We start from the raw sequence: 1,138,484 nt of genomic DNA on the forward strand, positions 1-1,138,484 counted from the left end.
ACTGTTCTGTGATGTAAATGTAAGGGATGGTGATAATAAAATGATGCTAGTGATAATGACAGCTGCAGCTAGCCACACTCCCCTTCTAATCCCACATCCGAATACAGACTTTCAGCTCCTCCTCTGTGCCGCTCATCTTTATTAGCTTCCATACACACCTAGAAAAGTGTGTAGAAAATCCCATGATGCTGAGAAAGATGGAAGGCAGGAGGAGAAGGGGACGACAGAGGACGAGATGGTTGGATAGTATCCCAGACTCAATGGACATGAGTTTGAGCAAGCTCCAGGAGATGGTGAAGGACAAGGAAGCCTCGCATGCTGCGGTCCATGGGGTCACAAGGAGTTGGACACAACTGAGTGACTGAGCAACAACATGCTGCTGCTGCTGCTAAGTCGCTTCAGTCGTGTCCGACTCTGTGCGACCCCACAGATGGCAGCCCACCAGGCTCCCCTGTCCCTGGGATTCTCCAGGCAAGAACACTGGAGTGGGTTGCCATTTCCTTCTCCAATGCATGAAAGTGAAAAGTGAAAGTGAAGTCACTCCCATACCTTAAAATGAGGCTAAAACCTCTGTGAATGGAGAAATTGCTCAGTCAAGCAACAACATACACACCCAGATTTCAAACTTCTGATGTCAGAAATGAAAATTTGCATCTGATAAGCTCCACTTGCTCCCAGAGAAGTCTGCCCTGGTTCCCCTCTGCTTCCCAGGATCTTTAGGGAAAAGATAGAGAAGTACAGAGTCCATCTGAAATTTCTCCATTCACAGAGGTTTTAGCCTCATTTTAAAGTATGGGAAATGGGGGGAAGAAGACACTGTGCAAGAAATATGTCTGGGATCTATACCAATGACTCCCAGACCCATAGCCCCTATCCTTTCCATGCATGGCCTCCAGGTGACTCTTCTGTCACAGACTGTGGGTGAGCAGGAGTGAGCCCTGGTATTAAACTGTCTAGCCTTAACCCGGAGGTTCTAAAAGTTGCCTCTTCTCTGGGCCTATGCAATTTTGTACTTAATTACATAGCCTGTTTCTGTTCCCTATTCTCTGTGAATTCCCACACACAAGGACACATGTCTTCATCAATTACTTTCTCTTGGCTGCATTTGTGTCTTAGGCCTCTCTGTATAAGTACAATAGTTGTTCATGATAAACTTGTCCAATTGGTTGAACATAACTGTGCCTCAATTTTCCCAATCTATTTTATGGTGGTCTTACCCAAACTACTCCCTTCCTTTAAAAACAGATGAAGAAATTTGTGTGTAAGTACACCATAAAGTTAAGTACAAGAATGTTCACATCGAATCTTTTTTGAAAGAGCCTTGAACTAGAAATAACATCACACACCCATAAATAGTGACACGGATGAATTACAACATACGCTTGCAGTGGGGTACTATACAGGAGGAAGAATGAATAAACCACTAGTGCATGCAATAGCATGGCTATGTCATACAAATATAATGTTGAGCAAAACAGCCAGACACAATAGAAGACATATTTTAAGTTTCCATTTATGTAAAGCTAAAAACAAGCAAAATTAATATATGGAATGAGAAGTCAGGATGATGCTGCATTAGGGAGGAAGGAGGAAGTAATTGAGAACATCATAGGGCTTCTGTGGTGCTAGTAATGTCTTACTTCTTAACCTGGGGGCAGATGCATAGGTGTGCTCACCTTTGCATGTGGTCATTCTTTGCAGTATATACTCACATGTACTTCTTTCTGTGTATGTGAAACTAAAAAGTTGTTTTTTAAAAGTATACATTAAGATATTTGGATGATATAAATGGAGGCCTAAGCAAGTTGAGAATACTCTTGAGAGTCCCTTGACCTGCAAGAAGATCAAACCAGTTAATCCTAAAGGTAAACAACCCTGAATATTCATTGGAAGGACTGATGCTGAAGCTGAAGCTCCAATACTTTGGCCACTTGATGTGAAGAGTCAACTTGTTGGAAAAGACCCTGATGCCAGGAAAGATTAAAGGCAGAAGGAGAAGGGTGTGGCAGAGGATGAGATGGTTATCTAGCATCACTGACTCAATGGACATGAATTTGAGCAAACTTTGGGAGATGAAGGAGGACAGAGGAGCCTGGCTTGCCACAGTCCATGAGGTCACAAAGAGTTGGACACGACTTACCGACTGAACAATAACAAAGCAAATTGAGAATTAATTGAGAAATTATTGGGATGTAAGGAAGTGGAGTTAGAGGGAGATTTGAGTTTAAAGTGGGATAAAGTGGGGAAGATGAGAGCATATTTACGGGAATAGGGGCTGGAACCAGGGATTGGCAGAGAGGTAGAGTACAAGGAAGTGGTAGGTGGAACAAGGTCTGAGAGGGTTGAGAAGATGGAAGGGGCTTTGGCAGAAGACTGGCTTTAAATGGGAAAAGAGCTTTATTTGTGGGAAATGGTCATAGATGTTGATTAATTTGTAGATGAGGAAGTGAAAAGTTAAAGGATAAAAAAGAGGGCTCAGTTTCAACTAGAAAAAATTCCGCCTCCCCGCCGCTCCCCACCCCCCCACCCCGGCCCGCCCCCTGCCATTCTTGTAGTTCCCGCCTCCCACTCTATCCCTCTGCCCGTTGTCCCAGAGACTGGCTGTGGAGTGGAAGAAAATTCGCCAGCCTTTTCTTGAAGGTCTTGAAAGGAAGCCAACAGGTAAGTGTTATTCAGGAAGGCAGTATGGCTTGGGTGCAGAAGACCCACAGCAGAATGACTTGGGTGCATGGACTTAGCCCCAGGCTGCTGCTTACTTGCAGTCTTGGGTTAGGCTTTTCCTATACCTCATTCACACTGGAAAAGACCCTGATGCTGGGAAAGATTGAAGGCAGGAGGAGAAGGGTACAACAGGATGAGATGTTTGGATGGCATCACTGACTTGATGGACGTAAGTCTGAGCAAGCTCTGGGAGTTGGTGATGGACAGGGAAGCCTGGCATACTGTAGTCCATGGGGTCGCAAAGAATCAGACAGGACTGAGCGACTGAGCTGAACTGATACCTCACTCTCCTAAAACAACAGAATCACTTAGCAGGGTGCTTGCAGAAACTAGAAAGAATTGATATGTAATCCAAATATCGAAACTTCACATATCCCTTTAATGCACATGTAGTCTCAACTCTCTCTTTTAATTGCAGAAGTACCGTCTATGACCAGGCTCCTTTTTCCAGGAATTTCTGGGAAACTGTTAAGAAGTATTTACACATTCTGAAAATGAATACCGGTAGTTGCTTGTCATCAGAATCTGCAATAGGGAAGCAAACTGTTACTTTCTCCTTCCTCAGTTATGCGTGTTTGTCTCAAGACAACTACTGCTCTCCCCGTGTCATTTTGCCCAATTTGGACATTGGCCCTATCTCCTGTTCAGTATGGGGATAACTGAGATCAGGAAATAAGATTTGTTATGACTTTGCTGAAGGTTTTGTGATAAGAAAAGGATATTTTTATGAAACAGGGAATTTCAAAACTAAGTATCCCTGCTCTTGGGGTTTGCAGAGGGGTCTTGTCCTGGTACTTCTCTGCCTGCCCCTAGTCTGCCCCCATGTTGCAAGGACCAGCAGACCTGACTGCAGTGGAAATGCCCTGAACACAGACCTGCCTCTGTGTTCACGTTCAGGGGGGGACCCCTGCCCCAAACGACAGGATGTGATCTTGTCTTTTGGCACAAAGCATCAGAACAAAACCACAGCAAAATACATCTCCAAAGAATGGATTCTTCAGGACAGAACAGCACTGTCCATAGTCCTGTACAATTTCTCTTCATAACTTGAGGTGCACAGAAGCTCAACTCTCTGTTCTTCGAGCCACCTTGGAGTCTTGGCTTCTGATCTCCTGCAAAAAAATGACTTGAACAACGACCCATACATCTGCTAGGAATAATCAACAATACCCAGAATTAGCAAAAAGACCTCTGAATATTGGAAACAAAGACTACCTTTCACATTCCCACAAAGAAGTCCTGAAGCCAAAGTTCTCAAACTCTCTCCTGGACTATGCTCAATATTTAGGTAAGTCTGACCAAACCTGACGCCTTCTCTCTATTTAAATCAGACCTACCTGTTACAACATCAGATCACCCTCTTTCCTTTGTTTTCTTAAAAGCACTTAACAATTTATAGCTATACATGTATTTCTGAGATTAGTTGTTCAACTATTCTCTCCCTTTCTAGAGTCGTTCCCAGGAGGCATGGATCGTGTTTCCTTTGCTCATCCCTGTGTCCCCAGTGCCTAACACAGTGCTGGGCACACATTAGGTAATCAGTAGACATTTCTTGCCAGTACTCTTGCCTGGAAAATCCCATGGATGGAGGGGCTTGGTGGGCTGCAGTCCACGGGGTTGATAAGAGTTGGACATGATTGAGCAACTTCACTTTCACTTTTCACTTTCATGCATTTGAGAAGGAAATGGCAGCCCACTCCAGTGTTCTTGTCTTGAGAATCCCAGGGATGGGGGAGCCTGGTGGGCTGCCATCTATGGAGTCGCACAGAGTCGGACACGACTGAAGCGACTTAGCAGCAGCAGCAGCAGCAGACATTTCTTGATTGAATAAATGAGTGAATGACAAGGTGGGTAGTCTGCCCAAAGTGTCTGCCTCTAAGGAGACATAAAGTTTATTGGAATATTTTGGTGTTCCAAGTTCTTTGTCAAGAAAGGTCCATCTAGTCAAGGCTATGGTTTTTCCAATGGTCATGTAAGGATGTGAGAGTTGGACTATAAAGAAAGCTGAGCGCTGAAGAATGGATGCTTTTGAACTGTGGTGTTGGAGAAGACTCTTGAGAGTCCCTTGGACTGCAAGGAGATCCAGCCAGTCCATCCTAAAGGAGATCAGCCCTGGGTGTTCATTGGAAGGACTGATGTTGAAGCTGAAATTCCAATACTTTGGCCACCTCATGCGAAGAGTTGACTCATTGGAAAAGACCCTGATGCTGGGAGGGATTGGGGGCAGGAGGAGAAGGGGACGACAGAGGATAAGATGGTTGGATGGCATCACTGACTCAATGGACATGGGTTTGGGTTGACTCCGGGAGTTGGTAATGGACAGGGAGGCCTGGCATGCTGCAGTACAGTGGGTTACAAAGAGTCGGACATGACTGAGTGACTGAACTGAACTGAACTGAAGTTCTTTCACGACTAATACTCAGATTACTTAACTCCCAGTCTCTCTCTCTCTCTCTCTTTTTTTCTGAAAGAGTCTTTGATCAGAGGTATGTCAGATCAATGAGATCTGATCATGGCAGTCCCAGTCTCCTTTCTTGAGAATGATTGATAGCAGGCAGGCGACTCAGTTCTGGTCCAATGAAAGGTAGGGAGGTCTTTCCTAGTCAAGGGGAAATCTTCTGGGGATGGAAGCCAGGTACAGCTGGGCTGGCAGGAGCCTGGAGCTGCCTCAGACCTGCATTTCTTGTTACCTGACTGTGGTAACCACTCATCTTACAGATTAAGGCAGTGAGCTTTCTAAGTCTATGTTTCATGGCACCCAACATGGTCACACACACACAGGTGATATGGAAAAGCACGAGTCTCACAAACAGCGCCAGTCCTGCTGCATGCAGTGCATTCCATGCTTCCTTCCATTCCATCACTGCATAAAAAATACGCTCGTTTAAGGCACCCCAAGGCAGAGGAGCCAGACATCAAACTGCCAGCATCCGCTGGATCATGGAAAAAGCAAGAGAGTTCCAGAAAAACATCTATTTCTGCTTTATTGACTATACCAAAGCCTTTGACTGTGTGGATCACAATAAACTGTGGAAGATTCTGAAAGAGATGGGAATACCAGAGCCCCTGACCTGCCTCTTGAGAAACCTATATGCAGATCAGGAAGCAACAGTTAGAACTGGACATGGAACAACAGACTGGTTCCAAATGGGGAAAGGAGTATGTCAAGGCTGTATGTTGGCACCCTGCTTATTTAACTTACATGCCGAGTACATCATGAGAAATGCTGGGCTGGAAGAAGCACAAGGTGGAATCAAGATTGCCGGGAGAAATATCAATAACCTCAGATATGCAGATGACACCACCCTTATGGCAGAAAGTGAAGAGGAATTAAAGAGCCTCTTGATGAAAGTGAAAGAGGAGAGTGAAAAAGTTGGCTTAAAGCTCAACATTCAGAAAACGAAGATCATGGCATCTGGTCCCAGCACTTCATGGGAAATAGATGGGGAAACAGTGGAAACAGTGTCAGACTTTATTTTTTGGGGCTCCAAAATCACTGCAGATGGTGACTGCAGCCATGAAATTAAAAGACGCTTACTCCTTGGAAGGAAAGTTATGACCAACCTAGATAGCATATTCAAAAGCAGAGATACTACCTTGCCAACAAGGGTCCGCCTAGTGAAGGCTATGGTTTTTCCAGTGGTCATGTATGGATGTGAGAGTTGAACTGTGAAGAAAGCTGAGCGCCGAAGAATCGATGCTTTTGAACTGTGGTGTTGGAGAAGACTCTTGAGAGCCCCTTGGACTGCAAGGAGATCCAACCAGTCCATTCTAAAGGAGATCAGTCCTGGGTGTTCATTGGAAGGACTGATGCTAAAGCTGAAATTTCAATACTTTGGCCAGCTGATGCAAAGAGTTGACTCATTGGAAAAGACTCTGATGCTGGGAGGGATTGGGGGCAGGAGGAGAAGGGGATGACAGAGGATGAGATGACTGGATGGCATCACCGACTCGATGGACATGAGTTTGAGTAAACTCCGGGAGTTGGTGATGGACACGGAGGCCTGGTGTGCTGCGATTTGTGGGGTTGCAAAGAGTTGGACGTGACTGAGCGACTGAACTGAACTGAACTGAAAATGATGTCATCACTCCCCAAATGTGTATAATCTGCAGTTCAAAGCATTTTGGGGAGGGAGGTTCAAAAGGGAGGGGATATAGGTAAACCTATGGCTGATTCATATTGAGGTTTGACAGAAAACAACACAATTTTGTAAAGTAATTATCCTTCAATTAAAAAATAAATAAATTTATATAAAAAAATTTGGGGTTTTCTGGTACTTTTGACTTCAGACTGTGGATCCAGATACCTGGGTTGCTATCCCACCTCTGCAAATTCCTAGCTTTTTACACTGGACAAGTTTCTTAATCTCTTTGTGGCTCAGTTTTCTCATATTTGATAAGGATAAGACCGACCTACCTCACAGAGCTGCTTTAAGGATTAAACGAGTTAATATACCCAAAACACTTGGAAAGGGAAGAAATTGGGAAGTCTGAACAGAAGACTGTTATCTTTAACAGTCTTATCTGATAAAGACTTATCTTTATCTCACAAAAAAAAAATAAGCCATGGTCTCTGTCCTCACGAAGTTTGCATTCTTGTGCGAAAGATACTAACATAGAGATGCTGAGATTAAGAGAAATACAGAACAGTTCCAAAACAGGAGAAACATGTATTCCAGCTGTGGAATGAAATCTAATCCCCGGGAGGTAGGACTGGGATATACAATGAATTGTGAAAATTCTACTTACTTAAAAAAATTAATAGACTAATTTTAGAGCAATTTTAGGTTTATAGAAAAACTGAATGGAAAGTATGGAGAATTCCTATACATATCTTTCACTCACACCCAGTTTTCCCTATTATTAGTATCTTGCATCAATGTACTCCATTGGTTACAACTGATGAGTCAATATTGATACACTATTATTAACTAAAGTCCATAGTTTATATTAGGATTAACTCTTGGTCTTGTAGATTCTGTGGGTTTTGACAAATGTGTAATGATGTGTCTCCATCATTACAATAACATATGTTGTAGTTTCACTGCCTTAAAATCCCTATGTTTCAACCTATTCTTGCCTCCTTCCCTTCCTGGCAACCAGTGGTTCTTTTACTCTTTCCATAGTTTTGCCTTTTCCAGAATGTAATAGAATTGGAATCATGTAGCCTGTACATTGTCAGATTGGCTTCTTTCACTTAACAGTATCTACTTATCTTTTTAAAAAAGTCTCTGAATGCAAAATACATTCCCAAGAAAAAGAACAAAACAGTAAGTTTTTCAACACTATTCAGGGCTCTGAGTGACCAGTAGGAATAACCAATGTCCTTGACAAACACCTGCTTAATAAATATTTATTGAACAAATATGAATCAATCTCCAGTGCTACGACTACAGCATCAGCACACGGTTAGTACATATTTGTTGAGCTGAACTACAGTCCTAAACCTTGATTTTAACTTAGGAGCTTTCCAATTCTCCTTGGCTAGTCTCTTAACAGGAACAGATAGTTCTCATGGTTTGAGCTCTTTATATGTTCTAGGAACTATGCTAAGCATTTTACAAATATTGTTTCAAATCAGCATTACTAATAATCTTTTCAGCCAGGTGTTAGAATATTTGCATTATACATGAAGAAACAAGTTCAGAGATGTTAAGAAACTTGCCCAAGGTCACACAGTGAGGTAGAGTGAAATTTTCATTCACTCTGAGATGGGAACATTACCTCCAGGTTCTTGAGACATTGCGGGTGAGTACACCAGCAGTTTCTGTGGAGTCTTCTATGGAACTGACGAGTAAGTGGTCTGGTCCTCAAAGCCTTCCCTCACGTCCTCAGATAGATATCCTGTATGATTACAGTCAGGCCAGTCTGACAGGTGCTCCTAAAATGCCCTACCTTCCACATGAAGGAATTCCTCAAAGTCTATGTGGGTTTTGTTGTTGTTGCTTTTCTCCATATGGGACAGAGGCTTCCCATGATCAGTGTCCCAGCTACTAAAAGTCCTCAGAGATACAAATGACCCCCTAGATCAGTTCTACTGAAATGGTTTAAAAAAAAAAAAAAAAACTCCACCATTCACCATTGTAGAGGTAAAGAAGGTGCTCTGAAGATCATGTGAAAGTGAAAGTGAAGCTGCTCAGTCGTGTCCGACTCTTTGGGATTTTCCAGGCAAGAGTACTGGAGTGGGGTGCCATGTATGGCCCTGTAATTCCTCAAAGATCCTTAGACATTTTTACATTAAAAAATTTTTAATGACCAGTTGTCCAACACTTCAGACTTCTGGCAGGGAAGATACATTAATCTAACAAGCGAATCTTCTAAACATGTAAACGAGTCTTGCAAATCAGACAAATCCACCTGCTAAATTTGGCAACAGATATAACAAAACCAGAGCAGTGTGTGTGCGCTCAGTCGTGTCTGACTCTTTGTGACTCCATGGACTGTAGCCCACCATGCTCCTCTGCCCATGGGATTTTCCAGGCAAGAATACTGGAGTGGGTTGCCATTTTCTTCTCCAGGGGATCTTCCTGACCCAGGAATCAAACTCGAGTCTCCTGTGTCTCCTGCATTTCAGGAGGATTCTTTACTGCTGAGCCACTGGGGAAGTCCAACCAGAGCAGCACCATGAAGATAAATCACTTTACCTGAATGAACACAATTTACCAAAAGTACTGACCCCACCGTTATCTGTTTATTGTCTCCTTGTTTATTTGTACATTTTCTTAGAACTACATATTTTTCTCATCCAACCAAGGGAAAAAAAAAAAAAAAACCCTTAGTCCCATGACTGTAGTAACTGACATTTCAGAATCAGAGTTTGGTCTGAGACTCCGGATGACTAAACAAAGCTTACCTAATAATTCTAAGATCATTCTAGATGAGCCACAAATGAATAAACTGAACTATTATGAAGTCTTCTCAATTCTATAGCTTTTCTTACAACATAGTACATCTTCTATCACCTTTTTGCTATTTTGGACAGTAATCTTTTGTAACACTTTTACTGAGATGTTTTCATCTCAGTCAACTTTCTTTCAGGCACACTATGTGGCATGCACAATCTTAGCTCCATGACGAGGGGTGGAATCTGGGGCCCCTACCTGGAAACACAGAGTCTTAACCACTGGACCACCAGGGAAGCCCTTTCATCTCAGTACATTTTAATTCACTGATTTTAACTTCTCTTCTCCTTGTCAAAATTGCAATGAAATACCTTTATTGCCTGCAGTAAAATCTCTTTGTTTCTCTTTCTCATTTGTCTCATTCACCATATTCTGGCCATTTATTGATAGAAAGAACCCAGGCTTGTAGAATGTCCAGTCAGAAGGAACAGGTTCAGAGGCATTCCTATGGCCTCTCAAGGGCTGCCACCTCTGCAAGTACAGTCTCAGCAGTAGGAAAATCCCTGCTAGTCTGTGGCCTCCCAGACTGTGTGTGTGTGTGTGTGCACAGCCTTTTCATCACACAGCTAGTTAGTGGTTTTCAGGAGCCCTTGTCTTTAACCCAATGAAGGGGTCTGATAGATAACTGTCTTCAATTTTTTCCCTTTTTTCCCTTAATGAGCAGATACTACAGAAAGCAGTGAGCACTCAGCACAGCCCTAGAACACAGAGATCAATAAATACTTGTTCACTGATTAATGACATTGACCTCCAGTTGTCCACGTTCACCCTAACATCAGAGCCCCCAGCACACACCCACGAGTCTCTTCTTCTCCCCTCACCCCAGCCCAGCTCAGAAAGGAGCTGTGCTGAACAACCTTGACCATGGCCGCTGTGTAGGGGAAGCTAAGGAAATGATGAAAGACTTTGAAAGACAAGTAAGCGAAAAAAGGCAGAAGGTCACAAGGGGCAGGGAAGAGAGAAAGGAGGCTGGGTAGAGAGGCTGGGGGCAGGACAGCATCTCCTCACAGTTGAGGCTGCCCGCTTGGTTCTCCGAGACTGCTCTCCTGCCCCACCCTTGGACTCCTGCAGATAATATTATTTTGTCTTATGTCTTGGTCATATTTAGAGAGATGGATACACAAAGGTGTGTGTATGTACACATATACAGGCTCACATAGGTGCCTCATGGCTATTTAGCTATACATACCAAAAGGGGAGATCCAACCAGTCCATTCTGGAGGAGATCAGTCCTGGGTGTTCTTTGGAAGCAATGATGCTAAAACTGAAACTCCAGTACTTTGGCCACCTCATGCGAAGAGTTGACTCATTGGAAAAGACTCTGATGCTGGGACGGATTGGGGGCAGAAGGGGACAACAGAGGATGAGATGGCTGGATGGCATCACTGACTCGATGGACGTGAGTCTTAGTGAACTCCGGGAGTTGGTGATGGACAGGGAGGCCTGGCGTGCTGCGATTCATGGGGTCGCGAAGAGTCGGACACGACTGAGCAACTGAACTGACTGAACTGAACTGAACCAAACTAACACGTGTCCCAAACTGCACTCTGCTGAATGGAGCCACACACATCCTGTGCCTTCAGGGAGCTGGCACTCTTGGGATGACATACAGACGAAAGGATAGGGACGGGCCTCCTATCCTCCTAGTGGATGCCTATATCACACTTTTCTAAGAGTTGAAAAAAGTTGCAGCCTACGTCCTCATTTCTCCCCTTCTCTCCTCACTTCATATCTCACTCTAACACTTTGTCATGCAGCTGTCATTTCCTGAGCATCTCCTGTGTCCCAGGGGCGCTGCTGAGTGTTGTGGATTGAACCCCACAAACCTGAATCTGGCTCCGAGGAGATCCCCTCTCAAGTGTTCAGAGGAGTTCCCACCGATGTAAATTGCAGGCTTCTTGCGAGGACCAATGGAAATTTTAGTTATGAACACGCTTTGAGTAACTGGATTATCCAAGCTGATATTACTGCCATATACAGAGTTCATGAGTGTCCTTGTAGCTGAGAGGAAGCAGAAGGTAACAGTACTGAGCACCGTCATGGACCGCACGAAGGCTGTGAGGTCTGAGCAGCAATCAAGTTTCGAGTAGGTGAGAAACCCTGAGCAGAGTCCCATGGTGAATGCTCTTTTTGTTGTTATTGCTTTCTGCCCCCCTCCCCACGTCTTGTGTAATATACAAAGGAAACCAAATGCAAATTGTTACTTATTCTACAGGGGCCCAGAGTCCCTGGCTGATCAGGAAATGGAAAGTATCGGTTGCCCTAACAACAGAGTCCAGGTTGCAAGAGACCTGTGTGTGTGGGGGGAGCAGGGGGGGCGGTAAGGAGGGGGGATGGTTGTTTACCAGCTTGTTCTGGGGAAGTAGGTGGAACCCTCACCCACAGCACTAACCAGAGGAAACTGTTCCCCAAGGTTGTTATGCGCTTCCTGCCAGAGCACCTGACATTTTAGTTCAGGGCTGAGGTGTGCCTTCACCTCAAAATCTTTCCATAGATGGAGATGGGAGGGTTTGTGAATGACCAACCAACCGCCTCCCAGCTCAGACTTGAACTCTTCTTTCCTGCTGGCTGGAGGTAGAAGGAGCACCAGGCTTTTGGATTCCTGACTCTGCCATTTGAAAGCTGTGTTGAGGAGAGGGTGTAAAGCCCACTGGCTAGGAGGGTTACATAACCGTCTCCCATTCATTTTAATTTTCCCCCTTTCCTTCCCAGTTCCCAGGTTCCCTTTACCTCTTTTCCTGTTCAGCCAGCCAGAACTTAACATGTTTCGTACTTTATTTTGCAAAGAAGTTCTGTTTTCTTTGTTTCATGTTTTGCTCTCTAAACCAGATTCTGAGACCTAACTTTGCAAAATTGAGTGACTCTGCAAGTGTTTTGCTAGCAACAATAAAAGTCTTCTCCAGAAGGAATTCTGCCTCCAGTTTTAATATAAAATCCATTTTCCCCCCTCACGGCTACTATACTGGCTCTTCACTCTACACTTCCCTACCTCCCCTGTTCCTCAAGGTAACCTAAAATGAATGAGAGGGCCAGCCTATCCTGCCGTCTCTACAGACTCTGCCCTGAGGATCACATATAGTTTTGAAACTCACTGAAGCTCTTTAGACATCTCTACATTTAGAAATTTAAAATGACAAATCTTCAATGTTTCAAACATCTGGCAGGGGAGATATATTTATCCAAGTCCCCAGAGCATTGCTCCCATCACAGGTCATTTTTTTTTAAACAAACTGAAACCAATCATGTCAACCCTTCTCCCCTCCATCTCCCTCCTCTGTCTTTCAGTCAGCTTGTTTATGAAGTCTTCCAAAATCACCACTGTCATGCCAGCTTCACAGCAGTACATGTTTATTATGTACCTCTGCCGAACACTGGGCAGGGTTTGTAACCAAATTGCAAAAAGCAATCTATGATAGAAATTGTCTATCACCAACCTAACACTCTTCCTACAGCTTGCCCCTTCTACTCTGCTAAAAAACCTCCATGTGTTTAGCTATCAGAAGTCTTCTGAATTTGGGGAGAGAAGATGTCTTACTCCGACCATAAGGACTGAATTTTCCTAGACCATACATAGTGATCTATTCTCCTAAGTTCGGCTACTTGACCCAATGAGATATTAGGGGAAGTTTGCTGGATGGGGGTTCCAAGAAAGTTTTTGCTTTCGTGAGTTAAAAGGGACAAATTCAACTGCCAGAGCCCCGTTTACCTTCTGCCATTGCTTCTTTCCTGAAATGCCAACATCATGCCTGGAAGTACAATAGCTATCTTGGGACAATGGGACACAAGAAAAAGGACAAAGATACAGTCTGTTAAGTATGGTTTAAGGGAAAGACAGCAAAAGGCTGGGATACTAATGGTTACCTTGAGTAGTTGAACATCCTTGGTCTAACCAGTTATGTGAAACAAATAACCCTCTATTTGTTTAGGTACTTAGGTTTCCTGTCATATATATCATACTGATGTATAGTTCTTGTTCTCCAGAAGAAATTAATGGCTCAGTGTATATTATACACCTTGACATCAATCTTGATTCCAAATTCAGTGCATGAAAAAAATGCCATCTGTGATGGACATGGGTTTGGGTGGACTCCGGGAGTTGGTGATGGACAGGGAGGCCTGGCGTGCTGAGGTTCATGGGGTCACAAAGAGTTGGACACAACTGAGCAACTGAACTTAACTGAACTGATTGTCCCTGCGGCTACTAACCTGGTTTAAGCCACCATTCTCTCTCACTCAGAATAATGTTGTGTTCCCTTGACAGACCACCTGCATCTACCCTTTTGCTTCTAGTCTATTCTCAACACAGCAACCAAAATGATCCCATAAATGTAAGTTAGATGGTATCACTCCCCTCATCAAAACTATCCAATGGTGTCCACGTTGCTCAGTGTAGAAGTCAATGTCCTTAGAGTGACCTGCAGGGCACCTGTCTGATTTCACTCCTGGTTTTAGACAGTTTCTGTCATGTCACCTTCAAATTTACTTTTTCTTTTAATTTTACTTTAATTTGAAACATAATTGACTTACAAATGTGTGTCAATCTCTGCTATACAGTAAAGTGTCAAGTTTACTTTCTACTTTAGGATCTAATCTACTTTTATGCCCATCCAGTTCATCATTTTGAATATTATATTTTTTAGCTCTTGAGGTTCCTTTTTTTTTTTTATGGTTTCTATTTCTCTCTTCATTATTTCAACTGGTATACAAACACAGTGTGAAAGATATGGGTTACAGTTTTTTCTGGGGACTTACTGAGGACTCTAACCATAGAGACAGTCTCTCAGAGAGCTCTGAGGGCCTGCTTGGAAGAAGAAGGGGGAGACAGCATACATGTGATTTTGCAGAAGGGGGTACATTCAGTCAAGCATGCTGTTAGTCACACGGCAGGAATATCTTAGCTAATGATTTTAGTGCTTTCTAAGTATGGGAAGATGCAATAAATTGGGTTCATAAAATTATCTCCTGAAAATATCTGTCTGAAGGCCTGTTCTGCCAATTTTCACAGAGCACAAGGTGCCTCATTCCTGATTTCTGCCCTAAACTGCTTTCAGGGCATGTTGAAGGTCAGTGACTTTAGTGGCTAATGACTCAATCATTGTAAGGCCAGATGGTGAACAGCATTCTTTAGTTGCCAGTTGTATTTCTGTTTTTCTTTAAGTTCCTGGACATACTAATTATAGCTGCTTTAAGGACTTTGTGTGTCAATCTCTATTTTCTATGTCTATATACATATAACATTCTCATCCTGGTTGTTAGTCATATTTCCTGTATTTTGGCATATCTAGTAATTTTTTTATTGGATGCTGAACACGGGAACTGTTATGTCATTGAATGTGTAGATTTTGTTGGCAGGCAGTCAATTTACTGGCAGATTGGCTTCAGTGTTTTGAAGCTTGTGTTCAGGCTTTGTTAGAGAAGGTCTCCAGCGTCTTTGGGCCAGCATGTCCTTTACCAAGGATTGAACCTTCTGAGGTCCCAGTTTAATTTATCAACTGCTCAACCAAGACTTTCTGCTCTGGTCAGTCTTACTTAATGTCTCCCAGCCCTGTGCAGGCTCTAGTGGGTGTTTAGTTTTCGGCTCTCTAGCGGTTTGTTTTTTTTTTTTCCCCTCTGTGATACATCTTCACCCATTCTTCTAGAGTTTAACACTTTGTGCATACACTTTGCGTTCAGTGAGGATCCAGAGGAAACATAGATTCCTGAAGCTCTTTTTCTGTATTGCTCCCTTGTCTCTGGGACTCTGTTGCACAATTTCTGTATCTCCCAGCCTCTTCCAACTCTAATCTTTGTCCTCTCAGCTCAGCGAGATCACGATTCTCTTAACAGGTTACCCTTCCTTGTGCTGCAGTCAGGAAATGGTCCCAAGGCGGAAATCCAGGACAGCAGCTGGGCTCACCTCACTTGTTTTCCTTCTCTCTGATGTCATAGTCCTGCACTGCCTGCCGCCTACTGTTTGCCTGCATTTAAATATGTGAAATAATGGTTTCACAGTTCGATCTAGTTCTCTAGTTTATGGCATGAGGGTTACTCAGTCATAACTGGAAGTGGTGACAAACCCTTTTTAAACGTACAGTGCATTTCAGCCTCTGCACTAGCTACTAGGATATGGAGCTGAGTGTAAACATACTGGCACGTGGTAGAGGAACTGAAACTCAGAGTGGGGAAATAATTTGCCTAAGATAAAGCTGTTGCTGGTAACAGAAGGTGTGTCCAGGTGTTTTTCATTCTCAGGCTGGTCTTTATGTTCAGCCATATCATTTTTCCCCCCAACTTAGCACCTCTGAGCACTTTTCCCTACTTGGTCCCTGTCTTCTAATGCTTGGAATACTGACTCTTCTTTAGCCAGCTCCCTTCCAATGCTTCCCCAACCCTGCTTTCAGACTATCTGGGAAAGGTCTTTCAGGTCCACATGTAACAGACCATTTATTTATTTATTTTGGTTTGAAACATAAGAAATCTGTTCTCCAGTAAGTTCTGGAGGCCAGAAGTCCAAAATCCAGATATTGGCTGGGCCACACTTCCTCCAGAGCCCCTGAGGAAGGACCCTTCCTTGTCTCCTCCAGCTCTGGCAGCCCCAGGTAATCCCTAACTTGGGGCAGTGTGACTTAATCTCTGCTTCTGTCTTCATATGGTCATCTACCCCCTGTGTCTGTGTCTAAGTCGTAACAGACCATTTAGAAGCACTGAGACACTCCAGCAGCAGCCAGTGGGATGAGCTTTGTGATTCTCCCCACTTGGACATCTGCTTCAAGTCTGTCCCAAAGGCCCTTCACGCCAACATGCAACAAGATGAGCCCGGGTCTAGGAAACTGTGAACAGTAACATGTTAGCAAACAGCATGCATCAAAAAACAAGTAGAGTAATAAAGACCTGCCTCTGTGTGTCAGGCCTGGAGGGGCTGAGAGTCACAAATAAAAGGCCTCTTTTCTCCAGGAGCACGGAGTTCGAGGGACTTGTGTTTGGAAGCACATCTTGCTGCTGGTGCTTCAGGGCCTGCATCAGGTATAGATGTCTCCCTTTGCCAAGGTCATGCCCTTACCAGGGCAGCCCATATATGGGGGCTAATTTAGGTGGGAGGAGAAAGGCCTAGGCATTTTAGTCTGAAGGAGGACAACTCAGCTGGACACCACTTGTTCTAGAGCTCCTGGCCAGGTTGGCCAAAGCTTTGTCAGGGCTGCATCATGAGGCAGCTTCTCCCTCTGCCCCGTCCTGCCCCCATCCCTTCCTTTCACAGGTGATGACTCCTGATAAATGACTTGTGCTGTGATTCCACACCTGTTACTGGAGAACCTAACCTGTGTCATAGGGAACCACAGCTGGGCTTGGGCAGCTACGTGGAGTCCAGGTTCCCTGCAGCCAGGGTCTCGAGGTCAGGCAGTGGGTGATGACCTCACAGGAAGGTCACCCTACTACACAGGTTCTGTCTCCTCACAGCTCTCTACCTCCCTTCTTCATCAGTGTGACAGAAAATGGAAATAAACATCCAGAAGGTGTTGGAAAATAACAGATTTATTGAGTGTACATTCTCATACAGGTACTATACTAAATGCTTCACGTGTATGATCAAATTTAATCCCTCAGACAACCCCACAGGGGAGGTCATCTTATTATACCTATTGTGTAAAGAACTTTGTCTTCTCTGACCTGCATCTGCAAGAATTGGAGCAGGTCCATGGGCAATGATGTACGCTTATCTCAGGCCCCTCCAGGACTCTGACTCCAACTTCTATGGCACGAACCCCCTCACAACAGCTTGCTTTTCATCTCTGGCTGGTGCTTACATCCTTCTTTTCCTCCTTCCTCCCTCGACTTTCAATTCTGCAGATCTAGCAGCCCCTGCACGGGGCCCACTAACAAATCAGAGGCTCTTTCAGTGCTCAACCCCCACCCTCAAAAATAGGAAGGCAAGACGCACTCAGCCCACATCCTGTATTTGAGCCAAGTTCCCACCAGTGGTTCAACCTAGGCAAGCCTTTATGCAACATCTTTCAGCTTCCCACCAGCTTAGCAACCACCAACTTGGGGTCTCAAGAGTTCACTTGCTCATTCATCTGTTCAACAACGATGCACTACTGATAATGGGCCTACTGTGGACAGCAGCCAACTGGAAGAACACAGATGAATGGCTTATTCATTTATTCTCACCCCTGTTTATTTAATAAAGACTTAACTGAGATCTCATTCTGTTTGAAGCAAAGCCTTGAAGTTATGGAGGAGGAGGGAGAGAAAGAAACAGTATTTTAAATTGAAGTATAGTTAATTTGCCATGTTGTGTTAGTTTTTGCTATCCAGCAAAGTGATTCAGTTATACATATGTATGCATGAGCACGTGCATCTACTCAGTCATGTCTGACTCTTTGCGACGCCATGGACTATAGTTGCCAGGCTCCTCTGTCCATGAAATTCTCCAGGCAAGAATACTGGAGCGGGTTGCCATTTTCTGCTCTAGGGGATATTCCTGTCCCAGGGATCAAACCCACGTCTCTTGCATCTTCTGCATTGGCAGGTGGATTCTTTACCATGAAGCCATCAGGGAAGCCCCTATACATATCTAAACGTTCTTTTTTATATTCTTTGTTTAAAAAAGATTTATTTATTTATTTTGGGCTGTAGTGGGTGTTTTTTGCTGCCTGCAGGCTTTCTGTAGTTGCGGCGAGCAGGGTCTACTCCCTTGTGGTGGAGCACAGGCTCTAGGTGACCAGGCTTCGGCGGTTGCAGCACGTGAGCTCAGTAGTTGCAGCCCCTGGACTCTAGAGCACTGGCTCAGTAGATGTGGCACACGGGCTTAGCTGGTCCTCAGCGTGTGAGATCTTCCTGGACCAGGGATCAAACCTGTACCCCTGGCTTTGTGAGGCAGATTCTTAACCACCGGACCACCAGGGAAGTCCTTATATCTTTTCCATTATGATTTATCACAGGATATTGAATATAATTCCCTGTGCTACACAGTAGGACCTTGTTTTACACACACACACATCCATTCTATATATAGTAGTTTGCATAACCCCAACCTCCCACTCCATCCCTCCCCCTTCCCCACTTGGCAACCACAGACTTGTTCTCTATGTCTGAGAGTCTGTTTCTGTAAGAAACAGTCCTGACCTCACACTCCACTTAGCAGAAAGGAGAAGGGCTGTTGTTGTTATCGTTTAGTCACTAAGTCATGTCTGACTCTTGGTGACCCCATGGACTATAGCCCATCACATTTCTCTGTCCATGGGACTTTCCAGGCAAGAATACCAGAGTGGGTTGCCATTTCCTTCTCCAGGGAGAAGGGCTGCTGCTGCTGCTGCTAAGTCGCTTCAGTCGTGTCCAACTCTGTGTGACCCCATAGCCGGCAGCCCACCAGGCTCCCCCGTCCCTGGGATTCTCCAGGCAAGAACACTGGAATGGGTTGCTATTTCCTTCTCCAATGCATGAAAGTGAAAAGTGAAAGTGAAGTCGTTCAGTCATGTCCGACCCTTAGCGACCCCATCGACTGCAGCCTACCAGGCTCCTCCGTCCCTGGGATTGTCCAGGCAAGAGTACTGGAGTGGGGTGCCATTGCCTTCTCTGAGGGAGAAGGGCTAGAGTCCATTATTAAACTACATTACTGTTGTCCTGTCTCATACACAAAGTCCAGAAGACATTTTTAGTTCAGGTTTAACAGCAAAAAGGGTTCTCAGACAGATGGGTACTTCTTTTGAGAGGTATGGGTCTTTCTGTTTAGGTCCTCTGGGTGTGTCACAGGCCAGTTCCTCTCACCAGGGAGGAAATACCTCTTTCTGAACCTGCTCTCGCTCCTCCCCGTCATGGGCCCTTGGCCTCATTTAGCCTCCCTGCCCTGTAGTGGGGCCTCTCTCAGCACACATCCCATTTGTCCCCAGGCTGACATGTGCTGAAAGAGCCTGTGTCTTCCTCTGCCTTGAGACACATTAACAAAAGCCCCCTTTCTGTTGCACCAAGCCTAGGCCTGAATCGGGTCCCAGATAGCAAAGTGGGAAGGTGCCAAGCCTCAGGAATGTGTGCAAGTTGGGGCAAACAAGAAAAACCCACTTGCCATATTTAAAACAGAACATTTCTTCATCCTTTTTCCCTCTGACTTTCCCTGGTGTTCTACCTCTGTTTCTCCCCACCACCCCTCCTTTTTTGGTTTGTACCTATTTCCACATTGAGTGGTGTCATTGACTCACTCCTATCTCCCTATTCCCTTCCCTATTAATCCTCCCAACTTTTCAGACATTCTTTATCCCAGGAAGAAACCGAGGGCGAGGGGGAGACAGTGCCCAGGAGTTGAGCCTCCCACAAACTACCACCAGAGGGCGCTACTCCCCCTGGCCTCCTGCTGCCCGCGCACTCTCCCAGTCCAGGCTGGTGATGGTTCAGCCGCAGGGCAGGGGCCTGGACCCAGAATTCTACCTAAACCAATGCCAGTGCCTCACTTTCCTCACTGACTCATAAAAAGTCATCCTTCACGTGTATTTCCTCTTCTGGCAGAACTGGGTTCTGAATTTCCTTCTCAAGCAAATCCCTAAAAAGTGTATTTTTGACCAAACCTTGACTTAGTAAATAAAATTTTTTTCCCCACCTTTAGGAATTTGAGTCTTTCCTGGGGCTTGAAACAGAGCTGAACTTTGCCTTCCTCAGTTCAGTCTCTCAGTCGTGTCCGACTCTTTGTGACCCAATGGACTGCAGCATGCCAGGTTTCCCTGTCCATCACCAAATCCTGGAGCTTACTCAAACTCATGCCATCGAAACATCTCATCCTCTGTCATCCCCTTCTCCTCTTGCCATCAATCTTTCCCAGAATCAGGGGCTTTTCCAAGGAGTCAATTCTTTGCATCAGGTAGCCAAGGTATTGGAGTTTCAGCCAAAGTATTGGAGTTTAGTTTTGCCTTCCTAGGCCCCTGTAAATCAAGGTGACCCAGAGTTGGCATTGAAATCTGGCTGTATAACCAAAATGGACATCCTCACACCCCCACTCCCCCGCCCCCATCTGGTGATTCTCGGTTCCTGTGATGCTGGTGAAAGCTCTCAGTGACTCTTGTTTCCACCTGAGACTTGCCTGAGGTCTGGCTGCAGTGCATGTTTCTGACTCTTCTTCTGCATCCTACCTAGCAAAGCCCACACCCTCTCTCTCTCGACCTATCTGAAGGTTTGCTGTTGGCAGGAAACCAGTCCTGTTCCTTTCAGGGCACTGCAGCCATTCTCCGGTTAGTCTTCATTTCAATTTGCACTGCTGTGCTGGGTGCATTTTATTCTCTCTTCCTTCATCCTGCGTCTGACATAGCCCTCACCTATGTCCTCTTTCCTGGGTTAAATGCATAAGACATAAATGAAGATCAACAGATAAGATTTCAAAACAAATTTTTTTAACTGCACAAAGAAGATATAAACAAAATATAGAGTAAACAAAATGATAACAATTGAAATAAATATGAGAAAGAAAAGGTTAATATGTGTAATATAGAGAAAACTCCTAAAAAACAATACCAAAAAAAAAAAAAAAAAAAGGACGATCCAGTAGAATGGTCAGGCAATAGTACTGGCCAATAAATAAATTAAATAGTTACCCAATATTTAATTTTAATATAAATTAAAATAAGGCATCACTGTTTAATTGAAAAGATATAAAAAACTGATAATAACTATTATTTGTTAGAAAGGGGATGATGGACACATTCTACATACTGTTAGAAGGAATATAATCTGAGTAGCATTTTGAAGAGTAATATAGAAGTAGCAAATGCATGTTTTCTTGGTACAAACTCATCTCATTGAAGTATTTACTGTAATTGTGAAGTTTAGGAACTAAAACATCCGTCAGTGGGGAATGGTAGCTGTTGAAAAAAGCATAGAAATTGATATATCCTGATTGACCATTGTGAGGATGCTTTATCATAAATGGTTGAGTGCATGTGTGTGAATGTGGAGAGAGAGAGACAGGGAGAGAGAAAGAAGAGAGTTAGGTGTGATATGTATTAAACAGTCACAGTGGTTTCTTTAGAGGATGATGAGCTACTTTAATTTTCTGCTTGGTATACTTTCTTACATATTGAATACTTGCATATACTATGCCAAAGCCTTTGACTGTGTGGATCACAATAAACTGTGGAAAATTCTTCAAGAGACGGGAATACTAGACCACCTGACCTGCCTCTTGAGAAATTTGTATGCAGGTCAGGAAGCAACAGTTAGAACTGGACATGGAACAACAGACTGGTTCCAAATAGGAAAAGGAGTTCGTCAAGGCTGTATATTGTCACCCTGTTTATTTAACTTATATGCAGAGTACATCATGAGAAACGCTGGACTGGAAGAAACACAAGCTGGAATCAAGATTGCCGGGAGAAATATCAATAACCTCAGATACACAAATGACACCACCCTTATGGCAGAAAGTGAAGAGGAACTCAAAAGCCTCTTGATGAAAGTGAAAGTGTAGAGTGAAAAAGTTGGCTTAAAGCTCAACATTCAGAAAACGAAGATCATGGCATCTGGTCCCACCACTTCATGGGAAATAGATGGGGAAACAGTGGAAACAGTGTCAGACTTTATTTTTGGGGGCTCCAAAATCACTACAGATGGTGACTGCAGCCATGAAATTAAAAGACACTTACTCCTTGGAAGGAAGGTTATGACCAACCTAGATAGCATATTCAAAATTAGAGACATTACTTTGCCAACAAAGGTTTGTCTAGTCAAGGCTATGGTTTTTCCTGTGGTCATGTATGGATGTGAAAGTTGGACTGTGAAGAAGGCTGAGCGCTGAAGAATTGATGCTTTTGAACTGTGGTGTTGGAGAAGACTCTTGAGAGTCCCTTGGACTGCAAGGAGATCCAACCAGTCCATTCTGAAGGAGATCAGTCCTGGGTGTTCTTTGGAAGGAATGATGCTAAAGCTGAAACTCCAGTACTTAGGCCACCTCATGTGAAGAGTTGACTCATTGGAAAAGTCTCTGATGCTGGGAGGGATTGGGGGCAGGAGGAGAAGGGGACGACAGAGGATGAGATGGCTGGATGGCATCACTGACTCGATGGACGTGAATCTGAGTGAACTCCGGGAGTTGGTGATGGACAGGGAGGCCTGGCGTGCTGCGATTCATGGGGTCACAAAGAGTCGGACATGACTGAGCGACTGATCTGATCTGATATACTTTAGGGTTTTGTTGCAATGTACATTTGCTACAATTATCTCTTTTTTCCCCCCAAATCTTCAGTTTTGAATGAAAAGAACAATTTGTTTATGCATTTGTCTCCACCACTAAGAACATAAGTTATTGGAAATCTGGAACCATATCATATTAATATTTATAAAGTAGATGACATAAATTAAACATTCTGTTAATCTATTTTGAATTTATTTTCTTTTACACAATTTAAAAGTTGTTGTTCAGTTTAGCATTCCTCCCTTGCCTATGGAGTATAATTTCTAAGACCACCAGTGAATGCCTGAAACAGTATATAGCACTAAACCTGATATATACTTTTTTTTTCTATACGGACATACGTATTGTAAAGTTTAGTTTATGAGTTAGGCACAATAGGATAGTATCCTAATGGCCTGCATCTCTACTCTTTCACTTTGGGCTATTATAAACTAAAACAAGGGTTATGTGAACACAAGTGCTGCAATGCTCAGACAGATGTGATATCCAAGGCTCCTAAGCGACTAAGCGAGTGCAGTGGGTAGAGGACATTTACACTCTGAATAAAGTAATGATTCACATACCAGGTGTGCTGGAGAGGGATGGACCAAGGTTTTATCATGCTGCTCAGAACAGCTCTCAATTTTAAACTTACGAGTTGTTCATTTCTGGAATTTTCCACGTAATATTTTCAGATCCTGGTTGACCACAAGTAACTGAAACCATGGAAAATGAAACCAAGGAAAGCAAAACCATGGAAGAGAAGGGACCACTATACTTCATTTCCTGTAACATTAGTATTATACTTAGATGTAGAATTGATTCTTGAATAATGTGGGAGTTTGGGATGGCAGCCCTCTGCATAGTCAAAAGTCCACATAAAACCTTTACAGTTGGCCCATGGTTTCACGTCTGCGAATTCAACCACAGATTGTATAGCACTGTAGTATGAGCTTATTTTTTAAAATCCACATATAAGTGGATGCATGCAGTTCAAACCTGTGTTGTTCAGGGGTCAACTATATTTATAAATTTGTCTCTATAAGTACAAGTTTGTTGAGGCAGACCACATGCATCCTTTATAAAGCCTCTAGCAATTCATTGCAAAGTATAGACTTTGCATAAAGTTCGCTGAACTTGTTGAATGCTAAATAATTGCAAACCTTACTCACTGCTCAGACCTCATTTTTTTTCACTCATATTCTTCTTTTCCGCAGCGGAGCTTTGAGTCTAGAACATACTAATGCCTGTTGTAAAAGCATGAATCTAGTAAAGAATGTCTGTAATATAAGCTTTTTGAACAATGTAACAACAGAGCAGAGGTCCCTCTATTGTGGGACTTCTGTGAATAAAATCCACAACTTGAATCTGGAAGACTTGTTTAAGAAGAAAGTCTGCAAACAACTGCCATGACCTTGATAGAGAAAAGCAAAATATTATTGACTAAGTTTCCTTTTTTAGTCTGTGCTGTGTGCTAAGCTGCTTTAGTCATGTTCGACTGTGGGACCCTATGAACTTCAGCCCACCAGGCTCCTCTGCTCATGGGATTCTCCAGGCAAGAATATTGGAGTGGGTTGCTATGCCCTCCTCCAGGGGATCTTCTCAACCCAGGGATCAAACCGCATCTCTCACGTCTCCTGCATTGGCAGGTGGGTTCTTTACCACTAGTGCCACCTGGGAAAAAGGGCTGGGAAGCCCTTTTTCAGTCTTGGGGACAAATTTATTATTTTCCAGAATTAAGATAAAGGGAGAAAGAAAAGATACATCTCTTCTGCTGCTGCTGCTGCTGCTGCTAAGTTGCTTCAGCTATGTCTGACTCTGTGTAACCCCATAGACGGCAGCCCACCAGGCTCCCCGGTCCCTGGGATTCTCCAGGCAAGGACACTGGAGTGGGTTGCCATTTCCTTCTCCAATGCATGAAAGTGAAAAGTGAAAGTGAAGTCACTCAGTCGTGTCCGACTCTTAGCGACCCCATGGACCGCAGCCTACCAGGCTCCTCCATCCATGGGGTTTTCCAGGCAAGAGTACTGGAGTGGGTTGCCATTGCTTTCTCCATCTCTTCTTCTACCAACATATTAATAATAAAGTATATTAACTTTATTATTATATTATTAATATTATTATATTATTATCTCCTCTTTCCTGGAAAGAGGAGATAAATCCTGAATTACTTTGTTTAACATACTGTCTGTGGACCTGGCCATCTGATTAAAAAACTGAGATGAACACGATCAAAGAAATACAAGCCAGTGTATAATTCACAGAGACACTCATGAAATACTAAGGTTAATTTTCTAGAAAGGCAGGAAATACCTGCTACAGGATGGGAAGACCTCCATTCAAACCATATAAATTATTGGTCAAATAAATTAGATTAAATGATGAGATCTTGTGGAAATATCAAAAACAACCAAATTGATGTTAAGAAGTCAAGGGTTTAATTTCAGGTTCTGTCTTTAATTAGAGGTATAATCTTGGACCTGTAATTAAACATTTATAGGCCATGATTTTCTCTTCTTCCAAATGAGGAAATTAAAACTGATAGGTTGTTTACAAAAAAAATGTGTTGTTGTTTTGAATAATCCAGCACGCTGTCTTAAAATATAAGTTTAGAGAAGCTGCATGTATACAAACATAAAAATGAAACTGTTCTGATTGAAGCTGGCATGAGTGCCTGGAACCATCTGTTCGCACAGGCTGCCTTTGAGGGAATCCAAGGAATTCCAGACTCCATGAAGCTCAGTGTCAAAGTTGCTGGACAGCATAATCCTTGGAGTCACCTCCATTTCTGACTGACTACAATTCAAGGGCCCTCATAAAATTAACTGCTCAAAGTAAAAAATTCAGGTGATATGTTGGGTGTAGATTTCAGCCTGGGAAACACGGAAGCACCACCATCCAGTGATGACATAGTTATTTTTCACACCTTGGTTGCCCTGTGACAGAAAATCTTTCATAAGTACTAGAAAATTTCTATAAGATCTTGACAGGAATCGAGTAAAGGGACAAAGCATGTAGTTAAATAGTTAATCCCACTAGGAGATTGTAAGTAGAAAAATATAGGAGACCCCTGTAAGTTAATGATCACTCAGGAAAACAAGTTTGCTTAACCTCAAAACCAAGCAAGCTTGCTTAGCAATGAAACTATGCTGCAGAAGCACAGGACATGACCCCAAACAATAAACGAGTAGTGGCATGAGCCTCACCTCCTGCCCAGCGAGCTCCATAAGTTAATGACCCCTAGGACATGCTCTCTACACACAGTAAAAAACAATTTGTGAACCTAACTTGACCATTCAGGAATAAGAAAACTCCCCTGCTTAACCTGGAAAAGGAGCTGATGATGAAAGTATGACATCTGCTCAAGAAAGGCAAACAAATTCTTCTTCCCCTCCCCACTTTTCCTTTGCTTATAAAACTGTAGCCCAGTAAGTTCTCAGGGCACGGTATCCACCTGTAAGCCTAACAAGCATCCTATTCTAATGTTGTCGTTCAGTTGCCCGGTCATGTCTGACTCTTTGAGACCCCAGGGACCGCAGCATGCCAGGCCTCTCTGTCCCTTACCATCTCCTGAAGTTTGCCCAAGTTCATGTTCATTGCATCGGTGATGCCCTCCAGCCATTCTAATAAATCACTTACCTATCACTTTGGCTCACACTCAATTCTTTCTGTATTAAGACATAAAAGGCTATGGTACTGGAGTTCTTTGGAGCCCCCCAAATGACACCAAAACAGTTTCAATCTTATCACCTATTCTAGTTTACTTGACTAAGTATAAGCCACTGGAAAGATCCTAGGTGATCTTTGTCTACTGAAACTACTGAAATCTAATTCTGATTTTTATAGTAAGTCCCCTACTTTTCCAAGTTCTAACTAAACAAATGTGATTGTATTAGGATAAACTTAACTTTTCCCAGGCTACCTAACTCTGACTGTAGCTAGTTCATCACTGGCCAATGACAACTATTTGGGAACCATTGATCTAGTCCAGTTTCAAAAAGTACAAAGCTCTATATTCACCCAAAACACAAACACACTGGTTTTCTATATAAATTCTCAGATCTCCATACTGCTTTCTCCTAAACAATAGATGAACAAACAAACAAAAATGCTTTCCAAAGTCTCACTTTAATTTGCAAGGAGAATGAACACTTTTGTATGCATAATGCTAATACTATACACAATATTAATATTTTTCTCTGCTATATTTTGTAAAACTCACTGAAGAAACTAGAAGAAAATTAAGGCTTTCTACACCATTTTCTTGACTCCCTCTTAGTGGACTGAGCTGAGTGATTTTCAAATTGAACCAGGTTCTGCTGGCTTCTGGGGCCATGAAGAATCAGCATAGGTAGGAATGGATTCCAGAATTAAAACTGTTGCTTTTCGTGTACACGTCCCTCCTCTACAATATGGCTTGATGAATATCAGCTTTTTAATATTCTATGATTTGGTATCCACACAAAATGACTCCATTTAATATTTTATTTTATTATCTTGGGTCTATGTTTCATATCTAACTCATTTGGAGAGCTCCTTTAGATATGCACGCATGTAAGAGAAAATGTTCTCAAGAAATGTACATGGCATAATATAATGTTACATATTTTAAAAAGCAGAAATAAAGTGTAATGAGATAAGCTACATGTTAAAATGCACAGATTCATCAATGAACAGAATATAGGGGCAAAGAATAAGGAAACTTACCTAGTCAGTTTGCCACCTGAAAGTGACATTTCAAGTCAATGAAGAAAAAAAGAATTTTCAATAAATAATATTGAAGCATGTAGTTAACTTTCTGGGGGAAAAAAGCTGGATCTACATACATTAAAAAAAAATTAACTCCACATAGATCAAAAATGTAAAAAGTAAGTCACAGATGTTAGAAGAAAACATAAAGTAACTTTTAAAAATATAATCTTGGGTTAAAAAGGCCTGTTTGCTTAAGCAAGATACCAAAGCTAAAACTCACTAAAAAAAAAAAAAAAGATTAGTTTTCATTACATAAATATAAAAAATACTATGTGCAAAAGCACCACAAACAAACAAAAAACTGAGAAAATACATTTACAACATATTGACAAAGCTCTAATACACTTTATATATAAGTCAGGGTTAATTCATTCATTGCATAGAGGTCTTTCAAATAAACAAGTATCCAATAGAAAAATGGACAAAAAATATTCAGGCAGTGCTCTGAAAATGAAATGTAAATGATTGCTAATATAAAATACTTATTTAAAATAATGCAAATTAAAATAATGAGGTAACATTGTCAACTATGAAATTGGCAAACACAACAAGTTGAGAGATATGAAACTCTTTGGAAGGCAGTTTTACAATAGTTCTCAAAATTTAAAAATTCAAATGCCCTTTGACCTATCAATTCTACTGCTAAGGATTTCTCCTATAGTAGACTCCTGCACATATAAAGAGTAGATATTTTCAAGGATGCTCATTTTAGCTTTATTTTAAATAACAAAAATATCTAGAGATAAGTTAAATGTTTATCAATAGGAAATGGGAAGTAAATAAAGGTATAGCCATACAAAGGAATGCAATGAAGTTGATAAAAAAAATTTAAAAAAAAGACTGAGTTAGACAGGGGCTGATTTGGAGGGGTATCTAAGTGTATTGCTGTTATTGTTTAGTTGCTCAGTTGTGTCCGACTCTGCAACATGGACTGCAGCATGCCAGGCTTCCCTGTCCATCACCAACTCTGGGAAGTTGCTCAAACTCATGTCCATCAAGTCAGTAATGCCATCCAATCATCTCATTCTCTGTCATCCCCTTCTCCTCCTGCCTTCAGTGTTTCCCAGCATCAGGGTCTTTTCCAACAAGTCAGCTCTTCACATCAGGTGGCCAAAGTATTGGAGCTTCAGCTTCAGCATCAGTCCTTCCAATGAACATTCAGGGTTGATTTCCTTTAAGATTGACTGGTTTGATCTTGCAGACCAAGGGACTCTCAAGAGTCTTCTCCAACACCACAGTTCAAAAGCATCAATTCTTCGGCGCTCAACCTTCTTTATGGACAACTCTCACATTCATACATGACCACTGGAAAAACCAGTCCATATAGCTTTGACTATGTGGACTTCTGTCGCAAAGTAATGTCTCTGCTTCTTAATATGCTGCTTAGGTTGGTCATAGCTTTTCTTCCAAGAAGCAAGCATCTTTTGATTTCATGGCTGTAGTCATCATTTGCAGTGATTTTGGAGCCCAAGAAAATAGTCTCTCACTGTTTCCATTTTTTCCCCATCTATTTGCCAGAAGTGATGGACCAGATGCCATGATCTTAGTTTTCTGAATGTTGAATTTTAAGCCAGCTTTTTAACTCTCCTCTTTCAATTTTATTAAGAGGCTCTTAGGTTCCTCTTCACTTTCTGTCCCAAGTGTGGTGTCATCTGCATATCTGAGGCTATTGATATTTCTCCTGGCAATCTTGGTTCCAGCTTGTGCTTCATCCAGCCCTGCATTTCGCATGATATACACTGCATATAAGTTAAACAAGCAGGGTGACAATATATAGTCTTGATGTACTCCTTTCCCAATTTTGAACTAGCCCACTTTTCCATGTCCAGTTCTAACTATTGCTTCTTGAGCTGCATGCAGGTTTTTCAGGAGGCATGTGAGGTAGTCTGGTATTCCTATCTCTTTAAGAATTTTCCACAGTTTGTTGTGATCCACACAGTCAAAGGCTTTAGCGTAGTCAATGAAGCAGAAGTAGATGTTTTTCTGGAATTCTCTAGCTTTTTCTATGATCCAGTGGATGCTGACAATTTGATCTCTGGTTCCTCTGCCTTTTCTAAATCCAGCTCATATATCTGAAAGTTCATGGTTCACATATTGTTGAAGCCTTGCTTGGAGGGTTTTGAGCATTACCTTGCTGAATGTGAAATAACTGCAATTGTGTAGTAGTTCGAATACTCTTTGGCATTAGAATGAAAACTGATCTTCTCCAGTCCTGTGGCCACTGCTGAGTTTTCCAAATTTGCAGGCATATTCAGTGCAGCACTTTAACAGTATCATCTTTTAGGATTTGCAATAGCTCAACTGGAATTCCATCACCTCCACTAGCTTTGTTTGTAGTGATGCTTCCTAAGGTCCACTTGACTTTCATCTCCAGGATGTCTGGCTGTAGGTGAGATGAGCAGATAACCATTGTGGTTATCTGGGTCATGAAGATCTTTTTTTTGTATAGTTCTTCTGTGTATTCTTGCCACCTCTTCTTAACATCTTCTGCTTCTGTTAGGTCTAGACTGTTTCCATCCATTTTTGCATGAAATGTTCCCTCAGTATCTAATTTTCTTGAAGAGATCTGTAGTCTTTCCCATCCTATTGTTTTCCTCTATTTCTTTGCATTGTTCACGTAGGAAGATAAGAAATTATCTCTCCTTGCTATATCTAAATATATTAAGTGGGAAAAAAGTAAAGAAAATGAGTATTTTATTTTATGCTTCTATTTAGATATAACTCTAGATTTCTTGGCTCAGTGGTAAAAAAAAAAAAAAAAATCTGCCTACCAATTCAGAAGATGCTGGAGATGTGAGTTCAAGGATCCCTTGGTCAGGAAGATTCCCCTGGAGGAGTAAATAGCAACCTACTCCAATATTCTTGCCTGGGAAACCCCAGAAACAGAGGAGCCTGCTGAGCTACAGTCTATGTGGTCTCAGTCTCGTGTCTCTTGTCAGACACGACTGAGCACTTATGCACCCACACAGTAGATTTCTTAAGATGTGAACCAGTACGGCTGATACATTAAACTAGCAGGACTTACTAGAATCATCAAAACAACTTTATTTTTTGTTCTGGTCCCTTTAAGCTTATTTCTCAGTGGGGATAGTTCTGCCCTCTTCCTGGATTTTTCTCCTGACTTGTAGGTAATAAAAGTTCTGTAGTCACCAAGTTCCAAACCCAGTTCAGTTTACTAGCCAGTCCAGATGGTAATGTCACCTAAAAAAAGATGCACAACCTGAGAGTTGAGAGTTAAGTTTCATTTGAGGGAAAATGGGGACTTCAGCCTGAGAGACAGAACCTCAGATAGCTCTGAGAGACTGCTCCAAAGATGTAGTGGGGGAAGGTCGATATATATGATTCTAGCGAAGGGGGAGTTCAATGCAATCAAGTGTTTAATTTATAAAAGGTTTTCTGCTAGTCATGAGGAGCTGATATCACCATAAGGAATTTAGTGCTTTTCTAGATATGAGGAGATGCAAGGACTGGGATCACGAAATCAGTTTCTGAAAATAACTATCAAAAGACCTGTTCTACCAGTTTCCCTGGAGCACAGAGTGGCTCATTCTCCACCCTGAGCTTCCTTGAGGCGTGCTGAAGGTCAACAGCTGCAGCAGCACAGGGTTCATTCTCCACAGAGGCAGACAGCAAACATCCTTGTTTTTGTTCAGTCACTGGCAAATGCCCTTGGCAAGCACCAATTTGTAATGGACAATAACCAAGACTCCAAGCTTGATTGAATGTTGAGTTGGATCCTGTTCCCCAGCCCAGCCTGCTATGGGATGCTGCTTAAACTCACCTTCCTTTTCTCTTTTCTTGGTCTACTCTTCTGCCCTGTCTTTTTGCAACTTGCTGTTATGATTTCTAAACCAGCACTAGTCAGAGGTAGGGGAGGGAGAGGAGTGGAAAGAGGAATAGGATAGTTGTCACTTAACTGGAGTGGGCTTAAGAGGGCATCATGCCTCCAGGACCTAGCCGATGTTTGAAGCTGACATTTATCCCTCCTGAGAGTCGAACATGACAGAGAGACTGAACTGAACTCAGAGAATTTGTGCATTTCCCTCCAGGTGCTGCTTCCCATCTGCCCCAGCTTTTCAGGTGTGTCCCTTCAAACAGCAGACTTTCTCTGTTGGAGTCCCGTTGCTCTTCCTTGGGCAGGAATTTAAATGGATCTAGCCCATTTTTCTTTTCCATGTGACCCACATCTGATATGTGAAAAACAACAGGCTCAAGGCTGGAGAGAAGCCTCCTGGGACTAATACAGAGCGAGAGAACAGGGATAGGAAAAGGGAGAGACACACCCATAGAGAAAACCAGGAGATGAGAGAGGAATGCAGGGAGCAGACGGCATAGGGCCTTGAGAGTCTGCACCTTAGAATCTGGGGTACAATTCAATTCTAACAAGTTAATGGAGGTTCCTCAATAAGTACTTGTCGAGGTTTTTGTTTTTCTTGTTTCACTTAATTCTTGTACTTAAGAACTACACAGTCAAATTGGGGAGATAGACATGTACACCAGTGCATTACAGTATAGTATGGAGACATGAGAAGAAATTCATTGCACTGTGAGCAGAAGAGCCAGCTTCCCTGGGCTCAGGGAAGAGCAAGAAGGGCTCCACAGAGAAGGCATCACTGGGTGGTATCATGTGAAGAAGAGCTGCTAGGGTAGAACCAACTGGGATGATGACCAAGCATAAGTAGGCCACTGGTGATGTGAGTGTGGAGGGAGGTGAGGGAAAGAAGAAGGAGACAGATCCTGGATGAAGGGGTAGCAAGATTTGGGAGCCAGAAAGCAGTACAAGGAGGCAAACCAAAGTACCATCTCCTTCCCTTCCCAGGGACCATATACCTTCGGGTGAGACTGGAGGAAAAGGACCTCTCAGTGGTTTTCCCCACTGCAGCATATTTTTTTGGACAATTGGCATTGCTCAAACCTGAGTCTCATTGCCAGGAAGTTTCACAAGGCAGCTTTGCCAGGGGAAGTCCCTGGAATGTCCTGGACTTCTTGCTTCCTTCCCATAAAAACTCAGAGGCATAAAAGGCCCAGAGAATGAGCATCCCAGAGAAACTGACCAGGGATATGGGAGTGATCGCCATGGATCAGAAGTCTTTCTGGGAAGGTGAGCTCTGGGCTGATAATTCAGCAGAAGGTTGGAGAGGAGAGAAGGTATAACCTAGATAACTTGGACCAATAGAAGAAGTGGTCGTCTTCTTCTGGGACTCCAATCTCTCTGTTTACCTCCTTATCAATACCTATTGAGCCAAGACAACTGCATCAGGGACCATTGGATCTTTCCCAGATGGGCAAGGGAGCAGCAGAGGCCAAAGCCCTTCAGCCCATCAGGGGTATCGTCAGTCTGTATGCATTTGCACAGAGGTGTCTCTTGTCCAGATGGTGATGTATGAGCACTGTCTTGGGAGTCCCATGATTCATGGACTATACTTTCTGCACATTTTAAAACTTTGGAGACCTCATATTTCTTGTCTGCAGAATGATTCATTGGTAGATGCTTTCTAAAACCATCTCTCAGTTCTAAAGTTCTGATCCAAAACTCTGACTTTCATGGTGGCTGGGAAATTGGATAAAGGTGAGGATGAGACTAAATACATAGGGCTATGGGTGAAGAAGAGAAGTGTGCCAGGAGGAGAAAGAGTGTGCCTTATGGAGGAAAAGGACCCATTTCATCATGTCCTTACCTCTTCCTGCTTGTCCATGCTCTTGAGCCATGCCTACCCACTTGGAAATGGCAAGAGCATTTTGAGTTTCCTGTTGAGGTTCTCAGCCTTGAGTCCTTGGGGGAGCAGCCCACAGGGAGCCTGCATTTTGAAAAGGGCCTGGAGGCCAACCTGACAGCAGATGAGGCAATGAGCATTCTCCTACCTGCTTAGTTGGTGTGCGGAGGACCAGATCCCTACCTGCTCTGCCTAAAAGTGACATGAATCAGCAGGACAGAACCCTCGAGTTCACTTCCCCAGCCCCAAGCTCTGTGAGGAAGGCACCCACTTCAGCAGCTGTCACCCAAGTTTCATCTCATTTTTTTTCAAGGTTTATTTATTTATTTTTGGCTGTTCTAGGTCTTCGTTGCTGTGCGTGGGCTTTCTCTAGTTGCGGTAACCAGGGGTTACTGTAGTTGTGGGGCACAGGCTTCTCATCGTGGTGGTTTCTCCTGTTGCAGAACACAGGCTTTAGCGCGGGGACTTAGGGGTTGTGGCACATGGGCTTTGTTGCTCGGTGGCATGTGGGATCTTCCCAGACCAGGGATTGAACCCTTGTCCCCTTCATTGGCAGGCAGTTTCTTAACCACTGGACCACCAGGGAAGCCCTGTCTATGAATGTTTTATGTTCTTTAAGACCTACCCCCAGAGTATAATATGCTAAGCAGCATTCAGCGTATTATATGCCAAATGTCATATGTCACTGCCAAATATCTCTTCCATTGCTGTTCCTGCCACCATTCATTTCATTTTTAACTGCCTTTTCCTTCATTTTCAAACCCTTCAAATGTCCTAGTGTGGGTAATTCTAGACAATGTCCCCAGGGAAGGGGTCATAGTTCAAGGTCTCTTGCCTTTTGGGTGAGGTTTCCAGGACAAAAGTCCTGCCTTAGCAGAATAAATGAAGTCCTTCCAGGGGAGGTGTTCTGTGGAGAAGAGGCTGGACAGGACCTCAAACGGGAAGGCTTAGAGCACTACCAGAGCCAGCTCACACTCCTCAATTCACCTTAAGAGTTAGCTGTCTGTACACAGGGTGACTATTCATCTCAGTTCACCCAGGAGACTTCTGGTCCCCACTGTTGCCCACAGGGAAATGATTAATAATGCTCCTTTTCACTCTATTCAGTTCTAGACTAGGCTGTGAGCCCCTTGAATACAGGGGCATTGACTTCATCCTTGTTTCTCTAGTATCCAGGGCAACACTTGGGATAGAGCAGGTGGTTCGATAAATTTTTGTTGGATTAATGAATGAGCGAATGAATTCCCAGCTTGGAAAATGTTTCTCTGTAGGGCTGTAGACTCTGCAAGACACCCAAGGGCTGGGTACCTCAAAGCCTATAGAGGGACCTCAGCAGCTGTGGTTGGATCGCTCAGAGGAAGCACAGCTATATGTTTCACGTAGGCACACCCACACACTCACTACCACAGTCTGAGGCAAGAACCATGTTGGGCTCAACAAATGTCCTTCCTGTCCACCTCTTACAGGTTTAGTGGTCTTGCTGCTTCTTCAGGAAGGTAAGTAATCTGTGAGTTTACATCTTCCTGGGTCCCTTGGGCTGTGTCCTTTCTGCTGTTGGGTTTATGTCTCTTCTTACGACTCTCCTAAGTTCTGACATTAACATATTGATGACTCCGAGTTTTCATTCTGTGTATCTCTTTGTGCATCCATGGCTCCGTTCTGTCCTTTGAGCCTCTCTCTATGTCTCTCACCAACCTCAGTATTGTGTATCATCTCTCTATCCACTTATATCACTGTGACATCCATCTATCCATCCACACTAAATCTCAGTGCTCTGGGAATGTTTGCCATGTGAGTGATATATATGTCTCTCAATATGTCTCTTAACTGCAGTCTGGATGCTCAAGAGACTCCAGCACAGAGGGCCCAGGCTGAATGACCCTCAGAGGCTCTGACTGAATAAGTAAAGGAGGCAATGGCTTTGGGGAAGAAACTTGTGGCAGTCTGGGCTCTGAGGTCATCACACTGGGTTCCCCATTGTCCCTCTTCCCTCTCCTCCAGGATGTGCCTACAGACTGGTTTGCTACTTTACCAACTGGTCACAAGACAGGCAGGAGCCAGGGAAGTTCACCCTTGAGAGCACTGATCCCTTCCTATGTTCTCACCTCATTTACTCATTCGCCAGCATCAGTAACAACAAGGTCATCATCAAGGACAAGAATGAGGCGAAGCTTTACCAGACCATCAACAGTCTCAAAACCAAGTCAGTAGGAGAGGAGTGGGGAGCACCCAGGGTGGGTTTTGGGGGAGAGAAGATAGCTCTAAACTGGGCCTAAGGCCTTCTGTCTCCATTCACTCATTTGTGCATTTATTCATGTGTATTTCCTTGGGTATAACCCCAATCCTTCCTGTTCTTCTTCCCTCTGCCTCGTCCTTTCACTAAACTTAGCTGCTAAGCAGACAGGGCCCATTTATCCATATTCTAGCCCTAACTCTTTAGGCAAAGTTTTCCCTGGCAGCCAGCAAAGAAATAATCAGCTTATTCTTCTATTCCAGGAATCCCAAACTGAAAATTCTGTTGTCTATTGGAGGGTATCTGTTTGGTTCCAAAGGGTAAGTTCACAGTCTCTTTATTTTTTGTTCATTCTGCCATGTTCATTCTTCTGTTTTCCTTTTCTGGGGGTGGTGTCCTGGGTCTTTGTTGCTACGCACAGGCTTTCTCTAACTGTGGTGAGCAGGGGCTGCTCTTTGTTGTGGAGCTTAGGCTTCTCATCATGGTGGCTTCTCTTTTTGTGGAGCACGGGCTAGAGCACACAGGCTTCAGTAGTTGCGGCATGTGGACTCAGCAGTTGTGGTGCACGGGCTTAGTTGCCCCATGGCATGTGGCGTCTTAGTTCCTTAGACCAAGGATGGAACCAGCATCCCTTGCCTTGGCAGGCAGATTCTTAACCACTGGAGCACCAGGAAAGTCATGGTACGGGCAGTTTCTAATTGTCACTGCTTTTCCTACTCTTGAAAAGAGACACTGAATTGGGCTTTAGAAAGGTCCTTCCTTGGCTTAGATGGCAAAACCGATCTGAGTTTTGTCACAGGTTGAGGCATCGCCCTTTGTTTTCTGACATCTTGGAAGGAGCTCTGCAGGAGCTTAGGAAACTGAGCCGGGAGCGGCGTTCAGTAAACTCAATTATTCACATGAAGGTTGCTCACCTGATGGACTATGGGGAGACAGCTTTAGTTGGGAAATTTAATTTTTTAAGGGTTTAAGGGATTTGAGGGCTTGCCTTTCACCTTGAGTGGGGGTCAGGCAAGTGCTTTCCTAAAACCAAGTCCTTGACTAGCAGCTGTCAGGAAACCATAGTTTCCTGGGCCATGGTTGTGTAGCTGGATGGCCTGAAAGTGCAGAGCATAGGAACAGTTGGGTCGGTCTTGCTTAAAAGCAGAACAGCTATTAATCTGAAACATATATTACAAATTATACTTCTATTCACAAGCAAATGATACTCCATTGGCATCAAGAGCTAAATAAACACAAATCTGTAAAGAAGAAAGGCATCTTTTTGCAATTTTCAAATACAGTTAATCTAACTTTGAATTTCTTCTGCTTTAATTTTTTTTTAAGTGCCAGGATTTTAAAAAAGCTGAGAGAGCTTAATCTTAGCCAGCAGAGGTTTTCAGCTTTCACAAGAAATCTGATAAGACTTTTTTGTGCAGCTGGTCAGTATTCTCTATAGCTGGAGTAAGCAGGGGAAAGAAGTAACATCAGAAGACCTATGTAAATGAGTTACCTAGGGGAAGTTAACATACCTCTCTGAGCTCAGTTTACCCATCTGTAAAATGTACATCACAACATCTATTTCATAAGGTGTGGGCAAAGATTTTGAATGAGGTAACGTATATCGTGTGCCTGCCTTGGTTATCATTCAATTAACTAATGCCAACTTTTCCTTCCTTTCTCTTCTTCTTTTATCCTGAATACATTCACCTATGAAATAATAGGATTGACCTAATTAATTTTTAAAGTCTTTACCAGTTCAAAACTTATAAAATACTTAGCAACACAATTTCTACACACAGACAGAAAAAAGATCAACCTATCTAACTTATTTGGTTCTACATTAACTTCATCATGATCTCCTGTCAGTTTTTAATGGGTTTTCATGGTAACTATCCTTCTGATTCCCAAATTCTCTCTCATTCGTAATACTTGGTTATCCTTGATTCAATTAAAAATATCTTCATTCATTCATTCTTACGTGCGTGCATTCATCTTTCAATAAGTAATTTGCTAAGTACTCCTTGTATATTAGTTTAGTGGTTGAAACCAGGACTCTGGAGATTAAAAAATTTGGTTTGGATTTCTCTTTAGCTATATGCAAACTGTGTGCAAGTTGTTTGACTTTAGGCGATTTCTTCTCTTATTTTTTAAAGGCAATTTTATAATGTCACTATGCTTCATTTTCTAAACAAATCCACAATGAAGAAAATAACAGAATCAACTTAAAGATGAAGTTGTGAGGGCAGGCAATACAAACAAACTGTTTATGCTGTGCTGGTGTGCAATAAGAGCCCAGTGGTTGCAATAATTATTGTTATTCATTAACTTTGTCACTATTATTAGATAAATGGCAGCCTTTGTGTCAGGTGCCGTGCAGCAGTGCTTCAAAATGTGTACCACACAGACTTGCTTCTCTGTTGAATGGTTGTCTTTCCTAAAACTGGAGTTTTCTGCCCAAAGCATCAGAACACCTCTAATCGAGCATCAGATGCAACTGCTCTCTAAAAGGGGTATCCCTTGCTTTTCTTCTAAGCACTGTGAACACGTTTGAAATACAAGAGAAAAGTTACAAACCTACTTCTACCATTGGTTTTCAGCTAATAGGCCTGGTTTTACTATTTCCTCCACTGTGCTGCTGAGTTATATACAGGAACAAAATCCTCATTTTTAAAAAAAAATTTATGGAAGTATAGTTACAATATTATATTAGCTTCAGGCATACAACATAGTGAATCAATATTTCTACAGGTTATACTCCATTTAAATAATGCCTATATTGTCTTATACTGTATAATAATATCTTTATTTATTTTATACATAGTAGTTTATGTCTCTTAATCCCATACCTTTATCTAACCTCTCTACCATTCCCTTTCCCCACCGGTAACCACTATTTTGTTCTCTACATCTGTGAGTCTCTTTCTCTTTTGTTGCATACACTTGATTGTTTCATTTTTTAGATCCCATGTATAAGCTATAACATAGAGGCAAATCCTCTATTTAATATTGATTGAAACAAATGAATTCAAGACTCTGAATCTTTCTGGGATGGGGGGTATTGTGACAGGTGGGAGGTGATTCAAGTCAAAGGATATATCCTCTGGAAAATACTGATATCTTGTCTACAGATTTGGATTTTAAATCTTGTTGTGGAACACAGGCCCTCTGCATGGGCAGCTCAGAGTCAACTTCCTGGTTTAAGAATTCTAGTTCAGATGAAAGCCCTGGAGGGTTGCTGTGGCTCAGGGTCCTCCTGGTTTTTCACGAGAAGGGACTGCAGAGACCTGGGTTGCTTATTCAGGACTGGGTTGCTTGTGGGGGGAAAGAGAAGTTCCTATGAAGTCCAGCTTTCTTTTTAGGAAGCTTTCCAAAATAAGGTCACTTTGAGATAGATGAGGCAGGATCAGTGTCTTCAGTCCCATTTTAAAGATGGGCCAGACTGAACCCAGAGAGCTACTTGGTGACAAAGAGGTCACTAGAAAGGACTCTGACCTGGAACTCAAATCTAGATCTCTTGACCCTCAGCCCATCACATTGCAAATTGCTTTTTCAAGGGTGTAAGGTGTTAAAGAAAGTCAGAGGTGGATAGTAATTAAAGAGAGAAAAACAGATTTTATTCAGGAAGTATTGTAATAGGGGAAAGGAGACCTCAGGATAGTACTGGACTCAATGCTGGATATAGCAGAGACAAAAGTGGATTTATAGCCAAGAAGCAGGTTGTTTGTGGGTGTTGGTGGATGGAAAATTCCTAAGAGGAAACATTAGGGCTAGGGAGATTCTTGCTAAACTGACTCAACAGAACTCTTGCTAAAGGCAGGCCAGGATGATAAGATATCACCTGGGGGATGGTGGGGGATGAGGATGATACTGAGGGTGATCTGATATCAAGGGTAGGGGATTTTCATTAAGCTGATTTAGGATTCTGCAAAGATAGGGACAGAAGCCCAAGGTCAAGGCCAAGTTGAGAAGAGAATTCAGAGGACTTGGACTAAAGTTTGGGCTTCCCCAGAGGCTGTGGTCAAGAATCCATCTGCCAATGCAGGAGACACCGGTTTGATCCCTAGGTCAGAAAGATCCCCTGGAAAAGGAAATGGCAACCCACTCCAGTATTCTTGCCGGGAAATCCTATGGACAGAAGATCCTGGCGGGCTATAGTCCACGGAGTTGCAAAGAGTTGGGCATGACTTAGTGACCAAATGACTTAAGTTTGGTCAAGGAGAGTCTCTGCCACAGGCAGCTCCATTATCCTGCAGAAAGGGCTGCACAGAACCCAGTCCTCCTCTACCCAACTCCATTGATTTTCTGGCCTAGCAATCCTTTCTCTCCCCATTTGTTCCAAAAGAGGCAGGGGTTGGGATAGAAAAATAGTGAGAAAATATTGGGGAAAGGAAGACTATATCAGGATTTCTGTAAAAAAAAAAATGTGTTGTGTTATGTCTACTTCTTCCCAAGAAACAACTGTCTTGCTTCTACCCAGGTTCCATCCTGTGGTTGAATCTTCTTCATCAACCTTGAAATTTGTCAACTCTGTAATACTATTTCTGAGGAATCATAACTTTGATGGACTGGACATAAGTTGGATCTACCCAAATGTAAAAGACAACAGTCATTTCACTGTGCTGATTCATGTAAGGCAAACTCCACATTACCCTTATGTGAAACCCACAGCCATATCAGGAGAAAAAAAGGAAGAGACTGGCTCTTGTTGGAAGATAGTCCCTTCCTTCCAGAAGCCCCAACTCATGAAGGAAAAGCCCTTGGACCTAGTTTAGTGCAAGGACAACATCAAAGAACAGAGCCTCCTTATAGAACAAACAACACCGAAACAAAGCAACATCCATGTAAGAGAGTATAGGGCCATAGACTCTCCTGAGCGCTGGGATAGTCTCATAAAGTTCTATCACATGGATCAGAGAATCTACTAGGAGGAAACCCAGATAGTTCTTCTTGAGTACAGTGAGACTGGTGGTCCCCCTGCGTAATGTGGACATTCCTGAGCTTGAGGCAGGAGGCATCCCCATGTGGGAATGGGGAGAAAAGTTTCGATCTTTCCATCTAATGTGGTTCTAGAAATTTCAAATCAGGTAAGAATCTTAGGTCTGTGCTCTGGGAGGGAGCACTGACTTGTGGGCTTTTTGTTTTTCACAGAAGTTAGCAGAAGCTTTTCAGCAGGACTTTGTAAAATCCACCAAAGAAAGGCTTCTCTTGACTGCAGGAGTTTCTGCAGGGAGGCAGATGATTGACAACAGCTATCAGATCAAGGAATTGGCAAAGTAAGTGCACTGGATCACCCCCTCCATCTCTCTGCCGCCAGCCTGGCTGACGCAAGTGATGCGTGTCAATATGTCTGAGGGATGAAGGGAGAAGGGAAAGCATGAAGTCACTATCCTAACCACATCATCCAGCCAGGAACTTCTCCTTTACGGCTAATTTCAATCCTTCTAACAGCATCCAAAGCTCTACATAAATATGCGTACAGTTTACCCTCGAACAAAGCGAGGGCTAATCCATGTGTAATTTACAGTCAGCCCTTTGTATCCATGGTTCCTCCTCATCTGTGGATTCAGCCAACCCCAGACCATGTGGTTCCATAGTATTTACAGTTCTGTAGTATAAAAGTGAACTGTGCAGCTCAAATGTGCAGTGTTCAAGGGTCGACTGTAGTTGCTTCTACCTCTGCTCATCGCAGAATCTCTTCTTTTGCTTTTGGCAATCTAGAGACCTGGATTTCATCAACCTCCTGTCTTTTGATTTCCATGGGTCTTGGGAAAAGCCCCTTGTCACTGGCCACAACAGCCCCCTGAGAAAGGGACAGCTGGACAGAGGGACAAGCTCCTACTACAATGTGGTGAGTCTTAGGGAGAAACAGTGCTGGGTACACTGGCTGTGAGAGGAGCTGAGGCCAGCACAGGTCATCTAGAGTTAATTCTGCCTCGAACTGAGGAAGACATGCATTGCCCAAGAGGGACTCAGATAACCCTGTAAGCTGGGTTTCCCTGAGAACAGGGAAAATGCATGGACCAGGCATAGTAAAATGTCACCTAGAAAATGTCAGAGGACTTTGCAACTGAAATGTCCTAAACTTTTCTCTGACTTGAGGTGTCAGTCACCCCAGTCTTCTCTTAATTCTCCATCCTCAATACATTTCCTGAAACCCACATGGATTCTCAGAACTTAGTACTCTCCTGTATGTGCCCACATTCCCTATTTAATTTGATCTTCAAAATAATCTGAGGGTGGCTGGTCAGGAAGCATTAGTTTCACTTCACAGATGATGAAATGGAAACCTGGCAGATTAATTGGCCCTTCAAGTTCTTGCTGATGTGAATATCCTGAAAAGGTAGAAAATGGAAAATCAAGGGGAAAAAGTCATTAACAAAACAGTTTTGTTGTCATGGTACATGTGGATGTATTCCTAAAATTGGGCAGAAAGAAATGTCTGGGTTGTATTTTTCCAAGCCTTCATATTTAAAATTACAAAACAGATCAGTCCAAGCTGGGTATACTGATTTCTAGTCTGGGGTTTTCTAGAACACCATATGATCAAGTCACATCAAACCAAGCCCCCTTCATTCTTTCCTCTCTCTCGACGATTTTTAAGGATGAGGAGACGTACCCTTACCTTCTGTAACCCCTTATTCTTTTCTGGAAGCCAGTAAGGCCCAAACTAGCCTCTAACCTCTTATCTTGCCTCTTGGACCTAATGTTATTGTAAGGCCTCACAGGCTAGTGTCTGATGGCCACAACCCCCATCACCTTCATCAGTAATACAACCCATCATAGTGTAGAAAAATTCCACAGGCTGTTGACTCAAAGGGGAAAGATAGATGGTGACAACCTTGATTTCATGTTTTCTAGGTCACTTGCCTGATTTCTTTTCTGATTCATTGTTCAGTTTTCTTTCATGATTAGAAAAAGCTGACTTGGTTACTTAGTGCTGAAGAGCATTAAGAGCATTAGAGTAAACACTCTGGTTCCAATGGGATCCTCCATAGTTACTGATGTAGAGAAGGAATCATGGAGTCCCTTCTGTGAATTTGGGTTGGAGGCTTAGTAAGGCCTGACACGTTTCTTTCCCATACATGCTGTGCCTCAGTCTATCTTCTCTTTCTAGGAATATGCTGTGGGATACTGGATAAACAAGGGGATGCCTGCAGAGAAGGTGGTCATGGGCATCCCCACGTATGGACGTTCCTTTACACTGGCCTCTGCAGAAACTGCCGTGGGGGCCCCTGCCTCTGGTCCTGGAGCCGCTGGCCCCATCACCAAGTCTTCAGGCTTCCTCGCTTATTATGAGGTATCTGGAGCTTCCCTGTGCCCTTAGCTGCCCCCTGTGTCTAGATAGGCATTCCAGCTTCAATCTGACAATAATAGAGTAACACATCCTGAGTGCTGGGAAGGAAAGTATGGAGTGCTATGGGAACATGTAAGAGGAGCTCTGCACCTGACTTGAGAGGGAATCAGGGAATGCTTCCTGGAGGAAGTGACATTAGCTGAAATCTGGAGAGGAGGTGGCACTAGTGAGGAATGGGGATAGGTGAAACAGGTATGGGAGATTGAAAAAAGGAGACTGTTTCACGTTTTTGACTTGGGCAACTAAGTAGAGGGTAATGCCATTTTTACTGAGTTGGGGAAGATATGAAGGAGCAGAGTGGGCATTGGTCCCAATCATGAGATCAGTTTTGGACATTCTGAGTTTGAGGAGCAAGTGGGACATCCAAATGCCTGTGGGATGTATAAATAAAAGGTGAGTAGTTTGGTATGTGGGTTTGGACCACAAGAGGCCAGCCTGTGCTAGAGATGTAGCTTCTAAAACTATCAGCATAAAGATGGTATGTGAAGCCAAAGTGCAAGAAACAGCAAAACCCAAGGACCTCTTGTACTTAAGGGTTAGGCAGAGGAAGAGGAGAACTTTAATGAAACTGACAAGATCTACAAGAAGGTAGGCAGAATCCGGAGTGTTCTGTGCCAAAGAACAGAGTGAGAGGTGGGTGTTTCAAGAAGAGAGGAGCCAAAAACCAACACAATACTGTAAAGCAATTAACTTTCAATTAAAAATAAATAAATAAAAAGAAGCAAGGAGCAGTCAAATATGTCAGATTCTGTCCCACAGTCAGACAGACTTAACATCATAGAGATAACTATCAAAGGTGTTTGGCTGTTTTTTTTTTTTTTTTTTTTAATTTATTTATTTTAATTGGAGGCTAATTACTTTACAATATTGTATTGGTTTTGCCATACATCAACATTAATCTGCCATGGGTGTACACGTGTTCCCAATTCTGAACCTCCCTCCCACCTCCCTCCCCATACCATCCCTCTGGGTCATCCCAGTGCACCAGACCCAAGCATCCTGTATCCTGCATCGAACCTGGACTGGTGATTCGTTTCTTATATGATATTATACATGTTTCAATGCCATTCTTCCAAATCATCCCACCCTCTCCCTCTCCCACAGAGTCCAAAAGACTGTTCTATACATCTGTGTCTTTTTTGCTGTCTCGCATACAGGGTTATTGTTACCATCTTTCTAAATTCCATATATATGTGTTAGTATACTGTATTGGTGTTTTTCTTTCTGGCTTACTTCACTCTGTATAATAGGCTCCAGTTTCATCCACCTCATTAGAACTGATTCAAATGTATTCTTTTTAATGGCTGAGTAATACTCCATTGTGTATATGTACCACAGCTTTCTTATCCATTCATCTGCTGATGGACATCTAGGCTGCTTCCATGCCCTGGCTATTATAAACAGTGCTGTGATGAATGTTGGGGTACACATGTCTCTTTCAATTCTAGTTTCCTCGGTGTGTATGCCCAGCAGTGGGATTGCTGGGTCATAAGGCAGTTCTATTTCCAGTTTTTTAAGGAATCTCCACACTGTTCTCCATAGTGGCTGTACTAGTTTGCATTCCCACCAACAGTGTAAGAGGGTTCCCTTTTCTCCACACCCTCTCCAGCATTTATTGCTTGTAGACTTTTGGATCGCAGCCATTCTGACTGGTGTGAAATGGTACCTCATTGTGGTTTTGATTTGCATTTCTCTGATAATGAGTGATGTTGAGCATCTTTTCATGTGTTTGTTAGCCATCTGTATGTCTTCTTTGGAGAAATGTCTATTTAGTTCTTTGGCCCATTTTTCGATTGGGTCGTTTATTTTTCTGGAATTGAGCTGCAGGAGTTGCTTGTATATTTTTGAGATTAGTTGTCAGTTGCTTCATTTGCTATTATTTTTTCCCATTCTGAAGGCTGTCTTTTCACCTTGCTTATAGTTTCTTTTGTTGTGCAGAAGCTTTTAATTTTAATTAGGTCCCATTTGTTTATTTTTGCTTTTATTTCCAATATTCTGGGAGGTGGGTCATAGAGGATCCTGCTGTGATTTAAGTCGGAGAGTGTTTTGCCTATGTTCTCCTCTACGTTTGACTATTTAGACCATCATTCCTTTCTGCTCCTCAATCTTGAGAAAAAAATTTTTTAATGTATAGGAAGCTCTAAGATTCAAACAGTAATTCAACCAACAGAAACTCTTGGGTTGCTCCCATATCGCAAAGACGGTCCTGTGAGAGCTAGAACTCATTCTTCATCCTTATCTCAAAGGGCTTACAGTCTAGGTGGAAAGAATGTAGAATACAAATGAAACTAGTTAAATAAGAGTTTTAAAACTATCAGAGTTAATAACATTACGTAGGTACTGCAAACTAGATATGATTAAGTGGCCAATGTGGAGGGCCACAAGTTCAGAAATGAGTGATGGGGAAGGCTCCATAGAAGAGGAGAGATGTATTCTGGATCTTGAAGGATAGGAAAGAGTTTGATCAGGTAAGGAAAGAATAACACCCTACATTTTGGTTTCCGCTTGGAGTCCTAGTATATTCCCTCATCACTGGCATGGGCTTATGCTATGAACTGCTACTGATGGTCTTGGCATCCACTGAGATATTCTGAGTGTAATGCTCAATTTTTCGTCTCACCTCACACGGGAGAATGACTGAAGAACCATCAGTTGAGTTGACAAGGGGAAAAGGGAATGAGTCACCATCAGAGTCCTCACTGAATCACTTAATATAAGGAATAAAAGAGGTCAGAGCTCAGAATCTGCTGGAAGGATTTAAGTGTAGACCACTGGATACACACTCCCCTATTGCATGGAAAATTTAAACTGATTGTTCAGTGTATCACCCTACATCATTATAACTTTGACAAATTTGTATTTCCTTAAATATTAAACTTTCCATTTATCACCCTCATTGAGGCAATAGAGAAGGAAATGGCAACCCACCCTAGTATTCTTGCCTGGAGAAACCCATGGACAGAGAAACCTGGTGGGTTATAGTCCATGGGGTCTCATCGAGGCAAACATGAGTGTAAATAATCTAAAAAGAGTAAGCAAAACAAAGTGAGTTTTCTGTGTGGCTTTAAAATGCATTTTTCAATGAAGATTTATCTTTTTTAGTAGCTCTTACTTCTGCTAACAAGAAGAGAAAAATAGCTGATGATAGAAGGGGAATCCCAGCACAGGCACATTGGGAGGGGGAAGGGACAGAGGGAGAGTAGTGGAGTTGAAGTGGGGATAAGCTACAAGGTGGGGAATGATGGTGATGGGCATTGTGACGCTACGTGTCTGTAAAGCACTTTATTGTTTTCAAAGTTGTCTTTTTTTCCTAACATGTATTAGTTCCGTTTACAATATTCCTAACAATATTGTAAAGTAGGTATATAAGATACATAATTATAATTGCTTCTGTTTTGCAAATGAAGACATGGGAAGATTTACTGATCAATACTGAGGCCTGATGTGGAATTCAAGTACTCTCTGCCCTCTATCTGTTTGTGGTTCCTCCTGATGAGGCCTTAGCATCAACAGTTTGCAAAGATTCACCTTGAACTATCCATTCTGCATGTTGTATCTGATAATTTCTCTCGTTGATTCCTGGAGTAAAGATTCTGATATTGTCCCCAAGACCCTTACCTTCCCCTTTTATCTCAATAAACTTAAAGAAGAGCCCATTAGTGAACCTCTTGCTCCTCCTTTCCTTACCAGATCTGTCAGTTCCTACAAGGAGCCAAGATCACAAGACTTCAGGATCAGCAAGTTCCCTATGCGGTCAAGGGGAACCAGTGGGTGGGCTATGATGATGTGGAGAGCGTGGAGACCAAGGTACGTCTGGGTTCTGGGGGAGCAAGAGGCTCTGGGACAGTTGTCCCCAAGCGAAAGGCTCTTGCTTAAGCAGCTCTAGGACAGCAGAACACTCTGGTGCTTGGGGGATAGGGTGTGTGATCAAATGCCTCAGTACTCTGTGCGGAAGGAGAGAAGCCTCTGTGGTGCAAAGCTAGTCATGATTCTAAGTCATACCTCTGAGCACCTGATAGAACGTGCAGGAGAGGTGGAAAAGGTGCAAGAAAGAATTAGGAATAAGGGAAGAAGCAAGGAGTGGAGAGAAGGGAGGAGGGAGAAGAAGGGGAAAAGAGCAAAGGAGACATTGGTGCCTATACAGAATGGTCACCCATCTGGTTGACCAGGACGGACCCTTCAGTCTTTCTCATGGATTACGAGGCTCCAGATTTCTGAGGCTACCAGTTCTTTGGAGAAGGAAATGGCAACCCACTCAAGTTTCCTTACCTGGAAAGTCCCATGGACAGAGGAGCCTGGCGGGCTACAGTCCACAGGGTTGTTCTTAGACCTTGCTAAGATGTTTGCTTTCCAGGTGCAAAGTGGGACAAAGGCATCAGTGTAATTGACAACCCAATTGTAATTGAAATCTTGCTAGTGATTTCCTAGTTTCTACTCCTCATCCTAGAGGCCTAGGTTTTGGACCTGGGATGTGATTATTCCATGACAGGTGGTTAATAGTGGGTGGCTCTGTCTTCATTTTATAAGCCTTCCCAAGTAACCCTTTCCTTCAGGGAATCCATGACTCCATAGGGTGCAAATCTACTGCTACATTCTAAGCTCAAACCCTCCTGCAAACCTGACGTGGGTCTTGGGCCTTTAAGGACCCCTTCTAACCTCAGTATACCCTCCTGTGCTCCACTCAGGTTCAGTTTCTAAAGAATCTAAACCTGGGAGGCGCCATGATCTGGTCTATTGACATGGATGACTTCACTGGAAAACTCTGCAGCCAGGGCCCCTACCCTCTTGTTCAAGCTGTCAAGAGGAGTCTTGGCTCTCTAGAAAGGTAACAGAATTTTAGGACAGACTGAGAGTGGGCAGAGAGCTGGGCAGAGCGGGACACAGGAGACTGGGGGAGGTAGTCTTCATATATTTGGACTGATGAATTCTCAAATTCCTTTGGACCTTCTGTTCTCCTTTTTCTTATTGATTAGTCTGATTCTGTTCTTTTGGTGAGCTTCCAAAGACTTCCAATATATAACAATAGTAATTTGGCTACCATTTATTGAGCACAGTCTAAGCTAAGGGTTTTCTTTTCATGTAGAGTGGGCATAAATATTTACTCCACTGCAATTCTTCACTACAAAATCATCAGCCTGTTTTAATTTTCTAAATCAGAATAAATCTGACTTTATGCTCCCAATTGACTGCTGAGAGATCCAATCTCAGTTGTTATTAATGGTCTATTCCTCTCTCCCCATCCACAGTTTTTTTTTTTTTTTTTAATTGGAGGAAATTTGCTTAAAAATGTTGTGATAGTTTCTGCTATACAACAATGCAAATCAGCCATAATTATACGTACATCACCTCCCTCTTGGGTCTCCCTCCCTTCACCCCAGCCCACTCCTCTAGGTTGTCACAGAGTGCCTGGCTGGGCTTCCTGTGTTATACCGCAACGTCTCATCAGTTATCTATTTTACACATGATGATGTATATATGTCTATGTTACTTTCTCCATTTGTTCCACTCTCTCCTTCCTCCGCTGTGTCCGCAAGTCCATTCTCCAGATCTTGCTTTAGTGTGGACAGTCAGGAGGTCTCATGGTCATTATTGATGACCATGCCCATTATTGCCTTAACAGCAGGTGGTTTGGCTGCTGCTCCATCCCTGGGTCCTGGGTTCTGTAAGCAAATCCTATATCTTCTTGTTCAGGTGAGGGTGCTGCTGACCAACCAGGTGTGCTGACATCATCTCAGTGGAGGAGCAGGACACTGGAAATCACTGCAGACAGACAACTGGAGAGGACTGGCCATATTGTCCTGGAGAAGGGCCCAGAGCAGTGCAGAATCTCCTAAACTATATGATTGAGCAGCAGCCTTTCAACTTTGAACATCTATGTCTTAGTAACTTGACTGAGGCCTTATGTTACTGATTGGATTTGAAATACTTTCTTTTTCTTTCCAGGCTTAATTCATAGCTAAGTAGGAAAGGTGACCTTGCTGCGTACTCCTGCTACAGGAATTCATGTGTGGGATTCTTGGAGGTTAGATGAGGCCCTCAGGATGTCTCTTCTCCAAGTCTCCCCTTGACTTTCTCTCAGACCTCAGACTGGGTCTGGCTTTGTTCTCCTGCAGCGCTGACTACTTCCCTTGAGGCACAATAAAGAAAAAGCATGTTGTTCCAGCCAGCGTGGCCTCCTCTGTGCAATCTTGGACCTTGTGGTATAAGGCTGTCCTCTCCCACCATTTATGGGTACAAGTGTAGGCCTGCGTATCATATGTCTAAATATTTAAGAGCCAAGGGTTAAAATATGATTTATATTCTTAACGAACATGATTTTGCAATGACCCAAAAGACCAGGTTTGAAGTTAGAATTCCCAGACTCCTGGGAATTCTGTGCCAGAATGCAGCAGCTTGAGCCCTTGGTTCCCAGCCCACTGGTAGCCCCTTTCCCTTCCCATCTAAAGCCCTGACTCAGAGAGCAAGGACCTCACATACACACTGGCAGATGTTGGAAAGGGGAAGTTGTTAGGGGAAACAATGACTGAAACTGCCCACCCTGTCAGGCACTACAGTAACTATTTGCATGAGTTATTTTACAACAGGAGGTCCTGGTAAGGAACATAGAACTAACAAGCCATCACCAATTGGAAGAATTCAGGAGAACTCAAAAGGAGACTCCATGTGTCCTACCACCTCCCAGAATCCTCACTGAAATCCATCTCGGCTGAGCAATGCATGTGCCACCAAGAAGCACCCTGATTCAGAGTGAGTGGCTGGAAACAACCCAGAAACTAACCCCATCGCCATAAAACCCGAGACTGAGGGCCATGTGGTAGAGCAGCCCTGCTGGGTTCCCCTTACCTTTCTGCTCTCTGCCTGGGTGCCTTTTTCCAATAAAATTGCATGCTTTGTCAGAACATGTGTCTCCTCGGATGATTCATTTCTGAGTGTTAGACAAGAGTATACTCTTGGGCCCTGGAAGGGGTCCCCCTTCCTGCAACACAGACATCTCGGCTTTTGCATCCAAAATTTGTCTTCACTCCACCCCAGTGCGCGTGCACACACACACACACGTGCATACACAGATCCTCTGGCAAGTGTGTTCACACCAGCCTTGTGGTCCACACTCAGAATGAGTGAACAGGGAAAAGGGCTGCACAGGATCTGAAAGTGGGAACAGGCTGTTTGGCTACTTGTGCAGGAACCCTGGGTATTCGGATTAGAGTTAAAAAGAGCAGGGGTGTGGGCTTCAGGGCTAAGGATGTGCCCTTAGCCCTGCCACCTACTCAGCTCATAGTGAAGGCTGCAGCTGGAGGAGGACCAGAATGGAAACACCAAAAGCAGGGAGGAGCAAACTGTGGCAGATGGGTCAAATCTAATTCACTGCTTGCTTCTGTGAATAAACTTGTATGGGAACACAGCTGCACCTAATTTGTTTACATATTGTCTATGGCTGCTTTCTCTCCACAATGGCAGGGTTGAGAAGCTGCAACAGATTCTGTGTCCATGCATACTAAGTCACTTCAGTCATGTCTGACTCTTTGCAACGCTACGAACTGTAATCCACCAGTTTCCTCTGTCCATGGGTTTCTCCAGGCAAGAATACTAGAGTGGATTGTCATGCCCTCCTCCAGGAGATTTTCCCAACCCAGGGATCGAACACACATCTCTTCTGCTGCTGGCATTGGCAGGTGGGTTCTTTCCCACTAGCGCCACATGGGAAGCCCTCAGAATGGCCTGCTGCTGCTGCTAAGTCACTTCAGTCGTGTCCAACTCTGTGCGACCCCATAGACGGCAGCCCACCAGGCTCCCCCGTCCCTGGGATTCTCCAGGCAAGAACACTGGAGTGGGTTGCCTTTTCCTTCTCCAATGCATGAAAGTGAAAGTGAAGTCGCTCAGTCGTGTCCAAATCTTAGCGACCCCATGGACTGCAGCCTACCAGGCTCCTCCGTCCATGGGATTTTCCAGGCAAGAGTACTGGAGTGGGTTGCCATTGCCTTCTCCCAGAATGGCCTACAAAGCCTAAAATATTACTATGCAATTCTTCATCTAAAGCATGGTACCCAAAGCAGGGTCTAATGCTGCTTGAAGTCTAAGGCTGTTTTTGAATTCAGACACCCTAATTCCAGGATAAATTGTGTTTCCCCTCTTTTTCCCTTTCTTTATTGAAAATGATTTTTACCCTAAACTTTCTTTTATCTATCTATTTGTTTACTTTTGGCTGTGTAGCATATGGCATCTTAATTCCTCAACCAGGGATCCAACACATGCCCCCTGCAGAGGAAGTGTGGAGTCTTAACCACTGGACTGCCAGGGAAGTCCCTTATTAAACTTAAGCAACACTTTGCTGTGCACATTTAATTCACTTGGCTGATAAAGGTGGTATATAAGCCCAATTTGCAGATGAGCTGAGTGGGGCTCAGGGAATGTAAGGTCATATATTTAAGTGGTGGCAGGACCAGAATTTCTGCAGAGGAGGTGCTTAGAGATGGCTATAGGATCTGAAGGAGAGTGAGAGTGGAACTACTTGGGTGTCAACTATAAATTGGCACTTGACATGGACACTCGCCATCTACCTCTAGAGGATTAAATCATGTGCTGCTGCAGTTGCTGATTTTCAATACCCCCTGAAAGGAGCTCAAGATGGAGAGCAGAAATCAGGCACTCCATGCTCTGAAAACAGACAGAGCAGGTCTTCAGATAGTTAGACATTTTGAGGAGCCAATTTTATGAGCCCAATCCTTGTATCTGCTCATGTCTAAAAAAGCACTAAAAATCCTTCATGGTGATGACTGCTCCTCGTGACTAACAAAAACCTTCGGTAAAAAAAAATATGTGCTTGATTGCATGTATTCCTCTTTCACCAAAATCACATGTATACTGTCCTTCCCCCTACTCCTTTGGAGCAGTTTTGAGAGGAGAATCTGAGTTCTTGTCCATGGAGCCGAAGAATGGAATCCAGGAACATGCAAACACTCACAGAAGCAAGCAAATAGAATTTATTAAAGAGGAGGAAAGTGCAAAGCCCTCAGTGTAGATACTGAGAGGAGGTAAAAAGTTCCCCCAAGGTGGATCTTACACCAGTTTTTATATCCTTCCTTAAATCACATTATTTCTAACCAATCAATTTAAAGGTCAAGATACTTAATATCTTTATGGCTTCTCTTGATCCTTGGATTAAGTCACCACCCTTTTTCATGCCCTTTGGCCATTTTACCATGGACCAGATGTATGGCTTAAGATTAATGATCCTCAGTTGTTTTACCCTCAAGCATATGGAACAGAATTTGTTTACTGCCCTTCCCTGGATCTGAGTGCTGATGATTTATTAGACTAAACACACATTCCAGGAATTCAGGACAATGGAGTTGGATGTTTACTGAAAACAAGACCGAGGTCTCAGAGTTCTACACTGACTGCCTAGTAATCTCTACTTCAGTTTCTTAGAGCTATCTGAAGTGCTATCTCCTAGGCTATAGTCCTCATTTTGCCCCAAATAAAACTTAACTTGAAACTCTCATATTGTGCATTTTTTTAAGTTGAAAAGGGGATTTATTCCTTTATGACTGAGAAAATGTCAGATGCACTTGCGAAAGAACAGAGGTGGCAAGCGGTGCTGGAGACTAGGGGAAATTTGTCCGCAGGGCCCCCTAAATGCTGCCCAAGATCTTCAGTCTTTTTACTATAAATTAAACATTGCTTGAGGGCACTTCTCTGATTTTCTAACACTGGCTCAGTCCTTTGCTTCCTCTGATTATTGCATTCTCCAGAGGCAGAGGAGTGAAATAATTGAGTCAGGCTGCCTGAGTGCACATCCTGGCCTTGCTCTAACTTGCTGACCATGTGACTTTGGTCAAGTTCTTTACCCTCTCAGTGCCCTGCCCCTGCTGTTTTCTCTGTACAATGGGAATAATAAGCATGCTTGCTGCCAGAGGTATGAGGGGTAAGGAATGCTGGTACTTGTGTTTGTTGTTACTTTGGTTTTCATGGACAGCTGCCCAACATATTAACCTTGGCCTTTCATGGAGCCCAAGGGTCCATGGAAGGTCTGTGTCTTGAGCTCTAAGCCCTGAACTCTATGCATTCCTTTCTCATACTTGCTGTGAGGAGAGAACCATTTGCTTTGCAAATATCCAGGAGAAGGGTAAGGATATTAGGACCTTTTGTTCAGCTGGGATTGGAGAGAAACCCTGATCAACCTTCTCCTCCTCTCCCCCACCCCTAAAACAACTCCTTTAAGGAGATCTTTTAAGGCTAAGTGTTCTCTACCAAAGAGGAACCATTGATGTTTTAAGAGCATTTGCCACTTGCCTCTGCAGACACTGAAGCCTGTGCTGCTGCAGCTGGTAGAGAATGAGGCCCTCTGTGCTCCAGGGAAACAAACATAAATTCTGCAAAAGTCTCATTTGGAAAATTCTCCTATTAAGTGACCGATCTTATCTCATTAACTCTCAGTTCAGTTCAGTCACTCAGTCGTGTCCGACTCTTTGCAACCCCATGGACTGCAGCACACCGTCCCTGTCCATCACCAACTTCCGGAGTTTGCTCAAACTCATGTCCATCGAGTTGGTGATGCCATCCAACCATCTCATCCTCTGCCATCCCCTTCTCCTCTTGCCTTCAATCTTTCCCAGCATCAGGATCTTTTCAAATGAGTCAGTTCTTCTCATCAGGTGGCCAAAGCATTGGCCAGCTTCAGCATTAGCCCTTCCAATGAATATTCAGGACTGATTTCTTTTAAGATTGACTGATTTGATCTCCTTGCTGTCCAAGAGACTCTCAAGGGTCTTCTCCAACACCACAGTTCAAAAGCATCAGTTCTTCAGTGCTGAGCTTTCTTTATGACCCAACTCTCACATCCATAAATGAGTGCTGGAAAAACCATAGCTTTAACTATAGCTTTGACATAGCTTTGCTTCATATCTAGGAAAGTACTAAATCCCTTCTTGGTGACATCAACTCCTCATGACTACAGAAAACCTCTTATAAGGTAAGCACTTGATTGCATGGAACTCCCTCTTCGCCAAAATCTTATATATTGACCTTTCCCTATTACCCCTTTGGAGCAGTGTCTCAGAGCTAACTGAGGTGCAGTCTCCAGGGCTGCAGTCCTCATTTTGCTCCAAATAAAACTTAACTCATAACTCTCAGGTTGTACATTCCTTTTAGTTGACAGTTGCATGAGATGGTATGGATGAAGGGGAGTGGAGTAAGAGTTTCCAGGTCCCAGGGGCAGGCTGTCTCTGCTTGGATCTGAGCTCTGCTTCTCAGTGTGACCTCGGGCATTTTACTTAAGTTCCCTTAAACCTCAGTTTCCCCAATCTGTAAAAGGGATGGCAAGGCAATAATAGTATCTGCCTCAAAGGGGTTTTTGTTTGTTTGTTTGTTTTTTAGCATTAAGTGAATTAATCACCTGGCACATTGCATGTACTGAGTAAATGTTATTACTCATAAAATGTTACTTACTTATAAATAAGCTGTTATTATTTTCAGGACTGGGCCAATTCTAGTTAGTTAATTCATCAAGTTCTTGGCAGTCAATGACCAGAGGCCAAGTGAGTCTAAGGCCTGGGAAAGGTCAGAGGAAACTGGATAATAGCCCTGGGAGTACTTGTATTGAAGTCTGTATGTTCCTTCCCTGTATTCTCTGTGAATCCAGATTGAGTCTGGATTAGAAGCTCCCAACAGTCTGATCAGCATCTTTCTGAAGACCTTGAACACTCACCTGGTAGATCTCTAAGTCAGAGGTGTCACCCGGAGTGCAGCCAGTGATACCACCCACAACTGGGATTTTAGGCAGACTAATTGGATGTCCTGGGGCTGGTGTAAACACCAAAGGTAAAACCACACTTTTGCTCCTCTCATTGCCTTCTGGGGCTGAGTGATCCTGAGACACAGTGTGGACACCTGGGATATGACCTTGTGGTGAGTTTCCTGTAGGTGCATCCCCTTCTGTCTGGGTAGTTAGGCTGGGAGTGGAGTGGAGTGAAGGGAGGCAGATCCTAAAACATTGAGATTCTCAGCCTTGATCTGCAGCCATTTTTACAGCTATGTTTTCTCTGATTTTTATGGCTCTCTGGGGCCTTGTCCCAGCCCTTGCTACTTCTCCCTTCTGAATAAAAGCCTAACTAGAAATGTGTGCCCCACCCGTCCTTGAATTTCTTCCATCCTCTGTAAACCAAGCAACCTTCAATTAAACAGAAGCAAGTTTGGAAAGTGATACTTTCTCACTCCAGACTTGGTGAAACCTCACAAACTTCTAGCCATTACCTGACATATGCTGCTACAAAGAGCAGGAGGCTGGGTAGGACCATCTCCCATTGTCCAGTCAGGGACAAATCCTGGTCAAATGGCAGACTCACTTCGCTTGTCCACACTCCTCCTCTAGAGTCCAGATGGTCCCTTTTGACCTGTGGGGCCCACTCTGACCTGTAGTGACTTTGAACCCAAGGCCTGCTTTATTCCTGTGCCAGGTAAGCCATTTTCCTAAATGTATCTTCAGTCAATAACCTTTTAAGGTTGTTTCTACCAAGTCTCCATTGTGTCTTGGGGTTGATTGTCTAAGAAGGAAAACACAGATAAGATTCAGAGAGTAAATGGGAACCATGTGACCCCTCATGTCCCTTTATTTCTGGGCTGCCACCTTGCTTGCTGAGGGGAGCCAGGTATGCGGTGGCAAGGTCTGCAGTGCTACCTATAAAAAGCTGTCAAGTGCCCATTCAGCCTTGGAACTCGCATGGAGCACTTTCCGTTAAAATGGCAAATTACTGCTTCTTGGTGGTGAGTCTGTCCCAGGAGGCCCAGCTGAGCTTTCAAAGTACCGGCTTCCTCTCCTCCATTTACTCTGTCTCTACCCTAGCTCTTTTCCAAGGCTTCCTTGTCCCCTTTCTCTCTGGAAGCTTCTTTGGGTTCATAACATAGTGGGGAAGGAAGGGAAGAAGAGGGAAAGAGGGAGGAGGGAAGGACTAAGTGACCACCCAAGAGCTTCAGAGGGAAAAGAAAGTGGATCTTTCTGGTGTAGGAGGACAAGGCCATTTCCTCATGTAGGATGATGAAAAGACTTGGGCTAGCCATTCTGATCCCAATGTTCTGCCAACCACAGAAGGAGCTCAGTGCATAGACTGGACTAAGATTAATTAACAGGAACAATTAGCAGAAAAAAAAAATGGATGAGGCAGAGGTTTTTCTGAATGAACACTCTGGGGACAGGTGTGAGGGTTCTAAGGAGGAAGGCAGACAAGATCTTAAAGAGCTCATGCAATTCCTCCAGTGCTAACTCACCCCCAGAGATGATGCCCAGACTGTGGATAGGAGCCCGGTGAGACTGGCCACTGGGCCAGGCACAACGGCTCATCCTGGGTATGACTAGGTATTAATAGCTTGGATGAAAATAAAATTTAAGACCATCATTTTAGTTGAGAAGTAGAGCAAAGCTTGTTCTGGAAAAGGTGAGTTCTAGTTCTCAGTGCTACCAGAAGTGACCTCTGCCTGCCCACCCCTTCTCCACCTTTATTGTCTCTTATGCCCTTCTCCACCACTTTGGATTATCTTTCGAGTCTGTTCATTCAACACAGGTTAATAGAGAGTAGATCATGTTCCAAACACTGGACTGGGTAGTGGAGTTTCAGCAGTGTAAGCACAGTCCTTGCCCTCAGGGAGTTCATAGTCTAGTGGGCAGACCAATAAACTAGTGCCTTCAGTGTAATTCATGCAGAGATAGGGGTGTGTGTGTGTGTGTGTTAGTCTCTCAGTTATGTCCAGCTCTTTGGACCTCTATGGACTGTAGCCCACCAGACTCCTCTGTCCATGGAATTCCCAAGGCAAGAATGCTAGAGTGGGTTGCCATTCCCCTCTCCAGGGGATCTTCCCGACCCAGGGATCAAACCCTGGTCTGTTGCATTGCAGACAGATTCTTTATTGTCTGAGCCTCCAGGGAAGCCCTGTCACAGGGAGAAGAAAGCACAAATCCCGAAGAAACCTAGAGGAAACACAGAGAACATTACAAATATTATCTCTCTTGGGGAGGTCTTCCCTGATTTGTTTTCTATAATACTTTGCATATCCCAGTTTTATTGCTTGTGTCATTGCACTGCACTGAGGTTTGATTGTGCTTATAGGTTTGATTTCCCACCAGGTTCTGAGTTCTTTGAAGGCAGGGAGCTTGCCTAATTTTTCTTTTTGTTGACAGTAGCCAATACTTGCGCTTCCCTGGTGGCTCAGGGCTAAAGAATCCGCCTGCCAATGCAGGAGACTCAGGAGATGCCAGCTTAATCCCTGGGTTGGCAAGAACCCCTGGAGAAGGAAATGGCAACCCACTCCAGTATTCTTGCCTGGGAAATTCCATGGATAGAGGAGCCTGGTGGGCTACAGTCCATGGGATCACGAAAGTGTCAGACACGACTTAGAGACTGAACAACAAACCAGTACTTAATATGACTTTGTTGAATAAATAGCAGGTAAATAACAGCTAGTTCCTGAACTGCTCACTATCATCTGAGCTTTCAGGTAGCTCACCAAATGCCTACCTTAGCCACCTTCCTTGAAAGCATCATGCAGGGGTCCATGTTGGGAAAGGACTTACAGCAGGCCCCAACTCCCCTTCTCACTTTACTGCTCTGTGCTGTCCCAGGCCAGCCAGGGAAATAATGACCCTGCTACCCTCTGACCAAGATCTCTTGTCTTCTTTTTAGGGCTGGCCCTCCTGCTGCAGCTGGGTAAGTGCCCCATGGATGCAGAGTGTCAGGGGTCCCTGGGTACAAGGGACACTAGTCAGGGCAGGGACCATCTCTTATTTCCCTGCCAATCCAGGCACAGCCACCAAAATTGTCTGTTACTTCACTAACTGGAGCCAGTACTGCTCTGGGGTTGCCTGCTACATGTCCAAGGATGTGGACCCTTGCCTCTGCACACACATCATCTATGCTTTTGCTGGCATGACCAACTACCAGATCACAACCATCGAGTGGAATGATGAGACACTCTATGCCAGCATTAACGGACTCAAGCACTAGTGAGTTCTGTGCTTGGGCTCTGGGCTGAGTTGGAAGCCTTTCAGAAGTCCTTAAAGATACCAGTATCAGAATGCCCAGTCTTTGAGTCCTGTTTGCAATCACCCTCATGCCTCATTGGCAGAGTTGTTAACATCACTGTCCCCAGGGGAGGCAGGTTGCTGTCATTTGCCTAGATTATTTTCTTAGCAGACCCTCTGCATCATATTCTATAGGTCCCACAAGGTACTACCTACAAGGGATTCATTGTGAGTACAGTTCCTGGAGTTTGCTGCATTGCAGTAAAGTCCCACACCACCCTATGAGCTAGCTACCAGTTTAACTTAAGATGGCTCTCGTGCCAATTAAATACGTGGCATATTTATTGGGTGACTACCTATGAATTGGGTGAGCCAGGCTTTATGCTAAGTGCTTTTCTTTTTTTTTTTTTAATGTAACCTTCAGAACAGAAGCAAAGTTTTAACAGATATTTTAAATTGAGGACACTGTATCATATAGAGGTTTTCCTTAGACCATACAATTAGTAGGTGGCAGAATCCAGGAATGCTTGGCCAGTTTATCAGATAGGTTAATCGACGCTTTGGTCCAGTTGGGAATCAGTGGGTAGGTTTTAAGATCAAGCTCAAAGGACCTGGTGCCTGCTGGGAGTCACCATGTAACAGAGGAGTTAGGTTTGAATCCTGCTCTGCCAGCCTTGGTAGCTGGGTGATGTGAAACAAATTGCTTAACTTTTCTGAATATTGCTTAGAGGGCAATGTGAGACTAATAGTTCCTGCCTGATTGTAAGTGTGACAGGAGCAGTGCATGTGACATGCCTGGCATTTGGTAAGCATTTAGTAAATTGTAGACACTTTTACTGCCCCTATTCCCTGCTGTTTCCTTTACAAGACTCAGACTTTCAGCTTTCCAGTCTTGTGTGTCCCGACAACTCCAGCCCACCTACCATCTGTGTTAAGGGACTGCTTTTAGATCCCTTCATCCTCCCTAGGATGGCCTGCCTTGTCTTCCCCTGAAGCTTCCTGTCAAAGCAGAATCCATCAGCCCACTCTCAGGGCCAGAAACAGGAACCTGTTCAATGAGTATTAATTAATACTGTGTCCTGGAGGTACCTATAGTAAGAGAGTGCATGTGTGCTAAGTCACTTTAGTTGTGTCCAACTCTTTGCCATCCTGTGGACTCTAACTCACCAGGCTCCCCTGTCCATAGGAGTCTCCAGGCAAGAATGTGAGGGTGGGTAGCCATGCCTTCTTCCAGGGGATCTTCCCAACCCAGAGATCGAACCCACGACTCCCGTGTCTTCTGCATTGCAGGTGGATTCTTTACTGCTCAGCCACTGGGGAAGCCCCAGTAAGAGACTACCTTGCTATTACAGAGAGCTTTGCTCCCAGCACAAGAGCATAGACTGGTAATAGGGCAAACCTGGGGCTGCTCAGGTGTGGGATAAGAGGGTGGTCAGCAGATGACTTCACTCTCCCTGGGGAATTTCATTTACACTGGAATCTTCCTATCTCCAGCAATACAGAACTGAAAACCCTGATATCTGGTGGAGGCTGGAACTTCGGGACCCAGGGGTAAGACTTTGTATTCAAGGCAGAATCACTCCCAGATTACTCAGTCTCATCCAGATGTCAAGTGCTCTAAAATTCTCTGACACAGGTTGTCTCTAGATTTCAGGTATCAGTGTAGGTACCCCTTAACTTTCTCATCAGAGTTCTCTTTGAAGTTTTTCCTTCCTTGATCATAGCTCTTACCAGGCTGTATTTTAACTGACTGTCTACTTATCTATACCTTCCTCCAAAAAAGCTCCTCCAGGGCAGAAACTATTTTATTCATCACTATACCCCAGCACTGCTACTGCTAAGTCACTTCAGTCGTGTCCGACTCTGTGCGACCCATAGACAGCAGCCCACCAGACTCCCCTGTCCCTGGGATTCTCCAGGCAAGAACACTGGAGTGGGTTGCCATTTCCTCCTCCAAAGCATGAAAGTGAAAAGTTAAAGTGAAGCCGCTCAGTTGTGTCCGACTCTTGGCGACCCCATGGACTGCAGCCTACCAGGCCCCTCCATCCATGGTATTTTCCAGGCAAAAGTACTGGAGTAGGGTGCCACCAAATGTCAAATGAACACCTTGTAACTTCAGTCCAGTAAAGCTTGATCTTTCCTCTGTCTCATAGGAAATGTATGAGGCTTTTGAGCACGAAGTCACCCAGAGCAACAAGCCCAGGTTGCTGATTTCTGTGGCTATGTCAGCTGGCAAAGGTACCCTTGAGACTGCCTATCAGATCCCCGAAATTCAAAGTAAGTAACCTCCAGGCCTGTGGGCCCAAGTTCAGAGCTAATTAACCCTGAGACCTCCCCCATAGATTGGCTAATGCTCAGATACCCTGGAGAGAGAAAGCTCTGTCCCAAAAGAATAAGATGATCTCAAAGCCTGAGAGAGACATGGGAAGCCAGTCAAAATTCTTAATGACAAAAGGCTACTTAGAAAAGTTAGTTGAGTTTCAAACTTCTATAAGACCTGAAGGTCTGAGTGCAATGAGTTATTGGTTATAGATTGTGCGTCTTCTATATATCAACTTTTCAAATAAAGGTGAGACAGAATGGAGTAAAGAATACTAAAGCATAATCCTTCATGACATGATTACAAACCATATTCAGTTGGGACTAGGACCTTTAGGGGAAGTGGGATGGAGAGTATTATTTTCCTTGGGTCATTTTTCTTCTCTTGTATCCTACCCCCCACTTCCCAAGGTACATGGACCTCATCAATGTGATGACCTATGACCTTAGGGGCTCCTGAGATGGTTCCACAGGAGAGGACAGCCCCTTGTTTTTAGGACCCTACGACAAGGGAGACAACAAATACTTTAGTGTGGTAAGTGAGGATTTGGGCCAACCAGCTCTGATGGATATTTTCAACCAAGTCTTGAGATCTCTGGCCAAGGAGTAAAAGGGAGGCTGAGGAAGCTTTATGGACAAGATGAAGATGATAAGCTTTCTTAACTCAGTTCATGTTGCCTACTTCCTTATACCTATGATTAATTGTACTCATTTATCTTTTACACCAGAGGAAGCAGCACTGTGGTTTGGGATAATCCCAAACATTGGGGAAAAAATATAACTATCATTTTCACTGATGTTAAGAATACATTTCAAGATCTATCTTGCCCTTAATCTTCCTCACTTTTCATCCACTTTCTCCCGATTCTATAAGATTGATCTTCCTGACTTGTATGGCATAGGTAGCTATATAATAAACCTTCTTAATGATTAGTAGATGTATAAATTGATTAGATGTGATTTCAGTGCAGAATTCAACCAGAGACTTTAAAATTGGCATGGGAAAGTCTCCCAGGGGAAAACCCTATGCTTAAACATTCTGAGATGCCATATTTTGCCAGTTGTGGAAATGAGAGGATGCATGACTGAACTCCAGTTACATCCCAAATGCCAAGTCTAGTATGAGGGGAAGAAGGATAATGGAACATTTCATTCCTAATTGACACTGAGCCCTGCTACCTACATAATGTACCTCTTAACAAGGGTGCCTATAACACCCAGTTCCAGAAGGGAGGGTACACCTTTCCCTTCTATGAGGCTGGGTTATGGAAGAGTCTATGTCCAAAGTGGCTGGGAAACTGAGTAGAAAGTGTTGACTATTCCACAGGCCTCTGGGCACAAGCTTAGCTGCTTCTTAGTAAACATCTTCCTTACCTTTCCTCTAGGATTATGCAATGAACTACTGGAAAAACCAAAATGCCCTGCTGAGAAACTGATGGTGGGCTTTGGGGCTTATGCCAGTACCTTCACTCTCACCAACCCTGCCAACCGTGGCCTGGATGGTTCCACCTCTGGCCTGGGGGCTGCCAGAGCCTACACTCAGGAGGCAGGGACTCTTGCCTACTTTGAGGTAATGTCCCAGAGGGCTGGGAGGACCAAGGAGATTGACTCTCTGTCCTAAAGGGTAAAAATACTTCCAAAAAAAGAGAGAATTTATTCTTTGATTTCTAATCAGGGTACCCCATGTTGCCTGCTCTGAGTGTATGTGGTGGGGAGGGAAGGGTAAACTATTAATAAAATATCTTAAATTTTAATCTTTTAGAGTAAATATGCATGATTAATACTAGTAATGGTTAACATTTACCAAGTCCAAATGGATAGCCAGCTCTGTTGTCAATGATTTTTATATATTATCCTATTTAACACTCACAATGGTGAGATGGATTTAATCATCTTACACAGAAGACAGGGAGGCACAGGGGGATTAAGAAACCTGCTCAAGGTCACAGAACTACTAAGTGGCCAAGCTAAGATTCCAACTAAGGTTGTCTAGCTCCAGCATGTTAGACCCTAACCACTATGCATTAGCATCCCCTTGTTGGCTCTTTTGTGACAAATATTCTTTCAAATAAAGGAACAAACAAGCTAGATTCAAAGGGTAACTGGGGCACAAGGCACAAAGAAGCTGCCCTGTTCCTTGTGCACATATGGGTATTGGCACACCCAGGAATGGCAGGAATTCAGGTCTCATCTTCCCAGCCAGCGCCCTTTCCACTGTGCCACCCACAGGAGGAAGAGCAAGGAACCTGGGTGAAATGGGAGCCATGCACTCTTGTTTCCAGTAAAGAGTGGGTGGGGTGGGAGTGTATTCCAGAAAAGAAAGAGAGGGAGAGGGAGACATGAGCCAGGCAGAGCCAGGTCCATCTGAGCCGTGATTGCTCCTCTTGCCCCAGGTTTGCTCCCTCCTGAAAGGAGCCACTGAAGTGTGGAATGCCCCCCAGGAGGTGCCCTATGCCTACAGGGGAATTAGTAGATTGGATATGCCAACCCCAAGAGCTTCATGATCAAGGTAAGTCCCTCCAAACCCTACCTTCTGTACACCTGGGAGAGGCAGGGAACCTCCCCTCCAAGTATATTGGAATTAGTACAAGAAAATACCAAAGAGAGGAAAAGCAAAACCCAAAGTGGCCCCAAGGTCTCGACCCAGCTGCAGAGCCCAGCAGTTGGAACAGCCCCTCTGCCCCTCAGCAATTGCAGCTGGTTCCTCCCTTCCCTCAGCCCCTCCCCCTTCCCATACCCGGCCCCCATGCCCCTTCCTGAACTCTCCCCTTTGACCCCCTGCCCTCCTCAACTCTACAACTCTACTCCTGATCCAGCTCTCTGACACTCTTCTTGCCACAGAACCACGGAGTAGATCTGAGTTCCTTCCTCTCCTCTGCTCCTGCTTACAGTAACTTCATGCAGGAAGAACCCAAAATCTGGAGATGAGAGATCCATGGGGCCATTAGGCATCTGCCCACTGGCCTTTCATGCTCTCATCTGGATGGTTACTGTTTATCAGACCCAAAGCCCTTCACTCTATACCTCATAATCACCAGCTCTGTCCCTCTGCCCAGACACTTGCCATGTGAAGGGCCCTGTGTATCTTTTGCCACTGCAACCCACTCAAGCTCCATCTCAGACAAGGCTTCTCAGAAGGTGGCTGGTAATACAGAGAGCACAGGTAAGACTCATTCTCCCTGACTTGGTAGTCCTAAAATCTCTCCCTGTCCACAGCTATGTCCACGAGTCCTTCAAAGTACCCGTGGAAAGCCATTTTCCATTCCCTCCTCTCCATGGCTGGATCATGGCCTTCCCTGTCATTCTGCTGGAGTCACTCCCTGTGCTTGTGCAAAGGCCACCCTACAGTCCCCCTGATTCTCTCCCACAGGCCCAGTGGCTGCTGAAGAACAGGTTGGGGGGCCATGGTCTGGAACACTGGCTTGGATGACTTCACAGGCACTTTCTGTGGACAAGACAAATACCCTCTCATGCACACCTTCAAGTCTGCACTTGGCGTCTCCACTCCTGGTGAGTAGTGATGCACCTCTCACCATCCACAGGATGACAAACTGGACATGGTTAAGGAGGAAAAAAAGACTATCCAGTGCTCCCCTCAGCCTGGCCTCAAAGGAAGCCTCCTTCAGATCTTCCACCTGTCCTAGCATGTCCGTGGGCACTGGCATTTGTGACTCAGAAAGAAAGACTCAGATGGCTGCTATGGGGCAGCCCTTGGGTGGCTGCCCTTACGAAAGGTCCATCACTGTTCCCAAGAATTCTTCTTGTAGAGCTGTTCTGGGAGCCCCTGGAGAACATCCGGGAGCCTGGGTAGGGAGGGGACCACAAACACCTTGTTTCTGTTCTCATCTGTCCAGCTCCAGCCCTAGGAACTATGTGGAGTAAAGAAGACAAGCCAAGGAAGGGATGCCAAAGTTAGATGATGAGGAAAGGGATGGAAAAAAAGACAACTCTAAAGGGGTCCAACTGGCCCTTTTTCTGAGAGTGAAGCAGAGTTACAATTGGTCTCAGGATACAATTTTGCCCCTAACATAAGGTCCAGGGCACATGCAGAAAGCAGAAGCAAGATTGGGGTGGGGGGCAGGAAACCATGGGGACAGCCAGTGCTGACTGATGGACCATGTCAGGTCTGCCGGTTCTTTCAAATTTCAAGTTATCCTTACAGGTGCTCTTGGAGACCAGGCGTAATTAGTCTATTTAAACATAAAAACTAGGGAGGTATTAGTCAAAGGGTGTGTTTCAGTTGTACAATATGGATAAATCCTGGAGATCTATTGTAGAAACAGTAACTATAGTTAACAGTGCTTTATTGTATACTTTACAGTTTGCTAAAAGAGTAGATCTTACGATACGTGCTCTTATTGCAAAAGTTAATAATAAAGAAGGTGAGAGGAGACTTTTGGAGGGGATGAACATGTTTATGGCATTGATTGTGGTAACCATGATGCGTACTTATCTCCATCTCATCAAGTTGTGTGCATTAACAGTTTTTTATATGTCAGTTCAGTTCAGTTCAGGCACTCAGTCATGTCCGACTCTTTGTGACCCCATGAACCGCAGTACGCCAGGCCTCCCTGTCCATCACCAACTCCTGGAGTTCACTCAAACTCACGTCCATTGAGTCGGTGATGCCATCCAGCCATCTTATCCTCTGTCGTCCCCTTATCCTCCTGCCCCCAATCCCTCCCAGCATCAGTCTTTTCCAATGAGTCAATGTCAGTCATACCTAATAAAGTGGTTTAAAAAGAAAGGTATTAGTGTAGTTGGCATTGCACAGGCTCTGTGCTCAAGACAGAACTGGTTTTGAATCTCAGTTCTCACCTTAGCTGACATGAATAAAATAATTTTTAAAATTCCTCCACTCTGTAGGATTTTGGTGGGGAGGTATGGACTTTCCAGCTGGTGCTAGTGGTAAAAAACATACCTGCCAATGCAGGAGATATAAGAGACCCACGTTAGATCCCTGGGTCAGGAAGATCCCCTGGAGTATTCTTGCCTGGAGAATCCCCATGAACAGAGGAGCCAGGCAGACTACAGTCCACAGGGTCGTAAAAGAGTCAGACATGACTGAAGCAACTTAGTACACATGGAACATAGTATTTGGGCAAGCATTTAAGTGATGGAGGTAATAAATAAGCATATTCTCTCCTTAAACTAAAAACAAAACTAATAATTGTGCTGCACTTACTATTTTATATACCATACACACTGGAAAGTGCTTCACAGTGTAATTCTAAGATTAGTGTCTCTAATACAAGTAAAGGGAGGAAATTGAGGCTCAGAGAAGTTAATGATTTGTTTGTGGTCACTGAGCTCATGCCAGAGCCCGGCTATGAACTTGCGTATCACTGATTCAGGCCCGGAGCATGTAACCACTGGTTCAGATAACAGAACCCCCAGTGACACTACAGACATGACACTTGTGCTGGGAAAGACCACTCTAGCACCTATGGGTTCCTTTACTTACTCTCTCAGGTTGCACAGTGCCCACCTCTACTGTGGGCTCCTCCACAAACACTGAAGCTCCCAAGACTGGCAGTGCTGATGATAGTGGATTCTGTGCCAAAAAGTCTGATGGTCTCTATCCCAGCCCCACCAGCAAGCATGCCTTCTACAACTGCATGGATGGACATACCTATGAGGAGGCTTGTCAGACAGGCCTGGTCTTTGACACAAGCTGCTCTTGCGGTAACTGGGCTTAAGCTATCCCCTTGTGGGGTCCACCGAGGACTCTAGGAACAGAATGATGATTAAATGGAAGTTTTGCCTCAGAATGCCAAGTGTCTGCTTTGATTTATGTCTGTGTGATACTCTCCTGCATGTAAAAGAGAAGTCCTGCCTTTCTGCTCCCTAGATGGCTGGAGAGGTTGGGACTGGGAGAGGAGGGGTAGTGACTGGGACCTCTCTGAACATCTCTGTGGGAAGTTCTGGAGCTCTGGGCTCCTCCTGAGGCAGAAGGGGAGTGGAATTGGGAAGGTCTAGGAGGAAAGAGAGATCAGATCCATGTTCTTTCTCATAAGTATGCCTCCAGATGGTCTTGCAAAAGGACCTAGAAAAGTGGCTGAACTCAGAACACTTAATTTACTATATCTTCTCCTTCAGGAAACTCTTCTTTCACCAGGTTTACTCATCTCCAGACTCCAGGGCTATACAACCCAAGCAAACCATACTTGTTTGAGGACAGAGCGTGATAGCCAACTGCAGGACAGTCCACAGACTCCACTTCCACACCTGTGAGCCTAGGAATAAAGTTCATCAGCATGATTTCTAAATTAGCTCACTTAAAAAAAATTAGTTCATCATCTTCATTTCCACAACACACCTAAATGTACCTTCAGTTCCCTAAGGGAAAGCACAAAGAAAATGAAAATGCACATTATAACAGGGGTGGGAGATCTCGCTCCTGACATCTCCAGGGTGGCATGGCCCCTGCTCCAAGGAGCTGAGGAACACAGCAGCTCACCAAGCCAGGAAGAGCTTCCACACTAACCAGCTCATTTTTGGGGCCAGGGAAGGGTGGTTCTGTGCATCGTGCTCTTTGGACAAAACCAGTGTAAACAACAAGCAGAACCCCTGGAAGTTAATTTCTTTCCTTCCCATCTCATCAGCTGAAAATTAGCAGGGTTTCTATCCATCTCAGTTTGTCTGGGATAGTCCTGGTTGCTAACTATTGTCCTTGCTTCCTGTTGATTTAATAAGTTCTACTGGTTTCAAAATTTTACTTAAAAAAATTTTTTTACTAGCCATAGCAAAGTTATCTGGAATGGATTGGACACACCTCCACTTTATATTACTTCCAATTTCTGCCGTGGTCTGTACACACGGTTAAATCTAAATGTTCATTGGTGATAACCCATCTCTCTTTTCCTGGTTCTTTTCCAGGTGGTGCTGTGCTTAGTTGCTCTATTGTGTCCAACTCTTTGCGAGCCCATGGACAGTAGCCTCTCAGGCTCCTCTGTCCATGGGGATTCTCCAGGCAAAAATACTGGAGTGGGTTGCCATGCCCTCTTCCAGGGGATCTTCCCAACCCAGGGATTGAACCCAGGTCTCCCACATTGCAGGCGGATTCTTTACCATCTGAGCCACCAGGGAAGCCCTGTTCTTTTCTGACAAAGATTAAATTATCGCCTCTTACAATGACCACTTGCAGATGCTCACTGACAAATGAGCATGTGCTTAGATGGAAGTGGCTAAGGACAGCTATTTCCTCTGGTCTGCCCAGCTAGAGTGGAGAAGGCAATGGCACCCCACTCCAGTACTCTTGCCTGGAAAATCCCATGTAAGAGGAGCCTGGTAGGTTGCAGTCCATGGGGTCACGAAGAGTCAGACACGACTGAGCGACTTCACTTTCACTTTTCACTTTCATGCATTGGAGAAGGAAATGGCAACCCACTCCAGTGTTCTTGCCTGGAGAATCCCAGGGGCGGTGGAGCCTGGTGGGCTGCCGTCAGTCGGGTCACACAGAGTCGGACACGACTGAAGCAACTTAGCAGCAGCAGCAGCAGCCCAACTAGAGGGGGAGGTCTTGATACTGTGGCTCCTTGGTGGGCCAACTACTGTGCTGTGCCCACCATGGCCTGCAAGATGCATAAAATCATCAGGTCACCAACATGGGATCAGTGGGAAGTTTGGGAAAATACAGGTTAGAATTATGTGAAATACGAACAGGAGAAATCAAGCAGTCACACCATTGAACTTGTAGAGAGTAATCTGAATGCTCTTGCTACAGGGTTTGTTATTTGTTGTGTGGAATAAATCTACAACCACTTATTTTATTCTCTGACAACACTTTCTATTTTTGAAGTAACTGCTTTTGTTAGCAATAAGCTATATACAATTAAAGTGACTATATAATGAAAAATTAAGTACTGAATTTTCATACTCCAAGAAAGTTGAGATGAATGTATGACTTGTGTAAGATGTTAGTTGACATTAACTGTCTACCATAGGGTTGTTGAGTATTACATGAAAACCAGAGGACACAAATCTGCTGAATAAGCATCACCATCTATTTCTAAATTACTAATTAGTTTAAGAAGATTTTACTTAAATTTGATTACTTAACAGAGGTAGTTACTAAAGGTATTTTATATCACTTGGTGAAGCATAATATGTCAGTTTAGGTAAATATAAGAACACTTTTCTTATAAGAACAGAAGTACCAAATTCATTTCTTTTTCTACTGTGTATGTATGTGTGTGTGTGTGTGTGCGCGCGCACAATTATTAAAGTCAAACTCTGTTTGCAGAATAAATTCACAAGCTTTTACACAATACCAAATTTATATTGATGTAATCCGATGCATTATATAGAAAATCACATAAGTTAATTCTAATAATAGTTGAATTTTTTCACCTAGTTCATGAAATCAAAGTAAAGCTTTTTGTGGTTTATTTCATCAAAAGTGAAACATCTGACATTATTGTAAATGCTATTGTAAATTCACTTTAAAAGTTAAACATTAAAAATTATTTTTGTGGTGATGAATTTAAATATCAGTGGAAAACAACATTATGTAAAAAAAAATATTCCTTCTAAATTTAAAAAACCCTACAGAGCAGAAATGTCCTGGGAGTTAGCTGAAGTCACAAATCACTCACTAATGTGTTTTAAAATGTGACATTCTATCATTCAAGATAAAAGTTATAAAATTTTCAAATATTTTTGTATGTAAAGAGTAACTGATCTATAACTTTTTAAACAATGCTGATGTTGAATCAAGAAAATATACATCAGTGTGACAGTACAAACTTCTCTTTGCTGCCTATTTTCTGTTTGATTTTAGAAATGTTTGAACCATTAAAGAATTATTTCTTAATTAACTCAAAGTGTTCCACAGTGGTACTGAACTTAAAAAAAATCTGTATGTCTTCTGCATTTTGGTTGCATTTTTTCCCCAACTGGTTATAAATGTTTTAACAAAGTATTTAATGGAGAAGCTCTAAAACATTTTAATGTTTGAAGTTTTCCTAAGTTAATATTATCAAAAAAGAATTTTGCAAATAAGAAGACTCTGAAAGAGGCACTGAACAAATTAAACAAGAAGTGCGCAAATGTATATAACATACAATTTTGAAATTTTAAAATTTTGAAATATTTCAAAGAAATATTTCAATTTGTAAGAAATATTTCAATTTGTAAATATTTCAATTTGTACAATATTGTACAAATATTTCAATTTGTAAAGAAGACCATTTTGATAGAGCTATTTTTAGTATGATTTTTAATTGGATATATTTATTGCTAATTAGATGAGAGGTGTACAAGAAGTATTCTGAAGAGGTGTACAATCTTGCACCTAAGTTTGGGGAAACATTCAAAGGAGTCATGAAGATAGTTGTTGAAGAAATCTTCTGTGGATGGAAGCAAAAAGATAGCATCTGTTAAAATATTAGCATTATAATATTAAAACATTTTAATAGAAAAAACCAGAATTGAGAATATCCCCCACTGAGAATATCCCCCATTTAGCAGGCTTCCTAGGTGGCTCAGTGGCAAAGAATACACTGCCAATGCAGGAGATGCAAGAGACACAGTTTAATCCCTGGGTAGGAAGAATCCCTTGGAAATGGAAACCCACTCCAATATTTTTGACTGGAAAATTCCATGGACAGAGGCACCTGGTGGGCTATAGTCCATGGGATCACAGAGTTGGACACGACTGACTGAGTACAAACATACCTATTTAGCAGAATTTCCTCTGAGCATCTTTAAGGAGAGTTTTCCTCAATTAAAAATTTTCTAGCCTACAAAGAAAAATCAGTAGAGTTATTATGGACGGAATTCTATCACTCCAAAATGCATATATTGAAGTGCTAACCCTAAGTACCTCAGACTGTGACTGTACTTGGAGATAAGGCCCTTAAAGAGGTAATTGAGGTAAAACAAGATCATTAGGGTGACCCCTAATCCAACATGACTGGTTTCCTTATGAAAGATTAGGACACACACACAGAGACAAACAGAGGGAAGACCATGTGAAGACACGTGGAGAAGATGGGCATCTATCAACCAAAGAGAGAGGCCTCAGAAGAAGCCAACCCAGCAGATACCTTGAGCTCAGACTTCTAGCCTCTAGAACTACGAGGAAATAAATTTCTATTGTATAAGCCATCTAGAATGGCATTTTGCTGTGGCAGTCCTATCAATCTCACATCAAAGGTATCAACATCTTTGAAATGATTAACCATGAAAAGCAATTTTAAAGATTTCAAGCAACATTATAAAACATAATAAAACTGTTAGGTAGGTAGAATAGGGAAAAGGAGTCCAAAATGGTGGTGGTTAAAAGACAGGGAAGGTCCGAGGACCAGAGTGAAGACTTCAGGCAGAACAAACAGAACAAACAGCACTCCTGGCTAAGCCCAATTTGCATAGGGCAGGCCCAGGTGCAGGAAAAAACATATAAAAGGAGGAGCCAAAGCGCTTTCTCTCGGACTATCTCTCCGACTATCTCTCCCGAGTGCATGTGCGCTCGCGCGCCCACGCACTCTCTCTCGCTCTCGCGCGCTTGCTCTCTCTCTCTCTCTCTCTCTCCCCCCCCTCCCCTCGCACTCCTCCACTCTCTTCTCTTTGAGTCTTGGATTCTCCTGCTATCTTCTAAATAAAATAGAGCTGTAACACTGATTTGCCTAAGAGCTGTAGCACGGTTTTTCCAAGACCCGAGAGCTGTGACATGCCCAGGGCTTTAATGTCCGTTGCTCCAAATCTTCGTTGTGACGAGACAAAGAACCGGGAAACATACACTCGCGTGACAAAACCATACTGAAAAATCTTTATTCTTCAGAAAAAATGCCAGTAACACCTTACTTAGAAATACGGCTAAGAAATTTATTGATGTTTGTGAATATATAGCAAGAATAATTTGAAATTTTAAATATTTGTTTACTGTGCATATATATTCACTTTTTAGAAAAAAAATCTTTGCGAATAGTTTTAACAGAACTATTTAAGTTCATCTGTATAGCAAAACACTGAGCAAAAGTAAACGTTTCAAAAATTACATATTTCTTTTTTTAATAGGCATTAGAATTTTATTAATTTTTATTGGAGTATAGTTGCTTTTTAAAATTATGTATTTCTAATGCCCCTTTCATCTCAAGCGTGTCTGGGTTTGGATGATAAATTATGTGAAAGGATTCAGAACTTTTGATCGGATATTCCACTGTAAACTGAATGTCCTTATAAGTTTGCAGAAAAGAAAATTCCAGATGTACACAGAGTGGGGACCCAGTCATTTTGTATACGAACTAAAAAGGGAAAACTTGAACTTAATTTTTTGTGGATCTGACATATTTCACAGCCATTACAGCACCTCTCGCCCAGAGATCCGCATCCCTCTGTGATCCCCGTGGCTTGCTCTTTAGCCTTCTGTAATGTGTCTGGATTGCTGTCTTCATCTGGAGAGTCCACACACATGGCTCCTTATCTCATTGCTTTGGCTCTGCCAGGAAGGAAGTCACCCTTGGTATTCCCCCCAGAGCTCTCTCCAAGTCCCTTCCTGCTGCTTTCTTTATTTAACCAACATTTATATAGCACTCTATGAACAGGCCCGGTCTTCAGCACTCTAATAAACATCAAATCTCTGGATTTCCGTGAGGACCCCCTGCGGTAGTCATGGTGATTATTCCAGCTTTACTGGAATCCGGCACTGAGAAGCTGAGAGACTTGCCTAAGGTCAAAGGGCTGCAAAATGCTTTGAAAGCTGCCAGCATGACTCAGGTGTCCGTGATCTTAGCCCACACTATGCTGCCCTTTGGCCCAACCACACCCTGAGGCCACTCTTCATCCCAGTCCAGGCTCCAATTTTTGGATCACACTCAAACCTGAGGGGGGAAGCGAAGTGGAGCGGTCAGGGGGTTAGCACTCGGTGTTTTAGGACCTGGTTCCCTGATTGCAGCACACCCCTTCCAGGAATCTGAAGTCATCACGCTGCGCCTGACTGATCGCCCTCGGGGCGGGGAAGGGACCTCCAAGCGGGAGCCGAGGTGGTTTGGAGTAAAATGACAGGTGTTGAGCCAACCGCGCTGCCCCAGGCGACCGGGTGGAGCAGTCTGTTGCCCAGAGCTGTGTGGCGGAGAAAGATCCACCCCGCGCCCCAGGCCGTAAAAGCGGCTGCTCCTCTTCCCCCTCACCCCCGCCCTCCCTTCCCCACCTCGGGCCCTGGGCGCTGGAGCTCAGACGGAGCGACCCCAAGTGGCTTCCCTGGCGAGCGCTCTTGCAGACACCTCGGCGCTCTCTCCTTTCTTCTACCTGTGTCCCACCCAACATCTTCTATCACTCCCCTTTCGCGGGCCGAGGGGTGTGGAGGTGGAGGCGCGCAGAGCATAGGTAAAGGGCAGAGGGCCCAAAATCTCTTAGGTTTGTCGACTAAAAAAAGAGTTGTGAGTTAAGTTTTATTTGGGGCAAAATGAGGACTGCAGCCCGGGAGGCAGCAACTCAGATGAGAGACTGCTCTAAAGCGGCTTTGGAGGAAAGTCAATATATAAGGTTTTGGTGAAGGGGGAGTTCAATACCATGAAGCACTCAATTTACAAAAGGTTTTTTGTTAGTCATGAGGGTCTGATGTCACCATGAAGGGATTTAGTGCTTCTCTAGATATGAAGAGATGCAAGGACTGAGATCATAAAATCTGTTCCTAAAAACATCCAACTATCTAAAGACCTGTCCCACCAGATTGCCTGGAACACAGAGTGCCTCACTCCACCCTGAACTCCCTCAGGGATTGTTGAAGCTCAACAGCTTTAGGAGCATGGTGTTCAATCTTCATAGAGGCAGATGGCAAATGCCTTTGTTGTTCAGTCATTGGCAATGCTCTTGGTAAGTGCCAATTTGTAGCTGACAGGTTGAAGAAGAAAGCCTGTTTGCTGTCATGGCTGGCCTGGACTGGACGGGAAGGGTAGGGGAGCCCAGTGAGGAAATCCCCATCCCTGTTCCCAGAAGGAGACAAGTGACAGCGTGTTGGAGGTGTCAGAGATTTACATCTCCTGCCCTTCACAATTCTCCCAGCTACCTGCGCTCTTCATCCACACCCACAGACTGGGTGATCCAGTGCTGAAGATTGACAGTTCCCGCCCCCCACCCCCAAAACCTCGGTAGGGGCGTCTTGTGTTGGCTTGAGCTGTCAAGGTCAGAATCCAAAGGTGGATTCTCCGCTGGAGGGAGTGGCCTGTCCTGGGTCCTGCCCTGGGAAAATCACCAGGGAGTGAGGACCCTCTCAGCTGCAGGGCCCCTGGACTCCTAAGGCTGCTTGGTGCCGGCTGCTGGGGTTCCCTTCTAACCAGTCGATCTGGGCCACCACAGACTAGCTGGAGGCAGCTGACACCATTTCCAACAACAAGAAACAGGTGGGCCACGCTCTGGCTAGAAAGAAAGAAAGTGAAGTTGCTCAGTCGTGTCCGACTCCTTGCAACCCCATGGACTGTAGCCTACCAGGCTCCTCTGTCCGTGGGATTTTCCAAGCAAGAGTACTGGAGTGGGTTGCCATTTCCTTCTCCAGGGGATCTTCCCGACCCAGAGATCAAACCTGGGTCTCCCACACTGTAGGCAGACGCTTTACCATCTGAGCCACCAGGGAAGGTGTTCTTTAAAAACCTCCTGGCTAGAAGCTCTGAGAACCCACATGGAAGGCAGGAAGTCTATTGGACCAGGTGCTCAGACCTTGCCCATTATTCCTCCCCTTGGATGCTCACCTGCCCCACTCATGTTCTGCTGTCTCTAGTTGCTCACTCCGTCACCAGTTTTTTTTTTAATCGGTATCAGTGTTATCATTTGGATCGACAAGTGACTGTTCCAATCAGCTGCAGTGTCTCACAAAACATGCTCTGAAGAACACCAGTGGTTTGCAAACTGATAGTAAACAGAACACATTTGGGTAAATGTATCCTATATTCATACTGTGTGTAGGCCACAGATTTGATTCTACATTTCTAGTAGCCAGTAAAAAATAGAAAAAGAAATTAGTTACACAATATATAATGTCTGAAAGATCAGAACAAACCAACAAGACAAGCCCAACTATTTTAGATTCTAAGAACAAAAACAGACGTCTCCCCAGGATTTTCATAAAGAGAACGCTGTATAACGGGAAGATGAGCATCTTCCCAGTAAACACAAGGCCTATTTTATAGACAGTTGCCTCCTATAGCATCCCTCAGAAGAAGGGGAGGGCCTAAGTCAAAAATGCAATCAATCAGAGCCAACCAATAGCAAGCCTATAACATAAGAGCCAAACCTGGCCTTTCTGCTGGGCTCTCTGGAGATGGGCTGTCCAAAATAGTAGCCATGAGTCACAGGTGACTACTCAGCACATCAAACATGGCTCATCCAAACTGAGATATATATTTAAGCTGAAATACACACCAGCTTCGGAAGACTCATAAAGGAAAAAAAAGTAAAATATCCAAATAACTTTTATATAATTGATATAAATTAGTAGTCCCATGATAAAATGATGTTATAGATCAATTAGATTAAATAAAATATTATTAAATTAACTTTACCTGTTTCTTTTTATTTTTCTAAATGTGGCTATTAAAAATTTTAGAGTTATATATGGGGCTCCCAATATATTTCTACTGAACAGAAGCAATATTACTTAGACTATATTCTACATATAATACATATATAAAATATATAATATGATATAATTATATATAATATATATGCAGCATTTCCCCAACATATTCAACCAAAGAACTTTTTTCATCCTGAACACAGCACTCATTGACACAACTCTGAAGGGCAGTTGAGGGAACACTGACCCAAACAATGTCTCACAGCACTTACCCTAGTCCTCAAGTTTCTTGTGTGGCTTGTAGTTTAACTCTGAAGTCTCTTCTCTTGCTATTTCCTCCAACTAGTATCTAAACCAAACTTTTCACCAGATTTCAAGTCTTTATCCCAGACTTAATGAATCAAACCCTTTGAGACTATCCTTTTTATATCAGTTAACTTTTACAGCATGATAAACCTCCCTCAAATATAGTGGCTTATAATAGTGACCATTTTACATGCTACACCATGGATGAACTTTGTGGAGTGAAATAAACCCATCACAAAAAGACAAATGCTGTATGATTTCCCTTACAGGAGGTATCTAGATTAGTCAAAAGCATGGACACAGAAAGTAGACTGTGGTTACAGGAGACTGTGGGGAGGGGGAAATGGGGAGTTTTGTTCAGTTGATATGGAGTTTCAACTTGGGAAGATGAACATGCTCTAGACAGCTGTTGTGTGACAATGTGATTATAGTAAACACTACTGAATGCACACTTAAAAATGGTTAAGAGGGTGAATATTACAGCACATGTTTTTTACCGCAATTCAAAAAATTTAAATTAAAAAAAAAAACAGCAACAATGAATTTAGTTCTCAATTCTATGAATCAACGATTTGGGCTAGGATGGGCTGGGTATTCCTTCTACTGGTCTTGGCTGGGCTGACATATGCCTCTATGGTCAGCTGACAGTCAGCAGCCTGGCCCATTGTTGGGGCTGCCTGGCTATCAGCTAGGGCCAGTAAAGTGACAGGCCGCATGTTTCTTGTCTTCCCTCAGGCTAGCCCTGCTCACATGGCAGTCTCAGCATTCTAAGATTGTGAGAGCAAAAACCACATGGCCTCTTCAAAACTAGACCAGGAACTCACGCGGTATTATCCCTCCAACTGCTCTCTACCAATCAAAGCAAATAGCAAGGCCAAATCAAATCCTGATGCAAAAAGCTATAAACCAGCGTGGCTATTTTTACAATGGTCCACACTTGTTCTGTAGTCCCATTTTCCAGAATAATCCATTATTATCTGTTTCTTATGGTTTATATGTACAGAAGCACACTTTTTAATATTTCACTTTTTTTGCTTCCTCAGACATATCATCTGTAGATTAGAGCTATTTAATTTTTTTAGTGGTGAATTTTTGCATTATCTCTTTGTTAAGCTTCCCTTCCCCCCGTCTTTCTAGAATCTCAGTACTAAATGCAGGATATTCTCAAGATGATCTTATCCAAATACATTTTATTGATTCCCTCTATCTACCTCTGTCCCTTCCCTTTGGAATCCTTAACTCCAGATGCAGAGCTGCCCACTCCTCAAGCTGGGCTCCCTTTTATTTGGCTCTAATAGTTGGACCCAATTAAATCCAGACCAATTTTTCTTATAGAAATTAATTCACCAGATCATAATTTCCCACTTATTTACCTATCTGTACCAGTGACAGTGAGCCCTATGTCTTGTTTACTTATATAACTGAGCATTCTCATGGTACCTGGCACAATATAGGCATTCGTTAGGTCATTATTAAATAAATAAATGATCGTTAATGAATAGTTTGATACAGGTATAGGCTGATGATTTTCACTGTGAGTACAGTATCTCTCTACAAGGTTATAAGGGTTGGGAACTGCACCTCCTCCCTTTATTTCTTCCAACCTGTGACTAATCTTTTACTGGAAGAATGCCTTCTTTTAGTACCTCTTACCTGGCTTCCAATATACTCATTCCTTTGGCAACAATCTCAGATATCTATGTACACATCTATGAGTGCCACCTGTTAAATTCTGTCTCTCTATCAGAGTATTTCCTCTTTGGAAGTACTTTAAGTGATGGAACTCTCTGGAAACAAGTATCCCTACACTCCTTATTCCTTCTTGTACACTTTAAAAGCATGATTGTGCAACTGTGGATACAGTGATGTATGTATGCAAATTAGGTCAAATTTATTAATAACCCATTCATATCTAGACAGTTACTGACTTTTCTATGTTCTGTTAAAGTGGAGAGATACTTTAAAGTGGAGAGATACTTTAACAGCTCACAGTGTAATTGTGAACTGTCAATTTCTCCTTTCAGTTTTGTCAGTTTATATATGATAGAGATTTTCAATTTTGATATCCTTGTTGGATCAATTATTATAATAATTGATCTAATATTTATTATTATGCTAATAAATATTATATAATAATTCATAATTATTATAAAATGTCCTTCTTTATTCTCAAAGACTACTTATTATCTTAAAGTCTACTCTTTCTGATGTCAATATAGCTACACCAACTTCCCTTGGCTAGTGTTTATGTTGTATATTTTTCCCATCCTTATACTTCAGTCTTGCTGTTTATTTGTGGTATGTGTCTCATAAGCAGCATACTTTTAAGCAGTTTTAAAACAAGAAAATAAATGAGAAATCTTTGACTTATGCCTAGAGTATTTAGCCCATTTACATTCACTGTGATTACTGATATAGTTAAGGTTTGCATGTGGCTTGCTAAGTCGCTTCAGTCATGTCCAACTCTTTGTAACCCTATGGACTGTAGCCCGCCAGGATCCTCTGTCCATGGGATTCTCCAGTCAAGAATACCGGAGTGGGTTGCCATGCCCTCCTCCAGGGGATCTTCCCAACCCAGGGATCAAATGCACGTGTCTTAGGTGTCCTGCATTGGCAGGTGGGTTCTTTACCACTAGCATCACCAGGGAAGCCCCATAGTTAAGTTATAGTTTAAATCTGAAATCCTTTTTTTGCTGCTCCAATCAACTTAAAGGAAACTTTATTGAGACCCAAGGCTAAGGGAATACCACCCTACAGAGCAGGAGGGGCTGTAATGGACCTTCTTCTTGAGGGGCAGGTTGTTGGTACAGCTTGTAAGATTTGGCAGTGTAGGGGTGCAGGTGAGCAAAGCCCTTGGGACAGATTACCTTGTCAAAGTGATATTTCTGGTCTAACTAGTGGAAGTAATGCCACCTGGTAGGTGAAGGAACAAGTTCAGAATGAATTTTTTCTGGATATTGTAGTCTGAGTGAGTATTGAAACCCTCCAGCTGTTTTCCCATGGAAATTGGAAGCTGCTGGATAGGTGGGATGCCCTCTTTGTCTTGAATTTTGCCTTTGAAATTCCTTTGACACCTTTGACATGGTCACTGGGCTGAACCTCAAGACCAAAGACCCCCATCAGTGTCTCACAAAGATTTGCATCTCTGCATCTTCTTACTGGCTGCCTAATTGAAGAGAAAGAGCTAAACCTATAATGTTTGTGACCCATATGCTTTATATTGTTTTCTTTCTCCATTGAGAAGAACAACAATTGTGAAAAAGGGGAAGCAAAGAAGGAAAATCTTCAGATTATAAACTTCATTTTCAGGCAGATGAATTCTAGTGGTAAGTACATAAGAAATTTGAGAATCTGGACATTTGTCCCACTCAAAAGCACTGTTAGATATTCTAGTATCAGGAGTGAAGGCACAGGGGAAAGGGAGACAGAGTGAAGCATGTTAATCTGCTTCTGGGAATATCAGTTGCTTCAGTCATGTCCATTCTTTGCAACCACATGGATTTTATCCCACCAGACTCTCTGTCCATGGAATTCTCCAGGCAAGAATACTGGAGTGGGTTGTCATTCCTTCTGAGAAGGACCAGTGAGATTGTTTGCTACAAATGCATGAGCTAGGAAGCCGGAGGATTAAGTGACTTTCTCAAGCCCCTCAGTGTTAGTGGTAGAGGCTGCACTAGACTTCTCCTAAATTCCAAGTCCAGGATGTGTTCTCATCCATTATACCCTGTACTTGGATTAAGGGTTGTACCTGCATTTCACCCTCCTCCTTCACCCTACCCTCATTTCCACTGTAGTCCTAGTCCTTACAGTCCTTTGAGAGACTGCACCTGCTCTAGAATCATACTCCTGCTTTAGAATCATAGGCTGGCTTTACTGATGAAAAAAGGCCAGAATGAAAGAACATTAATAGCCCTGTAAGGGCTTTCTCCTTATTGCAAAATTCCGACTTAAATTGAAGAAAGTAGGGAAAACCACTAGGCTACTCAGATATGACCTCAATCAAATTCCTTACGATTATATGGTGAAAGTGACAAATAGATCCAAGGGATTCGCTCTGATAGACAGAGTGCCTGAAGAATTATGGACAGAGATTCATAACATTGTATGGGAAGCAGTGATCAAAACCATCCCCATGAAAATGAAATGCAACAAGGCAAAATAGTTGTCTGAGGAGGCCTTACAAATAGTTGAGAAAAGAAGAGAAGTAAAAGGAAAAGAAGAAAAGGAAAGATACAGACATCTGAATGCAGAGTTCCAAAGAATAGTAGGAAGAGATAAGAAAATCTTCCTAATTGATCAATGCAAGGAAATAGAGAAAAACAATAGAATGGGAAAGAATAGAGATCTGTTTAAGAAAATCAGAGATACCAAGGGAACATTTCATGCAAAGATGGGCACAATAAAGGACAGAAATGGTATGGACCTAAGGGAAGCAGAAGATATTAAGAAGACGTGGCAAGAACACACAGAAGAACTATGCAAAAAAGATCTTAATGACCCAGATAACCATGATGGTGTTATCACTCACCTAAAGCCAGACATCCTAGAATGTGAAGTCAAGTGGACCTTAGAAAGCATAACTACAAACAAAGCTGGTGGAGGTGGTGGAATTCCAACTGAACTATTTCAAATTCTAAAAGATGATGCTATGAAAGTGCTGCACTTGATATGCCAGCAAATATGGAAAACTCAGCAGTGGCCTCAGGAATGGAAAAGGTCACTTTTCATTCCATTTGCAAAGAAGGGCAATGCCAAACAATGTTCAAACTACCACACAATTGCGCTCATTTTACATACTAGCAAGGTCATGCTGAAACTCCTCCAAGCTAGGCTTCAACAGTACATGAACTGAGAACTTCTAGATGTACAAACTGAATTTAGAAAAGACAGAGGAACCAGATCGAATTGCCAACATCTGTGGGATCATAGAAAAAGAAAGAAAATTCCAGAAAAATATCTATCTCTGCTTAATTGTGTAGATCACAACAAACTGTGAAAAGTTCTTTAAGAGATGGGAATACCAGAACACCTTACTTGCCTCCTGAAAAACCTGTATGCAGGTCAAGAAGCAGCAGTTAGTACTGGACATGGAACAACAGACTGGTTCAAAATTGGGAAAGGAGTACATCAAGGCCGTATATTGTCACCCTGCTAATTTAACTTCTATGCAGAGTACATCATGTGAAATGCCAGGCTGGATGAACCACAAGCTGGAATCAAGATTGCCAGGAGAAATATCAATAACCTCATATATGCAGATGACACCACCCTAATGGCAGAAAGTGAAAAGGAAATAAAGAGCCTCTTGATGAAGGTGAGAGAGGAGAGTGAAAAAGCTGGCTTAAAATTCAACGTTCAAAAAATGAAGATCATGGCATCCAGTCCCATCACTTCATGACAAATAAATGGGGAAAAAATGGAAACAGTGGCAGACTTTATTTTTGGGGGTTCCAAAATCACTGAGGACAGTGACTGCAGCTATGCAATTAAAAGACACTTGTTCCTTCTGGAGGAATCGATCTGCCTGACTTCAGACTATACTACAAAGCTACAGTCATCAAGACAGTATGGTACTGGCACAAAGACAGAAATATAGATCAATTGAACAAAATAGAAAGCCCAGAGATAAATGCACACGGCTATGGATGCCTTATCTTTGACAAAGGAGCCAAGAATATACAATGGAGGAAAGACAGTCTCTTTGACAAGTGGTGCTGGGAAAACTGGTCAACCATTTGTAAAAGAATGAAACTAGAACACTTTCTAACATCATACACAAAAATAAACTCAAAATGGATTAAGAATCTATATGTAAGACCAGAAACTATAAAACTCCTAGAGGAAAACATAGGCAAAACACTCTTTGACATAAATCACAGCAGGATCCTCTATGACCCCCCTCCCAGAGTAATGGAAATAAAAGCAAAAATAAACAAATGGGACCTAATTAAACTTAAAAGCTTTTGCACAATGAAGGAAACTATAAGCAAGGTGAAAAGACAGCCTTCAGAATGGGAAAAAATAATAGCAAATGAAGCAACTGACAAAGAATTAATATCAAAAATATACAAGCACCTCATGCCGCTCAATACCAGAAAAATAAACCCAATCAATAAATGGGCCAAAGAACTGAACAGACATTTCTCCAAAGACATACAGATGGCTAACAAACACATGAAAAGATGCTCAACATCACTCATTATCAGAGAAATGCAAATCAAAACCACAATGAGGTACCATCTCACACCGGTCAGAATGGCTGCTATCAAAAAGTCTACAAACAGTAAATACTGGAGAGGGTGTGGAGAAAAGGGAACCCTCTTACACTGTTGATGGGAATGCAAACTAGTACAGCCACTATGGAGAACAGTGTGGCTGCTAAGTCACGTCAGTTGTGTCCGACTCTGTGTGACCCCATAGATGGCAGCCCATTAGGCTCCTCTGTCCCTGGGATTCTCCAGGCAAGAATACTGGAGTGGGTTGCCATTTCCTTCTCTGAACAGTAGGGATTCCTTAAAAAACTGGAGATAGAACTCCCATATGACCCAGCAATCCCACTGCTGGGCATACACACCGAGGAAACCAGAATTGAAAGAGACACGTGTATCCAAATGTTCATTGCAGCACTGTTCACAATAGCCAGGACATTGAAGCAACCTAGATGTTCACTGGCAGATGAATGGATAAGAAAGCTGTGGTATACATACACAATGGAATATTTCTCAGCTACTAAAAAGAATGCATTTGAATCAGTTCTAATGAGGTGGATGAAACTGGAGCCTATTATAGAGAGTGAGGTAAGTCAGAAAGAAAAACACCAATACAGTACATTAATACATATATATGGAACTTAGAAAGATGGTAACGATGACCCTATATGTGAGACAGCAAAAGAGACACAGATGTAAAGAACAGACTTTTGGACTCTGTGGGAGAAGGCAAGGGTGGGATGATTTGAGAGAATAGCTTTGAAACATGTATATTATCATATATGAAATAGATTTCCAGTCCAGGTTCAATGCACAAGACAGGGCGCTCAGGGCTGGTGCACTGGGATGACCCTGAGGGATGGGATGGGGAGGGAGGTGGGAAGGGGGTTCATGATGGGGGACACATGTACATCCATGGCTGATTCATGTGACAGTATGGCAAAACCCACCACATATTATAAAGTAATCAGCCTCCAATTAAGATAAATTAATTAATTTTTTAAAAAGACACTTGTTCCTTGGAAGAAAAGCTATAACAAACCTAGACAGCAGATTAAAAAGTAAAGACATTACTTTGCCAGTAAAGGTCCATAGAGTCAAAGCTATGTTTTTTTCCAGTAGTCATGTATGGATGTGAGAGTAGAACCATAAAGAAGGCTGAGTGCTGAATAATTGATGTTTTGGAACTGCAGTGTTTTGAGAAGACTCTTGAGAGTCTCTTGGACTGTGGGCAGATCAAACTAGTCAATCCTAAAGGAAATCAACCCTGAATATTCATTGGAAGGACTGATGCTGAAGCTGAAGCTCCAATACTTTGGCCACCTGATGCAAAAAGCTGACTCATTGGAAAAGACTCTGATGCTGGGAAAGGTTAAAGGCAGGAGGAGAAGGGGATGACAGAGAACAAGTTGGTTGGATGGCATCACTGACTCAATGGACATGAGTTTGAGCAAGCTCTGGGAGATGGTGATGGACAGGGAAGCCTGGTGTGCTGCAGTCCAGGGGGTTGCAGAGTCAGACATACTGAGTGACAACAACAACAACAAAAGCAAAGATGAATCAGATAACTTGACCCTGGAAGTATAGGGAGTTCATGAAGTTATCACGGCAGAATCTATACCTGAAGCCAGGACTCTCAACTCCTACTGGATGGTTCATTTTTGCCCTGAGTGAAATTACTCCTCAGGGAGATAGCTTCAGGTATTAAATAGACATACACTATTATCCTTTCTGTTTCCATTTCCAAATAAGTAAAATGGGAGTAATGGAATAAATACAGTACCGACCACGTGGGGTTTTAGTGAGAGTTAATGAGTGAATTTAATTATTAATGATTTACTCAGAACACTGCTTGGAACACAGCACATACTGAGTAAGCATTAGTAATTGCTAATATTAGCATGTAAGGGAAATAGAGTACATTTAAATCAGAGTTTTCCAGTTTTAAGGTTTCATTTTAGCAAAAACCATCGATGATAAAGTTTAAAATTCCCTCTTGGAGAAACAGAGATACCTCTAAGAGATACCATCAGTCCTGAATTGCCTATAAATTACAGGTTTGCTGTAACACACAAGGATGTCATTCAGATCCTCCCCCTTGCCTCTTCAGATTTAAACATAAAAGTTATTTGGAAATATGTGGCTTCTTAAGCAATCTGCAACTCCCCAGGGAGCTTTCTCAGTGAGAGTTTCCCACTCTATTCCTCTGGGTAGTAGGTTCTGCCCACCAGCTGACCTAGTACTTCACCAACTAGGCCAAGTACCTGCCAGGTCTGGGGCACTTCAAGCCTGGCCCCACCTCTACCTTCATACTCATCTGATCTATGCCTTTGCTGGAATGTGGAAAATGAAATCACACCATCAAAAGAAAGGATGTGAATCTCTACCAAGCTCTCATTGGCCTGAAAGACACATAAATGATGAAAGGACTGTGAGTCAAAATCTTTTTACCTTCAAGAACAGGTTGAACAAAACCTTCCACAGCATCTCGCAGGCAGAAATTCCAAACAGGCCAACAAGAAGCACACAGATTCTTAATATTTCCAGTACAGTGATGACTCTAACATAAGGGAAATCACTGGCTCATAGGAAGTGGTTGTCAATTGAAACACAGCTTCATTGCCAAGGAAAATTTAGGAAAGTCCATATTCCTGTGGACTCAGATGGAAACAATCTTCCACTCAGAACCCATCCAAAGCTGGCATTGATGAAGCACTGTATCATTAGTGAAGTCCTTAGTCATGGACTTCACTCCAAGAGGAGTAATTAGAACAGTAGAGACACTGAAACATAGCAACTTGAGGTCACCTACTCCAACTACTCTCACAATTTAGGAAATAAGGATGAGAATAAAGAAAATCAGCATGAGAGGCAGTGTGAGACTCCTGGCCTCCCAGTTACTCCAACAGCTGATGTTGAAATGATCAGTCAATCTTTCCATTTGTTCTGATTCAGCACTTTGCTTCTTTTCCCTCAGAAATAGACAAATGAACATTCTCCTAGCTCTTAGCAACTGGAGCTTTGGAATTGCTCCATTAATTTTTCAAGATGACTTTCTTTGATTTTACTACAAGGTGTTGGGACCACCAAGGTCTTACTCTGCCTTCTCCACCAAGGTCTTACTCTGCCTTCTTTGTGTTTCTCTTGGTTTTGCTGCCATGGTATCCACTCTTGAGAACCACTCAGACTTTTCTATTGGTTGGGTCACCAAATTCCTGCCCCACTACAAGTGTGATGGGCTGGACTTTGGAAACACCTTGGCTCTTGTGGGAGTATTCCTTAGAATAATAATCTCTTCACTGTCCTGGTGCAGGCGAACTATGTTCCATATAATTTTGACTGGAAAGCACACAATCAGTCACTTATGAAAGATCACTGAGACCATATAGAAAGCCTAAATCCCTACAATCTCAATTGGAAATGAAGGATCTGGAGACTCCATTCTGGTGAGGATGCTGAAGATTGAAGGATGGGAGAGATTAATGTAATTCAAAAAATAGTAATGCAAGTCAGCTTAGAGTTGAAATTTATAGAATTTCTTCTATTCATGTACAGGAAATGTGTGAAGCTTTTGAATGGGAGGCCAAGTAGATCAACAAGCCCAAGCTGATAATCACCACTTCTGTAGTTGCTGGCATCCTCACCAGCCAGTCAGCCTGTGAGATTCCCCCACCTGTCCCAGTGAGCAATAACATGCCCCATAACTTCTCTGGGTATCGCTTACGCAGGAGACACTCATCTTGGGAGGGCTACTCTGGAGAGATCAGCTGTCTCTACAAATACCCAACTGGAAGTCATGCCAACCTCAGTGTGATGAGTCCCTGCACAGACCAAATACAGCCCAGGGATGTTATCAATTACATGGAGATACAGGGACAAAAGAGATCATAAATTTAGTGCAAGATTAACAACCAGTGCATTTTTCATCAAAGAAAATGAAGTCCATTACTCATTTTTTCATAAATTATAAAATGTTTCTCCCACCTTTCTCCTCTTCCTGTTTCCTTTCTGCTTTGCCTATTTTCTGCTATTCTACTTTTGGACATGTATGCTGTACAGACTTTCAGTCATTCACCAATGAATCATACCAGAAAAATTATGGAAAAAAAAAAAAACCACCAAAAACCTTTAGCCCTTCTCCCATATATTTCTGGTGGGAAGGGAAGGGTATATCTAAAGTGTGTGTGTGTGTGTGTGCGCGCGCGCACGAGCGTGCACTGTGCACACCAGTTGCTCAGTCATTTCCAACTCTTGGTTTACGTGGTCTATAGCCCGAGAGGCTCCTCTGTCCTTGGAATTCTCTAGGCAAGAATACTGGGGTGGGTAGCCATTACCTTCTCCAGGGTTTGAATCTGAGTCTCCTGCATTACAGGCAGATTCTTTACCATCCGAGCTACTAGGGAAGTCCAATAGCTTTTTGGCGCTTATTTGCTGGGAGTGCTTGCTAAGTAGCTTCAGTCATGTCCGACTCTTTGTGACCTTATGGACTGTAGCTCACCAGGCTCCTCTGTCCATGGGATTCTACACACAAGAATACTGGAGTGGGTTGCTATGCCCTCCTCCAGGGGATGTTCTCAATCTGGGGATTAAACCCATGTCTCTTATGTCTCCTGCATTGGCAGGAGTGTTCTTTACTCCTAGTGCCACCTGGGAAGCCCTTAGTGGGAAATTAAGCTGTTATAATTAATTAACTAGTTCTTATTTACTAAAAATTCATCAACTAATTACCCTGTACTGACAATTTTATTAGATAAGGGACAAAAAAGCAGCCAGTGCTTTTTTAATAAAAGAAAATGAAGCACAATTACTCATTTTTTTCATAAATTATCGAATGTTTCTTCCACCTTTCCCCTCTTTCTATTCCCTTTCTGCTTTGCCTATTTCATGCCATTCCAGTTCTTGCACATGTACACTGTACAGAATTTCAGCCATTCATCATTCACCAATGACTCATACCAGAAAAATTACTAAAAAAAAAAAAAAAAAAAAACCCAACACTTAGTGGGGCATCCAACTAGAGCAGCCAATATGAGTGCTTATCTAGCCTCCCTGCCAAATAACTATGAGTGTCCACTAGTAGCCTCAGATCAGATCAGATCAGATCAGTCCCTCAGTCGTGTCTGACTCTTTGCGACCCCATGAATCCCAGCACACAAGGCCTCCCTGTCCATCACCAACTCCTGGAGTTCACTGAGACTCACGTCCATCGAGTCAATGATGCCATCCAGCCATCTCATCCTCTGTTGTCCCCTTCTCCTCCTGCCACCAATCCCTCCCAGCATTAGAGTCTTTTCCAATGAGTCAACTCTTCGCATGAGGTGGCCTAAGTACTGGAGTTTCAGCTTCAGCATCATTCCTTCCAAAGAACACCCAGGGCTGATCTCCTTCAGAATGGACTGGTTGGATCTCCTTGCAGTCCAAGGGACTCTCAAGAGTCTTATCCAACACCACAGTTTAAAAGCATCAATTCTTCAGCGCTCAGCCTTCTTCACAGTCCAACTCTCACATCCATACATGACCACAGGAAAAACCATAGCCTTGACTAGATGAACCTTTGTTGGCAAAGTAATGTCTCTGCTTTTGAATATGCTATCTAGCTTGGTCATAACTTTCCTTCCAAGGAGTAAGCGTCTTTTAATTTCATGGCTGCAGTCACCATCTGCAGTGATTTTGGAGCCCAAAAAAATAAAGTCTGACACTGTTTTCACTGTTTCTCCATCTATTTCCCATGAAGTGGTGGGACCAGATGCCATGATCTTCGTTTTCTGAATGTTGAGCTTTAAGCCAACTTTTTCACTCTCCTCTTTCACCTTCATCAAGAGGCTTTTGAGTTCCTCTTCACTTTCTGCCATAAGGGTGGTGTCATCTGCATATCTGAGGTTATTGATATTTCTCCCGGCAATCTTGATTCCAGCTTGTGTTTCTTCCAGTCCAGCGTTTCTCATGATGTACTCTGCATAGAAGTTAAATAAACAGGGTGACAATATACAGCCTTGACGAACTCCTTTTCCTATTTGGAACCAGTCTGTTGTTCCATGTCCAGTTCTAACTGTTGCTTCCTGACCTGCATACAGGTTTCTCAAGAGGCAGATCAGGTGGTCTGGTATTCCCATCTCTTTCAGAATTTTCCACAGTTTATTGTGATCCACATAGTCAAAGGCTTTGGCATAGTCAATAAAGCAGAAATATATGTTTTTCTGGAACTCTCTTGCTTTTTCTATGATCCAGCGGATGTTGGCAATTTGATCTCTGGTTCCTCTGCCTTTTCTAAAACCAGCTTGAACATCAGGAAGTTCATGGTTCACATATTGCTGAAGCCTGGCTTGGAGAATTTTGAGCATTACTTTACTAGCATGTGAGATGAGTGCAATTGTGCAGTAGTTTGAGCATTCTTTGGCATTGTCTTTCTTTGGGATTGGAATGAAAACTGACCTTTTCCAGTCCTGTGGCCACTGCTGAGTTTTCCAAATTTGCTGGCTTATTGAGTGCAGCACCTTCACAGCATCATCTTTCAGGATTTGGAATAGCTTAACTGGAATTCCATCACCTCCACTAGCTTTGTTCATAGTGATGCTTTCTAAGGCCCACTCTAGGTCAGTGATCACACCATCGTGATTATCTGGGTCGTGAAGATCTTTTTTGTACAGTTCTTCTGTGTATTCTTGCCACCTCTTCTTAATATCTTCTGCTTCTTTTAGGTCCATACCATTTCTGTCCTTTATCGAGCTCATCTTTGCATGAAATGTTCCTTTGGTATCTCTGATTTTCTTGAAGAGATCCCTAGTCTTTCCCATTCTGTTGTTGTCCTCTATTTCTTTGCATTGATCGCTGAAGAAGGCTTTCTTATCTCTTCTTGCTATTCTTTGGAACTCTGCATTCAGATGTTTTATATCTTTCCTTTTCTCCTTTGCTTTTCGCTTCTCTTCTTTTCACAGCTATTTGTAAAGCCTCCCCAGACAGCCATTTTGCTTTTTTGCATTTCTTTTCTATGGGTATGGTCTTGATCCCTGTCTCCTGTACAGTGTCATGAACCTCATTCCATAGTTCATCAGGCACTCTATTAGATCTAGGCCCTTAAATCTATTTCTCACTTCCACTGTATAATCATAAGGGATTTGATTTAGGTCATACCTGAATGGTCTAGTGGTTTTCCTTACTTTCTTCAATTTAAGTCTGAATTTGGCAATAAGGAGTTCATGGTCTGAGCCACAGTCAGCTCCCGGTCTTTTTTTGTTGACTGTATAGAGCTTCTCCATCTTTGGCTGCAAAGAATATAATCAATCTGATTTCGGTGTTGACCATCTGGTGATGTCCATGTATAGAGTCTTCTCTTGTGTTGTTGGAAGAGGGTGTTTGTTATGACCAGTGCATTTTCTTGGCAAAACTCTATTAGTCTTCGCCCTGCTTCATTCCGTATTCCAAGGCCAAATTTGCCTGTTACTCCAGGTGTTTCTTGACTTCCTACTTTTGCATTCCAGTCCCCTATAATGAAAAGGACATCTTTTTTGGGTGTTAGTTCTAAAAGGTCTTGTAGGTCTTCATAGAACCGTTCAACTTCAGCTTCTTCAGCGTTACTGGTTGGGGCATAGACTTGGATTACTGTGATATTGAAAGGTTTGCCTTGGAAACGAACAGAGATCATTCTGTCGTTTTTGAGATTGCATCCAAGTACTGCATTTCAGACTCTTTTGTTGACCATGATGGCCACTCCATTTCTTCTTCGGGATTCCTGCCCACAGTAGTAGATATAATGGTCATCTGAGTTAAATTCATCCATTCCAGTCCATTTCAGTTCTCTGATTCCTAGAATGTCAACATTAACTCTTGCCATCTCTTGTTTGGCCACTTCCAATTTGCCTTGATTCATGGACCTGACATTCCAGGTTCCTATGCAATATTGCTCTTTACAGCATCAGACCTTGCTTCTATCACCAGTCACATCCACAGCGGGGTATTGTTTTTGTTTTGGCTCCATCCCTTCATTCTTTCTGGAGTTATTTCTCCACTGATCTCCAGTAGCATATTGGGCACCTACTGACCTGGGGAGTTTCTCTTTCAGTACCCTATCATTTTGCCTTTTCATACTGTTCATGGGGTTCTCAAGGCAAGAATACTGAAGTGGTTTGCCATTCCCTTCTCCAGTGGACCACATTCTGTCAAATCTCTCCACCATGACCCGCCCGTCTTGGGTTGCCCCAAGGGCATGGCTTAGTTTCATTGAGTTAGACAAGGCTGTGGTCCTAGTGTGATTAGATTGACTAGTTTTCTGTGAGTATGGTTTCAATGTGTTTGCCCTCTGATGCCCTCTTGTAACACCTACTGTCTTACTTAGGTTTCTCTTACCTTGGGCACGGGGTATCTCTTCACGGCTGCTCCAGCAAATCGCAGCCATTGCTCCTTACCTTGGACAAGGGGTATCTCCTCACCACCACCCCTCCTGACCTTCAACCACTAGTTAAATGAACCAAGTCCTTCTGTCGTATATTTTTGGTGTGAAGGTTGTATCTAAAATTGTGTGTGTGTGTTAATTGCTCAGTTGTGTCTAAGTCTTTGCTACCCCATGAACTGAAGCCCACAAGTTTCCTCTGTCCTTGGAATTCTCCAGGCAAGAATTCTGGGGTGGGTAGTCATTCCCTTTTCCAGGGGATTTTTCTGATCCAGGGATCAAACCCAGGTATCCTGCATTGTGGGCAGTTTCTTTACTGTCTTGAGCCACCAGGGAAGCCCCAAAGCCTATATATTGGTATGTTATTGTCCTTCCAGTAGTTCTTGAGGTAATCAAGCAATGGCAGGAAGCTTAGCTAGAGGCCCTATCCAGTTGATGGCCTAGTAATTAGGTATTAACCAAACTTTTTGGTATGGTTTTACTTGCTGTACAAATTTACCTGCTATAAAATATTTGCAATGCATTTTAGAGCATTACTGATATAGCTCTTTTGAAATAGTATGTCTCTATCATAAAAGGCTTCCTTTGATAACATAGCCACCCTACCAAAAAGTCTAGTTAATACCTAATTATTAGGACATCAGTTGGGTGGGGCCTCAAGCTAAGCTGCCTGTGATTGCAGGATTACGCCAAGAACTATTGGAAGGACAATGGGCCCCAGCTAAGAAGCTCATAATTGGATTCCCAGTCTATGAACACACCATCATCCTGAGTAACCCTTACAACCACGAAATTCATGCTTCTTCTACTGGCCCTGGCTCTCCTGGGTCCTCTACCAGGCAGTCTAGGTTCTGGGCCTACTATGAGGTATGCTCTTGGAAACCATAGAAAGAAGGGGATAGGTGGGTTTCTCTTAGTCCATAAATTTAACATGATAAACAATATTCAAACACTTCTTGGTTCATTTAACTAGTGGGGCTACTAGTGGACACTCATAATTATTTGGCAAGGAGGCTAGATAAGCACTCATATTGGCTGCTCTAGTTGGACCCCCCACTAAGGGCTCTCATAGGCTGGATTCCAAATAAGAGAAAGTAAGAAAAAAAGATATAATCAATGAGATTATATCAACTTATAAATACTTCTAAGGAATTGCCAAGGTATTCTTTGATTTGAGAACTTCTCCCCAAAGTGAAAAAAAAAAAAAATCTAAATATGAGAAAGAATCAAAATCCTAAATTATCTTTGGTATTTTTTCCTATTTCTAAAAAAAATGCCATTGAGATTTCAATAGAAATTACATTGAGTCTGTAGGTTGCTTTAGGTAGTGTAGACATTTTAATACTATTAATTTTTCCAATTCATGAACACAGATGTGTTTATTTGTGTTTAATTTCTTTCAGCAATGTTTCATAATTTTCAGTGTATAAGCCTTTAGCTTCCTGGATTAAGTTTACGCCTCAATACTTTATTCTTTTTGGTGCTGTTGTAAATGGGATGTTTTCTTAATTAACTCATGTTGTTTATTGTTCATGTATAGAGATGTAACTGATTTTTGTACATTGATTTTGTATCTTGCAACATTGCTGAACTGGTTTATTAGTGCTATTTGTGTGTGTATGTGTGTGGTGGGGGTGGGTATTTTTGCTTCCCAGGTGGTGCTTGTGGCAAAGAATTCACTTGCTAATGCAGGAGACAAAAGACTGAGGTTCAATCCTTGGATCAAGAAGATCCCCTGGAGGAGGGCATGGTAACCCATTCCAGTATTTTTGCCTGGAGAATCTCATGGACAGAGGAGCCTGGTGAGCTATAGTCCATAAGGTCGCAAAGAGTCAGACATGACTGAAGCTGCTTAGCAAGCACTCCCAGCAGATAAGTGCCAAAAAGCTATTGGACTTCCCTGGTGGCTCAGATGGTAAAGAATCTGCTTGTAATGTAGGAGACCCAGGTTCAAACCTGGCAAAGGTAATGGCTACCCACCCCAGTATTCTTGCCTGGAGAATTTCAAGAGCAGAGGAGCCTCTCAGACTACAGACCATGGTAAGAGTCAGCTACAGTCTCATGGGGTCGCAGGAGTTGGACATGACTGAAGTGATTTCACACACAGAATGCACGTGGAATATTTTGGGTGGAAATATTGGTTTTCCTACATATAAGATTGTGCATCTGCAAACAAATAATTTTAATTATTTCTTTTTAATTTGAATGCTTTTATTACTTCTTTTTTATTGAGATATCATTGACACATAACATTGTGTAGGTTTAGAGGCCAAAGAAGGAGGGATGTGTGTGGTAGAACACCAGTAGAGTCAGGTGTCTGGAAAACCAAGGAAACAAATGTATCAGGAGAAGAAAGTGATCAATTGTGTCAAATTCTACTGATATTTAAGTAGGATATTTAAATGATATTTAAGTAAGATGAGGTCTGAGAACTGACGATTAGATTTAACAACATCACAATAAACTGTGGAAAATTCTGAAAGAGATGGGAATACCAGATCACCTGACCTGCCTCTTGAGAAACCTGTATGCAGGTCAGGAAGTAACATTTGGAACTGGACATGGAACAATAGACAGGTTCCAAATAGGAAAAGGAGAGCATCAAGGCTGTATATTGTCACCCTGCTTATTTAACTTCTATGCAGAGTACCTCATGAGAAACGCTGGGTTGGAGGAAGCACAAGCTGGAATCAAGATTGCCAGGAGAAATATCAATAATCTCAGATATGCAGATGCCACCACTCTTATGGCAGAAAGTGAAGAGGAACTAAAGAGCCTCTTGATGAAAGTGAAAGAGGGGAGTGAAAAAGCTGGCTTAAAACTCAACATTCAGAAAACCAAGATCATGGCATCTGGTCCCATCACTTCATGGGAAAGAGATGGAGAAACAGTGGAAACAGTGTCAGATTTTATCTTTTTGGGCTCCAAAATCACTGCAGATGGTGAGTGCAGCCATGAAATTAAAAGACGCTTACTCCTTGGAAGGAAAGTTATGACCAAGCTAGATAGCATATTCAAAAGCAGAGACATTACTTTGCCAACAAAGGTTCATCTAGTCAAGGCTATGGTTTTTCCAGTGATCATGTATGGATGTGAGAGTTGGACTATAAAGAAAGCTGAGTGCTGAAGAATTGATGCTTTTGAACTGTGGTGTTGGAGAAGACTCTTGAGAGTCCCTTGGACTGCAAGGAGATCCAACCAGTCTACCCTAAAGGAGATCAGTCCTGAGTGTTCATTGGAAGGACTGATGTTGAAGCTGAAACTCCAATACTTTGGCCACCTGATGCGAAGAGCTGACTCATTTGAAAAGACCCTGATGCTGGGAAAGATTGAGGGCAGGAGAAGAAGGGGTCGACAGAGGATGAGATGGTTGGATGGCATTACCGACTCAATGGACATGGGTTTGGGTAGACTCCGGCAGTTGGTGATGGACAGGGAGGCCTGGAGTGCTGCAGTTCATGGGGTCTCAAAGAGTCGGACATGACTGAGCAACTGAACTGAACTGAATTTCATCAATAGGGTGCTTTCCTGGTGGCTCAGACAGTAAAGAATCTGGCTGCAATGCAGGAGACCTGTGTTCCATCCCTGGGTAGGGAAGATCCCTTAGAGGAAGAAATGGCAGCTGACTCCAGTATTCTTGCCTGGAGAATTCCAAGGATAGAGGAGCCTGGTGGGCTACAGTCCATGGGGCAGCATATAGACACAATGGATCGACTAACACACACACACACACACACACACACACACACATCATCAGTAAGAGTCAGTTTATTACATGCCTTGGGCCTGAGTAGACTAGGTTTAAGAGAGGATAAAGGTAAAAGGATAGTAGACAGAATACACAAACCTGTCTGAGTGTGTCTCAAAGGGAAGAGGTTAGAAGTAAAAGATAATGCACACTGGAAGCTGAACTTACTGATTTAACTCAGTTTTAGACATATGAAAGATAAAAATTTTAAACTTTTTAATAATTTTTTTAATAAAAATTTAATTTAAAACTTTTTCAATAGCTCTCACCTCTCACCTCCCGATTTTTATGTTATTATTATCATTCGGAAACCAGGAGCGACACGGCTCCGTCAAAAAAATTTAACATCACCTTTTTATAGTACAGCTAAAGTCATATTTGAATTAATGTGTTGTCCCCCGGGGACTTAGCAGGTAAAGAATATACCTACCAATGCAGGAGAAAACAGGAGATACGGTTCAGTCCTTGGATCGGGAAGATCCCCTGGAGGAGGGCATGGAAACCCACTGAACTATTGTTGCCTGAGAATTCCATGAACAGAGGAGCCTGGTGGGATCCCTGTGTCAATGGGATCACAAAGAGTCAAACGTGACTGAGCGACTAAGCTTTCACGTATCACCAGTACTTATACTACAGCTTCTCTAATACTGAACTCTTCCTTTGTTTTGGCTTTCTTTGCTGAGAAGGGCTTATGCTGCCTTCCATTTTTTTTGCATGTATGAAAAAGCCTGACTTTTGTCTTTATACTTGATCATTAGCTTGTGGAACATAAAAGTTGTGGCTCACTTTTTTCCAAATTTTTTTCACAAGTTTTTTAAGTATTACTCCCCCACCCGCACCCCCTGGCATTGCATATTGAACTAGTTTTTTTGCCTATGGTTTTTTTCATTTACTTTTTGTTATTGTTGTTGTTTACTGGTTTGCAGTGAATAGTTTTTTCAAATAGTGCTGTGGCTGCAACAGTCCTTGAGTTCATTCATATTTGAGAACATATACTTTATACTTGAAAACTTTCTGGTGAAGTCCAATAAGACAGGCTAATATCTTCTTTTCCTCAAAACTGTTCTCTCTGCTTTACCCTTTACTGCAGCAACTCAGGCAGCAACCAGTTCTGCATAAGCTCAGTCACCTTTTGAAGTTGTAGATCTGTGTGTTGCACTTCTTTCTTCCCATCCTGGGGCTTCTCAGATACAGACTTCTACTGAAACATGGACAAACTAGACTTCAGAGGAGTTAATGTCATTCCTGGGGATCAGGGGACCATGTTGTCTCCATCTTTCTTCCCTGATAGTCTTAAAACACATTTCAAGGACTCCTAAGAGAGTCCCAAGGGATTGAGCATTCAGTTGTCCCAATTAGTGGGCAACTCAAAAATATACTTTTGTACTGGCCCTCCTTCTTCCTGTTTCACTCCTCTATCTATTCCTCCTGCTCCAAATTCCACTTTCAAATAATTTATTCTCACATGATCTGCTTTCAGGTGAACTTGGTTTTAGATGGTAGGTATTGGTCCATTGTGTTCTGGCACTGAATATAGTAGTAAGGATGTTTGAGGCCAATGGATACTTACTATGCCTTTATCAACCCATATCTTCTAATTATCAATACCTTTCTCCTTCCAGTTCCTGAGGAGAGACTTATTTATCCTTGAAGTTCCATAACTCAACTAGGATACACTTTGATTATGATGGTTCTTTATCATTTGCTCCTAGAAGACAGTTGAAAGGAAAGGGTTAATTTAACCAATACCCTGCAGACTAGTTTCCCAGAAAGAAATTTGGCCTGATGCCTCTGAAAACCAGATGTAGCCTACGATTTGACACAGTCTATCTTGGCAAAAAGCTGACATGTTAGACCAGGGCTTCAGCCAAGTTTCCACCAAGTAGCAGTGCTGTAATCCTAAGGGTTATATATATCACACCAAGGGAAGGCCAAGTGTTCTCACAATCAATTAACAGTGAGATAGTGGGTAGAGCTGAAAGCCAAGGTTTTGCAACACCATTCTGCTATTAGGTCCTATTCCTTAATCTCACTAGGAAGACTTTGGTTTTTAAAAACTAAAAAGTTAAAAAACCACAACATCCAAAGTCCAGGGTCTCCCTCTTAGGCCTAGATTTGCTCTTTATTAGATTGTTGTGTAAGCTGCAGTCCATGGGGTCCCTAAGAGTCACACAGGACTAAGCGACGTCACTTTCACTTTCCCCTTTCATGCATTGGAGAAGGAAATGGCAACCCACTCCAGTGTTCTTGCCTGGAGAATCCCAGGGACGGGGGAGCCTGGTGGGCTGCCGTCTATGGGGTCGCACAGAGTCGGACACAGACTGAAGCGACTTAGCAGCAGCAGCAGATTGTTGTGTGGGGTAGTTCCTCCCAGCGGCCTCTCCTGGCCTCGGGTCGGGAGCGGGTAGCTCCTCCCAGCGGTTCCTGCGCGGTCGCAGCCTGGCACTCTGGGCCGCTGCCCCTGACCTCGGACGTGGGGTAGCTCCTCTCGGCCATGCTTGTGTGCTGTCGCAACCGCCCACGCTTGTGTTCTCACAGATCAGTCGTGTCCGACTCTTTGCGACCCCATGAATCGCAGCACAATCTGTGAATAGAAGAGAAGTGAAAAGCAAAGGAGAAAAGGAAAGATATAAGCATCTGAATGCAGAGTTCCAAAGAATAGCAAGGAGAAATAAGAAAGCCTTCCTCAGCGATCAATGCAAAGAAATAGAGGAAAACAACAGAATGGGAAAGACTAGAGATCTCTTCAAGAAAATTAGAAACACCAAGGGAACATTTCATGCAAAGATGGGCTCGATAAAGACAGAAATGGTATGGCCCTAACAGAAGCAGAAGATATTAAGAAGAGGTGGCAAGAATACACAGAAGAACTGTATAAAAAAGATCTCCAATACCAAGATAATCATGATGGTATGATCATTGACTTAGAGCCAGACATCCGGGAATGTGAAGTCCAGTGGGCCTTAGAAAGCATCACTACGAACAAAGCTAGTGGAGGTGATGGAATTCCAGTTGAGCTCTTTCAAATCCTGAAAGATGATGCTGTGAAGGTGCTGCACTCAATATGCCAGCAAATTTGGAAAACTCAGCAGTGGCCACAGGACTGGAAAAAGTCAGTTTTCATTCCAATCCCAAAGAAAGGCAATGCCAAAGAATGCTCAAACTACTGCACAATTGCACTCATCTCACACGCTAGTAAAGTAATGCTCAAAATTCTCCAAGCCAGGCTTCAGCAGTATGTGAGCCATGAACTTCCAGATGTTCAAGCTGGTTTTAGAAAAGGGAGAGGAACCAGAGATCAAATTGCCAACATCCACTGGATCATTAAAAAAGCAAGAGAGTTCCAGAAAAACATCTATTTCTGTTTTATTGACTATGCCAAAGCCTTTGACTATGTGGATCGCAATAAACTGTGGAAAATTCTGAAAGAGATGGGAATACCAGACCACCTGACCTGCCTCTTGAGAAACCTGTATGCAGGTCAGGAAGCAACAGTTAGAACTGGACATGGAACAACAGACTGGTTCCAAATAGGAAAAGGAGTATGTCAAGGCTGTATATTGTCACCCTGCTTATTTAACTTCTATGCAGAGTACATCATGAGAAACGCTGGGCTGGAAGAAGCACAAGCTGAAATCAAGATTGCTGGGAGAAATATCAATAACCTCAGATATGCAGATGCCACCACCCTTATGGCAGAAAGTGAAGAGGAACTCAAAAGCCTCTTGATGAGAGTGAAAGAGGAGAGTGAAAAAGTTGGCTTAAAGCTCAACATTCAGAAAACGAAGATCATGGCATCTGGTCCCATCACTTCATGGGAGATAGATGGGGAAACAGTGGAAATAGTGGCTGACTTTATTTTTCTGGGCTCCAAAATCACTGCAGATGGTGACTGCAGCCATGAAATTAAAAGACGCTTACTCCTTGGAAGGAAAGTTATGACCAAGCTAGATAGCATATTCAAAAGCAGAGACATTACTTTGCCAACAAAGGTCCGTCTAGTCAAGGCTATGGTTTTTCCTGTGGTCATGTATGGATGTGAGAGTTGGACTGTGAAGAAGGCTGAGTGCCGAAGAATTGATGCTTTTGAACTGTGGTGTTGGAGAAGACTCTTGAGAGTCCCTTGGACTGCAAGGAGATCCAACCAGTCCATTCTGAAGGAGATCAGCCCTGGGATTTCTTTGGAAGGAATGATGCTGAAGCTGAAACTCCAGTACTTTGGCCACCTCATGTGAAGAGTTGACTCATTGGAAAAGACTCTGATGCTGGGAGGGATTGGGGGCAGGAGGAGAAGGGTCCAACAGAGGATGAGATGGCTGGATGGCATCACTGACTTGATGGACGTGAGTCTGGGTGAACTCTGGGAGTTGGTGATGGACAGGGAGGCCTGGCATGCTGCGATTCATGGGGTCGCAAAGAGTCAGACACGACTGAGCAACTGAACTGAACTGAAAGTTTAAGATGCATGTGCTGTTTCACTCAGGAATCCCATTCCCAGGTGCACACACAAGAAATCTCAAAATATGCACCCAGAGTTGGGTAGAGGAATGCTTACAGCAGCAGGTAAGGGGGGAACCTGGGGAAAAAAAGAAAAAAAAAAAAAAAAAACACATGTTTTTCTAAACAGAAAGGATAAGGAAGTTGCAGCATATTCATATAATGAAACACCATACAATTGTGAAAATAAGTAAACAGTTTGCACTTGTAACAACTTGGATGAATCTCAAAAACTTAATCGTGAGCAAAAAATGAGAAATAGAAGAATACATATGATACTACTTCACTTACATAAAATCAAAATTAATGAATATATTAAAACTGAATAACAAACTAAATGTAGTAATTATTATAAAATGAATTAACATATTTCTTAGGGATACATATGCATGTGTCATAAAATTATCAGTAAAGCAAGGAAATAGTTGGCATAAAATTCAGGATAGTTACTTACTCCAGGGGAGTAAGAAGCATCTAATGGTTAAGAACATTACAGAATAATATTCAAAGGTAATATTTTCTCCTTCAAACTAGGTGTTGGGGGAGTTCCCTCATGGTCCAGTGGTAAAGAATCTGCCTTCCAAAGCAGAGGACAAGTGTTAGATCCCTGATCAGGGAACTAAGATCCCACATGTTGTGGGGCAACTAGGCTCATTTGTGCCACAATTAAGAACTTGCACTCCACAATGAAGACCCAGCACAGCTGGGATGGGGGTTGGGGGTGGAAGGAGCTGAAAAAAAGCCTGGGTGGTGGGATAGGTGTTTCATTTTAATATTTTTCTTTAAGGTGTATACCTAAACTCAAGTGTATGTTCCATTGTACTGTAAAATTGAGGGAGACTAAACATAATATAGGCTTATTGAAAAAAGTTGAATATGAGGAAATATACAATACCAACACTTTTAAACCTTTATTATTCTACAAATCTTATGATCATGGTAATTCTTTCCAACACTCAAGTGCTTAGATGGAAGGAAAGTTTGACAGAGACTCATATAGATCTCCTAAGTAGTTATTAAGAAGGGCTGTTACATCTGCAGGTCTTTATATAGGGCCAGGAGAATAATATTCAGTGGAAAATATCTCACTAAATCTAAACGGAGTTAGGTTTGATAGAGCCAAATACTAATAGGGTAAATCTGGGACTAGTGGTTTGCTGTTTTTTTGTTTTGTTTTGCATATCTTTGACATGACCTCAATTTGATACAATTCTAGCTCTTCATCCCAACAGTATTCTCCTGCATACCTTGTCCATAAGCCTCTTATCCTTATCTATCAGAGGGCAGACAGAAAGAAAACCACAATCACAGGAAACTAATCAAACTGATAAAGTGGACCACAGCTTTGTCTAACTCAGTGAAACTATGAGCCATGCCATGTAGGGCCACCAAGGACAGATGAGTCATGGTGGAGAGTTCTGACAAAATGTGGTCCACCAGAGAAGGGAATGGAAAACCACTTCAGTATTCTTGCCTTGAGAACCCCATGAACAGTATGAAAAGGCAAAAAGATATGACACTGAAAGATTAACTCTCTAGGTCAGTAGGTGCCCAATATGCTACTGGAGAACAGTGGAGAAACAACTCCAGGAAGAATGAAGAGACAGAGCCAAAGTGAAAACAACACCCAGTTGTGGGTGTAACTCATGATGGAAGTAAATTTCAATACTGTAAAGAACAATATTGCATAGGAACCTGGAATGTTAGGTCCACGAATCAAGGTAAATTGGAAGTGGTCAAATAGGAGATGGCAAGAGTGAGGAATCAGTGAACTAAAATGGACTGAAATGGGTAAATTGAACTCAGATGACTGTTACATCTTCTACTGTGGGCAAGAATCCCTTAGAAGAAATGGAGTAGCCCTCATAGTCAACAGAAGAGTCTGAAATGCAGTACTTGGATGTAGTCTCAAAAACTACAGAATGATCTCTGTTCGTTTCCAAGGCAAACCATTCAATACCACAGTAATCCAAGTCTATGCCCAAAGTAGTAATGCTGAAGAAGCTGAAATTGAATGGTTCTATGAAAGTAGGGAAAACGACTAGACCATTCAGGTATGACCTAAATCATATGACCCTTATGATTATACAGTGGAAGTGAGAAATAGATTTAAGGGCCTAGATCTGATAGATAGAATGCCTGATGAACTATGGAACGAGATTTGTGACATTGTACAGGAGATAGGGATCAAGACCATTCCCATGGAAAAGAAATGCAAAAAAAGCAAAATGGCTGTCTGGGGAGGCCTTACAAATAGCTGTGAAAAGAAGAGAAGTGAAAAGCAAAGGAGAAAAGGAAAGATATAAACATCTGAATGCAGAGTTCCAAAGAATAGCAAGAAGAGATAAGAAAGCCTTCTTCATCAATCAATGCAAAGAAATAGAGGAAAACAACAGAATGGGAAAGACTAGGGATCTCTTCAAGAAAATCAGAGATACCAAAGGAACATTTCATGCAAAGATGAGCTCGATAAAGGACAGAAGTGGTATGGACCTAACAGAAGCAGAAGATATTAAGAAGAGGTGGCAAGAATACACAGAAGAACTGTACAAAAAAGATCTTCATGACCCAGATAATCACGATGGTGTGATCACTGACCTAGAGCCAGACATCCTGGAATGTGAAGTCCAGTGGGCCTTAGAAAGCATCACTACGAACAAAGCTAGTGGAGGTGATGGAATTCCAGTTAAGCTATTCCAAATCCTGAAAGATGATGCTGTGAAAGTGCTGCACTCAATAAGCCAGCAAATTCGGAAAACTCAGCAGTGGCCACAGGACTGGAGAAGGTCAGTTTTCATTCCAATCCCAAAGAAAGGCAATGCCAAAGAATGCTCAAACTACTGCACAATTGCACTCATCTCACACATCAGTAAAGTAATGCTCAAAATTCTCCAAGCCAGGCTTCAGCAATATGGGAACCGTGAACTTCCTGATGTTCAAGCTGGTTTTAGAAAAGGCAGAGGAACCAGAGATCAAATTACCAACATCCGCTGGATCATAGAAAAAGCAAGACAGTTCCAGAAAAACATCTATTTCTGCTTTATTGACTATGCCAAAACCTTTGACTGTGTGGATCACAATAAACTGTGGAAAATTCTGAAAGAGATGGGAATACCAGACCACCTGATCTGCCTCTTGAGAAATTTGTATGCAGGTCAGGAAGCAACAGTTAGAACTGGACAAGGAACAACAGACTGGTTCCAAATAGGAAAAGGAGTATGTCAAGGCATATTGTCACCCTGTTTATTTAACTTATATGCAGAGTACATCATGAGAGACGCTGGACTGGAAGAAACACAAGCTGGAATCAAGATTGCCAGGAGAAATATCAATAACCTCAGATATGCAGATGACACCACCCTTATGGCAGAAAGTGAAGAGGAACTCAAAAGCCTCTTGATGAAGGTGAAAGTGGAGAGTGAAAAAGTTGGCTTAAAGCTCAACATTCAGAAAACGAAGATCATGGCATCCGGTCCCACCACTTCATGGGAAATAGATGGGGAAACAGTGGAAACAGTGTCAGACTTTATTTTTCTGGGCTCCAAAATCACTACAGATGGTGACTGCAGCCATGAAATTAAAAGACGCTTACTCCTTGGAAGGAAAGTTATGACCAACCTAGATAGCATATTCAAAAGCAGAGACATTACTGTACCAACAAAGGTTCATCTAGTCAAGGCTATGGTTTTTCCTGTGGTCATGTATGGATGTGAGAGTTGGGCTGTGAAGAAGGCTGAGCGCCAAAGAATTGATGCTTTTGAACTGTGGTGTTGGATAAGACTCTTGAGAGTCCCTTGGACTGCAAGGAGATCCAACCAGTCCATTCTGAAGGAGATCAGCCCTGGGATGTCTTTGGAAGGAATGATGCTGAAGCTGAAACTCCAGTACTTTGGCCACCTCATGTGAAGAGTTGACTCATTGGAAAAGACTCTGATGCTGGGAGGGATTGGGGGCAGGAGGAGAAGGGTCCAACAGAGGATGAGATGGCTGGATGGCATCACTGACTCAATGGACGTGAGTCTGGGTGAACTCTGGGAGTTGGTGATGGACAGGGAGGCCTGGCGTGCTGTGATTCATGGGGTTGCAAAGAGTCGGACACGACTGAGCAACTGATCTGATCTGATCTGATGAAGACCTACAAGACCTTCTAAAATTAACACTCAAAAAATATGTCCATTACATCATAGGGGACTGGAATGCAAAACTAGGAAGTCAAGAGATACCTGGGATAATAGGCAAGTTTGGCCTTGGAGTACAAAATGAAGTAGGGCAAAGGTTAACAGAGTTTTGCCAAGAGAATGCACTGGTCATAACCAACACCCTCTTCCAGCAACACAAGAGACAACTCCACACATGGACATCACCAGATGGTCAATACCAAAATCAAACGAAATAGATTGATTATATTCTTTGAAGCCAAAGATGAAGAAGTTCTATACAGTCAGCAAAAACAAAACTGGGAGCTGACTGTGGCTCAGATCATGAACTCCTTATTGCAAAATTCAGACTTAAATTGAAGAAAGTAGGGAAAATAACTAGACCATTAAGGTATGACCTAAATCAAATTCCTTATGATTATACAGTGGAAGTTACAAATAGATTCAAGGGATTAGATTTGATAGAGTGCCTGAAGAACTATGGATGGAGATTCATGACATTGTACAGAGGGAATGAGCAAGAAAAAAAAATGCAAAAAGGCAAAATGGTTGTCTGAGGAGGCCTTACAAATAGCTGAGAAAAGAAGAGAATCTAAAGGCAAAGGAGAAAAGGAAAGATATACTCATTTGAATGCAGAGTTCCAAAGAATAGTATGAAGAGATAAGAAAGCATTTCTAGGTGATCAATGCAAAGAAAAGAGAGGAAACAATAGAATGGGAAAGACTAGAGATCTCTTCAATAAAATTAGAGATACCAAAGGAACTTTACATGCAAAGATGGGCACAATAAAGGACAGAAATGGTATAGACCTAACAGAAGCAGAAGATATTTAGAAGAGGTGGCAAGAACACACAGAATAACTACACAAAAAACATCTTCATGACCCAGATAACCATGATGATGTGATCACTCACCTAGAGGCAGATATCCTGGAATGCAAAGTCAAGTGGGCCTTAAGAAGCATCACTAGGAACAAAGCCAGTGGAGGTGATGGAATTCCAGTTGAGCTATTTCAAAGCCTAAAAGATGATTCTGTGAAAGTGCTGCATTCAATATGCCAGCAAATTTGGAAAACTCAGCAGTGGCCATAGGACTGGAAAAGGTCAGTTTTCATTCCAATCCCAAAGAAAGGCAAGGCCAAAGAATGCTCAAACTACCACACAATTGCAATCATCTCACACGCTAGCAAAGTAATGCTCAAAATTCTCCAAGCGAGGCTTCAACAGTATGTGAACCAAGAACTTCCATATGTTCAAGCTGGATTTATAAAAGGCAGAAGAACCAGAGATCAAACTGCTAACATCCATTGGATCATTGAAAAAATAAGAAAGTTCCAGAGAAACATCTATTTCTGCTTTATTGACTATGCCAAAGCCTTTGACTGTGTGGATCACAACAAACTGTGCAGAATTCTTAAAGAGATGGGAATATCAGACCACCTGACATGCCTCCTGAGAAATCTGTATGCCGGTCAAGAAGCAACAGTTAGAATCAGACATGGAACAATGGACTGGTTCCAAATAGGGAAAGGAGTACATCAAGGATGTATATTGTCATCCTGCTTATTTAACTTATATGCAGAGTACCTCATGAGAAACACTGGGCTGGAAGAAGTACAAGCTGGAATCAAGATTGCTGGGAGAAATATCAATAACCTCAGATATGCAGATGACACCATCCATATAGCAGAAAGTGAAGAACTAAAGAGCCTCTTGGTGAAAGTGAAAGAGGAGAGTGAAAAAGTTGGCTTAAAACTCAACATTCAGAAAACTAAGATCATGGCATTTGGTCCCATCACTTAATGGAAAATAGAATGGGAAACAGTGGAAAGAGTGACAGGCTTTATTTTGGGGGGCTCCAAAATCACTACAGTTGGTGACTTGGACCATGAAATTAAAAGACACTTGCTCCTTGGAAGAAAAGCTATGACCAACCTAGACAGCATATTAAAAAACAGAGATATTACTTTGCCAACAAAGGTCCATCTAGTCAAGGTTATGGTTTTTCCCGTAGTCATGTATGGACATGAAAGTTGGACTATAAAGAAAGCTGAGCATTGAAGAATTGATGCTTTTGAACTGTGGTGTTGGAGAAGACTCTTAAGAGTCCCTTGGATTGCAAGAGATCCAACCAGTCCATCCTAAAGGAAATGAGTCCTGAGTATTTTAAATGACTGATACTGGAGCTGAAACTCCAATACTTGGCCACCTGACTCATTTGAAAAGACCTTGATGCTGGGAATGATTGAAGGCAGGAGGAGAAGGAGAAGACAAAGGATGAGATGGTTGGATGGCGTCACTGACTTGATGGACATGAGTTTGAGCAAGCTCCGGCAGTTGGTGATGTACAGGGAATCCTGGTGTGCTGCAGTCCATGGGGTCACAAAGAGTCAGACACAACTGTGTGGCTGAACTGAACTGAACCTTATAGAATCTCCTTTTCCCAGTTCAACCTAGGACACCAACTAGACCACTTTATATAAGGAAGCAATGCAAAGTAAATAGTAAGAGATTTCCATTGTGGACACCCCTAGCCTTTGCACTGAATCCAGGACCTGGTGCTTAAGATTTGTTTGATTAATTTTATCATCTACAAAATTGAAGTGACAGTAATAATACTTTCATAGGCTAAATAAAATAATGTTGTGGAGCCCTCTGACGAACATTGTTTTTTAGTCTTGCAGTATTCACTCTCCATTCTTTTAGAATTTCATTTTGTGGCCAATCCAGATGGAACTTTAAATCCAAGTGCCCTGTTCTTTCCTTAAGCAAAAGAGTTGCTCACTCTCAAAGCTACACAATCAGACTATTTCTCCCAGGACTTGGATTCTTGTATGGACTGACACATGAATAAAAAATAAAATTGGAGCTTATTGGTCCTAGGCCCACCTCCTACTTTGCTAACCTAAGAAATGTGATATTTGTTGTTATCAGTGGCACATCCCATGTTCTTATCTTTGATTCTGTGAGCTTCCTCATATTCTTGTAATATAATGTTTTGTGCTTGTGAGAGTTGGGTTTTTGGTTGTTGTTTGTTTGTTTTAGTCACTAAGTCTTGCTTGACTCTTTTGTGACTCCATGGACTGTAGCCCTCCAGTTTCTTTGTCCATGGGATTTCCCAGGGAAGAACACTGGAATGGGTTGCCATTTCCTTCTCTAAGGGATCTTCTTGACCCAAGGATCAAACCCACATCTCTTATGTCTCCTGCATTGGCAGGTGGATTCTTTACCACTGAGCCACCTGGGAAGCCCAAAGTTGGTTTTATTCACTTGCAAAAAATAAATTCTTAATAATATAAATATCAAGCACAATCTCTGGCATATATAGGTGCTTGTAGTGTTTGTTGACATTATTTTTATAACTGAAATCCCTGGCAGCACTTCTACCAAACTTTCTTTGGTCCTATGAGTGGGAACCTAATTATCACTGGGTGAATGGATACAATATAGTTTTTAAATGTGATAAAAATAAAAACTAGTCTATATCTACAATAAGTCTGCTAAGTTGCTGGCATCCCATGATGGGCACTCTTATATTCACCAACTGCTTTCCAGGTACTGTCATAAGACAGCATCATGGAAGCAAACACAGGCAGTGTGCACTAGAGGATATAAGTATTTCAGAGAAAGGAGAGATCATTGAGCTTCAAAGAGAGGATCCAACCTGGGCTTTAAAGAACTAATACTGTGGTAGGCAGTGAAGAGAAGGAGAAGACATTACATGCAAAGTATGGAAAGACAGTGTGAGCAAAGGCATGCAAAACATGTTGGGGACAAAGAATTGACCATTTTGGCTGAAGCAGAAATTTTTTTTATAGGATAATAGTAGTGCATAATGTTTAGGAGGGTGGATTGGAGTTAATTTTAAACAAAAAATTCTATACAAGGTCACGATGCAAATATTTCTATTAAAAGAAACTCTTCAATATCATCACTACCATCTCTCCACAACAAAAAATATTTTTGAACGTTTTTTAGATGTAATTTGGACCTGTGGATTAGGGAGTTCTCACTGACCTCCAGAGAGTACATTTTGGGAACCATATGTTCTTAGATAAAATTACTGTATAATGATGACTAAGATTGCCTCACATTGGGTGGCTCAGAGGTAAAGAATCTGCCTGCCAATTCAGGAGACAGAGGTTCCAAACCTGGGTAGGGAAGATCCCCTGGAGAAGGAACCTACTTCCTTCTGGTAACCCACTCCAGTATTCTTGCCTGGGAAATCCCATGGACAAAAGAGCCTGGTGGGCTACAGTCCATGGGATCACAAAGTGTCAAACATGACTGAGTGACTGAGCACACATGACTAAGATCATTTCAAAGAACAGGTGTGGGTAGAATGTTCATAAAGTAGCACCGAAAGTGAAGACGAACTAAAAAGCCTCTTGATGAAAGTGAAAGAGGAGAGTGAAAAAGTTGGCTTAAAGCTCAACATTCAGAAAACGAAGATCACAGCATCTGGTCCCATCGCTTCATAGGAAATAGATGGGGAAACAGTGGAAACAGTGTCAGACTTTATCTTTTTGGGTTCCAAAATCACTGCAGATGGTGACTGCACCCATGAAATTAAAAGATGCTTACTCCTTGGAAGGAAAGTTATGACCAACCTAGATAGCATATTCAAAAGCAGAGACATTACTTTGTCAACAAACGTCCATCTAGTTTTCATAGCCTTTTCAACAAAGGCTATGGTTTTTCCAGTGGTCATGTATGGATGTGACAGTTGGACTGTGAAGAAGGCTGAGCGCCAAAGAATTGATGCTTTTGAACTGTGGTGTTGGAGAAGACTCTTGAGAGTCCCTTGGATTGTAAGGAGATCCAACCAGTCCATTCAGGGGAGATCAGCCCTGGGTGTTCTGTGGAAGGAATGATGCTAAAGCTGAAACTCCAGTACTTTGGCCGCCTCATGAGAAGAGTTGACTCATTAGAAAGGACTCTGATGCTGGGAAGGATTGGGAGCAGGAGGAAAAGGGAACAACAGAGGATGAGATGGCTGGATGGCATCACTGACTCGATGGATGTGAGTTTGAGTGAACTCCAGGAGTTGGTGATGGACAGGGAGGCCTGGTGTGCTGTGATTCATGGGGTGGCAAAGAGTTGGACACGACTGAGCAACTGAACTGAACTGAATAAGATGAAAGTTCCTTAGGCACTGATTGTACAAATTATATAAGACTAATTCTACAAAGGAAAAATATTTAAAAACAACCAATACTTTCCAAGGATTTTTAGTGTTTACTTTCCAATAAATACATGCTTTGATGCCAGGCACGAAATAGCATAAAAACCTAATCATAATGTTTAAATGGATGCTTATCATGGCTGAGAACTGCCAAAAAACCTATCAAGCTTGTATTTTTCATGGTGATGGTCTCTACCACCCCGTTAGGAGACATGATGTTTTGTCTTTATTAAGCAGAGGAGGTGGTGAGGGGGAAGTGCAGGTTAGAAGTCCATGAGTGGTTGTTTGTAGGGGAGGAGATCTGTTGACTTACTGATTAGCTATATACACATCTGGATTAGATGCTCTCTGCTCGGAAGATATCCTTTGTGATGACCTGTTTGTCAGATGGTATAAAAGGCAAATCCAGGCTCTGCAAGTACTGATGGCAACCATGGCAAAACTTATTTTCCTCACAGGTGAGTCCATAATTGGGGATGGAGCCTTATTCTTTTTTTTTTTTTTAATTTAAATTTATTTATTTTAATTGGAGGCTAATTACTTTACAATATTGTATTGGTTTTGCCATACATCAACATGAATCTGCCACGGGAACCTTATTCTTACCTGATTTCTTTCCCTCTCTGGACCCGAAAGGCATGAAGTAGTCTTCACACATAGCTCTACGTTTTTCTATTCTTCTTTCATCATTTCAAATTTCCAAGGGAATCCTGACATGCACAAATATGTCTGCTTCTAATCCTCTTCTCAATTGTCTATGGCAGCATTTCTATCTTCTTTGATGCCATGAGCACAGTCCTGAAAGAAAGGCTAGTTTTCTGCCAGTGCTTGTCTTACTCTCCCATCTCTTGTTGGGTTGTTTCCTTTTCTCTATTCATCTTCCTATGCCAACTCATTTTAATTGGTATTATTTTTATTTACATGTTTGTGTTTTTGGTCTATCTTTTTCAGAAATGGAAATCAGTAGGAACTGAGATACAGTTATGCAAGTTGTCTTTTTTTCTACTGTTTTCAGGATTATTCCTCTTTTATCCCTTACTGTTCTATTATGCTGCTGATATATTATAAAAATATCAGAAATTCAATCATTTAAATGGGTAGATTCAGTACATTGTTTAGAGCCAAGCAGTATCCACAGCTTATTAGTTGCTCTAGAGCTGAGATTTACAAACTTTTTATAGCTTCAGCTTTTCCAGATGAGATCTCCAACTCAGTTTATAAAACAATCAGATCAAAAGTGCTCTGGTACACACAAGTTAATCATTAACTGACCAGGAGGCTGCTGTGCTGAAGTTTACCTCCTCTGCAAAGAGTCCTTGGAGGAGTGCTGGACATCAGGGCCAATGCTAGCTCAGTGTTTGCCAAACTTCTCTGTTGCTGGGAATCTTCTGTGCATACTTGTTAAACTTTACAAGTTCTTGGCTTCATCCCAGACCTATTGAATAAAAAGCTCTAGAGGGCCCAGGAAGCTGTGTCACTGCCCTGTATAATTTAAAGATATATTTCATTAAAAAATGTGACTGTGAGCAAAAAAAAAAAAAAAAAGTGCCCTGGTAGAAGCCAGGGAATGCCATCTGGAGTCTTGCCTCACAGTTCCTAGTTCTTCTCTTCTGCTATAAGTGTTCTTAAAGTTGGTTTAAATAAATCCCAAGGCTCTGGGAGATACTGAGTTCACTGATTTAGAGGATGCTTTGTGTGTGAAGGCTGTATTCATCAGAGTTAAGGACAGTGAAGCATGGATGGGTGTGTAGTCACTGAGTAGAGTAAATTTTGGATAGTTTCAGTAAGTAGATCTTCCATAGATAGTAGACTTCCAACTCCGCATTCAATAACATTTGTTAATGACATGGAAATGGAAGAATAGGGAGCCATGCTCATTTTTGACTAAGAGAAAGGAATTGCAGCTTTATTGTTTGTTGTCATTTAGTCACTAAGTTGTATCCTATGCTTTTGCAACTCCATGAACTATAGCCCACCACACTCCTCGGTCCTTGGGATTTCCCAGGCAAGAATATTGTAGAGGGTTGCCATGCCTTCCTCTAGGGGATCTTTCCAACCCAGGGATCAAACCCATGTCACCTGCATTGGCAGGCAAATTCTTTACCATTGAGCCACCAGGGAATCCCTTTGCCTTCCTTGAAAAGCCTACTATTTGGCATAACCCCTGAGTGCCACTTGGGTTGTAAACATCTATGACCCATAGCATGGTACCCAAGGCTTCAGAATTGTATTTGGCAAGGTATAGACAACTGGTTCAGAATTCATGTTGTTTCTTTCTCTCTAGGTCTGGCCTTTCTGCTGAATGCTCAGCTAGGTAAGTCATGGACTCTGTATTTTATCCTTGACATAATGTCTCTGTAAATTATACAAAACACAATTTTTGTCTGCTTAATGTATTAAATGCTATTTTCCATATCCCAATATTACTTAAAAAAATATACCTAAGAGATAAGCTGTACTAGGAAAGAAAGCTACTGTCTTCTTCACAAACAGATGGGTTTGATGTATTGGCTGCTACTGCTATCCTCTTCAGCATAATCACCTGAGAATTATACATTGGTATTCACTGGGCTTCATAGGAGGACTACTAGGCATCTTTTCTCAAGTGGTTCTCCAGCTTAGCTGAGATCACAAAGTGAATCTGTCAAAGTTCAAAATAACCAGCCTCAAGTCAGTGACTTGTTCCCACATTAGAAGCTTTGAACTCATTTGTGAAGGTGTTCCTACCAACCAACCCTGCACAGAGAACAGGCATCTGAGGGAAAGGGAGGCAAACAGAGGCAAGGCTAACACTTATAGCACATTTCAGTGGTACCTAACTCAGGCCATTGTTCTTACTTCTGACTATCCTCAGGTTCTGCCTACCAGCTGGTATGCTACTTCTCTAACTGGGCCCAGTACCGTCCAGGCCTGGGAAGCTTCAAGCCTGACAACATCGACCCCTGCCTCTGCACTCACCTGATCTATGCCTTCGCTGGGATGAGTAACAGTGAGATCACCACCATTGAATGGAATGATGTGGCTCTCTATAGTTCTTTCAATGACCTGAAAAAAAAGTAAGAGAAAGGGGAGATATCTGAGTTAGCATCTCCCAGGCCAATACTTCCCAGACATTAAATAATGTGCAAACAAGTGATTCTTAAAATGCAGTACAGGTTCAGTGAGTCTCAGGTGGAACCTAGATCAGGTCAGATCAGATCAGTCGCTCAGTCGTGTCCGACTCTTTGCGACCCCATGAATCGCAGCACGCCAGGCCTCCCTGTCCATCACCAACTCCCGGAGTTCACTCAGACTCACATCCATCGAGTCAGTGATGCCATCCAGCCATCTCATCCTCTGTCGTCCCCTTCTCCTCCTGCCCCCAATCCCTCCCAGCATCAGAGTCTTTTCCAATGAGTCAGCTCTTCGCATGAGGTGGTCAAAGTACTGGAGTTTCAGCTTTAGCATCATTCCTTCCAAAGAACACCCAGGACTGATCTCCTTTAGGATGGACTGGTTGGATCTCCTTGCAGTCCAAGGGACTCTCAAGAGTCTTCTCCAACACCACAGTTCAAAAGCATCAATTCTTCGGCGCTCAGCCTTCTTCACAGTCCAACTCTCACATCCATACATGATCACAGGAAAAACCATAGCCTTGACTAGACGAATCTTTGTTGGCAAAGTAATGTCTCTGAGACACTATTTATAACAAGCTTCCCAGTGATGTCTATGCTTCTTGTCCAGGAACTGAACTTCAAGTATTGAGGCTATAGATAACATAGAACATTGCCTGCTTTAGCTAGTATTAAAAAATTAGTTCTGTTTCTTCCTTCTTTTCTCTATCAATATCTTTTTTTAATTGTTCAAGGCAGACTTTTTTTAATTGGAGGCTAATTACTTTACAGTATTGTGGTGGTTTTTGCCTGACATTCACGTGAATCAGCCATGGGTGTACATGTGTTCCCCATCCCGACCCTCCCTCCCACCTCTCTCCCCATCCCATCATTCTGGGTCATTCTAGTACATCAGCCCTGAGCACCCTGTCTCATGCATTGAACCTGGACTGGAAATCTATTTCACATATGATAATATACATGTTTCAATGCTATTCTTTCAAATCATCCCACCCTCACCTTCTCCCAGAGTCCAAAAGTCTGTTCTTTACATCTGTGTCTCTTTTGCTGTCTCGCATATAGGGTCATCATTACCGTCTTTCTAAATTTCATGTATACATATTAATGTACTGTATTGGTGTTTTTCTTTCTGACTTACTTCACTCTGTATAATAGGCTCCAGTTTCATCTACCTCATTAGAACTGATTCAAATGCATTTTTTAAATAGCTGAGTAATATTCCATTGTGTATGTGTATCACAGCTTTCTTATCCATTCGTCTGCCGATGAACATCTAGGTTGCTTCCATGTCCTGGCTATTGTAAACAGTGCCGCGATGAACATTGGGGTACATGTGTCTCTTTCAATTCTGTTTTCCTAGGCGTATATGCCCAGCAGTGGGATTGCTGGGTCGTATGGGAGTTCTATTTCCAGTTTTTTAAGGAATCTCCACACTATTCTCCATAGTGGCTGTACTAATTTGCATTCCCACCATGTAAGAGGGTTCCTTTTTCTCCGCACCCTCTCCAGCATTTATTGTTTGTAGACTTTTTGATAGCAGCCATTCTGACTGGTGTAAGATGGTACCTCATTGTGGTTTTGATTTGCATTTCTCTGATAATGAGTGATATTGAGCATCTTTTCGTGTGTTTGTTAGCCATCTGTATGTCTTCTTTGGAGAAATGTCTGTTTAGTTCCTTGGCCCATTTTTTGATTGGGTCGTTTATTTTTCTGGAATTGAGCTGTAGGAGTTGCTTGTATATTTTTGAGACTAATTGTCAGTTGCTTCATTTGCTATTATTTTTTCCCATTCTGAAGGCTGTCTTTTCACCTTCCTTATAGTTTCCTTCATTGTGCAAAGCTTTTAAGTTTAATTAGGTCCCATTTGTTTATTTTTGCTTTTATTTCCATTACTCTGGGAGGTGGGTCATAGAGGATCCTGCTATAATTTATGTCAGAGAGTGTTTTGCTTAGGTTTTCCTCTAGAAGTTTTATAGTTTCTGGTCTTACATTTAGATTCATAATCCATTTTGAGTTTATTTTTGTTTATGGTGTTAAAAAGTATTCTAGTTTCATTCTTTTACAAGTGGTTGACCAGTTTTCCCAGCACCACTTGTTAAAGAGACTGTCTTTCCTCCATTGTATATTCTTGGCTCCTTTGTCAAAGAGAAAGTGTCCATAGGTGTGTGGATTTATCTCTGGGCTTTATATTTTGTTCCACTGATCTATATTTCTGTCTTTGTGCCAGTACCATACTGTCTTGATGACCAGTTGCTTTGTAGTATAGCCTGAAGTCAGGCAGGTTGATTCCTCCAGTTCCATTCTTCTTTCTCAAGATTGCTTTGGCTATTGAAGGTTTTTTGTGTTCCCATACAAATTGTGAAATTATTTGCTCCAGTTCTCTGAAAAATACTGTTGGTAGCTTGATGGGGATTGCATTGAAACTATAGATTGCTTTGGGTAGTATACTCATTTTCACTATATTGATTCTTCTGATCCATGAACACGGTATATTTCTCCATCTATTTGTGTCATCTTTGATTTCTTTCATCACTGTTTTATAGTTTTCTATATATAGGTCTTTTTTTTCTTTAGGTAGATTCATTCCTAAGTATTTTATTCTTTTCGTTGCAATGGTGAATGGAATTGTTTCTTTAATTTCTCTGTTTTCTCATTGTTAGTGTACAGGAATGCAAGGGATTTCTGTGTGTTAATTTTATATCCTGAAACTTTACGATATTCATTGATTAGTTCTAGTAATTTTCTGGTGGAGTCTTTAGAGTTTTCTATGTAGAGGATCATGTCATCTGCAAACAGTGAGAGTTTTACTTCTTTTCCAATCTGGATTCCTTTTATTTCTTTTTCTGCTCTGATTGCTGTGGCTAATACTTTCAAAACTATGTTGAATAGTAGTGATGAGAGTGGGCATCCTTGTTTTGTTCCTGACTTTAGGGTTCAGTTCAGTTCAGTTCAGTTCAGTTGCTCAGTTGTGTCTGACTCTTTGCAACGCCATGAATCGCAGCACGCCAGGCCTCCCTGTCCATCACCAACTCCAGAGTTCACTCAGACTCACATCCATCGAGTCAGTGATGCCATCCAGCCATCTCATCCTCTGTCGTCCCCTTCTCCTCCTGCCCCCAATCCCTCCCAGCATCAGAGACTTTTCCAATGAGTCAACTCTTCACGTGAGGTGGCCAAAGTATTGGAGTTTCAGCTTTAGCATCATTCCTTCCAAAGAAATCCCAGGGCTGATCTCCTTCAGAATGGACTGGTTGGATCTCCTTGCAGTCCAAGGGACTCTCAAGAGTCTTATCCAACACCACAGTTCAAAAGCATCAGTTCTTCGGCACTCAGCCTTCTTCACAGTCCAACTCTCACATGACCACAGGAAAAACCATAGCCTTGACTAGACGGACCTTTGTTGGCAAAGTAACGTCTCTGCTTTTGAATATGCTATCTAGGTTGGTCATAACTTTCCTTCCAAGGAGTAAGCGTCTTTTAATTTCATGGCTGCAGTCACCATCTGCAGTGATTTTGGAACCCCAAAAATAAAGTCTGACACTATTTCCACTGTTTCCCCTCTATTTCCCATGAAGTGATGGGACCGGATGCCATGATCTTAGTTTTCTGAATGTTGAGCTTTAAGCCAAGTTTTTCACTTTCCACTTTCACCTTCATCAAGAGGCTTTTTAGTTCCTCTTCACTTTCTGCCATAAGGGTGGTGTCATCTGTGTATCTGAGGTTATTGATATTTCTCCTGGTAATCTTGATTCCAGCTTGCGTTTCTTCCAGTCCAGCGTCTCTCATGATGTACTCTGCATATAAGTTAAATAAGCAGGGTGACAATATACAGCCTGACATACTCCTTTTCCTATTTGGAACCAGTCTGTTGTTCCATGTCCAGTTCTGACTTTAGGGTAAATGCTTTCAATTTTTCACCATTGAGGATAATGTTTGCTGTAGGTTTATCATATATGGCTTTTATTATGTCGAGGTATGTTCCTTCTATTCCTGCTTTCTGGAGGGTTTTTATAATAAATGGATGTTGAATTTTGTCAAAGGCTTTCTCTGCATCTATTGAGATTATCATATGGTTTTTATCTTTCAATTTGTTAATGTGGTATATCACATTGACTGATTTGTGAATATTGAAGAATCCTTGCATCCCTGGGATAAGCCCACTTGGTCATGATGGATGATCTTTTTAATATGTTGTTGGATTCTGTTTGCTAGAATTTTGTTAAGGATTTTTGTATCTAAGTTCATTAGTGATATTGGCCTGTAGTTTTCTGTTTTGTGGCATCTTTGTCTGGTTTTGGTATTAGGGTGATGGTGGCCTCATAGAATGAGTTTGGGAGTTTACCTTCCTCTGCAATTTTCTAGAAGAGTTTGAGTAGGATAGGTGTTAGCTCTTCTCTAAATTTTTGGTAGAATTCAGCTGTGAAGCTGTCTGGTCCTGGGCTTTTTTTTGCTGGAAGATTTCTGATTACAGTTTCGATTTCCATGCTTGTGATGGGCCTGTTAAGATTTTCTATTTCTTCCTGGTTCAGTTTTGTAAAGTTATACTTTTCTAAGAATTTGTCCATTTCTTCCAAGTTGTCCATTTTATTGGCATATAGTTGCTGATAGTAGTCTCTTATGATCCTTTGTATTTCTGTGTTGTCTGTTGTGATTTCTCCATTTTCATTTCTAATTTTGTTGGTTTGATTCTTCTCCCTTTGTTTCTTATTGAGTCTGGCTAATGGTTTGTCTATTTTATTTATCTTCCCAAAGAACCAGCTTTTAGCTTTGTTGATTTTGGCTATGGTCTCCTTTGCTTCTTTTGCATTTATTTCTGCCCTTATTTTTATGATTTCCTTCCTTCTACTAACCCTGGGGTGCTTCATTTTTTCTTTTTCTAGTTGCTTTAGGTGTAGAGTTAAGTTATTTATTTGATTTTTCTCCTGTTTCTTGAGGTACATTTGTACTGCTATGAAACTTCCCCTTAGCACTGCTTTTACTGAATCCCATCGGTTTTGGATTGTTGTACTTTCATTTTCATTCTTCCCTATGCATATTTTTATTTCTTTTTTAATTTCTTCTGTGATTTGTTGGTTATTCAGAAGTGTGTTGTTTAGCTTCCATATGTTTGTATTTTTAACAGCTTGTTTCCTGTAGTTGACATCTAGTCTTATTGCATTGTGATTGGAAAAGATGCTTTTTCAATTTTTTTGAATTTACCAAGGCTAGATATATGGCCCAGGATGTGATCTACCCTGGAGAAGGTTCCGTGTGCACTTGAGAAAAAGGTGAAATTCATTGTTTTAGGGTGAAATGTCCTATAGATATCAGTTAGATCTAACTGGTCCATTGTATCATTTAAAGTTTGTGTTTCCTTGCTAATTTTCTGTTTAGTTGATTTATCCATAGGTGTGAGTGAGGTGTTAAAGTCTCCCACTATTATTGTGTTACTGTTAATTTCCCCTTTCATACTTACTAGCATTTGTCTTACATATTGCAGTGCTCCTATGTTGGTGTGCATATATATTTATAATTGTTATATCTTCTTCTTGGCTTGATCCTTTGATCATTATGTGGTGTCCTTCTTTGTCTCTTTCCACAGCCTTTATTTCAAAGTCTATTTTATCTGATATGAGTATTGCTTACTCCTGCTTTCTTTTCGTCTCTATTTGCATGACATATCATTTTCCAGTCCTTCACTTTCAGTCTATATGTATCCCTAGGTTTGGGGTGGGTCTCTTGTAGACAGCATATATAAGTAAAGTTAAGTTTCTCAGTCGTGTCCGACTCTTTGTGACCCCATGGATTGTAGCCTACCAGGCTCCTCTGTCCATGGGATTCTCCAGGCAAGAGAACTGGAGTGGGTTGCCATTTCCTTCTCCAGGGGATCTTCCCGACCCAGAGATTGAACCTGGGTCTCCAGCATTGCAGACAGATGCTTTATTATCTGAGCCACCAGGGAAGCCCCAGACAGCATATATATTGGTCTTGCTTTTGTCTCCATTCAGCCAGTCTTTGTCTTTTGGTTGGGGCATTCAACCCTTTTACATTTTAGGTAATTATTGATAAATATGATCCCGTTGCCATTTACTTCGTTGTTTTGGTTTTGAGTTTATACCCTCTTTCTGTGTTTCCTAGATCCTTTAGCATTTGTTGAAGAGCTGGTTTGGTGGTGCTGAATTCTCTGAGCTTTTGCTTGTCTGTAAAGCTTTTGATTTCTCCTTCATATTTGAATGATCCTTGCTAGGTACAGTAATCTGGGTTGTAGGTTTTTCTCTTTCATCACTTTAAGTATGTCCTGCCATTCCCTTCTGGCCTGAAGAGTTTCTATTGAAAGAGCAGCTGTTATCCTTACGGGAATCCCCTTGTGTGTTATTTGTTGTTTTTCCCTTGCTGCTTTTAATATTTGCTCTTTGTGTTTGATCTTTGTTAATTTGATTAATATGTGTCTTGGGGTGTTTCAATTTGGGTTTATTCTCTTTCAGAAACTGAGTTTCTTGGACTTGGGTGGCTATTTCCTTCCCCATTTTAGGGAAGTTTTCAACTATTATCTCAAGTATTTTCTCAAGGCCTTTCTTTTTGTCTTCTTCTTATGGGACTCTTATGATTTGAATGTTGGGGTTTTTAACACTGTCCCACAGGTCTCTGAGGTTGTCCTCATTTCTTTTAATTCTTCTTTCTTTTTTCCTCTCTGCTTCATTTATTTCCACCATTCTATCTTTCACCTCACTTATCCTATCTTCTGCCTCAGTTATTCTACTGTTGGTTCCCTCCAGAGTGCTTTTGATTTCAGTTATTGCATTATTCATTAAGATTGACTTTTTTTTTAATTTCATCTAGGTCCTTGTTAAACTTTTCTTGCATCTTCTCAGTCCTTGTCTCCAGACTGTTTATGTGTAACTCCATTTTGTTTTCCAGATTTTGGGTCATTTTTACTATCACTATTATGAATTCTTTTTCAGGTAGACTATCTCCTCCTTTTCTGTTTGGTTTGGTGAGCTTTTATCATGTTCCTTTACCTGCTGAATATTTCTCTGCCTTTTCATCTTGTTTAGGTTGCTGTGTTTGGGGTGGCCTTTCTGTATGCTGGAAGTTTGTGTTTCCTCTTTATTGTGGAGGTTCCTCCCTGTAGGTGGGGTTGGACGAGTGGCTTGTCAAGGTTTCCTGGTTAGGGAAGCTTGCATTGGTTTCCTGGTGGGTGGAGCTGGATCTCTTCTCTCTGGAGTGCAATAAAGTGTCCAGTACTGAGTTTTGAGGTGTCTATGGGTTTGGTGTGACTTTTGGCCACCTGTACTTTTGTGCTTAAGTTTATGTTCCTGTGCTGTTGGAGAATTAGCTTGAAATGTCTTGCTCTGGAATTTGTTGGCTCTTGGTTGGTGTTTAGTTTCAGTATAGGTATGGAGGCTTTTGGATGAGCTCTTATTGATTAATGTTCCCTGGAGTCAGGAGTTTTCTGGTGTTCTTGAGTTTTGGATTTAAGTCTCCTGCCTCTGGCTTTCAGTCTTATTCTTACAGTAGTCTCAAGACTTCTCCATCGATACAGCACTAATGATAAAACATCTAGGTTTTTGGTGAAAAGATTCTCCACAGTGAGGGACACCCCACAAGGTTCACAGAGTTACATGGAGAAGAAAAGAGAGAGGAGGTGACCAGAAGGAGAAGAGGGGGAATCAAAAGGGGAGAGAGAAATCTAGCCAGTAATCAATTCCCTATTTGCTCTCCACAATCTGGAATACTCGGAGAGTTTCACAGAGTTCCATAGAGAAGAGAAGAGGGAGGAAGGAGATAGAGGTGACCAGGAGGAGAGGAGAGGGAGTCAAAAGGAGAGAGACCAGTCTAGCCTGTGATCAGTTCCCTAAGTGTTCTCCACAGTCTGGATCACCCAAAGAGATTCACAGAGTTAAGTAGAGATTATAAGGCGGAGGGCAGAGAAGGCAATGGCACCCCCATTCCAGCGCTCTTGCCTGGAGAATCCCATGGATGAAGGAGCCTGGTGGGCCGCAGTCCACGGGGTCGCTAAGAGTCAGACAGGACTGGGCGACTTCACTTTCACTTTTCACTTTCATGCATTGGAGAAGGAAATGGCAACCCACTCCAGTGTTCTTGCCTGGAGAATCCCAGGGATGGGGGAATCTGGTGGGCTGCCGTCTATGGGGTCGCACAGAGTCAGACACGACTGAAGTGACTTAGCAGCAGCAGCAGCATAAAGGGGAGGGAGAAGATAGAGGTGACCTGGGGGAGAAAATGGAGAGTCAAAAGAGGAGAGAGCAATCAAGCCGGTAATCACTAAGTCGCTTCAGTCGTGTCCGACTCTGTGCGACCCCATAGACGGCAGCCCACCAGGCTCCCCCGTCCCTGGGATTCTCCAGGCAAGACTACTGGAGTGGGTTGCCATTTCCTTCTCCAATGCATGAAAGTGAAAAGTGAAAGTGAAGTCGCTCAGTCGTGTCTGACTCTTAGCGACTTCATGGACTGCAGCCTACCAGGCTCCTCCATCCATGGGATTTTTCCAGGCATAGTACTGGAGTGGGTTGCCATTGTCTTCTCTGGCCAGTAATCAAACTCCTAAGTAAAAATGAGTACTGAAAAGTGGAATCTTAAAGGTACAGAATTGATAACAAATACCAAAAAGCGAAGATTAAAAATCTCTCAAAAATACAATATTAAAAAAAAATCACAAAAGTTATTTTAAAAATATGAAATTTGCTTTAAAAATAGGGGTTTTTTTTGGCAAGGTAATAGTAAGTTTTAAAAATAAGAATTAAAGGAGTGATAAAGAACTTAAAATTTTTTTAATTTAAATTAAAATATGATAATAGTAAAATATATCTAGGAATTTCTCTGGAGCTGTTGGGGGCAGTATGGGGTCAGTTCAGTTTCAGATAGTTCCTTGTTTCAGCTTATAATTCTTCTCAAGGTCTATAGGTCTCTTCCAATATAGCCAATGCTAACTACAGGGTTTTAATCTGTTGCACCTGTCACTTCCAAAGTGGTTCCTTCTTCTTTGTTTATTTTGGCTTCCTCTGCAAGTCTCTTCAGTATCTAACTTCCACCCTGACACAAGTTGGCGAAGGTGGCCATTTACTTAGGCTCACTTTTTCAATTGGGCTGCGGGGAGGGAGGAGCACCGCAAACAAATATCACTGGCATGTGTGGGGAGTGTTCACAGTGTCTGGACCACACTGGGTTTCCCCCCGCCCACCATGTGTGTGCTTTCCCGGTCTATACTGCTCAGGCTCCAAGTTGCTCTGCAAGGGAACTATCAAAGGCAGGCCCTGGATTGTATGCACTTCCCAGGTCTAAGCCACTCAGGTTCGGGTTCTCAGGTACTCCACAAAGGTACAGACTTGGTTGGGCCTGCGTTTTGTGCCCTTCCCAGGTCCGAGCAGCTCAGGCGACCCAGTGCTTGGCGAGCTCAGTCTCCCCAGGTGGGGCCGGGAGTCTTATCACCTCCTCTGTTCCAGTCATTCCGTTTCCTGGGTGCGCAGCAGGAGCGCTGTCTCAGGTGTGCCATGTGTCTCCTCTGGGGAGCTGATCTCTGGCTGTGACCCTCCTGGTGGATGTCAACCATCCAGGATCCCAGGAAGACTTGGTTAACAACGGGAAGCCTGCTCTCAGTTTGGTAGAGGATGCCATCTCCGCGGCGGAGATTGCCCCTTTCCAGCTCTGGCTGTCACCCACCTGCCTCCCTGCCTCCAGCGGGGGATGGGCCGGTCCACTGCCGGCTGGCTCTCCTCTGGTATTTGTTCAGTCCTTTGTTCAGTGAGCGGGCCTGCAGAGCTTTAGGTTAGAGCTTTTCGCCAGAAACTTCCCTTTCCTCTTTTTTTTTTTTTTTTTTTTCCTTCTCTTTCTGGCTATCCCACAATTTGGGTTGCTATCTCACGTTAGCTCCCTCAGATTGCCCTCAGGGCATTCAAGCCTGGTCCTTACCCTAAGCAATGCAGCCTGCACCTCCCTGTTCAGCCCCCGCTTGCTTATGGTGGATACGAGCATCTGGGCTACTTCTCTGCTGGGAGTTGTAGTTAGGCGCGTAACCTGTGGGTTTTATTTATTTGTTTTTTCCTCCCGGTTATGTTGCCCTCTGAGATTCCAAAACTCTCCATAGACCTGCTGGTGAGAGGGTTTCCTGGTGTTTGGAAACTTCTCCTCTTTTAAGATTCCCTTCCCAGGACGGCTCTCCATCCCTACCTCTTTCGACTCTCTTTTTATTTTTTATATTTTGTCCTACCTCCTTTTGAAGACAATGGGCTGCCTTTCTGGGTGCCTGGTGTCCTCTGCCAGCGTCAGAAGTTGTTTTGTGGTATTTGCTTAGTGTTCAAATGCTCTTTTGATGAATTTGTGGGGGAGAAAGTGGTCTCCCCATCCTATTCCTCCACCATCTTCTCGACATCTTTTTTATGGCCTAGGAAACTGCAAACCATCTTAACTACTTGAATCAGAGAGCAGGAGGCAGAGGACACTGAAGATTAGACATAGCAGAGGTCAGGAAATAAGAAGAGTTTACTGTATTTTAATAGAGTTCTACTTTGTGGGAAAATGAAACAAAACAAGCAAGAAAATCTTGGTATCTTTAAATTTCTAATTTGTTTGGTTAGTTACATCTAGGAGAAGTAAGGCTATGGGCTATTGCAAACATCAGTAGTGGCAGTATCTAGAATGTAGCTACTAGAATTTGAGTTATGATGTGTGTGTGCGTGCTAAGCCACTTCAGTCATGTCCCACTCTTTGCGACTGTATGGACTATAGCCCACCAGGCTCCTCTGTCCATGGGATTCTCCAGGCAAGAATACTGGAGTGGGTTGCCATGCTCTCCTCCAGGGGATCTTTCCCACCCGGGGACTGAACCCACATCTCTTACATCTCCTGCATAGGCAGGCAGATTTTTTACCACTAGCACCGCCTGGGAAGCCCAAGGCCTTTCAAAGTGGTATTTCTTAAACTGTGATTTATTATTGATCTTGCATCAAAATCACATATAAGGCAGTTGATAAAAATCTCAGTCCCTAATCCAACTGAATCACAGTCTTTGAGAAAGGGGTTAAACACCTGAAATTTTAATGTTATCCTTCAACTCTGGTCCTTGTACTCTATTCTTATCTAAGCTGATGGTTGAGAACCACTAGTCCAGAAAATGTTCATGATTCTAAGCCAATTGATTCATATTCATTATCACAGAGTCTGAGAAAGTAATTATGTCCAAGCAACATTTATCATTTCAGCTGATAGGATAGAATGTAAGAATTCCCAGTACAATCCCATTTTTAAAAAAACCTAGTCCTGTGGAACAGGAACTCATAAATGAAGGTCTTAAAGAGCTTAACCATGAAGAGAGGGAGAATTTTATAAGACACTCACTTGCTGCAGTTTAGCCCAGGAGTACTGGAAGCAACTTCAGATGCAAATGGGCTTCCAACATTAGGCCTGAGAAACAGAGAAGGAAGAGGAACTTTGAGAGTTTGAAGCAGGAATAGCTGCAGAAAAGAACTTCCAGGACAAGATCCAGGAGATCCTGCTCACCCATCAAGTGCTGCCCTGAAACATCCATCCCACGCAAATGGGTTGCCCTAATAGTGTTAGTCACTCAGTCGTGTCTGACTCTTTGTGACCCCCACTCCACCCCACCCCCCAGACTGTAGCCTTCCAGGCTCTTCTGTCCATGGGATTCTCCTTGCAAAAATACTGGAGTATGTTGCCATTTCCTCCTCTAGTGGATCTTCCCAACTCAGAGATCGAACCCTGGTCCCCTGCATTGCAAGCAGATTCTTTACCTTCTGAGCCACCAGGGAAGCTCTGTAGTTTCATAAGTATCAATCTATTTTATTTCCTCAAATTTTTACTATAATATTTTAAACTATAGTATGCTTATATGTCTCTTTTATATGCTAAGTTGCTTCAGTCGTGTCCGGCTCTTTGCGATCGTCTGAACTGTAGCCTGTCAGGCTTCTCTGTCCATTGGATGCTCCAGGCAAGAATACAAGAGTGGGTTGCCATTCCCTTTTCCAGGAGATCTCTACACAGGGATCAGACCTGCTTCTCTTATGTCTCCTGCATTGGCAGGCAGATACTTTACCACTAGCACCACCTGGGAAGCCCATGTTCCTTTTAACTCATGGATAAACTGTTCTTTTATTCTCAAGGGAAAAAAAGCAGTCCTCTAACTTAGATTTTGCTAAAGAACTCTGTGCATTCATAATGATAACACAAATAATTTTTATAAAGAAATTGTTCTGTAGTGATGGGTAATTGTTCTACAGAATATCTTATCAAGACAACATTAAAGTTTATAATCAGGCCTGATACAAAGCATTATTATTTTAAATTGAGGGATTCATGGATTTTGAAGTTTTTCTTTTCTCTACTTTGTTTTACAGGAACAGCCAGCTGAAAATTCTCCTGGCCATTGGAGGCTGGAACTTTGGAACTGCCCCGTAAGTCCTCTATGAGAGCATTGGATGTTCATTTAATTTGCTATGGGTAACAGGTTAGCCCAGTGTGACCCATGTCCCTTCAGATTTCATAACCTGCTGCTGCTGCTGCTAAGTCGCTTCAGTCATGTCCGATTCTGTGTGACCCCATAGAAGGCAGCCCACCAGGCTGCTCTGTCCCTGGGATTCTCCAGGCAAGAATACTGGAGTGGGTTGCCATTTCCTTCTCCAATCCATGCATGCAGGCTAAGTCGCTTCAGTCGTGTCCGACTCTGTGCAACCCTATGGGCACCAGCCCACTAGGCTCCTTGCCTAGAGAATCCACGGGATTCTCTAGGCAAGAATACAGGAGTGGGTTGCCGTTTCCTTCAGATTTCATAACCTAAGATGGGGTATTAAGGATGTATATTAAACAAATATGCTACTTAAATAAATTACTATACCAGAATCTCAATACTAAATAGAACACAATTTGTTGTATATGTTTACATTTAGATGGATATTCCAGGACTCCATTCACAGAGATTCAGTGACTGAGACTTCAAAACAATCTCTTCTTACAGTATTTCAGAAGCACAACGCCTGAGAAGAGCGTTATAGCACTTTTCTCCGTTTACCTTCTGGAAGAAAGGAAGAGAAAGTCATGAAAATAAATAAGGAGACTCTTTTAAGGGCATATGAACTTCAGAGACTGTTTAGAGAGACCACACAGTGAGCCAAGGTAGACAGGTGTTCAAAGCAACAGGTCCAATTTGGGAGAAAAATCAGTTGGGTGGATAACAAAGTAAAGAGAACGTTGAGGTACCATGGCTGGCAGAGTAGTTATATAAAGAAGTACAGGAGAAAACCAGCAATATACTTTTATCTGGGCTTTGGGGCCTAATGAAAAGCTTTGAGGCAAAAATATAGGAGTTTGACTTTACAACAAGACGTGGCCACCAAGGCCTCACTCTGCCTTCTTTGAATCTCCCTCAGTTTCACTGCTATGGTTGCCACTCCGGAGAACTGCAAGACTTTCATTTCTTCAGTCATCAAATTCCTACACCAGTATGGATTTGACGGGCTGGATTTTGATTGGGAGTACCCTGGCTCTCGTGGAAGCCCTTCTCAGGACAAGCATCTCTTCACTGTCTTAGTGCAGGTGAGGAGGAAGGTGGCAGCACCGAGCCCAAGAAAATTCAAAGAAGAATTCTTTGCAAGGAAAATCTGGTGGCTCCAGAATGAAAGTAAACTGGAGTTTTGACTTGTTGGATCTTTACATCACAAAGATTATTGATTATCATGCCTACATTCAACAGCATTTGATAACAACAACAACATTACATGTGTTATGTGCCAGGCACAATTTTATAAGCTGTTTTTAAAGTCATAACCCATTTCATCTTCATATGTACCCTATGATAAAAATACTATAAGTATCATAAACTTTATTTTACAAATGAGAAAGCTAAAATATAAAGAGTTTAAGTAACCTAACATCAAACAACTAATAGGTGTCATAACTACCTATGTAGTCTGGGTTCTACATGGATACTAATGAGTACTAATTTTTTGAAGGATTCTTAAGTAATCTAGACATATGGCAAAACTCATGTTTTAGAAGAATTACTCTGACTTTAACCATGGAGGATAAATTACAAGGAGGTAGGGAGGCAGGGAGAGAGGAGTCCATTACAATAACTCAAGCCAGAAATGCTGAGGATCTGAACAAAGATCCTAACAGAGAGGACAGAAAGAGGAAGTATATGAGATATTAGGAGGGTAGAATCAATAGGATTTGGAGACCAATTGGAAGTGTGAAAAGAGAGAACTTCCAGTTTTCTGTCCTTGAGAATTGATTTGACTGTGGTCCTCTTAACTAAGATGGTAAATACAGGAAGAAGGTAGATTTGAAACAAGAAAAACTCATTAATTTGTCTTTGAACATGATGAGTGAGAGGAATTTGTAGGGCGTCATAAGAATGTCCAATAGACAGTGGATGAATAGATACTGGATGAATGAGAAACTAGTGTTCAGGACAAGAACTTGATTTGATATATTTTATTGACATCATCAATAAAGTTAAATAATTAAGAGATCACCAAGGAAAAATGAATGGAGTAAGAAAAGCAAGGATGGCTTTTAGATTTCAGTTCAGTTCAGTTCAGTCACTCAGTTGTGTTCGACTCTTTGCGACCCCATGAACCGGAGCATACAAGGCCTCCCTGTCCATCATCAACTGCCAGAGTCTACCCAAACCCATGTCCATTGAGCCGGTGATGCCATTCAGCCATCTCATCCTCTGTCGTCCCCTTCTCCTCCTGCCCTTGATCTTTCCCAACATCAGGGTCTTTTCAAATGAGTCAGTTCTTCGCATCAGGTGGCCAAAGTATTGAAGTTTCAGCTTCAGCATTAGTCCTTCCAATGAACACCCAAGACTCATTTCCTTTAGGATGGACCGGTTGGATCTCCTTGCAGTCCAAGGAACTCTCAAGAGTCTTCTTCAACACCACAGTTCAAAAGCATCAATTCTTCGGTGCTCAGCTTTCTTTATAGTCCAACTCTCACATCCATACATGACTACTGGAAAAACCATAGCCTTGACTAGATGGACCTTTGTTGACAAAGTAATGTCTCTGCTTTTTAATATGCTGTCTAGGTTAGTCATAACTTTCCTTCCAAGGAGTAAGCATCTTTTAATTTCATGGCTGCGCTCACCATCTGCGGTGATTTTGGAGCCCCCAAAAATAAAGTCAGCCACTGCTTCCCCATCTATTTGGCATGAAGTGATGGGACTGGATACCATGATCTTAGTTTTCTGAATGTCGAGCTTTAAGCCAACTTTTTCATTCTCCTCTTTCACTTTCATCAAGAGGCTCTTTAGTTCTTCTTCACTTTCTGTCATAAGGGTGGTGGCATCTGCATATCTGAGGTTATTGATATTTCTCCTGGAAATATTGATTCCAGCTTGTGCTTCCTCCAGCCCAGTGTTTCTCATGATGTACTCTGCATAGAAGTTAAATAAGCAGGGTGACAATATACAGCCTTGACGTTCTCCTTTTTCTATTTGGAACCAGTCTGTTGGCCCATGTCCAGTTCTAACTGTTGCTTCCTGACCTGCATACAGGTTTCTCAAGAGGCAGGTCAGGTGGTCTGGTATGCCCATCTCCTTCAGAATTGACCACAGTTTATTGTGATCCACACAGTCAAAAGCTTTGGCATAGTCAATAAAACAGAAATAGATGTTTTTCTGAAACTCGCTTGCTTTTTTGATGATCCAGTGGATGTTGGCAATTTGATCTCTGGTTCCTCTGCTTTTTCTGAAACCAGCTTGAACATCTGGAAGTTCACAATTCACATACTGCTGAAACCTGGCTTGGAGAATTTTAAGCATTACTTTACTAGTGTGTGAGATGAGTGCAATTGTGTGGTAGTTTTGAGCATTCTTTGGCATTGCCTTTCTTTGGGATTGGAATGAAAACTGACCTTTTCCAGTCCTGTGACCACTGCTGAGTTTTCCAAATTTGCTAACATATTGAGTGCAGCACTTTCACAGCATCATCTTTTAGCATTTAAAATAGCTCAACTGAAATTCCATCACCTCCACTAGCTTTGTTCATACTGATGTTTCCTAGGGACCACTTGACTTCACATTCCAGAATGTTTGGCTCTAGGTGAGTGTCAGTGATCACACCATTGTGATTATCTGGGTCATGAAGATCTTTTTTGCACAGTTCTTCTGTGTATTCTTGCCACCTCTTCTTAATATCTTCTGCTTCTGTTAGGTCCATACAATTTCTGCCCTTTATTGATCCCATCTTTGCATGAAATGTTCCCTTGGTATCTCTAAGTTTCTTGAAGAGATCTCTAGTCTTTCCCATTCTATTGTTTTCCTCTATTTCTTTGCATTGATCACTGAGGAAGGCTTTCATAGATTTATCCTCCCCCAAGATAGAGATTTTTCCTATACCATCTGTTTCACCAGATTGTCTGCCAGTATCCAATAATTTCAATATTAAGTAATTCATTGGTTGAAAAATCAATCCACTTACTTGTTGAACAGCTCTAGTGATGAAAAAGAACATCTATATTCTTAGTCAAGACATACTTCCAGTCACAATTAATAACTTCCAATCATTGGTTCTAGTCTGTTCACTGAACTAACAAAGAATAAAGCTTCTCCCTTTGGCAATATATTGGTTGGTCCAATATTTGAAGACAGCTATAATATCTTATTAATAATTTTTTTCTAGTTAAATAACCTAGTTCATTTAACAAGCATACATATGACAATTTTTAGACACATTCTTCACTTGAGCACACTCCGGTACACCCTAATAATGCAGTTATGAAAACTGAATTCAGTACTCAGGATGAGATTAGAGTCACACAAAATAAAGGTGGATTAACCTCTAGCCTTGAATGGGAACCTATCACCTGGCTGTTCATAGCTTCCTCATCAACCAATTGAACATTTCATTTTTTGGGCTGTCAGTCCAATAAAGTAGCTCATTTACTGGACAGAGGGAAGCAAATTTCTGTACTGCTAAAACCTGGATATAAATTATTACAGCAACTATAACTTCATAGTGCAGTGATATAAGTAGAGTTCTGACTCATCATCTGGGACCTGGGTTTTGGTCATGACCTGGCTACTAACTTGCTGTGAGACTTTGGTGAAATTATCTAACTTATACACATATTAGCTATACAATCAATACCATCAATCTTGTCTACTTTATAGGAGTATTGAGAAACAAAAGTAAGGTAAAATATGTGAAAGCATTTTGAAAAAGTAAAGCATTATACAAATATAAATTTATAATAGTTAAGGAGTTGAAATCAGTTTCATAGATACTTTACTATACTTGATTATTCTATAGGAAACACGTGAAGCTTTTGAACAGGAAGCCAAGCAAACCAACAAGCCCAGGCTGCTGGTCACTGCTGCAGTAGCTGCTGGCATCTCTAATATCCAGGCTGGCTATGAGATTCCCCAGCTATCCCAGTGAGTGACTCACCTTATCCTCAAAACTCCTGTAGGCATCACTCTTGCAAGGTAGACTTGTGCTTTGTCTTACTACCCAGGGACTTTGTTTAGGGTGTTTTGGTGGTGGTATCTTTTGCTCGCTTAAGTGTGGGACATACGTACTATTGTTATTTAGTCACTAAGTCATGTCCAGCTCTCTTGGGACCCTATGGACTGTAGCCCACCAGGCTCCTAGGTCCATGGGAATTCCCAGGCAAGAATACTGGAGTGAGTTGCCATTTCCATCTCTAGGGGATCTTTCCTACCCAGGTTCAGAAGCCGTGTCTCCTGCATTAGCAGGTGGATTCTTAATCACTGATTCTTTAATGTTGAGCTACCAGGGATGCCCACATAAGTATGGGAAACAGCCATGGGAAATGCTTTACAACCCTGTATTCTACCTCAGGTACCTGGACTTCATCCATGTCATGACCTATGACTTCCATGGCTCCTGGGAAGGCTACACAGGAGAGAACAGCCCTCTCTACAAATACCCAACTGACACTGGCAGCAATACTTACCTCAATGTGGTGAGTCTCCACACAGATGCAGATGCAGACCAGAGATGATGTAAATTACATGCAGATTCAGGGACAAAACAAACAAATTTTGCAAAAGTCTCATTTGGATAAATCTTCTAAGTGACCGATTTTATCTCATTAACTATAACCTCACCAAAATATTTTTGAAAAAGTACAAACTAATCTATGTCATGAGCATCATTAAATTTTGCCTGTTAGGTCAGTGGACTAGCATAACTAAGCGTGGGGTCTTCAGCTGGGTAGGCCTCTAACTCACCTGCTACCTTTTCAGGAATACGCCATGAACTACTGGAAGAAAAACGGGGCCCCGGCTGAGAAGCTCATCATTGGATTCCCTGCCTACGGACACAATTTCATCCTAAGAGACGCTTCCAACAATGGTATCGGTGCCCCCACTTCTGGAGCTGGTCCTGCCGGGCCCTACACCAGGGAGGCTGGGTTCTGGGCCTACTATGAGGTAGGTAGGCTGGGCTGTACATTGGAACTCTGGGAATGCCATGTCCTGGGCTGCACACTAGCCTTAGGGCTAGAACCTGCAAGAAGCTTGAATGTTCATTCTGTCCACTATTTACATACTTTAACACAAATATTACTCCAGATGCTTCAGATGTATAAGTAACCTATTCATTTACCTAATCCAGTATGAAGATTTATAGCGTGCAATATCCCTTCAAACTACAATTGTTGTTTGTTGTTTAGTCGCTAAGTCATGTCTGACTCTTTTGCAACTCCATGGACTGTAGCCTGCAAGGCTCCTCTGTCCATGGGATTCTCCAGGCAAGAAAACTGGAGTGGGTTGCCATTTTCTTCTCCAGGGGATCTTCTCAACTCAGGGGTTGAACCCACATCTCCTGCATTGCAGGTGAATTCTTTACTGCTGAGCCACCAGGGAAGCCCATTCAAACAACAGACTGTATACTTAAGGTCATTTATATTAACACATAAGGGAATTAAGTAACTATCTCCCATACTGATGTGGGTCCCCAAAATCAAGCACTAAGAATAAGGTTAACATCTGAGTATTTCAAAAACAACTTGTTGCTATTTACTGTAGATAAAAGGCCATAATTAGAAACCTGTGGAAAACCCCAATTGGAGACATGACAGAAAAAAAAAAAAATCAAAGAGGAAGGTGTATGTTTTATTTTTCATGGGAGTCATATTTAAAGGATTTGAATCTCTTGACTTTTTAAAGATCTGTGCCTTCCTGAAAGATGGAGCCACTGAGGCATGGGATGACTCTCAGAATGTGCCCTATGCCTACAAGGGCACTGAGTGGGTTGGTTATGACAATGTTAACAGCTTCAGAATCAAGGTAAGGTCAGCCCCTCCAATGTGCTTCCAGCTCAGCCCAGAGTCTCAAGAAATAAAATGACTCCTGGTGTCCTCGATTCTTAAATAGGCTCAGTGGCTTAAGGAGAACAACTTTGGAGGTGCCATGGTCTGGGCCATTGACCTGGATGATTTCACAGGCACTTTCTGCAACCAGGGCAAGTTCCCCCTGATAAATACCTTGAAGGATGCCCTTGGCCTGAAGAGTGCAAGTAAGTGACAGTAGGGGAATGCCCAGGGTGTATAGATGCTCCTTTTCCAACTCAAGACAGCCTAACATCTTCCCACACCCTTTGCCCCCAGAAGTCTCATCATTGCTGTTGCCTGGCTGAGAGAGAGGCACTTACATTCTTTCCTTGTTAGAAATTGTATGCTCTAATGAGAAACCAGGTCTGCTGTGAGGGTTTTCCAGGTCTGCTAAGTCTTAAAGGTGTGGAAAAGCCTCAAGAAATTAGGCTGACCTTCAATATTAGCATTTATTTTTCTATGAAACCCTTATTAAAAGTCTCTTTCAGCCTGCCTGGGGAGACTGAATAACAAACTCTAAGCAGTACTGGGGTGGGTTTAGGGTTTAGTTGTTAAGTTGTGTCCAACTCTTGTGACCCCATGGACTGACTATAGCCTGCCAGGCTCCCCTGTCCATGGAATTCTCCAGGCAAGAATACTGGAGTAAGTTGCCATTTCCTTCTCCAGGGGATCATCCCGATCTAAGAATAGAACCCAGGTCTCCTGCATTGCAGGCATATTCTTTACTGACTGAGCTAAGAGGGAAGCCCATACTGACATATTTTTTAATCTATAATTCAGAGGAAGTACCAATTCTCTAAATTTTGTCCAGATTTTCTCTTAGAGCCTATCTGCTCCCCCACTTAAACACAAATCCTAGAAAAGCATTTTGCATATACTGATTGCTCAGTAAAATTTTTTAAAAATTATTTTAGCATCATAAGAGAGAACTTTTAAAATTTAAAACCAGGCTGGCTTGAAATTGCTGCTGCTAAGTCGCTTCAGTCGTGTCCGACTCTGTGCGACCCCATAGACGGCAGCCCACCAGGCTCCCCCGTCCCTGGGATTCTCCAGGCAAGAACACTGGAGTGGGTTGCCATTTCCTTCTCCAATACATGAAAGTGAAAAGTGAAAGTGAAGTCGATCAGTCATGTCCAACTCTTCGAGATCCCATCGACTGCAGCCTACCAGGCTCCTCCATCCATGGGATTTTCCAGGCAAGAGTACTGGAGTGGGGTGCCATTGCCTTCTCCGGATTGAAATTAGAGCTGCTCTTTTTTTTTTTCTCTCTCTCTCTCTCTCTTTTTATTTATTTTTATTTTTTAATTTTATTTATTTTTAAACTTTACAATATTGTATTGGTTCTGCCATATATTGAAATGAATCCGCCACAGGCATACACGTGTTCCCCATCCTGAACCCTCCTCCTTCCTCCCTCCCCATACCATCCCTCTGGGTCATCCCAGTGCACCAGCCCCAAGCATTCAGTATTGTGCATCGAACCTGGACTGGCGACTCATTTCATAATTCCTAAGTATGGAGTTACCTTGTGAGCTTCTCAGGTGTCAGGACCCAGAGTGAACAGCAACCCATCTCCAGACCTCACCTCAGGCCTGCTAGTTCTTCACCTCTAGGTGAATCTGGGAGCCTCTGCCAGGTCTGCTTTTTGTGCTGTTTCAGCCTGTAATGCCTCCACGCAGTCCAGTGAGCCCAACAGCAGTCCTGGAAATGAAAGTGGGAGTGGAAATAAGAGCAGCAGCTCCGAGGGTAGAGGATACTGTGCTGGCAAAGCCGATGGCCTCTACCCAGTGGCGGATAACAGAAATGCCTTCTGGAACTGCGTAAATGGAATCACATACAAGCAGAATTGCCTGACCGGGCTTGTCTTTGACACCAGCTGTCACTGCTGCAACTGGGCATAAAACTGACCTGTGTCTCCATTTCCTAGGGTACAAGTCTCCTTTGCCTAGCACACCTTGTTCCTACCTAGAGTTCTGCAATAAAACACATCAGTTAAAACATGAGTGTCCTTGGTTTTAAGTGATTTGGGTGGAGACCTTTCTAGATGTGAAAATATAGGCTGTGCATGGGCTTGGAGTGGCAGAAGAGTGTGTGTGAGGAAGTCATGGCACCAACAACCTCACAAGTCTTTTATTTGCTTAGGTTGATCTTTATGAAGGTTGAAAGCTGTCAGAAGGAAATTCATGCATGTTTGGTGTTGGCAGGGGATGAAGTCATGAAGAAGATAAGTCTCTAGTTTGGTGAGTGTCCTCGGTAGGGAGCCAAAGTGATTCTAGGAGTCTTAGGGGCACAGGCCTCTTGACTTGCTCAAGGAATAGAAGGCCAGGGCATTCTCTCCATGCCTGCTGAAGTCCTGGAGCTTGTCCAACCCTCTGAATTGTCAGCATTGGGAAGGTCTGTGCAATGGACTCCTCTGGGGATGCCTGCTTTTCTCAGGAGTGAAATAAGAGGTCCCTTCCTTGAAACCATATATAGTGGTCACTTACGGCTGTAATTGTACTGCATCACATCCTCCCCTGGCTTGGCTGATTGACAGGGTAGACATCAGACTCACAAGGGCTAATTAAATTATCATCCCTTGGAATCTACAACAGAGAACAAGGAACAGCTGTCAGTGTCTGAGAGTGGCTTTGCCTATAATATGTAAGTTCAGGCTCTGTAGAGAGAAGCCGAGGAGAAGGGAAAGTTGCTGTGCATGCAGAGCAAGAAGATTAAAGGGGGCAGGGTGGGTTATGGAGAAAAGCCACGATGAGAGATGGAGAGAGAACATTTATTGATGGTTTTCCAACTCTTGATTCTAGCTCTTCCCTGAGGCCTAGAGGCATTTCTGCCTTTGGGTTCTATGAAACACCTCTATAACTATATAATAAATTTCTCTTTGCTACATAAGCTGGCTTGTTTATTTCTTTATTTGCAACTAAAAGGACCTAACTAATAAAATAAGAATATAATGGCTCCTATTTTCTGGCATACTTGCTGAAAGTCAAACTCTGTTCTAAGTGTTTTACATGTATTTTATTATTTAATTCTCCCAACAACTTAGTGAGGAAGAGAAGGTAACATTAATCTAAAACTGAATAACCCACCCAACATCTCACTTCTCATTAACTGCAGAGCTAGATTCAATGAAGTCACAGTCCTAACTATTATGTTTCACTGCCTCCTTTGACACAGACCTCAGTGTTCTCAAGGCATACGGCAGTACTGGTGTTAATGATGAGGCGGCTGCTGCTTTCTGGGTAATGAGTATTCATTTATGAGTCTACATCGATTCTTTATTATTATGTGCCAGATAATGTTCTAGGTACTAAAGACACAGTGGTAAATAAGATAAAGAGTTCACCTTTATGGGGATTGTATTTTGCTGATAGGAATCTTAAGCAATAAATTAGCCAAAAAATAAAAATAAAAAAGAGGAAAATGAAACAGTAATAGAAAGTGACCAAGGGAAGAGCCAACTTTAGTTTGAGCAGTCCAGGAAGGCCTCTCTGGAGAGATCCCATATGAGATGAGCCTTGATATTACAGGAGAACCAATTGTTTTGAGATCTGGGAAAAGTGCATTTCAGACAGAGATGCACCAGGTACAAAGTCCTTCAGGTGTAAATGGAGATGAATGTTAGAAAAAGGATCAGGGATGACGTCAATATCATGGTGATATGAGACACTCCAATTCATCATCACTCAACCTGCCTTACAAGAGATGTTGAAAACAACTCTTCTAACTCAAACAAAAAGGCAAAAGAATTCAAAACTTTGAGTAAAGTGGTAAATGGAATCAGAAAATTGCAACTTCAGAACAGATTGTTAAACAGTTATAGAGTAAAAGTTAAAGGGAAAAAGCAGTAAAATTACTACACCTACTTTAATTTGGTAATGAACTCACAACTTAAAAAGGGTTAATTTGAGACAACAAAAACATAAGAGGGGAAGAGGAAAAGGACGGAATCCATACAGGCAAATAAATTGCTATTAGCAGAAAAAGGACTATTTTACCTGTGATATGTTTTATACAAACCTCATGATAACCATAAAACATCTAGAGCAGAGAAACAAAATGTAAGAAAAGAGAAACTGAGAAAAGCATCATAGAAAACTATCAAACTAAAATGGCAGACAGAAACACAAGGGAAAAGAAACAATGGAGATACAGAGCAACCAGTAAACAAAAGATTAAATGGCAGTACTAAGCCCTCACTTGGCAGTGATCACCTTAAATACAAGTGAATTAAGTTCACCAATTAAGACACAGAGTGGCTGGATGGATTCAAAACAAGATTTAATTATATGCTGCCTCTGGGAGACTCAACTGTTCCACTTTGGGGTAGTTATCTGAAGGATATGAAAACATAATTTGAAAAGATACATGCACCCATATGTTCACTGCAGCACTATTTACAATAGCCAAGATGTGGTACAATCTGAGTGACCACTGACAGATGAATGGATAAAGAAGGTATGGTATGTGTATGCAATGAAATAGTACTCAGCCATTAAGCAAAAATGAAATCTTGCCATTTGTGACAATATAAATGAAACCTAAAGATATTAATCCATGTGAAATAAATAAGATGGAGAAAGACAAATGTACGATTTCACTCATTTTGGATATAAAAATCAAAACACATACACACAGAGAGCAAATTGATGGCTACCAGGGGGGAAGAGCAGGAAAGGGAGGGAAAAATGGGTAGAAAAGGTCAAATGTGAGATGATGAATGGAAACAAGACTTTTGGTGGTGGGGATGCAGAAGTGTACCCAGATGTCAAACAATAATGTCATACGCATGAAACTTACATAATGTTTTAAGCCAATGTCACTTCAGTAAAAAAAAAAAAAAAAAAAGGAGACCAGTGTTGCCAGGGAAAACTAGGGAAGCGTCAGATCATGCGAGGTGTTGAAACATGGTTAAAAGTTTGGATTTTATTTTAAGTGAACTGTGAAGTAATTTGAAGGTTATATCATGATCTAAATGGAGCTGAGATAGGATTATAGAACATGGAAAAACAGCACTCATGATGATCATAGCTGAGCACTTGCATGACTTACCTTGGAGATTGAAGACATTGATATGGGGGACTAGTGTCCTCAGTGAGCAGGTAAAGGCAAGAGCCAGTAAAATTGGGTTATTAATGTAATTACATTTCCAGCCAAAGAATGATAAAGCCTGGAGTAAAACAGAACCTGATATGGAATAACGGACTGGTTCAAAATTCTGAGAGGAGTACGAAAAGGCTATCACTCTGCTTATTTAACTTATACAGAGTACATCATGAAGAATGCTGGACTGGATAAATCACAAGCTGAAATCAAGATTGCCAGGAAAAATATCAACAACCTCAGATATGCAGATGATACCACTCTAATGGCAGAAAGTGAAGAGCCTCTTGATGAGACTGAAAGAGAAGAGTGAAACAGATGACTTAAAACTCTACATTCAAAGCACTAAGATCATAGTATCCAGTCCCATCATGTAATGGCAAATAAAAAGGGAAAAAGTAGACGTAGTCACAGATTTTCTTTTCTTGAGCTCCAAAATCACTTTAGATGGTGACTACAGCCATGAAATTAAAAGATGCTTGCTCCTGGGAAGGAAAGCTATGATAAACCTAGACAGCATATTCAAAAGTAGAGACATCACTTTGTCGACAATAGTCTGTATAGTCAAAGCTATGGTTTTTCCAGTAGTCACGTACAGATGTGAGAGATGGACCACAAAAAAGGCTGAGTGCAGAAGAATTGATGCTTTCAAAGTGTGGTGTGTTGGAGAAGACTCTTGTGAGCCACTTGGACTGCAAGGAAATCAAATCAGTCAATCCTAAAGGAAATCAACACTGAATATTCATTGGACGGACTGATGCTGAAGCTGAGGCTCCAATACGTTCTCCACCTGATGAGAAAAGCTGACTCATTAGAAAAGACCCTGATGCTAGGAAAGATTGAAGGCCAAAGGAGAAAGAGGCAGTAGAGGATGAGATGGTTAGATAGCATCACTGACTCAATGGACATGAAATTGAGCAAACTCTGGGAGATAGTGGAGGACAGAAGAGCATGGCTTGTTGCACTCCATGGGCCTGCAAAGAATCAGACACAACTTAGCAACTCAACAACAGCAAAAGAGAACACAGGGATTTGGGGGAGTCTTTTTGGAAGGAGTTTCCTATAATACTGAGGAGGGGATGTGAAGATGTGGAGCACTAGACTTGGTGAAGAGCATGCAGTTCAGTTCAGTTTATTTGCTCAGTCATGTCCGACTCTCTGTGACCCCATGAATTGCAGCACACCAGGCTTCCCTATCCATCATCAACTCCCCAAGCTTGCTCAAGCTCATGTCCATTGAGTCAGTGATGTCATCCAACTGTCTCATCCTCTGTCATCCCCTTCTTATCCTGCCTTCAATCTTTCCCAGCATCAGGGTTTTTTGCAATGAGTCAGCTCTTTGCATCAGGTGGCTAGAGTATTGGAGTTTCAGCTTCAGCATCAGTCCTTCCAATGAATATTCAGGACTGATTTCCTTTAGGATTGACTGGTTGGATCTCCTTGCAGTCCAAGGGACTCTCAAGAGTCTTCTCCAACACCACAGTTCTAAAACATCAATTCTTCAGTGCTCAGCTTTCTTTAGAGTCTAACTCTCACATCCATACATGACTACCGGAAAAACCATAGGTCTATGGACCTTTGTCAGTAAAGTAATGTCTCTACTTTTTAATGAGCAGTCTAGGTTGTTCATAGCTTTTCTTCCAAGGAGTAAGCATCTTTTAATTTCATGGCTGCAGGCACCATCTGCAGTGAGTTTGGCCTGTCACTGTTTCCATTACTTCCCCGTCTGTTTTCCATGAAGTGATGGGACTGGTTGCCATGATCTTCATTTTCTGAATGTTGAGTTTTAAGCCAGCTTTTTCACTCTCCTCTTTCACTTTCATCAAGAGGCTCTTTCATTTCTCTTCATTTTCTGCCATAAGGGTGGTGTCATCTGCATATCTGAGGTTGTTGATATTTCTCCCAGAAATCTTGATTCCAGTTTGTGCTTCATCCAGCCTGGCATTTCGCATGATGCACCCTGCATATAAGTTAAATAAGCAAGGTGACAATATACATCCTTGATGTACTCCTTTCCCAATTTGGAACTTGTCTGTTGCTCCATGTTTGTTTCTAACTGTTGCCTCTTGGCCTGTATACAGATTTCTCAGGAGGCAGGTAAGGTGGTCTGGTATTCCCATCTTTTTAAGAATTTTCCACAGTTTGTTGTGATCTACACAGTCAAAGACTTTGGGGAAATCAATAAAGCAGAAGTAGATGTTCTTCTGGAACTCTCTTGCTTTTTTGAGGATCCAACGAATGTTGACAATTTGATTTCTGGTTCCTCTGCCTTTTCTAAATCCAGCTTGAACATCTGGAAGTTCACAGTTCACATACTATTGAAGCCTGGCTTGGAGAATTTTGAGAATTACTTTGCCAGCGTGTGAGATGAGTGCAATTGTGTGGTAGTTTGAACATTTTGTGGCATTGCTTTTCTTTAGGATTGGAATGAAAACTGATCTTTTTCATGAAGAGCATGAAAAATACTGCTGAATTTGAGGAAAAGCATTTTTGAACAACACAATGGCTACCGGCTAGATCAAAGTGGTTTCCTAGACTAATGCTTTTTCCACCACTATTTTCCTGCAAAGATTAATCCTGTCACCATTTCTAGAATGCAGAAATCATGGCAACCTAAAAAATTGGTTTGCCCCCTATTTTTGTGCTACATTTACATATTAATTAGTCATTCAAATTAATGTGTACTATATACCTAATATGTGCAAGAAGAGGACAGGCAGAACCCAGCACCCATGACCACTCTAATCTCATCTCCTTTGATTCTTCTTATTCCCTCTACGTCAACTATGTTGACATCTGTGCTGTTTCTCCAATAGTCCAGGCTTGTTACTGCTTCAGGGCTTTTGCACAAGCTGAAGTATTCTTTCCTGAGATTTCCATTTGACTTTCTACCTCACTTCCTGTAGGCCTTTCCTTGAAGCTACCTTTCACCATTCCTGGCCATGAAACTCCCTTTTCCCTTCTTCCCTCTGATTCCTCTGTTTTTCCTATCAATACCTGATATCACATGCATTTTATGTTTATCATTTTTATTGCCTCCCCTGCTAGAATTAAGGTCAATGAGGATTAACCTCTGTGAGCCTCTGATCATGGCTATATTCCCAATGCCTAGAGCATATTATAAGAGTTTAGTACGTACCTACTGAATGAATAAATCAATGAGGGCAGGAAGGGAGATGGTGAACAAGTTAAGTAAGCCAAGCACTGGACTGGGTACTTTATATAGGTTATCTCCTGCATGGTGAATATTGTCCTGGTGTTACAGGTAAAGAAATTGAGGGAAAACTTGTCCAAGATGATGCAGTTATAATAAATGGCAGAGCTTATTTTCAAAATTGGGCCTTTCTGGCTTCCTCTACACCATAATGTTGCCTTGTAGAAAGCTCTGTCACAATGACTTGAAGAGGTGACTTCAAGGGTGGGGCTGTTGCTTAGCAGCCAGTCTGAGTTACACTGTCCAAAGTCTTGGTTAAAGTCCACTTATACAATTTGTCACTAATGGAGTCAATACACGAGAGAGCCAGGGTTTTTGAAAGTCCCTATAGGGAAGAGTTATGGTCCAGAGCTTCTCGGAGATTTTCAAAGATCATGCCATCTGTCCTATCCAGGAGCTTGAAGGAAAACAACATTATGCTACACATCACCCAGCCATTCCTTTGGGACTTCGATCATGGTAATCATATTCTTGAACTCTAGCACATATATAAAAATTCATTCCTTCAGTATTGGAGTCTAATTGGAAAGCAATGGGGTAGGAACCTTGATCCCAGTGGGGACGGGGTCAGTGCTCCACTCAACAAGTCATGAACCTTGACTAGGGGTAACACCCATCCAGATAAAAGGGCACCATTAAAAAATTTGCACAAAGGCACCCTTGGAGTTAGATATAGCCCTGGCATGGGGGTGGTAGGTTGAAAATGCATTAATATTTGTTAAATACCAATTTTAGGTTAGTCACTTTCTGTCATATGATCCAGCAAGTCCACTTCTGGGTATACAGTCAAAGAAAACAAAAACACTAATTCGAAAAGACACATGCACCCCAATGTTCGTAGCAGCATTATTTACAATAGCCAAGGTATGGAAGCAATACTACGCAGCCATGAAAAATAACAAAATGTTGCTATTTGCAACAACTTGGATGGAGATGAGGGGGTATTATATTAAGTGAAGTAAGTCAGAGAAAGACAAATACTGTATGACATCACTTAGATGTGGAATCTAAAACATAAAATAAAATAATGAAATAACAAAAAGAATGAGATACAGAGAACAAACCAATGGTTACTAGTGGGGAGAGGGAAGGGGGCGGGGTAAGGCTGGGTAAAATAGGGGTAGGGGATTGGGAGATACAAATTACTATGTATAAAATAAATAAGATACAAATATATGTCATACAGCACAGGGAATACAGTCAACATTTTATAATAACTATAAATGGTAATGGTAATTGATAAAAACTTTGAATCTATGTTGTATACATTAAACCAATATAATATTATAAATCTACGATACCTCAATTAAAAAAGAAATGGAACATTGCTTTCACTCCAAGTGTTCCTCAAGTTCCCTTTTATTTATTCCTTCCACTCTCTTTTACAAAGCTACTCCCATCCCGACTTCTAACATATAGATTGCTGCTGCTAAGTCGCTTCAGTCGTGTCCGACTCTGTGCGACCCCATGGACTGCAGCCTACCAGGCTTCTCCTTCCATGGGATTCTCCAAGCAAGAACACTGGAGTGGGTTGCCGTTTCCTTCTCCATTAGCTTTGCCTATTTTTGAACATAATGTAAATTTGCTCATGCAGTGTGTAAATATTCATGTCTGAATTATTTCATTGAACTCTGTAAGATTAATCTACATTATTAAATGTGCAGGATTTTATTCATTTTCATTCCTGTATAGTGTTCATTTACATGAGTATAGCACAACATATTTTTCCATTCTAATGTTAATGGACATTCAGTTGTTCTAGTTTGGTGAGTATTATTGGTAACGTTTTTTAATGTTCTTATAATGTCTTTGGAACACAACTGTATGCATTTCTGCTGAGAACATACCAAGGAGTAGAAATTATTAGATCATAGAGATGTCTATGTTCAGCTTCAGCAAATACTATCTATTTTTAAAAGTGAATATATCAATTTACACTTATACTAAAAGTGTATTAAAGGTTTTTAGCTATTTCACGTCCTTAGCACTCTTCTCCATCTTTATAATTTTAGCCATCAGGTGGGTATGTTATTGTGGTTTTAATTTGCATTTCCTTTTTGACTGTTGATATTGGGCAGTTTTTAATATGTTTACTAGTCATTTGGATATTCTTTTTGTCTATAGTGTGCATTCAAGCATTTTACCAACTTAAAAAAATTAGGTTGTTTTTCCTTATTGATCTGTAAGTGTTTTATTTCTAGAGATCAGCATTATCCAATGGAAATACAACTCAATGTGTTTCAATTTTCTAACAGTTATATTTAAAAGAGCAAAAAGTAGAATATGAAGTTAACTTAAATATATGTTTATTTAACCAAATATATCTAATTATTATCATTTCAACATGTAACCAATATGACACTTAAATCATAGTTTGTACACTTTGTTTTCATTCTAAGCTTTTAAAATCTAGTGTGCATTTTATACTTACATACATCTCAATTTGGACTAACCACATTTCAAGTGCTCAGTAGTTACCTATGGGTAGTGGATATTTTATTGTACATTACAGATTGGCAACCCACTTTGGTATTCTTGCCTGGAGAATTCCATAGACAGTAACCTGGTGGGCTAGAGTCCATGGGGTCGCAAAGAGTCAGACACAACTAAGCGGCTAACACTTTCACTTGTTTATATTTTCTCTCATATCTTGGCTTCCTTTCTCACCCATAATTATACAGACATGTTTTTAATTATTATTTTGAAAGTTTCAAATCTAAAGAAAAAGCTTCAAAACAGTACCAAGAATTCCCTCAGCCCCATTCACCCAAATTCCTCACTTGTTAAATTTTGCTTCTATTTTTTTCCATATATATACATCTTTTTTTTCTGCAATGATTCCCCATCCCCTCTAAAAACTCTACTGTTATCCCCCCTGAGATCCTCATAAATCATGATCAGAACAGCTCTTTCAATTTGAAAATCAGATTGATACACTATTCTTAAATCCACACACCCTATTCAAATTTGTTGTCCCAACAATGTACCTTTCCGATCTCACCCAGGATCCTATCCAGGATTAAATGTTGTATTACGCTGTGTTCATCAGTATACCTCAATCTGAAGTAATTGCTCAGCTTTTCTATGTCCCTCATATCCTTGGTACACATACATTAACTTTGTTTTTGTTAGTCTTCATATGGAATATGTATTCCATCCTTTTTACTGTTATTTCTTTAGCACTTAAAGATACTATTCCATTGTTTTCTAGTTTTTCTTGTTTCTCTTAAGAATTCATCCTCCAGGCTTATTGTTACTTCTTTAAAAGTAACCTACCTTTTCTATCTAGCCAATCTCAAATTTTTCTATTTTTCATACGTTTCACTATGATATGACCAAATGAAATTTTCTTTGTATTTATCTTGCTGTAGACTATAGCATTTGTTAAATTCTGGTTAAATGTTTTTCGTCAGTTCTGAAATATTCTCAGCCATTATCTCTTCAACTCTAGCATCTGCCACATTCTCTTTCTCTCCATTCCTTGTGGAACTTCAAATACATGTGTGTTAGAACTTTTCACTGTTTTTCCTCTGCCTCTGTATTTTCTGTCCTTGCGTCCTCAAGCTTCGGTCTGTATACATTCTTCTGATTCATTTTTCATTTCATTAATTTTTTTTCAACTTTTATAATCTTCTGTTCCCCATGTATTCAGTTCTTACTTTTGGTGATGGCAGTTATTTCTACAGTTTTTATTTGCTTTTTTCTTACTGTTTCTAAAATTCCTCCATCTTTTCATTTAGTTTCTTAAATACAATTATCACTTTTACCATTTGCTGAATTGATATAATACCATTAAATCCAATATGTTTTAAAATGAGACAAAAATATATTTAAAACATTATATAAATGTTGAATTACTCATCTCCATTCAACAGAGGAGGTGGTTTCCTAGAATTGTAATTCTTATTAATACAATGGCCTCATACATAGTCAGATGAAGAAAGCAGATAACTAACTCATAAGTCCAAAACAGTCTCCATAAGCATCAGGCATCCCTTGATGCTATCATCATAGTTAGAAATGCACATGACAGGACCTGCTGAAGTCTTTAAAAAGTCTTCATCAAAGGTGGCTACAAATAAAATTTTGTCTATTATTTCTGTTCCAAGCAGTCACCTGCAAAGTTTCCTTTACACATGATCATCATTCAAAAAATCCATCATTTAAAGATTCAATGATTCTTGACAATCCTTAGAGCTACCTGAAATTCTGTTTAACTTCTGAATTTTAACATCACACAATTAGTAATACAGGAAATATACATAAAATAGAGTCTATCTTTGTACTATGTCTGGATTGGCTTTAATGAAAAGTCGATAAATTTGCATCAATCTGGATGTATGTGGACACTCTTGTGTGTTATATTAGTAACATAAACATAAAGATTGATGGGGGAAATTGTCTCTTTCCCTAAGTACACTGTAGTCTTTATTGACTTTGTTTTTAGAGTGTAATCTATATTTTTCTTTTAGCCTCTTACCTGAGAAGCCAAGAATCTGCTTCATGATGACAAATTTCCTTGCTTTCTTTTGCTTCCTATGTTCACACTGCAGTCTTCAGCCTTCTTGTAAAACCTGAAGCCAAGCACAGTCAAAGTCCACTCTTGATACTCCAATCTCTGGATTCCTTTTGGGTTTATGTCTACTTAGGTGTTTTGTTTTTTGTTTTGGTACGAGAAGTTGCTTTATATTGAATGCTGAACATTTTGCTTAAAAAATCATACAAATTATTTGGGGCTCAAATAATGCTATTGTACAAGATGATTTACTTTTGTTTTGGGTATGCAGTAAGGGTAGAAATAGATTATCTTAATGGAGCTGGGGACTAGAGTTGATACAAAACTGAACTTCAGAATTTTTTTTTTTTTTTGACAGCTGCTCTATTTATTTACTTTTGTAGCTGAGTTGTATCTTTTTAGACTCCTAACTAAAAGTCCAGGGTGTTTTCCAGTCTCTCCTCTGCCATGGTCAGCCTAACTTTTGCTCCCTGTTTTTAGAGACTGACTGATCAAAGTTCTACTCAAATTCTCTGCTTCTCAGTGAGATTTGTAACTAGTGAATGTTCAAAAGGAACAAGAGCATCAACTGTTGGGCTCACCACTTTGGGCTGCCCTCTCTCCAGGGTCTTAGCCCTTCAGATTCTTTTTTCTTTGCTATATCTCCGCTATCTTGAAATATGTATGTTTTGTCTGGTATTTCTATCTCTTCTCAGCTGGAGAATTAGTCTGAAGCAAACCAACCTACCAGTGAAGAATATGTTGTCATAATTTCAAAGTACTTTGTGAGACCTGTTTCATGTTACTAATAATGTAAACATTAATTTCCAAAAAAACCTGTGGGTATTAAAAATATTAATATTTCTAAAGACAGTGAAAATAATCAAATTAATACTATGTCTCTTTACATTTTGTTTACCATGATTGTTACTGCAATTATATTTTGAGTAGAAAGGAGACTTGAAGCAAATTGTTCAATAATGTTGAGACCATATCGTTATTCCAGTTAAGTTTTGTTTCTCTTAAGACCTTCTCCTATATTATCGGGCTTTCTGCATTACTTCTTAAAAAAAAAAAACACTGTCTTTTTTGTATGTATGTCAAATATAATTTTTTTTTTCCATAGAGGCCAGGAAAGCATTGGAGTGTTTGTTATACAGGACTTGACACAATTCACTGTACAATTGCACAGTGAGCTACAGGTATCCAGCCTTCCTGGTCCACTGACCAGGAGCATCGCCTCAATAATTTTTAACAAGGAAAAAGCTTCTGTGCTGTCATTTCAGTCATGTCCGACTCTTTGCAACCTCTATGGACTGTAGTCCACCAGGCTCCTCTGTCCATGGGATTCTCTAGGCAAGAATACTGGAGTGGGCTGCCATGCCCTCCTCCAGGGGATCTTTCCAACCCAGGGACTGAACCCATGTGTCTTATGTCTCCTGCATTGGCAGGCGGGGTCTTTACCACTAGTATCACCTGGGAAGCCCAAAAGACTTCTCTAAGTTTCCAAAATATCCTCTAGGACTCAGGATCACTTCTCTTGGAACCCGACATGAGAGCTATAAAATCACGCCTGTAGACAGTTCTAACCCTGAGTATGTGTGGATCCCAAGATCATTCTTAGAAGCCAAAGTCAGAATGTACCAATCACACTATCACACTGTGCTTTCTGTTGCCTGCCACACTTGCCAACTCTGAAAGTTATCCTAAAATCAAGTGAGAACAAGTCAGGGTTAATATCTAGGACAAAGGTGAAGAAGTCATCATACACCCTGATATTTCTTCTTAGGTTAGGGTGGGAGTACTCCTAAGCTGGCTAGATACTGTTGCACTAATAAAAATCTCTCCTATTGTGAACTACCAAGCACTAGGCAATGACTCTCTTTAATGCTGTTATCTTAACCCTCTCAACAACCCTATAAAAAGGAATTACTGTTCCTAATTTAGAGATAGGGCTTCCCTTGTGGCTCAGATGGTAAAGCGTCTGAGGAACCTGGGACTTAAACATTAAGTAACTGCCTCCAAATTTAAGCACTTCTTTTATTCCATTGTACTCTTACTGTTCTACTTAAGGATTCCAGAACTTTTATAGACTTGAGCCCCTCTTAAGGGTATAAGGGGTAACCTGATGGGAATGCCTTGAAGAAAAGGAAAAATGGGTCTAAAACAGGCTTAATACGGAACTATCCAGGCTCCATTAGGTTCCCAACTCCCCTCTTCTGGCACTGCCCAGGAAGCCCACCTCCATAGATCATCACTGCAGAGGCTGTGTTTTCTATATTCCTGGTCCTGGCAGCCTGGATTTCAGGGCATCCTGCACGTGGAGGAGTCCATCCTTCCTCAGTAGTGCATTTCCAGTGGCCCAGCTTTCAAAGCTCTTCAGCCTACAACTTGGATCTAGCAAACCCCCTACCTCCTGCCCAGCTTCAGAGTTCTCACTCCCCTGGGTTCCTGGCCTGGGAGGCACAGTTCCTGCCCCAAAGCGGGCTCCGCAGGAATCCCCACTGCTGAGTAGGCTAGCTCAGAGCCACTCCTCTCTGGGAGCTCCACGGCTGGGGCTGCTGGGCCCGCCTCTGTTTCTTGGGCAACGCAGTACACAAACCCGGGGCCTGGTGGAGCTCCTGAGATGTGCTTCGTTAAAGCAGGTGAGGAGGGTTGTAGTAGGGGAGTCTACAGTAGAGGCAGGAGGAAGAGTAGGAAGGCTGGGAACGAAGGGCAAAAGGAGGGGAAAATGCAGTTCATCCCCTTACACAGATTTGAGCTACCCTTTACATGGATTTTTCTTAAGGGTCTGCCCCTAAGAGCTCTGTCCCGTGGCCCACCCCCAACTAGCCCTGAAGCTCTCACTTAGACCAAGGGGCCTTTCCTCATGTGAAGTTTCTCTTCTTTCTCTATTTGCAGAGCCGCTGCTTAACTATTCCTTTGGAACACGTCAGAATAGGAAGATCTTTCCTCACATCCATCCCCAAAGCTTGTTGGGAAACAAATTTCCCCCTATTAGAGGAGCCCCCAACAGAGGGCCTGGATGTTATATAGCAGAAGACGTGAGTATTCACCTTCCCTTAGATGGGTGTCAGTTCCCAGACCATTATATAAGGAAACCCAAGTTTTCCCGAAGAAAAGCCCTATGGGATTTGTGACCATCAGGGTCCCAACATGAAAAAGTGCCCTGGTCCTCTACAGTCAGAAAGTAAAGGGCCACTGTTCCCCTTTGCCATCCCCACCAAATGCAAGCCTGGGCCTCATGCAGTTCCCAGTATTGTTCCTTCACTATTCACAGTCAGAAAGACCAGTGACTCAGTATCTCCTCTTAGTCCAAACGTGGACTGTGGCTGTGCTGATAGGTAGTTTATGAAATTGTATGATCATACTGATAGTTGAATTAGAGCAGATTCAGCTCTGTGGGACCCAGAGAACTGGATTCACTGGAATGTATAGAAATGGCATTCTCTCTACCTATCTAGCCACATTCCTTTGTAGGAATGCAACTGTTTATGTTATTTATGTAATTCTATGGTCATGATTCAGAAGAATCAAGAAAGAAAGAGCAACTTTGGCAGAGAAGATTCAGGAATACTTTAAGTTCACACTGTTTTAATAACTATAATGTTCTCTATATGTGTTTTTTTCTTTGTTTGTTTTCTACATAACACCTGAAGAAGTATGGCTTGGCATACAACCTCTCTAAGATCCCGACCAGTAAAAAAGGATACACTCTTGGTGCCAGAACAGCTACAAGGTTTAAGCCAGTTAGCAAGGTTAGACATGGCTGAATGTGCTTAGATTTCACTGTTATCCATGTTGCTGAATGTATTTGCATTGGGGAGCATAGCTGGAGGCTACCTAAAGAATATGCCCAAAATTCAAGACAAAAAAGTCTTTTGGGCAAAAGCCACTAAAAAACCTATCTTAAAAGCATGGATGTTAACATGGCAAATGTGTGTGTGAGTGTCCTGGGAGAGTGGAAAATAATTCTAAGAAGAAATAATACCAAAGCAAGGTTTTAGCCCTGCGACACTTGCTTGTAAAATACTAGAAGCTTTATTTATATGCATCATATAATTATATGTAATATATAGTATAATATCTTATCAGTTAAAAAACCAATTCCAACTTCTTCATTCTTTTGTGTAACTGGATTTCAAGTCTTAATTATCTTCTGTTAATCTCTTGTTAGACTTTTTCTTGACACTTAAGCTCAGGGAGAGGGATACTGGCTCCAAAAGAATCTGAGTGGGATGGTGGGATGGTGGGGTAGTAACTGTAATAAGTTACCATGGCTCTCTACCCTCATAGGTTTATTTCTACAGCCTAAGCATTAGGCACCTTTATGTAGTTGAACCATACGCGTATCTTGGTTTTCTACCTACTGTAGGCCATTTCTATAGATTGAGGTAGTTAAACCATAGCTGATACATGAACAGGGAGAGGATACCTTTGTTTTTTCTAATCAAAAGGCTTTACATGTATATATCACCCTCTAACATATTGATCATTTTCTTGGAAACAGGATATGACACCTTACCCAGGCATGTACCAGACAGTCAATGTTCGAGAGCAAACACACAAACCAAATTTTGCTCCATTTAATGCCTTGTTGCCTCACTTTTGGACATACTCAAAGGACTCTTATTATCCTGGGTATGTGCCCCTTTTGCTGCTGCACTTCAACAAAGAGCAATAGGAAAGGAAATACAAAAAGTGGTTTCATCCCAACCATGCCCTCTAAATAAGAAACCATCTAGCTTTAAAAATTCAACCTCTTGCCTTCTAGATCTCTAGAAATTACAGAATGGTAGAGTATAGTGGTTCATTCAATAAATATTTATAAAAGGCCAAGCAGTTTTGTGGGTTCCAAAGATTTTGCATTAAACCCATCATGCAAGATTCCTGACTTCTTGAAGCTTATATTCTAGAGTCCAGACAGATGAGAAGCAAACAAACAAGAAAATATAAATAGTAATAAAGAGAGTGACTATATAATTTATTAGTCAGCACATGACACTTCTGAGACTTGAAATGGGGTTTTAATAATTATACCAAGACAGTAGCCATTAGCTGGGGCTATCATAGACACACTAGGAAGTAAGGTGACCTGGTGTAATGCTGAATGAAACCAAACAAGATGATGATATGATACAGAGTGGTGGACTAAAATCTATATACTTTGGCAAGGATTGTCAAGATAGCTCTTTTAGGGAAATGACACTTGGTCTGAAATCATTATGACAAGAATGAGCTGGCCCTGTGAAAATCTAGGCCCAGAGTTTCCCAGGCAGAAGGAACTTGTACAAAGGCTGTTGTTGGGAAGGAAATTGGTGTGCAGAAAAAAAGAAAGAAGGCTAGTGTGACTACAGTACCATGGGCAAAGAGGAAGTGAGAATGGGGTGGGGAAGGTGGGGTGGTGGTGGCTATATTACATAGGCCAGTAGACCAAGGGAGGCATCTCTGTGCTTGAGGAAGCTGTTGAGAATGTGTGGAATGGTAGGGCATGGGGTCAAGGTCTTTTTTTTACTGGTGAGAATTTCAAAGATCAGAGAGTGAGTGTAACTTTTTCAAGGTTGTAGTAAGGAATAGAGATATTGAATCTTGATTCCTATGTCCACTCTACATGTTATTTCCACAGCAAAGAGTCTATACCAAAAGAATGTTATGAACAAAGGCTATAATTAAATAATCCCATTGTCAAGGAATTGTACATGGTTCTACTTTACTGACCCCAGGTCGTTGATACTTTAAATTAGCATTTTTCTTTCCTCCTCAATTTTACATCATGAGCAATACTTATGCATCACTGTGTTAACTTTATCATCCACCATTTCTGGGATCTTTTGATCTCTCAGCTAAGGAGACTGAACTTCCAGAAATATTTTAAACTGGGGTTGAGTTTTTACTTTGTCAAGACTAGATACCTTGAACACTGAAACTTAATCAGAAATACTTTAGCAGGCAAAAGAATCCTATGTGAATCAGTTGACTGCCTTTTCCCAAAGGGTTAGGACTCTAGATCAGGGGTGGAAGGTTATATATGATTGCTAACTCATTACACATGACGTTCTGTATTTTTTCTAGCCCTACCACATACAACCTAGAGATAAAGCCACCCAAGAGAGTCAGATGGCCAATGAAATTTGGATCTCCAGACTGGGCTCAGGTTCCATGTCTACAGAAAAGAACCCTGAGAACTGAGGTAATAGGATTGGACTTCTCTGGAGTTCTTTACCTAATACTTCTGTGTGTATCAGTGATTCTTAACCAGAAGTCTGTGAATAAGCTTCAGTTAAGTCCTTGTTCCCCTAAAATTACTTGCACAATTTTGTGTATATACATATGGGAATTTTTTTGGAGAGTTACCCAATTTCACTAGACTTTTAAAGGTGAGTATGATGGAACAGAAGTCACATTTTCTTATTTAGTCTTCAAATAATCTTCTGTGGTTAGTCCAAAATAATTATCCTCTGCGACTGAGGAGGAAACTGAGGCTCAGATGGATTAAGTGGCTTGTTGAAGTTGCTCAAATAGAGCCTAGATCTGATGACTCCTAAGCCACTGCTCTTCCCATCACACCACTTAGTGTTAGATCATCAAGGGCTGTGGATCATTCTGCCAAGAATATGGATTTTAGGAACAGACTGCCTGGGTTCAAATTCTAGTTCCATATTTGCTTGCTGTGTGATTTTGTCTAATAATCTTACTTTTCTAAGCATCAGTGTGCTTAGTGTTAAAATGCATATAATAATAGACTCTATCTGATAAAGTTGTAAAGATTGAGATATTGTAGAAAAGTATTTAGTGCCATACTTGTAGCATAATAAATGCTCAGTCCATATCAGCTATCATAATTCCAGAGGTGCCCTTTATTATCCAGTGGAACCTGGGATTAATTCTCCAAGTATGTATTAAACACCAAATGTATTAACATCATTATGCTAGAGCCTATGGGTAACATTCAAGAATTAAATATATAATTTTTCTTTTCAAGAAGTTCACCAGCTATAATTTTAAAATAATTAATTATTTATTTATTTTTCATTGTGCTAGGTTTTCGTTGCTGCGCATGGGCAGGCTTTCTTCAGTTGCAGCAGGCTGGGGCTACTCTTCCTTGCAGTGCTCAGGCTTCTTAATGCAATGGCTTCTCTTGTTGCACAGCACAAGCTCTAGACACACAGGCTACCGTAGTTGCAGCACATGGGCTCAGTAGTTGTGACTTGCGGGCTCTAGGATGTGGGCTCAGTGGTTGTGGTGCACGCGCTTAGATGCTCATGTCATGTAGAATCTTACTGGACTAGGGATGGAACCCATGTCCCCTGTACTGGCAGGTGGATTCTTACCCACTCTACTACCAGGGAAGTCCTACCAGCTATACTTGACAACTTCCCAAGTAGAAAATAATTCCTAGTATGACATTTCCAGAGTAAGATGACAAAGAGTAGATGCACAGAGCAATGCTGAGAGACTCAGTGAGGCTAGGTTACTATGGGGTTGAGGTTCAGCTAGGCCACAACAGGTATAACATGCATGCCTATTTCACAGAGCCAGGAAGACCAGAGGCAGTGGGTTCTCATTTGAATATTGACCTAGATAATATTCTTTCATTGCAGCTGCCCACAGACAAAGACTTTAGAAAGCATCGGAACCGTCTGGCCTACCTAAGCCTGTACTATGACTGAAAAGCTGCGACTCCCTTCACATGCGCCTCCTGACCACAAATCCTCCAGGACAGAGCAATGCAGAGCCCAGAGGTGCTCTTGTCTTTCTGCATTGCTCTGACCCTCCTGTCTGCCAGCATGGGACACAGGGAGGGGCAAGGGCCTCATAAGTACTACATGATAGTGTAAAGACTAGTTTACAAGGCTCTTTCTCCTTGTGCTGGTTTGTTGTGTATTCATGTAGAAGGGCTAGTTCCTAGTGAATGTTCAGCAGGGTGGCTTCACTTGACTGAAATATTATACTTGTGGGTCCTCGCCCTCTAATTCCCAGCCACAAGTGTTATGTTTTCTACCACTAGCCCGGGGCTTCCCTGGTGGCTCATCAGTGAAGAATCTGCTTGTGATGCAGGAGTTATGGGTTCAGTCCCTGAGTTGGGAGAGCCTCTCCTCTGGAGAAGGAAATGGCAACCCACTCTAGTATTCTTGCCTGGGAAATCCCATGGAAAGTGGAGCCTGGCAGGCTACAGTCCATGGGGTTGCAAGAGTCAGACACGACTTGGCAACTAAACCACCACACCACTAGCCCTGGTGATAGGAGACTATTTATTTTTCTATACATGCCAAGGCTTTGAATGGCTTGCTGGGCCTTGTTTTGGGGCTTTTGGGACGCAGAGGACACTTAAAGGCAGAGTAAATATTTCAGGAGTGCTTCAAAGTGTCCGAGTTTCCCAGCATGGAGTGGGAAGGTCCTGATTTGACTGCCTTTCTCTGTGCTGTGCTGAGTTGAGTCTGACTCTGTGACTCTGTGGACTCTAGCCAGCCAGGCTCCTCTGTTCATGGGATTTTCCAGGAAAGAGTACTGGAGTGGGTTGTTGATTTGATTGCCTTCCTCATGTTCATGTAAAACTCAAAGAACCAATAATCCCCCTTCCCCCTTTCCTATTATATCATCTATTTAGTCTGTCGGTCATCATCATACTGAATTCCAAACGTGCCTCAGGCAGAGTGGCAAGCACTGGGGATGCAGCAGAAATCAGAGTAGACTCATCTACTGGCTCCACGGCCCTGGACTGCAATGTGAAAAGGACTTCCCAGGGAGGCTAGTAGTTTGGATCTGCCCCTGTCTTCCAGTTTGAATCATACCCTAAAGCCTCACAAGTTGCTCTAGGTGTGCCAAGGTCAAAAGTCATGAGAGACACGTTCAAAGTACTCATCTAGACATTGCCTGGTGTGTGTTCATTTGCTCAGTTGCACTCCCACTCTTTGCAGTCTCATGGACTGTAGCCCACTGGGATCCTCTGTCCATGGAATGTTCCAGGCAAGAATACTGGAATGGGTTGCCATTTCCTTCTCCAGGTGACCTTCCCCATCCAGGGATCGAACCTGCATCTCCTATGTTGGCAGGTGGATTCTTTACCACTGAGCCACCTGGGAAGCCCAGACATTGCCTGGAAGACAGGCCTTTTACTTCCAACACAAACCTTAATAACTCAAGTATAGTTTCTTCAGAATGGGCATTAAGTGTAGTCTAGTTTCTTGTATTGGGAAGGTCCTTCTATGCCTACTTAGTCTTCTTATTTATTTAGTTATCTGGCTGTGTTGGGTCCTCGTTGTGGCACAGAGGGTCTTCATTGTGTCATGCAGGAGCTTTCTTTGCGGTGCATGGACGCTCTAATTGTGGCATGTGGGCCCCGTAGTTGCAGCGTGTGGGCTCCAGAGAATGTAGGCTTCAGTAGTTGTGGAACTCGGCCTCTCTAGTTGTGGCTCATGGGCTCCAGAGTATGCAGGCTCAGTGTTGCGGCACACAGGCTTAGTTTCGCACAGCATGTTACTCACAAGATAACATGTGAGGTACTCACATGGATCTTAGTTCCCCTACCAGGGATTGAACCTGTGTGCCCTGTATTGCAAGGTGGATTCTTCATCACCAGACTACCAGGGTAGTCCCCTACTTAGCCTGATGGCAAGACTTCATGTGTCTGGATAACAAAGAGTGAGATGCTGCTAGTGCCTCAGAAAACTATAGCCTGCTGTACCCTTCAAGGCCACCCCATGGTAAGTGTTAGCTGGTGAACGAGGCACTGGAGGGTGAAACCTGCTAAATTATGCTGAGAGGCCTAATTCTTTAGGGGACAGGATCCTCTGAAGAAAATAGTGAGAGTTCACTGGAAATCAACTTAAAATATTAAGATAAGCCTAGATACCTCAATCTAAAAACATTTACTCCATTTAATCTGATGATTTAAAGATTTTTATTATCATGTTAAAAGTATTTTTATGACTTGAAATTAGTCAATATTAACCTTTCTCACCTCTCTCACACACATCCCTTTCTTTTCTCCTTTGGATCCACATAAATGCAACTTTTTTCAGAGTTGGTAATTTAGCATTTGTTATTTTTCTGACACAGGGTCTTGGGCCCCTTCTTTGGAGATGTTGACAAGAGTGAGAGAATTTTTTCACACTGTTGTTTGGTTCACACTCTCAAGGCTTTCGCCAGGGAAGGAAACTCCCCTTTCCAAAACAGTAGTCTGATTTGATAAAAAGTAAAATTTTAACTTCCATAAAAATAGCTTCTATTAAACTTCAGGGTCACTTGAAATGCTGAGCTATATATACAAGTATGTAAGAAAAAATACAGATGATTATAAAAAATAAAACATGCAGTGTCATATTTATTTTACATATGGATTTGGTTCAAGGTGTTTATAGTTTTTTTAGGTTCTAATGGAGTAAAACCTAATCATAATGCTGTTTTAGTAAGGTAGGGCCTCCAAATTGACAGATAGACTGATATAATACATAGACAACATGGAGTATTGGAAGATGGAGTTTGACATGCAGCATGAGAAAATCTGAAGCAAAGTAGAGTTTTTCCAACATTTTAAATTGAAGGCCAGTTACAACATATGCAGGTTTGGTCGAAGACCAGACCTTGGTTACACTGGAAGTAGAAGGTCCTGCCTCCTGCACACTGGTAGAACTTGGTGTTGTCTTCAGGATCGCTATAAATGCCATCTGCTTTACCAGTGCAGAAACCTTCATCTCCTTCACTGCCCCCATCACCACCACCTTCTCCACCACTGCCACTGTCTCCACCAATATTGGCACAGAAACCTTCACTTCTGGGTATCACTTGTTGATGATACCAAGTCTTGGTGGCTGATGGAGTGCATTCTAGAAGAACAAGAAGATCTCTTCAGAGCATCATCATAAGTTATCTTTGAGCCCAGAAGCAACAACTCTAGACTTTCTCCTGTATTGGCTTTGTTCTCCAAGAACTTGAGCCCCATGAGAGTTCCAAGCTGTGGCTGGGAAGAATGTTACAAGGGGACAGATGTCCAAGCAAGGAGGACGGGAGAACAGGGCCACTGGAGTCCTAGCAGTGGTCCAAGCAGTCCTTGGCTTCTACTCTGTTTCCACTCAAGGGGGGAATGAACACAGCACTATAGTGACTGGATGGAGGATTTTATGTGTGAGGCTAATTAACACTTGTGTTAACAGGGGAGGCTTATCTGTCCATTTTTCTGCCATAAGTAATACATCTGTATTTTTGTCATCTTGTTAACCTTAAGTGCTGTATTTTGATTTTTGTCATCTTGTTATGTTTTGTTTCTTAGGCTCTAGTTTTTGCTTGTTTCCTTTCAACATTGCCCTTTTGCTGTTTTTTTTTTTTTCTCCCTCTAGCAATTCAGACATTTTATTTTTCATTTTACTCTATTGCTAGAACATTCTCCACCACCACAATTTGCTGCCTCTTACTCCCTCATTCTGTAATTTGAGCCCATCTTTTTTAAAAATTAATTTTATATATTTGTTTCTTTAGGCTGTATGAGTCTTTGTTGTTACGTGTAGGTTTTCTCTAGTCGTGGCGAGCAGGGCTACTCTCTAGTCGGGCTGCTCTGTCTTCTCATTGCAGCGGGCTTCTCTTGTTGCCGGGCACAGGTTGTAGAGTGTGTGGGTTTCAGTAGTTGTGGCACATGGGCTTAGTTGTCCTGCAGCATGTGGGATCTTCCCAGACCAGGGATTAAACCCGAGTTCCCTGGATTGGCAGGCAGATTCTTAACCACTGGACAAACAGGGAAGTCCTGAACCCATCTTTTTGTAATTATCTTTTAACAGGTTTTACAGTAAAAACAAACAAACAATGATTCTGTGAATTTCCTGAAAGCAGAGACATAGGGAACCCTATATCTTCCACTTCTTTACCTCTGCCTCCACCTTTAGGCCTTCTCCAGAGATGCTTAGCCAAGGAACATACAATGTCACACACTACTGAGTCAGCAATGTGAGTCTTTATCCCTGTTCTTCTTCAAGACCTACCTCCAACCCTCACCACTAGCAGCCAGAGATAATATCTGCCTTTAAGGCAGGTGGGAAGTGGCTAAGCCAGCCTGCCTATTTCTAAGTTAGGATATGGTGCACAGAACTGAGAGAGATGCAGTTTACTTTAGAGAAAATGTTAGCACATACATCAGACTCACTTTGAAGGTATCTGATTCTTCCTCCCAGACAAAGTTTTCCTGAGAAGAAAAGTCCATCTCTGAGTATAAGGTATATTCAAAACCTTACCCACATAGCTACTGAACTTAGACTGGCCTCTTTGATTAAAGAATGCATTTCTAAAAAGCTTCTTCCTATAAACCTGTCCCTTTTTCACATGTGAGGGTCTAGATGTCTGTGGCTGCCTCATGCACTCTTGTCCCTCTGCAGTTGCCATTCTTGCAGCTTGACCTGCATCATCTTTAGAACAATGTGGTAAACTCAGTAGTGACCCACCTGAGGACAGGCCCAGGAGTGACTGCAGCTCGAGTATGAGTGGATATTTGCCCTCATTGCAGAAGGAGCCTAAGAAGTCATCCAGGTCGATGGCCCAAACCATGGCCCCACCAAAATTGTTCTCCTTAAGAAAGTCAACCTGTGGACAAAGAGAGCATTTGGCAACCAAAATCAAATGGCATCTACACAACAAACTGGAGTACAGGGCGACAAGGTGATATTAGGGAGAAAAATGCAGGTGGGTTGAAACCCTGTCGATATATCTTTTATGAAAGGATGTGATATGCACTTTGTGAATTCAAGGTTTGATGGGCTATCTCAGCCCCATTCTTGTTTTCTTCCTCCAGTTAATAAATTCTTGCTGCTGCTGCTGCTGCTAAGTCACTTCAGTCGTGTCCGACTCTGTGTGACCCCATAGACAGCAGCCCACCAGGCTCCCCCATCCCTGGGATTCTCCAGGCAAGAACACTGGAGTGGGTTGCCATTTCCTTATCCAATGCATGAAAGTGAAAAGTGAAAGTGAAGTCGCTCAGTTGTGTCCAACTCTTCACGACCTCATGGACTGCAGCCTGCCAGGCTCCTCCATCCATGGGATTTTCCAGGCAAGAGTACTGGAATGGGGTGTCATTGCCTTCTCCGTATAAATTCTTAGGTATATACATACACATATAGTATATTGATAGCATTAATTAATATAATAGTATATTAAATTAGCTATATATTAGCTAATTTAATATACTATTAAATAATACTAGTATTCTAGGGTAAGCTACATTTCATTTTAGCTTTCATCACTTGCTTAATCTTTACAGGAACTACTAGGTTGATTTTTCTCTTTCACAAGTTTGTAGGAACTCATCCTGTCTTTCGGGGCTTGAGGACCAGGTATATCTGACACCAAAGTCTAGATTCTTAACCATTGCGCCATACAGCTCTTTTTCTCCTCTATTTTGACCACCTTCTCCTGACCAAGATTCAGTAAAGATGCAATGTTATGGAAAGAGCCTAGACTCTGAGTCAGACAACATGTTCCATTACTGCCTTTGCATTTTCCAGCTATGAAACCTTGGATTAGTCACAGCATCTATGAACCTCAGTGTACACATCTGTAAACCAGAGAGGCTATTTCTTACTTCACTGGATTGTGTAGAATCAAGTTAGGTAATGGTTGTAAAGTATTTAAGTAAAAATTTAAAGGATATTTTCATTATTGTCCATGAAAATGTTGGTCTTAAGCCTGGCTTATATAATCATTTCACGGAAGTTAGTATAGATTAATTCTGGACAAAAATTGGGGAAATAAATTTTAACCACCTTAGAATATTATACTATATGTTAGTGTATAGTAGTATATGCTGTACACTGGATCATTAAATCTGTATTTAATCATATCATTTGCTCTGTCTTGAGGGAAAGGTAAATCATAATGAGGTTGATTTATTCCACTTTGTATATATTTATAACTTTGAAGCCACAGATCTTAGTAAAATGGGCTCATGATGAACTTAGGATTTGAAGCTAGAATTGCATTTTTTTACACTGCTCATACCTTATATTTGTAGTTCCTAATATTGTCATAGCCAACCCACTCAGTGTCTTTATAAGCATATGGAACCTTTTGGTCTTCAATCCAGGCATTTGTGGCTTCACTTAGGAATGTGCAGATCTACGAAGCGAAGGAAGAAGGCAACATTGAGCATGTCACAGATTATGTCATGTATTGCATGAGGAAGGAGGGGGAAAATAGTAAGAAATGGAAGAGGGATGGGAAAAGTGGCATTGTGAAATACCTACATTAATTTCACATATTTCTCTAGAAAGTAACTTTATATCATAAAACAAAGATACAAATTTCTATGAAACCAGGTACCAAGAAGTGAAATTCCAATTCCATAACCACAGTTTAGTTGAGAAATGGTAAGCATGACCATGAGTGCTAAGGTTATTCTTCTGAAAACACTTGAGTCTCTGGCAAAAACTGCTAACTATTCTATCGGTCTGAATTTTTAACACAAGATTTGAATAGCCGTTGTTTAGTCACTTAGTCATGTCTGACTCTTTGCAACCCCATGGCTTGCAGCACGCCAGGCTCCTCTGTCCTCCACTATCTCCTGGAGTCTGCTCAAATTCATATCCATTTAGTCAGTGAGGCTATCTAACCATCACATCCTCTCCAGCCCTCTTCTCATTTTGTCTTCAATCTTACCCATCATCAAGGTCTTTTCCAATAAGTTGGCTCTTCACATCAGGTGGCCCAAGTATTAGAGCTTCAGATTTCAGTAAATGCAATCAAATCAGATTTGAAAGAAGATCCAAGTATTTGCCATCCCTGAGCTAAATTATTAAAATCCTTCTCCATCTATTTACATGGATGTAATAGAATTCAGTATAGTTTTGAGCTATAGAAAAGATGGTCCCATATACTTCTAAACCCAAAAGGAAATTCACATTGATTTTTTTTTAGTGAAAAGTGTTCTTCAGCCATCAACCTACCTTTCCACAGGCTATATGCTCCAAGTTTTGAGCCACCAGGGTACAGGATCTCAAGAACATAAGGATAGCAAGATGACTTGGAGAGTGGAAGAATTTTCCCCAGGGCATTTTAGCCTGAATTAGCCATGGTGGTTACCTCGTAGTAAGCCCAGAAGCCAGCCTCACGTGTGTAAGGACCAGATGACCCTGCTCCAGAGACTGGGGCACAGACAGGTGTCAGAAGTGCTGAGCCGGAAGGTCCTCCCATAGGTGGGGAACCCCATGATGAGCTTCTCTGAAGGGACCCCATTGTCTCTCCAGTACTTCATGGCATATTCCTGCAGAAGCAACACGGACATTATTCCTCACCAGTGTTTGTCCCACATGATGAAAAACGTCTAGCTAATTGTCCCACAAAGAGAAAACCTTCCAACAAACAACACTCCTAATCTCTCCCCTGTCTTTCCTCTGCATATGACTAGGGTTTTTCTTTCTTACACAGTTGAAATAACGCATATTGCCTTGATCCTTGGATCCCACGTGCAGAGGACTGTTGTGTCCTGTACATGGGTCCCAGCCACCATGGAAGTCATAGGTCATCATGCTTATGAAATCAAGAAGCCTAGAACAAGAGAATTTGAGCCATCATGATACGGGAGCATTTTTTAATAGAAAATTTAAGAGCAAGAAATGATAGCCATGGAAATTCATGATGTCAAGTAGATATCCATATGATCCCATTAGTGTGGCTTCCTAGGTGTCTCCTGGTTATCTTCTGTGACTCCCGTGAGGCTAGACAGAAAGTCTCCTTTACTTCCTTGAAAGATTAAGGGAAAACCCAGAGCAGAAGATAAGGAAATATAGTTGTTAGAGTATATGTCTCAGAAACACATGTCTCTAGGATTATGGGAACTGCAAGTGGAAAGCTATCCTATTGTTTTGTCAATAATAGCTTTCTCGATTTTACAGCTTTTCAAAAGAAACTGTCAGTGAAATATGCTGTTACATATAAAGATTTTCCAAGATCTTAAATCTTATTTCTCTTTCCCCTAAAGCCTACCATAGTGACAATATAAAGGGGTGACCACCTTATCCCAGAACCACTAAATATTCAACCATTTTTGGCAATTGATGGTACCATCCTTCTCAACATTATGTTTACATAACTACTGGGAATGCTTTCTATTAAAATGTTTAGGGATTCTCTGCTCTGGGATGTGGAGGCCCTGGGAGGCTCATCACACTCACTTTCCAATCTCTGCGATTTCATATCCTGCATCAGTGGTCTCTTTTCCAGCAGACACAGCTGCTGTGATCAGAAGTCTGGGTTTTCCTGCTTCTTCAGCCTCTTCTTCAAAAGCCTGTATCATTTCCTGGAGAGAGAAAAAAGGGTGGATTTTAGTGATTGTCTTCATTATCTATTCCCTATGGTGAGAACCCCACAGGATATCTCCCACACAAAGCCACTCATCAAGACTGGGAGACTTTGCTGCTTTACCTAATGCATCAAAACAAACACAGAGAATTAGGAAAAAGTGAGGAGACATGTTCCAGTCAAGAGAAGAAGACAAAAATCTCAGAAAAAGAATGAAATGAAATGGAGATAACCAATCTACCTGAGAAAGAGTTCAACAAAATGATTATAAAGATACTGAACTTGGGAGGAGAAGGGAAGAAAACAATGACAAAATCAACAAATAGCTAGAAAATATTTAAAAAAAAAACTAAAACTAAACAGAAGTTATAACTGAACTGCAAAATACCCTATATGTGTTCAACAACAGATTGGAAGAGGTAGAAAAATCAGTGAGCCAAAAGACAAAGTAACGGAACTCACTACCACAGAACAGCAGGTTGAACAAAGGATTTTAAAAAGTGAAGATACTTTAAGGAACCTTTAGTACAATATCAAGTAGAACAGCATTCCCATTATACAGTCCCAGAAGTAGAAGAGAAAGGGACATAAAATTATTTGAAGAAATAGCAACTGAAGACTTCCTAATCTGGGGAAGGAAATAGACATCCAGGTCCAAGATGCTTAGAGAATTCAAAATAAAATGAACCCAAAGAGACATGCTCTAAGACACATTGTAATACAAATGGTAAAATTTAATGAAAAAGAAAGAATCTGCTGCTTTAAGGAAAGCAGAAAGGGACAAATAATTTGTTACTTAAAAGTGAAATCCCATAAGGCTATCATTAGATTTTTCTGCAGAAACCTTATAGGTCAGTAGGAAGAGGCATAACATATTCTTACATATTCTTAAGCTACAAAGAAAGAAAGGGGATGAGGACTAAGTCCTGGGAGGAGGGTATTAGTTTCTCTTCCTATATATGAGATGACAGGGCTTCCCAGGTGGCATTAGTGTTAAAAAAAAAAACCCACCTGCCAATGGAGGAGACACAAGTTCAGTCCCTGGGTCAGGAAGATCCCCTGGAGAAGGAAATAGCAACCCACTCCAGTATTCTTGCCTGGAGAATCCCATGGACAGAAGAGCCTGGCAAGCAGCAGTCCATAGGGTGGCAGAGTTGGCCACAACTGAAGTGACTTAGCATACACACACACACACACATATGTTTGTCCTAGAAGTTCATTTGGATCTTTCCATAAGATGTTATAGGAATTCTACTCAGTCTTAAAAAAGAATGAAATCCTGCCATTTGCAACCACATGGATAGAGGTAAGGGTATTTTGCTAAGTGAAATGAGTGAGAGGGAGAAAAACAAATACAGTATTATATTAATCATATATGGAATCTGAGGAGAAAAAAAAACAGCAAACAAATAAAAGCAAATTCATAGATATAGAGAATGAATTGGTGGTTACCAGAGAGGATGGGGGTTGGGGGGTGGACAAAACAGATGAAAGACATCAGCTTCATGGTGATGGCTAATAACTGGATTTATGGTTGTGATCACTCTGCAATGTACACAGATGTTGAACTATAATGCTGTGTTACCAGAAACATATAATAAAAAAAGAATTTCTTCATCAGATTCCTTCAGCTACCTATATCCTCCCAGTAAATTCTTTTTTGATTTAAGCTGCCCAGAGAGTCTGTTTCTATTGCTTGCAACTCCCAAACACCTTCATAAGTGTACTTCTGAAGACAGCAGCATTTGCTATCCCCGGGAAACGCAACTCTCACAGACAGTCCATGAAGTCACTAGCCTCTCTACGAAAAGACACAGGAACTAGTGCTTCGTTCCCACCTTAATCAGGATGGTAAATCACTGTTTGTCCTCAGGTGGGCTTCCCCTGGACCCTGGATATTCGATATCCAAGTCAATGCCATCAAATTCATGTTGACGAAGGAAGTCAATGACAGAACAGATGAAGATTTTTCAGTTGGCAGCTGAGGAGACCATGGTGGTGAATCTAAGCAGAGAGGTTGTCTATATTAACATCACCAATCCTTAAATCCTCCTTACACCCTCGAATGTCAATTTTATTATGCATTTTATAATAACTTCTGTTGGATTTTTACAGCTAAGGTGAATCCAAATTGTTAATGGTAATTAGTAGAAAAGTTTATAATTAAAATTTTATTTTCTTCAGTATACCCAATGAATAATATTTTTCTGTTTATAGCATCAATGGTACATGTGCATTTTACTTATTAGTGAGATCTTTCAGGGGCAGTGGTTTAGCCACCACAGTTCTTTGATCCTAAGATGTTTATTTTTCTATTTACTGTTTCCAAAATTAAGATGTGATTTATAAAATGTGAATACATTTAATGAAGCATTTCTGGCCCCCAATATATGAATAAATTGTGAGTCTTGTATTTGAAGGTAACTTAATATCTAGAAAAATTAGTGCCTCTGCCATAATCAATAATTTTATAGTCTATTAACATATATTCAAACCCTCGTGGTTAGTTCCTGATTATAAAAAGCCTGTGGTAAACCCTTTGTAAACTGGATCACAACCTCGCTAATTCATCTCCTTTTTCTTTTTTCTTTTCTTTTTGTTTTTAATTCTGGTATTCAGTGGCTATACTTTTTTAAAATAAAAAAAAAAAATGACTAGCACAAACTGGGTAATCTAAAAAGTGAAGGGTAGAGATATTGTCTGGAGTTTGGGGGAATTGACCTGCAAAGATTTTCTTATTTAAGTGATTTGTGAGCAAGATAAGAAAAAGTTCTACTGGCAGAGTGGACTTGAGGTAAAAGAAATATTGATCAAATGCTATATGTGAGAATTAGCTTGTTACCTGATAGGTAACTGCCAGAAGTTTCACTTGGCTATTAGAGTGAGAATAAAAACACTCATTATATTTTGCTCCAACATTTTAAGCATGACTGGCTACCTCGGGAAAATTGTGGAGGGAAGAAGAGAGGGGCAAGTTACTTTTCATGTCAAATAACTTTGTGCTGTCTAATTTTAAAATAATTATGGGAAGACATTGGGCTTCCCAGGTGGCGCTAGTTGTAAAGAACCCGCCTACCAGTGCAGGAGACATGAGGTATGGGTTTGATCCTGGGTCAGGAAGATCCCCTGGAAAAGGGCATGGCAACCCACTCCAGTGTTCTTGCCTGGAGAATCCCATGGACAGAAGAGCCTGGCAGGCTGCAGTTCATAAGGTCACAAAGAGTGGGACATGACTGAAGTGACTTAGCACACACAGCAGATGGGAAGACATCAACTTCATAATTTAAAAAGTCATTTACCACTGACTTGGACAACTTTCAACATATAAGTCAAGTCTAACCTCATCATCTCTTTTTTCTAACTCAGAGTCAAAAAGCCTATGAGGTTACCAATCCTCCTTTCTCGCTACTTCCCCAGAAAAGAGCCTATGACCCAGCCCAGGGCTCATGCTCTTATGGCAGCCCAAGTGCTTCTCCGTCACCAAGCCAGTCTGTCTCACTCACCATTGTCCACTGTCTTTTGAGTGTTTCCCCATCATTTCCCCCATTCTACTGCTATTTCTCCAGGTCTGCTTCAGTCAGCCTTTCCCATCCACGGACAGTTTCTTCTTAAGAGCTGGCCTCTTTCCCCCGGAACATTCATTTTCACCTCCCCACTGGTATCTTATTTTCCCACTCCAGCTTGAGGGTTTCTTTCTTTTGCCTCCACTCTCATTTTCTGGCCATGGAAAGACTTACTTCTGAGTGCCAAAGTTCCAGCCACCAACAACCAGCAAAGTGACCAGATCTTTGTTGCTGCAGAAAGAAACCAAGAGGCACATTTAAGTGAAAGCTCTGTGAGTTTTAGGATACATATATTGCAGAAAACAACTCTTCTATCCCCATTCTTGAGTCTCTGGGAAATGGGCAACAGCCAAGTACAAGCTCTAAAGTTCCCATGGCAAGTGCTCCTCCCATCTGCCCACTTTAGTCTTTACATCATAGGTTACCACATATGCATCAGAAATCTGCAAAGGACTGCCTTTCAGAATCTTATGATATTTGGGAATAAACTGGGGACAGAACTTGGGCTCTCCACTCTCCCTCGTTGATTCCCATTCACTTTGGATTCAAGTCCTACTGACTGTTCTTTCAGGGCTTGGAACCCAGGATACAGGACATCAATATCATTCCATTCATAGGGAGCAATCTTGTTGTCATTCATGGTGGCAAAAGCATATATCAGGTGTGTGCACAGACATGGGTCCACATCCTTGGGGAAGAACTTGGCTGGTTCTGGTCGATACTGAGACCAGTTGGTAAAGTAGCACACTAGCTTATAGGCTGAACCTGCAAGAGAAAGCGGCAGTCATTGTGGTGGAGGGCTCCACTGTCTGTGTCACTTGCTGATGAACTCAAGGGGAAGGGGTCCCTACGAGGTCACATGGCAGATACCTGGTAGATACTGCAGTACCCTTTTCCCTCGCCTATGGAAGACCTGGCTAAACAGTCATGACACTTTTGTCAACAGAATCCCAGCAAGGTCTAAGCTTATTTCTTGACCCAGAAAGTTTGAGATCATTTCAAGTCAACACATAAAATAAAATAAATTTGCCATCATAGCAGCAAGTGGTAAGGTTAATGATGCTCCTCAAATAATTCATAATTTCAAAGATTACTCAGTTTCACTACCAATAAAACAAATATCTTTTGTTGATTGCATATGATATGACTGATATTTTATCTAGAGGCTTTATGCAAATTTTAATTCCCATACAGCCTAATGGGGGAAACATTCTCATTTTCAGATGAAACTTGGGACTACTCAAGGCTGAAAGTTTAAGATGAATTCCAATTCATTCATCCATTTATTCCGCAAATACTGATTGTGCCTACACTACTTCCAGGCAGTCTTGCTCCAAAGCTCATGCTCTTCCCAGTCTCCTGAGTCCCCATATCTGGATTTTAGTCATGTTCACATCTACAGCCAATGCCTAGTTATTAGAAATAATGTGAAGACATTTGAGGGGGGAAAAGACAAAACAAAGAAGAGTATAAACTACACAGGTAATAAATACTTTACTAGTCTTGGCATCAGAATATAGGTTTAAGTCCTGATTCTGAACAATTAAGGACAAATCACTTCTTCCCTCTCTGCTTTAGTTTTCCCATCTATAAAGTGAATTATTCTGGATTAGGTGAGCTATAGGCCCCCTCCCATTGCTGCCTTTCTGAGATCAAGCAAAACAGGCTGGGAGCTAGCTCAAGTCCCGACATCACAAAACAGGCCCTAGTCCTGACATCATGAAAGGTGGAGGAAATTCAGAGTCAGAAGAAAGGAGGGAAAGAAGAGTAACTATCAGGAAAATTGGAGTGTGGATAGGAGGTTGTGTTACTCCTTACCTAGTTGTACCTGCAGCAGAACAGCCAAGGCTGAAACAAACAAAGAAGCAAAACTCAGAAACAAGCATCCTTAGATGGGCTTCCCAGTTAGGACTCGGTGCTACCCAGGAGACTTTCAGAATGTCAAGGGCCTGGGAGTTTTTGGATTTATCAGTGGTATTTTCCAGGACCCCATTTCATCATTCTCAGGCCTGGATCCCAAGTTCCTCTACACAGAGTCCAAGGCATGGGGGAATAACTCATGTAGAAGCTTCACTAAAACAAAAGCCCACCCTCCTCTGCATTCCCAGGGATACCCCATGATGTGTGGGAAGGAAGAAGAGCAGAAAGAGTGGGAGACTCACAGGCCCAGAACAACATCCTCCCCATCGTGCCTACACACTGGCCACCTGGGCAGCCTCTGGGCTCAATCTTATATAAGACTTTTATCACCGCAGGAAAAGCACAGCTGCCACCTCCTGGCACAGGTGCCCAAGGTTGTCATGTTCATACCTCCACCCATCTCAGACTCATAGGAATGTAAGGGGAGAGAGTTCCAGGAATATTCCCTCACCAGCCCAGGCCTGGCTATTCTGACAGAACCCTGTACAATTGGAGGACTTAGCTCAGCACTGAGGCCAAGTCTATGAAAGCCCAGAGTAGGAATGAAGGGCACGGTTCTGGAGTCAGGGTCCCAAGCCAGAAAAACACATGGGGGTTAGTTGTGATACTGAGCAGCTTTCATTTAAGGAATAATTTTCCTCCTACAGGACCAGCCTTTATCTTAAGGCCAGTGGCCAGGGTCCTGGAATGAACCTAATACAGGGAAGGGGCAGGATCAGCCTCATCTTCTCCCCCTTGTCTCCTGGGGATTTTACGGCCACAGTTCTGGGGGGAAGGATAGAGGCAGACAGAGGATGCTGCAGGTGCTAGCTTTCCTCCCATATTGGGATGAGGAGAGGGCATCAGCTGTCAGATAAACATGAACCTTGTACCTCTGCCCTCTCATCCTCATTCTGGGTGGGGTGGTGGCATCAGGGTGTAAGGAACATTTTTGATCTGATTGTTTTATAAATTGAGTTAGAAATCTCATCTGGACAAGCTGAAGCTATAAAAAGTTTGGAGTAAAGTAAAAGCCATGGATACAACTGGGCTCTAAACAATGTACTGAATCAACCCATTTAAATGATTGACTTTCTAACTGATATTTTTATAATATATCAACAGCATAGTAGGACAGTAAGAGATAAAAAAGGAATAATCCTGAAAAGAGTAGAACAAAGGTAGCTAGCATAACTTTATCTCAGTTCCTACTGATTTTCATCTCTGAAAAATACCAAAAACATAAGCATGTAAATAAAAATAATGCCAATTAAAAAGAGGTGGTGCAGGAAGATGAATAGATAAAAGAGAACCCAACAAGAGATGGGAGAGTAAAACAAGCATTGGAAGAAAACTAGCCTTTCTTTTAGGACCATGCTTCTAGCATCAATGTAGATAGAAATGCTGCCATAGTCGATTGAGATAAGAGAATTAGAAGCAGACATATTTGTGCATGTCAGGATTCCCTTGGAAATTTGAAATGATGAAAGAAGAATAGAAAAGTGTAAAGACTACTTCATGCCTATCAGATCCAGAGAGAAAAGAAATCAGGTAAGAATAAGACTCCATCTCCAATTATAGAGGGACATCTCTGATAGCTCAGTTGAGAAAGAATCCACCTGCAATGCAGGGAACCCCAGTTCAATTCCTGGGTTGGGAAGATCTGCTAGAGAAGGGATAGGCTACCCACTCCAGTATTCTTGGGCTCCCCTTGTGGCTCAACTGGTAAAGAATTCACCTGCAGTGTGGGAGACCTGGGTTTGATCCCAGGGTTGGGAAGATCCCCTGGAGAAGGGAACAGCTATCTACTCCAGTATTCTGGCCTGGAGAATTCCATGAGCTGTAAAGTTCATGGGGTCACAAATAGTCCGACATGACTGAGTGACCTTTACTTCAGGTTTCCCTAGTAGCTAAGGTGGTAAAGCATCCACCTGTAATGTAGGAGACCCAAGTTCAATCCCTGGGTAGGGAAGATCCCCTGGAGAAGGAAATGGCAACCCACTCCATTATTCTTGCCTGGAGAATTCCATGAACAGGGGAGCCTGGTGGGTTGCAAAGAGTTGGACACGACTGAGCAACTAACACACACAACAATTACAGACTCACCTGTGAGGAGAATAAGCTTTGCCATGGTTGTTGTCAGTACTGGTCTTGCAGAGCCTGGATTTGCCTTTTATATCATCTGACTACCAGGTCGTCATAAAGGATATCTTCCAAGCAGAGAGCATCTAACCCAGATGTGTATATAGCTAATCAGTAAGTCAACAGATCTCCTCCCCTACAACTACTCATGGACCTCCAACCTGCACTCCTCCACCACCTCCTCTGCTCAATAAGGACAAAACATCTCCTAACAACGTGGCAGAGACCATCACCATGAAAAGTACCCGCTTAATAGGGTGGGTTTTTTTTTTTTTTGGCAGTTCTCAGGGCTGATAGACATCCATTTAAACATAATTAGATTCCTATGCTGTGGACATTTAGTGCCTGGCATCAAAGCATGTATTTATTGAAAAGTAAACACTAAAAATCCTTGGACGGTATTAGCTGTTCTTAAACCTTTTTTCTTTGTAGAATTAGTCTTATATAACTTATGCAATCAGTGCCTAAGAAAAGTTCATCTTTAGGTGCTACTTTATGAACCTTCTACACCTGTTCTTTGGAATGTATGTGCTCAGTTGCTCAGTCATGTCCTACTCTTTGTGACCCCATGGACTGTAGCCTTCTGTCTGTGGGATTTCCCAGGCAAGAACGCTGGAGTACTGGAGTGGATTGTCATTTCCTCCTTCAGGGAGGAAATCCAAGGATCAAACCCACCATCTCCATGTCTCCTGCGCTAGCAGGCAGATTCTTTACCACTGAGCCACCCAATGTGAGGCAACCTTAGTCATGATTATAAGTAATTTTATCAAAAAACATATGGTTCCCAAAATGTACCCTCTGAAGGTCAGTAAGAACTCTCTAATCCACAGTTCCAAATTGTATCTAGAAAATGTTTAAAAATATTTTGTGCTGCAGACAGATAGAGATGATGGGGATGCTATTGGGGTCTCTTTTAAGAGAAATATTTGCAACTTGACCATTGGTGGAACTTTTTGTTTAAAATTTATTCCAGTTCAGCTTCCTAAACATTATGCACTACTATTATCCTATTAAAAACGTCTGCCTCGGCCATAATGGTCTGTTCATTGTCCCCAACGTGTTTTGCATGCCTTTGCTCACACTGTCTCTCCATACTTTGCCTGTCATGTCTTCTCCTTCTCTTCACTGCCTACCCCAGTATTAGTTCTTCAAGGCCCAGCTCGGATCCTCTCTCGGAAGCTCAATGATCTCTCCTTCCTCTGAAACACTCATGTCCTCTAGCACATACTGCCTCAAGTATATCCTCAAGTACATACTGTGCTTGCTTCCATGACGCTGTCTCATGATGGTACCTGGAAAGCAGGTGGTGGACATATGTGGATGCCGGCACCTTAGCAGACTTATTGTAGATATAGACTGACTTTTATTTTTATCACATTTAGGAACTAAATAATTGTATCCATTCTCCCAGTGATGATTAGATCCTGGATATCTGGTTCTAATAGGGCCAGAGAAAGTCTGGTAGAAGTGCTTCCAGGGAGGATTTCAGTTATAAAAATAGTAATATCAGCAAACACTATAAGCACTTACTATACACCAGAGATCATTCTGGTGTTTATATAATTAAAGAATTTATTTTTTACAAATGACTAAAACCAGCTCTGAGCTTCCCGGGTGGCCCAGTGATAAAGAATCCACCTGCCAGTGCAGGAGATGCAGGTTTGATCCCTGGGTTGTGAAGATCCCCTGGAGAAGGAAACCCAGTATATTTGCCTTGGAATTCCCATGGACACAGGAGCCTGAAGGGCTACAGTCCATGGGATTGCAAAAGAGTAAGACTTGACTTAGCTACTAAAACAAACAAACAAACAACAACAAAAAATACAACAAGCACAAAAGAGTATATGGGGAGAATATGAAGAAGCTCACAGAATCAAAGATAAGAACATAGAACCTGCCCCTGATGTGACAGAAATCACATTTCTTAGGGAAGCAATGTATGAGGAGAACTGAGGACCAATTTTACTTTTCATTCATGCATCAGTCCACACAAGAATCCAAGTCCTGGGAGAAATGGTCTGATTGTGAAGCTTTGAGTCTGAACCAGTCCCTTACTTAGGGAAAGGACAGGGCACTTGGATTTAAATTTCCATCCAGATTGGCCACAAAATGAAATTCTAAAAGAACGGAGGGTAAATACTGAATGACTGAAAAACAATCAGAGGGCTCTATTTCATTATTTTTTTAGCCTATAAAAGGGATTATTACTGTCACTTCAACTTTGTAGATGAGAAAGTTGATCAAACAAATCATAAGCACCAGGTCCGGGATTCAGTGCCAAGGTTAGAGGTGTCCACAACAGAAATATCCTAATATTTATACCACATTGCTTCCTCATATTAAGTGGTCCCAGGTTGAACTGGGAAAGGCATTTCTATGCAGTGCCCAAGAGAATACGGTTGGGACAAAGAGCCAGAACTGTGCCAAATCAACGTTAAGTCAAAGATATGCAAAAACAAGCAGTAAGACTACTAGTCCCAGATTTATCCTATTAAAATTTGGACATAACTTAATGAGATATTTTCTATTGAATTTGGTTCTCCTGGCCCTGTGTAAAGAGCTGCACATAAAACATCCCTTCTTAATAACTACCTAGGATATCCACTGAGCCCCTGTCAAACTTGCCTTCCATCTGAGCACTTCTATGCTAAAAAGAATTACTATCATCATAAGATTTGAAAATAATAAATATTGAAAAGTGTTGGCATTGTGTATTTTCTCATACTGTCCAACTTTTTTCAATAAACCCATACTATTTCCAGTCTCTCTCAATTTTATAGTACGTGAGTTTAGGTATACATTTCAAAGAAAAATAATAAAGTGAAACCCCTGTCCCAGCACCCAGGCTTTTTTTTTTTTGGCTGGGCTGGGTCTTTCCTGTGGAGTGCAAGTTTGTAGTCGTGGTGCAAGGGGGCTTAGTTGCCTAATGGCATGTGGAATCTTAGTTCCCTGACCAGGGATCGAACCTGCATCCCCTCCATTGAAAGGCAAATTCTTTACCACTGGACCATGAGGGAACTCCACAAAAACCCAGTTTGAAGGAGATGATATTATCTTTGAAAATTATCTTATAATGTCCTTCCCCAGTTAGATGCTTCTCACTTCCCTGGAGTAAGCAACTATCCTGAAGTTTGTGCCAACCATTTCTTTGCTTTACTTATAATTTTATCACATATGCATATGTATACATAAACAATATATTAAATAGTTTAGAATAAATTATTAAAATGTATTTCTTATTTAGTTATAATATATTCATTAGTTTGTTTTTTGTATACGTGAAATAATACAATATATATTCTTCTTTTTCTTGTTTTTAGCTCAGTATTAAGTTTTTGAGATTCATTCAAGTTGTTACAAGTAGAAACTATTTACTTTTCACAGCTGTATGCTATTTCATTATATGAATATGCTGTGATTTCTTTATCCTTTCTGTCTAGAAAAACATTTGTTTTTTTTTTTTTTTTCCAGGTTCCCCACTCACCTGCTGCTGTAAGCATTCCTCTACCCAACTCTGGGTGCACACTTTTAGATTTCTTGTGTGTGTGCCTGGGAGTGGGATTGCTGAGTGAAATAGTACATGCATCTTAAACTTTACTGCTTAGCTAAGCACTTCTTTTCCAAAGCAGTTGTATCCGTTTGCTCTATCAACAGCAATTAGGGAGGCCAGTCAGACTTCATTGTTTCTTTATTGTTCCTATTAACAGAAGAGGAAACTGAGAATGAGAATTTGCTGAAGTTACACAGTAAAATATTAGCCAGAACTCGAGCTTGGAGCTTCTGACTCCTAGTTCTGTGTTTTTATTTACTTGTTTGTTTATCATTTTGCTGAATTCAATATTTTTACTAATGCAGCCTAAGACTATTATCTCTTACAGCAACTTTCCCACAGTTTTGCTTCATATGGAGCCTGCATATGAAATGGACTCAAGTAACATCTTTCTCATGTGTACTTGGAAAATTGATTTTGTGTAACCCTATGCAAAATTTTATTAGATACAGCACTGTGCTTTGTGTCATTTGTTTATAGCCCATATCTCCTGCTAATAGGTAAGTTCCTTGGAGGCAGATACTATTTTATCCATCTCTATATCTCTAGCACAGTTCTTGGTCTTTCAAGGTATTAATCAACTAATGTATAATCATTTCAATTTAATGTAAATGAAATACAGGAGCTGTTGATTATCTTTAATTTTGTCTCATCTCTTGGACAATTGTTCCATCTTATTAATATCTTCTAGAATTACTACCGCCATGCATCACATTAAGTTAACTCTTCTGCATTTTATCATCCAAAGATGAGACTACAAATAAAGCTGAGGAGCATTATGAAGCCTACTCCATAGAAAGGTGACTTCTTTGAATCAGGAGAAATAATGGCCACAAAGTCCTGGAAAGCTAAGAATGACTGGGTGAATCTTCCACAGGGTGAAAGTCTCATTTGCCTGAGGCCAATAGAGGAAGATGTTCATTCACAAGGAAGAACCCCTGATGAGCACATTACATAGAACAGAAATTGTCATGTATATCCAGAATCAACCCATCAATAACTATTTTCCTTACTGGTGGCATAAAAGCATTATAGGGAGTTGAATAAAGCCATCATTGGGGGATGCGGTACAAAGGAAATAATTGACTAATGACTAAAACATTGGTCCCGTGTCAGTTCCAATGACCAGGTAGCCAATACTATCCCAGAAGGAAGAACACTTCTCCTCCATGGACTATTAGGACTTAGGACCCAGGATCCTTCACTGACACTCAGTTAAATTGTAAGGTAGTAGGTGGTGTAACTCAGTAGAATATTTTACAAGACTAGTGACATTTGGAGAAACTAGAATGGCCACTGGCTCTCCCTGATTACATTTATTCTAGATGGTACATGTAGTATCATAAAGATTAGCAGAGGAATCCAAAACCTATGAGAGTTGCATCAAAGAACTTATGACAACCTAAGTGATAATTGTCCTGAGAGGATCCGATGAAAGTGAAAATGCATCTCATCCAGCTGCCCTGGTTTCAGATGCTTCCTTCCCAATTAGCAAGGGATTTTCTTCTTCCATAAATATTTATGTCATCTTACCCATACCTACCAGACCACCTGATCTGCCTCTTGAGAAACCTGTAGGCAGGTCAGGAAGCAACAGTTAGAACTGGACATGGAACAACAGACTGGTTCCAAATAGGAAAAGGAGGACATCAAGGATGTATATTGTCACCCTGCTTATTTAACTTATATGCATAGTACATCAAGAAAAATGTTGGACTGGAGGAAGCACAAGCTGAAATCAAGATTGCTGGGAGAAATATCAATAACCTCACATATGCAGATGACACCACCTTTATGGCAGAAAGTGAAGAAGAACTAAAGAGCTTCTTGATGAAAGTGAAAGAGGAGAGTGAAAAAGTTGGCTTAAAGCTCACCATTCAGAAAACTAAGATCATGACATCCGGTCCCATCACTTCATGGCAAATAGATGGAGAAACAGTGGAAACAGTGGCTGACTTTATTTTTTGGGGCTCCAAAATCACTGCAGATGGTGATTGCAGCCATGAAATTAAAAGACGCTTACTCTTTGGAAGGAAAGTTATGACCAACCTAGATAGCATATTAAAAAGCAGAGACATTACTTTGTCAAAAAAGGTCCGTCTAGTCAAGGCTACGGTTTTTCCAGTAGTCATATACGGATGTGAGAGTTGAACTAGAAAGAAAGCTGAGCACTGAAGAATGGATGCTTTTGAACTGTGGTGTTGGAGAAGACTCTTGAGAGTCCCTTGGACTGCAAGGAGATCCAAGCAGTCCATCCTAAAGTCCACCCATCAGTCCACCTATCAGTCCTGGGTGTTCACTGGAAGGACTGATGTTGAAGCTGAAACTCCAATACTTTGGCCACATGATGTGAAGAGCTGACTCATTTGAAAAGACCCTGATGCTGGGAAAGATTGAGGGCAGGAGGAGAAGGGGACGACAGAGGATGAGATGGTTGGATGGCATCACTGACTCAACGGACATGTGTTTGGGTAGACTCCAGGAGTTGGTGATGGACAGGGAGGCCTGGTGTGCTGCGTTTCATGGGGTCACAAAGAGTCAGACACGACTGAGTGACTGAACTGAACTGGAGCTATCACCAAGGTGGGAATCCTGCATCAGCACTTGCCCATTCCCATGGGTCATGGCATAGTTGAAGGATTTCATTTGTGCCAGCACCAGGTAAGAATGGTTACTCAGTACCTCACAGTGAATTTTTGGACCCAGAGCAGGGTAAAGGTAATGAACACTGCTGCAGTTGGGTAGACCCTCAACCTCCAGGTAGAGATAGCAGTAACCCAGGTTAGTCACCACCCACCCTTTAGCACTGAGCACAGTCTTGATTTTATAGTTGCCTATAGTCAGTGTTGGGGAAAGAAACAGAGAATGTGTGGGAAGGGAGACCTGCATTGGGTCCCCAAATTTCAATTATTCAACTCCAGAAAGCTTTCTCTTCTCAGATTCCTAGGTTCCTAAGAGATGGCTGAGAACAGATGGACTGTTTCTGGGATGGCTCTATTCAGGACATTTATAGCACTAGGCAAGAAATTCAGTTACCCCTCCACTTGGAAGTAAACAGTGGCCTTAAGCTGTTTGTTTTCAGGCTGACTTTTCCACATTCCCTGATCCCATCTTCTGTGGGTAATAAGACATGAAATAGCCATCAGATTATGTTTGGACATTGTCTTAGTCTGATTGGGCTGCCATAACAAAATACCATAGACTGGGGAACTTAAAACAGCAGAAATTTATTTTCTCACAGTTCCTGAAGCTGGAAAGTTCAAGTTTCTGAGAAGGCTCAGGTTCTGGTTAGAGGTCTCTTCTTGGCTTGCAGATAGCCACCTCTGGTTGCTTCTTTCAGTGTTGAAGAGAATGAGAGCTCTGGTGTCTCTTCTTCTTCCAGTTCTACTGGATTAGGGTTCCACCCTTGTGACCTCATTTAACCTTAATTATCTTCTTAAAGGCCCTAGCTCCTATACAATCCTATGAGGCTTAGAATTTCAACATACAAACTTTGGGGGACACAATTTTGCTTATAGTAGACATTGCAATAATAGAATTGCCCCTTTAATGCTGATACAATTGGATACTAATTCTGCTTAGAAAGCAAAATGCCTCCAACTCATCAAGTCAGGAGGCACCAGGGAATTGTTGACTATGACAGCTCTCCCATGCTATCTCATTGGATCAAATATTTTACAGCCAAGCTTATAGAAATGTGGTATTATTTTGAATATGAATATGAATACTCTTTATGACCGCATGGTAACACACCAGTCTCCTCTGTCCTCCACTATCTCCCAGAATTTGATCAAAGTCATGTCCATTGAGTCAGTGATAATCTCTAACAATGTCATCCTTTCCCACCCTTTCTGCTTTTGCCTTCAAGCTTTCTCAATATCTGGGTCTTTTCCAGTCAGTTGGCTCTTTGCATTAGGTGGCCAAAATACTCGAGTTTCGAGTTCAGCAACAGTCCTTCCTATAAAGAATATTCAGGGTTGATTTCCTTTAGGATTGCCTGGTTTGATCTCTGTGCAGTCCAAAGGACTCTCAAGAGTCTTCTCCAGCACCACAATTAGAAAGCATCAATTCTCCAGTGCTCAGCCTTCTTTATGGTCCAACTCTTATATTCATACATGACTACTGGAAAAAACATGGCTTTGACTATATGGACCTTGGTCCAGCAAAGGGATGTCTCTGCTTTGTAATACATTGTCTAGGTTTGTCATAGTTTTCCTTCCAAAGAGTGTCTTTTAATTCTATGGCTGCAGTCACAATCCACAGTGATTTTGAAGCCCAAGAAAGTAAAAATCTGTTACTGCTTCCACTTTTTCCCCTCTATTTGCCATGAAGTGATGGGACTGGATGCCTTGGTCTTAGTTTTTTTAATATTGAGTTTCAGGGCAGCCTTTTCACTCTCCCCTTTCACCCTCATCAAGCGCCTCTTTGGTTTCTCTTTACTTTTTGCCAAGTGTGGTATCATCTGCATATCAGAGGTTTTTGTTATTTCTCCTGGCAATCTTGATTGCAACTTAACGATTCATCCAGACTGGCATTTCACATGATGTACTCTACATATAAGTTGAATAAACAGGGTGACAATATATAGCATTGATGTACTCTTTTTCCAGCTTTAAATCCGTCCATTGTTCCATGTCCGGTTTTAACTGTGGCTTCTTGATCCGCATACAGTTTTCTCAGGAGACAGGTAAGGTAGTTTGATACTCTTATCTCTTTAAGAATTCTCAACAGTTTGCTGTGATCCACATGGTCAAAGGCTTTAGCATAGTCAATGAAGCAGACATAGATGTTTTTCTGGAACCCCCTTTCTTTCTCCAACATCAAACAAAATTTGATCTCTGGTTCCTTTGCCTCTTTATTTATTTTTTTTCTGATATAAATTTATTTTAATTGGAGACTAATTACTTTACAATATTGTATTGGTTTTGCCATACATCAACATGAATCCGCCACGGGTGTACATGTGTTCCCCATCCTGAACCCCCCTCCCACCTCCCTCCCCGTACCATCCCTCTGGGTCATCCTAGTGCACCAGCCCCAAGCATCCTGTATCCTGCATCAAATCTGGACTGGTGATTCATTTCTTATATGATATTATACATGTTTCAATGCCATTCTCCCAAATCATCCTTTGCCTCTTTAAAACCCAACTTGTACATCTGGAAGTGCTGTTTGTGTACTGCTGCAGCCTAGATTGAAGGATTTTGAGCATACCCTTGCTAGCATGTAAAATGAGTATAATCCTATATATAATATGTTTTTTCCTATGCTTACATACCTGTGATAAAGTTTAATTTATATTAGGTGCAATAAGAGATTTACAACACTAACAATAAGAAAACAGAAAAAATTATAGCAATATGCTGTAATATGCTGTAAAAGTTACGCAAATAGTGTCTCTTTCTAAAAACATCATATTGTATTCATGCTTCTTGTGATGGTGTGAGATGACAAAATGCCTACATGATGAGCTAATGTGTGGTGAATGAAATAGCATTAGACTACTCTTGACCTTCCGATGATAGATCAGAGGGAGGATCATCCACTTGGGGTGATCCTGAATCCAAAGCTGTGACAATGTCCATGTTTGGATGTCAGCAGAAGACAGTGTCGATACTGGGGATCCTGAGTAGGACAAAGAGGTGTGACACGAGAGTTCATTCCTCAAAGAGGAATGGTGCACAGTTTACAACTTATGAATTGTTTATTTCTGGAATTTCCCACTTAATAACTTTAGGCCAAGCTTGACCACCATGGAAATGGAAAGAGAAACACAAACAAGCAGGGACTACTGTATTCTGGATTTGCTGTCCCTTATTTTTCTCTCCACCTAACTCCCTAAGGGGCTTTCTAGATGGTAAAGAATCTGCCTGCAATGCAGGAGACCCAGGTTCAATCCCTGGGTTGGGAAGATCCCTTGGATAAGGAAATGGCTACCCATTCCAGTATTCTTGCCTGGAGAATTCCACAGTCAGAGGAGCCTGCCAGCTACAATCCATGGGATTGCAAAGAGTTCGACATGACTGAGTGACTTTCACTTTACTCACTAAGTGATTAGTCCAGTTGCACACATCCCTTTGGCAACATGTTGCTATTTTTTCCCATAAACAAAGACAAGTACCATTATCAATTTCATCATGTTTGAGCCCTTTATTTAACAGCCATAGTCACATAGACTTCTGAGATGTGACATCAACAGGAATCTACCCAGAAGTTCTGTTGTTTCAGTCAGTCTACTTGTGATTATCTTCTTAAATTGCTGTGGGAAACTAATCACGTGTCACATACTTCAGTTCTGTCCCCTCTTTTGCTCCAATTTAACTGGGGTGTGTAGCACCCTGGTATGCTAATTATCCATGCCATTTTGAATTGACCTTACTAGTCACAGGAAAAGAGTCAGAGGAGTCACCTATATGTTTGCACCTACTTTATATGGCATATGGCCATATAAGAAATCACTTCATATTTAACCAATCAGAGTTTTCAAGTTGTGATTTCATCAGAGATGCTAATTTAAGGTTCCCCCAGTCCTCTTTTGAGCAACTTCCTCCAAGTTCATTAATAACAGCCATCAAATATTAGGCTGGGTGATCTTAACCACCCAGTCTCTTTTCATTTCTCTGGATTCTCAGGAATCTGGGACACTAGACTCCATGACTGCCACAACTTTGACTGTGATGGGCCACAACACTCCAGGTCCCTTGGTTCACTTCTAGAAGGCCATGCTGGATGCCACGAGGCAGAAACCCAGATCTCTGCACCCAGATCTCTGCACGAGCTGTCAAGCAATTATGGGTGATTGATCAAGCAGCATGTAAGCTGGGCTTTCCAGAACTGATTTTTATTGGCAGAAAACCCAGAGATTAAAGCAATAGCAGGTGACTGATCCTCCTGTGACCATCTTGTTCTCAGGCAGCACAAAACAATCTAGTAGAGAGCAAATCTAGGTCTAAGAGGGAGACCCTGGATCTTGGATGCTGGGGTTTTTAAACTTCTTAGTTTTTAAAAACCAAAGTCTTCCTAGTGAGATTAGGGTTTAGGACCTAATAGAAGAATGGTGTTGCAAAACCATGGCTTTCAGCTCTTCCCACTATCTCAGCGTTGATTGATTGGGAGAATACTTGGACTTCCCTTGGTGTGATATAACTGTTAGGATTACAGCATTACTACTTGGTGGAAACTTGGCTGAATTCCTGCTCTACCATGTCACTTCTTTGCCAGGATAGATTGTGTCAAACCCTAGGCTACATCTGGTTTTCAGAGGCAGTAGGCCAAATTTCTTTCCAGGAAGCCAGCCTGCAGGGTATTGGTTAAATTAACCCTTTCCTTTCAACTGTCTTCTAGGAGGAACTGACAACCATCATAATCAGAGTGTATCCTAGTTAAGTTATAGAACTTCAAGGAATAATAATTAACTCCTCAGGCACCAGAAGGAAAAGGGTATTAAAAAATTTTAAAGATATGGATTAATAAAGGCATAGTGAGTACCCATTGGCCTCAAACATCCTCACAACTATATTCAGTGCCAGAACACAATGGAGCAATACATACTATCTAAAACTAAGTTTACCTGGAAGCAGCTCATATGAGAATAAATTATTTTGAAGTAGTATTTAACGAGCAGGAGGAAAAGATGGAGGAATGTTACAGGAAGAAAGAGAGTCAGTACAAAAATATATGTTCAAGTTGGCCACTAATAGGGACAGCTGGATTGTTCAATCCCTTGGGACTCTCTTAAAAGTCCTGTGAAATGTGTTTTTAGACTATCCAGGGAAGAAAGGTGGAGACAACATGGTCCCCTGATCCCCAGGGATGACACTAACTCCTCTGAAGTCTAGGCTGTCCATCTTTCAGTAGAAGTCTGTATCTGAGAAGCCCCAGGGTGGGAAGAAAGAAGTGCTACACACAGGTCTACAACTTCATGAAGGTAACTGAGCTTATGCAGAACTGGTCGTTGCCCCAGTTGCTGAAGTTAAAGGGTAAAGCAGAGAGAATAATTCTGAGGAAAAGAACATATTATTCTATCCTATTGGATGCCAGAAAGTTATCAAATATAAAGGGAACAAACAGATGTTCTCAAATATGAAAGAATTCAAGGACTGTAGTAGCCACAGCACTACTTTAAAAAACTATTCAACCGCAAAACCAGCCAACAATAACAAAAAGTAAATTTAAAAAACCATAGGCAAAGAAATTGTTCAATATGTAATACCAGAGGGGAAAAAAAAGAAGAAATACAAAATTTGTGCGAAAAAATACTGGAATAAAAGTGAGCCATGACTTTTATGTTCAGCAAGCTAATGACAAAGTGTCAGGCTAATGACCAAAAGTCAGGCTTTTTCATACATGCAAGAAAAAGACCATAACAACATAAGCCCTTATTGGCTAACAAAGAAAGAATTCAGTATCAGAGAAGCTGTAGTATAAGTACTGGTGATGAGTTCAGTTCAGTTCAGTCGCTCAGTCGTGTCTGACTTTTTGTGACCCCATGAATCGCAGCACCCCAGTCCTCCCTGTCCATCACCAACTCCCAGAGTTCACCCAGACTCACGTCCATCGAGTCAGTGATGCCATCCAGCCATCTCATCCTCTGTCATCCCCTTCTCCTCCTGCCCCCAATCCCTCCCGGCATCATCACATTAATTCAAATGTGACTTTAGCTCTACTATAAAAATGTAATATTAAAAGTTTTGACTGAATGAAAATAATAACGTAAAAATCAGGAGGTGAGAGATATCAAAAGAATGTTATGTTTTTGTATTTCATATGTCTGAAATTGAGGTAAATCCTAAGTCCAGCTTCTGGTTTGCATCATCTTTTACTCCTAACTTCTTCTCTTTAAGGCACACTTAGATAGGCTTGTGTTTTCTTTTTTCTAATCTTTTCCTTTCATTCTCTCTTAAACCTAGTCAGGCTTTTGCCACAAAGCCATGTAATAAACTGACTCTTGTTGATGAGTTACGTGTTGTTAAATCTAATGGTCAATTCTCGGACTTCATCTTACTTATCAGTAGTATTTAACACAGTTAATCACCTTCTTCTCCAGAAACCTTTGCTTCCTTGGTTTTCCAGACACCTGACTCTCCTAGTGCTCTACTGCACATGTCTCTCCTTCTTTGGTCCCTAAACTTACACAGTGTTACGCATTGATGATATTTCAATTAAAAAAAAAGAAAAAGGAATAAAAGGCATTCAAATTAGAAAGAAGGGATTTAAAGTATTTGCTTGCAGATGACAGTTTTATACAAGGGAACCCAATATATTACACACATACACACACAGAGAGAGCACTAATAAACGTGTTCAGCAATGTAGCAGGATATAAAATCAATATACAAAAAAATCAGTTACATTTCTATACATGAACAATAAACATGAAAAGTAAATTAAGAAACATGTATCAATTACGACAGCACCAAAAAGAATTAAAGTTTTTGGAATAAACATAATCAAGAAAGCTAAAGACTCATACAACTAAAAATTACAAAACATTGCTGAAAGAAATTAAAGAAGACACAAATAAACAGACATCTGTGTCCATGAGCTGTAAGAATTAGTAGTATTAAAATGTCTAACTACCTAAAGCAACCTATAGATTTGATGCAATTCCTATCAAAATTTCAATGGCATTTTTTCTTTTTGCAGAAATAGGAAAAAATAGTAAAGTTAATTCAGGATTTTGATTCTTCCTCACATTTGGGTTGCTTTTTTTTTTTTTTTTTTTTCCACTTTGAGGAAAAGCTATCAAATCAAAGAATACCTTGGCAGTCACTTAGAAGTACCTATAAATTGACATAATCTTACTGATGATATCTTTTCCTCCCTGCTTTCTCTGTGTTTGGAATCCAACCTAAAAGAGCAGAGGTCCAACTAAAGTAGCCAATATGAATGCTTATCTAGCCTCCCTTCAAAATAACTGTAAGTATCCATTAGTAGCTTCAACCACTAGTTAAATGAACCAAGAAGTGTTGAATATTGTTTATACTGTTAAATCTGTGGACTAAGGAAAAGCCACCTACCCCCTTCTCTCTGGAGTCTCCAGGAGCATACCTCACTGTAGGCTCAGAATCCAGACTGCCTGGTGGAGGTCCCAGGAGAGCCAGGGCCAGATGGAGCATGAATTTCATGATTGCAAGTGTTCCTCAGGATGATGGGCTGGGAATCCAACTATGAGCTTCTTAGCTGCGGCCCCATTGTCCTTCTAGAAGTTCTTGGCTTAATCCTACAAAGGCAGGCAGTTTAGCTAGAGGCTCCACTCAGTTGGTGGCCCAGTAATTAAGTATTAAGTAAACTTTGTTGTATGGTTGTTCCTGTGGTACAAAGTGATTGCAATGTATTTTAGAGCATCACTGATACACTCTCATTTGAAATAGTATGTCTCTATCTCAACAAGCTTCTTTTAATAACATACCAATATATAGGCTTTAGATATACCCTTCCCATCAAAAATATATTAGATAAGGACTAAGGCTTTTTTTCATGATTTTTCTTGTATAATTCACTGGTGAATGGCTGAAATTCTGTATGGCATATGTGTATAAGAATTAGAATAGTAGAAAATAGGCAATGAAGAAAGGGAACAAAAGGGGGAAAGGTGGGAGAACATTTTATAATTTATGATTAAATGAGTAATGGTACTTCATTTTCTTCTATTTTAAAAAAGCACTGGTTGTTAATCTTGTCTCCCAGCTGATAAAATTGTTAGTACAATATTAATTAGTTGGTGAATTTTTAGTAAATAGGAACTAGTTAACTAATTATAACAACTTAATTTTCCTTTAAGAAGATTATTAAATTTATGATCCCTTTTGTCCCTGAATCTCCATGTAATTTACAACATCTCTGGTCTACAGTTTGGTCTATGCAGGGACTCACCCACTGAGGTTGGCATTGCTGTTGGTATTGCTGTTGGTATTTGAAGAGAGAGCTGATCTCTCTAATGTAGCCCTTCCAGGATCCTGGAGGTCATAAGTCATGACATGGATACAGTCCTAAAGGTACCTGAAGAGGGGTAAAGGGTTTAAAACATTTCTGATTGTCATTTTCTACTCCTGTTGTTCAGTCATTAAGTCATGTCCTACTCTTTGCAACCCCATGGACTGCAGCACACCAGGCTTCCCTGTCTTTCACTATCTCCCCAAATTTGCTTAAACACATGGCCATCAACTTTGGTGATGCCATCCAACCATCTCATCCTCTGTTGCCCCCTTCTCCCACCCTCAATCATTTCCAGCATCAGGGTCTTTTCCAACGAGTCAGCTCTTTGTATCAGGATGAATGTCTCTTATACAAGTGGCACACAGAGGAATTACAGCATGTGTTATCACTCACTGGGACAGGTCAGAGAATCTCAAGGCCAGACTGGATGTTGGGGATGTTGGCAACTACCATCACCTTGGGCTTGTTGATCTGCTTGGCCTTCTGTTCAAAAGTTTCACACATTCCCTATACATGAGTAGAAAAAATTCTATAAATGTCAACTCTAAGCCGACTTGCATTACTATCCTTCATTCTTCAGCATCCCCACTAGGATGGAGTCTCCAGATTCTTCATCTCCAACTGAGATTGTAGGGATTTAGGCTTTCTATACGGTCTCAGTGATCTTTCATAGGTAACTGATTGTATGCTTTCCAGTCAAAATAATATGGACTATAGTTCGCTTGCATCAGATTAGTGAAGAGATGATTATTCTAAGGAGTACTCCCACAAGAGCCAGGTGCTTCCAAAGTCCATCCCATAAGACCATTACTGGCACAGGAATCTGGTGACCAAAGCAATAGAAAAGTCAGGTGATTCTCAGGAGTGGAAACCATGGCAGCAAAACTAAGAGAGACTCAAAGAAGGCATGGTAAGACTCTAGTGATCCCAATACCTGTAGTAAAATCAATGTAGAAAGTCATCTTGAAAAATTAATGGAGCAGTTCCAAAGTTCCAGTTGCCAAGAGCCAGGAGAGTTTCCATTTGTCTATTTCTGAGGGAAAAGAAGCAAAGAGTTGCATCAGAACAAATGGAAAGAAAGATTGACTGATCATTTCAACATCAGCTGTTGGAGGGATTGGGAAACCAGGAGTCTCACACAGCCTCTCATGCTGATTTTCTTTGTTCTCATCCTTATTTCCTAAATTGTGAGAGTGGTTGGAGTAGGTGACCTCAAGTTGCTATGTTTCAATGTCTCTACTGTTCTAATTACTCCCCTTGGAGTGAAGTCCTTGAGTAAAGACACTGAGTGCTTCATCAATGCCAGCTTTGGATGGATTCTGAGTGGAAGATTGTTTCATCTAGTCCACAGGAACATGGACTTTCCTGAATTTCCCTTGGCTATGGAGCTATATTTCAATTGCCAACCTCTTCCTGTGAGGCAGCAATTTCCCTTATGTTAGAGTCATCACTGTGCTGGAAATATTAAAAATCTGTGTGCTTCTTGTTGGCCTGTTTGGAATTTCTGCTTGGGGGCTGCTGTGGAAGGTTTTGTTCAACCTATTCTTGAAGGTAAAAAGATTTTGATTCACAGTCCTTTCCTCATTTACGTGTCTTTCAGGCCAATGAGAGCTTGGTAGAGAGTCTCATCCTTTCTTTTGATGGTGTGATCTCATTTCCCGCATTCCAGCAAAGGCATAGATCAGATGAGTATGAAGGCAGAGGTGGGGCCAGGCTTGAAGTGCCCCAGACCTGGCAGGTACTTGGGCTATTTGGTGAAGTAGTAGGTCATTGGTGGGCAGAACCTACTACCCAGAGGAATAGAGTGGGAAATTCTCACTGAGAAAGCTCCCTGGGGAGTTGCAGATTGCTTAAGAAACCACAGATTTCCAAATAACTTTTCTGTTTAAATCTGAAGAGGGAAGGGGAGGATCTGAATGAGATCCTTGTGTATTGCAGCAAACCTGTAATTTACAGGCAACTCAGGGCTGACAGTATCTCTTAGAGGTACCTCTGTTCTTCCAAGATATAATTAAAAACCTTATAAATCAGTTCAGTTCAGTTCAGTCGCTCAGTCGTGTCCGACTCTTTGTAATCACATGAACTGCAGCACGCCAGGCCTCCCTGTCCATCATCAACTGCTGTAGTCCACCCAAACCCATGTCCATTGAGTCGGTAATGCCATCCAACCATCTTATCCTCTGTCGTCCCCTTCTCTTCCTGCCCTCAATCTTTCCCAGCATCAGGGTCTTTTCAAATGAGTCAGCTCTTTGCATCAGGTGGCCAAAGTACTGAAGTTTCAGCTTCAACATCAGTCCTTCCAATGAATACCCAGGACTGATCTCCATTAGGATGGACTGGTTGGATCTCCTTGCAGTCCAAGGGACTCTCAAGAGTCTTCTCCAACACCACAGTTCAAAAGCATCAGTTCTTCAGCACTCAGCTTTCTTTATAGTCCAACTCTCACATCCATACATGACTACTGGAAAAACCATAGCCTTGACTAGACAGACCTTTGTTGACAAAGTAATGTCTCTGCTTTTTAATATGCTGTCTAGGTTGGTCACAGCTTTCCTTCCAAGGAGTAAGCGTCTTTTAATTTCATGGCTGCACTCATCATCTGCAGTGATTTTGGAGCCCCCCAAAATAAATCAGCCACTGTTTCCACTGTTTCCCCATCTATTTGCTATGAAGTGATGGGACTGGATGCCATGATCTTCGTTTTCTGAATGTTGAGCTTTAAGCCAACTTTTTCACTCTCCTCTTTCACTTTCATCAAGAGGCTCTTTAGTTCTTCTTCAGTTTCTGCCATAAGGATGGTGTCATCTGCATATCTGAGGTTATTGATATTTCTCCCAGCAATCCTGATTCCAGCTTGTGCTTCCTCCAGCCCAGCGTCTCTCATGATGTACTCTGCATGTAAGTTAAATAAGCAGGGTGACAATATACAGCCTTGACATACTCCTTTTCCTGTTTGGAACCAGTCTGTTCCAAATGGTTCCCTATGCTATACAGTAGATCCTTGTTATTTATCTATTTTATATACAGTAATGTATACTTATTAACATTTATTTTTAGGACCACTAGCTAGTCAGTTTCAGCTTTAGGAGTTTTGGATCAGTGATCTCGATTTTTAAACTTTCAGTTCAGTCACTCAGTTGTATCCAACTCTTTGCGACCCCATTGACTGCAGCACGCCAGGCTTCCCTGTCCATCACCAACTACCGAAGCTTGCTCAAACTCATGTCCATAGAGTGAATGATGCCATACAGCCATCTCATTCTCTTGTTGTCCCCTTCTCTTCCTGCCTTCAATCTTTCCCAGCATCAGGGTCTTTTCCAATGAGTCAGCTCTTCGCATCAGGTGGTCAAAGTATTGGAGTTTCAGCTTCAACATCAGTCTTTCCAATGAATATTCAGGACCAATTTCCTTTAGGATGGACTGGTGGGATCTCCTTGCAGTCCAAGGGACGCTCAAGAGTCTTCTCCAACATCACAGTTCAAAAGCATCAATTCTTTGGTGCTCAGCTTTCTTTGCAGTGTAACTCTCACATCCATACATGACTACTGGAAAAATCATAGCTTTGACTAGATGGACCTCTATTGGAAAAGTAATGTCTTTGCTTTATAATATGCTGTCTAGGTTGGTCATAGCTTTTCTTCAGAGGAGCAAGCATTTTTTAATTTCATGGCTGTAGTCACCATCTGCACTGATTTTGGAGCCCCCAAAATAAAGTCTCTCTGTTTCCATTGCTTGTCCATCTATTGCCATGAACTAATGGGACCGGATGCCATGATCTTATTTTTTTGAATGTTGAATTTTAAGCCAGCTTTTTCACTCTCCTTTTTCACTTTCATTAAGAGCTCTTTAGTTCTTCTTCACTTTCTGCCATAAGGGTGGTGTTATTTGCATATCAGAGGTTATTGATATTACTCCCAGCAATCTTGATTCCAGCTTGTACTTCATCCAGCCTGGCATTTCACATGATGTACTCTGCATGTAAGTTAAATAAGCAGGGTGACAATATACAGCCTTGACGTACTCATTTCCTGATTTGGAACCAGTCTGTTGTTCCATGTCCAGCTCTTACTGTTGCTTCTTGACTTGCATACAGATTTCACAGGAGGCAATTTGGGTGGTCTGGTATTCCCATCTCTTTCAGAATTTTCCAGTTTATTGTGATCCACACAGTCAAAAGCTTTGGCATAGTCAATAAAGCAGAAGTAGATGTTTTTCTGGAACTCTCTTGCTTTTTCGATGATTCAGTTGATGTTGGCAATTTGATATCTGGTTCTTCTGCCTTTTCTAAATCCAGCTTGAACATCTGGACATTCTTGGTTCAAATACTGTTGAAGACTTGCTTGGAGAATTTTGAGCATTACTTTGCTAGCGTGTGAGATTAATGAAATTGTGTGGTACTTTGAACATTCTTTGGCATTGCCTTTCTTTGGGATTGGAATGAAAACTGATCTTTTCCAGTCCTGTGGCCACTGCTGAGTTTTCCAAATTTGTTGGCATACTGAGTGCAGCACTTTCACAGCATCATCTTTTAGGGTCTGAGACAGCTCAGCTGGAATTCCATCACCTCCACTAGCTTTGTTTGTAGTGATGCTTCCAAGGCTCACTTGATTTTGCATTCCAGGATGTCTGGCTCTAGGAGAGTCATCACACCATTATGGTTATCTGGGTTATGAAGATCTTTTTTTGTATAGTTCTTCTGTGTATTCTTGCCACCTCTTCATAATATCTTCTGCTTTTCTTAAGTCCATACCATTTTTGCCCTTTATTGTGCCCATCTTTGCATGAAATGTTCCCTTGGTATCTCTAATTTTCTTGAAGAGATCTCTAGTCTTTCCCATTCTATTGTTTTCCTCTATTTCTTTGCATTGACCGCTTATAAAGCCTTTCTTATCTCTCCCTGCTATTCTTTGGAACTCTGCATTCAAATGGGTTTATCTTTACTTTTCTCCTTTGCCTTTAGCTTCTCTTCTTTTCTCCGTTATTTGTAAGGCCTCCTCAGACAACCATTTTGCTTTTTTCATTTCTTTTTCTTGAGAATGGTCTTAATCATTGCCTCCTGGACAATGTCATGAACCTCTGTCCATAGTTCTTCAGGCACTCTATCAGACCTAATCCCTTGAATCTGTTTGTCACCTCCACTGTATAATTGTAGGGAATTTGATTTAGATCATACCTGAATGGTCTAGTGGTTTTCCCTGTTTTCTTCAATTTAAGTCTGAATTTGATAATAAGGAGTTCATGATCTGAGTCACAGTCAGTTCCCAGTCTTGTTTTTGCTCACCGTATAAAGCTTCTCCATCTTTGGCTTCAAAGAATATAATCAATCTGATTTTGATATTGACCATCTGGTGATGTCCATGTATAGAGTCTTCTCTTGTGTTGTTGGAAGCATGTGTTTGCTATGACCAGTGTGTTCTCTTGGCAAAACTCTGTTAGCCTTTGCCCTGCTTCATTTTGTACTCCAAGGCCAAATTTGCCTGTTACTCCAGGTATCTCTTGACTTCCTACTTTTGCATTCCAGTCCCCTATGATGAAAAGGACATCTTTTGGGGGTGTTAATTCTAGAGGGTCTTGTAGGTCTTCATACAACCCTTCAACTTCAGCTTCTTCAGCTTTACTGGCTGGGGCATAGACTTGGGTTACTGTGATATTGAATGGCTTGCCTTGGAAACTAACAGAGATTATTTTGTATTTTTGAGACTGTACCCAAGTACTGCATTTCAGACTCTTCTGTTGACTATGAGGGCTACTCTATTTCTTCTAAGGAATTCTTGCCCACAATATAATGGTCATCTGAGTTAAATTCACCTGTTCCAGTCCATTTTAGTTCACTGATTCCTAAAATGTCGATGTTCACTCTTGCCTTCTCCTGTTTGACCACTTCTAATTTACCTTGATTCTTGGACCTAACATTCCAGGTTTCTATGCAATATTGTTCTTTAAAGCATCGGACTTTCCTTCCATCACCAGTCACATCCACAGTTGAGTGTTGTTTTTGCTTTGGCTCTGTCTCTTCTTTCTTTCTGGAGTTGTTTCTGTACTGTTCTCCAGTAGCATCTTGGGCATCTACTGATCTGGGGAGTTCATCTTTCAATGTCCTATCTTCTTGCCTTTTCATACTGTTCATAGGGTTCTCAAGGCAAGAATACTGAAGTGGTTTACCATTGCCTTTTCCAATGGACCACCACTTTTTGTCAGAACTCTCCACCATAACCAATCTGTCTTTGGTGGCCCTACATGGCATGGCTCATAGTTTCATTGAATTAGACAAGGCTGTGGTCCATGAGATCAGTTTTGTCAGTTTTCTGTGATTGTGATTTTTATTCTGTCTTCCCTCTGAGGGATAAGGATAAGAGGCTTATGGAAGCTTCCTGATAGGAGAGACTGTGGGGGAAACTGGGTCTAATTCTGATGAGAGGGATCATGCTCAGTAAATCTTTAATCCAATTTTCTGTTGATGGGCAGGGCTGTGTTCCCTCCCTGTTGTTTGACCTGAGACCAAAATATGGTAGAGATAATGAAGATAATGGTGACTTCCTTCAAAAAGTTGCATGCATGCACTGCCACACTCAGTGCCCCTAATCCTGTGATAGGCCACCGCCAACCCACACCTCCACTGGAGACTCCTGGACGCTCACAGGTAAGTCTGGGTCAGTCTCTTGTGGGGTCACTGCTCCTTTCTCCTGGGTCCTGGTGCTCACAAGGGTTTTTTGTGCCCTCCAAGAATCTGTTTCCCTAGTCTTGTGTAAGTTCTGTAATCAAATCCCACTGGCCTCCAAAGTCAAATTCTCTGGAGGTTCTCAGCCCCTTTGCCAGATCCCCAGGTTGGGAAATCTGTTGTGGGTCCTAGAACTTTAACAGTGTGAGAATTTATCTGGTATAATTGTTCTGCAGTTTGTGGGTCGTCTGCTAGGCAGCTCTATGGTGGGGTTAATGGAGACCTCATCCAAGAGGGCTTATGCCACACCCAGGTCTGCTGCACCCAGAGCCCCTGGCCCTGCACCAGGCCACTGCTGAACTGTACTTCCATAGGAGACTCAAACACTCAAAGGCTGATCTGACTCAGTCTCTGTGGGCTTTCCTGGTGTGCACAAGATTTTGTTTGAGCATCTCTGGCCGGTATGGGGTTTGAGTCTAAATGTGATTTCACCCCTCCTGGGCTGGGGCTTTTCCTTTGTCCTTGGACATGGCGCATATTTTTTGATGGGATCCAACATTCGCCTGTTGATGGTTGTTCAGTAGCGAGTTGTAATTTTGGAATTCTTACAGGAGAGGATGAATGCACATTCTTCTACTCTGCCATTTTGCAACTTGGCTAGGGAATTTCAAACTCTCATTAAACATTAGTTAATATTCTTTATTCAAAGTAGAAGCACAAGAGCTGTGCTGAGTTTCTAAACTGTGAGGATACAAAAGAGAAACCATATGGTGGTCCATCCCAAGAGAAATACATACTTATCTCAACTGTCAGCACGAGGAGCAGAGCTTAAAGCAACAGAGAGCAGTAGAGGAACACATCTGTGAAAAGAATGGCTTTTGTAAACTATTGCTTTGCTTGCAGTAGGAAAGTTTTGCTATCTTTTATTTCCTTGAGTCCTTTTAATACTCTCTGTAGAATCCCAACCTACTGAGGCTGATAAAACTTCAGAATTTTCTCCGGGAATCCCACTTCCATCTGCTCCTACTCTCAAAACCATTGAAGTGCCACGAGTGTAGGCTTGATGAAGGGAGGGAGAAGGTAGGGTAGTGAGATCGATTAGCAGGGAAGGAAACATGTCCCTGTTTACTTTAGTCAAACACAATCAAGTCAGGTGATCTGATTTTATTTCAAGGGCAAAAAAATAGTAATAATAATAAAGAGGGATAGAGTGACTCACAGGCACAAAGTTATGGTGGTTCCTGAACAGTGGGCTAGGTCATTTGCCTTGATGTAGAGGCTCCCTCATCCTGCCTTTCTTACCTGTCTTTCTTACCCTCTTCCTTCTCTCTGGTGACTTATCATATTCTGCTTTACCATGATTGCCCTGAAAGTAAATGTTAATGTTGGTAGTGCTAGCAAAGCTCAAGCATACTTAAGAACCTATTATTGACAGCAAAGCCAAGCTATTTTTATTTCACTTTATAGGAAGAAAAGGTTGGGCTCAAGCCCAGGAACCATTTTAATAAGTTCCATCATGGAGTAGCTTACATAATTCAGGATGGTTTATGTACAGTGGGCTATATTCTGTTTGGAGAGTGAGGCAACTAACTGGCTATGTCATACTCTTTTTGACAGTCAGAAGCATTAACTAACTTTGCATTTATTTATTGGTTGCATTCATTCATTTAGTGTAAGAACAAAGGTCCCTCCTTAAGCAATGACAGAGAGGGATAACTTACTCTTTTTTTTTTTTGCCCTCAAATTCTTACATATATTTGTCCTATTCCTTTTCCTGTTCCTATTACTCCTACTTTGTCACAAGCTACTACCCCTCATAAGGCCCTAGCTTGCTTTCACTATGCTCAGGCTCCTTCCTCCTGTGCTACTCCCCTGGGTTCATGTTCCTCAGCTGCCTCCAGCATAACAACCCTTGCCCCCCGACCCTGAGCCTAATGGGTGACAATTTCAAGGTGGTTATCTCCCTCAGGCTTGCACCTCTTCATATTTCCCATATTTCTGTGAATGTTTCCAACATTTCTGTCACCAAGTCTCTTATCAAAACATCCTTTTTGAATCATCTCTCCTTTCCACCACCCACTGATTATGAGCTCAGTAGTATTCCTCTCCTCAGGTCCCTGCATTCCACTCCCCACCACCACTGCTCTCAGAGCTTATCATCTGTGACAGTTTACAGAGATATTCAGACCACTGTAGTAAAGCAAATATTACAATAACAAGTTACACAATCTTTTTGGTTTACTAGTGCATATAAAAGTCATGTTTACAGTATACTGTAGTCTATTGAGTGTGCAATAGCATGATGTCTAAAAAAACAATGTATACACACTAATTAAAAATACTGTATTGGACTTCACTGGTGGTCCAGTGGTTAAGAATCTGCCTTGTAATGCAAGGGACACCTGTTTGATCCCTAGTCCAGGAAGACCACATGCCACCAGGCAACTAAACCTGTGGGCCACAGAAACTGAGCCTGCACACTCTAGAGACTGTACTCCACAACAAGAGAAGCCGCTGAAGTGAGAGGCCCATGCACAGCAACTAGAGAGTGGCCCTTTCTCACCAGAAAGCCTACACGCAGCGACAAAGACCCAACACAGCCAATAAATAAATAATTTTTAAAAATACTTTATTGCAAAAATAAAAATCCTAATCATCATCTGAGCTTTCAAAGAATCTTAATCTTTGCTGGTGGAGGGCCTTGCCTTGATGTTGATGGCTACCGATTCCTCAGGGTGGTGATTGCTGAAGGCTGGGGTGGCTGTGGCAATTTCTTAGTATAAGACAACAATGAAATATGCTGTGTTGATTGACTCTTCTTTTCATTAATGATTTCTCTGCAGCATGAGGTGATATTTGGTAGCATTTTACCCAAGTAGGGCTTCTTTCAAAATTGGAGTTGTTGGGGGAGTTTGTAATTTCCTCAGTTCTGTGTCACTGCAGCAAAAATTTGAAGTGATGGACAGACCAGTGTTACAGCTCAATTTTATTTGGCAAGCAAAGGAAAATATATCCTCGAGGCCTGAGGACAGGCCAACCCAAAAGAAGAGAAGAGAGGTCCCCCTGCTCAATTTTGGCTCCTCTTTTTATATGTTCTTTCTCCTCCCCCTGAGCCTGCCCTATGTAAATTGGGCTAGGCAGGACGGCTGTTTGTTTCACCTGAGGTTCTCACTCCAGTCCTTGGACCTTCCTCTGTTCTATTTTCAAGGGCTTTTCCCTTTCTTTGCCTTTTGGCCACCACCATTATGGAATCCTTTTTCCTATTCTAACCACCTAACAGAGTCAATATAGTTGAATCCTGCCACTGCTTTATCAACTAAATTTATGTACTATTCTAAATCCCTTGTTGTCATTTCAACAATCTTCATAACATCTTCACCAGGGATAGATTCTATATCAAGAACCACTTTCTTTGCTTATCCATAAGAATTAACTCCTCATCCATTCACATTTTATGAGATTGCAGAAATTCAGTCACATCTTCAGGCTCCAATCCTAATTCCAATTCTTTTGTTATTTCTCCCACATCTGCACTTACTTTCTCCACTGAAGTCTTGAACCTATCAAAGTCATCCATGAGGGTTGAAATCAACTTCTTCTAAACTCCTGTTAATTTGATATTTTTACCTCTTCCTCAATGATCTTAATGGCATCTAAATATTTAATCCTTTCCAGAAGGTTTTTAATTTACTTTGCTCAGATCCATGAGAGGAAGTACTATCTATGGCAGTTAGAGCCTTTAAAATGTGTTTCTTAGGTAGTAAGTTGAAATTACTCCTTGATCCATGGCCTACAGAATAGGTGCTATGGTAACAGGCATGAAAATGGGGCTAATCCCAATGTATATCTCCATCAGAGTTCCTGGTGAGGAGGTACATTGCTAATGAGCAATAATATTAATATTTTGAAAGAAATCTTCCTTTCTGAACAGTGGATCTCAACAGCATGTTGAAAAAATTCAGTAAATCATGTTGTAACAGGCATGCTGTCACCTAGGCTTTATTATAGAGCACAGGCAGAGTAGATTTAGATGATTTTTAAGAATCTTTGGATTTTCTGAATGGTTAACTGAGCATTGGCTTTAACTTTATGTCACCAGCAATGTTAGCCCCTAACAAGAGAGTCAGCTTGTCCTCTGAAGCTGTGGAGCAGACACTGACTTTCTTCTCAAACTATAAGTCATAGATGACATCTCTTCCCAATATAAGGTTGTTTTATCTGCACTGAAAATCTACCATTTTGTATAGTCATCTTCATTCATTATCTCAGCTAGATCTTTTGGATAACTTTTTGCAGCTTCTGTGTTAGAACTTGCAGCTTTTCCTTGCATCTCCTTTATGGGATGGAGATGATTTCTTTCCTTAACCCTCATGAGCCAGCCTCTGCTAGACTCAAACTTCTTCAGTTTTCACACCTCTCTCATCCTTCATAAAATTAAGAAGAGTTAGGGTCTTACTGTGGATTAGGCTTTGGCATAAAGGATTGTGGCTGGTTTATCTGATCTTTTATCTGGACCACTATACCATTCTCCTTGTCAGCAAGAATGTTGTTTTGGTTTCTTATCATTCATATCTTCACTGGAGTAGCACTTTTATTTTATTTATTTTATTTTTATTTATTTATTTATTTTTACTTTACAATATTGTACTGGTTTTGCCATACATCAACATGTATCCACCACGGGTGTACACGTGTTCCCCATCTTGAACCCTCCTCCCACCTCCCTCCCCATACCATCCCTCTGGGTCATCCCAGTGCACCAGCCCCAAGCTTCCTGTATCCTGCATTGAACCTGGACTGGCGATTCGTTTCTTATATGATATTATACATGTTTTAATGCCATTCTCCCAAATCATCCCCCCTCCCTCTCCCACAGAGTCCAAAAGACTGTTCTGTACATTTGTGTCTCTTTTGCTGTCTCGCATACAGGGTTGTCGTTACCATCTTTCTAAATTCCATATATATGCGTTAGTATATTATATTGGTGTTTTTCTTTCTGGCTTACTTCACTCTGTATAATAGGCTCCAGTTTCATCCACCTCATTAGAACTGATTCAAATGTATTCTTTTTAATGGCTGAGTAATACTCCATTGTGTATATGTACCATAGCTTTCTTATCCATTCATCTGCTGATGGACATCTAGGTTGCTTCCATGTCCTGGCTATCATAAACAGTGCTACGATGAACATTGGGGTACACGTGTCTCTTTCAATTCTGGTTTCTTCAGTGTGTATGCCCAGCAGTGGGATTGCTGGATCATAAGGCAGTTCTATTTCCAGTTTTTTAAGGAATCTCCACACTGTTCTTCATAGTGGCTGTACTAGTTTGCATTCCCACCAACAATGTAAGAAGGTTCCCTTTTCTCCACACCCTCTCCAGCATTTATTGCTTGTAGACTTTTGGATCACAGCCATTCTGACTGGCGTGAAATGGTACCTCATAGTGGTTTTGATTTGCATTTCTCTGATAATGAGTGATGTTGAGCATCTTTGCATGTGTTTGTTAGCCATCTGTATGTCTTCTTTGGAGAAATGTCTGTTTAGTTCCTTGGCCCATTTTTTGATTGGATCATTTATTTTTCTGGAGTTGAGCTGCAGGAGTTGCTTGTATATTTTTGAGATTAGTTGTTTGTCAGTTGCTTCATTTGCTATTATTTTCTCCCATTCTGAAGGCTGTCTTTTCACCTTGCTTATAGTTTCTATTGTTGTGCAGAAGCTTTTATTTTTAATTAGATCCCATTTGTTTATTTTTGCTTTTATTTCCAATATTCTGGGAGGTGAGTCATAGAGGATCCTTCTGTGATGTATGTCGGAGAGTGTTTTGCCTATGTTCTCCTCTAAGATTTTTATAGTTTCTGGTCTTATGTTTAGATCTTTAATCCATTTTGAGTTTATTTTTGTGTATGGTGTTAGAAAGTATTCTAGTTTCATTCTTTTACAAGTGGTTGACCAGTTTTCCCAGCACCACTTGTTAAAGAAATTGTCTTTTCTCCATTGTATATTCTTGCCTCCTTTGTCAAAGATAAGGTGTCCATAGGTGCATGGGTTTATCTCTGGACTTTCTATTTTGTTCCATTGATCTATATTTCTGTCTTTGTGCCAGTACCATACTGTCTTGATAGCACTTTTAATCTCTTCCCTGCATTCACAATTTGACTGTTGGGTTCAAGAGGCCTAGATTTCAGCCTGTCTCAGCATTTGACATGCCTTACTCACTAAGCTTAATCATTTCTAGCTTTTTATTTAAAGTGAGAGACTCTTCCTTTCACTTAAACGCTTGGAGACCATTGCATGGTTATTAAGTAGCCTAATATCAATATTGTTGTGTCTCATGGAGGGGGGGGGTGGGGCGGGGGGCAAGAGGAGAGAAATAGAGAGATGGGAGAACAGTCAGTCAATGGAGTAATCAGAATACACACAACATTTATTAAGTTTTCTGTCTTCAACAGGCGCAGTTCATGGCATCCTAAAACAATTACAGAAGTGACATCAAAGATCACTGATCACAGATTACTATGACAAATAAAATAAGAATTAAAATTTTTGAAATACTGGGAGAATTGTTAAAATGTAAGACAGAGAAAAAAAGTTTTAAAAAAATGCTGTTGGAAAAATGGTGTCAATAAACTTGCTCAACACAGGGTTGCTACAACCCTTCAATTTGTAAAAAATGCAATACCTGCAAAGTGAAATAAAGTAAAGTGCAATAAAATGAGGCATGACTGTACTGTAGCCTCATTTTCCTTTTAAATGGACCTGAGAGGAGGGCTTCAGAGGCTCCCATTGCCTCATAAAGAGAGACTTTGCTTCTTCACCTGTCAGCAAGACTCCACAATCTGGCCTCAACTCACCTTTCCAGCCTTGCCTCCTGTGAGCCCCTTAGTATACACCTTGCATAGTATACTATTATCCATGATCCAAACCAGCCTCATCATGATATTTCTGAAGCCATTCCCACTGTCTAGAATATAGAGTCTATTCCTTCTGTTAAATTTGCCATCATTAAAGCTCAAACGCATTTTGCCATGATACCGTCCCCAAACGTCCCAGCTGGAAGTGAGAACCTTTTTCATCTCTGCTCCCTGGCAGTTTCTTTGTACCATTCAGAGAACTCATTGCTTATTCTTATGGACCATTTGGGAAGAAGTGTGGAACTAGCAGAAGGGCCACACAGACTGAGGTTCAAATCCTTTCTATAATACCACTTTCTAGATAGGGGGAAATGGGAAGATTCCTTAATCTCAGTTTCCTAATTTGTAAAAGTGGGTTATAAATGCTTACTTTTCAAGGCAGCTCTTAACATTAAACAAAATATATGTAAAAAATCAAGTGCGCAATAAACACCCCACAAATTATAATTGTCATTATAGAATACTGCACATCTGCCTTATCTCCCCTGCTTGACTTAATGCTCCTTAAGAACATCAGGCAAACCTATGTCAACTTGATATCACACCTAAAAATCTACTTCTTATGCAAAATAGGCCCCATGGCTAAACATTCACTGAATACCAAATGAGTGAATTTTATGAAGACTAACTATCATGAGTATTCTGTATACAAGAACTGGCTGGCACGAAGATACACTTTTGGGTAGGGATGTTCTGATCTCCTTCAAGTCACATCTTGTAGAAGGCTGTCCAGACACACAAGCACTAGGAATTGCAGGGTGGATTCAGTTTAGTCTTATTGCAGTCTGAGGGGATTGCTGTGAAACTTGTAGCTGTATGAATGAACACTGAGCCATGTGCACACCATGAGAGGATGTATGGTTTCTCTCATCTTGTAGCCCAGCCCTCTCGGACAATCATTAGTTTCTCCTGTGTCTCCCAAGCTATGTTTCAGAATGCTCAAAGCATCTCTCTCTCTCTTAAAACAGGTGAGCTAGTGAGTTCTAGCAGTGTAGCATATGAAGTGCTTTGTTGGTGCCCGTGGATCTGGACACAGACTCATCTGTGGTTTGTTTTGGGTTCCCAACCTGTAGAATAGCACTGAGGTCCTGACTTCTTACTCTTGGATCATAAGGCTCTCAGGGGAGTTCAAGAAAGTTCATGGATCTTTGTGCTAGTTCAGCTGGTTTCTTTGAAAGTCTTCCAACCCTACTGTGGATTCCTAGAAGGCCCTACAGGGTTATTAATATTCTTTCATTCTGGCCTTTTTTCTTTCATTCTGGCCTTTTTTCAACAGCAAGGGCAGACACCAGACTATGATTTTAGAGCAGGGGTATGCTTCCTCTATCCCTCAAAGGACTTTAAGGAGTAAGACTACAGTGGAGATGGGAGTAGAGTGAGGGAAGAGGGCAAAAGGCAAATACAACCCTTAACCCAAGCCCAGGGTATAATGGATGAGAATACATCCTGGGCCTGGCAGTCAGGAGAAATCTACTGTGAGCTCTACCACTAACACACTGAGGGGGCTGGGAAAGTTGCTTAATTCCTCTGGATTCCTAGCTCATGTGTTTGCAGCACATGATTTCAATTGTCCCTTCCAGAAGCAGATTAACATGCTCACTCTGTCTCTCCCCTGTGACTTCACTCCTGATGTTAGAATATCTAACAACCCTTTTGAATCAAATAAATGCCCAGATTCTCAAATTTCCTTTGTACTCTCTGCTAGAATATCTGCCTGAAAACTAAGCTTACAGTCTGAAGATTTTCCTTCCTTGCTTCTGTTTTTTCCCCCACAGTTATTTTTCTTCTCAATGGAGAAAGAAATCTTTATAAAGCATGTGGGTCACAAAGATTGTAGATTTAGCTCTTTCTCTTCAACGAGGCAGCCAATCAGAAGATGTAGAGATGCAGATCTTTGTGAGCCCCTGATGGGGTCTTTGCTCTTGAAGTTGAACCCAGCAACCCTGTCAAAGGCGTCAAGGGAATGTCAAAGGCAAAATTCAAGACTGAGAGCCACAAAGCCAGTAGCTTCTGACTTTCATGGGCAAACAGTTGGAGGGTGGCTATACTCACTCAGACTATAACATCCAGAAAAAATTAACCCTGAACTTGGTGCTTCACCTACCAGGTGTCATGACTGAGACTTCCTTCCACCATCTAGCTCAGAAATACCACTTGGAAGAACAAGATGGCGAAGAAGTAGGTAGATGTGAAATACATCTCTCCCCACAGATACATCAGGAATACACCTTCAGACACAGAAGTGCATGCAGAACACCAACTGAGAGCAGACTGGAGTACTTGACCAGTGGAAAAGAGTATACAGAACCATGCAAAACTCGGTGGGACAAAGGAACTAGGGGAAAAAACAGGAGTGTTAGTAGGACTGGACCTGCCTTCAGAGGCTTGGGGGAACTGAAGCAAGAGCATGATCCCCACAACAGGGGATCTGAGCCAGAGGAGAAATATTTAAGGCTAAGAGTGAAACAGCTGATCTGTGGCAGCCCAAATGGAATGAGAATCAGACAGTCCTTGCCACAGCCATACATATGCCTGGCAGGAACACGGGTCTCCTGGAAGGGGCAGCAGCTGGGAGCTTGAGTTTAGGGATTATGGAGCAATCCCAGGGTGAGGGCTGCTGTTGACTGCAGAGAGATGGATAGAGGGGATGTGAGGGAGGAGATCATGGTGGGAAATGCCTATAGAGAAGCAAGGCGATACTGCTTAGTCACATGTAGGGGATAGAGCCATCACCATAGCCTCTCTCTCTCCACTCGCCAGCATTGACAGCTGAACAATAGAGAGGCTGGCCCATCAAATGCCTGATGCATTGAACTACAGAGTAGGACCCCACCCAGTATGCCCCTTTAAGAGCTTGATCCGCCAATCTACAGAGTAGAACCCCAGTCAGGGGGGCCCCTCTCTATGTGTCTGATGCATGGAACAACAGAGAAGGACCCCAGGCAAGGGATCCATCTGTGCCTGAATGGGCAGAGCTACAGAGAAAGACTGGCCAAAGAGGCCTTCTGATCGCCAGCTATAAGATGCTCAAAAAGAGACTCTGATCGGGCCATAACTCCTACTGCGGAGGCAGTCTGTGTCCTTGCACACTTGGCGCCGTCAGGGTCCCCTCAAGCCAAGCAGTTGCACCACCTTCATGCTCAACTCTCACTGGGGCAAAGCTGCCACAGGCAAAAAAAAAAAAAAAAAAATATTGTGTTTATGTGCACAGGGTCTCTTCAGTAGTGTCCCACTCTTTGCAACCCTGTAGACTGTGGCCTGCCAGGCTTCTCTGTCAGAGAGGGGGTTCTCCAGGCAAGAATACTGGAGCATGTCAGCCAATATGGGTTGACATACCCTTCTAGAGCACTATATTTCCTACTACCCTAGCCGCCAAGTCCCCTGACTAACTGTTGCTGCCAGAACCCCTGAACCCAAGCAGCTGCACAATCTCCACAGGGGCCCTCACAGGGGCAAACCCAAGCCCTTCAGGACAGCCTCAGGAGCTAAACCCCAGTGGATGACCCACATGCAGAGGTGGAAATAAAACCACAATTGAAACCCAGGGGCAGTGTGGCTAAGGAATAAGACCCCAAACCTTCCGACTAGCTATACAAGCTGCAGATTGAACACATACGATCAACTAGGCAGACTCTGTGTCTATGGAATATATAAAAGGACATTGAGAGCTCCCACAAAAGAAAACGCACTAGCTGTGATAGCTGTGGATGTTGGAGGCAAGAACACACAGGAGTAGGACCAGATTAGAATCTGAGGTGCCCCCACAGCAGGTCCAGAGGTCAGCACAGTGTTGGAGGGCATCCTAGGGAGGTGAGGTGGACTGTGATTCCCAGCGCTGGAAAGGACTCTGACAGCAATGAGTCAAGAAAAACATTTATTATTATTTTTTGACTTGTCCTGTAGATTCTCTTGGATTTTTTTCTTTTTCTCCCTGCAGCACCCCGCCCCCCACCCCCCCACCCCCGCCTCGTTGTAGTTGTTAATTTTATTGGCACTAATAAATCCAATTAAGCTTTTGAGATTTTTTTTCTTTTTCCTCAGTCACATTTTTCATTGTTGTCATAAACCTCTGCCTCTACATTGGGCTTTTGCAGTTCTGTGTTGTTTTCTTCTTCTTCTTCTTCTTCTTTTTTTTTTTTCCTCTTTTTTTAATTTTAATTTTTAAACCTATATTATTTTTTCTACATTTATTCCTTTGTTTGCTTTTTCTACTGTTCTTTCCCCCTTGCAGTTAAACTTTAACGTATATAAATCTTCTTTATCAACCTCTATTTAACTTTGCATGTCTATTCTTTTTTTCTTTTCTTTCTCTCCTTCCCTCTAACATATTTGCTAGTTTTATTTTCATTGCTTTATTCCTCAGTAGGCACCTTGCTTTAGTCCTGTTTTCCAGTTTGTGCTTTAATTAGTTTTGTTCTGGTATATAATTTTTGGTTTCCTTTGTTCTCCAGGTCAATCTATTGTACTTAATTTTTGTTGGACTGTTTTGATTTTGTTTATGGGTGTATATGTATATGTGTATATTCAGTCACAGTTTCTATTGTTGTTATAAACCTCTGCCTCTATGTTGGGCTTTTGCAGTTGTGTAGAGTTTTCCTTTTTTCCACCTTTTTTCTTTTTCTTTTTTTTCTCTTTTCTCTTTTTTATAATTTAAAATTTTTTAACCTATAATATTTTTTTTAATTTATTTATTTTTTTTACTTTACAATATTGTATTGGTTTTGCCATACATCAACATGCATCTGCCACGGGTGTACACGTGTTCCCCATCCTGAACCCCCCTCCCACCTCCCTCCCCATACCATCCCTCTGGGTCATCCCAGTGCACCATCCCCAAGCTTCCTGTATTTGATTTGTAAAACTGGGGTGTATGTCAGGAATCTTTCCTTTGTGAAGTTCCCTTGGTGATTTAGATATGCAGCTAAGATCGGAAACCATGGTCCAAGTTATTTTTACTTTGTTTTATTCTAAAAGTTATTTTGAAAAAACCCTCAAAATTCCTGAAGAGTACAAGGAGTTCTACATTTATTCCTTCATTTGCCTTTCCTACTGTTCTTTTCTCCTTGCAGTTAATCTTTAATGTATATAAATCTTCTTCATCTACCTCTACTTAACTTTGCATATCTATTCTTTCTTTCCTTTCCTCTCAACATATTTGTTAGTTTTGTTTTCATTGCTTTATTCCCCACTTGGCACCTTGCTTTAGTTTTGTTTTCCAGTTTGTGTTTAAGTTAGTTTTGTTCTTAACTGGTAAATATAAATTTTGATTTCCTTTGTTCACTGGATCAATCTACTGTATTTTATTTTTGTTTGACTGTTTTCACTTTGCTCATGGGTGTATATGTGTATATTCCATTATTTTAATTATTATTTGTCTGATTTTGTAACTGCTATTGGTCTGGGGTTCATCTTTGGTTTCTCGTTTTTGGATATTTGTTTTACTCTCCCTTAATACCATAACAAACCACTTGTGGAATCTTCGTTCCTGACCAGAGATCAAACCCTAAGCCTTTGGAGTGGGAGCACTGACTCCAAGACCCTAGACTACCAGAGAACTAACCCTAGGGAGTATCAAATAGTGAGAACTCACACAAAGAAACCCCTTGACTACAAGACCCGGCATCACTCGACCACCAATAGCACCCTGTGCAGGACGCCTCATCTAACCAACAAACAAAACAAAAATACAAACCAAATTATCAGCAGACAGGAGTACCACCTCACTCAGCCTTGCCCATCAGAGGAAAAACAAACAAGCAAACAAAAACTCATCACAAATCTCACCCTGTACGAAGCTCACACAAACCACTGGGCCAACCTTAGGAGGGCAGAAACCAAAAGGAAGGAAGAATTCAACCTTCTTCAAGGAAAGAATTCAACTTTCATTGAAACCTGGGAAAAGGAGACCTCAAACACAATAACTTAAAAAAGAAAAAATGAAAAGGCAGAGAAATACTGCACAAATGAAAGATCAGCTAGAAACACAGAAGTCCAAATAAATGAAGAGGAAATAGGAAAATTACCTTAAAAAAATCAGAATAATGATAGTAAAGATGATCAAAAACCTTGAAAACAAAATGGAGAAAATGCAAGAATCAAGTAACAAAGACCTAGAAGAATTAAAGAATAAACATACAGAGACAAACAACACAATTACTGAAATTAAAAATACTCTAGAAGTAATCAATAGCAGAATATCTGAAGCAAAAGAAAAAATCAGTGAGCTGGAAGATAAAATGGTGGAAATAACTTCTGAAGAGCAGAATAAAGTAAAAAGAATAAAAAGAGCTGAGTACAGTCTCAGAGACCTCTGGGACCATATCACATGCAGCAACGTTCGAATTATAGGGGTTCCAGAAGAAGAAGAGAAAAAGAAAGGGCATGAGAAAATTTTTGAAGAGATTATAGATCAAAATTTCCCCAAAATGGAAAAGGAAATAGCTGATCAAGTCCAGGAGGCGCAAAGAGTCCTATACAGGATAAATTCAAGGAGAAACATGCCAAGACACATACTAATCAAACTAACGAGGACTAAAACAAAGAATATTAAAAGCAGCAAGGGAGAAGCAAAAAGTAACAAAAGGGAAGTCCCATACACTTAACAACTGATCTTTCAGCAGAAACTCTGCAGGCCAGAAGGGAACGGCAAGATATATTTAAAGTACAGAAAGGGAAAAATATACAACCAAGATTACTGTACCCAGCAAGGATCTCATTCAAAATTGATGGAGAAATAAAAAGCTTTTCAGACAAGCAAAAGTTAAGCAAATTCAGTACCACCAAACCAGCTTTACAACAAATATTAAATGGACTCATACAGTCAAGAAATAAAACAGAAGAAAAAAGATCTACAAAATCAACCCCAAACAATCAGAAAGTGGTAAGAAGAACATATATATCAATAATTACTTTAAATGTAAATGGATTAAATGCTCCAACCAAAAGACCCAGACTAGCTGAATGGATCGGAGAAGGCAATGGCACCCCACTCCAGTACTCTTGCCTGGAAAATCCCATGGACAGAGGAGCCTGGTAGGCTGCAGTCCATGGGGTCGCTAGGAGTCGGACATGACTGAGCAACTTCACTTTCACTTTTCACTTTCATGCACTGGAGAAGGAAATGGCAACCCACTCCAGTGTTCTTGCCTGGAGAATCCCAGGGATGGGGGAGCCTGGTGGGCTGCAGTCTCTGGGGTTGCACAGAGTCGGACACGACTGAAGCAACTTAGCAGCAGTAGCAGATGAATGGATACAAAAAGAAGAACCATATATGCTGTTTATAAGAAACCCACTTCAGACCTCAAGACACATATAGACTGAAAACGTGAGGATGGAAAAATATATTACATGCAAATGGGAAGCAAAAAAAAGCTGGAGTAGCAATCCTCATATCAGACAAAATAGATCTTAAAATAAAGAAGATTACAAGAAATAAGGAAGGGCACTACCTAATGATCAAGGGATCAATCCAAGAGGAAGACATAACAATTGTAAATATCTATACACCCAACATAGGAGCACCTCAATACATAAGACAAACACTAACAGACATATAAGGAGAAACTGACAGTAACACAATAATAGTAGGATACTTTAACACCCCATTCACACCAATGAACAGATTATCAAAACAGAAAATTAATAAGAAAACACAAGTCTTAAATGATACATTAGATGAGATGGATCTCATTGATATCTTCAGGACATTCCATCCAAATGCAGAAGAATACACCTTCTTTTCAAGTGCATATGGGACATTCCCCAGGATAGACCACGTCTTGGGTCACAAATTAAACCTCAGTAAATTTAAGAAAATTGAAATCGCATCAAGCATTTTCTCTGACCACAACGCTATGAGACTAGATATCAATTACAAGAAAAAAACTGCAAGAAACACAAACACATGGAGATTAAATAGCACGTTTCTAAATAACCAACAGGTTACTGAAGAAATCAAAAGGGAAATTAAAAAATTTATAGAAACAAATGACAATGAGAACATGACAACTCAAAACCTGTGGGGTGCAGCAAAAGCAGTTCTAAGAGGAAAATTTATAGCAATACAATCCTACCTCAAGAAACAAGAAAAACATTGAATAAACAACTTAACTTTACACCTAAAACAACTGGAAAAAAGAAGAAGAAAACCCCCAAATTAGTAGAAGGAAAGAAATCATAAAGATCTGAGCAGAAATAAATGAAAAATAAATGAAAGAAACAATAGTAAAGATTAATAAAACTAAAAGCTGGTTCTTTGAGAAGATAAAAAAAAAAAAAATTGACAAACCCTTTGCCAGACTCATCAAGGAAAAAAGAGAGAAGAATCAAATCAACAAAATTAGAAGTGAAAAAGGAGAGGTTAAAACAGATAAGGCAGAAATACAAAGGATTATAAGAGACTATTATGAACAACTATACGGCAATAAAACAGATAACCTGGAAGAAATGGACAGATTCTTAGAAAAGTTGAACCTTCCAAGACTGAACCAGGAAGAAATAGAAATTATGAACAACCCAAGTACAAACACTGAAATTGAAGCTATGATCAAAACTCTCTCAAAAAACAAAAGCCCAGGACCAGATGGCTTCACAGGAGAATTCTATCAAACATTTAGAGAAGAGTTAATGCCTATCCTTCTAAAACTCTTTCAGAAAATTTCAGAGGGAGGAACACTTTCAAATTCATTCTATGAGGCTGCCATCACCCTGATACCAAAACCAGACAAAGACAACACAAAAAAGACAACTACAGGCCAATATCACTGATGAACAGAGATGCAAAAATCCTCAACAAAATTTTAGCAGAATTCAGCAACACATCAAAAAGCTCATGCACCGTGACCAAGTTGGGTTTATTCCAGGGATACATGGATTCTTCAATATATAGAAATCAACCGATTTGATACACCATATTAACAAATTGAAAGAGGAGGAGCTAAGATGGCAGAGGAGTAGGACTGGGAGAACACTTTCTCCCCCACAAATTCATCAGAAGAACATTTAAACGCCGAGTAAATTCCACAAAACAACTTCTGAATGCTGGCAGAGGACATCAGGCACCCAGAAAAGCAACCCAAGTCTTCTAAAGGAGGTAGGAAAAAATATAAAAGACAAAAAAAGGGACAAAAGAGGGAGGGACGGAGTTCCGTCCCAGAAAGGGAGTCTGAAAAAGAGAGAAGTTTCCAAACACCAGGAAACCTTCTCACTGCCGAATCTGTGCCGAGCCTTGGAAGCACAGAGGGAAACATAACAGGGAGGAAAAATAAATAAACAAATAAAACCCGCACATTGCGAGCCCTATGGTAACTCCCCCAGCGGAGAAGCAGTGCAGACTCCTGCATCTGCCATTAGCAAGCGGGGGCTGGGCAGGGAGACGCGGCGCGGGCTGCATCGCAAGGATCTGGCCTGAATACCCCGAGCGCTATCTGAGCGAAATAATTTAGGCTAGCAAACCAGACTGTGGGATATCTACCACGTGAAAAGCCAGCCCTAACCTATGACACCGCCAGGCCCACGCATGGAACAAAGGACTGAACAGAGATAGCCAGCGGCAGACCATCCCCCTCCGGTGATAGGCAGCCAGAGCCGGAAGGGGACAATCGCAGCCCCAGAGAGACATTATCTATAAAACTGTAAGCAGGCTTCTTTGCTAACTAAAACTTCTTGGGGGTCTGGACGGTCAACATCTCCCTGAGAAGGTGTGCCGGTGCACACCTAGATAACTGAACAGTGGGGAAGCAATAAGTCGCAGCAATCGCGCACGCCAAACACCTCATCACCTGAGCTGCTCGGATCTGGGAAGGGCACAAAATGCAGGCCCAACCAAGAGTCTGCGCCTCTGAGGACTACCCGAGTGCCTGAACCTGAGCGGCTTCAACCTGGGAAGTACAGGCAGCCCAGGGCCGGCCACGGGTGGTTCCCAGTGGAGCAACCTAGAGCCTGAGCAGCGTGGGCAGAGAGGCTACACGGGCCGAGAATGGGGGGCAGACCCAGTGTGGCTGAGGCACTGCGAGCACACGCCAGTGTTATTTGTTTGCAGCAACCCTCCCTACCTCCCCCTCAGCGCGACTGAACAAGTGAGCCTAAAAAAAAAAAAAAAAAAAAAAAGTGTCCTCCACCGTCCCCTTTGTGTCAGGGCAGAAACCAGACACTGAAGAGACCAGCAAACAGAAGAAGCTATAACAGAGGGAACCGCCTTGGAAGCTACAGGCAGTAGATTAAAACCCTGTGGTTACTACCAACTACATAGGAAGGGGCCTATAGATCTTGAGAAATATAAGTCGGACCAAGGAACTAGCCAAAAATGAACTGAACCCACAATACTCATAACAAAACTGGAGGAAGTCCTAGATATATTTTTACTATTTGTACGATCATTCTTTGTTTCTTTTTTTTTTAATTATTTTTTTTAATTAAAAAAAATTAAGTCTTCTAGTATTCCTTTAATTTCCACTTTTATAACCGATTACTTTGCAAAAAAAAAAAAAAAGAAGACCCTATTTTTTTTAAAGCAAACTTCATATATATATATTTTTAAATAATTTTTTGACCTTTTCTTTCCCTTCTTTTCTTTAACATTGTATTTTTGAAATTCCAAACTCTACTCTAGATTTTTAATTTTAGCTTTTTGGTATTTGTTATCAATTTTGGACCTGTATTTTTTTTTTATATAATTTATGTGACTTTGTTTGTTCTTGTTTGTTTGTTTGTTTTTTTCCTCTCTCTTTCTTTTTCTTCTTCTTTTTTTAACATTGTATTTTTGAAATTCCAAACTCTACTCTAGATTTTTAACTTTTGCTTTTTGGTATTAGTTATCAATTTTGTACCTATATTTCCTTTATAATTTTTGTGACCTTGTTTGTTTTTGTTTGTTCATTTTTTCTCTCTTTCTTTTCCTTCTTCTTTTCTTTAACATCGTATTTTTGAAATTCCAAACTCTACTCTAGATTTAAAATTTTTGCTTTTATGTATTTGTTACCAATTTTGTACCTTTAAGAACCCAATCTTCAGTACCCATTTTTCACTAGGGAGTGAGATTACTGGCTTAACTGCTCTCTCTCCCTTTGGACTCTCCTTTTTCTCCACCAGGTTGCCTGTGTCTCCTCCCTAACCCCTCTCTACTCTACCCAACTCTGTGAATTTCTGTGTGTTCCAGATGGTGGAGAACACTTAGGGAACTGATTACTGGCTGGATCTATCTCCCTCCTTTTCATTCCCCCCTTTTATCCTCCTGGCCACCTCTGCCACCTTCCTCCTTCTTCTCTCCTCTGTATAACTCTGTGAACAACTCTGAGCGGTCCAGTTGTGGAGTGCACATAAGGAAGAGATTACTGAATAGCCCACTCTCTCCTCTATTGATTCCATCTCATCTCATTCGGGTCACCTCTAACTCCCTCCTCACTATTCTCTTCTCCATATAATGCTGTAAAGCTCTCTGGGTGAAACAAGTTTCAGGGCGAGACATACCAAGCAAATTCTCCAGCAGCAAGGAACACAGCCCTGAGCTCCAAGATACAGGCAGCCCAAAGTCACCCCAAAACCATAGACATCCCATAACTCATTACTGGACATTTCATTGCACTCCAGAGAGAAGAAATACAGCTCCACCCACCAGAACACTGACACAAGCTTCCCGAACCAAGAAACCTTGGCAAGCCACCTGTACAAACCCACACAGAGTGAGGAAACGCCACAATAAAGAGAACTCCACAAACTGCCAGAATACAGAAAGGACACCCCAAACTCAGCAATTTAAACAAGATGAAGAGACAGAGGAATACCCAGCAGATAAAGGAATAGGATAAATGTCCACCAAACCAAACAAAAGAGGAAGAGATAGGGAATCTACCTGATAAAGAATTCTGAATAATGATAGTGAAGCTGATCCAAAATCTTGAAATCAAAATGGAATCCCAGATAAATAGCCTGGAGACAAAGGTTGAGAAGATGCAAGAAAGGTTTAACAAGGACCTAGAAGAAATAAAAGAGAGTCAATATATAATGAATAATGCAATAAATGAAATTAAAAACACTCTGGAGGCAACAAATAGTAGAATAACAGAGGCAGAAGATAGGATTAGTGAACTAGAAGATAGAATGGTAGAAATAAATGAATCAGAGAGGATAAAAGAAAAACGAATTAAAAGAAATGAGGACAATCTCAGAGACCTCCAGGACAATATTAAACGCTACAACATTCGAATCATAGGGGTCCCAGAAGAAGAAGACAAAAAGAAAGACCATGAGAAAATACTTGAAGAGATAATAGTTGAAAACTTCCCTAAAATGGGGAAGGAAATAATCACCCAAGTCCAAGAAACCCAGAGAGTCCCAAACAGGATAAACCCAAGGTGAAAAACATATTAATCAATTTAACAAAGATCAAACACAAAGAACAAATATTAAACGCAGCAAGGGAAAAACAACAAATAACACACAAGGGAATTCCCATAAGGATAACAGCTGATCTTTCTATAGAAACTCTTCAAGCCAGGAGGGAATGGCAAGACATACTTAAAGTGATGAAAGAAAATAACCTACAGCCCAGATTATTGTACCCAGCAAGAATCTCATTCAAATATAAAGGAGAAATCAAAAGCTTCTCAGACAAGCAAAAGCTGAGAGAATTCAGCACCACCAAACCAGCTCTCCAACAAATACTAAAGGATATTCTCTAGACAGGAAACACAAAAACGGTGTATAAACTCAAACCAAAAGCAATAAAGTAAATGGCAACGGGATCATACTTTTCAGTAATTACCTTAAACGTAAATGGGTTGAATGCCCCAACCAAAAGACAAAGACTGGCTGAATGGATACAAAAACAAGACCCCTACATATGTTGTCTACAAGAGACCCACCTCAAAACAGGGGACACATACAGACTGACAGTGAAGGGCTGGAAAAAGATTTCCCATGCAAATAGGGACCAAAAGAAAGCAGGAGTAGCAATACTCATATCAGATAAAATAAACTTTAAAACAAAGGCTGTGAAAAGAGACAAAGATGGTCACTACATAATGATCAAAGGATCAATCCAAGAAGAAGATATAACAATTATAAACATATATGCACCCAACACGGAAGCGCCGCAATATGTAAGACAAATGCTAACAAGTATGAAAGGGGAAATCAACAATAATACAATAATAGTGGGAGACTTTAATACCCCACTCACACATATGGATAGATCAACTAAACAGAAAATTAACAAGGAAACACAAACGTTAAATGATACAATAGACCAGTTAGACCTAATTTATATCTATAGGACATTTCATCCCAAAACAATGAATTTCACCTTTTTCTCAAGCGCACATGGAACCTTCTCCAGGATAGATCACATCCTGGGCCATAAAGCTAGCCTTGGTAAATTCAAAAAAACTGACATCATTCCAAGCATCTTTTCTGACCACAATGCAGTAAGATTAGATCTCAATTACAGGAGAAAAACTATTAAAAATTCCAACATATGGAGGCTGAGCAACACGCTGCTGAATAACCAACAAATCACAGAAGAAACCAAAAAAGAAATCAAAATTTGCATAGAAACTAATGAAAATGAAAACACAACAACCCAAAACCTGTGGGACACTTTAAAAGCAGTCCTAAGGGGAAAGTTCATAGCAATACAGGCATACCTCAAGAAACAAGAAAAAAGTCAAATAAATAACCTAACCCTACACCTAAAGCAACTAGAAAAGGAAGAAATGAAGAACCCCAGGGTGGGTAGAAGGAAAGAAATCTTAAAAATTAGGGCAGAAATAAATGCAAAAGAAACAAAAGAGGCCATAGCAAAAATCAACAAAGCTAAAAGCTGGTTCTTTGAAAGGATAAATAAAATTGACAAACCATTAGCCAGACTCATCAAGAAACAAAGGGAGAAAAATCAAATCAGTAAAATTAGAAATGAAAATGGAGAGATCACAACAGACAACACAGAAATACAAAGGATCATAAGAGACTACTATCAACAATTATATGCCAATAAAATGGACAACTTGGAAGAAATGGACAAATTCTTAGAAAAGTACAACTTTCCAGAACTGGACCAGGAAGAAATAGAAAATCTTAACAGACCCATCACAAGCACAGAAATTGAAACTGTAATCAAAAATCTTCCAGCAAACAAAAGCCCAGGTCCAGACAGCTTCACAGCTGAATTCTACCAAAAATTTAGAGAAGAGCTAACACCTATCCTGCTCAAACTCTTCCAGAAAATTGCAGAGGAAGGTAAACTTCCAAACTCATTCTATGAGGCCACCATCACCCTAATACCAAAACCTGACAAAGATGCCACAAAAAAAGAAAACTACAGGCCAATATCACTGATGAACATAGATGCAAAAATCCTTAACAAAATTCTAGCAATCAGAATCCAACAACACATTAAAAAGATCATACACCATGACCAAGTGGGCTTTATCCCAGGGATGCAAGGATTCTTCAATATCCACAAAGCAATCAATGTAATACACCACATTAACAAATTGAAAAATAAAAATCATATGATTATCTCAATAGATGCAGAAAAAGCCTTTGACAAAATTCAACATCCATTTATGATAAAAACTCCCCAGAAAGCAGGAATAGAAGGAACATACCTCAACATAATAAAAGCTATATATGACAAACCCACAGCAAACATTATCCTCAATGGTGAAAAGTTGAAAGCATTTCCTCTAAAGTCAGGAACAAGACAAGGGTGCCCACTTTCACCATTACTATTCAACATAGTTTTGGAAGTTTTGGCCACAGCAATCAGAGCAGAAAAAGAAATAAAAGGAATCCAAATTGGAAAAGAATAAGTAAAACTCTCACTGTTTGCAGATGACATGATCCTCTACATAGAAAACCCTAAAGACTCCACCAGAAAATTACTAGAACTAATCAATGACTATAGTAAAGTTGCAGGATATAAAATCAACACACAGAAATCCCTTGCATTCCTCTACACTAATAATGAGAAAACAGAAAGAGAAATTAAGGAAACAATTCCATTCACCATTGCAATGGAAAGAATAAAATACTTAGGAATATATCTACCTAAAGAAACCAAAGACCTATATATAGAAAACTATAAAACACTGGTGAAAGAAATCAAAGAGGACACTAATAGATGGAGAAATATACCATGTTCATGGATTGGAAGAATCAATATAGTGAAAATGAGTATACTACCCAAAGCAATTTATAGATTCAATGCAATCCCTATCAAGCTACCAACAGTATTCTTCACAGAGCTAGAACAAATAATTTCACAATTTGTATGGAAATACAAAAAACCTCGAATAGCCAAAGCGATCTTGAGAAAGAAGAATGGAACTGGAGGAATCAACCTACCTGACTTCAGACTCTATTACAAAGCCACAGTTATCAAGACAGTATGGTACTGGCACAAAGACAGAAATATTGATCAATGGAACAAAATAGAAAGCCCAGAGATAAATCCACACACATATGGACACCTTATCTTTGACAAAGGAGGCAAGAATATACAATGGATTAAAGACAATCTCTTTAACAAGTGGTGCTGGGAAAACTGGTCAACCACTTGTAAAAGAATGAAACTAGACCACTTTCTAACACCATACACAAAAATAAACTCAAAATGGATTAAAGATCTCAATGTAAGACCAGAAACTATAAAACTCCTAGAGGAGAACATAGGCAAAACACTCTCCGACATACATCACAGCAGGATCCTCTATGACCCACCTCCCAGAATATTGGAAATAAAAGCAAAAATAAACAAATGGGACCTAATTAAACTTAAAAGCTTCTGCACAACAAAGGAAACTATTAGCAAGGTGAAAAGGCAGCCTTCAGAATGGGAGAAAATAATAGCAAATGAAGCAACGGACAAACAACTAATCTCAAAAATATACAAGCAACTCCTACAGCTCAACTCCAGAAAAATAAATGACCCAATCAAAAAATGGGCCAAAGAACTAAACAGACATTTCTCCAAAGAAGACATACAGATGGCTAACAAACACATGGAAAGATGCTCAACATCACTCATTATCAGAGAAATGCAAATCAAAACCACTATGAGGTACCATTTCACACCAGTCAGAATGGCTGCAATCCATAAGTCTACAAGCAATAAATGCTGGAGAGGGTGTGGAGAAAAGGGAACTCTCTTGCACTGTTGGTGGGAATGCAAACTAGTACAGCCACTATGGAGAACAGTGTGGAGATTCCTTAAAAAACTGGAAATAGAACTGCCTTATGATCCAGCAATCCCACTGCTGGGCATACACACTGAGGAAACCAGAAGGGAAAGAGACACGTGTACCCCAATGTTCATCGCAGCACTGTTTATAATAGCCAGGACATGGAAGCAACCTAGATGCCCATCAGCAGATGAATGGATAGGAAAGCTGTGGTACATATACACAGTGGAGTATTACTCAGCCATTAAAAAGAATACATTTGAATCAGTTCTAATGAGATGGATGAAACTGGAACCTATTATACAGAGTGAAGTAAGCCAGAAGGAAAAACACCAATACAGTATACTAACGCATATATATGTAATTTAGAAAGATGGAAACAATAACCCTGTGTAGGAGACAGCAAAAGAGACACCGATGTATAGGTCAGTCTTATGGACTCTGTGGGAGAGGGAGAGGGTGGGGAGATTTGGGAAAATAGCATTGAAACATGTATAATATCATGTATGAAACGAGTCGCCAGTCCAGGTTCGATGCATGGTACTGGATGCTTGGGGCTGGTGCACTGGGACGACCCAGAGGGAGGGGAGGGGAGGGAGGAGGGTGGAGGGTTCACGATGGGGAACGTGGGTATACCTGTGGCGGATTCATTTCGATATTTGGCAAAACTAATACAATATTGTAAAGTTTAAAAATAAAATAAAATTTAAAAAATAAATAAAAGACGCTTGCCCCTTGGAAGAAAAACTGACCAACCTAGATAGCATATTAAAAAGGAGAGACATTACTTTGCCAATAAAGGTCCATCTAGTCAAGGCTATGGTTTTTCCAGTGGTCATGTATGGATATGAGAGTTGGACTATAAAGAAAGCTGAGTGCCGAAGAACTGATGCTTTTGAACTGTGGTGTTGGAAAAGACTCTTGAGAGTCCCTTGAACTGCAAGGAGATCCAACCAATCCATCCTAAAGGAGATCAGTCCTGGATGTTCCATGGAAGGACTGATGCTGAAGCTGAAACTCCAATACTTTGGCCACCTTAATGCGAAGAACTGACTCATTTGAAAAGATCCTGATGCTGGGAAAGATTGAGGGCAGGAGGAGATGGGGATGACAAGATGAGATGGTTGGATGGCATCAGTGACTCCTTGGATATAAGTTTGAGTAAACTCTGGCAGTTGGTGATGGACAGGGAAGCCTGGTGTGCTGCAGTCCATGGGGTCACAAAGAGTCAGACATGACTGAGTGATTGAACTTAACTGAACTGTCTGTATGGTGTACTTTAGCCCTGAGTGGGGAGCTGGCTCCCAAAACTAGTTCTGAGTTTCAAATTCACTCAATATCTGACTCTCCCAGATATTCCATAACAAGGTGCTGACTGCTCCTTGAGGTTCTGGAACTAGGGGTAGATGACATCATTGTTCCACTCATAGGGTGCCATCTTTTTATTGACCATAGTGGTGAAGGCATAGATGGCCTGTGTACACAGACATAGGTTAACATTCTCTGGTACGAATTTGACAGGGCCTTGGAGAAGGCAATGGCACTCCACTCCAGCACTCTTGCCTGGAAAATCCCATGGACAGAGGAGCCTGGTGGGCTGCAGTCCATGGGGTCGCTAAGAGTCAGACATGACTGAGCGACTTCACTTTCACTTTTCACTTTCACGCATTGGAGAAGGAAATGGCAACCCACTCCAGCACTCTTGCCTGGAGAATCCCAGGGACGGGGGAGCCTGGTGGGCTGCCGTCTATGGGGTCGCACAGAGTCGGACACGACTGAAGCGACTTAGCAGCAGCAGCAGGTGATATTGAGACCAGTTGGTAGTAACACATAAGCTTTGTGGTATACCCAGGTGGGAAGAACAAGGGCTAGAACTTAGAGGTCTTGAGACCTGTTATCTCAATGCTTCTTTCACTGGCTCCTGTAGGAGGAGCAGCAGACACACTCTGAATATCTTAGTTCTTCCTCTAGACTTAGGCTTGGAGATATGAGGAAGGTTCATATTGGTGAATAAGAGTCACAGCGGATGTAGGATAAAGTAGATCTTTTCCCCTTGAAGAGTTCTAATTTCTAGGGAATTAATGACAGATCCTCTCTAAACTAACACACTCTACTGCTATCTTAATTTCTTATTCTGATAAGGGTCTTCATGATCCTTAGCAATTTCATTTCCATGAGTTCAAAGGAATGTGGATACAAGCATGCAGGAGGTTGAGTGGAGAAAGCTCTCTTTCTCATTTTCCTTTTCTTTGTTTCTTCCTCCCTTCCTCCCTCTCTCCCTTCCATCTTTCTTTCTTTTCTCTCTTTCTCTCTTTGTTCGTAACAAATTTGACTGTGCCATAGGAGATTGAGACTCCAGCTGTCTCAGATTTTCAAGCATGTAAATTTGCTGATGGTGAAAACTCCTCTGTCAAAAGGAAGGAGAGTCATGATGCTTGCAGCAACACAGCCAGACCTGCAACAAGGCAAGAGATAAACCCATGACTCAGCTCAGGGCTTCCCATGGAAGCTACAGACCTGTTGCACTGCTAACGATGAACAGTCAGCCCCTGGTGAGTCCTGCACACATCTTCCTCTCTACATATTCCCCAGCTACCGTGGGGATGAATGGGACTGGAGCTTGGTCCACCCCCTACTTAGTGAGTGGTGAGAGAAGGTGCCTGGGCTCTGAGCAGTCACTGTTGTGCTTGAAGCCTAGCTCTTCTCCTTCCAGCTGCAGGATGCTGGATACCTTATCATAGAACTCCTAACCTTGGTTTGCTTACTGATAGAATGGGGAGATTAAAACCTACTTCAAAATATATTGTGAAGATTAGATGAAAGTGACATTACATAACATACAGTCAAAATCAAATAAATGTATGTTGATTAAACCATTGGACTGTCTACCTGGTACAGTCATTAAGTCTCCAATGGACTGGATTCTAACCATTTGACAATGACTTTAAACCAAGATCCAGCTTACCTGCTCTTGTCTTAACTCAGCTGCATGTTCAGTGAAGGCAAAAGCTGAACAGCTCTTCAGTCTCACTGAGGCCTGAGATGCCCCAGAGCATCTTGTATCAGCTACTCCCATGGATGGTGTTCAGCATCCTCTGGAGCTCATGGACCACAGCCTTCTAAGGCTCTCTAGGAGTAGGGTGGTGCCAGGTCGCAGATCTGAGCACTGATTAGTTCTTCATTACAAAGGGTGGCACTCGCAAGTTATGGGTGGTGAGAAAGATGATGGATCAAGGTGTAGAACTGTTGTAAAAGCCATGCTATTTAAGTGGGATATTGCAGAGAGAGGCATTGAGATTTGGATTGGAAACTACAGAAGCAGTATTTTAGGTTAGATGCCTTCAGAGAATACCTGACTTGCTAGGACACACCTGCTAAGCTCTATGAAATGCAGTACTTTGTGACTTAGCACTTCCTATCAATGTACAGATGGCATCACTCTTTTCATTCTGGACCCTGAGCATGTGCAAGAGACAGAAAAAGCCAGCAGCCTGACAAAGCAGGGGCCCGATGGGATGGCACATGCTCAGACAAGAGAGAAATGATGCAGAAAAATCCAAACAGAGCCTTTTTGTATTAAAGCTAGGGGCTGGGTCTCTGCTTTCTGATGCTTGATGGAAAGGATTTTCTGGGTTTAGAGGCAAAGAGGGGAGTGTGACTGTGTAACTTACCGGCCCAAAGTAGCATCCTCCCCATCTCTGCTGCAGGCCCCATACAAAGGCCTGGGGCCCTGTCTCTCTGTGTAAGATCTGAGCTGAGGAGAGGCTTGTTATCTCTGTGACAGGAGAACAGCTGCACAAGGCATTGTACCAGAATCCAGCTGCAGGGCCTGCATCCAGCTCCACATTTGTCCCATTCCCCAGGGTCCTGGGCAGCCCACTGTGTTGTCAGACCCCTCACCTGCTGTGGCCAAGTTCAGAGAACTCACTGCACATCAAATCTTCTCAAGGTAAAAATCCCTTTGCCATGTCTTTGACCATGAGAGGGACAGGGAGGGAGATCTTGGTCAAAACGTTCCACCAGGACCGTAGGGAATTTTTTTGTGGCTCCCACAAATTTTGGATAGTAAAGAGTAGAGTCAGAAAGGAACTAAGAAAGAGAGAAGTGCTAGCTCCCTGCTTTGAGTTGGCTCTATCTACTGATGAACGTACTGGCTATTGTAAATAATGCTTCAGTGAACATAGGGGTGCACACATCTTTTTGAATTAGTGCTCTTGTTTTCTTTGGAAAGATACCCAGAAGTGGGATTCCTAGATACTATGGTAGTACTATTTTCACTTTTGAAGAAGCCCCATACTGTTTTCTATAGGGGCTGTATCAACTTATGTTGATTGCCCACTAATGTATACTTTGAGATAGATGATGAAGTTGGAAATCCCAATCAATTTACAGCAAAAAGATAAGTTCCAGGAAGCTTATAAGTTAGATTTTAGAAATAGATAAATAGAAACTTCTAGGCACTTATCTATTTATATATAGATAAATAGAAACTTTTAGACACATTATCCATGAATAAAGCACATCCAGAAAAGGCGACAGAAAAAAAACTTTAGAAAGATTCTCAGAAATACTTATTGTCCACATAAGAGCTAGTGGGAAAAGCTTCACCTCTATTTCTTTCCTATACTCTAAGAATGTCCAATTAAATGTATAATCCCTAACCTTTAGTAGATGAGAGTAGGGTCTATACAACAACTAGGAGAAGAAATCTGAAAGTCCAGTGCCCAGGATGAAATGTGAACCCACTTCTATTCCATCATACCTTAATGTAAACATAGAACGCTTTGATCCAATTGCTCTATCAAAGCACCCTGGTCCAGGGGGCATGACTGCCATCCACAGGCACATCCAGTCACAGACATTTTAGCCAATGCTTTGAAGCCAATAGGTTTCTACTAAACACACACACACACAGAGACCCCTAATTTCAGCTTTTCTTAAATACTGGAAGATTGAGTTTGTGAAACAGATTAGCAGTAATAACTTCCAACTTATTTATGCTTCCCCATATTCATTTGCATAATTCGCAACCATTCTAATTTCGTGCTTGGTCATTTGACTTGCTTTGACCAATGGAACAATAGTAAATGCAATTCAAGCAGAGATTTAAAAATAAATTGCCTATTGGAGATTTCTCTCTTGCTTTCTAGTAACAAAGAAACCGCAACCTTGTAAAGTAGCCAGTTGAAGAATGGGAGGTCTCATGGAAAGAGACCTCAGGCAGCCCAGCTGAGGCCATAATAAACCAGCCCATCCCAACCCAACCCACTAGCTAACAGCAGATGCTTGAGTCACTGCAGCCATGATCAGTCAAGACCAGTCCAGATCATAAAAACTACCTAACTGAACACAGCTTAAATGATTAACCTCTAGAATTATCAGCTAAATAAATGGCTGTTTTGTAAACTGATTTTGAGGTTGATTTGTTTTGTAGCTTAACTGATTTGTGATTTATGCTGTGGCAATGTGGTCCCAAGGTCATGTGCCCACCCATGTGTGGATACAGCCTTCACCTGCTTTATCATTTATGATAAATGCCTCCTCCCATAGGTATTTTAATGAACCCTAATTTTCAAGTCTTGGAGGCTGCACTTCCAAAAGAAAAGGTAACACTGATGGTAGATCAGACACTCACTATCATCATTGCTTCCCAGGAAGGGAGGGCTAGAAGTTGGACCTATGTCTATACTGACTTATAAGGGTGAATCATGCTCAGGAAAATAAACCGTAGGTATGTAGTGTGTAGTATAGACCTGGGAGAAGTGTGCAGATAACCAAAGTATGTTGATTTTGTCTTCCCCTCCACCACTCCTTATGGAGAGAACAGGTTGGGGGTGGAGGTGTTTTATCAGACTTTCCAAAGACAACTAAGACTTTCCAAAGTAGGGAATATAACTAGAAGAGACAATTCCCTCCTCCTTCTCTCAGGCCCCTTCAGCAGTAGGGAAAACTTCCGTAGAGGAGATTCTGGCTCTGACCATCAGTGAAGTCAGCAGTGTTCATTGCAGAGAGAGAAACACGTAATCAACACTGGAAAACATCAGCGTGGGACAGACACAAATTCCCTCTTTCCAAAAATAGCAAGGGGAAGTGATCTTGGAAGGAAGAAGATAACAATTGACTATCACTGGTCATTTCAAGAAAAGAGCTTCAGATAACTCAGATGGCTTCTTATGCTTTTAGTTTATTCGAGAAAGAAGAGATTAACTCACTATGACCTGGGGCCTGTTTGCCCCTGAGCACAAGCAGCTTCTATCAGGGGACCTAGACGAAGAGATAAGGGTTTCCCCCAGATTTTGCCCACAACAGACTTTGGGATCTTTTATTCACAGCAGAGTTTTCCAAGTTTCTTTAAAGAGAGGACTCATTAGAAGGGTTATCAGGTAGTCCAAAGAATGAGTCCATCAGTGGGAACAAAGGGGTTGTCAAAAGCAAGAGGAGTTGTCCCAGGAGGTGAGATGACAGAGCCAGAGAGCAGCATCCACTTTTCAGCTTCTGTCTGAAGACCAAAGTAACCCACCAGGGGGTCAGGGTCCACCTCAGAAGTCAAAGTCTCCTCTCCAGAGTCTCAGCCCTCCCATCAGGGGTGACTGTCATCTTTCCGGAGGGGGTGGTCACCTTCTCAGGGACTCCAGCCTTCCTTCCTGGGGGTGTGACCTTCTGTCCAATCTGAAGGTGCACGGGATCCACGGCTATCCCTCCTGGGCTCCCCACCAGATGGCCCACAGGGAGCACAGGCTTCTCTCCAGGGCTCTCAGTCTTCCCTTCTGGAGCAGCAGTGTGCCTTTCAAAAGTCATAGGGGTCCTTGTAGGGGTCATAATCTCACTTCGGGGGGTTGTGGCCATTGTTGCAGACTTTCCTTTGGTCTCAGTGGCCACAGCCTCTCCTCCTGGGGGCAAAATACCCAAACTAGTGGTCAAATCCCTGGTCATAGTTGGCATTTCAGGGCCAATTGAAGAATTCACAGCAGTTGAAAACCACAATTTTGGTGAAGGAGTTGAGCTGAACTCTAGAAGAAATCAACAGAAGAGGGTGAGACTCCTACCTCTTCCTTCCCGTCCTGTCACTGGCAGAACTAGAGCTGCTCCAGGGATGAAGTACCAGTTCCCAAACCAGAAGCAGAGGATTTCTGAATGCACCCACTTGTCAACACAGATAAAGTCTCCACACACAGAAGCCCAGCTTCCCCACTTAAACATATCAACATGATCCCAGGCACACATGGACACTCAGTGGGTTTGCTACATTTCCAGTTGAGTGACCCCAAGCAGGTCTGTCAGTTCTCTGTGCTCAGCCCCTCACTTTGGCCATCACACTTTGCACAAGACATGGACCCTGAGGCCTATTTCCTAACTTATGGAATCCTCAGGAAGAATCCTTTTGTGTCCCCTACTTGGGAGGCACAAGGAACAAGGCTGAGTGCAAGGAGGTTGCCCTAGAAAGCATGTTGTAAAGAATTAAGTTGCAGTTTCATTTCCACCCCTGACTAGCTGTATTATCTTTCTGAGTCCAGGTCTCCTCACAAAATGGGGGTTATAGACCATCTCCAAGGATGTTGCAGATTTAGCATGCCAGGTTCCATCTCCTAACTGCCAGTGTGTATAATAATGTCATGAGTATAAGGATTATTCCCATTTTGTAGATGGGAAAACAAAGCTTAGAGAGGTCAAATGGAGCAAGCATCAAAACCAAGATTAGAAAGCAGACTGGCCTGGCATCAAAGCTTATTCTCTTCTTTCATTGTCATTTTGCCCCAACAAAGCCTTTAAATCTCACAGAAGGGACCCACCCAGTGGTTTTGCAACTGCCAACCCAGCTTGCAGGTCATAGCTACTCACCATCCTTCACCAGAAGATAATTCAATGTGTAGACAAGGGGGAAAGGGCCAGTGCCACAGAAAGCGCCCGTGACATCATCCAGGTCCAATGTCCACACCATAGCCCCCCCAAAATGCTCTCTCTTTATGAAAAATGCCTGGAAAAGCAGTGGTCAGTCAACCTGCTGTACTAGCCATCTTCCAGACTGAGTACAATGGCAAAATCAGAAGGACTCTCAGAAGGCAGTATGGTAGGATGCTTAGCCATGTAGCCTGTATTTGACTCTAGCCTCTATTGCTTATTAGCTATGGGATCTTGAAGAAAAAAAAAAAAAAAAGATACATAAGCCTTGTGGGTTTTAATTGCCCTCTATGTAAAAAAAAAAAAAAAAAAAGGATAAAATTTCCAACATTTTTAGGATCCAGAGTTCCTATATGCACATATTACAACATAGGTGGAAGTGGAAGATAAAATGCTAAGTGAAATAAGCCAATTACAAAAGAATACTATGATTCCACTCATTGAGGTGCTTAGAGTAGTCAAATTCATACAGATGGAAGGTAGAGTGGTGATTACCAGGAGCTGAGTGAGGAAAGAGTGGGGAGTCATTTCAGTTTGGAAAGAGGAGAAAGTTCTGGAGGTAGATATGATAGCTGCACAACAATGTGAATGTACTTAATGCTACTGCTGCTGCTAAGTCGATTCAGTCATGTCTAACTCTATGCGACCCCATAGATGGCAGCCACCAGGCTCCTCTGTCCCTGGGATTCTCCAGGCAAGAACACTGGAGTGGGTTGCCATTTCCTTCTCCAATGCATGAAAGTGAAAAGTGAATGTGAAGTCATTCAGTCATGTCCGACTCTTAGTGACCCGATGGACTACAGCCTACCAGGCTCCTCCATCCATGAGATTTTCCAGGCAAGAGTACTGGAGTGGGGTGCCATTGCCTTCTCTGTAATGCTACTGAAAGGTGACTAAAAAATGAATAAAATGGTGAATTTTATGTTATGTATATTTTGCCATAATTTTTTAAAGATTTTTAAATTCATACATGTAAGATATTTGGAGCAATATTTTGCACATAGTACATGTTCATAAATATTAAATATTGTCTGGTTCCCCAGCCTGCTAATCACCATTATCATCATATTAAATTGGAGATATTGCTTTATTTTTAAAAAATCATTTCAACATATCTTATGACATAGTGATGCCATAAAAGAGGAATAGAATGGATAATATCATGCCTTTTACACATAAAAGAAAATGAAGCATTTTATCCATGATTATTAAAACCTCAGATATAACTAAATGGAAGTTGTTTAGCATTGAATCCAGATTTTCTTATTACTTTACCAGAGTTCTCTTGTAAGACTGATGGAAAAGATTGTCATATGCAAATAAATACATGACTTGGCCAAATCAATTGGCTTCTTTCTGGGGTTTAATTTCCCCAAATGTAAAATAAGGAGGAACCAATTATTGCTAAGTTGGAAACTGTGAAGATTCTGACTTTTTTTTTTCCCCCTACTTTTAGGCTAACAAGTTAACCTGTCAGTTTTTTTTTCAGTTTTATTTATTTTTACTTTACAATATTGTATTGGTTTTGCCATACATTGACACGAATCCACCATGGGTGTACATGTGTTCCCCATCCTGAACCCCCTTCCCACCTCCCTCCCCGTCCCATCCCTCTGGCAGTTTTATAGGCACATGCACGCACACACACACACACACACACACACACACACACACACAGTACACACAAGGGTGTCATAGAAGCCAGAGGGAAACTATGTTGGAGCAATAAAGGAGCAAGCTCCCACCTTGTAACTAAAGCTGATGGCATCATCATAGCCAACCCACTCTTTCCCCTTGAAGGCATATGGTACGTACTGATCATCAATCCAGCGTTTATTCATTCCCTCAATGAAGGAACAAATCTGCAGGAGCATCAGAACAGTGATCAGCTGTGTGGAGTTCCATGAAGAGAAGCACCAACAGACAAACTGTTCACACCCAGGGGTAAAGACTTCCTCTCTATTTTGGATAAATTCTTACTATTGCTTATTCCTTTCTCTAATATCCATGGTGGATAAACAGGTAGAGAACCAAGGAGTGAGTGGCAGCCTTTAAGAAATCAAACTAGACTTTGTAAATAATGTCAATACCAAACTACTACATAACAAACCTGAGTCTAGACCAAACCTGTACCTTTCTCAAAGACTCTTCATAAACAAGTATCTCCTTTGCTCATTAAACCAATGTAAACTGATCCATCCAGGTATTTATCAAACTAATTTTTGAATCTATAATAAATGTAAAGACATGGAAGGCAGGGAGAACTAGGTTACTACATCAAAAAACCACTGACTGTAGACTGGGTACCCAACACTGTGCTGGAGACGGTATGCTGCAAAGATATAGAAATGTTCCATTTGGGCTGCAGAAGCTAATATGGAAGTTATTATTTTTTTGTTCATTAAAGGTGTTATCAAAACCTCATTAACATTACACTCCCTTGACTATGTCATCACTCATAATCAGGCTTCAATGGATTAGCAGGGAAACATCTCCAGGAGCAGGCACAGTGCAGAGATTGGAGAGACACCAGCATCCCCATTACCACCTCAGGCAAAGATGCAACTCTCCCTCTGGTGCCTGCTGTTCTTTGCCTAGGAGGTCCTGCCCACCCAACAGGATTTTACTGTGCTTCATAGTTCTGCTCAAAATCCACCAACTCCACACCCTACAGTCATGCACTTGGTGCCTCTTACTGTCTTCTCTTGTGTTCCACATTCCCTTGGATCCATGTCTCTTCCCCCCACTCAACAGCAAGCTTTGTTGAGACGGGGATTCGGGCATGGAATCGAGGTAGAGGAGAAAGAATCTGTGATGGGGGATGTCATAGAATTGTCTCAAAATAATTGACTAGTGAGAAGGAAGGAGTCAGGAGCAGAGAAAAAAAAGACTGGCCATGAGTGGTTAATGACTGAAGCTGGGTGAAGGGCATTTGGGCATCAGGGAGTGAGAGGATGTTATACTATTCTTTTATGTTTGCATATGTCTGATTATATACATATGGTAAATATTAATTATGTTTATTTAGGACATATAGTAAGTGAGGATTGACTTAACTGCCATTTAAGAATCTTCTGCTACTGCTAAGTCACTTCAGTCGTGTCCAACTCTGTGTGGCCCCATAGACGGCAGCCCACCAGGCTCCCCCATCCCTGGGATTCTCCAGACAAGAACACTGGAGTGGGTTGCCATTTCCTTCTCCAATGCATGAAAGTGAAAAGTGAAAGTAAAGTTGCTCAGTCATGTCTGACCCTTAGCGACCCCATGGACTGCAGCCTACCAGGCTCTTCCATCCATGGGATTTTCCAGGCAAGCGTACTGGACTGGGGTGCCATTGCCTTCTCCGAAGAATCTTCTAAGGGGTGAAATATCTGCCCTGGGTCCATGGCTTTTTCAGGGAATGAGAGGATGCTATACTATTCTCTTACTTTTGAAAATATTTGAACTTTTGAAAATATATATATATATCTTTCAAATATTAATTATGTTTATTTAGGCCATATAGTAATTCAGGATTGACTTAAATATTATTTAAGAATCTTCTAAGGAGTGAAATATCTGCCCCCCTCCATTCAGACTTCACCTAGTCCCTCACCTCTTACAAAGGGTTCAAATAACTTCCCCAAAAGAAAAGAGAATATCCCAGAGACTGGATGTCCCTTACCACAGCAAACCACCTCCTTGTCCTGTCTCTAGCCCTCAGTCTTGCCTTGGTCCCTTGTCCCTACTTTGGCCCTGGGCTCGGGTCGGGGAGCCCTAACTCACAGACAGAGGTTCACAGACAGAGGTTCCCGTTCCCGTCACCTCATAATAAGCCAAGAAGCCAGCTTGCTTGGTGTACTTCCCTGGAGATGCTGGTCCCACAGCTTCTGCCCTCAGCTCATTCTGTGAGGCTTTGAGGAGGTGAAAAGTACGTCCATAGGTGGGGAGCCCCATGAGGAGCTTCTCAGGGGGGACCCCAAGCTGTCGCCAGTAATTCATGGCATATGCCTGCAGGGAGGAAGAACACAACCCCTCCTTGTTACCAAGAGCCACTGGCCTGGCTCAGGGGTGCATGTCTGGGCTGCCTGACAGCTTTCCTTTTCTTACCGAAGATTTGGGGTCTCCAGGCAGAGAGAACAGAGGGCTATTGTGTCCTGTGACCTTTTCCCAGCTTCCATGTAAGTCGTAAGACAAGATGCTGATGAAATCCAGGAGTCTGTAAGGGGCAAGAAGAGGAGGTATGAAGATCATGCTAGCTAGACTTTCACAACACCAACTAGCTAACTAGCTGAATGTCGGCCACCCAACACCCCTGCCATCTCTGCCTACTGAGATGGGGGCTAGGGACTGCCTGAGCCATGCCCTGCTTGTGAGAGCCTGCCCTGGAACACACAGCTGGTGAGGGACAGTGGTGTGTCAGGACCTATGCCCTCCGGAGAGTATCCAAGGGAGTGGATGGGATCAGAACAGGGAACAAAGGCATTCAGGCTGATATAAGTGTAGCAGAGGTCTGAATAAATGACATGTGTAATCAGACAGCATAAAAGTGCATCCATCTTTCTACTGTTTGAGGAACCGGTGAAACCCATCTCTTCCAGAAAGCTTTCCAGATGGTGAAGTGTAATTGAGCCTTACCAAGTCACAGTGTAGAGGTTAACATGGATTATCTAATTTAATTTTAATCTGGTTAATGTCCTAATTACCATAATTGTCCCCATTTTAAAATGAAAAAATTGAAACTCACGCAGTTACCTAATTTGGCTAAGGTGACCCAGCTGGATGAAGGTGGAGTCCTCAATCCTGCCTGGCTATAAGACCAACACTAGCCAACTCAGCTCACTGGATCTCTCACCTCTCTCCTGACACACGGAACCCACTCTCCCTAAGTGTCATCACACACAGCAATAGCATCATCTCAGGTATGTTGCATCTGCCTCACTTTTAACATCAGGAAACACTTGATTCTTGAACTTTGATAGAATTAGTCCAGAACTGGCATGCCCAGAGAGATATGAGCTCCCTCCGTCTGGTTTTGTGACTTTGGCATGAAGACCTCTGCTCTGAAAATGGGCCCTGACTGGGCATTCCTATTTTTGTTTCAGAGGCAGTAGTTGGTAACTCACCCATGTCTCTGATGCCAGCCCCTGGCACCCAGTACACACCCACAGGGGACTCCAGCAGAACAGAGGTCAAGCCCCTGGATTCACTCCTTGAGGCCCAGCTATGGACGATGCTGATACCTACCCAAAGGGATGCTGTGGTGTGGCCAGATGCTCCATTACTCCCCTCTGATCTCCTCAGGAAAGTCCAGGCTATAAGGAATAATCCTTGTCCCCACCTACATTCATGCTTAGCCCACTTCCCACAGGTGCTCTCACAGCAGGGCAGGAAGTCAAAGCTCCAGGACAGTGCTGGGCACCTCTGGGTTCTGAGCCCAAGATGCCTTCTTCCCTCCAGTGCCCCCCTCACCAGGTGAGGAGCACCCACTCACCTGCCCAGAAGGTGTGCATCATATGCTTTCTGGACGACATGGGGGTCCCCAGAGACGGCAGCAGACAGCAGCAGCCTTGGACGCATGGTGAGCTGGGCCTCATTCTTGAAGGCCTGCAGGAGCTCCTGGGAAGAGAGAGGCAGATGAGAGAAATGGACAAAGTAGAGTCGAGTTGGGGAAAGCAGGAGTCATCCAGGAAACAATCTTCCGCAATAACAGAGCCCCTGGAGCCAGGAGAGTCAGACACAGGCCCTGCCCACAGGTTCCCAAGAAAGGAGGATGTGAGCCAGTGCAGTAAGGCATTGGGCAGAAGGCTGGCTGCAGGCCCAGGAGCAGAATTCAGACAGCCTGCCTGAGGGAGTCCAGCAGATGCATGGAGAAAGTGTCACTCAGGCTGGAGGGCTGGGGCCAGGCCAGTGGTGATGGAGGGAAAGACCTCCACAGGGCCCCTGCTCAGTAGCCTCTGTCCACACCTGCAGATGACAGCAGTAAAAGAACCTTCTGTGACCACTCTCCTGCCCTGCCCCCAGCCCTAGGCTCCTCCTGTGCCTGGAGCCCAGACATGGTCAAAACAGAATCACTTTTGGATTTGGGAGCTGCCATGCTGGCCTTTTGGAGAAGGCCATGGCACCCCACTCTGGTACTCTTGCCTGGAGAACCCCATGGCAGAGGAGCCTGGTAGGCTGCAGTCCATGGGGTCGCTAAGGGTCGGACACGACGGAGTGACTTCACTTTCACTTTTCACTTTCATGCACTGGAGAAGGAAATGGCAACCCACTCCAGTGTTCTTGCCTGGAGAATCCCAGGGGCAGGGAAGCCTCATGGGCTGCCATCTATGGGGTCGCACAGAGTCGGACATGACTGAAGCGACTTAGCAGCAGCAGCAGCAGCATGCTGGCCTTTTCATCATGAAGCACAGGGAAGCCAGCAACTCCATGGGGTGGCAAAAGAGTTGCACATGACTTAGCCACTGGACAACAACAACAAAGCTGGCCTTACTTCAAGTAAGGAGAGAAAGGTCCAGCGGTCATGCGCAGGGCTGCCTCTGAGTCCAGGGTACAAGAAGAAGAGGTCCAGACCATCAAAGCCATGTGTCCTCAGGAGGGCGATCACTGAATTGACGAACCTTTCCCGGTTGGAAAACGTGGACAGCATCGTGGTGAACCTGCAGGGGGACCAGGGCCGAGGCCAGGAGTGCTTTCTGCATAACCGTGCTCCCCCCAACCACTCCCCTGCAAGGCTCTTTGGTTCATATGTGACTGAGGAAAGGAAGGTGGAACTTTAAAACTCTCAAACCTTCTTAAGTCCCTTCCCAGCCCTGGACTTCAGGCTCCAGGGAGGATTTGCAAACCACACCTGCCCCTGCCAGATGGAAGCAACACTCAGCCTGGGGTGGAGACAGTGGCTCAGAACAGCTCTGCCTTTGAAATGTTCACCCCTGGCCAGGCACTGACTCTTTGTCTAAACAGATAAGGGGAGGGAACATGAGAAAAAGGCCAGCATTTCCAGAAAGATCTCTGAGCTAATGGGCCTCATAACATGGCACAAGAGGGCCAGGCTCTGACCAGGGGTTCTAGAGTCTTTGCTATTCTGTTTATTAGCTGTTTGTTCTCCATTTTTTCTAGTATTTTCTCTTCCATAGTGAAGACATTATTGGAAAATCTTTAGAATAGTAAAGCTGAACTTTCAGTAATTTGGGGCTAGTCCTACATGCAATGATTAACCAGATTCAGACTTTGGCAGGCTTGGTTCCATTACCTGATCATCATCCCTAGCTGATCATCTCTCAGGAACACCTGGGTGAAATACAGTAAGTTACCAAAGCTCTCATTCATGCTTTTTTCCTACAAATTTGGAATGCAAACAGCCACTTTGTAATCCTTTCTCCTAGCAATCATGAGATAATGAGTGTAAAGCTGGCCTGCTCCCCTGACCCATCACCTCAACCCTACCCCAGAGAGAAGACCCAATAGCACAGACTCACCTCGAGGTGCCGAAGTTCCACCCCCCAATGGACAGCAGCGTTTTCAGCCCTCTGTTACTGTGAGGAGGGACAGAGTCGGTGAGCTGGATTCTCATTCAGTCATTTGGGGAACAGTGGGAAGTAGTGGAGATGGGAGGAGGGGGAGGGAAAGGAGGCAGCGGGTGGAGTAACCTAAGGGAGAAAGAAGTGGAGCCCAAGATGGGGAAGAAGGATAAAAGAGACAGCAACCAGTCCACATATAGATCATCACACCCAGGATCCCAGGCTGTCTAAGCCCCCCAAACTCCCCACTCCCATGACATTCCCAGGAAAAGAAAAGGCAGCCTAAATTTTCTCTTCACTCACTTTTTTGGTCAACAAACATTTACTGAGCAATTAATATGTGCCTCTGACTGCTTTAGGTGCTTGAAACACAGCAGTGAACAGATGGACAAGCTCCCTGCTCTCCTCTCTGGAGGCTGTGCTCTAGTGACATGGATTTTCTCTGCCCTTCTACAACCATGCACACAGCGACAGACCACTCCCCACAGAGGACAGCCCAGGAAGCCTGGAGAGAGAACACTGAGCACCAGCTCTCTGCTGGGCGCTGACCCAGCCACTGGTGTACAAAGACCATAGACACCAGCCCTTCCCTTGGGGTTCATTTGCAGGTGACAAATGATAATGAAACACTAGCACTTGTGAAGCTTTTGTGAGATGCAGCTCTCTCCAAAGCATTTGAAAATAGAATCCTGAGCACTGGGCTTGAAGGGTGAGTTGGGGTGCAAGGCAGAGAAGAGAGAGGAGCATATCCTAGGCAGGGGCACAGCAGCCACAGGGGCAGGGAGGCAAGGACGAGCTCAAAGTGCTGATCAACGGGGAACTCCCAGAGCAGGAACACTACAGAGAGCCCTTGACAGAAGGAGGGACCCAAGGATCAGAGGAAAGGTGACGACTAACAGAAGAAAAGACTTACTCCTCTTTACCTATAAAATACAGCCCCACAGACACAGTGAACACACCTCTCCTTGAGCTTGTTGAACTCTGGGTAGAGGATTTTCTCATCCAGGGGATCCTTAGGAACAATCTGGTTGTTATTCATAGAGGCAAAGGCAAATACCAGGTGGGTGCAGAGAAACGGGTCCAGATCCCGGGGCAGGATTGAGGCAGGGCCGGGCCGACTGAATGCCCAGTTGGTGAAATAACACACCAGCTTGTGGGCAGCACCTGGCAGGGGACAGCAGACATTATTGATAGAAACCAAGTGGGGATGGAGCTCAGCATCCACAGAGCAGTGTTGACACTGCCTGAGAGGCTAGGCTACTGTAACTGCTCCCTCACACATACACACTCCAGAGCTACAAGGAGGGCAGGTCCTTCCCTCACTGCTGGGGTCCCCCGGGGAAAGAACACCTCCTGAAACCCTGGTCAGAATGGATCCAAGAGTATGGATCCTGGCACAGAGAAGACCCAACAGTGACTGAGAATCCGCCGTTGAGCCAATTTGGGTCAATGATCCTCGACGCAGAGCCAAGGCGGGCACAGGGGACACTGGACTTGGAGCAGTTCTCAGTGGACACTCTCCCCGGCTCTGGAGAGGACGTTTCGTCACCATCATGGTGTTTCAGCACAAGGAGCAGCCCTGCAGGAGACGAAGGAAGAAACACATGCAGATTCACACACACACCTCAGCTCACCCTCCAGTTCCCACAAATGCAGACACACACACCCTTTCCTCCTTCCTCTTCTCTACACTGAGTGGGTGAAGCCAGATCTATCTAAGCTCCTTTCCACTCCAATATACCCTACATGTAGACACACAGGCTTTGGGATGACCATGACACTGAGAAGTCCCAGCAAAGGTTCCGGGCCAGTGGTTCTCAACCTTGGAAGGTATGTAAACATAGTGATTTCCTGGCTCCTCCCACCGACATTCTGATCAATGGGTCTGAAGTGGAGGCCAGGCATAAAAACACTTAATTGCAGCCAGTGAGAACCATTGCTCTGATCACTTCTCCTTTCACTCTGTCCTGTCCACCTCTACCTAATCCAGGCCCCTGAGGCCCAGGATGCTTCTTGGGTACCACAGAGACAATAAGCTGATGAAGCCCAGCACCTCCTGAACTAAGAGACATTTGAGGGGTGGGACCCACCACACTCACCAACCCACAGTAGCAGCTTCCCCATCTCTGTGGTCTGACTGCTGCAGGCCTAGGGCTGGAGCCCCTTTATATGAGATTCCCCAGGTACAACTGTGGGACAGCACTGGGACAATCCAGCCACACACACACAAAACCAGGGACAGTGATTAATGCATGGCTGCTCCAAAGTCACAGTGACCCCAGCATCTTCTGTCCTCCCACCCAGAAGAGCCATAGCTCTGAGATCCAACAAAGCAACAACTCCCTCTGACACTGGCACAGAGGAGGTATCCGTGACCGGCCCTAGTGAGGGCAGGGCCATGTTCAGCCCCTCTTCCTGGAATTCAGACCCACATGGACTGAGTACAAGGAAGAAACACTGAAGGGCAGCAGTGATTCTGTTGTTATATTAGTGGTTAGGAAAATTGTGTAATGTAAAGCTAAAAATTCCCAACTATGGACTCAGGAAGGGCAAAGTTTGAATCCCAGTGTCAAAAATTAGTTTTAGCATCTGGGGCCAGTTACTTAGCTCTTTGAGCTTTAGTTTCTACACTTGTAAAATGGAGATAACACTTGAACTTACCTCATAGCATTTTATACTGATTAAAGACATAGCATGTGAAAAACTTAGTTCAGTGCTTTGAATTGTGGTGCTGGAGAAGACTCTTGAGAGTCCCTTGGGCTGCAAGGAGACCAAACCAGTCAATCCTAAAGGAAATCAACCCTGAATATTCACTGGAAGGACTGATGCTGAAGCTGAAGCTCCAATACTTTTGCCACCTGATGCAAAGATCCTACTCATTGGAAAAGACCCTAATGCTGGGAAAGTTGAGGGCAGGAGGAGAAGAGGGTGAAAGAAGATGAGATGGTTGGATGGTATCACCTACTCAATGGACGTAAGTTTGAGCAAACTCCGGGACATAGTGAAGGACAGCGAAGCTTGGTGTCCTGCAGTCCATGGGGTCACAAAGAGTCAGACACAACAGAGCAACTGAACAACAACAAGGGCTCAGTGAAAGATAGCAGTTATTAGAGAAGCGACAAGAGTTTGCCCCCAGATCAGGGTTCTCAAACTCAAGTGCTGACAGGCAGGTAATGTAAATTGGTGAAGTGGACACAATAGAATAGCTCACACTCCAATTGATTAGAAGAATAACAGTGCTCCTACTGTATAGCACAGGGAACTCTGCTCAATGTTATGTGACAGCCTAGACAGGAAGGGCATTTAGGGGACAGTGGATACATGATATGTATGGCTGAGTCCCTTTACTATGCACCTGAAACTATCACAACATTGTTAATCAGCTATACTCCAGTATAAAATGAAAAGTTTACAAAAAAGAATAAGAATGCAAGCCCAGTGATACACTTCAGGTAACATGAAGTCTCTCAGCTGGGAGACATCAAAGATCAGTATTAACAGGGACAGCACTCTGAGTGCCAAACATTAGTGCCACTAATGTTTGCCTTGCAGTGAAATAGAACCAATACTTTGGAGGATTCTTCAGTTTCTCAAGAAAAGACAAAAATCTGAATTTTTGAATGAGTCAATAATGTTTGAGCCAATATATGAGCCAATGGTGACACTGTCATGAGAGGTATCATAAACCTAAGAAATATAATGAATGCAGTTCTGGACACCTAATTGTCAATTTTTTAAAAACACAATAATAATATGAAGGATAAATAAAATAAGTATATAAGCAAATGTTTGCATGATCCACCAGTTTTCTTTTCTGCTACCAAGGTTCTCAAACCTTGAGTAGGTCCCATATTTCAGAGTGTGACCCTCCATCATAGGGACAGAAATTTTGTTATCAGTGTATCCAATACACCTGTCTTCTTAGAGATTCAGACTGCTCACTTAATCCACACACAATGGAGGGACTAATCAGATGTCAATAAAATAAATGCCACTGGGAAATAACAATGACTAGTGGTTTAATTTGCTTCATTTCTAGTATGAACACCAGGAAAGTGTAACTTGTATCAGTAAGTTGTTTGGTATCATGGAACAAAAACAATAAGTGGTATAGAATGTTTAGAGTAAAAATATTTCACTGAAACCTGGGAAAGCCTGAAGGAATACTCTACCCAGCAGAGGCTGTGTCTCCATTTGTTCATCTCTCTTTGTCTTCCTTTTTGTATTCAATGAATATTTCATTGAGCATAGGCCAGGCCCTGACGGGCTTCCCACAGAGTGCAAGTCATAAAGAATCCATCTGCCAATTCAGGAGATGAAAGAGATGAGGGTTTGATCCCTGGATCAGGAAGATCCCCTGGAGAAAGAAATGGCAACCCACTCCAGTATTTCTTGCCTGGAGAATCCCATGGGCAGAGGAACCTGGAGGGCTACAGTCCATGGGTCACAAAGAGTCAGACATGACTAAGCACATGCAAACAGGCCCTGATAGACACCAGTTTCTGCTCAAGGAACCTCTAGTATAGTGAACACATGGATCACATCTCCCAGAGTTAAAGCATGTCTCTATCTTAGTCTCTTGGATTAAGTGCAGTAGGAGATACATGAGTTTTGTTTCCAAAAAACCTTGAGATCCAATACCTGCTCTGTAGTATCATTAGGTCCAACTGCATGCTCAATGCCACCTTCCATACCTTGGGTTAATGGGAACCTGAATCAAGAGATTCCTGAATGCAACACTGGATCATGTTTGGCAACAACTCACACCATTGGTTAGATCACCCCTAGTGTGGTTTCTAACTCTAATGACCAATCTCTTATTTGCTTCCCAGTTCCTAGCCCTTGTGCCCTAAGTCTTGTTTCTAGGTCTCTGCTTTGATTTCTCTTCCTGGTTTATAAACTGTGGGTACCACACTTGGTTTCTGGGGCCTGGATCCTGACTCATTCTTGCCAAGCTCCTGGGGCTTAACTGCCTGTCTTTTAAGACCTCCCTGATGTGAGTGCTTGCCTCTCTCTGCTTCTGAGCCTTCTCTCACCCCACCTCCTGCCACCCAGACTCTGCATCACTGAGATTTCCCACAAGGTTTGTTCTCTTCCACCCAAGGTTTGTTCTCTTCTCCTGCCAAGGGGGCTGGTTGTTAATGCTGTGCCCATCACAGAGACAAATCTGTTGGCCAGCTGAACCTCCTTCATCTGTACCTGGGTCAGTGCTCTGGACTCCTATCCCAGACCTGCCTGTCCCATACCTTCAAAAGTGACTGATGATACTGAGAAGAATGGCAAGATATAACAATGGATGCCCAGGAGTGACCCTTGCTTCATTCAGGGGTGACTGTGCCAAAGAGTGGGCAACTAAAGCTCCGTGTGTAGCAGATGATGAACAGCGAAACACTGGGCTATGTTGAAAACCAGTGTGCCATGTCGCTCCGGTCACTCCCAATCCTCCTCCTTGAGTTCTTGCTGTCAAAAGACAACCACTGCTTTGTATTTTTACACACCCATCAGATACTTAGAAAACACTCCTTCCTAATGCTTAGCCTGTTCTCATAAAATGAGAAAAGACACGTACAAATGTCTTTTAGTTGACCTGCTGAAGAAATTCCACAGCAAACAGCCCCTCCCATATTCTATAGCACTCCACTAAATGAGGGCAAGATCACAGAGGCAAAAGGCTTTGCGTTTAACAAAGCATTTGACCAAATTTTTCATGATTCTCATGTGGAAGAAATGGAGAAGTTTGATTTGAACAAAAGCAACTGGTTGACTAACATAAGAACACAAAGAGAATTGACTACAGATCAGTATAAACTTGGAGAGGTTTACCATGTCTCTAAAATGAAGGAGATAGACTAGAGTGTTGTTTCCCAGTATTTAATATAAAAGATGATTTTTGGCTGTGTATTACGATTTTTTATTTTCACATTTATGCATTTATTTTAATGTGTATTAAAAAATGTATACTACCCCCAAATCCCATGATTTCATATATTAAAGTGTAAAAATTGAGGCAACTCAAAAAGAAATATTTTAATAAAGTAGTAAAGGTGAAAATTATTCAATCTCCTCAGAAGTCATTTTGAGAACACCACAATCCTATTACCCAGCAACTTCCCTTTAAGAAATTTGCCATGCAGAGATATCTGCCCAATTATACAAAGAAAGTATGTTCACTGCAGGTTTATTTGCAACAACAATAGCAACAAAAAACAACAGGCAAATCTCAGCTAACTAAATGACCATTATTGAGAGATATATAAACATGTTATTACACATTGTTATCCATTGAATGGCCTCTTTCTTTACCTTTTAAGCAAGCGACTTTCAACTGGGCAATACTCTGCCCCCCATCGGACATATGGCAATGTCTGGAGACATTTTTCATTTCACAGTGGAGGCAGGGGTGGTACTAGTACAAGACAGATAAAAGCCAGGGATGCTGCTAAACATCCTACATTGCACAAGACAGCCCCTCATAACAAAGAATTACCCAGTATTGATAACGAATAATCAAAAAGGTGAAATATCCTGGTTAAACTTGAGTTGTTTTCATTGTTTTTCTTTTAATTCTATCACAAACCTGAGATCGTATATATACTTACCTCTTATTACCTTAGACTTTTAATTAAACAACTGTTTCTTTTTTAATTTAATTGGAGGCTAATTACTTTACAATATTGTAGTGCTTTTTGCCATACACTGACATGAATCAGCCATGGGTGTACATGTGTTCCCCATCCTGAGCCCCCTCTCCCACCTCCCTCCCTATCCCATCCCTCTGGATCATCCCAGTGCACCAGCCTTGAGCACCCTGTCTCATGCATCGAACCTGGACTGGTGATATGTTTCACATATGAGAATATACATGTTTCAGTGCTCAGATCATCCCACCCTTGCCTTCTCCCACAGAATCCAAAAGACTGTTCTCTATCTGTGTGTGTGTGTGTGTGTGTGTGTGTGTGTGTGTGTGTGTTTGGTGCTCATTTCTTTTTTATTATTATTATTTTTTAAATTTATTTATTTATTTATTTTACTTTACAATATTGTATTGGTTTGTGATACATTGACTTGAATCTGCCATGGGTGTACATGTGTTCCCCATCCTGAACCCCCTCCCACCTCCCTCCCCATCCCATCCCTCTGGGTCATCCCAGTGCACCAGCCCCGAGCACCCTGTATCATGCATTGAACCTGGACTGGTGATTCGTTTCACATATGATAATTTACATGTTTCAATGCCATTCTCCCATATCATCATGCCCTTGCCCTCTCCCACAGAGTTCAAAAGACTGTTCAATACATCTGTGTTTCTTTTGCTGTCTTGCTTACAGGGTTATTGTTACCATCTTTCTAAATTCCATATATATGCATTAGTATACTGTATTGGTGTTTTTCTTTCTGGCTTACTTCACTCGTATAATAGGCTCCAGTTTCATCCACCTCATTCCAACTGATTCAAATATATTCTTTTTAATGGCAAATAGGTTCCAAATAGGAAAAGGAGTATATCAAGGCTGTATATTGTCACCCTGTTTATTTAACTTCTATGCAGAGTACATCATGAGACACGCTGGGCTGAAAGAAGCACAAGCTGGCATCAAGATTGCCGGGAGAAATATCAATAACCTCAGATATGCAGATGACACAACCCTTATGGCAGAAAGTGAAGAGGAACTAAAGAGCCTCTTGATGAAAGTGAAAAAGGAGAGTGAAAAAGTTGGCTTAAAGCTCAACATTCAGAAAATGAAGATCATGGCATCTGGTCCCATCACTTCATGGGAAATAGATGGGGAAACAGTGGAAACAGTGTCAGACTTTATTTTTGGGGGTTCCAAAATCACTGCAGATGGTGACTGCAGCCATGAAATTAAAAGATGCTTACTCCTTGGAAGGAAAGTTATGACCAACCTAGATAGCATATTGAAAAGCAGAGACATTACTTTGCCAACAAAGGTCCATCTAGTCAAGGCTATGGTTCTTCCAGTGGTCATGTATGGATGTGAGAGTTGGACTGTGAAGAAAGCTGAGCGCCGAAGAATTGATGCTTTTGAATTGTGGTGTTGGAGAAGACTCTTGAGAGTCCCTTGGACTGCAAGGAGATCCAACCAGTCCATCCTAAAGGAGATCAGTCCTGGGTGTTCACTGGAAGGACTGATGCTGAAGCTGAAACTCCAATATTTTGGCCACCTCATGCGAAGAGCTGACTCATTGGAAAAGACCCTGATGCTGGGAGGGATTGGGGGCAGGAGGAATAGGGGACGACAGGGGATGAGTTGGCTGGATGGCATCACCGCCTTGATGGACATGAGTTTGAGTGAACTCTGGGAGTTGGTGCTGGACAGGGAGGCCTGGCATGCTGCAATTCATGGGGTCGCAAAGAGTCGGACACAACTGAGCAACTGAACTGAACTGAACTGAATATTCCCATCATTATGTTTCATATATTCACATATACATCATTCTGTATATGTACCACAGCTTTCCTATCCATTCGTCTGCTGATGGACATCTAGATTGCTTCCTTGTTCTGGCTATTATAAACAGTGCTGCAATGAACATTGGGGTACCTTTCAATTCTGGTTTCCTCGGTGTGTATGCCCAGCAGTGGGATTGCTGGGTCATATGGCAGGTCTGTTTCCAGTTTTTTAAGGAATCTCCACACTTTTCTCCATAGTGGCTGTACTAGTTTGCATTCCCACCAACAGTGTAAGAGGGTTCCCTTTTCTCCACACCCTCTCCAGCATTTACTGCTTGTAGACTTTTGGATAGCAGCTATTCTGACCAGCATAAGATGATACCTCATTGTGGTTTTGATTTGCATTTCACTGGCGTGCTGTGATTCATGGGGTCACTAGGAGTCGGACACGACTGAGCGACTGAACTGAACTGATAATGAGTGGTGTTGAGCATCTTTTCATGTGTTTGTTAGCCATCTGTATGTCTTCTTTGGGGAAGTTCTTTGGCCCATTTTTTGATTGGGTCGTTTATTTCCCTGGAATTGAGCTGCAGGAGTTGCTTGTAAATTTTGGAGATTAATTCTTTGCCAGTTGCTTCATTTGCTATTATTTTCTCCCATTCTGAAGGCTGTCTTTTCACCTTGCTTATAGTTTCCTTCGTTGTGCAAAAGCTTTTAAGTTTAATTAAGTTCCATTTGTTTATTTTTTGCTTTTATTTCCATTACTCTGGGAGGTGGGTCATAGAGGATCCTGCTGTGATTTATGTTGGAGAGTGTTTTGCCTATATTTTCCTCTAGGAGTTTTATAGTTTCTGGTCTTACATTTAGATCTTTAATCCATTTTGAGTTTATTTTTGTGTATGGTGTTAGAAAGTGTTCTAGTTTCATTCTTTTTCTTTTTTATTTTATTTTTAAACTTTACAATATTGTATTAGTTTTGCCAAATATTGAAATGAATCTGCCACAGGTATACCCGCGTTCCCCATCCTGAACCCTCCACCCTCCTCCCTCCCCTCCCCTCCCTCTGGGTCGTCCCAGTGCACCAGCCCCAAGCATCCAGTACCGTGCATCGAACCTGGACTGGCGACTCGTTTCATACATGATATTATACATGTTTCAATGTTATTCTCCCAAATCTCCCCACCCTCTCCCTCTCCCACAGAGTCCATAAGACTGATCTATACATCGGTGTCTCTTTTGCTGTCTCGTACACAGGGTTATTGTTACCATCTTTCTAAATTCCATATATATGCATTAGTATACTGTTCTTTTACAAGTGGTTGACCAGTGTTCCCAGCACCACTTGTTAAAGAGACTGTCTTCTCCATTGTATATTCTTGCCTCCTTTGTCAAAGATAAGGTGTCCATAGGTTTGTGGATTTATCTCTGGGCTTTCTATTTTATTCCATTGATCTATATCTCTGTCTTTGTGCTAGTACCATACTGTCTTCTTGACCAGTTGCTTTGTAGTATAGCCTGAAGTCAGGCAGTTCCTCCTGTTCCTCCAGTTCCATTCTTCTTTCTCAAGATTGCTTTGGATATTCTAGGTTTTTTTGTATTTCCATACAAATTGTGAAATTATTTGTTCTAGTTCTGTGAAAAATACCATTGGTAGTTGATAAGGATTACATTGAATCTATAGATTGCTTTGGGTAGTATACTCATATTCACTATATTGATTCTTCTGATCCATGAACATGGTATATTTCTCCATCTATTTGTGTCCTCTTTGATTTCTTTCATGAGTGTTTTATAGTTTTCTATATATAGGTCTTTTGTTTCTTTAGGTAGATTTATTCCTAAGTATTTTGTTCTTTTCATTGTAATGGTGGATGGAATTGTTTCCTTAATTTCTCTTTCTGTTTTCTCATTGTTAGTGTATAGGAATGCAAGGTATTTCTGTGTTAATTTTATATCCTGCAACTTTACTATATTCATTGATAAGCTCTAGTAATTTTCTGGTGGAGTCTTTAGGATTTTCTATGTAGAGGATCGTGTCATCTGCAAACAGGGAGAGTTTTACTTCTTCATTTCCAGTCTGGATTCCTTCTATTTCTTTTTCTGCTCTGATTTCTGTGGCCAAAACTTCCAAAACTATGTTGAATAGTAGTAGTGAGAGTGGGCACCCTTGCCTTGCTCCTGACTTTAGGGGAAATGCTTTCAATTTTTCACCATTGAGGATAATGTTTGCTGTGGGTTTGTCATATATCGCTTTTATTATGTTGAGGTATGTTCCTTCTATCCCTGCTTTCTGGAGGGTTTTTTATCATAAATGGATGTTGAATTTTGTCTAAGGCTTTCTCTGCATCTATTGAGATAATCAAATGATTTTTATATTTCAATAATAATGTTAATGTTTTAATGTTTTATGTGGTGTTTAATGTTTAATGTTAATGTGGTGTATTACATGATTCATTTGTGGATATTGAAGAATCCTTGCATCCCTGGGATAAAGCCCACTTGATCATGATCTTTTTAATATGTTGTTGGATTCTGTTTGCTAGAATTTTGTTAAGGATTTTTGCATCTATGTTCATCAGTGATATTGGCCTGTAGTTTTCTTTTTTTGTGGCATCTTTGTCTGGTTTTGGTATTAGGGTAATGGTGGCCTCATAGAATGAGTTTGGAAGTTTACCTTCCTCTGCAATTTTCTGGAAGAGTTTGAGTAGGATAGGTGTTAGCTCTTCTCTAAATTTTTGGTAGAACTCAGCTGTGAAGCCGTCGGGTCCTGGACTTTTGTTTGCTGGAAGATTTCTGATTGTGATGGGCCTGTTAAGATTTTCTATTTCTTCCTGGTTCAGTTTTGGAAAGTTATACTTTTCTAAGAATTTGTCCATTTCTTCCAAGTTGTCCATTTTATTGGCATATAGTTGCTGGTAGTAGTCTCTTATGATCCTTTGTATTTCTGTGTTGTCTGTTGTGATTTCTCCATTTTCATTTTGAATTTTGTTGGTTTGATTCTTCTCCCTTTGTTTCTTGATGAGTCTGGCTAATGGTTTGTCAATTTTATTTATCTTCTCAAAGAACCAGTTTTTAGCTTTGTTGATTTATACTATGGTCTCTTTTGTTTCTCTGCATTTATTTCTGGCCTAATTTTTATGATTTCTTTCCTTCTACTACCCCTGGGGTACTTCATTTCTTCCTTTTCTAGTTGACTTAGGTGTAGGGTTAGGTTATTTATTTGACTTTTTTATTGTTTCTTGAGGTAAGCCTGTATTGCTATGAACGTTCCCCTTAGCACTGCTTTTACTGAATCTAATAGGTTTTGGGTTGCTGTGTTTTCATTTTCATTCATTTCTATGCATATTTTTATTTCTTTTTTGATTTATTCTGTGATTTATTGCTTATTCAGAAGCATGTTGTTCAGCCTCCATATGTTGGAATTTTTTATAGTTTTTCTCCTGTAATTGAGATCTAATCTTACTGCATTGTGGTCAGAAAAGATGCTTGGAATGATGTCAGTTTTTTTCATTTACCAAGGCTAGATTTATGGCCCAGGATGTGATCTATCCTGGAGAAGGTTCCATGTGCGCTTGAGAAAAAGGTGAAATTCATTGTTTTGAGATGAAATGTCCTATAGATATCAATTAGGTTTAACTGGTCCATTGTATCATTTAAAGTTTGTGTTTCCTTGTTAATTTTCTGTTTAGTTGATCTATCCATAGATGTGAGTATTAAAGTCTATTGTGTTATTGTTAATTTCCCCTATCATACTTGTTAGCATTTGCCTTACATATTGTGGTGCTCCCATGTTGGGTGCATATATATTTATAATTGTTATATCTTCTTCTTGGCTTGATCCTTTGATCATTATGTAGTGTCCTTCTTGGTCTCTTTTCACAGCCTTTATTTTAAAGTCTATTTTATCTGATATGAGTATTGCTACACCTGTTTTCTATTGCTCTCTTTGCATGGAATATTTTTTTCCAGCCCTTCGTTTTCAGTCTGTATGTGTCCCTTGTTTTGAGGTGGGTCTCTTGTAGACAACATACATAGGGGTCTTATTTTTGTATCCATTCAGCCAGTCTTTGTCTTTTGGTTGGGGCATTCAACCCATTTACATTGAAGGTGATTATTGATAGAAAGCATCACTATGAACAAAGTTAGTGGAGGTGATGGAATTCCAGTGGAGCTATTTCAAATCCTGAAAGATGATGCTGTGAAAGTGCTGCACTCAATATGCCAGCAAATTTGGAAAACTCAGCAGTGGCCACAGGACTGGAAAAGGTCAGTTTTCATTCCAATCCCAAAGAAAGGCAATGCCAAAGAATGCTCAAACTACTGCACAATTTCACTCATCTCAGATGCTAGTAAAGTAATGCTCAAAATTCTCCAAGCCAGGCTTCAGCAATACATGAACTGTGAACTTCCAGATGTTCAAGCTGGTTTTAGAAAAGGTAGAGGAACCAGAGACCAAATTGCCAACATCCACTGGATCATTGAAAAAGCAAGAGAGTTCCAGAAAAGCATCTATTTCTGCTTTATTGACTATGCCAAAGCCTTTGACTGTGTGGATCACAAATAACTGTGGAAAATTCTGAAAGAGATGGGCGTACCAGACCACCTGACCTGCCTCTTGAGAAACCTGTATGCAGGTCAGGAAGCAACAGTTAGAACTGGACATGGAACAACAGACTGGTTCCAAATAGGAAAAGGAGTACATCAAGGCTGTATATTGTCACCCTGCTTATTTAACTTCTATGCAGAGTACATCATGAGAAACACTGGGCTGGAGGAAGCACAAGCTGGTATCAAGATTTCCAGGAGAAATATCAATAACCTCAGATATGAAGATGACACCACCCTTATGGCAGAAAGTGAAAAGGAACTAAAAGCCTCTTGATGAAAGTGAAAGAGGAGAGTGAAAGAGTGGGCTTAAAGCTCAACATTCAGAAAACAAAGATCATGGCATCTGGTCCCACCACTTCATGGCAAATAGATGGAGAAACAGTGGAAACAGTGTCAGACTTTATCTTTTGGGGCTTCAAAATCACTGCAGATAGTGATTGCAGCCATGAAATTAAAAGACGCTTACTCCTTGGAAGGAATGTTATGACCAACCTAGATAGCATATTCAAAAGCAGAGACTTTACTTTGCCAACAAAGGTTCTTCTAGTCAAGGCTATGGTTTTTCCTGTGGTCATGTATGGATGTGAGAGTTGGACTGGGAAGAAGGCTGAGCGCCGAAGAATTGATGCTTTTGAATTGTGGTGTTGGAGAAGACTCTTGAGAGTCCCTTGGACTGCAAGGATATCCAACCAGTCCATCTAAAGGAGATCAGCCCTGAGATTTCTTTGGAAGGAATGATGCTAAAGCTGAAACTCCAGTACTTTGGCCACCTCACGCGAAGAGTTGACTCATTGGAAAAGACTCTGATGCTGGGAGGGATTGGGGGCAAGAGGAGAATGGGACGACAGAGGATGAGATGGTTGGATGGCATCACTGACTCAATGGACTTGAGTCTCAGTGAACTCCAGGAGTTGGTGATGGACAGGGAGGCCTGGCGTGCTGCGATTCATGGGGTCATGAAGAGTCGGACACGACTCAGTGACTGATCTGATCTGATCTGATCTCTTTCTCTCTAAACTAAGCTGCTGGAGACTGGGCTGACCACATCTGTCTTGCTCACTACCACACATCACAATCCTCAAAAGCTCCTGACACATCAGAGTGGCTCACTTGTGAATGGCTGGACACTTCCCTGCCTGCTTCCTGAGCCAGTTAGAATTCTCAAAGGATAATCAAAGTCAGTGCTTCTCAACTTTCAACAGGCACTAGTCACCGGGAAAGTATAAATTATGATTTAAGAGATCTGAACATTCTGCCCTTCTCACAAGTTTCAGGTGATACCAGTGCTGCTGGTCCCACACTTTGAGGAGCAAACCCTAACCTTATAAAATCAAATGACAATCCAGTCACATAGGACAAACACAGTGTCATTCTACTAATATGAGGTACCTAGAACAGTCAAACCCACAAACCTGAAAGTACAAGGTTGGTTGCCAAGATCTTGGAGGAAAGAGTTGTTGTTTAATGATTACAGAGTTCCAATTTGGGATGATGGATGGTGCTGATGTTGTACAATAATGTGAAAGTACTTAATGCCACCTAATCGCCAACTTAAAAATGATTAAAATGGTAGTTTGTATATTACATCTTACTATAATTTGTAAAAATAACTACACAAATGAAACCCAAATTGGTCTTGCTATGAGGAATCTACTGGGCCCAGGGATGGTGCTGGGCAGAGTCTGCATCTCAGGTGCCAAGGTCAAAGGTAGAATTAATGCTAACTCTGCCAGGCAAGTTGACATTGAATAATGGTCACAGGCCTGTACATCAGGCAGTTTCTGACCTAATCAGAGGGCTTTTTGTGAGAGACAAATTGCTTGTTAAAGATTGGGCTCTGTGGGAGAGGGGTGGGGGGATGATTTGGGAGCATGGCATTGAAACATGTATAATATCATATAAGAAATGAATCGCCAGTCCAGGTTTGATGCAGGATACAGGAAGCTTGGGGCTGGTGCACTGGGATGACCCAGAGGGATGGTATGGGGAGGGAGGTGGGAGGGGAGTTCAGGATTGGGAACACCTGTACACCCGTGGTGGATTCATGTTGATGTATGGCAAAACCAATACAATATTGTAAAGTAATTAGCCTCTAATTAAAATAAATAAAATTAAATTAAAAAAAATTTTTAATAAAAATTAAAAAAAAAAAATCTGGCAGAACCTGAAGCTGATTTGCTTGTACATGTAAAGCACATTTTCTGATCTAAACAAGTTTCATTTTTTCAGCCAAGATCCCAGATAAAAGTTACTATTGGAGTGGAAAATTTTATCTTGAAACTGAAGTTCCTAATGCATATAACATGGTGCCTCCGAAAGTAAAATGCTTTACTAGAATCTGACCCTCAACATTATGGTGATATTGAAATATGACTCTATTTACTGAGGGAACTTGCAACAAGTGGCACTGGCTGGGCTCCCACCAGAAAGTTAAAAGGTTGGTGTAAACTCTATCTACTCTTCCTTTCATTTATTCTTTATTGGAGTATAGTTGCTTTACAATGTTGTGTTAGTTTCTGCTGTACAACAAAGTGATCAGCTATGTGTTGTGTTGTACTAAGTCGCTTCAGTCATGTCTGACTCTGCATGACCCTATGGACTGTAGCCTGCCAGGCTCCTCTGTATATCCCCTCCCTCTTGGACTTTTCTTCCACCCCTCCCATGCCACCCATCTAGGTCATCACAGAGCACCAAGCTGAGCTCCCTCTACTATATAGCAGATTCCCACTAACTATCTATTTTACACATGGTAGAGTATATATGTCAATCCCAATCTCCCATTAAAAAGAATGAAATTGCATCACTTGTAGATACGTGAATGGGCCTAGAAACTGTCACTCTTTTACTGTTAGAATGAAGTAAGTTAGAAAGAGAAAAAAACAAATATTGTATATTAACACATATTTGCAGAGCAGGAATAGAGATCAGATGATCTTTTGGATTTTGATGATATATTATATATTGAAACTATGGCATATCACATACAAGATGAGGAAATTTTCCACAATAAGTTGAGGAGGGTATTAAACCTTACACAAGATGACAAAATATTTTAGGATCATGGATTATGTGTCATATGCCTCTGTAACTTAAAATAAGTTAAATTTCTCTCCCCATCTCTGTGCCTGCTTGAGTCTTTCTGGATTGAACGAGTCTTGTGACCATATAATGAAGATGAAAAATTCCACAGATGCCCATTTTTGATGGAGAACACAACAAAACAATGTGTTTTGGGTCCAAGACTGTTCTGCTTATTTTGTTTTCCCAAAATTGATCTATATAGGTTGCTGATGCTCTAGGGAAACTTTAACTCAAAATTGAGACTAGAGCTTGCTTACCCTTTATCCGAACAAAACCAGTTTCTGCACAAGTGGTTCTAATAATGTTCAGTGTGACCCAGAGACTAACCCTAAGAAACTCCCTGCAAAGGGTGATTGGATATAAATTCTCTCAGCTTCTTCCATGTTTGTTGGCTCTCCTTAGATGCTCTAAAGCTTCCTCAGAATGCATAGAAGCACTAAGTGTGTGACTTACTGAAAGAAAGGTTTATGTAAATATAATAATTTTGAACAAACCTCATACTTGCAAAACTTGCTGACGAGTGGTATGTTCTCATCCAGCTCCCACAATTCAACAGCACCTGTTGGTGGTAGGGAAGAGGCTGAGTGAAACAAGCTTGGTTTACACCAAGACAGCAATTCACTTCTAGGATCCAAGTAGTCTACTGTCACTAAACTAACAAAATTATTTCTGTAAAAGGAAAGTCCACATCTTTAGAGGGTTTAACTAACAGGCCATTTAGCTTTATTCTGGCATTATTGTTGTCCTACTAACAGTCCAGAAAACTAGGTGGGGAAAACTTCCAGAAAAAGACAGGGGGAGTTGGGCTGGCTGGTAAAATCCATCATTCTGCTTCCAGTGAGAAAACATTGGAAATTAAGTTCTTAGGAGACAAAGATGAATCTCCAAAACGATCTAAGTAGCACATGGTCCAGTATGGTTAAATTTTTACCATTATTTGGACACTAATAAATATTTGTTGAATAACTTGAATAAATGTCTTACACAGTCATAAAAAAATACGTTGAATAATAATTCAGTGTCTTTTCAGTGACTGGCTAAGTAGGAAAAAAACCTCTAAATAACTTTCCCAACAACGTATCTTTCTTATCTCATTCAAGATCCAATCTAGGAATATATGTCACATTAGATTTTCATGCTTCATCAATATGCCTAAATGTGAAGTAACTCCTCAGCCTTCTTATGTCCCTCATTTCTTTGGTACACATACACTTATTTTGTTTTTGTTAGTTCACACCCTCCTGGGCTCCTGGCCCTAGCGGTGCAGGTTCCCACCCAACGTGGCCCGACGTGGCTACATGGCAGGCCCCCTTGCCACGCAGGCGCACCAGAGCTGGGGTTGTCTGCCAGCCTGTTCCCTAGGCAACGCGGTTCAAAACGCTCGCCCTAGAGGCACTGGCGCGATGTGCTTCAGCCAAGCAGGTGAGGAGGGCTGAGTTGATAGAGGCAGAAGGAAGATGGGGAGACTGGGAAAGACCAAGCGGGAAAGGAGGGAAATGTGGCTTGCCTGTCTCCTTGGATTGGTCACGGTTTCGTTAAGAGTGCCGTCTGCTCAGGTCTCGGCCACCCTTCCCCACACCACCCCTGCCCCCACCCTCATTTGGACCACAGGGACTTCCTTCATGTGGAGTTTCTCCTCTTTCTCGTTCTCCAGAGACGCTGGTTAACTACTCCTTTGGAACATGTCAACATAGGAAGATCTTTCCTCACTTCTATCCCTCAGACTTGCTGGGGAACAAGTTTCTCCCTATTAGGGGAGTGCCCCACAGAGGGCCTGGATGTTATATAGCAGAAGAAGTGAGTATTCACCTTACCTCAGGTGGGTGTCAGTTCCCAGACTATCCAAGGATACCTAAGTTTCCTGGAAGAAAAGCCCTGGGCGATTTGTGACCTTCCGGGTCCCAGCATGAGAAAGTGCTCTCTGGTCCTCCGTCTGCAACCAGCTGTCAGGGCCAATATCAGAAAGTAAAGGGCCATTACTCACCTTTGCCATCCCCACTAAATGCAAGTCTTGGCCTCATGCGATCCCCAGTAAGTGTTCCCTCATCATTCATACCTACAAAGGCCGGTGACTAAATATTTCCTCTTAGTCCAAACCTACTGTGTCTGTGCTGGTATGTAGTTTATGAAATCATAATCAGATTCAGTTGAAACCATATAAAGCTGATTCAGCTCTGTGGGGCTCAGAATAGTGGATTCACTGGATTCGAATGTCATTCACTCTACCTATCCAGCCACATTTCTTTGTAGAGAAGCCTGTGTTACATATGTAATTGTTTGGTCTTGATTCAGAGGAATCAAGAAAGAAAGGGCAACTTGAGCAGAGAAGATTCAGGGATACTCTGAGACCACTCTGTTTTAATAACTATAATGTTCTCTATGCATGTTTTGTCTTTGTTTGTTTTCTACATAACACATGAAGAGTAAAGACTTGGCATACAGCCTCGCTAAGATCCCAACCAGTATAAAAGGATATGGTTTTGGAGCCAGAACAGCTGTGAGGTTTAAGCCAAAGAACAAGGTTAGAAATGGCTGAACGTGCTTAGATTTCAGTGTGATCCATGTTGCTGCATGTATTTTCATTGAGGAGCACAGTTGGAGTTTACCTAAAGTATGTCCTGAAATTCAAGATGAAAGTCATCTGGACAAAAGCTACTAAGGAGTCTACATGAAAACTTGGGTGTTAATGTGGGAAATGTGTGTGTGAGTGTCCTGGGAGAATGGAAAATAATTCTCAGAAGAAATGGTACCAAGGCAGAGCTTCAGTCCTGAGACACCTGCTGATAAAATACTGGAAGCTTTGTTTATATGCATCATATAATTATATGTAATATATAGTATAATATCAGTTAAAAAAATCAGTTCTAACTTCTTAACCTTTTTGTGTGATTGGATTTCAAGTCTTCAGTATAGGTTCCTAATCTCTTGTTGGACATTTTCTTGATACTTAAGCTCAGGGAGAGGGATACTGGCTCCAAAAGAAAATCTGAGTGGGATGGTGGGATGGTGGGATGGTGGGGATAGTAGCTACAATAGGTTACCTTGGCTCTCTGCCCCCATAGGTTTATTTCTATAGCCAAAACATTAGGTACCTTTAGGTAGCTGAACAATACTCTTATCTTGGTTTTCAACCTACTGTGGGCCTAATTCTATAAACCATAGCTGATACATGAAGAGGGGGAGGATGACTTTGTTTTTTCTACTTAGAAATCTTTACATATATATACATCACCCTCTGACATATTGATCTTTCTCTTGGAAACAGGATGTGACACCTTACCCAGGCATGTACCAGACAGTCAATCTTCAGGAGCAAACACACAAACCAAATTTTGCTCCATTTAATACCTTGTCACCTCGCTTTCGGACATACTCAAAGGACCCTTGTTATCCTGGGTATGTGCCCCTTCTTCTGGTGCACTTCAACAAAGAGCAATAGGAAAGGAAGTACAAAAAGGGGTTACATCCCAACCACGCCCTCTAAATAAGAAACCATCTATCTTTAAAGATTCAACCTCTTGCCTTCCAGGTCTCTAGAATTATAAAATTGTAGACTGTGGTGATTCATTCAATAAATATTTATAAAAAGCCAAGAAGTTGTGTAGGTTCCAAAGATTTTGCATTACACCCATCATCATTTCTTGGAGCTTACATTCTAGAGTCCAGACAGATGAGAAGCAAATAAACAAGAAAATAATCAGTGGTAATAATGACCATATAATTTATTAGTCAGCATGTGACACTTCTTAGACTTTAAAGGGGGTCTCATTAATAATTATACCAAAACAGTAGCCATGAGCTGGAGCTACCACAGGCACACCAGGAAGTATGGGGACCTGGTGGAGTGCTGAATAACACCAAACAAGATGATATAATAGACGGGGGGCTTCCCTGGTGACTTAGTGGTAAAGAATCTGCCTGGAAATGCAGGAGAAACGGGTTGGATCCCTGATCTGGAAAGATCTGGCATGCCTTGGAGCAGCTAAGCCCATGCACCACAACTACTGAGCCTGTGCTCTAGAGCCTGGGAGCCACAACTAGTGAAGCCGGCACTCCCTAGAGCCCATGCTTCACAGCAAGAGGTGCTGCCGCTATGAGAAGCCCACATACTGCAACTGGAGAGTAGCCCCTGCTCATTGCATCTAGAGAGAAAGCTTGTGAACCAACAAAGACCCAGTACAGCCTAAAATAAATAAGTAAATAAAAATAGTAATATTTTTTACAAAGATGATGTGATATGGAGTGATGGCTGGAATCTACTTTGGCAAGGATTGGTCTTTCTGGGAAATGAAAGCACAATGACTTCATCTGAAAGCACAATGACAAGACTGAACTGACCCTGTGAAGATCTAGGCTGAGAGCTTCCCAGGCAGAAGGAACTGCAAGTACAAAGGCTGTAGTTGGGAGGTGTGTGGAAAAAAGAAAGAAGGCTAGTGTGGCTACAGTGTAGTGGGCAAGGAGAAAATGAGAACAGAGGAGGAATAAGGGCTAGAGTCCATAAACCTCATAGACCAAGGGAGGTGGTCTCAGTGCTTTAGGAAGCCATTGAAAATTATAGGGCATGGTCAAAGTCTTTCTTTTACTAGTGAGAATTCCAAGGATGAGAGAGGAAATGTAACTTTCTTAAGGTTCTAGTAAAGAAGTGGAGGTGATGAAGCTTGTTTCCCATGTCCACTCTACATCTTATTTCCACAGTTAAGTGTCTACACCAAAAGACAAAATGATATGAACAAAGGCAAGACAAAATACCCTATTGTTGAGAAATTTCACATCATGTGTACTAATTAGCATCACTGTGGCAAATCTCTATTATCATCCACCACTTCTGGGATCTCTTGGTTTCTCGGTTAAGAAGAGTGAGGTTACAGAAATAGCTTAAACTAGAGTTGATTTTTACCTTCACTGAAATGTCAGGACTACAAATCTTGAACACTAACACCTATTTAGAAACACATTAGCAGGCAAAGGAACCCTATGCTTACCTGACATTAAGATCTAATCAGTCTGTTGCCTTTTCCAAAAGAGTTAGGACTAGTTCAGGTACACAGGTAGTACTGATGAAGTTTATGGTCACTACAACCCACTCCAGTATTCCTGCCTGGAGAATCCCATGGACAGAAGAATCTGACAGGCTGCAGTCCATGAGGTCACAGAGAGTCAGACACTACTGAAGTGGTTAAAACTTTCACATCCAACTCTTTGTGACCCCATGGACTGTAGCCTGCCAGGCTCCTCTGTCTGTGGGATTTCTCCAAACTAGAATTGTGGTGGTCACTAACTCTTCAACATAAGGTTTTATATTTTTTTCTAGCCCTGGCACATATAAACTAGAGAAAAAGGAACCTCAGAAAGTCACCTGGCCAATGAAATTTGGATCTCCAGACTGGTCTCAGGTTCCATGTCTACAGAAAAGAACCCTGAAAACTGAGGTAATATGATTGGACTTCTGTGGAGCCTTTACCTAATACTTCCACATGTATCAGTGATTCTTAACCAGGGGTCTGGGAATAAACTTCAAGAAATCCTTGATCCCCTGAAAGTACTTGCACAATTTTGTGTAATATATACTTATGGGAAATTTTGAAGAGTTACACAATTTCACTAGATTTCTAGAGGTGTATGTGACTGAACAAAAGTCACAATTTCTTATTTAGTCCTCAAATAACCTTTGTGGTAGTCTTAGATAATTATCCTCTATGATTGAGAAGGAAACTGAGGATTGTGCTGTGCTGTGCTTAGTCACTCAATTGCATCCAACTCTTTTGGAGAAGGGAATGGCAACCCACTCCAGTATTCTCACCTGGAGAATCCCATGGACAGAGGAACCTGGCAGGCTACAGGCCATGGGGTCGCAAAGAGACACGACTGAAGTGACTAACACTTTCACATCTGACTCTGCAACCCCATGGACTGCAGCCTGCCAGGCTCCTCTGTCTGTGGGAATTCTCCAGACTAGAATATTGGAGTGGGTTGCCACGCACTCCTCCAGGGGCTCTTCTCAACCCAAGGATCGAACCCAGGTGTCCCACATTGCAGGCGGATTCTTGACCAGCTGTGCTACCAGGGAAGTCCAAACTGAGGCTTCGATTAAATGGCTTGTTGAAGTTGCTCAGCTAGAATATAGATTGTGTGACTTCTAAGCCAGTGCTCTTCCCATCACATCACCTAGTATTAGATCATCAAGGTGCAGTGGATCATTCTGGCAAGAACATGGATTTTAGGAAGAGACTGCCTGGGTTCAAACACTAGTTCCATATTTGTTTGCTATATATCCTCTAACTTTTCTAAGCCTCAATTTGCTTATCTTTAAAATGGATATAAACTAGACTTGATCTGATGAAGTTGTAAAGATTGAGATATTATAACACCAGACCTGTAGCATAATAAATGGTCAGCCCGTGTCACTTGTAATAATTCCAGAGGTGTCCTTTTCCCCCCTGGTGGAACTTTGGATTAATTCTGCAAGTGTTTATTAAATGCCAAATGTACTAACATCATTGTGCTAGGGCCTACAGGTAACATTCAAGAATTAAACATATAATCTTTGTTTTCAAGACATTTACCAGCTATACTTGATGATTTGCCAAGAAGAAAATAATTCCTAGCATGATATATTCCAGAAAAAGATGACAAAGAGTAGATATACAGAGCAATGTTGAGAGATTCACTAGGTTAGGTTACTGTGTGGTTGGGGCTCAGGTAGGCTAAAACAGCTCCAACAATACGGGTCTATTTCACACATCCAGGAAGACCAGAGGCAGGGAGTTCTCATGTGAATATTGACTTTGACAGTATTTTTCATTGCAGCTGTCCACAGACAAGGACTTTAGAAAGCATCGGAACCGTTTGGCCTACCTAAGCTTGTACTACAACTGAAAAGCTGTGACTACCTTCACATGCTCCTCCTGACCACAGACTCTTCAGGACTGAGGACAGAGCTGCTCTTGTCCTTCTGCATTGTCTGACCCTCCTGTCTGCCATCATGGGGCGCAGGGAGGGGCAAAGGGCTCATAATTACTATATGACTGCATAAAGACTCAGTGTACAGAAGGTGCTCTCTCCTCGTGCTGGTTTGTTCTGTAAAAATGTAGAAGGGTCCGAGGGTTTCCTAACTGAGTGCTCAGTAGAGTGGCTTCACTTTACTGAAATATTATACTTGTGCATCCCCGCCCTCTAGCTATAAGTCCCAGGAATGAGTTTTATGTTTTCTACTGCCAGTCCTGGTGATAGGATATTGTTGGTCTATACATATCAAGGATTTGGATGGCTTGCTTGACTTTGTATTTGGGCTTGCTAGATGTAGAGGATACTTAAGGCAGAGTAAATGTTTTAGGGGCTCTTACAATTCCTAGACAAGGTGGCAGAGTAGAAAAAACTTCGTGAGCTCACCTCTTCTCACAAGCACACCAAAATCACAACTCACTGCTAAACAACTATTTGTTAAAAAAAAAACTGGAACCTGCCAAAAAATATCCTGCATCCAAAGACATAAAGAAGTAACCACAATGAGACACTAGGAGGGGTGCACTTGTGATATGATCAGATCTCACAAACTGAAGAATAATACGACAAAAGTTCTTCCACGGGTGTGAAAGTTCTGAGCTCCATGTCAGCCTCATATTTGACATCGAGAAGAACAGTCTCCAGAGCCTTTGACTTTGAAGGCCAGTGGGGCTTAATGGCAGGAGCTTCACAGAACTTGGGGAAATAGACTCCACTCTTAAAAGCTACACACAAAATTTCATGCACACCAACACTCAGGGCAAAAGCAGTAACTTCATAGAAGCCTGAGAAAGGCCTATCTGTTGGGGTTTTGACGGTCTCCTCGGAAGGCGAGGAGAGTGGTGGCTCATCCTGGGGACAAAGATATTGGTGGTAAAAATATCGGGGGGAGGGTCATCTGCATGAACTCTGACTGGAGGTAGACATCTTGCTTGGGTCATTAGCAGCAAGACCTGGCCCCATCCAACAGACTCTAGGCTCCAGAGCTGGGGTATCTCAGGCCAAACAACAAACTGAGTGGGGATGCAGCCCCATCCATCACCAGACAGCCTGTTAAAAGAGTTCCTGAGCCCACAGCCACCTTTAAACATGTCCCTTGACATGGCCCTGCCTGCTGGAGGACCAAGACCTCCAGCTCCACTCACCACTGGGCAAACACTGGCCTCTCCAGGGGCCAGACAAACCAAGAAGCCTGACAAATCTCTAGTCTAGCCTCACCCACCAGAGGGCAAGCATCATAAGGCAGAAAACTATAATCCTACAGCCTGAGGAACTGAGTCTGTAAACAGGTAAGAACTTACCCTGAGACCACTCGTCCCTAGTCCTTGGGAGATGAATGGGGAGTGTACTCCTAGGTTACATAAAACATACCCTACAGAGAGCCACTTCTCCAAGGCTGAGAAATATAACTAATAACATTCCACCTACATAAAAATACAAATAGTTTAGACAAAATGAGATGGCAGAGAAATATGCTTCTCTTGAAATAAGGTAAAACCCCAGAACAACTAAACGAAGTAGAAAGAGCCAGTGTACCTGAGAAAGAGTTCAAAGTAATGATTATAAAAAAGATCCAAGAACTTGGGAAAAGAATGGATGCACAGAATGAGAAGTAACAAGAAGTTTTTTAACAAAGAGAAAATATAGAGAACAGAGTTGAAGAATACAATACCTGAAAAGGAGCTCTTCCAAGTGTCCGAGTTCCTTGGTGTGGAGTGGGAATGTCCCAATTTGATAGCCTGTCCTAGATTCATGTAAAAATGAGTCAACCCCCCCCTCCCATTACATCATCTATTTAGTCTGTCAGTCATCATCATGCTGAGTTCCTACCATGCAAATCATGCAGAGTGGCAAGCACTGGGGTCACAAAAGGAATTAAACTCATCTACTGACTCCTTGGGCCTGGACTGAAGTACCAGAAGCACTCCCCAGGGAAGTTAATGGATTGGCTACCCTCCTCCCCCCATTTTAGTGATGTCCTGGAGTCTCACTAGTTACTCTAGGTGTGCCAAGGTCAGACCTCATTGAATGCAGAAGCTGCATTCAAAGTACTTATCTAGACACTGCCTGGTGTGTACCCCACTCTGTGAATATTTAAAACTTTCAAACCATAGATCTTGGTGAAATGGGCTCCTGATAAGCTTAGGATTCAAAGCTAGAATTGTATTTTTTTTACATTGTTCATAACACATCTACAGCTTTTAATATTGTCACAACCAAACCACTCAGTGTTTTCATAAGCATATAGGACTTTTTGGTCTTCAACTGTGGCTTTACTTAGGAATGTACAGCTCTATGGAGGAATGAGGAAGGCAACACTGAACATGTCAGATTATGTCATGTGTTGGAGGAGAAAGGACTTTAACTGGAAGAAAAATAGTAAGAAATGGGAAGGGGATGGAAAGGGGGACATTGTGAAATATCTACATTAATTTCACATATGTATCTCAAAATTGATTTTGTTTCATAAAATGAACACAAATCTTTATGAAAACAGGCAGCAAGCAAGTGAAATTTTAATTCTGTTCATAGGAGAGATTGAGAAATGGTAAGCATGACCATACGTGCTGAGATCATTCTTCCACAAACACTTGAGTAACGAACACTGCTAACCATTCTGTGTATTTTCAGCATAAATTTTGAGTAAATTCATTCAATTCAGGTTGGTGGAGAAATCAAAGTATTTGCCCTCTCCAGGCTAGTCTGTTGAAATCCTTCTCCACCTATTTACATGGATGTAACGACTGAAGCGACTTAGCAGCAGCAGCAGCAGCAGCAATGAAATTCAGTATAGCTTTGGGCTGTGGGAAAGATGGTACCATATACTTCAAAACCCCAAAAGACAATTCAGATAGTTTTTTTAAGTGAAAAGTATTCCACAGCCATCAACCTTCCTTTCCACAGACCTGTGAAAGCCAGGGTATAAAATCTCAGGAATATAAGAATAGCAAGATGACTTGGAGGGCTGAATTTTCCCCAGGGTATTTTAGCCTGAATTAGCCATGGTGGTTACCTCATAATAAGCCCAGAAGCCAGCATCACGTGTGTAAGGACCAGATGACCCTGTTCCAGAGACTGGGGCACAGACTGAGGTGTCAGAAGTGCTGAGCCGGAAGGTCCTCCCATAGGTGGGGAACCCCATGATGAGTTTCTCTGAAGGGATGCCGTTGTCTCTCCAGTACTTCACAGCATATCCCTGCAGAAGCAACACAGACCTTATTCTTCACCATTGTTTGTCCCACATTATTAACAAAGTCTAGCTAATTGTCCCCCAAAGAGAAAGCCTGTTTTCCCACAACCAAGGCTCCAAATCCCTTCCCCATCTTCCTTCTGCATATTTGAGTCTTCTCTTTCTTACACAGTTGAAATAACCCATGTCACATCAATCCTTGGTTCCTACATACAGGAGACTATTGTGCCTGTACATGTGTCCCAGCTACCATGGAAGTCATAGGTCATTATGCTTATGAAATCAAGGAGCCTGGGATAAGAGATTTGAGCCATCAAGATCCTGGGAGCTTTTTCTTGTAGACAATTTAAGAGCAAGAAAATATAGCAGTGAAAATTCATGATGTCAGGTAGATATCCATATGGGCCCACTAACGTGGCTTCCTGAGTGCCTTCCTGTTATCTTCTGTGACTCCCATGGGCCTAGACAGAAAGTCTCCTTTACTTCCTTAAAAGATTAAAGGCAAACCCAAAAAGAAGTCAAGCAAATATTGTTAAAAGGGTTTGTGTTTCAGAAACACTCATCTCCAGGATCATGGGAATCATAAGTGAGTAGCTTTGTCAATAATAGTTTTCCATATTTCACACCTTTTCCAAAACAAACTTCTAATAAGGATTTCTATTATATATATATATATATATATAAATATATATATATATATATATAAATTTGGCAAGGTCTTGAACCTTATTCCTCTTTTCCCCAAGATCCATCATAGTGACAATTTAAACAAGTCAGCACTTTATTCCAGAGCCACTCATTACCCAAATACCTTTGGCAATGAAGGTATCAACTTTTTAAACATTACATAACTACTTGGGGTTCTCACCACCAAAAAGTTTAGGAATCTCTGCTCTAGGATTTGGGGGGCCTGGGAGGCTCATCACACTCACTTCCCAGTCACTGCAATTTATATCCTGTGTCAGTGGTCCCTTGCCAGAAGAATAAGCTGCTGTGATCAGCAGCCTGGGATATCCTGTTTCTTTACCTTCTTCTTTCAAGTGAAAGTGAAAGTCACTCAGTTGTGTCTGACTCTTTGCGACCCCATGGACTATACAGTCCATGGAATTCTCCAGGCCAGAATACTGGAATGGGTAGCCTATCCCTTCTCAATACCCAGGTATCAAACCAGGGTGTCCTGCATTGCTTGGGGCTACTTTCCAACTTATAGCAATTCCCTTATTTCTGGAAATAGCTCCTGAAATACAGGGATAGGTCCTGGTAAGGTGTAACCTTGACCAAAGAGATACAGGACAATAATATTCCTTGAATCTAAGTCATATTTAATGACAGTTCTGAAGAAAAAGCCCAGGAACTCCTGGTAGAGGGTCTGGGAGCTTACTGTGACTTCACTCTCCCTTTTAAAGCTCTCAGCTCAGTTCAGTTCAGTTGCTCAGTCGTGTCCGACTCTTTGCAACCCCATGAATCGCAGCACGCCAGGCCTTCCTGTCCATCACCAACTCCCAGATTTCACTCAGACTCACGTCCATCGAGTCAGTGATGCCATCCAGCCATCTCATCCTCTGTCGTCCCCTTCTCCTCCTGCCCCCAATCCCTCCCAGCATCAGAGTCTTTTCCAATGAGTCAACTCTTTGCATGAGGTGGCCAAAGTACTGGAGTTTCAGCTTTAGCATCATTCCTTCCAAAGAAATCTCAGGGCTGATCTCCTTCAGAATGGACTGGTTGGATCTCCTTGCACTCCAAGGGACTCTCAAGAGTCTTCTCCAACACCAAAGTTCAAAAGCATCAATTCTTCGGTGCCAACTCTCACATTCATACATGACCACAGGGAAAACCATAGCCTTGACTAGACGAACCTTTGTTGGCAAAGTAATGTCTCTGCTTTTGAATATGCTATCTAGGTTGGTCATAACTTTCCTTCCAAGGAGTAAGCATCTTTTAATTTCATGGCTGCAGTCACCATCTGCAGTGATTTTGGAGCCCAGAAAAATAAAGTCAGCCACTATTTCCACTGTTTCCCCATCTATCTCCCATGAAGTGATGGGACCAGATGCCATGATCTTTGTTTTCTGAATGTTGAGCTTTAAGCCAACTTTTTCACTCTCCACTTTCACTTTCATCAGAGGCTTTTGAGTTCCTCTTCACTTTCTGCCATAAGGGTGGTGTCATCTGCATATCTGAGGTTATTGATATTTCTCCTGGCAATCTTGATTCCAGCTTGTGCTTCTTCCAGCCCAGCATTTCTCATGATGTACTCTGCATGTAAGTTAAATAAGCAGGGTGACAATATACAGCCTTGACGTACTCCTTTTCCTATTTGGAACCAGTCTGTTGTTCCATGTCCAGTTCTAACTGTTGCTTCCTGACCTGCATACAGGTTTCTCAAGAGGCAGGTCAGGTGGTCTGGTATTCCCATGTCTTTCAGAATTTTCCACAGTTTATTGTGATCCACACAGTCAAAGGCTTTGGCATAGTCAGTAAAGCAGAAATAGATGTTTTTCTGGAACTCTCTTGCTTTTTCCATGATCCAGTGGATGTTGGCAATTTGATCTCTGGTTCCTCTGCCTTTTCTAAATCCAGCTTGAACATCAGGAAGTTCATGGCTCACATATTGCTGAAGCCTGGCTTGGAGAATTTTGAGCATTACTTTACTAGCATGTGAGATGAGTGCAACTGTGCAGTAGTTTGAGCATTCTTTGGCATTGCCTTTCTTTGGGATTGGAATGAAAACTGACCTTTTCCAGTCCTGTGGCCACTGCTGAGTTTTCCAAATTTGCTGGCATATTGAGTGCAGCACTTTCACAGCATCATCTTTCAGGATTTGAAATAGCTTAACTGGAATTCCATCACCTCTACTAGCTTTGTTCGTAGTGATGCTTTCTAAGGCCCACTTGACTTCACATTCCAGGATGTCTGGCTCTAGATGAGTGATCACACCATCGTGATTATCTGGGTCGTGAAAATCTTTTTTGTACAGTTCTTCTGTGTATTCTTGCCACCTCTTCTTAATATCTTCTGCTTCTGTTAGGTCCATACCATTTCTGTCCTTTATCGATTTTTTATTTAAAGCTCTAATGTCTCATTTTATAAAAACAGCTACACTAAACTACTCCAGTCAATAAACTCTGCTTTATTGACTACGCCAAAGCCTTTGACTGTGTGGATCACAATAAACTGTGGAAAATTTTGAAAGAGATGGCAATACCTGAGCACCTGACCTGCCTCTTGAGAAATCTGTATGCAGGTCAGGAAGCAACAGTTAGAACTGGACATGGAACAACAGACCGCTTTCAGATAGGAAAAGAAGTACATCAGGGCTGTATATTGTCACACTGCTTATTAAACTTATATACAGAGTACATCATGAGAAATGCTGGGCTGGAGGAAGCACAAGCTGGAATCAATATTGCTGGGAGAAATATCAATAACCTCAGATATGCAGATGACACCATGCTTATGGCAGAAAGTGAAGAAGAACTAAAGAGCCTCTTGATGAAAGTGAAAGAGGAGAATGAAAAAGTTGGCTTAAAGCTCAACATTCAGAAAACGAAGATCATGGCATCCAGTTCCCATCACTTCATGGCAAATAGTTGGGGAAACAGTGGAAACAGTGGCTGACTTTATTTTGGGGGGCTCAAAATCACTGTAGATGGTGATTGCCACCATGAAATTAAAAGATGCTTACTCCTTGGAAGGAAAGTTATGACCAACCTAGACAGCATATTAAAAAGCAGAGACATTACTTTGCCAACAAAGGTCTGTCTAGTCAAGGCTATGGTTTTTCCAGTGGTCATGTATGGATGTGAGAGCTGGACTATAAAGAAAGCTGAGCACCAAAGAATTGATGCTTTTAAACTTTGGTGTTGGAGAAGACTCTTGAGAGTCCCTTGGACTGCAAGGAGATCCAACAGTCCATCCTAAGGGAGATCAGTCCTGGGAGTTCATTGGAAGGACTGATGTTAAAGCTGAAACTCCAACACTTTGGCCACCTGATGTGAAGAGCTGACCCATTTGAAAAGACCCTAATGCTGGGAAAGATTGAGGGAGGGACGAAAAGGGGATGACAGAGGATGAGATAGTTGGATGGCATCACTGACTAAATGGAGATGAGTTTGAGTAGACTCCAGGAGTTGGTGATGGACAGGGAGGCCTGGTGTGCTGTGGTCCATCGGGTTGCCAATAGTTGGACACAACTGAGCAACTGAACTGAACTAAACTGAAACTCTTCTTGGTAAAGAATCTGCCTGCAATGCAGGAGCTGCTGCTGCTGCTGCTAAGTCGCCTCAGTCGTGTCTGACTCTGTGCGACCCCAGAGATGGCCACCCACCAGGCTCCCCCGTCCCTAGGATTCTCCAGGCAAGAACACTGGAGTGGGTTGCCATTTCCTTCTCCAATGCATGAAAGTGAAAAGTGAAAGTGAAGTTGCTCAGTCGTGTCCGACTCCTAGTGACCCCATGGTCTGCAGCCCACCAGGCTCCTCTGTCCATGGGATTTTCCAGGCAAGAGTACTGGAGTGGGGTGCCATTGCCTTCACCTGGGTTCAATTCCTGCATCAGGAAGATGCCCTGATGAAGGGAATGGCAACCCACTAGAGTATTCTTGCCTGGAGAATGCCATGGACAGAGGAGCCTGGTGGGCTGCAGTCCACGGGGTCTCAAAGAGTCAGACGTGACTGAGTGACTTTCACTTTCACTTTCAAACTCTTTCTTGCCTTCAATCCTTTGCTAATGCTGTTACCACTTCTTTAGAAAATCATTCTTCCTAACTTTTGCTTGCCTGGCTCCTTTCAACTCTTCATTGTTGTTGTTATTGCTCAGTTACTAAGTCCTGTCCAACTCTTTGTGACCCCATGGACTGCAGCATGCCAGGTTTCCCTGTCCTTCACTTACTTCCAGGGTTTGCTCAGATTCATGTCCATTGAGTCAGTGATGCTATCCAACCATGTCATCCTCTGTTGCCCCCTTCTCCTTCTTCCCTCAATCTTTCTGTGCATCAGGGTCTTTTCCATTAAGTCGGCTCTTCACATCAGGTGGTCAAAGTACTGAAGCTTCAACGTCAGTCCTTCCAATGAATATTCAGGGTTGATTTCCTTTAGGATTGACTTGTTTGATCTCCTTGCAGTCCAAGGAACTCTCCAGAATCTTCGCCAGCACCACAGTTCAAAAGCATCAGTTCTTTGGGGCTCAGCCTTCTTCATGGTCCAACTCTCACATCCATACATGACTACTGGAAAAACCATAGCTTTGACCATATGGACATTATTTTAAAAGTGATGTCTTTGCTTTTTAATATACTGACTAGGTTGGTCATGGGCTTCCCTTGTGGCTCAGATGGTAAAAGAATCTGCCTGCAATGCAGGAGAACTGGGTTCAATCCCTGGGTCAGGAAGATTCCATGGAGGAGGGCATGGAAACCCACTCCAGTATTCTTGGAGAATCCCCATGGATAGAGGAGCCTGGCAGGCTGCAGTCTATGGGGTCACAAAGAGTTGGACATGACTAAGCGACTAAGCACAGGTTTGTCATAGCTTTCCTTCCAAAAAGCAAGTGTCTTTTAATTTCTTGGCTGCAGTGACTGCCTGCAGTGATTTTGGAGCCCAAGAAAATAACATCTGTCACTGCTTCCACTTTTTCCCCATCTATCTGCCATGAAGTGATAGGACCAGATGCCATGATCTTAGTGTTTTGAATGCTGAGTTTTAAGCCACATTCTCTTTTACCTTCATCAAGATGCTCTTTAATTCCTCTTCATTTTTTGCCATTAGAATGATATCATTTGCATATCTGAGGTTGTTAACATTTCTCCTGGCAATCTTGATTCCAGTTTGGGATTCATTCAGCCTGGCATTTTGCATTATGTACTCTGCATATAAGTTAAATAAGCAGGTGACAATATACAGCCTTGATGTACTCCTTTCCCAATTTTGAGTCAGTCCATTGTTTCATGTCTGGCTCTAACTGTTGCTTCTTGACCTGTATACAGGTTTCTCAGAAGGCAGGTAAGGTGGTCTGGTATTCCCATCTCTTGAAGAATTTTCCACAGTTGGTTGTGATCCACACAGTCAAAGGCTTTAGTGCAGTCAATGAAGCAGAAGTAGATGTTGTTCTGGAATTCCTTGCTTTCTCTCTGATCCAATGGACATTGGCAATTTGCTCTCCGGTTCCTCTGCTTTTTCTAAATCCAGTTTGTACATCTGGAAGTTCTTGGTTCACATACTTCAGAATCCTAGCTTGAAGGATTCTGAACCTTACCTTGCTAGCATGTGAGATGAGTGCAATTGTGTGGTAGTTTGAACATTCTTTGGCATTGCCTTTCTTTGGGATTGGAATGAAAACTGACCTTTTCCAATCCTGTGGCCACTGCTGAGTTTTCCAAATTTGCTAACATACTGAATGAAACACTTTAACAGCATCATTTTTTAGGATTTAAAATAGCTTAGCTGAAATTCCATCACTTCCTCTGGTTTTGTTTGTAGTAATGCTTCCTAAGGCCCACTTGACTTCACACTCCAGGATGTCTGGCTCTAGGTGAGTGACCACACCATAGTGCTTATCTGGGTCATTAAGACCTCTTTTGTATGGTTCTTTTGTGTATTCTTGCCACCTCTTTTTAATCTCTTCTGCTTTTGTTAGGTCCTTACTGTTTCTATCCTATATTGTGCCTGTTCTTACATGAAATATTCCCATGACATCTCCAATTTTCTTGAAGAGATCGCTGCTAAGTCGCTTCAGTCGTATCTGACTCTGTGCAACCCCATAGATGGCAGCCCACCAGGCTCTGCCATCCCTGGGATTCTCCAGGCAAGAACACTGAAGTGTGTTGCCATTTCCTTCTCCAGAAGAGATCTCTAGTCTTCCCCATTCTATTCCTTTGTTCTATTTCTTTGCATTGTTCATTTAAGAAGAAATTCTTATCTCTCCTTGCTCTTCTCTGGAACTCTGCAATCAGTTGGGTATATCTTTCCCTTTCTCCCTTGCTTTTTGCATCTCTTCTCTCCTCAGCTAAGTTAAAAGTCTCCTCAGACAACCACTTTGTCTTCTTGCATATCTTTTTCTTTGGGATGATTTTGGTCATTGACTCCTGTACAATGTCACAAACCTCTTTCCATAGTTCTTCAGACACTCTGTCTACAAGATCTAATCGCTTGAATCTATTTGTTACCTCCACTGTATAATCATAGGGAATTTGATTTAGGTCATACGTGAATGGTCTCGTGGTTTTCTCTACTTTCTTCAATTTAAGCCTGAATTTTGCAATATGGAGCTGATGATATGAGCCACAGTCAGCTCCAGGTCTAGTTTTGGCCCACTGTATAGAGCTTCTCCATCTTTGACTGCAAAGAATATAATCAATTTGATTCTGGTATTGACTATCTGGTGACGTCCATGTGTGGAATTGTTTCTTGTGTTCTTGGAAATATGTGCTTGCTATAACCAATGTGTTCTCTTGGCAAAACTCTGTTAGCCTTTGCCCTCCTTCATTTTGTACTCTAAGGCCAAATTTGCCTGTTACTCCAGGTATCTCTTGACTTTCTACTTTTGCATTCCAGTCCCCTGTGATGAAAAGAACATCATTTTTTTGGTGTTAGTTCTAGAAGGTTTGTAGGTCTTCAATTTCATAGAACCATTCAACTTCAGCTTCTTTGGCATCAGTGGTTGGGGCATAGAGTTGGATTACTGTGATGTTGAATGGTTTACCGTGGAAATGAAATGAGACCATCATGTCATTTTTGAGACTGCATCCAAATACTGTGTTTCAGACTCTTCTGTTGACTATAAGGGCTTCATTTCTTCTAAGCGATTCCTGCCCTCAGTAGTAGATATAATTCAAATATAATTCAACTGAATTAAATTTGCCCATTCTTGTTCATTTTAGTTCACTGATTCCTAAAATGTTGATGTGCCGGGAGCCATCTCCCGGCATATTGCATATTGAGTGCAGCACTTTCACAGCATAATCTTTCAGGATCTGGAATAGCTCAACTGGAAGTCTGTCACTGCCAGGAGCCAGCATGAGGAACTCCGCCTGTGGCAAAGGTCATGAGGAAGGAGGGTCGGCATACGCAAAGGCAGGATCGAGCCTCAGGAGTCCCCCTGGAAATTCTCGAGCATCTACCCCCAAAACCAGAGTCTGCCTACTTTCTGCTTTGTGCTCTCACCTAAACCTCTGACTTTATGGGGCGGGGCGGGGGGAGGGGCTGTCCCCTACTACCTCTCTCTGAAAAAAGAGTTAACTTATAGCTCCAGTTAATAAAGTTCCTGGGTGTGACAGTGTTTCAACCTACAAACTCCTTTGGAAATCTTCTAGCCTGCCTGAATAGGTTTTTCTGGCCACATATGATTGTTCAGAGCCTCCCAACTGTGAGAGGCAGGAGATGTTCTAAACTGTCTAAACACAGATTCCTTTGAGTAGTTAAAAGATTGATTAGAAATTGTATTGGTGAAGGGTTTTTCACTTGTTGGGCCAATGTTTGCTGCTAAGTCTCCATATCCCTTACCTACTGTGTCCTTGGCAGTGTATTGATTGATATAATGGGTGTATAGAAATGTAAGTAGTAGCCTCAATGTTTGTAACCTTGGACCCTTGAGTTAATTCTTTTCTTGATTGAGCCCACCTCACCTTTGCCCTATAGGAATGCAGCTTTGTCCAATGCTTTTTTGGAGGCTGGCGCCTGACTTTGGAATAATCACCTTTAGAGAAAAATAAGTTTCTTAAAATGTTAACAGGCCTCCTGGCCAGAAGATGATGTAAATCACCTAAACTTTTGCATATGATAAGTTTGCAGGAAGAAACCCTAGCTCACTGCATGACTCTACCCCTTCCCCCATTATCCCCTATGCATAATTTAAGGTATAAAAACTACTTTGGAAAATAAAGTGCGGGCCTTGTTCACCGAAACTTGGTCTCCCCAAGTCGTTCTTTCTCTCACCTTCTGGCTGAATTATTCAGCCTCTTTTCTCCACTGAATTTCCTCACTGAGCTATCCTTATTCTATTACTCTTTATATCCTTAATTAACGTTTAATTAAGCAGTTGTTTCCTGATCCTTGCTGACGCTGTCCCCACTTCGAATTCCCTGGATCCACCGGGGCTGGACCCTGGCACTGATGTTCACTCTTGCCATCTCCTGCTTGACCATGTCTAATTTATTTTGATTCATGGACGTAACATTCCAGGTTCCTATGCAATACTGTTTTTTATAGCATCGAGCTTTACTTTCACCACCAGACACATTCAGACACATTCACAACTGAGCTTCATTTCTGCTTTGGCGCAGCTGCTTCATTCTTTCTGGAGCTGTTAGTAATTGCCCCCCACTCTTCCCTGGTAGTATATTGGATGCCTTCCAACCTGGGGGCCTCATCTTCTGGTGTCATATCTTTTTGACTTTTCATACTGTGTCTGGTGTTCTCCTGACTCAAGTGGTTTGCCATTCCCTCCTCCAGTGAATTGCATTTTCTCAGAACTCTCCACAATGACCCATCCATCATGGGTGGCCCTGCACAGCATGGCTCATAGCTTCATTGAGTTTTGCAAGCCCCTTTGCCATGACAGGGCTGTGATCTATGAAGGCATGTGATCCATGTCCTTTGTGTTTTTGCTTCCTGGTGTTGTTTAGCAACTAAATCATGTTCAACTCTTTTGTGACCCCGTGGACTGTAGTCCACCAGGATCCTCTGTCCATGGGATTTCCCAGGCAAGAATACTAGAGTAGGTTGCCATTTCCTTCTGCAAGCGATCTTCCCCACCCAGGGATTGAACCCAAGTCTCCTGCTTTGGCAGGTGAACTCTTTCCCACTGAGCCACCAGGGAGTTTGCTTCCTACACTTGGGCTATGAGCTCCATGAGAGCAGAAACTGTCTTACCTAATTATATTGCTAGTGTCCAGCACACTGCCTGACATATACCAGTGCCCTATAAGTTGTCTTAGACATAGTTATTAAACAGAAGTAGCTTGAGTATTACATTGAGCTTACAAAAGAGTTGCTATTTCCATGAAAGCTGTTTTATTCTAAAAATAAAGAAGCAGCAATTTAAAAACTTTGTGTTTTTACTTGGATTTAAACTCTTACTATTAAAAGGGCTTCCTTGGTGGCTCAGATGATAAAGCATCTGTTTGCAGTGTGAGAGACTCAGGTTCGATCCCTGGGTTGGGAAGATCCCCTGGAGAAGGAAATGGCAGCCCACTCCAGTACACTTGCCTGAAAAATCCCATGGACGAAGGAGTCTGATAGTCTACAGTCCACGGGGTCACAAAGAGTCGGACATGACTGAGTGACTTCACTTCACTTCACTTCACCTCTCATATAAGTCAAACTATGTTATACATATTAGAGCAAGACTTCTTCAATTCCCAAGATGATTTATCCCTTCCTGGGGAATGTTTCTATCTCCACTTGGCGAGATGGAGGGAAACATGGGCAATGACACAAGAGTTATCTTATAACTAAAAAGAACCCAAAGATTATCTAACCCCATTCCCCAACTGACCAGAATTTCCACTGCAGCCTCTCCTGAAGGGAGTTACCTCATGGTAGACCTGAAGTCAGCCTCCTGGTTGTGGGTCCAAATAGACCCTGTTCTAAGGTGGGTGCTGCCACAGACACATCTGAAGAAGTGAGGTGCTTGGTCTGTCCATATGTGGGGAACCCCATGATGAGCTTCTCATCAGGAACCCCATCATCTCACTGATATTTTTATGGCAGGTTCCTGGAGAAACATTCAACTTAAGGCTCAAAGCCAGTTTCTCTCCACTTTCCTCCCCATTTCTGCTTCCCAGGCCTAACCAATGGTTCCTACCTCACCGTGTTGAAGTAAACAAACTCTCCATGATCAGTGGGACCCTGGTGCAGGTGGCTGTTGTGTCCTTTACTGGTGTGCCAACCTCTAAGTATATTGTAGGTCAGCACATGATGAAGCCCAGGAGCCTAGGAGGGAAGAGGCACAGGAGGGGCAAACAGCAGCTGAAGCTGTCATCGCCATGATGGGGAGACTGAGGCCATGGCCATGGCTATGCTGCAACTGAGACATTTCTTAGGGACCCAAGTTATTATCTGGCACTGGGTTTTTTCTTTTGTTTTTCAGTGATGATCCACCGAATCCTAGAAATCTGGATACAGATAGATGAAATAGAACTTTCTCTAACTTTCCTTTTCTGTTCACTAGTGGCATGCCTTCAGTGGGGGTGACAAGCCTTCCTCTCCCTGGATTGGTATAGTAGGTGGGACAAGTGCATTTATGCAAGCCCACTGGAGAACCTCAAGCCACTTAGAATACGTGGAACACTCTCTAGGCCCTAAGGAGGAGGCAAAAGTGTTTAGCATACAGTAGTAGCTTCCAGGCAAGAGCCTTGAGGAAGAGAAAGTGGAGGGGAACTCCAAAAACTCCATGAAGATGTACTATGTTGAGTTTATGTTAAGACTTTGTTAATTAGTTTGACTATAGCTCCATGGGTCTCTTAGGTTTAAGTTTCGCCTTGGAATGAGACATGCTATTCAGGCCTTTGGGTATTGCTGCCTGACTCACACTCCAGTTCTGGCCATTTCATAATCCAAAACAACAGTTCCTTTGCCTGCACACATGGGTCCCAAGATCGGTAGACAGGGATGGCCTGTGGCTTGGGACTCAGCTTAAAAATCTGCTAATATTTGTTGTTGGAAAAGATAGGATAGTATTGGTGATTATGGTAATTTAGGGAAAATACATGACTCATATGTGATCCAGATTTTAAGTATATGAAAATTTATATTTATGGAAAAGGTCAGTTTTCATTCCAATCTCAAAGAAAGGCAATGCCAAAGAATGCTCAAACTACCGCACAATTGCACTCATCTCACATGCTAGTAAAGTAATGCTCAAAATTCTCCAAGCCAGGCTTCAGCAATATGTGAACCGTGAACTTCCTGATGTTCAAGCTGGATTTAGAAAAGGCAGAGGAACCAGAGATCAAATTGCCAACATCCACTGGATCATGGAAAAAGCAAGAGAGTTCCAGAAAAACATCTATTTCTGCTTTATTGACTGTGCCAAAGCCTTTGACTGTGCGGATCACAATAAACTGTGGAAAATTCTGAAAGAGATGGGAATACCAGACCACCTGATCTGCTTCTTGAGAAATTTGTATGCAGGTCAGGAAGCAACAGTTAGAACTGGACATGGAACAACAGACTGGTTCCAATTAGGAAAAGGAGTACGTCAAGGCTGTATATTGTCACCCTGTTTACTTAACCTATATGCAGAGTACATCATGAGAAATGCTGGACTGGAAGAAACCCAAGCTGGAATCAAGATTGCCGGGAGAAATATCAATAATCTCAGATATGCAGATGCCACCCTTATGGCAGAAAGTAAAGAGGAACTAAAAAGCCTCTTAATGAAAGTGAAAGAGGAGAGTGAAAAAGTTGGCTTAAAGCTCAACATTCAGAAAACGAAGATCATGGCATCTGGTCCCATCACTTCATGGGAAATAGATGGGGAAACAGTGGAAACAGTGTCAGACTTTATTTTTCTGGGCTCCAAAATCACTGCAGATGGTGACTTCAGCCATGAAATTAAAAGACGCTTACTCCTTGGAAGGAAAGTTATGATCAACCTAGATAGCATATTCAAAAGCAGAGACATTACTTTGCCCACAAAGGTTCGTCTAGTCAAGGCTATGGTTTTTCCTGTGGTCATGTATGGATGTGAGAGTTGGACTGCGAAGAAGGCTGAGCGCCGAAGAATTGATGCTTTTGAACTGTGGTGTTGGAGAAGACTCTTGAGAGTCCCTTGGACTGCAAGGAGATCCAATCAGTCCATTCTGAAGGAGATCAGCCCTGGGATTTCTTTGGAAGGAATGATGCTAAAGCTGAAACTCCAGTACTTTGGCCACCTCATGCGAAGAGTTGACTCATTGGAAAAGACTCTGATGCTGGGAGGGATCGGGGGCAAGAGGAGAAGGGGACGACAGAGGATGAGATGGCTGGCTGGCATCACTGACTCGATGGACATGAGTAAACTCTGGGAGTTGGTGATGGACAGGGAGGCCTGGCGTGCTGCGATTCATGGGGTCACAAAAAGTCGGACACGACTGAACAACTGATCTGATATGATCTGATATATAAATTTATATAAATAAAAATAACTAAACATAAAATATAAATATATAAATGTTTATGTAAAATAAAATTATGTTTATATAAAAATATAGCCATATTTTGTGGGAAGAAAATATCCTGTGTAGACTGAAATGTATGTGTTTACCAGGTGTGTGTGTGTGTGTGTGTACATGTATGTGTGGATGTAAGTGAGCTAAGGCTTGACACCAAAGTGTCTGGAATATTTTCCCCTGCCCTAGGGCTCCAGGTACTCAAAGTCAAGGTCAATGCCATCAAACATACAGCCAGATATATGTGATCAGTCGGTCAGTGAATACCATACAATTGCCAGCCTTGGTTACCATGGAGGTAAACTTGGAAAAGGCATGATCCTGAGTGACACTGGCCCAAGCTCCAAGAAATATCAGAGGAAGCAGCACCAGCCCATGTAACCCTGTCCTTAGTAATCCACCTCCATCTCCAGCATTGGCTCCTGGTGGTCTGATATCATAAAAATCCTCCCATAGAGACTTTAAGGCAGTCAATATAGCTAGACCAGCCTTTTGGTGTTGGCAGATGAACAAGCCTTTAGTTATTTCAGGGTCTTCTTGAAGCCACTTACCAGTCACACTCCATGTCTTCTCATTAATTCTGCGATCCCTTCAGGAAGGGCATCATAATATAGAAACAGGCAAAGAAAATGACATAAGTCATCACAAACATTTATCTTCATTCACCACCCTCTGCCCTTTCTCTGTTCCTCTCTTTAGGATGTGGTTTTACAGCTACTTGACTATTCAGAGTTCACTCAAACACTCCTTTATACTCTCACACTTCCATGCCTTTGCTCATGGAGTTCCCTTCTCTTATAATACAGGGCCTTTCCCATTCTCGGACTCTGACAAACTTCTACTTATCATTCGCTGCCCTTGTCAAATGTTACCTACCCTTAAGTCCTTCACCCAAGCAGAATTTACCATCGCTTTATCATCACTTTTTATGATATTGTGCATATTCCACCATGGTGCAGTTTTCATATTTCATCATTGCAGTTTTCAGGTGGATATGTACTTGTTTGTTTCTCCATTAGACAAAAAGCTTCTTAAGACTCTTTCTTTCATCTTTTCTCTCCTACAGTGCCTTGAAAGGCTCCAGCTCTATGCTAATTAACAAATATCTAGTATCCTTGGGGCTTCCCTGGTAGCTCAGATGATAAAGAATCTGCCTGCCACCCAGGTTCAATCCCTGTGTTGGGAAGATTCCCTGGAGAAGGGAATAGCAACCCACTCCAGTATTCTTGCCTGGGGAATTCCATGAACAGAGGAGCCTGGTGGGCTACAGTCTGTGGGGTCTCAAAGAGTCAGACATGACAGAGCAAATCTCTGTCTGTCTGTCTGGGGTATCCCAACAATGTTGAATATCCTTCATGAATTCCCCAGATTGGCAATATTTATTTTCTTTGTTCTAGTTGAGATGGTAGGAGACATTGTGTTAAGATCTCTTGTCTTATAGTGTAACCAATCAGGACCCTGTGGCTTCTCCTGTCAAGTTTATGATTAACCTCATCTGAATCTTTTTTTTTTAATTTAAATTTATTTATTTTAATTGGGGGCTAATTACTTTACAATATTGTATTGGTTTTGCCATACATCATCAGGAATCCGCCACGGGTGTACACGTGTTCCCCATCCTGAACCCCCCTCCCACCTCCCCCCCACCACACCCTGTACTGAATCTTTATTCCTTTTCTTGTTCAAAACTTGTTCTCCTCAAGATTGAGGATTATCAAAGAAAACGGAATTGTAACTGATCAGAACTCTATGGGGCCTTCCTGGGACAGGCCCTCCTCCCTATCCTCTGCTTTAGCTCCTCTCTGAAGTAGCTAGATAACAGTATCTGATGCACATTTCCTGAGTTGTTTTGCAAATGTAAAAAACCCCAGTGAAAGTGAAAGTCACTCCGTCCTGTCCAACTCTTTGTGACCCCATGGACCATATAGTCCACAGAATTCTCCAGGCCAAAATACTGGAGTGGGTAGCCTTTCCCTTCTCTAGGGGATCTTCCCAACCCAGGGATCTAACCCAGGTGTCCTGCAGGCAATTCTTTACCAGCTGAGCCACAAGGGAAGCCCATTAAAAAAAAAAAAAGAAAAAAAAAACTCTCCAACAAAAGGAAGATGTTAACTACTTGATGACCATAAGCCTGTAGCCTCAGGCCTCCTGGAGCCTAAGGACTGATAATGTTAACCTTTGTAACACCACCCTGCTACCTCACCATCAGCCAAACAGAGAATTGTGCACAAGCTGATCACGTACACTGGGACCCCACCTCCCTCACCTGGCTTTGCCTAAACCCTCAGAGAGCTAGGGGCCTTTTTGGGTTTGAGCCACCCTGTTCTTGCATGCTTATTGCATGCCTCCTGCAATAAATGTTCCTCTGCTCCAAACTCTGAAGTTTCAGTTTGTTTGGCCTCACTGTGCATGAGGCACACAAACTTGTACTAGCAACAGTCCCTTCTTCCTTGACTATCTAGCATCTTATCCTTAGTACCTACCATGATGATTTAGCACATAATTGCCAACAAAGGTCCGTCTAGTCAAGGCTGTGGTTTTTCCATCGGTCATGTATGGATGTGAGAGTTGGACTGTGAAGAAAACTGAGCGCCAAAGAATTGATGCTTTTGAACTGTGGTGTTGGAGAAGACTCTTGAGAGTCCCTTGGACTGCAAGGAGATCCAACCAGTCCATTCTGAAGGAGATCAGTCCTGGGTGTTCTTTGGAAGGAATGATGCTAAAGCTGAAACTCCAGTACTTTGGCCACCTCATGCAAAGAGTGAACTCATTGGAAAAGACTCTGATGCTGCGAGGGATTGGGGGCAGGAGGAGAAGGGGACGACAGAGGATGAGATGGCTGGCTGGCATCACCGACTCGATGGACATGGGTAAACTCTGGGAGTTGGTGATGGACAGGGAGGCCTGGCGTGCTGCAATTCATGGGGTCGCAAAGAGTCGGACACGACTGAGCAACTGAACTGACTGAACTGACTGACAGACTCAATAAATACTTCTTGAAATAAATAGAAAGTGAAAGAAAGTGTTAGTCACTCAGTTGTGTCTGACTCTTTGCGACCCCATGGATTGTAGCCCACCAGGCTTCTCTGTCCATGAAATTCTCCAGTTAAGAATACTCGAGTGGGTTGCCATTCCCTTCTCCAGAGGATCTTCCCAACCTAGGGACTGAAACCAGGTCTCTTGCATTGCAGGCAGATTCTTTAACATCTGAGCCACCAGAGAAGCCAAGGAAATAAATGGAAGCACAACAAATAAACTTCAGCATATACTATATGTAGGTCATATGCTACATATGACCAGAGTGGGTTGCCATTCCCTTCTCCAGGGGATCTTCCTGACCCAAGGATCAAACCTGGGTCTTCTGCACTGGTAGGCAGATTCTTTACCGTAACTGGCAAAAGCCAAAGAAAATCCAGCAAACAAAGGAAAGGAACATTATTTTATAGAGTAAAAAGGAGGAAGTTGGGAGGGGTTTTTTTGAATGAAAGGAGGAAAGCGAGAATTTGGGTTGATGATGGTTTGTCATAGGCCTAGTAGCTTAGGGAGTTGGTTTCCTGTAGGAGATACAAGTATATCTTTCATGGTGAACCCTGTAATTGACTATTGTTTCCTGATGATGATCCTTCCTGTCGGGGTCTGTAATGGACTGTCCTTCCTGTTACTGACCTTGATGACGCTATGTGAGAGCTTCCCCTTCTAGCATCTCAATTCCATTTTAAATGAGATTTCCCTGTATTAATTTTCACAGAAATAAAGGTAAGGAAAGGGAAAAAAAAGATTAGAGCAATGAAGATAGTCACTGTGACAAGTAAAATCACTGCTGAGGAAAGAGAAGTCATTTTGATTTGTGTCAGGGTGCCTTTTCACTTTCATTCCTCTCTCCTCCAGAGTCATCCAGTCATCCATGTACTTTAGCCCTGAGTGGGGAGATGGCCTCCCCAAACTAGCTTTGAGCTTCAAGTCCATCCAGAGCATGTGTCCATGACTTTCTCAGATATACTAGGATAGTGTACTGACTGCTGCTTGAGGGCCTGAAACCCAGAGTAGATGACATCATCATGTAGGGCACCATCATTATTTTGACCATTCTTGGGGAGGGGCAACTTTCCCTCTTCAGTTCAATTCAGTTCAGTCACTCAGTCGTGTCCGACTCTTTGAGACCCCATAAACTGCAGCACACCAGGCTTCCCTGTCCATCACCAACTCCTGGAGCTTGCTCAAACGCATGTCCACTGAGTCAGTGATGCCAGCCAACCATCTCGAGAGGTGGTCCTAAGATAGTGGAGGAATAGTTTGGGGAGACCACTTTCTCCCCCACAAATTCATCGAAATAACATTTCAACGCCGAGCAAATTCCACAGAACTTCTGAATGCTGGCAGAGGACATCAGGCACCCAGAAAGGCAGCCCATTGTCTTCAAAAAGAGGTTGGACAAAATATAAAAGATAAAAAGAGAGACAAAAGAGGTAGGGATGGAGATCTGTCCTCAGAAGGGAGTCTTAAAAAAGAGAAATTTCCAAACACCAGGAAACACTCTCTCCAGCAGGTCTGTGGTGAGCCTTGGAATCTCAGAGGGCAAAATAAACAGGAGGAAAAATAAATAAATAATTAAACCCCACAGATTACATGCTATCCAACCATCTCATCCTCTGTGGTCCCCTTCTCCTCCTGCCTTCAATCTTTCCCAGCATCAGGGTCTTTTCAAATGACTTAGATCTTAACATCAGGTGGCCAAAGTACTGGAGTTTCAGCTTCAACATCAGTCCTTCCAATGAATATTCAGGACTGATTTCCTTTAGGAAGGTCTGGTTGGATCTCCTTGCTGTCCAAGGGACTTTCAAGAGTCTTCTCCAACACCACAGCTCAAAAGCATCAATTCTTCAGTGCTCAGCTTTCTTTGTAGTCCAACTCTCACATCCATACATGACTACTGGAAAAACCATAGCTTTGACTAGACAGACCTTTATTGGCAAAGAAATGTCTCTACTTTTTAATATGCTGTCTAGGTTGACCATAACTTTTCTTCCAAGGAGCAAGCATCTTTTAATTTCATGGCTGCAATCACCATCTGCAGTGATTTTGGAGCCCCAAAAAATAAAATCTCACTGTTTCCATTGTTTCCCCATCTATTTGCCATGAAGTGATGGGGTCAGATGCCATGAATCTTAGCTTTCTGAATGTTGAGTTTTAAGCCAGCTTTTTCACTCTCCACTTTCACTTTCATCAAGAGGGCCTTTAGTTCTTCTTCACTTTCTGCCATAAGTGTGGTGTCATCTACGTATCAGACGTTGATATTTCTCCCAGCAATCTTGATTCCAGCTTGTGCTTCATTCAGTCCAGCATTTCTTATGAATTCTTTTGGCTGACCTAATAATTAAATTGACACAAAGCAGATTAACAGAAGGAAAAAAATTAATCCATAAACTTGGAAATTTCATAAAGATTGGACCTCAGAATTGAGCATAGCAGAAAATTTATATATCATTTTTAGGTAAAGAAACAATTATTTGTAAAGATTTAACAAAACAAAGGGGCTGGCACTTGGGATAGCAGAGTAATGAAGAGGTAACATGGTTTGTTTCTACAAACTTCTTGGCCCTGAGTTCCCTGTCTCTGGGGACAAAGGTGACCTTCTACCTCCAGATATGGGGGGTGGGGGGCACACCTTTCACGTGCAAGGTTTATTTCCTGCCTTCTGGGAGACAGGAAGGGGAATCCAAGTGTTCTTCTCACATGAGCCATTTCTTAAGTCATTTTATTTAAAAATAGTCCATTATCCCTTGAAGGTATATTTCAGGGTGGCCTGCCCTGAATCCAAACACCATAGTGGTGAAGACATAGATGAGCTGTGTACACTAGGGATGTGAGGAGGGCATCAGAAAGGCTTAGATTGCTTAGGTAAGGCTAAAAGGTAAACTTCCCTCTCAAGGACCTGGGAGTGGAGTCAGAGCAGGTATAGGATAAAAGTGGACCATTTCCCACCAAAGATTTCTAATTTCTATGGAATTAATGACTGATCCTCTCTAAACTAATACATTCAAGTGCTGTCTTCTTTACTTTGGTAAGGGTTGTCATTATCCTTAGCAAGCTCATTCTCATTTCTACTCCAAAGGAATGTGGATACAGTGGTACGGGAGGTGAGGTTAAAGAAGCTCTCTTTCACATTTCCTTTCTTTTCACCTTTCTGCCTTCCTTCCCTCATACCTTCCTTTCTCTTTTTCCCTCTTTCTTGTAACAATTTTGACTGTGCTATAGGAGGTGGAGACTCTGGCTGTCTTAGATTTTCAAAGGATTCCTCATGATGCTTAGCAAGCTGCAACTGCTGTAACACAGCCAGACCTGTAACAAGGCAAGAAACAAAGCCATGACTCAGCTGAGGGCTTCCCTGCGAAGCTACAGACCTGTTCCACTGCTGCGTACCTAACGATGAAGAGTCAGCTTCTAGTAAGTCCTGTGGTGAGTGCTGCACAGGTCTTCCTCTTCACTGCTGTGCCAAAGCCACCCTGGAGAGGAGGGGGCCCTGGAGCTGGGTCCCCACCACCTAGTGAGTGGTGAGTAGGAGCAGCATGGGCTCTAAGCAGACACTGTTGTGCTTGAAGATAAGCTCTTCTCCTTCCAGCTTCAAGATCCTTGAATACCTTGTCACATGACTCCTAACCTCAATTTGCTTCCTGACAAGTGGGAAGAGTAAAACCTACTTTAAATTTTTGTTGTAAGTATTAGATGGGATAATTGAAGTGACATTACCTAATATATGTGTGTGCATGCATGCTCAGTTGCTCAGTTATGTCTGACTCTTTGTGATCCCATGGACAGTAGCCTGCCAGACTTCTCTTTCCATGGGATTCTCCAGGGAAGAGTACTGGAGTGGGTTGCCATTTCCTTCTCCAGGGGGTTTTCCCGACCCAGGGATCGAATCTGCATGTTTTGCACCTCCACATTGCCAGGCAGATTCTTTACCATTGTGCCACTTGGGAAGCCCCACCTAATTAATGTACAGTCAGAATCAAATAAATGCATGTTAATTAAACCATTGGCCCATCTACCTGTTGCAGCCATCAAGGCTCCAATGGACTGGATTCTCACCTCTCAATAATTACCTCAAGCCAGGGTCCAGTTTATCTGGTCTTGCCTTAACTTGGCTGCATGTTCAGCGAGGGCAACATCTGAACAGCTCCGTATTCTTGCTGAGGCCCAGGATGCCCCAGAGCCTCTTGTATGAACTCCCATGGGTGATGTTAAGCATCCGCAGGTGCTCATGGACCACAGACTTCCAAGGCTCTTTAGGAGTAGGGTGGTGCCAGGTTTCAGAGCTGAGCACTGAGGACAGTGTTAGTTCTTCATTACAAAGTGTGGCACTGGGAAAGTTATGAGTGGTAAGAAAGGTGATGGATGAAGGAGTAGAATCATTGTAAAAGTCATTCTATTAAGTGGGATATTGCAGAAAGAGACAGTGAGATTTGGATTGGAAACTACATATGTAGCGTTTGGGGTTAGATGAATTCAGAGAATGCCTGACTTGCTAGGACACACCTCTAAGCCCTTGAAATGCTGAGCTGAGAAGGACCTCATTATTTCCATGGCAGGAGAAGAGCTGCACAGGGCATTGTACCGGAATCCAGCTGCAGGGCCTGCATCCAGCTCCATGCTTGCCACATTCCCCAGGGCCTTGGGCAGCCCACTTGGGTAGGTGTTGTCAGACCTCTCACATGCTGTGGCCAAGTTCAGAGAACTCATTACACGTCAAATCTTCTCAAGATAAAAATCCCTTTTCCATGTCTTTGACCACGACAGGAAAAGGGAAGGAGGCCTTGTCAAAATGTTCCACCAGAACTGTGGGGAGTTCTTTTTGTGGTTCCTTTGACTTTGGGGTAGTAAAAAGGTGAGTCAGAGTGGAACTAAGATAGAGGGATGTGAGTGCTCCCTGTTTCGGGTTGGCTGTAAATTCTAGGTTTGGGGTCCTTCACTTCTGTTTCGGGTTCTCAGTCATGGTCTCTCCTGGCTAGGAAAGTGGCCAGGGTCCTAGAGCGGAAGCTCTACCAGGAGTGAAGCATATGCAGCTATCTGGAGCTGTGTCTCCCACAGGAGTAGAAACCCAGGGAATCCCGACAAGCTGTGGAACAGATGGGGCTCTGCCAGCAGGCCTCTCCACCTAAAACAAAGATCTGATCATGTCTCTCTCTTCCTCTAAACCCACGGTGGTTCCCATTGATTGGATAATAAACTCCAAACTTTATCAAGGCTCATCTGATCCAATCCACCTGGCAGCCTTGTTCCCTGCCATCATTTCCAGGTACTGGGTGTTGCAGTCAGTTCAGATTCCTTGTTGGTCTACAATGGCACAAACTCTTCTGAGTCTCTGGACTGTTCTTTGCTTTTTTTTTTTGCTGCATGAGATGCCTTTAACTTTTCCTACCTGATCAATTCCTACTAACAAATATATTCAAACTATCGGCTAGGGTCCCATATGGCCACTGTCTGCATGAATTCAGTTTTAAAAGCACATTACAGCTGCCAATGATAATTAAAGAGGATTCCAATCTTTTATCACTTGAAGATTGATAAAAATTAGAATTTGTAAGCATAATCATTTCTCAAAATCTCCATCATACATCCCCCTTCAGAGATGTTGCTCTGCAACATTTTCCCCAACAGATTCCAGATCTCTATCTTCTCCTCCACCTTCCACAATTACCACCATTTTCACTTCCACATTCTCTGTCAGCTCTTTCGGCTAAATATTTTCCTCTATCTTCCTACTTCTCTAGACAAATTCTCTCTCTCCTTTCACTCCTCTAATTCTCTATAGCAGAAAATATGATAATTGGTCAGTCAAGATCTTATTTAGCATGGTGGAGACAAAGGGGTGCTAGTGAAATATGAAGGAATAGTCTCATATTAGTAAATCGAGTCCACGTCCCACAGCGATAGTCAAGGCAGAACAGAGCTTAACCTGTGGGGCAGTTTCTGTTGGGTGTTATTTTCTAGAATCCAGAAGCAAATAGAATTCTCTAGCTCTGGCTTTACCAGAACTATCCTATGTTGTCCCAGCAGGTTTGTGCTTGCTGATGAATTTCAGGTGACTCATGATAGCTTGCATCTGGTTGTATCTAGGTATTGAGAAATTCCCAGAAATTACATCTCTAACTCAAGATCTTTGTTCTATGTAGTTGATCCCAGAGGCCAGAGCATGAATAAAGGAGAAACTGAGGCAGGGACAGTGGCTGACAGGCCAGGGGATGAGGATGGAGGTGAACTGGGGCTAACGTGCAGCTCCCTTCCCTTTGACACAAAGACTCTTTCATCAGAGAAATGCAACAGAAAAGAAATAAGGTAGACACAACTCAGTTCAATAAAATCAATGCATTATGTGTTATGTAGCCTGCCAGACTCCTCTGTCCATAACACTCTCCAGGCGAGAATACTGGAGTTCCTATCCCTTCTCCAGGGGATCTTCCCGACCCAGGAATCAAACCAGGGTCATCTGCATTGCAGGAAGATTCTTTACCAGCTGAGCTACCAGGGAAGCCCCTAGAAAAATACATACCTACATCCACCATCAACAACTTACATATATCTGGATTGATAATACTTTACATCTTCCTTTCCAGATATGTCCTAATTACATTGGTTGAAGTAGGTTTGAGGTCCCAGAGCAATAACGGTTTTTAATTTCCTGGAGGCAGCATTTCTTCATGAGAAGAACCGCTCCAGATGATCACTGATAATGAGATAATGCAAATTCAGCTAGTGAGCTTACTTCAAAAAGAAAAAGTGCCCCAAAAGTAAAATGTCCTATCAAGGGGAGTGGCCAAGATGGCAGAGTAGGAAGACCCTCAGCTCACCTCATCCTATGGACACACCAAAATTACAGTTATTTACAGAGTAACTATTGATGAGAATGACCTGAAAACTAGTTGAAAAGATTTCCCACATTTAACAATATAAAGAAGGAATCACAATGAGATGGGTAGGAAAAACAGAGATGTGGTATAGTCTAGACTCACACACCCAGGTAAGTGGCCCACAAACAGGAAGATCATCACAAATGCAGAAATTCTCCCCCAAAAGTGAGGTATTCAAGCTCCACATTGAGCTCCCCAGCCTGGGGATCCTGTAACTAGGATGACAAGAATGTCTGACTTTAAAGGTGAGTGGGACTTGCCTACAGGAGAACCAAAGGGCTGTAGGAAGCAGAGACTCTACTCCTAAAAGACACGTGCAAAATCTCACCCACTCTGAGACCCAGTGCAGAGGCAATAATTTGAAGGGATTCCAGTCTGACTCACTTGCTGATCTTGGAGACCTCTTGTAGAGGCAGGAGGGAACTGGGACATTCCCTGTAGACACAGACACTGGCAGTAGCCATCAGGGGAACTCCTTCCAGCATGAGAACTCTAGTACTGGAAAGTGACCCTTGGGAATCCTTACTCAAGTCTACTAGAGCTGGCAGCCTCCCTGCCCATCAGCCAGTCACATCAAACCACTATGTTGTGTACCAGGAACTAACGCAGTGTTGTAGGTCCATTATACTTCAAAAACAAACGAACAGACCAAAAAACTCATCAGGAAAAGAGGCCAGATTTGTGGTTACCAGAGACAAAGTGTGGAGGGATGGGGGAATTGGATGAAGGTGGTCAAAAGATACACTTTTAGTTGTAAGTAAGTACTAGGGATGTAATGTACAACATGATAAATATGATTAACACTGCTTTATGTTCTATAGTTGTGTTGCGAAGAGTTGGACATGACTGAGCAACTAAACAACTGTATATGAAAGTTGTTAGGAAATAAATCCTAAGAGTTCTCATCACAAGGAAAAAATTTTTTTTTCTTTTTCTTTTGTATCTATATGAGATGACTGGATGTTCACTAAACTTATTGTGGTAATCATTTCGTGATGTATGTAAGTCAAATCATTATGAAAGTGTTAGTTGCTAGGTTGTATCCACCTCTTCACGACCCTGTGGACTGTAGCTCATCAGACTCCTTCTGTCCATGAAATTCTCCAAGCAAGAATACTGGAGTGGGGTGCCATTCCCTTCTCAAGGGGATCTTCCTGACCCAGGGATTGAACCCAGGTCTCTTGCATTGTAGGCATATTCTTTACCATCTGAGCCACCAGGGAAGCCCTTAATCTTAGACAATGCTGTATGTCAATCATATCTCAATAAAACTGGAAGAAAAAAATAAACAACTTAAAAATTTTTAAATACAAAATTAAAATTTTTTTAAAAAAGAAAACAAGCAATACACTCCACTTGATTGAAAATTCCTAGAGGGCCAGAGCCAAGCCTCACCTATATTTACATGCCCCGGTAACTTGCACACAACCAGCTTCATTACATAGCAATATGATAAGTATGTCTGGATCTGATTTTAACACTAACTACATAATTGTCATTCGATGCCTCAGTTCTTTCCACTGTAAAATAAGATTGGGGTGTTAAACTCAAACACTTTCGGGCCCAGGCAGGTAACGTGAATCTGTTAGGCAGCCTGAGAATGCATGTAGGGTATAAAGGCAAAGAAGTCAGAGAGTATTCAGATTCATTAAAACTGTACTGCTCTTCTCAATAACAAACACACACAAAAACTGTTTTCTGGTCATATTTGACCATCAGAGCCCCTGTTTAAAAAGCTATCTTAGGTTTCTGTTTAGTTAAAAATTCTTGAGTCATCAATTGCTCTGGTTCACTTTCTTTTTTAAGAATGGAGAGAAAATAGTGATGGAGAAGAGAGTGCTAGGAGTGGTGAAAACCTCTAACCAGGGACCCTCCTGCAGAAACCACTGTGTCCTTGACGCCCATGCTACATGCATGTTCTCGTCCATCAATTAACAGATCCCCCAACAGCTGTTGCTGTTTCAAATTAGAATTAAATACTAAGTTGTTTATTGGAAGGAACCTCAAAGATGTTTGAAGATTTTTGAGTTTATTAGTTTCATGAAGAAAGGTTCTTGTGAGCTGAAGGAATCAGGATTGTTTGAAACGTTGCCCTCACCCCAGATGCATCAGGGCAACCGCAGAGTCCTCAGGGAGAGTGGAGATGGCTGCCTCACACTCCTCTAGGTGGAGAGGGCAAAGCCCACCTAGTTGTGGGCCATGTCAAAGACAGTAAAACTCCTTGAAGAAGACATCACCCAGAATCCACAGGGGCTCCCTGCTGGAGGAGGACAGGTAAGTGGCCTCAATCCCCAGCGTGCAGTAGTCATCGTTCTGAAGAGACAGTGGACAGGCCATCACCAGGGGCATTGCAGAGGCCTTGCCCCATGGAAATGTCCCCCACTCTATGTCCCACGACACCTGGGACATGCAGGAACCCTGGGGCGAATATGTACATTGAAGACATAGGTGGAGGGCGGCAGTGGGAGCTGGGGCCTGCCGATGGTGAAGGTGATGGTAGGCAGGCTCTCCACAGAGTCGCAGCTTACCACAAACTGAGAGAGAAGAGACAACGCTGCAGAACGCCTGGGGCTGTGGGCCTAGAAAAGGGCCCAAGGCCCCCCTTTTCCTGCGGGACTCTCTTTCCCATCGTCCAGCAGAGACTGTTGCAGAAACTGGAAGACCAGGCCTGACTCCCATGCGCAACACAGACCAACCCTCTGGCTTCTTGACTCCTCCTTTAAACACATCTCAGCTCTTAGATTTTGGGAGTACAGATATGGTCATAAGGAGTTAGGCTTTTCCAGGACCAAATTCTAACCTCAAATCATAGAGAAAAGGCATGGGCACACATTTGTACAAGTACAGTCACACCCTCTCATGTCCAAGTGTGTATGCACCAGTCCATGTATTCATCTCTCTCTCTCTCTCTCTCTCTCACACACACACATACACACACAGATATTTGGATGCAAGGAAAAGCAAACCAGATATGGGCACCAAGGGGAGCAGACATGGGGACAGAAGGCTATTTAGAGTAAAGCCCAAAGGTACATTCTTAGTGAAGGAAGAAAACCAAGTGGAATGGAGAAGTACATTGTGCCCTGACTCTATTTCATGCAAATGACAGCAGCCAGACTGAGCTGAAATGTGCCCCTAGAACCTACAGTGGACAAGCAGCACCTCCTGACAACCACTCAGCGCAACCTCACAGTCTGGATGGAGTTAGTATTACTCCCTCCCCTTTCCCTTTTTTGCATTGGAGGTTCAAGATTTGTTTCCACCGGTTCTGTCCTGCCAGGGGTTTGGGTCCCCTGCAGTGCTTCCTCCTCCCTCTCATGAACTCATGCTGTCGGGCTCCTGTCCTGAGGCTACCTGGATGTGCAGAGAAACCATTGGTTTCTAGTTATTCACATCACCATCCTCATTATCCTGGGCTCCCATTGCCTGCAGGAAGGAGGTCATAAACTGATGGGGAGCAGCCAGCAGGAAAGTCCCTGTATCCACAATGGCCTGGCAGCCTTCGGAACACCAACCAGTGGCCTAGTCACAATTGCAAACCTGACAGAGACACCAATACAAAGAAAAAGTCAGGTGCCTCTTCTGCAAACATGAGCCTTGTCCTCCTCTTATCACCCACCAGTTCAGGAGCTCTAACGTTCTGCATCTTCCAGGAAGCAGGGCCACTCTGTGACACATCTGCCCACGTGATGCTACTGGGCCTTTGTAATTACTGGAATAATAGCCTCAGTCTTGGACTGGTGACCTCTCCAGTCCTTGGAAAGCAAAAACTGTGCATGTCTTCTTTAATCTCCTTGTGCCAGGTTTTTCCAGTGCTTACCCAGCGATTAGGACATACAACCTGCGATACGAGCACAAGTAAATACTATTGGATTCAAAGAGAGATCACCATAGACTGGGCCTCCAGGAGAGGGATTCAAAGAGAGATCACCATAGACTGGGCCTCTAGGAGAGGGATTCAAAGAGAGATCACCATAGACTGGGCCTCCAGGAGAGGTTTTGGAAGAGATAGGAATTAATCCAGGCTCTGAAGTTTGCCTAAAGTTCAAATAAGCACAGAGGAGAAGAGGGGTACACCAGGTGATACAAACAAAAGAAGCCAGAAAGTTATGACAAGGTGCAAGGATGACATCTATGCTTCAGATCAGGAAGTAGTGGGAAGGCTGTATTGATAGGTAAGGCCTAGGTTTTGTATGGTCTTGAGTACAAGGCCAAGGCATTTTGTCTTTAAACTTGCATGTGATGGAAAATACTTGGCAGCTTTAAGTGTAGAAGTAACAGATTCACAATCATGAATTGGAGATCTGATAAGCTTGTGCTCAAATTTTAAAATTCTTGAAATGTGTGACTTTGGTTAACTTACTAACCTCCCAGCCTTGATTTCTTTTTATCTATAGAATGCAATATGATGCTGATATCCTTATAGTGTTGTATATTCTTATATGCAATAGTATAGTAAAATATTTAGCATATCTGGAATGTGGAAAACACCAGTGACCGCATTCAATTCAGTTTGGTTCAGTCGCTCAGTCATGTCTGACTCTTTGCAACCCCATTGACCACAGCACACCAGGCTTCCCTGTCCAACTCCCAGAGCTTATTCAAACTCATGTCCATCGAGTCGGTGATTCCATACAACCCCCTCATCTTCTGTTGTCCCCTTCTCCTCCTGCCTTCAATCTTTCCCAGCATCAGAGTCTTTTCCAAAAAGTCAGTTCTTCACATCAGGTGGCCAAAGTATTGGAGTTTCAGCTTCAGCATCAGTCCTTCCAATGAATATTCAGGACTTATTTCCTTTAGGATGGACTGGTTGGATCTCCTTGCAGTCCAAGAAACTCTCAAGAGTCTTCTCCAATGCCACAGTTCAAAAGCCAAATGGTCAACACCAAAATCAGACTGGAGAAGCTCTATAGAGTCAGCAAAACAAGACTGGGAGCTGACTGTGGCTCAGATCATGAACTCCTTATTGCAAAATTCAGACTTAAATTGAAGAAAGTAGAGAAAACCACTAAACCATTCAGGTACGACCAAATCAAATCCCTTACATTATACAGTAGAAGTGACAAAACTGATTCGAGGAATTAGATCTGATTGACAGAGTGCCTGAAGAACTATGGACGGAGGTTCGTGACATTGTACAAGAGGCGGTGATCAAGACCATCCCCAAGAAAAAGTGACAGCATTACTCTTACTGATGATGGAAGTGGGTAGAGATTATGCTGATGGTATAATGAAGTTTTAAGAACAAAGCTGTGAATTCACAGGGCCTAGGAATGACCAACCTGCTGGCATGGCAAAGCTCAGTGGCCAGTTCTAAAGGTTCAGTCAAGAGCTAGACGCAAGCATCTACTGGGCTCCAGGACGACCTTAGCCAGGGGTTTGGTGATTCTTTAAGTAATTCATGTCTTGAGAGGAACAGGCAACAGTGTCATGCTGGGGGACTATGGGAGTGCCCATAATCCCTAGAAACTGTCCACTCTACTTACTCCTGGATGACAATCTGCCAGTACAGCTCCCAGGTAACAGGGGTTCTGACGATCTCACCAGAATAGAGCTGAGTGTTCTGACGATCTCACCAGAATAGAGCTGAGTGTCCTCGTCTCCCAGGATAAGCTCTCCACCATACTGATAAGTCAGCTGTCTGGGGAGAAAGGCCAAGTGCATGAGTCCTGCAGCACAGATGGGTCAAGCAGTTCCTCTCTCTCTCCTCCCCTCTTTCCACTCTCCTTCAGACACAGAGGAACTGCAGAACAAGGGTATGCTGTCCTCTCAGCTGCTCCTTAGACTCCACCTTGCTCAAGGTACAATCGAGAGAATTCTCAGAGAAACACCCAAAACGTGAGAGACTTGGAAACACAGACTGCATCATAAAGGAGAAGACAGGCACCTGAAAACAGACTATAAGCATATCCCAGAGAGGCCTTCCCCGGACAGGGAGAGGATAAGAAGAAACCCCACTGAGAGTGCCTGGGATGGGGCCTGACAGAGACCCCAAGCTGGCCATGATGGAGATGCTCCTATCAGGGTCAATTAGATAACTAGATAATCTGAAGAGGTTCTAGGTCTCCTGTGTTTACTATCTTGGCCTGCCAGTCATCAGAGTAAGCCATTTGGATCAGATACCCTGAGGACCATGTGTTTAGGAATAAAGGATCAGGGAATAAAGCTTGCCATGAAGTTTGAGTCCAGATAAAAGGTACTGGATTTCTGATCAAGACTTTTGAGCTGGAGTCTTGGCTTCATGCCTACCAGAGACTGAACTTGTTTAACATTCACAACATGTTTAAGCCTCCATTTCCTCACTGGCAAAATAGAGCTAATATGATTTTTCAGATGTCATTTGAAGTTATTGCTACAAGAATATTTTATAAAGCCAGTTCAGTTCAGTCGCTCAGTTGTGTCCGACTCTTGTGCATCAAGTTGGTGATGAAATCCAGCCATCTCATCCTCTGTCGTTCCCTTCTCCTCCTGCCCCGTATCCATCCCAGCATCAGGGTCTTTTCCAATGGGTCAACTCTTCGCATGAGGTGGCCAAAGTATTGGAGTTTCAGCTTCAGCATCAGTCTTTCCAATGAACACCCAGAGCTGAGCTCCTTTAGGATGGACTGCTAGTAGAGGTGATGGAATTCCAGTTGAGCTATTTCAAATCCTGAAAGATGATGCTGTGAAAGTGCTGCACTCAATATAAAGCTGGAGGTGTTATTATAGTTATCACTTCACTTCTGTTCTCTTTATAGTAAATGCTCATGGAGCTTATTCAATCACTCTACAGCTGTGCAAATCTAACACAGCAATCTCTGGATTTACTGAACAAATGTTGAAGGAGCATTGTCCATTTTTAAGAAGAGAGTCATCATATGGCTAGTATGGCCATTGTTAAAAATTCTTCCAGTGCATTTAAAATAAAATTCCCCCAAAAATGTAATTACAAATTTTCAGAAATATATGTGGGGTTGTATATAGCACATTATACTCATTGTATCAGGAAACTTTTTTTACCTAGGCTCTGTCTGATGTTGAGTTGTCCAAAGCCCCCACAGAGCCTCATTTGATGGGTCCTTCCCTGGACAAGGGTTCTTACCAAGAGAAGTAGAAGCTGAAGAAGGGTTGGGTCAGCTTGTCCTGCTGCAGCATGTGCTGCATGACTGCTGGGGTGCCTCCGACCGCCAAGCTGGGGTAGGCCATTTCCATAATCCCATCAAAGTTTGAACAGTAGAAAGGGTCACTGGGCTCATTCTCAGGCCAAATTCATGGTTATCAGTGACAATGTTCTGAACCTGGAGTGAGCAGACAGAGAGCTTCACAGTTCAGGTGGGTAAATTCTTCCAGACTTAGGTACCCAGGGTCTGGGATGTAGAACCCCTCCCAGGAGAGGAAGTTGGCTTTTTTCATGCTGAGCTCAAACATGAGGGCAAGGGTGGAAGGGGAAAGGGCAACAGTATCACTCAACCATGTGTATCCCAGAAAAAAATAGCTAGGTGTTGGGGGAGCAGAGGCAATCATTTTCTGGAGTTATAGTTTCCACATCCATTTACAGTGAAAGAATAGTTTTTTTTCTATTCTTCTATTTATTTTTCTATTTATAAAACCATAAAACTGGTTTTATGCTCAACAATCCATGTGCAAGAACAACAGAGAACTTTGAGAATGAGGAAATAAGAAAATAGTGAAAGGACAAGTCATCAAATATCCATAGTGAAAGGGTGTGGAGGAGAGAGAGGATTTATTCTAGGTGGTTCCAGGGGGCAGAGTTAAGACTAGGAAACAAAGTCACAAGACACAGCAACCTTAGCATCGCATAAAGAGCTTTCTGCAGTCAGGACTGCTGTGGAAGCCTGTCTTGGGAGGAAGATTGAATTACATGGCCTTTGACATCCTTTCCAACTCTTAGCTTCTGGGGAGGTTGTACTAAATTGGTAATTATGGATTTTTCTGGAAGCTTGAGGCTCTAGAAACTAGGAGGCAAACCACAGAGCCTCCACAACTATGAGAATATCACTCACAGTCACAGTGTCATATCCCAGGACCACACTCAGGCTTCTACTCCCATAGGACAGCGTATAGGTTAGTCCATTGAGACTGAAGGTGGAGGACTGGCTGGGGTTGAACCTATTGTGAGTGGCTATAGGAAGATGAAATACTAGTGTCAATCATTAATTCCCAAAATACTTGGAGACAACTTACCCTTGACAACCTGGGGTCATCAGACCACGGATGTGATAGGGCCTCAGCCTCAGCAATTTTGTGCTGTAGACACACTATGTTGGCCACAGCAAAGCCTGTCCCCTTGGATAACATACATTGCCAAAATTCTCTCCAGCCCACCATCCCTGAGGGATGGATCTCTTCAAAAATGCCAGGAATTCCAGCCCATGGGAGAGAGCTGAGGGAAAGAACAAAGTAGAAAGGAATGGAAGCCTCAGTCTGTGTCTGCTGTCTCTCCCCAGAACTGTCAGCACTTCTGAAACATAGACCAAAGGCAAGACATCCAGATGTTCCCAACTTTAGCAGGAAGAGATAATGTTTATGCAGCAAGAACTCTGGACTTAGCAGGATAAGCCTGTGCTCAATTTGGACGCTGCCCCTCCCACTTAGGGGTGGTAGTGATGCTGGTGTACTCACAGCAGGCCTCGGTCTGGCAGTAGGTGGACAGCACCCACAGGTTGGAGATGCCTGTGTCAAAGAGGACTAGGAAATTTTAGGGTGGTATCCCAATGCTGATCTCCCCAAAGTAGAAAGACTGCAAAGAAAGGTTTGTCACCCTCATAAGTAGCCAAGCCTTGTCCAAAGGATGGGGAAGAAGTTGGCCCACTTGAAGTCACATTTTGCCCAAATGATTTCCTTGGGGAATAAGAGGCTTCTGCCTCCAATTCTCCTTTCCTCCTGGAGTCAAATGTTCTCAGTATTCCACTTTTTTATCCCTAATTGCAAACCTTTGACCAGCTAAGACCTGGTCTGGAAAGACAATATCCTCTTCCAAAAGTGTTTTCTGGTTTGTAATATCAGACTACCCAAAGAAGGAGAAGAATCACTTTTTTCTCTTTTCCCAGTGTCTATCCACTGTCCAGCTTTACAGACACATGCCTACATTCACACATGCACACATACACACTAGTCTCCCCTTCTCTTCCAGTGTTAGATACTTCCACCACCATTCTCCTCCTTCCTGGTCACATACTTGCAAAGGGAGCTAGAGAGTCTAGAGTGAAAGGTAGCATGGAGAGAAAAGAATTTTATTAAGAGATAGTTTTAGTTCTAGGTGAATTGGGGTCCATTGTGTCATTTACCTGCCTCTAGCGCCTCTATCTGTAAAATGTGGGATTTGAAATAGGAGATCCATTAAAGTACCTTCCAGCTCTGAGACTCTATGCACGTTAAGATGCCTATGCCGATATTGTAGCCTCAAGAACATTCAAACAATTGCTCTAGGTTCCTGTGAATCTTTTCAGAAAAGGGAGATTGTATACAGTGTGTGGAGCCACTGGATATTTTGGCTGGTGGACTTGCATGTGTTTTCCTTCTTTCCCTGCAGCTCATTGTTAGGATGTTCTTTCAGTCTCTCAATTGACTTGAACACTCCCACTATGAATCACTTTACTACATAGACAAGGCTGTAGAGAGATGAGCCAGTAATAAGAGAAAAGGAGGGAGGAAAGGAGGAAGAAAGAAGAGAGGAAAGAAAGAAAGAAAAGGAGCTACTATACTATTAGCAGCCCTGCGTGCGAGCTCAATTGCTTCTGACTCTTTGAGACCCCATGGACTGTAGCCCATCAGCTCCTCTGTCCATGGGATTTTCCAGGCAAGAATATTGGAGTGGGTTGCCATTTCATTTTCTAGGGGCTCTTCCTGACCCAGGGATCAAACCTGTGTCTCCTGCAGTTCCCGCACTGGCAGGCAGATTCTTTACCACTGAGCCACCTGAGAAGCCCATACTATTAGCACCAACTTGTAACTTTCAGATACTTTCCACAGGAATGTGAAACTTAGGTTCAATAACTAGTACAAAATCAAAGTTAACGAGAGGCACAAATAAGTATTTAACAATGGTTATTAGCTGAGGGTCACGAACACCACATCCCACTTCACTTACATCCAGGTAGTTTGTGGAGGGCTTGTAAGCAAGTAAGGGCTTGTAATACCAAAATGATACTTAGCAACCGGACCAACATTTGGGAGGTTCTTTAGGAATTTCTCCAGTATACCCTACTCCTCCTTTGCCTCTCAGATAGACTTGCCTTTCCTCAGGATGATCCTGCAGAACATAGGGTAAACCAAACGAATGAGCTTCACACATCCCATCACAGCAGTCCCTTCAAGGACCTAACCTAGGTCCTCCAAACTTCTTTAGTACTCTACCCAAAGAGCCTCTTTTAGGAAGTGCTCCCAGAGCAATTTCTGACCACCACAGTCACTCAAGCATTTCCAGCATGGAAATACACTACACCATATATTTGGTTTTGTACTTAAAAATTGTTTCCAGAGAAGAAATGTCTGTTTCTCCCCAGTCCCTCCTGTAAGCTGAGGCAGGGATCATGCATCCTTTCTTCTTAAGCAACAAAACACCCAACACACAATCTCTCTGTCTCTCTCTCTCTCTTTCTCACACACACACACACACACCCCATTCATTTAAGTCTTGACCCACAGCAGTGGCCCAACACCAGTTTATGATATCAAGGAACAATCTGACTGCTTTTCCAAGAGACTTGTGGGAGAAGTCCTTTGCTGTTCCCTAGATTGTCATGCTCATTCACACAAATTCATGATGAAATGAAACACCAATACACACCTTACCATGCCCTCTGAGAACTGTAGACAAACCAAGACCAAGACCAGGATCTTCATGGTGCTGATTTCCACTGTCTACCAGCACACAGAACACAGTGGCAGACCCAAGGGTTGGGATGCACAGAAAGAGGTTGGGTCTCTCTCTTATGCCCTGATTTACCTTGTTCTTTTCATTTCTGGGCACGTGGGCTTTCCTATCTTTGTACCAACCTGTGCCCCTGCACATTCATGGATCCTGTTTGTTTTTCCCTCTGGCAAGTATCAAGGACTTTAATATCCACTTTGTAGCCAACTTAAAAAGCAACTAATGGCTTTGCTGAGGGAATCCAAAACCAATACAATATTGTAAAATTAAAAAATAAAATTTAAAAAATTAACTTAAAAAAAAATAAATAAAATGCATGGTGAACAAAGGATCCTGGTACTCTCATCCACTGGGAAATGGCTGCTGCCAACTTCAGTTGGAACGATGGAACAGTTTGCTCTTTGGCTACAAGTGACGTCCTTTTTTGAGATTTACAGCCTACTCTCTACTTCTGCTCCTTTTCCTTCCTCTTCCCTTGATCAGTCTCATCTATAGCCTTCCATATAAGATTCTAATAGTCCATGACACAACATGCTCTTTATCTTTTTAGTTCATGAATTTACTAAATGCCTACTCTTGTCACTTCTCACTGAGCTCTGGGAGTACAAAGATAATTAAGAAACTGTCATTGTATGTAAACATCCACATTCCTGCTGGAATGACTGACACACATTCAAATCATGAAGCTATGTGGCTTGAATGTTATCACTCCAGGCATTCAAATGGATGTTGAATGAATGAGAATGAAAATAACAGTATTCATAAAACAAGCAGAGAGGAAGTGATAAATCTTGGTAGGATTAAAAGGCTTCACAGAAGAGGTAACATTTGAGTAACAATTTTACAGGAAGCTAGACGAAGAAGTAAGGGAAGTGGAAACGCCATTGGAGGCAGAAGAAAAGCTTGAGCAATAGCAAAGAAGAGTGAAGTTGTGCGAGGAGTTCAAAGAACATTAGGATGAATGAATGTAGCCAAGAAGGGCAATTCCTAATATGGTTCCTCACCAGCCAAGACACATCTAAAGGACCTGCACTGGATCTGCACGATTCTCATCATGCTAATTGTAGCTCAGAAAATTATTTTCTACTCAAGAACCCATTTTTGAAATGAAAAGGACTATAAAGGTAAAATAGGAATAGTCTCCAGTCTATAATTATATTAAAGTAGTACCTTCAGTATTTTAACTATTATCCTATCAAATTATTTATGGTATGCCTCTGATTACACCACACCAGAGTACCATGAGTGGAACTACTAGACTACAGTACTTGGTACCAGTATAAGCATGATTGTAAGGCATGTTGATGCATATTCATTTAAAGCATTATGTTATTGCCTCAGCTGTTAATAAATGACTATCTGGAGGACAGCTAAAATACTTATTTTCAGAATTCTAAAGGTATTTTTTCTACATATTCTACGTATTTTTATGTACAATTGGATCGACTATGTTAATTTTCTTTATAGACCAGCATGATTGTATAACCTATAGCCTTTGTAAAGTATTTTTATAATTCATATCTTTTTCATATATTGAGTGTAGTTTAAAAGTATTTAATTGATTGCTCTCCATAATTCTTTACTTTTTAAATTTTTAAAATATTTTTAAATTGTTTATACAATTTTTAAAGGTTACTTTCCACTTACAGTTATTGCAAAATACTGGCTGTATTTCCCATGTTATACAAATACATCCTCAAGCCAATAGTTTGTATCTCTACTCTCCCACCCCTAAATTGCCCCTCACCCCCAACTGGTAACCACTGGTTTGTTCTCTAAAACTGTGAATCTGCTTCACTTTTGTTATATTATTATATTTTATTCTTTTAGATTCCACATATAAGTGATATCTTACTTACCTCCACACCCATCTATATTGCTATAGATGGCAACATTTTATTCTTTTTTATGGCTGAGTAGTAGTCCACTGTGTGGGTTTCTGTATGTGTTGCGTGTATACATACATATATATAGCACATCTTCTTTATCCATTAATCTGTTGATGGACATTTAGATTGTTTTCATATCTAGGCAATTGTAAATGCTGCTATGAACATTGGGATACATGTTTATAATTCTTTTCAAATTAGTGGGGTTTTTTCCAGATAAATACCCAGGAGTGGAATTGATGGGTCATATGGTAGTTCTATTTTAGTTTTTTGAGAAATCTCCATTCTGTTTTCCAGAGTGGCTATGCAAATTTACATTCTCCTCAACAGTGTGTAACGGGTCCCTTTTCTCCATATCTTCTTGCCTACATTTGTTATTTGGGTTCTTTTTGATGGTAGCCATTCTGAGAGATGTGCGGTAATATCTCATTGAGGTCTTGGTTTGCATTTCCCTGATGATTAGCAATGTCGAGCATCTTTTCCTGTGCCTGTTGGCTATCTGCATTTACTCTTTGAAAAAATGTCTATTTAGTTCTTCTGTCCATTTTTAAAATTTTTTTTTTTATGTTGAGTTGTATGAGCTGTTTAAATAGTTTGGATATTAATCCCTTATCTGTCCATCATTTGCAAATATTTTCTCCCATTCAGTAGGTTGTCTTTCCATTTTGTCAATGGTTTACTTTGTTGTGCAAAAGCTTTTAAGTGTAACTAGTTCCCACTTGCTTATTTTTGTTTTTTATTTCCTTTATTTAGGAGACAGATCCAGAAACTATTTCTATGATTTGTATCAAAGAGTGTTCTGTTTTTCTACGTTTTCTTCTAGTATTCAGTATAGTATAGTATCCAGTCTTACATTTAAGTCTTCGATCCATTTTTAGTTTATTTTTATATATGGTATTGGAAAAGTTCTAATTTCATTCTTTTACATGAAGCTATCCAGTTTTCCCCAGCACCATATATTAAAGAAATTGTCTTTTCTCCACTGCATAGTCTTGCCTCCTTTGTCATAGGTTAACTGACCATAGGTGAATGGGTTTATTTCTGGGCTCTGTCCTTTTCCATAGATCTATGTGTCTATTTTTGTGCCAGAACCATCCTGTTTTGATTACTGTAGCTTTGTAGATAGTCTGAAGTCAGGGAGTCCGATTCTTCCAGCTCTGTTCTTTTTTCTCAAGATCACTTTGACTATTTGGGGTCTTTTGTGTTTCCATACAAATTTTTAAATTATTTGTTCTAGTTTTGAGAAAAACACCATTGGTATTTTCATAGTGAATGCATTGAATCCTTAGATAGCCTTGTTGCAGGAAGGCGGACCCCCTTCCAGGGCCCAAAACTGGGCTCTTGTCCAACACTCGGAAATGAATTGTCCTAGGAGACACGTGTGCTGACAAAGCAAGAGATTTTATTGGGAAAGGGCACCTGGGTGGAGAGCAGTAGGGTAAGGGAACCCAGGAGAACTGCTCCGCCGCGTGGCTCACAGTCTTGGGTTTTATGGTGATGGAATTAGTTTCCTGGTGGTCTTTGGCCAATCATTCTAATTCAGAGTCTTTCCTGGTGGCGCACGCATTGCTCAGCCAAGATGGATGCTAGCAAGAGGGATTTTGGGAAGTGGACGGACAGGCGGTGTCTCCTTTTGACCTTTCCCAAACTCTTCTGGTTGGTGGTGGCTTATTAGTTTCCTATTCCTTATCAGGATCACCTGTCATAAAACAACTCATGCAAATGGTTACTATGGTGCCTGGCCAGGGTGGGCGGTTTCAATCAGTGTGCTTCCCCTAACAGCCTTGGATGTTATGGTCATTTTAACAATACTGATTCTTCCAATCCAAGAACATGGTATATCTTTGTATCTGTGTAATCTTCGATTTCTTCATCAGCATCTTCTGTTTTTCAGAATACATGTCTTTAGTCTCCTTAGGTAAATTTATTCCTAGGTGTTTTATTCTTTTTATTGAAATGGTAAATAAGATTTCTTGCTTAATTTTTCTTTCTGATCTTTCATTGTTAATGTATAGAAATGCAACAGATTTTGGGGTGTTAATTTTGTATCTGCAACTTAACCAAGTTCATTGATGAGCTCTAGCAGTTTTCTGGTAGCATCTTAAGGATTTTCTATGTGCGGTATCAGGCCATCTGCAAACAGTGACAGTTTTACTTCTGCTTTTCCACTTTGGATTACTTTTTTTTTTCTTCTCTGACTGCTGTGCCTAGAGGGCTTCCAAAAGTATGTTGAATAAAACTGGCAAGAGAGGGCATTCTTATCTTGTTCCTGATCTTAGAGGAAATGCTTTCAGTTTTCACTATTGAATATGATATTAGCTATGGGTTTTTCATAGATGGCCTTTATTACATTGAGGTCATCCCTCTATGCCTACTCTCTGGAGAGTCTTTATCAAAAAATGTATGTTGAATTTTGTCAAAAGCTTTTTCTATATCTTTTGAGATGATCATATGATTTTTTATTCTTCAATTTGTTAATATGATGTATCACATTGATTGGTTTGCAGATAATGAAAAATCCTTATATCCTTGGGATAAATCCTTCTTGATCATGGTATCTGATCCTTTTAAAGTATTACTGGATTTGGTTTACTAGTACTTTGTTGAGAATTTTTGTGTTTGTGTTCATCAGTGATATTGACCTGTAATTTTCTTTTTTTATAGTATCTTTGTCTGGCTTTGGTATCAGTGTAACACTAGCCTCATAGAATGAGTTTGGAAGCATTCTTTGCTCTCAATTTTTTGAAATAGTTTGAACAGGATAGGCATTAACTCTTCTCTAAATATTTGGTAGAGTCACCTATGAAGACAACTGGTCCTGGGCTTTTTTTGTTGGGTGTTTTTTCTTATGGATTCAATTTCATTACTGTTAATTGATTTATTCATAGTTTCTGTTTATTTCCAGTTCAGTCTTGGGAGATTGCACTTTTCTAAAAATTTGTCCATTTCTTCCAGGTTGTCCATTGTATTGACATATAATTGTTCATGGTCGTCTTTTATGAGCCTTTGTATTTCTGTGGTGTTGGTTGTAACATCTTTTTCATTTCTGTTTCTATTGGTTTGGGGCTTCTCCATTCTTTTCTTGATGAGCCAAGCTAAAGGTTTAACCATTTTCCTTATCTTTTCAAAGAATCAGTTTTTAGTTTCATCTATCTTTTCTATTGTTATTTTAAATTATAGTTGATTTCTAGTCCAAAGTTATTTACTTTTTTAAAAGTATGTGAAATTTTAATGAATTGACTCAATTCAGTTCAGTTCAGTCACTCAGTTGTGTCCAACTCTTTGTGACACCACGGACCACAGCACGCCAGGCTTCCCTGTCCATCACCAACTCCCAGAGCCTACTCAAACTCATGTTCAGCACGTCGGTGATGCCATCCAACCATCTCATCCTCTGTCGTCCCCTTCTTACACCTTCAGTCTTTCCTAGCATCATGGTCTTTTCCAATGAGTTTGTTCTTCGAATCAGGTGGCCAAAGTATTGGAGTTTCAGCTTCAACATCAGTCCTTCCAATGCATATTCAGGACTGATTTCCTATAGGATTGACTGGTTGGATCTCTTTGCAGTCCAAGGGACTCTCAAGAGTCTTCTCCAACACCACAGTTCAAAAGCATCAATTCTTTGGTGCTCATCTTTCTTTATAGTCCAACTCTCACATCCATACATGACTGCTGGAAAAACCATAGCTTTGACTAGATGGGCCTTTGTTGGCAAAGTAATGTCTCTGCTTTTTAATATGCTATCTAGGTTGGTCATAGCTTTTCTTCCAAGGAGCAAGCGCCTTTTAATTTCATGGCTGTTGTCACCATCTGCAGTGATTTTGGAGCCCCCAAAAATAAAGTATCTCACTGTTTCCATTGTTTCCCCATCTATTTACCATGAAGTGATGGGACTAGATGCCATGATCTTAGTTTTCTAAATGTTGAGCTTTAAGCCAACTTTTTCACTCTCCTCTTTCACTTTCATCATGAACCTCTTTAATTCTTCTTTGCTTTCTGCTATAAGGGTGGTGTCATCTGCATATCTGAGGTTATTGATATTTTTCCTGGAAATCTTGATTCCAGCTTGTGCTTCATCCAGCCTGGAATTTTGCATGATGTACTCTGCATATAAGTTAAATAAGCAGGGTGACAATATACAGTCTTGACATACTCCTTTCCTGATTTGGAACCAGTCTGTTTTTCCATGTCCAGTTCTAACTGTTGCTTCTTGACCTGAATTGACCAAACAATAATATATCAAGTGTATTATAACTGGAAAATGTAAATATATACATTATTCACCATGCATTTTTGCTACAAACATTTTTTTTTGTCTTCACATACCTTGTTTCTGAGTTTGAAATATCATTTTTTTTAATGCCTTTATGCCACGTGAAACAGTACTGACTTTATTCTGCACATGGGAAGAGGACATTAAAGTTTTATTAATCTAGAGTATAATACATGTAATACCTTCTATATGTCACTTATGCATACTTTTTTGTTTTTATTTTTTAAATGTATTTTTATTTATTTTCTTCTTAATTTATCTATTTGGCTGTGTCAGGTCTTAGTTGTAACATGCAGGATTTTTGTTGCAGCGAGCAGGCTTCTCTCTAGTTGTGGCATGTGGGTTCAGTAGTTGTAGCATATGGGTTTAGTTGCTCTGAAGCATGTGGGATCTTAGTTCCCCAAACAAGGATGAAACCCTCGTCCCCTACATTAAGAGGCAGATTCTTAAACACCAGACCACCAAGGAAGTCCCTATAAAGTCCCTATAGTTTTTTAGATTGTAGCCTTTTAGTGAAAGAGGCCAGTTACTAAAATGATTCTCTAGTGAAGTTGCAGTTGGCAGAGGGAAGTTGCTGGAACTTTGTCATGCTTCCACCCTAAAGCTCTTTACCTATGCATAAACCCAAAGAAGTTTCCAATTTCACTTGTATGATTTAATGTTTCTTTATAGAAATAAATTCTTAAAGAAAAACTCAAGAGCTATAGAAGTTATACTTATAGTAATAACTCTCACTGAACATTAACTTTATACCAAGCACATATTTCCTCTAACCATTGTAACAAATTTATGAGGTTAATTTAGTTTCCCCACGATCATATAGTCAATAAAAGGCAAAGCTAGGATTTCAACCAACAAAGGTCCGTCTAGTCAAAGCTATGGTTTTTCCAGTAGTCATGTATGGATGTGAGAGTTGGACTATAAAGAAAGCTGAGTGCTGAAGAACTGATGCTTTTGAACTGTGGTGCTGGAGAACTCTTGAGAGTCCCTTGGACTGCAAGGAGATCCAACCAGTCAATCCTAAAGGAAATCAGTCCTGAATATTCATTGGAAGACTGATGCTGAAGCTGAAACTCCAATACTTTGGCCACCTGATGCAAAGAACCAACTCATTGGAAAAGACCCTGATGCTAGAAAAGATTGAAGGCAGGAGGAGAAGGGGACGACAAAGGATGAAATGATTGGATGGCATCACTGACGTGCTGGACATGAGTTTGAGTAGGCTCTGGGAGTTAGTGATGGACAGGGAAGCCTGGCGTGCTGCAGTCCATGGGGTCGCAAAGAGTCAGACATGACTGAGCGACTGAACTGAACTGAGGATTTCAAGTCTGGTTTGTCTGAACTCAACTTTTGTCTAACCATGACTTCCTTTCATAGGGCCTCTGTGTGCAGTCTCTTTGCTTCAGTGTGCATGTAAGCATCAACTTGAATGATAATAACAAAGATATTTATATTTGATTTAATCATCTAATTCTTTTCTCATACTCTCCTAGTTTTCTTCTTGCCTCCATTTAAAAAAGATAAAATGCAATCATGGACTGCAAGGAGATCCAACCAGTCCATTCTAAAGGAGATCAGTCCTGGGTATTCTTTGGAAGGAATGATGCTAAAGCTGAAACTCCAGTACTTTGGCCACCTCATGTGAAGAGTTGCCTCATTGGAAAAGACTCTGATGCTGGGAGGGATTGAGGGCAGGAGGAGAAGGGGACGACAGAGGATGAGATGGCTGGATGGCATCACTGACTCAATGGACGTGAGGTGAACTCCGGGAGTTGGTGACGGACAGGGAGGCCTGGCATGCTGCAATTCATGGGGTCACAAAGAGTCGGACACGACTGAGCGACTGAACTGAACTGATGCTGCTGCCACCTAGTGGCAATATTTCTAACTAAGAAAAATTTTTAGAAATCTTGAAAGGAGGCTTTTATGTGACTTCAAAATTCAAATTAGAAAGTGAGCAAAGTACATAGCATCCACAGGTCACTTTCCTAGGTAGATACAACTGGTATCTGGTTATTAGTCATGCCCCTGTTAGCCTGCACGCTGCCCCCTTCCTACCCACGTTAGACAGACCAACTATCTGCTTGCCAGCAGTTCCTAAGACTTCTCCCACGACACATCTATGTCTCTGGCTTCTTGTCAACCCACACACTCCAGGCTCTATTCAGTTCAGTCAGTTCGGTCGCTCAGTCATGTCCGACTCTTTGCGACCCCATGAATCGCAGCACGCCAGGCCTCCCTGTCCAGGCTCTATTACTGCACTTCAAAAATCTTTGCTGAATGATATTAGTACCTAAGCTGTCTGCTTTCTCACACAAGTAAAACAATGTCTGCAAAGCACAGTGTGATCTCTTGAGTTCTCTCAGATGATCATTTGAATGATTGACTTGTCTCTCACTGGCGTTAAAGTCTTGTAGGGACTTGATTCCTGACATACCACCTACTGCCCATAGCACAGTGGCTTCCACTCAGAAAAATCACTCAGAATTTTCCACCACAGAGGGGAACGTTTCACAGGCTTCTGTTCCCTGTTAGGCAAAAGTTGCACATCACCTTCTCTTCATGGCAATGGGTCTGCTAGGACTAGACAAGCACTAACACTGCTCCTTGACAACTGCAGATCTTTCAGACTTAAGTAAGTTTGTATGATGAGCCACATCCCTGTGGGAACTGATCACAGTGTCTAAAAAGACCATGGGCATGGCCAGTTGTTCTTGTCACAATAAGTAGGAAGAGTTTGAGGAGTCAGGTGGGGATTATTCAGCAGGTGCTATAATTCTTATGAAGCATCATTCAAGAACTGAAAAATTCCTCCATTTCTTAGCTCAGGTTTATCCAGTCTGAGTGACAGCACCCATCTGGAAAAGTGCAAAGAAGACAAGGAATTAGAGGGAGGTATTGGGTTCTAGGGCTCCCTGACCTTTAGGGAATCATTAGGGGAAAGCTTGCAATTAGGCATTGGAGGCTTCGATGTATTGCTTATCTAAGTATTTGTTACCACTGAGTCCTTTGGTTATTATATGGTGTCATTTTTGAGGGCTTGCAAACTGAGATGTGTGAGGAAGATGCAAGGGTGAGGCTTTTATTTTGCCAGCAATGAACTGACTGTACGATCATAAAATCATGAAATTTAGCCCATTCAGAGTGGACATTTCAAGACGGACTCTAGGACTTCGTGTACAACATAACTCTTCAGTTGTTAATTCATAATCATGTACAATTAGTAGGGTGCAATTATAAGTATTTAAGTTAATGAAGTACTTACAAACCACGGATACTGGGCAGGGGGAAGTAAGGTCTGGAAAGGCTATAACTTTAGAACTCACTGTTATTCTGCCCTCTTTTGATGTATTGTATCATCCTACATGCAGAGATCAATACAATCCCTTCTCCAAAGTCACAATCTTCACTCTCCAGAGATTATAGTTTTCTTTCTAAAGACATTAATGAAAAAATTAGAAGTAGGTCGAAGCTATACTGCAGTGAAAAATTAAGGGTGAGCATCAAAAAAATCAACAGAAAATAGTCCCTTATTCCCACAAAGGAGGTCCCCAATTGATGGTAGTTAAGACTAGGGACATGAGTATGTCACCTGCAGACATTTCCAATAAACTCCCAGCTAATTTTTGGAGTAAAATTTCCCCAACTTGAAGACCTGCTCTAAATTCAGGAGCCAAACTTACTGAATTTGAATTGCTGCTTGCTGCATCCCAAAGAAAGCTCTTCTCGTGGTCCATGTTGTGCTAGGCACTGAGCCAGATCCAGGGAAGGCATGGGGCAGCACGGTACTCTGGAGGACAGCATGCTCCATCGACGCTAGAGACAGGGCTACTTCCCTGGTAGTCCAGTGGCTAAGATTTCCTGCTCCTGATGCAGGGGGCCCAGGTTAAATCCTTGGTCAGAGAACTGGATCCCACACCCCACAACCAAGTTCACATGCCACAGCTAAAGATTCCGCCTGCCGTAACTGAGACCCGACATGGCCAAATAAATATTTTTTTAAATAAAAGACTTTAGAGATGGGGGTCTAAGTTCAGCTCCAACATTCTAAGTATTCCTTCTCACTGTTAACTTAGCCTCTATCCTCAAGAAATGTCAAAAAATAAATCCATACCTCCAGCTGTTAAGTCAGAGAGTGCAAAATACCAGGTGCTTTGCACATGGTAGTTCAACAAGCCTGCACGATAATACCATGAGTTATATTAGATTTTGTCAGCTCCGGAAGCCTTTCTTAGGAATTCACACTTCTCTTACTTCCATTTCCTTCTAGAGAGGCACACTGTGTGTTCCCTCCCCCACTTCTGGTTTCAGTGTGGGCACATTACTTAGACCTAGTTTTGGAGCCTCATTTCCCAGAAACAGTGTCTGATACCAGGATTGGCACCTGACCCTCATGAGGCCACCAGAGTGTTTCTTGAGATTGACGTGGAGTTACCGTATGAAAGAAGTATTCTTTACACTGGGAAGATATTGTTTTGAGAATTGCATCAGCAATTGAGTTGATCAAATGAAGAAGACTATTTGCAAAATTAAAGCAAATAAAAGCAAGCAGAGATTGAGTGTGTGTGAGTGTGTATGTGTGTGTATGTCTGTGTGTGTAAAAGAGAGAGAGAGATCCAACTCTACTGACTACAAGGCAGGTACAGTGGAGTAAAACAGAAAATGAACATTATTTCCTCAGGCTCTGACTTCTCAGTCTGATAATTATAAGCATCTTACTTTAAATTTTGATTCTTTCATACATTTCTATCCCTGCCATGCAATTCCCCAAGGACTGTGTACCACCCCAAAACCCTTTGAGGTGGATGTAGTAACAGTAAGGACTTTGGAGACATTTTCCAGGAAGATAATATGTGGTTTCTAAACATAAAAGAAGGGTTTGCACAGATATGTGAATGGCCCAAAGGGCCAATGTATGGCAAAGACAGCTATTTACCCCCAATACCTGTCCTTACTATTATGTATTTCGTAAGTATAAAAATCCTAATAGTTACCTCAGATAAAACCAGTATTTCTCAGGTTTCATGTCAGAGTGAGTTCACTTTCAGAATAAATTCACAATAGAACATGTAACTTCAAGCCTGAACTCTCCTCTGCCCTTTTACCGGTAACCAGTACAGGTAAGCCTTGACTGTCCACTGATCTGTGTTGTGAGACAGATGATGAAGCTGGAAGTCCCAACCAATTTATAGCTAAAAGATAAGTACCAGGAAGCTTATAAGTTAGAATTCTTTTAAACACATAGATAAGTATAAACTTCCAGGCACATTTTCGTTGAATAAGGCACATGCAGAAAAGGGGACAGAAAAAAATCACAAAGACTCATCAGAAATATTTGTTGTCCATATAGGAGCTAGTGGGAAAATCTTCCCCTCTATCTCTTTTCTACTGTAAGAATCTCCAATTAAATATATAATCCCTAACCTTTAAGGAGATGAGGGTAGGGTTTATACAACAAGTAGGAGAAAAACTGACAATTCAGTGTCCAGAATGGAATGTAATCCATCTCTATTCCATCAGACCTTACTGCAAACATGGAACCCTTTCATCCAACTGCCCTATCAAAGCACACGCATGCATGCACGCACACACATACACACAAACACAAACACCTAATTTTGTATGTTTTAGCTTTTCTTAAACAAAGTAATATTGAATTTGTTATTGCAGTAATATCCTCCAATTTATTTATGCCTCCATGTATCCACTTGGATAATTTCCTACCATTCTACCTCTGGGCTTGGGCATTTGACTTGCTTTGGCCAATGGAACAATAGTAAATACGCTTCATGAAGAGAGTTAAAAATTAATTGCCTGTTGGAGCTTTCTCTGTTGCTTTCTAGTAACAATGAGACCACAATCTTATAAACTAGCCAGATGAAGAATGGGAGGTCTCGTAAAAAGAGACCTCAGTCAGCCTAGCTGAGGCCATGATAAACCAGCCTAGCCCACCCCAACCCACTAGCTAACTGTAGATGCCTGAGCCATTCCAACCAGGACCAGCTAAGACAAGTTCAGAACATACAAACCACCCAGCTCTTCAATTTTTTTAAAAAATGAATTCTTAAAAAAAAAAAAAAACACACACCTAAACACAGCCTAAATTACTAACCTCTAGAATTATGAGCTAAATAAATATAATAGCTGCTTTGTAAGATACTAAGTTTTGCAGTTGGTTTGTTTCACAGCTTAACTGATTTGTGATATATGCTGTGGCAATGTGGTCCTAGGGCCATGTGTCCATACATGTGTGGACATATTTTCATGAGACCTTTAAAGTCTAGGAGGTGCACTGGTGCACTTCCAAAATAAAAGATAACACCGATGGCAGATCTGACACTCACTAGCATCATTGTTTCCCAGAAGGGGAGGGCAAGAAATTGATCCTGTGTCTATACTGACTTATGAGAGTCAATCATTTCCAGAAAAATACTCCATAGGTGGATAACAGTGTGGAGTACAGGAACTGGGGTTTGTGGAGGAGACCCAGGAGGAGTATGCAGGCAACTTAAAATATACTGATTGCGTCTTTCCCTCCACCACCTCTTTTCTTTTCTTTGGCCTTGCGTGTGGGATCTTAGTTTCCCAACCAGGGATCAAACCTATGTCTCCTGCACTGGAAGGCAGACCCTTAACCACTGGACCACAAGGGAAGTCCCCCCTCCACTACTTCTTGTGCAGAGAATAGGTGAAGGTGTTTTATCAGAGATAACTAAGACTTCCAAAGTAGGGAATATAACGGGAAGATACAACTCCCTCCTCCTTTTCTCAGCACCCTTCAGCAATAGGGAAAACTCTAGAGGAGATTTTGGCTCTGATCATCAGTGAAGTCAGCAGTGTTCACTGCAGAGACTGAAGCACATAATCAACACTGGAAAATATCAGGGTGGGACAAACACAAATTCCCTCCTTCCAAAAATTACAGGAGGGGAAAATGACCTTGAAAGAAAGAAACTGACAATTCACAACCATGGGTCAGTTCAAGAAAAGAACTTCAGAGAACTCAGTTGGCTTCTTATGCTTTCAGTTTATTCAAGAGAGAAGAGATTAACTCATTATGACCTGGGGCCTGTTTGCCCCAAGAATGATGCATGAATGGCTGGGCACAGGCAGCTTCTGTCAGGGGACCAAGAAGAAAAGATAAGGGCTTCCCCCAGCTTCTGCCAAGAACAGACTTGGGATCCTTTATTCACAGCAGAGTCTTCCAAGTTTGTTTACAGAGAGGACTCATTGGAAGGGTTATCAAGTCGTCCAAAAAATAAGTCCATCAGTGGGAACAAAGGGGTTGTCAAAAGCAGGAGGAGTGTATCCTGGGGCCAGAGAGCAGCATCCACTTTTCAGCTTCTGTCTCAAGACCAAAGTAACCCACCAGCGGGTCAGGGTCCCCCTCAGAGGTCAAAGTCTCCTCTCCAGAGTCTCAGCCCTCCCATCAGGGGTGACTGTCATCTTTCCGGAGGGGGTGGTCACCTTCTCAGGGACTCCAGCCTTCCTTCCTGGGGGTGTGACCTTCTGTCCAGTCTGAAGGTGCACGGGACCCACAGCTATCCCTCCAGGGCTCACCGCCAGATGGCCCACAGTGGTGAGGGGCTTCTCTCCAGGGCTCTCAGTCTTTCCTTCTGGAGCAGCAGTGCGCCTTCCAAAGGATAGAGGGGTCCTTGTAGGGGTTGCAATCTCACCTTTGGGGGTTATAGTCATAGTTTCAGACTTTCTATGAGTCTCAGTGGCCACAGCCTCTCCTCCTGGGGGCAAAATGCCCAAACCAGTGGTCAAATCCCTGGTCATAGTTGGCATTTCAGGGCCAATTCTTGAAGAATTCACAGCAGTTGAGAACCAAAATTTTGGTGAAGGAGTTGAGCTGAACTCTAGAAGAAATCAACAGAAAAGTGTGAGACTCCTACCTCTTCCTTTCCATCCTGTCACTGGCAGAACTAGAGCTGCTCCAAGGATCAAGTACCAGCTCCCAAGCCAGAATAGGAGGATTTACGAACACATTCACTTGTGGATACAGATAAAGTCTCCGCACACAGAAGCCTGGCTCCCCTACTTCAATATATAAACATGATCCCAGGCACCCATGGACACTCAGTGGGGTTTGCCACATTTCTGTTGAGGGACCCCAAGCAGAAGTCTGCCAGTTCTCTAAGCTTAAGCCCTTGCTTTGACCTTTGCACCTTGAGCAAGACCTTACCCCGAAGCCTATTCCTAACCTGTGGAATCCACAGGAAGAATCCTTTTGTGTCCCCTTTTTGGGAAGCACAAAGTCCAGGCTGAGGGCAAGGAGGTTGCCCTAGAAAGCATGTTGTAAAGAATTAAGTTGGAGTCTCATTTCCACTTCTGACTAGCTGTATTATCTTTCTGAGCCACAAAATGAGGGTTATAGACTGTCTCCAAGGATGCTGCAGCTCTAGCATGTTAGGTTCCATCTCTGAACTGCCAGGGAAGTCTCTACTATCAAAGAAATATCAAAAAGAAACTTAATTTCTTTTTCTGGTGTTTGTTGCATGAAAGCAAGGAAAAGAAATACAGAAATAAACTGATATGTATTGAGTGTTAACCATGAGCCAGCATGCTTTCATTTCACATCTCATTTAGTTTGTATAATACTGACATGAGTATAAGGATTATTCCCATTTTGTAGATGGGAAAACAAAGCTCAGAGAGATCAAATGGAGCAAGCATCCAAACCAAGATTAGAAAGCAGACTGGCCTGGCCATCAAAGCTTATTCTCTTCCTTCACTGTTGTTCTGCCACAACAAAGCCTTTAGATCTTACAGAAGGGACCCACTCAGCGGCTGCTTGTGCAACTGCCAACCCCAGCTTCCAAGTCATAGCTACTCACCATCATTCACCAGGAGATTATTCAACGTGTGGACAAGGGGGAAAGGGCCAGTGCCGCAGAAATAGCCCCTGAAGTCATCCAGGTCCAATGTCCACACCATGGCCCCCCCAAAATGCTCTCTCTTTATGAAAAATGCCTGAAAAAAAGGAGTGGTCAGTCAACCTGCTGTTCTAACCATCCTCCAGACTGAGTACAATGGCAAAATCAGATGGACTCTCAGAAGGCAGTATAGCAGGATGGTTAGCCACATAGCCTGTCTTTGAATCTAGCTTCTATTGCTTATTAGCTATGGCATCTTGAAAAAAAGTTACATAAACTTTATGTGTCTTAGTTGCCTCCTGTGTAAAAAAAAAAAAATGTATAATAATACTTCCAACATTTTTAGGATCCAAAGAATTCCTACATGCACATGTTACAACATGGATGGAAGTGGAAGACATCATGCTAAGTGAAATAAGCCAGTTACAAAAGAACAAATACTAAGATTCCACACATAGAGGCTCTTAGAGTAGTCAGATTCATACAGACGGAAGGTAAAGTGGAGATTAAGAGGAGGTGTGTGAGGGAAGAGTGAGGAGCTATTCAATGTGTGTGGAGTTTCTATTTGGGAAGACAAGAAAGTTCTGGAGAGGGATAAGTGTGATAGTTACACAACAGCGTCAATGTACTTAATGCTATTGAACTGTAACAAAAAGTAAGTAAAATGGTGAATTTTATGTTATGTATATTTTCCCACAACTTGAAAAAAAAGTTTTTTTAATTCCCACATGTTAAATATTTGGAGCAATACTTTGCACATAGTAAATGTTCATAAATGTTAAGTACTGTCTGACTTCCCAAACTGCTAATTACCATTATCATCATAAATAGTAGATATTGCTTTATATTTTTAAAAAATCACCTCAACATACCTCATGCCAAAATGATGCTATAAAGGAGGAATAGAACAGATAATATCATATTCTTTTCACAGATAAGTAACACAGTCTTTTGTCCATGAGTTTTTAAATCACAGATATAACTAAAAGGCAGAGTTTAGACCCCAAACCAGGTTTTATTATTACTTTGCCAGCACTCTCTGTGCTAGCGGAAAAGACAGACTCATATGCAAACATCTGCATGACTTGGTAATACTTGGTCAAATCGGTTGGCTCCTTTCTGAGGTTTAATTTCCCCAAATGTAAAGACAGCAAAGCTTAATTATTAAGTTGAAACTGTGACGATTCTGAGATTTTATCCTACTTCTAAGCTAAACTGGGCTTCCAAAGTGCCACTAGTGGTAAAGACCCCTCCTGCCAACGCAGGAGACGTAAGAGACTTGGGTTTGATCCCTGGGTCGGGAAGATCCCCTGGAGGAGGAAATGGCAACCCATTCCAGTATTCTCACCTGGAGAATCCCATGGATAGAGGAGTCTGGCAGGCTACAGTTCATAGGTTCACAAAGAATCAGACATGACTGAAGCAACTTAGCATGCACGCATAGGCTAAATTAACCTGTTTTATATGTACATACACACACACACCCCAGATCTCCTGATCAAAAAAGTGACCATTTCTACTCACAGTAAAAAGTCAGATTAGCACCTGGAGTTTGCTCTCCATTCCCCAATTATCCAAAGAGTGATGTGAAGGCAACCAGACATTCACCTGCACGTGCAGCAGAGTCTGCCCCACAGGAGAAGAATCCCAGTTATGGCTCTCAAGCTGACACAGGAAGCAGGCACATCTTGCCCTTTTCCCCTCTAGAGAGACCGAGAGCTTGGCTCTGGACAATAAATAAGGCCTCTCCGGGAAGGAGATTTTACAATACATGCAGGTAAGGAGAGGACTCTGGGGGAGAGGGGAGGGGAAACTTTCTGTTTAATTATAGCTGGTCTGTTTGCTTTACTCAGAATGCCTGGACAGTGCTGGAACACTGAGAGATCCAGGGATTACTGCCTCCCAGTGATTACCTGCTACGTTTCTTTCAGCTGAGATTCTGTGATGAGAGCTCTTAATTATGCTCACACTGGGCTCACACCCACCTCTAGCTTGGTAAGGCTCTGTAACCGCCCCTCAAAGCAAGGCCACCCTGCACTGCTGGCTTCCGGCTTTCCCCAGCAATGGGGTCCACCACCCTCTCCTGTGTCCTATGGATCATATATTTAATTCCACCCAACTGGATAATTCCAGAGTCACTGACCTTTTTTGTGTCTTCTGTTTCCAAACCCACAGAGTTAGATCCTAGAAGCTGAAAGTCATGCTCTCTACCTCTCTCCCCACAGCAGGTCTCACCCAGGATTAGAGGAAGTCATAGTGTCTCTTCATGATAACTGCCATATTATCTTTGCTTTCTACCGCAAATGTTCCCCAAAGAACAACCAACACCAGTCACTTCCACATCACTTATGAGAGGAGACACTGTGACATCCCTCTACTAATAAGCCCCGACATCCAGGCAGTGACAGACTTCTGACAACTGCTCACTCATCAATGGCCTCTCCTCCCAAACTCCCTAGTCCAGACCCTTATCATCTTACACATGCACACCTGCAGTGCCACACAGATCACAGTAGGATCACAAGGGGATACACTGCAAACAGTTTCCAGGTTATTTCTAGGACCTGATGAATATTCAGGGTTGGAACTAAGAATTTCTACATCTATTAAATCTACATCTAATCTAGGTGATTCCAAGCCGAGGCAGGTTAGGGAAACACTGGAACATGTCTTTTCTGTTTTAATTCACTATTTAAAAAAAAAAAAAAAAACTTGCCAGGTTCAACATCATAGACCACTGTTGATACAGGGTGCAGTGGTGGTCACAATTACTAAAGTCTAAAGATTTCAAACTCACAAATCATATACCTGGCTCAGAAACCTGATTCTGCCTGAAAATGCATACAGGATGAAGGCCAAACACCTTCATCAGCATTCAAGTATCTCCATAAATTCTCCTTTTTAAAATAAGATGATTGGGGCAGGTTTGATTAGGAAGCTCCAGTTAGATCTGGTATGCCTAAAACTCATCTAAGATAGTCATTCTCACCTTCATTCTCCATGCAGTACACACACACCCATACACACACACACACACACACACACTACAGACAAGGGCCTCACGGAAGCCAGAGGAAAACTGTGCTGGAGCAAGAAAGGACCAAGGTCTCACCTTGTAACCGAAGCTGATGGCATCATCATAGCCAACCCACTCCTTCCCCTTGAAGGCATATGGGACATACTGATCATTAATCCAGCGCTTCTTCGCTCTCCGGACAAAGCAGCAAATCTGCCAGGAAGATCACCAGGGTAGTTCTGTGAAGTGCCATGGAGCAAAGCAACAGCAAGGAAAAAGAACCCAGGAATCCCTCACCAGGGGGTGACAGGAAGGCAGACCAAACAGGGGGTGTGGAAGCCACTCACAAAGGACCTCCTGTCTATTCCAAAAAATCCCTACTACTGCACATTCCTTCCATCACATCTGTGATATACACAAAAAGAACACTAAGGAGTGGGGGGTAGCCTTAAGAAAACAAACCAGGGTTAGGTAAAATCAATACCAAACTACTACAGGAACAAACTGTCCTTTGACCAAACCTGTTCCTTTCTCAAAGACTTTTTATGAATAAGTATCTCCTCTGTTCACTAAAACCAACATAAACTGCCCCATCTAGGCAGTTATCGAACTAACTTTAGAATCTATAATAACTGTAAAGGCCTAGAATGCAGGGAAAACTAGGTTATTATAATCAAGAAAGCATTGAGTGTGGTTTGGGTACCCAGCCCTGAGCTGAAGACCATACGCTACAAAGATGTAGACATGTTCAACTTGGGCTGTCAAAGTTAAGGTGTGGAAGTTTTTCCTTTGGGGGTGGGGGTGGTCATTAAAAGTTTATCAAAATCTCTTTCACGTAATGTCCTTCAAGAACACTCCCTCATCACTCATAACTATGCTTCACTGGATTAGCAGGGAAACATCTTCAGGAGCCAGGACAGAGCAGAAACTGGAGAGACACCAGCATCTCCACTACCACCACAAGCAAAGATACAGCTCGCCCTCTGGCGTCTGCTGTCCTCTGCCTAGAAGGTCCTTCCCACCCATCAGGATTCTGATTGTCCATCACAGCTCTGCACAGAATTCACCTAATCTAGATCCTACAGCCATGCAATCCATGCCTCTTACTATCTTCCCTCGTGTTTCACATTGCCCTGGGTCCATGGCTCTTTCCTCCACTAGAGCAAGCTTTGTTGAGATTAGGGGGTGGAATTGAGGTAGAGGAGAAAGAATCTGTCATGGGGGATGTCTTTGAATCATTTCAGAATAATCTACTAGTGAGAAGGAAGGAATCAGGGAGAAGAAACAATATTGAGAAAAAACAAGACTGGCCAAGAGTGGTTAATGACTGAAGCTGGGTGAAGGACATTTGGAAATCAGGGAATGAGAGGATGTTATACTATTCTTTTACTTTTGAAAATATTTGAACTTTTGGGGGAAAAAATATATATATATCTTGCAAATATTAATTATGTTTATTTAGGCCATATAGTAATTCAGGATTGACTTAAATATTATTTAAGAATCTTCTAAGGAGTGAAATATCTGTCCCCCTCCATTCAGACTTCACCCAGTCCCTCACCTCTTACAAAGGACTCAAATAACTTTCCCAAAAGAAAAGGGAGCATCCCAGAGACTGGATGTCCCTTACCACAGCAAACCACCTCCTTGTCCTATGTCTAACCTTCAGTCTTGCCTTGGTCCCTTGTCCCTGATTTGGCCCTGGGCTCGGGTCGGGGAGCCCTAACTCACAGACAGAGGTTCACAGACAGAGGTTCCCGTTCCCGTCACCTCATAATAAGCCAAGAAGCCAGCTTGTTTGGTGTACTTCCCTGGAGATGCTGGTCCCACAGCTTCTGCCCTCAGCTCATTCTGAGAGGCTTTGAGGAGGTGAAAAGTACGTCCATAGGTGGGGAGCCCCATGAGGAGCTTCTCAGGGGGGACCCCAAGCTGTCGCCAGTAATTCATGGCATATGCCTGCAGGGAGGAAGAACACAACCCCTCCTTGTTACCAAGAGCCACTGGCCTGGCTCAGGGGTGCATGTCTGGGCTGCCTGACAGCTTTCCTTTTCTTACCGAAGATTTGGGGTCTCCAGGCAGAGAGAACAGAGGGCTATTGTGTCCTGTGACCTTTTCCCAGCTTCCATGTAAGTCATAAGACAAGACACTGATGAAATCCAGGAGTCTGTAAGGGGCAAGAGGAGGTATGAAGATCATGCTAGCTAGACTTTCAGAGCACCAACTAGCTAACTAGCTGAATGTCGGCCACCCAACACCACTGCCGTCTCTGCCCACGGGGACTGCCCAAGCTGTGCCCTGCATGTGAGAGGCTGCCCTGGAACACACAGCCAGTGAGGGACAGCAGTGTGTCAGGACCTATGCCCTCCGGACAGTATGCAAGGGGTCAGACCAGGAAACAAAGGCGTCCTGGCTGATACAAGTGCAGCAGAGGTCTGTGTAAATAACACGTGTAATCAGACAGCATAAAAGTGCATCCATCTTTCTACCATTCCAGGAGCCACTGGAACCCACCTCTTCCAGAAAGCTTTCCAGATGGCGAGGTGCAGTTGAGCTTTATCAGGGCACAGTGTGGAGGTTAGCATGGATCATCTAATTTAATTTTAATTTAGCCAATGCCCTAAGTACCACAATTGTCTCTATTTTAAAATGAAGAAATTGAAGGACTTCCCTGGTGGTCAAGTGGTTAAGAATCTTCCTGCCAATGCAGGAGACATGGATTCAATCCCTGGTCTGGGAAGATTCCACGTGCCACAAGCCCATGCGCCACAACTACTGAAGCCCAAGCACCTAGGGCCCGTGTTTTGCAACAAGAGACACCCACTACAATGAGAAGCCTGTGCACTGAAATTAAGGTGTAGCCCCAGTCACCACAATTAGAGAAAAGCCTGCACACAGCAACAAAGACCCAGTGCAGCCACAAATAAACACATAAAATAAAGAAGTTAAAACTCAGACAGTTACCTAATTTGTCTAAGGTGACCCAGCTTGGTGAAGATGAACTCCCTCAATCCCACATGGCTCTACGACCAACACGAGGCAATTCACTCCACTGGGGTCCACCTTTCCTGCCTAACTGCTCTCCATTGAAACCACGCTCCCTAAATAAAATCACATTCAGAAACACCCCGCTTCACCTCTTGTGTTCTGCATCTAACTCAGATTTCTTATCTGTAAATACCTGATTCTTGAGCTTTGAGAAAATTAGTATAGAACTGGCATTTCCAGAAAGTTATGTGCTTTCTTGGGGCTTCCCAAGTGGTGTCAGTGGTAAAGAAACTGCCTGCCAGTGCAGGAGACATAAAAGACATGGGTTCGATCCCTGGGTCAGGAAGATCCCCTGGAGGAGAGTATGGCAACCCACTCCAGTATTATTGTCTGGAGAATCCTATGGACAGAGGAGCCTGGAAGGCTACATAGTCCATAGGGTTGCAAAGAGATGGACACGACTGAAGCGACTTAGCACGCATGAGAGTTCCTTGACTGATTTTGTGATTTTGGCATAAAGATCTCTGCTCTGAAAACAGGCCCTGACTTGGCATTCCTGTTTTTGTTTCAGAGGCAGTAGTTGGTAATTCACAAATGTCTCTGATGCCAGCCATCTGGCACTTGGTGTACATCCACAGGGGACTCCAGGAAAACAGAGGCCAGGCCCCTGGATTCACTCCTTGAGGCCCAGCTACGGGTAATGCAGATCTCTACCCAAGAGGATGCTGTGGTGTGGCCTGATGCTCCATCACTTCCCTCTGATCTCCTCAGGAAAGCCTGGGCTTTAGGGAATAATCCTTGTTCCCACCTACCCTCCTGCTAGGCCCACCTCCCACAGGTGTTCTCACAGCAAGGCAGGAAATCGAAGCTCCAAGACAGTGCTGGGCACCTCTGGGTTCTGAGCCCAAGATGCCTCCTTCCCTCCAATGCCCTCCCCTCAACAAAAGAGGACCCACTCACCTGCCCAGAAGGCGTGCTTCATATGCTTTCTGGACGACATGGGGGTCCCCAGAGACGGCAGCAGACAGCAGCAGCCTTGGACGCATGGTGAGCTGGGCCTCATTCTTGAAGGCCTGCAGGAGCTCCTGGGAAGAGAGAGGCAGATGAGAGAAATGGACAAAGCAGAGTCAAGTTGGGGAAAGCAGGAGTCATCCAGGAAACAATCTTCCACAATAACAGGGCCCCTGGAGCCAGAAGAGTCAGACACAGGCCCTGCCCACAGGTTCCCAAGAAAGGGGGACGTGAGCCAGGGTGGTAAGTCGCTGAGCAGAGGGCTGGCTGCAGGCCCAGGAGCAGAGTTCAGACAGCCTGCCTGAGGGAGTCCAGCAGATGCATGGAGAAAGTGTCACTCAGGCTGGAGGGCTGGGGCCAGGCCAGTGGTGATGGAGGGAAAGGCCTCCACAGGGCCCCTGCTCAGCAGCCTCTGTCCACACCACTTTCCTGTCCACCCCTGGTCTTAGGCTCCTCCTGTGCCCGGGGCCCAGACATGGTCAAAACAGAATCACTTCTGGATTCAGGATCTGCCAAGCCAACCTTACTTCAAGTAAGAAGACAAAGGTCCATCGGTCACGCGCAGGGCTGCCTCTGAGTCCAGGGTACAAGAAGAAGAGGTCCAGACCATCAAAGCCGTGTGTCCTCAGGAGGGCGATCACTGAACTGACGAACCTTTCCCGGTTGGAAAACGTGGACAGCATCGTGGTGAACCTGCAGGGGGACCAGGGCCGAGGCCAGGAGTGCTTTCTGCATAACCGTGCTCCCCCCAACCACTCTCCTCTTTGGTTCATATGTGACTGCGGAAAGGAAGGCAGAGCTTTGAAACTCTCAAACCCTCTTAAAGCTCTACCAAGTCCTGGACTTCACGCTCCAGGGAGGATTTACAAACCACCCCTGCCCCTGCCAGATGGAAACAACACTCAGCCCGGGGTGGAGACAGTGGTTCAGAACAGCTCTGCCTTTGAAAACCTGGTTACTCCTGCCCAAGCACTGACCCTCTGCCTATATAGATAAAGGGGAGGGAAAATAAGCCAAGGGCAAGTATTTCCATAAAGATATCTGAGCTAATGGGCCCATAAGGTGGCAGAGGGCCAGGCTCTGACCAGGGGTTCAAGAGTCTCTGCTCTTCTATTCACTTGCTGTTTGACTGTTTTCTATTTTTTGTAGTATTTTCTCTTCCATAGTGAAGACCCTATTGGAAAATCTTTAGTATAGTAAAACCGAACTTTAAGTAATTTGGAGCTAGTCCTACATGCAATGATTAACCAGATTCAGACTTAGGCATGCCTGGTTCCATTACCTGATCATCACCCCAGCTGGTCATCTCACAGGGACACCTGGGTGAAATATGGTAAGTTCCCTAAGCTCTCACTTGTGGTTTTTTTCCTACAAATTTGGAATGCAAACAGCCACTTTAATCCTTTCCCCTATCAAGCATGAGATAATGAGTAAAGCTGGCCTGCTCCCCACCCCCATCACCATACCCCAACCCCAGAGAGAAGACCTAATAGCACAGACTCACCTCACGGTGCCAAAGTTCCACCCCCCGATGGACAGCAGCGTTTTCAGCCCTCTGTTCCTGTGAGGGGGGACAGCGTCGGTGAGTGGGTTCTCATTCAGTCATTTGGGGAACAGTGGGAAGTAGTGGGGATGGGAGGAGGGAGAGGGAAAGGGGGCAGCAGGTGGAGTAACCTAAGGGAGAAAGGAGTGGAGCCCAAGATGGGGAAGAAGGATAAAAGAGACAGCAACCAGTCCACATATACATCATCACACCCAGGATCCCAGGCTGTCTAAGCCCCCCAAACGCCCCACTCCCATGACATTCCCAGAAAAAGGAAAAGAAAAAGCAGCCTAAATTTTCTCTTCACTCACTTTCTTGGTCAACAAACGTTTATTGAACAATTAATACGGGCCTCTGACTGCTTTGGGCCTCTCTGGTAGCTCAAATGGTAAACAGTCTGCCTGCAGTGTGGGAGACCCAGGTTCGATTCCTGGGTCGGGAAGATCCCCTGATGAAGGAAATGGCAACCCATTCCGGTATTCTTGCTGGGAAAATCCCATGGACAGAGGAACCTGACAGGCCTCAGTCCATGGGGTCGCAAAGAGTCAGACACAACTGAGCGACTTCACTTTCACTTTCCAACTGCTTTAGGTGCTTGAAACACAGCAGTGAACAGACGGACAAGCTCCCTGCTCTCCTCTCCAGAGGCTGTGCTCTAGTGACATGGATTTTCTCCACTGTTCTACAACCAAGCACACAGCGACAGAGTCCTGGGGAGAGAACACTGAGCACCAGCTCTCTGCTGGGCGCTGACCCAGCCACTGGTGTACAAAGACCATAGACACCAGCCCTTCCCTTGGGGTTCATTTGCAGGTGACAAATGATAATGAAACACTAGCACTTGTGAAGCTTTTGTGATATGCAGCTCTCTCCGAAGCATTTGAAAATAGAATCCTGAGCACTGGGCTTGAAGGGTGAGTTGGGGTGCAAGGCAGAGAAGAGAGAGGAGCATATCCTAGGCAGGGGCACAGCAGCCACAAGGGCAGGGAGGCAGGACGAGCTCAAAGTGCTGATCAACGGGGAACTCCCAGAGCAGGGACACTACAGAGAGCCCTTGACAGAAGGAGGGACCCAAGGATCAGAGGAAAGGTGACGACTAACAGAAGAAAAGACTTACTCCTCTTTACCTATAAAATACAGCCCCACAGACACAGTGAACACACCTCTCCTTGAGCTTGTTGAACTCTGGGTAGAGGATTTTCTCATCCTGGGGATCCTTAGGAACAATCTGATTGTTGCTCATCGAGGCAAAGGCAAATACCAGGTGGGTGCAGAGAAACGGGTCCAGATCCCGAGGCAGGATCGAGGCAGGGCCGGGCCGACTGAATGCCCAGTTGGTGAAATAACACACCAGCTTGTGGGCAGCACCTGGCAGGGTACAGCAGGCATTATTGGTAGAAACCAAGTGGGGATGGAGCTCAGCATCCACAGCGGCATGGACACTTCTCTAGAGGCCAGTCCACTGTAACCCCCACCAAACACATCCCCCCAAAGCTACACTGTGGGGAGGTCCATCCCCCACTGTTGGCATCCCCCGGGGAAAGAACGCCTCATGAAACCCTGGTCAGAATGGATCCAAGAGTATGGATCCTGGCAGAGAAGACCCAACAGTGACTGAGAATTTGCTGCTGAGCTGCACTGGGTCAATGATCCCCAACGCAGAGCCAGGGTGGGCACAGAAGACACTGGACTTGGAGCAGTTCTCAGTGGACACTCTCCCTGGCTCTGGAGAGGACCAGTTTCCTCACCATCATGGTGTTTCAGCACAAGGAGCAGCCCTGCAGGAGACAAAGGAAGAAACACATGCAGATTCACGGGTACACCCAGAGTGACACACCTCAGCTCACCCTCCAGCTCCCACAAATGCAGATACACACACCCCTCCCTCTTCTCTACACTGAGTGGGTGAAGCCAGATCTATCTAAGCTCCTTTCCACTCCAATATACTCTACGTGTAGACACACAGGCTTTGCATAGGGACAACCATGACACTGAAAGTCCCAGCAAGGTTCAGACCTGTGGTTCTCAACCCTGAAAGTGTTAGTCACTCAGTCGTGTCCAAATCTTTGTGACCCCATGGACTGTAGCCCACCAGGTCCTCTGCCCATGGAATTCTTCAGGTAAGAATACTCGAGTGGGTAGCCATTCCCTTCTTCAGGGGATCTTTCTCATTCAGGGATTGATTTCAAGTCTCCTGCATTACAGGCAGATTTTTTACTGTCTGGGCCATCAGGGAAGTTCTCAACCCTGGATGCTAATTTAAAAGTAGTGATATCCTGGTTCCTCCCTCAGAGATTCTGATTAATTGGTCAAAGGTGAGAAAGGTTGAGACCCACTGTTCTGATCACTTCTCCTTTCACTGTGTCCTATCCACCTCTACCTAATCCAGGCCCCCAAGTCCCAGGATGCTCCTTGGGTACCAGTGAGACAACAAGCTTATGAAGCCCAGCACCTCCTGATCTAAGAGACATTGAGGGGCTGGGACCCACCACACTCACCAACACACAGCAGCAGCTTCCCCATCTCTGTGGTCTGACAGCTGCAGGCCTAGGGCTGGAGCCCCTTTATATGAGATTCCCCAGGTACAACCGTGGGACAGCGCTGAGACAGCCCAGCCACACACACACAAAACCAGTGATTAATAGGCAGCTGCCCAGAGTCACAGTGACCCCAGCATCTCCTGTTGTCCCGCCCAGCAGAGCCATAGTTCTCAGATCCAACAAAGGCACAACTCCCTCTGACACTGGCATAGACGGGGTGTCCACCACCAGCCCTGGTGAGGGCAGGGCAGCGCTCAGCCCCTCTTCCTGTAATTCAGCCCCACATGGACTGAGTATGAGGAAGAAACACTGAAGGGCAGCAGGAATCCTACTGTTACGAGATTAGTGATTTGGAGGGTTGCATAGTGTAATGTTAAAAAGTCTCAGCTATGGACTCTGCCAGGTCAAAGTTTGAATCCCACTGTCAAAAAGCGTAAGTTCTAGCATCTTGAGCAGTTAGTCAGCTCTTTGAGCTTTAGCTTCCACACTTGTAAAATGGAGGTAACACCTGATCTCACCTCATAGGGTTTTATACGATTTAAAGAGATAAAACTGTATGAAGAACTGTGACTTCAGTGCTTTGCATATATGAGGACTCAGTGAATGGCAGCAGTTATTAGAGATGGCATAAGAGTTTGCCCCCAGAGCAGGGTTCTCAAACTCAAATGCTGACAGGCAGGTAATGTAAATCAGTGAAGTGGACACAATAGTTCACTCTCCAGTGGATTCGAAGAAAAATAGTCCAAGTCTAGTAACACACTTCAGCTAACATGAAGCCTCTCCGTTGGGAAACATCAGAGATTAGCATGAACAGCCACTAACTTTTGCCTTGCAGTGAAACAGAACCAATTGGAGGATTCTTCAATTTCTAAAGAGAAGACACAAATCTGAGTTTTGTATGAGCCAGTATATGAGCCGATGATGACACTGTCATGAGAGGGGTCATGAACCTAAGGAGTAAATGGAATGCAATTCTGGACACCTAAGAGCCAATCTTTTTAAAATATTAAGGATAAATAAAATAGGTATATAAACCAATGATTTCATGATCCACCAGTTTACTTTTCTGCTAAAAAGGTTCTAACCATGAGTAGGTCCCATATTTCAGTGTCTGAACTCAATCACAAGGACCAAATATTGAATGTTCTCAGTGTATCCACTACGTTTATCCTCTCAGAGACTCAGACTACTGCTCACCTAATCACATGCCACTGAGGGATTAACTAGATGTCAATAAATAAAACACTGCAAAGTAACAATGGCTAGTGGTTGAATTCACTTCCTTTCCAGTATGAAGACCAGGGAAGTTTAATTTGTATCAGCAGGTTGCTTGGTTGCTGTTCAACTGCCCAGTCACGTCTGACTCTTTGCGATCCCATGGACTGCAGCGTGCCAGTCCTCCCTGTCCCTCACCATCTCCTGAAGTGGCCCGAGTTCATGTTCACGTTCTAGGAACTCTCAGGAGTCTTCTCCAGCACCACAGTGCAAAGGCCTCCATTTTTTGGTGCTCCAGCTCTCAAAATGGTACATGACCACTGGGAAGATCACTGCCTTGACTATATGGACCTTTGTTGGCAGAGTAATGCCTCTGCTTTTCAAAACACTGTCTAGGTTTGTCATAGCTTTCCTTTCCTGCCAAGAACCAAATGTCTTCTGATTTCATAGCTGCAGTCACCTTCTGCAGGGATTTTAGAGCCCAAGAAGAGGTAATCTGTCACTCAGGTCACTTCAGTTGCTCAGTCATATCCAACTCTTTGCGACTCCATGGACTGCAGAACACCAGGCTTCCCTGTCCTTCACTAACTCATGGAGCGTGCACAAACTCATGTCCATCAAGTTGGTGATGCCATCCAACCATCTCAGGCTCTGTCATCCCCTTCTCCTGCCTTCAATATTTTCCAGCATCAGGGTCTTTTCTAATGAGTCAGTTCTTCTCATCAGGTGGCCAAAGTATTAAAGCTGAAGCTTCAGCATCAGTCCTTCCAATGAATATTCAATCCTTTAGGATTGACTGGTTTGATCTGTCACTGCTTCCAGCTTCCCCCCTCTATTTGCCATGAAGTAATGGGGCCAGAAATACATCTATTTCTGCTTTATTGACTACGGCAAAGCCTTTGACTATGTGGATCACAATAAACTGTGGAAAATTCTTCAAGAGATGGGAATACCAGATCACTTGACCTGCCTCTTCAGAAATCTGTATGCAGGTCAGGAAGCAACAGTTAGATCTGGACATGGAACAACAGGCTAGTTCCAAATAGGAAAAGGAGTACATCAAGGCTGTATATTGTCACCCTGCTTATTTAACTTATATGCAGAGTACATCATGAGAAGCACTGGGCTGGAGGGAGCACAAGCTGGAATCAAGATTGCCCGGAATAACATCAATAACCTCAGATATGCAGATGACACCACCCTTATGGCAGAAAGTGAAGAAGAACTAAAGAGCCTCTTGATGAAAGTGAAACAGGAGAGTGAAAAAGTTGGCTTAAAATTCAACATTCAGAAAACTAAGATCACAGCATCCAGTCCCATCACTTCATGGCAAATAGATGGGGAAACAGTGGCTGATTTTATTTTGGGGGGCTCAAAAATCACTGCAGATGGTGATTGCAGCCATGAAATTAAAAGATGATTACTTCTTGGAAGGAAAGTTATGACCAACCTAGATAGCATATTAAAAAGCAAAGACATTACTTTTCTAACAAAGGTCCATCTAGCCAATGCTATGGTTTTTCCAGGAGTCATGTATGGATGTGAGAGTTGGACTATAAAGAAAGATGGGTGCTGAAGAATTGATGCTTTTGAACTGTGGTGTTGGAGAAGACTCTTGAGAGTCCCTTGGACTGCAAGGAGATCCAACCAGTCCATCCTAAAGGAGCTCAGTCCTGGGTGTTCATTGGAAGGACTGATACTGAAGCTGAAACTCCAATACTTTGGCCACCTCACGCGAAGAGCGGACTCATTTGAAAAGACCCTGCTGCTGGGAAAGATTGAAGGCAGGAGGAGAAGGGGATGTCAGAGGATGAGATGGTTGGATGGCATCACCGACTCAATGGACATGAGTTTGGGTAAACTCCGGGAGTTGGTGATGGACAGGGAGGCCTGGTGTACTGTGGTCCACGGGGTCACAAAGAGTCGGACACGACTGAGTGACTGAACTGAACTGAATAGGGCCAGATGTTATGATCTTAGTTTTTATTAATATTTAGTTTTAAGCTGGCTCTTTCACTCTCCTCCTTTACCCTCATCAAGAGGCTCTTCAGTTCCTCTTTGCTTTCTGCCATTAGAGTGGCATTATCCACACATTTGAGGTTATTGATGTTTGTCCCACCTATCTTGATTCCAGCTTGTAACTCATCCAGCCTGGCATTTCTCATGATGTGCTCAGTGTATAGATTAAACAAACACAGTGACAACAGACAGCTCTGTTGTGCTCCTTTCTCAATCTTGAACCAATCAGTTTTTCCGTACAGGGTTCTGACTGTTGCTTCTTGACCTGCATACAGGTTTCTCAGGAGACAGGTAAGATGGTCTGGTATTCCCATGTCTTTAAGAGCTTTCCACAGTTTATTATGATCCACACAAAGACTTTGGCTTTGAAACAGAGATAGATGTTTTTCTGGAATTTCCTAGCTTTCTCTGTGATCCAACAGATGTTGGCAATTTGATCTCTGGTTCCTCTTTCCTTTTCTAAATCCAGTTTGGACATCTAGAAGTTCTTGGTTCGCATAAGGCTAAAGCCTAGCATGAAGGATTTTAATCATGACCTTACTAGCATGGCAGATGAGTACAACTGTCCGATGGTTAGCACATTCTTTAGTATTACCTTTCCTGGGAACTGGGATGAGGCTTGACCTTTTTCAATCCTGTGGCCACAGCTAGGTCTTCCAGATTTGCTGACATATTGAATGCAACACCTTAATGACATCATCCTTTAGGACTGTGAATAGTTCTAGTGGAATTCCATCACATCCACCAGCTTTATTAACAGCAGCGCTTCCTAAGGCCCACTTGACTTTGTTGTCTCAAATATTTGGCTCTGGGTGGCTGACCACACCATCGTAGCAATCCAGTTCATTTGGATCTTTTTTGTACAGTTCTTTTGTGTATCGGTCCCATCTCTTCTTGATCTCTTCAGCATCCTAGGTCTCTACTGTTTATGTCCTTTATTGTACTCATCTTTGGACAAAACGTTCCCTTGATAGCTCCAATTTTCCTGAAGAGATCTCTAGTCTTTCCCCTTCTGTTGTTTTCTTCTAGTTTTATACACTGTTCACTGAAGAAGGCCTTCTTGTCTCTCTGTGCTGTTCTTTGGAAATCTGTGTTTAGCTGAATATACTTTTCCCTTTCTCCCTCACTTTTTGCTTCTCTTCTTTTTTAAGCTATTTGTAAGGCCTCCTAAGATAACCACTTTTCCTTCTTGCTTTTCTTTTTCTTTGTGATGGTTTTGTTTGCCACCTCCTTTGTATTGCCACAATATTATGGACTTCCATCCATAGTTCAGTGACTCTGTCTACCAGATATAATCCATTGAATCTATTTATTACCTCCACTGCATACTAATAGGGGATTTGATTTAAGTTGTATCTGGCTGGCCTAGCAGTTTTCCCTGTTTTCTTTAGTTTAAGCCTGAATTTTGCTATGAGAAGCTGATGATCTGAGCTACAGTCAGCTCCAGGTCTTGTTTTTGCTGACAATATACAGCTTATCCACCTTTGGTTAGAAAAATATAATCAACTTGATTTCAATATTAATTGGTGATGTCCATGTGTAAAGGTTGCTTGGTATCATGGAATAAAAACAGTAAGTGGTGTAGAATGTTTAGGGTGAGGATATTTCACTGAAACTTGGGAAAGCCTGAGGGAATATTCCACCCAACAGAAGCTGTGTCTCCATTTTTTCATCCCTCTTTGCCTGCCTTTATGTATTCAATCAATATTTGTTGAGAAGAGGCCAGGTCCTGATAGACACCCTAGGTACATGCTGATCAAGACAGTTTCTGATCAAGAAGCTTCCAGTCTAGTAACTACATGGATCACCTCTCCCAGAGCCTGTGTTTTCTCTCTTGTATCTCTTGGAAAAGTGCAATGGGAGACATACAAGTTTTGCTTCAAAACAACCTTGCAATCAGGTTCCTGCTCACAGTATTGTTAGGTCCCCCCTGCATGTTCAATGCTGAACTCCAAACCTCGATCTCATATTAACCTGAATCAGGAGATAATTAAGCCTCCTGAATGCAATACTGGATCAGGTAGAGCAACAGCCTTCACGATTGGTTGGATTACCCCTGATGTAGCTCCTAACTCTAGTGACCAAGCTACTGTTTCCTAATTCCTAGCCCTTGTACCCTAAATCTTATTTCTAGGTCTCCCCTTGGGTTTTTCTTCCTGGTTTATAAACTTCAGGCACCACAGTTGGTTTCTAGGGCCTGGATCCTGACTCACTCTTGCCAGGCTCCTGGGGCCTTACTGCTGGCCTTTAAGACCTCCCTGATGTGAATGTTTGCCTCTTTCTGCTTCTGAGCCTCCTCTCAACCTACCTCCTGCCACCCAGATTCTACATCACTGAGATTTCCCATGAGGTTTGTGCTCTTCCACCCAGACTCCTGCCAGGGGGGCTGGCTGTTAATCCTGCCCACCATGAAGCCGAATCTGCCTGCCAGCTGAAGCTCCTTCATCTGTACCTGGGCCAGTATTCTGGGAGCCTGTTCTGCTGCAGTGGGCAAGACTGTATCCCAGACCTGCCTGTCCCATATCCTCAAAAGTGACTGATGATGCTGAGAAGAATGGCAAGATATAACAATGGACACCCAGGAGTGACCCTTGCTTCATTCAGGGGTGACTGTGCCAAAGAGTGGGCAGCTAAAGCTCTGTGTGTAGCAGATGATGAACAGTGAAATGCTGGGCTGTGTTGAAAACCAGTGTGCCATGTCGCTCCGGTCACTCCCGATCCTCCTCCTTGAGTTCTTGCTGTCAAAAGACAATCACTGCTTTGTATTTTTACACACCCACCCAGATACTTAGAAAACACTCCTTCCCAATGCTTAGCCTGTTCTCATGAAATGAGAAAAGACACGTACAAATGTCTTTTAGTTGACCTGCTGAAGAAATTCAACAGTAAACAGCCCCTCCCATATTCTTCAGCACTCCACTAGATGAGGGCAAGATCACAGATGCGAAGGGCTTTGGGTTTAACAAAGCATTTGGCAACATTTTTCATGATTCTCATGTGGAAGAATTAGAGAAATATGACTTAAACAAAAGCAACTGGTTGAATAATATAAGAACACAAAGAGTGTTGACTACAGGTCAGTGTAAACTTGAAAGAGCTTTACCACATCTCTAAAATGAAGGAGATGAACTAGAGCATTGTTTCCCAATAATTTATATAAAAGATTTTTGGTTGTGCATTGGGATTTTTTAGTTTAATATTTATGTATTTATTTTAATGTCTACTAGAAAATGTTTACTATCCCAAAGTCCCATGATTTCATAGATATTGTTTAAGTGTAAAAATTGAAGCAACTCAAAAAGGAATATTTTAATAAAGTAGTAAAGGTAAAACCTATTCAATCTCCTTAGAAGTCATTTTGAGAACACCATAATTCGAAACACATCCTATAGCCCAGCAACTTCATTTCTAGAAATTTGCCATATACATATATCTGCCCCCAAGTAGACAAAGAAAGTATGTTCACTGCAGGTTTATGAATAACAACAAAGAAAAAACAAAACAAAATGACCATTATTTGGAGCACATCCATGTTTCTACACATCCATGCAATAGCCTCTTTCTTTGCCTTTTAAGCCAGTGTTCTCAACTGGGCAATAATTTGGTCCCCATAGGACATATGGCAATGTCTGGAGACAATTTTTGGTTGTCACAGTGGAGGCAGGAGTGCTACCAGGACCAGGTGGGTAAAGCCAGGGATGCAGCTAGTCATCCTACAATGCACAAGACAGACCCCCACAGCAAAGAATTATCCAATATTGATAATTAATAATCACAAGGATGAAACATCCTGGTTAAAGTACAATTGCTTTCATTCCTGTTCCTGTTCTTATTCTTTTAATTCCATTACAAACCAGAGATTAGGTATCTACTAATCCCTTATTCAGAGAAGGCAATGGCACCCCACTCCAATACTCTTGCCTGGAAAATCCCATGGATGGAGGAGCCTGGTAGGCTGCAGTCCATGGGGCTGCGAAGCATCACACACGACTGAGAGACTTCACTTTCACTTTTCACTTTCATGCATTGGAGAAGGAAATGGCAACTCACTCCAGTGTTCTTGCCTGGAGAATCCCAGGGACGGGGGAGCCTGGTGGGCTGCCGTCTATGGAGTCGCACAGAGTCGGACACGATTGAAGCGACTTAGCAGCAGCAGCAGCAGCATCCCTTATTACCTTATATTTAAACAACAGTTTCATCTGTTGCAAAGTGAGCTCTTTTAGTGAGGATACATGGTCAATTTAACTTTGTAGCCCCAGAACCAACAATGAAGTGGTCTGCCTTTGGAATGAATGAACTAAGAAAAGGCACAGCCAAGGAGCCAAGGAGCATACTCTGGCTTAGAAAGAGGTAACTGGCATTGTTACAGAAGCAGGGGTTGTAACAGGTATATTTTACATTACTTGTTTTTATCTCCCCATTTCCCTCCGGCTACTTTATCTGAGGACACTAATGACGGCTTTAGGTTTAAGGTGAAAGTATGGACAAATGAACACTGTCCCATGATGATAAATAGTTGAGGGAACTTCGGGCATCTCCTGTGTTGAGGACATGAAATTTTACCTGCATCTCAGACAAGAAAGGACACTAGGGGCAAACAGGGTGGAACGTAAGGTATTTCCCAATCATCCCTCTACCCCCCCATCCCTCTCCACCTTGCTCTCCGACCCTGGAAGTCAGTCTCTTTGGACTACATCCGATTAGCTCAGTAGGCTCTACTTGACTGGGGGGTAGAGTGAGGAGGAGAGTGAGGTCAGGGTGTTTACTCCCTGATCTTTCCCTGTAAAGTCCCATCAAGGTGACTATATCCCTCCATCGAGGGTCACTGCTCCTCTCGAGGAAGACTGCTCTATCTGACTCTCTCTTCTTCCAGCGTCAGATAACCTCTTCCTGGAACAGCTCCACTGTTCTAGCCCTGGCTTCCTACACTAGCTCTGTGGTTCCCCTATGTGTGTGCGTGCAAGTTCAGTCTTAGTCGTGACCGACTCTTTGCGACCCCATGGACTGTAGCCAGCCAGGCTCCTCTGTTCGTGTAATTTCCCAGATAAGAATATTGGAGTGGGTTGCCACGCCCTGCTCCAGGGGATCTTTTCAACTCAGGAATCGAACCCATGTCTCCTGCGTCCTCTACATTGGCAGGCAGGTTCTTTACCACTGTGCCACTTGGGAAGCCTGTGGCTCCCCTACACCACTCCCAAAACTCTGTAATTAGTCTCTTTGTAAATAAACCCTCCTCAAATTACCTTAATTTGAATGTACATCTGTTTTCCTTAGGATACCACCTGATATACCATATAACTTTGATCATGTTGCTTATTATTTATGAGCCTGTTTTTTCTATAACATTAAAATAATAACTATCTTTCAGAGTATTGAGATTATTAAAATTCTTACTTTAAATAGAGTGTTTAAAGGACACATACACAAAAATATGGAGCTTCCCCAGAGCTCAGTAGTAAAGAATCTGCCTGAAATGCAAGAGACACAGGAGACACGGGTTTGATCCTTAGGTCAGGAAGATCCTCTCGAGAAGGAAATGGCAACCCACTCCAGTATTCTTGCCTGGAAAATCCCATAGACAGAGAGGCCTGGTGGGCTACAGTCCACAGGGTCGTAAAGAGTCAGACACAAGTGAAGTGACTGAGCGTGCACACACATACTCAAAAATATAATGCAACATTCACTATTTACATTTGTTAGGTGCAACAAAAACTTTACTAGATGCATTCAAACAAAATGAAAACTTATTAACTCACGTTAACAGAAACCCAGAAGAGGTGGATTAATCAGCACTGCTTAATTCAGTTGTTCAGCAGCATCATCCAAGACCCAAATTCTTCTCTAATGTGTTTCTTCTCTATAGGACAGGGCCACCTGCGTCTGGACAAGATCAAAGTTCTGTTAGTAAAGATGGAAGGAGGGAAAATAGATGTTAGACAGCCAAATGCACCTGCTACACTATTAGTAAAGTCCACGGTAATAAGCAGCCTCTCTGACAGCACACAAGAATGGAAGGGGACCAGAACGACTCTTGGGGAAGGGGAGGTGGAATCAGCAGAGCACAATCAGAACGAGAAAAAAAATACCCTTCACAGAAACCAACAAAGAGAGGCTGTTATTCCTGATGACAGTGATGAGCTCGCAGAACAACTCCATAACTCTTGACAACAGCTACTTCACTTCCAACCTCACAGAAAATGCACAAGCTGTTCTTCATGTGGGCCAGTTGTTCCCCACTGACCAAGACAGTAGTTGTCACGGGGCGGTGGAGTTGCAAACAACAGACAGCAACTCTGGCTAAATCATTGCAAACAGGAATTCAGAGGGAAGCCTGTTGGAATCAATGGGCATGTTGTACAACCAGTCTTTTTTTTTTTTTTTTTTAAGATATAGCTGATTTATAATATTAGTTTCAGTGGTTCAGTATTTTTACAGGTTAAAGTCCATCTAAAGTTATTACAAAAGAATGGCTCTATGTCCCTGTGCTAATATGTCCCTGTTGATTATTGATTTTATACATAGTATTTTGTGTCTGTTAATCCCATACCCCTATCTTGCCCCTCCCTCTTCCTCCTCTCCATGTAGCCACCAGTTTGTTCTTTATATCTGCAAGTCTGTCTGTTTTGATATTCATGTTTTATTTTTTAGATTACACCTGTAAGTGATAACAAAAGAGTATTTGTTTTTATCCATCTAACATTTCACCAATCACTATTCTCTCTAGGTCCATCACATTGTTGTAAATGACAGAATTTCATTTTATGACTGAGTAAAATTCCATTGTATGTAAATATATCACAGTTTCTTTATCTATTCGGGTTTTTCTGATAGCTCAGACTATAAAGAATCTGCATGCATTGCAGGAGACAAGAGTTCAATCCCTGGATCAGGAAGATCCTGTGGAGAAGGAAACAGCAACTCACTCCAGTATTCTTGCCTGGGAAATTCCATGGACAGATTCACTTGTTGATGGACATTTAGATTGTTTCCATACTTTGGCTATTGTAAATAATGCTACTATGATCATTAAGGTGCAAGATTCTTTTCAAATTAGTGCTTTTGTTTTCTTTGGATACATACCCAGGAGTGGAATTCCTGGATCCTATTGTAGTTCTATTTTTAGTTTTTTGAGAAACTTGCATACTATCTTCCATAACAGCTACATCAATTCACAATCCCACCAACACTGTACCAAGATTTCCTTTCTTCCATATCCTCACCAACATTTGTTATTTGTAGACTTTTGGGGGATAACCATTCTGACAGGAGTGAGGTGGCATCTCATTGTGGTTTTTATTTGCATTTCTCTGATAATTAGTGATGTTGAGCTGTTTTTCATGTGCCTGTTGGCCATCTAAATGTTAGGTAGGTAGAATAGGGAAAAGGAGTCCAAAATGGCGGTGGCTAAAAGACAAGGAAGGGAAAACCCCGCGAAAATAGAACAAAAGAAGGTCCGAGGACCGGAGTGAGGACCTCAGGTAAAACAAAAAACACTCCTGGCTGGCCCAATTTACATAGGACAGGCCCAGGGAGAGAGAAACATATAAATAGAAGAGCCAAAGCTAGCGCTCTCTCTCTATCTCCCGCGCGCTGGGGTGCTCTTCTCCTCGTGTCTTTGGATTGATGTACCCTCATGCCTCAAAGATGGATTTTCCTGCTATCTTCTAAATAAAATAGAGCTGTAACACTGATTTGTCTAAGAGCTATAACATGGTCCATTAGAGACCTGAGAGCTATAACACGGTCTATCCAAGACCTGAGAGTTGCGACACGCCGAGGGGGCTTTAATGTCCGTCACTCCAAATCTGTGTTGTGACGAGACAAAGAACCGAGGAACATACACTCGCGTGACATAAGTATCTTTATGTAAAAATGCCTTTTCAGGTCTTCTGCCCACTTTTAATTGGGGTCTTTGTTTGTAATAATGAAAATTATCAAAGTAAAGAAAAATTAAGGAGAAACAATTCCATTTACAATCACATCAAAAATAATTAAGTATTAATAACTAGGAATAAACTTAACCAGGGACGTGAAAGACATATATTCTGAAAACTATAAAACACTGATGAAGGAATCTGAAAACAACACAAAGAAATGGAAAGATACCCCATGTTCTTGGACTAGAAGAATTAATATATTAAGACGTCCATATTACCGAAGGGAATCTAAAGAAGTAATGCAATACCTATCAAAATACCAATGACATTTTTCACAGAACTAAGAACAAGTAACCACAAATGACCCAAGTTGCCAAAGCAATCTTGAGAAAAAATAACTAGGCTGGAGGTATCATACTCCATGACGTCAGACCATACTACAAAGCTACATTAATCAAAGTAGTATAGTTCTGGCACAAACATAGACACATAGATCAATGCAACAGGATAGACAGCCCAGAAATAAATGCACACACTTTGTCAATCTACAACAAAGGAGTCAAGAATATACAATGGAGAAAAGATAGTCACTTTAATAAATGGTGCTGAGAAAACTGGACAGCTACATGTAAAAGAATGAAATTAGAACTTTCTCAAACACAATATACAAACATAACTTCAAAGTGGATTAAAGACCTAAATGTGAGACCTGAGACCACAGAACTCCTAGAAGAGAAATAGACAGAATACTCTTTGACATAAATGGCAATATTTTTTTAGATCTGTCTCTTAAGGCAAAAGAAATAAAAGCAAAAATAAATAGGACCTAATCAAAAGCTTTTGCACAACAAAGGAAATCAACAAAATGAAACAAAAACCTACTGAAGGAGAGAAAATATTTGCAAATGAATATGGAGTTAATTTCCAAAATTTATAAAAAGTTCATACGGCTCAATATCAAGAATCCATCTTAAAACATAGTCAGGATCCAAGAAAGAATATTTATTAAAAACAACAACAACAATTTGGCAGAAAACAACAAAATTCTGTAAAGCAATTATCCTTCAACTTAAAAACACACACACACACACAAACATTGCCAGAGTCCTGCCATGGGAAGTCTGGTTAGGAATTCTACTGCTGGCTTTGATGCTGCTGCTACTGAGCTGTCCTCGTCATTGTCAGATAACCATTCTTTAAATCTTTGCAGCTCTGCCTCCAGATTTAAGTCCCAGATGGGAATAGCCAAATGGCCAAGTCTAGTTCAGCTGCCTACACCCTAGTGGCTGAGATCAGAGGAAAAAAATACATAAAAACCTCGTCACCTTTAAGGTTCCATAGTCTCCCCTCCACAAAGCACAGCAATGGAATCCATTTCAAAAGCACTTCCACCGTGTTACTGCTTTGAGATCCTCAGCATGGCTCACAGCACCCACCATCCAGTGGCAACTAGCCTCATCTTTTATCCTGCACCCTCCACCTCCATTTAACCCTAGTTGCAATACCTCCTTCTCTAGGGAACTCCAAGCTCCTTCCACAGCAAGACTCACATATCCGGAACTCTTCCCCAGCCCCAAGCAACAGCAACTCCACATTCAACCTTTAGGACTCAATCCAAATGTCACTTCATCTGGGAAGATTTACCACTTCTTCATGACTGGCTACAATCTCTGTTTTCCGGCAGTCTTCATTTTTTTTTTTTTTTCTTTTGGCTAACACTAAAACACTAATTCCATCATGTCTCTTTCTCTCTAGACTTAGCTGCTGGAGGCTGGGCTGACCATGTCTGTCTTGCTCACTATCACACATCACAATGCCCAAAAGCTTGACACACCAAACTGTTCTCTCATGTATCGCTGGTGACTTCCCTGCCTGGTTCCTGACCATCTAAAATTCTCAGTGGATCATAATCAAAGTTGGTCCTTCTCCAACTTTAACATGCAGGAGTCACTGGGGAAGTTGTGAAAATATAAATTCTGATTTCGGTGGTCTGAATGTTTGGTCCTTCTAACAAGTTTCTGATGATGCCAACAGAAACTTGATCCACGGACATTTTGAGGAGCAAGGCAACACCTTAGCAAATCAAATGATAAGACACATAGGAAAAACACTGTATAATTCCACTTATATGAAGTACCTAGAACAGTCAAATTCATGGACAGGAAAGTAGAAGCGTGGTTGCCAAGGTCTGGGAGAAGAGTTGTTTAATGGATACAAAGTTTTAATTTGGGATGAGGGATGGTGGTTGCACAACATAAATGAACTTAATGCCAATGAATTATATACTTAGTTTAAAAAACTGAGAGAAAACAAAAAGGCACACATTTATCTTGCCAAGTGGAGTCTGAAACAGGGGCCCAGGGTTGGCACTGGGCACAAGAGATTGGTCTCTAGATGCCAAAGTCAAGGGTGGCATTAATGCAAACTCTGCCAAGCAACTGACATTGGATAATGGTCAGGGGACTAAACATCAAGCAGTTTCTGACCTAATCAGAGGGCTTCTGAGAGACACAAGTTGCTTGTTAAAAATCTGCAGAGCTTAAAGCAGATTTAGCTTGTACACATAAAGCACGTTTTCTGATTCTAACAAGCTTCACTCCTTTCACCTAAGATCCCAAATAAGGGTTACTATTGGAATGGAAAATTTTACCTTGAAACTGAAGCTCTTAATGCAGATAATGTGTGGTTCATCCCAAAGTGAAGCATACCAGCATCTGATACCCAACATTACAGTGATAATGATACGTCTACATTCACTGAAGGAACTCTCACCCAGCAGTTCCAGCTGAGCTCGCACCAGAAAGTTAAAAGGATGTTTGGAGGTGAAGCCCTTTATTACTGACCTTTCAAATTTTGATGATCTATTATATACTGAAGCAGCAGAACATCATTTACAAGACAAGCAGAGTTTTCAGAATACGTTGAGGACTACAGTAAACCTTACTCCAGATGATACAGATTTTAGGATCAGCAATTGTACCTTAAATGCCTCTGTAACTCAAAATGAGTTAACATTACCTGTCCTTATCTTTGCACCTCCTTCACTCTCTGGATAGTACAAGTCCTATAACCACATAATGAAGATGAAAAATTCCGCAGCTATGTGATAGAGAACTCAGTAAGGAAACGTTGGGCTTCAAAACTGGTCTGCTTACTCTTCGAAAATCAAACTATATAGACTGCTGATGCTCGTCAGAAACTTTACTCACCTCAAAAATCAGATTAGAGCTTCCTTACCCTTTTGGGGAACAAAATCAGTTCCCTGCACAAGTGGTTCTAAAGTTCAGTGTGACCCAGATGTATAAACAGCAATTTGATGTGAATTCTTTCAGCTTTTCACACTATGTTGGCTCTCCTTAGATGCCCTAAAACTTCCCTAGACTGAGTACAAATATTTGGTGTATATCTTACTGAAAGAAATGCTTACATAAGAGTTTGGAATGAGCTTTTCTTTTTCTTTTCCTATTCTTTTAGTTTGTAGATGCAAGTCAAGCAACCACAGAAATACTGTTTATGCTGTCCAAATGCCACAAATCTGCCTTTTAAAAACTCAGAACCCATTTTTAGGCCTAGATGTGGCAAGGAAGTTTTGAAGCCCTCTGTAACTGAGTGAGTGGAAAATAACTATATACACCTTCCCACTCTCACTCTCCCAATCTTGTGCCCTACCACACTGTCCAGAGGACATATGACTGGAAGCCCAGTCAGAGCCTGGGTGATTCTGCTGCCTCAGTGAGACTGTGAACCAGCAGGTAATGCCTACAGAGCTAATAATTAAAGACAAGCCTCCCACTGTCTTGTGGGGCAGGACAGATCCTGGAGAATGAACCTGATGTCTGGAGCTACCTGAAACAGTACTTGAACTAACCTGTGTCTGTTGTTCTGAGCACTAGAAATCAGCAGTGGTATACGGTCAGCCAGGTTAGTGGACTTGAGTGAGGACAATGAAAACGGAGACAGATTTACTGCAGGTGTTCAGACATGTGAACCAGTGAAATTAAACACAAAATAGATGCTTGTATGGTTTTACACAAAACAAAATGAGCCTATTTCCACCTGTTATCAGCAAACCTGTGCTCCTGCTACTGAAACTATTCTCAAGTAAAAGACTAGTGAATAACCCCACATGTGATAGTACATTTCTGATTATTCTGAGGTCACCTTCTATCTTGAATAATCTTTTTTCTCACCATAGTAGACACAGTCAACCAAAACTGTGATGATCATTTCTAACATGACTTTGATTACATTTGCAAATGTCTTGGTGATGATCGTGGATGGAATTATTCTCATCAGCACAGGTTTATCTGAATCCTAATATTTTTTACATGAAGTAAAGTGGTTCTTCAAACTCTAGGTTTTCTCCTTTGGTGTCATTTTAACCATCTTGACACAATACATTCATTTCCCTGGATTATCTCTTTCACTGAGTTTTCTCTCCACTATTTGAAGTCCATGAGGAACAGGCCTATGCAAATTTAATTCCTACCTACCTCATTCTCTCTAAGAGATAACAAATTTTAAGCTTTTATCTCCAGGAAGAACTTAAAGAGTTTCTATCAACACACCCTATTACCTCTCTAAAGTCACACGGAAGAACAGTGAAGGCTTCATTCTCACCTCTCCCCAAACCCAATAGGTAGACCATCTAATAACAAAGTCCCATGTTTTTACTTGAGGGTAATTGTGAGACCAGAGCTCACGCTTAGCAAGGGTGAAACACAGCAGCTTTACTTACAAATACTTCGCCCATGAAACTACTCCAGTTTCATGAGATTTTAGCTAAACAAAACTTGCAAAGCACAAAAGTACATAATTGATTTAATTTAGTTTCAATACAATCAGTAATTGATCCATAACTTTTAAGTGGCAGCAGCCATCAATCCAGTAAACAAATATTTACCTTAAGTTTCAACTAGCTACTCTGGGAGGCTGGGGAAGCACACGAAAAAGTAACAGGCTCTAAGATAGATACCTTGATGACTCACGTAAGTGACATGTCTAACTGCACATAACACACATGCTTCAAAAGACAAGCCAACGATGAATCAACTTTTTATTTCACTGACCGGTACTTCTCTCTCTGATGCTGTATTTAAACTCTTCAGAGTCCCCCAAAATAGCATCAGGTTTCCTATGTCCAGAGATAGGGACCCAGAGGCAAAAGAGGTCAGGGCCCAGGCTGTTTTCAGGTGGGAAGGCGGCAAACATTCCTATGTAGGTCTATGTCAGTTTTTAACTGAAATGTTTTTAAGCTCTCCATCCTGAACCTCTTCTATGGCATCTATGACAGAAATACATCCATCCTCATCAACACAACTCCACAGGGGTGGCGGTAGTGAGGGGCCATTACATAGGTACCAGCCAAACTTCTCATTCAGCCAGAAACTGGACTTCTGGCTCGGTTTAATAACAAGAAGATGCATAAAACTGCAGTGAGTGTCCTGGCTCTTCCTTAAAGTGGGCTGGACTGGATGTAAATGGAAGTACTGCTCATGATAAAGCTGAATTAAGCTCTATAAAAAAATAAAGTTGCTCCTATCTCTATGAGCAGTTTCCAAGAATCCAGGAATGCCCACATCCCGTACCTCAGACATGGCCAATTCCTAATGCACAGCTACAGTGGGAAGCATAAAAATTCCTTGCTAATTTTTAGGGCATGGGGAGGATTGGGCTCTGGGAAAGACACAGGATGGATATTTTTCTCCCTCCCCCCACCTACAAAGACTACGTATCTACACACACACTCAGACACACACACACATCCATGTTCAAGGGAATTTTTCTTCCCTGACTACAGGACCCCAGGATCCAGCCTCCCCCAGGCTGAGACACAGCGCCTTTTAACTGCACAGATGTCGTGTACCAACATACTGCATAAGGCTCCTCTGTTGTCTCATAAATTGAGAGGGCAGGGGCAAAGGGCGTGGATACTCATAGGGGATTCACTTCTTGTCTGAAATCCAATCTACTCGGCAGCACTCTTAGGTCCAGGCTCTGGGAGAGGTTCTGTGGGCAGGATATGGTGGATGACCTGATGGTCCCAGCCCACTGTGGTAAGAAGGGAGTGATTGAGTGGAGACCAAGTAGCATCTCTCACAAAGTCTCTGTGGGCTCGGCTTCTAAACCTACAAGAGAACAAAGAAAAGTGGGGGCTTGGTAAGAGACAGAAGAAAAAAAAACGGAAAGACACTCCACTTCACCATATATGACCTAGTCATCAGGCTAGCAGTGTAGCCACACAAAGAAGACTCCATCATCCAATCCAATCCTATTTTCATAGAAGAAATGACAGCTAGAGCAAGGGTATGATGTGAGTCAGGGTCAGACAGCATCTTGTGGCAAAGAAGGCAGTACCCTCAGATCTTGGGTCTGGGGTCATTTATCCTATAGCAGGCTGCATTCCTACACGTGGTACTTTGTGCAAAAAGCACACAGTGTTCCTTTCTGAGAGATCACTGGAATGCCAGGCTCAGGAATCCCACCTAACACCACATTCCTCTACCAGGCACAGAGCTTGGGAGTCAGTCCCTGGAACAGGGAGACAGTCAACAGCTAGCCTGCTTCCATCACCAAGTCTCCCTGAAAAGAGACAACGTGCTTTTCCAAAGGGTAAAAAGACCCAGCCATCTGCTGGTCCCTCCATGACTCCTGATCATAGGGTCCGTGTCACACTTACACCTCGGAAAGGCCTGAGTCCAGCACAGCAAGTGAGCAGTCCTCACTGACAGAGGCCAGGAAGGGAGCACTAGGAGAGAAGGAGAAGGTTGCGAAAGATCAGTCCATAAGTATTAGGACAAAATTTGACTGGGCAGTCCCCAAACCCCTCTCTAAAGTGACCAGAGAAGGTAGCTTGATCCCCACTTTGGTTTAAAGCCTGACTACCACTCAAGTCTACAGTACAAGTTCCAAGGGAAGATGAGGAAAATGGAGCAAAGCTAGGGCAGAGAGCCATCCCTGCAACTAACCATCCCATCTGGTCCCTCCCTGTAGCTTCAGCAATAACCCAGAAACACAGGCTTTCCAACCACACAGCCCAAGAAGCCCATAGTATAAGTCATTTGGGGTGTTGAGCAGGAACAAGACCATGTTTTAGCCATTTGCAGTCAGAGATCATACAACCCAAAAAACGGACTACAGTCTTAAGAGATCTTTTACTAATTAAGGTCTTTAACTAAAACAGTGTCTGTTTTAAGGAACCACCCAATCAGCTAATGCTATGCCAACACAAGTATTCTCCCGCACTCTTCCCTTTCCTATCTCCCAGGCCCTTGATGAAAAAGAGCAGTACCTGTGTGGGGAGAACACCAGCCCAGTGACACACTGGGAGTGCACAACAGAGCTGAGGGCACAGCCTGCACTCTTGGTGTCCACAAGGGAGACAGTCCCATTCTCATCACCTGAAGGAAGAAGAGGGAGTATGTCAAGGGGGTTAAGAGAATGGGCTTTGGACTCAGCCAGATCTATATTTGAATGCTGGTTCTTCAATCTTGAAAAAGTTCACTGTTCTGAGCATTCATTTCCTCCTTGGTAAAGTAGGAATAATTAGTCATTTGAGGGTTGTGGAAATTAAAACTATTGGATGAGATAACTGTTGTGTTAACCACAAACTACATCACAGTATACACAGCCAGATCACCAAGTTAGCACAACTATTGCCTACTATGCAATAGGATTCCCTATGTAACAATCTTCCTACTTTGTGGCCCACTGACTTCTAGCCATGAATGTAAGAGCCACACCAAACAATCAGGAATCAAATCTTCTAGAATAAAAATTATCGTGTTCTTTAAAGCTAAACTAAAACTAGTTTTGGATCATCCTACCTTCGCACACCCCCATTAGCATAATTCACTGAGTGCTCAAGTGTGCTGACAGACTGAGCAGCCAGAGCCTCGTGTACTATGGAGTGAGCTTTCTTGCTTATTCTCCCCTTCCCAGAGTCAACACACAGTTGGACATGCTGCCTTACCAAAGACAAAGACTTCACTCTGCTGAGGATGCCAAGTCAGGGAGGTAGGAAGGTAGCCAGAGGCACTGCAGCCTGTGAAGGAGAGAAGAAGGGTCTGGAACAAAACTCTGACCTCAGCTTTGAGAAGAAGCTTCGGTGGCGAAGTCACTCTAAATCCCAGGAGCACCTTTATTCAGTTTCCCAAGTTCTGCTAAGGCAGTCCCATCCTCACTCTTGATCCTCACAACCTATCAGCCTCCTGATCTTTCCAGACCTGAGTCACAGGCAAGTTTCAACATAAAGCATGAAGTTGAAAACTCTGGCCCCTTTATTTGCCCATCCAGGAAATATCAATTACCCCCACCCTCAGGAATTAGCCCCTCCTCTTGGGACCCACTGCACAACATGAACCTCAGTGGGAAAGAAAGCAATTAGATCATTCATGTCAGTGACTGGACATCTGGTAGCTTTGCCTTTGACTCTGGCCAAGGAAAGTCTCTTCCAGATGGGTTCCTAGTACCATCATCCCACCACCAGCTCTCAGACTCACCCATCTGTGATGCTGGCTTTGGACAGCGGGTATCCCACAGTAAAATTCTATTGTCCTAGAAGAAGGAATAGAAAAAGGGCTTCACAATCCAAAAACAGCTGCTGGCCAGAAGCCGTCCGTGCTAGACTTAGGACTAAAGGGTTTGGGTGTGGTCAAGGGTGGGGAAAAGCAGCTATATCTTACCTCACCGCATGAAAGAAACACAGAATCCTTGTGGGGAGAGGCAGCAACACAGGTGACCTGCCCAGAGTGAGCTGTAGAGGAGAGGGAACAAGAAGTATGACAGAGGAAATGAAAGCAATCTTATCACGAAGCCCAGATACTATGAAGGGGTAGGAGGGAGGCTGTAAGAACTAGTCCTAGCTAGTCTTATGACACAAATGAACAAATTCCGTGAGAGTCTGGATGAGACAAAACCTAAGAGGAAATGTTGATAGCATTATAAAACCTCAGTAGACTTGCAGGAAAATGAACGGCTACAGACACGAGTTTGAGTAAGCTCCAGGAGTTCATGATAGACAGGGGAGCCTGACTATCATGGGGTCATAGCGTCGGACATGACTGAGCGACTGAATGGAACGGAACTGAAAGACATGAATGATAAAGGCTGAGTCTGATCGGTGGAGGGATTTACAATAAAGACAGCCTAAACAGCACAAGCACACATGCCTCCAGGTAGCATACAAAGACTTCCAAGGGAGTCCTGGACACTCGGGAGTTTTAAGGGCATTTCTCCAGTGTTTTCTCTCCACACCAAACTAAGAAGCTGCCTGTGGTCTGCCAGCACTGCAGACCTCTACTCTCACAGTCATCCTTCTCCCATGTGTAGAAGAAACACACACCTCTCCTCCACCCCAAACTTTACCATGGTGTGATGTTCAGAGCATAAAAACCTACATAAAACAAAAGAGGGTTTTTGTAAGAGCCAAAGAACAAAAGAAAGAGCATCTGGGTAAAATTCTGTGAAGGAGGCTGACCTTTCTTGGCCACACCACGAACACAAGTATTTAGGTACTAATTTAAAAACATGTGAAAGGGTACAGTTTTTCACAATTCTTTTAGGGCTGCACGCTAAAAATGTTAAAGGTCACTCTAAATGTTAATTACAGGCTGTGGAAACCACCTTCTCCAAAGTGATTCAACCATACTCTAAGATAGATGTGGCTCTGCCTTGAGATAGAAAGGTGGGTTCAAGCCACCTTCCATAGAATCCACGGAAAGCCAACATTATGAACAAGAACATACTGCTCACTTGAAAGAAAGCTTTGGGGCAGCACCATGGTGGAGGATGAAAGATGAAAAACTACGTGAGGCCTCTGCCTTTAGGGAATTTGAAATCAGTGGGGGGAATACGAATAAACACAAAGAACTGTCACAACACTGTAAACCAACTATACTTCAATTTTTTTTAATTTAAATTAAAAAAAAAAAAAAAAAGAACTAATGAAAAAGGCTGAAAGGGGCAAGTGTTTATTTAGCATTAGCCAGAAAAACATATCATATGTCTAGGAAACAAAAGGCTAATATAGTAGACTTTGAACACTGGCATTTTAACATTATTGTCTAACTATCTGAAACTCCAGGAGACGTGTGAGTCTGTGGTTTTGCTTTGCACATATCTGAATCATACACTTTGCAGTTAGAATTGGCAGAGATAGGCAGTGAGGGAACCAGTTATCACCTATATCTACGTCTTTCAGTCACACATACATTAATGCCCTATACGTTATCTTCATTAAGATCTGGTATCTTCATGAAGAATGGCTCCCCAAACAAAGTTAACTGCTAGTGCTGTTAATGAAAGTGAGCAAAAAGGGGAAAGTTAATAGAAAATGATGGCTCTCATCTTCTAAAAATGAGATTTTTATGGAGGGGAATAATCAAAAAGTTCAAGATTCATGAGTATCAGAGTTTATACTTGAAGAATGCCTGAGATGTACTGTTTAGATAGCACGATATGCTTGAAGGAGGAATGACAGTAAAAAGGCTTGAATGCCATGACGTGAACCTGAGGTATTAACCTGCAAGCCACAAGAAACCAATGAAAGACCAAAGATGATGGGTCAAGAGATGAAATGAGTGCCACGGTCTAGGTGAGCTAAAGACTGAATGTAAATGGGAGCATAAGAAATGAAAAGGAAGGTCACTGACCAAACGGAAAAAAATTCCAAAGAACTTGGGGACCAACTGATAGATGGAAAAAGGAGGAGTGGAAGAGGACTGGGAGTTTGAGCCTCAGGTGATCAAGAAGGTGATGAGCCTGTCAATTAAAAAGATATAGGGAGATTAAGAGCTAGAGTCAACACTGGGACTTGACCATAGTTTTGGAAGAAAACTACCAGGCAGGAGAGCAAAGAATTGGTGTCACTGACATCCAAGGAAAGCTCAAAGAGCACAAAGGAGAGAATAAAAACAAAATAGCTACAACAGGAACTAAAAAGGAAAGAAGATGCACTCACCTCGGTATGAATTCAGAACCATCTGCTGAGCAAGGTCCCAAACCTTGATGCTAAGAAGCAAAGGAAACAGAGACTTAATTTGACCTACACTATATATATAAAAACATGTATTCAAATGTATATTCCTACATCTTTGTCATCTACTGGACTTCTGGTACAGTCTACTTTTACAATGGACTGCAAAATCTCTAAGAAAACCTTATAAGAAACCTTATGAAAGTGAAAGTGAAGTTGCTCAGTCATGTCCGACTCTTTGAGACCCCATGGACTGTAGCCCACCACACTCCTCCGTCCATGGGATTTTCCAGGCAAGAGTACTGGAGTGGGGTGTCATTTCCTTCTCCAGAGGATCTTCCTGACCCAGGGATTGAACCCAGGTCTCCCGCATTGTAAACAAGATGCTTTACCATCTGAGCCACCAGGGAAGTCCAAGAAACCTTATCGGTATGCCGTAATTAGTCACTGGGTTCTTATAATGAGCCCAAAACATTACTTAATGAGGCTAATGTGACATCTAAGACACCCAAAGAAGGCCCAGAAACAGGAGCAATGAGAGCGGGGACCCACCAGAAGTCTTTGCTACCACTGACAGCATGTGTGCCAGAGCTCAGGACACTGACTGTAGACACGATGTCATCATGCTCATACTTGCAGAACTTGCTGACGATAAGCGTCTCATTCTCATCCAGCTCCCACAATTCAACAGCACCTATTGAGGGTGGGGAAGACGGTGAAGGAAACAAGCTGGGGTTACATCAAGACAGCATTTCACTTCTAGGATGCTAAGTTCTCGAAAGACAAGGATGACATCTCCATAATGATATGGATAGCAGACAGTTTAGTATGATTAAATAGTCCCAGTTATTTGGACATTAATTGTCCCACCTTTATCCTTCCATGCAATACCTGCCAACACCTCTATTCTTTTTTTTTAAAACATGAAACCCTCCACTGGTTTGTCCACTAAGTCTGACATTCAAAACAAAGAAAGCAGAATAAAGACATGTAAGAAACTGGGAAGAGATGGAAAGAGCATAGATTGGTTTCAGCATCATCTTTAAGATCAACATCATTCTTGATCTTGGGTGGATACAGAGAAAAACAGTTTCATTCATGTCTTAATTTTGTTATGAATTTTGCTAAAATTTCCACCAATTTAGAATCTTGGGACAGGTATATCCTACCCACACAGTTATTCTCCTTTGGGACCAAAACCTTCAAGCTCCCCCAAGCACAAAGTATGTTGTTGCTACCGTTCAGTCTCTAAGTCACATCGAACTCTCTGTGACCCCAAGGGCTACAGCATACCAGGCTTCCCTGTCCTTCACTAACTCCTTGAGTTTGTTCAAACTCATGTCCATTGATGAGTAAGTGATGCCATCCAACCATCTAATCTTCTGTTGTCCCCTTTTCCTCCTGCCTTCAGTTTTTCCCAGCATCTGGGTCTTTTCCAATGAGTTGGCTCTTTGCATCAGTTGGCCAATGTACTGGAGCTTCAGCTTCAGCATTAGCACTTCCAAAGAATATTCAGGGTTGATTTCCTTTTGCATTAACTGGTTTGATCTCTCAAAAGTCTTCTCCAGCACTGCAGTTACTAAAGATTAATTCTTTGGTGCTCAGCCTGCTTTACGGTTCAACCCTCACATCTATACATGACTAGAAAAAAACGTCGTTTTGACTATATTGGACCTTTGTGGGCAAAGTGATATCTCTGCTTTTTAATACTCTGTCTAGGTTTATTGTAGCTTTTCTTCCAAGGAGCAAGCGTCTTTTAATTTCATGGCTGCAGGCACCATCCACAGTGATTTTGGAGCCCAAGAAAATAAAGTCTGCCACTGTTTTCACTGTTTCCCCATCTATTTGCCATGAAGTGATGGGACCGGATGCCATGATCTTCGTTTTCTGAATGTTGAATTTTAAGCCAGCTTTTTTACTCTCCTCTTTCACCTTCATCAAGAGGCTCTTTAGTTACTCTTCACTTTCTGCCATAAGAGTGGTGTCATCTGTGTATCTGAGGTTATTGATATCTCTCCTGGCAATCCTGATTCCAGTTTGTGCTTCATCCAGCCTGGTATTTCCCATGATGTACTCTGCATATAAGTTAAATAAGCAGGGTAACAATAAACAGCCTTGACATACTCCTTTCCCAATTTGGAACCTGTCCAGTTCTAATTTTCCACATCCAGTTCTAACTGTCGCTTCTTGATCTGTATACAGGTTTATTAGGTAAAATGGTCTGGTATTCCCATCTCTTTAGAATTTTCCAGTTTACTGTGATCCACATAGTCAAAGGCATTAGCATAGTCAATGAAGCAGTAGATGTTCTTCTGAAATTCTCTAGCTTTTTCTATGATCCAGCAGATGTTGACAATTTGATCTCTGGTTCCTCTGTCTTTTCTAGATCCAGCTTGAACGTCTGGAAGTTCTCAGTTCACATACTGTTGAAGCCTAGCTTGAAGGATTTTGAGCATTACCTTGCCAGCATGTGAAATGAGTGCAATCGTGTGAATCTGAACATTCTTTGGCATTGCCCTTCTTTGGGACTGGAATGAAAATTGACCTTTTCAGTCCTGTGGCCACTGCTGAGTTTTCCAAATTTGCCAGCATATTGAGTGCAGCACTTCAACTACATCATCTTTTAGGATCTGAAGCAGCTCATTTGGAATTCCTCCACCGAGTATGGGACATTAAAAGTTGAGCCCAGCCCGACCTATACCCCAAGCCTCCATTCCACCTGTACAGCTGAGGAGCAAGTGACTCACCTGAATCAGAAGCCACTAGGATACCTCGGTCCCCTACCCAAGTGAGGTCAGCCACTCCGGCCTCCGTCTGGACTCCAGCAGAGCAGAAACCTTCGTTGGGGGCGGCACAAGGGTCCTTGAAAAGCCAGAGAGAGCCAGCCCAGCAGCGGCCACTCAGGCTAGAAGCCCCGAGCAGGAGCGCCCCATCTAAAGGAGATACCAGATGTCAGCATGAGGAGTGGAGAGGCTCGTTTCCCTGGTAACAGCCCAGCAGCCCGCTAACTGGATCTGGACCCGAGCCCGGGAACGCGGGGCACGGTTGGGGTGAGCTCAGCGAAGTGAAGCAGGGGTCAGGTTGGCAAGCGGGGAATCGAGATGCGGGCTGGAAGGTTTATTCCCGGGAAGGGGCACTTCAGGGCGGGGTAAGGAAACTCCCCGGCCTAGGACCCAGGCTCACCAGACCGGTACCGCGCAGCCTCCAATTGCCGCTCCATACAGGCGGGAGCATTAGGGGGAAGGTTCCACTCCCGGGCTGCCGGGGGCACTAGGGGAGGCGGTGTTTCCTTCCGCATCTCCACGGTCCCAACTTCAATCTAGACCCAAATTGGATGCCCGCCTGAGATTCAGCTCCAGGAGTCCCCACGTGGTTCCTCTCGGGCCTCCGCCCCTCTAGACAAGCTACAGCCTCCCTACATCTCGCGAGATCTGCTTCTAAGAGCCCAGCCGGCTTTCCCGCCAGCACCCTCCCGCAACCGGCTCTCTGCTTCTTATCGCGAGGGGTAGAAAAGACCGGAAGTTGACGGAAAGGGCACGAAGTTCTCTTCTCGCGAGACTTCTGAGCGTCCATCTTGCTTCTGTCCCTGACAGATTCTTCTGTCGGGGTCACTGGGGCGGGAAGATTGCTGTGTGAACGCTACCTGACAATGCTGTCCCGGGTGGTACTTTCTGCCGCCGCCGCAGCAGGTGAGAGGTACACACCCTGGTCCTGGATAGCAGAGTGACCGTAAAACGAGGCGTCTGTGGTTGCTTGGAGCGGGTGGGAGGAAAGGGCGTGAAGAAAAGCGCAGTGAGACTTGGGGCCGAGGAAGAGACAAACCAAATTTCATCGTGACCTTGCTAACCTACGCTTTGTAATTTTGTAGCCCCCTCTCTGAAGAACGCAGCCCTCCTCGGTCCAGGGTAAGTGTGAGGGATGTAATATCTCCTTTGGTCCTTGCTTTATCACCTCATTTCACTTCTGGGTTAATCTGCCTTTAGCTTTAGGCCAGTAATTACCTTTGTTTTGGTTATATTGGAACGCTTAACGTCTCGTTTACGTGTGATCCTGTAACTGCCTGAAACACCATTGTATCATCTAATAGTAGAGGTTAAGAGAAAAAGTAATGTGTTCTAACTAAACTGTTTAGAAACTGCTTTTGGTGTCTCCTAAGCCCCGCCCCTCTCCCTTGTGACCTTCAGCTAGACAGAGCTGCCGCAGCCTGTATCGGGGTTACTAGATTGCATACCCAAGGGCAAGTTTTGTTAAATAAAAAAATGAAACGTGTAGTTTTTAATCTGTCTCCCAGATTCCAAATTTTACTGTCATATCAGAGAAATTATTCAGTGTTTCAGCAAATATTTATCTTGCACCTCCATAACCAAAGATAAATAAATGAGTATGGATAAGTACCTACCTTCACATAGCAGAGGAGATAGCTATGGAGTAGTTTACAATGAGGACTCCGAAGCTGAGAGTAAACTTGGCTCCTCTACTTAACAAGCTGTGGGACCTTAATTTCTCCATAGGCAAAATAGATATAATAGTACGTTATGGATTATGAGAATTAAGGGACGTTCCTGGGAACTCTAAAAACAGTGCTTGGTACATAATATGTGCTTATTATGTGCTTAATGTTAGAACCTGTTACTAATATTATGTCATAAAACGTGTCAGTTTTCTTTGTAATTTCTTTTTACTTCCGGACTTCATCCTAAATCTTGCAAAATTTGATAACAGTCCTGTGTCTTGAAAAGGTGGTTTAGGTTTATCTGTAGTTAAATAAAGTAAGACTCATTGGTTGCTTCCAACATTTCAAAGAAGAAAGATTCCATACAGACAAACAACTCTTTGTAGCATAGGTAATAAATACATGTATAAGATGTGAGGAACATCCTTTTTTTCTCATTCACATTTCTCTAATGCATTCATAAGGCACTTCTTTCTTCTTATATCCAGACTCTGACCATTCTTTCACTACCACTACTACTGGAGTATGAACCACCATTACATTTCACCTAAGCTATTTCAGTTGTCTCCTATCTAGTCTCCTTGAATTTATATTCTTTTCCCATTGCAGGCCATTCTCACAGGAGTCACAGGGATTATATCTTTTCCCCACCCTTCCCTTGCAAGACCCTCCAGAGCTGCCTGTCCCACTTGAAATAAAATCCAAACTTAAAATAACCCAGAAGGTTCAACATGAGTTGACCCCATCCTACCTCTTGATTTGTCTTCTTACCTTCTGTTTTTAGCTCATTCTCAGCCATACTGATGTTCTTGCCATTCTTCCAAAAACTGCCAAGCTTATTGTTGCCTCAGGATCTTTATCCTTGCTGATCTCTCTTTTCCCGGTCATTAGCTCAGATGTCACCTAATCTCTCCCAAAAAAGCCTCTCTCCCCACGACCCATTGCTCCTTAGCCCTTTCCCTTCCTAATTTACATGCAATTTACAGTTGTCTGAAATTGTGTGTGTGTGTGTATATACATTCTCACACTCCAAACCCCCACTAGAATGTCTAAGGCTGAGACTTTGCTTATTGTTATACTGTTGGTGCCTAACATAAGTAGAGAGTCTGTAAGTGTTTTGTTGAATGAATAAATGTTGGCCCACAGTTGGAGAAGCCTTTGTAAAGGATATATTTGAGATATTCTAAAGGCTGGTGGGTCTTGGCAATCCTTAAGGGAAAGGCATACCAAGTAGAAGCAGCATCAGGCAGTCTTTTTTATTTTGAAAACTGTGCACGTTAAGTCTCTTCAGTCGTGTCTGACTCTGCAACCCCATGGACTGTAGCACACCAGGCTCTGTCCGTGGGATTGTCCAGGCAAGAATACTGGAGTCGGTTGCTGTTCCCTCCTTCAGGGGACCTTCCTGACCCAGGGATCACACCTAGGTCTCCTGCACTGCAGGCAGATTCATTACCATCTGAGCCACCAAAGAAAGCTGTCAGTTCAGTTCAGTTGCTCAGTCATGTCCGACTCTTTGCCATGGACTGCAGCACGCCAGGACTCCCTGTCCATCACCAACTCCCAGAGTTTACTCAAACTCATGTCTCGAGTCAGTGGTGCCATCCAACCATCTTGTTCTCTGTCATTCCCTTCTGCCCTCAATCTTTCCCAGCATCATGGTCTTTAAATGAGTCAGTTCTTTGCATCAGGTGGCCAAAGTATAGGAGTTTCAGCTTCAACATCAATCCTTCCATTGAATATTCAGGACTGATTTCCTTTAGGATGGAGTGGTTGGATCTCCATGCAGTCCAAGGGACTCTCAAGAGTCTTCTCCAACACCACAGTTTAAAAGCATCAATTCTTTGGCGCTCAGCTTTCTTTATAGTACAACTCTCACATCCCTACATGACCACTGGAAAAACCATAACCTTGACTAGATGGACCTTTGTTGGCAAAGTAATGTCTCTGCTTTTTAATATGCTGTCTAGGTTGATCATAACTTTTCTTCCAAGGAGCAAGCATCTTTTAATTTCATGGCTACAATCACCATCTGCGTGATTTTGGAGCCCAGAAAATAAAGTCAGCCAATGTTTCCCCATCTATTTGCAGTGAAGTGATGGGACCAGATGTCATGATCTCAGCCTTCTGAATGTTGAGCTTTAAGCCAACTTTTTCACTCTCCTCTTTCACTTTCATCAAGAGGCTCTTTAGTTCTTCTTCACTTTCTGCCATAAATGTGGTGTCATCTGCATATCTGAGGTTATTGATATTTCTCCTGGCAATCTTGAGTCCAGCTTGTGCTTTATCCAGCCCAGTGTTTCAATTAATGTACTCTGCATAGAAGTTAAATAAGCAGGGTGACAATATACAGCCTTGACTTACTCCTTTTCCTATTTGGAACCAGTCTGTTGTTCCATGTCCAGTTCTAACTGTTGCTTCCTGACCTGCATACAAATTTCTCAAGAGGCAGATCAGATGATCTGGTATTCCCATCTCCTTCAAAATTTTCCACAGTTTGTGGTGATTCACACAGTCAAAGGCTTTGGCATAGTCAATAAAACAGAAATAGATGTTTTTCTGGAACTCTCTTGCTTTTTCAACGATCCAGCAGATGTTGGCAGTTTGATCTTTGTTCCTTTTCTAAAACCAGGTTGAACATGTGGGAAAGCTGTAAGTAGTTGCATATGGCTGGAAAGTAGGAGAATGAAGGAAGAGGAGGCTATAAAACTTAACAGGTGCTGAATCATGTATACTGTATTAAGTACTTTGTTTACTATGGCCAGAAGAGAGCCTGTTGGAGAGTTTTAAAGTCACATTTGTATTTTAAAAACTTTAAAAGCAACAGTGAGGGACTGGGTTGAAGGGGTATTTGAAGAGAAGCCAAGAGACCAGGTTTTGATTGTTAGCTTTCTTAGGCAAGAGTAGCTGAGGGCTTGAACTAAGGCAGCCAGTTAGGGAGAGGATTTGTGTCCAACTATTGTGAAGTCAAGTGGGCCTTAGGAAGCATCACTATGAACAAAGCTACTGGAGATGATGGAATTCCAGTTGAGCTATTTCCAATCCTGAAAGATGACGCTGTGAAAGTGCTGCACTCAATATGCCAGCAAATTTGGAATACTCAGCAGTGGCCACAGGACTGGAAAAGGTCAGTTTTCATTCCAGTCCCAAAGAAAGGCAATGCCAAAGACACTCAAACTACCACACAATTGCACTCATCTCACATGCTAGTAAAGTAATGCTCAAAATTCTCCAAGCCAGGCTTTAACAATACATGAACCATGAACTTCCAGATGTTCAAGCTGGATTTAGAAAAGGCAGAGGAACCAGAGATCAATTGCCAACATTGGTGGATCATCAAAAAAGCAAGAGAGTTCCAGAAAAACATCTGTTTCTGCTTTATTGACTAAAGCCTTTGACTGTGTGGATCACAATAAACTGTGGAAAATTCTGAAAGAGATGGGCATACCAGACCACCTGACCTGCCTCTTGAGAAACCTGTATGCAGGTCAGGAAGCAACAGTTAGAACTGGACATGGAACAACAGATTGGTTGCAAATAGGAAAAGGAGTACGTCAAGGTGGTATATTGTCACCCTGCTTATTTAACTTCTATGCAGAGTACATCATGAGAAACGCTGGGCTGGAAGAAGCACAAGCTGGAATCAAGATTGCCAGGAGAAATATCAATAACCTCAGATACGCAGATGACACCACCCTTATGGCAGAAAGTGAAGAAGAACTAAAGAGCCTCTTGATGAAAGTGAAAGAGGACAGTGAAAAACTTGGCTTAAAGCTCAACATTCAGAAAACGAAGATCATGGCATCTGGTCCCATCACTTCATGGGAGATAGATGGGGAAACTGTGGAAACAGTGTCAGACTTTATTTTTGGGGGCTCCAAAATCACTGCAGATGGTGACTGCAGCCATGAAATTAAAAGACGCTTACTCCTTGGAAGAAAAGTTATAACTAACCTAGACAGCATATTAAAAAGCAGAGACATTACTTTGCCAACAAAGGTCCGTCTAGTCAAGGCTATGGTTTTTCCAGTGGTCATGTATGGATGTGAGAGTTGAACTATAAAGAAAGCTGAGCACCGAAGAATTGATGCTTTTGAACTGTGGTGATGGAGAAGACTCTTGAGAGTCCCTTGGACTGCAAGGAGATCCAACCAGTCCATCCTAAAAGAGATCAGTCCTGGGTGTTCAATGGAAGGACTAATGTTGAAGTTGAAGCTCCGGTACTTTGGCCATCTGATGCAAAGAGCTGACTCATTTGAAAAGACCCTGATGCTGGGAATGATTGAGAGCAGGAGGAGAAGGGGACGACAGAGGATGAGATGTTTGGATGGTATCACCGACTCGATGGACATGGGTTTGGATAGACTCCAGGAGCTGGTGATGGACAGGGAGACCTGATGTTTTGTGGTTCATGGGGTCGCAAAGAGTCGGACATGACTGAGCAACTGAACTGAACTGAATTGAAAGCAAGTTCTTTTTTAAAAAAATTATTTATTTTTAAATGAAACAAAAGATGAATATTTTAATGATAAAAGGTAAAATTCACAATAAAGCAAGTTCTTTAGTGCTGTGATTTAAATCTGTACTCAGCTGGGGGCAGTTTTGTTCTCCAGGGGACTTGTGACAGTGTCTAGGGATGTGTTTGGTTGTCAGCACTGGGTAGGAGGAAGGATGCTACTGGCACCTGGCATATAAAGGATGCTGCTAATTACAGTGCACAGAACAGCTCTCCACGCAAAGAATTGTCAGTTGTCCAAAATGTTGATAATGCTGAGGTTGAGAAACCCTGATTTTCCTAAGAATCTCGAGCATGACTCTAGGATTCCAAAAGTCAGTATGGTAGCTCATAGTACATTAGGAAGCAGCAATAATATTTGGAAGACAAGCGATGAACCATAGTCAGTGAAATAATATAAACTCTTACATTGCAAGGAGTCAAGAGATAGAATGGGGAGGTGAGGAACAAAATCATACTGATAATCTGAAAGAGACTAAACTTGACAGCAGATATGAAAAGACTGGAGGATATTATTTCATCAGAATCTTAATAAGACACCAGTATGCTATAACTGTTAATCTTAAGTTACTTTAAGACCGGAATAGTTGGCAAATTCATGATAACAGTACAGTAGTTAAAACCCAATAATAGCAATAGCAAGTTCTCAGTATGTGTTTGTAGAATGAATGGATTGGTCAAGCTGTACTTAGAGTATCATGTTCAGTTCTGTATACTTCATTTTTTTAAACAAAATCAGATTGCTGCTTGTAATGGACAATCAGGTTTGTGAAGGAACTGAGATGTTTATTTAACCCAGATACATGGGTGTTATCTTACAAAATAAATGAATAAAATTAGAACTAATCAATAGAAGTTTTAAGGATGTACGTAGCAGTTCAAAGGATGAACATAGAGATATCCAACACTGCAAAAGCCTGTTTCACTTAGTGGTTGTTTAGCACCCCGTCACAGAATATTCAGAATGGTCAAAGTTCTTGCCATCAGGGAGCTCACAACACGGTAGCTATGTAATAACTATCCATTTACATAAAACTTAACATATGCTGAGCACCATTCAATATACTTTACTTTTTTAACTCAGTTAATCCTCGCAACAACCTTCTAAGGTCATATTCTTTGTTTTACTTTACTTAGAGAAATCACAGATTACAAAAGTGTAAATTAGAATTTGAACCCAAATAGCCTGGCTGCAGAGTCTGTGTTCTTACATATTTTAGTGCTGGTAATAGATGTGTAAGGTGCTAGACAGATTATCTATGAGATTTAACAGAGGAATTCTAATATTAGGTAGAAGATTACATAAAGCTTTAAGTAAGTTGTTTCCCCTTGTCACAGCTAATTATTGGACCCTGGCCTTCCTGTTCTTGGTTTGTTCTCTCTCCATCAGGACAGTGGGAAACTACCTTAATCCTCATCCCTATCCATTCTTTCTACAATTGTTCATATGTTGTGTTCTCTTTAAAGAATAAGCTTTAAACTTGTATAATTCCTACCTATAGGGTATTGCAGGCAACGAGGATCTTTCACACAGGGCAGCCAAGTCTTGCCCCTGTACCACCTCTTCCTGAACATGGAGGAAAAGTTCGTTTTGGGCTGATCCCTGAGGAATTCTTCCAGTTCCTTTATCCTAAAACTGGTGTAACAGGTGAGCATTTGCCCAGTGTTTGATAGTATGTTTGGATGCTCTGGTTTATGTTAATCTAGAATTTTAGTGGCTTCTTACCTTTTCCACATACACCAGAAAAATCAAGTCAGCTGTTTTCAAAAGTAGAGTGTGGGAGTGATTCAGTGTAACAATTGATTTGATTGCTTTAACTTGTCTTTGGAGTAATTTTGTTGGGGATTTTAACTTGATTTTATAGCATTGTCTCTATTTGTTGATACACCAAATTTATTGAATGCCTGCCCTATCCTAGGCACTGTTCTAGGCATACAGTGGTGAACTAAAGTGCCTGCCATAATGGAACATTCTTTTGTAGGATAGACAATAAAGAAATGAGAGTAACTGGGGAATTTTTGGCAATCCGGTGGTTAGAACTCGTGCTTTCACAGCAGGGGCCCAGTTTCAATCCCTGATTGGACAACTAAGATCCCTCAAGCCATGTGGAGTGCCCCCCCCCCCAAAAAAAGAATAACCATAAAATATACATTTCAGATGGAAAGAACTATGGATAAAAATAAAGCCAGGTAAGGCAATAGAGACTATGTACTGTATGTATAATTGTGTGTGTGATTATGAAAAAAGAACTGGACCGGACTTACCAGTTTTTTCCTTTTAAAAAGGTCTAAACTGTCCTGAAATCTTTCATTTTTGTAACGCCATATGCTTTCACTTTATTTAATCCGTAAAACAGTTCTATGAAGACATTTTTATTACCCAGAAGAACTAGAAGACAACTTGCTGAGGTTTATTCTCTCTTTAGTGACTGAGTAGTACTTAAACATGGGTCCTCCAGTTAAGTTTAGTGTACTTTTATTATACACGCTGCTTCTCTTGCTGTATCCAAATATAGCTATGACTGTGAAACACTGGATATCAAAGATTTTTTTTTTAATCTCTCCAAGGAATGACCTAAAATAGCTTTTCCATAATTAAAATTGTGAGAAACATCAGATCTCCATAGGTGATAAAAATGCTACATGTGATAGGCCTTTTTTTTTTTTTTTTAATAAATTCACATTTAAAATGTATACACTGAAGGCAGGTGTTTTTTTTTAAGTGAACTGTGTAAACTTTGTGTGGGAAACTGGGTAAAACACATTTGAGAATGTAACCCTTTTATTCTTATAGTATGTCCTAACATCCTTTGGTACTTGTATTGCATAGAAACACTGTAAACTGCTTCCCCTAAAGACCTGTCTTAAATCCTGCATAGCATCTTGTGAGTTGCAGAGGAAAATCCTAAAAGGTACATGATGGTTTGTATCCTTTCATAATTCATGACCTGGTTAAAGAAAAAGATGGCCATAATAGAAGCCTTATAATAAGGTACTACAGGAAGTGAAAGTCCTGTTACTTAGGTCTTTTACTTATATGTTGCTTTATAATTGTGTCTCTTTTGTTTTAATTGTTTATTACCAGTGTCAGATTCACATTGAGTAAATCGGCAAGAGTGGATAAATTTTATTCTGACCAGTGTCCCCCACTTAATAAATAGTGTATTTTGCTACACAAATTATTCTCAAAGTAACTTGACATTTTTATAAACTACTTCCCGTTTGTTAAGCAGTTGTACTAGACACTGTATACATTGTTTTTCAGTTACATCAATTCTGTGAAGAAGGTACTATTCCCACTTGACAGTTCAGGAAACTAAGCTCAGAGATCTTCTGTATTGTCCAGCGTTGCTAAATTGCAAAGTCAGATTTCCCTAAGTCCAGATTATCGTCCTTTCAGTTGTACCTTACTGGTTCTCATATAGGCTTTGATCTTTGAATCTGATTATTTAAAATCATTATTAACTTTGCTTAACTGGATACATGTATATATATGGCCTATTCCCTTCTCTGTTCACTTGAAACTATTACACTGTTGTAAATTGACAATCAGTTCAGTTCAGTCTCTCAGTCGTGTCCAACTCTTTGCGACCCCATGAATCGCAGCACGCAAGGCCTCCCTGTCCATCACCAGCTCCTGGAGTTCACTCAAACTCATGTCCATTGAGTCAGTGATGCCATCCAGCCATCTCATCCTCTGTCGTCCCCTTCTCCTCCTGCCCCCAATCCCTCCCAGCATCAGAGTCTTTTCCAGTGAGTCAACTCTTCGCATGAGGTGGCCAAAGTACTGGAGTTTCAGCTTTAGCATCAGGCCTTCCAATGAACACCCAGGACTGATCTCCTTTAGAATGGACTGGTTGGATCTCCTTGCAGTCCAAGGGACTCTCAAGAGTCTTCTCCAGCACCACAGTTCAAAAGCATCAATTCTTCGGCACTCAGTTTTCTTCACAGTCCAACTCTCATCCATACATGACCACTGGAAAAACCATAGCCTTGACTAGATGGACCTTTGTTGGCAAAGTAATATCTCTGCTTTTCAATATGCTATCTAGGTTGGTCATAACTTTTCTTCCAAGGAGTAAGCGTCTTTTAATTTCATGGCTTCAGTCACCATCTGCAGTGATTTTGGAGCCCAAAAAAATAAAGTCTGACACTGTTTCCCCATCCATTTCCCATGAAGTGATGGGACCAGATGCCATGATCTTAGTTTTCTGAATGTTGAGCTAAGTTTAAGCCAACTTTTTCACTCTCCTTTCACTTTCATCAAGAGGCTTTTTAGTTCCTCTTCACTTTCTGCCATAAGGATGGTGTTATCTGCATATCTGAGGGTATTGATATTTCTCCCAGCAATCTTGATTCCAGCTTGTTCTTCTTCCTATACCCCAATACAAAATAAAAAGTTTTAAAAAAGAATAGGAAAAAAAATTACAGCATATCTATCATAAAATAACTTTTTCTTCCTTTTAGGACCCTATGTGCTTGGAACTGGGCTTATCTTATATTTACTCTCCAAAGAAATATACGTGATAACTCCAGAGACCTTCTCTGCCATATCAACAATAGGGTTCCTTGTCTATATAGTTAAAAAATATGGTGCTTCTGTTGGGGAATTTGCTGATAAACTCAATGAGGTAAGACCCATAAATCTTATTTCCTGTTTTAGACAGTACTAGAAACATCAAAGATATCAAGTGATAGGAACAAAGGATATAAAAATGAATCTAATTATAATGATTTCAATATAAATGTTAATTACTAATTTGAGATAAATTTTTTAAAACTACCAGACTTTCTCCAGCTTTTCCGTTGTTTTGTTCTTTCAGCAAGATACTGCATAGCTACTGTGAGCAACTCTTGTTAAGTATTTGTGCAGTTCTTGTGTGTGGGTATTTTCACATGTGAAGAAGTATAAAGTGAATCTTTTTATTACCCTAGATACCTTCACTGATCTTTGTTGTAAATATCATAATTGCAGCAAAAAATTGCCCAACTGGAAGAGGTGAAACAGGCGTCCATCAAACAAATCCAGGATGCTATTGATATGGAGAAGTCACAGCAGGCACTGGTTCAAAAGCGCCATTACCTTTTTGATGTTCAAAGGGTAGGTTTCAGAACTTTCTCAGAGGAGTGAAATTACTCATTTGTGTATATTTAAAACAAAAATTTACAATCATATGAAGGTTGTATAGTTTGAGCATATTTTACTTGGAAAAAGGAGTATTTGGGTGGGGATTGACTGTTAAAGCTATTTAGATATCTACGACTCCTCAAGTGGATAAATAATTAGAATTATTACTCTAAAACTAGAGAGAATAAAAAGTATAAAAGAACATATTTTTAAATCCACACAGAAAGCCAGTTTAAAAATGACATTCACTGTAAAATACAGTAGGTAAAATACATGCTATGCATTTCAAACATGCATGTTATAAGAAAGTCTTAAAATAGGATCCCTAAAGATACTTGGCACATTATGTTTGAAATCCTCAGAAATCTCTTCATGCATAGGTTACAGCCGGAGAATTCTTCCTGCATCATAACTAATATGTCACACAAAACCTGGCTTTTGAAGATGTAGCTTTTTGTAAGAATCAAATGATAGTGATTAAAATTTTTATTTATTCATGAAATACTTAATAGATATATTTTAAGTGTGGACACTGGTCAAGGCAGGGTGCTAGGATTACAGCAGAGAACAAAACCAAGTCTGCTTTCTTGGTGCCTATTTAGCCAAGGGTTGAGAGAAGGAAAAGAAAAAAATAATAATAAGCAGATATGAATGTCAACTTGTGTGAAGTACCTGTAGAATAATGAACTTATGTTAAAGGAAAAGAAATTTTAGAAGGAGGGAGTTAACTGTTTTGTTCAGCAGTTTAGAAAAGCTTCTGATGTGATATTTGAACCTGATGTCTGAGGAAATAGTATTGCAGACAGAGGGAAGAACAATCACAAGGGCCCTAACCCTGGAAGCTTACTTGATATAGACAAAGGAAAGTAAGAAGGCCAACGTAGCTGAAGTAGAATGGGTGAGGATGAAGGTAAGAGGAAGCAAGGCAGAGAGTGGCCAAGGGCTGGATCATATGAAGTCTCATAGGCTTCTGTGAGAACTTTGACTTGTACTTAGGATGAGAGAAAGTCATTGAATCTTTTAGGCAGAGGAGTGATATGATCTCACTGATGTTTTAAAGAGTCACTCTGATGGCCTTGTTGTAAATAGCCTTCAGTCTTGCGTGTGTTGGTTTGAAATGCCTGTGAATTAGCCAAATAAGAGTTATTAGATACAAGAGTCTGGAATCACCGGGGAGAATTTGGAAATCATGAGCTTACAAGTGGCACTTAACAGCTGTAAGACCAGAACAAGAAGGAAAATAACTGGTGGAAACAAGGATTAATTTGTAGTTGCCCTGCTTAATGGTCAAGTAATAAAGGGCCTAAGAATTTGGCATCGGATTTAGCAGTATGAAGGTTGGAGACCTTGGTTAAGGGCTGTTTTAGTGAAGTGGTTGGAATAAATTAAAGGAAAAAAATGGAAGAGAAGAATAGGAGTCTGGGTGTAAATCACTGTCAGAATTGTGAAGGAGTTAGAATATTGTTGGGCAAAGAAATTAGTAGCTCGGAGGAGAGGATTTAGTAACCAAAAGATTTTTTAAACGATAGAAAGTATAATTACATGTTAGGACCTGATAGAAATTAGTAGAGAGAAACTTTGATGCAAGAAAGGGGTATGCATAGGGAGGAATTTGCTAGAGCAGTGTCCTTTGGTAGGGCTAGAGGGCTTGGCGTACGCAGGTGGAAGGGTTGGCTTCAGGAGCATCAGCAGTTCCATAGTTAAAGGAAGGCAAAGTATGTATGGGTTGAGGTAGATTAGCTGATAGAGTGGTACAAGCTTGTGAAGTTCTTTGTTTCCTTTTTCTCAGTGAAATAGGAAGTTAGGTCATTTGCTGAACAGGAAAGTAGTCAAGGCAGTATTTGAGATTTGAGGAGAAAGAAGATAGGGCCTACTTGAGCTTAATATCTCAAACCTTTATACTTAACAGGGAGATGTATAAAGATTCTCATTACAGGCTAGAAAATGACAATATCCCTGTCGCTTTATTGATTATTATTCTGGATACAGTAGCTAATATTAGAGAAGAAAAAGAAATAAGAGGTATAAAAACTAGAAATGAAACCTTAAGAAAAAGACAACATGAAAAACAATACAATACCTTTGGAAAGACAAGATGTTTCCAATAAGACAACAAAATCCAGAAACTTGGGTAGTGATGGATGTTAACTAAACTCATTCTGGTGATCCTTTCACAATATATACAAATACCAAATCATTGTGTTTGTGTACCTGAAATTAATATAATATTGTATATCAATTATACCTCAGTTTTCAAAAACCCAGGAAACTATAGGAGGAAAAATTGTTAAGTTAATCTCATTTTTAAAAATTTAAATTCTGCATGTAGAAATTACCATAAACCAAAGTTAGAGATAAAAGGACACTTGCATTCCATGTGATACAAAAGGGTAGTTACCTTAGGATAGACCAACATTCCAGTAGAAAACTAGGCATAGGACATGAACAATTTATAAAGATATAAGTAAATGTAAATGACTTCTAAGTATGTAAATTTTCTCCTTATATAACAACAATTAAAATTGATCATTTTTTTCTGCCTATCAGAATAGCAGAAAGTAAAGGTTTTATAAACACTGTTGATCAGGCTGTTTGTGTTGCTGATGAAAGAATGGAGCAGTACAACTTTTCTGTAGAATTTGACAATGTTAATCACAATTTAAAATGAATCTTTAAGAGCATGGGTTTTGTAGCCTGACCCCTCATATTCAGGCCTTGGCTTCATAATTCAATGACCCTGTAACGTTAGACAGATTCCTTGGTTTCTGCCTCAGTTTTCCTCACTGTAAAATGAATATAGTAACTATCCTATGGTGTGATTTTAAGATTTAATTGAATTGACACAGTGTTTAGAAGATAGTAGATACTCAACAGATGTTAGCTATTATTTAACCCAGCAGATATTCAGACATAAATGCAAAGATGTAAACTGCAATATGTAGTTGAAAGAATTACAAGCAACCTAATCTGTTAATAGAGCTTAGTTAAATAAATTATGTGTTGTGAGACACAAAAATAGTAGAATCCAATATAAGTTTTAAAACTGAGATGGGTCTATATGCCATAACCAGTAAAAGTGATGTTTATGTGTGTACATATATGTATGTTTGTTTATTAAGTATTTCTGGGAGAAAATACAAGAAATATAGGAAGATGATAGCCTATGAGGGGGCTGGAGAGGGCTTAATTTTTTACTGTATATACTTTTAAATATATTTTTACTATATGCTGTTAGATTTTCTTTTAACCCGATAGATGTATTACCTGTTCATATTAAACAAATGAACTTTGCATAAAATACAGTTAAGTGGTAGCTGTTCTAAGAGGCAGAATCCTCAGAATGGAAGTAATCCTTTGTGCAAGCAATTTTTCATCACTTCTTAATTTTGCTTCAGAATAACATTGCTATGGCCTTGGAGGTTACTTACCGGGAACGGCTGCATAGAGTATACAGGGAGGTAAAGAATCGCCTGGACTATCACATCTCTGTGCAGAATATGATGCGTCAGAAGGAACAAGAGCACATGATAAACTGGGTGGAGAAGCGTGTGGTGCAGAGCATCTCTGCACAGCAGGTACATGATGTTTCAAAGCTTCTGGAGTTGTATTGATAACTCTGATAGTATAGGGATAGCTGGCAGGGAGTCTTTAGCCTAGCAATAATGGGATAGCCCTGGTTCGTTTTTCTGGTTAGTGGTAACCTAGAAAGTGCTGCACAACTGCCATGGTAGGTTTCCTCCTTCCTCAGAGTTTGGTTACCAAAGAATTCTCACTCATAGTGGAAAGATCATTGAGAACACTTGTTATGGCCCACTTATGTTCAGGTTCCATCATCTGGGAAACATTAACCAACATCAGTTCAGTTCAATCGCTCAGTCATGTCCGACTCTTTGCGACCCCATGAATCACAGCACGCCAGGCCTCCCTGTCCGTCACCAACTCCCGGAGTTCACTCAGACTCACATCCATCGAGTCGGTGATACCATCCAGCCATCTCATCCTCTGTCGTCCCTTTCTCCTCCTGCCCCCAATCCCTCCCAGCATCAGTCTTTTCCAGTGAGATGGCCAAAGTACTGGAGTTTCAGCTTTAGCATCATTCCTTCCAAAGAAATCCCAGGGCTGATCTCCTTCAGAATGGACTGGTTGGATCTCCTTGCAGTCCACAGGATTCTTCAAGAGTCTTCTCCAACACCACAGTTCAAAAGCATCAATTCTTCGGCGCTCAGCTTTCTTCACAGTCCAACTCTCACATCCATACATGACCACTGGAAAAACCATAGCCTTGACTAGATGGACCTTTGTTGGCAAAGTAATATCTCAGCTTTTCAATATGCTATCTAGGTTGGTCTTAACTTTTCTTCCAAGGAGCAAGCATCTTTTAATTTCATGGCTTCAGTCACCATCTGCAGTGATTTTGGAGCCCAAAAAAATAAAGTCAGCCAATGTTTCCACTGTCTCCCCATCCATTTCCCATGAAGTGATGGGACCAAATGCCATGGTCTTAGTTTTCTGAATGTTGAGCTTTAAGCCAACTTTTTCATTCTCCTCTTTGACTTTCATCAAGAGGCTTTTTAGTTCTTCTTCACTTTCTGCCATAAGGGTGGTGTCATCTGCATATCTGACCAACATACTTCTCTGTGAAACAAAAACTGGGCAAGTCTATTTCTGAGCCTCTTCCATTTTCTAATTCTGTGATGTCCATTCCATTTCCTCTCCTCAGCTGCTAAATTCATTGAACTTTAACAGAATGTTTTCTATTTTCATCTATTTATTTATTTTTATTTACTTGTTTATCACTTGATTTCTTCTTTCCCAAATAAAGAGTATACTTAGGCATTTCTGGTCACTTTCAGCATAACCATGCAGGGCTGGAGAAAAACAGGGTCTATCAATATTTAATGAATTGGTTTTTTAAATTACATGTTTTTAAATTACATGTTTAAATTACATGTGATATACTTGTTTAAGAAATTTGGAAAGTACAAAAGAGACAAGAATTATTTTTATTCTTAACATTGTTTATTACTAATGTTTGTTAGGTTGGTCCTTTTCAAGCAACTATTAGCTGTAAAATATAACATCAGTGGCACATGATTACAGGATTATCTAGCTTCAACCTCTAGACAGGTTTCACTCATAAAAGCTATGAGCCAGGGCACTTTAACTACTCCCTGGTTTTGCTTTATTAAATAATTGATTATCCCCTTTGTAAAGCTGGAATCAAGATTGCTGGGCGAAATATCAGTAACTTCAGATATACAGATGACACCACCCTTATGGCAGAAAACAAGGAACTAAAGAGCCTCTTGATGAAAGTGAAAGAGGAGAGTGAAAAAGTTGGCTTAAAACTCAACATTCATAAAACGAAGATCATGGCATCCGGTCCCATCACTTCATGGCAAATAGACAGGGAAGCAATGAAAACAGTGACAGACTTTATTTTCCTGGGCTCCAAAATCACCTCAGATGGTGACTATAGCCATGAAATTAAAAGACGTTTGCTCCTTGAAAGAAAAGCAATGACAAACCTAGACAGCATATTAAAAAACAAAGACATTACTTTGCCAACAAAGGTCCGTATAGTCAAAGCTATTGTTTTTCCAGTAGTTATGTATGGATGTGAGAGTTGGACTATAAAAGAAGCTGAGCGCCGAAGAATTGATGATTTTGAACTGTGATGTTGGAGAATCCAACTCTCGAGAGTCCCTTGGACTGCAGAGAGACCAAACCAGTCAATCCTAAAGGAAATCTGTCCTGATTATTCCTTGTAAGGACTGAAGCTGAAGCCCCAGTATTTTGGCCACCTGATGCAAAGACCTGATTCATTAGAAAAGACCCTGATGTTGGGAAAGATTGAAGGCAGGAGGTGAAGGGGACGACAGAGGATGATCTTTAAGCCAATAATTCATCTTGAGATTCTTTAGTAACCTTAGTATCTTATAGGAGGTATCTTTTAGAATGACTGTTATTAGACAAGGTGATTAGACAAGGTCTAACCAGCTTTCTCTTTCCTTATCACAGGAGAAGGAAACAATCGCCAAGTGCATTGCAGATCTAAAGCTGCTCGCAAAGAAGGCTCAAGCTCAGCCAGTTATGTAAACACATCTATCCCTATTAAGACAGCTAGAAACAGTTGACTGACTAAATGGAAACCGGTCAATGTGATAAAATCTTTCTGTATTGCTATCTACTGAAGTTACAGTTTACCTTTCCTATAAATGAAAAGTTTTGAGTCTGATACAATGAAAGAATTGAAACAATCTGTTGGCCAGTAAGATCTTTCTCTAATTCATCTTGCTGTACATTTTGAGTTGTCCTGTGACCACTTTTAAATAAGCATTTTCTTTGAATAAAATTTGGTACCTGGCTAAAAATTGTCAAAGTTATAGTTTAAATTTGTAATTAATTCAGCCATCTTAACAATAAAGTGACAATTGAAACAAAGTTTTTCAAGATGCATAATTTTCTGAAATACTATTTCAACATTTATTGGTAAAAATTAAAGATGTCACTGAACTGATCATCTTATTTATATAATTATTAATGGTAAGCTATTTCTTGCTGCTAGGTTATGGGGAATCTAAAGCTTTTCAATATTCTTAAAATGGCTAAAGGAAATCATATATCATTGACTTTATTTTTGCTTTAGTAGTATTTCTGTAGAAAATACTATGGGCTCAAATGTGTCATAAAATTACTCTCAAGAATCCAACAGATAGAAAATTCTGCCTTTCCATAGCTTTGTCTGCATTTAATTCTCATACTTTTATAAGGATTTACTTGTGAACAAATGGATAAAACAATCATTTAGGTCAGTATTGATGACTAATATATTCATCTTCTATAGAAATCAGATTGACATCATTATTAAGATGTTGCATAAAGGAGAGTTTACTAGGGTCAGTAGGTATTCCAAATTATTCATTAAACGAAAAATTGCTAAGCACTATCCTACAATGGTCACACAGAGATAAAAAGTTCCTACCACAAGGTATTAATCTGCTGGACAGGCAGAATATATGATACGGTACAGATTTTAGTATAAGATGTTTTGAGCGTCCCATTTCAGGTAGTCTAAATAGCCTCATCGCTTCACTTGTGTATAACTATCAGTCAGAAGCACAGCTACTAGGACATGTGTTTATATTTAAGAGATTTGACTTTATGCTCTCGTGGGAGCTGGTTAAGCAGTCTCTGTAAGCTCTTAATCTTTGTTTCTAATGAAGGAGCTTGACATGCATGGAGCGGGCATTTAAGAAGGGAAGATAGATGTGAAGTGGGAGAGGGTAGGAACAAGTGGAAACTACAAGCACAGACTGAAACCCTTGTCCATTTTTATTACCTCTGATCTTCATGGTATGATGGTCCTGCAAAACCCGAGGCCCTTCCTAATCCTGGTTCAAAGGTTAGAGAAGCTTAAGGATGACCCAAGGAGAGAAGTTGGGAAGTTAGAGCCCTGCCTGCTAATACTGCTGGATCAACAGGTCAGCAGCAACGTGGATAAGCCACAAAGTAGTTCCTGCTTGGCACCTGCAAAGGCAGCCAGGCATGTGGCAGTCAGCCCTCAAGCCAGTCACTTCAGACAAAAGAGCTTCACCTGGGACTCCTTAGAAGGCCACTGGATTCGAGTAGAGACTGACAGTGTGCCCCATAGTTTCCAGAACCAGGCAGTGACATCCTGTATTCACACAGCACTGCAACATGCTGTGGGTAAGCAACACGATGTTCTGCCACCTGGACATTATTATAGTGGCCAGCTGTAGAGCACATGCTGCTCCTTTTGGACAAGAATGTGCTAGAAGAGTTTGTTTATCTATGTGCAAGGACTGGGGTGTCACAACCCAAAGTGAAGCCAGTCAGGAGTGAGATGGAGGTAATAAGCTGAGCAGGGATTTTAGAGGCAAAACTCCAAAGTATAGTACCAAATCTCTACCTTCTGAATATCAGTTTATATATACACTGTGCATAGCTCAGTCAGTAAAGAATCTGCCTGCAATGCAGGAGACCCAAGTTCGATTCCTGGGTCGGGAAGATCCCCTGGAGAAGGAAATGGCAACCCACTCCAGTACTCTTGCCTAGAGAATCCCATGGCCGGAGGAGCCTGGCAGGCTACAGTCCCATGGGGTCGCAAGAGTCAAACACAACTTAGCGACTACACCACCACCACCATGTGTATAATGGGAAGTTGCTGTATAACAGGGAGCTCAGGCCAGTGCTCAGTGACAACATAGAAGGGGGGTGGGGAGGGGTCAGGAGGGTAGTTCCAGAGACGGGGGTATATGTATACTTACAGCTGATTCATGTTGTACGGCAGAAACCAACACAATATTGTAAAGCACTTATCCTCCAGTTAATTTTTTTTTTATTTCTTTGTGATGGTTGTGGTTTAGTACATACAAATTGGTTGTGTGGTAATTGGTTGTGTAACCTCAAACATTGGAAAACCAATTATTTTTTAAATATTTGATATGAAAAGGTCAAATTGATTTGAAGTATGTTTGTGTTAGCAAAAGATTGCATGTCAGTGAAAAAAGGGAAATGTTAGATTCTTTTGTTGTAAGTTTTATAATGACCATAAGAATAATTTATAATCAATGATAATACAAATCAAGATCTTTCTAATCAAGTGGCCAGTGACCTAGTTCACTGGTTATTCTTAGTATCACTCTGGTGGGATAACCAGATAAGTTTCCTGATTTGCTGAAATATGAAGTAGACAATATCACTTGTGGTATAATCTATCCAGAAATATTTCACCCGAGTCTATCAAGACTTAAGATGTAAATTCTAGTTTCCAGGAAATGCAGGAGGTAGAGGAACAAGATGAACAAGAGTCCCTTGGACTGCAAGGAGATCAAACCAATCAATCCTAAAGAAAATCAATCCTGAATGTTCACTGGAAGGGCTGATGCTAAAACTGAAGCTCCAATATTTTGGCCACCCGATGCAAAAATCCAGCTCATTGGAAAAGACCCTGATGCTGGAAAAGATTGAAGGCAGGAGAAGAAGGGGACAACAGAGGATAAGATGGTTGGATGGCATCACTGACTCAATGGACATGAGTTTGAGCAAACTCCGGGAGATGGTGAAGGACAGGGAAGCCTGGTGTGCTGCAATCCATCTGGTCACAAAGAGTCAGACATGACTGAGCGACTGAACCACAGCAGCCTCTAACCCACAGAAACTGAAGGAAGAAATGTGTATTGTTTTAAGCTTCTATATTTGTGATATTTGTTATACTGCAATAGAAAACTGATAGATTAAGGATCCCTACCACTTCAATCTGGTTTGCTTTTTTCTGATTCACTCACTGTGAGTTCCCTTTCAGGGGGCCTGATCCAATTTCCTACCTTGATGCAGGCTTTAGGTTTCCTGACCTCATACAAGGCCTGTAGACCCAATCTTCAGGTCACCAAAAGTTGGCTCTTCCTATAAACAGCAGCTCCAGGTCTCAACTCTCTGATTTTTGAGGATTTCCAACATCTAGTTCAGCCATGCATTTAAAAATATATATATATATTTTTAATTGGAGGATAACTGCTTTATAATATTGTACTGGTTTCTGCCATATGTCAACATGAATCAGCCACATGTATACATAAGTTCCTTCCTTCTTGAACCTCACTACCATGTTCCACCCCTTCCCACCCCTCTAGATTGTCACAGAGCACTGGATTGAGCTCCCTGTGTCACACAGTAAATTCCCACTGGCTATCTATTTTACTTATCAGTCATGCATTTTTAAATTGTGTGCTTTAAGTCACTTCAATATTGTGCAACCTTCTGGACTGTAGCCTGCCAGCTTCCTATGTCTATGAGATTCTCCAGGCAAGAATACTTGGGTGGGTTGTCATGCCCTCCTCCAGAGCATCTTCCCAACCCAGAGATTGAACCCATGTCTCTTATGTCTCCTGTATTGGCAGGTGGGTTCTTTACCAGCTGAGCTACCAGGGGAGCCCTTTTTATCACTAGCACCACCTTAAACTATGGTGTTTCAAATGTTTTATCCAGCCTTTGTTGGTGTTCTTTAACAAGAGGATCTCTTTAAAGATCTAATCTGCTGTACTTCTAGGGATTTCCATTTACTCTTTAACTCACTGTTCCATTTACTCTTTAACTCACTGAAGTCTTACTCTCCACCACTGTCATACCCCAAGCTGCTTTAGCAAAGAGATCAGGATCTCTTCATTTCTAAATCTGATCAACTCTTTCCAGTCCTCATCTTAATCAACCTCTCTCTCTGCAGCATCTGGCACTCTTCAGTTGAGTTCAGTCTCATTCGTGTCCGACTCTTTGCAACCCCATGGACTGTAGCACGCCAGGCCTCCCTGTCCATCACCAACTCCAGGAGCTTACTGAAACTCATATCAATAGAGTCGGTGATGCCATACAACCATCTCATCCTCTGTCGTTCCCTTCTGCCTTCAGTCATTCCCAGCATCAAGGTCTTTTTAAATGAGTCAGTTCTTAGCATTAGGTGGCCAAAGTATTGGAGTTTCAGCGTCAGTCCTTCCAGTGAATATTCAGTACTGATATCCTTTAGATGGACTGGTTGGATCTCCTTGCAGTCCAAGGGACTCTCAAGGGTCTCCTCCAACACCACAGTTCAAAAGCATCAATTCTTCGGTGCTCACAGCTTTTCCTTCTTTTCCTCCCTGGTCCCTACATTTGCTATTACTGCTGTCACTGTGTCCTCTCAATTTCCGTAACTGACTCCAGGTTTTTTTTTCTTAAAAGATTTTTTTTGTTAATTTACTTTTACATTTTTGGCTATGCTGGGTCTTTGTTGCTGTGCTGGCTTTTCTCTAGTTTCAGGGAGTGGGGGCTACTCTCTAGTTGTGCTCGGGTTTCTCATTTCGGTGGCTTCTGTTGTGGAGCAGGGGCGCTCGCGAGTGTGGGCTTCAGCAGTTGCAGCACGTGGGCTCTAGTGCACAGACTTAATAGTAGTGGCATACGGGCTTAGTTGCTCTACAGCACGTGGGATCCTCCCAAATCAGGGATTGAACCTGTGTCTCCTGCATTGGCAGGTAGACTCTTTACCAGCAAGTCACTAAGGAAGCCCCTCCACTTTTTCTGACTCCCTCTTAAGTGGTGGTGTTCCTCAGAGTTCTTGGAATGTTTTATTCTCATTCTACAAACTGTTCCTGGATAATCTTATCCACCCCCGTGGCTTCTACTGTCACGTGTATGCTGATGGCTTCCTAATCTATATCCCAAGTTGTATTAGCCAGGATAAGTCAACTGAGGTAAGAAACTGCCCCAAAATCTCAGTAGTGTAATGTGGAAAAGTTTACTTCTTGCTCACACAGAATCCACTCTAGGTCCAGGTGACCCACCGGAGAAACTATCCTCCTTATAGTGACTCGGTGATCCACTTTAGAGCTTTCAACCTTATCTTCTCATCACAAAATCTCTGTGATCACCCTGAAGGGGAAGGGATCAGAGGAGGTCTTCCTTCAGTAATTAAACGCTTCAACTAAAAGGGAACTACGTCACTTTCATCGGTCCATTGCAATTGCAATTGCATTGCAGTTTCATTCGTCCAAATGCAAGTGCAATACTTGCATTTCGCTGAACATCACAAACATGATAAAGCATGTCTTTGCTCACATGGTCCCTCTGCCTGGAATACACTTCTTTCCTCTGTCTGCCTAGAAAATGTGATTCATCTTCCAAGAAGCAACTCAAACATCATCTCCTCTATGATGCTTTTCTTGACACCCACTTCCCCTCCTTATTGTGTGACCAGAGCTTATCACATGGTACTACTAAACCTAAGAGGGTCTGTGCCAGGAGAGATCTAGTTTGGGGTGAGAACTAACACTCTCTACCACACAGCTCTGGATCTTTTGTGAGCCCCTGACCTGTGCATCCAACTACCCTCTTGACATGGCTCAGTAGTATAATCCACAAGCACCCTAGCTCAATGTGTTCAAAGGTAAGCTCATTGTATATGTCCAGTCCTACACTCACCTTCTATATTCTCACCATTAATTGGTGATTCAAGACAGAAACCTGGAAGTTATCTTGAGCTCTCTCCCCCTTACCTTTCTCTCACAACTAGAAAAAGATTAGATTCATCACCTTTCTGCCCTGCCTCCTCTTCCCCAAGGCCAGTGTCTCCGATTAGATCATCCTTGTTTCTCACCTGGAACTCTGCCATACTAAAGGACTCCCTGCCCCCTGTCTGGCCCGCACAAGTCCCTCCTACACTCTATTGCCCAAACCAGAATGTGATCATGTTTCATCCTTCAGCAGTCTCTCCATTGTCTCCAAGGAAAATCTGTTTAAGACCCTCTATCATGGGGCCTTGCGCTTCCTCTACAGTCTTTCTTTTAACATTCCCCCACTGGAAAAAGATTCCACCCACTCTCAATCTCTGTAACATCAGCAATGATGAAATACTTGCATTTTGCAGAACATCACAAACATGATAAAGCATGTCTTTGCTCACATGTTCCCTCTGCCTGGAATACGCTTCCTTCCTCTGTCTGCCTAGAAAATGTGATTCATCTTTCAAGAAGCAACTCAAACATCATCTCTATGATGCTTTTCTTGACACCCACTTCCCCTCCTTATTGTGTGACCTGAGCCTTTTCTCTTGAGTCCCACTCCATCCTGTATGTCTGACACAGCTTATTTCCTTGTCTCTTTCTTTACCCACAGTTTATTTTATTTAATGTGATACAATCTTCCTTATAGGTCATGTTTGGAATTCACACAAGAATTCCAAAATCTTTAGTTATTCTTTATTAATACTTAAAATATACTTTTTGCTTGGATTTAAAGACCTCCACAGTATATCTCAAGTCTATCTACACAACTATTTTCTGTTTCTCCTCTCTCTTAAACCTTGCTGATGGCCCAGAAATTCATCACTCAAAGCCCAGCAAGCAGTCCTTGGGTTGGGAACTTCCTCACACCGTCCATTTCTTCTCCCCCAATCATGTTCCAGGTCTCCCTGCTCGCAGCCTTGCCTGATCCCGCCTGCCCTGCCAGCTCTTCCCTTCTCCCACGCCTGCGAGTTACTCAGCCCTCTCCTGGAACTGTCTTCCCCAGGCTCTCTGCCCAACCAGCTCGTTCCCATCCTCTGGTTCTCAGGGTAAATATCACTCCTTGGACAGGAATTCCTGGGTCATCCATTTTATCCAAAGACATCCTCCCATCACTGACTCCCCAGCATGGCACTCTGTTTGTTTCCCTCATGTCCCTGAACACAATCCGTAATCAATCTGTTATTTCCTTTTCTATTGTTACTCTTCTCAGTTAGACAGTAGGCCTCATGAGCTTTCCTGCCTTCTCTCTAAAACACCCAGAGCACATGGCCCATTGTGTCTATTTAATGTTTATACTTATTATTTTATGGGTAAATGTTTACAAGTAAATGATCCACCTTCCCTTTGAAGCAATCTCCATGCCATATAAATAAATACATAAATTTTACTTATTTATTTTGGCCTGTACTGGATTTTCACTGTTGCACACAGTTGTGTTGAGCAGGGGCTACACTTCCTTGTGGTGTGTGTACTTCTCATTGTGGTGGCTTCTCTTGTTACAGAGTGTGAGGCTCTAGTTTGTGTGAGCTTCAGTAGTTGTAGCACCTGGGCTCAGTAGTTGCAGTTCCCAGGCTCTAGAGTGCAGGCTCAGGAGTTGCGATCCACAAGCTTAGTTGCCACGCAGCATGTGGGATTTTCCCAACCCAAGGATTGAACCCATGTCTCCTGTTTTGGCTGGCAGATTCTTTGTCACTAAGCCACTGGGGAAGCTGGCGATTTCCATGGTTTCAGAACACTTAAAAATCTGTCTAGTCTGCACTTAACACCATTTGCTTTTCATTTTTCTCTATCAACCTTACTTCCTTGGCTGGAATAAATGAGATTATGACATGCTTGATGACAATTGTAATGTCACACCACTGTGATCCCCACAACATCTGACGTGGTGGTTCCATATTCAATTAATACTTAATTAGAAATAAACTTGTCTTATCCCCCCAATGCTCTGGCATTCATGTGTCAAAAGATATAAAATTCTCTGCTTGTGGAATGAAAAAAAATACAGTTTGCCACAAACAGGAAGTTGGCCCTTGAGTATAGACAAGATCTTTGCGACACACAGCTTGATGGTGGCAGTGGCAGTAATCACTGTTTCATCATTCTGAGAAACAGGAATGATAACAGAAGCAGCAAGTGAAAAGCTCTGTCTTAGACAATGACATCTTACAACTGGACTTTGTCTTAAAAGGTAAACGCATTTACCCCATCTTTTAATATAGATGAAATAATCACCAAAACAAAATGTTAATCTAATTTTTACTGGTTTCAGTTACTTTTTTTAACCTTATCTGGTCGGGGAAATGTTGTACGTGAATGGCTGCATTTAGTTGGTGGATTTTATGGTAATCAGTAAGATTCTCCAATGCTGGACAAAACGTGAAAAAGTATGTATATAGAGTACTGTTTCTATTTTAATTTATGTTTCTGTCAAATGTTTGGAGTGTTGTTTTCAAAGGGTATATGCTTCCTGTTTTTTCCAGCATGGATTCATAACTAGCGTGGATTCATTAACTATTTCCCTGTGGCAACGTGTGAAGCTTTGTCTTTCAGGATGGGGGGACCCAGCTTTTGTTTTAGGTGACTGTGCTAACATTTCTTTGGGGTGGTTGTAAATTCAGAACCAGTCGTGGGAAGGTTAAGATTTTATGGAAACCTATGATCCTCCCCAGTTATACGGTCTAGTACAAATTCATAGGATAAATTCATACTATGATTAGTGCAAACACATATTTCAATATTTAAAAAACACTACATAAATTTTACAGTACTCTACAAAGAATACTGTTGACTTTTTGTTTATTTTCATTATGTTTAATTATGTTGCCTTTTATTTTTTATTGGAATATAATTGCTTTACAATATTGTGATGGTTTCTGCTGTACAACATGGTGAATCGGCAATATGTACACATACATCCCCTCCTTCTTGGTAACTGACTTTTAAATTAGAAAAGGAGCAAAAAGTGCTGGAAAATTTGTTACCCCTATGGATTCTGCTATGGATGATGGTCTTTCTATCCCTATGGCTCAGAATTCTCACCAAATTTCCCTATGGCATCTTTCTTGTTATCCTAGATTACATGATCTTTAAAAGTTTGTTTGATTGTAAGGCATTTGATTATTTTGCTGTTGTAACTGGTACATAGCAATGAGGTGTCCTTCTCCCAGTCTTTCCCTATATCCAAGGACTCAGAAATTAATTTACTTTTGACAGCTGAATAATTAAGTACAAATAATTGATGTCATTTATTATCTAAATAAATAACCTTAAAATACAGTAGTTATAGCAGAATTAAAAATCCTTCTCATGGGTTTGTCTAAGTATGTAGTAAAATTGTGGCCTCCTAAAATTGTTTGTTATTTTATTTTGTTTAAAGTAGAAATAATTTTTATCAACAGGCAGGAAACTAGAAAAGCAAGCTATAGTACATAGTTACAACAGAAAGACCTATCACCACTCAGAGGCTTATAGAAATTTTCCGTGAAATAGGAAAATGTTTATGATGAAACACTTAGTTAGAAAAGAAAAAGAGATATGAAGAAGTATCTCAACTAGCTTTTAAAAGATGCATGGAAGTACAACAAAAAGGAAATACACTAAAATATTAACAATGGATAGTGGAAGTTTGAGTGATTTTACTTTTCTGCTTTTAGGTACTCTATACTTTTTTGTACAAATAAATAAAAGAGGGGAAATACAGAAAGTTTAACATGAAAGAACCATAGCTTATATAAAGACGTTGTCACGCTTGAAAAGATAATATATGAACAAAATAGAAGCGTCTGATGCAGGACCTCCAAGAGCAAGTTAGTTTGCCCAGCACTGCTAGGGAAGACCGAAGCCAATGCATCAGACCTACGTGACAGTCAAAATCATCGATTCTGCTTCTTTCATACTTCAATTTGATGTTTATCAATAAAAATTATGGTTTTAATAGGCTTTCTCATACATTTTGATGAAATGCACTAGCTATACAAACATGTTTCTTATGTTATTCTAGTTCATACATTAGTCTCCTATGAGCTGGTTGGTATGAGTCTGTTCTGGAACATTCAGTCAATTCTTGATGCCCTGATGAGATCAAATGTATGGACCTACAGAGCTGAGGCCTGCCTGCTGAACTGCTGTCCTCACACTGTGAAGTTTGGGATCACTGACCTCACAAGAACACCCTCCGACCATTTGCCTCTTTGATTAAGATCACAATCTCAGAATTGGCCCCTCTGCCTCCTCTCTTTTCCAAGCTTTCTAAGACCTACCTTTTTTTTTAATTCTCAGGGGAAGGCAACATGGGAACTCAAATGTCCAAACCTGAACCAAACGATAGTAAGTCTGCAACAGAACCCATTACTTGCCTCGATGCTGAGTTCAGATGGACTGGAATCACGGACACTGTGCTGAAGGGTTGTCAGGGGATGGTATTTCTGAAGTTGGAAGAATCAGATGCAGGCTCTAATGCCAAGAAGAGTGGAAATGGGAAACAGGGAGAACTATCTGATCCTCCAAATATGAGTAAAGGGAGTCTCTGTGCTCAACATTAGACCATCTTGGTAGTTTGAGAGCCTGGCTCACTTCCCTTGAGTGTGAGCATGCTCAGTCATTCAGTAATGTCTGACTCTTTGCAACCCCATGGACTGTAGCCCGCCAGGCTCCTCTGTCCATGGGATTCTCCAGGCAAGAATTCTGGAGTGGGGTGCCATTTCTTCCTCCAGGGGAATCTTCCTGACCTAGGGACTGAAGCAGTGTCTCCTGCTTTGGCAGTAAAATTCTTTAGCATTGAGCCACCAGAAAAGTTCCTTCACCAAGGCTGCCTTTGGCTGCTGCTGCAGCTGCTGCTGCTAAGTCGCTTCAGTCATGTCCGACTCTATGCGACCCCATAGACGGCAGCCCACCAGGCTCCCCCATCCCTGGGATTCTCCAGGCAAGAACACTGGAGTGGGTTGCCATTTCCTTCCCCTAGTCACTGTTAATAGCTGCCCTAAAAAACAAATGAACCAAAAAAAGGCAGCGATTTCTAAGGTCATATGCCCTAGGACTTCAGGAAATGCTAGTTCTAGGTATCACTTTTGGTCTTTAACCCCTGGCCTTGAGATTCTCTGCTTAAGTCCCAGGGAGCATATGTCTCTAGGTCTCATTAAAATCTTTGAGAGAGAGCCCTGAAATGTTATTACAGGGACATATGGGAACTGTAGAAACACTAGGCTCTCCTTTCACTTGTGTATCTGATTATTGTTTAAGCTCCTGATCTAGTTTTCATGTTAAAAAATACAGGCTCTAAGAAACAATGTTCCCTTCTCTTACAGAGCTGTAGCCCCCATGGTTAAACTCCACTGGTTGCTTGGATAAGGGGGAGCACGTGGGGACCCTTGGGCTGGAGAAGATGTGGCCGATGCAGTAATCCCCTTTGTATTCTTTCACAGAGGGACCAGGCACCCACCCCAGCACAGCCTCGGCAGTGACCTCCGCACCTTGCCTCTCTGGCCACCCCAGGTAAGCAAGAAATGCCTCCCATTTCCTCTCATACCACATGGCATTTGATTCTGAGTTGACCACTTTGCCTTATGGACTTGGAGAGGGAGGTCTGGGGAGCAGGGGCCAGAAACAGCAGTAGTAGTAAATCAGTATTTTACCTTCAGAGTGCGGCTCTTAATCTAGGGTCCCCCATGCCTCAAGAGACTCATGAAGCCCCTAAACTTATAAAATTTGCTATGTGCAGTCCTATGAACATTTTTAAGGGGGAACAGAGCCCGCAGCTTTTACTGACACCTCAAATGGATCTAGAATCTGAAAGCCAAAAGTTGAAAACTGGGGGTGGAGATTGCAAGATGACTAACCAGTGTGAAAGCTATTCCAGAGGTTTACCCCTAGGTGGAAAGGGTTACCCTCTTGTCATAAGGCCTTCAAAAAGTCCCTCGGGTCATGTTCCCTTTCTTCTCCACAACAGCAAAGAACATTTGGTCTTAGCCTTTTTTGCTGGGGTTATACTGACACTGCTGCTGATGGCCTTTGTCTTCCTCATCATAAAGAGCTGCAGAAAATGTAAGTCTCCAAGAGCTGAGACAGCCCTTCTTTCTCTGCCATCGAGAACAGTAATAGAGAATAGCTTTGAGGGGAGTAAATCAGACAGAGCCCATGCTATCCACAGATCAAGGACTTGAACCCCTTCACTTCTCTCCCGGCCCTCTTCATCCTCCACCCTTCCCACCTCCAGCACCTCCCCCTCTACCCTGTCCCTTCACCCAAGATTAAAGAAAGAAGCTTCTAATTCCTCCAGGCCCCATGGGTGAGACTTGTTCCTCTTCTTCCTGGCACTTGCAGCAGGTCATTCCAGTCCCCAGACCCTGGATCCTCCTTCAGATCATCCAGCCAAGGTAAGACAGCCACTCTGTTTCCTGGATATGGAGGCCTGATGCCACTGGGCACCTGATTCTTTGAAGGGTCTTCTGATTTCTTTGGGTCTTCTCTCACCCAAGCTTTCAAGTTGCTTTTAAATGTCACTTGCTAATAAGAGACACCTTCCTCCAAATCGAACTGACTCATTCCTCCTCTTCCTTCCTCCTCTGCAGCTTTCATCCTCAGAGGAGGTACTTACCTATGCCAGCATGATTTTCAAAGCCCCCGAAGAAAACAGCGATCACCTGACCAAGAGTGTACAGAATGCTGTACACTTGGATCCTGTTGTCTATGCTCAGGTTAAAGTGACAAACTCACCTTGCCTCTCCAGTGAGGCTTGAGTCCAGTTCCTTTTGTCTCACCTCCATCTTCATCCATCACTTTCCATTTTAACAAATTTTGGACTACGACCAGAAGAAACCACAGCTGGAGCTGTCTGGGTGTGCTCGGACAATGCTAGTCACCAGTTTAAAGACCAAGGGTTAATCTTTTCCTGACCTGAGAAAAGATCTATGGCCCTCCCACTTGGACCAACAGCCTGTTAGACTGTTGAGAGCTGAGCCTACCTCCCCTGTCACCTTCTGAAAAGTGTGATACAGAGCTCACAGCACCAAGAGTGTTCCCTTGGCATCATTGATCTACTTGGGAAGAGTCAACCAAATGAACAATCCAGGTTGGATTACAAATAAAAGCAAACTCTGCAACGCTGACTCCTTCTCCATCATTGCTGTGTCTTTCCCCATCTCCTCTAGAGGTGCAGAGCTCATCCACAGCCAGAAAAGCCGAATGAAAGTGGTGGTACTCGGAACTCAGGATCGATTGGGGTCCAAATCGCAAACTCTACCACTAACTAACGTCCTTCAGTCATTGGGGCAAGTATGCTAAACTTTTGAAGCTTCAATTTCCTCATCTTGAAAACAGAACTAATAACACATCTCCTAGTGTAAAAATCAATGAGATATCGTTAAGAACTCTGTACATCCCAGAGCACTACACAAAATAAGGTCCCTGTTGGATAAAGCACTATTCAAATGAGGATGTCCATCTCCTTGCTATAGCATAAGAGATATGCCTAACAACAGTATAGGGGAACTAAAAATTGATCTAAATGTTAGCCCTCTCCCCTGCCAAATTCCAATGGATAACCCCATAGGTGGTCCTAGTAAAAATATCAATAAGATTACTTTTTACTAGGTAAGATTATTCTAAATTTCCTTTGTAAGCCATAAACAAGAAAGATCATTCATAAAAGTAAGCAAATAAAAGATGGGAAGGCTGACCTGAACAGCTGAGAGTACTGTTTTATTAAGAATGGCTAATTAAAACATGTTAATGGTTTATGAGTGAAAAAATAAAGGGATAAAATATAAAGACCAGAAATAGACCAAAAATTCCACAAGAGGAAATTTAGAGTATGATGAAGTTGGTGTATCAAATCATTTGGGGAAAATTATTCATAAATGGTGTTGAGAAAATTAGGTAGTCATGAAGGTGAAAATAAGATCAGATCTGTATCTTACTCCTTTTTTTCAAAATTCCAGATATGTCAAAAATTTTACTAAAAAAATCATAAAAGTACTAGAAGTAAATATGGGAGAACTTTGGAAAACAACAAAGTGAAGTATGCCTCTGAATACATGACACATGGTCAATAAAACAGAAAGGACTGGTTAACCTGACTTAGAAAGTACCGTTCAAAAGACAAATGGCAAGCTGGAAAAATACTTGCAGAGCATCTCATAGACAAAGGGCTGATTTTCTCAACAAATATAAGTTCCTATAAATCAATAAGGAAAAAAATCAACAGCTCAATAGAAAAGTAAAAGAATGGATAAGGTTAGGCTATTAGCAGAAAAGGAAATATAAATGACTTCAAACATACGAAGAGATACTCAACTTTACTCTTTAAGATAAATCATAATTAGAACTATAATTAGATAATAAGTTCCATCAGTAAGATCTGCAAAATTCAAAAAGTTTGCTAACAAACTGGACAAGATTGTGGGGAACTAAAACACATACATACTACTGGTGGGAGAGTGAGTTGATACAACTACTACGAAAGGCGTTTTGGCAACAGCTACCATTTTAAATTCTATTTCAAAGAATGTGTTCTACTTAAACATGTGGAAGTCACCTATGTCATTTGAATTGCACCATTCATCAAATAGACTAAAACTAAATTGAGGCTTGTTACTCTAAACACTATTCTGAGTGCTTGGCATGTGTTCATGGAACCCCCACAAACCACCAGGAGGTTGCAGCAGTTATTATTCTCACTTTTGGTGCAGAAATGGAGGCACAAGAAGGTCAAACAACTTGCCTGAGCTCACAGTCACACACGAATACTGAATTCATACCTGTATCTACATACGTTTAGTCTCTCTCTGGAAGAAACATCATTAACGGTTTTAGTAATTGCTATTTTCTGGGGAGTCCCTCTGATAACTGAGGGACTGAGGGGCAGAGATGGGAGGAAGTATGTTTTCCTTTAAAAACCTTTTTTTTTTTTTTATAACTTTTGAAGTCCTTAATTTACCTTGTTGAGGATTTTCAACGAGCCTGATACCTAGTGTTCCCATTCCCCACCTGAATTCTAGACCAAGTGAGAAATAAGAGGACTCGGCAGATAGAAATCAAAGCAGCATCTTTATTACAAACATAGGAAAATATAAGCATAAACCCATAGCTGCAGAACCCTGAATTCCGTGCACTAAGGCAAGTCCCTGCCCCTCCCCACACCCCAAACGGCAGCTCAGCTGCCCTTAGGGTTGCGAAAGACACCGTGTGCTCTTGAAATCTGCACCCAAGGAATTAAAAAAAGGAAGGGGAAGGGCAGCGCAGTCACTTCTGGTTCCTACCCCCAGACTCACTCATTAGACAAATCACTCCACTTCTGCCAGGGCGTCCCTCACTAAGGAGTGCCCACCAACGGAGCTCAGTCCACGGGGAGGAAAGCTTTTTTTACAAATCTCTCTTAAAAATACATTAAGTAATATTTTTGAGAATCAAGATAAGAAAATTAAGGTTCAAAGAGATGAAATAATTTACCCAGTGTCTCCCAGCTAGTAAGCGGCAGAACAAAATTTAAGTCCTCTGACTTCAAATTCCTTGCATCTGGCCTCCACCGCAAGCTGTCCCAGAGCCCATACAGTGGCAGAGAAACTAGAAAGGTCAAGTTAGATGATCTATTCGAGAGAGTATGTTCGCTCTGAGATGGAGCAGCTGCTCTTGACAGCTGGATTTTGAGGGGAACACAGAGTAAGTGAGAGTTGATAAAGGAAGGGCTCCCTCTGTGGAGACCCGGTTTGGGGAAGTAGTCTTGGGACGAGATGGCAGTGCCACAGCGCGGTCGGCCGCACGAGGGCAGCAGAGCGCCAGGAATGCCCTCCCCCGTGCTGGCTGTGGGATGTGTTGGTAGAGGAGGACTCAGTTTTAGCTGAAACTCTGCTGCTGCTGCTGCTGCTGCTGCTGCTGCTGCTGCTGCTGCTTCTGCTTCTGCTTCTGCTAAGTCGCTTCAGTCGTGTCCGACTCTGTGCGACGAGCAGACTTCAAACAATTCTACCAACTCTGAAGTTAGAAGCCATATCAGCTTTCCAGTTTAGAGCCAGTACCTTATGAACAGCTTGCAAGAAGATGTATAACCATCGTCCTATGGCCACCCAATACATGAAACATCAGGTTAATTCCTCTTCCCTGTTTTATTGAAACTTCCTAATTTTAACAGCACAACCCTGCATTTTCAAAGTCTTGATTTTTTTGTCTCCCTATCATGAAAAGTGGCACACAACTAGCCTTGCTGAAAGACAAAATGAATAAATAATTGACCACAGATTCAGCAAGTCTTTGGTATAGGATTCCCAAAGGAAATAGTTTTCCAGATAGGTAAGTGTGCATCTTCCAAGATGTCTATGGATGTCTTCATCTGTCGTGGAAAATTGATGTCTGCTCTCTTGACTTATGTAGTAGGATATCCTAACCCACCCAGCCAAGGATGGATTAAAGTGAGAGTGAAAGTGAAGTCACTCAGTCGTGTCCGACTCTTTTCGACCCCATGGACAGTAGCTTGCACCAGGCTCCTCCGTCCATGGGATTTTCTAGGCAAGAGTACTGGAGTGGGTTGCCATTTCCTTCTACAGGGAGTCTTCCCGACCCAGGGATCGAACCCAGGTCTCCCGCATTGTAGACAGACTCTTTACCATCTGAGCCACGAGGAAAGTCTCAAGGATGGATTGCTGTTTGCAAAACCAGTGGACTAGTGGCTTCTTTGTGCAAATTCAACACATGGCCACAGGAGAAGGATTAGGATTGTTTAGTGGCTGAGGGAAAACACAGCACTTTTGATGTTGTTTGATCTGGGACTGGGGAGGGAAGGGACCGGCTGAGTGGGCATACAGAGGATGGCAGGAATGGGGTCCCCCTCCCTGCTCTTCCCATCAGCCTGCTTGTTGAGTAGCTTTGGGTTCCCTACCTATGCAGAGAGGGCTTAGGGCTGAAGGAACTGTGTTCTTAAAAGACTGTGAGAGCCTGGACCTAAACGTGCAGGTATATATAGAACCCTGTCCCAGGCCTGCCCAGACCAGATGCCATTGAGTGTCCTGAGCATGGAGACTGGCCAAAACCCTCTCAGGAGGGACTGGAAGAGCAGGGTTTTTATGAGGGCAGCAGAAGCAGTGGGGAGATTCCAGGGTCTGAAATGCAGGAGACACACTCTAGGGGGAGAGAGGTGTAGACGTGCAGGTGGAAGCTAAGAGTGTAGGTATCCTGGCATTCGTGACAGCACCACCTCACTTGCACCCACAGCTGCTGATGCCCTCGTCTCAATTTGTTTCCTGATGTGAATGAATATGTCTCTTAACTTATCACACTTTGGTTTCTTACTGATAAGAAGCAGTGTCCATTCAGTCTGGTGGCAGTTTCCCATACACTTTCCCAAACGGGTGGCAGTTTCCAAATCTTTGAGTCAAGAGACTCTGAGAACCTCTGATGTAGCCTCTCTCCCTTTCTTTGGGTAGAACAGCATGGAATACTAATTCAGAAGTAAACTGGAATATTATACTTTAAACTTTTCTACAAATACTTTCCCAGTGGTATCCTGAGAGAAGTTAGTCATACCTTGGAGTTCATTCAACACTGGGTCAGAGATTTATTGGCTAAGGAATACAGCAGAAGTGATCTCCTGGCCCCCTAATCGAGATCTGGCCCTCTTCTTCACTTTTGACTAGCTGGTTGCGTGAGAACTAAGATCTTGAAATGTTATCTGACTGTGGCATTGCTCAGGAGTGGCCGAGCACAACCCCTTGACTGCCTCTGTTCTTACCTATCTGCAAATGATCATTGGCGAGGTTAAAGCGGCCTCCAGAACACCTGAGATCAGAATCAGTCCACAATTTGTGGGCCAGTTGTCATGGTGATTCTATTGTAGCATCATTTTATTTATGAACTTAATAAAAGAAATCTGCAGCCCCATCTGTTCAGTATGAGCCATCGCCTTTGGAGTCAGGACACGTGGAAGGGACTTCAAATTGTCTACTTTGTTGGAAATAGAAAAGGAGAATTGAATTGAGATTTATTGCCTACCTCTGCTGGGTGTTTCTGCAGCAAAAATGGCAAACTCTGTCATAGGGGCTTCACAGGGGCCCAACACCAAAGGTTGTTTTCAGAGTGAAAATCAGATGTCATGATTTAAAGGTCATCAGCTAGTTAGCAGCAAAGCTTGGTGCACGGGGCCTGCGTTCAGCTCTCACCGAGCTCTGGTGACACGAATGCAGCTGACTCCTTCAGAGCCCAGAAGGGACCCTGACTCAGGCTGCACGTTCCCGTTGCCTGAGCGTGAGGAAGCTGGCCGTGGCTAAACCAGATTGCACAATGCCCTGCTAGATAAGAATGAGGGCTGGGTTCCGTTGCTTCAACTTACATAGCACCATGCATCTCTCCTTTAGAGTACTTAGAGTTGACAGTTTCACGTGTGTGTGTGTGAGCGTGTGTCTGAGATGCTTTGCCTGCCTCCCACTCTACATTATAAGCTCCATGAAGACAAATGCTATTTCTTTGATTCAGCTGTGTATTCCAGAATCTGGTATGGTCATTGTTTATAGAATGAATGAATGCGTGAATGAATAAAAAATCCTGGTGAGTATGGGGTCCTCAACTTATACAGAAGTAAATAGACAAGTAATAAGTTGCTCTAGGTCATGCCTTAAAGAAGTGAAAATGGTTTTTGCAAAAACCTAGACTCCAATTGTGTCCCAAAGGGAGTGTGTGTGTGCTTAGTCACTCGATTATGTCCAACTCTTTTTGACCCCATGGACTGTAGCCCAACACCAATACTTTGGCCACCTGATGTGAAGAACTGACTCATTGGAAAAGATCCTGATGCTGGGAAAGATTGAAGGTGGGAGGAGAAGGGGATGACAGAGGATGAGATGGTTGGATGGCATCACCGACTCAATGGACATGAGTTTGAGTAAATTCTGGGAGTTGGTGATGGACAGGGAGGCCTGGTGTGCTTCGGTCCACGGGGTCGCAATACACGACAGAGCAACTGAACTGAACTGGACTGTAGCCCACCAGGCTTCTCCGCCCATGGGATTCTCCAGGAAGAATACTGAAGTGGGTAGCCATTTCCTTCTCCAGGGGATCTTCCCAACCCAGGGATTAAAACCCAGGTCTCCTGCATTGCAAGTGGATTCTTTACTAAGACCCCTGGGAAGCCCCCCAAAGGGTGTGATCTTGGGCAAAACCAAGCAAGATGTTGCTTTGTCTATATCCCACACCTCCACAGCTCTTAGATGGCAAAAAGCCAGCAATGCCATGGAAGCCACTGCTTTGAGTTCTTAGAGCTCCTGCTCTGGCCCCAGAGCCAAATTATCACCGAGCTTTGGGTTTCAGATTCGTCTGTCTATAGACCCTTGTGTTTCATTAACAGATGTTTCTGGTTTGTTCGTGTTCTCTCATTCTCTAAAATGCTGTTTTCTACATTTCCATACCCAGAGGACAGTGGAGTCTGTTTTATAGTTATGCCCACAGTCTCTCCATCGCCCAAGGTATTTCTTTGGTTTCTGAGCATAAAAACAAACAAAAACCTATTAGCCAACTAGTGGCGCTTGGGTCTGATGCTCTCTCTACCCTGCGTCCACTTGAGAGGTTAGCCGATTCCCCACATAGTGGCCTTGGGGATTCTGGCTTCTCTGAAGCGGCCCCACAGGAAAGATGGGCATATCTACACACCCTCTTCTGAACACAGTTCCTGTGTTTAGGAACAGGGAGCCCTACAGGTCAGGGAGCAGTGGGTACGGAACCCAGGACAGAAGAATCGAGGAGGGAACTTACCAGCGGCGTGGGGCTCGCAGAAGCTTGGCTGGTTTTCTGGTTTCTCATTAGGCCTTTACCTGCAATCGCCCAAGGGAAGAAGGAGGCACAAAGGTTAAGGGCCACCCCTCCCTTGGTGCGAGGCCAGGCCTGAGGCCCTTGGGCTTGTCCTTTTCCACTGCCAACCACTCCCAGCCCTTCTCAGGGAGACCTCTCTACGCCTGCTTGCCCAGGTGCTGCAGAAGCTCCCCAGTGGCTTAGTCCCCCCTCCTCCCTGGTCTGCACATGCCTCCACAGTGCTCTCGGCCACCTCTCAGGGTGCCTTTGTGACCATGAAACAGAACTGCCCTCAGCCCGTGGACAGGTTGTGTGGGAATCCGGGGGTCCGGGCAATAGGAGGAGGGTCACATTCACCCATATGAGAACTGTTCCTTGACCCCTTTCATTTTCCCCAATTTCCACCTCCCCTGCCCCAGACTTCTACCTACCCCTTCTGTTTCTTTGGTTTCTCCTCCTTCGGGACAAACGGCTGAATATGGAGATGATCCCTAAGCCCGTGATCAGTATGCAAATGATGAGAATGGACATCCTGGAAGGAATCACAGACAGTATCCATAGCTCTTGGAAGAAACCACGTTTAGGTTCTCTGCTCAGGATCCCCTTTCCTGGGACCTATCCCCTCTCCCAGACCATGCTCCCATTCAGTTCCAGCAGCCCCTAGAAACCAGATTCTTTTAGAGCACCCATCTCCTCCAGATCACACATGATCACGCATGACTGGACCTGGGATGGCTATCTGACACCAAGCCAGGCCCAGCCCCCTCCTCGGAGACTAACATGGGAGTGTGAGGATGCGGTCTTAGGCTGGGGGAACAGGGGGAAAAGAAACTCAGCAGCTACAAGTGGACTATCTTCTCCCAGGGCAGGGGAAAAAAAAAGAAATATAAGAGGGCAGTGGGGAGAGAGAAGAAGCAAACACGCAAAAGTGAAGCAGATTGAAGACAGAGATAAATCCTGATGATGCTCCCCATTTCTGAGCATGGCCAGATCTCTGCCCCTGCATTTCTTCAGACACTGCTTTCTCCTTATGATGAAATCTCCGCTTTAATCAAAGTAGCCAGAGGGCATTTTTGCTGCTTGCGACCAAGAGCCCTAAACTGTATTCTTTTGAAAGAAAGCAAACAGTCACACTGAAGACGGATAGCTCAAGAGGAGAAATAATACACAGCTGGAAAGTAGAGGGTGCAAACCCAGGGCCGTGTTGCATTGTTACTGCCCACCCAAAGCCCACTTGTCCCCTAAAGTTGCTCACCTGGAGTGATCTGCCTTGTGGACAACCTTGGAAGCCCTGCAGCTTCTGTTCTTATTGCCCGACAGGTCTGTGTCAGAAAGGATTTGTTGAGAGTCAAATAAGGCCCAAGCTCAGGCCCTTCCTTTGCCTTCTGCATCTCTGCACCTCTGCCTACCCTTCTCTCAGTCTCCAGAGAGTGAGTGCCCTGGGGGAGTACTGGGTCACGTTCACCTGCACAGGGCGGAGTGAGTGAAAGGCACTCAGTCATGTCCGACTCTTTGCAACCTCGTGGACTATACAGTCCATGGAATGCTCCAGGCCAGAATACTGGAGTGGGTAGCTGTTCCCTTTTCCAGGAGATCTTCCCAACCCAGGGATCGAACGCAAGTCTCCAACATTGCAGGTGGATTCTTTTACAGCTGAGCCACCAGGGAAGCCCAATGGGTAGCCTATCCCTCCTCCAGAGGATCTTTCTGACCCAGGAATCAAACCGGGGTCTGTTGCATTGCGGGCAGATTCTTTACCAACTGAGCTATCAGGAAAGCCCGCAGAAGGCGGATGGAACAAGCCAAGGGCTGAAACCCAGCCCATAGAGTTTGCCAAACTATATACCCTGCCATTGAGTTCCATGCACTGGGAGGAAGGGCACCTTTTCCAGATTTGCACAAAGGTTCTATGTTGACTAAATATGGCCCTTGGTTACAGAGGCTGACAGCTGTGAGAGGGGACTGTCAGAGGCACCAGAGTGCCAGTCCTGTCCTTAAGGAGCTGACCAGTAGGTAACGTAATTGCCACATTGTGTTTCTGACACCTATCAAAACCCAGCAAGAAAAGGCCACCATGGTCACCCGCCTTGCCCCTATGAGAAGATCAGGGGATGGGGTGTGTGTGTGTTTCATTTAAACTGAAGAGCTCATTTAGGTGGGACTTCTCTCATCCTGAGTCTAAAACTCAGGACAGACTACACATTTAATAATAACATTTAATAATTAAATAATTAATTTAATAATAAATTATTAATTAAATAAATATTAATAAATAATTTATTTAATTAAATAAAAGCAGAACCACACAAAGTAGAAACACGGTAGGTGTGAAGGATGTCACATTTTCGGTAAGATGTGTGCTGAAGAAATTACCAGCTGGTCAAATGTGAGCAGGGCTCTCCAGTATCAGGAGGAGGCTCCCCCAAGCCTCCCTTATGCCCTTTGCTATGTTTTCCTACTGGCATTGTCCTCTGATGAAGCTAGAAAAAGATCTCCCTTCTAATTTTTATTTATTTATTTATTTTTGGCTGTGCTGGGTCTTCATTGCTGTGAGGGCTTTTCTCTAATTGCGGCAAGCGGGGGCTACTCTTATTTGAGGTGCATGGGCCTCTCATGGCAGTGGCTTCTCTTGTTGCAGAGCACTGGTTTCAGGGCTCGTGGGCTTAAGTAGCTGCAATTCCAGGTCCACGGTTTGTGGGATCTTCCTAGACCAGGGATTGAACCCGTGTCTCCTGCATTGGCAGGCAGATTCTTATTCACTGAGCCACCAGGGAGCCCAAGACATCCCTTCTAGAAATGGAAATAAGGAGAAGCCACAGGGGGGCAGGGGCGGGGAGGGAGGAAAGGAAAGAAAAAAAGGTAGAGTAATGCGCCTGAGAGAGGTTTTCTGGTGTAAAGGGAGGTTTTCAACATTGGACAGAAGGACTTTGGGGAACAAATGGAGCCCCTATCCCTTCTGCCTGGCCCAAAGGAGCAACATACTAGCTTAGACAGACTTGCCCCTCCAGGCTGCTCCACCCATGTCCTTCCAGCTGCCTTCAGGAGAAAAGTGTACCCCTTAAAAGAAACCATTGACCTCTTGGACAATATTTCTCTGTATATTATAAAATTATTTAAGTGCACAATTTTTGAGGGTGCTTGCCCGGGTGCCTGTGTGCTTGCAAAGTCGCTTCAGTCATGTCCAACTCTTTGCGACTCTATGGACTATAGCCTACCAGGCTCCTCTGTCCATGGGATCCTCCAGGCAAGAATACTGGAGTGGGTTCCATTCCCTTCTCCAGGGGATCTTCCAGACCCAGGGATCGAGCCTGCGGTTGTTATGCCTCCTGCATTGGCAGGCGGGTTCTTTACCACTAGTGCCACCTGGGAAGCCCGGCCAGGTGCCTAGACCACTTTTTACAGCCTCAGCCACCTCTCAAGAAGCGAATATTCAAGATTCTAGTCCACAAGGCAAAGCTCTCACACTGGTGAGCCGCCCAAATCAGATGGCTGTGAGGGGAGAGAGGTCCTTAAGAGCACGCTGGGGCCCAGGCACCCTCCCCTTCCCCCAAATTCCCAGTTAATCATCAGCAGCATCAGCAGCCACCCAACTCTGGAGGGAGGGAGGGACCAGGTTAACCCAGAGAACAGAGTTGGCGCACAATGAGTATTTACCTCACCAGCTGCCACCCACCGCCATGGGTCACCCCCAGCTAGACCCACAATAGCTTCCTTACCTTGCCCAGACCAGAAATTGTTGGTGATGGCTCTTCTGTCATCGGTCACAACCAGCTCTGTAAAGTCCATGTCATCTCTGGCAAAGTCACGCTGGATGCCACACCAGTACCAGCCCGTATCCTCCTTGGTTAGGCAGGACACAGTGACAATGAGTTGGTTTCCTGTGTCCCTCAGGGCCACTCGATCGGTGCTGTTGGGTGTGAAGGCGATGATGTTGCAGTAGTCCCGGAAATAGCCTCGACACCAGTACTTGGGGTGGTCCTTATAGTGGGTGTCGTAGTTGCAGATGGCAGAAGCTGTGTCCAGCACAAAGCTTTCCTTGACCTTCTCGTCCATGACCATGGCATCTGTGAAAACACACGGACAAACACCATCGTTCTTTTAAACACATCTCAGCCCCTGTACCCTGGAGGAAAATTAATGAAAGCATTGGAGGCAGATTTTTGCCTGTTTTGGGGTTGGCAACCAGCTATTAGAGGTTGAACAGTGTTCCCCTAAAATTTATGTGTTGAAGTGGTAACCACCCAGTGCTTTTTAAAAATAATCTTATTTATTTATTTTTGGCTGTGCTGGGTCTTCACTGTGGCACGTGGACTTTCTCTAGCTGCAGGGAGCGGGGACTACTCTCTAGCTGCGGTACTCGGGCTTCTCACTGTGGCGGCTTCTCTTGTCGTGGAGCACGGGCTCTAGGGCACGCAGGCTTCAGTAGTTTCAGCTCCCAGGCTCTAGAGCACAGGCTCAATAGCTGTGGCCCACGGGCTTCATTGCTTCACAGCATTTGGGACCTTCCCAGATGGGGGATTGAACCCATGTCTCCTGCATTCACAGGTGGATTCTTGACCACTGAGCCACCATGGAAGCCCCACTCGGGACTTTAGAATGTGACTGTATTTGGACTTAGAACCTTTAAAGAGGTAATGAAGTTAAAGTAGGGTCATTAGAATAGGCCCCAGTCCAATCTGACTGGTGTCCTAATAGAAAAGGAGATCAGGACACAGACAACAGAGGGATGACTATGAGGACAGTGAGAAGGTGGTCCCCTGCAGGCCAAGGAGAGAGATCTCAGGAGGAAGCAAACCTGCTGACAGCTTGATCTTGGACTTCCAGCCTCCACCACCGTAAGGAAACAAACGTCTGTTGTTGCAGCCACACAGTCTGAGTTTGTTACAGGAGGCCTAGCAGACTAACACAGCAAGCCTGGAGAAGGATTTTCCCTGCTCTAAGAGCAGGGAGAATACCTATGCCCCTCTGAAAGACTTCAGGAGGCCACTCCTGTGGTTTGCAGGGAGGGTGGAAGAGCCTGAGGCCTACTGTTAGTAGATTCTCTGCCCCTAGCTCCCACTCCCTGCCCCGCTTCACCTTGGCACCCTTGAAAGGAAAGTAAGGAGGTTTGAGACAGAAACAAACCCACAGACATAGGAAACACTACAGTTACCAAAGGGGAAAGGACAGGGGGAGAAGAAAATTAGGAGTTTGGAACTAACAGATACACACTACTATATATAAACAGCTAAACAACAAAGACCTATTGCATGGTACAAGGAATTATATTCAGTATCTTGTAATAACCTATAATGAAAAAGGATCTGAAAAATATATATATGTGTGTGTGTGTGTTCACTTAGTTGCTCAGTTGTGTCCAGCTCTTTGCAACCCCATGGACTGTAGCCTGCCAGGCTTCTCTGTCCATGGGATTCTCCAGGCAAGAGTACTGGAGTGGGTTGCCATGCCCTCTTCCAGGCGATCTTCCCAACCCAGGGATGGAACCTGCAGCTCCTGAATTGCATGCAGATTCTTTACTGCTGAGCCACCAGGGGGGCCCCAAATCAACTATACTTCAATAAAATTTTTTTTTTAATTTAGAAAAAGAAAAAGTAAGGCAGTTTTGAGGCTTCTGCTGGCTGTACAGGACTGAAGACAGAGGCATCCGGTTCTGCTCTATCCTCAGGGGCTAAGAACTTCATGTTTCCTCTGTGCTAGACCGGTGTGGGCACCTCTGTCATCTCAAGATGTTGCATAAAAAGGAAGTCATGCAGGCCTCATCCAGCTTGACGGTGGCTGGGGAAGTGTTCGACCAAGGAGATGAGATGGCTGAGAGAGCCCAGCCCTCCCTTAGCCTTCCAGATGTGCAATGGGGCCCCTCAGTGCTGCCTCCAGAGTAGCCTGCGGCGGGTGTGACCAGCCCACAAAGCAGACTCGTGTCTTGATGTCACTTGACAGGCTATGATATTTTGTTCTCATATGGACCCCGTGAGAAAGATCATGTGATAATCAGTTCACCAGCCTCGATGCTGACCCAGAGAGAGGTGCAGTAAATTCAGAGATCACAAGGCTGGAGGAGGGCAGAGCTGGGGTCAGCCTGGTCCTCTGACCTTCTCATCTTTGGGGGCAGGTATGTGCAGAAAGAGGGAAGTCCTGTCCTCATATATCAGCACAAATGTTTTTAAAGGAAGAAGGGGAGAGGGAAGGGGAACTTACACTGAGAATACAGGGCCCTCATTTTAGCTGAGGGTTTCAAATTCCCCACAACCCTTTTATCGGATTGAAGAACAAGGACTAGTTTGGACAAGATTTATTATTTCACCACCTTTTATTTTCTCATCCGGCTCCTTTGGTGGCTTGCACTTATTAATAAGCAGGAACTCCAGGTAGGAAAGGAAAAGCACTAAGTTTAGGGTTAGGATGCACAGCCTCTGGGAAGTTTGGAGGCCTGGAGATGATCCTTCCCCATCTCTTACCTGAAAAGACAGTCAAAGAGAGCAGAATGAAGAGCCTCATGACTGGAAAGAAGTGAATCTTCAACTGGGATGACCAGATGGACCCAGGGGCCTTAGGAATCCTGGATCTGTTTAAAGGAAACAGATATCTTTGAGTTGAAGATGCTTTTATCCTGTTTGGAGAGACCAGGAAAAAGAAGGACCAACCAGTTAATCCAAGAAGTGCTGCTACGTACAGGTATCCCCGTTGTGCACTGCACAAGGGCTCTTCAGCAGAGGGAAGCCATTTGCAGACATAAACTTACAGAGTAAAATGATAAAATTCTGGGCTTCCTAGTAAAGCCCAAAACACAGAAGAGCTCTCCCTCCTGGATACGTCTGCTCTGGCACACCAGGCACACTCCTGAATCCAAACCATCCCCGGCACGCCTTCGTCTGTGCAACTGTGCACTGTCCTGCACAGCGGTCCAGGCACCATCCAAGGTCAGGCCTCTTGTTCACCACTCTTGGAGGCCCAATTCCTATTTAGCTGAGAGAAAGACCAATAAGGAGATTCATAACTATCCTGCCTTCCAGGAGAACACTTCAGCCTCATCCAGGGAGAGTGGCTAGAGGGTAGAGCCTGAAGCAGACATGCTGGTGGCCGGAGCATGTGAGCAGGTGAAAGTGTGGGTTCTGGGGCATCAATAGCCAGGCTGCACCTACAGACATCCTGAAAGCCTTCTTGGGACACATCAAGGCTGTCCGTGCGATAGATGCTTCCCGTGATGGGACCCATATGGTCTGGCTACTGATTTTTAAAGTTGGAATTATGGAACCACGCTCAGGTGAATTTAAGCTGAATGCTTATGTATCACACCCAGAGCTAGCACTTCTCCTCAAGGGTTGGACGTGGTGATTGTCCAGGTTTTCAATAATGTCCGCTCCTGAGCAAGGAGAGCCTTTCTCTATTCACACCAAGTCAGCACTGGGCCAGCAGCAGGCCTGCATCAAGGGAGGGGTTTTGCTTATATTGCCTCATTTATTCTTCAAGAAACCTTTGTGAGGTCAACAATTAAACTGCCAGGGGGACAAAATGAAGCAGCACTCTGTAGATTCAAAGGGGCTTGAGAGGCATACTCCCTGGAGGAGGGCACAGCAGCCCACTCCAGTGTTCTTGCCTGGAGAATCCCATGAACAGAGGAGCCTGGTGGGCTACAGTCCATAGGATAGCAAAGAGTCAGACATGACTGAAGCACCTGAGCACACATGCAAGAGAAACATACTAACAAATAGTAATATATGGAACTTAGTAATAGGAGAAAATTCTGGATTTTGGATCCTGGCAGAAGCAAACAATTGAGAAAATGTGGACAGTGACTAGATAGATGATGATATTAAGAAATCATTGTTGTGGACACTGGGGGAAGGAAAGAGTGGGACAAATGGAGAAGGTAGCACCGACATATGCTCACTACCGTGTGTAAAATAGATAGCTGGATAACACGGGGCCAGCCTGTACTCTGTGGTGACCTAGAGAGGTGGGATAGGGAGAGGGACACGCAGCTCAAGAGGAAGGTGATAGATGTATAATTATGGCTGATTTTCACTGCTGTATGGCAGAAACCAACACAACACTGTAAAGCAATTTTCCTCCAATTAAGAAAGAATTTTTTTTTAAGTGAGAATAAAAGAAAAGGAAACACTGTTACTCTTTTTCCAGATGTGATAATGACATTGTCATAGCCAGCCTCTAAGATGGCTCCTGATATACGTGCCACTGTGTAATTCCCTAGACTTGAATCAGGGCTGGCCCAGGTGATCAATAAAATACGGCAGAAGTGATGGCATACGGCTTCCAAGGCTAGATCATAAAAGATGTGCAACTTCCATCTCAGAGGTTGTACTGCTTTCTTTCTTTCTTTCAGAAGTCAGCTGCCACGTTGTGGGGACTTTCAAGTGGAACTGTGGAAAGGCCATGAGGAGAGGAACCAGCTTGCTAGACATGGACGACCCACCTTGAAAGTAAATCCTCCAGCACCATCGAACCTCCAGATGAATGCAGACCCAGCAACTTTGTGAGAGACCTCAAGCATGACCTGCCCAACCAAGATGCTCCTGAATTCCTGACCCATCAAAACCACAAGAGATAATAAAGAATTATCATGTTAAGCCTCTAAGTTTGGGGGTATTTCATTAAATCACAATCAGTAATTGATATTGTGGGTTTTTTTTTTTTTTTTTAAGTAGGCCCTTATCTCTGAGAAAACCCACATGTAAAACATTCAGAATTGCTCAGAGCTTGTACCGTGAAACCAAAGAAAGTGCTAACCAAAGATTGTGCACAGTATCAGGAAAATACCTAAGACATGAAAAAGTAACATTCTAAAGCAAATGACAGGCTCAGAGTGCAGAGAATAAACAGATGCATCTATTAGCATTCTATTATTTGGTATAATTAGTTCTATTGCTCCCTCTTAGGGGGAGAGTTAATTTTCACTCTATTTGATATGTAAATAAGAAAGTAAACAGGTAATAAGAATAAGCTACATTTTAAAAATACTTTTTAAAAATACAAACCAAAATGCTTACAGATGAAATAATTTGATGTCCAAAATTTCAAAATAACCAGGTCAAGTGGGGAGGGGCCATTAATGAAACAAGGTTGGCTGTGAGCGGATCATTATTAAAGCAAGATAATAGTTATACAAGCCTTTGTTATTATAGTCCCTCCACTGTTGCGTGTTTGGAATTTTTCATAATAAAAAGTAAGAAGCAAGAAGACAAGCAAAACATTGACACAGATATTACTAGTCTCACTTTAAAAATAAGAAAAATTGAGGCTTAGTTTAAATAAGGCTAAGTTTAAATTCATACAGCTACTATAGCCACCATGAGCTAATGCTAAATCTGAAAGAAAAAACTGCTATCCTTCACTTGATTGTGCTTCCCCAGTAGTAACAAGACTGCAAAACTGTAGAGCACTTCAGAGATTACAGAGAGACTTTACATACGCCACGCCCACCGAGTGGCCGGGGCAAGATGCAACCCGACTTTTCTCATTGCCATCTTACCCATTATAGTAACTAAGGGCAGAGTTGCTGTAGAAAATGTGCATCTAGTTCTAAGAAACAGAAGGTACAAATGGACCATGGCCAAACCATATATAAAAATAGAAGTCTGGCCCACAACCAGCCCAGGAAACCAGCCCCTTATCTATAGTAACTGGCCCAGGAAGCCAGCCTGATATAAACCAGACGGATCGGAAGTCAGACCATTATTTCTAGTAACAATCCAGAAAGCCGAACAATAATCCCTGTAACAATTGGCCCCGCATGGCCAGGGCTAGATGAATAACTGACACCATCCCTAATTTTTGTCCTGCTTCCAACTAAAGACCAGCCCTAACTCACCATGCAGGATGCCCCACTTTTAGTCAGCCCACTGCGGTCTCCCCAGACCAATGGTCTCCAGTCAGGGTGCATCTGAAGCCTTCTTTCTTCCACCATAAAACCATCCCACTCTTCTCCTGCCTTTGAGACTCTGTCAGAGAGCAACGGGCAGTGGTTTCCTGGTGGCTCAGAGGCTAAGGGATCTGCCTGCAACACGGGGACCTGGATTCAATCCCTGGATTGGGAAGATTCCCTGGAAAAGGGAATAGCTACCCACTCTAGTATTCTTGTTTATGGGGTCACAAAGAGTCAGACACGGCTTAGTGACTAAATCTTAGTGGCTAACTCCTTCTCTCTAGAAAGCTCAGAATAAATAGCCTTCATTTGTTCTCATTTTCTTGGCCTTCACTATTTTCTATTGTTAATAAAGAGAAAAAAATCGGGTAAATAAGCCAGCTACTCAACATCTACCTTTGGTCCAGTGAATCTGTGTGGAAGAGGAGGAGGAGGAAAACCTTGATTTTGTCTGGGTGGTCTCTTTACTTTATTCCTTTAAAATGAAAGCCCAACAGCCACCTTTGACAATATGGCACCCCACTCCAGTACTCTTGCCTAGAAAATCCCATGGACGGAGGAGCCTGGTAGGCTGCAGTCCATGGGGTCTCGAAGAGTCGGACACGACTGAGCAACTTCACTTTGACTTTTTACTTTCATGCATTGGAGAAGGAAATGGCAACCCACTCCAGTGTTCTTGCCTGGAGAATCTCAGGGATGGGGGAGCCTGGTAGGCTGCCATCTATGGGGTCACACAGAGTCGGACACGACTGAAGCGACTTAGCAGCAGCTGAAGGGAGGAGCCAGGAGACAGACACAGGGAAACTTCTGAGACGCTAATCTTTAAACCTGAAACCAGGGTGGTTCTCACTACCTCTAGGCCAACTCCTCACCAGTGAGTCTTGCTTCATCCTTTTTGAGTTCACGCCTAAAGATACTTCACTGAAAGGCTTCTTCTGAGCTGGGAGAGCCCCTGAGCTCAAGAGATTCTCACTGACTCCCAAGATATGACTTCCTACAAGGCTTCAGTGGGTTTGCTAAGCAGTGAATATCAGAAAGGAAAAGAGAGAGAAGGAGGGGAGGAGGAAAAAGGGAAATAAAAGTTTTTCTGAAACTCAGGAGCTGCAGCTTGTCTGATGACACCAAATGACTCAGGACAGACTGCTGCCTTATTTTGAGAGAAACAGTTCCTTTAAGTCTTCCAAAAAAGGCATAGGTCAATGTTGCTACAGCAACTGGGTTAGAGGCTGAGATCTAACTAGCATGTCCCTCAAGTCTCAAATTGAGTGAGACTCAGGTGAGTTGTTGGCAGACCAGTGTGCCAGGAATACCCATCACCCCCGAGTAAACCCAGGGCCTCATCCTGGAGGAACATCTTCACTAAACCATAAAAATTAATTCAGGGGGAAAAGGCTGAACTCAAACAAAGGGATACCATTAAGAAAAAATTGGAGGTAGCAGAGACTTGCTTTTTTGAAACAAAAAAGATCCCCCAAAACATTTGATGGGGAGCTTGTCGGGAACAAAGTCCCCTTCTATATATCCCGGGACCCTCAGGAATGGGGGTGGGCGTTCCAGTCTTCTTCCTCTAATGCAGGAGTGTGAATGGTACCAGGAAGTGGGTGGGTGGGGTGACCAAGTGGGTTTGACATTAGTAGACAAGAACATGCAAACTTTAAACATCCCAGATAGTGCTGATTCTGCCCGGGCTGACAAAAGGAGACGCAAGAACATTTCCCTGAAGTGAAATGTTAACAAGATAAATATGGTTATCAGGCTCTGGCCTAAGATTAGGGTCAGGATAATCTCTCAGGACTAGTTGAGAATTAATAAGAAGCACATTTTCAGTACACGTATCCTCTCTGATGTGGTTTAACTGAAATCCCCAGCTTGCTGTTCTCATCACGTTAACATACGTACTGTATTGACTTGGGACTGAGCATCCACAGCTGCAAATTTAGACTGCCTAATCAGAGATGCCACCTCCAAATTCCAGGGCCACACACAATGCCCAAATGACATGACTAGCATTCTATTCCTGTCTGGTGTGTCAACAGGAAACAGCAACTAAGGCAAAAACAAACAAACAAAAAAACCCAGCAGTACTCAAGTATACAAACCATAGCTTGTACTCGAGATTCTGATAATTGTACATAAGGTGAACTTAAGAGTTTGGGCTTTGTAGAAGTTGCAAGTCCCGCTGCATGTCTAAGGATAGGTAGCAAGAATGTTGGGTTCTCCCATAAAGCAGGGCTGCCTTGAAATCCTGGTGCTCATACTGATTAATTATGTGATTGTGGACAAGTTACTTAAACTCTCTGCACCTCAGTTTTTTCTTCTGCAAAATAGAGATGGTAGTGAGGATGGGACCTCAAAGACTATCAGGACCAAAAGAGAGAACACATGTAAAACAGTACATAGCAAGTGAAAATGTTAGTCGCTTAGTTGTGTCCGACTTTTTGTGACCCCTTAGGCTGTAGCCCACCAGGTTCCTCTGTCCATGGGATTTTCCAGGCAAGAATACTGGAGCGGGTTGCTATTTCCTTCTCCAGGGGATCTTCCTGACCCAGGAATCGAACCCGAGTCTCCCACTTTGCAAGCAGACTCTTTACTGTCTGAGCCACTAGGAAAGTATATACAACATGCTCAACAAATAATATTAATAGCTGTCTGGTGTCTCTTTTTGCCCCTCTCCCACTATTCCTATTAAAATAAAATACCAGAGGAAATAATTTAAGACTCATGTCTAAGAGAGAATTGTTTCTTCTCTAACCCTTGATGAATGGTTCGGAAAGCTGACAAATACTCTGATCAGTCCAGGAAAAAGGTGCAGCGTGTGCTGGGGCCAGGGGTGAGGGTCTCAGAATTTACACAGAATTTATAGGAGAAGGTGTCACATGGCATCACATAGCAAGCAGGCTGAGTGCCAGGAGCAGCCAGCTGGGTTTTCCAGCCCCAAGTGACCCTGACCCTCAGCAGAGAGTTATAGAAAAGTTAGTTATCATGTTTTATTCATTCCATACATTTACAGCTGAATCCAGAAAGTTAAGTTCCCCTTAAACGTAATTCAGTCCTTGCATTCCATCATCTTCCAGGCAACTGCTGAGAGCAGGGTTCTCTGCTTAGTTCCACAGTGAAGCGGAACTGAGTCACCATCATGTACATATCAAGCCCGATCAGTCCCCTTTTGTCAGTAAGTCAATGAAGGATCCTTCAGATTCCATAACTTCTGTTAGAGGAGAAGACACGTAGCAGTAACAATGGAGCACTGTCCTCAAGTCAGATACCCAGAAAAGAAGGACATGAAAAAAAGAAAAAAATGAATTAGAGAAAGAAGACATTGGGAAGGACATAGAGGCAACCAGCCAAATGCTTTCCGCATCAGTAGGAGGAATCAAAGACATGAGCGGGAGACATCCCAGGTAGAAAGGCCCTCAAGTGTTGATGCCGAATCTGAAGGTCAATGAGATGGACAGCCATCTTTCGTGGATAGCTACTCAGAAGTCTGCTCAATGCTTGGGTCCATGGACTTAGAGGGCTGGCAGATCACACAGGCTTTGAGGATCAAGAGATAGGTTTCCTTGAACTTCTTTATTTTATAAGCATAGACGATAGGGTTCATCATGGAGTTGGCGTGGGAGAGCAGGATGCCCAAGTACAGCACAATTTGTGGCACTTCACCGTTAAAGTAGATGATACAGTTGATGATGGACAAAGGCAGCCAGGACAAAGCAAACAAGAAAAGAACCAGTGACAGAGACTTGGCTGTCTTGAACTCCCGTCCATAGAATGCACCTGTCTCTTTGGAGCCAGAAAAGTTCTGACTGAGTCGGTTCCGGATGACATAGAAGATATCAAAGTAGATGGCACACATGACAACCAGGGGAATGAGAATCCACGTGAAGAAACTGAAGTAGACCATGTAATCCATCCTCATGACCGAACGGAATTGGCAGGGTAGGAAGGTAAGATTTTTGTCTGCTGAGCTCAGTTTCATGTTCCAGCCAAACATGGGGGTCAATCCCACCAGGAATGACACCAGCCAGCAAAGGCCCAGAGCCAACCATATTCTTCTTTGCGTGGTGACTCTCCTGTATCTGTTTGCATGGAAGAGAGTCAGTGAGTTCACAGCAGAAATTGCTAACGGGTGGGGGGAGATGGAGCTGGACTGTTGGGATTCTATGGTGATTTCAACTAAACTCTACTGGATATGAAGACAAGATGAGAAGAGAAAAATCCAGCAGTTTTCTGGGCACTTTTCTAAAGAAGTACAATCTACAATACATCAGGAGTATGTTGCCAAGGGCTTCCCTACTGGCTCAGTGGTAAAGAATTCACCTGCCATGTAGGACATGCAGGTTCGATCCCTCGGTTGGGAAGATCCCCTGGAGGAGGAAATAGCAACCCATTCCAGTATTCTTGCCTGGGGAATCCCATGGACAGAGAAGCCTGGTGGGTTATAACCTATAGGGTTGCAAAAGAGTCAGACACGACTTAGTGACTAAAGAACAGCAACAACATGTTGCCGGCAATTGGGGCTTGCATGTCCCTCTCACAGCGCCATTTCCAGCCCAAGAATTCTTCAATTCCTGGGAGGTAAGAGTTCTTGAAGTCTCCTAGGATCACCTACCTGAGAAGAAGTAATCTGCTCAAAGCATGTTTTCCTGCTGCGTTCAGCACTATTTTTTTTTGGCTGTCATGCTGACATCCATCATTCAGACTCTGCCTCTCCCACACTTCCCCTCTACCTGGGTCTGTCCCTGCTTCTCTATGTTTTTCAAACACTTGATGTTTGAATTAGAGTCTGCTGCTGCTGCTGCAGCGTCACTTCAGTCATGTCCGACTCTGTGCAACCCCATAGACGGCAGCCCACCAGGCTCCCCAGCCCCTGGGATTCTCCAGGCAAGAACATTGGAGTGGGTTGCTATTTCCTTCTCCAATGCAGGAAAGTAAAAAGTGAAAGTGAAGTTGCTCAGTCGTGTCCGACTCTTAGCGACCCCATGGACTGCAGCCTGCCAGGCTCCTCCGTCCATGGGATTTTCCAGGCAAGAGTACTGGAGTGGGGTGCCATTGCCTTCTCCGGAGTTAGAGTCTATGGAGCTGCAAAAGTTGTGTTGAAATTCTTCCAGGACCTTAAAAGACTCACCCAATCAGAAGTCACCATTTCTCCTTAAACTATTCATCCTGATAACATTCTACACAGACTACAAGAAGAAAGTGGATTTTATTAAGTACTGGCTATGTACTCAGTAGACTTTCTCTCAATGAAATCTCATGACAAACCCGGGATATTCTTATGACAATCTCCATTTCATTGTCGGTAATGCTGCAGATGAGAGTAGTGACAGCTACGATTTACTGAGCACAGACTCTTTGTTGACATTTTTCAAAGAGCTTTACATTTATTAACTCACTTGACCTTACCAGGAAGGTGCAATTATGATCCCCATTCTATGGGCAAAAAAAAATGAAACAGACAAGCAACTTGTAGAAGCTTAAAGGATGGAACTAAAATTGAATGGAGGACAGTCTGAGTTCAGAGCATTGCAACACCATGCTGAAGAACTAAGACATAGAAAGTTAAATAACTTGCCCAAGATCAGACCTCAAGATCTGAGATTTGAACTAATGCTTGTTTGTATCCGAAGTCGTCTATAGCTCCCTCACCATGCTCTTTCCCCAAGAGAAGAGAGGAGCAACAAGGGAGCAGTGTGATTCAGGACACCTGGGGAATTATTCATTTGGCACTCTGTTCTGTTCACATGGTCACACGAAAAGTTGTTACTACTTTCTGCAATGGAGAACTTTTTTGGTCCCCTTCGCATCATGGAAGAGGAAGCAAAATTACAATAACTTTAAAATAGCCTACATTTGTAAATGACAGAACCATCAGTGTATCTCTTTTTTTTCTCTCAGCTTATCATCCAGCATGTTTCTATCATTTCTAATAATCAAGAGCATTTTTCACTAATTAAAGATGGATCAAGTTTTTATCATCTTTAGCCTCTGCCCCAGGGGATATGGAGCAGGTACTCCCTATCAGTGGGGTAGGGGGGACTGGAGGATTCCTCGTTCCTTGTTCCCAAGTCTCTGCTTATCATTGCTAAACCCTTCACACATCAAATGGTGAAAAGAACCACTTTCAAGCTCAGAGGCCAATTTGGATTTGTTTCCACTTAAAGTCTTGGATCTGGACTTGTAGCTCCATTTCCCAGACACTTATATCACCACTGACACCACTCCTCTTTAGGCAAGTTACCTGACTGTGAGCTTGACCCGCAGGTATCGGTCCACGGCAATGGCTAGCAAGGACATGATGGATGCATGGGTGAAGATCATCAGCAAGCAGGTCATGAGAAGGCAGCTATAAAAGTGGATTGTGACACCCAGGCTGATGACAATGGCCAAAGGCATAACCAGCACCCCAACAGCAATGTCAGCCAGAGCTAGGGAGACAATGAAATAGAAGGTGGTGGTCTGTAGGCTGGGGTTCAGTTTGACCACCCAGATGACCAGAACATTGCCCACTATGGCGCAGAGCCCGATGAGAATCTCCACAGAGATGTAGGTGATGCTGGCCAAGGACACGGCAGTGCTGTTGACAGGCATCTCGTTTTCCAAGAGGAAACTCCCAGGTGAGTAGTGTCCCAACAAGATCTGTGTGGGCCAGTCCACCTAGCTCTTGCCACACATCCTGCCAGAGGTCCAGGTGTAGCAGCCACAGTCCAGAACTCACAACTCACCCATTCCTTCTCTTCTCTGGTGGCACCCTGTCTCCTTAGAGAGATTTCATCACACGGCCATCATTTCCAGCCCTGACACAGGCGACACATCTCCAAGCTTGCAGAAGTCTGGGGAGGACAATTCTCTGTGACAGAATGTGAAAGTGCAGCTGCTCTTAGTTCCCCTGCCCCTGGAGGGCTACCCACACTCCATCGAGATAAGCAACGCTCTTTAGTGGTGTTTCAGGAAGTGAGATGGGCCAAGAGGAAGCACAGAGCTAGGAACACTCAGCAAGAAGATGGAAAGAAGGGGTGGAGGGATGTTTGCAGCATGAAGAATCCTCAGCATTTATTTACTCAGGGACTAGATAAGAATGTCACACTGGGTGGAAAAGGAACTGGGAGCACTGACTATGTAATAATATTCTGGCTTTCTGCTGACTTAGCAGAGGCTAAAAAAAAAACACAGAAGAAAAGAAGTAGACTCTGGTTTTGTTGTTGTTCAGTCACTACGTTGTATCCGACTCTTTGCAATCCCATGGACTGCAACACACCAGTCTTTCCTGTCCTTCACTATCTCCCAGAGTTTGCTCAAACTCATGTCCACTGAGTCAATGATGCCATCCAACCATCTCATCTTTGGTGGTCCCCTTCTCCTCCTCCTGCCCTCAATCTTTCCCAGAATCAGGGTCTTTTCCAGTGAGTCAGCTCTTCACATCAGGTGATCAAAGTACTGGAGCTTCAGCTTCAGCATCAATACTTCCAGTGAATATTCAAGGTTGATTTCCTTTAGGATTGACCTGTTTGATCTCCTTGCTGTCCAAGGGACTCTCAAGAGTCTTCTCCAACACCACAGTTCCAATCATCAATTTTTTGGTGCTCAGCCTTGTTTATGGTCCAACGCTCACATCTGTACATGACTACTGGAAAAACCATGGATTTGACTAGACGGACCTTTATAGGCAAAGTGATTTCTCTGCTTTTTAATATCTAGGTTTGTCATAATTTTTCTTCCAAGGAGCAAATGCCTTTTAATTTCGTGGTTGCAGTCACCATCCACAATGATTTTGGAGCCCAAGAAAATAAAATCTGTCATTGTTGCCATTTTTTCCTATCTATTTGCCATGAAGTAATGGGACTGGATGCCATGGTCTTAGTTTTCTGAATGTTGAGCTTTGAGCCAACTTTTTCACTCTCCTCTTTCGCTTTCATCAAGAGGCTCTTTAGTTCCTCTTCACTTTCTGCCATTAAGGCAGTGTCATCTGCATATCTGAGGTTATTGATATTTCTCCTGGCAATCTTGATTCCAGCTTGTGATTCATCCAGCCCCACATTTGCATGATGTACTCTGCATAGAAGTTAGTCAGGGTTACAACATACAGCCAGATGTACTCCTTTCCCAATTTTGAACCAGTCTGTTGTTCCATGTCTGGTTCTAATTGCTACTTCTTGACCTGCATACAGGTTTCTCAGGAGACAGGTAAGGTGGTCTGGTATTCCCATCTCTTTAAGAATTTTTGCAGTTTGTTGTGATCCACATAGTCAAAGGCTTTAGCATAGTCAATGAAGCAGATGTTTTCCTGGAATTCTCTTACTTTTTCTATGATCCAACAGATGTTGGCAATTTGATCTCTGGTGGCAGGTTCTTAAACTTAGACAGAATTTACTCCATCTGAGTACATGCCATAGACTGACTGACTGTGTCACCCCAAACTCACAGGTTGAATTCTGACCTTTAAAGTCAAGGCATTTGGAGGGGGAGGCTTTGGGAGGTTATTAGGTCATGAGGGTGGAGGTTTCATTAATAGGATTAGGGTCCCTATGACAGATACCCCACACAGCTCTCTTGCCCCTTCCACCATCTATGCACCAGGAAGAAGGCTCTCATCAGACACAGGTTCTACCGACATGCTGACCTAGGACTTAAGAGCCCTCCAGAACTGTGAGAAATAAATTTATCTTGTTTCTAAGTCCCTTAGACTTTAGTATTTGGCATATCAACCCAACTGACTAAGACAGTGTATAACAGTTAATACGGAGAATTCAGTCACATGAGTTGACCCTGTTGGGCATGGCTGAACATGGCAATACATGGCAAGCCTTTGTATTGAAGATCTTTTGCCAAAGGGACAAACTAAGATTCTCTGTTCAGATGAACAAAACTTCAGCACCTCCCATAAGCCCCTAAAACATCACATCTGCTGACCCTCAACTCCCCTTCTCAGCCCACACTGTGGGCTCGCTCACTCTAGCAACCAGCCTGTATCAAATCTATTTGAAGGACAACAGGGATGACCAGCGACGCAGAAAGAGGGAAAGAGCGGCATGTGCACATAATTACATGGCGGACCTCCTGCCCCAAGCCCTGCCCCCGCCCTGCAGAAATAGCTACGAATTCTCTGTACCTATGTTGTGCACTGTCTTAGTAATTTGGGCTGATATGCCAAACACGAAAGCTGAAGTTGCTCACCTGGTTTCAACTCCTGGGAATCAGACACTTGAAATGCAATTGTGATTTGGAGTCCACCCTGATGGCTCAAACTGTAAAGAATCTTCCTACAATACGGGAGACCTGGGTTTGATCCCTGGGTTGGGAAGATCCCCTGGAGAAAGAAATGGCAACCCACTCCAGTATTCTTGCCTTGAGAATTCCATGCACAGAGGAACCTGGCGGGCTCCAGTACATGGGGTCACAAAGAGTCAGACATGACTGAGCAACTAACACTTACTGGTTCAGGGATTTCTCCATGCTGCCCAAAAGGGTTATTTAGAGAGCCAGCAAAAGGAACAGTTGAACCTAAGTCCACACTGTGGACTGAAGGATTTTATAACATTTACCTTTAAGCACCAATCTATGGAGAGCCACAAATAAAATTCGACCATCACAGGAATGCTGTTCTGGTGTTTACTAACAAACACCTCTCACTGGGGCACGGGCGAGATGCCTCGGCATGGGGCCTGCCAGGGTCTTCTTAAGTTGTTCTGTTTCTGTATCATCCATTGATACCCTACCAAGTCTGTCTGGCATGCCTTGCTCATTCCTGCTAGACTTGCCACATATCCCTGAGCGGACACCCCAGGTAATAAGGGGCAGCCCTCTTCAACTGCATTTCTGTCGCCCCAGCATTTTCCAGCATTAGCTGTGCCTCCACCCCTGCACTTTGGGAATGCGAACGGTGTCGCCAGCCTCCAACATAAGTAAGTAAGTAAGTAAGCCACTCGGTCACGTCTGATTCTTTGCCACCCCATGGACTATACAGTCCAAGGAATTCTCCAGGCCACAGTACTGGGGTGGGTAGCCTTTCCCTTCTCCAGGGGATCTTCCCATCCTGGGGATCGAACCCAGCTCTCCTGCATTGCAGGCAGAATCTTTACCACCTGAGCCACCAGGGAAGCCCAAGGATACTGCAGTGGGTAGCCTATCCCTTCTCCAGTGGATCTTACCGACCCAGGAATCGAACTGGGGTCTCCTGCCTTGCAGGCGGATTCTTTACCAACTGAGCTATCAAGGAAGCCCTAACCTCCAACATGGTGAATGTCTCTACTGCGGCTGCTCTCTCTATCTCTGTGCTCAGGAGAAGGAAGTCATAGAGAGCGATTTCTAGGAGGCTGCGTGCTCCCAAAACAAGCCTTTCTGTAAGTCCACTATAAAGCAGTTGTTGAATCTTGGTTTGTTGTTGTTTAGTCACTCAGTGGTGTCTGACTCTTTGCCCACCAGGCAAGAATACTGGAGTGGGTTGCCTTTTCCTTCTCTAGGGATCGAACCCGCGTCTCCTGTGTCTCCTGCCTTAGCAGGTGGATTCTTTACCACTGAGCCATGTGGGAAGTCTGCTGCATCTTGGTAACTCACTGCAATAAAAGATACCCCAGCTCTTGGCCCTTGGCCACCCAGTAGCACCAAATAACCTTATATAAGAGAAAGACCCTCTGGGGAAGGTATGAGACGCTAACTGGTTGTGGTGATGGGATAGCTAAGGAGCACTTTTCCTGGAGGACTTGGTAACCCCTGGGGTTACCTAGGGTGGCCAAGGACAGAGGGAGTTGGCTCATGGCAGAGCGGAGCACAGACCTCTGCTCCATCTTGTGACTGGTCAGAGAGTGGCCAGCTTCTGCATTTAGAAAGAAAAAGGTTGTGGCCCTTGTATGGTTGTGGGCCAGAAGCTGCGGTAGGGAAAGGTAGTAGAGGCCAGGGAAAGTCCCTGAACCACGGATCCATCACAAGAGAAGTGGGCTGAGCCCTGAGGGATGGATGTGACAGCTGGAAACCCGGACTGGTGTGTGTTTTCAGGTTCCAGCCCATTTCCTCTCCTTTAAGACCCAGCTGAGTCCTTCTGGGTTTGAGAAACCAAGGACAGGAGGGTTTGCCCAAGGACCAGTTGCAAGGGCAGTGTGGTGGGGACAGGGTGGCCTGTAGGAGAATAACCCCCAGGAAAAAGGGGAAGCAGGGAACAAACTTGCAGCCACCAACTCAGCCACCTCACCCCTTAGGAACTGTTCCTTGAACCCTCTGCACAGACCTGGGGAATTCCCTCTCTGTGAATAACAGAAGCCCTTCCTTTGTATTTTCTGAGTAGATACAGCTCATCTCTGCTCAGGGGGGCTGAGCTGAGGGGTGGTGCGGAAAGGCTTTCACAGTGACTTAGCCCCCCAGGAAGGGGCACTGAGTGTCCTTTTCATTCTAGATTAAATATCGAAGAGCAGCCAGGGAGAGGACAGAGAAACCAGGAGGAATGGTCACCTTCCCGCATTCCCTACCCCTGCCCACAGCCATTCTTAGTCAGGGAACCGGCCTCATCGCCGCTGAGCTGCCTAACCCAGCCCCAGATTCGAGTCCCTCCACAGCCTCCGTGTTGCCCGAGGGACCAAGCGCAGACTGCTCGTAATGGCGTCCAGACTCTGCTGCGGGCTCTCCCAGCCCCTTCAGCCTCCTGTTGCCTGGTTCCCGGGGAAACCTAAGTGCCTTGGGGGCTCGGGGCGTGCTCTTTCACTTCCTCTGCCCCGTGCGCACTGCTCTTTCTGTCCAGGAAGGCCCTTCTCCCTTGCATCTACCCAGAAAACAAGCCCCTCTCCTTCCAGCCTCTTCTCAAACAGAACTTTGAAGAAAACTTTGCAGACACCACCCCTCCTCCCATGGCTGGGTCTATACAATACCTGTGAGCTCTTGGAGGGCAGGAATCTCCCCTTTTCATTTCTTTCAACCGCGTACCACAGCGCCTGGCAACTACTAGGTGCTCAGGATACTGACAAATGGATAGGAAAGCACCTCAGTGAACCAGGGGCATAATAAACTCGGCACTAGGTATAGAATACCAGGAAGCCAGCTAGGACCTGTGAAGCACTTTCTATTCTACAGCTGCTATGTTGATGTGTGTGTGCGTGTGTGTGTGTGTGTTGATGTTTTTATACACCTAATCTCTTGCAGTGTTATTTGATGAAATATATGCTGTCATTACCGTTGAGGCTCAGAAGTGTGAAGTAACTTGCCCCAGGATACTGAGCTAGAAAGTGGCAGAGCTGGTGGCAAACCCAGGCTCCTGGCTTCAGTAAATCAATAAGCAAGTGAACAAGCTTTCACAAGTATAAGCTGTCCCTGGATTTACTGTTGCCATATTGTCAACTAGAGGGTCTACACTCACGTCTGGAAAAGAAAGTGGCGACCAAGACCACCAAAACACAGAACAAGAGTAACATAGGCCAAGCACCAAATCTGAGTGAGAAAGAGATGGAGGAAGCAGAGACCGCTAGAGCAGCCTGGGTTCCCAGGGGTGCTCTGTTCCAGGAAGAAAACCTTTTGTTGGACTGAGGTCCCATACACAAAAAATTTAATAATAAGATAAATTATAAATGAAACATGGCTCAGGTCATTTTCCCATCTAAAAGAAGGCCCATGTCTGTTTCAGATCTACTGAAAGAAACCTGAAAACTCTGGAGGAGAGAAGACTCTGGGAGGAGCCATGAGCCTGAATGGGGGAAACAGCAACAGACTTCTAGGAAAGGCCTCGAGTGTCCCAAAGCCTGCCCTGGCGCCACCTTGGGCTGATGCAGCTGGACTTAGGTCAGCCACGATACTGGAGTTCTGCTTAAAATCCTAAGAGCCTGGCCAGAGATGATTCATCGGATCCTCTGCAGCTTCTCAGAAAAGCCTGGGAAACCCCAGCAACTAGCCTGCATTAACCACAAAGTGCAGTGTTAGGAGGCACCAGAGACAGCGCTCTGGAGCTGCAGGGCTAGTACAGGTGGCGCTGACACAGGATGTCAGGCGGCAGAAGGTGGCGGCTTCTGCCCGGGGCCTGCTCTCACTGACTCCACTGCTGCCTGCGGAGCTGCACAAAACCACCTTGCTCACTTCCTCTTGGCCCCATTGCCACTTCCCCAAAGCCCTATAATTTTACAGAGCTTGATGCTTGCGAGCCAACAGCCGAGGCTTAGGAAGAACGAGTGCTCAGAGTCACCCCAGGACAGTGGCCAGCCCTTACTACCCCCCTCTCCCAGGCCCCCCTTGCTTCTCTGCCTCTCAGTTAAGCCAGAGGGTGGAGACTGGGCTTATTTGAAGCCACTATCCCCTAGATGCTTCCTACTAGGGCTTCAGTTATGACCAAGGAGCCAGGGACTCCCTGGAGTCTGAGTTCAGGAGGCTCACATAGAGCCAGTGTGAGAGGGGAGGAGAGAGGTCAAGGTTCCTTCACTCTGAGCAACAGGAAATCCTGCCCAGCCAAGGAGAACTGTTCCTGGCGCCTACGTCCCACCCACCCCTATTGAGTGTGTCAGAAGTTCTCTGGGCTCTAGTGGAGAATCTGAGAAGGGTTCAGCTAACTGTTTGTTCCAGGTTCTAGGCACTTAGGAAATGAGGAGGTGTTCCAACTGCAGGAGTCTCAGTGGATAGAGGCTTTTTAATTCTTGTGTCCCTGTTGGGACGCTATGTGCAGCAATGACCAGCAGGTGGCAGCACATTTCCATTGTCATTCAGGATGCTGGCTGAGCAAGAAAATAAAGCAAGAACTTGGGGGTTCCACTTCCGCAATGTCTAGCCAGCCCCCTCAGATTGTTCAGAGAAGGAAAGAGAAGACTAAGGGAAAGGGAGACACGGAGAAGACTTCCCTGGAGTCCAGTGGTTGAAAATCTTCCTGCCAATGCAGGGGACATGGATTTGATCCCTGGTCCAGGAAAATCCCTCATGCCTCAGGGTAAATAAGCCCGCATACCCATGTTCTAGAGCTTGAGCTCTGCAACAAGAGAAGGCACTGCAATGAGAAGCTCGCTCACTGCAACTAAAGAACAGGCCCGGCTCTCCACAATAGAGAAAAGCCCAAGCAGCAGTGAAGACCCAGCACAGCCAAAAATAAATATATAATTTTTTTTTAAAAAAAAGAGAGACATGGAGAGATTGCCGTCTGTTTACATTCTTTCATTTTAGACAGAATATGCATTTTTATTAATAGATCACAGAAATGTGTGAATTCCTGTTATTAATATGTCTGTCACTGAGTATAAAATCAATGAGTTAAATAGCCTGTTCTTTGATTAAGCTATTATCCAAGATCTAAACAGAAAGTTGGACATATAGCAGGTAGTCAGTTAATACACTGAGTTAATTACATAAACATTGAAATTAGACAACTAAGCTTTTGAATTATTTTAAATGAAATTCTGAAAAAAAAATGCTAATATATTATTGAACAACTCATGAAAGTTAGCATGCTTTATCAGACTCTGAAGGAGACTTTTAATTGACTTTGAAAAGACTATCATAACTTTTTTTATTAAAAAATGTTTATTCTCATCTAGAATAGTTTTAATTGGTTAAAAGTAAGATGTAAAAATATAAGCAAAGTTTCCCATGGGGTGTGTGTGTGTGTGTCTATATCTATATCTACCTATCTAATATATATATATATATATATACACACACTCTTAAATCAACTTGAGTTGACATTCATTTGCCATCTGCCTGCATTCAATACAATCTCAAAGAATATTCCTGGGCAGTACCAAATTTCATTCTCTTGACTCAAGGAGACTAAGAAGCAGGTTCTCCTTTCAAATTTGTGTGTGTTCCAATAAAAGCAATATTTGTTGTTTCGTGTGCAAAGCACCTCACATGTCCCACCTCACTAAATTAATGTAACAATCTCACCAGGCAGGTATCATTCGTCTCACCTCCCAGCAGAAGAAACTGAGGCAGAGAGACAGAGGAATTTACTCAAGGTTGTCCATCTGGTCAGAGGCAGTGTGAGAATGGAGCCATCTCACTCAGAGGGGGACAGAAACCCCCAGGAGAGGTCCCATCAGGATGTTTCCCTCCTTATACTTGTGTCACCAGACTCTCCCTCGCTGCCTGCCAATCTCTCACCTATCCTGTCCCTTCTATGGACACAGGGCCCATTTGTCCATTTACTTGACCTTTGTTGAAGAGCATCCTGTCTTTTGGAGCCCATTTCTCAAAACACCTTGGATCTCTTCATAACCCAGCCTCCTCTTCATCACAGCTCCAGCCTCCTATCACCTGGAGTCCCCACAGTCGCCATGGTGGCTAACTGCATAGCCTGCTGTTGATCCCCAGGCCCTAAACACCAGAAGGTGTAGGAACGAACTCCAGATAAAGCAACTGTGGATCCTAAATGTTTCCAGCAAGGCCATGCCCTGGTCCCTTCTTTTTACCATCTGCCTAACAAATGTGATGCCGCTCCTGCAGTAACTGGGTGAGAGCTCCCCCGTGTTGATGACATATGTGTCTCCCCCTCCTACTCCACAAGGCCTCTCATATTTATGCTCATGAGAGCTGCATGAGATGGTGCCAACCAACCTGTGCCAGGCACCCTGCCAGGGATTATACACACATCATTATACAGCGACCCTGTAAGTGTCTTATTAGATCCATTTCGCAGATGAGGAAACTAAGGCATGGTGGCCACTGAATGATTTGCTCTGGGCAACACAGCCAGTAAATGACAGAACTGGGCCCAAACCCAAGTCCGTCTTGGCTTCAGTGCCCTGGCTTGTCTCAGTGAACCACATGAGGACAGTACACATCAATTATGCCAAAACCCCAATTGTCACTTTGGGCAGACATTCTTCAGTGTCTTAATGGATAAGACTTGCTTCATAGGTCAGGCCAGCTGCTAGGGGCAGTGTGTCACTGGGTCAATTGTCTGTGCTCCATCTCCCGCCAAAGCTCAGCTCAGCAGGAGGTTACCCTGGGCCAGTGGTGAAGCCAGCCCCCTCTCCCTCCACACTCTACGTGCTGCTCCTGCAGGGAGCATATTAGACAATGCTGTCCTAGAACCATGTCACTTTAGTTCCCTGCTGAAACGTATTCCCAGACAATCTTATCCTCTCTGCTTTTTATTAAAGGTAAATATAGAAAGCTGTCAGTGGAAGTATGTCTTGCATTTCATCATGACCCAAGATACTATCTACTGCTGTGTTCCCTGCAGAAAGTTCCTAAGGATACATTTCGCCAAGCAGTTTAGTGCTAGGGGAACAAAAAAAAAAAAAAGCTGCTTTCCTTAATAAACTAGCCTGCTTTGTTGAACTGCTGAGTGGGAGAGTTTTGCATAATTTGGTTTTTCGTGGGCAGCCAAGAAGCTCAGCACTGGGGTCCTGTCTCAGTAATCACTCTCTGCTTACATCTCCCGTGACATCTATATGCCCCATACCAGGGGCATGGAACTCTTCATGCCCCTCCTTTTACTATCAACGGTTCCCAATCTTTTTATAAGTAGTTACTGCTGCTGCTAAGTCACTTCAGTCGTGTCTGACTCTGTGTGACCCCATAGACGGCAGCCCACCAGGCTCCGCCATCCCTGGGATTCTCCAGGCAAGAACACTGGAGTGGGCTGCCAACTCCTTCTCCAATGCATGAAAGTGAAAAGTGAAAGTGAAGTTGCTCAGTTGTGTCGGACTCTTAGCGACCCCATGGACTACAGCCCACCAGGCTCCTCCGTCCATGGGATTTTCCAGGCAAGAGTACTGGAGTGGGATGCAATTGCCTTCTCTGTTTTATAAGTAGGCAAGGTGTAAGGTGGGCTGCCATCTATGGGGTCGCACAGAGTCGGATACAACTGAGGAACTTAGCAGTAGCAGTAGCAGCAGCAAGGTGTAAATGATAATTTCACAGAACTATCATTATAAGGAGGGGCCTCCCTGGTAGCTCAGCGGTAAAGAATTTGCCTGCAGTGCAGGAGACACAGGTTTGATCCTTGGGTCAGGAAGACACCTTGGAGAAGAAAATGGCAACCCACTCCAGTATTCTTGCCTGGGAAATCCCATAGACAGAGGAGCCTGGCAGGCTACAGTCCATGGGGTTGCAAAAGAGTGGGTTCATGACTTAGCGACTGAACAACAACATTACAAGGTCTGTTAGTGTTTATTTCAAAGGCAGGCCTGAAGCTTGATTATCTCACGCTGTTATACAAGATTCTTGTCATTCCCTGCACCCCCATGATTTTGGGGTAAGGATTTTATTTGAAAAGTGGGCCATAATCATATTTTACATTATCAGTTTGGACTAAAGAGAAAAAAAACTATTGAGACTGGAAATGCCCTCTGGGATTAAGTGAGCACTTTGGGAAAAGCTTTCAATACAATGCTTGAAGCCTCAGTGTCTAGCAGGATCCAGTAAATGCTCCCTTAGGAACGATGCTTATAGAGCATAATATGATGACTCCCCAGGTAGAACTTGTTTTTATTTATGTAACCCCTCCCACTTCCACAAAGGATTGAAGTTACTACAAGCTGAGTCAGTAGCTTCCTCTTGTGTCCTCCCACGTCAGCTCACACATTCCTCTGTTGGAGCATTCATTACACCACTCTGTAGTTATTTATTTACATGACTGCTCCTCTCACTAGCTGGTAAACCCCCAGTATATAGTAAACTCCTTGAATACACTCCGTAAGAAATTATGTCTATTCATGTTTTTGTCTCCCTCCCAATCCCCTTATCGCAAAAGTACCAAGAGCCTGAAACAGTACCTGGGACATAGGAAACCTACAATAAATTCTTACTGAATGTGTGATGTATTATTATTCTCAGGTCTTTCTGCTCCTTACATTGCAAGAATGCTGACCATACCTCTCTACGGCCAGTGAGGCATCAGAACGGATCTAGGAGACCGCTTCCTCAACAAAAATAGCATTTTGCATCTAACTTCAATTGCACACCAATATAGATAGACAGCAGCAGTTCTCTGGTCAAAGTTTGGGTCTGGTCAAAAGGACCCTCAGACAAACTGTCTGATATTTACATTAGAGTTTGTGGTTTCAGCATTTAAACATGCAATTGTCTGTTTCATTCTCTCATCTCTGTGATATGTCTAAAATGGTGCCCTCTACAAACACACACACACAAACACACCCACACTCTCTCTCTCACACATGCACTCGCTAACGTGTTTCCTGTATTACTCCTTTCACAACCAAAATTGTTTATCAGAGTTTATTCCTTTCTTCACTTGTCAGGTCACTGCTCTACCTGCAGGACCCAGAACCACCTCTGGCCCTGACTGGCCCATTTAATGTGACACATGATGTAAGGGGCTCATGAAACCCTGGATCATTGTGTTTGGTGTGAGGTTTCCAGGATGTGAGGACTTGGGGCAGGAGGAAGCACCAGAGGAGTCTGATGCCCACAGTCTGATGTTCAAGGTCAAACCTGGAACAAGCACTCCAGGTTCTTCACTAGAAGAAATGTTGATAATCCACATGGTTGGGCATCCATAAGGATGTTACATCCCCAGCTCCTGTGTTTTCTTAGGGTTGATTCAGTCTCTCGCTGAAGGGCTCTATCGGTGTTCTGCTTCACTGGCTCCTCTGTCACTTTGGTCCCCATCTCTCTGAATCTCCAAACAGCCTTCGACCTTCCAATCAAGGCTGTATTTGATGTTTTTTTTCTTCTTTCATGGCTGCACTTGATCCTTGACCAATCTGCCGATCAGCAGCCCATGCAGTGGGTGCCACAGTGGGTGCTAATGAGTCACACCTAGAGCACCCCAGATGTGCTGAATGGATGCTCAGTTGTGTGGAGACGCTTGACAGCACTGCACACCTGTGCCTCTTCATCCCGGTGCCAGGCCTGTCCCTACTCTGCTCCCGGAGAGAAATCACTGGTGGGTCCATCCCTGTGCTGTGAAACACGCCCATCTGTCTTTTTTGAACTCTGTTTCTAAATGGATGATGGTGGACAAATTCTTCATTCTGAGTCTGCCTTTCCCCCTTGATAACTTGAACAAGGGCGGAGGAAGCAATGTGGGCATGGCAGCTGGCACAGAACTGGGCCCACAGCCTGGCTTACCACCCCCTGTGCCAGTGTGTGAGCGCTACTGGGGAGGGTCTGTGTTGCCCCATTAAGGCTACTCCAGACCCAGCCCAGTGCTCCCCTTAAGAGGTGCTTGATGAATATTGAACAGAAGGAAAATCATTCCATACCTACCACCCTCCGCAACTGTGAGATACAGGCCTGCTGGGAAGCACTGAGGACACGCTCCCCAGACACTGGTCTCTTCAGGGCTGACTCTCCCAGTCTCACAGGAGCAGCTCTACTCCCACCCAGCTCCCCTGTCGGTGCTCCTGGCTTCTGAAACAGGAAGCTCCCAAGGGAGATTTGCAGGAGGCAGTGCCCTCTTTTTCTCTCTTCTCCGTGCTTGCCAGGGTAACCTTGCTTACCCTGTTCCAAGTGGTGTGTCAGCACTGGGAATGGTGCCCACCCACCCAGGGAAGCAGAAGCAAGGGACCTTGTTGGGCTCACAGAAGTCCCACCCATAACTCTTCGGAGTGCCTCAGATCTAAAAATGCTCAGTTCCAGACATGCAGCCTGCTGGTCACTAGCCCCTAAGAGCCACTCAGGCCCCCCACTTGCCACAGGTGATGCTCTCCCAGTGCCGGTCTCAGATTACCCCAGGCACTAATCACAGTTTCCATTTCTCATGTGTCGTTCATTCTGGAGGACCATGCACATCACTCAACGCTGTTCACCACTATGAGGGGCCCCTCCCGCGCAGGCTGTGAGGGTTGCTGAATGTTACAGCCACCTTCTGTCAAAACAGCTGCACGGCACAGGAGGCACATGAGGTTCATCATTTAACTTGAATTACATTTATTCATATTTGTTCTTGACCCTAAACACCAAACATCATCGACTCTTTCATTACCCCTGGAATATTTCTTAATTTCAAAGGAACAAAGAAATAAATTTCTTTTAGGTCATGGGTTTAGACTCAGAGCCAGGCTGTGGAGCCAGTTCCAATCACTCCAGTCTTCCAAGATAACATCTCGTTCTGTCCCTGTCCCTCCAAGATGAGTCAATTTGCTCTGGCCATTCCCAGGGGAAGGCTAGACCTTGCTTTAATGACCATGACTTCAGCTGGGGCAACAGAACTCTAGGTCACTGCAAGATGGCCCAGCCCGTGCTCCCCCCTCCCCCTACTCCCACCCCGCGCTGAGTGCCCATGACTAGGGCTTTTTGTGTGATTTGGCAGTTGGCACCCTCTCCCTTTCCTGCCAATAATGGTGGCTGTTGTTTCTGAGCAAATGGAACAAATGACCAACGTGAACTCCATGCAATCTATGAACTGAAAACATCTGCAGGGAGGCGAGGGCAGCCACTGGCTGGGGTGGGACTTGGAGAGGCAGAGGAGGGGCGGGGGAGGGAGATTCAAGAACCCCTGTACCACCTGCCCTGGGCCGCTCCTTCAGTCCCACTGCAAACTTGAGAGCTGGGTGTTGCCAGTCTCTGCGCATGAGAGACAGAGGTGAGCAGCTCAAATCCTGAATTGGATAGTAAGACGGCCCCAGGGGCTGCTCTTCTCCTAGAGACGGAACCTCTAGAGGAAAGGGCGTGTTCTTGACCTAGACTCTAACCTGGAAAGGCCTTTCTGAGCATCCTGTGGACTGGTTACTGTCCCCGGGGCAGGTGAGGGGACCACACTACACGATACGACATAGACTAGGTCACAGGGGCTGCCCAGCTAGGACTCTCACCAGGTAAGACTGAGACTCAGTCCCTGGGTCTGGGAGAGGAGGCACCAGTTTCCTAAACTGCCCCCTGCTGGTCCTCAGCCGGGCTTATTTGATGAAGGAAACACCAGCTGAGAGTTTTCAGGCCCTGGATGTTGGGTCAGCTAGGAGAAGGGCAAGGATGGGGCTACGTGCTCCCTCATGTCAGTCTCGCCCAGCAGATGACAAGGAAGGAGGTCCCTGCAAAGATCCAACGATCCCTTGCGCCGAGGCCGCAGGACCCGTTCTCACAGGCAGCTGAGCTCAGCCGTGGGCCTGAGAACTAGAGGGAGGCAGGAACACGGAAGTGAATGAAACTCACGGAGTCTGGTGTGTGGGGGGGAGTGGGGGGTGGTGTCAGGGCGCGAGGGTGAGGATTCGTGCCCCGGGCACCCCCCAGGAGTCACAGTACCATCAGCTCAGCTCCCTGGCTCTAACGCGGTGAGGAGGGGTGGGGCTGTGAAGCTGATTCATTCGCCACACAATCTGAGGATGCTGGTGGTTCACCCGGCCGCAAGTGCTCCTCCGGAACTCTGAGAGAACTGGAAGCCGGAGGGGTGTTCCCCGAAGACCGCGTGCGTGAGCTAGTCCGGTCCGCATAACCTGGCCCAGAGAGCGGCGCCCCCGTCAGGATCAGGTCCAGCCGGGTGCTCATGCTTTGCGGGCGGCCCCAAGAATCCTGGAACTGCAGTTTCGCAATGCCCGCAGTATGCAGTCACCGGGATGGGTGACTGACTTGGAGGCTGTGTCTCCTTTCCCCGCTCCCATCCCCAGAACCGGGGATCGTCCCACAATCCTCTTGTAAGAGGAGCCAGGCTTGGCCTCTGCCTGTCAGGACAGGGCCCTGGGCAGCTGCCTTGCCACACGGCCCGCCCTTGCCTTCCACGACCCTGCACACATCACCTGTAGTCCAGTGGCCTAAGCAGGAAGCTGCTCTCAGGGCCTCTGAGAAAGGAGAGCAAGGAGGAGGGCCGAGAGGAAGTCACAAAGATCAGCTTAAAAATAACTCTCCTCTCCATGTCAGACGTGCGCGTGGAGCCAAGTTCTGACAGCGGTGGCTCGAGGCGGGGTCTGAAAGCCCCAAAGTGAACCAGCAGACACCCATCTGGGAGCACACGCTGTGTCCTTATCAGCCTTAGCAAGCCCCTGCCGAAACCCTGTCTTCTCAGAAACTTCCGCCCAACCAGCAGCTGTTTCCTCCCCTATATTTAAACAACCAGGTTAGTGAACTGGAGAGAGCGCTGCTGCCCGCCCCAGGAAGAACACAGTTTCCCATGGAACACATAGGGCACAGGATGACCCTGAGGGCCTGTGGCCTGTGCTGGGCTCCTGCCTGGCTTCTGCTGGGTGAGTGGGGCCCAGAGTTCCAGGGAAGGCCTCCAGCCCCATGGTCCCGGCAGTGAGGCAGGAGACCTGGGGGGAGGGTGTGCCCAGATGGTTTTCTGGGTGTGAGCAGTGTGTGATACCTTCCAACACTGAATGGGGTGAAGGGGACCCCCAAGAAAGCCAGAGATCCATGAAACAATGCCTGTGTCACAGCCCCAGCCCCGAGCACCAAGGAGTGCAACTCCTCAACGAGTCTTTGGATATAGTCAGGCCTCTTGGCTATTTTGGGGGGCTTCCCAGGTGGCGCTAGTAGTAAAGAACCTGCCTGCCAATGCAAGATATGTAAGAGACCTGACCTGGGTTCAAGCCCTGGGTCAGGAAGATCCTCTGGAGAAGGGAATGGCAATTCACTCCAGTATTCTTGCCTGGAGAACCCCGTGGACAGAGGAGCCTGGCGGGCTACAGTCTATGGGGTCGCAAAGAGTTGGACATTACGGAAGTGACTTAGCATGCATGCATTCTCTTGGCTATTTTTAGCTGCCATTTCCACCCTTATCTAAACAGAGCTGTTTGTTTAGAGGAAGACACATCTTTACCAGGGACCTTTTCCTGGTTCTGCTGGATCCCTGGGCCCAGGCTACTGTGGTCTCATCCCACTAGACACACATACACACACACACACACACACACACAGTACTAGCCTCATGAAACATTTAGTGAAAGGAAGAGCGTTTTAGGAATCCTCTAGAAAATATCCTCACATGGCAGAAAGTACTAGTGCTGAGTAATGGTCTACATCTCTCTTAGGATGCCCGGCCTGTGCCATTACCAAGAAATGTTCTCTATGAGCGGCTTGATGCTGCTCAGCAAGGCAAGGAGACTTTGCTGGACTTACTAGTTGTCATTGTACAAGAGCAAGAACTGCTCCTATCACTTGCGTGCTGCTCCCCTTCCCTTGTCCTCACGTACCCCAGGCTGTTTCTCCCAGCTGGCACTAGAGATAGAGACTTGCCTTTACGTTGTTCTTTCCATCCTTAAACACAGAACGCGCCAACTAACTGAATATAAAGTAGGATATTTTATATCCTGGAATCCGCCCTGAGGTGAGCATTTCTAAATTTCAACCTCTCAAAGCACAGGCTAGAGTCCTAACTGGGACTTCCTTGATGGCTCAGTGGTAAAGAGTCTGCTTGAAATGCAGGAGACCTGGGTTCAATCCTTAGGTTGGGAAGATCCCCTGGAAATCCACTCCAGTATTCTTGACTGGAGGATCCCATGGACAGAGGACCCTGGTGGGCTGCAGTCCATGGGAGTCACAAAAGAGTTGGACATGAATGAGCTTCTAACAACAGAGTCCTACCTGAATTCAGAACCCCAGCTCTACTCCTTAGGACTGTGTGGGTTTGAGCAAGTTGCTTTGTTTGGAGCATCTTTCCATATGTGTAAAATAAGACTGAAATCGGCTAATGAGAGAGCCATATCAAAGGTTGTCAAGGGGATTCAATGAGGTGATATTTATAAACACCTGGCAACTTGCCCAGCACCTCATACTGGGTCCTTTGAGGGCTGATGAACTTGATATTGATGTGCAAATTGTCCGTTTCTGTTTGGTTTGTTTGGTCTGTTTGGTTCCCCTTCATGGTTCATATAAAAAAGTTCAGAGCTTCTGATTAAAATCAGTGCCCCTCTCAGCACTGTCTCCATAACAACTCCCCTTGTAATAACAGAAAATATCAGTTGAGCAGTTGCTAAACTATGCAAATACGTCCTTTGTATGTGTTAACACATCTCTGTGAAGCAGGTATCACTGTTGTCCTCATTTTATAGATAAGTAGACTAAGGTTAAATGACTTGACCACGAATATACAGGTAGTAAATGGTTAAGCCAGGATTTGGATTCAGGCAGGCTGGCTCCAGAGTCACTACTTAAAACCTCTTTGCTACCCCTGCATTAACTACTGAGTGCACTTCAGGTAGCTCTGCTGGGGACTTTTCCAGAACCTAAGACAGACTTGCACAGCCCTTTCTTCCCCAGAATCTGGTTTTCAGTTAGCCCCACTGAATTGATCGTTGGGTGATGATAGTACCATTGATCTAGCACCTTCATATTTTATGCCAGACACTTGTATACATTATCTCTCAACCAGGATTTCCAAGCCTCAGCTCTATTGACTTAATTTTTTGCTGTGAGAAGCAGTCTATGCATTGTAGAATGTCTAGAAATATCCATGGCCTCTACCTGCTAAATGCTAATAACACTTCCTCCCCCAAGTCAAGATGATCAAGGATGTATCTAGATGTTACAAAATGTTTCCTGGGCAGGGTGGGGATGGGGGTGCAAAATCACTCCCAACTGAGAGCTACTGCACTAAATGAGAAGGCAATGGCACCCACTCCAGTACTCTTGCCTGGAGAATCCCATGGACGGAGGAGCCTGGTAGGCTGAAGTCCATGGGGTCACTAAGAGTCGGATACGACTGAGCAACTACACTTTCACTTTTCACTTTCATGCACTGGAGAAGGAAATGGCAACCCACTCCAGTGTTCTTGCCTGGAGAATCCCAGGGGCGGGGGAGCCTGATGGGCTGCTATCTATGGGGTCGCATAGAGTCAGACATGACTGAAGTGACTTAGCAGCAGCAGCACTAAATGAGAAGTCTGACCTTCAGAGGTTAAGCAGTTTTCCCAAGGTCATAAGGCTGGCAGGCAGCAGAGATAGAATCTGAACCAAAGTTTGTCCACACCAAAACCGGGTGTTTTCCAGTCTGTCGTGCTGTCTCAGTAAAGAAGGCAGAATACCAAAGAACTGATGCCTTCGAATGCTGGAGAAGATTCCTGAAAGTCCCTTGGACAGCAAGGAGATCAAACCAGTCACTCTTAAGGGAGATCAACCTTGAATATTCACTGGAAGGACTGATGCTGAAGCTGAAGCTGAAGCTCCAATGTTTTGGTCATCTGATGCTAACAGCTGACTCATTGGGAAAGTCCCTGAGGCTGGGAAAGATTGAAGGCAGAAGGATAAGAGGGTGTCAGAGGAGGAGATGGCTGGACAGGATCACCAATGCAATGATCATGAATTTGGCAAACTCCAGGAGATGGTGAGGGACAGGGAGGCCTGGCTTGCTGCAGTCTATGGGGTCACAGAGTCGGACATGACTGGGCAACTGAACAACAACATGCTGTCTACTATATAAAGTTAAAGTTAAAATGTTAGTCATTCGGTCATATCCCACTCTTGACCACCTTGTAGACTGTAGCCCGCCAGGCTCCTCTGTCCATGGAATTCTTCAGACAAGAATACTAGAATGGTTAGTCATTCCCTTCTCCAGAAGATCTTCCCAACCTAGGGATGGAACCCATGTCTCCTGCATTGCAATCAGATTCTTTACCATCTGAGCCACCAGGGAAGCCCCAGGTCTATAAAAGGAAGGTGTGAACTCAATACTGAAATCTATGGGCCCAGAGGCAATAGCATCAATAAACCGGTTCCCCAACCCCTAAGACTGTTCAAATTCTGAACTTACAACTTCTGGCTACCGCTTATCCAAGCAAAATCTAGATCTTAGACTTTGGGAGTTAAATCAACTGAGATTTAGGCCACTCTGCCAAGGCTGGGGATTTAAGCTCTTCTTTACAATCCCATCTCCCCTTCATGTGCTAAGAGCTTAGTTTGGACATCCACCACACTGGTTCTTCTGGAACCATGGGAAGGCTGCATTCTTTGGAAAATCATGGCAGCTCTTCCAGCAGCTTGTCCACAGCCACTTTCTAGAAAAATGCTGAGGCCAGAATCCCAACCCAAACTTCTGCCTGAGTTCTATCTCCTTTGGTTCTGAGTTCATTGATTAAAACCTTCGTGGGCATACTGTCGTACTGAGTGAAGTAAGTCAGATAGAGAAAGACAAGCATCATACGGTATCGCTTATATGTGGAATCTACAAAATATGGTACAAATGAACTTATTTACAAAACAGAAATAGAATCATAGATATAAAGAACAAATTTATGGTTATCGGGGGAAAAGGGAAGAGGGATAAACTGGGAGTTTGGGATTGACATATACACACTACTATATATGAAAAAGATAACTAATAAGAACCTACTGTATAGCACAGAGAACTCTACTCATACTCTGTAATGGCCAATATGGGGGAAAAAATCTAATAAAAAAAGAGTAGAACTTAACTGTGTAAGTAGAACTTAGTGTATAACTTAATGGTACACCTGAAGCTAACACACCACTGTAAATCGACTACACTCCAATAAAAATTAAAAAATAAAATAAAATCTTCATAGACATTAAATGGACTGAATTTGCACATTATACCAATTCCTGTGATGCAGAATGATGCCTAATTGAACAGAGACTGCCAGGCACATGAAGATAAGGTTGCATATGGAAACATCCTTCATAGCAGAACTTCAAGCCTAGATTTCTTTCATCATTTGTCGTTCTTTGCTTCCCTCCCCTGGTTTTTTCTCTTCTTTGCTGAACCCTGTCGTGCACAGATAGCTATCACTGTTAACATGGTGGAAGCTAGAAAACAAAGAACCCCTTTTCATATGGCCTTCTTTATGCAAAAATAACTACTAAAAGTAAATTCTGCTGAAAACTAAGTCATCACAAAGAATAGGTTCACCGCCGGAGCCCACTTGCTTACTTTGATGAGGGAAATGATAACAGCAGCTGCAACCCATGTTCATAAAGCCCAAAAGCCTCGGCAGCCACAGTAACTGTGTGGCCGGTAGCTGCCATCTCACGGTTCCTCAAAAGCCCCCTATAGAGTTCCTCTCGCCTGGAGTCATCACAGAAGAATTTTCATTATGAGATCATAAGATCAGCAGTCTCCAGAACAAGACAGTGGGCAGATGGTGGCAAAAGAATGAGAGTAAGTCTCAGGTTCCAATGCAAGAATTGGAAAGACTGGGACTTTTACTTTATAAAATTTTATAGTTTCTCAACCATGTTAATAGAAGGGGAGATGAAAGTCAGTGGTAAAGACATAGAAACGGACTCAGAGGAACTTGTCAGTGTAAGAGACTGTTTGGGACTCACACCATCCATTTTTCAAACATATTTTAAAGCAGTATTTTTCAAACTGCAGATCCCAATCCCCTGTAGAAGTACGAAATCAATTTACAGTTGATCTGATCAGAGTATATTTTCGATTAAATGGAATGGAATGAAATGTGTGTATCAGATTACACTGCACATAGCAAGAGTAATTTTGTTTCAGTTATGTTCCAGTGTGCAGTGGATAGCAGTCGAAAATGAATTCTTTGGTTTTACACCCTTACTGGAAGATAGTTAACATGCTAAAAATTTCACATACGTAATGTACAAAATCTGATAAATTTTTACATATGTGAAACCATCACCATAATCAAGATAGCATATCCATTGCTCCCAAGAGTTCTCTCATGCCCCTTGATAATCCCTCCTTCACTCATTAACTACTGACCTGCTCTTTGTTACCATAGTTTGCACTTTGTAGAAAATTATATAAATGGGTTCAAACAGTAAGTATGCACTCCTTTTCACTGACTTTTTCACATAATTACTTCAAGATTTATCAATGTTCTTATGAGAATCAATGGTTCATTCATTGTCATTGCTGTGTAGGATGCTGCTGCTTAGATCTATCACAATTTGCTTATGCATCGCCTGTTGATGGACATCTGGATTGTTCCCAGTTTGGGATTCTTACAAATAAAAGCGCCATAAACATTTACACACAAGTTTTTATGTGGACACATATCTTCTTGGATAAAAATAAGATTATGGAATAAATGAATCATACAGTAGATGTAGATTTAGCTTCCTTAGAAACTTCCAAAGCATTTTATTTTTTTTACCATTTTACACTCCCACCAATAATGAATGCCAGTAATTTTTGCCAGTGCTTGGAATGGCCAGTTGATTTAATTTGGCCATTCTAGTGGTTACACAGTAGTACATCATTGTTTGGATTTGTCTATCCCTAATGACCAATGAGGACTTCCCTGGTGGCTCAATTGATAAAGAGTTTGTCAGCAATGTGGGAGACCTGGGTTCGATCCCTGGGTTGGGAAGATCCCCTAGAGAAGGAAATGGCAGCCCACTCCAGTACTCCTGCCTGGAGAATCCCATGGACTAAGGAGCCTGGTAGCCTACAGTCCATGGGGTCGAAAAGAATCCGACACGACTGAGAGACTTCACTTCACTTCACTTCATTTCACTTCACTTCATCTCTAAGTCAAACTAAGGTCATGGCAACCCACTGGTATTCTTGCCTGGAGAATCCCCATAAGGAGCCTGGCAGGTTACATGGGGTTGCAAAGAGTCAGACACAACTGAGCGACTAAGCACACAATGACTAATGAGATTGAGCGTCTTTTCGTATACTTATTTGACATTTGTCTCTATTTTTAATTAGATTTCTAATCTTCTTATAGAGTTGTTAGAGTTCTTTATTTTAATTACAAATCCTTTGTCAGACATATATTCTGCATATATTTTCTCCAGTCTTTAGCTAAACCTTCTACTTTAAAAAAAAAAAAGAATGCCTTTGGAAGAACAAAAGTTTTAATTTTGATTATTTATTTTTACTTTTATACCCAGTTTCCTTATTTTTGGTTGTGTCTTTTGTGTTTTTTGCATCATATTTAAGGAATCTTTGCCAGGTCCAAGGCTACCAAGACTTTCCTCTGTGTTTTCTCCTACAAATTTTATAGTTTTAGCCTCATATTCAAGTCTATGATCCATTTCAGGTTGCTTTTTGTATAAGATGTTAAGTAAGGGTTGAGGGTTACTTATTGCATTTGTTATTGTTGTTTAGTTGCTAAATCATGTCCAATTCTTTCGTGACCCCATGGACCATAGTAGCCCACCAGGCTCCTCTGTCCATTGGATTTTCCAGGCAAGAATACTGGAGTGGGTTGCCATTTCCTTCTCCAAGGGATCTTCCCAACCCAGGGATCAAACCTGTGCCTCCTGGCAGGTTTGATCCCTGGGTTGGGAAGGCAGGCAGATTCTTCACTGTCTGAACCACCAGGGAAGCACCATTTATTGCATATGGCTATCCAATTGTTCCAGCACCATTTGCTGAAAAGACGGTCCTTTTCCCATTCAGTTATCTTGGCATCTTTCTTGAAAATCAATTGACCATACAGTCCATGGGGTTGCTAAGAGTCGGACACGACTGAGCGACTTCACTTTCATTTTTCACTTTCATGCATTGGAGAAGGAAACGGCAAGCCACTCCAGTGTTCTTACCTGGAGAATCCCAGGGATGGGGGAGCCTGGTGGGCTGCCCTCTATGCGGTCGCACAGAGTTGGACACAACTGAAGCGACTTAGCAGCAGCAGCAGCAACATGATATCATCTTAATTGTTGTGTTTTATAGTCAGTCTTGAAATTAAGTAGTGTTATTACTCCAACTTAGTTCTTCTCTTTCAAAGTTGTTTTGAGTAGTCTGTCTTTTCGATTTTCATACACATTTTAAAATTAGTTTTTCAATTTCTTCCAAAAAGTCTCTGGGAATTTGATTGAGATTGTGTTGAATTTGAGAGATCAGTTTGGGAGAGAGAACTGCCATCTCAACAACACAGAACCTTAAAATACAGTATCTGAAGACAATGTATCCATTTTATTAGGCCTTCTTTAATTTCTTTCAGCAATGATCTGGCTTTTAGTATTCAAATTTTGCATATTTTTTGTTAGTTTTATCCTTAAGTATTGTTCGTTGCTATTACAATATTCATTGCTGTTACAAATGGTATTGTTTTTAAATTCAATTTTCTAATTGCTCATTACCAGAGTAAAGAAGTACAATTAATTTTTGCGTATTGAACTTACATAAGATTTTCTACATAGACAATCATGTCATCTGCAAATAAAGATAATTTACTCATTTTCTAAACAGAATATCTGTTCTTTCTTTCCTTGCCTTATTCTGCTAGCTAGGACCTCCTTTACAATGTTGGATAGAAACAGTGGCGGTGGCCATTTTGCCTTTTTTCTGATCTTAGGAGGAAGATTTTAGCCTTCCAATGTGATACTTGTTGTAGGTTTCTCATAGGTGCTTAATCAGATTAAGGACGTTCCCTTCTGTCACTATTTTACTAAGAATTTATGTCAGTGATATTAGACCTTTGTCAAATATTTTTTATGCATCTATTGACATAATATGATTTCTTTTTATTTCTTAGTCTGTTAATATAGGAATTAAAAATTTGGTTTTGAATTATAGACTGGGCTCTAGGATAAATCCCACTGGAAATCATATATGCTATCCTTTTCAAGTACTGTTAGATTCAATTTACTAAAATTTTAAGAATTTTTGCATTAATTTCATGAAGGGTATCAGTATATAGTTTTCCTATAGGGCAAACCTGATTTCAGTATCAAAACAGCACCAGTTTCATAGACTCATTTGGGAAGTATTCTCTTCATTTTGCTGAAAGAGCTTTGGTTAAATTGATGATATTTCATCCTTAAATATTTGATAAGATTTGCTCATGAAGTCATCTGGCCCCAGAGTTTTCTTTATAGGAAGATTGTTTAACTAGAATTTAAACTTATTTAGCTTTGTCTTTCAAAAATTTTAAACAATTTTACTTAAATTGTTGAATTTATCAGTAAAGCTGTAAATAATATTCACAGATCAAACCAGTCAATCCTAAAGGAATTCAACCCTGGATATTCATTGGAAGGACTGATGCTGAAGCTGAAGCTCCAATACTTTGGCTACCTGATGCAAAGAACCAGCTCATTGGAAAAGACTCTGATGCTGGGAAAAACTGAAGGCAAAAGGAGGTGGCAGAGGAAGAGATGGTTAGATAGCATCACAGACTCAATGGGCATGAATTAGAGAAACTACAAGAGATAGTGAAGGGCAGGGAAACCTGGCATGCTGCAGTCCATGGAGTTGCAAAGAGCTGGATACGACTCAGAACTGAGCAACAATAACAATACTTTTAATGTGTGTGGGACCTGTGGTGATGTGTCCCCACTTTGGTAATTTTGTTTTGTCTTTTTTTCTTGATTAGTCAAGCTAGAGGTTTGTCAATTTTATTGATATGTTTAAAGAGTCAGCTTTTGTTTGATTGTCTCTATTATTTTTGTTTTCTCTTTCATTGCTTTCTGCTGTTATCTTTATTATTTTCTTTCTTCTGCTTGCTTTGGGTTTAATTTACTCATCTTTTTCTAGTTTCTTAAGGTCTCATTGATTTGAGACCTTTCTTTCTTTGTAATAGAGATGCTTACTTCTATACATTTCTTTTTAAACACTGCTTTAGCTGTGTCTACAAATTTTGATATTATATTTTTATCACTCATTTCAATATACCTTTTAATTTACCTTCTGATTTCTTCTGTGACTTATAAATTATTTAGAAGTGTGTTAATATCTAAATGTTTGGGGATTTTCCTAATATCTTTCTATCATTTATTTTTAACTTAATTCCATGTGGTCAGGAAAATGTTTGTAGGATTTAAGCCCTTTTCAGTTTTTTCAGGATTTGTTTTATGTTTCTGTGGTAAATGTTGTATGTGTACTTGCAAAGAGTATACATTCTACTGTTGTTGCATAGATAGTTCTATAAATGCCAATTAGGCATAGTTAATTAATGGTTGTTATTCAGCTTTTCTGTACACTTGCTGACTTTCTATTTGTTCTAATGATTATTGAGTGAGGGTGTTAAAATTCCAGCTATAATTTTGGATTTGTCTGTTTCCTCTCTCAGGTCTATCAGTTTTGTTTAAGTACTTTAAAGCTCTATTATTAACTGCATAGATGTTTAGGATTACTGTGTCCTCTTGATGAATTGACCCTTTTTATCACTATGAAATAACTCTCTTTACCCCTAATTATATTCTTTGCCCTGAAATCTACTTTGATATTAATAGAGTCTATCCAGATTTCCTTTGATTCGTGTTTCCATGTTGTATTATTTTCCATCTTGTTAATTTTATTCTATTTTTATCTTTATATTTACAGTGGATTTCTTTGGAGGCAATATGTAGTTCATTCTTGCTTTTGTACATAAACTGATAATCTGTGCCTTTTAATTAACATTTAATGTAATTATTGATATGGTTAGATTCAAATCTGCCATCTTGTTATATGTTGTTATAACATCTTGTTATATGTTTTCTATTTGTTCCATTGTTCTTCATTCCTTGTTTCCTCTTTCTGTGTCTTCTTTTGGACTATTTTTTAAGAAGGTTTTTTAAAAATAAGCTACTTTATAGAGCAGTATTAAGTTCATAGGAAGAATGGAGCGAAGTACAAAGTTCACAAATATCCCCTGCCCCACAGTACACACAGCCTCCACCGCTACCAACAACCACAGTGTGGGGCTTTTTTGTTATAATTTGTTACAACTGAAGAACCTACATTGACACACAATTATCACCTAAAGTTCATACTTCACTTTTCCCTCTTGGTGGTGTACATTCAGTGGGTTTTAACAAACGTATAACAATATATATCTACTATTATAATATTATACAAAATAGTTTCACTGCTCTAAAAATCCTTACTGTTCCATCTATTAATCCCACCTGCCAACCCCTGACAACCACTGATTATTTTTACCATCTCCACAGTTTTGCCTTTTCCAGGATGTGATACAGTTAGAATTATGCAGTATGTGGTCTTTTCAGATTGGCTGTTTTCACTTAGTAATATGTCTTTCATGTTCCTTCTTTTCATGGTTTGATAGCTCATTTATTTTTAGTGCCAAGTGATATTCCATTGTCTGGATGCACCACAGTTTATTTGTCCAGTCACCTCCTGAAAGTCCTCTTGGTTGCTTCCATGTTTTGCCAATATGAATAATGCGGCCATAAAAATCCATATGCAGGTTTTTGCATAGACATGTTTTCCAACTTGTCTGGGTAAACACTAAGGAGCACAATATTAGATCACATGATAAAAGAAGTACGTTTAGTTTTACAAGAACCTGCCAAACTGTCTTTCAGAGACAGTGCAGTTTTGCATCCCCACCAACCACCAGCATTTGGTGTAGTCAGTGCTCTAGATTTTGGCCATTTACTGTACGTGTGGTAGTGCTTCACTGTTGCTTTAACTGGCATTTCCTCAATGATGTATGACATAGAGCATATTTTCATGTACTTATTTGAAAATCTGCATATTTTCTTCAGTGAGTTGTCTTTTGCCCTTTTTTAATCTGATTTTTCATTTTCTTATTGCTTCATTTTGAGTTTGTTTCTATTTTCTGATTAACAGTTATTTACCAGATACGTCTTTTGCAAATAGTTTCTCCCAGACTCTGGTTTGTCTTCTCATTCTCTTGACAGTGTCTTCAGCAGAGCAGAATGTTTTCGGTTTAACAAGGGTTAGCTTACGGATTCTTTCTTTCATAGTTGTGCCTTTCCTGCGGTATCTAAAAACTCATCACCATACCCAAGGTCATCTAGATTTCCTCCTATGGCATCTTCTGGAAATCTCATAATTTTGCATTTTACACTGAGGTCTATGATCCACTTTGAGTTAATTTTTGTCAAGGGCACATGGTCTGTGCTAGAGACTTTTTGCATGTGGATGTCCAGTTGTTCTAGCACCACTTGCTGAAATGATTGTCTTTTCTCCATTGTATTGCCTTTGCTCCTTTGTCAAAGATCAGTTGACTATATTTTTGTAGGTCTTTTTCTTGGCTCTCTTTCCCGTTCCATTGATCTATTCATTTGTTCTTTTGCCAATACTGTGCCGTCTCAATTACTGTAACTATATAGTAATTTCACGTAGTATCAGTCTTCCAACTTTGTTCTTCTCTTTCAATGTCATGTTGGCTATTCTGGATCTTTTGCACTTCCACATAAACTTTAGGTTGTTGACAAAATAACTTGATGAGATTTTGATTGGGATCATTTTGAGTCTACAACTCTAGACAGAAGAATTGATATCTTGACAATATTGAGTCTTCCTATCCATCAACATGAAATATTTTTCCACTAATCTATCTCCTTTTTTATGTCTTTCATCAGAGCTTTATAGTTTTCCTCACATAAATCACATAAATATTTTTGTTAGGTTTATTCTCAAGAATTTAATTTTTTAGGGTGCTAATGTAAATAATATTGTTTTCTTTTTCAAATTAAGATTATTACTAATATATAGAGAAACAACTGAGCTTTGTATATTGACTTTGTATCTTGCAACCTTGCAATAATTGTTATTTTAATTCCAGGAGCTTTTTGTTGATTCTTTGGAATTTTTTACATAGATTATCATTTTATCTTCAAAAACTGACAGTTTTATTTCTTCCTTCCCAGTCTGAATACTTTTTATTTCCTTTTGTCTTATTGCATTAGCTAGGATGGGCTTCCCTTGTGGCTCAGCTGGTAAAGAATCTGCCCGCAATGTGGGAGACCTGGATTTGAATCCTTGGTTGGGATGATCCCCTGGAGAAGGGAAAGGCTACCCACTCCAGTATACTGGCCTGGAGAATTCCATGGACTCTATAGTTCATGGGGTCCCAAAGAGTTAGACACGACTGAACGACTTTCACTTTTCACTTTTCCAGTACAATGTGGAAAAGGAATAATGAGAGGGGGCATCCTTGTCCTGTTACTGGAATTATAATTTAAATGATTCCATTTAATATTCTTGGTTGGCTTATTAGCCATAACTCTGTTTTATTATTTTATAACAAAAGATTTGCAAAATACAGTCCACCTTCAAATAATATTATACCATTTAACACATCATATAATGACCTAGAGATACTATATATCCATTTTCCCCTCCCTGGCCTTTGTGCTATTGCCATACATTTTACTTGTGCAAATGTTATAAACCTTTCAATACATTGCTATTATTTTTGCTTTCCAAAGTCAATTATTTTAAAGAGCTTTTTAATAATAAAGAAGTTTTTTTATATCTATATTTACCATTTCTACCACCCTTTGTTCCTTTGATTTCTGTCTTGTATCATTCTCCCTGTAGAAATTCCTTTAACATTTCTGGTTGTACAGGTCTGCTGATTGTGAATTCCTTCAGTTTTTGTATGCCTGGAAAAGCTATTTTTGAATTATCTGCAAGTTATTTTTTAAAAACATTTTTGCGAGGTTTTGACAGATTTTTTTCCCCGCATTTCAAAGATTTTGCTCCATGGTCTTGTGTCTCATTGTTCCTGACATTCATCTTCTTTCATTCTTTGTTGCTCAATATGTAATGTGTCTTCTTTTTTTCCCTTTCTGGCAGCTTTTAAGATTTTATCTTTATCTCTGGTTTTGAGCAATTTGTTTTTTGCTGTAATTATTTATGATTGTTTTGCATGGGGTTCATTAAACTTCTTGGGCCTGTGGCATTATAGTATTCAACAAGTTTGGAAATTTTCAATCATGACTTTTTAAACATTTTTGCTGTTTCTCTCTCTCCTTCAGAGTCTCTATTCACACGTATATTGGGCTGCTTGAAGTTGTACAACTTACTGATGTTCTTAAATTTTTTAACATTTCTTTCTCTCTGATTCATTTGGCATCATTTCTATTGCTAGACCTTCAGGTTTATTGCTCTTTTATACTGTGGTATCTAATCTGTTAATCTCATCCAGTGTATTTATCTTTTTTGTTTTTAATATTTTTTCATTTACTTTATTTTTGACTTTTTGCCATAACTTCATGACAAATAGATGGGGAAACAATGGAAATAGTGACAGACTTTATTTTCTTGGGCTCCAAAAACACTTTGGACAGTGACTGCAGCCATGAAATTAAAAGACGCTTGCTCCTTGGAAGAAAAGCTATGACAAACCTAAACAGTGTATAAAGAGCAGAGACATCACTTTGCTGACAAAGGTCTGTCTAGTCAAAGCTATGGTTTTTCCAGTAGTCATGTATGGATGTGAGAGTTGGACCATAAAGAAAGATGAGCACCAGAGAATTGATGCTTTTGAATTGTGGTGTTGCAAAAGACTCTTGGGAGTCCCTTGGACTGCAAGGAGATCAAAACAGTCTCCTTGCAGTCTCCTAGAGACTAAACCAGTCTGCTTTATTTTCCTAAAGGAAATAAGCCCTGAATATTCTTTGGAAGGACTGATGCTGAAGCTGAAGCTACAATACTTTGGCCACCTGCTGTGAAGAGCCGACTCACTGGAAAAGATTCTGATGCTGGGGAAGCTTGAGGGCAGGAGGAGAAGGGGATGACAGAGGATGAGATGGTTGGATGGCATCACCAACTCGATGGACATGAGTTTGAGCAAGCTCCAGGAGATGGTGAAGGACAGGGAAGCCTGGCATGCTGCCAGGGGTTTGCAAAGAGTCAGATATGACTGAACTACTGAACAACAACATTTTTGACTTCACTTTTGCTTTGCATAGGCTTTTCTCTAGTTGCAATGAGCAGGGGCTTCTCTCTGTGAAGCTCTCTCCGGTTCCCTCCCCGCTCTCTTCTGCAGATTCTAGCCACCTTGTCCTCCCTAGGCTCTCCACCTCTGTTCTCCTCAATCATCAGGCTCTGCCTGGATTTCTCCTCCCTGCTTTGAAACCTAGACACTCTCCCAGAAGTAAGCTGGGAGTAACTGTGGAGCTAACTTCATTTGTTTTCCTTCTCTCAGGGACCACTGTCTTCACAGCTTGATATCCAGTGTTCAAATATTGTTGTTTCATATATTTTATTTGATTTATTACTCATTTCTGGCAGGAAACTAAATCTGCTTCCTTTCACTCCATCTTGTCTGTAATTAAAAGTCTATTATGTATTTTTATATGGGTTGTGGGGTGGGGGAAGTATAAAAATGCTATCTTTGAAAACATATTTCCATACATAATAAAAATTCCATCCATTGCAGAGTTTGGTCTTATAAAGGTCAACCAGCTTTAGAAAATCACTTCTTTAACAGAATGCTCCCAAGTTGCCTTTGTAAATGCACTCAGTAGCTTGCGTAAAGATTGAAAACCTGAATTCAAGTAGCATAAATAATCATTAAGATCATGTACTTCCCTGGTGGCTCAGATCTTAAAGAATCTTCCTGCAATGCAGGAGACCCAAGTTCAATCCCTGGGTTGGGAAGATCCCCTGGAAAAGGGAATGGCTACCCACTTCAGTATTCTTGCCTGGAGAATGCCAAGGACAGAGTGGGCTATAGTCCATGGGGGTCGCAAACAGTCAGACACGACTGAGCATGAGCACGCATGCATGCATGTGGATACACGGGGATAACCCTCTTCTAGGGCCTCATGGTATTTAGTAGCTGAGTAAATATAGCTTCCAAAGTTTCCATGTGCAAGTGCCATTCACACATAGTAAGGCAGAGGAGAATCTGAGGTGTCAGGCAAGGTACAACTCTGCATTTATGCTGCAGCTCTGACCACTTATTAAGGAGCTACTTGATTAAAAATATAGTTCCCGTGTATAACCACAGCTTCCCAGAAACTAGCTATTTTACACATGGTGGTATATATATGTTAGTGTTACTCTCTCAGTTTATTCCACCCTTTCCTTCCCCTGCTGTGTGCACAAGTCCGTTCTCTATGTCTACTCAGTGCTCTGCGATGACCTAGAGGGGTGGGATGGGGGCAGGGAGGGAAGCTTAAGAGGGAGGGAATATATATATACTTAACAGCCAATTCACATTGCTGTACAGCAGAAACAAACATTGCAAAGTAATTATCCTCCTATTAAAAAAAGGAAACACATAGTTCCTATTTGCTTTTGAAAGGGCAATCTAGCATATTGTATAACGTGTATGGTTAATATATGAGTTTACCATCTTTGGAGTTGAACAGATCTGGGTTCAAATCCCACCTCTGCCACAACTGAGTGGCTTCCCAGTAAGACTCCTAACTTCTCTGAAGATCAGTTGCAGCCACTTGTAAAATGATGCAATACTCTCTATTGTAGCATTTTGTTGTGAGAAATGTTTAAGTATGATTTCTGGCACATCATATTCACTTAGTAAATACAGCTATAATTAAAGTTATGCTAGCTATCTAAGGATGAAACAATGATCATAGGAAGAAGATAGAAAGGTGGGACCTCTTCTTACTTGTCAAGATGAAAATATGTCATACTCTAAGATGGAATCCATCCAATCCAGTCCTAAACATTTTTTTTAGGAGGGGAAAAAAAGAAACAAAGAAAGTCTCATGTACTGTACTCCAAAATTGTCAGAAACATCAGCATCTCAAGTTCTCAAGTGAGAATGGCTATTTTGGCTTTTCTTTGTTGTTGTTTAGTCCCTAAGTCGTGTCCAAGTGTTCTGCGACCCCATGGACTGTAGCCCGCCAGGGTCTTCTGTCCATGGGATTCTCCAGGCAAGAATACTGGAGTGGCTTGCCATTTCCTTCTCCAGGGGATCTTCCCAACACAGGATCGAACCTGCATCTCCTGCATTGGCAGGCAGGTTCATTACCTCTGAGCCACCAGGGAAGCCCAGTTCTTTAGAGGGTAGCTTTTGCAGACACAAAAGTGCTCCCAACACCCGGCCCTGGGAGTCACTCAGGGCTGAGCACCACCTGTCCACTGTGTATCACGAAGGCCTGATATGAAAGGCAACTGCATGCTTCTTCCTCCAGAGACCTTGGCTTGAGCTCAAGAGAAAACGTGGAGGAGCTAATAGCAGGCCTGGCAAAGGAGCTGCTGGGGTCTGCTGGAACACGGCCACCTCACAGAGGCTTGTCTCCAGGCCAGCAAGGTGTCCCAGCAGCTGAAACCTGATCCCTTCCCTCTCAGGCTGCCGTGGTTGCAGGCGGCCCTGTTTACCCGTCTGTTTTTGGATCAGTCTGTTTTGGAATTTTTCAGAGACTGAGAGCCCACTTCTGCTTTAAAACAGCAACTTTCCTTTAGACCAGAACACTGGATCTCAGGGTAGAAACAACTGTGTTATGCGTTGGAATTCTCCACGGGACTCTCCAGCCATCCACCAAAAGGACAATTACCGGTTAACTTAAAAAATGTGTAAAATATTTCATTTCTGTACATGGAGATGACAGGTTTTCCCCTCTGTTGAGGCCTTATATTTAAGTGTGGCTCATTAGTCAACAGGGTTAGATGCCCAAGCTTCTCATCACACCTCCATGCACCGATTTCAACTCCTTGCCTTCTTTGTTGCTTCAACTGGCTCCTCAGTCATCTTTCTCCCTTTTCTCTCTTTTCTTCTCTTCAATATTTTTTACTGTAGTAAAATACTCTTAACATAAAATTTACCATCTTAAGTGCATTACCGTTTTCAAGTGCACAGGTCAATAGTGTTAAATACATTCACATTGCTGGGCAACCATGCCATCACCCATCTCCAGAACTTTTCATCTTGTAAGATGGAAACTCTATACCCGCTAAGCAACAGCTCCTGATTCCCTCTCCCCCTAGCCCCTGGTGACCACCACAACACTTTCTGTCTCTATGAACTTGACTTCTCCATGTATTTCACATCCCCCCTTCTCTTTAAGTCACATCCATACTCTTTCCTTTTTACTTAGAAATCCAGTGCAGTTCCCATTCTCTCCTCTAAAAACAGAATCTTCTTAATCTCTTCTCTCGATATTGTTGTTGTTTAGTTGTTAAGTCATGTCCAACTCTTTGCAACTCCATGGACTGTAGCCCACCAGGCTCCTCTGTCTAGGGGATTTCCCAGGCCAAAATACTGGAATGGGTTGCCATTTCTTTCTCTATGGGATCTTTCAGACCCAGGAATCAAACATGCCCCTCCTACACTGCAGGCAGATTCTTCACCACTGAGTTACCAGGGAAGCCCACTTTCTCTTGACTAGGCTACTTCAAATTCAGTGGTTGTCTGCAGCTCTTAAAGGTTTTTTAAACTGTAATTAATTGGACAGTGTAAGAATAATGCCCCAAAGTACAGCTGTGTGTATTATAAAAATAAAATTTCCTCTCCTGTCCCTCATCCAACCCCAGATTTCCACATCTTTGCTAACCATTGTTAACACTTTGCTGTGTATTTGTCTAGAAATGTTCTGTTTCCAAGGCATTTAGAGTATTGCATTCTGGTTAACAGTAGACACTCTGGAGCCAGGATGCCTGGGTTTGAATTCTGACTTTGACACTTAGCTGAGCAACCTTGAGCAAGTTACTTAACTTCTCCATACTTAGATTTCTTCATATAAAATTGAGCTAATATTAGTATCCATTTTATAGGAATATTTGAAAGATTAAGTTAATAAGTGTAAAGCACTTTGAACAATGCTTGTGTATAATAAGCATTTTTATTATTGTTATTATGTGTATGCTTTTATCTTTGTTACATAGAGTATACAATGCATATTGTCCTGCAAGCTTATTTCACCTAATGAACACACCAAGAGTAACTTTCAGTATTAATACAATCTCATTTGTTGTAATGACAGCATATTGTCCCACAGAATGGTTGCAAGAGTTGAAGTTGTTTTTAAATCCAGGGTACAAGAGAGAATAGCATGGAAATGTATATATTTCCATATGTAAAACAGATAGCAAGTGGGAGTTTGCTGTGTGACACAGGGAAACCCTGGGTTCTGTGACAACCTAGAGGGGTGGGGTGGCGAAGGAGATGAGGGGTGTTTCAAGAGGGAAGAGACATATGTATACCTGTGGCTGACTCATGATGATGTATGGCAGAAACCAGCACAGTATTGTAAAGCAATTCTCTTCCAATAAAAGAAAAAAACCTATAGAGTACACAACCACATTCCACAGAATATGTCCCAAGATGACAGTCTTGGGGTGTGGGGATGACATATCAGAACTGAGGTTTGCTTTTGTCAATGCTGAGTTCCTCAAGGGCAAGGCTGGTTTCCTTCTGTGATCAGATAGCTGGTGATGGCACTCTCTCACTCAGAGAGGTTTGGCTTTCACAGTTGCTATTCTTATTGATCAAATCTTATAAGTGTGTCTCTCCAAACATGGCCTTCTGGCAGACCCTTAGAAAGGAAGTCATCTCCTTCCCACCCCATGACCTGGAGTGGGAAGGACTGAGCCCTCAGGGAAATGCTATGTAAAACCTGGCAGGAAGAGAGCATTTGAGAGTACATGAGTGATGTGAGGAAAAAATAAATAAACTTTATTGTGAGTGTGTATGTGTGTGTAACAGCACGTGTAGCCTTGGTATCATGACTTCTTCCCTTCCTCTCCACCCCTATTTACTCTCCCATGATTTTCTGCTCATCTTATGTTGGGGAACCAGAGTATAAAGGCAATGACTAGTCCAGTCCTGTAACTAGAACAAAAATACAACATAGCTGTCAGGAAACATTAGGGAAACACACTGCTCACAGGAAATCAGTGTAATGTCCAGCTCTAAGGGGGCTTCCCTTGTGGCTCAGCTGGTAAAGAATCCACCTGCAATGTGGGAGACCTGGGTTAAATCCCTGGTTAAATCTCCTGGGTTAAGATCCCCTTGGAGAAGGGAAAGGCTACCCACTCCGTATTCAGGCCTGGAAAATCCCATGGACTATATAGTCCATGGGGTCACAGAGTCGGACACGAACGAGCGACTTTCACTTTCACTTCCAGCTCTAAGGACTGCGTTTGAGAGCCTGGCTCAGTTACCTATCAGCTTCATGATTTAACCTTCCTGTGTCATGGCTTCCTCATTTTTAAAAGTGACAAAGATAATAATATCTATTTTATAGAATCACTTCAAGGATTAAATAAATTAAATTTGTAAAGACCCACACCAGTGCCTGGCACAGCATGGAATGTCAACTATTATTATCCTGCGTGTCATTGTATTCTACTACCCTCATCTCTAAGCCCCAATTTCCTATAATGTGAATTCCTTAAAGTTCATCTATTTGAAGAGAAATCACATAAAAACTACAAAGGTTTAGCAGAAGAAATAATTTATCATTTTAGAAATTTTTCGCCAAAGAAAGGGTCAGATCCCATTTCAGGAAACATCTGATTAGATCCTATAAAGCAGTAGGCACAGAAATACCTCTGGACTTTTGAAATCAGATGGGCATTTATTCAACACATTCCTGTACAGGGTAGTTTACAAAATTAAGCTAACACAGCAAAAGGACCCAGCACTGCAGGAGCTCACCCACCTAAAGTGGTCATCAGAGGCAGGGCACATGTTCAGGTGAAGGTAGAGTGTTTCATGTTCCTTGTTTTACTGAAAGTCATTATTCATGTATTCACTGAAGCCTCATGCTAATGAGAGCTGGCAAGTCCCGCTCAGGATATGTTTCTTGTTTTCTAGACTTTAGGATATGGGACTGACTAGCATTTTTCTCTCCAGACCAAAGTGTCCTGTGGGGTGTCTTTAAAAGAGGAGAATCAAAAAAGAATAAAAAAGGATGCTGGCCACTGAGCTCTAGAAACCCAGCTGCCTCCTCCCAGCTTCTGGACACACAACGGTGTCATTGTGTACAGAGAAAAAAATTGAACTGGAGCTTTCCTGCAAGCATTTTTGAACTTGGACCTCCAGTGCATAGCTTAGCAGCCAGCTCCCGGCCCAGGCACCCCCTCCTTTTCTCCCCTCTCCTTTCCATCTTTGCAAGAGAATTTAGTTCCATTTAAGTCCAGGGGACATGGCAAAAACACACTCGAAACGCCACTTCCATTTTTGGCAATGGGATCCTTCAAACAGTGAGAAACAGCCCTTCAGCTCGCTGGCCCTTTTGATTCTGTAACTCTTACACTAGTTTCCTCTGCTCACTTCAGAGAGAAGGGGCGGATCTGATGAGTTGGGGTTCATTTTTTGAATTGCTTTCTGAGAAAAAAGATAGCAGCAAAAAAGAACAGTCACTGATTCTTAAGGCTGGAAGGGTGTTAGCTAGCTACCAATCAATTTCCACGTTCTTCAGAGGAGGAAACTGAGGCCAATGAGGTTAACAACCCGGGCAGCACTTTGAGCAGTAGCTCCCAGACAAGCCATCTTAGGACACGGGAGATACTGAAAGCCACACCCTCATGCCCCCATTTACTTGCATTACTAACTTCCCGTCAACACTTATTGGTAAATTGTTACATACTGAGTCCTGTGTTCAGGAGGAGGCAAAAGTCTACCCTGTAGGAGTTAATGGTTTTACAGAAAACAAAAAAATTCTGTAAAGCAATTATCCTTCAATTAAAAAATAAATTTTTTAAAATCTCCTTTTCTTTGAATTCACTTTCTCTCTATCTCATTCCTGTCAATAAAATAATAAATCACTCATTTTGTCCCTTTGGTTCAAAATTTTAGAGTCATAGTTATTCATTAAATATTCCATCTTTGTTTCAGTGGACATTTGTCATCTACCTTGAGCCCAGCACTGTCCCTTTCCACTGGGACACCTTCTTTTTCTCTCTGTTCCTTCTGTTATCACCCCAATCCAGGTTTTTCCATCTTCCAATTGACTGGTATTTGCAAGAACTACTCAGCTACCTCCAGGCCACCCTCTGTCTCCAGAACATCAAGTCTGGTGAATTTTCCAAATGTTCCTTAAACAGTCACTTGTTAAGTCATCTTTCTGCTCCTCAACCTACAGTTGCTTGCTTTCTATTGTCAATCAATTCAGGGCCAAATTCTCCCCGCTGGTTTTCAAATCTTCCTACAATCACCTTATCTACCCAAATTTATTTCCCCTTCATTCTCACCTAACTCTTATTTTCTTTAGCAAAATTTCACTCCTTGTTCCAGACCTGGGATCAAGTATCATCTACTCTCTGAAAAGTTCCTCTTCCCCAGCATCACAGCAATCACTCCCTCTTAGACCTCCCTGGGCACTCACCTCTAGTACAAGACTACTCAGATTGCCGCACGGTTATTTGTTCCTCGGCTATATCCTTACCTGGACTCTGAGCTCTTTGAACACAGGGCCCATCCTTTTGATATCCTGTTCCAGTGTCCAGCAGAGCAAAGGTGCTCAATAAATGCAGTGAATACAATGAAGGAATAGCTCCTAGAGCAGCACTGAGTTCACTGCAGGTGCTTAGTGAAGACTTGCTGAGCACTTGAAGGTAACCTGACGTCAGACCTCAACATCCAGTGATTCAGGCAGGGATGTAAATGGCAATTATGACATCGAAACTATGTTCATAACAGCATTGTTGTTTAAAGGGAAACTTCCCTTTTGGGATAACCTGGGCCAAAGAGGCTCAAGGTTCAAGCAGCATTTTTAAAACTGTTCCAAGGACAAGCTGTTTTGGGACACGGGAGAGTTATCCTTTCAAGGGGAAGGTTCCCTTTTTGACGTATTATTTTAAAGAGTTAAAAAGATGGGAGTCTGAACTCACTCACTAATGCTAAGGAATAAAAATATTATGTTTCCAAAGGAAACAATCTCTCTTCATCAAGTCTAAGAAAGACATATTTAACTTGAAATTAATACATTTTAAGAAAAAGTAAAGCAATATAGTTAGCAACATGAGATAACATGAGGGCTATGATAACTTGGATAAGAATAGATGTGATCTTTTTCACTGAACCCCTTTAATAGCTATATATTTACTCAAGAGGGTGTTTATTATTCAAGATGTTATCCCCATGCCCTTACTACCAGAATGGCCCTCTTGCTATTTTCTTTACTTTCCTTAAATACCTAAGCATTTAAAATTATCAATGACTTGTTTGCTGTTGGTCAGCTCATACAGCATTTTCACGATTTTTTAAAGTTTATTTTTGGCTGCACTGGGCCTTCGTTGCTGTGCATGGGCTTTCTCTAGTTGTCATGAGCGAGGGCTACTCTTCATTGTGGTAGTCTACCTCTGCTTCACATTGTCCTAAATGCATGCGCTTCTCCTTGTGTGGCTTCTCTTGTTGCGGAGTGCGGGCTCTAGGCACACAGGCTTCTGTAGTTGCGGTGCATGGGCTTGGTAGTTGTGGTTCTGGGGCTCTAGAGATCGGGCTCTGTAGTTGTGGCACACGGATTTAGTTGCTCTGTGGTATGTGGGATCTTCCCGGACCAGTTATTGAATGGGTGTCTCCAGCATTTGCAAGTGGATTCTTATCTACTGTGCCACCAAGGAAATCCTTTCACAGTGTTTAAGAGAATGATTGAATCAGAAAATTTAGCATATCACGATGATACCATGGATGATGCCAGCCATTAAAAATATACTTCCCATGATAAGCAGAAGACTAGAGCAATGTCACTGGAAAATTTAATTTGTTCTTCTCAAATAGTTCTTGTATCAGACATGATCAAATACATATTTATGGACAAGATGCTGTGCAGAAAACCAAGCAGTACCTGAGCAACTCCTTGCTGTCAGGTTGACCAAATACAGGAGGAGAATTTGAGTTGGGAAGTTCATTACTCACACCCTTCATGCATCTACAGAAATGGCAAGGTCTTTCCATTACCAGGCTCATTGTTTGGATCCACCTCATGTCTGTGTGTGACTGACTCTGAGAAGGCTGTGAGAAGGAGGTTCTCAGTGAAGATGTCTTTTTTTCACTGGAACTGCTGGATCAGCCTGCTCCCAGCACCTGGCCCTGCCTAGTGGGCAGCACCTACTGCTACTTCATATTTGTTCTAAATGCCCTGGCTCATTTCTGATCCCAGGAACCAAGCTCACTGGGTCTCCTTCGGGTTTGGAACTATACTATCGACAAATAATGCTGAAGCTGAAGCTCCACTACTTTGGCCACCCTGTGTGAAGAGCCATCTCATTTGAAAAGACTCTGATGCTGGGAAAGATTGAGAGCAGGAGGTGAAGATGGCGACAAAGCACAAGATGGTCCAACTCAAAGGACATGAGTTTGAGCAAACTCCCAGAGATAGTGAAGGACAGGGAAGCCTGGCATGCTGCAGTCCATGAAGTCACAAAGAGTTGGACACAACTTAGTGACTGAACAACAATAACAATCTATAAAATAATTGCAGCATCTACAGTCATTGAAATGCATTTGGAGAAACCTTCTCAAGAGTTAAAGAACTGAAGTTTAATAATAAAAAAAAAGTTTTTTAAGCTTTTTTTTTTTTCATCCAAATGCACTGGAGAATTAAAAAAAGAAAACTTCCCAGGACCTCTGGCTTTCCTCCAGGAAAGGACTACCACACCACAGAGGAATTGGATTTTTGCCTATTTGCCTTTGGAATGACCTGTAATTTATATTCTTTTCAAATAGATGCCCTGCACAATGATCTGGCAACAGGAGCATTTTCCCAGTCTATGGTACAGAAGTCATGTGATAATCCTTTGCAAGAGTCCATACATTCTGCACCCTAGTGAGCCTGATCCTCAAGACCAGTGCTGAAGGGTTCCTCCCACGCGAGGCTTTCTTTGGCAATGCCAGTACTATCCCACTCTCAGCAGCAGGCCCTTGCCCTTAAGACACAAAATTTCCTTCAGTTCTGTTAAATTAATTTTAACAGATGTTACCTATGTGCCAAAAATTGTATTTAGCCACTAGAAGTTAAACAAAAGAAGACGATCTGGTCTCTGAGCTTGAAGAGCTTATAAACAATTGCTATACAATATAATGTCTTAACCAAACAACACAGAACACTGTGGGTGGAGGGCATTGGAACTCAGAGAGAATCATAACCCGACATGAGGCTTTGGGAGTTACTTCTCAGAGAAGATGACATATAAGCTGATATTCTTAAAGGAAGAACTAGGGGGTGCCAATCATGAAAGGGTGTTCTTGGCAGAGTAAAGAGTATAAGCGGAGGACAGCAGTATAAAGAGAATGGGCTGTGATAAGACACACACACAGTTAGGCATTAGTTGAGAAAAAGTTATAAAATAACTACAAAATGGAAGATTGGGACAGAGATGAGACAAAAGGGAGGGACAATTTACAGAAGAGAGGATATGGAGAACCTTGGATGCCCTGTTAAAGAGTTCAGACTTTATTCAGTACATAATGGGTACCCATTGGTGAGTTTTGTTTTGTTTATATAGGGTGTTGTTTGACTGAACAGTATTTTTAAATTTCTTTTAATGTTTTATTGTCAATAAAATTAGTATTCATTATTTTAAAAAAAAAAAGCTAGGAACAAAAACCCTCAATAGACAAAGTAATCATGACAAAAATTAAAATTTTGGAGGTGTCACACTTTTTGATTTCCAAACTTAATACAAAGCTATAGTTATCAAAATATTGAAGTACTGGCATAATAACAGACATATAGGTCAAGGACAGACACTTTCTGTCAAGGAACAGAAAGTCTAGCAATAAACCCTCACATATAGGGTCAAATGAAAGGCTGTGGAGACCATTCAATACAAAGGACAGTATTGTTAGCAAATGGTGATGGAAAAACTAGTAAATAATCTGCCTACCAGTGCAGGAGATGCAAGAGACCCAGGTTTGATCCCTGGGTCAGAAAGATCCCCTGGAGTAGGAAATGGCAACCCACTCCAGTATTCTTGCCTGGAAAATTCCATGGACAGGGGAGCCTGAGGGCTACAATCCATGGGGCCGCAAAGAGTCAGGCTTGACTGAATGACTGAACACACACACACTTACCTTACACTATAATACTAATTCAAAATGGATCAAAGATTTAAACATAAAACTAAAACTATGAAACTCTTAGAAGAAAACATAGGGAAAAGCTTTGTGACATTGGATTTGGCAATGATTTCTTGAATATGACACAAAAGCATAGGCAATAAAGTAGAAAATGGCTAAATTGTACTACATCAAACTTAAAACTTTTGTGCATCAAAAGACACTGTCAACAGAGTAAAAAGGCAACCCATGAAACTGGAGAGAATTTTTGCAAATTGTATATCTGATAGGAGGTTAATACATAAATATATAAAGAATTCCTACAACTCGGCAACATAAAAACAACCAAATTAAAAAATGAGTAAATTGAATTGAAAACATTTCTCCAAAAAGATATGCAAATGGCCAATAAGCACATACAAAGATGCTTAACACCACTAATCATTAGGGAAATGCAAGTTAAAACCACAGTAAGATACAACTTCATATCCAGTAAGATGTCTATTACCAAAACAAAACAAGCAAACAAATGAAGAAATCAGAAAATAACAAATGTTGGTGAGGATACAGAGAAATTAGAACCCTTGTGCATCGCTAGGATTGTGAAAAAAAGTATGATGGTTCCTCAAAAGATTAAAAATAGAATTACCATTATCATCCAGAAATTCCACTTCTGGTTATATCCCCCCAAAAGAACTGAAAGCAAAGATTCAGGCAAATATTTGTACACTCATGTTCATAGCAACATTACTTACATTAGCCAAAAGATAGAAGCAACCCAAACGTCCCTCAACAAACAAATGATGTGCATACGATGGAATATTATTTAGCCCTTAAAAAGGAGATTCTGATACATGCTGCAATTTGGCTGAACCTTGAGGATATTATGCTGAGTGAAATAGGCAGTCACAAAAAGACAAATATTATATAGTTTCACCGATGTGAAATACCAAGAGTAATCAATAGTCAAATTCATAGAAACAGAAAGTAGAACAGTGGTTGCCAGGAGGTAGGCAGAGGGAGGAACAGGGAGTTGGTGTTGAATGGATATGGAGTTTCAGTTTGGAAAGATGAAAAAAATGTGGACATGGATGGTGTTTAGAGTTTCACAACAATGTAAGTGTATTACTGAACTTCATTCTAAAAGTGGGTAATATAGTAAATTTTATTTAACCTTTACCTCAGAAAAAGCCCCTAGAAACACAGAAAAGCAAGAAAGCTACTCATGGACTTCTGTGGTGGTCTAATAATTAAGACTCCACCTGCCAGTGCAGGAGACATGGGTTCGATTCCTGGTCCGGGAAGATTCCACATGCCATGGGGCAACTAAGCCCGTGCACCCAAACTACTGAGCCCATGCTCTGCAGCAAGAAAAGGCACCACAGTGAGAAGCCCATGCACCACGACGAAGAGCAGCCCCTGCTTGCTGCAACTAGAGAAAGCCTGTGTGCCTCAGGGAAGACCCAGTACAGCCAAAAATAAATAAACAAAAATGTAAAATTCAGACATATCTCTTTTTTAAAAAACAGTTACTCATAACCTTACACAATATTCCCAATCTCCAGTACCAAATATAACACTTGAGTAGTGAATGGGAGAATACACGAAGTGTTTCAGTTTGAGTCTGAGGTAGTTTCCTCCAACTGTAGAAAGGAGGATGGCTTTAAGCAGGACAAAATGAAAGGCAGAGAGAGAGGTTAGGTAGTGAAATAAAGCAAAAGATAAGGAAAGCTTGAACTAGGGAAGCACTAGTTAACTGCTGAAGAAGAACAGACATATTAGAAATATACTTAGGACTTGAAGAGTGAGCAAGAGCTGATGAATGACCAGTGACAAGGATGGAGAGGAAGACATCCAAGTACCCAGTTTCAGGAATTTACTGACTAGGTCACCATTATTTAAGACTGCATACACAGAAGAACAGAAAATATAATTTAATTAGAAAAATTTAAATGTAATATAATTTAATTAGAACTTGAAATATTTGAAAGAAAAATTTGATAATTGGGAATGTGATTGGGGTGGTCTGTAATTTGTTAAGTTGGTTAGAATAACTATTTCCCAGGACTCTCTTCGCTGCGTGTTTCTGGTTAGGGTAGCCCACTGGGACATGTTGCGCGAGCGTTGGGAGGTGGAGGGGAAGCAGAGCCATAATGTTTGGATTTACAAAGGGTTGGTGCAGGAGGCACTGCTGGAGCTCAGGCGCATTAGTTCTTATCTGGGAGCTCAGAAGGAGCTGGCACCCTTTGTCCTGGCGCTAGACATTCGCCTGACTGAGCAGTCAAAACAGCTGAAGGAAGATCAGGAGGAGGCGGAGCAACTGCAGGACTGGATGCTGGTCTCAGCTGGGGAGATGAGCACCTAGGAAAGCCTAAGAGGTATAAGACTGCAAGAAAAGAACAGCCTCACAGAGGCTGAGGAAATCGATCTATCAAGACGCTGGGAGTGACTGCAGCAAACCTGGGTCAACCGAGCTGGAGAATTTGGTTAAATCAGACTTGAAATAGACAGGAACAAGGCCAATGCCTTCAAAAGAAACATTTAATGAGGAGAAGCAAGATGTGAAATTTTATGAAGTCTAATCCCACAGCAGGGCTTCCCGGGTAGCACCAGTGGTATAGAATCCACTTGCCAGTGCAGGAGACATGAAGAGACGTAGGTCCTTCCTGGGTGGGGAAGATCCCCTGGAGGAGGGCAGAGCAACCCAATTCAGTAGTCTTGCCTGGAGAATCCCGTGGACAGAGGAGCCTGGCAGACTACAATCCACAGGGTCGCAAAGAGTTGGACATGACTGAAGCAACTTAGCATGCACGCACGCAGTCACCAGAGTATGGTCATTCTGTCAGCATTCCTGTCTTTATATTTTTAAATCTAGTTTATTGAAGTATAGTTGATTTATAATGTTGTGTTAATTTCTGCTGTACAGCAAAATGATTCAATTATACATATATGTATGTATATATACATATATAGTATATATATGCTATATATATACATATGTATAGTATGTATATATACTTTTTTTCATGTTCTTTTCCATTATGGTTTATCATGGGATATTGAATATAGCTCCCTGTGCTATACAGTAGGACCTTGTTGTTTATCCATTGTATAGTAGCCTACCAGGCTCCTCTGTCCATGGGATTTTCCAGGCAATAATACTGGACTGGGTTGCCATTTCCTTCTCCAGGGGATCTTCCCGACCCAGGGATCGAACCCAGGTCTCCCACAGTGTAGAAAGACGCTTTACCGTCTGAGCCACCAGGGAAGTCCTCATATGATAGTTTACTTATGCTAATTTCAACTCCCCACTTCCATCCCTCCCCTTCCCTCTGCAACCACAAGTTTGTTTTCTATACCTGAGTCTGTTTCTGTTTCATTTGTGTCACATTTTAGGTTTCACATATAGGTGATATCATATGATATTTTGTTTTCACAGTCTCTAGTTTCTCCCATGTTGCTGCAAATGACATTATCTCACTTTAAGGCTGAGTAGTATTACATTGTGTGCATGTATGTATGTATATATATATATATATATATATATATATATATATCACAACTTTTTTATCCATTCATCTGTCCGTGGACATTTAGGTTGCTCCAGTGTCTTGGCTATTGTGATTAGTGCTATAGTGAACATTGCAGCATTCCCTTTTTTAAATACTTGTTTAGCCTGGGGACCACGCAGAAGTTAGATACGGGAGAAGCGGCTGTGCAGCTCCTTCCTCCCACAGGAGTGGAGAGGACCGTGCTAGGGGAGAGGCAGCAGCCCCAGGGAGCTGCCTGGTGGCCTCTATTTATTTGATGAAGTGCCAGGCACAGTCATTGAGAGAGGAAGTGTGGAGAGTTTGAAGGGAGAAGCAAAGTTAGGGAACAGTCCCCTGGGCATGGGAAAATTTAATTTAAAAAAGTGCGGACTTTACGCAGCACAGCCATATCAATGTCCTTTCGTCTGCGGTTTACAGTGTGAAGGAAGCGTTTCTCTTATGCTCGACTTCACAATACCGGGAATGTTCGACCATATCCAGGCCAGTTCCTAGATTCAAAATTTATATGAGTGGTTTTCTTTTTCAGTAACTATGGATAATGAAAAAACAAAAGAGAATTTTCCTGGTCTCTAGAATCTCTGAAAGTGTCATTTGAAATTCCTAATTCTCTGAACACTCACACAGAAAAACTAACCAGACCTGCGTTGATTCAACAGTATTGACTCCCACAGTATCTTACCAAGTATTACTTGCAGATGTCTGTTTATTTCACTTGTTCTAGGAGACCTGCAACCAGCCCTGCTGAAGTGCCAGATGAGTAACTGCGTATGTCTATTCCTTCACAAACTCAGTTTCCTCCTGATAAAAGAAAACATAAGAAGTACAATTTGGAATGTGTCGGGAAACTGAAATCAAAAGTCTATTTGCAGATTTCTTCTGTTGGATTATAATATCTGGAACAACTCTAAGGAAATTCTTTATGCCAAATACACACACACACACACACACACACACAGCATAGGGTTAAGAATTTTTTGGTAACCCAACTGTGAAATGGAGTTTTTATGGGTATTTTTACTGATGAACCAAAAAACAGCAAACTGAAGTTGTTATGTGTGAACTCAGGTGTATGTATATTATTAAACTTACAATCAGAGAACTTGATTTTGAAAGAAAAACTGAAGAATTTCATTTCTAAGGAGAGTCACTGCTTAGAGGGAAAAATTCTGTGTTTGGTCTCCCTGTTTATGGTCTCCCATCCATTCAACTCACAGCAACTGAAGTGATCTCAGAAACATAATCGGATAACATCACTCTTCCACTTCAAACTCACACTGGAGAGTGTTCCCCAAAAATGTTAGCACAATCATTTCTCGATGTGTCAATGCTTTGAGGAAATTAAAAATAATTTTCCTTCTTTGAAAGACCAGTCCTTACCTTGAAGAAGAGCAAGGGAAAAGTTGTAGCACAAATTGGAAAACTTCATATTAAAATATAATTAACCTATCCCTGTATTTATCTTGCTAACCTACAGTGAGCCATTTTTGGCGTTGCTGGGGTTGTGTTTGTTTTAAAGCATCTGGCCTTCTCAGAGAGAAAGACAGAGACAGAAAAAGTAGGCTATGATCTGCAAGTGAAGTGCCCTTTTCTTGGAGAGGGCTTCATTCTCTCAACATCTACTACATCCTATGCTGGAGAATGCTTAATCTAATGTCTGGCCCCGAACTCTCATTAGACATCTCTCAGAGGTCACAGTTTCCAACCCAAGTTGAGTCTCAAAATTGAAGCCAACATGTTTAAAGTCGAATTTGCCGTTTGTCCTCAAAACTAAGTCTCTTTTTCTAACTTATTCATCTCGATCAAAGTAATTATTCTCTTAATTACCCAGACTTGAAACCTGAAGGGGATTCACTCACCTTTGATTCATTCCTTCTAAAAAATTGCAATCAAATGGACATGACATAAAATTCATTTTCCCAGTTTTCAAGTGTATAACTCAGTAATTTTCAGTATATTTGCAATGTTGTATAACCATTACCACTAACTCCAGAATATTTCCATCTCCCTAAAAAGAAACCCCATACTTTTCAATACCCTCTTCTCCCTGCTGCTGCTAAGTCACTTTAGTGGTGTCCGACTCTGTGTGACCCCAGAGAAGGCAGCCTACCAGGCTCCCCCGTCCCTGGGATTCTCCAGGCAATAACACTGGAGTGGGCTGCCATTTCCTTCTCCAATGCATGAAAGTGAAAAGTGAAAGGGAAGTCGCTCAGTCATGTCCGACTCTTAGCGACCCCATGGACTCCAGCCCACCAGGCTCCTCCATCCATGGGATTTTCCAGGCAAGAGTACTGGAGTGGGATGCCATTGCCTTCTCTGACCCTCTTCTCCCTACCACTCCGTAATGGGGAAACTACTAATGTACATTCTGTCTCCATGGATTTGACAATTCTGAACATTTCTATAAATGAAATGATAGAATATGTGACCTTCTATATATGAATTCTTCCACTGAGCATTGTTTTCAAGCTTCATCCACATTGAAGCAGTACTTCATTTCCTTTTTTATGACTGAATAATATTCCATTATATGGATATACCACATTTTCTTTATTTCTATTGTTCTGACCATCACCACTATCCATCTCCAGAACTTTTTTCACCTTCTAAAACTAAATTTCATATCCACTAAACAATAATTCCCCATTTTCTTCCCCCCCAGTCACTGGCAACCACCATTCTACTTTTAAGCTCTATGGATTTGACTGTTCTGGGTACCTCAAGTAAGTGAAACCATACAGAATTTGCACTTTCATGACTGCCTTATTTCACACAGCATAATGTCTTTAAGATTCACCCTGTTGTAATGTATCAGGATTTCCTTCCTTTTAAAGACATGTATACATACAATGTATATTAGCTATCCCACGTTGAATGTATATATAGCTATCCCACATTGAAGGTCAAAAGGGCGGCGGTGAGGAGATACCCCTCGTCCAAGGTAAGGAGCAGTGGCTGCGCTTTGCTGGAGCAGCCGTGAAGAGATACCCCATGCCCAAGGTAAGAGAAAACCAAGTAAGACGGTAGGTGTTGCAAGAGGGCATCAGAGGGCAAACACACTGAAACCATACTCACAGAAAACTAGTCAGTCTAATCACACTAGGACCACAGCCTTGTCTAACTCAATGAAACTAAGCCATGCCCGTGGGGCAACCCAAGACGGGCGGGTCATGGTGGAGAGATTTGACAGAATGTGGTCCACTGGAGAAGGGAATGGCAAACCACTTCAGTATTCTTGCCTTGAGAACCCCATGAACAGTTTGAAAAGGCAAAATGATAGGATACTGAAAGGTCAGTAGGTGCCCAATATGCTGCTGGAGATCAGTGGAGAAATAACTCCAGAAAGAATGAAGGGATGGAGCCAAAGCAAAAACAATACCCAGCTGTGGATGTGACTGGTGATAGAAGCAAGGTCCGATGCTGTAAAGAGCAATATTGCATAGGAACCTGGAATGTCAGGTCCATGAATCAAGGCAAATTGGAAGTGGTCAAACAAGAGATGGCAAGAGTGAACGTCGACATTCTAGGAATCAGCGAACTGAAATGGACTGGAATGGGTGAATTTAACTCAGATGACCATTTTATCTACTACTGTGGGCAGGAATCCCTCAGAAGAAATGGAGTGGCCATCATGGTCAACAAAAGAGTCCAAAATGTAGTACTTGGATGTAATCTCAAAAACAACAGAATGATCTCTGTTTGTTTCCAAGGCAAACCATTCAATATCACAGTAATCCAAGTCTATGCCCCAACCAGTAACGTTGAAAAGCTGAAGTTGAACTGTTCTATGAAAACATACAAGACCTTTTAGAACTAACACCCAAAAAAGATGTCCTTTTCATTATAGGGAATTGGAATGCAAAAGTAGGAAGTCAAGAAACACCTGGAGTAACAGGCAAATTTGGCCTTGGAATACGGAATGAAGCAGGGCAAAGACTAATAGAGTTCTGCCAAGAAAATGCACATCTCATATCAAACACCCTCTTCCAACAACACAAGAGAAGACTCTATACATGGACATCACCAGATGGTCAATACCGAAATCAGATTGATTATATTCTTTGCAGCCAAAGATGGAGAAGCTCTATACAGGCAGCAAAAACAAGACCAGGAGCTGACTGTGGCTCAGACCATGAACTCCTTATTGCCAAATTCAGACTTAAATTGAAGAAAGTAGGGAAAACCACTAGACCATTCAGGTATGACCTAAATCAAATCCCTTATGATTATACAGTGGAAGTGAGAAATAGATTTAAGGGCCCAGATCTGATAGATAGAATGCCTGATGAACTATGGAATGAGGTTCGTGACATTGTACAGGAGACAGGGATCAAGACCATCCTCATGGAAAAGAAATGCAAAAAAGCAAAATGGCTGTCTGGGGAGGCCTTACAAATAGCTGTGAAAAGAAGAGAAGTGAAAAGCAAAGGAGAAAAGGAAAAATATAAACATCTGAATGCAGAGTTCCAAAGAATAGCAAGAAGAGATAAGAAAGCCTTCTTCAGCGATCAATGCAAAGAAATAGAGGAAAACAACAGAATGGGAAAGACTAGGGATCTCTTCAAGAAAATCAGAGATACCAAAGGAACATTTCATGCAAAGATGGGCTCGATGAAGGACAGAAATGGTAGGGACCTAACAGAAGCAGAAGATATTAAGAAGAAATGGCAAGAATACACAGAAGAACTGTACAAAAAAGATCTTCACGTCCCAGATAATCACGATGGTGTGATCACTGACCTAGAGCCAGACATCCTGGAATGTGAAGTCAAGTGGGCCTTAGAAAGCATCACTACGAACAAAGCTAGTGGAGGTGATGAAATTCCAGTTGAGCTATTCCAAATCCTGAAAGATGATGCTGTGAAAGTGCTGCACTCAATATGCCAGCAAATTTGGAAAACTCAGCAGTTGCCACAGGACTGGAAAAGGTCAGTTTTCATTCCAATCCCAAAGAAAGGAAATGCCAAAGAATGCTCAAACTACCGCACAATTGCACTCATCTCACACGCTAGTAAAGTAATGCTCCAAAATTCTCCAAGCCAGGCTTTAGCAATATGTGAACCGTGAACTTCCTGATGTTCAAGCTGGTTTTAGAAAAGGCAGAGGAACCAGAGATCAAATTGCCAACATCTGCTGGATCATGGAAAAAGCAAGAGAGTTCCAAAAAAACATCTATTTCTGCTTTATTGACTGTGCCAAAGCCTTTGACTGTGTGGATCACAATAAACCGTGGAAAATTCTGAAAGAGATGGGAATACCAGACCACCTGACCTGCCTCTTGAGAAATCTGTATGAAGGTCAGGAAGCCACAGTTAGAACTGGACATGGAACAACAGACTGGTTCCAAATAGGAAAAGGAGTTCATCAAGGCTGTATATTGTCACCCTGCTTATTTAACTTATATGCAAAGTACATCATGGGAAACGCTGGACTGGAAGAAACACAAGCTGGAATCAAGATTGCTGGGAGAAATATCAATAACCTCAGATATGCAGATGACACCACCCTTATGGCAGAAAGTGAAGAAGAACTAAAGAGCCTCTTGATGAAAGTGAAAGAGGAGAGTGAAAAAGTTGGCTTAAAGCTCAACATTCAGAAAACGAAGATCATGGCATCCGGTCCCACCACTTCATGGGAAATAGATGGGGAAACAGTGGAAACAGTGTCAGACTTTATTTTGGGGGGCTCCAAAATCACTGCAGATGGTGACTGCAGCCATGAAATTAAAAGACGCTTACTCCTTGGAAGGAAAGTTATGACCAACCTAGATAGCATATTCAAACGCAGAGACATTACTTTGCCAACAAAGGTTCGTCTAGTCAAGGCTATGGTTTTTCCAGTGGTCATGTATGGATGTGAGAGTTGGACTGTGAAGAAGGCTGAGCGCCGAAGAATTGATGCTTTTGAACTGTGGTGTTGGAGAAGACTTTTGAAGAGTCCCTTGAACTGCAAGGAGATCCAGCCAGTCCATTCTGAAGGAGATCAACCCTGGGATTTCTTTGGAAGGAATGATGCTAAAGCTGAAACTGCAATACTTTGGCCACCTCATACAAAGAGTTGACTCATTGGAAAAGACTCTGATCCTGGGAGGGATTGGGGGCAAGAGGAGAAGGGGACGACAGAGGATGAGATGGCTGGATGGCATCACTGACTCGATGGACGTGAGTCTGAGTGAATTCCGGGAGTTGGTGATGGACAGGGAGGCCTGGCGTGCTGCGATTCATGGGGTCGCAGAGTCGGACACGACTGAGCGACTGATCTGATCTGATCTGATACATACAATATTCCATTGTGTGCATATACCATACATTGTTAATCTGTTTATCTGTCAATGGGCACTTGAGTTGCTTTTACCTTTGGGCTATTGTGAATAATGCTATGAATATGGGTATACAAATGTGTATCTGAGTTCCTACTTTCAATTCCTTTGGCTCTATATCCAGAAGCTGGATCATATGATAATTCTATTTTTTTAATTTTGGGGGGAACCACTGTGTCATTTTCCATAGCTGTTGAGCAATTTTACATTCCCACCAGCAGTGCACAAGAGATTCAGTTTTTCTATATCTCCACTAACACTTATTTTCCCTTTTTTTGTTTTAGTTATCTTTTTTGCTAGTAGTCACACTAATGAGGGGTTTGAAGTGGAATAATGCCACCTTAACAATGATTTATTCCTGATTATTTTATTCTGATGGCATTATAAATGAAATTGTTTTCTTAATCTGATTTTTGGATTGTTTATTGTTAGTGTATGGAAACACAACTTTTATGTGTTAATTTTATATCTTTCAACTTTGCTGCTCATTTACCAGCTCTAATTGTGTGTGTGCGTGTGTATGTGCGTGTGTGCACATGTGCACATTTTAAAGAAAACCTAAAAGGTTTTTTATGTTGAATTTGTACCCAGATCATATCAGCTGTGAATAAATATAGTTTTAGTAATATTTCTTTCTTTCCAAATTCAATGCCTTCTATTTCTTTTGGTTCCAAAATGCCCTGTCTAGTACTTCCCTTAGAGTATTGAGGGTGATCATTTTTGTCTTTTTTCCCGATTTTAAGGGGAAAAATTTCAGCCTTTCACCATTTAAGTTTGATGTTAGTTATGAATTTTTCACAGGTACCTTTATCAGACTGAGGGATTTCCCTTCTATTTCTGATTTTGTTAAGTGTTTTTATGGTGAAAGAATATTGGATTTTGTCAAATATTTTTTCTATGTTTCTTAAAATTATTTTGTTTTTACTTCATTGATTTCTATATATTAAACCAATTTTTCATTTCTGGGATAAATCCTACTTGGTCATGTTTTATAATATTGTCATATGCTGTTGAGTTCAGTTTTCTAGTGTTCTACTGAGAATTTTTACATCTAGGTTTAAGAGGAATATTGATATGTAGTTTTTTCTTCTGATGTTTTTATCTGGTTTTGGTATCATGGTAATACCGTCCTCTTGAGCAAGTTAGGAAGTATTGCTGCACTTTATTTACTTATTTTGAAGTATCTGTGTTGGATTGGTGCTAATTCTTTGAGCACTTGATAGATGTAACTAGTGAAGCCATCTGATACTGGGTTTTTCTTTATTGGAAGTTTTTTGATTACTAACTCAATCTCTTTACTTTTTACAGATTTTCCATTTCTTCTTCAGTCAGTTTTGGTAGTTGACATGCTTCTATAAATCTCTCCATTTCACCTAGGTTGTCTACTTTGTTGGCATACAGTTGTTCATAGAATCCTCTTATAATTCTCATATCTCTAAGGTCAGTGATAAGGTGCTTATTTTTATTCCTGATTTTAGTAATTTGAGCCTTCTCCCTATTTTTCTGGTTAGTCTAGATAAAGGTTTGCAATTTTCTTGCTCTTTTTAAAGTACGAACTTTTGGTTTTGTGGATTTCCTCTATTATTTTTTTTCTATTCTCTATTTCATTTATTTCCACTCTGGTCTTTATTATTTCCTTCCTTCTTCTTGATTTAGGCTTAGTTTGCTCTTCTCTAATTTCATAAGATGGAAGATTGTTATTAACTTGAGGTCTTTCTTCTTTCTTACTGAAGGTAAGGTGTTTACAACATGAATTTCCCTCTGAGCATTTCTCTAACATTCTCTATATTCCATAAGTTTTACTATGTTGTGTTTTTGTTTTCATTTATCTCAAAGTATTTTCTAATTTCCCTTGTGATTTCTTCTTTCACCCATTGATTGAGTACATTTTCAAATTTTCATCAATTATCTAGATTTGCTTCTGTTTTTGATTTCTAATTTCTCTTTATTGTGGTAAGAGAGCATATTTTGTATGACTGCAATCTTTTAAAATCTATTGGAATTTGCTTGTGGCCTAGCAAATAGTCTAATATAGAGAATGTTCCTTGTGCGCTTGAGAAGAATGTTGATTCTGCTGTTATTAGGTAGTGTTCTATAGGTATCTGTTAGGTATAGTTGGTTTATAGTGTTGTAAAGTCTTTTACATCTAAGGGACTTCAGTCTTTTTGTTTTATACATTATTGAAAGTGGGATAGTAAAGTTTCCAGCTATTACTATAGAATTGTCTATTTCTCCCATCAATTCTGTGAGCTTATATCAGTTCTGTTGTTAAATGCATATGTGTTTATAACTCTTGTATCTGATTGAAGGGTTGATCCCTTTATCATTATAAAATATCCTTTGTCTCTGGAGACAATTTTTGTCCTAAAGTCTGATATCTTGTTTGATATTAGAACAGCTACTCCAGCTCTCTTATTACTGTTTGTGTGGCATTGCCATTCTGCCAATCTCTCTTCTAATTGAGAGTTTAATGCATCAATCAATTTCAATATTGTCCAGAATTTTGCTTCATATATCCCAGTCTCTCCCTCACTTTATTCTGTCATTGTCACAAATTACATCCTTATACATTGCTTGGCCATCAATATGGACTTATAATTATTGTTTTCACCATCTTTTAAATCAGATAGGAAAAAAGAGGAGTAAAAATCTGTTAATATTGTCTTGTATTCATCCATGTGTTACCATTACCAATGGATTTGAATTACAGTCTAGTATCCTTTCATTTTTGTCTAAACGATTGCCTTTAGCATCTCTTGTTGGGCAGCTTTGCTAGAAACAAACTCCCTCAGTTTTTGTTTATCTGAGAATATCTTGATTTCTCCTCCATTTCTGAAGGATATTTCTGCTGAATGTGGAATTTTTGGTTGACAAATTTTTTCCTCAGCGCTTAAATATATCTCCCGGCCGGTTTCTGGCCTCCATGTTTTCTGATGAGAAATTAGTTTAATGTGGCAAATTTCTTCTTGTTGCTTCCAAGAGTATCCTTTTGTCTTGAAAGCTCAAGACAAAAAGATTGTGATTTATCTCAGTGTGAATCTCTTTGAGTTCATCCTTCATGAAGTTCATTGAGCTCTGTGGAGGTATACATTCATATTTTTTCAGAAAATCTGAGAAATTGTGGACATTATTTCTTCAGTCATTTTTTCTGCTCTTTTCTCCCTCCTTTCCTCCTGGAATTTCCCATTATACATGTGTTAGGTCACGTAATGGTGTCACACAAATTTCTTAGGTGCTCTCATTTTTCTTTCTTCTTTCTTCTTTCTGTTCCTGATTCTGTATAATTTCAGTGACCTCTGTTTAAGATGTTGATTCTTTCTTCTGCTTCCTTGGACCTGTTTGCTGAACCCTGTTAGTGACTTTTCATTTAAGTTATTGTACTCTTCAACTTCAGAATTTCTGTTTAGTTTATCTTTATGTCTACCTCTTTATTGATATTTGATGAGGCATTGTTTTCATACTCATGTTTAATGCTTTAGATATGGTTTCCTTTAGATCTTTGAGCATATTAAAATGGCTAATGTCAAGTTTTTGACTAGGAAGTCTAATACCTGAGGCTTCCTCAGGAACACTTTCTATCGATTGTTTTTTTCCTATAAATGGGCATAACCTTTTGTTTCAGGGCAGCCTTATAATTTTTTATTGAAAACTGGAAATTTTGGTTGTTACAGTTTGGCAACTTTAAAAACAGAGTCTACTCCCTCCACAGGCTTTGTTGCTGTAGCCGTTGTTTCTTAATTGACTTCTCTGAACCAGTTTTGTGAAGGCCGTATTCTTCATCATGAGCAGCCACTGCAATTTCTGATCTGTTAATTTAGTATACAGTTAATGATTGTACAGAAATTTTCTTAAACACCTGAAACACCAGCACCAAAAGTACTCCTGGTCTTTGCACAGAGATTCTGTGTGCTTATTGGGGCATGCCTTCCATATTCAGCAAGGCAATAACAACTGCGCCTTGGCCTTCACTTCCTGCTTGTTCAGACCAACTAGAGGTCAGACCTCAAGAACTTCTTTGGTCTTTCTTGAGCATGAGAATAGCTTTGTAAATTTCCAGAAATGTGTTAGAACTTTTCGAAGCCCTTATTCTCTAAATGCATTTCATTCCCTAGCCTTTCCTTTGCAGGTATTTGATTAATCTATTGTTTGCCCAACCGTTATCCCTTGCCTTAGTTGCTGCTAAGTCACTTCAGTCATGTCCGACTCTGTGCGACCCCATAGACAGCAGCCCACTAGGCTCCTCTGTCCCTGGGATTCTCCAGGCAAGAATACTGGAGTGGGTTGCCATTTCCTTCTCCAATGCATGAAAGTGAAAAGTGAAAGTGAAGTCGCTCAGTCGTGCCGACTCTTAGTGACCCCATGGACTGCAGCCTGCCAGGCTCCTCCGTCCATGGGATTTTCCAGGCAAGAGTACTGGAATGGGGTGCCATTGCCTTCTCCATTTGCCTTAGTAGCAAAGGCTAAAATGTTTGCCTCTGTGTTCAATAAATGATCCCAGGCAGTGGCTTCAAGGCTGAGCAAGTTCTGCATTAAGTGAGATAAAACATGCCTTTTGAGCTGGTCTTCACCAGACAGACTAATCAAAGGCAAATATTTCCAAATGATATTTATTCTACTCCTTCCAGTATTGCTACTATAATTTGTTGTTGTTTAGTCACTCAGTCGTGTCCAACTCTTTTGTGACTCCATGGACTATAGTCCTCTAGGCTCTTCTGTCCATGGGATTTCCCAGGCAAGAATATTGGAGTGGGTTGCCATTTCCTTCTCCAGGAGATCTTCATGGCCCAGGGATGGATACTGGGTCTCCTACATTGGCAGGTGGATTCTTTACCACTGCACCACAATGGTAAAAAATCCACCTGCCAATGAAGGAGACACAAGAGATGTGGGTTGGATCCTTAGCTCAGGAAGACCCTTTGGAGTAGGAAATGCAACCCACTCCAGTGTTCTTGCCTAGAAAGTTCCATGGACAAAGGAGCCTGGGGGGCTACCATCTGTGGGATCCCAAAGAGCCAGACATGACTGAGCATATACACAGAGTATTCCATCTGGTGTTACCACCAGAATGCAGGTTGCTATTTTCAAGGCCACCATGGAGCTGGGGACCTGCAGATGGGACTAGGGCAAGTTAAAATGCCACAAAATTAGTTGTTCTTCCCAAAAAGCCAGCTTTTTTTTTCTGGAACGTGTGCTCCTTGAATTCCTGCAAGCATCTGTTTTCCAGAGTTCTGAAAAAAGTTTATTCTGACAGTTTGGGGCAGATTTTTAGTTACTGTTACGGAGGGGTGGACTTTTGAAGTATCCCACTTCACCCTTGTCACTACGATCAAAACTCATTCCTTTTTATTCATCCCCTAATCCAGGAAATCACTGAAACCAGTCTACTCTTCCTTTAAAACTCCTTTTTTATCTGTTTTTCCCAGTCAGCACCACCACCAGACAGGCACTGAAAGGTAGTTTATCATAGTAACTAAAAGCAGATTCTGGAATCACATGCTGGTGTTTGAATCTCAGCTCTACCACTTCATACATATATGATCTGGAGTAAGTTAATTAAAACTTTCTATGCCTCAGGACTTCCCTGGTGGTCCAGTGGTTAAGAATCCATCTTGCAATGCAAAGGACATGGGTTTGACCCCTGGTCGAGGAATTAAGATCCCTTATGCCACAGAACCCAAAGGAAATCAGTCCTGAATATTCTTTGGAAGGACTGATGCTGAAGCTGAAACTCCAATACTTTGGCCACCTAATGCGAAGAACTGACTCATTGGAAAAGACCCTGATGCTGGAAAGATTGAAGACAGGAGGAGAAAGGGATGACAGAGGATGAGATGGTTGGATGGCATCACTGACTCAATGGACGTGAGTTTGAGCAAGCTCCGGGAGTTGGTGATGGACAAGGAGGCCTGGCGTGCTGCAGTCCATGGGGTCACAAAGAGTCAGACACGACTGAGCAACTGAACTCAATGCCACAGAGCAACTACTGAGCCCGCAACCTCTGGAGCCTTTGCACCACAGCAAAAGATTCCATGTGATGCAATGAAGATCCTGCATGCCACAATTAAGACCTGATGCAGCCAAATAAAATTTTAATTTAAAAATTATATAGTGTTAAAAAAACTTTCTATGCTTCAACTCTACCCTCTGTAAAATGGGGTACCTATTGTTATGAGGATTAAATGAGTTAACACTTGTCAAGTGATTAGTGCTGGGTCTAGGAAATGATAAACATTAAAAAGTTGGTACACACTAAATACATTCAGCAAATATTTATTGATGGGCTGGTATATACTTGTCTCTAAGACTATTACAGTGAATGAGACTGACAACAGATGTCTCAGCCTGGGTTGTTATAACAAACTACCATAGATTGGGTGACTTAAATAATAACCCTTTATTTCTCACAATTCTGGAGGCTGGGAAGCCCAAGATCAAGGTGTTAGCAGATACGGTGTCTGTGGAGGGCCCTTTTCTTGGTTTTCAGATGGCTTCCTTCTTGCTGTGTCCTCACATGGCAGACAGAGAGGGAGATATCTTTCTGGTGATATCTAGAGCCTTATAAGGGCTCTAGTCCATGCATGATTATGACCTAATTACCTTCCCAAAGGCCCTGCCTCCCAGGTATCATCACACTGGGCACTAGAACTACAAAATACAAATTTGGTGGGGACACAGACGTTCAGTCTACAGCAACAGGTAAAATCCCTGGTCTCACAGAGCTTACATACAATGTTGCAAATACTTCATGGTCATATTGCTATTTTTCAGATTCCTTCTGTTGGGATACAATTTTTCATGGGCTTCTCATGTTGCTTCCATCTTGCAAGCAGAAGCACAGATGGCCTTACTTTTAGACTGTCTCTCTTGAGCACAGAGAACAGGTTTGTTCATTGTCTAATATAATAAAAATTATGTCTCTCTCCAGGAAGAAATCAGGCAGGTCTTCTTTTAGCCCATTATAAAAGATTTGGGTTCATTAGGCCTGAGGTTCCTCAGCTGTGGTACAAACCCCTGGCATATAGAGCATTAAGTCTATCAATATATCACTTCTGTGGAACTCTGGGAACAAGGAGAAAGAATGTGAAACTGAAACTCATGCGGCTTACTGTGCCACAAATAATTTAATCCTTTGTCTCTGACTCAGGAGCCTTGTGTCTTCTGCCTACATCCATGCAGCAGGCTAACTTTTTTGGCTTACGGGTAGAGTAAAATGTCAGACCCACATGTTTTTTATAACTTCCATCTAGTAAGCTACTATCAGGGTGTTCTCCTTAAACCTAAGTTCTACCTCTTATATCCAATTTTTTTTAAAATCTGACTTTCAGGCTCCTTATACTTGTCTAACTGAATTGCTCATTTCTTCTTCAAGAAGAGCTTCTGCTTCATGAGCCTGGGTGTTCGAACATATATTCCTATGTCTCAGTTTCATCATTTTAAAAATGAGAACAATGATAATAATAACACCTACCTCACAAACCTGTTTTAAGAATTAAAATAATACACCATACACCAAAGGTAATAAGAACATAGTAAAGTGCACAAAAGATCAAGTTAAAAACCCAGGATTCAGAGCTATGAAAACCTATAAATTAAGATTTTCATATTTGAAAAGCTTTTCTACTATAAGTATCTCATAACCACCAGACAAAATGTAAACATCTGTTTAGAAAGAAAATTTTAAAAATATTCAAAAGTCAAAAACGAAACCATAGGAGGGTGAATGCTAAAGCTGGGGGGCTGTTCTAGAGCGTTTGCTGATTCATGATAATCTAGAGCATTTGTTTTTAAAGGCCACTTGGAGGCAGCACAGTAAGTCTCAAGTCCACATAATTTCTAGAGTAACAGAAGAGACCCAAACATTATCTAAGAGTTAAAAAGGACTATCTGTTCGCAAAGTAAATAATTAAGAGAAACACACACACACCAGTCAAAGGAATACAGTTTAGTGTGTGTGCGTGCTGCTGCTGCTAAGTCGCTTCAGTCGTGTCCGACTCTGTGCGACCCCATAGACGGCAGCCCACCAGGCTCCCCCATCCCTGGGATTCTCCAGGCAAGAACACTGGAGTGGGTTGCCATTTCCTTCTCCAATGCATGAAAGTGAAAGGTGAAAGTGAAGTCACTCAGTCGTGTCCGACTCTTTGAGACCCCATGGACTGTAGCCCACCAGCTCCTCCATCCATGGGATGTTCCAGGCAAGAGTACTGGAGTGGGGTGCCATTGCCTTCTCCGTGGTAGTATCCTAGCTTCGAGTAAAAGCAGACACAAGTTCTCTCCACTCAGTTCTCTCAGAGTTCCCACCAAGCTCCAAAGGATGTTAGCTCACAATGAAAAATCACAAAATAGATGAGTACGCAAAATTCTGTGCATGAATTTTAAGTATGAGTATTAATGGTTACAGAATATTTAATAAGTATGTATAATATGTTTTAAAAGTATGAGAATTAATTAAAAATATGAGCAAAGGATAAGAGACTGTCAAAAATGACAAGACATATTTGGGAAAGAACTAAATAGAACTTCTAGAAATTTTTTAAAAAATGAAATAATTGAATTTAAAACTCAGTGGACAGGTTAAATAGTAGACTAACCCAAAGAATTATTACAATTGAAAAACAAAGTAGAAGAAGTTAAACAGAATAAGTATTACGAAAATAAAGGAAATTGAGATTAAGTAATAAGAAACATGGAAGATGAAATGAATCTGTGTCTACGTAGCTTTCCAGAGGAGGGACTAGAAATGAAAAATGGAGAGGCAATATTTAAAGAGACAATGGGCTTCTCAACAAATAGTGTTGGGAAAATTGGATATTCATATGCAAAAAAAAATGAAGTTTTATACTGTATATCAAAATTAACTTAAAACAGATAAAAATCTAAATGGAAGCACTAAAATTATAAAACTCTTAGAAGAAAACATAGAGCAAGATTTTCAGTCATTGGATTGGGCAATGATTTCCTAGGTATGACAGCAAAAATGTAGGTAACAGAAAACCCCCTAGCAGTCCAGTGCTTAGGACTCCAGGGTTAGTCTTCCATTGCAGGGGACACGGGTTTGATCCCTGGCTGGGGGACAAAGATCCCAAAAGGTCTGGCCAAAAAAATTAAAAAAGACATAGGGAACAACAACAAAAAAATTGGACCATATCAGAACTTTAAATTTTTGAGTATCAAAAGATACTATTAGCAAAGTAAAAAGGCAACTCATAGAATGGGAGAAAATATTTGCAAGTCATATATCTAATAAGGAACTAATATCTAGACTAGATAAGGAACTCTTAACAATTCAACAACAACACCAAAAAAAAAAAAAAAAAAAGGGCAAAAGGCTTGAACAGATATTTCTCCAAAGAAAATACACAAATGATCAATAAGCACATGAGAAGATGCTCAATATCATTAATCATTAGGGAAATGCAAATCAAAACCACAATAAGAAACCACTTCACACCCATTAGGATGACTATTATCAAGAAAGAAAACAAAAACGGAACCACATCAGGCGGAAAATAACAAGTGTAGATGATGATGGGGAGAAATTGGAAACTTTGTACACTGCTCAGAGAAATGTAATATGGTACAGTCACTGTGGAAAATAGTATGGTGGTTCCAAAAGATTAAAAATGGGATTATTATGTGATACTTCTGGTTATACAGCCAAAAGAATTGAAAGTAGGGACTCAGATATTGGTTTACCCATAGCAGCATTCTTCACAATGGCCCAAAGATGGAAATACAGTCTAACCTGGGTGAATAAATAAACAGAATGTGGTAGATTCATACAATGAAATGAAATACAATAAAATCAGTCTTAGAAAGGAAAGGCACGCACGATAATACTAGTGAACATAGAGGAAATTATCTTGAGTGAAATAACAGTTATGAAAGGACAAATACTGTTTGATTCCAGTTACGTCAGATCCCTAGAATACTGTAGTCAAATTCACAGAGACAAGAAGTAGAATGGTGATTGCCAGGGGTTGGGCTAAGAGAGGGTTAGTGTTTAATGAGTACAGAATTAAAGTTTTAGAAGATGAAAAAATGTTCCAGAGACAGATGGTGGTAATGGTTGTACAACAATGTGAATGTACTTAATGCTGCTGAATTGTACACTTAGAAAGGGTTAAAACAGTAAATTTTGTTATGTATGCTGCTGCTAAGTCACTTCAGTTGTGTCTGACTCTGTGTGACCCCATAGACAGCAGCCACCAGGCTCCCCCATCCCTGGGATTCTCCAGGCAAGAACACTGGACTGGGGTGCCTTTTCCTTCTCCAATGCAGGAAAGTGAAAAGTGAAAGTGAAGTCGCTCAGTCATGTCCGACTCTTAGCAACCCCATGGACTGCAGCCTACCAGGCTCCTCCATCCATGGGATTTTTCAGGCAAGAGTACTGGAGTGGGATGCAAAGAAGGATATGGCTGATAATTTTTCAGAACCAATAAAAAGACAGGGATGTTAAACTTAAGAAATCACAATTAATCCCTAGTAAAATAAATACATATCTCGGTCCGTTGGAGTGAAACCACAGACTAACAAAGAGACCATGTTAAGACCTGTCAAAGCAAAAAGATATCACCTACAGAGGAATGATATTAAGATTGACAACTGATTTCTCAACACCACTGTGGAAGCCATAAAAGAGAAATACAAAATTTTCCAAAATCTGAGATGAAAAATAACTCTACCTAAAAATCACTGCAGATGGTGACTGCAGCCACTAAATTATAAGATGCTTGCTCCTTGGAATAAAAGTTATGACAAACCTAGACAGCATATTAAAAAGCAGAGACATCACTTTGCTGACAAACATTCATACAGTCAAAGCTATGTTTTCTCCAGTAGTCATGTACAGATGTGAGAGTTGGACATAAAGAAGACTGAATGCCTAAGAATTAATGCTTTTGAACTGTGGTGCTGGAGAAGACTCTTGAGAGTCCCTCAGACTGCAAGGAGATCAAACCAGTCAATCCTAAAGGAAATCAACCCTGAATATTCATTGGAAGGACTGATGCTGAAGCTGAAGTTCCAATACTTTGGCCACCTGATTCAAAAGAGCTAATTCATTGGAAAATACCCTGATGCTGGCAAAGATTGAGGGCAGAAGGAGAAGAGGGTAACAGAGGATGAGATGGTTGGATGATACCACCGACTCAAGGGACATGAGTTTGAGCAAACTCTGGGAGATAGTCCAGGACAGGGAAGCCTGGCATGCTGTAGCGCATGGGGTCACAAAGAGTAGAACACAACTTAGTGACTAAACAACAAAAAAATGTACTCATTTTTTATAATTTACAGAAATAAGTAGAAAATATACCCCATGTAATTTTGTGCAGTATTTTAATTCCATTGGTTATGTGTCTGTCTCCTGCATCAGAATACAAGGTCAAAATCTGTGCCTTGTCTTTGACAGCAAAAACCTACTATGGAGCTCAGTAGTTCAAAAACTGTTTATTGTGTGGATAAATTAAATAAATAGCCAGACAAACAAACATAATGCTAATCATACTTTTGCTGATGTACAATAATATCTACATTTGTATCCATCAAAATTTCTGAACAAGAATCAAGATGCATGGTCCGGAAATGGGGCAGAATGATTTGTAATAGGAAAATACCTCGAAAATATGCTGCCTCCTATGTACATCCATCAACATCTCAGTACTAATATAGCCAATATCCCCTTCTGCCCAAACGTACTGCCATATTTCAAGTGAGATTTATCAGTTGTCAACCCAAGAAAATAAATTGCCTTAATATTATTGTATAAGTCTCTACCTGTGTCAGGAAGCCATAATGCTTTCAGTTTCTACTGATAGGCTGGAAGATTAAAACCAAAACTGGCTTTGAATTATTGTTTGCTTTCTTTTCTTCACTTCCAGTTCTCAGTTAAGTAGTTTGGGAAAACCCAGCACTAGTATGTGCCAAGGGTTTTGCTGGCAACTCCCGTTCAGAATATTGACTAGGCTCTTACCACATACTAGGTATTGGGTTAACAACTTTAGATGCATTATCTCTCTGAATTCTCACGACAACACTTCACAGTACAAATGATATTATTATAATGTCAATATTGTAGATGAAAAGAATAATGTTTTAAGAGATTAAGTAACCCCACCCAGAGTCCTACAGAGTAAGTAAGTAGCAAAGCCAAAATTTAAACCCAGGAGTAAATGTCCTCAGTAAGTCTGAGTCCTCAGCACCAAACAGCTATGGTCTATCTGGGGGTAGAAGAAATTCACATATGAAATCAATAAAAAACAGTATCCAGTGAAATGCCAAAGTGTAGTCCATTAAGTCACAAATTATGATGGTTCTCCAAGCCAGGCTGATATTTCTCTGAACCCTGAGGGACATTCAAGAGGAAAGGGCTGAGTTTTATAGCAAAATAAAAGTTTATAAGAGCCCTCAGTTATAAACAATAAAGAAATTCAATGATTGAATGTGTTGTCCAGGCAGACAAGAGAACTCATGGGAAAATGCCTACAGTGCTAAAAACTTGTATTTCTCTGCTTACAGAGCACTTTCATATATATCATGTGATGTCATCTTCACAACAACCCTGTGAGATACAAATTATCTCTATTCACAAGTGAGGACAAAGCATTGATTGAGTAGTTTACCTCACATCACCGAGTCGTGTTTCAAAGTGATCAGTGTGCAGACACAGAGATCTTTGCCTCTAGCTCATATTTCTGCTCTGTCTTACTGCCACTCAGGACCAGTGTTGCTCTGACTGCTTTTCCCAGCATCTTTCCTACCTTGTCCCTTTCGCTCCCAAGCAACCTGCTGGAGTCCCTGCATCGGTCCAACTGGTGTCCCTTACCAACTGCCGTGAAAGCTTCCAACAGCCACATTCTACTCATCCAACCCTTTTGCCGTTAGAGGATCAGGGGTTCCCTGGTTCTAGGGGCAAAAAACAGGACTTACTCATAAAGACTACCTCTTAAAACTCACAATTATCCTTTTTATCCTGCAGCAACTTTTACACCATAAGCCAAAGAAAATCTGAAAGTTGAATAACTTTCAAGCCATTTGGACTTTTTAAAATTTAAACGGAAGAAATACTGAAATTTCTGGAACTCTGCTTCTGAGTGCCTTTTCCATTTCCCTAAGCTCCCCTCAGATAGATAGTCTAAACTTGCAATCAATAAATGTTTAATAAGCACCTGTTAGGTGCCATGAACAGTTCTAGGTTCTGGAAAGACAGCATTGAACATCACAGAAAAGTGCCTCCTCTCATGAAACTTGTGTTCTAGTGAAAAAGTGAAAGTGTCAGTCACTCACTTGTGTCTAACTCTTTGTGACCCCATGGACTGCAGCCTGCCAGGCTCCCCTGTCCATGGGATTCTCCAGGCAAGAATACTGGAGTGGGTTGCCGTTCCCTTCTCCAGGGGATCTTCCCAACCCAGGGATTAAACCTGGGTCTCCTGCATTGCAGGCGGTTTCTTTCCCGGTTGAGCCACCAGGGGAGACAGTGTCCCTTGTTCTAGCAGTGATCAATAATTATAAGTAAATAATGCAAGTAAATATAAAGGAATCGACTATAAATAAATAATTAATTCTGGTAGGAAGAGTCAGGTGGTGATGGGCAACGTGGTGAAAAATGAAGGGGTTAGAAAATGGCTGGCAGACTGAGTCCACTTTAAAGACATTTGCACTTCCCTGGTGATCCAGTGATTAAGAATCTTCCCTCCAATGCAGGGGACATAGGTTTGAACCCTGGTTGGGGAACTAAGATCTCACATGCCACAGGGCAACTAAGCCCGAATCCAGAGCCCATGTGCTTTGGAGCGTGTGCACCACAATTAGAGAGTCTGTGTACTACAAGGAAAAGATCCTGCATAACGCGTCAAAGATCTGGAGTGCTACAACTAAGACCCTACACAGCCAAAAATAAATAAATGAAAAAAGTTGAAAAGATACATTCAATGAGGAAAAAGGGCTTTCTGGGGACAGAGAACGTTGTGCTACAGGCCTGAGGTTAGCACATACACAGACCATTCAAGGAATGATAAGGAGCCGGTGTGGCTGCCACAGTGAACAAGGAAGGGTGGTAGGAGAAGAGCAAGTCAGGGACCAGATTCTGCAGTGCCTTAAAGGCTCTGAGGAGATTGCTGCTGTTCAGGCATTCAACATTATTCAAACAAACTGAGCGGCTATCTTAGCCAGGATTGTTGGCTGCTGAAAATATCAAGATAACTTTGTAAGACAAAGTCCTACTGTCAAGAAGGTTGTAATGAAAAACAGAGACAAGTAAGCATGCCACTCTATCACAGGGTGATAAGCACTGTGCTTGAGTTAACCACAAAATACTGTAGTAATATTTGGGAGGGGACCCAGTGCTGGCTGGGCGTGTCAGAGAGAGTGACGACTAAACCTCTGATGTCCGTACGGTGACCATATGGGGTGATTAAGCACTTGAAATGTGACTGGTATGAATGAAGAATAGGAGCGGGACTTGTAATTTTAATAAGTTGAAATTTAAAAGTTGAAACAGTGTGGAATATTTTTCTATTAAACACAACTTTATTGTTTTGGTAGGACTACATTCCTTTGCCGTTGCATCATGTAAGATATTATTGTTAGGCTGTGGTGCTTATGTGCTGTTTTTTACTTCTAAAAACATGGCTCCTAGAAATTGTGTGGCTCCTGTAATCTTTCTGCAGATAGCACTGACCTAAACTGAAAGCGAAAATGAGTCAGGGCAAAGAAGGGAAGCCTCTAGGCAGAGCAGGCTCTGTGTGCCAAAGCCCAGACAGTGGAGTGAGCTCAGCACCTTCCAGGGACTACACGTAACTCATGAGGTGAGCCCTGAAATGCCAGGGAGGCAGCAGGGAGACAGGAGGGAAAGGCAGACAGCACCCAGCGCCTGAGAGCTCTGTATCTAACGCCACGGAATCTGAGCTTTATCTTGAGCATAATAGAGAGTCACCAAGGGATTCAAGCAGGAGAGCTACAAGATCAGCTTGGAATTGTTGAAAAGGTCTCTCTGGCAATTGTGTGAAGGATGAATTAAAGAGGGCAAGAGCTGAAGAAGGAAGGGAGGTTAGTGCAATAACCAGGCAAGGGAGCAAGACAGTGACAGTGGAGACAAAGAGAGAAGTGGGCTAACACGAAGCAGTAATGAGAGTTCAGGTTGGCTAGACTTTCGACTGAGTGGGTATGAAGATTCCTGCCCTCTGAAGCCATGTCCCAGCAGACGAGTAAACTCCTAAACGGATTCAGAATGTGAGGGCTGCCCCACATGCTGGGCTTCCCCTTTCTGGAAAGGCACTGAGTAATAGTTGGTGGGAAGGAAATCTTCCTGGAATTACACTTGGGCATTTTATCCAGTCCTTAATACTTTGGAGGAGAAGGAAATGGCAACCCACTCCAGTATTCTTGCCTGGAAAATCCCATGGACGGAGGAGCCTGGCAGGCTGCAGTCTATGGGGTCAAAAAGAGTCGGACATGATTGAGCATACACACACACAATATTTTAGAAGTCAGTGTATTCCGTGATGCCAGGCACACAGCTCCAGTATTTTCACTTCCTTTGATCAAAAGATGGCTTAATAGACTCACAGATACAGAGAACAGACTAGTGGTTACCAGTGGGCAGAGGGAGGGGAGGGGAAGTATAGGGGTGGGAGAGTGGAAGATACAAACTATTGGGTGTAAGAGAGGCTACAAGGGTGAATATGGGAAATATAGCTAATCTTTTGTAATAATGTAAATGGAGTGTAACCTTTAAAAATGTATAAAAATTTAAATAATAATACTTTAAAACTTTTACATAGTAAAGGAAGCCATAAACAAAACAAATGACAACCCTCAGAATGGGAGAAAATATTTGCAAACAAAGAAACTGACAAAGAAATAATCTCCAAAATATACAGTTCATGCAGATCAATATCAAAGAAACAAACAATCAAAGAAGACATGCAGAAGGTCAAAAAGCACATGAAAGGATGCTCAATGTCACTACTTATTAGAGAAATACAATCAAAACTACGTTGAGGTATCACTTCACAAGTGTCAGAATGACCATCATCAAAAATCTACAAACAATAAATGTTAGAGAGGATGTGGAGAAAAGGGAACCCTCCTACACTGTGGGTGTAAATTGGTACAGCCACTATGGAGAAACAGTATGAAGGTTCCTTAAAAAACTAAAAATAGCACAACCATATGACCCAGCAATCCCACTCCTAGGCATATACCCAGAGAAAACTATAATTTGAAAAGATACATGCACCCCAGTATTCTTTGTATCACTATTTACAATAGCTAGGCTTCACGTACTATAGCAATACGTGAACCATGAACTTCCAGATGTTCAAGCTGGTTTTAGAAAAGGCAGAGGAACCAGAGACCAAATTGCCAACATCTGCTGGATCATCGAAAAAGCAAGGGAGTTCCAGAAAAACATCTATTTCTGCTTTATTGACTATGCCAAAGTCTTTGACTGTGTGGATCACAATAAACTGTGGAAAATTCTGAAAGAGATGGGAATACCAGACCACCTGATCTGCCTCTTGTGAAATTTGTATGCAGGTCAGGAAGTAACAGTTAGAACTGAACATGGAACAACAGACTGGTTCCAAACAGGAAAAGAAGTACATCAAGGCTGTACATTGTCACCCTGCTTATTTAACTTATATGCAGAGTACATCATGAGAAATGCTGGGCTGGAAGAAGCACAAGCTGGAATCAAGATTGCTGGGAGAAATATCAATAACCTCAGATATGCAGATGACACCACCCTTATGGCAGAAAGTGAAGAGGAACTAAAAAGCCTCTTGATGATGGTGAAAGAGGAGAGTGAAAAAGTTGGCTTAAAACTCAACATTCAGAAAATGAAGATCATGGCATCTGGTCCCATCACTTCACGGGAAATAGATGGAGAAACAGTGGAAACAGTGTCAGACTTTGTTTTTCTGGGCTCCAAAATCACTGCAGATGGTGACTGCAGCCATGAAATTTAAAAACGCTTACTCCTTGGAAGAAAAGTTATGACCAACCTAGATAGCATATTGAAAAGCAGAGACATTACTTTGCCAACAAAGGTTCGTCTAGTCAAGGCTATGGTTTTTCCAGTGGTCATGTATGGATGTGAGAGTTGGACTGTGAAGAAAGCTGAGCGCCGAAGAATTGATGCTTTTGAACTGTGGTGTTGGAGAAGACTCTTGAAGAATCCTGTGGGCTGCAAGGAGATCCAACCGGTGCATTCTGAAGGAGATCAGCCCTGGGATTTCTTTGGAAGGAATGATGCTAAAGCTGAAACTCCAGTACTTTGGCCACCTCATGTGAAGAGTTGACTCATTGGAAAAGTCTCTGATGCTGGGAGGGATTGGGGGCAGGAGGAGAAGGGGACGACAGAGGATGAGATGGCTAGATGGCATCACTGACTCGATGGATGTGAGTCTGAGTGAACTCTGGGAGTTGGTGATGGACAGGGAGGCCTGGCGTGCTGCGATTCATGGGGTCATAAAGAGTCGGACGTGACTGAGTGACTGAACTGAACTGAACTGAGGACATGGAAGCAACCTAAACATTCTTCAACAGAAGAATGGGTAAAGGAGATGTGATACATATTTATAGTGGAATGTTACTCAGCCATAAAAAGAGAAAAATAATGCTATTTGCAGCAACATTGTGAAGAAGGCAATGGCACCCCACTCCAGTACTCTTGCCTGGAAAATCCCATGGACGGAGGAGCCTGGTAGGCTGCAGTCCATGGGGTCACGCGCGAAGAGTGGGACACCACTGAGCGACTTCACTTTCACTTTTCATTTGCATGCATTGGAGAAGGCAATGGCAACCCACTCCAGTGTTCTTGCCTGGAGAAACCCAGGGATGGGGGAGCCTGGTGGGCTGCCGTCTATGGGGTCGCACAGAGACAGACACGACTGAAGCGACTTAGCAGCAGCAGCAGCAGCAACATTGATGAACCTAGAGATTGTCATATTGAGTGAACTAATTCAGACACAGAAGGGCAAGTATCATATGATTTTGCTTATATGTGGAATCTAAGAAAAGGATACAAATGAATTTATTTACAAAACAGAAGTAGAGTCACAGAAAACAAACTTATGGTTCAGTTCAGTTCAGTTCAGTTCAGTCGCTCAGTCATGTCCAACTCTTTGTGATCCCATGAATCGCAGCATACCAGGCCTCCCTGTCCATCACCAATACCCAGAGTTCACTCAGACTCACGTCCATCGAGTCAGTGATGCCATCCAGCCATCTCATCCTCTGTCATCCCCTTCTCCTCCTGCTCCCAATCCCTCCCAGCATCAGAGACTTTTCCACTCTTCACATGAGGTGGCCAAAGTACTGGAGTTTCAGCTTTAGCATCATTCCTTCCAAAGAAATCCCAGGGCTGATCTCCTTCACAATGGACTGGTTGGATCTCCTTGCAGTCCAAGGGACTCTCAAGAGTCTTCTCCAACACCACAGTTCAAAAGCATCAATTCTTTGGCACTCAGCTTTCTTCACTTACGGTTACCAGGGAATTAAAGGGGGAGGGGTAAACTGGGAGATTGGATTGACATACACACACTACTGTAGCTACTATAGGTAACTAATAAGAACCTACTGACTAGCACAGGGAGCTCTACTCAATACTATGTAATGGCCTATATGGGAATAGAAAATAAAATTGTGGATATAGGTATAACCGATTCACTTTGCTGTACATCTGAAACTAACACACATTGTAAATCAAATATACTCCAGTAAAAATTAAAATACTAATAAGATAGATGGCTTAGCAACAATATTATGTCTCTCAAAAATAGCCTCAGGAAAGAAAAATATATTTGAGGTGTTTCCCTCCCCTCCACGGGCAAGCTGTGTAAGGAAGAAATATTAAAGACAGCAGAGCCACACCCAACGTTAACAATGCAGGGGCATACCCAGGTTTTATGGAGCCAGAATTTATGTAGTGTTTTGTTTGTTTGTTTTGGAAGGGGTGGGAATTAGCAATCTCTTTAAGGAAAAGAAAACCAAACTGTGACTTTGAAATTGCTAGATCAGTCTTCATGTAAATGAGGGGCCCTGATCCTTAAGCTTTATTAGTCTCACCATATGTCTAGCTCTGTTCCGATAGTTTTAGGAGGCATTTCATTCATCCCTGAAACATTTATCAAATATCTAAAGGTTAAAGACACTGATAGACACATGAACGGGATGAGACAGAGGCCCTGCCCTCAAGAAGTCCACGATTAAGCGAAGGAGATAGAAAACGGGCCACCACAGAGCTCTCTCCTCGGGTGTTGTGGGGGCAGAAAGAGGAGCACCTGGCTCACCTTCGGGCAGGGTGGCTGGGAGGCTTCCTGAGTGGGGTGCGTAACATTTTGTGTACCATGAAGCTGCAAAATCTGTCCACTGAAAGCAGAAGAGCCTAGAATGGCACACCTAGTTCTGGCAGTCTCATCATGGTCAAGATAAATGTCTTACTAAGATTGAGATCCTCCCCAGGTAAAATGACAACCCTGCTGGAAACTGAACTGTGTCCTGTCAAAATTCCTATCTTGAAGCCCTATACCTCCTTTTGACTGTCTTTGGAGATAGGTAGGGCCTTTAAGGAGGTAATTAAGTTAAATGAAGTCAAAAGTGTGGGGCCCTGACCCGATAGGACTGGTATCCTTGTAAGATGAGGTGAGTACTAAGTTGCTTCAGTTGTGTCCAACTCTTTGTGACCCTATGGACTGTGGCCCACCAGGTTTCTCTGTCCGTGGGATTATCCAGGCAAGAATACTGGAGTGGGTTGCCATACCCTCCTCCAGGGAATCTTCCCCACCCAGGGTTCGAACTTGCATCTCCTATGTCTCCTCTATTGGCAGGTGGATTCTTTACCATTAGTGCTGCCTGGGAAGCCTTATAAGTAGAGGAAGAGACACTGGAGATAAGTAGATAGATGTCTATCTCTCTCTCTCCCCCTTCCTCTCTCCCTCCCTCTGTCCCCAGCAAATCAGGAAGAGAGGCCTCACCAGAAACCAAGTTTTGTGACACCTTGTTCTTGGACTCATAACCTCCAGAACTGGGAGAAAATAAGTTTCTGTGACTTAAGCCTCCCAGGCAGTGGTAACTGAGCAGACAAGACAAACCTCCAGAGCAACTCGGTCATTTTCTCACTACACCTGCCCCGAAGCAGAAGAGCCAGGAGCAGTGGGGCAGTGCTCGCCTCCCTCTGTCTTTCCAGGGGAGTTGCAGGAACCATGGCTGGTGTCCCCTCATCTTCTTGGGGCCTCCTCCTTCTTCCTGACAATTTAGCCCCTCCAGGGGTAGAGTCATCCTCCCAAGGGTCAAGTTCATAGTTAGCAAATGATTCTTGCAGATTAAGGAGGTAGACTTATATTGCTGAATGAGTCCTGGTAATGTTTATTTCTTTTTATTTTATTTTGGCTGCACTGAGCAGTATGTGGGATTTAGTTTCCTTACGAAGGGGCAAACCCATACCCCTTGCAGTGGAAGCATGGAGTCTTAACTGGTTTTAACTGGACTGTGACGGAAGTTACCATTTTTTTAAATTTTATTTTATTTTTATCTTATAGTCCTGGTAATATTTAGAAAGAGCCTGGCTTTGCCACTGTCCCGGGTATAAGACCCCAGGCAAATCAAGTCCTGTCTGAACTGTGAAATGAGGAGGTGGGCTAAGTCATCCCTAAGCTGCCTTCTGCCTCAGTGATTCTAGGACTCTAAGCTATGGTCACTTTCAAGGGCCTCTGAGTATGGAAATGCCTCCAGGTCCCACAGGGAGGAATCCTTCTGGCCAGAAGAACTCCCCATGTGTGTGTGCTTAGTTACACAGGCATGTCCAGGTCTTTGCAACCCCATGGACTGTAGCCCACCAGGTTACTCTGTCTATGGGATTTCCCAGGCAATAATGCTGGAGTGGGTTGCCATGCCTTCTCCAGGGTATCTTCCCAACCCAGGGATCGAACCCAGGTCTCCTGCACTGCAGGTGGATTCTTTACCGTCTGAGCCAACAGGGAAGCCCACTTCTGGCCAGGAGACCTTCCCAGTGGTCGTCAAATCACCCTTGGGTGCACAGGCAATTCTGCTATCTACTCAGAAGTCTCAGAGTCTCCTGCTTTTCAGCACTTTTGAGGTCACAATGTATTTGTGGGATGTGGGAGTTCAGAGGTTTCCCTGGAAGGTTCTGATTAGCAAGAAATAGAAAAAGTCTTTGCCCAGATATAGGAGGAGTCTCTGCAGTGTAACTTCCACTTGAAGAAAAAAAAAACAAAGCATGAAATGTCAGGGAAGAAATTGCTGAGTGCAGTGCCCTGAGTGTGTGGTGCAAGGAAGTGTCTTAATTTCCCAAAGGACGTGCAAAAGTTTGCCAATATAACCTTCATTTTGGCTTGGATATTCAAACACTGTATGAGCCAATGTGCCAGAGTTGCAGCTAGTCAAAGTGGCAGGGTCTGAAACCCAGGGTCTCTGAGGTCATGTGGAGGCAGGAAACATCTCTTCTTATAAATCCACAATCTGTTCACCTTAGAATATGCATGCATGCTAAGTCACTTCAGTCATGTCCAATTCTGATACCCTATGGACTGTAGCCCGCCAGGCTCCTCGGTCCATAGGATCCTCCAGCAAGTATATTGGAGTGGGTTGCCATGCCCTCCTCCGGGGGATCTTCCTAACCCAGGGATCAAACTTGAGTCTCCTGTGGCTCCTGCATTGCAGGTGGATTCTTTACCACTGAGCCACCAGTGAAGTCCCCACCTTAGAATATATACAAATTGAAATTATACTAAAGTTGAAAGAGAATCCAAGGATAAGTTACAGCCATTCACTTGTTGGGTACTTACCAAAATGACTTTGAATTACGAATTTTTTCATATGCATCCAAACTCCCAAATGATTGTAAGCTCTGAATGACCACCTATTATTTTTATGTCTCTTCGTTGATACTTAGTATGTTCATTGCAAATTACGTTTTTTAACTCTGCCTCTGACATCAGTGGTTTGGGAGTTTTTCACATCGATGCTCCAGTTCTCCAACACCAACAATTTGGTTTAGTTCAATTCTGAAACTGACTCCTGAAGTTCATGTCCCGCACACCTGCCTCCACTTCAGACACAAGACGTAAATGAGGTGCCAAGCTATGCTGCTTGGCTAACTGCAAATTTGAGGGTTTCCACAACCACCCCCCTCAGGTTCCATAATTGGCTAGAATGACTCATAGAATTCAAGAAAACACTCTGTTTACCAGTTTATTATAAGGGATACTCAGGAACAGCCATGTGGAAGAAATACATAAGGCAAAGTGTGAGGTGGGGGTGGGGGAGTACATGGAGTCTTTATGTCCTTTCTGGGTACAGCACCCTTCCAGCACATTACTGTGTTCACCAGCCTGGAAACTCCCTGGGTCCCCCTGTTTCTGTAACCCATCTCCAGACCCCTCCTCTCCCTGGCGTCAGAGAGTGAGGCTGAAAGTTTGATCTTTCTAGTGACCAACCTCCATCTTGAAGCTGTCTAGAGGTCCCACTCTGGGTCAGGTCATTAGCAAAAACTCAGGTTGTGATCAAAAGAGGCTCTTTATAAATAACAGAAGATGCTCATATTAGGAAATTTCAAGGGCTTTAGGAGCTCTATGCCAAGAATCTGAGACAGAGACTAAACATATATTTTTTATTAGACCACAATTACATACATGTTCTTAGTGAAACAAGTGTCAGTTAACTTCTTGACTAACTTGAAATAGAAAAAGCATAAGTAAATGGAAATAAGGAAGTAAATACGGCTAAGAAACCCCCTTTCCCTGAAGTCAGAACGTTCAAAGGGCCCTTGTGTTTGTGACAGGCCATTCTGCCAGGAGAATGTACGCTGCCTTACATGCACGTGAATTTGATGAGAGAACAGATAAAACAACATACATTTTGGCTATTTTTTTTTTCTGCTGTTGTTAAAAAACTAAATCTCTTATTTAGGAGTTTCCATAGATTTAACTGGGGTTTCCCTGGTGGCTTAGCAGTAAAGAATTCTGTGGCTCTGTGCAGGAGCCACAGAAGACTTGGTTTTGATCCCTGGGTTGGGAAGATATCCTGGAGGGGGGCATGGCAACTCACTCCAGTATTCTGGCTGCTATGGATAGAGGAGCCTGGCGGACTACAGTCCATAGGGTTGAAAAGAGTCGGACAGGACTGAAGTGACTTAGCACCCATGCACACAGAGATTTAATTCATTTTGAGGCTCCCTGACTATTCCTTATTCTCTGACCCGTTCGTTGAAGCCTTGAGCTCTAATAGGATAACAAAAAGCAAAGGCTGGAATGCAGTGCACTTGGCACCTCTGCTGCTGAGAAGCCTGTCATTTCCATAGGCTGGTGAGTAGCTGCATCTCAGAGGCAGGGGGCAGTGGAAATGCATCAGCACCAGGAAAGTACCAGAGCAGGTCAGCAGGGCCCCGCCATGGTCATCCATTACGCAGGAGGATTTGGCTGCTGTTCAGGAGCTCCTTTCTGCACATTCCGAGGGCTCTCATGTTACAAAGCATAGTGGGCTCACACTCCCCAAGATGGCTGGTCTGAGATGCTTGCCTGGGCCACCATGGTGGCCGGTTAGAGTCCATCACCTGTTGTTACCTGAAATGAGGATTATCTAAGGAAGGGCAGTTGGATATTTGTTACTCAGGAATTCCTGAACCTTCAGCTAAGAAACCTCAAGAGATGATACCTTGTTCACTCGCAGTATTCATATTTACATCAAGAGCAGTGGAAGCTGGAGACAGTCCATTACCCCCGATTCGGTTCCAATCTGTGGGGGCAAAAGGCTGCCATACAATTTCTGGTTCAGCAGTACAGAAAGGCCTGGGTGAGACTGAGTGTTGTTGTCCTGTTAATCCATTTCGCATCTGAAATCTGGCTCTTTATTTATGTGATGTCTGCTGTTTCCTGCTGCTTCCTATCCTAGCAAGGCACAAATCAGGAAATATGAGGGAAACCGACTCTGATGGTTTGCCTGGAGCTGAAGTTCCTGGGACACAGGACTTTCAGTGCTAAAACCATGGAAGTCCAAGTTCTAAAGCCAGGGGAAAAAAAACAAGGAAGTCCAAGACCACAGTTCCAGGCAAACTATGATGAGTTGATCACTGGAGGAAATGGCCAGGACTGACCTGAAACAAATATAGTCTCAGTCTCAGATAGACGTTTATGAGGCTAGATTCAGGGTCTGGTATTTTTTTTTTAAGATTGTTATACTGTTTTCTTGGATTTGGCAATAAATATTTTATGAAGTTATACAAAATGAATCTCTATAGCATTTGAAAGGGCAAGCATAGGGACTCCAGAATAAAAAATAATTCACAAAAACATAAGGTTTATGAGAGCAGGCACTATGACTTCTGTATCCCTGTCACTTATCCCAGTGCATACACATAGCAGATATCCAATAAATGTTTGGTAAATAAATGTGTAAACAGAAAAGGTCCAGCTCTGGCTCTATCATTACTAGACATGTGGCATTAATCAAGTTAATCAACTTTTTAAAGCCTCTGTTTCTTCATCTGTAAAATGGGGATTATAATTATCAGCCACTTTACAGTTTTATGGGTTCAATTATACCCCTTCAAAATTCATATGTTAAAGTCCTAACTTCCAGTACCTCAGAAGATAACTTTATTTGGAGATAAGGTCTTTAAAGAGGTAATTAAGTTAAAAGGAAGCCTTTAGCAGAGGCCCTAATCCAATCTGATTTACAAGAAGAGGAAGTTTGAACACACTGAGAGAGACACCAGACAGGCGCATGCAGGGGAAAGATCATGTGAGGACACAGCAAAGAGACAGCCAAGGAGTGAGGTCTTAGTAGAAACCAAACCTGCCGGCACCTCAGTCTTGGACTTCTAGTCTCCAGAACTGTGGGAAAGTTAACTCCTGTTGTTTAAGCCACTCAGTCTGTGGTCCTTTGTTACAGCAACCCCAGCAAACTAATACGATAATGATTAAAAGAATAACACACGTAAATCACCTAGCATACGAATGCTCAGTAACATTTCTTGTTCTTATGATTATCAGTATTTACCATTAATAAAAATATCTGCACAGGGCACTGAAAATTATTTAGTATGTACAAAACCACACAGAAAGGATCAGTGGAATTGTTGTCCACACTGGTGAATCTTGGAGCGGTGGACGTAGAAAACTGCCCTTGCGCCGCATACTGACCACCATGCTGGCCTCACAGAAGAGTCTGTGTGTCAGTAAACAACACTCTAGCCCAGAGCTTCTCAGGCATTAAGGTGCACCTGAGGATCACCTGAGGATCTTGTTAAAATGAGGATCTTATTCTGATTTAGTGGGATGGGTGTGGGGCCAGCAAGTCTGCATTTCTAATAAGGGTGGAGCGATTCTCAGGCTTCCAGTCAGAGGACCATACCAGGCAACACTGAAGAAGCTGGTTGTTTGATCCCAAGTGAGGTAAGAGCTAGATGGGCCCCAGGCTGAGCAGCTGGCGTTTGTCCCCTGGGGAGGTGGGTCAGACGTGAGGGACAGGCCAAGAGAGGAGCTTAGCCCTGCCCAGATATGAGATAAAGAGACAACATATTTCTCATTCTCAAGGTCAAGGAGACATTCCTGACTACACATGCCAAGAATGTTTCCTCGAAAGTCAAAAGGGAAGGGAGTGTCACCCCATAGTAAATGATTTCAGCCTAACCATAGGCCTCTTTGCTAGACTCCATCTTGGCCAAGAGACAGGCACACATGGGGCAGGACCCGAAATAAACCAAATACAGACTCACAACCAGGCAAACCAAGATTATCGGCGGAGGAAACCTGGAAGAGATGTCCGGAATAAATCATTCAAACCACAACGAGAGCGAAACTCTCTCTCTAAGCCCACCCGTGTGAGTCTATTCACAAGAACCCTTTTTCCGCCTAATAAAGATTTTACTTGTTTCACTACTTTCTGTCTTTGTGGGAATTCATTTGTACAAAGCCAATGCGCCAGGGCCTTGTCACTGACTACGGGTCCCTGGTGGTCTGTGTGTGTTAGTAGCTCAGAAGTGTCCAACTCTTTGCAGTCCCATAGACTGTAGCCTACCTGGCTCCTCTGTCTCTGGGATTTTCCAGGCAAGAATACTGGAGTGGGTTGCCATTCCCTTCTCCAGGGGATCTTCCTGACCCAGGGATCAAACCCAGGTCTCCTGCATTGCAGGAAGATTCTTTACTATCTGAGCCACCAGGGAAGCTCTCCCTGGTGGTGTAGTGGCTAGAATACAGCAGTCTCACGGCCACGACCTGACTTCAATCTCTGGTGGGGAACCAAAATCCTGCTTTCAGTAACTGCAAGCCAAGGCCACAAGGGGATATAAACTATTTGGATACCCAAGACACAAAACAAAACACATCAAGGAAATACTAAGAAATACTCTCTAAGCTGCATCCTGTATCTATGTATAATGATTAGAGTTCTCAGTGCTATGTAAGTGAATGTATAATCCAGGGTTGGAGAGTGAAGCTGCTCGAGCAGGTGAAGTTATCTGGAGAATTCTTGAAGGAAGGAAGGAAGAAAGGCACTTGATTCCAGGGTAAATGAAAGCTATCCCCGTAGGAGAACCTCTCAGGACTAAAGTCACCTTAAACCATCTACTTGAGGTCATATTCAGTTCTGTATTTCCCTATCCAAATAAGGCCAGGAGTGGCATTTTGCTGCTCCCTTGAGTGGAGGAAGGCGTGGACGCTTTTATGGCACTGTTTGCCACCAGCTAGCTAATGTTTGGTTTCCTTATCTTTGGAGAGTATAATGGGTGTTGGTGCCAGCTTGGAGGCTACCTGATCTCAATCAGACTTTAAAGTAATTAGCAAAGCTATCAGAAGGTAAGTCTCCACGTGAGCCTGCAGCAAGAGCTTTAGGAAGAGGGCCTAGGGAGGAGGAAGGACAGACTCAGCCTTGGGTTACTCAGTAACCTAAGATGAACATCTTTAGTAGAGCCCCCAGATCTGTATCATCATGGCTTAGTGCTCTAACTGTGCCCCGAGAAGTAATCGCTTCCAGTTGCCTGACCATACACAGGTCAGATTTTCCTTGTCCTCTGAGGGCCCCTGAGACCCAAGAGTTTCCGTAGGGCAAGCAGAGGTGGATCCAGCAACTTGGGGGGAACTTCTGTTTTTAATGATTTTCTAGAGTTGGAGATGGCAGAGTGGAGCAGTAGAGATCTCAGCCCCTGGAAACTCTGGATTAATCAACGGATTGATTGTTTATCAGTCTGGGTATTCTTTTGCTGGAATCCAGGTTTCTTGCAGAGTAAGTGATCAAATTGACCCCTGATGGTAATTTTCCCCAAATAGATTTTTGAGGACTTCAAACTGAAAATCAAATACACTATTGTATTTAGATTAAGACATTGGATTTTGGACATTTACCAGCTACTTGGTCAAGTCACTTGATTCATTAAACTCTCAATTCTTCGTATTTACAAAATAATAGTACTTCAATTCAGTTCAGTCACTCAGTCATGTCCAACTCTTTGTGACCCCACTAACTGTAGCACACCAGGCCTCCCTGTCCATCACCAACTCCCGGAGCTTACTCAAACTCATGTCCATTGGGTCGGTGATACCATCCAACCATCTCATCCTCTGTCGTCCCCTTCTCCTCCTGCCTTCAATCTTTTCCAACATCAGGGTCTTTTCAAATGAGTCAGTTCTTCGCATCAGGTGGCCAAAGTATTGCAGTTTCAGCTTCAGTATCAGAAGTTCCAATGAATATTCAGGACTGATTTCCTTTAGGATTGACTGGTCAGATCTCCTTGCTGTCCAAGTGACTCTCAAGAGCCAGACATCCTGGAATAATAGTACTTATTACCAAGTAGATCATGGGTTAACTGAGAGATAAAAAAATATAAAATGTTAACTTTTTAATTTGTATGTATTTATTTATTTTTGGCTGTACAGGGTCTTCATTGCTGTGCGGGCTTTTCTCTATTGCAGTGAGGGGGGCTACTCTCTAGTTATGGTGGGCATGCTTCTCATTGGGGTGGCTTCTCTTGTTACAGAGCATGGGCTCTAGGGCACACTGGCTTCAGCAGTTGCAGCTCCCAGTCTCTAGAACACAGTCTCACTAATTGTGGTGCACAGGCTGAGCTGTTCCACAGCATGTTGGATCTTCCCAGATCAAGGGTCTAACCCGTGCCTCCTGCATTGACAGGCAGATTCTTTACCACTTAGCCACCAGTAATGTCCTAAAGTGTTAGCTTTTTATATGATTTCTTCTTTCTTTACCCCAGTTAATCACATTCATTTCCATGATCCCATTGCAAGCCCCATAAAGGCCGTAGGGGCTGTGGCTTATTTTCTTTCTCTCTTCCAACCCTAAAATCTACCCCAGTGCTTCTCGGTGAGATAAAATCTAAATAAGCATCTTCTATTTGCCAAACAAGAGACACAGTCCTTGCCCTTAAGGAGAAATACTGTCTCTTAGAGGGAGACAGAGGACAAATAAATATAATCAAGTACCCTAGGTGCCCTGACAGATTTCTAAATGGACAAAGAGCAACAAAGCAGAGCATGTTTACTTTCAGCTTGGAGACTTAGGAGATAGGAACAGCGTTCAAATGCTTCTGGGTGGTGAATGCGTGGAGATTTGGGGAGAGGAGCACTCCTGGAGAGAGGGTCCCCCACACTTTGCTGTATGGATCTCTTCCACCTGGATGTTAATAAACCGGTAACAGACGACTGACTCTTTCTCCTTTATAAGCACCTGATCGGCCCCAGAGTCTTGGCTGTGCCTATGCCTGGACTCCGCCAGAAGCCACAGACAGTCCCAGTGATCCAGGACAAACTAATGATTTATGCTCACTGCACACACCACTACCACAAAAACTGTGTTTGTGGACCCATTACACTTTTTGTTAACAACCTATGCAGATCAAGAACTAAATCAAGCTGGCCCAGACCTTCAGGGACAAGCTTGTGCACCAGCATCTGTTGTAGCCCCGTGGAAAAGAGGGTCTAAGTCCAATCTCCTCTCTTAAATGAAAATAAAGGAAGGGATTGGAGTGTCCAACCTGCCACATCAGAAATCCTAGAGAGGTTGACTGTGTGGAACTCAATAGACATCAATGTGATCTACCATCATAGGCAAGAAGGCCCTGAACCACTATTGAAAATTAAGAAATAGAACTAATTTTGTTTTGCAGGCAAAATCACTCCTGAACCCAGATATAATAAAGCTGAGAAGGATATATGCTTAAAAAGAAAAAAAAAATGAGAGAAAAAGACAGAATGAAAAAGAAAAAGGGTCCAACAAGGATGTGTTTGAACTGAGTTTGAAGAAAAGAGAGTAGATCAGGTGTCTGAGAGTATTCTAAGTGTGGACTTGTGATGTGGGATGGAAGGGAAGGGTTGGAGGACATGGGTCAGTCATCAAGTAGAGGAAGAACCTTCTGCAGAAATAGGCGACAGTCAGGGATCTGGAAGAGGTTTGGAGTTGCCAGAGTGTGTGATGAGTGGTGGGGCAGTGGTAGAGCATGAAATAAGTTTATATAGCTAGATCAAGGCCAAATCACAACATCTTGTAAGACATTCTTAGAGCTTTGGACTCCACCAAGGGACAATGAACAGCCAATAAAGGCAAGTAGCATGATCAGTTGCCTAAGAGCATTTTAACAAAACATTTTTCTTTAGTTGTAAAAATAATTTCTTTTCAATGGGAAAAGTATTAGAGAACATAAAAAAACACCCCATATAATCTAACTACCCATATGCAACTCTTAATGTTCTAGAGTGTGTCTTCCAGAAGAAAATAACAGGAAAGGGAATTAACATGTTGTACTCAGTATCCACTGTGTTCCAAGGGCTTTCTGGAAATCATTTAATATAATACTAAGGTTCACTGCTCCATACTGGCTACAGCCAGAGGCTTGTGAGGAGGGCCACCAAGGAACCAATTCAGTCTTGCATGAGTGAGTTACCTAAGATGAATGTCTTTGCTGAAGTGCCCATCTAGGGTCTGCATCACCAGGGCCAGAAAGGCATACTGTAATCCATTGGGCAGAAGAGATGGGACATGGTAAGATGGGAGGAGAGACAACTTTAGGATGAGGAGATGAGAAAAATAAGTTCTCTTTAAGAAGTCTGTGAGTTCCACAGCAGAGAAACGGGGCTGGAACTAAGCATTGTGCTATTGATGCTTCATTGAGAATTAAAGCCTTGAAAATGAGTGAACATGTGCCAGGGAGAGAGAAGAGAGAAGATGAAGAATAGAGGCTTGGGGAATGACAGAATTTAAAAGATAGCACAAAGGAGACCCCACTTGGGTTTGTGAAACAGAGTCAAAGAAGAACAGTAAAGAAAGACATCCTGGAATTTCTGAAGCATCAAATGTCAGGGAAGTTAAGTAAGGTGAGCAGTGGAAAGAGGAGACAGAATTTAGCCATTTATCAGTAGGAACTTCAGTAGGAGCATCTCACGAAGGGGTTGGAGGAGGCTGATGGCAGCAGGTGGAAGAATGGGTGGAAAGGGACCACAAGTTCAGGCTATGCTTTTGAAGAGCTTGACAGTGAAGGGAGAGGGCTTCTGGTTTGATTGACTACTTTTGTTTTGAAAGACTAGAAAATATAGTATATTTTCATGAGAGAAAGGTGCCAAGAGGCTGAAGATGATGCTATTAAAGTGCTATACTCCATATGGCAGGAAATTTGGAAAACTCAGCAGTGGCCACAGGACTGGAAAAGGTCAGTTTTCGTTCCAATCCCAAAGAAAGGCAATGTTAAAAAATGTTCAAACTACCACACAATTGCATTCATTTCATACACTAGCAAAGTAATGCTCAAAATTCTCCAATTTAGGCTTCAACAGTACATGAACTGAGAAATTCCAGATGTTCAAGCTGAATTCAGAAAAGGCAGAGGAACCAGAGATCAAATTGCCAACATCCATTGGATCATAGAAAAAGCAAGTGAAAATGAAAGTCTCAGTCACGTCCAGCTCTTTGGGACCCCATGGACTATACAGTCTATGGAGTTCTTCAGGCCAGAATACTGGAGTGGGTAGCCTTTCCCTTCTTCAGGGAATCTTTCCAATGAGCATCACAGGCAGATCCTTTACCAGCTGAGCCACAAGGGAAGCCCACAAGGGAGGAAAAAGCGAGAGAATTCAAGAAAAACATCTACCCTACTTCACTGACTATTCTAAAGCCTTTGACTATGTGGATCACAACAAACTGTGGAAAATTATTAAAGAGATGGGAATACCAGACCACCTTACCTGCCTCCTGAAAAATCTTTATGCAGGTCAGGAAGCAACAGTTAGAACCGGGCATGGAACAATGAGCTGGTTCAAAATTGAGAAAGGAGTACATTAAGGCTGTATATTGTCACCCTGTTTATTTTACTTATATTCAGAGTACATCATGCAAAATGCTAGGCTGGATGAAGTATAAGCTGGAATCAAGATTCAGGGAGAAATATCAATAACCTCAGATAAGCAGATGACGCCACTCTTAATGGCAGAAAGTGAAGAGGAACTAAAGAGCCTCTTGATGAAAGTGAAAGAAGAGAGTGAAAAAGCTGGCTTAAAACTAAACATTCAAAAAACTAAGATCATGGCATCCAGTCCCATCACTTCGTGGCAAATAGATGGAAAAACAATGGAAACAGTGACAGACTTTATTTTCCTGGGCTCCAAAATTACTATAGATGGTGACCGCAGCCATGAAATTAAAAGACGCTTGCTCCTTGAAAGAAAAGCTATGAGCAACCTAGACAGAATATTAAAAAGTGGGGACACTACTTGATCAACAAAGGTCTATATAGTCAAAGCTATGGTTTTTCCAGTAGTCATGTATGGATGTGAGAGTTGGACCAAAAAGAAAGCTGAACACTGAAGAACTGATGCTTTTGAACTGTGGTGTTAGAGAAGACTCTTGAGAGTCCCTTGGACAGCAAGGAGATCCAGCCAGTCCATCCTAAAGGAAATCAGTCCCAAATATTCACTGGAATGACTGATGCTGAAATTGAAGCTCCAATACTATGGCCACCTGATGCAAAGAACTGACTCATTTGAAAAGACCCTGATGCTGGGAAAGATTGAAGGCAGGAGGAGAAGGGACACGACAGAGGATGAGATGGTTGGATGGCATCACTGACTCAATGGACATGAGTTTGAGCAAGCTCTGGAAGTTGACGACAGACAGGGAGGCCTGGCGTGCTGTAATCCATGGGGTCACAAAGAGTCAGACACGACTGAGCAACTGAGCTGAACTGAACGGAACTGAACTGAGAGAGAGAGGATAGCCAGGGGAGCAACGTTCCAGAACAGTTTTTCTCAACCAAGAGCAGTCAATGTCTGGAGACATTTGGGGTTGTCATACCTGGGTTGGGGAGTTGGTACCAGCTTCTAGCTGATAGAGGCCACAGATGCTTCTCAACATCCCACATTGCATGGGATAGCCCCCCACAACTAAGAATTATCTGGCCCAAGTCTCAATAGCATCAAAGTTGAGAAGCCCTAGTCTAAAGGAAGAAAAAACATATTAAGAGCACAGTGGTAGGAACTGCCATCTGATATCCTCAAACAAATATTTATTGAATAAATAAATGAATTAAAAATTCCAACTGGAAGACCTATGACTTAAATGGGTCATGAAGAATTTGAATACAGTGTATCTCTGGGAACTCAGAGATAAGACACAAGCTCACACTCTAAGCTTTGAATAAAATGATGCTGCCTAGAGAATCAAGGAAGGCTTGGAAGATAGGCATGGCAAAAGGACACTGACGTTTACTGAGTCTCTACTGTATGCCAAGCACTGTATATATTATGACTTAATATTTACTACACTTCAGTGAGCAAGGTATTAACTCTATTAACTAAGGAGGAAACAGACTCAAGTTAACTTGCCTAAGATCATCCATCTAGTTAAAAAGGGTACCAAGATTTAAATCCAGTTATGTCTCACTCTAGGGCTTCCCCAGTGGCTCAGCAGTAAAGAATCTGGCTACAGTGCAGGAGCTACAAGAGACGCAGTTTCAACCCCTGGGTCGGGAAGACCCCCTGGAGGAGGGCATGGCAACCCGCTCCAGTATTCTTGCCTTGAGAATCCCATGGATACAGGAGCCTGGTAGGCTACAGTTCACAGGGTTTCAAAGAGTTAGACACAATTGAAGCGACTTAGCATGCATACATGCATCTCTCGTTCTATGCTGTCTTTCTGCTATAACAAAATCAACTGACATCTTAGCCTTTGAGGATGAGCAGGACTGCAATGAATATTGGAGTAGATGTATCTATTTAATTATGGTTTTCTCTGGGTATATGCCCAGTAGTGGGGTTGCTAGGTCACATGGTAGTCCTGTTTTTAGCTTTTAAAGGAACCTCCATACTGTTTTCCATAGTGGCTGTATCAATTTACATTTTCTCCAGCAGTGCAAGAGGGTTCCCTTTTCTCCACACACTCTCCAGAATTTCTTGTTTGTATAGTTTGTGATAATCACCATTCTGACCGGTGTGAGGTGATATCTCATTGTACTTTTATTTGCATTTCTCTAGTAACTTGTGATGTTGAGCGTCTTTTCGTGTGCTTTTTGGCCATCTGTATGTCTTCTTTGGAGAAATGTCTATCTAGGTTTTCCACTCATATTTTGATTGTGTTTACATGGTAACAACCTAAATATCCATCAACAGAGGAATGGATAAAGAATATGTGTATGAATATTAATATATAACAGAATATTGTGTGCATGCTAAGTTCAGTCATGTTCAGCTCTTTGCAACACTATGGACTGTAGCCCTCCAGAGTCCTCTGTCCATGGAATTTTCTAGGCAAGAATATTGGAATGCGTTGGCATTTCCTACTCCAGGATATCTTCCCGACCCAGGGATTGAACCTGCATCTCTTGTGTGTCCTGCATTGGCAGGCAGATTTTTTACCACCTTACCACTTGAGAAGCCCATAGTGGAAAGGAATGGAATTGGGTCATTTGTAGAGTCATGGATGGACCTAGAGACTGTCATACAGAGTGAAGTAAGTCAGAGAGAGAAAAACAAATACTGTAATTAACAAATATATGTGAAATCTGAAAAAATTGGTATAGACAATCTTATTTACAAAGCAGAAATTACAGGCACAGATGTAGAGAACAAATGTGTGGATACCAAGGAAGAAAGGTGGGGGTGGGTGGGATGAATCAGGAGATTGGGATTGAAATATATACACTATTTATCTTATATATAAAATAGATAACTAATGAGAACCCATTGTATAGCACTGGGAACATTACTCAGTAATCTATGGTGACCTAAATAGGAAGGAAATCCAAAAAGGAGGGGACATACGTATATGTATATCTGACTCACTTTGCTGCATAACAGAAACCAATTCAACTTTTTAAAGTAACTCTACTCCAATAAATTTTTTTTTTAAAGAAAAAGGATGAGCAGGACTTCAATAAAGAGAGGAGAAGAGAGGAACAGTGGCACTCCAGGTGCTGTGAAGCATGTGTAAAGGCCCTGTGGTGTGAAACAGCCTAGATGATGAGGCTGTTTGACTGAAACAAACGGAACACAGCCAGCGCAGGAGAGGAAGCTGGCACAAGGGTAAATGAGCAGTGATGTCACCACACAGGCAATTCATTTCTAGAAGTAGGCAGTTCTTAATTTTAATCTTTCCTGATGCTATTCAACCAGCTACAGCCTCCTCATTATCTGTTTTATAGGGTTTTCCTTTTTTTTGGTGCTAAATTGTCTTTACTCCAAGCACAGTGGTATCTAAATATTGGTTTAGGGTTTAGTAAATCTTTTTGTTTTCTATGACAGGAAAAATGAACTATGCAACTTACAAATCCCCTGACTAGACATACTCATTTTACAAGGCAAAATGAGTGAGAGATTAATCGGAAGAATTTTAGTACCTACTAAGCAGCAGTGGGCACACAATTGCCCAAAACATAAAACCAAGGCTTTCGGGGAAGCACTTCTAGCTTGTTAAGTAATGTCAGATAAATGTCATCCTCAGCTCAGGCTTTTTAGTAGTTTCTTAAAAATAAAAATAAATCTTCAGTCGTACTTCCTAAGGCATTTCCTGTTTATAGGGTGTGTGTTCTAGCAGCTGTGTTAAAAAGTGTGACCTAAGGGCTTTCAGATCAAATCGTCCTTTGAAGCTACTAGGTGCCAAGCTAGGGGATTACTCCCACTCAGGCCAGAACCCAGTCTCCTGGCCCAGATCCTGACGGTGTTGGGTTTCTGGATCCTATAATCGTATAGTCCTATAATGACTGCAAGGGGATAAAGGGTGCATAGAGGTCTGGGGTTCACTCAGTTTTCATGGAATGTATCATTTAATTGGAAATGCAGGAAAAAGTGATACTCGCAAAATATTTTTCAGTATTCGACTATTTTCTGGTCACAGAGCAGAAGTTTTGAGGCACAGAATCACTGCTAGCCCTCTAAACTCCCCCTCTCTCACTCACCCCCCATGTCTCTCCCCACTCTGGAAAAGGGAAAAAGGGCAGTGTTCATCCCAGGCTGCTGAACACATACTCAATTAGTCTCTGGGACAAGGAGTCCAGCCTTGATGATGATAGGTAAATGTACATACTTCCAAAGAGAAAAAAAGTTCCTCTTTAAATACAGTCAATTTAAACACATTTATTACTTTTAGGCTGCTAATTCATTCACTAATCACCAATCCAGTATATTAAAAAAAAAATACCCAGCTAGCCTGAAAGAAGTTAATCTTATTTCTCACAGAAAAAGATGAACACATAAAGATGTTCATTGCAGCATTATTTACAATTGCAAAATCCTGGAAACACCTTGAATCTATAATCACAGAATAGGTTTTTGAAAAAAGGTATGTTATATTCCCAGTGAAATATTATGCAGCTATTAATAATTGTTCTTAAGAGTATCAGTAACATAAGGAAATGCTACATAATACTGAATACACAACCGTACACACTATATATATATATGTTTTGGCTGCACTGCTCCCTGTGTGATCCTAGTTCCCCAACTAGCGATTGAACCCCAGCCCTCAGCAGTGAAAGCACAGAGTCACAACAACTGGACTACCAGGGAGTTTCTGTACAGCTGATTTCAACTGATGTTTTAACTGAGAAAAATATGCATAGAGAAAGGATTGGGAAGCTTGGTCCAATGTTTGGAATCCACCTCCATTGTTTCTTATAGTTCCTTGTCAGACCCCACAGTCAAAGTGGGAAAGCAGATGAAGAGAAAGTATGATTTTCAGGAAGTCTTCAACATGCAGGAGATAAACTCAAAGAGGTTGAGTTAGCCACGTGGTGTGGGCCTTGCAAACTGATCAAACCTGCCTTTTATTTCCTCTGTTAGAAGTACTCCAATGCAATGTCCTTTGAACTTGACATAGCTGTGGGTGACTGCCAGGATGTTGCTTCAGAGTGTAAAGTCAAATACATACCAATCTCCCAGCTGTTTAAAAGGGACCAAAGGCGGGTGAATTTTCTGGAGCTAATGAGGAAAAACTGGAAGCCACCATTAATGAATTAATCTAATCTAGTTTTCTAAAAAATGTGACTGGCTATTAGCTGCTTACAACTTGTAAGGTTTTTATTTACAAAAAAGAAAGATCAGAAGGATGAATAAGAAGAAACACTAGAGATCAATTTTACTATGAAAAAAAGGGCAAACCTCTTCCGTACTGGAAACACTTAGAGATAATAGGAGCCTTAAAGAGGGGAGAAGAGAAAAATAGGGTCTCTGAATCCTCCTAAGGCCCTTAGAGCAATTCATTTATAAATAGTAATAATTTATAACTGCCTGGTATGACTGATGACCAGAATACCATTATTTAGTAAAAATAAAACAATAGCAGCTATTAAAACCAAAACAGGCATAAATTTTTTTTGAGAATTGTATTTGGTTAAAGTATTCCAACTGCTGGCCATGAAATTCTTACCACAAGTGTCGGGAGCTTTCCACTGCAAGACTAGAAAATTAAGTACCTCTTATCTTTATTTTCACACTCTGTGCTGTATTTCCTTACCAATATTAGGAGCTGTGGATGGTAAACAAAGAGCTGGCTTCTTTGACAGCATGGAGCCAAAGGAAGGGGAAGGAAGTGATAATTCTCTAATTACTCCATGATGCTTTCATCAGTTGGACGGACAGGATACCACCACTGTCCTTGGTTTAATTGTGCCTCTCGAGTTTGTACACCTGCTGTCCTTAACTATCCCAGTTCCAGGGGAAGACTGAGAGTAAGAAACTTAGTTTTCTTAAGTATTCAAAAAATATGTCACAGCAAATAATAGCTTGCTACCTAAATTGATTTTAAAATTGCCTTATATACCTTGAAATTTTCTTGAGAAAAAGTACTCTATGAAATAGTTAAGCCATAAAGCCAGTGAAGACAGTGGTTAAGGGGGTCAAATTGATATAGATGATGGCATAAATCAGAAGCATGTTGTCAAAGATTCAGTTCAGTTCAGTTCAGTCGCTCAGTTGTGTCCGACTCTGCGACCCCATGAATCGCAGCACACCAAGCCTCCCTGTCCATCACCAACTCCCGGAGTTCACCCAAACCCATGTCCATCAAGTCAGTGATGCCATCCAGCCATCTCATCCTCTGTCGTCCCCTTCTCCTCCTGCCCCCAATCCCTCCCAGCATCAGAGTCTTTTCCAATGAGTCAACCCTTCGCATGAGGTGGCCAAAGTATTGGAGTTTCAGCTTTAGCATCAGTTCTTCCAAAGAATACCCAGGACTGATCTCCTTTAGGATGGACTGGTTGGATCTCCTTGCAGTCCAAGGGACTCTTAGGAGTCTTTTCCAACACCACAGTTCAAAAGTGTCAAGTCTTCGGCGCTCAGCTTTCTTCACAGTCCAACTCTCACATCCATACATGACTACTGGAAAAACCATAACCTTGACTAGATGGACCTTTGTTGAAAAAGTAATATCTCTGCTTTTGAATATGCTATCTAGGTTGGTCATAACTTTCCTTCCAAGGAGTAAGCGTCTTTTAATTTCATGGCTGCAATCACCATCTACAGTGATTTTGGAGCACAAAAAAATAAAATCGGACACTGTTTCCACTGGTTCCCCATCTATTTCCCATGAAGTGATGGGACCAGATGCCATGATCTTCATTTTCTGAATGTTGAGCTTTAAGCCAACTTTTTCACTCTCCTCTTTCACTTTCATCAAGAGGCTTTTTACTTCCTCTTCACTTTCTGCCATAAGGATGGTGTCATCTGCATATCTGAGGTTATTGATTAGTAGTTACTAAACCTGTTTATCATCTTTCCAATAGGAAAAAAAAAACAAAAAAACAATCACAGGGTTTTTAACAGAGGTCTGGGCCATTAAGCCTTTATGTAAGTTTTATCTTTTCTTGCTTCTTTGCCAGAAGGCTCAATAATATCTCTACAGTAAATAAATTTCCTCTGCCTCTGACAAGCTGTGTGGTGCAATCCTGGGCCAGCCTCTTACATCCTGGGACTCAGTTTCCTCAATTTGGAAAGAAAGGAATTTGTTCTTCCAGATCTGACATTCTGTTTCTCTAAAACAAAATATTTAGATAGCTCTAGGACATCCATTCTAAAACCACATTTAAGACACATCATCATTTTATGTTTCACTAAGAAAAAAAAAATCCTGACAACTAAACTGTGACATGATGCCTTAACCACAACTCTTTGACCAGGAATCTGTCACACCAGCCTCTCATGACTTTGCAATATGGAACGATTCTCCCTGCCTTCAACTGTATTGCTTGGCTTATCCTAGGCAATTCTTTTGTGTCTATACCAATAACAAAACATAGCACAGTTTTATTTGTTTATAGGTATTTTTTCTTTCATGGGTCCCATAAAACACTTGGTTCTTATTTTTTGCAATAACGCATGGAATTGTGGTAATTTCTCCAGCGATAAATATCTGCTTTGATAACGTCAGTTTTGTGCCCTGCTATTTTCATGCCTTCTGCAAATGCAATCACTTTTCTTTCTTTTTTTTTTTTTAAATCACTTTTCATTTCAACAACAAACAAAAGTGTAATTTTTGGTCATTTAAATGGCAACCAAGCTCAACATGTTATTACCAACAATGTACTTAACTCAATTGAAAAAATGACAACATGGACAGCTATGAGTAAATTTGAGCCTGGGCAGACCATGACGACTCCATCGTGACCAAAGCCTGGCTGACATCAGTGTAAGAAGCATCCCAGTGGATTTCAGAGATATTAAAAAACTGGGAGGAGGGCAGGAGATGTGTGTTTTGGAACTGATGATTTGAGATATACCCTGTACATTCCAGTGATGGGGATCTGAAACATAGTAAATGTTCAATAAATATTGTTTGGTTGTTGAAGGATTGGAGTAAAAGGAGTGAATAGACAGTAGCTAATTGGGAATGCTGAAAAGGCACCTCACTCCCTGCCTCCTTTGAGATTGTTTTTTATGTGCTGGCAAATTACTACCAAATATATTATTCTTTGTACTTAAAATATGTTTGCTTGAAATCTGTCATTAAAAGTTACATATTATATTTAAGAAGCTGAAACCTTGTTACTGTGTTAAATCAACAAAAACTTTAAGATCAAAGCAAATATGATAATTTATAATAATGTTTCTCTGAATCACTGGCTGGAATCATGAATCTCCCAACCTTCGCCTGTTGTTGCTTTTCAGTTGCTAAGTCGTGTCCAACTCTTTGCGACCCATGGACTGCAGCATGCCAAGCTTGCCTGTCCTTCACTATCTCGCAGAGTTTACTCAAATTCATGTCCAATGAGTTGGTGATGCTATGACACCTTCTCATCCTCTGCTGCCCCCTTCTCCTTTTGGCTTCAATCTTTCCCAGCATCGGGGTCTTCTCCAATGAGTCAGCTCTTCGCATCAGGTGACCAAAGTATTGAAGCTTCACCTAGGACTTGGAATCTGGTTCACATTCTTATTTTCTCTCCACCACCTTTTATGCCATAAAACTGTGAAACTCTGATTTTCATGTGGAAGACTTCTGTCACATGATCTTACATGCCCTTGACTCCTCAGTACCAGTGGCCTTGCCTTATCTTCTCCAGCATTCTCCTCCCAGATCTCTTCTTCTTGGTCTGTGAATATCAGCCATTCTCTAACATTCTACTTATTTAATCTGCCATTCTTCTCTTTTACCCTTTCCTTATTTTCTCCCAAATCCTCAGGATTTCAGCAAATCATCTTCATTTCCACCCTACCAGAAAATCAAAAGCCATCAGGTTGGAACTCCCTGAGCTCCCTCCCCAGCACCTAAAAGCTAAAAACTCTAATTCTATCTGTTCCTCCTGTTTCAGAATGACTCTTTCTCCAGTTCAAGGCTAATCCCTTCATCTGATCTCTGCCTCCTCCTCAGGAAACTCTTACTCTATTAATCATCCCCTCTATCTCCCTTACTCTAAGCGTCCCTTTCACTTGATCTTTCCTGACAGCATGTAAATATTTTCATCTCTTCTCTTTAAAAACAATTTTTACTCATCCACACACTGCTCCTTTCTCCTAGTGCTAGCCCTTTCTCTTCCCTTCAAAGCCAAATTTGTACAGTCTACTTATTATTGTCTCCACTTTCATCTCCTATTCATTTGAAAGGCTACTGTAATCTGAAATCTGGAAATCATCCTTCTTATACCAATAAAATTGTTCTTTAGGGTCGCCAGTGACTGCCATGTGGCCAACAGTATCTGACCTTACCTCTCATTAGTCCTTATTAGCACGGAACCTCCCTCCTTGACATTTCTTCTCTTTTGGTTTTCATGACACCATTTTCTCCTCCTTTTTCATACTTTAGTCTTACTCTGCTTTATTCTTTGATCAGACAGAAGGAGGCTCTGTCTTCAGCCTTTTGCTCTCCTGGTCTACTTATGACATTTCTTGGGTGGTCTTCCATCAAATACACTGCTTCAGCTTCCACATAGGACCCTCAGTCCCAAATCTGTGCTAAATGCATTCAACTCAAACTTCTCCCCACATTGGTGATAACAGATTTCAGTTAAACGCATCATTTTCTCCCATAAACCTGTTTTTCCTCCTGCCTCAGTGACAAGCATCACCAACCAGCCCCAGAGTTGTCAAGCCAGAAGTGAGGCCATGCCCTTGGACTCATCCCTCCTTCAGCTGCACATCTGATCAGTTACTTAGGCTTCTAGAGTCTGCCTCCTACCATCTGTTGATCCATTTCCAAAGCATCTACTTTAATGACACCTTTGTCATCTGTCACTTGTTTCACTATAGTGGTCTGCTAATTGCTTCTTCTTCAGTCTGCTAGAATAATCTTCCCAAAATACAAAACAGATCATGTTATTTCCCTGCTTAAATTAATTAGATGGTTCCCCAGTAGCTTTCAAGATAAAATTAAAATACCCTGGTACTTCCCTGGAAGTCTAGTGGTTAAGACTCCATGCTTTCACTGAAGGGGCACAGGTTCAATCCCTGGTCAGGGCACTAAGATCTTGCATGCTGTGAGGTGTGGCAAACCAAAATAAAAAAAAAACTCTAACTCCTAACCCCTTATGGTGTGCCTCTGACTCTTATTCAACCATGTACTCTACTACTTTCTTTTTCTGATCACACTTAACAATACACGCAGGATGATTTATACCCCCAGCCTCCTCCTCAGTGCTCTCCTAGCCTCTCCTCTTTGGTCCAGCTAACTGCTGCACATCCTTCTTGAGCATCTCTTCCTCTACTAAGCCTTCCTTAACTCCCTGATTAGCTGCTGCTCCTCTATTCTACAAGAGATCCTATGCACACCTCTATCACCTCTATTTCATTGCTGGTGTGTATATATATATATGTCTATATATATATATGTCTTGTCCTAGAATGTACACTCCAAGAAAGTAAGGACCATGTATTATTTGGCTTAGGCTGTTATATATATTAGTAGAATGAATGAATGAACAAATCAGCTCATATCTTTGTTCACTTGAAGACTGAGCCTTCAAGTCTAAAAATAAGTGAATGAAAAGTTGTTTTACGGTATAGAGGTTCCTCAAAAAATTAAAAATAGTGGCCATATGATCCAACAATCTCTCTCCTGGGCACATACCCAAACAAAAATGTAATTCAGAAAGACACATGCAGCCCTGTGTTCACAGTAGCACCACACACAACGGCCAAAACATAGCGACAAGCTGTACATCCACTGACGGATGAATGGATAAAGAAGGTGAGATACGTATAGACAATGGAATACTCTTCAGCCATAAAAAAGAACAAAATAATTCCATTTGCCGCAGCATGGATGGGCCTAGAGAGGATCATACTAAGTGAAGTAAGTCAGAAAGAGAAAGACAAATACCATAGATTACTTATACGTAGAATCTACAATACGACACAAATGAACTTTATGAAACGGAAACAGACTCACAGACACAGAGAAGAGACTTGGGGTTGTGAAGGGACAGGGGATACGGGAGAGGGATGGAGTGGAAATTTGGGGTCCGCAGATGCAAACTACTGTATATGGAATGGATAAATAACAAGGTCCCTCTGTATACCACAGGGAACTATTTTCAGTATTTTATAATAAATCATAATGGAAAAGAATATTTTTAAAAGAAAGTTTATATGTATGTGTAACTTAATTACTTTGCTGTGTAGCAGAAATTAACAAATTATTACAAATCAACTATATTTCAATTTTAAAAACTGTTTTACACTCTAGACAGAGGGAAAATTGTAGGTAAACTAAGTAATGATAACAGTGAAAGAAATATGAAAAAAAAAAGCACTTCTTTAAATTAGATAACTTTGTTTACTTACATCCTTCTCTAAACTGTATTATTCTCTTAAAAGAGTATGTTAATATATTATTAATATTTTGGTGTCTTGCTGATATTCTAATTTTTATGTGGAAAAAAGCTTAATTCATTAGGAATATATCTTAAGCTGATCTCCCAAGGAAAATTCAAGTGCAGCCTAAGTATTTGAAACACAGATCCAGGTTCTACAATACACCTAACATGGTTTGGGTTTTCTCAACCAGGACTCTCACTTGGCATTTAAATTTCTCCAAGACTTTATCCCAAACCATCTTTCACCATTCTTCTGTACTTATCTTATAATATTCTAGTCAAATTGAACTTCCAAACACTCTCTGAAATGTCCTACATTTCTCCCAATGCTTTATTTCTTCTCTTTAGGCCTTTATTTCCTCCACCAAGAATCTCTTTGCTCCATTTCCAACAATTAAGTATTAAGTGTGACTTCATACATAAACACCTCTCTGATTTTTTTCTGAAGAGATTCTCTTCATATCATTTTGTACCTCTTACTATACAAGTTTTATTTTTTTAACTTTGTATAGCAAAAATGACTATACAGTTTAATATTTCATTTTATATTGAAGTTTTGTAACATTTTTCAAGCCCTTCCAGACAGAGTATCAGAGAAGGCAATGGCAGCCCACTCCAGTACTCTTGGCTGGAAAACCCCATGGACGGAGGAGCCTGGTAGGCTGCAGTCCATGGGGTCACGAAGAGTCGGACACGACTGAGCAACTTCACTTTCCCTTTTCACTTTCATGCATTGGAGAAGGAAATGGCAAGCCACTCCAGTGTTCTTGCCTGGAGAATCCCAGGGACGGGGGAGCCTGGTGGGCTGCCGTCTATGGGGTCGCACAGAGTCGGACACGACTGAAGCGACTTAGCAGCAGCAGCAGCAAGACAGAGTATAACTCTTCTAATGACATATTTTGAGCAATATATTTCAAGTATAGAGAAAAATATAACGTTCTAACTACAGTGATACACCTTAGTTCTAAATTATGCATTTTAACTGGCATATATTATTCCATTGTCTAAATACTCCACAATCTAGTATTTATCTGTTCTCTTACTTCCAACTTGTTGCCATTTTGAAATGATAAACACCTGGACATGATCTCTTGTGCATGTGTAAAAAAGTTTTTCTAGGATGCTGCTGCTGCTGCTGCTGCTGCTAAGTCGCTTCAGTCGTGTCCAACTCTGTGCGACCCCATAGACGGCAGCCCACCAGGCTCCCCCGTCCCTGGGATTCTCCAGGCAAGAACACTGGAGTGGGTTGACATTTCCTTCTCCAATGCATGAAAGTGAAAAAATAAAGTGAAGTCGCTCAGTCACGTCCAACTCCTAGCTACCCCATGGACTGCAGCCCACCAGGCCCTTCCGTCCATGGGATTTTCCAGGCAAGAGTACCAGAGTGGGGTGCTATTGCCTTCTCCGTTTCCTAGGATACCTTCTGTAAATCACATTCTTACGAACGGAGTTAGTTTTTGTGCACCTTCAACTTTCTCGCCTCTTGCCTTCACCTCCCTGCAGTGCAAGCATTCTTCTAGGCACTGCAGATTATGCCTGTGAACAACAACAACAAAAAAAATCCCTGCCCTCATGAAATTTGCATTCCAGGTGGCAGAGTGTAAAAGTAGTAAACTGTATGCATACAAAGCTCCCACAGGCTCATCAACACTCAAACATTTTTTCTTAATTTTACTAATCTGATAGGTATAAAGCGATACATGATTGCTTTAATGTATCTCTGATTACTAATACACTTGACCTTTTTTCCCCATTATGTTTATTCACTAGTTTTAGTGTTGTTTTCTTGTGAAGTATCTGTTCACATCTCTTGCTTATTTCCCCGCTATTGAGTTACCTTATTCGTAATAATTTATGGAGTATATTATTGATAATGGTAATATGAGGGGGGGTGTCTCAGATGAGATCAGATCATCGCTCAGTCCTGTCCGACTCTTTTCGACCCCATGAATCGCAGCACACCAGGCCTCCCTGTCCATCACCAACTCCCAGAGTTCACCCAGACTCATTGTATCCATCGAGTCAGTGATGCCATCCAGCCATCTCATCCTCTGTTGTCCCCTTCTCCTCCTGCCCCCAATCCCTCCCAGCATCAGAGTCTTTTCCAATGAGTCAACTCTTCGCATGAGGTGGCCAAAGTACTGGATTTTCAGCTTTAGCATCATTCCTTCCAAAGAAATCCCAGGGCTGATCTCCTTCAGAATGGACTGGTTGGATCTCCTTGCAGTCCAAGGGACTGTCAAGAGTCTTCTCCAACACCACAGTTCAAAAGCATCCATTCTTCAGCGCTCAGCCTTCTTCACAGTCCAACTCTCACATCCATACATGACCACTGGAAAAACCATAGCCTTGACTAGGCGAACCTTTGTTGGCAAAGTAATGTCTCTGCTTTTGAATATGCTATCTAGGTTGGTCATAACTTTCCTTCCAAGGAGTGTCTTTTAATTTCATGGCTGCAATCACCATCTGTAGTGATTTTGGAGCCCAGAAAAATAAAGTCTGACACTGTTTCCACGGTTTCCCCATCTATTTCCCATGAAGTGGTGGGACCGGATGCCATGATCTTCATTTTCTGAATGTTGAGCTTTAAGCCAACTTTTTCACTCTCCACTTTCACTTTCATCAAGAGGCTTTTGAGTTCCTCTTCACTTTCTGCCATAAGGGTGGTGTCATCTGCATATCTGAGGTTATTGATATTTCTCCCGGCAATCTTGATTCCAACTTGTGTTTCTTCCAGCCCAGCATTTCTCATGACGTACTCTGCATATAAGTTAAATAAGCAGGGTGACAATATACAGCCTTGACAAACTCCTTTTCCTATTTGGAACCAGTCTGTTGTTCCATGTCCAGTTCTAACTGTGGCTTCCTGACCTGCATACAGATTTCTCAAGAGGCAGATCAGGTGATCTGGTATTCCCATCTCTTTCAGAATTTTCCAGTTTATTGTGATCCACACAGTCAAAGGCTTTGGCATAGTCAATAAAGCAGAAATAGATGTTTTTCTGGAACTCTCTTGCTTTTTCCATGATCCAGCGGATGTTGGCAATTTGATCTCTGGTTCCTCTGCCTTTTCTAAAACCAGCTTGAACATCAGGAAGTTCACGGTTCCCATATTGCTGAAGCCTGGCTTGGAGAATTTTGAGCATTACTTTACTAGCGTATGAGATGAGTGCAATTGTGCGGTAGTTTGAGCATTCTTTGGCATTGCCTTTCTTTGGGATTGGAATGAAAACTGACCTTTTCCAGTCCTGTGGCCATTGCTGAGTTTTCCAAATTTGCTGGCATATTGAGTGCAGCACTTTCACAGCACCATCTTTCAGGATTTGGAATAGCTCAACTGGAATTTCATCACCTCCACTAGCTTTGTTTGTAGTGATGCTTTCTAAGGCCCACTTGACTTCACATTCCAGGATGTCTGGCTCTAGGTCAGTGATCACACCATCGTGATTATCTGGGTCGTGGAGATCTTTTTTGTACAGTTCTTCTGTGTATTCTTGCCATCTCTTCTTAATATCTTCTGCTTCTGTTAGGTCCATACCATTTCTGTCCTTTATCGAGCTCATCTTTGCATGAAATGTTCTTTGGTATCTCTGATTTTCCTGAAGAGATCCCTAGTCTTTCCCATTCTGTTGTTTTCTTCTATTTCTTTGCATTGATCACTGAAGAAGGCTTTCTTATCTCTTCTTGCTATTCTTTGGAACTCTGCATTCAGATGTTTATATCTTTCCTTTTCTCCTTTGCTTTTCGCTTCTCTTCTTTTCACAGCTATTTGTAAGGCCTCCCCAGACAGCCATTTTGCTTTTTTGCATTTCTTTTCTATGGGAATGGTCTTAATCCCTGTCTCCTGTACAGTGTCACGAACCTCATTCCATAGTTCATCAGGCAGTCTATCTATCAGATCTGGGCCCTTAAATCTATTTCTCACTTCCACTGTATAATCATAAGGGATTTGATTTAGGTCATACCTGAATGGTCTAGTGGTTTTCCCTACTTTCTTCAATTTAAGTCTGAATTTGGCAATAAGGAGTTCATGGTCTGAGCCACAGTCAGCTCCTGGTCTTGTTTTTGCTGCCTGTATAGAGCTTCTCCATCTTTGGCTGCAAAGAATATAATCAATCTGATTTTGGTGTTTACCATCTGGTGATGTCCATGTATAGAGTCTTCTCTTGTGTTGTTGGAAGAGGGTGTTTGTTATGACCAGTGCATTTTCTTGGCAAAACTCTATTAGTCTTTGCCCTGCTTCATTCCGTATTCCAAGGCCAAATTTGCCTGTTACTCCAGGTGTTTCTTGACTTCCTACTTTTGCATTCCAGTCCCCTATAATAAAAAGGACATCTTTTTTGGGTGTTAGTTCTAAAAGGTCTTGTAGGTCTTCATAGAATCGTTCAACTTCAGCTTCTTCAGCGTTACTGGTTGGGGCATAGACTTGGATTACTGTGATATTGAATGGTTTCCATGTATTATAAATACACATTGCCGGCTTCTGACTTATCACTTTGAGTCTTCTTGTTAAGTTTTAGTATTAATATGCTAAAATGTGTCAGTCTGCACCTTTATGATTTGTGCTTTTTGTATCTTTATGTTAAAAACAATTTGGGGACTTTCTTGGTGGTACAGTGGACAAGAATTTGCCTGCCAATTCAGGGGACACAGGTTCAATTCCTAGTAAGGGAAGATCCCACATGCCATGGAGCAACTAAGCCCACAAGCCACAACTACCGAAGTCCTAGAGCCTAGAGGCTGTGCTCCGCAACAAGAGAAGCCACCATGATGAGAAGCTTGAGCACTCATCAAAGAGTAGCCCCTGCTCACCATAACTGGAGAAATCCCCCTGGTAGCAACAAAGACCCTGCAAAATGAATAATTAAAAAATAAAATAAAAGCAATTTCCTTTCCCATGGTCATAAAAATATTCTTCCACATTTTCTTGTTTAAATTTTAAAGCTTGACTTTGACATTTGGGAGTCTAATCCATCTAGAATTAATTTTTGTTTATGGTCTGTGTAATTTTATTTTATTTTTCTGTGAGGGAACCAATTATCTTAGCCCATGTTTTGACTGATTTGTAACACCACACATTGGCCACAGGATTAACTTCCATGTATGTTTGGGGCACTTTCTGGTCTCTCTGCTGCTGCTAAGTCGCTTCAGCCGTGTCCGACTCTGTGCTACCCCATAGACGGCAACCCATCAGGCTCCACAGTCCCTGGGATTCTCCAGGCAAGAACACTGGAGTGGGTTGCCATTTCCTTCCCCAATGCGTGAAAGTGAAGTCGCTCAGTCGTGTCCAACTCTTAGTGACCCCATGGACTGCAGCCTACCAGAGTACTGGAGTGGGGTGCCATTGCCTTCTCCGGCTGGTCTCTCTATTCTGTTGCATTAGTTATCTGCCTCTCCATAATCAATCTCACAGTAACTTCATTGTTATTGACTTTAATTAACTTGATACGCAACAGGACAAGTTCTCCCAATTTTACTTATCTTTGAATATATATTGTCTGTCTATGGTCTTCTCAATGCTCTACCTTTTGAACTTAGGTTGAAATTACCAATTGCCATTCAAATCAATTAATCAAAACAACACAACACTCAGAGATTTTGACTGGAATTGCACTGAACTTAAATTACCTCATGACGAATTGACATCTTTATTGAGTCTTCCTTTCACAAAATATAGTATCTCTCAGTAGTCATTTAGGTATTAATATTATTTTACGTTTTCCAATATGGTTATATAGCTATTTGCACAATTGTGATATACATCTTTGGTTATATTCTTTTTTTTCCTTTTCCTAACTTTTTGCTGCTAGGGAGCATGGTCATTGTTGTTTATCATTATTACAGTCTCAAACTATTTTTCTTCTTATATATAGGAATACAGCTGATTTTTGCATTTTAATTTTGTATTTATGGGTTTTAGTGAACTCTTCTATTTTAATAGTTTGTAGATTGTCTTAAATTTTTATATAATCTCATTAATTGTGACTAACAAGTTTGTTTCTTCCTTTAAAATCCTTATACATTTAATTTCTTTTTATTTATAGTGGTTCACTAGGCCCTTCATTACTCAATTTAATAAATGTAGTGATGATAAAAATCATGTCATATTCCTTACTTAAAAAGAAATGCTTCTAAAAAGTTAATTATTAAACATATTAGGTGTATTTTTTCCTATAAATTTTGGGTGGACACCTTTTTTCATGTTAAGGAAGGTCCTTCTATAATGCATTTGCTAAGAATTTTTACCATGATTAAATTTTATCATATATTTCTCTTTAGACATTGAGATAATTATTTTTCTCCTCTAATATATAAATGTAGTAATATATAAAAATAATGAATTACGTCAATAAATTTTCTAATTTGTAGGATGGGATGGGGAGGGAGGTGGGTGGGAGAGGGAGGTGGATGGGGGTTTCAGGATGGGGAACGCATATACATCCATGGCTGATTCATGTTATTCCAAAAGTATTAAAATTTAGAAAAAAAATTTCTAATGTTCTAGTGTTGAATTCTGGGATAAATAAACCCTAACAGACCATAAATCTTAATCCTAATTGTTTTCGTAGGCAGATTTTTAAAATTTAATTTAATTTTTTAAATTACATCTAAAGTTTGACTTTTAAAATTAATTTTTAATGAAATACAGTTGACATACAATTTACATAAGTTGCTGCTGCTAAGTCACTTCAGTCGTGTCCGACTCTGTTTGACTCCATAGACGGCAGCCCACCAGGCTCCCCCATCCCTGGGATTCTCCAGGCAAGAACACTGGAGTGGGTTGCCATTTCCTTCTCCAATGGATGAAAGTGAAAAGTGAAAGGTAAGTCACTCAGTCGTGTCCGACTCTCAGCGACCCCATGGACTGCAGCCTACCAGGCTCCTCAGTCCATGGGATTTTCCAGGCAAGGGTACTGGAGTGGGTGCCATCGCCTTCTCCATCTTACATAAGTTACAGATGTACAATGCAGTGATTCACAATTTTTAAAGATTAGACTCCAATTATACTTGTTATGAAATATTGGTTATACTCCTCATGTTGTGCACTATATCATTGTAGCTTATTTTATACATAGCAGTTTGTTTCTCTTAATTCCCTGTGCATGTATTGCCCCTTCCTCCTTCCCTCTCCTTACTGGTAATCACTTGTTTGTTCTCTATGTCTGTAAGTCTGCTTCTTTTTTGTTATACTCCCTATTTTGTTGTACATTTTAGAGTCCAACATTTAAGTGATATCATATAGTATTTTTCTTTCTCTATCAGATTTATTTCACTTTTCATAACACCCTCTAAGGCTATCCATGGTGCTGCAAATGGCAAATTTTCATTTTTATGGCTGAGTAGTATTCCACTTTATATATATACCACATCTTCTTTATCCATTCATCTGTTGACAGACACTTAGTTTGCTTCTATATCTCGGCAATTATAAATAATGCTGCTATGAACATTGGGGTGCAGGTATCTTTTTGAATTAGTATTTTTGTTTTTTCCAGATATATATACTCAGAACTGGGATTTCTGGGTCATATGGAAGTTCTATTTTTAGTTTTGTAGATTTTGGGGAAACCTCCATAGTGGCTATACCAATTTAAATTCCCATCAACAGTATACAGAGTTCTCTTTTCTCCACATCTTTGTCAACATTTGTTATTTGTGTTCTTTTTGCTGAGAGTTATTCTGATAGGTGTCAGGTGATGCCTTTCCCTGATGATTAGTGACGATGAGCATCTTTTCATGTTGGGCATCTGCATTTCTTCTTTGGAAAAATATCTATTCAGTTCTGATGCCCATTTTTAAAATTAGGTTGCTTTTTTTTTGGATGTTGAGTTGTATTAACTCTTTCTACATGTTGGGTATTAATTCCTTCTCAGTCATATCATTTGCAAATATTTTCTCCCATTCAGTAGATTGTCTTTTCATTTTGTCAATGGTTTCCTTTGCTGTGCAAAAGCTTTTAAGTTTAATTGGGTCCTGTTTGTTTATTTTTGCTTTTATTTCCTTTGCTTTAGGAGACAGATCCAAAAATTCATTGCTACAATTTATGACAGAGTGTTTTGCCTATGTTTTCCTGTAGAAGTGTTATGGTTTCTGGTCTTACATTTAGGTGTTTAATTCATTTTGAGTTAATTTGTGTATATGGTGTTACAGAATGTTCTAATTTCATTCTTTTACATGTAGCTTGCAGTTTTCCCAACACTTCTTATTGAAGAGACTCTTTTCCCCACTGTATATTCCTGCTTCCTTTATCATAGATTAACTGACCGTAAGTGTGTGGATTTGTTTCTGGACACTGTATTCTGCTGCATTGATCTGAGTGTCCCTATTTGTGCTGGTACCATACTGTTTTGATTACTAGAGCTTTGTAGTAGAGTCTGAAGTCAGGGAGTACGATTCCTCCAGCTCTGTTCTTCTTTCTCATTTCGGCTATTTAGCACCTTTTGTGTTTCCATACATATTTCAAATTATTTGTTCTAGTTCTGTGAAGAATGCCTTATTTTTTTTTTACTATTTGTTTATTCATTTATGTTTTGGTTGCATTGAATCTTTGTTGCTGTGTGCACGCTTTATCTAGCAGCCGTGAGTGGGGGTTACTCTTCATTGTGGTGTGTGGGCTTCTCATTGCAGTGGCTTCTCTTGTTGTGGAGCACAGGGTCTAGGCACATGGGCTTCAGTAGTTGCAGCATGCGGGCTCAGTAATTGTGGCTTGCAGGGCCTAGAGAGCTCAGGCTCCAGTGGTTGTGGTGCACAGTCTCAGCATTTGTGGTACATGGGCTTTAGTTGCTCTGTGGCATGTGGAATGTTCCTGGACCAGGGACCCAACCCATGTCCCCTGCATTGGCAGGTGGATTCCTATCCACTTCACCACCAGGGAAGTCTGTCATTGATATTTTAATAGGGATTCATTGAATCTGTAGATGACCGTGGGTAGTACAGTCATTTTAACAGTGTTAATTCTTTCAATCCGAGAACACGCTTTATCTTTCCATCTCTTTGTTGTTGTTCAGTCGCTCAGTCCAACTGTCTGTGACCCCATGGACTGCAGCATGCTAGGCTTCCCTGTCCTCCACCATCTCCCAGAGCTAGCTCAAACTCTTGTCCATTGAGTCAATAATGCCATCCAACCATCTTGTCCTCTGTTGTCCCCTTTTCCTTCTCCTTCAACCATTCTCAGCATCAGTGTCTTTTCCAACGAGTAAGCTCTTAGCATCAGGTGGTCAAAGGATTAGAGCTTCAGCCTCAGCATCAGTCCCTGCAATCAATCAGGATTGATTTCCTTTAGGATTGACTGGTTTGATCTCCTTGCAGTCCAAGGGACTCTCAAGAGTCTCCTCCAACTCCACAATTCAAAAGCATCTGTTCTTCAGTGCTCAGCCTTCTTTATGATCCAACTCTCACACCTGTACATGACTACTGGAAAAACCATAGCTTTGACTTTACAGACCTTTTTCGGCAAAGTGATGACTCTGCTTTTTAATATGCTGTCTAGGTTTATCGTAACTTTTCTTCCAAGGAGCAAGCATCTTTTAATTTCATGGTTGCAGTCACCATCTGCAGTGATTCTGGAGGCCAGAAAATAAAATCTGTCACTTTTCCATTGTTTCCCCATCTATTTGCCATGAAGTGATGGGACTGGATGCCATGATCTTAGCTTTTTTTGAATGTTGTGTTTTAAGCCAGCTTTTCACTCTCCTCTTCACCTTCATCAAGAGGCTCTTTAGTTCCTCTTCGCTTTCTGCCATAAGGGTAGTGTCTTGCAGTTTTCCAAGTACAGGTCTTTTATTTCCTTAGGAACAGTTATTTTAGGTATTTTATGCTTTTTGATGTCATAGTAAATGGGATTATTTCCTTAATTTCTCTTTCTGATTCTTCATTGTTTGTGTATAGAAATGCAACAGATTTATGTATATTAATTTTGCATCCTGCGATTTTACCAAATTCATCAATGAGCTCTAGTAGTTTCCTGGTGGTGTCTTTAGGATTCTTCTGTGTATAGCCTCATGTCATCTGCAAACAGTGACAGATTTACTTCTTCCTTTCCAATTTGGATTCCTTTATCTATTTGTCTTCTTTCATTGCCATGGCTAGGATTTCCAGTACTATGTTGAATAAAAGTGGCAAGAGTGAGCATTCTTGTCTTTTTCCTCATCTTAGAGGAAATGCTTTCAGCTTTTCATTGTTGAGTATTATGATTTTCGTATCAGGATGCTGGTGGCCTCATAGAATGAATTCAGAAGCATTTCTTCCTCTGCAATTTTTTGGAATGGTTTTAGAAACATTGGTATTAATTCTTCTCTGAATGTTTGATAGAATTCACCTGTGAAACCATCTGGTCCTAGATTTTGTTGGGAGTTTTTTAATTATTGATCTAATTTCATTGGTCTCTTCATATTTTCTATTTCTTCCTGGTTCAGCTCTTGAGAGATTTCACCTTTTAAAGAATTTGTCTATTTCTTCTAGGTTGTCCATTTTATTGGCATATAGTTTATTGTAGTATTCTCTTATGATCCTTTGTGTTTCTGTGGTATCAGTTGTAATTTCTCCTCTTTCATTTCAGACTTTATTGATTTGGGCCCTCTCCCTTTTTTTTCCTTGATGGGTCTGGCTGAAGTTGTCTCAGTTTTTTTTAGCTTTTCAAAGAACCAGCTTTTAATTTCATTGATCTGTTCTATTGTTTATGAAGATTTTTTAATAAAATATTTTATTAAATATTTTATTAAAGCATTTAATAAAACACTTATTAAAAGTTTTATTAAAATGTTTAATGAAACATTTATAAAAATAAACATTTTTAATAAAAAATAAATGAAAATCTTTATTTCATTTATTTCTGCTCTGATCTTTATTTCTTTCCTTCCTCTAACCTTTTGTTTTGTTTGTTTTTCTTTCTCTAGTTCCTTTAAGTGTAAGTTCAGATTATTTATTTGAGATTTTTCTTGTTTCTTGTATCACTATAAACTTCCCTCTTAGAATTGCTTTTGCTGCATCCCATGGGTTTTGGAGAGTTGTGTTTTCATTTTCATTTGTAAAATACCAATTCAATTTTCAAAATATAACTATAGCTGTCTAATTAAGTTTTCTATTTCTACTTGAGTCAGTTTTGGTAAGTTTCCTTTTTCTAGGGAACTGGCCATTTCATATAAGTGTCCAAATTTAGTTGCATGAAGTTTATTCTTTTTAATTCTCTTATTTTCAAAAATTCTACATATGTGCAGTGATTTTTTCTTTTAATCTGTGGATTTTCTTAGTCTTTCAAACCTCCAGCTTTTTGTTTTTTTGATCATTTCTACTGCAACTTTGTTTTCTGTTTAATTAATTTCTCCTCTACAGTAGTTCTTTTCTTCTTTTTCTTTGTGTGTATGCTGCTGTCCCTTTTTCCAGTGCCCTGATTTGGACAATGACTCATTAATTTCTAGTTTTTCTTCTTTTATAATATGCATTTTCAAGTTTTTATAGATTTCTCTGTATCACATAAGTTTTGAGATATATTTAATTATTTAGCTCTCTGTACTAATTTTAATCACAATCTTTTTCCTTTGGCCCATCAGCTATGATTTACTACTCATGTTATTTAGAAGAATATTTAGATATCCTAATCCAAGGAAATTAAATATTTTAAGTAAGCTATTTTTTGTTTAATAAATCAGACAATGTGATCTATGTGATTGCTGATTAGTTATTGTCTTGGTTAAGATGGTGGCATGTGCCATCAGAGACCTAATCCTTCTATCTATCTGCTCCGTCATCCTAATACATGATTTTCACAATAAACCTTTTTTATATTCCTTACTATTTCCAGGAAAATGCTTTTCATATAGCAGCTGTTAGGTACAATGAACTCATTTAGCATAGCAAGCTGGGTAAAAAGGAATTAACAGACCCAAACTCGGTAATCTTGAGATTTGCCATGAATCAGTCCTCACTCTATTCTCATCAATTTCTTTCTCAGATAGGGTTCACAATCCTGTTCTGAAATTTCTCCATCTCATTCCTCAGCTTTGGACCTGAAGAGCTGCCTCCAACATTAAGCATTTAGAAAATATTTGTCGAATTAAAGAATGCATAATTAGAAAGGAATTAATATCTCCCAGAATGCTAATCTTGCAAGTCCCAAACTAGGAACGGATGACAAATGTCACAAGCAGTAACTCAATACTCTTACTAAAAAGATTGAAAATAGAACGAGGCAGGCTTACAAGTGCAAGCAGAAGCATCATGGGATGCACAGTCTTGGGGGAACCATTTCAGGAAAATTAATTTTGAAACAACTTTCTGGGGGCCTCTGAAATACACATATTCATGAATCTTCTGGCTGACTTATCACACAGGATTTTCCCATTGTTGACAACATAAGCAGTATCTGTCTATTCTGGACAGCAGCAACTTCATACCAGATATTGTCCACAAGACAAATCTAGATAGTTGAGCCAAAGCCACATGGTTATTGGGGAAGTTTAGGGCAAATGATTCTGATTGTATTTTGTAGGCGGTGCTTGGCTGACCTGTAACTGCACCCTTCCACCTTGCTTCGGCCAACAGCTTGGGTGTGGTCGTTCATAAATATTCCCAAAGAGCAATGACGATTCTTCTGGACTCCTGAACACGCCACCTCCCTGTGGGAGAGCTCTGGGGTGTGTATCCAGGACTCTCAATGAAGTTTTAATCAAAGCACTATTTCCTTCCCATTGTTGCTTTTGGAATGGCCTTGTTCTCTGAGTCCAAGCTTTGACAACAGCACCTCTGCTGAATTTTTCCACAGCAGCTCTTGGATTTCTGCCCCATCCCCTCCCATCTGCACGCCCCCATTTCCTCTCTTCTCTGTTTTGGCTCTGTGTGGTTCTTCTCAGTAACGTGGCTGAAGAGTAATGAACCCAAAATACCTAAGTAACAAATGAGTCACCAAACTTAACAGCAGCATTCTGAAGATCAGCGGGTGTGTTGCTGGGGGTAAATAGAGGAGGTGGCTGCCCAGAGACAGAGGGAGAGGGAGAAAAATAGAAACAAAATGAACAAGTTGGCAGAGGTGGCTGACAGCAGCTGAGGGGGTGGAGGGGGCAGGGAACTTGGTTGGCTTGCAAAGGTGAAATCGGCACTGTGGCTTGTCACACCCTGGCTGACTCAGGCTAAGCACAGCCCCCTCTGGACCTGCTAACACTAAACTGTCCAGTAAAACCTGGCTGGACAAGTCATCTGACTACTGTCCTCTCTGGTTTACAAGTTCCGAGTCCTAAGGCTTGGAATTCTTTGTCCAGGTTGCTGTAAGGCTCTAATCAGGGACATGGTGATATTGATCCAGGGCCATTCCCTTTCTGGTTGTAAGTTATCTGGGTGGCAAGAGTCAAGACATTAATTTAAATTACCTCTTTGTACTCCTTTGTTGGGGATTTTTAGGATGCACCATTTCCCCAAAAATCTTATCTCAAAGCATAACAGTTGAGCTGAAAGGCAAGCTCAAGGCCAAGGCTTCGGGCAGCACTGGGAGTGAACACAGTGGGCACCTAAGGCTGTAACTCTGCTGCGAGATCTGGGGCCATTACCCCATCCAGGTCAGCTTGGCTTAGAAGCCACAGGGCATGTGACCTGGAAGCTTAGGACACGACTCCTACTTTTTCTACTTTTCCAAGTAAAAAGGGAGTGGAATAGGCTGAGTTCTTGGAACATGTCTAATGGTCTGATTTCATGTGGGCCTGGCCAGCCCACAATCCTTCTCAAAGATTTAAACTGTCACAAGAAGCCAGAAGGAAAAGCCACGTGTGCAAGAGACAAGGGCTGGGATGAAAGTAAGACTGTTAATGTGGCATGGCTGTCAGGAAAATCTTCTGAAGAAAAATAAAATGTTCCTTGAGGTAGGCTGATTCAGATCATGGGATAATGGGGTTTGCTCACAAGCTATATGGAAGTTTGGTGACTACCTTAAAAAGAGAGGAGAGGGACAGGAGCTGCTTTGGGTCTGCAGCCGTGTTCCGCTCCACGCGACCTTGCAGTGAGGCCTGGACTCAGCTTTTGGCTTTGTCTCCGCTGCCCCTGCACACCCGCCGTCACCCCACAGAAGAGCACAAGCAGATGCCATGACTTGGAAATATCAAAGCTTGATCTTGAGAGGAAGCGGAGGACCTAACGCTAACAAGGCTGTGCAGCTAGAAAAAGAACAATTACAGCCGCTGTGAAGAAAGACCAGAACCCAAGATCCAATCAAACCGAGCTTCCAGATCTCCATTAAGTTCCTGAAGAAGGCTGCCTCTGCTCAATTCAACTGACCTCAGTGAGCCAACTGGTGAATTACTGAAAATCTTCTTTGGAAATGATTTGTGAAAATCATCTCAGGGAAGTTCATAATCTTGGCCTCAGAAGTCTTCATTTTTCTTCTCCAGAGGATCTTCCTAGAGATCGAACCTGGATCTCCTGCATTGCAGGTGGAGTCTTCACCATCTGAGCCACCTGGGAAGCACTTTTAAGATGATATAAACATATAAAAATAAAAGTAGAAATGAAAGAGCCAGCCATAGTTCCCACACTCAGAATGTTAACCTTTTAGTGCGTTTCTTTCCAGGGCTTTCATAGGCACAGATTCATTCTTCTACACAGTGGTTCTCATTCTGTATTAGAATATTGTGCACTGCTTTCTGCTAAATATATCCTTTTCTGTTATCACATGGAAAATTAGGTAACCATGATAATTATTAATGGCTGACATATAATTCATAGATTATGTTTTGGACATTATATATGGTTCCAGTTTTTTGAAACTATGTTTTGATTTAATAAATGTATAAAATTTGGAGCTTTTCACAGTAGCCCCATCACTTAGCCATGTAGTAAATCATAATAATATCCCCGTTGGTAACTTGAGGGTTTCAGGAGGAATCTATAAGACAGATAATCAGAGGGACCTGCTGGTCAGACTTCTTTCGGGATCTAGCCCCTCTTCAGCTATAAAACTCATGGTTTTCTGGTACAGGAGTCCTGAAGGACACAGATATTGCTTGAGGTAACGTCACGGCATATAGCTGTGTATTTCCTACTGAATGTGGCCCACATGTTCTATCTCTAGCCCCACATTTTCAAGCATCCTGAAGATAACAGATAATATTTTCAATGAATGAAAAGAACAGTAAAATAAAGGACAGGGACTACACTCAATGTGACAAGGCTGAGGCTCTCCTTTTAAAATATTTATAAAGCATCTTACTCTTATTCTGATTTCTTATTAGAACATTCTGATTTCTTGTGGAATTCCCTGGTTGGGTCACTTGCTGGAGAGATATGTTTTGAGCTACAGAAGCAGAAAGAGTTAGTACTAGTTAGGATGGGCAAAGACAGTTATGGAGGTAATTTATCCTTTACCAAATAGTTCATAGTTGTATGGTAGTCATTAAGTATTTCATGCAAATGCTGTTTTCTTTCAAAGGCAGGTACTGTGTCATACAGAATAGAGTTCCTGAGCATAATGGAGGAGGATGCTGAGTACTTTTTAAGTGATTATTTCAATTTAAGAATCTCAACAATTCAGAGTCAAGTGCTCTTTTCCCTATTTTGGATATGAGGCCATTAGACCACAGAAAAGTAAAATAACTCACTTAAGGGACGTAGCTAATAAATGTTTGAGTCAAGATTAGAACTCAGAGCTGACTTTGAATCCTGTAGTCTTTGCCCTACATCACAGTGCCTCCCTTGTTAAGCCTTATTTATCTATTGATAATCATTCTTGTAATAAAAAACAAGCTAATACTTATTGATTAAAGGTGGAGCTTTCCCTGAGCTCCAGAAGTCATTCACAGCATTCTTTCAAGAGACCCTAACTCATGAAGGCTAGGAGTCAGTCAAGTTCAACAGTGGATAAGGACCTCTTCCACGGGGCGGTCTTAAAGATCCTCTGGAGGCTCTAACAGCAGGAGATGACAGGGAGCTTCTACCTCCCATTTTTTCTAAAGCCAGTTCTTGGAATATATTACAGATGATGGGAATAAAAACTATTGCTTTACTGTGCTTTTTAAAGATACCTGTGTAATGGAATGACTGTATCATAAGATAAGTATCTGTTTTCCCACTAGACTTAAATTTTGTGAAGGCACGGACTATACTTATTTTCTTCATTGGTATATTCCCAATCTTAATGCAGTGCTTAGTCAATAACAGATGCTCAATAAATCTGTTGAATGAACGAATGAAGATAATATCTACTCAAGTCTGAGCCAAAGCTGTAGGCTGAGTTAAGGATGATGATCAACTCCTCGGGTACAGATGTGTCTCTCAGGATGTGTAGTCTGAATTGAGATGACCTGAATCAGGATTGGTCAGGAAGTATGTACAATCTGTTCCCATTTTTTAGTATCCATAATAAACTCTTGGTCACAAGCATGAGGCCATTAGACATGGGAAGTGAAGTGTTTCCTTTTTTCCGCTGCCCTTGGAGCATGGAGTGAAGATAAACATTGTTTTTTTTTTTTTTTTCTTCTCCTTGATATCTCAATCAAATTGGATTTATGCTAGGCTTGAGAAGAGAATCCCTCCTATATACAGTGCTTACAGCATCCTGCTTGTTTCCCAATGGGAAAAGTCGGGCTGAAAATGTACGTTAAGCTTAGTCATTAAGCAATTAATATTGTGCCCAAGAAACAAAAAGCAAGAGCATTACAAGTGGATTTTGTCATAATCCCACATCTCCCAAGTGTGTAAACTCCAGGAAAGTCCAGATTCCCAGCAGGAACCCATCTGCTATATTTCTAGTCTGATACTCTTCTGTTTATATTTGCTCATTTCTCTCACAGAGTGCCAGGAGAGAAAAAGTGATATTTAAAAAATTCATCTGCTAGTATTTATGCAAACACAATTTTCTCCAAGTGTGGGTTGAGCAATATGAGGAAAGCAGATGCAAATGCCTCCAACGGACCTCAGTGAAACTGTACGACAAAGAAGGGAGAAATACATATACTTATCTTATGAGATCTGAAAAGTAGAAGACAGAAACTGTCCTCTAACCAGCTGCACTCAACAGGAAGAAGTTCTGGGTCCTGAGTCCCACATTTGGAGGCTTATTTGAATCTGTCAGTGAATCTTTTGGACTTCTTCTATGCACCAGCCAGTTAGGGGATTATAGAAGCTCAAGATTTCTGGTTGAGGATATAACAGTAAACTATTATAAAAGACCATGTTACTAACCTAAGGATAAAGGGGAAGAAATATTGGTTGAGCCTGTTATCTGCCCAGCTTTTTTCCGAGTGTTTCACATTCACTATTTCATTTAATCCTGGTAGCTGTCCTACGATACTCTCATCCTTGTTCTTTAGACCAAGCCTCACAGTAGCCATATCACTTGTTCAACATTATGCAACTTAGGCTGTCTATATTGAAAATCCATGCTTTTCCCCCTATATCATACATATGGAGTTTCTAAGGCTTAAAATTCAATATTTTTTTGTGTGTTCAGAATCTAAATAGCTAACATTGGGGAGTTTCTTGGTGGTCTAGTGACTAGGACTTGGTGCTTTCACTGCCGGGCCCAGGTTCAATCCCTGATCAGGGTACTAAGATCCCACAAGTCACACGGTGTGGCAATAAAATTAAATAAATAAATGAACAGCTAACATTGGTTCAGTGTTTACTATGAGATAGTAAAATAAAAGTTCTTTATATATCTTCACAGATATAAACTTTGTAATTACTCCATGAGGTAGATAGTACTATTATCCCATTTTTAAGGATGGAGAAATTGAGTTTACATATAAATAAAGTAATATAAATAAAGGCTTTCTCGGTGGCTCAGGTGGTAAAGAATCTGCTCACAATGCAGAAGACCTGGGTTCGGTCCCTGGGTTGGGAAGATCCCCTGGAGGAGGGCATGGCAGCCCACTCCAGTATTCTTGCCTGGAGAATCCCCTTGGACAGAAGTGCCTGGCGGGCTACAGTCCATGGGGTCACAAAGAGTAGGACACGACTGAGTGACTAAGCACAGCACATAAATAAAGTTGTCCAAATTACAAGGAAATAGCAGAGCCCAATCTGGATCTTGAATCCATGTGCTGTGCTTATTGCTCAGTCGTGACTCTTTGCCACCTCATGGACTGTAGCCCACCAGGCTCCTCTGTCCGTGGGGATTCTCCAGGCAAGAATAACTGGAGTGGTTGCCGTGCCCCTCCTCCAGGGGATCTTCCCAATCCAGGGATCGAATCCAGGTCTTCTGCATTGCGAGCAGATTCTTTACCATCTGAGCCACCAGGGAAGCCCATGTATCCATGTATCTAAACACTACCACACTGCCTCTCCTTTGAGGAGCACTTTTAACGCATTCTAGAACTTCTCTTCCCCTTAAGCTGCCCAAGCCTGCGTTGATAGAATGAAGACAATATTCAGTAAACAAAATACATTAACTCCTTCATATCTGCAGCTTCCACATTCAGGGATTCAACCAACTGTAGATGGAAAATAATCAGGAAAAAAACAAGTTGAAAGTTCCAAAAGGCAAAACTTGAGTTGCCACTGTAGCAACTGTTTACATAATGTTTACATTGTATTAGGTATCAAATACTCTAGAGATGATTTAACGTGTACAGGAGGAGGTACATAGTGATAGTGATAGTGAAGTCACTCAGTCGTGCCCGACTCTTTTGCGACTCCATGGACAGTAGCCAACCAGGCTCCTCCCTCCATGGGACTTTCCAGGCAAGAATGCTGGAGTGGGTTGCCGTTTCCTTCTCCAGGGGATCTTCCTGACCCAGGGATGGAACCCCGGTCTCCCGCATTGCAGGCAGACGCTTTACTGTCTGAGCCCCTAGGGAAGTCACAACGAGTACAGAAGGAGGTACATAAGTTATATGCAAATACGACACCGCCTAACATACAGGACTTGTATCCCTGGAGTTGGGTATCTGTAGCGGGTCCTGGAATAAATCTCCTGTTGTTATGGAGGAAAGACTGCATTTCAGTTCCTCTCTAAATCTCTATTGTTGCAGCCTGCATCCCCGGGGCTTGCCTAGAGGTGTAATGCCTCAGGCAGGTCAGGACAGTCACTAACAACAAGCTTGGAAAAAATGAACTGGATACTCTAAACTTAGGGCTTCCCTAGTGGCTCAGACAGTAAAGAATCTGCCTGGACTGTAGGAGACCCTGGTTGGATCCCTTGGTTGGGAAGACCCCCTGGAGAAGGGAATGGCTACCCACACCAGTATTCTTGCCAGGAGAATCCCATGGACAGAGGAACCTGACTGAGCAACAAACACTTTCACTTTTACTTCATTCTCTTTAGAGGTTCAAGAACCAAGCACTTTAATTTTAGAGTTTCCTCCTTAGTATGAAGGGAATACACTTCTGCTCGTGATAAAGGTTAGCAGGCCTCTTCTTGCAGCTCGATGCTAAAAGGAGATGGAGTGGACAGTGAGTGGCACACCAGACTTGGGCCCCTGTCCTCACCTCTCCACATCTCTGTCTGAAGAGAATGAAATAAATTAAGAGAGCATCCACGGCAGGAGAACTGTTTTGCATTCCCATAAAAGCCCTTGCTAAGGCACTGCGTTTAAGAGGGGCATAGCAATGGGATGAGGGAGCCAGGGGCCTGGTCTCAGAAGCATGAGCAATTCCATTTACAGAGAAGCAGGCAGGAGAATGGAAGAACGAGAAGGACAGAGCCTCACCCCAAACACAGAGTTAAACCTAAAGAAACTGTTTAAAAAATGGAAAGATAAAGTTTTAGAACCTGTGAAACTAAAATTAGTTTTCCCCCTCTTGTTATCGGGCAGGTGGGGACTCATATGGGAAAACAGAATGACGTAGAGAAAAAAGAAACTGTTTTCTTTACATATCTGAGTGGAGTGAGTAATTTTGCAATCCTGGTTTACACAGGAAAAGAGAGGCAGATGTGAGTTTCAGCACACAGTATCAGAAGCCGAGGTTACCAGACGCCCCCTCAGTCCCTCTCCACAGCAGCAGGGGTGGGATCCCCAAGAGCTCTCCTTGAAGACCTGGTCTCTCCCAAGTGAGGTCCATGTCCGTGAACCTCATCCGCAATGTTCAGCATAAGTAATTGACCTGCCTCTCTCTGTCGAAGCCCATGATGATGGTGGGATCTTTCCTGTCCAAGGAGTGGGGTGTCAGCCACTTTTTACTGCCTGTGGGTGTCCAGGACAATGATCACACCAGAGGATGGATAACCCATAGCCGAGAAGGAAACTCCTAGTCTGCAGTTGCCCCTCACTGCCATCACATGAGGAAGATGCTGAAGACCAGCTGAGGAAAGAGAGGCCCAAGCTCTGCAATGAAAGATGAGGAGCTGACAACAGGCTTCTCCAGCAGGTTAACACGAATGCAGGGAAAGGGACCTAGTGGTTCATGTGGCAGAAGCTTGCTATTCCTCCAGAAACAGAAAATGAGAAGACACTCTTCTCCAAATACATAATCAACCTTTCTTGCCTGTGTATAATCTTCTTTGAATGACAGGCAGCAAAATGTGTTGTCGATAGGTGCCCAGGTTTAGAAGATCAAATCCCAGTTGTACTACTTCCTTCCTGTGTAACCTTGGGCGTGTTACTTAACCTCTCTGTGCCTTTTATCTGTCAAATGGAGAAAACAGTAATACCTTCCTCAAAGGATTGTTCGAGGATTAAATAACATATCTGAAGCTTAAAGAACAGTTCCTGGCACATAAGCCCTCAATAAATTTAGCTGTAACTACTTTTTAAGGATTTTCATTTATTTATTTTTGGCTGTGCTGGGCATTCACGCTGCTCACAGGCTTTCTCTAGTTGCGGCAAGCAGGGGCTATTCTCTAGTGGTGGTTTTTAGCCTTCTCATTGCAGTGGCTTCTCTTGTGGAGCACAGGCTCTAGGCACGTGGGCTTCAGTAGCTGCAGCACACAGGCTCAGTAGTCGTGGCGCATGGGCGTAGTTGCCCCAAGACACCTGGAATCTTCCTGGACCAGGGATCAAACCCATGTTCCCTACATTGACAGGTAGACTCACAACCGCTGGACCACCAGGGAAGTTGTATAATTACTTTTATGACAAGGGTGAGAGCAGAGTTTTAAGACCCTTCTAGTTTAAGGTATCCCTACATTTATTGACAAGTGATTAAGGGTAAACTCTAATGAGATTTTTCAACAAAGTCAGAGTATCTCCCTCTATAGGTCAGTCACCTTTTGGAAGGACCTGCATCCCATGCCCTGGAAAGAAAAGTGTTCATTCAATGAATCAGATCTTTCAGCCAAATAGGATTTTTAAACAAGTCTGACATCCTGGCCCTCTGTCAGAAAGGATATTCTGATAACCATTTTATATAAGACAGTACCCCGGACTTTCCTAGTGGTACAATGGGTAAGAATCCACTGGTTTGATCCCTGATCTGGGAAGATCCTATACGCCTCTAAGGAGCAACTAAGCCCGTGTGCCGCAACTACTGATCCTGGTCTCTAGAGACTGTGAGCCCCAACTAATGAGCCTACCTGCCACAGCTACTGATCCTGAGTGCTGCAACTGCTCAACCCCATGTGCCTAAAGCCTTTGCTCTGCAACAAGAGACGTCACGAATGTGAGAAGCCCGTGCACCACAGTGAAGGTAGAGCCCACTTGCTGCAACTAGAGAAAGCCCTCCTGCAGCAATGAAGACCCAGCATAGCCAAAAGTAAATAAATAAAGTATATGTGTGTGTGGTGTGCACTCAGCTGCTCAACTGTGTCTGACTTTGCAATGCCATAGACTATAGCCCACCAGGCTCCTCTGTCCATGGGATTCTCCAGGCAAGAACACTGGAGTGGGCTGCCATTTCTTCCTCCAGATGATCTTCCTGAGCCACGATCAAACCTGCATCTCTGACATCTCCTGCATTGGCCGGGGGGTTCTTTATCACTATTGCCACCTGGAAATGGGGCTCACCAGGTGGCTCAGCGGTAAAGAATCCTCCTGCCAACGCGGGAGACGTAAGAGATGCTGGTTCAATCCTTTGGTCAGGAAAATCCCCTGGAGGAGGAAATGGCAACCCAGTATTCTTGCCTGGAGAATCCCATGGACAGAGAAGCCTGGCAAGCTATGGTCCATGGGGTGGCAAAGAGTCGGACAGGACTGAAACGACTTAGCCCACAGGCATATATGAAGACAGTACCCAACTACTGTCCTTTTCCTCCCATAGGCTGAGTTCAGGATACAGTCAGCCTTCATTTAAAATGGGCACTTCAGCATGTAAACAATAGTCATGAAAAGAATGTGGAGCTAGGAAGTCCTGGGTTTTTTATTTTGGCCTCCTGGTTCTTAAATGTGAGCAGCTAAGAGAGTTATTTCTAAAAATAGAGATAATACCTGTATAGTAGGGTCTTGTGAGGGAGGACTAGATTAAATTAAAGTGACCAGCATACAGCAGGCACTCAGATGTCAGTTCGCACTTCCTCTTTCCCCCTTTCCTGTGCGATAGAGAGTTGGACTACTCTGCGGGTATGGAATTCACCAAATGCTGTGTCAGTTTATATTTCTCCAACTTTTCTGAAGCAAGGGATCATGAAGATGGATTTAATCTTCTCTACCTGGTGTAAATTGTTCACTTATGTCTTGTAGCACTTCAAAACAATGATCAAAGTCCACCTGATACTGAATTATCAAGCTAATCTAAGACTACTTTGATCAACCAAGAGTAAATGCTGTGTTGATCACTATTGAAGGTGGAAACAAAGGCTTCAGGAAAATCCACCTCAGTATGGCCCCTTTGCAGAGTTTACAGGATGTATGCAGCACCCAGGGTTTCTCTGGTGGCTCAGAGGTTAAAGCGTCTGCCTGCAATGTGGGAGACCTGGGTTTGATCCCTGGGTTGGGAAGATCCCCTGGAGATGGAAATGGCAACCCACTACAGTATTCTTGCCTGGAGAATCCCATGGACAGAGGACCCTGGTGGGCTACAGTCCATGGGGTCACAAAGAGTTGGACACGACTGAACGACTTCACTTTCTTTCTATGTAGCACCCAAGGGAGTAGGACAAGTAAGGCAAGGGGTCAGTCTTGGCCTGAGCACTGTGATGCTTCAGTATCATGTAAGTCCTGCCAGCTTCTTATCAGGGTTCTAAGGACAACGCTCAGTGTCTGGTCCAATCTGCTCCAGTTATACCAATTCACAGTCACAAAGCCCTTCTCTTCCTTGCTAAGATCCATTCAGTCACCTAACCATCAGACTCACCAAGGCTTCACCCTACTTCCCCACCCACTCTGTTTTCTTCAACTGCCAGAGAACTTGTCTGAGATGAAGCAGAGGCCAAGAATCTGGGGCCCCTTGGACAGGAGTCATCTTCGCTGCTGACACACACAAGTGCTGACATTGGAAAGTACCGCTGCTGAATCAAAAAGCCACTTCCTAGAGATGACGGAAGTTCTCAAGGCTTGGTTCCTGGAACACTACCAATCTGATCCAGACCCTTGAAGCCTCCCATGCCTCAGTTTCCCAGCATGTGGGAAGGATAATGACAACAAAGGAAAATTGCTACCTATTGCCCAAACTGTCATCACTATAAGCGTGAATGACTCGACCGACTTTAGAATGCTGTTAAAAGTAATTAGTATTTACCATGTTTTCTGAGATGAAAGGTGACAAAATTAGGCAGAGCTGAGTCAAACAGTGGCGTGTCAGCTGGGGTGCAGTGACGATTTGACAGGATGTTCCTTGGCTTGTAGATTACACTTTAATTTTTTGTCATGGTAGAATTTTTTCAATAACAATTATTTTACTTTTTCCTTTGTAAAATATCCTCACCTTTCTCCTTCCAAGTCCAAGGCATGAACAGTTGTGTTGCATTACAAAGCCCACTTCTCGCAGTGCAACTGTTCATGACTGCGATTTAAAAAAAATAATTGAACCCATCGTTTAGATTCTCGTTCATATCTTGCCATGCAAAGGAGCTAGTATTGAGCTTTTTTCCCCTCTCTTTCCAACAAAACAAGTAAAATTTCTAAGACTGAGAGTCTATGAGATCAGCTTCTGCCCTGAAGGTTGTCTTTGCCTCCCCCTCCATTTTCAAATGAGCTTCATTTCAGACTCATTTTGAAAATGTAGACTTTCATTTGCTTCCTAGGCCACATACCCTCTACCTCTCTGCTCAAATGTCAAGAACATGAAAGGAAAAGATTTCAATGAGTATTTGCAATCTGCCATCCCGAACCTCTGATGTAAGAGATGCAAACCAGGCTAGAGTGGGCCTTGGCTTCTCTGACAGGAGAGCAGTGAGAAAAGAAGGAAGTGGGAAGGGGCCCCTGGGCTGCGGTGGAGACTCTATCAGCGAAGTCAGCACCTACAGGCTGACGAAGGTAGCAAACCGGCCTGTGCCTTGTGCCCCACAGTGAAACTCCCCTATCGGGCAACATCTGGGGCTGGCGAGTTTCTGCACGCTGTCTGCACTCCTACACGCTGTCAGTGACACAGGCATCCTGTGAGTTGAGGAGCTGTTTCTCGTGGGGCGGAAGCCTCTGCCTCACTCTCATCTCCTCCATGTGATTCGAATTCTTCTCAGGGTTCCTATCACATGCTAGTTCTACTATGGCCAGGATGTCTACAATTAGCTTATACTCTTTAAAACCAAAAATGAAAAAAAAATAAAACACACTAAAATAAATAAAATTGGGAGTCCACTTCTGTCACAATTTTGACTTCTTGGCTTGTTTACCATGTGACAGTGTCGATCTGCTTTCCATCCTGCATTGCCATTTGCCTTCTTTGGTACCCTCTGGGCCAGCCTATTGACAACCATTCCAGAAAATGGCTGGACAGTGGATTGCCTGTCTTGAAAATTCATCCTCAAAACAATTGTTGAGGTGAAATAATCTTGGGCCTTCCAACAAAAAGATCAGCAATGTGCTTTGAAGCATCAGGACTGTCACCTCTCTTAACCTAACTAGGACCATGTTTCTCTCCATTTGTGTGACTCATCAACCTCTCAGACACTCCAGTTTCCACTCGGTTAGACTGCTTTGGGCTTAGTTGTGAGATGAAGACCTATTGCCAGAAGTTCAAGTTGGTAGTGATAATAAAACACCGAACCTCAGACAGAAAAGTGACATGGTATCTTACTTGCCAGGAATCAGCAACCACAGGACTGAAGTGATTTCCAAGATTTAGGATTTGCCGAGTGGTCCTAATTGCTAACAGCCAACAGAGGAAGGGGATTCCCCTAACCAGCCAGCCTATGCTGTGAAGAGCTGGGCAGAGTCTGCTCAGCCTATGCTGTGAAGTGCTGGGCAGAGTCTTTTAAGAATGATGGTTTGCCCATTTTTGTGGTTGGCCATCATTTTGGCAGGATAAAAATCCCCAACAGCCAGTTTATCCCACCAATCACCACTTAACAAAACACAAACAAAAACTTAGGTTTGTTTATTGAGAAGAAAACCAAAGCTCTGGACAGAAGACAGGGATAATGTCTTTGCATCCCTGGGGCCTAATGGTCTCAAAAAAATATTTACTGAGGTCATTTGATTCCTGGGAGAGTTAATCATACATAATTTTCCAATCATTTCTGTCTTGGAATTGCCCTTGGAAGGCAAATCCTTGTCTTAGAGTACAACCAGGTAATGGATTGTGGCTGGACTAATTTTTTAATTGTTATAAAATGTGGTAAGGAGAGGAGAGAAACAGCAGGAGCCTGAGCCTCCCAAGAGCTTAGAACCATTTCATTGATTGGTCACTGATGAGTTGTTAGAGATGTTTCTGTTTAAAACTTGATGGGAGCAGGGAGAAGGAAGGTCCAATATGGTCACCAAGATGGCCAGAAATCCAAACGCTATGATAGGCAAAGCTCTTGGGCAAAAGCATTGGGCAATAGGACTGGACTGTGCGTTTCTGAGGTCACGTCAGCAGTCTCCTGGGTGCAGCTTTTGCTTGCTCACGGTGCAATTTGTTCAAGCAGTGCAGCTGCGGGCAGCAGCGCTTTGGATACAAAAGTGGCGGCTGGTGAGAGAAAATCAAAGTAATCCTCATTAAGTTTCTATTATCTTAAAACTTAGAAACCCTAACGAGAGACTTTCAGAGCAAGTGGAACAGCAGGAGGGCACATCTGATGGACGCTGTCTTCTGTGAGGATGTCAATGTTGCCACAGGCCAGCAGTGTGCCCACATGCCTCGGAGCAGTTTCCCCAGAAGCAGCCAAGACAGATGGGGCACCCAGGACTCGGAAGCCATAGGGAGGAGCCCAAGAAGAAGGCCAGAAGTGACACTGGCATCCTGAAGGAGACCCTGGGCCAAAGGGCTGACTATCTTTAACCCTGCCTTTTGTTAGCTGTTCCTCAGAAACTCTGAACAGATGTAAATCTGAACAGATGTAACTTTGAAGGTCCCAGATTCTTTTAAGTGCAGTGATGCCTAAAGGAGGTCAAATTCCTTTTGAAGGACTCTCTCACCTCTACGATTCTCAAACTGTCTTCTCATCACATTTCAGGTAGAGGAACTTCCTGTGAGAAGGAGAATGCTTATTCCCCCAGCAATGAGCAATTGTGAAAACACTTCTCTGTACACTTGGCAAATGGTTTCTGGTGTTTTCTGTGCAAACACTACATCTCCTTACCAGCTCTGCAGTGTATCTGGGCACTGCACGGCCCAGTGGTCCACATCATCTCTCGGCCCTGAACCAAGAGTGTGCCCGGCAGCGCTTAGCACCATACAGGGAGTCTACGGGGTCCTCCAAACTCCCTCCTACGAGAGCAGGGGAGGAGATTATCAGGTGGCAAGTCACAGTTGTTAGGTATTGTTATTATTATCCTGATGTGTAATAAATCTGCATGGTGCAGTAAATTAAAGCAAGGCTCTGTTCTCACTTTACACACTGCCAGTAGTTTTATTGTAACAGCTTGAAGACGTGCGTTTTCCTTTTTAGGCAGAGAAGAGGAAGCTGTGAAATGTGAAGATAGAACAAAAGGATACGTGAATGTAGTCTGCCAGACAGGTATTGGACAAAAGCCAGCTCATCAGGACAGCCAGCATCTAACATATCTATGCTCAATGGTGTTCGGGAACTTTGGGGCCTTACAATGCCCACAAGAATTCATTCGAATTCATTTTCATATCAATGGATCTGTATTCGGCAAAGAAAGACAGTGCTTTCTTTCCGTGATAAACCTGAGTTGATTGTAGGATCACACAAATTGGTTCTGGAACTCATTAAAGTCAGCAAATGAGCATTAGTGAGATAGCTGTGTAGGCTGAAATCGTGATAATCTGTTCATTTTGGCAATTACGGCTCGAAGGGTGAAGAGAGAGGTGGTGAGAAACGCTACAACTCCCAGCAACAATATTACGATGCATTTCAGGCGCCCATCCTGTGATGTACAAGCCCTGGCTTTTCTTCCTTTACACCATGCACCTCAGTTCTGCAAGAGACAAGGGAAGGGCTTGAGAAACACTTCCCGTCTACCCTTTGCCAAGTCCAAAGCCCAGGCCAAGGCCTTTAATCATATCCCCAGCATACCTGACACCTAACGAATTTTTTTGTCAAGAGTCTTCCTCTTTGGTAGCAAATCTATTGTTATTCTTTGTTTTAGAATTTAGCCTTTACTTTTGAAATTCAAATTATTAGTCATTCAAGATTTCTTAACTCTCTGGTTCCAGGGCCTTCCATTTAGCTTTTTCTTCTCTTGCACTAGGCACATAGGCTACTTTCCCCTAAACTAGGCATACTGTGTGCTAGTGCTCTGCTCTATGTCTCATTGAGTCTCCTGAGTGTTTATTAAGTTCTCGAGTGGAAGCAGTGACCGATTTTATTTTCTTGGGCTCCAAAATTACTGCCGATGGTGACTACTGCTGTGAAATTAAAAGACGCTTACTGTTGAAAGGAAAGCTATAACAAACCTAGACAGTGTATTAAAAAGCAGACACATCACGTTGCTGACAAAGGTCCATATATTCACAGCAATAGTTTTTCCCATGGTTAGGTACAGAGGTGAGAGTTGAACCATAAAGAAAACTGAGTGCCAAAGAATTGATGTTTTTGAGTTGTGGTGTTGGAGAAGACTCTTGAGAGTTCCTGGACTGCAAGAAGATCAAACCAGTCAATCCTAAAGGAAATCAACCTTGAAAGTTCCCTGGAAGGACTGCTGCTGAAGCTCCAATACTTTGGCCACCTGATGAGAAGGGCCAACTCATTAGAGAAGACCCTGATGCTGGGAAAGGTTGAAAGCACAAGGAGAAGGCGGTAGCAGAGGATGAGATGGTTAGATGGCATTACTGACTCAATGGACGTGAATTTGAGCAAATTCCTGGAGACAGGAGAGGACAGAGGAGCCTGGTGTGTGATATAGTCCATGGGGTGGCAGAGTCAGACACAACTTAGTGACTCAGTGACTGAACAACAACAGAGTATACAGTTGATACTCAATATGTAAATGGTAATTAATTAATGTTCCAAAGAGTCATATATAGCTCATTCTACAGCTAGCAGCTCTATTCCCCGGGTTTACCATCATCTCTGTATTGCCCTGCAAAACTGTGTACTCCTCATGACTTTCCAGCCCAAAGCAACTGACACCCTTGGTAATCCCCTTGGCAAAACCCTAGTTCACCCTTTCAGTCCTCCTTAGAAAATACCACACTTTCCCTTGAATCTCATTTATTAACAGCAAGCACTAAGACAGGAAACTTCATTCTCTGAGTTTGAGTAATCTCATGAATTCTATTTTATTTCTTCTATGTTTTCCCCCTAATACATTCTACCTCTGGTTAATCTGTAACAAGCCTAATCAGTACGAACTCTGGAAAAGCTGAGATCATAATTTCTGAATCTGGTTTGAATTTGGGATTTGCTCCCTCAAGTCAAACTTAATATTGTCCATGTACTAGAAGTGTGTTTTCTACTTTCTGACCTAAAACTAATAGTTTTTATGCACAGTTTAGGATCTGGCTCAACTAATTATTAAAATAGAAAGGAAATTTCCAACCCTTTCCCTGGCCTTTCTCCTATCTTACCACAGCCTCCCCTCCCACCCCAGCACACACACACACACACACCCCCCCACACACACCACTGGAGATGGGAAAGATGGAGTCGTTGCTTGAATTCCCCTTAGATTGTATCATTGTTTTGAAATGATTGGTTCTTATCCAGAAGCAGACAGGGACAGAGTAAAGAGTTACTGTTTTAGCTCAGCCATATAAAGTAGTACAGATCCCAGGCTTTAATCTTTCTATAAGACTGCTCTGGGATATGTTCTTCTTTCTAATGAATAAACAGTCATGTTAACAAATATTTACCAAATGCATATTTTGTTCCCAGTACTGTATTATTCATTTTGTTATTTGATTTAACTTAACTCTTATCCTTTAAGGTAGCATTGATGTTTCCATTTTCATAAATGAGGAAGCAATATTTAAGTTAAATTTAAATATTTAATATTTTAAATATTTAAAAATATTAGGTGGGATAGATCCAAGATGATTAGAACCAGAAGACTGATGATGGTGACTCCCACTTACCTCCCCACAAATCAATTAGAAGAACATTCATGGGCCGATCCTGCACTCTTTGAACCATTACTATGAAACTCCTCACTACCCCCTCCAGGTGGGGACACAGTTTTGAGGGTATTAGCCTGCTGTGGCCACTTTTACCTGGAAAAGCAATAAAGTTATTCTCTTCTACTTCACCCCTACCCCTCAAATATTAGGTGGCTCGTGCTGAGGAGTAGAACCAGAGTTTTGGATTCCAGGCCTACTGTTCTTCACATTTCACCATGTTTCTTCTTGTCCTATTTTTAACTTTGTGCTAATAAAATTCTGTATGCTAGAACTATAACTCTCTGTACAAGGTGGTTACTCTTAAGTAACCCACAGAGGACAGACATCTGCATGTTACTTGAGTATGTACCATTCTGATGAAACCCCATCCTAGAGATGGCATTGACTCCTGAGTAAATACTCACCTAGTAAATACTCAAGTAATACTTCATAAAGGTTTACCCAAATTTCTCATGGAAATTTGGAGCTTAAGACATCTCCAAGAGTGGGTCCGAGTGTTGTGCATCAAGGGAAGGAATAGAAAACCTGATGATACTATGAGATGCTGGTTGGGTGTTCCTTTATGCCATAGATAATGGGTCTAAGTCATATTACTTTAATTTGTTGTAAGGGGTATTGAAAGTGGCATGAAAATGGCGGGGGGGGGGGGTTGGGGGGGGTGGAATCTCTGCCTAGATATTTTTGTCTATTTTTTAAGATGTTTGGTTAGCAAATAATGATTTATCTTTCCTGTAAAAACAGCTAGTATTTTTTATTTTAGGATTTACCGTGTGTCAGTTACCATTGTAAATGTTTATGTATTATTTAATTTTCACAACAACTCTACGAGGAAAATTTTACATACACAGATACTGAGGCTCTGAGAGGGGAAGTAATTTGTCCAAGGTCACATAGCTGGTAAGTTGTAGGGTCAGAATTTGAAGTCACACTCTGGAGCGTGACTCCAGAGCCTACATGTTTAATCACACTTAGGGTTTCCAGATAAAATACAGGATGTCAAGTTAAATCTGAATTTCAGATAAACAAACCCTAAGTATTGCATGGAACATATTTACACTAAAAATATGTTGGTTGTTTATCTGAAATTCAAATTTAACTGGACATCTTGTATTTTTATTTGCTAAACCTAGCAACCCTAACCACATTCTTCTGCCTTCTTAAAAAGGCATACATATGTCTGTATCTATACAGGTTGCTTAATTTGTGGTTTACATATGCTCGAGTTTTGTTACAGAATAGGAAATGATGTTAACTCATCCACAAACTAGAACAGGCCTCTTGGATTCCTCTTCCTTCCATTTATCGAAGGCTGGGCTGGTCTGGGGCCAGTCTTTCCTGTGATAGGGTGGTTAAGTGCAAGCTTTTCTCTATTGATAAGAGAAGTCTCTGCCTACGGTTGGCACATTCTGGCCTCCTGCCTACATCAAATTTTCTCTTCAGAGGCCAGAAGTGTCCTGCCTGGTGCTCACCCTTACTTGCTTGCTGCAGAAATCTTAGATTCTTTGTTGGAGTTTTAGAGTTGCATGGTTGAGTAGCTGCTTCCTCCCAGATGATGATGTTCACAGAAAGAAATGGAAAAGGATGAGCTGGCTTATCAGAAAACTTAGCAGAAAGGGACACTGCACATCAAATCTGTTGTGTAAAACAATAAATAGGCAATATACACAACACCAAACACTCATGTTTATCTGGGTGTCCACTGATGGATGAATAAAGAAAATCTGGTGTATGTACATAAAATGGAATATTATTCAGCAATAAAAAGAAGGAAATCTTCCCATTTGTGACAATGTGGATGGATCTAAAGGGCATTATGCTATGTGAAGTATGTGAGAGAAAGACAAATACTGTATGATCTCTCTTATACTTGGAATCTAGAAGAAAAAACAAAACTCATAGATACAGAGAATAGATTGACAATCGCCAGAGGTGAGAGAAATGGGTGAAGAGGGTCAAAAGGTTAAAGAAAAATTAGATGTTGTCTGACTAGCATACAGCTCATCCCTCATGTGATTCACTACACAAGTTGGACAACATCTGCGCAGGTTTATGCCTTACTCAAATAGACAGGTTTACTGACCACACGCTCATATGTCAGAACAATATGAAGTAGCCGCAAAATATTCTAAATGTTTACTCTCATTTTCTGTATTTATCTAAAGGTCAGCTGGTGCTATGGTCTGAATGTTTGTATTCCCCCAAAATTCTTATGTTGAAATCCTAATTCCCAAGTAACATGTCCAAGGTCACACAGTTGGTAAGTGGTAGGGTCAGAATTTGAAGTCGCACAGTGTGACTCCAGAGCCTACATGTTTAATCACACTTAGGGCTGCCAGATAAAATACAGGATGCCAAATTAAATTTGAATTTCAGATAAACAAACCCCAAGAATTGCATGGAACTTTACACTAAAAATATATTTGAGGTGGGCACTTGGGAGGTACTTAGACTTCGAGGGTAGAGCCTTTGTGAATGGAATTAGTGCCCTTATGAAGGGACTTCCCTTGTGGTCTATCGATTGAGAGTCTGCCTGCCACTGTAAGAGACACGGGTTCCGACCCTGGTATGGGAAGACTGTACATGCCATGGAGCAACTGAGCTCGCACACACCACGACTACGAAAGCCTGCATGCCCTAGAGCCCGCGCGCTGTGACAAGAGAAGCCACTGCAATGAGAAGCCTGTGCACTGCAACTAGAGAGTAGCCCACTCACCACAACCATAGAAAGCCTGCACAGCAATGAAGACCCTGTGCAGCCAAAAAAAGACATGCCAGAGAGACCCCCTGCCCCTCCCACCAGTTGAGGATACAGCAAGAAGGTGCCAATAAGAACCAGAAAGAAGGCCTTATCCAGAACATGAGCATGCTGGCATTGTGATCTCAGTTTCAGTATCTAAAACTGTGAGAAATACATCTCTGTTGTTTATAAGCTATCCAGTCTGTGATATTTTGTTATAGCAGCCTCAGTGAACTACAACTGGTATTAAGCAATTCTGTGGACCAGCACCAGTCTGTGGGCCACACTTTGGACAGCACTAATACAGAAAAGATCAACTTAGCACATAACTAAAATATACAGATATGCTAATGATTTCGATGTTTGGCTTGTATTCTCTCTCCCTCCCTCACCCACTGCCCCCCTCACTCTCTCTCCATACCACACACACACACACACACATACACATATTCCTGAAATATTTACTGAGAAACTACTATATGCCGGGTACTTTTCTAGGTTCTGGAAATATGGCAATGAACAAAACAGATCAAGTGCCTGTCCTCAGGAAACTTCCATTCTAATTCAACCAATGTTCTGACACCCATAGATCTGAGTTCCAGCTCAGTTTCCCACCAGTTAATAGCTCCGTGTGCGTGTGCATGCTAAGTTGCTTCAGTCATGTCTGATTCTTTGAGACCCCATGGACTGTAGCCCGCCAGGCTTCTCTGTCCATGGGATTCCCCAGACAAGAACACTGGAGTGGGTTGCCATGCCCTTTTCCAGGGGATCTTCCCAACCCAGGTATCGAACCTGCATCTCTTATATCTCCTGCACTGGCAGGCAGGTTCTTTACCACTAGCACCACCTGCTAAGCCCTAATAGCTCTGTACTTCTCTACAATTCTTGTAATCACCCTGAACTACTTTCCCTAATTCAAAATGAGACTGATACCTACCTTAATGACATTGTTGGTAGGATTAAATTAGGTACCGTGGAATCATTTGGAAAACTGTAAAATGATATACCAATGTCAGTCAGAGTTTTACCCTGTTTCCTCCTTGAAGGCAAGTACCATATTTTTTCTTTCTTTGTATATCTGGTAACAAGTGTAAGTGCTTAGCAAGGAGCAAGCACTTGATTAAGGCTTATTGAATAAACAGATATAAGGTCCTACACATGTGAATTGTGTTTTCTGTGTGTAAAACATAGCACCTGCTGTTCAAATCCTTAAAACCACTGCACCAACAGGAAAAGTATATTTCGTACTGTGGAACAGAGAAAATGTAATTCTGTTCTCAGGTTTCAGGTTTCTAAGAGTTAAAGGTCTAAAAATACATTTTATAAACAATTATTAGATGGAAACCTCTTTTTATTGATTTGTATCACCATCTGAATGGCTCTTATAGGCCTTTTCCATAAATTGACCCTCTGAGTAGCTAAACTGATCCTGCGAATTCCAAGCATGCCCATGTTCTCTAGGATTATGGGTTAGAAGTGACTTGTAAAACTACCCTGTAAAAGGCGGGAAGCATTTGGAAGAAACTCTCAGCAAATAGTAACATGAAAAGAAACACAGTCTGTTTCTTTTCAAAAGTTGGAATTTCATATTAGAAAATCTCCTGGTTTTGTTTTTGTTTTTAATTTTAAGATCAGTTTACTAAGTTCAATGACGAAAGCTATCAGAAGAAGATTTTCCTAAAAATTATTTTTTCTTGGAAAAAAAGAAAGGAAAATCACCACCTTCTCAGCGTAGCCACCGAAGCTGTGGCAGTCAGAACGCTCGAGGACAGGGGTAGTCCATCAGTTGGTCAAGGCAGCGTCAGGGTCAGCAGGAATGTAGCCTAGATCCTCCTCATCCTCCTCCGGGTCCTGGAACAAAGAATCATCCACCTCCATATCATTTCCGACATCCTCCAAGAACAGGGAATCAAGATGTGTCAGGATTATTAACTATTTTGAATGGCTGTTTCCCATTTCATCACTTTTTTCCTGCTTGTTCTTCTTTCCTTCATTTCTTTTTAATTTCCAAGAGTTCTTGGCCTTCCAACTTAAGAAATTCTCAATTGTCACATCAGTGCTTTTGGCCCCTTCTGCTTCTTTTTCTCTTTGTTTCTTCCAAGGTATAAAGACATTCTCTTTTAGGGCTACTGATACCACTCTTAGAGTTAAGGAGCATGAATGTTCTTCTAGAACTCAATTCACAGGCTAATTGAGGAGTACCTCATATATATCAGGTACAAGACTGACACTGAAAGTGGCAATGATACAGAAAGCAGTGATCTGTAAGAAGGAAAATTTTGTAACAGCAATACAATGAATGCATAAAATAAATGACAAGGCAACTTATGAGTACCACAGGTGAGGTTAAAAACAGAAATTGTAGGGAATTCCTAGCTGTCCAGTGGTTAGGACTTGGTGTTTTCACTGCCGGGGCCCAGGTTTGATCCCTAGTCAGGGAAATAAGCCATGCAGTACAGCAAACAAACAAACATCAACACCAACAAAAACCAGAAACTGTATTTAGGAGGAGAGGAACAATCAGAAACGTTTCCAGGTACAAACTGCTACATAAGACAGGCCTTCAAGAATTTCAACAGATTTGGGGTCTGGAAGAAGAAATGGGAGGCATGTGTCCAGGCAGAGACAATTTACGCAAATGAGTTAGCTGCTTTGTAAAAAGTTGGTAGGAAATATAGCAAGCAGTTCAGTTTTGCTTGAGAACCAGCACTCCATTATGTAAAGGGGCAGTGCAGGGTAAGGCTGGAAAAGGGACATTCAACTGGACAAATGTCAGATTAAGCAGTTTTACCTAATTTGACAGGAAACTACTGATAATTTTTAAAATAGGGTGGAGCTGTGATCTGGCCACTGCTTTAGGGAGATGGTTCTGGCAAGAACACCAAATGGATTGAAGGGAAAGCAACTAAGCGGAAGACCAAATAGGAAACTACAGCAAAAGTCTAGATGAGAGGTAACCAGTAGCTGACCGAGGGCAGTGGCAATGGGGACACAGAGGCAGGGGCAGATGGAAAAGACACTGGGTAGGAAAGGTCTATAACTCTGTCTAATTCAGTACCCCCCAGCCCCATGTGGCTATCTAAATTGAATTTATGTACACTAAAGTTATAAACTTTGTTACTGGCGTGCTGTAGTCAATGGGGTCACAAAGAGTCAGACATGACTGAGCGACTGAACAAGTTATAAAATCCAGTTCCTCAGTCAATGCTCGATAGCCACATGACTACTGTATTAGATATGCGGATAAAGAACATTCTCATCACAGCAGAATGTTTTATTGGATGGTGTTGATCACTGCACTTTGGGGGTCAGTTGGGTGCAGGGATGGGGAAGATGGATTAAAGGTGGCTGAAGTTTGGTGGATGAATGACTGAGAAAGATAATGCCAGGAGCAGGAAAGCGGAAGTAAGGAGAAAAGATGTTTAGTTTCCGTCAAACATCAGGCAGGACAAAGTACCTACACAAATGCTCGGGTGAGTAAAGCAGGGCAAAAGGGACTCTCCCAAGGCTCATAAAGCCACACAATCCCCTGCTCTCAACCTCCCCCAGGTCAGTGGATCACAAGGACTGTGACAAGACAGGAGCCCAAGAGTCTGGTATTCCCTCAACTCCGAGGTACCTGCCTGGACCTCATTTCTCACAGACACCTCACTCACCCTTTCCCACGCTCAATTCTTGGAAAGTCCCCTCGCTTCCACTTACTTGATAGCTTTCTCTTGAACTAATCTTTCCTACAGGGACCACCAAACCATTGACCCCACTGCTTTTTTACTTGCTCTCTGGGAACCCACTCCAGTATTCATTTTTGCCTGGGAAATCCCATGGACAGAGGAGCCTGGTGGGCTACAGACCATGGTGTCAGAAAGAGTCAGACATAACTTAGCGACCAACAGCAAAACAGCTGTTCCCTCCCAGCTTAGATTCTAAGGCCTATCACTATAACTACTCCCTGCCTTATACTCCTCCCCTTTTCAGGACTTCCATCAGCAAAACCCAGCCCTGGCCAAATCTACCTCTCCTTCAACCCCGCAAGCTATGGAATGTGGCTGGAGAAAAACCATACGACCTTGCTGAGTGGTCTCATTCAAATATAGGACCACCAACTCAAGACGACCTTCAGCCTTGTCCATACTACACTTCCACTCTTGGAGGGAATTCTTTCTCACTTCTTCCATCTTTCTCACAGCTTCCATCTCATATACCCAACAGCCCTTCCCTACTCACAGCTTTCTATTGCTAAGAATAAAAGAAAGCTCAACAGCCCTCATCTACCTTATCAAACCCACGGAGGCAACTTGCACAAAGAATACTTGGTACAAACTGGGAAAAGAAGCACACAAACTTTGTATGTGTGCATGTGATGATACGGAGGATTTTCTAAAAGGCACTGCCTCTGCAGATGGAGGAATTAGAAAAGGTGCCCCTTCCTCCAGGTTGATTTGGCCTCAAAACTTGGTTGGAAAAACAGAGGCTGGATTTCAGCTCCCACATGCTTCCTGGACAGACATGGCCTGAATAAGCCATCACCAAATTTACTACCTGACCTCACTGTGTTTGTGCCCATAAACGTTGCCTTCTCTCCTAAAATACTGTCCTTGCTCCTATCCACAGTCAACTCCTCCACTTCTACGCTAGGTCCCATTGCTTCTCACCTACTGAAGGACAAGCTTTCTCTAGCTGACCCCTCTTATCTTCTGCACCATCACCTTTACCTCTCTAAAGGATCATTCCAGCATACCAACATAAGGAAACAACTCCTATCTTTAAAATACCTCCCCTAAATAACAAGTGAACTAAAGAGCCTTTTGATGAAGGTGAAAGAAGAGAGTGAAAAAACTAGCTTAAAACTCAACATTCAAAAAAAAAAAAACAAAGATCATGGCATCCAGTCCCATTACTTCATGGCAAATAAATGGGGAAACAATGGAAACAGAGACAGACTTTATTTTCTTGGGCTCCAAAATCACTGCAGAAGGTGACTGCAACCATGAAATTAAAAGACGCTTGCTCCTTCGAAGAATGGCTATGACAAACCTAGACAGCATATTAAAAAGCAGAGACATTACTTTGCTGACAAAGGTCCATCTAGTCAAAGCTATGGTTTTTCTAGTAGTCTTTTGGGGGCTTCCCTACAGCTCAGATGGTGAAGAATCTGCCTGCAATGGAGGAGACCAGGGTCCGATCCCTGGGTCAGAAAGATCCCCTGGAGAAGGAAATGGCAACCCACTCCAGTACTCTTGCCTGGAGAATCTCATGGACAGAGGAGCCTGGCAGGCTACAGTCCATGGGGTTGCAAAGAGTCACACACTACCGACTGACTAACACTACTACTATTACTATGTACGGATATGAGAATTGGACCATAAAGAAGACTGAGTGCCAAAGAATTGATGCTTTTGAACTGTGGTGTTGGATAAGCCTTGAGAGGCCCTTGGACTGCAAGGAGATCAAACCAGTCAATCCTAAAGGAAATCAACCCTGAATATTCATTGGAAGGACCGATGCTGAAGCTGAAGTTCCAGTACTTTGGCCATCTGATGTGAAGAACTGACTCATTGGAAAAGATCCTGACGCTCGGAAGGATAGAAGGCAGGAGAAGGGGAGGACAAAGGACGAGATGATTGGATGGCATCACTGACTCAATGAATATGAGTTTGAGCAAGCTTCAGGAGATGGTGAAAGACAGGGTGAAAGCTTCAGGTGAAAGACAGGGAAGCCTGGCACGCTGCAGTCCATTGGATCATAAAGAGTTGGATACGACTGAGCGACTGAACAACGATCCCAAGTACTCCTCTCTCTCAGTGGATCCTGAGGGCAAAGGTCCTCAAGAGCTGATTAGACTTGCTATGAACACTTTTCTTCCTCACCTCCCATCTCTTGTTAACACACCCTAATCAGACTTCACTGAAACTGCTTTTCTCAAGGACATCAGCATCCTTCATCAGGTCAAATGCAGTGTTCAAACCCTCAGTCCTCACCTTATTTATTTCAACAGTATTTGATAAGGCTGATCACTCCCACTTTCCTGAAACAACTCTCTTATCTTCCAACACTCCACCCTCTCCTGGTGTGGCTCCTATCTGGTAGTTCCTTCTCCTCTTCTACAGAATTTCCGAAGGTTGGAAGTCATTTTGGTCCTCTCCACTAGCTACTCTCCCTCCTAAGTGATTTTATGTAAGACCTAAGGCTTAAAAAGCATCTATGTGCTGATGATTCCCAAATTCATATCTTCAGACTCATATATCCATACAATTGTTTACTCAACATCTCCACTTGGATGTAGAACAAGCACTTTATGTAACGTACGAAACAGAATTCCTACTTCCCCCATTCCAAATTTTCTTCTCTTTAAATCTTATCCAGCTCACTAAATAATACCACCACTAACTCACCCTTTAGGTCCTGAACTTAAAAATCAGCGATGAGCTTTTGTTCGTTCACATTCTCTGCCAAATCCATTCCAATTCAAAGTGTATCTGAATACATACTGATACACCCCTTCTACGCCTTCTCTGCTGCCATCCTAGTCCAAGCGACCACAAAGAGCTTCCTCACTGGTCCCTCCTTGAAGACATCTGTGCTTCCCTGTATTTTACAAATAATAGCAAAAGTAACTCTTTAAAATGTGAACGAGATGCGGTCATTTCTCTGCTCACCCTCCCATGGCTTTCTGTTGCTCTTAATAACAGCCCATAAGGCTCCATAGGATCTGACCTCCCCCATCACCTCTCTCAACCTACTACTGCTCTGTGGCTAGCTGATTACACTCAGCCATACTAGCCTTTTTTGTTGGTCCTGCAACATGCCGGGCTATCCCTACCTTTGCGTGTACAGCCGAGGTTCTTTCAGCTTGGTAGACTCCCATCCGTTTCCCCTCCCCTCCCGAGGTATTTGCTAGGCTTATTCCTTCATGTCATAGCGTATGTGCTTATAGGGCTCCTCTGAGGGGCAATACCTGGCCATCTATGAAGTCATCCTATTCCTGGTTTTGTTTTTCTTCACTCCACTTACCACTTTCTGAAATTTTTATTTCTTTGTTGTCTCTGCTCTCCCACTAGAACGCAAGCTCCATAAAGGCCTTTACTTCCATTATTCTCTGTGCCTAGGACAGTGCCTGGTACCTACTAGATGCTCAATTAGTACTTGTCAAATGGTCGTATTCCCTCCAAACTTCTTCTCCTCCCGAATCTTCGAACCATTTCTCATTTCATTTCCGGCCTCCCCCCTCCACTACCCAGCCCAAGCTAAAAGCCGAAGCTCCCCACTCCTCCCCCGCGGCGTTCTTAGCTCTTCCACCTCCTTCCTGCGCGGCCCCTTTAAGCGGACTCCGGAAAGCCGTGGGGAAGGCGGGGCCGAAACCTTGCAGACGCCGACTCGAAGGGGCGGGGCGGAACTTGGGGGCGGGGCCTGCGTGCTGCGTGCGTGCGCGTTCTGGAGGCTCCGCCGCCGCTGCTCTCGAGGCCGCTACCGCCGCCGTCGCCGCGTAGAGCCGGAGCAGGAGCCACGGCCGAGAGGAGGGAGGAGGAGGAGGAGGAGGTGGAGGAGGTGCCGGACCGGGGGGGTGAGTGAGGGGCGGGGAACCGGAGCCGGCCCCAGAGGGAGCGAGGGGCGCGGGTCGGACGAGTCCGGGCCGAGGCGGCTCCTGTCGCCGGTCAGTCCCCTGGCTCCCCCTTCCTCCTCCGTGTTCCCTCGGTGTCCGGGGCGGCGGCCCGGGGGCCTGGCCGGCGGGAGGGGCCAGGACTTGGGGAGGCCCGGCTGCCGCCACCGGGGCCGGAGCCAACCACGCCCGCGGACCGAGCCGGTCGACTGTGGCTGGGCCTGCGGGAGAGGGACGGGAGGGGCCCGGGCCGGGTGTGGGAGAGAAAGAGGACATTGTGTCCCCCACCCTCCAACTCCCCGAGGTGTCATGGCACAAGCCCATTTCCCTCTCCATCTCCCGGGACACTGTGCCCTCGCCCCTTGCTGCCTGAGAGAGGTACTAGATTGGACATCGCTTCATTTTTTTTCTTGCTTGTACCCTGACTAGTGTCAGCTCTTCTTTCAAACCCATTTCACCCTTTGGGGGGCACACGAAGAAGGGAGTTGGAGGGTTGGGTGAATTTTCTGACCTCGCTGGACTGCTGGAGAAGTGTGGGTAGACGGGAGCGGTGTCCTTTCTGTGTTCACTTGTCAGGGTTCGGGATCTCGCATTTCTTCATTCCCCTAGCGCACAGAGCTGACATCTTTACACCCCACTCCACCTCTCAGCCCCTTTCCCGCCCTCTGTCCCCCGCGTCTTCCGTAGCATGCCATGTGTTCGTCTTTTCGGCGTGGCCTTTCTTGGGTCTCTGCTTCCTCCCTGAATTTTGTTAGGGAAGAGGTCACCGTGTGATTCTTGTTTTCCTTCAGGCTGGACTGGTAGGAGTGTCTTTTTGCCCCCTTATTCAGGAAGTTAAGGACGGTGTCCTCAGCTGAATTGTGTAATTTACTGCTATGGGGAAAAGATGAGGGGAAGACATCAACTCACAGGGCTAAGAAGCAGAGTTTAGGGGACCTTTGGACCTCTTGGAAAAAGAACTAGCGTTCAGGAGTCATTCCATTTTGGGAGGGAAGACCATTCTGTCACTGCTTTGAAGGAAGTGGGGTATAAAAAGAAAGGGAATAACAGGGCAGGAGGTTAATGGGTCACAGCCGTACAGGTGGCCACAGTTTTCTGTCTGCTGGGTTTGAAGTGATTCTTTTTGTTTTTATCACAGTAAGAGTAAAGTATCAGCCTTTAGTTTTAACGTGAAGCTCCTACCTTCAAAAGCATGCTGAAGGGCAGTCTCAGAAGGGATGCTGCTGGAAACAGGATTTGGAAACTTTATTTTGGTTTCCTGTCACAGTGTGTGGGGGTGGGCACACGTGTGTGTAGTTTTTCTTTTCTTTTGATGTAACTGGTATCTGTGGATATTTTGACATAATAAGCACTAAATCAGGCCCTGAGCTCCTTTCTGTCTGTATTATGATTTCCTATACCACTTTCTGTTTGAAATTATATTTGTGTTCGCTGGATTTCTTTTTAGTCTGGTGTTTCAGTGAATCTTGTTTCCTATGTATTTTGAATTATGTGCTACAAAATATGGTTAAGTGTAAGGTGCTCAAAATCACACCATGCCCGGCACATGGTAGGCACTTGGTATTTCTTGAATGAAATGTGTTATTGCAAAGATGTGTCTTGGTTTTATATATTTTCTATCCTTTGAGAGGTAGCTCAAATTAGATTTCACTTCACTTCCAACATACAAAATAGTAATTATTAACCTTTTCTGGGCCACTGATACCTTTGAGAATATAATGAAATGCACATATAGACTCTCTCCTCAGGAAAGAAGTAATAGACATTTAGGTACAGAATTTTACATCTTTAGGGACTGTCTGAAGCCAACCATGGGTGCTTGTCTTAAATGTAAACTCTGAGTATTATTCAGTTCTATATTAAAAGTGTTCAGAAGCCTTTGTTCACTTTCTGTGTGACCTCAAGCATGAGTGTCTACCCTCACAGACTTATTTGGGTCTTTGGGAACAAGATTTTAAGACTCATTGTTATTAACAGTTTTATGGGAAAAGTTCTCATAATTCTAAACAAATGGCTTTGAGGGAGATAAGATTGTCATAGTCACTATTGACAGCTTAAAATCATAATCACGACTGACTTACATTTTTTGTTGTTTAAACTCGTTAGCAATATGATCACTAAAAAAGGTTCACAGATCATTTTTCCTATTCTCTCCCAAGTTTGTTTATATGCATGGTTTTTGGTGTAGTTAATAATTATTGTATCAGTATTCAGTATCTGTTTAACAAGTGCTTTTTAAACGCCTATTATGTGAATAAAACAAAGTCCTTGCTATCATGGAGTTTATATACTAATCAGGAGAGATGGGCCATAACCATATAAATACAGAATAAGTCCGATGGTAAGAAATATGCAGAAGAGTAAAGTGGGGTTAGAGGGTACAGAGAGTGGCAAGGAATGGTAGCCAGGGAAGACATGATGCTGGAGTAGAGACCTGAAGAAAGTGAGGAATTTATGCTCTCTAGGGGAAGAAGATAACAGGCAGAGACCACTCAGTGTACTTGGCCTTTTGGAGAAGGCCAGTAAGCAGGAGGGAAAATGAGAGAGCTTGAGATTAGAGAAGTGGCTGCGGCCACTGTAAAGCCTGTAGGCAGTGGTCTTGAATTTTACTTTGAATGAAATGGGAAACCACTGGAGGGTTTTGGGTAGAAGAGAGAACTGTTCTGACTTAAGTCTATGGGAACTGTTCTGGCTGCTATGTGAAAATCAACTTGGGGAAGGCAGCAGGGAGTGGAAGCAGAAAGACCAATTAGGAGGTTAATGTTCATTTTAAACCTTTTTGCATGGTTGCAAAATAGTCTGTCTGCCTGTTCTTGGGCATATAGATAGTTTCCTTTTCCCCTTATTGAAAATAACAATGAAACGAACACTTTTGTGTATGCAACATTTTCTTTCTTTTTTAATATTTCCTTGGAATTGATTTCCAGAAGGACTACTGAATCAAAGTATATAAATATACTTGTCTTCTTGGTGTATCTATTAATTCCTTCAGAGAGTAGTTTGTACTAAAGTGACAGCCACAGTTGTTGATCTGAAGTTTCATGCAATGTTACTTGAGTGAATATTATTTAATACTTAAACAATTTGAATTATAAAAAGAGACCTTTTAGATCATTAGGTTGAATTTTCCAGTAGCTCACATGAGTTCATAACGTTCGTTCAACTCTCTAACATTTTAATAACAGGGTGCTAATTGTTGGGGATAACAGTTGAATTAGACAGGGTCTCTGCCCTCAGGAAGTTTTATATTATGTCATAATTTGTGATCTCATAGTTAAATAACTTAAAATCTTGTCAGTGTTTACTATTACTCAAGAACTTTGTTAGTATATGGTTGGTGGTCTTTTATAAAGAATAGATATCCCAGTCAAGCACCTAATTTTTCATATTAGTTCTTTTTTTCTTATAAAAGGACTTTTCAATGGTATCAGCGATTAGGTTAATTTCTGTTTTGTATGTCTTTAGAATCTTAAATCTCTGATAGCCTCTGTTTTGTTCTTTGCAGTAAATTATGCAACTAGCACTTAGTTGAGGACTCTCACAGTTGAATTTTTAAATTGTTGTAATTCTTTGTAAGTTATTCAAAACACAGAGACTATTGTTTCTGTTAAGTCAACATTGCCTCTTTGAAATTTTATTTAGATTATGAGGAAGGATAGTATCAGTCTGTTTTAATAGAATTATACCATTGTGATGGCATTGCTCAGCATTTCTAATTCAGAAGTCTAAAAGGCTTGATTTGACATGAGCAGAAACTCCAGCATCTATAAAGCGAGTGGGCTGAGCCAATGGAGTTTACCTGCAAGCACCGAGCACTGTGTCTCACACGTGCTAGGGACCCAGCAAATGTCCATTGAACCTCATATAACCTCTAAGCTCCCAGTTCTAAAATTCTCATTTTAGAAGGTCAATAGAAATATCTTGTATAAAGCATTTATATCTTAATGTTGTGGTAAGTTTAAAATTGTGAACATAAACTTACTTCCTCCTAATGTTCCTTTCAAATTGAACTCATCAATTTTAAAAAGAGTTATGGCATATTGCCAAGTATTTTCTGCTCGTTCTGATGTCATATACTGCTATATGACTTAATGCCAAATTCATATCTTATGGAAATGATTACTGTTTAAAATAAAGATACTTAAGCTTTCTTATGTTACTGAGACAGATGAAGGGTCCATTTTTTTCCCTTTTGTTTGTGTCTGAAATTTGGAGATTACAAATGGTAGTTTTTTGTGCTTTTCACTTTCATATACAGAGAAAGTATTGGCCATTTTACATGTTGAATTTTTGTAATAGTGGTTATGAGTATGCAATGAAGGTTCACACATGCTCTCTCCAATCCTGTTTGCATTCAATTTTGAGATGACTGATTAAGAGAGTAGTTTGTTTCAGAGTTAAAAGATCCAGATTAGTATTGAACCTATAAATTTAGTTTATCACAGTGTTCTGATCCATTAAGCAGTTCAGCAGAGAACTGTGCCCTGCTCTCATTTCCACTTGAAAATAGGCCTTTTAGAGGTAAAAGGTGCAAAGGAAATTGTGTATGATGGTTAAGGTGGAGTTGAGATAGTGTACTTTTGTTAAGTGGTCTAAAAACCATCCTTTTATTATAATTTTTCAGAAGTACATGATATACACATGGAGGATTAAATATGTTCTATGAAATTATTTTCAATTATTAGACTAATAGCTTTTTTTTAAAGTTCTAATGACTTATTTAGGCTGTATAAATTTAGATTAGATAAATCTGGAAAAGAAGATTTCTTTGCATATCCAGTTTTTCCAGGGATAGAGATAGTTTCCTATCTCCACCCTATTTATTTAGTTCACATTGATAAGAGAGTGGTTCAAAGTGTGGAATGGTAAAATTAACCAAATTTAGGATTAAATGCATAATTCTTTGTTTGGTTTCAGAATATATTTAAATTAGGCTATATCTCATAAGGATAGGAATGTACTAAACTACACTAAGTCCATTCTAAAGGAGATCAGCCCTGGGTGTTCTTTGGAAGGAATGATGCTAAAGCTGAAACTCCAGTACTTTGGCCACCTCATGTGAAGAGTTGACTCATTGGAAAAGACTTTGATGCTGGGAGGGATTGGGGGCAGGAGGAGAAGGGGACGACAGAGGATGAGATGGCTGGATGGCATCACTGACTCGATGGACACTGTGTGTGTTCACTCACACAGTCTGAGTGAACTCTGGGAGATGGTGATGGACAGGGAGGCCTGGCGTGCTGTGATTCATGGGGTCGCAAAGAGTCAGACACAACTGAGTGACTGAACTGAAACTACACATAACTGATAAAAGACACTGTTGGATTAATTAAAGCTTGAGATGACTTTGAATCCACAAGTACATATGTATGCCTGTAACATGCATGGTTGTTTGCAGTGCTATGTTATACTCACTCAGAACTGTAGCTTAGTTATCAGTGACAAAAGTATAAAGTTGAAGAGACACAAAAAACTGGGTACAACTGTTTCTTTGGACAAAGCCCAGATGCCACTTATATAAGATTCTAAGTAATAGTAGGAATTCTTATTGCAGACTGAACATTTCAGATCTGTCAAATGTGTGATCCAGAGAGTAAATTCATTCACTATTTTTCGTGATATTTTTAAATTCATAGTCATTCTGTTCTAGACAAGTATTGTATAGAATATTAAGCAAGCAACCATAACTTAATTATTTTAGCAGCTGACATTTAACACTAATCTTTGGGTTTTATGTAGTTTTCAGTGTCTATCCCAAATCATTGATGTCTTTTAAACTACCTTTTAAATTTCATTGTGTAGTTGTGGAAATATTGCATAATTTCATTAATAGATTTCAGATTCAGCCATTGAACAGATGTGTGAGTGACCCAGTATTAGGCTGTTTGATGGAAACTGAGACGTGGGGATGTAATTTCTACTCTAAGGAATTTATTATAGTCTAGTAATTTATTTTGTTTGCCAGAACCTGACATATGTTTTATAAATAAATGTTGTGTTTTCATGATTGAGTAAAAATAGAACAATACTCATTTTCTAAGTAAAATCTTTGTGATATTTTAATTCTCTTTCAGTTGCTAACAACTATTTCTGTGGTCTTATTTTCTAACAGCTTTTTAGTATTCGAGCAAACCAGACTCCCATTGGTTAAAGTATATAGTAAAATAAGAATTGCTTGTTCAACTACCTATTTTACTTCAGTTGGTCTTTTTTTTTCCAAATTGCTTTTCTGCATATACGCTACATTGTAGGTAAGTTTTTTCCTGGTTCAGCTAACAGTTTTAATTCTAATGTTTAATGTGAGACGTTTTGGAGGTTTTTTTTTTTTTTTTGGAAGGACAGCTTAATATTTTTTCTACAATGATTAAAATCATCCTGTGCCACTGAAGTGAGCTATCCACTAAAATAAAAGATAGTAGTCAAATGCATCAGTGTGCATTTTTAGTGATGTTGTTGGTAGTTTGCCAGCTTTATTTTCAAGTTCCTCCCAGACCTAACTGTGATGTGCTTATAAGGCAACAGCAGTATATTTAGTCAATTTGTGAAATGAGAATAGTTTTTCTGGTTTTTCCATTTTGCATGTTTTGAGTTAGGATTAATTGGACATTTATTATCCTCAATAGGCATACAATAAAAGTTCATTTAACTGTGGTGCTTTCTGCTGGAGTATTGGCTGACTTTTAGATAGCCTTGTGTGATTTCATGAGTACTACTGAGTTTTGGATGACATTCTTTATACAGTCTAAAAGTACAAGTAAGCCTAATAAAAGCTGGAAGGAAAACAAGTTTGATGCTTTCTTTGCAGTAGGAAGTGTAGTTTCTACTCCATGCAATATGCCCTTGTTTGTTTCAGGGCCATATTTCAGAGGTTGCTGCTGCTAAGTCACTTCAGTTGTGTCCAACTCTGTGTGACCCCATAGACGGCAGCCCACCAGGCTCCCCCGTCCCTGGGATTCTCCAGGCAAGAACACTGGAGTGGGTTGCCATTTCCTTCCCCAGTGCATAAAAGTGAAAAGTGAAAGTGAAGTTGCTCAGTTGTGTCCGACCCTCAGCAACCCCATGGACTTCAGCCTACCAGGCTCCTCCGTCCATGGGATTCTCCAGGCAAGAGTACTGGAGTGGGGTGCCATTGCCTTCTCCGATATTTCAGGGTTATAACTGCTTAAACCTTTTTTCTTGTTTAAGCTAATTCATGTTCATTGTGGTGGCAAATTTTGAAAAGAGCGTAAATGTAAAGAAGAAATTGAAGATTACCCATAAACCTATCGCCCAGAGATAATTTCTACAAACATTTCGATTTACGTTTTTTTAGTTCTCCTTTCTTACTTCTTTTCAATTAAAAAAAAAAAAAAAAAAACCTCTGAAATTATACTTCTGTAAATGTGGTTTTACCCCTGCTTTTATCTCTGAACAGGTTATTGTTCTCCTAGTGTGGGACTCTTAGGTTGATCTTTATAATACTACTATTTTAAATAACACTGGGACAGACATTTTTGTACATTTATCCTTGATTGCATCTCTTTTTTTTTTTTTTCTAATTTTCCTTTACGGTAGATTCCCAGAAGTGGAATAACTGGATCAAAGGGTGGTTACCCTGTGTATGAACGTGTGTCTCTCTGCACCTTAAATGGCATTGAGTAGGTCAGTTTTTACAGTCTTTGCCAATTTGAAAGATACCAGTTACAGGTCTTGGGTGGTGATCACAAAATCCTCATATTATTAATAATCTGTAAAAACATCAAAGGGTATGATTATTAATTTGTAGTCATCTTTGAAAAAGTTTCTTAGAATGAATTTCTTTGAAAATATTTTAGTAAAAGTAATCTTTGTGACAAAAAAGATGTTCCTTGACATTACAGTTTCAGTATTCTTCTTCTCTTCAAAAGAAATAGTATTTAATCTTCTCCCTTTACTAAAATAACAGACATGATAAGGCTTATTTTATAGTGTGTAGTAAGTAGAAATATGTAAAACTAAATTATTTCAGATAGAGAAGAGGGATAGTCACATGATTCAGACTTAAAAAAAAACCCTCAAACTACACAACTTAGTGTTTAGAGCAATAGCTGTAGAGTTAAGCAGCCTGTGTTGAAATCCTTGCTTTGCCACTTACTCAGTGTATGATTTGAGGCAACTTACTGAGTATACAGTTTGAGGATAACTACTAAATATATATAGTTTGATGTTTTTGAGCTTTGGGTTTCTCATCTGTAAAAGGAGAATAATAATACCTACTTTATAGGATTGTTGAGAGGATTGGAAATACTGTTTAAGACTGCTGAGCACATAGTAGGCATTTAATAAAAGCTGGCAGTTGTTGGCTTTGAAAATTTGGGGCCAGTTTTGCTGGGCGGGGCAGAACATATCTTTTGTATGTGTCCTTATTTACATAAATAAATGCAGAGATGCAAAGGGGCCTTAAGCAGTGGCAGCTGAGAGGGAGTGGTGAACATTCTTTGTGTGGTAGGAATGACATGAGCCAAGATAGAAAGTTCAGGACAAGTTGGAGGACAGAAGATTGATTTGACAGAAGCCTAGGCGTGTATAATTAGAAAATAATGGCAGTAAGGGCATCAAGATTGATCGGGACTATGGAAGTCATCGAGTGCTAGGTTGAGAAGTATAGGCTTTATGCGGGAGCACAGGAAGTTTTGATATGAGGAATGAGATCCTATCAGAGCATTCATCTTTTGAAAATGAATCTAGATGCAGAGTACAGAATGAATTGAGGAAGAAAGAGACTGAAGACAGGGAGACTGGTTTAAACACACAGGAGCATTTAATCTCCTTTTACTAAAATAAACATGAGAGGTAAGCCAAGATCTGAGAGTTTAACAGAAAACAAGAGGAAAGGTTTGGGGGGGTGTTGCTGGGAATCAACCATTGTGAAGATCTCTAGATCTTCAGATATATCCAGTTTGGAGATGAAATTCAAAAGAGTCTGAGTCTAATGAATAGGCTATATAGAGTTAGGTGTGTAACCTCTGAGAGAAAATAGGACCCTGGTTGTACGCTGTGTTCGTTGCTGAGTTTTTTTAAAAAATTGATCGGTAAAAGATTCCTGTTTTTTAATCAGTAAAAAGCATATGTTTATGCTATTTCTTTGATAAATATATAGTCTCCTACAGAAATTTACTTATCTAGCATTTTGAGTTCTTAGCTAACAGAGAATCCTCACTTTTAGACATATTTCTGGAGAAGACGATGGCACCCCACTCCAGTACTCTTGCCTGGAAAATCCCATGGACGGGGGAGCCTGGTGGGCTGCCATCTATGGGGTCGCACAGAGTCGGACACGACTGACACGACTTAGCAGCAGCAGCAGCAGCAGCTGGCGATATTATCTTAAAATAGGGCTTCCATGGTGGCTCAGATGATAGAAAGTCTGCCTGCAGTGTGGGAGATCTGGGTTTGATCCCTGGGTTGGGAAGATGAAGGAAATGGCAACCCACTCCAGTATTATTATTGCCTGGAGAATTCCATGGACAGAGGAGCCTGGCAGGTTACATAGTCTGTGGGGTTGCAAAGAGTATGACACAATTGAGCAACTTCACTTTCTTTCTATCTTAAAATACTTAACTGTAAGGTAAAATTCTCCTATATGTGGTTTTCCAGCTTTCATGAATGTAACTGGACTTTAGAAACATCAGTTTTGTGAGCAGAAGTGATGAAAAGTGAAGTATAGCTTCTTATTAAGCGGCTTATAATGTTGAAGACAGTGAAATATGGAACAGCAAAAAATAGGAAATTAAGTACATGATCTTTAGAAAAAATAACACTTTCAGTACTTTTTAATTACAAAAAAAAGAGCAAATGCCATTCTTAGCCATTCTGGTACCTGCTTCTAGCTCTATGCTAGCTGTGCTTTCCACTTGGTTGAATACTGTGTAAGCAAGTTAGCCTAAAGATTGATATTAATATTTCTTTTTGACTGAGAGGTAAACTCACATGAGCTGTGAATTATCTGCTTACTGTCTCCTTTTATGTTACCAGTTGGGAAAAGAAACAACCTCCAATTTTAAAAAAGTAAATACAGGTTTGTGTTACATTCAGGATGTTTGCATTTTTAAACCATTGAGTTTTATACCTTTTCTTAATGTTTCTTTTAGTTTCCAAATATTTTCTAAACTCAGAAATAAACTCATTATTATTTTTATTCACATCTCTCCACTTTACAAGTATCCTTGAAACTATTTTTAAATTAATAAGCAAATGTAGCATATAGTATTGGGGATTATATGTTTGTTTGTTTGTTTGTTTTCCACAAACACTTGCTTTTCTCATATAAGCCCAGGTCTGGTGAACTGTGTGATTATTTCTTTTACTAGAGACCTCAGATGGTCAAAGCAGGGATTTAATGTCTCAAGCTATAAGATTCCAGTTGACTCTGTTTTGAATTGATTTGAAGATATTTATGTTTGTCAACCAAAATCAGAACTACAGTGATTTTCCTCAGACTGATCCCTCTTTTCCTTCCTTCCTTCTCTTCTGTCATAGCTGAGAACAGGATCTTCCCTGATTTGGGCCGTGCTGACACTGTCACTGTGATGTCAGCTATGGCTTCCCAGTCTGTACTTCTTACATTCTTAGAAGCATTCTTGCTTCTTGGCAGGAAAAATGTTATTAGATTGAGTGGCTAGCAGCTCATGGTATATTATTATAAGAAAAGTCAGTTTTAAACGTCAGACTGCAATAAAGCTAAAATTAAAAAAAGAAAATTTACTGAGTTTTTGCATGAGGTGACCTATGAGGTGTGTGAAACATGAATAGATTTGCATATTTTTCTATCCCAAAGGATTGTCATAAAAGAAAATAAAGCCCACTGGTTGAATATTGTGTACATTTCTTACTCTTTTTTTAATCAAAAGAACATTATTTCTTATTCCTTTTGAATGAGCAGTTTTAAATGCTAAATAAGTTCTTAACAAAGAAATCATAGACCTTCCCCAGAATAATCTTAAACAGTTTGGCTGGTTAGCCAACAAATATTTATTGAGTGATTATTGGTTACCTGGTACTATTTTAGGAACTGGAGATAGGGCAATGAGTAGACTGGTCATGTGGAATTCTTTATACCAGTGGGGTTTGGTGGTTTTGGAGAGAAACAGTAAATAAATAAATAAGTGAACAGATAATTTAAGAGGTCACAGATGCTATGAAGAAGCCATAACAAGAAGAAATGATACTGATGTAAGGGTTTAGATTGAGTGCTGAGGAAAAAATTCCCTGATGATATTTATTCTGATACCTCAGTCACAAAAAGCCAGACATGTGATGATCAGCAAGAAAAGTTAACCAGACAAGAGGGCCAGTTGGTGTAAAAGCCCTAAAGTAGGAAGCAGCTAGTCATGACTGACGAGTGGTAAGCTGAGGGGAGACTGCTAGATGAAGTTGGCAAGGGACAGATCACATAAATCTCTGGTGAAGGGTTTGGATTTTGTTTTTATAAAAACAAAGGAAGTTCACAGGATAGCACTACCTACCTTTATAGATAAATATGTACAACTTTTGATTTTGAAGATGGGGTTACTAATGAATCTGGCTGAAACAAATTTGCAGGGTAACCAGTATTTTTCCAGATGCAGAAAATCACTAACTTATACATAAATTGTGTTTCCCCCAGGGGTCTGCAGAAATAAGAATCAGTTCAGTTCAGTTCAGTTCAGTTGCTCAGTCGTGTCCGACTCTTTGCGACCCCATGAATCGCAGCACGCCAGGCCTCCCTGTCCATCACCAACTCCCGGAGTTCACCCAGACTCACGTCCATCGAGTCAGTGATGCCATCCAGCCATCTCATCCTCTGTCGTTCCCCTTCTCCTCCTGCCCCCAATCCCTCCCAGCATCAGAGTCTTTTCCAATGAGTCAGCTCTTCGCATGAGGTGGCCAGAGTACTGGAGTTTCAGCTTTAGCATCATTCCTTCCAAAGATTTTTAATGCTGCAAAAAGCCTAGTATTTGCTCTCAGTAGACTTATACAGGTGAAATACTATGTATCTTTGGCCAGTAATTATATTAACTCAAATCTTTGGGACTAATCGCCACACTATCCTTACCATACAGTGCGGTGATTTGCAGGCTGTTAATGAAATGAAACATTGTGCTTATGCCTCAGGAACCCAGCATTGAGTTTCATTAGTTTTTATGTCTTTGACAGTTTGAGGGTTCTTATTAGCCATTATATATCTGGTTAATAAAATATCAGTGCATTTGATAGACAAAAGTCTTTGAAGACCTGGAATCTGTGGAGAATAAACGATTTTTCATAGTTAGGTTGAGAACTACTGATAAATGTCCCAATCTCTAGAGAGACTTATAAGGAAAAGGGAACTTTTTTTTTTTTGGAAGGTAAAGCCCTTACATCCCATTTCTTCTGCATATCAAATCTGTGAAATAAGTATTGTTCATTTTTTGAAGATGATGAAACCCAAAGTAATTATATATATGAAAATTCACAAACTCTTTTTAAAAATTTTATTTATTTGTTTTTGGCTGCACTGGGTCTTCATTGTTGCATGCTGGCTTTCTCTAATTGCGGCAATTGGGAGCTACTCTTCTTTGGGGTGCACAGGCTTCTCATTGGGGTAGCTTCTCTTCTTGCAGAGCATGGGCTCTAGGTGTTCAGGATTCAGAGTTGTGGCATGCAGGCTCAGTATTTATGGCCGGTGGGCTCTAGAGTGCGGGCTCAGTAGCTGTGCATGGGCTTACTTTCTCCGCAGCACGTGGAATCTTCCCAAACCAGAGATCACACCCATGTCCCATGTGCTTGAAGGTTGATTCTTATCCACTGTGCCACCACAGAAGTCCCACAAACTCTTAATTGTGGAGGATAATGTTGACAGCAAACTTTCAGAAGAAAGAATTGCTGCAATACGAAGCACAAAATAAGAGGCCGGTAAATCTTTGTGTTTTGCTTGTATGCAAACATGAATGAATGAGTAGGCGAATGACAGAAGACTGCCTCTCTCCCTCTAATCTTCAGTGCAGCACTCTCTTTTTCTTTTAGATGAGTCTAGAAAACTCTTCAGAAATAATTGACTTCACCTATGTTTTTCCTCTGCAAAACTCTTACTTCCCCATAAGGCTTAAATTGCTTAAAATAAATCACACATTAAAAATTCTAAGGAGAGAAATAAAGACCAGAAACCCAGAAAGTGTAATTTTCACTAAGATTTTGACTACTCAAGTAGTCCCTGATGTTTTCAGCTTAAAGGAAATTTGCTCTAGATCTTTCCATTTGTATTCAGGATATCATCATCTTTTGGTTCTGTTTGTATCACTTAAATTTTAACTGTTTAAAAGCTTAGTTTTTTGAAATGAACAACAGTAATCAAACTGTTTATGCAGCCAACATGTGTTGTTCATCTAATCTCTGTTTCATTGTGGGGGAAGTATGTGTGTATTTCTGTCTTCTGCTAGTATATCATTGGAGAAGGAACTGGCAACCCACTCCAGTGTTCTTGCCTGGAAAATCCCATGGACAGAGGAGCCTGGTGGGCTACAGTCCATGGGGTCTTAAAGAGTCGGACACGACTGAGTGACTAAACCACCACCACCACTAGTATATCATCGTGTGTGATTTGTTCAGAAATATGATCCAGTAATTTGGGGGCATTTAATGGTTAGTAGGGTTAAAAAAATTACATAATGGGACTTTTTTCTCCAACTGATATTAATACTCAGGCAGAACAGCAGTATGAGATCTAACCTTTCAAAAGTTTCTAACCTCTCAAATAAATTAATATCTTAATTAATTAAGTTTAGAGTACATTTAAATGATCTCACACACTAGTAAAGTAATGTTCAAAATTCTCCAAGCCAGGCTTCAACAGTACGTGAACCATGAACTTCTACATGTTCAAACTGGATTTAGAAAAAGCAGAGGAACCAGAGATCAAATTGCCAAAATGCATTGGATCATTGAAAAAGCAAGAGAGTTCCAGAAAGACATCTACTTCTGCTTTATTGACTACGCCAAAGCCTTTGACTGTGTGGATCACAACAAACTGTGGAAAATTCTCAAGAGATGGGAATACCAGACCACCTGACCTGCCTCTTGAGAGATCTGTATGCAGGTCAGGAAACAACAGTTAGAACTGGACATGGAACCACAGAGTTCCAAATCGAGAAAGGAGTATGTCAAGGCTGTATATTGTCACCCTGCTTATTTAACTTATATGCAGAGTACATCATGAAAAACACTGGGCTGGGTGAAGCACAAGCTGGAATCAAGATTGCCGGGAGAAATAATCAATAACCTCAGATATGCAGATGACACTGCCCTTATGGCAGAAAGCAAAGAAGAACTAAAAAGCCTCTTAATGAAAGTAAAAGAGGAGAGTGAAACAGTTGGCTTAAAACTCAAAATTCAGAAAACTAAGATCATGGCGTCTGGTCCCATCACTTCATGGCAAATAGATGGGGAAAAAATGAAAACAGTGAGAGACTTTATTTTCTTGGGCTCCAAAATCACTGCAGATGGTGACTGTAACCATGAAATTCAAAGATGCTTGCTCCTTGGAAGAAAAGTTATCTAGACAGCATATTAAATCTAGACAGCATATTAAAAAGCAGAGACATTACTTTGCCTTAGCAAAGGTCCATCTAGTCACAGCTATGGTTTTTCCAGTAGTCATGTATGGATTTGAGAGTTGGACTAGAAAGAAAGCTGAGCACCAAAGAATTGATGCTTTTGAACTGTCGTGTTGGAAAAGACTCTTGAGAGCCCCTTGGACAGCAAGGAGATCCAACCAGTCCATCCTAAAGGAAATCAGTCCTGAATATTCATTGGAAGGACTGATGCTGAGGCTGAAGCTCCAATACTTTAGCCACCTGATGTGAAGAACTGATTCATTGGTAAAGACCCTGATGCTGGGAAGGATTGAAGGCAGGAGGAGAAGGGGACGACAGAGGATGAGATGGTTGGATGGCATCACCGACTCAATGGACATGAGTTTGAGTAAACTTTGGGAGTTGGTGATGGACAGGGAGGCCTGGCGTGCTGCAGTCCATAGGGTCACAAAGAGTCAGACACACCTGAGCGACTGAACTGAACTAAAGTGGACATTTAAATGAATTCTTAATAGGAATGGATACTTAAGAGATGAAAATAGTTGCTGATAATCGAGAGATTAAAAGAAACTATTTTAGTGGAGGGTTGCAAAAGGGAAAGAAATCTAATAAGGATTTTCTATAAGGGAATGGATAACACATGGAAGTTGTTTTGCTGGACTGTGGAAAAGAAATTTATTTTCACCTAAAGAGAAAAGAAAGGAAATTGATGAAATGAGGGCTATTCGGAGATAAATTAACATTGAAGAATAGAAAGAACACTTTAGGTTAGACACGGTGGCCTAGAGGGACCTTCTGAGAGGATATGACGAATCTCACCATTTTGGCAGTATCACTACTTCGTGCAGGATGGGATCTGTCTTGTTGGTTTGGGTCTGAAGTACAATAAACCTGGACAGAGTGAAGAGCCTTGTTTTTGTGAAGATGGGACATATTTTTAAATTTGTTTCTAGTAGTTTGAGACTAAGGTTATAATATGGGTCTATAAAAGATAACTTTATGTGATATTTTGGTTCTTGGTATCCTCAAAGTGCTCTTTTTGTTTTTTAGGGGCTAGATTTCTGTATGAGTTTTCAACTGCTCTACTGTTATATTCTGCTGCTCTTTATTTTAATCATATAATCAGTTTAGTAATGACATGCGTAACCCCTTGGCATGAAATTTTCATGCTTCAGAAAATTGTTTTGCATATAAAGTACAAGCAACAATTTGCCTGTTGATGTGTATATCTAAAAGTTGGTGTAAGTGAAACTTTCATACATTACTTAGGAATATTAGATTAATTTAAGAAAAACCATGGACAAGTGAGCTGGAGGGTGAATCTTATGTCTCAGACCCACTTTTATTTGTTTAGATCTTCAGATACTAGGTTATTTCGATGATGTTTCTTTTATATCCATATGACAGATCTGGAATTTAAGTAACTCGTAACTGGAGAAATAGTTCAGTTCAGTTCAGTCGCTCAGTTGTGTCTGACTCTTTGCGACCCCATGAATCACAGCACGCCAAGCCTCCCTGTCCATCACCAACTCCTGGAGTTCACCCAGACTCGTGTCCATCGAGTCGGTGATGCCATCCAGCCGTCTCATCCTCTGTCGTCCCCTTCTCCTCCTGCCCCCAGTCCCTCCCAGCATCAGGGTCTTTTCCAATGAGTCAGCTCTTCGCATGAGGTGGCCAAAGTATTGGAGTTTCATCTTCAACATCAGTCCTTCCAAGATATACTCTTTAAAAGAAAAGTTCCTGTGCCTTTTGAATATCGAGTTTCACACATGGGACGAACTATGTGAAACATTTTGAATTTTAAATAGTAACTTCTTACTGCTATTTAAATATGGTTTTTACATGGAAAAAGTGACAGCCTTATAGTTTAAGTACCAACCAAAATCTGCAGTTGAAACCATCGTTAGGAAGGTTTTAGGTGATGGAGTCATTCTGTTATTCCTGTTATGCTTTAGAATTGTACTGCTGGCATCAGTAGAACAAGCTTGGGATGGTGTCACCACTAGTGCCATCTGCTTGAGTTATATGTAAGCAGTAGGCCTTAAGCATTGGATATAAAGAATCATTGCTTTGTGGTGTTCCAGGCTGGCTCTGTTTAGGTTCAACTGTACTGGGTTGAGCTTGTGTCTACATGGACTGTCACATTTTTGATCTTTGGCAACCATAACGTTTCCATAACTATGTATGGAATACATAATATATGTATGTATTAATGCTTTCTGTGTGTTGGTGTGCTGAAGACGGACAAGTGAGGTTTTTTAGTAATGTAGAAAATGCCTATTTAATGAGTAAAAATTTTTAAATGATTGTTTTTTTAAAGCATTCAAGTACTTGAAAAAGAGAAATGACTCTATGTGAAGGACCAACTGTCCCCCCTCCACCTTGTGGTTAATTTTCACGATATAAGAAACTTCTTTTTTCAATCCTATAAGCCAGTGTTTTATAGAAAGTCAGTCATATAATGTGCTTCCCAGGTGATGTGGTAAAGAATCTGCTGCCAGTGCAGGAGATGCAGGAGACGTGGGTTCAGTCCCTCAGTCAGGAAGATCCCCTGGAGTAGGAAATGGCAACCCATTCCAGTATTCTTGCCTGGAAAATTCCATAGACGGAGGAGCCTGGCAGGCTACAGTCCCCGGGCTGGTAGAGTCAGATATACTGAACGCCCATGTACATGCACACACACACAGTCATATAGCATTTGTCCACACCATTTAAAAAAAGGCACTTTTGTTAGAGAGAAAAAGTTGATTAACAGTGTTTATGTAGTACGATTTCAGTTCTTATTTTTACAAGTTCCTATTCATATGTAGAATGTAGGTGAAAAGGAAACATCAAAAGGACCAAAGTTATCATGAAGTTGGAATTACAGGTGATTTTTATTTTTCTTTTTAATTTTAAATTTTATTTCCTGAATTTTATACACTGTTCATATATTTTATAATTGGGTTCTAAGATGTTCATTATAGAATATGAAATTGAATTTAATAAAGCTTTTAAAAATGAAGGTTCTTTGGGGATAAAATGAGTTAAAGGCTTTACAAATGAATTAAACAAATGTATTCCTGATATGGAATTATGCATAATGATAAAGTCTGTACTTTAAGGCAAATTTAAGTTCATTTTCTTGGTGTAGTAAGTGAGAAAAGAGGGAAAAGTATTGTACTATTGTATGATAACTTGGGAAAACTTTTGATTCTTCTCACTCAGGTTTGCCTTCAGATCAGATCAGATCAGTCGCTCAGTTGTGTCCGACTCTTTGCGACCCCGTGAATCGCAGCACGCCAGGCCTCCCTGTCCATCACCAATTCCCGGAGTTCACTCAGACTTACGTCCATCGAGTCAGTGATGCCATCCAGCCATCTCATCCTCTGTCATCCCCTTCTCCTCCTGCCCCCAGTCCCTCCCAGCATCAGAGTCTTTTCCAATGAGTCAACTCTTTGCATGAGGTGGCCAAAGTATTGGAGTTTCAGCTTTAGCATCATTCCTTCCAAAGAAATCCCAGGGCTGATCTCCTTCAGAATGGACTGGTTGGATCTCCTTGCAGTTCAAGGGACTGTCAAGAGTCTTCTCCAACACCACAGTTGAAAAGCATCAATTCTTCGGCACTCAGCCTTCTTCACAGTCCAACTCTCACATCCATACATGACCACAGGAAAAACCATAGCCTTGACTAGACGAACCTTTGTAGGCAAAGTAATGTCTCTGCTTTTGAATATGCTATCTAGGTTGGTCATAACTTTCCTTCCAAGGAGTAAGCGTCTTTTTAATTTCATGGCTGCAGTCACCATCTGTAGTGATTTTGGAGCCCAGAAAAACAAAGTCTGACACTGTTTCCACTGTTTCCCCATCTATTTCTCATGAAGTGGTGGGACCGGATGCCATGATCTTCGTTTTCTGAATGTTGAGCTTTAAGCCAACTTTTTCACTCTCCTCTTTCACTTTCATCAAGAGGCTTTTGAGTTCCTCTCCACTTTCTGCCATAAGGGTGGTGTCATCTGCATATCTGAGGTTATTGATATTTCTCCCGGCAATCTTGATTCCAGCTTGTGTTTCTCCCAGTCCAGCGTTTCTCATGATGTACTCTGCATATAAGTTAAATAAGCAGGGTGACAGTATACAGCCTTGACGAACTCCTTTTCCTATTTGGAACCAGTCTGTTGTTCCATGTCCAGTTCTAACTGTTGCTTCCTGACCTGCATACAGATTTCTCAAGAGGCAGATCAGGTGGTCTGGTATTCCCATCTCTTTCAGAATTTTCCACAGTTTATTGTGATCCACACAGTCAAAGGCTTTAGCATAGTCAATAAAGCAGAAATAGATGTTTTTCTGGAACTCTCTTGCTTTTTCCATGATCCAGCGGATGTTGGCAATTTGATCTCTGGTTCCTCTTCCTTTTCTAAAACCAGCTTGAACATCAGGAAGTTCACGGTTCACATATTGCTGAAGCCTGGCTTGGAGAATTTTGAGCATTACTTTACTAGCGTGTGAGATGAGTGCAATTGTGCCTTAGTTACATTCATTTGTATACTGTTTTATAGATGATTGTTAATCACAAGATATAAGCTTATTTATATAAATGATATGCCACATCTCATTTTGAATATTTGGTCATTTGATACTGCATTTGTGGTTAGTAGGCAAACACTCCATGGAAGTTTATATGTTAGTATCTACTAGCTGTTACTTCATTTCTTTATTTTTCGGTTGTTTTCATCTGTAGAATGGAAAAAGAGCAGTACCTATTTCTTAGACATATTTAAAGATTGAATAAGTATGCCTGGCATACAAAAAGCTCTTAAATATTATTGCTGCCATCATTATTACTACCACCAAAAGTTGGCATTGATGTCTGTAAGAAATTGGAGATGACTGCTAGGGAATGAAGTAGTATCTTAATCCTTTGTGCCTATTTTGACTAACCAGTATAGTCTTCTTTAGTTAAGTGGGACTATTGCCTGTACAGTTAGGTAGATTCATTATTTATATACACAGTAAATCTTGGCATATGTGGTTTCATGTTTTAAACCCAGAGTCTCTTAACAGGGGAGATTTTTAATTTGGGGTAGGCAAAATTTTGAATTCTGTATATTTCAAGGCTGACATGCCAAACACGGTATTAACTGTAGAGAATTGAGTGTAGCTGACAGCATCCTAGTTATTATTACTCAGCAGTGATTTTTGTTTCCTACTTGTTTACTCTCTATCATAGGGTTAAAAACTTGTGTTTCTTTGTGAATGATACTGCCCTGCCTGAGAAGGCCAGTAGTTAATGCTGGGTTTTGAAGATTTAACTGAAATGACTATTTTAGTGGCAAAGTTTATGAGTTTTGCTTATTTCTTTTATATTCTTTACAATGCCTTGTACCCAGTAGAGATAATGGATAATAGGATATATATCTGTCTGGATTTCATATTTCCATAGAGTGGCATGATGATAGAATTGTGCCTCATTTAATAAAAGCTACTAGCCTCATCCCTAGAAATGTTGATTTTATTATCATATCTGCAGTATGGTCAAGGAACCTTGTGATCCCAGATGATTCTGATGTAATACTCTGTTTCAATTTCTTTTTCTCTTATAATTTCATTTTGTAGGTCTAGCTTTTAAAAGAGTTAATTAAATTATCCTTGACTTCACTGATTTTTCATTGCTGTGCTTGGGTTTTCTCTAGTAGTTACAGCAAGCAGAAGCTACTCTCTAGCTGTTGTGGCTCGGGCATCTCGTTCCAGTGGCTTCTCTTGTTGCTGAGCACTGGCTCTAGGGTGCTCAGGCTTCAGTAGTCGCAGCTCCCAGGCTCTAGAGCACAGGCTCAATAGTTGCGGCGTAAGGGCTTAGTCGGTGGCTCAGGTGGTAAAGAATCTACCTGCAATACAGAAGACTGTGGTTCAATCCCTGGGTGGAGAAGATCCTCTGGAAAAGGAAATTGGCCACCCACTTCAGTATTCTTACCTGGAGAATTCCATGGACAGAGGAACCTGGCAGGTACAGTCCATGGGATTGCAAAGTGAAAAAAAGTGAAAGTGAAAGTTGCTCAGTCCTCTTCAACTCTTTACCACCATGTGGACAGTAGGTCCATGGAATTCTCCAGGCCAGAATACTGGAGTGGGTAGCCTTTCCCTTCTCCAGGGGATCTTCCCCACCTAGGAATTGAACCGGGGTCTCCTGCATTACAGGCGGATTCTTTACCAACAGAGTTATCATGGGGTTGCAAAGAGTCCCACACAACTGAGCAGCTAACACTTTCACTTTCACTTTCTTTCATGGACTTTAGTTGCTCTGCCACATGTGGCATCTTCCCAGAGCAGGAATCAAACCCATGTCCCCTGCATTGGCAGGTGGATTCTTAACCACTGGACCACTAAGGAAGTCCCTCTGTATTTTTATTTTAACATTATGTGTTTAAAACTCTGTATTGTATTTTTAAAACTTCAAGACTATAGGAATAAACTTTATATTTAGTAATGAAAATTAATGTTAACTTTTCATAGTAAGTTCCTTTTTCAGTAGTTCAATCAGTGTACATATATTACTTATTCAGACTCGAGTAACACCTAGTTCATTGTAGAAAAAAGTGAGAGTACCAATGAGATAGTTTCTTAGCCTTTTTTATCAGTATCACTTGCTTCCCTCAGTCTAGTCTTTATATGTTTTTTCCTAATTGTTCCCCTCATGAAATTTTAATACCATGGGTATCCTGTATATTTGTTTATTTATTGTATGTTAATCTTTTTCTTTATACACTAAAAGGTAAAGATTTTTTTTACCCCTTTAGAAGTGATATTGCCCCTGTTGGAATGAGTGCAATAAACTAAAAGGAAAATCACCCTTCATTTACCTCCCAGCCTGTTAACATTTACTAACATCTTGCCCCATGGTTTTCAGTACATACCTTTTTTCCTTCAGAAAATGAAATCAGATGCATGCTCCCTTTAAAAAGTATATTGTGACTTTTTTGTCAAAATGGATATATTTTAGTATTTATTGGATAAATAATATCAATAGATAGTAAATACTCTGTTATGTGAATTTGCCATCATTTAAAAAACTTATTCCCTTAGCTTTCAATATTTTATAATAAAAACTCTTTTTTGAATATCATTGTAGTTGAATTTCTCCAGGCATTCTTACTTATTTCCCTAGGATGAATTCCAAGAAACAGAATTATTTTATTCTGTATATCTTAATATTTTTGATATGTATAACTTAATGAAAGTTCCTTTCTCTAAGGACAACCACTAGTACTGTGAATATTTATCCAGCTTTTCCCTGTATATATTCTAACATAAATAGTTTATAAACTTGTATCTATGTATCTTTTGAAAACGATTAATAGGCTGAACTTTAACTGTGGCAAGTTGCTTTTTCTTTTTTGTCCAGGGCATTTTGGTCATCTTTTCATATGACTCTTGTAATTTATCTCATTTCTTTTTGGAGTATTTACTGAATTACTGTACACATTTATCCATTCTTCTGTTGAAGGGCCTTTTGTTTCCTGTTTTGTGTGTGTGTGATTGTTTCTGACATACATATTTGTTTGCTTGTGTTTTTCTGTTTCATAAATTTCCATTTATGGTGGAATTGCTGGGTCATTTAAGAATTGAAATGGCATTATATGCTTGAGTCTCTTTAGGCTTTCTCTTTTTCATCTTTTATTTACCTACTCTGATGTTGGCACTAGATTTTTGTTACTACACTTTGTAGTGTTGTACTCTCATATCTGGAAATACTAAAGGTTTCTTTAATAGGCAGATGTGCTTTTGTATATTTTTCAGATTCTGAGTTACTGTTTAAGTTTGGCTAAGTTTTCCTTTTTTTTTTTTTAAGAAGACAAGTATATGTATTTTAACTAGATTAGAATAATACAAATTTTTGAGGACTGACATATTTAGGCTTGAGAACTTTAAGTGCCTGGCAGTAATTCAGAATTCTGCAGGCACCTCTGAGTTGCACAGTGGACGAGCAAATTGTTGCGCTGTGAGCTCTGTGGAAATACTTGGAACCACAGCGTTCCTGTCCAGCATTTCTTTTAATCTTTGGTTTATTGATTGAAATATCTTGGATATGTCCTCTCTTTGCTATCTAACTTTTATTCCTTTTAAAAGGAGATATAATATGTCTCTTTCTACATTTTTGGTAATGCCCTTATTTTAGGTATCTCATAGTATATACTGTTTCTGCTTACATTTTTCATAAGTTTAGTTTCCTAAAGTTCAAAATACATGAGAATAGATCCATTAAACCTTGTGAAAGAATTATGCTTTGGTTTTCAAAGTAGAAATGTTTTTAGGCTTTTTTTTTTAAGGCATTTTTTTCTGAGATAGTTTCTCATTTAAATTTAACTGCTCACACCATTACCCAAATCTTTAAATGTTGTTTTGACCCTACTTACTAACTGTAACCTAACTTTTTTTCTTAAGACATACTTTTGGTTTTTTTCCTTTTTTTTCCCCCTCTGGGCTACCACATGGCTTGTGAATTCCACGCCCAGGGAACTCAGAAACTCACGCCCTCAGCAGTGAAAGTGTGGAATCCTAACCACTGGACTGCCAGGGAACTCCCTAATACATTTTTGAGTGAGACTTTAAAACACTGTTAGTATTCTGGAAGACTTAGTTTACCTCTGTCAAGAAAAATCTCTTCTGAGAGTACCATGTTCACCACCACGTTAAAAGCTAACGATAATGAATAGAATACATGATATTCAGTATTGGCCACCTGATGTGAACAGTTGGCTTTTTGGAAAAGGCCCTGCTGCTGGGAAAGATTGAGGACAGGAGGAGAAGGGGATGACAGAGGTTGAGATGGTTGCGTGGCATCATTGACTCAATGGACATGAGTTTGAGCAAACGCTGGGAGATAGTGAAGGACAGGGAAACCTGACGTACTGCAGCCGATGGGATCATGAAGAGTCAGACATGGGTTAGCAACTGAACAACAAATGATACTCGGTACCTAGGTAATTCAGAGAGGACTCTTTTCTAAGAGTTGGAGTTAAGTTCTTACTACAGCTAGCTTAAGCTCATTACAAAGGCCCACCTTGCTTTGGGTCATGGTTCTGGCCAAATGAAAACCAACCGTGTTCCTTCATGGTCTGGTTTTTCTTGCCAGTTACGTTTCAGTGTGTGTGCGTGCTAAGTCGCTTCAGTTGTGTCCAACTCTTTGCAACACCGTGGATTGTAGCCTACCAGGCTCCTCTGTTCATGGGATTCTCCAGGCAAGAATGCTGGAGTAAGTTGCTGTGCCCTCCTCCAGGGGATCTTCCCGACCCAGGGATGGAACCCACGTCACTTAGGTCTACCTGCATCGGCAGGCAGATTCTTTACCAATAGACATGTGGTTTTATCTGTTGAGGCTTACTTAGCATTTAACCAGGTTTGAGGTGTTATTCTTTAGTGCAAACTTAAACACTTTGTGAATGTACATGAAGCTGGGTCTTTTACTGAGAATCACAGTAGCAAACGAATGACAAGCTGTGCTTGAACATTAACTCACTATGACTTTAGACCTTTGGCCAAGCCTGTGTGATTACTTGGATGTTGTCTTACTACCCCCATTGCCTACTTTGTTTCTGAAGCCATAGTAAAAACTTAAGATTCATTTAAATGAATAGTGCATTTAAAGAGGAGATTTGATTTTAACTGTTATGTGAGATCATTACAAATGATTATAAAAATTAGAATGTGTAATAGATATTTGTGTTTGTAAGACATTGAAATATTTCTATTTTATTATTATTTTTTATAGTTTTATTTATGTATTAACTTTTGGCTGTGCTGGGTCTCTGTGGCCGTGTGGGCTTTTCTCTAGTGTGGTGAGCAGGGGCTACTCCCTAGTTGTGGTGCGCAGGCTTCTCACTGTGGTGGCTTCTCTAGTTGCAGAGCTTGGGCTTCAGTAGTTGTGGCACATGGGCTCAGTATTTGCAGCCACCAGGCTCTAGAGCACAGGCTCAGTAGTCGTGGCGCACGGGCTGGTTGCTCCAAGACATGTAGGGTCTTGTGGGACCAGAGATTGAACCTTTGCTCCTGCATTGGCAGGCAGATTCTTTACCACTGAGCCACCAGGGAAGCCCTTATTATTTTTTATTATTTAAAATATTTTCCCCTCACTAGGTACTGTGATAAATTAGTACCAGTAAGATTTTAGTTAGTTAATAGTCATCTGGTGGAAAAAATTCTTTAATAGATTTGTTAGAATATACATCTCTGCTGCACATAGAAGTTGGGGAGACTGCTGACAAGAAGTAGACTGCTTTCCAGGGGGGTACCAAGTAAGTTTTACTAGTTCTTTATGTAGTTATTTTCATATTCAAAGTATAATTAAAGTGATCCTTGAACACCCTTTTAGTTACACTTTTAAAATTATTTCTAATTAATCAAGTAATAACATTATAAAAAATACAAGTTGACAAAAAACACAGATCAAGTAAAAAATACAGATAAGGCAAAAATAATGATTATCTGTTTGCTGTGTATCTTATAGAAATTCCTGTATATACATGCATATATAAAAACATTTAGTTTTATTTTTATACCTACTTTTTTGGATTTATTTTAAGTTTTTGGATGTAGTTGATACACGAAGACTTAGAAATGCACTTTGCTAGGATGCTATGGTACTAAATGAAAATTCCATTCTTGAAAGATAAGTTTTGTCAATTTTCCCCATCTCTGCTTTTGCCCCTCCCCTCACCTGTACTCTTTTCTTTTGATCACCGCTCTTCTCCTTGAAAGGAGAGAAATGTAGTATGGCAGGTCTCAACCCTGGAAAGACTGTGTATTAGAATTAACTGAGAAGTTTTAAGAAATATCAGCATCACGGCTCCACTGTCCAGATTCTTATTTAATTGGTCAGGATGAGGCAAAACATGTGGGAGGAGAACATGCATTATCTTGGCCTGCATATAGAAGCTTGCTTGAGCTTTTGAGTTCAGGTATAGTTTGGGGAAGGTGATTGAATCCAGGGGGGCATCTTCCTGAGTTTCCTGTCTTCAAGAAAGAAGACAGGCATAGGTGTTTGTCGTCCCTCAAGTTCTCTAATGAATATACAGCCACAAACATCTTCATTTATTCCAGTGTTGGTTCAGTTACATGGTTTGTAATACTTTAGTTTTAAGGAAAATCAGCATCATTAGTACTGTGCAGATTAGATAGACAAGAAGATGAGTGATAAAGCAGTATGATGTGGTTAACCGCATGGATGCTAAAGCCAAACAGCCTGGGTTGTAATCCTTGTTCTGTAATTTATGTCTGTTGAGCGTGGCAAGTTTGTTTTAGCCTCTCTGCCTTATCTATAAAATCAGGGTCATGGTCTCCACCTCCTAAGAATGTTTTAAGTATTAAAAATACTAATATATGTAAAGTGCTGCAAACAGTATTTTGTGCATGATAAGGTTTCAAAACAGTATACCTACAATTAATTTGTTCCTTTTCTTATATCCTCTTTTCTAACATTTCCTATCCTTTTCTTGCCCATTCCTCCTAAAGATAGGCTATGATTTTTCTGAGAAACTAGATTGGGGATCAGCAAAGATTTTTCAGTAAAGAGACAGATAATAAATATTTTAGGCTTTTAGGGTCACATTGACTCTGTTGCAGTACTCAGTTCTACTGTTATAGGCAAAGCAGCCATAGACCATATGTAAACAGATGGGCATAGCTGTGTCCACTTTATTTATGAACACTGAAATTTGAATTTCATGTAGTTTCCACATGTCACAAAATACTGTTTTTCTTAAAATTTTTTTTCTTTTTATTAAAAAAAAATTTTTTTAATGTGAAAACTATTCTTAGTTTATAGGCCACACAAAAACAGGTAGTAGACTGAACTAATATAAAGGAGCCTGAACGTTCTAACAGCTGTTTTAGATACCCTTTTTTTCTTAAGTATACCTTCATTCTTTAGTTTCTCTTACTTTGGAGGAGTCTAGAAAATTAGTTTTATTGCCATTAGGTTTAGAATTTAAAATTTCTGGTTACAACTTTGATCTTAAACTATTAGCATGTGGTTGAACAGTGAGATCTTTGTGGACTCTCCTTCTCAGGTGGTGACATATATAACTGTCCTTGGAGTCCTTTGGTTGCAAGCAACAGAAACAGACTTTATCTTGTTCTCAGCATCAGTAAACAGCAGATATTTGTATCAGTCAGGGTTCTCCAGAGAAACAGACCAGTAGGATACATGTGCACACATACACATTAGCATACACACATATGCATTTTTGTCTCTGTGTGTATAAAAATAAAAAATTATTTCAAGGAATTGGCTTATATGATTGTAGGGGTTCAGTTCAGTTCAGTCGCTCAGTCGTGTCCGACTCTTTGCGACCTCATGAATCGCAGCACGCCAGGCCTCCCTGTCGATCACCAACTCCCGGAGTTCACTCAGACTCACGTCCATAGAGTCCGTGATGCCATCCAGTCATCTCATCCTCTGTCATCCCCTTCTCCTCCTGCCCCCAATCCCTCCCAGCATCAGAGTCTTTTCCAATGAGTCAACTCTTTACATGAGGTGGCCTAAGTACTGCAGTTTCAGCTTTAGCATCATTCCTTCCAAAGAAATCCCAGGGCTGATCTCCTTCAGAATGGACTGGTTGGATCTCCTTGCAGTCCAAGGAACTCTCAAGAGGCTTCTCCAACACCACAGTTCAAAAGCATCAATTCTTCGGCGCTCAGCTTTCTTCACAGTCCAACTCTCACATCCATACATGACCACTGGAAAAACCATAGCCTTGACTAGACGGACCTTTGTTGGCAAAGTAATGTCTCTGCTTTTGAATATGCTATCTAGGTTGGTCATAACTTTTCTTCCAAGGAGTAAGCGTCTTTTAATGTCATGGCTGCAGTCACCACCTGCAGTGATTTTGGAGCCCCCCAAAATAAAGTCTGACACTGTTTCCACTGTTTGCCATCTATTTCCCATGAAGTGATGGGACTAGATGCCATGATCTTCGTTTTCTGAATGTTGAGTTTTAAGCCAACTTTTTCACTTTCCTCTTTCACCTTCATCAAGAGGGTTTTTAGTTCCTCTTCACTTTACGCCATAAGGGTGGTGTTATCTGCATATCTGAGGTTATTGATATTTCTCCCCGCAATCTTGATTCCAGCTTGTGCTTCTTCCAGCCCAGCGTTTCTCATGATGTACTCTGCATATAAGTTAAATAAGCAGGATGACAATATACAGCCTTCACGTACTCCTTTTCCTATTTGGAACCAGTCTGTTGTTCCATGTCCAGTTCTAACTGTTGCTCAAGTCCAAAATCTATAGGGCATACCAGCTGGAAACTTTGGCATAAATTCTTGGTGACAGAATTTCTTCAGTGAAACATCATTTTTGTCCCTTAAGAGCTTTCAGTTGATTAGGTGAGGCCTCCTCACCTTATTAATAATCTTCTTTACGTGATGGTTAGCAACAGTCACATAATACCTTCACAGCAACACCTAGATTAGTGTTTATTTGAATAACTGAGTGCTGTAGCCTAACTGGGCTTTCCTGGTGGCACTAGTGGTAAAGAACCCACCTGCCAATGCAGAAGACACAAGAGAAACAAGTTTGATCCCTGGGTCAGGAAGATTCCCCTGGAGGAGGAAATGACAACCCATTCCAGTATTCTTACCTGGGGAATCCCATGGACAGAGGAGCCTGGTGGGTTACAGTCCATGGGGTCGCAAAGAGTCAGACATGACTGAAGCGACTTAGCATGGCACACACACACAACCTAACCAGATTGACACATAGAACTAACCATCAGTTCAGTTCAGTTGCTCAGTCACGTCTGACTCTTTGTGACCCCATGGACTATAGCACTCCAGGCGTCCCTGTCCATCGCCAACTCCTGGAGTTGACTAAACTCATGTCCATCAAGTCAGTGATGCCATCCAACCATCTCATCCTCTGTCGTCCCCTTCTCCTCCCACCGTCAGTCTTTCCCAGCATCAGGGTCTTTTCCAGTGAGTCAGTTCTTCGTATCAGGTGGCCAAAGTATGGTGTTTCAGCTTCAGCATCAGTCCTTGAAATGAATATTCAGGATATTCAAGGCAAAGAATAACTCAGACAAAAATGGCAATAATGGTAAAGAACAAACACTTCTAGAGCCCTTCCTCTGTGGTAGGCATATTTATAAGTTTGCTTTAAAGATACTAACATATTTACTCAAAATAACCCTGTGACATAGGTACTATTTGCCCCATGATGATACTAAGGCACAGAGAGGTCAAGACATTGCTGAGGTTACAGAACAAGTGTCAGAGCTGGACTTCACAACCCAGGAAGTTAGGTTCAGTGTCTGTGCTTAGCTACTATTAAGCTGCTCTGAGGATCACTCTTGGAGTCCAGGTTTAGGAGGGAAGGAAAGGAGATGATTGTATCAGAAGTTTCAGTGAGGTGGAAAATCTGTGCTGTGGAGGTTTTTGCAGAACACACCCACACACGGGTATGTTTATACCAGGCCAAGTATTGAAACAAGATACTAATTTAGACGGTTATCAGTAATTCTTAATGTTGTTGTTCAGTCGCTTAGTCGTATCCAACTCTGCAACCCTGTGGACTGCAGCACGCCAGGCTTCCTTGTCCTTCACCATCTCCTGGACTTTGCTCAAACTCATATCCATCGAGTCAGTGATGCCATCCAACCATCTCATCCTCTGTCGTCCCCTTCTCCTTCTGCCTTCAGTCTTTTCCAGCATCAGGATCTTTTCTAATGAGTTGGCTCTTTGCATCTTGTGGCCAGAGTATTGGAGCTTCAGCTTCAGCATCAGTCCTTCCAATGAATATTTGAGTCATGTCTGGACTGCACAATACTTTTTGCTCCATTTTTGTGTGCTAATGGTAAGCATCTCTGTTTCCTTTTGTATGCTCCACCACCCTAGTTTTGACAGAATCCTAATTATTGACCAGATCCTTTCCTATTCTTTCTCTTTCCTCTCATAACATAACATTAATTTGGCAGACTTTTTCATTTTTGCCTGTTTGTATCCACTAGTATACTTACGTCTGTTTAGTAGGGGAGCTCTGCCATTTAGAGCTGGAGATGTTTTTTTTTTTTCTTATTTGGAAAGACAGCGTGTGTTTGTCTGTCTTTAAGTTCTCCATCAGATTTCCTTTTCTATTCTTTTTTTAACTTGATGTGCAATTTGTAAATAAATGTCAGCAAATGCAAACTAAGAATTAAAAAATGGGTGCATCCCTCAAAGTGGAGCACCTTCTCAACACAGAACCAGTTTGCTTTTTTGAAAGGTATTTGGCTTTTTCTAGCAATTTTTGTTATCTACAGTCTATATAATTGGTAAGTTAATCAAACCAACACTTTGAAAAATGAGATTATAGTATTTTTTTGTTGTTAAATTTGGGTAACTGGTTTTATCTTCCTTTGTCTCTCGGTGTCTCATTTATAGTAGATAAACATAATAGATATTTGTGGCACTGGGGACCATTGTTTTATTGTTTTTTTTTTTCTGTATTAATCTAGATAGCAAGGTAAGGTCGATGTTTGCTCCGTTTGGTGTGCCTTACAGATTGATTCAGGCCAATGTTTGAATTATTCGCTTCTAGCCAGTGAAAATGCATTGTTAGCACATGTATACCTGTGGCGGATTCATTTTGATATTTGGCAAAACTAATACAATTATGTAAAGTTTAAAAATAAAATAAAATTTTAAAAAAATGCATTGTTAGAAACAGGGCTTGTATGGCAAAACCACTACAGTATTGTAAAGTAATTAGCCTCCAATTAAAATAAATAAATTTATATTAAAAAAAAGAAACAGGGCTTTAGATCTAAGATTGTAACTTCTAGAAAATTTAATTGTAAATGTTTAATTGTAGTGTCTCTCTTTGAACCCTGCGCCTCAAGACTTTAATAATACTTAAGGTGGGCTTCCCTGGTGGCTCAGTGGAAAAGAATCTGCCTGCCAATGTAGGAGACCTTGGTTTGATCCCTGGGTTGGAAAGATCGCACAGAGATGGAAGTGGCAAACCACTCCAGTATTCTTGCTTGGGAAATCCCATGGACATCACCCTATTTTTTTACGTGGTCTTCTGGTCATTAACTACTTTTTTTTATCAGCTTTGCAGTACTCAGATATGGGAAGAAAAATAATTGAAGCACACTTTTGGAAATGTTGCCTTTTCCTTAGATTTTGTTTTTGGTTAGCTTTTTTGTACCAAATGTTAGCTTTGGTTGCTAACCAAATGAAATGTGATAAACACAGTTTATCTGAATTCTAATCCCTGCTATGCAGATTACTGTGAGCTTTGGTAAGATATTTTTCTTAGCCTCACTTTTTAGCTGTAATATGAATAATAATAGTACCCCTACCTTATGGTCATAAAAATCAAATGGTATGGTCTGTATAAAGGTACTTAACATAGAATATTAGATATTTATATTATTCCTTCTTTTCTATTGATCAAAACTTTACTACTGATTCTGGCTTTGTCTTTGAAGTTACTGTTTGGTTCCCATGAATTTTTAGCAGGCAGTTTAATGTTCAAAGGAATGTTTAGTATATTATTCCTTTTAGCTAGAATAAAGTAAAGATGCCGTAAAATGAATGTTGTCTTAGATTTCTAAGACCCGGGGAACTGGTCTGAATGTTTTTATGCACTTGGTTAACCTTTTTGAGACTCAGAATGTAACACCAAGTTTGTACTGATTTCCATTGCTCTTTTAGAAAGATTTTTTTAAAAAATCACCATAGAGTTTGTTGATGTCATGTGGACCGTTAGGAAAAATACTTGTTATAACTCTAAAGACCCAGAGAACTCTTGTTTATACTTATTTTAATAGTGAAATCTTGGTTTTGGCTTAGAATTCTTCTAACAATATATGAATCATATTATTTGTAGTGATTTTTATAAAATTTTATAAACTTTGTCTCATTTGATCTTCACAGTTTTGTGGGAAAGGTAGGACGGATGAAACCACTTCTGCTATTAAAGATGAGAAATCTGGACTTGGAAGAAGTTCAGTGACTTCCAGAAATAAATAACTAGCTGTCTGCTCCCTGATACATTAGTTTTCATTCTTTGTCCAGGAGTTTCTATGTAGAATTAATTCCTTCTTTGTGATCAACCTATAATTTCCAGAATGTAAAACTCAAATTGTTGAAATTACTGGGTTTTCACATTTGCCAAAGTATATATATACCTTTTGTTTTATGGCTAGTAAGTTAGAGGAACAAATAATGAGTTCTGCCATAGTACATTACTATAATTCTAATCTTATTTGTAGTTTTAGGATAACTAGTATGCTTTATTTATATTGTGTAAATACCTGTGGGAAGATATTTTTTTAATTGGGGATATTCTTTGTGCAGAAAGTTCAGTTCAAGTATTTTTAAAAACTCTGCTTTTGTATTTGTGGACTCTGTGCAGATCAGAGTCAGGTAGTCAGGTATGGATGTGAGAGTTGGACCATGGATAAAGCTGAGTGCCAAAGAATTGATGCTGTTGAACTATGGTGTTGGAGAAGACTCTTGAGAGTCTTTTGCACAGTAAGGAGATCCAACCAGTCAATCCTAAAGGAAATCCGTCCTCCATATTCTTTGGAGGTACTGATGCTGAAGCTGAAGCTCCAATACTTTGACCACCTCATGGGGAGAACTGACTCATATGAAAAGACCCTGATGCTGGGAAAGATTGAGGGCAGGAGGAGAAGGGGATGGCAGAAGATGAGATGGTTGAATGGCATCACCAATTTGATACACATGAGTTTCAGCAAGCTCCGAGAGTTGGTGGACAGGGAAGCCTGACGTGCTGCAGTCCATGGGGTCGCAAAGAGTCAGACACCTCTGAGTGACTAAACTGAACTGTGCAGATCACTATGAAGGAATGTAAAATAGTCTGGTCTTTGCTTTCAACAAAATTGACATTGATAGGAAAGGCCAGGCTAAGTATGAAACAATCTGAGTAGAGGTTCCCAGACTACAGTCCGAGGCTCATTTTTATATGGCCCTCTGGCACCCCACTCCAGTACTCTTGCCTGGAAAATCCCATGGATGGAGGAGCCTGGTGGGCTGCAGTCCATGGGGTTGCTAAGAGTCAGACACGATGGAGCGACTTCACTTTCACTTTTCACTTTCATGCATTGGAGAAGGAAATGGCAACCCACTCCAGTGTTCTTGCCTGGAGAATCCCAGGGACGGGGGAGCCTGGTGGGCTGCCGTCTGTGGGGTCGCACAGAGTCGGACACAACTGAAGCAACTTAGCAGCAGCAGCAGCAAGCTAAGCATGGCTTTTGCTTTTGTTGTTTGAAAAACAAACAAAAAAAACAGAGGAGAATATGTAGAATAGACCATATGTAGCCCTCAAAGCATGAAACATTTACTGTCTGGCCCTTTATAGGAAAAGCTTGCTGACTATAAATTAGAGGAAATATATCACATAAAATATAACCAGAGACATTAGGAAATGTAAATCAAAACCACAATAAGATACCATTTCACACTCACTAGGATATCTGTAATCAAAAAAAATGGGCAGTAACAACTGTTGACGAGGATGTGGTGAGAATATAAAATGGTATAGCCACTGTGAGAAACACTTTGGAAGTTCCTCAATAAGTTAAACTTAGAGTTACCATATGACCCAGCAGTTCTCTTCTAGGTATATAACCCAAGAGAATTGTAAGCAGGTTCACATAAAATCTTGTACATTGTGTTCATGACATTATTGATCATAATAGCCAAAAAGTGGAAGCAACTCACCATTGAATGTATAAACAAAATGTGGTGTAGCCATACAACGGAATATTCAGCCATAGCAAGAAATGGAGTACTGATGTATGCTACAACAGGGATGAACCGCGAAAAACATTAAGAAACCAGACATAAAAGGTCATATATTTCTGTTGTTTCATAACTCTAAGAATAGTCAAATCCATAGAGGCAGAAAGTAGATTAATGGTTGCCAGAAGCTAGGGGTAGGGAATGGGGGAGTAAGTAAATAATGGACATGGGGGTTTTCTTTTTAGAGTGGTGAAAATGTTCTGGAATTAGGTAGTGGTGAATCATTGTACAACCTTGTGAATGTAATTTAAACCATTTTACGGTATGTGAGTTCTATCTTAGCAATAGAATACATAACTGAAGACTTAAGTAGTTTTTGTAATAAGAGGTTAGATAAAGAAGACTATAGGCATGAGTTACTGGATAGAACTTTGAAGTTGGGACTTGAAATGCACCCCACAGGGCTTGGAGGATTTGGATAGAAAAAGGAAGTGGGTAGGTATGGTATAACACCATGAGGGATATAAGCTATATCTGTTACACAGAAGAGGAAGCAGTGGCAAGACTAAGGGAGAAAGACAAACTGAGTCTCTTGTTTTCAGAGGGCTTCTGAACGTGCATATTTAACTAATTTGGGATCATGCTTTATGTTGTCATTTTCATGGAATAAATTGTATATTCTTCTAGCCTGAGACAGACTTTTTCCAGCCAGATAGCTGGAGCCTAAGGGCTATCTCCATGGTACTTTTAACAGGTTACCGTAAGGATTTTAATTCTCAGTGTATGTGGTAAAGAATTTCCCATCTTTTTTGTTTTATTAAGTCATAAAGTATTTCTGATTTCTTGCTGATATTCAGAACAAGAATCTTTAATAGTACTCTTCCTCATGTTTGCCACTTTACACAATAAAATTCTTTCATGAATATTGCCTCCTTTCCTCCTTTCCCCACACCTATGAGATGAATGATATCATTCCCATTTTAGAGTTGAAAGAGATCATATAATAGAGTGATGAGGAGCCAGGATGAGGGCACTGGAGTCAGAAAGCCTAGATTCAAATCCTGGTTCTGCCATTTACTGATTGTGTGTGAATTTTAATGATTTATTTAACCTCTCTAGGTTACATGTTTTCTCTTATGTAAAGTGGTGATTATAATATCATAGAGTTGTATTTAAATAAGTTGACAAATTGAGTGAAATTCCTGGAGTCATGCTTGGCATATGGTAAGCCCTCAGAAATGCTGTTATTTATAGCTTAGGAGAGTTGAGTAAGGTTAAGAAGTCCAAAGTCTTTTAGCTGCTAACTGGTAGAGCCAGCACCTAATTACAGATGTTCTGAATCCAAGTCCTGTTGCCTTTACCAAATTTTATTATATACTTATTTATTTATTGCATATACATTTATAAATTTTACTCTAAATAGAGACCAATAAACCAGAAGCTTTCTGACTTCCTTACAGCAGAACTTTCACTCCTAAAGCCAGTCTTTTGCTTTAATTCACCCATATGCACTCCTTAGTAGTTATAAACCAAATTGTGAAAGGGAAAAATGGCAAAGGAAAATGCAGATTTAACATGATTAACAAAAATTTACTTGAATATGATAAAAAGTTAAAAGTAAATAACACCTACAGGGAAAAATTGCAGTAAGCAAAAGAGTGACTGTCCCTAATCAATAAACATAACAGGAAAAATAACTTTTTTGAAAACAAATGAGAATAGGCAGTTCACAAAAGAAAAAAGAGGTGACTTGATAAATATTTTAACCTCCCTAGTTAATTGAAGAAATTTAAACTAAAAACAGCATAATGCATCTTTGATGATACAGCCGACAAATAAGAACATTTAAATTGTAATGAGCAAATTTACGTTGAAGCTTTTAGGGAAGATTATTAGGGAAAACTAGGACTTTTTGTCTTTTTCTGGCCACGTGGAGGCCTAGGGGATCTCAGTTCCCTGACCAGAAATCGACACCATACCCCCTGCAGTGGAAGCTCAGAGTCCAAACCACTGGACCACCAGGGAATTCCCAAGACCCACGTATTCTTGATATGGGAATGTAAGTTGATAAAACTACTTATCTCCATGAAGAACCTTCAAAAAGCTCCTAACCTTAAAACTAATAATGATCCATCTGAAAATGTTACCCCAAGAAAAAATGGTAACTCTGGATAAAAATGTATGCACAGATTCATTGCAGTGTTATCTATTGTAACAAAATGTTTGGATACAGATCAAAAAAGATAGTTAAATTTTTGTACATTTCAGTTCAGTTCAGTTCACTCAGTCGTGTCCGACTCTTTGCGACCCCATGAATCGCAGCACGCCAGGCCTCCCTGTCCATCACCAACTCCCGGAGTTCACTCAGACTCATCATCGAGTCCATGATGCCATCCAGCCATCTCATCCTCTGTTGTCCCCTTCTCCTCCTGCCCCCAATCCCTCCCGGCATCAGAGTCTTTTCCAATGAGTCAGCTCTTCGCATGAGGTGGCCAAAATACTGGAGTTTCAGTTTTAGCATCATTCCTTCCAAAGAAATCCCAGGGCTGATCTCCTTCAGAATGGACTGGTTGGATCTCCTTGCAGTCCAAGGGACTCCCAAGAGTCTTCTCCAACACCACAGTTCAAAAGCATCAATTCTTCGGCGCTCAGCCTTCTTCACAGTCCAACTCTCACATCCATACATGACCACTGGAAAAACCATAGCCTTGACTAGACGGACCTTTGTTGGCAAAGTAATGTCTCTGCTTTTGAATATGCTATCTAGGTTGGTCATAACTTTCCTTCCAAGGAGTAAGCGTCTTTTAATTTCATGGCTGCAGTCACCATCTGCTGTGATTTTGGAGCCCAAAAAAATAAAGTCTGACACTGTTTCCACGATGGGACGGGATGCCATGATCTTTGTTTTCTGAATGTTGAGTTTTAAGCCAACTTTTTCACTCTCTACTTTCACTTTCATCAAGAGGCTTTTTAGTTCCTCTTCACTTTCTGCCATAAGGGTGGTATCATCTGCATATCTGAGGTTATTGATATTTCTCCCTGCAATCTTGATTCCAGCTTGTGCTTCTTCCAGCCCAGCAGTATTATTTGATAAAGAGTTTTACTAAAAAAAAATTTAATGACCTTGGAAAAATAAGATAGCATACTTTTGAGAGGTGGAGGGAAGCAAGATTCAGAATTGCAGCTCTGTACCTTCTAGTGTCAAGCAGTAAAGCTAGTCTTGAGAATGGTTCATTCTGGACAAACGTTACTAAGTAGTTCTTAAGTGTTTGACTTACTGAACTTCTAACGTACTGTAAAAATAGAATAAATAAAACCCCTTTTGAACCCACATCCTCTTTGCGTTGTCATAGTGGCCACCCCATTTCTCTATTCTTTAAGCAGACGCCTCAGAAAAAGTCATCTAATGTTTCCAGTTTGCCATCTCCCAGCCTTGAATCTAGTCCGGCTTTTGGCCTAGGTTATTTCACTGAAATGGTTCATCAAGTCTCCAGTGACCTCCAGTGGTCAGTTCGCAATCCTCGTCTTACTTGACTTGTCAACAGCATTTAACAGTTGATCAGTTCCTTTTCTTTCAAATAGTTTCTTTTTGTTCCAAGAAACCACATATTTGGCTTTCCCCTTACCTTAACGGCTGTTGCATCTGGTCTTTCTTTGCTGGCACCTCTCTCTATGATTTATTTTAACTTAGTATGGTGAATTGGGAGAAGGCAATGGCACCCCACTCCAGTACTCTTGCCTGGAAAATCCCATGGATGGAGGAGCCTGCTAGGCTGCAGTCCATGGGGTCGCTAAGAGTCGGACACGACTGAGCGACTTCACTTTCACTTTTCACTTTCATGCATTGGAGAAGGAAATGGCAACCCACTCCAGTGTTCTTGCCTGGAGAATCCCAGGGACGGGGGAGCCTGGTGGGCTGCTGTCTATGGGGTCGCACAGAGTCGGACACGACTGAAGCGACTTAGCAGCAGCAGCAGCATGGTGAATTACATTATTTTTAAATTGTGATAGAATACACATAACATAAAATTTACCACTGTAACCATTTTTAAGTGTATCGTTTAGTGACACTAAGTACATCTACATTTTTGTGAAATTGTTCATCCATCTCCAGAACTTACTTTCATCTTCCCAAACTGAAACTCCATATCTGTTAAACACTAATTCCCATTTCCTCCCTCTGGCAACCACCATTCTACTTTTTGTCTATGAATTTGATTATTAACTATTATAGATACTTCATACATGTGGAGTCATACAGTATTTGTCCTTTCGTGACTGGCTTATTTCACTTATTATAGCCTCAAAATTGATCCATGTTGTAGCAGGTATCACAGTTTCATTTAAAGCTGAATAATAGTGCATTGTATGTACATACAATTGTTTGTTGTTGTTTAGTTGCTAAGCCGTGTTCGACTTTTGTGACTCCATGGACTGTAGCCCACTAGGCTCCTCTGTCCATGGAATTTCCCAAGCAAGAATACGGGAGTGGGTTGCCATTTCTTTCTTCAGGGGATCTTCCTGAACCAGGGATCCATCTGGGGTCTCCTGCATACGCAGGCAGATTCTTTACCTCTGAGCCACCAGGGAAGCCCCATGAACATACGACATTTTGTTTATCCATTCATCTATTGATGGACACTTGGGTTGTTTGCACTTTTGTCCTATTGTGAATAATACTGTTGTAAACATGAGTATACTATAAATATGTGGTTGAATCCCTGCTTTCAGGTCTCTTAGGTCTATACCCAGAAGTGGAATTGCTGGATTATATGGTAATTGTATTTTTAATTTTTTTGAGGAATTGCCATACCTTTTTCCACATTCCCACCAGCAGTGCACAAAGATTGTAATTTCTCCACATCCTCACCAAGACTTGTTTTCTGGTTTCTTCATTTGTTTTGTTTTTGTAATAGCCATCCTAATGAATATAAAGCAGTATTTCATTATGGTTTTGATTTACCTTTCCATGAAAGGTAAATGAGCCTTTTCATGAGCCTCTTGAAAGTGAAAGAGAAGAATGGAGAAGTTGACTTAAAAGTCAACATTCAGAAAACTAAGATCATGGCATCTGGTCCCATCACTTCATGGCAAATAGATGGGGAAACAATGACAGACTATTTCCCTGGGCTCCAAAATCACTGCAGATGGTGACTGCAGCCATGAAATTAAAAGACGCTAGTTTTGGAAGAAAAGTTATGACCAACCTAGACAGCTTATTAAAAAGTAGAGACATCACTTTGCCAACAAAGGTCAGTCTAGTCAAAGCTATGGTTTTTCCAGTAGTCATGTATGGATGTGAGAGTTGGACTATAAAGATAGCTGAGCACTGAAGATGCTTTTGAACTGTGGTGTTGGAGAAGACTTTTGAGAGTCCCTTGGACTGCAAGGAGATCCACCCAGTCCATCCTAAAGGAGATCAGTCCTGGGTGTTCATTGGAAGGACTGATGCTAAAGCTGAAGCTCCAATACTTTGGCCACCTGATGCTAAGAACCAATTAATTTGAAAAGATCCTGATGCTGGGAAAGATTGAAGGCAGAAGGAGAAGGGGACGATGGAAGATGAGATGGTTGGATGGTATCACTGACTCAATGGATATGAGTTTGAGTAAAAACTGGGAGTTGGTGATGAACAGGGAGGCCTGGTGTGCTGCAGTCCATGGGGTCGCAGAGTCGGACATGACTGAGTGACTGAACTGAATAATTAGCAATGTTGAGTATCTTTACATGTATATATTATCCATCCGTGTATCATCTTTGGAGAAGTGTCTATTCAAGTCCTTTCCCCATTTTGTTTGGGCTTTTTTTGTTGTTGTTCAGTTTCAGCAGTTTTTATTTTGAATATTAAGCCCTTATCAGATATATGATTTGCAAGTACTTTCTTCCAGGTAGCCATTTTAAAGTGTTGGTTGTGTCTCTTTATGCACAGAAGTTTTAAATTTTGATGTAGTTCAATTCATCAGTTTTTGCTTTTGTTGTCTGTACTTCTGATGTCATATCCAAAAAATAATTGCCAAATCCAGTGTCATGAAACTTTCCCCTTTATTTTCTTCTAAGAGTTTTATAGTTTCGCTTTTACCTTTAGGTCTTTGATCTGTTTTGAATTAATTTTCATATATAGTGTAAGGCCAGAGTCCAATTAATTCTTTTGCATGTGAATATCTAGTTTTCCCAATACATATGTTGAAAAGACTGCCTTTTCCTCATTGGATGGTATTAATACCTTTGTCAAAATTCATTTGATCATTTATATAAGGGTTTATTTCTGGGCTACAAATTTTGATATGTTATATTTATTTTCATTTGTTTAGTATTTTAATTCTGTTCTAATTTCCTTTTTGATTTCTTCCTTGAATCAAGGATTATTTAGAGATATGTTATAATTTTTGGATATTTGGGGATTTTCTTGATGTCTTTCTATTATTGATTCCACTCTGGTCAGAAAAAATACTTTGTGGACTTAAATTTCTTTTAATTTACTGAGACTTATTTATAGTCTAGATTATGGGGTCTGTCTTTCCCCCGCCCCCCTACTAGCACATGAGATCCTGGTTCCCCTGACCAGGGATCAAACCCACGCTGACCCTCTGCATTGCAAGTGCCGAATCTTAACCACTAGATCACCAGGGAAGTCCCACATGGTCTATCTATTTAAATGTTCCATATGCCCTTATAAATAATATATATCTTGTTGTTCATGAGGTATTGTAAAGTTATCAGTCAGGTCCAATTGATTGGCAGTGTTGTTCCGTTCAGCCGTGTCCTTACTGTTTTCTGCTGCTGTATCTGCCAATTACTAATAAAGGGGTGTTAGCCTCTCCAGCTGTAATGGTAGATTCATCTGTTTTCCTTGCTCTTTGGTCAGTTTTTGCCTCATGTATTTTGACACTGTTGTTGGGCACATACACATTCATTCATTCATTCATTCATGAAAGTCGCTCAGTTGTGTCTGACTCTTTATGACCCCCATGGACTACACAGTCCGTGGAATTCTACAGGCCAGAATACTGGAGTGGGTAACCTTTCCCTTCTCCAGGGGATCTTCCCAACCCAGGGATCAAACCCAGGTCTCCTGCATTGCAGGCGGGTTCTTTACCAGCTGAGCCACAAGAGAAGCCCTTGAGGACTGCTATATCTTGGAGAAGTGACCACTTTATCATTATGGATACTAATATACATTATACATTCCTCTCTTTATCCCTGATAATTTTCCTTGCTCGTAAGTCAGCTTGCTCTGAACTTAATATGGCTACTCCAGCTTTCTTTTGATTAGTATTAGCAGAGTATATTTTGCTCCACCTCTTTATTTTTAATCTGTGTCTTTACATTCAAAGTGGGTTTCTTGATCTACTCTGACACCTCTTTGTTTTAATTGGTGTATTTAGACTTTTGACTAATGATTTTAATGTAGCTGGATTAATAGCTACCATAGGTGTGACTGTTTTCTGTTCATTGCCCTTGTTTCTTGTCTTCTACTCTTTTTCTGCTACCTTCTGGTTTTAATTGAGCATTTTTTATTTCTCTTCTCTTACCATATCAGTTACACTTTTTTTTAGTGATTGCCCATGAATTTGAAATGTACATTTATAACTAATCCAAGTCTAGTTTCATGTAACACTATACTACCTCACAGATAATACAGGCACTTTATAACAGTTATTTCCAGTTCCTAAAATCCCTTATAACATTGCTGTCATTCATTTATCCATCAGCTGTAATCATCTAATTCATTACTGCTGTTATTTCAAATTATTATCTGTTAGATCAGTTAAGAACAAGAAAAATAAAAGATTTAATTTTACCTTCATATATTCTTATTTGGTTTCAAGTTTCTGGCTTAAATTATTTCTCTTCTTTTCAAGAACTTCTATTAACATTTGTTACAGAGCAGATATATAAAACAACAGATTCCCCTGAAATTTTGTTTGAGAAAGTCTGTATTTCTCTGTCATTTGAAATATAATTTTGCTGGATTTACAGAATTGTAGCTTTGTGGGGGTTTTTTCTTTCAATGCTTAAACATTTCACTTTATTCTTCTCATTTTTGTGTAATTTCTGAAGAGACATCTCATGTAATTCTCATCCTTGCTCCTCTAGAAGTTGTGTTTTCCCCCCTCTGGCTTCTTCAACATTTTCTCTTTGTCTTTGATTTTCTGCAGTTTGAATATATTCCTAGGTGTAGATTTTTTGGTGTTTATCCTGCTTGATGTTCTCTGTTTGGTATCTGTCTTCTGTTAATTGTTTAGTAGCTTTTTTCTTCCTAACTCTTCACTCCTTTTAGGCCCTGTATTTAAATGTATCTGGAAGATAACTAATTCTTACCATTTCCACTGGTCCATGTTGCCATCTTCTGGGTTTCATTTGCCTTCAAATAGTTCTCCCTGCTTTTGCCCTTGATCTCCTCCTTCCTTTCACCACACAACAGATTAGAGAAATCTGTCTAAAATTTCAGTGGGAACTTGTCATCCTTTGATCAGAACTGTCCTGTGACTTACCTTGTCATACCAAGTAAAAGCCACTGTCCTTATGGCCTGAAAGCCCATATTTAGCTGTTTCATCTCTTACCTTACCTCCTACTAATCCTCTCATCATTGCCCTCTAATTAGGGTGCCCTCCTTTCTCTATAGATGTCACCAGGCATCTCAAGACTTTGCCATTTCCTTCAGATGTCCACATGACTCTCTTCTTTACCATTGCGTTTAGGTCTTTACTCGAATATCACTTTTTTCATACTACAAATCTTCATGCCCTGTGAACTCCCTGTACCCCCTTTCATGCTTTATTTTTCTCCAGAATAGTTTACCAGCTGACCACTGTCTGTCAGGAGAGAGCATGGCACAGTGGAGAAAATGGTATAAAGCCAGTTCGGCTGGAGCATGTAGAGCGAAGAGGGAGCACATTGTGAGATAACGCTAGTGTGGGAATTAGGGACCAAACTGTGGCAGACTCTTGCAGGCCATGTCAACATATTTTGACTTTATCCTAAAGGGTGGTGGCAGATCACTAAAGTATCTTAACCGGAGGGATTTGGGAGGAGGGTCACTAACATGATGAAATATGTCTTTTTTATAAAGATCATTCTATTTTCACTGTGGGAGGAAGAGTGGAGAGGGGAAAATTGGATGTGAAGAGACTCGGTAAGAGGCTATTGCAGTGATTTAGGTATAAACCTATGGTAGCTTAATCTGTTAGGGTTTTCATGGCCATACAAAAAAAGAATGTTTGGAACTGATTCTTACCATGAATTCCATTTATAAACCTAGGTGGTTCAGCAGTTCATAACTCTTAATTGCTAAATTAGGATCTCCCATTTATAGAATCCCCATTTGGTTCCATTACAAGAAAATGAAATCTCTCACCCAGTGTTACTCTTCTTCAATATAAAAATCCTAGAAACTAAAAATCAATATTTATTTATTTTTTTTCAGAGTCTTCTAAATTTTTTATTAAAATGGAGATTCCTAGGTAATAATTTGGCAAGGACTTTTGGGGGTAGACTTTCTCAATTTAATGTAAAAAAACTTCTTTGAAATCTTGCATTTGTCTCAAATTATATTCCAATTTTGCATGTAATTTTACCTCCAATTTGGGTCTTGGTGGGAATAGTACACTCAAGAATCATTGCTGCTTCCACTTTATCCCTTTTATATGAAAGCTCAGCATTTGACACTACTGGTGAAAAAGCATATTGACATATTTAGAGCAGTGATTTTTATTTTATGTATTTTTTGTGTATTTCTTAGCATTATACACAAAACACAATATCCCCTGATTAAGTTTAGTTCTTATTTAATGGTCCGTTTTTAGACCTGATCAAATTGATTGTCTCGTGAAAGCAAGCTTTAAATAATTTCCTTATTATATTCTTCTGAACTCCTCTTATCTCAAATATAAAGAAGTTGGTTAGGACTAAGACTGTCCTCAACAGGAAATTTTGAAGACAAAGGTGTCTGTGTGTGTGTTATTTCTTGTCACAGAGCCAATGCTCTGCCCACAGGAACCTTCAGAGTTTCTGCAAATCAGAAATTCATGACAACCTGGCCATGCTAAGATAGATTTGAAGTTCTTAAAGCAAACAGACTAGTAAATTAGAATCTGAGCAGTGGTTTTCTAATGTGGCAGTGTTTTCATCAAACCAAAATGTTGATACTGTGTTTTTACTTTAGGAGGGGAAAGCATTTAATTTCTCCCATGTTTTAAGCATTTTGTACCTACTTAAAATATGTTATTTTGTTTAATTATCAGGAACCAGTATCTTAATCCAGCTTTGTTTCCCTAATAAGGAAATTGTATATTAACAAATAACTTTCCCAGGCTCACACAGGGATCCAGATATGCCAGGGGTTTCTTTTGATCAGGGGTTCTTAGTTTGGGTTCCTTTGTCTCCTCTTCTCTCTGTGTGCTAACAGTTTTCAGAGAACTGATGACCCTTCAATTCAATAAAGTTCAGAATCAGTAAATTTTATTATGCTGCCTCCTGATTTGGGGTTCCTAATCTGACAGTGCTGTGCACTCTTGTGTTGCATTACCTTTCCACAGTTCTTTTCCAAATACCAGTAACTCTAATTACAGTAGTAAAGCAGTGAAGTAGTAGTAAAGTGTAGTAGTTGTTTTTTAGCCAGGCACTGTGCTAAGTGCTATATATATGATTTATCTGACTTGGTGTTCACAACAGTGTTGCGGAACTATGTCCCCTTACTTTAAGGCTAACCCTCTCTGTGTCTCAAATTCCAGCCCCATTCTTTGTTTTCCTGACTGGACTTCCTGCTCCAATTTCTCAATCCTTTGTTCCTACCTACACACTTCTCATAGAAGTTGGGAGATTTTTTTTTTTTTTAATCTTTTTTTCCCTCGAATTATCTGTTGAAAAACCTTAAGTGGCTTTCTTCCTCTGATAGGGAATAGGGAAATTTCAGGTCTTTTATCTTACAGGGTCTTTGGTAGCTTGCTAGCCTAATCACTGTTTAAACCACATATGTACTCATTCTTTCCCCCTAGCTTTATCCCAGCTGTTCATTGTAAATGCTCAAACCACCTGGACTCTTTTAAAATAATTTTTTTATTAGGCTTTTCATTATCTTGAATCTACACCTTTTTTTCCCATGAAATTCCATATCTGTAGTGAATTCCTACCCCAACCCCTTTGTTGCCTTCAAGAAATGTATGTAAGGCATACAGTAAAAATCTTTCCTTGTCCCCTAATTCCTCAGTTTCCTTCCAGAGGTATTCCATGTATTTACAAGTATCTATGCACATATAAGAGTAGAGGTGATTTAGCGTTTTAGAGTGTGAACTTGGGATCCAGGCTGCCAAAGTTTGAAGTGTGGATTCTCTTACTGGATGTGTGGTTTGGGCAAATTATAGTACCTACCTCATTAAGACTTTTGTGAGGATTTTTCATGGTAGTGCCTGGCATGTGGTAAGTTCTCAGTAAATATATGCTGTTAATATTGTTTTGTTGTTGTTATGTAACAAAGCAGAATACATTGGAAAGAGAATGGCATTTACTGTCAGGATAAGTTTGAATAGAGCTTCCTAGTTACTTTGCACGTAAGTCGTTAACTCAAGTTAAACCTTAGATGGTTTCCTTATCTTTATAGTGGGGGAAATCATATACAGTTTTGATATGGTAAACTAAAACATAAAGAGCTTTGTACATGATAAAATGCTCTATAGAGGTTATTGGTCACATCGTTTTACTTTCCCTTCTAGGAGAGATCACAACATTTCTGTTGGTTTTAAGAAGTGAAGTCTCTAAAGATTTCAGAAATTTGTGACAGGTATGCTGTTTTGCTCTAGAAATTATTTTAAATTCATGTGCATGCATGCTAAGTCACTTTAGTCATGTCCAATTCTTTGCAGCCCTATGGACTGTAGCTCACCAGGCTCCTCTGTCCATAGGATTCTCCAGACAAGATACTGGAGTTGCCATGCCCTGCTCCAGGGGGTCTTCCTGACCCATGAATCGAACCCAGGTCTCTTATGTCTCCTGCATTGACAGGCAGATTCTTTACCACTAGCGCCACCTGGGAAGCCTCTTTAAATTCATGTTTTTGTTTTTTTTTTTTTAATTTGCTATGACTTGCTTTAGTGTTAGTCTTAAATTTTCATATTATGGTTATGTAATTTATATGGCAGTGCCCTTAAGGGAATAACATTAGAGTAAATATCTCTATTTATGGAAATGTCAAGATTCTGACATCAGGATTCTATAATTGATATACTTAGCATAGATTAGTAAAGTTAACTTAGTAAGACTTATCTTTTAAAGAAAAATCTTTTGGGGGCAACATAGAAAGTATTAGTCACTGCCTATAAAATTTTCTTCATGGTTTACAAATGTTTTATTTGCCTGTAATGATAACAGTTGCTGAAGAATATTCATCTAAGTAGATTATACTACATATAAAAAGCGGTCCACTCTGATGTACTTTATGATGATTTACTCTGTTGCTAAAAGAAGATAGGTATTCCCTCCTTTTTTTTTTTTTTTTTAGGGAATATTTTTGGATAGAGTGATAGTCTCCCATATTCTGTTTAATAGTGTCATTCCCAGATTCTTCGTAGTCAGTGTTCTAGTCAGAGTTTAGTAAATAGTAGAGCAGGATTCTAGTCAGGCAGTATGGATCCTAAGTTCAGACTTCTGAACATTTCACCGTAATGCTGTGAGAAGGAGAATGACTATGAACAATTACCAATGGCTTTGAGAAAAAATGAATAAAAGAACTTTTGGAAATGAAAAATACAAATACAAGTTTTAAATTCAATAGATAGGTTTAACAATAGATTAGGGAATTCATGAGCTGGAAGATGACCTGAAAAATAAATTAAGCAAAATGCAGAGACACAGATAAAGCATATGTAAGAGAAGAAAAGAGAATTTGAAAATTGGGGCAGAGATTGCTAAATTCCCTTGATTTCTTTTTCCATCTGAGTAATCACTATTAGTCGGAAGCTTTGCTCTCCAGCTATAGCTTCCATCTCAGTGTCTTTCTGACTGTGTGTCAGTTTCAGCAATTTGGATGCAAGTAGAAGTTCTGTGTGCGTAGGTTTTAGCTTTCTGGTTTATGCCTGTAAGAAGAGAGATGCGCCAGCTCCATCCTCTTCCTTCCCATAGACTGGAATGTGGGCATGGTAGTGGACTGTTTAGCTCTGTGGCACAGGGCAGTACTCTAAGGATGACAGAGCAACAAGGTACAAGAGCTCAGTTCTCAGACTGCTGAGCTGCCAAACCAGTCCTGAACTGTCCCTTTCTACTGTCACGTGAGAGAGGAAAAAAATTTGAATTTTGTTTAAGCCATAGTAGAATCTCTTACTGTATCAGCCCAGTCTCATATTAACCTTAACCAATACAAGAAAAGCATAAGATCTAACAGTTATCAAAGCAGAATACAGATGTGAAGAAAAGTCGAGTAGAAATAATATTTGAAGAGTTTATAATTGAGAATTTCTAAAATTTCAAAAAGGCATAAATTCAAGAAGTGTATCCTAAACAGGAGAGGAAAAACCAATACCTAAACATGTCATAGTTAAATTTGCACAAAATCAGGAATAGTCTGAAGGAGAAGACAGATTACCTTCAAAAGATCTACTATTAGACTAGTTTATTAAAAGGAAAAATTGAAACTGAAACCAAAAGAAAAGAATAACTATGGTGTGCTGAGAATAAATAACTATTAAAGTTAAAATATCTTTTAAGAATGTAGGTACATAAAGTTTTCAGAAAAATTAAAATGTTTTACCACCAGTAGAATATCATTAAGAGAAATTCTAAAAGATACACTTTGGGTAGAAGAAAGAGATCCCAGATTGAGGCTCTGAGATACTCATTGGAAAAGAAGAAAGGCTGAAAATGAAAGAGCCAGGCATTCAATCTAAATTAGAAAAAGGACAGAATAAAGAAAAGAAGGAAATAATAGACATAAAAGTAGATATTAAAGAAATATAAAAGAAGCCAACAATGAAGAGTCAACAGAGCCAAAGTTGATTTTTAGAAAAAGACTAATAGAATTAACAGATTTACTAGGATGCATCAGAAGAGAGACCATAATAAAAGAGATGTAACTACAGATGCTACAAAGATTATTGTAAACGAAACATGTATACTTACTAACACATTTTTTAAGGAATAACTTCAAATGGTAGATTATTGCATTTGTTGCATACTAGTATTAAGTCTTTCAAGACCACTGGTCAAATTTGCCAGAAATTTTACTCTTGATAAAGTAATATGGTTGGATTAAACATTTTAATCCTTTACTTTGAATTTGTAGAGAATATCAAGGGTACAACGAATGGAATAATTGTCTCAGTCATAATTTATTAAAAATTTTAGTAAAAACTTGTTTGGGGATAATTGATGAATGAGTTTCTTTTAGAATGGTAGTATTTATGATCCTTTTTAATATATAAAGAAGGAAGTGTCATTTAGTAAAGAAATGTACTGTGTCAAGTCGCTTCAGTCTCACTCTTTGTGAGATATTGTGACCCTGTGACCTGTAGCCACCAGGCCCCTCTGTCCACGGGACTCTCCAGGCAAGAATACTGGAGTGGATTGGCATGCCCTCCTTCAGGGGGTCTTCTTGACCCGGGGATTGAACCCATGTCTCTTATGTCTCCTGTATTGGCAGGCAGATTCTTTACCACTAGCACCACCTGGGAAGCCCTCAAAGAAATGTAAGAACCTGAGAAGCAGTGGAGACATTGTGCTTTTAAAAGCTTTTCTTCTTTTACGTTTTCGATGCTGGTTCAAAAAAGTAATGACACAGTACTGAAAATGATCTATAGTGTTTTCTTTCTTTCTCTTAAAAAAAATATTGTCACCAGCCCTGTAGTTCATATTCACACTGTTCAATTGATTTAGACAGTGTACTTAAAAAAGATGCTGACTTATAGGGACAACTTCCTTATTTTCTGGAGGAGCAGTAGAAATAATAGTGGTCAGGGAGCTCACCTCAGTGCTCTGTGATGACCTAGAAGGGATAGGAGGCTCAGGAGGGAGGGAATATATGTAAGCATATAGCTGATTCTCATTGTTCTACAGCAGAAACCAGCACAGCATTGTAAGGCAAGTATACTCCAATTAAAAATATATATACACATATATATATTTATATATGCTGCTGCTGCTGCTAAGTCACTTCAGTCGTGTCCAGCTCTGCGAGACCCTGTAGACGGCAGCCCACCAGGCTCCCCCGTCCCTGGGATTCTCCAGGCAAGAACACTGGAGTGGGTTGCCATTTCCTTCTCCAATGCATGAAAGTGAAAAGTGAAAGTGAAGTCACTCAGTCGTGTCTGACTCTTAGCGACCCCATGGACTGCAGCCCACCAGGCTCCCCTGTCCATGGGATTTTCCAGGCAAGAGTACTGAAGTGGGGTGCCATTGCCTTCTCCATATTTTTTATATATGTGTGTGTGTGTGTGTGTGTGTTTACACACACACACAAATAATTTGAGTTTAAATCCTAGCTTAAACTGGAAGCTTTCCCAAACGTTAGAGTTCTAGCTTCTCTTGAAAATTTGTGAGATATGATAATATTGGAACTGCATTCCTTTGTGGTGTTGGGGAAAATAAAACCATAGACAAAAGAAAAGAAGAATTAGTGGTGGTAACCTCTGTAGATAGGCACTTTGAAGCACACCAACACATAACAAAGTCCTAGACTGATAGACATCTGCAGGCCTAGAGAGCAGCTGGTACAGATTACAGCAAGCTCCAGGAAGGATTTTGACGGCAGCAGGGGAGAGAAGGGTATGATATTGATAGATTATCTGGCAAGTTTGGGTAGAAAATGTTGGTAGACAATTCCAGAATAAACACATATTATATGAAAAAGGAAATGTAATCTTAGTATATTCTTTTGCTCTGTGTTAAGAGAGCTAGAATTCTCACCTACCATAATAGCAATATCTAAAACTAAAAATCAAGAGATAGTAGTATAAATATCTTACTCAGAAGTATGGGGAACACTCAGAGAAAGAACTAGAAGTTGGAAATAGGTTAAGGTTTAGAGCTTCCCTGATGGCTCAGATGGTAAAGAATCTGGGTGCAATGTGAGAGACCCAGGTTCGATCCCTGGGTCGGGAAGATCTCCTGGAGAAGGAAATGGCAACCCACTCCAGTATTCTTGCCTGGAAAATCACATGGACAGAGGAGCCTGGCAGGCTCCAGTCCATGGGGTCACAAAGAGTTCTGCATGGCTGAATGACTAACACACAGATGCACGCACACACACAAGGAGATACAGTGACTGCTCTTTTTATTATAAGCCTTTTCATAATGCCTGCTAATAGTACTAATTAGCATATATTACTTTTAAGAGAATGTAAGACCTAAAGCCGGGAGAAATGTCAATAACCTCAGATATGCAGATGACACCACCCTTATGGCAGAAAGTGAAGACGAACTAAAAAGCCTCTTGATGAAAGTGAAAGAGGAGAGTGAAAAAGTTGGCTTAAAGCTCAACATTCAGAAAACGAAGATCACGGCATCTGGTCCCATCACTTCATGGGAAATAGATGGGGAAACAGTGAAAACAGTGTCAGACTTTATTTTTCTAGGCTCCCAAATCACTGCAAATGGTGATTGCAGCCATGAAATTAAGAGACACTCCTTGGAAGGAAAGTTATGACCAACCTAGATAGTATATTGAAAAGCAGAGACATTACTTTGCCAACAAAGGTTCGTCTAGTCAAGGCTATGGTTTTTCCAGTGGTCATGTATGGATGTGAGAGTCGGACTGTGAAGAAAGCTGAGTGCCGAAGAATTGATGCTTTTGAGCTGTGGTGTTGGAGAAGACTCTTGAGAGTTCCTTGGACTGCAAGGAGATCCAACCGGTCCATTCTAAAGGAGATATCAGTCCTGGGTGTTCATTGGAAGGACTGATGCTAAAGCTGAAACTCCAGTACTTTGGCCACCTCATGCGAAGAGTTGACTCATTGGAAAAGACTCTAATGCTGGGAGGGATTGGGGGCAGGAGGAGAAGGAGATGACAGAGGATGAGATGGCTGGATGGCATCACCGACTCGATTGGCATGAGTTTGAGTGAACTCCGAGAGTTGGTGATGGACAGGGAGGCCTGGCATGCTGCAGTTCATGGGGTCACAAAGAGTCGGAGACAACTGAGTGACTGAACTGAACTAAACTGAAGACCTAAAACTTTTGCAGAGGAAACAGAATGAATACAGATTTTGAAACCATCATTTGAAAAAGGAATAGGACTGCTTATTGAAAAAGAGGTTATGGTTGGGGAAATAGCTGTCCTCAAATATTTGAAGGAGCGTAGCCTGGGAGAGTTCTCTTTATACTGTTTAGCATCAGAGGCAGGGGCCCAACAAGTAGCCAGTACAGAGAAACAGCAATGTAAAATTATCCAGAAATGGAATGTACTCTGTTTAGTGAGTATAGAGTTCAAAGGAATAGATGACTGTATCTAGAGATGTTTTTAGAGTGAATTGCCACAAAAGAAACGCTTACTGTAGTTCAGGCATTCTGTTGTTAAATACTGAATTCAGTATTGCTAAAATACTGAATTCAGTATTTAACAAGAAAAGACAAAGCCAGCTAGTAATATAGCATGCTAGAAGATTTGCTACATGCAAGAAAAGTGTATTGTTTTCTAAGTTTGTCATCATAATCTGCATAGAATAAAGTTGTATCATTTGTGGTTTGCAGAATTAGGATTTAGGATTTCTTTTTATTGGGATTACTGATTTATTTTGTCTTATTCCTATACTCTTTTCTTTACCTTTCTTTTGTGTTGTTTAGTTTTCACTTTGTGATTCTGGCACTGGTCAAGTTTTCTGTGCTTGTTTTTCCTCTAGTGATTTTTAAGTTATATGTGATTTAGTTATTGATATTATATTTTTCATGCTTTATTTATATTTTTTCAGTATATGGAAAAAGAGAGGCTCAGTATCTTTATGCTCTTCCCAAGAAGAGAAAGACTTTTAACATGCCTTCCTTTCTGTCTTCTCCCAAACTAAAAGGTTGAGATAATCACAGTTTTATTTTCAGATTTTTGTACTTATTTTACAGTGATAATCAAATACTTAGCTATAATTTTTGCTGATATATATTTTTATTATCATTTAGCTCTGATCCTTTACTTTCCATCTGATTTCTTCTTTGACCTGTATATTATTTAGGATTGTGTTAACTTAAAAACATTTGGAGATTATATAATTATATTTTTGTATTGATTCCTAATTTAATTGCATTATGGTCAGAATGTACACTTTGTATGATTTCAGTCCTTTGAAATTTGTTTAAACCTGATTTATGGCCCAGTATTGTCTGTTCTAATAAATGATCCATATGCAATTTAGAAAAATGTGTAATTTGCAGTTGCTGGGTTTGGGGTGTGGTGTTTTATATATGTCATCTGAATTAAGTTGATTCATTATTTGGTCAAATCCTTAATATATCCTTACTGACTTTGTCTTCCTTTTCTCTCAGTTATTGAATTTGTTAAAATCTAATCCTGATTTTTTGTTTGACTAGTTTTCCTTTGGTTCTGTTAACTTTTGCTATATATATGTTTTGTTTTGCATTTTAATTTTCATTTTTCCTATTGAATATGTACTCATGTAATTAATGATATTTAGGTTATCCATTATTTTCAGTTTGTCCATCTGTTCTTTGTTCTTTTGTTTTTTCCTTTCTACCTCCTGTTTTTAGTAGTCAAACCATTCAAATTATTGTGGCTTAAGACAGTAACCAGGCTTCCCGGATAGCTCAGTTGGTCAAGAATCCACCTGCAATGTAGGAGACCCTGGTTTGATTCCTTTATTGGGAAGATCCACTGGAGAAGGGACAGGCTACCCACTCCAGTATTCAATGGCCTTCCCTGTGGCTCAGCTGGTAAAGAATCTGACCTGGGTTTGATTCCTGGCTTGGGAAGATCCCCTGGAGAAGGGAAAGGCTCCCCACTCCAGTATTCAGGCCTAGAGAATTCTAGTCCACGGGATCACAAAGAGACAGGATGCAGCGGCTTTCACTTCAAGACAGTAACCATTTATTATCGTCCATAGTTTCTTGAGTATGGAATTAGGGAATGACTCATCTAGGAAGATCTGGCCCAAGGTCTCTCCTCTGAGTGATGCAGTCAAATGGTGGCTGTCTGGAATTATCTTCTTTATTGATAGGTCTCACAGCTGGGGCTCCTCTGGCAGCTCTGTCCATCTCTGTGGTTTTTCCAAAGTGGCCACTTCAGGGCAGCCTTTTAACTCTGGGCCCAAAGGCATGACTTCAGACTTCAAATAGAGATCCAGGAGGAATTTCTCGCACCCTTTCTAGCTTCAGAAGTCATACAACACCACTTCTGCATAATTTAATTTTTAATTTTTTTTTTTTTACAATGTATTTATTTACTTTTTGGCTGCACTGGGTCTTCATTGCTTTGCATGGGCTTTCTCTAGTTGTAGCAAGCAGGGGTGCTTCTCGTTGTTATGGAGCACAGGCTGTAGGAGTGTGAGCTTCAATAGTTTCGGCTTGAGGGCTCTGGAGCACACATTCAGTAGTTGTGTCTGGGCGTAGTTGCTCGAGGCATGTGGGATCATCCCAGACCTGGGATCAAATTCTTGTGCTCTGCATTGGTAGGCGGATTCTGAACCACTGGACTGCCAGGCAAGTCACTCCAGGGTCTTTTATGTAGATTTAATAGCTTCACGGTTTTCTTTAAGGATATTACATTTATTTTACAGTGTTTTATAGATCCTCTTAATTCTATTTTCTTTGGCTTTTGTTCTGCTGCTTGTTGAATTTATTGCCTTTTGTCAGATTTTACTCAAATCAGTGACTAATTGTCTACTCTTTTTGAGAGTTCCAGCTTGCCTTTTCTATTTCCAGGAGCTTATCTTCTTTCATTTGGTAAGGGGTAAGAAAGTACTGTTGAGCTGAGTTACCTGGTTTTAGAATGTGAAGACTAATTTATAAACTTCATTTGTAAGTATATTATGTCTGATTATTTTATCCCCATATATATCCTCCCCCCAAAGTACTAGTCTTGAGAAAAACAAGAGGAGAAAGTATCAAGGAAGATAATCTCTCAGTGGGATAGTACTATGACTTCATGTTACAGAAACGATTGACTTTCCACTATGATGTATTATGAGGAACGTTGTTTTTTATTTTAGAAAGTTAAGTCTTACCATCATTTCCATATTACTTACCACCATCCCCACCCATCCCCAGTATTTTGTGGTCAGTTGTCAGATTTAAAATATTCACAGCTTCTGTAAATATTTAAATATAACCAACAGTATAACTGCTTGTTAAAAAGTTTCAGTGTTCCTTAATGTAAAACACTTTTTATCCAAAATTTCTTGTCACAACTAAATTTCCTTTAATGAATTTTGTTTCATAACTTCAGTTGTACAGGAGAAATCATTTCATCTTGTAATTAGTTTAAATATTTAAAAACAGTAAAAGCAGGTCTATTTGTATCACAGGGAAAATCATTAAGTTATTTTGTGAAATTTAGAAGTAGTTTTACTGAAGTTTGAAGCATGAAAAAATTGTTATATTATAACTTGGGCCATAGTGTTAGGGATTCAAGATTGACTTAAAATGTAAGCATAGTGTAATGTTTATTCTTATCCTCCTTATTTGTCGGGGAGTCTTAACCAGAGTGAGAAATTTTCTGGTGCTGTGTTGGGAGTGCAGGGCACAGGAGATTTCCATAAAAAGGCATGGGATTTGCTTGGAAGAACGTAGTGGTTTTCTAACTTGGCAGTAATAAGTTAGAACTAACCCCTTTTAAAAAGAAAATATTCATCTACATTATTCCTCATTGGTATTTGTATGTGATTCCTTATCTGAGCTATATTATTATTGTATTTGCATGTGTGCATATGTGTATACATTTATAATCCATGGTACTTGTTTGGTGTAAAGAAAACGATTTTCTGTGCTTACAAAACACGTGAAAAATAACTTTGTAAGTTGACTGTCTTGCTCCTCAAGTTGAGGAACGGGGGCCAAATATTTTGTTGTTATAGAATACCCAAAATAATTTGGCCACGTCTGAGTGCGTTTCCCCAAATGCTATTGCCCTAGGAGGCAATTTGGGAAGCATAAATGAGCCTTGCTATATTAGGATTCCCTCTAAAAAGATACACATTTTTGGATAAGAGAGATGATGAATTTGCCTCTTATTAAAATGACAGCAATCCCCAGACTGAGAATCACTGGGAGCCTGGAAAGGGGGTTAGGGATATGGGGATCTGTCTCTTGTGTTTAATAGTTAGCTTTTTTGCACCCCATAGAAATGAAAGGACTACTTGGTACAGATAAGAGTTAATAGGATTACTAGTATCCAGCACAAACATCTCCCACCTCGTTTATTCCTCAGGTTCCTATTCATCTAGATAGTAAAATGTGGTTGTTTCTCAGAGTTCAGTTCTTAGCTTTCTTCTGTTTTCACTGAATTAATAAATTCTCCTTGTTTGATCTCATCTGCTATGGTTTCAACTACTACCCTCTTTTGTAACACCCACTCCTAAGTCCTTAATGGTTTCTACTGAGCTTCCAGACTTGGTCTGTCAGTTGTTTACCTGCTTTTCCTGTAAGCATCTCAAACTTAATTTTTGGCAGAAAGATTTAACTTTCTTTTTAAATCTTCTTTTATATTTCCTATCTTAATTGGAGGAGGTGTGCCACCAGCCCCCTAAATTGCCCAAGATAGATACCTGAGAATTATCCTGACTGTTCTTCAATCCTCTTAATAAAAGCCTCAGTAATAACCTCTAATCAGCTATGGAGTCTTGTCAGTTTTACCTTCAGAAAAACACTGCCCGCCTTCAGCTGTAGAGCTACTCTACAGGCCTGTGTCATTTCCCACCTGAGCTGTTACAGTAGCTTCCTGCTATTCTATCTCTGATCTCTCTTTTCCTTTGATCTCCCTTATATACTGTATCAGCTTTCTATATTATAATTATATAATATTTGTGTATACATTACTTTTTTAAAAAAAATCATTGTTTTCTCCTCATTGCTTACTAGATAAAAAGTACTCTTAACATGGCAAATGCTTTTGTAAGCATAACCCAGTCTCCATACCTGACTTCAATTTCCATACCTTATTTTTAAACCCTGTGTTTTACTCATGCTGAGCTATGCAGTATTCCCTGAATCTTCTGTATTTAATAGTTTGGAGTATTTGTTCACCTGTTTCCTCTGCTTAGAATGCCCTTCACTACATACCTATAACATTCCTCTTTAGCTTTTCACTTAGCTTTTATGTCAGTTCAGTTCAGTTCAGTCGCTCAGTCGTGTCCGACTCTTTGCAACCCCACGAATCGCAGCACGCCAGGCCTCCCTGTCCATCACCAACTCCCAGAGTTCACTCAGACTCTCGTCCATCAAGTCAGTGATGCCATCCAGCCATCTCATCTTCTGTCGTCCCCTTCTCCTCCTGCCCCTCTTCTCTGTTCCTCCATCCTTCCCCAACCCTTTAGTCTTGTCTCTATAGTAACTTTGTTTGCAACTATATTGTAGTTTTTTTTTTTTTTTTCCCCCTCTGTGAGCTCTTTGAGGAAGGAAACAGATATTTTTGTTTTTTGTCCCTGGTATCTAGTCCATATTAACAGACCTGTTACCTGGGAGATATTTTAAAAATATTTGATTCAGAACAAAGCTATTCTTGGTGTCATGTCTGTTACATAGTCTACTAATTTATCCTTACCATGTTGCTTTGTTCCAGCCACTATAACAAATTATCATAGTCTGGGTGGCTTAAACAACAGATTTATTTCTCACTGTTCTGGAGGCTGAGAAGTCCAAGATCAGTGCCCTAGCAGATTAGGTGTTTGGTAAGGACCCACTTCCTGGCTTGTATTTGGTTGTCTTGTATCCTCACATGGGAGAGGGCAGAGAGAAGCAAGCTCTCAGCCTCTTTCAAGGGTATAATCCCATACATGAGGGCTCTGCCCTTATGACCTCATATAATCCTGATTATCTCCCAAAGGTCCCACCTCTTAATACCATCATATTGTGGGGAGAGCTTCAATATAAGAATTTTCAGGGGGCATATTCGGTTTCTAACAGTATGTATATATATATAACTGTTTGGGGGCTTCCCTGGTGACTCAGACAGTAAAGAATCTGCCTGCAGTCCAGGAGACCCAGGTTTAATTCATGGGTTGGGATTATCCCCTGGAGAAGGGAATGGCAACCCACTCCAGTATTCTTGCCTGGAGAATTCCATGGAGAGAGGAGCCTGGTGGGCTACAGTCCATGCGGTTGCAAAGAGTCAGACATGACTGATACTTTGACTTTCACATATAACTGTTAGTCTGAGAAATTTCTTCCCTCTTTCCCATTGAATTTCCTAAATTAATTCTATTGAGCTATAATTTACATGTAATAAAATGCACCTATTTTAAATATACAGTTCAGTAAGTTTCGATAAATCTGTATACCCATGTAACTACCATCATGATCAAGATAGAGCTCATTTCCTTCACCCTGAAAAGTTCCCTTATGCTCCTTTGTAGTCATCACTCCTGCCCTATCACCACTGGTCCCACGTAGCTTTTTGGCACTATAACTGAGTTTCGTATTTGGAATTTTATGTAAGTGGAATCATACAATATTCACTGTCTCATATTTGGCTGATTTTGCTGAGCATGTTTTTCAGATTCATCTACATTACTGCATCTGTCAGTAGTTTCTTTTTATTAGTAGTATTCCATTGATTGGATATGCCACCATTTACCCATTCACCTCTTGATGTATACTTGTATTGTTTCTGGATTTTGGCTAGTATGAGCACCAAGAGTTGAAGTTCTTCCCCCCCACCGCCCCCCCCCCCAAGCTTGACTTGTTGAAAAGACTTTTACACACTGAGTTTCTTTAGCCCCTGTATTAATGATCTATTCTTGTGTAACAGATGAACCCAAACCTTATTGTCTTAAAACAACAGTAATTATTTATTGTCCCTCACTTTCTAAGGATTAGAGATTTGGGAGTAGCTTGACTGGAAGAGTCTGGCTCATGGTCTCTTGAGGCTACAATTATCTGAATTAAAGCTTGACTATAAGACAGGCTTCAAAGGCGGCTGGCTCACATAGTTGACAAATGGGTCAGAGGCCTCTTAGAATGGCTGATTGTCCTCATGACATGGTGGTGGTTTCCCTCAAAGGGAGTGATCCCAGAGACAATGGTCCAAGCAATGCCTTTTAGATGATAATCTTGGAAGTCAGATATTGTCTGCCATTTTCTGTTGGTCACATAACCAATCTTGAGTAAGCGTGGGAAGAAACTACACAAGGATATGAATACGAGAGGGAACAACACAAATCAGGACTACCAAGAGGCCAGGATCACTGGAGAGCATCTGAGAGGATGGGTACCACAGTCCCTTTTGTAAAAAATGAATGGAATATATGTCCATGGTTTTAATTCTGGACTTGATTTGATTCTACTGCTCTATGTTTATCCTTAGGCTAATACAACACTGTCTTTATTATTGTAGTTTTATAGTATGTCTTGAAATCAGGTAGTATAAGATGTTTTCTTTTTTTTCCCAAAACTGTGGTGGCTATTCTTATTTATATTTTCATATAAATGAAGTCATCTTGTCAGTTTCTACAAAAAGATTGTGATTGTGATCACATTGAATCTGTATATCAATTTGAGGAGACTTGATATCTTAACAATGATATGGACATATCTTATGGCATAGCTCTATAATCATTAAGTCCTTAACCAGACACATTTTGTAGTTTTAATACAGAAGTCTTGCACACATTTTGTTACACTTACCTAAGTATTTCTTATTGGATACTAATATAAATGGTATTTAAAAAATTTCATTTCCAGTTCTTTTCCAGTATATGGAAATATAATTGCCTTTTTTTGTATCAACCTTTTATCCTGAAGCCTTGCTAAATTCACTTCTTAGTCTGGTAGCTTTTTTTTTTTTTGCATATTCCTTTTAGGATTTTGTACATATAGAATCATGTCAGCCTGTGAAAATAAGTTTCATTTCTTCCTTTTGCATAGGCTTATAGGCTTAAAACCTCCTATGGACTTTGCAGGTAGCACAGTGGTAAAGAATCCACCTGCCAATCAGGAGACTCAAGAGACACAGTTTGATCCCTGGATCAGGAAGATCCTGTGGAGGAGGGCATGGTAACCTGCTCCAGTATTCTTGCCTTGAAAAATGCCACGGACAGAGGAGCTTGGCAGGCAGCAGTCCAGGAGGAGGCAGAGAGTCAGACACAACTGAGCACACGCACAGAGCCTCCTGTATATAGCTTAGTACTGTTGGACGGAAGTGGTGAGCGTGAACATATTGGTAGAAGAAAAAGAGAAAAACGTAGTACCAATAGATGCAGGAAAAGATTGGGAAAAAAAATCTAGCATCCATTCCTGAGAACCCATATAAAAAAGAGTATAGCAAATAGTATAAAGAAATCTGAAACCAAAATGTTTGAGAACACTGACTAGAGTAACCTAAAATGCTAACTGCTTAGAATAGGTAGGGAGTCATAATCTAGAGTCCCCAGCACTTGTACAGAAAAAAAAAAGATACATCTTTATTTTTTACTAACCTCTAAATGTTAGTAAGGTTAGTAAATCAACCCTGAATAATCGTTGGAAGGACTGATGCTAGAGCTCCAGTACTTTGGCCACCTGATGTGAAGAGCCAACTCATTGGAAAAGACCCTGATGCTGGGAAAGATTGAGGGCAGGAGGAGAAGGGGGCAACAGAGGATGAGATGATTGGATGGCATCATTGACTCAGTGGACATGAGTCTGAGCAAACTCCAGGAGATGGCGAAGGACGGGGAAGTGTGGCGTGCTGCAGTCTGTGCGGTTGCAAAGAGTCAGAGGACTTAACAGTAACAGCAACCTCTAAATGAAATTTAGTGTTTGTTTCTATTTTGGATGCAGGCAACAAACCACAGTGGTAATGTTAGTGCCAACTGTGACTTCGTCACTAGTAAATGTTACTTTTAACTTTTCTTGTATTTGTTTGTTTCTTGAGGATAACATATAATTAGGTCTTGCTTTTTTTTATCTTGCCTTTGAATTTGAATGTTGGAATATTAGAATAGATGATTTACGTTTAATATAATGATGTGGTTGCCTTTTAATTCTATCCTGTTTTGTATTTCTCCCATCTCGTCTGTGCTTTTTTGTTTGCTTGTATTTTTCCTGCTGTTTTGTGGATGAATTAATTGTGTTGTTCAGTATTTCATTTTATCTCAGCTCTTGGCTTATTTGCTTGCTTTCTAAGTCACATCAGTCGTGCCCGACTCTGTGTGACCCCATAGACGGCAGCCCACCAGGCTCCACTGTCCCTGGGATTCTCCAGGCAAGAACACTGGAGTGGGTTGCCATTTCTTCCCTGCCCTTCTATCCCTGTTGTTGCTCTAGTATGTACAGTATGCATCGTTAACATATAATTGAAAGCGAAAGTGAAAGTCACTCACCCATATCTGACCCCATGGAAATTCTTCATACACTTCATGAAATTCTCCAGGCCAGAATACGGGGGTGGGTAACCGTTCCCTTCTCCAGGGGATCGTCCCAACCCAGGGATTGAACCCCGGTCTCCTGCATTGCAGGCAGATTCTTTTACCAGCTGAGCTACCAGGAAGGCCTGATACATAATTACCTACCTTCAAATAATATTACTGTACTACTACAAATATAACGTAAGAACCTTGAACATCATTCTTCCTGTTCCCTTCCTTTCCTATGGTATATTAAGTGCATGCTGGTGAACATTTTTCCTCTCCTCAGTTTTTCTTTCTTTTTTGGGGATCTGAGAGGATTTTTTATTTCACTTTCATTTTTGAGGGCTATATTCATTGTATTTAGCATTCTAGGTTGACCATATTTTTCTTGAAGCATTTGAAAGGTGTATTTTCTTTTGTCTTGCCTAGCTTCTTGAGAAAATCTATATATTTTCATAACTTTGTTCTTCTATATCTAAACTTTTTCTTTGGGCTTCTTGTGATTTTCTCTTTTTGACAACTTTCAGGAATTTGATTATTATGCATTGTTCTTTTCTTTGTATTTATACTAAGGAGAGGATGCATTGAATTTCTTGGATCTATGAATTTATAATTTATCAAATTTTGAAAGTATTTTATTATCTGTTTTATTTTTCGAATCCCCCCCCCCCCCATTCCAGTTACAAACATATTAGCCTACCTGATAGCTGGATATTGTCCTGTGGTTTTCTTCTTTTTTCTTCTTTTATTTTCCTTCTTCCTTTTCTTTTCTCCCTCCTTCCTCCTCTGTCTCTCCACTCTTTACCCTCCTTATCATCAACTTTATTCTATCTTTATCTCAGTTCCTTTGAAGTTTCCTTCTGCAGTGTTTAAGATACTGTTAAGCGCATCAGACATTATTTTTGAACATTGAAAGTTCATTTTGGTTGTTTTTTATGTCTACCATTTCTCTCCTCGTTATATTTTCCTTTAAATCCTTGAGCGTATTTATCATATCAGTTTTAGAGTTCTTATGGACTAATTCCATTGTCTCAGTTCTGGGACTGTTTCAGTTGACTCATTCCACCCTAATTTCAGGTCATATTTTCTTTGTCATCTGTAATAATTTTTTTGGATGCTGTGGACATTGTAAATTTTATATTATTGAATGATGGAATTTTTTTTCTTCTTTAAAAAAATTTTGGACTTGTCCTGACAGGCAGTTTTTTCTATGGATTGACTCAATCCTTTGAAGCTTGTTTTTAAGCTTTTTTTGGAAGCATGTAGAGTATTTTCTTTCTTGAAGAGCTCTCTAGTCTTTCCCATTCTATTGTTTTCCTCTATTTCTTTGCATTGATCACCGAGGAAGGCTTTCATATCTCCATGCTATTCTTTGGATGCATTCAATGTGTATATCTTTCCTTTTCTCCCTTGCTTTTTGCTTCTCTTCTTTTCACAGCTATTTGTAAGGCCTCCTCAGACAGCCATTTTGCTTTTTTGCATTTGTTTTTCTTGGGGATGGTCTTGATTCCTGTCTCCTGTACAAACCAAGGGAACATTTCATGCAAAGATGGGCTCAATAAAGGACAGAAATGGTAGGGACCTAACAGAAGCAGAAGATATTAAGAAAAGGTGGCAAGAATACACAGAACTGTACAAAAAAGATCTTCATGACCCAGATAATCACCATGGTTTGATCACTCACCTAGAGCCAGACATCCTGAAATGTGAAGTCAAATGGGCTTTAGAAAGCATCACTATGAACAAAGCTAGTGGAGGTGATGGAATTCCAGTTGAGCTATTTCAAATCCTAAAAGATGATGATGTGAAAGTGTTGCAGTCAATATGTCAGCAAATCTGGAAAACTCAGCAGTGGCCACAGGACTGGAAAAGGTCAGTTTTCATTCCAATCCCAAAGAAAGGCAATGCCAAAGAATGCTCAAACTACTGCACAATTGCACTCATCTCACACACTAGTAAAGGAATGCTCAAAATTCTCCAAGCCAGGCTTCAGCAATACGTGAACCGTGAACTTCCTGATGTTCAAGCTGGTTTTAGAAAAGGAAGAGGAACCAGAGATCAAATTGCCAACATCTGCTGGATCATCGAAAAAGCAAGAGAGTTCCAAAAAAACATCTATTTCTGCTAATTGACTATGCCAAAGCCTTTAACTGTGTGGATCACAATAAACTGGAAAATTCTGAAAGAAATGGGAATACCAGACCACCTGATCTGCCTCTTGAGAAATCTGTATGCAGGTCAGGAAGCAACAGTTAGAACTGGACATGGAACGCCAGACTGGTTCCAAATAGGAAAAGGAGTACAACAAGGCTGTATGTTGTCACCCTGCCTATTTAACTTATATGCCGAATACATCATGAGAAATGCTGGGCTGGATGAAGCACAAGCTGGAATCAAGATTGCCGGGAGAAATATCAATAACTTCAGATATGCAGATGATACCACCCTTATGGCAGAAAGTGAAGAAGAACTAAAGAGCCTCTTGTTGAAAGTGAAAGAGGAGAGTGAAAAAGTTGGCTTAAAGCTCAACATTCAGAAAACGAAGATCATGGCATCTGGTCCCATCACTTCATGGCAAATAGACGGGAAACAGTGTCAGACTTTATTTTTCTGGGCTCCAAAATCACTGCAGATGGTGATTACAGATGTGAAATTAAAAGACACTTACTCCTTGGAAGGAAAGTTATGACCAACCTAGACCACATATTAAAAAGCAGAGACATCACTTTATCAACAAAGGTCCGTCTAGTCAAGGCTATGGTTTTTCCAGTGGTCATGTATGGATGTGAGTGTTGGACTATAAAGAAAGCTGAGCACTGAAAAATGGATGCTTTTGAACTGTGGTGTTGGAGAAGACTCTTGAGAGGTCCTTGGACTGCAAGGAGATCCAGCCAGTCCATCCTAAAGGAGATCAGTCCTGGGTGTTCATTGGAAGGACTGATGTTAAAGCTGAAACCCCAATACTTTGGCCACCTGATGCAAACAGCTGACTCATTGGAAAAGACCCTCATGCTGGGAAAGATTGAGGGCAGGAGGAGAAGGGGACAACAGAGGATGAGATGGTTGAATGACATCACTGACTCAATGGACATGGGTTTGGATGGACTCTGGGAGTTGGTGATGGACAGGGAAGCCTGGCATGCTGCAGTTCATGGGGTTGCAAAGAGTCGTACACGACTGAGCAACTGAACTGAACTGAGAGTATTTTTTTACTCTAGGGTTTGTTTAGTGAAGTGAAAGTTGTTCAGTTGTGTCCAACTCTTTGTGACCCCGTGGACTAAACAGTCCATGAAATTATCCAGGCAAGAGTACTGGAGTGGGTAGCCTTTCCCTTCTTCAGGGGACCTTCCCATCCTGGGAATCAACCCAGGTCTCCCTCATTGTAGGCGGATTCTTTACCAGCTGAGTCACCAGGGAAGCCCTGGTTTGCTTACTTCTGTACTAAAATATGAATGGGAGAGCCCTGGTGGCTCAGGGGTAAAGAATCTACCTGCCAGTGCAGGAGGCATGGGTTCAGTCTCTGGGAAATCCCATGGATAGAGGAGCCTGGCAGGCTACATCCATGGGATCACACAAGAGTCAGACACAAGTTAGCGACTAAACAACAAAACAAAAAAATACGAGGATTCTGGAATTTCAAATGAATTACCTTTTTTCAACAAAGAAGACCTCTGGTCAGAACTTTGGATAGTTTTCAGGAAAAACAAACAAAAATGAAAAATGTCATGTTATTTTATGTAACAGTTGTATGTTCTTAGGCTATTCTTAGCATGTTTACTAATCTTTGATTTTTTTTTTTCTTTCAGATTATCAGTATTTAAACAGACCACATCATGCGTGAGTACAAGCTAGTGGTCCTTGGTTCAGGAGGCGTGGGGAAGTCTGCTCTGGTAAGTTAGCCAGCTAACTATAATGAATTAATATAATACAAAAAGGATGTTCATATCTTCTTGCCTTACAATTTCTAGTCACTAAAGAGAAAAAGTGGCATTGTTTTTATATGCCTAGTATCTGGCTCACCAGGGGACCCAGACTCATTGAGTAACCATGGATGTGTATTTTTATAATGGTGGCTCTTCTTCTTTCATTTACCAAATATTTATTAACTATCTATAATATGGCAAACATTAGTGTTTGTGATTTAAAAGAAAGAAATTATTCTCATTTCTAAGGAATTTACTTTCTAGTGGGGAAAACTGATCATTAAAGGTACCAGTGGAATAATTCCTATCCTACCCTACCCCAGGCTTATGTAGCATAAAGGTCATTTTTTTGTACACATGCTGTATTTATTATTTATTGAGCTTCTACAACATCAGACTCTAAAGTTACAACTGTCAACAAAATAGTCACAGTCTTCTTCATAGAGATAAGAAAGGAAGTTGGAGATATTACAAAAGAACAGAGACTATTTCTGCAAGGTTCAGTAAGTTACAAATAGCATATCAGTCACTTCCTTGGGAATAGAATTGGAAAAACTGGTAATAAATAGGTTCAATTATCATTACATATGCTTTTGTGTCTTTTGCACTTTTTCATATGTCCATGAATAAAAATAGAAATCCATAGGAATTAGTGAGGTTGTCTAGGGAGGGACTAGAGAGAGAAAAGTCAGGACAGTGCTCTGAGTACCTCTCAACCTTGAAAGAGTGGGTAGGATTGAAGGATCCAGGATGGAACAATGTATCTTTATACTTGGATATAAAGAGTACCTTTACATGACTGTGCAGAAGTCATAACACAGAGGTAGCTGGTTGTGATCAAAGCAGCTTCAGTAGGAATGATGTCATAACCATCCTGGGTAGATTGAAGAGTAAATGAGAGCTGAGGAGATGGAACCACTATTACAGATAGTTGAAGCTGACCATATTCAAGTTGACCTATTTAGTGCAAGCTAAAATAGTGTATAAAATATTTCACTGGCTAGTTGAAGTGTGAATGACATTTGAATCTCAGCTGGCACGCCAGTACTCTTGCCTGGAAAATCCCATGGATGGAGGAGCCTGGTGGGCTGCAGTCCATGGGGTCGCTAAGAGTCGGACACGACTGAGCGACTTCACTTTCACTTCTCACTTTCATGCATTGGAGAAGGAAATGTCAACCCACTCCAGTGTTCTTGCCTGGAGAATCCCAGGGACGGGGGAGCCTGGTGGGCTGCCGTCTATGGGGTCACACAGAGTCGGACACGACTGAAGTGACTTAGCAATAGCAAAAGGGTGAATATGATATGTGACTGTGATTATAAATTTAATACACTCAATAAATTTTAATTCCCTCTTTTTTTTCCCCCCACAATTAGAAAGCGTGTTTCAAAACTTTTTAAAATTTATAACTTTTGCCTCTATCCTTTGAGGGCATGAGATAAAAATTGCTATAGATACATAAAGGTGGGTAATAGGAAACACTGATAAATTTTCAGATTTTAGTGAATGAGAATCCATGTCCTTATGTATATGTATCCTGGTTGTATTTTAAAACTTAATATAGTAATTATTTTAACAGTGTAATGTCAGCTGACCGTTTTTAACATGACCACCTCCTTTCATAAATATATTATTAATTATGAATGTGTCCTTATAAGGAAAAACAATGATACTTTATATTTGCATGTTCACCCAGAGTTTTCACATAATTTCACTTAATCTTTACCACTTTGTGACATTAAATGACCTATAAGACGGGCAGGTTTTTCTTCTAAGTCCTTAACTTTTATCTGCTTTTTTTTTCCTAGACAGTTCAGTTTGTTCAGGGAATTTTTGTTGAAAAATATGACCCAACGATAGAAGATTCCTACAGAAAGGTAAACGTGAAACTTGTATACACATGCTTACAAGTATCCATGGAATAGCTTTTTTGAAAATAGTTTTGAGAAATGATACAGATACTCTGTATCTATTTTAAAAAGTTTCACCAAGACAGACTATTGCTTAACTATAGAGAGCTCTGTGTTCTTACTGATTGTTAATCGTTCTTTAATGTATGCATTTAACAATGGGAATTTTCTGAATGTAGAAAAATTGCATATAAATAAGTATATTTTTTAGGTATATTTTTAATTCTTTTTATGGACTAAAATTAGGATCACTTTATGCTTGAAGTTATACTGTGACTGAAAGTTATTTTTATGTAGTTAAATAACTTCAGAAATATTTCATCTTTAGACTTAAAAAATTCTATATTTGGATTCTGTATAATTCTGTAAGGGGTGGATACCTGGCACTGTACATTTTTATCCCAGCCTATAGAAAGCACAACACCAAGAGTAAAACTGCTAACCATGGACTTTGCATGGTAATGTGTTGATGTAGATATAGGTTCATTGACCCTCCCACTTGTACCACTCTGATATAAGTCGGGTGCTGCTATGGAGGAGGCTAGCAAGGAGCAGGAAAGGGATATATTCTGCTCAGTTTTGCTGTGAACCAAAAACTACTTTCTGAAAAATAACACTTATTTAAAAGGAAAATAAATTTTAATAGTTGATCTTGACAAAAAGTACTGTTTTATTTAATTATAAGACTAGCTAGAATTGTGGCGAACTTTCATGATTTTATTTCCCAAGTATGTTATGGGGTAGAAAAGACAGTGCTGTAAGAAAGCCTGGTAGGCGCCCCCATCCAAAAGATTAAACCTGCCTTTCAACAAATAAGAAAGGGTTGTGTTGTTAGATGTTCTAGAATTTACCTTAAATAGTACTGTAACTCTTGCTGAATTAAGTTCATTAAGCCTACCAGCAGAGCAGTTTCATTATCTGCAAATTGGAAACAAAATTGTGATATATTGAGAAACCACAGACCTAATCCATTATTCATTGAACATGCCCCCTCACAGATTGTGCAGATTATTATCACATTAGTCCTATAAGTGGTGGAGTGTGAGTTTGTAGAACTGCCCATGGTCCTGTTCATCAATCCTTTATTTGACACAGAAGCAGTTTAAAATAGTCCTTAGGTTAACAAGTTTATTTTTAGAAGACAGTGTTGCATTACTGAAATCTCCCCCAAATAAGTTGCTGGTTAAAGCTTCAACTATAAACAGAGATCTGTACCTTGAGTGCTGAAGCACTTTTCTTAATCCCATATTTATTAAAAATTTTCCAAACCATTAATAGTTGGTACTTTCTTTGGGCCAGCCTTCTCTTTTTCTGTAAAACCCTGGGAAAATAGAATTTAGTACATAAAATTTCACCTTATGCACACAGCTTTTCCAAAGAAGTACCTTTTTGTTAAAGTCTTGAAAACTGTATGAGTTCAGTGTTATTGTGTTCCCTTTATCTCTTCAGTTTAAATTTTACTCTGTATTAAACTGGGGGCACATTTAAGTAAAACTTTGACGACTTGAATGTGGTAAGTGGTCAGTTTTCTTTACCCCCAAATCTTGGCTATATTTTGAGCTACTTGGTACTTTTGTGCCTTGTTTTGAAGATAATATAAATATACATACTTTATTGCTGTTTTTTTTTCCTTTTAGAACTATACCTGTTTATTGCTGTTTTTCTTAAATTGCAGAATATGACCACTGCCTTCTAATAATAACAGAAATCAATGCTCATATTTCAAGGTGGTCAGAAAAATATCTAAACTCAGCATTAACAGTCCTGGTAGAATGTGTTTGAGACCTCCTATTCTTTATTATACTACCAAGTTAGGTCTCCACCAATACAGCAAACTGCTAGAGAAAGGCTTCCAGTTGTTAATAGGAACTTTGAGTGAAGAGGTGGGAGGAAAACAGACTGACATTTTGATGTTACTTTTTTATTCTCCACCCCCAACCCCGACCCCAACAGCAAGTTGAAGTAGACTGCCAACAGTGTATGCTCGAAATCCTGGACACAGCGGGAACAGTAAGGATGTTTCTTTCTCTCTCTCTCTCCTTTTTTCTTGTTAGATTTTAATTTGTAAACAGGTTTTTGTCACCTGATTGATTCCTCTGAGTAGAAACAATTGTTCTGATTAAGAACTTAAGTCTCTAAATGTAAAACTTCTTACATTTTCTTACGTGCATTAAACTCTTTGATGTACTTAATGCCCACATATCACTATTAAATTGTATGTTGAGTTCACCTACAGAATCTGTGTGTTGAGTTTCTTTTTTCCTGTATTGAGGTGAGCGTTATGCTATTACTGCTCTTTAAAAAAAAAAGGTATTTAAGGTATTTTAAATCCAGAATTTTAGTTAAGATAGGTATTTCGCTGGGCTTAAATAAGACTGTCTCTTGATACCATGGTAATTCATTTATTTTAAAAATTGTTTTTGCTTTTTATTAGCATTTTAACATCTCACGGGACTAGTGATGTAGCAGTGTTTTCTGACAAAAATCTTTAGGATTATTTCGAGCCTCATTTTTCATATCTTTAAAGGAGTATAATGATGATAGTACATTATAGGGTGCTTGTAATGATCAAATGGGGCTTCCCTGGTGACTCAGTGGTGAAGAATGCACCTGCCAGTGCAGGAGACTCAGGTTTAGTTCCTGGGTCGGGAAGATCCCCCGAAGAACTGAACAGCAACCCACTCCAGTATTCTTGGCTGGGAAATCCTATGGACAGAGGAGCCTGGTGGGCTGCAGTCCGTGGGGTTGCAGGACAGTTGGACGTGACTTAGCAACTAAACAACAACACTGATCAAATGAGATGGTGACTATAAATCATTTGGCACAAAATACCTATAATATAGTTAATGAACTCTATGTATTTGCTTTTATTTTATTATCTTCACTTGTCATTACCTTTTTAAGTTTTTTTGTTAATTAATGATGTTTTATTCTGCCACAAAAAATGCACACATTAAATGATTTTCTTTTTTTTTCTCCATATGTATAGACTTTTCCTGTTAGGCAATGCTCTAAAATGAATGGCATTCTTAAATGTTTTAAGTTGTTTTAAAATTCACAAATATACCCCATTATAATTTTATAAATGGTGAGAAAATTTCAGATCAAAAAACATGAAAATACTGGAGCAATTAGAGTACAAATTATACCATATTTTCCTGTCCTTTTGTGGGAAAATGGATCTTTATTCCAACAGGAGCCTTGTATCAGCTGAATTGAGGTCTCTCCCTCTTGCCACTTTCCCCAACCCCCAATTTTCCTAGCTTCTGAATCAGCAATAATTCCCCATTGTTTCCAAAGACCCCAACAGTTAAAAAACTTAAAAAAAAAACTTTCTACTTCTTCCTTTCACAGCTTCTACAACTGTGAGGACATTCTTCTTCCTCTTGTCCAAATTAAGGAAGTTTTCCTCCACTGCAGAGATCCTCCCTTATTTTCTCAAATATCTTGTATTTTTCCCATCCTAGCAGTCAGCATGCTGTGTTATAATTTTTTTGTATATTTGTCTATCCCCAGTGCCTTGCATAAAAGTTGGAAAGTAGTTGATGCTCATTAGTCTTATTCTAAATCAGTTCTTTCTCCTTTAGGATTGCTCACTTTCTCCAACACTGCTTTAGTCCAAAGTGTTGGTGATTTTGGTATCCAAATAGAATCTGTATGGGTAATAGAGATGGTTTAGTAGCTTGGCTTGTCAGTTTCTTGACCTCTACTCTGCTTCATTCATTCATTCCCATGGTCTTTACCCTAGACTGTATAACCAAGAACGTAATACCGTCCTGAATTTCATTTTCAAGTGTCTTACTCTTCACTCACCATCTTGTTTCTCCAGCTCACTTCCTTTCAAACCCTTCAACTTCTCTGGCATCTGCAGTCTGTTTATTCTAATATCTTTGATTATCCCTCATATCCTCAAGCCCCTCTTTACATAGCTTCAAGCACATGATCTGTCATTCAGAATACATCCCTCACATATATCCTCAGTTCCCTTGACTTTTTCAGCAACCTTTGATTCAGTAGATCATTATCCTTCTCTGTGAAAATTTTATTCATTTGACTTCCAGGAAACAATACTTGCTTGGTTTTCTCCTTGTATCATTCATTGTTTCCAAGTCCTTTCCTGATTTGGCTTCATCTCCCCAACCTGTTAATGTTGGAGGGCATCAGGGTTTACTCCTTGAACTTTTCTGAAAACACTACCTTGGAGATCATCTTTTGTAGCACCAAAATAATTTAATTAAAATCTGGATATATAAAAGAATTATATGCAGTTTTTCTAAATCACACAAAAACAAATTAAAGTGAGGACTTCCCTGGTGGTCCAGTGGCTAAGACTGCACCCTCCCCCTGCAGGTAGCATGGGTTTAATCCCTGGTCAGGGAACTAAGACCTGCATGCTACAGTAGCCCAGCCAAAAAAAAAAAAGTGGTTAATATTTCCCTTGTAATTCTACAGTTTATTGTTTTTAGTCAGGTAAATAGGAGACAGGAACATTCACCTCAGATTTTCCAGAAGCTGTGTATCATGTCTTGAGTTTCCTGTCACTATAACATGTAATAAAGAATTCAGTAGCTAACTTGTTGTTATTCTGATTTAAATTGTTTCCATTTTATTGTTTCAATTCAGTACATTTAAGGAGTCATATTTATAATTTATTGCATGTTTTTATTATAGGAGCAATTTACAGCAATGAGGGATTTGTATATGAAGAATGGCCAAGGGTTTGCACTAGTATATTCTATTACCGCTCAGTCCACATTTAATGACTTACAAGACCTGAGGGAACAGATTTTACGAGTTAAGGACACAGAAGATGTAAGTATTTCTCTCTATATATGGTGTATTGCCATCTCTCTGTGGCCAAATATAAAGTATCCATTTTCTGTATCAATAGGGACTTGGAGGGTATCTACCTTGTGCCTAAAAGAGGCCTGGTAACCAAAAACAATTTTAAGCTTTCTAAATTTACGTGCAGATAATATACTGAGAGGGTGTCCCAGGTGGCTCAGTGGTATAGAATCCACTTGCCAAGCAGGAGACACGGGTTCAGTCCCTGGGTCAGGAAGAGCCCCTGGAGAAGGAAATGGCAAACCACTCCGCTTGCCTAGAAAATTGCATGGACAGAGAAGCCTGGCAGGCAACAGTCCATGGAGTTGCAAGAGTCAGACACGACTTAGCAACTAAACAACAACAGATATGCCGATGAGATGGTTAGAAATGAAATGAAAGGACATGAAATGAAGGACACGTATGTAAAGTTCCTCTTTTTCCGCTGCACTTATGACCCACCATGTGCTACATGGGTCACAAGTGTAGTGAAAAAAGAAGAGTCAAAGAATACTTGGTAGCAGAAGGGGGACTCAGATTTTGCTTGGAAAGGTGGCAGTTAGTTAATGTCAAAAACAGTGTTCAGAGAACATTATCAAGAACCATAAAGCTTTGTTCCCATTTCTAAAATTCTCTCGGTACAGTTTTTACTTAGTTATTTCCTTTGAATTATATTAAATATTTTAATTAACTCAGTTTTTATAATTATTTTTGTTTTAGATTTTTTTAATGTTAATTTTTTATTGTGGTAAGATATACTGTTTTAGAAAAATTATTTGATGTATAACGTGCCTTTTTGCAAAGATGAAATCTATATTTTACATGTTTGTCTCCGTTTTGAATTACAAAGTTCCTTTTCAAAAGTTGTGTAAGTTAGGGTATAAAATTTCATCTGGACCTTCCTTTCTGTTTCTGTGTGTTCTCACTCATTATTGATGGGAACACAGGCACCTGCTCAGCAACCATGACTTTGGGTGATATTGTAGGCAGGAGGGGTTTGCACCATATGACTCATGACCAGCCATAACCTAATGAATAGTTCTCTTTCTTCCCATGACTAATTCATCTAAGAGAGTTCTTTTTTCATAGGCAATTACATGCAAATCACTGAACTCTGATAATGTTAATCTCTTTATCCCATGTAATAAACTAGAGATCAAATCATAGATGAAGACATAGCTGCTCAGTGGCTTTATTTTTAGTCTTACTGTTTCTTCATGTCTCACCTAAGCTAGTTTTCAGATCTAGAAGTAAAACTTATTACTGTGTTGGTTGTGCTGTGTTTTTGACGTTTGTTGGTCCTGTGAGTTGAGGCACTTAACACACACCCAGACCATTGAGTATGTTCTTCTCTGTATTGCAGGCATTTCCTTTTCCTTCATATTTTTCTACTTGGAATTCAGCCATTAGCATGAGTCCACATAATAATTTTGGGATTATATTCTTAAAATGATTTTAGCAGATCAATGTGGTAGAATCTTGTCCATTTTTTTCTGTCTCTTCCCCTTGCATCTTCTCCCCAACACACATACATACACCTTTTTTAAAGCACTTGGTGAAGCTTATGGGCTTCCCTGGCTCAGATGGTAAAGAATCTGCCTGCATTGTGGAAGACCTGGGTTCAATCCCTAGGTTGGGAAGATCCCCTAGAGAAGGGAATGGCTCCCACTCCAGTATTCTGGCCTGGAAAATTCCATGGACAGAGGAGCCTGGCAGGCTACATCATGGGGTCACAAAGAGTCTGACATGACTGAGTGACTTTCACTTTCACTTTTCTTTGGTGAAACTAATAATCCTAACACATTTTAGTTGGTGGAGGGTAGTTGCTTGCTTATCAGAAGCTGAGTAACAAGTATGTTGGTTGCTTATTATATGTCTTTTCCTTTCCACAGGTTCCAATGATTTTGGTTGGCAATAAGTGTGACCTGGAAGACGAGCGAGTAGTTGGCAAAGAACAGGGTCAGAATTTAGCAAGACAGTGGTGTAACTGTGCCTTTTTAGAATCTTCTGCAAAGTCAAAGATCAACGTTAATGAGGTAACCAACAGCTGTGAGGCAGCACAAATAAGTGCCTTTTGAGTTTCCCTTCTTTCAAGCTAACAGTTAAAAACAACTTTTTAAAAAGAAAAAGCAGTGTTCTTTTAAGCAATCTTCATCAGTTTATGGAAAACACTAATTCCTAGAAACTATATTCCTTCTCTGTATAAAATCACTTTGATGACTATAATGAGAACATATATACTTACCTTGTCGGCAAAGGGGAAGTTTAAGTTAAAGAAAGTGTATTTTAAATCCTGCTAAGCCTCTAAATGACACACCAGAAAGTGGTGTGTGAAAATTGGCATATCACCCTTGTCTTTACAGCAGTTAGCTATGCAGATGTGTGTAAACAGGTTGTAAAATTCAGTAGAAAAATACAGAAATCAAGGTAGTTACTATAATGAACTTACGTTGTACAGAAGGACGTCGTGTAATTTGAGTCGTGCTTCCCTTTGGTGTATGACTCGAAGAATCTGTGTGAGTGGATGGATACAGAGCTATAATTCACTCTGTCTTTTAGGCCTCTTAGAGCAGGTGTACAAGGCTTTTTCTGTCCATGACTTAAGCATTCCGCTATCCTGAGAACACAGCTGGGGACAGGAATGCTTAACAAGTGAGCTTGTCTGCCTGAGTGTAAAGGGCCAATGGTTTACTGGATCCCTAAAAGATGAGTGCAGTTCCCAACTGCCACCACCACATGCAAGCGAAATATTAAGAGGTTCCCTTGCTTTTGTTAATTTTAACATCAGGCTTTAAAACAAACAAAAAAATGAAATAGACTTCTTTCCTTTCCTAGTAGAGCAAACGTTCTCATTTGCCAGTGTGCTTGCCATTTATCTTTAGGACTTCCCTGGTGGCTCAGATGGTAAAAGCGTCTGCCTACAAGGCGGGAGACCTGGGTTTGATCCCTGGGTCGGGAAGATCCCCTGGAGAAGGAAATGGCAACCCACTCCAGTACTCTTGCCTGGAAAATCCCATGGACGGAGGAGCCTGGTAGGCTACAGTCCATGGGGGTCACGAAGAGTTGGCCATGACTGAGCCACTTCACTTTCACTTTCTTTTGCCATTTATAGGATCACAGGCAGTCACTAAGAATTCAGCACACCACATAGATGAAAGTTAAGACTGGGTTGGGTTGTCAGAGTCTTCTGTGTGTTTTTGCTTGCCATTCCTCTCCGGCCTTTGGTCCTTTTGGTCTCTTTTTCTTTTATGGTTATAGACAATGACCAAATTATTTTAAACATGTGGTGTGAAAAAAATTTAAGCTTGATACACATCCTCTGTTTTACAAAAATAAAGAATGTCAAAGCTTGCTTCTTAGGTAAAACCAGCTTAAATAAATACATAAAAATAAGAAATTCACAGATTTTATTTATTCACTGAGTATTCATCATGTCCCTGTGTGCCTGGCTCTGTGTTAGGCACCAGTAACACTCATCTGGACAGACACTGGTCATGCCCTAAAGAAGTTAACATACCAATGGGGGAAAAGTTCTGCTGTGATCTTCAACAACACTTACTTTTAATTCACTGCCAAGTAATGAAAGGAAGTGTGAAATGTTTCCTGTTTCAGCTTTCCCTGTTGTAGAATTATGATTTCATAGATGTTATCTTGTAAAACATGGCTAATCATAATTTTAATTTTTGGTTTAGTCTTACTCTTTGAGAATTATCTCAAGGAGATAACTTTGAGATAATACAAGATTGATAGATGAGCTTGGCTAAGGAAATAGTAGTGCCAGGTCACCATCTGCAGCATGATTGGATCTAGTTCCTGCATCCTTGTGGTTATCCTCACTGGTACCCACCCACAGATTTCATAGGGCCCAGCTAGAGCTGAGCTGGGCCAGGGTCCAGGGACCAGAGGGGACAGGAGGCATTTCTTACCTTTGAAGCATTACCTGTTTGTGGGAACTTACGTGCTGCTAAGCCTCCCTCTGGGATGGCCTCCCTCCCTCGGAGGCCTGCTGCATTGGAAACCAGTAGCCTCATTGAAGTCGACTGTTGACATAAATGTTTTAAAACAAAAATAGAAAAATGATACAACAAAATGAAATACATTAGGTGTTTAAGGCTCTTTATTCTTTTGGAAAACATACAAACGTCATGCTAAAAATTCTTGACAGTATAATAACTTGTTTCTTTTAATATTTCTGTCTTGATAGCCTGATAATCCAACTATAGAGTTTCATGGGTAGTTAATAGTTTCTCAGACAGCTAATATTTTGGAAATACATATGTGATCTCTGAGTCCCTGAAGATAGAGGGATCCTACTTTAACACAATTCAGCTCTTGGTCTCAAGTTTGGGGACATTCTGCTTAACTAAATTGCCCTCTTTAATTCTCTGCTGTCTATATGGTAGAATATATAATTTTTTAAAACTTGTTTCACATCATTTTGTGAACAAGTTGTGTTCTGAAAGTAGTATATAGCTGTATCAGAATCACATCAGTCTTAATCAGGACTTAATTGTTCTTTGCTGATGCTAGAATAATCATTGGAATCAAGACATCCCAATTGAGGAATGACAGAGGGATTAAAAAATTATTCTGTGTTCCCTTTAGATTTTTCTATAGTTCAGAAAGATGAGGAAGAATCTAGGCTGAGGACTTTCAGCATATCTAACCAAATAACCATAGTTTGAACTTGCCCTCATCACTGAACCAGCTGCTACTGTGAGGTAGGCACCATTTGCCAAAGAAATCCTTGAGGATAATACAACAGAACCAGTTATCATTTTGTTTAGTACCAGAAACCCAGACTGGCTAGCATGAAGAAATGTGCTGTTTTGATCAGTTTACTATTTTAGTTTATCCTTTTGTTATTTTTCACTTTATAGCTCATGTATTAAAGCTGAGGAACTAATGAGATTTTGTTTGTGGCTAGATGGGAAACAGTGGAAACAGTGTCAGACTTTATTTTTTGGGGCTCCAAAATGACTACAGATGGTGACTGCAGCCATGAAATTAAAAGACTCTTACTCCTTGGAAGGAAAGTTATGACCAACCTAGATAGCATATTCAAAAGCAGAGACATTACTTTGCCTACAAAGGTTCGTCTACTCAAGGCAATGGTTTTTCCTGTGGTCATGTATGGATATGAGAGTTGGACTGTGAAGAAAGATGAGTGCCGAAGAATTGATGCTTTTGAACTGTGGCGTTGGAGAAGCCTCTTGAGAGTCCCTTGGACTGCAAGGAGATCCAACCAGTCCATTCTGAAGGAGATCAGTCCTGGGATTTCTTTGGAAGGAATGATGCTAAAGCTGAAACTCCAGTACTTTGGCCACCTCATGTGAAGAGTTGACTCATTGGAAAAGACTCTGATGCTGGGAGGGATTGGGGGCAGGAGGAGAAGGGGACGACAGAGGATGAGATGGCTGGATAGCATCATGGACTCAATGGACGTGAGTCTGAGTGAACTCCGGGAGTTGGTGATGGACAGGGAGGCCTGGTGTGCTGCGATTCACGGGGTCGCAAAGAGTCGGACACGACTGAGCGACTGATCTGATCTGATCTGATCTGATGCATATTAAGCATAATAATAAGTATGGGCTTCCCTTGTGGCTCAGCTGATAAAGAATCTGCCTGTGATGCAGGAGACCTGGCTTCTATCCCTGGGTTGGGAAGATCCCCTGAAGAAAGGAAAGGCTACCCACTCCAGTATTCTGGCCTGGAGAATTCCATGGGCTGTATAGTCCATGGGGTCTCAAAGAATGGGACACGACTGAGCGACTTTCACTATGCATATTAAGTTCTTGGAGGGTTTTGGAGTTGTGTGAAACAGAAACTACCATTTTGTTAATAAACTCTTATGTTTTCAGCTTTCTTAGAAATAAGATAATAGAATTAAATGGTTTGAAGAAAATGGAACTGAGTAGGATGGACCAGAAGGAAAAGAATGTAAATGAAGCACTTTTATAGCTTTGAATAAATTGTTTGGTAGTGGTACCCCCTTAACAAATAATTTAGGCTTGTGATCTTGGGACCATTAATTATTTTTTTAATTTATAGTGTAGTTGCTGTATGGGCTTCTTTGGTGGTTCAGACAGTAAAATATCTGCCTGCAATGTAGGAGACATGAAGGGAATGGCAGTCCACTCCAGTATTCTTGCCTCGAGAATTCCATGGACAGAGGAGCCTGGTGGGCTACAGTCCATGAGGTTGCAAAGAGTTGGACACGACTGAACAACTAACACTTCAATTTTCACCTAGTTGCTGTACAATATTGGGCTTCCCAGATGGAGGAGTACTAAAGAATCCACCTGTCAGTGCAGGGGACACAAGAATGTGGGTTCAATCTCTGCATCAGGAAGATCCCTGGAATAGGAAATGGCAACCCAATCCAGTATTCTTGCCTAGAAAATCCCATGGAGAGAGAAGCCTTGTGAGCTGGTCCATGGAATCACAGAGAGTCAGACATGACAGCAACTGAGCATGCTCGCTGTACAATATTATGTTTTATAGGTGTATGGTGTAGTGATTCATAATTTTTAAAGGTTATACTCCATTATAGTTACAAAATATTGGCTATATTCTCTGTATTATATAATAAATCCTTATAGCTTATTTTATACCTGATAGTTTGTGTCTCTTAACCCCCTACCCTTATATGGCCTCTCCCGGCTTCTTTATTCATGGGTAACAACTAGTTTGTTCTCTGCATCTGAGTCTGTGGTTTTTTTTGTTCTATTCACTAGCTGTATTTTTTAAATTCCTCATGTAAGTGATATTACACAATATTTGTCTTCTCTGTCTGACTTATTTCATTTAGCCTAATGCCCTCTAAGTCCAATACATATTGTTGTAAATGGCAAAATTTAATTATTCTTTATTATGATTAGTGGGCTTCCCTGGTGGCTCAGAAGGTAAAAGAATCTGCCTGCAGTGTGGGAGACCTGGGTTTGATCCCTGGGTTGGGAAGATCCCCTGGAGGAGGGCATGGCAACCCACTCCAGTATTGTTGCCTGGAGAATCCCCATGGACAGAGGAGCCTGGCAGGCTGCAGTCTATGGGGTCACAAAGAGTCAGTCAGACACGACTGAGCAACTAAGCCCATGATGAGTAGTATTCCATTGTGTATGTACACTACATCTTCTTTATCCATTCATCTGTTGGTAGACACTTCCATATCTTGCACTTGTAAATAATGCTGCTATGAACATGGGTGGGCATGTACCTTTTCAAATCAGTGTTTTTCATTGGATATGTGCCCAGGAGTGGAATTGCTGGGTCATATGATAATTCTGTTTTTAGTTTTTTATGAAACCTCTATACTGTTTTCCAGAGTGGCTGCACCAATTTACATTCCCACCAACAATATGTGAGCGTTCCCTTTTCTTTACATCCTCACCAACATTTGTTATTTGTATTCCTTTTGATGCTTGCCATTCTGAGAGATGTGAGGTGGTGTCTTGTTGCCATTTTAGTTTGCATTTCCCTGTGATTAGCAATGTTGTGCATCTTTTTATGTGCCTGTTGGACATCTGCATTTCCTCTTTGGAAAAATATACACTTGGCAGAATGTTACTAATTGGTGAACATGGGTGAAGAAAATACTTAAGTTCTTGGTGCTAATCTTGCACCTTTTCTATAAGTTTGAAATTTTTAAAAAATAAAACAAGTATAATTAGGTTTTTGAAGCATAGAAGATTCCGTGAAGAATGTGATTTCTCTTATTTCTTCACTACTAATTCTTTTTATTAACTTGTTATTGAGTATCTAAGAACAAATGTATTTCTTTCATTGTAAATAGATAAGTCCTGCCTTACCCTGACTGAAAATCAGCTGGAGTGTCTGAGACCTGCTGATAAGCGACGAAATACAGACCCAAGAGCAGAAAAATATTTAACAGAATCAAGATTGTTTTATGGAAAAAGGTCTCAAATATTGTTTGAATAAGTACTACTTTTTTCTTGCTTTTATTTAGATATTTTATGACCTGGTCAGACAGATAAATAGAAAAACACCAGTGGAAAAGAAGAAGCCTAAAAAGAAATCGTGTCTGCTGCTTTAGACCCACAGTAAGCAGCAGCTCTGAGCCAGGTAAGGTGCTAAAAGCAGAACAAACACCTTTCTCAGCCTCTTAGGTTGGGCTTTCCCCACCGTTAACCACTTCCCACTTCACCTATTGGGGTATTTCCAGGCTTCTGTAATTTGTAAATGTAAATGTGTTATATAACTTGTAGATATGTTCATCTGTTGGAAAATTTGTCTTTTTCTCAGTGAGGGTCTAGGCTCTCTGAGGGAGGGCAGGAATCATATCTGTTTTGCTCCAAAGCATCCCCAGTACCTAGTATAGAATGGGTATTCAAAAAATAGTGGTTGAATAGATGGAAAGCCTTCCAAGGTCACACCCAAATTCATACTGAATTGAAGTGGAACAGTGGTTCATCTGGGAAAAAGTGAGTTTTGCCCCTCTTTGAATGAAGCAGAAACAAAAGCATATAATGTGCTATTTTATGTCTGGCTTGTTTCACTCAAAAGTGTTTCTAAGACTAATCCTTGTTGCATGTAGCAGTAGTTTATTTCTGTTGTATGACTACACTAGCAGTATATTTATGTATTCTGCTATTGATGGACATTTGAGTTCTTCTCAGGAACAAGTATGATTCCTGTGCACTTTCTTGTACAAGTCTTTATGCACATATACGTATATGCATATGCATTTCTGTATGTAGGAATTGAATGACCAGACAGTACACTGTATGTGTGGTTAGCTTTAGTGGAAACTGTTAAGTCTTTCAAAGTAGTTGTACCAGTTTACACACATACTAGCAGTTTACGAATTCCACATCCTTTGAAAATTTAGTATTGCCAGTTCTTGGAACTTGAGCAGTTCTGCTGGGTGTGATGGTACGTCAGTATAGTTTTAGTAGTTATTTCCTCTCAGGTATGGGTTGACTTCTTTCAAATGTTTCTTCTGTAGGTCTCTGAGTAGTAGTTGATTTTAAGTAGCACTTAAGTTTTCATTAAGTGAACCCATTGGAGAGAAATTAGTGACAGCATTGAAGCTGCCTATCAAGTGAGAAACCAGGCTGTGTGGGGCCATTTGTTTGTTTGTCTTTAATTATATACTTAAATCCCCTGAACAGTTTCTGCTTATGTTCTTCAACTCTAAACATTCAGTTCAGTTCAGTCACTCAGTCGTATCTGACTCTTTGCAACCCCATGGACTGCAGCATGCCAGGCCTCCCTGTCAATCACCAGCTCCTGGAGTTTACTCAAACTCATGTCCATACCATGAAAGAATATTTTCATGAAGTGGGTTTATGATGTAATTTGATGCTAATTATGGGACTGTTACTAAACTTGGTCCACTTAGAGGAAAGTCAGTTGCTCCCCACTTGAGAGTTGGTTGTGCTAACTCTTGTAAGTCCCTTGGGTCCATTTAGTAGATTACCTCTTCCAGAGTACCAAATTAACTAATATGTGCTTCCTTAGAGATATGAACAAATTTCTCTTAGGGGAAACAACTGAGTAATTATGCCCCCTTTTGAAATAAAGTAGAGGGAAAGCAGAAAAGTTCCTAGGTTGCCTCTGGTAGTCAGACTTTGGAAAAACAGCTTCTGGCCGCATGGTTGCTTTAGGCTTTTAGTGAAATCTTGAGTCAGTAGCTATGAATCATCAGCTCTCTGAAGAGGATTATTGATAAAATTGCTGCTATTTGCATTTCTTTAGGGAAGGGTACAAAGGTAAAAAGAAAAGAGAACTCCAAATTCCAGTTCCTGTTCTGAAATGTATTTAACTCTTTTATATGACTGCTTCATTTTTATCATTATCTGAGCTGACTCTCACTGAATTTCCAGTTCTCTGAAAATGTCCTTTTAGCTTATGTTTAAAGGAAGAGGTGCCATCTTCTGGCCTATTGTGAATATTCATTCATACACACACTACAGTGTATTACTGTGAGTTTACCTTAGAGGAAAGAAATCTTGACTTAAATCTAGAAATAAGACTTTCATCCTGGTTGCATAAATTCTTAGACTCTGATAGGTAATTCAGCCTTCAATATATTTAATGTTACCCAGGACCTCTGTGCCTATTTGATAATACCAAATAGTAGGTCACTTAGTAATCAGAATACTTTGCAGAGCTATAGGCTTGAAGTGCCATGTTGATCCCATTTAAAAGGTACTGAGATACAGAATAAATTTAAACAGCAACTCTTAAGTGTTTTTAGAAAGAGTATGTGAAGCTTAAGGGCAACTTATCTAGCCTTAGCCATTAGGCAAAATCATATTGAAACATGTTAGTCTTTTTCTAATATGTCCTACTTTTGAAAATGGAGGAAAGAAATTCATCTTCAGGAAATTACTCCTTTAACCTAATTTTCTTCTGCTGAATAGTAATCCTTACTTTGAATTTTCTGCCCTTGAAAACAGGCATCAGCTATTTCTGTATTATCTCTTTTTGACCTAGCCTAAATTGGAAGAGGTAACCCTAATATGGAGTTCCCTGGTACTTCAGATGGTAAAGAATCTGCCTGCAGTGCAGGATACCCAGGTTCAATCCTTGGGTTGGGAAGATCCCCTGGAGGGGGGAATGGCTAAACACTCCATACCCACTCTAGTATTCTTGCCTTGAGAATTCCATGAACAGAGGAACCTGACGGGCTACTGTCCATGGGGTCTCAAAGAGATGGACATGACTGAACGGCTAACAGTAATACTTACAGCTCTAATATAATAACCATAAAATGGTTGAATTAAAGAATTTTCCATGGGAAGTTGATGCAGCCATGAGTTGTTTTCTTAGTAGAAAAGGAACTTTTAAAAATAAGGTGATAATGGGGTGGAAATCATCACTGTTTTCCTCTGTACAGACAGGACTGCTGGATACATTGTGAAACACGAAATACAATAAAACTGTTTTTAAAAACATTTTAAAGAGAGTTTAAAATAACCTTGTTACTATATCTGTTTAATATATTTAGTTATCTAATGATCAGCTAAAAACATTTCTTTCTATAATACTAGATATCTATTTACTATCATGTTCTGACATTGAGATTAAACATACATATAAATATATATATATATGTATATATATATCTGTATCTATTCGATGTTCTAGATTACAGGAATGAAGAACTGTTGCCTAATTGGAAAGTGCCAGCATTCCATACTTCAAAAAATAAATCTGAAGAGGCTTCTCCTGTTTTATATATTATGTGAAGAATTTAGATCTTATATTGGTTTGCACAAGTTCCATGGAGAAAAGAATTGCTCTGTGTATATCTCTTGGAAAATAAGACAATAGTATTTCTCCTTTGCAATAGCAGTTATAACAGATGTGAAAATAAATATACTTGACTCTAATATGATTATACAAAAGAGCATGGATGCATTTCAAATGTTAGATATTGCTACTATAATCAAATGATTTCATATTGACCTTTTTATCATGTTTCCTCCCTGTCAAGCACTAAAAGTTGAACCATTATACTTTATCTGTAATGGTATAGATTATGAAAAAATTTCCCCTCAAACTCACTGCAGCAGATAACTTTTTTGAGTCATTGACTTCATTTTATATTTAAAAAATTATGAAATATCATTCTGTCATTATATTCTAATTAAAATTGTTTGTGCATAATGCTTTGGAAAAATGGGTCTTTTATAGGGAAAAAACTGGGATACTGATTTCTATGGCTTTCAAAGCTGAAATCTATAATAGACTAAACCCACTCTAATATCGCTTCTTGTGTTTTACTGTCAGATTAAATTACAGCTTTTATGGATGATTAAATTTTAGTACATTTTCATTTGGTTTGTGTGTTTTGTTATTGTTTATAGATTTAAGGGCTTTATTTTATAATGACCACATTGTTTTAAATGCAGCAGTAGCTCCTTTCTGACTGGTACCTGCAGAGCACTTGGCTTTAAACCCCTAAGTAAGTGGTGATTTCTCTATGAGCAGACCTCGCACTTTCTGTTCTATAATATTTATTCCTATTATACAGTGAAATACATCATACTACATACAATAGTTTTGTATATTCTCTCTTGATCTTAAAGATTGTATCTTATTGAATAAAATATCCCACTGTGTATTATTTTTATATGTAAAAAGATAAGTTTAACACTGTATCAGGGTTTAACTTTTACTACTTCCAGTCTTCCCCAGCTTGTAATTTCATCAAGGAAATCCTTTTGCCATTGTTAATTTGTTGAGTATAAGTCCACCATGAAATGTTATGTAAAATTTTTCAGATTTGCTTCATAGTATTGTAGATTGAAGTATCTAAGAAAAGTGGGTGAAAGTGAAAAAGCATATAAAGGATGTGTCAGTTGCTTTTTCTTCAGCTGTGTAAGAAGCAGTATAGTGGTGGTCATATGGAAAAGGTTGCTAAGTTAAAATTTTTAGCTGGCTATATAGTGGTGCTTTTCTTTTCCTTCCCAGTTTTTTTCCATTTTTTGCAGAAGTTGGGGCTTAAGTAGATCATGGACCTAGAGTGATATGACTTATGTATGCCATGAAGTAGAGCCAAACAGCTCATTAGCCACTTAAGTACTGGGGAAGGAAAGAAGCTTGGGAAACCCTGTGCCTTGTTACTGAATATCAAGGAGACCAGTCCTAGAAAGTCTAAATCATTGCTCAGGGATCTAGACGCTGTCTCATTGCAACTGGGTGTGAAGTAGTGTTCACGCCTTGCTGAGACTTTCCAGGAGTGTGGTCAGCCCCATCAGTTACTAAATTGACATTTCAAGATCAAATTTCAAATGTAAGTTCTGACCAACCTGAGAAAATGTTAAAATATTGTAAAAAATTTTTTTGGAAATTGTATTCTTTTAAGTTTCTAATAAACTTAGTTACCTAATACTTACCTTCTGCTGATCCAGTTATACATATGTCTGGGACTGAGGAGCCAAAATCTCCTAAATGCAATAAATTTGAAAAATAAGCGAAGCATTAGGGCCGGTCTGTCCAGGTCAGTGTGGCATATTTTAAGGTCCTCTAAAGTCGTTCTTCTTTAAAACACACCTCTCAAACATTCCTTTGGACTTAAAATCATAGACAAACATCTCATAAGCGAGCAAACATTTCTAGATATTACCTGTTACACAGATTGTATAGTTATTTGCCAGATTAAGTAGGAATTATTTTAAATAACTCCCAAGTTCCAGTCTGCTTAAGGAGTAGCGTGAACTCCACGTCCTCTGTTTTAGAACATGACAGGTACTGGATTTGTTACATCTTATACAGTCCACTTGGGATAAAGGTAGAATTGTGAAGAAAAATGCCCTTCTGGCACACAGTAGTGTACAGAGCAGGACCAGCTAAAATCAGAGGTATGCATCGCTATCCGAAAGAAATCTGCCATTGCTGAGCAAGAGGGAAAGGTATCCTGTCAGAAAATGAGAGAGGTGTGCTTTTATAATGTCTCTATGTGGAGTCCTTAGTCTTGGTTCCATAAGGGAGGGTACCTGAAAATAGTGGTGTATTTTTATAGCATAAAATTTAAAAGTCCTCAAGGATATTATATGAATCTCATATGGTAAATATTCAAGAACTGATAGCATATTAGTATTTATGGCTATTTAAGTGTAATAACTTTGGTTATATGAGTAATATTATGATTTAAAGGAGACTTGATGTCATAGTTGATTGTTTGCTCTTTCCCACTTTGAATACAAACAACTTGAATGGCTTAGTAGTGCCCCAATCATAGTTTTAAAAACTTAACAATAAATATGTTATCTATAATTTTACCCTCCACCAGGGGGAGCTTCAGTATCAGTTAACGCTTCTGCCAGCATTGAATTAAAAGTATATATTAAAGCCATCTATTCTATAAACACTGCGTGCCTCACCAAGAGGCAATAAAATGCCTTCCCTCATGAGTTTTTAATTGGACAAAGAAGATATAAGAAATTCATCTGAGATATGAATAGTAATTCACTAGTGTGTCCACAGGGTAAATTCTCTTAGAAATGTTTCGAGATGGATAGTGGTATTACTCTCTTCCCCTACAACTTTGAACTGATCTCTTGCACCTTAATTTGCCATCATAACTGGTGCCTTTTACTCCTTGGTGAAACAGTATGCTTCTTAGAAGTTAGAATATACTTGGAAAAAGTTACTCCTTGGGAATATACTAATCTTTATTACCACCTTTATTAAAATGAGATACTTGGCCTGGGACTGTTTTTTTCCACATATGGACATTCTTCATTTTCTGAACCTCCCAATTGCAAATATTTTGCCTCATTATCCTCATCGGTACATATGTCTTGGCCTGGGACTGTTTTTTTCCACATATGAACATTCTTCATTTTCTGGACCTCCCAATTTCAAATTTTTGCCTCATTATCCTCATAGGTACATATGTCTTTGTTAGCTCATGATCCAATTTTTGTTTTCAGGACTGAGGGACAGAAAGATATAAAGATTACCTTAGTATTTTCCTTTGTAAGCAATCAGTAGAATGTTAGAGGGTGTAAAATACACTCATAAATATGTGTGTTGTGAAACCAAAGTGTGAAGAATTGGTCAGGTATTTGGAGGAAGGAAACAAAACCTTTGTTTTATTAGGGCCTTGTACTTATTTAAGGTGCTACTTAAATGTGTGTTAAAATAAAATAGCCCTTCTTGACTCAGCTCCAGACTTGAAAGGGAAGAGTGGTTTGGTTGCTTGTTCAGGGTCTGGAAAGAGCCCATCTTGCTGGGAAGGAAATGAATGTGAGCTTTGAGGCAGTCTGGCCACCCAACTTTTAGCATTTCTATTCTCCAAAAATGTAAAAAATGAAAATTATTTTTGAAAATGTAGTATCGACATTGCGTTCAACATGGATTTTTCTTACTACAGCTTCATCTTGGGTTTGTTGAATATATAGTCCATTCATCTAATGCCATATCTTGCTTAAATATTCTTGTTGAGAACAGTTGGAGACTTTGAACTGGGTGCCTAGTTCTGTTTTCTGGGAGACAGCATGAATTCTATTTTGCAGACATCAACAAGAGCTTGTTCAGAAGTTTCCTGTGGTTCTGGGCCCAAGGTGTGACATGCATTTCCTGCTGATCGCTTCTCTTAAGAAGCATGGGCTTGGCTGTTCCTATTGAGGAAAAATCTTAATAAAACTTCCCATTTTAAGCAGTGATGTGACTCTTATTTTGAGGTGTTGTTTTCAATGCACTTTTAAAAGCTTAACCAAATGCAAGTTCTTGTGCCTACTTTCAACCATGTAAAAATTCTTGCAGGGTTTATAAAGCAGAACAAGGTATGACCCTTACAGGCTTATCAGCAAATATTCACTATGCCTCTTTGGTTTGCCAGGTGCTGACCTGCTTGTTGGGAGTGCATCAGAGAATAATACAAACCAAAATCCCTTCCCTTGTGGAGTTTCTGGCAGGTGGCAAAAGGGTGTGTGTGTGTGTGTGTGTGTGTAGCACTATGGAGAAGAGAAGGAGAGTAAAGGGGCAGCAGTTTGGGGCAGAGGGAATGTGGTGCTGGTCACAGGTTTAGGTTTCACTGAAGTTACTCTTGCATAAATATTTGAAATGTGCAACCCATATACCTGCATGGGGGAAGAATGGCCTTCCATGCAGTGGAAAGGGTCTGCAGATGCCTGATGTGTTGGAGGACCAGCAAGGAGCCCAGTGTGGCTGGAGCAGAGGGAGCAAGGGGGAGAGTAATAGGAAATAACAGAGGTGGTGGGATTGGGTGGGGGCAGATTTCCTTCAACTTTTACTGAGCAGAATCCATGGAAGGGATTTTGGCAGAGGATATAAGATGTTCTGAGTCAGCCTGCCATCAGGATAACTCTGGCAATTGATTTGAGAATAACCTATAGAGGGCCCAGGATGGAAGCAGAGGGGCCAGTTAGGAGACTGAGTAATCAAGTCTGGAAGTGGAGCCAGCGGAAGTGCTGACACATGTAGAATGTGTGTGAGAGAGAGGAGTCAAAGATGACTCCAAGATTTTTGACTGATAAGGTCGTGAAGGCTGTGACGGGAACAGGTGTGGGAGGGGAGCAGGAGCTCCATGTTGAACATATCATGTGTAAGACCGTGTCAGATTCTAGAGTTGTACATTAGGTGGTTAGATACGAGTCTGGCATTCAGAGAAGGAGGTCTGGACAGGACATTTACATTTAATATTTAGGAACACGAAGCTGAGTAGGATCACTAGGATTGATTATTGACAGAAGAGACCCACAGACCCCATCATGAGGTTGGGAGATGAAAAATTAGCAAAGAACACGGAGGTCACTGGTGACCTTGATGGGCCATCAGTAGAGTGGTGGGGGACAGTATCTGGAACAGATATAGAAGAAAGTGGAAGCAAAGACAATGGAGATGTCAAGCATGGATTACTCCTAAGCTGGGTGAAACAGTGCACGCGTGTGTGCTAATAGGCACACAGGTGAAGAAGGATAGGAGCATGGGCCGGTATGGTGGCAGAAGGAGAACAGTATGTGGTATAGAAACTGGTAGGTCACAACTAATAAAAAGTACTATAAAGGTACTTTATAAAGTATGTTAAAAGTACCATAAAGGTACTTCATAAAGCAAAGTAGCATGAGAGAGATGCTTTCTGTTCCAGGAGATATGAAATGCGTCAAGAGAAGGTTTTAAAGGGTGGAATCAATAGGTGAGACTGGGTTGGAATGTTACAGGCTGATTTCAGGAAAAAGCAAATGCAGAAGAGGAACCAGGAGTGATACGGTTTCAGTTGGTGTTAACGTAGAGAGGCTGGAGCCACATGGTGACAGTCATTGAAACAAGTCAGCAACTCATAGGTTGAGCTGGGCAGATGGCAAGCACACAGCAGCATATGGGTGAGTCCTGCAGAGGCAGGGATACGGAGATCTCCAAAATGGAGGGGATGGCAGTTGCAGGGTGGTACGGCGTACTCTAGGGATTCTAGTAATCTTCCCAGCCTTCATTTCTCACTTCATTTTCCCTCTTTCTCTAATGATGATGATGATCTCAGGCATATGGTTATGATCGTTCCCAAACAAAACTCCGTTTAGAAGGGAACCAACATTAGCACTTTGAGACTCAAAGACGTAAGAAAGGACTGAAGAGTAAAGTCCCTCTTTTTTGCTTTGTATTCTTCTGTTTCACCTATCATAAGTCTGCTCCCCTCAAACCTTTGGTACCTGGTGGGCATGAAGTAAATATTAGTTCACACCTTCACACCCTCCCAAGCGCTCCTTCTTTACCGTTATTTCACAGCAGGAGACAGCAACCCCTCTGGCCCTTCCTTTCTCTGGGGAACTACCATTTGAGTGAGAAGGCTCAATCCACCCCTTTCTCCCCAAGATCCCATCATCCAGACCTTCCCTTGTGGGTAAAAAGCAAAGCCACAACTTTGTAGCCCCTGTTCACCTTGCCTTTTGCATCACTAGTGTCTTTCCAATTGGATGGGTTGGGAAATTTGAAGGAGCCACCAGGATTAAAGGGGTGCTAAGTATGCGGTCCTCCTATTCTGGAGAGTGGGACTTGGAATTGTGGAACTAGGTTGGCAAATTGTGGGACTCGATAGGCACTGGGCCCTGCCTGCCTTCCTGGAAGAGGATGCATTTAATGGAGAAGTTTAAAGAAGATATTTGATCCCTGTGTTCCTGGTAGGGTCCTGAAACCAAGACCAGGAGCTTTGGGACTCTTTGGGCCCTTGAAATCATGGATGCAGTTGTACCTGACCCCTTGTTTTCTGGAATATAAATTGATATACTTGGACTGCAAATCAGGGATTCTGACAGGAGCAGGATTCCCTAGGTCAGTCCTGGCACAGTGCACACAGAAGGCTTCAAGTGACTCATTGGGGGCATCAGGGGCAGAGTTACCAGCCTTGGCACGTCTGCTCAGGGAGCAGAGTCTATGCAGGGATTTCATTGATGTACTCAAACCATTTGGAGGAATCTGTTGCTTCTTGCTTTTAAAAAAGTGTCTGTGCCTGATACCCTCCCCTTTCCCACCACATCTCCACAAACAACTTGAATGCTGCCTTGCTGGCAGCTCAGGCCCTGGGAGACAATGTCTGGAGGGTGGCCAGTAGTAGGACTGGAGGTAGGGAAGGCGCTCAACACCCACCTCTCAGCTTCCTTCCCCCTTGCCGCACCCTGACTCTCCACAGTCACAATGAGGGAAGGAGAATCAAGCAGACTTGATGTCCCCAGGAGGGGTGGGGATCCCTGGCAAAGCAGGTTAAGAGAAACTCCCAGGGTACGCAAGACTGGGGTCAGATGTTGCAAAAAGGGACAAGGAGATGAGCCAGGTCAGGAAGACCTGTGGAGACAGAGCAAGTAGAAAAAGACAGAACTTGGAGGCTGGGGTAAAAGCCATGTCATCCAGGATGGAGCAGACGTGGGAGAAAAGTGACTGCGCTCACCTGCAGGGTCTGAGCCCTGGGTCCCCATGACAGCAAAATAGGGGCAGGGAGCTGGCAGGGAGGAGGGCCGGGGCTCCCCAGACAGTGTTACAATAGAACTGGCCTGAGAAGCCAGTATGGAGATGCCAAAGGAACAAGCCAGGGACCTAGGGCACTGCGCAGCAGCTTGGGAGGGGGTTTGTGATGAGTTTGCTCTCATGAAGGTGACATGGGCCCAGCTCCCCTCTCCTGGGGAGTGAACCGAGTGAGATTTGGGCTTGGGTAGGCAACTGAGAGGCTGTGACTGCTGATCTTTTCTAAAGCAAGAGATGCAGGAGCCGGGCTCAGCCCGCTCCGGGGGCTCACTCTGAGGGGTAGAGGTCATGTGGAGAGGAATGGGGAAGAGGAGTTGCTGCCCTGGAGGTATTCACAGTCTGGGGTGACTTACAAAATAAGTCCCATGTTTGGAGGCAGGCACAGATACAGCCTCCAGGGAGGGGTTTGCACAGGAGATGCCCTTTAAACTAGCGTGAAAGATGAATAACAAGTCAGCCAGTCTGAGGCAGTGGGTAAGGTAACAACAGGTCAAAGACTTAAAGGCATAAAAAAGCCCAAGCTTGGAACAAAGTGCTCACCTCCCTGGAGCATCAAGTGGGGGGATGAGAAGTGCACAGAAATAAGGCTAAGCAAGTCCGTTGGGGCCTGTAGGGCAGGGCTGGGCCTGTGAACGACCACGGGAGACAGGCCAAGTGAGGATGAAGTCACAGGATCCCAACGCTTCCTTCAGATCCCAGGCAGCGTTTCCTCCCAGCTGTGTGCTCCAGCACCCCCACCTTCCCACCCCACCCCACCCCCCCCCCCCACACACACACCCTGCCCTGTCAGCAGCAGGAGGTGAGGAAGGGGGCTGAGGGAGGCACAGGAGGAAGGGGAGAGCAGCCAGGGGAGTGACATGTGCAAAGCGGAGGAAGCAAGAAAACAAAACCTGATTCTTCCCTTGGATGGGGACACCCACCCCCGCAAACCAGGTGCCATCTGCTGTGCCCAAACGCCCTCTCCCTGGCCAGTGGGAGGAACTCGAGGGCAGGACCAAGGGCCCGGGTGGTGGTTGGGAAAAGGCAGAGCTGCAGAGCGTGCAGGAGGTTGTTCTGGGCAATGATTTCTGGAACAGGGTGGTTATCTTGAGGGGTGGGCCAAAGAACAGGCAGATGGGGAATGGAATCTGTGGAGAGGAAGCCAGGGAGCGTGGCCACTGTGGCCTGAGACCTGTGGTTCAGAGATCCCGCTCCCTCCTTGGCCCTGGGCCCAGCTTGGCCCACAAGAAGGCCAAGTGGGAGGTGCAGTCATGGTCCCTTGTCAGATTATTCTGGCCCCAAGCACTGTGTGGAGGAATAGGTGCCCAAGAAAGTCTCCCTCCCACTTTGTTCCTTGGAGACCTCTCTCTGACCAGTAACAAAGATGCTTTCACAGAGTTATGGGGGCGGAGTGTGGGGTAAGGACACTTAGAGGGCCAGGAAGAAAGAGGAGGACTCCAGTGGGGGACAAGAATGTGGACTCTGTTTTAGGGATGTTGGAGAGACTGACTGAATTGTGATGCCCTTGTGTGCATGTATGTGTGCGTGTTCTGGGCTTGGGGGGTGTATTGAATACATCTGGGGCTTGGTGGTGGAGGGTGGAGGGAAGTGCCGGAACTGATTGAAGGGCACAGGGAGAGGAGCAGGAAATAGGTCCTCTGTCGACCTCAGAGGGAACCTGGGAACAAGGTTTCATCATCCTGTTTGTTTTAAATGCTGGGTAGAGGAGTCAGGGCTTCCCTGGTGGCTCAGTGGTAAAGGGTCTAACTGCCAGTGTAGGAGACTCGGGTTTGATCCGTGGATCAGGAAGATCCATCCCCTGGAGAAGAATACCCGCTTCAGTATTCTTGCCTGGGAAATCCCATGGACAGAGGAGGCTGGAGGGCTACAGTCCTTGGGGTCACAAAAGAGTCAGACATGATTTAGCAACTAACAACAACAAGGGGAGTCGGGCATCCTGATAATAGTAGGAAGAGGGGACTGCAGTCTGGGGTCCTGGGCCCCTGCTTTGTTCTCTGCCAGGCCCTTCTAAGCCAGCACCCTTCCCCTGGTGGCACCAGCCTGAGCTGCTCATGATGGGTAGGACTCGAGGAAGCCTCCCTCTCACCCTGTCAGAGGTAGTGGATTCTCGGAAGGCAGCCACAGCCAGGACTGTGAAACCCTCAGGGGGGTGGGGGTAGGGGGGAAGCAGAGCTGTGGGGCCAGGCAGGGACTCCGGCAACTAAGGCCTTAAAGAGCACACAGATGGGGGCCTGACTTCCTCAAACCATCAGAACTTGGCGCGTTCACCTCTCTAGTCCTTGCCAGGAATTCGAGGGCCCTGAGGGTTTACAGTGAGGGAGAGCTGGGGTGTGGAGGGGGTGAGTGCACCCTCCAGCTCGGCCTCAGGCAGTGGGGGGTTTTCAGGCACCATTTCTGAGCTCAGCCTGTGCTGGGTACCCACTCTGTACCCAGCCTCCACCCCACCCCAACACACACACACACGCACACATATCCTTCCACGGAAAAGTGTAAATTGTTTGCTGTTTGGCCAACAGCCCATCTGGGGAACATTTTTACAATGTACAACATGTTTGCACTTAGGTCTTCTCTGATCCTTGCTATAATCCCGTGGGGTAATAGGGCCAGAAGAGGAGACCAGGGCTCAGACAAGGCTGTTTCCTATCTTTCAGCTTTTTTACCCTGTTTCACATGGTCAGTGCCTGAAGTGAAGGTCGGTCATCTGATACATAGCTGCTCTGCTCAGGGTTCTAGACCTGGAGGTGCCTCACGCCCTCACATCTCCCAGCAGCCCTGCATGATCTCTGTTTCACACTGAGGACAGTGAGGCTCAGGGAGGTCAGGCAACCCCATCGAGCTTACCCAGTGATGAGCTTACCCAGTGACGAGCTTACCCAGTGACGGGCAGTCTCCTAGCCCTGCTCCCCAGAGAGACAGGCTGTGCTTCTGTCTCATGGAGACGCTATAGGAAATGTTGCTGTGACTTGGCAAAGATGAAGGGTCCCCCTTTCTCAGGGATGTGTGGTGGGGACAGAGCTGAACGAGGCCTCTAGTCCTCAGGGCAAGTTTGAGTTCAGATCTCACCCTGAGGGGTGGTGCAGGGGAAGTGCTGGAGGGAGACAGACCTTCTGGGAAAGAAGGGTCCCAGGCCTAAAGAGATGGGAAGATGAAGGAGACCAATCAGCCCTCCGGCCACACCAGCAGGGCCTCTTTTAGCTCCTGCTTGTGGTCAGGGATAACCTATAGACACACTCTGGTCCCAGGGCCACAGAGTGGCCATGTGGGGCCCCGAGCAGATGCCTGAGCCAGTCAGGGGACCCCTACACCTGCCCAGGGAAGTGAGCCAGGTGTGAGGCAGGCCCCATGCCAGGGAGGGTATTAAATGAGTTTCCAACTAATTTGCATGTCCTAATTTCCCATAAAATGAGCCCCAGGGGCAGCATTAAGCTGTCAGTTTCTACTTCCTTCCACTACTGCCACAAGGGCACACACGGCCCCCCACATTCCTGTATCGCTTAGGCTCCACGCGTTCCCATTTACCTGTCCCCTCACTGTCAGTAAAACACAGTCTCCATCATTTCCCCAGCAGGAGCCCAGAAGGGGAGGGAGAAAGAAAAATAATGGGGCAGCAGGGGGACACAAATGAATCGACCCTAGTCTTTCATCAGCAAAGCACGGGATGGGGTGCGAGCTACATGAGCCCTGTCAAGACCCAGGCGAAATTCCGCCACAGGCAGCCAGCATTCCATTTATTCTCCATGCGTGGATAATGCGGGGAGGACGGGTTTTGTTGTTGTTCCTCTTGACTTGGCTTTGGAGTAAATACGGGCAGTTTGTGGGGCGGTGTGAAAGCTCTAGCCTGCAAGTCAGTTGGAACTGCTTCAATCCCAGCTCTGGCACCTGGACCCTGGGCAAGTCGCTCACCTTCTCTGAGCCTTCTCCGTGTAGAGTCAAGAGTAACAGCAGCCACTTCCTGAATGTGGTCAGAAGGAAATAAGAGCGTGAAGATGCCAGTGCCCAGCACTTGTGAATTTGTGGCAGCAAATGTCACTAACTGCTTTGTCCTGGTCCAAGTTACACTGAGTTTTCATTCCCTCGGATCCTTTCTGACTCACTGATGGGTTATGAGTTGCTTCTTCCTGCTGGATCCCTTGAGTCAGGAATACTGGGTCCTTGTCATTGGTCTGTTGTTAGTTCCAACTGCAGTACCTGGCATGGGGAGCTGTTGAAAAAGTTTTGTTCAGTTGGTCTGCATTGCAGTGACTGGTCTACAAAGCAGATGAATGGCCAAGAAGTGACTTGGTTTCCTGTATGATCATAGCTGAATCAGAGCTGGTACCTTCTTGAGTAACTGCTGGGTAGCTTCTGCCCCAGGCTTTCGTGATAGCTCAGATGGTAAAGATAGCTCTGCCTTCAGTGTGGGAGACCTGGGTTCGATCCCTGGGGAGGGAAGATCCTCTGAAGAAAGGAAATGGCTCCCCACTCCAGTATTCTTGCCTGGAGAATTCCAAGGACAGAGGAGCCTGGTGAACTATACAGTCCATGGAGTTGCCAAGAGTCGGACGCGACTGAGCACCTAAGCACACAGCAAAATTTCTCCTTCACCTAGCAGCCCATCTCTCCCTATCTCAGGACTTAACAAATCAGTAGGTGGAATCTCTACACACACACCACCCTCCACCGCCCAAGGCAGCCACGGCCAATGAGCCTTCACCTAGGTTGGATTTCGGATCTCTGTGGAGACAGAAAGGATGGGTGGGGGCTTGCTCCTTCAGAAGGGGCTGGCTTGGCTGGCAAACTCCAAGGATAAGAGAGGAGAGGACAGAGGTTTTGGATCCAGTCGGCCCTGTTTCGAATTCTGGTTCTTTCATTTGTTGGTAATCTGATACGGGCAGCTTACATGACTCCTGAGAGCCTCCATTGAATGACCAGGTATTAACAATACCTTCTAGGGTTATTTTGAAGTTTGAACTGATGTGCACCACTGCCTGGCAAATAGCCAGCTCTAAAAAAAAAGAGGGGGAGGGAGAGGGAGAAGCACTTTTCCGCTTGTGGCTTCCACCACCCAGAACTATACATCTACCATGTGATTGCGTGGGAATTTGAGGGTGACCCTAACCACCTCCTAAATAGAGCTGTGGGGCTGCTCATGCTAAGCCCCCTCCCTCCATCTCTCCCCTGGGGGTCCAGGATTCAGGAAGAGCCTTTTTTTCCTCCACAGTTTGCTATTAAATGCTCTGAGGGCAGGAAGGCGTCTTGCCTCTAATTGCAGCTGTCACCCCCCACCCCCATCAGGCAGAGGGGAGTTCAGCCAGGAGAAGGCAAAGGAGGAGGAAGGGAGTGCCCTCTTGGGCAGGCTCGGCCCAAACAGCGACCCACATTGTCTTTTCCCAGCCCGTGGGTGTTCCCCACCCAAGTGGGCGGGCCCTGGATCTGGCAGCAGGCTCTCCCGGCCACGTGCCCAGCGAGGCTTTAGGTGCAGCCTCGGTGCTAGAGCGGAGCCGCTGCCCCTCCACCGTGGATTGTTCTGGATGAGCGGAAGATGAAGCCCGAGTGTGCATTTCTTCTTGGCTCACCCTCACCTCGCCGGTGAATTTACAGTTTCCGGTGCCCTGGGTGAGGGTTGTGCCCCCGGAACAGGGTGTTTCGGAAGGAGTATGTGGGGTTCTGGAGCCCAGCATCTGCTCTTTAGTCAGCCACTGCCTGCAGCCCATCCTTGGATGGGATAGCATATCCAGGCTTGCTTCCTCATCTGGAAATTGGGAATATTACCTGCCTTTCTTGCCCATTTACAAGGGAGATCATAGATATGAAAAGGATTCCAAACATTTAGCGTGCCATACAAATACTGGCTTTCTTTCCTGTGCTTGTGGAAAGGCGTGGGCTTCCCCATGCACTCCTTATACTCACACTCCTTATTCAGCTGTGGCCCAGGGTCTGGAGATGGGGTGAAATCTCAAAGGCAACAGAAGGCGGTGGGGTGGGAATTTGCCACTCTGCTCCCACTCCCAGCAGGGCTGGGCTTCAATACCTGTGCCTGGAGCAGTGCTTTGCCAAGGAAGCACACAAGCCTGGGGACACGAGAAACAAGGTCTTTATTGGCGGCATCTCTGGGGAACCTGAGGCCCCAGTGCCAGATCCATGCAGAATGTTCAAGTGAGGTCTTTGGGGGCAGTGAAGGAATGTCAGATGGATTTCCTGGTCTCCTCCCTCAGGCCCTCCCCTGCTGTTACCTCCAGCCCGGTTGCAACACACACACACACACACACTCTCTCTCTCTCTCTCTCTCTCTCTCTCTCTCTCTCTCCCTCCCTCTCTCTCTGTCTAGGAGCTCTGCCCTCCCCTGCCAGCCAGCGCCTGCTATGGCCTCTCCCAACTACAGGCCTGTCAACCCAGCTCCAGACCCTTTTGCTTCTTCTTCGTCCTTTCTTGCGGGAAGGGACCCCGCCTGGCCTCTTTCCCAGGGGCCCAGCACTGGGACCTGGCCCTTTTGGGTTCAGTCATATTTCTGTCTCTAGGATTCAGACCCAAACAGCTGTGTTAATATCAAAGCCAGAGGGCGAGGATTCCAGGGCCTTGGGGCAGCCGGTGGAAGCATTCTCTCCTCTTCTGGGCTCCGAGGCACCTGGGAAGGGGCAATGTCCAGAGCCCTTGGAGTGGCTCCGCTTCTTGACCTTCTGGGAGCGTCCAGCTCGGGGCTCAGAGGCCGTGGGTGTCACCCAGCCTGGTTTCTCCTTCAGCAGCCGGTCGCGGTCCGGCCTCACGCTACGTAAGAACTTTCTGAAGATGTTTGCTGTCAGGGCGAACCTGCGGCCCAGCTCCCGAGGCTGGCCCCTCCCTCCTTTGGGCTCTCCCGCCTCCCCTGTCTCACCCTTCTCGCCACCCTTCTCCAGTTCTGGCAAGTCCAGCCAGTTGCCCACCAAGTCTGCAAAAACGTTGTCGCCTAACACCAGAGGCTGTCGATTCCGGCCCCGGGACATCAACGTGGAGGTCCAGTCATCAGGTTCTGCCAGCTCTGGCCCCTGCTGGGCAGAGGGCTGGGGCTCTGGCAGCGGTGTCCTGGGCGGGGTGGCCAGCTCCCTCCCACACACACTCCTATGCGATGGAAACTTGCCGCTGCCGGTGCTGCCAAGAGAAGCTTGGTTGGAGGGGGAGCAGGCCCCAGGTCTGACAGGACCTCTGCTGCCCTCCCACTGAGGGGGCTCGAGCTGTGTCCGGGGGCTTTCGGGAGAACCTGGGGCAGGACCCCCTCCAGAGATCTCCAGCTGCTCCAGGGCCGTCTGTACCTGCAGGAGCTTCAGTTCTTGCAGCGCCCCCATCATACAGTTCATCTGATCCTGCAAGCCATCACCCACTTCCTTCATGGACATCTGCAGGGGAGAGAGCACAGGGCCCATGAGCCAGGGCAAGGGTTGCTCCCCAAACATACACCTCCAGGGTCACTCCAGCCTGCCGCTGACCCCGCCTCTGTATGGCCTACATAGTGCAGATCAGGACTGGGAGAGGAGGAGTTTTAACACAGATAAGGCTGGATTAAGGAAATAATATTGATGGCAGCTGACTTGCTAAGACAGGCACTGTCCTAAGCTACATATAGGTATACACATATGCATATGTATAAATTAATCAAAATTTAATCTCTCCAACTACTCCATGAAAAGTCAAAGTATTCGTCGCTCAGTCATGTCTGATTCTTTGCGACCCCACGGACTGTAGTCTGCCAGGATCCTCTGTCCACGTGATTCTCCGGGCAAGAATACTGGAGTGGGTTGCCATTTCCTCCTCCGGGGAATCTTCCCAACCCAGGGATTGAATCCAGGTCTCCTGCACTGCAGGCAGATTCTTTATTGTCTGAGCCACCGGGAAGCCCACTCTATGTGAAAGTGAAATCGTTCAGTCGTGTCCGACTCTTTGCGACCCCATGGACTGTAGCCCACCAGGCTCCTCTGTCCATGGGATTTTTCCAAGCAAGAGTACTGGAGTGGGTTGTCATTTCCTTCTCCAAGGGATCTTCCCAACCCAGGGATCGAACTTGGGTCTCCCGTATTGCAGGCAGACGCTTTACCGTCTGAGCCAGTAGTGACTAATACTGTTCTATTTTACAGATGAGGAAACTGAGGCACATAAGTAACTTGCTCAAGATGACATAGATAGTAAGAGGTGGGGCCGAGATCAGTTTGAGGGTACAAAAACTTCTGTGTCCATCTGTGTCCTCTGTGTCTCTGCCTGCTTCTCTTTAGCCTCCACAAGATGAGGATGACGATGACAATAACAGTTTGTGAGCAGTTACTGTGAACAGGACTTGAGCTAAGTATTTTGTGCACACCATCTCGTTTCATCTTTATATAAGCCCTAGGAAGTTGGTATTATAATTCTCATGTTAACAGATCCATTAACCACAATGCAGTGTGAGGTAACTTGCCCAAGGTCACCCAGCTCATGTTGCTGGGATTCAAACCCAGGACATCTTACTCCCAATGCTAGAGTCCTAACCACCAAGCACCACCTCAGGAGGGCTAGGCAGTGGAAGAGGGTTGAGAGGAATGTTAGGGGAAGAGGATGAGCTCAGAGAGTAGGCCTGGGGTTTCATTTTACTGCTGTTCACATTTGGCTGGTCAGGAGAGAGATAAGGAGCCAGGAAGCTTCTGTTTGCTGAGACCCCTGCCCAGCTCTGGGGCTTCCCAAGGGGCACAGTGGTAAAGAAACTACCTGCTAATGCAGGAGACAAGGGTTCAATCCCTGGATCAGGAAGATCCCCTGGAGAAGGAATGGCAACCCACTCCAGAATTCTTGCCTGGAAGATTCCATGGACAGAGGAGCCTGGTGGGCTGCAGGACATGGAGTCACAAAGGGCTAGACACAACTGAGCAACTGAGCACGCACGCATGCTGCTCAGCTCTGCCCGGCCCTTCTCGCCCTTCCAAACACCTGTTCTCTCTCAGCTGCTCTGACTTAGCTCCAGCGCTCTTCCTGTCTTCTTGGCCCAACTGGCTACACTGCCCTCGCCAAGAGTGGGGACAGGGTCCCCAGCCCCGTTGTGGGTGTCTAAGGCCAGAGCCCCAGGTGCCAGCTGGAAGGGGCTGAGAGACTGACTTGGGTGAGGGCCCAGTTTGGAGGCTGGGCAGGGGATGTTGCATCTGATAACATTCACAAGGTTCCCGTCCCCGGGGCCCAAGCTGCCTTGGTCCTGCCAGCTCCCTCTCCAGATCTGCTCAAGTTACAACAGCAAACCTCATGTGAGGGGACCATCTGTTTCTTAAGCCCCCTGGAGACCCACAGGGATCATTTTACCTCCTGGCCTTGTCCTAAGGCAAAAGGCCCAGCCCATGGGGTGCAGGGCTGGAGGGGCTCAGAGCGGGGGTGCAGAGGCTCTGCAGCACTGATCCTCTTGGGCTTTGGGGTCAGACCCGCTCCTGCCAACTTTGGCTTTGGTAGGGGTTTGGGGCCCTGGCCAGGCTTCCCTGGTGGCCAGGCTCTCCAGAGCCAGCAGTGCTAACGGACAGTGGAAGACTGACCGACCGTCCCTGAAGCCAAGGAGGCCTTGGCTGAGTAAAGAACTTCCCACACTCAGCACCTTGCCCAAGAAAGAGCAAGAAGTGGTGGTCAGGCCTGACAGCCTGGGGTCTGCCAGGCTGCTGGGCAAGCATGCTCCATCTGAGTGGTGGCAGCAGTAGCTAGAGACACAGCCTGTGGTGTGCCCGCATGTGCAGGCAGCCCCTTGCTCTGTCTCCTGCAGCTGCCACCTTCCTGACTCCTTCCTTTGGGGGCAGCTTGGCTACAACTGGAAGACCCAGAGCAGAGTCAGGAGACTCTAAGCCCTGAACCAAACTCCTCAGGGTCCCTTCCTGGCAAACTTCTGCTCTGACTCTTCTATTTTTGTCCCCTCCCTTGTACACTCACCCCAACCTGGAGCCTTGGGGTCAAGTTTGGCTTTTCCACCCCGGCTTCTGTCCCCGGATGCCGCACATCTGTCCTTCTACTCTCTGCAGTGCAGCAGGAGCCTCCTCGCCGGCCTTCTGGCCACCAAACCACAGACATCCAACCCTCAGAAGCATAATCTGCTCCCATATACACCCCAAGCTCTCGTCAGAACCTCTTCCATGATACTTAAAATGCTCACCCCTCTCAGAACTGCCCCAGCTCTTCTGTGCATGTAAGTGGTGTGTCGTTCATGAAACATTCATTGAGCATCTACTTCTTGGGGGCAGAGACTGAGGTCTGCACATCAGTGTGTTACCCCAGAACCCAGCCAGCACCGCTGCACTTGCTACATATCCATAAAATGGACACAGAGTACCCCGAAGTCACCCCTCCTGGACTGCTTGCTGTCCTCTGACGATCAGTCACTACCCAGGGAGAAAGAGTCAGGGACGCTTCTCAAGGTTTAATTTCACCAAGAGGCACGGAGTCGGAGCTCGCAGGTTTCCTTCCAGAAGGCTGAACACAATCCAGATCAGAGGCGGTGGGAGGAATGAAATGACCCCATTTAATTTCTTCCAGTATGGAAAAATCCTTAAGAAATAACTCTGACATTTTGTACCTTTTTTCCCAGTGACAATGAATGTGTGGGTAATGTATGAACTCAGGGCTGCCCATTAAAAAGAGGCCCCATTTAAGTAAATAAGTGCTGAAGTTACAGCCCTATGGAAAATGATAGTGTTCTGGTTAAGATCTTGGGTACTGGAGACAGACAGAACAGGGTTCAAATCCCAGCTCTGCCATGTAATCTGGGAAGGCTCTTTAAAGTCTGTCTTTTAATTTCTGAGCTCCTTCCTGGCCCAGCTTTGAACAGATGACATGATGTAATGTGTGTTTGTATGTGGCTGTTTTCTTAGTTTAAGACTTCCCAAGAACTTCCGCCCATTTCTTCCTCAGTGAACCTTAACACAGAGTAGGGACAAAATTCTGTCCATCTAACTGGCCCAATCAGGGAGAAACGTCTTGTCCGGTCCCTTCTCCCACCCTGGCCCCACACAGAGGAAGGAGAGGGGAAGGAAAAGGAAGCCTCAGCACCCCCCTGCCCACTGTCCAGCCGGATTCAGTCAGCTGGGCATGGAACGCTGACACTGGAGGGCAAGAGGCAGCTGTCAGGGGGCTGAGAATGGAAGAAAGAAGGCCGAGTCTGGGAAACAGGGAGGCCAGGGGGTGTTGGGGAGGTCAGAGCATCCGCTGGGGCCTGACTGGGAGGTGAGCTGCCGTTCCCTGCAGCCCCAGGGGAGTGATGTCACCCAAGCAGAAAGAGCCAGAGGGCAGGCTGCTGTCTTCCCCAGAGCGTGGGACATGATCAGATCCCAGGGTGTCTCTTGCCGAAGAGCGACAAGAGAGAGCGGTGCTGGGTGGCTGTAAAGGAAAGGGGCCGAGTCTGAGAGAATCCTGAGCTAGAAATGAACAGTCAGTCCCCATCTCCAGGCTGCAGGTGCTGAGCTCCTCTCTGGCCTTCCGTTGCCAAATCGCACCCGACTTCCCCAGGGCTCAGCCAAAGAAGTCACATGCATGTGTGGACCCAGTCGTGCCCAACTCTTTGTGACCCCTTGGACTGTAGCCCGCCAGGCTCCTCTGTCCATGGGATTCTCCAGGCAAGAGTACTGGAGTGAGGTGCCATTTCCTCCTCCAGGGGATCTTTCTGACCCAGGGATCAAACCTGGGTCTCTTGCATTTCCTGCATTGGCAGGCGGATTCTTTACCACTATGACACCCTGGGAACCCCTGGAAAAGTTGCAAGAGGGTCTAATTAGTTCTGATTGGTGGGAATGGCTTGAGTGGGAATGGCTCTAACAATCACTATTCTCTTTCTCCACCCCAGCTCACACACACTCGTACATGCCTATACACACATGTATGCACACGTGTACAGAGGTAGCCTGCTCCCCCACCCGGCACAATACCCATGACAAGTGTATCCTGTGTGAATCCTTTCTGAGAAAGGTCTCACCGCCTCCTCGCGTCCATACCACCCCACAGTCCATCTCCCGTCCCCAGCACTTCCTCTAAAAATTTCTTTCTTGTCAAACTTTAGTCTCTCCCGCTGCAGTCTAAACTGGCCCTGGCTTCCTCCCTGTGTCAGAGGTGGATGCCTGCAGGGAACCCCGGTGTGTGCAAGGAGCCCCATGCTGTCCTGTGGGGACCTGGGTGCTCCAGCTGACTGACTCGGCCACTCAACATGACGTGGACTCACCAACCTTCTGTGCTCTGGTCTGAGTGTAAAATGATAACCCCTCACGTGCGTGCAGCACTTGCTCTGTCTTCTACGTGACCGTGACCACAATTACTAGGAGGCTGTCGAGGCAGGTGGTGTTACCCCCACCTAACGGATTAGGAAACTTGGGATCTGGGAGGTTTGTTTTCTCCCTCAGTGTTTGCCCGAACACAATCCCCTAGACTTTACGTCATGATTTCATCATATCTATAAATGACCTAGGCTCCTATTTAATACTTTAATCTGTTCATGTGAATAAATGTTTTTATATGGAAATTTATATGAAACGTATATCACTTTCCATAAATAGATGGTAACACTTTCTCTATTTAAAACTAAGTTTTTCATCTGAGTATCTCCTGATTATCTTGACCACCTCCAGTGGAAACACTGATCCATAGATTGAGGTTCCGAGGTGGATTAGGGGGAGGACTGGGATGCCACGCCTGGCCTGAGCTTTCCATGTCATCATAATCCCTGAGTTTGCAGCCTCGTGGGATTGTTGTGAGAAGAAACCAGGACTGTCAGTGTGATATGTGAGGGCAATTTTATCATCATACAGGGAGGAAGAGCATGAAGTCTTGGAGGGACTCCAAGACCCAATTCAGTTCATTTTCACGGAAGGCATCTCTTTACTGACTCATCTGAAAGGGGAAAAGAGGAACTGCCTGCCTGGGGCTGAAGGGGAAGATGCTGCTGGGAGGCCAGACCCCACCATCCCGACCCTCCAGCCCCGAGCGCTTAATGCGGTAGTGTGGTGTCAGCTGTCCATGGACAGCTCCCCCCACTCCTTGGCACTTGCTGGGCCTTTTGTGGTGTGGGAGGAGTGAGGATGGGAAAATGTGACACCAGCATCCTCGGCAACCTTCCCAAGCCCTCTCCTAGGCCCCTGACTGATCCCACAGCTGTGCCCGGCATCTATCCATCTCACGCCCTCTCCCAGCTCAGCCAGAATCCTTTGACACAGGCTCCAGCTCTGCCCATAGACCTGGCAGTGTGCCCTGCTTCGCTCCCCCCACCCCCATTACTCACAAGATCCCCACACAGTTCCTTTCAACCCCTCTGGAAGCTAGAAGAGGGTTCAGGGCCGGAAACGGGAAAAGCCCCACTTTTGCCAAGTGGCCCATTCTGCAGCTCAGTGAATAGGGACCTTCACAACCCCCTGCTCTTGGCTGGAACTCTCAACAGGAAGGTAAAGCAGAAACTGTGCCAAGAGCTGGAGGAGGGACGGGTGTGAAATGCATGAGCCCACTTTCCAAATGAACAATCTACTGGGGGGCCATGTGCCTGGGCAAGAGGCAGACAGACTGAGAGACGAGCCAGTCTTGCCCCTGTAGGGAGCTCAGCTCCCAGCCTCACTTTTCCCCTGTCCAGCTTTAGCCCCTCTCCACTGCAGCCAATCAACCCAGTTCCTTGGGCATCCAAGGAAACCCAAAAAGCTATCTTCCTTTTCTCCTTTCTGGTTTGGGTCTTCATACTCTACTGCGTGGTCTTGTAGTAACCTTCTAACTTATCTTCCTGCCTCAATTTCCTCCCTCTCCTGCCATTTCCACCCCCTACCACCTCCTAGATCCCAAGGTACATCTCTAATTACTCTAATCATGCTGCTCTGTAACACATATGGAAAAGATCAGACCCTTTAGCACGGCATTCAACCCCCCGACCCCTACCACCACTACCACAGTCTGCTCTCAACAGCTCTTTCAGCCCTGTTGCCTTTATTTCTCTACATATACCCTATTTTCTAGCCAAACTCATGTGAGTCTTCAAACCTCCCCTTTAGACAGTCTTCAAACACCCCTATGCTTTCCATCTCTGCATCTTTTGGTCACATCACTTCCTCCTCTGCCTGAAATGCTGTTTTTTCTCCTGTTCCTGTCCCTATTTATCCCTCAAGGTCTGATTCAAATGTCACCTCTTCCATGAAACCTTCCCTGATCCACTAGCTGGAGGGACTCTCTCTCTCTCAGAGCACTGAATGCATGCCTCTCATCAAGCACGTATCCTCTATTTCTGTGCAAGAGATCTGCATGCATATGCTAGCTCTGAGTGTGAGATCTGCAGCCAGACTGGCTGGGTTTGAGTCCTAGCTCTGCCACCTATCAGCCCTATACTGTGGCCAAGTCACTTCACCTCTCCATGTCTCATTTATCGAATGGGAATAACAGAACTCCAACTTCTCAGGGTTGCTCTGGCAACTGACATAATACATGAGCTATCTGGCATATTATATCAAAAATTGTGAATCGATATTAACAGTTAATAATTATATTAACAGTAACCTCATATATGCAGATGACACCACCCTTATGGCAGAAAGTGAAAGTGGAGAGTGAAAAAGTTGGCTTAAAGCTCAACATTCAGAAAACGAAGATCATGGCATCTGGTCCCATCACTTCATGGGAAATAGATGGGGAAACCGTGGAAACAGTGTCAGACTTTATTTTTTGGGGCTCCAAAATCACTGCAGATGGTGACTGCAGCCATGAAATTAAAAGACGCTCACTCCTTGGAAGAAAAGTTATGACCAACCTAGATAGCATATTGAAAAGCAGAAACATTACTTTGCCAACAAAGGTCCGTCTAGTCAAGGCTATGGTTTTTCCAGTGGTCATGTATGGATATGAGAGTTGGACTGTGAAGAAAGCTGAGCGCTGAAGAATTGATGCTTTTGACCTGTGGTGTTGGAGAAGACTCTTGAGAGTCCCTTGGACTGCAAGGAGATCCAACCAGTCCATTCTGAAGGAGATCAGCCCTGGGATTTCTTTGGAAGGACTGATGCTAAAACTGAAACTCCAGTACTTTGGCCACCTCATGCGAAGATCTGACTCACTGGAAAAGACTCTGATGCTGGGAGGGATTGGGGGCAGGAGGAGAAGGGGACGACAGAGGATGAGATGGCTGGATGGCATCACTGACTCGATGGACATGAGTTTGAGTGAACTCCAGGAGTTGGTGATGGACAGAGAGGCCTGGCATGCTGGGATTCATGGGGTCACAAAGAGTTGGACACGACTGAGTGACTGAACTGAATATGTTATTATTATCACTCCTATTAAACTCTAAGTTCTCAGAAGGCAAGATCAGTGTCTGTTTATATTTGTAGCCACATTACTAGTGCCTGGCAAAGTACTTTAAACATAGTATGAACTCAGTAAGTGTGTTCTGAGAATGAAAGACACATGCACACCAGTCTGATTAGTTCATCACTGTGAGTTTACCAAGTGCCTACAACACATCAGGTACTGTGTTATATGCTAGGGACATACAGTTGGGGAGGCACTTGACATAATCTTCACAGTAGCTGTATGCAGTAGGTATACTGTTTTTATTTTTATCATTATTTTATCTTAATTCCTTGGGATCTTAATTCCTTGACCAGGGATTGAATGCATACCCACTGCAGTGGAAGCACAAAGTTTTAACCACCGGACCACAGAGAAGTCCCTAAAGTAGGTATTTTTTAAAATAAAAGAAATTTTACAGATGAGAAAGCCAAGGCACAGAGATGTCAAGTAATCTTCTAGGGTCACACAGAGCCAGGATTTGAGTTCAGTTGGACCTGGAGACCCCAAACCCTGTGCTCCACGCTCTTCCCACTGAGCACACCACCCCACATAATCTAGTCCAAAGTCGTCTCACCCTAGATCTAACCATCAAGGGTGATCACACTATGAGATCCTTTGCAGAAACTGTTTTCTGCCTCAGGAAGTTTGCTCTTTTGCCTCAAGGGCTGAAGGCTGTTCCTAAATGTATCTGCTCTATCACCTTCTTATCTCCTCCTTATTCTGCCTTTAAGCTCTGGTCCTCCTCCATGTACCAGAACCTCCTAAACTTGTGGCCGCTAGTGGCCAAACAACTGTCTTCTAGGAACAGGTTTTCCTAGAAGGACTTTTCTGGCCCGAGAGTCGTCTCCCTGCTGCTTCGCCATGCTTTGGCTAGGACTGACATTCCAGAAGCTGACTTTATCAACTTCCTCCTCCTCTTCCAGGAAGTCTTCCCAGCCTGACTATACTTGACTCGCCCATTATGCACTCTATTTGCTCTTCTACACTGATCTGAACTCATGAGCGACACCCTGTGAGCATCTTTTATCTGCTTCCTCTGTGTGCCTGTGTCTACCCCATTTGTTGGATGCCCTCAAGGGAGCAGCGTATAAGGAACAGCTGGTTTCAAGGCCCATGTTCAGGCAGGGCCTCTCTTTGGCTGCTGGAGTGGGGAGAGATATATTCCCTACTGAATAGTTACAGCCTGACCCTCTCATCCTAATGAAGAAGTGTGTCAGCTGCTGCTACTCTCCTGCTACATTTCAGCCCTGAAACCAGATCCCCATCCTCTTCCGAACAGGGGGAAAGGGCTAGTCCTCTGGACATCAACCTAAGTAAGCCAGGATCCCCCAGTCCTCAGCCTCCCTCCAGTGCTCACTTGTTACAATGCAAATTTTCTGCCTCAGAAAATTTGGAAATTCTGCTACTTCAGTTTTGCAGAAACAGACTCTTCTTGTCTAGATCTTCTGGGCCAAGGGCAGGGCCAGGATGCAAGAGAGGAGCTCAGAACAGCCTCGACAAAGATAATTTCACAATTTATTCTTCATGTTTCCTTTTCCAGCAGCTTTAAGCCACAGCGTCTTCAGGACATATGTTTCTTAAAGGGGATTTAATGGCATAAATGAATGTAGAACTTGACTAGTATTACGTGAGTGCCATTCTTGGGCACACACTAAGTTAAGGCAAAGCTAAGCAACACACAGTCCCTCCTGGATGGGAGGGGAAGATTCTGTCTGAGATGAACACACACTTTAAGCTCATCACACATACTAACTATAAGCCTTTCCTGCACCATCACAGACCTTCCTAACCCAGCCACGACCCAGCTGCATTGAATTCAAACCCCCAAATCCTTAGAGGAGCCAAAAGGCTGAGCCTGAGCTAACAGCTTCATTTTCTCCTTCACTCCCATTGGGAAAACAGAGGAACTGCAATTTGGCTTTGTTACCTAAGCCCTGGGCTGAGGCGTCAGGGAGTGAACAAGACTCTGATAGCTCTGCCTGTCACTCTACTTGGTCTCCTTTCTGGGCAAACTGGCACTGGGGAGGGGGCGGAACACCATGGGTGGAGGAGGGTGCAGAGCTCTCCCATCTGAGTGTCATTCTGGGCCCCAGGCCAGGCATTTGGCTTTCTCTCCAAGAGAGGCAAAGGCTGAAGCTGCTCAGACAAAGGGCCAAATGAAAGCTAATGGGGAGTTGGGTGACTTTAGCCTCTCCCCTTCCTCCTCCCGGAGACTGGGGCTCAAGTCCTTGGCAGGAGAGGGTGCAAATCAAGACCTGGAGCTCAGCTCTGTTCAGATTCCTGTTGCCTCTTTTATTCTCCTGGCATCCACAGGCTGTCTTCCTCCCCTCACCACCTCCCACCTAGGGTGCTGTAAAAAATGCAAATCAGTGGGATTTTAAAATTCAAGCCCATGCCAGGAACACCCACAAACCCTCTATTAAGGCAGATCCTGAGGTGGGTGGTGTGGTCCCAGATTCCAAGCAAAAAAGAGAGGATTCTGCTAGATTCTTTTCTTGACTTGAGTCTTGGACTTCAGACATCCTCTTGGTGATCTTGACCTTTCTCTCTGGTACTGGACAAATGAATGGGAAAAGTCAGAACTGTGTATGTGTGGGCTGGGACCAGCCATTCCAAACTGACATGGAAAGCATGAGAAAATGAACATGAGAAGGGACATGATGGAGACTCTTCTGTCCCTCATCTAAGAAGCAATCCTCTGGGTAAAGTTCCCATCCGAGTGTCAGCACAAAAAGGGCTTCAGGAGGAAGTCCCAGAGAAATGGAGTGGGACAGACAGAGTGCCTGGGCCACCTGACCATGAAGAATCAAAAGGGACCCCTCCTACCCAAGCTGGCCCCTGATACAACTGCCAAGCTCCCTCCTCAGTGTGGAGAGTGGGAGAGGCTGTCCTGGACTCTGGAGAGTACGAGCTGACACTTTCTGGATCCAGGTCTGTTGTCGTGAGCCTGGATGACCCTGGCTCTGAAGAGTAAGAAGAAAAGGGACGGGAGAAAAGAGACCGAAAAAAGGTCGACTCCAAGAGAAACGGACTAAAAGGGACAAAAAGAGACGGAGGCAAAGCCCCCGGAGAGCCTGCTTGACAGGGAGAGCGTGGGGGCCCAGGTGCGGGGACGTCTGTAATATCTATCTGAATTCTGGTGGTGGAAAGAACAAGAGAGGTGGCAGGTGTGAGGGGGTGGGATAGAAAGTCGGTGAGAAGCAACGTGCCGCCCCACAACGGAGTTTCAGCGGGGCGCCCCTCTCCCCACTTGCGCGATTTCCATCCCCGCTCTCCACTCCCCCAGACGGTGCCACTTCTCCCAGCCCCCGCAGCCAGTCCTCTGCACGCTCGCTCCGCACTCCCCAGGCCCAGACCTGACATCTGGCTGGGCCTCCGCTCTCCCGCTCGCGAGCTGCCAGGCGGCGCCCCTCCTCCCGCGCCGGGCCCTCCCCCGCGGGTCCAGCTGCCAGCCCCCTCCCCGCTGGCAGGCAAGCCCAGGCAGACAGCCGGCCGGGCCTGCCCCCGCAGCCGCGCCAGCCCTGCCAAGCCCGGCCGCCAGGGCTGGGGGGCGGGGGTGGGGGCGGCGGAGCCAGCTCCCCTCGAGCAAGCAGTCCCCGGCCGACCTCCTGCCCCGGACAGGGTTGGGGCCGCGCACCCTCCTCCCTGCTCCCCGCGGCCCCGTGCGGCTCCCGCAGCCGGGCATCCGCGTCCCGGGTGCGCCCTCTTTGCTCCCTCGGGATCTCAGGACGCACTTCAGTCGGTCCCTCTCACTGGTTCCTGACTACCTCCCTCTCACACAAGTTTGCTCGCGGCCCTTTTCCCTCAGGACAGGTCCTGTCCTCCGCCTGCTAGCCGCGTCCCCTCCTCTCCTCTCAGGACCTCCTCCGCCCCAGCCAGGTAAGTAACAGTCGGGGCGGAGCAGCCTTCCCGCACCCCGGCGCCCGCTCCGCTCTTACCAGCTCCTGTTTGAGGCGGCGTAAATAGCAGTCCATTTCCCTGTTCTTCTACCTCATGCGCCCATTGGCCGGGCTAGGCTCCACGAGAGTGTCCCGGGGTGGGATCACTGGTCCCACTGAACCCCCGCTCCGAACACCCTGAGCTCCGCGCCTCTCGCAGCGCTGAGCGGAGGCTCTGCTCCCAGGTCTGGACTTCGAGCCACTTCCCCTCCGCTAGCTGCGCGCGGTCCGTGCTGGGGGCGGAGGGAAAAGTGGGACAGCCTATGAGAACTTAGGGGGACGCCTTCAGCCAATGAGGAGAGCGCACAGGGGGCGCGGGCTGGGCGACCGTGGGTGGACCCTGGGGCGGGTGTGTGCACTAGGCGGAGACCTCCGCTCCTGGGGGCCTAAGCTAGCACAGGCGACGCCTACCTGGCCCTGGCCTGCGCAGCGGAGGGGGATATCGTCACGCCAGACTGTACCAACGTCCCCCAACAAATTACGTGACCCTCCCCCCAACAGAGAGCGCCCCGTCTTAGGGATGGGCATTGGGTACCAGTCTCGAAAGAAGCTGAGTGTCTCAGTGTCAATCCAGTTTCCCAAACTCTGATCAGAAAAGCAAGACCCTCCACCCCAAATGCCACTCAGCAGCTCTTTTGAATTCTGAACTGTTCAAAAAAATGGACTTGGGAAGAGTGGGCCTACCTGACCTCCTAGTGAAGGGTCCTCCCCTTCCACTCCTCACCCGGGGGCGGAGGAGCGGCCGCTCGGTCCATTTACGTATTTAACACGAAGCAAAGTAGGCTCTACTTAGTACTCCGGATAGGGTTGGAGGTCTGCGTGCGGATACTGAATAAGACGCGCAAGCTCTCTAGCCTTAAGAACAAACATGGGGCGCCGGGACGGAATGGAATAAGACAAACAGGTTTAAAAAAAAAAAAAAGGCACTGCGATTTCAGGTAATGATTCTTTATGAAAACATAAAATAGGGTCATGGGATAGGGGCTGCTTTCAATAGGATGGGCAGGGGTGGAGGAGCAAGCCTTGCTCTCTCCCAGTTATCCTACTTCTTGCTCTGGCCACTTGCGAAGCTCTCTGTTAAGTCGGAGAAGGGAGAGGAAACTCAAAGATGCCACGATTCTATTCAACAGACGCGGCCCATGCACCGGAGCTGTGAGAGCTCCAGCCACTCCCTGGGCGGTGGAGGTGCCACAGATGAATCGGAGAAGGGCCCGCAGGCAGACCCGGGCGCTACTCCCAGCGGAACCCTGGACTCCCAACACCAGGCTCCGTGCGTGTTGGGGCTGCGGTTTCTACCCTGTGCCCAGGCACCGTGCCACCCGGCCTGGCCCGGGTGTGTGTGTGTTATTGGGGGGGAGAGGGGCGTGTTGCAGGGCACGAGAATAATTAGCTCAATTAGAGACGTGTTGTTTCAAGGTAATTAACGCGGAAAGTGTCCCCCGGCAGAATTTAGGAGTCTCCGAGTGAGACAACCGTGTGAAGACGCGAGAAACGGAGCAAAGAGAGAAGGCACAAGCTTCCGCCATTCCGATCCTTGCCAACAAGAGCGCCACTTCTGCTTACTATGGAGAGGTGAGAGAGAAAGAGGAGGGAGGTTAGCCAGGAACATCCTTAGAAGTGAAGACTGCGGAGTCCAGTGGGATGGCCTCCACTTAACCCCGGGTTCTTAGTTACAGTGGACCTTATCTAGGGTTCTCGGCCCAGCCCCGAGTGCCCCCTTTGGATGAAGCTGGGCAGCGGTAGCCGCTGGCTAGAGAAAAGGAAGAAGAGGCACAGGCGGGTCAAAACTCGGTCCGAAGCCTGTGTCTCGGTGGCATCGCCAAGCTCAGATGCCCGCGCTCCCTTCACAGAGGTCGCTACCCAGGATCCCGCGTGAATCTGAGAAGCCGACCGCCGCGGGATGGAGCTGAGAATCTGCTGCCGCGTTTCTAACGCCGGCTGGGAGAGTCCCGAAAATACATTTCCTTCCTCTCTCCCAGGTCGGCCACAGCCAGCGGCCAGAATGGCCCCGCTGGTCCGCTCAGCGTCGCAGCGCCGGCTCCGGCTTCCTTGCAGTTGTGAGTCGAGATACCCCAGGGGCCCCTTTGGAAAAAACCCGAGGAGAGTTCAGAGTGGGAGTCACCTTCAAGGACGGAGCTGAGTACTCCAGCCCAGCTGAACTGGTTCTGAAGTTGAATCCTCTGGGACTGCCGATTAATATTTAGTCCAAGGGGGAAACTTTATGCGGGGGAGAGTGGGAAAGGGGGAGAAACACCACAAATGGTTCTCCAACCCAGAGGGGTGTGCTTTGCTTTCCAGCACCCAACACAGCGGCAACTATGGGAAGCATGGAGTTTGTGCTAGTGGTTGAAATAGTCTTGAGAATCAAGTTTCAGGTCTGATTTTTCTCCATCCCTGTGACCTCATGGATTGGAATCCTCTTGGAAGTTAGTAGGAGGGTGGCTATGGTTAAAACTCCAAGAGATGCAGGCTGATCTTTTGGCAAGAATTCAGGACTGGGTAGTTAGGCCCTCTAGACTATGGACATGAACTTGGGCAAACTTCTGGAGATGGTGAAGGACAGGGAGGCCTGGTGCTACAGTGGGGTTGCAAGGAATCGGAGGAGACTGGGCGAACTGAACAACAACAGCAAACTGTTGACAACACAGTATGATCTTGAACAAATGCTTTCCTTTGGCCTTAGTTTCCCTCCTGCTAAGTGCTAAGTCACTTCAGTCGTGTCCGACTCCGTGCGACCCCATAGATGGCAGCCCACCAGGCTCTGCTGTCCCTGGGATTCTCCAGGCAAGGACACTGGAGTGGGTTGCCATTTCCTTCTCCATAGTTTCCCTTATTTATAGTTTAAACATGTGAATTTAAAACTTTTACATTCATTACAAAACTCTATTTTGATCATCTGTGGTCACAGCAAGAGGAATCCATCTTAGAGATGAAGAATATATTGTTAGCAAAGCCAAAGATTGCACACCACCCACTTTTAAGGTCGAAGCTATGGCAAGACAAAAAAAAAAAAAAATGATGACCATAATCTCACTGCAGTACTCAGAAGAGAAGTTGCAGGCAAGTCAGAAGTGCTAGTACTGTGGTTCCCACAGGACTCTGGAGGACAATCACTGTCAAGCTCTGGAGTGCTTTTATGATCCTGGTACATTGCAGCCTTCTTGCTCCCCTGTCCCTGAGAAGAACAGCATTACACCAGAGTGCAGGGCTATCTCTGTCTTACCTGATTTCTGAAATGATAGATCTGTCACCTGAGCAGAGCAGGAGACAGGAGTAGGAAAAAGCACTGCCCTCCACTTTTCTTTTTCTTTTTCCTCCTAAGTAGTAGAGAATAAAGCCTGTTGCCATGGTTGTGTAAACAGAGATAAATATTCCTGGGCTGAGGCTGGGGGGTGGGGGATAGGGGACATGATTCATTTTTGTTGAAGAGGAATCAAATGGTTCAGCCTCCTCCCTCCTGCCCCCCAAAACTCAGCCTGGGGGGAAGGTGAGATTACCTCATTTGAAAATAAAGAATAAATCAAAGGTGTTGAGATTGGATGTGAAGGCACTTTCTCAAAGCCATCCAGAGCTGGGGTGGAACCCTCAGAAGGTATCTCAGTTTTGCCCCCTGCTGGTGGGTATAAGTACTTTTCTTGAGGGAGCGAGTTGCAGCTCCTGGAGACAGTTCCTAAGGGTGTAAAAAACTCCTGTTTGCCCAGCCTTTCAGGGAAGGGGGTCTCCTCTGCCCCACTGCCAGAACCTGAAGGTCCTGGCACTGATGACTGAACTCAAAAGGATAGGTAGAACCTGTTGTGTCCCAACAGAGCTCAGATCCTAAACTAAACAATGGAAACACTGCCATTCTTCTGGCTCCAGATCCTATGGTCCCCACCTGGACGTATCCACCCACCAAGTCCTAGCCTGCTCTGGATGAGGCACTGCTGAGTGAGGCTGTGCCTATCTCATCTCCACTGGCAACAGAAGAGCTAGGGAGCTCATCCTAATGTGAGGAAGGGCCACACGCAGTCTACAAACCTCATTATGACGTCACCCTCCCAAGGGTGGGGTCTGTGTCCCCATTGCGTTCAAGCCTCCGCCCCTTGTGGCTTGCCAACACCAGTATCCCAATCCTCCTCCCCAGTCCCCCCATGCCTCCTGAGCATCAACAGGAAAGGCTGACCCTAGAGATAAATGTGCTGTTGGAATGTGTTCAGATATCACTGCGGAACTGTTTCTGTCCAGGCAGAGGACCTCTCCTGGCAGGCAGGCCCGGAGGTGCTGAGCAGAGACTGTGCGTCTGGTGTGAATGCTCGGATGGTGGGGGAGGAACTGGACAGAGGCCTAACTCTTCTTAAAATGAACCTCTCAGTTTTCATGACATCTTCCTCTGTCCACCTTAGACAGAAGCCTCTTCAATTCCAACACCAGGGGAGACAGCAGAGAGACGAAGTGGCCTGTATGTTGGGAGCTCTCTAGGTTCCAAAAGAAAGATTCACTTTGAGATTTAAGTAAAAACTCTTTTGACTGGGTGGCAGAATCAAAGACTCTAGTCATAAGGAGCTCCTTAGCATTTAGTGTCTTCAAACATAGAGTATCATTCTCCCTGCCTACAGACAGAGCAACTGAGGCCCAAAGAGATTCATCTTTATGGTGATATAATAAAGTCTCCCTATTCCCAAGGTAACCTTTTCCTACTGCCCTCCTCTGCAGAAAGCAGGAGACAAGGGGATTACTGGGATGATGAGCCACTGAAGGAGTGAGTCCTGGTACTTCCCCATCTGCAGAAAAGCCATCACTCTTACACAGAGTGCTAACTTAGATGCCACTCCCACAGTCATCACTTCTTTACAAATTCCCTGGGCTCTGAGACCAGGTTCTCAGTTTTACAGGCACTGAAATTTTGAGGGAGGAACACAGGAAGGTGTTGGAGGAAGCAGTAGTGGGATAGTAGTTTGAGAAAACTCCCACGAATGAATGGATTATGTCACCTGAACAATTCAGAAGGAATTGTAAGTGCAAAATTAGACTAGTCTGAATACTGAGCAGTTAGTCAATGGACTGCTCCCTACCTCTATTTGGAATTATTTTCAGTTATGGGCCTGTGCTTATGGCGCCTAAGTGATGGTCTCATTTCTGTGGGGAAGTAAACATTTCCATTTTGCAAACACTGGCTGGAAAAGCAAATATTTTCCAACTGCAAAGAACACCTGAAGAACGTCAGGGCAGAGCCAAGGGAAGTACTTATGGAATTTGTGCAAACTAACGCTGTTTGATGCAAACTGGGAAGGAAAGTGACCAGCTCCCCGCACTCTCTGGGGGATATTCTGACATGTCTGACTCCCTGGAGGCCCAGCGCTGACTTCCCTATAATTTCATATGGCCTGCAACTCTGGGTGAAAGTTTTACACACGACTTGGCCCTCTCCACCAGTTTCTGGAAGTTGTAAGCAAGGACCAGGCATTGGCCCCTTTCCAGGGGGAGATTTGTCAGCAAGAGAGAAAGAAGTCTACTGGCTTCTCCCCCTGAGGCCATGGGGTGAGGAGAAGAAGAGGTCACGTTTCAGGTTTGGCTTACTGAGCATTTGTTTCCACCAGGCTGGCTCCTAAGCCTCTCCTTGGTCTTTTGCAGGTGCTGGAGAACTGTCTTCACCCTGACCAGACATCATCCTGGGCGTCCGGTTGAAATTTCAGCCTTGAGATCCTGAGGGGAACCAGTGCCAAAGGTGACAGCTGCTTCTGTGAGGGGTTCTGCTTGGCCAGAGAGGCTGGGCCATCTCCTAGGGGGTTCATGGGGATGCGGGTGGGGTGGGCAGGGACTCAGTCTGTACCAAGAAACAGCCTCTAGTCCCCTGAGTGGAAAGGCAATGAGGCCAAGAAACACTGCCATCACTTAAATGAAGATGCTAATGGGAGAATAGAAGCTGAACATGCAAAGGAGTTTGGGTTTTTTTTTATTGCCCTCCCTCCTCCCTGCATTTGGACAGGTTTTCTTTGCTGTGATTATTCCTCATGAATCATCATCCATAGAAAGTGACTGAGGCAATGGAGAGTGAATAATGAATCCCCTAAATGGTCTTTTGTGTCTCTGCCTGGAGGGTTTTGGAAATAACTTGCATGTTAATCTCTCTGACTTAGAATCATAGAATTGGGGAGCTGAAAAGGATCTTATAGATAATCAGAGAATTGTGACCTTGTGGAAAGACCCAAAATCAAGCTCAATGGGTCCGAATCTCCAGTCTATCACTAAAAATAGAGCTAGCTACCATTTGTTGAAGGCCTTCCTTGTGTCAGGCACTCATCTGTTCTTCCCAAGCCCTAGGAAGCAGGACTTCTATTGCTCCATTCCGCAGATGAGGAAGGGAATGGGGAGCCAGAACTCCCCTCAGGTCACGCAGAGGCTCTGGCTTCAGTTCAGAACCCATGCTCTCTCATCACTCCACTGCCTCACTGTGTGGCCTCGGACAAGTAATTTAACCTCTTTGGGTCTCAGTTTTCTCCTCTGTGACCTCTAAAGTTTGAGAGTCTGCATTTCCCACACAAGCATATGATTTTACACACCAGAAGAGTGCAGCACAGAAATGTTGAGTGATTTGCCCTAGGTCACCCAGCTTGCTGATAGCAAAATTCAGCATAGGAACCCAGGTCCTGTGATCTTCCCTCTTCTTCCCCGACTCTCCCCTCCCCACCCCACCCAAAACCTCTTTTCCTTCCATCACACTTTGGCAGGTATTTCCAGAGGAATCCAACTCCTTGCCTTGGATATCTATGATTTCCGATGGATAGGTTGGAGGTGTTAGATTTGGATGTGGCCAGGAGAAGGTGATGGCACCCCACTCCAGTACTCTTGCCTGGAAAATCCCATGGAAGGAGGAGCCTGGTAGGGCGTAGTCCATGGGGTCTCGAAGAGTCAGGCACGACTGAGCGACTTCACTTTCACTTTTCACTTTCATGCATTGGGGAAGGAAATGGCAACCCACTCCAGTGTTCTTGCCTGGAGAATCCCAGGGACGGGGGAGCCTGGTGGGCTGCCGTCTATGGGGTCGCACAGAGTCGGACACGACTGAAGCGACTTAGCAGCAGCAGCAGCAGTCATAATACCAATGATGAACTCAGGAGGCTGGTGATAATTTGTTGGAGTACCTTTGACCTATCTGCCCACCTGCTCTTCGCTATCTTTTTCAGGTCAAGAGTGGTGATGAAAATCATGTGATAACCATGAGGGAAGAGCACAGTGAGGCCTTATCTGGTGTGGCCCATGCACACTCTCCCCTAGTGGGTACTATTGCCAGTTGTCTATCCTCATCAAATAAATGATGTGCCCTCTCTCCTCCAGTTTCCTTTATGGTGGCAGTGGTTGAAAGTCTGCTCCTCTCTCCCCTTCCCTCTGTCCTTTGTTCTCCCTGTCCCAGGTTCTAATCATTAACTGGTGTGTGATGAGCCTGCTTTGGAGGAGGTAGGGATCCAGGGCATCTATGGTAATCACTATGCACCATCTTTGCCAGCATCCCCATCCCAGTGTCTTCCCCACCGAAAATAGATTGGAGAGGGGCGCAGGTGTCAATAAACAAATCATTAGGGTGCATCGGACGTGAGAACAGGGACATCCTGGCTGAGGCATTACTTGGTTCGCAATGGCACTGGGTGGCTCACACACTCTGAAATGAGCTGTCACCCACTGGTGAGTGGAAAATTAGCTTTGGCAGGTGAGGAACTGGGTGACAGTGAGGAAGCCAGCAGGGTATCAGTGTTATCCGTCTCCTATTGCTGTGTACTACTGTTGCTAACATTATATTTATTTCCCACTCTCCACCCCCCAACTTGTAATTAAGGTGGAATGGAAATGACTCAGAAGGGCTTGGGCTGGTGGGAGAGTGATATGAGCACCTTAGGATGGCCTGGTGACCTTTGAAGCCAGCTGTGTGCTTTGCAGGTGGGCTGCACCAAGCCAGGTGGGGACTGGCATTTTCCTGATGGCCCATGAAGCAAGCTGTGTGGTTTATGTTTCTCTGATGGGTGGAAAAAGAGCTGGTGGTCCAGGGATTGAGTCCTGGGAAATTCTGCATATGGCGTACGTTGGGGCCAAGCGGGCCGAGACGGGCAGGCGGGAGACCTGGGGTCCTTGGACTGGCTCTGCTGCTTGTCTCTGCCTACTAGTTGGCTCTGTAATCCCCCTCAACCTCAGTTTCTCTGGCTACAAAGTGAGGAAAATTATCTCACTCTGTCTGCTTGCTGTGCAGATAAAGTGGGTAGAGGCCCTTTGAAATGTCAAGAACACTGTTCCAAATGTGAGGCCTGACTGCCAAGGGAATTCTCAGAGCCTCCTGGGAGGCAGCAGTCTGCCGGTGCGTCACTTTCGCAGCTTGTGCTCAGACAGGTACTTCAGCCTCTCACATCCGTAAATCTCATCTCCTATCTATAGTCAGCAAATAAGGGAAAGGACAGGCCTTGCTCTGCCACCATCTGATGTTCTTCCCAGCCCTGGCCTCCCCTGCCCCCACCCGAGGCGATGATTCCCCTGCCCTCCCTCATCTGCTCCCGACCTGTCAGTTTAATTTAACGATGTTGCAGGAGAGGTTTGATTTAATCAAACCAGTTGCTGTATCCATTCTGCTCAGAGGTCCCTCAGTGTCACCACTGAGGCTCAGATTAGACGGTGACAATTACTCCTTCTTCCCTGGTTATGGCCTCCCCCTTCCTTTCTCTCCCTGGGGAGAACAAGGAGGCAGATCAGTCTCCTGGGACCTAAGAATAGATGCGGGAAGATCAAAGGAGGGAAGCGGACTGGCCTCAGAGAGCCCCTCTCGTGCCTTACATGGCCTTGTTTAAGGCTGAGCAACAGCCCGAGGGATGGGGGGAGCAGAGAATGTGAGCAGAGCTGCTTGGAAAGGCTCAGGGCTGTCTGAGGACGCAGCTGAGCCATCCTCGCTGCCATCAAGGGTGGCCTCGGAGATAAAACCAAGCTCCCTTATTGTCAGGGAACTGGATGGAGGGCGGGCGAAGAGGTAAGGTACTCTCTGCACGCTCCAGACCACGAGAATTTCTTTTCAGTTTCTCAGCCGGGATTCTGGGGTCTCCAGAGCTGGGAAACAACAGTAAAAGAGGTGAGGCACCATCCATTGAGTTTTTGTGACTTTGCCCTTGGTGTGAAAGCAGCAGTGACAGAAGGAGGCTGTGTGGATGTGGGGTACCAGTGGTGTGTGGGGGTGTGTTGTGTACCTGAGTGTCTGTGGCTGGGGAGTCAGGCAGGGGGGCCCTGGTGCAAACAGTTCAGGTTTAGGGAGTTTGGAATTCTGGAACAAATCTCTCTTGCCACTTAACTCTTGCCTTTCCCTCCTTCTCCAGGAAGCAGGTGCTCGGCACCTCTTGCTCTCTTGAGCAGCTCATTGAAGAGAAACAAAGGTGCCTCGAAGGGGACCTCTCTTGGGGGTGATGAAAATCTTTTTTCCCTTCTGCTCATTTGTGTCACATTCTTCCATTGGGCCGGGCGACTGACAGGTGCACCCTTCCCCAGGCCCCTTTCAGAGTCCCCTCCCTGCTGTTTGTGTCTCACCCAGATATCCAGCAGACACCGCCTTTACAGGAGCTAAATATGATTAGTAGAAACCCTTCCTGACAGCTCCAAAGAGAAGCCCTCAAATGCATATGCTATTGAGTGCATCTCATCGCTGCTGACAGTCACTTTATCAATTAAATTCCACCTTCCCAGTCTTCAGAGACGCCACCAACCTCCCTACCTAATAAATCACAGACCCCAGTTATCGTTAAATGTCCCATCAGTCTCTAATAAACCCCTTGCCAACAGGAGCAGGTTATTTATTATGCTGCCTGGACAAAAATGAATTGGGCCCCGTTCTCAGAAGAGCAAACGTGATGCCTTTCTCCCTAAAGACTGAGGCTGTGGTATTAAATGGGGCAATTCATCAATGTGGGCCTTGAGCAGAGGGGAGTCTGGTCGAGAGAGAGAGAGAGAGAGAGAGAGAGAGAGAGGAACCCGGGCCTTTGCTGCTTCTCCCCTGCTCCTCATACCTGTCTGAAAACACTAAGGATTTGGTCACCCCACAGGCCAAGGGGCACATGTGAAAATAGTTATTCTCCACATCAAAAGTTCGCTATGTAGGATCCAACAAGGTCATGAAACAAAAATTCTGTCCAGAAGGCCAGATACTGTTACTTAATAAACTTGACATAACTTAAAGTTATGGATGGTACTAGTCCACTGAGTAGATGAACTGAAGAATACAGGAGGAAGGGTTCCCTTTGCCTGGAAGAGAGAACCAGAAAACACGTGCTCAGTCACTGTTTGTGGGCTAAGCAGCACATAGGTAAGCACTGACTCTCAAAAAGGGGCGTTTAACACCTAAAAGACCCTGTTAGGTGTGAGAAACAGTGTGTAGAGTGGGCCTTGTAGTTACTGCCTCATGTTAGATCCCAAACTGAGAGGATGCTCGATGGTCTGCAAGTGACAATCCAAACTCCTCAGCTTTGTCATCAAGCCCTAGCCTGTATTTCCAATTGCATTTCTCTCTGTTGTGACCTAACACTATCCCACTCTGGGCAAGCATAACATTAATTTGATATTCCTTGTGGTGGCAGGCAAGGCCCTCTAGACTATGGGACCAATATATCTCTGCAACCTTATTCCTGGTAATTGCTGCCATACTTGCCTCCGTTCACGCTGAAGCTCATACCTTCCCTAACTGCTGTGGTTTCTCATGCTTCCACGCCTTTGCACAAACTGTTCCTTCTGCCCAGAATATCTTTCTACGTTGTCTGCCTGGTGAGCTTTCTTTCCACCCCCACTGCCTGATTGAATTCCTTATCTATCCTCCAGGATCAGCTCAGAAAATCAGTCCCCAGTGCTTCAAGGCACTAGGACTTTGTCTCCTGGTGCTGCTGTCATGGCAGAAGGACTCGACTCTAGGGAGTAGGAAAAGAGCGATCTGGGCATGGAGGTTTTCTTCTAGTTCTGTGCACGCTTTAAACCACTTTGATTTGAGGTGGGGAGAGAAGATCATAGAGTAAAAAGCTGCTGGTCTCTGAATACCAAAAGCTGTTTTTCTCCATTTCTCAGAAGTTCTCACTGTCTCCCACATGACAGCCACACTTTGAGCAGCTAAGGCTCTGAAAAATGTCAGTGCTGCATATAATTGTACAGCACCTTGTGCTACTTGTATATTTCCTCCTTGGTCAGTGCTGTCTGTTTGCACGTATCTTTCTGCTTGAGGGCAAGTGCTCTGTTTATTTTGTCCCATCTTTGTATCTCCAGCATTTGGCTGATTTACAAATCAGCCTTTAGATTTAGGCCTTTAGATTTCTGTTGCAAGAATGAATAGAGATGTTTGCAGATTGAATGCAAATAATAAGGTTGCCTACCCTTTGTTGCTCTGAGGATCAAATGAGAAAAAGTGGCTATAAAAATCTTAGTTCTTGAAATATACACATTACCGTGTGTAAAATAGTGGGAAGTTGCTGTGTAACAAGGGAGCTCAGCCCAGTGCTCTGTGATGGCCTAGAGGGGTGGAATGGGGTAGAGGGGTGGGAGGGAGGTTCAAGAGGGAGGGGATATATGTATGCTTATGGCTGATTCACACTGTTGTATGGCAGAAGCCAACACAACACTGTAAAGCAATTATCCTCCAATTAAAAATAAATCTAAGGACTTCCCTGGTGGTACAGTAGGGAGGAATCTGCCTACCAGTGCAGGTGACGCGGATTCAATCTCTGGTCCAGGAACATTCCGCAGGCTGTGGAGCAACTAAGCCCTTGTGCCACAACTATTGAGCCTGTGCTCTACAGTTGCTACTACCGATCCCCTGTGCTGCCAGTACTGTGCGCCCTAGAGCCTGTGCTCTGCAACGAGAGAAGCCACAGCAACGAGAAACCTGTGCACAGCAACTAGAGAAACCCCCTCGTGCAAAGAACCCATGGAACAAAAAATAATAAATAAATAAATAAGTGCTATTAAAAAAAAAACTTAGTTCCTTCCTTTTTTTCCCACATAGTCCCATGGATCCTCACACCCAGGTGGGCCACCTTATACTCCTGTCTTTATTTACATTATTTACCTTTCCTCTGGGTGCAGAAACTTCCACTGTGAAATGATTGTCTGGGACTGTTTGTTTGAACCTCAAAATCCATTCAGGGTTGATATCTTACTCCCACTTCTTCAGTTCACAGGAATCTATCCCTCCACTAGCTTCCAGGTATATAACATAAGGAAAGACTTTCCAGGTAGACAAAACTGCATAAAAGGAGGCTGGGGTCCCATTGTGATTTTATCCTGGGAGAGGCCAGGAGGTAGACAACAGTCCAACTTTTTTCTGTATATGTTACTCTCATACCTCCTGATTATTAAATGGTCTCTTACCTTTGTGTTTTATTTTTATGGCACTAAACATTATGAATAACAGCATTCTTCCAATTTTTTAACTACTGAAGAAAAAAATGTATTGATTTGTTGGCAATGGCACCCCACTCCAGAACTCTTGCCTGGAAAATCCCATGGGCAGAGGAGCCTGGTAGGCTGCAGTCCATGGGGTCACGAAGAGTCGGACACGACTGAGTGACTTCACTTTCACTTTTCACTTTCATGCATTGGAGAAGGAAATGGCAACCCACTCCAGTGTTCTTGCCTGGAGAATCCCAGGGACGGGGGAGCCTGGTGGGCTGCCGTCTATGGGGTCGCACAGAGTCGGACGCGACTGAAGCGACTTAGCAGCAGCAGCAGCAGCATAGCAATATAATTTATGCCTAGTAATATAACTGCAATATTGTGTCCATAAGACTTTGTAAACAACAAATGTAATGACAATGCCTATAAAACTATAAATGTTCTTTTCTGGAAAAATAGTCTTTGTATTTCTTTTGGGATGAGAGCTAAGTTCTTCATTGGTGATTGGTGTGAGTTCTACACAGCTGCTGCTGAGCATGAAAATTCAGCTTAGATTTTTGAGCAGGAAAAGGTCTGTCATTCAATGTTTATTAGGTCCACCAAGGGCCCGGTGCTGGATTGGACAGCCTAGAGTAAGAAGATTTCCATCCTTGAGAAACTCATAGTTTATTTAGTGTGAAGGACAGATATGTAAATAAACAAACAGAACAAGGGAAGAACTAGACTGGAATCACTTATAGTGAGAAGTGGGACCCTGGGATGGGAAATAAAAAAGGTGGTCAAGAGGCGTAGGATCAGAAGCTGGACCCAAACAACCTAATATATCTACTTAAGAAAGGTCACTCCAGGGCCTGTGGGGTAGGTGCCTGGGAGAGAGAAGAAACTCTGAGCAAGGGCACCACTCAGGAGGCTGTTGAAGTAGGATGATAAAGGGACCTAAAATAGGACAGAGCTATGGAGACTGGAGAAGAGATATGGATGAGATATTCGGAGGCAAAATTACCTGCCCTTGTAACTGTTAGAAAGGGGAGGGACTTCCCTGGCAGTCCAGGGGTTAGGATTCGCCACTTTCACTGCTGGCCTAGTATTCAAGGGGTTCACTCCCTGGTTTATCCTGAACGTTGCACCATGTGGTCAAGAAAAAAAAAAAAGAAAAAAAAGAAAGGGGAAGTATAGTGCAGGATGCAGTCAAGAATAATTCTGAGGTTTGGGATTCAAGGATTAGGTGAATGAAAGAGGTAGGGTACTAGGAGGAAGTCTGAAACCTTTACTGCTCACTCCCAAGGCCCCCTTCTTTCATAGGAACAGTTGATACTTTGTTAGCGTTTTATAAATTTCTAAGAAAAATGCATCTGAGGACCCCTTCCCAATGAGATTACCAAGCCAAAGTCCTCCTACCTCTTCTGGAATCTGAATCATCACTGTGTGTGTGTGTGTGTGAGAGAGAGAGAGAGAGAGAGAAGGGAAATGTAAACTGGTGAGAGATAATGACCAGAATTATGGTATCAGGACAAAGGCAAAAGTTGGGGTTAGATGCAGGATTATCTTTAGATTTGGAATTGTAAGATTAGGTTCCAGAAACACTTACATTGGAGGTTATGATTCAGACTTCGTTATAGGAACTCATTTGTTCAATAAATATTGAGCACTTACTCTGGGTCAGATTGCTTTTTTCCAACAAGGGATATTGAAGAGAACAAGAGAGATTAGATCTCTGTCCTCATAGAGTCGGGGAGACAGACAATAAACACGATTTCAGCTAGTGATAAGTACTATGAAGAAAAATAAACCAGAACATGGGAATAGAGTGATGAGAAAAGCTGGGGAGCTGCCAGGATGAGGGACCTATCTCAGGGTGTTCAGGAAAGTCTTCTTTGAAAAGGTGATATTTGAGCTGAGACCTAAAGTTGTTCTTGAAATGGTGTTGGGGAGGGATAGGAGCAACGCGCAGAAAACATTAAATTTGAGCTTAGACATCGAAGTGGATGGAGGTGTTGAGACGGGAGATAGAGGTACAAGTGTGGAGTTCAGAGGTCGGAGGTGGAGATTCGAATGTGGGAGCTGTCAGTGCAGTTGCTGGTTCCTATCCGATTTCTTTTATCAGGGCTAACTGTGTGCCAGGTACTGTGCTAGGGGTTGGGGACACAAAGAGGAAACCACACAGACATATACTACGCAACGTGGTCAATCGTCTCGCTGTACTCCGGGCGCTCTCCGAGAGCGCAGGTCAAGGCAGCGAGTTGGGACGGGACAGGGTGGGGATCGGGAGGGAGCGACCGCGGAGTCAAGGCCCGGAGGCGGGGAGCTTGACGCACAGACCGCATCACAAAGCCAGCTTTGTGAGGCAGCCAACTCTGGGCGCTGGGCGGGGCGGACCCGCCCACAGAGGGCCTTGGGGCGGGGCGGGGCGGTGCTCCCATCGCTAGCGCGGCGCCCTCTACAGGTCGCAGGCGGCGATACGCTGGTAACCTCTGTTTTCCTCTCCTCCCTTTTCCCGCCATCCTCTGGTCACATTTTTTTGTTGTTGTTGTAGTTGTTTCTGAGTGTTTCTAAGCCTTCAACTTCCCCTCCTTTTCGAGGCCTGGCGTGTCAATGTCTTCGCGGGAAGAGTGCCAATAAAGTTTTTCCTCTTCTCGCTCTCAGGCTCCCAGCCTCGCCCCAAGTACCGCGAGATCCGGCGGCGCGGCTACCATGGCGGCGGCGTTTGAAGCCCCAGCGGCCTTAGAGACCGTGGAGACCGCTATGCCGGCGGAGCGTGTGGCCACGCAGTTCTCGGCCCCGGAGCCAGCCTCCCGGCCGGTGCGGACCCTGCGGACGGCTCACGACATCAGCGGCCCGCGGACCCGCACTGGGGACGTGCTGCTGGCAGAGCCAGCAGACTTCGAGTCGCTGCTGCTGTCGCGCCCGGTGCTGGAGGGCCTTCGGGCGGTTGGCTTCGAGCGGCCGTCGCCCGTGCAGCTGAAGGCCATCCCTCTGGGGCGATGTGGACTCGGTGAGGGAGGGGGCACTAGCGGAGCCAGGAGGGCCGAAGGTGGGGGATGCTGGGGGCGGTCGAGCCATGGCGAAGGCCGGGAAGGGCCCAGGGCGGCTGCCTGCAGGGTCACGACACCGCATTCCGCGAGCCTCTATTTCCTACACTGTCAAACGGAGGCGCAGTACTGAATTTGGAGATATTTAAGGTCCATTCCATTCTGACAAGTGATTCTATGTTTGAGAAAAGCAAACAGTAAGGATCTCGGATAAGATCATCCTGGATTAGGGTAGGCCCTAAATCCAGTGACTAAAGCCAGAAATTGTAGTTACACAGCTTCGCGCCAAGAAATATCAGAGCCATCAGAAGCTGGAAGAGACAGGGAAGAATTGTATTGAGACCATAGAGCCTTTGGAGGGAATGTGACCCTACTGATACTTTGATTTCATACTTCAAACCTCTGGTTCTTAAGCCTAAAGAAGAAAAGAAATGGTAGGGGTTCAGGGAGGAGGCCTGTTTCTGGATATGGCTTCATGCTTTTTTAAGAGTTAAGGGTAAAAACCAAAGTGCCAACGATGTGATCTCTGGAGACCCTTCTAGTTCTGGGATTCGTACCTAAGTTTCTTCAGTCCTAGCTAACTTTTTTTTCTTCTCAGATTTAATTGTTCAGGCTAAGTCTGGAACTGGGAAAACCTGTGTCTTCTCCACCATTGCTTTGGACTCTCTTGTTCTTGAGAACCTAAGTACCCAGGTGAGTTTGGCTCAGATGACCCAAAGGAGGGTATGTTATGTGGATTTTACTACACGTCAGATGAAATACCAGTGGCTCCTCAGAGATAGAAGTGAAGTTGGTGAATGATTCCCTTGAGGCATAGATGACAAGTATACGGGGAAAGTAGACGTTGAGGCTATTGAGTGGTGGAGGTATGGATGGGATAGTGACCAAATAGAAGTTTAGAGATTTCTGTTATTACTACATGTTAAATAAAACAAGTCTGCCATGTGTATCAATTTTGTCATTTCTTGAGAATACAAATAGGGATTTTTTTTTTATGCTTTTATTTGCTCACCAGATTATGGTGAGGTTTAGCATTTTGCCTGATTTGTGGTAATGAGGTAATTGGCTGTTGTCGTAACTAGGTGGTTCTTAACAGTGACTGTATTATACTGATCTCCCATTTTCTAGATTCAGAGTGTGTCTAAGATGGCCTTACCCAAATTAACAGGAGATTTGGGTTTGGGGATCATTTCTTCAACAAAGATATGTTAAAGATAATATGATTTGCCCATGTTATCTGTAAACAATTATGCCAGGCACTGGGGATATCTTTTTGAGTCCTACCTTATATATTTATTCTGCTGACTTGTTAAAGGTATATTTTATGTTTTGTTTTTAGATTTTGATCTTGGCTCCTACAAGAGAAATTGCTGTACAGATACATTCTGTTATCACAGCCATTGGAATAAAAATGGAAGGGTTAGAATGTCATGTGTTTATTGGAGGGACTCCATTATCTCAAGACAAAACCAGACTTAAAAAGTGTCATATTGCTGTTGGTTCTCCTGGTAAGATATCAGCACCTTTTAATTACTAGGCTTTTAAGTAACTGAGCACTTTAATATAACAATAAGAATATGGCAGTCTTTGATAACTATGGTAATTATTTTGAGTATTAAAGATGAAGAACATTAGATTAGTGAGATATAAACACATGACTGGATTACCAACAGAATGTATAAAATCTCCATTCCTAAGGATGTTTAAGTATGGGATAGGCCTTTGAAAAGAAGAGTATTGAGATGACTTTCAGGAAGCCCTTCTAAGCCATGGATTGGGATTATTCTTTGCTTCCGTATTATCTTTCAGTCATGAATCACTCAGAATCACAATCGCATTCAGTGCCTTACAGCTCTTAATAGGAATAGTGTTTATTTTCCATACATACTGGTGATGAAATGTGAGGGAAGAATAACAGATTTAGGCAGGATCAGAACTCAAGATTTCTAATTTGTGGGGTGTAGTGTGTAAATAGAGAATAGTGAGGGTTGGCTCAGATCAGCAGTTCCACCTGTTAAGTAGAGTAACAGAATTGGTTGAAATTTCCACAAATTGGTGCATTGTGAATATTTGAATATGTTTTGTTTTGTTTTCTGGAATTTAGGCAGAATTAAACAACTGATAGAACTTGACTACTTGAATCCAGGCAGTATACGTCTCTTTATTCTTGATGAAGCAGATAAGCTCTTAGAAGAAGGCAGCTTCCAAGAGCAAATAAAGTAAGAAAAACAAGTAACTTGATTATTAAAATGGTGCTCCAAAGTATCTGTCTTTGGCTTTTCTAAGTGGTGATTACCATCTGAATAGTTTTCAGAGTGTGTGTTTTTCTTTCATTTTGCAGTTGGATTTATTCTTCCTTGCCTGCAAGTAAACAGATGTTGGCAGTGTCAGCTACTTACCCTGAATTTTTGGCTAATGCTTTGACAAAGTACATGAGGGAGCCCACTTTTGTAAGACTAAATTCCAGTGATCCGAGTCTAATAGGTGTGTATAGATATTGGATTTGTTACTTACTGGGTTTGTTCATGATATTCTGGAGCTTTCTTTTGTTTAGTTGTCTATTGCTTTCATATTTGCTTTATTTAGCAAATAGGTTTGTTTTAACAGAAGACTCTTCTTTATAGGTTTGAAGCAGTATTATAAGATTGTCAATTCATACCCTTTGGCCCATAAGATTTTTGAGGAAAAGACTCAACATTTACAGGAACTGTTCAGCAAAATTCCATTTAATCAAGCCTTAGTCTTTTCTAACTTACACAGCAGGTACTGTACCTTAAAAGTCATCTGGGGAACTTATGAAATACAAAGATAGGTGTGGGCAGTATTTGTAAAATTATAACCCTCTGTGTTATTTTTCATAGAGCACAACACTTGGCTGATATCCTTTCTTCTAAAGGCTTTCCTGCCGAGTACATTTCAGGTAACTTCATCTCTTAACTTTAATCTTTGTTGAGTATCCTGACTTGAAGCTTCTCCCAAGTCAGAAGAGATACCACTTTATGAGTTGACTTGTTAATGTGGGGTTATACTGAGTCTTTAGAGTAAACGGAATTTCAGGTTTATTTTTCACTGAGATTTGGTTATACCAATATCCTTGTTTTTTTAAGAAGTAACATGGTTTATAATATAGTAGAAAACTTGAGTTATATCCACAAATAACTGATTTTATAAAAACAAAGTCTTTTTTTTGTCTTAAGATAATCATGTTAAAATTGCTAAGAATTGCTGACTGAATTGACTTTTATGGTCTCTTGGAAGGCAAAACTGATTGATTTTCATTTATTTATTTATGACTGTGGTGGGTCTTCATTGCTGTGAAGGCTTTTTCTCTAGTGTCAGCGATTGGGCTTTTCACTGCAGTGGCTTCTCTTGTTGTGGAGCATGGACTCTAGGCTCGAAGGCTTCAGTAGTTGTGATGCATGGGTTTAGTTGCTCCACAGCATGAAGGATCTTTCCAAACCAGGGATTGAATCCATGTCTCCTGCGTTGGCAGGCAGATTCTTTATCACTGAACTACTACCAAGGAAGACTCAGAACTGATTGATTTTTGACACAAAGGTGAATTATTACTGCTGACCTAGGAATGGAAGATTTAAAGGAATTTTTGATCAGTGAGAGCCTTTTTAGAGCTTTGGTTGCTATCTCAGCTTAGTTTTTAACCTGTTAGTATAGGCTTGTTTGGTAATGATATATCTCATGGACCAATATTTGGACTGTAGATCACACTTCAATACCAAATTGATAAGCAGCTGATTAAAGCAATTTTATTTTGCTAAGAATTGTTAAACCTTATATGTAACTTTTAGATATAATGTTATATCTGCAAGCATAGCCTAAGTCACCGTTTAAAAATGAATTTTTAGGGACTTCCCTGGTAGTCCAGTGGTTAAGACTCTGTGTTCCCACTGCAGGGAGGCATGAGTTTAATCTCAGGTTGGAAAACTAAGATCCCCACATACTGCAGCTAGGCCAAAAAATAAAAATAAGAAAAAAATTAAAATTGAATTTTGAGTTGATTGCCTAACTATATTTTAAAAGATTCTGACTTTAGGTCATAACCTAGATTTCCATATAATGACAGAATTAACTTTGGTTGTTACATTTTTTAACTGTTAAGACTGGGTATTACTATTTCTGCTTTTTGTGGATTTGATAAATGTATATTAGCTTGTTTTATGTGACTTTATTTCTGGATCTTTTTAGGCAACATGAATCAGAATCGGCGTCTTGATGCTATGGCTAAACTGAAGCAGTTTCATTGCAGAGTCCTCATTTCCACAGATCTGGTAAATTTGCTGTTCAGTTTGGGTGACTAATCCATCTGGACATATGTTATCAAATATACTGATTTCAACTATTACTTTAGGTGGGTGTATCTGACAGGAATACCAGAAGATAATCATATTCCAGTGCTGGGGAATATGTTTTCCTAAAACTGTCTTTTGTGTTTTTAATATTTATTCTTGAAGGCAGTTATTTATTAGAAACAAATTTTCCTTTGCTCCTAAATATCCTCCTGTTCTTAATTTGGCTCTTGGTTACACTAGAATAATGGTGTGTCCATGCAGTCGTTACTGCAAACAAGCACTTGTTCTTTTCTTGAATTCAAGACTTCCCGTGGAATTGATGCTGAGAAGGTGAACCTAGTTGTAAACCTGGATGTACCATTGGACTGCGAGACATATATGCATCGAATTGGCAGAGCTGGCCGTTTTGGTAAAAAGAAAAAAATTGAGATGCTTTCTTTAAGGGGAGGAAGCTATACTGTGGCAAGTGGACTTGGAATGTCATTTATATGAAAACTGACTTACTACTTAACATTCTTTCGGTGCTTTAGGAACTTTGGGACTGACAGTGACCTACTGCTGCAGGGGAGAAGAAGAAAACATGATGATGAAAATTGCCCAGAAATGTACTATCAATCTTCTGCCTTTACCAGGTATATTTTATCTGTTTCATTTGCTGTTGAAATAATAATGGTAATGATGATAGGCCTAATAAAAATAATAGCAAACATAGAGTATTTATGATGTGTAATGTTCTAAGTATTTATAAATATTTATGTATGTTAACTCATCTAATGCTCACCACAATCCTTTGAGTTATGTGCTATTATTATCTACCTTTTGTAGAAGAGGATATTGAGACAGAGAGAGGTTAACTATTTGCCTAAGGTCTTAAAGTTAATAAGTAGCAGGGAGAAAATTGTAAGCTAACAATATATTTTTCACATGAAAAGTGAAAAATATATTTCTGTTGTATTAACTCCATAGTTTATAGCCTTCAAATTTGATTTTATTCTTTTATATCAAGGATGTATCTTACCTTTTATGTTGTGGTGAAGATAATTCTTCTCATGTTCTCCTTTGTTATTATGAGGAAGTATCTTTAATTTGAATGTTTAAGTATTTTCTTTTGATTATAATGAATCATTTATCAAGCTTCTTTTTAAAAGTGCCATCTTGGAAACAATGCATGTTTTGAAACTATTAATGATTTCTTGAAAACTTTTTTTAAAAACCCTAAACTCTTGTGTGGAAATATGATTTATATGCTGTACGGCTGACCCTTGAATAACATGGGAGTTGGAGGTGCTGAGCCTCTGTGCAGCATAAGTCCCTGTATAACTCAGAGTCAGCCCTCCATATCTGTATTTCCACATTCACTGATTCGGCCAACAGCAGACTGTGTAGTACTGTCATATATACTGGAAGAAGTCTGTGTATGACTGGACCTTCAAACCCTCAGTTCAAACCTGTGTTATTCAAAGGTCAACTGTATATGTTAATGTATGCATGTTAGTGTGTTCAGTTCAGTTTAGTCGCTCAGTCGTGTCCGACTCTTTGTGACCCCATGGACTGCAGCACGCCAGGCCTCACTGTCCATCACCAGCTCCTGGAGTTTACTGAGACTCATGTCCATTGAGTTGGTGAAGTCATCCAGCCATCTCATCCTCTGTCATCCCCTTCTCCTCCCGCCTGCAATCTTTCCCATCATCAGGGTCTTCAAATGAGTCAGTTCTTTGCATCAGGTGGGCAAAGTATTGGAGTTTCAGCTTCAACATCAATCCTTCAAATGAATATTCAGGACTGATTTCCTTTAGGATGGACTGGTTGGATCTCCTTGCTGTCCAAGGGACTGTCAAGAGTCTTCTCCAACATCACAGTTCAAAAGCATCAATTCTTTGGTGCTCAGCTTTCTTTATAGTCCAACTCTCACATCCATACATGACTACTGGAAAAACCATAGCCTTGACTAGATGGACCTTTGTTGGCAAAGTAATGCCACTGCTTTTAAATATGCTGTCTAGGTTGGTTATAGCTTTTCTTCCAAGGAGCAAGCATCTTTTAATTTCATGGCTGCAGTCGCCATCCACAGTGATTTTGGAGCCCCCCAAAATAAAGTCAGCCACTGTTTCCACTGTTTCCCCATCTATTTCCCATGAAGTGATGGGACCAGATGCCATGATCTTCATTTTCTGAATGTTGAGCTTTAAGCCAACTTTTTCACTCTCCTCTTTCACTTTCATCAAAGGCTCTTCAGTTCCTCTTTGCTTTCTGCCATAAGGGTGGTGTCATCTCCATATCTGAGGTTATTGATATTTCTCCTGACAGTCTTGATTCCAGCTTGTGCTTCATCCAGCCCAGTGTTTCTCATGATGTACTCTGCATGTAAGTTAAATAAGCAGGGTGACAATATACAGCCTTGATGTACTCCTTTTGCTATTTGGAACCAGTCTATTGTTCCATGTCCAGTTCTAACTGTTGCTTCCTGACCTGCATACAGATTTCCCAAGAGACAGGCATATATATATATATATATATATATATATATATATATAAAGCAGGTGTGTATATACACACACACACACACACACACACAAACACACACACATACACACACATCAGTCAGTTCAGTCTCTCAGTTCTGTCCGACTCTGTGATCCCATGGATTGCAGCATGCCAGGCTTCCTTGTCCATCACCAATTCCCGGAGCCTACTCAAACTCATGTCCAATGCGTCAGTGATGCCATCCAACCATCTCATCCTCTGTTATCTCCTCCTCCATATATTATATAGATATATATCTATATAATATTGTATATATTATACAATATTGTATATTGTATATATATATTGTATATATATATACAATATAGATATTGTATAGTTATATAAACATATATATAAATGATCTTCTAGAAAATGGGATATGTTATTGAATAAATATGGCAGTGAATATTTACCAATATATTTCACTCCTTTAGTGATTTTTACAAAGCTAGATTAAGCACAGGTCTAGGAGTACTGTGAATTTTAGTAGTTCTGGCTTTGTGATAATTCATTTTATTATCTTTTTACAGATTTTTAAAATTACTCTAAGCTTATGTCCGGGTTTACAAAGTATTTGTTTTTAGAGTAGATGGTCTTTAGGTTCTCTGAGACTATATTTTGTTAATTCTCTCTATAAGTATTGATAATCTTTGTAATTATAAATACAGAAAAAAATTGAAAATTGACATAGGAGGAGTAGGCCTTGTGGTAGGATTCAGTATCATAACATCTAGTGATAAAAAGTTGTCTTTGGTTACTGGAAAATGACATGTATTTGGATCTTTATGAAGTGTTAACAGAGCCCTGAAATTGTGAGAAAATGATACTCATGGTGTTAGATCTGTATTGGACTAGACACTTGTGTGACCACAGACTGTTCAGGTGAGTATCCAGGAGCAGGATTAGGAGGGAAATTGACCTGAATGATAGATCTCTGCAAGCAAGGGATATCATCTTAGCAGGAATCTGAGTTTAGTCAGAGTTTCTATTCAATGAAGAATCAAGAGCCCCAGCTGAAGAATCCAGATCTGAGGGAATGAGTAGTGGGTACACATACATGGAACAGCACCAGCAGTGACAGGTGAGCTCTTTGTAAAGCTGAGGCTCTGTGTACTTGCTCTAAGATGAAAATTGGTCACACTTTGGAAAGACCTGAGTGTAGGTAGAAGCAAATTGTCACACCTGGCTGGAAGAGGAAATTCAGAGGGTTGGAGCCAGTACATTTTTTTAGATTTACAAGTGCCATTGATATCACAGGTCTTTTCACAGTCATCTATCTGTCTTTTTTCCCCTGTGGAGGTTTTTTCCCTCCACCATTGAGGGAGTTGATTTTTCCCTGGTAGAATATAATATAGGGTGGCAGATTTACTTGGGTGCAGAGTTGCGGTTGTAATATTTCCCAGTTGGTAAGCTTTAGGGAGCATGGTCTGTTTTCTAATACCTTTGTTTTGCTGCTATGAGTCGTGAGATCACAGGCAGAAGTTGGTGAGAGGGAGATGACGAGGGGTAGGAGAACTGCTACAGAGGCACCTTACTCCTAGAATCAGCTCTTTTCACTGAGAGGTTAGAGGGTGATACTGCTAATGAGTATGGGATGGTCTTGTATATTTGTCACCAAAATTCTTTCCTGTGAGGATTACTTAGGTCTTTTTAAATACTAATATATTAAGCTTCTTAGTATATTGTTAGTGTATTTTGTTTCTTAACTCTTTTGACCATGGAAAGCTTTATTAAACCATTCAGAAAATGCTGGTCTAAAGCAACTTGAGAATTTAATACTTTTTAATTCCTTTTATGTAGATCCTATTCCTCCTGATCTGATGGAAGAATGTTTGGATTGGGATGTGGAGGTTGAAGCTGCCATGCATACATATGGTTTAGCAAGTGTACCTACCCAGCCTCTAAAAAAGCATATTCAAAAAATAGAGAGAACCTTTCAAACTCAGAAAGCTCATGGTAAACACATGGCTTCATCTAGGAATACTTCTATATCTACAGTATCAGTGAAATCAAAAAGTAATACCAAACAAAAACTTCCTGTGAAAAGCCATTCAGAGTGTGGAATCGTAGAAAAAGTCATACCACCAAAAGAACTGGGCTGTGCAGTACAACCGGAAGAGCAAATGAAGAATTCTGTTCAGACCTCTATTGAAAACCCTACTAACAGTCAGCACCAAGTCAAAGAAGCTTCTGTGTCACTCCCCAAAATTCCTTGTCTGTCTTCCTTTAAAACCCATTTGCCGTGTATTTTGACTTTTGCAGAATTGGTGGAGGATTATGAACACTATATTAAAGAGGGTTTAGAGAAACCTGTGGAAATCATCAGACACTACACAGGTCCTGAGGATCAGTCTGTGAATCCTCAAAATGGTTTTGTGAAAAACAGGATTACTGAAGAGAGAGTGCAGATATTGGCAAGTAGCAGCCAGTCTGGAGACTCCGAGAGTGACAGTGATTCTTACAGCTCAAGGACTTCTTCCCAGAGCAAAGGAAATAAGTCATACTTGGAAGTTTCTTCTGATACTCAGCTGAAAGACTCAGAATCTATTCCTATGGATGGCCATATCTCTTTGGAACAGCCTCTGAATGGAAATGACACCCCTAGCCTAGTAGAGTATCAAGAATCAACTGAAATCCAAGTAAAGACAAGGCATAAGGAGGGCGCTAACCATAACCAGAGAGCTAAGCAGAGCCGGAGAAACCTTCCCAGGCGATCTTCCTATCGATTGCAGACAGAACCCCAGGAAGATGGTTGGTATGACTGCCAGAGGGAAACACATCCAAGTTTTTCTGATACATATCAGGACTATGAGGAGTACTGGAGAGCTTACTACAGGGCATGGCAGGAATACTATGCTGCTGCTTCTCAGTCGTATTATTGGAATGCTCAGAGGCATCCAAGTTGGATGGCAGCCTATCAGATGAATACCGTTTATCTACAAGAAATGATGCACAGCACCCAGTGACAGTAGGCTGCCCCTCACACCATCTGGGCATATCAAGTGATTGCCATCCTCCTTGACCTATCGGGGAGTGGTGTATAGTGGCATTTTTTGAGGAACTGGAGAAGTCTTGAGGCTTTCTGCTGGGACATATCTATTTTTCAGGTTGTTTTGACCTAAATCAACCTGATGTAGGTCAAGTGTATTATCTTTTTAAAGATCTTTTTAAAGAAACTCCCTGGATTAGATTCCTGAAAGAAAATTTGGGGGATGTAAAGCTAAAGGTCCCAGGGTGCCATTTTCTATAAGCCGTTCTGAAAAGAAACACTGAAAAAGACTTATACCACTGCTTACTTTAAAAGAAATAAAAACCTTGAGATTTGAAAGGTAATGCTGGTTTATGTTGTGGAGTTCTTTCCAAAAGTCTTGGGCTGCATTTCCATAGAGGTGTGTTCTTACAGAAATTTGTAGCATGGTAGATAGAAAACTGCTTCTCCTTTTGGGAATAAACATTGATTTAGACTTTCCCAAGGTCCTTGATTTGATGCTATTTGCTTCCAGTGAAAAAAGAAATTCAGCCAAGTGTGCTGACATGTTTATTGTTCATCTTTTGATGATGATGTCTTATTTTTAAGATTATAGGAGCTGTCTGTGTTTTTGATATGCATTAAATAGCTAAGGATCAGTGGCTGTCTTTTGTTTCTCAGGAAAAGGAGCAGCTCTTCATCTTTGTTGATTTTTGGATCCTTTTATGAATCTGATGAAAGCTATAGATTTGTCCCAAAAAGTTTCTCATTCTGTAAACAATTTTTTTTCAAAGGGTTCATAGACCTTTTGAAGCCCATCTCTGGGACCCAGATTAATAGCTGCCTTATTCTGCTAGTTAGTAGGCTAAGGGAAGTTTCTAGCATTTTTCTGAAATTCTGTGTCTATAAATTATGATTTAGAAAAATGTAATTAGAAGTTACATATTCTTTAATTTCTTTATAGCATCCCTTTTATGAATTCATGTTTGGTTCCAAATCCTTTCTGTGAAAGGGATTTGTAGTGAGAGAACCACCTATGAACAGAGATATGTATTTACTTTTTAAAAGGGAAGCTCTCCTTTCCTGTGTACATACTTGTCTAGGCAGTTATTAACATTTTCCCCCAGGGCTGTCAGCAAACATCTGCAGCCATTGTCATTAACTGTCCAGCACTCACATAACACAGCCCTAATGGTTTAACTTAGATTCCTGTCATTTTGGGTTGGGCAGTGATAGGCTTTACTTATACATACCAGTACTGTACATGTATTACCAAGTTAGAGTGAATTAACACTGTAAATAGCAAATCCATAATTAGGTCCAGCATGTCATTAAGATGACTTTAATTACACGTTTAAGATCCTGTTGTTACATAATTGAGCTTAGCTCTTTTTTTTTTTTCCTACCCTTTTCCCCCACAGTACAGCCAAGTTCACAGTTTATCATTGCTAGGGGATTTTAATTAGGATACTTCTGTATCTTAATTAGAAATTAGGATACCCATTAGTCTTGAAATTAATTGGATTCTCTTTTAGGGTTGTCTTTTTTGTGTTTGCTTTTTTTTTTTTTTTTAAAAGGAAAATAAGCTGGAGGTAAGCATATACCATAACACATGAAGATACTGATTTCATTTTTCATAAGCATTTTCCTTGGAACATTTCAGCAGTTACCTTTCCCAGATAAGAGGTGTAGTTATTGTGCTGGCTGTGGAAGGAATCTGCTGAAATTATCAGTCTAGGTGCACATCCCCCTAATCTGTTAGGAGCTGTAGGTAGGTTTTAGGCAGATTTACTTGAGAATGTTTTGTGGTGTAGTGGAAGGAGTGTTTGTCTTAGTTGACTCTCTGCTACCAACTTTTTTACCTTGTACTAGTCATTTAACCCAGAGAAGGCACTGGCACCCCACTCCAGTACTCTTGCCTAGAAAATCCCATGGACGGAGGAGCCTGGTAGACTGCAGTCCATGGGGTCGCTAGAGTCGGACACGACTGAGCGACTTCACTTTCACTTCACTTTCATGCATTGGAGAAGGAAATGGCAACCCACTCCAGTGTTCTTGCCTGGAGAATCCCAGGGACGGGAAGCCTGGTGGGCTGCCGTCTATGGGGTCGCACAGAGTCGGACACGACTAAAGCGACGTAGCAGCAGCAGCAGCAGTCATTTAACCTCTCAAAGTCCAATAGTCTCACCAGTAAAAGGAGGCAGTTAGACCAAAAGATTTTTAGGGTCCCTTCCAGCTCTAAGATTTAACTGGTACATGACTAATAAGATAATTTCTAGAGAAAAGGAATATCTTTTTATGAGTATAGAGAGCCTTCATACATTTACATACATGACTACTATGAATTGGTTTAATGCCTGACTTCTAGAATACTAAATCCATACATTTATATAGCTGTTCAAGTTAGACATAAATTAGGCTAGCAGCATTAACATGTAGAGAAATGTTTGGGAAACCTGTTGCTTTGGATGATTCTGACTTAAAGAATATAACTTTGGGTAATTAAAAGTAATCTTTAAAAGTAGTGTAAATATTGCAGTAATAATTGCTAACCTTTTAAACCTAACCTAACCTTAAAAAGGGCTTCCTTGGTGGCTCAGGCCATAAAGACTCCCTGAAGTGTGGGAGACCTGGGTTTGATCCCTGGGTTGAGAAGATCCCCTGGAGAAGGGAATGGCAACCCATTTTAGTATTCTTGCCTTGAGAATTCGATGGACATAGGAGGCTAGCAGGCTACAGTTCCTGGGGTCACAAAGAGTTGGACATCATGACTAAGCTACTAACACGATCACTAACCTTAAAAAAATGGTTTAAAGGTAAGAGCCCTTGAACACTAAAAATAATTGAACAGAAATTATGATACTTAATGGATCAACTTGTATGAGTCAAGGGAGTAGTTTAAAGTCTTAGGTATTTTTCCCCTCCCTCAAATATAAATAACCCTATCTTAATCTTAAAAAATAAAATTATATTTTTGATAGTCATAACTGACATTGGAACTGCATTACCAGGTTGTTCTCTCATTTTGACAGAATATGTTTATTGCTTTGTGTCTGTGAACAAGCATGTATACCCCAGTTAACATGTGCTTTTTTCATGAAAAAGCACATATTGCTCACCATGCATTTGATTTCATTACTCTGCTCCAGATTGTTTGAACTGTGGATCTGTAGTGACACCTAGTGGATGATAAAGCTATGAACATTAGTGATAGAAATGAATTTCACAGCCAACTCAGGGCCTTCTGGCATCACACATTTGCTTTACATTTACACACAGCAAACCTTATATTTGCTTTAACCTTACAATTTTCATCGATGGCTGTTGTGGGGAAATCAAAAGAACTCCCATTGTTCTTGCCACATTATGGTGAAATGTGAAAATGCCAGTTCTCACTACCTAAACCAGAATTACTAAGAACAGATCTTCAAGATATCTAACCCAGTCCCCTCATTTTTAAGATGAGGAAACAAACTGAAGCCAAGAGAGAAGAGACTGGGAGCTTCCCTGGCAGTCCAGTGGTTAAAGACACCCGTGCTTCCACTGCCAGGAACAAGGGTTCAATCCCTGGTCAGGGAACTAAGAATCCTGTAAGCTGCGGGGTGTGACCACATGCACACACACAAACACTGATGTGAAGTCATATAAATGATAGAACCTGAACATGTGCTCTGTCCTCTAATATCCGAGCTTTTTGCTATACTCTATATAGCGTTTAATTTTGAGTTTTCCTTTTAGTTTGAGACGTTGGTTTAGATGGTAGATATTCAGTGTATTCTCAGCAGAACCAGTACGGATACATAAAAGCCTATTTTTCTTTCAGTAATGCAGGGCTGAGTCTCAAAATAGAGCTGTTGACAAATGCAATCAAATGCTTTCCCTGTTAGTGAACATCCATGACTAAAGTATACAAGCAGGCAAGAACCATCTCGGATGTCATAAAGGAGTTGCTCGCATTGAGGGAGGATGGGGAAGGGAAGATGAGACCAGAGCTTAAGCACCCTTCTGAGATTCTGTGACTTTCTGGCGAGGGAGAAAGTCTCTGTTCAAATTACCCTTATTTTCTAATGTAGAGCAGGAGAATACAGGTATTAAACAGTCATAATCATTTTGTGGCACGTTGTTTAATCCAGATTGGATACATCGGGTACAGCAGTGGCACATGACTCAATACTGTAAATGATACACATTTTAACATACGCACTACAGTTTCAAAAGAAGACAACAGGAAACTCAAGAGTTGGTTTGTTTTTTGTTGTTGTTTCCATAGAAAGATTTCACATGTTTATCTTTCTGCAGTTTTGTACAGTATTTCTTCTTTGCCATTGTGATGTTGGTAAGCAAAGCCCATTTATTATATGAAAATAGAAAAGAACACACGTGATGTTTTTCACAATAACATTAATGGGGGAGGGTGACCTCTAAGGAAAACATTACATTGGAATGTCTGATTATCAAAAATATACCATCCCTCCCACCACCCAGGTTTGTAAAATAGTCTATTGGTCCAAGGAGCCCCCCAGGACTTGGGTCAGTGCCCTACACTGGTTAGTGTGACATCATCCAGTGTAGTTGAGAAACCTGCTAAGAGAAATTCATTCCCACACTTGATGAGAAAAACATAGAACATTCTGAATTGAAAACAAGACTCAAAAGGAACCCCTTTAAAGCTGTTTCTTTTTCTGATCCACTTTCTCTTAGTTCTAATGATGCTCATCATGATGCTGTTTGGGCTCCAAGGGTGACAGGTCATAACATTTTTCCTTCACTCATTTTAAAGCTTTGCAGAGATTTCATAAGGAACTCAGGGAAAGTAGTCTTTTGGGTCCCTGTTATGGTTACCATGCCAACTAGATGAGAAGGGAAACTAATATTGCCTTAGATTAACAGCGTTAGGATGTTTATGCCTTGTATTTCTCTGGTAATTGAAGTGAGGGAGCCTGGATCACTAGAATTCATTAATAGCCTAAACATCTAGGTTTAGATCAATTCTAAAAAGTGACATGATCCTGAGCTGCAGGAATCATCGTTTGAAAACTGGGTCAGGTCCTCAAGCATATCCATAAATTGATGCTTGTTAATTGTGAATCAGCATTAACTGGCCATTTTAATTTTTGTTCAAATTTTTTATTTTTCTTACTTTCACTTTTCCACTTGCTGACTTTATCCTCCTGTATGATCGTAGACTCACGTGTTCAACTATCATTGAGAATACCTAGTCTTTTGAACAGGATTCTATGCAACTGGTCTTGAGCTTGACACTGGTAATAAAAGGAGGGGATGAAGGAGGAATAGTACAGTGTGTGCTTCTGGAGGTCCTGGCTCAGGATGGTTCTGAAAGTCCAAGTATTAAACATATAAGCAAGCCTCAGAGTAATACAGCATAATGTCAAGGGAAAAGTCCCAGGGCAAGATGTCTAAGCTCTGGATTGCGATCTTAGTTCTGCCACTAGCTTGCCATGTGAATTTGAATGTCACTCAGCTTCTTTCTGCCTGTTTTCCCCTCTGTGAATTAAAGATTTAGTTCTTGACGTACTACCACCAGAGGTTGTAGAAAGGATTAAAGACTACATAAAGAATGCTTTAAAATGTCCTAGCCCTCTCTTCATTAAGGGCATTGGAAGGACAGCATTGGACTGAAAAAACCTGACTGTACACTTACTCACCTGCTTTTGACAGAATTGATAGTCCTTAGCTGATTCTATCTAGTGGATGGTGGTTTCCAAGGTATGGGTTATACTGGTACAGTCAGGTGGTTTCAAAGGGCTTGTGTCCAAGTAATAATTGGCATTCACACATGACTATGTCTGTAGTTATAGCAAGTAATCTCTGATGGGTCTTCTCTGAGCATTGTTGCTGAGAGGCAATGTGTGTAATGGAAAAAGCATTGGACGAATATTCAAGGGACTTGGGTTCTGACCCCAGCCCTGTCATTAAATGACCTCATGACCTTGAGCAGGTCACTTAATTTCTCTGGGCATCAGCCTATACTGTAAAATGACTTAGATAGTCTCTAATCTCTTCTAGTTTGATATACTCTTAATTCCGTGTTTTCTAAGTTTCCATTCATTTGAATGTAGCGTATTGGTTTGTTTTTAACCCTCCCTAATGTTAAGTAGGATCGAATGGGTAGTTTTGTGAATCTTCTATTATGCTGAAGTGATTCATGAAAGAACTATGAAAGCTCAAGCCATTTCCCCAGAAAGCCATTGTCCCCTGGAAACCCTGATAATATCCCATTTCTTCAGTCACTGGCCATTAAGTTAGACATTAAACTGACGTGGCACATTTGGCCTTTTTGTTTACTTACAAATACCCTTTAGCAGTATTGGCCCTTCTGGCTGTATTCCGTTGTGTAGACAAGCCATTTTCTTGAGTGAAGTGGATTTCTCATCTTTGGCTAAGACTACATTGAGGGATGGAGCTGAAGGGGTTAGTCTAATGGTCCTTTGAAATCCAGGTGAAATCCTTCCAGGAGCAAATCCACCCCACTGAGACAACCCAAGCTTTTTATCAGCTGTGAAGTGAAGTCGCTCAGTCGTGTCCGACTCCTTGTGACCCCATGGACTATAGCCTACCAGGCTCCTCCATCCATGGAATTTTCCAGACAAGAGTACTGGAGTGGGTTGCCATTTCCTTCTCCAGGGGATCTTCCCAACCCAGGGATTGAACCCGGGTCTCCTGCACTGCAGGCAGAGGCTTTACCATCTGAGCCACCAGGGAAGCCCCAGTGGTCATTTAGGACCTGGTATAATGTGAGATTTGGAAATGAAGTTTAAGGAATACAAAACATTCAGTTCATTAGGGTCAAAAAACAACAGGAAATTATTTGGGACATGATTTTTAAAATTTCTTCATTAATTTTTATGGGAATCACTAATATGCTCCCCCAGTACACTACCAAACAGGTCCCAGGTTGGAGCAGTCATTATTCTAACCCTGTGATGATCTGTTCTTAAACACAGTTCATTCACATGTATATGTAACCATGCTCCTATTTACCTCTTTATCCTTTACCCCATTCAGTTCTCATGATACATACTTAGAAACTTTAGACCTTCCTAACTTTGTTCCATTATCCATTCTTTCAAGAGAAAAGTTTCTTTTCTAGTCCTTGGCCTGCCATTTAAATGGAGTCCAGCCCAGTCCTCTGCCTTCCCTAATGAGGCATATGTATGACATGAATGGGTTAAAGAACTTATTCCCGAGTGTGTTTAGGTTGTTGTGTGTTTGTGTATACACACGAATTCCTCTGTAGTTGTAAAGCCTTTCTGCCTACTTCTACCATGAGCTCAGAGGGCCAGAACCACCCCATTCTCGGGTTAGGGGGAAATCAGAGAAAGGACCCAGTCAGTGACCAATGAGGACAGTGTGAAGTAGAAGGCTCCCTCTCCTCTGCCCTTCTGCTCACCTGGCTAGGTGTCACCTCACAACCCTTTGACTTTCTCCTTCTGCAGGGTCAATAGAGCTGGGGTCATAGGGAAGCCAATGAAGGTAATTTTTAGGTTCCAGGCTAGTGAAACTCCTCTGGATGCCTCTGGTGGGCAGAAAAATTCTCGGCCCATGATTAAACAGCTAATCACTAAGTTGCTGAATGGATAAAGAGTTCCTGAGGAACTCCTATATCTCAGAATCCAGGCTAGAGAGACTGCAATAGGCTAGCTAGGGTTTGGGAAGGGTGGTAAGGGCTTTGTCACTCACCCCAAGGCCCACCTGCTCTGCTAAAAGCAGTGAAAATTGATTGGATTCCAGAAATAGTGTTCCCAGCCCCACGTGGCTACAAACCACTTGCACAGAAATGTGTCTGGGTTTTCCAGAAATAATTACTTCCTCACTTTCAGGGGGGTGATCAGGCTTCTACCCCATTTCAGTTATCTTCAGGGACAGCCGGCCTAAAGACTCTTCGGACCCCAAGGCATCATTCAGACCAGGTAAGTATATCATCTGTGATCTCTCACTTGCTTTCACTCTGGAGAATCCTTCATGAGGCACCCAGGCTTAACCTTCTGCAGCCTCTGTGGGAGTTGCCTCAGGTATGAGATAAGTCAGAGCTTGGTCCCCATACCACTGCCTTCTCGGCAGTTAACTGCTCATGGAGCCTTTTGGCAGAGCTCTGGATGGGCTTTATTGTGGGTCCTGAAAGAAGGGTGCAGAGCAAGGTGCCACAGGGGCCGGCTGCTGCTGGGAGCCCTGGGTTCTTCTGTTCTCTCTGCACTGGCACAGGCCGAAATTTCCTGTGCCTCTCCAGTGTTGGCTGTTTCCTTTTTCAAGATCCCAATGTGATAAATCTGGTCATTCCCTTTCTTCTCCAGAAATGCAAACTTCAAACACCAGTGGTTCCAATCACAAGGGAAGCACTCTGCTCTTTAAGGTAGATGTCCCTCATCCCTAAATGCCCATTTTTGCTCTGTTCTGTTCTCTTCCACCACTGCATTCACATAAATAGAACTCCCGGGCATGAGTCTGTAGTTGCTTGGCAGTGGAGAAGGCCTTCTTTAACATGTCTCAGGATCACCGGGGTCCGTGTCGAGACAGATGGCTAGACACAGAGAAAAACACCCAGGGGGTGAAGCAGAGAGGTTCAGAGACAAAGCAGACAGGGACAGACAGAGGGTGAGTGTTGCTGTGTGGTCACTTGGCAGCTCTGTGCAGGTCAGCTGGGCAGTGGGGCCCAGACTCATTTGACCTCATCTACCTGGGGGAACGAAGAGAGAACTCAGCAGTAACTGACTTCTTAGCCTAAAAGCTTTTGCTATAAAAGGAGAGAGAGAAAAAAACAAAAACAAAAACCCTCACAAAATGCAGTTTTGGTTCAAAGGTATTGGGTCCATGGAGAAAAACATTTCACAAAACTCCGTTGGTGTTTTTGTTTTCCACCTTTTCCCATGAATAAATATTATCCATTAAGAGCCTTGAAAAAGGTGCTTAAATACACAGTGTTATATTTTCTTCCTGTTTTGCATGTGACAACTCGGCCTCTGTGCTGCTCTTGGTCTTGTATTTTCTTCACTGGGGTCTCCAGAAACATCTGTTATTTGGTCTGAGGCTCCCCCCCCTCCGGGCCCTGGCCTGGCTCACAGCCTGTACCCCCACATCCCATCCCTACCCCCACCCATCCTCCCTTCCTCTGGCCCCAGCAAGATGCAGTAGCTCAGGGCTGTGTCCACGCCAGCAGCAGTGAACCTCACGTGCCCCTTCGCTGCCTCCTTCTCTTCCAGGCACAAGTTTCAGTGCTAGGGGTGCAACAGGGCAGGCAGGAATAGTGGGGAAGGGGGAGGGAGTGGTCCCAGTGGCCACCCACCAACATGCCAGCCCCCTTCACTCCCACTACCAGCACTGGCCCTCCGTCCAGTGGTTTTACAAGGCAGAGACCTTGACAACATTGCTGGCTATGGAAGGAATGTTCGTGTTGGGGCCCGGGCTGGCAGGGGGTGGCCGACTTTCACCTTCTGGGGTTAGTGCTGGGGGAGTGGGGATGCTGATGATGGCTGTGGTGATCTGGGATGTTTTGCAGTTTGGTCTCAGTCCGTCATCTGCTTTCAAATTAAGGCTGGAACGACTGGGATAAAAAAAAAGAGTGAGTTGATGATGGTTCATCTTGCTAGTGTCCCAAAGCTTCTGTGACTCTCTACATGTCTAGCTTATAGTAACTAGGAGGTGGTTTGGGTGTCCCTCTATCTCTGCTTTTGGTATTTGGCCTGTAATTATCCATTCTGATGATTATTCCTCAACTACCCCAAATTGCAAAAGTCATGCATATTGGGTTTTGGAATTCAGAGTATACATTTTCCCCTCCATTGTACTATTTCCTGTCATTTGTTTAACTTGATTTTACTTCCCCTGAATTCCTTGCAATTCATTGGAGGTAGTGGGAAGTGGCTTAAATATAAGCAGAATCACTTTGTGATGCACAAACAGCCTGGGATAAGCCATGTCTAATACAATTGTGAAAATTACTTTCTTGAGAAAACAGTCATTCTCTCCACCAGGGAGGTCATTTTTGGATTTTTGTTGTGACTTGTTTCTCATATCTAACCACCACCCCACCCTCCCCCCGCCCCAACCACCACTGGGCCTAAACATGCTATAGTGTCCTAAGCATAGGAGGGACTTCTGGGCTAACTTGCAAGTATGAGAAGGAAGGTGGGGGAGGCCCTTGTATTAGATATGGGGGAGGGAGGGCCAAAGACCCCAGGGTTCTCCTAACGTGGAGATGGCATCACTCTATGAAAGTGAAAGTGAAAGTCTCTCAGTCGTGTCCGACTCCTTGCGACTCCACAGACTATACAGTCCATGGATTTCTCCAGGCCAGAATACTGGAGTGGGTAGCCTTTTCCTTCTCCAGGGGATCTTCCCAACCCAGGGATCAAACCCAGGTCTCCCACATTGCAGGCAGATTCTTTATCAGCTGAGCCACAGGGAAGCCCAGGGAGTGCCTAAAAGCCTCAGGGAGCGATGGACGGGAGCCACCCACCTGGTAGTGAGGGAGGGCTGCTCACTGCCCTGGATGTGGATCGTGCTGAGCTCTTGCATGCTGCGCAGGCGGGTGGCCGGCAAGTTGGAATTGGGCAGGTGTGTGGTTTTCTTACTACGACGGGAGCAGCAGGTGGTTGTGAGGCCCGGGTGGCTGGACAATGAAGGACTCCGTGTGGACGGGTAGTTCTGCATTGAACTCTCCATGCAGTTCTGCTCAAACATCTGCTCATCTATGAACTCGTGGTTCTGTGGGAAGCAGAGGGAGAACAGGTAAGAGAGATAGGAAGTGGGGGCGGGAGGGGGATGAGCTCCAGCACTCTGCCTCTGTTCTGGGCCTTGAGAGGAGGGTGCCCAGCTGCCTGGAGCACCAAGAAGCATTCCGGACCCGGGGGTGTCCCACAGGCATCGAAGGAAGGAAGGAAGAGATTCCCATGGGCGGCCCTGGTCAGCAGACTGAAGGGCGGACACTGCAGTCATGAAATCACAATGTTTCCTGTACTTCATCTACGGCTTTGGCTGAAGGGATATAGAGGGATGTGGAGGGATTTTGTGGCATCCTCAGAGCTGAAGCAAAGACTTGCCGGACTTTGTAGGCTTTGACAGGATTGCCCCCGCAGGGGCAGCAGGCAGGGAGTCCCTGACTGTGAGTAGTGGGTGTGCTAGGTTGTCTTTTTCTGGCTTTACTGGGTGAGGTCCTTATGAATCCTGGGTAAGCACGAGACACAAGATTTTAAAGGCATTGAATTATTCACAGAATTTGGAGAGCTTTGCTCTTAAAGGCCAATGGGGTCACAATGTCAGAGTTATCGTTTCTTTTGATGATTGATTTTTTCCCACCTGGTTATGGGTTGAAGTGAAAGTCAGTTAGTCGTGTCCAACTCTTTGTGACCCCATGGACTGTAGCCTGCTACGTCCATGGGATTCTCCAGGCAAGAATACTGGAGTGGGTTGCCATTCTCTTCTCCAGAGGATCTTTCCAACCCAGGGTTTGAACCTGGATCTCCTACGTTGCAGGCAGACTCTGTACCGACTGAGCTGCCAGGGAAGCTGGTTATGGCGTATGGCTCCTTAATACACCTAAAGGCACAGGATTCCCTAGGTCAAGTGTCAGCATGGGGAGGGGATGCTAACAGACTGTCAGTGGAGGCCATCAGGATAGGGTGGAGTGCAACACAGGATGACTATAATGTGGTTGTTTGGCCAAGGTGACTAAACATCTATGGCATGAACAGCCTGGCCAAGGCTGCCAGAGTGAGGAGAAGTAGCATGAGAACAGAGTTCAGAGAGAGAGAGACCAGCCCCGACATTCGATACCAGCAGTTCCCATGGGGTTGGGGGGTGGGGGCATAGACAGACGTGGCACATGGACACTCACAGGATACCAACACTAGTTCCATGTCCCACCACCCCTCCAAGCCCCTGGGGAGGTCAAAAAAGGGAATCAGAAAGGCACAAGAAAACTGGAAGCCTGAGCTGGTCCTGGGTGTGACAGCAGAGGTGGAGTAAGCCCCAGAAGAATCAACAGCGCATGCAGAGAACTAGACCAGGGGGTAAAAAGAGGAGACTCCACAGACTCAGAGGAATCAGAGAGAGAAACATCAATCAAAGTTTTAAAAAGTTATACCTTGATGGTGGAGGTTCGTACAGATAACAGGGGATCATCCACAAGATAGGACAACCCCTACAGGACAACATGCCAACAGAAGATAAAAACACCATTGATTGTACATTCCAGCATTCCCAAGCTCAGTTCTGACATTCAGTCTCTCAATCCCAGCATTTCACCCTCGCTCGCTCCCCGCATTCTTCCTCCTTTGTCCCAGCATTCCACCCCTGGAGTCCAACATTCCTCCCCTAAAACCCAGCATTCCATCTTTTAATCCCAATATCCCCCCACCCCCAATCCGACATTCTTTCCCCCAAATTCGGCATTCCACCCCTTCAATGCCAGCATTCCATCCCTCAATTCCAAGATCTCATTTCTTCAATGCCAACATTCCATCCCTTCAAACCCAGTATTAAATTTCACCCATATCCTTTCAACTTACACATTCCACCCAGCACATGCAACTTGGAAAGGGCAGTTGGGTCCAGGCCTATTTCTTTGGCAAGCTCTGAATCTTTGAGAAAAATTCTAGATATGCATACACAGTTCTTAACTCTATGAAATATTGGATAAATCCTGGAAACTAGGGTTTTCAGAGTACCTTCCCACCTTGGAAGTCCTCATTGGGTTCAACTGCCATCCAGTGTCTCCCTTTGTCTCATCTAAGAGTCATCTAATATCTGTTCTCCCCACATCTGGGAGGCCAAGATATGGAATATAGAGAATTAGAAAGTTCCCTCTTTAGTGTGCTGAGCCCTGACTTTGGGCTTTTTGGGGAGGGAGATCCTAGAAAGAAACAGCAAAGTTTCCCTTTGTCCCTCTTTGGTTGTCCAGCCTGACTTCTCCTCCCTCCCCACTATTTCTAACACTTTTGCCAAGGGTCCAGGGTTGGCCCCACTGCCCTTCCTTTCAGCCTGTTGGTGAGGCACAAGCATCATTCCACATTCCAGCTGGGGTACCCTAAGCCATGACTCTATTTTAACAATAAGCCTTTCAGAATTTGAATTCCCTGAGAATCGCAGGGTGGCTAAGACGGGGTGGCACTGGTAAAATCCCTGGCTAGAGCAACATATGCACTGCCTTTTTCATTCACTGTCTCCTGTTTCAAGTGGAGTGGAGGGAGCAGAGGGACCCACAAGTTCCATCCGTCTAGCCCCAGGGTTGGGACAGAAGTTGACATTCTTCTCTGCTGTCTTGTAGCAATCTATTATAAATTCAGCCCTACTTTTGAAGAGTGATGCCCATCAGAACTGAGAAACTATAGACATAGCCCTTAGGCCTCAGTAACTAAGAAATGGGCCATGGGGATGGGGATAGAGGGGTTGTGTGAGAAGTCCAGGGGAATGGCCTCCTCTGTGCCACTGCAGGACAGAGCTGGCCTCCGACCCTTGGGGTCTTCCTTCTGAGGGTTGGTAGAGACCTCATTGCTACTCTTTTGATCTAAGGGGACAGACTTTGACTTCTGAAGCTTGGCCCAAGGTGAGGATGTGGGCACAGAGTTCACACTCGGTAAGTTCTGACCTTAGAAAAGGGTCAGGGGTCGGGGATGAGAAAGGAGGTGGCACTGGGCTGGGACTCACAGTGGTTTTTTCCAGGCAGTGCAGCAGGTGATGGTGCTGGCTCTCGATGAGTGAGGTTGTCTTGCCCATGTTCTCCTCTTCTGGGGTGCCCTAGGAAGAAAAGATGAGAGACTGAGCGTAAAGCTGGTGGCTCTCCTTCTCTCCATCTCCTTCATTTCTCCACAGAAGGGAGGAGGGACCAGAAAAATCTGGATGAACCAAATTTTAGGGTCACCCTAGAACATGTTAGCCTTTGGCTAGGGGCACCTAAGCTAAAGCTGGCTTAGGGATACAATGATAACCCTAAGGAAGAGGTATGTGGAGAGGGCTGCTACTGGGGGAAAGTCTGGGGCTTTGGGGCAGAAGTGCTGGTGCCCCTGGGAGGAGAAACCAAGTTCATCCTCCCTTCCACCTCCCGGCCCCAGGTCCTCTGGGCACCTACCAGAAGCTCCAGCGCTTCGTTGAGGAGTCCGTTGCGCTTGCTGTGCAGGTAGGCGTTGGAGCTGCCAGTTTTGGCCACACGGATCCTGGCAAGGCGGGCCTTCTGTGATTGACAGAGATGATAAAAGAGTGAGGGGGACTATTACTCATCAAAGTCCTCCCTCCTTCCCCCAAATTTCATGACCTCTATCCACTCAGTATTGCATCAGGGTATTTCTCATCGCCAGACTGCAGGCCCTTGCAAGGAGCACATGTTAGAGCTCCCTGATTCTCCCCTAGGGTCCAGTGCTTCTCCCTACATTCAGCAGGTTCCCAAATACCAGTTAATTAGGAGAAAATCAGGGAGTGTGTACATGTGGCCTTCAACTCCTCCCCGTCTTTCTATTTTTTCCTTAGCATTCATTACTAAGGTAGTATATGTTTTATATAGTTATCTTGTTACTGTCTCTCTCCCCCACCAGAATGTAAAGCTCCTCAAGGTCTGGTTATACATGTGGAATCTAGAAAAATGGTACAGATAAACCTATTTGCAAAGCAGAAATAAAGACACAGACGTAGAGAACAAACGTATGGACCTCAAGCAGGGAAGCAAGAGGGTGGGATGAATTGGGAGATTTAGGAGTGACATGTGTACACTGCTATGCCTGGAATAGATAACTAGTAAGAGCCTGTGGGGGCTTCCCAGATGGTGCTAGTAGGAAAGAACCCGCCTCCAATACAGGCAACATAGAGGGTTCTATCCCTGGGTCGGGGAGAGCCCCTGGAGGAGGGTATGGCAACCCATTCTGATACTCTCGCCTGGAGAATCCCATGGACAGAGGAGCCTGGTGGGCTACAGTCCATAGCGTCACAAAGAGTCAGACATGACTGAAGCGACTTAGCACGCATGCACACAAGAGCCTATGGTACAGAGTGGGGAACTCTACTCAGTGCAATGTGGTGACCTAGATGGGAGGGGCATTCATAAGGGAGAGGAAATGTGTATACAAATGGGTGATTCACTACACTCTACAGCAGAAACTAGTTACAATGTTGTAAAGCAACTATATCCCAATAAATAAAAAAACAAAGTCCTCGAAGGTAGCGGTTTTTGTTTTGTTCACTGGTATCTCTCCAGTGCCTAGCAAGTTGTAAATCAATAGATGAATTTACAATTTCATGTCTGTCTTTGGGGTATGTCTCTATATGTCTGTTTTGTCGTGCATGTCTATGGGAATGAATGTATACATGTGTATGTGTGACAAGGGGCCCAATGTGGGTGACAGAGGGGAAGATGGAACATATTTCCATACACCACCCTGGCTTGAGCTATGTTAGTTGCTCAGTCGTGTTTGACTCTTTGCAACCCCATGGACTGTAGCCTGCTGGGCTCTTCTGTCCCTGGAAGTCTCCAGGCAAGAATACTGCAGTGGGTAGCCATTCCCTTCTTCAAAGGATCTTCCTGACCCAGGGATCAAACCTGGGTCTCCCCCATTACAGACAGATTCCTTACTGTCTGAGCCGCCAGGGAAGCCCCGGCCTTAGCTATGGCACCAGAAATCTCCTCAGCTCCATCCTGGGAGGCCTGTAGCAGTATCCCACAGGAAGACTGCATGGGACCTCAGCCATGCATGCTCATCTCTCCTGCTTGCAGAAGCCATGGGAGAGGCAGGACATGCTGCATAGGTTGGCTTCTTGTCTCCTTCCCAATAAACATAATCGGTGTCACCATGACAGCAGCACTATCGCGGAGTGAGGCCTAACAGGAAAGAGGCTTCGGGAGGGAGAAGGGATGGGTAGAGGGCTTCCTGCTGGTTTAAAAACATGCAGCTTCACGTTTGGGCTCTTGTGGATCTAGACCCAGCTCCAGGAAGCAGAGGAGCCCACGTGGACTAACAGCCCTCTTTTAGGCCAGAGGGGTCCTTCCTCCTGCCTCAGGGAAAATCCACACTTAACTTCAGCATAGACTCTGAACAGAGGCGTCCTTGAAAAATTGTGGTGATTTTCATTTCTTGTCGCCTTCTCCCCAGCGTGGGCAAATGTCCTCCCCAAGTGCCCTGCTGGTCTGGCTCATCTGTTGGGGGCCAGAGTGAGGTACTCTGCCCATGACAAAGGTCATGAGGAAGGAGGCTCGATGTACGCAAAGGCGGGATCGAGCCTCAGGAGTCCCCCTGGAAATCCTCGAGCATCTACCCCCATAATCAGAGCCTGCCTACTTTACTACTTTGTGCTCTCACCTACACCTCTGACTTTACGGGGGGCTGTCCCCCACCACCTCTTTCGGAGAAGGAGTTGACTTAGAGCTCCAGTTAATAAAAACTCCTGGGTGTGACAAGAGTGTTTTAACCTACAAACTCCTCTGAAGGTTCTCTGGCCTGCCTGACAGGCTTGTCCGGCCACATGTGATCGCTCACAGCCTCCCAACCGTGAGAGGCACGAGATGCTTTAAACCTTCTAAAAACAGGTTCCGTAGAAAAGTTAGAAAACTATTAGTATAAGTATAATGGGCTGATTAGAAATTGTATTGGTGAAGGGTTTTTCATTTGTTGAGCCAATGTTTGTTGCTAAGTCTCCACATCCCCTGCCCTTACACACATTAATGAATATATAGAAGAAATAAGTATTAACCTTTGATATTAATCACATTAGACCTTAGGCTAAGTAAATTCTTTCCTTAACTAAAACCCACTACACCCTCACCCTATAGGAATGTAACTTTATTTGGGTGGCGTCTGTTTTAAGAATAATCACCCCTGGAGAAATAAGTGTCCTGGTTGACTGACCGTTGTCACAAGGAGAGGGTCGTAAATTGTCAGCAGGCCCCCCTGGCCAGAAGATGATGTAACACCCCTAAGACCTCTGTATACATTTGTATGAAGCACCTGACTTTAATAAAAGTCAGGACTGCTGTCCCCACGTGACTTTTGTATAACATCTCAGTGTATAAAAACAGACTCTGGAAAATAAAGAATTGGGATCAGTTTCTCGAAATACTGGTCTCGCCATGTCGCTCTCTCTCTCACTCTGGCTGAGTCTCCATCTGGAGCTCAGAACCCGCCATGCTTACTAATTATGCCTGGGCTTCTAAGATCCGACCGGGGAGGCCTCAGTGTCTCCTCTCCTTCGGGAGAACAGAAGGACGCCTGTGGCCTACGTAAGTGGTGCAAACTTCTTGTCTTGAAGTTTTATTGGTCTCCCGCGTAAACCAAGCCACTCAGCCTCTTTTCTCCACTGAATTTTCCTACTGAGCTATCCTTATTCTATTACTCTTTATATCTTTAATTAATATCTAATTGAAGCTATTGTATCCTGACCCTCGCCGACGCCGTCCCCGCTTCGAATACCCTGGATCAGCTGGGGCTGGACCCCAGCACTCATCCACTAAAAGGAGGCCAGGGACTTGGCTTCTGGCTCTCAACAGAAGCGCAAAGAACACATGATACCTATCGTGTTCTGGGAAACCCCCCTGTGGCCAGGATGCCCTTGCAGGGACAAGTCAGCGACCTTCCCTGGTTTCTAAATATGGGGAAGAGGTCAGCACCTGAGCCTGGAAGATCTGCCTGTATATCTGAGAAAGAACTCTCCTCTAGATCGAGAATGAAAAGAGGAAGCTGGGAGAGAAAGGGCGGTAAGCAAGCCCCTCATTCCTCTTCTCTCTGAGCAAAGAACATACATTCAAGTTGCAGGACAGTTCTCCTCCCAGGGATGCAGCTCCACCTCTCCCCTCCATTCCATGTCTGCATTCACACAAGTCCTCCATCATTTGAGGATGTGCTGTTATTGTTTTGGGTGAGTGCTGGGTGTTGAGAGCCGCATATGGAAATCCAATTGTGTCAAGCTCATTATAGCCTTATATAATTTGATTGCACCACTTAGAGCCAGACCTTTCTTGTATCTGGGCTCTGTCTTCATTACTTTCTTGAGATGAAAGATTCTCCTGCTCTCCTCTGTGGCACTTCTTTTAATCTTATCTTACCCTGGGCTCTATTAAGGCAACAGATTGTCATATCAAATGCACTATATCGTTTAATCATTTCTCACACAGGATAAAGAGGTCTGCAATGTATTCACAGAACCCTACCCAGCACATGTAATTTGGTGAGGACTTTTGGCTTGACTTTGAGCTCCTGAGGGCCAGAGTCTGTGGTTTATGCACATTTTCATCTTAAGCACCTAGCACAGAGCTTTGCACTGAATGTTTGCTCAAGTGAGGCTTGTGATGGCCCAGGAAGGAAGATGATCCTACACAGTTGGCCAGAAATCCACGTTAAAAAAGCCACTGTGATGCACTCAGTCCTTGTGTGGGCTGGTTAGCCTCCCTCTCTTCTATGGCCAGAAGTACAGTGTAAGAGTTAAAGGAATGTAGATATCATCTAGGCTGTTTTAAAGACAAAGAAATGGAAAAAAAAAAAAAAAGATAAAGACAAGGAAATGGAGGATGTGAGGGGAAGGGACTTTTTTAGGGCAAGACTTCAGCTCAGATCTTCTAACCTTCAGGCCAATGCTGCTTCCATAACATCCCTCTTCTTCCCTACATTTAAGCTCCATTCGGGCAAGTTTTAACCTGATGAACAAAGCCCAAAACTTGCATTTTCAACAGCTGTGGAGATTCCAGGTTTGGAGGAGAGGTCAGGATGGAGGATTCTGCCACCCTGGGGACAGTTCCTGGTACAGGCTAATAAGCCCAAGAATTCTGGGGGCCCCTAGGAGCCTTTCACGATGAAGCACTTCCTGGCTGGCTGGCTGCCAGGTGTCCTTGGAGCGTGAGTATCGACATCTCTGCCTTGGGAGAGGCAGAGGAAGGAGAAAGGGAGAGAACTGGAAAAGCCGAAAGAGACCATGGGCAATTGCACTCTTAAGCATTCATCTCAGAGAAAAGAAAAGTTTTATTCGCACACAAACCTGCAAGTGGCTGTTAACAGCAGCTTTACTTGTAATAACTCAATGTCCCTCAACATGCAAATTGGTAATCATAACTGGGATGCACCCATACCAGGGAATACTACTCAGGAAGGAAAAGGAACAGACTACTAATTCACCTGACTTGGGTGAATCTCGAGGAAATTACAACAAAATGGGAAAAGCCAGTCTCCAAAGGTTACCTACTATATAAGCCCATTGATATACCATTTAAAAGATGAAAATATTTTATAAAGGGAGGACAGATAAATGGCTTCCAGGGTTTAGAGACAGGGTGGAGGGGTGTTGGGGGGAGTGGTTGTAAGAGATACAGTGGAAGGGATCCTTGTGGTGTTGAAACTGTGTTGTATCTTGACTGAGGTGGGGGATGTGTGATCTTGCATAGGTGATAAAACGGTATCAAACATCACACAGAGGCACACATGGGCACAAGCAAAACCGGGCAAGTCTGAATAGGCTTGGTGGGTTGTAGCTATGTCAATGCCCTTGCATTGGATATGATAATTTTATAGCTACATGTGTACCTATAATTATTTCAATGAAAATCCCCACTCAGATGTCCCCCTCTCTCTGTCCACTGCCTCCTTACTCGATCTCCAGCTCACCTGGCTTAAAGGAGCCAGTCTCTGTAGCAAAGAGTCATGGAATCATTTCAACAATAAGTAAGTAAATAAGTAAGTGATAGTCACTCAGTCATGCCCGACTCTTTGCGACCCCATGAACTGCAGCCCACCAGGCTCCGCTGTCCATGAGATTTTCCAGGCCAAGGATACTGGAGTGGGTTGCCATTTCCTTCTCCAGGAGATCTTCCCAACCCAGGGATTGAACCCGGGTCTCCTGCACTGCAGGCAGATTCTTTACCAACTGAGCTACAAAGGAGGCCCTAATCCCAAGCAAATCAGTCATAATGGGAAAGGATGACAAGTTTTTGGTCCTTTCCTTTCCACCCGAGGCACATGGGCTAGTGCTTACCCTCATGACTCCTGAGTATGTGGTCTCATCAGCTCCCCTGACCTCCTTCCTGGCCCATCTCTCCACTCCCCACTGTCCTCTGACCTGCCTGCCTTACCTCACTACTGTGGTAGACCTGGGGCTGGAAGCAAGCAGTATTCTTGTGTTGTCTTTTTTCCCTTCTCACAAGAAGCCCAAGGTGAAAAAGACAGAGCTGAGTGGACCATGAGGAGGGACAGTATCCAGGCAACATGAAAACACTATGAATATTTACTTTGATTTACTCCCTCTTTGAGGGAGAGCAAAGAGGGAGTGGGAGGAGGGAAGCAGAGGGAGGAACTCTTGTCCTGGGGGGCTAGAAGGAAGAAGACGCCCAAGCTGATTCCTCGTGTATCTTAATCACATGGGATGAACTCTGTAAAGTTGTGTGGAGAAATGGCTCCCACAGCATTCTTTGCAGGGGGCAAAATGACAGCGGACGTGATGCTCTAAGAAGCAGGTAAGGGCATGAGCACAGAAGGGAAGGGAGTGAAGGGGCGGGTGAAGCCCTGCTGGAGTAGGGCTGCTGTGGGCTGATGTGAGAGCTGAGGATTCCAGGAACCTTTACTGCTCTTCAAAAACCCTGTGTCAGCCCTGGAGGGTATGGTAGGCAGTGGGGGATGGGGTTGCCATTGCTATAGGACCCCTGGCCCTTCAGGGCTTTGCTGCTGCTGCTGCTAAGTCGCTTCAGTCGTGTCCGACTCTGTGCGACCCCTTAGACGGCAACCCACAAGGCTCCCCTGTCCCTGGGATTCTCCAGGCAAGAACACTGGAGTGGGTTGCCATTTCCTTCTCCAATGCATGGAAGTGAAAAGTGAAAGTGAAGTTGCTCAGTCGTGTCTGACTCTTAGCAATCCTATGGACTGCAGCCTACCAGGCTCCTCTGTCCGTGGGATTTTCCAGGCAAGAGTACAGGAGTGGATTGCCATTGCCTTCTCCGCTTCAGGGCTTTAGGCTCTTTGATTTGGAAAGGAGATCCCAGTTTCTTCCTGCCCCCTTTTTAAGGACAGCATAATGAATGTAGATATTGTTTCACACTTGCCAGCTGACTTGAATGGGGAAAGAGATAAGACTTCTATTTTGGGGCTGGCTCGCAGGGGATGGGGGTGGGGAAGCCCTGACCTTGAGTAAAGAGGTAGAAACTGGTGCTGGAAGGGATGGAGAGGACTGCAGATCAACCCAAGGCAGGCTGACAACATCACAGACCCCAGTCAGGACAAGTCAAAGTATGTTACTCCACAGGCAGAGGGAGACAGTAGGGCAAGGAGATGACCACCAGGGCACACAAAAGGGGAGATGTTGGAAGTGGGGACAAACTGGATTTATTACATAACTATGTGATATATATTATCAAGTATGGTGGTGGTTTAGTCGCTAAGTTGTGTCTAACTCTTGCTATCTCATAGACTATAGCCTGCCAGACCCCTTTGTCCATGGGATTTTCCCAGGCAAGAATACTGGAGTGGGTTGCCTGGATTGTCATCTCCTTCTCCAGTGGATCTTCCCAACCCAGAGGTCAAACGTGGGTCTCCTGCATTACATGTAGATTCTTGACCAGTGAGACACCAGGGAAACCCCCATTAAGTATTTTTGTATGCAAATTATTATACATTTCAGAGCTAACTTTCATGAACTTTGAGACTTCGTTTCAGTCAGCATACACAGACGTGTTCTGAAATTCTGGATCCCTCTGATATGTCAAGGAAGCTCTGCCACTGGGGAGTTATCTCTGCAAAAGCAAGGCCAGGAGAGAGGCTCACATGGTGAGGAAGTAACCCAGCTGCACAGCATGGGGCCTGGAACATAGTAGGTGCTCAGTAAACATGTGTGGAATGGATGAATAAAGAAAGAATACAATAAGGACATAATGTTTCAGACCTCCCTAAGCGACTCTTTCAAGTCCCCCTGTTCCATTGTATCCAGAAAGGCTTTGATAGTACCCTCCTGGAGGTTGAGATGCTGCTGAAGGGGGAGTATTTCAGCCTAGATCAGAAGAGAAAGGAAAAACTGCTCCCTGGGTCCAAGAACCTTCACCAGCCAAAAACGCAGGTGAACTGGCTCAGAGGGTGACGTGGAGGCCCGTCAGGAAAGGAAGCTTCTCTCTGGGCAGCAAAACCTTCAGGCATTTTTCCTCATCCTGTTCGCCCTGCCCGGCCTCCCTAAGGCGTGCTCACTGGACATCTCTGGAAACCTTTCCAGGACCCATGCTTAGTCTCCCGACTGTCAAGGGCAGTTCTATGCCCTATCCTACAATACCCTGAGGTGACTAAAGCCCGCTGTGCAATTTGTCCCTGAACTCAATGGCCTCAGAATGTTCTCCTTTCAGAGTATTCATTTTTCTTTTTAGCAAATTTATTTTTGTCACTCTGTTTGGTATAGGCTATTACAGGGTACTGAAAAGCGATTATGCTCCCCAGCAAGCTCTTGGCTGTGGAAGGGAGGAGCCCAGGCACTGCCCAGTGTTAGTAGCTGTGGTCTAGGAGGGGTGGACAGGGCCCAAGGAAACTGCACAGAATATTCACAAGGAGAACATTGGCTTGTGGGTAATTGAGAGTTTGCGGCCTTGCGCAGCTGACCGTGGTTGGCGTGCAGGACACTGGTAGGTGGGAAGGCACCTAGGGTTGCTTACCTTCCAAAGCCAGAGGCCATCTGTACAGGGATTCTCCCAGGAGCTCAGTGTGACAGAGACACAAGGCCAAGGGCACCCTCTCGGTGTGGCCTACCCCCTGCCAGGTCTGAGGCTTACCTTCTGTGCCCTGCGTTTATCTGCTCTCTGATTCTGGTGGTAAATCCGGCTGAAGTTGGAAACGATCACAGGGACCGGCAGGGCAATGACGAGGACACCGCTCAGCGAGCAGATGGAACCGAAGATCTTTCCTGCAATCGTCTTGGGCACCATGTCTCCATATCTGCAAGACGAAGACAAGCAGGTGTAAGGAGGAGGGGCCATTTGGGAAACAATCAGGCTCCCCTGCTAATCATTCACCCATTTATTCATTCATTCATCGGACAGTTCTTTAGGTGCCTGCTATGTGTCAGGTACTATGATACCCTCTGCGAGTGAACAAAACAGACAAGGTCCTTATGTTCACAGAGCCAGCCTCCTTCCAGGGGAAGACCATAACACTTAAGTGAATATATAAAAATATTGTAACTTCTGGCTCTTTCCAGGGAGAGAATAGAGATAGTGCAGTTCAGGGTTGAGGGAGAGTGGTCAGAAAGGCCTCCCTGAGGAGGTAACATTTAAGCTAAGACCTGAAGGTAAAGAATCCAGTCGTGCCACACACTTGGGGCAGAGCGTACCAGGCAGAGGGAACAGACTGGACGGAGGCCCTGAGGCAGGAAGGGGCTTGCCCTGTCCTAGAAACAGTGAAAGGGCCATCAGGACCGGCACACAGGGCAGGTGGGGAGTTCTACAAAAGGAGACTGAGGCAGCAGGTGGGGGCCAGGCAGGGTCGACCATGCGGGGTCCATCCCAAGTGCAAAGAGGAGCCATGGACAAGCTTCAAGCAGAACAACACGATTTCTCTTATGGTAATAAAAATAACAAAGAGTAAACCGCCTTCTATTTATGTGAAAACTTATAATTTACAAAGCACATTTACACATTTGACTCACAGAAGCTCCACGAACCCTGTGAACTTGGAACCCCGATCATCACTGGACAGATGCAGGAATCAAGGCTCAGAGGCATGAAGTGGATTGCTCGTGTTTGGGTACAGCTGGGAGCAAAACCCACACCTCCTGCTTTCTCCTCTTTTCACCTCATCCCACTGTCTTAAAGGGGTCTATGAGTTCCAAAACTCAGCCCCTTAAACTGTGAAGCCACTTTGGGACAGTGCCAGCCCCTCTCAGAGCTCAGAGAAACTCTCCTAAGTACTTCACACCTTGGCAGCCACCCCCTGGGACCGGCTTGGCCTGGCTCCTGCTCAGCCCCAGGCAAACAGGCCAGAGCCTTCTCCTCCAATCAATAAGATATGCTCAGCTGCAGTTAAGTGTTTAGCCTCTTCTTTATTGAGATCATTTAAAGGCCACGTTAAGTAAAGAACTGTGACAACTCCTTTGGCCAAAGCCAGAACTACAACCTCTCCCCACCTCTGTGCCCTCTGGGTGTCCGAAGCAGAAACAGCCTTAGGGTGACCTGGAATTGTTGCTACTGAAATTGTGAGGCTCCAAGTCACTTGTCCTGAAGGACCCAGGTGTCCTGGGGTCCAGAAAGACTGTGGAAGGCGATGGGGGAGCCATTGCAGAACTGTGAAGTTCTCACCCCTAACCCTAAGGGCTTGGTCAAAGGTGTGCCATGGTTGACACATACTTGGATGAATGACCACATTTAAGCTTCTCAACACCCTTCTTCCTTCTTCTTCAGTGTCGAGGCCCTTTGTTCCCGCTCAAGCTGTCTCAGTCACACCACTGAGAGCTCCTTTGGAAGCACTGATGCTAGGTTTGCCTTCTCTGCCAAGATGCTCAGGAGTGGCTTCCAGTGAAGCGGTCCAGATCCTGGCTCTGATAAGACTCCCCTAGCTCCACCTGAAATCACAGGGTGACCTTGGGGGAATGTGACTATGGGCCTCAGTTTCCTTGTCTCAAAAATGAAGATAATAACTAACCTAGGTCATAATTCTATTGTGACATAATTCTATTGTATTTTTTGTTGTTGTTTAGTTGGTGAGTCATGTCTGACTCTTTTGTGACCCCATAGACTGTAGCCTGGCAGGCTCCTCTGTCCATAGCATTTCCCAGGCAAGAATATCGGAGTAGGTTGCCAGTTCCTTCTCCAGGGGATCTTCCTGACTCAGAGATTGAACACACGTCTCCTGCATGGTAGGCAGATTCCTAACCACTGGGCCACCTGGGAAGCCCCACTGTGACGTGTACAGCTCTACAAACAGTAAGTACTTTTACTTTTACTTAGGCATTCTAAAAACCATGGTCTCTGTTGCTGATGAGCTGATTGTTCCAAGTTCTAACCATCCAAGTGATGAAGAAATTCTTAGATAACATGATTGAAAGGTGGACATTGGGTACGTGACCATGGGTGAAAATGAGGCATGGTAGGAGTTTGTAAGAACAGTGTCAAGAAGGCTACATTTCAGTGATTGAGGTTGTGAAAAGTGCTAAGAACAACAGGGAGGTTGTTTTCGCCACTGGAAGGAAAGTTACTCATCTGCTGGGCAGATGGTCTGCTGGAAACAGACGATAGAGAGAAAGCTGACCAATGCAACTCCCATGCACTTTCTGCCTTCTCCATGAAGAAGAACCTGCTTTATCTTGGGAAGGCAGGGACAAATGTGGAAAAAAAGTATCCAGAGCTTGAAGCAGGGGAGAGGAGAGCAGGCAAGTGGCCAGCTGTCTTCAGTGGATTCCCATCACAGGCCCACCTGGATCCTAACCCAGGAGACAGGAGGAATGTGCAGATGGTGTTATAGAACCACTGCTCATGGTGGCTGAGAAATCATGATGTTGCAGAGAAATACCAGGAGGCTAAAGTATCAGTATCTTTAAAGAAGGGGAAAGGAGGTCTAAGGAACCACAGACCAGCAGGCTTGGCATCCATGGATTCTGTCAACCAATTGCTGGCAGAATTTGAGAGTGGATTATTAAGCAGACAGCTTTCGAGCACTTGGAAAATAAGCTGCATTGGTTCACTAAGCACATATCTTGCCAGATGACCCTTATCTCCTGTTTGGAGAGGGTTAACCGGCTACAGACGTACTGCATCGTGACTGCAGCAAGGTGTGTTCCTGCCCAGTTCTCTACACACTGGGCGAGCTGGAGGCATGGGGAGGGGACAGCAGCGTGGCTAACAGGCACTAAGCAACCATCTTGAGTCTTCCGGCCCTTCTCAAAGATGACCAACAACGGTCCCAGGACAACAAAGGAAGTTCCTGATTTTCATGTTAGAAGGGTGTCCTTCAGTGAGAGAGTAATAAGCAAATGAAATGAAGATGGGATCTAAATTCAGGTCTCCTTTGGTGCATTCCAGAATTTTTTACCAATTCATTTCAGGCCAGAAGGAGGCAGTGTGGCCTAATGATTGAGAGAGGAAACTGGCTTCAGATCTGGGGTTGAACTAGAGCCAAATGTTACTTCCTAAATAGTTAAATGTCCTTGGGGAAGTTACGTAACCTGAGCCTCTACCAATATAAATGGGTTTTATAAACCTAACTTACAAGGTTGTTGTGAAAATTAATGAGATAATTCAGAAGAAGCCCTCGATGCTTTATCTGGGTAAATGTAAATTCTCTATGAATAGCCAGTGCGGAGGGCATCCAATATTTCATCTGCTAATATCTTACTCACTCCTAGGAACTGAACCCTTCCCCTCCCCATTATGACATAAACTCTGTTCAGAAGAACAGGGTCTCAGAGGAGCTGCTATATTATTACAAGCCTTCCCCAATATCCCTGCTTCCACTGGGAAGCTTTTTAGAGCATTTTCAACACCTCTAATAGAAACTTAGTACTCATCTTGCAGTAATCATTCCACACTCCACCCTTAAGCCCTGCTGCTGCTGCTGCTAAGTCGCTTCAGTCGTGTCCGACTCTGTGCGACCCCATAGACGGCAGCCCATCGGGCTCCACTGTCCCTGGGATACTCCAGGCAGGAACACTGGAGTGGGTTGCCATTTCCTTCTCCAATGCATGAAAGTGAAAAGTGAAAGTGAAGTCAGTCATGTCCGACTCTTAGCGATCCCATGGACTGCAGCCTAGCAGGCTCCTCCATCCATGGGATTTTCCAGGCAAGAGTACTGGAGTGGGGTGCCATTGCCCTTCAGCCCTAGGCAACCACTAATCTACTTTTTGCCTCCATGGATTTCCTTATTTTGGACATGTGGTTTTATGTTTAGCAGTTGGAGGAATTGTACCATTTTACATCCCCACTACCAATAAATCAGTGTTCCAATTTCTCCATATCTTCACCAATACTTGTTACCCTTTGTCTTTTGATTCTAGCTGCCCTAGTGGGTGTGATGTGGTATCTCATGGTTTTTTCCTTTTTTACCCATTTTTTAAAATGGTAAAGTTAATTTACAATGAGGTATAGTTAAGGTTGGGCTTCCCTAGTGGCTCAGACAGTAAAGCATCTTGTCTGCAATGCAGGAGACCCAGGTTCAATCCCTGGGTTGGGAAGATCCCCTGGAGAAGGAAATGGCAGCCCACTCCAGTATTCTTGCCTGGAAAATCCCATGGACCGTGGAGCCTGGTAGGCTACCGTCCATGGGGTCACGAAGAGTCAGACACGACTAATCGACTTCACTTCACTCACATAGTTCAAGTATAGTTAATTTACAATGTTGTATTAGTTTCAGATGTATAACAAAATGATTCAATTATGTGTGTGTGTGTGTGTGTGTATATAAAACATACATATTTCTTTTCAGATTCTTTTCTCTTATAGGATATTACAAAATATTGAATGTAGTTCTCTGTATTATGCAGTAGGTCCTTGTTTTTTAAATCTATTTTATGCATAGTAGTATGTATATGTTAATCCCAAACTCCTAATTTGTCTTTTCCTCTTCACCCTCCACTATCTTCTCTATTAACCATAAGTTTGCTTTCCATGTCTGGGAGTCTATTTCTGTTTTATTAATAAATTCTTTTGTATCATTTTTTAGATTCCACATATAAGTGGTATTACATGATATTTGTCTTTGTTTGACTTACTTCACTTACTATGTTGATCTCTAGGTCCATCTGTGTTGCTGCCAGTGACATTATTCATTCATTTTTATGACTGAATATATATATATATTTCATTATATATATATATACACACCACATCTTCTTTACCCATTCATCTATCAATGGACACTTAGGTTGCTTCCATGACTTGGCTATTGTGAATAGTTCTGCTATGGACACTGGAGTGTGTGCATCTTTTTGAATTAGCGTTTTCTCCAGATACATGCCCAGGAGTGAAATTGCAGGATCACATGGTAACCCTCGTTTTAGTCTCTCACTGTGAGTTTGATTGGCATTTATACTGTTGGCTGATGGTGTTGGTCAACTTTTTCCCTCCCCTGGATTTTTACCCTTGAGACTAGATCAATCTCTTTCAAAGAAGTTGAAACTCAACTTAAAAAGCTCTGGAGTTATTGGCTGCTTTCTGTGTGTATGTGGTGTGTATGTATATATGCTTTCTGCCATGGGGAAAAACCAGATTGTAGTTAGAAATGAAGCAGGCTGACAGTTGAAAGGGATGAGAGATGAAAAGGGAAATCTGGTGGAGGTCTGAGTTCCTGTTCTAATTCTTGGAGAGGATCAGCTTTACTTTTGCCTTTCCTGTAGTTAAGTTGTGCAAGCCTTCTTTTGACTCTGCACACCAGCAAATTATTGCTTTTGTTTAACCTTCTTCCATTTGGATCCTGAGACAATGACAATGATGATGATGCTGGTGATGATGTGGCTATGAAAGTGAAAGTGAAAAGTCACCCAGTCGTGTTCGACTCTTTGTGACCCCATGGATTCAGTCCATGGGATTCTCCAGGCCAGAAAACTGGAGTGGGTAAGCCGGTCCCTTCTCCAGGGGATCTTCCCAACTCAGTGATCGAACCCAGGTCTCCTGTATTGCAGGAGGATTCTTTACCAGCTGAGCCACTAGGGAAGCCCAAGAACACTGGAGTGGGTAGCTGATCTCTTCTCCAGCGAATCTTCCTGACCCAGGAATTGAACAAGGGTCTCCTGCTTTGCAGGTGGATTCTTTACCAGCTGAGCTACCAGGGTTGATTATTTTTAATCAAGCTATTCGAATTTCTAAATGACAGCACTACTATGAATTGAGGTCTTTAGGAGTCAAAAGGATTTTTAGCAGATTGTAATCATGGGTGAAATCATCCAGATTAATTTCAACAAAGATAAATGACAACACCAGCATTTTGGTTCAAATAATCAATGACTTGTATAGCTGATGAGAGAGAGCAGCTTAAAAGCCATCCAAGTTAAAAATCACTGAGGGAATTGACTTTAACACAGCCACCAATATAAACACAGCGGCTAAAGACCCAATGCTGCCTTGAGCTGGACTGAAGGGAATGCATTGACCACAAAAAAGGAGTGGGTGCTCGGTTTCTGCTCCTTGGTGCAGACTGCTTCTCGGCTGCTGTGTGGAGTTCTGGGCAGTACATATTCTATAGGGCATTGATTAACTGGGTCATGTCCAGAAAGGAGAGGGAGAGATGATAAATTTTCTGGAATTCATAGGGGAAACAATCAAAGAAATGGGATGGTTTGGCTTCAAGAAGTAGGGATGGAGAATGGAAAGATGAGAGGGAACAGTGTTCTGGGGCATATATTAGGAACTTTGGCATCACTGGATCACACGAAAGCCCCACCAAGTAAGGTTAACCCTCCTTAGAGATGAGAGGACAGTGAACTGTTCAAGGTCTTCAGGTAGTCAGAGGCAAGACTGCCTGGGTTAAAACCCAGGCTGGTCTGTATACATTGTCCTGCTCTGTCCGTCAGATCCTGCTTCTCCAGGGGAGCGGATGAGGCTGTTGAGGGGGAGGGGGTGGTGGCGGGAGAAGCTCTGAAGAGTCAGCTGGAGCCTACCCGCTTCTCAGCCATCTCTGCTCCCTCAGAGGTAGTGGCATCGCATGGTGGTTAAAAGTGTAGACTCTGAGCAGCAGCCTATCTGGGGCAAGTCCTGGTTCTACCACTTGTGAGCTGGGTGAATTTTGTGCAAATTACTTTATCTTGTTTCCTGGGACTGATAATATAATAGTACCTACTTCACAGGGCTGTTGTGAGGGATTAGATGAGTTACCATTTGTAAAAGGCTCGATTCTGGCACATATTAACAACTTTATAAACATTTATTAAATAAACCCTGGGTCCAGGCCACTGTGGTTTCTAGACTGAACTTCTGTGAAAGCCCCTTAATCAGACACCTCACTTAAGCTTTGTTCTCCTTTAATTCACAAAGAACTATAGTCTTAAAATGCAGATCTAAGTGTGTCATTCCCTTGCTCAAATCACTTCAATAAATGTTGATCGAATGTGTGAGTTAATGAAGAAAACATTCCTTGCAATATGGTTGCAAAGATGAAATTCCTGTTACATAGTAAACACTCATTATGTAACAGCTATTAGGACTGTAATGATCCTGATGGGCAGTGGCCTTTGTCCCGCCTGCAGACCCTCCTGGGGCCCCCTGGGCAGGAACACTGAGGTGCTGGAGCTGATAGTGATTCTCTAAGTCCTTATGGCCATGATGGCCTATTTTCTCTGTGGAATTTCGAGGAAGGAAAGGGTGAAGAAAGAAAAAAACAGAAAATGTCGTGGCCTAGAAAAAATTTTTCTAAGCCATAGCCTTATTTTCTTTCTGTCTTTCAGGCAAATAAGGACTCCCCTCCTCCACCCCCCACCCTGGCTCTGAGGGTGGAGAAAAAAAAGGGACAAGAAAAGCTTCTCCTGGAGGGGACACATCAGATACAGGGGGTGCTGTGGTGCTCACCCCAGACTTAGGACCCTCACACAGCCTTCAGCTGGGGCCAAGGTGGAGCCAGCGGTCTGCCACTGAGCTGGTGGGGCTCTGGGCTTGCTGCTTCCCCCCCAGTACATCCTCGGTAATCCACAGTGATGTCTGGGCTGTGGCAAGAGCAGGGAAGCTTACCCTCCTAATATGGAAGGCTAATTAATTTGTATTAGGGCTTAGGGATAATTAAACTTTTTATCTGAACTTAAGCTGCGCAAACCACCCGCCTTGTACAATTAATTGCTGCCTTCATTTCCTCCTCCAGGAGCCGAGAGATAAGTGCAAGCCAAGCTCCCCTGTCTGATTCTGCCTTCCTCTCAGGTAGGGGCAAGGCTGCCCATCTTGTGGGGAGTCTGTTCTTTCCTGGAGGCCAGGCCACTGCCCATCCCGGCCGCGGGGAGCTCAGTTGAGGAGGCACATCCTTGATGAGTTTCTGCCGGAGGAAGTCTCCACCTCACAGTAACACCCACTGCTACACCTACCTTCTCCACCAGGATGACCCTGAACTTGGCTTCTGCCTCTGTTCACCTGTGCTGGGTGCAGATGGGGGATGAAAGCTGTCCTGGGGGCTGGAGTCAGGCTGAGGACAGGGGATAGAGCAGGGTGGGCTCCAGTGTGAGTTCCAGGCACTTATACCCCTGGGGCTGCCTCCCTGTCCGGAGGTGAAGGACACTGGCAGGCAACCCTGGAAGACACGAATGACACCGCCTGGCTGATAAGCTCTCCCCTTGACAAACATCTGGTCAGCCTCTTTTCAAGTCCGAATCCCTGCCTGTGGAGCAGGACAGCTGTAACTTTTTTATTTGGCTCTTAAATCATGTCAGGTCCTGCAAATCCATGATCTCATTTGTTCCTCCCAGCAGCCCTAAGCAATAGATGCAACGATCACTCTCATTTTATAGATGAGGAAACCGAGGCACAGAGTGATGAAGTAATATGCTGGTAGTCATTTAGCCAGGGGCTTCCCAGGTGGTGCTAGTGATAAAGAATCTGCCTGCCAATGCAGAAGATCTAAGAGGTGCGGGTTCGACCCCTCAGTTGGGAAGATCCTCTGGAGGAAGGCACGGCAACCCACTCCAGTATTCTTGCCTAGAGAATCCCATGGACAGAGGAGCCGGTGGGCTAGTCTATAGGGTTGCAAAGAGTCGGACATGACTGAAGCAACAGAAAACACACAGTGGTAAAGAACCCGCCTGCCAATGCAAGAGACTTAAGAGGCCTGGGTGCCATCCCTGGGTTGGGAAGATCCCCTGGAAGAGGGCATGGAAATCCCACTCCAGTATTCTTGCCTGGAGAGTCCCATGGACTGAGGAGCCTGGTGGGCTACAGTCCATGGGGTCGAAGAGTCGGACATGACTGAAGCAACTTAGCACGCACGTACGCATTTAGCTAGCCGGTTGCAGAACCGGGACATGGATCAAGCCTCTCCCCCTCCCACTTTTCCCCCCCACCCCCCACCACTACAAGTTACTACAGCCCAAATTCGCAGTCCTTGAGGAGTCAACACGGCAGGCAGCGGTCCAGTTGAAGAGTAAGGGTGGGACTTTAGAGGTGACCAGATCCAGGGCATGGGCCTAACCATACCATGCCCTGTGCCACCGATTCTTGAGGAGGGGGACTTGGGAAATGACATGAAAGCCCCATATTACTCCTCCTTCCAACCACATGTCCCTCCTCCCCCAGAATAAAACCACCACCTCTCTGATTATGACCCTACGGCTCAGCACTCTCCTGGGCTCACCTGCCAAGTGAGCCCCAGCAGCAAGCCCAGAGCCAAAAGGATGGGCTGGCATTTTGGAACCTTGAGGTTCCTCTGAAGACCTCGGGGAAGTGGGGTGGGGGTGTGGATGCAGAGAGGAGGGCTGAGGCTTGGAGCAGCGGGCTTCAGTAACAGTTTAGTTTTACTTAGCATCAATATGTGCCATTCAATCTTCATAACAACCTTATAAAGTATAATTAGACTCCTTTTTGAGATGAGGAAACTGGAGCTCAGAGAGATTAAGTTAACATGCTGAAAGGATCATCAGCCAATCCAAGCCAGTATTCCAAATCGGGCTGGTCTGACTGCAGACCACCCTCTTCCTTACTATGCCTATTGCAGGAGAAGAGAGGTAAGTCAAAGGACTTGGCTAGTTCACATGAAAAAATAACTTCAAGAAAATGGAGACACTTTCAAGGTGGTGTGAGCCCAGAACCCTGCTGGGACACTCTCGGGTGCCGAGGGAGGTATTTCTGGGTTCTGCCAGCAAAGAATCCCAGGAAAGGGGTGTGTGTGACCTCTCCAGGCCTTGCTGTGATGGGTCTGCCCTGCAGGGTCATGGCCAGTCACGGCTGCAGGCTCCTGACCACTGCGGAGGCTGTGGTGATAACCTCCTTGTCTTACCACCTCAACAGCAATTGCGCTGGGGTGACAAAGTTGTTCTTCTAAGTCAGCCTTCTCAAACTTCAGTGTGCATTGGAATTGCGTACAAGGCTCGTTAAAACATAGACAGCTGGGTCCCAGCCTCACACTTCTGATTCTGTAAGTGTAGAATATGACCTGAGAATCTATATTCTAAGCAAGCTCCTAACTGACACTCATGCTGGTGATCCAGGACCAAGTTTAGAGAACCGCTGCTCTAAACCATCGTCTCTCCGGGGATCACAGACCTGTCAGAACTAGAAAGTGGTGGCAGAACCAGACTCAGACCAGTCACTGCACCTTTACGCCTTCCTTAATAAACCTCTTAAGATGGCTGCTTTTGCCATTGGCATAAGTGTCCTCTGAGCACATCTCTCTCTGCATCCCTGGTGCCTGGCATGTTGTGTGATGCACAGTAGGGACTCAACACATAAGAGTGAATAAGAGGTAAAACAACCCCTCTGGTGTGTATTCCATGGACTGTCGGGGACTCCCGGACTTGATCCTTCTGGAATCAGATTGCAAGCTCCAGGAGGGTGGCGGCTGCTCCCTCAGTACTTGTAAACATGCCCAGCACATGGTGAGCACATATCTATTGAATGGGTGGATGGGCTATGAACAGATTAGTAATAGAACCGCTGACCTCAGGGAGCCCTTTGGCTGCAAAATCTCTAAATCCTGGATAAAATACACTTTTGATGCATTGCTGAGTTCACTTGAAGCCGGGGAAATGTATTTTACCCCCAGTAGAAAGGATCAAAACAAAAGGGAAAATCACAGCTGGGAGGAGGGTGCAGTGGCAGAGGGAGGAGCACTGATGCTCTGAGGACGTGTGCCAATAAGACCTGGCGATCAGTGACCCGCCACCGGGAAACCGAGCCTTGGGCCAGTGACAGAGGGAACTCAGAGTGTTCAAGTGAACCCAGCCCTGCACGTGGGCTGAAGTGCTCCCCAAATGGTAGAACTAGCTGGCTTACGGGCAAACCAAATTTAAATCCTGTCCTGAGAAAAGCTTCTTTAATCCAGGCCTTTAGGATTCCTGCAGATTAAGATCACATAAATATGAGTTTGTGTTAAAAAAAAAATCATAAGGAAGCAAACAACCATGAGTGAGAGTCAAAGGAGGAGAAAAACCCCATAGATTTAGCCCCCTCCCTCCCACCCCAAAAACTTCAGATACTGGAATTGATAAATGCAGAAGCGTTACACATGGAAATGACTTTTTTTCAAAATAAAGGATGGAATCACAAAGATGAACTACAATAGAACACTATCAGAAATGACAGATATGAGAAAGAACCAAATGGAGCTTCGAGAAGTGAAAAAGCGAAATGCTAAAATTAACTATGTCTGAACACAGTGCCTTAATCCAACTGGTTGTCCCTGATGGGCTCAGCTTCTGGAGTAGACCTCCTCTCCTCAAGCTTATCCTCGAAGACCTTCATGCTGTCACTTGGTCAAAAGGCCCTTGTACCCCGGTCTATTCCTGGACAGTAAAGACCAAGGAGAGGCTGGCAGCAGCCTCGTCACCACAAGAGGCGATCGCTGTGGTCTATCATGGTGCTGAGTGAGGCTTGGTTCCTGTACAGACACAATCCATTTTGCTCACACAGCTCCCAGGAAAGACACACTAACTCAGATGAGAATACACAGGATAAGCAGACAGCAAACCGGTGTTATCACCAGATGGGAATGGTGCCAGCCACCTTTGTATAAAAACCAGGGAAGGAGATATAATCACATTCACTATAGGTCTCCTGTCAATGGGAAAATATTCAAATGAAAATTGGAATTTGGTTATTTCTTGTGGCATTTCCTAAATCCCCAGTCAGTGGTTCCCTGAACTGGGAGTGGGCTTTCTCTGAGTATGTGCTGCAAGGGCATTTACTCTTTGGAAGGAAGAAGCTGAGGGCTGAGGCCCCACCCCACCCTGACTGAACCCAGGCCTGGGACGAGCCTTGTCAGACTTAGAGGGGGCCCATGCCCTGACTCGGGGTGCCTGTGGGCCAGGAGTCATGTCGGCATGGCCAGAGTTCCAGTCCCAATCTTGACAGGCATGTTCTCCTGGAAATTAGGCCTTGCTCATCCATCCTCCCTGGTCTCAGCGCCCCAGAGACTCGTCCCCATTTACCCCCTCTGCACCCTTGGGAGCAGAGGTTGATAAGAAAGAGCAGCACATGCATCTGGTCAAACCACGGTGCTCCCTCAGAGACCCTGTCCCACAGGCTCATGCCATCTGCTTCTCTTTCTCCACATGGCCATCCAACAGCCTTTCTCCCTGGGGCAGTTTCTCAGCCTTCTGCCACCCTGGACTGTGGTTCTCCCCCACAAAGGGGAGCCCTAGCACAATAAACCTTTGGTTGGCACCGGGGTGGGCTAGTACGGCAGAAAGTTGGGCTGACCTTGGGAGAAAGCGGGGTAACAAAGAGCACCGGAGAGGTGGGGGTGTGGCTGAGTCAGACTCCAGCTGGCCCTCCTAAAGAGGGTAAGCGCTCAGGTCAAAGTCCACAGAGGGGATGACATGCCAGGATAAAGAAGCTGTGGTGGGTACTTGGTGAAGCAGACAAATTATTTTTGGGGGCCTGCACCAGGCAGTAGGTGGGAATCTTAGTTCCCCAACCAGGGTTTGAACCTGTGCCTCCTGCAGTGGAAGCATGGAGTCCTAACCACCAGACCGCTGGGGAAGTCCCAAAGCAGACAAATGCTCGAGCATAGAGTATCTGCGATTGTGCAGAACTTCTCTGAAGGTCCAGTCTTTTTTGGTTTGTTTTTAGGACAGCATATGGGATCTTGTCTTCCCTGACCAGGGATGGAACCTGCGTCCCCTGCAGTGGAAACACAGACTTAACCACTGGACTAGGGAAGTCCCTGAAGGCCCAGTCTCGTCTCTGCCAGCAGACCTCTGATTCTTTCCCCTATAGCTCCATCTAGCATGGTGGCAGGGGTAGTGACCGGGGAGGATTGGGGACTGCAGGACTGAGGGAAATTTAAGCCCCAGGCCAGGTCAGATTGAGGTGCTGAGTGATTTAGCCACTTGCCCCTGTATAACCATCACCAGGCTTCCCTACTCATCATAGCACTCTGCCCTCTGTGACCCATTGGGTAAATCTATTCTATTTCAACTGCCCTTCCCAAGTCTTATCTGGCCCTCCTCCCCGCTACCCTGTACTGTCTAATAGCACCTTCTTTCATCTTGGGTGTTCTCCCTTCACCTTTTCACCCATCCCCACCCTCTGAAGACCAGGAGACATTGTCTCCCATTAAGCCTCATCTGAACCACACATCTTTCTGCTCATTAGATGGGAAACTCCATGAGAGCAGGCCTGGCAGCATCTGGACACACACAGCTGGTGTCTCACCAACCTGACATCACCATCTCGTAGATCGGGTTTTCCTTCTGTGTTAGCATAGTACTTCTGCCTGGTGGACACGTGGTGGACTGTTCAAAGGTACTTTTGGGGGTCGTGGACTAAATTCAGTCATCATTTCTAGGGCAACTTTCACCTTGAACCTGTGTGTGTGTGTGTGTGTGTGTGTGTGTGTGTGTGTGGTGTGTGTTAGTCGCTCAGTCATGTCCGACTTTTTGCAACCCTATGGACAGTAGCCCTCCAGGCTCCCCTGTCCACCACGGGATTCTCCAGACCAGAATACTGGAGTGGGTAGCCATTTCCTCCTCCAGGGGATCTTCCTGACCCAGAGATCGAACGCAGGTCTCCTTCATTGCAGGCAGATTCTTTGCCATCTGAGTCAAATTCAGTCATTTCTAAGGCAACTTTCCCCTCGAGCCTGTACCAGGACTAAATTCTTGGGTCCTCAAGACACCTCATCTGAGGTGCTTGAAATCCTGCTCCATGGCTTGAGGCTAATTTACATTTCCACTGAGCTATAGAAAACCCAGAAGCATTCTTCCACATTTTACATGCTGCCAGCTCCAGGCTCAGAGCTTCTGGGTTTGGTTCAGTTCAGTGCATTCACTGATCCTTGATCACCCACCTTGAAGTATGTGTTTTGCTTTGGAAGGTGGAAATGAGCCACAGGCTGGACTCTGCCTCATCTGACGGCACCCCCTCAGCCCCCTGCCACCCTGGAAACCTGACTGGGGAAGGGAATAGTGAGGACGCCCTCAGCAAGGTGGCCCGTGAAACCTGCCCGGCGGGGAGCCTGGGCCCTCTGGACTCAATCTCTGGTCTCTGGGCCTTTGCCTCACTCTGTCTCTCTCTCTCTGTCTTACCGTCATGTCTATGAGAGGCTTCTGGTGTGTGACACCCTTGAACAGCATCCCCACGGCACACCCTGGCCCGTTTGCTCTCTGCTTCTAGCCCCATGTCCCCATATAAGCTGGTGACAGCAGAGGCCTCACCTGCCTGGGTTGCCTCTGCTCCTTCAGTGAGAGTGAGCACAGTGGCTGCCAGGGCGTAGGGTTCCTGACACATTTTATGAAGAAATGGCCATTTAGCTGATTCTCTTTCAGTCTCTGCCTCTTTTGGATCCTCGTGTCCAAGCCGTTCCAAACCAGCCTTTTCCGGGCTGAGATCTGCTAGCATCAGTCACGATAGTTTTGAAATGATTAGAGGTGGTACTCAGGGCAGCTGGTGGGGTGTGTGTGTAAAATAGCATTTCCCACATACAAACAGACCCCAAATAGACATATCACTTTCCCCTCGCCCCTTCAGAGAACCATTCTGACATTCGCCAGCACACATACACTCACACCAGGTCAGAGATGGGAGAAACCTTAAAAACCATCTGTTTCACGCATACTGAAATATTTATGGGTGAAATGACACATATCTGGAAAGTGCTTTAAAATACTCCAGGAAAAAAGACCGAGTGAGGAGAAGCAAGATAGAGCCAGGTAGGTAGTGGCATGAAGTTTCATTTACCATGCTCTCCTTTGTGTAAATGCTTCAAATTATCCATAATAAAAAGCTGGGGGTGGGGGTGGAGACAAATAATTTAAAAAGAACCGTCTACTCCAAACCCCTCACTTTCAGAGTTACCTGAAGCCACTGCTCATTTTTCACCTATGACAACCAGTCCTGCAAAATCCCTTGTTGTTTATTTAATTTTGTTTCTTTTGTGTGAGGCTCCTGCTGCCAACCAGATTCTTGTTCCTTGAGGGCAGGGCTATTTTGCTATTTTATATCCTCCTGCGGAGCTTCCTTGATGACTCAGTTGGTAAAGAATCTGCATGCAATGCAGGATACCAGGGTTTGATCCCTAGGTTGGGAAGATGCCCTGGAGAAGGAAATGGCAACCTACTCCAGTAATCTTGCCTGGAGAATCCCATGGACAGAGGAGGCTGGTGAGCTACAGTCCATGGGGTTGCAAAGAGTCAGACACGACTAAGCAACTAAATCACCACCACCATGGAGCTTAAGGGCTGGAACATATGGGAAAGCATTAAATAAATACTCTTTGGAGGGAGCTGCCTGGTCCTTGACTGTGGACTGAGACCTTCTTTCCCATCCCCATGTCCATGGCATTTCACTCCTTCTCCACCTCACCCATCCCAGATACTCTCTGGCTTTTGCCAAGGTTATAGGTGATGCTCTGGTTAAGAGCGCCCCCGTTTCCTAGTTAATCAGAGCCTTCCTTCAGCACTAGCAGCCCACTCTTCTTGTTACTATCTAATTCAGTTAAATCTGAATGGAGGAAGGCAGGTGGGCTTGGGGTTGCTACAGGGCTGGCAGGACCCGTCTCCCAGGCTCCTCCCAAATTCCCACATGACCACACACATTACACAATAATGGAGCCCCTGTACTCTGGACTCTCCTTTATAACATTTCTGCCCTCTCTTCTTCAATTAACCTCCAGAGCTGTGGGCTCCCTGTTGGTGCAGCGTGCTGGGAAGGGAACACGTCAGGTCAGTCCCACGGCTCCACATGGCCTCCACGACGCTGTCAGCCCCCTCGGGAGACACAACGGCTGCTCCAAGGAAAGGTGATGTAATATAACTTGTTCTAATGTGTGGACGCTTAGCGTGTGCCCGGTACTGGTCCAAGTAATTTTCAAATCTTCGTCTATTTAATTCTTCCAACAACCCCAGGAGACAGGGTCTATGGTTATCCCCATTTTGCAGATTAGGAAACTAACCGCTCAGAGAGGTTGAGAAATAATCCCCAAATCACACAGGTAATAATCAATACAGCAAGTGTTTGAGCCCAGGCCGTCCGCCTCCAGAGCCTGTACTCTTGACCACGACCTCTCAGCGAGGGGGGAATGCTGGGCCCAGAAGTTCAGGCCCAGGTTTCTAGGCTTCTCAGCTACCTCCCTGTGCTCCTTCCCCAGCCTTGGTCCTTCCAGGGCTCCGTGCACAGCTGCTGGCGGGTAAGCTTGCCGCAGAGGATGGTATACCCAACTGAGGGCAGAGGGCTTCTTGGCTACAAAGCAGAACCGGTGGCATGAGGAGAGGGTGGCCTAAGCTGTCAGGCAGGGCTTATTGATGTGCTGTTTCTTCATCAAAGGGTCCCTTTAAAAATGACTCAATCGACTATTAATCTTGGTGAAACATCAACCCCAACAGGGAGAAAAACAGTTAGAAAATCTGCAAGAAGAGAAGGCTTGCGTTTCAGCCTCAGTCCACTGGTGAGGTGACACCTGGGGAGACTGCAGGAGCACGTCTTCCAGGGCCATGACCTGGGTGCGCACCCAGCACCAGGCTCGGTTCCCCCCACCCCTTCCCAGCCCACCCTCACCGGCTCCCAGCTGGTGGGACCCCACTGAGCCCCGGCACAGCCAGAGGACACACACCTGTGTGTGTTCATGAGCCTCCTGTGCGGATGGCATGAAAATCAAATTTAGAAATATTGTCAAGTGCAAAAAGAAAGTCCTGGAGGGGCATAAATCTCTCCCCTCTCACCTGCAGCCTCGTTTGGCAGAGACCCTAAACTTTAGGGAAAAAGCAGACTTGACTTGAGAGCGAGGTCAGAGTTAGGAGGGCAGGGAGGTGGACGGCTCGAGCCTGCTGTTGGCTTGGCTTGGGGAAAGTGACAGGAGAAAATTCCCTTGTGCTGCAGAGAGGCAGCAACTGGCTTGTGGGGGAGGGAACGTAATTACAGAATGTGTTTATGTTTTCATAAACTCAGAGATCCCGAACCAAGGTGTTCTAGAGAGGCTGCTGAGTGACTTCCTGGTGGCAGGAAGAGGACAAGGAGGGCAGGACAAGAAGAGAGAGGAATGGGAGTTAGCAAGTGCTGTGTAGGTCCCGTCAGGTCAGGCGGAGTCTGAGAGCCCTGGGCTGGCCTAGCTCCCAGGTCCTTCCACGAGCGGCAGTCTCGGGGATCATCTGCTTCAACAGGGGGCTCCCAGCTGCTGGGACACTCACCTGCTCTCGGTACATTCCAGCTCCAGTGGGGAGCATCTGTGTCCCCTGGAGCAGGGCCACTCAAGGGAGCACATCTGTCTCAACAGGGACTCCCGCTCCAGCAGAGGGCACCTGCTCAGCCCGGCTTGCCCTTTCCATCTGAGGACTTTAAAACATTTTTTTATTTATGTATTTTCTGGCTGTGCTGGGTCTTTGTTGCTGTGCACAGGCTTTCTCTAGTTGTGGCGAGTGGGGGATACTCATTGCGGTGGCTGATTGCAGTGCGCGGACTCTAGAGCGCAGACTCAGTAGTTGTGGTGCGTGGGCTTAATTGCTTCAGGGCAAGTGGATCTTCCCTGACCACGTGTGTCCCCTGCATTGACAGGCAGATTCTTAACCTCTGGGGCACCAGGGAAGTCCTGAGAGTTATTCTTTTGACACTGAAGGTCTGCTTTGCAGATACCTCTGCTTGTGATACTCACTGCCCAGCTCTCCCAGTTTCCTCTGATTTCTTGCATGTGCCTTTCACGGACGCTTCAAACAGCTTTCCTGTTCCTCTTCCCATTCCTAAGCATGGTAGGGTGGGAAAACTATGGGCTGTGGACTTGGGACAGTCTTGATTCAACCCTCGCATCCTCCACTTGGGAACCACTGATTTGGGCAAAGTTTCTAGCTCTCACTTTCTCATCTATAAAAGGGGAATATCCATATCTACTCACCTCACTGAATCACTGTAAGGACAAATGAGATAAGGACATCTACTTGCAGTAATGGAAAGCTAATTGATTTGAGTAAACCCTTCTGCTGAGGACAAATAAAAAGCTGGATGAAACACAACAAACATTTTCTTAGGATCTCCAAAGAGGTACCAATGTGATGAGGAATCACTGGGCCACAGTCTCTGATGAAGTGAGAGTTCAGACAGGTATAGCCCAGCACACCCTTGCTTTTGGAGAATAAATTAATCTAGAAGCAACAGTGACACAAAGGAGCCCCAGTTTCTGCAGTCCCCACCCCATCCCCAGCGTGGGAGGCATGAGTAAGTACTCTCTACCTCTCTCAGAGGTGGGGTCCTGAGGGGCCTCACGCTCAAGGTAAAAATGAATTGGAAGTAAACATTCTGTCTTATGGATATGCAGCCTTGAATTTGGGCTAAGGAATTCAGAGGAAGGTGGCCCTGGACTGGTAGCATTCCTGGGTCTCTGGCAGAAGCCTGAGATAACCCCTTCATGTCTGCCTTTCATGGGAGCAACAGGGAGAGAGACGCCTTGAATAAACCCACCCTCGTCTGGGCTACCTCAGACTCCTGGCCTCAAGGATATAAGCACACCAGGGCCAGTGGCCTGTCTCCCCCTCAACAGGCTGTGACATAAGGAAGCAGGACTGGAAAGGCTCTGGGAGAGAAAGAGAAGAGAGGGCTTTGGGGACTTGGCTGTGTTGGGTCTGAGGGAGGTTGGTGCAGAAGCCACGCAGGGGCCTGCGTGTGGGAGGCCTGGGACGTGCCTTGGGTAGGTGCTGAGGAGAAATGTGCTTTGATTAGTAAAAAGCCCAAGGGGACTACAGCATCCAATGCCCTGGCCTCAATCTTCTGTTTCAACAGCAGAAAATTATCTTCCTAGAGTTAGAACAAACTGTGTCACACTTCCTCTGGTGTGTGTGTGTTTTGCACGCACATGCACTGACCTCCTCATTTGCTCAAGGGTTCTCCAAGAGTAAGGGCCCATGTCTCAGTTAGAACAATATTGCTACAGTAATCAAGATAGAATGGTACTGGCACAAAAACAGAAATATAGATCAATGACATGGGATAGAAAGCCCAGAGACAAATCCATGCAAGTGGCCACATAAAAATATACAATGGAGAAAAGACAGGCTCTTCAATACAATGGTGCTGGGAAAACTGCTACATGTCAAAGAATGAAATTAGAACACTCCCTAACACCATACACAAAAGTAAACTCAAAATAAAGACCTAAATGTAAGACTGGACACTATAAACTTTTAGAGGAAAACATAATCAGAACACTCTTTGACATAAATCACAGCAAGATCTTTTTTGATCCACCTCCCAGAGTAATGAAAATAAAAACAAAAATAAACAAATGGGACCTAATTAAATTTAAAAGCTTTTGCACAGCAAAGGAGACCATAAACAAGATGAAAAGACAACCCTCAGAATGGGAGAAAATATTTGCAAAGGAGGCAACTGACAAGGGATTCATCTCCAAAATATAAAAACAGCTCAATATCAAAAAAACAAACAACCCGATCAAAAAATGGGCAGAAGACCTAACCGGATATTTCTCCAAGGAAGACGTACAGATGACCAAGAGGGACATGAAAGATGTTCAGCATCATGAATTATTATTGAGAAATGCAAATCAAAACTATAATGAGGGAGGGATCACCTCACACTGGTCAGATGGCTAAGATCAAAAAGTCTGCAAACAATAAATGCTGAAGAGAGTGTGGAGAAAGGGGAACCTTCCTACACTGTTGATCAGAATATGAATTGGTCCAGCCACTATGGAGAATAGTATGAAGGTTCCTTAAAAAACTAAAAATAGAACTACCATATGACCCAGCAATCCCACTAGAAAATCATATTCTCCCAAAAAAGACACTGAACCCCAGTGTTCACTGCAGCACTATTTACAATAGCCAGGACATAGAAGCAAACTCAATGTCCATCGATGAATGGATAAAGAAGATATGATACGTACTACAAAATGGAGTATTACTCAGCCACTAAAAGGAATGAAATTGGCTCATTTGTAGAGATGTAATGGACTTAGAGATGTAATTGACTTATGTCTCTGAAGTAAGTCAGAAAAAGAAATATCATATATTAACACATATATGTGGAATTAAAAAAAAAATGATACAGATGAACCTACTTGCAAAGCAGAAACGAGACACAGACATAGAGATCAAACGTATGGACACCAAAACGGGAAAGGGGAAGTGGGATGAATTGGGGGATTGGGATTCCATGCATACACTGCTACGCATGGAATAGATAACCAGTGAGAGCCTGCTGTATAGCGCGGGGAACTCTACTTGATGCTCCATGGTGACCTAGATGGAAAATTCCATCTAGGGAGGGGTTATATGTATACATATGGCTGATTTGCTTCATTGTACAGCAGAAACTAGCCCAACGTTGTGAAGCAACTATCCCCCAATAAACAAAACCCCGAAAAACAACGATGATCGATGGTCTTTGTGTGTCAGGCACTGGGCTGCCTGCCGGAAGCACAAAGATGATCACGATAAGGCCCCCACCCTGCACTTGGGTTGCTCATGGGCCCTGGGGAGATGCAGGCACTCGATGGTGAGCTGCTGTGTGCGGCCTGCTTTCTGGGTCTCTGTATTCACTGACTGGTATCTGGTCGGGCCAAAATGCTTTCCCAAGCCCCTCCTGGGTTCCAAAGGCAGCACCGGAAATTTCAAGCAAGAAGCCACTTCCTGGTCCAGCATTACCCAGTGTGGACAGGATATTACTGAGATCGAGGATGGATGAGCTGCTCTGGTTCTTGCCTGCCTCTCTGCCCCTGATCATGGAGCAGAAGATAACTGGGAGGTCAGCACAGGAGGGACCTCCTGAATTGATTTGTGGCTCTGTCTTGAATAAACCGGGTGAGTGGTGTCTTTTGTTTCCCCCTCTAGCTTTTATTTCCCTTTTCTGATTCAGGGCTGGGTTGGGTGCCTGGACTCAGTGACTGTCTCTTCCTGTTCTCTGTCCAGAATGGACTTCACCTTGCTGGGGGAGAGCAGGCCCCTCATGCTGAGACCAAACACCCTGAAAGGAAGCAGTTCCCGTTGCCCTGAGACCCATGGGGCAGAGAAAGGAACTGTGCTCTGGGGCTCCATCCACCCACTTTGCCCGAAGGCTGTATCCAGCCATCCACATCAGGCACAGGCTGACAGACCCTGAATTTCTCTCGCAGCATCCTTCCTGGCTGGAGAGAAGGCAGGTGTCTGAGAACTGTCCCTTCTCTTCTCCATAATGATCTACAGCCAATTAGCTGTACCCATGAAGGTGGAGAATGCCTCTTTCCATCCCCAGAGCTAACAGCAAATCCAATGTTTCCTGCAGACATCTCTGTGAAGGGCGAGGTTGGGGTAACCCTCCAGGACCCCGTGAGCTGGTTTGCAGCTGTCAGCCCAAGGCTTTAATAACAGAAAAGACAAAGGAACACTCCACTGAGTGACTTAAAATAAGAGTAAAACTTGGCCATATCTTTTCCAGACTGTGTCTGGTTTTTTTTTTTTTTTTTGTGTGTGTGTGTGTGTGTATGTATGTGTACAAAGAACAGGGGCTCTCCCTGGGGTATAACAAATTGGGAACTTTGCTGTGAAGGGCTGTGGCAGCTGTAAGAGCAGGCAAGCTAATGACGGGGCTAAAATAATTGGTCTCAGCCTGTGCTCTCCCTCCAGCCTACACCTACGTGGGCCTCAGGCAGGCTGATGCGCACCTTCCCAACACCACAATCAACAGTCAATTTAAACAGATTTTATCTGTATAAAACTGTCGAGTAAGGGGAGAGGGCATCTGGACAGCACGATTCATGGGGGAGGGGTCCTGGCTCTCACTGCCCTGTGAATTTCAGCAATCTGTGCTTTACGTTTCCTCCTTTGCTCAGTAAGTTTGGTGACCCGTGTGCTATTTGGACACAGGAGAAAAAGAGGATTCACGCTTGTGGAGTGGGACAACAGTGTGCTGCATTCCAGGCGTGTGTTTTATATACATTGTTCCACTGGCAGCGTATGGTGAGGGTCAAAAGGAGATGTCAAGGAACTTGGACAAAACCAGGTAACACTATACAAATATAGAAGCCAATGTATTTTTGGCTGCCTTGACCCAGACAGCTCTAACTGTACCTGGGATATAGAAGGTGCTCAGAAAACAGGCTAAAGAACCCTGGGTTATCTGGGTGGTGTCTGTCCTTATCTGGGTACTGGGCTCAGCTAAGGCAGAATGGATGAGTGATGGGAGATGGAAGGATGGAAGGGTAGCAGATCCACTGGGTTTGGGCATGTGTTTCTGGGTCCCTGGGTAAAGGCCATTATGGAACTCCCGAGTCAAATGCACTCTTAGGACCATCCCCTTTGGGGGTCGATGTTCTGTGCCTCTGTCCACTCCATTAGCTCCAAGCAGTCAGTTTTGGCTGCAAAGGACTAAGGATTGATTGTTTTCAGAAATCATTCAGCTCCATTAAGGTATGACTAAAGTTTCTATTTCAAACTTCCCCTGGAAAGATGTTAATCACCGGGAAGAGGTGAGTAACTGATATTTTTCCTTGAGTCTGGGGTCTAGAGAATTTAGACTTGGACATCTCTTTACCTTCTTCCCACCTACCTGTTCCCAGGCCCAGCACAGAGTGATTCCAAGGGACCAAGAGGCAGTTGGTGCAGTGTGGGGATTAAGAACAGGCAGGAACCGCTCTGGCTGTTACCTGCGGTGTCACATGGGCCAGTCTCTGAGGTTTGGTCTTCTCATTTGACAACTGGGGACAATGTTAATTCCTGGGCAGGGTGATATTCCTGAAGTGCTGACACCCACTAAATGCTCCCTGAGCAGTAGCTGTGCTGGCCAGGGAGGGCAGGGTGGGAAGAGGATGTCAGGACTGGCTCCCTGGCTCTGCTGGTACCACTGGGGGAGCCAGTTTTCACACCGCAGGGTCAGCTACTAAGTTGGTTTTGTCCCTATGCCACACTCTGCAACAGGCATTCTGGAAAATGCAGACATGCCAGTGGGGTCCCTGGGCGCCCACAACTGTCCACATAGAGCAGTCAGGGCTTAAGTGCTAAGGGTCCGGGTTAAGGAGCTTTCCTCCAAGGTGAGCTGGGGTAGGATCCCTGCGTGAAATAGGCAAGCTATCAAAAATAAGGGCAGTACTTGCTAGTACTTGAGTGCTGACTGTAAGCTAGCACTTACAGCACTTTCTTCCCTTGGACCGTTTACAGTTTAATCTGCCCGAGGGCTCAGTGAAGTAGGTTCTCTTATTCCCACTTCACAGGTGGTGACACCAGGACTCATTTGTATAACAGCTTCACTGAGGTCACCCAGTTCATATGCAGTAGACCTGGGCCCCACACCCAGTTCTGCGTCACACCAGTATCTGAACCAAAGCCCCACACATCGGCTGCTGGGTGCAGGCTGACAGGAGGCGAGCCTCATACCCTGCGGAACTCACACCTGCACTCCCACTCTTTGGATTTCCTTTGCTTGGCCCCTGGGGCATTCAGACAGGTGTCCTCCCAGCATCCTCTGCCCTCAGCCCCCACCAGGAGAGGCCCTGACGCTTAGAACCAGGGAAGCATGAACAGCTGGTTCAGCTTCCCAGGTGAAGAAACGGGGTGGAGTGGGCACCGCCAGGCAGGTGAATAACCTCAGGCTCCTGGGAATCTGGCTAGAGAAGAGCAGGGGGGCGCAGCTGAAGGCCCACCAGCTGGGAGTGCCCTCTGCATGGAGTAGGTATGGGGGAGAGGTCACTCAGGGTCCCAGGGTGCCCCCAGATCACCCTCTGAACCCTAGCGAGGATGAGAAGCCAGCAGTTTCAATGCCAGCCTTATCAGACCACAGTTCTTCAAATTAATGCACAATCCAATTTATTTTCCCTCTAGGAAATTACGTATTTTTAAAAAATACATGAAGAGTCGGAAAGGAACCATGGCAACGAGGAGGCTGAGCATCAGAGATGAGGCCATGCCTTTTCTCCTGCAGCTGAGGCACCTGATCTTCCAGGTCAGTACCTCTGCCTGTGCCGTCTTCACATCATGGCGTAATGCACAGTGCGAATATTTGTCCAGGTCCCTGGGGTTAGCAGGGGCTGTTGCCTGTAGCCAGGGTGAGCATCCCGAGGCTCCAGCGAGGGCAGAGGGGCCCATGCCTTGCACACCTGTGCCAGGTGAGGGGGCTCTGCTCTGGGCATCTCCCCTAGCCAGGTGCTGCTCTGTAGCTGAGTCAAAGGGTGCAGATGGTTCAGAAGACACAGGTGAGTGCTTGCTAGGATTCACCCACAATAATCCTGTGGCAAATGGGATTTCTCTCCCATTTTACAGATGAGGAAACTGAGGCCCAGAAGCGTTCAGTGACTTGCTCAAGGTAACAATAACCATATTGAGTGAGTGCATATGCTTTTGTCATGCTCCATGCTGAATGCGTTGTACATATCATCTCCCTCTGTTGAGGGCCCCTACCCTACCTGCATGCTGTAAGTTGTCTGAGTGTTTACCGAATTTGCTGAACACACCAGTCTCTCATCAGATGAGGAGCACTGATGATGTACTTGGCCCAGGGGTAGGTCTCCAGTATAGAGGTAAACAAAGAAGTGGGCCTGCCCTTGGGGAGCCCACTATCTGAGACAGATCTGTAGCATCTGACATGAATAGGCTTCATTCACATATGTCTCATGCCAGGCATTGTCTGGACACTGGGCAGAGAAAGATGTAGCAGTGTCATCGTGCCAGTCCTAGGGATGTGCTGACTAGTGGACGAGCCCAAATATCACCCAATCGATTACACTGCAGCAGGGTAAGCTTCAAAATAGAGGCCCCACCGACCAAAGTGGGGCCTGGAGGAGGTGACCCCTGCATTTTCTGGGGAAACCTGGGAGAGCATTGCAGATTCCACAGTGATAAGAGAAAACAACATTTATTGGGCCTCCACTATTGAACATCCATGGGAATAAGACATGGGTGTGTCTTAAGGACAAGAACTGGGTCTGCCCATGGAGCCTGAGTTCTGCATACTGTGCGTGCTGCGTGAGGGATTAGCGAATGATGAGTAATTGAGGTGCTTCTGTCATCTTCTTATTTTCTTATCTCGCCCTAATCTGGCTTTACCAAATGCTCAGAGAAGAGAACTTATTACTAGAGAAACCCCTATGGCTGGGATAAAGATCTGCTTTGGGAGCTGGGGGGTTATTGCCAGAGAATGGATGCTAACATTCAGGTCCTGTTTCTTCCAATGTACTGCTGGTGGAGGGGACCCAGGCCCAGCTGCCAAGATGCTGGCTGAGTTTCCCCTCATAGCTATCTACCTCTGTAGCTCTTGGCTTTGCTGTCTAAGCCATGTACCTATTTATCTTCTCTGCATAAGTCCCTAGGATGTGTCTGCTTAGCCATATGAGGAGGCCCAGTGCCCTAGTATTTGATCAAACAGTGGAAGACCTGACTATATCTGCACCCTGACTCATGTGGTGGTGCCTTTATCCCCAAACACAAAGCAGCGGGCAGACTTTTGGTCACTTTAGCTTCCCCCTGCTTCTGAGAGGAGCCGTCAACTTTCTCTCTTTGGCAGAAGGGACAGCTTAGGCCCAAGGGTGCATCTGAACCCTTAAGGCCTCGGTGGCAGAACAGGGCCAGAGTCTGAGGGGGTGGGGTTCCAGACTGCATTCGGGGAAATGATCCTGCCTGCGGTGTGCCGGCTCCAGCTCTCTGTGTGCCAAGCTGCCCTTCAGACCAGCCCCTTGGCCCCTTGGCCAATTTCAGGAATCTGATAGCACAGTGATGCTCCCTCTCTTTCCTCCTTTCCCCTCTTCTTCCTTCCCCTTCCTTCCTCTTCTTTTTGGTCTGTCATTTTGACTAGTTCATAAGCCCCACTCTTTAGAGATGTCAGGCAGAAGGTGAGAAGAAATTTCTGGGCTCTCCTGGATATTCACACATAGAAAAGTCTTCCTCCTTAGAATCCTGCCCAGCCCCTCCTCTACTGCCAGCAGCCCCTCCCAGGACCCAGGGAGAAAGTGAGGGAAAACAAGGCAGGCTGGGATTACAATGGGAATAAAAGCAGCTCACCTTTCTGAGCTTTTCATGAATGATCTCCCTTAATCCTCATGACAGTCTAGGAGGCAGGTGTTATCAGACTCCCATTCTATAGATGAGGAAGTTGAGGCAGAGAGAGTTTAAATGACTTGCCTCAGCCCCATAGCTCAATGCAATGAGGCCAAGATGTGAACCCCAGAGCCTGTACTTGGCCATTGCTGCCTCCTTGGGAAGGCGGCAAGTCCTGAGAATACCTTCTGATGACATCTCCAGCTGTTAGCTGGCCATACTGACTGTGGGGAGGGTTTCCCACATGCCCGCCTGCTAGCGGCCTCTCCCCTCTCTCGTGGGCATATGTGTCTCATTCATGAAACACGTCAGATTGAAAAGGGCCACCCCAAGACCTGCCCTGCCCTCAAGAACTTGAGGGAGGTAAGGATGATTAGAGTGGAATTAACTCAGATCCTATTGTTTCTTCCAACAAAGCCCTATATGTGCTTATATAGAGGTTCATCCATTCATTCCACACAGACATTTTCAGAGCTTGAAGAGTGACTTGGCTTTTTGCTAGGGACTGCAGGACAGAGAAGAGGCTGCCATGGTTCTCTAGGATGTTGTCACCTCATGGGTCTCCACCAACATCCAAATATACCCACCTTTACACCCAAACCTGAGGAAAAACAGGGGAACTCTGGGTAGGAGGGCCTCTGTTGTACCTTCGTTGGTTCATGTACTAGTCTCCATAGTTCTATGTTGTAAGTATTATTAGCCCCATTTTACAGATGAGAAAACAAAGACTTACAGCAAAAGGCCAAGTAACTGGTCCCAACTCATATAATTATCCACTTGGTGACACTAAACTGCAGCCTGAAAGATTCCAAAGCTTACAAAAGCTCTTCCAAAGCTTTTCACCTCCCTGTGGCCCGCAGAAGGTGAAAATAACCATCACAACTACCTGCCATCACACCTGCAAACATACAAATGGAGGCACCTGGCCTCAGGGATGCTTGTACAGCCTGCAAAGTCACACACACACACACAGCACGCTCCTCATGTCCACACACACAGTTCATGCACAAATAAACATTTCCCCCTAACTTTCGAACTGTGAACACTCCAACTAGTCAATAAGCACATGGAAAAGAATCCAGCTTCATTATACACTAAAAAATGTGAATTAAGGCAGCAAGGAAATACTATCATTTTAGCCCATCGAATCAGCAAAAATTAGGAAAAAAATGAGAAAATAGTCCCAAAGAAGATGCATTGAAATGGGCACTTTCATATACTGCCCATTGGTACATCTCTTTTGGAAAGTGACTTGGCAGTATCCATCAAGAGATACAGAAGTGTCCAGGACCATTGGTCCAGTAGTTTCATCTGAGTGTCATTCAGAAGTAAATGCATAAAAATGTTCAACTCTGCATTGTTCATAATAGCACAGACTTGATACTGACCCAATGGCTTACACTAAGGGATTGGCCATTGAGCTAGGCAAAGGGAACAACGGAAGCTATACATAAAAATACAGAAATGTTAAGAGTGGTTGGGTTTGAGCAACCAGAAGTCACAGTTACTTTTTTCCTCCTACCTTATCCACCTTCTTTCTTCTCAGGCAGAGAGAGGTGGAGGGTCTCCAACAGCTGAAAGGCTGAGCGAGAAACAACCCAGTGTTTTAGCACAGAGGGGTTTTCACCCTTCTGGGACCTCTTCTGTTTTTCTACTAATTTATCAAATATGCAATGGCCAGGCTTTCATATCCCTTAGAGACTGGGCTAAAACCCAAGGGCAACAGGACTGATGTTCTCCAAATTTTCTGGGTGCAGGTGAGAATGTGCATTTTTCCCCTAAGCTTGCCTTCTGGCTCCAAGCCCCAGGCTGGTTGTTCTGAGCAGCCTCCTTGACCCCTCCTGGGTCTGCAGGGCAGATCTGGGCCTCGTTCAGCCTTCCAGGCTTACACGGGCAGGTGCACAGGCCTCGGGCTCTGTCCCATTTTGAGGAGATCCCAGGGCAGGGCCCTAGATGCTGGGCCCAGGGGAGGCCCAGCCCCACACCTCAGCTACCTAAGAAGACCCTCGGAAAGATAGAAGGCCCTGCCTCACTTTTCCTCTCATCTCTGAGAGGCCCAACTCAAGAGGAGAAGCAATTTGGGGTTCTCATTTCAACATGGACAGGCCTTCTTCGATTTCAGGGGAGCTCACACATCCCCATGTGTGGCCACACATAAGCACACACCGTCTTTCACTGGCACACACACACGCGTGCACACACGGGTACACACACATTGCCCCTCCACCTTCGTGTGCTTAGATTCTGCCTGGATGGCGGCCGTGAAAAGGGTCTCACACGTCTCACCTCTGAGGATCCAGGAGGAAAAAAGTACAGCGCAGCTAGAATTCAGCTTAGAGATATGCAACAAACAAAAAAATTCCCCAAGCCCAACAGGGATAAAAAGCTCATTAATGTCTCTGTTCCCCTACTCATTAAGCAAGAGCGCACTCATAAATATTCACAGAATTCTAAAGTAAGACCGAGGTGAAAGTTAAGTTAATGTGCAGCAATTAAGCCTGCTCACAGCTCTTGAGCAGCCTGACTGGGCTCTGGCCTCCCTCAAACTGCCAGTCTCCCAGCGGGGAGCAGAAGGGGCAGGGCAGGGGGCAGACGCTGAGTGATGAGCCCTCCCCACTCCCACCTCTGTGTACCCTCTTGCTAAGAGAGTAAAACTCAAATGTTCTCGCTAAAAAAGAAAAGATGAAGGCCCTGCTGGTGTCTTCTTATTAATAGATGAGAGCACTCCTCTGGTGGGAGGGTCTTAAAAATCACCAAGTGTCCATCACTGGTCACCCTGTTTTTTTTTTTTTTAATTTCAGTGTTATTGAGGTATAATTGACAAATAAAACATATTTATCTTCTCTCTTTGTGAGAACATTTGAGTTTTACTCTCTCAGCAGGGCCTTTGTATGAGCTGCTTTCACAAATAAATTTTACAAATAAAATTGCAAGATATTTGAAGTGCAGATCATGATGACTTGATACATGCATATACTTCTGAAAGGATGCCCCTCATCTAGTTAATTAACATATCCATCACCTCATATATTTACCTCTTCTTTTTTAGTGGGAATATTTGAGTTCTACTTCCTTAGAAAATTTCACTTATACAATACAGCATTATGAACTACAGTCACCATGTTTTATATTAGCTCCTCTGAAAGTTTGTACCCTTTTATTAACCTCTCCCTATTTCCCCTACCCTGCAACCTGGCAACCTCCATTCAACTCTCTATTTCTTGGTTGTTTTTTTTTTTTTACTTTTTTTTTTTAGGTTCCACATATAAGTGATGCCATGCATGACTTATCATTCTCTGGCTTATTTAACTGGGCCAACCACTAACAATGGGGTAACCAGTGTGTGACCTGTCCGAGTGGCCACACCAAGTGACTGAGTCCCAGAGCACATCCTGCAATTCACCTTCAGCCTTTAGCCAGGACCAGGAACGCTGTCACCTCCTGCAGGCATTTCCTCCAGGTTCTGCCCTGATCACTGCCTGCTCCAGGGCTTTCTGACTCTGCTCACTGCAGCCAGATTAATTTTCTTAAATGCAGGTTTAATTGCCTTCTTCCTTCCAAAAAACATTCATGGGCTCCCCATTGACTATGAATTAAGTGCAAACTCCTCGTGTTCTGTGGTCCAAATGCTCCTTTACAGTCTTAATTACCATTACTCTTCACTCATTTCCCAAGTTCCAGCCAAATGGAACTCGAAGCTCTTCTTCAAACACACTTTACACTTTTCTGCTTCCAAGGCTTGTTTGTGGAGCTCCTACTTCCTGGGTTTCCTTCCCCTGCAGCTTTGACCTGTCAAAATCCTAGCTATGTTTCCCAGGCTTACTTCATACCATCTCTTCTATTAAACTACTCCTGTTTCCCACACTCTGATCTAGTCTCCCTCCAGGGTATTTTGCTATGTTCCAGTTGTGTGTATGTGTGAAGTTGCCTCAGTCGTATCCGACTCTTTTGTGACCCTCTGGACTGTAGGCTGCCAAGCTCCTCTGTCCATAGCATTCTCCAGGCAAGAATAATGGAGATTCTGTATTGGACTGGATTCTATACTGGATTGTCATGCCCTCCTCCAGGGGATCTTCCTGACCCGGGAATCCAACCTGCATCTCATTGTCTCCTACACTGGCAGGTGGGTTCTTCACCGCTAATGCCACCTGGGAAGCCCTAGCTCCAGTTATGTCTCTGCAGTTAGGCTAAAAATAATAATGAGGATAAGAGTTAGAATAGTATTAGTTCCTACTTACTGAGTGCCTACTGAGTGCTAGTTGTCTTGCACATATTATACCCTGCAAGGTAAACAGTATTACCCCATTTCACAGGTGGTAACACTGAGGCTCTGAAAGGGTAAGAAGATCAACTTTGACTGGCTCTATGAAGTTTTTGTGGTTTCTTTTTTGCTCCATTATTTCACTCCTACTGTTGGAAGCTCCCTGGGTTGAACTGTGTCTTGTTACAAACATATATATAGAAATCCTAACCCCTGGAACCTGTGGAAGTGCCCTGATCAGGAAGAGGGTCTTTGTGGATGTAATCAAGTTCAGATGGGGCCATATTGCATTAGAGTGGCCTTTAACCCAATGACTAGTGTCCTTATAAGAGGGAGATGTGAACACACACAGAGGGAAGATGGCCATGTAAGGATGCAGGCGGAGATTGCAGTAATGCACGTACAAGTCAAGAACTGGAGGCAACCAGACAAGCCAGCAGAGAGGCAGAGGGCAGGTTCTTCCTCAGAGCCTCTGAAAAGGAACCAGCCCACTGACATCTTGGTTTCTGACTTCCAGCCTCCAGAACTGCAAGGGAATACATTTTGGTCATCCTAAGCATGGAGTTGGTGGTACTTTGTTACAGCAGCCCTAGGAAACAGATTTGTTCTTGTTTCTGTTCAGTCGCTAAGTTGTGTCCGACTCTGCGACCTCATGGACTGCAGCACGCCAGGCTTCTCTGTCCTTCACTATCTTCCGGAATTTGCTCAAATTCATGTCCACTGAGTTGCTGGTACTATAAATATAACACCTCCCTCCAAGGGCAGGATCTGTCTGCATTGTCCTTTCAGGTGCCTAGGGAGGCCTGTGGAGAGGAATGGAGATCTCCCTTCCTTGTGTGCAGAGGTTCCAGGGCTGGGAACAGATCCAGCTTTAGAGGTCTGGAGAGGCCAGTTACCTTACAGCTAGTTGGTAGTGGAGTTGTCCAGGACAGGAGCCCATGGCCTCAGCATCTGGGCAACGGGGCGCCTGGTGTGGACCTGTCTGTACACGTGAGTTCAGTCCTGCCCGGGGCCTGAAAGTACATTTGGGTTTCTTTGGAGCCCTCATCTGTGGGCCTTTTAGAATGTCCTGGGTCTGTGGTGGTGCTGGCAAGAGGACTTGGGGAGGTCTTTCACCTGTCTGCTTAGGAAGCTGAGGGTGGCCCGCTCCAGGGTCCACCTGGGCCTTAGGATCACTTTGGGATTCCGGGTTTCCAGGGGGCAGCCTGAAGGCTGTAGGACTCAGGACACCTGGATGTACCCAGTGATGAGCTGCAAGCCCCTCCCATTCCTCCACACCAGCTGGAGGCCCAGCCAGCATCCTCTCCTCCTGCAGTGCTAGTAGCCGGGTACCCCAGGTGCCCCTCACCCTGGGATCCTATGCCCTCTGTCAGCAGACAGTGGGCTCCTGGATAGAGAGCCAGGAGCAGTCACTGGGCCAGGGAACATGCTACAGCCCCACTGCTGTGGGACGTGGTGAGCACAGCTAGCTCTGAGGGGTGTGTGTGTGTGCTGACGTCACGGAAGTCAGGAAGTGGGGTTCATCTCCTCGTTGTTTATCCCACCTTCTGGGACTGCGAGTGGTGGGGGTTCGGATTCTTTTCAGGAATTATAAGCTACACGCTGAGAGTTTCCCCGCTATGCCCTTGACAGTGTGCCCTGATGAAATTGTACTTCTACTCTCCTCTTTGTGTGTCTTCTTTCATTTTTTTTGAAGTTAAAAATTATATTCTCTTTATTCTAAGATGTACATGACTTTTACATTTTAATATTTCTGAAATAGTGTCATGATCTAAAATTAAGGTATACCTTTTTGTTGTTAGCTTCCCTTGTGGCTCAGATGGTAAAGAATCTGCCTGCAATGTGGGAGCCCTGGGTTCGATCCCTGTGTTGGGAAGATCCCCTGGGGAAGGGAAAGGCCACCCACTCCAGTATTCCGGCCTGGAGAATTCCATGGACTACATAGTCCATGGGGTCACAGAGAGTCGGACTCAACTGAGTGACTTTCACTTTCACTTTCTTTTTGTTGTTATGTAAGCAATTTATTACTGGGGTTAAATATAAATAACGTAAAATTCACCGTTTTGACCATTTTTAGGTGTGTCTAGTTCAGTGGCATTAAATGCATTTACACTTTATAACTATCAAACCATCCATCTCCAGAACTCTCTAGTCTTCCCAAACTTAAACTATGCCTATTAAACACTAATTCCCCATTCCCTCCTCCCCATAGTCCCTGGCAGCCACCATTCAGCTTTCTGTCTCTATGAATTCGATTACTCTAAGTACCTCATATGAGTGGAATCATATAGTATTTGTCTTTTCTGTGTCTGGCTTAATCCCTTGGCATAGCATCCTCCAGGTCCATTTATACTGTAGCATGGGACAAAGTTTCCTTCCTTTATAAAGGCTGAATAATATTCCATTGTGTGTAGCACATTTTGTCTGCCCGTTCATCTGTGGGTGGATATTTGGGTTGCTTCTACCTTTTGGCTGTTGTGAATAACGCTGCTATGAGGGCTGCTGCTGCTAAGTCGCTTCAGTCGTGTCCGACTCTGCGTGACCCCATGGACGGCAGCCCACCAGGCTCCCCCGTCCCCGGGATTCTCCAGGCAAGAACACTGGAGTGGCTTGCTACTATGAGTATGGGTGTACAAACATCTGTTTGAGTCTCTGCTTCCAATTCTTTTGAGTATATACCCAGAAATGGAATTGCTGGATCATTTGGGAGTTTATGTTAATTTTTTTTTGTAGAAGCAATTTCCTCTGTATAATCAGAAATAGGGACATGAGAAGTGGAGAAGGGGAAAAGAACTAATATCTTGTGAATGCACCTTGTGCTAAGAATTTCATGTCATCTTTTCTAAACTTCACAACAAGCCTTTGAGTGAGATACCATTTCCACTTTGTAGATGGGAAAGCCAAGACACAGCCCCCTGCGGCAGGTCGTGTGGTTTTTAAGTGTGGAGCAGCCATCTGCACCCAGACAGATGGTGGCGGGGCCCAGCCTGGGGGCTGAGCTGTGGGTGGAATCACAGGAGTCTGGGGTCCCACTGCTCCATGGTCTCTCTCCTTCTTTCCCAGTACCACCAAGTAGGCTGCTGGGGAGATGGTGAACTTTCTTCAGAGAACCCAGAGCGTCCTGCGGGTTGGGCAGGGGAATGTGTGAGTTTGTTGGGAGAATCCCTACCCGAAGCAAGCAGTGGTACGTGTGTCCTCCTTCAGTCTTCTTATCTAAATCTCCCCGCTCCTTTAAATGGGGTCTCACGTTTCACAGTGGCCAAAGTGCCCACTGTCCCACTGTTCCCCCTCTGTTGAAGCTACTCTGGTCCCCAGCACAGCATGGCCTTCGCGTCACATCCCAGCCCGCAGATCGGGCCTGATGCTTCTAAGGCATCCAGAGATTGAGCTCATTTAAAGATTGATCCACTCTTTCTCTTTGTTCCCATTTTGAGCTTTGGTTCTTTTTTAATGGTGCTAGTTTTACGCTTTCCAATCTGAAGAACATTTTCCTTGATGGGAAAAGCAAAAGAAAAATAGAAGCTGCATAACGCATTTCATTGTGGGGCGCTTTTGCCCTGCAAAGCACTTCGTGACTAGCAGCTCATTTTGTCCTCCTGTGCGACCCTCACAGTGAAGCGGGGTGGGGTTATGAGCTGGTCAGTGAGGCTGAATGACTCACACAAGGTCCCTCAGCTAGTTAGCAGCCCAGGCAAGACCAGGAGGTACCAATCCACGGCCCGAGATCTTAGGGGAAGTTGATTACACAAGCACAAATAATCCCAATCAGGAGGCATCTAAAGCCACTAATGTAGCCACGCTGGGGACTCTCTGTACAAATTCACATTTGAAAACTGAAACAAAAGGGAAAGGCTGCTTTAGTTGTGAATAGACAAAGCCCAGCACTGGGGAGCAGCGTGGCCCCCAGAGAAGGATGTGGAAGATGCTGGCTTCCTAGGGAAAGTGCAGAGGCGCACTAAAAACGTTTTTAGCTGTGCTGCTAGCATGATCCCATGCCCTTCCCAACTCAAAGGAAAAATAGAGTCCAACAAACATAACAAAACCAAACAAGAAATGACGATCACAGCAAAGAACAAGACAGGGTCAATCTGCTGCTTAGAGGAAAGTGGAGAGAGACACTGACCTCGAGGAGACAGCTCTGTGGAAGGCAGGGGAGCGCCGAGCGGGGGCTCCTAGCTGATGGGGGCTGAGGGGAGGTGTCCAGGCTTCGGCAGCCGTTGGCCAGCCGGGTGACTCATAGCCAGCCACCCCGCTTTCCTGCCCCCTCATGTTCCAGATGCCCAAGTGTTTACCACACTCCACTCCTCCTTCTCCTGCCCTGGCTGTTCTGCTCTGTCCACACACCACCTGCATTATTAAATGCCAGCCAGATGCTGTTGTCTGCTGAAGGTACAGAGCTTGCAGCTTGCACGTGCTTTGTTAGGAAGAGAGATTCACAACAACACTCATCTAACGAGACTAATCTAAGTCATCAAACTAAGGCTTTCTCCTTGGTATGATCGGAAAAATGGACAGAAAACTGAAAAAAAAGCTTAAAAAAATAATTCTGCATCTGTATATACGCCACCAAAATTGCCTCAAGCTTCATTTAGAGTCATTTTGAGGGGTGCCAGTGGTCCAGGCACCACACAATGGGAAACAGTAGAGTACAGTGGGGGTCACTAGTGCCCCAAAACTCTTATGAGTTTTTGACCTATGAGTCTGTGGTCCAGGATCCTCCTCCTTTTCTAGCACAACAGCCCACCGTGTTCAGTTTTTCCTGTCAACTCTCACGTGCTTCCTCGCTGTGTGTGCATTCCTGGGAGTATATGGTTTAAGTTCTTTGGGTGGATCACAGCACTTCCCCGCAGGCCAGACCCACTTGAAGATTTAAGGTGTAAGGTGACACTGGCCACATGACTGCACTTGTGTGTTGCATTTGTCTTCAATTATGTAACTTTCTTTCTAGTCTTTTCATATTTACTGAACTTTTAAAGTTTCTTTTTTTTTCATAATGAAAGTCATGTGTGTTCATTGAAGGAAATCTAACCACCAAGCAGAAATGCAGAAAGAACTAACTGTCCATCGTTCCATTACCCAAAGACACCACGTAAGTATGTTGTTTTCTACCAGTATTTCTTGCTGCTGTTTTAGAAATCTGTGCAATTTTGTCTCCTGCATTTTCCCACACCGCCATGAGCTCATCATAAACATGATCCTAGGGGCTTCCCTGGTGGTCCACTGGCTAAGACACCAGGCTCCCAATGCAGGGGACCCGGTTAACTCCCTGGTTGGGGAACTAGATCCCACATGTTGCAATTAAGAGTTCGAATGTTGCAACTAAAGATCTTATGGGTTGCAACTAAGACTCAGCGCAGTCAAATAAATAAATAAATATTTTTGAAAACATCATTCTATATGGTTGCATTTCAATCACTTCTAACCTTTGCTCTTACAAATAACACTATTAATAACTGTTAATACCACTATTAATACCTTCTGAATTAGCACTATTTCCACAGGATAGATCTAAGAAGTGACTATCCCACCTGCAATGTTTGAATGGGACTATTTGCTGCACACTTAGCAGATTTGGATACTCATTTAAAAAACTAGAAACGTTTGCAAATTTGCAAGGCAAAAGTAGCTATCTTGTCTGAATTTTCATTTTGATTACAAGTAAGATTAAAGAATTTTCATCGTTTGGAAAGCTGGCTTTATTTCTTCTTTAGTGAATTGTTTATCTCATCCTTGGCTCACTTTCCCATTGTGCTTTAGGGGTTTTATTATTGATATGTGTGAACTCTTTATATGTTAAAGATATTAACCATTTATCCAATATTTGCCGCAACTGTATTTTTCCCAGTTGGACTTTTAAAACTCCAGGTTCATTAGAGGTATCTCATGTAGCCACACTGATTTTTTTAGATGCCCCATTTTCTTCCTAGTTAGAATTACATGTGATTTTTATTGTTATAATTCTATTCTTAGAGTCTCTCATTCCTTGTGAGATATGTTTTCTTCTAGCAGCCATGGGACCTTAATAACGTTACTCCTGACTTCCCAGGTCTAGGATATGTGTTTGCTGTGACCTGGCATGCTTGCCCATTGCATGCACTGCCCCTCTCTTGATCCCTTGTTAGCACACAGAGACGTTTGGGTCTCAGGCCCTCAGGCATGATGTAGGGTTTTTCCTCTTTCTCTTGTTAATGTTTGTTTGAATCAGAAGGTTGCTCACAGGTGGGTTATTTTGTTCATGAATTCTGAACAAAATAGTTTCTGAAAGGTTCCTAAAGCTGAATAATTCATTCAGGGTTTTCATAGGACATGGCAAAGTCCTTACTCATGGGAGATATGGATTTCCTATAATAATAATAACAGCTCACACTGAAGATGTTTTAGTTGCTCACTCATGTCTGACTCAGTGACCCCAAGGAATGTAGCCCGTCAGGCTCCTCTGTCCATGGAAATCTCCAGGCAAGAATACTGGAGTGGGGTGCCATTCCCTTCTCCAGGGGACCTTCCTGACCCGGGGATTGAACCCAGGTCTCCTATATTGCAGGCAGATTCTTTACCATCTGAGCCACCAGGGAAGCCCATCACTGAACGATCATTTCAAATAGGCCACTCATTCTAAGCACTTCACATGAATTATCTGGTTTAATCTCCAACAATCCTACGAGGATGGCACTATTATTATTGCCAGATTTCAGATGAGAAAACTAAGGCACAGATTGAGTAATTTGCCCAAATGAGGAGCAGAATGGGGAGACATGCGCACATAGTGTGCGCTCCTAGGAGAGCAGATGTGCATGCCGATAGCAGTGGGAATTTCCCTGAGTGGAGTGGGTGAGATATGAGGAAACAGGAAGTGCCCAAAGGGGAGAGAAGGCAACAGGGGCTGAGCCGACCGGAGTGAGTACCCTGTGTACTCTCCTGCTGCGCTCCTTGAGGCTCTTGTGGTCACAATGCAGGAATCCTATTTGAATAGGAATCTCAGCACTCCCCAGGGGGCCCAGGACACTGAGCAGGCAGAATTTCATACCTGCTGACTTTGCAAGTCAAGTACTGGGGTTCCTAAGCCCAGTGAGGGCCCAGAACAGATAACTGCAGTGATTACAATGGCAATAGCTCACTTGAAGTGAGCACTTAGTACATGCCAAGCACTGAGCTAACAACTATGTATGCATCAGCTTACGCACTCCTGATACCAATCCTAGGAGGCTGGAGCTATTAATATTACTAGACCCATTATTTATGTATTTATTTTGGCTGTGCTGGGTCTCTGTTGCTGTGTGGGCTATTTTCTAGTTGGAGTGCGCTGACTTCTCACTGCAGTGGCTTCTCTTGTGGAGCATGGGCTCCAGGCCCATGGGTTTCAGTAGCTGCAGCAGGCAGGCTCAGCAGTTGTGGTGCATGGACTTAAGTTGCTCTGCGCCATGGCATGTGGAATTTTTCCCAGACCAGGGATCAAACTCATGTCCCCTGCATTGGCAGGTGGATTCTTATCTAACTGTACACCAGGGACGTCCATTATACCCATTTTGTATATGAGGAAACAGACTCAGAGAGATTACAAAGCTTTCGTTAGAAGAGCCTGCATGACTCCAAAGTCTATATATTGTCCCATTCCCCTCTGACACCCCCTCCCCCAGGTGGGTGGTGTTGGTCTCATCTAGCTCCTCCCTCCCTCCTGCTCCAGACACCCTGATGATCAGCCAGGGCTGAGGGGAGGAAGACGAAATGGAGCTTCACTGGTCCAGCAGGAGACCCTGCCATTCTTTCTCTAGAGCCCTGGGATAGAGAGCGAGTAAGAAAGAAGGTTTGCAGCTTCTGGGTTGTTCTATTCCATCTCCGTCCTCTTCTGCTCAGGGGCTTCTCCAAAGGGAGAAGCTCTGCCCCTCCACTGCAAGAAGCGTGGCCTGATGGGGCACATCTGGGCATGGGAAGCCCAGTGACCAGGGTTCCAGCCACTTTTGCTGGGTTCAGGGCTGTGTTCAGTGCTGGCATCAAGATCAGACAAAGGCTTTTTCCTTCCTTCACAGAGCCTGACATTCACACAATGTTCCGGGGCTCTGTGAACAAAGCTGGGACCCAGCTTTTCCTTCCATCTACCTGTGGCTGTCTCATAATAACTGTCTCGCTTTATGGGCTTCTGTTTCGGCTTTGAGCTTGTTACTGCTCTTGTATGAAGAGACAAAGAAGAGTGCGTGTATACTCTTCAGCTCCATCTCCCGTTGGTCACAATGTGAACCCTCTTTCCTGGTTGAGCCTGCTCTCTCCCTGTCTCCTCAAGGAACACATGCCCTCTGTGGGCCTCAGGTGCTGCCAGCTGCTGCCTTGACAAGCCCTCTGGTTGGAAGGCTCGGAGGTATTTATTTAGGTCCCCGAGAAGGCTCGGTAGTCCCTAGTTCACAGGCCTTTCCAGGGAGGATGGATTTTCACTGTTACTTCTGGGGGAGCCCTGGGATCTGTTAGGTGCTGCAAGCCTGGTAGGCTGGGGTTTGGAGGGAGCCCACCTGCAAACTCCGCTCAGCTTTCTGTCCTCTGATTTGGACACTCGGATTTGCCCTTTGCTGTTCTCACCACCCTCTTTGCCTCCGCTTCCCCCTGCAACCCCCTCCCCCCTCCCCGCCCCGCCGCCTTGCCCCGGCCTTCACCACACCAGTCTTTCTGGTGGGGTCTTTCTCTGAACAAATGAGGTGCCCAGAACCAACGCACCACCTCCTAGCTGCCTTCCAGCCTTGTGATGCTTACAGCCCTCTGCAGCCTTGCTCACACCCCAAGCAGTGCTCCCTTTGGCCTTGATGCTGGGTCTGTCGGGGCCATTTCCCCAGCCCTGGTGCTTGGCAGTCTTTCTTCCCCAGTAAACTCATTAGGTTGAGGTCTCAGCACTCATTCAGGAATCACCCTAGACACCAAGGTGAAGAAGACAAATCAATATATTTCCCACTTCCACTTTAGTCAGGAGCAAGTCACGGGAACAAATGGTTGCACCACTGTGTGAGGAGCGCTAGAAAGCAGTCAGACGAGGAAGACTGGAAACTGAGGGAGAAGGTGACCAACCGCATCTCTGGTGTGCTTTAGTGTGTGATCAGAGGTGGAGTGGGTGGGAAGACCTAAAATGAAAGTGGGTGCTTGGGCAGTTCTTGAAGGATGAGTAGGAATCCTCTAGGTGGACAAGCTTCTGCTGAGTGTAGAAGGGGGCAGTGAAACTGGGCTTTCCAGACAGAGCAGAGTGGACGAGTAAGGCAGCAGTTTAGGAATGCCGTGGGTAATAGGGGTGTACAGGGTAAGAGAGGATGAGTTGGGCAAACCACGAAGCCATGGTAGGTGAGGGCTGAGCCGGGGGAGCTCCTAAGGTCAACAGCATCATCAGCGAGGCAGAGAACAGTCTTCAGGAGTGGAGAGACGACGCGCCTGCCTTAAGATGTGAAATTCGAGGCAGGTGCGAGAACAGGTAGACAGTTACTGTCCCTTGGCTGTCGTCTCTCCTGACTTTGAGCACTGTCCCTGTGTGACATTATCCGCTCACCACCAGAATAAGTGACAGCTCTTACATCTCAGTCCCTGTCCAGTCCTCCGTTCTGAGATCAGACTCATATAATCCAACAGCTCATTCAACATCTCCACCTAAATGAACCCCCTCTCCCCAGCACTCCAGTCTCAGCATGCTGTGAACTGAGCTGATGAACCAAAGGCAAGTGCTACTCCTCGGACGTGCCGACGGATGTGCCGTCTCAGGGGCAGTGCCCCCTGACTGCCTGAGTTAGCATGCAGGGCAGCATCCTAGACTCCCCACAGTAGGAACATGGCTTAGCATGTCTTTGATGTCAAGCCTGCTCATTTACGCTCCCTCCCCTAATCTCTACTGCTGCTCCCCTGGTCCCCATCATCTCTTCCCTGGACTATAATTACAACTGTCTGCACTCCCCTCCCCTCAGTCCAACTCTCTACCAGTCCATCCTCTATTGCCAGCAGGGTGGATCTCAGTCTATATTTATTTATTTCTGCTTCCCCACTAGAATATAAGTTCCATGAAGGCAGAAACCTCTGTTCACTGTTCCCAGCGCCTGGCATATAATAGGAGCTCAATAAATATCAGTTGAACAAATGACTAAATGAATCTTAACATTCAAATCTGATCCCTTCATTCCTCCAGACTCCAGCGTGGCTCCTTAGAGGGCTAAAGACACAAGCCCATTTCTTAGTGTAGCATGCATTATTGCTCGGGTCTGGCCCCAGTTTAGTTCTTAAGCCTCTTGGACTTACTCATGACTCTGTATCTGCCTACATTCCAACTGTGATCACTTCCTTGCAGTTCCTTGAGCATCTCTGAAGCCAGCAGTTTTCAAATTACAGTCTGCAGAGTCCTGTGGGTCGGGTCTTGAGACTCAGAGAGTCAGTGACTATATGGGTAGAGGAGCATTCGGAGTGCAAGAATGAACAATAGATTTTAGTTGTAAACATGATATGAAAAGCACACTGTATGGTTCAGATTCCACAATGCAACCAACCCACTACCTGCAGGGGGTGTAATGGTAAAGAATCCGTCTGCTAATGCAGGAGACGCACGTGATGCGGGTTTGATTCCTGGGTGGGGAAGACCCCCTGGAGGAGGAAATAGCAACCCACTCCAGTATTCCTGCCTGGGAAATTTCATGGGCAGAGGCGCCTAGCGGGCTGCAATCTATGGGGCTGCAAAGAATCAGATACAACTTGGTGACTGAGCACGAACACATGCACAAAAAATAATATCCGCTACCTGACAAGGCTACAGAAGTACTTCCTGCCTTTCCAACTCCTCATCTGTGTGACAGGGCTGGGACTAACGTGCGGTTCCTGAAGCTCCTAGAATGCCAGATTTAAGGAGGCCCACACTCTCAGGACCCACCCTGTGCTCGCATGACCTTGGATGAGGGTACGGACTTAAACCTTCTGCCCTAGGTGCCTTCCTTGTCCTGACCCCAGTCCTGGCAGTAAACGCTGTGTGGGTCTGGGTTTTCTTCAGATACCTCAGCTAAAACCTCATAGAACAACAGATTGAAAGCAGAGATAGAGGAGAGAATCCAGCTGTTTTCTATTAAGGCAGGCCTTAAAGAGATTTGCAACAAGGTAAAATAATGCCACTCTTCTCGCTGGTTTTATTTTGGAAAATACAGCTATTTTTATAAGATTATGTTAACATGCAATGGAATTATTATTTTTAAATAAATTAATGAATGGATATTTTAAATACTCAAAAAATTCCAGTTTTAATTTCTAATACCATATACATCCCACAAAAATAAAGTGCTTTGGGAGTCTCAATAATTTTTCTGAGATCAGAAAGGTTGAGAACTGCTCTATTAAACTAGAAGATGTGGGGAATCACTCTTTTTATATAAAGGTAAACACGGTTTGCATGAATTTTATAATTAAACAGAACTTCAGACAAATTGAGGTAGATCAATTCAGGCAGCACTCCTCCTGGCCTCAAAGTCTGTAATCCCTTTTTCTTTTAATGTGAAATCGAAAAAAAGTGAAAGTGTTAGTTGCTCAGTTGTGTCCAACTCTCTGTGGCCCCGTGGACTGTAGCCATGAGGCTTCGAACTCTGAGACTAGCCTGGGTTGCTGAGTGACAGTACGGATCAGATTTGGCAATTCTTTTTCTGGGTTTTTTTTTTTTTTTTTTTCTGGAGACTTTCTAATTTCCTGAAAAATTTCTAGGGAGGGTTTGGCCAATCAAAGGTATCTTTAATAAACATTAATGGAATTCTCCAATTATCTCTTCTATAATTTTATATCTCTTCCTTCTCTAAACTGTTTTCATCTTTTCTGAAAATGCCTCCTAAAGGTCAGGGCAGCTTGAATTATTTCCAAGACCAGTGCAGGGAAAGGTGAACATGGAGGGGGTCCCCAGGTCCTGCTTGACTTAGACTCACAACTCCTTCATCTGAAAGTTCAATTTTCAGTTCAGATCGAGTTTCTCTCCGTGTGTCTCCCCCAGCTCCCCCTCTCCTGCCCCACCAATGTTGTGGCAGAGTGACAAATGTGATGCTGGAGATAACTGAGCGGAAGAGAAAGGTAGTTCTAGTGAATAAATACACCTTTGGTAAACCTGCTCACCAACATGCCTTCATAACTAAAAACAGCCACTCTATTCCCCATGGTTGCTGTGAAAGTCGACAGGCTTTTGTATTTCTATGGGAGCCATCTCTCTTCCCTCACCAGCAAACAGACATTATACCAGGTCCAGGAAATAATTAAAGTTTCAGGGGCGGCTGGGAGGCAAGAGGGGAGAGAGCCAGCAAAGCATTAGGACCAAACACTGGCAGTGTTATCAAGCTGGCCGTGGTCCCTAGTTCCTGGTGGCAGCCGAACTTCCGTATTCACTCATTTTCATGGAGATAGAGAAGAAATGGAGGCTTTGCTTTTTGCCAGTTTTGACACCTCTCTGCTTTGCACATTAACAGGCTTGCCGTTTGACACCATGTCTGATCCATCCACTGCTCTGCAGAGGTGTCAGGCAAACTTGCTGGAGATACTAAAGCCCAATTATGGCGCCCAGTTTACACTTGGATCTTGACAGATGCTGGAAACCTTTTAGACTCTGGGATGATTAGTGCAGACCTTTCTCTTGCTTGCAAGCAGCCTGGAACACTTGCACCTGTTTGGTCGGCATCCAGTGCGTCCCTAATGAGTGGCCTTCCCCAGCACGGCCCAGAGGGGCGGCAAAGGCTCAGTGACAAGGAGCCAGAGGCCCACAAAGGAAAGGTGACTTGCCTGAAATTATACGTCAAGCCTGTAACAAGTCTTCAGCTCCTTAGGAATCATGCTCAAAATGAGAAATTCAGACAGGTCGAAGCAAGAGCATTAAGCCAGCCAGAATTTGTTGGATGAGGAAGAGAATGAATTAAGGGTACTGCTGTCCAAATATTGATGGTGTTGATTTCTGGAATAATTACTCTGCCTTCTGCTGCCCATACACAAAGGCCAGGAGTCTCAGACGGAGTCTCTCAATGTCACTTTCTTTATGAATTTCTTAATCCAGGGGGACATCTCCCTAAATATAGAACTGATAAATGGTACATACATAGATGTTCAGGGAAGGTGGTTGTGGGCAGTTGTAGCTAAAAACCTTTAAGAACAAACTAATCTGACTAAAGCTGAAAAAGAAAGAGTGAAGAAAACCCAATAAGAAGTGGCACTGACTGGGGCTTATTTCAGGAGGAAAATGGACTGTCCAGGGTATGGGTGAAGGGCCCAAACACACAGGCTAAGAGTGGGAAGAAGGCTGGTTTCCCATAGTTAAGAATACTTCCTTGACAACACAGGAAGTACGGCTCTGAGTTATCTGAGATGGCCACTTGGGTGAGCCTCACTCCACTCATGCAATTTCACATGGGACCAGACCAAGGAGTTAAGCCATGGAGAGGTTTAGGTATGTTCATCCAGCTCTCTTCCTGTTTCTGGGACCACCTGAAAGTCAGAAGAGGAAAATGCCTGGGAACAAAAGTAGCCTCTGATGCCCCTAGAACTTGCAGACACTCCTATGAGGGGCAGGTGTCTCTAAACACTACAACAGAAATGAATTCTAATCCTGTTGCTCAGACTCAGATTTACTGCTCCTTCTATTAAAAAGAGCTTGAAAAACAAAACCCAAGAGCTTAAAACCAGAACTCGAGTCTTATCAAACTTAAAAGATATTTTCCCCAGCTTAGGCTTCCCTGGTGGCTCAGAGGTTAAAGTGTCTGCCTGCAATGCAGGAGACCTGGGTTCGATCCCTGGGTCAGGAAGATCCCTTGGAGAAGGAAATGGCAACCCACTCTAGTATTCTTGCCTGGAGAATCCCATGGACGGAGGAGCCTGGTGGGTTACAGTCCACAGGGTCGCAAAGAGTCGGAGCGACTTCGCTTTCACTTTCCCCAGCTTAACATACTCATCTCAGCTCTCTCTGGCTTGCTTTCACTTGCAGGTTGTTGTGGTCCTCAGTCTCTACTCTCCCTACTGACTGAGAATGTGATCTGAAGCTTAGAAAGGAATTCCGATCACCTCATCTGATCTTTTATCCAAAATAGAACCTCTCAACAGCAAGCTTGATGGGAGGCCATCCAGTCTTTGAACTCTGGTCACAATGAAGAACTTGATTACTTTTCCGTGCAATTAGATTATCAGAGACACCAACCATGAGAGAGTCTTCCTCAAGATGAAGTCCAAATCTGCTTCCCTCTAACTTGTATGAAAAAGTGAAAGTGATAGTCGCTCAGCCGTGTCTGACTCTTGGTGACTCCATTGACTGTAACTCGCCAGGCTCCTCTGTCCATGGAATTCTCCAGGGAAGAATGCTGGAGTGGGTTGCCATTTCCTTCTCCAGGGGATCTTCCCAACCCAGGGATCGAACCTGGGTCTCCTGAATTGCAAGCAGATTCTTTTACTGTCTGAGCCACCAGGGATGCCCCTAACTAGCATGTGTGCATGCTCAGTCGCTTCAGTCATGTATGAATCTTTGTGACTCTATGGACTACAGCCTACCAGGCTCTTCTGTCCATGGAATTCTCTAGGCAAGAATACCAGAGTGGGTTGCCATGCCCTCTTCCAGGGGATCTTCCCAACCCAGGGATTGAATCCACGTCTCCCGCATTGCCAGTGGATTCTTTACCGCTGAGCCACTGGGGAAGCCCCTAACTAGGATACCTGGGTCCTAATTCTGCTTTCTGAGGATACATGAAGCAAGTTTCTTATTTATTTTTTATATGACAGCTCTGCAGGTATTTGAAGACAACCAGCAGATCCCTCTGCATCTTCCTTCAATTTTCCTAGCAGGTCATGGCTCAGGCCCCTCACTAGCCAGATTGCTCAACTGTGGACATGCTTTAGTCCGTCAATATCTTTCTTGAAATGTGGGGAATTGTTCTGAGTACAGATAATTCAACTCATCTGCATCCAGTGAGTTTGAACCACCCTGGAGAGACAGACAGCAACCTGGATCCCAGTGACTTGGAGGGCTCTCCGTCATCTAAGAGTTAAGCTAGTGCTGTTTTTTGGAGAAACTCCAGGCTGATTATCCTCCAAAGCAACCTGCAGAGGTGGAGGCAGTGCTGGCAGGAGGTCTGGAAGGGAAGCAGCCAAGCCTAATGCGGGGGGGGGGGGGGGGGGGGAGGGGCGGGGACGGTGGGGTTTAACTCTTGACCTTTGGACACTCTGCATCTTCTACTTGGCCCCTGCTGGGAGCTGTGCTTCTTGGCAGTGGTTGGGTGGGGAACTGTGTGTCTGGGTGATCCATTTTAGTTGTTGATTTTATAAAAAATATTCAGAAAATCAGTGTCTGTGTCATTTTATGTAAATCCAGATCCATCTGTCATTGTCTATTGTACCTCCAGGCACTGCAGGAAAATTTTTTAATACATTGTTGTTTTTCTCCAAAGGCATGTGGTAATATCTTTAGAAATCTCTTGTGTAAGGAGATTTTTTTTTTGGTATAATGCATGGCTTCATGCCCTGAAAGGTGTTGAAATTCACATGGGTAGATTCAGGACAAGCCTTCTGGTCATCTGAGATATGTGACAAGTCAACAGGAATCCCAAGGGACCAAATCATTGCATTCCTTTTGCTGTGTCCTTGTCTGGGCACTGCCAGCTTGGGCCTCTTGCCTTCTCTCTCTCTCTCTCTTTTTCTCCTAAAGCATAATTACTGCTGGGTAGTTCTGCCGAGACTTCATGTCCCTCTCATCCATCCAATTCTCTTTCCCAGTAATCTGACACCCTTTGGGCCCCAGCTTTACCCAGAACCTTCTTGACAATTAAGAGCTCCACAAAAAGTGGTTCTAATAGATGATTATTCTCAGTCTGCCCTCCAGTGATGTGGATTCCATTGTCATTCTCTCTCAAGTTTATCTCCCATGAGAATGGTTCTTCCGCTCTGAACCCCTAGAGCCACCAAGGGCAGCCACCATTTCACCTGAGAGGCCCTATGGATGGGGTACTCAGAGTACCAGCACTTCCCCAGCCCGGCTGGAGGGGCAGAATAGCAGTCACTGCTGGCTAAATGCTGACTGTGTGTTGGCCCAGGCATGCACATGATCTCACAGAAACCCTGTGAGATTCATATTAGTGATTTCTATTTTATACAAGAGGACACTGAGGTTCACAGAAGTTGGGTAAATTTCCAAAGCTTGTGTATTCTCTCTGAGCTAACCAGGCTCCTCTCTCTATGGGGATTCTCCAGACAAGAACACTGGAGTGGGTTGCCATTCTCTCCTCCAGGGGATCTTCCCAACCCAGGGATCGAATCCTGCATTGCAGGCAGGTGGATTCTTTACTGTCTGAGCCACCAGGGGAGACCAAGAATCCTGGAGTGGGTAGCCTAACCCTTCTCCAGGGGATCTGCCCAACCCAGGAATCGAACTGGGGTCTCCTACATTGCAGGAGGATTCTTTTACCAGCTGAGCTACCAGGGAAGCCTGAACAAGCACAATAGGAAATATACAAATGTCTAGGTATCAATGTAGTTTAATAGAAGCACATGCTTATCAACAACAGTTGCTTTTTTCCCAGGGTACTTCCATATTTATTAATTGACTTATCCTCTCAGTCTCCCTGCAAAATTAACCAAAAGATGCCCTTATCAATACTCTGAGGATAAGGAAGCAAAAATCCAGACAGGCTTAAGGACATACTTAGGGCTTCAATGAATGAATGACAAAGATTGTCACTTCTTCCTGGCGGCCTTTTCTCTGAATTGAAGCAATAACTCTCAGGTCCAGTCTTTTCTCCAAGGTAAATCATGAGTTCCCTGTGACTCCCCCAGCTATTCTCTGAGATGCTGAAGACCCCTTTGAAATAAGGATCTGAAATAAGGTAAGGGGCTCATAGTGCCCACATCAGACCCTTTGCCCACAAAGATCAACTTCCTATTGTGGACCAGGGGTTAGCGCCACCCAATGGCTCTATCAGGTTATTACCATTAATTGCCCATTTTGCAGATGAGGAAACAGAACTGGAGAGGTTAAATGACTTTACGAGGTTCCTACAGCTAGCATGTGGCAGAGCCTGGGCTTGAACCCAGGAAATCTGGGCTCCAAGCTGAGACTCCTCTTGTGGTCTGAGCAGTGGAGTCCTGCCAGGCTGCCTGATCTGGACTCTGAGATGTTAGATCAGCACAGGATCACTCTTGCTTTCACAATCACATTGCCCAGAGCCATGTATTGAGATTTGGTCCTTCAAAAGCCCAAGATGTCTTTCCCAAAAGCTGTATTTAATTTGGATGTCCCCCAAGACACACTTACATAATAAGTCACTTTTATGCTAAATGTAGGAGTTTATACTCTTACCCATTATATTTTTTAATCTTACTCATTATATTTCTTAAATAAACTTAAAAAATTTTGGAATAGTTTTAGATTTACAGAAAAATGGTGAAATCAGTACACACAGAGACCCAGTTTCCTCTATTATTAGCATCTTACATGTTAATATGGTAGATTTTCCCACAATGAATGAATATTATTGATATATTATTATCTAAAGACCACACTGTATTCAGAGTTCCTTAGTTTTTACTTAGGATCCCATCTGGAATATCACATTACATTTAGTTGTTAGGTCCTGTTAGGCTCCTCTGGACCATGAAAGCTTCTCAGAATGTCTTTGTTTTTGACAATCTTGACCGTTTTGAAGTGTACTGGCCAGGTAGTTCATAGAAGGTCCCTTGATTGGGATTTGCCTAGTATTTTTCTCACAATGAGACTGGAGTTATAGGTTTTTGGGAGAAAGACCAAAGAGAGAAAGTGTCATTCTCATCACATCACACCACATTGAGGAGTCCTATTATACTAGTAACGTGATTTATCAATGTTGCTGTTGACCTCAGTCACCTGGCTGAGGTCACTTGCCGGGCTTCTCTGCTCTCAGAGTTACTCTCCGCGTTCCTTCCCGCTGTTCTTTTGGAAAGAGGTGACTATGCACAGCCTGCACGGAAGGAGTGGAGGGTTATGTACCACCACCTTGAGGGTGGAGTATCTACAGAAACTGCTTACTATTCTTGTGCATGTCTCCATTACATTTTTGCGCTTTTATTTTTATTGAAGTATAGATGATTTATAATGTTATGTTAGTTTTAGGTGTATAGCAAGATGATTCAGTTATATGTGTATATACATATATATTCTTTTGCAGATTCTTTTCCATTATAGGTTATTACAAGAACTGAATACAGTTCCCTGTGCTATACAGTAGATCCTTGTTGCCTATTTTGTATATAGTGGGGTATATCTATTAATCCTAAACTCCTTATTTACTCCTTCTCCCCTCCCTTTGGTAACCATAAGTTTGTTTTATTTGTCCATGAGTCTATGGCTGATTTGTAAATAAGTTTATTTTTATCATTTTTTAGATTCCACATATAAGTGATGTCATATTATATTTGTCTTTGTCTGACTTGCTTCACTTAATATGATAATCCCTAGGTCCACAAGTTGCTGTAAAGGGCATTTTTTACTTAACTGGCTGAGTAATATTCCATTATGTGTATATAGCACATTTTCTTCATCCATTTCTCTGTTGATGGACATTTGGCTTGCTCCCATGTCTTGACCACTGTAAATAGTGCTGCTATTAACATCGTGGTGCATGGATCTTTTCAAATTAGAGTTTTCATCTTTTCTGGACATGCCCAAGAGTAGGACTGCTGGATCATATGGTAACTCTGTTTTTAGTTTTCTGTTACATTTTAGTCAGTGTAAGCCCATAATTTCGGTTGGTGGAGACCTCTTTGGATCCCATCTGATAATTTAACTTTCCCCGGTAGGTAGTATCTATGTATCTATCTAGCATGACTCCTGGGTAACTTGTACAAACATTGGGCAGACCACCTTTTAAGAGATTCTCTTGACACCTAGGGAGAATGATTGGCATTTTCAGGGGAGGTTTTTGAAGTCGTATCATTATATTATTGTTCAGATCTACATTTAATCCACAATGTGATAAGGAATGGCTTTATTAAATGTTTTTCTGAAATCAAACTGCATGACAGTTATCTTCCTCTAATAGTCTAGAAAAAAATACCTATTAAAAATCATTTTAATTTTATGATTTATTTACGGTGATCCCATGCTGGCTCTTGGGTCTCTCTTTGTTTTCTAAGTGCCCCCAAGCAATCTACTTTTCACTCTATTCTTGTACAATGTCATCAGTTTGATATCAGGCTGATCAATCCAGAACTCCTAGAATCTTGTTTTGAGAACAGTGAGTTGCCTCCGGTCTCCGAGCATCTTCTCTGTTCTATGTGGTTCTTAAACAGTTACCAGCAACGCTTCTGTCACTGTATCTGCAAGTTCTCAGTCCCAGGACATCCAGCATCTGGGTCTGGAGTCTTGGCCTCATTTAATGATGAGAGATGCTCTTCCTGACACATCATATCAAAAATTGCTCCCGTTAGTAACAAAGATGGGAGAAAAACAAGAGGCAGGCATTTCTTTTTTATGTCTTCTCCAGGGGCCACATAGGCATATGTGTGGTATTCCTCTCCCACTCTTCTGTGCCAGCCCAATTCCCTTCTGTTAGATATTTCTTTCCAACAAAGTTAATGTGATATCATCTCCCCCAAGGAGCAGTCCTTTACCTTGTTCATTTTCCTGCTTCAGGCATTACTTAAAATTAACAAAAACTGCTAAAAGCCAATCTTTATTGAAGGGTTTGATAGTCAGAAAAGGAGAGCCAGGGCATTACAAGCAGAGAATAATGATAATAGTAATGATGGTGAAGATGTATGGAACCAAATCTGCCTGGTACCAGGCCAAGCACTTGACAGGTTTTATAGAATTTATTAGTTACAATAACCCTTTGGGACTAGATACCATCCCCCACTTTACATATAAGGAAACTGAGGCTTGGTGAGGTTAAAGAGCTTGTCTAAGGTCACAAAGCTGAGATTCAAGCAAGGTGGGTCTTATTCTTGAACACTTCCTCTTAGCACAATAACTACAGAAATATTCAAAGTGCCTTCTTATTGTCTGGATTTTTTTTAAAGGTCTATTCTGGGTGTAGACTTCTAGACACCCCGCTTGCAGGGTGTAGGGCCCTCTGGTGCCCTCCCTTGTTACACAGCCTTCCCATCTTCCCTACATCCCTTCCAATCCATAACTTCTCAGAAGCATTCCCTGCACTGTCGTTGTTCCCTTGACGTTAGAGCTTCTTAACATGAGGTCTCTGATGTCTCCTAAGGTTACACACAAAATGATGGCTAGATGTGCTTTTTAAGAAAATCCTTTATTATTTATTGTGGTTGTGCTGGGTCTTCACTGCTTCAAGGGCATTTCTCTAGTCGTGGGGTGTGGCAACTACTCTCTAGGTGTGATGCTCGGGCTTCTCATTGCGGTGACTTATCTTGTGGAGCATGGGCTCTAGGCAGCACAGGCTCAGTAGCTGTGGTGCACGGTTTCAGTTGCTCTGTGGTATGTGGGATCTTCCCGGATCAGGGATCAAACCCATGTCTCTTGCCTTGGTAGGTGGATTCTTTAACCACTGAGCCACCAGGGAAGCCCTAGATGTGCTTTCTGTAGATTCTCAGAGTGATTTATTATCCACCCCTTCATTCAAAAATGTATGTCTTTGCTTTTAATGTTTCTTTTTTATTCTTAGAGTTGGTTTGTGTTGTAATACAGACATTTCATTTCTGTAATCTCCCTTTGGCATCCCTGGCCATGGAACTGAACTGACTGTTCCACTGCATTCCCTAGACATGCCCTTTATAAAACCTCAGGCTTATGTCTGAAATTGCTGGTGCTCCCTTCCCTGGTGATCAGTCATGCTGAGATGATACGGCCATCTCCTCCAGCTCTCCATCCCTGTTCCTTTTGTTCACCAAACAAGTAATTCCACCTCTACAAGGTGCCAGGCACGGCTCGAGGCAGAGGGGACGAAACAAAGTCCTTGTCTGTGGGGAACCAGCACTCTTCACAGCAACAAGTAACTCTGGACATCACAGCTCTGTCTAGACTCAGTTCCCCTATTTGCCTGTTCTACCTTTTAAGGGGTAAAATTATTAGCGGTCAAGTAAAAAATTAATCAGTTCTTCTGCTTTTAGCAGAATGATATTTGCAGTCGTCTAATTAGTCAGAAGGTCCATCATTATTTCTTTTATGTCCTGTGCTTTTGGGGAATTGTGCCTGGGTTGCCTCTGGCAGGCAGTTCATGGCCTGTTCTCACTGAAATCCTCTCACCTGGGTCACCCCTCGGCTTACAGGTTTCAGACACACAGGTACCACCTTTTTGGCATGCAGTATTTCCCTCTCCCTGTCTTGTCAGAACTCAACCTTGCTCTACGTTCCAGGCATGCATTCCATCCAACAGGCTGGAGGACCACCGGACTACAAGTTAATGTGACTTCCCCTCTGAGTGTTACTATATAGGTGTCAGAGAATTTCAAGGACTCCCAGATGGTGCCGTGGCAAAGAATATGTCTGCCAGTACAGGTGACACAAGAGCTGTGGCTTTGATCCCTGGGTTGAGAAGATCCCCTGAGTAGGAAATGGCAACCTACTCCAGTATTCTTGCCTGGAAAATTCACGGACAGGGGAAACTGGAAGGCTCCAGTCCACGGGGACACAAAGAGCTGGACACGACTAACCACACACACACACACACACACACACACCAGAGGACCTCGTTGCCCCTGACTCTTCAGCAGCCACTTTCTGAGGCTTCCTGGGCCCCTCTTTCTCTAGAATCAGTGTACTCAATTTCCTCTCCATGCAAGTGTGGGCAGGTTAAATTCTCAGGGGTTTCTTCATTTCTATAGCAAGATTAATACTATTTATCTCTTGAGGCTGACGTGGAGTGTGAATGAGACAGTGGTAAGGAACTATGCTGCCAGATGCAAAATGAGGCCCCCACGTATGGGCGCATCCCATGTCAGCCGCCTGGCTGTTCTGGATCCCTCATGCCTGACTTCCTTCAGGGTACTTGGCTTTTTCTGGGCATTTTACTCCCTCTGCTTTCAATTTGAAGTAGTATTTCAGTGTCTGCTTGTTTGGGGGCTCTTTAGGAGAGAAGAAAGAACTGAGAAGTATGCCCTAAAGTGGTCAGGGTGGCAGCGGGCTGTACCCAAAATGCCCTGAGAACCAGGGCTTAACTCCTGTCTCAGATATGTCCCTTTCCAACAGCTCCTGGTTTCCAGCCCCCTGCATCTAGGCCAGTGCACTCTGGGGCTTTCCACCGTGAAGACACATCCCGGAGAGAGGGAGGGCAGCTGGGAGGCAAAGCACCTGAGAAGCCACAGGAGCATCAGTCTGGGCCCCAAATGCCAGCCAGAAAGGGGCCCTGGCATCCTGGGTTAGCGATTGCTCCTGCTAAGCTGGGCACCCTCAGGGGACTCAGGGCTCAGCAGAAGTGGTGAGGGTGAGCCAATGCTGAGCTCCAACTAGCCCTCAGCTATCCAGACTTCCCACCCACCCCCAGGGGCCCTTCCCTGGCCAGATGACTACCTGACCTTCAGTTCAGTTGCCCCATTTTAGTGTCCCTCCAAGGGATAGGCTTTGGGGCAGGAGAGAAGCCCTGCAGAAGCTAGGGACCAAGAAGGGGAACCAGGTACCATTATCCATGCGGAGGTCCACAAGGCCCTGATCAGGGAGTCAATGCCATTGAGAGGTGTCCAGGCTGCAAAAGACCCAATCAGTCTGGGGAAAAAAATTCAGAGTAGCTCTAGATAACTGCACAGCAGGGGCAGAAAGTGATTCAAAGAAGGATCTTCACTCTGGACAGTAACCATCAGGGGCTCCAAGCAGCAGCCGGTTAAAGCCACGAATCTCTGACAGCCACCTCCAACAATAGGGCTGGTCTGTCTGGCCCTCCCAGCGCAGATGTGTGCAGGGGTTGAGAACACGTGGCAGACACAATGAACCAAGAGGCACTGTCAGAGAAGAGAAAAAGTGGGGAGAAATAATACAAGCCCCAGAATTCTGCTCAGGAATAAGAAATGCCAGGTCTCTCAGCACCACGTCCCACCCCCTCAGCTTTTGGTCCTTGGATCCCGGCAATCGCCGTGATCAGTTATGGGACAGAGAACAGCAGTATCGCATCTTGAGGGCCAAGATTATGTTATGTTCATTTCTGGCATCCTTAGCATCTTTATAGGCATGCAGTCCACCTGTGGCTAAGTGAATGACTTTTTATTACATTGTCTGGGTTGAGCTCAACTGGGAGCCTCTTTATTGCTTTCATTGTCCTTTACCCTCCAAGTTACAGATTTGTTCCCAATTCCTACAGGAAACTCAAGCTGAGTTCAGAAAAATGCTAGCTGGGGTTTGCGGAGCATTCTGTTCTGCAGAGTCCAAACAGCTCCTGGAATTTGGGGTTCCCATAGCAAAGCCTTTGGAGGCCCTGCCAGAGCCCTGGACGCAGGACCTGTGATTCCAGGAGACCCCAGTCCCATTGGAGCCCCCACTGCGTGGATTTCCTGGCCTGGAAAATGTGGACGAGGAAAGGGCTGTGTGTTCCCCTGGCTTCTGCTCATGAGCGGCAGGAGAAGGCACCGTCCCCACTACTAAGTCCAGATGGTGTTGGGCCCCAAGCCCTCTGTTTTCAGAAAGTGGGGCAGGGCTCAGGGGCCCACAGGGGAGCTAAAAATACAGCCAGTCTGTCTCTGCTCCCTCGGTGGGGGTCTGGGCGGCCACTGGGGATGGATGAGCTGCGGTCCTCCTTGCCCGGGGGACATCTCGCTTTGTTTGGCCCTGGGGAGTCAGTAAGGCACCTTATGCCCAGCATTTGAGGGTTCTCTGATCAAGCCATTGGTGCCAGGCTGGGAGGCAAGGAAGAAGGTAATGATGGGGACAAAACGAATCCTACTGAGAAACTAGAACTATGGTTGCAAAAAGCCGAGGCCCCTCGAATCAGCCGCTGCGTTTCCCCCCACACTGTGTCACCACCGCTCTTCTGGCTCCACACTGCAGTATTAGTTACTGAAAAGCCAAGAGTTACTTGGCAGACCAGATAGCAATCATTCTACGCAGGCATATAATGGGCCGTGGGCATGGAGCTGGGGGGGTGGGCGGGTCTCATGCTCTCAGGGTCTACAGTAGACTCTGAGAATGACACCAAACACCCCCTTCTCCCCTTTCTCTACCTTCTAGCCCTCCATATGGCCCCTGAGAGGCACACACAGGCTGGGCAGGCGCTTCTCAGGGACAGGAAGCGGCAATGTCAAAAGGAAGAAACATGGGTACAGGTGGAAGCATCTCCCAGGATGGGAGCAAGGCATTCAGGCATTCATTCAGTCACTCTCAACCAGCCCACATTTTAAAGAAAAGAAAAGAAAGTGAAGTCGCTCAGTCGTGTCCGACTCTTTGCGACCCCATGGACTGTAGCCTACCAGGCTTCTCTGTCCATGGGATTTTCCAGGTAAGAATACTGGAGTGGGTCGCCATTGCCTTCTCCACATTTTAAAACAACCCAGTAACTATGCCAGGTGGGTAGGAAAATGGGACAAAGGCAAACCAGGCCCAGGTTCTGCCTTCATGGTCACCATATCCCTGCAGACTGCTCTAGGAGGAGATGCTCTTTTTTATAGGAGATGGGAGCCCCTCCCTTGTGACTGGGGCCATTTCAAAATTATTCCTCTTTTAATTTTAAAAAACAATCCTTCTTCATTGATACTAGACACACACACTTCTATCCTTTAATTGTTGCTTTTGTTTAGTCACCCAGTCATGTCCGACTCTTTTGCAACCCCATTGGACTGCAGTCTCTCAGGCTCCTCCGTCCATGGGATTCTCCAGGCAAGAATACTGGAGTGAGTTGCCATTTCCTTCTGCAGGGGATCTTCCCAACCCAGGGCTCAAACTTGCCTCTCCTGCATCGGTAGGCAGATATTTTACCACTGAGCCACCTGGGGAGCGTCATCCTTTCGTTGGTCTCTGTCATTTATCACCTTTCTGCTCCCTGAACACCATGGCATAGGCTTTCACTCCAGTCCAAGCCCTGCCATCATCCCAGGTGAACAGCATCCATAGGGATGCCCCGACAACAGTGTTCCTCCCAGTTCCTAACTGGGACCTATGTGCCCTCAGGAAACACGTTTTTCATTCCCCACACAGCTTTTTCACAAGGTCACCCTTTCTTCAAGCCTCCTTTACCCATCCTTTCATTGAAGATCTTGCCTCCAACAGTCCAGAGATAATGGTGCCAGCTGCCCACTTGGCACACCCAACCCCCAAGTGATCTGTGTCCCCACACATCTTCATCTCTCTCCTCCGCCTCATGCTAGAAGGCAGCCTTCCTTGTGTCAGGGTGACTCCCGCCAGTAAACCCAGCACCTCATCCCCTCTTGCCTCCTCAAGGACTCTGTTCCATCAATTATGCCTTTATCCGACATCTTCAACCTCTCCATCTCTACCATTCTCTCTCGAGCTCAAGGCTCTGCTCTTTAAAGTTGAACACACCTCTCCTGACTTTGCACGGCACTGTGGCCACTGTCTCTTTCTTCTGCAGCCCAGCTTCTTAAAAGCTGTCTACACATGTTCCTTCTACGTCTTCCTTTTATACTATAATCCTTGCCATTTATGGTGAAAGACAACCACCAAGGCCACCTATGGCCTCCACAGCTAAATGCAGCAAGCTTTCTTCCTCTCTGAGCCTTCCAACCTCACAGCAGCATCTACTGCTGTTGGAGGCTCCATCCTTGTTGAAATTCAATTCTCCCTCAGCTTCTGAGATGCAGGAGACCCCAGTTTAATTCCTGGGTTGGGGAGATACGCTGGAGAAGAGATAGGCTACCCATGCCAGTATTCTTGGGCTTACCTGGTGGCTCAGCTGGTAAAGAATCCGCTTGCAATGTGGGAAACCTGGGTTCAATCCCGGGGTTGGGAAGATCCCCTGAAGAAGGGAACAGCTATCCATTTCAGTATTCTGGCCTGGAGAATTCCATGGACTGTATAGTCCATGGGGTCACAAAGAGCTGGACGTGACTGAGCGACTTTCACTTTCTTTCAGCTTCTGGGAAATAAATCTCTCCTGGTTTTCCTCCTGACTTTCTAATCATGTCTCAGATGCCTTCCTGGGTTCCTCCCCTCCCCCAGCAACTTAAAGGCTGGTGCTTCCAGGTTTTTCTGGATTCTTCTCTCCTACTCCAGCCCCTCCTGGCAAGGTGGAGATGATGCCAAGGTTGGAACCGTTAGCCCAGATCTTCCTTGCAGGCTAGGTGTGGCACGCCCAGCTTCCTACGTGGTATCGCCTCTCACCTTGTTCAGTTGTAAGTCGTGTCTGACTCTGTGACCCCATGGACTTCAGTACAACAGGCTTCCTCCCTCTCTTTCACTGTCTTTGGAGTTTGCTCAAGTTCATGTCCATTGAGTCGGTAATGCTATCTAACCATCTCAACCTCTGTTGCCCCCTTCTGCTTTTACCTTCGATCTTGCCCATCATCAGGGTCTTTTCTAATGAGTTCGCTCTTCTCATTAGGTGGCCAAAGTATTGGAGCTTCCACTTCAGCAACAGTCCTTCCAGTGAATATTCAGGGTTGATTTCCTTTAAGATTGACTAGTTTTATCTCCTTGCTGTCCAAGAGTCTGTCAAGAGTCTTCTCCAGCATCACAGTTTGAAAGCTTCATCTCCTCTCATTTCTGACACCTCAAATCCAGCATATCCCAAACGGACTTCACCATCTCTGTGTCCTCCCTGCACCCCCCACCCCACATCTCTTGTTCTCAAGCTCAAGGAATGATTCTATTCCAAGGACCCAAGCTAGAGACCAAGTCATCCCTGGCTTGGTACTGCTTATGACTGCCTTACATATTAACTCTATGTAATGCTCACAATCACCCTGGGAGGTGATGCTATTATGATACCTCATTCAGAGGCAAAGAAAATGAGATACAGAGAGATTAAGTAATTTACCCAAGGTCATGTAGCTAATAAGTGGCTGAGCTTGGATTTGAACCCAGAGATCCTGGTGCCAGAATCCTCACCCTCACTCACTAACTCCACAGCCTCTCTGTAACCAAAGTCTATAGATTCTGCTTCCTTAATAACTCAACGTCACTAACCATCTGGACCTCTACCTCCCAAATGTCTGGTCTGCCTCAGGCTTGTTCCCTATAATCCATGCCTCAGTGGGTCTCCCCATCCTTCCGGATAAAATCTGAATCCTTGAGTGGGCTAGCAAAGCCCCGTTTTCATGTCTCCAGGACCCGCACACTAGAATTATGGTGACTATGTAATTTATCACCCCAGCTGGGATTGTCTGAGAAGGAACAGGGACTATTTATAATTAAGTTGAGCCAATAGGTGTAAACCAGGACAGTCCCAGGCAGACTAGGATACATGGTCACCCTAACTATCATCCATTCCGATGGAAATATTGGCTGTTCTCCTAACACACTGGGTTCTTTCACCCCTGGGCCTCTGAACACACAGTTCCCTTCACCAGACAAAGACCATTTATCCTCTTCCAGGAGCCGTTCCCTGATGTCACGTCCCCAGGTTACATAAGACACCTTTCCGTCATGCGTCCATCATATGCTCTGCTGCTGCTGCTAATAAAAGAATGGGAGCCAGTGTCACCTGGGCTGAGGAGTGGGGTGAGGGACACATTGTTGTTCGGTCGCTAAGTCGTGTCCGACTCTCTGTGACTCCATGGACATGCCAGGTTCCTCTGTCCAAGAGATTTTTCAGGCAAGAATACTGCAGTGGGTTGCCATTTCCTTCTCCAGGGGGACACATTAGCAGAGTGGTTAAACATATGGGCAAGGGAGTCAAGTGGCTGGGGGTCAGGTCTCAGCTCACTATGTGATCCCTTTTAAGTTATCTAACCTCTCCATGGTTCCATCTTGTCAGAAGCTTTCATGGGGCGTGTATGAGACAGTGCACATGAAATTTGCCTGAAAGTGAAGGTGATAGTCGCTCAGTCATGTCTGACTCTTTGCAACCCCATGGACTGTAGCCCACCAGGCACCTCTGTTCAAGGAATTCTCCAGGCTAGAATACTGAAGAGGGTAGCCATTCCCTTATCCAGGCCATCTTCCCAACCCAGGGCTCGAACCCAGGTCTCCTGCATTGCAGGCGGATTCTTTACCATCTGAGCCACCAGGGAAGCCCAAGAATACTAGAGTGGGTAGCCTATCCCTTCTTCAGTGGATCTTCCCAACCCAGGAATCAAACCAGGATCTCCTGCATTGCAGGTGGATTCTTTACCAGCTGAGCTACCAGGGAAGCCATATCACATAGCAAACACCTGTCACGTAGCAAATGTCCATTAAGCATGGCTACAATTGTTTACTGAGAATTTGCTATGTGCCAGGCATGGGCGATCACTTCATATGCAGCTCAGCTCATGTGCTGTCTGCCACAATGGTTCTGCAGAGTGGGGCTTGTTACCATCTTAATCTTACAACTGGGGAGATGAGTCTCAATGAAGTTCCTTGCCTGAGGTAATGAGGCAGCTCTGGCAAGTGCTGGCCTCCAGTTTGTGCCCAGGTCCCCTGGACCCACAGTACAGGAAGTACCTGTGCTGTCCCAGTTGGTCTCCCTCGCTAGGTTGAGGGCAGAGATGGAATCTGTGGCCCATATTCTCAGCCGCCCCATCCCGCACGTGTCTCCTGAGGAAAGGGAGAAGGCATCTACAGGTGACCAGGAGAAGGCATGCTCGTGCTGAAATGAAACACCGAAGGGGAGGCGTGTCATCAGGAGGAGCGGTCCGGGGACCATAAGAGCTGAGGTGGGATGGATGCCTTCCACCAGCCCAGGGCCATCTTCTCATGGGACCTGGGGTTTTTTCCCTCCTAGAATTTAGGTTTTAAAAATAAATCTACTGGGAGGAGGAAGGAAAAGGGTGTGTGAGTGTGTTTGTGTGTGTATTCATGTTTTGCTGCAATTCGGGCTCTACTGTGTCTTATCCAAGGTAAAAGCTGCCAAAAGACAATAAAACTCCTTCAACCATTTCCATGTTCTTTTCTGCAATTAAGCTGCAGGAAGGACAGCTCAGAACGCCATGTGTCTTAGATGCCCATTTACAGTAATTCAGCAACAGTGAAGTTGTGTGTGTGTGTGTGTGTTTATAGAGGATGATCCAGGTGGAGGCTGGCATATCAGTGCCCATTCCTGAGGCTAAGCAGCAGCAAATTAGCAAAAAAATATTCCTACCAGGCCTCACACTGCTAAAGAGTAAATATAATTATCCTTAATCAATACAGGCCCTTCAGCACTAGCTAATGGCTGTCCTGAGCTTAATTGTTCGCAGCAGCTGGGGAGTGGGGACAGAGTCCTCCCACTTCCCTCGAGCAGGATAAAGTATCTGGGAGCTGTGGGCAGGACCCCAGGGCGTGAGGAGGGGAAGTGGAGGTAGAGAGAGGCCAGGGGAAGCTCATGTGGTTCGCCCCAGATGGACTGAGTGGCTGCCCTGGCATGGCATCCACATGGCCCCCAGCGCCTTGAGAGCCCTTGCCCTGTCCTCCTCCTGCCTGTGAAGCCCTCCTCAGGCCCACAGCTCCCCTGCTGCCATCTTAACACCCTTAGTGTGCTGCATGAGGGCACTGGTTACAGACCGGGGCACGCCTGGCCTCATGCCCAGTCTTGTCCTCTGTGACTTCACCTCCTAGCAGAGTGGGCTCCATCTGGGGTAGGGGGCCCGTCCTGTGGGTCCTGGGTAGGGAGAGGCTGTCTGAGTCTCAGCACTGAGGTCACAGCTTGTGCCAGTGCAGACTGCCTTGTAGATTTCTGGGGTTCCTGACCCAGGGCTCTCGGAGGAGTGAGGCAGTGGGTGGGAGGGGTGGTGGTAATGGTGAGGCTAAGTCAAACGGAGACTCCGCAGAATAAGGGCTTTGCAGGTTGCCTGCTTCCCCCCCTGCGCTGAGTCCCTTCCAGCCCCGACTCCCTGGATGTGGATCTTGGCCCTGAGGTGATTCCCTGCTGCCTGTCAGCAGAACTGCAGGAAACAGGCTCACACACCCTCAAACCCAACTCAGAGGCCTCACAAACCCTAGATTTCCATCCCCTGGGTGCTACACAAGCCCAGGAGACTGGTGCCCAAATTGCCACATACCCTTGCTCACAGGTGTGGCCCTGGGGCTGGCCTGGCATTCCCTTCTTAGTTCTGAGAACTTGGCGGAGTCCCTGTGCCTTTGATGCCTCAGCTTCTGTCTGTAAGACGTGGATCGTAAGACTGGTGGGGTGAGGGTGGGCTGAGGGTGAGGATGAGATGAGGGAAGCACACATACGTGTGGGATCATCAGTGTGAGTGTGGATGGCACCAGGAGCCCAAGAAGTACTTCCCCCGGGAGGCGCTGGCTGCCCGTGGCTCTCCGTGCTCCAGCCTGACCCCTGAGTCCATCTCCAGTTCTGGCCTCCAACCCCTCCCTCCATCTCCTTCCCTCCTCTCCCCCACCCGCCACGCCTCTCCATGGCTCCCTGCTCCTCAAGCAGAGGCCACAGGAAGGACAGATGCACACTCCCCTCCTGCCTGTGTCTATTCCTGGCCAGGCGCAGGCGGTCCTCGGAGACTGATGTCCTATTGATCGGGCCAGAACACTGTCTAGACGAGGCAGACCTCCCAAAGTGGACACTGGCCGCAATATCACCCAAACTCCTCGATGACTCTTGGCACATACACCCCCCTCCCCTGGGCAGGCCAAGCAGAAGACCAAAGCTGTGAGCTGGCGAGTCGCCCAGCACCCAGCCTCCAGCCCCTAGCGTAAGTGTGGGAGGGGCCGAGCGGTGAGCACGTGGCTTAGGGTCCCATCCCAGCTCATCTTCCTCTCATCACCCCTGACAGGGGTGGGGGCACTCTTGCTCCCTGAGGACTCATGGAACCTCTCTTCTTAGCAAGGAACTCCCGACTTTAGGCCTGGTCAGGGGGACCCGAGCACTTCTCTTGCGGGTGGTGCAATCTGCTGGGCAGTCCAGGCCAATCTCTGGGAATGACTCTGTTTCTAGGTGAGAGGTAGAGGAATCCGAGGTTAACTGTCGAGGAGGCCATGTCTTCTCCTGTGCCGGTCCTGTCTGAGAGGCCGCCATCTGTGTGCTGCATCTGCGGGGGTGGGGAGCAGGAGGAGGGGCTTTTTCTAATTCACAAGATGATGCCATTTGGCCTGGCTGGGCACTGCTCAACCCAGAGGCTCTCACAGCATGGTGACTACTTCCTGGCTTGGACTTACTTCCTCTGTGACTAAGCGCTTTTTTTGGTCCCTCTGTCCAATCTTTTGGGGACCAGATTCCCTGTCTGGTGCTCCAGCCTCCACGCTGCCTGTGTGTATGCTCAGTTCCTTCAGTCATGTCCAACTCTCTGACCCCAACTGCCAGGCTCCTCTGTCTGTGGGATTCTCTAGGCAAGAATACTGGAGTGGGTTGCCGTGTCCTCCTCCAGGGGATCTTCCCAACCCAGGGACTGAACCCACATCTGTTAGGTCTCCTGCATTGGCAGGTGGGTTCTTTACCACTAGCACCACTGGGGAAGCCCCCAGGCTCCTCTTACAGGAAGCCTGACCCTGCCCGTCTCCTCATCCTGAGCCTTTCTCTCTCTCATCAGACCTTCCTCACAGTTGCCAGAACCTCCTGGATGACTGCACTTGCCTTTTTGAAAGCAAACGAGAGTCAGCTTTCCTAGGGAACCTACCAGAGAGCCTGCTACCTCACTGGTCATCCCACCAGGTTCCTTCCTGCTCAATCTCAGCACCTTTTCCTCTCATCTTTTCCTTTGTGGGGCTAGAAAATATCGGATTCTCCTCCAGCCAATCTCTGCCCAAGAATGTCATCTTTTCTGGTCTAGTCCTAACAGGCTCAGTCTGGAATTCTAAATCTGCTGGCCCCTCAGTAGGCCTATTCCCTGCTCCCTGATTAGAGAAGCCCAAATTGCCTGAGTGCTAAAAATAGCATCTTCATCAGTGACTAAACAACCCAACAAACAGCAGCCCCACTCTCCCTTGCCCAGTTTGCTTGGGGACATGTGTTCTGAGCTTCTGCTCTTTCAGGAATCCTTGGGGACTGCAGCACTATCTGGGGAGCCCTCACAGCCAACCCACAGGCATCACTTCCCCTTGGAACATACCCCTCATATGAAAGGAAGGATAGTGGAGGGAGGAAGACTTGATCAATGAGTCTCTGGGCACTTTAAATGCACCAGCCCTGGGTCGTGGCCAGGGCACACTGAATGGAGCATGCAAGGAACCATGTGCCAACGGGCCCTCAGAAGACTCTGATGTGACTGGTTCAGTCACTGGTCACTGGGAGCCACAGCACTAGGTGGCTTTTCCATGTTTATTTTCAAAGAATAGGAAGTCCAGAGATGGGGGAAATGACCAGTGATGATGTTACTGGGGGCAGAAGAAGACTGGCTCCACGTTCCAATGCCCCCATGACACATACACATAATGTTCAAGCCACAGTAACTAAGACAAAACTGGGTTTCTGTCTCACGTGCAGAGAAGCCTGCATAGTAGGGTTTATTCTCCATGATGGTCATCTGGCACATAGGAGGCTAGTCTTCAATGTTGGGATGCCTGTGTATCTCTCATTTGTATTCCTACTTAGTTTATATATATATATATTTCAATTTTTTTGTCACGCCATATGTGGCATGTGGGATCTTAGTTCTCTGATCAGGGATTGACCCCTTCCCCCCTACAGTGGAAGTGCAGAGTCCTGACCACTGGGCTGCCAGGGAAGTCCTGAGCACCGATATTGTTGAACTGCTTACTTCCTCAAAATCATTCCCTTTGACTTTATAACCCACTGCTTTTAACCTGGAAACTCCTAATCACCCTTCAAAACCCAACTTGGACATAACCATCCCTAGAAAGTCTTCCCTGAGCTGCTATTCCATCCACTCCATGTAAAAAATTGCTCCTCTGTCTCTATACCTTGGAAAGGCTCTCCTTGTGATAGATCTATTCCGTTGACTTACAACGTATTTTGTTTGTCTGTCTCCCCTCTGAAACAGGGCAGCAATGATGCCTAATCATCTATGTATCTTCTGAGTCTAGCACAGGCTCTGTTATAGAGTAGGTGCTCAGTAAATGCTTGTTGAGTAAATGAATGCAGTGAATCTTTCCACTTGGAGTGCAGACTCCTTGAATCTAGGAACCACACATTTTCTACAAGTCAGCATAATGCTTAGTGCAGAAGTATACACATACTTCTGTGGAACAAAGGAAACGTTATTGCTCTGGTTCTGCCCCCAAACTCATCTGTACTCAATGAAAATCTCAACAATCTCACCACTGACTCCTGGCAAATTTAGTCGCTCCCTTCCCTGTGTTCAAACGTCTGTAAACATGCCTGCATTATGGTATTTATCCCACTGTATTGAAACCATTTGTTTACATATTTGTCTTCCCCACTAGACATGAGCTCCTTGGGGACTGAGTGTGTTTCTCATTTTTCTTTATATTCCCGTCCCAGCTCAGTGTCTGCATATGGAGTGAGTCACCACCAGGAGTGGGGCTGTGGCTATGGGGGACCAGGAGTGGTTCCCAGCGTGATAGAGACCTTGGAATGAGACTGATATGGCTCTGGCTCCTCACAGGACAGCCTTGACAAGAGCCACTGTCCCTAGTTGAGGGCAGTAAAGTGCTAAGCAAGTTTAGAAAGATGGCCAGTTCCTTGGCTTGCCTCTTGTCCCTGCTCCTAAGTCCCCCAAAACACATGATCCATCAATCTTTATAGCTGTCGCGTCTGGATAAGTGACTGTGGAGGTCACAGGACAGATGGGCCCCAAGTTCAGGTTTCTCTCTTAGAGGATTAATGGAGCATCCCTTTGTCCTCTTGCCATCGGAAGTATCTCACCTCAATAGTAATCAGATGCCCACTTTGTCTGAGTCCCTGTTCCAGGTGCTGAAAGCAATTCTGGAAAGACAGCCTGAGTGGTCAGCGGCTGTCACAGTTGGAGGAAGGAGAAGATGAGGGTGAAGGCTAGTCCAGCAAGGAAAGTTCCAGAAACAATAAATTTCAGATGTCAGAAAAACAGCTTCAACACCTGCAGGGCAGCCCAAAGCTCTGAAGCCGGGCTGCTGGCAGCCCTTCCTGCAAGCTGGCAAGGTCCTCACTCTGCACTGGGCCTCTGGCCTCTGCTTCTAGCCCAGGGCTGGGCTCTGTCCTCAGTACCTCGCTTTAGGGTAATCATTTTAATAGATATGAACTGGGGGCCTCTTGCCTGCGAGTGAAACTGAAATCGAATCCATAATCCAGACAGAGGGGAGCGCAGCTGCAGTGGGTTAATTACGCGCACGCGGAGCATATGGCACACCGCGCACCTCCAGACCAGCAGGCGGAGAGAGCTCTCTGGGACGCAATTAGCTCCTGCGCATGCATAAAATATGAGCCGGGGCCTCCAAGAGAAAACTAAAATTGCTGAAGTCATAACCTCAAACCAGTGTGATTACAATCACTGAGTCGCGCCACTTAGGTGTAAGCAAAGTTTGCTCAACAGCTCACACGCAGGTGGGCTTGCAGTGTGGTGGCTGTCCATCTTCTTCCTGCCTGGCACTTCCGCCATATCTGCATCCTTTGTTTCCCCACAGCATCCTTTCCTTCCCCAGGTCCTAGGAACCACTCCACTTAACTCGGGTCCTTCAGGGGGATTGTTACACGGGTAGGGCATGACTCAGGATAATACTAACAGTGTGAATGTGCCAAATCTGACACTACATGTGTTACCTACTAATCCTCCCAGCGATGCTATGAGGTAGATATTATTAGCCCCACTTTTCAGATGCAGAAATTGAGGCTAAGGGAGTGAAATAAGTTGTCAAAGCCATCCGCCCAGCCTGACTCGAGAACTTCCCATTCTGCTCTGTGGAGGACTCAGAAGAACCAGGCTTGAGTCCCGGCATTCCAGCACTTTAGGCAAATCATTTCATCTTTCCTCTCTGGAAGAGTATGATAATAAAACTTACCTTCAAGTTTGTTCTGATGTGGGGATTAAATGAAATCATGTATGTGAAGGGGACAGGCAAGAAGCCTCAATCAAGGTCTTGTAGGTAGGAATGCATAGTGATTAGGAACCAGGCTGTGAGAATCAGCGCTATGGGGTGGGGCATGGGGGTGGTGAATTTCCACTTCTTCCTCAATGAGCCTGGCTTCCTTTACAGCTTTGCTCTAATGGCTCCTTGTCCAGGGCCTTCCTTGACCACCTGGATTTGAATTACCGCTCCCACCAGGGACACTCCATACCCTCATTGTCTGCTTATTTTTCTGGTAACATTCGCCACCTTTTTACATACTATCTTTTATACTGTGTTAACTCCCATTTCCCCCATCCCTGCTCCCCACCAGAGTGCAAGCCCCATGAGGGCAGGGGGGTGTTTATCTGTTTTGTTCATTGTTGTATTTCCACCACCAGGAACACTGCTCGACACCTAGTAGGGGCTCTATAAATATTTGGTGAATGAATAAACAAATGATTAACTTCAGTAATCCTGTTTCCTCATCTGTAAACTACCACCCTCTTAGATGGTTGTGAAGATTCTTTCACATCAATTTCATTTTATTTATTTAATTGAAGTATTGTTTTATACATATATATAAACTTCCAGATGTTCAAGCTGGAGTTAGAAAAGGCAAAGGAACCAGAGATCAAATTGCCAACATCCGCTGGATCATCAAAAAAGCAAGAGAGTTCCATAAAAACATCTACTTCTGCTTTATTGATTATGCCAAAGCTTTTGACTGTGTGGATTACAACAAACTGTGGAAAATTCTTCAAGAGATGAGAATACCAGACCACCTGACCTGCCTCCTGAGAAATCTGTATGCGGGTCAAGAAGCAACAGTTAGAACTGGACATGGAACAACAGACTGGTTCCAAATCAGGAAAGGAGTATGTCAAGGTGTGTATTGTCACCCTGCTTATTTAACTTATATGCAGAGTACATCATGTGAAATTCCAGACTGGATGAAGCACAAGCTGGAATCAAGATTGCCGGGAGAAATACCAATAACCTCAGATATGCAGATGACACCACCCTTATGGCAGAAAGTGAAGAGGAACTAAAAAGCCTCTTGATGAAAGTGAAAGTGGAGAGTGAAAAAGTTGGCTTAAAGCTCAACAGTTAGAAAACTAAAATCATGGCATCTGGTCACATCACTTCATGGCAAATAGATGGAGAAACAATGGAAACAGTGAGAGACTTTATTTTTGGGGGCTCCAAAATCACTGCAGATGGTGACTGCAGCCATGAAATTAAAAGACGTTTGCCCCTTGGAAGGAAAGTTATGACCAACCTAGACAGCATATTAAAAAGCAGAGATATTACTTTGCCAACAAAGGCCTGTCTAGTCAAAGCTATGGTTTTTCCAGTCATAATGTATGGATGTGAGAGTTGGGACTATAAAGAAGGCTGAATGCTGAAGAATTGATGCTTTTGAACTGTGATGCTGGAGAAGACTCTCGAGAGTCCCTTGGACTGCAAGGAGATCCAACCAGTCCACCCTAAAGGAAATCAGTCCTGAATATTCATTGGAAGGACTGATGCTGAAGCTGAAACTCCAATACTTTGGCCACCTGATGAGAAGAACTGACTCATTTGAAAAGACCCTGATGCTAGGGAAGACTGAAGGCAGGAGAAGGGAATGACAGAGGATGAGATGGCTGGATGGCATCACTGACTCCATGGACATGAGTTTGAGTAAGCTTCAGGAGTTAGATGGACAGGGAAGTCTGGTGTGCTACAGTCTATGGGGTTGCAAAGAGTCAGACATGACTGAGTGACTGAACTGAACTGAACTGATATATATATATATATACACACACACACACATATATGTGTGTGCATGTGTGCTTAGTCGCTCAATGTGTCCAACTCTTTGAAACCCCATGGACTGTAGCCAGGTTCCTTTGTCCATGGGGATTTTCCAGGCAAGAATACTGGAGTCGGTTGCTATGCCCTCCTCCAGGGGATCTTCTCAATTGAGGATTCGAACCCAGCTCTCCTGCATTGCAGGGGGATTCTTTACCATCTGAGCCACCAGGGAAGCCCACATATACATATACACACATATATATTTTTCACATTCTTTTCCATTTCGTTTATTATAGGACATTGAATATAGTTCCCTTTACTATACAGTAAGACCTTGTTCGTTATCTATTTATATATAGTAGTTTGTATCTGCTAATCTCAAACTTCTACTTTATCCCTCCCCACCTCCTTTCCCCTTTGGTGATGGCTGTGAGGATTACCTGACATAGCTTCTAGGGTGCTTAACACAGAGCTTGACATTTGGTACCTTCTCTAGACATGATGGTTATGAGATGAAACTGTTTACTTTCTGTCACCATTGTAACTTCAGTGCTCAAGAGAGTGATTGGTACAAGATAAATGTTCACTAAACATCTGTTGAATGGATTCTTACTGTTTGAAGTTCTTTGAATCTGAAAAGATGTAGAGGTCTCTTAGAGCCTGAGGCCCCCGATGTTCCCTACTCTAAAGGACAGCTTGTGGTTCCCAGAGGCTTAGGGCTGAGGATGGGATATTGCTCAGAGCGTGGCCACATGTCAGAGCTGGCACCCGGCAGCTGACTGTATTTGGGAGCCTTGTTGGCTGGAGTTGGGTTGCCAAATAAAATACAGGATGTCCAGTTAATTGTGAATGTCAGATAAACAGAGATAATTTATTAGTATGGGTATGTCACAGTATTTTGGTCATCTGATGTGAACAGACAACTCACTGGAAAAGTCCCTGATGCTGGGAAAGATCGAGGGCAGAAGAAGAGGGCATCAGAGAATGAGATGGCTGGGCGGCATCACTGATGCAACAAACATGGTGGTAGCGGTTTAGTTGCTAAGTTGTGTCTTATTATTGCAACCCCACGGACTGTAGCCTGCCAGGCTCCTCTGTCCCTGGGATTCTCCAGGCAAGAATACTGAAGTGGGTTGCCATTTCCTTCTCCATGCAATGAACACGAACTTGGGCAAACTCCGGAGATGGGGAGGGACAGGGAGGCCTGGCGTGCTGCAGTCTGTGGGGTTATGTGGGGTCACAAAGAGTCGGATACAACTGGGTGACTGAACTACAACAACAACAATGTCCCATGCAATATTTGGGACACACTTGAACTGAAAATGCAGAGTTCCAAAGAACAGCAAGAAGAGATAAGAAAGCCTTCCTCAGCGATCAATGCAAAGAAATAGAGGAAAACAACAGAACGGGAAAGACTAGAGATCTCTTCAAGAAAATTAGAGATACCAAGGGAACATTTCATGCAAAGATGGGCTCAATAAAGGACAGAAATGGTATGGACCTAACAGAAGCAGAAGATATCAAGAAGAGGTGGCAAGAATACACAGAAGAACTGTACAAAAAAGATCTTCACATCCCAGATACTCACGATGGTGTGATCACTGACCTAGAGCCAGACATCCTGGAATGTGAAGTCAAGTGGGCCTTAGAAAGCATCACTACGAACAAAGCTAGTGGAGGTGATGGAATTCCAGTTGAGCTATTTCAAATCCTGAAAGATGATGCTGTGAAAGTGCTGCACTCAATATGCCAGCAAATTTGGAAAACCCAGCAGTGGCCACAGGACTGGAAAAGGTCAGTTTTCATTCCAATCCCAAAGAAAGGCAATGCCAAAGAATGCTCAAACTACCACACAATTGCACTCATCTCACACGCTAGTAAAGTAATGCTCAAAATTCTCCAAGCCAGGCTTCAGCAATGTGTGAACCAAGAACTTCCTGATGTTCAAGCTGGTTTTAGAAAAGGCAGAGGGACCAGAGATCAAATTGCCAACATTCGCTGGATCATGGAAAAAGCAAGAGAGTTCCAGAAAAACATCTATTTCTGCTTTATTGACTATGCCAAAGCCTTTGACTGTGTGGATCACAAGAAACTGTGGAAAATTCTGAAAGAGATGGGAATACCAGACCACCTGACCTGCCTCTTGAGAAATCTGTATGCAGGTCAGGAAGCAACAGTTAGAACTGGACATGGAACAACAGACTGGTTCCAAATAGGAAAAGGAGTATGTCAAGGCTGTATATTGTCACCCTGCTTATTTAACTTATATGCAGAGTACATCATGAGAAACGCTGGACTAGAAGAAGCACAAGCTGGAATCAAGATTGCTGGGAGAAATATCAATAACCTCAGATATGCAGATGACACCACCCTTATGGCAGAAAGTGAAGAGAAACTAAAAAGCCTCTTGATAAAAGTGAAAGAGGAGAGTGAAAAAGCTGGCTTAAACCTCAACATTCAGAAAACGAAGATCATGGCATCTGGTCCCACCACTTCATGGGAAATAGATGGGGAAACAGTGGAAACAGTGTCAGACTTTATTTTTCTGGGCTCCAAAATCACTACAGATGGTGACTGCAGCCATGAAATTAAAAGACGCTTACTCCTTAGAAGGAAAGTTATGACCAACCTAGATAGCATATTCAAAAGCAGAGACATTACTTTGCCAACAAAGGTCCGTCTAGTCAAGGCTATGGTTTTTCCAGTGGTCATGTATGGATGTGAGAGTTGGACTGTGAAGAAGGCTGAGCGCCGAAGAATTGATGCTTTTGAACTGTGGTGTTGGAGAAGACTCTTGAGAGTCCCTTGGACTTCAAGGAGATCCAACCAGTCCATTCTGAAAGAGATCAGCCCTGGGATTTCTTTGGAAGGAATGATGCTAAAGCTGAAACTCCAGTACTTTGGCCACCTCATGCGAAGAGTTGACTCATTGGAAAAGACTCTGATGCTGGGAGGGATTGGGGGCAGGAGGAGAAGGGGATGACAGAGGATGAGATGGCTGGATGGCATCACTGACTCGATGGATGTGAGTCTGAGTGAACTCCGGGAGTTGGTGATGGACAGGGAGGCCTGGCGTGCTGAGATTCATGGGGTCGCAAAGAGTCAGACATGACTGAGTGACTGAACTGAACTGAAAAATTATGCTTTATCCTTAATTTTCACTTGCTCATCCTTAGCTGAGGGTGTGTTTCCATGACCCTCTGAGAAAATGGAGGTATCAGGAAGATTCCCCTTGGAGACAATCATATCTCCTCCTTGGCTATGGCTGGTGTGCTTAGGTAGGGGCTTCATGAGCTCAGAGGTAGAGAGAGAGGCAGGAGAAGGGGTCAGAGGGACTCGGAAAGGGTGATGCTGACCTCTGTCATTGGGAGGACCATATACCTCAGCTCAGACCTTTTCTTTGGGGAATGGATGTGAAAGGGTGAGCATTCAGGTCTCTCCCTGGATACCTGCTCTTAGGTGCTATTGGCTACGCCTTTTCCATCTGCAAATGCCTCCATCCATTCATCTCAGAGTAGGTATCTCCTCCACCTCAGAGATGAGGAAATTAAGGCCTCAAGCCACTGGAAGCACTGCCTGTGTTACCCAGCTAGTTAGCTGCTGAACTGGGCTTGGACCCCAGCCTCCTGTCGGAGGAGGAGTGAAACCACAGCACACTGTCCAGTCTGTGCCATGACTGAGCTCTGAAGCACCTGGATAATCCCACCAGCATTTCCCAGAAGCCTGTTATATACCTGACACCACGTCACAGGCAGAGGCGGGTGCCTGCAGCTCTGTGGTGTGGGCAGTCCTCCAGCCTTGGTTCCCACCCTGCTGTGCCTAGCCTCCATGCTGGCCTGGTGGGCTGCCCTCATTACCTCTGGGGGCCACTGTGTGAAGCTGAGGTCCTTAGGCCTATGGGGGAAGGTAGGCTGAGGTCAAACCTAGACTGAAATCTCACACCAGAGATGCCACCCCTCTCTGCCTCTCCCTTGCCTATCACTATACTCTGGGTTTCCAAGGCCTGGGATGCTCCCCATCCTTGCCCCAGTGTGTCCCTTTGGCAGCCTCAAGGCCTCTCCCATTCACTGTGTCCTTCTCATCCAGGCAAGTCCACCTGTCTCCCTCCTGAGGGTTAGAGTTCCTGATGCCCGTTATCCAAAAGCTAGCTAATCTCACCCACCCTCCCAGGGTCAGGGAGACATGTTCTAGCAAGTGAGACCCAAGGCGACTCTAATCATCAGTCTATAATTACTTTTCACACCCCAGCTGCATCTTGACGGTCCTCTTTGAGCAAAGAGTCTGTGCCTTAGGCTAATGATCACATACCAGGCAGATGTGGGAGGGCCGTGGAGGGAATATACAAGATCAAGGAGGCTGTTGGTACCTTCTTCCATACTGCTGGAATTTGGGGGAGCTTTGAGGTATGTATCCCTGTGGTTGAGGCAGCATCGGCATCCTTCTCTCCAGCTGGGTCCAAAAGGATCACCCATCTCACCTTGGACCTTTTCTGATCTTCTTCCACATCCCCACTGCTGAGAGATGGCAGCTCAAATGAGGGGAAGCAGGAAGGCCACTAAAGGGTCTCCCTACACATGCATGGGCCAGGTCTGCTGAAACCACGGCAGTAGTAGAGTGCAGCTGGAGCAAGAAAGCAGGGATGTCACCAACTGAAACGATGAAGGGAGGAAGCAGCACCAAAACTGGGGGAGAGGGGCCTGCAGAAAGGGCTCCCTTGAGAGGAGCTCTGGCCTGCGGTTGTGGCCAGCAGGGGACATTTTCACTTTACCCTCCTTCTTCCCTCCAAGCTGTTGCCAGGACTCCCCGTCGGCAACCCCAGCTGGAAGCAGAAGGCAAGGAGGGGAGGATGGGAGCAGACCAGGAGGGAGACCACTGTCCCACCCTTTCAGGATGAATAACTAAGGGGATGTTTCCTCTCTTTCCATCCCACCCAGGAGAAGAAACAGGAGGGAGCAGAGCAGAGGGTGTCTGTTCCCCTAGAGTCTGTGAGGGAACTGATGTGGTGTGGGTAGATGGGTTTACAAGTTCCAGGGAAAGAAACACATGTGTTGGTCGTAGAAGCCTCAGGACCTTGAACTGTGTGTGTGACCTTGGTCACTTACCCACTTTAAGCCTGTGACTTATCTGTAAAGTGTGATGCTGACTACGCTGGCCCACCGTGAGGTTTACCGAGGATAATGTGAGCAAAAACCCTCAGCACAGTGTGGGCCTGCAGTAGATGTGCAATAAGCATAACTGGAGCTAAATGTCTGCAGAAGGTTGCCCGATGACCCGTGCTTGCCCTCCTGTCCTGGGCCTCCTCGCTGCCATCTCGCCCAGCCTCCTTCCATGCAGTCCCCCCCCGACACATGTGGATCTGAGTCTCTCCCAGCCTGGGGTCAGCTCCAGGAAACTGGCTGCCAGCCCTACTTGCCAATTTCCACAGCAACACTCGCCAGCACTAAGCCCATCCCAGCTTCCATCTCTGTTTGCTTATGAGTATTGGCTCCATGCCCCCGAGGGACTGCTGTGTATGGAGGCAAGCATGAAGGGGCAGGGGGCCAGGCTGTGGCAGAGGAGGGAGGGGAGGCCCCCCCGCCCAGGGTCTGGTTCCTATTACTCTGGGTGGGCAGCTAAGCAGGGAAGGAATGAGGTGGCCCTCCCTGCCTGGGAGAAACCAGCAGCTGCCTGTCTACCTTGTTAACTGGAACACAATTAGGCAGTTAGGAGTCGGAGGATGTCTCATGTTTATTCATGTACCTTCCACACACTGTCTTTCTGTGTCGGTCACAGTTCCCGGGGCGCTTTGCGGCCACTCCCCCTTCTTTAACTTCCTCTGCCTCCAAGTAGTTCCTGGGCAAGCATCCTGTGCCATCTCCCATCAACTCATTTACAAATTGTAAATGAACATCTGTATAATGTCTTACAGTTTACCAAGCACTTTCCACATCCATTACTCCGTGTAAGTCTCACAGCCGCCCTGCGCAGTTTCTATTATTATCAGTATCCCCATTTTACAGATGCTCCACTCTGCCCGGGGCTCCACACCCCCAGCAGAGAGGGGAGGCTGTCTGCTGGCGCAGCCCTGGGCCTCCATGGGGTCTCTGCGGGCACCCAGGAGGAGAAGAGAGCCGATGGCATTATTCTTCACCTCACTGGGCGCCTGGGCTGGTTTTGCTGACCCAGGTAGTGTGGATGCGAGACAAAGTGTTCCTGTGGGCTGATGCGGGCCCATCATCCTCCCCTCTCCTGGCTGAGCTCTGGGGGGTTCCTTTGCCAACAGTGCAGCAGGGAAAAGTAAATACCCATCCCTTACTGCAGGGGGCCGGGGACATGTGGCAATCCTCCATTGATGAACAGTGTGGCAATTGTTGCCTCCTCAGCAAACCTCTACCTCTGACAGCTGCTTGGACCCCCCGGGCTCCAGGGCACTCCAACTGCCTTCTCTGCTCTGCTCCATTCAGGGTACCCAGAGCTTGCCCCCCTTTTCAGGGGAAGGGCCGCCCCGGCTCCAGGGGAATTCACTTATCCACACATGCCTTCTTCTGGAGGCTTTCTCTGAGCACCCTATATATAGAGCCCCCTCCCTGAGTCTCCATCTACTTACAAAATTTTTCTTAATAGCACATATTCACCCTGACAATCTAAGACTTTCATTTCTTTACTCTCTGTTGCTTCCACCTAGAATGTAAGTTTCTTAAGGAAAAAGAGTATTCATACTGGGAACCTGAATGTATAAATGAAAGAATTATACTGAACCTTTGGGAAAAGTAAAAGTGCTAGTCGCTCAGTCGTGTCTGACTCATTGAGACCCCATGGACTGTAGCACGCCAAGCTCCTCTGCCCATGGAGTTCTCCAAGCCAGAATACTGGAGTGGGTTGTCATTCCTTTCTCCAGGGGATCTTCCTGGTCCAGGGATCGAACCTGGGTCTCGCACACTGCAGGCAGATTCTTTACCGTCTGAGCCACCAGGGAAGCCCCAACCTTTGGGAAGATTCAGTTCATATTTATGAGCACCTACTATGCACCAGGCACTTTGTTGTTTTTTTTTTAACTTTCAATTCTTACAATGATGTCAGGAGATAACTTTTGGTATCCCCATTTTAGTGATAAGGAAACTGATGCTCAGAAGGGCTCCAAGACTTGCCCGGAGTCGCATCCTGGCTGCCCTGGTCCTCATCACAATGAGAGGCACCATCACACGTGTGGCTGCCCAAGCTTGTGAATCAGAGTCCTGCTTCCTTCCCCTCCTCACCCTTTCCCATCCCACAGCACACACATATCATCAAGTCATACCAGTTCCACCTCTGGAGTATTTCTCGACTCCATCTAATCCCTTTTCTCTTTCCAGTTTCCAAAGCCAACTCACAATCATCTCTCAGAGCTGCCTTACCTTGACCCTTCAAGGCCTCAGTGTTTTTCTCTGCAAAATGGGGGTAAATTCCACCAACTCTAAGCCAAAGTCCTTCCAAAGGCCTCCCAAGTAGGTTGACTAACAGTCCTGGTTTATGTCTGGCATTATGCTATTTGCATAATGTTTTCTCCCTCCATAAAAAGAACCTAAAAATTAACCTTTACATTGGTATATAAAGACAAATATAATTCAGGCTGGATTTATTGTTATATATTCATTATCATCATATTCTTTTTTTCTCATGATTAAAAAAAATAAAATGAAAACATTTTCATGGGCCCCTGAAAGTATGGTGCGTTCCAGGTCCTATGCTTGTTGTGCCTGATGGATGGGTTGGTTCTTTTGACTTTGGCTCCAAAAGTTCCACATCCCAGGACACCTCTCAGTCCTGGGCAAACTGGGACAGTTGGTGGCTCTGCTGGGAGACCCCCAACCCTGCATGATCTGGCTCCCCACTGCCTCTCTGACCTCAGTGTCTACTTCTGTGGCTGGTTCTACTCCAGACACACTGGTTGCTCTGTTGGTGCTTGGTCAACCTGGGCACACTCCTGCCTCAGAGCGTTTGTACTTACCCCTCCCTCCGCCTGACATAAACACTTGGCTAATTTCATCAAGATCTGTGCCCAAGTGTCACCTTGTCAGTGTAACCCTCTGTGACCACCAGGGCACAGGCCTCTCATGGCCTCCCTTCCTCCCTCCTTTTCATGTCCATATGTTCCTCCACACAGCAGTCAAAGTGACCTTTCAACAAAGAAAATTGATCATGTCTGTCTCCTAACAACAACAAAGAAATGTTTCTTGGTTCTTGCTGCATTCAGAAGATGCAGCTTCCCTCGCCTGACCTACAGGGCCCTGATGAGCTGATGCTATACTCCAGACTTCCATGGGGAGACATTCTGGAGCTATAGTGCTAACCCTTCTGCAGTTTTTCTCCCAAGGACCTCCCAGTGCACAGCTGCACTGACCACCTTGTGAGAAGCTCTTTGGGGCACCTGAGCCTCAGTTTTACCTCATCTGAGAAGAGAGGAGACCTCAGCATGCCAAAGGAAGGCTTGGGATTGGTGCAAATGGGAAGGACATAGATGGATGGATGGAATGACTCTGAAAAGTAAAATCTGGGCTTTCACTCTCTCCCAAGCCCAGAGGAGACCTCAGCATGCCACAGGAAGGCTTGGGATTGGTGCAAATGGGAAGGACATAGACGGATGGATGGAATGACTCTGAAAAGTAAAATCTGGGCTTTCACTCTCGCCCAAGCCCAGCTGGAAGCTCTGGGGAGACCTCGAAAGATACTGGGCCCCACTTGGCCAGGGCAGTAGTGACAGGATTTTACTTGGAAATTTTCAGCTTCTTTTACCTTTGGGCATTGCCAGAGGCTGGGCAGTACTTTCCAGAAGCCACAGAACAGAGAATTGACAGGCTGCAGTGAGGAAGCCTCGTGCCTCCCTGCATGCAGCATACTACGCTTTCCCTCCATGATGGAAACAGAGGGTCAGGAGGTCCTCCTACCATAAAGCCCTTTGTCCTCGTGAGCGCTGAGCCCTACTTCAACAACAAAAATGAATATTTTAATATCAAACCTTTATCCCGTGCCAATCATCCTCAGCACTTTAATGCCTAAGGTGATTTATTCTCACAATAGCCCTTGGAAGGAGTATTATTTGGTGAGATGAAGGTTTGGAGCTCCTATCTGCCTGACCCTAAGATGCCAGAGTGGTAGGAGGTGTGGGAAGGCTTTTCTCCTCTCCAACTCTTTTTGGAGCAGAAGTCCCTGCATTATCTGGGAAAGCATCCTAAGGCCGATCAGGGCCAATCCTGTGGAGATCATCTCATTGGTGCTATTCTGCTATAGATACAGCTGGAGTTGACACAGTTCTGCCATCTTAGGTACCACCAACAGTAGCGGTGCCTGGAGTATGGTGGTCATTAAAAAATACGTGGTGAATAAATGAATTTATTGAGCATCTACTTAGTACCAGCGCTCGAGAAGGTAATTTGCATGCCTTGTCTCATGTAAACCACACCAAAACCCCAATTAGTATTGTGAATTCTATTTAACAGATGAGGAAATAGCAGCTCAGAGAGAATAAGTAGCTTAACTGAGGCCAAACAACTAATAAATGTTGAAGCTGGGATTTGTCCCCAGGACTGTTTGACTTGCCTCTAACAGCTTAGGTGCTTGATTAATACTGCTAGCTGGCAAATGAAAACTGGGCCGCTGACAGCTCTGCCTGGGATAAAAACACCAACATTGTGTAATGTGCCCTGGGAAGAGCTGTTCTGGTGGCGGAAGAGGATCTGAAGCATCGCTGCTTGGCTTCTCAGCCCTCCCTGCCCCCCAGCCCTCTGGCTTGGCATTAGCCCTATCCATGCTGCTAATGGATGACCCACGCTCCCGAGTTCCCTCCCAGCCCTGCCCACCCTTGAGCCGCAGCTGTGAAATCATAGTGACAGATCCAGTTTAGTTCCCTGGATGCGCCTGTGATTATGCCTGCCTTGGCGGGGAGGTCACCGGTTCTCTGTCCTTGCCCTGTGACAAACAAGCTCTCCTTTCTCATGCAGGTTGGTCCGAGACACCACCTCCTCCATCAAGGCTTCCTGGATTGACTAGAAGTCAGCTGTTAGCTGACGGAAGTCCTTCCATCCACTCATTGAAAGCTCTGGACCCAGATCTCAGCCAGCATCTGCCCCTGTCTTCTTGGATTATTGATGGGACATTTCTGTGAAGGTTTAGGTCCCAGCAAGGAAGTCTCCTTATTGATCTTGAGGGAGGCCCTCATTCAAGCATGAGCTGTCTGGCAGAGTGAATTTCACCAGCTCCTATTTCCGAAGGGCTCATGGGGTAAACCCAGTGGTCAAGCTTGCTTTGAACAAAGTGAAGGGGCAGAAGGGAGTGGGGAGGAGTGAGAGAGACAGAGACAAAGAGAAAGAGAGAATGGGAGGCTGATGGCACAGAGGCACAGATAACTATTGGTGGTGGGGGGTTGCGGTGTAAAAGTTTCCTTTAAAAAGAGAGAAGGAACGTTTCCCAGGGGAGGTTCTGCTGAGGGTTCCTGGAAAACCCCAGAACACCAGAGTCCGCACCCCGGCTTCTGGTGAAGATGTGCCCTAACTCTAGGCTCAGAGGTTTCGGCACATGGAGATTTGGGGATTATGTGTAGACTTGGGGGGGTCTTCCAGACTTTGGTTATGCAAATTACTTTCCCAGCCTCAGTGCAGTCTCAGAAACTTGGAATAATAAGGTTTTGAAGATCATGTTAGAAGCCTTTTCATTTTACAGATTAGAAAACTGAGGCCCAGAGTCTTGCTGCAGGCACACAGGGGGCCCCTCCTTGCAGGCAGCTCCTGCCTTCCCGTGTTCATGGAGGGAGGCCAGCGGCAGAAGGGGGCCACAGGGACAGGACAGAATGTGTCGTTCCTCTCCTTCCTCACTTCCCGAGGCAGTATTTCCAGGCTGGCAGAGCAGGGTGGGGTGCAGGGAAGGCTCGGCAGGAAGGGGGGCCTGCAGGTCCGGGGCAGACACCAGTGACAAGAGCAATTTATTTCCTGGGCGCAGATTAGACGGCAACTGAGAAATTCTCCCTCCGTCATCCATCAGCGGGCCGCCTCCGGCAGCCTCCGTAGGATCGGGACATTTGTCTTGACTGCACGGCTCTGCTGCTTTATTTGGGCTCCTGTGGCTCAAGCCATGCCAAAGACCCCCAAACCAGCACAAGGAATCAAACTTAAAGATCGTCCACAGAGCTAGGACCTTACAAACTGCACCTGTCTGCTCCCACCCTGGGCTGCACAGACTCCTGGAAGGACATGATGTATTTCCTCGTGGCCTGTGGGAAACAAGGGGGCTTCTCTCAGTGCACTGCACTGTCTGGGAAGGGAGCAGCCCTCAGAGAGTCTGATCAGGTGTGTGGGATCATTGGGGTTTTTCCAGCCTTCTTTGACAGGAGGATGTTGGCTAAAAGAAGGCCTCCATCATAACCACTCAGCTCTGCCACTGTCAGGCAGAGGCAACCATGGACAATATATAAATGAAGAGAGCGGCCACATTCCAACAAATCTTTATTTATAAAACACAGGTGACTGGCCATATGCTAATGGCTCAAACCCTTAGGAATTTGGGGAAACTTCCCCTTCTTAATAGGATATGTCTACTAAGTAACTTCAACCGTATCCAACTCTTTGCAACCCTATGAACTGAGCCCACTAGTCTCTGTCTGTGGGATTCTCCAGGCAAGAATACTGGAGTGGGTTGCCATTTCCTACTTTGGGGAATCTTCCTGACCCAGGGATCAAACTCATGTCTCTTACATCTCCTGAGATGGTAGGCAAGTTCTTTGCCGCCAGCACCACCTAGGATAAGATATATCAACTAATAATTATCATGATAAATTTTACAGTGAAAAGCTGTAAATCAAGCAATGAGGCCATGGTGTTTACCCTAAATTCCAATACAGGGAGCCTGTACGTTGTCTCATCGTCTCAGAAGCCAAAGGGGTCTGCTTTTTCATGATCTGGGGCTATTATCTCTTACAACGTCCTTAATCAGTGTTGGACAGGAGTGTGTAGGAGTTAGGACAACAGGCTCTGGAATCATCAATCCTAATTCTACTACTAACTATATGATCTTAACTTCGCTTGTCTCAGTTTTCTCATCTGTACAATGGGGATAATAACAATTCACCCTCGTAGGGTCATTGTGGAACTGAATGAATTATTATAGGTAAAGCATGATGCCTGACTGGTGGTGAGTCCTCAGATGTTGCCAGATCCTAGAAGTGATCCAGATCCTTCGCTAAACACTGCCCAGGGCTGGCTGATCTTGGGTGACGTGAGAGGTTGAGGTGTGAGGACACTGTTCCTTTAGATGGGCAATAGGTGACCATCCCCGTCCAGGTACCTTGGCATCAGGCATCTGAGATTTCTCTTTCACCTTTGTCTATTTGTATTAGAATAGAATTATATCAAGGAGAAGAAGAAAAAGGACATGGAAACTGCATCTGTTGAGTTGCTACAGTGGGTTGTCCAGGATTAAGTGCCTCACACTTTTATATCATAAAATCCACACAATGATCTTGCAAGGTAGACCTTAGTGTTCTCATTTTACAGACAAAGAAAATTAAGTTCCAGAAAGGTATGTGACATGCTCAAGGTCAGCCAGATTGCCTAATTACAAGTTCATTCTTTCATCAAATATTGCTTTTTCACCAACTGTGTGTTGGACAGACATAACTTGTGAAACAGAGATAAAACCAGCTCATGGTCTAGATGGGGGAGATGAGAATTTAAATCAGTCATTTTAAGGTGGGATTGATTACAAAGGAAAGTTTGGGGGAGCGGGAAGTCTTCACCAAGGAGGAGGCACTCAAACTGAGTCTTGAATGGGAGTCTACCAAGAGGACAGGAGAAATAACATCATATGCAAACACACAGGCATTAAATAACATGGTGCTTTTGAGACCATTCATTGCCCTGGAGGGTTGCACGGAGAAGCAGGTAGCAAAGTGATTGGAGAGTCAAGTTGCAAGGGGTTAGGAGAGGCCCTTATGAATCATGATGAAGAGTTTGAACTTGGTTCTGTATGCAATGGGGAGACATCTATTATAAAGGGTCTTCAGTGGGGCATCAATAGAACCAAATTCTGTTTTGGAAATAAAAAATGAAGGTTGATCTGGAAGGTGAATGAGGCAGGAAATAGGAAGGTCATCTGAAAGACAACCAAAATAATCCAGGGGAAAAATGATGAAAGGGTTAACTAAAAAATGGCAGTGGGTCTAGGGAGGAGAAGATTGGTTTGAGAGATATTGAGGAGATAAGGTTGGCTGGATTTGATTGACATTAAAGGTGAAGTGGAGAAGAAAGAATGGAGTCTAGGGTGGTTTGGAGCTTTGGGTGATGATAGGAATGGGTCCAACCTTGACTGATATGGGAAAAAGAAGGGCAAAAGGATTTTATAGAAAGAGTTCCACTTTAGACAGGCCAAGACTGGCTAGTGTGGGAGTTAGTTGTGGTGGAGGGTGTGGGAGTCAGATGACTGGATTGGGGAGAAGGGGACATACATTCTTCTCTAATCCCACGTGAGCATCACTGATAAGAGCTGAGAAACAATACCTTCATTGGTCCCAGATAACCAATTTTGGGAGAACAGTAGAGGGTATCTAGAGGTTTCTGTGGTGCACAGACTCTCTAGTTGTGGTGCTCAGGTTCAGTAGTTGCGGTGGGAGGGCTTAGTTGCTGTGCGGCATATGGGATCTTAGTTTCCCAGCCAGGGATCAAACCTGCATCCCTTGCATTGCAAGACAGAGTCTTAACCATACTTAACCACTAGATCACCAAGAAGTCCCTTATTTATATGTTTTCAATTATAAAAATCCTTCATTTTCTAGAAGCAAATTAGTTTTTTGACAAAATACTTTTGACCATTTTATTTTAAACATTTAAATATAGGTTTTCTGTTTTAGAGCAGTTTTAGGCTCACAGCAAAATTGAGAAGATACCGTTTTATTTTTCTTTGTTGGTCCTCTAATTTCGTTTGTGTCTTCAAACACACACACACACTGTGATTGAAAAGCTGAGCAATGCTATTTCAGGTCAAACACAAGGTGTGATTCTAATGTATTAAGGCTGACTTTCCTATTTAATTCCTAAATTGGTTCTCATGGTTATTTCCAAAGAGGTACCCTACAACCAGTCAGCAATGCCAGCACCATTGAATTAAGTATGCAGCCTCCCAAGGCAACCCTTAAGCCCTTTGAAGGGCACTGCAATCTTTTAAATGCACATTGTGGAAAGATTCCTACTTGTGCTTATTTTTTAAAAACTGTATTAAAGTCCTGGCTCTGCCACTTAGTCATCTGTGTGACCTTGGATAAGTTACCTAGCTTCTCTGTGCCTGGTTCCTTCATCTGTAGAAAGGGGATGGTAATGAGCCAACACAAGTAAACTCTGCTTGGAATAGCGCCTGGCCCATTGGAAGCGTGCAGTAGATGGTCACTTTCAACTGTCCTACAGCACACCCTCTTGCCCTTCATCTTCCAGGAACATCCCCAGGTAGAAAACCCAGTGAGTTAAGGCATGTTAGGTAGTTTGGTCCAAAGTCTGGGGTAAGGTAGGTGTTCAGAGCATGTCTTTTGATCTAACTAGGACTAAACATAGCCCTTCAGGGCTTCCCTGGTGGCTCAGTGGTAAAGAATCTGCCTGCCAGCACAGAAGTAGGTTTGATTTCTTGGTTATGAAGATCCCCTAGAGAAGGGAATGGCGACCCATTCCAGTATTCCTGCCTGAAGAATTCCATGGACAGAGGAGCCTGGTGGGCTACAGTCCATGGGGTCACAGAATCAGACATGATGGAACACACACCCACAAACACAGCCCTTTAGGAACTGGCAGGCTTGCATTAGGATTTGCTGAAAACAGAGAACCCTCTTGGATAGATTTCTAAGGTCATGTTTTGGATATTTTCTAAATATGTAGAGCATCCCAATCCTGGGTCATAACTGGATGAGACTGTGAAGTTGGAATGCAAGCAAGACTTAGGGTCCTCAGAATACCCCCATCCCCTATGGGAACACCCCTCACGGCCATTTCCATGCAGCGGGGGTGGTGGAAGGATGGGGTCTGTGCTCTCAACTGGAACTCTTCTCATCATATGGGAAAGCAGGACTTGCTAAAGTGTTAGTTTTTGAGATTTAGTCCTCCCTCTCGTGAGGTAATATGCACCTCTAAGAGTCAAAAAAAAAATTTTTTTTTCAAAATCCCTCAAAGAACAGATTTGCCAGAGACAGCATTGCAGGCACCTTGATAAAGGTGAATAGGAGCATTCTGGAAATTTTGTAAGGAACTTTGAAGAAACCCCTTCTGAGCACAGTGAAGACCCTGTTTTAGTGGTAAGAGCGCAGGTTATGATGCAAAATAGACCTCAGTGTCAGTTCAGGCTTTCATATACAAACAGTGTAACCTTGAGAAAGCTATTCATTGCTTTGCCCCCCAGGGCCTCATCTGTCAAATGGGGGTAACCCCAGCATCCATGTCTGTGGGCTGTTAATAGACCTCCATGAGTAAGGTCTGTAAAGCACTCAGCAGAGGGTCTGGTGTAGGAAGCTCTCTGTAAGTTGTGGCTTTTGTTATTTTAAGTGTCTGATTGTAACAACATCTATCATTTATTGAATCTTTACTATAGGCCAAGGGCTTCCCAGGTGGGGCTAGTGGAAAAGAACCTGCCTGCCAATGCAGGAGTTGTAAGAGACGCGGGTTTGATCTCTGGGTCGGGAGGATCCTCTGGAGGAGGGCACAGCAACCCACTCAAGTATTCTTGCCTGGACAATTCCATGGACAGAGGAGGCTGGTGGGCTACAGTCCACAGGGTTGCAAAGAGCTGGACATGACTGAAGTCACTTAGCATGCACGCAAGCACGCATATACCAAACATTCTGCTAAAGTGCTTAATGAACATTATTTTATTTAAACTCTGCAGTAACCCTTTAAGGTATCATTCCCATTTTACAGTTTAGGAGACTGAGGCCAGAGAATTTAGGTAGTTTTATTCCAGACCAAACATTAAGCAGGGAGCCAGGATTTAAGCCCAGGATGCCTTAACTCTAAAACCCACGCTTTTAAGCCCCATGCTATTCCCATCCATAAGCCGCCGATTCACCCACAAGCCCTGGCACAGCACAGACACCAGCTGTACCTGACTGAACTCAGAGCCTTACTTTCTCTCTTTTCTGTCTTTCCTTTTCCTTCTTATAATCTTTTCTCTCAAAAAGGTCCATTTAGCATTCACAGAGTGCAGACCTTTTAAAGTGAGCTCATGAGACAGAAATAATGCAAGCTGTAAGAATGATTAGACAGAAGCAGAGTTTCCAGAGCCCCTGGCCAGCCTCTAGGAGCCCTAACCCTCATTTTAAATTTGCCCACCAGCCTGGACTCTCTCCTTTTGCCACAGTGATGCCCCACCCTCTTCCATCCACAGTGTCACTGCAGGATTTCAGATGAGCTGGGGCTATGGCCATATTATGTATACGAGTCCACATGTTCTTCCAGGGGTCTTGTAATCCTTGTTTACAAGCTGAAAACAGGGAAATAGAAGCTAAGACTAAAAATGAACAAGGATCATTGAGTGGTCAGGAAGCAGAGATGGGACCAGAGCTCAAATTTTATGAAGCTAAGTCTTGTCCTGACTGCTCGCAGGTCTCTTTCACCTTGGTCCACAATCCGCGGGATGGTTCTTGTGAGGACCTGTCTGCACACAACATTGGCCGAGCAGGACAGTGAACAGAGAGCTCCAAGCTCAAGGCTCTAAGAAATGCATGGCCCTGTGTCCTCAGCCAGGAAGGAACAGAGGAGCGAAAACAACCTAGTAACCATCTCCCATGTGCTGAACCCTGTGTCGGGCAGTTCCACTTAAACCATGTCATGAATAATCCTGCAGGGAGCTACTGTGAGTCTGCTCTTACAGACGAGAAAATCGGAATTCAGAGATTAACCTACAGCCAGTAACCAATGGATCTCAGTTTGCAATTCACATCTGACAAAGTCTGTACTTATTTTGGAAACTTCCTTTCCAAAGAATGAAAACACACACAGGCACACACGTATACACAGAGACAGACACACACACACACAGAGACATGCGTAGATACACAGACACACACACAGGCACACACTCACACACAGACACACACACAGGCACACAGTCACACACAGACACACACACACAGGCACACACTCACACACAGACACACACACAGGCACACACTCACACACAGACACACACACAGGCACATACACACAGACACACACTCACATACACAGACACACACTCACACAGACACACACACACACATAGGCACACAGGCACATACACACAGACACACACTCACATACACAGACACACACTCACAGACACACAGGCACACACTCACATACACACACACTCACATACACAGACACACACACACACAGACACACACTCACACACATAGACACACACAGACACACACTCACACACACACAGACACAGACTCACACAGGGTCAGGAACTGAAATAAAGTGCTTGTATCAAATCAGCATCAAGGATAATTGTATACAGTGTGTTGCTGGGGCAAATGGGATGGGAAGCAAAAGGATGAGCTGAGATGCGTACTGGTAAAATAATAATGGATAAAAATTTTGAGCACTTGCTATGTATTAAGCACTATTCTAAGTGCTTTCTTTGTGTTAGCTCATGTGAGCCTCACAAAGATCCTATGAAGGAGTATGATTATTATTCCCATTTTAAAGATGAGGGAACTGAAGCACAGAGAAGCCATTTGGTGAAGGCTACAGTTGAGCTATTTCAAATCCTGGAAGATGGTGCTGTGAAAGTGCTGCACTCAATATGCCAGCAATTTGGAAAATTCAGCAGTGGCCACAGGACTGGAAAAGGTCAGTTTTCATTCCAATCCCAAAGAAAGGCAGTGCCAAAGAATGCTCAAACTACCACACAATTGCACTCATCTCACACGCTAGTAAAGTAATGCTCAAAATTCTCTAAGCCAGGCTTCAGCAATACGTGAACCATGAACTTCCAGATGTTCAAGTTGGTTTTAGAAAAGGCAGAGGAACCAGAGATCAAATTGCCAACATTCGCTGGATCATGGAAAAAGCAAGAGAGTTCCAGAAAAACATCTATTTCTGCTTTATTGACTATGCCAAAGCCTTTGACTGTGTGGATCACAAGAAACTGTGGAAAATTCTGAAAGAGATGGGAATACCAGACCACCTGACCTGCCTCTTGAGAAACCTGTATGCAGGTCAGGAAGCAACAGTTAGAACTGGACATGGAACAACAGACTGGTTCCAAATAGGAAAAGGAGTATGTCAAGGCTGTATATTGTCACCCTGCTTATTTAATTTATATGCAGAGTACATCATGAGAAATGCTGGGCTGGAAGAAGCACAAGCTGGAATCAAGATTGCCGGGAGAAATATCAGTAACCTCAGATATGCAGATGACACCACCCTTATGGCAGAAAGTGAAGAAGAACTAAAGAGCCTCTTGATGAAAGTGAAAGAGGAGAGTGAAAAAGTTGGCTTAAAGCTCAACATTCAAAAAACGAAGATCATGGCATCTGGTCCCATCACTTCATAGGAAATAGATGGGGAAACAGTGGAAACAGTGTCAGACTTTATTTTTTGGGGCTCCAAAATCACTACAGATGGTGACTGCAGCCATGAAATTAAAAGACGCTTATTCCTTGGAAGGAATGATATGACCAACCTAGATAGCATATTGAAAAGCAGAGACATTACTTTGCCAACAAAGGTCCGTCTAGTCAAGGCTATGGTTTTTCCACTGGTCATGTATGGATGTGAGAGTTGGACTGTGAAGAAGGCTGAGCGCCGAAGAATTGATGCTTTTGAACTGTGGTGTTGGAGAAGACTCTTGAGAGTCCCTTGGACTTCAAGGAGATCCAACCAGTCCATTCTGAAGGAGATCAGTCCTGGGTGTTCATTGGAAGGACTGATGCTAAAGCTGAAGCTCCAGTACTTTGGCCACCTCATGCGAAGAGTTGACTCATTGGAAAAGACTCTGATGCTGGGAGGGATTAGGGGCAGGAGGAAAAGGGGACGACAGAGGCTGAGATGGCTGGATGGCATCACTGACTCGACGGACATGAGTTTGGGTGAACTCCGGGAGTTGGTGATGGACAGGGAGGCCTGGCGTGCTGCGATTCATGGGGTCGCAAAGAGTCGGACACGACTGAGCAACTGAACTGAACTGAACAGACCTGGGAATAGGGGTGCCAATTATTTACCTACTGCTACATCTTCAGCCATTTCCCCTTCTCTGATCGAAGCTGGACTCTGTGGCCTCCCTTGATAACTGACTTTCTATGAGGCACGCTGGCGGCAGGCATTAGGAGGAGACTGGAAAGCAGGCAGAAGGGAGGAGGGCACTTCTCTCCTGTTTCTTTCTGCTCCTATTGGTGTAGCCCCAACAGTGGCTCCTGACTCCAGCCATTAAGTCTCTGGGGCATTTCAGAACCAGCTTCTTGGGGACCAGCAGCAGCCAGGGGCACTCTCAACCCAGAGGTTTGAGCACCAGATCTTCTGGGCTCCAGGTTCTGGTAACTCTTTCCTCTTGCCCTCTCAATCCTAGAGATGACAGCTATTTCCTGCCTTTATTACCTCTGGGTCACTTCAGTGTTCCCTTCATTCCCTTCCAGCTCTCCTACCAATTCCCTGTATTAAATCTCCTCTATTTGAAATACCTGAGGTGGCTTCTTTTTTCCCTACTGGGCCCTGACTGCTATAGTACTTGGATCTGGTAGCTTGTTTCCAGAGCAGGTTCTCTTAACTACTAGTGTCTTACCTGCCACTTGGTAGCTGTGGGAATTTCAAACCCTAGCTGGCAGGATCACAGAAGTCACTTTTATGATTTCATTTTTTTTTTTTTAAACCAGATGCTAAATTTACTTCTCAGAAAACAAGCGTCTAAAATCTCCTATCAGACCATAGTCATAGGCTTCTCTGTAAAGATCCTCAGCTATGGGAATTTTGGTTGAGGGGCTCTGGGCATGGTGGACTTTGAGAGTTGCCAGCCTAATTTTGACTCCCCTCGTTCTGGGGCCAGACACTAATGTCACTCTGCCACAGACTCAGACTGAGTCGGCATTAAGGGGAGAGATGGTCACTTTGACACTGAAGGAAATTACTGGGGCTTGAATTAGAGGGCCAGCTGGTGTCAGGAGCATTTTGAAGACATGGGTATCAGACACTCAAAGAGGCACTACTTGGAGAGCCCTCAGCTGTGACCCCTTGTTAAGAGGGCTTCAACTGGGGGACAGGGTGGGGCGATACCACATCCAGGATTTGGAATGGCAGCCATGTATAAGTCAATGAGTATAATGCTACAGGGTCTCTTGCATAAGATGGTGCATGGGATTGCATTTAGTGAAAGAAAAGAAAAACACAAAAAGAGGAAAGAGGTGGTCTCCATCCAACCACTTAAGCATTTTTCCAATCATCAATACACCAATTTATTCATTCATTTAACAAACAGCTATTGGGCTACTATCCTATGCAAAGTGTATATGGACTGGGAGATAGAGCTGAATCAGACGTGGATCCCATCCTGAAGGAACACAGTTGCATACATACAAATGAGTCCTGTTCTGAGAGTGTGTTCATGAGTCCAATTTGTTTGTAAGTCCAACAAAGTTAGTCTATGTACTCAGCTAACACAATCTGCTATATAGTAGTGTACTGTAATAGGGTTATGATACTTTTCACACAAATAAATAAAAACAAGAAAACAAAAGGTAAAGAAAACAGTTTAAATCTTACAGTATAGTACCTTGAAAAGTATAGTAGCACAGTACAATAGCTGGCCTACAGAGGCTGGCACAGTGAACAGACAAGAAGAGTTACTGACTGGAGGAGGGAGAGGAGGTAGGAGATGGTAGAGCTGAAGGATCATCAGCAATAAGAGGCGGAGTAAGAGAGGTGCAATCTCACTCATGCCTGATGTTGATGGCACAGGTTTTGGTTCCTTCCTGGAACCAGATGCATGCGCACATCTTTTGAAAGTTTGCAACTTGAAGGTTCACATGGAGGGGACTTACTGTATAATCTCCAATAGAGCAGATCAGAAGAAGAAAAGGTACCATCTAGCAGGAGCAACTGTGGCTTCATGAAGGAGGCAGCAACTGAGATGGGGAGGAAAGTGTGGGGGCATACATGAACATGTTGAGAGATCCAGTGAGTCATAGAGAAGGTTTTGTGAAGAGATGTCACAGCAGCAAGATCAGAAAGAGAGCTGAGACTGTATCATGAAAGGTCTTGGGTCTCAGTTTTGTTCTGTTGGTAGTAAGGAGGAACTGCATGTTTTCAAGCAGGATATGAGATGATGAAAGTTGGTTCATAGATGAGTGTTCTAGAAGCAGTATAAAATGGACTGTGATTGAGACACTAGTTAAGAAGTTGCCATGATAGTCAAGGCAATGAAGGCACAAGGAAGGAGTGAATCGTGGGAGAAGCAGAGAAAATGCAGACAAAGAAATGCAGTTCAGAGCAAGATGGTAGGACCTGGCAAGAGACGGGGAGGAATCAAGCTTGAGGGCTGAAGAGGACAGCATGGAAAAAAGGACAAAGTTAAAGGGGTCAGTCTATGAGTTCATCTCTGGACACACCGGAATTTGAGGGGTTGGAGGGAAGTAAGGCTGAAATGTTCAATGAAAGTGAAAGTTGCTCAGTCGTGTCTGACTCTTTGTGACCTTGTGGACTATACAGTCCATGGACTTCTCTAAGCCAGAATACTGGAGTGGGTAGCCTTTCCCTTCTCCAGGGGAACTTCCCAACCCAGGGACTAAACCTGAAATTCAGGTCTCCTGAATTTCAGGCGGATTCTTTACCAGCTGAGCCACAAGGGAAGCCCGAGAATACTGGAGTGGGTAGCTTATTCCTTCTCCAGTGGATCTTTCCAACTCAGGAATCAAACTGGTGTCTCCTGCATTGCAGGCAGATTCTTTACCAACCAGCCTCCCTGAGCTATCACGGAAGCCCAAAATGTTTAGTACGTAGTTGAAAAAGATGGGCAGTATGGAGTTCAGGAGAGAAGTTAGGTATGGATAGGAAATTAATTGGAGTACCATATGCCTTCACCAAGGTTAGCAGATCAAGCTCTGAAATTGGATATGATCTTCTAAGGAAAGACTATCAAAAAGAGCAAAAAAGAGCCATTTTTGAGTAAAATCCAAGTTTGTAAAGTGGGAGAAAGGAGGAACCAAGGAAGCAATGGCCAGAAGAGGAGAAGGACAATAGGAGGGAGTGGCTGGAGAGAAGACAAGGAGAGGGGTGAAGCAACAGGGAAAGGAGAACAGAAGGCCAAATGCTCCCAAAGGCCAGGAAAGGAGGAACAGGAAAAGGCCACTGGACTCGGGGGGCTGAGAAGTGATCACGACTATCGGGGTGGAGTTGGGTGGAGTGAAGGAAAGAGCTCGATTAAAAAGAGCCAGAAAGAGTCATTATAAAGATACTGGTTAAAAAAAAATGAAAACTTGCATTTGATGTCTACTAAGGGACTTAGCTGCAGCAGCAGCAGCAGCAAGGGCCAAACACTTTCTAAACACTTTGAAAAGTGAAGTGAAAGTGAAGCTCGATCAGTCATTTATGACTCTTTGCAACCTCATGGACTATGTAGTTCATGGAATTCTCCAGGCCAGAATACTGGAGTGGGTAGCCTTTTCCTTCTCCAGGGGATCTTCCCAACCCACAGATCAAACCCAGGTCTCCCACATTGCAGGCAGGTTCTTTACCAGCTGAGCGACAAGGGAAGCCCTCTAAACACTTTACCTGAATGAATTAATTTAATCTTCACAGCTACTCTATGAGGTCACTAATATTATTAACTCCCTCTTTACAGATAAGGGAACCAGGGCACTGAAGAAAACAAGAAAAAAGGAAAAAACTGTAGATTTCCAAAGTGCAGAACCCCAGTCCTGCAGGAAGCACCACATAAAAGGGCTCTGAGGTTAAGTAAATTTGGCGTTTCCTCTTTAGGAATGCAGACGAGTTTATTAAAGTCTGAGAAGCCCTTCACTGAAGATACTTGTTTGGTTTTGTGAAATCCAATGTTTTCTAGATTTATCTGACCTACAAACCTTTTGGAGAAGGAAATGGCAACCCACTCCCGTATTCTTGACTGGAGAATTCCATGGACAGAGGACCTGGTGGGCTGCAGTCTATGTGGTCACAAAGAGTCAGAAGCAACTTAGCACGCATCCACAATTCTTTTACCATTATCATTCTATGGAATAATGTTCTACACTTTGGGGAATGCTAGACTGAAGACTCTTATTATATGATGTCATGGACAGAAACTTGAGGAGGTTGGGGCATCCTGTTTTTCTTTTTTGAGAGGGATGGGTGTTTGTTTTTTTGTGATAGGGGAGCAAAATTTTAGGGTGAGCTAAAGGAAGTGAGGGTGAGAGATAATGGGAAACAAGGAATTGTAGTGCCGGACAATAAATCAACAACACATTCATAGAGCTTTGAGCTGGGATTCTTGGAAAAGAGACCACAAAGAGAGCATATTATGACTAACTGCACTTCAGAAAATTGGCCTGTCCACTCCTGTGAAACCACTGACCACACTCACAGCTTCATTAGGGGAGATGCTCCCATAGTTTTTAGGGACGAATTTAAATTATTCTGAATCCTCCTCTTCATTCATTGTTTCACTAATTCATTCAAAAAACACAGATTGAACTTCCTCTGGGCCAGGAGCGTGTCAGGCATGGCTCTTCCTCTGATGTTCTCTCTTCCCAACTCTCAACTCTTGGTTCTGCAGTCTGGATTTTGGTCCTGCCTCTGAGCATTTGGTGGAGAAGGCAATGGCACCCCACTCCAGTACTCTTGCCTGGAAAATCCCATGGACGGAGGAGCCTGGTAGGCTGCAGTCCATGGGGTCGCTAAGAGTTGGACATGACTGAGCATCTTCACTTTCACTTTTCACTTTCACACACTGGAGAAGGAAATGGCAACCCACTCCAGTGTTCTTGCCTGGAGAATCCCAGGGACGGTGGAGCCTGGTGGGCTGCGGTCTATGGGGTCGCACAGAGTCGGACATGACTGAAGTGACTTAGCAGCAGCAGCAGCAGCTGAGCATTTGGACTTGAAGCTGTGCTTGTTTCTCCCAGAGTTTGAAGATCATTTTCCCCACTGTGTATTGTGTGCTGTGCTGAGTTGCTTCAGTTGTGTCCGACTCTTTGACACCCCATGGGCTGTAGCCTGCCAGGCTCCTCTGTCCAGTGGGATTCTCCAGCCAAGAATACTGGAGTGGGTTGCCATTTCCTACTCCAGGGGATTTTCCCAACCTAGGGATCGAACGTGCCTCTTTTATGTCTCCCGCATTGGCAGGTGGGCTCTTTACCACTTGCATCACCTGGGAAGCCGTTTCTGCACTCGTTTCCGGTTTATCCCTCTTTGCTCTCAGTGTCTCATGAAGCTTCATGTAAGAAAGCTGATCTAGTCCTGGGCCATCCACCCTGACACTGTCCCCTTGTGCAGTGTCCCAGTTAGTCCTGCCCTGATACGTTCTTGCCCTCTGCCAGGAGCTGTGTGTGTTAGGAGGTAGGGCTCTCAAAGGATGCAAGTACTCAGATGAGACTAGAGCCTGTCCTCAAAGAGACATAAGCAGGCAGAGGTAGCAGCGCTCTCCTAAGGAGGGCCTGCCTAGTAGCAAGGGCTTCCCTGGTGGCCCAGACAGTAAAGAATCTGCATGCAATGCAGGAGACCCAGGCTTGATCCCTGGGTCCGGAAGATCCCCTGGAGAAGGGAATGGATACTCAGTCCAGTATTCTTGCCTAGAGAATCCCATGGATAGAGAAGCCTGGTGGACAACAGTCCATGGGGTCTCAAAGCATTGGATATGACTGAGCCTAGTACCATAGAAAGCAGGCATATGTGATATGACAGGTGGCAAGAATTACTAGGTAAAGACTTCTGAAGGAAAGAGTCTTAATCAGTAGCCCTACTCAGGGACAGGAGATTGTGGGCAGAAGGCAGTCTAGCTTAGAAATCCTGCTTTATGAATAAGAAACTGCCTGTTTGTCCTAGATCCATTTCATAGGGACGGAAATGCTGCTCCCTCCACCTGGGAAGACAGGCTCAATGTATTTTAATGTGCAGCTGCCGCCCCAGCTCAGGGTCCCCATTAGTCCAGGGCATCTGGCTGGAGAGGTCTCTTTTAAACAGATGCTTATTATAGACTTGTTCTGAGCACTTACCAAGCCTTCTCTTTCCCAGCTGCCAAATGCCCATTTCCAAGTTATTGAAATTCACTGGGAAGTATGGTTAATATGAGAATATAGATTAGCCCCCTTGCCACTGACGCAAAGCTGCCTGCTTGGCAGCCTCCGGTATTCAAGATTCATGAAATATCTGGCAGGAGCAGGGGAAAAACGGAGACTGGACGGGGATTGGGGTGGGAGAGTAGGTTTAATTCTTGAGCTACTAATGAATCTGATTGCAGCCAACACTCCATTATACCCAGGTGGATTACATACCGGGCCGATTGTCTGTAGAAAGCGTTAAATCCCTTGAGATTTTTGCCATTGTTCCACACACCCAAAAAGCTTCCCAGCAGGCTGACCCAGCCATTAATTGGCTTGTACTCTCAGCCGGTTAGCTCATTCCCATACTGGCTGAAGCAAAACATAATTAAGAAGGCAAACACACAGTAAGATATGTACGCTTTCCATATATTATACCATACATCTGAAGTCAAGCATCCTGAGTTTTCAGTTATCCATTGCTTGGAGTTAATCACCCCGCTGCTCTCCCCACTCCATCAGCATGAACCAGTGAGGAGGAGCCGCAGCCCACGAGGCTTTTTTTTTTCTCAGATGTTTGAACAAACATCTGAGAACACACACGTTCGAGTGTGTTGTTCTTTCAGAATCATCACCTGGAGACTGAACCACTGCCTGGTTTAAGACACTTATGGAAGTTCTTTTGTGGGAGGGGAATCGCCTTTGCAGCTTCTTGCCCATTCTTTAACATGCTGTCTTCTCCCAAGGGGGCAGATCTCCATCTTGGGAGGGCAGGATTGATTTTAGTGACAGCAGGAAGCATTCTGGAGCAAAATGTAGTGAGTCAAGTACAATCTTCTAGTTCTTACTCATAAACATTTGTTTTCCCATTTTCCTTTTTTTTTCCCCCCCAGGAAAGTAGTTTAAGGTAAACTCTGCATTTGTGAGCATTGCCTAAGCAAGGGGTGAGTGCAACAGTGCTCCCTGAACAAAATGAGCACGAGAAACCCTACACCCCAGCGATGACACAGGGACCTTTCTTTCCTTCTCCTGAGCACAGAGCTCTCAGTCAGGCACTCGCTGACAGCCATATGGCACACCACCACTTTTTAAATAGTCCCCAGGGCCTCTCCTTCGTGAGCTGCTGAAACATCAGCTTCAAACATCTTGCTGCAGACCAGCTTCCCTCGCCAGGCAACCAACATCTTACCAACCTCCCAGGGCCGTTCAACAACCTGTGCCAGGAAAGGCAAATTTGTGTAAATGTCAATGTCTAAGGTAATCAGCAGGATGAAACCATGGCAACAGCCTTTAGAGAGTGAGCCAAAGGTCCCAGAGACATTCTGGTTCCCAAGAGGCAATGTGGGCTTGCAGTGACCCAAGGCTGGACACTTTTCAAAGGAAGGTGTCAAAGCCATCCCAAGAGATGTGGCTATAGTGTGTGGATCCCCAAAAGGATCTCTCAGGGGAGGTCAAGCCTCCTACTTGGATTTAGGACTTCTGATATTTTGGTTAAAAAGTAAACTCAGGGGTTCCCCTGGTGGCTCAGTGGTAAAGGATCTGCCTGCAAATGCAGGAGACAGGGATTTGATCCCTGATCTGGGAAGCCCCCACATATCGTGAAGGAACGAAGCCTGTGCACCGCAACTATTGAGCCTGTGCTCTAGAGTTCAGGAGCCACAACTACTGAGCTCATGCGCTGCAACAACTGAAGCCTGTGAGCCCCAGAGCCCATGCTCCGCAACAGGAGAAGCCACCACAATGAAACGCCAGTGCATTGTAACTGGAGAGAGGCCCATGCAGCAATGAAGACCCAGCACAGCCAAAAAGAAAATAAATAAATAAATAAAAATTCAAAAATTCAAACATTTATGTTTGTAGTCAGAGGGAGTGCTAGGCCAGGTGAGAGGAGCTGAGCAGTCTTGGGGTAAGTCTTGTAAGTCTGGTAAGTCTTGGGGACTTACAAGTCTTATATGCTTGTAAGTCTGCTTTTAATATATCAAGTGAGAGACACTCTAGATCCACCGTCAGGTCTCTAGCAAGACAGGTAAGCTGTTCCTAAGACCTTGCTCCGTATCCCTAAACCCACCTTTTTACCTTTAAAATATCCAGGTTCGAGGTACGACTTTGGGAACAGGCCACTCTGTGCCAATCAAAGAGAGAGGTTCAGAAAGTCAGACCCCAAGGGGAGGGGAGCCCACAGATCAGGGATAATTCTCCGTGGAAGCCACAGTCTGCTGTATTCCTTCCGCGATCCGCAATCTTTGCTGGCACCAGTCCCTGGAGATTCTCCCTGACATCGGGGAGCAGTGAATTCTCCGGCTGTCCCTAGCTTCTCCTCCCCCAGGGATGCTCTACAACCAACTCTGACAATTTCCACGACTTCATTCCCTGGATGTGGAGCCTCCAGATTCAGAGAAACTAGAATCCCATTCTTTCCTCTAAGGAAAACCATTAGACCTGCACTTAGCAACCACCAGGAGGGTATTTTTAGCTCTCTGGCAGAAGGGTAATGTACAAAATGTAATCATCTCGGCCTTGAAGTTCCTCGCAGCCCCATTCAACATAAAATTGTGGCTGATAGATGCTCATAGAGGAAGCAGAGAAACAGGGCCGACGGGCTTGCCTGCTGTTTGCCTTCTCTTCAGGATGTTGTAGGTACCGGGGGTGGCAGGAAGGCTCAGGAAAACACAGATTCAGGCAGTTCTCTATTCAACTGGCAGGGAAACCAGCCCCCCGCTGGTGTCCCGTTCTTCCTCAGGTCGAGTTGATAGCCCATGGATTAAAGCTGCTAAGCTGACATTTCCAAGTGCACCAGTCGCCCTTCTCCTGACTTGTTCTGTGCCCTCGGGCAAGTCCCTTTACCAGTCTGAGCCTCAGTTTCCATACCTGCAAAATGGTCCTTTTCGGCTAGGGCATTCCATACTTACAGGAGCCACTACATAGAATTGATTCAGATAAGCCACGTGACTGGGGAGAAGCCCAGAGCGATCACACTGTGTATTTGCTGAGAGCATACGAGGTATTCCACGCTACTTCTCTGGCCCTGACCCAGTAAGTGGCTAACCCACTTCCTAGGCTCTCTTTAGACAAATTTTAATCCCATGATGCAGCCCCACTCTATCTGGCACTTCTGTTTATAGGCTCCTTGCCCTGACTTCAGCTGGAGGAACCCCAGGAACTGTGAGTGGATTTGAACTTCAGCTCAAGCAAAACAAAACCAGGCAGGTTCAGTCTGCTCCAAAATACTCACTGGACTTATTCTGAGGTCAAAGAAAGGTGATTTCAGGAATGAGACCTAGGGACAGAGACAGAGTTTGTTCTCCCTCTTGTGACCATGCTTTTCCCAGGGCAGGAGAGGCAAGAAGAGGGAAGAAGGAAGAAGATTTGGAGCTGTGTTTCCTGCCTGGAAGTGGGGGAGGAAATAAAGATGAGGCGAGTCATTCCCTAGTCCTGACTCGCCCAGCAAGCCTGGCTCCCAGGTCTCCTCACCATCTTTCTGTCTCCAGGTAGGATGGCTCCATACCTACATGGACTGATTGGGATCCTATCTCAGAGCTCCATCATTCACTCATTCACTCATTCATTCAAATGCATCTAGAAAAGAACCTTCTATGTGCCAGGCAGTGTGCTCACCTGCCAAGTTGTCTTGTTTAGAGTATCACTGACGTCTGGTGGAGTTGGGAAGAGGTTGCCTTAAGTCTCCATTTTGCCTATATCCAAAAAATGCTTGAAACTGCATCAAACTAGTGTCCCCAACACTTTAGCTCTGGGCACTTATGTGCACACACTGGAGAAGTCGGGGTGGAGCCTGGGGATAGGGAACCAAGGAGAAGATGCTTTGAGTTGCCTGTAACAAGGAAATATATCATGCACTTCTGATGTGATCATAATCAGTGAGGAAGGCCCAAGAAGACAATGCAGGACTCCAGGGCTGGAAGCGGCATGGAGGGAGTGGGAGATCATGAGGAAGACACAGATATTGCTCATCTTGTGTTTTAGAGATCCACAGCCACTCTTCAATTAGCCACACCAGGAGAGAGGCGTGATAATGGAGGATCTTATGGACGATCCCCAAACTCACTCAACCCAGGGCTGTTGACCCTCAGCCTCATGACACGCAGTGGGGCAGTGGGAAAGAGTTATTGACTTTTTTCTTACAGTAAGTTCATTCCCCCAGGGCACACATTTGACTGTGCAGGGAGCCAGGCTAGAACTTGAAATTTGCTGTAGATATTCCACTAGGAGAAAATCGATTTTCCAAATCTCGGGAAGCAAAAGGAAGCTGATGTGTATTAATAATAACTAACATGTACTGGGGCCCTACCAAGAAGTTTTTCTTTCTTTTATTGAAGTATAGTTGATTGTCGTGTTTCTGGCGAATAGCAAAGTGATTCGGTTATATTTAGATGTATACATATGTACACATGGGGCTTCCCAGGGGGTGCCAGTGGTAAAGTGGTAAAGAACCTGCCGGCCAATGCAGGAGACATAAGAGACGCTGGTTCGATCCCTGGGTCAGGGGATCCCCTGGAGGAGTGCATGGCAACCCACTCCAGTCCTCTTGGCTGGAGAATCCCATGGAGGAGCCTGGAGAGCTACGGTCCATGGGGTCACAAAGAGCCCGACATGACTGAGCACACACAGTACATTACATACGTACATATGTTCTTTTTCAGATTCTTTTCCGTTATTGTTTATTATAAGATATTGAGTATACTTTCCTATGCTATACAGTAGGACCTTGTTGTTTATTTTATATACATAGTTTATATCTGCTAATCCCAAATTCCTGATTTATCCCTCATACCCTTTTCCCCTCTGTTAACATCTGGTAAGTTTGTTTACTCTGTATGTGAGTCTGTTTGTTCATTTATATAATTTTTTAGATTCCACATATGAGTGATATCATATGATATTTGTCTTTCTCTGTCTGACTTAACTTGGTATGATCATCTCTAGGTCCATCCACATTGCTACCAAAAGAGCCAGACATTTTTTAAGCCATATGTATATTCATCTATAAATAGAAGAATTCATCTAATTCTCACAAGAACAGTCTTATGAAGTGGGTGTTATTATTCTCTCTCTCTCTTTTTTTTCAAATAAGTAAGCTGACCCAAGGAAAGGCTAAGTGACTTGCCCAAGGTCACGCCGCTGGTAGATGGAAGACAAGGTGTTCTGGGACAAAAGCTTCCATATGAACCTCAGTGCTATCTCGCCTCTGGTTACTGGAAAGGGAAGTTTGTACTCATGTCCTCTGGCTGGTCGCCCACTGCCAACTTTCAAACTAGCAGGCAGAGAAGCACGGACATGAAAACTCTTCCTGCCTCTTTGTCGAATTCCATTTCCCAGAGTGTGAAATGAGCTTCCCTCCTGCCAGCCACAATATGGCCTTATTTTGCCTAATAAGATACAAGGTTTGCTAGTCACCATGAGCTCAGATGCTGAGCAAAGGGGAGACACAGGGACACTGCTTCCACTCCACCACCTGCCCATGCAGGGTGCCCAGGACTGACGCCTGAGGTCACAGACAAGACAGGACTCATGCATGGGCCCTTCTCCCTGTCCCTGGCTTCTCTGGTTTTATGGGGTCCTGGGAGGAAAAGAAGAAGCTGAGGGATGAAGAGAGGCACTCCCACTGTCATATACTGGTGCTTGAACCTGCACAGCTGGCTGCTGAGGGCGACAGATGTAGGACACCAGCAGAAAGGGCAGCCTCATTAGTGGAGTTAATAGAAAGCTCTAGGCACTCTCCCCACATTCCTGCTGCCTAGAGTAACAGTTGGAGGGCAAGGGGTGGAGAAGGCAGGGGTGTCCCAGTGGTTAATTTTGTGTGTCTATTTAACTGGGCCACAGGGTGCCCAGAGATTTGGTCAAACATTATTCTGGGTAAGTCTGTAGGGATGTTCTTGGATGAGATTAATATGTGGTTGGCAGAATGAGTAAAGCAGATTGCCCTCCCTAATGTGGGTAGGCTTGATCCAAATCAGTGGAATACCTGAATAGGTACAAAAAGGTTGACCTTTCCACAAATTACGGCAAAACTCCTACCTGATGGCTTGAACTGGGACATGGGTCTTTTTTTTTTAGCCTTTGGATTCCAAGTGAAACATCAGTTCTACTACTTGAACTTGTACCTTTGGCTGTCCTGGTCCTTGGGTCTTTGGACTCAGATTGGAACTACACATCCACTCTCCTGGGTCTCCAGCTCGCCAGTTGCAGATTTCAGCCTCTATAACTGTGTGCATGTGTGCAAAGTCACTTTAGTCATGTCTGATTCTGTGACCCCATAGACTGTAGCCCGCCAGGCTCCTCTGTCCATGGGATTCTCCAGGCAAGAATACTGGAGTGGGTTGCCATGCCTTTCTCCAGGGGATCTTCCTGACCAGGGACTGAACCCACATCTCTTATGTCTCCTGTATTGGCAGGCAGGTTCTTTACCACTAGTGAAACCTGGGAAACCCATAACTATGTGAGCCAATTTCTTATATGAAACATGTATCTCCTATTGGTTCTGTTTCTCCTGAGAGCTCTAATACAAGCACCATAAATATTCATTGATGGGGAGCTGGCTTGGAGTGTGATGGGTTGGGTTTCTATCTGTGAGGGAAGGTTCTGGGTCAAGGTATTTGTATGCTGGCCTCTCAGCTTCTGGGAGTTACTCTTATGACCACTCTCAGATGCTGCTTTGAGCAGGAAACTCAGCATGAAGGCACTTCTCTGGCCAAATACTCCTAGATATGGCCTGTTTTTCAAAAATTTAAATGAAAGTCCATGAGCAGAGCTTTTCATTCTTCCCCAGCTCTGTATGTGTTATAGGGCTGAGAAGAACCATATGGTGTGAGAGTTTGAATATGATTTATCTCAGCCTTGCAAAGAGAAGCTTGCTTGGGTGTCCAGATGCAAGTATAGTGTTGGGAAGACAATGGTTGAATTCAAGGGGGCTGTCTTTATTAGTTTCCTCCTCCAAGAGGAAGGGCTCTTATCTGGGTGTGTGGTCTCTGCACTGCTTCAAGGTCTCTGAGGTAAGTACCTCCACAAGTTTCACCACTCATTTATTCCACTGTTGGCTCCTCCAGAAGATTCCAAATACTTTAATTCTAAGGGAGGCCAATGTTTCTGCAATGCAGACTTGAGGAGGGGAATCTGGGGGCAGGCTGGTAAGGCAGGGTGGCAGTGAAGGGTAGCATTTACACTAGAGCTAAGCTGTCTGGGTCAGTCCCAGCTCTGACATTACCACCTGTGAAATCTTGGGAGAGTTACTTAAGCTCCTTGTACCTCAGCTGGCTTCCCTGGTGGCTCAGAGGTTAAGAATCTGCCTACAATGAGGGAGACCAGGGTTCGATCCCTGGGTCAGGAAGACTCCCCTGGAGAAGGAAATGGTACCTCAGTTTCTTCACCTGAAACCTGAGATGATGATAGTGGAGACCACTGTTACAGTTGCTGTAAGGATTAAATGATTAAATGTACATGTGTATGTATGTGTGTGTGTGTGTATCTTAATAAATTAGCTGCCTGTAATAGCACTATCTATTATTAGATACTTATGGTGGTGGTGGTAATTTAGTAGCTAAGTGTCCAACACTTGCAACCCCATGGACTGTAGCTCACCAGGCTCCTCTGTCCATGGAATTCTCCAGGCAAGAATACTGGAGTGGGTAGAGATTTCCTTCTCCAGGGGATCTTCCCAACCCAAGGATCAAACCCAGGTCTACTGCATTTCAGGTGGATTCTTTACTGACAGACCCACCAGGGGAGTATTAGACATTTATAGGTTGGTAGAGAAGGTGATGGCACCCCACTCCAGTACTCTTGGCTGGAGAATCCCATGGACGGAGGAGCCTGGTAGGCTCCAGTCCATGGGGTCGCTAGGAGTTGGACATGACTGAGCGACTTCACTTTCACTTTCATGCATTGGAGAAGGAAATGGCAACCCACTCCAGTGTTCTTGCCTGGAGAATCCTAGGGATGGCGGAGCCTGGTGGGCTGCCGTCTATGGGGTCACACAGAGTTGGACACGACTGAAGCGACTTAGCAGCAGCAGCAGAATAAAATCTACCCTTCTTTGTATCCCCCTCTAAGACTAGAACTTGCCTAGTATTCAAAGAATTATCTGTGTGACAATAACACAGGGAGATGTTAAACATTCTGCTTTCAGATATTAGCTACTGCCAGGACCCCAGCCCAATCTGGACTCGGGGGAGGGACACTTGAGACATGGTCTTGATCAAGCTTATCTACTCTCACCAGGTTAAAAGTTGGCAACCACTACTGTCAGAGGGGCAACTGAGGACGTGGGGACCGAGGAGTGTTTGCCAGCCTGGGTGCAGTCTACACAGGGCACCTGTGGGATCTGAGGTGAGAACTCAGTGGCCCCAGGCTCACCCAGCTAAGGTCTCAGGTAGATGGAGGGCACCTAACTCCTCTGGGAAATGGACTGGGTGAGAGGTGCTCAGAATGGTAACAAAGTTTTGAAGTTTCCTGCTAGGACTTCTTTGCTAGTGCTATAGAAATGCAGTGTAGGAGCACAATGTCTTAAGCAATAAAGGAGGAGGAGAAAAAATAATCCGGAGAGAAATCAGCTTGCGGTTCATTTAAACCTTATTGAAATTTCTACTGTGGAAACATTTAAATATCATAGTTACTGCCGTGTGTCTTCGCTCCTGCTATTCCCGGGTGGATGTTTCGTTGCACATTTGGTTGGTGAGCAGAACAATAAAGCTGCTTGGAAATTGCTTTCCCACTGCTAGGTAATTACAACAGGTTTTTATTCCAAATGTAAAGAATGAACTGTTATTTTTTTAATAAAGGGAGTGCTCGGTTGGTCCCGGCCCCCTCCGCCCTCCTGCCTCCAGCTGTACTGGCCCTTTGCTCCCACATCCTCCACTGCATCCTTCTCTCTCTCCCTCCTTGCTCCTAAGAGGCAGCTGGAAGCAGCTCCCCAGCTGCTGGCTCCTCTGTCTCCCCGCCCAGGAGCCTTGCGTGTCACTGTTTAGAGAAAGAAATGGCCCCCTCCAGGTGTCTGTCAAGAACATTAAATATTTAGCCTGACTCCATCCAGACCAGCAAACATACTCCTGTCTCCCTTTCCTACCCGCCGTGACACATCTCCCCACCTCCATCCCATCTCTCTTTTTTTAATCCCAAGCAAGTGAGCCGGGATTAACTCGGCATTTGTCAGTTCTGTCTGAGCACAGGCGTGAGCTCATCGACTCTCCCACCAGACCGAGCAGAGAAAGTGTCTTTTTTGCTCTCAGAGGCACCGTGTGGCCTGGCAGCCAAGTGAGCACCCGGCCAAGGCTGTGGCGTCTCCAGTTCCTACCACCTGCCCACACATAGCTTCTCTCCTTCGCTCTCTCAAGCGTATTGCAGGTCGGCCTCCCCAGTCACCTGACGCGTTTCTTTCTTTCCTAACCCCCTCTGACTCTGGCTACTTGTCCTGGGAAAACAAATTCTCTTTCTGCTGTCACCTCTGATGTCACCAGGAGGGAGGAATCGTGGGGGCAGCCTCTATAGCTCACGTGACCCAGCGGCAGTCCAGGGTGGCCTCCGCAGCTGGCAGAGGAGGTCAGCTTTGTGGCTCCAAGTGCCCCTTCCCCTCTCTGGGCCTCAGTTACCCTCTCTGGAAGATGAGAGACATGGAGGAGATATCTTTGCATCCCTTTGAACTATGATACCCCAGGACTTGACACTTTGATCATATGCATTTTGATCCACTGTCTGCTGTTTTGCCCTATCCATCCCCACGTGTCCTGCCCTGAGCCTGAACCTCTTTGGCTGGAACCAGACAGAAGCCCTGCACTAGCCTCAAGCTGCCTGGCTCCAAGGGGCAAATGTCTGTTAGATGAAGGTTTATTCTAGTGAGTGGAAGGTGGTGAGGCTGTCACTGGTGCCCTGGTGGACTGATAGGACTGGAGACCCACTAGCTTCAGAGGGAGGCAGGCTGGTGGGTGGGCTCATCAGGACGAACAAGGTACTGCTTTGGAGCTGACTCTGACCTTTGGGGAAGCCACTTAGTCTCTCCAAGCTTTGGTTTCTACATCATTTTAATGGGTGACATAATCCATACCCCCAATTTAGGAGCATCAGTGTTTTGTTGTTATTTAGTCACTCAGTCATGTCTGACTCTTTGTGACTCCACGGACTGCAGCACGCCAGGCTTCCCTGTCCTTCACCATCTCCCGGAGTTTGCTCAAACTCATATGCATTGATTTGGTGATGCTATCCAACCACTGCAACCTCTGCCACCCCCTTCTCCTCCTGCCCTCAATCTTTCCCAACATCAGGGTCTTCTCCAATGAGTTGGATCTTCGCAATTAGGTGGCCAAAGTATTAGAGTTTCAGTGAGGAAATGAAAAAAAAAAGGTCTTTGGAAAGGAAAAGAAGCCAGATGACCAATGGGGAAATTGAGAAATGGGGAACTCCACATATGTCTAGAAGTGACCAGCTATCCACACTGGAGGGAGGCAGGGCCTCCAGAATCCAGTTCACAGTCCATCAGGCCAGATCCCTTCACTGCTGGAGGTCAGGGTGAGTGAGAAGGGAGACGTCTCCTGCCAGCCTCCCTCTGCCCCTGCCCAGAACTGTGAGGAAGAAAGCACTGCTGGGTCCAGGGCCAAGCAGGAGCCTGGGAGGAAAGGTGTGTTGTCTCCCTGAGTCTGGAGTGTACACAGTGTGACAATGCCAGAAGGCGCCAGGCAGGGCCCCCGGCACCCCCCAGCTGCCTGGAGGCTGGTTTCTGAGGTGTGGCCAGGGAAGGGGTGGGGGGATGGGAGGAGAGCAGCGGCTGTGCTGGGGGCGGACAAAGGGAGAAGACAAAGATTATTTTAAACCTGTATTAATCACTGCTCCAAACAGGGACTGGGGGTGGGAGCGCAGCTGTCACAGGGAGGCTGGTGAGGGTGGTGGAAGAGAGTCCGGCGGGGAGGGGCCAGAACTCCCCACTCTCTCCAGGACCTCAGCCCAGCCCAGCTGTGAGCCTGGGGCCTTACTGAGTCTCTGGGACTTGCTCAGAGTCCAGAGTAAAAACACGGCAAAAACTAAACCACATCCCAGCTTTCTGGGCCAACTGGCCTCGCTGCCTCTAGCCACCCTCCTCACCAGCCTACCCTCCACATTGGAGCTCAGGGTTGACCTAAAACTCTGTCCTGTCACTCTCGAAAGCTGGAAATGGTTTCCTCTTGCCCCCAAAACTGGCCTCTTCTTTGACCTGGCATGCAAGGCCCTTGGGGACTGGCCCACATGGACCTTCCAGCCCCAAGACCAAGCTCCGAGCCACAGGTCCAACACTGATGGTCCATTAAGCGCTTACTGTGTGCCTGGCACTGAGCTAAGTGCTTTCACATGTTACTCACTGAAGATCACATCCACCTTGCGGGTTACTTCTTACAGATGAATCTGAGGCTTAGAGAGCTTAGATGACTTGATCAAGGTCTGTCTGCTATCCCAAGCTTATGTTCTTAACTTCCTGGAGAGTTCCACAAATATTCATGATTCCCTTCTTAGCTCAGCTCTTATCTCACCCTTGGAGGTCTCACCCAAGAGAAGTCTTCTTGGTCCTTTTGCCCTAGGGAACAGCCTCCTCATTCCTGAGGGCTCAACTCAAATGCTGCCTATTTTAGGAAGTCTCCCCGGTTAAAACTCAAGCATGGGTTGAGCAAGCATCTGAACAGTTTAGGTAGGTCCTATTATCTCTAAATACAGAAGCTTAGAGAAAGGAAGCGAAGCATTCATGTTTGCAGAGCTACTGAGTGACAGAGGAGGGATTCAAAATCAGGTCTCCCACTGGCCCCAAGTTCAGTGTTCTTTACAATCCTTTCAATGACTTCAGGGGCTCTTCATTTATGTGTCCACAGTCCTTTGTGCCTTTTTTAGTGCTTATCAGATTCTGCATGCCACGTATTTGTACTAGGATATTAGTGTATTCAATAATAACTACAACATTGGCTTCTTCTTATGTGCACGAGGCATTTCAGATGCTTATTCTCATTTTGTTTTCATGACCACAAGATAGCTATTGCTGCTCCATCCTTCTAGAGGGGACACAGACACTTTGAGGCATTAAGAATTAGGTCTAATTAACACAATCTCATCGTCTCCGTGGGGTTCACATGCAGATCTGTTCCACATTCATGCTTTTGCACTACACAGGCAGCTTCTTGTCAGTTCCTCAGGAGCCGAGTTCACGCTTTCTTGATCCCTCAATGAATAGTGCCCTAACAGCATTTTGGTTATAGAAGGAGCTCAGTGAATATGTAGATGGAGCACTGCTGGCTGACAGCTCTGCTGGACACCGACAACTCCTTTAATACTTTAGTTCAATCCTCTTTAGACTTGGTCTTCTAAAGAGGTATGAGAAATGTTTTATTTACTTTTTCATTTGTCAAGGTTTCTGGTATTCATCTGGGGACATGTTACCTCCCTAAGTGGAAAATGGGCACCTTTAAAGAGAGAAAGACATTTCCATATGACTTCCTAACTTGCCACAGATTCTGTGTCATTCCAGGCTGGGACGGGAGGCATGGGAGGGACAGAAGGCAGAAGTCATCACCAGGAACATGAGCAGTCCTGGGAAACTGGACAGAAATCACTAGAGAGGAAACTCCTACACAGACATATCTCCATGGAGCAGGGCATCCCAGGAGGAACTTGCTCCCTAAGAGAGAAGCAGCCCCTCAAATCTGGGGACTCTCAATGTGAGACTGGAGAGTCTAAATGAGTTTTCATTCAACCAGGGAATTCTGTCTTGCCAAAAATAAATTTATGTTAATATAAATTTTGGAAAGTGGTGATCATGAAGAATCAGGAAGAATTTGTCAAAACCAGAAGCAGTCAAATCAATCTTTAGAAAAAAATTTTTTTTTAAATTTTGATAAGGATTTAGATCTAGATTCATTAGAAAAGACCTTGATGCTGGGAAAGATTGAAGGTTAAAAGAGAAGGGGGCGGCAGAGGATGAGATAGTTAGATAACATCACCGACTCAACAGACATGATTTTGAGCAAACTCTGGGAGATAGGGGAGGACAGGGGAGCCTGGTGTGCTACAGTCCATGGGGTCGCAAAGAGTCAGATACGACTTAGCGATTGAATAATAACAATGAAAGGATATAAGTGTGCATCTAGTATTAAAGAACTAGGATGCTGTTTTAAAACTTGACAACAGAGAGGAATGATTCTGAAGTGGCATCGGTTACAAGGTTCTAGATCAGGATTTCTCAACGTCAGCTCGTTGACATTTAGAACTGCTAATTCTTTACTGTGTGTGTGTGAGTGGGGGGAAAAGGGGGCTACTCTGCACACTGTTGGATGTTCAGCTTCACCCTGGCCCCCACCCACTGGATGCCAGTAGAAGGCCCTTCTCCCCCAGTTCATACACTCAGTTGTGACAACCAAGAACATCTCCAGACATTGCTAAATGTTTCCTAGGGAAAAACCTTTCCTAGTGAAGAACCACTGTTCTAGACTGATAAATCAGGAAGCTTCTATATGCCCAGTTCTTTAGTGAGGCATTCAATATATTTGTGCATTATCCTTGAGAAGAAGAAGGAGAAATAGGCTGAGGATCCGTCTAATTAGTTGTACCACTAGAAGACTGTGCATGGCAGGGTTGATTTATGGATGGGCATCAACTTGGTACAGACTTCCAGGTTCCACACATTTCTGTCAACAACTTGGATGAAGGCATTGATGACGTACTTACTTTATATACACATATCACAAGTCTGGTAGATGTGAAACTATGTCAGATAAGGGACTTATGCTGCAAAAGGATCCCAGACATTGTTAGGCGAAAAAAGCAAGCTTTAGAGCAGAGTGCTCCATATGCTACTATTTGTTCAAAAAGCGGGTGAAATACAAGAGCCAGTGTTGGTACTGGCTTGTAACTGCACAAGAAAAGCCTGGAAGGGTGCGTAAGAAACTAAGAACGTGCTCAGTCTCTATGTAGGGAGAGAGAAGGTTAGACAGATGGTTTGGCCTAGGAACTTTTCAGTTTACTCTGTTATATTTTTTGATTTCTAAATGCAGAAGTGTATTATCTATTCAAATAGTGATATTAAAAATAGATCTTCAACCTAAGGTAGGGGTCAGATAAATACAATGCAACTGAATAGACACAACCTCCACCCTGCATTAGTTCAAAAATTAATTTGGCAAGTATGATGAGGGTGGGCTTAAGAAGTTCCTGTGAAAATCAGGAGCTTTTTGTTGGTCACAGGCTGCCAAGTCAATCAATCAACAAAGAGACACTAATGAAGCTTTGACTGTTGATGACATCCAGGTCAAGGGCATTATAGTCCCATTTGCAACCTGGGCAGGTCAGGGCAACTTCGTAGTCGCACCTTCACTTCCATATGGTGTATTTTTGGGAAAGCATTGATGAGTATGTACAAAGGATAGTGACCTAGATGGCAAGGGGCCTGGAAAGCATGAGAAGTATGAGGACTAGGTGATGAAACTAGGGATGTTTAAATTGGAGAAAAGATTTAGAAGGTACATGAAAGCTGTCCTCAAACATGGAAAGGGTTATCCCATGCAAGAGGGATTAAGAGTCTTTTGTGTAGCTCTAGACTAGACAACCAGGCCCTCTTCAATTTGCTGGGAGGCCTATTTCAGTTCAGAACTGTGCAAAGGATGCCTTGTGAGTTAATAATAAAATAGCTAACACTTACTGAGCATGCACAAAGCATCAGGCCCTGTGATAAGCACTTTCCTTGTGTTACCTCCCTGACTTTTCACAACATTCTGACAAATGTTTTTTGGTTTTTTTTTTATTGTCATCCTTTTAATGAAGAGGGAAATGGAGACTCAGAGAAGTTAAGTAAGTGTGCCTGATGTGACACAACCAGTAGATGGTGTCACTGTGTGACCCCCAACACACACATCCTTGACCACTAAGCCTACTGCCAGGGAGCTGTTTATCACAACCAGCATTCAACAGAAATGTAAACACTACCTCGGCGTGGTATGATGGAGAATTCCTGCAGCATTTAGCAGAGACCTCTTCCCTGCCTAACACATTGTAGTCCTTGAAGGAAGTTCTGTGCATGTGAGAATGCCAGGGATGGGGGAGGGGCAGGGGGTGGTGGGCATGTGGAAAGAGAGACCAGCAGGCTCCTGGGGGCAAAATTGAGGTTTTGGGCTGGGGTGGTGTCAGTTAGAAGTCAGGGATAAGAGCCAAGGAGAAACTATGTGTCTGTGCATGTGCGCTCAGCCATGTTCGACCCTTTGCAACCCCACGATTGTGGCCTGCTAGGCTCCTCTCTGTTCATGGGATTCTCCAGGCAAGAATACTGGAGTGGGTTACCATTTCCTACTCCAGAGGATCTTCCTGACCCAGGTCTCGAACCTGCATCTACTGCATTGGCAGAAGGATTCTTTACCAATGGCCCCACCTGGGAAGCACAAGGAGAAACACTGCCTAGGCAATAAAGACTTGGTTCTTCTGCCCAAGGAGGCTAAGAAGCACTTATAAACCATGAGCTTATGCTTTCCATTATGTTTTCCAGTTTACAAAGCCCCCTCACAGACATGAGGTCATCTGAATGTTCAAAGACCTTCTAACCTTCTACTAAAATACCCTTCTGGCAGGTGGGGGTGAGGAGGGATGGGAAGGCTGTCTGCAGAGACAGAAGGAGAAAATGATAAACGTAGAGAACAATATAATGGCGGTCATGCTAGAGAAAGAGTTAGAGAGGAAGGGGAGAGACGAGGCGGAAAGTACATCTTCCCAAGATCATTTGGGCCCAGTCAGACCTGCTTGCTGCCTTCAAGTACCTAATATTTCCAACTGAAACAAAACCCCCTAAGATAAAGGTCCACTCAAGTGTTCCATCATCTCTCTATCCTAGGGTAGCAGGAGTGAACACTCACTGGTCGGGAAAAGGAAGAGCCAGAAAGGAAGCCAGATTTAAAACTGGCCAAATCAAAGCAAATAAACCAGAGGCTGGCCCTAAGTTTTATAAAGTTATCTGACATGCTGGCTGTAAAAGAGAGAGATGGGCAGGACTTAAATCTGACAAGGAATCGCTTTGGAGTGCCCTGGGAAGGAAAATTCATGGTCAGTGGGGAGGAACTGAAGAGAAGGATTTGTAATTTGGAGGGAGCTTTCCCAGGGAACCAACCTCATACTTCAGATTGAATGGCAGGGACAGCTCTGGTGAAAGGGGAAAAGTCCCAGGTACTGGCAAAGGCCATGGGCCACCCGACAAGTCCACCCCAGGCAGGTAGACTAGAGCTTTGGCAAGGAGGGCAGGGACTGACAGTAGGCTCTGCTCAGGCTACATACCAAGGTCATGGACAGAAATCCTATCTGTAGGGCGAGAGGGAAGATACGCAGGAATTCTCAGTGGATCTGATGAGGGGAGGCAGAGAACTGCCCCCCACCCCCACCAAAGGCCAGAGACCAAGAGAAGAAGCCAGAATAGGAGGTGGGTGGTGATGACAGGAGGGCAAGGGGAGGATTCAGAGGGAGAGTAAAACAGAAAGAGAGGCTGTGAAGAAGAGATGGGATGGTAATGAAATGGAATGTGTGTGCCCGATCGTGTCCAACTCTTTGCAACCCCATGGACTATAGCCCACCAGGCTCCTCTGTACATGGGATTCTCCAGGCAAGATTACTGGAGGGGGTTGCCATATCCTTCTCCAGGGGATCTTTCTGACCCAGGGATTGAAACCATATCTCCTGCATTGGTAGATGGATTCTTTACCACTGCACCGCCTGGGAAAACCATGAGGTGGGATGAGGTGAGATGCAGGAGGAGGGCAAAGATTAGAGAGAGAGACAGAGGCAAGAGACACACAGAGAGAAAAATGCGGAAAATGAGGCAGATAGAGAGAAACTCAGAGATACAGACAGAAAACTGAGCAGAGGGCTGGAGAGAGAAGGGGCGAGGGAGAAGCAGAACGGAAAGAGGCAAACACACGTAGAGAAAAAAGCGAAGAAACCAGCAGAGAGACTGAGGAACAAGGGAGGCTGTCGGCTGCAGGACGGAAGGCCGCCCGCTGACTCGCGTCCCCTGGAAACCCAGTTCCTATCACTGGCGGGGAGCAAGCTTGCTGGCACAGGTCTTTTCTCTGGTTATGGCTCTCAGGGAAGTGGGAGGCATACAGAGGTGAGCCCTTTAGGCCAGGGCTGTGTGCTTATCTTCATGTAACGGGTCTGTCTGGGTAAACGGTGACGCGGCTGCTGGACTGGAGTTTGCTTGGCTCTGAGTACTGCTGCGCCGCCTGGGCCAGGTCACAGGTGTCACCCCCTATAGGAATGGGGGTCTGCTAGGAGAAGGCAATGGCGCCCCACTCTAGTACTCTTGCCTGGAAAATCCCATAGATGGATGAGCCTGGTAGGCTGCAGTCCATGGGATCGCTAAGAGTCGGACACGACTGAGCAGCTTCACTTTCACTTTTCACTTGCATGCATTGGAGAAGGCAATGGTAGCCCACTCCAGTGTTCTTGCCTGGAGAATCCCAGGGATGGGGGAGCCTGGTGGTCCTGCCGTCTATGGGGTCGCACAGAGTTGGACATGGCTGAAGCAACTTAGCAGCAGCAGCAGCAGGAGATATGGGGCAGACAGCACAGCCTTGCCAGTGGGTCTGCCCTGTGGACAGACTGCTGGCCCTTGACCCCGCTCTACGAGTGAAGGAGGACCTGACAGCACCCTGGTAACCATCTGTCCCCGGCCTGGAAGCCTTCGCCCAGACAATCACCAAATAGGGGTCCACAGAGTGTGGTTCTGGCAGGTTCTGACCTAGTTGCTCAGAATATCCCTGAACAAGACAAAGATTTCGATTCCCGTGGAGCTCACTTTCCAGTGAGGGTCGATTTACCTCAATAAGTAAAGTTTGCCATATGTTACAAGGTGAAAAGTGCTATGGAGGAAAAACAGCAGAGAAAGAGGAAGTGGGAAGCCTGGGCAGGTGACTCTGAGGGAGCAGGTTGTGAGGGCAGCTGGGAGGGTAAGCCTTTCAGCCGTGGAAACATCCAAAGGCAAAGTCCTAAGGTGGGAGTGTTCCTGAGGAGCTGAGGGACAGGAAACAGCATGATAGGCAGGAAGAGTCCCAGAAGAGGAGCTGTATGAACTCTGAGAGGCGACAGGGGAAGGTCTTGGAGAATCCCATAGAAGCTTTGCCTCTGGATGAAACAGGGAGCCCTCAGAAGATTGTGAGAAGAGGGAAACAGGCTCTGACTTAAGTCTTAAAAGGGTGGCATTGGCCACTGTGATAAGAGTAGATAAGTGGTCAGGGGTACAAGTGGGGGACCAGCTAGGAGGACATTATATAATCCATGGAGGATGGTGGCATGCATTAGCATGGCAGGAGGGGAGATGGAAAGAAGTGGTCAGCTCCTGTGTGGGCTCTGAAGGAAGACGAGTCAGCAAGATTTCTTGACAGATGGAAAGTGGGGTGTGAGACAAACAGAACAGTCAAGGAAGATGCTAAGGCTCTTGGCTTGAGCACCTGCAAGGATGGGGCTCTCTGTCAATAAAGACACATGGGTGAAGCAGGTATAGGGAGGGAGGGGGCAGGAAATCAGTTCAGTTGGACAGGTTGAATTTGAGACATCTATCATATACCCGCATGGAGATGTGAAGAACCCAGATGGATAAATAAGCCTGGAGTTAGAGAAAAGGTCTGCACAGGAATTACAAACATAGGAGTCTTAGCATGTAGAGTATTTACAGCCAGGAGACTAGATGAGATGATCAGGGAGTGAGTGAGTGTAGATGCAGAAAAGGATTAAGGACCCAGCTGTGGCTCTCCCACATGCACAGGTTAGGGAGAAGAAGAGAAGCAGGTAAAGGAGACTGAGAGGGAGTGAAACCGAGGTGAGAGAACTGGGCTAGTGTGCTGTCCAGGAAGCCTGGGGAAGACAGCATGACAAGGAGCATAGTGATCAACTGTGCTAAATGCTGCTGTCTCATGACATCAGGAAAGATGAAGGGTGAGAAATGACCATGGGATCTGGCAATGTGGAGGCAACAGGTGACTGGATAGGAAGAGTTTCAGGACAGTAGGGCTTGAGAATTCCTGAGTGAGGTTGTTTTCAAGGGATGTGATCAGAGGTAGGTATGGAGCAGAGTGATTAAGAGCACATATCTGGGCCCCAGGCCACCAGGGTTCGAGTCCCAGCTCTACCTCTTTCTGGCTGTGTGATGTTAGGCTAATTATTTAACCTCTCTTTGCTTCCTTTTCCCAATCTGAGGCCACCTACCTCAGAGGGCTAATAGGAGGATTAAATCAGTTAGTATTCGTAAGGTACCAGGCACAAGGGCAGCACAATGAATGTTTATCAAGTTAAAAAGAAAAGAAGAAAGAGAATGGGAGGAGATGAATCAGAACATTCCTTCAGGGAGTTCTGCTGAAAAGAGAAGCAAAGAAATGGAGAGGGTTTGTTAGCAGGGAGGTGGGGGGAAAAGGAAGGTATTTTAAGAAGGAAGAAATAACAGGATGTCTGAATACCGATGAGAATGGTCCATTAGAGAAGAGCATTCAGAGATTCAGAAGAAAGGGGGAGACTTGCTGGAAGAATGTTCTGCAGGAGGGATGGGACTGAGCTTCAAATGCACGAGCTCCACACAGCACCCTTATCTCCCTCAAGGCATCCCCACCAACACCTCCTTGGGGAACCATTCCTGACACTCCTGCTCATATCGCACGCACGCCCGACACTCGCTGCCCCTTCCTCTGCTCTACTGTCCCCCATGGCATTGTCACCATCGAACTTATTACTTCAGTTACTTCTGTTTTACCTGTCCGTCAGCTAGCGTGTAAACTCCCTGAATGCAGGCAGTCTTTTCTGTCTTATTGACAATTATATCTCTAGAGTCTAGAACAGGACCTGATGCAGAGTAAGCGCTCCATAAATATTTACCAAAGGAACAGATGAATTGAAGGTGTACTTTGGGAGCTCTTTGCCCATCAGGAAAGAATACAAACCCCTTCTTCATTTGTGCTGAGTGTTCTCAGTCACTCAGTCATGTCCGACTCTTGCAACCCCATGGACCGTAGCTCCTCTATCCATGGAATTTTCTAGGCAAGGACACTGGAGCAGGTTGCCATTTCCTACTCCAGGGGATCTTCCCAACCCAGGAATCAAACCCAGAGCTCTTGCATCTCCTGCACTGGCAGGTGGATTTTTTCTACCACTGTGCCACCTGGAAAGCCTTCTTCATTTATTCTGCATGTAATTTCTGAACATCTACTATATTCCAGGAATGGTATTCAATTTTAGGGAATCAGAAGTGAGTCAGATGCTCTCTTTGTCCTCATTGAGTCAACTTTCTTGTGTGTGTGCACAGGTGAATGTGAGTGTATGCTGAAGGAGCCTAAGAAATAAAAGGCCATTTCAAAGCTGTGTGAGCGGCCTTATAAGAGAGGGACATCCAGGGTTCCATGGCTTTGGGCACCTGAGACAAGGAAAAGCTTCCTGGAGAAGGGGCTCCAAACTGGAAGAATGAACCAGAGTCAGCTAAGTGGGATGAAGAGGGTGGGCTCCAGGGTTTCAAGTTGGAGAAGCAACAATCACCAGCAAAGCCCTGGCAGTGGAAACAAGTATCTAAAGCTCCCCTCAGCCCTCATGGCCTCCACGAAGTCCGCCTGGGCCCTTGACTTCCCTCTGCTCCTGCCCTGACAGCACCTGTTGTATCATTTCTTGGGCATTGCTCCAACCTGTGAGCTTACCATCCAAAGTGTGAGTCTCAGGACTTCAGGCAGGTGGTTTGCCTTTGGCCTCAAGGGCCATGGTGCCTTTGGAACACTGTACACACAGGAAGAGCTCAGGAGTCATCACAAAAGAACCCCCAAGGGCCTTCCACAGGCCGGGTGTGGTTCTGGGCACTCGGGAGGCAGCTGTGAGCAGGATAGACCAGGCAGGCCCCGCTTCCTGGAACTTACATTGTATTTGGGGAGATTATACAATAAATAAATAAACAAGCACATAAGTAGAAGATAATAGAGTGTCACAAAGAGAATAACAGTGGGTAGGTGGGCGGGGGCTCCTCTACACCATCATCAGGGAAGGTGTTTCTGACATTTAAGCCGAGACTGAATGATAATTATCTACTGAATCAACTACTGAAGAGAAGCAGAACAGGCAGGAAGACCTCTTGAAAACCACATTTTAGGGAAGTATGGATTTGAACCAGGGAGTCCACAGGCTGAGAGAACATGGCAAAGTATCCTCTAAAATAAAAGAGGAGGTGAGGTTTTCTGGAGGAGGTGAGGTTTTCTCAGGTCTTAGTGTGAATGGTGATTCTTAAATTTATAAACATGGTTAATCAGGTTGACTGTTAGCTTAACCGATGATGGAAAAGGAGGGCTCTGTGTCAATGGATGCTTGTTGAGTAGCCACTCTGGGCCAAGCTGGATGAAAACAGGAAGATGGCCAAAGAAGACAATCCCAGCCCTCTGAGGTTGCAATCCTACACAGAGACAGGCAAATAAATAAATACAACACTGTGACGAGGGCTGCGGCAGACCCACAAGCACAGGGAGGATCTGGACACCGAGGCCTGAGGAGCCTGGGACTCGGACTCGGCAAGGGGCGGGGCAGACAAGCGGAGTCTAAGTGGGCGGGGCAGACAAGCGGAGTCTCAGCCGGGGCCACTGGCCTCTGCCAGCAGACTTCTCATTCGGCGCCCCGCCCCGCTCACTCCCTGTAATCCACCCTTCACACACCCCTCAGAGTTAACTGTTAAAGCATAAACCAGATCCCTTCGCCCTCTGCTTAGAACCCTCCAGAGGCTTTCCGTAGCCCTTCCCTTGGCCTTCTGGTGAGTGAGGACCCTGTGGTCTGTGGCTGGCTGCCTCCTCAGGTCAGGGCTTGCTCACTGCTCCCCGCTCCCCTCCGCTCCACAATGGGCCTGTGTCCTGCCTTTCAGACATGCCAAGACCATTCCCAATTTTGGCCTCTGCTGGGCTGTGTGTTCTCTTTCTGCCTGGAAGGTTCTTCCCTGGATCTTTGCGAGCGGACTCTTCGCCTCAGGACCCCACCCCTCAGCTACGAGGGGTGGCACCTGGATACTAAAGCTGTCTCTCCCCCCACCTCCTTCACAGCACCTGCTTGAGGTTATCTTAGTCATTTGTGTTTATCTGTTTACATGTTTGTGTGTCCCCCCTCCACCCATCACCAGGACGCAGGGGCAGAAAATGGGCCTTATTTATGGTTCTGCTCCCAGATGCCCACACAGTACCTGGCACGTAGTAAACACATGGACGGACTCTCTCCTCAGGAGCTAAGGATGGCAGGAATCGGCATGTCACCAGACTGGGCTGCACGGTGGCAACATGGGGAGCTCCTGGCTGGGGTTCGTGGAGGCTGCCCAGGCAAAGGGCTGGCGGGGGGTCACCAGGCCAGGAGCCACCTGGGTGCTGAGTGAGTGGGGAGAGAAATGCCCTCTGGCTGAGGCTGGGCACTCATGGCATGGCCTGGACTGGCCCGACCTTTCTGAGGATTTCTTTCTCCTAAACAATTTCCAGAAACTCCTCCTCCACAGCACAACAGAGCAGCCGGGCCTGCACAGGTCATGGTGAGGGTGGGGGTGGGGGCCTTGGAGACCTCAGTTCACGATGTGTTCCTTGACTAAGAGACATAGCAGCGGTGTGGTGTGGCGTGGCGGGGGTGCAGGGTGCAGGGGCGGGGGGGAGAGGAAGAGGAAGGGGAGGGAGAGGAGAGAGAGGAAACGGGAGCAGAGAGGGGAAGAGGAAAATGAGGAGGAAGAGGAAGAAAGGGGCAGAGAAGAAGAGGGAAGACAAGGAGAGGGAGGGGAGGACGAGGATTCTGTCTCAGCTGTAGACCAGGCCTGGGAACCTCACCTCCTTTCCTTTGAGGGTCAGGGCTGGGAGGACACACCTCTGACCTTCCCTTGGCCTCACAGAGCAAAGGGCACACCTACTGGGGAGGTGGAGGAAGGGGTAATAAAAATTAAATTAAAAAAAATTTTTTTTTAAGTTGGAAGAACAAATTATTTGGAGACGAAGCAAAAAATATCTGTGACACACCGAGCACTGTTTTAATGACAGCCCGTGTAGGAGGACAGTTTAGTCATATTTTTTCATTTTCTCTTCCCCGGGGAGCCGCGTTCCAGTGATCAAGCCCTGATATCAAATTGGCATGTTCCCTGAATCAGTCACTTTCCCTCTCGGATTATTCAGTGGCACCGTGAGTCAGGGGGCTGCCGAGTAACCCCTTCTCCATATGCTCAGGATGCTCTAGTGCCCTCCTTGCTTGGGGGAGGGGAGAGGCTGAATGGGGAGCAGGCCACCTGGTGGGTGAGCAGGAAGCTGGGGGTGGGGGGCGGGTGGAGAAGCTGTCAGCTCCCTCCACTCCCCGAAACTCCAGAGAACTCCCAGGGGTGAGGATGAGCCTGGTCCCCCACCTGGGGTCACAGCCAGGGTGGAAAAGGGTTTCTTCGAAGACAGCTTGGTGAGATGCCAGGAGGAAGGAGTTCATGAAGCAGGGCTGCCAGCCCCTCAGGCACGAGCACTTCCAGGACGAAAGATAAAAATAAGGAGGATAATTTTAAGTGACTGCCACGGGGAGTGCTGACGGCGGACAACACGCCTCCCGCCACGCCATTCGTCTACCTCACGACAGCCCTAGAGGCAGGCGCTTCCACCCCCAGGACTCTGGGCGAGACAGGAGCTGGAGGCTCTCCACCAAGGGTATAGCTGCTCTGGGTCAGGGCCAAATTGGAACCCAGGTCTGCGGGATTCCAGAGCCCAGCCACTTTCCTGCACAGCGAGGTGGTCAAGCCCTTGGTCCTCCTCTGTGTGGGGTGTGGGGAAAAATCCAAGACAGGGACTCTGGGAGGGGACCTATTCGTGGTGCTTTACCCAGAAGATTTCCACTCTCTTTAGCTACTGGTGGCTCAGAAGGTAAAGAATCCACCTGCAATGTGGGACACCTGGGTTCGATCCCTGAGTTAGGAAGATCCCCTGCAGGAGGGCATGGCAACCCACTCCAGTATTCTTGCCTAGAGAATCCCCATGAACAGAGGAGCCTGGCGGCCTACAGTCCATAGCGTCGCAAAGAGTCGGATATGACTGAGCGACTAAGCACACACATGAAGGTATGCTCACAGCATTGATCCTTCTTCGGTATTTGCCCTCCAACTCAGGGAGACTTTATTAAGTCCTTGCCAGCATCTGGTACTTATGGGGTTTCTTTGTTTTTTGTTTTGCTTAGTTTTTTTCTGTTTTTTTTCTTGCACAGCATGTGGGATCTTAGTCCCTGGTAGGGTGCCTGGACCTCAGTCCCAAATGTCCTGTTAGACTTTGCCCCTGGTTTTGTGACTTCCTCCTCTGTAGCGGTGGGAGTCCCTGGTGCTATATGTGGGGTAGTCGGCACACAGGCCTCATCTGTGTGTGTACAGGCGGGTGGGTGTGCGGTGGGGGCTTGTGTATCTGCCCATGTGAATGTGGGGGCCCATCTGGAAGCAGAGGGGTGGGATCATGTGGGCCTGGACATGCAGGTCCAGGAGGTGGGCAATGGGATGGGACAAAGATAGATGGGCGCGTGTGCAGGTGTCTGGGCCCATCATCTGTGAAGGGGTGACAGAGGTTGGGTGTAGGCTCAGGCTTGTAGGTTTAGGTGCATACATGGAGAGGAGGGGACAGGAGTGAAAGGGCATTGGGTTCTGGTTCCCAGAATCAGGTCTCAAGACAGAGAAATGCACCTAGAATTTTATTTCCATAGTAATCTGAAGGAGAAAATACATTTTGTCTCCAAATATGCCTGAGACTGCCAAATACTCTGGGGCATCCATCAGAGGTCCTCTGTCTCCAAATGCAGCTCTCCTTCCATAAAACATATTCTTTCTCCCGACTCAGCCTCATCAGTCCTTGGGCATTGCACAAGATCAGCCGTGAGGCCAGACTGCCTGGGTTTGTATCTCAGCCCCATGCTTTACCCGTGGCCCTTGGTATCTTATTTATCCTCCCTGGCTCTGTTTCCTCATCTGTAAATAGAGTTCACAATAGCACACCTCAGGGGGTGGTGAGGATGAATAAATTAATCCACTTGGAGTGCTTAGACAGTGAAGGACAATAGCTGTTTTAACTCTTAACATCTTAGTTTTTGGGGCTTCCCTGGTGGCCCCCTGGGTCAGGAAGATCCCCTGGAGAAGGAAATGGTAACCCACTCCAGTATTCTTGCCTGGAGAATCCCATGAACGGAGAAGCCCGGTAGGCTATAGTCCACGGGTCGCAAAGAGTTGGACACGACTGAGCAACTTCACCATACTATCACTATACACTGTCTTAGTCTTTACCTTGATTATACCCTCGGGGTGGGAAATAAAAATGAATTTTAAAAAGCTCAGCCACCTGCTCCGAGAAGACTTCCTTGAATCCACTGAGCTCTGCCTACCCTATCTTTAGAAGAGAGGTACTTATTCTTGTGAGAACAAAATAAAGCAGGAGGATAAAGGCCAAAGTCTAGTTCACAGGATGCCCTCTGCAAATGGTAGACTGTCTCCCTTCCATCCTTTGCCTCCTTTCCTTGCTTTCTGATAAGCATCCATTTGAAAAGGCCTTTATGTTTTGTTTCATAGCCTGAGGCTAGGACTGGGCTGGGGGAGGACAGGGAAGCCATGCCCTCTCCCTCTGGCTCCAAGTGACAGGAGTGACCTGTCTGCAGAAAGGCCTACCAGATTCCACACCAACTGCATGCCTAGCCCTAATGCCTGCAGCTTCCGGCTCCCTCTCCAACCACAGTGGATCCACCATGGCAGGAGATTGAATTCCATAGCTGTACTGACCTGGGGTCAAAACCATTCCCAAGAAAAAGAAATGCAAAAAGGCAAAATGGTTGTCTGAGGAGACCTTACAAATAACTGAGAAAAGAAAAGAAGTGAAAGGCAAAGGAGAAAAGGAAAGATATACCCATTTGAATGCAGAGTTCCCCAAAATAGCAAGGAGAGATAAGAAAGCCTTTTAAAATGATCAATGCAAACTGACAGAGGAAAACAATAGAATCAATGGAGAGCTCGTCAAGAAAATTAGACATCAAGGGAACATTTCATGCAAAGATGGGCACAATAAAGGACAGAAACGGTATGAACCTAACAGAAGCAGAAGATTTTAAGAAGAGGTGGCAAGAATATACAGAAGAACTATACAAAAATGATCTTCATGATCCAAATAACCATGATGCTGTGATCACTCACCTAGAGCCAGACATCCTGGAGTGCGAAGTCAAGTGGGCCTTAGGAAGCATTACTACAAACAAAGCTAGTGGAGGTGATGGAATTTCAGCTGAGCTATTTCAAATCCTAAAAGATGCTGCTGCTAAAGTGCTGCACTCCATATGCAGCAAATTTGAAAAACTCAGCAGTGGCCACAGGACTGGAAAAGGACAGTTTTTGTTCCAATCCCAAAGTAAGGCAATGCCAAAGAATGCTCAAACTACCACACAATTGCATCCATTTCTCACCCTAGCAAAGCAATGCTCAAAATTCTCCAAGCTAGGTTTCAACAGTACATGAACCAAGAACTTCCGGATGTTCAAGCTGAATTTAGAAAAGGCAAAGGAACCAGAGATCAAATTGCCAACATCTGTAGGATCATAGAAAAAGCAAGAGAATTCCAGAAAAACACCTACTTCTGCTTTATTGACTATGCCAAAGCCTTTAACTGTGTGAATCACAACAAACTGTGGAAAATTCTGAAACAGATGGGAATACCAGACCACCAGACCTGCCTCCTGAGAAATCTGTATGCAAGTCAAGAAGTAACAGAACTGTACATGGAACAATGGACTGGTTCCAAATTAGGAAAGGAGTACGTCAAGGTTGTATATTGTCACCCTGCTTATTTAACTTATATGCAGAATACCTCATGCGAAATGCTGGGCTGGATGAAGCACAAGCTGGAATCAAGATTGCTGGGAGAAATATCAATAACCTCAGATATGGAGATGACACCACCCTTATGGCAGAAAGTGAAGAGGAACTGAAGAGCCTCTTGATGAAAGTGAAAGAAAAGAGTGAAAAAACTGGCTTAAAATTTAACATTCAAAAAACGAAGATTATGGCATCTGGTCCCATCACTTCATGGCAAATAGATGGTGAAACAATGGAAGCAATGAGAGACTTTATTTTGGGGGGCTCCAAAATCACTGCAGATAGATGGAGACTGCAGCCATGAATTAAAAGCTGCTTGCTCCTTGGAAGAAGAGCTATGACCAACCTAGACAGAATATTAAAAAGCAGAGACATTACTTTGTCAACAAAGGTCCATCTAGTCAAAGCTATGGTTTTTCCAGTAGTCATGTATGAATGTCCATTGGTTGGACTATAATGAAAGCTGAGTGCTGAAGAATTGATGCTTTTGAACTGTGGTATTGGAGAAGACTCTTGAGAGTCCATTGGACAGCAAGGAGATCAAACCAGTCAATCCTAAAGGAAATCAGTCCTTAATATTCATTGGAAGGACTGATACTGAAGCTGAAGCTCCAATATTTTGGCCACCTGATATGAAGAGCTGACTCATTAGAAAAAACCTTGATGCTGGGAAAGGTTGAAGGCAGGAGGAGAAGGGGACGACAGAGTACAAGATGGTTGGATGGCATCACTGACCAATTGACATGAGTTTGAGCAAACTCTGGGAGATGGTAAAGGACAGGGAAGCCTGGCTTGCTGAAATCCATGGGGCCACAAAGAGTCAGACACGACTAAGCGACTGAGCAACAACAACTGACCTGGGAAGAATGTGCGCACACTTGTGCACACATGAGTGCACAAAACAGAACAGAGAAACTGAAAGAGCCTGACATCCCATGGGAGCCACCTGCCTATGTGAGTGAGCACTTAGGTGTGGGTGTGCCCTGGGATAAGGTGGGGCAGGAGTGTTTATGAAGGAGAGTCTGGGGCTACTTCACAGCTTTCATAGGATCCCTGGGGAGACGCCCCCATCCATGCAGTGCCTCCCATTGGCCTGGAGCAGGGGATGGTCAGGGCCATCAGCAACGCTGCTGGGCCCCTCACCCATGACTCCCAAGTCTCTCCCCAGAGACCTCCCCACCCATGCCTTCTCTTCCCTTCCACAGGCTTTCTTTCATTTGTCTGTGTCACCTCTGGCAGGAAAAGAGAGCCTCTTTATGTCCCCTTGAAAGCCCAATGCTGCTCTGTCTGGAGGAGGGTGTTGGGACAGTTCCCCAACACAGTCCCCCCTCCCCATCTGAGAGTGCATTACAAGGACTGCAGGCAAGTACTTTTACCAGCCAAACACTCATTTTCATAAGGCACCTTCCATTTCTAGAGGAACCAGAGAGCAACCCCTACCCTGCAAAGAGTTACACACTTGAGTTTTGATCAGGGGCACCATTTCCCTGAGGCTTCCCTGGTGACTCAGATGGTAAAGAATCCACCATGGTGCAGGAGACCTGGGTTTGATCCCTGGGTTGGATCCCTGGGTTGGGAATATCCCCTGGAGGAGGGAATGGCTACTGACTCCAGTATTCTTGCCTGGTGAATTCCATGGACAGAGGAGCCTGGCAGGCTACAGTCCACGGGGTCACAAAGAGTCAGATACAACTGAGCAACTAACAGTAACTAATTAACCATTTCTCTGACTCAGTAAAGAAAAAAGGTGATTCAGATGCAGTTTTGCCACTTATTAGCCTGGTGATCACAGGCAAGTCATCGAGAGTCCCTGAATCCATTTCCTCATCTGTAAATCGGGGAAAATAAAACCGTATTTATCTTGTACACCACTGGATGCCTGCTGCTGCTGCTAAGTCACTTCAGTCGTGTCCGACTCTGTGCGACCCCATAGACGGCAGCGCACCAGGCTCCCCCGTCCCTGGGATTCTCCAGGCAAGACACTGGAGTGGGTTGCCATTTCCTTCTCCAAAGCAGGAAAGTGAAAAGTGAAAGTGAAGTCGCTCAGTCGTGTTCGACCCTCAGCAACCCCATGGACTGCAGCCTTCCAGGATCCTCCATCCATGGGATTTTCCACGCAAGAGTTCTGGAGTGGGGTGCCATTGTCTTCTCCAACTGGATGCCTAGTGCCTTGCAAACAGTGAATGCTCAAAAAGTACTGGCCGACTAGATGAATAAATGAATATAAAAGGATTGTTACTGGGATTAAATGAGAAGAGGGAAGTAAAGCATTTATCACAGTGATGCCATATATTAAGCATGTGATATTAAGTAGTTATTATTATTAGCTATCATCTAGGAGCCAAATCTTATCATTCAGTCAGATTGGTTCCCAGAGCTAATATAAAATCAGGTAATTAAGGCTAACTAGTGACATGCCACAAAGAATTTTGGCAGCTGCCCCTGGAGTCCAAAGGGTGATACACTGTATTCCAGCCCATTTACTTTACAAGTTTGTACCCAGCCCAGAATGGGTGAGATTCTTTGCAAGATATATAATTAAGTCAAGCTCCCCTTTTCCAGGAGTTACTTTCTAGTTGGAGAGGCAAGATCAACACTTATTAGCATAAATGTCTTCCTGTCTTAGCCAAAGACCTAGACTGCATTCTAAGGCCAGCGCCAAACTGTCATTCATTTCTACAACAAATATTCATAGCTCACTTGCTGTGCAGTGGCAGGCCCCTAGCTAGGCACTGGGGAACCTGAGATAAATACGATGAATTAGAGGAGCAGTTCCCAGACTAGGGAAGGAGATCTCATAGAAATAGGTCAGAATAATAAATGCTAAACCAGAGCACAGAAACTGTGTGTGTGTGTGTGTGTATATGTGTGTGTGTGTGTCAGAGAGTGGGATGGGGGAGGAGGATGCTCTTTTCCAATACTTCTGGGGAAGGGGTTAGAAACAATGCTTTCTCTTTACTGGGAGATGTGCTTATACAGACCCAGGTCAAACTTTCTGAGTGGGGCTCCCAAAGCCCAGCCTGAGCTCACCTTGATGAGAGGCTGGAGAACCAGGCTCTCCATTCAGGTTCCCTATTTGGACCCAGAAAGCAGCATCTCCCACTGTGGCCCTTACTCCTCAGGTTGCAGGGGGTCCTGTGCCCTACGAGAATCCCTGAGTATCAGCACTGTCAGCGAACTTAGAGACCATCCAAATGAAGGTGGAGCCCCAAAGAAACCGAGGACCCCAAACCACTCCATTGTTGTTGTTTAGTCAATAAGTCGTGTCTGGCTCTTTGCAACCCCATAGACTGTAGCCCTCCAGGCTCCTCTATCCATGGGATTCTCCAGGAAAGAATACTGGAGTGGGTTGTCATTTCCTCCTCCAGGGGGTCTTCCCAACCCAGGATCAAACCCAAGTCTCCTGCACTGGCAGGCGGACCTCTGAGCCACCAAGGAAGCCCAAAGCACTCCATTAGGAAATGACAAAGCTGAGTAAGATTCCACGTGTCCTGATGCCTCAGCCAGCGCTGGACTTTCTAAAGCACTTAGATACTTGAAAGTGAAAGTGAAGTCGCTTAGCCGTATCAGACTCTCTGTGACCCCATGGACTGTAGACTGCCAGGATCCTCCATCCATGGGATTTTCCAGGCAAGAGTACTGGAGTGGGTTGCCATTTCCTTCTCCAGGGGATCTTCCGGGTCCAGGGATCAAACCCAGGTCTCCTCCCACATTGCCCGCAGACTCTTTACCATCTGAACCACAAGGGAAGCTCAAGATGAAGCCCCAAGGGAAGCCACAAGATGCTTGAGGATTCAGAATCTCCCAGAGCCCCCACCTGGCCCTACTCAGGAGCCTAAGGTGTCCAATGGCACCTGTCAGGTGCAGCAGGCATTGAGGAGTGGTGGATCCCTGCTCCCAGTGTCTGGCCAGGGCACCCGAATCAGGCACAGGGTGCATGCTAGTGGTGAGGGGGAGGATGGTCCCAGAGCGGATCCAGGACTCTGGGTCTCTAATATGCATGCACCTTGCACTGTAAGTCAATGAATCTAGGGTGCAGGGAATAAAGAGTTGGAAGAAAGAGCAGATGAGGAATGAGTGACTTAAGAAAACACCTGTTTCCAATAGCAACTGCCCTGTGCTTCGTCGGGGCCCTGCAGCAATTGAGAGCAATTTTGTGGGAAAAAAGTCACCTTAGGACAAAGACTGAGTGCAGACAGCAGACAATGAAGTGTGGCTAAAATTCACAGACCCCAGGCAGGACCCTGGACTGAGCATTGCACTCCTGTTCAGACACAAGCTGACAGCACTCCTCCCCGCCTCCTCCCCCTCTGTCATTACAGCAGTTTGTGGATGTGCCTGTTTGTGCTCACTGAGCACCTGCATAGGGCTGCCGAAGGCAGGACCATGTGTAATTCACAGCTAGTGGTTCAGAGTCCAGGGGCCAGGAGATCCTCTGGATTCGAGCCTAAGGTTTGCCAGCTGCTTTCTTGTGTTATACCCCTGGGGGAGTTTAACCTCTCTGATGCTTAGTTTTTCATCTACAAAATGGGGTTAACACTTTAAGGCTGTCATGAGGCGTGAATGAAAGGCACTGGTGTCAAGCACCTAGTACACTGCCTGGACTCCACTGCTGCTGCTAAGTCGCTTCAGTCGTGTTCGACTCTGTGCGATCCTATAGACGGCAGCCCACCAGGCTCCGCCATCCCTGGGATTCTCCAGGCAAGAACACTGGAGTGGGTTGCCATTTCCTTCTCCAATGCATGAAAGTGAAAAGTGAAAGTGAAGTCACTCAGTCGTGTCCGACTCTTCGAGACCCCATGGACTGCAAGCCCACCAGGCTCCTCCGTCCACTGGATTTTCCAGGCAAGACTACTGGAGTGGGTTGCCATTGCCTTCTCCGTCTGGACTCGACTAGTGCTCAGCAAATAACATAATTATCTTCATATAAGCTTCACATACGTCCCGGCCCATTTTCAATGCACTTTAGACAGTAGCATACATAGTGCTACTACATAATAATTTTATTAAAGATACATAACTGCTTATACATGGAAATATGGATTCATAATAAACATATTCACATATATGTTTAAATGCTTATACACATATAATTGGGCTTCTCTGGTGGCTCGGACTATAAAGAACCTGCCAGCAATGCAGGAGACCTGTGTTTGATCCCTGGGATGGAAAGATCCCCTGCAGGAGGGCATGGCAACCCACTCCAGTATTCTTGCCTGGAGAATCCCTATGGACAGAGGAGCCTGAGGAGCTAGACATACTTAAGTACAGACTGCAGAAGCTCGAAAACTGATCTCTGAAGGTCAGAAGGAATTCTGGTACTCGATATGCCTTGGGGGTGGGCAGGGCTGTCTGCAGAGGGAGGTAGGACCCTTTCTCTTTGGCTTCAGGCTGTGATATACACTCAGACTTGTTCACTGTCTCTGAGTGTCTGGTGACCATCAGACCAGGGCTACATTCATGAATGTAGGGCGGGGAGGAAGATGTTCCACACATCCCAGTTCACTTAAAAGCCCAGCTGCCTGGAGGCGGCATGCATTCGGTACATCCCTGGCCAACTGTGATTCACGCCTCTGAAGGCCCTTCTCTTCAAGGCTCAGAGTGACAGAGTGAAGGCTCCAGGGGAAAAGCCATTGATTTCTGATATGTCTTTTAAGTTGATCGTTAAGCAACAGGGTTATTTGTAATTGATATCATATTCAAGCAAAACATGAACAATGATGACTAGTACATGAGCTTGGGCAAACTCTGGGAGATGGTGAGGGACAGAAAGGCCTGGCGTGATGCAGTCCATGGGGTAGTAAAGACTTGGACACGACTGAGAGACTGGAGAGCAAAACAATGAACTTGGTATGGAATACCTCACCTGGCATCACTAACATCCCTGAAGATGCCAGGTCGGCTAGATACTGCCCACACAAGCCTGGCTGGGGGAGGGAAGGTGCAAGGTCCGAACCAGGTGGGTTTCTGCTGTAGTCCCGGTTCCCCAGGCCCCCTGACTGATCCTCCCTCAGACCCTGCACTAGTTCACACGACACTCATTTGCACCAGCATCTGATCTCCAGGCCTGTCCTCCAGTTCTTTTCACTGTGTTCCTGGGAGCTCAGGAACCTCAAGGGATCAGAGCCTCAATCTCTCCTGTGCTCATCTCCCTACAAGGCCCCAGGCGGAGGGAGCTTACTTCAGGCCGCTGAATGGGCCACAGCTTGAGCAGCCGAAGCAAAGCAAAGCGAGGGACATGCAATTACCTGGTGAGTTCAGGCAAATAAACAATTTGTCAGCGCTCTGGCTCCCCTACTGTGCTGCATCCCTTTCATGAGTCTTGGAGAGCTTTGGAGGAGAGAAGGGGATCTTAGAGCAAACCCCCAGGCCACCAGGCCATGAGCTGGAATTTCCAGTGACCCAATTTCCTCCTGTACCCCCTCCCACACAAAAGCCCCTCCAAAGGGCCATGATCTAGCTCAGTCGTGTCTGACTCTGACTCTGTGCAACCCCATGGACTGTAGCCCTCCAGGCTCCTCTGTCCAAAGGATTCTCCAGGCAAGAATACTGGAGTGGGTTGCCATTTCTTACTCCAGGGGATCTTCCGACCTATGGATCAAACCTGCATCTCCTGCATTGGCAGGCAGGTTCTTTACCCCCAGCGCCACGTGGGAGCATGATCTAGGGCCCTGGGCAAATACTCAGGTGTTCTGCCTTTGCCCCGGGCAGCACCTCAGGGGCCAAACTGCTCAGCAACCCAGAGAATCCCTTTCTCCGATGTTTTTGTTCCAATGCCTGCCCTGGCCACCCCTCCTCTAATATCCAGTGGGTCCAGGGATGGGCGTGTAGATCGCTGGATGGAGATGTTTGGGGCCAGTTTCCCCTGTTGCTCTAAATCAACTTAGCTTTGTTGTTCTCTTCCCTCTTGCTTTCCTTTTTATCTATTTTTTAAAAAACCCTCTCAAAACACAACCCCACACAGAGTGTGCCTAATTGAGGAATGTTAAACCTTCCCATGCTGGGCTGGAAGTCAGCCTCTTTCAAAGCTGTCCACCGGGATGTACCAGAGTGGGAGCTAAATATAGAAAGGGCTCCCTCCTCCTCCAGCCTCCCTCATCCTCTGTGGGCCCCAGCACAGGCGAGAATCGATGCTGTGCTTGGTGGCCACAGGTCATCTGACAGCCGCCCCTGCTTACAGACCCTTATCCGCACCCGCCGCCAATTGGCTCTGATGGAGCCCTGACATACCGAAGACAGGAAGTCACCATGGTGACCTCACACAGCGTAGGAGGAGGGGATGGGGGCTTGGCTGTGGGAGGCAGACTTGGGACACACACTCAGCCCACCCTTGTGGCCTTGTCCCTCTGCCTTGGCAGCTCAGGCCGGCAGCTGTGTGTCCGGGCCACCTGCAGAGAGGGCTGCCCTGTTGGTGACAGAGGGGAGAAGGGCAGCGTTATTCATGCTGGAAGTTCACAGCATTCTCAGGGACCTCTGCCGTGTGCCTCCCCAGAACACCGAGAATGGATGAATCAGTCCCGGTTCATCAGAGCCTTTCATGCTAAACTAGCCCAAATGACTGATTTAGAAACTGCGTGGTCTCATTCTTTCAGTGTATTTCTGAAGCAGGCACACTCCAGAGCGGCCCGGGGCCTTCATTCTCCCCATCCGCGTCCTTTGATTAAGCATCTGGGGCCACGTGGTGCGGGGGGCTGGGGGCTTTACCCGAGGAGACATGGAGCAGGATACACCGATGTAGAAACCTGTACCCGGAACACTTAGGCAGCAGGAAAATCACAAAACCAGCAATACCACTCGATCTCTGTTGATCTTCACAACCCAGTGGTGAATTGCTGTAATTCTATTTGATGTGAGGACGGAGGGAACCAGCGCCTTTCACAAGGACTCCTAGCAATGACAGAATGGACACATTCAAGTTTTCTTGTTCCAGAACTGGGTACAGACATCCTGTGTTTCCCAAACTTCTGTGCACCTGAAGCATCAGAAATGCCGGAGGAGATTGTTAAATGCAGACCCCTGGGCCTCACCTTGACCTGGAGATCCTGCCTCAGGAGGCAGAGGGGGTGTGCGTCGGTCCCCAGGTGACTGTGCTGTGCAGCCCTCTGGGAGTCACACAGGAAACTGGCAGTGCTTCAAGAGCCCCGGCCTCAAGTCAGATTCCAGGTCTGCTGAAAGGAACCAGAGATGCCCTGGCCTCAGCCGAGGCCCTTAAAGCTGACTCCATCACAGGGAGGCTGGCGTGTCACACACTTCAGAAAGCTCCCTGGCCAACGCTCATAAACAGCCAGAGTGGAGGAGCACTTTTCGAGGCCCCCTGGCTTTACAGATGAGGACCCCGAAGCTCCGTCGTGAGTTGTCCGCAGTTGTTACTGTGCATACTCTGCTAAGTCGCTTCAGTCGTGTCCGACTCTTTGCAACCGTGTGGACTGTAGCCCGCCAGGCTCCCCTGTCCATGGGATTCTCCAGGCAAGAATACTGGAGTGGATTGCCATTCGCATCTCCAGGGGATCTTCCTGACCCAGGGATCAAACCTGCATCTCTTATGTCTCCAACGTTGGCAGGTGGGTTCTTTACCATCAGCACCACCTGGGAAGCCCAGAGAACCAGGGGAAAGCCAGGTTTCTCTCCACTCCAAGTTCTGTGTTCTCAGGGCTGTGAGCCGGAAGTGGCCATGGAGCCCTGTACTCAAGTGGCCATGTCTGGGGCGGATTGTACTTCTCCTTTCCTAGACTCATTAGTTTAAGAGAGAACTGTCAAGCTAGATGAGCAGGTGATGACAAGACATGGAAGTCCCTGCTCTGAAGTGCATGTGGGGTCTGGAGCCCACCCTATCAGTTCCTCTGAGCCGGCACCTGTGTTGGTGAGCACACCTGAATGCCTGTACTGCTCAGGACACGGCACACACCCAGCAGGCACCCCGCCATGCAGTAAGGCCCACAGGCAGTACCAACCTGTCCAGACCACTCTGGAAGGGAGAGCCTCGGCCTCTCTGACCTTACCTGACTTAACGTCAGCATCCCTTATTTGGCAGTTGGTCATTTACTGGTGGCTTGTGACACTCGGCATATCACTGTAACCTGAACAAACTTCCATCTTTTCCAGACTTATCAAACCAAGCTCATGATTTGGTTTGTGAAAGTTGTCCCAGCCTTGACCTGGTTCTCTCTCAGGATGCTGTTCCATGCACCTTGTTTCTCAGCCCTGCCCCGGACTCTAAATAGTCCCTCATCCGAGCTGCTGGGGTTGGGGCATATGAGATCCTGCTGACCATTCAGCTGACTTATTCCAGATCTACCTGTGCTCAGGGCATCCAGCTCCTTCATCCAGTCTGACCAAGGCCATCAAGATGGATCCAAAGGGAGCTAGAGAATCAGCTGCCTACTTAACTGCCAGGCACCTGTGCTTCTAAAGCCCCTAGTCCTGCCATTCTCCCCAATAACCCCAGAGCTTGTCAACCCCCAACCATGATGCTTTTCTTCCCTCTGAACTTCTGCTTCCTCTGACCTGTGTGTGTTAGTTACTCAGTCATGCCCAACTCTGCGACCCCATGAACTGTAGCCCACCAGGCTCCTCAGTCCATGGAATTCTCCAGACAAGAATACTGGAGTTGGTTGCCATTCCCTTCTCCAGGCCTGACCCAGGGATCAAACCTGGCTCTCCTGCATCGCAGGAGACAGATTCTTTACTGCCTGAGCCACCAGGGAAGCCACTGACCTACCACCTGAAATGTTCACTCCCAACTCCATCTAACATCTCCCTGTCCTTCAGGGCAGTTTAGTTTATCTGTGGGTTGACATCCTCGACTCGTTCCCTCTCTGCTCTCCCTCTCCCCGATGCTGGCTCCTGTTCCCTTGTACTCAGCCATCTGTCATGGTACCCACCACACTTCACAGTGGTCAGTAAACACTTATGAATGGAATCTTTCTCTACAAGGGAACAAGCTTGCAAAATAAACAAAACACATGTGAAAAGGCCCTTTGGTCCAGCATGCTGGGATTCTCCTTTCTGGTTGTTGGGCTTGGAAGAGAAGCACCCCACATCCTACGTTTGGCAGCCTCTAAGACGACCCCCAGCGGCCCCTGCCTCCTTTTGTTCACACTTTGTGTACCTCCTTTATGCATGGGTTAGACTTGATGAGACTCGCTTCTAACTAACAGAACAGAAGTGACAAGATCTCACTTCCAAGGTTATAAACAGACTATGCTATCCATCTTGGGTTTTCTCTCTCTCTCTTAGATCATTTGTCTTGGGGGAATCAGTTGCCATGTCCAGAGGCAGGACACATGGTAAGGGACTGAGATGGGCCAGTAACTGCCTGAGTCAGATTTCAGATGCCTGCAGCTCTGGCTGACTGTCAGCCCATGAGTCCTGCGGCCAGAGGCACTCAACTAAGCTGTATCTGCATCCTTGACCCACAGGGAATGTGAGATAATAAATGTTTACTGTTTTAAGTGGCTAAGTTTTGGGGTCCCTGATGTGCAGCAATAGATAACCAGTACATGTCCTTGGTATTCCTCTCATGTGCACATACGCTGTGGGCTTGGCAAGGGTAAGGATGCCTAACTGGGTTCAGGGTGGGCCAGTGGACCGAAGGTGGGGGAGCTCGGATCCCTGGCCTCTAGGGACCCGGCGCTCAGACACAGAGATCTAACGAAGACAAGTAGGTGTGGGTGCTCTGCCCATCCTGCTTACATCCCGGTTCCTCCACCTACCTCTCTAACCACTCTAGCACTCACTGGATTCTGCCCCTCCATGATGCCTCTGGCACACACTGCCTGTCTTAGTATTTCATTGTCATTCTACTTGAAATCCACTCCTTCATTTACTGCACACGTGGAATATCTACCATGGACTGTGTACTGTTCACAGCACAGGGGACTCCACAGTGCACAGGGAACATGACATTGTCTTACCTACACTGTTCCTTTCAAAACCCTCGGCTGCCCTGAAAGCACCTTAAGGCAGGACACGCTCTCTGCATTTTTAAACTCTCCACGGCACCCAGCCCAGTTCAGCACTCTGCAAATACCTGATGATTCAGGAGGAGAAAATGAAGAATTGTCTGCCAGAAGCATTTTAAAGGTGTATGTTTGTGTGCGATGGGACAGAAGAATGGATAGCTGAGAGTTTTAGGTCTCCTGTACTCCCTTCTTCCTTTAGCATAATAGATCAAGGTTTGACTGACATTTATTTAGCACCTATTGCATGCACAGAAATCAGCGGAGGGATGCTCTCTGACACAATAGCTTATTTAATCCTCAAAAATATTTGCCTGTGAGGCAAATATAATTCCCATGTTACTACTACTACTACTACTACTACTAAGTCGCTTCAGTCGTGTCCGATTCTGTGCGACCCCAGAGACAGCAGCCCACCAGGCTCCCCTGTCCCTGGGATTCTCCAGGCAAGAACACTGGAGTGGGTTGCCATTCCCTTCTCCAATGCATGAAAGTAAAAAGTGAAAGTGAAGTCGCTCAGTTGTGTCCGACTCTTAGCGACCCCATGGACTGCAGCCTACCAGGCTCTTCCGTCCATGGGATTTTCCAGGCAAGAGTACTGGAGTGGGGTGCCATCGCACTACATGGAAGCAAATTCTTTTCTGTGCCCAGATTCGTGGAAGACTGCAGAACCTTAGTGACACCATGGTCAAAGCCACCCACTGCCCCCAACCCCAGAAAGAAAAGGAAAAGTTGTATTGTCAAGACCTTCAAAGATGAGAGTAGGTGAAGTGCTGGCTCTGCTAACAGACAACTGCCTTGAAGGATTTGCCAGTGAGCAGCTGTGCAGCCTCTGCTGTTAACATCCCTCAGCCCAGTTTTCCCCTTTAGGAGATGGGTATCAAAACATCACATCCCTCACAGGGTTGTTGTGAGGATTAAATGAGGTTACGCAGGGCTAAGTTCTCAACTAGTGGTATTACGAGTACTCACAGACACTCAGTGCCATCAAGGATGTGGCCACTGCAGCGTCTGCTGTCTCTCCATCTTAGGTTCTAGCTTCTGGTGAATGAGCATAGCAGGATGAATTTTCAGTGATCCACGAGTCACAGGCACAGACTTTCACCACAAAAAGTTCCCAAACCCTCCCTAAGAATCATTTTCTCCTGGGAAGAGAGGAGGTTGACAGTGTGGCATTCCTCTTGAGAATGATTATTGACTCTACACCATGAACTGAAAGAAGGCATGTCTGCTCAGTCATGTCTGATTCTTTGCAACCCCATGGACTGTAGCCCGCCAGGCTCCTCTGTCCATGGAATTTCCCAGGCAGGACTGCTGGAGTGAGTTGCCATTTCCTACTCCAGAGGATCTTCCCCACCTAGGGATCCCCCCTTGTGAAGGTCTGTGATGAGGAACAAACCTTGCTTTAAAAGTAAAGCACAGCATCCTACCCGGATGCCTCTGCAAGGGCTTGCGGGACATGTCTGAAGGCTCAGATCAAGAAGTCTCCAGCTCATACTCCTGTCCCAATGCCCAGTGCCCAACTCCAAGCCTCTGGGGCTTTCTGATCAAGACTGGGGAAGACAGCCAGCCAGAGAAGGCAGCTGAGGTCGACTGGGGCAATTAATCCTAAAGGTCACTGGAGTCTGTCCTGTCGGGGAGCAGGAATCCAATTACCCACAGTGACAGCAGCTTGGTCCCTGGGGAGACACTTGTCTGCAGGGTGGCCTGACAACCTGTCCACTTGAAAACTTCCTGACAAGCAGTCTCCCACCCCCTCCACATCCTCCATGAGCCCCAGCTGGGCACAGACCTCAGCTGACCAGAACATCACCCAGGTCACAGTGCTGAACTTACAAAGCAAAGGAGTTGAATTCTAGGAGGCTGGATCAGGACCAGCCTGGGGGTCTTCTGAGAAGAACCCATTTTCCTTGCAGAAACAAAGACCAGAAGAACTGGTCATCTTTCCAGGCTGAGCCAGACCTTTATAAAACAACAAAAGCAAACGTAGGAGGGAAAGAGAGGGAGAGAGAGAATCCAAATGAGTTTATCTGGCCATAAAATAAAAATGCAAAATTATGCAGATGTGGAAATGGCATATAATTTTCAATCACTAGCTCTGTCATCATCTGAAAGTTCTGGATAAGGGGACCACTGAGAGAGAATTCTGGCTCTCTTTGCATTCTCTGGCTCCACTTTCCCCCAAAATGTAGGGTATTTGGAGGAAGGTGTGGTATGCCAGATGATCTTTTTTTCTGTTTATGTGGCCTAACTCAGATCAAGATGGGGTCTTACTTGTCCGGGATTTACACACTAGACAAAAGCAAAGAAAAAGTCAAATCTTTTGCATGGACACCGCTGGAGAAAGGAATTTGATTTTTTAAAATGCAGATTGGCTTCCTGGCTTGAAAGTGCATGATTAAAATGATACGTTTCAATTCAGGAGCCAGACAGCAGATCTGAACAACAGCTGCTGCTTACACACAGGAGTATATGCAAGGTGCATGCAAAGGAAGCTGAAGAAGTATCCTGGGACTTGGAGATCCCAGGACATGATAATCATCTTGGGCCATTCAGGTGGTATTACATAAACACCACCTGGGTATAAGGGAAACTAACTTCTCTCTCCCTCCTGGGGAGTGCTTCATTCAGTCCAAGATTGGTCAATCAATTATTAATTTTATTTAACAACATATACTGAGTACAAACTCTGTGTATCAGGTACTGTTCTAGGTGCCTAGTACACAGCAGTGACAAGACAGGCAAGGTACTTGACCCCCAAGGAGCTGATAGTTTAGTGGAGACTGCTGTTGTTCAGTCACTAAGTTGTGTCCAACTCTTTGCGACCCTGTGAACTGCAGCACACCAGGCTCCTCTGTCTTCCACTGTCTCCAGAAGTCTGCTCAAATTCATGTCCATTGAGTTCATGATGCTATCTAACAATCTCATTCTCTTCTTGCCCTCTTCTCCTTTTGCCTTCAAGCTTTCCCAGCATCATGGTCTTTTCTGACCTGGACTCAAATCTGGGATCTGTCACCTAAGCATAATGTTATCTTGGGAAAGTTGTTAAATTTCTCTGTGTCTCAGATTCCTTATCTTTTTATTTTAGTTTAATTTTATTTTATATTGGAGTATATACAATGTTGTGTTAGTTTCAGGTATCCAGCAAAAGTGATTAGTTATCCATTTACAATATCCCTTCTTTTTCAGATTTCTTCCCCCTCTAGGTTATTACAGAATATTGAGTAGAGTTCCCTGTGCTACACAAAAGGTCCTTGTTGGTTATCTATCTTATAAATAGTAGTGTGTATATGTTAATCCCAAACTCCGAATTAATCCCTCCTCTCTACCTTTCTCCTTTGGTAACCATAAGTCCTTATCTTTAAAACAGGCATAATGAAGGTACATACTGCCTCTTGTGCTTTCAGCCATAATAGAGTGACAGCGACTGGATTTACCTTCCTATCTTAAACAGCTAGAAAATCATATAAAATATACGAATCAAATAATTTCAGACATTGGGCAACAGGCAGTACAGGATTCTCTGAGAGAAAAGAACCAAACAGGGGTGGGGTTAGGGCTATAATTTCCCCACCTCACTGCCTGAATGCAATTCTTAGGTTGCAGTCCAGGGAATGGGAACCCAGACAGAGGCCAGTCTCTCAGAGTCTAAGGAGACTGAGGCAGCTAGAGCTTTCCGAGCAGAAAGAGCTCTAGAAATATGAAAAGGATCCTCTTAAATCTTGGGCTAAATACTGACTTGCACATGCAGGGACTCAAACTCCGTGAGGCTAGGGAAAGAATCATCACAAAAAAATCAGGCCAAACAATTTCCAGCTGAATGGGGCTGGATACTGTTTGTGTTCCCACGAGTTAGAGTGAACAGACCATTTAGTAAATGCACAAGGTGTGGGATAGGGTCCTCAGAAAGTGGTGAGCTCTGGACTCATCCTAAGTGAAGTACAAGGGAAAGTCGCTCATTCGTGTCTGACTCTTTGTGACCCCATGGACTATATAAACAGTCCGTGGAATTCTCCAGACCACAATACTGGAGTAGTTTGCTTTTCCCTTCTCCGGGGGATCTTCCCAGTCCAGGGATTGAAACCAGGTCTCCTGCATTGCAAGTGGATTCTTTACCAGCTAAGCCACAAGGGAAGTGCAAGAATACTGGAATGGGTAGCCTAGCCCTTCACCAGCAGATCTTCCCAACCCAGGAACTGAACCAGGGTCTTCTGCATTGCAGGCTGATTCTTTACCAACTGAGCTCCTAAGAGAGTTTAAAAATAAGCTTTGGAAGGATCAAACTGATCACAAGTGACTAAACTACACGCCAGAATAAAGTCCAACACCATTTAAAGAACATAAAAAGAAAAGAAAAGAATCACTCAATGAAGTAAAATTCACAATGTCTGGAAACTAATAAAAGCCATTAAAATCTCAGGCAACCAAAAAAGCAGAAAAAATGATCAATAACCAGGAGAAAAACTGATCAGCAGAAAATTACTCAGAAATGACAGAGATGATGAAATAGCATACAAGAATATTAAAACGACTCTAACAAATGTACTGCACATGCTTAGGAATGTTTAAGAAAATATGAACATGCTGAGGATAAAATTGGAAGATATAAAAATGACACAATGAAATTCCTAAAAATGAAAAAATACAATACTAAAATGAAAAATGTAATTAATGAGATTAACAGCCAGACACATCAGAAAGTCAGTGAATTTGAAGACATAGCAATATAAATTATCCAAAATAAAGCAAAGAGAGAAAAATGACTAAAAAAAAAAGAACATAACATCAGTGACCCATAGGACAACATTAAGTGATCTATCAGATCAGATCAGTCGCTCAGTCGTGTTCAACTCTTTGCCACCCCATGAATCGCAGCATGCCAGGCCTCTCTGTCCATCACCAACTCCCGGAGTTCACTCAGACTCACGTCCATCGAGTCAGTGATGCCATCTAACATATATGTAAATAGAATCCCTCCAGAAAGAAAGGGAGTACAGAAAAAATATTTGAAGAACTGGTCAAAAAATTTTTAAATGTCATGCAACCTGTAAACTCACTGATCCAAGAGGCTCATTGATCTCACAGCAGAGTACATGTAAAAAAACAACAAACAAACAAAAAAACTACACCAAGGCACAGCATAACCACAATGCTGAAAACCAATGATAAAGAGAATAATAAAGGCAAAGTAGCAGACCTCTTGTCATGGAGATGCAAACAAGAAGACAGTGACAACTGTAAGCACTGAAAAGAAAAACTGTCAACCTAGAATTTTATATTCAGCAAAAATATCCTTCAAAATGAAAGCAGAATAAATGCTTTTCAGATTAAAGCCGAGCCAATTCATTGCCAGCAATCCTGCCTATAAGAAATGTTAAAGGAAGTTCCTCAGGATAAATGAAAATGATACTGGAGGGAAATGTGGATCTGCACAAGGGAATGAAAAGCACTGAGGATAGTACATATGTGGGTAAATTGAAATACATTTTTGCTCATCTTGAAATCTCTTTAAAAATTTTGCCTGTTTAGAGCAAAAATTTTTCACTGTATTATGGAATTTATAAAATGTAGAAGTAAAATGTATGGCAATGACATCACAAAGGACAAGGGTCAGAAAATCAAATACAGAGCCATAAGATTCTTTACACTATATGTCAGGTGGTATATTATTTTAAGATAGACTTTGATATGTTAAAATCAATAAAATCTATTTATATTTACAATAAAATATATTATAAACCATAAAGCAATTACTAAAAATAAAACAGCGATATGGCTAGTAAACCAGCACTGGAGATGAAATGGAATCATAAAAGTACTCAATTAATACACAATAAGGCAGAGAAAGAAGAAAACAGAAATGAAGTACAGATGGGACAATTAGAAAATAAATAGCAAGATACCATATTGAAATTCAACCAAATCAATAATTACGTCAAATAAAAATGGTCTACAAACTTTCATTAAAAAACAGAGACTGTCATATTGGATTAAAAAAATCAAGACAACTGTGTGCTATCTATAAGAAACACAGGTTAAACATGAAGACACAGGTTGGTTAAAGGTAAAAGGATAGAAAAAATATACCAAGCAAACACTGATCAAAACAAAACTGGGGTGATGAGATCACACAAAGTAGACTTTAGAACAGGGACTATTACCAGAGATAAAGAGGGATCCTTTATAATGATAATAGAGTAAATTCATCAAAACGATATAACAACCCTTCAAAATAGATGATAAAAGCAAAAATTGATACATAAAAGGTGAAATAGATAAATCCTCTACTGTAATTGGAAATTAAAACATTCTTCTCTCAGTAATTGATAGAAAAAGTAGAGAAAGTCAGTAGGGATGTAAAAGACTAAATCCCATCAACCTTAATTTAGACATAATTTAGAACACTCCACCCAATGACAGCACAAAACACACTGCCTTCAGATACACGCACATAACTTACCAAGACAGACCATATTCCGGGCCCCAAAACAAACCTCAATATACTGTAAAGGACTGAAATCATAGAAAGTCTTTTCCTTGGCATAATAGAATTAAACTAGAAACTTAAGAAGGAAAATCTTCAAATATTAGGAAATTAAACAATACACTTCTAAATAACCCATAGGCCAAAGAAAAAAAATCATAAGGGAAATTAGAAAATTCTGAACTGAATAAAAATGAACACAACACACCAAACTGTGGTATGCAGTAGCTAAAGCAGTGCTTAGAGGGAAACTTATAACATTAAATGTTTATGCTTAAAAAAAAAAGAGAGAAAAGTCTCAAATTAATGATCTGATCTAAGCTTCCACATAAGAATCTAGAGGGAAAACAGACAATTAAAACCAAAGTAAACAGAAAAAAGAAAACAGTAAAGAAAAGAACATAAATCAATGAAATAGAAAACAATAGCAAAAATAGTTTGCATGAAACTAAAAGCTCTTTCTTTACAAAGATGAATATAATTGAAAAAACATCAGACTGATGAGGACTAAAAGAAATCATCAATATTAGGCCCAAAAGACTGAACGTTACTATAGCTTCTGCATACTTGGAAAAGATACGAGAATATTATAAATAACTTCATGCCCCCAAATTAAAAAATTTAGATGAAATAGAAAAATTCCTTGAAAGACATCAACTAACAGATTCTCAAAACTCAGTTAAGAAGAAAAAGATAAACTGAATAGACTTTTATATCTATTAAATAAATCAAATTCTTAATTTAAAATATTCACACAAATAAAATTTCAGGTACAGATGGCTTCACTGACAAATTCTACCAAACATTTGGGAAAGAAATAATATCAATTCTATACAAACTCTTCAGTGTAATTCACCATATCAATAGACTAAAAAAGGAAGCCCATATGATCATCTCAATAGGTACATAAAGAACTTTTAACATAATACCCATTTATGATTTTTTTAAAACTCTCAGCAAATGTCCTCAACTGGGGGGGAAAAAAAAAAAAAGCACCTATAAGAAACCTACAGTAACATCATACTTAACTGTGAAAGACTGGATCCTGGTCTTAATGCGGAAGACTGGATGTCTTTAAACTGGTAACAAGGCAAGGATGTCTGCTTTCACCATTTCTATTCAATGCTTCATTCAACACTGTATTGAAAGTCCAAGCTAAGTACAGTAAGGCGAGAACAAGAAATACAAAAGCAACTAAACTGGAAATGAAATAACACTGTCTTTATTCACAGACTGCAGGCTCATCTACATAAAAGTACCCACTTCCTAGGGAAGTTGTCATGATTGAGTTAATCTATGCAGAGTGCTTAGAATAGCTCCTGGCACCTAAGAAATGCTCAGTAAATGTTCACTGTTATTGTTAATTCAAATGATGACAGAGCAGAACTGAGGCCAGATGATGGGGTCTAACCTGGTTGAAGGAGGGGTTGTGAGAAAATGCCTGGTTGCCTCGGAGGCAGCAGACACACACACGTGGGGGGCTGGAGAGGTCCCTGCAGGAGAGGGAAGAGAGGAGCCCTCATACTGGTGTTTCTCTTCACAAAGGCCTCTGGGATGCAAAAGTGTTAGTTGCTCGGACATGTACAACTCTTTGCCACCCCATGGACCAGCCCACTAGGCTCTGTCTATGGAATTCTCCAGGCAAGAATACTGGAGTGTGTTACCATTTCCTTCTCCAGAGATCTTCCTGACCCAGGGTTCAAACTGGGGTCTCCTGCATTACAAGCAGATTCTTTACTGTCTGAGCCACCAGGGAAGTTGTGGGACGCAAAGTCTTATTTAGTCCTTTAATGACCTTGGGAAGGGACATGGCAGGTGAATTCTCTTCCTCTTAAGGATGAGGGAGCTGAAAACCGAGGTGGAGAAAACCAGAGCCAGACCACTGCACCTCCTTCCTTCCTTTCTGCCTGACAAGCCACATCACAGGGTGCTTTCTGCTGCTGCAGAGGGTGTCTGAGTGTTGATAAACCCGGGTGGCACGTTTATGAGAAGGCTGGTCTGGGACACAACAGGTTTACTGGAGTCCTGAGATTATTTTTCTGTGGATGGGTTATACCCTCAAGATTTTGCCACCTCATGTTAAAATGGTTTTTGCATTTCAAGTGGCTGTATGTGCAGAAGGCACCACCGGGGAGAGGCAGCTGAAGGGTGGAAAGGGAAGCTGTCTAAGGTAGGAGAGATGATCAACCAAATGGGAGCATCTAATGTTGAGCAGCACTAGCCCGCGAGCTGGAGCTCAAGGAATCACTGGACCATAAGGCCCCATTCATTCATTCATCAAAAATTTCCTGAACAGCCCCTAAGTGTGGGCACTGTTTCAGATAGATGCAGGGGAGGGAACAGTAAACAAAACAGATCCTTTGCCCTCAATATTCTTGCATTAGATGGGGGAGACAGACAGTAGATGAATGTACAGATAATGAATAAGATAAGTGTAGGGAATGACAGGGGAGAAGGGCATAGCAACCCACTCCAGTATTCTTGCCTGGAGAATCCCATGGACAGAGGAGCCTGGTGGGCTACAGTTCATGGAGTCACAGAGTCGGACACGACCGAGCGACTTCACTTTCACGCATTGGAGAAGGAAATGGCAACCCACTCCAGTGTTCTTGCCTGGAGAATCCCAGGGACGGGGGAGCCTGGTGGGCGGCCGTCTATGGGGTCGCACAGAGTTGGACACGAATGAAGCGACTTCGCAGCAGCAGCAGCAGCAGCAACAGGGAATGACAGGGGAGAGGGCATAGCAACCCACTCCAGTATTCTTGCCTGGAGAATCCCATGGATGGAGGAACCTGGTGAGCTACAGTTCATGGAGTCACAGAGTCAGACACGACTGAAGTGACTTAGCACAACACTAGGTGCTACGAATTAAGTAAAAGAGGGCAATGGGCCAAATACAGGCTGATGGTGGGCTCACTGGTGGGTGGTGATCAGGGATGACTTCTCCAAGGATGTGATATTTGCCTGAATGATGGACAAGACCTGAATGAGGAGAAGAGGCAGCCCTGTACCAATCTGGGGAAAGCAGAAGCAACTGCCAGAGCAAAGGACCTGAGGCAAGAATGAGACTGTCGTGTACAAGGACAAGAGAGAGGCCAGAGGGGCTAAAGCCTGGAGAACCAGGGGACATGGGAGGGGATGGGTTAGGAGAGGAGGCGGGGGTCTCATCAGACGAGGCCTGGAAGGCCACAGTAAAGGTTTAGATTTTATTCCAAGTGTCTCATTTTGTCACTCACCACAGTGGCTCTCATCCTGGTTAGACGATGTCCCTGGAGCGGGCTGGGAATATTGACACATTATCAAATACAGTCTCACAGCTTAAAGTTCTTCTAGTCAAACCTATGCTGGAGTCCCCTTCGCCACAGTCTTGTGGAAGGATTAACCCAGCCAGAGCTGGTGCCCTCTGCCTCCTGAGATGGCATCTTTGAACTGTTAGGACACAAATGGATTTGAAACAAGAGCCACTCGTTGCCCTGGAACGTAGGCAGTGTCTGAATGACACTGCCTTGAAGGAGCCACCCTGAATGGAGGGTGATGGAGAATATTTCAAGGTTCAAATGAGGTGCTCAGGGTGGGTCTATACCACCATCCCCTCTCTCTGCTTCCCACTCCTTCTTGGGAGCAGGGAATCGAGAGGACAGCTCTGCCCCCAGGCCACTGGACCAATGCCGATGTGACGCTCCGGGGAGCGTGAGGGAGCAGAGGGCCCCGCCACCCCTGCCAACTGGGAACAAAAGCAGAGGCCTTTGCTCCCCTTCGGTGCTCCATCTGGGAAAGGTCACCTGGGCCTGGACTCATAACCGTGGGCAATAACAGACCCTGGGAAAGGGCAGCCTGTGCAGCTGCGTGGGCACTATCTGCACTTGTGAGAAGTGGGGGGTGGGGAGGGAGACAGGGGCTGGTGAGGGGAGGAGAGGTCGTCTTCCCACTGCCCGACCTCACACATTCCTTCAGCATCTCTGGGAAATAATCACACTCCCCACACCGAAGAAACACAGTCAACAGATTCTGGTTTCCTAGATACGCCAGTGGCTTCTAAAAATAGCCAGGCAATGACAAAGCAAATTGGCATATGGACTGCAAATAATTCCAGTACCAGCTTGCTTGGCAGCGCTCGAGCCTACCCGTGCTGGGCGCTCCCTCCTCTTCCCTCTCCTGTTTCTGAAACAGTCTCTGGTTGCTGAACACCCCAGCCCAAGTGTGAGCTGGAGGGGCCATCGGAGCCCCCCGAGTGGGTCCTGTTTGGGGCTGGTGTGTTCTGCTTGGCAACTCCTACTTGACTCCCATGCATCGGTGCCCTCTGCCACTCCATCCTCACACGGAAGACCCACCCCATTGCCACCTGCAGCTGTGTGTGTGCCCCGACCCCCTCCCAGGCAGCAGACCCTTCTGTCTTTGTGACCACATGTGGCTGTCCTGGCACTTCTATCCCAGGGCTCCTCATCTAGGGGAGAGGTCACAGTCCAGACACCTCTGATTCTGACCCCATCCTTCTTCTGGCCCCAGGAGGGAGACTGGAAAGCATCTTCTTATCTAAGCACCTTTATTCCCCAAAGCCTGCATGTTGATGATGCCGACTCATTGCCAGGCCCTGCGTTCACATACCCAGCAGCCAGAATTCCAGGAGGGAAAAGACAGGATCCATGTCCCCAGGAACAAGGGAAAACTAACACGACTAAGCTCCTGCTCTATGCCACTCTGCTGAGTGCTCTTCACAAGCTGTCTCATTTATTTCTTGTTCAGCCTTTATCATGACTCCACGATGTGAGGAGTCTTATCATCTTCTTATCTCTATTCTTATTCTTAATGCTGTGAACCAATTGAGGAAACAGGCTCAGATGGATTGAGTAAGTTGCCCAAGGCTACAGCTAAAAAAAATTTCCCTGGTATTTGCTTTTATTTTTTTAAAGACTTCCTTTGTATTACAGCCCTATGGCACAAAGGCCTCCATGCATGCATTGGTGCTAAGGCACTTCAGTCATGTCTGACTCTTTGTGACCCCATGGACCATAGCCTGCCAGCCTCCTCTGTCCATGGGATTCTCCAGGCAAGAATACTGGAGTGGGTTGCCATTACCTTCTCCAGGGGGTCTTCCCAACCCAGGGATTGAACCCACATCTCTTACATCTCCTGCATTGTCAGGCAGGTTCTTTACCACTAGTGCCACTTGGGAAGCCCTTCATCCCTACCATTAAAACACAACATATCCTCAAGATCATTCAAAGGAGCTCAGTGAGGACTAGGCAGGTACCAGACCCCATCTCACCTGGTTCCAGAGACTCTGATTAAAAAACCATTTACAGAGTTAAGGGCAGGATTACTTGGACCAACAAGGGATGCTGAGGTACTTGGGGACTAGCAATGGCCAGAGGCTGTCACTATTCCCAGGGCCAAGGGACAGCGGGTATTTATTGACTATGCCAAAGCCTTTGACTGTGTGGATCACAATAAACTGTGGAAAATTCTGAAAGAGATGGGAATACCAGACCACCTGATCTGCCTCTTGAGAAACCTATACGCAGGTCAGGAAGCAACAGTTAGAACCGGACATGGAACAACAGACTGGTTCTAAATAGGAAAAGGAGTACATCAAGGCTGTATATTGTCACCCTGCTTATTTAACTTATATGCAGAGTACCTCATGAGAAACGCTGGACTGGAAGAAGCACAAGCTGGAATCAAGATTGCCGGGAGAAATATCAATCACCTCAGATATGCAGATGACACCACCCTTATGGCAGAAAGTGAAGAAGAACTAAAAAGCCTCTTGATGAAAGTGAAAGTGGAGAGTGAAAAAGTTGGCTTAAACCTCAACATTCAGAAAATGAAGATCATGGCATCCCGTCCCATCACTTCATGGGAAATAGATGGGGAAACAGTGGAAACAGTGTCAGACTTTATTTTTTGGGGCTCCAATATCACTGCAGATGGTGACTGCAGCCATGAAATTAAAAGACGCTTACTCCTTGGAAGGAAAGTTATGACCAACCTAGATAGCATATTCAAAAGCAGAGACGTTACTTTGCCAACAAAAGTCCATCTAGTCAAGGCTATGGTTTTTCCAGTGGTCATGTATGGATGTGAGAGTTGGCCTGTGAAGAAGGCTGAGCGCCTAAGAATTGATGCTTTTGAACTGTGGTGTTGGAGAAGACTCTTGAGAGTCCCTTGGACTGCAAGGAGATCCAACCGGTCCATTCTGAAGGAGATCAGTCCTGGGATTTCTTTGGAAGGAATGATGCTAAAGCTGAAACTCCAGTACTTTGGCCACCTCATGTGAAGAGCTGACTCATTGGAAAAGACTCTGATGCTGGGAGGGATTGGGGGCAGGAGGAGAAGGGGACGACAGAGGATGAGATGGCTGGATGGCATCACTGACTCGATGGACGTGAGTCTGAGTGAACGCTGGGAGTTGGTGATGGACAGGGAGGCCTGGCGTGCTTTGATTCATGGGGTCGCAAAGAGTCGGACACGACTGAGCGACTGAACTGAACTGAACTGAAGGGACAGGGGAGCGAGCATGCAGAGCTGAGCTCTGGCTGAGCTGAGCAGGGGCTGCCTGGTACACGCACTAATCGTGGAGTGGTGCCCAGAGCAGTGAGGAAGCAGAGGGAATATCCCAACCTCTCTGTGCTCCCACCTGCAGCCCTTCTGGTCTGGGTAGTAACTTAACTGGATGCCACGTGTCAAGGAAGCATGGGGGGTGGGGGGGGAGGTGCAGCCCAGGGCACAGAGCAGGCTGAGAAGGGTGTGGAATCAATCTTCGGGGAACAAACAGAACAAACCACGCATGAAAGAACCATTCAGGACAAACTCAGGCTTGACGCTCAGAGCTCATCAAGCCAGAGAGCAGACAAGGTGGGGAAGTTAGGAGCTGTGTGGCCTAAAAGGAGAAGAACAAAGAAAAGGTAAGCAGGAGAGCTGGGAAACATGAACTGCGGTCTGGGTCTCTTTGGATAAACTCCTTCATCTTGCTAATAATTTAAACATTAATAATAAAAATCATTTGACTGCAAAAAACTACCATTTAATCCACAGTTTATACCTGGTTCATATTTAATTTATTCATCTCTGTCTCCCTTGGGCCTAGCACAGGCTCCGTTACTTAGTTTATTGAATGAATGAAAGATCTTTCCCAAAGTTGCCCCAAAAAGATTTGATTCTGAAAATACAACCTCTGCCATGGGACGTGTAGCACTCAGCACACACACACACACACACACACACACACACACACACACCACACACCCCTAGTCAATTACAAGGGTGGTGGTTTAATCACTCAGTTGTGTCCAACTCTTGTGACCCCATGGACTGCGACCCACCAGGTTCCTCTGTCCATGGGATTTTTCAGGCAAGAATATTGGAGTAGATTGCCATTTCCTTCTCCAGGGAGTCAGTTATGAAGGAATGAACTCTTAATAATAGAGTTCTCATCAACTGATTGTTAACATAAATCATCCAGGACTTGACGTGCATTATCTCATGTAATCCTCCCAACAACACAGTGAGGTAGGTCATTTTACAGGTGAAGAAACTGGGGCAAGGAGAGCGTGCCAGTCCTATACCTTTTGGCCCTCAGAGCCATGCCTTGCATCCTGTATCAACTGGTTTCCAGCTGGATTCAGCCAATGGGAGGCCCTGGAAGAAGACTAGAGGGTGAGAGGAAGCCAGAAGTCAGGGTATTTCTCTCTTCCTCCTCTGCTATGTGCTCCGCAGATAGGGCACCACAACCTCCCTGTGCTGAAGCCAAGGGCTCCCGTACAGCCTCCCTCCAAGAGTGGTGGCTTCCTGGTAATCTCTGGTTACCTCTGGCCCAGTCTGGCTCCTCCCTCTCCATCGCCTGGTCACCAGGTCCCTCCATTAAATCCCCCTCTGTTTCCTTGGTTTGCACTTGGGTTCTGATAAGCCAAGTATGGAACACTGTTCAAGGCCACACAGGTAGGAGATGGCACAGTGAGAATTCAAGCCCCAGTTTCTGATTAAAATGCTCCTCACCACTCATATCTGCCACATATTAATGAAGAAATCACTTTAGTCTTAACTTCTCACTATACTGAAGTCCAGAGAGGGTGAGTGACTTGCCCAAGGTAACACAGCTGGTTAATGGCAACGTAAAGATTCAGAGGAGTACATGTCTCCCAAATGTTCCCAGTGATGTTTTCTGTCTATGGCACCATTAACTCCCTAAAGTGTCTGAGGCCTTGGATAGGAGGAGTTACTGTTTATTTTCAGAGCTGGCTTTTCCTTCTTGCATTAGACCTAAAAGAGCATCCTTGTTTTGCCTCTTCCAGAGCTGTTAGGATGATCAACAGGATAAACCAGGGCTCTGAGCTCCTGGAGAGATAATGTAGATGCCTAAATATAAGGTTTTATAGCGGTCATGATAGCGGGAAAGTGCTGTGGGTAAGCAATGATTAAAAAAAAATTTAAGTTACTGCAACAGCCATGGGTGTTCTGGTCTCAAGGCAGCTGAAAAACTCATTCTGTAGACATTTCTGTCTCCAACTATTTGTTGCCTTGAAGCCCCAAAGTGCTTCTAGGCAGCCCTAATTTGCCGGAGATGAACACAGAGGAGGTGATGCCATTACGAAGCCATGGCCACAGGCGGCATCTTTAATTCATGAGCAGGGTGGCACTGGCAGGAGGAAAGGAAGAACAGCCTTGAGTCTCTGCCTTGAGGTCAAGTAAAATTCAGATTCCAGCCAGTTCCAGCACAGCTAAGTGGTTTTCAATTTGTGTTTTGAGGAGAGGTGATGTGGTGGCTGGGAGAGGAGAGATTATGCTGACCAGCCAGCCCCGCCACCCACCACTGTGCTAAGAGCTCAGTTGAAGATTCCACAGCAGTTATTCAGTACTTCTATTCATTCATCCAACAAATGTTTGCTGAGTGTATGTAGAACACTACTAACAGTGAGTTCTTCTGAGTCAGAAAGTCTAGGTTATTGGCTGTATGATTTTGGCAAAGATACTTAACTTTGTATCTTTGTAACAAAGATACTTAAGTATCTCTGTGCCTTTGTGCTGTGCTTAGTCACTCAGTTGTATCTCACTCTTTGCCACTGACCCCACAGAATGTAGCCCACCAGGCTCCTCTGTCCATGGGGATTCTCCAGAATACTGGAGTGGGTTGCCATGCCCTCCTCCAGCGGATCTCCCAAACCCGGGGACTGAACCCAGAGAGCTCCTACATTGCAGGTGGATTCTTTACCATCTGAGCCACAGGGGGATAATAACAGCATTTATCTTATGGACGGTTAGGAGCATTAGTTAAGCTGGAACATACAAGGACTCAAAACAGTATCCAGCAGGCATACAGGAAGAATTTGCTAGATGCATTTTGGCTCTGAAGTCAGATCTGGCTGTAAGTTCTGTTTTTAGCTCTTAGAAGCTATGTGGCTTCAGGTAAGTTACCTGACCTCTCGGAACTACAATTTTCTCATCTATAGAGAAGCACAATCCCTGTTTTATATGGAAATTGTGAGGATTCAATGAGATAGTGATGTAAAGTATTCAATCAATGCTTATTCAGTGTCTCCTCTGTAAGAAACAGAGACAGAGGTAATGGCCTTATCTTTAAGGCTTATATCTTAGATAGGCACACACTCAGGTCTGATCATCCCCGAATGAAATAGGGACCACAAGTCAACAGGCCTGGCTCCAATCAGGCCCTGCCCACATTAACTAGGTGACCACTAAGAAACTGCCTGACCTCTCAACCTCAGTTTCCCCACCGGCAGGATAAGGGGTTAGAAGGTATGGCCTCTAGGTCCCCTTAAAGCTCAGCCATCCCAAGAATCAAGGCTCCAGGACTCCCCAGACCTCTGGCCCAGAGCCCGTCTTGAGAACCAACATGGCAGCCGGCAGAGTGGTCTCAGGGGGATAGATGTGGGCGCATGAAGCCAAACCTGATGTCAAACACTCAGTGTATGTTCCAAGGTGGTTTTCTGTCTGCTTCCTGTCCCAGCCCAGGCACCACCATCTGATTCCACAGATTCCAACTTTAAAGGCTGAGTCCTTTAAAGTTAGGATGCGCCGCCCTGACCACTCCCCCAGATCGTTCCATATTCTTCCCTCTTTCTGCGCCCTGCCCTCCCAGGCTGCCTTCCTCTGATTCTCCAACAAACTCCAGGCGGCCATCCAACTGAAGCTTCCAGGCCAGGACCTTGATGTGTCATCAGCCCTCAGCTGGCATCCAAGCTGGGTGGCCAGGTTGGTGGGAGTGAGTGTGTGTGTGTGTGTGTGTGTGTTTGTGTGACCTGTCCACTTTCATATCCAGGATTCTAATCTCCGGCGCTATAACACCTGGGTAAATATCTTGGAAACGTATTTCTGTACTTCCAGTGAAAGAGGCTGTGCATGTTTTCTGTGTCAGTGAAAAACCAGTGGGGGCCTTAATACCTCCTCAGAAGCTCCGAACTCCTCAGTGGGGATGCTGGGCTTGTTTCGCAGGTGGGTACATGCCCCCTCCTTACTCTGCTCCTCCTCCTGAAGGCAGTGAGGGGCGGAGGTGCTGCAATGAGGACCACTGGGTAGTGCTCGTACCTTCACTGATCTTGTCTCCACATTCTGGGCCACCCCACATGTCCAGAGTCAGCATGAAAGGTTCAGGTGATGCTTCAGACCTCACAGATGCTTCAGAGCTCTGGGGCTGCGAGGCAGAGGCCCAGAGTTCAGGATTTCAAACCACAGAGGGATTCATGAGCTGTTGCTGGGACACGTCCATAGGCAAGGACCACCAGCATAGCCCTAACCAAGCTTCAGGTGGCAGGTGGGAAGTCACTGGAAATGGTTCCCTGACCACGGAGGGCTGTGCACCCCGCCTCCCTCCCTTCGTCCTTCCCTGCTCCCACACCTGTTCCACAAACAGTCACCAAGCCCCAAGTGCCTGGCAGTGAGCCTGGGGCTGCACAAACAGAGGTGAATAACACAAGCACCTCCCTCTGTGGAGCTGGCTGCCTAGAAGAGAGGATTATGGACATATAAACAAATAATTACAATAGTGCGTGCTAAGTGCTATCATGAAGCAATAAATGTGATGCTCAGGGAGCACAGAAGATTCTGGGAAACATTAGGCCCTGTGGATCAGTCAGTTAAGATAGGTGGAGACCAGAGTTCAATCAGGCTGCACCAATTGTCCAAAAGCATTGCCAGTTCACACTTCAGCACCAGAGATTTTCCTTTCTGCCTGTTAACATGTGTGTAGGAAACCAAGCCTCTGGCTGGAAGCTCAGCCCTGGGGCTGCTGCCCAGTGGCCCAGTCATCCCAGGAGAGCAGCCAAGAGCCTCCTGTGCTTAGAAAATGTCACCCTGTGAGGACTCTGCCAGCCCAGAGAGCCAGGGCAAGGGTGCCCTCAGACCATCTCATTTTAGGAGGAAAAGCTGGGCTGCCATGGCTCTGAGCTATTTCAGGACACGATGCACTTGAGAAATAACAGCCTGACCTGTCTTCCTCCCTGACACAGGCTCCCTTGCACCTGACTCTTTGATTTCCCTGGAGGGGAAAACATATTGTTTCTGGCCATGACCCTGAGAGGGACAACAGTATCTTCTTTCCTGACCGTTGTCTCCTACTGGGAGAGGAGCCAGACCCGGCACACAGATGCACTTGGCACCTGAACACTTCCGAGGCAGAGGTACACGGAGGCAGGTCAGGTTTCTTGAAACCGAGACCTTCACTGATCTTGTCTCCACATCCTGGACCACCCTACATGTCCAGAGTCAGCATGAAAGGTTCAGGTGATGCTTCAGACCTCACATCAAATGCCCCCTTGATTCAGAGCAAGGAAGGCACTGACCAGCCTCACTTCCAGGCCCATGCCCCTTGCTACTTAGGTTGTACAAGCCCTTCCCTCGCTGCACTGGCATTTGGCACCCGCAGAATGTGTGCCCACAGCGTGCCGGATACTGAGATGTGGGGAACAAGAGCAGCTGCACACAGCGCCTCAGCTCTGGCAGTGTTGGCTGGTCGCTCTGGGGGATGAAGCTGTCTCACCCTTCACAGTGGCAGGCTTCAAACTAGGGGTCTCAGCGATTTCTGGTGCTCAGAATGGGAGGCTGGAGGGCCCACCTGCTCAAGAGGGGGTGCTTCAACCATAGTCCGGAGACCAGATTGCAGGCCCAGGTCCAGCCTGTATAAGGGGCCCCCAGCAGAGAAAACCCCGGCCAGGCCACCCTTCCCCTGCCTGGGCTCATCCCACACTCCTCCAACAGGTCAGTTGGCTATGTCACCAGAAGGAGGGACTAGGCACCGAAAGTCTTGACTACGTGTCTTGATAATAACAGCTGACACACGCCAGGCTTACTCTGTGCAGGGCACGGTGCCGAGAGCTTTTATAGGGGTTAACTCATTCAAAGCTCACACAGCAGCATGATGAGTTGCTATTACTTCCCCTACAGCATAGAGGAGGCACCGAGAGGCTCTGAAGCTCACTCAAGGTCACTGAGTCAGTAAGTGGGTGGGTCAGGATTTAAGTCCTGGGAATATGAATTCAGACCCTGTGCTCTTACCCACTACATACATTACTCACTCCGATTCCTCATTTTACACTGGAGACATCACAGTGGCTTGCTTGCTTTTTTTTAACCAGCAGTTTTAGTGGTAAATAGGGGAGACTCTGGAGTCAGACACCAGCAGACACAGGTTCTTACTGTGTGACCTTTGGAAGGTCAGTAAACCTCGCTGGGTCTCTGTTTCATCATCTGCAAAAGGGATAGGAACACCTGCCTTAAAGGAAGTAAAACTGGAGCAATGCACTTATTAGTGTACCAGATCTTTGACCAGTAAGCACTCCCACAACATCAACAATTATCATTTCACAAATGTGTTTCCTTAGCTTTACACGGGTGATCTGCCCAATACTTGCTCAGTCACAAGCTATGTGACCTTGGGCTGGTGGCTTGGCACTGGTTTTCCATCTGTAAGTCCCTGGAGCAGTACAACGCATTCCCCAGCAAACTCAGGCTGGGCCACGGGGAGAAAGCGGCTTCCAGGGGCCTGGGATTTGAAACAGTCTCATGGAGAATCCACATAGTAAACATGCACACACACACACACACACATATATATGCAGATGCATAAAGATTATGACATTCCCTGTCCTTTTGTCTAGCTTGGTACCCCTAGTGCTCACACCCAGCTCTTCTTAATCCCTCTCCCTGTTTAATTTTTCTCCATGGCACTTAGCACTGATACACTGTGTATTTGATTCACGTTTATTAACTATCTCCCCCTCCTGTATTGTAAGCTGTAAGAGGGCAGGGACCTTGCCTGTCTTGTTCCCTGCTGGATTGCTAGCTCCTGGGATATGGCCTGGCATGTGAGGTGCTCAGTAATGTAAACATGTGCTCGTTGAAAGAAAGGATGAATGGGAGACATCCAACTCCTGGTCCCTTCTCTCCACCAAGGTCTCCACATGTCCACTGCTAAGTTTCAGGGAAGACACCCACGTTTATAGAAAAGGCCATAAAAATCGCTAATAAATGGCATTATTTAGTGCTGACATGTACCCTGCCCTGGGCTGAGCACTTTACATGTATTAACTACATTAAGTCATTTAACCCATATCACAGTCTAACTGTCTCCAGTTTATAGGGCAGAAAAGTGAGGCACAGCTAATTAGGGAATTAAGCTCAAGAGGTCTAGTTTCAGGACCCACACTCCTCATCTCTTTGCTCCCAAGCCTCCCAAAGTTTCACTGCTAGCTCCTCTCACAGCTCCAACTTCCCTTTCTTTCCATTACTTCGCAGTTGCAAACATCTCACTCAAAGGCGTTTCTAAGCATGCCTTCATTCATTCAAGAGACCTGCTGAAAGTTCCAGGCACTGACTCTCCTAATAGAGAAAGGAGTCCCTTCCCACCTGGGCACCCAGAGACTCTCAGGGTCAATGAGTTGTGTTCTTCTCTCGTCATAAAGTCCAGGTTTGCAGAGTGCCTGGCTGGGTGGTTTGTCAGAGCCTCATATTAGAACCTGAGGCAGGCAGGGGTGGCTAACGGGGTGTGGCCTGGATATGATCTGAAAAAAGGAAGTATCCTCCTCATTTGGGATGAAAAGGACAGGGCCTGGACATCCTTCTGCCTGTCTTATCCTTGTCTCCAATTCTAATACCTTCCCTCCTCCCAGCTGATCACAAAAATGCCTTCTTTGCCTAATTATTACATATACTAATTATTTTCATTTACATGCCTAGCTTACCATTAATGTCTAATTATTGTGTAACTCTGAAACAATTATGCATACCATTAAGAATGTATTAGGGTAACTCTGCAGTGAATTTTATTTAATGTCAATACCAAATGGTTCTTGAGCGACCTGTCTCCAATTTGTGGTTCCCATAGCAGAAAGTTCCCTAAAATGAGTTGGGGCAGGGGGACATTCGGGTGGGTCCCACTGCTCTGTGATGGTGCATAAACAATAACAAGAGTAACAGGAGTAGGGGTAATTGTAAAAGTTACAATCTGCTGAGCAGTTATAAGCCAGACAACAGACACTGTTTAGCACTTGATACTAAAGAATCTGTCTGCAATGCAGGAGACCGGGTTCAATCCCTGGGTCAGGAAGATCCCCTGGAGAAGGAATGGCAACCCACTCCAGTATTCTTGCCTGGAGAATCCCACAGACAGAGAAGCCTGGTGGGCTACAGTCTGTGGGGTCACAAAGAGTTGGATACGACTGAGCGACTAACACTTTCACTTCTCACTTTTTCATACATTATATTATTTAAACTTCAAGACCTTTCTTTTTTAAAGATGAGGCAAATAATTCATTCATGGTCAGACAGCTGGGAAGTAGCAGGTCTGGGTTCAAAACCAGATGTGTGTGGTCCAGAGCCTGATCTTTTGTTACCTGAACAGGTGGTAAAGGCCCAGGGAGAGCCCTGGGGGGACCTGGGAAACCAGTCAGTCTACTCACCTCATTCTCCCAAAGAGAAAAATGAGTGGGGCAGGGGCTTGGCCAGCCAGGCCAGACCTGGACAAGGCCCCAGTCCTTCCGATGCTCGACTTTCCCTCTGCTGCTCTAGGAGGAAGGTGCCCTGGAGACAGAAGCAGCCTCTCTGAGTCCTGTTCATCACTGGGGGCTGATGCAGGCTCACCACTGGATCATCACCCTGGCCAAGAACAGTGTTCGCTCTAATTCTTGAGAGCTGACCTGCTTTAGGAAGTGTTCCGTCTGGAAGGTGCCTGGTCTCCTCCCCCTCCAGCTCCTCTTTCCCAAACATGCATCTCCCTTCATTCCATTTATACTTCCTCAAAAGCAACAAATAGCATTTAGTGAGTACTTACTGAAGGCAGACTTAGCAGCAGGTACTGTAGGCTGGTTATTACACTAAGTGCTTTATGTCTATTTTCTTATTTAATTGTCACAATACCTCTTTGGGATAGAAACTGTCATTATCTCCCCATTTTCCTCTAAGGGCCCTGAGGCCCAGAGAGGTTAGGTGATGCCCTCAGTCACACAGCTAGCGATGCTAGCGCACAGACCCAGGGCCAGGTGTATCCGATTCCAAAGCCTGCTCTCTTAGGTCAGCTCACAGCATAATCTCTTAATATCAACCTGCTGGCTGCCAGATTGGCCTTACACTCTTCTTTGCTAGGCAGCCAAAGCAAACAGCCAAGTATTTTGAGCCCAAAGATTCAAAGTGGCTCCAAAGCTGACTTCCTTCCTCTTCCAGAGTTTTGGTCTCTGCCAAGAGTATGGACATTTCAGGAACCAGACTAGATTCTAAGAAGTGTTTTTAGAAGACACCTGCAGGGTCTCTGATTCTGGGAACCAGGAGACGGAGCTCCATAGACTCTGAAGTGTCTTCTTATTTTTGCCTATTGTTAGAATTATCAACAGGCAGGGAAGAAGAGCAAGGAAACAGCATTCCAATTAGAGCTGGAAGCATTCACAGTTCTAAATAGCACTCCTCAGCTCTCAGGCCTTCTGACCTCTGACCTCAGACCTCAGGCCAGCCACCAGGACTTTTCCCATTCCTGCAGTCAGTTCCAACACTTCTGAGGACTCTCCCCTCCTCAGGAGTCGTGGAGGACCGATGGGAAGGGCAGTCTTCTACAGTGGGGCTGCAAGGGAGCCCACAGGCTGTGGAGGTTGGGTTGGGTGCCTCTTCCCTCTATCTCCACTGTGGAAGGCTGCTGATTCTGCTCTCACTCTGGGTCTTGCCTCCAGACCTCGGCATTTCCACCCACAGGAACCCACATCCACAGGAAGGGTGCAACACTTGATCACCTGCTCTCAGAAACCCATCCCTGAAATGGGCATTCTTCCCGCTTTAGGCGAGAGGTCACAGAAGTACTGAGAGCAGGGCTGGAGTGGGATTGGCAGCCAGTGTTGTGCAGTGTGGCGGATTCAATGACAGGTAGGGTCACTTCTTCCCAGTGAGCAGAGGGAGAGAACACTGGGGCAGACTTTCCAGGGTGAAATGTGGACAGCAGTGCCTATGTTCATTTCGCCCTCTTTCCCTTTCCTCCCTGCCCTCCCCTCATCCGTCTATCCAGCAAACATACACTGAACGCTTACCAAATGCCAGGCACTGTGCTGGGTACCAGAGATGCAGATATAAATGATACCTCTGCCCTAGGGGAGCAAAAGTTCATCAGAAGAGAGACACAGTGAGCCAGAAATTATAATAGTGCTCTAAGCACTACAGCAGGAATGTCGAGGCCAGACCATGGGGACATATGGTGACCTACGTGACCCAGTCCCTCTTACCTTCCTGACTTCCCTTCCTCCCTCTCTCTAAGCACACTGGCCTCACTGATGATGCTCAGACAACCCAGGCCTGGTCCTGATTGCACTTCTGCCCCCTCTGCCGGGAATGTTCCTCCTCCCAGACACCTGCACGGCTTACCCCCTCACTTTTTACTAATTACTGCTTCCTCTCAAGGGGCCTTTCCTGCCTGCCACATGGAAGACTGCCAGACCCCTACCTCTCTCTTCCATCTAATCCAACTTTAGTTTCCTCCATCCAGCTCTGACCACCACCTGAATGGATTTTTTTTTTTTTTTTTTGCTTATGTATCTCTAGATTTTCAACTCTTCCTAGAATATAAGCTCCAAGTAGGAATTTTATTCTACTTTTTTTGGTGACTAGAATAGTGCCCATCACATAGAAGCTCAACAGGTAACAGGTAATTGAATGAATGGCCCAGTGGGAGGGGCTTATGATGTCCAGGTGATGGAGCCCAGGATGCCTGTCTCCTCCCCCTGAGGCTCAGCTGGCTGGGATCCCCCTGCCCTTAAAGATCTCCAGGACAGCCTCTCCCCAGGTACCTTCTCTATTGCACAGACACACGGAATAGTCGGTGCTTAAAGCTCAGCCTTCCCAGAGAGCAGCAGCGGTGAAAATGCCTCCAAGCAGTGAGCAGGTTGAGGGGGTCCACTCCCCTATGGCTAGAAAAGGCATGCCACGACTGGTCCAGGGACAAATTCACCGCCCTGATTGAGGCTGAGATGAGTTCTCACTGTCTGGATGGCATGTGCAGACATGGAGCAGGAAGCCCCCAGGCAGAGCAGGCAGCAGGCAGGGGCCAGCTGGGAATACCATTGCTGTAAGGGGAAACTTCTCAGAAGAGGGGCTGAATCTTGCTCACAGGCCCTGCTGAGTGTCCTGGCCCCTAGGCTCAGGGCTGCCCCCCATAAACCTCATGATACTCCCTACACAGCTCTTCCTGGGAGCAATGTCACAGCGGGCTGTAGCAGCTTTCCCTCTCTGGCTTCCAGTGCTGGGGGGTCAGGGGGAGAAGCACACAGCCTGGGGCCAGGGGAGGAAAGCTCAGCTCACAGATGAGACTGATTCAGAGGAGAGATAACAAGCCTGTGATGGCATCAGGGTTAACAGAGCCTTCTGCGATCTTGGAATCCAACAGGCTCCCGGCAGCTGCATTAAAATCTAAACAGTCTTTCCTGTGGATTTTTCCGATTAATGCAAATTTGTTTTGCTTTGCAAATTGAAAATCAGTTGCAAGCACCTGGTGTAAGAATTCCAGCGGGGAGTGGAGAACCCTAAGAGGAAGCCAAACCATTCCCCAACCTTGCCCACCCCTGGTCTCTAGGCAGTCAGGCCTCCTCCCGGTTCTCACTGGGTTCCAACCCCCCAGCTCCTCAGTACAGGGCTCTCATGGAGCAAGACTGACTACACCCCAGTGGTTTCCAGATGCTGGGACTCCCAGGCCTCTTTCTTTCCTCAACAATGGACAGTGATAGGTACAATCAGGGAAGTCATTCTAGCCCATTGTAAGCAGCCCGCCTCGGCATCTCCTGGTTGGGGGGGTGGCAAGTGGGGGGCGGGGTGGCACCATCATTATGATTACCACAGCTGCATTATTTCAACTTTCAGCACAGGAACTGGCAGGGTGCCTTGGAGATGCACATCATGGTTGAAATGGCTCATGTCTAGTGCCTGTCCCAATTGCATGGCTACCTAGCTCAGAGCGAGTGCCTTCTCCCATCGGCACCAGAAAGCAAGGGGAACTATTGGGGTCTCCCAGGGAAAGCAGGGTGACAAGGAAGATGCTGCTGGCATCCCAGAGGTGCCTCTCCCTGCAGAGCCTGGCCCATCAGCTTGCGCCTGGCTACCTGTCATAGCCGAGCTCTGGAGCTAAGCAGACAGGAACAGCCCTCTCCCGCCGGTCCCCTCCTCCCCCAGCCGCACATTGTTCATTCAGCTCTGAGATAAGTCGGGAGGGAGGGCAGTTATGAACGGGCCCCATTATGCTCCCCCTTCCTCTGCTACGCAATTTAAAGGCAGGAGACAGAGAGAAACGCTCTGGAAATCCAAATTAAAATGTATTCCTGCAGCAATCCCACACCCAATTAAAGTAACCCAGAGCCTATTGTCCTTTGCTAAATTTAGAAAACGCTCAGGTGTGTCTGATCCTACTCTGCACAGATATTTTTAATACAGATTTAATCATATTTTGGGTTAGGAGAAGAAGCTAATTAGGTAGGCAGATTTAGAAAGGCTGCCGGAATGCGGGACAAAGAGAGGTGATTTGATGCAATTCACTGTTTTTTTTTTTTTTTTTAACAGTGAGTTGTGTTAGGCTTGGGTTTTGGATTCACAGCAGATAAGCTTGAAAGCCGAGGTGACAACAAACAGGAGTGCTCCCCACGTTAGTAGTCAATGGATGCTGGGGCAGGGTGGGGGGACCGTGAAAGAGGGTCTCATCCTCTCTCTGCCTCCACTGACAGCTGAACCCAAACATATCAGGGGCAGAGGGCCTCCATTGTTTAACGGGGCACCTAAACTGGCATTCTCCATCCGTAGGTAGAAAGCACCACTCAGGTTTCTCTGCAGGAAGGCACAGGCTGCCAGCAGCTGGGTGAGTGCTAGTGGCAGAGATAACTGAATCAGTGACCAAGCAGATGAGCCTTGAAATCTACCAGCCACAGACCTGAGCGAAGGGCTTTGGGTTCCTGCCCACCTTGTTCTGGGGGCCCTTGCCTACCTGCTCTGGTACTCAGCTGTGGGCTGGGGCTCCACCCCCAACCCAGTAAAGGATCTCCACAAAGCATCACAGACTGCACCCAAGTGTAACAAAGAAACAAGAGTCTCAGCTTGACTCCATGCTGACTCATCATGTGATCCAGTAAATGATACAAAAACACCTCTGAGCCTCAATTTCTCCTCCAGTAACATGGGGTCTGGGGGCTTCTCAGGTGGCGCTAGTGTTAAAGAAACCCCCCTGCCAATGCAGGAGAGGTAAAGGATGAAGGTTTGATCCCTGGGTTGGGAAGATCCCCTGGAGGAGGGCATGGCAACCCACTTCAGTATTCTTGCCTGGAAAATCCCCATGGACAGAGGAGCCTGGTGGGCTACAGTCCATAGGGCCACAAAGAGTCAGACATAACTGAAGCAACTTAACACGCACACACACCCAACATGGGGTCTTGGGTCTCTTCCTTCACTTAATAGGATGACAAAGATCCAATGAGACCTGGGTTTGGCATGCTGGACCGTGACAGGGAGATGGCCATGGCAGGGCACGTGCCCAGTCAAGGAAGGTCATGATACTAGGGGTTCATTTTGTTTTAACCAAAGTGTGAGTGTGTTGTGGGGTGTGGGCTCTGTATCCAGGGCCAACCCCAGCCCTCATCCTGAAGATGGAAGCTGAGCCCAGCATACTGTTGCTGAGCTTTCTGACTTCCTGTTGAACACACTGTCAAGCTAAAAGGCAAAGACAAGACTATCCACAGTATGCTAGCCCTCATGTAGGAAAGAAATGGAAGGAAGAAGGTATATGGGCATCCAGTTCATTGGTGCAAGGGGAGTACAGACACTTTAGACTGTTCACCTACAAGAGGTGGATGAGGAAAAGGGGGAAAGGCGAAGGGATGGGAACAGAGGCGGAGATGAGGAGGCGGGACACCCCTCTGAGAATAACTTTCCGTTTGGCTCTAACTCCTTAGTGATGCTTCACGGAGCCTTCTGCTGCTGCTAAGTCGCTTCAGTCGTGTCCGACTCTGTGCGACCCCATAGACGGCAGCCCGCCAGACTCCCCCGTCCCTGGGATTCTCCAGGCAAGAACACTGGAGTGGGTTGCCATTTCCTTCTCCAAAGCATGAAAGTGAAAAGTGAAAGTGAAGTCGCTCAGTCGTGTCCAACTCTTGGCGATCCCATTGACTGCAGCCTACCAGGCTCCTCCGTCCATGGGATTCTCCAGGCAAGAGTACTGGAGTGGGGTGCCATCGCCTTCTCCGTCATGGAGCCTTCACACACACCCCCAAATGAATAAGTAGCCTAAGAGGATGTGGAGGGATCCCCCACCAAAACCCACTAACACAGCCCCCCTTCCTCAAGGAATAGGTCCCACAGCAAGGAGAACCTATTATTTTCACCTTTGCTTAACTGAAAGCAAAGATCAGCCTAGAGGTTAGGTTCAAATTTCACTATAACACTTACAGGCTGTGTGACCTGGTGGCTCAATCAGTAAAGAATCTGGCTGCAATACAGGAGACCCGGGTTCTATCCCTGGGTCGGGCAGATCCCCTGGAAAAGGAAATGGCAACCCACTACAGAATTCTTGCCTGGAGAATTCCACGGACAGAGGTGTCTGGCAGGCTATAGACCATGGGGTCGTAAAGAGTCGGACATGACTGCATGACTAATGCTAGGTCCAAATTTTACTATACCACTTACAGGCTGTGTGACTCTAAATAAGTCGTTTAACCTCTCTGGACTTTGGTTTCCTCAGCTGTAAAATGGGGTAAAATGGTAACTACCTCACATAGTTCTTATGACGGTATGTGTCAGCATAAGAGATGGGCTGAGGACAGTGCCTTACAGGGGGATTTGCCACTGTGATTACCACAATTTCAAGGTTTGATGGTTAGAGGCAGTCACACCTTCTGCTTATGGGATAAGAGCTCCCTGCCTCCCCCTAGGACATCTCTCCAACACTGTGAATGGGTGAGCCTGACACGGATCTTCCCATGGAGGGCTCACCAAAGTAGCAGGACCGCTGAGCTCTGAATGCTGCTGCTCTGGGACTATAGTCCTTTCCTACTGCTGTTGGAACTAATCAGCACAGACTCAGTGGCTTAAACAACACAGCTGTCTCCCCTTACAGTTCTGGAGGTAAGAAGCCTGAAATGGGTCTCACTGGGTGAAAATCCTTGGCTTACAGTCCCCTCCTCCTCCTCAAAGGCGGCAACAGAGAGTAAGTCCTCATGTGACATCACTCTGACTTCATTTGCCTCCCTCTTCTATTTTTAAGGACCCTGGGACTTAACCAGAATAAGCCTGGACACTCTCCCTTTCTTACGGTCAGCTGATTAACCACCTGCTGTAAATCCCATCTGCTGCCTTAATCCCCTTTATAACATATTCACAGGTTCTGGGGGTTAGGACATGGACATCACTGGGCTGTTATTTTGTCTACGGCAAGGACCAGCTCCTGATCTGCTCCACCCTCTACGCTTGTGCTCAAGGCTTGGTCTCTTGGGTTTGTTTGTTTTTTCACCATTTTAACTGACAGTTCAGTGGCACTAAGTACATTCACATGGTTGTACAACTGTCACCACCACCCATTATCCAGAACATTTTTCTTCTTGCAAAACTGAAACTCTGTACCCATTAAACAACAACTATCCATGATTCTGCCTTTTTTTCCCCTCTATGAATTTGACGACTTTAGGTACTTGTTTCACTTAGCACCGTGCCCTCAAAGTTCATCTTTGTTGTCACACGTTGGCCTCTTGCTTTTGTAACAGCTCCTACTCCTGGTTCTACTCGTCCACCCCAAAGCTGTCTCCTCCAGGAGTGGCATTTCTGGCTAAAAGTTTGCAAGTAAGTGTTTCAGAGATTTAAGAAGACCACAGTGCAGTGTGGTGTGATGGTGCTGACTGTGGTTCAGAGTGCTGTTCTGGGATCGCAGGGCACTGGGTTCCAATCCATGCCCAGCTCTTCATTAGCTACGTGACTTCCAATCACCAGCCAGCACTCCTGGAGCTCCAACGATGTGCCAGTTACTGTGGAGGCACACGGGGCATAGAAGCTGCTCAGCACAGTGCCCATAAGTGTTCAGTGAATGCTAGTTCAAAAAGGGAGTCAGGAGAGGGGCAGAGTCAAGTGGCAAACCCCTAGGGTTCCACATGAACTTCTCATTAGGAGCCTTAGGGAGCTGTGGTCAGGAGTTCTGAATCCTGGCAGAAGAGAATACACAAAATTATAGCAGTGTTTCCTAAGATGTCAGGAGAGGCTGTGCTTGGGACAAACTTCAAAAGGTATACCAGAGAGCAGAATCAAGTCAAGAGTGACATGCACGTGGGAAAGGAGGCAGGGAGGCCAAGGTTCACCTTTCAAAGCTGATTTAAAAACAAACAAACAAAAAAACTCCTCCTCCAGGAAGCCTTCCAGGATTAAATCCAAAAAAACTCTATTAACTTTCATAGATTCCTCTCCATACAGCAAGAGGCAGCTGCCCTGACCACCCAAGACTAGGGAGCCCCAGTCCTGAAAACCACAGTCAACAGTGACAGTTATGTCATCAGAGAGGTGTGGATCCTTCAAGTCTCTTTCAATTTGGCTCTGATGTTTATGACACATGTATGGTTTTTTTACAGGCAAGTTTACCCTTTTGATTATATACTGAAGGCAGCTACTAAGATGAATTTTTATTCTGGACCACATTCTCCTGGACATGTGGGGAGCTGGCCAGGGCCAAATGGGCTACAGAGTATCCCCCCATGGCAGCAGAGAGTGGGTAACACCAGTGAAAAAAGGCTGAGTGAGGAGGGAGAGCAGATTCTGAGGTCAGGGCTGCCCTAGCTGGTCCTGAAAGCTGCTGTGTGGACCTGCCAGGGGGTGCTGGGTGGGACAAGAGGAGGCAGAAGATATCTTGGTCTCTGCTCACTCCACTCCCTGCCACTCAGAGAGGCGGGCAAGGCTGGGGAGTGGTGAGAACAGCCTGGAGGTGCCCTGGACCACTTTCTCTAGGTGGAAGCATCTTTTGTCCTGGTGAGAACATCCCATAATCACAGCTATCTTCCCAAGTAACCAGTGCTTTTTAGCCCTGTAATTGGGCCACTGCTGGGGAGAGAGGGCAGTTTAGAAGTGACTCGAGGAACACAGGAGGGAGGGCTATTTTCCTGGCATTGCAAGGCTGACTCCCACCCATCCCCCATGACTCCCCAGCCCCCATACCCACTCCATCCATCTCTGGCCTGGTGAGAGGCATCTGACTCAAAGGCTTTGCCCGGGCACATGTTTTATTTTCCTTAGAAGCTAGGGTCTGCCAAGGGATCAGGGCGGCTGATGACCAACCACATCAGGGAAACCAGATCTCGGGAGATGCTGTCCCCAACAGAGCCACTGCCTCAGGCAAAGGATGACTGGACAAACCAGGTGGACGAAACTGTCTAACCCCCAGGGAACAATCCCAAACGGCTACCCTACCAGACTTGTATGTGTTCTGGAAATGCCAATATCATTCTTAGAAAGAAAGAGGGATATGAATCTGCCAAAAAATGTGCACATGAGTGTGTTTGTGCACGAATGTGTGCATGAATGTGTGTGTGTCTGCCCTGGGCCTCGTGTGGACACTGCAGGCAGAGGTGCAGTTGGACACATGGGCTCTGGACTCAGGGTCTGTGTCCTTGTTTGGTCAATTTTGATGAACTTGGTTCACCAAACATTGATCGACTTGGACAAGTGCCTCAACCTGCTATGCAGATATGTTAATAGCATCTAACTTATGCAACCACTGTATTTATTAAATAAGCTAATATGTAGAGAACACTTAATGCTTGGTATATGAGTCTCACTCAATAAATGTTGCTCTTTTTATTTTTGTTTATTTATCCAGGTCAGCTGGCTGAAAAGGGTCACTTCTTCCTGACTGCAAACTGAGGCAAGCAGGCAGCCTTGGAGGTCTCCAGACTTAAGCCAAATCCAACCATACATTTGGCATAGACACAAGACCTGTGCTTTTAAGTTGATTCTCCAGTGCATAAGAAGGACCTTCAGTGAAACACCATCCCTAGAGTCCATGTACTGGGACCCTTTTACATACTCGACCACCCTGTAACAAGATCTTTCAGATACGTCATCAGCCAGAACCTTTAAAACTGGTCCAACCCATTCATCTTACCATGGCTTGACTGCAGGGAGATGGCTGAGTTGACTGTAGAGCCCACAGCTTTAGCTTTTGGATTATTTGTGCAACCACCTGTTTCCCTTACTCCCAGGTAATTGAATTGCCTGTTTTCACTCATTTATGTAGCAAGATACCTACATAAACGAAATCATTTTAATATCTTCTCTTTATTTGGTTGTAATTGCTCGGAGAGAGAAAAAAAACACGTCCTTTCCTCCTGGGAGATGTGAGTCTTTAGTATGATGGATACAATGAGTGGAGGATTTTAGAGATACAATTGGTGATAATAATAATGAAATACTAAATAATAATTATATCGGCAACAATACTAATGATAATGATGAAGCTGGGAGGACTGCTGTCTTTTGCTGGACACTTACACGTGCCAGGCACCGGACTCTGACCTTTGTTGGCACTAGCTCATCTAATTAGGGCACAGGAGCAGAACTGCCTCTTTGCTGCACACTGATGGGCAAACTTTGCCCATCCAGGTGTGCGGAAGAGGTGTGTCCAGAAGGCCTGGCTGAAGAACCAGAGAGCACGTGCACGTCCTCCTGGAACCCCAACCTCATCCCAATCCACAGGGAGAACAGCGAGCCTGCCCTTGGCACAGAACACCCCCAATCCACTTTTCAAATTACCCAGACACACACATGCCCCCTATGTAATTATCCCAACAAATGTGCTAAAGGAAAATAAACTCTGCAAGACTGCCTTACAAAAATAGCAAAATGCACAGCACAGGCCTGCTCTGTATAATTCATGCAGGAAACATGGAAACATCTTATCCTGATAAATTGTGCTTTCTGTGAATTTGCTGATTATACACACACACACACACACACACATGCTTGCACGCAAGCACAGACTGCCTCTGCAAAGCTTGTATTTGATAAGAAGATGAGGACAGCCCAAGACTGAAGACTGGCTGTGCCCTGGGGAAGCTGTCAGTTGAGGGCCCAGAACCTGAGTGGCTAGATGGGTGACCACTTTCTGGCAGCCTGGGCATGTCTTCCAGTTCAGGCTTTTCAGGTCCATGACTTTAGCAAGTCCCTGTTACATGCCCATACTGGGGGAGCAAAGGGATCACAGGAGTAGGAGTCTGGTGGAGGAAGCAGGCCCCTGAACAGATGAAAACAGGACCAGATATGCATGATCATGGTGCTGAACTGGAGGATGAGGTGGGCTTCTTGAAGGACGGGTAAGAGTCTTGAAGGATGAGGGTGGCGCCCAGGGGAGGAGAATGGGTGTGGCATTCTAGGTAGAGGGAACAGCTGGAGCAAAGGCTCTGGACACCAGGAAGTGGAGGGTGGACCATGAGCTTGGCATCATGGAGTCATGCAATGGGACAGACAGGAGCTGGAGCTGGAGTGCTAAGGGGCAGGCGGAAAGGAAGAGAAGGCCCCAGCCATCATGCCAGGTGACCTCCCCACTTGGCCACTGCATAAGGCCTGCTCGGATGCCCCCTACTCAAGGAGATCCTCCCTATGCCACACCTCGACTAGATTACAGCTCTCGCCAAAACCCTTGGCCCTCCTTCCCTTTCCATCATGGTGCTTCTAGTTCCACCTGGAGCCATAGAAATTATCCTGTGATATTTGGGTCACTGTCTCCCCAACTAGACACTGTGGGCTTTCTCTTCACCCAGTGCCTTGTGCAGTTGCTGGTACTTATGAGTCACTCAATAAATGCTTATTAAATGAATGAACGGGTAATGAATGGTTATTGCAACCCATTGTGGGATGGCTGGGTGGGGGTGAGATTGGGGACCAGCTGGGAGACTAATGGAATAACTTTGCCTGAAAGATGACAGGGTCTGAAGCAGAGAGCAGGGAGTGAACAAGTCAACCTGGTGGCAAGGCAAGACCAATAGGCAGGCGTTGCTGGATCTGGGTGTTGGGGGAGAAGCTATCTGCATAAGTCCTAGGCTGGGCTCGCTTCCTGGATAGGGCAGGTGCTGGGCCATTGGCCCAGATGAGGAACAGGGAGAAGGAGCAGGACTGAGGAGGGAAGGGGTGGGTGGATTACATCACGGTCACAGTGAGTCTGAGTTCCAGGATGCTCAGGGCATCCTTTTCCTGGAAATAAGTCCTGTGATGCCTCTGGCCACCTCTGGCACCCCCTCCCCAGGCAGCATTAGCATCCATGCTGACCCTGCTGAAGCCAGAGCAGTCCCTGCACTTTTCCATTCCATCAGCCCCACCCGGGGTCACCAGACTCCCTGGGGAAGGCGGGTGCAGGCCTGGCCGACAAAGACTGCTGGTCTTAACAGGAGGATGAAAAGGATGTCTGCTGTATAAATGGAATTCAAGCAGACTCCCTGGACAGGCTGGCTGGCTGGCTGTTCCACACCAGTGCTCATCACTTTCAGAAACTTTCTCCTTTGTTATAATCAGTCTGTGCCTGGAGGTGGAGATGGGACTAACGCTGCAACCATCTGTGGGACACACGAGGCAACAGCAGGGTGGAGCTGTTTCTAGCTCCCTCTCCAGCTAGATTCCCAGGAAAATTCAAGGAGAAGGGTGTGTGTGTGCTCAATCATTGACTCTTTGTGACCCCATAGACTGTAACTCAACAGGCTCCTCTGTCCATGGGATTCTCCAGGCAAGAATACTGGAATGGGTTGCCATTTCCTTCTCCAGGGGATCTTCTTGACCCAGGGAGCAAACCAGTATCTCCTGCATTGCAGGCAGATTCTTTACTCATGAGCCACTGGGGAAGCCCAGTGGCTTCTAGAACCTGGGGTGTGACTCCCAGCCTGGAAATGAGTCAGCAGCCTCACTCTCCATGCCCTGGGCCTGCCTGAATACAAACACACACGCACACGCAGCAGAGATGCTGAGATGGAGGGCTGAGATAGGGGTCTAGAGCAATCGCCCCACCCCACTCAGCCTGCTCACCCCGTCGAGTCAGTATTTCTGAAGTTCCACATTAATCATGCTGCCCTCCTACTCAACAACCTTCAATGGCTCCTTATTGCCTTTGGGATGAAGCTGAAGTCCAAAGCCCAGGGTTCAAAGCACCCTTCAGGCTGACCTCAACCCACCTTCCCAACCTTTCAATTTACTCCCTACCTCCCTGCATGAGAGGACTTCACGGCAGCCCAGTTGGTCTCCTCACTGCCTTGAGGTCTCAGAAAAAGACAGAATCATAAATGGTTAGGGTTGCAAGGAACCCTCCATTTGACAGACAAGGACCCAAGAAGGTAAGTGATTTGCCTCCAACTAGGGTGTGTGCTGGAGAAGGCAATGGCACCCCACTCCAGTGCTCCTGCCTGGAAAATCCCATGGATGGAGGAGCCTGGTAGGCTGCAGTCCATGGGGTCGCTAAGAGTTGGACACGACTGAGTGACTTCCCTTTCACTTTTCACTTTCATGCATTGGAGAAGGAAATGGCAACCCACTCCAGTGTTCTTGCCTGGAGAATCCCAGGGACAGCGGAGCCTGGTGGGCTGCGGTCTATGGGGTTGCACAGAGTCGGACACGACTGAAGCGACTTAGCAGCAGCAGCAGCAGCAGGGTGTGTGCTGAGTCTAAAGAGGCTTGTTCATTCATTCATTCAACATGTACTATACGCCCATTCCCTGACAGCCACTATCCTGGTTCACATAAAATTTGGAACCCACCCTTAGCCATTTATTTAGTAGATGTTTTCAAGGCATCTTCTATGTGCCAGGCTGGGCACGGGATGCAATGGCAAACAGTACAGAGAAGTCCCGCATCCTTGGAGAGTTGAGGAACTACACAATCAATAAAGATGTATGACAGGCGGTGATGAGTGCTGTGGAAAAGGACAGCTAAGGGACGGGGACAGAGAGTGATGGCAGAGAGGCACATTTTACTGAGGATGCTTGCAGAAGTGGGTGTTTGAGCAGAAAGCTGAAACTACTGAGAATTCCCTGAGGGAAGAGTGGTCCAGGGAGAGGAAGCGGCGATCAGAGAGGCCCTGAAGCAGGAGAAGCTCCACTAGCTGGGAGCTGAGCAGGGAGTGAAGAGCAACACCAACAACCTCAGAGGAGAAGTGGGAGCATTCCAGTTGGGGTAAGGACTTTGGTGCTTACTCTAAGTGGGATGAGATTCTGAGCAGCAGAGAGGTGTGAGCTGACTTGGATGGAGGAAGGAAGAGTCAGACAGATGAAATGCAGAGTGACAAGAGCACAGCAGCAGTGGGGCAGGACCAGGCAAGTTTCCCCAACCAGCTTCCAAGTAGGATGGGCAGGTGTTTAGGCAAGAGAAGTGTGTGTGTGTGTGTGTGTGTGTGTGTGTGTGCGCGTGCACGCGCGCGTGTGTGCACATGCATGTACATGTGTGTGATTAGTAGGGGAGAAAGAAAAGGAGAAGAGAATAATAACTAAAAATAATAGCCAAGAATTATTAAGGACTCAGTACACACCAGGAACTGCTAAGCATCAATTCATATAAAACTCCATTCTCCCATTTTACAGATGACAAAATCAAGGCACAGAGAAATGAACCTGTTGAAGACCATGCTACTAGTAATGATCAAATGGCACAGAAATGCAGGCAGTCTGGCTGCAGAGCCTGTATTGCTAACCCCCCACGTGATATACCAGAGTGGGAAGTGTTCCAGGTGGAAATGAGAGGGGCAAGGCAGTGGTGGGGGGCAGGCATCTGGAGCAAGGAGGGCTCTGGCACTTTCCCTCGTTTGAACAATGTCCCAGAGTTATGGAAGCTCAGGCCAGGGCATGGGCAGATGGGCTGTGTGTGGGTGGAAGTGGTCATGGCTCAGTCCCAGGTAGGGGGACCTAGAGCCTGAAGGGGTTCCCAACTGCAAGCCTTTAGATCTTGGCTACTCAAAGTGGCCTCCAGACCATCAGAAGTGGCATCGCCAGGGAACTTACTAGAAATGCAGAACCTAAGCCCCTCACCCAGACCTCGGATTCAGAATCTGTGTTTCAGCAAGATCTTCAGGAGATTTATTGCAGACCCAGTAATATCAGTGAAGCCCTGCTCTGATCTCAGGAGAAACATGGTTTCAAGAAATCCTTCTCCGATAGCCCCCCGGCCCACATGATCTCAACCTACAATCTTATTCTCTCAAACCAGCTTCAAATCCTCAATCGTTCTCAAAGTCACATCGTAAATCACCTTCGGAAAGTGAAATACTCGCAGGGTCAGCTGCTCCCCAGCCCTGGACAATGACGTCAGAACCCAGGTACTAGGTCTGCAGCATTTTCTGTTGCTCTTTGCTGTTGTTTGTTTGTTTTAAAAATATTTACTTATTTGGTTGTAGCAGGTGTTAGTGGCAGCGCTCAGGATTTCCCATCTTCGTTGCTGCAGGCAGAATCTTCCGTTGTGGCATAGGAAATCTTAGTTGTGACACGCAGGATCTAGTTCTCCTGACCAGGGTTTGAACCCTCGCCCCTTGCGTTGGAAGCGCAGAGTCTTAACCACTGGACCACCAGGGAATCCCCGGTATTTGTTTTTTTAACGTCCCCTCAGCCCCAACTCCACAGTGTCTCCATCTTACCATCCAGTCTTTGAACCCTTGATGTAACCAAACATTCCATGTCTCTCTCCTTTGATAAAAGTCCCAGGAGACTTTTTACAGGATTACATCTGTCTAAGTTACTGCTGTTCTCAGCTTCTAGAACTCCGCCTGGCACAAGGAAAGCAGGAAGGAGGAGGGGAAGGAGTGGGGAAGGGCAACCCCATCTGACAAACTTACCTACGAAGAGCAGCGCCTGCTGCTATTTCTGATATAAAAGGAAAGCGGAGTCACTGCCGAGATGCTGACCAACTTCACTCATAAAACCCGACCCATGTGTCTCCCCATCTTACTCGCTATGGAGGCCACCCAGGGAAGGAAGCAGCCCAGCTGGGTGTCGGCTCAGCCTGTCACCAGAGGGCATGGTTAAAGATGAAGAGTGCCGTGGAAACGGGGAGAGGAGGCCTGGTGCTGCTGTCTGTGGGGTTCTCTCCGAGGCCCCTTCTTCTAACCACCCTCACACGCAGTGGGGAGACAGAGGTCCTCTGTGTAAGATGACTTGGGAGCCCCTGGGCCCAAACCCTGACCCACCTCCCAAGGGCTGGGTCATGGCTCCAGATCCACTCAGGTTTCTATATGGAAACAAATCAGGACCTTGTTTGACCCCAGAGTACACATTATTTTCCTCTCTCGCTAGAGCAAACTTCTCTCCCATCCCTTCTGGAGAGGTTCATTTAATAGCGTGTGAAATGAAATGTCAACAAGAATTAGAACAAATGGCATGGTAATCCCCAGCAGATGACGGGCAGCCAGGGGCAGGCTAGCTCCGATGGCCTCGAGCCACAGGGACCAGCCTGGGGGACCCCAGCCCCAGCTCTGGGAGCGGGGACTTCTAGGCACACCACCTCCCTGCTTGAGGCTGGAATACAGTCTTTGAGCTCTGACAGCAGATTAAAAACTGCCTTTGACATTGGAAACAGATTTCCTCTGACACACAATTAGCAAGGACAAGTGTTCCCTGGGGCGGGACCCGAGAGCCCCATTAGTCAGCCCATCAGGGGTCATGTGGATGGGGGGCTATCCGGACCAGAGCCTAGACCTGCTGCCAGGAATCATCAGTTCACTTTGCCTGGCATTGGCCCGCTGCTCTTCACGACCCCAGCATCTGTCAGCTCGCCTGCCCAGGGGGCTCAAAGGTGTGGGAGAAAATTGCCTCTGCCCTCTGCTCACCTGCACCACAAAGGGCACAAGTCAGGCTCATTTAATTTGACCATGGAAACAATGGCTGCTGATTGGATGCTTACCCCAAGCTGGGTCCTAGGCTTAGAATGTTGCGTACGTTATTCTTTTTAATCGGTTCATTCATTCACATGTATTTACTGTCTACTATGTGAAAGGCGCTGTTCTAGGCACAGCAGTGGACAAATCCCTGCACCTGGGGAGTTTACATCTGTGTGGGCTCAGGGGAGGAAGATGAATAAGGGAAAGGTAAATCAGGGGCTTTCTCTGAAATCTGGGGAAGGCTCTCTGTACTCACAGAGGCACAGTCATCAGGGAGACAGGTTCAAGAGCTCCAGGCTCTGTACATGTCCTTGCGGGACAGCTCTGGATGTGCCTAAATAGTCCCTCCAGGATCCCCATGGGATTGAGCCCAAATTGACCCCAGGAAAACCAGCTCACAAACCTCCATCACCGTCCCTTCTCCCTTCCTTTCTCGCTCACACCTGCCCTCTGCAGTTGCTGCCCACATGCTGTGGTACCCAGGTCTTAGGCTGTGTTTTCAGGGGACCCAAGTTTAGACAAGATAATATATAGTAGGGAGGAAACGAAGCAGGGAAGGGAGGGGAGATTCCATTTTAAGTCAGAAAAGATCATCAGCATCTCCATCTTTCTAGATGCAGAAACAAGGCTCTGGCCTCAGCTTTCTTAAGTTGGCTGCAAGGTGGTAGAGCTGGGCCTTCCTGCCTTCTTTCTTGGGTGGAGGTGTGTGCTCTTAAGACCAACTCTGCCAGCTGGAGAAGAGACGGGAGGCACCTCTCAGGAGACTAGGGCAGGAAAACTTTGAGCAGGGATGGGATGCCAGCAGTTGGGAAGAAAGAAGAGCTGGGCAGGGTGCCCTGGGATGGGGAATGAGTGTTGAACATGGGGGAGTGGGGGTCACATTTCAGACTGGCCGGAGGGGAGGCTATTCTACCGGAGAAGGGAGTGGTGAGAAAGCTGTGCCCCAAAGTGGGCTCAGACTCAGCAGAGGATCCTGGTTGAATCCCGGTCCATAAGAATGATAGCAAACAGGGCAGAGGCACCCTGACTCCTGTTTCCACTCAGCTCTTTCTCCATGGAGACACCACCATGCCCACTTAACCCACAAGTATGGCCCCAGCACCTCTCCAGCACACAGCACTGGCAGGGAGGCTATAAAGCTGGAGGAAACCTAGATACTGGTTCATGGAGTACTCTCATTTTTCAGGGGAGGCAGCTGAGGCCCAGAGAGGGAAAGCGATTTGTCCGAAGTCACACTGTCAGACAGGAGCAGAGCGATCAAGGGCCCCAACATTTACTCCAGGGCTGCGATGTCCTTTCTTTCTCCAGAGAGGGGTTATATTTGCATGACATGGTGCCTGCTCGAGGCTCCTATGGGCTAGAACCTGGAGGAAGGAGGCTGGTGAGAGCAAGGGGCCATCCAGATGCCTCCACGGCACTTAGAGATGCAGCAGAATTAACAAAGTGCTATCACTCTGCCCATGAAGCAGGCCAGGCAGGCATCACTCACCCCACTTCACAGGGGAAGAGTCAGAGACTCAGGAATTCTACCCAGGCTGGGAAAGGCATGGCCAGGGTCCAAATCTGGGAACTCTTGATTCCAAGTTGCAAGCTCTTTCCAATTACTCTGAGCTAAGCCCAACCGGGGCCTCACAGTGATTACCTTTCATTAGCTTCAGAAAAGCCTCTGCTTTGGTGAGTTTCATAAAGGACTAAATCTGTCAGGAAAACATAAAGACAGGGCTCTCATCCATCTTCTCGACAACTATTTATTAGACTTATTATTATGTAAATACAAAAGAGGAGGGGAAAACTACATTAAAAATCCAATCTGGCTGCCTCTGCAGGCAGGGGGGAGATGGCAAGGGAGGTAGAAGGAGGACTGGGTCCGTCTGTCCCCTGCGGAGGCCCTCCGGGCGGCCTGGCCCAGTGGGTGCCTGGGGGATGGGAAGGTGGGACGCAGAGGAAGTAACTGCTGCACCACTCGACACAGGCCATTGTCATTCCACTGGTGGTAAATGAAAGGGTGGGACATAATGAAAAAGCCGAACGTGGCCCTTGATGACAGCAGCAGGAGAGCAGCTTAGTTGGGCCCCAAGAGGCCCTTCCCCAGGGGCCCAAGGCACAGGGGGAGCCCAGCCACTCCTCCTTGGCACCCGTGCCTGGCCCCTGGGGCCGCTCAGTGGCATCTGTGAGGGCACGTGCGTGGCAGCCCCGTCATGGATCTGCTCATGAGTTGTCCCTGCCACCCTTTGTTGCCAGTGTCGGTTCACTGGTCTTTGTGTGTCCCCCACAGAGTCTGGCATACATAAGGAATCCAGTCAGTGTTCCTTCTTGAACGTGTGAATACATTCCCTGGAGGTGACTGTGCTCCAAGGAGAGGGAAAGGAAATCAAATATGGGCATTTCAGCTTTTACCACTGTGGGGTGAGCCCCACAGCATAGGGAATAGCAGCTCCAGGCTCCACAGTGCCCCGAAGCCCACCTCGACCTGGACCCCAGCCTGCCTCTGCCGCTCCACCTGAGTGCTGTGACAACAGGGCTGAGTATACATCCCAGTGCCAGCATTGCAGCAACACACAGTAGGTCTTCAACAGGGGAAGGAAGGCAGGAAGGAGCAGAGGTGGGCTGAGTCCTGAATCACAGCCCCCTAAAACACACACTGGGCACCCCTGATGGCAGCAGGTGTCAGCCTGCCCGGGCACCGCCAACAGCACACGATACACAGCAGGGTCACCGCTGGCCTTTCTGCACCAATCAGAATGAGGCAGCTGCCGCCAGAGTGGGCACCTGTCCCTGTCTGTACCCCAGGCACAGGGGCTCAACCATTTGTAGTAGTAGTCCTGTGTGGTTCAAGTGACACAGGAGGCATTTCTGGGGGAACACACAGAAGACAGGTCCACACTGGATTACTGGAGCAGTCTAGAAAACACAGTTCAACCTTCAAGGTCAGGGGCATAAGCCATGGGTCCTCAGTTATCTCCCACTAATGAAACCCTGCCAGTTCTGACTGTCATACTGAGAAACTGACATTCATAAGCCACTCCCTTTCATCTTCACAGCTATCTCATGAAGCAGGCACTGTTAATACTCATTCACAGATGAGCCAACTGAGGCTCAGGGAAGGTTGAAAGCATGCCAAAGTCACGACTGGTAAATCCTAAGCTGGAACTTGAGCCCAGGTGGTCTGAGGGCCCTGGCAGCCGTGCTGGTTGACTCAGGGAGGCTGTTTGTACAAAAACAGCTCAGGCCTCAGCCATATCTTAACCTCATCCCTTCTTCAATTCCTCATAACTCTGAGGTTCCAGAGTCCTTGCCTGGACTGGCTTTTGCATTCAAGTAGCAATGGCACCCCACTCCAGTACTCTTGCCTGGAAAATCCCATGGATGGAGGAGCCTGGTAGGCTCCAGTCCATGGGGTTGCTAAGAGTCAGGCACGACTGAGCGACTTCACTTTGACTTCACTTTCATTTATTGGAGAAGGAAATGGCAACCCACTCCAGTATTCTTGCCTGGAGAATCCCAGGGACAGAGGAGCCTAGTGGGCTGCCATCTATGGGGTCACACAGAGTCGGACACAACTGAAGCGACTTAGCAGCAGCAGCAGCAGCTCGGCAGCTGTTTGTCTTGATGGGTAAGAACCTTGAATGAGGTCCTGGGTACTGACCAGTGGTGGGAGTTTAAAACAACATCTGCTAAGAAGTCACCTTTCTGCATTGCCTGATGCCTGAACCAAAAGGGTCCCTCGAGGGCTTAGAGTACTGGCTCCACGGCCTCCCACCATACGGTCAAGTAGCCCAAAGAGCATGAATTCTAGTGTCAGCTGGGCTGGGCTTGAGTCCTGGCTCCATCACTTTACTAACTGACCTTGTAATCTTGGGCAAGCCTCAGTTTCCTCATGTGAGTAAAGTAATATTACCCACCTCACTAGGTATTGTGAGGATTAAATGAGCTAATGTGTACACAGCCCCAGGCCAGTGCTTGGCACATAGTAGGTACTCAATATATAGTAGCTATTCTCTCTTTTGTAATTTTATTTATTTTTGACTGTGCTGGATCTTCAGTGCTGTGCAGGCTTTTCTCTAGTTGCAGCAAGCAGAGACTACTCTCTAGTCGTGATGTGCAGGCTTATCATTGAGATGACTTCTCTTGATGCAAAGCACCAGCTCTAGGCTGTGCGGGCTTCAGTTGTTGCAGCATGCGGATTCAGTAGTTGGCTCTCGGGCTCTAGCGCACAGGTTCAATAGTTGTGGTACACAGGCTTAATGGCTGGGCATGTGAACTTCTCAGATCAGGGACTGAACCCCTGTCTCCTGCATTAGCAGGTGGATTCTTTACCACTGAGCCACCAGGGGAGTCCAGTATCCATTATTCTTAAAAAATTATCAGCTCAGCTGCCCCATGGAGTCTTGTAAGTGTGGCAAAGTGTTATGGGGGCAATAGCAGACCCATGCCCAGTGCAGTGGGGACACCAGAGATGAAGGGATGTGTGTGTGAGAGAGAAGGGAGGGGAGAGTCTTGGAGAAGGTCAAGAAGGGCTTCCAAATCCCCTGTGTGAGCTGGTGTTCAGGTGGTGGACAAGGAAGAAGGTGTTCCAGAGAAAGTGAACAGGGCAGAGAGCCACATATCCCAGGGGCTGAGCACAGACAGGGCTGGGAGCTGCTTGGCGCTCTCCATGGTACTTGCTGAGTAAACAAGATGGGAGACATGCTGTCTGCATCCTTCTCCCCTTCAGTGGAAGAAGCCAGCCAGACTCTTGTTGACAACAGGTTGAGGCCACCAGCCCAGGCCTGCTGGGGCTCCCCATCCGGGCCCCAGGACCATCTGGTTTAACGCATGCTTGTTTCCTCCTTCTCTAACTTCCTTGTAATACTCCCCCAGAGACTTGTAGGTCATTATTAAATACTAAGAAGTGAGAATTCAGAAGGTTGCGCTGCTCTTCATATTTGCAAAGGACTTATCCACATCCCGTCAGAGCTGTTCTTTGTCCCTACACCCCATCCTGCATGGGAAACGAGTCATGGGGGACCCAATGGATGGGCAAGGCGAAGCAGACAGCTGTTTACTGGCAGATTCATAATTCAGTTAACCAGTCAATAACAAGTACATAAGGTAGGACTGTATGAATCTGGAACTCTGTCAGGCTCCATAGATATAATGTCAAATTGAGGGCGAGACCAAGCAGGACTGAGGCTGAGTTGCAGGTAAGTGACGTGCCTTGCCCGGTTTCTGTGTTCTGGATAACCAGTTAGCCATTTGTTAATTTATTCAACATGTGAGTGACTGCCATGTGTCATGAACTGTTCTAGGTGCTGGGGATTTGGCAGTGAAAAAAAACAAGGTTCCTGCCCTCATGGAGCTCATGTTCCAGCAGGGGAGACACACAATGCATGAATAAAACATTTGTCCAGCATGTTCAAGTTTATAATACACTTTTTCCAACATGTGTCAATCCTCCCTTCAGTCCTGTGATGACTGTATTTTTGTTATTTTCATTTAATAGATAAAGAAATGAAGACTCAGAGAGGTTAAGTGACTTGTCCTAAATCACACAGCTAGTAATCAGTGAGACTAGGATTCAAACCCCAGTTTTCAGACACATGAGCTCATGTGTTCTTTAGGCAATACTCTGTCAGGACAATGGTATTATCAGAGGAGCTAAAGGGAGAAGGGGTATTTCTAGTGGGAGCTTTCCTTCATCTGTCTGGAACTTCCAAGGGGGATGCTGAGGTTCGGAGGAACTCTGCATATTCCCATAATGGTTGACAAATAACCTACGGTAGACCAGATGTCTAAGAATTCACAGGGACTGTGAATTTGTGGCTTGGAGTCATGCTTGTTGTTTGGTTAGTTTTTTATTTATTTACTTGTATTATTTTGTTATGCTTTGTATTCTTTGTCTTGTCTACTATGACATTTCTCCAGTAGGGGCTGTGTATGTATGTATGGGAGGGGCAGGTAAGCGGACAGGGAGAAGTGAGGAATGCTAGGCCTGAACTCACTGGAACCTTGTTCCGCCACCCCTCACTCCTTCCACTGACATCGAGCAGGTTCCCAGGGTGCCCCAGTGTCAAGACTGCACAATGTAAGGCCCGTCCACATGCTCTGGGAAGGCTGCCCACCAGGCTCACTGGACATACGCGTTTGCCTGTGGCCCTGCCACGTGTCTGGCCTGTGCCCTCCCTCACCTGCTCAGCCTCTACAGAAAGATCTATTTCCAGGCACTGCGCTGGTTCTGGGCATGGGGCTCCCCTGCCAGAGATATGCTGTTCCCATCTGTAAATGGCTCCAGTGCCTGGAAAAGTGGCCACAGACGAGTGCTTAGCAGCAAACAGATCACTCCCCACTGAGTCGGTGATTCACCAGGGCAGAGGACCAGCCTCCAGGCACAGGGAGGCAGTAGCCATGGGAGGTGCTGGGAAGGGGCATGGGACTCTGGCCCACACTTAGAACAGATTTATTTCTTCTCCTGTCCGTAGCCTGTCGGGCTATTCTGCTAGTTCTTCAACTTATTTTATTTTTTTCCCCCGAAGGCTGGAGAGAGTTTCCAGCCCAGCTATACAGGGCATTTCCCCAGAGAGGCTTAGAAACCTTGGACCAATTAGTTGGAAGCCTGTGACCAGGGTCTTTTTTACTCTCCCTTCTCAGCAAGCAGACCTCTCCCCTCTGGGAATGGGCCTCCCTACGGCAGGTGCAGGAGAAGAGGGAGGGTGGGTTGAGAGGAAGGGAACGGGGGGAGCAATGAGGGAAAGAGTTTCTGGAAGGGGAGAGCAGGAGGAGGGGAGCAAACAGAGAAGAAAGGCAAGCACACACAGAGAAGAAAACAGAAAGGAGTGGGGTTCGTGCTGTTCCAGTGATCTGTGCCTTGGGGCCTTAATGTCACATTGCGATGCAAGCAGAAAATCAGTAACAAGCATTTCTGGGCCTTGTCCAGGTCATCCAGCACTATGGGAGAGGCACAAGTGTGAAATGCTGCCTTCACCCTGGAGGGGCTTACGATTATGCTAAAGGGTCGGTCTGGTCATCACACGTTCAAGGTCCAACCTGATACAAATAAAAACACTGTCATCTGGGAGTGGAAAATCTGGTGACAGTTCTGACTCCATCGCTCACAGTGAGGTGAGTCTGGGCGTGTGCTGGGCCTCCCTGTGCTGCGGTTTCCCATCTATAGAGTGGAGATGATACTACCTGTCTCAATGACTCTACAGGGCTGTGTTGCTGTTGTTGTTCAGTCACTATGTCCGACGTTCTGTGACCCCATGGACTGCAGCCCGCCAGGTTCCTCTGCCCGTAGGATTCTCCAGGCAAGAATACTGGATTGGGGTGCCATTTCCTTCTCCAGGGGGTATTCCCGACTCAGGGATTGAATCCGTGTCTCCTGCTTGGCAGGCATATTCTTTATCACTTTGAGTCACCAGGGAAGCCCCTACATGGCCATGGGATCCCTCAAAGAAAACACTCTGAGTGAAAATAAATAGTAAATTCTAAAGCTGGTCAGAAATGCAGGAAACAGAGCAATCAAGGGCTAGATACTGAGTCACTGAGGCCACTCAGAGGACAGTCAGAGTCCTGGCGGCCAGAGCATTAGGCTGGGCTGGGAAGCAGAAAGTCTTCGAAGAGAACATGGAGACTGGTGAGAGGCGGGCAGAGGACACCAGAAGACAGGTGCGGGGTGCGGATATACTTGCATTTGTGGGGTGATTAACAAAAAGTTCTCTGTTTGGTTCCTTCGCTTGTTCTCTCTGCCCTCCTCCTTCTCCTACTCCTGGCATTTTAAAGTGATTCCTTCTCCCTAAAACAGGCTATCTTCCTACCCTTCTATTTGATGAAATTTTATTAATACTTCAGGTCTTTTTTAGATGTCATTCCCTCCAAAAAAGTCTTCCTGATTGCCAAGAACAAGTGCTCCAATATGCCTTGTTATTGTCATTTTTTAGTCACTATATCCGACTCTTTGCAACCCCATGGACTATAGCCTGTCAGGCTCCTCTGTCCATGGGATTCTCCAGGCAGGAATACTGAATGGGTTGCTATTTCCTTCTCCAGGGGATCTTCCTGAGCCAAGGATCAAATACAAGTCTTCTGTGTTGGCAGGCAGGTTCTTTACCACTGAGCCACCAGGGAAGCATTCCAACATACCTTAGGTTAGTGTTTTCTAAACAGTTTTACTAGGACCCAAAATAAGAAACATATTTTATATCACCAGACACACAAGCAGGTCAATATACAAAATGGAAACAAAAGTTTTAAAGAAATAACACTTTCCCTCGTTGTGGCTGTGATCCCATAATATTGTTCTGTGATATTTTTCTTCTACTCTATTTAATTTTTTAAAAATTGCTGGTCATGACCCACTGAGTTAATTTTATAACCCACTAATGGACTGATCACCCGCTATTGACAACACTGTCTGCCTGCTGCTCCCCCGTCACCACATTCATGCCTCAGATCACCATGAACATCTGCAGCCCCCAGCTGACTGCAAAACCCCTGAAGACAGGCATTTCTCATGCTCTGTGCTCTCTCTTCGGAGAAGGCAATGGCAACTGACTCCAGTACTCTTGTTTGGACAATCCCATGGACGGAGGAGCCTGGTAGGCTGAGGTCCATGGGATTGCTAAGAGTCAGACACGACCGAACGTCTTCATTTTCAGTTTTCACTTTCATACATTGGAGAAGGAAATGGCAACACACTCCAGTGTTCTTGCCTGGAGGATCCCAGGACAGGGGAGCCTGGTGGGCTGCTGTCTATATGGTCGCACAGAGTCGGACACGACTGAAGCGACTTAGCAGCAGCAGCAGCATGCTCTCTCTTAGACCCAGCCCTGAGCTCCCTGCCTAGTGCCCAGGAGGTGCTTTAAAAACACTGAATGGATTAGTTATTGGATGGAGGGGTGTCTGGCTGGAGCAGAAGAAAATAAAATAAGAGTGGAACAGAATGAGGGCCTTGAAAAGCAGGTGGATAAAGGCGAAATTTAAGAGAACACGTGAGGGCAGAAGTCCCAGGCTGGAGAGGAGGAGGTGCTGGCTGCAGGGACCCACCCTTGAGGGTGTTTGAAGGCAGAGGTAACCAGGCTTTAAGGCAGAGAGCTCTAGAGGTGGCAGAGAAGAAGTGGCAAACAGGAGCCCAAGTCTCTGGCCTGGAGACAAGATGCCTTGTGATGGCTGTCCTGCCTGATCACTACAGCTTAGTAAAGACCCACAGTCACAGCCAATGCAGGGGACACAAGAGATATGGGTTTGATCCTTGGGTCTGGAAGATTCCCTGGAGTAGGGAATGGCAACCCACTCCAGTATTCTTGCCAAGAAAATTCGAAGGACAGAGGAACCTGGTGAGCTGCAGTTCATGGGGTCGAAGAGTCAGGCACAACTGAGCACCCACACGTGCACGCATGGTCACAGCTTGCATTTCTTGACCACCTACTATGCCCAGGCACTGCACGGGATGCTTTGCATACTTTCACTGTTTACAACCACAGACCTCAGTAACCCACCCAAGGTCTCACAGCTGGTAAACAGCCTAGCCAGGATTCAAGCGGGATCAGTCCAAGTCCACGGTCCATACACTTTCCCACGTCCCACCCTGTCCACACCTCAGTCCTCACCTCTGCCTCCTATCCATCAGCTTCTATGGCCGACACAGTCCGTGAGATCCCAATTTGTTTAGAACTGGGAATCACATGTAACCATGTGAGTAGAGAGAAGTAGATCATGTGTGTGGCAGAGGGTTGGGTGGGTGTCATGGAGATGGCATGTGCTGACCACCTGAAATGTGGGAATGTCCAAGGGATAAGGAGAACGACATTCATTCATTCATTCACTCATTCAACAAACATATGTCATGTGCCTACTCTGTGCCAGGCACTGGCCAAGGTGCTAAAGGTACATGTAAAACGAAGTTCCCTGCCTTTGTGGAGTTCACATTCTAGAGGAAAGGGGCTGTAGGGACTTCCCTGGTGGCCCAGTGGTTAAGACTCCACGCTTGCAGTGCAGGGGCTGGTGTAATGTTATGGTGGACTTCTTTCATCTCGGCCTCAGACAAGGCTCTGCAGCTCCAGGGACGTGCAAGACCAGCATGCAGGATCCAAGCTGTCCACTCGCCCCAGCCGTGGCTGAGGCAGAGAGAGCAAGAACAAGAACAGGGCTGCCGGAGACAGAAGAGGAGCACTGAAGAGGGGACCCGGTACACTCAGCCTGCTCCCCGTACAGGCTAAGTCAAGAGTGAGGGGCTTGAAGGGGTCCTCTTAGGGAGGTTTACTTGGGTCTTTTGCACTTGGGAGACACAGGAAATTGACATGTACTTCGTGCCTGAATAACCTACAGGTAAAGTGATGGACATGCTCACTAGCAGTTTGGATGATGGAGCAAAGGAAGGTGGCTTCATTGTTATCCTGGGTTTCCAGGCAAAGGAGCACTTCCTGTGGGTGGGAGTGGAGCCCAGCGGGGACAGAGTCAGCCTGAAGGGCAGTGGGCCTCACAGGGAAGTGGAGGGCCCCCACCAAGCCTGCATCAGTGAGGGCATCACACACAAGAGGGGAACTGAGGGTGCTTCCCTGTGACTGTGGGCAAGGGTCTCTTAAGAACCCCAAAAGTGCTGCCCAAGGGAGAAAAGTCAGTATTACACATCTGTAGAGCCCGGAGAAACTCGAGGAAGAACTTCCACGCCCAGCTTTCTGGTCCACCCTGTCCAACTGCTTCAACCTGGGAGGAGAGAAGGAGAGGCCCCAGGAGGGTTTTCCTCTGCCCTCCAGATCCACTGGCCACTGTTCCCCAGCTCCAACAGGAGCCCTCCTCCTTGGACTTAATCAGCAGGCACCCCACTGTCCAGCAGAAGGAACTGTGGGCTACCAAGCCTGGGGGGTGCCAGCCCCTCTGCTTCTGCTCACTGGTGCCCACTCCCCTCAGGCGGCCCCATCCACACAGCTCCTTCTCTTACTTCTGGTAACTTCTTGCCCTGTCACCTGCAGGTCCTGCCAACGCCTTTGGGAAGAGTCCTTTTATGAAACTCCCCTCAACTTTCCAGCTTTTGAGAGCCGTTTGCTTCCTGTTGGACTGGGACTGACAGAGAAGGGAAAGAGGGAAAAACCAGCCACACCACCCACGCTGTTTCCACCAGCAGCAGGCAGAGCCAGGGCGGGAGGCGAATTCACTGGGTGGGCTTCTAAGATGTGACAATTGGACCGAGCTGGACACAGTCATGACAGAAGTGAAGCTGTTTGTATTGCCCAGAAATGACCTAGAAAGTCATGGCACCTGGCCCAGATTTCCCCCAGGGTGGCAAAAGAATAGGCTCCATTGCACAGATTCACGGGGACAGTGGAGACAGAGTAAGCATGCTTTCTCAACACACAGGGCCTGCCCTTGGTCAAGGCCCAACTATTCTCCCAAGCACCGGAGCTGGAATTCCAGTCTAGGTGGTGTGACTCCAGAACCTGTGCTCTAACCACTCTCCTGTACAGTTTCCTGGAAGGCTGGTCCTCATCCATGTGAGGTTCTCTTTAATTTTCAGTGATTATGACAAACCCAGACAGTGTATTAAAAAGCAGAGATATCCCTTTGCTGACAAAGGTTCGTATAGTCAAAGCTATGGTTTTTCCAGTAGCCATGTATGGATGTGAGCTGGACCATAAAGAAGGCTGGGCACCAAAGAACTGATGCTTTCAAACTATGGTGCTAGAGAGAAGACTCTTGAGAATCCCTTGGACAGCAAGGAGATCAAACCAGTCAATCCTAAAGGAAATCAGTCCTGAATATTCATTGGAAGGACTGATGCTGAAGCTTAAGCTCCAATGTTTTGGCCACCTGACGTGAAGAGCCAATTAGAAGAGACTCTGAAGCTGGGAAAGATTGAGGGCCTGAGGAGAAGGGGATGACAGAGGATGAAATGGTTGGATGGCATCACTGACTCAACGGACATGAGTTTGAACAAACTGGGAGATGGTGAAGGACAGGGAAGCCTGGCGTGCTGCAGTCCACGGGGTCACAGAGTCACACACAACAGAGTGACTGAACAACAAGCCAAGCAGGAAAACTTAGGCATCTCCAGCTCCTTCTTTTAGAATTCTATCCCTAGCTTCTGGGTTTCTAATCTAAGTCCATCATCCGGTATATTTCCTTTGATTTCTCTGGAGATGAAACTGAACTTTGGGCCAAAGACTCTGAGCCAGAGTACATGTATAGACTGTCTATGGGCTGGATCCCCTCCTCCCGACCAACTGCTGAATATCTGCCATTCTGCCTTTGATGTCAACCTGGACAGCAGAGTCTGGTGGTGGCCCTGAAGTTGTCCTCAGCTTCTGGTCAGGATGCTCCTGAGTGATTTGAACACTAACTTTCTCAAGTCCAGGCCTTTCTCCCTTCTACCTAGACTCCCTATACCCCCTTCATGTCCCATGTTGTGACCCTCCAAGGCCTTCCCTAAATACCATCCACTCTGAGAATCTTCCCCAGTGGCTCAGTGGTGAAGAATCTACCTGCAATGTAGGAGATGCAGGAGATGTGGATTCGATCCCAGGGTCAGGAAAATACCCTGGAGCAGGAAATGGAAACCCGTGCCAGTGTTCTTGCCTGGGAAATCCATGGACAGAAAAGCCTGGTGGGCTACAGTTCATGGGGTTGCAAAAGAGTCGGGCACAACTTAGCAACTAAACAACCACCAAGAATCCTCCACACCCCAGAAGGGGAAGTCACCTCCTCCTCAGTGATCTCCTCCGCAGGAACTGGCCACACTTCTATTACCACTGTCACACTGCATCATAATGCTCTGTCTACATGGGCATCTCCCTCAAGAGAACGTTCATCTGTGTCTAAGGGTTTCCACATCTTCAGTGTCTGGTATGAGGCCTGACATGTGAAGGCTCAACAAAGGTTTTGAGAATCAATGAATCAATGAGAGAATGAATTCTTTTAGCTTTTGAATCAAATGGACTAAAGAGCCAACACTTATGAAACACCCTAGAGGTGGCCAGCACTGTGCTAGGCACCATAGGAGGCTACCTCAAGGATAAAGGAACCATTCCCACCCTTGAGAAACCATCTGGCTGGGGAGACAAAGGTAATTAACACACAAGGAGTACTAGCATGGTGGTAACAGGGACCAGCGCTTATGGAGTGCTTGCCAAGTGCCAGGCTCTTCCAAGAGAGTTGTTGTCATTATTTAGTCACTCAGTCGTGTCTGACATTTTTGTGACCCCTTGGACTGGAACCTGCCAGGCTCCTCTGTCCATGGGATTCTCCAGGCAAGAATACTGGAGTGGGTAGCTATTTCCTTCTCTAGGGGATATTCTCCACCCAGGGAATGAACCTGCATCTCCTGCATTGCAGGCAGATTCTTTACCAATGAGCTACCTGGGAAGCCCTCCAAGTGAGTTACTAGGTGGTAACTCAACTTAGCTCTCATAACTACCCTATGAAGAAGTTGCTGTTATTATCTCTAATTTACAGATGAGGCAGGAACTACAGCTGCAGCCCCTCAGCTAGGAGGGGTATGCTGATCCTGACCAGAGTATTCAACATACTGCAAAGACTGCAGAAGTAAAGAGAAGAGGGACATGCTTGTGGGCTGGAGTAGTCAAGGAACATTTTGAAAGATTGGCAGGATCTGAGCTGAGTCATGAGTCCCTGTCTCCCGAACGTTTTCTCCTGCCCTGCTGGGGTCCAGGACCCTCACCCCCATGCATCTGGAGCCCTGGGGAAGACCACTGCTATTAGATGACTTTGTGAGGGCACTGATGGCATCGGCACTCCTGGGGCAGCCGATGCCCCAGCTCCCGCCAGACACCTCCCCAGTTCTGGAGCCAAGGGGGCAGGAACCCACAGCAGCCGCTGATTAATTTCCACTGACAAGAGGTTGCGTCTTCGGCAAGCACGGTATTAAATAGCTCCTTTTGATCATAATTAAGTTTCTCTCGGGCTGATGCTATAAATAGCCATGCCCTATTGATTGGAGGGTCTGGGCTGTGAGCTCAGCATCCTCTGGGAGCCTTTCCAGGCTTGGCCTGGGCTCTCGAGTCCCACTTTTCTCTTCCTGACATGCAGCATTCCTAATTTCAAGGGCAGGTGCAGCCAAACACCAGGCTTGGGTTTGGCTAATTTTTCCAATCTCCTCCCCCCTCCCACTGCCATTCCAGCTGAAGCCAGGGTTGACTCATTGGGTTATGTGGCTTCCCAGGTAGAGACCTCCATGAGCAGGACACCTGGTGTCTCCTCCTGGATTCTCAGATCCTGGGCTTTCCTCTCTGTCTGCAATGAGGATAATGTCTCTGACACCTCTCTGCTCTCCCTGGACACCTCCCTAATACACCAACAGGGAAACTGAGGCCCAGACAAGTGAACATCCCACTCAGAGTCTCTAGAGGAAAAAACAAAGTCACAACTAGAGCCGTCTCTTTCTCTTCTTAAAATAAAACCAATCTTGTCTGTGAGCAGGGAAACCTGGAGCTGTGTCCTGGGTGCCTGCATGCTAAGTCGCTTCAGTTGTGTTGGACTCTTTGCAACCCCATGTACTGTAGCCCTCCAGGCTGTCTATGAGATTCTGGCAAGAAACTCAGGTGGGTTGCCATTCCCTTCTCCAGGGGATCTTTCCGACCCAAGGATTGAACTCACATCTCTTATGTCTCCTGCATTGGCAGGTGAGCTCTTTATCACTAGTGCCACCTGCACTCAATGCTATGTCTAAGACAGGATGAGAGGAGGGGCTTAGGGCCTTCAAAGCCCAGGGTGGCAATAGGAAGGGTGGCAACCAGAACAAAGCAGATTGATTGCAATGCTGACCAAGACATACTGGTGAAAAAAGTGCCAGAAGAACTATCTTTTCCCCAACTAGATGCCCACCAGGGGCACTTCCCAGAAAGCAACTAGGTTCTTTCGCCAGGACTCCTCCAATGCCCGAGAGCCTCCCACAGCCACTAACACACACACACTGTTGCTGCTTAGCCTAGTCTGTAATTCCATGGTGCTTGGTGCAGTTTTGTTCTGCCCACTCTAGGAACATAATGTGCTGAGAATGAGACTATGCTGCTGCTAAGTCGCTTCAGTCATGTCCAACTCTGTGCAACCCCATAGACGGCAGCCCACCAGGCTCCCCCGTCCCTGGGATTTTCCAGGCAAGAACACTGGAGTGGGTTGCCATTTCCTTCTCCAATGCATGAAAGTAAAAAGTGAAAGTGAAGTCGCTAAGTCATGTCCGACTCTTTGTGACCCCATGGACTGCAGCCCACCAGGCTCCTTTGTCCATGGAATTTTCCAGGCAAGAGTACTGGAGTGGGCTGCCATTGCCTTCTCTGGAATGAGACTATGGTAGAGAGGAAAAGTCTGGTTGAAATTGCCAGGCTTTGCATGATCCCACTTCTGCCACCAAGTAGTGCTGAAGTCCTGGGCAAGTAGCTTCACTATGCCTTAGTTTTTCTCACCTATGAAATAAGTGGGTGGAATGAAATGACCTTTCAGCTCCCAGTGCTATAATATTGATAGTATAATTCTAAGTACAAAAAGGGTATGTACACACGTGAACTTAGCTTATGCTAAGTTTTCATTTTAAAGCAAGATGTTGCTCAAGTCCCCAAAGAAAGAGGGCATCTGCAGAGGGCAAGTGCTGGTGTTGGGCTCCTGTCCTCCATAACTATGGGACAAGATCTGTTCCATCTTTTATTCTTATAAATAAGATTGGAACACAGCCATGCTCATTCATTTACCTATTGTCTATGGCTGCTTTTGTGCTACGACAGCAGAGTTGAGTAGCTTGAACAGAGGATGTATGACCCACAAAGCCTAAAATATTTATTTATTTTCTGTTTCCTTACAAAATAAGTTTGCCAGTTTCTGCTAAGGCAAGTCAGTGAGTGGGGAAGAGGGAAAAAAGGACTCTCTCAGTGGAGCTCGGAATATAAACCTGGGGAGACCATGGGCAGACCCTGCGTACTCCCCACTGTCCTGCAAATCAGCTTATAGCAAGCAGGTCACTTGTATTTTTCCACGGCACATGGATAAGGACCCTTGAATCCTTGGGAGCTCTGCCCAGTGACCTGGCAGTCTGGTGAGAGGCTGTCCCCAAACCACCCAGCACACATAAACACAGAGACACCCATGTGTGTGGACGTGCACACATACATACACTCACACAGCTGGGGTGGGTAGGTTAGGGCAGGGAGATACTTTCATCCCAAGCATGTGACAAGGACAGAGTCCTAATCCACCTTGTACAGAGGCATCCAACCCGACCAGGCTATTCTCATCCCTGCCAGGGTCCCACATCGATCTGCTCCAGAAACCTCCCCAGTCCCTGGCAGAGCCCTAAGCAGAGACCAGGGTAGGAAAGAGCCTGGGGCACAATCTGTGGTGCCCAGGAGCAGAGTCGGTCCCAGGAAAGAGTGGGGAAAGCTGGTCACCAGCAAATAGAGCAGACTGGATGCCCCAAGAGCTTCATTTAGCAATGTGATGTGTGAACAGAGCAATGAGCTGCCAGAGAACTGGGGAGCAGGAAGCGGCTGGAGCTGGAGGAGGGGCACACAGGTATGTAGTAGAATCAGCAGTGATGAAAGGAAAACACACTGCCTTTCAGCCTGCACTCTCTGTGTTCCCCCCAGATTGTCCAGGCTTCGGCTGCTCAGTTTGGGATTTGGGGGCATTCCCCATTCTTCTATACCCTCTGGAGCTGGCAGGCCCCTCTGTCTAGCTGTGCCCTAGCAGCCAGCACTGCAAGGCAACCCTTGATCTCCACCCCAGAGCCTCCAGCATCCATCTGGCAGGCTGTGGGGGGCTTTGATGGTCTCTTCCTCACCATGAAGCTGATCTGGTTTTTGAGGGCGATGAGGGGGAAACAAAACCTCCCGATTAATTCTCACATGGCGGCCGCCTGAGGCCATATGCCGTGTTCTCCAGCTCTGCCATTATGCATCTTGCTTGTAATTGCTTTAGAATGACACTCATCATGCTCTATTTTATCAACCAATGACAGACCAATAGAGGAGAAGGGAAACACACTCACACACTCGCACTCACAGAGGAAGCCAGACTACATAACAGACAGAGCGATTGTGCCGAAATTTAAAAGCTGGACTCTGTCCACTTGTCTAAATAGACTACATTGCGTTCACTGTGACTGCTTCCGAGTATCAAAGGTAGGTGAGGCTGCCAGTGGTGGATGGGCTGACACAAGCTTCTAGAAGCACTTTGCCACGCTTGCCCCACTCCCTCTAAACTTTTCACAAAACCCTCAGCCTTCTTGGCTTTAATTACTCAAGGAATGAAGATTTCTTTCCTGGATCAAAAAACTATAAACAGAGAGGGAGAGAGAGACATTTCTCTGTATTTAAACACTCCACCGTGAGCACCCTAAGGTGAACAGCCCTCCGTTTCTGCCTTCCTGGGTCTTCCTGTGACTCCCCTTGATCTAGGAGGCTCACCCCATCCCCCACGTTGCCCCCTCAGCAGTCAGGGCCTCCCTCATTCCTAAAGGTCACAAGGGAGGGAAGCTCCCAGGGGCCTCCATGAATGAGCTGCAGACTTGCTAACTTCACTCAGTGCCGCCTGCTTCCTGGGACCACTGGAGTAGGAATACGTATAGTCTCTCCCTGCCCTCCACTGTGAAGCTGGGTAAGCCCAAGAGGCCAGCAACTGTGACAAATGAACTGCAGCATCTTCAGTGCCAACACTGTCCCAGACAGATGCTCTGTGGCAGGTATGGAGTAGAACACTGAACACCCTGAGGGGGCAGAAATGGTTGGGTGTGAGGGCCCCACAGTCCCAGGGTCCCACAGTCCCAGCAACATCCCCCTTATCCATCCGTGCGTGTGTGCTGAGTTGTTTCAGTTGTGTCCAACTCTTGGTGACCCCGTGAACTGCAGCCCGCCAGGCTCCTCTCTCCATGAGATTCTCCAGGAGTCGGTTGCCATTTCCTCCTTTAGGAGGTCTTTCCAAACTAGGGATCGAATCCTCATCTCTTACATCTCCTGCAATGGTAGGCTCCCTCATCCGCCTTGGACCAACCCTTCCATTCCCACTGCTGGGACCGGCAGCCTCTTCCCAAGCCGGCTTCTCAGTAGACCCTAAACAAATTCTCTAGCATCCTGCAGTCCCTAGCTAATTAGGGTTTGAAATCTGGGCCCAGAGAATAGAGAAAATATCCCCAAGCTGAAGATCCATTTTGCTGAAGCTGCTGATCCTCAGGGCACTTGCGAAAGCTCCACTCAGGAAGCCAGAGGGGGATGGTCCTAGGTTCATGGTCCTAGGTTACCTTCCAAACAGAGAAACAGGAACCTCGATGAGGTGGGGACATGATAGGAGCAAAAGACCAGCCCAGGCAAGGCACCCCTCCCTTCCCTCCCTACAGGACCAGTCAGAGCATGGACCTCAGTCCCCTCCCCAGCCTAGAGAGCTTTCAGGTAAAAACACTGGAAGATGCTTGGGAAAACCTGGGCACAGAGGTGGGGTGGGGGAGAAATCCCACGTTGACCCCCCGGCTGAGCCAGGGGGAGAGGCATCCAGCACCAGCGCTATAGTCCCGCGTGCAAAACCCCTTAGCTCCAGGGGAGACGCGGGCTCTCCAACCCCTTCTCACAGGAAGATGCGAATGAGCTTACATCCCTGAGGACCGGGAGAGAACAGAACACTCTGTTTCCAGAGCACTCTCCCATCAACTCTCATCTCTCTATTTCTTAATGAGGAGCCTGAGGGGAGTCCGGGCCTCGGCTGTGGAGCAGGTTAGGGAGTAATTGGGGGAAACCCCATTCAAACTCATGCTTCCCACTCTAGGGAAGCTTCCAGCTCATGCCTTGCCTCCCCTCTTCCCACCAGAGCAGTGGGGCATCAGTCTGGGAGTCTGAGGAGGGGGCCAGGATAGGGCAGCCTGGACTCTGTGCCCTTATCCTGGGGAGGAGGGAGGTGCCATGGAGGGCGATGCTTGCTCAGCCCTGGGGACCTGGACCTGGACCTACAGCCCGACCTACTTTGCAGCTCGCTGGCCCACCTGCCAGGGGCCAGCAGCCAGGATCTTGGCTGGCCGCAGAAGGCCTGTCCACCTGCACTCAGCACATGTGCAGTGGGTGTCCTCAGTCAGCCCTCCGACAGCAAACACTGACACCAGGGAGCCCACTGTACTCCGAGCCGCCCGGTCACCCCCGGCAGACTCAGCTGGCGTGATGTTTCCTGGTCTTTGTTGAATGTGTCCAATTTCCTGACCAGCTCCCTGGTAAATAATCATTTCCTCGTTCACTCCAGGCAGCTCCAAGCTAGAGAAGGGCAGAGGCTGCCTTGCTGGGGATGCTCTTTCTTTGGTTTCGTTGATGTCTGAGAGCCAGGGTTGACCTCTGCTCAGAGCAGGGGGCACAGGCTGCTTGGTAAAGACCCATCTTGTCCTCAGCAGCAGCCAGCAGTCACTGAGCTCCCTCCTTGCTGCCACGTTGGATGCTGTCTCTGAGTCTTCTCTCCCCAACCCTTAAGGCTGAAACTCTGCATTAAGGCAAGGAGACGGGATGAGAATCCAGTGGGATGCTGATCTAGGGAGGTGGGTATTTTAAGGGAAGTCAGAGGGAGACATTAAAGACCTCTCAGCATGAAGGCAAGGGCATAGGCCAGGAAAGAAAGTGATGGGGTTCCAGGCCGCCTTTGGTTGCTGCTTGGCCGACACTGGGGCTGTGATCTCACCTTCATGGTGTCTAAGGCACAGGGGTCCACAGAGCCCTCCTCGCCTGCGTGGGTGTGCACACAGAGCCGAGCCCTTGGGCAGCTCCAGCCCCACTTCTGTTCTCCCTGAAGCTCCCGCCCTGAGTTTTCCTGGCCCGAGTTGCTGGCACACCATCTGGTACTCCTGGGCGAGCCAAGCGTTATTTACCAGCGACAGCTCTGTTCATCTGGCCGTCCCTGCCCAGGAGCAAGGGCAGAAAGAGACCCTCCAAGTGCTGGTGGTGGTTCACGCTGGCCACTCACACGTGCTGGGCACTGGCCCAGGCACTGCATAAACGTCATTAGTTTTCAACCTCACAGGAATCCTCGTTTGCCTAAAGGAGAAACTGAGGCTCACAGGGGGACTTCTGTTTGGTCGTGCCCTAAGAAAGTGGCCGAGCATTCAACAAAGACCGGGAAACATTGTGTCATCTGAGTCTGAGGAGGGAGACAGGACTGCTCAGAGCTCAAAGGGCTTGCTGGCATTAGGACCAGCTGGCATTAGGACCCCGACAGCCTCAGGTGGGTAGAGGTGAGACTAAGGAGGCTAGACGTTCCTAGCCAGGGGGCCATGGCACACAGGTGGGCAAGAATGGATTACAGGTATGCAGGCAGGTGCAGATCTCCCCAGCCTCCAGGGCAGCCAGGTGAGGCTGGGAGAGCAGAGCCGCTGGTGAGCAGCTCCGCCTGCCTCCAGCAGCCTGGCCAGCTCCAGAGGAGCAAGATCAAAGGCATGGCCAGGTGACCCCACTGGGAGGCACAGATCTAAAGGAAAAGACTCTAAAATCTGGAGTGAGTAAGGAGGCACAAATTAAGAGAGGCTTTTCTGAGACAGAACTGATGTTCATATTGTCAAAATTCTTGCTCTGACTAGGAGGTAGACACAAAGGTCGGGTGGAGAACGGGACAGATTCTTGCTCTTGCAAAGTCAGGAAAAGGAGGGGCTCTGATACTCTGGGATGGACCGGGTGGGCCTACACTGCTGAGAGAGGAGGCCCTCGTGCTGGGTCCTAGAGAGGGCCACTTCCTTCACCTTTCTCCCCATCACCCAAAGAGCATGGGCCTGAGCTCTGCCAAGGAGCATAATTACAGGTGTCATGGCAATTTATCTGATTCATTTCATGTGCCCGGTGACTACATGCGGTGAGCTTTTCATCACCTCAAGGCACACACAGTCAGCACAACAGGAATATTTGTTGAATGAATAAAGGAAATGGGCAATAGTGGATTCAAATTAGCATCTGCAGTGGAAAGCCTGTGGTCCCCACAAACCCCACCCCAACACATTTTTTGTGTAAACAGGACTACAAATCCAAGGACTGCTGACTTGCTCTGGTTCAGGTTTAATTTTAAACAATTAACACAAAGAAAAAAAAGATATTTAACTCATTTTTTACAATGTAGTCACAACCCCCCCACCCATTAAAATAAAGGTACCCTTATAAGTTCCATTAAATAACGCTGCCATGCTAATGAGAGGCATTCATATTTATAGGCATAAGGGAGTTTTATGGATGCTGCCTGAAAGATGACAAGATGTTTTTTCTTTGCATGTTTGATGTATTTTATAATTTTTTAAAGTAATGATCTAACATCTTCACTTATATGAGGTCCCCAGAGTACACAAATTCAGAGAGACAAGAGCCCCATCAATTCTCTGTGGATTCTCCAGGTATAGAGTTGCTTTTCAGGGGAAATCTGTAGGTGCTTGGGGGCCTCATCTAAGAACCAGAAGACCCAGCCCTGGTCCAGGATGATGCTTCTGGTGAGAGGAAGGGTCACCTTTCAGCAGGCCAACCTGAGAACAAGGACCTGGAGATTTTCTCCTGCCCACAATGGCCCAGGGTTACACTGGGAACCCCCTCCTCCCTCCCCACCCCTCACTTCCAGCAGTCTTTCACAGAAACACACACACACACACACACACACACACAATGAGCATAGAGCCTGTTTCTCCTCCGCCTTTCACTGTTTCCTTGAAACTCTTTCCCTTTCCAGCCCTCCAAGCCCCGCTACTTTCTCACGTCATTTGCACACTCCTGGGAGTTCTATCTCTTCCGTAACATCTCCAGGTCAAACAGATCTGATGATCCTCTTGGCTCAGCCCTACCTGTACAGGAAGTGTCCCAGAGCTACAGATTCCACTCCAAGTTGGGGCACATCCTCTGGGCTTCTCTGGTGGCTCAGATGGTAAAGAATCTTCCCACAATGCAGGAGACTCGGCTTTGATCCCTGGGTCAGAAAGATCCCCTGAAGCAGGGAATAGCAACCCGCTCCAGCATTCTTGCCTGGAGAATCCAATGGACAGAGGAGCCTGTGGGCTAGTCCATAGGGCCGCAAAGAGTCAGCCACGACTGACAACTACTATACTGTCCCTCGCTTCATGCTGTGAAACACACAAACCTTGCACCTGATTCAGTGTCTAGTCCTGCTTGGTTTAAAGTTATTTAAACAACACACACAGGTTGTTTGAGCCACCCGTGTTCAGGTGCTTCTCACTCTGAGTAAACTGGCAGGGCATGACAGGGCAGCGACATGCCAGAATCTGAGCACTGAGCCCCTTCTTTTTCCAGGCGCTCTGCTGGAAGCTGGGGCGGGGACCATGGTGCCTGACTCTAAGGAGCAAGGGCTGGCTGTGCTTTCAGAAGGTGGTGACGGGAGGGAGAGAGCCTCCTGAGATGACTCACTAACCCGGCCCATTTCCACTGAATTTCCTTTCCGCGCCCATACCCTGCTACCGGACCTTCAGTCCTCATCCTCTCCGCACTTTGGAAAGCCAGTGGTGAGATGCCCAGAGCCAGAGACAACCCACACGCTCACCCTCTCCCCAGTCCTCTGTGATCATTTAATGGTTGGTTTCATTCAAATAACTCAAAGTAATGTAAGCCACGCTGCCCACACAGATGCTAATAGCAATGTTGAGATTCTCCTGCGTTCCTCTGGGGAGCTCATGTTCTTAAATAATGGGAGTGGAGAAGAGAAGGGCCATTTACTGACCAAAGGGATAACAGCGGGAAAGAAGATGGGGATGGGGTGGGGCATGGAGAAACCCTGGGTGGGGTGTCAGTAGAGATGGGGAGTGGGGGACCAGGGACAGGATGGGGACTCCATGCACCCCAGAACTTGCCCATTCATGCTGTGCAGGCTCCCCAAGGGCCTAAAGAGCAACTGGTTCATCTGGGAACCTCCACTCTTCCCCAGGGCTTGGATTTGCCAGAGCCGCACTTGAGCCATCCCAAGTCCATGCCAGGACACATGTCCCAGGGTCTTCTTGCCTCCAAGTCCCCTAATAACTTCCCTGATCATAATTATACTTGCCTTCCACAACTGTTTCCTAACAGGACCTTTTGGGTTCTCAAAAGCCCTCATCCTTCTAAGGTGTAGAGGAAATAGGCTTGAATTGAATACATGAGAGGAAGGTTGTGATCACTGACCCTCTCCAAAATGGAATCACTGCAGCCCAAAGGGTAAATTCCCATCCCTGAATGTTCAGGCAGATTCGTTGCCATCTGCTGGGGAGGTTGCTGAAGGGAGTCCAGCTCTGAAGGGTGATAGCAAAGTAGGATTCATGGGGCTTACGTAGCTCTCTGCAGATCCCACGGTTAACATCTATCTTTCCCTCATCCAGCTAATCTGGCCTATCCAAGGAGCTGAATTCACAATTCCCTGGTCTCTCCAAACATAGTGCTGTGTGGCTGAGAGCTGCTGACCCGAATCTGAGCCATGCCGGCTTACCGTCAGGAACCCTGGAGCCCTCTGGGGGAGTCTCTGAGCAGAACCTCCCAGGTCCCTCTGCAGACTTGCAGTTCTGATGGTCACTTTGGCCAAGGACTCTTTTCACTTGGACCTCTTTAGAGATGAAGAAATGGAAATGGGATGGTTCCCAGTGCCCCACCATCTAGAGGCTAGTTCCCCAGGCTGTGATCATCCAGGCTACTGGGCTAATGATCAGATTTCCTCTGAAGAGGGAGAGACTGACAGCTTGTGAAACTGACTTGGAAGTGAGAATTCACTAAATCCAGCCCTTCATCATTGAGAAGAGGATTCTGAGGACCAGAAGTGACTTGTCCAAGATCATACAGCCTGCTGAAGCTGACCCTACAACCCACATCTCCTGACTCGTCGTTCAGTGGTCTTCCCATTGTTCTAAGGAGCCCAACCCCAGTAGAAGGGTGCAGTTAACCCACATGAGCCAGAGTAAAACACCTAAATCAGAGTGTGGACACAGCAGCCCCTGCTCCTCAGATGAGAAGCTGAGCTTACATGGAAATATTAAGAAAGTCAAACACTGTGTGGAAGTGGGCATAACACTTCATCTCTTTCTCAGCCCTGCCCAAACTGGGAGTGTGCCGGCCAGGCTGCAGGGAAATGCTTTATTAATCAACACAACAGACTTTTGCTGGCCAGGAGAGATGTTTCTGCTGAAGAGGGGAGGGTGAGGAGGGGAAGGGGCTTTGGCTCAGAAGACAGGGATGCAAACCCTCAGGTACCGAAGTCTCAGGAGAACTTCTAGCAGCTTCTGGAAGCAGAAGAGAAACAGGCCAGGGAAGAAGGGAAAAAAGAAAAGAAAACAAAACAAAACAAATGTAGGGTTGCATGCAGCAAACTGCTCTTCTCCATCTCTGGGGCAGAAATGGCATGAAAAAGGCTGAATGAGTCTAACACCCCAATGTCAGGAGAGCCAGCAGAGGGGAGCGGGAGGGTCAGAGCTCATGGAGGAAGAGTCACACCTGGCACTGTGAGCCCTCCAGGTGGGCAGAAGCAAGGCGGCACCTATGACCTCCAGGGAGGATGTGCCCGGGAGCACCTATGACCTCCAGGGAAGATGTGCCCAGGAGACTCCTTATCCCACCCCCGACCTGTTTCATCTTCCAGCCACAGATCACCATGAGGGCCTATAGCTGAGGAGGCCAGAGGACTGGGCAGCCTGTGCTCAGTCAGCAGGTTCAGACAGGACCCCCCATCAGAGCTGCTTCCTTCTATTCTAAAAACATGAGGACTGGCATCCAGCTCTGCTGAGCTGAGCTGTGGTCTCTCTGGTGGGCTGGGATAGGGCCAGTAAAAGGCTGAGTTATGCCCCATGGCCTGCCATGGATGTGGGGCTGGCGGAGGCTGCCAACTTCTAGACACAGGACATGGGTAACAGAGCCACCAGGGACCAGGATCTCCGCAGAGTGGGAGAAGGCATAAGACTTTCAGACTTTTATTCTGAAAGATATTTACATAGGATATTTACACATTATGCATATTTACAACTTTACTTCTCCCTTCAATTTTTCTCCTTTTGTACAAACTCTACTGTAACACTAAAATCTCCCACTTCCTTCTTTTTTTGTCTTCTCTCCTTTTCACCAATAAGTTCACTGCCTACTGCTGAATTCTGGCCCCATGCATGTGCTATCCCTTCTCTGTTGGACCAGACCAGCTTGGGTCCCTTAGATCCTGCTGGCCCCTTCTCCATGACTCTGATCCTTCCTTCATCGCCGTCCTCCATCCACTCTTCACCACCAAGACCTATGCCAACAAGCACGAGAGCCTTTGGTGCCAGCACATTAGGAGGCTGGGAGGCACTGTTTCTTCCTCCCAGTCCCCAAAGCCTCTAGTGAAAATCTGGGTGGTTAATGACGGGTTAAGAGCAGACACTGGTTATACTGCACACAGAGCTCCAGCTTCTCCAGACACCAGCCATAGGCTCTGAGCGGGCTTTGGTTTTCTCAGTAACCTCACTTTCCTTTGGTTAAAAAGGGCTACATGAGGAAATCCATGTAAATGATTTATAGTCAGCACCAAACCCGGAACATCATAAAAGTTTGATAATATCAATTTTAGCTATTATTACTGTGGTTGTTGATGGTGATGAGGGACAGTGGTCCCTCACGTGTCAGGGTGAATCTGCTGCTACCTATTCAGTCTCCTCACCTTCCAGATAACAACCCTAAAGAGACTCGGACACAGCTCTTGAATCATCATTTCTGTCCCAGGCCAGCCTCTCCCCGACTCCTAACCGTGGATGGAGCTCTCACTTTGGGAGACACTAGAGACACTGTGCCTTTACTCTCAAGGTGGGGCTCCTCATCTCTTCCTGGGTCAGGCTGATGGCCTCATTCCATCTCTCCTTATGAGCTTTATCACTTTTTTCCTACTTTTTAATTCAACTTTTCATTCTCATTTTATACATTGATTTGTCTCTCATCATCTGCTCCTACTAGAATTCCAGTCCCTCAGAATTTGCCTGTTCTGTTCATAAATACATCCTTAGCCCCAGCACACTGCCTGGCACATAGAGACCCACAATATTTACTGAATAAATGATAGAGTGAAGGAATGCATTTAACATTTCCACCACAATCTTCCAAGGACCAGCTTAAACATCACCTCTTCCAAGAAGTCTTCCCTGATTCCTGCCTCCTCCACTTTCCCTACACTTTTCTGCCCTTTACTCAGAATTCTCACCTTATTAAATCCAGAAATATAGTTCTATGTGCACAAAGGACCCATGTTACTAGGCTGAGGCTTCTTATGAAGCAAAGACTCTAAACGAAATCAGAAGACCTTGTTTTGAATCTAGTAATGCTGCTACAGTGTGGGAGCTCAGGCAAGTTGCCTACACTCTCAACATCTCCTGCATGCATGCTAAGTCACTCAGTCATGCCCGACTATTTGCAACCCCATGGACTCTAGCTCTGTCCATGGGATTGTCCAGGCAAGAATACTGGAGTGGGCTGTCATGCTCTCCTCCAGGGGATCTTCCCGATGCAGGGATCAAACCCCTGTCTCCTGTATCTCCTGCCTTGGCAGGTGGGTTCTTTACTGCTAGTGCCACCTGGGCATCCCATATATAGGAAGCAAATTGAACACCCTCCTCCTAGGACTTAGTCCTCATCCCCTTTCTTTGGAGCCCCTCATAGCAACTAGGACTGTGCTTTGCTCACAAAGATAGCTCAGTGCAAATTTCCTGAATTACTGAACCATCATTTTCCCCAGGTGCTTACCAAGAGCCCAAGAGAGATGTCTCCAAGACAGGGCAGGCCAGAGGACGTGCCCAGTGATGTCAGGAGTACGTCTGACGTTTCGCTCTAAAGAGGAGGGAATGAGTGGGACAAGCACTGTCTCTAGCGCTTAGAAACTCTGCCCAGGGGTCTGACGCTGCAAGGTCCGACAGTGTCACACCTGTGGAGGCTGTGCCATACAGACTCAGCACCCTCCGTGGCTGGGCAAGGGATGTTTGCTGGTCTGTGACTATTTAGACCCCAGTCTCCCATCCACAAGCCAATGTAAGGGTTCTGTTCTTATTATATTTTAGCAAAGCTCATAAACCAATTTTGATTTCCTGGGTCAGTGCTGTTTATTTAATTATCATGGTAGGAGACTAAAAAGAAAACCTTGTTTTACTCAGAAAACCAATATGACCTTTTAGCTCCAGCAGAAACCTGGTATGAAAGGGAGCTTCTGCAGACCAAGGAGAGAGGCATGGGCCAAGCTGCACACAGTGGGCACCCGTACTCCTACGGGGGGCAGGTGCAGAGAATCAGGGCCCAGGGCAGGAAGGGGTTCCAGGTCCTCTCTTCATCCTTCCCTTCGTGTTTTCTTGGGCCATCTCACCTATTTTCCCTGCTTCAGATGATGATTTCAGAACCTGCTGCTTTAGCCCCCTTCTCCCTGTTCAGTTGCAGACCCACCTTTCCATCCGCCTGCCAGCTACTTCAAGGACACTCAGGGTTACCAGCAAACACTGCCGACCCACAGTCAAGCTCACGGTCTCTATCTTGCCCTTGACCTCCAGCCAACCTGTTCCTCCTGAATGTTTGTCTACTTGTCCACTCGTATGGTTCCAGAGTTACTTTGGACTTCACCTCCTCCTGGACGTTTATCTCTCCTTTTCCACCGTGACTGCCCTAGGTCAGGCCTTCTTTACTTCTTCCCTGGATCTGTCTCCTGGCTAATGTCACAGTGTCCAAGGGCTCCCATCTAACATTCATCCAGAAGACACCTTCCTAGTCCGTGTGTCACAGGGACACATTTAGTGACTCCCTAATGTCTACCAAATAAATCCCTTAGCCTAATATTTTAGACCCTCATGTCTCTAGCAAACCTTTTGTTCCTGCTCACCTCCAGCCACACTCCGCATATACCCTAAACAAGCAAACCAGCACATTAGCTAAACTCTCCAAGTACCATACTCGTTTGCAATTTACTTGGAATTTCTGTCTCCACATATCAAAATCCTGCCTACTATTGTTGATTCAGCTGAAATGTCACCTCTCCATTAAGCTAATCACTCATTCATTGGCAAATACTTGTTAAGCTTTTCTTCTGTGTCAAACACTTTTTAATCATTTCAGGCCATGCCTTATCCTCTCTTGTACACTCAGAAACATATTCCAATCCTCTACTCTACTGTAAACTTCTTGGAGACAGTACTGAGGTGTCATTTCCATATCCCCAATACTGCCTAATAGGGTGCTTCACAGATAATAGGTGCTCAGTAATGTCTGTCGAACTGAATCGAGGTTTATGCTGTCCATGATTTTGATATCATTTAGTTTAGTTGGACTCTCCTACGGTTTTTTTTTTTTTCTGTTTAAGTATGCGTGACCAGGAAGAAGTAAAAATAAACTAATGATACTTCTCAGCAGCTCCAAGCCTGTAATTATGGTTAACTCTCAGTTATCCACGCCATTGGAAAAGCAGCTTGGAGAGAATCCCACACCAGAAGCACAAAAACATGATTTCCATCAGTCTTTGACATGTATTGTATGATTTTCAAGGAGCTGATTTGCCTTGTTAATTTTGTTTGGCTGATCGGGTTGCTATTTGCGTTTATAGTCTTTGAATAATTGGCTGGGTAGCAGGGATGGAAGGGGAAGTGGACGGCTGTGCTGGGGGTAGGAAGTCGGTCCAGAAGGAAATATCAGCTCTATACAACTTCGGAGGCCAGACTGGATGAAGTGACCATCACAGGCGCTTGGGGTTTGTTGGCACGGCTCAGGGTTTGGCCAGTTTCTCTCAGATGACTGCAAATGTAGAGCTGTCCCTGACCACTACCAGCCCACCCTGGGTCCAGAGTTGGATTTTGCTTAAAGATGATATAAAGTAAGTAAGTAAAGGTTCTGGGATGGAGGGAGGGCTGTGCTTCCAGTCTTGTTGGTAACAGGAGGGTGCCTCGCTGAGCTACTGGGAACCACTGGATGCAAATCAAAGAAAATGAGATTTGCAATTTTGCATCGATAGCTAGATAATCCAAGGGGGAAAGTTCCCCTCTTCTCCTTCTGAAGCAAACAAATATCACATGTGGTGATTCAGCAGCTGCATTCGTTGGGGAAAATTGATGCACATTTCATGTGTCAGGGAGCTGAATCCCAGAGAATGGAGCCAGCCTCCCAGAAAATGGTTTCTTTATATAGTTCCATCCATTTATTGTTTGATTGGACTTTCTGTATATTAAATTCAAGCTGTTCTGCCGCTCTTGGGTATTATGATGTGTTGGCTCGGTGGGAAATAATGAAGGTGATGGGATTTTACAGCATCGCATTACAAAGGAGGCGTCCCCAGCCCCATCCATCTCTCCATCAACTAGCTTGTGTGTGAGGTGGCACTTATATTAAAACGATTTTTCTGATTCAGTTTAATGACACTCATTCGAGTCCTGACACCCGGAATATGATTACATGAGCTAGATGCAATCTCCCTCCATCTAGCCATGGTCAGCAAAGGCTGAGTTCTCCTCCTTCCCCAGCCCCTCCCTTCCCACTTAGCCATCATTTGCATTGAGCTGGGTGGAGGGAAGTGGGGCTGGGGCGGGGGAGAAGGAAAAGGCTTACATTCTGGTCTGAGAAAAGCAGGCTGGGCAGAGGCAGGAGCACTGGCCTTGCCCTAGGGGTCACAATACATGTAAGTCTTTTGGCTGAGAACTTCGGATGCTTGAAGCGATTGTGGTAACTCCTTCATCCTCATCACAAACAAGTCCCCTTTCAAAGCTGGCTTGAATTCACTACTATAGACTCCAAAAGAGACTGCTAAAAGCCTGGTTCTCACTTGCCAGAAAAGAAGAACTGACTTGGTCATCACAAAGGATGGACACTTAAGATGTGAGTAGATTGTCCATTTCCTGGAGGACAGTGGGAGAGGGACTCACAGACAAGTCTCTGCTCCTCTTACTGCCTGGGAGAAGCTTCCAGCCACAAAGGTGTGTGGCCAAGAGCCCTGTGGGGACTGTGACAGGTGCTCCCTCCTGTGAGAGGAGGGTGAGAGAAACAAAAATCCCCCTGTGGTTACCAAGGGGTTCTGCCCCTCCCCTGGGGAGAGAGAGGGCCAGGCTGCCTTTTATTTACACTATTTTCAGGCAGAATAATTGCTGCTCCTCAGGAAGAATCATGTTTTTGTTTACGCGTGTGTTTAAAGAGGGAAACCCAAACAAAACCAAACAGAGAGAGAGAGAGATTGATTTTAAGAGATTCCAGAAGAGAGCTGTGAAATGGGCATCAGCATGGAAATTCCCTCCAAAAATTGCTGCGATTTGAACAGCTGGATCGGAAGTAATGTGGTGACCCTGGGGTGAAGAACCCCAAAGGCTGACATTCCACCTGTGGGAATTCATTTCTTCCTCCCCTGCAGCCCCAAAGTGCTCCCCCTGCCTGTGTCAGCAGCTACCAGAGCTGCTGCCTTTGAGACTGGCTGCTCCTTTTCAGTTTCTGAGCCAAGACTGCCCACACAGTGGTGAGCACCTTGGCAGGTGCTGGGGAAATTCTGCCTGGGTTGAAGGCAACTGCAGTCAAGTGCAGATGCTCCTGCTGATTGTCAGTCCAGCCCTGTTCTCAGATGGCCACGCTCTAGCTCAGCCTCAGAGGTCTGCCATCCGGTGCCGGAGTCTGGGAGCCACCCTGCAGGCCCTTTACGTATGCCTCTTCTTGTGAAATGCTTCTCCCAGCAGTGGAAGTCGTTAGGTCTCTGTCTTCCAGGCGAGTCCTCGGCCATGGGAGCTGGTGAAGCTTTCAGCTGGCAGGCTGGCCGCAGGACCAGCAAGGGTGTCCTGTGGCCTTGACTTTTGAACGTATGCAGAATCTCTCACTTCTCCCCTTTCCGATGCCACTACTAGATCCCAGCCACCCTCCTCTCTTGCTCAGATTGCTGTGGTAGCTTCTCTTCTTCAATGTATGCACTACCCATTGCCCAGATCCTTTCAAGTGAGTCAGATCTTTTCAAAACTCTCCAACGACTTCCCATTCCAAGCATATTCGTAAAAGGCAGAGGGCCAAGTCTCTGTGGTGACCACAGTGATTACGCGGGCCCTGCATGGGCTGCTTTGTGCTACCTGTCCCTGCTCTTGGGGCTGGACCATCAGCGCCTTCTAGCCCTTCCAAGAAAAGCGCACCAAGGCCCCTCCTGCCTGATGGCCTTTGTGTTTGCTGTTCCCTCTGCCTGGAATGTTCTTCCCCAAGAAACCCACATTCCAGGTTCTGCTCAAATTCAGCCTTAACTGAGAGGCCTGTCTTGACCTCCCCACATAAAATAGCAGCTCTCCCTTGCTGCATCCCCTCTCACACTTGGCATCCCCAATTTATCACATCATGCTTTATTTTTCTCTGCAGCATGCATTACTTCCTGATTGCCTATATGTAGGTATGTATCCATCTATCTCTTTACTGTCTGGTTTTCTCCACTAGAATGTAAGCCCCACAAGATCAGGGGCTGTTTCCTTTGCTGCTGTATCCCCAGGGCCTAATAGCTACTCAAGTATCTGTTGAATAAATAACTGAATGGAAGGAAATGTGATGGGTAGGGGGGGCTTATCTATGGCACCCTTTCTGCTCCTCGCTGGCCATGGAGTCTGGGCAAGGAGCCTGGCAAAGCAGCCAATACTGAAATACATGGGTTGAAACCTCCCTTGCAAGAAAGCCCCAACCCTGCTAGGCTGACATCAGAACTAGAGAATTCCCTGCTTGGCCTCCTCATTTCCACCCACCCACAAACATCCTGTTAGACAGGACCATATCACTAACAGTGAGATAGTGCTTTCACTGGTTCTTACAATGGGTAGGAGATAGTTAACAAGTGAGAAAATTGAAGATGGGTAAGCCAGAGTACACAGCTGTTTGGTTGAACAGATAGATACTGAAGCCTAGTACATGTCAGGTCCTGTGCTAGATATAGATCATAAAGTGATCTTTGAAGCAGATACCTGCCCTTGAGAAACTCATATTCTGGGGAAAAGACATAAAAACAAAGTTAATGACATGTGGCAACTGGCAAGAAAGATGCATGGCAGAGCACGTGGGAAGCCTTCCTGGAGGAGACAATGTGGGCTGTTTTGTAGGATGACAGGAGTTAGCCAGACAGAGCAGAGTGAGGGGTAGTCTCTGGAGGGATGGGAAGAATGTGAATAAAAGCCTCTTTTCTGACCCTGCTCTTCCCACCCTCTCTTGTTTTGGTTCAAAACAAGAGAAATGAGTCTCATTCATTCTGTCTGTACTTTACATAGGGCTGATGAGCAATCATGGTGCCTGTGCATTCTCAGAGCCTATGATGCTGGCTGACATGCAGTAGACACTCAGTAAATGTTGAATGAATGAATGATTCCTTGTTGGGATGCAGGTCTCCACTCTCTCTTAGGAATTTCAGCACCAGAGAACTATTGGTTAAGAAATGTCAAACCAAGAGAAGATCCTGAGGTCATTTATTCCCAGTAATTACCCTATAATCAGATCCCCCAGGCAGGGACCCACCACCATCTAGATGGGCACTGTTTGGCCAACACCCTACTCCAAGGCCCTTGGAAGGTGGGAGGAGGGTTGGTGGACTCCCCAGAGGCAGTGGATGATGGTACAGCCAGAATTTCAGGAACTGAAGGGTTAACGAAACCCACCTCTGGTTGGTTCCACTGGGGGTGCCTGATCAAGCACCCCATTCTGTGGAGTGCCCATATTGATCTCCCAGGCCTGGCTCCCAGTCTCTGAAACCTCAGGCAGGCCCCTTCCAGGATTAGACTTTAAAGGGAAATGCAAATTACCTGGAGGCTGCTTTGTGCTTGGAAGAAGTAAAAATCGATTCTGTTTTCGTTAAAGTGATTTTTGGACACTGTCAAAAGCTCTCTCATCTCAGAGCACGGGGTGACAGATAGGCTGCCGGTCTCAATTACATAACCAAGCCAACCAGGCGGCATCGGGCCATCTCATTAGAGTGACACTGCTCCATGCCCTTCCCAAGCCCAATTCCCCCTCCCTAAGATGCCCAAGAGCACTTTATCCCTTCCAGGCCTGGAGCTGGCCCTCGATGGCCCTTGTGGATGCTTGTTCACAAAGCTTCCTTCCCCTCTGCCCCAAGCCCCACGTGAGCTTCACCCATGGACTGGCTCAGGCAGTCTGCCCAGTGGTGATGTCAAGCAAAGTCAAACAAAATGAAGAGGGAAAATCTGCTTTGAAAAAGTCTATGATAATAATACATTCCCAAACTAGAGGTGCTGGTCTTATTTAATATTGGGAGCTCTGTGTTATCCCTTCCCTCTGTTAACTGTGATAATTGAGGATTTATTTTATTTATAGCATCAATTATGAGCACAGAAATTAATCCTTTAGTGGTGAACTTGGAAGCTCAACTGTCAAGGGGGCACCAGGGAACCCTGGCCTGGGCAAAGGTGTCTTCCCCACCAGCATGGGAGGTGGCCAAGGAAAGCCATCCTCCAGCATTGGTGGCGGCCGGGTTGTTATTGTTCTGTGTGCTCAAGATATTCTGAGAAATTAAATAAATGGGAATAATTGGCTCCAGGAGATCCCTCCCTGGAGGACACCTGAGTAACTCATCAGTAGGTCCTAGGAAAGCAGGCAGAGCCAGGAAGAGCAAACTCCTTCACGCAACACATCGACCCTCGACTAGTCAGTCAGCAAAGGCACACAGACTGTAAATAGGAAGCCTGGGAAGGTTTGGGTGGGAAGGGTCTGGAAACAGGAAGAAGTAGGTGTCTGCCAGGGATTGTTGGGAGCAACCAGAGAGAATGTGGAATGTGGCAGAACACTGGCCCTTGGCATTGCATGACCACTTGGGGTTCAAACACCAGCAAAGAGTAAGCAAAGACAGGCTTTCTGGAATGATTCAACAAGCTTACAAGTAGCCAATGAATGTGCTCAGGACAGAGAGCAGCCAGAGGAGAGGAACGGTTTCCAGGATAGGGTGGGTAAGACCTCCAATAAGAGCAAGAAGACCCTCCACAGCGTCGCAGATCATCCCAGTGAGGGGGGACCACACACCAGGTGAATGCTGCCCTGCTCCCTCCCTGGGGCCAGGGCTGGGGGAGATACAAATCTTGGGTCCACCCTAGAGAAAGTACAGGTGGGTCTGGAAGGGACTGAGGACATTATCAGACCAAGCACATGGAAAAGAAGCCCCATGCTCATTGACTCACCCATTTAAGAGTTTTGCCAAATACCTGTTGTTTAGAGTCAAGCAGAGAGCCGGGCGATGGTTCTCACCGCCAACTCCGGTCAAAGTCAAGCAGCCCGATCCACCCGACACTGGTCAGGGTGGACAGGAAGAAAAAGCCTGCTTTCCCATTACTTAACGGAGGTTAAGCAAGACATGACTAAAGGCTTCATTTTTGCTTGTGAGTTTTTCCTCCCTAAGGCTAGATATCTTGCTGCTTGAGGAAGGGAAGGGTGAGGAGCTTGCAGGGCCCGAAGTCGGGGCCGGGGAGGGGAGGGTAGTCTGGGTCTTCCTACGCAGGAGTCCTCACTCTCTGGCAGTCCTCTTGCTCTGCCCCTCCCTCACCTCCCAAAAGAAAATGTGAGGCCATGACTGTCCACCCCCTGACGCTAGACTTGACCTTGATCTACACAGCGAAGGCTAAAGGAAATCACTGGTCTCCCCAGTGACAGTAAATAGATTTTGCAGTGAAAGCAGCCATTAATTTCCCAGGCAGAACTTAAACTGGCCAGAAGAAAATGTTTTATATATTCATAAATTCCCTGTGTGCCTAGTGAGGTGCCTGTAGTCCTCACCACGCTGACACTTTCTTAAATAGAGATAGGACTAGAATAGATTATGACACCCTGAGGCCATTAAAAAGAAAAGCTCTGAAGGGCTGATTTCCACCTACAGGCCCTGATGTTAAGGGAACAAGTAGAGTGGGAAATGAAAAGAGAAAGGGCCCTGGAGACAGCCAGCCTGGTATTTTAAAAGCGGCGCTGCCCCTCAGCAGCTATGTGACTACAGATATTTACTTAACCTCTCTGAGCCTCGCCTGCTGCATCTTCAAAGTTGTGTGGAATTTTTCCTACCTTGCAAGGCTGTTGTGAAGACTTAAAGAGATAACATATGCAAAGTGCTCAGCACACTGCTGACACATAGTAGACACACATATGCTGTTATGCTAATAATAAAAAGTAACAGGCAGGTGGCCGTTCAAGTTTCCATTGATCTCTGAAATGGCCCCATTTTAACTCCGACACTCATCCGTCTGCCCTGTTTTCTCCCCATGGCAGTCCTGAGGCATCACTGGTGTCATGAGTCCCATCAAGGGGCACTTAAGGGTTTTGGACAGTCAGAATGTAGCCATGGAGGTCCTGGCCATGGAAAAGTCCCCTTCAGGAAAGCGAAGGGATGGCCAGGTTAGCAGAGAAACAGCAAATGTGCCTCCTTCTCCTAACACAGGGCCAGCTCTCCAGCCCATCTTATCCCTAAATATCCCACGAGGCCAGGAAGCCACATCTACTCCCTGAGTCAAGAGAGACAAGGTCAAATGACCAGACATCCTTGCCCACTTTGGGTGGGAGCAGTTAGTGGGAGCCTGCATGTGTGTTGAAGAGGAAGGAAAGGGCAAGGTGGCCTCTGCCCGATGAATGGAATGCCCCCCGTCAAATGTGGCCTTCACAAATGGACAGCAACACCCCTCGCTCTCCCCCTTGCTCCTCCCTTCTGTGTGGCAGAATGACAAATGTAATCATTTTAAAAGGTCCTGTCACCTGCTCAGTCATTCCCAATAAGCACTATGGAAAAACCGATACCAGCGCCACAGGGTTTCAGCCAGGGGAAAAAAAAAAAAAAAATCGAATCACCAGGACGCCACCAACTGAATTGTCAAACACCAAATAAAAAGCTTCATGAATTCTCCATCAGCAATATAACGCTTCCTGGCCTAAGCAAATACAGCCCCAGTGTATGAATTGTGAAGGGATTTTGCTTGAGCCTCAATGACTTCCCACAGCTGAAGCAGCAGCCCCTAAGAAATACACATCTCCATGAAGCTGCCTTCATGGAGTGAAGAGTGTAATCTGCTTCCTGAGTGAGCCCCACCCCTCCAATCCTCTTCTGGAAAGCTTCATATCCCAGCACCATAAATATATTTCGGTGATCTCAACTGGAGAGGGGACCCTGGGGAGATGGAAGAGACAGTCACCCGTGACCTCACTGAGCACCTTTCCCTCCCACTGATGATATTGTTGTTACTGTGTCTGACCACATGATCCATCAGACCATCTCACCATCACCCAGGTAGGCTGAAGGATCATTCATTCTCACAGAGTCAGACTAAGAAAGCAAAACTACTGCTTCTTCAGTGAGAAAAAAGAAAACAAAAAATCAGGTGCCCCACTTTGCAGAAAACCCAAGTTCAGAGTCACTTAGAGAAAGTCTACTCAGAGCTCCTGACCCCTTGAGCATTTGTGGCAGCAAAAAAGAAAAATAAGGCAGAAGAGAAAACAGCCTGCAAATATACTACAAAGGAGAAATGCAGGGAGGCTCCAAAAAGAGAGTTCTAGGGTCTCCTGTTAATGGAAATCTGTACCCTCTTGACCACTCTCATTGAACTTCTTACAGCATTCTTCCTTCCTGCTGCCCTCTTTTCCTCTTCAAGACAGCCCTTGCAAGCTCAGGTGCATATAAGAATGCAGCAGTCTCCACTCACTCCTCCCCCACCACACACACATACACAGAATGCATGGCTGAAAAAAGACATGGTGACAATTTTCCGTGTTTTGTAAAATATATACCCTACTCCTAAAAGAAAACTCAATTCAGAGCATTCATCAGCCCCAAACAAATCATTTTGGTGCCTTCCACTTCTGATTAGCAACTTCCCTTGCTCCTACAACTTGGGAAAGTGACTCCAACCTTCTGTGTCCAGCTCTGATACCATCCACAGTGTCCCCGTCAATCCAACCTCCGCCCTTCTCCAGGACAACAGCTCCGACTTACCCCAGTGTTGTCATGGTGACGATGGTGTACCAAAACGAGGCGGGGATGCTTGTGAACTTGCTGGCGGAGGAGCCCTTCTCGGCGTAAAACATCACAGTGGCAAAGATGATGATGGCCATGGTGAGGGAGAAGAGGAGGAAGCCGAGCTCCGAGGCACAGCTCTTCAGGGTGTAGCCCAGGATCCGCAAGCCCTGGGAGTGGCGCGAGAACTTGAAGATCCTGAAGACGCGGAAGACCCGGAGCGTGACGAAGGCGCCTGACACGTCCTCGTTGTTGGTCATGACGAGGCCGATGTAATAGGGCATGATGGCCACCACGTCGATGATACTCATCACGCTGCGGATGAAGCGGTAGCGGCTGGGCGCCGCGAAAAGCCGGAGGAGGTACTCCACCGTGAAGATCATGACGCAGGCTGTGTCCAGGCAAAAGAAGGCCACGGAGTAGCGCTCGCCGCACGGCAGCTCCTTGCTCCCGGGCACCGTGCCGCACGGCACCGTCTCCACCACGTTGGTGATGACCGAGACGGCGATGAAGAAGCCAGTCACGTAGTAGAAGACCAAGGCCAGTGTGCTGGTGTGCGGGTTCTCGAAGGCCCGCCACATGGTCTGGCGGAAGCTGAGCGAGGGCATGGACTCCTGGTTGTTCTCCGAGTCGTTGTCGTCCATGAGCCGCTCGGCGTTCTCCCTCTTGCGGTCCTTGTACTCCTCGTAGCAGCAGTCACCGATGATCTCGGGCAGAATGCCGTAGAAAGCCAGCTCGTCGTCGTAGGCGGAGATGCACTCGTAGCGCGGGTAGTGCAGTTTGCCAGTGCGGTAGAAGTTGAGGACGCAGCGGAACACTTCTGGGTCTCGGTCGAAGAAGTACTCCTTGGTGTCCTCGTTGAAGAAGAACTCCTTCTCCGTGCTGCCCAGCAGTGTGTCTGGGTAGCGCTCCAGCGTGGTCCGCCACGTCTGGAACCTCCGCCCGCTCACATTGAGGACAATCAGTTCATCCTGCCGCTTGTTTTTGTCGGCCGGGGCTAGGGGCATGGGGCAGTTGGCCACTGGCATCCACCCGATGGCCGCAGCCCGCGCGAAGGGCAGCCAGGCTGCGACTCCGGCCGCCATGGTGACTCCAGCTCCTGGGCGGCCACTGCTCTGCCACGCGGCACACCAGCTTGGAAGTTAGTTCAGCAACCCCTGGAGACAGGAGGAGAAAGCAGAGAACCCGTGAGTCCCCTGTCTGCCCCTAGAGGGTAGATGGGATACAGGGAAGGGTCATCAGGAAGTGAAACAGCAAACGTCTGGAAGGGAAATGAATGGAACTGAAGTCCCCACCAAAGAGAGGAGACTTGATTCACACCCGGTCTTGCAGCAATGTGGGATCACCAGATGTTGTTGACTGCCTGACAAATTGTCAAGTTCCAAGAGGGCTCAGGAGCACTTGGAGGGAAAACCTCTTTAGCAGAAAGATCTGGGAAGACGTGGGTAATAATCAGCTCCAAAAGGTTATGGTGTTATTACGAATTTAAATTGGGAGAGGGTAAACGAGTTCTCATTAAATGAATTTAAAAGTGGGATAAACATGCTAATTTTTATTTCTCTCTTCACCCACAAGGGCAATCAGGAATGGGGCATGGAGGCGGGAGATCAAGGAAACACATTCTTTCCACTCCTCACTGGTGAGGAGGCTGGGGCTGCCTAGGACTCTGGAAAATTCTCTGAGATGCCAGAACTTGGTGGAGTTCTGTCCCCAAGTTCCATGGCGAAGGCTGACCCTGGTGGCGTGCTACCCTCTGGGACATTCAGCTGGGACATTTGGCAACCTCATGTCCAGTCACGCTCTCAGAGCCATAATAGAAAGATGTGGGAGAGGCTGGGAGGCTAGGGTTCCTCCCCCACCTTGTAAAGGACTCTTGGATTCTTGGTTCACCTGCCTTCCAAGCATTGTCCTTCTTCCTCCCAGAGGAAGCTGATCCACACTTACTGCCATCTCCAGACTCCTCGCCTCCCGTCTCCATCTGCCCACCATCCCTAACTCCCTCAGGTTATATAACAATACCCTTTCCCATGCCAGCCTCTTTCACCTGGCCCCACTCCACCCTCAGAGGTTCTTCCAGAGCTGGGCCACCTCGGCCCTTCACTCACCGCTCTCTGAACCGGGCTGTGTACACACTTCCCCATCACCTGCATGGATGGAGGGAACAGTGGCATGGAGAATTATATTTGGCTTTGGGAAACAGATTTACCTTCTCGAGTCTGGCTTTTTAAAGACGGTAGTGAAATGAGTCTGCAATCCCCAAATGTATACCATCTGTGGGGAGACACGTGGTGACACAGAAACACACGGAACAGCAACGGGGAATTGTTTGGGGTTGACACGCTCATTTTCCCAGATCCTAAACTGATCTCACAGAGCCAATCCTGACTCAGAATTCTTTGGACCCTCTGGAATTCAGCTGGTTTAAATAAATGAGGCAGAAGCTGAGTCTCGTAGGGAGATTTGATCTCATCTTTCCTTGTAACCCTGTTTGCTTCTCCTGACTCCCAACTCTGCCAAGTTTTCCAGATTTCTCCCTCCTCTCATTCCTGAGCCACCCCTGGACTCTGCCACCTGGAGATCTCTGAAACTGGACAGGTGGAAGCTGGGTCTACCACCTTGCAAAAAGCTGGTCTTCACCTTTTGCTCACAGCATCCTTAACCCCCGGCCTGTCACCTTGGCCATCTTCCTTACTACTGCACCCAAAGATGCAAATAATTGCCAAATAATGAGACAGCAGGTCTCTGCCCGCATAAGGCCTCGCTTCCCTGAGTCCTCTTTCCCATTTGTCTGTTTGTCTCTCATTCCCCCAACCCCCATTTCTCCTGTTCCAAGTAAATCCATCCTGCTCAGGTTAATTTCCCTAAAGCAAGATCTTCCCATTGCCTACCAAATCAAGTCTGAACTCTTTGGACTGGCATTCTGGCATTTTCACAAATGGATCCTGGTTTATCATTCCAGCCCCATGTCCAGGCACCTATCCTAGATCCTAAATGGGCTCATGCATAGTCCTTGGGGGTCTGTCTGTGGGCACTCTTCCTTCTGTTGGGACTATGCTTCCCCTTCACCCAGCTCTCCTATTAGAATCTCCCCTGTGCCTTGCTCTCTCTCTGATGCATCTTCCTCTCCCCACGCTGAAAGTCTCTCCTCCTTTGGGCTCTTGGCACTCTGTTTGCTCCTCTTCCCTAGCACCTATCATCCTCTCGCCTGGGTTACAGACACTCTCCACGAGTCTTATCATCATGGCCAACAGTAATTGAGCGCTGACTTTATGCCAGGCACTGCACTGTCTCCAATGGATCAGCTCATGTAATCCTCCCAGCAACCCTAGGAAAAAGAGGTCTGAAATTCAGCAGTCGGCCAGCTGGAAGGGGGAAGGACAGGGACTACAGCCCTGGACAGGCAGTCTGACCCCACACCACATGCCCTGAGATCCTGCTTCTCAAGGTCTTCCTGTAAGAAGAATATTACGTGATATTTACTGAGGGCTGACTGCCAGCCAGCACAGTGTCACATGCTTACATGGCATGGACCACTTCAATCCACCCCAGCAACACCCACAGGGGGCAGACGCCACCATTGTCCGCATTTTGCAGATGAGGAAAATGAAGCATGAGGAGGTATAACTGGCTGAAGGATGTAATGATCAGGCAGGGAGATTTAAACCTGGGCCGTCTCAATGTGGAGTTCGAGGGGATAGCCAGGCCTCTTCCCTGCTTTCCCCATCCCACACGAAGCTCCTTAAGGGTAAAGGCCATGATGCTTCTATCTTTACATGACAAGTCAGGAGGTAACATAGTAGGTGCCCAACCTACCGATGATCCCCAAAGGTGGGCACAATAAAGGACAGGTGGGAATCCAGATTATATAGATGCCAATTGTAATCCATCGATTTTATTCCACACCATCAGGGCTTTTAAGGCTGGGCATTCTCTCTCCACTCAGTAAACTCTGAAGACAGATCTAAATAAAATGAACCCAATTTAAGTGCCTCTGACTCACTGTAGCTCTGTGTTTTCCCAAGGAGCCGACCTCTACCTCAGTTTCCCCTCTGCGTGCTAAGGAGCATGTTCACAGGACTTTCTGCTTCCTCAGAAAGGGAGGTTGATTCAGGTGCCACAGAAGACATCGGGAATGACAGTGACATTCCCTCTAAATGTCACCAGTCAGAGAATAGAAAAACAGCGCGGGCCTGATGAGCTCTTGATTACGGGAACTGAGGAAAGAACAGGGGGATCATTTACCCACGGCAATGAGTAATCCACATACCGCTGATAGAAGACTGGGGAACACATCCCATGTATTTTATATCTTTCTTCAAGAAATGTACCCTTTTAACTCCCTGTATTTCCTTTAGGCTACTAGGAGAATCTGTAGTCCCTAAGCACACACTTAGCCAGGTTTTCTGAGGAGCAAGAGAAGTTTGGGAAGAAAGCCTGCAGTTTAAAGACTGGTCACAAGATAATTCCAATTCAGATTTAGCTAACATTTATTGATCACTGACTATGCAGTGGGCACTGATTTAAGCACTTTTTGCAGCAACAGTTAATTAATCCCACAAAAATCCTATGACATGGGCATTTATGCTGACAAGCTTCAGGAAAGGAGCTGAGACTCCTTCAAAGTGACTATGTTCTGTGTATATAGGAGGTGACGATTTTCCAATAGGCTACTGATCAGTTAGTGCTAGTAGTAAAGAACCGGCCTGCTGGTGCAGGAGACATGAGAGACACCGGTTCTATCCCTGAGTGGGGAAGAGCCCCTGGAGGAGGAAATGGCAACCCACTCCAGTATTCCTGCCTGGAGAATCCCATGGACAGAGGAGCCTGGCAGGCTGCAATCCATAGGGTTGCAAAGAGACACAACTGAAGTGACATAGCATGGCAGCATGGCATGGCAGCTCACTGCCAAATGACTTCCTTAACCTAGGTGTAACCAAATACCGAAGGTCCTTTGGGAGAGAGCAGGATGCAGGCTCTGCCCACCCTGTCCCCAGGCAGCAGAAAGCATGGGGTCTGGAAGGCCCAGCACTCCCGTTCTAATTCTCACCTGAACTTGTGAAAGCAAGCCATCATTATCCTCTGGGCCTCACAAGCCTCGTCTGTCAAACGAGATAACTGGACAAGAAAGTGACAAGGAGATCTCTAGCACAAACAATCCTTGATTCTACTGGATCCAGGACATCAAGCCTGTAGCTCAGGTCTCACCAAGAGCTCTTCCTCATGGTGTCCCCTGCAAAGCAAGCAGTAGAGCCTCTGGGTTTGTTGCTGAGGGGACAGAGTTAATCTGAGCCTCCTTTTAACAGAGGCACTTCTGGGAATTTCTGATGAGGCTGGTGCCCAGAAAGGGCCACACAACCTGCATTGCTTAGAACTCAAGGCAATCAAAGGCCCAGTTCATTCATAGAACCCCTGGCTACACCCCTGGAGGGAAAAGGGGCCTAGGCTCCAGACCCTGGGCCCTGGACCTCTGACTCTTAACATCCTTGCTTTATCCCAGGATGGAGCTAAGAAAGGTAGGAACTTGGGGGATTCCTGTGGCAAAGAGTAAGAGACCACAGAACCAGCAGGTACCCCTCTAATACTCTGCTTGGGCCAGGTATGCAGTTGTATACCCTGAGAGAGTGGAGCCCTCCCACTTCCATTCTGCCAGTGCTGTTTCACCCTGACTCCCAAGCCTCACTCCCTGGTACCTGCTGCTGCCACGCTGAATCCCATCACTTTACCCTCCCCTCCTCATACCGATCTCCTCTTCTCCAAAGTCTCTGGGTATTTTACAAACTACTCTCAGATGAATAATTGAGAACTGGGGAAGGAAGAACAGTCCCTCTCTATCTATCATAAAAGCCTCTGGTCCCACAGTCAAACTTTTATCCCATGTATTAAACCAGGACAATCTTCCCAAAGAAGGCCAGGCTGTCTCCGAAGCTTCAAGCCCTGTCCCCTTGGTAAAAGGTACCAAAATGGGAGGAATCACCCTATTGTTACTTCTGTGTGTGAGAGAGAGAGTTTGTTTGGAAGTGGAGGAAAAGTGTCCCATGCCTGTGGCCATGCCAGCCATCCCCTCCATACAACCCTGCAGGCTTTACCCAGCTCAAGCAGGGCTTCTCCAAGACTCTCACCACAACACTCGCCCCCTGACAGGCACCAACGCCTCCTGGAGCCGACCTGGGTATGAATTCTTGCAACAGGCACCACAGTGCGGCCCCATTTCCAGCCAATAGCACTGCACAGGCCTCAAATGCCAAGGTTTTACTAGGACGTGGACGCCTTACAAATGAAAAATCTGAAGCTATTTTTGTTTTTGGCAGAAGAGTTTGACAGTGGGAAAGATGGGGGTGGGGGGAGGATGAGGAAGAGACATTTGAAACAGGTGAGTGCTGAAATGACACAGGCGGGGAAGAAAAAAATCCTAGAAAAGGGAAACGTTCCCCCTGCTGTAAACAGGCAGCCCTGTTAGCCAGCTTCTGTGGCAGAGATAGAGGGCCCAACGTGCGCAAAGTGAGCAGACCACCTGTCCTGGGGACTGACACTTAACCCAAGCACAGGCACAAGGCAATGAAAACAGCATGTCACCAAGGTCTACCCTTCAGTGACCTCGACAGACTACTGGGTATGGAGAATCTCTTGAAACTTTTACTTTCCATAATTTTTCACTCAGCCCAGAATGGAGCCAGTCTGGGAGCCGAGGGTCCTGACAACCTAGAGGGCATTCTCCTGTGCCCCCAGGGTTTGGGTAAGCAGCCGTGAAATTGGTAGGGTGCCGAGATAGGGATCCTTGGGATGCAGGCCTGGGACACACACAGAGATCCTCTTCTCCCGCAGTGCCTCTCCTAGGCTGGCCAGGGCACTTTTCTGAACTCTTGATTTTTTTCTCCAGCCTCTTCAACAGTGAAAGGGAGCAAGCCGCTAATCGTACTTCCTCTGGGGGTCCCTTGTGTACTTGCATTTTGTTGCTTTCCAGTAGAGACAGGGGAAAATAAACACGTCTATTCCAGCCCCTGTGCCAACATGTCCACATGGGAAAAAGGTACACATGCTTTGCGTGCAATTCCTGCTGGCCCAGGCCCCCTTTCTACAGACATTAAATATCCGGGTTCCCTTGAAGTGATGGTAAATAAGGCATAAATTTAACCATCTCTGTTACATTCATGCAAAATACCATCACGAACCACATAGAACCAGGTCTTGAAAAGATTGCCTAGTACCTAGGATCGGGAGAAAGTTCAGGCGCCCTCTCCCAAGAAATATAACCGAGCCTTCTCTTCGCTATAAGATTCCAGGTTCAGAACCTCTGCCTGTTGCTGACATATCACCGCTGCCCGGGATAAAAGCAGAACATCTTGGACTCGATTCAAATGTCAACACTAAGCAAGTGCAGGAATTTAGTTGATTCTAGGTAACTTCTCTGCCCAGTCCCTTCCGCACCTCATTCCTAGTGTAAACATCTCGCAAAGTGAGTCTTTCCAACGGCCTCCCCCCCGGCCACTCTGGCGCCTGGTGTTGCTCAGAGACCCTTCCCAGAGCTCGCCGAGGGCAAGCGGCGTCGGGCAGGACCAGATGTGCGGGCCTCCAGGCTATGGGAGGCACACCGCCCGATCGCCCGGCTGAAGAACTTTGTAAAGCGCCCCAAACTGCTCCCCGCTTCCACCCTCAGCCATTTCTCTCCTTCTCCCCTCAGAAGGAGCGAGGGACCGAGCGAGCCGCCGCCACCTGCCGCCGGATCCCGGGGCGCTGCCTCTGGCACCCCGGAGGGAAGGCAGGCCAATGGAAGGAGGGCAGAGGTTCACACCCCCACCTCCAAACCTCACAGCGCCTAGCTGCCCGGAGGTGGCTCCGCAGCCCGCGGGAACCGACGCCTCCGGGCCGGCTGCCTTGCTCCCCCACGGCGCCAGCCCCACCCCCAATCCTTCCGGCGCCCCAGCGCCCACCCACCCGGGTGCGGGAGTGGGAGGGTGCCGCGTGGGCAGCCGGAGCAACAGGCGTGGGAGCAGCGCTGAGCGCGCTTCCTGGCTCCAAAAGGCTCGGTCGCGTCCCTCTTACCTTCAGCGAAGCAAGCCCCGGGCCCCGCACCCCGCGCCCCGCGCGCGCTAGGAAGCTGCCGCCGGGAGCCGGGGGCCGCGGAGGCGCAGAGCACCCAGCAGCGCGGGGAAGCGCCCAGCGGCCGCCGCTCGCACCGCTCCTCCTCGCGAGCCAAGTCTCTCCTTCCCTTCTTCGCTCCGTCCGTTCGTGCGTCCGTCTGTCCGTGGGGCCCTCCCTCCCCAGTCGCCGCCGCCGCGGCCGCCGTCGCTCCAGCCCCGGCTCGGCAGCGCGTCCCCTCCCCGCCTCGCCGCTCCGCTCGCGGGCTCGCGGGCTCGCGGGCTCCCTCGCTCGCGCCCTGCCCCCGCCGCTGCCGGCGCCGCGCGGAGCGGAGCCCGGCGGGCCACCGGCTGCCTGGCGAGGTCCCTCTCCCGAAGGGGGAGGCGATGGGGGCGCGGCGCGGGCGGGGCGGAGAGGAGAGTCCGGGGGAGGCGGCGAGGCTGCGCCCTTGCCTCCCGACAGATCCCCGGCGACCGAGCGGCTCCAGGCCGGGCCCGAGAGCGCGGAGGGAGAGACGAGGAGGACCCGGAGGCTCGCCGCGGGAGGGTGCCCAGGGCGAGGGCGTGCTAGGGGGAGTGACTCCCCGCGCGAGGGTGTGTGTGTGTGCTGTGTGTGTGTGTATGTGTGTGTAGAGGGGCGCGCGCGTGAGCCAGGGTGGGGGGCAGGGAGACAAGGCAGAGCCTGGTGCGTCTCCCCGGGCCAGTGGAGGAATCCTAGGATGTGTCTGGAGGTGGCGGAGTGTGCCGACGCGGGTGTGGGCGCGTGTGCCAGCGAGGGTGGGCACGGGGGTGAGCGTGGCAAGGTGAGCTCGGCCTGGGCGTGGAGGCGGAGCGGGGAGTAGGCGTGAGTGTGAGCTCGGAGGCGTGTGTGCTGGGGACTCGGGGAGAGGTGACAGGGAGCGTCAGTGTGTGCGCGCGTGGGGTGTGTGTGGACCCAGCTGGGTGTCTGTTTCTCGCCGACTGTCCACGCGGCATCAGCACTTGCCTGCGGCCGAGCCCTGCCACCTGGGGAGGTGGAGCCCGTCACCGCGCAAGCTTCGTAGCTCGCCGCGGCCGTGAGCTTGATGTGCCGGGGCTGGAGAGGTCCCGGGGGGACACACAATGCCCTTGCCCCACGTAAGAGCCGCTCTTCTTCCGGAGCGCAAGGGGCACGACCCGAAGGTAGGGATTCGCCCTCCTATCCTTCCACGTGGACTCAGTACCTAGACCCCAAAGTCTGGACTTGGGAGCGTGAACTCTCAACCCGAGTCCGCCCGGTCCCTCGATCCCTCTCCGGAGCCCAAGGATCCCAACTGCCCGGTGGCTCGGCCCAGGATGGGGAGCGTGCAGTCGGCAAGTGCCCAAGAGGTCGGGCGGATGGAGCCCCAGAGCATCCCAAGAGAGCGGTATATGGCCCAGACTCCCACACTCTCGGCCTGCGTTCGCAGAGGGTTCAGTACGCTCGAACGGTGTCAACCCAAGCGGCTCCAGCTGTCCCCGCGTCCAGAATTCCGAGATCTCGGCCTGGATGCCCGGAATCGCCTGGCGCTCCGGAGGCGAGGCAGCTCCGTGCCTCAGCAGGGACCGAAACGTAGAGCTTGAGCGACCACAGTTTTGGGTGTGAAACAGAGACCGAGGGAAAAGCAGAGTGCGGTGAAGGGGCGGGCGTGCTTGAAGGGGGCTGGGAAAGAACCTCTCTGAGTCCGAACGAGGCTTCTGGCTTTTATGAGAACCCTTAGCCCTGTTCTAGATTAAGAGGTGGGGTGAGTCATGGTGGCCTGAGCCCCAGCGGGCTCCTGGCTGGCTCGGAAGCCCTCATTCACCCATTCGTTCCACTCCCCGAAAAGCCCCCTTCAGCTTGTCTGTCTGAAAGGTGTACAGTTAGCCCTTGAAGAGCTGGGCGTAGGCTCTATTAGCATTTGCCAGGAGCCCCAGGAGCGGTGTGGGATTTGCATAGTGATTTGCATACAGTAATAATGATTAACAACAGTGCCACTCCCTGGCAGACGGGGGGAAGAATTCGGGGAAGGCCCTGGCTCTACTCCCACCTCCCTCCTCCCATCCCTGGATAAGAGCTAATTTTCTCACAACTGCTGTGACCCCTGAGAATTCTCAAACTCTGGGTGAGCAGGTCTGGGGAGGGGCAGTTTCCTTCAGCCTTGTCCAATTTGGGAGAGTTAAAACTCAGTGCTTTTTTTCTTAGGGCTTCCCAGGTGGCGCTAGTGGTAAAGACCCCTCCTGCCAATGTGAGAGACGTAAGAGATTGGGGTTTAATTCCTGGGTCAGAAAGATCCCCGGTATTCAGTCCTGGAGAATCCCATAGACAGAGGAGCCTGGTAGGCTACAGTCCAGGGTTGGGAAGAGTCGGACAGGATTGAAGCAACTTAGCACAAACACATTTTATTTCTGCCCGGGTTTGAACTCTTGTGCATTCCCATCTTTGTTTTGCATCTTGCAGGTAGCTTAGGGGCTGGGTCTGCCCCAAAGCTTGGAGGTTTCCAAGAACAGTTAGCTGGGAGCATCTTCCTCCTCCAGAGAGATATACTTGTGGGACAACTGTGCTCTCCTGTGCCTGGTCAGCCTTGTTTGAAGACAGGACATTGATTCAGGACACCCCCCGCCCCCTGCCCCACCTTGCCCTGCAACACACACACACCTCTGGATCCATTCCTCCCGGGTTCACATCTCATCATTTAAGGGAAGTAGCTGTAGACTGTATTCTCCTTTCTGTTGAGAAGATCTAGAGGAAAATATAAAAGACAGATTTCTAGTCTAGGCCAGTGTGGTTGTTACTTACCAGCTCTTCTCACAACCAGGTGACCTGGAAAATGAGAGAGAGAGAGAGAGAGCAAGTGATGGGCAGAAGGGAGGCCCCTTGACTCCGGCAGCTGAAGGAGCCATTGCCTGGAGATGCTTCCCTTGCCTGGGCTCCATGCCCTCCATTGCATCTTTCCAGCACTGCCTGGTCTCGCCCTTCCCCTCTCTCCCTCTGGCCTGGCCAGGATACTCACTTGCATTTCCCCCATGACACGGCCGCTTTTCCTTTAACTCTCAGCTTCTATTTAAAAAGCTAATTTGGGAGCTTGTCGATGCTCCCAATTCAGATATTCTAAATAGGAACTGAAAGTTAGGAGCTGCCAGGGCACTAGAATTCCTTCCTTTGCCACCAGCACAGCTAAGGCATTTGTTCAGTCAATCAGCTGGCCATGGCTGTGTGTGTGTGTGTGTGTGTGTGAGAGAGAGAGAGAGAGAGAGAGAGAGAGAGAGAGAGAGAGAGAGAGAGAAAGAGAGCGCACGCACATATGAGTTCAGGGCGTATTTCCAGCTATCTTTTCTGTTTAAAGATGGTGCTCCTATGGACGACTGTGATCTGTGTGTCCTTTCCAAGCTGTGCACACATGAGGATTCTTCTTTAGTCCCTTCACTCTGGCTGCTATTTGCAGAGCTTGTCACTGTGTGGACTGTGGGGGTAAGAGGCTGCCCCACCAAGTCTGCAGCCTCCAAGTTTGCTGACTTGCTGGAGCTGGTGTCTGCTTGGGGATTTCCCAGGGCTGCTCTGCTCAGGTTTGCTCTTAGAAACTGTGCCGTTGAGTGTCCATAAGGGTTGCTTCTCGGAGAAGGCAATGGCACCCCACTCCAGTACTCTTGCCTGGAAAATCCCATGGATGGAGGGGCCTGGTGGGCTGCAGTCCATGGGGTCGCTAGGAGTCGGACACGACTGAGCAACTTCACTTTCACTTTTCACTTTCATGCATTGGAGAAGGAAATGGCAACCCACTCCAGTGTTCTTGCCTGGAGAATCCCAGGGACGGGGGAGCCTGTTGGGCTGCTGTGTATAGGGTAGCAGAGTCGGACACAACTGAAGCGACTTAGCAGCAGCAGCAGCAGCAAGGGTTGCTTCTACCCTCATTGCTTGCGGCTGGACTACTTCACCAATCTTCCCCTTGACAAGGCAGGAATTTGGAGGGTGGAACTGCACCTCTGAGGGTTGCTGGCTTTCTATATTCAGGGTGCTGTGTATCTTGGAGGTAAATAAACAGACTTTGAAGTCAGACTGCCTGAGTTTGACCCTGCCTCCGCTGTTTACCTGCTGTGTGATCTTGGGGAAGCTCCTGAACTTCTGTGCCTTGATTTCCTCATCTCTAAAATAGTAATGTGCCCACATGCTAAGTCATTTCAGGAAATGCGGGAGATGTAAGAGACGCGGGTTTGATCCCTGGGTCAGGAAGATTCCATGGAGGAGGGCATTGGCAGTAGGGTTCTTTACCACTAGCGCCACCTGGAAAGCACAAAATAGAAATACATAGAACTATCTACCTTACAGGATCTGGGGAAGATGAACAGTTCTCACAGTTAAAGCACTTAGAAGGGCGCCCCGAACATAGAAAGGGAAATATAACTGGTGCTTATCTTTGCTGTTCAGGGAAGGACTGGTGCCCGCAGGAAGTGTGAGGAAATCTGCCTGGAGAGGAAGGTAGAGGGACAAGACATACACAAAACAGACAGACACACACCTCTGTGCATACAATGATAACAATGCCAGGCCATGGCTGGGGGTGGGTTCCGCTCACCTGGATGAAGTGGTTGTTTTTCAGCCCCAAAGAGGGAGACCTCTGATGAGGAATAAAGGAAGTGCCACAGGAATAGGGGTAAGCCAGGGGCTGGATCATGTCAGAAGCCCATGGAGCATGTCCCGGGGGAATTTTATGCTGGGGGAGTAAGTAAGGATGCTAGATGCTCACGTGGATGCAGCTTTATGAAGGCAAAGTTGCAGGGAGGGACTGCAGTAGGGGTCCCTTAGTAGGGGCCCTTCATTTTCACTGAGTCTCCTTTGGGCTTGGGAGTCCTCTGGCTCTGAACCTGCCATTGCCTCCTGTCCCTTATTCCCACAGCTGGGCATAGGAGCATTTACTCAGGGCCATCAGAATGTATTTACTCCAGTCCCTGAGCAGCTAGTCAATGTACAGAGGTTAAGTGGCTTCTTCCAGGGTCCCACAGCTGGGGATTGAGGAAGCCACTGACAGGAGTATATGTGTGCTAAGTCGCTTCAGTCATGTCTGACTCTTTGCAGCCCCATGGACTATAGCTCACCAGGCTCCTCTGTCCATGGGATTCTCCAGGCATGAATACTGGGGTGGGTTGCAATGCCCTCTTCCAGGGGATCCTGCTGCTCCAGGGATCGAACCCACGTTTTCGGTATCTCCAGCATTGGCAAGTGGGTTCTTTACCACTTGTGCCACCTGGGAAGCCCCGCTAACAGGAGGGGGAGCTCTAAATGCCCAGGCCTGGGAAGGCCATCCAAGGGGTCCAAAGCAGCACTGAAAGTCTTTGGATTGTATCAGGCTTAACATATCAGCCTTAAGTTGAGGAGCCAACATGTTCTGGACTCCTTGCAAGGTCTGTGCCATAGATATTACTGCCTGTGTCCCCTTCTTATGAGGAGGACACAGGGACTGGATGGAAAAAAAAAATACTACTCATCTGTTCAGTTTTTGCTGGTGACCATTTGAAGGAGGGTGGGTAGAGGCTGAAGGTACAGATTATAGGTGCAGGGACTGTTTCTTCTTCCCTGGTGATTCCTTCTGCTTCTGTGCTGATGTTTCCCAGGGCTCTGTCCTTTGTCTTCTCTGCTTCTTCATTTGCCCTTTTCCCTGGAGGGTTGATGGGAGTCCCTGATTTCAAGCTCATTCAGGTGCTGACTGTTCCTTCCTGAACTCTCCCTGACCACTAATTATGTACCACGGATCTCTATCCTTGTACACAGGCACTCCTCTGTGTCATCTCGCCACTCCCCTTCAATCTTCTCCAAAAGATCATTTCCTCTAAAACGCCCTGTTCAATTGTGTCATATCCTGCACTTCATTTCTGGCCTTACCTTCTTCCACTCACACATGTTTTTCTTTCCATCATAAAGCCCTGTTCTCTCCTACTTGACCAAATCACATCTTTTCACACTCTCATGCCTTTGTACATGCTGTCCTGTCTTCCAGAAATGCCATATTTCCTATTTTCTACTGTTTTCCTAGCAAACTTCCACTCAGTCCCAGACCTTCAATACCCAGCCCAAAGGTCACATAAGGCATATTGATTCATTTCAGATCCACACCTCAGGAGGAACTAACCATTCCCCACTTGGGCTCCCACAGTCCTTCCTGAATACCTCGGATATAGTTATTACCTTGGTTGTTTGCATAGCAGCCTCCTTCTCTGACTTTAAGCTGTTTAAGGAAGGACCACATCTTAGCCATCTCTAAACATGCTAGCTCAATGCTCAGCACATTACAAATGCTCAAGAACTTTGCATTAGGAATTTATTTTAACTTTCTTTCTCATAGCTCCCTTGATTTTACATAACTGAGAATATGCAATAAATTTTTCAACTGGTCAGTCTCCAGGTTCCATCTGATTGAGCTTAAGCATTGTCGTGAAGCCAGAGAGAAAGGATGAGGGTGTTCGATATTTGGCTGATCCTAGATGAAAAGAGCCCCAAAGCCCCCCTCCTCCAGCCTTTTCAGATCTACAAAGAGAACCTCAGTCAATGCTGCCTGCAGAGACCTTGCCAGTGTTCTGCTCTTGAACAAGATTGGTTTTTAGGGAAGTCTTCTCTTTCCTTTCTGGCAGAATGTCAATCACATCTCCAGAATATCACCTCCTTGGGAACAGCCAGGATGCGGTCAGTTGGAAATGTACCTGGTTGCCTGCAGCTGTGACTGTGCTCGCCATAAAACCCTGCAAGACAGCTCGTCAAAAACCCATTAGCCAAAACGTAGGCTTGACACAAAGAGATGCCAAGACCAAAGCTTGTTCAACTTTAAGTATAAAATTGTGTGTAAACCACATAGGAAACCCAGGACAGTGGAAGGGAGAACATGGGCTCAAGATAAACCTGGCTTCAAATCTTGACTCTAATTTACAAGCTGTGTGGCCTTGGGCAAGCTGCTTTACTTCTCTGATCCTCAGTTACCTCACCTGTAAAATGGATTATAGTGATTATCTTGACTCAGGGTTCATGAGGTTCGAGTTAGATAATGCATATAACATGTTTCATCAATTCAGTTCAGTTCAGTCGCTTAGTCGTGTCTGACTATTTGTGACCCCATGGACTGCAGCACGCCAGGCTTCCCTGTCCATTACCAACTCCTGGAGCTTACTCAAACTCATGTCCATTGCGTCAGTGATGCCATCCAACCATCTCATCCTCTGTCATCCCCTTCTCCTCCTGCCTTCAATCTTTTCCAGTATCAGGGTCTTTTCCAATGAGTTGGTTCTTCACATCAGGTGGCCAAAGTATTGGAATTTCAACTTCAGCTTCAGTCCTTCCAATGAATATTCAGGACTGATTTCCTTTAGGATTTACTGGTTGGATCCCCTTGCAGTCCAAGGGACTCTCAAGAGTCTTCTCCAACACCACAGTTCAAAAGCATCAATTCTTCAGCACTTAGCCTTCTTTCTAGTCCAACTCACATCCATACATGACTACTGGAACAACCACAGTTTGACTAGATGGACCTTTGTTGGTAAAGTAATGTGTCTGCTTTTTAATATGCTGTCTAGGTTGGTCATAGCTTTTTTCCCAAGGAGCAAGCAGCTTTTAATTTCATGACTGCAGTCATCATCTGCAATGCTTTTGTTTCATATGCATTTATAAATAAAATATTGGATGGTATCATAAGTTTGCAATTGACTTTACCCTAGCATTTCTTTTTAATTCATTTATTTTTAATTGAAGGATAATTACAATATTGTGTTAGTTTCTGCCGTATATCAATATGGATCAGCCACAGGTATACATCTGTCCCCTCCCTCTTGCCTCCCTCCCATCTTCCACCCCATTCCACACTTCTAGGTTGCCACAGAGCCCTGGTTTGAGTTTCCAAGTCATACATCAAATTCCCACTATTTATTTTACATATGTTAATGAAGCTGAAGGAATCAACCTTTCTGACTTCAGTCTATACTACAAAGCTACAGTCATCAAGACAGTATGGTACTGGCACAAAAATAGAAATATAGACCATTGGAACAAGATAGAAAGCCCATAGATTAAACCCATGAACCTATGGGCACCTTATCTTTGATAAAGGAGGCAAGAATATGCAATGGGGCAAAGATAGTCTCTTCAATAAGTGCTGCTGGGAAAACTGGACAGCTACATGTAAAAGAATGAAATTAGAATACTTCCTAACACCATCCACAAAGGTAAACTCAAAATGAATTAAAGACTTAATATAAGGTCAGAAACCATAAAACTCTTAGAGGAAAACATAGGCAGAACACTCTATTACCTAAAATCACAGCAAGATCCTGTATGACTTTACCCTAGCATTTTTAAGTCTAAGGCTCAGCTCTCTATAGTGCTTGTTTGTAAAGAAGTTCAGACAGGTCACTCAAGTTCTTTCCTTGTTATTCTTCATATCAAGACCCTAGGAAATGTGTGAAATCAGAGAAATTTGTCTCTAGATGCTTTTCTATTTTGCCCCTCCCTCCATCCTGTGTCACCCTATTTCTGTAAGTGCCTACTTCTCTCCATTCCTTCCTTGTGAGCAAGAACTCATAAATCATTTAAACTAATGTGTAAGTATCTATCCTGTCCAGAGATACAGTATTCACATTTTAACAGCATAATGAAAATCAAGGTCATGAAATAGAGTAGATCTGAGGCTCCATCTGAGTAACAGGGTATGTTTTAGGGGGACAGAAGTCTTCCTAACTCCACAGAGTCACTGTCCACTCAAAAAACTGACCCCATTGATACAACTATTAACATAAGCAACAAGGTGGGCTGTTTCTGAATTTTGAAGCTAGAAATCCAAGCCTTCAGCTTTTGCAAAAGTGTTCTGATGAAGTGATCTGTACACTAGTTTTTATACCAACCTGTTCTTGGTAAGCAGACAGAGCCCATGAGTACCAGCCAAGACTCTCACAGCACTGCACCTCTATGATACTCATACTCAAGCTCACTTTTTCTTTAGAGCTCAAGGCTGGGATTGGATGTTTCTGCCTCACTGGGTTTGTGGGAGATTCAGCTGCAAAACTGTTAATTGCTTTGATGAGTCAACAAGTAAATAAACACAGTCCAGCCACTGTCTCCATACTGCAAGGTCATAAGAGGCTTCTGGGTTTCTCAGCAAAGCCTGTTAAAGAAGGATCCTCAGGGCCCTTAAGAAGTTCTTTGTTATGGAAAATTTCAGACACACACAAAAGAACAGAGAATTGTATAAAGTACCCACCATGAACCCACCATTTAGCTTTGATAAATACCAACTCAAGGCCAGTCATGTCTTATTGATACCCATGGTCATCACCACTCCCTGATAATTTTGAAGCAAATTCCAGATGACATGCAGTTTCATCTGTAAATATTTCAGTAATTGCACCCTCCGATGGCATCAAAATCCATCTCTCCAAGGAATGAGATGTCTTCCTCCCTGACTCCAGGACACTAAGACCATTTGGGCAGTATTTGCGTCTGTGACTAAGGGCTAGTCCTTGGGTTTGGCAAGCGCAAGGGCTTCCTGAATTCTCTCCAAAATCTGACCTGCTCCTTGGAGAGAAAGAAAGATGAATTAAATGCCATGCAGTGGTGTCTCCATGGGCAAGCTTTTTGGTGTCAGCAGGATTGCTGCCTAATAACTGAAATGAGACCCAAACTGAGTGGCAAAAATCAGTCATGAATCTCAACTTACCATTTTTCACATGTGTTATTTCATTTCACCTTCATCAATTCTTAGTCTACCTCCGTCTCACAGATAAGAAAACTGAGGCCTAAGGTCACATAGCTAGCAGGTACCTGTGGCAGAGACTGTGGCTTCATGCTCAGTTCTCAGTCACATCTGACTCTGCAACCCTATGGACTATAGCCTCTCAGGCTCCTGGCAGAGTCTGACTAGATGTTAACCAAACTCAGTTCATCTTTTTCATGGGCACAGCTACCATACATTTCCCAGGATCCCTTGTGATTAGGTTTGGCTTCTGTGACTAAATCCTGACAAAGGTAGTATAAGCCGGATCCATAAAAAATATCCAGAGCAACCCTACGTGTGCTTTTCTTCCCCTCTATCCACTAGCTGAATAGAGAGAATTTCAAGGACCTGGAAGAGGGTGGAGCCACAATAAGAAAGAATCTTGGGTCTCCGGATGACTGTGTGGAGTAGTTCAGTTCAGTTCATTTCAGCACTCAGTTCAGTTCAGGCGCTCAGTCATGTCCAACTCTGTGACCCCAAGGGATGCAGCACACCAGGCTTCCTTGTCCATTACCAGCTCCTGCAGCATGCTAAAATTCATGTCCATCGAGTTGGTAATGCCATCCAGCCATCTCATCCTCTGTCCTTCCTAACCTTAGTTGGTCTATGAAATGAATGGGGAAAAAACCCAAATTTTTATTATGTTAAGCCACTGAACTTTGGGTATATATGTTCAAGTAGTAAGCCTATCCTGACCCATATGGTGGCACAGTTAGGATTTAAACCCTGTGTCTGACTATGCCAATGTTCAAGGCCCTGCTCTCTACCATGCTGCCTTCAGGCACAAGAAATAAGACTGTCTGACAAGAATGTCCTACATGCTCAGGATTTGGTAGAACTGTCTATGAGGATCTCACATCTTAGATTTGTGCTAATATGGTAGCCCCTAACTATGTGGGCCTATTTATTTATTTTCAATTTATTTTTTAATTGGAATGCAATTGCTTTACAATGTTGTGTTAGTTTCTGTTGTATAGCAAAGTGAATCAGCTATATGTATACATATTTCCCTCCTTCTTGAGCGTCCCTCCTACCCCATCCCCCATCCCATCCCTCTAGGTCATCAGAGAGCACCCAGTTGAGCTCCCGTGCTATATGGCAGCTTCCTACTAGCTGCTTCATATACATATATATATATACATATGGTATGTATATATGTCAGCGCTACTCTTTACATTCGTCCCACTCTCTCCTTACCACCACCACCCCAGTCCACAAAGGCTATTTAAATTAAAGCTAAAATTAATTACATTTTTTAAATCTTCTTTTTAATTGTACTGGTCACATTTCAAGGGCTCAGTGGCCACGTGTAACTCAAGGCTACCACACTGGACAGTATAGATGGAGATTTCCATCATCACAGAAAGTTCTGGTCTTAGACAGACCCAGTTTTCACAATACATCTCTCCCTGGACCCCCACAGAAAAGCTAGGGGTGCTGCTCAGAAGAGGACAGAGAGTCGTCTAGCCAGCACTCAGCTTTCCTCAGGCATGATAAGCCTTTCCATTCACCCAGACCTTGGGTTTTTGCTCTTGCCTCCCCCAGTTAACCCTCCAGCTATAATCTGGGACCCTCCTATACTCACCGGTCACATGCTTTTCTCTGACTTCCTCAAACAGAGCGAGCCCTGCCTATCATATAGGACTGCATCTTCTGAGAGCAGGGACAGCCTCTCGCTCTCACCCAGCACCTCTACAGGTGCTGAACATTGGGCACCAGGAGACTGGCAGGTGACCCAGGAATGTGCTTCTTGGCCAAAGCTAAGGACAGGCAGGCGGTTTTCCAGAAATGGACACCCAACCAAGGAGGCCAGTATGTTAATCCATTTTCCGCAGAGCAGTCAGAGCAATCTTTTCAAAACACGCGTCCAAACATGTTGCCCTTTGGCTGAAATCCTTTTAGGAATCCCCCCTGCCCTCTGAATTAAGCAGACATACCTTCACGTGTCTTATGCTGTTGTCCAGTCTTCAGGTCGTCTGCTTCTCCACTTTCTGCTCCTGGACCTTGTACCTGTATTCCTGCTGGTTTGGTGGTGTGGCAGCTCTCTAAACCCTGGAGTGTTTGCTCACACTATTCCTTCCACGAAAAACTGTCCTGCTTCCCCACCTCTGCTTAGCTGAGCCTACACGGAGAGCTAAGCTTGGAAACCTTCCTGGAAATCCTAGCTGCCCCTCAGCCTGGGACAGTCTTCCCCCATCTCTCTCCCTCCCCACCCCCCACCAGCTATAAACTCCCTCACCTTCCCAAGTCTTCCCTGGGGAACAGGAAGGAGATACATTGAGTTGCTTTAGAGATCAAAATCAGAGACTCTCTTGCAGAGGTGTTTCCCAAGAGACTGGCCCTTCTGCATCTCTCTGAATTATGAGTCTTGGTCCTTTCTTCCCTTCAACACACACACACACACACACACACACACACACACAGGTTTTCCATTCATTTAATTCCTCTGCAAAGTCACTAGGGAGGCAAGTGAAGCCCTATAAATCTTTCACAAGCTTCAATGCCCAGATACCTCTGCTCCTTGACCCCAACCATTGGCTCAGAACAAATCCCACTAAATCCATGGGGCATGCCCCACCCCTCCCCACCTGCCATGGTCTCATCTTTGGGAAGGGGGCCCTGATATACTGACTGGGGTGTGGCATTTACAGTCCAAGCTAGTGCCAGGATGCACTATGGGTCTTCCCTTCATTAGATTATTTTTATGGGGATTAGAGCACAAAGAGGCAGTGGACTCCAGCTCCTGAGACATCACAATAAATCGCCATAGCAGCTCTTCTATGGCTCATAACTAGTAAATCAAATCTATTGAACAATACATTTACTGCAAATTTAAGAAGTTGTTCTTCCATTTTTTAAGTGTATGTGTTAAATCATGCCCAGCGTCATAAAGAATGGAGACAGCCGGGTTTAGTGTGAAAAACAAAATGTACACAGGCTTTAAAAAGTTAGAAAATTCCTTGTCTTTTGTTGACTAGAAAGTGAATACCCTTTCATCCTGGGACACTCCTCCCATCCACACCAACTGGAATCCCCAACCAACAGCAGTGTCAGTCTTGCCATCCAGGTTCAGGATTAGCTGGCTCTCTTTGCTACAAATTCTGGAAATGGACAAAAAGTGAAACACAGGACAGGATGGTGGTGAGGGAAGTGAGAGGGTATGAGTTATAGACTGGTTTTCCCTAGAAAATCCTTTTATTTCCCATTTCACCCAAGTCAAATGTTAATGAGTAGAAGTCCCAACTCAAGGTGCCATTTTGCTTTGCATGTTTTATCTGCGTCCCACCCAAGTGTTAAGACTGGAGCCCTAGCCCAGAGTCTGCCATTCAAACAGGCATTTTAATTGAACTGATATGTCTTCATCTGCTAACATTAGTTCAACAATCACTTCACTTAACACTTAGTAATTACTGTCTGGGCATATGGTGGTGAACAAAATAGGCACAGCCCTGCCTTCTCAGAGCTCATGGTTTAAAGAGAAAGATGAACAGTGGTATGAGCTCTGCACTCATGTTTAGGCGTATTAAACCTCATTTGCAGGTCATTGAAGCCTGAGGGATATAGAGAAGCTAAATTTACAAACTCTCAAAGCCATCTCAGGAGTGCTTCCCTGGTGGTTCAGTGGTAAAGAATCGGCCTGCCAATGCAAGAGACACAGGTTCAATCTGTGGTCAAGGAAGATTGCACATGCTTTGGAGCACCTAAGACCAGGTGCCACAATTACTGAGCCCACTAACACTGTCTAGAGCCCAGGAGCTGCAACTATTGAGCTCACGTGCTGCGACTGCTGAAGCCCTCGCTCCCCAGAGACCATGCACCTCAGCAAAGAGTAGCCCCCACTCATCGCAACTAGAGAAAAGCCCACACAGCAACAGAGACCCAGCAGAGTCCAAACAATCTCATGAGATAGATCTATTATAATTCTCGTTTATCAGATGAATTGGAGATGAGCATCACAAAGCTGCCTGGTGACAGAGCTGGTACATTGGATGACAGGGGTGTGTATGGAGAGTTGGGGAAGCATGGGGAGGGGACACTTGGTCAAGCCTGAGGGGGCGGGGAAGATGCTTTGGAGCAGATGACACCTAAGCTAAGTCTGGAAAGAGGAGAAGAAATCAACCAAATGACAGAGAAAAAGAAGAAGCAAACAGCAGGCAGCAAAGACCTAGGGTGTGAATGAGCTCAGCTGTGCCTAGAATGTGAGGCCAGAGGCAGGACAAAGCAGGGCCTGAGGCTAGGAGTCCAAGCCAAGGAGCTGAACTCTATCCTGCAGGCCACAGGGAGCCAGTGAAGGGCTCCAGGCAGAAGCATGGTGCAGTCAGATCTATGTTAGAAAAATCTAGTCTGGTCCAGCAGTGTGGAGGATAGATTTGAGGAGGACCAGATGGGAAGCAGGGGGACCAATTAGCTGGCTATTGCAGTCAGTATTCCAGGAGAGAAATGATGATGAGGGCTTCGGCTAGGGCAGTGGTGGATGGATAGAGAAGAGGAGGCACAAGAGAAATAGGTTAGAGGTAAAAATGATCAGGACTCTGATTGGTTGGGAGCGGAGCAGCAAAAGAGGGTCCCAGAACAGGCTGTGCTGCCTGGCATGATACTGTGCCAGTCATCTGGGGGAGCAGAGCCGGCTGAGGGCGTAGGTGCAGTCCTTCCTGGAGTGGGAGGGAGCTCTCTCCCAGGGTCCTTTCCATACAGAGATGTCCATGCTGGACTGGAGGAAGTGAATAGCTGGGCCTTCCAAGAACTTCGGGCAATGCAGACCCTAAGAAACAGGCTGCGTTCTCAGTTGCTCACCCGTATCTGCCTCTCTGCGGCCTCATGGACTATAGCCTGCCAGGTTCCCCTGTCCATGGGATTTCCCAGGCAAGAATACTGGAGTGGGTAGCTATTTCGTCCTCCAGGGATCTTCCCGATGGAGGGATCGAAGTCACATCTTCTGCTTTGGAAGGCAGATTCTATGACCACTGAGCCATCTGGAAAGCCCTAAGAAACAGGCTGGGGTTTCCCTAAAACAAGTTCAGTAATTCCTTTGATTGTAGGGGAATCAATTGTAGGGGAATTTTCAAAATAAGGCTGGGCTGAACAAAGCCCACCACAGTAGCCCACAGTATCCAGAGGCTAATAGAACTGCTGATCTCTGGAGAGATAAGAGGAAGGTGAACTTTCCAGTCTCATCTCCTGACGTACTTATTTCTACTCCCTTATTGTTCCCCAATACGTGTGCATGCACAACACACATACACGCATGCGCACATACGCTTTATCACCCCTAAATTTCTCACCTCCCCCAGACACAAGAGGCCCTTTCACACTCCCTCTCTGCGCCTGCTGTTCTCTCTGCCTGCAGAGGCCTTTCTCCTTCTCCACTGGGCAAAATGTATTCCTCCTTCCAGCCCAATCCAGATGCCAGTCCCTCCTGATGCTCATGCCCTGAGCGTCCTCACCACACTTCCTGTGTCCAGTAGCACCTCCTGGTGTGTTGCTCTGAGATCTTTCTTCCCCACCAACCTGACCTCCTGAGTCTTACTTCCCTCGGCTTTTCGGGCAACTGTATGAGTTTTGACCATCACTAGTGCTCAAAAATGCTCGTGGAATGAACAGGCACATCCCTGGAGGTGGACCAGATGCACCTTCCCAAGCCCAGTCCCAAGTCCCTCCCATCACTGAAAAGGATCCTCTCCACCCTCTGAACACATGGGAAATAAAGCCCCTGCCCATATGTGGTTAGGGCCATAAAGGCAGTGCCTACGTCTGCCCTTGGCTATATGTGAACAGGTCTACTCGTTCTCTGAAGTCAGCCTTTACTTTTAAAATAATTTTATTTGTTTATTTACTTTTGGCTGTGCTGGATCTTTGTTGCTGCGCAGACTTTTCTCTAGTTGCAATGCCTGGGCTTCTCATTGCGGTGACTTCTTTTATTGCGGAGCACGGGCTCGAGGGTGAGCAGGCTTCACTTGCTACAGCAGTGGGGTTCAGTAGTTGCAGCTCTCGGGCTCTAGAGCACAAGCTCAGTAGTTGTGGCATCTGGGCTTAGTTGCTCCATGGCATGTGGGATTCTTCTGGACCAGGCATCAAACCCCTGTCTCCTGCATTGGCAGGCTGATTCTTTACCACTGAGCCACCAGGGAAGTCCTTGGCATTTATTTTTATTCCTATTTTACAGACAAGAGTTCCACATTCAGGGAAGGCGACACTTCTTCTGAGCTGAAGATTATAGACTTGTTTAACATCTTTGGGGCAAAATGAGTAGATGAATGAGACCATCTGGGGTTTTGTCCTTTACTGAGGTTCTCCAGGCTGACCACAGCTAGTGGCCCCAGATAAGGTCATCAGAGAGCAAGGCCTTTGCCAGGCAACATATACAATCCCTCTGGGTTTCTGATGGCTTCTGGAACAAGAGGGAAGTAACCACTATGACCCAGGTTGTCAACCTCCTGGGAATCTTCTCTCCCTGGCTCAGGCTGGTGCCTCGACCTGGCAAAGTGCTCATAGCAAGAAAACAGACAAATAGACAAGGGCCAGGAGGGATTGAAGTTGTCATCATCAACATCATCATGAAATTGATAACAGTGACAAGAAACTCTTACCTGGTGTTTAATATGTGCTTCACACTGCACTAACACCTTATAAGCTTTCTTAGTTTTTAGTCCTTGTGGCATTCCTGTGAGCAGCTGCTGTCATCCCCATTTATCAGATGAAAAAAAACAAGACACAGAAAAAGTTCAGCAATTTGCTCAAGATCATCAGCTGAGCTGGGATTTAAAACCAAACAGTCTGACTCCAGAGCTCCTAGTCTTAAATCTTATTCTGCAGAGAGGCACAGAAGGCCGACTGGTACCCCGCCAGTCTGTGGAAGGACACAGTAGAAAGTGAAAGGCCAGCCGAAGGCCAGCACCTGCTCATTCCTCTAACTCTACGTGCCTTCCAGGTCTCTCCAGCTCCCAGCAGGGATGAACGCCTGCTCTTTGGCAGGTTAGAACTCTGAGGAGGTCCGGGAAGTGCAGGTGAATGGGGGCTGCTGGGTAGTGGAGCTTGGGGGCCCCTTTCTCCCAAACCTGGCCTCTGGTCTCACAAGCAATGGCCTTTGGATTGCTGCCTGGTTTGGAGGCCTGGATCACTGTTGTCTGGAGCCTAATCTCCATTCTGCTGCTTTTGGTTGCTATGGTAATTGAATTCACTTAAAGTTGTCTCCAAGCTAGTCTGTCTACCTCTTTCTGCCCGTAGCCTGGAAGGGCACGAGCCCAGGGCTGAGGCCAAGAATGAGGAGGACTTGGTGGCCTGGGAAGCCTATGTATTTTTCCTCCTCAGAGGCAAACAGAGGAGTCATGGGGAAATGTTCCTTTCAAGTCTCTCTCCATCTTTCTCTTTGCTATCTCACTCGTTTCTGCATAAAGACTCTGGAATTAGACAGGCTGCAAAGGTAGGGGCTGGCAACTCTGGGAGTTGGGGAGGAAGGACTCTGAGTATGTTTTATTCTTCAGCTTTTTATTACTCATTCAACAAACACTGAGTGCCGACTGTATTCTAGGCACTGCTGCTTGGCTCTGGGCACAGGGGTCTTTCTGGTTGTAATTCAGAATCCAGGGCCACAGGAATTGCCCCCTCACAGCACATGTCCATGTGGCTACCACCCTGAGATTTGGAGAGATGGAGAATGGCCATCCAGATCAGGACTGTGGGAAGTACTCCTTCCTTCCTTCCTTTCTCTGCTGGAGGGAGTTCATCAGACTGAGCGAAAAGCAGAGTAGGACCACCCCTGGGTGGAACCTGAGCGGTAAGTCCTGCTCATTTTCTCCACCATCCTCATGCAGAGAAATTTTGACATATGAGATAAATGACAAGGGCAGAAGCCAGTGTCACAGAGCCGCCTGGGGAGTGTGTGGGAATGATAGACCTTGCTTGCAACCGCTGCCACTCTGCTTGGATGATAAGGAAGAGGGGCAAAGACGGTGACAGTGGATGGTGTGTGATCGTGTGTTTGCAGGTCTCAGTCTTCTATAAGCAATAGCTGGATCAGCAAGCTGAAGAAATATTCATGGAGCTCCAACTCTGTGCTGGGAATCGTGCTCTGGACTGGAAAGACAGGATGACTGAGGCAGAGACTTTTGAGGAAAGGATCACCCTCCAAGGAGGATGACAAATGATTCACGCAAAAGGATGCGGCTATGAGAAGGTCAAGAGAAATGTGCTCGGGAATCTGGAGCAGGGGGATGAGGAAAGGCGCACACAAGGTGGGTGCATTGAATTGCATGTTTAAGAGTAAGAAGCAGCTCTGGAGACAGAAAGTCATTCTGTGCAAAGAAGAGCATGAGCAAATGCACAGAGGTGTGAAAATGAGCAGTGTCTGGTGGCGGGAGTGCAGGCGGAGGGGGAGAGCAGCAGGGATCCCAGCAGGAGGAGCCGGAATGATGGAAAGCCCATTCAAGCGGCATCCTGTTGGTCGGGAGGGACCATCATGGTGAGACTTGTGTTCTAGCGAAACAGCTCTGGCAGCAGTGAGAAGGGAGTGGGAGCTGGGAGCGGGTGGGGAGCCTGAACTGGGCTCTTGAACTAGCAGTGGAGACAGATCCAGCCAAGGAGGAGAGCAGCGGCTGGGTCTGTAGGCCCCCATGACTGGTTGTGGGAGTGTGTGTGCAGGAGGCAGGGGCAAGTGTTGAAGGAAGTGGAAGAGTCAGAGAAGTGTGCGTACAATCTGGCAGGGAATAGACTGAAATAGGGAACCCAAGACATCAGTTTGGGGGAGCTCTGTTTGGGATGAGTGGGTAAGGTGTTTGGTATAGTCAAGGTCAAGGCCTGGTAGGCAGGAGGAAGTATATTTCTAGCACTTAGGAGAAAGTTGCTCATTAAAAATGTGCACGTGGGAACCCTAGCATGGAGGTGACAGCTAAGGTTGGGAGGGAAGATGACATTGCCCAGGGAGAAGGCAAAGAGCAGGATGTGAGAGGAGGCAAGCATAACTACAGGGAAGCATGCTCAGAGGCAGGGCAGTGGGATCCCAGGAAGTCAGGGGAGTGACCTGGAGTTCACAGCTGGTAGAAGGCAAGTACACAGGTGGCGTGGGTGTCAAAGAGAATGCTGCTGAGAAAGAGGTGTGACAAATTGGTCTACAGCAGTGGCGTTCAAGCTTGAGGTTGGTGCAGGAGGGCTGGTGAGGCCTTGGATCGCTGGGTTCCCCCCCAGGGTTTCTAAGTCTCTGAGGTCTGAGCCCAAGGAAATTTGTGTTAATAACAGGATCTGAAAAGCAAGTTGCTGCTGCTGGTCTGCTGACCACACGTTGAGAACCATGGAATCTCTGGTCTAAACTGATAAACCTGCGCTTGAGAAGGTTCACATGCAAATTCATCCACTCTTGATTGTGGCCCAAGTTAGGAGGAGAAACAGAGCTTTGGTTAAAGAGCAGAGGTAGAGGAAAAAGTGGGGAATGTTGGGCAACTCAACGTTGGAAATAGGATGGGCGCTTCTGAGGCCACAGGGATGGGGATGAGGGAAGTTAAAAGGCTGGCAAAGAATGGGAGGCCAAGGAAGGCTTGGGGTATGATGACACTGAGGAGGGTGGCTTGAGAGACCTCTGCCCGCAGCCAAGACTATGGGTCACATGAAGGGAATGAGCTAGGCAAAGAGGAGGATGGGGGTTAGAACCAGCCTCCGGGTTCTGTGTGGAGTCCTGGTTAATGTCTAGTCTACTTCCTAGAGAGCTTCATCCCTCCCCACTTTTCCTCCCTTCTAACCTTCCAGGGTCATCACCAGCCCCAGGCCTCCTGAAGCAGAGCAGCAGCAGCTGCCTTTGCCCCGAGTCATCTCCCAGGGGAGCTGCCTGAGGCCAAGAGGACCCAGTGCTTTTCTCATTTTCCTTCCGAGATGTCAGACCGAGACCGTGAGACACTACAAAGAGGTTCCTGACCTCAGTGATAGGCACACCTCAGGGCTGACTTATCCCATCAGCGGACACACAGAACCTGAGTCTTATTTTCAATCAGTGGAGCAAGTCTATAAAAAAAAATCCATTCATCGGTGTCCAGGAGAACATTACCAAGATAGACGAGACACCATGGGCAGTATTTAATTATGAGCAGGCAGAGCAAATAGGAGGGACACAATAAAAATGCTAATCAGGGAGGGAAAAAACAGGCTTCATTTTCATGGAGAATAGACTGTAGCCGTCTTCCCCCTCTGCTCCCAGATACCAGATGAGTGCTGCAGGCCTGATTCTGATGGCAAGACTTGGTGACAGGCATGTCTGTTTTAGCCCTCATCCACCTTCTTTCCACTCTCACGGCTCCGGCCTCCCAGTTCCTAGAGGATCCAGTCCAAAAGGAGGGAGGCTGGCTTTCCTTGGAAGCACACAGCTTCTCCTTCAGCAGGGAAGGGGGAAAGCTGGCAGGGAACTTGGGCAGCGAATGGAGTTACTTTTCAGGGCTCAATTCCTGGTCCCGGGAGCACTTCAGGAAGGGACCATCTCCTGTTCTGGGAGCACATCTTGAATCTGCACCAGGAGGGAGCACAGCTGAAGGGAGTGTGCTGTGCTGAGTCACTGGCCCGAAAGTCAGTCCAGTTCAGAGTCATTTAGGAAGAGGCTGGGGACACTCAGCTAGGCCCCAAGGCCTCTGGCTCCCGACGTTGCTCCACTTGGCTGAGATCGACCTAGGAAGGCAGTTCAGGAGTTTGCAGGCCCATCGTGTCATGCCTTTGCAAATCATGCTGGCTGACTCCTCGTGTAGCCAGATCTCTTGGATCAGATGTCCTTCCTTGCTAGCTCACTCAACTTCCACACTGCTGCCAAAGACAGATTTGTATCCCTCCTTTTCCTTGGTTCCAAGGATGCTTGGGCCCCAGGCCTCATGCTGATTTTAGGTAAAAGTTGTGCAAAAATGCATCCTGGAAGATCTTGATTCAGCCCAGGTCCTTTCCCTAGGCTGGCTTCTTCTGTTTACAGCGCTCACCTGCCACCCTGGCTGGTGTCCATGCAAAGTATTGCTCTTTTTTTTTTTTTTTGGTTGCATGTGGGATCTTAACCCCTGGCCAGGGATTGAACCTGCATACCCTGCATTAGAAGCATGCAGTCTTAACTACTGGACCACTAGGGAAGTCCCTACAACTCTTTCAATAAGTCTCTCCTTAAATCTTTCACAGCCATGAGTTCTTCCCAACATCATGCTCAGTCGTTCAGTCATGTCCAACTCGTGTCCGACTCTCAGTCATGCGACCCCATGGACTGTAGTCCACCGGGCTCCTCTGTCCATGGGACTTCCCAGACAAGAATACTGCAGTGGGTTGCCATTCCCTTCTCCAGGGAATCTTCCCAACCCAGGGATGGAACACACATCTCCTGCGTCTCCTGCATTGGAAGGCAGATTCTTTACCACTGCGCCACCTGGGAAGCCCCCTTCCCAACATCACCAGGGAGGAATTAGCCTGAGGACTGTCAGGTATCTTCTCTGTATCATCTCCCCTCACCCTCCACCCCTCAGGGAGACAGCAACTAGGGCCTCAACTCCTAGCTTTTGACTCTCCCCAGAAACATATCTGTTAGGTAAAAAGCTTATATGCCAGCTCACTCACCTGCTCCAGGATCCAGGACAAGTTACTTAACTCTGTGCTTCCATTTCAATGGACATAACAGCATTACCTTCCTCAAATTTGTTATGAGAATTCAATGCAAAGAGCTTAGAAGAGTACCTGCCACATAATAAGCACGCAGGGTCATCATCATCATCATCATTGCTGTGATTTTTATTATTAAGATCAATGATTATCTTATTCACCTAAATGTCCAGACACTTGATAGAGGATCTGACATGAATAAACATTCAATAATCATTGAATTGGTGAATGAATGTTCTTCTAAGTGAATTCTTCCTAAGATATTATCCTTCCCAGGAAAATTTCAGTTTAAAGAAAGGATCTGCAGGTTGATGACCACGATTAACATATAAATGGCTAATGGTGCTATTCTAGGCATCCCTGGGGAAGGGATTTAGAGTTGATGGTTCTTTTCACTGTCCTTCATTATGTCTGATCATAGAAAGTTACCAGAAATATAGCTGGTTCTGGTCAGTAGCTCATAGTTATCTTGCCTCAGGTGGAATCACCCTCCTAACTCTAAAAGCAATAAAACCTTACAGAGAGAACCAGCAAGGGGATAAAGGAGACAAAGGAAACCCTTCTAGCCATAGAGATATTATGTCCTGGGTCCTCCCTGAGCTCCAAGTTGCCATACCTGTATATGTGTTGAAGCTGTAAAGCCCAGGTAGGTTTGTTCACTAGGAGAGGGGAAGGAGAGAGCTCAGGCCAGCTGACCTCAGACCCTGGCATGTGGGGCTCCTAGACTCCAATCTTAGATCCTCCTGGAAGAGCCTTGCCCTTCTACAGCTCATCAGAGTTCTGGTAATGGAGAGTGGAGATATTTTTCCTAAATGTTACTGGGAGGCTGTGCTGTGAATCCACTGTAAGTGATCAGGACAGGATCTTGGTTGGAAAATCTTCTGTTTCAAATTCAGCAGTGAGGAGTCAACAAGGCTTGGGAGCAAGAGTCCCACCATATGCTTCTTTCAACAGTTGTATGAGTGGGTTGGGACCTTTATTCCTTTTTTGTTCCTTTGATAATCTTTAAAAATACATTATTTGTTTTCACATGTTTCAAAATTCAAAAGGTCCTAAAGTCTACACAGCCATCCATTGGTTACATCCTTGGTTACATCCTTGGTGTAACCAATGGCTGCCAGTTCTTCAAAGAAGCTTCAGAGAAAAGATTCTCTGAAAAAAACAGAGATAGATTACACACAGACAAGCAAACACACATGTATGCTCTCCCTCCTTCTCACAAATGGAAAGCTTGCTTTATGCATTGTAGGAGCCTGGTGGGCTGCAGTCCTTGGGGTCACAAAGAGTCAGACACGACTTCGTGACTAAAACAACAGCAACAGACAACATCCACCTAGTATTTTTTTTTTTTTTTTTGCTTAATAGTATATTTTGGAGATTACTTGATAACAGCATGTGCTAGACTTAAATCATCATTTTTGTGGCTCTATAGTATTCTAGTATATAAATTATTTCACAATATATAAATTAGTTCTTTCCAATCTTTAATTTAAAAGATACTGCTGTATTTTTTGGTTCAGTGGTTAAGACTTTGTCTTCCAATGCAAAGGGTACAGGTTTGATCCCTGGCTGGGGAGCTAAGATCCTACATGCCTTGGGGCCGAAAAGCCAAAACAATATTGTAACAAATTCAATAAAGACTAAAAATAATCGTCCACAGCAAAAAAAAAAAATAAATCTTAAAAAAATTTTTTAAATAATTTGTAATGAATAACCTATAGGAAAGTATATCTGTAAAATATATGTGAGTGTTATCTGAAGATAAATTTCTAGAAGGAGAATTGTTTGGTCAAAGGCTTTATCCATTTGTAAATTTGATAGTTATCGACAAATTGCTTTTCATATATAGCCTTTTAATCTTTTTTTAGAGGTGACAAAACCAGTGCTTAAAGAGGATATGTGACTTAACTAAATAAAGTCAATAAAGCAACTGGGATAAGAGCATTGGTTTTTTTGGTTCTTGGTCTAAGACTCTCTGGGCCCATGAGCCCAGAGGAATCAGGAACTTCTAAGAAACATCAGACCGATTCCTGAAGATGGATTCAGCTTTGAGAAAGCCGCCGTTTCTACCTTCAAGGAACTGGCAGTCTAGAGGAAGAGAGAGAGACAACTTAAGGAGCACTTTTGGTTTAAGCATACGAAATAAGGACAAGGTATAAGGAGACACCATGAGGACATGGGAAAAGCCCCTGATCAGCTTTGGCTTCCTGGAAGAGGAAGAGTTCAAGGTGACCTTAGATTATACAAAATTTTCCTCAGTAATATTAATTATGATATCCCTCTTCTTTTCACTATTTCCCTTTCCAAATCTTTTGTCAAAGTGATTGAAAGTAGCAAATGAATTCCTTAGTGAAAGCATGATATAGTTGCAATAATAAAAAAGGCTACGTGTACTGAGTTCCCACTGTGTGCACGGCACTGCTTTCCGCCCACCAGCTCTCATGGGCCATGACTCTAAGATCGATGAAACCTCTCCTGGGGAATGATGGATGTGGAAGAATCCCAGGAGTCGGGGGCTAGGCCAGAGGAACAAAAGACCTGGGTAGTTCTCAAACTGGCCATTCAGTCTTGGGAAACTCCACTGTGAGAAAAGATACGACACATGTCAGATGAATAATAATACTGAGGACATCTTACTCTCCTAATTTTCCAAGGTGACTTTATATGCTGTTTCAAGTGCTTCTCGTCACAGTGATGTGAAGGAAGGCCTCAGGGAGGCACCAGTCTCTGCTAGAGGAGGGGGAACTGAGGCTGAGTGGGCGGCAGGGACTCCTCAGCTCACATCTCAGGGTGGGACAGTGTGCAGCCTGGTCTAGAACTCTCTCAGTCTCATGTCCTGACACTTAACTGGTCCTATCCTGCGATTCCACGTGGAAGGTAAAATTCTGGTTTAAATTGGTCCAAAGTCCCTATGGCCCCCAGAACCCTGAACTTGGATGGCCTTTCCAGGTGCTGCCCCCTCACCCCCCTCCCAGTGGCCCAACTCTTCCCCTGGGCACTGGAGCCAGACCTTTATTTCCAGAGAAGGAGCCTAACGAGTGGTTCTGGTGACTCAGCACCAGTTAAGCTGGCTGCTCGGCCTTTGACTCAGCTGTGGTGGGACTTGTGCTCAGTTTGAGCTCCAGGCTCAACTCCTATAATACCCTGCTCTGCCCCTATGTCTCCTGGGCCTGAGACCTGCCTTGTTCTTCTGGATTCCTCCTCTCTGGGAGTGCAGCCCAGTCCTAGAGCCCTGCCCAAGGCAGAGATTCCAGTGCTTCCAGCCTGAACCTTCACATGTTGCCTGTTTCTAGGTCCTCTCTGCTGTACTCTGTTCAGCTAGAAACCATCCTCTGGACCTCCCCGATGCCACTGGTTGGGATGGTTGTCTAGATCCCATGACATCTTTTCCAAACCATTCTCTCCCTGCTGGGCTGCCCATCCCATAGCTGACAGCTGGGTTGTCCCCTACGCTGCTCACCCACGACGGATATGTCCCAACTTCATGCCCAGTCTGGGTGATCCAGTGATGTGACTGTCCACAGGTTTTGAACTCTTTTTTGACATACACTAACCCCCACCCCTCACATCAAAGCTGGAAGCTGATGAGCTGGGTAACCTGAGGCAATGTGCTATCTGACCCTTTCTGAGTGCCCATCACCGCATCTATGAAAGTGCCCCCTGGCTTCCCCTTCCCTGTTGGTATGAATAAGAACACAGTCATTTGGGGCCCCTCAGGGGAAGGTTTTATCTGAAAACAGACATGATTACTATTTCCATCACTTCTATAATCCTTTAATCACACATTTTACAGCAGAGAGCCTGGGCAGGGTAAGTCCATTTATATAAACAGCAGGAAAAATGAGGCTCTGTGCTATATGCCAACCATGCTTAGTGGAAACATAAGAATCACTGGCCTTTCATGAGCAGAAAAATAAATAATCCAGGTAGTTACCCCCACACAGCTCACATCCAAGCCACTGGCACCTGTGCTTACCTTGTGATGGCCTTGAAAGAGATACATCTCCTTTCCAGGACCTGAGTGGATGCTGGCTTGAGCTCTCAGCATTGCCTGTGGCTTGGATGGTATGGAAGGAAGATCCCTGGGCAGTTGACTGCTCCTACACAAGGAATCTCCCATGCCTCTGGCCTTTGGGTACTGGGAATATTAATCTGGAAGCCTTCCCCTACCATGAACGTCATAAGGAGTCTAAGAGAGGTTCTGAAACCATTGTTTATAATGGGTCCCTAATAGAGGGTTGTTTATTTCTTTTAAGATAGAGGGAGGATGGGACAAATGGTCCCAGGACTCTAGGATGGGGTGGGGAATATCCAGGGCTTCTACACTGAAGCTGACACTTTGGACTAGTGGTCGTCCAGAGACCAAGAGAGACCTTGGGGATGGTGCAGTGGCCCTCCACTCTGAAAAAGTCATCAGCCTGGGAAACATACCCTGACTCTTTCAACGTTATAATATCTCAAGTAAAGGTCGGTTGTTCGATCCAGGTAATCAGTCTACTTGCATGTGAGAATTCCCTCTCTGGTTTAATAGGGGCATTACCATGTGCTATTGCTGTGTGTATGTGCGCTCATCATGTCTGACTCTTTGTGACCCCAAGGACTGTAGCCCGCCAGTCTCCTCTATCCATGGAACTTTTCAGACAAGAATACTGGAGTGGGTTGCCATTTCCTCCTCCAGAGGATCCTCCAGACCCAGGGATCAAGCCTGTATCTCTTGCATCTCCTGCATTGTGGCAGGCGAATTCATTACCGATGAGCCACCAGACTAATTAAAAACTCATTGGTGTACAATAGTAAGCACTTGTTTAGCTCAGAGATGTGTGAGGCACCTGTAGTCAGCTGATCTTGGCCAGACTTGCCTGGGCAGTTGGAATAGCAACATGTATCTTCCATCTTCCTTCTTGGGCCAATGGAGATGGCAGAGATGCCTGAAGGTGAGTAGAACCATGCAATGCCTCTGAGAACCTAGGCTCAGAACTGTTTAGTGTGGAAACGTATTCCACTCCTTTATGACTGCAAGATCAAAGCAAAGGGCATGAATAGACAGGGGCTAGTGACCAGCCTGCATAAATGCAGCCAGATGGCAGAATCGTGCCCTGGATCTTGAACTTCTTGCAAATGTCTCCCTCTCCCCAACTCAGGCTTGGTTCAGAGCTTCTGCCTGGTAGTTGGGTGATGGGTGAGATGCTAGGGGACCCTCTGAAGGAGGACCTAATCAGCCCAGAGTAACGTAGCCTCCTGACTCCCTGTCCATCTTCCCCTGGGTGAAATATAGGCACATAACAATTCAAAAGACAGAGTTTGCACTGAACCAAACGATTACTTCAATCTTGTTACTGCCTATGTCCTCATGAGTTGTAGTTTTCATGTCTGATATATTTTCCTTGGAAAATAAAGTGTCCAAAGGAACACACAGCAAGGAGGAGAAAATGGAAAGCACTATGTTTTCAGGTCATGCGTCCACCTGTTTTCCTAAATGGGAAGTGGGACCAGAATGGTGAATAATTCTGGGCCCATCCTCAACCAGACACCAGTGCAAGGAGCAGCGATCTTGTAAATGATCTGAACACTGATTTCACTGAATCTTGATAAAAGAGCTTAGCCTTGCCAAGACCCTGGACTCTTCAGGCCAACAGGTCCAAAACAGAAACTGTTAACTTTCACCAGCGCAGAGTGACTGTGAAGTTGGGGACGGCGACAGCAGCTCTCACGGTTTTCCAAAAACCTGTGCATGAAACTTTCCCTTCCCAGTTCTGCAACCCTTCCCATCCCCCAAACTGAATAGGCCCTGTTGTTTTCTTTCCTGCCATAAAGCATATTATTTCATGGTGTCTCATTTACAAGAGGTTACCAAAAGAAAGCTAAATTGGGATTTCGTTCAGCTGCTGATGACTCGTTCCTGTTACCCTAGCTCATTTTCAGTGGCATTTCAACACTTTGAAAATGAATTACCTCTACCATTTCTGGCACAAAGAAAAGAAGGTTTAAATTAATTTTCAGCCAGGGATACTATTGGTCCAGGCAACTTCCCTCCCACTGTGTTAACATCAATGTCTTGTCTTGTTAAATGCCGATAAATGAGTGTAACATTCTAACAAGCCACAAATTGGGTTATTGATGCCTCCGTCAGCTGTTCTCTGCTTCCCAAATCCCCTGCTTTATAGACACACGGTGGTTATACAAAATGGGGGCTCTAAATGGAACCTCAGAACAAGGAGTCCTTGTTAGCACTCTGACTGCTCTTTTTGGCTGTGTCTGACTTTCACTTAATAAAAAATTGTATTGATTCAGTTTCTCCACACTCTGGGGTTCATCTGGAGCACATGTTCGTAGCTTGTCCTCAAGGGGTAGGCAGTCCTCTTCCAAGTCCTCCCCAGCTTTCTCAAGGAATGGCCCCACTGGCTGTTGCCTTGGGTAATCCTCACCATATCAGCAGATTGGACCACCGAGGATGAAACTACCAGTAACCCTTTAACCTACCCTCTGTGTGTGCTGCTGGAACCCCAGGACACAGGAGAGTGGGTGATGTCCTGTATGATGTCCCACCATGGATCACAGGGTAACAGGAGCCTGCCAGATGGGAAAATAATTGAATGGCCAGTTACCATTCAACAAGTGCTTTTTACTAGAGGACAAGGCAAGAGAAATCGTCCTTGCATGTGTGCTGGCTAAGTCACTTCAGTCATGTCCGACTCTTTGTGACCCTATGGGCTGTAGCCCACCAGGCTCCTCTGTCTGGGATTCTCCAGGCAAGAATACTGGAGAGGGTTGCCATGCCCTCCTCCAGGGGATCCTCCCAACCCAGGGATTGAACCTGCATCTCTTACATCTCCTGCATTAGCAGACAGATTCTTTACCACTAATGCTACCTGGGAAGCCCCAGAATCATCCTTAACCCACAACAAAAGAACCTTAGCTGGAAATTGGGAAGAACTGCATGAAAGTGAAGATGGCTATGACAATGGCAAATGGCTGGGATGTGGCACATAGTCAAGGCCACTGGGGATCTCCTGCTTAACTCCTCCTTGAGATCCCAGGAACACAGTAGACAGCAACCTAGTCACCTGGGATGGGCTCAGACGTCCCCAGAGGCAGGAGCATGGATCAGATGACTCATCCTTTTGATGTGTAGGTTCCACAGTTCTTCTGGTTTTCAAAATCAAACACTGTATTTCAAGTTCAAATTTCTGAGCTTACCTAGGAAATGTCCTTTCCCACGGACATGGCAGTGTTATTAGTGATCGGTAGCATCAACAATAGAAAAGGAACTTGAAAATGACAATGCAGGGTTTTGTTAACAATGGGAGACAACTTTCCTGCCCGTGTGCAAGCCTGTCCCTTTTGCCACGCAGCTGGGGAAGGCGGTCCATGCTCTTCCAGCTCTTCTCAAAGGCAGGGAATGCAATGAGATAGGAAGTGGTGTTTAGTGCATACGAAGGGGTATGTGTGTGTGTGTGTGTCCATGTTGGATGTAGACGAGGCTGGGGTTGAGGGGACTGGGGGAAGAGCTGAGTAAAGAACAAAAATTGACCCACTCGAGGTACCTTTGTCATGGCTTCTTTAACAGTTTTCCTTTGCAGGGTCTTTCTTCAGCATTGGAGGGCTCCAGGGACCCCTCTCTTCTCCAATCTACCCCCACTCTGTAGATAATCTATTCCTCTGATTTTTAAATATCTGACAATTTTACATCATTTTTGTCTCCTTTCAGACTTTTTCCCTGGGGGTTCTGACTGATATCTAATGGAGATTGCAAATTTCACCTGTCCCCAAATTCCTGATTTCTCCTTTTAAGTCTGCCCTCTTGCTGTGGACAGAGGAGTCTGGCAGGCTACAGTCCATGGGATTGCAAGAGTCGGACACAGCTTAGCGACTACACCACCACCACCACCACTCTTGCCGTCTCTCCCATCTGATAAGGGGCAAATCCATTTTGCCACATACTCTGGCCAAAAACCTTGATGTCTTCTTCTCACCCTCTTTCTTTCTCTCCCTCTTTCTTTCATATCCCACATCCAATCCATCATCAGTGACTTTATCTTACTAGTTCCAACCTATGACCAGAATCCAACACTTCTCAGGACCTCAGCCGCTCCATCCTGGTCCAAGTCACCAGTCTTTCAGGGGGTCCCCATTGTACCAGCCCCTCAAGTGTGCTCTCAGTAGTAGTCAGACTGATCCTTCAGATCATGTCCCTCCCCTGCCCAAGTCCTCACAGTGGCCTCCAAGGCCATATAAAGCCTGGCCCCATGGACTCTCTGGCCTCATCCCCTTGCTAGTGTACATTATTCTGGCTGTTCTGGCCTCCTGGCTTTTCCTCGGGTCTGCTAGGCACAGTCTTACCTCCAAGGCCTTTGCAATTGCTGTCCTCTCTGCAAGGAATGCTTTTCCCCTGAGTATAAGGTTCACCCCCTCGATTTTCTCAGGCCTTTTCACTAAGCCTTCTCAGACTACTTCCTGTATAGCATTGTACCCTCTCACCCAGAACTGATGCTCCCTATATTGTCTTTTCTTTTCTTTTCCATGCTTTTCAACATTATATTTTACTTATACTTTTGTCTGTCTTCTCCACTAAATGAGAAGACAGACACAAGCTCCATGAGAGAATATTTTCCAGTTTTTCTGGTGTAGGTCTGCCTGTTCACTGCTGCTTCCCGGCATATGACAGAATCATCATAGCAAAGAATGAATGAATGAACGAATGAGTGTCATAGCCCTCTGAATCCCAGTTGGAACCTCAGGTAAGCATAGTGGTAGGCTGGAGGGAAAGTCCAAGAGAGGGGATGCATTCCCTTCTGTCACAGCTTTCCCCTCAGTCCAGAATACTCCTCTCTCTCATCACCTAACTCCAACTCATCCTTGAGGGGTCAACTTAAATATCACTTCTTCAGCCTAGGAAACTAAATTAGGCTCCTCGCTAAATGCTTCTAGAGTTCCATCATTTCTTTTTGCAGCACTTTGCATGCTCAGAATCTTGTCATAAATTATTCATAGCTGTTGTTTAATGTCTGCTTTCCCCATGAGACTGTGAGGATCATCAGGCAGGGACTGCACTCGTCTTTGCTCACAGCTGGGTCCTTTCACGCAGCACATGGCTTGGCACACACGTGTGCTCTGTTGGTGACAGTCAACCTTGAGCGATATGGAATTTAAAATGTGAAATTAAAGCCTGAAGACACAATAAGGCCTCCCCATGGTGTCACAGGTAGGATCTCACAAATAGTTATTGAATTTTTAAATGTGAGGTGGATACCTTCCCAGGGAGGGGCCAGGGCCAGGCTTGCCTGAGTTGTGAGAAGTAGCCAGGGTGTCTGTTTGACTCCTTGTCCCTCTGATGGGGCCACTCATTGGTTCAGTTTGCAAATCCTGCTCTCAAGAGACCCTCAGCTTGCCCACAGTCAGGATCTACAACTGTAGATGAGAACTACATTGCTTAAGACATTGACCTTGGCTTTCACATTGTCAGGCAGATGATTAGGGGTGTTAACTGAGTGGGAAATGATGCATTTTCCACTCAATTGAAAGTACACACAATTTTAGAACCAGAGGAGACTGTTTAATTCTGTGCTCTCATTTCACAGAAGAGAAAACTGAGGTCAGAGAGTTGAAATGACTTGTCTGAGGTCACACAAATAATTAATGACAGAAAGCAGCTAAAAACCCAGAAATCTGATGTCAGGTGCTCTTCTACTATGCCACAATTGTGCTTTCTCCTCCTCCCTTGAAATAAAACTTCTTTCTAAAAAAAGTTTAATAATACCATTTAAAAAATGAGAGTGTCCTAAAAAGTAAACTTTTGAGCAAGAACTTCAAAAACATGCTAGTAAACTAAGTACAATGTATCACCTTTACTAATGCTTACCTGTGTGTTTTCATCTAACCTGATTTCTTTCCCTTTCCTCTTTTTTTCTTTTTTTTAGTGTCTGACTCTTTGTGACCCCATGGACTGTAGCCCACCAGGCTCCTCTGTCCATGAAATTCTCCAGGCAAGAATACTGGAGTAGGTTGCCATTCTCTTCTCTAGGGGATCTTCCCGACCCAGGATGGGACACTGGTCTCCCACATTACAGGCAGGTTCTTTACCGTCTGAGCCACCAGGGAAGCCCCTTTCCCGAGTAAAAGCTTTCTTTCTGCTCACCCTGACTTCTTCTTTCTCAGCTTCACTGTTCCAGATCAGCTCCAAGACTGCCATGTCCATGCAAGTTTTCAACTTGAGATATTTCTCAGGCATGAGCAGCTTATTCCTCTACTGGGCTGATGAAGCACTTGCATGAATCTTGTTCTCTAGTCTGTCTCTTCCTGCTTCCTCCTTCTCCATCTCTCTTCCCATCCCCTCTTCCCTCCCCCCTCCCCTCCTCCTTCTTTCCCCCCTCTCTTAAATGCTATTGTTCTGCTGGAAACCTTTGATTCCCCTTTTCTCCAAAGTTCCCACTTGCACCAGTAACATTTCCATTGCAGATATATTTGCTTGAAGTTTGCTGGCAATTCGAATATAACCAATAAGCTTTCTTGATGACTTTCTTGAAGTTACACTTCAAACTTGCTTTAGATGCCAATGACTAATAGTTATTGCTCAGGAGGGTACAAACAATGGGAAACATCTGTGTGCCTGTTGGGCAGTTACAGTCAGAGTCAGGACACACAGACTTGGGAGATGATGAGCAGGTCTGTATGTGATACCATAAATGGCTGTTCCACCACTAGCCCCTGCCCCAACTACCAGCATCTCTTGCCTGGCTTACTGCAGTAGCCTCCTCACTGGTCCTCCTCCTCTCACCCTTGCCTCCATTCTCTATAGTCTGTTCTCAAAAAGGCAGACAAAGTAATCTATTTAGATGGAAATGTAGTCCTGTCACTCCGCAGCCCAAGCACTGGAATGACTTCCATTCCTCAGCCTGATGGACCCCCTTCTCCCTTTGTTAATTGTGATTTCCTTTTCTATTTCTCATTACTTCTTTTCTCACCCTCTGGGCTCCACCCACACCAGCCTACTTGCTCTGCCTCAAACACACCAGACACCCCAGTTTTAAGGCCTTTCTATTGGCTGTTCCACATGATAAGTTTTGGCTTAGATTACTCCTTCTTAATGGGGACTGATTAGCATGGACCCCTGTAACAAGCCAGCTGTCTCTGCCCTGTTCTCCCCATCCCCTTAATCTGCCCTACTTGCTCTGTTTATTCAAAGCACACACCACCTTCTAATGTTCTGTGCATATGTGAGTGCTTAGTCGCTCAGTTGTGTCTGACTTATTGTGATCCCATGGTTGTGACCGCTATAGCTTGCCAGGCTCCTCTATTCACAGGATTCTCCAGGCAAGAATACTGGAGTGGGTAGCCATTCCCTTCTCCAGGAGATCTCCCCAGCCCAGGGATTGAACCTGCATCTCCTGCATTGCAGGTAGATTCTTTACCCTCTGGGCCACCAGGGGAGCCCTCTAACATTCTATACATACTATCTATTTGTGGTGCTTATTGTTCACTATCTTCCCAGCTAGGAAGTCAGCTCTCTGAGGGTGAAAAGTGAAAGTGAAAGTCACTCAGTTGTGTCGGACACTTTGCAACCCCATGGACTATACTGTCCATGGAATTCTCCAGACCAGAATACTGGAGTCCCCGATATTCTGTTCCAGGTAGCTGTTCCCTTCTCCAGGGGATCTTCCTAACCCAGGGATTGAACCCAGGTTTCCCACACTGCACGCGGATTCTTTACCAGCTGAGCTACCAGGGAAGCCCAAGAATATTGGAGTGGGTAGCCTATCCCTTCTCTAGCAAATCTTCCTGACCCAGGAATCGAACCAGGGTCTCCTGCATTGGAGGCCAATTCTTAACCAGCTGAGCTACTAGGGAAGCCTGTTCTCTAAGGGTAGTGATCTATTTTGTTCCCTTTTTTCCCCAGGCACCTTGAACAGTGCCTGGCCCAGGTACCCAAGAAACACCTGTTGAACAGAATCGCTCATTTGCTGAGACACTACTAGTAGTTAGTAGCCAGCGCCTTCTGGGAACTTACTCTACGCTAGACATTGTTCTACAGCTTTGTGAATGTCACTCATTTAATAGTAAGTGCTAAGCTGGGACTGTTTTGATCCCCTGTAAGCTGGGAAATGCTACTTTCTGGTTTTGCAAGTGCTTCTCAAGCAGGTACAACTTGGTCCTTGTCCAGGTGAGATGGGTCCTTGGACAAGGTGAGAAGGGGACGGACAAAATGGGGATAGGAGGGTACGTGCAGCTGGAAACCATGATTGAGCACACCATTTTCAAAAATAGTATGAATTACAGAAATAAGCTTTAAAATAGTCTTTTCTGCTAGCTGGGTTAGAAGGGTTCTGTTAAACAAACAGAAACAGAAAAAATGGCAGGTGGCTTAAATGAAAAAGAGGTTGCCCGATGCAGCATTCAAACCACAGGTAAACAGAAGCCCAAAGGTCAAGAGGACTGGCAAGATGAAACTGATTTTTTTGTGAGTGTGATGCTCAGAGTTAAGAAAATGGAAGCTTATACTAGAATATGACTTTTAAAGATATATATGGAATCTGAGCTCACCGAGCCCCTCTAGTCCACGGGACTAGAGAGGTGTGCTCTCCTTCAAGCAAGTGTGCTCTCCTTCAAGCAATACTCAGATCTCTCAGGCTCACCGGGGGACCTCAGCCCCTTGGTGTCTTACTGCCCGGTATTGCTGGAGACTCTCAGAGTTGCTGGCTTTTCCCTCGAGTGCAGCAGGGTGGGGAGAGACCTCACACACTTGCTATTAATTTGGTCACCCAGGCACTGCTGTTCCTGTAGACCAGCGCCTTACAGAGATGGCTATTGAGCAATGGAAAGGTAATCGATTCCAACTGAGGTGCACTGAGCACAAAACGCACACTAAATTTCAAAGACTAAGTATCCAAAATGTAAACCGTCTCAATAATAGCTTTCTCATACCAATTACATGTTGAAATGGTCATATTTTGGAGATACTGAGTTAACTACGACTAACTTGTATATTAATTATAAATTAGTTTCACCTAGGTTGGTTTGTCATTATTGTTTGTTTCATTTTTTAAAATGTGGCTTCTAGAAAACGGAAAGTTACCTATCTCTGTGGTTGACACTCACAGCTGGCATTGTATTTCTACTGGACAGTGTTGCCATGGATGCGGCCATTCCTTCTGGAGTCTGCTGGGCCAGTGCACACATTTGCCACTGTGCCCGTCTCCATACTGCTGAATGTCACTGTCACTTCTGCTGGGAAGGATCTCAACTCCTCTGGTAGATCCTATAAACATCTACCAACACTCTTCGGTGCTCCCAATCACCACCCTGCTCCCCACCACCAACTTGAGTCCTCAAGGTCTTACAGTGGCCCAGCGCCCTGTGACAAGGTGGGAGAATGTCTCCTCTCTCCTTGTGTGTTTCTGTCCACAGGCCCCACCGCAAAGAAAGCTGTTTGTACTCTAGTATCACAGAGAGCACTGAAAGCTTTTTCTTTTTTTATTTCTGCCATCTCGGCAGGAAAACATGGAGGAGTGCCAGGATCAGATTTTTACTTTGTTTTCTATACAATATTTCCTTTTTGTTTTGTTTTATTTTTTACCTTTAAAATCTGCTTATTGAGGTATAATTTTCTCACAATAAAATGTAATCATTTTAAGTATAGAGTTCAGTGGGTCTTGACAAATGACAAACCTATGTGATACGGCCCTAATTATGATATAGAATTTCTCCATCACTCCCTTGTGCCAGGAGCAGATTAGAGGGCTAGCTGAAAAACTGGATTCAGAAACGTACCTTCTTATAATGCTGTCAGGTGTCACTTGTCAGGCTCAGATCTCCCTTCCTGGGGGGAGGATTCTCCCAAGAGACTCATTTCATCCTCATTTGTTTAGGGCAGGAGATTTCACCAGTTCCCCAGACTCAAATCTGGGCCCAGCACAAGCCCCCATAGCATTCAGACTGAGGCCACTGCAACATTCAGTCTTATGGTTTTTTTGTTTGTTTGTTTTGTTTAGTGAAATATAAAGTGAGATGTGATAGTTGGACCATAAGGAAGGCTGCGTGCTGAAGAATTGATGCTTTCGAACAGTGGTGTTGAAGACTCTTGAGAGTCCCTTGGACAGCAAGGAGATCAAACCAGTCAATCTTAAAGGAAATCAACCCTGAATATTCATAGGAAGGATTGACGCTGAAGCTGAAGCTCCAATACTTTGGCCACCTGATCTAAAGAGCCAACTCACTGGGAAAGACCCTGATGCTGGGAAAGGTTGAGGGCAGGAGGAGAAGTTGTGGTAGAGGATGAAACGGTTGGATGCTATCACTGATTCAGTGGACATGAGTTCTAGCAAAATTCGGGAGATAGTGAAGGACAGGGAAACCTGGCGTGCTGCAGTCCATGGGGTCACAAAGAGTCGAATACAACTGAGTGACTTAACAACAAGAACAACAAAGTGACTTCACCACATTGGTCAACCTAAGGAGGCTTCAAAGAGAAGTTGTTGCTGTTTTCTTGGTGCACGCGTGCTCAGTCAGGTCCGACTCTTTGGGACCCCAAGGACTGTAGCCCAGCAGGCTGCTCTGTCAGTGGAATTCTCCAGGCAAGAATACTGGAGTGGGTTGCCATGCCCTGCTCCAGGGATCTTCCCAACTCAGGGATGGAACCTGAGTCTCCTGCACTGGCAGGCAGATTCTCTACCACTGTGCCACCTGGGAAGCCCTCTTGGAAAGCACAGAGCCATAAACCAGAGGTGGAAATCTAACCCAGCTATGGACAACTTGCCTACAGTCAGCTGTTAGGGCCAAGAAAGAACACGACTTTCCACATCTTTTTTCTGTCCTGATGCCCTTTGGACTACTTGATGTTGAGTCTAATGAAGTTTGAGGAGGGTAAAGAGGAAGGGGCCTGTGTGGGATGACACATCAGTCCAAATGAATCTCAGGACTGAGGACAATCACCTTGTTTTACTCCCAACAGTGGTCCAGAGGACAGGGTTGTGGGGTCTGCGTTAAGGACTGGAGAAGGGTCTCCTGTGGCTTGAATCCGAAAACACCTCTTTGAAACAATACAAGTTACTGAGGTTCCTCCGAAGACTCCGTTGAATTGACTTAAACCCAAATATGGTCAGATTTTTAGGAAAGTCAGTCTCTTGCCCTTGCTATCTCAGCCTGCCCACCCCACCCCCGCCTCCCACATAGCCTTCAGGCTGGGTTCAGGGAGTTTCATTAATGCACCCAGAGACAGTCACCTCTTTCCAGAGGCAGATCCTCCCCTCTGCAGGCAGCGTGGCTCCAGACAGGAATGTGGGGAGGGCCGTGCTTCCTCTGTAAGAGACGGTACCTCCGTCAGCTGCTCTGCTCCGCTCCTCAGCACCTTGCCAGCCTGTCTGACTGACCACTGGATATGCTTATTCACCAGCAACCTTGTCAGATGTTCCCAGGAAAAGCCGTGGCTGAAGCAAGTGAAAAACGTACATATTTTGTCACTTTGTCCTGCTTTGCAGAGCCTAGGATCCCAAGGGACCTGCCAATGGCTTCAAGTTAAGCTCTTCCCTCTTCCATTCTCTCCCTGTTAACTCCTCCCCCTCCTCCTCCCACCCCCCAGCATGTTCCCTTCGTCAGAGGCCAGAAGAGAGAATGCACTGATGGTCAGTATCAGGGGTCCTGCAGCCATTGCAGCAGGTTTTTACCCAACTTTCAGGCATTTTTCTCCAGAGAGAGCTCTCTTGTCTAGCTAGACTGTATCCAGTGTGAGAGGCCAAGATGGTGTCCAGGTCACGCTGTTGAACAGGAGCCGTCCATTGTTATATTTTGGCTTCTGGCCTTGTAACTGCCAATAGGAGTGTGTGGAATGGGTTGAAATCTAGAATCAGATCCACCCACTGAATGGGGAAGACCTGGAAGGAACGAAATCAGAGCCTCAGGGTTCCATCAAGTAGTTTTGAATGTTGATGTCTACAGGAAGGTAAAATTAGCTTAAGCAAACTGGATCTGATGTGTCTCGCCTCCTTTCACATCTGCACATCTCGTCCTGGGTGGAGTTTCGGGCTCAAAGCATAACACCCTGGGAGACGGAAGTAAGTTTTCACGAACGAGGCTGAGTGGACTCAGCCAATGGAACCTGAAGTAAAGTCCAGGCATCAGCATCTACCCCTGCCCACGCCTGCTCCCTATGCAGTGCGTGGAAGGAATGTTTTCACTGCATGCTTCATGGTCCACTGATGGGACCAGTGACTGGAGCAAGATGGCAAGTGACCTGCTCTTTTCTGTGGTGACAGTAGGGCCTGGGGAAGGAGGCACAGAAAGGTTAGGCTGAGAAGAAGTGAGAAGTGGTGACCTGAGTGTCTGGGCACTCTGCTTACTTTTTGGTCACTTTCCTGGGTGGCCCTGTGGACATTGTCACATTTTGCCAAGGAGGCGATGAGCATCTCCCAAACCTGGGCAGACGATGAACCTCCTCTCTCTCTCACTCATGATTTCTGGGTTTCCTGCTGCACATAGGAGGGAGATGCTCTTTACAGAGTATAGTCTCACTGCCTTCTGACTGTAGGTCAAATTATTGGTGGGGCTTCAGTTTTAGGCACTCAAGAAACTGCAACAGAGCAGGCTGGAGGTGGAAAAACACCATAGCTGAATACATTCTGAAGGACAGTGAAAAAAGACCTTGGCCCCAAATCAGATTGTTCCTGATCTAAAATTAAAAGCGACTTAAGCCTTAACATTCGAGAAGAGAGGCAGATAATGGTTGCCAGGGTAGGGAGAGAGATTGCTTTTCTTTTCACTTCGTGGCTGGGAGCAGACCTTTCCAAGATTTCTCTGGACAGGATTTATTTACTGTCTTTAAAAAAAACTTTGCACTTTGCATGAAGATTTGCAAATGCCAGGCACACTGCATGCCGGGTGCCCAGCCAAACCTCTTGTGGTTAGCCTTGAAATGAGATCATTTCACAGTAAGAAGGAGGTCAGGTTGCAAAGAGGGGAACTCATTTGGCTGCATCAATATGTAGGCTGCAGCAAAACCACAGAACAAAATTTTGTTGCCCTGCTATAGCTGCAAACTCTAGACACAAACCCGAACTCCTAAAGTACCTACTCTCATCTCTTGCAAGGCCCTCCTATAGGCTTCTTGCACCTTGCCAGCCTCTTTCTAGAATGATATGATTAGAATTCCATTTTTGCAAGGCGAGTGAATCATAGAAACTTCCCAATATATCTAATATACTTTTCTGAATTCAGAATATATGCATAAGAGAGGGTCACACCTACCTCTCCTAAATTATCCTTTCTTTGTCCAACCAATGTAAAAAAAAGTGAGGGATTTTCCCTTGCCAACCAAACTATCAGAAGAGCCTTGTCCACCCCTACTTCCCAATTTGATTCAATCAGGAGTTATTGAGTACCTACCCTGTGTCCAGGGCAGAGCCAAGTGACCCAGGAGGTACAAAAGCACATTTGGCCAGTTCTCTGACCTAAATGCATTTGGATCCTTGTTGGAGAGACAAAAAGATATGACACAATTTCAGAGCAATGTAAGATTGCTCATGAAAATGATTGGGAATCTGACTGAGCCAGTGCCCCAGTGGGGTGTGAGGTAGCTGAGGTTGGGAAAGGGCTCTGTGGGCCAGGGTTGTTGAGGAGACTCAATGAAGAGGTAGGGAGGGATCATTTCCTTTCCATCTCCAGTCACACTGATTTCTATTTTGTCTCTGATGAAATTCTACCAAGCATCATGCCCGTGGAATAACACCATCAAACTTTGGGCTTCCCAGGTATACCAGAAGACTTTGCAGGTACAGATTATAATGCTTAAGCTCTTGGTCCCTCATAAGGCAAAGTCATTGAGGTCTACTCTTGCAGAGGCCAGAGGACTAAACCTAGAACCACACTGGGTAAAGGGGCTTAATTGGGCATCTGACAGCTCAGGGATTAGGTGTCAGATGATACTTAACTTGGAGTAATATCCTAAGTTCTCTGAACCTCACTTTCTCAATTGTCATGTGGTGATAAAATAGCACACATTTTCTAGGGCTGTTGTGAAGATTAGACATAGTATTCTACGTGCATGAGTAAAATGTGTATCTGATACACAGAAGGTGCTCAATAGATGCACACTCTTGTTATTCCTTTTCCCTTTGAGATTCCAAAACATTAATCCTTTTAGGAATAGAGTGTCCTAGAGTTCAATATATAGCTGCTGCTGCTAAGTTGCTTCAGTCGTGTCCGACTCTGTGCGACCCCATAGCCGGCAGCCCACCAGGCTCCCCCATCCCTGGGATTCTCCAGGCAAGAACACTGGAGTGGGTTGCCATTTCCTTCTTCAATGTATGAAACTGAAAAGTGAAAGTGAAGTCGCTCAGTCGTGTCCAACTCCTAGCAACCACATGGACTGCAGCCCACCAGGCTCCTCGGTTCCAGGCAAGAGTACTGGAGTGGGTTGCCATTGCCTTCTCCGAGCAATATATAACTAATAATAAATAAAAAGGATATCAGGGCTTATAGATGGCACATACCTGTTGATGGTCATCTCAGACCAGGTGGTTTCCTCATTCATGTGAATTTTGCCTAGGGGATCAATTTCTGGCTCTTTCTCTCGAGAGGATAGAGGTACACTACCCCCTCTGCTCATTAACCCCTATTTGTCAATTCTAGCCTTCTAATGGAAGGGCACTTGAAATAACCACAAAGTATATTCCCCTTCCTCTTGGTTTTTTTGTTTGTTTGTTTAGAAGCAAAAGAGAAGACACACGCTTGGAGCACATTTCATATCCATAAAAGACAAATTAATTATCCCCAAGCAGAAGCTGACCTTTAGCTGGCCCCAGCGCCAGTGCCTCAGCCACAGCTGCACCTGCTTTGAAGATGACAATATCCACTTGCTAAATACTAATAATTAGTCACCAAAGCAGGATGAAGAATGCAGAGCAAAGTGAACCTGCAATTACTGTACTCGTGTGCATCCCTTGAGCCCTCGGAGGGCCAATTACCCCAGCACATTACCATAATTGGACTGACATGTTAACAGCATCCTCTATTCTCTGTAAGTGTCACCGTGTCCCTTTCCTGCCCCTCACACCCGTAGCCTGTGGACCGTCTGCACCGTGCCCTATGGCTAAGGCTGGCTTAAGATGTCTAAGGTGTACATCCTCTGAGGGTGCCCAGGGTTCACCAGATGGCCTGTGTGCAGGCCAGGCGTATACACAGAGGATACCGGGATGAGGTTCACGGTGGCCTCCACCCCCAACTCATCCACCCCAGCTCCACTTCTACATCTTACGGAAAGAAAACAAGATGCCAGTGGCTCCACGGACCAACAGAGAAACGGTCCATTTCTCCCCCTTGAGTTCTGTATCTTCCTGGGTCACCCATACCACCACCCATACACTCTACCCAGCAGTGACCCGCATCTCAGGAAACTGAGGTGGGTGGCCTGACTGCAGGGGCCCAGGTTGCTCAAGGAAAGATGCTCCTAAACTCACAGCAAAAAGCAAGGACAGCTATCCACAGGGCTAAAAGTGAGGAGTGGGTGGCCTTTGCCTCGGAAGGGGCAGGTGGAGAGCTTGGACAAGGGCTGGTTGGGGCAACAGGGGCTCAGCCTGCAGGCTGCCCCGAGGGAACTTGGAGCTGGAGGCAGGCGCTTCCCCTCCAGCGGCCTTCATCCTGGCCCCTGCTGCCTCGACACCATTTTATGAGGTGATCAGTGTCGTATTGATCGGGAGAAGGCTGCTGAGCACCGGCACCGCTTTGTGCTGGCAAGAAAGCAAGTTTTCACCGCTGACCTTTCCAAAGCAAAAATCAGTTTTTAAATATTTTTTATTGGTGCCTTCTTATCCCTCCTTTCCATCTGATTTCTTTCCCAATTGGGCTGTAAGAGACTTTTTCTCACAAGTCGCTGCAAACTTCCAAGGGAAGAAGATTCGATTTCTGGCTGTGCTCCCATTCTCCTGGGAGCTCAGCCACTGGGACTGTGTCTGGAGCTCTCCTGCCCAAGAGGGAGAGCTCTAGCAAGGAAGGGGCTGAGCTTCCAAGGTGGTGCTAGTGGTAAATAACCTGCTTACCAAAGCAAGAGATGAGGGTTCGATCCCTAGGTTGGGAAGATCCCCTGGAGGAGGGCATGGCAACGCACTCCAGTATTCTTGCCTGGAGAATCCCATGGACAGAGGAGCCTGGTGGGCTACAGACCATAGGGTCACAAAGAGTCGAACGTGATTGAAAAGACTTAGCGCACATGCATAGCACACACAAGGAAGGGGCGAGGTGTGGAGGCAGAGTCCAATATTAGCTTAGGGAGGGAGCTGAACTGAGAAGAGACATGTGCCTGGACTGGGAAGAGAAGTGTGATGGGAAGGAACCCTGCATCTACCATCCTGCCCAGGGCCTCTGTGCTGCACAGACTCAGGGGGGCATCATTTGCACTTCTTTGGATACGAACGGTGCCTTCTGGAAGTCCATAGAACACATAGCAAATGGTGTCCTAGAGTTGAATAATGTAGTGGCCCTGATTACCATCACACACACACACATGTACACACACACATGCACACGCACACACACACACACACACACACACACACACACACGCCATGCCTAGCTTTCTCCTGGAGCTGCTCTGGACCTTATGGGCCCCAGGCTCTTTGCAGTTCATGCATGAAATGGTCCACAGGGACAACTTCTGCTCTAATAAGCACCACAACATACCCTTTCCAACCCCCATCGAAAGCACACACACAGTGTGCTCCCTGGTTACCTCTGCCATCACCACACTGCTCCCAGGATAGGCCAGGGTCCTAGAGTGAGGGTGTAGGGAGTATTGGTGGATACTCTACAGTGAACATTGCTTTGTTATTAGTGGGTATTACTACGTTACTATACTCCGTAGCAGGTAATACTTCTTTGGTGGATGAATTGGATCAGTGTTCAATTTCCTGAACTCTAAAATGCCATGAAAGAAAAAAGGGGAATTTATTCTTGACTCCTCAGATGTCTTGTCTTTGCTGTTTGCAGTAGTCACACGAAGGGACTCAAACAGAAAGCCACACATGTAGACTCAAAATAAGACAAAAATAGCCACCAGCACAGAAAGCCATGCAATACCCATTGGTGCACACACATTTCCAAGGACATGCAGCTCCTGTGCACAGACGCACCCATGGCACAGACTCGTGCAGTACCAGAAAGCACACATTTCATCACCCAAAACACATTCATGTGGAAAGCAACATATACACTCCAAAAGGTAGCTACAGAGACCCATCCGTATGGACAGTGTTTGGTGCTGTAGATGTGACCTGGAATGTGCCAGAATTAAGTCTATTCCCTAACTTTAGGACCACAGCCTTGGGACCAAGCTCTGTGGTAGGCATTTCTGCCTGGGTGGCCGACCCGTTTACTGCTTGAAATAACACAGGGCCAGTTGACTGCTTCGGTGGGTGATTTACAGACTTTGCCTGCCTCCCCACAGGGCCCCTGCTCCTATCTGCCCATCACGTTCCCTGGAAGAGGTCAAGAGCTTCAGTATCTCCCTGTGAACAGCTGCACGCAGCTGTGAGCTCTGGAGGCAAGGAATTACAGACAGTATTTCTGGGTTTCTCGGAAAGGAGTTAGGCCCAGGTGCTCTCACTCTGCTCTCAGATAAGGAAAGTAGAGTCCAGATTCTGGCTGCAGAAGGCAATTCTTTACAGCCCAGAGGGAGAGGTGCTTAGGACTAAGGCATCAAGACTGGAGAGGAAAAGATTGCCCAGGTGTCTCCACGTGGGATCTGATGTCACTGAGCCCAGCTGCTTTGCCTCCCGTTTCTCCCTGTGTCAGTCTCAGCAGCATTAGACCCTTAAGGTGGCTCCCAGAGAGCCCCCAGAGGGCGATCTGGGTGTGAGCAGCTCAGGCTGAAGCTGGGGTCAGTGTGGCCTCAGTCACATGTGAGTGAGGGAGAAAAGGAGACTGAGGGGAGAGAGAGAGATCCCACAGCTGTTACAATTTACACCTCCCAGAGTATCTGTGGTTAGATATCAATTGTTTAGTCTGAAGTGAAGCAAAACTCAGCTCCAGAATGGTGGTAACACCTCAGGGCAGAAGGGAGGGACAGGAAGAAGACTCCCAGAGAGCAGCAGACCCTGTTGGAGCCTCAGGAATCCTTCCCCAGGTTGAAGAATGTGAGCACTCCCCGCATCTCCCCACTGCCTCCACCACACTGAAAGGCTGCTTTACAGAGACAAACGGTCCCCATTAATTCCATCAGGTAATGAGCCAGTTGTTGCCATCATTAATTATACTAATTAAAACACACTGGCTTTAGAGGCTGGTGCACACTTTCAAGCCACTCCCTCTTTCAAGTCACTTCACTCTTTCTCTGCCTGGGATGACTGCTGGTCTCCATAGATCCTTGAGATGCTGTGGAAAGAAACCACAGGATCAGACCAGGCAACTAACTCAAAGTATTCATTTTCTACCTCATTCATTCACTAATCCATTCAATGGACAAGCAGTGAGCATCTAAGTGCCCTGGGTGCTGGGGACATAGAAATAAGACCTGGGATTTGTTATCCAATCAAAGAGACAGATAAGGAAACAACCAACACAAACTACTGAGTAGACTCTTACGCTGACGTAGTTTGCAATTCAGAAAGCATTTTCACAAAGCTCATCTCATTCAGTCTTCAAACCCTGGGAGGAAGGCGCCAACATCTTGCCCATGTTGCAGGTAAGAAAACCTAGGTTGAGGACCATCACGTGGTTTGATGCCAAGGAGAGCAGGGCTGGGACTTGAATTGATGCTTTCAATTCCAGATTCTCCTCCTTTGCAGACCAGAAGCGTCTGTAGCTAATTCCAGCTGGTAGTTTCAAAGACGGCCTCTGCAAGAGGTCGGGGTGGGGTGGGGGGGGTTACAGTTGAATTGAGCTCTAGTAGATGAGTGGGTTGAATTGATGGACAAGTAAAAAGGGCATTTCAGGATGAAGGGATGGTATTAACCAGGGCTGGATGGAAGATGCACAGAATAGTACACAAGAGGCCTTGTCTGGCAAGCTATGTTGCAGGTACACAGAGCAACTCGTTGGTGAGGCAGAACCGAGGTGCATTCAAAACACCCTAAAATTTCAAAAGGCAAAAGAAATGATTCTGGGATACATCTTTGAGGCCAAATGGAAAATCAGGTTGGGTTTAGAAAAGGCCAGAGGAGAGTTTATCTCTGCATCTGTCATGCTGTCAAGGACTGCCAGCAACAGGGGAGATTTCATTGTTCAGATCTTTTTCCATCATCCACTTCATCATTCTGCACTCTGTTTTCCCATAAGCTAAACATGCCTGCCTCTGTCTAAACACTTGGTTCCAGACCTAGGCTCTCTGCTGAATGATCTGTCTTCTCCACCTCCCCGAGCTGGGTTTTGGCCCAGCTCTGACTCTGTCTGTTCTGGCCTCCTCGGCTCCCTGCCAGCATGGCCCTCGTAGCCCCTTGGTACAGAAAGACCTCTGGCCTTGCTCAACTGAGGAGGGCAGAGGGAGGGAAGACAGAGAGACAGAGACAGAGAGAGGGTGTGTGTGCGCAGCATAACATTCACTGTTTCAAGAAGCAGCTTTTCTACGTGATTGTTCCCCAGACTTCTCTCCTTAACCCTTAGCACCTTCATTGCCTCCTGGCTGTTTGGGAGAGCTGGACACTGGGCTGTCTGCCCCTCTGCAGCGTCACCCACACTGCATCCCACTCAGAGACCAGAGCACGTGGAAGGCTCAGGACATGGTTACCGAGTAGATCAGGATTTCAGACACTAGCCGTCTGTTTCACAGAGCAGGCTGTGTGACACAGGCAGGCGAACTGGGTCCCGACGATCCCAAGCCAGGGTACTCATATTAAACGGTGCCTCAGAGCCTCCAGGAGTCACTTCTTCTCACCCTCAGCCACCATCCCTACCATATGCACTTCTGCTTAATTACAATTCATGAGGTTCTCGCCTATTAATAAAGCCTAATTAATCCAGTCACGCCACCCTGCGATGCCACAGGGAGGCAGAGCCTGTCGGCCACCTCCGTAGAAGCCCTGAGCAGAAAGAGGTTAAGAGAGACCACGCCCCAGATCTGGGCTCCCTCCACCAGAGGGATGTGGAAGCAGCTTCCCTTCAGAGCCTCACAGAGAGTGGAACGCCAGGCTGGTGCTTGGGGCTGGCCCCGTCCCCTGCACTCACTGCTTCCTGTTATCGTGCCCTATTCCTTCCGCAGGGAACTGGAAACTTCTTTGAGAACTGGGTCGTGCTTATTGAGCTTTGTAATCACCTAGCTCTCCCTCTCCCTCCTTCCTCTCCCCCTATCCCTGCCCTCCAGTTCAGGTTTAGCATTGGTTTTGCGTGCATGCACATGTTCAGGTGTCGCTGGGGGCTGCTGGGGGTGAGGAAGCCTGAGGAATTCCGCTTCTGCGCATGTGCTTAGGGTAGGAGCAGGGTGGGTGGTGGAGAGAGAACCCGCCTTGAAGCCGGTGGATCTCTACCGTAGGACCAGCCTCCCCAGTCCCTACAGTGTGACGTTGGACAAGTTCCTTAACTGTTCTGTGCCTGCCTCAATGTCATCCTTTGTAAAGTAAGGACAGCGGCATCTGTATTGTATGTTACTGTGAGGATTAAATAAAGTAACATTAAAAAAAATGTTGTTGAATATATATGTAGAGAGAAAAGTCTCCTGTCCTAAGTATTCAGTTGAATAAATTTTCATACATTGAACCCACTTCTGCAAACAGCATCCACAGTAAGAAACAAACAATGTCAGAATCCCAAAGATCTTTCCTGGGCTCTCTATAAGAAAAGAACCGTTGATGAAGGATTTTTAGAAAGTATTGTCACGTGTGTCATAGGTATTTCGTGATTACTGCTAATATTATCCTTCACTCGTTTCTAAGCACCTTGACTCTACCACCACTATCTCAACCCCCATCCACAAAGCCCCAGCATCCCAGCAATACTATCTACTACTGTTACATGTACCTGCCCCTCCAGCAAAGTTGGCATTGTGGGATTGAGTGCTGCAGACGAGTGGAGTGAAACCCAGCTCTCTGCCCAGGGACCAGGCCTTCTGGTAGTTTTTCAGTGCTCTGGGGGAGTGACTTACAGAATTCTGGAACTAAAAGAAGCCAGGAGGTCATCACGTCTGAGCTTCTCCTGATGTGTGAGTGTTATGCTGGTTTTGCAACACAGGCCTGGAGCTTCAGCCTGATCTATACGTCGTCTTGGGATACACCTTGAATCATCAAATGTTAGAGCTTGGAAAGCATCCTAGGGATCATTTAGTGATCCAGACCCTCATTTGAAAGATGAAAGACCTGAGGCACGGAGAGGGCAGAGACTTGCCCCAAATCTCACAGCCAGGTGGTGAGAGAGAAAAAAAGAGAAGCCAGATCTCTGGACCCTCTAACTGTGCTCCTCCTGCTTCATTCTGATTGCAGTTCCTGGAGGGGGTCACGTGAGGGAGACAGCAGATGCCCCAGGGTTGCGTGTGGCCCATTTCCCTTGTTGGACAGAGGGATTTACAGCAGGAGCAGATTTAGCAGTGCAGCTGGGGTAAGAGTTGGAGGGGGTATTTATCACTCTCCAGAACCACACATAGTGAAAGGGGGAACCCCTTCTGTCAGTCACTTGCTAATTATCCAGAGGCTGATGATGAGCGGGCTGTGATCTGAAGGGTCTTCCATACAGAATGGTGAATCCTAGCAGCCAGCTCACATGGTGGCAATGGGAACAGGTTCTGTGGGCACCCAGACAACCCTGGGCCAATTCTTTCTGCTGGGCCTGGCTGGTTCACTGGGCTCTGAAGAGAAGGGACAGCTCCTGATCCCATTCAGCAGAATAGTGGGTAATGTGAGGGGTTCTCCAGTTTCTCCATCTTTGAAGAGTAGTAAGCCAGAAAGGGACTTCTTAGGCCTGAAATTGCACCAGCAAAGTCCCATCATTCTTTTGGGTTTAGAAAGGTTTTTATTTTTTATTTTTTTGCTTTTGAAGGACTTTGGAAAGGGGGCCATGCGGGAGAGAGTCCCAGCACGATGGGTGTGTTCTAAGGTGAGAGAGAGTTGGTTCTAATGTAAGAAAGGACTTCCTCCTGTGAGAGCTGCTCAGGGATGGGTGCTTCCTATAGAGAGAGTGAACCCCATCACTAGAGGTACTCATACACAGACTCCTCAAAGGCATTGAAGAGGGATAAGCAATCAATCTTTGGATAAACAATCAATCTTCTGTACCTTCAAGTTCTCCTGTGGTTGGGATCCCAAGTCCATGAGCCATCGAGCTAACCCAGGTGCGCGCACACACACACATTCACACACGCACATTCACACACGCACTTGCGGGATCTTGGGGCCAATGGAACTTCAGTGGCCAGGTGGGTTGAACACCACCCAGCAGGGGTATGTCCTTCACCACCCTGCACCATCTCCATCTACTTGCATCTGCCCAACTGGGCCCCACTCTGGGTGGGGTCGCTTACACAGCAGGTGTTCAGGTGTGTGCTGACCTCATGACCTTGGATAACTCACTGTACCTCGGTTTCTTCATCTGTAAAAATGGAGGAAAATATCACCTACCTTCAGATCCCAAGGGTAGACTGAGATGTCTGAACCCACTGGCCCTTAGTGAACACTCGTTGTCAAAGTCTCTCCCTCTGTCCTCCCTTCCTTTCCTTGGTCCCTCTTTCCCTTCCTTCTGGAGCCCATTTCACAACTTGTCACTGTGCTTTTTGTTGTTGCTTGCTCGTTTGTCATCTGACTTCCCCGCTTGACCATGAGCTCCCAGAGGGCTGTGTTGTCCTTACTGGCTTTGCATAGTGAGTACCAGATAAGTACAAGTTGAATAAACTAATGAACCAGCCTCCCAAACTTCAGGAAGTTCATCACTATGGAGGCTGCCCTGTTGGCTGCTTGTCTAGTTTCCCCACCAAAAAGCTGTACCTTGAAGCAAAAAAAAAAAAAAATCTTCCCCCCAGTATCTTCCTTTTAGATCCCTGCTCTGGCCACTCTGGCCCTTCTTCCTGAACCCAGAGAACTAACCCGTTTCTACCCTCACAAAAGAGCCCTTCTGATGTTTGATAGTCATCTCAGTTCTCCTATGTCTTCTTTCCTCTGAGCAAATGTTAGCCTCCTCACTCCCATCCCCTCCACCACCCAACTCTATCTCTGCCCTCCCTTGCCACTCATTTCTAGAGCTTTAACCAGCAGGTGTCCACAGGCTTCTCTTGACTGCATGTGGTCGGCCAAGGGCTTATTCATTTCTTAAAAATAGCCTGGGCTTTGGCATTACATCAATCTGTCCTCTCCCTCTCGCAAAAAAAAAAAAAAAAAAGCCACTAAGGGCAGTCTATTGATGACCCTGATGCCCATATATCTCTATATTAAAAAGAATTTTCTGTTTGACCTTTCAAGCAGAAAGGTCATATCTGTGATCATGTTTGGAAAACTGTAAAGCCCTGTGCAAATGGAAAAGGTTTATCTCAACTTTCAGGCTGACATTTGCAGCCTTTGAGACATACTAGGGGGGTGTGAGTTTTAGCTCAGCTGAAGGAAGTTCTAAATGCAACCTCTGAATCAGGGCAGACTGCCTGGAGGAGGAGACAGTAATTGAGGGCAGACTGCCTGGTCTCATGTGAAATGTGCTATTTGAATTTCACAATAGCTAATAGAGTCCTATGTTGGGAAAAACTTTTGCTTCATGCCAAGTGGTTGTAATTCACTTATTGCACAATAAATCCCACTGAAATGCCTCACGAATTAAAACAGGGATGATATTTCTGCTTTTTCTCTGTATGTGAATTCAGTAATAACTGTAATTATTATAAGGTTATAATAAAAAACATGATGTGTTATGCTGTTAATTCAATTGCAATAAGGATGAAGTATGAGGACGCCCTCATCATTTTTTCCCCTTAATTATGGAACAATTCCCCAGGCTTAAAGGCAGGAGGAAGAGGCTTCATTTTGCCTTGGTGGGGCATCCTTCTCAGTGTCTTTACCTGATGTAGGTGGTCCTAGCCTTCTACTCTGATGCGTCAGGGAGAGTGAGCAGGTCTGAGCAAAGTCACTCCCACCACTCTCATGGATTAAATTAGAGGTCTAGTGGGGAGATGAATCCCCCTCCTTTATCCATACCCACCCCATCTGCCCTTTGGAACCACCAGTCCTTTGCCTCCCTGTCCACAGTTGATTGGGCTAGAGGTGGACATATGAACCCAAGGGGCCAAATATTAGGACTGAAACAGAAGGGATTAGTTTTGGGTTCTGAAAATGGAGGATCTGCAAGGGCAGAACTGCAGCAACCACTTTCTGCTATGGCAGTACTGAAGCAGAGTGTGCCTGGCCGCAGAGAGGAGACCTCAGCCGTCCCAAAAGCCTCCAGAGCAACCCTGAGGGTTGATTCTACAGGTCCCAGTACCTTTCCTGAGTCTCGGTTGTACTTCTTGTCTTTAACTGGCATGAGTTACCCCTAAATCATTCCAACAAATTCCGCTTTTATCATTTTATCTAGTTTTGAGTGAGTTTCTAGTTTTGTATCCAAGCAATTCTCAAGACTTTACTGAAAGCTCCTTGAAGAGAGAAGGGCCCTTTGTGTCTTATTCATCATTTTTTTTCCTGATGCACTGAACAGTGCTTGGCACATAGAAGGTACTCAATAAAATTTTTGAATGAATGATGAATGAATAAATAGTAAACACTAGAACCTTGACCTAGTCAGGGACAACCTTCTCAAAATAGGCTCAGTTTGGCCCCAGTTGGACTTAGGCTATTGTTCCTCACTTAACCCTGCTACTGCTGCTGCTAAGTCACTTCAGTCGTGTCTGACTCTGTGTGACCCCATAGATGGCAGCCCACCAGGCTCCCCCATCCCTGGGATTCTCCAGGCAAGAATACTGGAGTGGGTTGCCATTTCCTTCTCCAATGCATGAAAGTGAAAAGTGAAAGTGAAGTCGCTCAGTCGTGTCCAACTCTTAGCAACCCCATGGACTGCAGCCCACCAGGCTCCTCCATCCATGGGATTTTCCAGGCAAGAGTACTGGAGTGGGGTGCCATTGCCTTCTCCGCACTTTACCCTAAGAAAAGACAATTTGCCTGTAGATATTCCTTCCAAGAGGGTGTCCTTTGGGTCGAGTACTCTGGACTGGTGACAGGGTCTTTCGCTTGGGAGCCCTAGGCGCACAGCCCTAGCCTACAGAAAAGACCCCTTTTCTCTAAAGCAGGTCTCCAGCAAAGGATGAGAGTCCTCAGCCTGAAAGCAGAAGATGGAGAGAGAACTCAGAGGGTCCTCCTCTTTCAGGGCAGATCTGCTACTAAGAGCATCATTGCCCAAGAGGCTGTGCTTTCTTCCTTTGCTCCTTGTGAACAGTAAGCGTGCGTGGGCCATTGCCAATTTGCTGCCAAGGTATAGAGGTGCACATGTCAGACCCTGGGCTCAGGGAGCTTAGGATCTATTAGAGGAGACTCTAGACCTTCCTCTGCCTCCAGAATCTTTGGAGAATGAGCGTTCAGAGCTAGCTGTGCTTGCCCTTCCCATCAGTTCTAAAGTCCTCCTCCTGCTGTGGCTCGGTCTGCTTCCCACAGGAGCCGAGAGGATGAGGCAGGAGCCCAGAGCAGGCCTCTCCCTCAGGGAGCCACTCTGAGCTGCCCCTGCTCCATGCTCTGCAGCCTCCTCCATACTCTCTACTTTCCCTCAACAGGGGAACATTCTATTCATCAGCCTCCCATACTCTGAGGGACACAGTCTTGTGGTTGGTGTCAGCCAGATGGAGAAAGTGAGGGTCCTGGAGCTGGTCTTCTGTGGGTGCCTAAGGACATCAAACAGGAAGCCATATCAACTGCCTTTGACGGGAGGAGGGCAGGGAAGATGCTGTTGCTCTGGGTGATGGATTGTCTCTGGGCCGCTGAGGGCTTTGCAAAGTGATAATGATCTTGTTCCTCTCTCCTTGTGTTACATAGCTCCCAGGGCCTGGAGGAATCCTTTATTGGGTCCAAGTTGTATATCAGTAATGCTTCTCAAAGGGAGGGAAGAGAGCCCAATGCATCAGCTTGGTCTAGAGTGGAGAACAAACATGGACAGTGAAGACTGGGGGAAGGGTCCCTGGGGGTCCTGATGGTAAGCAGAACCCACAGCTGGCTTCTCTCCCACCTCCTGTGCTCCTGGACCTGATTTTGACCCTCTCCCTGGTGTTGGCTGTTTCCTATTTCCCCAACCTATCCATCTCCCACCATAGCAAGCCCCTTGCCAGCCCTGGTAAGGCCATTCCTATGTCACCAGCCCCAAGTTCCTGGCCATCTTACCTTTCCTGTCCATCCCCTCCCTCATCCTCTCCTGCTGTGAGACAATGAAACATCAAGATTTTCCTGATTCTGCTCCCAATTTTCTGAAAGTTACTAGCAAAAAACCTCACGTCTCTGCTGACAAGCTCTGTTATGAGTTATGGTTTTCTACCCTCCGTTGGCTCCGAGGGCTCACTCGGCAGAACTCTGATGGGAGCATGTAGCGTGATGAGGAGCTCCAGACCTTCAACACCATTTTCTCCTTTGACAATCCTTCTTTCTAGCTCAGGATCTTTTATTACTGCATTCATCCTCCACCACTTTGAGCCCATTCTCTTTCCTAAGTTCAGGAGACCCTAAACCCTGTCTGCCTCTGATAGGCCCGAGGATACCTGTCCCAAGTTGAGAACCAATTAGATTCCACCTCCTGAAAATTAGGAGCTAGGACACAGAGGCTCTGATGAGTCCACATTTGACTCCAGGGCTAAACCACTGTGGAGCAGCAGAGAGAGCCCAAGAGAGGCAGGTGCACAGAGAGAAGCAGAGACAGGACTCCATGCGGCCCTGGAGAGATGGTGCGAGCCTCCCCAAGAGGCCCAGTTGTCTTCCCTAGCCTGTTTACCTGGGAGACACTAACTTGCCTCCCAATAAATCCCCCCTTGTACTTAAGCTACTCTGCAGAGGTGTCTGTCCTGAGCAAGTGCATTTGCTAACCAGGACTCAGCAAGAGACCTCACCTCCTACCTCTCAAAGGAAGTTGAGACTATCCAAGTCAAACTTCCCCTCTGACTTCAACCCTTGGGCTTCCATGCACATCTGTCTATCATGTACACATTCCCCCTGCTCTCCAGTCCAGATAAGGATGGGCCTGACTCTTTTTCAGGCTTATTGCCACACACGGGATTCCATTCCTTCCTGCCTCTGTAACAGTAATAATAAAAGCAATAGTAGTAACACTAGCAATAGTAGTAATAATAGTAATAATAACAGTTTCTTGCTCTTTCATCAGGGCTTCCCAGGTGGTAAAGAATCCACTTGCCAATGCAGGAGATATTAAGAGACATGGGTTCAATCCCTGGATGGGGAAGATCCCCTAGAGAAGGAAATGGCAACCCACTCCAGTATTCTTACCTGGAGAATCCCATGCGCAAGAGGAGCCTGGAGGGCTACAGCCCACGGGGTCACAGAGTCAGACACAACTGCGCATGTGTGCAGGCCCTTTTGTCACTATGCCTCTGGCTCCTCCCTCCAAAGCCTGTTTGCTTATTACATAGCTTCCACCCTAAAAATCAAAACACCATTTTTTGACGCTGCTTTCCTCCCAAGCCACAAACTCATCTCCTTCCTTTCCTTCTGTTTTAAAGGAAAGGCAGTCTGGTGTAGTGACAAGAGCACAAGACTCAGAGTCGGGAAATGGGCTTCAGTCGTGAAGAGCTGGTGACATTTAGCAAGTTTCTTAGCCTCTCTGAGCTTGTCTCCTCAAGTTGGGAAAACAGTGATCATGAACATCTTACTCCCTTTGAAGGCTTATTGTGAGGATGGGTTAATTTACATGTATGAAAATGACCTAACACATTCTCTGGCACTTTGCAATTGCTCAATAAATGTTCGATCAGAAGAGTAATTTATCTCATTATGTCTACTTTCCACCTTCCATCCAACTCTCAATCTTTTGCAATCCGCCTCCCCCTGCTCCGGCCTGCTGTGTTGTCACTACCGTCACTGAAGTCACCACCGTCGCTGAAGTCACCACTGTCGCTGAAGTCACCACTGACCTCTTGTTTGCCGTGTCCAGCCCTGCTCCTTTCCTGCTTTGATGCCACTTGCCGCTCTGCAGCAGTTGTGTCTGAGTGTTCCTGCCTCTTCTCCAGGCTCTCCCTTGGCTTCCCCCCATGGAACTGCTGACCACACTGCATCAGGCTTTCTCGGCTGGTTCCTCTGCTTCTGCCCTAGGTCTGTGAGCTCTTTTCTCAGCTCCCCTGGGGACCCCGCCTCCCTTCACGGCCTCATGCGTCACTGAGATGAAGGAGCACTGGTCTCATCTCTAGCCCTCCCTTCTGCTCGGTGTGCTGTGCTGAGTCGCTCAGTTATGTCTGACTCTTTGCAACCCCACGAATTGTAGCCCACCAGGCTCCTCCGTCCATGGGGTTTTCCAGGCAGGAATGCTGGAGTAGGTTGCCGTTTCCTTCTCCACAACCTCTTCTGCTCAGAGTTCCCCCCTAAGTATCACTTCCTCCCCTCCATCATGCAATGACCTCCAGCCTTGGCAACCATCAGGTAATCCACCACCCAAACCAGAAAAATGGATGAGCCTTTTCTACTTCTCCCCTCAGCCCCAATTCCTTTTCCACACACCATTGTCCTAGTCGGGCTGTCACTAGATTTTATCAAAACTCCTACTGGGCCCTCCCACTGATCTCCCAGGCTCCAGTCTCTCCTCGCTCAATCCCAGCTCAACAGGGCTCTCTGTTTCCTTCTCAGAACACATCCCCCCACACACACATACACACACACAGGTAGCAGAACTCGGGCTCCCAGTCTTTCCAGCCCCATTTTCCTGCGCTCCCAATGATCTATCTCACCTGCCAGTCACAGTGGATTCTTTTTTTTCACCTCCACATCTTTGTTTATGTCTATGTTGTCTCAGACTAGGATGTTCCCCTCCTTTTATGCCCCAAAATAACCTATTCACCTCAAGCCTCTGCTCACAGGTCCCCTGTGCTGGGGAGCCCTCTACGACCACCATCTCCACCTCCATCTACACTCTCTCATGGGGGAACACTGGGTGTGCACCCCATACCCTGGAGTCTCTGTCTCCTCTGCCTGGAAGCTTTTGCTCCTGCTTTTCACAAAGGCAATTCCATCCCTGTGTCAGCCCACATGCCCCAGCCATCTTACTCACAGAAGACCTCCAGCCCTACTCTGATCTGCCTGCAGTCACTCTGTTACACAGCCTTGTTTATTTCCTGTCTTGCACTTATTACCAATTCTGATAATCTTATGTGGCTGTGTAGACTCTCTGGGGGCTTCCCAGGTGGCGCAGTGGTAAAGAACCCCCCTTCCAATGCAGGAGACACAAGAGATGTGGGTGCGCTCCCTGGGTGGGGAAGATCCCCTGGAGGAGGAAATGGCAACCCACTCCAGTATTCTTGCCTGAAGAATCCCATGGACAGAGGAGCCTGGCAGGCTACAGTCCATGGGGTCACGAAAGAGTTGGACACAACTGAGAGACTGAACACACACACATACAGAGGTTCTCTGGAGTTCAGCGTGCAGATTGTGTGATGAAGAGGGCCCTTGGAATCGACATCACTGGGGCAGGTGGGGGAAAAAGCAAGAGCGGGTGGCGGAGGGAGGTCAATCCTCACAACCTCACTGATGCTCACCTTGCTTGACCCCACGGCAAGCCATGGAGATAAGACCTCCTGCAGCTGGGCTGAAAAGCCTGGACTTTTCTGCCTGGCCTCCATCAGTCATTGGCTGGGGCCATGCTCAGAAGAGGATGACCCTGGGCAAGGCAGCTCTCTGCGTGTTGTCAAGTTAGAGGTCCCCCAGTTTCTACAGAGCCTTAACTCACTTCTACATTTTGTCCAAAACTTTAAATAATTTCCTGGAGCTAAGAATAGACATTAAAGTACAAAGAAACCCCCTAATATGGGGAATAATTAAAACTGTGGTTTCCCTTTGCAGACACTGTTTGACACTCTCAGCTCCGGGGTTTTCTTTCAAGTGCCCCATTCCCACTAGTCCCCTCTCTGGTCTCCAGCCAAGGCAGAGACGAGACAAACAGGACCTGGGCATCCCTCCAACTTGCTGCCCCTAGGGCCTGACCCTGGAGCCTGACTCCCACTCCTATCTCTACCTCAGGCAGAGGGAGTCCAGGTTTAGGAAGAGGGCAGCACGGAGACGGGTGCGGGCCATGGCCTCTGAGAAGATGGAGAGCTAAGGCCCTGGCCTGGGCAATGCTCCTTTCTCTCCCCCCACTGCTGGCAGATGGAGTCAATAATGATTACACTCAAACTCTGAGTGGTTCCAGTGCTTATTGGAAAAAGGAGGGTGGAGAAAATCCTCTTTCCTCCCTCCCCACCTTCAAAGCTGATGAGAAATCAGCAAAGACAAGTCCAGGAGTGCCTGGCCGTTTTCCTCCTCTCTCGTCTCTGCGACACGCAACTGCCTCTCTTTTAAAATCTGTACCCGTACGTGCCTCAGAACCTCTTTCTGGGTTCTTTCCAGGTCTCATCTCACCTTGAAATCTCCAGAGGGGTGTGTAAGATGCTGTCCCAAGGGGTGAGGTCACAGGTAGGTGACTTCTCGAGTCCTGGGCAGAAGGAGAATGGAAGCTGAGCGTGGGACAGGGCTATGGCAGGGGACAGGACAAGCTGACAGCCTCATGGGGAAACTTCCGTGACCCTGGCTGACCTGCTCTGACCACCCTACTCATCTGTGGCCCCTACATGCGGCTAACACACAGCCCCTGCCCCCTCCCACACACAAACCCCATAAGTACTTCCAAAAACAGCAATGAGCAGTATAGTTTTCCCCAAAGATTTGATGGGGAGACAGAGGGGGATACATTGCATTTCCTAGGCCAACATTTTCTGGACATTTTCCTCAACCATCCCTGTGCTCATTCCCCAGGTTTCCTCTCCCAACAGTAGCTCCTTCGCCTCTCCCTTGCTCACTTTTATCTACCTTCAAATCTCTCTTCTCACAGCTACCTTCAGACACACAGACCCACAGTCTCCCTCCCATGCAAACCTCTAAAAATCAGCTCAGCTGCCCCACTCAGTGAGGCCAAAGGGAGCCAAAGAGAAAACGATACCCAGAGCCTGGAATGTGACCTCAGGTGGGAGGGAGGCACGAGAGCGAAGGGATATGTATACCTCTGATGTATCCATGTTGATATATGGCAGAAACCAACACAATATTGTAATTATCCTTCAATTAAAAATAAATAAATTAAAAAAAGAAGAAATGGAGATTTGAGTCTCAGCTCCACCTTGTCCTCGCCATGGGATGCAGGCTAGTCAAAGTTACTGTGGGTGTTTCACCTTCTGCTCCCACCGAGTTAGCTTCAGGAGCCAGTGAGGGACAGTGATGACACGGCAGGTGCCTGCAAGAGTTGGGGGTCCCAGTGTAGGCATGGCGGAGTAGACAAAGCTTCTACTGAGGATTCTGCTGAGCAGGAAGAGCCCGCAGATAAAGGAGGGGTGGACAGGGACAGGGAGGCCACTGGAGAGATGGGAGAGTGGGTCACACCTGATCTCATCTCAGCTGCCACTCAGGGACCACACGGGGCATTTCTCTGGCAGCCCTGCCTGTGAGCGGGAGATAGCTGGATTAGCCTCGGCTTGTCAGCCCAGTCCCTGACTCGAATACCAATGAGGGTGCCAGGATGGGGAACACGTGTATACCTGTGGCGGATTCATGTTGATATATGGCAAAACCAATACAATATTGTAAAGTTAAAAAAGAAAAAAAAATTTCTCCGTGGTGCCTTCCTACTCTGCGGCCCCAGCACACTTCTGTGCAGAAGGGAGCTCACTGACCCAAGCACTGGGGGCTCTGCTGCTCTGTGTGTGTGCACCTTCAGGTAATGCGCTTATTTCGACACCACCCAAGGCTGCCTACTCTTGGGGGAGAGTTCTCACTCCCACACGGATGCCCTTTGATGGCAAAATCATCTTCCCCATCAGACCAGGAGATCCCAGTCGACAGAGGGGAGGAGAGAGTGCTGGGCGGAGGGCAGCTTTGTATGGGGTGCCTGGTCCCAGATCCCGAACCCAGCTCTCATCAAGCATCACTGGGTCTGCAGGTCTCTAGAACAGCAATGCTCATCTCCTTCTGCAGGAAGTTGTGGCAAAGGGTCTGCTCTGAGAGCTAGCAGCACCTCTCTGGGGATGCTGCCTGTCCTCTGTCCATTTTCATGATGCTAGCCCAAGGCCATCTGGCTTGTCCCACCCCTCCTGTTCCGATTCCCTCCAAGATTTCATGTTAACAACTAGTGGGCATTTTACATCTCTTCTAAGGGGGAAGAAAAGTGAATGGAAAGTCATCATCAGCAAATATTGCAAAGTGACTGTTTTACCTCCCAGGAAAGTTTGAGCCTGGTTTCTAACCGTGGGCAAAGGGCATGGTCCTAAGGAAAGGAATTCCAAGTTTAAGTGATAGGAAGGTGTCAATATGAAGAAATTTTCCTCTACCCTTCAGAAGAAGGGCATGACAGAGGTTGAGATGATTGGATGGCATCATCAACTCCATGGACCTGAGTCTGAGCAAACTCCCGGAGACAGTGAAGGACAGGGAAGCCTGGCGGGCTGCAGTCCATGGGGTTGCAAAGAGTCGGACATGACTTATCGATTGAACAACAACAACAACAACAAATCCTTCTGGGTCCTTCTTACTGGGCTAATACCATCTTCAGCTGAAGACAAAAAAGATGTTGGGGTTAGTGATTTGGGACTTCAAGAGTGGAAAAGCAAGTGGGGATGGAAAAGCAAATGTTTATTAAATAAATGTTTGCTGGGCTATGCAGGCACAATAGGACACAGAGAGGAATTCTAACAAACAGACATTGCTTGGTTCCTCCCTGTCTACGCACCTAGCTCATGCTACTGTAGACCCTTGAACAATGCGGGTTAGAGGTTCTGACCCTCCTCGTGGTGGAAAGTCCTCCCATTCTGAGTTTCCTCCATGTCTGGGGTTCCTCCACTTCCACGGTTCTATGAGTTCAGGGATTATGTCATACTACAATATTTACTATTGAGAGGGTGGGAAGATTTGGGAGAATGGCATTGAAACATGTGAAATGTCATGAAACGAGATGCCAGTCCAGGTTCAATGCACGATGCTGGATGCTTGGGGCTGGTGCACTGGGACGACCCAGAGGGATGGTATGGGGAGGGAGGAGGGAGGAGGGTTCAGGATGGGGAACATATGTATACCTGTGGTGGAAAAAAAAATTAAAAAAAAAATTTACTATTGAAAAAAGTAGGCATGCAAGTGAGCCCACATAGCTCAAACCTGTGTTTTTCAAGGGTCGACTGCACAGTTATCTATGATGATAGCTCCCTTTCTGGAACCTTAGGCAATTCATCACCTAGATGTTTGGCAGTTCTGTTAAGTTCTCTCTTAGGCAGTTAGGGGAAGATCAAAGTTCTTCCAAAGCCTTTTAAGCCTTGATTATTTTCAGCTCAAAATAATCCAGTGTTGAAGAGACACATTTTGGGGTGGTAAATTTGACTCCTTACAAAGGCAAAGTGAATTTTTCGGTATGGGCATATATTGTTCCTGTGCCCTGCCTCAGAATGGTTGTAGCTATATACCTGTAAACCTACAGCAGCTAAGCTGGCCATGGTGGGAAGTCATATGGGAAGTGCCAGGGGAGGAAGAAGAGGCTTAACAGAACTGCCAAACATCTAGGTGAAGAAGCTGGGATGTAAAATGTGGGGGAAGGAGAACAGAGTGGACTAGTGAATGCTAGTCCCAACTGAGCCCCTCTGGGGATCTTAATTTTTCATTTAAAAAAAGAATAGACTGTAAGATCTTTCTTTTTTTCAAAAATATTTATTTAGTTTTGGCTGTGCTGGGTCCTTGTTGCTGTGAGCAAGTTTTCTCACTTTCAGTTAGTGGGGGCTACTCTTCACTGCGGTGTGCAGGGTTCTCATTGCAATGGCTTCTCTTGGCACAAAGCTCAGTACGTGGCTAAGTGCGCAGGCTCCTGTAGTCGCTTCAGTGGGCTCAGCAGTTGCAGCTCACAGGCTCTAGAGTACAGGCTCACTAGCTGTGGTGGGGCACAGGCTTAGTTGCCCCGTGTCATGTGGGATCTTCCAGGACCAGAGATCATTCCAGTGTCCCCTGCATTGCAAGGTGTATTCTTAACCACTGGACCACCAGGGAAGCCCTGGTAAGATCTTTTAGATTGCTTTCCATACCTAACACTCTATAGTGGCATATAAGGTAAGCTGAGGCTGTCTGGGATGGGCAGGGATCTGTAGGGCATTGTCAAGGATATAACAAAACCTTTGCTGGAGCAGGGCCCAGCCCCACAGACGACCAGGGATGGATGTCTACAGGCTCAGGAGCCCAGCTCACCCTTCCTGGCTCACCACGAGCCAGGTCAGTGAGGGCAGGGAAGCTCCACACACAGGTCCCTCCCAAGGGCCTTTAAGAGGAAGGATGAGGCAGCATGAGTCAGATTCCCACCTGGGCCAACTCCTGTCTGTTTCCTCCTTTCAGTGGTGCCATTGCTAAGGAGCTAGAAACGACAACCTGTATGATTCCATTTAGAGGAAATGCAAGCAAGATGATGGGAGTCAGAACAGTGGTCACCCGTCAGTGAGGGAGGAGGCCCTGGGCAGTCTGCTGTGGTGCTGGAGATAGTCTGGATCTTGATATGAGTGGTGGTGTAAAACTGGGGTGTTTACATCTATCAAAATGAATGTGCTGTTCATTAAGATCTGGGTACTTTATGTAAATTATACCTCAATTTTTAAAAATACATTAATTTAAAAAAAATCAATGAGTTTGAGCAAACTCTGGGAGATAGTGAAGGACAGGGAAACCTGGCAATCCAGGGAGTTGCAAAGAGTCAGTCAGGACTTAGTGACTCAACAACAACAACAAAAAAAGTCAATAGCAGAAGAGATCAGAAATAGTTCCAGGCCAGGAAGAGCAACGCCAGAAACAGAGCAAAGCTGGGGCAGAGTGGGAAGTGTGTAGCCATGAGGAAGAGCTGGAAAGATGACAGGGATGGACCAGAGGCAGCAGGCACTGGAAGGTCAGAGACAGGACGACAGGGAAGGAGCAGCAAAGGAGGGCAAGATGGAAAAGGCAACCAGCATTGGCAGCATGGCCGGAAGTGGCAGCTTGCCTAGAGATGTCAACCGACCTCAAGATCCTCAAAACCAACTCTTTATCCTTTTAAGTACTGCGAGTTCTAGGGAGCACTGGCACATCCAGGGATGAGCCGAGACATGAGAGATGCAACAGGTTTTGCCAGACTAATGTTTGCAGGGCTAATGTTTGTGGCCACACAAGGCACTATCTCCACAACTACACAATCCTGAAACACACGCTCTCGCAAAAATCCTGAGCTGAAGACGGAAGCGCTTCTCATTGACTTTTCTGGCTTCTACTGCTGAGAAGAATCAAGCTCATCTAACATTTAAAGTCTGCAGACGGCTGAACTTTGACGTGCACCACTTAGAGCAGGGCCGACATTGATGTACAGTGTTAATATTAAGCTCTAAGTGGCTTCTGTATGTTATCCAAGAATGAGGAGTAAAGCTGAGCAAATTCATTTCTTCTTTAAAAAAATGGGCAGTTTTTAAAAAATGATGATTCTTAGCTCAAAGTCATAGAATGGATTTGAGAAGATGAACCTCCTTGAGGGGAATCCCTGGGGGCCCTGGGCAACACCTCTGCTCTCCAGCCACATCTGTCACCACCTTCCCCCCAACTCCACGGACTGCAGTCAAACTTGGGCCACCTCCAATTTTTACTTTACCCACCGGCTAAGACCAAGGGCTGTAAAGTCAGTTTGCCTAGATTAGAGATACCTCTCCATTACTTGCTTCCCAGGTGGCACAGTGGTAAAGAATCTGCTTGCCAGTGCAGGAGACATGAGACGTGGGTTCAATCCCTGGGTCAGGAAGATCTCCTAGAGAAGGAAATGGCAATCCACTCCAGTATTCTTGCCTGGAATATTGCCATAGACAGAGGAGCCTGGTGGGCTACAGTCCATGGGGTCGCAAAGGACCAGACACAACAGAGACCATGTGTACACACACACACACACACACACACACACTCCATGACTTAATAGGACTATAATACTTCAGTTTTCTTATCTGTAAAATGGGGATGATAATCATATCTACCTTTTAAAGTTATTCTAAGGATTAAATGGTTTAATATACATAATGCAATCAGACAAATGTATGCCTGGGGCATTTTTTTTTCTGGGGCGTTTTCAACGCTCAGTAAATGCTGTTGTTATGATTAGTAGCACTATCCCTGAGTGCGCATGTTTTCCAGAGCCCTGACCTCCTTTGCTCCTACAGACTCACAGCCTGGAATCTCTTTCTTCACCTCCCTAGGAAAATGCTTCCCACTTCTGCGGGCTCAGTTTGAGTCCAGTTTGAGTCACAGTCTCTCTCCCTCCTCACCTTCTAATAGTGTAAAAAATTAAGGGTAGGTTCAGCACAGCCTACACTTCTTATAGAATATCTTGTATCCTGCTCTTATTTATCACCTTGAATACACACTCCCTGAACCAAGGCATTTGCTTCTCTTCCTGCCTTCTCTCCCACGTGATCCCCTGACAGCACCCCCAGCCATAGATGGAAACTCCAAGCCAAAGCTGCCAGTGGTTGCCTGGTGCAGGCTTATGCTGTGGACAGGCATCCACTTTGCAGAATCCAGGCACAGGGAGCCCTTTCAAGAAAGGGTATATATTTCCATTCACATGCTGCCCAGACCTCTTCCCTGGACTGAGCCAGGTATACATCTCTATTTGGATGGCATCTGAACATAGCATATCCAAAACAGATCTCCTGATTTTCCTACTTTAACCTGACCACGCTGTATTCCTCTCCAGAGCTTCATAAAGCTCCAGCTCTACCCCGATGGTTGTTAAGGCCAAAACTTCTAGAGCCACTCTGGATCCCTCCCTTTTTTAACAACCCATACTTAATCCATCAGCCATCCCATTATATCCACCCTCAAAATATCCAACCACTTCCCACAGTGATGTGTCTAGAGCTGATTGCTAAATATTCATGCAATTTTTGAACTGGTTGTTATTCATGGGGTCGCAAAGAGCGACTGATCTGATCTGATCTGATCTGAACCTGAAGCCAGTAGTGGTGGAAATGTTTATACCAGGGAAACTGGCCACTTCTAAAAATCAGAGCTTGTATTTTTTAATTTTTTTCCAAAGTGCTGGTTTCCAAAACTTCACTGACTTCTCAGCCCTTCGGCACTCCCCCATGTTCCAAGCCTTCTTCATCTCTCATCTGAATCATTGTAATAGCCTCCTATCTGGTACTCCTGCTTTCACTCTTGTTGCCCTTCAATGTACCCTCAAATAGCAATCCTTTTACAGTCAAAATCATGTTATGTCTAGACTGTGCTTGGATTCACCAGTGGCTTCCCATCTCACTCAGTTTACAAGCCTAAGCTCTAATGAAGGCTCACAAGGCTCTCTGTATCTGATCTCCACCACCTCTGGTCTCACATCTACTACTCTCTCTCTCACTCACTCCATTCTAGACAGAGAGCTCTTCAATACTTCTTAGATATGCCCAGCATCACTCTGCCTCAGGGTCTTTGCATTTGCTGTTCCTTCTGCCTAGAAAGATCTTACCTTGGATTAGCTCATGGCTTTCTTGCTCTTTTTCTTGGTTTCTGTCTTTATGAGAGAAAGATCAGCATGATTACCCTGTGAAAATCAGCTTCCTTTCACTCTGCCACTGTTCTCTATCCTCCTTATGCTCCAGTTTTTTTTTTTTTTTTTCCCGTGTCTATCACCACTGGAAACATTACATGTTTATTTGTCTATGTGGCTGTTGTTACCTTCTCACCACCACCCCAACTAGAACGCAAGCTTCACAAGGACAGAGACCTTGCTTTTTTTTTTCACTTAAGCACCCTAATGCTTGGAACAATGTCTGGCACATAGTAGGTGCTCAATAAATGCATGTTGAATGAATGATACTGCCCACATCTCCAATCCCTGGGCAGAGGGATCATGACAGTAAGGTGGAGCAACCTCCACTGCTGGACAGAGACAGTCCCACTTGGTCCTCCAAGTCCCCGAACATCTCCCTGCTATCAGGAAAAAGGACACTTAGCTGAGCAAATACCACTCAAAGTGCTAAGATTCCTGATAAGAATGAAACCCTTGATGAAGCAAAATTTAAGGTATACGTTTAAAACCAGTCTGAACACAAGCTGTTCTACCAGCATTTGTAAGACAAACTAGAATTTCAGGCTGAATTGATAAGAAATTGATTGTTTCTTCCACTGCTATGGGTCCTGTGAAAAGAAAATATAAATAGGAATGTATACATACACATGGGCTCCCCTGATGTCTCAGATGATAAAGAATCCACCTGCAATGCAAGAGACCTGGGTTCAATCCCTGGATGGGGAAGATCCCCTGAAGGAGAAAATGGCATGTCACTCTGCCTGGAGAATCCCCATGGACAGAGGAGCCTGGTGGGCCACAATCCATGGGGTCGCAAAGAGTCAGACATGACTGAGCAGCTAAGCACAGCACAGCATATATGCTTAGCTGCTCAGTGTGTGTGTGTGTGTGTGTATGTGTGTGTGTGATGGTTAATTTTAGGCATTAATTTAATTTTACTGGGCCATGAGATGATTAAGATACTTAGTTAAACATTATTCTGGGTGTGATTGTGAGATTGTTTTGGGATGAGATCAATATGTTATTGGTAGAGCAGATTGCTTTCCTAATGTGGGTGGGCCTCACCCAATCAGTTGAAGGCCTAAATAGACCAAAAGGGCTGACCTTCCCTCAAATAAGATGAAACTTTTCCTGCCTGAATACTTAACCTGGGACATCAGTCTTTTCCTGCCTTCAGAATCCAACTCAAACTTTGGCTTCCTTGGGTCTCAAGTCTGCCAGCCTTCAAACCGGAATTATGCCATTGGTTCTCCTAGATCTCCAGTTTGCTGACTGTAGATCTGAGGACTTGTCAGCCTCCATAATTGAGTGAGCCAATTTCTCACGTTAAATAAATCAATAAATAAGCACACACACACATCCTATGTATCCTGCTTCTCTGGAGAATCCTGACTAATATAATGTGTGTGGGTGTGTGTTTGTGTGTGTGTATACTTTATAAATACAGTTGACCCTCGAACAATGTCAAAAATCCACAAATAACTTTTGACTCTCCAAAAACTTTTCTAATAGCTTACTGTTGACTGGAAGCCTTACTGATAACATAAACAGTTGATTAATACATATTTTGTGTATTATATGTACTATATACCTCATTCTTACAATAAAGTAAGCTAGAGAAAAGAAAGTGTTATTAAGAAAGGAAGAGAAAATACATTTACAGTACTGTACTCGATTTATCAATACAATAAGTGTATGTCAACTGTTTGAAAGCTGCATTATCTCTCTGTACCTAATTAATATATCTCCTATGATAGAAAATGCTGTAGACATTATACATATTATGAATAGACGTCAAAAATGAAAAGAGAATATGAAAAAGAATTTCATATTTATTTACAGGTAAGATAATTCATGCATTGATAATGAAGGAACAGCAATATAACTGCTTTAGTGTAATCAATAAAATTGCCTCATGGAAGCCTAACATCTACACTAATGAATGAGTAGTTATAAAATTTTTATGGCATGCAGTATTACAGTCATATTCATAATACAGTATTGGAAACATTGTTACATTATTTTTTTTTTAAAGCGGCTTACTTGTGATGATAGGCTGATATGCAGTCTCTCCAATTATGAGAGAGAGAGACACTGCATGGTAATGTGACTCTTTGAAAGCAAAGTTATAAAACAGTAAGAAAACTAATGTATTATTAATTTATATTAAATATCATTCACCTATGTCTGTGCAAGCAGAGGTTATCCATTTCAATACACGTCTTGCATATGATGTTTTACATGTCCTATTTATTGAACAAAAATAATGTATAAGTGGACCCACACAGTTCAAATCCATGTTGTTCAAGGGCCAGTTGTATATATTTGTGGGACCATGGCTGGTAGCTAGGAGATGTTTGTGGGTAGTAGACGTTATGACTTTCTTAATGTAAGAAGTCTTCTTTAGAGTAAGAGAAGGAAGGCATAGTCGTTCACTTTCTTGAGGTCCTTTTGTCTACCAATGGAAAGGACTAGAGCTCTTTTCAAGAAAATTGGAGATATCAAGGGAACATTTCATGCAAGGATGGACATGATAGAGGACAAAACCAGCAAGGACTTAATGGAAGCAGAAGAGGTTAAGAAGAGGTGGCAAGAATACACAGAAGAACTGTACAAGAAAGGTCTTAATGATCCAGATAACAATGATTATGTGGTCCCTCACCTAGAGCCAGGCATCCTGAAGTGTGAAGTCAAGTGGGCCTTAGACAGCATTACAATGAACAAACCTAGTGGAGGTGAAAGAATTCCAGCAGAGCTATTTCAAATCCTAAAAGATGATGCTGTTAAAGTGCTGCACTCCATATGTCAGCAAATTTGTAAAACTCAGCAGTGATCACAGGACTGGAAAAGGTCAGTTTTCATTCCAATCCCAAAGAAGGGCAATGCCAAAGAATGTGCAGACTATTGTACTATTGCATTCATTTCACATGCCAGCAAGTTTATGCTCAAAAACCCTTCAAGCTAGACTTTAGCAGTACATGAACAGAGAACTTCCAGATGTACAAGCTGGATTTAGAAAAGGCAGGGGAGCCAGAGATCAAATTGCCAACATTCATTGAACCATGGAGAAAGCAAGGGAGTTACAAAAAAAACATCTACTTCTGCTTTATCGACTACACTAAAGACTTTGACTGTGTGGATCATGACATACTGTGGAAGATTCTTAAAGAGATGGGAGTACCAGACCACCTTACACGTCTTCTGAGAAACCTGTGTGCAGGTCAAGAAGCAACAGTTAGAACTGTACTTGGAATAACAGATGGCTCAAAATTGGGAAAGAAGTATGTCAAGGCTGTATATTGTCATCCTGCTTATTTAACTTTTATGCAGAGTACATCATGTGAAATGTTAGGCTGGATGAATCACAAGCTGAAATTAAGATTTTAGGGAGAAATATCAACAACCTCAGAAATGCAGATGATACCACTCTAATGACAGAAAGCGAAGAGGAATTAAAGAGCCTCTTGATGAGGGTAAAAGAGGAAAGTGAGAAAGCTGGCTTGAAACTCAACATTAAAAAAACTAAGGTCATGACATCTAGTCCCATCACTTCATGCAAATAGAAGGAGAAAAAGTAGAAGCAGTGACAGATTTTATTTTCTTGGGCTCCAAAATCACTGTAGATGGTGACTGCAGCCATGAAATTAAATGATGCTTGCTCCTTGGAAAGAAAGCTATGACAAACCTAGACAGCATGTTAAAAAGCAGAGACATCACTTTGTGGACAAAGGTCCATATAGTCAAAGCTATGGTTTTCCAGTAATCATATAAAGATGTGAGATTTGGAACATAAAGAGGGCTGAGCATAGAAAAATTGATGGCTTCTAATTGTTGTGCTAGAGAAGACTCTTGAAACTCCCTTGGACTGCAAGGAGATCCAACCAGTCAATCCTAAAGGAAATCAACCCTGAATATTCATTGTAAGGACTGATGCTGAAGCTGAAGCTCCAATCTTCCGGGCATCTCATGTGAAGAGCCAACTCATTAGAAAAGACCCTGATGCTGGGAGAGACCAAGGGCAAGAGGAGAAGGGGGCGACAGAGAATGAGATGGTTGGACGGCATCATCGACTCAATGGACATGAATTTGAGCAAACTCAGGGAGGTAGTGGAGGACACAGGAGCCTGGAGTGCTACGGTCCATGGGGTCACAAAGAGTCAGACATGACTTAGTGACTGAGCAACAACGACAGCTTTCCTGCTGCCATAGGACAGGAATGCAGGAAGCAGAAGAGTTGGGAGTGGTCTCCAGAGTGGCACAGGCTGCCTGGAGATCTTGCTCCCTTCTCTATATTCCGAGCTATCTTGATTCAGGAGACACAGAGTGTGGGGGCAGGGCATGCAAGGAGGGTGAAATGGACCTTTTCCTGGTCATGACAGCTTCATAGGGTGAGAGTCCATGGGCCAAATGGAAGAAGAATGGGCAGAATTCAGGTAGAATGCATTCCTTCACTGACTCCCACACACAGCAAGCAGCCCTACCCCTGGATTGTCTAGCTCAGATAATGGCACAGCCATCCCCAAGTCATGATGGAAGCCTCAGAGGCATCTTTCACTCCCCTTCAGCATGCCCCTGTCTCTGACACCATGTCCCAGCAACATCATCATTTCCTTCTCATCCCAGAGTAGTGGAAAAGTGATAACTGTGGTTAGGTTGGGAAGAGGAACTGGCAGGAGGGGCCAAGGGGAAAAAAACGCTTTTATTTCAGAGCTTTCTATACTGCTTGTTTTTTCTAAACTATGTTGCTAAATTACATATCTTGGATGTCAATGGACATCAAAAAGATAATCAAAATAAAAGTGCATGCACACAATGTCTTTATATCATCAGTTATATTAACTACCTCCTTTGCAATGTCCCCTGGTTGGGCCCTCATCACTTTTGGCCTCCTGGATGGTCTCCTTTCTACAAGCCTTTCTCTACCAACCAATCCTGCACATTGCTGCTACGGTTACCTCTCACAGACACTATTTTATGTGATTCTGGGTCATTTTCTTAATATAATACAAGAGATGACTATCAAATATGAAATTGCCTAGCTTGGTACCTGCAGCTTAAGAAGCAGTCAATGACTGCTGGTTTCCTTTTTTCACTTATAGTTCTTCAGAGGGTCCCCACTGATCAAAGAGCAGAGCTTTTAAGCTGATGCCCCAGGACAGCTTTCTGGCCTGGTTTCCTCTGGGCACATTGCATTCGAGCCATACAAAAAAGCTCTGGGAATCCTCCACACTTACCAGTATCTTACCTGTCCTTTTATGGCTATAGAAATCCTGCCTGGCCCTTTAGGGACTGTCTCAAATGCCACTTCTGCCCTGAAGCTTTCAAGAGCACCCTCCTCTGTACTGCCACAGGACTTACTGGTTCTACTTTTTCCTAGTTAAAAATGTGTCACTTTTGGAAATCATCTGTTGATAGCTTTTGAAATATTTCTTCCATCTCCAGATTCCTGTGTCCTTCACCCATTTGCAATTTATTAATTCATTAATCATTTATTAAATGTCCACCATGTTCCAGGCATGGTACTGGATGCCAAGGAGAGAGTGATGAACAAGACAGAGGCAAGTCTCCTCCCACTGTAGTCGAAGAGGCTACTGAAGCTCAGAGGGGTTGCTCTGGGAGCTGAGAACTCAGCAGAGACTTGGATGAAGTCAGTGATTAGCCAGGGCAGTATCTCGGGGGAGAGAGTGTCCCAAGAAGGACAGCTCTGCAGAGGGAAGGAGTTGGCATGTTAAACAATGGCAGGAAGCCAGTGTGATGAGACTCAAGTGGGTGAGAGGAAGCCAGCAGAAGAGGGGACCAGAGATGTGGTCAGGACCACATCATGGGACAGGAGTGTGATGGCCTGGGTTTCATTTTTAAACGTTACCTAGGGTTCTGAGTGTAGGACAGACTATAAGCCTGGGAGGACAGTAAATGGAATAAGAATCAATAGGGAGACAGGGAAGTAATGACAGAGCTTTGTACCAGGATGGAACCGGCAATGGCAGACTCGAGGAAGCCTTTGTAAAAAGCCCAACAAGACTTGTGAATTGGCTGTGAGGAAAAGAGAGAAATTAGGACATAAGGCATACCTTTCTTTCTGTATATATGTACTTTTTACCAGAATGGTTGATGTCCTTTGGAAGGAATGCCAGGAGTGCAGAATGGGCTCTGGGGTTAACCTTCACTTTGGGCGTGTCACCTTTGAGATTCCTGTTAGACACCCCAGAGGAAATGTCGAGAAGGGAATTGGATATTTAAGTCTGGTTTCAGAGAGATCTTGTCTAGAATTGGCTAATTCACATGACCAAGTAAAAATATTAAATAGATATTAAGTCCTTATTCATTCAATAAACATTTATTGAGCACTTATTATTAGGTTGAGCCATATCAAATACCATCTTTGTATATCAAAATGATCAAATAGCCATTTTCATATAGTTCAAGTTATCCAAAGTGCCATGCCAAGCAAGGGATGTGAGCTATTTCAAATCCTAAATGATGATGCTGTGAAAGTGCTGCACTCAATATGCCAGCAAATTTGGAAAATTCAGCAGTGGCCACAGGACTGAAAAAGGTCAGTTTTCATTCCAATCCCAAAGAAAAGCAATGCCAAAGAATGCTCAAACTACTGCACAATTACTCATCTCACAAGCTAGTAAAGTAATGCTCAAAATTCTTCAAGCCAGGCTTCAACAGTACATGAACCGTGAACTTCCAAATGTTCAAGCAGGTTTTAGAAAAGGCAGAGGAACCAGAGATCAAGTTGCCAACATCTATTGGATCATTGAAAAAGCAAGAGAGTTCCAGAAAAACATCTACTTCTGCTTTATTAACTATGCCAAAGCCTTTGACTATGCCAAAGCCTTTGACTGTGTGGATCACAACAAACTGGAAAATTCTTAAAGAGACGGGAATACCAGACCACCTGACCTGCCTGCTGAGAAATCTGTATGCAGGTCGAGAAGCAACAGTTAGAACTGGACATGGAACAACAGACTGGTTCCAAATAGGAAAGGGAGTACGTCAAGGCTGTATATTGTCACCCTGCTTATTTAACTTATATGCAGAGTATATCATGAGAAACCTGGGCTGGATGGAGCACAAGCTGGAATCAGGTTTGCCAGGAGAAATATCAATAACCTCAGATATGCAGATGACACCACCCTTATGGCAGAAAGGGAAGAAGAACTAAAGAGCCTCTTAATGAAGGTGAAAGAGGAGAGTGAAAAAGTTGGCTTAAAGCTCAACATTCAAAAAATTAAGGTCACGGCCTCAGATCCCATCACTTCATGGCAAATAGATGGGGAAACAGTGGAAACAGTGAGAGACTTTATTTTGGGGGGCTCCAAAATCACTGCAGATGATGACTGCAACCATGAAATTAAAAGACGCTTACTCCTTGGAAGAAAAGTTATGACCAACCTAAACAGCATATTAAAAAGCAGAGACATTATTTTGCCAACAAAGGTCCATCTAGTCAAGGCTATGGTTTTTCCAGTGGTCATGTATGGATGTGAGAGTTGGACTATAAAGAAAGCTAAGCGCTGAAGAATTTTTGCTTTTGAACTGTGGCGTCGGAGAAGACTCTTGAGAGTCCCTTGGACTGCAAGGAGATCCAACCAGTCCATCCTAAAGGAAATCAGTCCTGAATATTTATTGGAAGGACTGATGCTGAAGCTAAAACTCCAATACTTTGGCCACCTGAAGTGAAGAGCCGACTCATCTGAAAAGACCCTGATGCTGGGAAAGATTGAAGGTGGGAGGAGAAGGGGACAACAGAGGATGAGATGGTTGGATGGTGTCACCGACTCAATGGACATGAGTTTGAGTAAACTCGGGGAGTTGGTGATGGACATGGAGGCCTGGAGTGCTGCAGTCCATGGGGTCGCAAAGAGTCTGACACAACTGAGAGACTGAACTGACTGAACTGAACAATAAACACGTATTTAGCAGTTATTATGTCCAGGTGCTGTAATAAGCACCTTGCATACATTAAGTCATTTAATTATCACAACAACTTTATGAGGTAAATACTCATTATTTCTGTAAAGGGGCAAAATAATCTGCTTAATCAAATTGTACTGGGTTAAAGACAGCTACAAATTTATTACTACTAACTCTATGGAACGGTGGTGGAGAAGGAAATGGGAACTCACTCCAGTATTCTTGCCTGGAAGATTCCATGGACGGAGGATCCTGGTGGGCTACAGTCCATGGGGTGGCAAAAAGTCAGACACGACTGAACAACTGAGCACATGGAAAAGTGGAGCCTATTCCCCACCACCACCCCACCCAAAACCTGTGAATGCCTTTGACCAATACAGTGAGCTGCCGTGGTAATCTCTGAGGCCAGGCCTTAAGAGATTCAAGGCTTTCACTTTTGACCTTTTGGAGCATTCCCTCATCGAAGCCAACTGCCATGGTAGGATTCCAACCACTCTGAGATCACCAGGCTGTGAGGAAAGCCCAAGCTCACCACCTGTAGAAAGAGATACCACTACAGGATCACTGAGGTGCCAGACAGACGACTACACTGTTCTGGGACCTTCTGACTCAGTCCAGTGACTGGAACAACCCAAGCCCATACCTCCCAGAAGAAAACAGCCACCAAGCTGAACACTACACCCAAATTCTAATCCATAAAACAGTTGCTATTTGAAGCCACTAAGTTTGAGGGTAGTTTTCTGTGTAATAGGTAAGTAGGACACAACTGGATGTGTATGTATGTGTACATATACACACTGCTGCTGCTTCTGCTGCTAAGTCGCTTCAGTCGTGTCTGACTCTGTGTGACCCCATGGAGCCTACCAGGCTCCTCCATCCATGGGATTTTCTAGGCAAAAGTACTGGAGTGGGGTGCCATTGCCTTCTCTGATATACACACACACACACACACACATATATAGTTTGTTGTAATTTGTTACGTAGTCAAGGTGTAAGCTGGACTGCGGGATTTTATTTTTTTTGAAGGTTGGGAGCCTCTGCCAAGCTCATGTGGGAGACATATTTCAGTGCCTTGCAGATATAACATCAAAGTCACTGTCTACTTGCTGGCTATCATCTGAGGCCAGTTCTCAGCTTCTAGAGGCTGCCCGCAGCTCCTTGCCATGTAAGCTTCTCACTCATGGCGGCTTCCACATAGGAGGGCAGCAGCGTGCTATGATGGAGTCATTGGTCCATAGTGATGTAATCACAGGAGTGACAACCATCACCTTTGCCATATTAAGTTGGCTACAAGCAGCCGCATGTCTTGCTTGCACTCAGGAGGAGGGGACTATGCAAGTACACAACTCACCGGGGATCACCTTAGTGTGTTATGCCACAGTTAGCTTTCTTTTTTTCCTTTCATGATTTTCATGCTTACATCCATTACCTGCCCTTGGTATTCTGCACAACCTTCAGATGCCAAGATTGTGTGATGAAGAAATAAAACCAAACAAATGAAACAGACAACCCATACAGTGGAAGATATGAAAAAGACAAATTAATGTCACATTCTCTAGGGCTTGACAGTTAGCATGCCATGTGTGATGGTCTCTTCTGTTACGTGGTAGAGTGAACCAGAAATCCTGGTTTTAGTTTGGGTTCAGCCATTTACAAACTGTGTGATGTAGTCATTTAAATTTTGATATGATTTTTTGTTTATTCCTTTATCAGCTCTTTGCATTTTCCTTTCCTTTATCCTTGCCCCTTCCCTCCCCAGCTGAGAACAGTTAGAGGTGGCCCTCTCACATTCTGGTAAGGGCGGAGACAGATAGGGCTGCCATGAAGAGGCAGCTTGGACCACGTTCTCCTCAGTATGTCAGGATGTGAAGTAATAGGAGTGGGCTGGGTGTGAGTAGCAGGCACAGTAGATGATCAGCATATTTGGGAGATGGGATCCATTTAGCAAATAAGTAAATTGATTGAGCACATAAGTGCATACATTAAGAATAATGAGAACCAGGTTTCTCACATTTGGAGATGGCACTAAAAAATATGGGAACAGAAGAGGCTAGAATACACTGTAGGTCTGGATTGGAATTGGAGGAATGAGTATGAATTCATGTTTTTTATATAAAAATATAGAAGCTGCTATATAACACAGAGAGCCAGCCTGGCACTCAGTGATGACCTAGAAGGGTGGGATAGAGGGAAGGGAGCGAGGCCCAACAGGGAAGGGGTATATATATATATACGATTATGACTGATTTGTGTTGCTGTATGGCAGAAAACAACACAACAATGTAAAGCAGTTTTCTTCCAATTAAAGAAAATTTAAAAACTATTTTCTAGCCTCATCTAGAAGACCTAGAAGCAATGACACCATAGTAGCAATGAGGTCAAATCTTGGTATCTAAATACCATCCACCACTAAAAGGAATCAGTACTCCTTAGAGAAACAATTGATTCTGGACTGGGGTGGGAAAAGTACAAGAAGATCTGACAGTGTATTTTGTGCCAAGAAGTAAGGAGGTACTTAAAAAGTGATCAGAATATATAAAAAGGACACAAAAATCACCCTATTGGTTAAATCTGGGACAATTTCAGCATCAAAATAATTAATAACAGTAAGAAATACAACCCATTGAACAAGATAGGAGTCTATAAGTCCACATTGACATAAATAAATAATAAACAAACACATAGGAGAGAAGGAAAAGCTATTTTTTCAAGTAGGACAACAAACAAGTGAGGATGGGGTCGTGGACATAGAAAATTGCCATTTGGCAACCACCATGGAGAAGACAATGGCACCCCACTCCAGTACTCTTGCCTGGAAAATCGCATGGATGGAGGAGCCTGGTAGGCTGCAGTCCATGGCATCGCTGAGTTGGACATGAATGAGTGACTTCACTTTCATTTTTCACTTCATGCACTGGAGAAGGGAAATGGCAACCCACTCCAGTGTTCTTGCCTGGAGAATCCCAGGGACAAGGGAGCCTGGTGGGCTACCGTCTATGGGGTCGCACAGAGTCAGACACGACTGAAGGGACTTAGCAGCAGCAGCATGGTAGTGTTCGATTCAGATGGGAGTCATCAAAGGAGGCTATGGCTGATGGGTAGAGTTGAGGGACAGGATATTGACATCATAAACAAGATATTGACATTATATACTGCTGCTGCTGCCGCTGCTAAGTCACTTCAGTCATGTCCAGCTCTGTGCGACCCCATAGACAGCAGCCCACCAGGCTCCCCTGTCCCTGAGATTCTCCAGGCAAGAATACTGGAGTGGGTTGCTATTTCCTTCTCCAATGCATAAAAGTGAAAAGTGAAAGTGAAGTCGCTCAGTCATGTCTGACTCCTAGCAACCCCATGGACTGCAGCCTACCAGGCTCCTCCATCCATGGGATTTTGCAGGCAAGAGTACTGGAGTGGGATGCCATTGCCTTCTCTGCATTATATACTACTGAACTGCAAAGGGAAAATGATGACTCTAAGGTGGAAAACTTGGCAACATGATCAAGAAGTCAACCAATATCGAGATAGATGAGTGTCATGTGACACTCCAGTCTGAGGTGCTGAAAAGAGCATAGTGTCATTTCTGCAATATTCCTGTGAGGAAAGCCTGACCTGACTCTGCCAGAAAGAAATATCAGATCATGTAGGTCGAGGAACATCCTAGAGAATGTAAAGCCCAAGGAACTGTCCCAGATAGAGGAGACTGAAGAGACATGACAACCAAATGCTGTGTCTGCCCTTTGATGGAAACCTGGGCCTGGAGGGAAAGAGTCCTTGTTGGGACAGTCGGGGAAATCTGAATGAAGTTTGAGATTTGGATGATGATGTTGTGTCAATGTTGATTTTCTGATTTGTAGGTCCATATGGCAATGTGGAGAATATCCTGAGTTTTGGAAATACACACTGAGTTATTTAAGAGCAATGGGAAATCATGTCTGCAGCTTGGCTTCAAGTAATTTAGAGAAATGCTAGTGATAATGGGTATGTTGTTGTTGTTTAGTCACTAAGTCACGTCTGACTCTTTTGCAACCACATGAACTATAGCCTATCAGGTTCCTCTGCCCATGGGATTTCCCAGGTGAGAATACTGGAGTGGGTTGCCATTTCCTCCTCCAGGGGATCTTCCCGACCCGGGGATCAAACTTGAGTCTCCTGCATTGGCAGGCAGTTTCTTTACCACTGAGCCATGTGGGAAGCCCATAATAATGAGTATAAAGAACGAAAGCAAAGTCCCTCAGTCCTGTCTGACTCTTTGAGACCCCATGGACTATAGCCTACCAGTCTCCTCCATCCATGGAATTTTCCAGGCAAGAGTACTGGAGTGGGTTGCCATTTCCTTCTCCAGGGGATCTTCCCAACCCAGGGATCAAACCCGGGTTTCCCACATTGCAGGCAGACACTTTATCATCTGAGCCACCAGGGAAGCCCAAATAATGAGTATAGATAAACATAAATAAGGGCTTCCCTGGTGGTTCAGTGGTAAAGAAGCCACCTGCCAATACAGGAGACACAGGTTAGATCTCTGGTGTGGGAAGATCCCCTGAAAAAAAGAGAAATGGCATCCTACTCTAGTATTCTTGTCTGGGAAATTCCATGAACAGAGGAGCCTAGCAGGCTACAGTCCATGGGGTCTAAAAGAGTAGGACAGACTCGATTTAGCGACTGAACAAAAACAAACATAAATAAATTAGCATACACAAGAAAGGGAGCAGAAACAAATGCAGTGAAACATTAATGATGGAATCTGGGTGAAGGTGTTTGATATAGAAATTCATTCTGTTGCACTTATGGCTTTGCATTAAGTTTGAAATTATTTCAAAACAAATCATCTCTTAATGCAAGGAAAAAGAGTTACCTAATCATCCTTATGGGGCTTCCTATCAGCTCAGTTCAGTTCAGTTCAGTTGCCCAGTCATGTCCGACTCTTTGGGACCCCATGAACCGTAGCACGCCAGGCCTCCCTGTCCATCACCAACTCCCGGAGTCCACTCAAACCCATGTCCATTGAGTTGGTGATGCCATCCAACCATCTTATCCTCTGTCGTCCCCTTCTCCTCCTGCCCTCAATCTTTCCCAGCATCAGGGTCTTTTCAAATGAGTCAGCTCTTTGCATCAGATGGCCAAAGTATCACCCTATAAGGAAGACCATATAAAGAGTCTGCCTGCAATGCAAGAGTCACAGGAGACACAGGTTCAATCCCTGGGTCAGGAAGATCCTCTGGAGGAGGGCATGGCAACCCAATCCAGTATTCTTGCCTGGAGAATACCATGGACAGAGGAGCCTGGCAGGTTACAGTCCACAGGGTCACACAACTGAAGCGACTTAGCACACATGCTTGCAATCATCCTTATTCCCCGAAGCAATTTCAGCTCCTTGAGAAGTCTGTCTTCCAAGTCTGTTGTTTCCTTTGGCTTGGTTCCAGGCTCATGGGGAATCCATGACATAGACCTGTGGGCAGGTAGGCTGTGGCATAAACGTGCAGCCTTTGCAGGGTTCATGCTCTCCCACTTTACACATTTTCATGGAATGAATCGAATGCAATATGACTGATCAATTAGGAATTGCAATTGCCTTCACAAACCACTATCGGTTTTACCCTGATTGCCATCGGGAGCAATCATCCTGAGTGAGGGAAGGGATCAAAGGTGAGCAGTGCAGAATCACATAAGGTTCTGTCTGTTCTGTGTCAGAGGCCCTCTGTGGTTGAGAACCAGGCTGCCATTCACTTTGATGGCTCAGATAGAACCTTGCTGATTTGGGTTGGATTGTGTATGTTGTTCGGGATTCAGTGACTTTTAAGTTTGGTGCTGTCAGTTTTGATCAGCCAGAGTATTATTTTTGGTTTTCAGTTAACAAAATACACCCTTTGAGCTATAAAAGCGCCTTTCTTATTGAAACTCCTGCAGAAACAATTCTGTTACGCAAGTCTGAATTTCTCTGGCTTCGCATCCCTTTGTCCCTTTGAAATAATTGTTTATGCGACAAAATCTTTGGCTGTTTCTTTTCCAAAGACTGTAGTGCTAGGCTGGAACATTCCGGAATTGCAAACTCAAAGTTGGAAGGGGACATTAGAGGTTGCCTAGTGCACAGTGTCTGATCCAGACTTTAGACTTGATTTCTACACCGTCGAACCCAAGGGGTACAGATAAAGGAGGAAAAGGGGGGCGGAAAGGGGACGCAAGCCAAAGGTGTCTCCACACAGAAGGAATGGAGAATGAGACAGCAAAAATGTATCTTTCTCAGCCACAGTCAGAGTTAAAAAGCATTGACCCCCTCAAATCTCCCAACCTCATGCATGGATTCTACTAACGCCATCAGAACAGGGTCCTAGCCTCTGCATTAAACCCCTCCAGGGAGAGGGATGTCAGCACCTCCCCAAAAGTTCTGGCTGATGCCCTCTAACACTTCACTGAGGTCGCAGCATCTTCTCTTCCCTCCCTTCCTCCCCTGGCACCTCTCCCTGTCTTCCACTTCTCTGCAGACCCACCAGACTAGGCCAGATTTAGAGGCACATTCCAAGGTACCCCCATAGAGTGGGAGAGGCACCCAGTTGCCCCTCAAAGGAAGCTGTGGCTGTCGCTTGCCTCTAGTCTCTTTGACAGCTTTGTTCTCCGTGCTATAAATAAATGATTTTGAATGCTTATCTTCTTCCCTCTGTCTGCTTTTCAAGTTATTTTTGGGTGACAGGCCTCTTCTGTGTTTGGTGGGGGCCTGCATTATTGAAGACCATGACTACCTCATCAAAAGCAAAAAAGGCCAGCGAGTGGGTGGTAGAGACTGAGGTGGGTAGAGGTGGGGTTCAGGCTTGTCTTAAAATTCAGAGCAGTGCTCGTGCCCCCTCCTGAAGTGTCCTGGGCAGACAAGCCCCCAGAGAGTCCAAGCTACTCCCCACCCAGAGGCCTGAGTTCAGGTGCTCTTTCTTCTCTCATCTAACTGCATCCACAGGCATGTGTGCATGCTAAGATGACTCAGTCGTGTCCGACTCTTTTCAACCCTATAGACTGTAGCCCACCAGGCTCCTCTGTCCATGGAATTCTCCAGGCAAGAACACTGGCATGAGTTGCCATGTCCTCCTCCAAGGGATCTTCTCAACCCAGGGATTGAACCCGTGTTTCCTGTGGCTCCTTTATTGCAGGTGGATTCTTACCACTGAGCCACCAGGAAAGCCCACACCCATAGGCACTATTGTATTGAAATGAGCAACATGGAACATGCAAAGGAGTCTAGAGCAGGAAGAAGTCCGGACCCTAGGGCTCCTCTCCACACCTGATGGGTTTGAGTGACTCGCACTTCCAGCACCTCAGGTTTTTTTAATTCATAAAATGGGACTGCTGGCCATTGCCCTGGACAATGGGGCTGGATATGGGTTTTCGTTTCCTGCTTCTAAGGGCAGCTTTGGCTGCTGAGGTCCTAGAAACATGGTCAAGGCTCAGATGGCCCCCTTCTCCCTGGGAGGCCATTGGTGGCCTGCAGCCAAAACTTCAGAGATGTTTCCAGCCTGGCAAACTAAGCTGTACTCTTTTGACCTCAAGCGTCCATGACAGAAAGTCAAAAGAAGAAACCCTGATTTGCTAAGGCCTCACTTAAGACCAAAACTCAGAGGAGCTTGAGACAACAGCTCATCCTAACAGAAATGCCTCCTCCAACTCTGCTCCTCCATCCAGACCCCTAGGTCCACTCCTCTGACTAAAGGTTTCCCTTAGCCCTTGCCTTTTTCTCCAGAAGACCCTTCTCAGCCCCTTCCTCCTTCTCAAAGTCACTCCTGCCACTGCCTCCAGGTCTGCCCCCCCGACACCCCCTCACTTCCATTGGAACACCACCGTCTCTCCCTCAAAGGCTTGCATCCCCTTCCCCACATCTAGGCTTCCGGTGCCTATGTGCCTATATGCACGTGTGCTTAGTTGCGTCAGCTGTGTCTGACTCTTTGCGACCCTGTAGGCTGTTGCCTGCCAGGCTCCTCTGTCCATGGGACTCTCTAGGCAAGAATGCTGAAGTGGGTTGCCATGCTCTCTTCCAGGGGATCATCAGAACCCAGGGATCGAGCCCGAACCTCCAGTGTCTCCTGCATTGCAGGTTTACCGCTAAACCAGCAGGGAAGCCCTCCAATTCCTATAGCCAGAGCTTAATCCCAATGAGACTGAGTCCCTTAGCCACTGGTCTGAGGGATCATCTACACTTATGGTTTTCTTAGTTTAAGGAGAGAGAATTGACACACCAACTCCAGTAGTTTTCATAAAGCATGGCCCCAGGGTGATTGGATACTTTAAGAAAGTGCCATCAGCCTCAGGAACCATCAGTCCCTATTTTCAGGGGTTTGTTTTACCTGCCTCTGTCCCCGGTGGGTCATGTTCCCTGTGGAACTTGGTGGCCTCCAGCCCCAGGCCTTTGAAGCTTGAACACTGGTTTCCCGTCAGGGTCCCGTGTTGAGGCCACAGCTGCCGCCGTTCCCACAGCATGGCCGCAGTATACCCTGGCAGGACTCCCTGCTCCCGGCCAGTCATGGTTCCTTATCCATCTGTCACCAGCTGTTGCCCCGCATCCCCTGCCCCTCTGCCCCATCACTCTGGCCCAGTTTATCATTCGGACCTTTTCTGCTTGTCACCCTCCACTGATTCACAGCGGGTTCCAATTAATTTTAAACGGTCACCAGTTTTCCTCCAGCCTCAGGCAATAATGGAGATTTAGGTCTAAATTAAAATCTGCTAATTTAGAAACATTTGCCCACTAATCGCGGCTGAAGCACCATCACTCGACAGGCCTGCCTCACAGCGCCAGCCTCTGTGGGCCCCTGGGGGGGTTAACCCAGCGACTGGAGACTCAGGTGATTTTGCCCCTTGGGACAAAAGTCTGGACGCAGTTTTGGACGTTACTACTTGGGAAGGGAAGGGTGACCGACACTAGTGGGTGGAGGCCAGAAATGCCGCTGGGCATCCTAAAATGCACAGGATAGCTCCCAGCCAAAAAGAACTATTGGGCCTCAGATACCCAAACACTAAGGCTGAGGAGCCCTGGCTGTCAAGCATGTCCAGGCTTCTCCTCCAGAAACCGTTCCTTGCATGGCCCTGCGTTCTCTAGAGCACAACTTGAAGCTTTCGTTTTTCCAGGTATAGAAACTCAGAAGTGCAAAATGATCTCCTTAGATGTCCCGGATCTGTTTTCTTTGGCTCTCTCATTTGTTTTAACGCACACTGTATTTTAACTTGGGAGACTTTGAAAGAAAATTTGAATTTAAAGCATGTCCTGAACACTGGAAGGTATGTAAACAGTGCCCCTGGCCCCCATTACTCAGTGACAGCCGTCAGTGGGAGCTGGCCCTTCACGTGGCCATGACTTGGCCGGTTCACCTCAGTCTTCACCACTCCTCATTGTTTCCGGCCCTGAGTACCAGTGGCCCTTTATTATCATCACTGGCTCTGCTGTTTTCTGTCCCCCACCTCAAACCGAAGTGGGAAAGCAAAAGACAGACTGAGTGGCACCCTGAGGAGGGACCCCAAGCCTCCACTCACGTTTATTACCATCTTCACTTGTAGGCATTTGAATGTGCAACCCCGCTCCAGATGGACTGCTGCCCAGACAAGTAACCAAACCCAGAGTCTCGCCCGCAGACACTTAAGACAAGGGGAGGTGATTGGAAGGCAACTCTTGTGTTCTTTCCCCAGTTCCAAGTTTCCTGCTGAGGGATGTAGCTCCTGAGGATTGGGGCTCCCAGTGGATCTAGACCAAATGCTCCACATTGAGCTACCAAAAAAAGAGGCAAGGAGTGGGCCTCAGTAACATAACCCAAGGGGGCCTGATCCTCACACTTTCTTCTAACGCTCAGTTGGTGAACTATGGCCCACCAGCTAACTCAGGCTTGCTCTATGGTCTTTCAAATAAAGTTTTATTGGTACATTTACCTATTGTCTGTGGCTGCTCTCCTGATACACTTGGCAGAGCTGAATAGTTGCAATAGAGACTATAGGGCCCACAAAGTCTAAAATATTTCCTTTCTGCCTCTTCCCCACAAAATAAGTTTGCAAGCCCTGTCTTGACAGCATCTCCCACTGTATACACTTTGCAATTTACAAAGCACTTTTAAATCCTCCTAACAATCCCATGATGCGGGCAGGGCAAGGATTGTCAAAGGGACAAATAAACATTTCTGAGTGATGCCTAGGAGCCCAGGACTGAGCTCAGCTCTTTCACACGCATTTCCTCACAGCAGCTTTGTAAAGTTATTATTTTAACTTTAGGTGAGGCAACAGAAGCTCAGAGAGGTTAGGTGACAGATCCAAAGTCCATCCCAGGGACAGGCCCTCAGGTCTGTCCGGATCTATGATAGGCATCTGTGTTCTCCAGTTTATTCTGACCTTGAGGTGCTGTGCTGATGGTTTCCTGCCATGGCGCTCCCAGGGAACATCCACACAATTGCTGGAGCTGCAGCCTTCATGCTCCCATGGCTCACACTGGCAAGTCACCTAAGAGCAGAGAACTGTTGCATCAAGGGCCACTTCACTGTAGTGAAATCACTGCAGATGGTGATTGCAGACATGAAATTAAAAGGCACTTACTCCTCGAAAGAAAAGTTATGACCAACCTAGATAGCATATTCAAAAGCAGAGACATTACTTTACCAGCAAAGGTCTGTCTAGTCAAGGCTATGGTTTTTCCTGTGGTCACGTATGGATGTGAGAGTTGGACTGTGAAGAAAGCTGAGTGCCGAAGAATTGATGCTTTTGAACTGTGGTGTTGGAGAAGACTCTTGAGATTCCCTTGGACTGCAAGGAGATCCAACCAGTCCATTCTGAAGGAGATCAGCCCTGGGATTTCTTTGGAGGGAATGATGCTGAAGCTGAAACTCCAGTACTTTGGCCACCTCATGCAAAGAGTTGACTCATTGGAAAAGACTCTGATGCTGGGAGGGATTGGGGGCAGGAGAAGAAGGGGACGACAGAGGATGAGATGGCTGGATGGCATCACCAACTTGATGGACGTGAGTTTGAGTGAACTCTGGGAGATGGTGATGGACAGGGAGGCCTGGCATGCTGCGATTCATGGGGTCGCAAAGAGTCAGACATGACTGAGCGACTGAATCGAACTGAACTGAAACTGCCAAAGATCAGACTGCTTCATGGACTACTGTGCAAATTCCCCTTGAGTCTGACAGCTCCCCAATCTGAATGAGTGCTGCCAGGTGGAAACAGATGCCATGAACACCAAGCCAAGTTCCCTCCTAACCCTGACTCCTGGTGATGCCAGGATGAAAGTGCCAGAGACCTGGGAGTGGTCAAAAAGGAGGACAGAGGGAGGGGCCTGAGTTAAGAGGAGCACAGCCCAATGGCCACGGAGGGGACAAGGGCCAAGGAGTCAGGGCAAACAAAAAGTGACAGGGTGCTGCAGGCTGTCTGGCAGCCTGTGAAGGGGAATAGATGCAAAGCTTCAAGAAGTTGTAATCCAGCCAGATAGGATAGGCCACGTGGAGCCTGCACACCTCGGTGGAGTAATTTATGCCACGTTAATTCTGTGCACTTGGGCCTCCATGTGCAACCATGTGTGTCTTGGCATCTGTGTTTTGTGTGAGCAAGCAAGGATGGACAAACCCATGGGATCAGTAGCTGTTTTCACTTGTGGGAAATGATGTCAGGTAACCTGCAGGAAGTGCTGACCCCAAACATCTTGACCTGCCATGGAGCCTGAGATCCTTCATTTTCAGATTCATATTCTGCCTGGTACAGTAATGGGCACCTGGAAGATGCTCAGCAAATGTTAACTTGAACTTACCATTTCAACTGGGTGTGAAATTGTATGTAGTTCTATGTATATATGGGCTTCCCTGGTGGCTCAGAAGCTAAAGAATCTGCTTGCAATGCAGGAGACCCAGGTTCAATCCCTGAGTCAGGAGGATCCCCTGAAGAATGGGATGGCTACCCACTCCAGTATTCTTGTCTGGAGAATTCCATGCACAGAGGCTCCTGGCAGGCTACAGTCTATGGGGTCACAAAAGAGTTGGACATGACTTAGCAACTAAAACAACAGCAAAGATAGGTATATATACAGATGCTATGTACAGGTGTGAGAGTTGGGTCGTAAAGAAGGTTGAGTGCTGAAGAACTGATGTTTTCAAATTATGGTGCTGGAGAAGATTCTTGAGAGTCCCTTGGGCTGCAAGGATATCTAACTAGTCAATTCTAAAGGAAATCAACCCTGACTATTCATTGGAAGGACTGATGCTGAAGCTGAAACTCCAATACTTTGGCCACCTGATGCGAAAAGCTGACTCATTGGAAAAGACTCATGTTGGGAAAGATTGAAGGCAGGGGAAGAGAGCAGTAGAGAAGATGACTAGACAGCATCACCAACTCAACAGACATGAATCTGAGCAAAGTTGGGGATATAGTGAGGGACAGAGGAGCCTGGCATGCTACAGTCCCTGGGGTCACAAAGAGTTGGACACAACTTAGCGACTGAACAACAACAAAGATATTCTTTTAAATGTAGAGTCAAATACAAATATTATCTGTTTTTCTACTATCATTATCAATGTACTCAATAAAAATTGAGAGCCAATTACATTAATTGCTTTCTTCTTAAACTACAAAATAGGTTGGTGTGAAAGGAGACCAGTAAATTGATCAGGCTAAGTGCGACAGCCTCAACCACAGCCTCTGTGGTTGTGAGAGAGGAGTCTGGCCAGGCGAGGTGGGGACAATGGAGGAGGGTGTCGGTCGCCTGGCAGGGGAATTTGAACTTGATCTCACAGACATTTGGTAGGGGCTGTGGCTAATTAAGAACAAGTGAGAAAAGTGGGGGTTTGGGAAGGTCAGTCAGGCATTGGCATGAGGGAGTTTGCCGAAAGGGGATTTGGTTGGGAGGCAGACGTCATGACCATGGTCATTACCTAAAAGCCCATCCTATCCTGGATGGGTTCCTTAAAAAGCCGTCATAGCCAGTGGGCACTTTATCTCACAGAATCCTGCCGGCAACCTATGAGATAGGTTTTACTGTCCCCATTTATTGAGTAAGAAAACTGGGTCTTCAAGCTCCGACGTTGCAGAGGTGCTATGAAGGGACGGCAGGTCAGGAGGCTCAGGGATGCCTGGCAGGGCTCCGTGGCAAGGTGTATAAGAGACAGCAGAGTGGCTCTGGGGTCATCCAGACGAAGGGTCAGGAGACTGAGAAGGTGGCGGGCCAGTCCCCACCTCTGGGCCCTGGGGCCCTTCTGGAGGACAGACAGGGCCACTTGCCCTACCTAGCAGGAGGCTGAAACCTCCCGGAGTTCACCTCCTAGAGTTCACTGCCATTGTGGCGGTTGAGTCAAGCTATCTGAGGAGACACTGTGCCCAGTGAGGTTGTGGTCCAATGACTCAGCAAATCATCTCCTCTCACTGACTGGTACCAAGCCATGGGCTGCCCTTCAGCCTGAGCTTCTCTTTGCCTTTTGACGACTCTGTAAACCCACTCCCACCCCCTCTCCTACAATACTTTTATCGCCACAGACTTTATACTGTGATGACCAAAGTGTGGTGAGAAGTCTCCTTTCTTCCAGGGACAGTCCCCCCCCCCGACACACACACACACCCCCGCTCAGGCAAGATGACAGCCCTTTATTCACTGGGCCTGGAGAGCCCAACATGATATAAACCAAAATAAAATGAAACAAGTTCATTATCTGCCAGAGAAAGATGATTAAACTGGTTGATTTTGTGTCCTGATGGGTGTCTCTAAACTGTGCGTCCAGTATTGTGTGTATCCAGTATTTGGTTTAGAACAATATGAACTATCTGTGGATTAATTAGTTTCTTGGAAAGTTGATTCATTTCTCTTTCTCCCCTTCTAAAGCCACAGAACATTTCATACTGAGTCAAAATGCTCAGGTTCTGGTCCACGTGGCCAAAACATAAATCATCAACTTGCTATCTCATCACAGCCAGTGAGCAGTGAGGTGGGGTCCCTTCCTCTCCTTCTGCAGCCTACTCATGACCACTTTCTGTGGACCCTCTACCAAACATGGACAATCCCCACCTCTGTGAGCCTGGTCTCCTGCTGCTACCCCTGGGCTCCTGGAGAGGTAGGAAGGAGATGACAGTGAGCTCAGTCATCCCTTTCCTATGCCCATCCATATCCATCAGTGTCTTCAGGGCTTGACAAGACACCACACCCAGGAAGCCACCCTGGCTTCCCAACACTTCTGATCAAACCCCTTCCCCAGCCACAGTCCAACCACAGGTTTTTTACACCTGCTGGGTAAGGCTGGCCTGGAAAGGAGCCTTTCTGCTTTCTGAGATCAGAGGTGCTCAGATATGTGTATAGTTTCTTTTTCTTTTTTTGGTTTGTTTGCTTGACAATATGGCTCAGATGGTAAAGCATCTGTCTACAATGTGGGAGACCCGGGCTCAAGCCCTGGGTTGGGAAGATCCCTGGAGAAGGAAATGGCAATCCACTCCAGGACTATTGCCTGGAAAATCCCATGGACAGAGGAGCCTGGTAGCCTACGTCTATGGGGTCGCAAAGAGTCAGACACAACTGAGCGACTTCACTTTCACTTTGATTGTTTTTGATCCACTTCGCAGATGTGTTTTCTTGCCCCAACTCTATCACCAACCCTTTGCAGAGAAGAAGTACATGTAATTATCTTCAGTTTCCAATACCCTGTAACACACTCAGCACACAGTTGAGTAGGTGGGTATTCAAAAGCGCTTGCCACCCACCGATGCTCGGCAGGATCCAGTGCAGGTCTAGGCGTGGCTAAGAAGCAGTCTGCTGGGGTCAGAGGCTGGCTCTGCCCCGCTCAACTGTGTGAATTGGTCAACTCATTTCCTCCTTTTGATGCTTCCCTCTGCATATCTGCAAAGTGGAGATGATGATGCCAACCTTGTTGGGTCCTTTTGAGGCTTACAAGAGGTTACAACTCATTAAGTCCTGGGAAGAGGGCCTGCTGCATAATAACACTGCATGCTCACAGAGGTCTGGAAAGCCTGTAAGCACATGCTTCCTGCTCGCCCATCCTGGGCCTCTGGCTTCCTTCTGAACATCCCACATCTGGCTTGGCTGGTGAAGGGAAGAGGTTGGAAAGGACACAGAGCAAGCAGAGCAGGGCCCCACCATTGCTCACAGATTCCCCCCTACCCCTTCCTAGCACAGAGAAGGGACTTCACTCACAGACCCAGGAATAAAGTGGGAGAGTTCGAGGGACCTCTGGCTTGTTCCCAGACTCCCAGCTGGAAACCTCCCACCTGATGGCTGGTGTTTACATCTCTATTCTTCCCTCCTCTCTGTGCTACTGAAACCTATCAGTTCTTCTCCCCCAAGTCCACCCTGCCAGGGCTGACGAAAACCTCATTAACTGAGAAGAAAAGAAACATGACTCAGCAACAGTGGCCTGGGAACCTGATTGAAATTCCCAACAGATATTTATTGCAAAAACATTTCTCTTTATATAACAATTTAATCAGGCTGAGGTGTGATAAGCGGGAAGGCAGCCATTAAGCAAGGCTGTTAATGCGGCAGGCAGGGCTCCCGCTGATGGATGTGGTGAAGGCTTGGCCGTTCGTTAGAAATTAAAGCGGAACCGAAATCCATTTGCTGCCTGGTGGCGTGGAGCGCTGTTGTTACAGCTTAACACAGCCGTCTCACATGGGCTGTGAGGCCGACATATGTCAAGCAGCCTCCAGCTGTAATTTCGAGAAGGATTGCTTTCATATGCTTTCTCCATGGCCCTGGATTGTTGACCTCAGAGACGCTTGATTTTCCTGAAGCTGCAGGTTGGAGGCGGCAGGAAGAAGTGGAGAGGAGCTGGAGAGAAGGAGCAGTGAGGAAGAGGGAGACAAATCTCTTCAGAGGATGGAAGAAAAGACTGTGTTTTTGCAAAGAAAGCGAGCGCTTCCTGCCTGCTGTGCTTGGGATAACTTTCCACTCAATGATGCCACAGTGGTCTCCTCTCTTCCATCAGAGCCTCCCCAGTACTCTCTTTCCGTGCATTTTTCATGGCATTGTTAGCATAAAGGCAAGGCCATGATGTCAGACCTCAGGAGCAGGAAATGTCAGTTCAGGGACTTTTTGGTGGGCTCTTACCAAGCAGGGGTCCTGCTGGTTGAGCTTGAGGGCAGGACCTTGGTCTGTTCTGATGGATGCCCATGCGTGGTATAAACACACGTGTTTATATCTGGTGTTCTGGGATGCAGGCATCACTGTGTCTTGAACACATTCCCTGACTTAAAAAATACAGCAGGTGGTTTATTAGCCTTTGTGTCACTGCTGCTGCTGCTGCTGCTGCTGCTGCTAAGTCACTTCAGTCGTGTCCAACTCTGTGCGACCCCAGAGACGGCAGCCCACCAGGCTCCCCCGTCCCTGGGATTCTCCAGGCAAGAACACTGGAGTAGGTTGCCATTTCCTTCTCTAATGCATGAAAGTGAAAAGTGAAAGTGAAGTCACTCAGTCGTATCTGACTCTTAGCGACTCCATGGACTGCAGCCCACCAGGCTCCTCCATCTATAGGATTTTCCAGGCAAGAGTACTGGAGCGGGGTGCCATTGCCTTCTCTGTTTGTGTCACTGGCCACTGGAATAAAGCCAAGCACAGAGTTGGTGCCCTACAGAAGGTTCATTTTGTGATGAAATGAATGAGCAAATGAACCAAGTAGAATTTTCAGGTTGTTATTTTCTCTCCATAAGATTCCTCTCTCTTCTTCCTTTACAAATTTTTTTATTTATTTGGCTGAATGGGGTCTTAGTTGCAGCACTCAGGATCCTCATTGCATCATGCAGGATCTTTTATTGCAGTGCACTGACTCTCTAGTTATGGTGCACGGGCTCCGGAGCGGGTGGGCTCAGTAGTTGCCATGTGGGTGCAGTAGTTGTGGCCCGCAAGCTTACTTGCCCTGCAGCATGTGGGATTTTAACTCCCCAACCAGAGATTGAACCTGCACCCCCTGCATTGCAAGGTGGATTCTTACCAACTGGACGACCAGGGAAGTCCCAGATTCCTCTCTCTTCCAAGCATCACCCTAGGGTGCTCTCAAATACCCAGAGCCTCTGATATATTTAAAATCCAATTTCACTGAATCTGTCCAACTCTACCCCTGAACACAATCAGATTTATATATAACTTTTTAGAGCAGCTGTATTTCATAAAGTAATAGGTTATTATACTTAAGTTCTGGATGGAACCTCAACACTTAGAAGCATGGGCAGCTTATCACCCACCTGCGTCTCCAGGTTGTTGCAGGAGAGAGAATGGATACATTTTCTTAGGATCCCCTCCAGCCTCCAGTGCAGGGGTGCTAACTGGAAGGCAGACTTTTCCAACAATTACCCAATGCCAGACTTGACTGCTGAGTTTCTTAAGGTTGGTACAGGGCCAAGAAGCCTCCAGGAGCAAAAGCAAGAGACAGAAAGGAAGGATGTCAGTACCACTCTCCTTATTGAAGAATCAAATGTGCATCTTAAGAGTCTATTAGGATAGGATCCACCCACTAAATCAGATGCAGCTGTATCATTTGCAAACAATTCATTAGTCTAAATGGGTCTGAATGTCATTCACATCCAAGGATTCACCGGACAATTTATCACAGTACAAAGCTAGAAGAAAAAAAAAGAAGACAGCTCATAAGACCAAGTAAGATTGTCATTCGTGATATTCAAGTTTTCTCCAGGTTTCCGAAATGTGAGCCAGTGGCAGCAGGTGCAAATCCAGAGAGACTTTCCAGGAAAACTGTGCAGTGGGTTTGGGCTTGCCCATGTGTTGTGCACAGCTTCCCAGGAGCCCTGGTGCTGAGCCCTGACTGATGTGCCAGTCATAGTCCTGGTTCTTGAGGAGTTAGGAGTTGAGCACTGGAGAAAAGCCAGATCTGAAGAGCCGAAGTACAGAGAGAGTGGCCCCTGGCATGTGAGGCCCAGGACGAGAGCTAGGAGCAGCTTGGAGCACATAGAGCTAGAAGATCAGAGCGTGCTGAGGAAGAAATGGCCTTTGGTCTAGGTCTTTACTGTATGGCCTCTGGATGTATCTGTATGCCTGTAGGCTGCTCTGCAGAGCACAGGAGCCAGAGAATCAGGGGCTGGGGCTGCAGTTCTTGGCCTAGGGGCTACTCTGGGCTCAGCAACATTCCCAGTGCCCTGCTCACTCCAAGATCGTTTCTGGCTGCCATCCTAGAAGCTTACCCCTCACCCATGTCAACTTTCTAGACTCAGCCTCTGGCTCCCTTGAAAGAAACCATAACAGGAAGCCTCTTGGGGGCTCACAGCTGGGAGCATGGAATTATTCTCAAATGATGTTTTGGTCCACTTATACTATATGCTTATACTGTATAATAGGTTTAACAAAGCACATAAACCCACTGTATTAATTTTATTTCCTATCATTCTTTATGGAGGAAACACAAGAGAATGGGAAAGACTAGAGATCTCTTCAAGAAAATTAGAGATACCAAGGGAACATTTCATGCAAAGATGGGCTCAATAAAGGACAGAAATGTTATGGACCTGACAGAAGCAGAAGATATTAAGAAGAGGTGGAAAGAATACACAGAACTGTACAAAAAAATCTTCATGACCCAGATAATCACGGTGGTATGATTACTCACCTAGAGCCAGACATCCTGGAATGTGAAGTCAAGTGGGCCTGAAGAAGCATCACTATGAACAAAGCTAGTGGAGGTGATGGAATTCCAGTCGAGCTATTTCAAATCCTGGAAGATGATGCTGTGAATGTGCTGCACTCCATATGCCAGCAAATTTGGAAAACTCAGCAGTGGCTACAAGATTTGAAAAGGTCAGTTTTTATTCCAATCCCTAAGAAAGGCAATGCCAAAGAATGCTCAAACTACTGCACAATTGTACTCATCTTACATGCTAGCAAAGTAATGCTCAAAATTCTCCAAGCCAGGTTTCAACAGTACGTGAACCATGAACTTCCAGATGTTCAAGCTGTTTTTAGAAAAGGCAGAGGAACCAGAGATCAAATTGCCAACATCTGCTGGATTACTGAAAAAGCAAGAGACTTCCAGAAAAACATCTATTTCTGCTTTATTAACTATGCCAAAGCCTTTGACTGTGTGGATCACAAGAAACTGTGGAAAATTCTGAAAGAGATGGGAACACCAGACCACCTGACCTGCCTCTTGAGAAACCTGTATGCAGGTCAGGAAGCAACAGTTAGAACTGGACATGAAACAACAGACTGGTTCCAAATAGGAAAAGGAATACATCAAGGCTGTATATTGTCATCCTGCTTATTTAACTTATATGCAGAGTATATCATGAGAAATGCTGGGCTGGATGAAGCACAAGCTGGAATCAAGGTTGCCGGGAGAAATATCAATCACCTCAGATATGCAGATGACACCACCCTTATGGCAGAAAGGGAAGAAGAACTAAAGAGCCTCTTGATGAAAGTGAAAGAGGAGAGTGAAAAAGTTGGCTTAAAACTCAACATTCAGAAAACGAAGATCATGGCCTCTGGTCCCATCACTTCATGGCAAACAGATGGGGAAACAGTGGAAACAGTGGCTGACTTTATTTTGGGGGGCTCCAAAATCACTGCGGATGGTGACTGCAGCCAAGAAATTAAAAGATGCTTACTCCTTGGAAGGAAAGTTATGACCAACCTAGATAGCATATTAAAAAGCAAAGACATTACTTTGCCAACAAAGGTCTGTCTAATCAAAGCTATGGTTTTTCCAGTAGTCATGTATGGATGTGAGAGTTGGACTGTGAAGAAAGCTGGGAACCAAACAATTGATGCTTTTGAACTGTGGTTTTGGAGAAGACTCTTGAGAGTCCCTTGGACTGCAAGGAGATCCAACCAGCCCATCCTAAAGGAGATCAGTCCTGAGTGTTCATTGGAAGGACTGATGCTGAAGCTGAAACTCCAGTCCTTTGGTCACCTGATGCAAAGAGCTGACCCATTTGAAAAGACCTTGATGCTGGGAAAGATCGAAGGCGGGAAGAGAAGGAGATGACAGAGGATGAGATGGTTGGATGGCATCACCGACTCGATGGACATGAATTTGGGTAAACTCTGGGTGTTGGTGATGGTCAGGGAAGCCTAGTGTGCTGCAGTCCATGAAGTGGCAAAGAGTCAGACATGACTGAGCAACTGAACTGAACTGAATCATTCTTTATATTACATCTTAAATGATCCAGCATAGGCCAAAGTATGTTTGGCTTTATTTTTCTTTGAGTTTTTAGAGCATTATGTGCTGTAGAAATACACATTTCTAAACTACTGAAATGTTATTAATATTTATCAAAGGTAGGTGAGGTCTGGGCATGCTGGATAAACACTCTTCTACTGTATTTTTTTTTTTTCTTGGTTGAGACCTTTGCAAATACTCTAGGAGGTGTTACCTCTTAGTTATAACTTGTCAGAGCCTTTCATCAGGCCTGGCTCCTGGAGAGTGTGGTCCAGGTGTGTTTAAAGATGGGTGAGTTTAGATACACAGCATTAACAGGACATTGCTGGAAAAGAAACGGGGGCAGGGTGTTAGTCTGGGACCCTCTAGATGAAAGGTGCAAGGATTGATTAGGGAAACAGCTTATATGAAAGAAAGCCACAGGGATAATGGAGTGAGTTGGGGAAATGGGGGAGCTCTCAGATGATGATGTAATCTGACCTCAAGTAAAGGAGAGAAGGAGAGAGTCCACCTGGTCAGCTGGACTGCCAAGCAGTCTAAGGACAGTTTGGCAAAGCCATCCTGGGAAGGGAGGGGGGTGGGGGTGCCAGGCAATGAGCCAAAGCCATTGATAAAGAAGTCACCTGTCTCCAGGGAATGGGCCTGTCTCGATATCTCCGCTGGGCTTGGCCACTGGGCAGGAGCAGCCTGTGGGCAACATGCCTGGATGCTAATTTTGTTGTAGATCTTAGTGTGGCTGCTTGGCCCCCGGTAGCTACCTCTCTGTGATGGGAGGTCTGGGAGGTCCTCAAGGCAGGAAGTATGCCTGGAGGAGAGGGGGCTGGGTGTCAGAGGGCAGGACCCTCAGCCCCCTTTCCAGGTATAGGAAGTCCTCAACCCAAGAACCCTCAGGAGACCCACACAGCCCTCTGTGCCCTCCTGATCCCAAATGCCCTTCCACAAGAAGTCCTTCAGACACTACACTGGCATTTACCTTAGGATGGTTTGCTCTAGTGAGTAAAAATGCCCTTGGGATGGGTAGTAGATTAAACTTTCCAATCAGTTAATCGGGGTGAGAAGGCTGAGCATTGAAGAACTGATACCTTTGAATTGTGGTGCTGGAGAAGACTCTTGAGAATCCCTTGGACTGCAAGGAGATCAAACCAGTCAATCCTAAAGGGAGCCAACCCTCCATATTCACTGGAAGAACTGATGCTGAAGCTGAAGCTGTGATACTTTGGCCACCTGGTGTGAAGAGCTGACTCCCTGGAAAAAACCCTGATGCTGGGAAAGATTGAGGCCATGTGGAGAAGGGGGTGACAGAAGATAAGATAATTGGATGGCATCACCAACTCAATGGACATAAGCTTGAGCAAACTCTGAGAGATAGTGAAGGAAAGGGAAGCCTGGTGTGCTGCAGTCCAAGGGGTTGCAAAGAGGCAGACACAACTTAGCGACTGCAAACAACAACAAATCAGTTAATCCTCAGGGTTAAATAACCATCTAAATCACTTCCTGATCCCAAGGAAGAGCAGAACAACAACAACAAAAAACCTGGACGGGGGCACTAGAGGCAAGAGCCGGGGGCGCAGTGTTCCTCACTTGGCCATTTCACCCCAGGGAGATCTTACCCTGACACACCTCATGTGGCCTCCCCAGCCACAGGAAGAAGAGGGACAGGTGATATAATGACTGGCTATTTTCTTTCTCTTCTGAGAGCCCACACTCCCTTGTCCCCTACTGACATCCAGGTCTGAAAGTGAAGTGCGACTGAGATAGCAGGTGTAGAGAGAAGCCCAGAGGAAGGGAAAGAAAGAGGCGTGGACTGAGCATCCATTCAGCACCACGTTCTCCATATGTGTTTATTCACTTGACATTCAGAGCTGGCCTGTGCGATGCTATTATTATCTCTGTTTTCTACAGAGGCAGATGAAGCTCCAAGAAGCTTGCTTAAGACAGAGCACAGTAAAACCAGGGCACCTCCACAGGCCAGTCTGAGCCCAGCGTCGGCTGACATCCTAAACATGGGCCAGAGCAGAGAGGCAAGCCTTTAGAGGTGTAGGAATCCAGGCCCTCTCCTGTTGGATGGGGCAGCTGCCAGTTCACGCGGAGAGGAGGGACTTCCTACTTCAGGCAGCCCACAGGAAAGGAGTGCCGGGGGTGGGGAGGTGCTTGCAGGGCTCTGAGTCTCCTTCTTTCTTGGGCTTAGCAAGGAGGGATGTGGGGGGTCAGCCACTTTCAAACTGATGCTTGCTGGCTTGAAAGAAAGTCCTAACCCTCTTGTTCCAGATGAAATATTGGCTCTTTGACCGCATCACTTCTTGTGTCTCTGCGGAGGGAAAAGGGCCTAGGGAAGGGGCAGACTTGGGCCAAGGAGTAAGTTCCTCACAGCATGGGCTGTTCCTGCGTGATTCTTTGACAGTATCTCAGGCACCACTCTCTACACACTTACTTCCTCCTTTCTACCACCAGGTGCTTGCTCTGGCTTGAAACCCAGCGCAGCTCCATCACACAGCTCCAGAGCCTGCTCAGTTCAAAGCCAGATTCTCTGTGAAGCCCTTCTGAGTCCCAGTTTTCTCTCCTTCCTTTGCTCAGTCTGGAAGCAATGAGATCATGGGCCTTACCTCTCTATTCACTGTGTTCCTGGCTGCACCCCTAGCGCCTGGCACACCACTGGCATTACTGTTGTCATGGCTGTCATTATCGTAGCTCACATCAGGCTCTGAGGGTGACTGTGTGCCAGGAAACATTTCAAGCGCTTGACATGTGTTAACTCATTTAATCCTCACATTAATCCCATGGGATCAATACTACTATTATCTTCAATTTCCAAATGAGAAGACTGAGACACGGGGACATTAAGTAAGTTACTTGTTGTCACTCAACTAGACATGTGGGGAGGAGGAGCTAGGAGAAAATCCTAGGCAGTCTGCCCTGAGCCCATGCTTTTGTTCACTAACTATCTGTGCCCAGTGAAGCCAGAGAAATACTTGTTGGGAAGAGAAGGAAGGGAGGGAGAGGCGATCCGAAGCTTTCCTAAACTTCTTTGGAGTGCCTCTGTATTCCTTTCTTTAAAATATTTATTTACTTATTTTTGGCTATGCTGGGTCTTCATTGCTACACATGGGCTACTCTCCAGCTGCAGTGCCTGGGCTCAGTAGTTGTGGCTCATGGGCTTAGTTGTTCCACCGAAGATTCTGTGGAACCTTCCTGGACCAGGGATTGAACTCGGTCCCCTGCATTGGCAGGTATATTTTTAACCATTCAACCAGAGAAGTCCGTCTGTATTGCTTTTTTGCTGCCTCTCATGTTCTTCTCTGTGACCTCCACTTGGGCTCTGGTCTGGCCCTTCTTCTAGTTGCCCAGAGGGAAAGACTCGCATTTGAATCATCTGTGTATCCCACTGTGCCTGGCATATAACAGCTGCTCACCAAGTATCTCTTGAGTGAATGATGAGTCTAGACTTTGAGGGGACTCAGAATGTTGGGTCCCATGAGGATGGGAGGAGAGGGTGGAGGCGAGCATTTGTCCTGTGTCGGCATAGCTCACTTCTTGCCCAGTCTCTCCTGTGAGCTGCAAGGGGACCATCCAGGGAAAACAGGCCCACTTCCCACAATTGCTCTGAAGGCCTTTTGTCAGTTTTTAGATACGTGAATGCTTAAGTGGGATTCTGTCAAACTGGAATTCAGAGTGGAAAACATGTCCAGAGGTGCATTCGGCCTTGCTTCAAGGTTTTGAGAGTCCACCCCACCAAGTCAAGGCTGCCTCCCAGGTCCTTAGATCAGTCTCATGGCACAGGTACCTTCTGATCTGGTATACCCTGTCCACAAAAAAGGATCGCTGAGACAAATCTTGTCTCTGGAGACCCCTGACTGTCTGTTCTGTATCACCCCACCCCTCCTCTACCCCTATCCCCCACCACCTCCCCCACTATATACTCAAAAAGATACCTGCTCTTCGTACCCAGGTCCAACCCACAGCCTCCTCCCACCCCTCCCACCTTGTTTAGAATTTGGCAATGCCAGGGGCCCCACTCCACCGTACCTCCAACCTCCACAAATGTTGTCAAACTCTCCCTGAAGGAACCAATTGTCTAAATTCAGCCGTTGATCAGCTCACATTGCTAAAGGGAAGAGGACTCCAGGGTGCTCCCAGGTATAATAGAAAGGCCAGAAGTTTTGGTATTGCATGCAGACAGGTTACAGGGTTCTGCCTGAGGAATGCTGTTAATATCTTGTGGCCTTAGTTTCCTAAGGCACGGGTCCTGAGGCAAGAAGGTTTATGGTGCACTGAACTAAAAGGAGAAATGCTATAACTATAGCAGAGAAAGCCAGGTCAAGACTAGTGCCAACAGGAGGAAAAAAGACCAGCTTCCAATAAGATCACATCCCAGAAAGAGCTTTGTAAGTCATATGATGAACTATACATTTGAGACCAAATGCACCCTCTTTCAGCATCTGGAGAGACCATGAGGAAGAGTCCTATGAGCCCCTGTCCCCTGTGCCCCCTTCCTGCGTATGTTCCCTCCCCTGTCCTTCACTCTGACTCATCACTCTCTACACTTGCCATTCCCTTGGCCCCAGGACCTCCAGTCAATTCATACATTTCTGTCCCTGGCTCAGACCTTGTCTCTGCATTCTGGACCACCACCTGTATGATGCCTCCTTCTCGTTGCCTCAAAGGCACCCTAGAGTAAATGTGTTACAAACTGAACATCCTTGGTTCCCCAACAGACCTGCACCCCTGCCCCCAGTGTTCTTTCTCTTCTCAAGTAATGATGCCACCGTCCTTCCAGTTGCTCTATTGAGAGACCTGGGCAACGTCCTTGATCCTCTCTCTTCCTTATTCCCCACATTCAAATCATCAAGTTCTATACATGCTACTTCCTAAATAATCCTCCAAGTCCACTTCTTCCATTTTCTACTGTGTCCTCTGGGCTGCTAAAGTTTTAGGTAGTATCAGACTTCTCTCAAATTTCACTTCCAGCCGCATCACTAGTCTTTCAGCCCAAAGTCCAATATATCCTCTCCAGAACCTGGAGAGATCTTCTGAAAAACCCCTTGGATCATTGTTACACTTTGGGATCAAAACAGCTTCAGTGACTTCCCAGTGCTCTTAGGAGCAAATCTAACATTTCTAGCATGGTCTACAAGGCTCTCCTGGCCTGATCCCTCCCAACTGCTCCAGTGTTTCTCTCTCTGTCTCTTGTCTCTGTCTCTGTCTCTTGCTCTCTGTCTCTCTCTCTGTCTCTCTCTGTCTCTCTCTCTCTCTCTCGGCATTCTCCACCTTGCTCTCTGTGATCCACTGTACATTCCACTTCTCCACTGTGCCTCTCCAGAACATGCTGCTTCTCTGCTAGACTGTCAGCTGTATAAAGACGGTCTTCTAGTGCCTAGCAAAATGCAAGCCCCTAATAGATGTTCAATACAAATTCATTAATAAATGGAAAGAGAGATTGGTGAGAGGTGAGACTGAAGCTTCATGTAGTATCAGACTTCTCTCAAATTTCACTTCCAGCAGTATGAGCTCCCATATAACTCTCCCAGTGAAAAAAGCATCAAAAGTTGGATAAATTATATAAGAACACTTTCCTATGGAAATTGCTGAACTAGTTTTTGTTTTTTCTTTTTTTTTAAAGTGAAGATTCTACAGGGCACTTTGGCCAAAACTGAAGTGGAAGTCACTATCCTGGGAGGGAAGCAAGAGTCTGAGCTGGAATATCTGGCATATCTTGGGGACTCTAAGCTTCTGTCTTGGTGGCTGCTGAGGACTCAGTAATCAGGAGATACAGCCTAGGGCTCACCCACAATGGGCAATCCACCTAGAAAGACAGCGTGAAAGTGAGACCACAAAGGGCTATAGCCTAAGTGAAAGAGTGAATGAAAAATAAGAGCGTTCCAGGGTCTTCCTCTTCCAAAGCCATTGCTATGTTGCTAAGTCACTTCAGTCGTGTCCGACTCTGTGTGACCCCATAGACGGCAGCCCACCAGGCTCCCCGGTCCCTGGGATTCTCCAGGCAAGAACACTGGAGTGGGTTGCCATTTCCTTCTCCAATGTATGAAAGTGAAAAGTGAAAGTCAAGTCTCTCAGTTGTATCCGACTCTTTTCGACCCCATGGACTGCAGCCCTCCAGGCTCCTCTGTCCATGGGATTTTCCAGGCAAGAGTACTGGAGTGGAGTGCCATTGCCTTCTCCGAAGCCATAGTTCCAGTCTAATCATGAAAAAAAATCAGACAAATCCCAGTAGAGGAACATTCTGCAACATAACTGACTAGTACTTTTCAAAAGGTTTCGCTGGTGGCTCAGATGGTAAACAATCTGCCTACAATGCAGGAGATCCAAGTTTGATCCCTGGGTCAGAAAGATCCCCTGGAGAAGTGAATGGCAACCCACTCCAGTATTCTCACCTAGAGAATCCCATGGACAGAGGAGCCTGGTGGGCTACAGTCCATAGGGTCACAAAGAGTCACACACGACTGTGCAACTTTCACTTTCACTTTCTTTTGCTCTTCAAAAAGGTTGCTGCTGCTAAGTCGCTTCAGTAGTGTCTGACTCTGTGCGACCCCAGAAACGGCAGCCCAACAGGCTCCGCCGTCCTTGGGATTCTTCAGGCAAGAACACTGGAGTGGGTTGCCATTTCCTTCTCTAATGCATAAAAGTGAAATGTGAAAGTGAAGTCGCTCAGTCGTGTCTGACTCTTTGCGACCCCACGGACTGCTGCCTACCAGGCTCCTCGGTCCATGGGATTTTCCAGGCAAAGTACTGGAGTGGGGTGCCATTGCCTTCTCTGTTGAAAAGGTTAAGGTCACCAAAAACAAGGGAAGTCTGAGAAACCATCACAGCCAAAGGATCCTAAAGAGACCTGATGACTAAATGTAACATGGGATCCTGGAATAGAAAAAGGGCATTAGGTAAAAACTGAAATAATATTAATATAAATAAAATGTGGACTTAGTTAATAGTAACCTATCTGTATTGGTTCACTAATCTTGACAAATGTCTCTACCATACAAATATATTAACAATAAGGGGAAATGGGTACAGAGCATACAAGAACTCTCTATATTGTTTTTTAAACTTTTCTATAAATATAAAACAATTTTAAAATTTTTAGGAGGGAGGAGCCAAGATGGCGGAGAACACTTTCTCCCCAACAAATTCATCAAAAGAACATTTAAACGCCGAGTAAATTCCACAAAACAACTTCTGAATACCGGCAGAGGACATCAGGCACCCAGAAAAGCAACCCAAGTCTTCAAAAGGAGGTAGGAAAAAATATAAAAGACAAAAAAAGAGACAAAAGAGGGAGGGATGGAGCTCCGTCCTGGGAAGGGAGGTCTTAAAAAGAGAGAAGTTTCCAAGCATCAGGAAACCTCACTGCCGAATCTGTGCCGAGCTTTGGAAGCACAGAGGGCAACATAACAGGGAGAAAAAATAAATAATTAAAACTCGCAGATTGTGAGCCCTACGGTAACTCCCCCAGCGGAGAAGCAACGCAGACGCCTGCACACGCCATTAGCAAGCGGGCGCTGGGCAGGGAGGCGTGGCGCGGGCTGCATCGCTTAGTGTAAGGACCTGGCCTGAATACCCTGAGCGCTATCTGAGCGAAATAATTTGGGCTAGCAAACCAGACTGTGGGATATCTACCACGCAAAAAGCCAGCCCTAACCTAAGACACCGCCAGGCCCGCGCACGGAACAAAGGACTGAACAGAGATAGCCGGCTGCAGACCTTCCCCCTCTGGTAACAGGCAGCCAGAGCCGGAAGGGGGCAATCGCAGCCCCAGAGAGACATTATCTATAAAACTGTAAGTAGGCTTCTTTGCTAACTAAAACTTCTTGGGGGTCTGGACGGTCAACATCTGCTTGAGAAGGTGTGCGGTTGTACACCTAGATAACCGAGTGGCAGGGAGGCGATAAGTCTCAGCAATCGTGCTTGCTAAACACCTCATCACCTGAGCTGCTCGGACCTGGGAAGGGCACAAAACGCAGGCCCAACCAAGTCTGCGCCTCTGAGAACTACCCGAGTGCCTGAACCTGAGCGGCTTGGACCTGGGAGGTACAGGCAGCCCACGGCCGGCCACGGATGGTTCCTGGCGGAACAACCTAGAGCCTGAGCAGTGTGGGCAGGGAAGCTACACGCGCCGTGAGCGGGGGCAGACCCAGTGTGGCTGAGGCACTGTGAACACACGCCAGTGTTATTTGTTTGCAGCATCCCTCCCTCCCTCCCCACAGCGCGACTGAACAAGTGAGCCTTAAAAAAAAAAAAAAAAAAAAAAAGTGTCCTCCACCGTCCCCTTTGTGTCAGGGCGGAAACCAGATGCTGAAGAGACCAGCAAACAGAAGAAGCTATAACAGAGGGAACCACCTTGGAAGCTACAGGCAATAGATTAAAACCCTATGGTTACTACCGACTACATAGGAAGGGGCCTATAGATCTTGAGAAATATAGTCAGACCAAGGAACTAGCCAAAAATGAACTGAACCCAAAATACTCACAACAAAATCAGAGAAAGTCCTTGATATATTTTTACTATTTTTACGATCATTCTTTCTTCTTTTTTTTAATTAAAAAAAATTTAAGTCCTCTATTATTCCTTTAATTTTAACTTTTATAACCTATTACTTTGCAAAAAAAAAAAAAAACCCTATATTTTTTTCTTCAGCGAACTTCATATATATATATTTTTATAATTTTCTGACCTTCTGTGTTTTTTTTTTCTTCTTCTTTTCTTTAAAATTGTATTTTTGAAATTCCAAACTCTACTCTAGATTTTTAATTTTAGCTTTTTGGTATTTGTTATCAATCTTGTACCTATAGTTTTTTTTATAATTTCTGTGACTATTTTTTTTCCTCTGTTTCTTTCTCTTCTTCTTTTATATAACATTGTATATCTGAAATTCCAAACTCTACTCTAGATTTTTAACTTATGTTTTTTGGTATTTGATATTAATTATGTACCTGTATTTTCTTTATAATTTTTGCGACATTGTTTGTTTTTGTTTTGTTTTGTTTTTTCTCTCTTTCTTTTTCTTCTTCTTCTTTTTTTTTTTTTTTGACATTGTATTTTTGAAATTCCAAACTCTACTCTAGATTTTTAACTTTTGCCTTTTGGTATTAGTTATCAATTTTGTACCTATATTTTCTTTATAATTTTCGTGACCTTGTGTGTTTTTGTTAGTTCATTTTTTCTCTCTTTCTTTTCCTTCTTCTTTTCTTTAACATCGTATATTTGAAATTCCAAACTCTACTCTAGATTTTTAATTTTAGCTTTTTGGTATTTGTTATCAATCTTGTACCTATAGTTTTTTTAATAATTTCTGTGACTATTTTTTTTTCTCTGTTTCTTTCTCTTCTTCTTTTATATAACGTTGTATACCTGAAATTCCAAACTCTACTCTAGATTTTTAACTTTTGCCTTTTGGTATTAGTTATCAATTTTGTACCTATATTTTCTTTATAATTTTCGCGACTTTGTGTGTTTTTGTTAGTTCGTTTTTTCTCTCTTTCTTTTCCTTCTTCTTTTCTTTAACATCATATATTTGAAATTCCAAACTCTACTTTAGATTTTTAATTTTTGCTTTTATGTATTTGTTACCAATTTTGTACCTTTAAGAACCCAATCTTCAGGACCCATGTTTCACTAGGGAGCGAGATTACTGGCTTAACAGCTCTCTCTCCCTTTGGACTCTCCTTTTTCTCCACCAGGTCGCCTGTGTCTCCTCCCTAACCCCTCTCTACTCTGCCCAACTCTGTGAATTTCTGTGTCTTCCAGACGGTGGAGAACACTTAGGGTACTGATTACTGGCTGGATCTGTCTCCCTCCTTTTCATTCCCCCCTTTTATCCTTCTGGCCACCTCTGTCTCCTTCCTCCTTCTTCTCTTCTCTGTATAACTCTGTGAACATCTCTGAGAGGTCCAGTTGTGGAGTGAACATAAGGAAGTGATTACTAGCTAGCCCACTCTCTCCACTATTGATTCCACCTCACCTCATTCGGGTCACCTCTAACTCTCTCCTCCCTCTTCTCTTCTCCATGTAACGCTGTGAACCTCTCTGGGTGACCCTCACGGTAGAGAAACTTTTCATCTTTAACGTAGATGTTTTATCAATGGTGCTGTAAAGAAGGAGAACTTTTGAAACTACTGTAAAAATAAGACCAATAACTGGAAGCAGGAGGCTTAAGTCCAAACCCTGACTCCAGGGAACTCCTGACTCCAAGGAACATTAATTGACAGGAGCTCATCAAACGCCTCCATACCAACACTGAAACCAAGCACCACACAAGGGCCAACAAGTTCCAGGGCAAGACATGCCAAGCAAATTCTCCAGCAACAAAGGAACACAGCCCTGAGCTTCAAGATACAGGCTGCCCAAAGTCACCCCAAAACCATAGACATCTCATAACTCATTACTGGACATTTCATTGCACTCCAGAGAGAAGAAATACAGCTCCACCTACCAGAACACGGACACAAGCTTCCTTAAACAGGAAACCTTGACAAGCCACCTGTACAAACCCATACACAGCGAGGAAATGCCACAATAAAGAGAACTCCACAAACTGCCAGAATACAGAAAGGACACCCCAAAATCAGCAATTTAAACAAGATGAAGAGACAGAGGAATACCCAGCAGATAAAGGAACAGGATAAATGCCCACCAAACCAAACAAAAGAGGAAGAGATAGGGAATCTACCTGATAAAGAATTCCGAATAATGATAGTGAAACTGATCCAAAATCTTGAAATCAAAATGGAATCACAGATAAATAGCCTGGAGACAAGGACTGAGAAGATGCAATAAAGGTTTAACAAGGACCTAGAAGAAATAAAAAAGAGTCAATATATAATGAATAATGCAATAAATGAAATTAAAAACACTCTGGAGGCAACAAATAGTAGAATAACAGAGGCAGAAGATAGGATTAGTGAATTAGAAGATAGAATGGTAGAAATAAATGAATCAGAGAGGATAAAAGAAAAACAAATTAAAAGAAATGAGGACAATCTCAGAGACCTCCAGGACAATATTAAACGCTCCAACATTCGAATCATAGGGGTCCCAGAAGAAGAAGACAAAAAGAAAGACCATGAGAAAATACTTGAGAAGATAATAGTTGAAAACTTCCCTAAAATGGGGAAGGAAATAATCACCCAAGTCCAAGAAACCCAGAGAGTCCCAAACAGGATAAACCCAAGGCGAAACACCCCAAGACACATATTAATCAAATTAACAAAGATCAAACACAAAGAACAAATATTAAAAGCAGCAAGGGAAAAACAACAAATAACACACAAGGGAATTCCCATAAGGATAACAGCTGATCTTTCAATAGAAACTCTTCAAGCCAGGAGGGAATGGCAAGACATACTTAAAATGATGAAAGAAAATAATCTACAGCCCAGATTATTGTACCCAGCAAGGATCTCATTCAAGTAAGAAGGAGAAATCAAAAGCTTTTCAGACAAGCAAAAGCTGAGAGAATTCTGCACCACCAAACCAGCTCTCCAGCAAATACTAAAAGATATTCTCTAGACAGGAAACACAAAAATGGTGTATAAATTCGAACCCAAAACAATAAAGTAAATGGCAACGGGATCATACTTATCAGTAATTACCTTAAATGTAAATGGGTTGAATGCCCCAACCAAAAGACAAAGACTGGCTGAGTGGATACAAAAACAAGACCCCTATATATGTTGTCTACAAGAGACCCACCTCAAAACAGGGGACACATACAGACTGAAAGTGAAAGGCTGGAAAGAGATTTTCCATGCAAATAGGGACCAAAAGAAAGCAGGAGTAGCAATATTCATATCAGATAAAATAGACTTTAAAACAAAGGCTGTGAAAAGAGACAAAGATGGTCACTACATAATGATGAAAGGATCAATCCAAGAAGAAGGTATAACAATTATAAATATATATGCACCCAACACAGGAGCACCACAGTATGTAAGACAAATGCTAACAAGTATGAAAGGAGAAATTAACAATAACACAATAATAATGGGAGACTTTAATACCCCACTCACACCTATGGATAGATCAACTAAACAGAAAATTAACAAGGAAACACAAAATTTAAACGATACAATAGACCAGTTAGACCTAATTGATATCTATAGGACATTTCACCCCAAAACAATGAATTTCACCTTTTTCTCAGGCGCACATGGAACCTTCTCCAGGACAGATCACATCCTGGGCCATAAATCTAGCCTTGGTAAATTCAAAAAAATAGAAATCATTCCAAGCATCTTTTCTGACCACAATGCAGTAAGATTAGATCTCAATTACAGGATAAAAACTATTAAAAATTCCAACATATGGAGGTTGAACAACACGCTGCTGAATAACCAACAAATCACAGAAGAAATCAAAAAAGAAATCAAAATTTGCATAGAAATGAATGAAAATGAAAACACAACAACCCAAAACCTGTGGGACACTGTAAAAACAGTCCTAAGGGGAAAGTTCATAGCAATACAGACACACCTCAAGAAACAAGAAAAAAGTCAAATAAATAACCTAACTCTACACCTAAAGCAACTAGAAAAGGAAGAAATGAAGAACCCCAGGGCTAGCAGAAGGAAAGAAATCTTAAAAATTAAGGCAGAAATAAATGCAAAAGAAACAAAAGAGACCATAGCAGAAATCAACAAAGCCAAAAGCTGGTTCTTTGAAAGGATAAATAAAATTGACAAACCATTAGCCAGACTCATCAAGAAACAAAGGGAGAAAAATCAAATCAATAAAATTAGAAATGAAAATGGAGAGATCACAACAGACAACATAGAAATACAAAAGATCATAAGAGACTACTATCAACAATTATATGCCAATAAAATGGACAACGTGGAAAAAATGGACAAATTCTTAGAAAAGTACAACTTTCCAAAACTGGACCAGGAAGAAATAGAAAATCTTAACAGACCCATCACAAGCATGGAAATTGAAACTGTAATCAAAAATCTTCCAGCAAACAAAAGCCCAGGTCCAGACGGCTTCACAGCTGAATTCTACCAAAAATTTAGAGAAGAGCTAACACCTATCCTGCTCAAACTCTTCCAGAAAATTGCAGAGGAAGGTAAACTTCCAAACTCATTCTATGAGGCCACCATCACCCTAATACCAAAACCTGACAAAGATCCCACAGAAAAAGAAAACTACAGGCCAATATCGCTGATGAACATAGATGCAAAAATCCTTAACAAAATTCTAGCAATCAGAATCCAACAATACATTAAAAAGATCATACACCATGACCAAGTGGGCTTTATCCCAGGGATGCAAGGATTCTTCAATATCCACAAATCAATCAGTGTAATACACCACATTAACAAATTGAAAAACAAAAACCATATGATTATCTCAATAGATGCAAAGAAAGCCTTTGACAAAATCCAACACCCATTTATGATAAAAACTCTCCAGAAAGCAGGAATAGAAGGAACATACCTCAACATAATAAAAGCTATATATGACAAACCCACAGCAAACATTATCCTCAATGGTGAAAAATTGAAAGCATTTCCTCTAAAGTCAGGAACAAGACAAGGGTGCCCACTTTCACCATTACTATTCAACATAGTTTTGGAAGTTTTGGCCACAGCAATCAGAGCAGAAAAAGAAATAAAAGGAATCCAAATTGGAAAAGAAGAAGTAAAACTCTCACTATTTGCAGATGACATGATCCTCTACATAGAAAACCCTAAAGATTCCACCAGAAAATTACTAGAACTAATCAATGATTATAGTAAAGTTGCAGGATATAAAATCAACACACAGAAATCCCTTGCATTCCTATACACTAATAATGAGAAAACTGAAAGAGAAATTAAGGAAACAATTCCATTCACCATTGCAACGGAAAGAATAAAATACTTAGGAATATATCTACCTAAAGAAACTAAAGACCTATATATAGAAAACTATAAAACACTGGTGAAAGAAATCAAAGAGGACACTAATAGATGGAGAAATATACCATGTTCGTGGATTGGAAGAGTCAATATAGTGAAAATGAGTATACTACCCAAAGCAATATATAGATTCAATGCAATCCCTATCAAGCTACCAATGGTATTCTTCACAGAGCTAGAACAAATAATTTCACAATTTGTATGGAAATACAAAAAACCTCGAATAGCCAAAGCGATCTTGAGAAAGAAGAATGGAGCTGGAGGAATCAACCTACCTGACTTCAGGCTCTACTACAAAGCCACAGTTATCAAGACAGTATGGTACTGGCACAAAGACAGAAATATAGATCAATGGAACAAAATAGAAATCCCAGAGATAAATCCATGCACATATGGACACCTTATCTTTGACAAAGGAGGCAAGAATATACAATGGATTGAAGACAATCTCTTTAACAAGTGGTGCTGGGAAATCTGGTCAACCACTTGTAAAAGAATGAAACTAGAACACTTTCTAACACCACACCATACACAAAAATAAACTCAAAATGGATTAAAGATCTAAACGTAAGACCAGAAACTATAAAACTCCTAGAGGAGAACATAGGCAAAACACTCTCTGACATACATCACAGCAGGATCCTATGACCCACCTCCCAGAATATTGGAAATAAAAGCAAAAATAAACAAATGGGACCTGATTAAACTTAAAAGCTTCTGCACATCAAAGGAAACTATTAGCAAGGTGAAAAGGCAGCCTTCAGAATGGGAGAAAATAATAGCAAATGAAGCAATGGACAAACAACTAATCTCAAAAATATACAAGCAACTCCTACAGCTCAACTCCAGAAAAATAAATGACCCAATCAAAAAATGGGCCAAAGAACTAAATAGACATTTCTCCAAAGAAGACATACAGATGACTAACAAACACATGAAAAGATGCTCAACATCACTCATTATCAGAGAAATGCAAATCAAAACCACTATGAGGTACCATTTCACACCAGTCAGAATGGCTGCAATCCAAAAGTCTACAAGCAATAAATGCTGGAGAGGGTGTGGAGAAAAGGGAACTCTCTTACACTGTTGGTGGGAATGCAAACTAGTACAGCCACTATGGAGAACAGTGTAGAGATTCCTTAAAAAACTGGAAATAGAACTGCCTTATGATCCAGCAATCCCACTCCTGGGCATACACACTGAGGAAACCAGAAGGGAAAGAGACACGGGTACACCAATGTTCATCGCAGCACTGTTTATAATAGCCAGGACATGGAAGCAACCTAGATGTCCATCAGCAGATGAATGGATAAGAAAGCAGTGGTACATATACACAATGGAGTATTACTCAGCCATTAAAAAGAATACATTTGAATCAGTTCTAATGAGGTGGATGAAACTGGAGACTATTATACAGAGTGAAGTAAGCCAGAAAGAAAAACACCAATATAGTATACTAACGCATATATATGGAATTTAGAAAGATGGTAACAATAACCCTGTGTACGAGATAGCAAAAGAGACACTGATGTATAGAACAGTCTTATGGACTCTGTTACAGAGGGAGAGAGTGGGAAGATTTGGGAAAATGGCATTGAAACATGTATAATATCATGTATGAAATGAGTTGCCAGTCCAGGTTCGATGCATGATACTGGATGCTTGGGGCTAGTGCACTGGGATGACCCAGAGGGATGGTATGGGGAGGGAGGAGGGAGGAGGGTTCAGGATGGGGAACACATGTATACCTGTGGCAGATTCATTTTGATATTTGGCAAAACTAATACGATTTGTAAAGTTTAAAAATAAAATAAAATTTAAAAAAAATTTTTTAAATTGAAAATAAAATAAACCCACAATGCAGAAGATAAAAGTAAGGAGGCTTATAAGTCTTAACTTGATGTTGAGAAGAGGTAATAAATTCTCCCCTGTGATTCATAACCATTCTTTTGAGTCTGTGGTCCAAATCTGTAGACAGAAATTTTAATTTCAAATGGCATTGACTGGGTATAGCTCCCAAGTACCTGGCAGATACCAACACAGATTTTCTCTGGAAGAATGTAATTTCACCTGAGACTTCATAATTTCCTCAGATGAAATCCAAGGAACATGAAGCTATCACCAAAAATTGTAAGACATACAAGGAAACAGAGTACTGTGAGTGAAAGCCAGCAAAAACAATAGATACAGAATCACTACATGGAAATATTTGACATTAGCATTCCCTGACATGGAACATAAAATGTGTGTTTAACATGCTTCAAGATATTTTTTAAAAAGAAGCTTGAAAATTGTGAATGAGGAAAAAGAGAATTTAACAAATGATCAAGCATATTTGGAAAAAGAACGAATAGAACTTTAGTGACAAATATAAGTTAAAACTCAATGAACAATTAAATAGAAGATTCAACACTGCTGGAGAAGGAATCAGTGAACTGAAAGATAGATTAAAAATATAACCCAGAGAGAGAAACACTATGGAATAAAGGTTGAGACATGAAATATAGGGTAAAAAGTTGTAATACGCACCGAATTGACTGGAATGGAGAAATGAGGAAGAGGCAACAGTGGAAAAGTTCATGACTGAGAGTTTTCCAGACTTGTTAAAGGACACCAGATTTCAGCTCCAGGAACTTCAACAAATGCTGAGCAGAATATATAAGATGAAATCCTCATCTAGATAAAGCAAAGTGAATCTGAAAAACACCAAAGACAAAGAGAAAAAAAAGTGCCAGATCAGAAACAGATAAAACTGATATATGAAGACAGATGTGAAAATAGAACCTATCCTTGGGGAGATGAGGAAATGACTGAGGGAAGCTTCTACAATGAGGATAAGATTTTATTTTCATTTTTAACTCCAAGTAATGATTGCATGAGTTTATTCACTTTGTAAAATTCCAGGAGGCTGTACCTTTGTGCTCATTCACTCTAAAGTAAAAAAATATGTTATACTTTAATTTTTTAAAAGTCATCAAGAAAAAAGAGATTACATTTAAAAGAATGACTATTAGACTAGTGGCTGGCTTTTCAGCAGTAACAATGAAATTCAGAAGATAGCTGATTAATATCTTCAGTGTTCTGAGAGCATCACTTGAATTCCATACTTAGTGAAGTCATCTTTTGAGAATGAAGGTGACACAACTTCATTTGCAAGCAAATGCCTCTCACTAACAGAAATTCTAAAAGAATGTACATTAGGCAGATGGAAAATGGTCCCAGACGGAACGTCTCAGACGAGGAAGGCATGATGAAATACTATATTGCAAATCTGTGAGTAAATCTAAATAAACATCCATTGACTAAAGCAACAACAATAATAGTGTCTGAATTGTGAGATTACAGAGTGCAAAAACTCAAAATATTAGACAAAAATCGTATATTAGGTAGAAAAGAGATGAGAACATTAAAGCATTCTAGAAGATAAAGATACTGATTAATTTTAGACATTGTTAACTTGTTTGCACATTAAAATATCTAGGGCAACCACTAAAAGGATAAACATGTAAGACATAATTTTCAAACTGATGGAGGGAAAAATGAAAGAATAAATATATTAAAAGTATTTCAGTCTAATGATTGATGCATTTCAGTCTAATGATTGATGCATGTCTTTGTCCAAACCCATAGAACATACAGCACCAAGAGGGAAACTTAGTGTGAATTATGAACTTTGAGTGATAATACTATGTCGATGTAGGTTCATCAGTTGTAATAACTGTACTGCTTTGGTGAGGAATATTGACCACAGGGAGGATAAGCATGTGTGAGGGCAGAGGGCTATGTAGGATATCTCTGTACTTTTTCTCAGTTTTGCTGTGAATTTTAAATTGTTTTTTTTTTTAAGTAAAGTTTTAATCTAAGCAAACAAATCAAGGATAAAAGTCCAAAAGGATAGCATATGCACCTAAATAATCAATGTGAAAAACAAAAAGTAAAAGCACCAGATAAAATGGTAGAAATAAATCTAAGTACATCAACAATTGTAATAAAGATAAAGCTTGAAGGAATTGCTAGAAGATTTTGACAAATCCATCATCAAGTGTGAGATTTTGGCATACTTCTCTAGGTAATTGATATATCCAGTAGATAAAATGATTGGTAAGACTTGAACAACACAATTAAAAGATTGATCTAATGGATATACACAGATATTACATCCACTAAATGGGAATGCACTATTTTCAAGCACCTATGGACTATTTACAAAATATTGATTAGTTTCTAGGCCATAGAGCAAGTCTCAGGAAATATTAGCTTTATGAAATCACATGATCTGACAATTATATGCAGAAAGTTAGAAATTAGTAACAAAAAGGGTACTAGTAAAAGATCACACGTTTAGAAAATGAAAAGACATTTTTAAATGACAAAAATCATAATGAAAATAAAAATTTAGAAATGACGGATGAAAATATTACTTATCAAAACTGTGGGAGGCAGCTAACAGTAATTAGAGTGAAGTTTCTAGCTTTGAGGCTTCCCTGGTGGTTCAGATGGTAAAGAATCTGCCTGCAATGCAGGAGATCCAAGTTCAATCCCTGGGTCTAGAAGATCCCCTGGAGAAGGGAATGTCAACCCACTCCAGTATTCTTGCCTGGAGAATTCCATGGACAGAGGAGCCTGGGTGGGGTGGGGGAGCAGATGGTTACAGTCCATGGGGGTCACAAAGAGTCAACTTACATCAGAAAAGAAAAAAGTTTAAAAATGAACTAGCTATACCCCAAATTAAGAATGAGAAAAGAAAATTACATTGTACACATAACGTAGAAAGAAACCATGATTTCCAGGGAGACCCTATAATAGACCCATCTGATGAATCATCTTCAAGTCACTGAATTCCTCTCCTGGAAGAAGCTTGTCTTGGGGGTTCACTATTCCACACCAACGCACTGAGGCTTGAGTGGCCCTTGCAGGATGCAGAGCAGACATCAGAGCTATTGACCTTGTAGTGGTTGGACTCAGGTGCTTAGAAAGCTTCTTGAGAAGGGTGCCTGGTGGACCCCTAGCTCTCTCTGACCCTGGCTGGTGAAGGAGTGGCAGGCATGACAGCTGACCACTGGATCATTTTCTGTACCTGCACAAGCTGATCGATCCTCTGGTGCACAGAAGTATTTAATGCACCCTTTGGCAGTTGAGCCAAAGCAAGAAAACAGCATCTCTTGAATCTCTTCACTCTCAAAATTTTTTGCTTTTATTTATTTTTTTAAAAACCCTGTACCAGGAAAGGCAATGAGGATGAGGAAGAAGTCACATCCAAAGAGGATGAGCGTGAACGTTAAACAGAGACCCTCTTTGGAGGTCCAACGTGAAGGCGCTCAGTTGGTTTGACTCTTTGTGAACCCCCTGCCAGGATCCTCTGTCCATGGGATTTTTCCAGGCACGAATACTAGAGTAGGTTGCCATTTCCTTCTCCAGGGAATCTTCCAGACCCAGGGATCAAACCCTCCTCTCCTGCATTAGCAGGCAGATTCTTTACTGCTAAGAGGATCTTTGCCACTTGGAGGCCCAAGGTCAATAACAACTCATTTGAACTATCTGAAGAGATGATTTGTCAGGAAGAGGAAATAATTCCCCCAAACAAAAAGAAACTGGAAACCAAAATCTCAAAGCCAAGAATGTTGCCATTTATATTGACTGGAGAAAGGAGAATTGTTCTCACAGGTGTATGCGGGGCGGGAGGCGGGGGGGGGGGGGGGGGGGGGCGGGGAGGGGGGGAGGTGGGAGGTGGGGAGGGGGGAGGCATAGCCCCAGCAGGTGGCATCCTGGGCAAAGCTAACAGGTCTCCCCTCCCCCCATCAGCATTCCAGTTACAAGCCTCTGCAGAATTCATTAAAGTATTTTAAAACCAGTGATGAAAATTTCATCCATGTGCTTAGATTAGCCATGTACATGCACCAATAAATAAATAAATTAAATAAAAGTAGGGGGGAGTAGAGAACAAAACAACAAAATTAACTGAGCTCTGAGTGAGTGTCTAATAAACTTGACATTTTTAACAGGCACGTTGAAACTTCCCCCATGTGCTGGTGACAATGATAATAATTGAATGCATGAGAGATAAAAATCTATTAAAAATAGTGACAGGAACTAAAGCTATTGAAAGTTGGAAAATTCAGATCTTGATTCTAAACTCAGGGTCTGTGGCCCCTCCTTGATTTTCTAACTGCAGCCTGGTCTCTGGTAAGCCTGCGGTGGGAGCTCTGGGCCCATGCTGGGAAGAGCCACAGGGCTCACTCGTGTCAGGATCCTATAGAGCTGCTGCTTAGTCGCCTCAATCGTGTCCGACTCTGTGCGACCCCATAGACGGCAGCCCACCAGGCTTCCCCGTCCCTGGGTTTCTCCAGGCAAGAACACTGGAGTGGGTTGCCATTTCCTTCTCCAATGAATGAAAGTGAAAAGTGAAAATGAAGACAGTCCTATCTGAATCTTAGTGACCCCATGGACTGCAGCCTACCAGGCTCCTCGGTCCATGGGATTTTCCAGGCAAGAGTACTGGAGTGGGGTGCCATTGCCTTCTCCGTCCTATAGAGCAGGCCCTTTTAATTTCAGGGTGCCCTTTCTATAGGAAAATCAATCATCCTGTTTGTGAGGTACAGAAGCGGTCACAGAGCACTTCCTCATTGTAGCCTGGGGGATGCTCTCCCTTCTCGTGCCCCCCCACCCCATCCCGGCCCAGAACCTAGGAATATAGAGTCTTTTTTAAAAATTACAGGTGAAATTCACATAAGATGAACCATTTTAAAGTGCACATTTCGGTGGCATTCAGTGCATTCACAATGTTGTGCAACCACATGCTATATCAGGCCCCAGAATGTGTTTTATCACCCCAAAGAAAATCTTACACCTATTAAACCATCTCTCTTCATTTTCTCCTCCCCCCAGCTCCTGGCAACCACCAATGTGCATTCTATCTCTATGGGTTTACCTATTCTGGATATTTGATATGAAAGGAATCATATAAAATAGAATCTTTTCATATTTGGCTTCTTTCCCTTAGAATGTTTTCAAGGTTCACTCACACTGTAGCACAGATCAGAGCTTCATTCCTTTTTATACCCGAGTTTTGTTTTCATTGTTTGGATACATCACATTTTATGTATTCATTCATCCTTTCATGGGTAGAAGGTCCTTTTGGGAGGTGCCCTGGGCTCAAGTTGAATAAGGGATCAGGAGAATATAAACATAATCAAGTGGCAACTATAAAATAACAATCCAATTAAAAATCTTGGTTCAGAATACATTAGAAGTCTAGCTCTTTAAGTTTAAAAGACTGTTGGGTTGTTTGATGCATGGATAGTTAGATGGATGGATGGGTGGGCAGAAGGACGGATGGATGGATAGATAGAAGGATGGTTGGATGGAAGGATGGATGGAGATGTACGTGGATAGGTGGATGGATTGAAGGATGGATGGAAAGATAGGTAGATGGATGGGTAGATGGATGATTATGTGAATGTGTGGATGGACTGATAGATGGATTTATGGATAAGTGGATGGATGCATTTATTAAATGTACCTTAATATAAAGTTTAAAAACGCATACTCCAGCTCTATCTTTGCCACAGGATAGTTCTATGACATACAAATCACTTCATCTCTATGGGCCTTCATTTTCTCTTAAGCGGAACTAAACCATTAGACCAGATAGTTTCTTGTGAATCCAGTAGATCTCCCATCTCAATACTCTCAGAATAGAGGGGCATCCTGGCTGATCGTGCTGAATTAGAGGTAATGTTACACAGAGCTAGAAAAATAGACAAGCTGATTTACAGATGAATTAACCTAACCTGGGTATTCTATTATTGCTTTTCAATCTGAGTTGAGTTCATCAAGGACTTTCTTTATGATCTCATTAAGTCCCTCATGCTCTTTTCCCTATTTCCCACTACACCCCAGACCTTCCTTACTCACTGCCATACAATGTCTTCTAGTCATCCTTCCCTGGTTTTCTCTACTATAAACTGTATTTTTCCAAATTTATTATTTTCTTCCTTTGGCAGAACAATTGAACTCACAAGGCTAGACTCCTGAGCAGAAAGGCCTGACTTTCTAACAGCCTGTATTTCCCAGCAGGCCAGCACAGGTCCCAAAGCTAGCTGTTAGTGGAGGCCATTTCCCCCACCCAATTACCACCAGCATCATGTGCTTGTGGGTTATTTTATCAACAAATTTGTGTTCTGCAAGTTGCCATGGAAATCAAAAAGTGATTTGTTGGTATTGGTATCCTGAAAATAAAGTGTGAGCCAAGCTGAAAAATACAAGAGGGAGAGGGAGAGAGAGGGCTATCTAGAGAAATAGAAAAGATTTTTTCATGAACAGTGAGGAGAAAGAGACTCGCAGTATCCTAGGAGAAAAGTCTGGGTGATGCTGGAGCAAGGGGACAAGGCTACTAGGTAATGAACTTGGCCCCATTGAGGCTGATGCTTATCTCCTGGAGTGTGGAAAAGAAACACTGAAGGTCTACTCACTACTTTCTCCTCAATAATGAAGATTAAAAGCAGCAATTAAGTTAGGCCTGGTGATCTGACCCATTAGTATGTATCTTCTCCAGATCAGAGGGTGGTTTTGTAGGGCCCTGAGCAGGCCTCATGCATCACCATGACAGTAACAAGCTGAGGATGGTCACTGCATTTGCTTCAAAGAATTCTCTTGACCATGCTCCTCCCTGTGGCCTGCAAATCAGCTTCTGGAAGGATGCTCACTGGGGTGGCTCCCTGGGAGACTGCCAAGGATGGAGTGGCTCTGCTGGGCCACCACACCACCCAGTCACTGTGGTCAGCTTGGTAGAGAGGCAATCCCTTTGCTTAAGAATTAGAGCTGCTTGGATTGGCCAGGTCTGAGACCACCAGCTCAAATTTATGTACTGTTCTGAGCCTAGGATTTCTCATCTTTTGATTCACATAATCTCATTGGTCTTCTGTGGTCAAAAAATTATATGAAAGCAGTCAACATAAAGCTGCACACTGCTCAGTCACTGCAGTCAAGTCTGACTCTTCGGGACCCCATGGACTGTAGCCCACCAGGCTCCTCTGTCCATGGGATTCTCCAGGCAAGAATACTGGAGTGGGTTGCTGTGCCCTCCTCCAGGGGATCTTCCCGACCCAGGGATCGAACCCACATCTCTTGAGTCTCCTGCATTGGCAGGTGTATTCTTTACCACTAGCGTCACCTGGGAAGCCCAAGGATTTCTCATCTTTTAATTCAAATAATCTCACTTGTCTTTGGTTGTTGAAAAACTATATGAAAGCAGCCAACATAATGTTGGACACATGTAAATGTTTAAAAAATGTGTTTCTTCCTCATAGTTAATTGCAAATCCAGAAATTTCTTTCCAGGGTAGTGGCTCCTCTGAGTCAGCCAGATGTCACTGGGGTCACCACCCTGTCATGGGTGCCTAAGGTGGGGAAGGGAGACAGAGCAGCAGACTGTCTAGAGAGGCAAGGAATGAAGTACTGGGGACCCAGGGTGAGCAGCAGGTTTGTAGTGGGAGAGAAGTGTCTTCCTGCCCCTATATTGTGAATACGCTTACCTGTCTGTTCTTAGGGAATCACCCTGTGATCTTCTAATCACTGAGTGACTTTGAGTCAGCATGTTCCTTCTTCTCACAGGAGAATGAAGATGCCTTGCTCTCATCATGGTTGTAGCAGGATCTGTACTGTATAAAATGACCATCAGCCTTTGTGGAAAAGCAGATATGGAGTAAAGGGTCTTTCCCAGAGCCTCAAAAATCATACCAAGAAGACAACTTTCCACTGTACCTGTGGTCACAGTCAGCCAGGTGTGTGGGCTGTTAGATAGTGTTAGCAAACAGACATGGAGAAAAGACATGCAGCCGTAACACCTGGATATCTCTGGCTGGTTCAGCAAGAGTCTCGGCCCTCCACCCCTCCTAACCTGATAACCTATCTCAACTGAGAACTGACCAAGACTTCCCGCAAATACTGGAGGATGTGCAGATCTCTGAAAATGCCTCAGATGCCATCAAAGACTAGGGTCCTAACCCCAGAGGCAGCTTGCCTGGTGTGTGGAGAGAGAATCTGAGCAGAAGAAGACCTGGGTTGACAAGCTGTGTGACTTTAAGCTCATCACTTTACCTCTCTGGGCTGCTTCCTTCTTTCTAGAATGAGAGGGTTGATTTGTCTCATCCTTGAGGCAGCTCATGAATTCAGATTACTATGAATACTTTGAAGGAGTTTGTCCTTGAAATATCAACTTCTTGTACAATCTTCTCAAGCTGGTATAGAGCAGTTACTTTTACACACGAATTGCCACCAGTTATTATAGTGAGAAAGATGGGTCCAAGAGTTAGGAATTTCATTTACTCATTTAGCTATTATTTATTGAACACTTACTACATGCCAGAGTGCCTGATGAACTATGGATGGAGGTTCGTGGCATTGTACAGGAGACAGGAATCAAGACCATCCCTAAGGAAAAGAATTGCAAAAAAGCAAAATGGCTGTCTGAGGAGCCCTTACAAATAGCTGTGAAAAGAAGAGAGGTGAAAGGCAAAGGAGAAAAGGAAAGATATACCCATTTGAATGCAGAGTTCCAGAGAATAGCAAGGACAGATAAGAAAGCCTTCCTCAGCGATCAATGCAAAAAAATAGAGGAAAATAATAAAATGGGAAAGACTAGAGATCTCTTCAAGAAAATTAGAGATACCAAGGGAACATTTCATGCCAAGATGGGCTCAATAAAGGACAGAAATGGTATGGACCTAACAGAAGCAGAAGATATTAAGAAGAGGTGGCAAGAATACACAGAAGAACTATACAGAAAATATCTTCACAACCCAGATAATCATGAAGGTGTGACCACTTACACTCACCTAGAGCTGGACATCCTAGAATGTGAAGTCAGGTGGGCCTTAGGAAGCATCACTACAAACAAAGCTAGTGGAGGTGATGGGATTCCAGTTGAGCTATTTCAAATCCTAAAAGATGATGCTGTGAAAGTGCTGCACTCAAATATGCCAGCAAATTTGGAAAACTCAGCAGTGGCCACAGGACTGGAAAAGGTCAGTTTTCATTCCAATCCCCAAAAAAGGCAATGGCAAAGAATGCTCAAACTACTGCACAGTTGCACTCATTTCACACATTAGTAAAGTAATGCTCAAAATTCTCCAAGCCAGGCTTCAGCAATACATGAACCATGAACTTCCAGATGTTCAAGCTGGTTTTAGAAAAGGCAGGGGAACCAGAGATCAAATTGCCAACATCTGCTGGATCATCAAAAAAGCAAGAGAGTTCCAGAAAAACATCTATTTCTGCTTTATTGACTATGCCAAAGCCTTCAACTGTATGGATCACAACAAACTGTGGAAAATTCTGAAAGAGATGGGAATACCAGACCACCTGACCTGCCTCTTGAGAAACCTATATGCAGGTCAGGAAGCAACAGTTAGAACTGGACATGGAACAACAGACTGGTTCCAAATAGGAAAAGGAGTACATCAAGGCTGTATATTGTCACCCTGCTTATTTAACTTACATGCAGAGTACATCATGAGAAATGCTGAGCTGGAGGAAGAACAAGCTGGAATCAAGATTGCCGGGAGAAATATCAATAACCTTAGAAATGCAGATGACACCACCCTTATGGCAGAAAGGGAAGAAGAACTAAAGAGCCTCTTGATGAAAGTGAAAGAGGAGAGTGAAAAAGTTGGCTTAAAGCTCAACATTCAGAAAACGAAGATCATGGCCTCTGGTCCCATCACTTCATGGCAAATAGATGGGGAAACAGTGAAAAGAGTGGCTGACTTTTTGCGGGGGTGGGGAGGGGGGCTCCAAAATCACTGCAGATGGTGATTGCAGCCATGAAATTAAAAGACGCTTACTCCTTGGAAGGAAAGTTATGACCAACCTAGACAGCATATTAAAAAGCAGAGACATTACTTTGCCAACAAAAGTCCATCTAGTCAAGGCTATGGTTTTTCCAGTGGTCATGTATGGATGTGAAAGTTGGACTATAAAGAAATCTGAGCACTGAAGAATTGATGCTTTTGAACTGTGGTGTTGGAGAAGACTCTTGAGAGTCCCTTGGACTGCAAGGAGATCCAACCTGTCTATCCTAAAGGAAATCAGTCCTGAGTGTTCATTGGAAGGACTGATCTTGAAGCTGAAACTCCAATACTTTGGCCACCTGATGCAAAGTGCTGACTCATTGGAAAAGACCCTGATGCTGGGAAAAATTGAGGGCAGGAGGAGAAGGGGACAACAGAGGATGAGATGGTTGGATGGCATCACTGACTCAATGGACATGAGTTTGGGTGGACTCCAGGAGATGGTGATGGACAGGGAGGCCTGGCATGCTGTGGTTCATGGGGTTGCAAAGAGTTGGACATGACTGAGCAACTGAACTGAAATGAACTACATGCCAGACACTCTCCTAGACATAACAAAAAAGATGAAATCTTTGCTCACACAGAGCTTACAGTCTAATTGAGGACACTGAAAATAAACAAATAAACAAGTAAATATGGTAAGTGTGCAGAGAAACCAAGAAAAAGGGACCCAGGGTGGTGGTAGTAGGTCTTTTTGTGTGAATGATCAGGGAAGACCTCTGTGACAAGGACACATTTGAGAAGATTTGAAAGAAAGAGGGAGCAGATTTGTAGAAAGAAACTAGGTAAGGGAGAAAGATAAAAAGAGAAGTCCAAATTGTCTTGGTCAGCTGTATTGTAGGCAAGTAATTTTCCTATCTTCTTTAGGAGGTAAAGCAAGGTTTAGCTCTCTGTTCAAAATTCATTATATTCAATGAAAAGAGTTCTTATATATGTTCTCCCATCTGACTAATAAGGAAATGAATGCCTACTTCCTAGAGCTGTTGAGATGACTAGAGGAGCTAATGCATTTCAGATTTCTGGAGTCTGTGCCCCACTTTCTTTCTCCTCAGGCAGGGAGCTCTCTGGGTTGCCAAAGTTCTCAGAGAAGGTGAATACCTGCATTAGAAGTCTGTCAACTCAGAGTCTCCCTTTCTCCTTCTACTCACAGATTTTCAAATGGACTAAGCCACCATACTCTGCCTTCAGCCTGAAACCCTATCCTCCCCTTTCCAGCAGCACCCCCAGCTGTGTGTGGATGACTTTCCCAGCAAGGAGAAGCTGGGCTGAGCTTCTGCAAAGAGCTGAGCTGGGTGGATCTCCCTGGAAGCCCAGGGCAGGAGGACACAGTGACTTCAACTCAGCGGTGACCACCCCACAGCTCACCAGAGCTCCGTGGCTGAAGACAGGCTCTGGAGATGCCTACAAATTTGATAGTACAAGGAGCAGTTTAAAGTTTTATTTTACAAAACAGAATAAATTAAAAATGCATTAGGAATGAGGCCCTTACTTAACTACAGGGTGTGCTAATGGGCTTGGAGCCTGTGCTCCCTCCTCCTTTAAGCTCTTAATGACTGAACTTTAATGTATTTTATTTCTTGAAAAACAATCCCACAAGCACTCAGTACAGTCGGAAAAACATTTCTAAAATCATTAGACCGCTACCCGGTAAATATTCATCACCACCACAGCTCCCACCTGCTTGCAAGGAGGCATTGATTTTTCCCCTTGCCTTGTTTTGCTCTCTCTTGCTTTTCATTTCAGAGAAGGCAATGGCACCCCACTCCAGTACTCTTGCCTGGAAAATCCCATGGACGGAGGAGCCTGGTGGGCTGCAGTCCATGGGGTCGCTAAGAGTTGGACACCACTGAGCGACTTCACTTTCACTTTTCACTTTCATGCATTGGAGAAGGAAATGGCAACCCACTCCAGTGTTCTTGCCTGGAGAATCCCAGGGACGGGGGAGCCTGGTGGGCTGCCATCTCTGGGGTTGCACAGAGTCGGACACGACTGAAGTGACTTAGCAGCAGCAGCTTTTCATTTCTCTTCCATTCCCCTTTCTCTCCACCTCCTCCCACCCCAGACCCTCATTGAAAGCTGAAGCAAGCCTAGGTAGGACTCTCTCTAAAGAGATACATTTACAAAGGGAGCAAAAGAATTTCTGCCAGTATATTCCTGGTGGGGAAGTGGCCCTGGTGCCCTGAGGCTTCCTTCTGATTCCTCAACTGATGTCAGCACTGCATGATCGCACAGTAGGAAAATTATTAGTTTGGTCATTCCGACATCTGGAATCCAGTTCTAGCCTTGTTACGTCATCGTGTGACCTTGGGCAAGTCACCTCAGTGCTTCAGCCTTTAGAATCGGTATTTCTAAAATGACAACACTAGGCAAATAGTCCCCCAGTTTATGCTTTCTGGTCTCTTTAGCTGAAGAGCTAGATTTCAGTCAATGGCACCCCACTCCAGTATTCTTGCCTGGAAAATCCCATGGACGGAGGAGCCTGGTAGGCTACGCCTTCACTTTCCTTTCCTTTCAGTAACTTACTACTTTCGTAACCATGGGCAAGTTGCTTAACCTCTTTTAAAAAGACCTTCATTTTTCTCATTTAAAATGTTATGGGGACTTCCCTGGTGGTCCAGTGGTTAAAAATCTGCAGGCCAGTTCAGGGGACTTGGGTTCAACCCCTGGTCAGGGAATCAAGATCCCACATGTGGTAGAGCAATTAAGCCCTTGAGCCACAATTACTGAAGGCCACATGTGCTCTAGAGCCCATACTCTGCAACAAGAGAAGCAACCACAATGAGAAGCCCTTGAACTGCAACTAGAGAGTAGCTGCTGCCTACCGCAACTAGAGAAAAGCCCGAGTGCACTGCAACAAAGACACCGTGCAGCCAGAAAAAACAACTTTATTTTTAAAAATACGTATATCTGAAAAGAGGGTATTGAAACTTAAGATATATAAAACACTCCGCAGAGGGCCTAGCACATGTTACAGCTCAACGTCAATTTTCTCTTGCCTGCTCCTGTAGCTGTACTTGACCTCTTGCCACACACACAGGAGCTGAATTTGGTATGCTGGCAAGAATTGGAGAGTACAGATGTCCTGGAGCTGCAGAAGGGTGATCACCAAATGGGAGGAAATGGATGAAGACAAACTACCCACTTGGCTTTTTTGCCTGGTTGGGACCCTGGTGCCTGGAGCCTGGAGGTGATGGGAGTGTTTGGGCTCTTCTGGTGACTGTATTAACAGGAGAAATAGTATCCTCACATATGAGCGTCACCAAGTCCCCCTTCTTCCATGCACACTCTAGGTGCATCTCTGTTTTAAAGATGTTTTTTGTCTGTATTTTATTTGTATTGTTTTTTATTTGGTTTTCCTTGGTGGCTCAGATGGTAAAGAATCTGCCTGCAATGCGGGAGACCTGAGTTCAATCCCTGGGTCAGGGAGATCCCCTGGAGAAGGGAATGGCTACCCACTCCAGTATTCTTGCCTGGAGAGTTCCATGAACAGAGGAGCCTAGTAGGCTACAGAGGAGTCCATGGGGTCACACAGAGTCAGACATGACTGAGCAATAACATTTTTATTTTATTTGTTTACCTATATTTTACAAAGGGATTTAGCATATATTGCTTCATTTGATTGCCAAAATCTCCTGTAAGAGTTCCTATGTCCTCAATTTACAGATGAATAAACTGAAGTTCTTAGGTTCACCCCAGGGTCACAAGGGTGGTCAGTGGCAAAGCCAGATCACACTGCAGCTCCACCAGTTCCACATCCAAAGGTATTAAACAAATCTTTATTTACTCACATCTCTTCAGGACACAATTATGACAGTGAGGCAGAACAGCACAAGCATCATGCCAAATTAGATGCATTCCTAAGTATCCTGTGTATAATAACTAGCACTGTGGAAAGAATCGAGATTGCTGGTAGTCTCTTGATCCCTACCAGCTGCCGTCAATAGAGATTATGAATAGAAGTTCTCAGAATTCAACTGAGTTCCCAGCTAAGTGAGAAATCCCAGGGTGAGAAGCTGTGACCATATTATGAATTGTGTATTTCTTTCTCTCCATGGTCTATGAACATAGATACAGCATAGTTACTTTTTTAAAAAGTTTATAGAGAGCTTATGACATTCAAGGCACTGTGATAAGAATTTATCATACATTATCTCAATTCAACAAGGTAGGCAACGTCAAAACAGCTCCACAAGGTAGGTAACATCATCCTCATTTTAGAGAGGCATGAATAAAAGTGATTTTATAGGTTGTAAATAAAAGTGATTTTATAGGTCATAAAGATAATGAGGCACTTACAACCAGCCCCACCCTTGCCTTCCTCCGCTATAGAGATTAGAAAACTAAAATATCATCTTTCACCCTTCTTCTTGCACTAAGACAGTCTACTCAAAAGATGTAAGTCAAAGTTGCTGGGTGAATCTATGACAACATTTTTTTAAGAGACAGATTTGTATGCTCCTCATATATTCTTCCTGCCTGGAATACAGATATGAAGCCTGGAGCTGCAGCACCCATATTGCAACCCCAAGGATGAAAACCATATTCTAAGCCATATCAGGAAGACAAAAGGAACCCGGGCCTTAGATGACATTCTTGAGCCCTGCATCATCAGCCCTGCATTGCCCACCTCTAGACTTATATGAGGAAAAATTAACCCCCTATTAGCCCATGACCATCTTGTTTTCTCTTGCTTAACACCACACCCAATCATAAGTGGTCCTTATCAGGGTTGTGGAAATCAAACTAAAGTCTATAAGACTCTATACCCAACTTTTTAATTGCTGTGATATCTGTCTCTTGTCCAAATCCTACTGTTTTCTCAGTAAAAGAAGACAAAGCATCAATGCTAAGTAAACAGAAAGAAAGATTACCCAGAGTATCTAGTACTTATTTCATTCCTCCTACTCTCTTTCTCCCCTAAAACACCTATAACTAATGCAATACTAACCAAGGACTCAGATGTCTTAAGGGCCCCTTCCTACTGCCTGCCTCCAGGAAGTATAGATCCCCCCACAGATAACTTGACTGCTAATTCTACAGCTTCCTAGGGACAAGAGAAAGGACAGAAATTCAGTAACTCAGTTCCTTCCTTAAACTGTGATTGGAAGATAATGCGTTTATCCTGTTGACTGTTCAGAAAATCAAGTGATAATCAACTACAGGGTCACTAATCCTTTGTGCATACATAGTGACTGCTGCTGTTTTCAGAACCTTGGAGAGTACTCAAATTTTTCTAGCTCTTCAAGGACCGTGACACATGATGCAAGGAGCTTCTGGATCTTTTCCTAGTAACTTTTGGCATAGCCTACTTTTTACTCTACTCCTGAAGAGAAGAGAGTACCTGGAAACTGAGTCTAGTGCATTGGTATCCTGGGGATTTGCCCAGCCTGCAAAGGAGAGAGGGAGATTGCTCTGTCCTGCTTCTAGCCAGCCATTACCATAACAAGGCAAGTTTCAAGACTGGTACAGTGCATCATTGTCAGAGCAGGTAGAGATAAGTGAGAACAGTGCCTAGCATATATGGCAGTTCCATATTATGGCTGAATAAATAAACTCTGTATATCAATCTACTAATAGTACTTATATTCTATGAGGACTAAGATAATGCTTTTAAAGTGCTAACAAATTGCCACCATATGTTTAATAACTATTAGCTATAATCTTAAAAATTACATAAAATGTGAACAAAGATGTTCATTACAGTATTGTTTATAATGTAAAAATACTATATGATAAAAATACGTCCTGTTCAGAATGTCTTTCTATGTATTTTTATATCAGTATCCCCTTTCTTTTTGTTGTTTTGGTACTGTAAGTCCCTCACCAGCCCTCTCGTCCTTGCTGTGTTTGATCATATGTAACCAAGTAAAGTCAATCGGATTCTATTTCCTGGGAATCAGAATCTTGAGTTGAGTAATGCATGAATTGAAAGTAGTTGGGTCTGAGTACTGGCAGCACCCTAAAAAAGACTAGCCGTTCATTTCTGCTATCCAGATCCCTGAAGCTTTCCAGCATCTAAACTAAACTGTGATCTAATTGTTCAACTCATTGATGCTGTATATTAGTATCCTTTTCAATTAATTAGCCAGAGTTAGTTTCTATTGCATACAGCTAAGAATGCTCATAAGTTCTATGGTCTACCAGTAAATTGCATGGGCAGGCCTATAACCTTAATCTCATTCCAAAAATGTGTATGTGTGTGTGGGTGTGTGTGCGTGTGTGTGTGGGGGTCTATACCCACATGTTGGTCATTGAACACCACAGGGGTGAGAGGCAGGATGGTAAGGCATGCAGATCCTCCTTATAGTCAAAAATCCTCGCATGACTTATAGTCAGCTTGCCATATATGCAGTTCCTTGGAATCTGCATTTCCACATTGAAGATTAAATCAACCACAGATCCTGTAGTTTGATAATATTTTCTACTGAAAAAAAATCCACACATAAGTGGCCCTGTGCAGTTCAGACTTGTGTTATTCAAACATTGACAGTACACACAAACACACACATATACTTAGACATACACACATATACATACAACCTAAATATTTCAACAATGTGGTAATCTATATAATGGAATAAAACAAAACCATAAAAAGATGTTGACAAAGTGCTGTTGTAAGGATAGGATGGTACTGACTGAACACTTTACTCTTGCAAATAGTACTGTTTATAGCGGAGACAGAGAACTATTGGAAACAAAATAATTAAGTATTATAGGGGCTGAGTTTAAAGGAGACCTGATCCTTAATCTTGAAACTCCTCATACTAAGAGAACTGACAAAATCTGAATTGATTTGGTGGCTTTTTATTGTGGAGAAATAAAATAGAGTCACCTTTTCCAGGGAGTATAGTTCATCAAGGGAGTTTATCTACTCTTTATCTCCCCATGGAAGAAGTGGAGAAATCATCACCTTCGCAGTTATCATCATCTTCAAGCTAAAAGAGAGGGTCCCAAGAGAATGGCTTATTCTACTGGGGGCGTAAAGAAGGAGAGCCTGATGTCTCATTCCCAGATTCTGCCAGAGCTAGGAGGAGAGCACTGAGGTTGAGCAGGAGTACAGTGGTACTGCCAAGTGATGAGAAGACAGGAACTACCATCTTGAGTGTCCCCCAGATATTTCCTATGCTCACAGGCCACACAGTAGGGCTACGGAACATGTATGAAAATGGTAGGTATGCTGAACTTGGAGGCAAAAAGTGGTACCATGGGGACAGGCCCTTCATCAATAGGACTGTTGGGTTCCCTGTCCATCTATATTGACCAGATGACAAAGAGCTAGAATAGTGGTGATGGCCAAAAGGAAAGGGGCAGCAACTTGCCAAGGCAGTCATATAGGACAGGGGTCCCCAGCCCCCAGGCCACAGACTGGAACTGGTCTGTGGCCTGTTAGGAACCAAGCCCCACAGCAGGAGGTAAGAAGCAGACAAGCAAGTGAAGCTTCACCTGTATTTACAACCACTCCCCATCATTCACAATACTGCCTGAGCTCTGTCTCCCATCAGATCAGCACTGGATTCTCTTAGAAGCGCAAACCCTACTGTGAACTGCACATGTGAGGGATCTAGGTTGCATGCTCCTTATGAGAACCACCCCAAAATCATACCCCTCCACCCTAGTCCATGAAAAATTGTCTTCCAAAAAACTGGTGCCAAAAAGGTTTGGGACCGCTGACATAGGAGGGTTTTTTCCCCCCGCTTTTTTCTCCCCTGAGTATATCCCTATACAGGAGGAGTAAGGGCATAGAAGAGAGGGGACATAAGGAACAGACTCTGCCCTCTGCCCCCCATACCATCCTTTCCAGTACAGGCTGCACATCTAGTCAGTTCCTTGGGGATAGGAGAAGTTTTGAATCAATCAAATATGAGATTGAAATTTTTAATGTGAAATACTAGGCTTAATAATGAAATGAGACAGTTTTAATAACTGAATGGGACTGAAAGTTATAGAGTCAGATTGAGCTGTTGTCAAGGCTGTCTTTACCCCAGTGGGAGAAGAAAATTTGACGCAGCATGGTAGTAACAATTATTGGAAAAATTAAACTATTCCAGGCGTATACCTTGATAAGTTTGAGGCTTTATAATCAAACTGGTTATAGTTGTGATATAAAGTAAATTGCAAAAATCAGGATATAAAACTGTACAGGTGATATACTTCAATTTTATAAAATATCATTTCAGTTCAGTTCAGTTCAGTTGTTCGGTCATGTCCAATTCTTTGCGACCCCATGAACTGCAGCATATCAAGCCTCCCTGTCCATCACCAACTCCCAGAATCCACTCAAACCTATGTCCATTGAGTTGGTGATGCCATCCAACCATCTCATCCTCTGTCGTCCCCTTCTCCTCCCGCCCTCAATCTTTCCCAGCATCAGGGTCTTTTCCAATGAGTCAGATCTTCGCATCAGGTGGCCAAGGTATTGGAGTTTCAGCTTCAGCATCAGTCCTTCCAATGAATATTCAGGACTGATTTCCTTTAGGATGGACTGATTAGATCTCCTCAGTCCGAGGGACTCTCAAGAGTCTTCTCCAGCACCACAGTTCAAAAGTATCAATTCTTCGGCACTCAGCTTTCTTTATAGTCCAACTCTCACATCCATACATGACTACTGGAAAAACCATAGCTTTGACTAGACGGACCTTTGTTGACAGAGTAATATCTCTGCTTTTCAATATGCTATCTAGGTTGGTTATAACTTTCCTTCCAAGGGGTAAGTGTCTTTTAACTTCATGGCTGCAATCACCATCTGCAGTGATTTTGGAGCCCAGAAAAATAAAATCAGCCACTGTTTCCACTGTTTCCCTATCTATTTGTCATGAAGTGATGGGACCAGATGCCATGATCTTAGTTTTCTGAATGTTGAGCTTTAAGCCAACTTTTTCACTCTCCTCTTTCACTTTCATCAAGAGGCTCTTTAGTTCTTCAATTAAAGGAAATACACCAGAATGTTATGGGCAGATAGAATAATGAGTAATTTTAATTTTCTTCTTTATGACTGTCTTTATTTCCAAAATTTCCTCAGTAGGCATATATCACTGTGTTGCTTATATAATCAGGAAAAATATACAAAAATGTCACTGTGTGAGTGTCCTTCTCTAAGATCCTGCCCTGTTTGGTGTAGGTTTCCCCCATCTTGCTACTCTAGTGCTAAAGTCACTTTCAATAACAGAGGCAAATAATATTTGAGGGTGAAGTAAAGATTCATTCTAACCAAGAGTCTATTTCATATGTTGATTTTAGTGTTTGGTGAAACCTTTATCTGAAGAATGCTGAATCACAACATCCTAGGAACTGGACCCTGACCTCAAAGCTCCACAGTCTTTCCACTGGAGTCTCTGAAAGTTTTAAAGGAATCATGTTCTCAGGGGCAACTGATTCTTCTGTTAAGTGCGGTTGGTTTTCCTAGAGCCAAAGCAGCAGAATAGCAAGTGCTCATAGTACATCATGAGCAGCCTGGTGGGATTTTACCCACATAAATAATCCACATGGTGTCAACTCCAATTTTTCATCGTTTGGTGAAGTATACATGGAAGAAGTTTAGAGATACAGGACTTTTCCAAGATACAGTTGTTTGCCTGAAGATGAAGCTTGAGTAAGACAGTCTATACAAATACACTGCCCCAACACCTGAATTGTAGGCATCCAGAGATGCTCAGGAACAATTACAAAGGCCAGGACCATCCAACAGCCACTGATTTCAATGAGGAGACAAAATAAAAGGGTGCTCATGAGAGTTTCGGAGAAAGCAATGAAATAAGACCATGTTTCAACTAATAAAAAATTGTAAAAAAAAATTGTATTTGTTTCTGTGTATTTATACAATATTACGTTCACTTACCATTAACAAAGAACTGTGAGGAAGGAAAAGTAGCAGGATGTCAGAGAGAGGAATCTTCAAAGGTTCTGATCATTGCTGGGCTCTCACCCCAGAAAATTACCTGGGAGCTCTGCCTTAGTTCTAGAAGATTTGGGAGGGCAGAACAAGGGCAGGATGAAGGAAGGACAAATGGTCACAGAGGCTGGTTTACACGTGGGATGTGAGTGACCCCAGTGGCCTCCGTTTGTCCCATCACAGGTAGGAGCCACAGTTCCAGGCAAAATCAGCCATAAACATAGAGGAGATTCTCATTGCTAAGAAAAGTATGGGCCCCCCAAATTATCTGTGTCCTGCTTCTGAATGTCCAACTCTTTAAACAGAGATCAAGGCCTACAATCAAAAAGGAAGTTGTTATGTAACCATGTCCCCTAGTGAGTAAACACAGTTCCCTAGATTTACATTAAGGTGCAAATCACTAATGTAATTTAAGATCCTATGCTGAAAGTGAGTTTTGATGGAAAGTGAAAGGTAGAGATCAGGAGGTGGCATCCTAAATGAGAGAAGAGAATACAGCTGCCAAAAAGAAAAAGAAAAGAAAAAGCATGAAAGAAGGTAACAAAGCCAAAATAACTTTACCCTCTGGCTTGGAATTGGTGCCATTTCCAAGAGGATACAACCCCCCTAACTCTTTGGGAAGGATATCAATATGTATTGAGATATCTTCTGGTTGTGCCAAATTCATTTCTCAGTATTTGAAATGACTTTAACTCTAGAAAGAGCCTCCTTTGGGAATAGGATATCTGTTAAGGCCAAGGAATGGCTGAAATGTATGGAAGTGGGGGGCAGTGCAGGGCTTTTGATTATCCATGGAATGTTAGACTGTGTTCAGTTGGCTTTGGGGGTAATGGGTTTAACCAGAGTTAATTTTTAACTGAGTTACACATGAAATTGGGGTAAAGTTGAGAGATGTAGTAGTCAAAGACAAATTGGCACTTTCTGAGTGTTTGCCATCTGCCTCTGCAGAGATTGAATTGGGTGCTACTGCTGCTGTTGACCTTCAACATGCCCTGAAGGGAGTTCAGGGTGGAGAGGGAGGCACTTTGAGCAACAGGAAAACTGGTGAAACAGGTCTTTAGACAGTTATTTTCAAGAACTGATTTAATGATCCCTATCCTTGCCTCTCCTCATATATAGAAAAGCACTAATTCCCTTATGTGACATCAGCTCTTCATGACTAGCAGAAAACCTTTTGTAAGATAAGTGTTTGATTGTTTGAACTCCCCCTTCACCAAAATCACATATATTGACCTTCCCCCACTACCTCCTTGGTGCAGTTTCTCAGAGCTATCCGAGGTGCTGACTCCCAGGCTGCAGTCCTCATTTTACCCAAGATAAAACTCGAAACTCTCATGTTTTGCATCTTTTTTCAGTCGACACAGTGTTAGGGTTGTCTGTGCTTGCACGCTTAGGCACTCAGTTGTGTCCGATTCTTTGTGACCCCACGGACTCCTCTGTCTCCTCTGTCCATGGAATTCTCCAGGCAAGAATACTAGAGTAGGCTGCCATTTACTCCTCCAACAGAAATTCCTGATCCAGGGATCAAACCCATGTCTCCGGTGACTTCTACACTGCAGGCATATTCTTCAGCCACTGAGCCATCAGGGAAGCCCTAGGGTTGTCCACCTACACAATAATTACCAAACCAGTTTTTATTTTAAAATTATTTGTACTTTCTTTTGGAAGTACTTTCATTATTGGCAATATCTCCTTGATACTACCTCCAAGAATCATTCATACTCTTTGACCACAAATTTGGCTTTGTCTTATATGCTGGCTACTAGCCAGAATTTGGAAAGCTTTTATTGTGTATACAGATATTTCCATCATAGTGATGCTGGGCCGAATAGTTGTAATGTGATTTCACCCAGTCAGCTCATGTTAGCTTCAAAACAATTGATTTCAGTTCCTTTCCTGTTTCTTCCTCCACTTCCTTAGTGATTGTCTTGTCAATGACCTTCTGGCTTTCCCATCTCCCTTGGAGGAAGGGCTGCCCTTTCTCTGGCCCACCTCCTTCTGTGCTCTGCATCTTCTCCCAACCCACACTCCCTAACCTCCTCAGGAAACAGGAACCTTGTTCCTTCAATTAGCTCCTCTCTTTCTTTTATCTTCATCTTCTCTTTTAAGACTGGCTCCTTCCTACAATCACACAAACAAGTCTCTCATATCAAGTCATATTCAAGTCTCACATACTTTAAAATAAATAAAAAACTCCCTTGATTCAACATTTCCCTCACCTCCACTTCTCTTTATAGTTCAGTTATTTTTCAAAGAGTAGGCTCCTATTTCTATCTCCATTTTCTCACCTCCTATTTGGGCTTCCACCTACCAGTCTTCCACTGAGATTCCTACTGTTTCCATTGATAGATCCTTGTATTTGCTATATCCAGGGGGCTCTTTCCAGTCTATAATTTGCTTGCCCTCTCTACGTCAACTCTGATGACTGCACCACTTCTTGAAACATGCCTTGACGCCTTGACTTTCCTGGCCCCACTTTCGATTTGTCATCCTCTAATGCTTGGAACGTTTCTTCTTGATCTTTTTCACAGCTTCTTTTTCTCTGCCTACTTTTTGCACGCTGAAGTTCGGGTGCTGTCCAGAGCTTTGCCTTTGACTCCATCTACTCTCTGAACTGAACTGAACTCTCCTGGAGGGAGCTCACCCTCTGTACTGGCTTTGGCTGCAATCTATGTGATGTTTCCCCTATTTCCTCCCCAAACCATCCCAAGTCCCAACTCCATATATCCTTTTGAATATTTTAATATTATATATATATATATATATATATATACACCACCCTTATGGCAGAAAGTGAAGAGGAACTAAAAAGCCTCTTGGCGAAAGTGAAAGTGGAGAGTGAAAAAGTTGGCTTAAAGCTCAACATTCAGAAAATGAAGATCATGGCATCCGGTCCCATCACTTCATGGAAAATAGATGGGGAAACAGTGGAAACAGTGACAGACTTTATTTTTGGGGGCTCCAAAATCACTGCAGATGGGGACTGCAGCCATGAAATTAAAAGACGCTTACTCCTTGGAAGGAAAGTTATGACCAACCTAGATAGCATATTGAAAAGCAGAGACATTACTTTGCCAACAAAGGTTCGTCTAGTCAAGGCTATGGTTTTTCCTGTGGTCATGTATGGATGTGAGAGTTGGACTGTGAAGAAGGCTGAGCGCCGAAGAATTGATGCTTTTGAACTGTGGTGTTGGAGAAGACTCTTGAGAGTCCCTTGGACTGCAAGGAGATCCAACTAGTCCATTCTGAAGGAGATCAGCCCTGGGATTTCTTTGGAAGGAATGATGCTAAAGCTGAAACTCCAGTACTTTGGCCACCTCATGCGAAGAGTTGACTCATTGGAAAAGACTCTGATGCTGGGAGGGATTAGGGGCAGGAGGAAAAGGGGACGACAGAGGATGAGATAGCTGGATGGCATCACTGACTCGATGGACGTGAGTCTGAGTGAACTCCGGGAGTTGGTGATGGACAGGGAGGCCTGGAGTGCTGCGATTCATGGGGTCGCAAAGAGTCGGACATGACTGAGCAACTGAACTGAACTGAACTGATGTATATGTTAACATATATACATATCTGTGTTTATATAAGTTCCTATCTAAATTAACTAAATTTATATAAATACAGATAGGAACTTTAATTTAATATGTCCCAAACCAAACTCATATTTTTTTCCCAGAACCTACAAATGTAGAGTTGTTTTCTTTTTTCAGGATCTCTTATTGTCTTTCTTCTGACTTTCAGGATACAGACCAAGCTCTGTAGCATGTCCTGCCAGGTATTTCATGGAATTGTGTTCAGCTTCTGTCTACCTCTCCTGAAAACCACTTGACCCCCTACCCATCTTAAAGCACTTCCCCATATCTTTTTCCTCCAGCAAGATGACTCTTTATAATCCTGTAAATACACCATGCTGCTACATGCCTTGGCACCTATGTATCCTCTGCCTGGAATTTCTTCTAATATCTGTTTTCAAAATCTTACCCATCCTTTGTGTACTCTCTGCCTTATACCAGAGGGGTGAGTCTTCATTCTGGTTCTAAACCTTCTACATACTTGACACTTTTGTGTCTCTCATGGGATCCTATTGTTTCCTATTATTATCTGTCTTTCCTACTGGGACTGTGGACTCTTTATGAGTCTTATTCTATGTCTTATATGTTTTCATGTTTTCTGAGCTTTTAATTTTCTGACTTCTAATAGTATATGTTCAGCAAATGCTTTGGGATTAAACTGATCATTTTTCCTCATGGGCTGAGGATCAAAGGAACTAGTATCTGAGAGTGTTTGTGAATGACAACTAACTCTGAAATGTTTCCAATATTGCTGGAAAGAAAATAAGTAGGTTTCCCCTTCTCCCATCCTTCTTCTTTCATTCTCATCCTGGTTCTCCTCAACCCTTAGACAATGTAGTGGCACTCCTCAAAGTTGTCAGAAACACAGAAGGATTCTTCTAGAAAGGTAGAGGAGTGAGTAATGCTTATCAAGGATGCACAATTATCAAAGAGATATTCCCAACATGTTTAGGAAATCAGTATCATTTTTACCTTATTATGGGACAATAGCTTAAAGAGGAAGTTTCTCACTAATTTCAATCAATGTCAAGATCAGCAATGTCAATGGAGAGGCAAACAGATGTCCCCGATTCTACACTTTTTTGGTGAAGGGACAGGAGTTCTGGATTTAGTTAATAAAAAAAATAGAGAACAATTAAGAAGGGCTTTTTTTCCCCCCCTAATACACTGGAAAAAGTTGCTCTGTAAAAGAACAGAAAAACAGGGAGCTGGAGGAAAGACTGGGTATCAGTATCTCTAGCCAGGACCATCTTCCCCTGTGGACCAGGATCCTGACAGAGAGGCCAGGCTGACCTTGGGAAGAAATGATAAATTGTTAAATTGAGGCAGTGGTACTTGTGGACCGCATGGGCTTCCACCTGAATGAGAAGTAGATCAGGAAACATCTGTCCTCGGTTTGGGTAGAAGGTAGCAGCAGAGATCCAAGTCCTTAATGGCCCCAACTTAATGGATCCAAGTTCTTAATACCCATTAAGAACTTGTAGGTAGTCTGGACCACACCACCTACACTGCCCCCAAATTCTGCTGTGATTCTGAATTGTGTGCCAACAACTTTCCTAGAGGTTCTTTTGGCACTTCAAACCCATCAGGTCCCAACTGACTTCATTATCACTCTTTTCCATCCCACTACCCATATACCAAAACCTCCCTTTCCTCCTAATTTCATAGATCTGTTATTGTCCTGGACTCATCTTTACTCCTTTACCCTTTACCCTTTCTCTGTCTAGTCAGACAGCAACTCTCATTTAATCTACCAGGGAACTGCCTCTCACATTCAGCCTTTCCTGTTCATTTCCACTGCCATTGCCTTTGCTTTGGCCATGACCCCTTTCCTAGATTTCTACAGAGGCATGTTGGCCTCTACAATAGCCGTGGAATACCTCAACTCTTCTACACAGCTAAGAGTTATTTCTGATTATTTCCCTCCCCACCTTGAAAACCTACAAAGGCTCCTGATTGCGTGCACTGTGAAATCCTGACTCTTTATTCTCTAATAGCTGTGATTTTTAAGTATGCTCTCTAATACATAATGTTCTTTCTATTTTGACCACAATTTACATTTCCAGTCTTATTTCTCATGTTAATTCACACAGATTCCTTTATCCTGTCCCAAATATTCCTTCCACATTGCCATTTTTATATTGTCCCTTCTCCTTGAAAATCTTGTCTGCATAATGAACACATCCCTCAAAGTCAAACTCAAATGCCACCTCGGTCATTTGGCCTGCCTTCCCTGCTCCCACCTAGGTAATCTCTCCCATCTCAGGACCCTCAAGCACTGGATACCTCTGTTGAGACACTGACAACTTGCTTCTTACATTGTAATTATTTATGTATCTATACATCAATCCAATGCTAGTCTGCTAGTCTGTCTAGGGAAAAAAGATGGGATCTGGCCATGTGCTAGTGGTAAAGAATACACCTGCCAACACAGAAGACATAAGAGACATGTCTTACATTTGATCCCTGGGTGGAAAAGATCCCCTGGAGAAGGAAATGGCAATCCACTCCAGTATTCTTGCCTGGAGAATCCCATGGACAGAGGAGCCTGGTGGGCTACAGTCCATGGGGTTGCAAAGAGTCGGACATGACTGAAGCAACTTAGCAGAGCACACACCCAGTCTTAACACAACTTATTTACAGAAGAATGGAGCTGTGGATGAAGTGGTAGAAGAATAGACTCCTAGGGCTTTAAGGAGGATGTTTTGGATCAAGATTCTTTCTGGTGAGATCTCCAGTGTTATTCTCCTAGAAAACACTCATCGGCTTTCCTCCCCAGCCCTCAAGGAAAGCAACAAATGAATCTGAATCAGGAAATGGAAATGACTGAGTAAAACAAAGATGTCTTCCTGGGGTAGATAGGATTTAGGAATAATCTTGGAAGGAAAGCAAGGTGGGATTTCAATAGGGGTAGAGGAAGAAAGCATTCAAGGAAAGAGGTGGCAGATGAACAGATACAGAGTGGGAGAGGGAGTGGTGTGCTTGTGATGGTAGACAGGGAGAAGAATCTCTTGGCTGGAGCAGACTTTGTATAATGGGAGTGAGAAGAAATGAGGATGTTGAGATGAGAGTGGAGGCTCATGAATGAGCCCTGAAGGCCAGGCAAAGCAAATCAGAGATGTTCTTCCCCAGGGCCCACTGCTCAGCTTAACCTCAGGTACCACTGACTCAGAGAAGTTCAATGTCATGGTCAGAGCATGCCGGTGACCAGATTTTAATCTTAGCTCTACCACTTTCTAGTTTATGTGGCATTGGGAAAGTAATTTAATCTCTCTGTGTCTCAGTTTCCTCATCTTTAAGATAGGGAGAACAATATTACCTACTTTACAGGGTTATTAATATTATAGGATTAAACGAATCATGTAGGAACCACCAGAAGAGTACCTGAGCCACACAAGTGAATGATTTTATTATTCCTGGGGAGATCCCCAAACCAGGGTGCCATACTGAGCACCATAAAATTCATCAAACAGATCAATCTCAGTACTTGGGAGGCCTATCTCAGAAAAGACCACTTTACATTATTAACAAAGATGTACAAAACAGCACTGGGATTGGGGGTGGGGGGTGGGTGGAACGACAAGGCCAGAGATGCCCAGAGGAGTGAACGAAGAGCTTGTGAGATTCCAAGGTCAAGTGTGGAGACCCACACTGGGTCCCGATCTGGGGAGCAGACTCAGAGGAGGCATCTGAGTGGGTGGACTGGGTGGATACCACCAGCTCCAGTGGGGACCAGAGAGTGAGGGTCAGGCCAGGTAAATGAAGCAGGGCAGCACTGAACGCCCCGCCGCCCCCAGCACTGCCAGTGCTCCGGAAGGTGCTCAGCCTGAGCCTCATTAGCAAGAGGAAGCTGGCCTCAGAGCCGACACATCCTGGTGCGTCTCAGAAACGCTCAGAGAAAGTCGGTAAACAGGTATTTGGGGAGGCTTTTTTGAAATCCCTGTGAACATATTCTTAGCCAAGAATATAAGTTGAGAGAAGCTGCCAACTTGTGAGAGGGGCTGAGTATTATGAAGAGAGTCTTACATCCCCCTCTGGGAAAGACGACTGACACAGCAAAGAAACTTAATGAGACTCAATATCCTGCCTCCTCGGCTGCTCCTTTGCAGGGATTGGAACGCAAATCTCCAGAGTGGGGGAGGTTATTTAATGCGGGTAAAAAGCAAGGTGGTTTGCAGCAAAAGTGTTTGTTAACTTTTTCTTGGGCTTAAAAGGCCAGCAGCGGCCTTTCTTTGCAAAACAAGAGAGAAGGGAAAACAAAGCCTGTGTATGGAGATCTTGCAAAGTTTCCCTTTTCATTAATTCTTCGGAAACTAGCAGAAAGAGCCCGGGTGCTGACCGGACACCCCAGCTCTACTAGGTGTCCCTGGAAGGGCCCAGCTATAGTATCTACAAGGCACTGCTCTCCAGGCAGAGGAATCTCCAGCCAAGTTGGGAAACAGTTCTCGACCCCTGCAGAGCTAGAAAAGAGCTGTCCCTTTTCTACTCACAAGGGAGAACAGAGGAGATAGTGATAAAACCTGTAACTTGGGGGTGGGGTGGAGTGGGAATTAACATTATTTTAGTGCCTGCCTGTGTCAAATACTGAGTTAAGCACAAGGCATAAATTATCTCTTAGTAACGGTAAGATCAAAGAAGGCAATGGCACCCCATTCCAGTACTCTTGCCTGGAAAATTCCATGGACGGAGGAGCCTGGTAGGCTGCAGTCCATGGGGTCGTGAAGAGTCAGACATGAGTGAGCAACTTCACTTTCACTTTTTCACTTTCATGCATTGGAGAAGGAAATGGCAACCCACTCCAGTGCACCTGCCTGGAAAATCCCATGGACGGAGGAGCCTGATAGGCTGCAGTCCATGGGGTTGCTAAGAGTCGGACACGACTGAGCGACTTTACTTTCACTCTTCACTTTCAGACATTGGAGAAGGAAATGGCAACCCACTCCAGTGTTCTTGCCTGGAGAATCCCAGGGACGGGGGAGCCTGGTGGGCTGCCGTCTCTGGGGTCGCACAGAGTTGGACACGACTGAAGTGACTTAGCAGCAGCAGCGATGGTAAGATAGGGCTTCCCAGGTGGCGCTAGTGGTAAAGAACTCGCCTGCAATGCAGGAGACATAACAGACAGCAGGTTCTATTCCTGGGTTGGGCAGATCCCCTGGAGGAGGCAACAGCAACACTCCAGTATTCTTGCCTGGAGAATCTCATGGATAGACCCATGGATAGAGGAGCTGGGTGGGTTACAGTCCATAGTGTTGCAAAGAGTTGGACACAAATGAAGCGATTTAGCATGCACACATGCAATGATAAGGTTCTAACCCTAGCCAAATTGATGCATGATCAGTTGGGGAATGAGGGAGGGGGGAAGGTTGGAAGAGAAGAAGGAAGAGAGAGGGAGGGAGGGAAGAAAAAAAAAAAAAAACAAAGAGAAAGAAGGAAAAAAGAAGAAAAATCTTAGAATTAGGCAGGATTCAAATTTCAGTTCATTGCTAAAAAAAAAACAGGACTTCACTTTCTTCCTCTGTAAAGCCAGGACTTCACTGTCCTCCCATGTAAAACCAGCTTGACACCAGGTGGATGAGAATACTATGTGAAAATTCCTGGCTCAAAGCCTGACATGGTTGATGTTCGGTTAGTGTTTGTCCATTTATTCATTTGCCTAAAAGGTAGAGTTATGGTCATGGGAAGAGAATGGGATGTGGAATTTGCAGACCTGAATCCAAGTTTGGTTTTGCCACTTTCTGACTGAATACCATCATGTAAACCACTCAGCTCTCTGGGCTTCAAACTTCTCTTTCTTGTGACTGACAAAAACAATTTACAAATAGGATTATTGTGAAGGTGAAATGAAATACTGTCTATAAAATGCTTAGCACAGTGCTCTACCCTTTCAAAACTCTGAAAACAGCAGTTACTAGTACCAGCTTCTTGGTCTAAGAGCTTTTGAGGTTGAGGATGGAAAGGCTTGGAGAGGGGTTATCCTCCTGAGGGTTAAATAGTTACAGGTACAGATTCCAAATATATTAACCTGATCTTGCATGTCATACCTGTATGCAAACATTTAACCTATAACCAGCTTGGTAGTTACAAAAGTGAAAGCCCATCACCTTACTGAGCTTTCAGTAAGAAAGGTGAGGTCCAATGAGGAGGCAGGATAGAATCTTCTGGACATCTACGCGGTAGTATGTTGGTCCTCCCAACTCAGGAAAGCAAAGTGTTTGGGGGCTTTGGGAAATCTGTTTCTATGTATGGTGCTGTCATATCCAACTTGGTGCAAAGAGGAACGTGTTGCACCACAGACCACACACCAAATCGTTTTGCTGGGAAAAAAAATAAAAGACTTCTAAAAGTTTCACTCTACTGCAGACACAGTGATGTCACTGAGGGAACGTTTAAGGGAAGGAGGAGGAGGAAGCAAAGAAGAGGTGGCTGGCTCTCTGGCTGGGTCCACAGGAACCTGTCATGGAGGGTAATTCCCTCCTGATTCCTGCCCTGTTCCTTCCTTACACTTACCAAGCCGGGAAGTTGGGATGCTCCAAGCTTTTGCAGACTCATCTTTTATCTCTGGTGACACCTATTAAGAAGTAGATGCCGCCTGTCCCCTGCCAGGTCTTGGGAAAGGTTGAAATCCATTTCTGTTCATGAGGCCTTTGAAGAGATAGAGAAGCCTGTGGTTTCACAAAGAGAGGAAAATGCTGTCAGCAGGGCATCTGAAGGGCAGCGAGGGGCGCAAAGTCAGCCCTGCAGGAAAAGCCTCTTGCTTGGAGGCCACAGACACACAGTCAGCCCAGCATTTCTTTCTTTGTAGGGTTTGAACTAAAGTCCATTATGTTAACACTCAGGCCTATGATTGGGACGATCTCATGTTTTGGAAAACATTGCATTAAACAATGACTGGTTGCCAATTTACCTTCCAATGGTTATTTGAGTTCTGGAAGGAGCTGACTTGGGAAAGCCGAATGAAATTTTAACTCTCCCGAAGAATAGCCTTTGAGGGGCTGATTGAGAGTTGATTACCTTCAGCGTGGCTGTGAGGAAATCATGCCTCTGGTTCTCTATTTACCAAGTATGTTCGATTTGGAAAAGTCCATGCACCCATCTGAGCCTTGTCTTCTGCATTTGTAAAATGGAGAAAATTCTCATCACAAAATGTTTTTTCTTCTTTTGCTTTCTCTTCTTACAGTATCTACAAGAGATAATAAATGCGAGCTAAATTCATTATAGTAATCATTTCACAATAAGTGTAAGTCAAACCATTATACCGTGCACCTTAAAGTTACACAGTGATGCATGTCAGTTGTATCTCACACACAAAAAAAGGAGAAGATAATGCCATTCACTTAATTGATGTTAACAGATATTTATTGACCAGTAAAGCTATGTGTCAGGAATAATTTGGGGGATTTTGAGATGAATGTTGTTGTTGTTCAGTAGCTAAATCATGTCCGACTCTTTGCAACCCCATGAGTGCAAGACATAATATCTGCCCTAAGGAGCTTATAATCCAGTCTACCTACTTGTATCAGACCCTCTTAAGCACCTTTTCAGACCACCCTGGCCTCACCTCTCTCTGGTCTCATCTAACACTGAAGCTTCCAGATTAACATGACTCCACCTGACTTCACATACGCACAACCTGATGGTATCCTGCTTTTGTCCCTGCCACACAGTTCTTGCCTTAGGGCTGTCCTGTTGACACTGCAGTGTGGAACATCTCAGGACCCTGCCTGGCACCTACACAGAGACAGCCCAGAAATATAGAGAAATTAGTGCCCCAAGGGGGTGAAACCTTGACCAGTAGGAGGTAGAGTTCATGGGTAGATTCTTCCCCAGCTCTCTCTGGATGAACGTTGCTAAGATGTCATTTACACAGCTTTTCAGAGGACTGTTCTGTGAAGTCAAGTAATTAGTCACACTTGGTAGAAGCCAGTGGATGACAGATCTATATCATAACTCTCCTCTTCTCTGCTTCACCCCTGTTGATCTCTCTTGCTCCCTGGAGCCAAACTTTCTAACAAAGTAATAGCACATAAATCTGTCCATCCATCTCTACTTCCTATTTTCAGTTTCCATTCTCCTAACCCAGGCTGAGACAGTTGGTATCAGGGGTAGAAATTTGCCCCTAAAAAGTAGACCTTCAGGATAAGATTTTGGAGGTGAATTACTCAGGGTTTGATGCCAATAAAGGCCTCACTGCTAACAATGATGAGGATAGTGATAACCTGTACCATGCCATGGTATAAAAATGTTAAACTTATACTTCATGTTAATTGAGATTAAGTGCAGGATGAGGTATTGAAATATGTGAGGGCTGTGGTACTGAAAAAGCATAGGAGCGTTGATAATTACATGAAGTGAACTACTTTTGTTAACTGTGTTGGAAACCTTGACTAAAGAAAATTACAGGGTGGGGAAGCTAACTGCCAGCACAAAGCACCATGTGAAAGCCAGAGGCCTCTGTGGCAGCTTTACGGAGACTCTCATCTCCTAAAGCTTCAGGACACACAATGCTAAGAATCAAGCTCAGAATCAAGTCTAATTGTAAGGGTGTGTTAGTTGTCAATAATAAATGCCCAGCTTCAACTCTCCTACATTAGAGTCAGGGCTCAGGTAGGAAGAGAGAAGGACTGTGAAAACTGAATTGGGGATGTTTGAGTGGACAACTCTGAGAATCTTGAACTTTCAGATTCTTCTGAACCCTGCAAGCTGGCAAAAGTCATTCCTTCTCCCTTGTCTGGGGATAAAAGCCTCTTCTTGCCTAGATATCTTATAATGACTTCCCTTGAAGCAAGTGTTCATTTTTGCAAAATGAAGACTGTTCTCTTCAAAATATTTGGCTATTCTTCAGTGTCTCCAGGAAAATAACCAGGATCAGATCTCAGCCCAGCTTGAGCTGTGAAATACAGTCTCTGATCTGGGAGGAAACAGTTTACATGCTGAAGGAATTATAGAAACTTGACGATATCTACTGGCAAAAACCAGAGTAGCATGTATAGAAATAAATCATTGTGGGAGGGGAATAAAAAGAAGACTATATAGGAAATGGTGATGGAATTCCAGTTGAGCTATTTCAAATCCTAAAAGATGATGCTGTGAAAGTGCTGCACTCCATATGCCAGCAAATTTGAAAAACCCAGTAGCCACAGGATGAGAAAAGGTCAATTTTCATTCCAATCTCAAAGAAAGGCAATGCCAAAGAATGTTCAGACTACCACACAACTGCACTCATCTCACACGCTAGCAAAGTAATGCTCAAAATTCTCCAACCCAGGCTTCAACAGTATATGAACTGTGAACTTCCAGATGTTCAAGCTGGATTTTAAAAAGGCAGAGGAACCAGAGATCAAATTGCCAACATCCTCTGGATCATCGAAAAAGCAAGAGAGTTCCAGAAAAACATCTGCTTTATTGTCTATGCCAAAGCCTTTGACTGTGTGGATCACAACAAACTGTGGAAAATTCTGAAAGAGATGGGAATACCAGGGGGACCACCTGACCTCCTCATGAGAAATCTGTATGCAGGTCAAGAAGCAACAGTTAGAACTGGACATGAAATAGACTGGTTCCAAATTGGGAAAGGAGTATGTCAAGGCTGTATATTGTCACCCTGCTTCTTTAACTTATATGCAGAGTACATCATGCAAAATGCCGGGCTGGGTGAACCACAAGTTGAAATCAAGATTGCCAGGAGAAATATCAATAATCTCAGACACGCAAATGATGCCACTCTTATGGCAAAAAGCAAAGAAGAACTAAAAAGCCTCTTGATGAAAGTGAAAGAGGAGAGTGAAAAAGTTGGCTTAAAACTCAACATTCAGCAAACTAAGATCATGGCATGTGGTCCCATCACTTCATGGCAAATAGATGGAAAAACAATAGAAACAGTGAGAGACTTTATTTTGGGGGGCTTCAAAATCACTGCAGATGGTGACTGCAGCCATGAAATTAAAAGACGCTTGCTTCTTGGAATAAAAGCTATGACAAACATAGACAGCATACTAAAAAGCAGAGACATTACTTTGCCAACAAAGATCCATCTAGTCAAAGCTATGGTTTTTCCAATAGTCATGTATGGATGTGAGAGTTGGACTATAAAGAAAGCTGAGCACCGAAGAATTGATGCTTTTGAACTGTGGTGTTGGAGAAGACTCTTGAGAGTCCTTTGGACTGCAAGGAGATCCAACCAATCAATCGTAAAGGAAATAAGTCCTGAATATTCATTGGAAGGACTGATGCTGAAGCTGAAACTCCAATACTTTGGCCACATGATGCAAAGAACTGACTCTTGAAAAGACCCTGATGCTGGGAAAGATTGAAGGCGGGAGGAGAAGGGGATGACAGAGGATGAGATGGTTGGATGGCTTCACTGACTCGATGGACATGAGTTTGAGCAAGCTCCAGGAGCTGGTGATGGACAGGGAAGCCTGGCGTGCTGCAGTCCATGGAGTCACAAAGAGTCAGACACAACTGAGTGACTGAACTGAACTGATATAGGAAATATTTTCTGACTCTATAAGCTGGGATCTCACCTATATTCTGAAAAAGCCACCTGAACCCCATTCTCACAATCTGTTGGGATGACTCTTATTTTGGACATGACACTGGCCTACAGTAAATTAGGTGGAGGTTTTAGAACTCCGTTGGTGTGGTATTGAAGAAAGGATCACAAGGGATCAAGAAAGCAGGAATGTTGGAATCAATGTTCTGTATAAGACCTGAGGACCTACCATTCTACCATGTCCTCTAGAATGGCCCAGAAGACAGCACCTTCACTGAGGCACTAAGGAACTCTGGGATGAGGGAGGCATCAGCATCTTTAAGAAGCTTAGTAGTGGTTTTCCTCCATATGTAAACCAAAACTGCTGGTGGGAGATGCTGCCATAGAACTAGGATTTCTAGTATCAATGGATTTGATAGTGTAAAGGAATGGTGAAAGTCAAGTGGCTGCACTTAATCATCAGAGGCAGGGTGGACATGATTAGTATATTGGGCAACAAGGTCAGAGTAGAAATCAAGGTGCTTTGAACACTAGGGATCTGTGGCAAAGGTGGTGATATGCTGGCAGATGTTTAACAACCAGTTCTCTGAAGAAAAGCAAAAGCTTTACTTCTAGGGCTTCCCTGATGGCTCAGCAGTAAAGAATCCACCTGCCTGTGCAGGAGACACAGGTTGCATTCCTGATCTGGGAAGATCCCACCTGCTGAGGAGTAACTAAGCCAGTGTGTCACAACTACTGAGCCTCTGCTCTAGAGCATAGGAATTGCAACTACTGAGCCCATGAGCTGCAACTACTGAGCCCATGTGCCCTAAAGACTGTGTTCCACAAGAGAAACACCACAAAGAGAAGCCCATGCACCACAACAAGAAAGTATCCCCTGGTTCATGGCAGCTGGAGAAAAGCCTGTGTGGCGATGAAGATGCAATACAGCCAAAAATAAAATTTAAAAAGAAATTTACCAATTTTAATGGTAGAAATACTCCAATCATGGCCATTTTCAAGCTACTAATCTGACTTCATTGAACATAGAACTGAGAAGAGATATGCACAAATATTATGAACTGATATGAACTGGCTTCAGCCCACTATCAGGCAGTAAATAATATATCAAGGTGAACCCAGAGTCTCCTAGAGTGTTTCTCTTTCTTTTCTTTTTTTTTTACTTTACAATATCGTATTGGTTTTGCCATACATTGATATGAATCTGCCACGGGGGTACATGTGTTCCCCACCCTGAACCCCACTCCCACCTCCCTTCCTCCTAGCATGTTTCTCAACTTGTATATAAAAAAGTTCAAGGAGTGGTGAGCATAAGGCTATCATTCAGCCCTCAAAATGGAAAATCATGGTCCCTATATACTTTCTTGATCTAAGGCAGGACACAGACACGGAGCCCACTTATCAAAGATAAGACTGGGTCTCTTGAGTAAGAACCAAGCAATGCCACTGCAAGCAAATGTGGTAAATATTTTTCTGATTCTTCCCCAGAGGGACTTGTAGCCCTTTGCTAAAGTATATATGCACTAGGGAAAGGCAAATACCCTGACTTTTCAAATACTGTTCTCTGTGGGTTCTGACACTGACCCATGGGACATGGAATGCCATTGTAGTCCTAAAGTCAGAGAGTTCATGAAGGCCAGGTGCTAAATAGAATCCTGGCCCTAGTCTGTCTCATGGTGGATCCATTGGGTCTACATTCCATGGTTATATCCTTGGTCTCCAAGAATATATTTGAGATAGATGTACTCAGCAGTTGGCTGCGTCCTCACATTCCTTTTCCTGTGATGTAAGAGTCATTACACTAATATGGCCAAGCGGAAGTTTCTGAAATTGACCAATTCCTTACCTTCTGCACTGACCAAAATAGTCATCAGAAGAAAGTTCAGAAGATATTGCAGAGGTTAGTGCCACTATCAAAAGGTTAAAAAATGTAAAAGTGATAGTCTCATCATATCTTCATTTAGTTTACTTGGGTGATCCCAGCAAAAAAAAAAAAAAACACAGATGAGTATAGGCATTTGATGGTAGACTACCCTAAGTAAGTGGTAGTCCCAATCATAGTTGCTGTGCTGGATGTGATGTATTTATTGAGGCAGACTTACACAGCCTTTGGTATTTAGTTGGCAGCTATTGTGGCTCAGAGGGTAAAGAATCTGGCTACAATGAAGGAGACCTGGGTTTGATCCCTGGGTCAGGAAAATCCACTGGAGAAGGGAATGGCAACCCACTCCAGTATTCTTGCCTGGAGAATCCCATGGACAGAGGAGCCTGGAGGGCTACAGTCTATGGGGGAACAAAGAGTCAGACACAACTGAGTGATTAACACTTTCACTTTTTCACTTCACATGCAGCTATTGAACTGACAAATAGTTATTGAACTTCTCAATAAACTTCTCAAAAAAACAGCTATTTAACTTCTCAATCCCCATCAATAAGAGGATGAAAGTGGTTATCTGCATATGAGAAAGACAGCAATAAGTATTCATTGTCTTTCTCCAAGGCTATGCTAGCTCTCCATCACAATATAGTCCAGAGAGATCTTGATCATCTAATATTCCACAGAATATTATTATGGTTCAATATTAATGAGATCTTCTTAGCTAGACTCAGTGAGCAGGAAGAGGCAACTAGATGTGTGCATACTAACAAAAGATAAACCATAAGAAGAAGCAAAGACCTGATATACTGGTAAAGTTTTATGAGTTCAGGGGGTTTGGGGCATACCAGGACATTCTCTCTAAGGTGAAAGTCAAGTTGCTCACTTTGCACCTCTTACCATTGAAATAGACCAGTGCTGGTAGATTTCTTTGGATTTTAGGATATAATATATCACACTGGCCAAAAAATCGGATGACTCAGAAGGCTGCAATTCTTAAATAGGGCCAAGAGCAAAAGAGCTCTGTAGCCGCCTCAGTGGCAGAATAACCTACTTGTCATTGGGGATGTATGATTCGGCAGATTTGATGGTATTCAAGACACCCGTGATGGACAAGGTTACTCCTGTTGGCAAACTTCAGCAGGAGAATAAAAGTGCAAAAGCCTAAAGTTCTGGGGAAAACAAAGCCACAGCCTCGGTATTAGAGAACTAGCTTCCACTTGAAAAATAGCCTCTAGTATGTTACTGGATTCTAGCAGAAACTAAATGCCCAACCTTGGATGATCAAGTGATTATGTGGCCTGAGATACCCATCATGAGCTGAAAATAATCATATTCACCAAGCCATAAGATCAGGTGAATACCTCAACAACCAACTGTCTAGTAGAAATTGTATTTTTATAATCAATCAAGCTCAAAAGACCTAAATAAGTTGCATGGATATATGGCCCAGAGTTCCATATTATTTACCTCCAGTGTACTGATGTCTCTTCCTCAGCTTAAACCTATCGCCTCATGGGAGTTTCTCTATGACAACTGATGGAGGAGGAAAAACTCATTCAGGTTCACAGATGACTCAACACAATATATTGGTACTAACAGAAAATGAACTGCTGTCACAATACAGCCTCATTCAAGGATGGCCCTAAGTGTGATGGAGAAGAGAAATTGTCCCAGAGGACACACATGGGAGCAGTATACTTTTCTCCCTCTATTCAAATGGATGAACAAGTATACTGCTCCCACGTGTGTCCTCTGGGACAAATTCTCTTCTCCATCACACTTAGGGCCATTGTTGAATGAGGCTGTATTTGTGACAGCAGTTCATTTTCTGTTAGTACCAATATACTGTGTTGAGTCATCTGTAATAACCTCAGATATGCAGATGACACCACCCTTATGGCAGAAAGCAAAGAAGAACTAAAGAGCCTCTCAATGAAAGTGAAAGAGGAGAGTGAAAAAGTTGACTTAAAACTCAACATTCAGAAAATGAAGATCATGGTATCCAGTCCCATCCCTTCATGGCAAATAGATGGGGAAACAATGGAAACAGTGACAGACTTTATTTTGGGGGGCTCCAAAATCACTGCAGATGGTGACTGCAGCCATGAAATTAAAGCTTACTCCTTGGAAGAAAAGCTATGACCAACCTAGACTGCGTATTAAAAAGCAGAGACATTACTTTGCCAACAATGATCCGGCTAGTCAAAGCTATGGTTTTTCCAATAGTCATGTATGGATGTGAGAGTTGGACCATAAAGAAGGCTAAACACTGAAGAATTGATGCTTTTGAACTGTGGTGTTGGAGAAGACTTTTGTGAGTCTCTTGGACTGCAAGGAGATCCAACCAGTCCATCGTAAAAGAAATCAGTCCTGAATATTCATTGGAAGGACTGATGCTGAAGCTGAAACTCCAATACTTTGGCCACCTGATGGGAAGAACTGACTCATCTGAAAAGACCCTGATGCTGGGAAATATTGAAGGCAGGAGAAGGGGACGACAGAGGATGAGATGGATGGATGGCATCACTGACTTGATGGACATGAGTTTGAGTAAGCTCCAGGTATTGGTGATGGACAGGGAAGCCTGGCATGCTATGGTCCATATGGTCACGAAGAGTCGGACATGACTGAGCAACTGAACTGAACTGATACTTCTTGGCATTGGTTAAAAAAAAAATAAAAACAGAAAAAACACTCGACTTCTTCCATCAAAAAAGAGTAAGATTGGAAAACTAGGGGAAGAAAGCCTAAGAAATGAGAACAAGGCATACAGATCTTTATGTCTGAGTTAATGCCCACCAGAGAATATTCGCCAGAGTAGCCTCTGAACGATCAGGTGAATGGGTGCTTCATCTTGTGGTTGTCATCAGGTTTCTCTTCAGCCACTCCAGTGCTGGCACAATGATCCCACTAACAAAGTGAACATGGTGGCAGGCATAGAGGTTACACATGAGATGATATGGGCTGTCACTCACCAAGGCTGATCTGCGTACTGCCACTGTGCTCATCCCTAGATATGATACTATTTTTCAAAGAGATTAGTCAAGTGCATGGTAACCGCAGATCCATTACACTGGACACTTTCCACCCTGGAGGGGACAGGAATCATTATTGGTCAATTCCTTCTGAATGCCAGCACTGAGAGTTTACACATGTCTAACTTACCAACATGTTGGCCCACATGACATTGCAGAGACCAAAGGATTTATTTTCCAACAAACGGGATGTGACAAAGGGCATTGGAACACTAGATTCATTATTCTTACCATGAACCCCACCAACCAAAGCTGTTGGCCTAATAGGTTGAGGGGAAAATCTTTTAAAGGCTCATCTGAAGCTCCTGTGTAGAGATAATATTAACACTTATAAATTTGGAACATTCTCCTTCAGAATGTGGTGTTATTGTTCAGTCGTCAAATTGTGTCTAACTGTTTGTGAGCCCATGGATGGCAGCACACCAAGCTCCCCTGTCCTTCACTCTTCCAGGTGTTTGCTTAAACTCATGTGGTATATGTTGAACCAAAGGTCATTCTGTTACTGTCATCCAACAGCTGTAATACATGGACCCTTGATATGAGGGGTGGAAGTAAGATCGGCCCTCTCACCTTCACTCTCACTGATTCCACCCTGAAGCCTTAGCTTCTACTAGGTTGGAGGACTTGCTCATCCAGACAGCAGGGTGTGCTTCCACTCAAGGACACAGTAAGGACTATACTGAACTCAAAACTGTAACTGCCACCCACTCTTTGGGGACCTCATGCCAACAAGCCAGCAGCCAAAGATTAGAATTCCTGCATTTGTGAAGATACTTGCAAGCCAGACTTGCTTCTAAATAATGAGAATAGAGGGTATACAGGGAGAACATAGAAGGGGCAACAGAGGATGAGATGGTTGGATGACATCATTCACTCAATGGACATGAATATGAGCAAACTCCAGGAGACGGTGAAGGACAGGGAAGCCTGGCATGCTGTAGTCCATGGGGTTGCAGAGTCAGACATGACTAAGTGACTTTCACTTTTACTTTCTCAGCAAGCTATACCATGAAATCAGTTAGTCACACGTAACAGCTGCCAGCCTAATACTGCATCCATAGACTGATGCTCTTTCTTTCCCTGGTTAGCTCTCATTTTCCCTCATTCCTGCTCCCTGGGCTTGATGCCCTAATAAGTAGGTGCTGCTTGAGCCTTCATCTCAGCTCTGCTTTCTGAGAAACACAGCTGAAGATACTATTAATACTTGATAAAATTTCTGTGAAGATTAAATTTTGAAAAATAACAGAAATCAAAGTGCTATGCAAGCACTTTATGTACGAGCACGTTGTGTAAATATTAGCTTGTAGTTACTGATTCTATTTCAAGTTTATATTACAGTTGTAATGGCATAGAAAAATCCATAGGCTGTAGATTGAGTAAACATATACTGTCTTGCTTGTCTCCACTTCGAGTCTATTTCTTCGAATCCTACCCATCCTGAGTTAAAGAATATTTGTCACTCCACCTGCCCTCCTTACATCTCAAAGGCTACCTCTTCCAGGAAGGCTCCTGGATTGATCCAGCTCCTTTTCCAACCCCGTGGTGATCAGTACCAGCAACAAGAAACACAATTTGAGAGCATAGTTTTATGGGGACAAATTCTGAGAGCAGAATTTGTGTTCACACTTTAATGTGAACTCACTTTGGGGTGGGTAAAATATTAACTACTGGGCTCTGCAGCTGATCCTCCCTCAGAATGGCAGATTTTTCTAGCACAGTAGTGCCGATTTGCACAACCCTTCTGTGCTCTCACCCAAGTTCCTCTCTGATCTACAGCCTAAGTATGATCACAGGGAGTCAGTGTGAGGTGGGTAACAGTACTAGAAAGACTGGCATTTGTGGTAAGAAGACTTGCATTCAGGTCTTGAATCTGTCATTTAAATGTTACATGATTCTGAGTCCAGTTATAAAACGGGCATGCATCCATACAAAAGCTTTGCCCTAGTATTATCGTGGGGCACATGTTGGAGGCACACAATCAGTTGCAAAAACTGATTTTTAAACTGTAAAACTTTCAAGCACCCCTCTTAATTGGAGTAGCCACTGCTCTGCATGAAGCTCCCAGACACAAAAAGGAAAAAAAAAAAAAAAAAGAAAGAATGGGCCTCTTTTATTTGAAGAATTTGTTTTGCAAGTCACAGAGCACAACGGGGACCTTTTCTGACATTTGACTTTAGAATCAAGAGATTTGCTTTAAATAGCTGGGATCAGGAGAAGTAAGAGGAATGTAGCAAACAAAGCTTTGGTCTAATATTTTATTTTAACCAAAAATAACTTATATTTGTAAAGCCTGTTAGCATTGACAAAGTTCACTTCACAAAGCGCATCTCATTTTTTTTCTCATCACTGTGTGAGGCAAGTGTAGTTTTCCCCATTTTACAGATAAAGAAGCTAAGGTTAAGAGAGCTAGACATCTGATCTGAGGCCTTCCAGCACTAGACTAGGGGGTCTGGAACTCACTTTGTACTTTTGAGTCCTGAGTACTTTTACCCTTAAGTCACACTAAGCTAAACTTGATCCATCCTGTGGATAGCTTCTTTTCTTTCTGTTTGTATCCTGCATCCAGCTGCAAATTTGATATATTTCTAACCATTTGGAGAAACCAGTCATGTTGAGAGGAAAAAGGGATACTTAAGGTTTTCCAAAGATCCTAGTGCATAGCTTTGGTGCTGCCCAATCTCTCTGAGAAAATAACAAACAAACAAAAAGCACGTTTAATGTCTGTCTCACTGCTTATTAAGCTAAAATTATGGTCCTGTCCTTTTGGAAGAACCACAAACCCAGGGCAATCAGTCAAAGTTCAGTGTCTCCAGGCACCTAAGAGACTGCTCATTGGTCAGGGAGTGGGATGAATATACCTACCCAACTCCATTCTGGCCATTGGGATACTTGTGCTGTGTGCTCAGTCACTAACTAGTGTCTAACTCTTTGTCACCCCATGGACTGCAGCCCACTGGGACGCCCCGTCCATGGGATTCTCCAGGCAAGAATACTGGAGTCAATAGCCATTTCATTTTCCAGGGGATCTTCCCAACCCAGGGATTGAACCCACATCTCCTGCATTGGCAGGTGGGTTCTTTATCACTGAGCTACCAGGGAAGCCACTCTGGTTACTCAGATACTTGCTCAGATATGAAGATCTTCGTCTATAAGCTTGAGACTTTCTGCCAGTGCTTCCGTCTTTGGGCTCTGGTTGGATTCTCAAGGTTACAGGAGAAATGAGCAGGTCCAATTCAGAAGTCACTTCTCAGCAAAAGGAAAAAAGAGGCAGCATATGGTAAATGGAGTCAAAGTCCTCTAGTGTGACTCTTTGGAGGGAGATGGGTAATTCACCAAATGACGGACAATCTTTGCAGCTGTCTGGTGTGGTGAGACACCATGGAGTAATTGAGACTGAATTACAGAGATTTTGACTATGAGATTGGGTTTTCTGTAAGGCCACCCAGCTGACACAAACCACTTATATCTTCTCCACTGGGAGCCAGGGTAGCTCACATTGGTTCAGGTTTTTAAATGATGCTTCCCCTTCATTAGCTCCCCCAGGATGGAATAGAATTGGTGGTGAGATTTTAATGAAGTTAAGTGTTTAGAATCCTTCAGTAAGGCCTTTGATAGTGCCAGCATACATTATTTTCCTCCCGCAGACCAAAAGAAGGGCAACCAGGTCCTTTAGCAGTCGTTCATCTATCTCCCTGATTGTCCTTCTTGTAGATTTTTCTAAAGATTTGCAGCAACAGAGGAAATGCTCTTTTCAGAGCTGTTTTCTTTCCCTCCTTCTACTGAAGGTCAAAGCTATAAAGCATGGGGCAAGGAGAGAGTTATCTTGAAAGTGACTTTAGAGCCAGAGCCAAGGACAAAGTGACAATGAAACAGTATCAAGAATGCTACCACTTGAAGGGTCAAAACAACTTCAACTGGCTGTTGGCTCCTCTCTCCTGTCTTGGTGCTCATCTGGGTAGTGCTGAACATCTCATGGCAGCAAGTAAGTGAGTGAGTCACTGACCCTGAACCTCAAAAGCAGAAGTAGAGCCCTCATGGAGATCGTGCTCCTGGTCATTGAGTTTTTTTTTCATCTATGGCTTGTGCTTTTCATTCTTTAATTGTCCTTTCTCCTTTTTCTTTTTTTAAATACTTTTGTTTCTTGAGAGGCTATAGTTATATGATTGCTAAAAACATGTATTTTGCAAAGAAGTGAAGTGAAAGCCGCTCAGTTGTGTCAGACTCTTTGAGACCCCATGGACTGCAGCCCACCAGGCTCCTCTGTCCAAGGGATTCCCCAGGCAAGAATACTCTGGAAGCCATTCCCTTCTTCAGGGGATCTTCCTATCTCAAGGATCAAACTTGGATCTCCTGCATTGCAGGCAGATTCTTTATCATCTTTACCTCAATTAATCCTCAACAAACCACATGGATAAGTAGCATTATTTCCATTTTACCAAAGAGGAATCTGAGAACATGGGGACTAAGAAACTTGCCCAAGTTCATACAGATAGTAAGTGTAATGGAGCCAGAGCTTGACCCTAGATCTGACCAAACTCCACAGACTGTACTTTACTCTTGGCTGCATTAACTTCTCTATGTTTGGGATACTCTGTAAATCCTGGTCCTAGTGGACACTCAGCTTCTTAAGGTCATCACATGTTAAATTTTAATTCGTGTAATACCTGTACAATAGGGTTTCGAAGATTTCATAGATCTGTGATTATTCAGTGAGGACTTTGGAGTTGGACATTTCAGGTTTGAAAAGTATTTTTTCACTTATTAGCTACATGACCTTGGGCAAAGCATTTTTCTTCCCTGTATCATATTTTTCTCTTCTATAGAGTACAGATAATAATAATTTCTATCTCATAAGATTATTGCTAGGAATAAACATCTGACACATCAAAAGTATTTCATAAATGATCATGGTGATGACAAAGATGAGGAAGAGGAGGAGGAAGAGATTTAAGAAAAAATAGGTGGAGGAAAGGGACAGAGGGATTCTTGATATGGTGCTTTGTCTCCATCTCTAGAGGAAAGATGAAGGAGATTGCCTGCTATATTAGTTAGGATTCTCCAAGAACCAGAACCAATAGGGAATGGAGATGAGTGGGAGTTGAAAGAGAGAATGGAAGAGATTTTGAGGAATTAAGTATATGATCACAAAGGCTGGCAAGCCCCAAATCTGGAGGGTAGACCAGCAAGCTAGAGACCCAGGAGAGATAACTAGAGTCCAAAGGCCATCTGCTGACAGAAATCCCTCTTCCTTGGGGAAGGTCAGTCTTTTCCTCTTAAGACCTTCAACTGATTTTGCTTTGTTGTTGCTCTTCAGTTACTAAGTCGTGTTTGACTCTTTATGACCCAATGGACTGCAGCTTGCCAGGCTTCCCTGTCCTTCACCATCTCCCAGAGTTTGCTCAAACTCAAGTCCACTGAGTCGGTGATGCTATCCAACCATCTCATCCTCTGTCGCCCTCTTCTCCTCCTGCCCTCAATCTTTCCCAGCATCTGGTCTTTTCCAATGAATCAGCTCTGCATCGGGTGACCAAAGTATTGAAGCTACTGAACAACAACAACAAAGAAGGATAATCTGCTTTACTCAAAGTCTAACACTTAAATGTTAATCTCATCTAAAAGTACCTTTACTGAAACATCTAAACCAATGTTTGACCAAATATCTGGGTTCCATGGCCTAACCAAGCTGGCACATAAAATTAACTATAACACCTAGCCTTGATTTTCCAATTTAAATGTATTTGTTGGGACTTCCCTGGTGGCCCAGTGGTTGAGAGTTCACCTGCCAGTGCCGGGAACATGGGTTCAATCCCTGCTCTGGGAAGATCCCACATGCCTGTGAGCAGCTGGACCCGTGTGCCACGACTACTGAGCCTGTGCTCTAGAGCCCAAGAGCTGCAAGTACTGAGACCTGCATGTCTCGAGCCTGTGCTCCGCAACAAGAGAAGCCACTGCAATGAGGAGCCTGTACCAGAGAAAGCCTGTGCACAACAGTGAAGACCCAGTGCAGCCAAACAGTAATTAATTAATTAATTTAAAATGTTCTCATTGTCCAACCAGAGCCTTTGAGGCAAGGACCACAGTCTTCCCCACCTAAGCATAAATAAATAAATAATCCTGGAAATTTGACCTTAGTGCAGTCAGAAATAGAAAGAAGGAAGGAGAAGGGGCATAGCTGGCCCTCAAGGCACAGTGGCTGGTCTTTTCATGCCTCTTTTCCCTACTGAGGTTTCTTCCCTCTCTGCAGCCCTTTAACAATGTCACCAAGCAAAAAGAGGAATTATGCAGGAGAGGGCAGTGGGCACTGCATTTTAGAATGAAGGAGCTACACATACTTTGGTCAGCCAGCCACCAAGTCATGAAGAGAGACCTGTCCTCATTACCTCCTCACTCACCTCCCTTGGCCCTAAAAAGAATGATCTGTGTTATATGGGCTGCAGCCTCCTGAAGAAACTCCAACACCACCCCTGGGGATAGTATAAAGAAGTCTTGAGAGGTTGAAATGATGGTCTGACTTTAACAAAATGAACCTTGGTGGAAATAAATGTACAATTTTTCATTTAGGTCCAAAACAAAATAAAACAGCTACCAGAGAGGATTCAAAGAGACCTTCCAGTTTAAAATTGCACCTAACATTCTCCAGTGAAGCCTTCATGAACTTCCTCACTAAAATACCCATGGAAACATAGATAAGGGTAAAAATTCACAATGTTGAAAACAAAGATTGATGGATGGCTTAAAGACAGAATCTGGAGGGAATCTCTGCTTTCTATGAGGCAAATAGAATTGAAATGTAAAACTCTTCCCAGGTAAACCTCATGTCACACGGAGGGAGGCTTTGCCTCATTGTGCAGAGCCTGTTGGCACTCACCTCTTTTTCCAGAGTCCACACATGGATTAAATTTTACAGCCTTCCTTGCAGTTGGATGCAGCCATATGCCTGATCTGGTTAGTGCAAGATGAGCAGAGCGATGCGGGCCACCTGAGGACTGGCCCATAAGCACCTCTCAAGCACAATCCTCCACATTCTTTTTCTCCGTCCTCTCTCTGATTGGGTGAAGAGGGTCCCAAACAGGCAGGAGTGGGTGGAGACACAAGATAGAACAAGTACAGGTCCTTCTATGAGTAGAAGATCTACCTCCCCCACTTCCTACACCAATGCAAACTGGACTGGGATGTGACTGGAAAATGATCTTCAATATATTAACAAATTGAGGTTTTGGAGTGGTTTGTTATAGAATATAGTCTACCCTGATGTACTCACAAAAGGAGAAGACCTAAAGAGTTTAGAGAACATGATGTGTTTGTCATTCTCTGCTTCCTAACTGATACTATTAGCAGACATTAAAAAAAAAAAAGAAAGTGAGAGAGAATTGTAGCTGGAAGCAACAACAAGAAAAGTTTTGGCAGCTGTACATACTGCTAATTGCAATTTTCCATCCAGTCATTCATTCAATAAATATTTGTTATGTATATACTATTGCCAAGCTCTGTGCTAAGTACTGTGTGCTCAGTCAAGTCTGTGTGCTCAGTCATGTCTGACTCTTTGAGACCTCATGGACTATAGCTCACCAGGCTCTTCTGTTCATGGGATTCTCCAGGCAACACTGAAGTATGCTGCCATGCCCTCCTCCAGGGGATCTTCCCAACCCAGGAATGGGACCCACATCTCTTATGGCTCCTGCATTGGCAGGTGGGTTCTTTACCACTAGCGCCACCTGGGAAGCCCTGGGGATATAGCGGTTAATAAAATAGACAAAGACCCTACACTTGCAGATCTGTCAGTCTCGGAAAACAAACCAAACATGAAGCAAATAATTACTAGAATGAATGAATTTATGGAAGGAGACATTATAAACCACTTTGGTGGGCAGGAAATGGGGGATGTCTCACCTAAACTGTAAAGAAGTGAGATCTAGTATGTCTGCTTGTATAGTCATAACCAGAAATAGGAGCCAGAGAAGCTGTGTCACTGAGAATCAAACTGTAAAAGCAAAAAGATGGATTTTTTTTTTAAATTATAGAACACGAAGGACAGATTTGAGAAGTACTCATAGAATTTAGAGGCAAAGGGCAAAGAGGTGAAAATGAGAGAGGACTAAAGAACACCATAGACAGGTGTGTTGAAATGGATTGGGGATGAAAATGAGTAACAGAATGTTAGAATTTTAGTCTTAAGGAGAGAACACCTAAAGATAATGTTTCACTGTTGATGTAAAACACTCAATGAGACACAAAAGTAAAAGAATCAAAAGCATAAAAATAAACAGTACGTTTGAAAATTTAAGAATATTCAGTGAGGTATCTATGCTTTTAAACACTGGAGATGATTTTTTTTAAAGCAAATGAAAAAAAAAAAAGTATATATACCAAAAGATGGGAAAGGAAGTCATACACAACCGAAGCATACATGGTGAATTTTTGTTTTTCTTGGCTGCTCAGCATCTGCCTGGGCTCTGGCTCCTGTGATGGAAGCTGAAGAAGTCAGAGCATCCTTTCCCTGGCATCTGGCCAGGCTTGAATCTTGGGCTTAGGCAGTCGATGCTCCAACTTTGCATGCTGAAAGTTGAGGCACAAAGTTCAGGTAATGTAGAGATTGTTTGGGGGTGGCAGCTATGAAATCGAGAGCCCAGCAGTGGAGGTGACAAAATACAGTGCCATTCAGAGGCGGTAGTAACAGAGATCCAGCTACAGGGCCCTGACACATCTCTGGGTCTGATCTCATGATCTCTCTGTCTTGCCTTACGTAGTTCCTACTTATTCACTAAGCCTGGTTCTCTATCCTCCCAGTCATCCCACAATACATGCTTTTTCTGCCATGTTAGATAAATGAGGTTTATTTTTTGTACAAGTAGGAATGCAACTGCTACAGCCTAAAACAAAATGATAGCAGTAAACTCAAATAGATGTTATCAAAACAAAAATAGATTTTAAAATCCCTTTCAAAAGACAGAAAAACACAAGTTTAAAAATTTTAAACTCAAGAGAAACGCTTAAAACCCATTAGCTCAGAAAGATAAAACACAAAAGGGTTAGCAAAGATAAGTGCAAATTTAAACCAGCAAAGGTAGGATGTTAATATTAGTCAAAGTTGAATTTAAAAGAAGGATTTAAGAGGCCTCAGAGGTTAGAAGTTTATATTTTTATTTATTTTTAGCCACACAAATTATTGCCATGAGAATAAATTATTATAAAAATGAAAGCAATACAAAAATATAGGGAAATAAAATGTGTAAGTTCTTCTTTCAATTCTCCTACTCTTACTCCCTTCCTGAGAGGTAACCTCTGCCAAGTACTTGGTATGTATATTTCTAGATCTCCATGCATATGTACACTTACATATTCGCAAGTATCTGACTTGGGGATTCTGTTATGTCTTAGCTGTGGCAGTTGAGGTGCATCTCTGAGAGTTGGCAACAGCCTCCAGCCACAGCAACTTCAGGGCCCTGCTTTGTTTGAGCCAAGGTCGTGTGACCAGCCCATCACTGAGAACAAAGGGAATCCTAAGGCTGGGCCATTTCTGCCCAGTCCAGGACTCCTCTTGGAGAAATCCACACCAAATCTCCCATGGCATTGGCGGAGACTTTTCTGGAGCTGCTCCACACCTTCAGACTCTTCCCATCCAGCCTCCCATCCTTCCTCTTCCTTCACGCGGTCACGTCTGCACCATGATGTAAAGGCTTCTCCTGTCTACTCCAGATTTCCCTTCACTGCATCTTTCAGGAGCACACCTTCAATTTATCTGTGGCACTTCTAACCCATGTTGGAATCTAAATGACACAGCTGACTCCAGAAGTAGTCCAAGAAAACAGCAGCTGAGATGGAGCTTTGATACTGGCTCTCTCACTGCTCAGAGGGAAGGGAGGATCCTGTTGGGTGGTATGTGGGGCCATGGATAGTTCCTGACACAAGGTAAGAGCTCCATTGTTAAAAATTTCACAGCTGACTTGGGAAAACATCTCAAGGGAGGGGACATCCTGGCATTTAAAGGGTACAGAGGAGGAAGGCATACAAGATCAGTGGGATTGTCTGGCTATTACCAAGTTGCATTGTTGTCCTGCAGAGGTACACTCCATACCTGAGGATTTACAGCTAAAAACTCACTTAGAACCAGGGGTTTCTTTGATAGAGGCTTTTATCTCTCGCAGTGGGAGAATGGATCCATCTCAGGAACTCATGGTTAGGGTCATGAGGTTTCAAAGACAATTTAATGGCTTAGTCAAGACAGTTCTGTTATGCTAAGATTAGGGCCCTTCCCAGGAAAACCTGGGAGCCTGAAAAATGTGGTGAAGCTTTTTGGTGGATCCCTCAGAGGCCTGTGTCTCTGTGGCCTCTCTTGAACCCTCAGAGTCTGCAGAGGGGCCCACCTTCCCTATTAAGAGGTGGGACCTCCTCCACATGGGAAGACACTGCAGAGGCCTCCCTCATACAAGGCAACAGGGCCCCCCTCCCAGAGCTGTCCCCACTTCCTCCTGGCTGCCATTCTGATAACTAGGGGTAAACCTCAGAGTGACCAGCTAGGGAAATGCTGGGCCCAAGAAGGGGAGAAAGAGATTGCGCTCTGAAGGAGCTGTGAGAATTAGGTCACATGTTCTAGCAGGAGCTCAGGAAGTACCTACAGCGTTGAAATTTTAGGATGCGTGCTCGACAGGACATAAGACCAGATACCCAAAGATATATTGAGTTTGGGGCACTCTCTCAGAAAATGGAATTAAACACCCTGGTAAGGACTCCAGGGGACAGGACAGACTATCTACTAGGAAGAGTCTTAGAAGCTTAGAAAAGTGGAGGCCCACCCTGAGCAAAGTTGGAATGCATACATTGCTGTGACAGACAGAGGCAGGGATAAAAGACTTAAGGATGTGAGGCCAGAAGACCACCTCAGGATGATGTGACTTGGGAGGGCTCAGGCCATCAGGAGCGTCCTGGTGACAGGGTGTCTGTATCACTTTGAAGTTCAGTTGTCACTCCCCTCTGCAGGCCAGTGTTAATGGTAGGATAAGTCACAGAGCTCAGCAGATTAGCGGTAAGGGTGATGCCCTCCAAGTACCCTCACACCAAGCAATAGAATTAGGTGACAATGTTTAACCACCAGAAGCCAAAAAGTTGCAGTTACCATAATGACCCACAAAGTCAGGGTGGCAGCCAAGGTATCCTACCCTTAGAGAGTTATGGAGATGGCAGGAGAACATGGTGTACCTAGAGGCAACAGGGATGGGCAGACAAAAGGGCTCTGCTTAATATATGCAGTCCAAAGAAGGCAAGAATGTATTCTCAGGAGGAGGAAGAGGTCAGCTGTTTCAGATAAATGTTATGATTCCCTGCAGAACTCATTTTCAGATCTGGAAATTCTCTGATGATGTGGGTGGGACCCCAGGATGAAGGAGGCTAAAACAACATGGTAAGTATATGCCGCAAAGAGGCCCTGAGTCTTTCCCCCAAAGGGACCCAAAGACATTTACATGACCATCTACACCCTGGAAAAATGTAAATACCCAGACATTTTGAGGACCACTGGACACAAGTAAACAATGACACCCAGACCTATACAGATGGTCCCTGACCATGGTTCAACTGATCATTTTTTTACTTTATAGTATTTGGTAGATTACAAGAGATATCTCAGTGATATTGTGGGTTTGGTTCTAGATATTGCAATAAAGCAATTATTACAATAAAGTGTGTCACAAACTTTTTTTTTTTTAATTTGCCAGTGCATTATAAATATGCACCCAATACGGGAGCACCACAGTATGTAAGACAAATGCTAACAAGTATGAAAGGAGAAATTAACAATAACACAATAATAGTGGGAGACTTTAATACCCCACTCACACCTATGGATAGATCAACTAAACAGAAAATTAACAAGGAAACACAAAATTTAAACGATACAATAGACCAGTTAGACCTAGTTGATATCTATAGGACATTTCATCCCAAAACAATGAATTTCACCTTTTTCTCAGGCGCACATGGAACCTTCTCCAGGATAGATCACATCCTGGGCCATAAATCTAGCCTTGGTAAATTAAAAAAAAATAGAAATCATTCCAAGCATCTTTTCTGACCACAATGCAGTAAGATTAGATCTCAATTACAGGAGAAAAACTATTAAAAATTCCAACATATGGAGCCTGAATAACACGCTGCTGAATAATCAACAAATCACAGAAGAAATCAAAAAAGAAATAAAAATTTGCATAGAAACGAATGAAAATGAAAACACAACAACCCAAAACCTGTGGGACACTGTAAAAGCAGTCCTAAGGGGAAAGTTCATAGCAATACAGGCATACCTCAAGAAACAAGAAAAAAGTCAAATAAATAACCTAACTCTACACCTAAAGCAACTAGAAAAGGAAGAAATGAAGAACCCCAGGGTTAGTAGAAGGAAAGAAATCTTAAAAATTAAGGCAGAAATAAATGCAAAAGAAACAAAAGAGACCATAGCAAAAATCAACAAAGCCAAAAGCTGGTTCTTTGAAAGGATAAATAAAATTGACAAACCATTAGCCAGACTCATCAAGAAACAAAGGGAGAAAAATCAAATCAATAAAATTAGAAATGAAAATGGAGAGATCACAACAGACAACACAGAAATACAAAGGATCATAAGAGACTACTATCAACAATTATATGCCAATAAAATGGACAACGTGGAAGAAATGGACAAATTCTTAGAAAAGTACAACTTTCCAAAACTGGACCAGGAAGAAATAGAAAATCTTAACAGACCCATCACAAGCATGGAAATTGAAACTGTAATCAAAAATCTTCCAGCAAACAAAAGCCCAGGTCCAGACGGCTTCACAGCTGAATTCTACCAAAAATTTAGAGAAGAGCTAACACCTATCCTGCTCAAACTCTTCCAGAAAATTGCAGAGGAAGGTAAACTTCCAAACTCAGTCTATGAGGCCACCATCACCCTAATACCAAAACCTGACAAAGATCCCACAAAAAAAGAAAACTACAGGCCAATATCACTGATGAACATAGATGCAAAAATCCTTAACAAAATTCTAGCAATCAGAATGCAACAACACATTAAAAAGATCATACACCATGACCAAGTGGGCTTTATCCCAGGGATGCAAGGATTCTTCTATATCCACAAATCAATCAATGTAATACACCACATTAACAAATTGAAAAATGAAAACCATATGATTATCTCAATAGATGCAGAGAAAGCCTTTGACAAAATTCAACATCCATTTATGATAAAAACTCTCCAGAAAGCAGGAATAGAAGGAACATACCTCAACATAATAAAAGCTATATATGACAAACCCACAGCAAACATTATCCTCAATGGTAAAAAATTGAAAGCATTCCCTCTAAAGTCAGGAACAAGACAAGGGTGCCCACTTTCACCATTACTATTCAACATAGTTTTGGAAGTTTTGGCCACAGCAATCAGAGCAGAAAAAGAAATAAAAGGAATCCAAATTGGAAAAGAAGAAGTAAAACTCTCACTATTTGCAGATGACATGATCCTCTACATAGAAAACCCTAAAGACTCCACCAGAAAATTACTAGAACTAATCAGTGATTATAGTAAAGTTGCAGGATATAAAATCAACACACAGAAATCCCTTGCATTCCTATACACTAATAATGAGAAAACAGAAAGAGAAATTAAGGAAACAATTCCATTCACCATTGCAACGGAAAGAATAAAATACTTAGGAATATATCTACCTAGAGAAACTAAAGACCTATACATAGAAAACTATAAAACACTGGTGAAAGAAATCAAAGAGGACACTAATAGATGGAGAAATATACCATGTTCATGGATTGGAAGAATCAATATAGTGAAAATGAGTATACTACCCAAAGCAATTTATAGATTCAATGCAATCCTTATCAAGCTACCAATGGTATTCTTCACAGAGCTAGAACAAATAATTTCACAATTTGTATGGAAATACAAAAAACCTCGAATAGCCAAAGCGATCTTGAGAAAGAAGAATGGAACTGGAGGAATCAACCTACCTGACTTCAGGCTCTACTACAAAGCCACAGTTATCAAGACAGTATGGTACTGGCACAAAGACAGAAATATTGATCAATGGAACAAAATAGAAATCCCAGAGATAAATCCACGCACATATGGACACCTTATCTTTAACAAAGGAAGCAAGAATATACAATGGATTAAAGACAATCTCTTTAACAAGTGGTGCTGGGAAATCTGGTCAACCACTTGTAAAAGAATGAAACTAGAACACTTTCTAACACCATACACAAAAATAAACTCAAAATGGATTAAAGATCTAAACGTAAGACCAGAAACTATAAAACTCCTAGAGGAGAACATAGGCAAAACACTCTCTGACATACATCACAGCAGGGTCCTCTATGACCCACCTCCCAGAATATTGGAAATAAAAGCAAAAATAAACAAATGGGACCTAATTAAACTTAAAAGCTTCTGCACAACAAAGGAAACTATTAGCAAGGTGAAAAGGCAGCCTTCAGAATGGGAGAAAATAATAGCAAATGAAGCAACTGACAAACAACTAATCCCAAAAATATACAAGCAACTCCTACAGCTCAACTCCAGAAAAATAAATGACCCAATCAAAAAATGGGCCAAAGAACTAAATAGACATTTCTCCAAAGAAGACATACAGTTGGCTAACAAACACATGGAAAGATGCTCAACATCACTCATTATCAGAGAAATGCAAGTCAAAACCACTATGAGGTACCATTTCATGCCAGTCAGAATGGCTGCGATCCAAAAGTCTACAAGCAATAAATGCTGGAGAGGATGTGGAGAAAAGGGAACCCTCTTACACTGTTGGTGGGAATGCAAACTAGTACAGCCACTATGGAGAACAGTGTGGAAATGCCTTAAAAAACTGGAAATAGAACTGCCTTATGATCCAGCAGTCCCACTGCTAGGCATACACACTGAGGAAACCAGAAGGGAAAGAGACACGTGTACCCCAATGTTCATCGCAGCACTGTTTATAATAGCCAGGACATGGAAGCAACCTAGATGCCCATCAGCAGATGAATGGATAAGAAAGCTGTGGTACATATACACAATGGAGTATTACTCAGCCATTAAAAAGAATACATTTGAATCAGTTCTAATGAGTTGGATGAAACTGGAGCCTATTACACAGAGTGAAGTAAGCCAGAAAGAAAAACACCAATACAGTATACTAACGCATATATATGGAATTGAGAAAGATGGTAACAATAACCCTGTGTACGAGACAGCAAAAGAGACACTGATGTATAGAACAGTCTTATGGACTCTGTTGCAGAGGGAGAGGGTGGGAAGATTTGGGAGAATGGCATTGAAACATGTATAATATCATGTATGAAATGAGTTGCCAGTCCAGGTTCGATGCACGATACTGGATGCTTGGGGCTAGTGCACTGGGACCACCCAGAGGGATGGTATGGGGAGGGAGGAGGGAGGAGGGTTCAGGATGGGGAACACATGTATACCTGTGGCGGATTCATTTTGATATTTGGCAAAACTAATACAATTTGTAAAGTTTAAAAATAAAATAAAATTTAAAAAAAAGCAGACATTAATGAATAGAAAAAATAAAGATAAAATAGAATCAACAACAACAACAAAAATTTTTCCAGTGCATATTAAGTTATCTTTATACTATACTATGATCTTTTAAGTGTATAGTATTGTCTTAAAAAATAATGTGCCTACCTTAATTTTAAAATATTTTGTTGCAAAATAACGCTAACCATCATGAGCCTTCAGCAAGTTATAAATTTTTTTTAAAGTCACATCAAGGATCTCTGTTCATAGATCATCATAACAAATACAATAATAAAAACCTTTGAAATATTGCGTGAATTACCAAAATGTGACATGGATATACAACGTGAGCAAATGCTGTCTGAAAAGCGGCACCGACTGAGGAAGAATGGATACGTGTATATGCATGGATGAGTCGTTTCACCGTTCACCTGAAAGTATCACAGCATTGCTTGTTAATCGCCTATATCCCAGGACAAAACAAAAAGTTTTAAAACAGGAAAAACGACATTGATACTTGCCTGATTCAGGATCACCACATACCTTCAACTTATAAAAACACAGTATCTGCCAAGTGCAATAAAGTGAAGCACAATAAAATAAGATATGACTATATATGAGATATTCAACACTGTATTATAAAGCACTCTTTGTGTTACATGATTCAGCCCAATTGTAGGCTAATGTATGTATCCTGAGCACTTATAAGGTGGACTAGGCTAAGCTATGATACTCAGTAGGTTAAGTATATTAAATGCATTTTCGACTTACTATTGGTTTATCAAGATCTGGGCTTCTCAGGTGGCTCAGTGGTAAAGAATCTGCCTATCAATGCAGGAGACGCATGTTCCATCCCTGGGTCATGACGATCCTCTGGAGGAGGAAATGGCCACCCACTTCAGTATTCTTGCCTGGGAAATCCCATGGACAGAAGAGCCTGGTGAGCTGCAGTCCATGGGGTCACAAAGAGTCAGACGCAACTGAGCAAACATACATCAGCACACTGGTTTATGGGGATGTAACCCCATCCTAAGCTGAAGAGGATCCGTACCTTCATCGTGCCCCCTGTAAGAGTGGGAGCGCAGAGGGGCCAGGTAATAAGTGCAATCTGATCAGCTGCTTCTAGTGGTCCACTGGGTCTGTCGGGGCCTGCTTGGTGGTCATTTCACTGATCACTGAATGATTCATTGCAATTGACGTAACAGGCACTTGTAGTAAATTCCACGGTGGGTCCTTAGGCTGTGAGGTAAGAACTAATGTCGGAGGAAGACCAAGTGGAAGTCTCTGAAACTGTTCCCTTCAGCCAACACAGTAAATAAGACAGCATCCCTGGAGGGATGGCAAAGATTAATGGATGCAAGGGTGGTAGTCCCTTTTGTATCTCTATTTAACTCTGCAGTCTGACCCCAGAAGAAACTGGATGCATCCTAGAGAATGACTGTGGACTCCCACAGGCTGAACCCCAGCTGCTGTGTCAAACGTCTTAGCTAGAGCAGAGTACTAAGGTCTCAGGCATGGGGGAGGCTCTCACTGATTTGGCAAATGCATTTTTAAAAGTATAGTTGATTTACAATATTATCTTAGTTCCAGGATACAATATTTTTTAGAGATTATATTCCACTTAAAGTTATTATAAGCTTATGGCTATAATTCCCTGTGCTGTATATTATATCCTTGTTGCTTATCTACTTTATACATAGTAGTTTGTATCTCTTAATCCTGTACCCCTGTCTGACCCCCACTTCCCTCTACCCGCTGGTAACCAATAGTTTGTTCTCTGTATCTGAGAGTCTGACAAATACTATGTGATGTCACTTACATGTGGAATCTAAAAAATAATACAAATGAATGTCTATGGCAAATATATTCTTTTCTGCCTCAACGAAGAAAGAGAATCAGAAACAGTTCACACTTCCATGGAATGGACCATATTAATTTTCAGTTTTGCCCTGGCCTATTTTACTCTGCTACCTTCTGTCATAATATAGTCCAAGGAGATCTGAAACATTCTGTTCGTGCCACAGAACATCACATTGATCCTTTATGTTGATGACATCATGCTGATTAGACAGTGTGAGCAAGAGGCGGCTGGTGCACAGGGGGCTGTGGTTAGTCATACGTGCTCCAGAGGATGGAAGAGGCACCCTAGGAAGATTCAGAAAGCTTCTTTTTCCTTTTGGCCTCACACTAATAGTCCATGTCATACTTGATTATAACGTCTTAGATACAGTCTCATTAAGTTTCAGAAACAACATAAGGATTCCTGTTATCACCATTGCTGTATATCACTGTTTTGAAAGCCCCCAGCTAATTAAATAAAATATGATACGCAAACAATAATGAAAAATAACTAAATTTTTACTATATGCTTACTATATTCCAGGAGCTGCTTCAAGGGCTTTTCAGGTTTTGCTTAATTTATACAATAACCCTTCGATGGTTATTGGTACCATCAGAGGTGGTACCATTGTTACACCCATTCTACAGATGAGGAAACAAGTCACCAAAAGGTTAAATAATTTACCAAGGTAGGTAAAAGCAGTAAATATTGATAAGCAAGAATATAATTATTTGTCATTAGATGCCATGATTGCCTTCCTAAAAAGCTTGAGAATTAGCTGAAAACCATTAGAAGAGTCGTACTAGTCACCAAACATCCACTCACCACCCTCTTGTTCTTCTCTAGGATGTACAAGAGTCATCAGGAAAGGCAGATGTTTAATTTAGTCCTGGCAAGAGGACAAGATGTCTGTCTTTTCCATTTACTCATCTTAGTCTTTAATTGCCCCCCGTCCTCCCTAAGCAGGCTGTCTCATTTTTCCTTTGCTCCCACTTACAATCAAGGGTTGAGCCCCCAAGACATCTGGAGTCTTAAAATCCAGTAATGATAAACAGAAACAAACACGAAGCAATACAAACATTTAGAAATCTCTGGACAGAGATGTGTACATCTGTAAGACCCTGAAAGCTCCACCCCCAGGCTTAATTACAGTGGTGGAAGGCAGGCGGGGTTGGCAGAAGTACATGCCTCTTTAAGACCCAAACTCAGACTTCAGTATTGACTGTGGTTGCCAGGGGGTCAGGCCCTGGATCACAGCACCGACATCTGTTTGTTCTCAGAGAGCTGAGCCCAGGGCCCCATGGCCCATCTGAGAAGGATGCCTGCTGTGGCAGCTTATGAAGGGCTCAAGGCAAACTGGGGGATCGTGAGGACCCTGGACATCTATGAAGGCAGTAGCGGTGGGCAAGGGGGAAAGGAATAAAGGGACAAGCACAATAATTAAAACCGGCCCTGACAGGACAAGTCACTCTCCTAAAGACATTTGGGCCTTAGCCAGTGTAAGGGCCCCTGAGCATTCAGGAAACAGGGTGTCGGAATGGAAAAACGATTGCACCAAGACACCAAAGACCTGCGTTCCTGTCCTCCCCCAGCCACTAGTAGCTGGGCACCTTTTGGTGATGCCCTTTTATCTGAGTCTGGGTGTTCTATTGTTTGTGGAAGTACTGCATAAGGCTGCAGTTGAGACTGCTTAGAGGAATGCGAGGAGCCCATTTCCAAGCCTTGATTTTATTTAACTTCAATTTTCCAACCTATATTGTGATGTGAGGCCCCAGCAGCAGTCTGAAGTGTTGGATACTGTGTTCAGTCAATCTTTGTTGTAGGATTTACCCTAACTACTCTGTGGAAAACAGCACCTAAATCACAGACTCTTGGAAAAGGAAATACTCCTCTGCATCCAATACATAGTGATTCAAGAAATCCATAATTAGATCTATAAAATGGGCACGGACACACTTTCCCTCAGTATTTTACAATGCTGTCATGAGGATAAAAAAAAAAAAAAAGATGAAAATGCTCTGTAAACTACAAAGTCTGTATAAAGATGAGGGGTTTATTATCATTATTCTGGTGTTTATTAAAATTACCTCTCATTCCTCCCTACTGAGCCACAAGCAGGTGGGCATGACGGTGCCTTTCTGAACAGTCTTTGTGAGGGTCACAGGAGAGCACATGTATACAGCATTTGTAGAGTACTTAGCCAATAAACACTGGACAAAACCATGAATGGGATGCCAGGAGCTCAGATCCTCACCCCTCCCTGCCCTCCAACATCCCCTTTTCATTCTTCTGTGACCAGAAGTCATTGGCAGACAGACCAGTTCTGATCCTAGAAACCTGTTTTTCACTCCATCACTTTCCCTCCCCTCTCCTTAGCATCTTTCCTTCTCCACACATGTGTTCCCAGTAAGGAGGTGTTACACATTGCCTTTAGATTGGATAAACCCTGTTCTGCCCATAAGCAGGGTGGAGAGGCCTTTAAAATGAAAGCAGGGCCAATCACCCATTTGTCCCATCTCTGGGAAATGTTTAATCATTCCAAACCAGTAACTGCACTTTCCACCTCTTTCCACCCCTCCAGAATCATAAGTGCATTTTACACCCAGCCTATAATGTGAAGAATCTAGACCTGTGAGAGGCTGTTGGCCATACTTATCAGGGAAACTGAGGCAGAGTGAAGCAATAAAGAACAAATAGTAGGGGACAGGGAATGAATAAACCAAATAAGGTGGGAGATTCCTTAAACATAAAATAACACTTCCTCCTGGGCCCTATGGACTACGTCCAAAGACAGGACTTGGAAGTGGAGGGCAAGGGAAACCCCAGTCCTGTACCTTTGGTAAGCAGGGGACACACTGGGGGAGGGGCACCTAAAGCCCTGCCCAGGAGCCCCATCAAGCAGGAATACCACTCCCAGAAGTGGTTGCATTTCCAAGGATGCTGGATGGGTTTGGAGCTCTCCCGGGTCCTGACCAGGAAGCCCCCATCCATTTCCAAGGTTTGGGGTGGAAGAAGGAGTTGGGGTGGGGGGGAGGAGTGGACAAAAGAAAGGTAGTCATGAGAGGCTGAGCTGAAATAGGAGGGAACAAAGGTAAGGAGGGTACAGTCTCTGACAGCCAGCCGAGAGAGCCGGGAACAGGACTGAAGGCTGAGTAGGGGTGAGCCCACCCACTCCAGCCGCCTCCTGGTGCATTGCCAGCAGGACTTGTAAGCCCTAGAAACATTTCCTGCTGGGAGAAATTCAGCATACAAGATGTGGAGATTAGCACTTGAATTATGACATGAAGGTGACTCATGTCTCAGGAGACCAAGGAACTGGGCAACGATTGAGGTTTGTGGGTGTGTGGCGGGGGGGGGGGGGGGGGGGGCAGAGATGTAGAGAGGGAAGCTATTCACCAACAATCTGTCTTCATCTTATAGCCAGTCCCTGAGGTGCCTTTGCCAGCCTGAAGATATGAGGGTAATGTCCCATATAATTCCCTTGGTTTTGAATGATCGACACAGGCTCTGCCCTGGGCTCTTTTCACCTCACTCTCTCTGCAGACTTCATTTCTGCCTGGCACCCTCCATATTGGGCTGAGAATTTGATCTCTCTTGGCTGGCAATCCATGGGCTCTGAACTCTGCTTCCTACATGAAAGTGATGGCCAATTGCCTCCAGGGCAGCCTTCTGTTTCTGGTTGACATCAGAACTAGGGGGCAAGCAGTACTAAGCCCACCTTCAGTGACAAAGCTGGAAGCAGCCACAGTCTGCAATCAAAAGCTCTGCCATGGGAAAAAAACCTGAGTTCAAAACCTGCCTTGAAGATGCAAGGGCCCCCCTCATACATATTCTGTCTGCATGAGAGGTTGCTGGCACCATCACTCCAGAGAAGGCAGTTCATTTGTGCTTGGTATCCTTAAGAGATCTACAGTGCAGTCTGGATTAAACAGGTGTGACATTTCATCTGTAGCCCATTTTTTTCTGTAAATCTTCAGAGGTATAGGTGGAACATTTAACTTTGACTCTCAAAAGCCATACCCCAGGGCTTTCTCCTCCCCAGCTCATCCTCCTCTTCCCCCTTGTCAATCCAACATGATCTCCAACCTTTAAATCTAGCATGCTGCCAGCTCCACAAGACTACCTAGAATGTCTCTATAGGTAGCTGGAGAAGACTGTTACCTATACTGTGTGATTTCAGTCACCAAAAGATCCATTTCTTGGTGGTACTTCCTGAGCCAGCTGCCAGTTGTCTAAAATATTACTAATAAGGCATATTCTAGGAGGGCTTCCCTGGTGCATCAGTAGTAAAGAATCTGTCTGCCACTGCAGAAGACATGGATTCGGTCCCTGGTCCAGGAAGATCCCAAATGCCTCGGAGCAACTCTGCACATGTGCCACAACTGTTGAGCCTGTGCTCTAGAGCTCTGGAACCACGACTACGGAGCCCATGTGCACAACTGCTGAAGCCTGTGTGCCCTAGAGCCCATGCTCTAGACCAAGCGAAGTCATGGCAATGAGAAGCCCTTGCAGCTCAGCTAGATAGTAGCCCCCACTAGGCATAACTAGAGAAAAGCCCAAGAAGCAATGAAGACCCAGCACAGCCATAAATACATAAAATTTTCTTTAAAAGACACATTGCAATAGGATAAGGCAAGTGTCTCCAGGAATACTCCTTTAGGGTGAAAACAACCTTGCCAGAGGGAAACTAGTGGCTTGTCATTTATATCCCAGTGTACATTCATTTCTATTCTCCAAAATCATGCCTGGGCATTCCCAGGTAAGCCAGGGCTATAAATAGATGCAGGTCTGGATAAGTTCTGGGTATTACAGAGGCATGAAGGCAGTACTGCTATTAGTGGCCATTACCTGTTAGGAGGTCAAGTTAGATTCTAACCCTCACTGGGAGAGCTTGGGCAAGTCACTCCACCTCTTTAGGCCTCAGTTTTCACCTAAAAAGTCTCTATTCTAACTCTCAAGGAAATCATTAGAACTCTGTAAAAAAAAAAAAAAAAACCATACACACTGAGAACATACACACACTTCAATAATTATATATTGCACATTGACCATCTGCTGGGCCTGAAGATAGTAGATAGAGGCTCTCAGATAACTAAAATATGGTCCTCCAATGTAAGGTGCTTTGAGTCTAGTAAGACAAATGGTTATCATCAGTGTACTAAGTGCATCAATAATAGATTATGCTCAAGAGTATAGGAGATCCTAAAAGATCTAACCCAGTCCCAGATGCAGGCAGTAGGCAAAGGAATTGTCCCCTGATTTGGAGGACTGAGTGTAATAGATAAGGTGAAGGGAGCAGGCCAAGGAAACAACAACCCATGCAGGAAGATGCATGAACAAAAGTATGGCAATAGAATATTGAGATCTATGTGGATAAGTGTGACTAATTAAGGATTTCAGGAGCTTAAATTATGAAGAATGGATGTCAGGAAACAAGGCAGAGAAATAAGCAAGAGCTAACCCATGGAGGGCCTTTTGTGCTGTTTAAGAAGCTTGGAGTTCATGTTTCAGGCAATCCACTCCAGAAGGGCTTTAAGTAAGTAAGTAATATAGTTTAACTATGGATCCCTCCAACAGCAGTGTGGCAAGTGAACCAGGAAAAAGATAGAGAGTATATCGTTCTCTGCAAGTTGATAGCAACTGGAGGAAGCATGGAGGCATGTCCAGCCTTAGCTTATGATTTAACCAGGACGCTGACTGAGAGTTATCATTGTTTAGAAGTTATGGCTGCTTGGTCACACACCAGCTGGGGTCCCTGGAAGAACTTCTAGCAGAATCTGTGGATAGCTTTTCAAGTAGCTTTATCAAGGCCCAGATATTCTAGGCACAAAGAAACATTCTGGAGGGAAGACTCTAGCGTGTTACTACATGTCTCTCTCCTGTGCCATCCTGCTCAACATGCTTGTGATAAATTGGGTGAGATGCCAGACCTTTAGGGTACACAGAGCTGAATACAATAGATAATGTATTCCATGATAAAATAATGACTCTAAAAATATTTTGACAGGCTGGAACATGGTTAAAACCAGTTGAATCAATTTAACTAGATAAATCATAAGCCCTACTTTTAGATTTCAAAACTAATTGTGTAAGTCCAAGGTTTGGAATACCTAGACTGATGGCAGAGATATTTATTTGTTCAACCAATAATTCTTTGCTTTCTAAGAATATGATACAGGTCAAGCCCACAGCTCCCTGAGCTGAGCTTTATCACTATATCTAGAATGTTTTATTAAAATTAGGTCTACTTTCCTTCTAGGTGAGAAACTGAGCCTCATCTTTGCATCCCAGAGCCTAAGGCAAAGTATAGAGAATGGTAAAGTCTTCTTGAATGCCTCCATGCACCAGAACTTTTCTATCTGCAACCTGTTTAATTCTTAAAACAATCCCACCATACTTATTTTATAGATGTCAAAGTTAAGGTTCAAAGATGTTAACAAAATTGCCTATGGTTTTGTGTCCTGTATTTCAAAGCTGTGGAGTAAGAAATGGCAACCTACTCCAGTATTCTTGCCTGGGAAATCCCCTGGGCAGAGGAGCCTGGCAGGCTACAGTCCATGGGGTCTCAAAGAGTTGGACATGACTGAGCAACTGAGCACATGTCAAAGCTGACACTGAACACAGATACAGCTGGTTCAACGGTTAATTCACTTTCCACAACACCACACTGGCTCCATGTTACATAAAAGCCCAGAACTGTGCACTGGCATTGAGCCTGTAGCCAGACTGAACAAGACTGAGCCTCTCCTCAAAGCCTGGCAGTTTCGTCGGTTAAATAAGCAAGACCTGGGGCTGGGGGGTAGGGAGGTAAGGTGGATGAGAAAGTTAGAGTTGGTCAGAAACTTCATGTGTACCTCCATTCTGGTGCTTGTTTGTTTGGCTGCACCATGTAGCTTGTGGGATCTTAGTCCCCTGATCAGGGATGGAACTGTCACGCGAGTGTATGTTTCCCAGTTCTTTGTCTCGTCACAACAAAGATTTGGAGCAACGGACATTAAAGCCCTCGGCATGTCACAGCTCTTGGGTCTTGGACAAACCGTGCTACAGCTCTTAGGCAAATCAGTATTACAGCTCTATTTTATTTAGAAGATAGCAGGAGAATCCAAGACTCGAAGAGAAGAGAGTGGAGGAGTGCGTGGGGAGGGAGAAAGAGAGAGAGAGAGAGAGAGAGAGAGAGAGAGCGCACGCAGGCGGGGGAGAGAGAGTCCGTGAGAGAGCGCTTTGGCTCCTCCTTTTATATGTTTTTTTCCTCCACCTGGGCCTGCCCTATGCAAATTGGGCTTAGCCAGGAGTGCTGTTTGTTCTGCCTGAAGTTTTCACTCTGGTCCTCGGACCTTCCTTTCACCTTCCTTGTCTTTTAGCCACCGCCATTTTGGACTCCTTTTCCCTATTCTACCTACCTAACAGAACCTCAGCAGTAAAAGCATGACGTCCTAACCACTGGACTGTGAGGGAATTTCCCTGTACCTCTATTTTGATGTATTAATACCTGCTGAGAAGGTAGTAGAGGCCCTTCCCATATGGACCCCAGAACAAGGGCTGTGATGGCCCAGCTGAGCTCTCTTCTCCTCAAGCTACAACCAGACTCTGGCCTAGTTTCAGCCAAGACACCTGTGGGGGAAACAACTACCAACTAGAAATTATTCAGAAGATGTTCAGCATGGTAAGGGCCTACGAAGCATGTCATGTGAAGAACGACTGACCCAAGGCAACATTTCACCTGGAGAAGAGCAGGCTTAATAGGCAAACAATTGTTTTTGAATATCTGAAGATACAGCTGTATAGCTTTCCTGTTATTTATGTAGACAATTCTTGGTGTGTATGCCTTGTGATTTCTGAATGTTGGAAGGGTTGTGGAGAAGCAAACTAAGACCTACGGGGTCAGGCACTTCTATACACCTAATCTAATTCAAAATACAGCCCTGCCCAGTCTTCTCTGTTCACAGATAAGGAAGAGCTTGAGAAATCTGCCCAATGTCACATTTGGTAAATAGCAGACTTTTTACCAAGACTTGTACTAAAGTTTGTTGTTGCTCTTACACAGCGTGCTCTTGCCTTCTCCTATTTTCCATATGTGTTATGTGTGGTCATTCAAGGCATATGCACTGGGTGGCATCTTAAAGACCATTTGTCTGTATGAAGGAGGGAGCTTACAAATTCAGGGAGAATTCCTCAACTTGTGTTGACTTCTACAATCCTGTCAACCAACTATATCCTTCAGGCCAGAATCCAGAAGTGGATTCTGGATTCTGGATTCATCAAAAGGCCCTTTGACGAAGTGGCACAAGCATGGGTCCAGCTCCTCACCAGGACCCTTTAGGCCTCCCCTTTTTTATATTTCTTTTTTTTAACTAATTTATTTATTTTAATTGGAGGCTAATTACTTTAAAATATTGTAGTGGTTTTTGCCATACATCGACATGAATCAGCCATGGGTGTACATGTGTCCCCCATCCTGAACCCCCCTCCCACCTCCCTCCCCATCCCATCCCTCAGGGTCATCCCAGTGCACTATACATGTTTCAGTGCTGTTCTCTCAAATCATCCCTTTAGAAAGATGGTAACGATGACCTTTAGGCCCTTTGTAATCTTACCTCCATGTTTTCTTTGCTTCCCAGTTGTTCAGTGGTAAAGAATCTGCCTCCAAATTCAGGAGATGCAAGAGATGAGGGTTTGACCCCTGGGTTGGGAAGATCTCCTAGAGCAGGAAATGGAAACCCACTCCAATATTCTTTCCAGTATTCCTGCCTGGAAAATTCCATGGACAGAGGAGGCTGGTGGGGCTACAGTCCAAGGGGTTGCAAAGAGTCATATATAACTAAGTACACACGTTCTCTTCTCTTAATATCTGAGCCTCCCCCCAACTCTCACCATGCTCCAAACAGATCACTTGCTCACTTTCCCTTCCAGGCTGTGGTAGAAGTTGTATCCTTCACCTAAAATACATTTACCACACCCCTTTGCCTGCTGGGTGCTTACTCATTGTTTAGATCTGAACTTACACATGTTACCATCCCTGGGTGACCTCCACACTTAACTGGTTTCTGTGTCCTTCTATGTCTATATATTGGCCATGTTTCTATCTCTACCAAGCACTTTTCTCACCATTGGAGTTATTCTATAACCACCTGAAGGCTGGGACAGGGCAATGATCTTTTGTATCTCTAATTTACAGCACAGTGCTTATTACATAGTATTGTCAAATGAATGAATGAATAAATGGATTCCATGGGCAGAGGAGCCTGGCAGGCTGCACTCCACAGAGTCGCAAAGAGTCGGACATGACTTAGCAACTGAGGATACACAAAGAAACTAGCGCGTACAACTCATGCAGAGTTCAGAATGAAGAAACCAATGGAACATAATATTTTTAGAGTCCAAACTGATTAACTCACTAAAAAATTTTCTTATTATGGAAGGCTTTTTTTGGTCAATGCCAAGGGTTACAAAAATATATTAACTAACCAGCCCCTAGCTGCTCTTCTCCTGAGAGTGTGGCCACAATAGCACTGGTGCCCTGGATGGGTCTAGGTGCGGGCCCTTGACCCACATTGGTCCTGGGTCCATTCTCTGGGTTTTCAGAATTAGAACAGAGAGCACTCCTCAACCATTTTGTTCTGGCAGCTTGGAGCTCAAAGAAGCAAAACTTGGAGCTCAAGGTCCTGTTTCTCACGTGAAGAAAGTCAGTCTGGGATGAATGAGAACAGGATGAAGAGTCCTGGTGGCCTGAGGGACCCCTGGTTCAGAGTGTTCCTGCAGCTGAGACATTCTTGGCCTCCCAGCAGCTGTGCCCTAAACATTTTAGTGACTGAATAAACAGATGCCTTCAAAGGATAATCACATTAAATCTCCATGGCACGAGAGTAGTGGGTCAGATGGACAAAACCATCAGACAGACAGGATGGCAGTCTGCATAAGAAGAACTTTCCCAGCCCTCAGGGACATAACACTGCCTTCTAACATATTTCATATGGTCTCTCTGAGAGTCCCATGGAGAATGAGCTTTGGTGGCTCTCAGCCCATGAAGGCATTTTTTTAATAGGCTCTGTCCCTTCTCTGACTCATCCCCATTCCCACACAGTGCACCCTGAGATCACCTCTACGTAAACTCCACACACTCTTTATCTCTAAAAAAATTTCCCAAGAATACAGTAAAAACTGATGCTGAGAAGAGGTACTAAATTAAATACTAATGGACTTTCCTGATTTCTTTTTCCAAACCGCCATGCAGACAACCACTCTTATTGCTGGCCGTCTGGTGATGTTAAGAATCTCTAAATCTGTAAATACATTTTTGTTCGGTCATTAAGCTTGTAAGAAATAAGAAATTAATTAGCATTAGTATGTTGAATCACTTAGGTGTCAGTAGCTAATATGGCTAATTGGCATTTAATAAGTCTTGCTTTCTAATTTACTATGAATTTCATTAAATTTTAATTAATTGCTTAATTATTCTTTACACAATTATTGTATGTTAACATTCATTTAATAGCTTATTATTTGGGTGATTGTCCTGATGGCGAACTAGTTACCTGTTAATTCTGATTTGAAACAGATTCAGCACATTCCTAAAATCATTCTCTTAAGTGTGATCAATTAATGGATTAATTAATATAATTTAAAACCATAAAAAATAATTATCAGTTTACTATGCCACAATCCCCTAGTTAAATTGGCAGAACTTTCTGGGGTTTGTTCATCTGCCATCAGCATCAGTAACATACAACTCTTTCCTACCAAAGCCATTAAGCTACTTCTTGGCTCTGATAAACAAGAACACCTTATAGTGTATTATTATTGGCCCATGTGTAAGTCTCAGAAGGCTCATTTACAGAACAATGTGGCTGACACAAAAGCCAGTGTGACTGTCAGAGGCATAATGTCTGAAACAGGGGAGGGGATAGCCCCGCTGCTGGTTCAGCCACACTTGGAGCATTTTGTCAACTCTTGGAGTGATACATGTCAGGAGATATGACTTACATCATGCGACGAATTATTAAAGATACTAAAGGATGCTTAGCCAGATTTAAGAGAAAACTCTCAAAACAACAGACCCTCTTCAAATATGATGAGGGTTGTGGAAGATAAATTAGTTTTTATCTTTTTTTAACTTATTGAGCCAATTGAGACTCTAGGACCGTAAGGCTAAATTTAGAGAACAAATTTTGGGCCCCAGTAAAAGTTGTCTGAGGATGGAATGAGCTGCCTCTAGAATGATGAGCTCCCTGTCACTGCAGGAGTTCAAGCATAGTCTTGGCAATTGCTTGAGCAGAAGGGACTCCAGCTTCTCAGATGGATGGCTAGAGGAGGTGACCTTTCTGATCCTTTCCAGGGCTGAGATTCCATGACTGTCATGATAAATTGCTAGCTCTACCATCTAGCCTGAATGTTCATTGGAAGGACTGTTGCTGAAGCAGAAATTCCAGTACTTTGGCCACCTGATGAGAAAAGTCGACTCACCAGAAAAGATGAGTTGATGCTGGGAAAGATCAAAGGCAAAAGGAGAAGGGAGTGGTGGGGGATGAGATGGTTAGATAGTGTCACCGACTCAATGAACATGAATTGCAGCAAATTCCAGGAGATAGTGGAGAACAGAGGAACCTGGTGTGCTACACTCCATGGGGTCCTGGCGTGCTACAACCCATGGAGTCGTAAAGAGTCAGACATGACTTAGCAGCTGAAAAACAACCACCATCTAGCCAGCCTGGGGCCACATTTTCTGGTTCACTTTCAACTCTTGGAAGAACCTCACAGGTGTGCGTGCATGCATACCAAGTTGCTTCAGTCTTGTATGACTCTTTGTGACCATATGGACTGTAGCTCACCAGGCTCCTCTGTTCATGGGATTCTCCAGGCAAGAATACTGGAGTGGGTTCCCATGCCCTGCTCCAGGCGATCTTTCCAACCCAGGGAGCAAACCCGCGTCTCTTAAGTCTCCTGCATTGGCAGGCAGGTTCTTTACCACTAGCACCACCTAGGAAGCCCACAGGTGTGCGTAAGCACTTTGAATGCAATTCTAACCAGTAGCCTGGCTTTGAATGCCTAGCACCATCTTGGTGGTAAAAGCCATACTGGGGAGAACCATTGGACTTGCTGGCTGGTTTTTCCTGGTTGGGCTACACCCTGGCTTCCCTTCAGGTGTCCTCCACCAGCACCCAGTCTGCAGCAATGCTTAGAAGGGATCAGCTGAGCCACTGAAGTCATTTATCTTAAACAGGATGGGACAGGAGAAAGGGCAGGCTCCTGGCAGGCAAATAAACTTAATGAAGTTTGTAATAGACTGCGGAAATATCAGCCTCGTGATCAAAGCAGGAATAAGCCACAAGAAACTATTAATTAAGACTCTCACTATCTCCTTCATCCCATTTCCTTCTTTATGGTGGCTGTAACCACTCTAATTGTTCCCCACCTTTCAAGGATTCAAATGAGGTTTTTCTTTGATTACCAAGGGCCACTGGAGGTCACTTGTAGTTACCCGCAGGCTCCAAAGTCCCCGCGTTCCAAGCTCTGCCCTCTAAGACAGAGTCGCCCTGTGCTGCGTGCCTGCTCCCTTGTCCCCATATACACAACGTTCTGCCCCGGAACGTTCTTGCTGATCTTCCAAGTCTGACTTAAAACTCTTCTTTCCCAGGAAGCCTTCTCTGGCTGTGATGGCCTGCTACCCTTTCTGAGGTCCTGCTTCCTGCATGCTGGTTGTTACTGCAGCCACAGAGGCACTGGGTTTGCATCGGCTGGTTTGACTTTCCTGGACTTGGAGTGTGTATATCTGGACAAGGGTAATATTCAAAGTATTTATTAATAATCATCAGTATAGTAATATTAATCAAAACATGTGTCAATATACAAATAAAAGGGGTTCAGGATGGGGAACACGTGTACATCTGTGGTAGATTCATGTTGATGTATGACAAAACCAATACAATATTGAAAAGTAATTAGCCTCCAATTAAAATAAATAAATTTAAATTAAAAAAAATAAGTAAGTAAATAAGTAAATAAAATAAAATCACAACATTTTAGATCTATTCCCTGTTGCTCTCTAACTAAAAGCATCTGCCAAGTGATGCAAGTTGTACTTCAGGCCACTCATCAAACCATATCCATTCGTTTTTTTATTTTTAAAAATTGCTGGTGTGATCTTTTATTTGATGCAGCTGTCACTAGCTAAATGATGGCTCTGACTATGATCAGACACAGGGACTGCATCAAACTTTTCCAGTGATTTTCCTACTCAGTTGCTAGTCAGGAGGTCCTCAGGGTTGGGAGCTCTGTGCAGAAGTCACAGTTTGGCGCTGGGTACAAACCTGATGCTGACGTTTCCCGTGAGGCCCAGATCTGGGCACCTGTCCTAGGCTTCACTGACCATGCCGCCACCAGCTCTGCCTACCCTGCATCTATGCCAATGTCCCATCAACGCTGGACCACTCTGAAGGAGGCGGAGAAGACTGTAAAACCCCATCTCAGTGTGCTCTGCAGCTGCTGGGCATCCCCTGTGTTTGCTCCCCACTGTTCCCAGACCTCATTACCCACCACTGTGGCCAACCCCAAATGCAGGTTTATGGTCTCAACTACCTATACTTTGTACCAACTAATATGTTGTTGCTGCTTAGTCATTAAGTTGTATACGACTCGTTGCAAACCCATGGACCGTAGCCCACCATCCTCTGTCATGGGAGGACAAGGCTCCTCTATCCTTGGGATTCTTCAGGCAAGAACACTAGAGTGGGTTGGCATGCCCTCCTTCAGGGAATCTTCCTGACCCATGTATATATCAAATCTGCATCTCCTACATTGGCAGGTATATTCTTTACCACTGAGCCACCTGGGAAGCGTAGAACTGGCTTGATTTTTCAACAACCAGTTCCCTGCGCCAGTGTATTCACATAACCTGCCTCCCCATATATCCCCATCACATCCCTAAGGGCAGGAGTTCCCGAATGCATCTGACCTTGTCAGCAGGGACACACAGTCTACAAAGGGCCTTACAAGAGCAACATGACACAGCTGTTTTGCCAGCACATCATGCCTCAGAAATGATCTCCACATTCTCCCTCTCCCAGCACACCTCCAGATCAGTAAAGGGTCCGGTATCCATTCTCTGCCTCCTCCACTATAAACGCCAACCTGACCCATATGATGAAATACACTAGAACATCATATAACCACATGGATCTCTTCCTGAAGGTGTCAGAGGCAATCAGGGGCCACACAGACAGGAGCAGGCACAGCTTCTGTATAAATCTCCACCTGCTCAGGAGATTTATGGAGATGGACGACTGTGCAGGGGTGGGAGGGGTGGGAGCCAGGAACAGAAAGAATGACTTATGACTGCTGTCTACTCAGGCAGGCCCTTGTTGTTGGAAACAGCTTTCTTGTTGCCTCTGTTGGTTGAAGCCTCAACAAATATAGAAAGATGAACTGGGGGTCTCCCATCAGGGGCTGAGATTTTCTGCAGTAAAGATCATTAGCAAGAATAACTCCTCTCCACGCATAGTATTTATCATCCCCTCCCTTGGTGGAGGCTGGGTGGCTCTGGTGGTTCCAGAGAAGAGCAGTGGGCAGCTGTAGATCAGGATGTGAATGGCAATGAGCAAATACAAAGCTATTATCGCTCCCTCCCCTCTGCCCCCACCTCTGTCCTCAGAAAAGTTGACCCATTCAATTAGCTTAATGACATGGTGGGAGATGGTATTTCCAAACAGCGACACGGCTGAGCTGTGATCCTCTGGTGGCTGATGCGAAGCCTGTCAGGCAGGCTCAGCAGCAGCCCAGCGACCCAATCAGCCTGACACAGACTTTTGGGCAAGTGCTTGTAATTCAGCCCTGACACTGGGATCAATGGCACCCATTTCAGAGAGCTGTCTTCCCAGGGAAACAGACAAGGTATTAACCTCCAAGGGCTCAGCAGACTGCAGCAGTGGGCTGTGTATCTCTCCCCTAGTCCTCTATCCTGAGTCTATATGCGCCTGTTCCATGCAGTGAGCAGAGATCAGCCATGGGCTCCAGCCCAGCCTCCACCACCCAATCCATGAAATCCTGGGCAAGATTCCCTCACCCCTCTGCAGAAACAGTAACAACAACCCAGGTATTAGGGTGAAAACATTTCAAGATATATGCAGTAAGGATTTCAGAGCCGTCCCCAGCACACTGGAAACATTCAATAAGCCTGGCCACTGGGGCTGTGTATTTGCTCTCTTCTCTCTCTTTTTGTTTTATGCTCTTCTTTTTCAGTCTGTGCCTGTCCCCACAGATCCATCACTAAGCCTTCCCCTACTTCAGTCTTTCTCAGTTGGTCTCTGCTTAATCTCTCTCGCTCTTTTCTCTGGCATCCCTGGTTCTCTCTGTATAGGTCTCCATTTCTTTCTCTGTCTCCCTTCTTGGCTGTTCAATATCTCTTGCAAGCCTAGGCTCCTTTTCCATTCCTTAGGTTTGAAGCATTATGGTATCAGAGGGTTTCAAATCCCATGCATGGGAAAAATGAACTCTCCTGAACGGTGATCACCAACACCTTGGTGAAGCCCGAGCTGAGAAATCCAGAATTTACTACTGTAATTATCCCATGTCAAGTGCAGCCAACTTGGCTGGGCTGGCAGAGCAGAGAGCCAGTCAAGAGCCAATTGCCACCCTTCCACTGAGCAGAGCCAAGCTGCCCAGCCCTCTGCTGGGTGCTAAAAATAGGCATCGAGGCCAGGGCAGCTAAAAATATGCTCCTCACAATGCAATCTTCCTGTGCCCCACAGGCTGAGACTGGCAGGGCAGGGGCTTTCAGAACCCTGGGGTCTGCAGCTGCACGGCTCCAGCTGGGCGGGGGAGGAGGGGAGGAAGGAGCACAGGCAGAGACCAGAAGCCTGCAGACCCATCAGCAAGTTGGGAGCAAGCGCACAGCAGACCACAGAGTCAGTCACGAGACACCACGGAGCTGCGGAGCACACAGGGACAGTGAGGTGGTTCATGGCCACGACCTCCAGAACCACTGGGGCAGGAGGCCAACACTGGATGCCTGGGAGAACCGAAAGGCTTCTTCCGCTTTGGTCTCCCAGTGTGATGCCTGTTGTTTCCCCTAAGATTACAGCTGCCTTCAATCTGCTTAGTAACACTTCTATTCCACAAGTCGATGCTTCTTTGTCCCTGAAAGGGAGAGGTTTACTGTCCCTCAACCCAGCCCCTAACAGCTGGCCATCCAGAGCTACTATCCTCTCCAGAAGGAAAGATAGAAAGTTATCTTTGCTGAGTACTCATGGTAGCAGGCTTCGCTGGTGGTTTAGGTGGTAAAGAATCTGCCTGCAACATAGGAGACCCGGGTTCGATCCCTGGGTCAGGAAGATCCCCTGGAGAAAGAAACAGCAACCTACTCCAGTATTCTTGCCTGAAGAATTCCACGGACAGAGGAGCCCGGCGAGCTACAGTCCAGAGGGTTGCAAAGAGTCGGACATGACTGAGCAACTAAGCCCACATGCTAGTGATTCCAGCAGTGCTGTGAGGTCTGTGTTATCATTTTTCTCTTCTTCCAGATGAGGAATGCCAGGCTCAGAGAAGCAAAGCATGAGGCCCAAAGCTTCTCAGGCAGTCAGTGGAAGAGCCCAGATTCAAGCTCTTTCAATTCAGCTGCAGGTCCTCTGCTCACTCCTCTACCCTGGGGATTCTCAGCAGAGGGGGATTCACCCTGTGGGGGACACTTGGTAATGTCAAGGAACAATTTTGGTGGTCGTAACCACGGGAGAGGATACTACTGGCATCTAGTGGGTAGAGGCCAAGGATGCTGCTCAATATTCTACAATGCACAGGAGGCCCCCTGCAACAGAGTTATCCTCGCACAGAAGAGTCAAGAGTGCCAAGGTTGGCAACCCCTGCTCTGCACCGTGCTGCAGCACTTTCCCAGTCCAAGTGGTTGTCAAATGTGGGTTGCATCAGAATTACCTGAGAAGCTTGTTAAAACAGGGACTTGAGCCCCACCCTAGACTCTCACATTGCCTGAGTCTGTGGGAGTGAAAACCTGTGAATCTGCATTTTAGCAAGCCTGCCACCCATTCCCCAAACCACTGCCTTTCAGGAGATTCCAATTTAGGTGTTCTGGGCACACACTGAGAAACACTTTCTAAGGGAAAAGTTGCAAAGGGCAAGTGCCAGGACCCTGTCAGCTCTAAATAGCCTCCTGGTACAAAGTGCATGCGTACTCAGTCGCTTCTGTCGTGTCTGACTCTTTGTGACCCTATAGACTGTAGCCCACCAGACTCCTCTGTCCATGAGATTTCCCAGGTAAGAATACTGTGTGGGTTGCCATGCCCTCCTCCAGGGGATCTTCCCCACTCAGGGATCCAACGCACATTTCTTATGTCTCCTGCAACGGCAGGTGGGTTCTTTACCAATAGCGCCACCTGGGAAGCCCTCTGGTAAAACATAAGCACTTGTAAAACATTCCCAAATAAGAAAACACACACACACACACTTTAGAGGAACAAAGGGTCCAGGTAGCCACAAAAGTTAAAGCTCTGATGGCCCATAGCACAAATCATGTGGCTTCCCTCAAATCCATTTACCTAATAAACTGTTTACCTTGACCAGTGGTCAACGGCAGTGTGCATCAGTGTACCTTTCTCCCAACTCTTTTGATATAAACAAACCAATACATCGCACAGATGGGATCGTTTGGATTAGCAGCTGAAGGAAGAATGAGTGAAACCACAGGTGCATTGTCAAGATTAATATGCAGGCAGGTTCAGAATTGGAATGGCACCAGGTAACATCACGCCTGGATAGGAAGACACAGTAATATGAATTGACTAAAGACAAAGGGAAAACAAATGGGAAGTGACAAGCAAAAAGGGGAACAGCAAGAGCTAATGGGCTGAGCAACTAAGAATCCTCCCAGCCCATCACCCAGCCTGCCCACTTGGCTCTTTCTTCCCTGAACTCCAGGAAACATCCCCAGGACTGAGCTCCTGAGCATCTGGATGGATGACGCATCCTGCTCTGTGTCAATAACAGCTCCCCTATTGTTATCAATTTGGTTCAACAGATGTTCACCTCAGACAGGAAAGACAAATGAGACACCACTATAGAAAAGAAAAGCCGGATGCTCTGAGCAACTTCGCGGCAAAGGAAGGTTCATTATAGGAATCGCAATTATGAGAGTGAGCAGAGGTATGGGGACAGCTCAGCCTCCGTCAGGAATAAAGCCTGCCTTCCTGCCTTCTTGCCTTCCTTCTCCTTCCTCCCTACATTCACGTCTGCCCCCTCCTCCCTCCCTCCCTCACCTCCCCTCCTTTCCTTACTCTCCCTCTCTGTCTCTCTCCCTTCCTTCCTTCCACAAACAAGCAAATGTGGTGGCCCAGGTGGAAAGTGCCCTCTCCCAGACTACTAGAGAATCTCTGGGTGAGGGCTTGCTGTGAATGGGTGTTCAGGCTGACATCCGAGTTGGTGGCAGTCTCACCCTTTGTCTCTGCTGCTCAGAATGTGGAGCCTGAAGGTGCATCAGGGTGCCATTTATAGGGTTTGAGGTGATGGAGAGAGAGATGGATACTGGAGAGAGATGGATATTTCTCAGAGTCAAGAAGGAAATGAGTTTAAAGGAAGAATATATTCTTAACTGTTAGACTGACACATTGGGAAATCTTGACAGCACCAGTATTGTGGAAACAAGATTATACCAAATGAAATCCTGATGCATCCTGCTTCCTGCAGATTAACACTATATGCCAGACTACAGTAGATGCTCAATAAATATTTGTTGAATGAGTGAATGAACCTTTATTGTACTAATGAACTTAAAGAATGATGGGTCCTTTTCTTACAGTCTAATTTCTATCATATTCTCTTGATTTTCAAATTGTGTATTTAATGCATCTAGAGAGATACACAGACTCTGACAACTTTAAAATCCCCGACATGCATGGTGTCCCGTGATTTATAGGGTACCTTCCCAGCCCTTGTCAGTACACTTGGGTTTCCTTAGATTCCAGTCTCTATGGCTCCAGTTGAAAAGACCAGGTGCAGACCCAACCCAAGCTGGGCCATTCAAACATGCAACATTTTGTATTGAATTCCTAGTAATGCAAGACACAGAGTTCGACAGTGAGGACACATGGTGAGAGATAAACATGACCTCTTTTCATCCAAGCTACATTCTAGTAGAGAAAGATATTAATACAATGGTGTTGAAATTATAAACTTCAACTGTGATAATTGAGTGTTCTGGAAGACAGTCACAGGGTGGGATGCTGAGAGCACTGGACAAAGTTGCAGGGATTGAGAAAGTCTTCCCTTAAAGAACAGCTGTTTTAGCTGACAGCAGAGGACTGAGTAGGATTTAAACATAATGGAGTGGGAAGTAGGAATAAATTAGGAGTTTGGGGTCAAAAGATATACACTTCTATATATAAAATAGATAAACAACAAGGACTTACTGCATAGCACAGAGGACTATATTCAATATTTTGTAAAAACTATAATGGAAAAGAAGTGAATATATATATCTCACTTTCCTGTATACTGAAACTAATACAACTAAATCAACTATACTTCAATAAAATAAAATGCTACAATCAACAAATTTAATTAATTAATTAAAAAGCAAATGTAATGGGTTGAGTAGAGACCATCGGAGGACGCATGCCACTTTTCAGAAATGGAAAACAAAGACAAAGAAAGGCAAAGGTAGAGAAGAAACCAGTACAAGGCATGGGTGGCTGCCCAGAAACTTTTCCCGCTAAATTTGCTCTCAATGGCTTGGACTATAAGAAAGCTAGTGTGGCAGGAATGGAGAGAGGAAAGAGCAAAATGAGCCCCCAAAAGGTGAAGTTGCAGGGACAGGCAGGCCAGAAATGGCAGAAAGTCAAGGACTGAGGATTTCTGGTTTGGGGATAGTTGATAAATTAAAGTTTTATTTAGGATAATTACAGCTGTTCTAAACTCGTGAGGAATTTTTAAAAATTTATTTTGGGCAGCACCGAGTCTTCATGGCTGTGTATGGGCTTTCTCTAGTTGCGGCAAGCAAGGGCTGCTCTTTCACTGCGGTGCGAGGGCTTCTCATTGCGGTGACCTCTTGCTGCAGAGCACAGGTTCCAGGGCGCTGCACTTCAGTAGCTGGAACTTGCAGGCTCTAGAGCACAGGCTCAGTAGTTGTGGCACATGGGCTTAGTTGTCCTGCGGTGCCGGGGTCCAGCCCCAGCTGATCCAGCGAGTTCAAAGCAGGGATGGTGTCGGCGAGGATCAGGATACAATAGCTTCAATTAGATATTAATTAAAGATGCAAAGAGTAATAGAATGAGGATAGCTCGGTAGGAAAAATCAGTGGAGAAAAGAGGCTGAGTAGCTTGGTTTACTCGGGAGACCAATAAAACTTCAAGACAAGAAGCTTGCACCACTTACGTAGGCCGCAGGCATCCTTCCATTCTCCCGAAGGAGAGGAGACACTGAGGCCTCCCCGGTCAGATCTTAAAAGCCCAGGCAAAATTAGTAAGCTTGGTGGGTTCCGCGCTCCAGATGGAGACTCAGCCAGAGTGTAAGAGAGAGAGCGACATGGGGAGACCAGTATTTTGAGAAACTGATCCCAATTCTTTATTTTCCATGGTCTACTTTTATACACTGAGATGTTATGCAAAAGTCACGCAGGGTCAGCAGTCCTGACTATTATCAAAGTCAGATGCTTCATACAAATGTATACAGAGGTCTTAGGGGTGTTACATCATCTTCTGGCCAGGGGGCCTGCTGACAATTTATGACCCTCTCCTTGTGACAACGGCCAGTCAACCAGGACACTTATTTCTCCAGGGGTGATTATTCTTAAAACAGACGCCACCCAAATAAAGTTACATTCCTATAAGGTGAGGGTATAGTGGGTTTTAGTTAAGGAAAGAATTTACTTAGCCTAAGGTCTAACGTGATTTATATCAAAGGTTAATACTTATTTCTTCTATATATTCATTAATGTGTGTAAGGGCAGGGGATGTGGAGACTTAGCAACAAACATTGGCTCAACAAATGAAAAACCCTTCACCAATACAATTTCTAATCAGCCCACTATACTTATACTAATGGTTTTCTAACTTTTCTAAGCAACCTGTTTTTAGAAGGTTTAAAGCATCTCGTGCCTCTCATGGTTGGGAGGCTGTGAGCAATCACATGTGGCCAGACAAGCCTGTCAGGCAGGCTAGAGAAACTTCAGAGGAGTTTGTAGGTTAAAACACTCTTGTCACGCCCAGGAGTTTTTATTAACTGGAGCTCTAAGTTAACTCCTTCTCCGAAAGAGGTGGGGGACAGCCCCCCGTAAAGTCAGAGGTGTAGGTGAGAGCACAAAGTAGTAAAATAGGCAGGCTCTGGTTATGGGGGTAGATGCTCGAGGATTTCCAGGGGGACTCCTGAGGCTCGATCCCACCTTTGCATATGTCGAGCCTCCTTCCTCATGACCTTTGCCATGGGCCAAGTGCCTCATTCTGGCCCCCAACACTGCAGCATGTGGAATCTTCCCAAACCTGGGATCAAACCCATGTTCCCTGCATTGGCAGGTAGTTTCTTAACCACTAGACCACCAGGGAAGCCCTCATGAGAAATTTATTAAGGGGTTTTAAGGAAGGACCTGATCAGATTTTTTTTTTTTTTTTAAGTTCTTTCTGGCCCAATATAGAGAATGCCCAGACTATGAGTATACGAGATAAAGAGTGAGAATGACTCTGGGGACATTAGTTAAGAAGCTGTAGGGCTTCCCAGATGGCTCAGAGGTTAAAGCATCTGCCTGCAATGCGGGAGACCTGGGTTTGATCCCTGGGTCAGGAAGATCCCCTGGAGAAGGAAATGGCAACCCACTCCAGTATTCTTGCCTGGAGAATCCCATGGATGGAGGAGCCTGGTGGGCTACAGTCCACGGGGTCGCAAAGAGTCAGACATGACTGAGCGACTTCACCCACCCAATAGTAATCAAGTCAAGAGATAATGGTAGCTTGAACAAAGAAGCTGTCAAGAAAGATGGAGAGAGAAGGACTGAATCAAGAGATATTTGGGAAGTAAAATCTATAAACTTGGTGGTGGGTTAGATACAGGAAATAAAGGAAGGGAAGGTCACAAGGATAACAGAGCATGCAGCCTGGATGGATAATGACCTTTGGAACATTGGGAAAGCACCTAATTGGATGGGGTGGGGTGGGATGGGGTGGGTGGCAAGAGCCCAAGCTTTGTTTAGCACATGAAATTACTAGTGTCTCTGAGACAGAAATGTAAGTAAGAAATCAAGCTGACCAGTGGATTTGTGGTGTTGAGCTCAGATGAGGGGTCTGAGATTGTCTGTGTGATCATGAAGATACGGGAGTGACAATGCTCCTCCCAGGTCACCTGGGGGAGACAGCACAGGAGGAGAACAGACAAGGCTGGAGGGGGATAACCCTGCGAAGGATCAAAAGAGTGGCTGGAGGGACAGGAGGCCAACTGGGCACAGGCATTGATCAGATTCCCTTTCCCGCAGGTTTGGAGTCGGGACTCAGGGATTAGTTGGCTTTGGACACCAGGACTGAGGGAGCATGGGAAGTGATGCTGGGGTGCCATTTCTGTCATTGTGCCAGGAAAGCCTGTCTGCAGCAGGTGGCAGAGTAGAATTGGAGAGAGGAGACAACAAAGCACAGAGCCAGAGCGCAGACAGAGCTGGGACAGAGCTGCTCCAGGAATGTGGAGACTGTGTAGGAAATGGGGACTAGAAAGAGGAACTGCGGGGGGTGTACTGGAATGGGAGCTCAGCCGGTGCAGCTGCAAAAGTAGTGGTTGGGAGGCTGGAAGCCCACCGAGGACACAGTGCTTTTCTGAACTGACTTGGCAGGGGCACCCCTTTCCAAAAAGGTCTCTCTGGTGAGGAACAGATGAGCAGAGAGGGTCTGCACCAGCTGAGGGAGGTGATGAATGGGTGGCAATCAAGCCAATGGCTTCCAAACGTTTTCCGTCAGATAGAAAAACCCTGTCATCTCATTCCCAATTTTATTTCATTCCATTTCACCTCATATTTCACATAATGGGAGCTGTCAAGGAGATTCTTTGATTTTCCCCCCCTCTTTCTCCAGCAGCTTATGCAGCCTGACAGCCTCAGACACAAGGGTTTATGGGAAGATCCACAATGAAAAATGTGTTACAGACCCAGTCCTTGGGTCCAGACACCTGTGTGCATGGACTTGTATGTGCTCCCCTGTGCATTTGCCGTGTGTGTGTGTGTGTGTGTGCACGCGCACACGTGTCAAGAGTGTGTGTGACAAAGCTGAAAGAGCCTTGAATGAGAGGTTGCATACATGAGTCTGAGTTCTCACTCTGATATTTATTACCCCCGTGGGACCTGAGTTCACTGACTCACCTGCCAAGTGGGTGTGATCATGCAGGTCCTCCACACTTCAGAGGGTGTCAGGAGGCTCATGAGACAAGGAACAGAAATATTCCCTTGTAATCAATAGATGCAATTGAGAATTATAGCTGTCATCTTTGTCTGTGAGGGGTACCTTTTGAAATAGACTGAGGCTGTTTTGATGCTGCCCTTCTGACATCTTAGACCCACAATGCATTGACCTCAGAGCCACCACACCAGCTGATCCACTGACCACTTCCCCTACTCTCACTCCAAGCTTCTGACCACTGCCAGAGAAAGTTAGGGAGCACATTTTAACAGGGCACTTTTAGACTTGTTCATTCATCAACTCAACAAATATTTATTGAGCATTTACTATGGCAAGACTGTGCCAATCTTTGGGGGCATGTGGTTGAATAAAACAGAGGCTCTGTGCACCAGGGGCTTGCAGACAAGTTCAACACCTACAGTATAGTCTATTAATAAGAAGTGTTACAGTGGATCCAAGCCCAATGGCCACAGGAGTGCAGAGGAGTAGTCCCTGAGTCAGCCTAGGGAGAGGAGGCAGCGAAGGCCTCCTGGGGGAGATTACCTTTGAAATGACTCTTGGAAGATGAGCGGAGGTTGGCCATATGAAGGGAGCACGTGCAAGCTGACCCTCAGGCCTTAGAACTGCTCAGCACTACTTTAAGTCTTCTATTGGTTTCTTCCAGTTCTGTCCACCAATATCTCTTCAAAATCCGTACCACATTCCTCAAGTTGTTCACACCCTCCACATCCTCCTCAAGCTCCCAGCCCATGACTGCTGGGTTAATCCTCTCAAAGCACTGATAGGATTGGGTCACTTGCTGCTTTAAAACTCACATTGTATACAAAACAGTCTCAACTCCTTTCCCTGGCATTCAAGTCCCTCCACCAGCAACCTCTCCAACTGCAATTCCCCAATCAAAGCTACTTGCCAGTCTTTGAACATGTAGTGTCCTTTCCTACTTCTCTATCTTTACTCCTTGCTCTTTGTGCTGGAAAGTCTTACCGGCCTCCACAGCCCTTCTTCCTCTGGAAATCATATGGACCCCTTGAGTCATAGCTAGAGTTCCACTGTCTCAGAAAGCTTCCTTTGAATCCCCTAACACACATCTGAAAGTGATCTTAGCTTCTCTAAAAGACCAAGTGACCAAGAAAGCTCAATGATGGGCCCTACCACATATAGGCATAAAGGACTATTTTCATACCAGGGACAAAAAGAAAAATATATGGAGCTTTTCAAGTATCAGAATGAATGGAGAGTGTACAGAGACCAAAATGCTCATAAATATTCCACATAAGTGGCTATGGACCTTGATTCATGACAGAATAAACACCAAAGTATGTATCTGTTTCTTCTCAAATTTTCTATAATGATTAAAAATTGTTGTTAAGATATAAACCCTCATGGACAAAAAACATGTCAGTAGAGAGCACAGCAAGTGAGAAAGAATGACATAATTTTAGAAACTGGAAAGCAGATGGAAGAGAGAGAGCTGATTTAGCAGAGCAGAGAAACTTGAACTCCTGTAGTGAGGAGGTTAATGAGAGGCTAGCTGGTCCCCACATGTATAAAATGCCTCTCCAGCATCCTGGTTCTGCCTTTCACCAGTGCTCCTCACTATCCAACACACCAGGACAAGCTGTGCATGGGATCCAAGCCAACAGCACCTGCTCTCAAGACTGCCCTATACTCCTCAAGATGCCCCCTTGGAGCTTCCCTGTTTGCACTATGAGACTGGCTCAGTGCCCATCAGAAGCAACCTCCTAACTGTGGGGAAGATAGCTCACTATGGGATGAAACTCTGACCAGTAGGAGCAAAGACTAGCAGATACATTCTTTTCTCTTCCTGCTTTCAAAGAGATTTCCCCAAAGGGCACACATTTGTATTGAAAAGTCAGTCCTGTGAGACTGAGGAATCAATTGCTCTTGAACCAAGTGGTGGCCAGCACAATAATACATGTTTGCGTTGACTCCCCACTCCTTCCCGGCCTCCATCCCATTCTCCTTACTCCTGCATCTCCGGGATTGTATTGCCTGGTAAAATGCAGTACATAAAGGCTATGTTTATGAGGAAATCAAGCTGAGACATCGACACAAAACCACTAAGAGATTCAAGAATAGGCAGTTTCTAGGTACCTTGCAAGGCAAGTGTGAGGGATGGTCGTAAAGACAGGAGGATATTTATATTATTACATAAGAAGTCCAGAACCCCAGGTCTACCTGCAGTCCAAGATGCCAAGAGGCTATACCTCCCACACTGCCCATAAGCCCTGAGTAAACTTTATTCATTAGAGAGGTTTAAATAAGAAGTTTAAATATGCTCAAATAAGAATCTTGGGGACACCTGGCTTAGCTGAGGGCAGGACTGAATCATCTTACTGAAAACTTGAAGATTAATAACTGAGAGTTTGAATACTAGAAGACAGAATCCAAAGAAACAAATGGAAACAGGAAGCTCTAAGGAAATACACAATGTAGAAAACAACAACAAAAAATTTTAACTGTAATTTCCTAAAAGAGAGGATACTGCATCCACGGAACAAGAGCAGAGTACTATTTAAAAAGTTGAAAAATCCATAAGAGAATTTTTGTAAATTAAAACTATAAGAACAGAAATAAAAGTTTTAATAAACTGGGGGGGAAATGTGAAGGCTATTACAGGTCAATCAGTTCAGTCGCTCAGTCGTGTCCAACTCTTTGTGACCCCATGGACGGCAGCACGCCAGGCCTCTCTGTCCATCACCAACTCCCGGAGTTTATTCAAACTCACGTCCATTGAGTCAGTGATGCCATCCAACCATCTCATCCTCTGTCATCCCCTTCTCCTCCCACCTTCAGTCTTTCCCAGCATCATGGTCTTTTCAAATGAGTCAGTTCTTCACATCATTTGGCCAAAGTATTGGAGTTTCAGCGTCAGCATCAGTCCTCCCAATGAATATTCAGGACTGATTTCCTTTAGGATGGACTGGTTGGATCTCCTTGCAGTCCAAGGGACTCTCAAGGTCCAATAGCCAGCTAATAAAAATTCCAGAGGAAAAATGAGAGGACATGTAGCATGCTTAGTATAATGAATTTTAAAAGAACCATATCAAGACACAGAATTTAGGAATAACAAAGATAAAGAGAAGATGAAGGTACAAAGACAAAGGTAAAGACTTTAGACGTAAAAATCAATATCAAAATGGCATTAGCTTTAGAAGCTGAAATACTGGAAGCTAAGAGAGAATAAACCAACACCTTCAAAATTCTGATAGAAAAGAACTGCTTCTAACCTAGAATTCAACATCCAACCAGATTCTCTCTTATTCTGTCTGATATTCTTAACAAGGTCTGAAAAACTTTACTTATTGTGAACTTTCTCCCAACGGATGCACTCCATCAAAATGAAAAACAAAAATGAAACCCAAGAAAGTATCAAATCAGGGAAGAGAACCTTGAAGACAGTTGAAAGGCTTGACTTAGTGAAAGGAACTCTCGAGATAATAGCAGTGTCATGGGCCCTAGAGAGCAGCCAGCCCAGAGGGAATAGGATGGATGAAGTCTTTTGAGGTATTTTTCCCAGAAAAAAAAAAAAAAAAGGAACAGACAGATTATTTCATATGTTCAACTTTATCAAGAGGAGTTTGCTAGTTTTGCCAAAGAGTCTGAAGATGAATTATTTATATATTATATACTAAGCAAACAACAAAATGAATGAAGATTGATTCTAGGGGGAAGATTATTGAAGAACAGAAAGGCAGTTGGTACATTATGTGGCTTGACTGTTAACATTTACATAGCAACAATAACAAATATACCATTTAATCCAAAAATGTAATATAACTACATTAGGAAGCTGGGGGAAAGGAAACATTTGTAGTAGGGGTGGCTGCAAGGAGGAAGCGCAGTAAATGATCTGAATTCTCCTCTCCTGCTTTAGGAAGACAACAATAACATCTAACATTTAGAAACTGAGAAATAATCACACATGTATGTTGCTGAGAAATAAGGACATAATTATCAAAATAAATAGCACAAAAAGTTGGAAGTGGTTGCTTTGGGAAAAGGGACACAGAGACAGGATGGATGGGAGTCAATTGTTCTTTGCTGTTATTACTCTTGGAATATAATTGGACTTAGAACACTGCGTGTACTGTACACGGGACAGAGAGAATTATAACTGTATGTTGAATTGAATTTTTTAAAATTGTTTTGGCATTTGCACTGAGCTCCCAAAGCTGATAAAAATGATGCTTAAGTTCCCATACATTCTAAAGAGGGTGCTTAAACACAAACTGCAGGGCTTATCAAGAAATAGGGAAATTCAATCTGTGACCTTCATCCCATCATCCACCTCAACCTCATATATAAGACAAGGTGGGAGGTTAATCAACGGCAGTCAGACAGGGGATTCACTGGAAGCTGGTGGCCTAGGGAGGGGTCCTGATTGTTGCCCCCTCACCGCAGCCTTCAAGAGAATCACTTCCAGAAAGTACTATAATGGGGAGAAGGAAATCTTTGCTCCTTGAAACAGGGGCAAAGCAGGACAAGAGCTTCTGGAGAACCTGGGGAGTTTGAGGGGCACAGAGATGGGAGACTGGCATCAGAGGCTCACCTAGCAAAGTCAGAAGGCAACAGGTGGGCTGGAGCCACGAGCAAGGAAGTCTGAGTGTCCTGAGTCTGGTGGAGCCTTCTCTGAGATAAATGGATGTCACAGCAGGAGCTGGACTTGGGCTGTCCAGAGGGGATTCTGCCCCAGAGGACCACTTGCTGGAGTGAAGTGACCCCAGTACAGAGGCTGGTTGGGGGTGGGGAGTGACATTGCATAAAGAGCTTAAGGGAAGTCTTTGGAGGTCATCCAGAGAGCCCAGTGTAGGAGGACCATGAAGGAAACCTTTAAAGAACCCACAAAAACACCCCTCGAGGGGAAGAGCCAGCATCTAGATTCCCAAAGAGCACATGGAGGACCCTGCTACCAAATTATGGTAGCATCAGTGGAGTCAGATCTGCTGTCAAAAAATGATGATGAAGTTCCATACATTCTAAAGAGGGTACTTAGACATATACTCTCTGCAGGGCTTACCAAGAAATAGGGAAAATCAGTCTGTGACCTTCACCCCATCACCCACGTCAATTCCTTCTCCAGCTCCAGCCCTAGAGGAGCCCCAGGCAGGTGGCCAGTAAGTGGGATATGAGGCAACAGGGAGCTTAAAGAAACAAACAACCACCCCCTCACCTCCACTGAGCAGAGGCAGGGAAGAAAGAGAAAAGCTCAAATTAGATGTGAAATGAAAGTATTGATTTAGATCCACCTGGCCTTTTTAATACCTGAAAATAAAACTTCTAATATCTGAAAGTGACTGGAAAAGCTATAGAATCTGGCCTGGGGCAGGAAAGGGTGATTCAACAGGGCAGGTTGGAAGGACAAGCTCTTATTTGTTTGGTCCATTTTTCAAGTTACCTTATTTTTAAAAAGAAGAGAACTAACTTGCATTGATACCTACTATGCAACAGGTATGTATATACATCTTCCCATTTAATCCTTACAATCTTTTGAGGCAGTGTTTACTATCTTTTGCAAACTGGGGAATTGGAGTTCTGAGAGCAAGAGGTTCCTAAGATCACATAACCAGAAAGTGATGGGCCAAGAATAAAACATAGAACATGTCCCTGGAGCCCACATACATCACAGCCAAAGTGATTTAAAGTCCAGATATTGGTGTCAAACAGATGGGGTTCAAGCCCCAAGGCAGCCAGTAACTAGCACCATGTCTTTTGGACACACTGCTTACTCTCCTTCTGCCTCAGTTTCCTCATTGCTAAAAGAGAATAATAATTCACTAGTTACAGGCTTGTAGGGGATTAAATGAGATCATTCAGACACAGGGTTTAGCATGTTGCCTGGCACAGAGCAACACTCAATAAACAATAGCTACTATTATCAACAAGCTATTATTGCACTCTGAATAAGACAATTATTGTCAAATAGAAATGAGGCTAGATTCAGAAGTACCTGGAATGCAACTGGACAAATAGCAGATACTCAATGATTGGTTGAATCTAAAGCTGAGTTTCTTCTCTCTGTGATAACATATATGCGTGTGTGTGCTAAGTTGCTTCAGTCATGTCTGACTGTTTTATGACCCTAGATTGTAGCCCACCAGGCTCCTCTATCCATGGGATTTTCCAGGCAAGAATACTGAAGTGGGTTGCCATGCCCTCCTCCAAGGTATCTTCCTGATCCCAGGATCAAACCCAATCTCTCGTGTCTCCTTCCTTGGCAGGCAGGTTCTTTACCACTAGTGCCACTTGGGAAGCCTGGTAACATATATACTCACATGGAATGTGTTCATTCTGCATTGTATTGTAGATATTTCATAAGACAGAATCACAAAATTGGAAGAGACCTTTGAAGTATTTTGTCCTTTAATAGACCACAAACTTATTAAAGATAGAAGTCGTATCTTGCTTCATCCCTTAATTAACTTATTTCTTTGCTCAAGAAATGTGTATGCAAGATCTATGGGCAAAGTATTGCTCGAGAGACAATTTAGAGACAGACCTAGTCCTGTCCTTAGGAGCTCATAAACTGGGCGAAGTTGGGATAGGAATCAGGAAGGGAGGTGCAGATGTGGTCCTGGGGCTGTTCAGCAAATCCCCCCTCCCCCATGCAATATCCCTTCCAGGGCCTGGCAGGGCTGAGCACATCCCAAAGGGTGGTTGAACCAATAATGAACAAGTGTGCTTGTGACTAAGAAAGCATGTACACCAGAAGGACAAGAGACTGAGTGCCCTGAGAACATGTTTGTGGGCATTAAAATTGTGTGGTGTTTTGGAGAATGAATGCATGGCATGCTTGCTCTCTGCCCTTGCTTATTTGTGCAGTCCTTTCCTCCAGCCTGCTCTGTGCCCATGTTGCCATCTATACCGAGGAAACTTATTAGGTCCATCCAGAAGCCTGATGGTAATCTGATTTAGGCATTCCTAAATTCCAGACAGGGTCCTCTCAAATGTTTCAGAAGAGACAAAAGATAGATAAAAGAGAAGGTAACTGGCTCTGACTATAATAGGCTTCTTCCCTCTGGGACACTTTCTTTGATGACTGTCTCTGGGGGAGAAATTGACTGTGTGGTTCATCTTCTCTCTTTTTCCTTCTTGTTCTGAGAGCTCAAGGATGCACGGAGACATATTCATACTCACACACACACACACACACACACACACACACATACACCTCATATTCTGATAGATGTATCTCACAGATATACATAGATGTACTCTCACAGATAAGAGACTGATGGTCTCAGAGACACACTTTCCCCTTTACCTGGACACTTTGCATTGCAGTGATATACCAGAGGAACATTTTGTCAGCAGCACACCCTTACCATCACTACCAGCAAATAATGCCTACTGGTTTCCCACCCCTGGCTACCTTACAAAGGTAGGGTCGATTGATTTTTAAAAGGCAAACATTTCAAGGAAGGATCCTGTGCTCAGCTTCTCAGTGACTCAAAGGTCAGGATGAGTGGGAGCATAAGATCTTTTCTTGAGAGTAGGGAGTAGGAGACATAAAAATGTCAAGAAGAAAAGAGAGGGATTAACTTCGTGTAGGGACAAAGGACATGGACAAGGGTATTCAGTTCAAACTGTGTTGCCTACCAACTATGTTTGAGGCATTGTTCTAAGCACCATGGAGAGACAATGAATAAAATCCAGATCCAGAACCGCTCACAGCTCAGCAGCTGAGACCAAGCAAACAAACGAGTGAAAGTGAAGTCGCTCAGTCGCGTCTGACTCTTTGAAACCCCATAGACTGTAGCCTACCAGGCTCCACTGTCCATGGGATTTTCCAGGCAATAGTACTAGAGTGGATTGCCATTTCCTTCTCCAGGAAACAAACAAGTGGTAAGTAAACAAGTAACAAGTGATGTCATCAAGGTAAAGATTAGGTGAGACCCAGTGGAGGGGCACATAATCCTAGGTTGAGAGGTCAAGATCAAGAAGGAGAGCTTGGAAACAGTGACACCAGAGCTGGTTATTTAAGCTTAGAACTAAAGGTATGTATCCTGCCAATGTTTTTAAAAAAGAAATTGTCAGAAGGGGTTGAAATTGGACAAGAGTGCTCTGTGAGTCTGGAAGGTTTTCCACACCCCCAGAAAGTAGGGTGGTATGGCAGAAAGCACTTTGGACCTGGTCTCGGGGGCTCTAAGTTGAGGAACTAGCCTGGACATTCTCCAGCCAGATAGCTTTGAGAGAAGCAATTTGCTTCTCTCCGCTTCCATTTACTAAAGGTGCTGTCTTCTCTGCCTACTTCCTCAGGTGGTCCTGAAAACTTGATGAGATAATCCGCTCGGGATTATCTGTCAATTTATGAGTCATAGTTCTTCTCTGTTTTGGCAGATCCCTTCCTCTCTGCCTCCCTGAGAGCAAGAGTGAGTTTAACAAAGGGCTTCTTTTCTGGCCACACCAACCCGCAGCTTTCAGACATCTCTCTTGGAGCTGCAGTGAGGTCCTCTTGCGTCTTTTCCTAGCACCTGGCTCCTCAGGAAGCCAGGGTCTTTGCGGGGAGAAGAGTCAAATGGACACTCAATAAGAAACGAGTTGCTGGGAGTTGGAGGGTAATAAGCACATCAGTCATGCAGTATTAATAACCACACAATAAGGACTCTAGCAATGGTTTGGCTCAGAGTTCTCTCCCTAAAAGTTCCAGCAACATGTCTAAGTAGTATTAAACATTCTGCATTTTTATAAAAATAATAATACTCTTTAAATCTCTGTAACTACTTATATCCCTTCTCTCTGCTCCATTTACTCTGAAAGTCCACTGACAAATAGAACATAAATAGAAATTCAAAGACAGAAGGTCAAGACTAGGCCCAGCTGAGCTGCCTTGATATTATCAAGTACAGATCTGTCATTATTCATGGCTTTGAGGGTTGCATTCTCAGATACATGATAGCATTTAATAGAAAAACCAAAATTTCAACTCCCTAAAGGATTGGGCTTTGGCAAGAAAGTGAAAGGTGAACTTTAGAGAGTAGTGAAAAGAATGCTTGGATTCTGGAGACCTGTGACTCTGGGCCATGAAGCTCTGTGATGTTGTCTCCTCATTGATAAAAATAACCACTATCTTATCCCTCTTTTGCAGCTCTATGAGGATAAAACTAAATAGTGGAAGTGAAGCTGATCTGTGAATTGTAAATCACAGGTCATCTTTGATATATGTTATTCCATGGCTGCCTCCTGTGTTATCATTTCTTGATCCTAGTCCGTTACCCCAAGTACCATACTGGAGAATGGGCTCAAAGTCTGCCCTCGAGGGACTGTGCCTCTTTTTACAAACAGAGCCCAAATTGCCTGATTTTCATGAATTATTACAAGGAACATGGTCATTTTACTAGTTTACACTGAAGTGTGAATTAGTGTTTATATTCAGGAGCCGTCCAATCCCCAGGGCCTATTACTCCAAATGCATTAATCTGTATTAGAAACTCAAACTATATTAGGCTAAAGGGAGGAATATTACAGGTAGATGGAACTTTTTCCATGTTCCTCAAATTAAACACACTCAATCCAGTTATGTCATTCTCTGTGAACTGAAGTTCATAATTCTTAGGATGACATTCAAAGACTTTACCTCATAATTTGACCCCGACATTTCTTTCCAACTTTATCTTCTATTACTTCCATGAATCTTTCCCTTTAGTCAATGGAATCTCTTGTTCCATAATGTATACCCTGTGCTCTCTTCTTTAAAAAAAACACTTTGTTAAGGTATGACTGAGAGACGATAAAGCTGCATGTATTTAATGTATAAATTTGATGAGTTTGGAGACAAGTATAGACCCATGAAGCAATCTGTGCTATAAAAATACCCATCACCTTAAAAAGTTTTCTCCCACCCTCTTTATTTATGTGTGTATTTTGTGAAACACATTATGAGACCTATCTTCTAAGCAAAATTTTAAGTATATAATACAGTGTTGTTAAGTGCAGGCAGTATGCTACTCAATGTATTTCTAGGACTTATTCACCTTGCATAACTAAAGCCTGGTTCTATCTGACTTATACCTCCCCATTTCCCCTCCCTCCAGCCCCTGGAAATCACCATTCCAGTCTCCTTGCTGGAAGACATTCCATTGTATATACTAGCACCTTTTCCTTATCCATTCATCTTTCAATGGATATAGGTCACTTCCTTGTCTTAGTTAGTATGTAAACACTAGGTATTTAGAGAGTGGAGCAGGACCTGGGCCAGGGTGAGGCAAGCAAGGTGTCCAGAGTTCAAAACTTAAGGAAGCAGTCACTCTCAGGTTCATATAGCTATAGAATTGTCTCTTGAACCTGAGTGAGTGCTTCCTTAAAATTTTTACTGTAGGGGCTGTGCTTGCCTCACCATAGTCTTGGCCCTGAGATAGAGGATATAGAAAGGGACTAACAGCAAGAAATAAGGACAAGGATGGGAAGGATAAAGTTCTTTTTCACAATACCAAGAACCAGCCTTAGATATGAGCTATCCTATCCCATCACCTTTTCCCTCCCTTGCATTTTGTGGTAGGGCAGAGAAAATGGTTATATTGCCAGGCTAAGAGTGATCTAAAGCTTACAAGATTAAATGATCTGAAATCTCTTCCAATTTAAATGATGCCTGAAGAAGGAGCTCAAGTTTCCTATTTAACTCAGACACAACTTCCATGATAGGCTGGGTAATTACCTGCCCAGCCCTAGCTCCTACCCTATGCCCTATGTTTGCAGGCTAATGCTATTTTGGGTGCTCATCGTGGTAAATCATGCAGGGGAATAGCATGGAGGATCCATAAGCAACTTTGGAAGGCAGAAGTTTTCAGTGCCTCTCAAATAGCTTTGCACCAGAATGAAGAAGTACCTTTTGGCATCTGTTTAAAGTGAAGTAAAATAAACTTATATAAAAAATATTTTTGCCAACACCAGCCCTGCTATGATTGAAATCTCAGCTTCTTTAAATGCCATCTAATTTCTAAACACTGATTAAAATGTGTCTCTTACATGTAAGGAAAAAACAAGTGAGACAGATGAAAAGCATTTTAGCTATATTGGCCCACAAATGGCCCAAATGTGTCCTCCTTCCTTCTAAAATACCATTTTATGGTGCCCTTAAAAAGATGTGATCTGATAGAATTTTATAGGACTTCAGATCTGAATCATTTTATAAAACCTAGAGAAAGGATAAATAGACAAAACATTTGTTGGTCTTAAAAATTAAACTTTCAACTGAGTTCACAGCTCCCAAGAACTCTAATCTAGCAGAAATACTGCAAAGATGCTGTGGTCAACGTGCAGCATTCAGATTCCTTTAGAACCAGACTAATACTGCTAAAGGATCCCCACCTGCCTCATTATTAATTTTAGAAGAAAAACATTTTAATACTGTCTTAGATTTCTAGGATACTTTTCAGTTTACAAAGCACAGTCATACACATTTTTTTTTCCATTTTATCCTGTCTCACTGGAGATCCAACTATAAATCATTAATAGTGGAGAGGTGATATATTGAGAGCTCCCAATTTTCACTCCTTAGGATAGTTTAAGAAAGTTTCGACATCTTTTGTTTTCATGATTTCTACTCCATGTGGCTGTGTTTCCCCATCCACTCAGAATCAGGGAATTGAGGGAGATGGGGTGGGGTGGGTGGGTGGGGGCAGAATCAGAGAAGAACCAAATGCGGTGTCCACATCAGAAGGCTGTAATATGATAGTGTCGATCTAAACAATGCCACAAATGAGGCCTTATAATCCATGAGAGCAAAACTCTACTTATTATGCCAATTCCATGCAAATATTCTCAGTATCCTCCTATTTCATATCAGTGAGATGTCCTTGTGCAGCTATGATGGGTCTAATTAGTCTTCAAAGAACTCCAGAAAGGTTTCAGGGACCAGAAAGGCAAGGCTGATGAACTAGAGGTCATATTGTTGGGGACTGTACCTTACTATTACTCAGTGGATATTTCTATGTGTTTTCTAAAATTTTAAGGGAGTAATTCAAACTGGTTGTACATTAGAACCCCCTGTGGATGTTTTAAAACAAAGGAAAAACTGAACATCATTCCCACAAACTCTGCTTTATTTTTTCTTTGGGAGGGGAGGAGCAGTGGGACCTAGCCTCAATATTTTACAAAGCTCCATGTTATTCTAATGTGCAGCCAGAAGTGATAACCACTGGTCTAGATGCATAAGTTTTTTAACTTCATCAAGTCCAAAAATCACCTGGAGGATTTGCTAAAAACAGATATGGGAGCTTACTTCCAGAGTTTCTGAGTCAGTTGGTATGGAGTGGGAGCTGAGATTTTGCATTTATAACTAGTTTTCAGGTAATATTGATGCTGCTAATCCAGGGACCACACTTTAACAAAAATCACTGTCTTCAAGTGTCACAAAGCCTTTCACATACACATCAAAATCAATTCAGCTAAACTCTGTAAGTTTACAGAGTACACCACTCAGTGACTCAGACAATCCTGCTTATTTAGATCTAATTATTTGCCCGACCTGGTGTGAAGCAAAGTAGCACAATGAAACTCATTTTCAGGCTCTCATTCTTTCCCTTTCTCTTTCCTTTCTTCCTTTTTGTATTGATGGAATCTGGAGAACAGTTAAAAAAAAAAAAAAAAAAAAGCTTGAGAAGGTCACTTCTGAAATTTTGCTTGGAGGTCTAAATGTTTACCCAACAGCAAGTGTTGCTTCGTGCTGGGTCTGTCCTTGGCAGAGACTGATGGGCTCTGACTTCAGCACCCTGGAGAGCAGACTCCATGCTATACACAGTGATTGAACAAGAACTATGTAATTGCAGTAATCATTCCCAGTGAAAAGGAGGAAGAATAAAAGACACACAGCAGTTCCTGAAATGCAACACATTCCTAAATCCCACTGGGCAAACATTTTGAAATCTCATAATAGTACAAGTCCCACCAAAACTTAATGCGCTTACATTTGATTTGCTTCTAGTCAGTTGCTGGTCAGTTGAATGTGAGAATAATCACGTGTAAAATTTCCAGCTCTACATTACTTTTACATATGCTTCTCTCTCTCTCCCCTCCTTCCTCCCTCTCTCCTCTGTATCTCAATTTAATGATAGCTATCTAGAGTCTATCAGCTGTAAAAGAATGTGTCCCTAACATTAAGAATAGTGCCTTGCACCTGGTAAGTGCTCAATAAACACGTATTGAATGAAACATTTAGGGGAAGTGCAACCAACATCTCCAATTTATCTTGAAATGCATCCAAAAATTTGAGTGGTTCTTAAAATGAGCAAGGATCTGAATCACCCGGTTTGTTAAAAACATATTGTTGAGTCCACCTCCAGAGTTTCTGATTCACTTGGTCTGTAGTCTGGGGTGGGAGCTGAGTTGGTTTAATGAATTGCCAGAATGGAAAAATCAATGATTATTCACTGATGCAAGCATTTTCCAATGCTAATGACAGAAATTGGGTTGTGGGTATACAGGTGTTCAACTTCAATGTATGTTCAAAGTTTCCACCATAAAATGCTGGGGGGAAATTATTGTGTATGTCCCTAGTGTCTAGGGCTTCCCTGAAGGCTCAGATGGTAAAGAACCTGCCTGCAATACCAGAGACCTGAGTTTGATCCCTGGGTTGGGAAGATCCCCTGGAAGAGGGCATGGCAAGCCATAACCAGTATTCTTGCCTGGAGAATCCCCATGGAGAAAGAAGCCTGGCAGGCTACATTCCATAGGCTCACAAAGAGTTTGACACAACTGAGTGACTAAGCACAGCACAGCTGTGACAGACTTTATTTCTTGGGCTCCAAAATCACTGAATATGGTGAATGCAGACACAAAATTAAAAGATGCTTGCTCCTTGAAAGAAAAGCTATGACAAACCTAAACAGCATATTAAATAGCAGAGACATTACTTTGCCAACAAAAGTCTGTCTAGTCAAAGCTATGGTTTTTCCAGTAGTCATGTATGGATGTGAGAGTTGGACCATAAAGAAGGCTGAGCACCGAAGAATTGATGCTTTTGAGCTGTGGTGTTGGAGAAGACTCTTGAGACTTTCTTGAACTGCAAGGAGATCAAACCAGTCAATCCCAAAGGAAATCGGTCCTGAATATTCATTGGAAGGACTGATGCTGAAGCTGAAACTCCAATACTTTGGCCACCTGATGTGAAAAACTGACTCACTGGAAAACACCCTGATGCTGGGAAAGATTGAAGGCAGGAAGAGAAAGGGATGACAGAGGATGAGATGGTTGGATGGCATCACCGACTCAATGGACGTGAGTTTGAGTAAACTCCAGGAGTTGTTGATGGACAGGGAGGCTTGGGGTGCTGTAGTCCATGAATTCACAAAGAGTCAGACGTGACTGAGCAACTGAACAACAACAACCCTAGTGTCTGAGTACTTTGCTTTAAAGAACATATAGTAATTTATAGGTTTGACCTGTGTGTTCATTCTCTCTCTCTCTTTCTCTCTCTCTTTTTTCCTTAGAAAAGAGAGACCACTAAGGGAGGCTGAAAATGTTGACCATTGGATGTCCCAGACATTAACTAATTAATTTATCATGCTGGGAGCAGCTCTCTTCTGGTACCCTGGCTACCAGGGACCTGGAGTGGGTGTGGGCTCCTCCATGGGTGGAGAAAGAAGCCCTCCAGAAACTGCCTCCCTCAGGGATCAAACATCAGATAGTTGTCACTCTAAGGGCAAGAAGAAGGGAGAGGTTGAAAAAGAGTAGTCACTCTTTCCCAGGAGGAGTCTTAAGCTGGAGAGAAAGAAAATACATTGTGTGCTCAGCCATCAAAGAGCAGGATGCAGCCCCATGTCAGCCCTGAGTCCACACCCTCCCTGCCTCCAGCTTTCCCAAGAACTGCATCCCTTTCCTCTGCATATGCCACAGGACCCAGGAGATGGGTTGCATTACAAACTGTGAACCTCAATAGGACACAGTCTATGTCATATTAGGAATGGAGCAAATTCTCAGGCTGGAGATGTCTCCAGCCTGAGATGTTTCTACAGAAGATCAATGAACATGATCCCAAATATCTGTTTTGTTTTTCCCCTCCAAGAGAACTGTGGCTTTAGATAACAACAAAAAAGACTTGGACTAGATACAAGAAGGGTTTCCCTAGTAGCTCAGATGGTAAAGCATCCGCTTACAATGCAGGAGACCCGGTTTTGATCCCTGGGTTGGGAAGATCCTCTGGAGAAGGAAATGGCAATCCACTCCAATTCTTGCTTGGAGACCTGGCGGGCTACAGTCCACGGGGTCGCAAAAAGTCAGACATGACTAAGCAGCAAACACACACACAGATATAAGGATGACCTGTCCCCATGCCTGGGTGGACCACATACTGGAAAAGAAATCTATGGCATCCCCTTTTATAAAGGTCCTCAAGCAACAGCTTTATATGAGCGTGCTTCTTCCAAAGCAAACCAGCAATTTTCAGACTGTAATTTTTGCAGTTTATTAGAAGATGGCTTGAGTGGAACAACCAGGAGGCTGTGTAGGGGTGTGGAGATGGCATTTGGGCCTAGCAGCATGGGTTTTAGCTCAGCTACTTGGAAAGGGTATTTTCTCCCCACTGCTGTGTCCTGTTGCTGTGTCTCCTCCCACACCTCCCCTTCAGCCTACCATGGCCACAGGCCCCCAGGGCAGCTTGGACTGTGAGAAAGGAAAGCAAAGCCAAGGCTTGCCCTGCAGCACTCAGGAAAGCCCAAGTGGTTCTCTGTCATCCTTTTCCTCTGGTGCATTTTTAATTAGCTTAATGAAGCCCTCCTACTTGTGGGTTAAAAAAAAAAAAAAAAAGGAGATGAGAAGCAAGGAGACGGGAAAAAAATAATACTGTGGGACTATGCAACCATGATGACTCAGGCTTCAGGCTTGGCTGTTGTGTTGTACCCTGGGAGATGGGGGTGAGGGTAGGGGGCTGGTTTGGGAGGAGCAACCTGTCCCTTTCATCATCCTATAAAGCATCTCAGAGGCCACTGGGAAAGAAGTCACACCCCTGCTCTGCCAGTGGCTCTGGACCTGGCCTCTCTCTCAGAGCCAGCTCCACTGGCAAAGCAAACCCAAAGCTTGTTCCTAAGGATAGCCATGGTGTCCCATTAGTCTTAAAACCCTGGTATCTACATGCAGCTTGGCACACCATAGGAGCTCAGTAAATGCTGAATACTTTTGTGTGTGAATGTATAATGGTTTCTTACTCATCCACTCTTCCCTCATGTCACTTGCCCCACCTCGCTGGTAGGGGCAGGCTCTGGCCAGGGAGATGGCAGAGACATCAGTGTCTGAGTGCTTAACACTCTCCTCACAGAGCTGTCACTCTGGCACCAACGTGGTCTCCCTACAGAGTGAGCCCCACATACATTTTTCTCCTCTGAATTCTCCAGGAAGATATATTGATCCAGTCCAGGTGACATCAATAGACCCAGGTAACTGAATAAAGCTTCCAGAGTTTGCCTTGAAATATGTATGATTTAGCTTCAAGACACCAAATGATAGCTTCGCCACCCTTCCCTCCCTTACCCTCCATGCACTGTACCATTAAACACCATCCTCATCTCAGCCCTGCTCTCTGCTTCCCACCCAGGCACTTCCTGTGCAGTCCCAGGATGACATGAAGAGGCCGTGGTGGAAATTAGAGGTGAGGGCAAGAAGAGATGCATGTGACTCCATCCCATGTCCCAAAGCAAACCTTGTTAACTTCTTGATACCAATGGCCCAGGGTCACCAGTGATCCATTTCCTTCACAGGCTGGTGGGTGCACCTTGCCATCATCCTTGGAGAAGCCCCACTTCTCTGTGCCTCCTCGGGAAAGCTCATCACAGTTTCCACTGGGGACAAGGAATGGTGCTGACATGAGCTCTGAGTGGTGGTTTGGCTCTCCAGGGCGCTTACCCAGCCCCCGCTGTGTTTCCTGGAGCTTCTTTATTTTCCCTCCTGGAGGATCCACAGGATGTAGGTTCACATTGGCCACTCGGCCACCCATGAGCCCTGTGATCTAAGGCAATGTTCTGTGCTACAGACTCCTGCCTGAAAAATGGAATTAGTAATACCTTTCTCATAGGGGCAGTGTAAGAATTAACTGAGCTAATATACATGATGTGTTTTAGTCTATTTCCTGGAATGCTGCATTAGTCATAAAAAATAACAGCTTCTCTCTATGGAGCACTTATTATGCATTAGGCAGTGCTTACATTAATCACCCCAATCCTCATGACCACCCTATGAGATAAGTACAGTTATCAGAGCCATTGCACAGATGTGGAATCTGAGATACACTGAAGCTAAGTAACTTGCCCGAATCCCACAGACAGGAAGTGACAGAGCTGGGATTTGAACCCAAGTCTGTTTGATTCCAGGGCTTGTGGCTACACAGATGTCTCATTCAATGAGCATCACTTCCCTTCTCCCTTCCTAACCACCTCTCCCAGCTACCCTTCACTATGAATTCTTTGTTAGGATACAAAAATGGAGAGCAGAGATGGCAAACTTTTTCTTTAAAGGGAAAAACTGTAAGCATTTTCAAGCTCTATGGGCCATACAGTCTGTCACACTACTTGACTCAGCCTGTGTAGTGTGAAAGCAGATACAAACAATAGGTAAATGAATGGGTATGGCTGTGTTCCAATAAAACTTTATTGACAAAAACAGGTGACTGTATTTTGCCCAAGGGTTGTATTTTGGCAGACCCTGCTCTAGAGGAATAGCATAGCTCTGGGAAAAAAAGACTTTAAATGAGAGTATTTGGCAAACAGCTAGTGCTCAATAAGTATGTGTGGGTTGATCTAGAGGTCATTTTGTCCTTTTCCTTGAATCTAGGCAGTAGCACTAATAAACAGTTCTCCAATTACAGTTTCATAGAAAACCTGATTCCACTCTTACCTGTATTGTCTGGTCTTGGGTTTAATTTATGGCAGGAAGGCTCCCTCCTACTTTGGTTCATCTGTGAATTGAGTTTTTTTTTTCTACTGAGAACTAACAATCTATGCATTAGGTCCAAATGTGCCCCCTCTCCCTGCTCTGGATAACTACTCACCAAGAGACAAGGCCACTCTCCTCGTGAAGCCACTGCACCTATGACAGAGGATTCTGTTCTGCCCAGGATGGGAAAGGCCTACTTCTTCCTCCCTGGGCAATTGGGCCACACACCACTGGAGGGGAAACTCCACCTAACACCACTGAGAAAAACGCGAGTGCCTGATACTAAGGCAAAGACGAGCTTTCCTGGCCTCCTTCCAGAGGTGAGAAGCCCACCTTGGGTGGAGTAGTTTCCTCATAGAAAGTGCCCATGTGATCAAAGAATTGCCACTGGAGGAGGAACTTGAGGGACAGCCAACTGGGGAGCAGCAAAGGGGCACTTCCCCTCTCCTGCATCTGTCACCACTGGGGCCCAGCCTGCAAGAGACAGAGAGGACATATTTTGAGCTGATTTGTTTTCATTTGTATTTATTGGTTTGTGGGCATGGGATTTTTGAAATGCCCATATGGTCCCTAACACAGGTTTCAGCAAAAAATCCAATCTTGGAGTTGAAACAAAGCCAAAATTAAATAGCCGGATCCACGAAATCTGTCACCCACAGTTCTGAGTGCTCTAGGAAGGGCAAGAGGCAGGAGAGAACTGGGATTCTGACTCCCAGGAGCCTAACCAACTGAGCCAGCTCAAGAAGTGAGGCTGCTTCTTTGGCCCCCTCAAATCTTCACTTTCTCCCTCCTATTTCTTTCTGGATCCAGCCTCTGCTCCTGATCCCTCATATGGGCTTTCCCCAAGGCCAGTGGCTCCAGAGGGAGCCCAAACCATTGCAACATCATGGCCTTTGCCCTCCGGGGCAGGGTTAGTAACAGAGGGCGGTTGTTGTTCAGTCACTCAGTTGTGTCTGACCCTGTGACCCCATAAACAGCAGCTTACCAGGTTTCCCTGACCTTCACTATCTCTCGGAGTTTGCTCAAACTCATGTCCATTGAGTTGATGATGCCATCCAACCATCTCATCTTCTGTTGCCCGCTTTTCCTCCTGCCCTCAATCTTTCCCAGTATCAGGGTCTTTTCCAATGAGTTGGTTCTCTGCATCAGGTAACTAAAGTATTGGAGTTTCAGCTTTAGCATCAGTCCTTCCAATGAATATTTAGGATTGATTTCCTTTAGGATTTACTGGTTTGATCTCCTGCAGTCCAAGGGACTCTAGAGAGTCTTCTCCAGCAACAATTTGAAAGCATCGATTCTTTGGTGCTCAACCTTCTTTATGGTCCGATTTTCACATCCATACATGACTACTGGAAAAACCATAGCTTTGACTAGACGGACCTTTGTCAGCAAAGTACTGTCTCTGCTTTTGAATATGCTGTCTAGGTTGGTCATAGCTTTTCTTCCAAAAAGGAGAGTGGAGCTGCAGGTATTTGTGCAATATTAGTGATTTCCACTGCTTGGGGCATTTCTGACACAGGCCACAGTCACCGTCTGGAGTGTGCTGAATCTCCATGACAAAGAGAGTACCTATCCCTTCCCACACTGACCTCCCTCTCCCCTCCCTCAGAAAACTTAACCTTTGACACACATTCTCTCCAGTCCCACTGCTTGCAACTTTGTTATCTATCATCTTAAATTCTTCTCCAAAGACTCTGGAATTCCAGGTAAGATATTTCAAATCCTGAAAGATAATGCTGTTAAAGTGCTTCACTCAATATGTCAACAGATTTGGAAAACTCAGCAGTGGCCACAGGACTGGAAAAGATCAGCTTTTATTCCAATCCCAAAGAAAGGCAATGCCAAGGAATGTTCTAACTACCACACAATTGCACTCATCTCACACACTAGCAAAGTAATGCTCAAAATTCTCCAAGCCAAGCTTCAACAGTACGTGAACCCTGAACTTTCAGATGTTCAGGCTGGATTTAGAAAAGCCAGAGGAACCAGAGATCAAATTGCCAACATCTGTTGGATCATCAATAAGCAAGAGAGTTTCAGTAAAACATCTACTTCTGCTTTATTTATTGACTATGCCAAAGCCTTTGACTGTGTGGATCACAACAAACTGGAAAATTCTGAAAGAGATGGGAATACCAGACCACCTTACCTGCCTCCTGAGAAATCTGTATGCAGGTCAAGAAGCAGCAGTTAGAACTGGACATGGAACAACAGACTGGTTCCAAATAGGAAAAGGAGTACGTCAAGGCTGTATATTGTCACCCTGCTTATTTAACTTATAGGCAGAGAACATCATGAGAAATGCTGGTCTGGAGGAAGCACAAGCTGGGATCAGGATTGCCGGGAGAAATATCAATAACCTCAGATATGCAGATGACACCACCCTTATGGCAGAAAGTGAAGAACTAAAGAGCCTCTTGATGAAAGTGAAAGAGGAGAGTGAAAAAGTTGGCTTAAAGCTCAGCATTCAGAAAACAAAGATCATGGCATCCAGTCACATCACTTCATGGCAAATAGATGGAGAAACAGTGGAAACAGTGTCAGACTTTATTTTTGGGGGCTCCAAAATCACCGCAGATGGTGACTGCAGCCATGAAATTAAAAGACACTTGCTTCTTGGAAGAAAAGCTATGACAAACCTAGACAGCTTATTAAAAAGCAGGGACATTACCTTGCCAACAAAGTTCCATCTAGTCAAAGCTATGGTTTTTCCGGTAGTCATGTACTAATGTGAGAGTCAGACTATAAAGAAAGCTAAGCACAGAAAAATTGACGCTTTTGAATTGTGGTGTTGGAGAAGACTCTTGAGAGTCCCATGGACTGCAAAGAGATTCAACCAGTCCATCCTAAAGGAAGCTAGCCCTGAATATTCACTGGAAGGACCGATGCTGAAGCTGAAGCTCCAATACTTTGGCCACCTGATTCGAGGAACTGACTCACTGGAAAAGACCCTGATGCTGGGAAAGATTGAAGGCTGGAGGAGAAGGGGATGACAGAGGATGAGATGGTTGGATGGCATCATCAAGTCAATGGATGTGAGTTGGAGCAAGCTCTGGGAGATGGTGAAGTTCATGGGGTGACAAAGAGTTGGACAGGACTTAGTGACTGAACTGACTGACTGAAAAACTCCAAATGTCCCCTCCTTAATTATAAAGGAACCTCCTTGGGGTTAGGGCTTGAGATTCTCGGAATAATCAGTTCAGTTCAGTTCAGTCACTCAGTCGTGCCTGACTCTTTGCGACCCCATGGACTGCAGCACACCAGGCTTCCTTGTCCGTCACCAACTCTCTGAACTTGCTCAAACTCACATCCATCGAGTCAGTGATGCCACCCAACCATCTCATCCTCTGTCATCCCTGTCTCCTCCCATCTTCAATATTTCACTGAAGGGTCTTTTCCAGTGCATCAGGGTCTTTTCCAATGAGTCCATTCTTCTAATGAGTTGGGTCTTTTCTAATGAGTCAGGCCAAAGTATTGGAGTTTCAGCTTCAGCATCAGTCCTTCCAATGAATATTCAGGACTGGATTCCTTTAGGATGGACTGGTTGATCTCCTTGCAGTCCAAGGGACTCTCAAGAGTCTTCTGCAACACCACAGTTCAAAGCATCAGTTCTCTGGCACTCAACTTCTTTATGGTCCAGCTCTCACATCCATACATGACCACTGGAAAAACCATAGCTTTGACTGGATGGACCTCAGAATAATGACGATATCTTAAAATGTTGACTAAACAATAAGCCATTCTTGGCTTGACAATTGACAGCATTCTGTGTCTGGGCTGTGGAGGACAAGGTTGTGTTCATTCCCCTCTCCCAGCCCTTGCAGGCACATTCCCTACATCTAGAATACCTGCCCCCACCACCAAGCTCCCCATGACTCATGTCTTTATACCAGTCAAGTTTCAGCTCAAACACCATTTCCAGGGAAGCCTTCTTTGTCATTCAAGCCAAAGTAATCCCAACGCTGTTCAAGAAACAGTACATGAATGAATGGTCTCCATTTTGCAGATAAGGACACTAAGGCTCACAGTGATTAAAAATTACTTACTCAAGGTCCAAGAGCTCATCAAAGAGTTCCTCACAGGCACGAACTAAGGCCTTCTGATGACAGAATGCCAGAAATCTTCTATTTCTTCTGCACCACAGTGCACTTTGGCAATTGTAATTTTTTAGTCAACATTCATCTACCCAGTACTCTGTAAGTTTCAGGAGGACAGAGTCTGCATGCCAGGTTCGTTGTGTGTGCGTGCATGCTGAGTCACTTCAGTTGTGTTGCGACTCTGCGACCTTCTGGATTGCAGCCCACCAGGCTCCTCTGGCCATAGGCTTCTCCAGGCAAGAATACTGGAGTGGGTTGCCATGCCCTCTTCCAGGGGATCTTCTGGACCCAGAGATCGAATCCATGTCTCTTACATCTCCTGCATTGGCAGGCAGGTTCTTTATCACTAGCACAACCTGTAACTAAGCTATCTAGTACAGGGCATCAATATTAAGTGTACTAACAATCATACAATAGAGTAATATAGACTAATCAATTAATTGGCATCTAATTGGGTCTCAATAAATATTTTTTAATAGACTGAGAGCACTGATGCAGATGCAGAAGTTTTGAGCCTTCATTTACTCTCATCCTCTTTCTTTGAGTAGTAAAATGGCATTTCCCTGGAATGTGCTCTGGTTTCCAGGAGCTACTGCAATGCTAGAGAAGTTTCTTTGAAAACATGGAGCAAGAACAGGGAAATTGAATAGCTAACATGAATAGTTTTGTGCCAAGTTATAAATATCAGCTAATTACAGCACAACTCTGGTCCTTTGGGATCTTCCATCTAGCATGAATTTCCTTCACTCAGGAATCAACATTCAGACTGCTCTCCTCCCCAACTCCTCCATTCCCAGGGTGGATCAGGAGCATCAGGGACTGTTGGCTCATCTCAAGATAGAGAGTTTTATGGCTGGGAGCAGAAATGGCAATAAAGACAGAAGTTATGAGCCTATCACCAGCAGGGAAATAGAATGGGAGGCAGCTAACATGCTGTATCCATCTGAAATTTTATAAGATTTGATCCACTCTCGTGTCATATACTAATCTACTTTTTTTCCTTCAGGTTAGATTCTCCTTCATTTTAGTCAACTACTTTTTTGCAAGATCAAGTACATTTGTTCTCTTAGACATTTTCTCCCTCCCTCTACCCAGGCCTTCCATCTAGGTCTCAGTTTGAAGAAGGCAGTGTAGTATAGTTAAGCATACAGGCTTGCAGTCACACTAATCTGGGTTTAATTCCTCGCTCTCAGTTATGCATGGATTGTCTGTAAGCAAGTTCCCCATACCTCCTTACATCTCAGTATTCTCATCTGTAAAATGGAGATAATCTTGAGAGGGGCGTTGTGAGGACTAAATCGCATATATTCCCATTATATGCCATTTACAGGTTTAGCACAATACAAGACAATCAGTAAGAAATCAGCAAATGGTAGCCACTATTATTCCCATTCCTAGTCTTATTTCTCCCCTCCCAGCTCCCTCTTTTTCCCTTCCCTTTGACTCTGTTGTCTACACACATACACAATCTGGCTTAATAAAACACTGGTCACCACATCTAACCCAATATCACAGATTGGTCAAGATACTTGATTGGCAGTCCCCGGTATTTCAGACTTTTTCTTTCTCCCCCTATAACCATATCATTTCCCCATACCTTTCTCTCCTTGAGATATTTCACTTTCTCCATTTTTCCTGAAAATAAGTGCTGAGACAAGGGCCATCAGCATTACCTTGCAGTTACAAGCCCCACCAGGATTCTGCTCAGAACATTTGGCTACGAGAGTCTGCTGCTTAGAGTCTCTCTCAGTTTGCCCACCATGTTTAATTCATTTGTGTTGCAGGCCATTTAAAGAGGTTCAGTGAGCTGTGAAGATCAAGATATGAGCCATACAGATTGTACATTATTGAATTAAGATGCTAAATATGGAGCCTAAGTGAGGCCAAGGAGGGAAAGTAAAAGCCTTAATGGTTTATAATGATAGAGAGCAGGGTGGGTCAAGTCAGTAGCAAATTGAAAAGATGCATGACTTCAAGGAAAGGGCCATTTGTCATACTAGAGTCATCTTCAATTTCTCTCTCTCTCTCACCCTCTACATTCAATCCATCACTACCACCTGTCAGTTCTACCTCCAATAAATTTCAAGCGTCCACTTCTCTTCATTCCCACTGCCATCACCCAAGGTCAAGCCCTATCTCTTCTCTGACTATTACAATAGATTCACTTGTCTCTTTGGTTCTATCTTGTCCTTTTCCAATCCAGTCTCCACCCAGCAACCTTTCTAAAACATAAACCAAATCATGTTACTCCTCTGTATAAAATTTTCCAACGGCTTCTTGTTGCTCTTACAATAAAATCCAAGCTTATTATCATGGTTTTGGAGCTCTCTATGGTCACTCTCATCCCCATCTGGGCTCCTCCTTGCTTACTCTACTCTGGTCGTTCTTATCTATCTCTCCACCTTGTTCTGTCTCTCCATCTTGTTAAACTCATTTCCATCATTGGGCTCTTGCATTTGCTGTTTCCTCTGCCTATGTTTTATGTAGCCAGTGCATTAGCATCCCCTATACCCCAGTTTTTGTATAGAGCAGCATTTTTCAGCCCCCTCCCCATGTAGCCTGTGCCCCCTCTAGCTCATCAACCTATTTATACTCTCAATAGCTTTTTGATTTTTGTTGACTTTTCTCTATCTGTTCCATAATAGAGAGAGACCATTTCTATTTTATTCACGCTATACCCTTGCACTCTTACAGTGCAAGTAATATAGTATTTGATCAATAAACATTTGCTGAGAGATTAAATGAGTGAATTTGTCACAAGAAGTTCATTCCAAGATTTGATTTTCATTGGCCAATTACAGACTAAAATCATTTCTCACACTCCTTCACTTTCTTGGCCCTGAAAATCCATGTCTACTAAGATTATTGAATATAACATAAAGACACTGGCAGTAGATCCTCAACAAAAAAAAAGGAAAAACAAAATATCAAAACAAAGAGACCACTCATTCATTCAGTAAATACTCGCTGAGTGCCTATGATATGCCAGATACTGATCAGGCACTTGTAATATAGTGATGTTTATCACAGCCCCTGAGTGGCGCTTATAGTCTGGGAGAGGCAAAGGTCAAACATAAAAATGCATAATTATATCCTGGGTTAAGTGCTCTAAGGAGGGAAAGAGTGTTGTGTTGAGAATAACAATGAGGGAGGCAGGGTGGTCATTTAAGTTGAGACCTGACACATGATAAGTGAGTAATGAAAGGGGATGGTTCTAAGGGAAAAGCGTTTGGCCATCTGGATGGCTAGACTCTTAAAGTATCAGTGAACATCTTGATGTCCCCATGGATGAGGGGAAGTAAAGGGGCCCATATTTCAGGGACCAAGGGTGGGGATGGCGCAAGCATGAAGCTCTTTGCCACGCTCTCATACTCCCCCTTAGACAGAAGGGAAATGGAATCTTTAAAAAATAAAATTTTTTCCATAAAAATAACTTTGTCCAAGTCTGAACTCAGAAGGAGCTCCAGAAAGGTTCTTCCTTTGTCCCAACAGCTTTGTTCTTGGTCTTCATTTCATATCTTTAGCTCCTTAAAGAATTAGAGCTGATCTGACTATTCTGAACACATCAACCTCTCCCTGTGTAGCAAGTGTCTATCTCTCCCCACTCCAGATTCCTCCTCTGACCCCTCTGCGTGGCCGACAGACAGCACATAGAGCAAAACAGGCATCTGTGGCACAATTTTCTGGGCACACTTGTTTAAGAAAAACACCTAAATTATGTAATAGTCTGTAACTCCTGTCAACTCATTAGACAAGTCTGGGCATGCAGACCAAGTGGGGAAGGAAGAACAGATATAAGACCAGTGTCCTGTTGGAGTCCCATGTCACTTCTGGATGAGCTCATCAATAAGCAACCACTCTATTCTAGGAGGACCCCTCCCCCCCATTCGCCATGCACACAATGGGGACATCTTTGACCTCCTCTCTTGGACCTAGAGGAATCTAAGAGGAATTCAGTTCAGTTGCTCAGTCATGTCTAACTCTTTGAGACCCCATGAGCCACAAAACGCCAGGCCTCCTCGTCCATCACCAACTCCCGAAGTCCACCCAAACCCATGTACATCGAGTCAGCAATGCCATCCAACCATCTCATTCTCTGTTATCCCCTTCTCCTCCTGCCCTCAGTCTTTCCCAGCATCAGGGTCTTTTCCAATGAGTCAGCTCTTCACAGCAGGTAGCCAAAGTATTGGAGTTTCAGCTTCAACATCAGTCCTTCCAATGAATATTCAGGACTGATCTCCTTTAGGATGGACTGGTTGGGTCTCCTTGCAGTCCAAGGGACTCTCAAGAGTCTTCTCCAACACCACAGTTCAAAAGCATCAATTCTTCGGTGCTCAGCTTTCGTTATAGTCCAACTCTCACATGCATACATGACCACTGGAAAAACCATAGCCTTGACTAGACAGACCATTGTTGACAAAGTAATGTGTCTGCTTTTTAATATGCTGCCTAGGTTGGTCATAACTTTCCTTCCAAGGAGTAAGCATCTTTTAATTTCATGGCTGCAATCACCATCTGCAGTGATTTTGGAGCCCAAAAAAATAAAGTCAGCCACTGTTTCCACTGTTTCCCCATCTATTTCCCATGAAGTGATAGGACCGGATGCCATGATCTTAGTTTTCTGAATGTTGAGCTTTAAGCCAACTTTTTCACTCTCCTTTTTAACTTTCATCAAGAGGCTTTTTAGTTCCTCTTCACTTTCTGCCATAAGTGTGGTGTCATCTGCATATCTGAGATTATTGATATTTCTCCCAGCAATCTTGATTCCAGCTTGTGCTTCTTCCAGCCCAGTGTTTCTCATGATGTACTCTGCATAGAAGTTAAATAAGCAGGGTGACAGTATACAGCCTTGACGTACTCCTTTTCCTATTTGGAACCAGTCTGTTGTTCCATGTCCAATTCTAACTGTTGCTTCCTGACCTGCATATAGGTTTCTTAAGAGGCAGGTCAGGTGGTCTGGTAGTCCCATCTCTTTCAGAATTTTCCACAGTTTATTGTGATCCACATAGTCAAAGGCTTTGGCATAGTCAATAAAGCAGAAGCAGATGTTTTTCTGGAACTCTCTTGCTTTTTCCATGATCCACGGATGTTGGCAATTTGATCTCTGGTTCCTCTGCCTTTTCTAAAACCAGCTTGACCATCTGGAAGTTCACAGTTCATATATAGCTGAAGCCTGGCTTGGAGAATTTTGAGCATTACTTCACTAGCGTGTGAGATGAGTGCAATTGTGCAGTAGTTTGAGCATTCTTTGGCATTGCCTTTCTTTGGGATTGGAATGAAAACTGACCTTTTCCAGTCTTGTGGCCACTGCTGAGTTTTCCAAATTTGCTGGCATATTGAGTGCAGCACTTTCACAGCATCATCTTCAAGGATTTGAAATAGCTCAACTGGAATTCCATCACCTCCACCAGCTTAGAAACCACTGATTTATAAACTTGTATAGACTTTGATTCTAAAGGAATGGAGGCTGATGTGCCCCATATAAAGGCTATGTATACCCCCAAATTCATAGGTTGAAACCATAATCCCCAAATATGACTATATTTACAGGTAGTACTTTTAGAAGATAATTAATGTTAGATGAGGTCTTAAGAGTGGGTCCTAATCTAATAGGATTGGTGTCCTTAAAGGAAGAGAAAGAGACCAAGGAACAGTCATATTAGGACACAGCAAGAAGATGTTGTCATGAATCCAGGGAGATCACTAAGAACCAAATCAACTGGCACCTTGATTTTGGACTTCCCAGCCTCCAGACTGAGAAGTTTAAGCCACCTGGTCTGTTATATTCCTTATGGCAACCTTAGCAAACTAATAAAGTTCAGTTGTAGAACTGGTGGCCTCTCCATTCAAGGATGAGAGTAGTTGCATGTCCCTAAGTCAGTGTCCTACCTGAAGGCAAAGGTATGTACCACTTTCTCCATAAGAGTTTCCCCCTCCACTCCAACCACATTTTTTCCATGAGCTCTTTCTGCCCTTCTTTTTTGTTTATCTTATGTTAAACAAGAAAAATCAACCTAAATTAAAATCAAACAGGAGTTAGTTTTTTCCAGTTCTCCTTCTTAACTCATTTTATTCCTCTCTCCAACAACCCTTGCTGATTCCCCAGTTATATAAAATAAAGAACAAAAATGTCACCTGCTCCATCTTTGTCTTCCACAACTACTCTGCAGGTTACCTAGGCTGTGGGTCCCTCATAGAGACCTCTACACCACTTGTGTTTTCTCCTTCTGCACACTGTTGACTCTCTTTCTTCATCTACCATGCCTCCTATGCCACCTCTAGATGTCTGCATCCTGCCAACCCTTTAAGAACCAGCTCAGGTGCCACATTCTCCATGAAAGCTTTCCTAAAGTTTTCATTGGAAATATTAACTACCTCTTCAGTACCTCCTGGAGAAGGCAATGGCACCTCACTCCAGTACTCTTGCCTGGAAAATCCCATAGATGGAGGAACCTGGTAGGCTGCACTCCATGGGGTCATGAAGAGTCGGACATGACCGAGTGACTTCACTTTCACTTTTCACTTTCATGCATTGGAGAAGGAAATGGCAACCCACTCCAGTGTTCTTGCTTGGAGAATCCCAGGGACGGGGGAGTCTGGTTGGCTGCTGTCTATGGGGTCGCACAGAGCTGGACACGACTGAAGCGACTTAGCAGCAGCAGCAGCAGCTTCAGTACCTCCATCACCACTGACTACACTAATCATTGCACATAGCCCCCATCTTTCCCCACTATAACTATTGGATAACTTCTTAAATTCTCTTCTAAGTTGTAAATGTCTTCAGGACAAGGACCACGTCTTATTCATCTTTTAATCTTATCTACTGCCTGGCACAGTACCTTATAATTAGGAGGTGCTCAATAAATAATGGTTAAATGAATGAAGAGATGAATGGATGGATGGATTTGAGAATAACTGTATCTGATTAGGTCAGGAATAATTTAAGTATAGGTAGAGCTTTTAATATGCCTGTGCATAAAAGAAGAAGCATTAATCTGACTATGTGATGAGTTTGGGGGCAGATGTCAGAGATGAAAGGTATAGTAACTCATGATTCATTCAACAGCTACACATTTGCTAAGCACTAACAACATGCCAGGAACTGTTACACTGCTGATGAACAAAATAGACAAGATTCTGACTTCTTGGAACTTGCAATGTAGTGGGAGAAACAGACATTAGACACCTGAATATTATATAAAATAATAATTTTACCTAGTAGCTTGTTACATAAAGGAAAGAAGTTCCTCTAAGCAAAAGTAAGAGAGGGAACACAATTGAGGTTGAAGGATGAGGAAGGGGCTCTCCAAGGAGGTAGCATTTTAGGGAAAGTTGAGTGGCTCAGTGGGTAAAGAATCCACCTGCAATGCAGGAGATGCAGGAGACTTGGGTTCAATCCCTGGCTTGGGAAGATCTCCTAGAGAAGGAAATGGCAACCCGCTCCAGGATTCTTGCCTGAAGAATCCCACAGATAGAGGAGACTGGTGGCCTACGGTCCATGGGGTCACAAAGATTCAGAAACAACTGAAGTGACTGAGCACACACACATGTAAATGAGTTAGATCTGAAGGGTGATTAGAAGTCAGCCAGGCCTAGAGGCAGACAAAGGTCCTAAGGCAGGAAATTGACCCTGGAAGGAACTGCACAGCCAGCTGTGTCCAAGTGTACGTAGAGGATTGGTAGAAGAGGACAGTGCGTCCAGGGCTCGCGTAGGGCCCTCAAGGTAAGGTGTCTGGGGTCAGCCCAAGTGTGAGAATCATCAAAGGGTTTCAGCAGTGGAGGTACAGGACCCTCCCCTCACAACAGCTGCTGCATGGGAAAAGGATCCGATCAATCTTTGTCTGTAGAGACTGGCTACAGAGACCGGCTACAGAGACTGGAGTTGAGTGACTCACTCTAGCAAGCAAGAGTCTATCTAGACTGGTTTAGACTGAAGGGGTGGCAGCGGATATGGAAAGAAACAGCAAGACTGAAGAGATGCTTTAAAGGTATAATAATGCAGAACCACTTTTTAACACACAATTTAGCATATATATTATATTTTCTTGTTGTCAATGTCAACAGCACTGTCTCATAAGTCTGTAAGAGCAAGGACTTGTCTTACACATTGCTGAATCCCCAAGGCCCATAATGCTGCTTGGCACATACTAAGTGCTGAGTAAATATTTGGTGAATAAACTTACAGTGGAATGATCTATAAATTCAAAGTAAAAGTGAAAAAGAAGTATAAAGAATGAATTTTAGGATGTGGTCTTCGGCACTAAGGAGGATTGAAGTGACATTTATTGAGAGGAACTATTTTGGGGGATAAGATCAAAACTCCATTTTTTGACAGGTTGAGTTTCATAGATGCCTATGAGATATCCATATGGAAATTCTGGTCTGGAGATTCAAATTTAGATAATACCTACCCTCATAAAGTGTTTCAAGTCATGGAATCATCTAGGATAAGATGTCTTGACCTGAAGTCTGCAATGGCCAAGGGACTTACAGGTTTCCATGAATTTTGATGGGAAAAATATTGTTTTCATTTTCAGTAAATTCCAAGTGAAATGTAGCGGGTTTTTTTTTTCAATTATGAACATAGACAATAAATTACAGCAATATACAGAGTACCAGTGACACTTTGTCAGAAATAAAAACTACAGATATTTTCATATCACATTACAACTTTTACAGATACTCTGTAATATCATTTGTGCTCATCACTACCTGAACATTATAGAAGTCGTTGGGCTCACCATTAGATCTTATTATGGAACACATAGAATTAAAAGCACATATATTGCTATATTACAAATTTGGGCTTTTATGTTTAGATAAATGTTAATCAGAATAATTTATTTCCTTTGTTGCTCTATTTTATTTAATATATTTGAAAGCATTATTGTGAGAAAGAATAGATTTGACCATCCAGACAGCCAGAGACTCCGAGTCACAAATCAAATTAAGAGACCATGGGAGAAACTAGAGATGGTGTCTGAGGAAGAGGGAGCTCCTGGGGACACAGAAACTGGCCAAGGAAAGAAGGTTGGAGGAAACATGGCCAAGGGGTGAGAGGAGCTGACTAGGCAATCTGATCAGACCAAGGGTGAACCAGTCAAGGTCAAGAGAAGCAAGAAGCTATGGAAAGTTTATAACTGAGAACAGAGGAGAAGAATGACGAGCTCTGAGAGCTGACCCAGGGCTTCACAGCCCAGGAAGACTAAAGAGAGAGAAAGTCGAGAAACAGGAGTCCAGGGAACACTGTTGAACAGAGGTCTATGAACAGCCTCACTTGAGCCAGGGACCCTGGGGCACATCTTCCAAAAGGACTCCCAGGCTGGGTGTAAGGATGCCTGGGACAGGGCATCAGTGAGGGAATCACCGGGCTGAGAGGCCAGGGAGTCAGGCCCTGCTTCTGAGCAGCTCTGCGACTTCTGTGCTATCTACTTCCTTCCCTGGGTGGATCTGTTTCCTCATTCTATGACCAGCGGTGGAGGGGAGGGTGTGAATTAAAGTTCCCCCCAATACAGGCACTGCAGGATCTGGTCACTGCTCTGTTCTGGGCCTGCTGTGACACCAGCTGGCTGGTCACACTGGACAAATGTCTTCCCCCACTGGGCCTCTGACTCCTAAAATCCAGAGATTGGCCAAATGTCCTTTTGGGCTCTTCCAGCACTATGACCTGTATCTGGGGCTGATCATTTAAAATCAAGCCTGAGGAGCACAGCCAAAACATCCTTGCTTTCTCCGACTGATAAAAAAAGTCAAAGAGCTTTACCTAGGCTGAAGGTAAACACAAAAAAGGGAATCAGAAAGCAGACCCAGCTGCTCAGAGCCTCCCTCCTTCATTTTCTCCGTGTATAATGTTCAGACTGTTCTCACAACACCTGTGACACTTGCTTGTTTCTAAATTCTTGTTTCTCATCCCTCCTTCCATCTCATAGACTATGACCTCCTTAAACAGGAGAAATTGCCTTATGGATTCCCTTTTTATCTCCACTGACTGGTTCAATAAACATTTGCTGAGTGAATGAATAATGTAATAATTTTGTGAATGAATGACCTAACAATTATATAACAAATTACTCTGAGAATAATTATGTGATGGAGCACAAGTAATTGAAGTACAAATAGAGGGTTAAATATATTACTATATACTAAAAGTGGGCTATGGTCAATAGGTGATAAGTATTAAAATTTTGTTAAGGGATATGTTTCTCCATTTTAGCTACCTAAGTGAAGACGAACTAAAGAGCCTCTTGATGAAAGTGAAAGAGGAGAGTGAAAAAGTTGGCTTAAAGCTCAACATTCAGAAAATTAAGATCATGGCATCCGGTCCCATCACTTCATGGCAAATAGATGGGGAAACAGTGGAAACAGTGGCTGACTTTATTTTTCTGGGCTCCAAAATCACTGCAGATGGTGACTGCAGCCATGAAATTAAAAGATGCTTACTCCTTGGAAGGAAAGTTATGACCAACCTAGGCAGCATATTAAAAAGCAGACACATTACTTTGTCAACAATGGTCTGTCTAGTCAAGGCTATGGTTTTTCCAGTGGTCATGTATGGATGTGAGAGTTGGACTATAAAGAAAGCTGAGCACCGAAGAATTGATGCTTTTGAACTGTGGTGTTGGAGAAGACCCTTGAGAGTCCCTTGGACTGCAAGGAGACCCAACCAGTCCATCCTAAAGGAGATCAGTCCTGAATATTCATTGGAAGGACTGATGTTGAAGCTGAAACTCCAATACTTTGGCCACCTGCTGTGAAGAGCTGACTCATTGGAAAAGACCCTGATGCTGGGAAAGATTGAGGGCAGGAGGAGAAGGGGATGACAGAGGATGAGATGGTTGGAGAGCATCACTGACTCAATGGACATGGGTTTGGGTGGACTTTGGGAGTTGGTGATGGACAGGGAGGCCTGGTGTGCTGTGGTTCATAGGGTTGCAAAGAGTCGGACACAACTAAGCGAATGAACTGAACTGAACTGTCTCCAAACCTTAGAGGAAAACAGTTTTTATGATTCACTTCAAGGACTCTCTGGGAAGTAAGGTCTCCACCACCATCCATATCCTTTTCCCTGATCTCCTTCTCCAAGTCCCCAGTAGAGAATGAGTCCAGTGCTGTCCTCGCTGGTCAACTTCAGGCCATTGACTGGCCCTCTCTTCTGCTTCCTGTCTCAGGAGCAATCCCTGAGCCTCTTTCTGTCTGCTCAAGGTGGAAGACAGCTGCAGACCCATTCTCCTCTGGCTTAAGCCCAAGATGCATGTTCCAACAAATTTTACCAAAATCCCTAAAGTGAGGAATCAAGCCCTAGACCAACAAAAAAGAGAGTGGCTCATGGTTTCCCATTTGCCATGTGTGTGCACAGCCACCACGAGAACACGAAAGGAAAATATGTAGCCAAGGCAGGACAAGATTTGGGTATTCCTAGGTCCCTTTGGCTTTACCAGAGTAATCTCCATTCCCTTAGGTTCTTGAGGACAAAACACCCTGAGTCAGAATATACTAGTCCTTATGTAGAGGCCAGAAAGGTGAACTGAGGAAATGAGAATGCCTCAGAAACTTTTTAGTTACAAGGAACCAAAAGTCACTTCAACTAACTTAACAAAAGAAGCATTTATGGTAAAGATACGAAAAATTCAGAGAACCAGATTGCATCAAGGGTAAAGCAGAAGATAGATGGCACAGAGATAAGGAGTTAGTGAAAGGTTAAGAAAGTAGAGATAGCAACTGTGGATAGCTCTTAAAGAAAGTTCAGCCATAAAACCGAGAAATGAGTTCGTAACCCAAGGGAATATTGGAGAAGAAAAGGTTCTTGGAACGTAAATTAAGGAATAGGAGTCAGAAGAGGAACAAATGAGGAAAAGAAAGGGGAGATCATTGATGCACAGTAGATGCTCAATAAATATGTGCAAATTAATTGAAACCACCTGGGCTGAAGAGCATTAAAGTTAAATGTGGCTCAAGGGACACTGAGCATATTTTCTACATTTCTGTCCTCATGGTAGGTGACTACTCTCTGACTCCCGCACTGCAGTGTGAGATTCAGGCATTACCTTCTGAAAAAATCGACTGCCTTCTCAGGGCTCCAGCCAGGGAAAACAGGCAGACGTTGTTGCCGTTCTCAAAGCCACAGGCAGTCTCAGGGCCAGCTGCCTTTAGTTCCTGCCTCTTGTGGGACCAAACAGATGTGAAGAGAGCAGAAAGCAGGCAGCAATAGCCAGGATCACATTTCCAAATTAATGACATGAATCATTATTAGCCAAATTCCAATCGCAATAGAAGTTGGTTTTTCTCCCAAAGGGGATTCTTGCTTCACAGCTAGAACAATAAGGGATCTGGAAAACGGGTCAGTTCAACTTCATTATTCTAGTCATCATACAGAAATTTAAAAAGTAAACTAAGTAAATGAGATGCCTTAGGAACATTCTGGTTATGAGGAACAGATGTTCACTCAAGCCAACTTGTATAAAATGGAATTTATTGTGAGGACCCAGGGGGATATCATAGAACAGAATTGTTGAAGAAGAAAAATATGGTGGATTTTATAGGAAATGGGCAGTTGATGTGTTCTATCTTTCTCCCTCTATCCTCTTTCCATCCTAAACTGCATGTTTTTTGGCTATTCTGTTATCTTCTTCATTTTCCTCTCTCCTCAGGACAGTTTCTGTGCTAATTCACCCACTTCTACATGGTCCAACATGAATGCCCTGAAATAGTGGCCTCACTCCACCACCACCCCAACCCTATTGATAGAACCTGGCAGCTTAGCTCCTCAGGGCTAATGTCTCAGTCTTTGTAGTCTCATGCTATATTCTCCACAAAGAACCATGTATTAGTTCAATGAGGTCCAGGTGCCTATACTAGCACAATCAGATATTATAAGGGTAGTGACACATGACAATTAGAGTCACCTTTTAGGCTGTGGGTGAGCAGGTTTTCTAAGAATGGGGTGACATGGGGAGAAAACAATTACCCCACTCAGTTCAGAGGATCTGGCTGAAAGCCACACTCCGGGCTAAATCTAATTTACTAAGTGCTGTGGGAAAAGTTGACTTAGTCTGTCACCTTCCTTTGAGGCAGTCTTGCTCATACTGGGAGCTAGGAGAGGAAAATGCTGAGACTCATTTATTTGGTTACAACATCTCTCTCTTGCTTTATGCCCTTGCCGTGTTCCCATATCCATTCTTCACCATGCCAAAGAAATAGAACAGCCAATAAACTCTGTGCCTGGCAGGGCTCACTAAAGAACTCATTGATGTATTTTGAGAAGCCAAACTCCCTAACAAAAGTGTGTTGGCCTCAGCCTATCTATCTACATATTGAACAAGGGCAAACTCATTCTCCTCCTTCCAAACATGGCTCTGAAGCCATGTCCTTTGCAACAATTTCTGCACTCCCCTCAGGAGAGTTGGTCCCACTGATCTCTTTTCACACCTGAATTCATACTCTGCTCTCCTAGACTATGAATCCCAGAGGAAGCATCTTAACATGTATTCCCATATCCCCAGTTCCAAACATGGTACACATATTGAGCACTTGATTAAAGTTCATCCAATACATAACCCAGCAATGAACATTCTGGTCCCACCTAACAGTCTTCCCTTGACTGGGGTCCCAAGAGACCAGTTAAGGCGTGACTTGAAGTGGTTCTTAATGACTGAAGACATTACCAAATGTTTTGAATTTACAAAGAGGAAAGAATGAGAGACGTTTGGCTAGAAGGTGAATAGGCTAACTGTTTTCATACATCTGAAGGGCTTTCATATAGAATAAAGATAAAATTTCCAATGAATGACCACAGGAGGAAAATAAGATCAAAAGCAAAAACTATAGAGAAATAGATTCCAGAATAATAAAAAAGAAAATTCCAAGAGGCAGTGATGTCCAAAGATGGTTTAGGCTGCCTATGGAGAAGACAAACAATTTGTCACAGGGATGTTACAGAGCAATACAATTCTGAAATGGCTCATGGAACTAGATATTTGATTTACCTTTATTTAAAATAACACAATTTATCCAGCAATCCCACTGCTGAGCATACACACTGAGGAAACCAGAAGGGAAAGAGACATGTGTACCCCAATGTTCATTGCAGCACTGTTTATAATAGCCAGGACATGGAAGCAACCTAGATGCCCATCAGCAGATGAATGGATAAGAAAGCTATGGTACATATACACAATGGAGTATTACTCAGCCATTAAAAAGAATACATTTGAATCAGTTCTAATGAGATGGATGAAACTGGAACCTATTATACAGAGTGAAGTAAGCCAGAAAGAAAAACACCAATACAGTATACTAATGCATATATATGGAATTTAGAAAGATGGTAACAATAACCCTGTGTACGAGACAGCAAAAGAGACACTGATGTATAGATCAGTCTTATGGACTCTGTGGGAGAGGGAGAGGGTAGGGAGATTTGGGAGAATAGCAGTGAAACATGTATAATATCATGTATGAAACGAGTCACCAGTCCAGGTTCGATGCACGATACTGGATGCTTGGGGCTGGTGCACTGGGACGACCCAGAGGGATGGTATGGGGAGGGAGGAGGGAGAAGGGTTCAGGATGGGGAACACAGGTATACCTGTGGTGGATTCATTTCGATATTTGGCAAAACTAATACAATATTGTAAAGTTTAAAAATAAAATAAAATAAAATAAAATGAGCTAAGGAAAAGTAAAAAATAAAAAATAAAAAAAATAAAATAACACAATTTAATATATATTTACTGCTTTTTAAAAATTAAGCTGTAAGTTAAAAATTACTCTTAACTTTGCAATCAGGAGATAATAAATGTTAACATGTTGAAGTATATACTTAGTCTTTTTCAACATATATAAATATTTTAAATCTATATTTGTTTACAGATATTAGGGGATCTTCCCAACTCAAGGATCGAACTCTCTGGCATCTCCTGCATTGGCAGGTGGATTCTTTACCATTAGCACCATCTGGGAAGCCCCATAAATATATTACTCACAATTTATTGTATGAATGGATCTTTAAGTCTTCATCAAATCCTGTGTTACTGTAGACCTCTACACAATGCCATTTGTGTTTACAAAGAGTCACTTTGGGCTATTTATTTACTAGAGGTATATTAGTAAATACTCAAAGATATTTACATATTAATTACTGATGACACATTACCATACAGGCTTCCCTAGTGGCTCAGAGGGTAAAGAGCCTGCCTGCAATGTGGGAGACCCACATTTGATCCCTGGGTTGGGAAGATCCCCTAGAGAAGGAAATGGCAACCCACTCCAGTATTCTTGCCTGAAGAATCCCATGCACAGTGGAGCCTGGCAGGCTACAATCCATGGAGTCACAAAGAGTCGGACATGAATGAGTAACTTCACTTTCATTATCATACACCCAGGAATGTGAAAAGAGTGCTGAAGTATAAGTTGAGAGACCTTGGTTCTAATCTCAGGTCAGATAATTTTTGACTGTACAACCTCTCTCAACCTCAATTTACCCAGTGATGAAGAGTTTGGATGAGGCAACCCAAAAGTTTCCATGAGGGGCTAGTATTCCATTAGTAAATGAGCAAAATGCTCTGGTAGTCACTTTAGGAGTTACAGAGTAGTAGGGATGGCATCTGTTTTTTGTAAGCTCACAAGTGTTTGAGGAGATAAGACATAACATGAAACAGCTGAGTAACAACCCAAAACCTTCACTGACGAAAGCACCAAATGGGGACACCAGAAATGACAAATATGAGAGTGAACATAAATGTTTAATGTTTTAATATTTTAAAAATATAATTGTTTACACATATTTACACATTTGGAGAATATATTTCATATGAAAAAGTAAAATGTATAACAACAAAAACACAAAGGCCAAGAGGGGAGAATAAAAATGAAGTCATAGTCTATTATTGCATAGTTCTTATACAATCTATGTAAAGATGTAATATTATTTGAAGGTGGACTGTGTTAAGTATATACTACAAACCCTAGAGTAACTACTAAAACTAATAAATCAATAAACAAAATTAAATGAAATCATTAAAAATATGCAATTAATAAAAAGAAGCCAGTTAAGGTAAAAAATGATGGGAGGGAGAGGGCAAATGGATCAAATAGGAAATAAATAGTGTTGGGGAAAACTTAATTCCAACCATATCAAAAACCACATAAATATAAATTGTGTAAATATACCAGTATAAAAGGTAGAACTTTCAGATTAAGTTAAAATATTTTAAGCATTAAAAGAGAATAAAAACAAGCTACTAACCTAGAATTCTGTGTCCTACAAATAAAACCTGAGGGAATTTGTCACCAGCAAATCTGCCTTGATAGAAATGTTAAAAGAAGATCTTCAGAAGGAAAAGTTATACAGGTCAGAAACTTGACTCTACCTAAAGAAAGGGAGAATATTAGAGAAGGAATAAATGAAGGTAAAATTAAAATCTGACTGTTAGTTTAGATACTGTTAGTTAGTTTAGTTAGTTTAGAACTGTTTAGTTTAGTTAGTCTAGAACTGTTTAGTTTAGTTAGTTTAGAACTGTTAGTTCACATGATAGAAACAATGATGTGGTTATAGCTTATGAATAAGTGAAATGAATAACAGCAATAGTATAAGGCAAAGATGGGAGAGATTGAGAATTCCCTCATATAAGGTATGGACACTACCTATGAAGTAGTATAACGTTACTTAAAAGTGGATTTAGAATCATTGTAAATACATATTGCAAACTCTGCCACAACCACTAAAAAAAAATTTAAGAAGTATAATGATATGTTGAAAGAAAATAGAGTCATAGGAAATGCACAGTTAAAGCCAGAGAAGGCGTAAAGAGTGGAAGAAAAGAAGAGTGCAACAAATAGCAAGCAGTTACAAATTTTGCAGATACTAATGCAGCTCTATCAATAATCACTTCAAATGTGAGTGGTCTAAATACACCAACTAACAGAGATGTCAGAGGGAATTTTTTTTTTCTTTAAAGAAAACCCAGGTCTTAGTTGTCTACAAGAAACACTTTAAATATGAGGACAAAGATATATTAAAACTAAAGGAATGAAGAAAGATATACTATGCTAATACTAATCAAAAGAAAGTAGAAGTAGCTACATTAGAGACAAATTAGACTTCAAAACAAAACAAATATTATCAAGGATAAAGAAGTCAACTAATTGAAAGGATATAACAATACTAAATACCCAATAACAGAGCTCTAAAATATAAGAAGCAGAAAAAATATACAAATCCTCAATTCTAATAAAAAATTTCAACACTGCTTTCTAAATAATTCATACAACCAATAAATAAAAAAGTAATAAAGATATAGAAGACATGAACAACACTATCAACCAACTTGATCGGACTGACATTTATAGAATATTCTATCCAACAGCAACAGAAAACATTCTTTTCAAGTGCACACACAAAATATTTACCAAGATAGACCATATTTTGGGACGTGAAACAAGTCTCAATAAATTTAGGAGGATTAAAATCACTTAGAGAATGTTCTCAGACCAAAATGGAATTAAAGTAGACATTAATAACAGAAAGATATATGCCCAAATATTTGGAAACTACATAACTGCCTTCTAAATAAACCAGGAGACAAAGAATAAATCACAAGGGAAATTAGAAAACACTTTGAAAAAAATGAAAGTACAACTCATCAAAACTTCTTTTTTTTTTGGAAGCTAAAGCTTTTTGGGAGTGGGGAACTTACAGGATAATTTATAGCATTGAAAACCTCATATGAGAGAAATAAAAAGTTTTTAAATCAATGACTTAAACTTCTATCTTAAAAAACTAGAAAAATAAAAGCAAACCCAACATAAGCAAAAGGAAGTAAATCATAAAAATAAGAACAGATAGTCTTCTAGGAAGGCTGATGGGGAGCAAGGGAGAGAGAACAAATTACCAATATCAGAAATGAGAGGGGAAACAACTATAGATCTTACAGACCTTAAAAGGAGAATAAGGGGGACTTCCCTGGACATCCAGTAGTTAATACTCCAAGCTCCCACTGCAGGGGGCCTGGGTTTGACCTATGGTCAGGAAACAAAGTGCCAGACTCAAGTGAGTGACTAATACACACACACACACACACACACACACACACACACCAGCCAAAAAAAATAAATAAATAATAAAAATAAAAAATAAAAGAATAAGCAAAAATTATTAAAACCTTATGCCAACAAATAAAACTTAGATTAAAACTGACACTTTTTTTTAAGAGGCAAGTTATCAAAACTCACACGAGAAGTAGCCGGAATAGTCATGTATCTATGAAAGAAATTTGTGTATAAAAATTTTCCATAAAGAACTATAGGCATAAGCAGCTTTACTGGTGAGTTCTACCAAAAACATAAGGATATAAAGTCCATTTCACCTAAAACTCTTCTGCAAAATAAAACTTGAGGGTGGACTCCCAACTCATTCTGATTCCACCATTACCCCCAATGACAGAACCAAATGGTTATTTTAGGAAAACTACAAGCTAATTTCCAACATTAACATAAATAAAATAATTCTCAACAAAATTTAAACAAGTTGAATCCAGCAATGTAGAAAAAGGATCGCTGTTGTTGTTTAGCTGCTCAGTTGTGTCTGACACTTTGCAACTGCTTGGACTGTAGCCCACCAGGCTCCTCTGTCTGTGGGATTTCCCAGGCAAGAATACTGCAGTGGGTTGCCATTTACTTCTCCAGGGGATCTTCCCCACCCAAGGATCAAACCCATGTCTACTGCACTGGAAGGTGGGTTCTTTACCACTAAACCACCAGGGAAGCAAAATAGGATAATACATCATGATTCAGTTCAGTTCAGTAGCTCAGTCGTGTCCGACTCTTTGTGACCGCATGAATCGCAGCACGCCAGGCCTCCCTGTCCATCACCAACTCCCGGAGTTCACTCAAACTCACGTGCATCAAGTCAGTGATGCCATCCAGCCATCTCATCCTCTGTCGTCCCCTTCTCCTCCTGCCCCCAATCCCTCCCAGCATCAGTCTTTTCCAATGAGTCAACTCTTCGCGTGAGGTGGCCAAAGTACTACAGTTTCAGCTTTAGCATCATTCCTTCCAAAGAATACCCAGGACCAATCTCCTTTAGAATGGACTGGTTGGATCTCCTTGCAGTCCAAGGGACTCTCAAGAGTCTTCTCCAACAACACAGTTCAAAAGCATCAATTCTTCGGCGCTCAGCCTTCTTCACAGTCCAACTCTCACATCCATACATGACCACTGGAAAAACCATAGCCTTGACTAGACGGACCATTGTTGACAAAGTAATGTGTCTGCTTTTCAATATGCTATCTAGGTTGGTCATAACTTCCCTTTCAAGGAGTAAGCATCTTTTAATTTCATGGCTGCAATCACCATCTGCTGTGATTTTGGAGCCCCCAAAAATAAAGTCAGCCACTGTTTCCTCCGTTTCCCCATCTATTTCCCATGAAGTGATGGGACCGGATGCCATGATCTTAGTTTTCTGAATGTTGAGCTTTAAGCCAACTTTCTACTCTCCTCTTTCACTTTCATCAAGAGGCTTTTTAGTTCCTCTTCACTTTCTGCCATAAGGGTGATGTCATCTGCATATCTGAGGTTATTGATATTTCTCCCGGCAATCTTGATTCCAGCTTGTGTTTCCTCCAGCCCAGCATTTCTCATGATGTACTCTGCATAGAAGTTAAATAAGCAGGGTGACAATATACAGCCTTGACGTACTCCTTTTCCTATTTGGAACCAGTCTGTTGTTCCATGTCCAGTTCTAACTGTTGCTTCCTGACCTGTATATAGGTTTCTCAAGAGGCAGGTCAGATGGTCTGGTATTCCCATCTCTTTCAGAATTTTCCACAGTTTATTGTGATCCACACAGTCAAAGGCTTTGGCATAGTCTATAAAGCAGAAATAGATGTTTTTCTGGAACTCTCTTGCTTTTTCCATGATCCAGCAGATGTTGGCAATTTGATCTCTGGTTCCTCTGCCTTTTCTAAAACCAGCTTGAACATCTGGAAGTTCACGGTTCATGAATTGCTGAAGCCTGGCTTGGAGAATTTTGAGCATTACTTTACTAGCATGTGAAATGAGTGCAATTGTGTGGTACTTTGAGCATTCTTTGGCATTGTCTTTCTTTGGGATTGGAATGAAAACTGACCTTTTCCAGTCCTGTGGCCACTGTTGAGTTTTCCAAATTTGCTGGCATATTGAGTGCAGCACTTTCACAGCATCATCTTCAAGGATTTGAAATAGCTCAACTGGAATTCCATCACCTCCACTAGCTTTGTTTGTAGTGATGCTTTCTAAGGCCCACTTGACTTCACATTCCAGGATGTCTGGCTCTAGGTGAGTGATCACACCATCGTGATTATCTTGGTCATGAAGATCTTTTTTGTACAGTTCTTCTGTAATATCTTCTGCTTCTATTAGGTCCATACCATTTCTGTCCTTTATCGAGCCCATCTTTGCCTGAAATGTTCCCTTGGTATCTCTCATTTTCTTGAAGAGATCTCTAGTCTTTCCCATTCTGTTGTTTTCCTCTACTTCTTTGCATTGATCGCTGAAGAAGACTTTCTTATCTCTTCTTGTTATTCTTTGGAACTAAGCGCTCAGATGCTTATATCTTTCCTTCTCTCCTTTGCTTTTTGCCTCTCTTCTTTTCACAGCTATTTGTAAGGCCTCCCCAGACAGCCATTTTGCTTTTTTGCATTTCTTTTCCATGGGGATGGTCTTGATCCCTGTCTCCTGTACAATGTCACGAACCTCCGACCATAGTTCATCAGGCACTCTATCTATCAGATCTAGTCCCTTAAATCTATTTCTCACTTCCACTGTATAATCATAAGGGATTTGATTTAGGTCATACCTGAATGGTCTAGTAGTTTTCCCCACTTTTTTCAATTTAAGTCTGAATTTGGCAATAAGGAGTTCATAATCTGAGCCACAGTCAGCTCCTGGTCTTGAATTTTCTGACTGTATAGAGCTTCTCCATCTTTGGCTGCAAAGAATATAAGCAATCTGATTTTGGTGTTGACCATCTGGTGATATCCATGTGTAGAGTCTTCTCTTGTGTTGTTGGAAGAGGGTGTTTGCTATGACCAGTGTGTTCTCTTGGCAAAACTCTATTGGCCTTTGCCCTGCTTCATTCCATATTCTAAGGCCAAATTTGCCTGTTACTCCAAGTGTTTCTTGACTTTCTACTTTTGCATTCCAGTCCCCTATAATGAAAAGGACATCTTTTTTGGGTATTTGTTCTAAAAGGTCTTGTAGGTCTTCATAGAACGGTTTAACTTGAGGTTCTTCAGTGTTACTGGTTGGGGCATAGATTTGGATTACTGTGATATTGAATGGTTTGCCTTGGAAACAGAGATCATTCTGTCACTTTTGAGATTGCATCCAAGTACTGCATTTCAGACTCTTTTGTTGACCATGATGGCTACTCCATTTCTTCTAAGGGATTCCTGCTCACAGTAGTAGATATAATGTTCATCTGAGTTAAATTCACCCATTCCAGTCCATTTTAGTTCGCTGATTCCTAGAATGTGGATGTTCACTCTTGCCATCTCCTGTTTGACCACTTCCAATTTGCCTTGATTCATGGACCTAACATTCCAGGTTCCTATGCAATATTGCTCTTTACAGCATCAGATCTTGCTTCTATCACCAGTCACATCCACAACTGGGTATTGTTTTTGCTTTGGCTCCATCCCTTCATTCTTTCTGGAGTTATTTCTCCACTGATCTCCAGTAGCATACTGGGCACCTACTGACCTGGGGAGTTCCTCTTTTAGTATCTTATCATTTTGCCTTTCCATACTGTTCATGGGGTTCTCAAGGCAAGAATACTGAAGTGGTTTGCCATTCCCTTCTCCAGTGAACCACATTCTGTCAGACCTCTCCACCATGACCCGCCCGTCTTGGGTTGCCCCACAGGGCGTGGCTTAGTTTCATTGAGTTAGACAAGGCTGTGGTCCATGTGATCAGATTGACTAGTTTTATGTGATTATGGTTTCAGTGTGTCTGCCCTCTGATGCCCTCTCATAACACCTACCATCTTACTAGGGTTTCTCTTACCTTGGATGTGGGGTATCTCTTCACAGCTGCTCCAGCAAAGCACAGCCGCTGCTCCTTACTTTGGACGAGGGGTATCTCCTCACAACCTCCCCTCCTGACCTTGAACGTGGAGTAGCTCCCCTGGGCCCTCCTGCGCCCGTGCAGCCACCACTCATCTCCAGAATGCAAGGTCAATTTACTATTCAAAAATCAATCAGTATAACAACCACATTAACAGTCTAAAAAGGAAAAATCTTATAATTAATCTCAATAGTTACAGAAAAATCTTTTGTCAAAATTCAAAAACTCTAAGCAAAGTAATGATAGAAGGGAACTCTCTCAATTTATTAAAGAACATTCAATATGTCAACAAATTTGGAAAACTCAGCAGTGGCCTCAGGACCGGAAAAGGTCCAGTTTTCATTCCAATCCCAAAGAAGGGCAATGCCAAAGAATGTTCAAACTGCCATACAATTGCACTCATTTCACATCTAGCAAGGTAATGCTCAAAATCCTTCAAGCTAGGCTTCAGCAGTACATGAACCAAAAACTTCCAGATGTACAAAATGGATTTAGAAAAGGTAGAGGAACCAGAGATCAAATTGCCAATATCCACTGGATCCTAGAGAAAACAAGGGAATTCCAGAAAAATATCTACTTCTGCTTCATTGACTTTGCTAAAGCCTTGGACTGTGTGGGTCACAAATTATGGAAAATTCTTAAACAGGTGGGACTGCCAAACCACCTTACCTATCTCCTGAGAAACTTGTGTGCAGGTCAAGAAACAAGAGTTAGAACCAGACATGGAACAACTGACTGGTTCAAAATTGGGCAAGGAGTATACCAAGGCTGTATAGTGTCAGCCTGCTTATTTAACTTCTATGCAGAGTGCATTATGTGAAATGCCAGGCTGATGAATCATAAGCTGGAATCAAGATTGCCAGAAGAAATATCAACAACCTCAGATATGCCTTAGGGTCTTCCCTGTAGCTCAAATGGTAAAAAATCTGCCTGCAACACAGGAGACCCGGGTTCAATCCCTGGGTCAGAAAGATCCTCTAGAGAAGGGAATAGCAGTCCACTCCAGTATTCTTGCCTGGAGAATCCTATGGACAGAGGAGCCTGGCAAGCTGCAGTCCATGAGACCACAAAGATTTGGACACGACTGAGCAACTAACACTACTACATTCAGATATGCATATGATACCACTCTAATGGTGGAACTAAAGATAAACTAAAGAGCCTCTTGATGAAGGTGAAAGAGGAGAGTGAAAAAGCTGGCTTAAAACTCAACATTCAAAAAACTAAGATCAAGGCATCTTATCCATCACTTCATGGCAAAAAGAAGGGGGAAAAGTGGAAACAGTGATAGATTTTATTTGGGAGGCTCCAGAATCACTGTGGACAGTGACTGCAGCCATGAAATTAGAAGACACTTGCTCCTTAGAAGGAAAGCTATGACAAACCCAGACAGCATTTTAAAAAGCAAAGACATCACTTTACTAATCAAAGTTATGGTTTCCCAGTAGCTGTGTATGGATATGAGAGTTGGACCATAAAGAAAGCTGAACACCAAAGAATTGATGCTTTCGAAATGTTGTGCTGGAGAAGACTCTTGAGAGTTTCTTGGACAGCAAGGAGATCAAACCAGTCAATCCTAAAGGAAATCAACCCTGAATATTCATTGGAAGGACAGATGCTGAGGCTGAAGTTCTAATACTTTGGCCAACTGATGCGAAGAGTCGATTCATTGAAAAAGACCCTGATGCTGGAAGAGATTGAGGGCAGAAGGAGAGGCGGGCAACAGAGGATGAGATGGTTGGATGACATCACTGACTCATGATGGACATGAATTCAAGAAAACTCTGGGAGATAGTGAAGGACAGGGAAGCCTGGCATCCATGGGGTGGTAAAGACTCAGACACGACTTAGTGACTGAACAACAGAAAAACCACAGCTATTGTAACACTAAATGGTGTAATGCTTTTTCTCCTAAGATTAGGAACAAGGAAAGGTTCTCTGTTCTCCGCAAGTCTTTTCAACATTGTACTGAAGGTACTATTCAGATCCACTCAGCAAAAACAAGAAAAGAAATAGAAGGCATCCAGACTAGAAAGGAGAAATAAAACCTTTTATCCTGAAATTTACTTTCTCTAAGTGCATAAACTCATTACCTTGGCATAATGGAATTTGGAAAAGTCCACTTATCTGCTGGGTATTAGCTAACACATTCTACTCCTTTGTCTACCGTTCTTCTTTTTAACATCTGGAGGATTTGCTTGGATTAGACACAGCCAGGAACTTCCATTCTGATATCAGTGCTAAGGTCTGATCAACCTTTCCCCCTTCTCCTCCTTCTTTCTTCTTCTCCTTCTTCTTCTTCCTCTTCCCCTTTCCCTCCTCTTCCTCCTCCTTTCTTCTTCTTCTCTCTTTCTTTCTCCTGGAATCAGAAGACTAAACAGTTAAAGAAGTCAGTGCTGAGTTCATGCTTGAGAATGTTCATCCATGTCTGTCTTTTTAACACCCTCTCTCATTTCTAAGAATGCAGATAGGCAAAATTGTCTCAGAATGTGCTTATGCTTGAGAGTTTCCTCATCCTGAAAAGGCAGGAAAGAGAAAAGTTCTAGGCATTAGATAGTTAACACATCAAACTACTCCTTGCTGGCTAATATGCTCTCAATGTCCTGTGGGGGATAGATGATATTTGAGTGTGGATGAAGGGCAGAAGAGGCTCAGCAGCTCAACTTGCCTTGATTCTTGGTACTAAGCTGCCTCCAGCCCAGAGTTAAGGAGCTGCCCACATTGGCACAAATGTAACCCGAGTAACACGTTGGGGTCAGGTGCAAAAGCCTCCTAGTAATAAAGCTAGAACATTTGCTTGACGTTGCCTTCTACATACACTGCTTTCAGGAACATTGCAGAGTTATCAGTGCTTGACATAGATAGCCAAGAACCCAGAAACCTAGGTTCCTATCACCTCTTCCTCAGTTTTCCCCTTACAAACTGCTATGATTACCCCACAGAGGAAGAATGGACCACCCCTAACTTAAAATTTGGTAAAAATTGATGATGACAAGCATATGTATGAAAGGCTTTGTTAGTCACATAATGAGACTTTCTGGGAAGAGCAAGACAGGCTCCCAAGAGGCCAAAAATAAAAAGAGAAACAGGAAACTGGACTGAAAAACAGAAAAAGGGACAACTGGACTGGGGTTTTACAGTGATTGTGGAATGGGATTGCAATAAGGACCGGAGCTTGGGAGGTTTGAACTTCCCACTGATGCCGAAGCAGCAAGCACCTTGACTTTCTTATAAATTTTCCCAGGAGAAAGGGAAGTGGGCTTGAAAAGCTGTCAGCATTTGAACATCAAAAATGGAGTCAGGCTGTCTAGGACAGCGACTATCAGTAATTCCTTCAGAGATCTGTCTCCCTGGTCTCCACCCGCAGTGTGAGGAACATCTACCAGGTACCCAACCCAGCAACATCTGTCTTTGAGAAGAGCAGTTGTTTGGGGTAGAATATCACTCCCACACAAGGAACAGCTGCATGTGTAGAGGTGACAGAACCTAATGAGCTTGCAGAGAATATTTAAATTGCTAAACAGGATAGCATATTTACTAGTGTGTTTATCCCTAAGCATTTGCAATAAAAATCAAAGTGATGCCATTATGTGATCCCCCCGCGGCATGTACTTGGAAGCTCTCCTTTTTTTAGCCAAAATTGATTTGAGGTTGTGTATAATTCTTCCTTTCAAACAGTAATTGAGAATCTGAATGGTGGGGAATTAAGCAGAGGAGCAGGAAGGAGCTTACAGCAGCAGAGAATCTGCTTTACCAGTCATACCGCTGACAGTACTCCTGTGGCGGGGACTACCAACTGTGGTGCAGAGGGAAGAACCTTGGCTTTGAAGCCAATGGACTCAAATTTTAACTGTGAGTCAGTGACTTCACATGTGACCTTAGGAAATTAATTTTCTTACAAGCTCACTTTCTCCATCTGTACATTAGCAGTAAAATTACCTACCACAATAAAATTGCTATAAGGAAAAACTGAGAAAATTTGTTCAAGTTTCCAGTGCAATGTACACACATATAAAATAGGTACTTAGCAGATGTTACTGTGTTGATTCCACTATACTCACTATTAAGAGCACCGACAATACCAACAAATCGTGAATTTTAACAAATGTCCATGTGGTTTAGCTCCACGTTCGCTGTCCATGGTACATAAACTGCTGTCGAAAATTACCAACGAAAAGATCACGTTTGCACTTCAGAACCTCCAAAGAATTCACCACCTCCTCAGCACACTCCATCTGGACACTCTAACAAAAAGTTCTTCCCTAAACTGAACTGAAATCTAGCTTGCCACAGCACAGCAGCTCCCAAACAGTTGTTAATAGAAAAGAATTCTGAAGGATGTTAGCAGTTCAATAGAAAATAAAATGAAGATTCTGATTTCCATTTCTGACAATAGTTCAGACTAGAGATCTTCAAAAATCATCCAGGTACAAAGAAACCAAGAAGACTGTATGAATTATTTTTAAATATATTCTTAAATGTATAGTGCATAGAAGGGGGGACATGACAGTTAAAAAAAAATTTTTTAAACAAGATTCTTTATAACCCAAAAAGGAGATAAAAGCAGCAACTCAGAGAGGCAAATTCTGAGCAGCCAGCTGCCCTGAGGACAACTCTGGGGTTTTCCTGGAGAAAAGATCTGGGCCTATGTAAGATAGGAAGGTGAATCTGAGACCCTTGCATGAATCTGAGACCATTAAAAACTGATTCCCTCAATGAAAGGATGAACTAAAAAATAATGATAATAACCCCACAAAGGGAGACAAGAGGAAGTCTGCCTGTCTGAGTCTTGAGACTGAAAAATGGAAGAAATACAAAAGTCTCCCTTGACATAACCAGCTCAGGAAGAATATGCATGGAAATCACGCTTTTTGAAAGGTTCTTTAAAAATCCAATAATAAGCTAAAGAGGTCTTAAGCGGATCATAATCCCAGACTGAACATAGCAAATGCAAATTCTCTCTAGAGTAATACACCTTAAACCCAGGCTCAGAGGATTTTCACAATTAAGCTCCAGTGAGCATGATTTCATAATTTAAATTTATAAATTAGATTCATAAAGACCTCAGACATTGGACAGAATATAAAATAAGTATGTTTGTCAAAAATGAAAAATAAGAAAGGATAAAGTTACTTATTCAGATTATATTTTGACAAACTAAGTACATGTGTTATAATTTTAAGCATAGTCACTCAAATAATAGAAATAGGATGTGTACTATCTAAATTAGTGGAGGTTTAAAAAGAAAAGATGTTTTTAAAAAATCAATCCAAAGGAAAGTAAAAGAAAAGAGAGAGAAAAAAACAATATTTGATAAAAATAAGAAGCCCAAAATAAGTGGTAAGTTGAAAATGAAATATATCAGTAATAACATTGAGGGTAAATAAACTATACTGTCCAGTTAAAAGAGAAATATAAAGACTATGGACTAGATGAAGAAATAAAATCCAACTAACATAAGACTAGAGAAAGACTGAAACTGGGGGAAATACTAGCCAAAATAAAGCTGGGAGAGTTTCACTCCCAACCAAGATGGAGTAACAGTGGCCAGATTTACCTTGTTGTTGTTGTTGTTCCATTGCTAAGTTGTGTCCAACTCTTCACAACCCATGGACTGCAGTACACCAGGCTTCCCTCTCCTTCACTATCTCCTGGAGTTTGCTCAGATTCATGTCCATCGAGTCAGTGATGCCATCCAGCCATCTCATCCTCTGTCACCCGCTTCTCCTCCTGCCCTCAACCCCTCCCAGCATCGGGCTCTTTCCCAGTGAGCCAGCTCTTCGCATCAGGTGCCCAAAGTACTGGAGCTTCAGCTTCAGCACTAGTCCTTCCTCTTAGCTAACACAACCAAACACTGACTTGGAAGAAAATGCTGCCAAAACACCATATACAATATAACAAAGGACAGTGATCCCTGAAAGATGGGAAAACAAAGGAGATGAGGCCTGTGATTGCCCAAGAATACTGACTTGAGAGTTGCCAGGCCACAGCACAGGGAAAGGACACCCAGGCAGACCCAAGGTACTCCCTGAGGAGAGGAAATAAAGCTGGGAGTGCAGGAAGGTCAATGCAGAGAGAGTTAGCAGGTAAAGTACCAGAGGAGAGCTACATAGAAAGAGAACTCCAGAGACCTGCAAAAGGTTTCCCTATAGCATTCTTTATTGACTGTGCCAAAGCCTTTGACTGTGTGGATCACAATACACTGCAGAAAATTCTGAAAGAGATGGGAATACCAGACCACCTGACCTGCCTCTTGAGAAATCTGTATGCAGGTCAGGAAGCAATAGTTAAAACTGGGCATGGAATGACAGACTGGTTCCAAATAGGAAAAGGAGCACTTCAAGGCTGTATACTGTCACCCTGCTTATTTAACTTATATGCAGAGTACATCATGAGAAACGCTGGACTAGAAGAAGCACAAGCTGGAATCAAGAGTGCCGGGAGAAATATAAAGAACCTCAGCTATGCAGATGACACCACCCTTATGGCAGAAAGTGAAGAGGAACTAAAGAGCCTCTTGATGAAAGTGAAAGAGGAGAGTGAAAATGTTGGCTTAAAACTCAACATTCAGAAAATGAAGATCATGGCATCTGGTCCCACCACTTCATGGGAAATAGATGGGGAAACAGTGGAAACAGTGGCTGACTTTAGTTTTCTGGGCTCCAAAATCACTGCAGATGGTGATTGCAGCCATGAAATTAAAAGACGCTTACTCCTCGGAAGGAAGTTATGACCAACCTAGACAGCATATTAAAAAGCAGACACATTACTTTGTCAACAAAGGTCTGTCTAGTCAAGGCTATGGTTTTTCCAGTAGTCGTGTATGGATGTGAGAGTTGGACTGTGAAGAAAGCTGAGCGCCAAAGAATTGATGCTTTTGAACTGTGGTGTTGGAGAAGACTCTTGAGAGTCCCTTGGACTGCAAGGAGATCCAACCAGTCCATCCTAAAGGAGATCAGTCCTGGGTGTTCATTGGAAGGACTGATGTTGAAGCTGAAACTCCAATACTTTGGCTACCTGATGCAAAGAGTTGACTCATTGGAAAAGACCCTGATGCTGGGAGGGATACGGGGCAGGAGGAGAAGAGGACGACAGAGGATGAAATGCCTGGATGGCATCACCGACTTGATGGATGTGAGTTTAAGTGAACTCCGGGAGTTGGTGATGGACAGGGAGGTCTGGCATGCTGCGATTCATGGGGTCGAAAAGAGTCGGACACAACTGAGCGACTGAACTGAACTGATAGAATTCAAACGAGTACTGATCAGCGTACACAGTGAAGAAACTACCCAGAGTCAGGTAAAGAACCACCTGAAAGGATCAGAGGTAATAGTACCCAACAATCACATAGAGCTGAGAACAGTGCTCATTCTCACTAGCCAGACTGGAAAACCTCAAATGTCATGGGGAACTGAGTAAAGTACACAGAAGAGTCTTTTCTCAATAGAGGGAAATAATTAACCCTAGACTGAGCATCATTCTGTTCTCAACTAATACATCATAAAACAAGATCTGAAGATACTGATTTCCAAGTAGTTTAAATGCATCTTAGAGAAAAGTTCAAGAATATTTGCAGAAATACTAAAATAATCAACATCAAACAAGGGAAAATACATAATGTATTTTATGCATCCTAAAGAAAATTACCAGACATTCTAAGAAGCAGAAAAATACAATGCATAGTGAGGAGAAAAGTTAGTCAATCAAAACTGATCCAAATTGACACAAATGTTAGTATTAGCATAAAAGGACATTAAAATATGTATGTCATATATTTAAAAAGCTAACTAGGGACATAGAAGCTATAAAAAAGATCCCAAATGAACTTTTAGAAATAAAAATTGAAATATGTGAGATGAAAATATACTGGGTGGGATTAAGAGCAGATTAGACATTGAGGAAGAAAAGATGAATGAATTTGAAGACATAGCAATAAAACTACCCAAAAAGAAAAGAAGAGAGAGAAAAAGAATCAAAGATCATATAAAAATCAATTATCTTAATGGTGGTGATGATTTCATGGATATTTATATAATACCATAACGTCAAATTATACATTTTAAATATGGGTAGTTTACTATAAGTTATGGCTTCCCTGATAGATCAGTCAGTAAAGAATCCACCAGCAATGCAGGAGACCCCGGCTCAATTCCTGGGTAGGGAAGATCCCCTGGAGAAGGGATAAGTTGCCCAGTCCAGCACTCTTGGGCTTTCCTTGTGGCTCCGCTGGTAAAGAATCCACCTGCAATGCAGAGACGTGGGTTCAATCCCTGGGTTCGAAAGACCCCCTGGAGAAGAGAAAAGCTACCCAGTCCAGTATTCTGGCCTGGAGAATTCCATGGTCTGTATAGTCCATGGGGTCACAAAGAGTAGGACATGATTGAGCAACTTTCACTTTCACTGTAAGTTACATTTCAGGAAATCTCTCTTTTAAAAAATTGGTACATCTAATATTCAGCAAGGTGACTATAGCTACAGCTATACTATAGCTAACAATACTGAATTATACATTTGAATGCTGTTAATAGAGTATGCTCTCACTAGACACACACTAAAAATTTAATATGAGGTGATAGATGTGTAACTAACCTTATGGTGGTAATCATATCACAATTTATATGTGTATCAAATTATCACATTGTTCACCTTAAGCCTGAACCATTTATATGTTAATTTTATCTCAATGAAGCTGAAAAACCCCCCAAATTAGTGTAACTATATGAACATTAATCAATAAATTTTAATATGTAAAGCAATATAAAAAGTAAGCAGCACTTAATAGTAAGTTCAACTTACCAAAAACATATAATGCTAAATTTGTGTGTACCTAATAACATGGTCTCAAAACAATGAACTGACACAAAGAACTGCTTCTGATACGCAGGCTCTACTCTTCTAATTTTAGATTGTGTGCATTTCTATGTACGTGTGGGAAACGAGTGGGGAACAGGTATGCTGGGTGGTGGTGAGGAGAACTGGTCTATTCCTCAGCAGGATTTCAGTTCAGACCGGTCTGTCAAAGACATGAAGCAAATGGCACTATGGCTACTTTCTCAGATGCCGCTACCACTCTTGGCATTGAGAAGACTGAATTGTCAGGCAGTTTCTTTCCTATTCATGTTATGTTGTTAAAGAATGCTTGGTTCACTGAGGATTTATTAAGCACTGTATAATTTTATATTCATATTTGAGATTTTTTCTTCTTCTTATTTTTGGAGCAGAGAAAGGCTTATTGCAAGGCCATGTGAAGAGACGCAAGTGGCTCATGCCCTAAACGTCTCAGGCTCCCCAAGGTTTTGGCAAAGCAAAACCCTTTGGTTTTCTTTTTTTTTCTTCTTCTTCTTCTCAAATTTTCTAAAATCATTTATTTAATTTGAGGTATAGGCGATAAACAATGTTGTGATAGTTTCAGATGAATAGCAAAGGGACTCAGCTATACATCTTTCCTCCTTCCCCACTTCAGCAACCATAAGCAACTATCTGGATAAAGATGGAAATGTGCACACAAAGAACCAGGGAGTCCCATATAGAAGGAAGAGAAAAAGTGAAAGAATAAGCTCAGTGTGTCCTGCATCACTGCGACCTTGTAATGACGAAGTACAAAGCAGATGCCTGAAATAAATCTTTCTCATTAGGCAAAGAAGCACTTTTCGTTATTCTTAAGTTCCTAAAAGAGATATGCAAATATATTAACCCAAGGTAGATCAGCCAGGTAACATTAGTGAGGTGGGCCAGACACATTTCAACTGAAATTTAAACATTTAAGGATAGTTTTGTATCTATAAATAATACGCTGACTCCTTCCTCCACTTTTTCTGAAACACACACTCTTCTCAATCTGTCATAGGCCTGCTTTTAAAAAAATACAGAGTTTTTTTTAATTTAAAAAATACAGAATGTAAATATTGACACTACTACAAGAGAAATTCTAAGACAAATCACATCATAATAGCATATTTTAGCATTCCTCTCTCCATAATTGAACAAAAAAATTCAGTAAAGCTATAACATATTTTAATAGTAAATTGAGAAGCTTGACTTAGCTGACATATACAGAACACTATATTCAATAGCTGCATAAAACAAAATCTTTCCTAGCATACATGGAAGAGTTACAAAAGCACAAGAATATATAATGGCTCTAAGTTTCAAAAATTTCAAAAGATTAAAACAATATAGATTGTCTCATTATCAGAGAAATGCAAATCAAAACCACAATGAGGTACCATTTCACGCCAGTCAGAATGGCTGCGATCCAAAAGTCTACAAGCAATAAATGCTGGAGAGGGTGTGGAGAAAAGGGAACTCTCTTACACTGTTGGTGGGAATGCAAACTAGTACAGCCACTATGGAGAACAGTGTGGAGATTCCTTAAAAAACTGGAAATAGAACTGCCTAATGATCCAGCAATCCCACTGCTGGGCATACACATTGAGGAAACCAGAAGGGAAAGAGACACGTGTACCCCAATGTTCATCGCAGCACTGTTTATAATAGCCAGGACATGGAAGCAACCTAGATGCCCATCAGCAGATGAATGGATAAGAAAGCTGTGGTACATATACACAATGGAGTGTTACTCAGCCATTAAAAAGAATACATTTGAATCAGTTCTAATGAGATGGATGAAACTGGAACCTATTATACAGAGTGAAGTAAGCCAGAAAGAAAAACACCAATACAGTATACTAACGCATATATACGGAATTTAGAAAGATGGTAACAATAACCCTGTGTACGAGACAGCAAAAGAGACATTGATGTGTAGATCAGTCTTATGGACTCTGTGGGAGAGGGAGAGGGTGGGGAGATTTGGGAGAATGGCATTGAAACATGTATAATACCATGTATGAAATGAGTCGCCAGTCCAGGTTCGATGCACGATACTGGATGCTTGGGGCTGATGTACTGGGACGACCCAGAGGGAGGGTATGGGGAGGGAGGACGGAGGAGGGTTCAGGATGGGGAACACAGGTATACCTGTGGTGGATTCATTTCGATATTTGGCAAAACTAATACAATATTGTAAAGTTTAAAAATAAAATTTAAATAAATAAATAAATAAAACAATATAGATTGTGATCACAGTGCAATTAAGCTATATATCAATAGTAAGAATGGTAAATAACTGTTTAGAAGTTAAGCAGTATACTTTTAAATAGTCTGTAAATCAAAGAAGAAAATTAAAATAGCAATTCAGAAAAATTTTAATATTAATTGCCGGGTCCAGCCCCGGTGGATCTAGGGAATTTGAAGCAGGGACAGCATCGGCGATCAGGAAACAATAGATCAATTAAGTGTTAATTAAAGATATAAGGAGTGGTTAAATAAGGATAGCTCAGTGAGAAAATTCAGTGGAGAAGACGCTGAATAACTTGGTTTACGTGGAAAGCCAATAAAATTTCAAGACAAGGAATTTGCGTCACCTACGTAGGCCGCAGGCGTCTTCCAGTTTTCCGGAAGGAGAGGAGACACTAAGGCCCCCCCCCCCCCCCCCCCGCCCACCGTCAGATCTTAGAAGGCTTGACGGGCCTCTGCACTCCAAATGGAAATTCAGCAGAAGGTGAGAGAAAGAACGACATGGGGAGACCAGTCTTTCCAGGAACTAATCTGTCTCTTTATTTTTCAGGTCCGCTTTTATACTTTGAGTTATACATAGAGATAAATGGAAAATACAAAGTCACGTGGGGTCAGCAGTCCTGACCCTTATTGAAACCACACTTTTTTTCTGCATTTCTTCCGATATACAAAGTTCTCAGGTGATTTACATCATCTTTTGGCCAAGAAGCCTGTTAACATTTTATGACCTTTTTTGATGATGATTAGTTAGCCAGAAAACTTATTTTTTCCAAAGGTGACTTTTCTTAAGTCAGGCACCACCCTCCAAAGGCACCAGATAAATTTGCATTCCTACAGGGCAAAGGTGCAGTGGGCTATAATCAAGAAAAGAATTTACATAGCCTAAGGTCCAACGTGATTAATATCAAGGTTAATACTTATTTCTCTTATATGTTAGTTATATTCATTAATTGTATAAGGGGCAAGGGATATGGAGATGTAGCAGCAAATATTGGCTCAACAATGAAATCCTCCACCGGTATAATTCTTAACTAGCCCACTAATACTATACTAATAATTTTTTAACTTTTTAAAAGAATCTGTTTTTAGAAAGTTTAGAGCGTGTCGTGCCTCTCATGGTTGGGAGGCTGTGAACAACCACATGTGGCTGGACAAGCCTGTCAGGCAGGCTAGAGAACCTTCAGAGGAGTTTGTAGGTTGAAACACTCTTGTCACGCCCAGGAATTTTATTAACTGGAGCTATAAGTTAACTATTTTTTAGAGAGAGAGAGGTGGTGGGGGACAGCCCCCTGTAAAGTCAGAGATGTAGGTGAGAGCACAAAACAGTAAAGTAGACAGACTCTGGTTTTGGGGGTAGATGCTCGAGAATTTTCAGGGGGACTCCTGAGGCTCCATCCCGCCTTTGCGTATGTCAAGCCTCTTTCTTCATGACCTTTGCCACGGAAAGAGTTTTTCATGCTGGCTCCTGACAATTAATGATAGTAAAAATGCTATATGTCAAAATTAACAAGATACAGCTAAAGCAACACCTCCAAAAAAGCTTAGAAAATAAGAAAGACTAAAAAATAATTAAATTATCTACCATAAGAAGTTTTTTACAGTTGTTTTCTTAAACATTAACCCATTAATGGAAAAGAGATGAAATAATAAAGATTTGAGTCAAAATCAATAAAATAAAATATAAATTTAAAATAGAAAAAACTAAGCCGAAGTTTGTTTTTTTTTTTTTTTAAAGAGTCAATAAACCTCCAAACAAGAAAAGGGAGAGAAAAAGAGGCACAAATAAATGTCAAAAGTGAAAAGTCATAACCAAGTTGAGTTTCTTTCAAGAATACAAAGCTGGTTTAACACTGGAAAATCAATCTGTCAATTCATCACATTAACAGATTAATGAAGAAAATAATAGGCTCATCTTAATAGGTTTAAAAGTCTCTGGGAAAAAAAAATAAACTCCAAGGTAAAAAACTCACAGGAAAGTAAGAATAGAAAAAAAAATCATAATCTGATAAAGAAATCCTTAAAAATCTAAACAAATAGGATCAAAATAGAAGGCAAAAATAATTTGAAGTATATAATTCATCACATCAAATGTAAATGGAATAAAGACTATAACTCCCAATTTTTTAAGAATTCAGTTATATTCTTTTGAATAGAGATGTAACTGTAATATAAAGACTAAAAGAATGAGGTAAAGAGAATTGCTATATATTATTAAAAATTCTTATTCACCAGAAAGCATTACAAATCTAATCTTGTAGGCACTGAAAACATAGCTCAAAATACATAAAGCAAATATTGTAAGAGTTTTAAAGAGGGATTTGCTAATTCACTATTACAATGAGAGGTTTTTAACATACTCTTCTCAAAACATTGATAGGACAGCCAAAAATCAGCAAGCAATATAATTTAGAAGCTTCATCTAATAAATAACTAATAGAATATTGCACTCAACATTTGGATAATATGCATTCTTCTAATATATTCATGAAACAGTGATGGAAATTTATCGTGTATATGACTAAAAAGCTACCTTCAAAATGTTTAGAGAATTGGTACATACAGACAGTGCTCTCTGGGCACAAATTCAGTTATAAATTAAAGAAAAAAGATAAATTTTAGAATTGCATAATGAATTTTAAAACCCATAGATAGTCTTCCCAAAGATAAAAAATATAAACCTGATCAAATCTCTATATCCATCTACCAATGTCCTGGAAATATTAGCATAGAAGAACATGCTAAATTATATGACAATTCAATCACTAAAACTCAGACCGTGATGAAATCTACAGGACAGACAACCCAGCTCTTGAGACACAGAAATTTCTAGAGGTGGGAGTACAGAATGGAGGAGAAAATATAAATTTAAAAGACATTCCAACTAGTATCAATGTATGGATTTAATTTGAATCCTGATTCATACAATCCATACAATACTTTCGCCACCTGATGCAAAGAACTGACTTATTGGAAAAGACTCTGATGCTGGGAAAGATTGAAGGCAGGAGGAGAAGGGGATGACAGAGGATGAGATGTTTGGATGGCATCTCAGATTCAATGGATGTGAGTTTGAGTAAACTGTAGGAGTTGGCGATGGACAAGGAGGCCTGGCGTGTTGCAGTCCTTGGGTCACAAAGAGTCAGAGATGACTGAGCAACTGAACTGAACTGAATCCATACAAACTGTTGGGGGAGGGCATTGAGAGAAAGTTAGATATCCAAATACTTACTGGATTTTGATGCTCCCTAGGTTCGATCCCTGGGTTGGGAAGATCCCCTGGAGAAGGAAACGGCTACCCACTCCAATATTCTGGCCTGGAGAATTCCATGGACTTTGTAGTCCATAGGGTCACAAAGAGTCAGACAGGACTCAGTGACTTTCACTTTCACTTCACTTTTTCATTAGTATTACTAAATGATATGATGTATGGTATCTGCTTCAAAAAAAGAGAGAAGATAGTATGGTATATAAGCAAAACAAGATTGCTTATGAGCCGACCATTGCCAACTAGCTGGTAGAAGCATGAGAAGTCATTAAATTATTCTACTTTGTACATGTTCGAAATTATCAGTAATGAAACATTTAAAAGAAACTAACGAATTTATTTTTTGTTGTGTGTGTGTGTGTGTTTTGTCTCCCCCTTGTTTTATTTTTATTGTATCGGAGTATAGCAGATTAGAAACTAACAAATGTAGCATAAGAATGAAAATTACAAGCCAGTCTCCCTCATGACCATGTGTGCCATTGATTCACTCATGTTTCTCAACTCCATGCCTGCCCTTTTATACCGTGTTCTGTACTGCTGGGGCTTGAAGTCTACAAACCACATTTCCCAGCTTCCATTGCCAGCTGGCTCTCCTTTAGAATCAGCTACTGGGAATCTAAAGCTACTGTTGGAAAATCAGAAAGGACAAGCTGAAAGATTCTTTCTTTGGGCTCCAACAGTGTGGAGCGAGAATTTTAACTCCTGAAGCCTGGACCAAAGCACCATCTTTTTTCCTGGTCCCAATCCTGGTCAAGACAGCACCTTTTGACCAACCACCAGTTGGTCCAGAACCACCTGAGACAGCTTCTCCAACAGCACTGTGGCAGGTGTGTAATGGGTTTCAACTCAGGGGCATCCAAAGCTTCTTATGCTTAGATATCACCCCCTTCTTCCTCTATACTCCTCCAGGACCTCTACTTCTCCTTCTGCACCTTTAACAAATGTTCAGCCAGTTCCCTAAGTTGAATTCCCTTT

The 1,138,484-nt window shown here is 43.9% G+C and overlaps 15 protein-coding genes, 7 long non-coding RNA genes and 3 pseudogenes across 82 annotated transcripts; 14 read left to right on the forward strand and 11 right to left on the reverse strand.

Annotated features, from left to right (window-relative positions):
- The first annotated feature begins 24,214 nt into the window (after window positions 1-24,214).
- CHI3L2 (chitinase 3 like 2) lies at window positions 24,215-48,950 on the forward strand. 5 transcript variants are annotated; one of them, XM_086391760.1, is made up of 11 exons: window positions 24,215-24,398; window positions 34,682-34,711; window positions 35,217-35,418; window positions 35,712-35,768; window positions 39,908-40,058; window positions 40,579-40,703; window positions 41,149-41,278; window positions 42,545-42,727; window positions 46,475-46,591; window positions 47,470-47,609; window positions 48,476-48,950. In XM_086391760.1, the coding sequence occupies exons 1-11, from the start codon at window positions 24,260-24,262 to the stop codon at window positions 48,477-48,479; spliced, it is 1,278 nt and encodes a 425-aa protein (XP_086247886.1). In that variant the 5' UTR covers window positions 24,215-24,259; the 3' UTR covers window positions 48,480-48,950. The 5 variants fall into 5 exon arrangements, with proteins under 5 accessions (XP_086247886.1, XP_086247889.1, XP_086247887.1 ...); XM_086391762.1 differs by lacking the exon at window positions 24,215-24,398 and adding an exon at window positions 32,547-32,602; XM_086391763.1 differs by lacking the exon at window positions 39,908-40,058 and having other exon boundaries at window positions 24,236-24,398.
- Window positions 48,951-59,049: 10,099 nt separating this feature from the next.
- LOC147376029 (uncharacterized) lies at window positions 59,050-65,884 on the forward strand. Its single transcript, XR_015160646.1, has 9 exons — window positions 59,050-59,179; window positions 59,289-59,345; window positions 59,948-60,071; window positions 60,525-60,648; window positions 61,499-61,683; window positions 62,507-62,622; window positions 63,170-63,276; window positions 63,484-63,623; window positions 65,586-65,884. It is a non-coding gene; the product is annotated as an uncharacterized LOC147376029 (long non-coding RNA).
- Window positions 65,885-69,316: 3,432 nt separating this feature from the next.
- LOC147376030 (uncharacterized) lies at window positions 69,317-71,755 on the reverse strand. The gene is made up of 3 exons (XR_015160647.1): window positions 71,425-71,755; window positions 69,792-69,856; window positions 69,317-69,463 (listed from the first exon to the last, which is right to left on the reverse strand). It is a non-coding gene; the product is annotated as an uncharacterized LOC147376030 (long non-coding RNA).
- Window positions 71,756-107,536: 35,781 nt separating this feature from the next.
- Window positions 107,537-131,538, forward strand: CHIA (chitinase acidic). The gene is made up of 11 exons (XM_086391765.1): window positions 107,537-107,571; window positions 109,398-109,427; window positions 109,968-110,169; window positions 122,577-122,633; window positions 123,606-123,771; window positions 127,494-127,618; window positions 128,046-128,169; window positions 128,453-128,638; window positions 129,377-129,496; window positions 129,584-129,725; window positions 131,200-131,538. Exons 1-11 carry the CDS (start codon window positions 107,538-107,540, stop codon window positions 131,439-131,441), a joined length of 1,428 nt encoding a protein of 475 aa, XP_086247891.1. The 5' UTR covers window position 107,537; the 3' UTR covers window positions 131,442-131,538.
- On the reverse strand, window positions 120,408-123,633 carry LOC147376032 (uncharacterized). Its single transcript, XR_015160648.1, has 2 exons — window positions 123,120-123,633; window positions 120,408-121,626 (listed from the first exon to the last, which is right to left on the reverse strand). It is a non-coding gene; the product is annotated as an uncharacterized LOC147376032 (long non-coding RNA).
- A 6,585-nt stretch (window positions 131,539-138,123) lies between the features above and the next one.
- CIMAP3 (ciliary microtubule associated protein 3) lies at window positions 138,124-150,206 on the forward strand. Of its 3 annotated transcripts, none has more exons than XM_086391769.1 (6): window positions 138,124-138,313; window positions 145,251-145,393; window positions 146,009-146,107; window positions 146,860-146,990; window positions 148,422-148,539; window positions 149,951-150,206. In XM_086391769.1, the coding sequence occupies exons 1-6, from the start codon at window positions 138,139-138,141 to the stop codon at window positions 150,017-150,019; spliced, it is 735 nt and encodes a 244-aa protein (XP_086247895.1). In that variant the 5' UTR covers window positions 138,124-138,138; the 3' UTR covers window positions 150,020-150,206. The 3 variants fall into 3 exon arrangements, with proteins under 3 accessions (XP_086247895.1, XP_086247894.1, XP_086247893.1); XM_086391768.1 differs by lacking the exon at window positions 138,124-138,313 and adding an exon at window positions 144,902-144,994 and having other exon boundaries at window positions 146,012-146,107; XM_086391767.1 differs by lacking the exon at window positions 138,124-138,313 and adding an exon at window positions 144,926-144,994.
- A 2,676-nt stretch (window positions 150,207-152,882) lies between these two features.
- LOC147376034 (acidic mammalian chitinase-like) lies at window positions 152,883-162,971 on the reverse strand (annotated as a pseudogene).
- Window positions 162,972-187,212: 24,241 nt separating this feature from the next.
- Window positions 187,213-194,090, forward strand: LOC147376035 (uncharacterized). Its single transcript, XR_015160649.1, has 2 exons — window positions 187,213-187,356; window positions 193,825-194,090. It is a non-coding gene; the product is annotated as an uncharacterized LOC147376035 (long non-coding RNA).
- A 22,538-nt stretch (window positions 194,091-216,628) lies between these two features.
- On the reverse strand, window positions 216,629-228,071 carry LOC147376036 (oviduct-specific glycoprotein-like). Of its 11 annotated transcripts, none has more exons than XR_015160650.1 (11): window positions 227,962-228,071; window positions 227,147-227,441; window positions 226,822-227,026; window positions 225,821-225,877; window positions 224,836-225,001; window positions 223,837-223,961; window positions 222,453-222,561; window positions 222,168-222,353; window positions 220,109-220,225; window positions 218,304-218,596; window positions 216,629-217,474 (listed from the first exon to the last, which is right to left on the reverse strand). XR_015160650.1 is itself a non-coding variant. In XM_086391770.1 (11 exons), the coding sequence occupies exons 2-11, from the start codon at window positions 227,415-227,417 to the stop codon at window positions 217,011-217,013; spliced, it is 1,836 nt and encodes a 611-aa protein (XP_086247896.1). In that variant the 5' UTR covers window positions 227,418-227,441; window positions 227,962-228,071; the 3' UTR covers window positions 216,629-217,010. The 11 variants fall into 11 exon arrangements, 10 of the variants coding, with proteins under 10 accessions (XP_086247896.1, XP_086247897.1, XP_086247903.1 ...); XM_086391770.1 differs by having other exon boundaries at window positions 218,304-218,439; XM_086391771.1 differs by having other exon boundaries at window positions 218,304-218,439; window positions 227,412-227,441; window positions 227,962-228,042.
- A 15,296-nt stretch (window positions 228,072-243,367) lies between these two features.
- Window positions 243,368-248,914, forward strand: LOC147376037 (ciliary microtubule-associated protein 3). The gene is made up of 6 exons (XM_086394057.1): window positions 243,368-243,386; window positions 243,619-243,761; window positions 244,387-244,485; window positions 245,230-245,360; window positions 247,276-247,393; window positions 248,772-248,914. Exons 1-6 carry the CDS (start codon window positions 243,368-243,370, stop codon window positions 248,838-248,840), a joined length of 579 nt encoding a protein of 192 aa, XP_086250183.1. The 3' UTR covers window positions 248,841-248,914.
- A 28,455-nt stretch (window positions 248,915-277,369) lies between these two features.
- LOC147376038 (pepsin B-like) lies at window positions 277,370-286,052 on the reverse strand (annotated as a pseudogene).
- A 13,197-nt stretch (window positions 286,053-299,249) lies between these two features.
- Window positions 299,250-312,288, reverse strand: OVGP1 (oviductal glycoprotein 1). 3 transcript variants are annotated; one of them, XM_086391787.1, is made up of 11 exons: window positions 312,175-312,288; window positions 311,425-311,454; window positions 310,840-311,044; window positions 309,638-309,694; window positions 308,661-308,826; window positions 308,083-308,207; window positions 306,193-306,301; window positions 305,908-306,093; window positions 304,234-304,350; window positions 301,083-301,218; window positions 299,250-300,104 (listed from the first exon to the last, which is right to left on the reverse strand). In XM_086391787.1, the coding sequence occupies exons 1-11, from the start codon at window positions 312,197-312,199 to the stop codon at window positions 299,638-299,640; spliced, it is 1,623 nt and encodes a 540-aa protein (XP_086247913.1). In that variant the 5' UTR covers window positions 312,200-312,288; the 3' UTR covers window positions 299,250-299,637. The 3 variants fall into 3 exon arrangements, with proteins under 3 accessions (XP_086247913.1, XP_086247912.1, XP_086247914.1); XM_086391786.1 differs by having other exon boundaries at window positions 310,804-311,044; XM_086391788.1 differs by lacking the exons at window positions 311,425-311,454; window positions 312,175-312,288 and having other exon boundaries at window positions 309,638-309,807.
- Window positions 312,289-318,907: 6,619 nt separating this feature from the next.
- Window positions 318,908-337,703, reverse strand: WDR77 (WD repeat domain 77). 2 transcript variants are annotated; one of them, XR_015160669.1, is made up of 12 exons: window positions 337,486-337,703; window positions 337,050-337,235; window positions 334,855-334,996; window positions 334,288-334,337; window positions 332,012-332,082; window positions 331,829-331,883; window positions 331,300-331,371; window positions 330,619-330,727; window positions 330,007-330,075; window positions 329,277-329,455; window positions 321,207-321,330; window positions 318,908-319,163 (listed from the first exon to the last, which is right to left on the reverse strand). XR_015160669.1 is itself a non-coding variant. In XM_086391802.1 (10 exons), the coding sequence occupies exons 1-10, from the start codon at window positions 337,598-337,600 to the stop codon at window positions 329,296-329,298; spliced, it is 1,029 nt and encodes a 342-aa protein (XP_086247928.1). In that variant the 5' UTR covers window positions 337,601-337,703; the 3' UTR covers window positions 328,132-329,295. The 2 variants fall into 2 exon arrangements, 1 of the variants encoding a protein (XP_086247928.1); XM_086391802.1 differs by lacking the exons at window positions 318,908-319,163; window positions 321,207-321,330 and having other exon boundaries at window positions 328,132-329,455.
- A 206-nt stretch (window positions 337,704-337,909) lies between these two features.
- ATP5PB (ATP synthase peripheral stalk-membrane subunit b) lies at window positions 337,910-354,840 on the forward strand. Its single transcript, XM_086391806.1, has 7 exons — window positions 337,910-337,991; window positions 338,171-338,207; window positions 344,771-344,916; window positions 347,736-347,899; window positions 348,244-348,369; window positions 351,792-351,971; window positions 354,418-354,840. The coding sequence occupies exons 1-7, from the start codon at window positions 337,952-337,954 to the stop codon at window positions 354,493-354,495; spliced, it is 771 nt and encodes a 256-aa protein (XP_086247932.1). The 5' UTR covers window positions 337,910-337,951; the 3' UTR covers window positions 354,496-354,840.
- A 7,651-nt stretch (window positions 354,841-362,491) lies between these two features.
- C3H1orf162 (chromosome 3 C1orf162 homolog) lies at window positions 362,492-367,549 on the forward strand. Of its 4 annotated transcripts, none has more exons than XM_086391808.1 (6): window positions 362,492-362,640; window positions 364,731-364,778; window positions 365,873-365,942; window positions 366,397-366,491; window positions 366,771-366,823; window positions 367,019-367,549. In XM_086391808.1, exons 2-6 carry the CDS (start codon window positions 364,742-364,744, stop codon window positions 367,184-367,186), a joined length of 423 nt encoding a protein of 140 aa, XP_086247934.1. In that variant the 5' UTR covers window positions 362,492-362,640; window positions 364,731-364,741; the 3' UTR covers window positions 367,187-367,549. The 4 variants fall into 4 exon arrangements, with proteins under 4 accessions (XP_086247934.1, XP_086247937.1, XP_086247936.1 ...); XM_086391811.1 differs by having other exon boundaries at window positions 362,506-362,640; window positions 366,727-366,823; XM_086391810.1 differs by lacking the exon at window positions 362,492-362,640 and adding an exon at window positions 362,709-362,836.
- Window positions 367,550-369,475: 1,926 nt separating this feature from the next.
- On the reverse strand, window positions 369,476-524,180 carry ADORA3 (adenosine A3 receptor). 29 transcript variants are annotated; one of them, XM_086391799.1, is made up of 9 exons: window positions 523,259-523,611; window positions 517,970-518,098; window positions 435,675-435,793; window positions 380,669-380,775; window positions 377,930-378,277; window positions 375,469-375,535; window positions 374,645-374,745; window positions 374,178-374,236; window positions 369,476-370,497 (listed from the first exon to the last, which is right to left on the reverse strand). In XM_086391799.1, the coding sequence occupies exons 4-9, from the start codon at window positions 380,706-380,708 to the stop codon at window positions 370,447-370,449; spliced, it is 666 nt and encodes a 221-aa protein (XP_086247925.1). In that variant the 5' UTR covers window positions 380,709-380,775; window positions 435,675-435,793; window positions 517,970-518,098; window positions 523,259-523,611; the 3' UTR covers window positions 369,476-370,446. The 29 variants fall into 29 exon arrangements, 11 of the variants coding, with proteins under 11 accessions (XP_086247925.1, XP_086247916.1, XP_086247927.1 ...); XM_086391801.1 differs by lacking the exon at window positions 369,476-370,497 and adding an exon at window positions 372,251-372,377; XR_015160662.1 differs by lacking the exon at window positions 375,469-375,535 and having other exon boundaries at window positions 523,259-523,570.
- LOC147376044 (uncharacterized) lies at window positions 403,861-405,386 on the reverse strand. Its single transcript, XR_015160673.1, has 2 exons — window positions 405,196-405,386; window positions 403,861-405,066 (listed from the first exon to the last, which is right to left on the reverse strand). It is a non-coding gene; the product is annotated as an uncharacterized LOC147376044 (long non-coding RNA).
- Window positions 477,465-477,777, forward strand: LOC147376045 (thioredoxin pseudogene; annotated as a pseudogene).
- RAP1A (RAP1A, member of RAS oncogene family) lies at window positions 523,717-606,063 on the forward strand. Of its 7 annotated transcripts, none has more exons than XM_086391816.1 (9): window positions 523,717-523,898; window positions 568,847-568,914; window positions 587,410-587,493; window positions 589,335-589,403; window positions 591,390-591,446; window positions 594,108-594,248; window positions 596,153-596,296; window positions 602,227-602,342; window positions 605,373-606,063. In XM_086391816.1, exons 3-8 carry the CDS (start codon window positions 587,437-587,439, stop codon window positions 602,311-602,313), a joined length of 555 nt encoding a protein of 184 aa, XP_086247942.1. In that variant the 5' UTR covers window positions 523,717-523,898; window positions 568,847-568,914; window positions 587,410-587,436; the 3' UTR covers window positions 602,314-602,342; window positions 605,373-606,063. The 7 variants fall into 7 exon arrangements, with proteins under 7 accessions (XP_086247942.1, XP_086247939.1, XP_086247944.1 ...); XM_086391813.1 differs by having other exon boundaries at window positions 523,717-523,808; XM_086391815.1 differs by lacking the exon at window positions 523,717-523,898 and adding an exon at window positions 524,088-524,222.
- A 12,704-nt stretch (window positions 606,064-618,767) lies between these two features.
- On the reverse strand, window positions 618,768-632,126 carry INKA2 (inka box actin regulator 2). Of its 2 annotated transcripts, XM_086391805.1 has the most exons (3): window positions 631,892-632,080; window positions 619,976-620,059; window positions 618,768-619,814 (listed from the first exon to the last, which is right to left on the reverse strand). In XM_086391805.1, exon 3 carries the CDS (start codon window positions 619,667-619,669, stop codon window positions 619,211-619,213), a length of 459 nt encoding a protein of 152 aa, XP_086247931.1. In that variant the 5' UTR covers window positions 619,670-619,814; window positions 619,976-620,059; window positions 631,892-632,080; the 3' UTR covers window positions 618,768-619,210. The 2 variants fall into 2 exon arrangements, with proteins under 2 accessions (XP_086247931.1, XP_086247929.1); XM_086391803.1 differs by having other exon boundaries at window positions 618,768-620,059; window positions 631,892-632,126.
- A 464-nt stretch (window positions 632,127-632,590) lies between these two features.
- Window positions 632,591-639,199, forward strand: LOC147376048 (uncharacterized). Its single transcript, XM_086391820.1, has 6 exons — window positions 632,591-632,829; window positions 633,022-633,224; window positions 633,338-633,463; window positions 633,871-633,948; window positions 637,502-637,595; window positions 639,055-639,199. Exons 2-5 carry the CDS (start codon window positions 633,086-633,088, stop codon window positions 637,525-637,527), a joined length of 369 nt encoding a protein of 122 aa, XP_086247946.1. The 5' UTR covers window positions 632,591-632,829; window positions 633,022-633,085; the 3' UTR covers window positions 637,528-637,595; window positions 639,055-639,199.
- Window positions 639,200-640,736: 1,537 nt separating this feature from the next.
- LOC147376049 (uncharacterized) lies at window positions 640,737-643,845 on the forward strand. Of its 2 annotated transcripts, XR_015160670.1 has the most exons (3): window positions 640,843-640,973; window positions 641,215-641,271; window positions 643,603-643,738. It is a non-coding gene; the product is annotated as an uncharacterized LOC147376049 (long non-coding RNA). The 2 variants fall into 2 exon arrangements; XR_015160671.1 differs by lacking the exon at window positions 641,215-641,271 and having other exon boundaries at window positions 640,737-640,874; window positions 643,603-643,845.
- Window positions 643,846-646,932: 3,087 nt separating this feature from the next.
- Window positions 646,933-657,458, forward strand: DDX20 (DEAD-box helicase 20). The gene is made up of 11 exons (XM_086391781.1): window positions 646,933-647,255; window positions 647,891-647,985; window positions 648,632-648,800; window positions 649,397-649,511; window positions 649,634-649,776; window positions 649,917-650,055; window positions 650,154-650,212; window positions 651,496-651,578; window positions 651,903-652,008; window positions 652,130-652,231; window positions 655,926-657,458. The coding sequence occupies exons 1-11, from the start codon at window positions 646,955-646,957 to the stop codon at window positions 657,089-657,091; spliced, it is 2,478 nt and encodes an 825-aa protein (XP_086247907.1). The 5' UTR covers window positions 646,933-646,954; the 3' UTR covers window positions 657,092-657,458.
- Window positions 657,459-661,198: 3,740 nt separating this feature from the next.
- Window positions 661,199-892,959, reverse strand: KCND3 (potassium voltage-gated channel subfamily D member 3). Of its 3 annotated transcripts, XM_086391782.1 has the most exons (8): window positions 892,704-892,959; window positions 884,643-885,820; window positions 679,811-679,973; window positions 671,177-671,278; window positions 670,756-670,845; window positions 669,194-669,250; window positions 667,568-667,815; window positions 661,199-666,652 (listed from the first exon to the last, which is right to left on the reverse strand). In XM_086391782.1, exons 2-8 carry the CDS (start codon window positions 885,746-885,748, stop codon window positions 666,451-666,453), a joined length of 1,968 nt encoding a protein of 655 aa, XP_086247908.1. In that variant the 5' UTR covers window positions 885,749-885,820; window positions 892,704-892,959; the 3' UTR covers window positions 661,199-666,450. The 3 variants fall into 3 exon arrangements, with proteins under 3 accessions (XP_086247908.1, XP_086247911.1, XP_086247909.1); XM_086391785.1 differs by lacking the exons at window positions 884,643-885,820; window positions 892,704-892,959 and adding an exon at window positions 714,474-714,874; XM_086391783.1 differs by lacking the exon at window positions 669,194-669,250 and having other exon boundaries at window positions 666,010-666,652; window positions 892,704-892,842.
- LOC147376052 (uncharacterized) lies at window positions 703,881-724,577 on the forward strand. The gene is made up of 4 exons (XR_015160672.1): window positions 703,881-704,002; window positions 704,320-704,362; window positions 715,351-715,439; window positions 724,287-724,577. It is a non-coding gene; the product is annotated as an uncharacterized LOC147376052 (long non-coding RNA).
- Window positions 892,960-1,138,484: the final 245,525 nt, after the last annotated feature.

Source organism: Bos grunniens, chromosome 3, assembly GCF_055505025.1.
Source record: "Bos grunniens cultivar Pamir isolate PY7600 chromosome 3, Bosgru_T2T1.0, whole genome shotgun sequence".
NCBI classification, from domain to species: domain Eukaryota; kingdom Metazoa; phylum Chordata; class Mammalia; order Artiodactyla; family Bovidae; genus Bos; species Bos grunniens.

Excerpts from the sequence above, each read along its gene's own strand:
- CHI3L2 (XM_086391760.1), top strand. The coding sequence starts at position 24,260 with ATGAACTTCAGCCCACCAGGCTCCTCTGCTCATGGGATTCTCCAGGCA. Across the intron at positions 41,279-42,544 it reads CAAGCTCCTACTACAATGTG|GAATATGCTGTGGGATACTG; the intron begins GTGAGTCTTAGG and ends TTCTCTTTCTAG. Across the intron at positions 46,592-47,469 it reads TGGAGAGCGTGGAGACCAAG|GTTCAGTTTCTAAAGAATCT; the intron begins GTACGTCTGGGT and ends TGCTCCACTCAG.
- CHIA (XM_086391765.1), top strand. The coding sequence starts at position 107,538 with ATGGCAACCATGGCAAAACTTATTTTCCTCACAG. Across the intron at positions 128,639-129,376 it reads GGTTCTGGGCCTACTATGAG|ATCTGTGCCTTCCTGAAAGA; the intron begins GTAGGTAGGCTG and ends GACTTTTTAAAG. Across the intron at positions 129,726-131,199 it reads CCTTGGCCTGAAGAGTGCAA|CCTGTAATGCCTCCACGCAG; the intron begins GTAAGTGACAGT and ends GTGCTGTTTCAG.
- CIMAP3 (XM_086391769.1), top strand. The coding sequence starts at position 138,139 with ATGGAGTCAATACACGAGAGAGCCAGGGTTTTTGAAAGTCCCTATAGG. Across the intron at positions 138,314-145,250 it reads CCTTTGGGACTTCGATCATG|AGCCGCTGCTTAACTATTCC; the intron begins GTAATCATATTC and ends CTCTATTTGCAG. Across the intron at positions 146,108-146,859 it reads GGTTTAAGCCAGTTAGCAAG|GATATGACACCTTACCCAGG; the intron begins GTTAGACATGGC and ends TCTTGGAAACAG.
- LOC147376036 (XM_086391770.1), bottom strand. The coding sequence starts at position 227,417 with ATGATGGTGACGAAACGTCCTCTCCAGAGCCGGGGAGAGTGTCCACTG. Across the intron at positions 225,878-226,821 it reads TTCAACAAGCTCAAGGAGAG|TAACAGAGGGCTGAAAACGC; the intron begins GTGTGTTCACTG and ends CCCTCCTCACAG. Across the intron at positions 218,440-220,108 it reads CCATCAGCTTTAGTTACAAG|GCATTTTTCATAAAGAGAGA; the intron begins GTGGGAGCTTGC and ends CTGCTTTTCCAG.
- LOC147376037 (XM_086394057.1), top strand. Across the intron at positions 243,762-244,386 it reads GATGTTATATAGCAGAAGAA|AGTAAAGACTTGGCATACAG; the intron begins GTGAGTATTCAC and ends TAACACATGAAG. Across the intron at positions 245,361-247,275 it reads AAGGACCCTTGTTATCCTGG|CCCTGGCACATATAAACTAG; the intron begins GTATGTGCCCCT and ends ATTTTTTTCTAG.
- OVGP1 (XM_086391786.1), bottom strand. The coding sequence starts at position 312,199 with ATGGGGAAGCTGCTGCTGTGTGTTG. Across the intron at positions 311,455-312,174 it reads GAAGCTGCTGCTGTGTGTTG|GGCTGCTCCTTGTGCTGAAA; the intron begins GTGAGTGTGGTG and ends TGTCTCCTGCAG. Across the intron at positions 306,302-308,082 it reads GAAGCACGCCTTCTGGGCAG|ACTCCTGGATTTCATCAGTG; the intron begins GTGAGTGGGTCC and ends TGCCCCTTACAG.
- WDR77 (XM_086391802.1), bottom strand. The coding sequence starts at position 337,600 with ATGCGGAAGGAAACACCGCCTCCCCTAGTGCCCCCGGCAGCCCGGGAG. Across the intron at positions 330,728-331,299 it reads GAGTGAAGTCTTTGTCTTTG|GTGATGAGAATGGGACTGTC; the intron begins GTAAGGCAGCAT and ends TTCTTCCTTCAG. Across the intron at positions 329,456-330,006 it reads GACTCAGGCCTTTCCGAGGT|GTTTAGAAGCCGAGCCCACA; the intron begins GTAAGTGTGACA and ends GTTCTCTTGTAG.
- ATP5PB (XM_086391806.1), top strand. The coding sequence starts at position 337,952 with ATGCTGTCCCGGGTGGTACTTTCTGCCGCCGCCGCAGCAG. Across the intron at positions 337,992-338,170 it reads TTCTGCCGCCGCCGCAGCAG|CCCCCTCTCTGAAGAACGCA; the intron begins GTGAGAGGTACA and ends GTAATTTTGTAG. Across the intron at positions 351,972-354,417 it reads AGAGCATCTCTGCACAGCAG|GAGAAGGAAACAATCGCCAA; the intron begins GTACATGATGTT and ends TCCTTATCACAG.
- C3H1orf162 (XM_086391807.1), top strand. The coding sequence starts at position 366,014 with ATGGACTTGGAGAGGGAGGTCTGGGGAGCAGGGGCCAGAAACAGCAGT. Across the intron at positions 366,492-366,770 it reads CATAAAGAGCTGCAGAAAAT|CAGGTCATTCCAGTCCCCAG; the intron begins GTAAGTCTCCAA and ends TGGCACTTGCAG. Across the intron at positions 366,824-367,018 it reads CTTCAGATCATCCAGCCAAG|CTTTCATCCTCAGAGGAGGT; the intron begins GTAAGACAGCCA and ends CCTCCTCTGCAG.
- ADORA3 (XM_086391789.1), bottom strand. The coding sequence starts at position 390,681 with ATGCCTGTCAACAGCACTGCCGTGTCCTTGGCCAGCATCACCTACATC. Across the intron at positions 375,536-377,929 it reads CAATTTCTGGTCTGGGCAAG|ACCTGTCGGGCAATAAGAAC; the intron begins GTAAGGAAGCTA and ends TTTCTGACACAG. Across the intron at positions 374,746-375,468 it reads CACAAGGCAGATCACTCCAG|GATGTCCATTCTCATCATTT; the intron begins GTGAGCAACTTT and ends GATTCCTTCCAG.
- RAP1A (XM_086391816.1), top strand. The coding sequence starts at position 587,437 with ATGCGTGAGTACAAGCTAGTGGTCCTTGGTTCAGGAGGCGTGGGGAAG. Across the intron at positions 594,249-596,152 it reads GAGTTAAGGACACAGAAGAT|GTTCCAATGATTTTGGTTGG; the intron begins GTAAGTATTTCT and ends TCCTTTCCACAG. Across the intron at positions 596,297-602,226 it reads CAAAGATCAACGTTAATGAG|ATATTTTATGACCTGGTCAG; the intron begins GTAACCAACAGC and ends GCTTTTATTTAG.
- INKA2 (XM_086391803.1), bottom strand. The coding sequence starts at position 631,927 with ATGGACTGCTATTTACGCCGCCTCAAACAGGAGCTG. Across the intron at positions 620,060-631,891 it reads GCCGCCTCAAACAGGAGCTG|ATGTCCATGAAGGAAGTGGG; the intron begins GTAAGAGCGGAG and ends TCTCCCCTGCAG.
- LOC147376048 (XM_086391820.1), top strand. The coding sequence starts at position 633,086 with ATGAATCGGAGAAGGGCCCGCAGGCAGACCCGGGCGCTACTCCCAGCG. Across the intron at positions 633,464-633,870 it reads CTTCTGCTTACTATGGAGAG|GTCGGCCACAGCCAGCGGCC; the intron begins GTGAGAGAGAAA and ends CCTCTCTCCCAG. Across the intron at positions 633,949-637,501 it reads GCTCCGGCTTCCTTGCAGTT|GTGCTGGAGAACTGTCTTCA; the intron begins GTGAGTCGAGAT and ends GGTCTTTTGCAG.
- DDX20 (XM_086391781.1), top strand. The coding sequence starts at position 646,955 with ATGGCGGCGGCGTTTGAAGCCCCAGCGGCCTTAGAGACCGTGGAGACC. Across the intron at positions 648,801-649,396 it reads TATTGCTGTTGGTTCTCCTG|GCAGAATTAAACAACTGATA; the intron begins GTAAGATATCAG and ends TCTGGAATTTAG. Across the intron at positions 651,579-651,902 it reads TCCTCATTTCCACAGATCTG|ACTTCCCGTGGAATTGATGC; the intron begins GTAAATTTGCTG and ends CTTGAATTCAAG.
- KCND3 (XM_086391782.1), bottom strand. The coding sequence starts at position 885,748 with ATGGCGGCCGGAGTCGCAGCCTGGCTGCCCTTCGCGCGGGCTGCGGCC. Across the intron at positions 679,974-884,642 it reads GTCACCATGACAACACTGGG|ATATGGAGACATGGTGCCCA; the intron begins GTAAGTCGGAGC and ends TTCGTCTTGCAG. Across the intron at positions 670,846-671,176 it reads ACGAAGCGCTGGAGCTTCTG|GGCACCCCAGAAGAGGAGAA; the intron begins GTAGGTGCCCAG and ends TTTTCTTCCTAG.